This window comes from Phalangium opilio, unplaced genomic scaffold (genome assembly GCF_054372755.1).
Source record: "Phalangium opilio isolate 3A_F unplaced genomic scaffold, DU_Popi_V2 ptg000003l_1, whole genome shotgun sequence".
Taxonomy (NCBI): domain Eukaryota; kingdom Metazoa; phylum Arthropoda; class Arachnida; order Opiliones; family Phalangiidae; genus Phalangium; species Phalangium opilio.
The window spans coordinates 6,988,223-8,040,114 of NW_028324145.1; the positions used below are offsets into that span (position 1 = coordinate 6,988,223).

Consider the following 1,051,892-nt stretch of genomic DNA (forward strand, 5'->3'; position numbering starts at 1 on the left):
TTGACTCAAAGAGGGACTATCAGCACTGCGCTGAAGTTTAAACTGAGAAAGAGCGGATGAATTTTCTAGTTGCTGTTTCCCCAGTGTTGCCAGTCAAGAGATTGCAGATAAAAAGGCTAGCAGTTCAGTTTGACTCAGAACTTGAGCAACTTGACTCAAAGAGGGGCTGTCAACGCTGCGCTGAAGTTCAAGATGATAGGGGGTGGAATTTTCTGTATCCCCTTCATTGAAAACGACCTATACTGTTAAGGTTATTGCCAAGCCGAATAATATGTAGACATATTTCCTATATCTATGCGAAACACCCGCAAACCAAAGGAGAGAACAGTGTCTTAAGGAGAGGGGGGATGGAAATTGGTGGGATCTTTGGGAGGGGGGGGGAAGGGGCTATGGGTCCAAGACATTTTGTGGATGGGAATGGAAGGGCGCCAACTTGGCACACAACAAAATAAAAGCCAAAAGAACCCCACCTTTTTGTTCCATAGTTTTTAGCCCCGGGTCTACGAACGGCGCCTCTATTGTTTACGTACCAGTAGGGTATCTAACGGCTCTCTAATCTTAACTCGTCAAAATCAGAATTGACCAGGACATAACAACATTTCTTGACTTGAAAGAAAATCCACCGGGAATTCTATTTTTAGCATCAAAAATGTCTTAGGGTTAAAGAGATTAAAAAAAAGGATGGTTCGTGACCTTTGAGGGTTCAAGGGTCAACTCAGAATCACCCCATTAAATGGTGATATATATTTCGGGTATATCAACTTCCGGTGTAAATCAGAAACACACGAAAATAGACCGGGGATTGTATTTTTAGCTTCAAAGATTGTTTAGGGTTAAAGGAATGTTTGTGACCTTCAAGTGGTCAAAGGTCAACTCACAATTACAAAGTAAAGGGTGATATTTATCTACTTCCGGTGTAAATCAGAAACCCACCAGTCGAAAATACACTGGAATTTCGTTTATAATTTCAAAGACTCCTTAGGATTAAAGAATTGAAGGTTTGTGACATTGAAACCTTCAAAAGGTCAAAGGTAAACTCATAATTATTCATTAAAGGGTGATATTTATCTACTTCCGGTGTTAATCAGAAACCCACGAGTCAAAAATCCACTGGAATTTCGTTTATAATTTCAAAGACTGTATAGTATTAAAGGTACTAAAGGGTTGTGACCTTCAAAAGGTTAAAAGGTCAACTCATAATTACTCATTAAAGGGTGATATTTATCTACTTCCGGTGTAAATCAGAAACCCACGAGTCAAAAATCCTATGGAATTTCGTTTATAATTTCAAAGACTCCTTACTATTTCAGGTACTAAAGGGTTGTGACCTTCAAAGATTTAAAGGTCAACTCATAAATACCCACTAAAAATCGTATACTTCGGGTTACTTTCGGTGTAAATCAGAAACGCGCGTAATCTAAATCAAGGTGATGTACTAATCAATAATAATATTAAAAAAAAAAAAGAAATTGAAAAGGAAATAATTTTCCACGAATAATTATATAATCCCCCTTAAATAAAGGAAGTAAAAGCAGTAATTAACTTTGGCTCCAGACTAATAATTCTTTATAATTCGTTACGCCACCGCCCTAAAAGAATACCACCACGCGGATCCATTTCGGTAATTAAAGTCTGTTATACTATGGATATGTATCATGTGTGGATATTTTGAGATTTAATCATTGTCGAGACGAGAGGCTCGTGTCGTTTAATTTCGTATAAATTCTCCCTCTCCGTGAATTAATTATACGCTTTGCGAAGGTTGTTGAAATTTCGCGTATCCTCGTAATGATAAATTACCATGTGGGTGTCCATTAATGTAGGACAGAGTCATTCCTGTACCCCCCCCCCCGTCAAATTGAATCCCCCCGCTCCCTACCGTCTGTTGTATCGGTTTACAATAGTTAAGTCTAGGCTTAGGAATGTTTCATTAACTAAATGTCCAATAATTTGATGCCTCACCTTCTATAATAATCAACAAACGTACAGTAATAGTTATTAGTGTTAAGCCTAAAAAAATTTAAACTTGAATTCCTAATTAAAACAGCATCTAAAGCGACCGCAAATCCTCCACTACCGAAAGAATAAATTAGAAGTCACAAAGTCGACCTCGTTACCAGTATTCATTCCTTAAACTTAGGCCTAACTAGTTTAGAAAAATTAATTTCAAATAAAATAGACCTAAATTCCATAATCTATGAACATACAAGTAGGTAGTGCTTCATAAAATAAGGGTGTGCAATCCACAGTGGCCCTTAGCGCAGCAAACGCTAAGCCTAATGCGGCCGCGTGGCGGCAGAGAATCGCCCTTAGCGCAGCAAACGCTAAGCCTAACGCGGCCGCATGGCGGCAGTGAACCATCTTCTTCCCCCTCCCGCGAGGCGCGAACAAATTAGTCGGAAAGTCGACCCCCGTTCAGGCTTGCCCGGTTACCGATATTCATTCCTTTAAATTTAGGCCCGCGTAATCACAAAGTTGAGCCCGTTACCAATATTCAGTCCATAAACCTAGGCCTAACTAGTTAAGAAAAATAAATTTCAATTTAAATAGACCTACCTTTTATAATTTATGAACATACAGTTATAGTAGTGCTTAATAAAAATTGGGTTTGAAAGCCTACAAAAATGTAAAGATCCACCGTGGTCAGCCGCCATTAGCGCAGCAAACGCTAAGCCTAATGCGGCGGCGTGGCGGCAGTAAACCGTCTCCTCATCCCCCGAATAAATTAGCCATGTTACCGGTATTAATTTCCGAAGCCAATGCCTAACGAGTTACCGCGCTAATTAAGAAGAATTAATTCCAATTTAAATAGGCCTACATGAATTAACGTACTATAAGCTCACCTCAGAATGATCTTGAGTTTCAAATCCCTTGAATATTGTATAAAACTTCTTCTGAAGCTAATTAATACGCGTATTCTGAGAGAGCGGTTGCTCTCTTAGATAAGACCTCATACTGCGTTTAATGTATAAGGGTGGTTTTTTGATTCGATGTAACTTTTATAATTATGGCGACTAGTCTCAACGCGGTACCCGACTCGAAAGAATAAGTCTTTGTTCTAGTGGCTCATAGGCTAAATGACGTCATCGCAGCCCGCGCGCGCGCTGTAGATATAATTGAAAGAAATCACATCACATCTACGATGTGTCATAAATAATTCAATACAGTATTTTACAAAATTAGTAAATTGGGGGGGAATGTTAGTTTTAAACAGGGTTTTAAAAATAAATTCGACGTTAAGGGTTTTTGACGTATCTTACAGAAGTTCCGTCAGCATTTTGATGACGGCTTTTGTAAAGGGATAGAAGAATGAAACCCACGGCTCCTAAAAAGGCACCAAAGATCAAAACGCCAAAACTAACACCGGCAAAATGTCCTAAAATACGACGTTATCATAGTAATTAGGCTTAACTTCGAAATTAAATTATAATATATTAAAACGTACCCCCAGAGACTCTGTTGGTCTCAATAACTATTACGGGACGTTTCACTTGGACTTTGCTTTTGCCTGAGGACATAGAATTAACACGTCAATCAACCCCAACTCTATTTTAAGCCTATTTTTCACACAAGTTTTAGTGTTTACTTACGGAAGAAATGGGAACACTTTTCAGAGGGGTTCAACTCGTAACCGGGGGTGTCCGTATCTGCCGCCAATAAAGAACAACTGCTGGACAACTCGGTTTCCCCGGGACAGTAGTTGAAAGAGAGACAATTGGACCCCAATTCGTAACACAATTTGCTGCATACATCGAAACTCTCCATCGTTGTTTTTATTGGTTGTCCTGGACCAACCAGTTCGAACTTACCCATGTCCGCAAACTCCAGACCAAATTTAACTGAAAGAAGGGGTACCATGATTGTACTAGGCCTACTCTGGTACGATTTGCAGTGCAACTCAACAAGAGCGTGTGGTTTAGAGCTTACGATGGTAATGGCTGCAAATCGGAACTCCGGGGTTCGTTCCAATATCGAAGGTGTGTGTCTTGTGCAGAACGCATCCTGCTTGTTGTTTGTTATCACAATATTCAAATCCTCTGCAAGTGAAGGATTTCTCTTGGCGACACGTCAAGGCACATTGGTCCGGGGACACCATATTATCAACAAATTTATCACCAGTCGCTTTGGATGTCAATCCTTGCATTCTTTCGAAGAATTTGATAGAACTTCCTGCATACGCCGAACCATTTTAATACCTTGAGATATCTTTACACCGAGTACTTGACTTACTTCTAAACACGGTACAACCCGTCGCCGTCCCTTCCTCAACATCCTGTTGAGTCTTTGCAACATCCGGATCGATGTACTCCGAGCTAAGTCTACAATTACCCGAGTTTTTGCAATAAGAGAAGCTAGAACAGAACATGCTTTCTTCATCCTGGCATAGTTGGTAACATTCCGAAGCTGATAGGGCCATGTCCTTGTCTATCACAGTTTCGGAACCAGTGTCCAATCTTCTTTGAGTGAAGATCATGTCAAATAGGTCCTTGTCCTCAACTAATGGTACCAAACCACGAGAATTTACGTTTATAATTAGGGGGAACATAGATTAAGAAACCATAAAAGACCTAAGAATGTATGAATATTGATCTGAGGTTTCCATGAGCTCATGGAGTCGGGAAAAGTGGGAGAAAAGAACATAAGATCGCGGTATGCACTACAGTCCATCTTTAAACGTTCTCGGGTCCTTTATGTATTTTGATTTAAAGTATACTAACAATTGAAAGGATTCAGTTGTTCTTCTATTCTGTTGGCGGTAAGGTACACCACTGGTTTATCTTTTATGCGGATTCCCATTTGAACCTTGCCAGCCTTAACATTCGCGTCCAGGTTCTTCATGGCGGTTTTAAGATCCGGTTCTGACATGGTGGTGTTCATGGCCGATCCTTTAAGAAGGAACAGTGGTCAATAACTTTAACCGCGCCCCTCAGAGACCCTAACCGCTGACCACGATATCAACAACTCTTTGACGACGGCTTTAGGAAAACCCATTAAGAGGTCTTTGGTGCAGAGGTGGACTGGCTTTAAGACCTGAACAGCCACTGGTCAAGGGGTCACGCAATGGGGGTCCCGAAGACCTTGTCCAAAATTCTTGTAAGTCCCAGTCCGCCTCTGCCACTGAAAATCAATCAAGAGAACTGTACTTACTGAAGTATAGACTACATTCTCTTTTATCGTCTGGATTAATTTCTCCCCAATTCGAATCTCCCACGTCTAAAGTCGTCAAGAAACACCTTATGGGTTTAGTAAGATCACCAGGACAGTAGGTGAATCCCCTGTAATAAACAATGACGATATTATACATCGAGGGCAATAAGAAATTAAGGAATTTAGCTTTCAGGCTTACTTGCAAGTGCCCTTAGAGAGACATTCGACCGCACAATCGCCTTCTTCTTTGATGACTTTGGTAACAGGAATTTCGCTAGTAAACGGCTCCTCTTTGGTTGAAAATAAGTAGAATCCAGCTGTAAAAATACATACACCATGAAAGTTCATTACGTGAAACGCGAAACGCGATCGCACTCATAGTTAGGGGCAGACACTCACCTAGTGGCGGAGGTTTTTCCAAGAGGGTACCCAAGACCACGACATTATTTTTGTCAGACTTAACCTGTTTCCATATTAAAATCCTTTAGTCTTCTAAACTAAGGAAAATATTAATGAGGTTAATTATATGTAATTACTTACTTGGATGTAAGAAATCCTGACGATGGAGATTCCAGCCGCCTTCGAGATGGACAGTCTAGCTTCGATCTCCATACGCTGTCGGTTTTCGTTTCTCTGATCGACGCTGGTTCCTTGAGCCGGGAAATAAACCATGAAGTTATCCTTTTCCTCTTCACGCGTGAAACAACGCTCCAGGTTGATTTCGTTGTAAAACAGTCGGCCCTCGGCTTCATCGAAATTGTAGATGTTGTTTTCCATAAGCATTACCTTGGAAAGGTCAAAGGTTACAGCCCCGTGGTAGATCCTAACTTACAGTTTAAAGACTTACGGGTGAATTTGCCTTCTGTTGCATTCTCATTTCGATTTTAACCGGTACTTGTATATTCATATCGTCATTCGCTACGCCAAGGATTTCGGGCTTAAAATATAACAGATATTATGAAAACAAAAATGTACTGGTCAAAAGCGGCTTAGATAAAAAGGCTTACCGATTGAAAGTAAACCGTTTGAACAACTCGGAAATAAGAAATGCCAGAGAAGACTATGTCATCCTTAACTGTCTCCCAGACATCGCAGTAAACATTACGAGCTAAACCCTAACGAAACATATTCAAGTCAATACTTACTTCGTCGAGAAATACTTAATGTCTGCAACTCACTTTTCCAAGATAATAATAATCTCCGTTCAATCCTAAAAGGCTATTTCCATCCTTCATGAATCGAACCACTCCATCTTGTCCTCCGGAAGCGGGGCTATTTTTGATTCCTCCTAATTGGCATTCGTTGTACTCCCTTATGTCATATTGAACTCCAGTCGAGAAATCATAAATCCTCTGAATCGGCGCGAACGTTTCGTCTACACCATCAACCCTCACGATCTTGTTCAGGGCATCGAACCAAACCTGATATGGGTCAAAGGTCATACAGAACAACAATTAGAATTTAGGACCGTAAAATTTTAACGTATTTGGGACTTACCTTGAATAATAGGACATGTCCTTCGATATTCAACTTCGCTTTATAGTAGTTATACGATTCGGAGGTGAAAGAGAATTGGTCTTCTACAGTAGGAAGTTTGCGAATACCATTGTACTTTAAGCCACGACAACCAATACCGGGTGGTATCTTAATGATATCATTGATTAGAGGTTAACGACGTCACTTTATAGTTATTTCGTCGCTAAGCTTTTTCATATGTACCTGAAATCGGTCAAAAACAGGGACACTGGGAATGAAATTGGTGATGTCCACTTGTACGTTGACTCTTCGACCTTGTTTATCAATTCCATCAGCAACAACGCGGATTGGGTAAGGGAAAGGCTTATCGTCGCTGGTTTTCCAAGTTACTAAAAAGTGCGTAAAGACAGCGAGATCAATTAGTTATAAAAATTTCAAGTCAATCACACTAGTGTTACGCACTTGGAACGAAATAGTCGATGTTGACTTTGTCATCTACTGCGTCAACGGCGGAAAATTTATAACAAGGAACTCCTCGTACAATCACGTCGGCTGCGGTGAATGTCGGCACGCCACTAGTAGGGCGATAAAGTACACCGGACGGCCCAGCAATAAAGTCGTCAGACTGGATATCTTTCCAGAAATTAGCTTCTTGAAAGTAATTTGGATCATCGAAAGATTCAACTCTGCAATCAGAACCTAAAACCGTTGCGGAAGTACGTTACTTTAGGCCTTTGCTGTTGATGTGTCCATCTATGAATGGAAGAGGTACGAACCACTTATGTTGACTACTTGTCTCGTGTCCGTGAAGTAAAACCATGTGACCTTCTTACCACCTCCAAGATCCATACGGTCCACGCGACCACGGTTGCGTTGCAAGTCGTGGTATTCGTTGACGACGTAGCTTTGCGTTTTATTCTGAATGAAGGTTAATGGTCATGACTCCAATGTTTAATCGCGGCCATTTTATGGATTTACTTACAAGAAATAAGTTCTTCGTAACTTCGATGGTGGCTTGATACCCATTAGTGACCAAATTAGGGATGGCAACGAAAAGTGGTATTTCAGGGTCAATGTGAGAGATTCGACCTATATTAGAGGTCAAGGTTAAGTTTATGGCTATCCTAGTTAAGATATATGAAAACGCGTACTAGAATAGTGTTGACAGGTATCAGATATAATGCGCTCGACATTCTCATCGTAAATAGCCACGGTATTAAGGACGCAAGTATTCGGTTGCTCCATTTCTCCTGGACAAAAATTAATCGATCTACACGATGCTGAATTTTCGAAGCAGGTTTTGGCACATTCCTCGAAGCTTGTGGATCGAACTTGCGTCGCTTTCGGGTCAATTACAATTTGAAATCCAGGTGATAGATTGAATTCGGCGCTGTACTTAACTATAGGAACAAAAACATCAGTAATTGTTTGACTAGGAAGGCGGTTATTGGCAAAATACTTACGATGGTAACGATTGCAAAACTCTTTCTCGCCGGGTTGCATCTCAATTTCCTGGAAGTGATGAAAATCGTGGAGTTCGCAACTCTTAGTGTCTGGACAGTATTCGTAACTTTTACAGGAAAGACTCTTTTCACTTTTGCACCAAAAGGCGCATGATTGGGGATCAGCCACGTTCTGCAATGTTTTCTTTCCGGTTATCTTGGCCACCTTACCCGGTGTACCTTCGAAGAAGTCAAAGTCACGTTCTAAATAAATAAATCGAGTACATCAATTAAGTTTAATTGTGCTTTCGCTGCTAAACCTATTTAGGTCTAACTGTTCATACTTCTATAGACTCGGCAATCCGATGCCGCCTCGATATGTTTCACACTTTCTTTATCGTCCACCGTCAAGTACTTGGAACTCAATCGGCAACGTCCGTTTATGGGACAGTATGAGAAACTCGCGCAAGATAGACGCGAGTCGGTTCGGCAATGTTCGTAGCAACGTTCCGAAGATGGTACTTGCATGTACACTTCTTGGGTGGCTTGAGAACCGGAGGAATCCTTCAATTGGAAACCGGCGAATGAGGTTTCGTACAGAAGTTCGTGATTAAAATCTAAACAGTACAATGATAGTATATAACTATAAAACATTAAAAAATCAAAATAATTATCGTTGTTACCATTGAATGGTTTCAAGCCGGTTTCAAACTTAGTAGCTTTAAACAAGTGTTGCTGTAATTTAATATATGGTAATTATGAGAGTTAAGCCTAATTAATTTTGTAAAAATTGTTAAAATCTAACCGTTTCGTTAGGGCTAAAATCAACCGTCAGTTGACCTAGGCTAATTGATTTGTTTAAGGCCTTCAAAGCTTGCGGAAGTTCAAGATCTTTAATACCCTCTTCTGACACGGCTCCTGAATGGATTCAATTAAATAAATAATAATTAATTTCAAAATCTGTTGTTAATCGTTAAATACGTACGAGCGAAGAGTTTGCAGTCAAATTGTCCAGGTAGGGGTTTCTCAAATTTACTATCAATGTCCTGTTTACCAATGAAACACCGGAACTTGCAATCTTGCATGGTGCTACAATCGGCTGGTTGATTGCAAAGACTGAAGATTCTATAACGCGATTTAAATAATTTCTTTTTGTTATATTCGTTTCACTTTTCCCGTGTTCTCTAACGGACGGACAACGTACCGGCATTTGAAATTTTCTTCTCCCAAACAGAACTGGGCGCACTCTTCGGCGTTGTTAACACTAGTCATTTGGTCCAGCATGTCCGCGGTCGGAGCGAATCCTTCTTCGTTGTACAGTATAAATCCAGCTGATGGAAAGAAATTAGACACGATTCGACGCACGTCACGAGATAGATTTGACCCTTACCCAACGCCGATGGTCGATCGAGTATAAGTCCAAACGCTACTATATCATTGCCTTCAATGCTAATCTGAAGTTTGGGAATTCTAGTGACGGACACTTTGGCGGCGTCTGAGATTTCCAAAGCGGCAATGTATTCGAAAGAAGCGCTGTATAGAGCGACATCCCTGACTACTTCCGGCGCATTTCCTCCGAACCTCACGGTAAAGTAATTCTTACTAGATTCTTCTTCGTAACACAAGGACAAGTCAATTTCTCTCAAAAAGGCAAACTCTTCCGCTTCGTCGAAATTGAAAATGTTGTACAGCGCAGTTGCTTCAGGCTGAGAAATGTTTTAGGCTTAGCGACAATTGAAATAAATAACCTTTAAACACAATCAGAACCTAATCCTACCTCTAAATGCATTTCACCCTTGAAGGCGGATATGATCAACGCAACTGGTACTTGGACATTCGCGTCACCACTACTAACGATTTCAATTTTGGGCTATAAAACGTTTATAAAAACCTTTACTTCAAAGCTACCGGTTGAACTATAAATGCCTTATGATTCAAGGAAACTTACAGCGGCTATGTAATACGTGTAAACAACATGGGGGTATTTAATTCCACCCAATGTTTTATTATGGAAAACTGTCTCCCAGACTTCGCAGTTTAAACTGCGGTACAATTCCATTCCCAAATAGATGTACTCCGAATCCATGCTCAAAAATTCAGCGGCGGTTTTCATTTTACCCATGAAACCATCCTTGTGACTCTCAGTTTCGCGATTTTGGATCGGTGACAAGAAACAGGAATCATTTCGATATATGCGATAGTTAACACCTATTAATAAACAATCGCTACGTTATTTGATAACTATCATTAAAGACTAATTAACGTACCAGTGTTGTAATCTTGTATTTCGTTGTACGGTACGAAATCCGCGTCATAACCTTCGACTCTGACTATATGACTGACGGAATGAAACCACAGCTATAGATGATACAAACGCGAAGGAAATTATGAAGATTGCTTAAAATTAATTACGAACTCAACATTACTAACTATTACTAACCTTAGCCAAGTTAACAAAGAAGTCGGCTTCGTTCTTTTTAATATCCAAGAGTTCCATGGTGAAAGATACTTCGTTTTTAATTTTTGGGAAAACTTTGTCAGGGTGCAAGTTTTTCATGTCTTTCATTAATTCGGTGCAACCAAGACCGTGTGGAATCTGTGACGCGAATATATTTTAACATATTATAGAATGACCGTTTTTCTACACAGTGCATTTGGGGGCTCAAGTAACACTTGGGGGTTGCTTATTTTCTATAACGAAAACAACTCGAGCTATAGTATTTACTTTGAGGAGTGACTCCATCCCGAACTTGTCCACCAATTGGTAAGAAACGAAATCCATTTGTCCTTCTAATGGTTCTTCTTTGCCATTAAGTGGCCTGGTGCCGTTAAAGGTCACTCTGACGGGTACCGGGTAGTCAATACCGCTTGAATTGAGCCAATTTTTATCTGCAATCAACATTAATTAATTCTACTAAGTCTCGAATTAAAATAATGAAATACGCGATCAACTAACCAGCTATATAGAAAGCGATGTTCATGTTTCCATCTTTGGCAACAAATTTATCGCAGGAAATCTTTCGTACAGTTTCAGTCTTTTCAAAAACCTTTCAGATATGGAAATAAACATTATCAAAATATGTTCTATCATCATAAGTTTATAAGATATAGGTACTCCATAAGTTTAACACTGGTTACCGAGAGCTACTAGAACATGTCAGTTTTTCATTTGAAAAGGTTTTAGGCTTTCCCTGACAGCATAAGTTCATAAGATATGTTCCATAAGTTTGTCACTGGTTACAAACTGGAGCTTGTCTTGAAGTGACGTAGGTAAAACGTCATAGTTTCTCGTAAAGCGACGCCTAGTGAGGCGCTGTCATGGGCTTAGTACAGACTAAATAGGAGAGATGGACTGCAATTTAACCGAGAGTAGTGAATTCTCGCTTGTTGTTCTCGAACTAGCTCTCAGTAAGTCTCTAGAATTACTAAGTATTGTCATACTTATGGAACATATCTTATAAACTTATGCTGATAGTAAGTATTCTAGTTTCCTTTATGTAATAGACGCCTAAGATTTGAATTAATGGTAATGACGTACCGGTGTGTAATGCCTCAATATACCCGATGATCCAACGATATCTTTATTGTTATCGGTTATCCAAAACTGCATAGAGGGATTCGTAGTTTCGTTTAATTTGTAACCGAAACAACGCTTATCGGCTATTGAAAATAATGCGAATGATTAAAGTTATTTCATATTTTTCAAACTAATTCCTCACTTACACCCAATTGTGATGGCTTGATTCAATTTCAGAAAATAATATTCAATGACATTAAGACCAGGGTTTACGACCCCTCTCCCTTCTTTGATATCGTGGTATTCGTGCGAGGTTGTCGTATAGGTTTGCGATTCGTTCTGAAAAATGTTTAACCGCTATTAATATCTCATTTAAATTTCAGAAATCGGGTGTATTAACATTACTGAATAGTATTTAAAGAGGGTAAATTCAACTTGCGTCGCGAAATTATCCTCGAATTTCGGGAACGAAGCTGTAATAGATGTTTATAACAGAGTTAATTTGGGTAAACACACCATGACTAGCGGGGCTTGATTAAAATATCCCCATAAATATTCATAAATATTCAAAGATATCCCCATAAATATTCAAAGATACCCCTATAAAATGTTCAAGTATACCCCCTATAAAATGTTCAAATATAATCCCAATAAAATGTTCAAATATATCTCCTACAAAATGTTCAAGGATACCCCTACAAAATGTTCAAATATAATCCCTATAAAATGTTCAAATATAATCCCTATAAAATGTTCAAATATAATCCCTATAAAATGTTCAAATATATCTCCTACAAAATGTTCAAGGATACCCCTACAAAATTTTCAAAGATAGACCTATAAAATATTCAAAGATAGACCTATAAAGTGTTCAAAGATACACCCATAAAATATTCAAAGATACACCCATAAAATATTCAAAGATACACCCATAAAATATTCAAAGATACACCCATAAAATATTCAAAGATACACATATAAAATGTTCAAAGGTACCTCCTACAGAATGTTCAAGGATACCCCTACAAAATGTTCAAATATACCCCCTACAAAATATTGAAAGATACACCTTTAAAATGTTCAAAGATACCCCTCCCCTTAAAAAAAGCGTTCAAATATACCCCCTACAAAATGTTCAAAGATATTCCCATACTTAAGTAAAACATCTTATTGTTAACCACAATTATTTTAAATTTAAGTTAATCCCATCATTAATTAAACGAAGTTTAAAAATCACACTCACGTGTTTGTGAGGAAACGAACGCTACTAGAGTTAGTAATAAAAACAAAACCCGGTTGGATTTCTCCACCGCCATTTTGAAAAAAAATTATTTAATTCCAATCCTAAATATAATTAGATCCTTTTAATTAGGCCGGGAGTAGAAATTAATTAAATCTACACTTGACCGGACTAACTCTCAGTGAGAGTCGAATGCCCCTATAGAAAAAAATGTTATTTTCAGGTAGCTAAAATTAACGTAATCTCGGCCTAACACGGAAAAACGCCTCCAATAGATAAAAATATTGGAAACAATTTAAAAATGAAATCAATTATTTTCCCTCCTCGTAATCGGGATAAAGATATAGAAACATAATATGCACTCTTATCATCGACTGGCATTGTTAGAGATAGGAATTGCTATTGTTTGCCGAGATTATGGATGTAATATATATCAAAACATAATTTTCATTGTATTTTGCGAAAAAAAAAATAATAAATCGCTGGTTAGATTCGTATTAGTGATAATTATTGAAACTATTCAGTTAGTTAACTAATCAGATTAGTTTTACTATTGTAAATTGGTCTTGCCGCGGTTTTTCGAAATCACTAGATATTTGGAACAATCTCGCCATCTGACGAAGTTCGATCGTCAAAAGTAAATTTATCTTTGCACTTCCTTGTACGGTACTTTCATTATTACTTCTTGGCATTTTTATTCATTTTGAGGCTGTGGATTGGATACCAAGTACCTTGTTTCCTTCTTTCGTATCTTGATTCTTGACCACGCCTTTCTGTAGAAGCGGTGGTCATCCGAAGCAGTGTCCGAAAGTGCCGTTTAAACTATACACATTAAAGAAATTCACGTATTTTACAGCAGGGTTCGGACGAAATTTTTATATTGAAATATTACAAAATCAATAATATGTAATTTGATATAAATTTACTTTTGTTCTTCTGTGGGATTTTCCTTATAAAATTCATCCTGGTAATAAAGAATAACGTATTAATAAAATATATACCTAATATTTCCCATAAATTCCCGATAATTTTCCCAAAACTTATACTTGCATACAAAATTTATTTCCATATAAATACTCTTTCTGATACATAAATACAATTCGCGTAACAATAGGGTTTTTTTTTGGTTTTTATAATAATTCATACAATTTGACATTGCATAAATGTTTCTTTTTTTTTCATTGGTACGTGTATTTATGTGCACAGAAATGTTTTTTTTGTTTTATTTTTTCCTTTAATTTTTATTTTGCAAATAGCGAAGACAACGCACGATAGTTTTGCTTTGTTTTTTGTGAGTGTGTTTGGAGAGGGGGGATGGGAAGGGGCGGGGTTAATTTGTTAATAATGACGTCGTCATGACTCATGAGGGGATGGTTGGCTTGCTTGCTTACAATTAAACCGTAACGATGTTAAACGTTTGTTACGAATATTTCATATATATATTTATTTTTTTCTTTTTCATTTTCTTGATACCTGGTTTGGTTAAATATACAATTTGTTTAACATTAACTCAAAAACACCATTTTTCCCCACCGCGTTATTTTTGATATTATAGAAATTTTAATTGCAGTTTTAGTTAATTATTTCGCACAACCTTTAATAATTTTGTTTTGATAAGTTTGGGTTTATTTTGGTATTTAATTTTGGCTCGAATAATTGTTTTAACAGTAACCCATTATTAGTAGTAAATTCGTCTAAATCATGGGTTATCATCCTGATTTGTTTTAAACCATTTTACTTCTAATCATGGACTTCTGCACGTTTCTTTGCTTTCTTTCTTTACTCTCAAAACGATGTTGCTAATATAAATCTTGGCTACATCGTTATGTGACCTACTTTTCGGAGCTTTCAAATCTTCCAAGAACATTTTTTGATTTTAAACTAGTCACCTTTGACCTTTCGGAAAACATTCCCCTCTCTTTCCCTAGCTCTGTGTGTGTTTAATAAAATGTTAATAATCTAGAACTGGGCAAATTAGTAAGAATTTAGTAGGTAAACAAAATAATATCATTTAAATGCAAAGCAAATAAATTCTGGAAATGTTTTAGGTTTCAAACTTAAGCAAGGTAATGTGAAATAGTGGTTGGCCAATTTTAGGCCTAAATGCAGCATATTCCCAATGTGTAAATGAGTGTAAATTTGCATTTATACTCAGTGCGAAAGTAATTGTTATTCCCGATGCTTTTGCGAAGGCTTAAAGCGCTTCTTTAATAAGAAATCTGCGTCGAAAACTCGAAATGATAAGTTGTTCGCTTCAGAGTCGAAAATATTGAAACGTTTCAACACTTAAACAGACGACGCATCATTTTGACGCAGATTTATCAGTAAAAAAAGCCTCGTTAAGCCTTGGTACATGCATCGGGAATAAGCTTTACTTCCACACTAAGTATAAATGCAAAATTATTAAGCCTAATCGAACGCGGGTTCATCGCACTCTCTCTTTAATGAAGCAGAGTCTAAAAACAAATGTCAAACAAGAATTATTTGTACAAATTTCATGCACGGAGGTTTGACGATCCAAACCTTATTAATATTCAAATAAACAATTCCATTCTCGGAAGGTTTGGAATAATTTTCGTCAAAGAGACTGAAGGACTAACGAGCGACGTACATTTTCCAAATTTCAATTGATGCGTTTCAAGGTAAGACGAGACTATAGAGAAAGGCACGAACTAAGCTTAATTATTCCTCTCCTTTAAGCCTTTATGCACGGTAGATACTTAAGTTGATATAACCATAATTTCAAAGGACATCACGCGGTATAAAGCGGCGCCGGTCAAACTGGACCGAAAATAATTTGGTAAAATGTGTTTTCCATAGAAGACTGTCTAAGCTGGTTTGAAAAATATATATTTTTAGTAAATGGGAGGGAGTTAGTGGAAGGCCCCAAATCGTAAAATAATAGTCGCAGATTAATTTTGTGTTCACCACCCCGGCCTCAAATAATTCTCTACTTTGAACGAAATATAATTACAATTTCAATTTAAAATTTGGCCCTACTTTTATTATTTTTCTTTACTTCTCCTTCTAACTTTTGTAATACTGTAACGGTAAAGCGTTTGTTAATCGTAATTAGGGATACGATTTCCTTGAAATATTTATACAAAACACGTTATGGAAGAAGAGTTGGTTAAAATTGTGTTTGCCTACTTGTTTTGGTGAAATTAACTTTGAGGTGTTGGTCAAATTTAAACTTAAAAATGAGTTTATCGATTCAAAATTAGAATAGGCCTAACAATCGAGGGAAAATATTGAAGACGTGAAATATGAAAGATAATTAAGTCTGAACATACTGTGCGAGTTATATGTTTCAAAATTAAAAATTATGCTTACGTGAAATAGAAAAGATAATTAAGCCTAAAGATAATGTTGGAGAAAATGTGTTAACTGCATGGCTTTAAAAGTGAAAATTAGGCTTAAGGATTTTGGGGTCAAAAATAGGGTTTAAAATTAGATGGGACACAACTAAGTAACAGTCCAGGGAAAAGAGACTGTCGTGTCACACGTGAAATAGAAAGGGTAATTAAGCCTAAAGATAATGTTGGAGAAAATGTTTTAACTGCATGGTTTTAAAGGTGAAAATTAGGCTTAAGGATTTAGGGGTCAAAAATAGGGTTTAAAATTAGATGGGACACAGCAAAGTAACAGTCCAGGGAAAAGAGACTGTCATGTCACTTGTCACACGTGAAATAGTAAAGATAATTAAGTCTAAAGAGTGTCTTAGGCTTACAAAATGACGCTTGTTGAAACAACACCTCGTGGTTTATAACATTTTCTTTTTGCCCTTTGAAGACCTTCATTTGGGAAAGCAATGCTTTAAAACCCAGGAGTCGACACGTTGTCCCCGAATTAATTATCAGGCTTAAAAGTTGTTATCACTTCTCGGCAGAGACGTTTCGGTGGTGGAGTTAGGACCCTTTGTTTGTTGAAAGAGACGAGGTTGAATTCCAGAAAAGGCTTATAAAGGTGACTGATTTAAAAACGGCCGGTAACAAAATAGCAATATCGCGAATTGTAACTAATTAAATAAATATTCTTATTCGATATCTTAAACCATAAAACACTCAGATATTTTAACTTTGCAATGTAATTAACCCTAGATATTAAATTCAGATTTCAAAACCAGGATCTAAAAAGTTTAAATTCAATAAAATTGCTAAGCCTATTTTTTATAATTAATTAGGTTGTAAGATATATCGAATAAAGATATTTTACATTTGCATTTGATGCTTTTCATTTCTGATATATATTTTCAACTTTTTCAATATCTTATGACGTCACAAGACCCTCATCATCCGTGTTTTGTTTCTTTTTTTGAAAAAATATGGGTTTTAAGGTTAGGTTTTTAACATTAGCAAAACTAAATTAATTTGGGGTTTTTTGTTTCTGTTCATTTTTAGATAATATTAAATTTTACACAGTTGTCTGGTATCGTTTTGAAAAAGCCGCTGATAAGTTAGACATTCTTAAAAAAGATTTTTTTTTTTTGGCGATAAAAAAATGTTTTTTGTTGTTTTTGTTTTTTTACTTGGGCTCCTTATTTTATATAATAAAATTTTTTTGTTTTCTGTTTTTTTCAGTAAATTCAAAATGCGAAAAAGTTTTGTCATATAATAAAATTTTTCTTATTAATTATTGCATATATATTTTTAGTTCAGTTATTTTTTTATTTTTTTGGTCCTTGACTAAGTTCACTACTGGTATTATTTTAATTAAGCGATTGAATGGATAATTAGACGGAAATAAGCGCGCTTAATTATATTTAATTATAATTAAGTTATAGGATATTATTACTTTTAGATTATAATTATAGATTCAAATAGAGTGTAATGAGATTTTTAAAATAAGACCAATTACGTTAAAATCGGTTCATAAATAAGAAAGTTACAAAGAATATTCGTTACCATCATCGTTGTTGCCATGACAACGCGGCCATTTTGTTTTCAAGCCAGTTTACCGCAAAACCCTCGTAACTTTCTTATTTCTGGCTCGAATTTGACGTTCTCGGTCTTAAATTAAATATTTCGTTAAATTCTACCATTCCATAAAATCTAAAACGAATTTTGAAAGCTTTAAGGAACCAAAAACCATTTTTTTCCTTATGTACCGTAATTTTTTTAATAATTAAAAACCTTTACCTTTTTAATTGTTTTACGTTATTTAGTGACGACACTATTAATAGATTATACACAGTTATATTAGGCTCTTGACATTGAATATTTAAGAATTGTTTATAGGGCCTTTGTTTTTGGTTTTTTTTTTGTTAAATACCGATGTTTTTACGAAGTAGTATTATTTGGTTATCTCACAATTGATTTTCTTTTGACATTATAATAATATAATGGGCTTTAGCACAAAAATATCGTGTATTTTTTATCTCTTTTGGGAGGCTTTTGGTTGAGGTTAAATATCTATAAGTAAAAGCGTGATAGTGATGTTAATTGTTGTTGTTTTGAACCACTGTACAATCGTGTACACATGTATATATAGAATGATATCATAGCCGACATTGGTATAATACATATATATATATATAATATTTGATTTTTATATTCGGATGTATTTTGATTCTTGTGGTTTATTTATGTTCCTTTTTAATATTTAATTTATAGATGATTTCTTTTAAATGCTGGTTAACAATCGCTATAGTCTTTTAGAGGCTTGAGGTGACAAATCGCGTGGAAAAACCGGTTTTTCTATGGCAATTTTGGTCAATTCAAAGCCACTCAAACACTATAACTGGGAGTGAGAACTGTTATGTGTAATAATACTCGCTTCAAGTTGAACCAAGAAGCGATATCTAGTTTACTAGGGAGAAGATATAAATTCGCTACATTTCCAGCTTTATCTCCAGTCCAAACGTAGGTCCGAAGTTGATCCCCGCCTCTAAATTACAACCAGAATCTCATTGGTTCTTGAAAACTCACATCAGCGCGACGAGAATGACGAAAATTCCGTATTTTCCGACTGAGGAGAGGGGAAATAACCAGGCCTCCTTTTACGTCCCCCCTTGTATTTTGAAAGGGGGACTGGGACTATGGCGCGCGAATACTTTGGCATCTTATACCTTCTCTCTAGTAAACTAGATATCGCTTCTTGGTTAAACCAAAGACTCAAAAAAGAAAAAAACCTTTGCGAAAAGGATTACGTGAGGGATAGAGAAGCGTGCGAGTGTTCTTGATTATTATAATTATTATTATTATTTTTTTTCAATTGTGTAATTAACCAATTTGTTTGTATTTTTGTTTACCAAAAGCGACGCCACTTTTACAATAATTTTTTTTCTTTTTAAATACAGTTAATTTTTCCTAAGCCTAAATTGTTGTTGTTGTTTTTTGGTTTGGTTTGGTTTTATACAATGTAAAACATTTTTGGTATCAATATTAACTATATCTTTTTCCCCCCAAATTCCCATAATTTTAATTACGGATACAAAATATGATAAAAACACTTTTTTATTATAACCCCCGGAAATATATTCATGTTGGTAAATTATTAAATTTAAAATGTTCACTCTCAACTCTCTCTCCGTTTATACGTGTTTCAGTTTGCTGTTTATTTGTTTTCAAGTCGATTAATAATTTAATTTTTAGATTTAGTTATAGCAAAAAGGCGCGATACTCAAAGGCGAAATTGTTTCTTTTTTAGTTTAGTTTAGGCTTAAGAAATATATTTGATATTCATGGGATATTTATTCCTTTTCTTTATTGTTATCAATAAAACTAACCAAAAAAAAATAATTTTATTTTAAAGTTTTTTTCAGCTGCCTGGTAATTACTTACCTTTTTTTAAATATAATTTAATTTATTAAAATTAGGTATAAATCATCTTTAATTTTCGCGGTTTAAGGCGTCATTTTTAATATCCTGTTTATATTATTATTATTATTTTTTAAAAAAATGGTTGAAATATTTAAATACGCTTGTTTACAATTTTTTTTTTGTTTATTTACGTTTGACCCCAAATAACTTCCCAAAAAGGCACGCCCGCGAGTCTGAGCTGCGTTTGAAAAATGTTCCAAGAAAGCTTTGCGCGAAAATTTAATCATTTGTATTTATGTTGTGTGTGTTTGTGCAAATTTAGGCCTAAAAGGTGATTGTGTTGTTGTGTTTGGGTATTTTGTTTATTACGTGTGTTTTTTGCTGCAATCGTGTTTTGAGAGAGTATGTAATGAACGGTGCATGGGTATGTGCATGACGTATCTCTAATTCGACGCCATGTTTTTTAACTTAAAAATGTACTACTTTTACTTACTGTCTTTTGGCACCTTAAAGGGATTAAACTATTAATTTTAAACCCATTTAAGATTGCGCTAATTTAATAATAAAAGAATTAATTAAAAAGGAGTTCATTTTCTTTCAATTCTAGAATTCTATTACCAGGGAGAATGGATATAGGGGAGTCGTTGGCAAGAAGCTGCGAGAGGTAAAAATCAACTTCAATCTGTGACGTCAGCATGCAGGGAAGACTTTCAAGGGATTTCAAGGTAGACACAATCTTAATCCTTGGGCAAGAAGTTAATAAACAGGAAGTAAAATTCAATTTTAACTTTACTCCATGACGTCAGCAAGGAAAATTTTCAAGGTAACTCAATCTCTGCCCATGCGCAGCGGTCCCACCAAGTGAGAGAATTAACTCACAGAATCAGTGCACTGCTGACCCCCTTTCTCTTCCCCTTTCCCGCTAAAGACGAGTTCCATTCGCATCAGCCAACATCTAACTCCCTTCACATCTCTCCCTGCTATTGTTTTCCATAGCTTTTGTAGTGATTCATAGAAACAGTACAAAAACCACAACTACCACCCACTCTGACGTCAGTACATCCTTTTTTCAATCACTTTCATGACGTCAACTAAATAAGAAAAAAAGTTTGGGTTCAAAACCAAATATGAATTAGGAGGAGTGCTTATAAGTTAGACACCTTGAAAACGCGTAAATTCGATCAAAATCCAGATTTATCACGTGATGTATCATATCCCCAAAAACGTAAGTTATACGTAACTTTACACGTACGCGTTTCTCAAAAGGTGTCTTTTAAAAGCGTGATTAGCGTAAGCGTTATCGATATTTTTAATTTCGAAATATTATAGGCCTAATCTGTTTTGTATTTTTTGTACATACACCATCCTGTTTACCATCTCCTTTGAACTTTGACCCGAAAACAGTTTAAATCGCAACGTTCGCGCGTAAATACGTTACTTATTCGGATAACATTTATTCTATTTTTTGTACCTAGCGTAGATGAAGGTGGATCCTTCATTTCTTCTTAGTCTATTTTGCATTTTCTCTTCAAATAGTTCGGTGGTTATTTGTAATTCTTGAGTTTTCTGTTAATTAGCATATACTCTGCTGCATTTTCTTGTCTGTTCTGCCGTTTTTCTTTCTCTCGTTATGGGCTGTTATCTTCGTATATTTTATGTTTCATTTGGAGTCGTGAGTACAGATGATATCGTCTGATTTCCAAGACGCTCTAATTGAAGAAAATACAAAATGTATGGAAGACTATAAATTAAAAATATTCCATAAAGCATAAATAAATAAATAAATAAATAATTATAATAAATAAACAAACAAACAAACGAAACTTTTTCAGTCTGTTAATTTAAATCGTAAAATTCTAAAAGAGTCTATTATACAATAATAATTTGATATTTTAGTGAAATGTTAACCGATTTCAACGAAACGTCTTATTTTAAAGCAAAAGTTCAGGTAAACATAACATTATACCAAGAAGTGATATCTAGTTTATTAGGGAGAAGGTATAAATTCGCCACATTTCCAGCTTTATCTCCAGTCCAAAGGTAGGTCCTGAGTTAATCCCCGCCTCTAAATTACAACCAGCATCTCATTGGTTCTTGAAAACTCACGTCAGCGTGACGCCAATGACGAAAATTGCGTATTTTCCGACTGAAGAGAGGCGAAATAACCCGGCCTCCTTTTACGTCCCCCTTGTAATTTGAAAATGAGGACTGGGACTATGGCGCGCGAATACTTAGGCATCTTATACCTTCTCCCTAATAAACTAGATATCACTTCTTGATTATACCTTAAAACAACGGCTTTTTTCTAAATATAAAAATACAAATGATGTCTTATTACAAAATAATTAGCATTTAATTAGTCTTAAAAATGAGGACTACTGCGCCATCCGCCATTGCTTTAGTGGCGTCTGCTAAATCGAACCCCTTCAACCAATATCGTAGGGGTAACTTTTCTGTTTAAGAACATGTTTTCACACGAAACAACATCACGTGAAATATAATAATGGAAGCTATCTGATATAAATTAAACTTTGAAAATTGAAATCCAATTTACGATCTATAATAACAGTTTGAGAAGAACCTTTAACCTTTTGATCTAGCAATCACGGCGCCCCCCCCCCCAAAAAGGGGTGGAACTTAAAACGGAAGCTAAGGAAAGAAACGAGGATCATTATTTGACATTTGTACTATTACGAAAATTCAGAGTGTTTTTGTTGTAAAAAGAGACAAGAGAGAGAGAGAGAGAGAGAGAAAAAGAAAAATGAATAGAGTTTGTGTAGGAACAACAAAAGGCGGGGCGGGGGCGGAAAACACAAAAGCAAAAATAAATCAGTGGACATATTACATCTATCTTTGTAAAAGGCCTCGTAAATTTCAAACTGATGTCTAGGGCGGACGAATGTGATTCAAACAAAATCCTAAACATGACTCTAAGCCTTATTTTTATTTACTTTTTTTTTCTAAATATTATTATAGCAACAAAAACGTGAAGTTTACGCGAGTTTACGTTTCCAAAAGAATCCAAAACAGAAAAAATAAATAGAAAAATAAAAATATATACATATTTTTTTTCCAAAACAAAATACGACAGCAATGCGTCATTTGATCTTGACCAATGGTTTTTCCTTTGAATAATTCATTGTCCATTGTGACATTTTCAATTTAAATCAAGAGGAGGAGAGAAAAAATGATGTCACAGCACGTGCTATAATTTAAAATTGAGACCAAGGTTCAAGGAACCTTGCTTTCCACATAATAGACCATGGTTTCAAAAAGCTGGGGTAAAATAGTTTTCTTAATACGGTGCATTGATTGGTATGTGGACAACAAACACGACAGATATGGCTTCAAACATTGGTGGACTGGAAACTAACGTCTTTGGATTCATAACCATAAAGCAAGCAGACGAAACTGCGGCCCCTCCCCCTTTTTGAAATCTTCTATTAACCATTTTAAAGTATATTTAATCCTAAAATTAATTTTGTCTCTAAGGCGTTTTTAAAATTCGTAACAATATCATCTTTAAAAGTCAAAGTTAAATAGACTTTGAAGTTAACCAATTTCTAAAGTTACCTGTCGATAAAAAATATAAGAATTTAGACCCAGACAGTCTGACAGCGCGCTGATTGGGTGGCAACGTATACAGGGTGTTTTTGAAAAGTCCATCAATAATGAAGGAGCGTGTTTATTGGAACATTTTGAGTCGAAAATGTTCTATGACTATTTTCCGTCCGAGCCACAGTTTTCAAGTTGGAATTGGAGTAATTTACGTATGACCCCTTAAATTTAATTAGAAAATTGAAATAGAACTGTAATTTAATTAAGGGATCATCCCTAAAACATTCAAATCACAACTCGAAAACAGTGGCTCGGACGGCAAAATGTCATAGAACATTTTCGACTCAAAATAGCCCAATAAACACGCTCCTACATTATTGATGGACTTTTCAGAAACACCCTGTATACGTTTTCCCGCCAATACCATCAAGGTTTTGTCGGGTTTCTTTCCAAATAGATAAAACCCCTTTTTTCCACATTTTATATCAAGCTCAAACCATATCAAGAATGGAATGAATTTTTAGACAGGCAAAAAAGGGTATAGCAGAAATGCACCCAAAGACTGGCAGATTTCTGTATCCCCACCCCAAATCTGTTCAGTTTTATAGTGTAATTTGGAAGCAGTAGGAAAGGCAGGGATAACCCAATTTTCTCTATTTATCTAGTACCAGCTATTGATATTAAGATTTTTCAGCCCTTCAAAATCCTTACTTCAGCACATCGAAGCCTGATTTTCCTAGATTTTCAACGCCCTTCTATTCTGTTTTTTGTATCTTGTGTTGGAGACAGGGTGATACGGTCTACTGGGAAAGAAGAAGGCTAATACCTTTTCTGGACACCTAAATATATTTAAGATGAGTTAAGCCTTGGCTTAGATATATTTTAAGTCTTGACAGGGCTGAGAAAGCGAAACCTTAAATAAATTGATGAATGTATGGATGTCGCGCCGACATCCAGGCGAAATATTTTTAAGGTATTTTCTACCGAGCGCCTGTAGAAATGTTTAAACCGTTGCACAGCCGTGCGATGGGTGAAGCTATCTTCCAGGCGATTAATTATTACTATTTTTTGTAAATTATAATATTATAAGTTGTTAATTGTTTTTCATTAAAATTAGACATAAATAACAACCTAAAATTTGTCTAAAGGTTAAGAAGGAACAAGAAGCGATATCTAGTTTACTAGGGAGAAGGTATAAGTTGCCTAAGTATTCCCGCGCCATAGTCCCAGTCCCCCTTTCAAAATACAAGGGGGGGGGACGTAAAAGGAGGCCGGGCTATTTCGCCTCTCCTCAGTCGGAAAATAAGTAATTTTCGTCATTCGCGTCGCGCTGACGTGAGTTTTCAAGAACCTATGAGATGCTAGTTGTAATTTAGAGGCGGGGATTAACGTTTGGACTGGAGATAAAGCTAGAAATGCGGCGAATTTATACCTTCTCCTATAACTAGATATAGCTTCGTGGTAGGAACTAATCTACAATATGTGATTAATTTTAGGCTCGATTTCGTGTAAGAATGATGACTTAAAGCAAAGAATGTGAAACTAATGATGTTGGAGTATAAATTCAATTGGACGACTTGTACCACCTGATTGATAGGACTAACGGCTCTAATTTAAGTTATCGTATCTTCTTTAAACACTGTACCAATAGACACACAGTTCCAAAATTTACTATTTTAAAAAACACTTCAAATAAAAAATATCTATTTTCTTATAACAGATGAATATAGATAAAGAAGATAATTATAATAAATTCAATAAAATTCGAGACTGTCAAATTTTAAATAAATCTAACTAACTGCAGTTCAATATTTGACTCCGTATACTCCATAAATTAAACCGATACATAGATAAATCTTCCATGATCGTAATACTACCAAAACTAAAATTAAAATTTCTTTCAATTTCAAATTTTTTTAAATTGAAAAAGAAGGATGGTGATCTTTTTTACCTCACATTACACGCGATCCAACGTTCGGTCAACCCAAGGGACACACTCACTTACCCCTTCCCCGAATCTAACCAAGCCAAGGAAGGAGAAAGGTCTCAATCCCCAAAACCAACCAGTCGTTAAAAATAAGAAGAAAAAAAAAAAAAGAATCTCAGAAAAATAATGATAAATGAACCGATAAAACAAATGCTACTTTTGGATCGTTAATTCTTTCGTTTCTCATCCAGGGAGGGATTTTGCCTCTCGTCAGGGAGGCGTAGAAAAGGAGACGTATTGTAAGCTCTTCTCAGATTAGCAACAGTAATTTGAAATACGACACAGGCACCACGTGACGCTAAGATTCATTAAAAGACTCCGTATGGTGTAGGGACTGGACACAACGTCCTTAATTTTAGCGTGATTGTAGCGCCAATTCCATGGAGTGCTAGTTTTCAAAATAATACGAACCAAGTTTCTTAGAACCATAATTCTCCTAGGTCACGTGCCTCTGACGTATTTCAATCTTTTAACTTTCAAACTGGAGAGATGGGATAATAACCTGGTTAGAACTTATCACGTGACCAGTCACACCATATTTCCCGCGTAAACGTGCACTAAGAACTGCCTTCTCATGAGAATCAGACAGACTAGGCCAGTGAGTACGCGAACGAAGATGTGTAGCTAATTTTTCACTCATCTGCTCCAATATTCTATATAGAGACAGTAACCCACGTGACAAGTAGGTACCCTTTCTCCCATTGTGGGAGGGTCATCCCCTCTGCTCCAATATTCTACCCACGTAACAAGTATGTACCCCATTGTGGGAGGGAGGTTAGGCTCGCCGTTGAGGATACTAGTTCTCCTCACAATACGTCTCCTATCCGACTCCTCCCTGCTCTAGAGCTCCAATCCCGACTAGCAATAATCTTACGAAATAAAAAAAAGTAGGTTAAAGATAAAAAAGGAACGATTGTTTATTCTCCTCATAGGATTGGTTTTCTAGATAGGGGATGATGGCGTTTGGTATCCATAAAATAAAGTTAAGTAGCACTTGCCAGTTGCCGCCGCCCCAGGAGAAAATGTCACCCCAAAAAACGACGTCCAAGCTATATAGGGATTTCAGGAGATGAGGAAATCGAAAAAGGGACAGTTTTATGGCAACATTAACTAAAACGAGAGAAATATGTGACTTAGAGATATGAGCGAGAAAATCTATGGGAATATTTTCATCAGTGTAAGTAAAGGTATGGTGAAATGCAAGAAATAGAAATATTTTTACAAAAATTCTCCTCAAAACACCTGTAAAATACTCCAAACATAACATGAAAACAGTGGCCCTTGTGTCAAAATGGAGATAGAAGTTACATTTTCGCCTCAAAATCGATTTCCCAAAGAACATCCCCCATTAATTTATGCCAGACTTATCAGAAACATCCTGTACTGTAGAACTAAAGTTATAACCCATATAAACTGGAGATGCAATAAGGATTGCGATGGGAGAATTAAAGCTATCTTTTGATATTTTGGTTAATTACTTGAGCCCAGATTACTGTTGTAAACCCCTATATTATGTTAGGTATCGTTGGGAATGGAAGAAATAGAGCGAACATATAATTAAAGGCGTTCCCTCATATCTCTTTGAGAATTATAACACTCAGAAGTGGAGGTGCAATAAGGATACGCTAAAATACGTTTATTTACTTATTTACTTAATTGCTTATTTCTCCATAAACAAATTGCAGTAACCCCAAGTATTTAGTATCGTTAGAAAGCGGAGTCTCAGGACTAGCACAAATAACATTGGAATATCTCAATAGCTCATTGGTTATCACATAGTAAAATGATTTAACTGTAACGTTTCGAAGTGCATATGCCAATTAGGAAAATACATTTTCTACAAATTAGGCCTACCTACATTTTGTACAAAACAGTAATAGACTAAAAAAAGAGGCGTAAAATCCGTTATGAGTTTGACCTAGATACAAAACGGTAATCATTTTAAATTTTCTTCAGCGAAAAAGTTATCAAGGTGGTACGGTATTCGGGCGAGAAAAAAGTTAGGGAAAAAAATCCGTAAAAACATTTGGGATGGACCTGCTTTTCCTTATTCATTATCCGAGAAGTACCCAAGGTAATATGGATAATAATCACGCTTTTTCGCTCGCGTATACCTTAACGGGGTTGGGCCGGGCCCTCTAGCGGTCATATTAGTCCCTAATCACTGGTCGTAAATTGCTCCCGAGGCTTAAATGAGTGTGGTAAAATACTAGAGAGAGAGAGATACGGGTTCTTGCTGGATAGCAAGCACCTGTGCCCATGCAGTTATTCTCAACCCACCCTTCCATGGCATGCTTTTCAACTCATCGATAAAGTAGAAAGAGGCGTGGCCTTCTTTTTCAATGAAGCTCATTGCATCGACTAAAATGGATGCAATTAGCGCGGAGGTAAGGCGCGATTCTACAACGTTGATTAAGGTATAACAGGAATACATACAGCTAATGGGAATCAGCGTGTCGCTCATATTTCGCATGCTAATTTCTATGCGGGTTTTGTGGGCTGAGCTTTAGATCTTACTTTCCGTCAAACCTCATAATTCTGACGTCTTTCTAACATCGAATTCATTGGTTGATAGTAAGGGGAGGGGGAGGTTTACGCCAGCAAGGTGTCTAACTCGCAGCGAGATATATTATCCGCAAGGTAAAATTCGTCATACGTAATGATTACTCTAGCTCCTCCCACAAAATCCGCCTAGATATTGAGTGAAAATGGCTGTACACAATAATTCCAATTAGCTATATGTATTCCAATTATACATTATAGAGTTATTACCTCTAACCAACAAGTTTGGTTAATTTACTATAAGAGATCTTCCATAAGTTTGACACTGAAACATTTTACAGTGGTTATTAAAGTACCACACAAAATGTATTTCCCTATTTATTATGTAGCTTTTATTCCTACGTCACTCCACCACGAATGTTAAACTTACGTAACCCAAAAACTTAAGAGAGTTGACACAAAAATTCATATTTCGGCGCCTTGTTACCCATAAATCTTTGAGGAGCTTATGTCATATCCCTATATTGACGTCATCAACATGGCCCAATTGTTGACATCACGAGCCTTCAAACTAAACTCAGAAAGAAGCTACTCTCGAGATTGCGAAATTGCCCAAATTTCTTCCGAAAAATAAACTTCTGATCGCATCAGTTTGGATCTATTTTGGGACAAGACGCAGCGCGGAGTCAAAGAAAGACAAAAACCTTTGGGTGGGTTCAAAAAAGGTGAACATTTTTTATCCAAGCCCCCCTATGATTAGGAAAAGGGAGAGGCTCACGAAGTAGCCCATAAGAAATAAATTGAAACGTATGGAGGGAAACCAGCTCGCCATCAAATTATGGGTGTGGGTCATGTCACCTCCCTAGAATCCCGGTCAGCCATCTTTCTTTTTTCTTTTTGTTTTTTGTTCATATTTAAAGCTTTCCCGTTCATTGGAGATATAGAGGTCACGTTATAGGCTGTAATAGAATCCCCTCTGAACCCGTATTTCCCAAGGGAACGTACACCATCTATTACAGCTAGTTCTACTATATACGTAATACACCTTAATTGATGTGTTAGGCCTTTGTTTATCGATAAGCCTTTTACATTCTCTCCTGATCTTATCTCACAGTCAGTGACACACTAGAGGTGAGACGTACGAGACTCACGTAGCCTTTCTTAGTACTATCAGGTCAAACTGATTCCTTGAATGGTTGTAGCGGAATTAACCATTTAAAGACAAGTCAAATATCCAACTGACTTAAGTATTTCTACGTTGCATTTTTGTATTAAATTAAAAATGCTTTTCAACCCAAAATGTAATGATCGATATACATGGTGTTGGTTCTAAAAAGGGTAATCATAGCACCGAAGTTCAGTGGGATGTTTCAATGGGTGATTTGAGTCGAAAATGCTCTGTGACATTTGTCCACTGTTTACAAATTATGGTTAGAGTGTTTTACGGATGACCCCTAATTAAGTTAGCCTTGTATTTAAGTTTCTCACTTCCACAAGTACAGTGGGGGATTTTGAGTCGAAAATGTAACTTCTACGACATTTTATCCTAAGTTGTGATTGGATTTTTTAACGGACGACCCCTTAAATTTAAGTAAGAAACTGAAAGACAATGCTAAAGTAATTAAGGGGTCATCCACAAAACACTGGAATCATATTTTGTAATATTAGGGCAGAATGCCAGAAACCTTTCGACTCAAGTACCACCCATTTTGAAAGAACTTGCATTAAGGCTCAACTGAAATCTTTTTGAATGATGTACTACAGTTTTCACATATAACGGTACCATTCCAAACCGGAAATGGAAGGAATCACGCATTGCAATTTTAGAAATTGAATTAAGCTTATTTCCTTTGGAGACTCGTTTAATTCCGAACTCTTTTCCAAGGACAAAATCTAAGATCTCGAGACGTCTCCTTGGAAAAAAAAATAAATATCAACGGATTTATTCTGTTTACAAAAAGAAAGTAGTAGGCTTAGCTCTTAGATCTTTTCCTAATAAGCGACAGGTCTAAAAATATAGAGATATAGATCCGGTATCAAATAAAACGAGTAAGAAATAGACGGAGGAGTAAAAGGGGTATATAGTGTTTGTCAAACCGGCAAAGGATCAAGATAGAGTGGTGTATGGATTCATCTAAAACGAACGGTATGGTACAGTCCGAACAGAAAAGAGTTCCGAATGTAAAGAAACACTATATCCTTGCACTTCCCGTTACGCCTTTCAATGAAAAAGTAGAGCTCAGAAAAGGCCGAAGTAAAAAGAAAGACATTCTATCAAAAGTCAAACTCTGGATTTTCTGTGACCTTTCCTAAAGATATAAAGAGTTCTTTCCTTGGTTCTATTCCCTCTCTCTTAGAAGAAAGTTCGCCTGCAGAGATTTAACGAAGGGAAAGGTGGGAAATCGGGGGAAAGGCAAGGGTGGGTCCCATGGTCAAATCAAACTTTTCTATGACGAAATTGACACATTCCAAGGTTGATTCTTCTGCCTATAATTGGCAAAAAACCCGATATAAAAAACCCTTTGTCCCTCTGCGTGGTTTTTGACAAACGTTTGAAGGGTGAAGGTCAATTTAATCTTTGAATTTCAAGGATAAATGTTTGGGTTTCAAGGGTAAATGTCAAATTAATCTTAGGGTTTCAAGGATAAATGCCAAATTAATCTTAGGGTTTCAAGGATAAATGCCAAATTAATCTTAGGGTTTCAAGGATAAATGTTTGGGTTTCAAGGGCAAATGTCAAATTAATCTTAGGGTTTCAAGGATAAATGCCAAATTAATCTTAGGGTTTCAAGGATAAATGCCAAATTAATCTTAGGGTTTCAAGGATAAATGCCAAATTAATCTTAGGGTTTCAAGGATAAATGCCAAATTAATCTTAGGGTTTCAAGGATAAATGCCAAATTAATCTTAGGGTTTCAAGGATAAATGCCAAATTAATCTTAGGGTTTCAAGGATAAATGCCAAATTAATCTTAGGGTTTCAAGGATAAATGTCAAATTAATCTTAGGGTTTCAAGGATAAATGTCAAATTAATCTTAGGGTTTCAAGGATAAATGTCAAATTAATCTTAGGGTTTCAAGGATAAATGTCAAATTAATCTTAGGGTTTCAAGGATAAATGTCAAATTAATCTTAGGGTTTCAAGGATAAATGTCAAATTAATCTTAGGGTTTCAAGGTTAAATGTCAAATTAATCTTAGGGTTTCAAGGATAAATGTCAAATTAATCTTAGGGTTTCAAGGTTAAATGTCAAATTAATCTTAGGGTTTCAAGGTTAAATGTCAAATTAATCTTAGAATTTCAAGGATAAATAACAATTTAATCTTAGGGTTTCAAGGATAAATGTCAAATTAATCTTAGGGTTTCAAGAATAAATATCAAATTTATCTTAGAATTTTCAGGATATATGTCAATTTAATCTTAAAATTTAAAGGATAAATGTCAATTTAATCGTAGAATTTCAATGAGAAATGTCAATTTAATAGTAGAATTTCAAGAACGAAGGTCAAATTAATCTTAGAATTTCAAGGACCAAGATCAAATTAATCACAGCACCATATCTCCCACGTTTCTAATTTCATCTTCAATAATAACAAAAAAAAATTGTTAAAACGTTAACTCATTTTGCCATCATTTAACTTAACACACTCCCAAACGTCAAGTAAATCCTTAGATACTCAAACCACACAAGAAAAGAAAGAGAAGCCGCTTAATTTAAAACTAAATCAGAGACTCTCCAACTTATCTGTCCTCTTTGGGGAATAAGCTCTTATATTTTAATATAATCTCTGTAAAACTTTAAAAATAATTAAAATGATCAAGCAACGTCCGCTGGCTTTTCCAAGAAGAAAGATTCACGACGCTAGACTTTAATAATATCGTAAACTTCAAAAAAGGAGGATGGAGAGAGCGGAAGAGGAAGGCGCTTTAAAACCTAAGAAAACTTTTGGAAAAGGAAAGATATCTCACTTTCCCTCTTTAAGATGCTCTTGGTTTTCCCGCCAAAATCCCCTAGGGAGTATAGGGATCTCTACGAGTATACGAAAGAGCGCGCGAAAAACTGTGCAGGAAAATTCAAGAGAAAAGAGGAAGGAATTTCTCCCCAACTTCCTCTAGAGAGAGCCTTCTCCTTCTCAATATTTACAAGCTTGAAATGTACCAAAATCTTAACAGAAAAAACGGTTTTTCAAAGGGAAAAAGAGGTCCATTTAAAGTTTGAAACTGACTATGCCGATTGTGTGTAGAATCCCTCACGCCAACCAAATCCCTCCCGAGATTTAAAGGAACATTTCGGTTTAGATGGGAAGACCAAGCTGAAGATGGAAGAAAAAAAAATATATTTTTTTAACCCATCTTAGAATTGTTGGGGGGATTGAAAAAAACCTTTTTTATACAATCATGAGTTAACTTAATTACCTTACGAATTTTGAGGGTTTAGATTTGAATTTATCAGAGAATATGGTAAAAAAAAACCATGAACAACTTTCAACACGTGACCTGGATGAGCCAATAGTTGTGACAAGTAGCTAGTTCGTCAGAGTAGTCGTCTCGACTTGTTAGCTTCACTATAATACGTATTGGTTCTTCCAGACCGCGTTTTATTCTAGTATCCAATCACAACAGCTGCATTTTATGACGTAAATATGTAAGGAAAATGGCGGCGCGCTAGTCTTAAGATTTTGGTGGTTTATTTTTATTTTAATTTAAAAATAAAAAGTAATGTCTATTTCGTAGCTTAGGTCTATTTTCTTTAAAGATTTGTGGGCTTTGATAACTTCAATTCAATATTATTGAAGGAATGGAATGAATTCTTTCAGTCTTTTTATCGTTCAGAATGGAAACAATGGTAAGGAAAAACGGTGGGCGGACAGATTTGGGTGAAAAGGGGGGATGCATTTGAACTCTTACTTCCCCTGGCGGATCTAAACCTAAGGTTATTTATGGTTGAGTGTTTTAAAAATCGAAAAACAAGAGTTGTCCATTAAAACTTGAGTGGTTATGTCAGAGTCTAGGATGTTTTTGCGATGGAGAAATAAGAGAATGGATTTATACTCAAAATAATAATAATAATGAAAAAAAGCACAAGAATTTGGGATTGGAAAAGCGTATAAAAACTTCAAATACACTGATCGTAACTGACCTTTTCAAAAGTGTGTGGGGCGCAGTATAGTCTGCTTTAAGTAGGGTAAAGACCAACGTGGGAAATAAGGCGGTGGCACAAGGGCCGTGCAAATGACCAGTTTAAAAATTGCCTGGTCAAGTTTAAAAATTAAATCGGAGGGGGGGGGGGTCAATTGTCCACGGGACCAGTAAGAAAACTTAAGGGTAACTAAAGTTCAGACATAAAATCAAATACTTAATGATCCACTTCTTTAGTTTAGCAGAAGACGTGTCCTGGTCAATGGTCATGGACCAGTTTATTAATTCCAGACCAGGGGTCGTTACCCTAGCGTCCAGTTTAAAAATATCCTTATTTCCCACCCTGATAAAGACGGAACAATGATTGGTGTATGGACACAAAGACATTAGATGGGGCTTCAAAGTTGCCAATCCACCATAGTCCATTTTGTCATGTCCAACATCTTTGTTGTCAAACACCAATCAATGCTTTAAGAAAACTAAAGGTGGTCAAACACCAGATGCTCCATTCTACCCCCAGACTCTTGAAAAAGGTTTTTAGAACCCTGGACAAGGCTCCCTGGTCACTCATTTCCCAGTCATGGAAACTAACAAACTTCACTCACATTTTCCACAAATAAAAATGTAAAATAAATAATAAAATCATAAGAAGTATTATTAATTCGATAAGCCTTTGCTTACCAAGGAGTACATTTCACTCTCCAGTAGAGCGGAGTTGAAACGTAAACTTTAAAGAGGCGTTAAGGGGCAACGAAGCGAAGTCGTCCGGCATTAATACGCGGTTTGGGAAAAATTTGTTTGCATTAAAGCTCGCCAAAGAGAGAGAGAGACAACTCATTCTCTTCCTTGGATTTGTTACCAAGTTCCTGGAGGGGTTGTAATTTCTACGCCCGCTTCTTTCGCGCAGAGAAGAATGCCCATTTAATTTCGCTAACAGTTTAATACAGGTAAAGGCACGAAGGAAATCGCTTACATCTAAAATAGAAAAGACCCATGCAGCTAAGTAAGTATAACAACTTGACTTTCTCCTCTCTTCCCCGCAGTCTTTTTCTTTGCTTGATGATTATTCTACAAAAAATGATGGATGAAGAAAACGTTGCTATGGTAACCAATACGCGGGGCGCCATTAATATACACAAAGGGAAATTCTATCTTTAGAAAAGAGTAAAATATAAAAAGAAAATAGTAAAAGATTCGTTTTCTTCTTAACCCCGAACAGCGAGTATCAAAAGTTATACAAGTGGGATTAGGAGTGGGGGGTTTTTTTGTCTCCTGATTTTAAAAAGGAAAGTGTACTTATTATAAAAAAAATAACTTTTGAGAACCAAAACACTTCCTTATTCCTTATTATATAAGCTTTGAAGAACGTAGACTTTCCTTTACAAATACAGGGTGTTCAAAAAGTATGGTAGGATCAAAGAACAGTAGGTTCTATTGGCGATTTGAGTCGTGAATGTAACTTTTATCTCCATTTTGTCACAAGGGCACCGTTTACGAGTTACGAATGTAGTGTTTTAGGGATGGCCCCTTAAATTTAAGTGTATATGTGACCATACGTTCATAAGATATGTTCCATAAGTTTGTCACTGGTTACAAACTAGAGCGTGTCATGAAGTGAATGAGGTAGGTCATATATTTGAGGTAAAGCGACGCCTGGTCAGGCGTTGTCAAAGGCTTAGTACAGACGAAATGTAGTCAATTCTCGCTTGTCGTTCTCGAACTAGCTCGAGCTGTAAGTCTCTAGCATTACGAAGTATAAATAGTGTCATACTTATGGAACATATCTAATTAACTAATGACGTAACTGAATTAAGGGGTCATCTCTAAAACACTTTGTTCACGGTGGTCCTTAGAGTGAAATGTAACGATAGAACATTTTCCACTCAAAATCGCCCATATAACCATTCCAATGTATTTTGGACCTTCATTCATAATTTACGTAACACCCTGTATATACGTCGACATTCAGATTTCATTAAGGTATACTTCATATAATAAATAACAACAGCTAAGGATATCATTATAATTTAGGTTTAACATACGCTTTTTAAGTTTAGGGAACGTATCAGATTTGGGTTTGATTTACCTTCCCTTTAAGAAATAATATATTTCATAAAAATTATTTTTAGACTGTCATATAGACATAGATCAAGACAAATTGGGGGGACTCTTACAAAAGGCTGAACTTAAAATAGTCACGTTCATGTTTCGAAATGGATTTTGAATTAATATTTGGGTTTTCAACTAAAATAAACCTATATACGTATAAAGAAATTCAATGAATCATATTTTTCCTATTTATTATTTCTAGGCAAAATCTGACTTAGTCACGTTACGGCGACCTCGAAAACTATTCAGTCCTATTTTCGTAAAAGAACTTTAAGAATATTATATTTCGATGACTAAAAGACGTCGGTATATTTTTAGTTTTAAAGCGTAAATAAAATGCGTTTCAATTAATGACATGTCATAGGCAATTTGGTTACGACACGTGACTTAGACACGTTTATAATTAATGACACTAATTAAAGAACGTAATCTTTAAGAAAACTAAACTAAAAAGAAATTGTTAATTTTATAAAAACATCCAAAGTTTCGGAAGAAGTTGACATCTTACGCCTAAATTGCATTTTTAAAAGAAAACTCCATAAGTAACTTTAACCAAGAAGTGATATCTAGTTTATTAGGGAGAAAGTATAAGATGCCTAAGTATTCGTGCGCCATAGTCCCTGTCTCCCTTTCAAAATACAAGGGGGGGGGGACGTAAAAGGAGGCCGGGCTATTTCGCCTCTCCTCAGTCGGAAAATACGTAATTTTCGTCATTCGCGTCGCAATGACGTGAGTTTTCAAGAACCAATGAGATGCTGGTTGTAATTTAGAGGCGGGGATTAACTTCGGACCTACGTTTGGACTGGAGATAAAACTAGAAATGTGGCGAATTTATACCTTCTCCCTAATAAACTAGATATCACTTCTTCCTTTAACTAATGAGCGACGTTTTTCCGAAATAGCATAGAAATGCGCATCAACTTTTGTTTTCAAAAGTAGGATTATTTATTTAAAATTAACGGGCGATCTTTCTCAACGATATCGATGTTGTTTTTATCAAATCGATTAAAAATTGGTTGTCTGTCGATTTAATTTTCCCTTTACAAGCCCGTAAATCATTTCATATATCGACAAACAAAACAAAAATCCATTATTCTTCGTGCTTTGAATATTAAAGAGCCAATTAACATTCAATTAGGTACCAGTCCCCTATAGATGCACTCGTAAATTTTTGTTATAGTGACATAAAAAGAGCCAGGGCATTTTGCGCTTGGATGGGCCTTTGGCCCAATGAAAGGCCCTTGTTATTCTACTCTACATCTCCTATCTCTTCAATAAAAGAACGGAAGAAAAATTAATAGAAAATCAATATGGTAGACCCAAAAAGAAAGTAAGTTAAACCCCGAAATAAAGAAGAAAAATAATAAGTTGGGATCACACAGATAAGAACCCACGCCCACGAGGAATTGTCTCATTTTTACTATGAATAGCATTAGCAACTAAGGGACCACCGGTGTTGATAGTCGAGATATTTTTGTTACCCTTTGGCCGCCATTTTAAAACATGGCCTAGTGTTCATTCATGATGGCAGGGGATTGGAAAACACTGTTCTTACACCTTCTATAGGTAAATCATGGCGGTTTGGGATGGGCGTTGATTATACGCAGTCACCCAATCAGGGCCTTTGCTTTTATGACCACAAAATGGTGGCATCATCACTCAATTCCTTCATTTCTAAATGATAACACTGCCACTTAAGTGAAATCTTTACAAGGGAAGCTAATGAATACGCTTTATTCATGGAAAAACATTAACATATTCATGGCTCTTTTTCTTTTCCATTCTTCAGTGGGCCAAGTACAGTGGCCAAGGGTCTACATGCACCGCAATTTGGCTATTCTTTATCCCTGGGATCTTCCATCAACTCCTATACTGCCGCCCTTTTAGTATCCATACTCCTTTTTCCTTCTTACAAATAGCCAATAACCATACTAATAATGGCGGTATAGCTGTGGCTAGCAGCCTGCCTAAATATCCCTGATCGAACTCTGAAAAGGATAGTGCTAGATCGCGCCTTATTACCTCTTTTCCCGCCTTTTTCTCCGTGAACGGACATAAGCGTAGTACGGAATAGAATCTCTCCTATCTCTCTCATTCTCTTCGAGTGATACAAAATCTCTCCCATGGTCTCCTCGAAAAATCGATAAAATACTCGGACTTATTCGGGGCATTAAACGCTAGTGACCCTCTTTTGCGCTAGGGGGAGAGTTAGGGTTAGCAGTGAGGATGACCTTAAACAGAATTACTGATGCTACAAGATTGGGACGGTTGAACGAATGCGACTTCAGAGACTAATTTTCCAATTTTAGAGAAGGAGACGTCGCCTACTTCGATGGGTTTTGCATTTTGAAAGGCGAAGGGATGGAAGAGAGCTAGTTCGAGAACGACAAGCGAGAATTGACTACATTCGGTTAATTTTGCAGTCCATCTTCTCATTTAGTCGGTACTAAGCCTTTGACAGCGCCTCACCAGGCGTCGCTTTACAAGAATCTATGACCTTCGTCACTTCATGACAAGCTCTCATTAACCAGCGATAAACCGTAACATATCTTATAAACTTATGGTATAATTTCAACTCTCTCTCTCGCTAGGGATTCTGGGATGGTGATCCTATTAAGCCTATATCGGAAATTTCGGCAAATTAGTATGTTAAAATAGTATAGGCTTAACTGCCTACTAGCATCTGTGTGGGTTCGGGAATCGCCTGTGTTTAGTGGTTGGTGGATGTGAATATATATTAATGGTTGAGTTATGTCTCTAAGTTGGCTGGTCAACAGTGAAGCCCTAAGATAAGGAGTTTTATCTTTAAAGCTAGTCAAGTAATATATGTCCTCTATCCAATCAATGGCCTGTGAAATCCTCTCGGCGTTTCCTCATATCTTTATATACGACATAGTTGCGAGTTGTGACCTTCCAAAGTTGGTCATGAATCCTATGTGACATTCTATGTGTTAATTAAACTTATTTCATTAAACTAGTGGAATTAATTACAATGTATATGGATAATTTTAGAGTCCGACTACCATAGCCTCACGGTTTTCTGTGCATAAATGAACATATCAAAGTTATGATACTTCAATTAAATTGGTCAATGAGGAATTCTAAGTTAATTGAAACTTTTTCAAAGCTTATTTATTTCTATTCAATAACAAAAGTGTGTACCATTATAGTACCATCACATCCTTAATATTTTAAAAGTAGAAAGTTGACCACTGGATACACCATGCAGACTCATGGATGTTTCAACCATCCTTTATCCCAGATTTGCTCAAAAATAAAAAATAAATAATAAAGCCCAGAAAAGTAAAATACAGAAAGAAAGAGGTAGGCAAGGTGCCGAATAAAGAAGTTAGCTAAGAGAGTGGACACGCTGGGAGGCGAAAAAGTTCATTCTCGTTAATACACCAAAGAGAGATAAAGAAAGAAGAAGACACTTCCAAATCACCTTTGTTTCTTTCTCAGTGATAACAAGGGGTTTCTGTCTCGAAAAAGTTAAGGACATAGCCTGGGCCTTCCCAGCAAGGGCATTGTTTTGTTAACAACAAGAACATGTAGGTCGAGAAAATGAAAGAGCAATAAAATCCAGCTCATTTCGAAGTCGGTCTCTAAGGGTTGACTAATAAGACAGCTTCAACTACATCTACTTGAACCAAGAAGCGATATCTAGTTTATTAGGGAGAAGGTATAAGATGCCTAAGTATTCGCGCGCCATAGTCCCAGTTCCCCCCTTTCAAAATACAAGGGGGGACGTTGTTGATATTAAGAGTTATTTACAACATCCATGGTTATTAGTTTGAAAATGCCGTCATCTTAGTGGCCAGAAAAGTATAACCAAATTTGGACCAAGTTTTAACAGATAATTTAACTGAATAACCCTTAACAGATTTTAAAACATTTAAAAAAATCACTCAAACGATTTCCAGGTCATTACCGTGACCTTTAAAACGCGGTTGCTCATTTACCTAATGACCTTCAAATATCGCCCCATATGCCTAAAATGTTCGTTCCTAAATTGTAATGACATCCGTAGCTATTAAATAAAGTATACCTTAACGAAAGCTGTATATGGACATACATATAACGCTAAACTTAAAATATATTCACACAATGACTGTATTTCGCTAGCGAGTCATCAATCTCGCTGTGTATGTTTAAAATGCTTAATTAAAGCCTAAAACAGCCTTTAACACGATCCTATCTACGTATAAGTGAATTCCCCTTAGTGCAAAATTTAACCATGCACGTTATACGGAAGTTCCGTGTTTAGAGATGGGTTTATATTACACAATATTAGGGTATTTCAAGGCAAACTATAATCTAATTCATTTAGAGACACGGTGGAGACAGTAAGACGCATGTAGATTTTGGGAACGATGTTCCAACATCCCATTTGTTTGTTTGTATTCATTTTCTGTCCTAGTTGAATATGGTACATAATTAAATTTCCTGCCCGAGGCTAGCTTTGATAAATTAGGCCTAACTTATCCGGAAGTTAATCCCACATATCCGATATTTAAGTCGTATACTGTATAGTTACACCACGAAAACTAGAAGCGACACAAGGAATCTTTATGATGAATACTTGGGAGATGTGGGAGACTTATCTATACATCGATACCATAGACCACACGTCGCGAGCTTACTAGAGTATCCGCCCACTCTTCGAAGTCTCAGTGTCGCTACTATCGTTTGTTATAGTTATACCTCAAGTTTTGTAATACGATAAAAGTGCATGTATACAGGGTGTTCTATATGCGATTTTAAGTCGAAAATATGCTATGTCATTTCGCATCGTCGTTTGGTTTATTATTTGACTTACGGAGTCAACCGTAAAACACTCTAACCATAACTTATAAACAGTGGTCATTAGGACAAAACGCCACCAGGGATAGATTTAATTTTAGAAGTAGGAATGGAGAACAGAGTAATCTGGGCGCGCGTCAAAGACCCGGACCCCCTTCCACGGGAAGGGGGGTATGAAAGAAGAGGCGGGTCATAGCGACAGAGGTAAAAAGGAATTACGTATTTTTCGCCGTCCACGTTAGCAACGCCATCAAAACGTATAGTTTATGTGAGCCAATAAGATAATTTAAACTGTTCGTTGCGTGTTGGAGGGAGGGGCTCTATACTGGGTATGAGTCGGACTGAAGTAAATACTAACCGTTTTCCATTCCTACTTCTAAAATTAAATCTATCCCTGACGCCACAGAACATTTTCGACTCAAAATCGCTCATAGAACTACATCCCTTTTTACTTCGGACCATTACTACCACCCATTATGGAACACCCTCGCAAACAAAACAAGGAAATTAGAGGCAGACACGAAGGTGAAGGGTCGTTCTAAATATAAACCTGTCGCGCAGATAATAGAAACGTCACACAAGCCTAATATAATGAAATTCCGTATAGTTCTTCGCCGTATCCCTTGTCTGGCTTGAACCCTGCTCATATCAATTTCATCCATTATTCCTAGGAAATCCATATGAAATTTTGACCCACTAGCACTGACTAAGCCTATGGAAGGGCCTTTATTATAAGCGAGTAGCTCGAGCTTTCTATAGTTATTTTATCTCTGTTCTTGTTTGTAAAACTTTGAAAAGGACGCGAGTGGTCGAGAGTGAAAGCAAGCTGCTGCCGAAGTAGATTATATTCTAGGACACGCGGCCTGCCAAAAACTGCTAAAGTCAGGAAAGGCGGAAGACTGGAAGCCACACACTCTCTCTCTCGTATACCAGCCAATGTGTACGTACTGGCGCTGCTTAAGCCTAAAGGATGAGAAAAGACGGAGTATAAAAGAGGATGTTGCAAGAGCAGACAGGGGGATGATGGTGTTGATGATTTTAAAGGAGCGATGAAATGAGTAGGTAATTCTGGATTCTTACTTAAGTCTCTAGATATATCACTGACTAAGATACAGGGCGTTACATGGGTTGCTAGAAACATTGAAGAGTTTCCGGTCTATGAAGACACTGAACAAATTACAAAATGTCATCCGGCCCATTCTTAAGAAATACGTGCACGATGATGTTTTTAAGAAAAGAACTTTTGACAACTATAAAATTCAATAAAACGATGCTGAATTAGGGGTTAATCACTAAGCTAAAATATTGTGACTGTATATCATAACTTGTTTGTGGTGTACCTTGTGACAAAATGTCACAGAAGTTACATTTTCGACTGAAAATCGCCATGAGAACCCAATTTACTTTGTTCCTACCAATATATTTATAACACCCTGTATATGTATATATTATATTTATATAAATATATTTCATTATAAAATTTAAATATATATTTAAATCATGAAAATTATAAGTTAATTTAAAACAAATGTGTGAAGTCAACTTACAGGGGGAATCTAGCCAATGCTTTTCCTACGAGCCCCTGTAAAACAACTGTCTCTCATAGCGCCGGTGTTATCATTACAGGCTCTCAGAGAAAAATTGCGTACACAAGTAACACAAGCGGTATGATTTTCCTGTCTATGTTCGAATCACCGTTTTTCTGGAAGACCCAGCATATTACTTTAGTATCCCTTTGAAACCCATCTTTATTCCTGCCCATCGTCCCGTAACCCTGTTAGTTACTAACGAGGAGGTGGATCGTGGGGCACCCCACTTTTATATCCCTAATCGATATCCCCAAAACCCAACCAACCATCGAACTGCAGAACTCCTCCCTACTCAACTACTTGCCATCTTCCTATCCGACAAGCTAGAGATCCTCTACCTCTCCATCCACGTCGTCAATCCTTAGAAGGATGAATTGCATCGACTTCTCCTGGAACGTTTTAATAAGACGATGTTAGATACCTATTAGAACCATCCCTTAAAGGCCGAGCTCCAGCAAAATGGGTTCTAATGAAATGGGAGCGACTGTGCAGATTTTCGAGTCCCAGCTTTTGCAAAATGTGAGGCATTATAGCTAGAACCCTCTTTGAACTACTTTCAGTTCCCTAAAAGTACCCTCTTTGCACACAACTTTCCGTTCCCTACAAGTACCCGCTATGCACACAACTTCCAGTTTCATACAAGTGCCCTCTTTACACACACCATCCAGTTCCCTACAAGTACCCGCTTTGCACGACTTTCAGTTCCCTATATAGAAGTACTCGCTTCGCATTTCGCTAGAACCCTTTTAGGGATAGTTGGATCTCGGCCTTTAAAAAAGGCCTTCCACATTTTATTCTTTTATCTTTTCTGAACCTTCCATCTCTATATTTCTTCTAACCTCAGAGAGATATCGTTCAAATTGAATCTTATTGGACGACAAGTAAACTTAAGTTAACTTAATATCTCATATCTTCTTTAATATTGTATCAATAGACAAAAGCATTCATTATTTTCTGCGCAATTTCGAACAAAATATAAATTATATACAGTAAAATCCTTCCTTTGAAATTACCTTTATTTTGTTCTTGGGAGTGTGGAGGAAACTAAGCGCTTTACCTAGATCGACTTATTACTATCGACTACTCTCTCTTTCTCTCTTCACTTGAAAAAGGTTAAAAAAAAGAAGATCGAAAGATTTATCGCGGTGATGATATTTTTTTTTAGATGAAGAAATGGGTTGAGAAAAAAAAATAAGTTGGTGCAGGCGGGGTTGTTTACGTGGAAAATGCCCGGTTCGGATTTTCTTGGTTGGAGAAAAGGAAATACCTCGATAGTAATACCGTTTTAAGGGCATCATTATTTTAAAATCGATTTTTGATGGCCCAAGAAATCGGTTACACTTAAAAATAAAATACCATTACAACGCTTAGCTATATTTGAAAGTTGACCGAGGCTTAGCAAATTTAAAATTAACGTTGTAAATTTTGGTTCGGTTAAATTGATAATATTTGGAATCAATCCAAAATCAACTATATGGGTACCCAAATTCGTCACATTTAACTTACTTAAAATCAACTATATTTAAGCCTAAACCCAACTAAAAACCTTCAGTTAACTAATCCTAACTTATTTTTAAGATTTCAATCGCTCTGTTTCAGCAAGGATGAGACAAATAGGCGCCCTAACTGTGGAGCGGCTCAGGTTGGATGGGACGCCAAAAATGGGGGAAGAATAGTAGGACTAAACTCTTACTGGTTCGTTTGTAGCCCTTCTTGACCAATTACAATTGAGTCCGACTATTCCTCACCCATTCTTGGTGTCCCACCCAACCTGAGCCGTTCCACAGTTAGCTAGTCTATTTCGCTCAGATTTCGCATCCTTCCCCCATTATCCTTGGTTGCAGGACTGCTGCTGTGTAGCAGACGACGTTTACATTTCTTTCTAAAAGCCCTGTAGTGGGCCAGGCTGAAAGAAATTTCTAAGAGAGAGTTATTTTCACTGGAATATTTAATGCATCTACACGCGAGGAATACTGGGAATATATACCTGACGTAATGTGCTTTACCCGTTCCCGCCAAAAAATAAATGGAAGTTCCATCAAGAAAGAAACGAAACACCAAAAATAAATAAATAAATAAAAAAGGAATTGCCTGATTCTCGGAAAATGGAGAGCAGATTTCACTGACGCGTTCAAGTGAAATACAAACTAGAGAGTTTAAGAAAGCAACTCGTAAACGTGTACGCCAACGCGTAGAAAACATCCCTTAACGTTAAACCAGGGATAGACTTAATTTTAGAAGTAGGAATGGAGAACAGAGTAATCTGGGCGCGCGTCAAATTCCCGGACCCCCTTCCAAAGGGACGGAGGGGTATGAAAGAAGAGGCGAGTCATAGCGACAGAGGTAAAAAGGAATTAAGTATTTTTCGCCGTCCCCGTCAACAACGTCATCAAATCGTAGTTTAATTGAGTCAATAAGACAATTTAAACATTTCGTTACGTGTTGGAGGGAGGGGCTCTATACTGGGCTATGAGTCGGACTGAAGTAAATACTAACCGTTCTCCATTCGTACTTCTAAAATTAAATCTATCCCTGATTAAACTCATTAATTCTTTTAGACATTAGTTTAATTTGTTGGTGTTAAGCCTAATTTTAAAATGTGGACTTCATCTCACAAAAGATCTGATCAAGATAAGCTAGACCAAAGATGACATAAACATTCTCGAGTTAGGCCTAAAAATGTCACCTCTAACCTCCCTTCCAAATTAAGCGACCTTTTGTAAAAAGACGTTGGATACAAGAAAATTTATTCCCAAGTATTTTACTAACTCTGAAATATCAATACAAAAGGACCCTGTTATATCTCCTATTGTTCTTTCTTACGCAAAATTAATTACCGTGAATTCTATTGATTAAGATAGTGGAAAGAATGGCAAAATGCAACTACGCTGCAAAAGATAGTGCCAGTCTCTTTCCTTAAGCCTTGTTAAAACTCCGATGATTGATAATAAGTCTTATATATTGAATGGCCCCGCCCTGCTTGGCCTTTTACACACTAATTATCTGGGGGAAGGGGGAGGGGGTTAGTGAAAAAAATCGAGAATTTCCTTGCTAATTAATTTTTTCACTTTACACGGAATTAAGGGGGGTAGCTTATCTATGTAACCGTATCAAAAATGTTAACATCCCCGTGAAAATGTGATATCAGAAGATGAAGAAAAGGTGTTTAATTATCGTGAATTGGTTCAATACCCCAAAGAATGTCAATCTTATTTCGATGAAATTCATAAGCAAGAAAAATTTCAAATTTCTTGATTTTTCCACAAATATTTAGACCTATTTTGAAATTCAATAACTTTTCCACAAACATTTAAGACCAATTTTCAAATTCGATGACTTCTCCAAAATCTTTAAGACCTATTATCAAATTCAATAACTTTTCAAAAACGTTTCAAAAACGTTTTCAGACCTATTTTCAAATTTTGTGACCCTCCCTTGACCTTTGCAGTAAAATTTTCAATCCCATTTTGCAGACCATTCGAACCTATTTACAAATTAATTGAAAATTTTTACCAATTACTTGACTTATCAAAAACATTTTAAAAATATTTTCGAATCACTTGACCTTCCCAATAAATTTTAGACCAATCATCTAATTCCCTGACTTTGTAATCTGATCCAGCGAACCACGACTTGTTTTAAAATTCCTTAAATTTTCTAAATATACCTTATTCACCTGTAGCAATCTTCTATAATGAACTGATATCGTTACTTTACAAACTGCTGGAATCTACATCACTTGGGACCGCAACCGAAAGCTAAGAAACCCTCCTGAACTCCTTCTTACATTCCTAGATGACATTGACACGACTTATATAAAACACCGAACTTTAATTAATTAACCCAAAACTTGCAGAGAAACCCAATTTTTCCTAAATTGCCTCTGGGGTAATTCGAACCACTAAAACAAATTCGAGTTTCGAGAAAGAATGGCTTCCTTTAATTAAATTTTCGAGGGTAAACTTTGTTTTCCAACTAATATATCAAATAAAGAGAGAAAAAGGGCTTAGGTGGAGAGAGGCACTGAATTATGTTTATCCTAAAAAAAAAAAACAAATGTGTGCCTGAGATCTAAGTGGGCGCATTCAATATCTATCCCTAAAACACTCAAATCATAACTAGAAAACAGTGGACCAGACGGCAAAATGTAACAGAAGCTACATTTTCGACTCAAAATCGATTTCCCAAAGAACACGCCCCCTTAATCTATGGCAGACTAATCAGAAACAACCTGTATTTTCCCTAGCTTAAAATCACTGCAATGATTTTGTAGAGTCAGGACTCAGGGATAGATTCAATTTTAAAAGTAGGAATGGAGAACAGAGTAATGTGGGCACGCGTCAAAGTCCCGGATCCCCTTCCACAAGACGGAGGAGCATGAAAGAAGAGGCGGGTCATAGCGACAGAGGTGAAAAGTAATTACCTATTTTTAGCCGTCCCCGTCAGCAACATCATCAAAACGTAGTTTAATTGAGCCAATAAGAATTTAAAATTATCGTTACGTGTTGGAGGGAGGGGCTCTACACTGGGTTATGAGTCGGACTGAAATACTAACCGTTCTCCATTCCTACTTCTAAAATTAAATCTATCCCTGGTAGAGTATAGAGAATGTATTGAACCTCCCGAAAGAGTTATATTCTTTACTTTTCATTTCCAATAACCATCCTCTAGCAAGTTACACCATGCAGTCACAGCCTAACATCCTCCATGATTGGAACTTCGCGGGTATTACGAAAATAGAATATTATGAACTAGGATACCGTGAAATTTCCTACCATGCATCCCCCTTTTTTATATAATTCGGTCAATGTCAGAGGCTGATACTATAAGATGCACTGCTGGGACTGGGTTGCACTGGAATACACTTCCCCATCCCCTCTCTTTCCACATCTTGTTCTTGCTCTTCCTTCATCCTTCTTCATCTACTATACCAAGGGGTTGGCAACTTGTACAAAAGAAACTGACTCTAAGCTAACCTATAAAGGATGTTCCATAACGTGGAAGGACCGAAGTAGAGTGGGTTGTATCATGAATCTATATAACTATGAATATACAGCTCTATCATATGCCCCTTCTATCATGTCGATTTGGTTTGGGTGTTACCCTTCTAGCTTTGACGCGCTTTGCGTAGCCAATCACGAGACAAGAGGAAGTGACGTTTCGAATGTACACACCCCCGGACTCCCCCTCCCTTCTCCCGGTCCTAACACTAGCAGACACGTGACTGATGTCTCCTTTCGCTAAGCCCCGCCCAAACCTTATCGGGAGGTTAGACAGCGTAACGCAGCTGTATATTCATAGTTATATAGATTCATGGTTGTATGGACGAATTTGGGTCGAAAATGTTCCATGACGTTATGATGACGCCTTCAATTTGAGTAAAGAGACTAATACACGATGCGATGTTTATTTAATAAATGGGTTATCCGTAAAACACTCCATAATTCTTACTTCGGTCCTACCAAGCTTTTGGGACACCCTAAAACCATACCAAGAAACGATATCTAGTTTATTAGCAAGAGGGCATAAATTCACCACATTTCTAGCTTTATCTCCAGTCCAAACGTATAGGTCCGGAGTTAATCCCGGCCTCTAAATTACAACCAGCATCTCATTGGTTCTTGAAAACTCACATCAGCGCGACACGAATGACGAAAATTACGTATTTTTCGACTGAGGAGAGGCGAAATAGTCCGGCCTCCTTTTTCGTCCCCCCATGCATTTTAAAGGGGGACTGAGGCATACTTAGGCATCCTATACCTTCTCCCTAGTAAACTAGATATCGCTTCTTGACCATACGTAACAGTTAACTATCCAACCCCACCCGTACATCTTCCTTTAATCTTGATCTTTCAAGGCGGAAAGAAAAAAAAACCTTTTTGGTTTTTTAGGCGTCCAAGATGGATCTTTCTGGAAGGTTTTTTTAGGTGGAGCTTGATAAACAGCGTGACTGGCCAGTCAAGTCCCTGCAGAGTAGACGCAGCATCTTGACCCTTCTTAAATTCGATTACTTTTTTTTTTATACTTTTATAATGGACCTGAGTAAGTAATGCGGGGCTCTGTGTTATTTTTGTTTCCTCTACATTTTAATTTTTTTAATTGAGTGCTTTGCACCCAAAAACCTTTTTGTCTACTCTTTTATATTTGGTAATCGCTTAAACTTAAACCTTACTGATGCAATTTATCTCAGGCAAAATTATCTAGCTCCCAGCAACGAGTTCAGTTTTACACTCGACTGATTTCAATTTCCATTTTCAAACTACTACTACAACGGTTGGTTTCTCGGCTTTACCTGGAATTAGCATTTATCCTAAACAATTTTGTTCATTAACGATTTTCGTTTCTGACGACTGAACCACGTGACACCACAATCGTTTTGAATTTTTCGTTGCTAGGTTACTGTTTAGTATTTTCATTAAAACAATTCGCTATAGTAAAGAAGTTGAATTTAAAATCTACTCCTAAATTTTTTAAGCCTTGGCCTATACTGCTTGAAAAATACTCGGTCAAAAATTTATTTTAAAATGGGGAAAGAAATTTACAGAAACAAATTTTGGCTTACCTCGCCAAACATTTGAAAGTTTACGTAAATGCATTAATAGCAGAGTTTCATTGTAGATTTTGAAGCAACTCTATCAAAGTAAAGATTAAAAAATTGATGTATATTCATTTTCTTCTACATTTAAATCTCTAAATTATTAACAAAGATGAGTGTTACTCTTTTTAAGTTTGTATCTCTGTAAGCCTTTGCCCAAAATAAAGTGAACATCGTTGAGTTTCTTCAAAATTAAAAATTTAAATCACTAAGAAAAGCTTTTAGGCCTTACTAAGTCGTAACACCGTCCGTATTTTTCAATTTAAGGCTAAATAATAAATTATGATAAAAAAGGACGACGGATATTCCATTAAAACAGTATAAATATTTTAGATAAGATTTAATATTTAAAAGGGAGTATAAAGATTGCAACGGATCCATTAAAGAAGAGCCAGCTTACAGGGGCAACGATTGTAATGTATTTCCTATGAGCGCCTGTAAAACTGTTTACCCGCAGCACACCGGTGCTCGCAGATACCAAATATTTAAAAAACTAAATTTCAAAATTTAGGGTGTATCATGTCGTAATTTTGAAACCATATTTAACAGATGTTAGGGGTCGTTTTTACACCCAAATTTTGAATTGCCTACACTTAAAATAGTTTTAATTACATCAAATTAACTTAATTTATATTTAAATATTTAAGCCCATAAAAATTGTTAATTTTTTGTAAATAATTATACGAAACAAGAACATTTATTAAAAGCAATCCCATATGAAGACTGGAGAGACTCTATGAAACAATTAATTTTTTTCCACCCAAGATAACTTCATTTCAAATTGAAAATACAACAGAGTCAAAGCTATCTTCTTTCCCAAAATATCATAGTTGTAAGCACTGCGCATTGTGCAAAGTCAAAATGATAAAATCGGGCAACCAACCACCATGATGTATACGACCGCGTGATAAACATAACCGAACTAAAAAAAAACCCATCCTCTGAATTCTTTTTCGGTTTTTAGCCATATCGTAGTATACGATAGGCTCTTAGTTTGACCCGAGCTGTAGTAGTAGTTGTGGCCGGAGTTTTCGCTTCGTTATCGTCAGATTTTAGCTTAAAAGGAACTTTATATTATCACAACCCACCCATAGGGGTTACTGGGCTCGGTTAGAGATTTAATTTTAATTAAAATTTTTTCAGGTCAGACCCGGGAATCGAACCCGGGTCGCTGGTGCAGAAGGCAAACATTCTAACCACTGAACCATAGAGACTTGATAGAAACCCCGAGTTTTTTTATTATTTATTCTTATCTCTAAAATGTCGGGGTGATGTGGGGTGGGTACCTCTTAATCTGTGGGGTCGGATACTTTTGAATTTTTATTTGTGGGGTCGGATACTTATGAATTTGTATGTTTGGGGTTTGTATATTTATTTTCTTTTTATTTATGTGCTAATTAAATAGATAACGATTTTCCTCGTTTCCTACGGTAGCTATCGTCATCTATGTTATGTTTGACTGGAACGTTTTGGCGGTTAATTCAAATGTGGGTTTAGATAGAGCTAACATAGTGTTAAATGAGCGTTATGCGTTTGATCATTTTAGCATTGCTAAAGGTAATTCGAGGGGATAATCACTAAAATGCGTAATCACTATAACTAAACTTTCTCTTTCAAAAGTGTCTGCGCATAAGTCCTTGTTAGAAATTTATAAGATGCAATGAGTGTGCATCGGCATAAGTCTATGTTGTAAACTCATCGAGGGGATTATCACTAAAAACTATCTGTTCTTCGATTCGCCGGAATATTAGAATTACAGCATAAGTAGATTTATACGGTTATAATTTAATCACTGTTTAGAGTAGGGAATCGAGGGGTTATTAACTCTGATTTTATGCACGGTAAATCAATTAAGCATAGAAAAATATAGCGCTATTCACTCATTAGGGTAAGGTATAGAGGGGTTATTCACTCATTAGGGTAAGGTATAGAGGGGTTATCCACTCATTAGGGTAGGGTATAGAGGGGTTATCCACTCATTAGGGTAGGGTATAGAGGGGTTATCCACTCATTAGGGTAGGGTATAGAGGGGTTATCCACTCATTAGGGTAGGGTATAGAGGGGTTATCCACTCATTAGGGTAGGGTATAGAGGGGTTATTCACTCATTAGGGTAGGGTATAGAGGGGTTATTCACTCATTAGGGTAAGGTATAGAGGAGTTATCCACTCATTAGGGTACGGTATAGAGGGGCTATTCACTCGTACGATATGGCTACTATTACGAGCCCTTGGGCCGTCTTGTTCACTAAGAAATTGGACCATAGCTCAAAAGTTGCCTCTACAAAACCCAACCCAGAAAAATGTGTTTCTTTAAGACAAGAGGGAGAAAAATATTACATACTCGTGGAAGAGGATACGTGGTCTTTTTTATAGTCGGAGGAAACCTCTCATTCGTCATAAAACAGGGCACGAAAAAATATCGACCAAGGCTTAGTAGCCAGAAATCTATCCCCTTTCGCTGTCCATACGCTATAAGGACATAGTAACACCGAGCAGGACACAACGAGTCACTCCCTGAAGAATCTGCTCATCACTGCTAATTTCTTTGTAGAATACTATGCATGTTCACTCGTTGTCCCGTCATATGCAGATGATAACAAATGCCAAACTCTAACTTAAGCTTAACCCTAACTCCAATCCAAGCCGCCCTAACCTAGGTCTAACACCAATCTAAGCCTGACCCAAGTCTAACACCAATCTAAGCCTGACCCAAGTCTAACACCAATCTAAGCCTGACCCAAGTCTAACACCAATCTAAGCCTGACCCAAGTCTAACACCAATCTAAGCCTGACCCAAGTCTAACACCAATCTAAGCCTGACCCAAGTCTAACACCAATCTAAGCCTGACCCAAGTCTAACACCAATCTAAGCCTGACCCAAGTCTAACACCAATCTAAGCCTGACCCAAGTCTAACACCAATCTAAGCCTGACCCAAGTCTAACACCAATCTAAGCCTGACCCAAGTCTAACACCAATCTAAGCCTGACCCAAGTCTAACACCAATCTAAGCCTGACCCAAGTCTAACACCAATCTAAGCCTGACCCAAGTCTAACACCAATCTAAGCCTGACCCAAGTCTAACACCAATCTAAGCCTGACCCAAGTCTAACACCAATCTAAGCCTGACCCAAGTCTAACACCAATCTAAGCCTGACCCAAGTCTAACACCAATCGAAGCCTAACCCAAGTCTAACACCAATCGAAGCCTAACCCAAGTCTAACACCAATCGAAGCCTAACCCAAGTCTAACACCAATCGAAGCCTAACCCAAGTCTAACACCAATCGAAGCCTGTGTTATAATTTTAGCACTTCTTTTAAAAGATAAGGCCTAATTTCTTTACCACAGAAAAACCAAAAGCATGTATACCTTTTATGACTGGCCCCTCGTCTTTTGTTATTCGCAAATAATCATAGTAGTGTTTTTCTTTTCTTTTTGAAAACACGAATGTTCAAGTTTATCTTTTTAACGTCTCAAGGGACATTTTTCTCTCATCGCATAAATGAGAAGCATTCTTAACTACGTCGAAATGTCAAAGGTTTTCTCTAGAATACCGATAACATAATGTCTTTAATTTTCCCTGGAACTAAATGCCACCGGTTTATGCTTCCCGGAGGGAATATTGAAACAAACATTCGCAAAGATTCGGGTCAATGAGAAAACTTTCTCTCTCGCATCTTTTCTTTTCATTTCTAACCTAATTTATTAACACTAGAGATAAAAAGAAGAGAGAATTCTTACGTAAAACTTTATCTAATTTATGGAATCAAACCGAATAACTTGTACTTGTCAACGAGTAGCGATGACTCTGCATTTTAATTATTGTTAAGAATGAAATTTTTCAGCAGTTAAGCCTAATTTGAATATAAATGAATTGTAAAACATGTGCAACAATTAATTAGCGCCAAATATTCTTGAAATGTCCTAGAGAAAAATTACATGGTGTTTCTAATAAGTCCATAACTAAATGTTTGCAGACCCCGTGTTTGACACTTGTCAGAAACTACCTTTATGAATTTGATTTAAATATATAATGACCGTAGGTCTATTCATGTACTTAAAATGGGTTACAAGCGTGAGAAAGGGGTTATGGTGTCTAAAAAAAGTTTAATATTTTAAAACATAGTTGCATGGTGACTTCCTTACTCTACAGCGCCATAATTTTTATCTTTTTGATATTATGGTCATTACGAGGGGCTAATCACTCCAGGATTCTTTATACAGATGGTTACTGTCTTTTAGTACGGTTAAAAGTACTGTACACCGATCACGCTAAGTGATTGACCCCTCAGGTCATTACGGAGGAGGGAGATAGTATTTTTTTTATAAAAAAAAACATTGAAGGGGCCCCATGGAGACGCTTCTGGTTGGTTTTTATGAGAAAAAATGTTACAGATAATGCGCAGTTAAATAGAGTCACGTGGTTAAAGAAGCTCTGCATTAGCAAACGCCTTTTAATGCTCGCTACTAATTTATACCCATTAGTTGTGGGCAGAGAGATAGTGCTTTAATGTTTTAAAAAGAAAAATAATCAGTACAGTTAATTTATAGCTAAGCATTTTTTTATTTAGAAATATACCTGATATGAAAGTGCCTTAACACCTTTGGAAAAATTTAACCATAAATTATTGTATATCTAGACCCCAGAGTGTGAAATAAATATTTTAGAAACAAATACCATACATTTTACTCGTCAATTCAGGTTGTAGAAAAGCGCGAAAATGCATTTAATTCCAATGAATTCGGAATTCCTCGCTGGCATTATGGATCAAACAGGAAGCCAAGGTTTCCAAGGAAACAATCAAATTACCGCTAGAGGAGTCAATGGATTAAATTATACATCGTATAAGAGGCCTACATGTAGGGCTAGATTGAATCCCCAATTGGTAGCAATCTGGGCGAACCATTGATCGAATCTCTCCCTTCTACTCTATAGTAGCTCTAATTCTGGAGAGAATTCTGGAGAGAATTCTCTAATAACAAGGCTTAAATTCAGCCTCAAAGTCAGTAAACAAGTTAGGTTTAAATTTGTTCCAAAGAAACTATCCACGTGACCCTCAGAACTAGTGACGTTGATTACACCCACTGGTCATGAACAAACAAAATAAAAAATAAAATAGAATTCGTAAGATCTTTTAGAACTGTAACGTATCCAAGAATAAAACTTTTATTTATACAAAAGTTCGTAAAATAAAACTCCCTCTAACAAATAAAATTTCTTACAGACCGTTTTTTGTTTAACTTAGTTTCTTTTTAAACCTATAAGTCTAGCTGGGTGGCTGCCTTATAACATCGTAAAAAAATCCGGTGGAAAACGTTATTTGTTCTCTTATGGGTCGAAAAGAAGAAGAAAGAAGAGTTCAACAGTATTGCAGAGAGAACAAGAAGCCGCGTATAACGTTTGCCTTTAAATAAAAAGGGTCATCTAAGGACGATTTTTTTATTTCTATTCGAGAGAAAAATCATCTAGTCAGGGCGTTTCGTTGACAGAGAAGTATAACGCGGACTCAAGGATGACCCTTTCCTTGGCGTACAAGTATAACGCGGACTCAAGGATGACCCTTTCCTTGACGTACAAGTATAACGCGGACTCAAGGATGACCCTTTCTTTGACGTACAAGTATAACGCGGACTCAAGGAAGACCCTTTCCTTGACGTACAAGTATAACGCGGACTCAAGGAAGACCCTTTCCTTGACGTACAAGTATAACGCGGACTCAAGGAAGACCCTTTCCTTGACGTACAAGTATAACGCGGACTCAAGGAAGACCCTTTCCTTGACGTACAAGTATAACGCGGACTCAAGGAAGACCCTTTCCTTGACGTACAAGTATAACGCGGACTCAAGGAAGACCCTTTCCTTGACGTACAAGTATAACGCGGACTCAAGGAGGACCCTTTCCTTGGCGTACAAGTATAACGCGGACTCAAGGATGATCCTTTCCTTGACGTACAAGTATAACGCGGACTCAAGGATGACCCTTTCCTTGACGTACAAGTATAACGCGGATTCAACTATGACCCTTTCCTTGACCTACAAGCATACGCGGACTCAAGGAGGACCCTTTCCTTGGCAGACAAGCATACACGGACTCAAGGTTGACTCTTTCCTTGACAGACAAGCATACACGGACTCAATTAGGACCCTCTTCTTGCCCTACAAGTAACTCGGACTCAAGGATGACCCTTTCCTTGCCCTACAAGTAACTCAGACTCAAGGATGACCCTTTCCTTGACCTACAAGTAACTCGGACTCAAGGATGACCCTTTCCTTGACCTACAAGTAACTCGGACTCAAAGATGACCCTTCCCTTGACCTAAAATTAAAACGGACTCAACGTTTACACTTTCCTTGACAGACACACAGTGGCTAAACCCTACCTAGAATAAAACTCCAATTTCTCACTAAAGGTCTTAAAATGTCGCTGTATGGATTGGTAAATAATGAAAAGTTTGAACGAACAAGTAAATACTAGCAGACCCCAGAGACGCTAGGAATCAAACCGGACGTGAACAGCACTCACTATCTTCAACCATTCATGGAAAATATAAAATTACTCCGCGTTCAAAGAGACGCGGAGTAATTTTATTTCAAGAATGATAAAAAAGTAAAGAAAATATAGAAATTACGTGTTCTAAACAAACCATTTTTCTTCCATTTCCTTCAAATTTTCACTTCTACCTTAGGAAAGACAGAAAGCAAAAAAAATATCCCTTTTTTTCGTTAAATTTCACAGCAGGAACAAGAAAATTTCGATAACGTCACGTTCAACCTTCCCAAAGTGATCGAATTATGAGTTTAAACATTCCCACCTAGAGTAAGGAAAATAAAGATTTTTAAGTTCCAAGCCTCGCTATCATACCTTTTCATGGAATTCTTAACATATTCATGACCAATAAGGGAAAGAATTGATTCTAAGTTCCAAGGAATATTCCAGAAAGGGTGGTAGGACCGAATTACAATTTGTTCTATCCAACCCTTCCTATATTGCAGATTTCATGGGATTATTAAAACAATTCATGGAAAATGATATATATATCTATCAGGTGGAATATAACGGAATTAAACTAAATATACAGTACAGAAGAAGTAGGGGAAATAGATTTACATGAAATTAAGAAAACGGATGAGTTATTTTTCGATTTCTTTTCCAAGTTTTCATCTTTCAATATCTAGATTCCTTTTTTTTTCTATCCACGTTTCGTTATTTTTTTGTTCCAAAAAACGCGTGGCCTTTCAATTCCCGTCAAATGTATGAAAAGGAGAAAGAAAGGATTGATAAAAGAAATCGATTTTGCATCCGAAATAACGTTCGGAAGGAAAGAATTTTCTCCAGATGAAAAATAAAATGATAAAAGGACCAAGAGGGAGAGAGATCTATATATCGTAGTGTTTTGAGGTGGTCCCAAAAATTCGTATTCACGCGGCCAAGTGGTGCATACCCTATCTGATTAAGTTCATATTACGTATAAAATTGTTTATGTCAATTTGTTTATTTTTCGAATCTCGTTTAAAATAACCTTAAGTATTTAGTTTCCTTGAAAAGGAAGAAGTAGAGCTACAATAAATGTTATGCTGTTTTATAATGGATCTAGGTACTGGCAATCTTTTGTTAAATTGCATATTTATTGACAAAAAGTGCAAGCATTTATTACCGTTTTGAAGGGGAGCAATAGCACTATAACATAGTCGTGCCATGGTTTAACCCAAAAAAAAAAAAAAATCAATACCACTAGTGCAAACGCGACCACAATTTCTCTTTCTCACTAAACCTCTTGAAATCCCTTCCTCCTGAACTTCCCTGATTCAAAAATCATCTCCAAAAGTTTCATAAATTACAAAATAGTGCAAACGCGACCACAATTTCACTCTCAGCCTCTCCCAATCCCACCTCCATCCTCATCATCTTCGGGAGGAGCAACGTGTCTTCCCGCATCATTTCTCTTCATCCACAACCCACCCTCTAAGATGTGGGAAAACTGGGTATATAGAGCCAAGGCTTACGAAGAGGAGAAACGGCAACCAAAAGGCAAGGGAAGCGAACGTTAGAGGGATGGGGTATGTATGATTGTCCTTTTCTCCAGGGCTTCTGCGGCCACTGAATGAAGTGCAAATGGAGGGTGAGGAAATAGAAAACTAGGACGCGCGCTCGCCATCAGGACCAGTTGCTCGTGACGTATACGCGTATATTCGCTCCTCGCTCCTTGTCGACGACGTGTTTGTCTTTAATAGAGTCAACCCTGCATGGGGGCGAGAACAAGCTTGGAGAACCACCACCACCAGCCCAGGACACGTTTCAGGGCCTACAATACTACCACATGAATTGATAAACTACTTCCAGGATTATTCAACTGTTAGTAACAAAACACAGACAGAGAGAGAGAGAGAGAGAGAGAGAGAGAGAGAGAGAGAGAGAGAGAGAGAGAGAGAGAGAGAGAGAGATAGTAAAGCTAGTCCTTTCTAATGGCTTATTGCTCGCGATCTGTTCCAACACAGAGAGTGCAAAGACCTTTCCCAAATTGCTCAACATTTCCTGAACTGCTTTAACGTTAAGTTTACTTTCCAATGTCAAAAACGTCTCAACAGATTTAGAGAGCGATCTGTACTGCATGATCTTTCTACTAATACAGATCAGTTGCGAGCGGAACTCTGGCTTGATGCTCTCTAAATGGAAAACAAAAATCCAAGCAAGAGCTGCTGATCTAGATGCACAAATGGAACACACAAAATTTTACAGAGAGTGCGAGCTAGAGTTGTAAAAGGATTACGCTATAAGCCTTGATGATAACAACTACATATTTGAGCGTACCATCCTATTTTCTCCTAGTTCACAAAACATTTTCACGAAAGGATAGAATATATTCACGCTATTACAGTTGATTCAGGATAGGGTGTCAGAAAAGATTACGAAATATCCAAGCTTGCGGGTACAAAAGCACTCGGGCCCAGTTGTTAGGAAAAGCTGCCTTGCTGGGGCTCCGAGTTATCGTGATAAAGCCTTAGATACATAGTAGGATTTTCTTTGGCTCATTTTTGCTCTTCTTTATCTTTGACTCTTTGTTATTGGGTGAGTATGAAAGAAGAAAAGAAAGAAGACGCGGGAAATGATAAGTCATTGCTAAAGATTACTCCCGCCATAGCGTCAAATTAGATCGTACCAATTTCACGATGACGTATTAGAAAGTATTTAGTTCGCCATGAATGAAGCTAAACTTTTATATATTTTGTTTCCTTGATGGAGTCTTAAGGAAAGACGAATTATGATTCGGTCAGTTAGGGATGTAAAAAAAGGATTAAAACAATGTATCATTAAACACTGTATAATATCAGAATTATGTAATACTTCTCTTCGAGAGAAGTGTAAAACAAAGCTGCATGGGTAATTGTAACATGATTCTTCCCAACATCATTTTACATTTGGAGCATACAAGGTTATACTAAACCGAATCACATAGGCGATAAATGGTTCCCTAATCATTACCCTATTAGCGCTTAAGTATTTAGTATGGCTTGTGGATTTTTGTCCCACGTCAAGACAATAAGGTTTGTGGGTTGATTTCTGAGGATTTAATAATACCAAACAGTTACAGAATTCACCCTAGCACGGTGCGATGCCCATCTGAAGTTTGATGAGCATGCAGGAAAGCAAACAAAAAAGGGTGAGCCTGAGAAGAATGTTACATAACTAAAGTATTAAGAGGATACATGGTGTCATCCATCTCCTATTATCCCATTCTGGTAATATCTAGCGTCTGCTATGATCCAACTAAGCCTAACCTCTGTGGACAACGTAAAATTGTTATTATACAACATTTATCCCAGGCTTTCTTTTAAAATTATGTCGTTTAATTTAAACGTTTAAAATAAAACAGGGTAGAAGACAAAACACCCCCATTGCTACTCAGAATGGAACTTCCCCGCAGCACGTATAAAAAAGAAATGAGAGACAGAAGGCGTGGTGGAATGGAGGAGGGTGAAGCCATTTCGGAGCAGCATCCATCCCAAACCAAAAAGGAACCAAGAATTCTGGCGAAAGTACCAGGAGCGAGCGTGGGTGGAAGGCAACACGGAGTCGATTCCAATCTAAACGTACACCAAACGCAAAGGCAACAAACCCTTCAGTCACTCATAAATAACTGAATACACAATGCATATTTATACTGGGATGAACTACCGGAGATATTCCTTCATCAGCATCCCTGAATTTTCATTTTGACCTAAGGGTCATCATAACCTTGAAAAATTCTGTACGTCCAAAGTTAGATTACCGCGTATCTCAAATCTTGGTCTGAGTGAGATACGAGGGAGTCTACTCTTCAAAGTTCAAACGTGCTGACGTTTCGAGGTGAAATTGACCATTGGAATCTCTGTATAAGCATGGAGTACTTGGAGTCTCAGTACCCCACGGAGGTAAGAAGGCTTCTTGTTGTAGGCCTAGGTCGATATAGGAAAAAAGTGACAGAAAAAAAAAGAGAAATTTATAAGGGAACCCATGGGAAATTGTCTAGCACTTTTAAGGGTGTAGATTTTTATCCTTGATTAGAGCTAAAACTCGATATGGTTGGAGTAAAGTTAAAGGTTGTATCTACGTGTAAGGGTGTTAAAATTTTTCTCAGGTAGCTTATTTTATAGCCAAGGCTTATGGGAGCATTTTTTTCTATAAAACTTTCATTACAAAGGTGAAAAATCTTGGTATAGGGAGCTGCCAGAGAGGTGTGGCTTAAAATGGCTCCTCCCCTTTCCACCAAAATGGCGGCAAATTTGTCAGAGTGAAAGGCTATTGGGAGAAGACTCCTGATTGGCTAAGTGACGGTCTGACGCTTTAACGCTTAGTAGGGGAGATCACCAGCTTCAACATCTTCATACTTCGTAAGCTTGCCAAGTTAGTAACTAGCAAAAAATCTGGTTCATTTAAGCCATGGACTTGTTGTCGTAAAATCAATTCGAATTTGATTGATTTAGGCTTAGAGTTTGAAACCAAACTTATACAAAATATCCCAACGGAATTAACGCTTAGCAACAGTCAACGGTGATTTTGATTGGTAGGTGCGGGAAAAACGCGACAACAAGAAAAACCAATAAATGTTGGCCATCCTTATACATAACGCCTTATGTCGCGCTGATATTCCATGTTGAGAGTAATTTAAACGTCAACCAATTGCAACGCCCACTTTTACTTTATGAAAAAGTTACGTTCATACCGCACTCTACCGAAACTGAAACAGTTATTTACCAATGAACACTTCCGCGCAGCTACTTAAGTGTGAACAATGCCAGAAAAATATGAAACAAAATGTCAATCAACTCAACGTCAAGAAGTGACTGGAAAAGATTTTTCATATAAATTTCAATCCCTCTTTACTAAAACTCAAACTTGGAATTCACGTAATCAGAAAGGACTTTGCATAGGTGGACTAAAGCCCTAATAAAAGGGGAAGATTTTTGGATAGTTCCAAGCCTAATACCTAGAACCAATAAGAATCTTTCCGTGTTATTATCTCTTAGAAAATCTCGCATTGTTAGGAGAAAAGCGGAAATTTATTACAAGTCGGACTTCGGAAGGGAAATCGAGAAAAGAAAGTATACTAAACAAGGTCCATCGAAAAAGCAAGGCAAAACTATAGTTGAAATAATGAGAGAAAGTACAGGACTTTATACCGAATAAGGCCCCATTTCCAATAACAAAAGGCTACAGCTCTATTCGAGAGACTTTAGGACTAACTTCGATTGATTTTGGGTCGTGTCCTAAGGCCTTAGAACTGAGAATGAAAGTCATTCTCGCGTGAATAACGAATGAAAAGACAAAATTGAAAAAACATGTCAATTAAAACTGAGCCATTATTCAAGAGTGGGTTGAATGAATTCGTGGAATGTATTTGAATTCCGGGTCTTGTTTTAAGACCTTTGAACTAAGAATTAAGGTCCATTCTCACAAGAATATTGTATGAAGAACAACAAAAGACAAACACTAATAAAAAGGTAGTAGAAGTTATTCAAGAGTGGCCTGAAGGCGTTCGTGGAATCACAAGTTCATATGTTCACCATAAGTTTTTCAATGGTTACAAACTGGAGCTTGGCATGAAGTGACGTAGGTCATAGATTAGAGGGAAAGCGACGCCTGGTGAGGTGCCGTCAAAGGCTTAGTACAGACTAAATAGGAAGATGGAAGTCCTGCAAAATTAAGCATCCGAGTGTAGGACTTCAATTCTCGCTTGTCGTTTCCGAACTAGCTCGAGCTGTAAGTCTCTAGCATTCCGAACTTATATACATAGTGTCATACTTATGGAACATATCTTATAAACTTATGATGGAATGTACTTGAATTCCGGGTCCCTTAGAACTAAGAATTAGGTCCATTCTCACATGAAAATTAAATAAAATACAATAAAAGACTGCTTTAAAAACACCCAGTAAAAATATTCAAGGGTGAGTTGAATCAATTCACGGTAAGGGCTCTATCGCTTCTTATAAACAAAAAGGAGAGAAATTGAACCTTTGTACTCGATTCCCCTTCAAAACTGAAATTATCCCTTTAGAGAAAGAAAAATACAAAAATTCAAGACTCAGCTCGTTTTCTCTTTCGATCATTGGCGCTTCCGCTAGGAGCTATTCTATAACGATTATAATCTTCTTAAAGAGAGTCTTAGTGCCTTGGAAAAGAACGAAAAAAACAGAAAGAGAACGCCCCTCTCTCCAAGTAAACACACTAGCTAAAATCGATCGCTAAGCTATACAGTATATAGCATATTCCAGGATAAATACTAAACTGTTAAGCCTTGTCCAACCCTTTCAACAATGTAAGAGCAAGACATTGTTAAAAGCGATACTTCAAATTAGGCTTAGCGAGGTACTGTGAATACGGTAAATAAACATTTGTAAATTGTTAAAAATAAAAAATACATACAGGGTGCTTCTGATAAGTCTGCCCCCATAAATTAAGGGGGATGTTCTTTTGGAAATCGATTTTGACTAGAAAATGTAACTTCCATCTCCATTTTGCCACAAGGGCCACTGTTTTCGAGTTATGATTGGATGGAGTATTTTACGGATGACCCCTTAAATTTAATTAAGAAACTGATTTCTAATTTAATTCAGGGGTCATCTCTAAAACACTATCAAATCATAACTCGAAAACAGTGTCCCTTGTGGTAAAAATGGAGATAGAAGTTATACATTTTCGACTCAAAATCGATTTTCCAAAGAACATCCCCCTTAATCTATGACAGACTTAATCATAACAAATATGTTTCTATAACCCTGAACCTATTATACTATTAATTACTATATGCTACAAACGCAAGTGTTAGGGTTAGGGATAGGCCTTGGCTTATAAGAAAAATATCAACATTATGGAATTACGCTTGAAGTATGTGAACAAAAAATAACTCCAATAAACGTGGGAAAAATCGTGTATAAATAATTTACAAACAACATGCACAGTGTTATTGTAGTTTTGAAATATTAATAATAAGGGTAATGTTTATAAATAATTCAATGTATCGCTATACATTGTCACACTTTTCTTGCAAAGTTAATGAGACAAGTGTTTAATCTTTCAGAGAAACGTTTCGAGAATGTTTCTAGCAATAAAAAATTAATAAGATAACGCTTTTTCTCATGAATGTCTCTTAATATTTAATATAGAATAGTATATTAATTAAATTATGGTAATTATGGTAATTAAGCCTATTAGGTCTAAAATTGACCAGTTTTTCACTGAGACACACAAAAAAAACGCGTACTGTATCCTTATTAAACACACATTAAGATAAAACTAATTATATTAAGTATTTCCTAATTAGACGATTTAATGAATTAAATTATGATAATTAGGCCTAATAATGCTATGCTTAATGGCAAAGCTTTCCCACTGAGGTTAAATAAAAAATGAAAAGATATCATATCCTTATTAAAACTATAGTCTGTCAAACGAAAGAAGAGCCCTGAGAAATTTGTCCAAATTGGTGTCGCCACCATCGACCCCATAGTACTTTATCAACTTGTTTTGTTTTGTCAATAGTCGTCTGTAATATAGTCTGCTATAAACAGATAGGCTCAATCGCAATAGAACCAATAAATTTTGCTATATATATTTAATATGTTTATGTTTCATGATTTTTTACGATCATCGAGTATTAAAGAATAAAAAACAAAATTAACGACAAGACACCAGTTTTATCTTTGTTGAACTTGCAATATATTTTAAGGACATAAGTTTAAGTACTTGTCCATAAGTAGTTCAGCATCAAAGCGTCTTCAGTCCACATCTTCATCAGAGTCTTCGCTGTCTTCTTGCATATTAATTTTAAGAGGTTCAATTGTGGTTTCGATGATGGGATCTTTTTCCCAATACTCAAGCATTATATTCTCGACGTGAACTTTATGAAATAATAAAGCGTCACAAGTCCAGAACCCTGAAGTACGAAATTGACGAGGTTGCTAAAAGTAGAGGTCACACGGTAGTGAGGATTCCACCGTACCATTGCCAGTTTAACCCGATTGAACTAATATGGGCACAAGTGAAGAACGACGTTGCGAAGCAGAATTCTGGTTTCAAACTCTCGACGGTCAAAGATGCAACATTGAGGGCCATTGAACGTGTGACACCAGAGAATTGGCGTAAGGCAATAGAGCACGTCGAGAATATAATGCATGAGTATTGGGAAAAAGATCCCATCATCGAAACCACAATTGAACCTCTTAAAATTAATATGGAAGAAGACAGCGAAGACTCTGATGAAAACGTGGACTGAAGACGCTTTGATGCTGAACTACTTATGGACAAGTACTTTAACTTATGTCATTAAAATATATTGCAATGCTAGTTCAACAAAGATAAAACTGGTGTCTTGCCATTAATTTTGTTTTTTATTCTTTAATACTCGATGATCGTAAAAAATCATGAAACATAAACATATTAAATATATATAGCAAAATTTATTGGTTCTATTGCGATTAAGCCTATCTGTTTATAGCAGACTATATTACAGACGACTATTGACAAAACAAAACAAGTTGATAAAGTACTATGGGGTCGATGGTGGCGACACCAATTTGGACAAATTTCTCAGGGCTCTTCTTTCGTTTGACAGACTATAATAAGATATCACTTATTTTCTTAAGTATTTCTTAGACGAGTTAATGAATTAAATAATGTTAATTAAGCCTTATATATTAGACTTCAAAAATAATATAAAAAATTGGTTTCCAGTTTCTAATGCATCAAAACTAAAACCAGAAGATAATAAAAACATCCCAAGCGGAAAAATGAATCTACTTCCGTCTTCCCATTAACTCCGCTCTCAAAAAGATAGAAATTAAATATATAAAAACAAATTTAAAGGGGAAGGCTACTTTTAAATTACCTATCAAATAGGCCGTGTAAATACCAGTGCATATGGCGGGGTCATATAGAGGCAAAGCCATTCTCATTTAATGTTTTCTGCTCAAATCTAGTCTCTCAAACAATATGAGTTTGGTTTAAAAAGAATATATACATTAACATAAAGAGGAAGTAAAGGGTAAGCTTCCTCGATCCCTTTGGTCTATTTGGTCCCCACCAACCGGAAATAATAAAGTAAGATAAGAAAAAAAGAAAAGAAAAGAAAATTGACCAGTTACGTAAAACCGCTGCTGGATAACGTCAAAAGGAAGTTCTCTAATTTCCCCGGGATAAAAAAAAAAATAATAAAAAAACGGAAAAAGTAGGTTAGAAGAACAGAACCGGAAATGATGTAAGGGAAGACACGAATAATGGAATTGTCCCGTCCGTTTAGCGTGATAATAACGAACAGCCAAGTTTAAAAATTCGACGATATTATTGGCACTCAAATGATGATACAGATTATAGGTTACCTCCACCAAAACTGACCTCCTCTTTGGTGTACAGAGGCTACGGTAAGGTTATAGGTATGGGGATTACTACTCCATCTCGCCTATCTTCTCCAAGCAAAAACTATAGAGAGATTTCAGTTGGAGGAGGAGCTGAGTCTCACGACATAATTTACGCTGCCATATTGTTGGGTTTAAAGCAGGAACGAAGCTGAGACCACCCAATATGGCTACCAGAACAGCAGTAAGATTTGGGAGGGTGTGACGTACTATTATCCCATCTGAAAGCTCTCTACACACATGGAGGGTTGATACCATTTACACCAGGAGGCCTGGATACCTGGAGGACAGAAACCCATCTTCTTTTGTCAGTCTTCTGGTGCAATGGTATGGTATGAATCCTCCATGTGTGTAAAGTATCTATCGTTCGAAATCATAAGCCTAACCATGCACCCTTTTCCGAAACGATTCCCTACCAAGAGATGCTAAGCCTTTAACCTAAGATAAAATCGTAAAAGATAACATTCGTCTACAAAAACCAGCCTTATCTTTATCTAATTTCACGAAATGGCAGTTAAATATTTCTGGAATTCCTTGATGCGTTTAATGGGCTAGCGTTTTTATTAGCGTTATAAGACGAATAGGCCTTTCCATAAATTACTTGCAAAGAAACCAACACACAAGACGGGAGGCCGCAGTCTTAAGTAATTTGCCTTGCGCCAACAAAGAGGCAACGCACAAATGATAATACCCCAAGAAGGCGTCCGCCCCCGTCACTGTGGTCTTTCCTTCTCTTAAGGAATTCATGGAATTGTCTATATCCGAGTGGGCGCAGAGAGAGAGAGAGAGAGAGAGAGAGTCCCAGTTATTAAAAAGCAAGGTCAAGCCAATTTTTACGAGCATTCATAATCCATTTGATAGCATCCCAGCCGGTGCCGATTTAATAACGTCACGCTGAATTTAATTATAATGCTTTAAATTTAAATACCAACTTAAATATAAAGATTGGCTGGAATAATAATCTTAAAATAAAACAAATAATTTTGAAGTCTCAACAAGAACTTAACTAAAAGTTATTTCAATATTAACCTTTCAAATAAACATGCATACGCAATGCACCGAGGGAGCGAATAAACTAGAGAGTATTTACTCAAACACGTAACAACAATAGTGAAATAAAATAATATACAGGGTGTACCAAAAAGGGGTGTGGGAGGACCGAAGTACAGTGGGTTGTAAGGGAAATCAGTTGTAGATACTATATTGGTAATGCACTGCAATCGTAAAATGTAAACGGAATCGAGTTTAGGAAAAGTTTATAGAAAAGAGGTAATAATAAAGTAACTATAGCTGCTAGACAGGTGACTTGCAAAGATTTCCACCCTGTATAACAAAATCAACATCCATGCCAGTCCCTTCCGTACATAAACAGAATACAGCTAGTTGGGACCGATGGCGCGCGCGCCTTTTGGAAAATACAGTTAAAACAACACCCAAATACAAAACCCAACCAAATATAAAATTTACATAATATGCAAATAAGTACGATACGGAAGTCTCAATAGGTGACAAACGAGTCTGACTCTGAAGGTGAAAGACACGCAGTCTTTAAGCCTAACGTCTTAAAACGAACATAAACAAACAAACCCTATACTTTGAACAGTCATCGCAGTGAGTAAGAAACACGATAATAGGAAACAACCAGTAAAAAGGCACGAAGAAATTAGGTTGAAATTTATGCAAATATGACCTCCGCCTCTTTGGTTTGGTTATATTGCTAGATTCCTAAGGATTTGAGAGGGAAGTTGATAAGTGCCGGCTCTAGGGGTGTGCGAAAGAATACACTGGAAAATCTTTTCGAATCGATAAAACGGGCCAAATTTGAAATTTCATGAAAATAAACCGTTTAATCAGGGGATAGATTTAATTTTAGAAGTAGGAATGGAGAACGGTTAGTATTAACTTCAGTGCGACTCATAGCCCAGTATAGAGCCCCTCCCTCCAACACGTAACGAAAAGTTTAAATTATCTTATTGGCTACTTAAACTACGTTTTGATGACGTTGCTGACGAGGACGGCGAAAAATACGTAATTCCTTTTTACCTCTGTCGCTTGCTATGACCCGCCTCTTCTTTCATACCCCTCCGTCCCGTGGAAGGAGGTCCGGGACTTTGAAGCGCGCCCAGACTACTCTGTTCTCCATTCCTACTTCTAAAATTAACTCTATCCCTGGTTTACTCCAACTAAACTATTAACTGAAGTGAATTCTAATACTTATTTCAGAAAAAAAAACATACGAAGATTTCTGGAATCATCAAATATTCGACCAGAAATAATATAAAGTATGGAAATATTTTTAAAACTAAATTGAGATTTCATTCATATTGATTCACATTATTATTATTATTATTATTATTTATCTCTCACATATAGTTAAAAATGAAATTATTCACCTAGTTTCCTAATCGATTAATCGTTTAAAAAAAGTACTAACCGAATTATTTCCAAGTATCGAGAAATTTTGAACAATTTTGCATAGTATTAAGAACCGAACAAATATTTGCACACCCCTACTAATAACCTTTCTTAATTCTTTAGTTAATTAGTCGAGAAACAAGGCTCCCCCGTTAAAGTTATAAATATACCCAGAGTGGGTGGGTAGAGATGGGTTGGTAAGAGGATGAAGAGCAATTAAAACTATGGGCTTAGTAGCTCTCGTTACAATTAATGAAAACATCTGTCAAGGTCGTTAAAAACCGCAGAAGTTGCCGACAACAGAAACGGCCGGGGATCGGTCCCGAAAAATAATTAAAGATGCCTTCCAATTATATAAAGTTTATTGGTGAGAAGTTTCGCTATTAATCTGTTATATGTGTTTAAAGAATAGTACTGTACATAAGTATATATCTACTCATAAGTGCGCATGCGTAGACCAAAAGCTGAAAAGCGATATTCATGCAATAAAGTCCAATGTAAACATACCTAACTTAACCAAATCATTCGACAACTCAATACTCTTAACTTTCAGACTATACCGCTACAAAAATACGTAATTCGAATCATAATTACCGCTCTGAAAGGGAGCATGAAGTCGCAAAGAAGTTAATTTTATAATTATTCGAAATAGAACGAAAATAATTTTCAAAAAACGTTGTCAAATCACACCAATATACTAGAATCTATTTTTAACCGAATTTCTAAGTTACCAATACTTTCACGAAAAATTTTCATGGCTCCCTTATTGGTTAAAGTTTCGGCCAATCAAAGAAAGGAACGCGAAAAGTGTTTGAACCTTATCCCAATATTGTTTATTGCCTTCTCTTCTTTCATTGGATGAAACTTTGACCAATGAAAGCCCCAGATCAAATTTTGAGGAACAATGCCGAATGCAGTTAACAATTAGGAAAATAGAGACTAAAAGCGAATTTAATCAACTTTTCATTTTAACTCTACAGTAACACGCTTCCTTTAAACTTAATCTTTCCATTAAACAAACATATGGTCATTTAGGCTACATTCCATCGACCTCGTTATCTTTCCTTTCCATTTAAATTAGGAAATATAATTGAAATCGAAAAATCGAAGGTTCCAAAATACTGAAATCTATTATTAGAACCGTAATTCATTAATTAGGCCTAGTCCTAAATTCGAAACGAGGACGAGATGAAAGTTCGCGAGCTCGAAACGCGCAACAATGGAAGCGATATTTTTGGAAAGAGATCTGATGAAGACATTGTAATATACGCGTTAATATTTCATCGGATGTCCGAGCTAGACGTCAAAATATCGAGTGAAAAGTAGGACGAAAAGAGGGTGACGTTGCCCTAGTCTCTCCAGACTTTCGTAACTTCGTCATTTATTCATGAGAATTTTTAAAATATTTAAGAGAAAGGAGGAGAAAACTGCTGTGCAGTCACATAACCGTAAACCCAAACGCTAGATCGGAAGAAAGAAACTTCCGTTTCGGAAACTGGGTTATACCGGGTGTTACGTCTGCGAGTCATGGGTAGGAAAAAAAAGTAATTCCAAGTTAGTTTTCGACCCAATTTAGGTACATCGCGACCTCCCACGGATGGTCACCCAAAATTTTATCGATTTAACAGATAGACAAGTTCAGATTGATATTTCTTAATTTTTTAGCGGTATTTAGATTCCATTGTTGTACCGAGAATCAGACTAACATTTCCTATATTTTAAACCAGAATGGAGTATCTATGTTTAGGCAAGAAGTGATATCTAGTTTATTAGGAAAAAGGTAAAGTTGCCTAAGTATTCGCGCGACATAGTCCCAGTCCCCTTTCAAAATACAAGGGGGGACGCAAAAGGAGGCCGGGCTATTTCGCCTCTCCTCAGTCGGAAAATACGTAATTTTCGTCATTCGCGTCGCGCTGACGTGAGTTTTCAAGAACCAATGAGATCCTGGCTGGTTGTAATTTAGAGGCGGCGGGGATTAACTCCGGACACGTCTACGTTCGGACTGGAGATAAAGCTGGAAATGTGGCGAATTTATACCTTCTATCTAATAAACTAGATATGACTTCTTAGTTTAGGCTTAGCAATCTTAAAGACCATTTAAAACTTGCGTGTTGTTCAAATTCCTTAATTCTCCCTTGAAAATAAATAAAAATTAACAGAGAACCGCCAGTAAAACAGTTCAAAGTTAGGGTAAGGGATTTATCAACCCTTGCGCCTCATATTCCTTTAAGTCTCCATTTCTTTAAAAAGTAGGAAACGAATTCGAAAATAATCCCCTTAGAGAGTAAAGAAAAACGAAAATAAGCGATGAAATATCTCTCTCATTTGGTCTTATGGCCTATAGCTGTTAAAGAAAAGAATTGGGATTACAAAAACAAAATAAAAACAAAAGGAGTTGGTCGAATATGTTAATTTGTCCCAATCCCCTCGGCAGCTCCTAGGGGTAGTGGTATGCCCATAGTTCTTATCCAATTTATTCACGGCGAAGGTCGGAGAAATAGGCGGGAAAGTCAGCAAGGGAACCCAAAAGATAAAGACCAAAAGAATTACTGATGACCAAAAGTGTGGACGCGAAGGAAAAAAAAAAATGGGCCACGGCAAAAATTCCGCTGAAATTATTACTGAACTGATATGGGTTGGTATCTTCGCGAAAAGGGGGTCCCCTCTCGCGGTCAAAAGAAGCTAGACCAGAGAACCCCATAGCTGCTTTTGTCAGGAAACGAAATGACCTGATATTTTATTCATATTTCCTCTCCCGCCAAATTTTTTCTTTTCCCGCCAAAAGGGTTGCAGTCGTGAAGGCGTCATCGCCAATGCTTCTCCCGCGCTTTTCATCTAAAAACCTTCTTCCATGATTGAATAAAAGGGCACAGAAGCCGGTGTATGGGGACCATAGGAACATACAATGGAAAAAAGAATAACCGCGCGACATTTAGCGACCAATTACATCGACTGGTAGTATACGACTCATTTAACACAAATGCAGGAACGAAACGTATATATAACCCCTTCCCCCCGACTTTCTTTCTTCACCGTTTTTTCTTCACTTTATCGTTTAAATTGAAAAAGAGAGAATTTTCTACCCTCCCTTCGTTCTTGGCGATAAGGCTTCGTTGATTTCGTGTAAAGAGGAGATGAAATGTACTAAGAAAAAATGTCTAAACATTTCTCAAAAGAATTCATTCATGATACTAAAAATTATTCGAAATACGTCGAAGACACGTGACCAATGAGAGGCGTGGTTCGAAGAAACGTATTTCTTTCTATTTCGAAAACTATAACATTACCACTTTGCTGAAATCTCGCAAAAAACAAGGAATAAGCGTGTCCAGTCCCACTATATGTTTAGTCTTTGGATCTAGTTCCTGTGACGTATTTCAAATAATTTTTTGCCTAACCTAAGTCCCTTCAAGGGAAAAATTTTATATTTATAAAACATAATACCCTTTTTTACTTGCCCCACATATCAAGTTTAGAAAATATACTATTTCAAAAAATTGTTTACTTAAAAAAGCAGACGATGTCAGTACGTAATACGTCGTTATGGCAAAATAAACCTCGCTAAACTGTAATGTAAAACGCTCAACGACAAAAGAGTTATCAATCTATTACTACCTCATAAAAAGCAAGAATGTAATTTAAAAAATAACAAAATAAAGATCGTTGACCTTACAGTATAAAAATTTACATAATATCCATCCTTTCTTTTTCGATGATGGTTTGTTTTTCTTTCTTAAAGGATATTAGGTATCAAAAGCCTTAGGCCTAATCTCTCACATCATGGTAGACTCGAAAGATATAATATGACCTTAAAAGGCTTGGCCAAGGGTTAAGGCTTTCTTTACACAAACACCCAAGCATAATACGGGTAGCTTATAAACCTTTATACTTAAATCTGCACATACATAGATTGCCTTAGAGTCAAGGCAAAAATCGTTTAAGGCGGAAGTAAGTGTACTAAAATTATTAATGATTATATCGCTACATAAAAGGGAAGGGGATTTTTGAAAGATCGGCAGGTGTTCCGCTACAACCCGATATAACATTTATTACGTCTTAAAACTATATATTTATGATGGACATGCGTCTTAAGTACTGTTCCTAATCATTTCCGGTATTGGCCCGGGTAACCCGATAATGAAAGATCTAACCAAGGCTTAGGTACATGAAAAATGTACGGAAAGGATGAACGGAAGTAAAATCATGTTAGTTCCTAATTCCGGTCGGAAGTGAATTTGGTATCATTATCTTCATAAAGTTTTGGATTTATATGAACTTAATTATCAGAGTCTATTTCAATCATTTCGGTAACTCGATAATGAAAAATGTGAACTAGGCTTAGGTATCAAAAAAGTATGGTTAGGATCAGCGGAAGTGAAAAATTATAGTTGTAATTCCTGTCGGAAGCGAAACTTTTTTCTAACGAGGTAACATGATCTTGAAAACGTTTTGGATTTATATGAGCTTAATTTCAGAGTTTATTTCAATCATTTCGGCAACTCGATAATGAAACACGTGAACAAGGCTTACGTGTCAAAAAAGTACAATGAATGAGCGGAAGTAAAAACATGTTAGTTCTACTTCCGGACGGAAGTGAACCAGTTAACATGATCTTGAAAACGTTTTGGATATATATGAACTTCATTTTCCAAAGTCAATTTCAATCATTTTGGTAACTCGATAATGAAGCATGTGAAAAAGGCTTACGAGTCAAAAAATTACTTTGAGAATCAGCGGAAGTAAAACCATGTTAGATCTACTTCCGGTCGGAAGTGAATCACACTTTCTAATAGGTAACACGATCTGGACGTATTAGTTTCCGACTTACATGAACTTAATTTTCGAGTCTATTTCAACTTGGGGCTGTAATTAGTTGAAAATGATTCTTAGGAAACCATTTTAGAGTGATCAGAATTAAGATATAGGTTAGGCATCATGAACAAAACAACAACGTGCTTTCAAAACCATAAAATATAAATTCAAGGTTGAAATAATTCTCACCGTACAGGATTATCTCCACACGTTGACAAATGTGTGTTGACGTGTGGTTTTGGGCGCTGAAGTTGAGTGGTTTCTTGAAATACGTTGATACTTTTTTTCTTCGGCCATGGTTCGGTTTCGCTCGGAGAAACTAGGACATTTACGTCATGAAAATTTTTCATCATCTTTTCGCTATAGTAGGCCATCATCTCGGTAGGCGGACACATACATCCCTCTCTCTCTTTCTCTCTCTCTAAGGTTTCAAATTCCAGAAGATGTTTAGAAACGAAACGGAAGGAACCCAAAATACAAAGTAAATGAATTCATCCAACGTTGCTTTTGCGTTTAAACATCACGAAAGGGGAAGACTCATTCGCCAAGGGTTCAATAAAAGGGTTAACGGTTTTTTTGGCTCTAAAACTGAAGAGTAACAATGTCAGGGCGGTAACTTTACGTGACGATTTTCTCTCTCTTCCTTTCTCCTGAAGTGTCCATCGAGGCAATACATGGTTCATTCGGATATGGTTAGCTCGTATTAAGTATACTGACGTGTAGACTGATTAAAGACGTAAAAAATAAGAAAATATATCAGGAACGAAGGACCAGACTCGTCTAGAAACGTTTATGGATCGTTTCCAGAGCTTTTGATATCGCGACGATATACAACATTCTCGAATTTTCTTCCAGATTTTTTTGGTTTAATATTCTTTCTTGGAAAGAGGAATTTCGTATACTTATATTCCGGGGGTTGATTTACCTTAGTTTTGTTTTGGGTTTTTGTTTGAGAATAGTCTTAATTTTTTACACAATTATATAATATTCTCGAGCATGAATGCACATTGAAGGCCACACATGACACCACGCTGACTCCTCATCACTTTTACTTGTTTGCGGTTATTTTATTTTTCTTTTAGTTGTTTGTAATGGGTTCATTTCTGGAATATTATATTTATTTATCGACTATTTCTTGAGAGGGGAGTAAAATTTGGCCACCATTCGAGTAAGCGTATAATAGTATTTAATATATATATGTATATTTATTTTAAGTTCGGCAGTCGTTGCCGCGTCCGTCGTGGTGGTGATGGTTTCTATTTCCGGAAAGGTGGCCTCCACCCTCCATGGCCGACTGCCTCATGAGGGGGAAGCGTCGTCCGCCGTTGGAACTGTCCCGTTTTAAGAGGGGAGTTTCGGCGCTAGTTCTCGTAGAGTGGTAGTGACGCGGGTTGTGCAAGGTCGGGAGAAAGGGTAATTGGGGGCTGCACCTTCCCAGAAGGGGTAGTTCCAGTTCGACGTCGTCTAGATCGCGGTCTAAAGAAACGCTGCCGAAATCGCCACCGAGGTCGCGACCCTCGGCTCCGGCGTGTTCGGAATTGTCGCTGTCCGAAAGGCCGTCGCTTTCCATGGAAGCGAAGTGTTTGGGTTCGACGCGCACTCTTACCGTGATGGGGCAATCCGAGAGGTACAATTCCATGTCCATCGAGGTCAAAGAGGCTCTCCTGGGCGTGCTGCACCCGTCGGGATCAGAGATTTCCAAGTCTTGAGGAGACGGCATGAAATCGTCGATAACGGAACACGGCAGAATCCCGCCGGCGGAAGACGAAGAGTTGTTGCCCGCGCAGTTCCGGTCCGTAGTGGTAGCCGCTCCGTAACCGGAAGAAGAGCTACAAGATTGCGGAATGGTCGTCGGGGGCGACACCGACCTGGTCATGAAGAGAGGTAGATCGTGGAGGGTCGGCTTGGAAGCCGGCCCATTCGGGATCAGCTGGATGGTGATGGTCTCACTCATGACGTCGTCTTCCTCTTCGTCGTCTCTGCCAGAGCCGAATTCCGAAGATCCCGCGTGGTGCAAAATGGGCGATAATTGGGGCACTCGCAAGTAGGGGCTGCTGTTTTGCAAAAAGATGCTCGGCCCGTTCAGCTTTTCCAAAGATGCGCCTCCCATCAATAAGCTACCGGGTAGGCGCTCGCCCAGTAGCTCGTGGTGCTCCTTGTCCGATTCCGGAGCCACTTTGGCACCACCGGCCGTTTCTTTCACTTCGCACGTCATGACGCACGCGGCCACCAGGGCCAAACCGCCCAGCCCCATCAGCGCGGGCCCGACGTAAGTCAAATTATGCAAATGGTATTGTCTTTCCTCGTCGAGGATTTCGATCGTCCGGTTGCCTTCTTTCACCGTTTCCGTCGCGAAGGTTTCCGCGTAAAAACCGATGACGGACATACCCGTTCCGATGGCAATGAGCAGTAATCCACCACTCAGAGCTTTCAACGCTTGACAAATGCAACGCAGCGAAACTTTGCTCCTGACCACTTCCCAAGTAGAGGGTTTTTTCTTCTTTTCTCCACCTGGTCCCTGACCGGGACCGAAGCCACCACCTGAGCCCGAGACGGAGGAGTTCAAACCGGAGGCGTTTTGAAAGCCGAGGTTCGGCGGGTAGAGAGGATTGTGGGACGGGGTGCGCGGCCTGCCTCTTCCGCCCGGTGTGGGTGGCACTAACGGACCCGAAGTCCGTCCGGTATTTTGTTGACGTAGCTGGCGGCCGATGACCGCCGCGCTATTCATCTTCACCCCTTCTGGGCCGTGATGATATTCATTTTCTGCCCCTGTCTGTGGCAAGGTGGGCTGGCCTTGCAAGCGCTTTGGGAAAAAAGAACGCGACTCGAAAGCAAACTGTAAATAGAGCGGAACATCTCGTCGTTCGACGAGAAGAAGAAGAACATTTCGTTTTCGTCAAAGAAAGATGGCTCACTCGAAAGAGACGTCGATCGAGAAGAATGGCGGAACCGGCAACGAACCAAGGGCCGGTTCGTCGTGCTAAGCCTTGCCGGCCACGGCATGGTGCGATGACCGAGGCCGAAGCCTAACCGCGCCTTGGAAAAGAGACGCGAGTTTCCTCCTTCGTCTTTTAGCCGCTCTTCACGCACCCGGGAAAAAACCAAAAGGAGATTCTCTCTCCCGGAGAAGAGTAAGCGCGAGGTTCCGATCTCGACTCTACCGGTTTTAGGCCAACGATTCTCTGAGTTCTCTTTCTCTCTCTCCTCTCTCTCTTTCGCTCGCTCCTGACACATCCTGGCAGCGCCTGCGCCACGAGCCCTCCATCCCACCCTCCATACGCTCCCCATTCCGCATCTCTCCCCTAGAGTCCACCTCGCGGTGCTACACCCCTAGCTCTAGCGCTTCCCCTCATTCCCAATAATCCTATATTTACAGACTGGCCAGACGTTGGGAGAGGAAGCGGAAGGAAGAAACGGAAGAAGAGAGAGAGAGAGCGAGAGAGCTAAGGGTGGCGCGTACCCTTGACTACCATTCACAACAGGCCCCCTAACGGGCAGAAAAAGAACAAGTGAGAACGTCTTCAAATTACTCCTAGAAAACTACATCTCAGAAAAATTATCGAAAAAAGTAATTAAGAATGGATTCCAGCCCGAGCCCGCCAATTCATTTTTCAAAAAAGAGTGTTTAGGCTACTACAGTCGTGGGAAAACGAGAAGAGACTCTACCATGGATCAATGCTGTCGAGTAATTAACAAAAAGGCGGGGAACCAAGTAGAAGCAAATGTCCTTGTAAAATGCAACATTATTCTCTTTCATTTGCAACGTAATTTTTAAAAAGACAAAACAGAAGAACTAAAACTCGTAACCGAGAAATAATTCTCGTGTCTGTATGGTCTTAAAAGTGACGAGGAAAGGTCTTAGTATTAAGAATTGAATTAAGAAATATGTATATAAGAGAAAAATATCTCGGGAATTTCTCGTGCTGTGCCTAGAACCATTTCATCTACAAAATTATCCGACTCTTTTTACTTCATTGCACATTCCGTTTGAAACCAAGCTATTATTCCAGTAAAGCGTTTAGGGCACGCTATACACCGAGTTAACAACATAAGTAAATAACTAGCCCAAATAAGTTTTATGAAATGATCGATTATACTTTCTTCCAATTTGGTTTCGAATTTTTTGGTCTGTGTGCTTTTGTGCGTTTGAAATACCATGATTTTTCAAAATAGCATTAATTATAAGAGACATTAAGAAAACCTGTAAGTCAACATCTGGTGCTGAAATCAAAATCTTTCAAGTTTGAAGTCAGAAAATAGATTTTTCATTCAGTTCAATTTTCAAAACATGCTTAACGTGTGATAGTTCTTGCGAATTATAAATGCAGAATGTCTAGGGACCCCGTAATATGGGCTAGAAATGCGAAATCTGTCCCCCATTGAACCTAACCTCACCTAAACCAACCAAACCTGACTATCGTACACTAAATACAAAGGGGCGGGTGTCTATATGTTGCAGTCTTATCCCCCTATTACGAAACAACGCAATACGTGGAATAACTTAATTGGACTTATTTTACTTGAAAACAGTGTCCCTTATGGCAAAATGGAGATAGAAGTTACATTTTCGACTCAAAATTGATTTCCCAATGAACATCCCCCTTAATTTATGCCAGACTTATAAGAAAAATCCTGTATATTTATGGAGAAGTATAAAACAAGGCTGCCTTTGGTGAACTCGAGCCATCAAAGTTCTTTCCTTCACAGGTTCTTCGCTTGGAATTCCAATTTCGCCCCCGTTTTCATTCCCCGGGGTAGTGACCAAAAAACGGAAATATTTTTTTCCCACTGGCTAGAGAGAGAGAGAGAGAGAGGCTGAAATATAAGATACATAAAGTCCATCAGTCCATTTGTGGAAGGAAAGAAATTTGTTTCGCATTAGATATCGAGGGAGCATCTGCAGTCGATGATAGAAAAGCGATCGACGCCTTCCTTTTTGCCTTAGGGAAAGCGTAAGCCTTAGAATAAAAAAGACCCGAATGTATTTTAACACTAACATGAACATCTTTTGAATATTTCTCTGGTAACTGAAATTTTTTAAAGCATTTTTTCATGGGAATACATATTTCTAATAGGAATAATTGTGTACTCGTTTTATCAACGTATCTATAGGCAGATTTTGTGGGAAGAGCTAGACTATGAAGAAATAATCTATTTCGCTGTACCTTGCATGCGCCTGGGATCTCGCGTTGCTACCAACCAATGAAATCACAGTTAGAAGAAGACGTCAGAATAAAAAGAAGTGACGGTGTTCTCAAGCCCGGCCCACAAAACTCGCAGAGATATTCTCATGGGAAATACGGGGGCACTATGATTCCTAAAGCTGTATGTATTCCTAACATTCATAGTATTCATGGTTTGGTAAGGGTTTAGTTAGGGTTAGGTTTCTGTTTAGTTAAGGTTGGGTTACGTTCTTATAGTTGTGTTTAGCTTAAATTCAATGGAGGGAGAGAGAGTAAAGTTTACGTCTTTCAGCCGCCATTGCTAGTTAAATACAAAAACACGTTGTTAACAGTAGCAGACGATTTATTTTTGAATCTGCTTTAACCTCCCTTAATTTAAAAAGTTGCACCCCATTATTCATGGGATAAGGAATCTACTTCATTATTAAAGAAACTGAAGGAAGTAAAGAGCAGAGAAGAGACCCTAAAGCCTCATTTTCAATCCCACCTAGGGCCAGGGGTAAATAGAAATAACAGGAAGTAAAATAATAGAGTAAGGAAAGTGTAGGCGACCCGTGATTCAATTTACCTTTTGCGGCACCGTTAAAAATTACAGCGCCCCTCCGTAATACTAGGAGAATGTTTGAGATGGAGAAGAAATATCGATACGTATAATGTAGCTTTGTACCCCCATCTACGGCAACGAAGTCCTCCCAAGCATCCTATAGGTGTTTTTGTAAAATCGTATGGTACGAAAACGTTAACAACGCCCCCTTTATCTCAAAAATATAAGCTAATTCGTCTTAATTAGCTTCTAAATTTAATTGGCGCTAGGCGGCAGCTTTTAACAATCCATCATCAAAAATAGGGCAGTGCGCAAGGTACCTTGGGAAACTTTCATTGCCACTCCATGTGACATCTTTCCTTCAAGGGTGAACATCGTAATATAAAAGAATAGAGCGCTGATTTGTCGACACAAAGAAGCTAGATAGAAAGCGACAAGTCATAAAAGGTAATACCAGGAGCTAAGGTAAGGTTTCATCCACTCACTCACTCTCTGTCACTTCTATTTGCATTTGATACGAATAAAAAAGTGAAGAATTCGAAATTCGAAAGGGGGAAAAAAAGAAAATTAAATATGAAATATCCGAAATTCGTGTGAAGTTTGAGAAGTACGCTTAAACGATCGCGAGCTATCCCTACTCAAATATTATTTCGACGGTCGGTCGATGAAGGGCTTCTGTGGGCTACATAGCTTTTAAAGGGCCAGCAAAATTCTCCATCTACAAAAAAGGGACTTCAGGATAGAGGGCGCCAAGAACGCTTTTTTGGCGATAAAATGTTGGCTACGGAAAAGAAAACAGGGGATGAATTTTTCCCAATCCTTTTCTTTCTCGCAGACTCTTATCCGGAAATAAAAGGTGAAAGGTAGCGCGGAGGTCAAGATAAATAGGTCATAAGGTTAGAGCTTGGTTTCTATTAGTAAGAGCTTTGCAAGGTGAATCCAATCACAGGTATATCTCTAATGGTCCCTTGAAAGAAAAGGGACATATACTGGGTGTTGCGCAGAGGTCAAGATAAATAGGTCATAAGGTTAGAGTTTGGTTTCTATTAGTAACACCTTTGTAAGGTGAATCCAATCAAAGGGGTATCACTAATAGTCCCTTGAAAGAAAGGGTGTTGCCAAAAACTGTGGTAGAACAGAAATACAATTAGTTCTATGAATGATTTTGAGTCGAAAATGTAATTTCTATGACAATTTGCCCTAAGTGGAAACCGTTTAAAAATTATGATTGCAATTTAATAAGCAAGACACTGAAAAACAAGGCTAATTTAATTAAGGGGCCATCCTTAAAACACTCTAATCATAATAGACTCAGATTAGCCCGTAAAACCCACTGGTTTCAGTCCTAAAAACCCCATTTGGAACAACCCTGTATACATCATTAATTAAATTTAATTATATTATTTAAATATATATTTAAATCACGAAAATCATTAGATAATATTAAAAATAGTGTGAAGCCAACTTACAGGGGGAATCTAGTCAATGCTTTTCCTACGAGCCCCTGTAAAACAACGTTCCCTCATAGCACCGGTGTTCAATTTAAAATAACGTAGACCATTTTCCAACGCAATATATTAAAATTCTGCAAAATGAATATGCTAAAAGAACAATATAAAATAAATTTTAAAGTGCGTGGAAATAAATTTTAACCCCAAATCGCCTTAATTATTACTGTTTTACCATTTTAAAAGGTACGGTCGGTTAAAACCACCCACTTATACGGGATCGTTATTGGATATATTTCATCGCGTAAATATTAATTTGACAGGCTTAACACCCTTCAAAGTTTGGGCTATAGCTTTTAAAATGACGCCGTTTCAAAAATAAATATTTTCTCTTAGTTTTCCTTCCAAGGAAAGTTTCCTTAAAGGAAAAGTTAAAAATAGAATTTGGTTATTTGCTCCTCATCTCTAGATTCCAATAGAGTAATAGAAGCCCTCTACGTTCGACTGTATTAAGCTACTAGGGAAAATAACATGGGGTGCCATTAGTCTATTTAAAATACTTATTTCAAAATTCAACTGAGAATTTTCCTTGAAAATACGTATAGTTACTTCCCACATCCATTATCGAATGTCAATTTTCTATCAGTATACAAAAATAAACCAAATATAAGACTTGAAAATCTGTATCATTATCACCAGGAATGCATACAGATAATCGGAATTATTGTGTAACAAATTCAAACCAACCTATTTAGGCGGATTATGTAGTAATCATTATTTATGACGAAATTTACCTTGCGAATAGTATTTCGCTGCCTGTTGCACCTTGCGCGCTCTCCTGACCAATGAAATCACAGCTAGAAAAACGTCACAATAATAATGCTTGTGGCTAACCCCAGGATGACCCGATGCTTGTAGCCTTCCACTCCTATTAAAATTATTCTCTCTGCACTCATATCCAAGTCCACCATCAAATATTTTACCAATTCGCGCCTCTGACATAAAGAAGAAATACTGAAAAATAAAAATGGCGGGAGATATCTTCCATGGAATATATAAACACGTGCGGACATAAGTTAAAAAGGAAATTAAGGAAGTCGGATCACGTCCGCAGCTATGAGTTCCCTTACACTGAAAGAATAAAAAGAGGAACGTAGCCTGAGAAAAGGGGACTTGTCAGGCTTTAATTTTACCAATGATCTTGCCTATAGAGCTAGCTAGGGGGGGGGCAACGTGACGAACCGAATATCGTCTGAACAATTTCTCGATTATTATTCAAGACGCGATCATCCAATAGGAGGGGAAAGAAGAAAGAGGGCAGGTTGCTTGCTTGCTTCCAATGGTGGTTTTAAAAACTTGTGTAATTCAATTAGGCATTAAGGAAGAGATACCCAAGTATGTGTTTGGCCTAGGTTATGCATTAAGCATTTGAGTCAACCTTTAAAACAATGAATAAACCAACCTTCACCGGAAGGAAGTTAAGCCCGAGTTAGGCCTAAAGAAACTGAGGAGGAGACTAAGAAGACAATGCGACGATACATGGGCTACATTTTTTTTATTATTTAATTCCAAGAAAGGTTAGCTAGCTGCATGGTAGCGTGACTAAAACCAATTTATTCCTCGTTTCTTCAGAAAGGGGGGGGGGTTGAAAGATACCTTCTTTATCTATATCTATCGTCACATAGTCACCTCCCGTGAGTCGCCTTTTGGGGCTTTGTATTAGGATCTCCACCCTTGTGACACGGGGACATCAGTCACATGGAAGGGCCACTACCCTCAGGGAAATATTAAAATAATTCGCAGAAAGTTTACAATTAGCGTGAGTCATAATTTTGAGAAAGTGTCTATAAAACCACCAACACCCTACCAGACGGTAAAAAGGGTTCGTACCAAAGTTTCAAAATCAATTTCTTTGATACTTCCGAATTTACCAGAGTTCTCTTTTTTTACATGTTTGTATTGTATGCACCTGAAGCGAGTAGTGTACACCGATTACTCTGTGCAAGTGACTGACCCCTCGGATCCCTGACTCCATCTTAAACTGACCAATTTATGCCAGAGGATATCAAAAATCAAGCCTAATATTTCTAGATAAGAAAGTATACATTTTGACAAACAAAAGTCCAGAAGCAGATATTTTTCACCCAACCTTGAAAAACGTGTAGGTGAAGATGAAGGCGGGGTTAAAGTTGATTCCAATTGAATATTGGCCAATATCTCAGAGGTTATCAAACATTAAACCTAACATCTCTACATACAAACTACCTATTTGACCTACAAGAGTTCAAGAGCTTTCCCCAACCTTGAAAAACGTGTAGGTAAAGATGTAGACGGGGTTTAAGTTCATTCCAATAGAATATTGACCAATATACAACAGAGGTTATCAAACATTAAGCCTAATATTTTCAGATACAAACTACTTATTTGACCTACAAGAGTTCAAGAGCTTTCACCCCACCTTGAAAAACGTGTAGGTGAATATGCAGGCAGGGTTAAAGTTCATTCAGATAGAAAATTGACCAATCTACAACAAAGGTTATCAAACACTAAGCCTAAAATTTCTAGATACACATTTAAGTACCTATTTTGACAAACAAGAGTTCAAACTGACAGATAGTTTTCACCCAACCTTCAAAAACGTGTAGTTGAAGATGTGGAGGGGTCAAAGTTCATTCATATAGAAAAATGACAAACACTACTAAGCCTTAAATTTCTAGATACACATTTAAGTACCTATTCAATTGACAAACAAGAGTTCAAACTGACAGCGTGTTTTCACCCAACCTTGAAAAACGTGTAGGTGAAGATGTAGGAGGGGTTAAAGTTCATTCAGATTGATTATTTAAGTAAAGGATTCCTTTCGAAAAGGAAAAGAAAAGGGGAAAAAAATGTAAAATAAATTAGATCCAGAAGTCGAGTAGAAGTTAGGCATGCAGGCTAACGCTTCCAGATAAAGTTGCCGACGAAGAAAAAGAAGAAGAGGTTTGGAGCTCGCTAGGGTAACTAGGTGGAAAAGAAAATTGGGTAACATTCATCCCACTCGGACTTTGCAACGTTAACCCAAGCCTACACCTTGTAAAAACAATGCTAGGTCATTGCTAATCTCACCTTCACATCTACTGACCACTGAACCTGCGCTCTTTATTCCGTCCCGCTTTATAAGGGTCCAGAAATATCGATTCTGGAATAGGGTATTCGTTCGGCCTAGTGTGAATATTGACGGAAGTCTTTCTCATCACCAGAAACTCATAATTTGAAGTATATACCAACGGCGTTTTCAGCTTACGAGCGCTCTTGAGGTACTCTAGTCTGCCTTTGATCTATGCTTTCAAAATGCTCCAAGAGCACTCCAAAGCAGTAAATGAAAAACACCATGAAACATGAACATATTGGAAATGAGGGCCAAGTCTTGGCTCATGTACAAGCTGTACATGAACCAAACGCATTAAATGTCCAACACTTGGGCAGCGATAAAATGAATGCACGTAACCATATCAGTGTACATCGTGGAAAAAAGTGCACCAGCAAAAATCATTCGAAGATAGTTCAAAAATACTCGAAGTAGAAAAATGAACAAAGTAAAACGACGATGACAAGGCTTAATTTAGAAGAATTTTACATCAACAAACGAACTTCAACTGCCCTTCTCAGTAAGAATATAGTCATAGAGAGAAAGGGGGGAACCTTAGGACTACGATCATTCGTCGAGAAATGGAGAGAGCCAATCAGGACGGAACATTCGGTGCTAGGCCCGTATATTTATAAGTCATTTTCAGAACACGTGTTCCTGTTTCGAGCAACGATCAAGTCTTTCCCAACCAACCTCCATTCACCCCAATGAGTTCCTGTCGAGTCCTCTAGATAGGTATTAGCAATTGACATATTAGAACAATTTTCCCCCTTCTCTATATCTGATGTGTCTCTCAGTTCCCTTTCCCCATTTCCGTGTTACAGCCGCATGCAGCGTCGCAGTATATATTGCCACGTCAAAACATACCACAATTAAACGAATGTACGATCAATATTGAAGCCGCACTTCCTTATTAATCTCACGACAGACTAGCGCTTAAACTCGAGTGTAACCAAACAACGCATCGATTTCTTCACATAAAATAACAAAAAAAGAACGAAGATTGTAATGACATACATGGCTTTGGTTGTAAAAATGCAACAAAATATTTAGTACTTCGCATTAACCAAGTTTCTTATATGCAAGGTGTTTCTGATAAATCTACCATAAATTAAACCATGTGTTATTTGGGTCAAACTGAATGGAAAAGGTCATCAAAGAACATGAGGTTTACAACATTTAGTTACGTAAGGAGATACGGGCTCCCAAACATTGATTGGCCCCTAAAAAAAGGAGATAGTCGCACATGTGCCTTCAAAAGTCTCCAATCTAAGAACGTTTTTGAACCTTAATCTATGGCAGAAGTGTATTATTAAATGGGTGGTAGAAGTGTGCGTATGCTGGTCATGTAAAAAGCTAATTACACTACGCTTATGTGACCAGCTCCTTGTTTTAGGGGCCAATCAATGTTTGGGAGGACACATCTCTGTACCTAAATGTTGCAGACCCCATAAATGCTCTTTGGTGACACTTTCAACTCAGTTTGACCCTAACAACACTCCCTTTAATTTATAGTAGTCTTATCAAAAACATCCTGAAAAAAATAATGATATAAAAAATCACTATATATCAACCTGGATAGCGACGAAGCATATTAAAAAGTAAAACGTGGGTGTAGATAGAGTGACTTGCCATGTACTATAACCGCTTGGGTCTGTTTTTAATATCACCATCAAAAGACAAGCTTTACTGGATGGATATAACTTTAGTTCAGACTGGACAAGAGGTGGGGGAGGGAGGTATATATTGGGTTCAAACTCAATCATTTTTCTGACAACGCACCAACCCCTTCAAGCCCGTCCAACAATCTATTTTGGAAGCAAAGCAATCCCGTCACCGAAGAGCTAGAGAGAGTGCATGCCCATCCGGGGAAGGCGAAGTTGGGTAAACAAGCTCGCTCCACTGGAAAATACTATTAGAGGACTACTTGGACGGACAGCCAGGGATAAATCTATCTACTGTATGGTGTACGAGCCGATTCGTGTCAAGTAAGTAGAGAGAAAAGAAGTCTTACAAGAACTAACCCTGAACGCAATCACCAGAAAATTCTAATCAAGCGAATCGTATAGTTGAATGACCGCGCCAGTGCCTATTTTGGGCCTTGATCTCTCCCTCTCTCCCACTCTCTTTTTTGCTCTTTCAAATATCTTTTCATTTCGTCTTCCAGATAGAGCGTATCTAACATTTTTGACAGCGTTATTAGTATCTCTATACAGGGGTGTTTGTCTGCCAAAAATAACAGATTGGGTTTAGGCGCGCTATGCACTCTATTCAAAAGGTCGCATTATCGTCTGCTTGGTTGATGTATGGATGGTTAAGACGGTATATTCGGACGGTATGTGGACGCAAATAGCTTATAGATGCAGCTTCAAAGTCAGTCCTGCACCATTACCAATCAATGTATTTTCTTAAAGAAAAAGATCACGGTTCTACAATGCATGTCTCGCCATATTTAGAGGCGTCTGCTAGCCAGAACCCCTTAGGATTATCCCTACGGGATTGGTTGAACCAATCCATTGCGGCTTCTGGCCAGTAGACGCCTTTAAACATGGCGGGGCATGCAGTAGTCAGCGTTTTTAAGACCAAATAAATGGTAATTACTTTAAAATAAGAGATCGTTTATATTTTAAAATATTCTCCCTACTTTTTTTTTAAAAAAAAAAAGACCATTCTTTTAAGGTATAATATTATATTGCCTGAACTTTTCTTCTAAGAGGACAATGTGGTCAAACAACAGACTCTCCTTTACACCCCCGGCTTTTGAACGAACACCAAAGTTATTTGACCTTTTGACCTCATTATCAATAAATTTATAGGTTTACTTTACGCGATGAAGTGATTCTTTTATGAAATAATTTTCTATTATTAACATTAATTTACCAGCCTCTTGTTTACTTCAACAGATTCAAAGTAGTAGGCCCAGTAGTAGTACGTAGGAAGCCTAAATTAGGTTTAGTAAAGTGTAAAAATGTCACAGCTAAGTACATATGGATGGCGGAAGGTTAATTACTCGAATAATTAAGATGAAACGTCTTGGTAAGGTTTTTCCGAGTACGAACTTTACTTAAGAAGTCTTAAGGGTCTCTTTTACACGGTAAGAATCTTAACCGCCATCCAAAGTGTCGCGCTGTCCTATAGGACTCGTTGACGGAGAGTTCATATATACGATAATGACAAAAAATTACCTAGACTTTTGAACGAAAACGTGTAAAAAAAAAATAAAAAAATAAATTACGCCGCTCTTACCTAAAAACCGGCTAACATCAAACGACACCATTCTCATAGACTAGTTAATCCTAATAGAGTCTTTTTTCCAAACTGCCTCACGACGTGTTTAAGTATATCAGGTATAAAAGAATACGCGAATACAGCAGTCCCATCTGCGTGGCGTTATGTATATTATGAGAGTTGGGGAAAATACGGGAAAATATGAAAGGGCGCCTAAAGCGATTATAGAAACGCGATTTTATGCTGGAAAATGCGTTTCCACATCGATTGTAGCTTTGATATTCGAGGTTATACTTCGCTAATAATAACCTTCGCGAATTATGAAAGGCTTTCTTAGTGAGCATCAAAAAGCGATATCTAGTTTACTAAGGCCACATTTGTAGCTATATCTCCAGTCCAAACATAGATCCGGAGTTAACCCCCGCCTCTAAACTACAACCAGCATCTCATTGGTTCTTGAAAACTCACGTCAGCGCGACGTGAATGACGAAAATTACGTATTTTCCGACTGAGGAGAGGCGAAATAGACCGGGCTCCTTTTACGTCGCCCCTTGTATTTTGAAAGGGGGGAGGCTGGGACAATGGCGCGCCAATACTTAGGCATCTTATACCTTCTCCCTAGTAAACTAGATATTGCTTCTTGTGAGCATCTAGCACTGAATGCACTTCCTTAAAAAACTAGCTTCATCATCGTGGATAAATACTCAAGGGGGATCTGGATTGAACTTGTCTCACAAAGAACACTACGAATACAGACAGACAACACTATTGGCGTCTTATAGCAAACCCACCCAGTATAAATGAAAGCCTCAGACTGTTTGGGGGCAAAGGAATGAAAAGAGGACGGACTACCAAAGGGAATTCTTGTCGTGCAAACAGAACGTTAAAATGATGGCGAGGCACGAACTGCAATAATAATGTAACTAATTACTTCACTCTATTTGATATTTGCCCACAAAATGTAACCAAACTCGGGAACCTAAACTTTTACGAATTACAACCATTTTGCGCTAGAAAATAGCCAAAATCTGCTAGCAGCATTTTCCCCGAGACCTCTTATATTTAATCACTAGTTATCACGACTGTACAGCTCTTTTCCACGGCGCTCCTGGATTTTCAAAGCTGTCCCTTTTTGACGGCGTAACACCGTCCAGATCCAGCTGGGCGATGGGCCCTTTTCCAAAGTTTTAACCGTCCCAGTTATACAGGGTGTACCACCAATAAGGGTGGTAGAACCAAACTACAGTGAGTTCTATGGGAAATCAATTTCAAGTCGAAAAGGTAACTTCTATGACATTTTACCTTGAAGGGTCACCGTTTAAAAGTTATGATTAGAGTGTTTTACGGATGATCCCTTAAATTTCAGTAAGAAACTGAAACTCAATGCTGATTTAAATAAGGGGGCATCCGTTAAACAATTTAATCAGAACTTCCTTAGAATAGCTGGCCTTAATGCAAAATGTCATGGAACATTTTCCACTCAAAATTGATTTCCCATAGAACCCTCTGTACCATCCTGCTTTAAACACCCTGTATAGTTGCAGACTCAGTGTCTCTTTGAGCAAATTTGCCTACTAAGAGATGAGAGGAGAAAATACGGGTTTGATGCTAATATATATAACGAGGATGCTTCACTATAAAGTTTAAACTGAGGCATATTCCCAGGGTCCTATACACATCTAGCAATATAGACTTTGGCGGGAAACATCTCGCGCTAATAGTACACAAGGAGCACGTGGGGGGTAAAAGTTGGCGGGAAAATTTCCCTTAATTTTTAATCGATTCGATTTATGTTTTAGAAAACTAATGAACGCTTCTTGTTTAAAACGGCACTAATACGGACTATTTCCTTTTCTATGGAAAGTAATGTAGTATGTCACTCCGCCTATACGTTTGTCAGTAGTATCATTGCAGATACAGTCTTGGATTATATATACATAACTTACAACAGCTTCGAAAACGACACTAAAAGAAGAGTCAAAATTTAAGGTACTCACGTAAGTTCCAAGATTAAGGAAGGATATCTAAAGTTGGGCCAATAAGGTTAAAGGTCAAGGTTATCCGAATCTTCAATTTGCGCATGTCTATAAATAAATAAACAAAAATAAAAAATGTTAAAGTCTAAATTAATTTAATAAAAAAACAGTACATTTCCTACATCGGCGAGTAAAAGAATTTTTCAGGACTCAGGGACCATAAACAACATAGCAGCGACACAGGGAATATTCATCTACACTGAGTAAAAATAATAAATCAAGAAGTGGGCGGGTACTCTAGTAAGCTAACGACGTTATAAACGATATTAGATCTTTCATCATTTTCTAGGTATCAACTTAAAGATTCCCAGTACCGCTTCTACGTTTTCCTGACGAAAGAGGGCATAAAAAGGGGGAGTTGAAGCTACTAGCTTTGTAATATCCGGTTCACCGTACTTCAACCAATAAGAGGGCAGAGAAAGATGCGCACGCACACAGGAAGCTTAGATGAAAACTTTCAAAGCGAGAACACTACTACAGCCAACCCCCTCTTTATATCCTCTTTGCCCTAACCCTCCAAACAGTAAAGTAAGCACTCACTGCTTACGTCAATAAAGGGATACCATACAAGCTCCTCCTACATCTCAACGAATCCCCTCACTCCGCATCACAATAAAGATTCCGCGTGTCGTTTCTACGATTTCCTAACCAAACCCCTAACGCTACGAACAATAAAGTAAATCTTTAATTAATTCTGAAACAAAAGAGGGGCGAATGTATCACTTTCTTTAATTAAACCAAACTGAAAAGAAAAAGGAAACAAAAAACCTCTTCCTCCCCAAGTTTGGGACCAAGTTATACGCCACCTAAATAAAATTCCACCAAAAATTCATGACAAAAAAAATCGTTAAAATGTATAACAATGGGACAGGGATTAGGCAGGCCTTGAAAAATAAGTTGGTCCCTTGGGAGTTTTGGGGAAACCAAAAAAGTGCTCCCCAACATTTCTTTCGGCTTCAGCGCCGATACACAAAAGAGTAAGTTGGCGATAAGAACTCGCAATAAACGTACTTGGTGTACAGGCTACAAAGACTATATAATTTTTCATTAGTGCAAAAGGGTTCATTTCATTTTGTGGCAGCCATTTTGAAAGATGGCTGACGGTAAATTCAAACCAAAAGGCACAAACACACGGACTGCTTTATTACATGGGTTCGATTTCCCTGCCATTTCCAGGGTTTTATCAAATATATTTCAATGATATTTCCAGGTGTAAGGAAACCTAGTAACTGCAGGAGTGGTTTTTTTATTTTCGGAGTTAGGTCCTGAAACCCGGCAAATTTCCCTGAATTTTACTAAATATTATAAATTTTCCCTGAATTTTACTAAATATTATAAATTTTCCCTGAATTTAAAATAGTCAACAATTTATTTCCCTGACATTTCCAGGTTCTCCAGGTGTCTGTACAAACCCACGTTAACCCAATGGAGAAAATGTTTACGAACATTTCGCTTAGTTTAATGGACATAAATGGATCTTTAAGGTAGAAACAAAGTTGCATCTGCGCACGCGCTTACAGAAAACGAGGGTTTCTTGCGCAGAATGTTTAAAAAGATCTATTCCCCAGGTTCTTTCTAGTTTCAGTTTCGCCGAATATCCCTGGCCAAAAATTAACGCGAGACGACCTTACGTCATCACAAATTGTCTAATAAGAGGTGACATTTTTTATCCAGTAGAAAACAGAGGACCAACGTTTGATTAATTGACTTTCAACTTTAGCGGGTTGGTCGAACTTTTTATCTGGGACGTACAGACCTTACAAAAATTAGGCCGCGATTTTTGAAAAGGTTAAAAATTACATGTTAGAATAAAGAATAAATGTTTTCAAAGAAAGAAAGAGGTTTGTATTTAAATTCGAAATGAAAAGGGAACATATTTAGAAACACAATCTATTTAGAATGATGGCCAGCTAGGGTTGAAAATTACTCCTTTGAAATAGAACTACATCCGTTCGTAGCATGCTCCAACTCGTGCTAAGAGAATCAACCAAAAGAAAGATGTGGAAAGAATCTTACGGTTTTTCTTATTCGAAATACAACAACAATAAAAAAATTTTCTATCTTTGAACTAATGGAGTTTTACCTATTTTTTTCTTTGGCCAACGTTTAACAATTTGAAAGGAACGGTGAAATATATTTAGTAAATTATGTCTAAGCTAAGCCTACTTCAAGTTTTTACCGAATTTATCAGGGCTAAAATAAAGCTACTTTATAGCCACTGTAAAACAGCTGTTCCTCATACCAAAGGTGTTCAATTTACATTCTAAGATAAACATTGTGTAGACAAACGGGAAGTTTCCTGTCTAGTGTTTACTGATATCAACCATGCAGTTGTGTCAAATTTGTAAATTAAGGAACTTGTTTACTGTTTCCCTTGTGGCAAAATGAAAACTTAAAATTTTTGACTCAAAATAGACCATAAAACTTTTCGTACCACCCTAATTGGAGCACCCTGTATATATCACTAATTATTTTTCATTACAATAATTAAAATAAATTTAAATCATTAAACTTGTTAGTCAATTTCAAAAGTCGTGGGAAGCCAACTTACAGGGGGAATCTAGTCAATGCTTTTCCTACGAGCCCCTGTAAAACAAATGTCCCTCATAGCACCGGTGTATGATTTAATAGCTCTAAGAGAAAAAAAGATAACTTTTCGACTCAAAATAGACCACAAAACCCACTGTACTAGTTGTACCACCCTATTTGGAACACCCTGTATGCATCACTAATTATTTTTCAACATATTAATTAAAAATACAATTAAATCATGAAAATTATTAGTTAATTTCAAAAAATTGTGTGAAGCCCACTTACAGGGGGAATCTAGTCAGGTTTACAGGTTTACAGGTTTAAATTGTTCGCTGTACAATGGTACACCCTTCTCCTATGAGCCCCTGTATAACAACTGTCCCTCATAACACTTGTGTATGATAGAAGTTACATTTTCGACTCAAAATCGCTTACAGAACACACAGAGCTTCGGTCCTACCAAAATTTCTTTTTCGCAACACCCTATACAATACTAACTCACAGAAATTTTGACCTACAGAGTCTACAACGACATTATTGGCAGTTCACACCACCTTTAAGGATGGCGAGAATTTCCCTCCCAAGTTAAGGAGGAAGGAAGCGGCAAAGTCTAGCCGGGAGACCAGAGAGAGAGAGAGAGAGAAAAAAAAAAACCTATATATGAAGAACCTTAACGGTTGGAATTTTTCGGTTATCGAAAACGAACATGGGTATTTTTTTTCTCGGTCTCTCTCTCTCTTTCTCTTTCTCTCGCCATCTTCATCTTCTTCCTCTGGAACTTTCCACATCCGTTCTGTGAATCCTTGGAGGAGAGAAAAAAATTCAAGAGCGGGAAATGGGGGAAAGCACTCTTATTTAATTACGTTCTGCCAGTCTGGAATCTCCCACATTTTATTTTTTTATATACATCCTTCATTTTTTTCCAGTCATTTTGAGAGGAAATGCTGTAGAACCAAGAAATGATGCAATTCACCCAAGAATGCAAAATGGAGATAGAACATTATCGACTCAAAATCGCTCAAAGAACATTCCCCTTAAATTAGAGCAGACTAAAACGATAGTGGCGCCATGGGTAGGCGACACAAGCTGTAGTCTACCTTTGATTTCAATTCAATGGGACTAATAAACTAATAATGGCGTATTCAATTTACTTTGCAGGGTTCGGACGAAATTTTTATATTGAAAATCTCTGATTTTTCCAGCTTACCCCTGACCAATATTTCCAAAAAAGGTGTTTACCAGAGCCCACTTCAAAATTACACCTGGCCCTTATTTATCATTGCTCGAAGCATTGTTTGATATAACAAACGAAATCTCTGATCTAGCCCTGACTTTTTAAAGAAAAAGCGCTAAACCCCCGACTTTTGCCAATAAGGTGTTTACCAGAGCCCATTTCACACCAGGCCCTTATTTATTATTGCTCGAAGCATGGTTAACAAACGAAATCCCTGATCTATCCCTAACCTTTTAGAAAAAAATCCCCGACTTATCCAGGTTTCATACGAACCCTGCAAGTTTGGGACATCAATGTGAATATTCTCAAATATTCACAATAATCTTGAATAAATTCAAAAGAAAAAAAGCGGAACAAACTACGTTCACTTATTTCGAGCAGCTCGAGGGAAGGAAGGTATAATTTTACCTAGAAGACATTTTTTCTTTTTGCCTCCTATCAAGAGAACGTGGTTGGTTAGGCCTAACATTTTACCTTGTTATTTTTCAATTCCCTCTCTATGCTAACACCCAACTCCTTCATCAACCTTTTCTTATTTGAGTTATTCACGAGCAAATAACGAATACGGTGGAAGATAAAACAGTCTCGTAACTCGCCAGGTCACGTTAGAATACCCCTTCATTCACCGTCTCATCGCGAACAAAATTTATTTGATTCCCCAGGCCTGTCTAGCTAAATAACTGAAAGGTTGGATAGGTTCTCTTAAATATAAATAATTTTTTCCTTTCCAAGCTTCTTGGGCAGTATTTATTTTTAAGAGCTAGGCAAAGAAACCAAGGCTCAAAAAACATTACAATGAAAGGTAAATTAAAAAAAATAAGATTTTTGACATATTAATGACGTTTTTCCCCGTAAAAAAACATATATTAACATATAAAGAAAGGTGGTGCTTATACAAAGTTTCAAAATAATGTAAAATAAAACCTGAAAAACTAAAGCAGCAGAAGTTCATTATCCCTTCAAAGGTCTAGTCGGTTTAAACGATAAGCTTTGGCCTCTAAAAAGTCGTTCCAACAACGTATAGGAACGCTATCTTTACACCGGGGAAAGAGGAAGGTCTAAAACTGGTGTGTCCCATTTCCCAAGTCACTGGGGATTAAAATGTTAAGATAGAGATATGTCCAAAGTTCTTAGGGACAAGAGACGATGTACTCGAGTGTAGGAAATATCTTCAGGAATGGAGAGAAACTGCGGTAGAAGGGTACTAAAAGTCAAAGTTCATAAAAGCGCTTAAGGTCATGGTGCCTGGACTGATAGGAGCTGCCCTTTCCGGAAAGGGAAGGGTCCGCTCCTGTCCGTGTGGGACGGTCAAGATTGCGTCCCAGTGCACAAACTGCGCAAACCGAGGATATCCGGGTACCCAAGTAAATATTTGAGATAGGTGATACTTTTTTACACCTTATTACAGTTTAATTAAAGGGAGTGTGAAAATACCAGGAAAGAAATACTTTACATTTTATTAGAGCCGGGAATGTGGGTTTGCTACCTATGTGGTTTGGTGCTAGTACTATACAGGGTGTTTCTGATAAGTCTGACATAAATTAAGGTGTGTTTCTTTGGGAGATTTTTAGTCGAAAATGTAAGTTAACTTCTATGACATTCTGGCCACTGTTTTCGAGTTATGACTTGAGTGTTTTAGGGATGACCCCTTAATTAAACTATCAATCATTGTCTCTATAGTTTCCTTATTGAATCTAAGGGGTCATCCGTAAAATACTCCATCCAATCTTAACTTGAAAACAGTGTCCCTTGTGTCAAAATGGAGATAGAAGTTACAATTTCGACTCAAAATCGATTTCCCAAAGAAAATCCCACTTAATTTATGGCAGACATATCAGAAACACCCTGTATTAAGGAAAGGATTGTTGGGGAAAAACAAATCATACTGAATTCATTTCCAGGAAATGGTCAGGCAATACCAGGAGAGACTAGCGTCAATACAATTAATAATGATTACGAAACAAAGTTACGAGATTATTTACGACGTGTACGAGGTTGAGATGCCCTTCATACTGAAATGATTAAATGTAAGCCATAATAAGGTGGTCTACAGGGAATCCAAGAGTGATTAGCCCCTCGAATTAGGGTTATCGATTATTTACGTTATTTAGTGCAGCGTCATTAAGTTATTTATCGAGTTAGGCTTAACAAATATTTACGAGTTAGGGTTAGGTTTAGTATGTTTTGACTCATTTTCCTTCCCATCCTTTGCTTTCAGAATTAGGCTTAGCGATGTTTACGTTATTTAGCACTCCAGGCCGAGTTCGTTCCACTCCTTTAATTCAAAATAGGCCTAAATAGTTAATAGTTAATCTGGTAAAATGAAGGCTTCAAGATCGTTAAGCAAAATCAGGCAAGAGATAAATAAAGTAAAAGAAACAAAGAAGAAAAGCTATCAGAGAAAATGCTTTAGGGCCAGACTACTGAACTGTAGGAAAGTAAACTGGTTTTATAGATTACTTAAGCCTTGGCGGGCATCGCTACAGTGTACAAAAGCCTAGGAGGAAAGACAATCCAATTTTAAACTTTGTAAAAGATATATCCCATACGCTTTGGTCCAATACCTATTTTGTTTTCATTTAAAGGGGGAAGGGAGAAAACGATAATACAGATTGGTATTGATTTTTTTACCAATGTTACAGGCAGGAATACATAGATTTCTTCCACTTGGAATCTTTAAGAATCCATAGACCAAATACTAATATCTGATTGAAGGTAAGGGGAAGGGCTTAAAACTTCGTTAAACCGCCCAGCTCCTAATTCCTAGCATTTCATTGGCTATTCACATTTACCCTAGATTTACTCGTTCAGAACATGCAAAGAGAAGTTGTTTACATTCGGGTTCAGCGCTGTTAGGTCGAAGCAAAGGTTGGAAGCTATCACGTGGTTTCTAAGTTTAAATACATTATTCATGACGTCGGAGGTGACGGTTTCTACACCTCCTCCCCTTTAATTCAAGCAGAAAGGAACCAAGAAAATGGCAGATTGTTAAAGATTCCAAGTGGAAGAAATCTATGTATGTATTCTTGTTATCGTGTATCCAGTTAAAGGGGAAAAGAAATAACGCTCGAGACGAGAGCTGAAAAGGCCTATTTTAGGAAAATAAAAAGGAGCGGGGAGGAAGGAGAGATATCGGAAATTTAATAACAAAATGATGAAATTTACTAAGTAAATAAAAAGAAATAAAAATTTTAGTGGTTTTTTCTGATTAAAGTTTTTCTTTAACAATTTTTGAGGGAATATTCGTTTATTTATTTTTAGATAAATTTTATTTTCATATTTCATTTTCTTATTAGTTCAAATGCAATTATTTATAAAAAAAATACCAATAGTTACGACCTATATTTGCCACACTAAAAAATTGCAATCTTATTTATATTTCCTTATTAATATTTATTTGGTTCCGAATTTTTGAAGAGAATTTTACTAGTTCATGAATAGATACGGAGTTTGGAGGGTTTTTTTTTTAAACTCGTATCTTTGACCTCAAATAAAAATGGGTCATGAAATATAAAGATATATAGTAACCAAAGCGACTTTACATTATCAACTTTTTATGTTCTATACAGGGTGTATCTGAAAGGTGTATCAGAAATTAAGGAGGGATGTTCTTTTGTTAATCGAAGTAACACCATTACTAAGATGGAGTAACTCCAAAATAAAACTTAAGATATATTTCTTATCTTAACTTTTATGTCGCGTAATAAAAAAAAATCGCGAATGATAAAAAAGAAATAAGTCATCTCCGTTGACTCGTGAAATAAAACTGAAACATACTCCAAAAAATGTTTGATTTTCAAAGAAGGCGCGCGAGCGAGCCCTTACTCAAAGAAGGAATGACCGAGGCTTAAGAAAATAAGAAAACCTGAGAAAAGTGCGCGCCCAAGAAATGACCCCAAAAACCTCCAGAAAAAATTACCTCCGTACATATACATTTCAGTTGGAGAATACACCACTACTTGAATGAATCTCTTTGAAACTAAAGTCCCTAAACTAAACCGGGGTATTTTAGGTCTACCTTTAACTTTAGTACGTATTCTGCTAGAAATAAATGACTCGAAATCGGACTCATAGGAGAGCGGGATTGGAAAATCGCACTCCTGAGGCTGAGAGAAAAAAGGGCGGGTTGTATGAAATCCTGGCTGCATTCCCGCGTAACTTCCTCGCTGCATAAAAGCAAAAGTTCATAGATAAAACAAAAAGTAGCTGCGTTAACAGTTCCCAGCCTTTTGCTGTTGACGCCATCTAAAATGAGAAGCAAACGACCCTCCTCTCAACCTATACACGAATGTACCAATCAGAGAAGAGGCTTTCGGAGGTCAAAGGGTTTATATAGAAAATAGTAATCTATGGTGGCGATCCAAACGTTAATAGACGAATTAAATGAGGGAAAGAAATGGGTGTAAAACTGTCTTCCATCTCGATTTTTGGCACCTGCGCTGTAGTCTCTTTGTATCATGAGAGTTCGCAGAGACGGATGGCAATGTATCAACCCCATTGTATGTCCCGATACTGAGGGTTCCCTACCCGTTTTTTACGTCGAAAAGGTCTATTCTGCTACTTTAGCCACCTATTCATACGTGTTCCCTGTGCTACTATCGTGAAGGGGGTTCGATACTATTCTGAGGTTAAAAGGGGGCGTTTCTCATGATAATACACGGCGCGAGCAAACTTCAATGAAGTACACTTTTTGCTTTTTTATCTATAAACCTTTGGTAAAAGATAACATAAAATAGGTCTGTATAGCATACAGTGGATGGGGTCCTCCTCTACAGTTTTTTTAGGTGTTTCCGCTAGAAAGCGCTCGCTACCGAAGCGACACGACGGACCTGGAGAAAACATTGGATATTGATCCCCTACTCCAAGCATCTTTCATCAAAAACCCAAGGATGTCCCTAGCTACCATCTCTGACCGTCTTCACTGTCGACACGGGTTTCGACGGGGCAGAACACTTCCTCCTAACATTCTATTCGCTATTACTCACATACTGCTCTTAAAAAGAAAGTGTTCGACCTCTCAATTTTTCCCTCCAAAACATCCCTTGGAAGATTGTGAGATACACGCGATTTTTACAGTATCTTGGTTTATATTCCAATGGTGCATTTTTTCTTTTGGGAGGGCTACACTGAAAATGGATAGGGTACCCAAGAGAGAGATTTTTATCCGTGATTCTCTTTGGGTCTTGGTGATAACCCTTTCATATATTTAAAAGGGAAAAGAAGGGGGTAAATAAATATTTTTTTCTTTACTTTTTCATAGATAAGGTTTGAAAATCTGGACATTTTTAAAGGTGTGGGAGCGCGATAGGTTCAAAGCGCAGAACGATAAATTACTCGCGGGGTAAAATTCGTCGTGTAAAAAATCAGCCTAGATACGTTGAGAAAATGGTTACACAATGATTCCAATTAGCTGTATGCATTCCTGAACATACAAAGTCATTGGTCACCGAACTTCCGTAGCGTGTGTTTGTATGCTACCCAATTAAGTTAAATATTGAAATATCGTAAGCAATGATAAATAGCTTGATTTGGTTCATTTGTTTACTTCAATTAAAGGTATTGAGTCTACTCATTTAATTTCTCTACTAGGCCTATCTCCTGTAAATCCAGTACAAATTATGCCTGCATAACACAAAGGCGTTAGGTAAGGCGTAATAAGCAGACAGGTCTCTGGCAAAATTTTCCACCCTGTATCATCATTATCGCGGGGAAATTTACTTTGATTAACTTAATTTAAAAAAATCTTGTATTTATTTATTTATTTATTTAGAAGTTGATTGACTGATTAAAACGCGCTTTAATAATGCATAGTGATTTACCTCTCGGTCTTTTAATTAAAATTTATTGTAAGTTTGGCTAGCTAGCCCCTGAACGTTAGTTTTTCGCACAAAACCCGTGTAATGAGGGAAACACCTTTCTACAGGCTCCCGTGCGTTTGGGCTTTCCCCTTGCACACCATAAAGCAATTTATCTCTATTAAAAGTGCTTAAAAATCATCAAAACCCATCCCAAATCGCGTGAAACTAGTTTTGCAACGACATTAGTCTTTAGTAGTAGGTCCCCCCTAAGACGGATATTTGCAAATGGCGGGGAGAAAAAACTTCCCATACGAAATAAATTAGGTCACTTTCAACCACCTTAACGGATTTTAATTTAAATACGCCGCCATCTTTAAAAAATGTCGACTATAAACGTAACTAAAACATCATCCCTAACTTCTTCAAGAGGTTTCCATTTGGGACCAAATACACTCTCTACAAGCAGACGCAAAAACAACAAAATATTACGGTTGCTTATCCATAAATTCAGCGTAGAAAACCGACGCAACAAATAACGAATAACATATTCGAATCGTGTCACCTCTAGCCTAGATGGCCTAGGGCTATCTAGAAGCTCGTTCTTCCCAAAACCCAAACACTCGAGCTAAAGGTCAAAGGTAAACACTATACATGGAACTGGAACGTGATCATCCCCCCCCCCCCGGAGCCCGGGGAAAAAAAGAAAGAAATAAAATAATTTTCGCGTGAAAAGCTAAAACTTGAAGAGTTCCTTCTTTCTTATTTTTTTCTTTACTCAAAGTAAAATAGAGAGGTTAAGATTCGTTCCATTTAAAAATACATTTTCGAATGCGCCTTATCAGGGATAGATTTAATTTTAGAAGTAGGAATGGAGAACAAAGTAGTCTGGGCGAGCGTCAAAGTCGCGGACCCCCTTCCCCGGGACGGGGGGGGGTATGAAAGAAGAGGCGGGTCATAGCGACAGAGGTAAAAAGGAATTACGTATTTTTCGCCGTTCCCGTCAGCAACGTCATCAAAACGTATGGTTTAAGTGAGCCAATAAGATAATTTAAACTTTTCGTTACGTGTTGGAGGGAGGGGCTCTATACTGGGTGGTCTATGAGTCGGACTGAAGTAAATACTAACCGTTCTCCATTCCTACTTCTAAAATTAAATCTATCCCTGGCCTTATAATAACTTTCATACATTTTTTGCGGAATTCTTAAACTTTTAATATCTAAATTCTTTCTAATCGATATTTTTCAACCTTCAAAATGAGTTCGAGTCTAGTGCAAGGGCACGCGTATAGAGCTACGAGATATTGATGTATATTTATAAAGCTAGTCCCCACTTCTATCTCGAAAGCTCTGAATTTTAATATTGAAATACTCCAGAGGAAAAAAAGGGGGTATAAAACCGATTTATCAATTTAATAGGGAAGCGACGTGCTTTCGAGAAGACGAAGTGGAAATAATTTACCCAACTAGGCCTAGGTACAGCAGACAGAATCACGCTTTATCAAAGATAAATATATACTAGACTTCCAAGCCTAAATTCAATTAATTAATTAATAAAGTAAGGTCAACAATCATGGAAGTAACTTAATTAACATAAAAAACTTTATAGTTTTCTACAGACTTTTACGTCTATTTAAAGATTGTAACTGAGCATGTATACAGGGTGTTTCTGATAAGTCTGGCATGAATTAAGGGGATGTTCTTTGGGAAATAGATCCCTAAAACATTCATCAAATCAGAACTCGAAAACAGTACCCCTTGTGGAAAAAGGTCATAGATAGAAGTTACATTTTCGACTCAAAATCGATTTCCCAAAGAACATCCCCCTTAATTCGCGGCAGACTTATCAGAAACACCCTGTATAGGTAAGAATAAACATTACATAAATTACCAAAAATCTGCCTAAAAATCTAAAATACAAATAATTCTTCAAGGTCGGTCAGATCCACTACAATCCGGTAAGTCTTAACCAATGGGAACTCTCCTAAACTAACCCCATTGTAGATACACCTGTTTACAAGAACCTCGAATGAATAATGAAGTCTTGATGGACGACTGGTCGCTCGGCCAATCACAATTCGGATTAGGTACAAGCTTGTACGAGACAATTTACGGAATACGAATGTAATTAAACCAAGCGTAAATTAAATCAATCTAATTAAGGATCTAGCAGGCTCTCCATGTTTACTTTAAAAAGCCTAGACTCTATCAAACTTTAACCAAACACCTTTTCCCAAACGAGGAGAATATTCCTTAACAGAACAACCAATATTAAAGGCCCCTTTTATAGCATTTGAGCGACTTTTAAAGCAATGAATGAAAAAAATATAACCCTGCATTGCACTGCGGAGTGATTCTCTATAACGAAAACACACCGGTTTTTCCTGACATTGACGCTAAACCCCTTCGAATTCTTGTATGTCATTCCAAGCCGCTAAAATACTATGATCGGTGGTTGAAGGCGAGGGATTGGAGTAATGGGAGTTTACCAACGTCGGAAATGAGAGAAAATATTAGAAGCGAGGAGCGAACGGGGAGTTGAAGTTAGTGGAAACGTCAGGAGATAGGAAAGAGGATAGGGTCTGCAGTGTAAACGGAGAAGGAACTCTCTCTCTCTCTCTCTCTCTCTCTCTCTCTCTCTCTCTCTCTGTACTAGAAGCAGTAGTCGATAAAAATAAAAGAAATGGGGGAAGGGATTACAAATATTGACTGCTAAAAAGGCTTAACTCAATTTTTAAAGAATTTTTAAAAGAGAAAAATGTGTTTCTGATATGTCTGGCATATTTGGGTGCACGATTTCGAGTTGAAAATGTAACTTCCATAACATTTTTCCCTAAGGGACACTGTTTTCGAGTTTTGATTTGAGTGTTTTACGGATGACCCCTTAGATAACTTTAAAACGGTGGAAACGGTGGCCCAGACGCTGAACATTTTTGACTCGAAATCGTTCATAGAACATCACCCTTAATTTCCGATATACCTTTCAAAACGAAAATACCTGTAGAGCCCTGAAGAAGTACAAGTTTTCAACCGTGTTTCTCGATTAATTTTGGGTTATGAATTCATTCCATAAAATGCTTCCCTTAACTTATCTCTAAGATGTACTTTGCATCTATTAAATACTGCTTATTATAACCATGAAACTAATTTTCCTTGCATAAATTAAGGCTGAACAACATAAAAAAAACTTGTTCTATTGACTAAAATAGTTGCGTGTTGGAAACTTCTAATATTAACAAATGACATATCCGGAATGGAATAATTCTATTGACAGAAATATTTGTGTGGAATGGAATTCGGGAATAAGAAACTTTAAACCAATGATAATGATGAATAGAGTATGAATTAAGAGCCCTTTTGAAAACCTTACTCGTTAAACTAGATCATTTTGCTTAAACCCAACAAAATTTGCACCCAAAACCATAACTTCCCATTCCTAGTGACGTCTCAAGAGCAAAACCAGAAAACGCAATATGATGGAGTTACCAAGTATTGACGCTGAATTTAAATTGAAACCCTACCGAAAATAGTAACCTCGGTATAATGGAAAGGTAGACATCCAGCTACGTAAGGTAACCTATAGAAGAGGTATACAGACGCAACGCAAGCAAAACGGCGTAGAGCGACATTCAGAGAGATAGAGGAAGCGAGAGAGAGAGAGACAGTACGTCGGTTTGGTCGGTTGGGCGGTCACCGATAGGGATGCCGCTTGCATATAACTAAAGGCTTCCCTGGTGCTATAAATCTGGCAAAACACAGACCTGACAACGGTGCTTGGCACACACACACACACCAAAGTGTAGGTACGAAGCGAAATCGGGGCAGTCAGATACTACGGAGCAACGCGAGAGAAGTTGAGACAGCGACGCTACTAGAATCTTTTGAGGAAAACCAGCCAGCAGAGAGAGAGAGAGACTGAAAGATCCCTAAGCTATTCAATCCCAAAGAGAAGATCGATACAAAATTTCACACGGCGACGACCCACTGTAGCCACTGTGTAATACACCCGAGTCAGGAAAAGGAAGACAACATTTTTAGGAATAGATATCTAGAAAAGGACCAACAGGTAGGGGTCAACCCTTTCGAGTCGCGCTTACGAGTAGCATTTCACTCAGTCCTGATATTATCGCGCTGTTCCATTAAATCAAAATTTCCGTACCCCTTTCCTCCACTCTCCTTGGTCCTTCGTTATTGGTTGGGGGGTTAGAGAGAGGGACCCAAAAGCAATTGTCTAACGGAGCGAAAAACAATTTATCATAAATGGGTAAATGCTAAACTGACCGAAGGAAGATATAAAGAAAAAAAAAGAAAGGAAAAAGACTCTCGGACATCATGGTGGTTGTTACGAAGACGACGGCGTCAGCGGCATTGGAGAAACGATTTACGGCAAGAAAGGGTAAGTCGCTTGCCTTACCCGTGTTAGAACTGACTTTCGAATTGCGTAAGAGGTTCGGGGTCTGCAAAGGCCTTTTTACCCCCCTGTTATACTTGTAGATGAAATTTTTCACTTTTGCCCTTTTTGACACCTACACTATCTTCTTTTTGCGATATAGAGAAATTTATGGTCATTTCTTGAGATCGAATATATTTTCCCTAACGAGTTAAAGGGCAGGTTTATAAATCATGCAAATTATAAAACGAATACGAGGGATTATGGTTAGTTATAATAACGATCGAGGGAAGGCGTGTCGCTGTATATATGAACGTCATTAACCAAAAATAAATAAATCGTATAATTAAGTTGACGAATTGCGACAAGTGTTTGAAGTATATAGGGGAACATAGAAAACTGTATACGTGACCTTCATGGTTAATGATACAACCTACACGTACGCACCCTAGGACGTATAAGCTAGTAGCTTTCTTAAGGATTCCCTATTTGATTGGCGTACACGTTTCAGGGGCGTTTCTTTTACCCTATATCTAAATAAATCCATTTGTCTCGTACGTACTACCTGTGGCTTGGTAAATTCGATCTACAAAAACCATTGTTTGTTAAACCAGCCAACACGTACACGTAGATCATCTACCGTGCCTTTAATATCCCATACGTGTTTTTACAACAGGTTTTGTAGTTTAAAACGGAATCAGCATGACCGAGGGTCAAAAACCAGAACACAGACGTCAAACCTCAACGGGAAAAGATTGTGAACTCGGCTTATTGGATTCGAGTGACAAGGATCATAAAAATGATTACGAAACGCCAAAAGACGAAACAACAACGGAGTTACTTCCTCAAAAACATCAAAATGTCGCTTGTAATACAGCGCCAGCAATGTCCACAACCACCACGGCGGCTACGACAAAGGTCAACGTTGGTCAACCCGTTGTGGTTGGTGGGGTGGTCAACCCGAATATTATTTCGGCATCGCGAGCTTGGAATGTCTCTACAGTTAGGGGTAAAATGACGGACCGATGTCTTTGGAGCGTCTGCAAGGCTATGACGTTAGGGGTCTTCCTTATCGCTACTGGTGCTGGAATGGCAACTCTGGGTAAGTGTTTTTTTTATATTATTATTATTATTTTAAACTTGGCGCAAACTTCTCGGCTCGGGCGATAAAATGCGATGCAAATAGCTTTCTCTAGTCTTTTAAACGAGGAAATTATACGGGAAAAAAGTTTGTCGCCCTCTCAAAAACAAAAGTTTGGTAGGAGAAAAACGGGATATTTATTTTAATTTGATTATATCTTAACTCTCACAGACACGTTCTGTTTCGGTTTCGATAAGACGCGAGTGGGAGTAAATAGTCTCCTAAATATAACTTTTTATAACTCTTTTATCATGAATTTAGTCGATTATAACATAAACATTACGTTTCCTTTCGGGTTATCCTCAAACATTCGTAGTCTTTAAATATTTTAGAAAAGAAGTTAGCATAATATTTAGGTTATTAAACAGTGAATTCTTGGGTATTCAGGTTACTATTCGGACCGATTGTCAACGGTTCCCGAGAGACGCGGAAACGAGACTGTCATGGTTAAAAATGAGAAACGGGATTCGCAATTGAACATTCTAACGTATTTGGGACCAGTTGTCATGGGAGTAGGTGGTTTCATTATCGTGGCCGCTTGCGTCATGACCTTCGAGGCCAGGGATACGGCTCCTAAAATAGTACCAGTTTGGTTTCGAAAGAATAGACCTCAGGTATATTTTCCAGGATACCAATTGCAAAAAGGGTCATTTCAATTTAACTCGAGACGGAGATAATGACTACCATTTTCAAGGTTGAGAGAGTTTTGTTCGAGTCCATTAGGTTTAGCTAAAGAAAATACTTCATTTGGATAAATGTATGTCTAGACTCTTGGGAGGGAAAGCAAACAGACCTAATTCTACATTTAAATTTAAAGCGGCTATCAGGAAAAATATATAAGTTTCGGAATACATTTCTGTTAGCTACGATAACACACAACAATGATGGGCTAAGAGTACTGATGTCTAGAGTTAAATTAAAATGGTCTATCAACGAGCCACCAACCCGTTATTTACGGTTAGTAATTGCAAATTATTGTCCAGGTTGTACCCAGTACCAGCACCGGTTCGGTTAACTCCAGTCGTACGTCTTGGGAGCGATTTTTAGTCAGAAGAAACTTGGCGTCCAACCGAAGCCAAATAAAATCGCAATCGTCGGAAAAGCGTCAAACGAACCATCAAAGAGAGTTTAGAAATTCCGTCAACGATTCGCTCATCAACTTTGGGAAATTTTTACAATCCAGTATCGAATCCGGGAAACTGAGTCCCGTGGCCCCGAGGTAAGGCTTAAAGGTTAAATTTGGGTCATCAGCTCGATTAAAACTGGGTCAGATCTTGTAACAGGACGATGGCGAAAACGCTAAGAAAGTGTCCTTCAGAATCAGACATCCTTCGAGCCGCGGCTCTCAATAAGAGGTCACCAAGTGACTGCAGAGGAGCGACAGGTGGAGAAGAAGAACAGGACGATAACCCGGAAGCTGAGAAGTTGTTGAAACCGGAACAGAGGGTTGATAATGTTTTAAGTAAAAACCTCTTGGCGCCACCAAGTTTCTATCGCGGTGGCTCACCGACGCCCCACCGTCCATCCATTGGTGGACAAAAGTATTTTAGACAAGCAGTTTCCATGGATTATCAAGGTGGTAAGTAAATAATAGTAAGAATACATCTTGTCATAAAACAGAGAAGGTGACTAAATGAAATATTGCAGAACGTGGAAGCGATAATCTTTCATGTAACACATCCGCCTTAGAAAGTGGACTGGGACCAAATACGGGCAACGTAAATTTAATGGTGGATGGTCAAACTAAATACGATTCCAACAATTCAATGGCCATGGACTTGTACCTTCCGCAAGGTTCATTCACCTTGAAGGTAAAAGAAGAGAAAAGGAACCAAGGAGGAACTTCGCCCTGCGGTGGTGGCGGAGGACATCATAACACTTTGGGGTTTCGCAGTTCTAGCAACGCCTCGTCGGCGTCCGGAGCCAAGAGCACGCCTCCCGGAAGTCGACGTCATACGCCTCAATCCAGTTTTGACCGGAACCTCAGGTCCTTGAGCCGGGATTCTAGTCGCAGCAGCGGGGGAGGGTATCGCACGCCTCAACAGTCCATCAGTCGAAACAATAGCGGAGCCAGGAGTCCTATGACGCATACATCCCCGTCGTTAAGTCGTAATAACAGCGGAGCCACGGCCGAGATGAACTTCAGGACCCCCCAGGCCGTTAGCAGAAACAATAGCGGGACTAGGAGTCCTCATTCGCGGACACCACCTAACCTAAGCCGAAATAACAGCGGGGCCAATAACGCTTCGGACATAAGCTACCGTCGCAATACGTGCATACCCCATTCCCCTAATTGGTTAAAAGACAAATCATTCTCGAGATTCGAGGGTAGTCAGGATGAGAACGACCCTCAAGAACGCGTCAGAACTGACTCTTTTAGTAGTAATAGTTCACGAGGGAAGAAACAGGGTAATAAAAACAATGATAATTCTTCAGAGGGTGAATCGGACCCCAAGGACCAAGATGGACAGAGTTCAGCGTCAAAGAGACACCCCTTCGTTAGACAAAGGGCTTTGGAGAATAAACCAGAAACAGAGTCGTAAAGGGAGACAAACAACGTGGACCAATTAAGGCCTATTAATGACCAATTAAAGTTCAAGGGTATAGTATAGAGTCTTAGAGCGTGTATAAGTGTGGGTCGGTGTAGACGTATAGTTCAGGTTACGAATAATAATAATATAAAAAACCTGTTTCGAGTTATAAAAATATCTCGATGTTTCTTAACATAGAAAACTAAAATGTGTGATTATATTTAATATAAAAGATGATGCTAAAGTTATCTAGATTTTACAAAATTATCTACGCGATTTTACGAAAAGGGAATGGCGCACCACTGAAGTTTCAATTCATAGCACCGGCCGCCTAACCACAAATCCTATTTTGATATTCCAAAAATAATCCCCCAATGCGACCCTACGGAATCATGTTCCCAAAGTTAGGCCTAGAACACACCTTCCCATACTACTATATATACCAAATTTCCTAGACCGGAAGTAGAATTTAAATAGAAGCCTAAAGACCAAGGGTTAGTTGTTAAGGCGATGAGAGAGAGAGAGAGCGTGTCTAAATTTTCTTGTTGTTTTGTAAAAGCCGGAAACGTACACGCATAAATTACAAACAATCACTTCTAAAGTACAATCGCCAGCCAGATATATAAATGTAGAGGTGCCAAAAGAACCTTATTTTAGCAAACAAATATAAAGATTTAGTCTAAAAGAAGGTTTTTCGAGATTTTTCTCAATGTGTAATTATATTTAAAGGTGTTAAAAATCAATAACTATAAGCAATCGCTAGTTATTAAACAATAAAAACTATTTACCGTGGTTCTTCCAAGCTCAATTTAGGCCTACAGAATAATCCACCCTCCTACTACCAACCAAATACGCCACTCAAGTTATTTTACGACGATATTACGCTTCTTTACGAGGCAACTTTACGTTCTTGATTTTATAAATATATTGTTATTCACATATCTGTTTATATATTAAAAGTCTTCTTATCAAAACTTGAGTTTTTACTGTTTCATTGGACATTGGGCCCAATTACACGCACCATTGACCTATCACTACATAGGCAAGTTCGGGCCGGGCAAACTAAGAGGGGGAACAAAGTTCAAACTAGAGAGGGGGCTGCACTTGGCAAATAAGATGCGATTGACCAAGGCTTAACAAAAAGACGATCAAAATCTAACCACCCGTGACCCATCACCAAAAACCGTTAAAAACTTTTAAGATAATTATATATTTACCATTCAAATAAGCGTGTGTCCTTTTCTTCTATAATAAATCTTTAAGTTTAATTTCCGTTTTTACCCGATTTTAATTACCACTCTCGCGTTACCGGCTTACCAATATTGCACTGTCTCATTGTCCGCCAAAACTTGCCAACAAAGACATCTCGGACAAACAAAGAGAAGATAGTAATCCCTTTGCACGTTTGCAGCCACATTTCCAGAAAGGCGCCAATTAAAATGCGTTCAGAGACTTGCACCAATGAAACCGAACCTAGTTTCAGCAGGGTAAAATGACGGTTCTTGGGTTCCTGGCTGCATGTTCATGAACGCAGCCAAATTTCCCGCAAATTCCGCAATGGTTGATTTTTGGATGGTGCGGAGTTTTTGAAAAACGAAAACATCTTCATCTTTCAATGACACCATAATTTGTTACAATTTATTTATATTAAATTGAGTTATCGATATTACACAGCCTAAACACATAAAAACTTCCTTTTGTTTTTTATCTTTGTAATCAATTTCATCAAGAGCAATTAAAAATATCTATAGAATTTATAGATTACAGCCTATATTAGACATTTTCTTGCGATAGCCGATAATAATTTAAGTGATGGGCACATTTAAAAACTAAATTTATTCTTACAGATATTAGTTTTTCCCATCGTTATCTCGAAATATTTATATTTGAGGTAGAATAAATGGGAAGAAGAATTCGGGTTTATTGGAAAATTTAAATTAATATTAATTAAAATAAACTTATAACGTTAAGAAGGCATAGATCAAGATATTAAATACCGTAGATTGTCTGTTCTAGAGCCATAAAGTAAAATGGGTAATTTTAATTTCACATTAAGCAGTTATAATTTCAGTTAAATTATATAAAATAAAGATATAATTATGATCATTAAAAGCGTTTAATTATAATTTGAATAAAATGGGGGATATTTTAAATATTATCATTAAATAATTACTGATCAAATTAAATGTGTAACATACTTAATAATTACACTGTACATACGATACCACTACCCTATAAGTATTGTATATTAATATATACAGCTTTCTATATACATAGAAAACAAAGAATGATTAATTTTAATCCCATTTAAAAGTTAAAATGGTTAATCCCCCCATAATAGCGGCAGTTTTCGAGGTTACTGGTAATTTGTACAGAAGGTTATCATCCCCTTTATTATTTAATTAGTTATTATATTTATAGTATCTGGTAGTAATAATTAGTTATATTTAATTAATTATCGCTATTTAAAAATCAATTAAAAACGAGAGTTGACCTTTATTAATATGATGAGCTTGTAAAATATTTAGTACTATGCCTATTACTTTGTTTATCGGAAGCAAAGTGGTTTTTTTGCTTTTTCAATATACGTGGAATTCTTTTTTTTTTTTTTATTAATCCAAGTTATTAGTTACCTATTTTTGGTTTAGGATTAATTATTTTAGTAATTTTAATAATGTAATGGGACTATGTTATTAAATTATATATTTTTTTAGTTATAAAAAATGTTTGTTTATATATCTAACTAGTGAATATATTTGTAGAACCATTTTAGTACCGGTTAATTTAAAAAGAATTAATTAAAAAGTTTTTCTAAAACCTAGGTTAGCTAGTTAGTACTATCAGGAATTTAATTATTTCAAAGAAGATGGAATGAATAACGGTCTTCTTTCTCTGAAGTTATATATATATAACTATTCCAACAAGTGATATATAGTTTAATAGGGAGAAGGTATAAATAGGCCTTTTCAAAAAGTCCCCAATACAAAATATGTAGCCGGGGGAAAAAGCAGAGATGGAAGGCATTTTTCCCTCCCTAATTTCTGCGCGCGCACCTGTGAAACGTCATTTTTTGAAATCGCCTATTCGCCACATTTCCAGCTTTATCTCCAGTCCAAACGTAGGTCCGGAGTTAATCCCCGCCGCCTCTAAATTACAACCAGCATCTCATTGGTTCTTGAAAACTCACGTCAGCGCGACGCGAATGACGAAAAATACGTATTTTCCAACTGAGGAGAGGCCAAATAGCCCGGCCTCCTTTTACGTCCCCCCTTGTATTTTGAAAGGGGAACTGCTGGGACTAAGGCGCGCGAATACTTAGGCATCTTAAACCTTCTCCCTAATAAACTAGATATCACTTCTTGACTATTCCTCAAACAATTTAAAATAGATGAGCTTTTTTTATTTATTATTATTGGTACGATATGCATTATTTATTTATTTCATTAAAACTCTTAAAACGATTTATTTATTTAACTATCTTGCATTCTGTTAAATCGAGGTTAAAACAGTTATTTTGGCGTTAGTTAAAATATTATTTACAATACAGTAAAAAAAGCATTGAACTGTTCCTTACCTGTAGCGTTCTATTGTCCCCCCCCCCCCGGCGTATTGCGCACTATGTCAGTAAAATTTGTAATCTAAGTATATTTATATGGCACCAAAAAATTAATCAGGTCTCTAGTAATTACGAGAAAAAGTTTTAAACTGGGGAGAGAACGATGTTTTAAGTAAAAAAGAGAGAGCGCGAGTTTTAATTTTTCTTATTTCAAGAAAAACGTACGTTGTTTAAAAGTTAAAAACGTATTTAACTTCTTCACTAAATGAGCAATGATTGATTTCGTTTAAATATATTTTATCTATGGGGGTAAAACTTAATTCAGAGAAAGAAGACGTTACGTTAGACTAAAAGTTACGTTTATCCTAAGCATTCTTTACGATAACCCCAAATAACACACACACGTATAACTTGGTAAGTTCATAAGATATGCTCCATAAGTTTTTCACAAGTTACAATTTACAAACTGGAGCCAAGAAGTGATATCAAGTTTATTAGGGAGAAGGCATAAATTCGCCACATTTCCAGCTTTATCTCCAGTCCAAACGTAGGCCCGGAGTTAGTCCCCGCCTCTAAATTACAACCAGCATTTCATTGGTTCTTGAAAACTTACGTCAGGTCGTCAGCGCGAAGCGAATGACAAAAATTACGTATTTTCCGACTGAGGAGAAGCGAAATAGCCCGGCCTCCTTTTACGTCCCCCCTTGTATTTTGAAAGGGGGACTGGGACTATGGCGAGCTCATGCTTAGGCAACTTATACCTTCTCCCTAATAAACTAGATATCACTTCTTGCTGGAGCTTGTCATGACGTGACGTAGGTCATAGATTCGAGGTAAAGCGACGCCTGGTGGTGAGGCGCTGTCAAAGGCTTAGTACGTAAGGAACATATCTTATAAACTTACGATAACTTATAATTGAAGACGTACAAACGAATGTTTACGTAAAATCACAGGTGTTTGTTGCTTTTTTTTTATATCTTTCTTATTGTAAATATCAATTCTATACAGGGTAATAAATACTGCCACTGGTTTGTTTTTGTGATAGTAACCAAATTGCGTTCAACGCGGATGGAACGCAAAAAAAAAAAAATAACGTAATAAAAAATAAAAATGTAAAATAAATATTTTAGTTAATAATAAATTTATAAACTTAAAAATGTAACCTTTTTGTATGCTTTAGCGATAATTAAAACTAGCTTCGCGCCGCCGCAGCTTAAATTGCCATTTAAAACAAAACCCCGGGTCCTAAATGCCACTAAATTCAATTACTACTTGGCAAAGTGACCAATACAATTCCGCAATAAAAACAACAGAGAAAAAAATTATAAAAAGCAAAAAATAAAATTAATTGTAGCCTATGAGTATTATCAAACCCTTAAACGTTTGTTTACACTAAATACGTAAGCTCTTTTGTGTAAACAAATAAACAAACAACAATGAAACACCCAAAAAGGTATATACGACGATATATAAATAAGCGCGCTTTGTAATATAGCTTTGTCTAATTGTAATTGTAATTGTTGATTTTAAATTAAATCAGCTTTAAAAAAAATAATTAAATTAAAAATAGGAATCATATTAAAAAAAAAAAAAAACTAATTGGCGCATAGAATATTGCACTAGTTTTTCTTAAGCTTGGGAGAACTAATTAATTAATTAAATAATTTGATCCCAAACTAATTAAAGTCGGTTCATTCGTATCTCAATTAAATTATAACAAAGTTAATTAGAAGAGAAGTGTTAATTATGGCGGCGAACAATCTCACTGCACTCAGTGCACTGCGTACGCTTAATTATTTAGTTTTGTGTTTCGTGGTCTAAAGGTGAAATATATATATATATATTTATATTTGTCGAGAGTGTTTTAAAGTTTTTTTGAAAATTGGGTGTAATTTTTTTTTGTGTTTTTCCTTTCATTTTCCTAAGCGAAGTATTTTAGACCACACACCACCATGAATTTTTCGATAAATAGTTCGGAATCGAGTACGGCAATGTGAGCAGCTCGACCAATTAACGTATTTGCGCTGCTAGGCAAAGCGTGATGTATATCGTAGCGAACGAAATGTACATCAGGGCGTTTAATTATAGGTTGAAGTAAGTTGCTGACCATTTCCCGGTAACAGTTTCCTGTTGTTTTTTGTTTATAGAAATATTTCAATTGGCCATTTGTCTAATCAGCGCCACTAGCGGATGGTCTGAGAACTACTCCCATAGAGACTAGGTATATTTAAGAGGGTTTACAGAATCATAGCCAGGTGGCTCGAACGCCGCGCCATCTGACGGAAATTCTGCAAACCCGCTTAAATATACCTAGACTCTATGGGAGTAGTTTTCAGACCATCCGCTAGTGGCGCTGATTAGACATATGGCCAATTGGTACGGTAGCCCAAAGAGATGTAGTAATGAAACCTGGAATGTCCCCCCTCCCCCCCCCCCAAAAAAATAGGCCTAAATTCTAAAACAATTTACCTTGTGAGGAGTTATCTTTAACTGCGGCTTTACATAGCTCGATTCTAGCAGAGTGGATGGGAACGTATCTATCTTGAGACGAACCGAACAATAGCACGTTGCGAAAAAACTCTAAACCTAAACAAACCAAGTATTATACCTACCTTAATAACAAATTTCCCTAAAAAAGGAACCATTACTTCGATCGAAATGTACCTGGTTTTTTGCTAAGCTTATACAAAAATGTGTTTTTAGGATCGAGTGAATCCTTCATCGCTAATTGCAAGAGAGAGCCACTTTTCTTCCATTTTTGCATAAACCACATGCCTAAGAGATTAAAAGGCACACTTCTTAGGCATGAAAGGTTGAGAATAAGCTATAACCTTTCATCGTACCCATGTTAACTAGTCCGCTATTATTGTATAGAGTGCCCAGATGAGGTCCCGAAAGAGACATGAAGGTATGGAGAAGTCCTAAAAATGGTTTCATCTCCGGACGAGCCAGAGCTGAACGAATGATAATGTTTCCCAGCGAATGACCGATAAAGCTGAGAAACACGGTTACTTACCAGTTCTTCACCTCACCTCACCTACCTAATCCCGCAACCGTATAATTACCTAATTCTAGATGGATTTAACCCATATACTTCTACGTGGTAAGTTATTTCAGAGACTAAGCGATCCGTCATCGTTTCAAAGTCGTCAAACGTTTCGCCTTGATTCCTTTCACTCATTAGAAACTCAAAGTTAGCGGTGGGTAGACCGAGTTCTAGATACGTTCTGACTAAACGTAAGTCCGCACTGTTGCCTATCAACAGATTCGCGCGCAATTATAAAAGTTTCTTAAGAGTTTAGATAAAGGCTTTATAATTACCATCCAGTCCATGCACGCAAACAATGAGATGCAGCCCTTCCGGACTAAAGGCACGAAGGTCGTTATCACATTGGAAATAGGGAACCACAGATGCGAGGGTAGGGAAATCACTGAAATAGTTAGAGTTTGTTCAATTAAAGCGTTCAAGTCCAAATGGGCGTATCTTTAGGTTAAAGAGACGTACCTATACCATAACCAAGGATAGCCCAGCTGTTGGCGAAATTCTTCCTTTGCTTTGACAAAACTAATCATTTCGGCACCAATAGCGGATATCCTTCGGAGGCTGGGCGAGTTCTCGTCCAACGTATTATCCCAGAGAGAGGTAGTAGCTAAGCTTTGGCTCCTCTGATGGTGATCACAGTTTGACACGGAAGATGAGTTACTTTTGTAATGTTCAGGAGGGCTTCCGTTGCAATAAGCCGGTCTGTAATAATCATCCGGATCTGAAGTAGACACGTCGGTCAGCATCTCTAATATGGTACATTTTCTTTCAAAATACGACATTCTTCGAACGTGTTTAGACTTCTTTGGTCTCTCAACACTTTGGGACCTTGGCTTATCAAAACTAAGTACAAAAGGTAAAGGAATTATGGCTTAAATTACAAGTAAAAGTAATCTCGAATGACTTACTCCGCTCTAACTCTATCAATTTCGCATTGCGAAAGCATAGATTTAGGTGGAGGAATTATTGTATTATCTTTAACGGGTTGATGTCTTATCACATCTGCTGGAAAGATATTAATCTCTTCTGGCTTTGGTTTAGCTTCTTCAGCGATTTCTACAACGGATGGTTCTTTCTCCTTCTCATCTTTCTCTATATCAGCGGCGGCGGCTTTAGACGCGTCTTCGGAAAACTCGGGCGGAGGTTTAGGGAAAAACATTGTCCCTTGACACTCTTCAAACTTTTCCACACCAGGTTCCGAAGTTGATGATGGACTTCTGGATGTCGATTTTGGTTTAGGACTGGGCAGTGGTGATTTTCTCGGGGGCGGAGGTACCGCCTTCATTTCTTGAGAATCCGATTTGGGCAAAGAAGTTGGTGGTTGCGTTTTAGGTTTCTCGGGCGCAGAGTTCCTCTTAGGTTCGTCCCTAAACTGTTGAGGTGGTGAAGGCGGGCATATTTCCTCATATATATGACTCGGTTCGGCAATTTGAGCAGCAACCGGCGGGTTTCTGGTTTTGTTCAAAAACTGGACTTTATGGTTAACATCCGCTCTTCCTAGCGAACTAGACCTCAACTTCTTGGACCCTTTCTTATTGGCGCCAGCGTTGTTTTTACCATTACCTTCCGCCTGGTTTTTGTTGCTAAGTTTGTCTCGCAAAATGGCCAGAGAAGAAGTACTACCACCGTGAATGCCGGGACAAGGCTGTAGCATAAATTCCGAACAAGCCCTAGCAATCTGCCTCTCAAAAGCTTGGTTAACATTGACATTGGACGAATCTAGTTGCCCGTTGCACGCGTAACCTAACTCGGAACTCAAAAACCGAGATCTAGGAGGTGGTGGAGGGGGTGGAATTGTAGAAGAAAGATCGGGCATGGATTCGCTGCTTTGTAAAGACGATTGCCGGTCTCCTATGTAGCTAAGAGTTCCCACGACAGAAAGGGTGCTTAAAGAATGCCTCATGCCAACTTCAAAGAGAGGCTGGACTTTGCAAAGTCTCTCGTGGCAAGAAGCTGATATTTTGGTATTTTCAATTTTTTTAAATCCTAATAGGACAACGCTGTTGCCATTTTGATGGTGGTGGTGGTGATGATGTCTGGCGTATTGGCAACTACTTCCTTTCCTGAACTGTTTCAGGAAATTGGCCGTTCTGGCTCTAATCTTTATCTTGGACCTTAAGGCCATTTTGCCATGCCTTTTGGAAGACGGCGTCACGCTATATTCTTCCCTTTCGTAATCAATATCGAATTTTAAGGAGTTAAGAAACTTCTCCCTGAGCGAAGTTTTGTTCATCCCGGTTCCCGAACCGCATTGTTGTTGAAAGGAATAGACGTTGCTCGTAGACGAGGAGGTGAATGGGGTTTTGGAAACGGGAGAGAAAACTGGAGAATCGTCGCTCAAAGAGACGATGGAAGGACTTCGGACCTTTCGCGCTTCCTCCGATTTGTTGTTGGCTCTCAATTCTGCACTACTCTGAGACTCGCTTCGTGCTCGAGAAGACCTAGAAGAATCCTTGGAGGATTTTGATTCCTCGAGCATAAAACCAACGTCGCACAGACTGACTGTAGAGTCTGAACAGAGGAAATAGAATACACTATCAAACACCCGTCTCTCCTAGAACCGTTACCAGGGTTCGTACGAAATTTTTCAATTGAAAATCCCTGACTTTTCCAGGTTATCCCTGACCAAATGTTGCCTATATCCCTGACCATTTTAACGTGTTTACCAGAGCCAACTTCATCACACCTGGCTCATATTTAGCATTGCATGAAGAATGGTTTGATATGTCAAACAAAATCCCTGACATATCCCTGACTTTTTAGGGAAATGTTTTAAATCCCTGACTTATTCCCCTATTTTCCATATCCCTGACTTATCCAGGTTATCCAGGATATCCAGGTTCCGTACAAACCCTGGTTACAACTTGAACTAACATCCCTACTGAACCAAAACTACAGACAATAATTTAAAATGATACTAACGAGAGCTCCGACTAAGAGACGCGCGTCTGGCAGTTTCTTGATAATGTTCCTCGTAAATTATGGGTAAAGTATTGCAATCGCCATCTAAGTCTAAGGACTCTACTTCCAAGGGCGGCAGTGAGTTTAGGTAATTGGAACGTCTTAGCTCCTCAGTGACATCTTGATAAATCATCATTCCAGTCTCGCAGGGATGAGTGGCTGATTCTCTGGGCCTTTCAATCAAGAAAAAGGCCTCCGAGAACCTCTTAACCCTCTGATGGTGATGTTGTTTAGCCAGATGCTCGAGAACCTTCTCCCTCCCCAGCACAATTTCCAAAAACTGTTGCCAAAGAACGACCAACGCGCCGCAGAGCTGCGCGATATCGCTGTTAGCCGACACAAGCAACTCTTCTTCATCTTGGCAGCTATTTAAAATGCTTTTCAAAGTTGCGTTGTTATAGAAGGCAAGGGGATCTTTCGCGTTTAGAGAGCAAGTTGAGGACGACGGAGTGTTTGATGTTTTGTCAATAAGTTTCTGGCATTCTTTGGCCAATTCACTTAAGCCCTCCAAGTTATTTAAACACTCGGTGGAATCTTTAAGACATAGAAAATAAATTCAACCCTGACTGATACTCGCTCGCTTCGATATAACTTCTTTTTACCAATTTTTAATTGTTGCCAAGGTGGAAGAAGCTTCATGTATTCACTCAGCTTTCTTCTCAACCCGGCATGAGCCGCTAATAGCAAACTACAAAGTTCCCAATGAACTAAACGACCTCTATGAATTCGAGTACTTTGGGGAAGAGCTCGACCAATATGTTGGTTGCCAAAGAATAACATTTCTAAACTCGAAAAGTGGGCTTTTTTAGAAGACAAACGAGGGCTACTAGACGCGAACGGCGTTTTAGGAGCCTTCTGTAGACTAAAATAAAAAATGGATACCAGTTTGAGTTGGCGACATTGAATAACGACAACGCTGAAATATACCTAAGATATGGCTGGCAGAGTGCCAAAAGGGTGGAATGAATGGTGACAGTCACGACGGATAAATGAAAATAGTCAAACATAACCGGAAGATGATGATGGAGACCTCTAGAAGGGTCAAAATGAAGTTGCAAAACGCGAGTACTGACGCATTGGATTGAACTATGATGATCAGGGCTAATAATAATAAGTGTTTATTTAATCAATGTACTGTCTTCCGATAACAATGTTAACTTGACCTTTACCCAAAATGTTGGTCAGTGAACCACAATTCAAGGACCAACTGAATGCCAGCTTTGACTAACGAATCTCTCACCTACAAATTATAGGCAATTCACAATTTTGAGCTATCTTTGGCAGTTCAACTTCAAAAAACCAAAGTACCTTGTGTCCTTCTAAAAGAATGTGTGTTTTGAAAGAGATAATATCATCGAGAAAAACTTCTTCATTTTTGTACAATATTTGGAATGTTTTGCTGACAGCCGTTCCATTAACGACACAGGCGGGAAAAACTAAAGAGCAAGCTAGAGATGCAAATAAATTTAACTCTGGAGAAATATTAATAGTTAATACATTTCCAACTAAAGCTTACAGCTGTTTTTAGGCAGGCTAACTTCAACTTTTGCTGGGAGTTTAGGTGGAACTTTAAGCGATGCTCTCACTTGATAAAAGCTATTAAACGTTTTTCTATTAAATCTGTTTTAAATTAAATATCCTAAAAGATAGAGATAGAGATACTTACCCTCTTTGAAAGAGGTCCACGTTAAAAAACCGGTGAAGTTGCACCATAAACTCCAAAGTTGCTTGCAGGTCACCCATTTTGAGCACTCTTTTCTTCTAAGCTATGATTATTTAGGATTGAAATTCCTACCTAAAATGATCGAAGGGTACCTCACGTTAACCTTGCCACACATTCAAAGTAAGTGTTTTATCAAAACTGACATGCAATTAAGGCGGAAGAAGAAGCCAGGGATGTCAATTTATCTTTTGACTTTGGTTTATCGCGATTTCTATATTTATTATTTGAATATGATATATTAAGGCGATTTTTCTTACCTTAATCAACTCTCTATTCCACTTATAATCCCTTAAAAAAGTAGAAATAGGCCGGCACTCGCTATGGAACATTGCTTGAATTTTGACAGAAGACACCCGGGCCAAGACTTCATGGCCTAAGCCTAGGCACTTTGCAGCATAATATTTTGTACTTTCCTTTTCAAGTTTCTTCGAAGTTCTATAAGAAATTCGTGCATATTTTTCGTTGTAGTTCGCTTTTTTCAATAATTTCGAACGAAATTCGAATATTTTTGAATATATTTAGTTAAATTACCGTCATTATTTCGCTAAATTTGACTTTTGAGTTTTGAATGCTCTTTTTCACATCGCATTCGTATTGCGTCAAATATGACAGGCAGATGGTGCGCAGTGCGTGAGTCGTTAAAGGCGCGAAATTCAAAATTGAAAACCCACGTGGTTGACATCAGATACACCTGTTAATGTATAAAATTAGCTTTTAGGTTTTTTTAGGTACAGAAATGGTAAACTTTTCCACTAATTAGTTAACGAAATAACTTTCGATAAAAAAACTCCTAAATTTTTAATTTATTAATGCATATGTAAGACTAACTGAAGATGGAACTACTTGTTATCAAGGAAAATAGGTCTTCCCAAGGAGTGTTTCCATTACAAAACCAAGCCCGCGAAAGCGGCTTGTCAAGTGCAAATAAATTTAAGTTCTTATCTCATGTAAGCCCTCAAAACACCGCTCCAGTTTCAAATAAGCTATAAAATTCTGTCAAAAGCAAGGTCTCTTATCAAAACCGTTAGAACTTTCTCCTTCAACACAGGTACGCAAAGTGTATCAACAACGATCCATATTAGGAGTTCATAATTAGACCATATGCACTCAATACGTGCACATTTAAGTCCTAAATGACGCGTAGCCCGCCAAAATAATGAAATAAAACGCGCAAAATATTCGTAAAACACAAAGAGACTTCAGTTCAATGCGGGGCGAAGAAAAGAATACGAATATAGAGAACGCCAACGTTTACTCGCTTGACCACTCATAGTAGTCTGAAAGGAAGCCAGGTGTGCCATGGAACGGATCAATGAGAAGCGCGCAACGTCATCACGTGACTCTCAACGGTCCTATACTTCCAGCCAGTGGGCACGAAGTACCCCCCAAACATACTTGGCATTCTTTTGAGGTACGTTGGCTTCCCTCTCTGGAAGAGAGAGAGACTACGACCAGAAAAAGTTTGTTCCCTGGTAGGGTAGAGACTGGTGATGGAGGAGAACTAGAAGCCGAAAAATCCAACAAGATGGTCACTTGAGGACCTCCCGGCTAACTCCGAACAAAGTAAGTCCCTTAAAAATTAAATATTTAATCCCCTAATTGTATTAAAGTTTAGTTAAAGATGCAAAATTTTAGACATAAGAGTTAGATTGGTTAGTTTTTATCAAGGTGTGGAACCGCGGATTCAAAAATTATACTGGTATTAGCTTTGAAAACCTCATTTTTCGGCACCCCCCTGTCTCTCCCAATCCCTGGCTTCACATCACTGAACATGAGATGATAGCGTCCCTCGTATCTCCTTTAAAACCCCTTTAAATTTAAGGATGAACCGAAAATTAGGATGCAATCTAAAACTTTCAATTATTTACTCACTTTAACCACTAAAATATACTAAAATAAATCTTTTAATTAAATTATGGGCTGAACATGGTCTAATGCGAACGGGCGACTTTCCGAAACTTGATTCAAAGCTTCGTCCTCGACTAGGCGTCGTAAAGTCGGCCCCATTTTTGGTTCAATTTTTTTTTTTCTTTTAAATAAAGTTTTACAGCCAGCAGAATGAAATGTTTTTATGTTATTACCTTTTAACTTATTAAAACCCGCATGAAACCGCTTTAGGTTTTACACGTACCAATTTTGGTTAACATTACGATTCAATATATATGATCCCGTTTACCTTGTTATCGAACTTCAAATGAAAGTTTGAAAAATAAAAAAAAATCCTAGTTAGATTCTTAAGCCTAATTGATTTTTTTTATTTTCTAAAATTTCCAGTCTCAATATTTGAATCTTGAAAAAGACCAATAGGTAATTTTATTACATAACAGATTCGAGACGGTTGGTTAAAGAGATAAGAAAATTCAAAATACTAGTCAGACTTGTAATGATAAGGGTATTAGAAGTATTAGGCTTATCTCAAAAGTGATGTTGTATTGGGAACTACGAGATGAAGACTTAATTGAAAGTGTCATATTGTCCTGATTTCTGTCATATAATAGTAACTTTATATAATTTGTTACTTTATGTAACTTTATAACTTTTTCGCAGGCTTAGCTGACCCTAAAAACATTTCGGAACATTAAAAGTTTGACAAAGGTGCTAAATATAACACCCGGGTGTGAAAAAACAGTGTGTTTTGGATTAAAAAAAACCCTCTCATAATGCATCAACCAAGACGTCGTAAAAAACGGCCTAGTTACGGTGTCCGAACGGTAGAAATATCGCGTGGTAAAAACGGATTCGGTTTTACCATATCGGGTCAAGCCCCTTGCATTTTGAGTTGCATCGTAACGGGAAGTCCAGCGGAAAAGGCTGGTTTACGTCCAGGCGATTTCTTAATCGCGGTAAACGGTACGAATGTCTCCAAAGCCCTTCACGATGACGTGGTGCGCCTGATGGCAGCCACACCGGGTGTCCTCAAGCTTCAAATCGCTGAGAATTACTACTCAGACTCTTCGGACGAAGAGATAGTACCTACCACTAGGACAAAGCCTAAATATCCTCACAGGTTGAGGAATAGGCACCATCATCAGAATGGGAGTCGCGCGGAAAAGGTGGTTCGTGATTTACAAACGGGTGCCCTCTTCATCGACCATTTGCAAATTGCCACTCAACCGGATGGCTCTCAACGACCGTGTCTCGTGGTGAAACGTTCAGGTTTCGACGGTGCCTTCAGATTAAGTAGTCGGTCCAACAAGGCGCTATTGGATCTGATTCTGCAACAAAAGTTAAAGGAAGTCGGAATCAAACCGAGTTCCTCTCGCTCCTCGAACGATTTGGCAACCCCTTCTTATTCCAAGCAAAGACTAAGCGCCCACGGAAAACGACACTTCAAACCTCCCAAACGAATCCATAATCCGAATAACAACGTCAACAACGGAGCGTCAAGCGCCTCAACGGATAGTACGAGCCAAGGAAGTTCTTCGGCGCGTGTGTTTAGTTCCGTTTTCAGCGAACGCGAACTGAACAACATTCTATATCCGTCGATTTTCCAACACGACAATGTGGAGGAAGAACTGGATGATGAGACGCACGCAAGAGCGGTACTTCGTGCCGTGGTTGGATACTTGGGAACCATCGAAATGCCGAAAGAACCTCAATTACCCAGTTCGCGGTTACAAGCAATCCGCAATTGTATCAGGAGACTAAGAATTGAGAAGAAAATCCATACTTTGGTACTTCTTTCAGTATTCCCTGAAAGTGTGCTCTTGACCAATCCTCATGGACTGATGCTAGCCGAATTTCCCGCCGAGAAGATCACCTTTAGTGGCGTATACGCGGATGATAAGAAATTTTTCGGTTTAGTTACCAGTCACGGCGCTAGTAGCGACGAACTGAGTGAAGGGAGCCAAGAGGGACCCATTTCCATCAGCAGTTCCTGCCACGTTTTTCTCGTGGACCCCAAACTCCAACCTCATCATATGCATTTGAAAAGGGCAAAGGCTTTCCGAATTACTTGTACGCCTCACCCTTTAACCAATCGCTGTCGAGAGTTTCCCGAATCGGCCGACGTCATCTTACAAGCCATTGTTGGTCTATATCGTAACCGAATGGGCCTCAACGTAGACGCGTCAGCCATCGGTGGTTTAGTCGAGTTTAACGGTCACGTGGTTTCCCCGCAACCCAGCAATACCAGTAGTAACAGCAGCAACAGTGATAGCGGTATTGGCTTTCGAGATGAAGGTAAGTACATTATAAGGCTACCAGGGACAGACCCTAGAGATAATCCTATAATCCGTCTTCTCATCACAGGCAACACGAGTGACCGCGTATTCGTTGTTGACGTGGAAAACTACAACCGTTATCGAACCAACAGTCTGGACAGACAAAGTTTTTCAGTTCCTAGTTACAGCCTACTTGGAGGGGCTGGCGTACCCGTACCTGGAGTCAGTGGCGCTTACCGAACTTGTAACGCTATGGCTTCCCAACAACCGAATTTCAGAGAAGCCGAAGAAGAAGTTCCACCATTATCAGTAATTTGTTCGGCAACAAAATCTCTCGAAGAAGACTTAGACCAAGCTGTCCCTGAGGTGACTGAAGTTCCACCTTCCAGAGACTCGCCTAAGTCTTCCCCAGAATCGGGGAAAGGTCTATCAGCGTCTTCTTCAACAGACAGACTGACAGTACGCGTCATGCCTGACCCACCCGCAGAAAAATCTTCACCTCCACGAGTAGTTCCTTCAATTCCGGACATTATCAGTACCTCCACCGACCTTCAATCAAACTTGCGACCAGGTGTGACTCAGCGAACACCCGATTCCCCACCAAAACCGGAAAAATCCACGGGTGCCATACCAAAAAATCGGAGTAAGACCGCGACCCCTTCACCAGTTAAGGACTTGGACAGTCGGTTGAGTCCTAAAGTTTACGATTTGGAATTACCGCCTAGTACTTCCACGGCCGCGATTAAAACGGAACTTAACCCCAACGCGAAACGCGAGTCCCGAAATTTCGGCGAGACGTTTGAACGAAGGATTAAAACACCTGGAGGGTCAAGAAGTCTCGATGACCTTCATCTCCAGTCTGAGGAGTCCGAATTGGGCTCTTGCGAAGTGATTGTCTACAGGAGACATCACGGGGTCAATGGAAGAAGTCGGGACCCTAACCCCTACGCGTCAAAGGATGATTCTGATTCTCAGGTAAAGACATGTTTACTTTTTCATAATCTTAAGGCGTCATGGGGCTTGGTATTAATTATTAAAATGCTACAAGTTAATCTTAGTAATGGTTGCTCCAAAAAAAACCTCGGTAATTCGATAGAAATTGTCTATAAGGTTAAGGGGAATGTCCTCGACGGCATTGAAATATAAAATCCAGTGAATATTTTTTTCTTCTTCATCTTAAAAAACTTATTACTTAATCGTTAATCTTTTCCTGTCGAGTCGGGATTTTTTAAATCGTAGGTAGTGTTGAATCTTTACGATTTCTTTAAAATGGACTATTTCGGCAAGCTTTCCACGTAATGTACTAGATAAGTGTCCGAAATGTAGCGAGTTTATCAGTCAATACAAGAATTACAACCCTTATTCACGATAGCTTGAATTCAAGATTAAAATACACCATCAGTAAGTCTGAAGATAAAAAGTACTCGTACTGATGTCGCGAGGTTTTCTGAAGAAAAAAAAGGGGGGAGCGGGGGGTAGGTGTTAAGAAATTGATTAATTTTAAGAGGATTATTAACGATCGAGTTTAACAGAGTTTCAACGTTACTTTACACCAGTATCAAAGTTATATTAACGCCTGTACAACCTTTATCTCATGGTCCTACATTAGGACTATGACATTAGTTACGAAGCTTATAGTTGCCTATTGCCTACTACACTATCGAACTGAAACTTTTGATAGAATGTCAACTTTAAGGCGGTTAGGTTTAACTCCTAAAGTCTAAAGAATGTCCCAAGACTGCGGGGACTCTCAAGAAATTCTTTTTAAAAAAATGGGCCGGACTCTTGAATTGATGTTTTAGGCTATAGCTTAGCTTAGCAAACCAACAGAGAAATTTATGAAACATAGTTCCTCGGTGAAGGTATAATGTGTAGGGCGTATGCTCGGATAAATTCATATATTTGGCTCTCAAAAATTCGCGAGGAAAATATGGTTAGAGGCGAAAATATTTTCCATTCTGTATGTAAACGTTTTAAGATGGTTTAGTTTTAAACCTGCGAGTGGCCGATGCCATTGATAAATTTAAAAATATCAAGTAGACCTACAGCGTGAACAAAAATTGGCACAAAAATAGGTCTGCTTGACCTTGACATAGGGACGTATCCGGTATGTGGATCCAAAGACCTTATATGGGGGTTTAAAGCTACCCATCCATTAAAGCGCTCAAACACCAGACTCTATTGTTACCCCCGACATTTGAAAAGGTCTATTTGGCAAATTACCGACACGTCTTTATAATAGACCATTTCGATATAACTAAGAGGGAAAGACAGGGGGGTAAAATTTTGCCTTCCATGTCGCTTTTTGGCACCTGCGCTGTAGTCATTTTGTATCATAAAATGCGCAGAGACGGATGGCAATGTATCAACCCTCTTGTCCCAATACTAAGAGTTGCCTATCCCCCTTTTTACATACAAAAGGTCTATCGTGAAGGATTTTGGGGACGGAATTGAAGAACTAGACCTAGACTCAAGAAATGAAGAGATATATCTTCAGATTTATCTACTTCTTTTCTTAGTACTAAGAAACCTAAAAGGGGGAGGGTTTCAAGGGGGTGAACGCGCACTTTTCTATGGTTTTCGCGGTGGGTCGCCATTAAGATGATCATGATAGCGTCATAGTTACCATCCGTGAAAGTAAAACCAATGAGGGGATAAGTTGGGAGAAGATATAATAGCCAGTTAATTGGAATCACGTGGAAACGAGCTTATCTTTCATTACGTTTAATTGCGCGAACAAAAGCTCTTTCCCCGAACGCCTCCCGCATACGATACCGTCAAGAGATTATGATTTATGTAATGTCCGTTTTTTTAACAGCCCATCTTTCCTAAACACTAAAATCTTAACTGGCGTTTTAAGCCTGATAATACACCGAGTATGAAGTTTAATGTCGTAGAGGTTTGCACACCAATTATGGTCGACTCTTAACTTGAAAGATTTAAAAGATGGTGAGAATTTTCTTTTTCAAACTAATTGCGGTATAATAATCATAATAAATAATGGTTAGGATAATGCATTGGTTAGCTATCTTCGAATCGCATATAGATTTCCTATGGAAAATTGTAAATTTTGATGCCTTTGTAAGTAGTTCCAATTTACAAGCTTCAAAATAAGGTGTTTTTTTTTTTTTTTTCAAACTGGTCTTGCAGACTAGGGACCCCTAATGTATGCAATACTTAAACTAGTCCCAAGGACCAGTTCCCCTTAGATTATGAATATAAGTTGGAATTTTTAAAGTAGTCCTTGGGAGCAGTGAGGCTCGAGGTTTGAATTAAAAAAGTGGTCCAATGAATTAACCAACTGGTTTTGGACCTTGGCTTATTTCAAAGCCTGGGACATCTAAAGTTGGTCAAATTGGCCAGGTCAATTTGGGGATATATATGGATGTACAAAAAGACTAAAGAAAAAATACGTTACGCTTATGTGTCTCTAGACGAATTCGTGTTAAGAACCCTTAGGCCGAGGGATTATCCACTAGGTGTAACATTCATCCACCTGATTTCAGTTTTAAGAAACTTCATTTGAATTTACTGGCACTTCAAAAGACCTCAACTGACGAACAAAATTCTATAAGGTTGGGTTAGCCCTCACCTTAGCCATGCTAAGCTATCCATTTCTCAAGCCCATAAAATACTATAGCAAATTCCTTAAAAACTTAAATCCCCTAAAATATGCTAGGTGATACCATGAATTTTCGGGATTATTTTCAACATTAATCCTAATACGTTAAAATCCTTGATAAGTGAGATTCCCTTAAATCGCGTGAGGTCGGAGGACTTGTCACGGAAAAAAATTCCCCTGCACTTCCTTAAAAGGAATTTAACGTGATTGAATCCTCGGAATGATTAAAAATGTTGTTAAACCCAAAACTATATACAAAACACACCCGACGGTAATAAGAGATTTCCGGGACCGCGAGACAAAACTTTTGACAATAGATACGACATTTTTCTTTCGATGGTCACATATTTTCAAATTGAGATTGTATCAGCAAATAGCTGAATACTTTTACAATGCACGCACATGTGATAAACTGGATATCCTCCCTTGCTACCTTTTAAAGGAAAAGTTCTACTAACATAACACAATACCGAGAAGCGATATCTAGTTTATTAGGGAGAAGGTATAAGGTGCCTAAGTGTTCGCGCGCCATAGTCCCAGTCCCCCTTTCAAAATACAAGGGGGCGAACGTAAAAGGAAGCCGGGCTATTTCGTCTCTCCTCAGTCGGAAAATACGTAATTTTCGTCATTCGCGTCGCACTGACGTGAGTTTTCAAGAACCAATGAGATGCTAGTTGTAATTTAGAGGCGGGGATTATCTCCGGACCTACGTTTGGACTGGAGATAAAGCTGGAAATGTGGCGAATTTATACCTTCTCCCTAATAAACTAGATATCACTTCTTAGTACCTGACATTTTCCTTTAAGATTGAAAACATGTTTAGAAAACATTCGAGATTAACAGGGCTAGATAAACAGCGTGCGCTTAGACGATCGAAGGAACGTCGTGTAACGATTAAAATATACCCACGGGGTCAATTCCTTTAAAGGTGACGTGACGGGTGTTTTCGGGGGATTTTTTTCCCTCTTTGCGATTGTTGCAAACAATCCAAATCGGACACCGCCCAAGCGAGTCCTTGTCGTTGCTTTCAGGGTTGTTTTCAAATTAGGCCAAACCCGGCTTGTCTCAAAAAAAAAAAAATAAGTGACAAATACTTTTTGTTCTAGATAGATAGATAAATAAATGATGATGAAAGAACAAAAATGAAAGGATTTTTCTTTAAGAATTAAACGAACTTTCCCACGATGGAAAATTGAATGACATAATATTATATCACACCAGTTTGTTTATTATATACGGTTTTGTTTTTTGATTGCGTATTGTTCCTGTAATGTCATTGTTGACTAGGCCTAGCAATGGAATGAATGAAGGAAGCCTCGAGGTTTCTACGAAAAACAGGGGAAAAGCATGACTTATGGGAACAAAGTTAACGAACTTCCTTTGGAAGTCGCGGTATTATCATTACTTCCTTCGTTTTTTTAAGGGAACTGTTTTGGTTTTGATTGCAATTAAAGGATGCGGGCAATTTTGGACCTTCGTAACTCTACTTTAACCAAACTTCTAGACCAAATCCTTTAAGAGTTTCGTAGCTAATGTTGCCCTTTATCCAACGATATTAATTAAATATATTGGGATTATCTCAATTAGGGCTGTAGATAACCAAGTTAAAAATAATTATATTTTATATAACCGTTAGAAATTTATTTTAAAATATGGGCAATGTACAGTTTGTTCTATGGATAATTTTGAGTCGACAGTGTTCTATGATATTTTGCCCTTTAGGGCTGTAGATAATCATATTTTATATAAACTTGGGAAAGTTATTTTAAAAGATCTACAGTTGATTCTATAGAGGATTTTGAGTCGACATGACATTTTTCCGTAAACAAGTTATGTTTTGGAATATTTTACGCATGGCCCCTTAATTAAATTAGCATTGTCTGTTCAGTTTCATTCTTAAATATAAGGGGTCATCCGTAAAGCACTACAATCATAACTTGTAAACGGTGTCCCTTAGGTCAAAATGTCATAGAAGTTACATTTTCGACTTAAAATCGCCCATTCTATCCTACAACCATTTTTGAAGCACTATATATAGTTAGCTTTGCATCATTATAACTCTGGTTTAGAAACAATGCTATAGAAATCCCCGTGTGAGAGTGTGATAATTCAAATTCCCTAAACCAATCAGATCTTGAGGTAATCACCAGATTTAAAAATATAAAATTACTTTGAATTAACCGTAACGAAGCTTCCAACGGATTTCTTTGTTTGAATTCATTTAATTTATCTTTTAATGCCTGACACGGTTGGATAAACTCACTGACACTGAAATGGTGAGGGTGGAAGGGGGGGGGGAGACAGTATCGGGCGAGAAAAGAGAAAGTTAAACTTCCTGACAAAAATGGCAACGTTCGCTATCTTGTTTTTACCCCGCACAATAACTCCATACACATTAGGAATGCATGCACCAGACCTATAAGCGTAAAAGACTATACGCAGACCTTTACGGGGATATTGCGATTAAACACTAGCAAGGGGTGACGAAGGGAGTAAGTCCAGGACTGGTTGGGTTGCTGGCTTGGTGTATCGCGTTTCGGGGTTCCCTTTACACTCCTCCCCCCCAGCATATCCTCCCAATGTACACCGACTATACACTTTCCCAACTTCCTGCCTTTCTGTAATTTACCAAGCATAAAAAAAAAATAATATAAAGAAAAGGCAGAATTATTTGATTTTTTTTTTCATATAGAAACAATTTTTTGAAATTTTCAAGCCATTTCCTCCGAAGCTTAGTTACAAGACAAACGTATAACTTTCGTCGCGCGGGCGGTTTGTTGGTTCTCGCGTTTGGCGCCTTTTCTATAAAAGGATCCCCTGGATAATCTTAAGTTAAGTTTTTTGGGGCCCTCAATTCCCGCCTTTACAAGGAATATGGCGCGAAACCGCCTAACATCGGGTCAGGGATGGATTTAAAGAAAAAACGGATTTTCCCACGCTTTTTTGGGGTGAAATCTACACCATACCGGTTGTGTGTGTATGTATGTGTTTCTGGTGGTGATGCTTCTACTATAGAGCATCAATATGGTCAACTTTCCCGCGCATTTCCGGAAGCGAGACAAGGCTGTTATTGCCGCCACTTCCAACACATGTTTGCAGTTGTCATAGTGGGCTGAGAAAAACTTGAAAGTTTCTTGAAATATTGGACTAGATATATATAGAACCGTTCGAGGAGATCAACTCTAAGGTTTCTTTTCGTCTCCAGTCGCGTCAGTGATTTAGTTTAATAATTTTTTCCTTCGAAAATTCGATCCATGGACTAGAGTTCAACTGGACTAAGAAATACATGATTTATAGTTGTAAAATTGCGTGATTGTAAAAAGCCGGAATCATGGTTGTAGACGCGAAAATGAATTGGGTAAGCAAATATTTATTTCACCTAAAGGTCAATTTCTTTTCGCATTTTTGGCGCCACGATTTCGCGGATTAGCCCTCCAAGATTACGTAATCATTTCGAACTAGTACATTACCCGGGCCATAGTGATCAGCCCCTTGACATAAATCTACCTCAATAACACCAGCGAAGTTCAGTGGGTTCAATGGGAAATTGATTTTGAGTCGAAGATGTAACTTTCTATGACATTTTGGCGTCCAAGGTCTATCGTTAACAAGCTATGATTGGAGTATTTTATGGACAACCCCTTAAATTCAAGTGAGAAACTGAAAAACAATGCTAATTTAATGAAGGGGTCATCCATAAAACACACTTAACCATAATTTGTCAATGGTGGGACCTTATAGGTCAGAGTATCATAGAAGTTACATTTTCTACTCAAATTTGATTTCCCATTTAACTAAGGTACTCTTTTTGGAACAGCATGTATTATAGGAAATTCAATTTTTTCCACTTAATTATAACCTTCAAAAACTAAGAAAAAATTTTTCTTGTTTTCTGGGAAGATACCATAGATCCTGATCATGTATAATAATAATCATAATGATAGCGTATCTCTATCCATATATCCCAGCACTAAAAATTTAAAATTCCTCTTTAAAAGAGTTCCGGAATCACAAAGTTCAAAAGCTTAGTCAAGATAAAATATTCTCGATTACTTATGAAAACATTTTGGCATCAGTGTCTGTTCCGCGCGCATTCCGACCTTTTCCCCGTAGAAGGAGGAGAAGGTCATTTTGCATCAATAAACCAAGCAGAAACTCACTCCCAAAAAGGCCAATATATTCGAGAAGGCAGCAACCTATAGAAAGACGATGGGGATCCCGTCCGTATAAAGGCGGCGGCAGTATTCATTTATTGTAAGACAATATTAAAGGAAAAATACAACCATGATGGTTTTCTATTTACGTTCGAAGTTGATGGTAGAGACTTACAGCTCGAGCTAGTTCGAGAACGACAAGCGAGAATTGAATGGCTACACTCGGTTAATTTTGAAGTCCATCTAGGTCCTAATTAGTCTGTGCTAACCTTTGGCTGCGCCTCACCAGGCGTCGCTTTACCTCGAATCTATGACCTACGTCACTTCATGACAAGCTCCAGTTTGTAACCAGTGACAAACTTATGGTGAACATATCTTATGAACTTATGCTAGAGTGGAAGCTAAAGTGAGGTCAGAATTGTAACAGGTCAGGGAAAACCTGAATTTCAAAATAGGCCAGAAAAAGGTCAGGGAAGAGTCTGGAAATTTTAAAAGAATTTCAACAAAGTGGCTAAAATATCTTTGGGTCAACCATCGCAGCTGGGTGACGTTTTAAAAGCCGTTTTATAGCGAGATCACGTTTGACCAGACACCAAAATCGGTTAGCTCACTCGGCAATGTTTTAAAATAAATATTCAAAACTGTCCTTTAAACACAATTGTTTACATATAATTAGAATAATGACAATTGGGCTGCTTAAAAACATCATGGAAAATCGTAACAAAAACGTCAGGGAAAACCTGGAAAAGTCAGGGAATTTGAATCTTTAAATTTGCTTGACGTAATACTGCCAAATCCCTACATACTCTTAAAAAATCGAATTAAAACCCAAATAATTTTGTGGAAACTTTCCTTTAAGCTTGCTTTATGGGGGCAAAAAGGACCCATTATATCACGCCAGGAAATTTATAGAGGGAGTCTAAGCTATGTAATAAGTAATCTCGGCAGAGATTCCAAGTACTTTAATAGTCTCACGCAAAGCATGCAGCATCCGCCCTGCAGTGAGACTGTCAAGGGTCAGAAAATCTCAAATTTCTGTTCCAGGGGGGAAGAATACTATTTGGCAATCGGAACACGAGCCACCGATTTAGGGTACCCAATCATCTTCCCATGCAGTTGACATTTTTTCTTTTTCGAGATGAATTATTAAATAATACAAAAAGGAAAGAAAATTAAAATCGTAAATAAGCTACTTTTAGGGGGATTTATAATTTGATTTGGTCAAAGAGAGGAATTTCTTACAGCTCATACCAGGAATAAATACATCTAAGAGGAATCATTGTGTATCCATACATTTCCTCAACGTATCTAGGCGGATTCTGTGCATGGGAGGAGCTAGACTAATCATTATCATAAGTTATGTTCCATAAGTTTGTCACTGGTTACAAACTGGAGCTTGTCATGAAGTGACGTAGGTTATAGATTCTCGCAAAGCAGCGACGCCTGGTGAGGCGCTGTCAAAGTCTTAGTACAGACTAAATAGGAAGATGGACCATGTAAAATTAACCGAGTGTAGGACTTCAATTCTCGCTCCGTCGTTCTCGAACTAGCTCGAACTGTAAGTCTCTAGCATTACGAAGTATATGTAGTGTCATACTTATAGAACTTATCTTAAAAACCTACGTCATTATATATGACGAATTTCACCTCGCGAATATTCTATCTCGCTGCCTGTTGCACCTTAAACGTGCGCCTGACCTCGTGTTGCTACCAACCAATGAAATCGCAGTTAGAAAAGGCGTTAGAATTATGACACGTGACTAACCCTACTGAAGCCCCGCCTGCATAGAAATTAACATGGGATATATTGGGGGAAAATCATTCCTATTAGAAGTATGTATTCCTTCTTTTACTTAAAGGTAAGGACCCTCTGGGGATGTGAGCTTTTACGTAGCGTTATGTGTTGTTTGGAAAAATTAGGGACGCGGATTAGGGGATGGATGATGCGATAATCTTTAATCTTTAGAGACTGCGGGATAGAGAGAGGAATGAGTGTATGTAGGCCTAGTAAAAAGAAAGAAGAACAAATTATGCCAATTTTTCAAAGAAACACAAAAAAGGTTCAACGTTGATCTTACAAAGTTAGTTGGTTGCATTATTCTTTAGCGAGCCTAGAAAATACCAACGAGTCCGTCTTGTGTTTTCTTTTCTTAATTTTGTAATATCAAGGGATGGTGAAATAAATAGGATCTATATTTATCTCCACCGTCTGTTTTCATTAGTAAAGCCAAGACATTATTGAGGTGACCACACAGTGAATTATTATTGGGTATAGATGTGAGAGACTGTACTTGTACAATATGCCACAGGTCAGGGAAAACATGGAAAAGCTAAGAAATTTAAGAATGGGTCAAAATTTGCCAAAATGGACAGGGAAAAGTCATGGAATTTCAAAATAGCCCAAAAAGGTCAGAGAAAAGTCATGAAATTAAATTTCAAAATGGGCCAAAAAGTCAGTAAATTTTAAGAATTTCAACAAAGTAAGGCAATTTGATTATAGTTGCTAAAATATCCGTGATTCAACCATTAATCTGGGTGACGTTTTAAGCACCGTTTTATCGAGACCACGTTTGACCAGACGCTGGCTTCTCAAAGTTTTACATTAAATATTCATAAAATGCGCGATTTAAACTAAATCCTTTACTTATATCACCCTTTCTTATAATTAGAACAATATCAAACACGAGGGAAAAACTACCCAAATTCACTTTGACCCTAACAAATCTACAAAAAAAAATCTCAAAAATAACAGAAAACAGAATATCCCAAAGAAGAAGAAAAAAAAACTGTGTTTCAACATCACGTGGTATACCCATTAAAGAATTAATCATCAATTATCTCGGTGTTATCTTCCCTTTGGTATGGGGGGTGGTACCGGTTCTGTGGAATGTGATCTCGTCCCCCCTCTCTCTATCTCTCTCGGAAGAAGGTAGGGGGGTTGAAAACGAAGGTTGGGGCCCAGTCAGTCAGCGATCTTAAGAAAAAAAAAAGTTCTTCAACTTCTTTTTCGCACCATCTAAGTATCTACCTAAACCCAAGGAAGGGAGGGGGAAGGGAAATTGGGATTGGGATTGCGTTGGATAATATTATTTTGGAGAAATATGCCCCGTAGCTTATAAGACGGACGGTTGATTTCTTTTTTTCTATATATATAAATACTCGAATCAACTCGGCGCTTAAAGCCAAGGAAATATACATCAGAACTTTTCCAATCTAAATTATTTATGGAATGAATTGATTACATCCTTTTTATCGTCATATTAAGTTTTTCTCACACTTTTTTTTCTTCAAAACTCTCAATTAAGAGAACTTTGAAGAGACTCAAATTTTTTCAAACTGATTCTTGATTATATCATGTCATTTAATCAATCCAGTTTTGTCTTTCACCTAATTTTCCCAGAATTTGTACGAATGAAAATAGTATTTGCATAAGTTTATAGGATATGTTCTATAAGTGTGTCGCCGCTGGCTACAAACTGGAGCTTGTCATGAAGTGAATGAGGTCATAGATTCGAGGTAAAGCGACGTCGCTTGGTGAGGCGCTGTCAAAGGTTTAGTACAGACTAAATAGGACCTATGGAAGTCCTGCAAAATTAACCGAGTGTAGGACTTCAAATCTCGCTTCCGTCGTTCTCGAACTAGCTCGAGCTATAAATCTCTAGCATTACGAAGTATAGGAAGTGTCATACTTATGGAACATATCTTATAAACTTATGGTATTAGGTTCAATTTCTGAGTTTTAAAAACGTAAAAACCAGATTTAATTTTTGTCACACTCTGTCTTTCAAATTCAAATGAAAGTTGTTGATTCTATGGTTAATTTATAAGAAAGAAGAAAATAGTTTTAGGTTTTTATGCAAATTTTTAGACTGCTTAATGTTTAGAACTTTAGAGCGTTAAATCCAGGTTAAGAGCAAAAGTTTTACGAGTTAATAGTTGTTTTATTCCCCCCCCCCCAAGGTTTTTCAAGGATTAATTTTACACGCTTAATTTAACACGTTAGTCTCCTCCTCTATATCATCTAATTGGTGTTGTCGTATTATCCAATTAAAAATAAAGAAAAAATTCGAGGGAATTTGGTTATAACAGACGCTAAAGTATGTAGGGAAAAAATAGAGGGTTTAAGACTCAACTGAAAAAAAATAATTAAAATTTAGTATCTCCAGACGGATTCGTCCAACAGGGGTACTTTCAGCCAGTACTTCACAGGAAAACCTAACGCGTAACTAAATTGCTTGTATCTCCTTTAATATTGTAAATAGAAACATGGTTCCAATTGATACAAAGGCTCCCTCGATTAAAAAAGAAAGAAACTTGCTTTTAGTATCCCTTTAACTGTGACACACGACGCATGAAAATATTGTATTGTCAAGAAGCGATATCTAGTTTACTAGGGAGAAGGTATAAGATGCCTAAGTATTCGCGCGCCATAGTCCCAGTCCCCCTTTCAAAATACAGGGGGGGACGTAAAAGGAGGCCGGGCTATTTCGCAGTCTCTCCTCAGTCGGAAAATACAGAGTAATTTTCGTCATTCGCGTCGCGCTGACGTGAGTTTTCAAGAACCAATGAGATGCTGGCTGTAATTTAGAGGCGGCAGGGATTAACTCCGGACCTACGTTTGTTTTGGACTGGAGATAAAGCTGGAAATGTGGCGTATTTATACCTTCTAGTAAACTAGATATCGCTTCTTGATATGTATTGTCATGCGCAAAAACTATACGCAAAGTTTCAAGTTGATCTCTATACCTTCGCATTTATTTTCTATACAGTCAAGGTAAAAATTAAAAATAAAATAATTGAGACGGGCTGAATTTAATTCCGAGTATAATTTAACCGAGAGAGAGATAGAAGGCATTAAAAGAAGTACTGGGTATTAAAGAAATCTATCCACATTCCTGAGTAATTTTCGGACAGAGATCCCAAGATCATAGTTTCGGGGCCACCCCCTCTTTCTCTAAGACGATAGCCGAGGGCCAAAAAAAAATATAATCGGAGGTACAAAAGGTACAAATTGTACATAATATTTCACCGAACCAATTATACGTTGAATTTTCTCAACTTTACATATTATATCCCTAAAAAAGAAATATTATACACTTGGCTCGGACCCGGACCATACCCAAAAATAAGGCGGATCGTGGATAAAGAAGAAGAAAAAAAACTCGAAAAAAAAAATCGTGACTCTAGACTAGCAGCACCATGAGCACCAAGATGAAAGAGCTTATGTCTTGTGTAAAACGTTTTTCTTCAGAAATAAATTTCTTCTTAAAACCTCCCACACAAGAATCGAGATTGCGTTATTACGCGACTCCCATTTATAGGCGAAACCCAAGTTTGCAACGAATTTTTAAGTTATTGTACAGTGTGGAACGGATCGGACTATCAACAACTATTTCATAAATAGCGATAATTGTCAACGGAATACATACGACTAATAGGAATAATAGTGTGCCCTCGTATCTCCCATAGTAATATCTACGAGGTTTTTTTGGGCCGGGCTTGAGAACTCTCCCTCACGCCTCATAATTCTGACGTCTTTCTAATATATACTTTTTAAAAAGTCCATCAATAATTAACGAGCGTGTTTATTGGGCCATTTTGATTCGAAAATGTTCTATTGTACCTTGCGCACACCCCTACCCTTCGGTAGACGAGTGTTAAGCGCAGGCCGCGTTGAGCTATTGTATTTTATTAAGACAGAGATGACATCCTCGACGTTTCCGTACCGTACGACCCTACCGAAACGCTAAAGGATGCTGGGAGGACTTCGTTGCTGTTTCGTAGATGGAGGTACAAACTGGCAACGTTATAGATACGGAGGTTTCGACTCCATCCCTATCTCCTCCAAGAAACAAGCGTTGAAATGATCTTGTCCACGCTGTACATCATTTTAAAGAATTAACCACCGGTATCTCTATGGCTTTACAGTTAGTGAAAACTCAAGATGGGATAGGCAAGCTCACGATAATCGAGGGATGGTTTTAAAAAAAAATCGTTAACTTTTCAAGGATCTCTAAACGGGCAAAAATTATATATATCCTATACACCATAATTTTTTTTTTCGCGGCGATTTTTCATTTTCTGATTTCTTTCTTTAGAAGTTCTATAAGTGTTGCAAATTGTTTTTGAGCGTTGGGACTTTTCAAGTTTCAATGCTTATAACGTTTTATAGAGAAAACCAGACGAAGAAAGAAAGAAATAATTTATTAAGATCCTATTTCGGTACGGGCCTCGTTCGCTCGCTAGCTCTCGTATTGCTGATAAAGAACCAGTTTACCCCGTTTAATATTCGACAAGAGATTTTTCTATTTTTTTTTTTTAATATTATTATTTTAAAACTAAAAGGATTTATCTATAAGAGACTAAGTGCTTTGAAAGAGAGATGAAATGTTTATGCAAAGCAGCTAACGTTTTAATGGATCAACTCGAACCGAAGATTGTTATAATAACTTTGGTTTCAAATTCGAGGTTCAATATACAGGGTGTTTCTGATAAGTCTGCCATAAAGTAAAGGGTGTCATCTTAGGGTCAAACTGAGTGAAAGTCTAAGAAAAGAACTTGGGGTTTGGGATCTACAACATTTAATTATGGAGTTATGGGCTCTTAACATAAATTGGCCCCTAAAACAAGAAAATAGTCACAGCATGTGGAGTAGTTCATAAGACACGTTCCATAAGTTTGTCACTTGTTTGCGAGAGCTTGTCATGAAGTGAGGGTGGTCATAGATTCGAGGTAAAGCGACGCCTGGTGAGGTGCCGTCAAAGTTTTAGGACAGACTAAATAGGAAGATGGAAGTCCTACAAAACCGAGTGTAGTCAATTCTCGCTTGTCGTTCTCGAACTAGCTCTCACTAAGACCAAGAAGTGATATCTAGTTTATTAGGGAGAAGGTATAAGATGCCTAAGTATTCGCGCGCCATAGTCCCAGTCTCCCTTTCAAAATGCAAGGAGGGACGTAAAAGGAGGCCGAGCTATTTCGCCTCTCCTCAGTCGGAAAATACTTAATTTTCGTCATTCGCGTCGCGATACGTGAGTTTGGACTGGAGATAAAGCTAGAAATGTGGCGAGTTTATATCTTCTCCCTAGCAAACTAGATATCACTTCTTGGTAAATCTCTAGCATTACGAAATATAGATAGTGTCATACTTATGGAACATGACTTATATATAAACGTATGCTTAATTTATCAGCGTACGCACACTTCTACTACATATTTAATCGTACACTTCTGCCATAGATAAAGGTTCAATAACGTTCTTTGATTGAAGACTATCGAAGGCTGATATGTCTTACTCCATATGCTGTGACAATTTCCTTTTTATTTTTTGGGGAAATCAATGTTTTGGAGCCCGCATCTCGTAACTAAAATGTTTCAGACCCTCATGTTCCTTGACAGTTTCCAATCAGTTTGACATAATGCACACACCCTTTAATTTATGGCAGACTTATCAGGAACACCCAGTGTTGTGTCTTTCATTATATTCTTCAAATTCTCATCAGGATTGTAATTAAAACCTATCTCACTTTTGTCCAATTTGACAATTTTTCTCGGGGTCGCAAGTTTTGCCTGATTGAAGGTTGGGATCTCTATAATTTGCCTTAACTAGTAATTAACTGTGGTGGTGGTTGCGATGCCATAATTATCCTAGAGCGAATGACACTTTTTTTCTACGTGACAAAGAACTCACCAGAAAGGGTAAGGGTTCAGCTGAACATTCCAAAATGGAAAGTTCTGGCAAAAAAAGGTAATGCGGTGTTGTAGTTACAATTCGGACGTCTATGTAGTTATGACCTTTTGATACCAGCCTTGAAACGTACCGGTTCAAAAAGTAGACTAACTTTTTAGTTTTAACAAATTTAAAACTATACTCGGTGTTTATGATATGTCTGGCATAAATTAAGGGGGATGTTATTTGGGTTATTTTGAGTGGAAAATGTAATTTCTATCTCCATTTTGCCACAAGGGACACCGTTTACGAGTTAAGATTGTCCATAGTATTTAACGGATGACCCCCTTAAATTTAATTAAGAAACTGAACAGACAATGATTTATAATTTAATTAAGGGGTCATCTCTAAAAAAATCTTAACTCGAAAACAGTGTCCCTTGTGGCAAAATGGAGATAGAAGTTACATTTTCGACTCGAAATCGATTTCCAAAAGAACATCCCCCTTAATTTATGGCAGACTTAATCAGAAACAACCTGTAAAGCCTCTCGTTCAGTCGTACCCAAAAGGAAGGAGATATATACTCCGAATGAGACTGTTGTTTCATGTAGGAATTAAGTACATTTGGTTGAAAGCTACAGTATTATCTTTGGATGGCGTACATACAACATAAGTTTATAAGATATTTCCCATAAGTATGACACTTCCTATACTTCGTAATGCTAGAGACTTAGTGAGATCTAGTTCGAGAACGACAAGCGAGAATTGAAGTCCTACACTCGGTGGTTAATTTTTCAGGACTTCCATCTAGTCCTATTTAGTCTGTACTAAGCCTTTGACAGTGCCTCACCAGGCGTCCCTTTACAAGAATCTATCACCTACCTCATTCACTTTATGACAAGCTCTCAGTAGCCAATGACGAACTTATGGAACATATCTTATAAACTTATGATACAAGTTTTATAAAGAAAAAAATCTCTACGGCGACTGCCTGCCACATTTTAATTGAATACAATTTTTCAACCAACTAAACCCAATTAAATCCTCTGGCGTTGTGTTGAAACCAGTGTTCCCCTCTTCTTCCTTTTACATCTGTGATAATACTACTGTATCTTTCCCAATCTAAAAAGCACAGACAGTCACTTCTGGATGGATGTACGGGAAACGTCGTTAAAAGTCCCGTATCCCGTACAGTGTTTTATAAAAATATTATTTTAATCCACCCAATTACGGAATTTTTCTTAATTAAAAATATAATTCGGTCTTCCCCTATAGCATACCAATTTAGCAAAATACGCAAAAATCAATCGACGTTACCTTGATTCTCACGCGATAATAAAGAAAAGATTATTATTTCAACGAAGTTCGGTTTCTAGGTTTCGGCCAACGAACTCTTTTTTCAAGGATTATTGAAAATAAATTTAAGTTGTTTTTGAATTTATTTCTTTTTTTAAACTAGCTTAAGGATTAAGAGAAAATCTTAAGTCTTGGGATTTTAAAGATTAAGCGGAAAATTTGTAGCTTAAAAATTTTCTAGGGGCCGCAGGTGTTATTTATAAACGCGGGGATAAAACTTCCCGCTAAATTTTCAGTGTCTTTAATTGGGTCTCCCTTTTTGTTTCTTTTTTCGTAAACGCAGGTGGAATACAGCTTTGAGGCGACTCGCAAATGGGCCAGAACTTCGTCTTTGAGACGACACCTTCGTAGGAAAAGGAGTATTCATAGATCGCCACACGACGTAAGTTAAATTCTGTATTTTATGTATGATACTTTGATGAATCTATACGCGAAACTGTGTGGTAACGCGCTCAAAGATCGGTGGTGAGGACCTTCGCGAATTTTTCAGACAAATTGTCCGTCTGGTTAGTTTTTAAGTTATGATAAGGCTATGCGGTAACGTGATGAGACATTAATGAACTTCACCGCGGGTGTTTGAAAAGAGTTGAACTTTTGAGATACGTACAAAGAACAGTTACGCAATCTACAGCAAAGCCACAACCGTACGCAAATAACAATGAATTAAAACATGCCAATTACCTTTTATTCGGGGTTATAGGCAGGAACCATGTCTGACGGTGAGATTGCCAATGGTAGCATTGGCGTATCGTCGTGCAGTAGCCTATTAGGTCTCGACCACGTCAGTGACACTACCAGTTCTGGTAACTTGGGAATCATGACCGAAACCAACGATTATCGTGGCTCCGAACGGGCCGTCGATGTTGGTAGGGTGGGAAGTTGGGCGGCCGGTTTCAACCATTTACTACAAGACCCAGCTGGTCTACATACTTTTTCGGTAAGTGGCTTAATGATTAATCCAATCTTGAAGTTAAGAATCTGACCAGATTCATTTAATGTTTTCTTTCGGTTTAGGAATTTCTTAAGAAAGAGTTTAGCCAAGAAAATATCTTATTTTGGATCGCGTGTGAACGTTACCGCAAATTAAGAAACGTGGAAGAACTGAATAATATTGCGCGAGAATTGTACGTTAAACACTTGAGTGTCGGTGCCTTGGAACCGGTAAATGTTGACAGTCACGCTCGACAAGTAGCTCAAGAAGGTCTTCAGAAACCAACTCCTGAAATCTTCATACCAGCTCAGAAACAAGTAAATATTTCAACAGCAATCGTCAAGAGTATGGCTAAGCATTTTCCTATCTTCGCAGATTTTCAACTTGATGAAATTCGACTGCTATCAACGTTTCCTCAAGTCCCAGCTCTTTAAGGAGTGTATGATGTTAGAGATGCAAGGAAGGCCACTGCCCTACAATGGTGAAGACGCTATCGTCATGTCATTAGGTAGAAACGATTCGGAAGCGAGTTCCGATGGTAAACCGTGTCTAAAAGGAGTTAACTCGGGTCCTCTGAGGAACAACAAGGACGATCAGGAAGAAAGGAAAAAGAAGTCTTTACTTCCTTGGGCGAGAAGTAAGACTCATTGCGATCACGAGTACCTTGAGGAAAATGCATCTAAAATCTTTAACTAATTTTAGACAAGTCAAATAAAGGGCAATCCGAACAGCAGAATGCCAAACTTAAACCGAACAACGAACGAAATTCAATCCTGAGACGTTCCAATAAGAAAAAGAAGAAAGAGTTGACCACAAAATCTCAAGCGACAACCAATGGAAACACTGCTGAAGATGCGGCATCCGATTTGACTGGCAGTCGATCCTCGTTGGCAAGCAGCGAACCGAGCAGCGGTGGTGTTGGACAAGGAATAACTCATTCAGCTTCGAGAGAGGTAGGCTAAAACAATGCTGGAATTGTTTGATGTATCATTAGCTAAACCTATAATTGACTCGCAGTCTCTAAACTCTGTGGATCTCTCTTCATTCCCTGGTCAGTGTGGTGGTCGTGACGGAGGTTGTCATCTGTGCAGGGTAATACTACCAGACAGGTCAACAACTGTGGTTAAAACTCAAACGGGTGAATCGATTGCCGTCATGTTGCAAAGGCTCTTGGAAAGAAGGAACTTAACATACACCGCCATCGATGCTTATGTAGCTGGATCGGAAAAGGTAAATCAAATCTTTGTTAGTGACTTTCTTCATAACGTTTCTAATCAGAAATTTATTTCCATGAACGATAGGCGATTGACCAAAATCTGGACGTGGCATCCTTAGGGTGCAAAGAAATTAGGGTTGAACAAAGGGTTTTGTTCCGGTTAGATCTACCCAAAGATAAGACTGTAGGAGTTAAGGCTAAGCCAGGAAGAGTTTGTGGTGATGCTTTGACACCAATTCTTCAGAAGTACGGGTTAAAAATGGACGATGTCTTCATGAGGGTGGTAAGGACCATTATTTTTATTTACAAAAACATTAAATAAACATGGATAATTCTGACGTCGAATCAATTTAATTTAGGCTGGAAGCAATCGGCCAGTAGTTTATAGTACGCCAGTTCATACGATTGACAATCAACGCATTATTGTGAAACTAAAGGAGGATTTCCGAGGTAATAAGACACAATGGAAATTTTGGAGTCATATGCTAATCGTTGTTGATTGGATTTACAGGATGGGATGATGATAACAATAACAATACCACAGCGGACCTTCATACACGACGTCAGTTATCAACTCCAGTTTCGGACGAAGTTACCAATCGAATCTTTGAGCTTTTACTGAAGGGCAAGTCTCAACATCAATTGGACGAATTGGGAATTGTTGACTTCGAAGAAGGTGGCAGGAAACGTTATGGTATTATCGATACGCGAACCAATTTGGGACGTCGCAATTCGGTTGGTGGTGACAAAGGAATTGGGAATGGAAAACCAGAGAAATCTAAAGCGAAACTACAGGAAATTGAACGCGAAAGAGCCAGGAAGTTGGCTGTGGGAGCAATGCCAGATATCAGTAGAATGTCTTTACTCGAAGCCTTATCTGTTCGAGCTCATTCGCCACCTACACAACAGTGTGTTCAGAACTTAGTCGCCGGAAAACCAAACAGAAAAGGTATATCTTGATTACATTTTGAGAAATAAATCCAAACTAACAATGATGAACCTTTTCATGTACTTAGATTTATTGGAAGTATGGAAAAGGGCGCAAAGCAGTCGACTAGACGATCAAAGAGGTACCGAAATTAACTCTGAGCTACCCGATTTCCTTAAAGTCAACAAGGAAAAACTAGCCGGCAAAGAAAACTGTCTGAAAAGTCCTGGAAAACGTTCTTCCGCGTTCAAAGGCAGCAAGGATAAATTGGACTTATCAACAAGAGGAAGTCTGATGAATCATTATGGAGACCAGGACATATCACCTCTTCGTTGCATAGATTCCAGTTTCATCACAGACGGAATCCTACCAACTGGTTTGCAAGCAGAAGAGTACTTCTCGACGACGCACATCTATCGCCCCAGTTTGGAACTGGCTAACAATATGGGATACAGACGCACTAACGAATCCAGTACCTTGTCAGACATGAGGCTCTCTCCTAGCGTAGGTTTGGGGGCTTACTCTGAGCTGCGCACACGTCCAGCGTCGTGCAATCCTGGACAGAATGGCAACGCGAAAAGAATTCCTCAACGTCCAGCATCGAATCCACTACCTCACTTAATGTACCCTCGACCGCCTCCCACGCGTCGTAGCCCCGAATTTTATCCATACGAACAATATTTCTGCAACAACCTTAGATCATCCGAGGGACTAGATAACTTGTTGATGAGTAGTATGGAAGGTTTAGACCTGGATTTCGATTTGGATGTAACTTTGAAGGCATCCCCTCCAACAACGAGCGACGATAGCTTTAGCCCCAACAAAATCCCCCATCCTACTGACTTAGATACAACGATTCAAGCTGAGGAAGCCAATTTCTCACCACCACCCGTTCTGAGACAGTTCGCGCCACCGCCTAATGGTAGAAGGTTTAAAACCGACCCTCCGCCTTTACCACCAAAGGTAAAAACCAGAGGACCACCTCCTAGACCACCGAGTAGGCAACAACTGAATGTGACGCCTTCATTTGGTCAGTCCACGAGTGACGACCATTATAACGCTAACATCGCTTACGCGGGAGTGGTACAAGATGTTTTTCGACGAAAATCGAAACAATTGGACAATGGTAACAGTAACAGAACTGATGACAAATTTAACATCAGTTTTGTTTAAACCCAAGTTTCTTTACAAAATTCGTATAATACTATGCCAATAAATTTACAGAATTGTTAAAATATAATGAAACAAGTTGAAAACGCAACTTTTTTCCCCCAAAGCTAGTCACTGAATCAACTGAAATATCTATTATTCCCCAATAATATTAATATAATACACGATAATTTTAAATATTTTCGCGTCAGACGAGGCTTTTTGGTGCCAGACACCGATATTGCGGATTTGTTTTTGTATTAGACAGAAGTGATAAGGTACTCTTCCTTCATCACCTTTGAATAAATTATCTGAAATATATTGAATATCCTCCGAATTCGTAAGGTAATATATAAAGTTTTGTTTTCCTATATCTATGTATCTGTGATGGTGTAGAAGACGCGCTACTATACATTTTCCGTTCTTCAATGCAAGTACAAGAAAAGGTATCCAATGGGACCAAATTAAACGCAATTACTTTAAACATTCCTTTTAAAAGTTAAAATTAATCCCGTGCCATAATCCTTCAATATTTTTCTTATTCTGAAGATATAAAAAATTCCTACGCGATCTATGGCAAATCGTTACTATATCCATAATGGTACTCATAAATACGCCGCCACGCTACTTTCTAATTATGTACATTTGTAAATACAAATACCTATAATAAAGCAAATGCGCTTCTATCTAATTCTTACGTTGTTGTTATTAGACCAATGCATTGCCAAAGGTGGCTACACGTACGCGTATAGGGGATGCTTAAACTCTCTAATGTACCTGAAAGTAAACCCAGATAAATACAAAATAAAATTATATTTATTTTATAATTGGTTTGGGAAACATGTGTGGTAGTTTACACTTGAAGTGTAAAGTAAGACTAGATGAAGATTGAGTGAGTAAAGATGGAAAGAGGATTTTAATTCACATATCGGTGGCATCTTCTTCTTCTTCTTCCTCTTCGTCGCTGAAGTAAGCGCTCTTTTTGAATTTCTTAACGGGAATCACCATCGAAGAAGTCGAACTAGTGTAATCACCAGTTGCCACTTTCAACCTGTATTCCTCTTCTTCAACTTTAGCTTGCTGAAATTTAATTGCCGCGCTTAAACTATCCAAATCTTCTTCTTCCTCTACATCCTCCACGTTATTATCATCGTCAGACTGTTCAATCTCCTCTTCATTATCTCGCTCTTGTAATTTACGTTTCTTCTTATCTTTCTTCTTTGGTTGTTCCCTTTCGCCTAACAAGTTCTTGGGACACTTGTAACTCAAATGTCCAAATTCTCCGCATTCGTAACATCGCGTTTTATCTAAATAATCTTTTCTCTTTATAAACTCTTTAGCTCGTCCGTTATCATTCGCAATATTGCATTTTAAAGTGCGCCCTAAGAATTCTTGATTGTTCAAAGCGTGAACGCAACGGTGCGCCGATTCGCGTTCCAAATATAGGACGAAGGCCACGCCTTTACTTTTGCGCGTCTCGCGATCTTTCACAATTGTCACCTTCACCACTTTACCATATTTTTCGAAAACTTTGTGCAGATCATTGTTTGTTAGCGAAAAAGGCAAATTGCTAACGTAAACCGTGCTCTTACTGGGGGCTAAACCTCCGCTCATTTTATATAAAAATAAATATACCCGGGGTTTCGAACTCTACTTATTGCGCGTTATTAAGGAACAATATATATATATACTAAAAATTACCAAACACAATATTGCATACTGTAGCACCAAAGTAGTAGGCTTACTTAAACTTTAACGTAGTAATCCTAACTTTTAACTCTAAATCTTAACAATAATTATACCGTGGTGTTTTTATTGCGATCCGAAATGACGTGTTGCCACTTTTCCGAATCCAAGGTGATTTGTTTTGACCTGAAGAATGGTTCTTCTTCCCGGTACCATTTAGTTGCGTCAAATTCAGGGAAGAAAAATTGAATTTCACGTCGCGCAGAATCGGGGGAATCTAAAAGAAAAATCGAACCCGCTATTATAGATAGTTGACGGACGAAATCAATGGATAAATACAAAATTATCAGCTTTATTTTAATTTTCTTTTTTTTTTTGAAACCACCACCCCACGTACCCGATCCGTGTGTCGCATTGCGAGTATCAGTCAACCCAAAACGTCCCCTCAATGAATTAGGCTCCTCAAATTGAGCCCTACAATTTGGTACCAAAAGAAAGAGTATCTCACAAACAACTCGAAAACTTAAAAAGTAAGGACCAGGCTACGTATTTTTCTATTTCATTTGAAAGACCATATAAGATGATGAATATTTTAAACTGAAACCAACAATACATCTATAACATTAAAGAAGATACGAGGAATTAAGAGTTATAACTTGGGGTTCTCTATGAAGCATATATGACGTAATATTGCGTGGTTTCTGTAATTGGTCTAAAGCGTAAGGTCCTTAAAAGAAAACGTAATTCCTCACATCGTCTTTAGTATTGTCAGGGATAGATTTAATTTTAGAAGTAGGAATGGAGAACGGTTAGTATTTACTTCAGTCCGACTCATGGCCCAGTATAGAGCTCCTCCCTCCAACACGTAACGAAAAGTTTAAATTATCTTATTGGCTCACTTAAACTAAGTTTTGATGACGTTGCTGACGGGGACAACAAAAAATACGCAATTCCTTTTTACCTCTGTCGCTATGACCCGCCTCTTCTTTCATACCCCCCCCCCGTCCCGTGGAAGGGAGTCCGGGACTATAACGCGCGCCCACATTACTCTGTTCTCCATTCCTAATTCTAAAATCAAATCTATCCCTGGTATTGTAAATGGATTCATTGATTTCTATTTGAAATATTCATTATTTTAAACGAATGAAAGGGCAACCTGGTTCTTTAATTTTTAGCTTTGATCGAAATCTAGTATTATAACCAGCTTAGAAATTTTTGGAAGCAAAACTAACTTAAAAACACGGGTAGGTCCCATTAGTTTGCGCCATTTTTGAATAGCATCTTCATGGGCCAAAATGTGAGCGGATATTTGACCACTGTAATATATTTTTTACAAAATAAATCCTTCAAATTTTGTTTATGTTAAGCCAAAATGAAATCAAAACCTGCCTGGACATAAATGTGACAAGACGGTTGAAGAAAAATTTATCTAAGTAAAGAAATAATTCGTAGTTGGTTCACATTTCATATGATAAAGCTATTTATATTGAGGAGGAGGGGGGGTCTTATCTCTCAATTACTTTTATGCTCTTGGTAAAAGCGTTCAGCTTCGGAAGCCGTCAAAAGTGTTTGTGTTGAACGAACAAAATAGAAATTATTATCCAATATAATTTTCCTGATTTCCTATTTATTTAAAGAACACAAATTTTTTGCGCTTTTCAAAATTCATATTTGGTTTTAAATATCTTAGAATAATAATCCCTGGACTAGAATTCCACATCACCGTGTTATAATCTAAGGACTAACTAGTTGTAAAATTTAGAACCAAGTCTACTCGAATTACAGAAACTTAATCCAGAGTTTATAAGAAACTAATCCCAAAAAAACGGGAACTATTCTTAAAGGGAAAGTCTAAGGAACAAAACATTATGCCTTAAAAGAACGGACTTTTTCTAAATATAAAAGGAAGAATATTTAAAAAATAAATGATCTCTTACTACAAAATAATTAAATAATTAGCGTTTAATTAGTCTTAAAAAACTATAACTACTGCGCCACCATTGGTTTAGTGGCGTCTGCTACCCAGAACCACTTACTCCTTACCTCTCACAGCTGTGAGAATTCAGCCAATCCCGTAAGGGTAAGAGGTTCGACTTAGCAGACGCCCCTAAACCAATGGCGGCGCAGTAGTCCTCATTTTTAAGACTAAGTAAATGCTAATTATTATGTAATAGGAGATAATTTTTTTTTAAATACTGTTCCTTTTATATTTAGAAAAAGGCCGTTCTTTTAAGGTTTAATGTTATGTTATCTGAACCTTTCCTTTAACCTTCAAAAGTAGGTGTGGTAATAAACTCTGGAAATTGTTTTTCAGGGTCTTCAAATAAAAGATAACTAGAGTACACTCACGCCGTTTATCATGGGCATTTTGCATGGAGCAATTTTATTGGAGTGAAAATGTAAGTTCCCTTAAACATGCATTATATTGCCACTAGGTCTCCTTAAATATTGCTCCATGGTAACAGTAGCTGATTGGAAACGGCATGAGATAGTGACCCTTCTCTTTGATAATTTGACTAACCATCTGCTACTCAAGGGATTAAAAGTTCAAGTATATGCACTTTTTTTACCTGAACTACATCGGGATTCCTACAAACATCAGGTTTGAGGATTGCTAGAGTAAGCTTTAAGGCAGAAGTCGAATTTTTTCCATTCATTTTTGGTCTGGCTAATTTATAAAACCTGCTACAAAATGTCTGAACTTATAGTGATATCTCAAATAAATGTCCTTGTAGTTTGAACCTCAATATATTCTAGACAGCCCAGTGATAGGCCCCAGATTTTATCTCCAAAAACATTTGTGGCAAATCTATTCCAATCAGAGACTTATGACGCTTTCGCTTCACGTTTCTAGCTAGTGACACCATTAAATTAGCCTTATTTAACAGTCTACATCTGACTTGACTGGCAGCTCAATAATTGTATCGTTATTCTAGAGAGTATAGTTCAAGTATTGAAAGAGGCCCCAAATTTCTCAAGATGCCTTTACTGCCTACAAGCCATATTATCTACAAGATAGAAGTCAAAGACATCCGTTTCCCAACTTCCTTAAATTCGGATGGCTCTGATGCAATGGTAATAACCAACTTACTAAAATTTAACTAATTGTACAACCAGCTACAATTATAACAACATATTTCTTCCAAATGCTTTAAAATAACAGAGTGACAGTACGTGGTTTACAAATTAGATGCCTACCTAAATCATCTAATAACTTTATAATAGCCAAGTTTAATCGCATTTCATAAATAACTCGCTTCATCACAAATTACAAAATCCAGTTCACCCAAATACAACCCCACACCCACTGTCCCACATTCCTATAACAAAGCCTTAGGAATTTGACCAAGGCTTAAAACAAATCGCTGTTCGCTGCGTTCGCAAAGCACAATTTTACATTTGCGACAAAAGCAGAACATTTTACTAAATTAAATCGTATTACTTACGTATTATCACGAGTAAATGTTCATGAAATCAGTTAATTAAATTGAAATTACGGAATACTACGACACAACCGCGTTCAGTAATAAAAGTCACCACTTCAAACGTTTAAAGTTCAATTCACTTCGTCGTCTGCTTATAACTAACCAACATGGCGGGAGAATTCGGTATGGGTTTTCTCGGTGGTAATATTTTAAACTCTAAATTGATAGAAAATTCGCTTCAAATAGATTTAGAGCAATTTAGAAAGTTAGTAAGAAGATATATAGATAGTCATCAATATCAATCGGCTCTATTTTGGGCCGATAAAATCGTGTCCTTCTCTAATCGGTCAACAGAGGATGTCTTTTGGTTTGCACAATGTCTTTTCCTCACCAAGCAATATCATCGCGCCGCAACATGCATCAGGGCCCAAAAATTATACCAAACCGACCTATCCTGCGCCTATTTATGTGCCAGAAGTCATTACGCTGGGAGAGAATTCAAAGAAGCCTTAGAAATATTAGATTCAATAGTTGATGATGAAAATAAAACTCCTAACGTGTCAAATTTAGTCCTGAACTTTAGCAATGAATCCGGTATGCTTAATACCGCACCCAGCGAACTTCAGAGCTCTTTATTGCTACTTAAAGGGCAAGTTCTGGAAGCCATGGATAACAGGGGATTAGCAGCTGATTGCTATAGAGAGGCTCTACAAAAAGATGCATTTTGTTACGAGGCATTTTACGCTCTAGTTCAACATCACATGTTGTCTAAAGAAGAGGAAGAAACTTTACTGAGTTCTCTGTCCATATCCAAGTCATATTCTAAAGAAGAAGCCGAACTGGTCAAGTTTTTATATGAAACGCAGTTAAAGAAGTACGATAAGCCATCCCAATTAATCATCCCACCTCAACTGTCTACCTTAAGAAGCAATATGGATGTAGCCACTTGCTTAGCTGAGAGACATTATTACAACTGCGACTATCAACAGTGCTTTCGCATCACCAGCGACGTCTTAAACAAGGATCCGTTTCATACTCAATGTTTGCCTGTCCATATTTCTTGTTTGGTGGAACTGAGAAAATCCAACGCTCTCTTCTACTTGGCCCACAAACTGGTTGATCTGTACCCTGAAAATGCCATTTCTTGGTTTGCCGTGGGTTGCTATTACCTTCTCATCAAGAAAACCGACGCCGCCAGACGCTACCTTAGTAAAGCTACAACATTAGATAGAGTGTTTGGACCTGGATGGCTTGTCTATGGACACTCATTTGCTGTTGAAAATGAGCATGATCAAGCGATGGCGGCTTATTTCAAAGCTTCTCAATTGATGAAAGGATGTCACCTACCATTACTATACATTGGACTAGAATATGGCCTGACAAACAACACCAAATTAGCGGAGAAATTTTTCAACCAAGCTTTGGCCATCGCGCCCGAAGACCCTTTCGTTTTACACGAATTAGGAATGGTCGCCTTCCAAAGTGAAGATTACGAATTAGCTGAAAAGAAGTTCTTGGCCGCTTTGGAGAGAGTTCAAAATAGGGGCGAAAGTGTTTTACCAGAGAAATGGGAACCGCTGCTCAATAACTTAGGTCACACCAGTCGAAAATTGAAAAAGTACCAAGAAGCTTTAGAATACCATCAACACGCCCTGGTTTTGTTACCCCAAAACGCTGCCACTTACTCCGCCATTGGTTACGTTCACGCTTTGATGGAACATTGGACTGAAGCGGTAGAATACTTTCACAAGGCATTGGGTTTCCAAAAGGACGATACCTTTTCAACAACCATGTTAGGCAATGCTATAGAACAACTAATGAACAATATGTCACCCTGCGATGTACCCAAGGAACTACCTTTATATACAAGTAGCGCCGCTGGTAGTACGTCGGAAAACAAAAACAGTGACAATACCGCGGCTTTGGAAACGATTAACGAAGGAGATTCATCTGTTTTTATGGATATGGAAACTGACACTAGCACTTAAAGACGACATTTAATAAATTAACAAACTCGCAATCAATTAATTTACTACCCCCCAAAAAATTGTAATAATAAATAATTCCATATTGTTAATTGAATCAAAAGTATGTTCAATAAAATTGTTGATTATTTTTCTTTAATTTGAATAAAATTCACATCACGCATATGTATTTTCATTATTAAACTTTAGCGTACGATTCTAGCCAACTTTGAAACATACTCCCCATTTCTTACAGCATACTGATCCCGATTATTCATGCGCGTACGTCATCATATACGCTGGACAAAAGCATAAGGGACATGGTTTCACCTTTACAATTGGACGTGGTACCGAGATTGGTACGGCGATGATAAGTTATAATTGCGGTAATTAGTTTCGGGCTAACGAAACTTTCTACAACCTTACTTTAGTGGTCGAGGCGATTAAAGCTCTTTCACCAATTTTAATGGGGAAAGACATCAACAAAATATTTGAAAATTTCAGCGAAGTCTATCGTGAATTGACCAGCGAGACTCAAATAAGATGGGTGGGTAATTAGCTAGTTAAATTAATTAACGAAAAAGGGGTTCACATCGATATTTTTCGATAAAGGTTGGCCCAGAGAAGGGTGTTATTCAAATGGCAACCGCGGCTTTACTTAACGCATTATGGGATATGTATGCCAAAAAGGAGAAGAAACCACTATGGAGACTTTTAGTCGAAATGGTACAATATAATTAAACTAATTAATTAAGAGGTTAAGTTCAATTTTAAATCTATTTTAGGAACCAGAAAAATTAGTGTCTATCATTGACTTTAGATATATGTAAGTATCGTCGTGTATTGTAGTCGAAATACTTTTTGATAGTTTCAGCGTATCTTGGGACAGGCAATACGTACATAATAGGGTACAACTGCCTTTGGTAATGGTCTAGAGTTAGATTGATAAAAGTGTTACTATACTATTGGTATACTTTTCCGTATTAATAATGAAATTTGTTTCAACTATAGTGAGGACGTTCTTACTAAAGAAGAAGCTCTTGGTATTAATATTAATTAAATCTGATTGGTTCTTAACTAATTTGGAGATATTTTACAGAAATCTTAAAGAAAAGAAGCGTAGGCAAGGAAGAAAGAGGTACTTTCAAACAGTACTAGTTACGTTGTTAGTTAATAGCACACGTTTACTTTTTAGAGAAAGAGATGTTGAAGAATGGATACCCTGCCTACACTACTCAAATTGGATGGCTGGGCTACGAAGACGAGAAACTAAGAAAAGTACGCGCTTATCAGCAATGTTTTCTTCCCATTAACAATCTAATTATTATAATTACACTTAATAGCTTTGCAAACAATTCCTCGCTGAAGGGTTTACAATGTAAGCTGCGAATGAAATTATAATTTTCCGTTCGAAAGAAAATCATTTTTATTTACGTTCTTTGCACAAAAAGGTTCAAAGCCAAAGTAGGAGCTGACCTGGCTGATGATAAAAGACGTCTTAAAATAATCAGAGAAGAAATCGGATGGAAAAATGCTTTGGTAATCAACTAATTCCTTTTTAATTACTTGACAATGTTTAACTTATAGCAACAATGAAAATAACAGATGGTGGACGCTAATCAACGTTGGGGAGTTCAAGAAGCAATTGATTGGATGACTGAGCTCAAGGATTTTAAACCTTTATGGATCGAAGAACCTACCAGCCCCGACGATGTCCTAGGACACGCTGCTATCGCCAAAGTATAACATAGGAAAAAGTGGTCCTTAATTAATTTGGACAGAAATTAAATAAATAAATGAACTTTCCCCTTAAGGCCATGAAACCATACGGTATAGGAGTTGCTACGGGCGAACAATGTCAAAACCGAATCATGTTCAAACAATTTTTGCAAGCGGACGCTTTGCAATTCTTACAAATTGACAGTTGTCGTTTAGGTAGCATCAACGAAATTGTGTCGATTTACTTAATGGCGGCTAAATTTGGAGTTCCCGTTTGTCCCCACGCTGGGGGTGTCGGTTTATGCGAACTGGTTCAACATTTGGCAATATGGGATTATATTTCCGTCAGTGGAACATTGGAGAACAGGTACCAATATGAATAAAACCCGAAAAGAAACCGCGTTTTGAACATTTTGTTCCAAATAAAACAGGGTTACCGAGTTCGTTGACCACTTACACGAACATTTCCTGTACCCGGTTGAAGTAAAAAAAGCGCGCTATATGCCTCCCAAAGTACGTAAACGCTATAGTAGGCCTAGTTCAACTTTTGACAATAAACAACACAGTTTAAAACAATTTTTCTTTCAGTTTCCCGGATATTCCACTCAAATAAAGGAATCATCTTTGATCGATTACACATTTCCCAAAGGAAAAATATGGATTAATTTGCGTAGAAATGGAGTTATGAGAAACAGACTACCGGGACCCGATCCAGAATGGGTGGACAATGTCTGGTCCATTCCGGAACTTTCAGACGTTGCCACCAGTTACTATTACTAGCAATAGGCGCAAAGCAATTCATACAATACTTACGATTATGAAATTTTATAATAATTTACAAGATGGTAACAATACATACACATCTTAAAACTATATAGTAAAGAAAAATTTAACAACAACAAAAAAAAAATTATATTACCCTATTTTTTTACGGTTATCCTAATTTTAATTTTATGACGTTTACGTTTACGATGATCCCAAACGAAATTCGTTAAAAATATACTCAGGGAATTGTTTTGTAAATGTCTAGAAACGAATAAAATCATTAAAAAGTTCATTAAATCTTAATAAAATGCTTAGAAGTTCATTAAATCTTAATAAAATGCTTAGAAGTTCATTAAATCTTAATAAAATGCTTAGAAGTTCATTAAATCTTAATAAAATGTAAAACTTACTCTCCGATCAATTTTCCCATACCAAGACAGACTTTCGATAAAGGCTAAAACATTAATAACATCGGGAGGTAATTCAGCAACCCTTCCTCCCGAACTTGAATAAATGAAACACAAAACAGATTAATTAAATTAAACCCTTAATTAATTAAAAAACTAATATATTAAAACTTACGAAGGTAATGGTTCGATTGTGGATCGAACATACTGAGCTAAAAACGCGACAAATTGTGTTGTCGTATCTTGATGAAACTGTCTAAGTAGCGTCAAGATTCCAGCGACAAAGGGCAACCCATCGACGGCGTCGCTGCCTTTTTTACTCGTTAATCCACCAAGGTTTTTAACGTAAGTCATTTTGGAAAGTTGCGAAATTGTAAAAAGGAACAAAAAGAGAGCCAAGTTCGGGAATGTTTTGGTTGTGATATAAATCTACGGTTTTCAAAAAGTGTTAGCATCGATTTCGCAATGAAAAATGTGCAAATTTCGACGCGTACTTTCGCGAAAGGAGTCGAAATTCCAGCCCACTCCAAGTACGAAGTTAATTCGAACATTAATGGATTATCTTCTTTAGGATAAGGTTTGCTTGGATCTTTATAGTGTTCCTCAATATCGGCCAAAAGTGCTCTAATATAGATTATCAAGTATTTCATAAAACAAATAGATAGTTTTCACACATGGAGGATTCATACCATTTACACCAGGAGGCCAGGCTATCTGGAGGACAAAAACCCGTCTGCTTTTGTCCTCCAGATAGTCCGGCTTCCTGGTGTAAATGGTATGAATCCTCCATGTGTGAAAACTATCTATTCCTTCCTTCTTTCCTTCAATCATTAAACTAAAATCTTAATAATCTCACTCGTTTATGGTTTGCAAAGCACTGGCCAAATGTTTAGAATCAAATTTGCACGTGGTGTTAAGTTCGTGAGTAATTTCACATTTTAAAACCTGCATCTGACCAACCTGAAGATAATTAAATAACGCAAAAGGTTCAACTAAAATCAGCCCTGAACTACTTCCCCTAGCAATAAACAATACTTTTAATATGGTATCCAAGAAAGCTCCCCACGCTTTGGACGATCTGGTCACTGCCTGACCATAAACTCTAGCTGGTTGACTTACAATGGACGATGTAGGTTGCAAAACATTTTGCAAATTAGACAAAACATCCTGCCACGATTTATCATTGATAATGGTTCGTTCAATCAATTTAACGATGGATTGTAATTGAGTGACAATCATAAAAGAGAGAAGACGGTCCAATCCAGTTAACCCGGGAGTTCCGACGCTTTTCTGAATAAGGGATAGCAATCTAATGTTTGTGATTTCCGCGTGGGTTTTAGCGTCAAACCAAGCTTTAGATTGATCAATAAAGATGGCAACCCTAGTTTGTTTGATAGATATTTCAATATCGTTCAACATGTTCGTCATTGTAAAAAAACGGCTATAAGTCTTACTTAGGATCAGTAATTCGAAGAAGCTCCCTAGCTAACCTTCCGATAAAGTTCACGGAGACATTATCCAATGGAGGATAGTCGGGAATAGGAATGGTACGAGATTGGTAAACACTCTGCCAGTCTTGAACCTAAGTGGTTCAGAGCGACAGAAGAGAGAGAGAGAGAGGGTATTGTACGTGTCTAAATTAAACAAAGGTAATTCCTTATACCTTATGTCTAAGAAAGGCATTGCATTCTTGTTCAACATTATAGTTAATAATTCTGGACATTTCCTCTTGCCATATTTTCAGTCCGTAGATACTAACATAGTCTTGAATATATTCAAAAGACCGCCTATAACCATCCATTACCTGGCTAAGAGCTTCCAATTTCTGAGATAGCTCATTAGTCTAACCAAAAATTAACATTAACTTAATTGAAATTACACCTCCAACCCCGCGAAGATCCTTTGTTACCTTTCCTTTAGGATTAAAGACCAATCCACGATGCAGCGCGGCGGCAACTTGATGGACAAGCTCTTTGCGTATCCCATCTTCAAGTAGTTGTTTGGGATCCACTTGAATGATCCCGACCAACGTTCGTTTCATCATCAAGATTCCCTCGGTAAACACCGAGATATCGTGGGTCAACTTAGCTACTTCGTACCTTTCATCTAACTGAGAATAAACTTTCAATTGATCCTTCATAAGTCTTGTTGGAACCTCTTTAATTTTGTTAGTTTGAAGGACAATAATCCTGGCCAAGAGCGCGAACATTGTTTCGGGAATGATGTGAAGTACTTTCCTGACATAAGCTACTAATTCGCTGGAATAGTACTGAGAGACTGACATCAAATCAGGGCTTCCAGCTTGATTTATTCGTAGCAGAGGCAAGTCTAATGCTGAAGCCAACTGAGGACAAATGAAGAACGATACTTACTGACCAGTTTTTCGTAACTCTTTTTTTTTAGAGTTACATAACTATCAAACCTTCAAAAATGTTGCTCTAAGTTTAATAACTAGGGAAGGATCGCTCTTAACTCCCGTTTGCATGAATTGCGTGTAGCTATCAATGATTTCCCAGGCGTATGAAAGATCAGCCACAATTTGAAGAGTGATGAGCATATCTTCCTTAATGTTGCTGGTCCTCAACATTTGGTGAAGGAATTTCCTGGTGTCAACTAAAAACTGTTTCACTTGTAAGTTGCTTTCCAAAGAATGGAATTCCTGGACTTCTTCCAAGGCCTGAATGAGTTGAACCATTTTTCGTCCAGTTGCGGTTTCTTCTTCATAATTCAGAGAGTCAATTTGTTTCGACATCTCGGTAAACCAAGCCTGAAGGTTTTCTGGAAATGCAAACGATTACTGTGGTCTTCAATGAGGAAGAGAAGGTGAAGAACTTACCATTTTTATCAACCCTGGTTAAAGGTTTAGTCCCTGAAAAAACCTCTGCTAATTCGGACATCCTTTCAGTTGCTTCTTGTTTGTATTTCTTCCAATTATCGTGCTTCTCATTCAGAAGTTGCTTAAATAACTATTGAAAAGGTTGTCCTTTGAAGATTTTACACTTCAAGTGATCACATTCTGATTGTATCATACCTCCTTCAACTTCAATTCAAATTGCGCCGTAAAGAGCAATAACTGAAATACTCTGAGCGCTTTGTACTTGCTATCAGCTAAAACTTGGTCCCTGATTTGTCGACACCTCTTATTAGCTTCAGAACCTTATAGAAGACACTTCGGTATCAAAAAGAGTGCCCAGACACACGGAAGGTGAGACATACTTGGTGATAGTGTGACCGTGTGCAACAACATCCACCTCAAAGTTACATTACATTCCCGTGCAATATTGAGGAGTTTGGCTGAACTATCCAAAATGAGTTCTTCATTGAGAACCCCCTCTTTCAGAAGTTGTTGGACTTGAGGAATCAATTTGGACAATCTATATTGATACTTGGAGGCCTGCTCCTTAACGTTTGAAGTGTCCAACGTATTGTTTAAAGCTTGTTTGGCAGCCTTATAAGGTTCCCAGGCGTCTATTAAGTTAACAGTCATGCCCATATAAACACTGATAACCCAATTATCAGGGAAGAAACGGTCTACAATCTCCCTCATTTTGGCGTGTTGATTGTGGAGAATGTCAGGCGCAAAGTAAAGACAAACGTAAAGCATGGCCGCCTGGGTAGCTAAAGCCGTGCTACGATGTTCTGGAAAGGGGAAGGCAGCAATTTGATTGTAAATATCATCAGAACGTAGACGGCCAATGACCATGTTGATGAAAGATTGCTTTATCGGAGCACGCCTGAACATGGAGATCAAATTTAGGGGTTTTCGAATAACTCTGCTCAAACTACAAATATTACTTGAAGTATTCTTCGGGATAATTGGGTGGTCTTTTACCACCTGGTGCCGAACTATAACCCGTACTTCTTAACAATTGACACACGTCATCAATGTTGGAGTCTGAACTATATCTTTGAGCACTATATCTATAATAAGAGACTAGCATCCTTTCGCGAACATTTCCTTCAATTTCTTTATCAACTACCAAAAGCATGACAGCGCAGAGGAAAAGAAGTTCACACTGAATAAAGAATTAAGGCGGCTTTTCGATATTTGTTTCAACCACCAAATTTCTCAATGTATTACCAAGAGCTGTTTGCCTTCTTCTTTCATTAAAACAGACTCGAGACTTTGTTGAATATAGACTCCTTCATCAAGTTCTTCTAGATAACTATTATAGGCTTAAAGATTAACATAAAGGAATGTTCAAACATAATCTATCATTTGTACCGATTCAAATCAATGATGTATTTGTGTATGCTTTCAAAGGCATGGTAAAATCGAGTTAGAATTTCAATATAGTTTTCCCTAAACTCTTCATCTCGATCTTGCAATTGCTATAGTTATTGGAATGGTTTATCAATGACATATTGTATGAAATCGTTAAGTTCATAAGATATGTTCCATAAGTTCGTCACTGGTTACTTAGAGCTTGTCATGAAGTGACGTAGGTCATAGATTCTCCTAAAGCGACGTCTGGTTAGGCCGCTCAGGTGCTGTCAAAGGTTTAGCACAGACTAAATAGGAAGATGGACTGCAAAACCGCGTGTAGACAATTCTCGCGTCGTTCTTGAACTCAGGGCCGAATTAAGGAATTTTGCACCGAGGGGTCGAGATAATATGCGCCCCCTTAAGGTGGGAAATAAAGAACAGAAAATGTTGCTGAGGGGAAATAAATAGTTAACTCAATGCGTAGGAAAACAAGCCTTGCACCCGGGGGCCAGTTCCCCTCGCCCCCCCCCCTTAACTGGCCCTGCTCGAACTATCTCTCAGTAAGTCTCTAGCACTACAAAGTTTAGGAAGCGTCATACTTATGGAGCATATCTTATAAACTTATGATGACACCCTATGAAACATGATTGGACATCAAATCACATACTGGATTTGACTCAAGCCTATTATCGTAATAAGCTGCCATCTTAAAGTAACTGAAATCATAGAGAACATCGCCATATTTCTGTTGGTCTTGTTTGTTACTGAGTTTAAAAACATTCGGTACTACATCTGAAAGCCTCAGTAACTCGCTAATAATGGCATTGCCTCTGGAGACAAGTCGCAATAGGTTTTGACCACAAGCGTTGTTCTCAGCCAAGAAGTCTACCATATTTCTGTACCTAATTAATTTAAAAACTTAATTTTGTTAGTTAGGACGACTTCAAAGAAAGGGGGCGTATGCTGGCTTCATATGACCAGGCATTGTTTTGACCAAGGCTTACCAACAGATTTAATTGAAACGACAAGACCGCTTGAAGACGCAGACGCAGTCCTGAACTCTAGTCTTGACAGTTGACGCAGTCACTGACCAACAAACATGCGAAATTAAGCTAATTATTATAAAAACGTAATTAACCGATAAAGTTTGGGAATAACCATAAATATATCATAAATAGCACAGTTATTAATAATTAATTAACATTTTTTAAAACAAAAATTGTGGACATACAAAACCTCGTGACACCGAAATTACAAAAAAAAGTTCATAAATAGCACGGTAATTAATAGTTAATTAACATATTTTAAAACAAAAAATGTGGGCATTACAAAACCTCGTGACTCCAAACAGATAGCGGTGGTTTTAAACTGCATAATGCGGTCAGTGCGTTTGATCGGTTAAAACCAATAACTATTGACTTGTCTAATTATGAATCAAAGCGGACAAAACTTGAACGCATTAATTTCCCTTCTCCCACTATTTACCCCAAATTAATTTTTTTCTAATTACTCCAAATTTCAGATTACCAAAAATTTAATTGTTTCAAGCCGTCTTTTATCAAAACACTTAAAAAACCCATGCGATTACAACACTGTCAGTCGGCGTTCTGTGAACTTCTGTCACTCAAATTCATTGCAGACAAACTAACAGACAAACATTGGAAGATTTTACGTTAAAACAAACTTCTACTCCAAATAAAGATTATTCCTCCTTGCTAAGAATGCGGAAGCGGTTAGGAAAAACACGCCGGGGGGGGGATAGAAACTTTCAAAGAATGCGAGATTCTGCCGGACTCGAACCATGGATAAAGGAAATTTGTTTTCAACGTGAAAACATACTTCCTCATATAAACTGATTAAACTACAAATGTTTTTCAAGCATGAATTTCAACAAATTAGGAAACCGAAAGTGCGTGGATCATTTGGTTTGTTTTAGAGTACATTTTTAATAAAATAACAATGAAATCAGAAATTTAGGTTTTCTCTCAAGTTGAAGAGACTGTCCGACCCCTTTTCAAAGGGGCTGTCTATCAATTTTTTACTCTAATCAAAGGGGCTGTCTCACCAATTTTTTCTCTGGTTAAAGGGGTTTTCTGACCAATTTTTTTTCTCCGGTTAAAGGGGCAATCTGGCCAATTTTTTTCTCCGGTTAAAGGGACTCTGACCAATTTTTTTCTCCGGTTAAAGGGGCAATCTGACCAATTTTTTTCTCCGGTTAAAGGGGCAATCTGACCAATTTTTTCCTCTGGTTAAAGGGGCTGTCGTCCCTCTACTTTTCTACTCACCCGATATGGTAACTTTCTACGAGGAAAATTGTTTGACCGACGGTCCAACCAGCCCCTTTAATAGAGGTAATTAAAAATGTAATGTAAAACGTAACGACTCTCGCCAACGTGAAGGCAGATCCTACGGCTTTGAGAGTCACCTGTGGGAAGAGAGAAAGGTTAGTGCGCGACACCAGTTGGGAGAAAAAAAAAACATTAGACATCCTATAAGTATAAACACACAAAAATATAACATTATTATTATTATTAAAAAACTATTAAGAGTTTAAGCGATACCTGTGGGGAGAAAATATAAACAAATTATACACAAGAAAAAATTCATATTATTAATAATAGTAATAGTAATAAATATCAATCATAGTAACCTTTATATTATTATAAAAATATTAGACAACCTATAAACACTCAAAAAATATTATTAAAATTACGCGATACCTGTGGGAAGTAAATATAAACAAATTACACACAAGAAAAAAATGCATTTTATTAATTATAGTAATAATAAATATCAATCATAGTAATCTTTATATTATTCACAGCGAAAACGCGATCATTTACGGCAAACGCGTCAGTCAAAAATCCCTCCCGCCCAAAAAGTCACAGCAAACGCGTTTAGTTACAAAAACATATAGGACAAATAGACGCATTGAGCAAAACAATGTTTAAAACCAATTAAACAATGTCTTTACTCGGTAATCAAATTCTTAAAACTAAAAGGCGTTAGTAAAGGGATTGTATGTAGGCACCTACTCGGGATCCAACTCCCACGGTGATGGGAAGTGTGCAGTGGATCCCATTGTCCCATGTTAGTAAAAATAGAGATAGTTAAGCAATGACCCCAAACCGGAAGTCGACCAACGTTAGTGGAAGCCCCACGGAATGGGGGTCCACCCAAAAATAACATTGTACCAAATAATACCAGGTTCAACGTTATTATCAAGAGGACACGACACAAAACATACAAGTACGACATTTAAATCCATTCTGTTTCCGACGGTTATTAAATTCAACCAATCGGAGGTCGAAGTTCAACGATTGAAATGTCTTACTGCCTCGCATTAGGAGGTCTTTTTGATGAGCTGCTTTGGGAAAAATGTTAATACAAAATTAAACACTTTAAAAAAATACGTAACTAATGGTTCGAGTGTACGAGTCTGGAAACGAAACTTAAAAACAGTTTGCAGTTCACCAGTCATGGACAGCTCGAGACCATGGTAAGTAATAGGTCCTAGCTAAGTTCTAAAAAAATTGTAGGCAAGATTCTTCCAAATCATAAAGGATGATTGTGTCCAAATCAAGAGAGAAGAAATTGGAAAAAAATTGGAGAAGAAAATAGATGAATCGATAAAAACGATTCGGAAGTTCTCGATGAATTGAAAGTTGAAACTACGATCGAGACGCGTCTACTTTCTCGATAACGCGTTATTCCAAAAACGAAGTTGGTATTAACCATCTATTCTCCTGTTGATTTCGATTGACATCGCTGGATCCACGATCTATGATGCGACGCGCTTAATTCTATAGTTTAGAATCAAGCCCGTCGTATCACAGATCGTGGCTTCAGGGATGTCAAGAAAAATCAACAGGAGAATCGACAGTCAATAGACTAACACGATTTATTCCCATCCCCTGTTCCCCAAATAAATTGACACAACAAACACTTGAAGATTTTTTTTTTCTCATTTGTAGACTTATTTCAAACTAAAAAGGACCTTAAATGTATTGACGTGTAGATTCAAATTCAAAACTACCTTATCCTAACTAAACAAATTCACCCTTGGTGACCCCAGCCACATCAGAGCGCTCATGCTTGCACCCCGGAAGACCTAGGCCCCGCAGGACTATCTAAATAAACCCGCAAAAACAAACCGAACAGAGTTCGCAGGATCAGTTCCATAACGAAGTCGGTAGGGTTTAAAAAAACAAACATGCACAGGTGCTAACCTATTCTCATGGCCTGATAAAAAATGTGTCAAGCAAGAAAAATGTCAAGGACTCACTCAGGTACCCAAGTTAAAAACCTTTTTGCGTTGATGTCAAAGATCTGGAGGGTCAAAGTTCGATGGAGTAAAGTTCAGGCACGAAATCAGTTGAGTGTTCGATTGAGTAGAGTTCATCACGAAATCAGTTGAGTAAAGTTCTGGCAAAAACACAGTTGAACTTTCATTTAGTTCGGGTCGCGACATCAGTTGGACTTTAATTTAGTTTGGTGGCGAAATCAGTTGGACTTTAATTTAGTTCGGTCGCGACATCAGTTGGACTTTAATTTAGTTCGGTCGCGACATCAGTTGGACTTTAATTTAGTTCGGTCGCGACATCAGTTGGACTTTAATTTAGTTCGGTCGCGACATCAGTTGGACTTTAATTTAGTTCGGTCGCGACATCAGTTGGACTTTAATTTAGTTCGGTCGCGACATCAGTTGGACTTTAATTTGGTTCGGTCGCGACATCAGTTGGACTTTAATTTGGTTCGGTCGCGACATCAGTTGGACTTTAATTTGGTTCGGTCGCGACATCAGTTGGACTTTTAGTTCGGTCGCGACATCAGTTGGACTTTTAGTTCGGTCGCGACATCAGTTGGACTTTAATTTAGTTCGGTCGCGACATCAGTTGGACTTTAATTTAGTTCGGTCGCGACATCAGTTGGACTTTAATTTGGTTCGGTCGCGACATCAGTTGGACTTTAATTTGGTTCGGTCGCGACATCAGTTGGACTTTAATTTGGTTCGGTCGCGACATCAGTTGGACTTTTAGTTCGGTCGCGACATCAGTTGGACTTTTAGTTCGGTCGCGACATCAGTTGGACTTTTAGTTCGGTCGCGACATCAGTTGGACTTTTAGTTCGGTCGCGACATCAGTTGGACTTTAATTTAGTTCGGTCGCGACTTCAGTTGGACTTTAATTTGGTTCGGTCGCGACATCAGTTGGACTTTTAGTTCGGTCGCGACATCAGTTGGACTTTTATTTAGTTTGGTCGCGACATCAGTTGGACTTTAATAGTCCTTGACACAATTGAGGACACAAAACGCGTTACCTTATGCGTCCATGGTCCTTGGACATGTCCAGAATCCATCCATGAATAAGTTACTTGTTATCGTTCGCCATGAGGTGGGACCAATCACCTTTTCAAAATGAAATAAAAATTAGTAAAACCGTTTAAAGAAAAAAAAATATATATATTTTATTTTATTCGCGAACAATTAATTAAATTCAGTTAAAATTAAATAAACCCTTGATTAATAATATCAAGCGTCGTTAAATATTCAAGCCAAGTCTTGTTAATTGGAGAGCGCGGGAATGGGAAGAGATACTAAACTAAAATGGCGGCCGGTTCGGTCAGGAGGAAGGGACACCCATTGTCTTCCCGATTCCGAAATAACATTGTCTTCAAACGAAAGCCGTCGGCACTCGGCCCGTCACCGCTCTTACGAAACTTCAGCGGCGGACGGTGGTGTCGAGGGGGGCAAACGAACGCCTTCGCCTTGCCTACTCCCCCAATGCCTACCCACCACTTACGAAATTTTGGAAAAATCACAGACTTGTCCACATATTTTAAAATAATTTTCCTAATAACAATTAATTCTTATTTTATTCGCGTAGGATTAATTTAAATTGGATATAAAATTAAATCTTCATTATCGTTTATGAAATTTTAACGAAGTATGCTCAGTACTAAAATGACGGCTGAATGCCGAGCTGGCGAGAAGAAGCCAACGCCATTGTCTTCCCCAACCCTAGAGGCCTAGACAATAATTTAAGCCTAATGCAACTTTATGGCGGTCTATTAAAAATCATATCACCTAAATATAAACCTTTCCCAATCGTAATTTCCATCGTTAAATAACCAGTTTTTTACATAAAACCATGCTAAAACTACCTCTAAATAACTTTAGTGGTTAATTCCTCGTTAAAATCAATATAATTTTAATTATTAAATGGGTTAAAAGTTAAACAATTAGGGTGGATTCCCTGCAATACATACCTCATCCATCCATCGACGGCTTAAAAATGGCGGCTGAGAGGAGATTGGCCCGGGAATCTGGGAGAGGGTCAGAAGTGACGTAACCGACCAAACTACCAATTGCAGAAACGCATCCAAAAAAAGGCGGCAAAAGCCCCAGAGATCGAGGGGGATGCTCAAAAAAAACTAATTATGTCTAATTATATAAATTTGAGAGCACCTTATAAGGGGGGCTATACAGATTAATAAATTCAGGTAACATTTTACAAATGTAATTAAATATTTTTAATGTCAAAATATGTTTTTATCCAATAAAATGAACGGAATAAAGAAAAGTTGCAGAAAAATGGTCTAAGCCAATCAGCGCTTTAGAAAATAGAGTGGGGGCGGGTGTTACAGCTGTTGCTAATTCGAATTGATTTTGACACGTGTTTGGGCTTAATAGAGAAACCTTGTTTACCTATGAATAGGTGTAAGCTACTTTTAAGGTAGTCTTTAAGAATGAAATAGGTATTTATTTTTATAGCTCTGGAAATGGTTATAAGTATTTATTACGTTTGAGTGTAACGAGAATCTGGCAGATTGACGACGTTCCGCAATCCCTACATCATTTTGGCAAATAGATGGCGTGTATAATCAACAAATATGCAAATTACCCCATGAAAGGGAGGGGGGGGGGGAAGCCGGTTCTCAGCGAAATTGTTTCCGGGGCCGGGCTAAACCTAAACATGGCGACAACCATGCGAGTACTCACTCAAACCGCAGCTGGTAAATATTAATTTACATGTTTATTAACTTCCCTATATCAAAGATAACTAGTTTATGGCAAATATAAGATGCTAATACTCCCATATAAAAATAATCAGGGCTAATTTAACCTTTTGGCTCTAATAAGAAAGACTTTTTGGGGTAGTCCCCTAATGCCCTTGCCCGAATGATCTTCACTGCTTGTGCTTACATTATATGCCAAAAGCCTGACCTTCAAAAACTATTATAAATAATAAAATACACCTAATAATATAGTGTAAAATTTATGGCTACAACCCAAAATTAAAAATTAATAATTCTTAGAATTGAAATATGACGCGTTGAAACTTAGTAGTTGATTAAGAGTACTTAAGATAGTTTCATAACTTGAAATCTTATCAGATAAGTCAGTGACACCCTTTAAAATTAATTGATTAGCTAATGGACCCCTATATTTTATCTAAATTTTCCAGTCGCTGCTCGTTTTACGGGTATTCGAACAGTTTATACCCAAACTAGGGAAAATTTAATGATTGGAAAGAATAGTAGAATTATTTGTCAAGGTTTTACGGGAAAACAAGTAAGCTCGCTCATTGACCTCTTTCTTCCTCCTTTACAAGCATCTGTCTAACTTGTCATTCTTAAATATATATTAAAAGGGGACATTTCATAGCAAACAAGCTATAGAATATGGCACTAATATGGTTGGAGGAGTTTCACCGGGGAAAGGTGGTAAAACACACTTGGGACTTCCAGTATTTAATAACGTCAAGGAGGTATATTCAATTATAAAACCTCACGGAGACATTTTTCTAACTAATAATATCTTTAGGCAGTAGATGCCACAGGTGCTACCGGAACTGTCATTTATGTTCCAGCCCCTTTTGCCGCTGCAGCTATTATGGAAGCCTTAGACGCGGAAATTCCATTAATAGTTTGCATTACTGAAGGAATTCCTCAGCAAGATATGGTTAAAGTCAAACAACGTCTTGTTAAACAATCTAAGTCACGTTTAATTGGACCTAATTGTCCTGGTATAATTAAGGTACAGGGATGTGTAAAACCTGCCCAAAAATATCCACGGAGATTCTTACCTTTATGTATATTTAAAATTAAGCCGGGAGAGTGCAAAATAGGAATTATGCCTGGACATATTCATCAAAAGGGAAAAATTGGAATTGTTTCTCGATCTGGCACTTTGACTTACGAAGCTGTACATCAAACTAGCCAAGTGGGATTAGGACAAACACTATGTGTTGGAATTGGGGGTGATCCTTTCAATGGAACAGATTTTATTGATTGTTTAGAGGTTTTCCTCAAAGACCCAGAAACAAAGGGTATATTTAAACAAGACGGCCCAAAGGCTCGTAATAGTAGCCACATCGTACGAGTGAATAGCCCCTCTATACCCTACCCCTAATGAGTAGAAAAAAAAAGAAAATGAATATAAAAACCTAAAATAAACAAAATCAGAAGTGTCCGACACCACAGATAAAAATTCAAAAGTATCCGACCCCACAGATAGAGAGGTACCCTCCCCCCCTATCCCCCACACTTTAGAGATAAACTTAAGGATAAAAACTCTACTGTTCTATCAAGTCTCTATGGTTCAGTGGTAGAATTTCTGTCTACTGCGCCAGCAACCCGGGTTCAAAGTCTCTATGGTTCAGTGGTAGAATTTCTGTCTACTGCGCCAGCAACCCGGGTGCGACGTGAAAAAATTTTAATTAAAATAAAATCTCTAACAGAGCTCAGCTACCCCTATTGGTGGGTTTAGGTACTATCGAGTTTCTTTTAAGCTAAAATATAACGATAACGACAGCGAAAACTCCGGCCACTACTACTACTACTACTACGGCTCGGGTCAAACTAAGAGCCTCATTGTATACTACGATGTGGCTAAAAAAAATCTACCTTACTTAACGAGTTAGGTATAATTAATTCTTTAAAATGTAATTTAAATTTAGGAATTATTTTGATTGGAGAAATTGGTGGAGGAGCTGAGGAAGGGGCTTCTGAATATTTGAAAAAACATAACTCGGTAACAAAAAAAAAAAACACCTTCAGAGGTTGAAAACAACGTACTAATAAATAGTTTTTTTAACAGGGAGCAAATGCCAAACCTATTGTGTCATTTATCGCTGGTTTAACAGCCCCACCTGGGCGTAGGATGGGACACGCTGGTGCCATTATTGCAGGAGGTAAAGGAGGAGCTCAACAGAAGATAGAAGCTTTAGAAGATAGCGGGGCTATAGTGACTAGATCACCCGCACAAATGGGAGCGTGTATGTTAGAGGTAAGTTCTCCCTCGTCCCTTAAAGGCTTTTGAGACTCTCAATCCCAACTAAAAACTGTTATCTCTTTATAGGAGATGAAGAAACGGGGCCTTGCATAATTACAAATTCAAAACAAGAAAGGATATATTAGATTAAAATTAAATTCATCATTCTACAAGATTCTAATCTCCCTCCCAGTGACATAACTCTCCGATAATTTTTGATCCCTAAGAAATATACAAAACAAACAAACCTTTCCTAATTAAATAATGGTTTACCGAAGAGATGTTACATTTAGATTAATAATATTATTATATATAAAAAAGCTTTTTATATGGCTATAAGAAACCTGTCAATAATAACGTAAAAAAATCAAACTTAATGGGGTTTTTTGATTCTGTTGCAATTCTGTTCAATTTGGATTGAAAGCCTGCCTTTTGCGTTAAATTTGATTAGTGTGCTTGATATTTGGCACTTGTGGGTATATAATCTAATTAAAGTTAAAACTAATTAAGTCAAATTTGGTAGTACAATATTGATAGGTCCTATAATTATATGAAACAATAATAAAAAAAATCTGTTTTATGAAACTTTTACGTTACGTCTGAATTGAATTTTCTATAACAGGGTTCGTACACGACCTGGAAAACCTGGAAAAGTCAGGGAAATTGAAAATGGGCCTAAAAGGTCAGGGAAAAGTCAGGGAAATTTAAAATGGGCCTAAAAAGTCAGGGAAATTGAAAATGGGCCTAAAAAGTCAGGGAAAAATATATTGGTGGGAAATTGATAGTCTGGATAACAGTATAAGGGTGACCAAAAAAGTGTTGTCTGAGACTTGAGCAGAACCCCAAATTCGCGGAGCTCGCTCTGGTTATTTATGATTTACTTCTGGTTAAATTTAAACGAATTAATTGGCTTATCTTTATAACAATGACAACTCGTGCAAAAATGATTCGAGTGAATTTAGATTGGACTTTTTATATATTTACGCCTTGTAAGTTATTGCATATGGTCAGGGAAATTTGCGGAATTTAGTCAGGGAAAACCTGGAAAAGTCAGGGAATTCCATCCCAAAAATTTTGTACGAACCCTGTATAAACTTAACCAACAATTTTCAATCTATTAATTAATTTCATAGTTTTATTTGATTACTCTTTTTTATTATAAAGTCGGATGATATCATTACCTATATATATTTTTTACCATCTACCACCTTTCTTCTTCTTTTTCTTTTGCACTGGTTGGGGTCTCTGTTGACGTGGTCCTTTAGGAGATGGTTGAGTACCTTGAGCTGCTTGACCAGGACGCGGAGATGTTGGATTTGTCCCTTTGGTTATATCCCTAATTGGTTGGGGGAAGGATATAAATTTAATTCATATCCACTGACAAAGGAATATCTGACTGACAAAGGAATATCTGACTGACAAAGGAATATCTGACTGACAAAGGAATATCTGACTGACAAAGAAATATCTGACTGACAAAGAAATATCTGACTGACAAAGAAATATCTGACTGACAAAGGAATATCTGACTGACAAAGAAATATCTGACTGACAAAGAAATATCTGACTGACAAAGAAATATCTGACTGACAAAGAAATATCTGACTGACAAAGGAATATCTGACTGACAAAGAAATATCTGACTGACAAATGAATATCTAAGTGGAATACTTACAAATTGTCCATTGCAGCACCACTAACAGCACCCTGCGTTCCTTTACCAACAGCTCCGGCACCTCTCCTATCTTTCCTCTTCTTAAAAGCAGTTCTTTCTCGTTTTGGAAGCCATCTTTCCGGATCAGGGTCAACATTGGGGTCATAGTTCTTGGGTAATTTACCCTTCTTCTTCTTCTTCTTTTTCTTCTTGAGGATGAGCTCCCCTCCCGTATTAGCTGCTGGTGTAGCTGGACTTGGTTCACCTTTCCCAGTTTTCTTGATATATTTCACTCCCATTGTCCAGCTGGCAGTTTCTAAGGAATCCACATCAACTTTTTCACAAATTTCTTCAATAGATGGAAGGTTTTTGCTGACCCTAAAACACAAAAAGCTATAAAATTAAAGTAACGGTGAAAAGAATTAAATTTTTATTTTTTAAATTACTCCTTAGCTTTCTTGGGATCAATTTGAGAATAAGCGGAAATGAGTTGAGCTAAAATTTTGGGATCTTTTGGATTGGCCCTGAGAAGAAAAGTAACAAAATAAATAAATCAACTTCCAAATAAAATAATCGGATATTAAACCAGGGTTCATACAACTTTTGGAAAACAAATTTGAAATTTCCCTGAGATTTCCAGGTTTTTCCCCATATACTTCCCAGGTTTTTCCCGTATATGAAGTATCCTATGGTGCAAATTTTAACGAAGGAGGATGGGGGGCAAATAGGACCACAACATACTCGAAGGACATCCCCGTATCTCTAGTAGAAACAGAGTTACGAGCCTGCAAAGTATAGTCTAATGCATTTCCTATGGAGGGGTTTGTTTCTTTACGTTTTGCTTAATTACTCGGCCCCTGTTTGTCGTAGCCCTACGTTTTTAGGATGGTTGGATGGGGGGCAAATAGGACTATAACATACTCAAAGGACATCCCCGTATCTCTAATATAACCAGAGTTATGAGCCTCCAAAGTATAGTGTAATGTTAATCCTATGGAGGGGGTATGTTTGTTTACATTTTGCTTAATTACTCGGCCCCTGTTTGCCACAAATTTCCCTGATTTTTACTAAAAATTCGAAATTTCCCTGAGGTTTTTGTCAACTATTTATTTCCCTGATTTTTCCAGGTTTTCCCTGAGGTTTTCCAGGTTTGTATGAACCCTGTTTTAAAACCGGAACCCACTTTCTCTGTTCTTCCAAAAGAGCAGCAGCTTCTTTAGCTTCACCGTGTTTCAAATGAAATTGGGAACTTTCATGGACTAAAACTGGAAAAGCTGGGCTATTTGGCTACGTAAAAATAAATAAGAATTAAACTAAAGCACAAAAATCCCCTCCAAATTAGTGTTACTCGTTTATTGCACCTTGTTTTTCTTATACCAAGCCACTGCTTCTTTTAAAACTGCACTAGCTGATTCTTTATCTTCTTGACTCAAATACAAAGCAACTAAAGCAGAGATCTACGGGGGGGGGGGGTTAAAATAGGATAGGTTAATTAATTAATAATTAATTTAGAAGTCAATTAGTCTAAAAAACTTAAACTTACAACTCCTAGACTTTTGGAAACATCCCCTAAAGACTTCAAAACATTGCAGGCTTCATTTACGTGTCCTTGCAAGAGTAGTAATTGTACCAAAGTAAAAGAAATTGCAGTTGATTGATCAGGATTCTCAGTTGCATATTGCTGAAAAGATAAGTTTTAAAAACAGAATAATGATGTCAAAGTTCAATTTAGTACCCTAAGAATGGCTGTAGCTTCTTTAGTGTTCTTTTCACGGCATAAGAGAGCAGCGTGAATAAGAGTAGCCTGAGCAGAAATCTTTGGAAAATCTTTCTTGATCTTATCCAATTGTTTCTTGCACAAATCAAGTTGATTGGTGTGGAGTGACAGAAGGCAATTGTTTAAAGCAATGGAGCAACGTTGACTAAGAGTCAGTTTCGAGTCCATGTTATCTCCGATTGCGGATTTCATTCTCTTCTTTGATTCAAAGACATTTTGATCCTTATTAATAGCAACAATGTTGTTGGAAGCTACGGCAATAACAGCAACATCAGAGGGTCTAGAATGAAAAGTTGATTAAGAAGTTTCCCGCAGTTTTGATTTGAAGAACGCTTACTTATTTTTCAAAACTAAGTTGTATTGTTTCAAAGCTTGATCAACTTTTGATTGCATATGATGGGTGTAACCCAATTGCGTCCTAATAATGCCTAATTCTTCTTCAATTTCATCCTCAGGGGTGTCTTCCTCTTCTAGAGTTTTTCTGCAAAGATCTTCAGCCGCTTTCAACTTTCCAATGGCCTCTGGGTACTTTTTTTGACCCAAAAGAGCACAGGCATTGTTATAACATAGTTCATAAGTATGTTCTCTAAGTTGTGGTGCATTTTTAATCTAAAATTTCGTCATTCAAATTACAATTATGTCTTGTGTGATTTAAATCTATGCTGAGCAACATACACTATGCCCCTTTTCAGCTGTAAGGCTAGCAATAACAGCAGCCAAATTGGTTTCTCGCTCCTCTTCATAATCATCTTCAGAGTTTTTGATCAGGCTACGATAGGTATCAAAGCATTCGTTATACTTTTCTAGCCTGTAAAGCTATGAAAACATTGCTTTTATACCCAGAGCTTCCCAAGAGTAAATAGACTAATGGCACCCCATGTTATTTGCCCATAGACCTTAATACAGTCAAAGGCAGAGGACTGCCATTACCCTATTAAATTACTAAATTTACCACTTGAGCAAGTAGCTCTTGAACTCGAAAAGATGGGTTTGGAACTTCATTTAGAAGGGTGTAGGCTTCATTTACGCGATTGAGGCGATACAAACAGTAAGCTCTTTCAAACACCAAGTCGCTTAAAACGGAATTTTCAATGTTATGTTACATTGATTCTCTACAAGTCTCTAACGGTACTATGTTTAACTCTATACCTGGATAAATTAGGGCTTTTATCCAAGACTTTTACAGCCTCATCAAACTGCGAAGACTGAATATAACAAACAACTTTGCAGTGAAAAGCTTTATCATCATCGGGAGATTCTTTCAAAACTAATTTATAAGTAAATGAAGAGTAAAGAATGGATTAGCCTACAAATTCCGACCAGCATGCATCATATGGTACGCCAAGGCTTAACGATGAATGAACGAAATTGCGTTTCCTACTCACTCTTATTAGCAGTTTTTATGGCCCGATCGTATTCTCCACTTTGACAGAACTTATTTAAATCAGTATATAAATTTGATAACGTTACATTTTTCGGATTTGCCATTGTTTAAAACTTAAAAGTTGCAGGTACAGAGAAGAACAATCCTCCACACGAAAACGAACCCGACATGCACCGGATTTCCGGAAGTTACCGAACTCTCATCAACCAATCAAAATTTCCCCGCCAAAATTTCAATTCTTGAAGACCGCATGTTTGTAACCAAGGCTTAATTACGATCACTGTCTTTTAAGTTACTGATTGGCGATATATTTAATTTAAATTACTTTTTATACATGTAATATTAAAACCCCCTTACTACATAAAGTTATTTACAAGCTGTACAGATTAAATCAGTAATAATCAAGCAAATCCCGCTCGCTTGATTAAAAAAAACGGAATGTGCCAAGCAAGAATGAATGCTGAAAGCAGTGAAAAGTTTTTTTTTTGAAATCTACAAGACTGATATGATCAAATTTGTTATGTATTTGTAATACATTAAATATATGCGCTATAAAATAGATTTTAATTAAATAACTCTTGAACTTATTTGTTAATTAATTAAATGTATATACATCTAATTTAATCCCTAAAGTTTTCAGTACCGTTACACCATTAATTAAATTGAAACAGGCCCAAAATTCACCATTATCATTATCATTACAATAATAATAATTTCATAAATATTTATATATATCCCATAATTTTGATTAAGTTAATATATAATTATCTAATATACTTACGTCTTTAATTAGTCTTTATACCCTCAGATTTATTTTTTTTTTTATTTTATACCGTATAATAGATCAGGTACCGTTTGTTAAACGAAACAAAAAAAAAAATACCTATAATTTAAATTAATTAACATTAATTAACATTAATTAAAAGAAAATGACTATTCAATTTATGGTCTTTTAGAGTAAAGCTAAAAGATCGGTATATGGTGAACCAAAATGTGAAACAGAAGCTATTGTAGCTTTGAAACTCGCTTTTTGTTCCTTAGATGTTAACTATTATCATTAAAAATTAATAATAATAATAATTAATACTTTTCAGAAGACTGATAAAATTTATGTTAAAGGGAGGGTGAAGTAGAAAATCAAGTGATTTTTTATCGATTCTTCTACTAATTATAAGACCAGTCTGCATAGTGAAACATTCAGGAAATACCTGCTCCGAATGATTTTAAAATTAATTCAAATTAGGTTCAGATTTTAAGGATAATTTTAAATAATCCCCTCCGACCAATCGCGTAACGCCCTGCCTTTTTATTAACAAAATCCTCGTGGCACGCATGCTCCGTGTTGAATGAAATTTATCACGAGATTTGATAAAATTCGCGCGCGACGTGATAATCGTGGCGCGAGACACGGAGCATGCGTGCCACGAGAATTTTGTTAATAAAAAGGCAGGGCGTTACGCGATTGGTCGGCAGTCCTTCTTTAAAATTATCCTTAAATCTGAACCTAATTTGAATTAATTTTAAAATCATTCGGAAACTGTATTTCCTGAATGTTTCACTATGCAGACTGGTCTTATAATTAGTAAAAGAATCGATAAAAAATCACTTGATTTTCTACTTCACCCTCCCTTTAACGACTTTAAAGTTTAATCTTACTTGATTTCTAAATTCTAAACCAGCCAGACAAAATAACTTTTTATCTCTGGTTTCCATCGAACCCATTCGATTTTGTATATGAGGAAACCTTTCAATTAAATTAACTCAGTTATTAAATCAAAGTAATTGGCCTTATTCCTGATCAACGCCACCGAGGCGTAGCGGCGACTTTTGGAACTATAATAATACGGTAGCCAATTACACATGGCGCTGGAGTCGATGTACTCTGATGGAGATCTGTTATTTTCTATGTTTTGATAATTACCGCTTCAACTTGAAAAAACATGTTTTAACTAATTATTATTAACCTAATAATCTCCAAATAGACCAAAATCGAATGAAAACTTACTCCGAAAGTCTTATTTCATAATATTAGACAGAATAAGAAAGGTAAAATCAACATTTAATACTTTTGAAACCATATCGCTTGTTAAGCCTTGGCTATTCACATGATTCAGAAAGATCAACAAAACATAGAAAATAATAGTCCATCGACTTCACCGCCACCTGTAATTGGCTACCGTAATATTATAGTTCCAAAAGTCGCCGCTACGCCTCGGTGGCGTTGATCAGGAATAAGGCGAATGAGTGAGTAATTAACTAATTACATTGATCGGCAAAGTGGATTATTACTGGCACTAACGAAACAACAAGTTAAACTCCAAACAGCCATTGAAAGTGGTGAACGTTGCGCGAAATTTGACAAAGAGAGTAAAACCCAATCGTGAATTAACTCTTCTTGATGTTGGTGATGCAAGTGTTCGAAAACTTGGTATAAAACTCCGGAAAGAAGTTGAGGGTAAGGTTGCTGACTAGAAACAAATTCTCCGATAACTTTATTAAGTACGTCCTGAGCGGGAAAAAACTCCATCAGAAATGATGGCAAAACTTGGATTATCACTTCCGACTCAAATGGCAGTCCACGTTTCACCCTAAACATTATTTTTTGTCAAAATATTTTAAAGCCAGCCAGTTCACCTCGATGACTGACAATTGCCGATTGCCAAAACTACCTATCAAATATGGCGGTAACTCTTTCCATAGCAGCAATTAATTGTTCAGGGTCCGCAGTTGGCGTCAAATCTTCTTGTCCAGCAATATTTTGGTTTGTGTCCGATGACTTAAGACCAGACGCTCCTTTACCTATATACATGCACGAAAATAGAACTCCCAAAGCTGCAAGCGCTCTCGGAGGACTACTCTGCTTGATTCTGCGTACCATAAATTATTATTTAGGTAATTGCATTTCATTTCACGAACATTAAAGGGACTGTAAAGAAGGCATCGGCGGGTGGGTAAAAATTATTTGAAAAACGTCAGAGGCACGTGACCAAGGAGAGGCGTGGTTCAAAGAAGCTTAGTTCGTTTTATTTCGAAAGCTACCACTTCATGGAATTGGCGCTGCAATCTCGCGAAAAACAAGGACTAGATGTTAACTAGTCCCACTCCATGAGGAGTCTTTGTATCTTGGCATCACGTGATGTCTGTGACGTATTTCAAATAATTTTTACCCACCCTCCGATGCCTTCTTTGCAGTCCCTTTAAGACAACCCCTACCTATCAACGGAGAGTTTGACAACCATCTCGGCTTCTTTGGCATTCAATAAATCGGCAACTAGAAGCCTTTCCAAACCGTGAAATACTGCTAAATAAACACTAGTTGGTACCGATTCCTCCGCAGCACTACATACATTTAGGCTTAACTGTTTATAAACGGGAAAAAATAAAGTATTTAAAGTATAAACTAAGGGTTACTGCATGGATGGACTTGGAATTTTGAAGAATAGTACCTGCACCGCCAATTTTTTTTTTTTGTTTGTTTTTGTTTTTGACTCGTTAGACGGTGAAAAAAAATATGGTGCTAAAATTTTTTGGCGCAAATGATTATTAATGGTAGAAAATCAAATTTTAAAAATCGTGTAAAAATCAAGGGGGTAGACACTTGAGAACTCAGGTGTACAATATGTCTTGAACTCAATGTACTGTCAAAGCTAAACTGCGAGTTCCGAAGGCTTTGAACTCAATGCACTGTCAAAGCTGAACTCTTTTGAACTCGGGTGTACACAGAGATCCAGAGCGTCTACCCCCTCGGTAAAAATAGCAGGAAATTCAAATTTGACATGTTTACCAAGTGATCTAACCTAACCCAACCTAACCTAAACTAAACTAACCTAACCTAACCTAGTATAGGTGAATTAATGAGCTACGTACGGCACTGCCATATGTATAATACTAATTAAAACCCTTAATTTACTTTTGCGCTTATTATAATGATATGCAATGAATAGAGTAAGGTGTGAGCTTTCATTTGGTATATATTTTATTATATTTCGGGGTGCAGGTACTATTCTTCAAAATAGCCGAAAAACTTAACTAACTTGAAACATTTTTTGACCGAAATCATTATCAGCGATTCTATCTTGGTAATTCTCAATAATGTAGAAAGCCAAAGCCCACATGATTAAAATATGGTCTTCATTGGCACTACTTGCCCTAAAGAAACTGTTTATGAAAATTATCCGTATAAAATCAGTTTACCTCCCATAGAAAGCAAAGAATCTCTCTCAAAACCACACAATAAGGCTTACAAATTAGAATGATCGAGATGAACATTAAGATAATCCATAGCTGTGCTTAGAAGCGGGTACGATTCATCACCTCCACCTTGTTCCAATAAATAAAGAAGGCCATACAAAGTGGCAATTCGAGTTGGCAAGTAAGTGCTTTTTAAACTGACGTCGACTATCTTTTTCAACTTCTCCAACATTTCTTGATCCATATTTAAAACGGCGGCAGCCTTGCATATTCCGTACATTAAATACTGGGCTATAACTTCATCCTCGGCGGGATGAATTCTATGTAGTTCTAACAAAGTGTCGAGCATCCATTCGTATTGGATTCGTTCCATAAATATATCCGATAACATCACGACCTTTTCGGAGATTTTCAAGGGTCTATCATTGACGCATTTAAAGGGAGGGTGTAGTAGAAAATCAAGTGATTTTTTATCGATTCTTCTACTAATTATAAGACCAGTCTGCTTAGTCAAACATTCAGGAAATACCACCTCCGAATGATTTTAAAATTATTTCAAATTAGGTTCAGATTTTAAGGATGATTTTTAAAGAAGAACCTCCGACCAATCGCGTAACGCCCTGCCTTTTCATTAACAAAAATCACGTGGCACGCTCCATGTCTCGCGCCACGATTATCACGTCGCGCGCGAATTTTATCAAATCTCGTGATAAATTTCATTCGACACGGAACATGCGTGCCACGAGAATTTTGTTAATAAAAAGGCAGGGCGTTACGCGATTGGTCGGAGGTCCTTGTTTAAAATTATCCTTAAAATCTGAACCTAATTTGAATTAATTTTAAAATCATTCGGAGTTGGTATTTCCTGAATGTTTCACTATGCAGACTGGTCTTATAATTAGAAGAAGAATCGATAAAAAATCACTTGATTTTCTACTTCACCCTCCATTTAAGGGGTAATCAATAAAACATACGGATCTGGCTACTTCAGTCAGCAACACTAAAGGTGTTCGACTACAGGACTGCGTTGAGAGCCATTGACTATACAGGTCCAACAAAAAATGCAAACAGGAATGGATATCCAAACCCGAAGCGGCTAAACTTTGTTCCCTCTGATGATAACTCGCGGCTCCACCTAAAATACTTCCAACGTGACTCGGACTGGAACTTGACGAAGAACTACTTTCGTGTTCGACCATTTCTTCTAAAAGGCTCGCGGCAACGCAAAGATACTCCAAAGACACCTTAATTCCAGAAACATCCGACGTTAAAACCTTACCTTCCCCCCCCCCCCAAAAAAAGGCCAAGTAACTAAACTAACTTGTCCCATAGAGTAAGACACCCTGCTGGACACTTTCTCAGTGTTGGAACCCAAAACCGGCATATCATCCCTACAAAAGGAGGAATTATTAATTTGTAAACTGTAGTCAACAGCCAGCTAGTACAGTAGAACTTGTGCAAGGAAGTTAGAAAAAGAATAGATGGAAAAACCAAGAGAGGACAGTGGGGGGAATAACACGTTACGTACAACACCAGAATTATTCTGGAAGATACTACCTCAGGCCCAATAGCTCCAATATCTTCAGATGCAACGGAGTTCGAACCACTTGCAGTTTTTTTCCGCATCTTAAAACGGTTAAAACAAGAAAAAAAACCGACGACAGATTTCAGGTATCAGGAAAAGGTGGTGTGGTGATTAAAAAGAATTAGCCTTATTCCTGATCAGCGCCACCTACCCATAGCGGCGACTTTGAGAACTACTATAAGCGGCAAGCCAACCAGAAGTCGCTAAAATCTGGTGACGTCACTGACGGGCACTCTCGGGGTCTTACCAAAAATGACGTCACCAGATTTTAGCGACTTCTGGTTGGCTTGCCGCTTATAGTAGTTCTCAAAGTCGCCGCTATGGGTAGGTGGCGCTGATTAGGAATAAGGCGAATTAGAATATTAGTGAAGAGGTTTTGGTCTTTGATGGAGTTTTTAGAAAAACAGAAACGTGCTGGGGGCACAAAATCTAAGAGGATGAAAGATATAGAAACTGATGGGTGTACCTGGTATGAAGAAAAGCTAGAGGTTTATCTCTAGGTTGTCTTAAAAAGACGCTACTATGAGGATTCCCCGTTTGGGGTAGCAGTAAAGTATGAAGTAATAAAGCGGTGATACTCTTCACCGCCATACAACTGGCTAAAATCCTCTCCTGGTCTTCCTTTAATAGTTTTAACAACATTTTTTTAGTTTTAGGACAATTAATAAGACTTTCTTTACTAATTACATCTTCAGCTTCGTGATCGGCTAACGGCGTCGCGCTCAAAACAGTCAATAATGACATCCACGTTTCCTCAAACTGTTGACGCGATGTCCAACCCAATAAATTTACCCGATAGATATACTGCATTAAAACGTCCCTTTCTTGCAAGAATTCTCCCGGTGGTGGAGGTATGATGGTTTTAAACTCTCCACCAATATCGGGTTGCCATCCTAACTGCCATAAAATTGGCGGTGTTCGAGCGAAACTATTCACAAAAGGTATCCTTGAAAGACCAGCTATCAAGTTACGAATTCGAGTCATGATAAAGGATGGAATGGCTAGCGTTACGCCGTCGTTGATGGCTTGTTCTAACCATCGAATTAATTGAGCCATTTGCGTACAAGCTAACTGCGCTTTAATGTGCTCTTGATTGGTACCGTCATCTTTAGCGGATGGGAACTTAACGTTAGATAGATCTTGTTTACAATGAAGGACAAAGTTGTACAAAGCCGCGATGGCTGTACAACTCCACGTCATGTTTTCCTGCAAACCAATGACGGCTGCCAAACTAGAGTTCTTTAATATTAAATCAAGCGTGTTCAATGACGTATAGATATTTTCGCAGGACGCCTTTTGTTTGCTTTCTAGCATCCATAAAACCGCTTCGGAACATAAAATCCCTAAACGAGCTATATCTTCCAAATTATCCACCGGAACTTCCCAATGTCCGGGCATTTTTCTTATAGTTAACAAGTACGTAGCCACGGCATCAGCCACTTGGAATAAATTATCCCAGAAAAATGAATCCTGGAAGAGTTCGGTCAGTTTGGCTCGATATTTTGACTCCCGGGGAGTCGAAGTATCGTTTCTTAATAGAAAAACCTAAAAGGATTTATTCTTAGCACCACCGGAAGTCTATAAACCAAAAGAAGTTTATCTTATCTGACCTGGTGAGGTCTTGGAACAGTTTCGATTATCTGAGTAACGTGTCTAAGTAGAGTGGTTTTAGTAGCGGAGTAAAGAGGGGTTTCGGGGTCGTTTGGGTTTGCCCCTTCTGGTAATGACGACGAGGGGGACACTAACTCGCTATTACTAGCGGAAGGTAACAATCTACTATCTCGAATTGTAATTTGTTTAGCCCCTAAAAGTAAACATTGCTGGAGTATTGGAAGATGGAAACCCTAAAATAAAGACAGGAATCGCGTGATTTAGATCATTCGAATCGCGAACCGAAGAGATTTAAAGGGACTGCAAAGAAGTCATCGGCTGGTGGGTAAAAATTATTTGAAATACGTCACACACATCACGTGGTGCCAAGATACAAAGACTCCTCATGGAGTGGGACTAGTTAACATCTAGTCCTTGTTTTTCGCGAGATTGCAGCGCCAATTCCATGAAGTGGTGGTTTTCGGAATAAAACGAACTAAGCTTCTTTGAACCACGCCTCTCCTTGGTCACGTGCCTCTGACGTATTTCAAATAATTTTTACCCACCCGCCGATGCCTTCTTTACAGTCCCTTTAATTAAGGCATACAAACCTTTAAATTCATAATGGCCATCGAATCCTCGTAAGTTAACTTCGAGAGAAGCGAGGCGCATTCTTTCAAAGAGGTTCCGCTCTTAAAACACTGACTCCTAACTTCTTCTAAAAACCATTCGCGATTGATTTTAACTCCCAGTAACTCCGTATCTTTCTCGGAGTTAGTTTCAAAATCTAAACTAGCCGATGCCGAAACGCCAGAAACGACGGCCCTTAACTGCTTCAATAAATTGACTAATTCAATATGTCTATTATGAATAGAAGGTTCCGATAGAAGATCCAATAATTTCTCGATATCTTCTAAAGGAAGTTGTTGTTGATTAGGATCCCGGGCTAATTCATCCAAAAGCATCTGTAATCTACGACAAGCCAATTGTCCGTAACTTCGACTGAGAGAAAGATTGTGACTACAAAGGAATTTGTCAACAATCAGTGTCAATAATGTTCCGGATTGACTCAAGTGAATCGCTTCTAAACATTTCAAAGTTCTTTGCAAGAAACTTGGCTACAAATTTGAGGTTTTACGTTATTGTTCTATAGTCCGCCGTTGATAACAAGATAGTTAAACGAACCTTGGAGATATCCTCACATCTGGCTTGAATAGCTTGGACGAATAAGCCACTAGCGGCCGAATTACGATGAATCGCGCTTATAAAATCTTGAACAGGTGGTTCCCTAGAGAATAGTACCAAATCGCTAACGTGATTTATAATTAACCACGTCATTTGTTCGGCATCGTTCAAATTCTCACACTAATTAGACAAAAGGACAATCATATTGAAACTCCCAGCCAATTAACTCAATCATGACGCTCAACTCACAACGTAATCACACATTAAAATCAATCCCCCTCTTCGAACAACTTCCAAACTGTAACTATTCGGAGTTTGGGACAATTTGTCGCACAAGTATCTAGAGTTTCAAGAATAAAGCAAGTTCAAGAAGAAAGTCAACGGAGACGAGACAATAATTAGCCTTATTCCTGATCAGCGCCACCTACCCATAGCGGCGACTTTGAGAACTACTGTAAGCGGCAAGCCAATCAGATGTCGCTAAAATCTGGTGACGTCACTGACTGGCACTCTCGGGTCTTACCAAAAATGACGTCACCAGATTTTAGCGACATCTGATTGGCTTGCCGCTTACAGTAGTTCTCAAAGTCACCGCTATGGGTAGATGGCGCTGATCAGGAATAAGGCTAATTCGTTATGTTCGTACTTAGGGCTGGGAGAAGAAGGAGCGGGTCTTCTAACAACTGTTCGCAAAATCTGAATCCAATATCCCTGATTTTCGTAGTTCAATAAAATCAAAATATTGCACCATTGCAAAACCAATGTAGGGTAAAGCGGCGCGATATCGAGAAAAACTTGGTTAATCTCTTCGACACTGTAAAAGCTTTGAACGCCATTAGGTGGCAATTCGATGTCGATTTTTGAACTTTCAGGTTTGATTATGTTCATGGCGGAATTAGTAACTTTTCGAAATATTCCTGCAACCCCAAAAAAAATATTGCAAAAACTTTCTCACACCCTACAAGTACTTCAAGACGAAGCGCCTTGAATAATCACCTGATTGAAACATGTGCATAAGATACAGGAGTAAATGAGACATTTGTTGGCAAAGAAAAACGTGCTCTTGGTGTCTCAATAAAGGCGAAAAAGTGTGAGAATGAATAGCTTCCGCCAAGACACCTACAACTTGAAATAAAAACCTAGCGATGGTGTATTCCGGGTGAGGATTTCCGTGTAAGGGATCGGCGAAAACGGGAACGGGTAAAGGAAGAACGGGTTCTAAAAGTTTAGCACTATATTTAGGAATGGTCATGGGTAGTCCCAAATCTCCCAGTCGAGACAAAGCTACTTCTTCTTTGGCTTGAACGAGCAAAACTCGCAATAGACTCAAAACAAGGCACATCCAACGTTGGAGGTTGTTTATATTCCTCTGAAAATTGGTTCCCGCGGTTGAGAAAAATTTTTTCCATCTTTCCTAAACTTTAAATCTCACCAAATCCTGAGGCGTGGCGAATAAGACTTTGAGCAAAATGTCAACTGGTCTAAAAACACTCGGAGCCACGGCTTCGAACAATTGATGGAGTGTGTCCAGGGCATTTTGATTATCTAATTGGATTTGCTGTCGAGCTAAAAAGGGAAGAACCGTGTCCACAACCAGACGAGAAAGTTTTTTCCACCTATCTTCACCCTCTTTGAAACACTGATGCAATATAAGTAGAAACATATCCAAAACCTGCAAGAACCCACCAATCTCTCGATAATTACGTCAAATACAAATAAATTGAAGCGTACCTCGGGATATTGCACAAAACGCAACAATACCGATACGATAACCTCCCTCTGGGCGTCCAACTCTTTCCCAGAATCGAGTTTGTTGGAGCCCCTTAAAAGGAATAGATCTTCCACAATAGGTCTTAGGGCTGGAATGGCTAAGTTTACAAGAAGAAAACCCGATAAGTAAAAAGCAAGGTACATTTTCGCGTCCTAACATACCACAAAGCTGAGGGGGTTGACCACTGGCTATTAAACCATCGCACAGTTGTATAATTTTAGATACGCTAATGATGGATTTCGAATGATATCTTTCGTAGGACAGTAAGACTAAGAAACAGAAGATACTAGGTATCAGACTGTCCAATTGCCTAGAGGAAGATTGTCGCGCGTTAGAGAACAAGGCGTTTCACGTTAAGTGCACGATCTGCGCTTACAATATCTGTCCTTCTTCAATGTATTCAAACTGTTTGATGACGAAATTAATGAAAATTTCGTCAGAATCTAATAGGCAGTAGTTAACTCTGAGTTGAACAAGTTGCGCCAAGATATGAAGAACCTCGCATTGCAAATCAACGCTGCTAGCGATTGTATACAACTTTAAGGCCTTGATGACAACAGGCTCGAAAAGCCTGATATGAGCGGCCAATGACGAAACGTCGGATTTATTTCCGCCTTTTAAAGTGTTTGACAATTTCATCTCGCTACGTTTCCTCATCCAACTCAACCAACTACCCAAATCGGTGTCCGTATTCAAAGTATTCATTTTTAAACTGCTAGTAGTAATTGATTGAGTGAAGAGCGTGTAAGGGGATGTAAAACAAGTATGGTAAAGTCCGGGAGCTTGATTGGCGCTGGCGTTACTCAGGGATGTTGAGAGTCTGGTAGCTCGACCCGGTTTCCTACCAGCGCCGGTTGTTTTGCTACTATTCTGGGGTTCTTCCCATAAAGAGAGGAGATTGGTACCGAATAAACATTTCAGTAACTGTAGGGGGACGTTAAAATTATTAGGATAACGCCAAGAACCCGAGGAAACGCGTTTAACTACCTGTCTAACGCATTTGATAGCGGAACACGCTTCCATTGACATAACGGATTTAGAATAAGTTAAAAGTTCTTCGGCGTGGCTTCCCATTTCCTCGAGGGTTGAAACCTCGAGAATTTGGGACAATACGTCTAAGGTTACTTTCAACAACCCACGAAATTTATCCACAGAACCGAAATCCATGGATATCTATAGCGATTCCATGTTTAGTTCTTTTAAACAAACATTAAACGACACAACACGCAAACCTTATAGCTCGAATGCGTAGCTTTCAACAGATCGTAGAGTTTGACATAAAGTGGCTGGAGAATAAAATGCCCCAGTAACGAAGCTCCGCTTTTCGACGAACCCAACAATCTATCTTTTTCCATTCCCTCGGAATTTTTATGATCGTGAGAAGCTTGCCGATGCGGAGACCCTTTAAAACTGGACAAACTGGAACCCAACGACCCCCCCGAACTTTGATCGTCCTTGCTTTTACTCTTGTTACGTTTCATTGGACTCAAATTCGGGGCGTTGGGCAACGAGGGTAAACTCGATTTAGTTTGATGAACGGGAACTTGTTCCTCAATGACCAAAGTGAACATATTCAACAAACGAATCAAGTGACTTAGAAGTTTCTCGACCGCTTTGGAAAGAGAAGGATCTTTTGATATTGTCCATTTTGATTCCTCAATTGAGCCTTCCGACGAAGTTTTTACTTGAGCTTGTATTTTGAAATAACAAGAACCTGAAAAGGTGTTTTTGCGTGTCAGGCGAACAGATTAAATGGCGTCGAGAACCGAATAACCCTGTGACCGTAACGCACCTGATAAAATATTACCGATAAGATGCAAAATATGTTGATGCGAGAGCAAGTCTAGCGCGATAGGTGTGCTTGTAACTAAGACTAAAAGGTGAAATAAGAGATCAGACTCTTGAAGCGGTTCAACTTCGGGTGTTTGTGTTGCTCTAAATACGTATTAAAGTTATTAAATTTCTTTACGAATTGGCCTTATTCCTGATCAGCGCCACCGAGGCGTAGCGGCGACTTTTGAAACTATAATAATACGGTAGCCAATCAGAGGTGGCGCTGGAGTCGATGGACTCTGATGGAGATCTGTTATTTTCTCTGTTTTTGATTATTACCGCTTCAACTTCAAAAAACATGTTTTAACTAATTATTATTAACCTAATAATCTCCAAATAGACCAAAATCGAATGAAAACTTACTCCGAAAGTCTTATTTCATAATATTAGACAGAATAAGAAAGGTAAAATCAACTTTTAATACTTTTGAAACCATATCGCTTGTTAAGCCTTGGCTATTGAAGTTGAAGCGGCAATAATCAAAACAGAAAAAATAACAGACCTCCATCAGAGTCCATCGACTCCAGCGCCACCTCTGATTGGCTACCGTATTATTATAGTTCCAAAAGTCGCCGCTACGCCTCGGTGGCGCTGATCAGGAATAAGGCCAATTGGCCATATGTCTAATCAGCGCCACTAGCGGATGGTCTGAGAACTACTCCCATAGAGACTAGGTATATTTAAGCGGGTTTGCAGAATCATAGCCAGGTGGCTCGAACGCCGCGCCATCTGACGGAAATTCTGCAAACCCGCTTAAATATACCTAGACTCTATGGGAGTAGTTTTCAGACTATCCGCTAGTGGCGCTGATTAGACATATGGCCAATTACCCCCGCGAAATTTATATTTTATACCCTTTAAACGCGGTAGTTGAGGGTTTAACACTCGAAGTTCTCTCTCCCGAAACGTAAGACCACGCTTGGGTATAAAGAGTAGGTGGGTATTCATTTGAAAGTTCGCAAAGAGTATGACAACACCCAAACTAAAACATTTTACAACACTTTTAACCAAAACAGAATCAACCACCGAAGTTCCTAATTTTCAATCACGACTTACAGTGAGGAATTTATTAGTGGAGGTGTAAAGTAGGTTCACTAATTGTGATAAAACCCTCGATAGGGCACCTTGAACTTCCGCGTTAGCCGCGGGATAACCGTGTAGATCAAACGGTTTAACTAAACCGTGAACTAAAGGACCCGTTCGAGCGCTTTGATCAAAATTACTAACATTCAAGAATTTATCCATTTCTTGACGAGCGATTGCCACGACAGGGTCGTGATGAGCGTGATCAATCGCGAAAAATAAGTAAGGTATGACCCTGAAAGGATTAATACTTAAGTTTATCTACAAGAAGAAAGAGAGATATCGCGGTCAATTATTACTTGACGATAGAATTAGCCGCGGCTTGACGAACCCTAAAATCTTCATCACTTAACAAATGCATCAAAACTTCGTTTAAAAATCTATCTTGGTAGGAAGGGGTTCGGGGTTGTAAGTGACCGGTCATTTGGGTGTTTTGATCGCGATAGTGGTAATGGTGATGGTGAGATTGAATCGAGTTTTGCATTTGATTGACAACGGCGAATGGAACTTCGCAGACTAGTTCCATCAATTCGACTTTGACTAACCAATAAGGGTTGTCTTTCAAACTAAGCAAAACTTCCAAGAGTTTCAGACCCATGTAGGCGGGTGCCAAACTCAAAATAGTCTTTAAACAGAGTTTGAGAGCGGAAAGACCCAATCGAGTCGCGACTGAGGACTCGTCTTGGGAAACTTCTAACAAACTCATAAGGATAGTCTCTAATGTTGGGGTGTCTGTAAAATGATGAAACTTACTTGTTATAGTAAACTTAAAGTGTAATTAAATCTTATTTTAATCACCAATAGACGACGTTAGCGTCTTGGCCCACTTCTCCCAAGATCCCCCTGCTTCTCTTAAACCGTATTTGAGCAATGAGCCCAAGAGCAACGCAGTATGACCTCTCAAATGAGGATCATGGTGTTGGGTATAATGCATCACATCCCAAACCTTTTGCGCACGCTCTGTTAAAAGGTTTTTTTTTGTTTTTACCGATAAGCAACAATTCCGACCTAAAACCACGCGAGATTTCAACCGTACCTTGGATCAAAAACTGATCAGTTACAGACACGTCAAGATCAAGGAAGAAAGCCTTAGGGTAAAGATTCAAAATTCCGGCTAAACAACTAACGGCCAGGGATTTGATGCTGACTCGTACGCTACGATCAGGCATTAAACCCCCTTGACCTCCGGATAGAAGGAAAGAGCTGCTGAGCAAACGCGCGCAGTAACATAAAGGGACGTTTCGATCAGTGAAAGAACCGATATTTCCAACCCTAAAGATTGAATTCATCCCGGGAGAGGACGCGGCTGAAACTATATCTTGGGAATCATCCATTTCCAAGAGTTTTTCTTCACTGTTGGTTGATTTTAGTTGTTTGGGTACTTTCCTCAAATCAATTTTAAGGTGGACACCGGGGGAGGTGAATGGTGACCACCGTCCATCTAGATTTTGTCCTACATTACTAGATGAGTAATCAGACATATCATCCCCATCAAAGGACGCGCAACTACGCGAATCATGAGGGAAATCTTCCGAAGGTACCCCGGAATCGGTTATGGGTAATGTTTCACAACTATTGGCCAAATTTTCCTCTGAAAAATAAAAAGTCCCCACCCAGTTTACAATGTACTGACACCGCCTTACCTGAAGTACTAAAGAACGTTTATGAACACTATAATGATCTCAATTTTAATTTACCAGTGTTCAAATCTACTGAAAAAGGTTCATCATCTAAAGTAGCTTCATCTTCGTCAGTCGAAGGTGTTGGCAATATTTGACCTAAAATTTTCAATAAATCGTTGTTGTATGTGGAACTTGACACGCTTAAACGTCATCTCCTTACTATCGGCTCTAAGTCGAGACGCGACAAGGGAATCGGAACTATAAATGTATGATCTTTGAATCCCTTCGGATGACAGTAAGATGGTCAGCAAAGGTTGAGGGGTAGTTTTAAACAATTGCTGCAATGCTTCCAAAGAAGCCGTTATCACATTATGATCTTGGTGACGTGTATAATGAAGCAGGAGTTCGTAAACTTGAATAAGTTGATCATCATTAACATTAACTTCTTCCTCTTTCATGGTAACACCTATGCTGCCTCTTAGAACTACAGTAGGTTGAGCTGATTTCTCAGACAAGTGAGGAATAAGATGGCGAATGCACAATAAAACTCCCAAAATCAGATAAACTGGATGATCTCGGTTTACGGGAATCAAATGGTCTAAAAGTTAAAGCGACAAAAAGATGCTATAACCTTAAGAGACCAATTTACACGGTGGTTAGGGACTACCTAGCAGAGCGGATAATAGCCACACGTAAGAGACTAAAGGTTTCCTGGAATGATGTGAAATCGTCACTAAAGAGGTAGCAGCCGTTCTTCTAGTAACTGCTGATTCAGAACTCAAGTTTGGTAGAAATGCTTTCAATAACATTTTGATTTCACCGTCATTTGTAAATTTTCCTAAGACAGGCATGATTTTGCCAATAGCAATGGAAAGCGTTTCTTGCACAGATTCTTCTTTATAGTGGCAAATTTTATTTAAACAAGGAATTAAATTGACGGTGTAAGCTCTGCATTTCTGAGGTCTAATTAAGTGACACAAGTCGGCAAAACGACTCAGAGCAGCTCTTAATCTTCTTGCTGACGTTTCCTTCTTGATTTCTTTGTAAAGTTCCACTTGTAGTCTACCTAAATGTGACTCTAAGAGGGACTATAGGGCCAAACAAAAAGTTGAGCAATTGGTGCCTCAACAGTCAACGTTAAAGAAAATCCTCGGGACACCTTTATGGTTTTATTTAAGCACTCATCTGCCACCATTCTTATATCAGAATCTTCATCGTCACAAAAGGATAGGAATGTTTCCATGGCTATCCCAAGGTATTTTGGGAAATCTGACACAGACCTGTTAACATCAACACCAGTTTTAACAGGCACCAAGTGGAAAACTTCCATGTCCACTCAGACCACCTAACCATTGACAGGCAAAGTCATGTTTAACCACAACTTATTGCCGAATTTTACTAGGGTTTGGTGATAAACTCGCGACCCCCCCCCGCACTAGTGTCATGCGTCGCTCTAAGCAAACCTAGCTCCCTATTCAGTTGCCTGTCCATGGTTAGGTGGTCTGCGGTTGATGTGTCCTTGACAATACCGTAAATTTTGGGAACATATTGCATCCGCTATCATACTACACTGGGTTATTTTATCTTTTTTATTAACTGGAACATCTTTTTTCCTGAAAATTCATTAATTTACCCCACAACTAGTTTAAAAAAGAACAAAAAAACAGCATGCACTTACTTGACACTTTGCCCATCCTCCACAAAGGTATTTGGATGGACTTTTAATATTTCAAAAGCCTTCATCAACTTTTCGAGAGTTGCCATTTTGACTTTACCGAAAAAAAAAACTTTACTTCCGATGAACTTCACTAAATTTCTTCAGAATTTTATAAAATATAGCATTGTTTTACGATTTTCACTTAATGCGAACGTCGCCAAGGCTACTATAGAGGCAAAGTTCACAAGGTAAAGCGGTAGGACAAAAGGGGTGGGCTTAGTTTTATTTCAATTCTTAGCAGACTAATCAACTCAATAAAACTTAAAACTCGTAATAATAAAATTTTTAAATTCACCACATGATGACACAAATAATTTGTTGTATAATTACTTCATTATTTAAATTTTAAACCCAATTGGGAAGGGCTAACGCGGCTTCACTCGTTTTTCGTTAAGCCTACTGTGTGAAAGCAGACTACATTCAAGAACCAATCAAAAGCCTGACTTCCAAGAGTTGCAACTTTTTCCGGAAACAACAACGGCAAAGAAAATAGACAAGGAATAAAAACTCAAAACTCTTCCGAATTTTGAAGCTTTTTTAACCGGAAACAAGGCGGTAGTCTGTGTCCTCAAAAGTGGAAGTTTCTATTCTCATATCTTTTGTTTTAGAATGTTAAGCCCAATTTTTAATTAGTATGCGGCGGCTCTTTTTAAGTTAATTCAGCACAAACCAATGAAATGACTTGAAATGGACCTACAATCTTTTGTTTTGGTGTAGTGTGCACTGTATTACTGTGCATATCATTCCGCAAGGAAGAATTTGTAATAAAATTAACCTTAGACTTATTACTAAGGTTACAAATTAAAATAAAATCCCAAAGTTTGAAATTAGTAATAATTACAATTATTTGCACATTTAAATGGTAAAGAAATGATTGCATTAATTTAAAATAGGCACATTTATTTAGACCCGTTTTAAGTCACCTGTCAAAATAAGCCTTGGTTAAAATTACGCATTTTTTAAAAAACTTTTTAATAGGGTCTGCTATCTCTTCTGAGGAAATTAAAATCTGCACCTGACAGAGAACTCCGTATCTTATTATTGGGTCTTGATAATGCGGGAAAAACAACAATATTAAAAAACTTAGCTTCCGAAGACATAGCTCATATCACTCCAACACAGGTGTGATACAAGTCTTTACAAACCTGATAACTGTCAGTCACACCTAAGAACCTGTTATAAATCCAAATTTTACGCTTCAGGGTTTCAATATAAAAAGCGTTCAATCAGAAGGCTTCAAATTAAATGTCTGGGACATTGGTGGTCAAAGAAAAATTAGACCATACTGGAGAAATTATTTTGAAAATACCGATGTCTTGGTATAATATTAAAGGAAAATTTCATATGACATATCGTTATACCTTAAAAAACGGCCTTTTTCTAAATATAAAAGGAAAAATATTATATAAAATAAATTATCTCTTGTCACAAAATAATTAATAACACTTAATTAGAGTTAAAAACGAGGGCGAATGCGCCGCCATTGGTTTAGTGGCGTCTGCTAGCCCGAACCTCTTACGCGCGTGATCGAGTGGGCTATGCCTTACTGCGCCGCCATTGGTTTAGTGGGGTCTGCTAGCCCGAACCTCTTACGCGCGTGATCGAGTGGGCTATGCCTTACTGCGCCGCCATTGGTTTAGTGGGGTCTGCTAGCCCGAACCTCTTACGCGCGTGATCGAGTGGGCTATGCCTTACTGCGCGGCCATTGGTTTAGTGGCGTCTGCTAGCCCGAACCTCAAACGCGCGTGATCGAGTGGGCTATGCCTGTGAGAATTCAACCAGTCCCTAGGTTCGATTTACCAGACGCCACTCAACCAATTTCGGCACAGTAGTCCTCGTTTTTAAGACCAATTAAATGCTAATTATTTTGTAATAAGAGATCATTTATTTTAATTTTAATATTTTTTCCTTTTATATTTAGAAAACGGCTGTTCTTTCAAGGTATAATGTTATGTTACCTGAGCTTTTCCTTTAACTCTCGTAAAAAAATAACACTAAAAACCCCATTAAATTTTATCCTCTATAGATATATGTAATAGATAGCGCAGATAGAAAAAGATTTGAAGAAACGGGAGTTGTAAGTTAAGTTTTAAAACTTACCGGAACCGGAACCGGAGCACTTACAAAATTGTAAAAAAAAAATTAATTTTGATTTTGTAGGAATTAGCAGAGCTTCTAGTCGAAGAAAAATTATGCGGCATTCCTTTGTTAGTTTTTGCTAATAAGCAAGATCTTTTCAACGCGGCACCAGCGAGTGAATTAGCAGATGGACTAAATTTACCAACTATAAGGGACAGGGGATGGCAAATACAAGCTTGTTCCGCTGTTTCTGGAGAAGGCCTTAAAGTATAACTTCTACAACGTAAATTCTAATAAGAGTATTAAGCAAATATAATTAAAAAAACTTTTATCGCTATAGGATGGTTTAGATTGGGTCTGTAAGAACATCAAGAAGAAATAAAGATCCCGCAAAGATACCTACACCTCAATGCCAAAGAGATTCACACAAATCAAAGAAAAAGCTCCGTCCAATTAATTTTTCCAATGCACAACAAAATTAAAACAAAGCTTTTGAAAGTGGGAAACTAAAAAAGTTCCTTCCGTATCCTATTTACACTCAATAGTACCCAAATAATAATAATAATAATCCCTTAACTTGTTCGTGATACAAATACAATTCGCTAACTTTATCAGAAACCCATATATGGGCTTTTCGATAATGTTTGCAAACGTACGTAACTAGTTACCGAGTGGTGATAGAAACCCTAAAATAGACAACTGGTCAGTCATAAATAAGCCCTAGAAACAAATTATTCTATGCAGATAACAACCTAAATAGGCTGCAAAAAAAAAAGCCGAATTGCTCACTAAACAATTAAAAGAAAATTAATGCTTCGATAACGTTAATGAGTAACGAGTTTATAACATTCTGAAGAAAAAATAACTTATTTTCGGTATTTTTCAGCAAATAATATTTACTAATTCAGCTAATTATTACTGGTTTTAATTAATTTACGTTTGTTAAGGGTATAAGCTTGAATTTTTTAGGTTTCTAGTCATTTTTAAATGTTTCGGCAATTACCGTTACTATTATTTTAGTATTTCAACTATTTACTGTGATCAGAAGGGGATAATAGAAGAAGGATGACACTCTGTATCCTCTCAATGCTTTAGTTACGTAACGTCATTCTTCCCAGGCTCACCCTTTTAGTTTGCTTTCCAGCTTATCAAACTACAAATGGGCATCGCACCGTAAGGTGAATTCTATAATTGTTTGGCACTAAATCCCCAGCAATCATCCCACAAACCTTGATTGTCTTGACGTGGGACAAAAATACACAAGCGCATGCGTCTTGTCAAATATTTAAACGCTAATAGAGTAATGTTGTGGGAACTATTTATCGTGTATGTGATTCGGTTTTGTAACCTTGCTCTAAATGTTCCGATGTTGGGAAGAGTGACGTTACACTTACCCCGTTTTGTGCTTGTACACTTCTCTCGAAGAGAAGTATTATATACTTCTGCTGTTACTATTATTTTAGTAAACTATTTACTGTGATGTAATGTATTTTATATTTCGCTTTTAACCGTCCTCGTAATAGAGGATTATCGGATCTTATTTTCCACTAAATCTAAAAATAAAGTTTGAAATTTACTTCGTCACACCAAAAAATCTGGTTTATTTAAATTTTTTTTTCTTTCTTTCATCCTAATTAATTAGACAATCAATAAGCCTGAAAATTTTTCTTGACCTAATTGCTATTTATAATTTATCTCAGTTTCTTTCTATACAATTTCCTAGCGTAATAAATAACTTCAAGAAGACTGCGCTGGCAATGAACGGGAGGAAGAAAGGAAGGAAAGGTTAAAGATCTTATTCGGAAAAGAGAGAGAGATTGTTCTTAAGAATGAAGATTTTCAATAACAGCTAATGTGAAATCTGTTGTACTGGCATAACCACCCAGATCTCTAGTTCGAACCTAAGAATAGATAGACAAAGACCACATTTTTTTGTATGAAAACGGTACCAAACTTCGAAGAGATTGGACTTTAAAGTTCGTTTGGGAACTTTAAAGGAAGTTATAATTACCTTTCCAGTTCGCAAAACTTTCTTAGTCGCGTCAGAAATCATGCTGGCGTAATAATGCAAGTTAACGTGTCGCAACATTTTCACGGCGCAAAAGAACATGGCAGTTGGGTTGGCAATATTTTTGCCAACCGCTTCCCCAAAAGTATGACGTGCACCCTTTTAGAATTTAGTCGATTAGTTTATAAACAAGAAGAATGGGGGTTCCTACTCAATTACCGGTTCATAGATAACGCAGTCCTCAGAATAGTTAGCGCCAGGTACAACACCTGCCCCTCCTACTAATCCCGTGGCCAAATTATCAATGATACTTCCGTATAGGTTAGGCATAACCATGACGTCAAATTTTTGGGGATGAGATACCAACTGCATACACGTATTGTCGATAATCATCTGCTCAAACTCAATTTGAGGGTAGAGTTTGGAGACTTCCTCGACTGTTCGTAAAAACAGTCCATCACTGAGCTTCATGATGTTAGCTTTATGGATAGCGGTGACCTTCTTTCGTCCGTGTCTGGTAGCGTAATCGAAGGCGAATTTGGCAATCCTTTCAGACTTCTTTTTGGTGATAATTTTCAAGCATTCGATAACTCCTGGAACACTCTTAACGCGACCCAAACATTAAACTTATTAACAGTTTCACTAAAAAGAAATTTGAAAGACGTACTTCGTGTTCTAAGGCGCTATATTCCCCCTCAGTTTGTTCACGAATAACAAAAAAATCCAAGTTCGAGTGCCTGGTTTTGATACCTGGCATACTTCTAATGTGGACTACATTAGCAAATACGTCTAATTCTCGTCTATTATTAGATTAATTTGTATAAACACCCAATAGAAAGTTAAACAGAAAAAGAAAACCCTTTTAACTTCACCTAAGCTTCATATTTAGCGTTTGAAGTTCGCCAGAATATCTAGAAAACGGAGGCGATTGAAGGATTCCCTTCAACGCAATTCCGTTTTCGTTAATTGAATTAATAACTTGTTCCACAGGTACACTCATGTTAGAATGTACTTCACTATAAATACCTTTAATTGTTTAGTTTTAAACATTTCCCAGGGTTTAAATATAAATTTAATACCTTAAAAACATTTCGTCAAAAGCAATAGGAACACTAATGGCTTGAAAAACCTCTTTAACGGCTTGACAAAGTTCGGGTCCTACACCATCACCAGGAATCATGGTACATTTAATCTTTCCTTCCGGGATAGTAACTGGTTCTTGCTAACAACGATTAATTTTTCTTGCAAATTAACCCGATTCGGAGGTCAAAGGCGAAATCATGGATAAAGAATACGCGCGAGGAAATTTGTTTTCACGCTATAGGATAGGCAACTCCCTATCTCCGAGAACAGAGTGTTTTCTATATACTCTTTCCCAGTTTGGGTGGCAGCACGCGCAATGCTAGGTCTCTATGTAACGTAGCTTTGAACGTGCTGTCAAGTGACAAAGAAAATAGGTACGGAAATTCTAGTTGGCTCCGAATAAAAGTTGGAAGTACCGCGACTGTCGAATGTCAAGGCCAGTGCCGACTTCATAGTCGAGTCAGTGACTTCTAAGAATTGAAATAATACTAATTTAGACTATTAGGGAATGATGTAAGAATTAGTGGGTAGAAGTGTTAGGCTAAGGAGCAAAATCATAATTTTACACCTAAAACCAATTTTCAGGTATTTTTATTCTAAATTTCTTGGGAATCTGAGGAAAGAATTCTTGCAATTATGATAATTGAAGGGCCCGCCATTGCCTACACGTATTTGAAACTAAAACCTAGAGGTCGGTCCTAAAACAACTTATCTTCTTCATCTCTTGTCAGCACGCACAAACCTACGTCGTACGAGAGACCTAGCTTTGCGCGTGCTGACAAAATAAGCTGTCGTCGGAGATGGGGAGTTGCCTATCCTATAGTGTGAAAACAAATTTCTTCACGCGCATCCATGGTGAAATGGTCTAGCTTCAGGAAACAGCACCAGCACCCAATAAGCCTCTCCGATGTAAAAAGGTGGGGAGGGGGGGGGGTAGTAGTAGGCAACCCGTAGTATCGAGACATACAAGGGGGTTGACCCTTAGACGTCTCTGCGCACTCTATGGACCCAAAACGCGTAGAGTGCAGGCGCCGAAAAGCGAGATAGAAGGAAAAATTATACCCCCGTGTCTTTCCCTCTTAGTTACATTATTAGTTTATAACTTATCGTTATAAACTTATGGTTACATCGAAATGGTCTATATAAGCGATGACACTTACCTGCGATGCCTATTTAAAGTTGAAGAACAAGTTCAAAAAGATCGGAAGCGGAATAAAATAGGGCAAAGAAAAAGCCAACACCATTAAAGTTAGAAATAAAGGCTTAATTTAGATGATATAAATCGGCGGGCATATAATCCCAATTAATCAAGATTAAAAGTAGGTGGTGACCTTAGAGAGGTCAATTCAAATTCCCCACTCACCACAGAAACTTGATTAGATGCAGTGTAGGAAATTCCATTTCTAACCACATGATGAGGAAAATCCTGGGGCAATTAATTAACCACGTTAAAAAATCAAGTTAATTACCGTGTCACCGGTAAAAATTTACCGTTCTTTGCTTAAGAATATTCCCATTATTTCCCAGAGCTCGAGCGAAAAATCTCAAACTCCTTGAAGCCATTTTTAGAGTAAGAGTAGCTGAATTTTAGTTCCCAATATATCCACTATGATTTTTTGTGGCGCTAAATAGGTTCACGATTAAAATGTGCCTTGTTGGCTCATTGCCATGGGCTAAGTACTTCTTAAGATAGGAACGTTTCCTTCAAATGATGTAGGGGGAACAGTCCACGAGTTTTAGTTTATGATTTTTAGAATTTAGTGTATTAATAGATTTAAGTTTTAGTATAATAATTTTTATATTTAAACAAAATTCCGATTCGCCCATTGACATTCCCTGGAATTATTTCTTAACATCAATCTGTGTAATCATGGGAGATCTTTCGGCAACCACTTCAAATGGGCCCAGATTGGATTTAGATAAACCCAGATGGGATCAAAAGACATTTACTGGTCGTTTCCGATACTTTTGGGATATGACAAATCCCATTAATTGTTTGGTAAGAGAGAAGCAACTTAACGAAGCCAAGGAATTAATCAATCTATATAAGTAAGGGTTGCTAAAATATCTCCGTAACATTTTCTCTTAATTCTGGTTAATTAACTTTAATTAATAATTACAGGATTAAATCAGAACCACCAGGTACAACTGAGGAAAAATTGTGGTACTCTAAAACCCTATATAATTCAGCTTTCCACCCTGATACTGGAGAGCTACAAAATGTAATTGGGAGAATGTCTTTCCAAGTGCCTGGAGGAATGATTATAACTGGATTTATGCTACAATTTTATCAGTAAGTACTAAGTAGATGTTTACATTATTTTTTATTTTAACACTGATTAATTTTTTTATCTCATTCAGGTCAACACCAGCTGTGGTTTTCTGGCAATGGGTTAATCAGTCATTTAATGCTTTGGTTAATTTTACAAATCGTAACGCCCAGTCTGATATAAATACTAAGTAAGCTTCGCTAACTTGTATAGAGTAATGGCAGTTTCCCAGCTTTGACTGTATTAAAGTCTATGGACAAATAACATGGGGTGCCATTAGTCTATTATTCAATAATTCTAAAGAGCTGTCATTTCATTGCTAAATGAAACTAAAACTAAGTTCTTTTCAGACAATTAGCTTTTGCTTACGCATCAGCAACTACTAGTGCAGTCATAACTGCAATTGGATTGAAGAGTTTCCTTCAAAAGGTTTTACTTTTACTATAGAGTAATGGCACCTCCCTGCCTTTGGCTACGTTATATAATATGAGAAATTAATACGTAGTGCCACTACTCTATTGTAAAATGACTGGACACATTCTTAACTAAAGAGAGTTTATTTCCTAACAGAGAGCTACAACCTTAGTTCAGAGATTTGTTCCATTTGCTGCAGTTGCAGCTGCAAATTGTGTTAATATTCCACTTATGAGACAAAGGTTAAAGAGTTAATTAACTTTAAGTAATATTAACCTAATTAATCTAATGTTAACTTATTTTCCACTAAAATATCAGTGAGTTAGTGAATGGTATAGTGATTTTTGATGAGAATGGAAACAAAGTTGGGGCATCTAAGGTAAGATGACTAATAACTTAGGGTAACAGCACTGAACAAGGGGTAGTGTATAAAAATTTATACTTACCAATAGGTTGCTGCTGTTAAAGGAATTTCTCAGGTTGTCTTATCCAGAATAGTTATGGCAGCTCCTGGAATGTGTAAGTAAAGTTCATTAAATTTAAGGTAAATTTGCTTGCAAAATTGAGACCTTAACATCAGTTTTGATTTTATAGTGCTATGTCCAGTGATTATGGAAAGGTTAGAGAAATTTAAATGGATGCAAAAGATTCAACCTTTACATGCACCAATTCAAGTGGGATTAGTTGGTTGTTTGTAAGTAATCAATTATTGTTTCTTAATTTTATAGTTTCAACAGTATTTTCACTTTATAATTAATAATAATAATATTTCTTTGTCTTAGCCTAATTTTTATGGTGCCAACAGCTTGCGCCCTATTTCCCCAACAATGGTAAGTGGTCAAGGCTTACACACACTGCCAAGCCTAGTTTCAGAAACTAAAAGTGCTTCTTTCATTTCAATTTCAAAGTTCTGTGAGAGTGAGCACAATCAAAAAATGGGAACCTGATATTTACAACAAGTTTGAAAAGGATTTGGGAAAACTTATTGATACTGATGTTTATTTCAACAAAGGACTATAAGAATCTCGATTAAAATATTTTTACAGCTTAAACTTAATAAAGGGGTAATAAATCTTAACAACGCCTGCCATGAATGCCTAGTCAAAAATAAAAAAGCACGTGTTTAATGTCCAAAAATGTAAACAGAGTGTCGCCATTTTTGGTCAAGGCTTAGTACATGCTCTTAGTCCTACTACTACTAGAGGTTCGGGCTAGCTTCACATAATCATATTTGTATAAATTTTTAAAGAAACAAAAATGTCAAAGAATGAAACTATTTTGGGAATATTCAATTGATAATAAAGCTATATTTGCAAACCACTATGAATTGTAATTAAATTATTTACCTTTCTTTCAAATTAATTATTAATCCCCAATTCTCTCTGTACCACCCTACTTCGTGACACTGGCCTCTTGCATTCTGATGCTATCTCTGTGAAATTTCACCGCCTTGGTACCCTAAGTGATAGCAACCAGCCTCGCCCATTAATCTTCAAATTCCCCACTGTCAAAGCGCGACAAAACTTCATCAGCAGTCTTCATGCCATGAAAGCCGACAGTTCCTACGACCTTCCCTACTCCTATACTGTTGATAGGACACCGGAACAACGCCAAAAGCATAAGGAGCTCCGTTCCCAGTTAAAGCTCCTCCGTGAACAAGGTCGTGGGGATCTTGTTATCCGCCAGGGTACTATCTGTCCCAGGTCCACTCGTAATGACCTTTCAGAAGAAATTCCTCGGATGTCTGGGCCCAATACGTACGCTTCTGCCCGGGGTGCTTTCTCCCCAGACTACAACTGTGTCTACAACTCTGCCGACCCTCCCGGTCCACCTCGTCAGAATTACCAGGCAACCTTTTATCCTTCCTACAATCGCGTCTTCCACTCTGGCAATGCCAACCAAAAAAACTTTTAAAGACTCACTCCCCGCCTTTACTCACTCCACCTCACTCGGAAGACACCTCAATTAATCGTTCTGCGTCAACCGCCCTATTCGCTACTGCTCCACCATTCTTACCTTCCCCCGCAACGTATCTACGCTGTCTCACCTCCTCCCTACCGGTGATTACCTCACCTAAGTTGCCTACGCGTCCCCTACACAAACATTCTAGTGGACTACTCTTTAACGCTCGGAGCTTGTGTGGTTCCGCTAAATTCTCGGAGTTCCGCTCGTTGGTCCTCCAACACAACCCGGTTCTAGTCGCCGTCACCGAAACCTGGTGGGCATTGGATCACTCTCCCAGTGAGTACTACATTCAACGGTACAATACATACCGCTGTGACCGCTCCCATTCCTCGGGCGGGGGTGTCGCGCTTTACTTACTCGATAAATACCCATCGCGTCAATTGGATCCTTCTGACTTCAACTATACTCCAACCGGTGCTAATTATAATGGTCTAGACATTTTAACAGTCCTCGTGACCCTTCCCCATGCTATAATCGTTATCAGTGTTATTTATCGTTCTCCATCCTATGACAATCACAACCCATTACTGTCTTACTTAACTCAACTTACTCATTACTGTGAGACCCGCAAACTCATTCTCGTTATTCTTGGTGATTTTAATTACCCCAAAATCGATTGGACGACTACCTCTCACCATCCGGGTGCTTCTCCACAAACAAGGTGCTTCCTTGAAACTATTATCCAATGTGACCTCGCGCAAATAATCAATTTTAGAACTCGTAATGGAGGAATTTCCTCTGACGATAGTACCTTAGACCTAATCCTCAGTACTGACGCTAATTTTGTCTTTAGTCCCTCCGCCCTCCCTCCACTCGGCCATAGTGATCATAATATCATATTATTTTCTACCAACCTATCTAATTCCAACTACCTCAAGCGCCCAATACGAAATTTTTTTCGTTGTGATAAGGACTCCATCCAAGCCTTCCTAGCATCCGTCAATTGGGATTATCTCCTCAACTGTGATAACCTTGATTCTACCTGGATTGCGTTCCACTCACTCATGGCGGCTTGCATAGCAGCCTTTGTACCATTTCGCACCTCACCCAAACCTAAATTCTGCCCTCGTACCATTCGGTCGCGTAAATTAATGACCACCCACTGGCGTAAACTCAAATCTTCTAAATCCCAACACGCTTCAGTCCTCACAATTGCCACCCATCTCTCTAACTACCGCAAAGCCCGCAACGCCTATACGAACCATATCCGCAACACTACGCGCAGGCACGAAACTATCCTCACATCTCAATTTGCCACAAACCCCAAAGCCTTCTATGCCTATGTTAACAAATTCAGAAAATGCAGATTTCCCATCCTTCAATTACAGTCACAATCTGGAACCTTCACCACAACTAATCTTGAAAATGCTGAAGTACTAAATGCTTACTTTGCCTCCACGGTAGCTGCTCCAACTGCCCAACCCTTCCACCAACCCCCCGATTCAGCCTGCCATAAAAGCCTTGCCAATTTCGAATGTTCTCCCCTTGCCCTACTTAAAATTCTATCAACTCTCAAAACCGATAAATCACCTGGTACTGATGGTATCCACCCTCTATTATTAAGGCCTGGTCACACACTCACACTTCAACGCGCGCTTCGTCGTGCAAACCGGTTTGTATCGGGAGGCCCAAGCGTGTAGACGGGACGACGGATAGTCGTGCAAACCGCCAAGCTCGGCTTGAGTAACCAAAGAATTAGTACGTGCAAACTCGGCTTGCACATGGGCTTGCACGGTAAAGAGTGTGCATATGGACAGTATCAACTGTACTTTGTTACACTGTACAAGTTGTATCTTCAGCAGGAACGGAAATAAGCAAACACAGTGATCAATTGCCATTAATTTTCGCATCGAATAATATTACTGGAGTGGGAGTGAAAATAGCTTTCGTTAATATTGCTCCATGGTGGCAGATTTGTATCACCGTAGCAGTGTTGTAGCAATATTATCGTCGGTTTTTCCTTTTGCCGAAGTGGAGGACTATTGCGCAAATGCTCAAATATGTCTGATATACGCAATTTATCAAAACAATTTATAGCAGACTTTATAGAATTATACCAATCATTGCCATGTCTTTGGAAAATAAAATCAAAAGAATATTCGGACCGCAATAAGAAACATGCAGCATACCTTACAATGGTCAACAAATTAAAGGAGGTACGTAATACATAAGTAATGGGAATTGTGGTTTCAAATAATGATTATGGCATTATGTTGTTCAAAACGGTGACTATGATTGAATGCACTTATGAAAGGTGGAGGCTGACGCTGACAGGGACGCAGTAATCAGGAAAATAAATTCACTGCGTAGTTCTTACCGCAAAGAAAAGAAGAAGGTTTTGGAGTCGCAAAAGTCAGGAGCTGGCGCGGATGAAGTACATGTACCCACGCTGTGGTATTACTCGTTATTCAACTTTTTGGACGACCAAGAAATAGCTCGACCTTCAGTGTCAAACTTTGAAGAATCCCTTTCACATGTAAGAGAAGGAACAGGGTTGTGTTGTTTGCACCCAGTATTTATTTTCGTAATGTCATTGTTACATTGTTTAATTGGTTATGTTACAAATCGAATTTTGCCAGGGAACACTTCCTTCATTGTTAACATACAATAAGAACTGTTCTCTGTTCTGCTTGGCATCATTAGCAATCGCTCTATAGTGTCCTCTCTGAAGGTCAGTAAGATTGTCATCAGTGGTCCGTAAACCTAATGATAGTGACCCTCGAATAGTGTCTTCCTTATCTGTGCTCCCAGCCGGCATGTAGCTTGTTGAATTATGTCTTATTAGAAAGTTATGAAGCACACAACATGCCATAACAGCAACGTCTATATTTTCAAGTTGTAATTTAATGCTAGTATGAAACAGACGAAATCGAGCAGCTAATATACCAAAAGCATTTTCGACGACACGCCTTGCTCTTGATAGGCGATAGTTATATATTGTACGTTCATTTGTAATCTCTCTTTGATTATAGGGTTTCAAAAAGTTAGGGGTTAAAGCAAATGCTTCGTCGCCTATGAACACATAATTGAGTATTTTATTCGAGTTATTTAGCTGTTCTGGGTCCGGAATGTGTAACGAGTTCGCTTTCAATTTTCTGGGGAATATTGTCTGCTCAATTACACCTCCATCCGAGATTCTGCCATTTACACCAAATTCTGCTATGATGAACTCGTAGTTTGCATTAACCACTGCCATCAACACCATACTATGGAACCCTTTATAGTTATAAAAGTATGAACCGCTTTGCGGTGGTGGTATAATTTTAACGTGTTTGCCATCTACGGCACCCAGGCAATGGGGAAAATTCCACTTTCTTTCAAAGTCGTGCGCTATTTGCTTCCATTCTTCCTGTGATGTTGGTACCTAAAATGAAATTAAAATGTTTCAGGATGAGAACTCCATTGAGTCAGTGGTATCGCCTCAAGACCAGGAATATCGGCCGCCATCACAATCCTCTAATAACAGCAGTTGCACAACGGATCCGTCACCGCAAGACCTGGACTTGTTACCCCCTACTCCAAGTAGCGAATGTGCATCAGCACCACCCAGACGCGTAAATAATAACAAAAGGGGTCGAGAGATTGACAATGTTATAGCTACGGTTGGTAAAAAGCTGTCAGAAGCAAGAACCGAGGACCAGCATGACGTGTTTGGACGCAATGTGGCACATAAGCTTCGAAACATGCCCAAGGAACAACGTATATTTGCTGAAAAGTTAATTAACGACGCTTTGTTCGAAGGAGACCTAGGAACCCTGTCGCGGAATTGTTGCATTCACATTCCAACTACCAATACTACGCCATTACAAATCCCTACTCAGCCAATCTTCGTGAACGCTATACCGTCGAACATGGATATCCATGCAACACCCTCCCAAGACACCCATACCACAACCGCGACTACTATGAATAGCATTGAAACTTATGTTGCTGCTCATGCAACTATTGGTGATTATGTGACTAATTACCACCCAGAACAATAATTGGATTACTATGTTGCACACAAGGCCTATGTAATAAATAAAGATTTAACAAACTTAAAACGTTGTTTTACCTTCATGTATTGCTTTCGCAAAACCATAAAGATGGCTCGACATGTGTCCGGGATAATAGCAGATAACGACTGATGGGAAATCGCGGTAGAAAATCGTAGATCTCGGTATGATCTTCCAGTAGCTAGAAAGCGTAAAGTACTGCTCAATCTTTCATGCGGAGATATGGCTTCGCGCATCACAGTATCTTGGCGTTGTATTTTAGGTGTCACCAAACGAAGTAATTTAGTATATGCGTTGACATCCATTCTGAGATAACTACGCCAGTCATCAGGATCTTCTCTTAAATCGTTCATTAAATGTATATGTGAATGTCTTTTTCGACGTAGCAGCCATGTTTTACACCATTTACTTCGTGGGCGTTTCTGGCTCTTGCGTTTCAATAATAAAGAATAGAGAAAACCATATAATAAGAACATATCACTAGGGCACATTTTGCGATCATGGACGTTATGGCACCTCTGCAACAGAAAAGCCAATAATGACGTTTGCACAAACATTAGCATCGTGTGGACGCAAGAAGGGTGTTTCAGTTGTATTGCGCAAATTATACATATGTCAGGGTCGCTGTCGTTTGGCCGCGGTGCAAACCGAGTTTGCACGAACAAATTCTTCAGCAGTGCAATGTTTACGCAAATCGCGCTAATCGATTTGCACAAGCCAACGTCATTCCGTCCACACGCTCGGGTTTCCCGACACAACTAGGTTTGTTCAAGGACGTTTGCGGTTAAAAATGAGCGTGTGACCAAGACGAGAGTAGAGCGTGCAAACTAGCACTCGCGCATGCGTAAGCAACGCACTTCCGAAGGGTTAGCACGTGCAATCTCTTTGTGTACAACAAAGCTGGTGTCTGTAGACGGGGGCCAAGCCGTGTGCTCCGTCGATTTGCACATGTTTTTATGCCGTTTGCACAAGCTTTATTACTATCGTTTGGACGTTGGAGGTGTGTTCCGTGTTTCTGCACAATCTGTACCGTTAAGGCAAATCGCTATCGTGTGACCGGGCCTTTACGCAACTTTGCCGCCCCATTAAGGGGAGGTACTAATTGGCAGATATAATTTTTACAAACTTTTTTTACAAACTTGCAGATACTTCTTGTAACGAACCCCTCGAAAAGTTTGCAAAACAGAAACCTAATTTGCAGATACTTTTTTCACTATTTTTACAAAATTGCAGATACTTTTTTTTACAAACCATATACTAATTTGCAGATACAATTTAAATTTTTTTTACAAACTTGCAGATACTTTTTTACAAACCAGATTTTCGTCTGCTTACACTTTAAGCATGTGATAATGTAATCTCTCAGAGAAGTTAAAGAGCTACATCTTAATTGCCTAACTTTTTTAATGCTGTAGAAAGACACTCTAAAGGAAATGATTTTACCAACTAATTATTTAAGTAACTTTTATTGGAAATAATGTAGAAAGACACAAAAAATTCTTACAATCATTAGTGATTTTCATTTTTTTAAAAGTAAAATATTTTCCTATGAGTAGACTGAGTAGACTCTTTCGCAAGTATACTTTTAAATTTTCTAAAAACTTCTCCAGAAATGAGTTTTCCTCCAAGGAAATGGTACTAATTAGTGTCTAAAATTAATTAAATATTATTACTAATTATTATTTACCATTTTCATAGGATTTAATGGGAAAAAACCAAGAAATCGATTTTGCAGATACTTTTAAAACATCTCCAGAAATGAGTTTTCCTCCAAGGAAATGGTACCAATTAGTGTCTAAAATTAATTATCAATTATTTATAATTATTATTTACCATTTTCATAGGATTTAATGGGAAAAAAACCAAGAAATCGATTTTGCAGATACTTTTCAATTTTTACGAACATCTCCAGAAATGAGTTTTCCTCCAAGGAAATGGTACCAATTAGTGTCTAAAATTAATTAATAATTATTTATAATTATTGTTTACCATTTTCATAGGATTTAATGGGAAAAAACCAAGAAATCGATTTTGCAGATACTTTTAAAACATCTCCAGAAATGAGTTTTCCTCCAAGGAAATGGTACCAATTAGTGTCTAAAATTAATTAATAATTATTACTAATTATTATTTACCATTTTCATAGGATTTAATGGGAAAAAAACCAAGAAATCGATTTTGCAGATACTTTTAAAACACCTCCAGAAATGAGTTTTCCTCCATGGAAATGGTACTAATTAGTGTCTAAAATTAATTAATAATTATTTATAATTATTGTTTACCATTTTCATAGGATTTAATGGGGAAAAAATCAAGAGATCGATTTTGCAGATACTTTTAAAACATCTCCAGAAATGAGTTTTCCTCCAAGGAAATGGTACCAATTAGTGTCTAAAATTAATTAAATATTATTACTAATTATTATTTACCATTTTCATAGGATTTAATGGGAAAAAACCAAGAAATCGATTTTGCAGATACTTTTAAAACATCTCCAGAAATGAGTTTTCCTCCAAGGAAATGGTACTAATTAGTGTCTAAAATTAATTAATAATTATATCTAATTATTGTTTACCATTTTCATAGGATTTAATGGGGAAAAAATCAAGAAATCGATTTTGCAGATACTTTTAAAACACCTCCAGAAATGAGTTTTCCTCCAAGGAAATGGTACTAATTAGTGTCTAAAATTAATTAAATATTATTACTAATTATTATTTACCATTTTCATAGGATTTAATGGGAAAAAAACCAAGAAATCGATTTTGCAGATACTTTTAAAACATCTCCAGAAATGAGTTTTCCTCCATGGAAATGGTACTAATTAGTGTCTAAAATTAATTAATAATTATTTATAATTATTGTTTACCATTTTCATAGGATTTAATGGGAAAAAAATCAAGAAATCGATTTTGCAGATACTTTTAAAACATCTCCAGAAATGAGTTTTCCTCCAAGGAAATGGTACTAATTAGTGTCTAAAATTAATTAATAATTATTACTAATTATTATTTACCATTTTCATAGGATTTAATGGGAAAAAAACCAAGAAATCGATTTTGCAGATACTTTTAAAACATCTCCAGAAATGAGTTTTCCTCCAAGGAAATGGTACTAATTAGTGTCTAAAACTAATTAATAATTATTTATAATTATTGTTTACCATTTTCATAGGATTTAATGGGGAAAAAATCAAGAGATCGATTTTGCAGATACTTTTAAAACACCTCCAGAAATGAGTTTTCCTCCAAGGAAATGGTACCAATTAGTGTCTAAAATTAATTAAATATTATTACTAATTATTATTTACCATTTTCATAGGATTTAATGGGAAAAAAATCAAGAAATCGATTTTGCAGATACTTTTCAATTTTTACAAACTTCTCCAAAACCTTTTTTTTTAAAAAACAAGTTGTACTCCATTAACCTCTACAATTAAATAATGATTTATTCCAGCTAACATTTATCATTTTCATAGTTTTTCATGGGAAATTATCTAGGCCTAGTAGATATATATGTAAAATTTGACAATTTTCCTGTAGAAAGCCCCTTCCTGCCTTTGACTGCTTGTTTGAGCTATGGGCATTTAACATGGAGTGCCATTACTCCGTGAAATGTTTTGTAGCACATATTTTGTTATACATGTTTATATTTCAGCCAATAGGATCTCAAGAATTTTGCAAACTCCATAATTTAGTTTACATGTATGTATATCAAAGCCATGTCTCTCATGGGTATTATTAGAGTGGGTATTTTTGTGTGTCTGTTATTGTTTTTTGAATAGGGTAGTTTCTCTACGGAAATGGTACTAATTTGTCTCTAAATTTATTTAATAATTATTTCTAATTACTGATCCTTAATATAATTATAATTGGACTTTTCAATTATTTAAACCTCGATTTCCACACTTTGGCTACCTAAAAACAAGGAGAAAAAATGTTCAACTTTTATCGCTTTAATAATTATTATAAGAAAGTCGTCAAACACCTTATCAGTCACGATACTAATCCTAATTAAAACTATTTATTAAGTTTAATCCACACATTTGTGCTACCAGACTTGCTCGACAGATGGCGAGAATGCATGGACTATTTGAAAGATATTTTCAATTTTTAATTCCTAAGCCTTGTCTCTCCTTGTGGCGGGCGTTTCAAAATATTCTGAACTTTAGTCAGACGCCTGGGTATCGGGTGGTTTTCAACCAATCCTGTGGAAATTAATTTAAATTATCGATTTGAGACAACTAATCACGATAAAAAACTACCTATTCAACCACCATAATAATTATTCCACGATATTTTAAAATGTTTCACCCTTAGACATTATAATTTTATCAAGAAAGTCAGGGATTTTCGATTTATGCTCTATCTGATCTCGTAATGTTAATCTCTGTGGAGTTTAACATTAAGAGGTTACTATGTTTCTCGCAAGTTAGACTCAAGGTTTCCCGACCAATTTTCACAACATATCTCATACAGCTCTAGCAAAGGCTGAAAAGGTATGGTATGGTATCTCATTTCTCGTAGGGTGAAGTTTAGTTAACAAATTTGTATGCTTCAAAAAGAAAACTATTTTTAAACCATTTGGGCCTACTTTTTTTCTTGCTGAGAGCCAGGTTGCCGTTTCATGTCATTGGTGATCTATACATATCCTTTGGTTATTACATTCCAATTTCGCTAATATGTCGAACTTACTGTTTTGGAGGCCCACGGACAGTTGACGGTAAATAATTCACTGTCCATGGGAGACCGCAAAAATCTGAGATGGCGTTCTTGCAGTACTGTTTTAATCCTCGCAGCGAATAAACCCTATAGAGGAATTTACTAACACTTTACCTTAAATAAAGTTACAAGAAAAAGCTTAAAACTGGACGTAATTACAACAGTAACCCAGCTTATATGGTAAAGGTACGCGTGACGCAGCGATTGGCCCTTCCAATCATATCCTCAATGGCATCTTTGATGAGGGACTCTAGATAAGTGAACGAAAATACAATGCAATTTTGTGTCCATGGCGACTATAACTTGGATGAGGATCGCTGCTGGATCTTTAGCACCCGGACTGTCTCCAAATTCGCGTTGATCTTCAGGCCCATCCGAGTCCGGTTCAGCAAAGTAACTCACCGTCAACTGCTTGGTAAAAGCACGCACCACCTTCGGCCTCTTCTTCGGCATGAACCCGGTGACGTTTTTGTTGTTTTTTTTTGTTACTGAAATAATTGCACATCGGTAAACTTAACCATGACTTAATTATAGTTTTTTACATTTGATATAAAGGCGGTAGGTTTAGCAGATTTTTTTATACAACGGCTAAAACAGAACTCCCATGTGCGTGTTGATATAACAGGCTGGCTGGAAATCGGACTCCTAGATGAGACTGGATTTGAAGTGACTACTTCTTTGGACGTGTTTACATCATTAGATTCGCTTTGAACATCAATACATGGTTCATCAGGTGGGACTGATCATGACATTGTGATTAGATGATATCGGTTTCTCCGAACAGTATCACTAGGAGTACTGAGAACATAGGATCGAGGTTTTTTTGCCAATTTCTGGAAAGTTGCTTCTACCCTAAGGTCGGTAATCCATACGTTACACAGAGACATTCTCGAAAGAACTAATCACGGGCATCAAGGTATCAGCAAGTTTGGAGAGAGAGCCAAATCATCCGTATGGTGGCCAGGCATGTTGAAACAAATCGAAGAAAAAGTAAAGTCCTGTCCAAACAGCATCGAAGAAGAACAATCACCACGAGCCTCTTCGTCCGACTGACTTTCCTGTCAGACCTTAGAAGATTGTTGCGATGGATCTTTTCTACCTTCAGGGAAAATGGTACTTGCGGGTCACACACTTTTATTCAAGATATTTAAAAGTTCGTGTACTCCGTGACCAAAACTCTCAAAACTGTCATCAGCAACATAAAATCAATATTTTCAACACATGGAATTCCTGAAATAGTAAAAAGCGATAACAGCCATCAATTTAAAAATACAGCTGATTTCGCCCGTTTCGCGAAAGACTATGGCTTCGTATAAGCCTCAGTCAATGTCATAAAAAAGGCCCTCAAAAATAGTAAAGAGAGCAGCCAGGCATTGCTTTCATACCGTTCTACACCGTTAGAAAATGGCTACACCCCTGCGGAACTCCTCATTCTATGACAATTGCATTCCACCTTGCCTAAATGTGAGAAATAGTTGATCCCAGCCACTCCTCCATTTGAAGTGGAACGACAACGTGAAGACCATAGCCGCTAGAAACAAAGAAAATTATGACGTCACAGACTCGAGACATTGACTCTTTTCGAAAAAAAGGTGAAAACGTATGGATTACCGACCTTAGGGTAGAAGCAACTTTCCAGAAATTGGCAAAAAAACCTCGATCCTATGTTCTCAGTACTCCTAGTGATACTGTTCGGAGAAACCGATATCATCTAATTACAATGTCATGATCAGTCCCACCTGATGAACCATGTATTGATGTTCAAAGCGAATCTAATGATGTAAACACGTCCAAAGAAGTAGTCACTTCAAATCCAGTCTCATCTAGGAGTCCGATTTCCAGCCAGCCTGTTATATCAACACGCACATGGGAGTTCTGTTTTAGCCGTTGTATAAAAAAATCTGCTAAACCTACCGCCTTTATATCAAATGTAAAAAACTATAATTAAGTCATGGTTAAGTTTACCGATGTGCAATTATTTCAGTAACAAAAAAAAACAACAAAAACGTCACCGGGTTCATGCCGAAGAAGAGGCCGAAGGTGGTGCGTGCTTTTACCAAGCAGTTGACGGTGAGTTACTTTGCTGAACCGGACTCGGATGGGCCTGAAGATCAACGCGAATTTGGAGACAGTCCGGGTGCTAAAGATCCAGCAGCGATCCTCATCCAAGTTATAGTCGCCATGGACACAAAATTGCATTGTATTTTCGTTCACTTATCTAGAGTCCCTCATCAAAGATGCCATTGAGGATATGATTGGAAGGGCCAATCGCTGCGTCACGCGTACCTTTACCATATAAGCTGGGTTACTGTTGTAATTACGTCCAGTTTTAAGCTTTTTCTTGTAACTTTATTTAAGGTAAAGTGTTAGTAAATTCCTCTATAGGGTTTATTCGCTGCGAGGATTAAAACAGTACTGCAAGAACGCCATCTCAGATTTTTGCGGTCTCCCATGGACAGTGAATTATTTACCGTCAACTGTCCGTGGGCCTCCAAAACAGTAAGTTCGACATATTAGCGAAATTGGAATGTAATAACCAAAGGATATGTATAGATCACCAATGACATGAAACGGCAACCTGGCTCTCAGCAAGAAAAAAAGTAGGCCCAAATGGTTTAAAAATAGTTTTCTTTTTGAAGCATACAAATTTGTTAACTAAACTTCACCCTACGAGAAATGAGATACCATACCATACCTTTTCAGCCTTTGCTAGAGCTGTATGAGATATGTTGTGAAAATTGGTCGGGAAACCTTGAGTCTAACTTGCGAGAAACATAGTAACCTCTTAATGTTAAACTCCACAGAGATTAACATTACGAGATCAGATAGAGCATAAATCGAAAATCCCTGACTTTCTTGATAAAATTATAATGTCTAAGGGTGAAACATTTTAAAATATCGTGGAATAATTATTATGGTGGTTGAATAGGTAGTTTTTTATCGTGATTAGTTGTCTCAAATCGATAATTTAAATTAATTTCCACAGGATTGGTTGAAAACCACCCGATACCCAGGCGTCTGACTAAAGTTCAGAATATTTTGAAACGCCCGCCACAAGGAGAGACAAGGCTTAGGAATTAAAAATTGAAAATATCTTTCAAATAGTCCATGCATTCTCGCCATCTGTCGAGCAAGTCTGGTAGCACAAATGTGTGGATTAAACTTAATAAATAGTTTTAATTAGGATTAGTATCGTGACTGATAAGGTGTTTGACGACTTTCTTATAATAATTATTAAAGCGATAAAAGTTGAACATTTTTTCTCCTTGTTTTTAGGTAGCCAAAGTGTGGAAATCGAGGTTTAAATAATTGAAAAGTCCAATTATAATTATATTAAGGATCAGTAATTAGAAATAATTATTAAATAAATTTAGAGACAAATTAGTACCATTTCCGTAGAGAAACTACCCTATTCAAAAAACAATAACAGACACACAAAAATACCCACTCTAATAATACCCATGAGAGACATGGCTTTGATATACATACATGTAAACTAAATTATGGAGTTTGCAAAATTCTTGAGATCCTATTGGCTGAAATAGAAACATGTATAACAAAATATGTGCTACAAAACATTTCACGGAGTAATGGCACTCCATGTTAAATGCCCATAGCTCAAACAAGCAGTCAAAGGCAGGAAGGGGCTTTCTACAGGAAAATTGTCAAATTTTACATATATATCTACTAGGCCTAGATAATTTCCCATGAAAAACTATGAAAATGATAAATGTTAGCTGGAATAAATCATTATTTAATTGTAGAGGTTAATGGAGTACAACTTGTTTTTTAAAAAAAAGGTTTTGGAGAAGTTTGTAAAAATTGAAAAGTATCTGCAAAATCGATTTCTTGATTTTTTTCCCATTAAATCCTATGAAAATGGTAAATAATAATTAGTAATAATATTTAATTAATTTTAGACACTAATTGGTACCATTTCCTTGGAGGAAAACTCATTTCTGGAGGTGTTTTAAAAGTATCTGCAAAATCGATCTCTTGATTTTTTCCCCATTAAATCCTATGAAAATGGTAAACAATAATTATAAATAATTATTAATTAATTTTAGACACTAATTAGTACCATTTCCTTGGAGGAAAACTCATTTCTGGAGATGTTTTAAAAGTATCTGCAAAATCGATTTCTTGATTTTTTTCCCATTAAATCCTATGAAAATGGTAAACAATAATTATAAATAATTATTAATTAATTTTAGACACTAAGTAGTACCATTTCCATGGAGGAAAACTCATTTCTGGAGATGTTTTAAAAGTATCTGCAAAATCGATTTCTTGGTTTTTTTCCCATTAAATCCTATGAAAATGGTAAATAATAATTAGTAATAATATTTAATTAATTTTAGACACTAATTAGTACCATTTCCTTGGAGGAAAACTCATTTCTGGAGGTGTTTTAAAAGTATCTGCAAAATCGATTTCTTGATTTTTTCCCCATTAAATCCTATGAAAATGGTAAACAATAATTAGATATAATTATTAATTAATTTTAGACACTAATTAGTACCATTTCCTTGGAGGAAAACTCATTTCTGGAGATGTTTTAAAAGTATCTGCAAAATCGATTTCTTGGTTTTTTCCCATTAAATCCTATGAAAATGGTAAATAATAATTAGTAATAATATTTAATTAATTTTAGACACTAATTGGTACCATTTCCTTGGAGGAAAACTCATTTCTGGAGGTGTTTTAAAAGTATCTGCAAAATCGATTTCTTGATTTTTTCCCCATTAAATCCTATGAAAATGGTAAACAATAATTAGATATAATTATTAATTAATTTTAGACACTAATTAGTACCATTTCCTTGGAGGAAAACTCATTTCTGGAGATGTTTTAAAAGTATCTGCAAAATCGATTTCTTGATTTTTTCCCCATTAAATCCTATGAAAATGGTAAACAATAATTATAAATAATTATTAATTAATTTTAGACACTAATTAGTACCATTTCCATGGAGGAAAACTCATTTCTGGAGGTGTTTTAAAAGTATCTGCAAAATCGATTTCTTGGTTTTTTCCCCATTAAATCCTATGAAAATGGTAAATAATAATTAGATATAATTATTAATTAATTTTAGACACTAATTAGTACCATTTCCTTGGAGGAAAACTCATTTCTGGAGGTGTTTTAAAAGTATCTGCAAAATCGATTTCTTGGTTTTTTTCCCATTAAATCCTATGAAAATGGTAAATAATAATTAGTAATAATTATTAATTAATTTTAGACACTAATTGGTACCATTTCCTTGGAGGAAAACTCATTTCTGGAGATGTTTTAAAAGTATCTGCAAAATCGATTTCTTGGTTTTTTCCCATTAAATCCTATGAAAATGGTAAATAATAATTAGTAATAATATTTAATTAATTTTAGACACTAATTGGTACCATTTCCTTGGAGGAAAACTCATTTCTGGAGGTGTTTTAAAAGTATCTGCAAAATCGATTTCTTGATTTTTTCCCCATTAAATCCTATGAAAATGGTAAACAATAATTATAAATAATTATTAATTAATTTTAGACACTAATTGGTACCATTTCCTTGGAGGAAAACTCATTTCTGGAGATGTTCGTAAAAATTGAAAAGTATCTGCAAAATCGATTTCTTGGTTTTTTTCCCATTAAATCCTATGAAAATGGTAAATAATAATTATAAATAATTGATAGTTAATTTTAGACACTAATTGGTACCATTTCCTTGGAGGAAAACTCATTTCTGGAGATGTTTTAAAAGTATCGGCAAAATCGATTTCTTGGTTTTTTCCCATTAAATCCTATGAAAATGGTAAATAATAATTAGTAATAATATTTAATTAATTTTAGACACTAATTAGTACCATTTCCTTGGAGGAAAACTCATTTCTGGAGAAGTTTTTAGAAAATTTAAAAGTATACTTGCGAAAGAGTCTACTCAGTCTACTCATAGGAAAATATTTTACTTTTAAAAAAATGAAAATCACTAATGATTGTAAGAATTTTTTGTGTCTTTCTACATTATTTCCAATAAAAGTTACTTAAATAATTAGTTGGTAAAATCATTTCCTTTAGAGTGTCTTTCTACAGCATTAAAAAAGTTAGGCAATTAAGATGTAGCTCTTTAACTTCTCTGAGAGATTACATTATCACATGCTTAAAGTGTAAGCAGACGAAAATCTGGTTTGTAAAAAAGTATCTGCAAGTTTGTAAAAAAAATTTAAATTGTATCTGCAAATTAGTATATGGTTTGTAAAAAAAAGTATCTGCAATTTTGTAAAAATAGTGAAAAAAGTATCTGCAAATTAGGTTTCTGTTTTGCAAACTTTTCGAGGGGTTCGTTACAAGAAGTATCTGCAAGTTTGTAAAAAAAGTTTGTAAAAATTATATCTGCCAATTAGTACCTCCCCTATTAAGTCACCCTCTTCACCGTATAATATCCGCCTCCTTCTCTTCTGGTATTCTACCTGCCCATTGGAAGGAGGCGAATATTACACCTATATTCAAAAAAGGTTCTAAGACTGAAGTCTCTAATTATCGTCCAATTAGCTCCCTCAATCAGGTCCCTAAAATCGCCGAAATTTTAGTTTATAACCAATTATTAGATTTTCTCGACAAGAATACTTTCTTCTCCCAAGCCCAACATGGTTTTCTCCACAAACACTCATGCGTGACTAACCTACTTGTAGCTACACACCACTGGACCAAATGGCTCGACGATGGCTTTAGCGTCGATGTAATATACCTAGACCTAGCCAAAGCATTTGATAGCATTCCCCACTATAAACTACTTGAGGCCCTATCCAAAGCGGGAATTACTGGCACTGCGCTGTTATGGTTGACTAATTACCTATCCCAACGCAAACAAAGGGTAATCTTCCAGGGCCACCATTCTTCTTGGGCTTCTGTTGAGCAAGGTGTCCCTCAGGGTTCGGTCCTAGGTCCCCTCCTCTTTAACGTCATTATTAACTCACTTCCATCTGTTGTGAAATCCGCGCTCGTTCTGCTTTTCGCAGACGATACTAAACTCTCCCATCGCATAAAATCTGCTCTAGACTTAGCCAACCTCCAAGCGGATTTGGACTCTGTTGAAGTCTGGGCCACTAATCATGGCCTTCGCTTCAATGTGGACAAATGCGCTGTACTCCACCTGGGTTCTTCTAACCCGCATCATACCTACCTTCTCTATGGTAAGCCCATAAGAGGCACCCTATCCGAATCCGATTTGGGTGTCACCATGGAACCCAACCTAAAATTTACCTCTCATACCAACAAAATCAGTAAACGTATTCACTCCCTTTCAGGGCTAATTCGTCGTAATTTTAATAATCGTTCTCAAAAATTCATCAAAATTCTTTACAACGCCCTAGCTTTACCAATTATTGACTACGCCTCCCCCATATGGACACCGTCGTCCTCTTCCAGCATTGCCACCCTGCAAAAGGCTCAAAATAAATTCACTAAATTAACCAACAAACTTGAGAAACTCCCAGCCCCTACAAGATTATCGAAACTCCAAATCGACCCAGTCCACACGCGTCATTTAATTAATAATCTCTGTCTTTTACACGATTTCTTTAACAATAAGCTCGCGCTGGATATCGATACATTCTTCCAACCGGCACCCTTATCCTCTACTAGGGGTCACTCCCTTAAAATACTAAAACCCAGAGTGTTGACCTCAGTCCGTCAACATCACTTTACAAGCTCGGTCATCTCTGATTGGAACGCACTCCCAGAATCAATAATCTCTATCCCTATAAGGTCTAAATTCCGCGCTGCACTTTCTCAACATTTTCACTTGTAATCCAATGCACTAGTCACTCCCCCCACTCGTCCTGGAAATTCCTTCATTAATTAATTACCTACAACCCCATGGTAGTTAAATCTTAAATTAGTATATACTCTCATGACCAATTCTTCTATTCCTATATTTTAATTAAATCCCCTCAAGCGCTTGGTCACCTTAAATTCTCAATATTTGTTTACTATTCTCAAGTCAAATTATTAACTAATCTTAGATCTTAATTATTGTTTACTGTCTCATTTTATAATCGTTACCAAACTCATGTTTAAAACCTTTAATTAATTTTAAAATCTGTTTGCTATCCTCCTGTTTAAAATCTTTATTTAATTATACATATGCACTGTTCATTTAATTTCTAATATTTGTCTACTATTCTCAATTTCTCATGTCAAAATTCAAATCATTCCGTCCGTACCACAAAAGCCTAAGGCTTGCATGTACGTTGCTAGTCCAAATAAATAAATAAATAAAATGAAGCCACTCTTGCTTAAACCGGTAACTGCCGCGACTTAAGCCTAATAGCAGACAACGTTCCAGCTAGGTCACAAGGCACGAGTCAACCACTCGCGAAGCTCCTTCGTTTGAAAGGTGATTGGTTAACTGGCATGACGTCAGTTACTCAGTCCGTCAACTCCGTCAAGCCTCGTGGAGTCGTGGACGGTGGACCCTTATCGAAGTTCGAACAAGTTAAGGAATTAGGCGTGTTGATTTAATTTTAATATTAATTTCGCATCGAAAATAATTTTAAAATTTCGTATTCGAGATTACAATGTATTAGTTTAGGCTTAAAACTATAAAAGTAAGATAATTTAAAGTCTTGTGTGTACTAAATAAAAAAAAATCAGTTCAACCCCTTCAACTGTACATCGTTGGATTATTATAACTTGGGTAAATGCTGAAACTATTCTAAAACTTAATTTACAGGGTCAAAAACAAATTTACCATCATGGTGAGCCAAACTAATCAAGCCCTGGTAGACCTACCGTCTAAAATACAAACATCAAGTTCCTTGGAACGAATAGCTCTCTTTGAGCAGTTACACCGGGTCTTGAAAGGAGATGTTCCAGATGCCATTTTAAAAGAAATATGCGCCGCTCTACGACTGACTCTGCCTCGGTATTCGTCAGCTAAAGCTAGACGATTGCCCCTGAAACTTATAGAAGACCTACTGGCATCGCATACAAATTCTAGGATCTATCTTGTTAAAGTTCTTGATATTACAACCACAGAATATGGATTTCTAAATGGGTCCCAAAGTATCGCTAAAATAGCCCTGACAGCCCTGAATTGGTCCACTCTTTTGGCGAAAGATTGCCTTAAAAGCGCCGAAATAAACTTTAATTATTTCAAAAAGATAGTTGAGATACAAAGCAAGCTCTTGTACGCTGTCACTATTCCTAGTAGGCTTGGATTGAACCAATGTGCCTACAAGAAAATGTGTTCTATATGGAAACTAAACACCGAATGTGGAAAGAAATACTTTGAAGTTATCTCTAAAATGGATCCAAATTTGACCAATCTAGTTATCTGGGGATTCCTCTTCAAGTACTTGGCTAAGAATAAAGAAAATAACCCCAACAACAAGCAAATCATTCTGGAAAATTTTGTTAAACTAGTTTTTGGAAGCAAAAATAAAGTACCCTACAATGTCTTAGAACACTCGCGACCTTTTCTGAAAGAATTAAACCATGAGGAATTTAGTCAACAAATTTTACCAGCCATGCAGAAAGCTCTTCTAAGAAACCCCGAGGTCATATTGGAGTCTGTAGGCATAGTTATTGATTCTGTCTCCCTGGATTTAAGCCAATATGCCACCGAGTTGGGAAAAAGCTTGGGAGTCCATCTCTGTATGAAAGAAGATTCTTGCCGCAAGGATGCCATCAAGGCTTTTGAATATTTAGCCAAGCAATGTAGCAGTCCAGATGCCATTGTCAAATTGGTTGACCATCTTTTCTCCATATTGAATGGATCAGAAGGAAAGCTGACGGTCGTTACCCAAAGAATGGGGGTCTTAAGTGGCATAGGAAGCCTGAGTCATCACTCCATTTCGGGAGCTAACATGCAGCAAACTGCTAGTGACGCTACCATTGACCACTTTATAGGAGTATTGAAACTGGAAATCCACGAAGGAACTGTCATCCACGCTTTGAAGATGATGTCTCTCTGGTGTTCTAAGTTGACCAACAAAGTACCAGACACACTGATTGATTGGTTTAAGAAGGGCATTGTACAAAAGTCAGCCACTCCTCTGATCAGAGTGTCGTATTTCCAATGCATGTATACCACTTTCCAAGGCAACACCATTTCGCAAGCCATGGAATTGGCACCAATCTTAGTCAAAGCTTTGGAAAAGATTTCTTCCCAGCAAACCCAAGTGAACGTCATTTCCGAAGGCTTGGTGGCGTCCTGCCTCATTCTGAAACTCTACACAACCGATGTTGAATCAGAGGCCAAGCTTAAAAATGAAGTGGCTTCCTTATATGATTTACAAAAGTTGGCCCTCTTATCAGAGAAATTCCTCAACTCCGCTTCACCCGAAGTACTTTGCTACGTTCCCACTCTGATAGAATACCTTATCCTGGATCATTACACTTCTGTCATGAGTAAAACCGAGATGGCAGTCAAAGCTATGCTGTTTTGCTTGCTTCATCCATCAAGAGAATTAAGATTGAAGGCTTTGGCTTCAACAAAGAAGATCATCTCGGCCATTGGAGGTTGCGAATTCGCTCAAGCTTTACTACAAGAGCTACCATCATATTCAGAGAAGATTAACGTACAAGACGTCATCGAGAAAGTGGACAGTGATAGCACCAACGTAGCTAGTCAAAATAAAACCACAAGTACCCTAACAATACGCACAGTAATTTTAGTCGAATGTCTCTTGGGAATTTGCTCTGGTTATAAGATGGAAGAGAGTGATGCCAAGTTACTTGGAAAGCAAAGTCTCTTTGCGTCAAGCTTACCGGTACTTTCAAACAGAGTTCCAAAACTCTGGGACAAATTGCTTGCCAAGCTAGGACTGGATGCCGACAAGTTCTTAAAAGAGGAACAGGAATCCTTTCAAAACATGGTTTTGACTGACGATGTCTCGCCTCTTACTACCAGCGCTCTGGGAACCTTAATCCGAATGTCTCCCGATCAGTTTCTTCCACCCGCTATAAAATACGTCACTGACATCATGAAACAACCCAGTCTTCAAACCATCACTGTTGAAGAATACAATATATATTTGACGCCCGAAGGAGTTCTATACGATAGCAGCGTCATTGAAAGCCTGAAAGAGCAAACTATTAACAATCGAAACGTTAAAAGAGAAAGCAAATTGTACTCCCACAAAGAGCAAATGGAAGAAATGGAGTTGAAGAAAGAATTGGAAGCCAAAAAGAAGGCCAAAGGAATGGTGAAGGAACCCGAACTAAGCAAGAAACAACTCGAAGCTAAGAAAGCTCAACTAGACAAAGAAAGCGCTATTAGAAAGAAGATTGCGGCTTTGGACGTTCAGTACCAAAAAGCTGTACTGATTATTAAAGGGCTCTTGGAGAAGAATGGTGAAAACTTGGCCAAATCCGCTGGAGAGTTGGTTAAACTTTTCCTAACACTGTTCAAGTCTCCTCTATGCGCCCCACAAGCTACAAAAATTTATATCTTAATGAGCAAATGCGTTTTTGAACCGAAAGACCAAATTTTTGGGGAAGGTTTGGCTTATGTTACCTTAAGAATCATCGACCCAGCTTGTCAACTTGACGAAAACTGGCTAAAAGAAGATATTAAGTACGCCATCGAAAAACGAGTAAATCAACTAGCGAACCATTTCTTATCTGGAGCCGCGTTTGCCTACGTTTTCCCGCTTCTGAACTTGCTTCTTACCGATAAAAACACGTCTGAGGAAGTTGTGAAAAAATGCTTGGATTTGATTTCCGTCCAAGTGGCGTTGAAGGACGTCGATGACGAGAGTTCTTTTAACATGCCCATCAAGCAAATGTTAGAAACTTTGGTAATTGTCATTGGTAACGCTGTTGGAAGGATGGAAAAAGACGCTAGCGATGTCTTATTGAGTGTGGCGCAAAGTATCGCGGATGGATTAGGACAAGCCACTATGTCCGAATTTAGGGCGTTACTAAACGCTCTCCAGTCGCCTAGCAATGCCGTTCGTAAAGCCAGTCTGGAGAGCTTGGTTATATTGGCGGACTTATTTCCGGACGAAGATGAAGATGGTCAGACGATCATGAGAAGAATCTTTATAGCGAAGTTTGACCCCGAAGAGGATATAAGAGCCGTCGCGGAATCAATATGGGCTGACGCTAGACTTTCTTTAGACCCATCCATATGCGATGCTATCATTTCGGACATCACTCACCCGGAAGACGTAGTGAGAGTATCGGCTGCCGACGCGGTTAGCGCCATTATCAAAGCTTACCCCGACAGACTCTCTGGTCTCATAGAAAAGATCTTGGAAGTTTATCATCAAAAACTTGTCCGGCCTTTACCAGTCATGGATTTCTTTGGACGTGTCAGTGTGGAATCTATCCCGGATGACTGGGAACCAAGGTTGGGTATAGCCCAAGCTCTAAACAAACTAGCTGAAGATTTAAATGAAAATCAAGTCACCGAAATGATCTCCTTCTTTGTCGAATACGGTTTGAGAGATCGCCATCCATTGGTACAGAAATCTATGCTGGACGCGGCCATTTCTATCGTTGGTATCCATGGCAATAAATCAACCGGTATTCTCTTACCAGTTTTTGAAGACTTTTTGGATAAAGCGCCTGATAATTCCGATTACGACGCCGTGCGACAGAGTGTGGTAATTCTAATGGGAACCTTAGCGCGTCATTTGGACAAAGGCGATTCGAAAATAAAACCCATTGTTGGAAAACTTATAGAAACGCTGTCTAAACCTTCCCAACAAGTACAAGAAGCTGTCGCCAATTGCTTACCACCTTTAGTACCTGCCATCAAAGAGGAAGCTTCAATCCTTGTGAAAAAACTCTTGGAACTTTTACTGGAAGCTGATAACTATGGAGAGCGACGCGGAGCGGCTTACGGATTGGCTGGACTAGTCAAAGGGTTAGGAATCCTGTCCTTGAAGCAATTGGAGATCATGAACATCCTAACCGAGGCTATTCAAGACAAGAAAAATTACCGTCATAGAGAAGGGGCCCTATTCGCCTTGGAGATGCTTTGCATTATGTTGGGCCGCCTTTTCGAACCTTATATCGTTCACATCCTACCACATTTGCTGCTATGTTTCGGAGATGGTAATCAGTTCGTACGGGAAGCTACGGACAATACGGCCAAGGCCGTCATGAGTAAACTCAGCGCTCACGGAGTTAAATTAGTTTTACCATCCTTGCTGCAAGCCTTGGAAGAAGATTCTTGGAGAACTAAAGCCGGTTCCGTCGAACTACTAGGAGCCATGGCCTTTTGCGCCCCGAAACAATTGTCATCTTGCTTACCAAGTATCGTACCAAAACTTATCGAAGTTTTGTCCGACTCGCACGTTAAAGTTCAAAAGGCGGGAGCTCAAGCCTTGAGACAAATCGGCTCCGTCATCAGAAACCCGGAGATCCAAGCCATCGTTCCCGATCTTCTGGAAGCTTTACAAGACCCATCGAAAAAGACTTCTTCCTGTTTGTCAATTCTTTTGGAAACCAGATTCGTTCATTTTATCGACGCTCCTTCCTTGGCTTTAATAATGCCAGTGGTACAACGGGCTTTTCAAGACAGATCAACTGGTACGAGAAAAATGGCCGCTCAAATTATTGGAAACATGTACTCCTTAACCGATCAAAAAGACTTGTCGCCCTATTTGCCAACTATTTTACCCGGCTTGAAACAATCCTTGTTGGATCCCGTACCTGAAGTGCGAAGCGTTTCTGCCAGAGCTTTGGGTGCCCTTGTCAAAGGAATGGGCGAAAGCAGCTTCGAAGATTTACTACCATGGTTGATGCAGACTCTAACCTCGGAAAATAGCCCCGTCGATAGATCGGGAGCCGCGCAAGGTTTAAGCGAAGTTATGGGCAGCCTTGGAGTTGAAAAATTACACAAACACATACCCGATATAATTGCCGCCGCTGAAAGAACGGATATCGCCCCACACGTCAAAGACGGTTACATTATGATGTTCATCTATCTACCGGTGGTTTTCACGAAAGAATTCACCCCCTATATTGGTCAAATTATTATTCCGATTCTAAAAGCCCTAGCGGATGAAACCGAATTCGTCCGAGAAACTGCTTTGAAGGCTGGACAAAGAATTGTCAATACCTACGCTCAATCCGCTATTCAATTACTACTACCTGAATTAGAAAAGGGCTTGTTCGACGTTAATTGGCGAATCAGATACAGTTCCATACAACTGTTGGGCGACTTACTGTACAAAATATCCGGAGTTTCTGGAAAAATGACCACGGAAACGGCCGACGAAGATGATAACTTCGGAACTGAACAATCTCACAAGGCTATTATTCATTTACTCGGAGGCGAAAGGAGAAATAGAGTCCTAGCTGGTCTTTATATGGGAAGATCCGACGTGGCTTTGATGGTACGTCAAGCCGCCTTACACGTCTGGAAGGTGGTGGTCACCAACACGCCTAGAACATTAAGAGAAATTCTTCCAACTTTGTTCTCGTTACTTCTCGGGTGTTTGGCTAGCAACAGCTACGATAAACGTCAAGTAGCTGCCAGAACCTTGGGTGACCTAGTTAGGAAATTAGGCGAAAGAGTCCTACCGGAAATTATACCTATTTTGGAACGTGGCTTGAAATCGGATCGCGCCGATCAAAGACAAGGCGTTTGTATTGGACTAAGCGAAATCATGTCCTCGACTAGTAGAGAAATGGTCCTCAACTTCGTCGATAGTTTAGTACCCACTATTAAAATGGCTCTTTGCGACCCGTTACCGGAAGTCAGAGTAGCCGCGGCGAAAACCTTCGATAGTTTACATTTAACAGTGGGAGTACGAGCCCTGGATGACATCATTCCGCCTTTACTTCAACAACTAAGCGACCCGGATCAAGCCGAATATACCCTGGACGGACTTAGACAAGTTATGGCCATCAAGAGCAAAGTCGTCTTACCTTACTTGGTCCCCCAATTGACCACTCCTCCGGTCAATACCAAAGCTTTATCTTTACTATCAACGGTAGCTGGAGACGCTCTAACCAGACACTTGAGTCGAATTTTACCGGCTCTATTACTATCCTTGGGACAAGCCTTCGGAACTCCCAACGAAGCTCAAGAACTGGAATACTGCCAAGCCGTCGTTTTATCGGTAACCGACGACGTCGGCGTTCGTACCATCATTGACACCCTATTAGAAGCCTCGAAACAAGAATCTTTATCTCACCGTCAAGCCGCCGTAGCCTTACTCTGCGCCTTTTGTAGTCACACGAAAGCGGACATCAACTCTTACGTCTCTCAACTATTGAGAGGCCTGATTCACCTCTTCACGGAAACTGACCCGATTCTTTTGAAACTGAGCTGGGAAACGTTAAATGCCGTCATAAAAACTCTCAATCCTAACGAACAGATCCAACACGTGGCGGATATACGTCAAGCTGTTAGATTCGCCGTCAGCGATTTGAAAGGACAAACCTTACTGCCCGGCTTTTGCCTACCAAAAGGAATTACTCCTATCCTGCCCGTTTTCCGTGATGCCATCTTAAACGGGGTTCCCGAACTAAAAGAACAAGCTGCCCAAGGATTGGGGGAAGTCATTCAACTTACGAGCGCGGACGCCTTGAAACCATCCGTCGTACACATTACTGGACCCTTGATTCGTATCCTAGGAGACCGTTTCAGTTGGAACGTCAAAGTTGCCATCTTGGAAACGCTCGCCCTGTTGCTGGAGAAAGTCGGCGCCATGTTGAAACCATTCTTACCCCAACTACAGACCACTTTTCTAAAAGCCCTGAGCGACACCCACCGTTTGGTACGATTGAGAGCGGCTTCCGCTTTGAGTCACTTGATAACCATTCACATTCGATGCGACCCTCTATTCACCGAACTTCATAACAGCGCCAAAAATACCGAAGATATTACCATAAAAGAGACGATGCTACACGCTTTGAGATGCGTCGTTACTCCAGCTGGCGATAAAATGTCAGATTCTATTCGTAGAGCTATTACCAACACCATGAATGGCTTAATCGCTACGACGGATGACAATTGTCGCGTCGCTGCGGCTGGATGCCTGGGAGCCATCATGAAATGGTTACCCGAAGAGGAACTTGAATCCCTTATGAAGGATCAGTTACTAGACGATGACGCGTCGAACGAGTGGATGATGAGACACGGTAAAAGCGTCGCCCTCATGATCGCCTTAAAAGAAGTTCCAGAAAAATTAATCAAAGGAGATTGGACTGATCGAATTGCCAAAACTTTAATATCCTACATGGGCGCCGATAGGTTACCCATCGCTTTAACTGGCATCAGGGGTACGGGATACTTCCTCTACCATATACTGAAGGAAAAACAAACCTGTCCTCCGCAACTACTATCAACTTTCGCTAAGAATATGAATCACAGTTCCAACGAGGTCAAACAAGTTGTAGCCCTAACCTGCAACTTCTTGGGTAAAAGGCTACCCCATCCTTTAGCTAGAGAGTTCGTGAGAGCCGTGGTCCCGCTACTCGTCAATGGTACCAAGGAGAAGAACACCGTGGTCAAAGCTAACAGCGAATTTGCCTTGGTCACTATCTTGGGACTTAGAACGGGAGAAGAAACGCAACAGACTTACTTAGCCATGTTGGACGCTGGTGGCAGGGATTCCTTACAGGATGTCATCAACAAAGTCTTGAAGAAAGTTGCCAGTCAAGCCGAGATGAAGGAGGAGGAACTAGACGATACGCTAATGTCTTAAGTTTAAACAATAAATAATTTGTTAATAATCAAACTATTAGATGAATCCAATTAGTACTTTTCGAATTGTTACGTTAATTAAATTTTCTTACCGTTATTTTACGTTTTGCGTATGGACGAAAGTTCTCTTTATAATGCTGTATAAATTTCGGCTTGAAAAAAAAAAAGAAAGATGGAACGGACATAAATAATTTATTATTTTGTGAAAATGAGAGATGAAATAATAAAGGATAAAACTTTACTTCGTTTCAATTAATAGATGTTTAAGCCTATTTTGAAAAGGGGCGGGGCTAATTTCTGGTTCACGGGTCTGAAAGAAAGTGCAATATTTAGATAGTTCTTTATCGGTTATTAGACCCCACTAATGTAAATATAGTAACGATGCTTGTAAACTTGAAGAAAAGGGATAATAGCGATAAGTTATCAGGCTTACAGAATTTTTTTCTCATGTTAACTTACAAGTCTTGGTATTTGCATTTCGCTGTAGATAAATTCTCAAAAAGGTCAACTTAAGATTAAGGACAAATAATAATGGCAAAGGAAAAGCTCAACTTCGTTAAGTCCCCCCACTGGGATTCCATTTTAAGGGTTTAATATTAAACCATTTGTGTTAAAGTGGAGATTATCAGAATTTGGTAAATGGGTATACTGTTGTGTTTGTTGTTTCACAAACAATTAACTTGAAATCATAAATGAAATATTTTATTGTACTTGAAGGTGCGTGTGCACGAAAGACTTTGGCATACATATGGTACATGTTTGATTTAGGCCTATAAGCTATTTTTCACTATTTTCGCGTGATCAGTTTCTCTTGTCGTCAGTGGACTTTTTCGAATTACAGTTTGTGGTCGACATATTCGAATTATTCAATGTGGATTCGTCTACCTTTTAAGTACCAGAGTTCTTTTTGTAGTCTTTCGGCGGTGGTCCACTATGTCCCAACTTCTTCCAGTGTCTGACGCGTTCGTGGCGATTGCGATTTCCGCTTTGAGTGAAGCCACGTTTACAAAAGTCACCTCCACCAAAGCGACACTTGAAGGGATGTTCCCCCTTATGAATGAACTCGTGCTTCCTCAAGGACGATGCGTCATTAAAGCCTGCATCGCATGACGGGCATTTGAACCTACGCTTATCAGTATGCGTCTCGATATGCATGGTTAACGATGACTTCTGCGTCAAACATTTGCCGCAATCCTTGCATTGGTATCGTCTATTGGCAACATTGGCGTGACGCTTCTCGTGCGCTGTTAATTTGGTCCGGTCCGAAAAGGAATTTCCGCATTGGTCGCATGTAAATGGTTTTCCATCAGCGGAAGTTGACGGTGATTCGGACTGGTTACTTGGCAAGGTCCGTCCGGATTGGCTGGAAGCGATAGGCTTTGGATAAATGCTCGGCGTATTCGACCTGAAGAAATCTTTGCGAGAACTCTTTCTTTTCTTCAGCGGTAGTCTTACTTCATCTATAAACAAGCGGGACAAGGATAGATTGAAATTTAAAGGTCGGAAAACTTAATCGTACCCTGCGATGAACTGCAATGATTCGAGTGAGAATGTTCCATGACCAATTTACGTACAATTTTGCGTTTTATATTGTATTAATTAATATACTTAATTATCGTTGAATGCCGCTCAAATTCCGACAATTTTTCTTAATGACTTTCAGAACTTACAGTAACAAAATTTCAGTCAACCATCAGTAAGCTATGGCTTCTCAAAACCTTACAGTTTAGGATGCCAGCATGCCAAAGACAAATGGTTTCTAAAGACCAACGTATATATATCAAGGATCCCCTCGTTGACTTTATCGAACATTTGTTGATAAAAAAGAAAGGGTCCCTTTTGCTGAACTATTTCTGAAATTTGGAATCTTCTAGACTCCCGGGCACAACTTCATATACTTTAAAAACACTCGAAGAATTGTCTTGTCTTTTTGGATGGACTCAATTTGATGATGGAGAAAGAAGAAAAGTTTAAAAGTTAAGCATGAAATTAACACGAATTATTGTTATTGGGGGGGGGGAGGGGTCGAACTTCGATAGCGATTCTTAATCTCAAATGTGCCAGCTTGGTAAATACGCGTTTGCGCACTAAACACTGAAAAATGTTGATATAGGTTTTTTGTTTCAAGTCGTGCAGCTATAGTTTAAAGAAGCCAAAATCTTGAAAAATCAGCAAACAATATTTCCAACTACTTAAACTTCAGTATATATGGATTAAATATGAGATAATGATTAAGTTAATTGCGTATAAATAATTAATATATATAATACTCAAAGGAGAGAAGAAAGCCTTCTATGTATTTTTGGCACTTTCAACCGGTTGGTATAACATAAGTTCATAAGATACGTTCCATAAGTTTGTCACTAGTTACTGATAGCTTTTCGTGAAGTGACGTAGGTGGAACGTCATAGATTCTTTTAAAGAGACACCTGGTGAGGCGCTATCAAAGGCTTAGTACAGATTAAATAGGAAGATGGACTACAAAACCGAGTGTAGTCAATTCTCGCGTCGTTCTCGAACTACCTCGTCTCTTGCATTACGAAATATTGGTTGTGTCATACTTATGGAACATATCTTATAAACCTATGGTATAAGTACAATTTAAAGTTTATTGAAGCCAAAATCATGGAAATCAGCAAACAATAATATTTCAACTTATTTGAAATTTGAATATACGAATATGTATAGATTAATTATGACAAAATGATTAAGTTAATTAAGTAGAAGTAATTAATATATGATCCTCAAATATCAGAAGAAATATTTTTCAACTTATTTGAAATTTGAATATATGAATATGTATAGATTAATTGTAAGATAATGATTAAAATAATTACGTATAAGTAATTTATATATGATCCCTCAAAGAACAGAAGAAAACATTCAAGGCTTCAATGTCGCTTTCAACTATAGTAAGTACTGAGTCATATAACAAGTACAATTAGTATAGTAAAACTCCCCGTTTCAACATATGCAAAAATCCCGTTATCTCCTATCCAGGATCCAGGACAGTACAGGAAAAGTAACTCTGCAGGCACCGCTTTCAATTTAACTTTAAAATTTTTTGGGGTTTTTAAAAAAAAAATAAACTTCGGGGATTTTAAAAACCACTAACCCCTTATTCCGCGGTAACCCGCGCCCCCTTTTAAAGGATTACACTTTAAAATGGAGAGAAGTTTAATTTCATTTTAAAATTGAAAAAAAAAACTCGGGATATACTGAAAGGGTCCCGAGCCCCGACATTGATACGGTAGACATCAACAATAGGGTACCCGACAAACGGAGAGAATAGGATAATAGAATGTATTCCACTGCATGGATAGGAGATGATATGATAGCTTTCACTCGTCGTCATAGTTCACAACTTCACACAGGGAAGAGATGTACCGGCCCCGCTTCTTTTGGAAGGCAGAGATGTAATCTCTATCCATCATTACATTGCTTTTAGTCGACAAATTGAATTAAACCCAAGCTCCACGAACCTTATTTAGTATTTATTTTCAACCCAAAATTTGCCATAGAATTCACGATTACGCTGAATTTTAAAGAAAACATCAACAGCTTCAATGAACATACATAGTGTTCACTAAAGGGGCTAGGGAAATTTCCTCCCCCCGTTTCTTAGCTTTAACCGCGCTTCACAGGGTTGCCAGTAATTTGTTATTAGAGCATCTCCTGCAGGTTTGGAACTGATTGATCAAACCAGAAGGGGTTAATAGAAGAGAAGTATTTTAAACTTATACGACGAGAAGTAATATAGACTTATGATCAAACTGAACTTTAGTAGATTGTAGATAGCAGTTGAATTGCACACGTCGCAAATGACTGGCAACACTTGGTCCGCACACTAACTATTGAAACTATTTAGGACTAACTAATCCGCTATCGATAAATTTCTGTTGGACAAATTGTAACTTGATCCCCAAAGTATTAATCCCCACTCGAACACTTGTTAGATGATAAAAATCTAAACAAAAAAAAATCCCTCCTCTTTTTTACTATACCATTCACGATCTAGAATAGAATAGACGTTTCGATTGTTGTAGTTCAATAGGAAAATAGAAATCCTGGTCAACAATACATCGTTCAAATGACACGTGCGACAAAACCAGATACCAATGACGGAGGGATTCAATATCTTCCTAAATCCTTTCGTCTCATGATGGGCAAATTATCAATAGAGATTTAATATGGTAGGTTTGTAATAGAGGTTAGTACACTACAACGTCGTGTAATTAAATCAGGTTTTGTTACGCATATTGCTGTAATTGTTTTAATAAACAATTTTGGTTATAAACTCGATGAGCTAAACAGTAGGTAATATGAAATGAAACCTAAGATGTAATACCAGAACGAGTCGACAAGAAATTCGAAAGTGTGTTAGGGAGTCCAATCAATGTTTGGAAGCAAATATCTCCGCAAGTAAATGTTGTAGACCCCAATATTCTTTGACACAAGTTTCCACTCAATTTGACTCAAATAACACACCGCATAATTTATATCAGACTTACCAGAAACACCCTGTATACAAATTGTAAATTCGTTAAACAAAATTCATTCGTGGTTTTAAAAATTGGAATTTTGCAATCGACATACACTTCCAATATTCTAAGTGGAATAGACTTAGCTATTCATCCCGATGTTAAAAATTTACGCATTCTTGCCTAATAAAAAAGATTAAAAATTTTCGGGAAGGGGAAACCTGTCTTCAAGATCATCTCGGATCTATCTACGAAACGGCTCATTGAATTTTACAACGAAAAGTTACCTACGAGACAAGAATGTCCTTTATACTCATTAGCATAGAAAAGTCAGTCAAAAAGACCCTCTCTCTGCCCAGAGGGGTACATTGCTGAGCGGGCTCGTTGGGTTATACAGTGTGGGCGAGATCGCATCATCGAATCAACAAAATTTATCTTAAACATTGAAAAACTGTAAATGGAAGAAATCGGTATACTAAAGAATAAGTTCATAAGAAATATGTTCCATAAGTTTGTCACTGGTTACAAACTGGAGCTTGTCATGAAGTGACGTAGGTCAAACGTCATAGATTCTCATAAAGCGACATATGATGAGACCGTTGAGACGCTGTCAAACGTTTAGGAAGATAGACCCCAAAATTAACCGAGTGTGGTCAATTCTCGCTTGTCGTTCTCGAACTGGCTCTCAGTAAGTCCATAGCATTAGGAAGTATAGGTAGTGTCATACTTATGGAACATTATAAACTTATGCTGCTAAGAACGTCATATTCTATACCCATAATCATAAGTTTATAAGATATGTTCCATAAGTATGTCACTACCTATACTTCGTAATGCTAGTGGCTTAATGAGAGCTAGTTCAAGAACGACGTGAGAATTGACTACACTCGGTTTTGCAGTCCATCCTCCTATTTAGTCTATACTAAGCCTTTGACAGCGCCTCACCAGGCGTCGCTTTACGAGAATCTATGACGTTTCGCCTACGTCACTTCATGACAAACTCTCATTAACGAGTGACACACTTATGGAACATATCTTATAAACTTATGCCATAATATTATAGCTTTGCGATAAACCCCTAATTAAGCATCATTGAATTTGAAAGTTGTAAAACAATTTGTTTGTAAATAACCACAATATACGAATATTTAATACTGATGGACCCGTCCCAGACTATTTAGTGTTTAGGCAGTAAACTCTTCCAGGTTTTCAGTTTCTTAACACACCTAGGCAAGCCAACTGATAGCTTAGCTACAGTTAGAAATAAACAATACGTAAGCCATTTAATTCACCAATAAATTAACATCTTATATTAGTAATTAAAGATAATACAAAATCAACTTTTGGGGACAACGTTTGAAAGGCCCAAGTTAAGAGTGACTGTTATAACTTCGTCACGTGATCTCTTCCACACTGTACACCGTTGTGGTTACGTATGATTAGCCCTCATGGAAAGTATTAAGGAGGATTAAGTTACTCAGTACGAGCATACGCTGAAATTTTCACACACACGTTCTGGTTGAAACAAAACATAAAAAAAAGGTTCTAGGGGGAGAAAAATTGGGTTCAACTTTTTGGCCGGTGGCAATATTGTATCGAATATCGTCCGTGCCATGTTGACAACGAGAAGATTGGACCCCCAAAAAATAATATACGCTTCCGGTGGAGCTATAGCCAGGCTAAAGACAATCAACGTGTCTAGATGTGTCAATGAGCGCATGCGTGGAGTACACGGCGGGATCGAGGTATAAGTTAAAACATGAATTTATATAGGTGGATCACTCGCTTCTTATACCCTCTAATAGATCCCATGACCCTGGATGAGTTCGCATTTTCAAAAGCCATTTTGCTAAGTTAAATGGTGATAATTTCAAAATTTCGCAAGCACGCATTTTGAAATATAAGTTGACGAAGGTTTCCTAAATTGTTTTTCAAGTTGGAACTCCAAAAATCAATGGTGGTAATTTGAAAATTTCAAAAGCGTTTCAAATATATATCCTAGTTTTTAGCCACATCGTAGTATACGATGAAGCTCTTAGTTTGACCCGAGCCATAGTAGTAGTAGTAGTAGTAGTGGTCGGGGTTGTCGCTTTCGTTATCGTTAGATTTTAGCTTAAAAGGAATTCCATAGGTGTAACTGAGCTCAGTTAGAGATTTTATTTTAATTAAAAGTTTTTCACATCGGGAATTGAACCCGGGTTGCTGGCGCAGCAGTAAAACATGCAACCTCTGAACCATAGAGACTAATAAACACTTGAGTTTTCATCCTTTAGTTTATCTCTAAAGTGTCGGGGATGGGAGGTAGGTACCTTTCTATCTGTGGGGTCGGATACTTTTTAATTTTCATCTGTGGGGTCGGACACTTTTGATTTTTTGGGGGGGTCTTTGAATTTTTATTTGTGCAATAATAGATAACGATGTGGCTACTATTAAGGCCCAGCCCTTGGGCCATCTTGTTTTTCTACTTTTTATCTGAAATTTTTAAATATTAAAGTCAATAAAATATTCGTATAATTTCAGAAATAACTTCGAGATTTCATTCAAAAATAAAAGTTCCAGGGTTTATTCGTGGTTCCCACAAATTATTGCGTAATTATAATATTCAAAAATGATATTTATAATTGCATATTAACACACTTCAGTCTAATTGCAGCAGATTTGGAGCTATAACCAAGTCCAAAAAATTCCCAACTGAAAAATTTCGATTTGTTACTATATTTCATTAAATCCACTATCCCCAAATTTCCGTACGTGCTTGCGGCAGTGTGAACCTATCTAAAGAGAGGTATAAAAAGTACTTCCGCCCGCCGTGTGTAAGAAAAAAAAAAGTAGTGTCCGATTTCAAGAGTTTCAACCGGGAAACGGTCTACAAATCCAGTGGTAGCTAGCCCCAGGGTCCGGGGACAGTCGCCAGACCGGAGTTTTCTACTCTCGGCAAGACGACGGGACGGTACTACCTAAGTACAGCTGGTCTTCGAACGAAAGGTCCCCATGCACTTCGAGACCCTCAATTCGCCGTCAAGTTTAGCTTGAGTCTAACCAGACCCAATTGCAATGAGAAAAGAATGGGAGTCAAGTCACTTCAGACAAACCTTCGACTAATGAACCTTAAGAAGAAAAGGGTTTCTTTTAACCAAAAGAAATGGTTACAAATCCAGATTGCTCCGCGCGGCCGGTTTCCTTAAATCTTAATTAAACGCCGCTAATTTGAATTGACAATCAGCACGCGAGCTAATTGGAACCTTTGGGTCTTGTCTTTAAAGTTTCGAATCCCAGTTAATTCTTTTTCTTTTAACTTATCAATCCTGACTTTTATAAAATGAAAAGGCTTCTAGAAATTCCACGTTTTTTTTAAATAGGTTTCAATTGATAAAAATAACCTTTTAAAAATATTTAAAAACTCTTCAAGATCTCCTGTATTTCTTGTTATCAACAAATTACAGTACTTTATAACTCGATCTCCTTCATATTCTTAAAACCTTTTCAGACGATACAACTTTTAACTCGACTAGATGGGTCACTCAAAATGTTGAGTCAAGAAAAAAAAATTGGTCAGTAATAATTTTTTTTATTTGGGTGCGATTCAACTTAAAACGACCCAACTAGTTTACTCAACTCAAGTTGACTCATCTAAATAAGTCTCTGAAAAGGCTTTTAGATTACAGAACTCGAACCTTTCCATCCGAGTTTTATGGAAAATATTGAAAATAAAAATAAAACCTCTTCAAAATTATAAATTTTTTTCGAAATAGGCTTAAGCCTTAACATTAAAGTAAAAAAAAGAACTTAAAATTCCTTCCAAAACTTCAAACAAATTGAAGTTTATGGATAAAAGCGAGATTCGAAACGTGCCTGTTTATAATAGAAACTTCCTACAAAACTTTATTAAAATCATTTTAGTCTAAATTGCACCATGGCTAGCTTTATAATAGACGCTAGACTTTGATGTCTAATTTAGCTATAGTTAAACCCTCTTTTAACTCTCTCTCTCTCTCTCTCTCTCTCTCTCTCTCTCTCTCTCTCTCTCTCTCTCTCTCTCTCTCTCTCTCTCTCTCTCTCTCTCTCTCTCTCTCTCTCTCTCTCTCTCTCTCTCTCTCTCACACACACACACACCTAACACACACTAGGCCATACAGTGTATAGCGGTGAAGCCAACATAATACGGTGTATAGGGCTAGCTCTCTTACCTAACATCCAAGAGAGATCTTGAAAGGTTTCGTGGCATAGGGGTTAGACGTCAAAGTGGCTCGCCAGTAAACAACCAATCAGGGCAAGGAAAAACGCTATATAGAACCGATAGAACGGTCTACGATTGGTCAAAACGACTCAAACTCGTCGGCTTATTTTTGTTTTTAAATGAAAAACGCGCCGGTCGTGTTGTACGAACGAAGTTTCGGTATCTTTTTCTTTTTCTTTTGTTTTTTTACAATGTTCGATTTTTGGCGTGCCCCATGGATGCCCCCCTCCCCTATTCTGATAATTGGGGTCGTGTGTTGTCCCTTTTTGATTTAACTTAGGGACACTTCACTTTCGCCTACTTTTTTGTCGCGCGTGGCAATGACAATATTTGTTTTGCCACGGAGAATTTGCTTTTGGAATATTAGCGGTCATCTTCCCAAAGAAGCCATCTTAAACTTATCACTTGTAAGGTAACGTACAATCGCCTAACCATTTCTCTATAGTAAATTTTTTGTTACAGCCATAGAAATTAGTCTATAGATTATATAGCTGCATGCGCCCATTCATAAAAAATTATAAAATACAATCAAATACGTCATAGAAATCCTGCATGGGACAACTGACGCGGAAGACCCTTAAAGTTGATGGCATTTTGTAAATATTATTTTCCAGTTAGGGATGTCTTAGTTCGGCGTTAGAAATCTCGGTGGATATGGAGAAAACGTGGAAACGGCTAAACAATGAAATATTAACGCGGCGAAAATTATAAATATGAGAAATAATTCCATTTAGAAACCTCGAAGGAGATGGAGAAAACGTGGAAAGGGCAAAACAATGAATTTGAAATAATAATGCGGAGAAATAATTCAAAAGTATTAAAGTAATATCGAAAACTGTCGGTGAATTATTTAGAATTTATGATTTTAAACAGGGTGTTTCTAATAAGTCTCGCATAAATTAAGGGGATGTTCTCTTGGGAAATTGCCGTCCGGACCACTGTTTTCTAGTTAAGATTGGAGTCTTTTACGGATTACCCCGTAATTAAATTTTATTAAGAAAGTGAAAAACAATGATTTCTAATTTAATTAAGGGGACATCTCTAAAACATTCAGATCATAACTCGAAAACATTCTCCCTTGTGGCAAATTGGAGATACAGTTACATCTTCGAGTTCGACTTCAAAATTCATTTCCCAAAGAACATCCCCCGTAATTTATGGCATGCAGACTTATCAGAAACACCCTGTAAAGAGGACTAAGTTTGATTTATTTCAACGAAACTTCTTTGGTTATTTTAAGATATAATTAAATACCATATTTTCTCTTATAATTCCACGTTTTTATAAGCCGAAGGTATAATAGAAAATCTCGCTAATTTAGCTATAAAGTTCGTATTATTTGAAAACGTGACATTTTCGTAGGATGAAATAATGTAAATTAAAAAAATATCGGTATTTATTCCAAAGATTGGAAATTGGAAATTAAATGATTTGAATGAAAATATACGTGATTTTTTCCAAATTAAATTAAATATCGCGTAGATGAAAAGTGAACGGGATAAGTTTGATGGAAAATTTGTTAGGATTCGCGGGTGGGTCTCTTTGAAATAGTTTCAATTATACGTCTTACCATTGCGGAGTTTCGATTTCAATTTGCTCTTTTGTTGCGCGGGGTCTTTTGCGGGATTTCAGTGGTGGACGGAGCTAGGAGTTTTGCGGGGGTCGTTTTTGATTTAAAAAGACGAAGCCCCGAGAATGGATGGATATTACGTGCCCAACAATCCGGCCTACGGGCAGCCCGGAACTCAGGCTTCTCTACTCTCCTCCGCCGGCGGATCAGCATCTTCCAATCATCTCCAGAATCAACAGGAATTTCTCTCACTCGATTGCGGCTCTCTTCTCGATCCCACCGGTGCCATGGCCAATTACGGATACGGAGATTTGGATCCGTTATCCAGTTTTCTGGCTTTTACACCCTGTTCACCCACTTACAAGTACGTACTGCATGTAAAATACCTTCATTTCATATAATAGTTTATATTATCGGTTAGCTGTGGCATAGGGGCTAGCCACCACCCCTCTATGCATTGTAAAGGCGTTAGATAAGGGGCAATAAGTCGCAAGATGACTTGGTCCAATTAGCTAGCTAGCTGAACATTTGGAATTGTTTCTAACGTTATGGAAGAGTTTCGTGTATGATGAGATATGATTTAAGATATAAGAATTTGGTGTCAATTCGATAACGAATTTAGATGACGAGTTTCGTGTATATTTTGGAGAAATTATGATAGGAAGTTCGTGTAAATCTATCAGAAATTATCATGAGAATTTCGCGTACTTTTGGAAAAATTATGATAGGAAGTTCGTGTATTTTTGGAAAAACTATGACAGAAAGTCCGTGTAATCTATGAGAAATTATGATGAGAATATCTTGTATTCTATCCGAAATTATGATAAGAATCTGTTGTATTTTATCAGAGATAATGATAAAAATCTCGTGTATTCCATAAAACATGCTGAGAAATCTGTGTATTCTATAAGAAATTATGATGAGAATATCTTGTATTCTATCCGAAATTATGATAAGAATCTGTTGTATTTTATCAGAAATAATGATAAAAATCTCGTGTATTCCATAAAACATGCTGAGAAATCTGTGTATTCTATAAGAAATTGTTTGTGATTAGAATTTCGTGTACTTTCGGAGAAATTCTTGTTGTTTGTGAAGAGAGGTTTAGGGTTCTTTATTATGAAATGCAGTTTTTGGGTTGTTTACGATGAGAGGTTTTGGTTTATTTATTATCACAGTTTTTGGAATGTTTATAATGAGAGATTTTGGGTGGTTTATGGAGAGTGAGAGGTTTCGAGTTGTTTAGGGAGAAAGACTTTGGGTTGTCTGTGATGAGAGATATTTTGGATTGTTTATGACGAGAGAGATTTTGGATTGTTTATGACGAGAGAAATTTTGGATTGCTTATGATGACAGTTTTTGGGTTGTTTAAGGAGAGAGAGAGAGACTTTGGATTGTTTATCATGAGAGGGTTTGGCTTGTTTATGGAGAGATTTTGGGTTGTTCATTATTAGTTTTTGGGTTGTATATGATGAGAGAAGCTTTGGGTTGTTTATGGAGAGATTTTGGATTGTTCATTATTAGTTTTTGGGTTGTTTATGGAGAGATTTTGGGTTGTTCATTATTAGTTTTGGGTTGTTTATGATAATTTAAAGTTTGGGTCAAAATATACTACCCGTTATACTTCGACCATACCAACGATTATCTTGATTGAATCGTTTTCGTAGTTAGTTAGACTTCGTTTTACAAAACAGAGAAACTTAAAAAGAAAACCTTATTTTCTATCTTCAAATCTGAATTATCTTAGAGACTGTGGATATAAGGAGAAACCGGTCCACGATATGGCTGACGTACTGTTATCGTTAAAACAAGCCGTCCTCCATCCATCGGGAGCGTCTCCGACGGGATCATCCCCTTTATCGAGCGGAGGATTCGCCCCTCCTTCGGCAACCTCGAGTTACGCGTCCAACGGAGTATCGGGCACCGCCGGAGCCCAACCACCGCAAATCATCCACACTTCCCCGGGTTATGGATCAACCTCGGCCGCTTCCTCGGGTCTCCCCGGATGCGGGGGGCACGCCTCCTACTCTTGCATATATCCCCAGATTCAACTTAGTAGCAACGGACATCATTTTCCTAATCAAGGTAAGATTTATCTTCATTCTTCAGAACACTACTTAGTAATAGATTCAGAAGTCCATTCAAAAAACTGTCTAGTATTATGATTTGCATCTGGAATAGTTGCAACGCTGGAATCTTTCTAATTTAGTTAATATTTTACCTAAAAAGTGAAAGTAGCCCGTCAAGAAGACAATAAATATCTTCCAAATACATTTTTGCATGGGCTCTGATTGATGTAACCCCGAACAGTGCTGGTGCAATGAAAGGGTTAAAGAAGTTTCCTACCCCGTTTCTAAACTTTAACTGCGCTTCAGGGACTGATTAAATCGTGTAATTTAGTTTGCAGCTTTGGAATGATCTTTATTTTTAATAGAAAAACTAAGAAAATTACTTTTAAGATGGGAACTTTAGTATTTCCCATGTTTGTAAGCGTTCATAGCTTCAGTTTGAAATTTTCTATTCATTTTTAGGAGTTTACTATCCGTCGGATTACGGTCATCACAGTGGAGCATGTTCATTAGGTGGATCAGGAGGAGCGGGCTCCTCCGCTGGTCAATTGACTCCCACTGGACTTCACCATCAAACCGCGGTCTTCCCGGCTTCGATGAGCGTCAATCTCTCCATGAATATGACCATGGGTCCACCGAACAACGGGCCTTACTCATCTACGGATCCAACTTTTCCCGGGTCAAATCTGGGAAGCGGTTCCCAAGTCCATCAATGGAGTTCCCCTTCTCCTGTTGGTACCCAATACATGGTCAACGCGAACGGAGGTCCCACTTCCGGCGGGTTGAATGGGGGTCCGGCTCCTCATTCGTTGCAAGTGACGACGTACGGAGGATCGGGGAATTCGCCAACAGGAACGGCGAGTTATAATTGTGGAGCTAATTATCACGGTGGCCCTCCTCCTAATACGTACACGTTCACGGCGGAATTTCGACCAACGGGAACGACTGCCGCTGATAATTTGGTGCCATTACCACCCATTGATAAGGAATTTTTAACAACGAGTTTTAGACCACTGACCGTGAACTATTTTGCTGATACAAAACCTGAGGTAATGATAAGATCATGTTCCACAAGTATGACACTTCCTATACTTCGTAATGCTAGAGACTTACAGCCCGAGCTAGTTCCAGAACGAAAAGCGAGAATTGAAGTCCTACACTCGGTTAGTTTTGCAGGACTTCCAGCTTCCTATTTAGCCTATACTTTGACAGCACCTCACATGGCGTCGCTTTACCTCGAATCTATGACCTACCTCACTCATTTCATGACAAGCTCCAGTTTGTAACCAGCGACAAACTTATGGAACATAACTTATGAACTTATGATAAGACCAAGATGCTTTGCTCTTTCTGACACATTCAAACCTACTGATTTTTCTTTAAACACAACAATGCCTATACATCCCAAAAACATTTAACTAACTATACAATAATTAATTTATTATAGAGAATAATATTGATTTTATATATATTCTCAGATTCTAAGTCCATGTAAGATGAAAACCCGCTCTTCATCCTCCCGTTTCTCTTCACCCATCTTCGAGAGTTCTCTCTACACCCATGGCCATCATTCCAGCGATTCCCCACTTCACGACTCTTACCAATCGGAGAACATCGCGGTGGAATCCTCCCTTTCGCCTCCAATTCAATGCGACGTTTCTTCTCCATCCGCTTTGCACGGGATGAGAGACCCGGACGATGAAGACGATGTCCGAGCTCATTTAAATTGCAGTCCACCGAGTCCTTGCTCCGATACCGGGGGTAGTGATGACCCTTGTTCCCCTAACGGACAACAAGACAACGGAGGATCCAACGGAACTAGTCGAACAAATTTATGCCGGATATGCGGGAAGACATACGCTAGGCCTAGCACCTTGAAAACGCATCTAAGAACGCATTCCGGTGAAAGACCGTATCGATGTGGGACTTGTAATAAGTCATTCTCCCAGGTAAATACGTTTATTTAAAGCATAAAACACGTTTTCTAGCTCTAAAGAGCGCAAAACTAAAATCCCTACTGAAACATTGAGAGAAAGCCAGCATTAAGGGGCAAGCGGAATTCGGGTTTTCAAGGCATTTTACCTTTCTTTAAGACATTTTTAAACAATTAAAACTATACCAGCTGATATTTTAAGTCATATTTAAGCTTAAACACCCTTAATTAATTTAATTAAGCCACGTTAATTTAGATTAACATCGCATTAAACATATCACGCCTGTAGAAATGTTTCACCCGCTGCACACTCGTGTTCAGAGAGAAGCCGACATTTAGGAGTCTACTGTTTTTATTCAAGCTTTTTTCTTTGCAACAACCAAGGGGCTAATCACTCCCGAATTACCTGTAATCATTTTTAGCATAAAGCTTTCAAAGATTGCGCACAATTTCTTTAGCACAAAAATATATTCAACAATTAAACTTATTTATGTCTGTACCTAACAATATATCGGGTTGGGATTATTTACCCTTTTTATTTGGAAGGGAAGGGTTTTGCTCTAAAACATCGTGTTTTATTAAGCCTAAGAATTGAGAATATTAATGTCTGGGCCTATTTTAAGCCTAATAATGGTCGTTTTCTCCTTATAGGCGGCCAATTTGACGGCTCACATTCGCACTCACTCCGGAGAGAAGCCATTTCGATGCCCGGTTTGCGAGCGACGTTTCTCGCAAAGCAGCTCAGTTACAACTCACATGAGAACACATTCCGGAGAACGTAAGCATACAAAACTTATATAATTATTACATGTATTAAGAGTATCACAGTCTTACGTTATTATTTGTGTCAGAAAGAATAATTAAGTTCCCAATTAAATATAATTAAATTTTAGCCTTTACTTCATCATCAGAGAAACTTAAACAGTACTCTTATTTAAAAGACTACGTAATTAAATACACAATAGACCCTTTCATAAGAGGGGGGGGGTTAATTGATTTAGGGTTAATACTGACCATTAATTTAAATGTGGATAACAAAGACATTAGAAAGGGCATCAGAGTTACCTGTCCACCAAAATCCTTTGGTTAATTTGAAACCATATCAGGTCTCATTGTTGTCCACATACCAATCAATGTTCTGTTTTAAGACAACAATCTGGTCAAAAACCAGACTCTATTTTACCCCCAAAAAGGGGGTCTATATACCATTCCATTAATTCCAAAAGAAGAGCAAACACCACAGGGTTAGGCCCCGCCCTCTTGGGTTATTTCTAGCCTCCCTCCGCGTGTATTGAACTCTGGCTCCACCTGGCGTTGCCTCTTGGCGCCTGTGTTAGCTTCTCTGCATGTAACTAATGGAATGATTTATTAAGAACAACCGAGACGGCATTCTTCTTAAATCGAAAACTATCTCCGTTTTTCACTAGAAACCAGCAATTCTTAATTCGCCACGCTTGTCGACATGCCATATAATTATACTTTCTCAACCTTTTTTCAGGTCCTTACAGATGTTGTATGTGCAAGAAAGCATTTTCAGACAGCTCAACGTTGACGAAACATTTAAGAATCCATTCCGGGGAAAAACCGTACCAATGCAAACTATGCCTGCTAAGATTCTCGCAATCTGGGAATCTAAATAGGCATATGAGAGTGCACGCCAATTCAGCTTAACCTTTGAACCCTTCTTCTTCTTGGTCCAAGAAGTGGGAGTGTGAAACTGCCGCACCGATTTATTCAATAGACTAGTCCCTTAATTTCCTAAGAGAAGCAAACACCACAGATGCGGGAGGAGGTCACCTTTTTGGTTATTTCTCTCGCGCCAAGAAGCATGCAGCTCTAGAGGCAGTGCGTGTTGCCTTTCTTCCCTCCTACGTTAGTGAGTGAACAGTGAACTCCGTCTGGCGTTGCCTCTTGGATAGCGCGAGAGAAATAACATAATAGGGCGGCCTCCCGCCCCTGTGTGTAGGTTCCTCTGTAAGTTATTAATGGAACTGTCTATTCTATCAAGGATATTGAAGAGTTGAATAAATCTGTGTGGTTAGAAATGATTAAATACAGGGTGTTTCAAAAAGGGTTTTAGGACCAAAATATAGTGGGTTTTATGAACGATTTGGAGTCGAAAATGTAACTTCTATGACATTTAGCCCTAAAGGTAACCGAGTTTGGAGTTTTTAACGGATGACCCCCTTAAATTAGTAAGAAACTTAAAGTATGTTAATTTAATTAAGGGGTCATCCCTAAAACACTCCAATCGTAACTTAGAGAAAAAAGTCATAGAAGTTACATTTTCGATTCAAAATCTCCCATAGAACCAGCTGTACTTAGGTCCAACTACCCTTTATGAAACACCCTGTATATTTTTTTCGCACTCCCATAAAAAAGATATAACACAAGCGGGGAATGCACTATTATTTAAAACAAATTACAAATTAATTAACATATTTCTAATTAATAATTTCGCATACTTCGTTTGGTTTAAATTAATTTTGGCGATGACGACGTAAGGAGGTATTTTAATTTGGTCAAATGGCTCGAGTCAAACCACAAACAAATCCCACCAAAAAAGAAAAAAACCTTGTGCAATTTTACAAACCTTGATTTGACCAAGTTCTATATTATTTTAGAACGATACCGGTAATTTTATATTAATTTAATTTAAATTATAATTTGACTCGGCGATTTATTATTATTATTATTTTCCTGTAAAAATAGCTCAAAATGAAAAGATAAACGCACTAAATTAATTTAATTTATTACGTTGTGTGAATTACGTGTGTGATTTTTGTTATTTGTAAACATGTAGGTCGGTTTGTTTGTTTTTTTCGTATGTAGAAAAATAAAAATAAAATGTATTTACGTTTAATATTAAAAGCAAAGAAAAAAAGAAAAACATAAAAAATTTACATAATATTGTTCGATCTCCAGTGAACTAATTAATCTTCGTAATTAGTTGAAATCAATATTAACATTAATCATAATGCCCAAGAAAAATCAAATCTTGATTCGTCAATCAAATAATAAATTAATTATATTAGAATTTAAAATAATTTATCACCCAATTAATAAATTTGCGAGATAATAACATAAATGAATGAGAGAAGGTAGGGGAAGGAAGGAAAGGGTTAATTTTAAAATTAACGCTCTTATTTTAAACAAACGATTAAAATATTTAAAATTTTACCATTTAAAGCATTTACCCTTTAAATTTTATTTGGTAAATGATGGAAAACTTCAAAATTCAATGGAGATTGTGTAGGTGACGTTTCTTATTTACTTAAGAAGGTTTTATAAACAAAATACGACAATTCTATAAACAAACGCGCGGCGGGTCTTTTACAAAGGAACATTTGACCATATAGCGCGCTTGTTTTGCTTAATGCTTAACATCAACTTAAGTTGAGACCAGTTAACGAAGGTTCAGTATACACTTTTATTTTACTGTTTATTGTGACAGTCTATGACTAAGTAATGTTAATCAGAATGCAGTAGTAGAGAGGTAGAGTTCCTTGCGAGTCAAATGATTTTGGGTTTATTTAGGCCTATTTGTTGTTTTAATCCGGAATAATTAATTTTAAAAGAAGATCCAATATCTCTAAACTAGGCTTAGGGTCATTCCTTAAATTAGGCTTAAGGTACAAGCCTTAAATTAGACTTAAGGTAGTTTTTAAATTAGGCTTAAGGTACAATCCTTAAAATTAGGCTTAAGGTACAGTCCTTAAACTAGGCTTTAGGCTTAAGGTCATTCCTAAAAATAGAGTTAAGATCTTTCATTATAAAATTAGGCTTAAGGTACTGTCCTTAAATTAGGCTTAAGGTACAATCCTTAAACTAGGGATTAAGCTTAAGGCTATTCCTTAAAATAGAGTTAAGATCGTTCATTAAATTAGGCTTAGGGTCATACCTCAAATTAAACTTAAATAAATTATTACATTTCTTCATATGGCTAAGCCTAATTTAGGTTTTAGTAGCTGAAGATTTAGGCCTAACTTTCAAGGTTTTAAAAATGACCTCGTTCTTAATAATAATAGTCTTAAATAAATATTAGGTATATTTCTTCATAAGACTAAGCCTAATTTTAGGGTTTTAGTAGCCGATGAACAAGGCCTAACTTAAAGGGTTAAAAAATAATAATTTACTTCTCAAATTAAAGATAAAGGTATTTGAACCCTGTTTTAAAAAAATTCCCTTGGAAAATGATAGATCACTTCCCACGATGGAAGGAAGGAAATTATATTCCGAGTAAAAACTGATTTCTCACTCATGGCTGGTTATTTTTATGATCAAATCAAAGATGGGTCTTTTCCCTTATGCAATTATTAAATTAATATTTTTGACCGAGACGTAGAACAGTTTGTGTGTTGCAAAGTTCTGGGTATAGGGCTTAAAATAAAAAATTCCCGCGCTGTGTATTTTGTCTTTAGAGCAGAAAACCGGGGTGGAAAAAAAAAAGAAAGAGTTCGAATTGAAGAAATTTGGGAAACTTTTCAATTTCTGTCCGTTTGGCATTCTTCGAAATGATCTAAAAAATTAAGATGTTGTTCGGCGGGAAATTCTTTCAAACATCCTGGACACTCGACCGCGTCTTTTGTAATGGAAAAAGGCGCCCCAGGGTTGGTTGTAGATCTTAGGTCAACCAGTTGAAAACTGTCTTCCTTTTCAACCATGACTGGGTGTTGTTGCGTCGTAGTCGTGTCTTTCAGAGCGTTACCCACAATGTCGTTGTTGCTTTTGCTATTGTTAGCCGTTGCGCCAGCTCCCCTCGTTAACATAATTGGCTAATTAACCAACCAATCCAAGAACAAAGGGTAGGGAGAAGAAAAGAAAAGAGATTTTGTTTAAATAATAATAATTTTGATAATTATGGTGTGAACGGGGCCAAGAATGCATAAGTTGTACTTGGAATCATCAACTATATCTCTACAGTATATATATGAAGTCGAATTTATGGGGTCGCTTTATGTGGGTAACAAAGACCTTAGATATAGAGATTCAAAGTTAGCAGTCCACCAAGTTTGAATCCATATCTAACGTCTTTGTTGTACATATACCACTGTTCCGGGTCACGTGACCATTTATTTGCCCAACCAATAACAGTTGACTAATTATAGATTAGGCACAGCTATATAAAATAGATCATTCCAGAAGGGAAGTTAACACCTCAGGGGCTTCCTGGGCCGCCTTCTCGGGTTATCTCGGTTAATTTACTAGTACACTTAATGATTCCAAGTATTACATCTATACATTCCCAAGGTTGGTCTATAAGAGACGTTCACACCAGTCAGAATTTGCAATAAATAATATTAAAAATAAAATAAAAAATAGAACGGAACTGTGAACGAAAAAGCCAATGGGAATGAATGTTCAGTTCCGCAAAAGTTAATGTAGAGTGAGTTAAATGTCTTGGCGGGAAATTTAGATAGCCGAAGGCGGGTGATGAAAGAAAGGATGAATGTAAATCACAGCGGGTTTGGTTTGGTTTAGTTGCTTTAGGGGGAGGGCGGGAAATATTACCAGGGAGGGTAGGGAAATCTTCGAGCCGGGATTTCCCGCGGAACGGAGATTGAAAAATTTCTATGGGAAGCCAGCGTAGGAGAGAGGAGTGTGTATGTATGTGTGTGTTACGAAGATTTTATTATAGCCCTTTTGGTACAATGCCACCATAGCAAAACGCCCGAGGGCGAGGCAAGCCCCGGAACAAAAAGAAAAAAGGAAATAAAAAAAAATAATCACAAAATTCCCCCATCATCAAATCTAAAATTCGAAGAAAACAACATTAAAGGGAGGATGAAATGGCCAAAAAAGATTTTTTTTAAATCGTTTATATCGACTATTCCAATAATTCCAGAAGTGAAGCAAACACCACAGGGGCAGGGAGGTCATCTTCTTGGGTTATTTCCCTCGAGCCAAGAAGCACGCTAGAGGCAGTGCGCCAGCTAGTCTAATAATGCGTGTAGTGAGTGAGCTCTAGCTCCGTCTGGCGTTGCCTCTTGGTTGGTGCGAGGGAAAATAACCCAAGAAAGGTGACCCCGACCTTGTGGGTGGTTTCTCCGCAAGGAATTAATGGAAGGTTCTATTTAAATGTTTCTTTGCTAGGCAATAATAAATCGCGTGAGGGGATGGTTCTAATTGGTCACCACGATTTTAAAATAGTTTAAAAAGAGAGCAAGGCTTAGCAAGTCAACTATTATATAAATTTTGTTATTTTATCAATATAAATCGATTATTAATTGTAGTCTGACAATTTCATTCTCCCTTTAAGATGGAACCGACGGAATTCCGAACAATTAAAAATGGTTTTTTGCGCCAGGAGACGCAATCCAAACAATAGCTACGTTTCCACTAAAGGAGTTCTTGGGAAAACGATAAATAAACAACTACTTATAAAACGTGTTACGAGCAAGATCTCAAACGGATGCATTCCATTAAAATTTCTCGATGGGAGGGGACAGTTTCTAGACTCGACAGGCAAAACCTGGGTTTTTATTTTCCGCAATAGGGCAATTTGCGAGCGTTGTTTTTAGGAAAAAAAAAAAGATTGCGATGGATTTTCTAAATGAGTGCGCAGTGAGTCGGAACATTTCTACAAGGTGCGAATACGATTTACGACGGTAATTTTGTTAATTGGAAAAGCTATTTAAGAACCAGTACACCAAAAAATAGTCAATTTTAACACAAAATAGGCCAAAATTAGACCAATTCTATGTAATATTCGGTAAAAATTGCCACTTTTGTTGAAAAGGGTATGAACAAAGCACAATTGTTAAATGTGTTAGATGTTTAGGAACCAATACACCAAAAATAGTCAATGTTGGACAGTATTTAACATAAAGTAGGCCAAAATTAGACCAATTCTATGTACTACTCGGTAAAAATCGCCATTTTTTCTTGAAAATAGTATGAACCAAGCGCAATTTTTAAATGGGTAAGCGGTTTAAGAACCAATACCAAAAACAGCCAATACTAAGGCAGTATTGAATTATGAACCAAACAAAATAGGCCAATTTTAGACCTATATTCCGAAAAAATTTGCATTTCAGTTGAAAATAAACGCGAGTTCCGAGGGACAGGTCACTCCCGTCATTAATTATTTTGCGTTAAAAATGAATTAAACCCACCAGTGGTTTGCCCCTCGGTTAATCATATACATGTATACATATAAAAACCTGGAAAATTGAAAATCAACACTAATTCACACCAAGAATGAAAATGAATCAACAAATATCTAGGAACTAAATATAAGGTTACCAAGTCCAATAAGAAGAACGCAAGATGAAGCATTGTTATTATGTGAGTAACGTTTAAGTGGGTGTAGGAGAGGTTTTGTTATTGGGAACTTAGCCAAAATGAGTGGATCCATACCCACCCACTGATTAAAAAATAAAAAACAAATCAAATCAAACCACCATAACCAACCTGATCTTCGGGTAATCCTTTAGAAGATGAATAAGGACCGAGAGGTCCGTCACAAATGAAACTGGCACGTCGTCCGTTTCTGGTAGGCGAAAAACTCTGATGACGTCTCAATGACCTCAAATGATTATGATGATGATTCGATGATGGGAACTCATTCAAAGATGGCACGAATTCACAGTCTATACTCGTGCTGGTGCAACGGCAAGTTTGTTCGATTAAACTTAATCGTTCCGCGTAGTTACGGTACTGAAAAATTAAGTAATAACCATGGTCTTAGCAACTAGCAGGGTCAAACCCAAGGCCCGGGCAAAAGGGGGTCACCAATAGTCTGGGGAATATCATAATTCCTCTGGTCCAACCAGTTTATTAATTGCTTGGACCAGTTTTTAAATTCAAGGGGTGGGGGTTACTGGTCCTCGGGATCAGTTTATTAATTGCAAATCTATAGGAGAACAAAGGCTGGGACCAGTCCGGAGACCAGTTTATTATTTTGGACATTAGGACGTTCACTGGTCATAAGACCTAGTTTAAAAAATATTCTTTTTCCCAGAATGGTCACCAATCCATACCTTTATTCTCAATTGTTCCAATTCTTCTCTTAATTTTTGGTTTTTGTTCTTTTCTTCTTCTTTTTCTGCCTTTTCGGCTTCCCAATCTTCTTTATGGCTTTTTAGTTGGTAAGCCAAGAGATCCAACTGTTCAGCGTGTAATTTCGCAAGTTTGTCCATTTCGGCAACTCGGCAAGCTTCGCGTTGTTTTAGCTCGTCCAATTCACTTTCTAATCTGTAGTTTTCTTTCACGGCGTTCTCGTAACTTTGTCTCAAAGCGGCTACCACGGCGTTGTTATCAATTAACGACGAATCACTATGCCTAATTAAGGATGGGAGTGTATTGTGTTAGGCTTAATAATTCGGGTTTTGGTTTAGGATTTAATAATGTCAAGGTTTTAGTGTAGTGGAATAGGCCTTTTCGACGTAAAAAATAGGGGTAGGCAACCCTCAGTATAGAGAGCTTTCAGTTGGAGGAGCAGCTCAGTCTCGTGACATAATTTAAGCTGCCATATTGGTGGGTTTAAAGCAGGAACGAAGCTGAGACCACCCAATATGGCTACCAGAACAGCGGTAAGACTCGGGAGGGTGTGACGTACTATTATCCCATCTGAAATCTCTCTATAGGGAAACAGCAAAAGGGACGGAGCTTCAGAAGGCTCCTCCCATTTACATCTACATGGTGGACGATTTTATAAAGTGGGAGGCTAGTGGAGGAGTTAAGATGATTTCGTAAGCTTAGGTCTGACGTTTGGTATAGAAGGGGTTTATTATATATTACTGCTACCCTATCGGGACATACAGGGGGTTGATACATTGCCATCCGTCTCTGCGCAATCTCATGATACAAAAAGACTACAGCGCAGGCGCCAAAAAGCGAGACCCACGTGTCTTCCCCTCTTAGTTACATCGAAATGGTCTATAGACAGACCCTTTTCATAAGTCAGTCGAGGGTAAAGTAAAGTCTGGTGTTTGTGACCAACTTGTTTGCTTAACGTTTGATTTGATTAATAAGAAACTAACCTAAATGTCAGGGGTTTTGGCATCTTTTTGGCAGCGGAAGTTTCCGGTTCCTCATTATTTCTGCTTCTACTTCCTCTTCTTAACATAGCTTCGACTTCCATTTGTGATTTCTCCTCTTTCAATTTTCGTATTTCACCCAACAACTTCTGAACGTAGGATTGTTGCATTTTGTTGTACTTTTGCCAACGTTTGTTGATGTCTGTCACCTAATATAAATAAACACGGTGACATATTTTTAAAAACCAAAAATACATAAACATTTCTCCCTCCCCAAAAAATACCGTTATTAATAACCTATAGAATACGTAATTAACTTGAAAATAATTAGCATAAAGTTGCTAGTTTTTAATCGGTGTAGTCATAAATCTATAAGGTATGTTTCGTTTCGTAAGTACGACACTGGTTACCGAGAGCTAGTAATGGGGTGACGTAGCACGTAGGTGAACTCATAGATTCTCGTAAAGCGACACCTGGACAGACGCGGTCAAAGACTTAAGTTTTGGCCATGGAGGAAGTAGCTCACTCGCTAGTTTTCTACAAAAACCGCTTGGTCAATTCTCGAGTAGTTTCTGAAGAGTTATTTGAAACTAACTCTCAGTAGAAGTTAATAACCTTTACCCTGGCCTGGGACATTTCTGAACACGCCCCCTTGTCTAAAACATATAATCTCCAGCCAGCTGTGGGTTTCATTCAAGAGTTTAGAAACATTTACTTGGTTAAACATTATGTCCCCTTTTGACTAACATCCCATGGTTAATGTAAAAAGTCCTACAATCCTACTTCCCATGCAGGGCAAATATGCTATTATTTCTGATTTCAGCAAAAACTTCAGCAAATAGAGGCTAGAGAAATTTCCACAACCCTGTTTCTTAACTTTAACTGCATGCGCTTCACAGGGTTGCCAGTATAATTTATCATAGCATCTCCTGCAAGTTTATAACTGAATGATAATCACTGAATCGAACAGAATTCTACAAGCTTTTCAGTCTATTGTAGATAGCGGTTGAATTGCACTCACAAACGACTGGCAACACTTGTCTGCACGCACATTATCTACACAATTAAAGCGCAATAATTGTCATACTTATAGAAAATACCTTATGAAACTTATACAGCTATAAACTTGAAACTGGAGGGAAAGGAAATTCATATTTATATTACGTAAGTTTTGAAAGATTGCGTCGGGTTTTCCCACTCAGTCATCGCTATCAAATGTACTTTAGTAAAATTCATTTAGGTACCTATATCTTATCACCGGGGGAAAAATATCGCGAGCTTTATATGATACGCTGAACAAACAATAACGGTTTTTATTTCATAAGTAATCTATCCCAAATTAAAATTAATACGAACTTCCAACCAAATTAGTTTCGCTTCTAAACGAAACGAATAAAGCTATAAACATAAAAGGAAAATCAAGAGCAGTTTGCGATCACTATTTATTTCCATGTGTAGCGTCTATTTCTAGCCGAGGGGCTATTCACTTTCCAAGTCCCTGCACCCAGATGACGGAATAGCTGTCATCAATTTAATATTGTCAAGGGTAGGGATATTAAAGATAGCGCGTAACCCCTTTAGTACAGTCAAAGGTACGTACAACGATTACGCTGAGTGGCTATCCCCTCGTTTCAAGCCCATTTTCGCTACTACTGGTACCAGGAATACATACATATACTAGGAATCATTGCGCCTCATATCTCCCATGTTAATTTCAATACGGGTTTTGTGGGCCGGGCTTGAGAACTTACTATATGTCAAGCGTCAAAATTATGACGTATTTCTAAACTATGGTTTCATTGGTTAGTAGCAACGCGAAGTCGGGTACAAGCGCTAGATTCAACGTGCAACGAGGTACATTATACGCCAGGTAAAATTCGTCACACATAATGATTAGTAATGTACACAAAATCCGCCTTGATACGTTGAAAGAAAATGGCTACTACACAATGATTCCTATTACTGCTGTATGCATTCCCGCAAGTACTAGTTTCAACTGCTCTTGATTTACACTCACAAGAGTATTTATTTTGATATAAACACTTCTACGAAAACAGGTACAAACATCAAGAGTAGATAAAACCCAGAAAATCGATTTCCAAGATTACCCTACCCATGGTTCCTTTGAGCGACTTGAAAAGACACGGCAAATTTCCCCCTCCCAATTCTTCAATTAAAATGGACAATTTATACTTAGTGATCGAATGTTTACAAAGCGGCTCAAATACTATAATATGGGTTTTTAAACGCCTACACTCTTAACTCTTTTACATTTACAAAAATATAGTTTATCATCTATACTTCCTGTCAACACTTCAAAACAGAGTGTGGCATGTTGACGCCGTCAGGGACAAGTAATATTAAACCTGACGGCAATGATTCCCAATAGTCAATATTACTACCTTGCAGGTGGGGGGATACAAATTCCCGTACATATAAAGTAGTTCTAATAGACTAGTGACGGTAGAGAGGGGAGTAGACTGTGTATCCCTCCATCTGGGCGCGCACTTATTAAAGGGGATACTTTACGCGCCCAGTAAGGGCATGACACTCAGCTAAGAGATAGAAGGGTATGACGTTTGCATACGTAGTACTGCCATAACTCTGTATGTAATAGACCTTTTCGAAGTACAAAGGATACTTTACACGCCCAATAAGGGGATGACACTCAGCTAAGAGATAGAAGGGTATGACGTTTGCATACGTAGTACTGCCATAGCTCTGTATGTAATAGATCTTTTCGAAGTACAATAAAGGGGGTAGGCAACCTTCAGCATCGGACATACAAGGGGGTTGATCCCTTGCCCTCATTGCGCGCTCTCATGATACAAATAGACTACGGCGCAGGCGCCAAATATCGAGATGAAAGGCAAAGTATTACCCCCGTATCTTTCCCCTTGGTTACATCGAAATAGTTTTCACCAAAGGTTTAGAGATAATCTCCCCACCCCCCCTCTCAGAGAGTCAAGTTAATCAAGTACTGATTCGAACTGGACTGCTATAAACTTTCCTATCAATTAAACTGTCTGGCAACTCTTTTGGGTAAAATATAAAATCCCCTTAATACATTAATTAATAAAACAAATTAATATTATTTCAAGTGTTTCTATAAGGATATTTTTTGATAACCTGATGTACAAGGTATACCCGGGAATTCCCCTTGTACAGATTGCTATTGAAAAAAATTACATGTACCGAATAAAAGCAAAAGTGAACAGCGAGAGCACACTTACATCTTTTATATCTTGACGTAACCTAATGTTCTCCTGCATGGCGGACAATTCTTTTTCCTCAATTTTATCACTGACTACTACTTTGTCATGGTTTTCCTCTCCATTTGTGGACGTGGTCGTTGTGGTGGAGGTCTGCGTTTCAACGCCTTTGACATCGGGCGCCTGGATAAGAACAAAAAGTTAAGAAGTAATTAAATCACAAGGTCCTTCCTTATACGAAACGAAATTTTCAAAAAATAATTTTTTAACTGAGATTTGCATCTAACAAGTACTTCTAATAAAGTTTTAATGAAGTAACTCATGATTTTACATCAACGTCTTTCTTAACATTGAAAAAATATTTATAATCTTTATTAGTAGGACCCTAACAACATAATTAATACCTAAGTTTATGCGTACTGTGTTTGAACCGAGGGGTCGGTCACTTCAGTCCGACTCATATCCCAGTATAGAGCCCCTCCCTCGAACACGTAACGAAAATTTTAAATGATCTTATTGGCTCACTTAAACTACGTTATGATGACGTTGCTGACGGGGACGGCGAAAAATAAGTAATTCCTTTTCACCTCTGTCGCTATGACCCGCCTCTTGTTTCATACCCCCCCCCGTCCCGTGGAAGGGGTCCGGGACTTTGACGCGCCCAAATTACTCTGTTCTCCATTCCTAGTTCTAAAATTAAATCTATCCCTGACGAAAGTAATTACGAGTAATCTGTAAAAGCCCGGCTAAAATGATTACATGTAAAGTGTAATAGGTGTACAGGAAATCTGACAGTGATTATCCCCTCGGTTTGAACACAAAGATGTTAGATATGACTTCAAACGATGGACTGGTAACAAAGAAGCCCTATATAACGTCTTTGTTGCCTAAATACCAACTAATCAATGTTCGTCTTAACCCATCAAACAGATGATACTTTGACACCCTCCATCTTGTAATGGAGTCTATTAATATTTCCCTAATGATCCCCGAGGTTTTTTATCTAATTATCCAAAGTGTAAACCAATTTTTAAACCCAAATATAGACCATAAGAGAAACGTCCTAATTTCTCTATTCACCTTCAAAAATTTAAAACACGTAATTCGAAATTAAGAAGAAAAAAATAAATACACAAACTAGGTTTATACGTAGGTAGGTTTCACAGAGATCTCTAGAGTTACAGTTAACCCTAAAAGTCAATAAACTAGGCCTAAGAAAAACCCTCGGCGTCGAGTAATTATGTGTCGAGGAAGTGTCAATAGAATTAATTATATTTCAAGCCGTTTATTGAACTTCTACTCTAGCTGTCATCAATGATAATTAAATCTGATGAAAATTAATTGACAAGTCATTCATACACGCCCGAAATATCATTGGGAGTTAAAAAGATATTTCCTTGTTTGAATGAATATGCGCATAATTAAGTTATCGTTGATCATAATTAAGTTATGGCTGAGCATAAACTTCCTCTTTTAAAAAGGAAAAAAACTAAATGTTAAACTTTCAATTTCGGTATAGGTATTTTCTAGTATCTTTTAAAAATGTATTCAAGATTTATTTTTCAAGGAGAAAAATCGTTTGTATAAATTTGCAAGGTCGTTTGGTTCTTTTTTGTGGTGTCGTTTTGTTATACTGTGTATAATGTAATTGGGGAAACCACGAAATTACTTTTTAAGGAATAGTGACACAAATTGGGGAAGGTTTTTAGCTCGTGAAGTTTTGTATAATTTATGGTTTTGAGCACGTGAAGTTTTGTGTAACGTGAAAGGTTCAGAGCACGTGAAGTTTTGTAAATTCTGAAGGGTTTTGAGCACGAAGTTTTGTAAAATCAACAGTTTTGAGCACGACCTTTAGTAAAATCTACAGTTTTGAACATGACGTTTAGTAAAATCTACATTTTTGACCGAGTGAATTATAGACACGCGCGAGTTTGTTGAAATAAAGTGAAGGGTTTCTTACACGTGAAGTTTGAAATAAAATGAAGCGCTTCTTGAATCTGAAGTTTGAAACAAAATGGTTTTCTTGCAAAATCAAGGGTTTTTTTGTGCATGTCAAAGACCTTTAATTCCACTTAATTAAACCCCACATTAATAAAATGCATAATTCTCCAACCTCCACTAATTAGTTTGTTTTCCCATATACAAATTAAAGAGTCAATTAGCAATTAAAGGGGGGTTTGTCTCTTTGCTAATTAAGGAAAGTACAGCTTTGAAACCCTAATGAAATAAAACACACTAGACCAGTAGGTAATTAGAGGGTATTTAGATTCTTGCCCCTTAAGCTTAATTTAGGATAATTGTAAAATTATGTCAAAAATTCAAGGTCAAATTTTTGAAAACCAAATCACGTTGACCGTATTTTAATCGGAATAAAGAAGAAAAAAAAAGATACTAGGGAAAAATTCCTAAATTTTACGTCATCTTGCGTCACCTTATCATTGGACGCGATTTTTTGCGCGAGTACCTTAACCAAAAAAAACTAGTTTACCTTTAAAACCGTCAAGAATTGGGAACATCCTTGTAAAATTTCAACCATTGTAAAAGAAAAAGAGAAAGATAAAAACTATTTATTAAAAACCCACGTGTCTAGAGCTACAGAGCTCACCCGTTTTAATTTTTTTAGGTCAAACCGTTATAAACGAAAGCATAAATAATATAACGATACGAAGTAATTGCTGAGACAACCAACGACAGAGTAATAATTAACGTAATGTAGTTTGCAGGTATTTCCCGCCAAGAGTTATAATTAACCATAGATGGTGTGCTGACAAGTGTTGCCAGCGAGAAGCAATTCAACAGACTGAACTAATCTTGTAGAATTATGTTTGATTCAGTAATCATTCAGTTAAAAACCTGCAAATTACTGAAGCGTATAGAGTAATGGCACCTACTTGCCTTTGACTGTATTAAGCTCTATGGGTAGTTAAAATGGAGTGCCACTACTATATGGGATTAAAGTTAAGAAACGGGGTTGCGGAAATTTCTCTAGCCCCCTTTAGCGGATACTATTTATGAGCTCTTTTGGGTTTTGAACACTAATTGTCCAATCAATTAATTTTATACACATGGCCATGAAAAAGGCTACGTATTGCATTAGTCTGGTTAACCTAAGAGATGGAGTGTGGACAAGGGTTGCCAGGCGCATTTATGAACTCGTGCAATTCAAATTGCTATCAACAACAGACTGAAATCATGAAAAGCTTGTAGAATTATGTTCGATTCTTTTATCAATCATTCAGTTCCAAACCTGCATGCAGGAGATACTCTAATAAATAATGCTAACAACCCTCTGAAGCGCCGTTAAAGTTCTTTTAGTACTAACAAATTGACGATGGGATACTAAAGGCCTTTTCATACTATACAACATTTGACTCAACTAGATGGGTCAAAGTTAGTAAATATTGATCAGTGATCAATTTTTAATTAGGTAATTCAACTTATATTCAACTTCTGTTCTTTTCACACTAGTTTCCTAACCAGGCCTTTACAAAAAGCAACGCGAATCAAAACCCCAATTATATTACAACATAATTAAACTCAAACCGGGAAAAATTTCTTTCTTTCATACTTATATAAAAAAGTCACTTCTGTCGAAAGAAAATTAAATAGAAAGAAAACTCACTCCTCCTTCATTTATGCAGGTACACATATCATCACTACGTAGAATAATTTTCCAACTGGGTTTTTTGGAAGCCATTTTTTTCTTCTCATCAACCGCGAGATTCTCCAAAATTAAAATAAACTATTAACTCTTAGTGGCCAAAATTAAGTCGTTAGTAAAGTATAGAGGCGTTCCAAAACTCGAAGAAAAGGGGATTTTTCTTATCCTAATTGTCTTAAACTTTGCAAATGGTCTTTTCAAATAAACTTATTAATAAACGGTACAGATAATTAAATACTAAACATTAAACAATAACGTCTTTTAGCCATGGAGGTTGGGCGCAAACTGCAAACAAAACGTGGTTTTATACTAAAAGTTATAGTTAAGAATAAATGTAAAACTATCACTGGAGCTGAACTAAAAGCTAAAAATGAAATTAGTTTGATAAGATACAACCAAGAAGTGATATCTAGTTTATTAGGGAGAAGGTTTAAGATGCCTAAGTATTCGCGCGCCATAGTCCCAGTCCCCCTTTCAAAATACAAGGGGGGACGTAAAAAGAGGCCGGGCTATTTCGCCTCTCCTCAGTCGGAAAATACGTCATTTTCGTCATTCGCGTCGCGCTGACGTGAGATTTCAAGAACCAATGAGATGCTGGTTGTAATTTAGAGGCGGGGATTAACTCCGGACCTACGTTTGGACTGGAGATAAAGCTGGAAATGTGGCAAATTTATTCCTTCTCCCTAATAAACTCGATATCACTTCTTGATACAACAACGCCAAGGAATTTCAAGAAATGGGTGGAAAATTCGAAACTCGAAAGAAAAAAAAAATAACAAACTGGAGTGCGAGGATTTTTGGGTTATTTTCAGCCTAAGCACTGGCCTAAGATAGCTGATTTGACTGTGTCACTCACAATGTCTATTTCAGATAGGTTTTTAACTTTTAGTTGGGTTTTCGAGAGCGAATAGGGTTTTTTCCTTCTTTTCTTGAAGGAGAGCTATTCTGGGAATAAATTAGACTAAATTTTCTTTGAAACAAACTTATGGTTATTTTTAAGCCTCGAAAAAGTTAAGGGTGGTTAAAATATTGGTATAGATTAAGGAAGTTTAAGTGTTAATTATTAAGAGTAAGGTTATAAGTGCAAGGAAAAGGGAAAAAAAGTGTCTTTCACACTTGTTCATAAAAATTCCATGGGAGCTATGAGGGGAAGAGACAGCTTCAATGTAAGTCCGATTTAATCACGGTTAAGTTGATTTTAATTAAATCTTGTGTAGAGTGTTTATAGTTTCGATTCAAAACTGTGTGGATTCATGTTAGATCCCGAGTAAATAAAATGTTTAAATATATATGGTGCTTGCTAAAGGTGCTAGTACTGTTTTCATAACTTTAAATGCTCTTGTCAGGGTTGCCAGAAATTTGTTATTAGAGCATCTCCTGCAGGTTTGGAACTGAATCGAACATATTGCTACAAGCTTTTCAATTTGTTGCAGAAATAGCAACCGAATTGCACTCGCAAAAACGACTGGGCAACACTTGTCCTCACAGGACACTATCCATTATTTTGATTAACTCTTGTTCAGATTCAAGAAATCACGACTGAATATTTATAATAATAATCTAGGCATTTTCTACGAAGGGATTTCCACACTAAGCCTGTGGCTTGTTTAAAGGTGGGTCCCTTTACAATGCATAGAGGAGTGGTGGCTAGCCCCTATGCCACAGCTAACCTACAGCACCCTATACTAACTATTACCGTTAACCTCTGTTAACCAAAAAGGAGAAACCGGGTTCCCAGATTTTCATCCGGTGCCACAATCCGGGATCGAACCCGGGATCCTCATACTACGAGGCGAAAACGCTAACCGCTACGCCACCCCACTATTTAAATAATGATTACTCTGAATTAACAAAATCTTTGTTTATAACTACCAAAAACTTATAACCCAACCTTATAAATAAAAACCTGATGGTATTATCAATTACCCTACATTATAAATCGTATACAAATCATATTAAAAACATCAACAACAAAATATAGGACAGTTTCAGCTAAACAATTAAAACAGGATATCATTCTCTACCACAACATAAACAGTTAGTTAGTTCAACATATCAAGCAACCATCCGCAAATCAGTTTATAAAAATTTACTGAATAAATAATAAAAAAAAAAGATTTATAGCCAGGTTGAAATCCTCCGCGTTTGACAGAGCGATACATCCGCGATTAGTAGTAATACATACGATATATAACGCGTATTTTAGGTCACCGCGGGTCGTAAATATTAATAAATAAAAAAAGAAGAGACAGTAATGACACCTTTCTACCTTTAACAGCGTAAAACCTAATACCGAATTAACGTGGGATGCCTTTTATACAATCTACATACATTCAAATCTGGGAAAACCCCTTCTCTCTTTTTCAAGTTTAAATGACTAGCGGATTTATTTGTAAATTTGTGAGCACATTTTTATTTAAAAAAATACTTAAACGTAAAAATGTATATGCATAATCATTGACCCGAATTAGCAACAAAAAGGAAGAAAAAACCCCCGTTCACGTGTGGGGCTATTGCCGCTATTATTAAGGTCATAAAGGGTGGAAAATTTATCATATAACTAACTATAATAATGGGAAAAATTATAGTATTTATTTAATGTCTTCTAGTGAAAATCCATCATTTATGATGCTTAGGTACAGGGTGTTGCCAAGGATTTAATTTTAGACGTAGGAATGGAGAACAGAGTAATCTGGGCGCGCGTCAAAGTCCCGGACCCCCTTCCCCGGGACTGAGGGGGTATGAAAGAAGAGGCGGGTCATAGCGACGGAGGTAAAAAGGAATTACGTATTTTTCGCCGTCCCCGTCAGCAACGTCATCAAAACGTAGTTTAAGTGTGCCAACAAGATAATTTAAACTGTTCATTACGTGCTGGAGGGAGGGGCTCTATACTGGGGCGGCTATGAGTCGGACTGAAGTAAATACTAACCGTTCTCCATTCCTGCTTCTAAAATTAAATTTATCCCTGCTTAAATTTAAGTAAGAAGGTGAAATTTTAATAAGGAACTGTACAAACAATGCTTACTTAATAATAAAACACTCCAAAAGGTGTCCCTTCATAGAAATTACATTTTTGACTTTAAAATTCGCCCACAGAACGCAATGTACTTCGGCCCTACCACCTTTCTTTTTGGAACACCCTGTAGATAGAATTACAAAACGGGCTTGGCCTGGGGAAAAACAAGCATTGCCGGAACTCGTAGCAAAGATCGGGGACTTTCCCGGTGGATGAGTAAGCCAGCTCATCTATTAGCTATATTTATTTTTTTTTTTTTTTAAAGATTTTCGGTAAACAATGCAACAAACTTAACAAGCACTTTTAAAAGAAAATGGAAATTCCAAGTTAGAAAGAAAGAAAGAACCAAGCATTATTTGGTTGATTTTAATCAAGTAAAAGGGGAAAATACGTATCATTAATTAAGATAAAAGACATAATTTTGCATCTAATTAGGCTTAGCATTTTTATAAAATAATATAATAATCTAAGCTTTGTCTATGAAGGCATGTCCACACTAAGAGTGTGGCTTCACAGTTGGGTCAATGCATAGAGGGGTGGTAGTGGTTAGCCCCATGTCACAGATAACCTAACCTACAGCGCCCTATATTAACTATTACCCTTGACCACAGCAAGTTTTGATGAAAAAGGAGAAATTGGGTAATACCGAGGTGGAAAACTTCCTAAACCAGTGGGGCAAGAACTTGCAAACTCTATGCAGAAGGGTTTCATTTGTTCGCAGGCTTTTGTACGTGGTGTCAGGGTCCGGAATCGAACCGGGGACCCTCTTACTGACAGGCGAAAGCGATAACCGCTACGCCACTCCACATATTTGCTAATAGTGTGAATTTAAATTTACACTGTCTTAACTATATAGCCTCTTGAATCATTAATTTGCAATTTCCTCAATTTGGAATTTCTTTAGCTAAACACAAATTACGACACTGGAGTTATTTTTCCAGTCATCTTAACTATAGTTAGATTAGACGAAGTAAATGTCGAAATCAGGAAAATTTTTAAAAAGAATTATGATTAATAAAGGCATTAGACATATCTATACTAATTTTGCCTTGTAGCCCAACCTGCGATTAAATTGCATCGATAGTGTCATGGAACTGAAATAAATGTCAGTACGTCACGCTTTTATCTCATTAATTGCATTTTTTGCGTTGATTTTATTGTTTACGTGGCATTCCGAGTGAAATAACCGATAGATAAAAATCTGACTAAACGATAAAAACCTGGGTGAAACGACAAAAATATGATAAGGAATTGGAAATGACACTTTAATAATTTCATTGCATCATATTTTCAATTTTGATCCACTTTACTTCCTGTTTTTACTAACTTTTCTTGCATTTTAAACCAAATTTGTGAAACATTAGGTTGCAATTTAAACCATTTTGTGACAATTTAACTAGCTGCAACAAAGTTCTACTAACTAGTGGCAATTTCAACCAAGGTCTCTTCCGGGGTGGTCAAATATCATACTCTATTTTACTCCCAACGTTTCAAAAGTGCTTGTAACTTTTATTGCAATTTATACCCTTTAGTGACAATTGAACCAGTTGCAACTAACTAGTGGCTATTTTAGCCATGGCCTCTCTTCCGGGGTGGTCAAATACCAGACTTTTCTACCCCCAACGTATGAAAAGTTTATGTAACTTCTGTTGCAACTTAAACCGTTCTGTGACAATTTAACTAGCTGCAACTAAGTGCTAACTAGCGGCAATTTTAGCTAAGGTCTTTTCCGGGGTACTCAAATACCAGACTCCCAACGTTTGCAAAGTTTATGTAACTTTTATTGCAATTTTAACCCTATTGCGACAATTTAACCAGTTGCAACAGAGTCCTAAGTGGCAATTTTAGCCAAAGTCTATTTCCGGTTTTTGTGACTGTTTCCATTGTCCCACGGGAAAGTACAATCAACCGTTCAGAACTAATATCCCGTATAACTTTTATTATTCCCTTTAAAAAGGGTGTGTGGGGAAAAACGGTTGATAACATTTCAAATATAAAACGTTATCACGGTTGACGTAAATCTTAATAATATTCCATTTCAAACTAGGGTGGCAAGGTATGAATGGCGTAACCAGGTATAGATAGTTTCACGCAAAAGTCAAAAGTCATTGGCTAGAAATTTAGGGGTAGGGATTCTATTCAGACTTAATTAAAGGAAAGGAAAAGTTCAGGTAACATAACATTATACCTTAAAAGAACGAGCCTTTTTCTAAATATAAAAGTAAAAATATTAAAAAAAGAAAGAAATAATCTCTTATTATAATATGATAATTAGCATTTAATTAGTCTTAAAAATAATCAAGGACAACTGCGCCATCCGATATTGCTTTAGTGGAGTCTGCTAAATCGAACCACTTACGCCTACGCGATTGGTTGAATTATCAAAGGCTGAGAGAAGTAAGGGTAAGAGGTAAGGGCTAGCAGTCGACATTAAAGGAACCACCGCGAAGTAATCCTCGTTTAGTGGCCTCTGCTAGCCTGAACCTCTTACCCCCACGGGATTGGTTGAATTATCACAGGTGGTTGAATTCTTACAGGCTGAGAGAGGTAAGGGTTAAGAGGTTCGGGATAGCAGACGCCACTAAAGGAATGGCTACGAAGTAGTCCTCGTTTAGTGGCGTCTGCTAGCCTGAACCTCTTACCTCTACGCGATTGGTTGAATTCTCACAGGCTGAGAGAAGTAAGTGTTAGAGGTTTGATTTAGCAGTCGCCACTAAAGGAATGGCCGCGAAGTAGTCCTCGTTTAGTGGCATCTGCTAGCCTGAACCCCTTCAAACTACGGGATTGGTTGAATTATCACAGGCTGAGAGAGGTTAGCTTTAGAGGTTCGATTTAGCAGACGCCACTAAACCAATGGCGGATGGCGTAGTAGTCCTTGATTATCATCATTTATTATTTTTCCTTTTATACTTTGAAAAAGTCCGTTGTTTCAAGGTATCTTGTTATGTTACCTGTACTATTCCTTTAACTAACCCTATCTCGGTTAATAGGCGAGATATTATTACTACTTATCGCAAAACTTTAAAAACGATATGTATACGAAGGTATTTTCGTTACAATAAATCCACCCACCCCCAACTGTTAATTGGTATTTTCTTTTTATTGGGGGAAGTCGTGTCAAGGACATGAGCATCCATCAGAGAAACAAATTTACGTCCAAATTTTTAAAGATTAAAAAATTAAAAGAAGAAAAAGAAATATATAAAGTTGAAACCTCGAGGACTGCGAAAGATACAAAAAGGGTGAATTCCCCAAGAAGTTAACTTTTGTAAATATCCTAAGAACTTATTCGCACTTAGTTTGGTAACGATGACAAAGGTATAAACTGATCCAGCGTCTTTTCAGAGGAGAATTCTTTCCAGATTAGATTATAGAGCTATTTCAGAGGGGGTAATGGCTACGTCACCAATGCTATTATCCCATAGAGAAAACCCTCATAAAATGGCCACCCTACACTCAAAGGCAGGCCCAATTTTCGTAGCAGACGAAATTTTTCCCCCACTGAAATAGCTCTATAGTTTAAACTTGGGTTTGAGAATTGAGATAGAAAAAGAGAAATGGATGAGATGACATCTTATCTTGAAGTTAAAACATCTTAAAAGGTTTTTTGCGACTGTCCCATCATCATTTTGATAGTATATCGTGCATCATAAATTTATAAGATATGTTCCATAAGTTTGTCACTGGTTACAAACTGGAGCTTGTCATGAAGTGACGTAAGTCATAGATTCGAGATTGTAAAGCGACGCCTGGTGAGACGCTGTCAAAGGCTTAGTGCAGACTAAATAGGAAGATGGACCATGCAAAATTAACCGAGTGTAGTACTTCAATTCTCGCTTGTCGTTCTCGAACTAGCCCCCAGTAAGTCTCCAGGATGACGAAGTACAGGTAGTGTCATACTTATGGAACATATCACTTATAAACTTATGCGCGCACTAAAGGGGCTGGAGAAATTTCCTCCCGCCGTTTCTTAACTGTAACATTGGTGCTACCGTTTCCCTAGAAATTCCCGATACATTTATATTTTTATTGGTAAGCAAGCGCTGATAAATTTCCATAACGATATCTATCTGGGATTTGCCAAAACGTATCTATAGGTTTTTCCAACACCCATTTCCCTTTTTGCAAAATACTAACTTAATCACCAGTTTGTATCTATAACCTTTTCTTAATTAATTCTTTTATGACGAACGGGACAATAGTCGCTTTTAGTTGTAGCAAGAGAAAATTAACTAGGAGTAAGGAACTCCCGACTGTGAAATGAAACCTCCGCTTCTAGACATCGACAAACACCCCCTCCCCCACCACCACCACATAATAGACAATTTCATTTAACTAAGTGGGAGAGACACGCGGCAAACCTTTGCCTTCCATCTCGCTTTTAGCGCCTGCGCTGAAGGGGTGATACACGTGAACAATTTCGTTTAAATCGCATTTTACGAACGGTGGTGCATGATCAAACGTGATCTCGCTAAAACGGAGTTCAAAAGGTCATCCACCTGGATGATATAACCGCGGGTATTTCAGCAACGTTGTTGAAAACCTTACTGACTTTTCCAGGGTTTCCCTGTCCTTTCACTCCTGTGGTAACCCGGTTGATTGACCCGATACTGAGGGTTACTAACCCCCCCCCCGTTTTTGTACCATCGAAATGGTCTATTTCAGGTCGAGACAGGTGTCGTTTCATGGGTGGTCGATGTACAGTCATCATGCCAATAATATAAATTCCCGCTCAATACAGTCAATCCGCGAAATACAACAAATGGCGCGAAAGTAGGTGGGTGGTCGGTCCCACACTCCCGGTTCAGGGCTTCAGGCATAGAGAGAGAGAGAAACCCAACGCAACGCGACTCAGAAGAAGGAGCACAAAGCTCCTTACTCCTAGGTTGATTCACTCACGATTGTTAAAAAATAGGGGCCAAGATCATACGATCGTACGACTGTCTAAAAATCTCGAGGCTCGTGAGAACCTTCCCTAGAACCATACCGGTATAGAGAAAGAATTTCCATTTCTTTTACCTGGAAATTTCAAATTACCTACAGGCAGTGCTCACTGCTACAAGGTAAAACCGGGCTTTACCCGGCGTGCCACAAAAAGAAAAAAAACCATCATGACAGAATGGAGGCTTTTACAAAAGAATCAAAAAGAGATTCAAGAAAATAATAAAAAGAAGAAACCAAAAACGCCAAGTTTGAAGATTACATGTATTCTCCGACGGGCAATTTTTGATTCTTTAATTTCCTTTTTTTTATTTTTCGCGACGACCGTGAAATCCCTATAATTTTTATTTTAAACACACGTCAATATCTTCCTTATAATTAAGTTTAACAAATTTTTCTTTCAAATTACCGTGACCTTTTTCTATAATTAATTATGGACTGTTTATTTAGACGGGCCCGGGTTTTTACCATCACGGTCCAAGTTTTGATTGGCAGACCGATAATTATTGCGTTAAAATTGTTGACGTATTTCGATTTAGAAAAAATATTGTGACGGCGCATTAAAGCTTAATTAGAACCAGTTAAACATGGAGTGGATTCAAAATATCGGTTATTTTTGGGACAAACGTCGATTGACTCAGAATACTTCTTGGGAGAAACGAGGATCCGATTGCCATTGGTAATTTTTCGGGACAAACGCGGATGATTACCTTTGATAATTTCTAGGGACAAACGCGGAGGATTACCTTTAGTAAATTCTTGGGACTAACGCATAGGACTACCTTTGATAATTTCTAGGGACTAACGCATAGGACTACCTTTGATAATTTCTAGGGACAAACGCGGAGGATTACCTTTAGTAAATTCTTGGGACTAACGCATAGGACTACCTTAGGTTATATCTTGGGACAAACGCGGAGGATTACCTTTAGTAAATTCTTGGGACTAACGCGTATTACCTTTGGTAATATCTTGGGGCAAACGCCGATTACCTTTGGTAATACCTTGGTGCAAACGCCGATTATCTTTGGTAATATCTTGGGACAAACGCGGAGGATTACCTTTAGTAATATCTTGGGACAAACGCGGAGGATTACCTTTAGTAATATCTTGGGACAAACGCGGAGGATTACCTTTAGTAGTATCTTGGGACAAACGCGGAGGATTACCTTAGGTAATATCTTGAGACAAACGCGGTTGATTACCTTTGGTAATTTCTTGGGACAAAAGCGGATCACCTTTTGATAATTTCTTGCAACAAACGCGGTTGATTACCTTTAGTAATTTCTTGGGACGAACTAAGTTTGGATTGAGTATAATGGAACAAACCTTATTTATATAATCGGTTCAACATATTCCATTGTTCAAAAGAACAAACGTAACTTCACAATGACTAAGTAAAGGGTCAAACGCTTAAGAAACAGTAAAATTATCTTACTCGCAACTTCTCCTCTCCCTTCTTTTGCAATCGCACGGCTAAAAGTTGGCATTTTTCAGCGGCAATTTTTAAATCATTGGTCAAATCCAGAGTATCTTCGTACTTGCTATCGGGGACCACCATATTAGTACCGACACAACCGCTAGTCCGAGTTTTCTTATTACCGGTGGTGGACAAGACGTCCAAATTATTATCCGATAACGCGGGAATTGGATGAGGAGACATCTCTTCCAAGCCTAATTCACCCAGCATTTGGTACAGTTTTCAAAAAAGTTTCCTTATTTAAAAAAAATTACTGGAATCTAAATTCACCTCCGTCGGTCACGGTGAAGCGATATTTGGAGGGGGGAATGTAAAAAAGGCCGGGTTATTTACCTAAATAAAGTCACTCTATTACGAGACAACCGAGAACTAGTTACGTTATTACCAGAATATTTCATACGAAGGAAAAAAAAAAACACTTTATAATCAAAATTGCTAAATCATAAAAATGACTCGCGCACGCTTGGTAATGTCGGAATTCATCAAGAGGATGATGTGATGTCGAAACGGAGAGTCACTGAATATTATTTTTATTTATATAATCTATAACGTAATCTCGACTTTTATTCAACGTGTATGAATCTAATAACGTAATATAAATTTTATTTTTTTTTTCAAACTTCGGTCACTCTACTAGAGCGGGCCGAAAAACCGAACTAAAGCCAGTTCTTAACTACTACTTTGAAAGTTTCTCTGTCGAAACGAAACGTCTATGGTAATGGTATTCGAGTACTATTCGTAAGTCGGCGTAAACGCAAAAGTTGATTTCTTTCCCCCAAAGTAGTATATCCCCCCTCCCCTATCCCGAGTTGGGTAAAGTTTTACTTTGGGAAGGATGATGATGATGATTACACACGTGACACTACCGGTTTCGAAAAGATAGACACGCTCTGCTGTTATAAACAAAACCACGTGTTTTCCCTCACCCAATCATACGGGAGTGGTGGAATTTATATTACGATTACGATACGAGGTTTGGTTGGGAATTTACGAAAGCAAAGAAAATTAAGCGGCTGGAGAGTGGAGAATTAATTCGCAGGCGTGTTTCAAAGACAATTAATTGAAGGACTTACTAAGATTAGTTTCGTAATCGCGGTTTCAATAGCCTAAAAGTTAAAGTTACCCTTCCATTCTTTCACTTAATCGTCTATGATATACTTTTTTTTCGGATAAAAAAGATAAAAATTACCGTGACTCTTCCAGAATTGAAGGTTGATATAAAACTTAAGATTAATTTAAGCACACTCACGATTATTACCCATGATTTCATAAAACAATACTCATTCCATTCAGATTACTCAACTAACACGAGTTAAGCCTAACCAACCTTTAAATATAATAGGCTTAGGTATAAACGCGCCTAATTTACATCACCTTCCAATCATAAAACAACACTCATTCCATTCAGATTACTCAACTGACAGGAGTTAAGCCTAACCAACCTTTAAATATATTAGGATCAATCATAAAACAACACTCATTCCATTCAGATTACTCAACTGACAGGAGTTAAGCCTAAATATATTAGGATAAGGTCTAAACGCGCCTAATTTGCATCACCCTCCAAATAAACCATAATTAGGCTTAATAAAACTCAAAAAATCATCGCTTACCTTTAATAGACGAGTTCAATTAGCATCCACGGCTCCATTTTCATCCCCAAATCTCGCAAACTCATCCTGACGTAATAATTCGCGTAATTTCTATTCCGTTTTTCCCGCCTTTTTTAACTTTTCGCGGGAAATCTTTAAGTGGCTGGTGAACACGTAACGCCATCTATCACCGGACCGGACAGTTTTCATGGGAGAGCTCAAATATACAAGTGTAGAACACGTACACGTAACGCCATCTACCATCGGAGCTTTCGCGGGTAAATTCAAATATACGACACGTGGTACCGAACACGTAACGCCATCTACCGTCGGCCAGTTTTCGCGGGTAAATTCAAATACACGACACACGTGGGTGATTTGGTAAGCCTAAAATATTATAAAAGAAAGACTCACAGTTTATTTCTTTTTCTTATTCCGTGAAAATTCTATTGATTATAATTTTTATTGTCTCTTATAAATAAATTTACCTTTTATACACTGTAATTATAGCAAAATTATTGCAACACGTTTCCCAATATTGATGGATCAAAGTCATTAGATGATCCTTTTGTAACTTGAAGTACCAGTCTCTCGTGATTATGGTTAACTGACCACATTTCCGGTAAATATTTTGGTTTCATACAGTCCAGAAAATGTTTCCTCCATCGTCTTTCAAAGGCCATAAGACCTTTTGAACACTGCTGGACTTCAACTACTTTTTTGCCATGAGGAATATATCCATCTAATTCGTATCTATAAGATAATAGTTAAAAATAATCAATAATTAGCTTAAACAGAACCCAATTAAAGCTTTAATAAACTTACACTGGTTCCGTTTTTGAAGCCTTTTCAATAATTTCGAGAGTTAAGGGTTCCTCTTCTCCAACATTGTAATATTCACGAACAATGGCTTCCAGTTCCTTTGCTCGATCATTAGGAAGCTGATCCCTGGCTTTTAATAATGCCCTAAATAAATATTTAACTGCAATTAATTCCTAATTAATTTTAAAGAACTTTAAATTAATTAATTAATTCCTAATTAATTTTAAAGAACTTTAAATTAAATAATTAATTCCTAATTAATTAATTAATTAATTAAATAATTAATTAATTAATTAATTCCTAATTAATTAATTCCTAATTAATTAATTAATTAAATAATTAATTAATTAATTAATTAATTAATTCCTAATTAATTAATTAAATAATTAATTAACTAATTTTAAAGAACTTTAAATTAATTAAATAATTAATTAACTAATTTTAAAGAACTTTAAATTAATTAATTAATTCCAAATTAATTAATTAATTAATTAAATAATTAATTAATTCCTAATTAAATAATTTTAAAGAACTTTAAATTAATTAATTAATTCCTAATTAATTAACTAATTAATTAATTTTAAAGAACTTTAAATTAATTAATTAATTCCTAATTAATTAACTAATTAATTAATTTTAAAGAACTTTAAATTAATTAATTAATTCCTAATTAATTAACTAATTAATTAATTAATTAATTCCTAATTAATTAATTAACTAATTCCTAATTAATTAATTAACTAATTCCTAATTAATTAATTAACTAATTCCTAATTAATTAATTAATTAACTAATTAATTGATTTTAAAAAACTTTAAATTAATTAATTAAATAATTAATTAATTAATTTAAAGTTCTTTAAAATCAATTTATTTGTTAATTACCTTCCGGCTGATTTGACTTTCTTTAATCTTGGATCTTCCCGGCATTTGACATCATCTCTGGCCCCAATTGGAGCATTACATTCCTGAGCTAACTCATGACGTAAAATTGCGTCATATCCATTGCTCCTGATGTGACAATCAACGCAAAGTAATAAGATATCGTGAGAGAGGTGATCCTTCATCAATGGAGGAAAATATCTAAGCAATTACATAATTAATAAATGAATTATTTATTAATGAAGATAAATTACGATGATCAATAGAAACATTCTAACTTTCTATATTCATGAGGGACAACAGTTTTCCTTAAAGTTCTTTCAGTTTCTCCACAAACAACGCATTTATTCTCCTTTTCTCGAGTGTAATATTTATTATCAAGAATAGGGCGTCCAGATGGTTCAAATTTGAGTCTAACTATAAGTGGATCTTCCGATAACATTGCTATGCAGATAAAGAAAACTTTTTTAAACCCATTCAGGCATTATTCCTGTTTCCTTACTTCCTAAATCTCTATCCAAATACCACTGGGCTTTTTTATTATCACAGGTACATAAAGGTTCTCCGTCAGGAGCTTGTAATTGACAGTTGTGATAAAGTGGTTTACTCCTTGTTGAATAAGCTTTGGTACTCTGACCAAATTTAACAAAGGGTGAACTATTGGAGGGACTTTTGCTTTTGATTTTTTGCGAGTAATTGCAATCTAATTGGTTCCCACATAGTTGGAAGGCAGCCGTGTGTAACTCATCATCAGTTGGAAGTCTCCAACTCCACCAATGTAACTTGTAATAAGTCATTAAGTGTTTAAATATGAGGGCAGCAGCCACTACATCCTCTGAAGCGTATTTGATCTATTGAAGTTTAATTAATTTCTCCCTTAATTAAAGCTCTTAAAAGTTATCAGGCGGCATTAATTATACCTGCCTTTCCGATAACTCATCATCTTCCCAATTTGAACATCTTACTGTAAATGATTTGTCTATTTCGGAACCTAACATGACTCTAGCTAGTCCTTGTAAGCCTTTAGAGGTTCTAAATTAAACGTAAAATGGCACCATTCAAGTTTGAATCAAGCTGGGTTGTTAGGGGACATTTTATACAGGGTTCATACAACTTTTGGAAAACAAATTTCCCTGAGATTTATGGGAGGTTTTTCCCCATATACTTCCCTGAATTTTCCAGGTTTTTTTCCCCGTATATGGAGTATCCTATGGAGCTAATGTTAACGAAGGAGGGGGGGGGGCAAATATGACTATTACATAAATCAAAGGACATCCCCGTATCTCAAATATAACCAGAGTTATGAGCCTCCAAAGTATGGTGTAATGTTAATCCTATGGAGGGGATGTTTATGAACATTTTGCTTAATTACTCGGCCCCTGTTTGACGCAAATTTCCCTGAATTTTACTAAAAATTCGAAATTTCCCTGAGGTTTTTGTCAATTATTTATTTCCCTGATTATTCCAGGTTTTCCAGGTTTGTATGAACCCTGTTATAATAAACTTACAATTGTGCATAACGAGGAATTTTATCAACAATATGCCTTAAATCTAGGCACCCCCTAACTTGTAAACCATAATCTAAGAATAGTTTCTTAGCATCATCATGAATTGCAACACCCACTTTTAAAATTCTTTGGGAGAAGGTTATGAATCAAAATATGTCCGTTTTTCTTATATTTTTATTATTTTATCTAATTACAAACCTTCTATTCCCTAAGAAACTTTTAAGTTCATTAGGAAAATCTTTCCCAAATTTATTTAGCCTTATAAGTAGGCAAATATCATGTGCAGTTGCCAGTTGTAAAATGGCAATTGGTCTACGACTCCCGCTTGATCTTTCGGTAACCCATTCACAATCCAAACCAACCACCTTACGTTTTTGACAGCTGCTCAAAAACTCACCTGATATATCGGTCCATTCATTTATATTGGAAATAAGCGCTATTTTCGGTAGTTTTAATTCTAATTTACTTAATTCCAACAACTTTCTCTGACGCAAAACTGTCATTAAGAAAAAATAACAAACTTGATACCTAAGCCTTGGCCCACCCGGATTATATTTAAATTTACCAAAGCATGTTGTTGCTAAAACACTAGCCGCTCCTGCTGCGCTGTAAATTAGTAGTCCTTTATTACTTAAGACAATAGATTTCAACATAATTTATTGCATATTCATTAAATATTTAATTAAATACAAAATCACGGGGATTTTCAAGTCACCGGTTTATTACCCGAAATAGGGGATATGACGTCACAAACTCAAAATTTTAAATCACGTGACTCCCACCGTCCTGCCACCTGTATTTCAAAATAAATTGATACCTAAGCCTTGGTCCAAACAGATTATATTTTAATTTACCAAAGCATGTTGTTGCTAAAACACTAGCCGCTCCTGCAGCGTTGTAAATTAGTAGTCCTTTATTACTTAAAACAATAGATTTCAACATAATTTCTTTAATATTCATTAAATATTTAATCAAATACAAAATCAGGGGGATTACCGAAATAGGGGATATGACGTCACAAACTCAAAATTTAAATCACGTGACTCCCACCGTCCTGCCACCTGTATTTCAAAACTAAGGCGCCAATCCCATTCCCAAATTGTTAGATCTGGACGCGGTTTCGACTACAAGTCCGTGGTCGTGGTCAATTGACCACATATCTGGCAAATATTTTGGCTTCATATTATCTAAAAAATGTTTCCTCCAGCGTTTTTGGAAGGCCACAAGACCACCTTCTTTAAATTGTTGACTTTCTACAACTTTTTGACCATGAGGAATGAATCCATCCATTTCATATCTATAATTAGAATTAATTTATATCAAATTAACTATAATTAAAAATTTGTAAGCTTACAATGGTTCCATATTTGAAGCTTTTTCAATAATTTCAAGAGTTAAGGGTTCCTCATCTACAATTTTATAATATTCTCTAATAATGTCTTCCAACACTTTAACTCTCGAGCTAGGAAGCTGATCTTTAGCTTTTAATAATGCCCTGATTAAATTAATTATGACTTTAAGGTCTAATTAATTGTACTAATTCTGTTAAAGTGAAGTTAGATAATCCTTAATTAATTTAATTAATTACCATCCAGCTGATTTGACTTTTTTTAATCTTGGATCCTCTCGACTGACAATGTCAACTATAGCCCCCAAGGGAGCTTCACACTCCTCAGCTAACTGCTGACGTAATATCACATCGTAACTGTTACTTTTCCCGTGACAATCGGCGCAAAGTAACAAGATATCGTGAGAGTTATGTTTCTTAAGCAATGCTGGAAAATATCTGTTAATTAAATTGAAAAACAAATTATTATTATTATTATTATTATTATTATCAGAAGTGAGATGAGACTAGAAGTACTGAGCTAACCAAATTCTTCACTTGGCGGAAGTGAATATTCTTGATAACACACCAACGGTTGGCCCTCTGGTAGCGGTTTCGGAATTTCGCCTCCAAAACGTGAGACGCTCGCGGTGGTAGACGGCCGAACTAGATTCAAGCACCCGCGTCCGTGTGCCGCGGCTTTAGGTTGAGGAGAAGGGGGTAGGAAATGTTTTTGGAACTCGACCAATTTTTTTTCTCTCTAGCGTAGGCGCGATTGAAGCGGCGTAAAATCCTCAAATTTGTTCACTAATGCCAGGATCTATTACCAATGCTAGAGTCCTTCACTTCTAGTCTCATCTCACTTCTGTTATTATTTAAAAGAGAAATAAACAAAATTACTTCCACATACTTTCTATATTCATGAGGAACTATAGTTTTTCGTATAGTTCTATCAGTTTCTCCACAAACTACGCAATTATTACTTTTTGCTGTAGTGTAATACTTATTATAGGTTAAATATTTTCCAGATGGCTCAAATTTAAGTCTAACTATAAGTGGATCTTCCGATATCATGGCTAAAAATTATTTAATAAATGAAATGTTTTCACGAGTTTTAAAATTAAATTTTATTGTGTATTTTATATAAAAATAATTTTCCTCACTTCCTAAATCTCTGTTCAAGTACCACTGAACTTTCTTTCTATCAGCGATACATAACACCATTCCATTAGGGGCTTGCAGTTGACAGTTTTGATAAAGGGGCTTACTCCTTGTTGAATACAATTTTATATTTTGGCCAATTTTTGAAGAGAAGGAATTTTTGGAATGGGAATGGGAATGGCTCTTCTTATTTTTAATTTTTTGCGAGTAATTGCAATCTAATTGGTTCCCACATAGTTGGAAGGCAGCCGTGTGTAACTCGTCATCAGTTGGAAGTCTCCAACTCCACCAACGTAACTCATTATGTGTCATTAAATGTTTAAAGATGAGGGCAGCAGCCACTACATCTTCTGAAGCATATTTTATCTATTGAAGTTTAATTAATTTCTCCCTTAATTAAAGCTCTTAATTAAAAGTTATCAGGCAGCATTAATTATACCTGCCTTTCAGATAACTCATCATCTTCCCAATTTGAACATCTTATTTTAAAGGATTTGTCCATTTCTGACCCTAAAGTGACCCTAGCTAGACCTTGTAAGCCTTTAGAGGTTCTAAATTGAATATAAAATGTAACTAATCAAGCCTGAATCAAGCTGGATTGTTAGGGACATTTTATAATAAACTTAAACTTACAACTGTGCATAATGAGGAATTTTATCAACAATATGCCTTAAATCTAGGCACCCTCTGACTATTAGACCATAGTCTAAGAATAGTTTCTTAGCATCATCATGAATTGCAACACCCACTTTTAAAATTCTTTAGGAGAAGGTTTTTATTATCAAAATATGCCCAGTTTTATTGGATTTTATCTAAGTACAAACCTTCTATTCTCCAAGAAACTTTTAAGTTCATTAGGAAAATCTTTCCCAAATTTATTTAGCCTTATAATTAGGCAAATATCACGTGCAGTTGCCAGTTGTAAAATGGCAACTGGTCTACGACTCCCATTTGATGGTTCAGTAACCCATTCACAATCAAAACCAACCACCTTTCGTTTTTGACAGCTACTTAAAAATTCACCTGATATATTGGTCCATTCTTCAATATTGGAAATTACTGCTATTTTCGGTAGTTTTAATTCCAATTTACTTAATTCCAACAATTTTCTCTGACGCAAAACTGTCATAAAAGAATTAAATAATAATTAATAATGAAGGATTGCATCTAGTTTCATCATCAGTCTTATTATTTACCAAAACATGTAATAGCTAAGGCGCTAGCCGCTCCAACTGCTGAGTATAGTAGCACACCCTTTTTATTTAGAATTACAGTTTCCAACATGATCACTTTTATTGTAATTAAAAAAAAAAACTCAGCTCAAAAGAGTCAAGACACCGACATCCACGTGTGTACTGCTGGTTGCCGAATGACAGCTGGCGCACCAGGAAGCCAAACCGCCCCCAAATCCAACAGCACGAGCTATGTGACGTCATACACGCAACTCCGTAAGCCTTGCGTAAACATTGAGTTGAGAAAATTACCACTAGAGTGGAGTTCCATCTATATCAAGCGCTTGTGACGCCATCCCGGTGCAACCAAGGGAACTAAAAGAAAAGGCGGGAAATTTGACTGATTTCAAGAATACATGTATTTATACATTTCTTGGAAGCTGTCCGTCCGTCTTAATGTTTTCCAAAGTGTCCCACCGTCCCACGTACCCCAATAGGCAGGTTAACGCAAAGGCCACTCTAGTGGTAATTTTCTCAACTCAATGGCACGAGCTACTTGACGTCACACACGCAACACCTCCGTAAGCCTTGTGTAAACAGTATACGTCACGTTTGCAACTTTTCGAATCAAGTGCCATCTGGATTTTGACAGAACAAGCACGTGGTTTTAAAATGGACGAAGATGCTTCATCGTCCGCTGAAAGTTGGTGTCAACTGACAATAATATTTACCTTTAATTAACCTAAAAATTAACTTTAAATTCATTTCTAGGACATCTTCGAGTAAAGTTTTCTGAAACAGAAGACACTTTTCGTCATGACTGTGAAATTGGAGTTCAGAAAATCAAGGAAGGCTTTTATTCCATTCACCTTGGATTTTTACAGGTATGTTTCTTAGAAATAAAACCCAACTTTAAATAAATTATTCATTTATTTATTTTAATCCAACTTTAGATAGGACATCGATATGAAATAAAATTTCAATTCAACTGCAACACTTTATTCTGTCCTTTGATGGTTCGTGATTCTGACAATGCCAGTTTATACACCAGAGTTATTGACTTAAGTCCAGTTGCCAGTGAACCTTCCTTGCCAGGTATTTTTACTAATAAATTGACATTTGACCCAAGATTAATTATAAGATGAAGTAATTAATTTTTTAAACTAATCCTTCCTAGATCGTGGGTATTTATTAACCCTTGAACTATTTGCTAATAAAGAGAAACTAATCCGTGAGAAGTTGGAGTTGGTTTCATGCAATAATCCGACTTTACACATCTCTTTTTTGCTCAATGCTAGAGTTTTAGGTAAAATAACGTCTTATGTTTAAAAAAACGTCAAAATGTTAAAAAAATATCCTTTAATGTATAGGTAAGGGCAAAGGAACCCCTCTTTTGAAAAATGGCATTAGATGTATCGGTGTTGAAATGGAGGAAGATTCGGAATTAAGTGATTGGCAAGGATTTGAGTAAAATGTTTCAAGTGTCACTCATTCCTAATGTGTTGTTTTTTTTTTAAATACTTGTGCCAGTTTTGTTTGCAAAAACAATAAATAAAAACAACTCCAAAATGATAAATATTTATATATATATTAAACTTTAATAAAAGAAACATAAACATTCTTGTTGCTGTTGTACATTCTTAATAAAAAAAATAATGCAAAAACATTTATAATAAGTGTGATTTGATTTCTTGTTTGTAATAAATAAATATGTAATTAGTTTAATTAAGAATAAATAAATAAATCATTTCCATAACTTTCATCTGATTTTTTGGTTTTTCGGTTTTAAAATAATAGAGAAAAGACTTCAAATTAAAATTAAAAGGAAAATTAAAAAATTTATCTTTTACAATAAATGACTAGAAGTTTTAGGGAAATTGGTAAGAATTGAATAATAAAGGATAATAATGAGCATTAAAATTTTTAATGTAAGGTTAATACTACTTAATACTACTCTAGGAGGAAAAGGGAAAACTAAATTATAATGATTGATATTAATATTAATATTATCTTCTTTATTTTTAAATTATTTAAAGATTTAACAACTTGAAAGAGTCCATTAATTCTTTGGTTTTATAATATTATTAGTTAATTACTAAAGCAGATTCTTTTTTGATAGCTGCCTTATAAGCTCCTTTAGCATATCAGAGATTTAAAATACCTATTTCTTATTCTTTATAAAGATTATTAATTATCATTTATAAATAAATAAATAAATAAATAAATATAGAAATATAACATGATATATTAGATCATTATAGTTTCAAAGGCAAAAAGTGCAATTTGTAAATATGAGTGAAAAATTAAAAATTGATGATCACGCCTATTTTTATTATATATATATATATAGTTCTTTTTTTTTTTAACTTGTAACATATTGCTATTGATAACAGCCAGCGCTTTTATAAGGCCTCAAATTATTTTTTAAGTAGTATTGAAAATTAATTAATTAACCCTAATTAGGTGTTAATCAGCTTTAAGCAAGTCCTTAATTTTATCCTGAACATGTATGACGGATTGGTAATCACGAACATTGCATGATAAAACAATCAAACCATTCTCGTTTTCGCATTTTATTCTTTGGATGGTCTCAATTTTCAAAGCCTTTTTCACTTCTTCCTCAGAAGCGCAAATACCCTGACCCTTAAGGAATAATTTTATGGTCAGTTTACGTTATAAAGCTTGGCCTTGAAAGAGAGGAATATAAAGAACTGACCTTATTGTTAATAAGAACAAGGAAAGGGATATTATTGAGTCTAACATCGTTAGCTAAGTTTTGTAGCTCAGTTGCAGCTTCATCAAAACGTTCTTTGTTCTTTGAGTCAATAATAAACAGGACAAGTCTAGTGTCAATGTAGAAGTTTGGCCAATATTCCCTTAATTTCTTTTGACCTCCGACTAAAGATTATGGAATTCTATAGCCTTATAAAATCTTTCTACTAATTCTAAAGGAAAATAACATACTTTCCCAGTAGTTTATGGACAAAGTAGAAATAACATGAAAACCATCAGTTGGTTCAATTTTTTCCCGTGGGGTGTTATTTGAATGTGACAGATTGGACATAAATTCACTTTTCCCAGAGTTATCAAGGCCCAAAACAATTACTTTCTTATTTTTTGGGATTTCCTCAGATTCCTCATTACTAGGAATCTACGTTTTCAAAACATAGTTTTAATGTGTAAATTTGGAAGAACTGTCAAATTTGACAATTGTCCAAGGCTTAGGAGGACACGACACTTGAACTTACCGGATGATAATCCTGGGGTTTGTTTTTCCTCTTTCGATTTCTTATTATAAAAAAGGTGTATGTTAAACCGAAAAACCCACTACTTCCTACAACAACTATCGGTAACCAAAATCTCCAATTTTTAAACATAACCTAAATACAGATTCAAACGTCGAGCGTCTTCTTACAATCTGAACATAACCTCATTGAGTTGCGTTAACCTGTCCTGCAATAGAAGTTGAAAATTAACAAAATATATTTTAAGGCCAAAAAAGTCGGTTTATAGAACCCGTGGCGCCATCTATCGTAAGGTTATCGAAGTTAAAAATTAACAAAATATTTTTAATACCAAAAGTTTACGATAGATGGCGCCACGGGTTCTATAAACCGGCGTTTTTGGCCTTAAAAAATATTTTATTAATTTTTAGCTTCGATAAGTTTACGATAGATGGCGCCACGGGTTCTATAAACCGGCGTTTTTGGAAAAAATATTTTATTAATTTTTAACTTCGATAAGTTTACGATAGATGGCGCCACGGGTTCTATAAACCGGCGTTTTTGGCCTTAAAAAATATTTTATTAATTTTTAGCTTCGATAAGTTTACGATAGATGGCGCCACGGGTTCTGTAAACCGACGTTTTTGGAAAAAATATTTTGTTAAGGTCGAGCTAAAGCCAACTTGGGAAGGGGGGAGGGGTTTTTCATATGCCTTTAGTTTTTGCTCATTTCCAAGCAAGTGTTTCAAATAAAAAATTTCAAGACTTTACAAACCGAAAGACAACATTTCAAAGATTACAACAAAATTGTGAAAAACTTTTGCAAAATGTCAATTATGTAACTAATTAAGCGAATAAATTAATTTAATTAGTGACTTAATTAGTTAAATAATTGACATTTTCCAAAACTGTCTCGATTAACCACTAGCGTAGGTGTAAATGCGCGTGTATGCAAAATTTTATGCAATTTAAACGACGGAAAGACAAGATATATTGGAATTAGTAACTTTAAATTTAATGTCATTTAACTTAATGTAATTTCAAAAATAAAAGTTTTTCACAATTTTGTTGTAATCTTTGAAATGTTGTCTTTCGGTTTGTAAAGTCTTGAAATTTTTTAATTGAAACACTTGCTTGGAAATGAGCAGAAACTAAAGGCATATGAACAACCCCTCCCCCCTTCCCAAGTTGGCTTTAGCTCGACCTTAATTATCCCGGCGCCACAAGCGCGTAATATGCTAGCGGATGAAAGGCCACTCTATGCATTTACCTTAGCTCGACAACTGAGGTAGACAGGCACGTGACTGCAATCAACAAATGACAGTATCTCCCGAAACACAGCAGTTCACCGTCAAAGCTCATTGGTTCTTCTGCCCATATGTGAGCCACGTGACTCCAAGTGGCGTATTTTGAATGCCTCCAAAACACGTGCTAAAACTGAAAATAATAACAAAACGAAATAAATGTCTACTATTTTTACGTCAAATGGTAGTAAATAAATAAATAAATTTGCTGATACTTCGATATCTTAAAATTTTCAAAGTTATAACAGTTACCTCAAAAATAGATTATGTATCATTTTTATTTCAAGTGATGGACGTAAATCCTCTTCTTGATTAAATAAAGGACAAATGGGAGAAAACATTTAGAAGAACAAAGGATAGAAATCTCTTTACTCCCATCACAAAAAAAAATTCAAAATCCTTTATAATAGATTCGCCTGTATAACCTCCCTCTCCCTTGGGTTGACAAAGACGCACGCAATTCTTAGCCCAATTATTTAGTTAGCTGAATCCTAAATGATGATTTTCGTCACGCCTTCTCGACGATGTTAATAGTCCGGACCCTATATAAGAAGGAACACCAGCAACCTTCGTTCTGGTCGCATCTCCACTCTCCATCAATAATGAAGCCCGTTTTATGTTTAGTGCTGTTAGTGGGAGCCGTCGTCGCTCAGGACATGAGTCAAATAACCAAAATGTTCAGTCCAGATGGTCTCAAGAGCATGTTTGACAAGGGAGGCGGAGACTTTCTACAAACTCTTGGCTCTATGATGAAGCAATATAATATACCAGGTTCCGATCAAATTCAACAATTCGGTAAAAGCAAGGATTTCACCAAGATGTCGGAGTCAATCACCGGAATGATGTCATCAGTAGACCCTAATCAATTTATGAAGATGTTTCAAAGCAAGGACATGCAGAAATATAGCGACCTATTGAACCCTGACAAATGGGTAGAGATGGTCCGGAAATTGGCCGCTAAAGGCAAAGAAAGACGTGACAAAAAAGCCCAAGAAACTCAATAATAAATTATAATTTTATATATAATTTTTAATATGATAATAAAGTCATTTTTCCTTCAAATATTTGTCTATTTTAATTCAAATTCATCTAGGAATATTTTTTTATAATTTAAACAGTGCAGGTGATGTTTTCAATTTAGCATCGTTAGCGTATACATTACTGTTTGAACAGATTTTACAAAGCCACACGATATTTAGTCATAGAAGAGTAAATAACTGTTTATTGTTTCATGAACCATTCTAACTTAAGTTATTAACCCGTACCATTATAGTAGTGAGGAAAATTTCGATTCGTAGTTCTTTAAAAATCTCTAATTGACACTTCTTATAGATCAACAAAAGTACCAGAAATGAAGCAAAAGTTCACTGAGTTGTAAACCTACAACTGTACGCTTTTTATCCGTCGGCACGTTTTCTTTACTTTTCCAGGACTCTCGAAGCTTCAAACCATAAATTCGTTGTGTAGATCGTTAACCTGCTAGTAAATATTGATCAGTCAATACCATAAGTTTATAAGATATGTTCCATAAGTGTGTCACTCGTTAATGAGAGCTTGTCATGAAGTGACGTAGGTGAAACGTCATAGATTCTCGTAAAGCGACGCCTGGTGAGGCGTTGTCAAAGGCTTAGTACAGACTAAAGAGGATGATGGACTGCAAAACCGAGTGTAGTCAATTCTCACGTCGTTCTTGAACTAGCTCTCATTAAGCCTCTAACATTACGAAGTATGGGTAGTGACATACTTATGGAACATATCTTATAAACTTATGTCAATACTGATATATCGCGTTCGGTTGGGCTATGATAATCAGTGGCTCAGAAACGAGGGGCTAATCACTTCGAGTTTTTTATATTAGCCAAGTAGGGAAAGATTCCGCGGGTTCATCATAGTTATTGCTTGTATGAAGTAGTTTGGTTTTGCTGGTTTTCTAAAGTTGCAGTGTATGGGACTTGGGAGGTGACGGAAGCTGTGGTGGGGTCGTCACCTCCTTGCAGACACGGGCAGTTGGCGCCTTGTGGATAGTACAACCCACACGTATTGCCCCTCAAACGTCGTCGTTCAGACCCTGACTAACCTATTGCACTTCCGGCATCACTTCGAGTTTGCCAGTAAACTTGATAAAGTAAACTAAGATTTCGTGAAAATTACTCGGATCAAACGCTGATGCCAACATTCTAAACGAACTTCTACATTACGTCAAGACTCAGCAGCAGCAAAGATTAGTACACTGAATACAAAGATAATGCGGGTAATCAAGAGTACGCTATGATTACTAAATAATTTATACACGGATAATGAAGAGTGATCCGTCCCTCGGATCATTGATTTATTTATTTACATAAGTTTTTCATATTATAAGTGTGTTTAAGTGTTTAAAAGTAACTTGGGAACGTTGATAAATTTGTAAATCTATTTATTAGAAATTACAGTATGTAATCTTAGAAAATTTTTACAAGATTTCTACGCAATAACAACCTTTTTTTCAAGACTTCTAGTGTTTAACTTCTTCCGCGGCGCTTTTGTACAACAATAGTACAACACTTTGCAGATTTAAAACACAATTCTTTATTAGTTAACAAAAGCTTCTCGCTATAAGAGCTAGATTAGAAATAGAGCGAGAGAGCTCGGAACAGAATAGTTTTAAAACCAAATATTTATATAACAATGTTAGTTGGTTTTTATTTTGTCGTTTCAATTGTAAATATTACGCGTAGCACTGACACCACTTTGTCGAGAAAGTCTCATATGGTTATTCAAATGACAAAAATTCAAAGCCGATACTCGAATTCAAAAGAAGTTTGGAAGGACTACTTTCATCCCTATAAGGTTTAACATTTCATATTAATCCGCCTTTGTTTGTTTTATTATGGGATAGAGAGCCAACTTTTAATTCCATAATATAACTTATGGTATACGAAACCACTTTAAAACATTTTGAACAATGAAATTCGGGTATTTTTGTTTAAATAAAATACCTATTTAAATATAAATAAATAACTGTTGCTGTACAATTTGTTAGTTTCGGAAATTACAGAACCGAAATGTATAATATTTTATTAAAATTTAGTCCCCCCCCCTGCTCGAAGTTTATTTAAAATTTAATTAAAAATAATAACTTATTGTGACTGTCTTAAATGGTTTTATGATAAAGGTAAGAGGAGTTTTATTTAAAATAATTAAGTTCAATTTGTTCACTTACGATTGCGCGGGTAGACAAGTCGGTCTCAAGTATTTGACAATTCTTTGCCATCTATTCGAATGTCCAGGCATATGTAGAGTTTGATTGTTATCAATAATTAACTTATCATTGGCTTCCAAACTCTCCGATTTGACCACTAACGGAAATTCGGTCGAATTTCGCGACTGGCTCATGTTTTTCACGTCTTTCATGTTGCGAGTAAGTTTGCGACTTTTCTTTGATCTTTTGCGATTGACTTTAGCCGAGGTCACTTTGTCTTTCTTATTTTCTTTCTGTTTGATGGCGTGTTCGGCAATGGCTCTCTTCAAGGCAATGACGATATTGACCACAGCCTGCGCTACGTTCTGCGGCGACGCTTCTCTGCTGGATAAAACTGACCAGTCGGCCTCTTTAACGTTTGGTGGTGTCTGTAATGAAAGACAACAAGGGTTAACTATATCGAAAGCTTGTAAAAAAGTAAGCGAGGTAAGTACATACTTCGAAAATCTTCAATGGCACACCAAAGTCTCCACCAGCTGCACCACCGGACGAAATGATTGGAATGACGTAATGATCGTTCCAGATGAATTCCTCGACTTCGTGAGCCGATCCGGGTCCTCCTTCGATGACGATGCAAATATCGAATAATCTGGCGACAACTGATTCCCTTTCTTTGACGGAATCTCCGAGGAAGAGGGTGTTTCCGTAGGGTACAGGTTCGAAACTACCTTCCTCATTTTGAGTAGCTTTTTTAGTGAAATCTTTACTGTCTTTGACGGGAAGAATGTGAAAGATGGGTCCCGTATTTGTCGGGCTTGGAGTTACTGGTGAGCGGGGATTGTTTTGCAAGGCCTCTTCAAAAGCTCGGGCAGTGATATCCCCGGCGCCGTAAAAACCACCAGTTACTACGTTTATGTCCTTGATTTTAGCCAAAGCTTTTCCGATTTCCCTATAAACAATAAATTAAACATTAAAACGCGGTTCTTACAAGAGAAAAGAAAAACAATGTCGTCCATCTTGACTTACTGGCAAATTAATTCGGATCTTTCATTTTGCAAACGACTTGATCCAGATACATAAACGCAAGATTCCAAGACGGGTAAATTCTTTTTCATGAAACTAACGAGATACTGCATTTTGGCTTCCATGGTGGCGTCTTTTGGAGTGACGGACGATGCTGGATCTAATTCCCTTTTCACTCTAGCTTTCAAGGCGCAATTGAACTGATTTCCTTGTGGTTCCTGGTTTTCAAAACCAAGTTTTTCAAAACTGACCAACCTTAAAAGCCGACGTAATCGCCTAAGACCTCTTACCCTAATCATGTCGTTGCCCATTAGCATGGAGAACAAGGCGGGAACGGCGCTGTCGTCGAACTTGATCAAAATGATTTTCTTTCTGTGTTCGCAATAGAAGGCCTGTTGTCGCGACGTCGTTGATTTGAAATAGGCTTCGGACGCGACGATAATAACGGCTCCAGCGTCGTCCACTTTTTCTTGAAACTTTTTCAATCGGTCAAGTTTGTCCGGGGTCAGTGATTCGGATACCATGCTGGTCGTGCTCATTTGGGAGCTCATACGTGCTAATGATCTTTTATTTATCGTAACCCCATCGTCGGGTGAATCGGTACGCGACAATGGCTTTTTGTTCACAGACGTTCCTCGCGTAATAGAGGCGTACGGGGTGGATTCATCCAAAGGTTTGACTGTTTCTCCTTCCGGAATGGTAGAAAGTTCTCGCATAACCGCCCCCGTTGACGTCATACCTCCGAACGATTCGCCATCTTGGACTCCTTCGATTAGCTCCGTTGAACACCAAACTTGGTAGCCCATTTGCTCCAACATTTTCTTGATATCGTCAGCCTTTTTAACGATAGGAAATAAACAGTTTAAAATTACGGTAAAACCCTTGAAATTAATTAAGGCAATTAATATTACAATAAAGTACGTACAAAGATTAGTTGTTTCGGATGAGCGCTAATAGCGACTAATTTCGTTTGGCGTTCTTTCAATTCTATTATATCATCCACAATGCCGCTCATTCTTACCTAGAATCGTATAAACATTATTTACGCGCCCAAAGTATAATAATTTAAGATAATCTTAAAGGGTATAGGCAGCTTTAATTTCATATCATATTTTATATCTTAAAAGGTCTAAAGTTACACTTTCGAGTCTCTAATTTATAAATATCAACTTTTTAAAATAATTGAACAATTAATTCTATACTTAAAATGAATTTAAAAATCGTCAAAACTGAATTTTTACATACCTATAAACTTGCCTACCCAGCGCGTTTTTTAACGTGAACTGAATAAGCGCGGGGAAAACCATGGACCCTTAATCTAGGCTCTATGCAAAACGGTAGTACAGACTCTCTAGGCGCGAAGCGTTTGGACTCTTTGGAGTCGACTCGTGGTTGAGGTTAGTGGGTTACGAGACGTGTATTTTTCTAAGTAATCTTGGACATCTGCTACTTATTTTACCGCGTTAAGTCTTTAACATAGTCTGGCCGGTCCGTGACGCCCAACTGAAGATTTCGTTTCCCCGAGCCCGACCCAAAAACCCTCTAGTGAAAGACAAGTTTCTGACGTGATATACTTGTCTTTACTTTGGTAAAATGGCGGTCTAATTTGAAAAATGGGGATAGAAACTTTATATATTCAAACTTATCTTACAAAATAAATAAAATAAATATTTTTGGATTCTATGAAAGAAATTCTAGCTTTTGTTAAATGAATGAAAGGTTTTTCAAATAAAGCTGCGCGTACCCTTTAATTTGATACGTACAGTTTTCTTTAGCGGGCTAAGTGGAGGAGATACTACGGAACCGAATCGCCTTTGAGAGGAGAAGTTGGCGTAGTTGGGTATCATGTTTAACTGAGCCATCAAACGGTTGGCGATTTGCCTGGAAACGTTCTTGACGTACGTGATGTCCCAGACGCGGTAATCGGAAGTATATCTGTCCGTTTCCGGTCCCTTCGCTTCGCGTTCGATAAGCGAATTAACAACATTAGTTAAACCCGCCAAGTATTAAATTACGCCGATTATAATACGAGAAATTTCGTACTGTGATCAGATTCCACTGGTTTCCAGGCGACGTACTGCGTCGACGCGAACTGAATGGCGAGACACTCCGGTGGCCAATGATCCATGAAGTTGATAGGAATGATGAATTTGTGTAGGACATCCGCTAACTTGACCTCTCTATTTGTCCATTGGGTTTTCCCGTACATGGGTGTAATAAGAGGTACAAATACTTCGCAATTACTAACGGCGAAGTTCAACGAATCTTGCCAGTCGGCACCGGACTTAATTTCGTGTACATCCTAAGAATTCGTGTTCAAATATTAGCCTAAATGACAGAGGTACGCGCTAGCTTATCTTACTTACCAAATACACGCTGAAGCCCAACTTATAAAGCTCTTCCTTTAGCGTCAGTGCGTGTTGGGCGGCTTCGGCCCTAACATAACTGATGAGAATAGGTTTAGCAACATATCCTGAAGGCGATACGTTCGCGCGTTTGTGGTCACCTTTCCTGCTCGAAACAAAACAAAAAAACTCTGGTCAGTCTTTATATAATAGTCCATGAAGATAATTCAAATCTCCATGAAAGTTGGCGGATTGTATTCATGGTAGAAATAAACGTCGCCAATAGTTGCGTACTGTACAAGTTTACGGGTTTTATTTCGAAAAAATGGAAACAATACAGCAAAACGTCACAACCAACGTGGGTATAATAGTTAAAATACAAGCAATTGTTTTCCAATAACGAACGGGAAAAATTGTTAAACATAAAGTGGTCGATTTTCTAGTACATGATCACCTGCAGTATATACAAACAACACGAAAACTTGACGGGACACGTAAGCGTAGCGTACGAGTTTAATCAGGTACTTACGAGAAGAAAGACTTCTTTTTCTCCTTATCACGAAGGTTGAGTGAAATGGGTGATATCGTTGGTGCAGGATCAGTCTCGTCAACGGATGGTGGAAGGGATAGTGTCTGAAAGACTGGAGATTGCCTTCTTTGAGCTCGGCTGTTGACTGGCGGTGGGCACAATGTGTTACTTGTTGGTACTTGGTCGTATAAGACGTTCATGCCGTAAGTTTGAACGTGAAGAGTGTTATTGGTCATAGCGTCAGCGACAGTTAATAGATTTTCCTGTTGACTCGTGACCGGAAAACCCATTTTTTCGATGTATTTAAAGTCGTTCTTCTTCAAGTGTTGACTTTCTTTCAACTGTAAGAAAGAGCAGATGCCTTTAGTATTTATTATTTTAACGGTATTAATACCCTCTGAACACAAATATCTAAGCTTAAATTAACAGTTCTTAAGTCGATATTCTAAATAAAATCATGCAAATTGGCACAGTTCTTAAACTTCCGTCATATCATAAGATCATAAGATATGCTGCATAAGTTTGTCACTGGTTACTAAGAGCTTGTCATGAAGTGACGTAGAGGTCATAGATTCTTGTAAAGTGACGCCTGGTGAGGCGCTGTCAATGGCTTAGACTAAATAGGACCTAGATGAACTGAAAAATTAACCGAGTGTAGTCAATTCTCGCTTGTCGTTCTCGAACTAGCTCGAGCTGTAAGTCTATAACATTACCTACTATAGGTAGTGTCATACCACAGACCAGAAATATATTTCTGGTCTGTGGTCATACTATGGAACATATCTTATAAACTTATGGTCATATGAAAGAGAAAGAATGTAGAATTTCAAGTAAGATCATCACCTCCCAGACCTGGCTTATTTAAATTTAATAACAAACACTGTAAGTGTACTCGTACAATTATTTTATTCGAAACGTAAAACAATTAAATTTTTTAATAGCTTAACACGATGACGACGCAACATCTTCCTCGATGTTTCTTCCCAAGTTATTTGGCTTTACCCTTGAACTCTCAAAACCTGATGCTGACAAGACAAAGATTTCTCTCTTTAGGTTCTGGTCAGTATAACTCTATGGGCGAACTAACGAAGGTAGAAAGGTCATTTAGCCTTTGATTTCAGTACTAAGTGACAGTGATTTTTAGTATATATTACAGGTAATCACTTAAAGGGGGAGGAGGCTTAGAGAAGAGCCAGAATATTTCGTTTAATCTCCAAGGCTATCAAGATTGTTTTTTCTCTCCTCACGCTAACACTTGAAAACAACGTGTATTTCAATCGCAGTTTTTATATATATAACTTTTCCAACTATATATGAAAGTTTTTTTAAGTACTTCAGAGAATCCCGATCATAGATATAAGAAAATCTCCAAATGTCTTCCGTTAGAGGCAATTTTCAAAGGGGAGGGGGTGCAGTATCGGCTGCTTGAGGGAACATCCAGAATGTCGACCCAAAGATGTTAGATTGGACTTCAAAGTTCCCAGTCCCCCACCAAATTTGGTTCGTATTGTTTGAAGCATAACGTCTTTGCTGTCCATAAGATTCTACCAAGAAGTTATATCTAGTATCTCAGAGAGAAGGTATAAATTCGCCAGATTTCTAGCTTTATCTCCAGTCCAAACGTAGGTCCGGAGTTAATCCCCGCCTCTAAATAACAACCAGCATCTCATTGGTTCTTGAAAACTCACGTCAGCGAGACGACGCGAGTGACGAAAATTACAGTCATATTTTCCGACTGAGGAGAGGCGAAATAGCCCGGTCTCCTTTTACGTCTCCCCTTGTATTTTGAAAGAGGAACTGGGACTATGGCGCGCGAATACAAAGGCATCTTATACCTTCTCTCTGAGATACTGATATAACTTCTTGATTCTACTTTACTTCCAACTTTTGAAAAGGTCTATTTGGTGCCTTCTAACATCGCATTGTATCGTTGGCTTAGTAAAAACTGCGGTTTATCTACACATATTTCCTATATCTATCATCACGATATTCACTATGGATACTAAGAAATGTGTCAAAACGTGTTGTAAAGTTATTATTATGACATACATTCAATCTATGTAAAAAAACATCAAAGGCTTGAAATTCCAAAAAGTCCCAAAATAAATATCTATAGACAGACCTCCGTGAAACTATGTTATATAAAATTATAGGATACCCAGCACCGTCGGCACGTATCCACACAAATACTCGCTTCTTCACTACAATATTCTCAGTATTTAATTTTTATGTTTAAGATAACGAAAATAAATTCCAATCTTTACTATATTAAAGTATTGCGTATGTTTTACAATTTTTGTTTCTCCTAAGGTCTGGCGTCTAAGGTCATATGAGATAACCCTAAAATAAACATTCTTAAAATTTTGCAATCGTACGATTTCTAGTTACACCAAGAACCTAACAAACCAGACAGACAGAGGAAACCCATTCATCAAAAATAAAATTGGATTCAGTCTGTTTAGAAATATTTAAAGAGTGTAAGAGATGAGATTAGATCGTTCTGGAAATTGGAAACTGAGTTTGAAAGTCCCAACCAAGTTCCGATACAAACCAATGGATAATACTTGACCTTTAAAGTTTAAAGATCTTAATTAGACCCTTTCCCAGCTTATCCCTGACCAAATTTTGCCACCAACATCCCTGGGACCATTTAAGGCGTTTACTAGAGTCCACTTCATAAGCACACCTAGCCCATATTTAGCATTACTTCAAGCATAGTTTGACATACCAAACGAAACCCCTGACCTATCCCTGACATCATAAGTTCATAAGATATATATTCCATAAGTGTGTTAGTGGTTACAAACTGGAGCTTGTCATGAAGTGACGTAGGTGAAACGTCATAGATTCGAAGTAAAGCGACGCCTGATGAGGCGCTGTCAAAGGCTACAGACTAAATAGGAAGATGGAAGTCCTGCAAAACTAACCGAGAGTAGTACTTCAATTCTCGCTTGTCGTTCTCGAACTAGCTCGAGCTGTAAGTCTCTAGCATTACAAAGTATAGGTAGTGCCATACTTATGGAACATATCTTATAAACTTATGCTGACATTTAAGGATAAAAACCCTTCTTGTTTTTCAATTTTCCAAATACCTAACTTATCCTGCAGGTTATCCAGGTTAGTATACGAACCATGAACGAGGGGGTCTTCACAACATTGAAATCATACGAACCCTAACCAGATTTAAAATAAAAATAAAAAACACCCTTAACACCCTTAATTCCTCGCCGATAACAAAACAAAAATAATAAAGGCGCCATCAGATAAATCATCTCGAAATTTCCTAGTTGCATTTCGTAATCAAGATTAAAAAATAAATCTATTATCCCTCCCCCTTTTTTTCTTTATTTTTATAGTGCTCATCTAGAACAAGATGTTAATCAAATCCAGAACATCCTGCAATTTCGTCAATAAAACAATAAAGGGCATGCAACTTCTTACTACGAGATATTTGTAAAACGATAGATAACACGTCTCTAATTTCTATTTAAAATTATAGAAATAACTTGTTGTGAAATACGAGCCCAGGAAAGAAAGAAAAAACAAAGCAAAGCAAAGGGAAAGTCAAATCTTATCTAAAATGAAAACGGAAAAACCCTCTAGGTCCTTTAAATGAACTAAACTTGAACAAGTGCGTCTGCAAATGACGTACAAGAACCGAACTCCGGAACTTCCGGCGATTCATGGCATACTGTGACTATGACTAATTTCCAATATCTTAAGTTTAAAGATTATCTTCTATAGTCTAGACTTTTAGTTTCAGCTCAGGAAATATTAAAATATTTTGATTTTAATTTGGGATATATTTAATTTAAACTGTATGTATATTTAACTAAATGCTAATATCTTAGCCTAATTTTAGCTTCAGGCATCGTTTTGCATTGGAGTATTTCTGTTTTAATGCATTTAAAACTAATAATAAATGTCATTAAATAATTTTATGAATAAGTGTTATTTAATAGAAGAAGATAAAATCTATAACGACCCAATTTAGTCGACCAATCCGAATTAGGTTTGAGGCATAATATAGCATAAATTCATAAGGTATCTTCCATAAGTTTGTCACTGGTTACAAACTGGAGCTTGTCGTGAAGTGACGTAGGTCATAGATTCTCGTGAGGCGCTGTCAAAGGCTTAGTACAGACTAAATAGGAAGATGGAAGTCCTCCAAAATTAACCGAGTGTAGTACTTCAATTCTCGCTTGTCGTGGTTCTCGAACTAGCTCGAGCTGTAAGTCTCTGGCATTACGAAGTATATTTAGCGTCATACTTATGGAACTTATCTTATAAACCTATGATATAGGCTAGTAATTTCCAGGCAATATTGAACGCTTCACTTTCCCTTACATAATGACTATAAGTGAAAAGGTAATTGTCCCCTTATCGAAAAATATATAAATTTTTTAAATCATGGGTATGTATGAATAATCGGCGCCGGGGGGAAGGAAAACCGGTGGGAAAATGTTACATCATTCCGCGCCGATATTGTAACTTATACAATATAACGATACAATATAAAATTTGTACATTCTTTTCCGTCCCATTCATCGAATCAAAATTTGAACTCAATCTTCTACCCTATTGGCAAAAAGGAAAAATCCACTGTATAATCTATACTTCTGACTCAGCATTTAATAATGAAACGGGCGCCACGTTAGATCGTATCAAATTTAATTAAAACGAATTATTTGATCACGTATCTCGAAATTACGTTTATCAAAATAATTTATATTAATGGCAGCTCCCCGCTTCCGACTGTATCCTTTTAATGATGCGATGCCACTAGTCTTATTATAAAGGTATTTTTCTTCACTCTTGATTAAGCGCGTGAAATTGTGTACGTGCATGCTTTTGGAAGCCAAGAGCACGTGCTGGGTGTGTCGAAATTTAAATTGGGAACATCATTAATAGAGAGTTTCAAAGGCGGATGGAGATTCAGTGAAAAAGGGTTTCTAAGCCGATATCTTTCTGACTTTGCATAATTCAATTCTCCTATAAATAATTGAGAAAGTGGTTTGTTTGTTTCATTTGTTTATTCTTTACGCACGGCAATTCGTTAATTTCCAAATTTAATTAACCAAACTTCATGGTTAATATCAGTAACACTATAAGTTCATAAGATATTTTCACCATAAGTTTGTCACTGGTTACAAACTGGAGCTTGTCATGAAGTGACGTAGGTCATAGATTCTGGTAAAGTGACGCCTAGTCAGAGGCTGTCAAAGGCTTAGTACAAACTAAATTGGACTGCAAAATTAACCGAGTGTAGGACTTCAATTCTCGTTTGTCGTTCTCAAACTAAATGTTGTAAGTCTCTAGCATTAAGAATTAAGTACAGGTATGGTCAGACTTATGAAACATATCTTAGAAACTTATGGTAACACTATAGGTGATTTGGTGGTTGAGTTCTTCTCAAGGTTGGGACAAAGGCGCAACCCCTAGCCATTAATTAACCCTGTTAAGAACGCCCTATTCTTGACCTATAATATCTTAACTTTATGATTAACCCCTAGGCCTACCCTAATTAAGCATCATTTATTGAACGTAAGATTCTAACAAGCCACAACACGCAGATATTTCTATGGGTGAGCCCATTGTCTACATAAATAGACAGGAAACTCTTCCCAATTACCACTCCTTTAAAACACCACCCTATCGTACTAAAAGGGTAATAAAAAGGTAGAAATTACCTGTTCGCCAATAGCGTCTCGAACCTGCCTCAGACTCGAATTTAATTCAATGAAAATGAAACCTAGATGCTCTTTTTCGTCAGCTACGACTCCGACCCTCGTTTTTTCTGAAGAGAGAAAAAGAGTGTGATGTCAGGAAATTACCTAAATTGATCATTATATTAAAACGAAAGGGTGTAGTTTATAGATAAAGTGTTGCTAGTCCATATATTATGAATAATTAAAATTTTTGATTTGAAAAAATGCGCGTGACGTCATCACTTACCGAATTGTTTTCGTAGTATAACTGCGTAGTGTTCGGTTACAATTTGATCGATAGGTACCTGCCTTTCTTGGTCTTTCGAAATCGGCCATCTTGAAAAAAGAAAATTGTTTGCCAAAATTAGGTTTAAGTACAATTTTACAAATAACTTAATTAATTACAAATTGTGATATAGTTATATTATCTAGCACAAGGTGAAGGGTCTCTAATAACTCTCAGGTGTCCCCTAGTCTCTCTTCAAATAGCTTTAAACCATCCTGTATATTCTATAATCAGTCTACGAAGAATTGTCAAATAGTTTCAACCTTCCTTTAAAAGCTACATTCCGCGACTTCCGCCTGGTTATTTGAATCTTTAATTTCTTTGTAAAAAAATCATACTACAGGAATTATGCAATAAAGGCGATCTTTAGTGAGGTAATTACATAAGAAAAATACGTCAGTGTATGTAAATGAGAGGATGAGCAGATCAATCCAGGAACGGTTACGTCTTTTCATAAGTTGATAAGACAGGCTCCGTAAGTTTGACACTTACACTGATCTGAAGTTACTCTCTTAAATTATTTTCTATTCTGAAGATATATATTCTTTATATTTAAACTAAGCCGTCATCCCTTTTTTTACATTTTTGGGCGCCCCTCTATGGAATATCAGCAATAATAAATATTAACAAAATTTTCACGGACATTATTCCTTCCTTTTACAACTTAACAACCATTTTACAAAATGGCAGCGGATTGCAAAAAAAATCTTTCTTAATGAGTACCCTAACTTCCCTGCGAAATTTCAGTTTGTTTGGTAAAGCAGTAGTTGATTATGAAATCAATCTCGACTTCAATTTATATCGATATACATGTACATAGTTAAAAAAATTAACATAAATGACGACACAATGAACAGAAATTAAATTAAAGCTAACTCTTTCCTTATATAGATCTAGACTTTATTTCGGTTTGTTTTAATTTTAGCATCCCTAGTTCCTGAAACCATTCTAGGTAATTCTCATTATAATCCGAGCAAATGTTTTTTTCCTTCAACGTAAAATTTATTTTCCTTTAACGGTTACGCAATACAGTTTTTGTCTGATCTGGTAACCACGCCTACGAATATATAATTTATCATTCCCACGCAAATGCATTCCCAAAACACCCAAACCTTTGTCTTTTGAACTTATTTGGAATTTAACCAAAAATATATAAGAAATAAATCATAAATAAAATTTAACCTACACATTAGCTTTTGTTTTAAATTGAAATACCACAAAAAGTTAACGAAGATGAAAAACTGAAATGCACGATTTTGAATAACGCCAAGTCTTCAGAAATTAAAAGGTTATGCAATAATTGTTTCTTTTTATTGTATTGTGTTTATAAAATATTGAAAAATGTTGGAACTGAGCGTCGATTGAAGCAATACTGAAGATAATATGAGCCTTCAAGATAACTTATATGACGCTATGGGTACGGTTAGCAGAAGTTGAATTAGAGAGTGAAATAAATTCATCACGTGGTATGTTGTCCAATGGACTAGGCTAATAAATAAGATGGTGTCCCTGGACAATTGTCCACTTTAAAAATTAGCTGGGTTCGTTTAAAATGTAAATGCTTGGTGTCTACTGACCATGTTGCCACGTAATTACTTAAAAACATTCCGAAGTTTCACCATTTTAAGTGCCCAATTTCCAGTTATTTAATTAAAACTGTTTTGCCTCCACTGGTCATATGCTCAGTTTTTTAATTAAAACTGTTTTGCCTCCACTGGCCATATGCCCAGTTAAAACAAATTATTATATCTCAGCCTGCAATGGACCAATACAATTTTGTACCCCTACGTCATCTACTTGACACTGACAGTCAAGGCCGAATATAGACTTAAGTATAATTAACTGCCACTTTGCATCAAACACGTGTATTTATGTTGAACATTTCATAATATTATCATATATTACAAATTTATTTGAAATTTTCTTTGTCGCGAATCAACGGTTTTTCCTTACTACAAAATTTCTATGAAGTTTGAAACTCAGATAAAAGAAAAAGAAGAAAAACCATCTGTCAAAGTTGCGTTTTGTTGTGACTGAATGAACGTAAACGTAAGTACGTAACAAGAGACTCAACTGCTTTTTTTTATCAATAAAACAATAATACATAACATGGAAGTGTCTAGAGTGAGGAGTCGAACACTTTTTTCCCCAAGCTAAGTCAGTCTTAAGTTTCATATCGTAATTTTTATAGCTTAGCTTTATAGCGGGAAGTTTCGCAATAGTAATGGACCACCCCTCTATCTCGTGTCGAATCCCACGCTAATTTAAATCCACAATATAATAACAGTTAAAGAAATTCCTCGAGGAAAGATAGAATCAAGATTATTGCAATCTGTTACGTGATTTTTCGCGCCTAATAAAATAGCGGGAAAATCCGGGGTTTTACGCGGGAAATTTTTTGCACCCAACCTTAAATGCACCTATGATCTAAAGAATGTGAAAGAAATAGACAAAGTATTGCAAGGTATAAAAATAAACACATAAGTTTACAGATAGGAACTTTGTATCATTTAAGCGCATCCTTGAAATGGTTGAATTTTGACATAGGAAACCATTTATTTTAATAAAGGAAAATTACACATTCCAAGGTTAATAGTCTAACTTAAACTATACGTACGAGTGACAGGCAACCAGGCGTGAACTAAGAGAATTTTTTGCTTTTATGTCAATGTTTTTGAAAATTAATTTTTATCCTGGTATTTGTATTTATATTTATATTAAGGATGAGCCGGAATTATAAGCAACCAATTGGAACGTATAAAAATAGGTAGCCTACTTTAATTTAAACAGGGAATTTTTAACGATTTCGTAATGCAGGGCTAATTTTGAAAGTCGTTAATTCTTTACATAGCGTTAATACAAACGTTTAATGTACACAATTGTAGAATTATTTATCTCCAACCAAGGCGAAACGTTTTTTATTTTTCAATTTTGATGGTAATTACAAAACGGGTCTAATTACACGAGTACATAATTAATGCATTATCCAGTTTACTCAAATTGGGGGTATTTAAATAGCCCGGGGTTATCGCAGCGACCTGCGGGAGACTGGTGGAGGAAGGGCTGAAAGTTAAATTCTTTTAACTATAAAATTGATCGTATTATTTACAAATTTGCTCGATTAAAATTTTAATATATCTATGTAATTTTATAGCTTGTCAATCTTAATTAATCAATAAAGTATTTAAATTTAATTTTCTTATCAGAATAGCTATAGGGTACGCTAGTTAATTACATAGTCTATGAAAAACCGTTAGACACCTGTTACGGTATTATGATTGATAACTTTCTCAAACAGTAATAAAGAAGCTTAAAATGGATAAACTAATTTCCCTATTTGACTTAATAAAATTTCGTAATCAATCTGTATAAATTTGAAGCCCAATTAATTAAATAAAGCTGTTTCAAATTTCAAAACTTGCAACCCACTCCAACGCCCCCTGCCGCCCAAACTCCAAATCATGAAAAGCGGGGGAAAATTATTTATGACGGTCTCCTTAAACAATGCAGGGAAGACGCGTTTCCAAAGTGATGCTAATTTTGGATGATTTAATTTAATTTAGATCAGTGTTTCAATCAAATCTATTTAATAAACGTGATTAGGAGTGTTGTGGCAACAAGGAATAACAAAAACTTCACAATTATCCATAAAAATTTCGCGATTATAAGCTTCGTAAAGTTTGACAATAGTCTGGAAAGACACACATCGGGACGATCGGGTAACACAAAGGCAACCCTAGTTAGTACGAGCACGGAGAACAATAATGCGCCGGACGTTCCGCAGGACCGGCATTTTTTTTTTTGAGACGGAAAATTTCATCAACTGTGGATAACCTCAACAAGACTTCAAGGAAGACAAGGATTAAAGATCAAAAACTTTGCGATTATAAGTTTCGGAAACTTTGACAATATTCTGGTGGAAGACATACATCGAGTAAAAATTTTAATCCTAAAACGAGCCCGGAGAACTAAAGTTTGCCGGAAGTTCCGGCGGCAGGACCATCACCCACCATCTTTATTGGAGTTTACGGGAAATTTCATCAATTGTGAATAACCTCAACAAGACTTCAAAGAACCCAAGGATTAAAGATAACCTCAACAAGACTTCAAGGAAGGCATGGATTAAAGATAATGGACCAAACGTAAGCCTAAATTTAAAGCATGATTTATTTATTTTGGGGGCTTTGTCGTTAAATTCCTTAAGCCTTGGTAAGCTTGAATCCCGCCAAATTCCCCCCCTCGCTGCGAGTAGGGGGGAAGCAGCCCGCGAACGGAGCACAGCAGAGAAGACGTTATGGTAGGAGAAGCGAGGAGGGGGGAATTTGGCGGGAAGAAGCTAGGGAACGGAGCACAGCAGAGAAAACGTTACAGTAGGATAAATTATTAACAAAGAGCCGTTAAACTTTCATCGACGTAAATACTAATAAAAAACCATATTATATTAACTAGTAACATAAAGGCAATTTTACAGTAAGAATTTATATAAATGAAGTAAATGTCATCGCACAATAATGACGTCAATTCTAAAGAATTCTTTTATTGTTGTTGGATGATTTGATTTTGGGGTCTTTTTGACCAGTGGTTGGTGGTCTGAGTCATAGGGCAGAATGGATTGGGGAAGGGGGAGGGAAAGCCTTAGGTTATTTTTCCCTCTCAGAAAAATTCGAGCAGGGGAAACGGTTTGCTACTTTCTGTTGATGCCTGCCTAGGGTGGGGTGAATTTAAAGGTGCGTTGCGCGGGTTTATCATCTATCGTAAAGTGTTTAGATTATCTCTTTTTGGGAGGGGGGGGGGGACGTTGTTCATTGACGCACGCGTTGGTATAAATTGTTATCACTCGACTTAAGAAGGACTTGAAAACTTTCGCCCGAATCTTGATTTTTAGTTTTTTTTTCTTTTTTTTTCTACAAGAGTACAAACGTTTTACTACATTCCATCAAAATTTCCCAATTTCCGTTTCAACGACCCCACCCCCCTTTTAACTCTACCGCCGGATCTAATACGATATTATACCAGTAGAAGCTCATGACTTAGAGTAAACAGCTGATCATCAAACTTAGCTACGACAAAAACCATATCTTTTTATGAATAATTAATTGACTTGTTCTGGGAAATATGTACTCAAAGCGGCAGGGGGGTACTTTCAACTGTATTAGGTTCAATGTAAAGATAATATACTAAGTAAATTTTGAAGGTCTTGGAAAATCCAGTGAATCAGAGTTCATATAAACATGGAAATCCTTGAAATGGGAAATACAACTTTGTGAGAGAGAGGTTTAGTAAAATTCAGGGAAATTTGTCAGGTTTGAGTAAGTTTGGTGTAAAGATGTTTCTTCAAGTGTTAGGTGATCTTACACATGAAAATATAACTGAAATACATACATAGCTTTCAGACTAGGAGTATTGATACCATTTACACCAGGAGGCGATTCTACTTGGTACTGCGCATTGTCTGACAAGTAGAAAGGCCTCCTGGAGTGTAAATGGTATTAATACTCCTAGTCTGAAAACTACGTATTAAGTTATTAACAAAAGGCTGTGGGGAATTTCATCCAATTTACTTCAAATTATAGGTTTTCTTTAGACACGTACGGTTTTAAACTGTTATTAATTTTCAACGCATGTCGCTTAATTTCTAATCGTTTTACAAGATGACAATTTGTATATTTTATTAACCCCCCCCCTCAACTTAAAACACGTGTCCTTAGGGTGAAAACTATATCAAAGTTATCTATTTCGTCCTTCAGAGTTAAGATTTAAAGAAAAAAAGGTTTTGGGTTTTTCCTCTAGATAAGAAGGGCTTAGGAACAAGACTTGAACAGTTAGAAAGTTAAAAATAAACCTGGCTAGCAAAAATATCTCTGTAAAAGTGATGTGATGCTTGATTCGAAGCAGAGAAATTTTTTTTGGCTTTTTTTTTCAAGTTTTAAAACTATTTAAATTTGGAGATGGGCGGGGCTCTCGAGTGTGTTTTTTGTTTTTTTTTTAAATTCTAAAATTTAGAAACAAAACTTTAGCAAAAGCGTTAAATTCCTCCCTGGTTTTTAGAAAATAATAAGTTTATAAATTTAAGAAACTAGCATTGAGGCGGAATTCCTGTTCCACCTTTAATATTGTCCTTGAATAGTACCTACGATTTAAAATACGAGAATTCCAATATATAGGATCGAATCAGATTGAACTATATACAGGGTGTTTCTGATAAGCCTGGTATTCATAAATTAAGGGGGATTTTCTTTGGGAAATCGATTTTGAGTCGAAAATGTAACTTCTATCTCCATTTTGACACAAGGGACACTGTTTTCTAGTTATGATTTTTTTTTCGTGTTTTATGGATGACCCCTTATTTGAATTAGAAATCAGAAACACCCTGTACACTCTATTAATCTCTTTTGAATAGATTTCAATTATACATAGATTTTTCTACACCTAATTTAAAAATTAGATAACACCATTAAAGTTTTTTCCCACGATATAATCCTATCTTATACCAGTCCAGATGTTCTTGATTGACACAACGAATGTTTTGTACACTGTGCGTGCCTTTAGATTCTAACTTTAAAAGGGTATCATATTTTATGGGCGTAAAGCCAGGGTAGAGTTTGAAGTAAAACGTTTGTAAAAAACGTCTATCCTGAAAAGAATCAACCTTGAATCGAGCTCGCTAATAAAGAAATTTTGGCTAAACCGCGCTGAGCTGCACTGAGCTTCTTCTCAAACATCAAACCGAGGTGTTTATTACTACTTATTATTATTTCCTATTCAAATTTGCGAATACTTAAATTCCCCATAAATAATAAGTGAAATAATTAAATTCCCATAAATAATTAAGTGAAATAATTAAATTCCCCATAAATAAATAAGTTAAACAATTAAATTCCCCATAAATAAATAAGTGAAATAATTAAATTCCCATAAATAATTAAGTGAAATAATTAAATTCCCATAAATAATTAAGTGAAATAATTAAATTCCCATAAATAATAAGTGAAATAATTAAATTCCCATAAATAAATAAGTGAAATAATTAACTATATTACACGTACCGCCCACTAAGCAGTAATCTAAAATTAACATAACTTTCACCCCACCCAATCCATAATCTAAAATTAACATAACTTTTAAATTAAATTAAACATGACAAACATCGCGAGCTTAAGAGTGAATACCCCCTTCCTTACTCGAATACAAAGGAGCAATTCCTAGAAGTCGAGAATTATAATTAGATTCTACACTGCATGCGTGCACGTGAAATCATCACACAGAGAAAAAGGCGCGAAATAAGATATAGAAAGGTTTAGAATTATAAATTGCGCCTTTTTCATAATTCTACTGTATAACATACTTAGATGCTACACTATAATTCTTAACCTATCTAATTTAATAACAAAAAAAAAGATGGCGCGCTAACCGGACCTAATTAATGTTAATTTATAATTAAGACAGCTTGGTGTCTGTTGAAATATAATTATTATTATTTTTTTAAGAACTGTAATGTTGTCATCACGTAACCTTGATAATAATTTCTTTGGTTAACCCCCTGAATATTATATTACGTAGGCGAATATATATCTAACAAGCCTTGTCTACGCGCAATGTGCAAAAGGACACAGATAAATACTATGTTCAATTTAAAATGGAAATTAGATCGAGGGGTTGGATACTCTGTCTTACAAGTATTTCTAGCTTATTTCTGACGAGATTGTGTGTATATAAGAATTAATTAGAGCGTTTTGTTTAATATTAAATGGCTTTTAAATTCCTAAATTAACATTATTGAAACATTTAAATAATATTCTTCAAATATTAGATAACCGTGTCCAACCCCTCTAATATACCATAAAATATTAACCACCTATTTTTTGAAAGAAAAGTAAAAGGGGGTAACGCCCTTTCGGCATATTTCTTTGAAATATTATTTTCTTCTTAAATATGGTAATTAAACAGTGTGGAAGAGATATAATTATAATTATTTTGAATGGGAATTCCAATATTTCCATGCAACGGAAGAAGTTTAAATTCTTAATTTTAGAGCATGAAACTGTAGGTGTAAATTAGTACCCAATTGGGTAATGAATAATTAAGGATAGTACAAAATTAATAATATTGGCGTGGGTCTATCTATGTACAGGGTGTTTCTGATAAGCCTGCCATAAATTAAGGGGATGTTCTACTTCTTTGGAAAATCGATTTTGAGTCGAAAATGTATAACTTCTATCTCCATTTTGCCACAAGGAATGATTTAGAGTTATGGTTTGAAGGAGTGTTTTAGGGATGACCCCTTAATTAAATTAGTAATCATTGTCCTTCAGTTTCTTAATTAAATAGGTTTTACAAGCGTTTGTCCACCACTTATTGTTTTAAATTTTGCATTATCTTTAATTACTAAATTACGCAATTAGATGATAATTGATAACGACTGGTAAAATCAAGGAGTCAAGGACATGTTGCTTAATTGTATAATTGATAAATGTACAGTCTCCCAGCCAATTTCATAGGCCTTGCTTCTATATGGGGATTTCCAGACAAAACAAATAACAATTTGATCTCTACCATACTGTTTTTGTAATAAACATACCTCTAAATCCCCCTAAATTAGATCAAATATTTGGCGACCTACGTACAACTCGAAGCTCCTAAGGGTGTAAATCGTTTACTATGACAATCCTTATAGATTATGTCAACTTATTTTTGAATGACTTGACTATACTATAGAGCTTGATGCAGGAAGCTACGCTCTTTTTTTTTAGTTTTTTGAAAATAGACGTGAGTCATTTTAAACGAGAAGGTTTCTATGCCCATAGACCGGAAAGGCCCTTTTTCTCTTACGCTTTTAACTTGGTTATTCTTCCACGCATTCCTTAGTTATAAAACAGCGTAAAAACCACTCACCCAACCCTGAAATTGCTGCTATGCTATTTATATAAATGTTTTGATACTATTTTTCCAAATAATAATATGTTTCAATATTAAAGGGAAAGTGAGTTTTTTTTTGGTTACGTATCAACATAAGTTTATAAGATATGTTATAAGATAAGTATGACACTTCCTATACTTCGTAATGCTAGCTAGAGACTTACTGGGAGCTAGTTCAAGCGAGAATTGAAGTCCTACACGCGGTGGTTAATTTTGCAATCAATCTTTCTATTTAGTCTATATTAAGCCTTTGACAGCGATTCACCAAGCGTTGCTTTACGAGAATCTATGACGTCTCACCTACGTCACTTCGTGACAAATTCTCAGTAGTAACCAGTGACAAACTTACGGAGGAACATATCTTATAAACTTATGGTGTCAATAATAGACGTGTTTTGGTGGAATTTTTATCCAGGGTTTTTTGATGAAAATTTTATTTAAAAAAAATCAAGGCTATTAATTGAAATAAGTTATTTTAAAACCCCTTTTTGAATTTTTTCTAAATCGGCTCATATAGGTTAGAAACCCGAGGGTCTAATTACTCTCTCAGACTACCTGTACACCAATTAACAAATACAAATACAACTGCAAATTAATGTCGAGTGACTAGCCCCCTCGTAAAAACGTCAATAATTCAATGGTAATTAAGGCTAGTTTTAATTAATTGAAGATTTTCATATCTCCTGACAAATTAAGTTTAATTAAGTTAAAAATTGTCCCCGAGCGTTAGAACCTTTATATTAGAAAGAATATTCATTAATTTTAACTAAGCGTTTAAGCCTAATAAATAATTAATTTAAAATTTGGCATCTCCACTGTGGCACTGACAAAATCCCAACTTTTTAAACATTTTCTAAAATATATATTAAACAAATACCAATTTTGAAAACTCGAGCTTAACACGCATACAATCAACACATTTCATCCTCTCTTTAAAATGTTACGCAAATTCTGAATACATATTAATAATTTCGACATTAAACTTATAGTGTACATTTAAAATTGCACCCAATAATTCTACACTTACATTTACATTGAAAAGTCATATGACACGATCTCATTAATCAAAATCAAGTAATCAAGATATATAAAAAAATCTAATCGAAATTAAAATCTGTACAATAAAAAAAAAACAGAAAAAACCTCCGCGTCACCCAATTGTCCAGGAGATAATTCAAATACTTAATTAAAGACTGGTTTAATTATAATTAAAATAACAAAACATACAGGTAACAGACAGGGCAGGATATTAACCAAATATTTTATTATATCGTCCTACTTGTCCGGCCAAGCGTAAAAACCAAAAGGAAAGAGGGGGAGGAAGAGCGTAAAAATATCCATATATTTTTAAACTTGTTTTTTCCGAGGGGGTAGTTACGTTTTTTTTTTTAAGTGAAGACGGAGATAGGCTTAGCAATTTCATGGAACTCGTTTTTTACCGTCAAATTTTAGGTCGTAAACCTCTAATTAGAACGACAGGTAAAAGTGAAGCTATTTTAATAATACAAAACCCCCCTCCCCTCTCCCGAAACTAATTTAATTTGGGTGACAAGATGTTATTTAAGAAAAAGGATACGGTGGTGAAATTACAGTTTAAATGATTATTTAATTTGATAAACGTAGAATTGTTTTTTTATAACCTGGACCCAAACCAAAATGGCCGACATAAATTATAATTTAACTCATTTCTCTACTTTTTGGAATTCTGTATATAAAAAGGGTTAAAATGATAAGTTAATTTGAAAACAGTGTTTTTTTAACCTGGACCGAGAACCAAAATGGCCGACATTATTTTTTTCAATAATTTATTTACTACTAATCTCTCTACTTGAAAAAGTGATTGAAATGAAATAATATGGTTTTGTTTTGGAATTCTGTACATGAGAGTTAATTTGGACACGAATTGACCCTTGACCTTGGCTATGATATACGCTTATCAAACTTTTTTTTTGATTTTTTGAGTATTTCAAGTTTTTTTTTCTTGTTTTAAGATATTAATTTTTAAAGATATTAAGTTTGTTTGTGGTTTATCCTAACATTTTTGAAATTTGAACCCCCTCCCCCATCTCACCCCCTTCCTAATAATTAAAGGGATAGTGAACCTAACATCCGCAGATAAAAAAAGAAGATAAAATTAAAATTAGAAACTTACCCGTGCTTGGTTAGGAAGCAAAAATTCCCGGATAAGGATGGTACTTGTTTAAGAATTCGATTCCGGAGTTCTTCCGCCAGTACCAAACTGAATGATAGTCTTTTTTCGAGTAAAACCGATCCCAATATGACCGGGACGCACGCCGAGTTCAACATGGTCGTCATATAACTGGACGTAGTTGAAATTGAATCGTCTCTAGTGTGTAAGGTACTCGAGCAACACGAAGAAGTTGATGAATTTAAAGTCCCGCTGTTGTAATAACTGGCTCCGATACCTCTCTCGTCCACCATCAAAACTCCTAACACGACGCTTCCGGCTTCCCTATTGGACAGACGGTAATCGTCCGCGGATAATGTCAAAGTGACGGGTCGTCTAGCTGGCATCGTCGTGACCGTGGTGGACGGGGACATACTCTTATTACTTAAATCACTGTTTCTTTCGTCGTTAAGCGCGGAGAAGCCGTTTTGACGCGACGACGACATCGTTGTTGTCATTTCAATCGTGGGCATCCTTCTAAGATGGCAAGACGCGCTCCCTTCTTTCATCGCCTCCGCCCCGTTAAAGTCCCACTCCTTATCCACAATAGTCTATTTAAAACTAACCACCCTTTGTCACACTTAACCACGCACGCACCAGCAACAATTAGTTAGTTGATCGAAACGCGAACAGTAAATTTAAACTCAATTTCTCTACCGGCTTTATTAGTAAATATTACTTCTGGAATTATTTACTACATACCGATACCGATTGAATTGGGTTAAAAATTTATCTCCAGCCTCAAACGTCAGCTCCGCACCGCTCCGAGTCCTTATTCCAACTGAGCTGAAGCTCTCGAAGCAGTTCACTGCTTTAAAAGCTGTTCGAAGTTCCTCTCGAGTCTCGACTGTTGATTACTCTCTGTAGTTTCCCTCCGCCTGTACAAAAGTTATTCAACGGTTGGTTGGTCCGTCGTGCTGGGAACCGACTAAGTTGTGACGTCTGTTAGTTGATTATAAAACTTGTATAGTGGGTTTTCTTTCCTGATTATTTTCACGGTTAAACGAAACGCCAATAAATATTGTATTTACTTGAATTTTACGCCGAAAAACTGGGGAAAAAATTCCCTGAGTGAACTTTGACCCGGGGATTAACCTCGATACGATTACTTGTTATTATTTGTTGGCTCTGCATGGGGATGCGCCTTCGCTATTTGGTGTTAACTTGTCAAGTGTTGTTTTATAGCGCCATAAGTCCCCTTTTTATTTAAAGATAACTTTGGCTTGTCACGTGACGCGTTTCTTTCGTTCCCCCCTTTTCCGATGCAAGGAGTGTTAAGAGTACTGACTTGCAGCAGTAGAATCCGTCTCTTTCTCTTTGCTTTCCTCCCCATCCCACTACAATCTTGAGCTTCCGGATGGACTTTGCGTGATTATTGAATGATCAAATGATTGCAGCATAAGAATTTTAACCTTTTCAAGGGAAGGTGAAATGTGTGTATGGAACCCGCGTTTTGGAGCATAGGTATAGATAGTGTTTCTTAACGTTAACTGCGCATGCGCTTCAGCAGGGTTGCCAGTAATTTGTTATTAGAGCAACCTCCTGCGTGCAGGTTTGGAACTGAGTGATAATTACTGAATCGACACAGAAAACTACAAACTTTATTGGTATTTGGTAGACTCATAAGTTTATAAGATATGTTCCGACACTACTTATGCTTCGTAATGCTAGAGATTTACAGCTCGAGCTAGTTCGAGAACGACAAGTGAGAATTTAAGTCCTACACTCGGTGGTTAATTTTTGCAGGACTTTGACAATGCCTCACCAGGCGTCGCTTTACGAGAATCTATGACGTTTCAGATATGTCACTTCATGACAAGCTCTCAGCATGGACAAAGCAATACTGAAGGACCGATGGCAGCCCAGTCTGAGCGACTAAACAACCACTGTTAAGCTTACTTCCCCTTCTCAGCCCAAAATAGAGGGAGTTTTGAAAATACTGAGTCAAATCCCGGAAAAATCTACCGCCATCTAGAAGGCGAATTAACAAGTATTGTTCAACTTTCTCCCTTTGCCATCGGTCCTTCAGTATTGCTTTGTCCATGCTCACTCAGTAATCATTGACAAACTTATGGAGCATACCTTATGAACTTATGATGTTATCTGTTCATTATCATTCGATTAACTTCATCGTATGTTTTAGAAAGATTTTTGATTCCGTCGCGTTTCGCCTTCCCTTTTGAGTTGCGCGTGTTGAAGAGGAGGTAACTTATTGTAAAATTAAAAGAATAAAAATTAACAACAACTGGTATGTAGGGATAGAATTAGAATCACGCCTCTTGACATGTCAGTAAAATCGACGTAATTTTATGGATCTACCTATGAAAAACTGCGCGGTGTATATATCGTACACGTTTCGTTAAAATATTATTTATCGTACTGTTGAGGATAAATTTGGGGAAAAACCGGATTAAAGGCGTACGTTATTCCTGTCTAGCGCGAGATTACAACTGGCTGACGTCCACGTTTTCAAAGTCCGCGTCCGCAATATTTAACAAAAACTACAAATAACACGTTCGTTCTTCCATTCCTGTTACGCAATCTTTACCTGCCAAAATTTGATGAATTGTTTAAAAAGAACTTTATTATTATTATTATTGTCTTCTATTAGCGCAATATCAATTAAACTTACTAATAATGTAATTTTACGTCATTTTTCAAAAGCCCAATATTTTCCTCGGTTGACAAAGACATAAAGGGTGTTTCTGGTAAGTCTGATAATTAATTAAGGGGGATGTTCTTAGGGAAATCGATTTGGAGTCGAAAATGTAACTTTTATCTCCATTTTGCCACAAGGGACACTGTTTTAAGATAAGATTTGATAGTGTTTATGAATGACCCTTAATTAAATTAGAAATTATTGTCTAAATCAGTTTCTTAATTAAATTGAAGGGGTCATCCGTAAAATACTCTGGACAATCTTAACTTGAAAACAATGTCCCTTGTGTCAAAATGGAGATAGAAGTTACAATTTCGACTCAAAATCGATTTCCCAAAGAACATCCCCCTTAATTTATGCCTGGCTTATCGGTAATCTGACCCCACCGACCAATGCCATGCTTGAGGTTAGGCTTAGCTCGCTTATTGATTAGGTTAAGGGTTCAATGGATCGTCAGATTATCGTTTTCTACTAGCCTTGATTGGGAGCAATTAAATTTGACACAAATGTTTTTAGTAATAAACTGCTAATCAACATAAGTACAGTACTCCGAGTTAAGTGTGTGGTATTTTTGGGAAGGTGCTTGATTACGCAACAATTATTTTTTATTTTTTTAAATTCTTGGAAAACCGTGCTATCGAAAAATATTGTAAAACTACGGCGGCTGTGTCGCGTCTCATTGATCTTCTTTCTAACCTCTCTTAAAGATAAAACCACAGATTTCGCATTTCACTATCGTGTATAGTATAATTCTTTTTACTATAGATAATGACAGGAATTCATAGATTTCTTCGACTTGGAATCTTTTTACTTGCCATTTTCTTTGCCTTTCTGCTTGAACTAAAGGGGAGGAGTTGTAGAAACCGTCACCTCTGACGTCACGCCTAATATACTTGAACTTAGATATTGCGTCGTGTGAACGAGTAGACCTGGGTTCAATGGTTGTCTTATATATGTGGCTAGGGATAGATTTAATTTTAGAAGTAGGAATGGAGAACGGTTAGTATTTATTTCAATCCGACTCATAGCCCAGTACAGAGCCCCTCCAACACGTAACGAAAATTTTAAATTATCCTATTGGTTGACTTAAATACGTTTAGATGACGTTGCTGACGGGGACGGCGAAAAATACAGAGGTAATTCCTTTTTACCTCTGTCTCTATGACCCGCCTCTTCTTCCATACCCCCCCCCCGTCCCTTGGAAATCGGTCCGGGACTTTGACGCGCGCCCAGACTACTCTGTTCTCCGTTTCTACTTCTAAAATTAAATCTATCCCTGATGTGACTAACCAATGGCACGAGAGGAAGGAGGAGCGGACGGTTTAAGCCCTTCCCCTTACCTTCAATCAGATATTAGTGTGGGATCTATGACTTCTTAAAGATTCCAAGTAGAGGATATCTATATATTCCTGATAATAACCATACTAGCTTACAATATTACTTGTAATTGAAATTTAACAATGCAGCAAATAAGATAGTCGACTTCTGACGTACATTTTTTTCTTTTATTTGTCTCTCTTTAAACCGGGAGTCTCTTAAAACTTTTGTTTGAATTTACTACGACATGCAAATTTAACAATGCAGCAAATACTCCATTTCTGACGTCAATTTGACTTTTATTTCTCCATTGATATACTACGAGTAACAAAAGCCTATTTTTCTCTAAATAAGTAAGGGTGGTAAGGATATTTGATACGAATTCGCTTCCTTTATAATGGGCGGTATATTTATCGTAGACGACCGTATTTAGGCATTATTATAGGGCTATGCTTATAGATAAGCGATATAGTTTAAAATCTAGAGAATAGATCCACTCATGTCAAAATACGTCAATAGTCAACAACATGGGTTGCCAATGATCGGTAACCTTTTGTGACGCATGTACGAAGTTCCAAAATTCCCCACTTTTGAAATCAATATTAGGACCTTTCACTGCTAAAGTCAAATATTATATATTACATCATAAGTTCATAAGATATGTTCACCATAAGTTTGTCACTGGTTACAAACTGGAGCTTGTCATGAAGTGAGTGAGGTAGGTCATAGATTCGAGGTAAAGCGACGCCTGTCAAAGGTTTAGTACAGACTAATTAGGAAGATGGACCATGCAAAATTAACCGAGTGTAGTCAATTCCCGCTTGTCGTTCTCGAACTAGCTCTCACTAAGTCTCTAGCATCAGGGATAAATGAGGTACTATAGAGAGCTTTCAGTTGGAGGAGGAGCTGAGTCTCGTGGCATAATTTACGCTGCCATATTGGTGGGTTTAAAGCAGGAATGAAGCTGAAACCACCCAATATGGCTACCAGAACAGCGGTAAGACTTGGGAGGGTGTGACGTACTACTGTCCCATCTGAAAGCTCTCTATAGGAAGTGACATACTTATGGAACATATCTTATAAACTTATGATTCCATGAACGGAAAATGAATTTATATATGTCAATCTGAGTAAAAACCCCGAACTGATAACAATGTAATTGATTTATTTTCGAAAATTCAAAATAATCAATTTTGAAATTTAATACTAGTACTTCCAAATCATTGATGAAAAATATGGTATGATCGTAAAAACCTAAGCATCCTGTTTTCCCACGAATAATTTTCACTAGAAAAGACTTCAAAGTATTTTTTTTTTCACTTAAAACGCTAGCTAATCTTTGACTTCAGAAAAGAATAGAAAAAGTTAATCTCTCTAAAAGGTGCAGAGGTATAAAGATTTTTTTTTTTTTTGCTTACTCTAGTCTCCGGAAAAGGCAGAACTTGGGATGCTGCGCCTTGAAAAGTCTAGATACAGACCCCGGTGTGTGTATTTCCTTTTTTGACTAAAGATTACCGACACCCCTCCTCTCCCATCACCCTCTTCGGAAGTGCAATTCTAAATTGACATTTTTTTCGGGTTTTTTTTTCTTGGGCACTTAATGAGACCAAGAAGTGATATCTAGTTTATTAGGGAGAAGGTATAAGATGCCTAAGTATTCGCGCGCCATAGTCCCAGTCCCCCCTATCAAAATACAAGTAAAAGGAGGCCGGGCTATTTCGCTGCCTCTCCCCAGTCGTAAAATACGTAATTTTCCTCATTCGCGTCACGATGACGTGAGTTTTCAAGAACCAATGAGATGCCGGTTGTTATTTAGAGGCGGGGATTAACTCCGGACCTACGTTTGGACTGGAGATAAAGCTAGAAATGTGGTGGCGAATTTACACCTTCTCCCTAATAAACTAGATATCACTTCTTGATGAGACTATGAGAGACATAATTCAGTACCTGCAGCTTCTAATGACAATTTTAGGGTGTTGTTATCCGAGATCATGATTAATGTCACGATTTTGAAATAATATTTTAGGCCTAAAAGATGATTATGAGAAGGATGAACATCCTTATTTGATCCGTGAGAACGCAATTTTTTTCCCTTTTTTTGGGGAAATTTAGGGGATTTTTTTACTTCTTATGTTGGTGTTTGAAACTATTTTGTCCAACTGTTATATTTCTAGGAAAGAGGATTTCGTTTAAAGTAACTGACAGAACGAAGATGAATATTGTGCCGATTATTATATTTTATATTAGCATAAGTTTATAACATATGTTCCATAAGTATGACACTACCTGTACTTCGTAATGTTATAGACTTACAGCTCGAGCTAGTTCGAGAACGACGGAAGCGAGAATTGACTGCTGCAGTTAGTTTTGTAGTCCATCTAGTTCTATTTAGTCTGTACTAAACCTTTGACAGCGCCTCAGCACCAGGCGTCGCTTTACAATCAAACGGAGGCGTAGCCCAAGCACGTTTTAAGAATATGGGGAACAGGTGTACTAAATATTAAAGAAATCTGTTTAAATGCAGTCACTTTAATTTCCATAAAGAAGGCATTTATACATTTTTGAACGCCATTTCTCAAGATGGCGGCGGATTGAAAAAAAAAAAGTTTTTAGTGCATGCCTACTAGTACTACTTATGAGTAACCCCCTGCAAAACTTCAGCCTTCTAGGTAAAGCGGTTTGGGCTGGGTGTTTATTATCAGTCAATCTGTTAGTCAGGACTTTTGACTTATATATAGACATATATATATCATGTAGGTTATGAGATATGACGTCAATGACCCTGGTTTTACCCCGTTTATCTTTTGCTGTAGGCCTATCTTAAGACTTAGATATATGTTATGCAATTTAGGAACATATATATAATAGAGTTGAAGGAATATTCAGGGGTGAAATGAGTCAATTCATGCTGACCTTTTTTGTGCAATAGAGTTTTTTATCTCAGAAGGCCCTAATGGGATGTTGTCCTTAGAGCAAAAAAGGTACCAATTATCAAAAATGGATTGGGTACTGGCCCACCCATGAGGTTCTGAATAGGATGAGGCTTATGTCATAACTGACATGACATTATTTAGTTCAATATCCATTATGGAATATTATAAAGCACATTAAAGGGACTGCAAAGAAGGCATCGGCGGGTGGGTAAAAATTATTTGAAATACTCACAGACATCACGTGATGCCAAGATACAAAGACTCCTCATGGAGTGGGACTAGTTAACATCTAGTCCTTGTTTTTCGCGAGATTGCAGCGCCAATCCCATGAAGTGGTAGTTTTCGAAATAAAACGAACTAAGCTTCTTTGAACCACGCCTCTCCTTGGTCACGTGCCTCTGACGTATTTCAAATAATTTTTACCCACCCTCCGATGCCTTCTTTACAGTCCCTTTAATAAAAACCACAATAGTTTGAAATAACTAATTTAATTTTATTCAAAATATAAGAAAAAGATCACAATTAAAATGAACAAAAATTAAGAAAATTAATTAATTAATTTGCAGTTTGCTTTGTAAGAGTTGGAAGACTGGTGGTGGCTGTTGTTGTTGTAGTAACCATTGATATGTCATCGGTACTAAAATCACCAATTTCTGATTGGGGAACTTCTGGTAGTTTAGAACCTGAAAAAAAAATATAATTTCATTAATTAAATATTTATCTTAAATAAATTAATTAATTAATTATAACTCCGGGTAAAATTATCCATACCATCAAAAGACTTTTCTTTTATTTCTTTTGACTTTTCTTCTAAATTTTCCAGTTCCTCTAGCATTTCTAATTCATATTCCAAATCAGCATCATCCATATTTGAATTGAAACCTATTCCACGACCCATGACCTCAGCTATTTCATTTTGTTCTTCAAAAGCCTAAAAATAATAAAAATTATTAGCATAAATAATTAAATATTAATATTATTAAGAGACATACATCTTCAATTTCATTCAAAGTTTCATCTATTTTATCAACACTCATTCCTCCAGAAGCGGCTGCTTTATGAGCTTGAACTCCGGCTTTTAGAGCTTGCATGACACCTTGATTGGTGACAGAGTTTTCTAATTGTTGTAACATTCCTTCAATGTTTTCCGCAGCTTTGATTTTTTGTTGCAAACTTTTTTCTATTCTTTGTTTCTTGGCCAAGAGCCCCTTTGCTTTGGATTTCTTGCCCTCTTTCAATAGAACACCAGCTTCTTTACGCAAACTTAAAAATTTAAACCAAATTTTAATTAAATCTTAAACTAAAATGAATTTAATTATTCACTTTTCCATTTCTTCTTCATGGATATCAATCTCTTCCATCACTTGTTCCAAAGCATTTTGTAATCTATTAATTAAATAATATATTAATTAATTATAATTACTTTTAATTTAAACTAGTTATAAGTTAATTAAAACATACTTTACAACTCCTAAATCCACTTTAGTCACTGGGGGTTGGGATTTATCGGTGTTTATACTTTTAATTCCCAAAAGTTTGACATACTGACGGTGGGGGGGGGGGAGGAATAAGGCTTAATTAACCTAGTCAATTAAACTAAAATTAAATTATAATTAATTACATTTTGTCCAGCTTCATAAAATAAGGCGACCTTCCCTTGAGAGTTAAGGTGTGATAGAATAAGTTTAAAGACATCAAAATCGGGGCATAGGTCCAAACATTTGTTATGAAAAGACCTAACTTCTTGCACAACACCCATTGAGCCAGAATTGGCGATATTTACAAATTTTTCTAGTATTAATGTTGCCACTTCCTAATTGTAATAAATTTTTTTATAATTATCTTTAATGAGTTTTAATTTGATATACCTTAAATGCATCTTCGTGGATATATTCCACAGGTGCAGGCTCACTTGCACCAAAAATAGATCTAGATACCATAGACCAACCCCAAGATACTGGTTTCTTAACAAATGTACTAATACCCCATGCTGTCCATGAACTTAGGGAAGACTCAAAATCTGTCCTTCTAATTAACATAGATTGCCTAGAATAATGGAATGGATTAAGTGATTTTTACCCTTTGTCACTTTTAAAGTTTAACGGAAGGAAGTATTACCTACCTTGACATTTCACCAATAACTAATTCTAAGCACTGAGGTTTTAAGTGATTTCTTTCAAATGCAATTTCAATATCTCTTTGCGTGAAACTAACTTTACGGTATTTTTTACAATAACTATTTATCACGCTGATCCACGTGTTCATTTTGTTCACCCATCCTTCGGGATTGACACTCTTATTACGAAATGCCATATATAAAGCATTCATGCGAGCTTCGTCATTTCTATCTTCAAAGAGCTCCATCGTATATGAACTTAAGTTTAATTTAAGCGAAGAACAATGTCGATAACGCGATTAAAATATTTGACAGTTACGGTAGTTCAAGGTGAACTAACTTTTAGTTCATATTTTTCTTTTTAAAACGCTAAGCCTTTGCTAAAATGCGACTTAAGTTTACTAAAATATTACTGATTTAAAATTACTTATTAGCCGTTAAAAATGATCTAAAATAACTGACATCACTGGATTCAATACGCATTATATTTGAAATTTGAATTCATAACTGATAAGTAATGATAACTCTACACTTTTGACACCTAACTACGTATTGAATATTGCGTAAGCAGTAGACAGAAACTATGGGGTCCAGAAACTGCTGCCCTCTACCGATGTATAAATGAACCGGAGTGTCTATTTTGCCCCGAAAATCATGGGGCAAATAGTGTCGCGCTAATTAGCCCCGAAAACTGGGGCAAAATAGCAACGGCCTAAATGAACAATCAAAGAAAATTGGGCAAGGAATAAAAACTCTCTATTATAAATAAAATCTCATACAGATGAAAATGTCATGATTAATTTTCGTGAAAGAAGAAAGCATATAGGGTGTTTCCGAGAGAGTAAAAAGGGAGAAGAAATAGGGGGCGAAAACCGGTTTTCAGGGGATGTCAACATGGCGTCCTAACGTGGCCAGAGCGGGCAGCCGGCAAGGGGAGAGGAAAGGGGGTAGGTAACTTGACGTCACGCGCAAAGACCCTATTAGATAACCTAGACCGCCCCCTCCACCCTAAACTATAGCTCTCATCCGCATCTGTCCTTCATCGATCCTCGGGATTGGAAGAGGCTGGAGAATTTAGTTTATAGTTCATCTCACTGTCAGTCTTCCGTACTCCGAAAGGGATTTTGATGTAAAAATATCCCTAGACAAAACTTTCAATACTGTTGAATTTAATACTAGATACGAACTTGGAAAGTTATAGCTACAGGCTGGGAGAGATTACTGGAATCCCCGCTTTCGACTCAACGAAAATAAAAAGGAAAACAAGACGAATATTTCAAAGAAAGAAACACCCAAAGTTTTAGCTAAAACCAAATCCCACAATCCCGAAATAGCTACCTATAGCTTCCAAAAGAGATATTTTTGAGTCTAAATGCAATATATTGGGGATAAGGAAATTGTAAAATACAGTGACATAGAAAAAGCTAGCAGAAGAAAAAAAGAAGAAACGAGTTTTCTTTTGTTTTACAAATACCCTTCTGTTTTCTGCGTCTGATTCATTTTTTTTCGAAGTAGCTAAGAATCTACTGAAGATATGAAATTACCTTGCAATTACAGTAACTTTGAATTACGGGTAAATTACCGATGCAAATGTTGGGTAAAATGAAATAATCGTTGTGGCGGCAATTTATAGCTATGTCTTCTTTTTTTCACGCGTTTATAGTCAATTAAAACACCTCTGAGCACCAAAATTGGGAAAACTGTTTGGTAATATGCAACGGTATTTTACCATTGTAGAATAACGGTATGATATATATATAGGTTATTTAGGGCTGTAAGTTACGGACTGTAAATTACCGACTCACATCTAATTGTACTAATTGTAACATTTTCAGTAATTTTTAACAGTAGGAAGACCGAGGAGGTCACTTTACTAAAAGATAAGAGAGAGAGAGTTACGTCTGGCCCTGGCTTATACCGGGCTTACCTTAAACCATAAGAAGTAGAAATATTACCCCGCGGGAAAACAAATATTTTTGGAAATCATTTTATTTATTTACGCCCGGGAGTCAGTATGAATTACTATACTTTACAATTGAGTAATGGCAGGCCCTAGACCTTCTTTGCTTTAGACTTTACAAGAAGATAGCGTGGAGTGCCAATACGCTATCGCGAAGGGTATAAACAGAGTTAGAGATAGATTACTAAGTAATGATAGAATTAAAAGGAGGCTCAGGCTGGTCAGATATATTTATATTATTCGGACGACTAGACAGCGGTCAAAGCCGCGCTGATTGGTTACCCGCAGAAAGAGAGTGAGTCATACCCCGTTGGCCACTGTCCAATCCAATAGAAATGAGCGGCCAGGCGAGAATGAGGCGATTATTTACGCTAGGAACAATAATCCCTTAGAAAATAGCCGCGATATTTTTGCTTCAAAGATTTGAGAACGGGGTGGTGCTGTTATGGCTGATATTTCTGTACAGGGTGAATTCAAGACAAGGTTACAATTTTCCTTCTGAAATGTGTCTTAAAACTTCAATGCCGATGAGTTTAAACACCCTGTGTATGCTAGAGATTTATCCTATCATGTATGTAACGCACCAGGAATACATACAACTACTAGGAATCATTGTGTAGTAGCCATTTTCTCACCCTACCTATTAGGCGGATTTTGTGGGAAGAGCTAGACTTATCATTATGTATTATCTCCTTTCTGGTTTGACGAATTTTTCCTGGCGAATAATATATCTCCGTTGATCCTTGCACCTTGCCGCGTACTCCTGACCCCATGTGTACCATCAAATAAAATTGCAGTTAGAAAGACGTTAGAATTGTGAGTCATGACGGATAGCAAGTTCTCACGCCCGGCCAACAAAACCCGCGTAGAAATTAGCATGGGAGATATATGGGAGTACAATGATTCCCAATTGCCGTTTTTATTCCGGGCTACATTATTTCGTATACGATAACGGGACGAAGGCCTAAATCCTTCCCATTTACCCCAGACACTAAAACCCCAACCACCTCTTACCTCTATCATAGAATATCTTTTCGTTTGGTCCCTTAATCCGTCTTAAGATTAACGCTCGAATAGTTTGAAGAATTCTTGCCGAGTGGAGAAAGTTCGATGGCGGCTTCTATAGTATTAGTGTCATAATAACAATTAGTGCGACTCTACCTTAAGGTAAAGAACATTTTGCTTAATTACTCGGCCCTGTTTGTCGAAAGCCCACGTTTTTTGTACGGTTGGATGGCGGCAAATAGGACTATAACTTATACTCAAAAGGACATACCCGTATCTCTAGTAGAAACAGAGTGACGAGCCTGCAAAGTATAGTCTAAAGCATTTCCTGTTTAGGGGTTTGTTTCTTTACGTTTTGCTTAAGTACTTGGCCCCTGTTTGTCGTAGCCCAAAGTTTTTAGTATGGTTAGATGGGGGACAAATTGCACTATAACTTTCTCAAAGGACATCCCCGTATCTCAACTAGTACCAGAGTTACGAGCCTCCAAAATTGGGTCAAATGCTTTTCCTATGGAGGGGTTGTTTGTTTACGTTTTGCTTAAGTACTCGGCCCCTGTTTGTCGTAGCCCAAAGTTTTTAGTATGGCTAGATGGGGTGCAAATTGGACTATAACATACTCAAAGGACATCCCCGTATCTCTGGTAGAACCAGAGCTACGAGCCTGCAAATTATAGTCTAAAGCATTTCCTATGGAGGGGTTTGTTTTTTTACGTTTTGCTTAAGTACTTGGCCCCTGTTTGTCGTAGCCCAAAGTTTTTAGTATGGTTAGATGGGGGACAACTTGGACTATAACATGCTCAAAGGACATCCCCGTATCTCTAGTAGACACAGAGTTACGAGCCTGCAAAGTATAGTCTAATGCATTTCCTATGGAGCGGTTTGTTTGTTTACGTTTTGCTTAATTACTCGGCCCCTGTTTTTCGTAGCCCAAAGTTTTTAGTATGGTTAGATGGGGGACAAATTGCACTATAACTTTCTCAAAGGACATCCCCGTATCTCTACTAGAACCAGAGTTACGAGCCTCCAAAATTGGGTCAAATGCTTTTCCTATGGAGGGGTTGTTTGTTTACGTTTTGCTTAATTACTTGGCCCCTGTTTGTCGTACCCCAAAGTTTTTAGTATGGTTAGATGGGGGACAAATTGCACTATAACTTTCTGAAAGGACATCCCCGTATCTCTACTAGAACCAGAGTTACGAGCCTCCAAAATTGGGTCAAACGCTTTTCCTATGGAGGGGTTGTTTGTTTACGTTTTGCTTAATTACTTGGCCCATGTTTGTCGTAGCCCTACGTTTTTAGTATGGTTAGATGGGGGACAAATTGCACTATAACATACTCAAAGGACATACCCGTATCTCTAGTAGAAACAGAGTGACGAGCCTGCAAAGTATAGTCTAAAGCATTTCCTGTTTAGGGGTTTGTTTCTTTACGTTTTGCTTAAGTACTTGGCCCCTGTTTGTCGTAGCCCAAAGTTTTTAGTATGGTTAGATGGGGGACAAATTGCACTATAACTTTCTCAAAGGACATCCCCGTATCTCAACTAGTACCAGAGTTACGAGCCTCCAAAATTGGGTCAAATGCTTTTCCTATGGAGGGGTTGTTTGTTTACGTTTTGCTTAAGTACTCGGCCCCTGTTTGTCGTAGCCCAAAGTTTTTAGTATGGCTAGATGGGGTGCAAATTGGACTATAACATACTCAAAGGACATCCCCGTATCTCTGGTAGAACCAGAGCTACGAGCCTGCAAATTATAGTCTAAAGCATTTCCTATGGAGGGGTTTGTTTTTTTACGTTTTGCTTAAGTACTTGGCCCCTGTTTGTCGTAGCCCAAAGTTTTTAGTATGGTTAGATGGGGGACAACTTGGACTATAACATGCTCAAAGGACATCCCCGTATCTCTAGTAGACACAGAGTTACGAGCCTGCAAAGTATAGTCTAATGCATTTCCTATGGAGCGGTTTGTTTGTTTACGTTTTGCTTAATTACTCGGCCCCTGTTTTTCGTAGCCCAAAGTTTTTAGTATGGTTAGATGGGGGACAAATTGCACTATAACTTTCTCAAAGGACATCCCCGTATCTCTACTAGAACCAGAGTTACGAGCCTCCAAAATTGGGTCAAATGCTTTTCCTATGGAGGGGTTGTTTGTTTACGTTTTGCTTAATTACTTGGCCCCTGTTTGTCGTACCCCAAAGTTTTTAGTATGGTTAGATGGGGGACAAATTGCACTATAACTTTCTGAAAGGACATCCCCGTATCTCTACTAGAACCAGAGTTACGAGCCTCCAAAATTGGGTCAAACGCTTTTCCTATGGAGGGGTTGTTTGTTTACGTTTTGCTTAATTACTTGGCCCATGTTTGTCGTAGCCCTACGTTTTTAGTATGGTTAGATGGGGGACAAATTGCACTATAACATACTCAAAGGACATCCCCGTATCTCTACTAGAACCAGAGTTACGAGAATCCAAAGTTGGGTCTAATGCTATTCCTAAGGAAGGAGTTGTTTGTTTACATTTTCCTTAATTACTCGACGCTGTATTCTCGGTCACCCTTAATAACATATCTGTAGTGTAGTGGTTAACACATTCACCTCTCTCCCGGAAGGCCACAGGTTCGAAACCGCGTAGTTTTTTTTTTTGCTTTTGCTTTTGATATGTAAAGACCTCTATAGTAATCCGAACATTTATGTCAAGGTCACATTATTTACATCCCCTTATCTCTGGTAGAACCACAGTTACGAGCCTGCAAAGTATAGTCTAATGCATTTCCTATGGAGCGGTTTGTTTGTTTACGTTTTGCTTAATTACTCGGCCCCTGTTTTTCGTAGCCCAAAGTTTTTAGTATGGTTAGATGGGGGACAAATTGCACTATAACTTTCTCAAAGGACATCCCCGTGTCCCTACTAAAACCAGAGTTACGAGCCTCCAAAATTGGGTCAAATGCTTTTCCTATGGAGGGGTTGTTTGTTTACGTTTTGCTTAATTACTTGGCCCCTGTTTGTCGTAGCCCAAAGTTTTTAGTATGGTTAGATGGGGGACAAATTGCACTATAACTTTCTCAAAGGACATCCCCGTATCTCTACTAGAACCAGAGTTACGAGCCTCCAAAATTGGGTCAAACGCTTTTCCTATTTAGGGGTTGTTTGTTTACGTTTTGCTTAATTACTTGGCCCATGTTTGTCGTAGCCCTACGTTTTTAGTATGGTTAGATGGGGGACAAATTGCACTATAACATACTCAAAGGACATCCCCGTATCTCTACTAGAACCAGAGTTACGAGAATCCAAAGTTGGGTCTAATGCTATTCCTAAGGAAGGAGTTGTTTGTTTACATTTTCCTTAATTACTCAGCCTGTATTCTCGGTCGCCCATAATAACATATCTGTAGTGTAGTGGTTAACACTTCCGCCTCTCTCCCGGAAGGCCACAGGTTCGTAACCGTGAAGTTTTTTTTCGCTTGGGATATGTAAAGACCTTTATAATTATCCGAACATTTGTGTTAAGGTCACATTATTTACATCCCCGTATCTCTGGTAGAACCAGAGTTCCGAGCCTCCAAAATTTGGTTTAATGCATTTCCTATGGAGGGGTTTGTTTCTTTACGTTTTTCTTAAGTACTCGGCCCCTGTTTGTCGTAGCCCAAAGTTTTTAGTATGGTTAGGTGGGGGACAAATTGGGCTATAACAAACTCAAAGGACATCCCCGTATCTCTAGTAGAAAAAGAGTTACGAGCCTGCAAAGTTTATTTTCAAAAATCAAAAGTAACCTCCTCACAATAAGTGAGACAAAAAATAAGTTGACGACGATATTGAGGTAGCCTCAAGTTTAAAGTATCCTTGTATGGGGAGCAAAGAATACTATAACATATCCAAACTAGATCCCTGTATCTCTAATAGAACGAGAGTTATGAGCCTACAAAGTTCAGTGTTAAAATCATAAGTAATATAATAACAATAAGTGAGACGATACCATACGTTGACGAACATTTTGCTTAATATCTCGGCCCCTGTTTGTCGTAGCCCTATGTTCTTAGTATGGTTGGATGGGGTACAAATTGGACTATAACATACTCAAAGGACATCCCCCTATGTCTAGTAGAACCAGAGTTACGAGCCTCTAAAGTTGGGTGTGACGCTATTTCTATGGCATGTTTTTGAACATTTCCCTTAATTACTCGGTCCCTGTTTGACGCAACCCCTAACCTTTGGTATAGTAGGATGGGGGACAAATTGGACCATAAAATACTCAAAGGACATCCCCCTATGTCTAGTAGAACCAAATTTACGAGCCTCTAAAGTTGGGTGTGACGCTATTTCTATGGCATGTTTTTGAATATTTCGCTTAATTTCTCGGCCCCTGTTTGACGCAACCCCAAACCTTTGGTATGGTAGGATGGGGGACAATTTGGACTATAACTATCTCAAAGGACATCCCCGCATCTCTACTAGAACCAGAGTTACGAGCCTCCAAAATTGGGTCAAATGCTTTTCCTATGGAGGGGTTGTTTGTTTACATTTTGCTTAATTACTTGGCCCCTGTTTGTCGTAGCCCAAAGTTTTTAGTATGGTTAGATGGGGGACAAATTGCACTATAACTTTCTCAAAGGACATCCCCGTATCTCTACTAGAACCAGAGTTACGAGCCTTCAAAATTGGGTCAAACGCTTTTCCTATGGAGGGGTTGTTTGTTTACGTTTTGCTTAATTACTTGGCCTATGTTTGTCGTAGCCCTACGTTTTTAGTATGGTTAGATGGGGGACAAATTGCACTATAACATACTCAAAGGGCATCCCCGTATCTCTACTAGAACCAGAGTTAAGAGAATCCAAAGTTGGGTCTAATGCTATTCCTAAGGAAGGAGTTGTTTGTTTACATTTTCCTTAATTACTCGCCCCTGTATTCTCGGTCACCCATAATAACATATCTGTAGTGTAGTGGTTAACACATCCGCCTCTTTCCCGGAAGGCCACAGGTTTGAAACCGCGAATTTTTTTTTTTTGCTTTTGATATGTAAAGACCTCTATAGTAATCCGAACATTTGTGTCAAGGTCACATTATTTACATCCCTTATCTCTGGTAGAACCAGAGTTACGAGCCTGCAAAGTATAGTCTAATGCATTTCCTATGGAGCGGTTTGTTTGTTTACGTTTTGCTTAATTACTTGGGCCCTGTTTGTCGTAGCCCAAAGTTTTTAGTATGGTTAGATGGGGGACAAATTGGACTATAACATACTCAAAGGACATCCCCGTATCTCTAGTAGACACCGAGTTACGAGCCTGCAAAGTATAGTCTAATGCATTTCCTATGGAGCGGTTTGTTTGTTCACGTTTTGCTTAAGTACTCGGCCCCTCGTTTGTCGTAGCCCAAAGTTTTTAGTATGCTTAGATGGGGGACAAATTGAACTATAACATACTCAAAGGTCATCCCCGTAACTCTAGTAGACACAGAGTTATGAGTCTGCAAAGTATAGTCCTATGCATTTCTTTGGAGGGGTTAGTTTGTTCACGTTTTGCTTAACTACTTGAACTTGTTTTTTTCGATCAAACACTATCACATATCTGTAGTGTAGTGGTTATCACATCCACCTCACTCCCGGAAGGCCACAGGTTCGATGCCGCGTATTTTTTTTTTTTTTTTCTTGCTTGGGATATGTAAAGACCTCTGTAGTAATCCGAACATTTGTGTCAAGGTCACATTATTTACATCCCCGTATCTCTGGTAGAACCACAGTTACGAGCCTGCAAAGTATAGTCTAAAGCATTTCCTATGGAGGGGTTTGTTTCTTTACGTTTTGCTTAAGTACTTGGCCCCTGTTTGTCGTAGCCCAAAGTGTTTAGTATGGTTAGATGGGGGACAAATTGCACTATAACTTTCTCAAAGGAAATCCCCGTATCTCTACTAGAACCAGAGTTACGAGCCTCCAAAATTGGGTCAAACGCTTTTCCTATGGAGGGGTTGTTTGTTTACGTTTTGCTTAATTACTTGGCCCATGTTTGTCGTAGCCCTACGTTTTTAGTATGGTTAGATGGGGGACAAATTGCACTATAACATACTCAAAGGACATCCCCGTATCTCTACTAGAACCAGAGTTACGAGAATCCAAAGTTGGGTCTAATGCTATTCCTAAGGAAGGAGTTGTTTGTTTACATTTTCCTTAATTACTCGCCCCTGTATTCTCGGTCACCCATAATAACATATCTGTAGTGTAGTGGTTAACACATCCGCCTCTCTCCCGGAAGGCCACAGGTTCGAAACCGCGAAGTTTTTTTTTTGCTTTTGATATGTAAAGACCTCTATAGTAATCCGAACATTTGTGTCAAGGTCACATTATTTACATCCCCTTATCTCTGGTAGAACCACAGTTACGAACCTGCAAAGTATAGTCTAATGCATTTCCTATGGAGCGGTTTGTTTGTTTACGTTTTGCTTAATTACTCGGCCCCTGTTTATCGTAGCCCAAAGTTTTTAGTATGGTTAGATGGGGGACAAATTGCACTATAACTTTCTCAAAGGACATCCCCGTATCTCTACTAGAACCAGAGTTACGAGCCTCCAAAATTGGGTCAAACGCTTTTCCTATGGAGGGGTTGTTTGTTTACGTTTTGCTTAATTACTTGGCCCATGTTTGTCGTAGCCCTACGTTTTTAGTATGGTTAGATGGGGGACAAATTGCACTATAACATACTCAAAGGACATCCCCGTATCTCTACTAGAACCAGAGTTACGAGAATCCAAAGTTGGGTCTAATGCTATTCCTAAGGAAGGAGTTGTTTGTTTACATTTTCCTTAATTACTCGACCCTGTATTCTCGGACACCCATAATAACATAAGGTAGTGTAGTGGTTAACACATCCGCCTCTCTTCCGGAAGGCCACAGGTTCGAAACCGCGAAGTTTTTTGTTTTTTTTTTTGCTTTTGATATGTAAAGACCTCTATAGTAATCCGAACATTTATGTCAAGGTCACATTATTTACATCCCCTTATCTCTGGTAGAACCACAGTTACGAGCCTGCAAAGTATAGTCTAATGCATTTCCTATGGAGCGGTTTGTTTGTTTACGTTTTGCTTAATTACTCGGCCCCTGTTTTTCGTAGCCCAAAGTTTTTAGTATGGTTAGATGGGGGACAAATTGCACTATAACTTTCTCAAAGGACATCCCCGTATCCCTACTAAAACCAGAGTTACGAGCCTCCAAAATTGGGTCAAATGCTTTTCCTATGGAGGGGTTGTTTGTTTACGTTTTGCTTAATTACTTGGCCCCTGTTTTTCGTAAACCAAAGTTTTTAGTATGGTTAGATGGGGGACAAATTGCACTATAACTTTCTGAAAGGACATCCCCGTATCTCTACTAGAACCAGAGTTACGAGCCTCCAAAATTGGGTCAAACGCTTTTCCTATGGAGGGGTTGTTTGTTTACGTTTTGCTTAATTACTTGGCCCATGTTTGTCGTAGCCCTACGTTTTTAGTATGGTTAGATGGGGGACAAATTGCACTATAACATACTCAAAGGACATCCCCGTATCTCTACTAGAACCAGAGTTACGAGAATCCAAAGTTGGGTCTAATGCTATTCCTAAGGAAGGAGCTGTTTGTTTATATTTTCCTTAATTACTCGGACTGTAATTCTCGGTCACCCATAATAACATATCTGTAGTGTAGTGGTTAACACATCCGCCTCTCTCCCGGAAGGCCACAGGTTCGAAACCGCGAAGTTTTTTTTTTTTTTTTTGCTTTTGATATGTAAAGACCTCTATAGTAATCCGAACATTTGTGTCAAGGTCACATTATTTACATCCCCTTATCTCTGGTAGAACCACAGTTACGAACCTGCAAAGTATAGTCTAATGCATTTCCTATGGAGCGGTTTGTTTGTTTACGTTTTGCTTAATTACTCGGCCCCTGTTTATCGTAGCCCAAAGTTTTTAGTATGGTTAGATGGGGGACAAATTGCACTATAACTTTCTCAAAGGACATCCCCGTATCTCTACTAGAACCAGAGTTACGAGCCTCCAAAATTGGGTCAAACGCTTTTCCTATGGAGGGGTTGTTTGTTTACGTTTTGCTTAATTACTTGGCCCATGTTTGTCGTAGCCCTACGTTTTTAGTATGGTTAGATGGGGGACAAATTGCACTATAACATACTCAAAGGACATCCCCGTATCTCTACTAGAACCAGAGTTACGAGAATCCAAAGTTGGGTCTAATGCTATTCCTAAGGAAGGAGTTGTTTGTTTACATTTTCCTTAATTACTCGACCCTGTATTCTCGGACACCCATAATAACATATCTGTAGTGTAGTGGTTAACACATCCGCCTCTCTTCCGGAAGGCCACAGGTTCGAAACCGCGAAGTTTTTTTGTTTTTTTTTTTTGCTTTTGATATGTAAAGACCTCTATAGTAATCCGAACATTTATGTCAAGGTCACATTATTTACATCCCCTTATCTCTGGTAGAACCACAGTTACGAGCCTGCAAAGTATAGTCTAATGCATTTCCTATGGAGCGGTTTGTTTGTTTACGTTTTGCTTAATTACTCGGCCCCTGTTTTTCGTAGCCCAAAGTTTTTAGTATGGTTAGATGGGGGACAAATTGCACTATAACTTTCTCAAAGGACATCCCCGTGTCCCTACTAAAACCAGAGTTACGAGCCTCCAAAATTGGGTCAAATGCTTTTCCTATGGAGGGGTTGTTTGTTTACGTTTTGCTTAATTACTTGGCCCCTGTTTGTCGTAGCCCAAAGTTTTTAGTATGGTTAGATGGGGGACAAATTGCACTATAACATACTCAAAGGACATCCCCGTATCTCTAATAGAACCAGAGTTACGAGAATCCAAAGTTGGGTCTAATGATATTCCTAAGGAAGGAGTTGTTTGTTTACATTTTCCTTAATTACTCGACCCTGTATTCTCGGTCACCCATAATAACATATCTGTAGTGTAGTGGTTAACACATCCGCCTCTCTTCCGGAAGGCCACAGGTTCGAAACCGCGAAGTTTTTTTGTTTTTTTTTGCTTTTGATATGTAAAGACCTCTATAGTAATCCGAACATTTATGTCAAGGTCACATTATTTACATCCCCTTTTCTCTGGTAGAACCACAGTTACGAGCCTGCAAAGTATAGTCTAATGCATTTCCTATGGAGCGGTTTGTTTGTTTACGTTTTGCTTAATTACTCGGCCCCTGTTTTTCGTAGCCCAAAGTTTTTAGTATGGTTAGATGGGGGACAAATTGCACTATAACTTTCTCAAAGGACATCCCCGTATCCCTACTAAAACCAGAGTTTCGAGCCTCCAAAATTGGGTCAAATGCTTTTCCTATGGAGGGGTTGTTTGTTTACGTTTTGCTTAATTACTTGGCCCCTGTTTGTCGTAGCCCAAAGTTTTTAGTATGGTTAGATGGGGGACGAATTGCACTATAACTCTCTGAAAGGACATCCCCGTATCTCTACTAGAACCAGAGTTACGAGCCTCCAAAATTGGGTCAAACGCTTTTCCTATTTAGGGGTTGTTTGTTTACGTTTTGCTTAATTACTTGGCCCATGTTTGTCGTAGCCCTACGTTTTTAGTATGGTTAGATGGGGGACAAATTGCACTATAACATACTCAAAGGACATCCCCGTATCTCTACTAGAACCAGAGTTACGAGAATCCAAAGTTGGGTCTAATGCTATTGCTAAGGAAGGAGTTGTTTGTTTACATTTTCCTTAATTACTCGACCCTGTATTCTCGGTCACCCATAATAACATGTCTGTAGTGTAGTGGTTAACACATCCGCCTCTCTCCCGGAAGGCCACAGGTTCGAAACCGCGAAGTTTTTTTTTTTTTTTTTTTTTGCTTTTGATATGTAAGTACCTCTATAGTAATCCGAACATTTATGTCAATGCCACATTATTTACATCCCCTTATCTCTGGTAGAACCACAGTTACGAGCCTGCAAAGTATAGTCTAATGCATTTCCTATGGAGCGGTTTGTTTGTTTACGTTTTGCTTAATTACTCGGCCCCTGTTTTTCGTAGCCCAAAGTTTTTAGTATGGTTAGATGGGGGACAAATTGCACTATAACTTTCTCAAAGGACATCCCCGTATCCCTACTAAAACCAGAGTTACGAGCCTCCAAAATTGGGTCAAATGCTTTTCCTATGGAGGGGTTGTTTGTTTACGTTTTGCTTAATTACTTGGCCCATGTTTGTCGTAGCCCTACGTTTTTAGTATGGTTAGATGGGGGACAAATTGCACTATAACATACTCAAAGGACATCCCCGTATCTCTACTAGAACCAGAGTTACGAGAATCCAAAGTTGGGTCTAATGCTATTCCTAAGGAAGGAGCTGTTTGTTTACATTTTCCTTAATTACTCGGCCTGTAATTCTCGGTCACCCATAATAACATATCTGTAGTGTAGTGGTTAACACATCCGCCTCTCTCCCGGAAGGGCACAGGTTCGAAACCGCGAAGTTTTTTTTTTTTTTTGCTTTTGATATGTAAAGACCTCTATAGTAATCCGAACATTTGTGTCAAGGTCACATTATTTACATCCCCTTATCTCTGGTAGAACCACAGTTACGAACCTGCAAAGTATAGTCTAATGCATTTCCTATGGAGCTGTTTGTTTGTTTAGTTTTGCTTAATTACTCGGCCCCTGTTTATCGTAGCCCAAAGTTTTTAGTATGGTTAGATGGGGGACATATTGCACTATAACTTTCTCAAAGGACATCCCCGTATCTCTACTAGAACCAGAGTTACGAGCCTCCAAAATTGGGTCAAACGCTTTTCCTATGGAGGGGTTGTTTGTTTACGTTTTGCTTAATTACTTGGCCCATGTTTGTCGTAGACCTACGTTTTTAGTATGGTTAGATGGGGGACAAATTGCACTATAACTTTCTGAAAGGACATCCCCGTATCTCTACTAGAACCAGAGTTACGAGCCTCCAAAATGGGGTCAAACGCTTTTCCTATGGAGGGGTTGTTTGTTTACGTTTTGCTTAATTACTTGGCCCATGTTTGTCGTAGCCCTACGTTTTTAGTATGGTTAGATGGGGGACAAATTGCACTATAACATACTCAAAGGACATCGCCGTATCTCTACTAGAACCAGAGTTACGAGAATCCAAAGTTGGGTCTAATGCTATTCCTAAGGAAGGAGTTGTTTGTTTACATTTTCCTTAATTACTCGACCCTGTATTCTCGGTCACCCATAATAACATGTCTGTAGTGTAGTGGTTAACACATCCGCCTCTCTCCCGGAAGGCCACAGGTTCGAAACCGCGAAGTTTTTTTTTTTTTTTTTTTTTTGCTTTTGATATGTAAAGACCTCTATAGTAATCCGAACATTTATGTCAATGCCACATTATTTACATCCCCTTATCTCTGGTAGAACCACAGTTACGAGCCTGCAAAGTATAGTCTAATGCATTTCCTATGGAGCGGTTTGTTTGTTTACGTTTTGCTTAATTACTCGGCCCCTGTTTTTCGTAGCCCAAAGTTTTTAGTATGGTTAGATGGGGGACAAATTGCACTATAACTTTCTCAAAGGACATCCCCGTATCCCTACTAAAACCAGAGTTACGAGCCTCCAAAATTGGGTCAAATGCTTTTCCTATGGAGGGGTTGTTTGTTTACGTTTTGCTTAATTACTTGGCCCATGTTTGTCGTAGCCCTACGTTTTTAGTATGGTTAGATGGGGGACAAATTGCACTATAACATACTCAAAGGACATCCCCGTATCTCTACTAGAACCAGAGTTACGAGAATCCAAAGTTGGGTCTAATGCTATTCCTAAGGAAGGAGCTGTTTGTTTACATTTTCCTTAATTACTCGGCCTGTAATTCTCGGTCACCCATAGTAACATATCTGTAGTGTAGTGGTTAACACATCCGCCTCTCTCCCGGAAGGGCACAGGTTCGAAACCGCGAAGTTTTTTTTTTTTTTTGCTTTTGATATGTAAAGACCTCTATAGTAATCCGAACATTTGTGTCAAGGTCACATTATTTACATCCCCTTATCTCTGGTAGAACCACAGTTACGAACCTGCAAAGTATAGTCTAATGCATTTCCTATGGAGCGGTTTGTTTGTTTAGTTTTGCTTAATTACTCGGCCCCTGTTTATCGTAGCCCAAAGTTTTTAGTATGGTTAGATGGGGGACATATTGCACTATAACTTTCTCAAAGGACATCCCCGTATCTCTACTAGAACCAGAGTTACGAGCCTCCAAAATTGGGTCAAACGCTTTTCCTATGGAGGGGTTGTTTGTTTACGTTTTGCTTAATTACTTGGCCCATGTTTGTCGTAGACCTACGTTTTTAGTATGGTTAGATGGGGGACAAATTGCACTATAACTCTCTGAAAGGACATCCCCGTATCTCTACTAGAACCAGAGTTACGAGCCTCCAAAATTGGGTCAAACGCTTTTCCTATGGAGGGGTTGTTTGTTTACGTTTTGCTTAATTACTTGGCCCATGTTTGTCGTAGCCCTACGTTTTTAGTATGGTTAGATGGGGGACAAATTGCACTATAACATACTCAAAGGACATCGCCGTATCTCTACTAGAACCAGAGTTACGAGAATCCAAAGTTGGGTCTAATGCTATTCCTAAGGAAGGAGTTGTTTGTTTACATTTTCCTTAATTACTCGATCCTGTATTCTCGGTCACCCTTAATAACATATCTGTAGTGTAGTGGTTAACTCATCCGCCTCTCTCCCGGAAGGCCACAGGTTCGAAACCGCGAAGTTTTTTTTTTTTTTTTTTGGTTTTAATATGTAAAGACCTCTATAGTAATCCGAACATTTATGTCAATGTCACATTATTTACATCCCCTTATCTCTGGTAGAACCACAGTTACGAGCCTGCAAAGTATAGTCTAATGCATTTCCTATGGAGCGGTTTGTTTGTTTACGTTTTGCTTAATTACTCGGCCCCTGTTTTTCGTAGCCCAAAGTTTTTAGTATGGTTAGATGGGGGACAAATTGCACTATAACTTTCTCAAAGGACATCCCCGTATCCCTACTAAAACCAGAGTTACGAGCCTCCAAAATTGGGTCAAACGCTTTTCCTATGGAGGGGTTGTTTGTTTACGTTTTGCTTAATTACTTGGCCCATGTTTGTCGTAGCCCTACGTTTTTAGTATGGTTAGATGGGGACAAATTGCACTATAACTTTCTGAAAGGACATCCCCGTATCTCTACTAGAACCAGAGTTACGAGCCTCCAAAATTGGGTCAAACGCTTTTCCTATGGAGGGGTTGTTTGTTTACGTTTTGCTTAATTACTTGGCCCATGTTTGTCGTAGCCCTACGTTTTTAGTATGGTTAGATGGGGGACAAATTGCACTATAACATACTCAAAGGACATCCCCGTATCTCTACTAGAACCAGAGTTACGAGAATCCAAAGTTGGGTCTAATGCTATTCCATAGGAAGGAGTTGTTTGTTTACATTTTCCTTAATTACTCAGCCTGTATTCTCGGTCGCCCATAATAACATATCTGTAGTGTAGTGGTTAACACTTCCGCCTCTCTCCCGGAAGGCCACAGGTTCGAAACCGTGAAGTTTTTTTTTTCGCTTGGGATATGTAAAGACCTTTATAATTATCCGAACATTTGTGTCAAGGTCACATTATTTACATCCCCGTATCTCTGGTAGAACCAGAGTTCCGAGCCTCCAAAATTTGGTTTAATGCATTTCCTATGGAGGGGTTTGTTTGTTTACGTTTTGCTTAATTACTCGGCCCCTGTTTTTCGTAGCCCAAAGTTTTTAATATGGTTAGATGCTGGACAAATTGCACTATAACTTTCTCAAAGGACATCCCCGTATCTCTACTAGAACCAGAGTTACGAGAATCCAAAGTTGGGTCTAATGCTATTCCTAAGGAAGGAGCTGTTTGTTTACATTTTCCTTAATTACTCGGCCCTGTATTCTCGGTCACCCATAATAACATATCTGTAGTGTAGTGGTTAACACATCCGCCTCTTTCCCGGAAGGCCACAGGTTCGAAACCGCGAAGTTTTTTTTTTTTTTTTGCTTTTGATATGTAAAGACCTCTATAGTAATCCGAACATTTGTGTCAGGGTCACATTATTTACATCCCCTTATCTCTGGTAGAACCACAGTTACGAACCTGCAAAGTATAGTCTAATGCATTTCCTATGGAGCGGTTTGTTTACGTTTTGCTTAATTACTCGGCCCCTGTTTATCGTAGCCCAAAGTTTTTAGTATGGTTAGATGGGGGACAAAATGCACTATAACTTTCTCAAAGGACATCTCCGTATCCCTACTAAAACCAGAGTTACGAGCCTCCAAAATTGGGTCAAATGCTTTTCCTATGGAGGGGTTGTTTGTTTACGTTTTGCTTAATTACTTGGCCCCTGTTTGTCGTAGCCCAAAGTTTTTAGTATGGTTATATGGAGGACAAATTGCACTATAACTTTCTCTAAGGACATCCCCGTATCTCTACTAGAACCAGAGTTACGAGCCTCCAAAATTGGGTCAAACGCTTTTCCTATGGAGGGGTTGTTTGTTTACGTTTTGCTTAATTACTTGGCCCATGTTTGTCGTAGCCCTACGTTTTTAGTATGGTTAGATGGGGGACAAATTGCACTATAACATACTCAAAGGACATCCCCGTATCTCTACTAGAACCAGAGTTACGAGAATCCAAAGTTGGGTCTAATGCTATTCCTAAGGAAGGAGTTGTTTGTTTACATTTTCCTTAATTACACGACCCTGTATTCTCGGTCACCCTTAATAACTTATCTGTAGTGTAGTGGTTAACACATCCGCCTATCTCCCGGAAGGCCACAGGTTCGAAACCGCGTAGTTTTTTTTTTTTTTATTGCTTTTGATATGTAAAGACCTCTATTGTAATCCGAACATTTATGTCAAGGTCACATTATTTACATCCTCTTATCTCTGGTAGAACCACAGTTACGAGCCTGCAAAGTATAGTCTAATGCATTTCCTATGGAGCGGTTTGTTTGTTTACGTTTTGCTTAATTACTCGGCCCCTCTTTTTCGTAGCCCAAAATTTTTAGTATGGTTAGATGGGGGACAAATTGCACTATAACTTTCTCAAAGGACATCCCCGTATCCCTACTAAAACCAGAGTTACGAGCCTCCAAAATTGGGTCAAATGCTTTTCCTATGGAGGGGTTGTTTGTTTACGTTTTGCTTAATTACTTGGCCCCTGTTTGTCGTAGCTAAAAGTTTTTAGTATGGTTAGATGGGGGACAAATTGCACTATAACATACTCAAAGGACATCCCCGTATCTCTACTAGAACCAGAGTTACGAGCCTCCAAAATTGGGTCAAACGCTTTTCCTATGGAGGGGTTGTTTGTTTACGTTTTGCTTAATTACTTGGCCCATGTTTGTCGTAGCCCTACGTTTTTAGTATGGTTAGATGGGGGACAAATTGCACTATAACATACTCAAAGGACATCCCCGTATCTCTAGTAGAAAAAGAGTTACGAGCCTGCAAAGTTTATTTTCTTAAATCAAAAGTAACCTCCTCACAATAAGTGAGACAAAAAATAAGTTGACGACGATATTGAGGTAGCCTCAAGTTTAAAGTATCCTTGTATGGGGAGCAAAGAATACTATAACATATCCAAAGGAGATCCCTGTATCTCTAATAGAACGAGAGTTATGAGCCTACAAAGTTCAGTGTTAAAATCATAAGTAATATAATAACAATAAGTGAGACGATACCATACGTTGACGAACATTTTGCTTAATATCTCGGCCCCTGTTTGTCGTAGCCCTATGTTCTTAGTATGGTTGGATGGGGTACAAATTGGACTATAACATACTCAAAGGACATCCCCCTATGTCTAGTAGAACCAGAGTTACGAGCCTCTAAAGTTGGGTGTGACGCTATTTCTATGGCATGTTTTTGAACATTTCCCTTAATTACTCGGTCCCTGTTTGACGCAACCCCTAACCTTTGGTATAGTAGGATGGGGTACAAATTGGACCATAAAATACTCAAAGGACATCCCCCTATGTCTAGTAGAACCAAATTTACGAGCCTCTAAAGTTGGGTGTGACGCTATTTCTATGGCATGTTTTTGAATATTTCGCTTAATTTCTCGGCCCCTGTTTGACGCAACCCCAAACCTTTGGTATGGTAGGATGGGGGACAATTTGGGCTATAACTTTCTCAAAGGACATCCCCGTATCTCTACTAGAACCAGAGTTACGAGCCTCCAAAATTGGGTCAAATGCTTTTCCTATGGAGGGGTTGTTTGTTTACGTTTTGCCTAATTACTTGGCCCCTGTTTGTCGTAGCCCAAAGTTTTTAGTATGGTTAGATGGGGGACAAATTGCACTATAACTTTCTCAAAGGACATCCCCGTATCTCTACTAGAACCAGAGTTTTGAGCCTCCAAAATTGGGTCAAACGCTTTTCCTATGGAGGGGTTGTTTGTTTACGTTTTGCTTAATTACTTGGCCTATGTTTGTCGTAGCCCTACGTTTTTAGTATGGTTAGATGGGGGACAAATTGCACTATAACATACTCAAAGGACATCCCAGTATCTCTACTAGAACCAGAGTTACGAGAATCCAAAGTTGGGTCTAATGCTATTCCTAAGGAAGGAGTTGTTTGTTTACATTTTCCTTAATTACTCAGCCTGTATTCTCGGTCGCCCATAATAACATATCTGTAGTGTAGTGGTTAACACTTCCGCCTCTCTCCCGGAAGGCCACAGGTTCGAAACCGTGAAGTTTTTTTTTTCGCTTGGGATATGTAAAGACCTTTATAATTATCCGAACATTTGTGTCAAGGTCACATTATTTACATCCCCGTATCTCTGGTAGAACCAGAGTTCCGAGCCTCCAAAATTTGGTTTAATGCATTTCCTATGGAGGGGTTTGTTTCTTTACGTTTTTCTTAAGTACTCGGCCCCATTTTGTCGTAGCCCAAAGTTTTTAGTATGGTTAGGTGGGGGACAAATTGGGCTATAACAAACTCAAAGGACATCCCCGTATCTCTAGTAGAAAAAGAGTTTCGAGCCTGCAAAGTTTATTTTCTTAAATCAAAAGTAACCTCCTCACAATAAGTGAGACAAAAAATAAGTTGACGACGATATTGAGGTAGCCTCAAGTTTAAAGTATCCTTGTATGGGGAGCAAAGAATACTATAACATATCCAAAGGAGATCCCTGTATCTCTAATAGAACGAGAGTTATGAGCCTACAAAGTTCAGTGTTAAAATCATAAGTAATATAATAACAATAAGTGAGACGATACCATACGTTGACGAACATTTTGCTTAATATCTCAGCCCCTGTTTGTCGTAGCCCTATGGTCTTAGTATGGTTGGATGGGGTACAAATTGGACTATAACATACTCAAAGGACATCCCCCTATGTCTAGTAGAACCAGAGTTACGAGCCTCTAAAGTTGGGTGTGACGCTATTTCTATGGCATGTTTTTGAACATTTCCCTTAATTACTCGGTCCCTGTTTGACGCAACCCCTAACCTTTGGTATAGTAGGATGGGGTACAAATTGGACCATAAAATACTCAAAGGACATCCCCCTATGTCTAGTAGAACCAAATTTACGAGCCTCTAAAGTTGGGTGTGACGCTATTTCTATGGCATGTTTTTGAATATTTCGCTTAATTTCTCGGCCCCTGTTTGACGCAACCCCAAACCTTTGGTATGGTAGGATGGGGGACAATTTGGGCTATAACTTTCTCAAAGGACATCCCCGTATCTCTACTAGAACCAGAGTTACGAGCCTCCAAAATTGGGTCAAATGCTTTTCCTATGGAGGGGTTGTTTGTTTACGTTTTGCCTAATTACTTGGCCCCTGTTTGTCGTAGCCCAAAGTTTTTAGTATGGTTAGATGGGGGACAAATTGCACTATAACTTTCTCAAAGGACATCCCCGTATCTCTACTAGAACCAGAGTTTCGAGCCTCCAAAATTGGGTCAAACGCTTTTCCTATGGAGGGGTTGTTTGTTTACGTTTTGCTTAATTACTTGGCCTATGTTTGTCGTAGCCCTACGTTTTTAGTATGGTTAGATGGGGGACAAATTGCACTATAACATACTCAAAGGACATCCCAGTATCTCTACTAGAACCAGAGTTACGAGAATCCAAAGTTGGGTCTAATGCTATTCCTAAGGAAGGAGTTGTTTGTTTACATTTTCCTTAATTACTCAGCCTGTATTCTCGGTCGCCCATAATAACATATCTGTTGTGTAGTGGTTAACACTTCCGCCTCTCTCCCGGAAGGCCACAGGTTCGAAACCGTGAAGTTTTTTTTTTCGCTTGGGATATGTAAAGACCTTTATAATTATCCGAACATTTGTGTCAAGGTCACATTATTTACATCCCCGTATCTCTGGTAGAACCAGAGTTCCGAGCCTCCAAAATTTGGTTTAATGCATTTCCTATGGAGGGGTTTGTTTGTTTACGTTTTGCTTAATTACTCGGCCCCTGTTTTTCGTAGCCCAAAGTTTTTAATATGGTTAGATGCTGGACAAATTGCACTATAACTTTCTCAAAGGACATCCCCGTATCTCTACTAGAACCAGAGTTACGAGAATCCAAAGTTGGGTCTAATGCTATTCCTAAGGAAGGAGCTGTTTGTTTACATTTTCCTTAATTACTCGGCCCTGTATTCTCGGTCACCTATAATAACATATCTGTAGTGTAGTGGTTAACACATCCGCCTCTTTCCCGGAAGGCCACAGGTTCGAAACCGCGAAGTTTTTTTTTTTTTTGCTTTTGATATGTAAAGACCTCTATAGTAATCCGAACATTTGTGTCAGGGTCACATTATTTACATCCCCTTATCTCTGGTAGAACCACAGTTACGAACCTGCAAAGTATAGTCTAATGCATTTCCTATGGAGCGGTTTGTTTACGTTTTGCTTAATTACTCGGCCCCTGTTTATCGTAGCCCAAAGTTTTTAGTATGGTTAGATGGGGGACAAAATGCACTATAACTTTCTCAAAGGACATCTCCGTATCCCTACTAAAACCAGAGTTACGAGCCTCCAAAATTGGGTCAAATGCTTTTCCTATGGAGGGGTTGTTTGTTTACGTTTTGCTTAATTACTTGGCCCCTGTTTGTCGTAGCCCAAAGTTTTTAGTATGGTTATATGGAGGACAAATTGCACTATAACTTTCTCTAAGGACATCCCCGTATCTCTACTAGAACCAGAGTTACGAGCCTCCAAAATTGGGTCAAACGCTTTTCCTATGGAGGGGTTGTTTGTTTACGTTTTGCTTAATTACTTGGCCCATGTTTGTCGTAGCCCTACGTTTTTAGTATGGTTAGATGGGGGACAAATTGCACTATAACATACTCAAAGGACATCCCCGTATCTCTACTAGAACCAGAATTACGAGAATCCAAAGTTGGGTCTAATGCTATTCCTAAGGAAGGAGTTGTTTGTTTACATTTTCCTTAATTACTCGACCCTGTATTCTCGGTCACCCTTAATAACTTATCTGTAGTGTAGTGGTTAACACATCCGCCTATCTCCCGGAAGGCCACAGGTTCGAAACCGCGTAGTTTTTTTTTTTTTTTTTTTGCTTTTGATATGTAAAGACCTCTATTGTAATCCGAACATTTATGTCAAGGTCACATTATTTACATCCTCTTATCTCTGGTAGAACCACAGTTACGAGCCTGCAAAGTATAGTCTAATGCATTTCCTATGGAGCGGTTTGTTTGTTTACGTTTTGCTTAATTACTCGGCCCCTCTTTTTCGTAGCCCAAAATTTTTAGTATGGTTAGATGGGGGACAAATTGCACTATAACTTTCTCAAAGGACATCCCCGTATCCCTACTAAAACCAGAGTTACGAGCCTCCAAAATTGGGTCAAATGCTTTTCCTATGGAGGGGTTGTTTGTTTACGTTTTGCTTAATTACTTGGCCCCTGTTTGTCGTAGCTAAAAGTTTTTAGTATGGTTAGATGGGGGACAAATTGCACTATAACATACTCAAAGGACATCCCCGTATCTCTACTAGAACCAGAGTTACGAGCCTCCAAAATTGGGTCAAACGCTTTTCCTATGGAGGGGTTGTTTGTTTACGTTTTGCTTAATTACTTGGCCCATGTTTGTCGTAGCCCTACGTTTTTAGTATGGTTAGATGGGGGACAAATTGCACTATAACATACTCAAAGGACATCCCCGTATCTCTACTAGAACCAGAGTTACGAGAATCCAAAGTTCAGTGTTAAAATCATAAGTAATATAATAACAATAAGTGAGACGATACCATACGTTGACGAACATTTTGCTTAATATCTCGGCCCCTGTTTGTCGTAGCCCTATGTTCTTAGTATGGTTGGATGGGGTACAAATTGGACTATAACATACTCAAAGGACATCCCCCTATGTCTAGTAGAACCAGAGTTACGAGCCTCTAAAGTTGGGTGTGACGCTATTTCTATGGCATGTTTTTGAACATTTCCCTTAATTACTCGGTCCCTGTTTGACGCAACCCCTAACCTTTGGTATAGTAGGATGGGGTACAAATTGGACCATAAAATACTCAAAGGACATCCCCCTATGTCTAGTAGAACCAAATTTACGAGCCTCTAAAGTTGGGTGTGACGCTATTTCTATGGCATGTTTTTGAATATTTCGCTTAATTTCTCGGCCCCTGTTTGACGCAACCCCAAACCTTTGGTATGGTAGGATGGGGGACAATTTGGGCTATAACTTTCTCAAAGGACATCCCCGTATCTCTACTAGAACCAGAGTTACGAGCCTCCAAAATTGGGTCAAATGCTTTTCCTATGGAGGGGTTGTTTGTTTACGTTTTGCCTAATTACTTGGCCCCTGTTTGTCGTAGCCCAAAGTTTTTAGTATGGTTAGATGGGGGACAAATTGCACTATAACTTTCTCAAAGGACATCCCCGTATCTCTACTAGAACCAGAGTTTTGAGCCTCCAAAATTGGGTCAAACGCTTTTCCTATGGAGGGGTTGTTTGTTTACGTTTTGCTTAATTACTTGGCCTATGTTTGTCGTAGCCCTACGTTTTTAGTATGGTTAGATGGGGGACAAATTGCACTATAACATACTCAAAGGACATCCCAGTATCTCTACTAGAACCAGAGTTACGAGAATCCAAAGTTGGGTCTAATGCTATTCCTAAGGAAGGAGTTGTTTGTTTACATTTTCCTTAATTACTCAGCCTGTATTCTCGGTCGCCCATAATAACATATCTGTAGTGTAGTGGTTAACACTTCCGCCTCTCTCCCGGAAGGCCACAGGTTCGAAACCGTGAAGTTTTTTTTTTCGCTTGGGATATGTAAAGACCTTTATAATTATCCGAACATTTGTGTCAAGGTCACATTATTTACATCCCCGTATCTCTGGTAGAACCAGAGTTCCGAGCCTCCAAAATTTGGTTTAATGCATTTCCTATGGAGGGGTTTGTTTCTTTACGTTTTTCTTAAGTACTCGGCCCCATTTTGTCGTAGCCCAAAGTTTTTAGTATGGTTAGGTGGGGGACAAATTGGGCTATAACAAACTCAAAGGACATCCCCGTATCTCTAGTAGAAAAAGAGTTTCGAGCCTGCAAAGTTTATTTTCTTAAATCAAAAGTAACCTCCTCACAATAAGTGAGACAAAAAATAAGTTGACGACGATATTGAGGTAGCCTCAAGTTTAAAGTATCCTTGTATGGGGAGCAAAGAATACTATAACATATCCAAAGGAGATCCCTGTATCTCTAATAGAACGAGAGTTATGAGCCTACAAAGTTCAGTGTTAAAATCATAAGTAATATAATAACAATAAGTGAGACGATACCATACGTTGACGAACATTTTGCTTAATATCTCAGCCCCTGTTTGTCGTAGCCCTATGGTCTTAGTATGGTTGGATGGGGTACAAATTGGACTATAACATACTCAAAGGACATCCCCCTATGTCTAGTAGAACCAGAGTTACGAGCCTCTAAAGTTGGGTGTGACGCTATTTCTATGGCATGTTTTTGAACATTTCCCTTAATTACTCGGTCCCTGTTTGACGCAACCCCTAACCTTTGGTATAGTAGGATGGGGTACAAATTGGACCATAAAATACTCAAAGGACATCCCCCTATGTCTAGTAGAACCAAATTTACGAGCCTCTAAAGTTGGGTGTGACGCTATTTCTATGGCATGTTTTTGAATATTTCGCTTAATTTCTCGGCCCCTGTTTGACGCAACCCCAAACCTTTGGTATGGTAGGATGGGGGACAATTTGGGCTATAACTTTCTCAAAGGACATCCCCGTATCTCTACTAGAACCAGAGTTACGAGCCTCCAAAATTGGGTCAAATGCTTTTCCTATGGAGGGGTTGTTTGTTTACGTTTTGCCTAATTACTTGGCCCCTGTTTGTCGTAGCCCAAAGTTTTTAGTATGGTTAGATGGGGGACAAATTGCACTATAACTTTCTCAAAGGACATCCCCGTATCTCTACTAGAACCAGAGTTTCGAGCCTCCAAAATTGGGTCAAACGCTTTTCCTATGGAGGGGTTGTTTGTTTACGTTTTGCTTAATTACTTGGCCTATGTTTGTCGTAGCCCTACGTTTTTAGTATGGTTAGATGGGGGACAAATTGCACTATAACATACTCAAAGGACATCCCAGTATCTCTACTAGAACCAGAGTTACGAGAATCCAAAGTTGGGTCTAATGCTATTCCTAAGGAAGGAGTTGTTTGTTTACATTTTCCTTAATTACTCAGCCTGTATTCTCGGTCGCCCATAATAACATATCTGTTGTGTAGTGGTTAACACTTCCGCCTCTCTCCCGGAAGGCCACAGGTTCGAAACCGTGAAGTTTTTTTTTTCGCTTGGGATATGTAAAGACCTTTATAATTATCCGAACATTTGTGTCAAGGTCACATTATTTACATCCCCGTATCTCTGGTAGAACCAGAGTTCCGAGCCTCCAAAATTTGGTTTAATGCATTTCCTATGGAGGGGTTTGTTTGTTTACGTTTTGCTTAATTACTCGGCCCCTGTTTTTCGTAGCCCAAAGTTTTTAATATGGTTAGATGCTGGACAAATTGCACTATAACTTTCTCAAAGGACATCCCCGTATCTCTACTAGAACCAGAGTTACGAGAATCCAAAGTTGGGTCTAATGCTATTCCTAAGGAAGGAGCTGTTTGTTTACATTTTCCTTAATTACTCGGCCCTGTATTCTCGGTCACCTATAATAACATATCTGTAGTGTAGTGGTTAACACATCCGCCTCTTTCCCGGAAGGCCACAGGTTCGAAACCGCGAAGTTTTTTTTTTTTTTGCTTTTGATATGTAAAGACCTCTATAGTAATCCGAACATTTGTGTCAGGGTCACATTATTTACATCCCCTTATCTCTGGTAGAACCACAGTTACGAACCTGCAAAGTATAGTCTAATGCATTTCCTATGGAGCGGTTTGTTTACGTTTTGCTTAATTACTCGGCCCCTGTTTATCGTAGCCCAAAGTTTTTAGTATGGTTAGATGGGGGACAAAATGCACTATAACTTTCTCAAAGGACATCTCCGTATCCCTACTAAAACCAGAGTTACGAGCCTCCAAAATTGGGTCAAATGCTTTTCCTATGGAGGGGTTGTTTGTTTACGTTTTGCTTAATTACTTGGCCCCTGTTTGTCGTAGCCCAAAGTTTTTAGTATGGTTATATGGAGGACAAATTGCACTATAACTTTCTCTAAGGACATCCCCGTATCTCTACTAGAACCAGAGTTACGAGCCTCCAAAATTGGGTCAAACGCTTTTCCTATGGAGGGGTTGTTTGTTTACGTTTTGCTTAATTACTTGGCCCATGTTTGTCGTAGCCCTACGTTTTTAGTATGGTTAGATGGGGGACAAATTGCACTATAACATACTCAAAGGACATCCCCGTATCTCTACTAGAACCAGAATTACGAGAATCCAAAGTTGGGTCTAATGCTATTCCTAAGGAAGGAGTTGTTTGTTTACATTTTCCTTAATTACTCGACCCTGTATTCTCGGTCACCCTTAATAACTTATCTGTAGTGTAGTGGTTAACACATCCGCCTATCTCCCGGAAGGCCACAGGTTCGAAACCGCGTAGTTTTTTTTTTTTTTTTTTTGCTTTTGATATGTAAAGACCTCTATTGTAATCCGAACATTTATGTCAAGGTCACATTATTTACATCCTCTTATCTCTGGTAGAACCACAGTTACGAGCCTGCAAAGTATAGTCTAATGCATTTCCTATGGAGCGGTTTGTTTGTTTACGTTTTGCTTAATTACTCGGCCCCTCTTTTTCGTAGCCCAAAATTTTTAGTATGGTTAGATGGGGGACAAATTGCACTATAACTTTCTCAAAGGACATCCCCGTATCCCTACTAAAACCAGAGTTACGAGCCTCCAAAATTGGGTCAAATGCTTTTCCTATGGAGGGGTTGTTTGTTTACGTTTTGCTTAATTACTTGGCCCCTGTTTGTCGTAGCTAAAAGTTTTTAGTATGGTTAGATGGGGGACAAATTGCACTATAACATACTCAAAGGACATCCCCGTATCTCTACTAGAACCAGAGTTACGAGCCTCCAAAATTGGGTCAAACGCTTTTCCTATGGAGGGGTTGTTTGTTTACGTTTTGCTTAATTACTTGGCCCATGTTTGTCGTAGCCCTACGTTTTTAGTATGGTTAGATGGGGGACAAATTGCACTATAACATACTCAAAGGACATCCCCGTATCTCTACTAGAACCAGAGTTACGAGAATCCAAAGTTGGGTCTAATGCTATTCCTAAGGAAGGAGTTGTTTGTTTACATTTTCCTTAATTACTCAGCCTGTATTCTCGGTCGCCCATAATAACATATCTGTAGTGTAGTGGTTAACACTTCCGCCTCTCTCCCGGAAGGCCACAGGTTCGAAACCGCGAAGTTTTTTTTTTTTTTTGCTTTTGATATGTAAAGACCTCTATAGTAATCCGAACATTTGTGTCAAGGTCACATTATTTACATCCCCTTATCTCTGGTAGAACCACAGTTACGAGCCTGCAAAGTATAGTCTAATGCATTTCCTATGGAGCGGTTTGTTTGTTTACGTTTTGCTTAATTACTCGGCCCCTGTTTGTCGTCGCCCAAAGTTTTTAGTATGGTTATTCGACGAAATCACGGGAAAAATCTCAAAATCCGTCGAAATCCGTTGGATTATATCTAATTTTGAAATCAAACTAAACCCGAAGAAATCAAATGAAATCCATCGAAATGAAACGAAACCCGAAGAAATCAAATTGGATTTCGAAATCCCGTAGACTTTTTAAAATACGTCCGACCCCTCGGGTTATTTTCAACATACCTTTAACTCTGGTTCTATAAGAGATACAGGGAATGCATTTGTGTATGTTAAAGACGTATTTCTCCTCTTTTCCTGCGATACCAACTATTACGACACCTACAATTTGCAGTTTTTATAACTCCTATTTCTATCACAAATAATCAGTGTTTGTGTGATTAACAAAAATATATTTCTTTTAAATGCAAATCCCAAGCCCAAGGGTTTTTAATAGAAATCTTCTCAGGGTTTTACGTAAACCTCCTCCATGTAATAACTTCCAGAAAAAAAAATTGTAGCCATCGGAAAAAGGTGAGATGGGAAAGATGGAGTTGTCAGAAACGAATGTGAATAAAATTTACTTAAATTTATTCCAAGCCAAGATAATTCAAGTCAACTTTTCTAACCTTGGAAGAAACGATTTTTTATTAACTTTCGAAAAGTTCTTGTAAAAGAAAAAAGAAAATTACAAATTATTTCAATATTTAATATACTCAATCCGAAATTTAATCACAATCTCTATGGGGTTTAACTGTTTACAAGTAATATTTTTTTTCTTTGCGAGTTAAAGATCTTCCGAGCACTTGATACAACTTAACTTCATAGCAATAGTAAAGTCAGAAAAGGCGTAGTATCTCAATTCTCGTACTATGAAGTTAAGTTAATTAATTTGTTTAGGTAGTTTTTTTTTTAAATTTCATTAAAAGTTTCAATTCAAATCTCGCGCTCCATTTAGAAATTTCGGTTCTAAAATTAAGGTTTAGGCCTTGTGATTTAGCTTTTAAGCCTACTTTTGTCTCGCTTAACCTAATGTTAGGTTTTTCACGTTTAAATACCCGATGAATTATAATTTATTATAATTTTTTGGTAATTAACAGTTAGTTTACCGCATATCCAACGAATATTTAGCATAGTGCTTCATATTTTACGACCACTTTAACTGTAAGTTACGATTTAGTTAAATACTTTAAAACCAAGTTAATTTCCGAAGTTTGGCGCCAAATATTTGAAATTTAGTTTGGCAGATTTTGTGTAGATGGCGGTAGGGAATCTACATTTTTAGCTTCAGAATTCAGTTCTTTTAAAAATGGCGAGTGTCATAGTCAACATCGCGAGAGCGGCTCAACAAATCTTTTCAAGAGGAATTATTGACGAAACATTCGCGGATAATTTATCCAGATTAAAAGAGTTAATTAGTCAGGTAGGCCCTAAAGACCTCGATTTAGCTCAAGATGTGATACAGCGTCAAAGCCACGGTAGAAGGACTTACTACGGACGGTCAGCCCCCGTCACTTACGTCGGCGTTTTTGAGAACCGAGTATTTTCCATTGGAATATTTATTGTACATCCCGGATGTCGAATACCATTGCACGATCATCCTGGTATGCATGGCATAATTAAAGTGCTTCATGGTTGTCTCAAGATTAGAAGCTATACCCTCTTGGGTAATGAATGGCTAGTTAAAGCACCCAAAACTCTACGTAACGCTAGAGGAATTGTCGTTTGCAAGCTTCACAGCGAATTAACCCTTTCAACTGATGACCAACCTTGCATATTGGGACCCAGTGAAGGTAATCTACACGAAATTAGCAGCGTTGATGGTCCAGCGGCCTTCTTAGACATACTCGCACCACCATATATGGACGAAAGAGACTGTCATTATTACGAAAGAGTTACCGAAGCGGTTACGGACAAGTTATTGTTTTTTAAACACATTCCTGCTCCTAGTGAGTTTTGGTGCGATTCTGCTAAGTATACAGGGCCCAGTATTATGTTGAAGTGATTACCATCGAGAAGAAAACCATATTGGCATTCAATTTGTTCGAGTCACGTAGATTCTCTTTATAATAATGTGAAGATTGTTATTTATAAGATAAATTTAAGATTTTTATTAATACACAATTGTACCATATAGGATACATGATGTTTTGTTAAATTATTAACCTATTTAGGAGTATATGCTGAATTAACCTGAATTGTAATTACAAATTGTACATGAACAAATAAAACTTGATTAGTGCTTTTTGTACAATTACAATTAAATTTAGCTATAGGCATATTATTGAATGGAAATTAACCTTTGATGATATTTTGGAGGGGGTTTTTTTTTTCACCCAAAATAAATAAAATTAAACTTGGATGAAGAAAGATGAAGGGAATAAAAAAAAAACTAAGACATCAATCACTTCTCACGCTTCTTGCCCATGAAAGAGAAAGAGCTTTGAAAAAGTCTAGCCGCTGTTATACAGGGTTCATACAAACCTGGAAAAATCAGGGAAATAAATTGTTGACAAAAACCTCAGGGAAATTTAGAATTTTTAATAAAATTCAGGGAAATTTGCGTCAAACAGGGGCCGAATAATTAAGCAAAATGTTCGTGAACATATCCTCCATTGTACCTCTTGTCCTACTATAGATACAGGGATGTCCATTGAATATGTTATAGTCCCATTTTCCCCCCATCCAACGATACTAAAAACCTGGGTATCGAGTAAACAGGGGCCGAGCAATTGAGCAAAATATTCCCCCCAATAGGAATAGCCTCACACCCAACTTTGAAGCATTGTACCTCTTGTCCTACTACAGATACAGGGATGTCCATTGAATATGTTATAGTCCCATTTGCCCCCCATCCAACGATACTAAAAACCTGGGTATCGAGTAAACAGGGTACGAGTAATTAAGGAAAATGTTCCCCCAATTCGAATAGCATTACACTAAAATTTGGAGGGTTGTAACTCTGGTTCTACTAGAGATACGGGGATGTCCTTTGAGTATGTTATAGTCCAATTTTTCCCCCATCCAACCATGCTAAAAACTTAGGGCTACGATAAACAGTGGCTGAGTAATTAAGGAAAATGTTTATAACCATACCCTCCATAGGAATTGCTTTACACTAAACTTTAGAGGCTCGTAACTCTGGTTCTAATAGAGATACGGGGATGTCCTTCGGGTATGTTATAGTCATATTAGCCCCCCCCCTACTTGTTCGTTAACATTTGCTCTGTAGATATTAGGTATAGATAAGATAAGCTCTGAGATAAAGAATTAGACAGGAGAATATCATAGAATGGAACTGAACTGAAATGAACTAGAGCGAAACGTAATCAGAGCAGACAGAATATTAGTTAGATCACTTCTTAGTTAACGATTGTAGAAGTCAGTTCACTTTCCCCTCCGCGCTTACCGTTTAGTTCTGTGATAATACAAATGTTTTTAACTAGATTATATTTATTAATAAAGTTGTTATATTGTTTAAACATATTTCCGGCCTCCGTACGAAATTATTTACAACATGGTAGCAGAGCGTGGTTCGGTAGTGACCGAGGCTTAGGAATTTAGTAGTTAGGACTTGGCCCTGAAAGTGACAACGTGTTAGTGACGTGGCATTAAGAACATGGCGGACGGTGGGAGCGCGATTGTTGGTGGACAATTACCGATTTTGTACTCTGATAACTACGCGGATTGGAAGTACAAAATGGAATGGATATTACGAGATCGGGGGCTGTGGGAAATAGTGAGCACAGATACACCAGCCCCGGTGGCAACAGCAACGCAAGCAGAGAAGGATAAATATGAATCGAAGAAGGAGAAGGCGATGTCTCTACTTGCATTGAGTCTGTCAGTTAAGACAAGGAGTTTTATTAAAGGCTTGACAACACCTTATCAAGTATGGAACAAGTTACATACAGCGCTACAGCCGGTTAATATGGCGCGTATCGGAGCCTTAAGAAGGGTGTTCTATACAACGGACTACGAACCGCCTGAGACGATGACGGATTTCATTACACGAGTATATGGCATAAAGGACCAGTTAGAAGAGGCAGGAGAAACCCTTTTGGATAAGGATATAGCGTATCAGTTGATAGCGTCATTGCCGGATTCATATGACTCGTTGGTACAACAGATTTATCGTTTTTCTGTCAATGATTTCATTCCCTCGAAAATCGAAGATTTACTGCAAGCAGAATATACGCGACAAATGGAAAAACAGAAGATGAAAGAACCGCAAGCTGATGTGTTTGTGGCGCAGATGAAACGTCAAGATCATAGAGGAAAAACACACCAGTTGCCTAACCGAGACCAACGAAAGAAGTTTCGAGGAGATTGTTACAATTGCGGAAAACCCGGTCACAAGGCATATGAATGTCACAAAGCAAGACGAGAAACAGGGAGAAGAGAGAAAGGAGATAGACGGGCTTTTATAGCTGTAGCCCATTGCTCCACAACCCGGACTTCGACAACTTGGGTCATTGATACGGCAGCCACACATCATTTTTGCAACCGACGGGACTGGTTCCTAAATTATAAAGAAGCAACAGCCGAAGCAGTATGCGGCGAAGGGATCACAAGAATAAAAGGGACCGGAGATATCCGAATTCAAATAAACGGAAAGCGAGGTGATACTTTTCTGTTACGGGAGGTTGTCTATACGCCAGGTATGCGAAGAAATTTGATATCAGGGCGTCTCATCGACCAAGCGGGTTATAAAGGAGTTATATGTAATTCAACTTACACCACCTATGACGAACACGGTCAAGTTGCTTTTCGCGCGCCTTTATCTGAGGATCATTTCTATACCCTGGCGGATGCAGAAGTAATAACAGAGTCACCCGAGTACGAAAATCAGATCACGATGACACATAGAGGGAGCGAGATGGAAAAATGGCACCAAAGGCTTGGACACATCAATAGTCAAGATCTCAAATATATGGCAAAACATGAGATGTTACGAGGCCTTGGGCCTCTGGATGGAGAACTGGGTACTTGTGTACCCTGCGAGCTAAACAAGAGCACTCGACAGAGTCACCCAAGCATAGGGACCATGAGAAGCAAGAAGGTGCTGGAGTTAATTCACTCCGATGTATGGGGGCCATCACCCGTGACATCGACAGGGGGAGGCCGTTACTATGTAACTTTCATTGACGACTTCAGTCGGTATATTTGGCTTTACATCATGGAAAGGAAAAATGATGTGTTTTCCTGCTTCGAGCGCTTCAAGAGTTTCGTTGAGAACCGGTCAAAAGGGAAGATACAAGCACTCCGAACGGACAATGGCCTTGAGTACTGCGCCGGATATTTCACGAGCATGTGTGAGGCAGCAGGCATTGAGCACCAGAGGACGAATACATATTCGCCCCAGATGAACGGGGTTGCCGAACGGGTCAATCGAACGTTGATGGACATGACAAGGACGTTGATAGATGATGCCAAATTGCCTTTACACCTATGGCCTGAAGTCGTAAGAACGGCAGCTTATTTAAAGAATAGGGTGAAACACTCACTACTAGGAGAGAAGGTCCCGTATGAATATTGGGCTGGTTATAAACCAAGTGGCAACTATCTCAGAAGATATGGATGTCTGGCTTTTGTGCATTTGCACAAGCAACAGAGGAAAAGTAAACTCCATCGAAGAGCTAAACTGGGAGTTTTAGTGGGTTACGCGGTAAGAACCAGAGGGTACCGCATTTATTACCCCGACGAAAGAAAGACTATCGAGACCAAACATGTAGCCTTTGATGAGTCCGTTCTTGGAATGGAGTACCTGAAGCAGAAAGAAGGAACGGTGCAACCGAATTGGCATCTCGTGGAACAAGATGAGGAAGAGGGAGACCAGGACCCGTCAAATATGGAAGAAATCAAAGAACCATCAGAAGACCAAGGACAAATAACAGATCAGCCTTATGAACAAGCTGAAGAACCAAAATCACCTCAAGTACAAGAAGATACCTCACCGGTCAGGTTTAAACGACGAGTTACGTATCGGAAATCAGGGAAAACGAAAGGACAACCAGATATTTTCTACGACGATAACAAAGGAAATACGTTTCGGTCAAAACCAGAACTAGAAGCATACTTACGAAGAGAAGGACTACCTGATGATATCGCGTTATTCGACTTCAGCAAAAAGAATGTAGATGCAACCGCATTACTATCAGGAATCACGGACGAAGACGTATCGGAAGTTTATGAAGCCCATTGCGTCGAGGTCATAGTACCGAAGAACTATCGAGAAGCCATAGCTTCGCCTCAGACCCAAGAATGGCAAGCGGCCATGCAGGAAGAAGTAAATACAATTAAGGAACGAGAAGTCACGGAAGTCATAGAGAAACCACGAAACAGAAAAGTAATCGGGTGTCGATGGGTGTACACACTAAAACGTGACCCAGCCGGAAAGATTCTACGATACAAGGCGAGATTGGTGGCACAGGGGTTCAGCCAGACTGAGGGCCTAGATTACGATAACACGTTTTCACCGTGATAAGCTCTGAGATAAAGAATTAGACAGGAGAATATCATAGAATGGAACTGAACTGAAATGAACTAGAGCGAAACGTAATCAGAGCAGACAGAATATTAGTTAGATCACTTCTTAGTTAACGATTGTAGAAGTCAGTTCACTTTCCCCTCCGCGCTTACCGTTTAGTTCTGTGATAATACAAATGTTTTTAACTAGATTATATTTATTAATAAAGTTGTTATATTGTTTAAACATATTTCCGGCCTCCGTACGAAATTATTTACAACATGCTCCATAGAATACTCCACATACGGGAAAAACCGTAAAACTCAGGGAAGTATATGGGGGAAAAAAACCTGGAAATCTCAGGGAAATTCTTTTTTTCCAAAAGTTGTATGAACCCTGGTTATAGGTAGAGGGTTGTTCTAAGAAATATTTTTAGGTAGTAGCTATGGTGTATAGGTAACTTTTAGGGATTCCTCTAAAAGGTGGAAGTCTTCTATCCGTCATCGTTAGAAAGCTAATCGTTAATCTTTGTTCAGCTATTTCAGAAATGTTTTCTCCCTCAAAATGTCAGACATGAGCGAATAGGGACGTAGACCATAACATAAGGCGCGCAGTCGTCCTACTCTTCTCAAACGGGATAAGGGGTTGAAAGAAGCTTATGGATTTTTGACACTTCTATTTAGGTCTACGAGTTTGCATTTTTTTTTAATTTCTTGAGATATGTTTACGTTAGATTTAGCAAAGATTATTTTATATAACGCGGTGAAGGTATTATTAATTTATTTTCAAGTTTTTGAAATCCCCCAGTGTGATATTTAGGCAGCTTCAATGGATAGGACTTAGGAGGACATGACTTCCCATAGTTGGTCAGTTTTTCCCCGCATTTAGAATTCCTTTCAATGTTTTTCTTCAAAATCATTTTTCGAACCCCTGTGCCAGAGTAATAAGGCATTCTTCCATATTTTCTCGATTCCTTGATCATGCAAAACTACGGGAACAAAAACAAGAAAAAATTCGATTACGCAATATAATATCTACGTGTGTAAAACATCCCCAGAAATTTTAATGAAATTTCGGATTGAATATGAATTTAAAATCACCACCCTAAGAACCGGCCCGCCAGAAGGGATGCAAAAAGCACAGAGGGCGGGGCTACCTTCTTGGGTTATTCCCTCGCGCTTAAAAGCACCGGTAGATGCAGTGCGAGCTGGCTAGCGGGCGTGGCCGCGTTCATGTAGTGAACTCTGGCTCCATCTGGCGTTGCTTCTTAACGTCCGGGAAATAAACTAATAATAATAATAAACCCTTGCGTGCTGGTTTCTCTGTAAGTAATCAATGGAGCTCGAACCTTTTAGTTAATCTTTTCCTTGTTAGTTCCTCACCAAACTTGTTTTTCGTGTATCCACACTTTCCAAGGCCACCCAAAAGCAAAGTTCCCATAATGTACGTTGCGATTATATAATCATGCAAGTAGATAAAATTCGGAAATGTGGTGTTTTTTGAATGTTTTTCGTGGGCCTTTTATTTCTAGCTGCATCGGTAGTTTTCCCACCTTTCGCTATAGCACTTTCCCCGCTCAAGTCGTTGGGTTAAGGGCGTTTTTGCTGTTTTTACGGTTATTTTACTCGTAAAAATTTTCTCAAACTATAAAAACTTGGAAGGTTCAACTACGCGTGGACTGATCTTTCATTCCTTACCATAGTAGCCCCGAAAAGATGAGACAGAGAGAAAAAAGGAGTAACATTTTTGCCCAGATAGACTATTTTGACGAAAGACGCGATCAATCTTGGAATTCGAGAACAGCTTCAAAAGTAAAGCCTTTTAAGATATAAGTACCCTTTGTAGCGACGAGCGTACCACTGAAAAGGTCTAATGAATTAAGGTTATTGTTATTCTCTCAGTACGTTATGTAATGTTTACTCGTCATCTTAATTTAGTAAACAACCGCGTGACATTCCTAGCAAAGGGGTTAATGGTATACCTGGTCCAAAATATAGTCTTTTCAATTAGAATCCTGTCCACTTGATAATTTAGAAGAAAATCTTTTATCTGTCTGCTAATATCAGGAATACATACAGATAACCGGAATCATTGTGCTCCCATATCTCTAATGTTAATTTAATTTCTATGCTGGTTTTGTATGCCTGGATTGAGAACTTACTATCCGTTACGACTCTTAACTCTGACGTATTTCTAACTGTGATTTCATTGGTTGGTCAGGCGCGTACAAGTAATACACCCTTTCGACGGGAAAGGGGGGGTAGGCAACCCTTAGTATCGGGAGATACAAGGGGGTCACTCTCAGATCCGAAACGCCTGTTAGTTTTTATGTCAAATAAGACCACTTCGCACTCGGATAGTCGCGGGTTCGAGACCGCGTAGGCGTGGCTAAGTTTTTTATGCTCCTTAGTTTTTAGAGTTAGTTTATTAGTCAAATAAGATTTAATTCAAAAATTTGTGTTTCTATATGTTTTTGTTGTGTAGTGGTTATTGCATCCGCTTCACACTCGGAAGGACCCGGGTTCGAGACCACGTGGGTGCGGAGAAATTCTTTTAGACTCGTTAGTTTAAATTCAATACTATTTTAGCTCAAAGAGGTTTCAACGTCGTGTATCATGGCTCAGTTGGTAGAGCCATTGAATGCCAATGCTTAAAGGGTCAATCTTCGAAGATGGTCAGTGCCCGAAGTGGTCAGTATCTCACAGTGGATTAGTGCCCGTGGTGGTCAGTGTTCCACAGTGGATCAGTACCCGAAGTGGTCAGTGCCCGATGAAGTCGTGTCCAATGAAGCTCGTGCTCAGATACCCTAGTTATTTTTTTATAGATAGTTTTTAAAACAAATAAGATTTAGTCAAACAAAGCACAATTGTATATGAGTCTGTTGTGTGGTGGTTGTCGCATCCGCTTCGCACTCGGATAGGCGCGGGTTCGAGACCGCGTAGGCGCGGCCCGGTTTTTTGTGCCCGTTTGTTTTTAGAGTTAGTTTTTAATTCAAATAAGATTTAGTCAAACGACTTGTGTTTCTATATGTATGTGTTGTGTAGTGGGTGTCGCATCCGCTTCACAAGCGGAAGGACTTGGGTTCGAGACCACGTGGGTGCGGAGAAATTCTTTTATGCTCGTTTGTTTAAATTGACAACTAAATTAACTCAAAGAGAGTTCAGAGATCGGTATCCCAATTGAGGTCAGTACTTCATGAGGTCGGTATCCCAATTGGGGTCGGTACCTCAAGAGGTCGGTATCCCAATTGGGGTCGGTACCTCAAGAGGTCGGTATCCCAATTGGGGTCGGTACCTCAAGAGGTCCGTATCGCAATTGGGGTCAGTACCTCAATAGGTCGGTGTCCCAATTGGGGTCAGTACCTCATGAGGTCGGTATCCCATATGGGGTCAGTACCTTTTTTTGGTGGTCTCATCCGCCCCAAATGCGGAGAGGCCCGGGTTCGATACCGCGTAGGTGCGCCGAAGTTTTTTAAGCTTTCTAGTTCAAATTGACAACTAAATTAGCTCAAATAGCGTTCAGCAGCGTATATCATGGCGCTGTTGGTAGCGCCATTGAATGACAGTGCCAGAAAGATCAATCGTCGAAGATGGTCATTACGCAATGAAGTCTTGTCTAATTAAGATTGTGCTCACACACAGAATTTATTTTTTTATAGTTAGTTTTTAATTCACATAAGATTTAGTCAAACGATGCCTCCATGTATATGTATCTGCTGTAAAGTGGTTATCTCACCGGCTTCACAAGCTGAAGGCCCCGGGTTCGAGACCACGTGTGTTCGGAGAAACTCTTTTATGTTCGTTTGTTTAAATTGCAGGGCTCCCACCATGTCCCTAAAATACCTAAAACCCCCTACTTTTTCTGAGGTCCCTAAACCACCATAGAATTGTGATTTGGTCCCTAAATCACCATATTCCTAGTTTAATGTGCCATCAGCTTATAATATTCAACCCAAAGTCCAATTTACACATTTATATTTCTTATTTCATTGAAAAACGAAAAAAGACTGATTGTTAAGTGTGATAGAATTGTGATAGATAAAACGTAGTAATGTAATAAACAAAAACTAAGTCAGTTTTATGATAAAATATTTTTACAAATATCTGACTTTGTCATTTTGTGAAAACAGGGATAGAATGGTGAAAATATAAGTTCAAATAAAGATCCCATTTTGGTTCCTATTTGGTCCCTAGTTTAAAAAAATCGGTGCCTATTTCACCCTATTTCTAGCCTAAAAAATCCGCTATTTTCCTACTTTTTTTTAAGATTTTGGTGGGAGCCCTGCGATCATTCCAATTAGCTGTATGTATTCTTGCTAATATCAGAAGGGAATAAGAGAGAAGGGAGACATTAGAGCTTGCTATGGTAACGAGAGTCCGACCAACCTCAAGAAAACCGCGAAAACTTTGCGCAAGTACACAGCTTTTAACCAATTTACTGCAAATATAGTTCTTTAAGTTCTCCGAGTCCGCGGTATCAGGCGGCCTATTTGTCTGCTAGATTTTCATTCTCCAAAGGCTTAGGGCTGTCGATGTTTCGTTCTTGTGTAATTATAACCTCAAGTATGTATTTTATTGAAACTATTTTTTATTTTTTAATATTAATTCAGAATAATTAGTTTTCATCTATTTATTACCTTCAAATTATCTGATTTTGGTATGTTCTCAATTCCCGTGCATCTAAATTAATTGCACAGCTGGATTTCGTTTATCAACATGAAATTCGGCCATTTTTATCTCCTTCAATGTAAAGTTGTAAACAAAACTACTTTTTATACGTCAACCGAGAGTCCGAGACGTCACCTTCTTATCTGACGTCACAGCTAAGACAGAAGTTAGATAGCCAATCAGCGAAGGGTAGTTGATTTGAGGTTGGTAAGACTGTTGTTACGAGTGTAAAGCATTATGGAGATATAAAGTGTGTCCCTTCTCTGTTATTCCCTTCTGCTAATATAAATAAATCCCAGTACTGTACCCGAATGATACAACGCGTAACGTGTTTCCTAACAATAAACGTTGATTTCAAGGCGCCCGCTATAACTATATAGTAGAATCTAACATTATAGAAGAGACAAAAGAAAACTCTATTCACAAATGCTAAACTATGTTTGGTCTCTTTTTATTACAAGCGAGCGCTGTAGAAATATTTTTTTGAAAATGCTAACATCGCGTGTTAAATTTAAAGTCCGGTAAGAATAAAGACGCTTTGAAACTTGCCGTGTTTTTTAGGCATCACCTTTAAAGTATTCGCATTTTTAAGAATTTATTTTGTCCAATTTCAGGACCTGCAGACTGGAGTATGGAAAATAAGACCAGACCAATGATTTCACGTTTTCCTGGTGCTGTTTTTCACCCAAAAATATTCGGAAAAGTGGTTCGTTAATTGCAGCTTCCAGTACTATCCATGGGTGAGTTTATTTTAATTGTTTCATTAAAATTATAGATCGTTATCAACTGTGTTTGGATGTATTTGGTAACTCATTATTAGTGGTATTTTCGTTTTTCTACTAGGATGATTGAAACCATTTACACCAGGAGGTCAGGCTATACTTAGCGGACAATGCGCGATACGAAGTAACCAGACCTCCTGGTGTAATGGTATCAATCCTCCCAGTGGAAAAACTATGTATATCTTGTCCGGGTTATTGCCACAATGGTTCAAAGATCCATCAACTCTAAAAGTCGGTTCAATTGCTGACCAAAGTAATTAAGTCGTCCATAGTTCATACCTGTGTAAGTATTTTACTCGTAAAGCCATAATTAAACAAATTATCTACACATTATACAGGGCCGCAATCCAAGGGGATAGGATAAAAACATTCCTTTCAGTTTAAACCAGGTAGATAAGAGGTATTGTAGGCGATTGTTAAGTGCTGCCGCGTAGCGCCATTGTGTTTGCATGAGAACTATAGCTTCTATTTTTAAGACAGAGGGGGGGGGGCGTCCTTTACTATCCCGTACTGTACGACCCTACCTAAACGCTGAGGATGCTGGGAGGTCGTCCTAAGTTACCGTCTGTGGGAGGCAACGTTATAGGTATGGGAATACCACTCCATCCCTCTCTCCTTCAAGTTTAAACTATAATCTTTGAGGTTCGAACTCCTCCAACCGAATGAGAATCGACAACGCGAGGCAACATATTCTTAGTGCGTGAGCAGAGATTCCTCCAAAAACTGTTACTGGCCTTATGCGTCTTAGTGTTAGCCTTTAGAAGTCCATAATCGTGGAGGGAGTATTGTAGAAAAGATCCATAAGTTTTTAACTGCGATAATTTATCTCAAAACCGCGAATTTCGACGACAGTATCTGTCCATAATCAACCCCTACCTAATTGGTTTTCGTCCGAATAAAACAATATGTTAGGAATAAATACAGCTACTAGGAATCATTGCGTACCCATTTTATCAACGTATCCAAACGGATTTTGTGGGACGAGCTAGATTAATCATTATGTATGGCGAAATTTCACCTCGCGAATAATCAATCTCGCTGTGCGTTGAACCTAGCGCGGCGTTGTGTTTACTTCAAGTTAGGAACATCCTCTTTAAGCCTTGGTGAATCCCGGGAGACTCAAGGTTCTTTTTCATCCCAAAACGTCTTCCATCTTGTCTCACCCGCTAGGAGCTACATATAAGTGTATTGCCCATCAAATACTGAGGAAAGATGAGAAGAAAAAAAAAAAAACATTCCTTTTCATTTCACATTGAGTATACCATTCTACGAAACCCGCATCACTTAACCCTCGCAGTAGCGATTTATTTGGCACTTTCCCAATGGGACGGACATTCATTGGGAAGTGAATCCCAGCGTAGTAAAACGTCGAAGATAAAATATGTTCACTTCAACTGTCTAAGTTTCTGGAAAACTGTCAATTTCAGCTTTTCAGTTTTCCTTCTTTGGGTCTGGGCTAAAAAACCTGGACTCTTGCGGAGCCAGTTGGGATTCGGGTCTGGACGAGTGACTCCGAGGATTTTAGCGTGTATGTTCAAATTTAACCTTGTAGGACGCGCGGAGGGGAAGTAGAATTTTTCATCCGGACTACGACGACATGTGTGTGTCTGTGTTTTTATGCCGGAATTGTCTCCCTCGAGTCGCACGTTTTTGGAATATATAAAGAAGGCTTTAGCTCTTCTTTCCAAGAGTTTTACTTTCAAGCGGACAGGGGTTTAGGGTTTAGATGGACGACAACAAAACACTAGCCTAATACCAGGAATACATACAACTAATAGTAATTATTGTGTATCCCTCCATTTTCTCAACCTATCAAGGAGGATTTTGTGTTATGTGGGACCCGTGTATGGGGGTTGAAAAATACGCGCCCCTGACGTCCGAATTATGAGCTAGGCGTGACGGATAGTAAGTTCTCAAGTCCAGCCCACAAAACTCGCGTAGAAATTAAGTGGGACGCAAATATTCCTATTAGATGTATTTATTCCTGCCTAGATATATTGCAACTTGTTATTTTAGAATTTCACAAAGTCTCACATTGGGATTTAAAATTGTCCAAAACAAAAGAAAACTTCGAAACATCGTTGAAAGGCATCTTGTTTATAGCGGATGAAAAAACAAAAGCGTGTTCCATCTTCAAGGTGACCACGCTTCCTACATTCCCAATACTTTGTCCTTCCTATTTTCTCCTATAATTTCAACTCTATATGATTTTTATAGCCAGCTACTTAACATTGAAAACGAAAAACAGGATATGCTCGTAAATGTAACTATCCCCAATCATAAGCGGATAATAACGCCTTGGCTAATAAAGGATTTTTCGAGGGAATATTATTGTGTAATCGCAAAATTTTCATATTTATGCGTATTGAAATTATCATTATGATCGTTATCTAAAATCATGGAATTAATTTTAATTTCAGGTTGTTATTTGACCGATTATGACGTCGTGGTTTAAATTTCTTCGATGGGCCACGTTTGGCCATCGGCGAGGGATCAAGATTTTGGCGGTCCAGTGCACGCCTGCACGGAGGATCGCGGGAACCAATCACGTACGTTCTGGCCGACTAAAATGACGTCACGATGGTTTCCGAACGCGCAGTTTTTCCACGATATTTAAAAATCGGGTTACTTGAACAAATTTTGAACTTTCTGTGGATTTTCAATTTCAAGATGCGGTTTGGTGCTTATCTTTGAACTTTACGCGATTTATGTTTACCTACGAGTTCATCGGGACACAGAAAAGAAAAGAGTGAGTACCGAATCTCTATTCTGCGCGCGCATTTACAAGCATACAAGTCAAAGCGCTGCGTCCCATAGTCCTTTACCCTTTTAGGTGCGCATTAACAAATTTTGAAGTCAGAGCGTCCCATAGTCCTTTTCCCTGTAGTATACGAATCTTTTGGTGCGCATTAACAAAGTTTCAGGTCTGCAAAGTGCTGCGTCCCATAGTCCCTTACCCTAATCTGCAAATATGGATGTCACCTGATCTTCGAAGGGCCATGTTTGGCTATCACCGAGGGATTCTCGACTTTGAACTTTGTGTGAACTTTCAGTTTCGCGAGTTAACGGTTCCACTTTCAACTTTGTGTGAACTGTCAGTTTCGCGAGTTACGGTTATCTACACTTTTTGTGAATTTGGCGGCAGCTTCCGTTATCTTCTTTGAACACTGTGTAAACTTGACGAGAACTACGGTTATCTACGAGTTAATCAGGATACCGAAACAAACGAGTGAGTACCAAATCTCTATCCCTTACCCTATTAACAAAGTTTGAGGTCAAAGAGATGCAAAGTTTGCTTGGCACAGGTAGATAGAAAGATACTTTGAGGAGGAAATGGATGTACACAATGATTCCTATAAACTGTATTTATTCCTGTAAAAACTAATAGAAGCTACAAAGCAAAAATGGTTTCTATAGTTATCTGAAAGACGCGTTATTTGCCCATCGTTCTGAAAGCTGTTTTAAGTGTTTACTGGTACGAAACACTCTTTAAGTTCCATTTTGAGCTCGTTGAAAAAAGAAAAAGAAGGAAGGGAATGAGGGATGAAGTTGAGTTGGAAAAAGAATGGATGATGCTCTTAGTCATTTTGTCGTCTTGTTGGTCCAACCAAGCGAGAAATAGATCACGTGATGCAAAGAAAAGAAAGAGAAGAAAAAAGTGTTTTTTCTTTTCTCTCTCATCTCTCGCTGCAGGTCCCAAGTCAAAAGCCTTCCTTATCCTTTAGTAATCACTCTGGGCTCTCAGCTTCTTCCAATCCCTTATCCCAGGCTCTCTCTCTCTCATCTTCAAACTGCTAATATTACATTATGATATTCTCATATCCCCCCCTATACAACAAGTCGTAGAGCCAATCTAGGGCTACTAAAATGTCCTTGGCTTCGTTTCAAGCCAGTATGCAGTTGAGTTCACGCTCTATATGTTGGCCCTTGTAAAGAAGATAGTCTGAAATTCTGTTCTTTATTTCGTTCATATCCAAATTTGATATCAAACTGCGTGCAGGTTGATATCAGTAATGCCAGGCGCAAGCTTCATTAAAAGTGGTTTGCTGGTTGAGTTCATCTCTAGGTGAATCCCCTATAGGTAGCCGTTAAACTTGTTAAGAACGTCTTTTCTAAACACATAAGTGACGTAACATTTTGTCTTTGTGATTAACCTGTAATGGAGAATCGTTTTATTGAGTTTTGAAAGTTTCTAAAGAAAAAAAAGAGAAACATCATGGAAATATTCCTTTGGTTGGGTTCAAAGATTACTTATAGAGCTATTTCAGTGGGGGAAAAATTTCGTCTGCTACGAAAATTGGGCCTGCCTTTGAGTGTAGGGCGGCCATTTTATGAGGGTTTTCTCTATGGGCAAATAGCATTGGTGACGTAGCCATTACCCCCTCTGAAATAGCTCTATAGTATTTAGAGTCTGTATTAGAAAGTTAACTCTACCCTCAACTACACCCTGGCAACGCTGGGAAGCTTAGCTAGTCTGATAATAAAAACATTAATGACCATTTCCAGGAAGGACCAATTCTATTTTCTCTCTATTTATAACTTTCGTAAGGATTTAAGTCATCTGTGGTATACCGTTATTTACGTTGCAAACTCCGGATGGTACGGGGTTTAGTTTACCGTATAATGGTCCCAAATTCGACGTTTCCTCCTCTAATCGAAAGAACATCGAAACAATTTTTTTTGTCGATCGCACCCTTCGTCCCCTGTTTATACCGTCCTGCGACATCACCCCAGAATTCCTTTCGCAGCGTGACTTTTCTTTTTCGACCTCGTTATACTCGTTTGGTGCCCGAATGGGAAATTAAGTAACAAATCGATTAAGGAGGTGAGATAGGGTGGGGCCCGAGTGACACTAGAGCGACGATAGACCATTGGGAGAAATCCGTAAACGATATACTAAGGAATCTAGCGCCTATGGCGTCTGTTCTTGGAACTGCGCGTATATAGATAATGCTCTTTTTCGTCCTCCTAGCTGTTATTTAATGGCGGGAACCACCCGAAGTTCGTTTCAAATGGAATATTCCGTATACCTAAAGTCGTGTTTTATTGTTTTGACTGAAGAATGTGTTGAAATAAACCCGGGAATGTTGAATACTCGTTTAGTAGATTGAGTTCATTATGTTTTTGCAGGGATAGATTTAATTTTAGAAGTAGGAATGAAGAACAGAGTAATATCTGGGCGCGCGTCATAGTCCCGGACCCCCTTCCTCGGGACGGGGGGGGAATGAAGGAGAGGCGGGTCAAAGCAAGCGACAGAGGTAAAATGGAATTACCTCCGTATTTTTCGCCGTCTCCGTCAGCAACGTCATCAAAACGAGGTTTAAGTGAGCCAACCAATAAGATAATTTCAACTTTTCGTTACGTGTTGGAGGGAGGGGCTCTATACTGGGTGGTCTATGAGTCGGACTGAAGTAAATACTAACCGTTCTCAGTTCCTACTTCTAAAATTAAATCTATCCCTGGTTTTTGTAAGTAAGCAAACTGAGATCGACGCCGTTTTGAAAACGAAATGTCTGATAAATATATTCGTTTGAAATTTGAATAAATTCACTTGTGCTCATTTGGGATTGGTTTGGGGTTACGTACGCTGGGTATAGTAAACTCTCATTGGACATGGTTTTCGCTGTTTTTCTCCCGGAGATGGTACTGGTGTGTAAGGCCTTAGCGCGTCATTTTGATTGAGTCTGTAAAAATATACACAACCGTTGTACGAGGTCCGTTATGATCTCGCCTTGAGACAGAGTTTAGTGACGGGGAAAAACAGTTTAGAGGCAGTTTCCAAACGAGCTCCGACACTGTTACGTGGCCTTTGTTTTAAAATCGTCCTTTGAAACGCCTAATAATTTCGGCGAAATGGTCCCCTGGACAAGGAGATTAGGTTTGCGACAGCCGAGAGAATGTGTGTAATGTAATGCTGTTCTTGGTATAAAACACTTACCTGTTCCGCTATCGCGAAATTTCCCGTTCCGTCTGGCTTCCGTTGAATCCTGCCTGCACGATCGTTTTATGTAGATGGTCTTATGGCGCCACCCTCTTTTCAAGGAATGTGGCAATCTTCTCTCCTGGCCGCTAGCAACGTAAGTAGTCAGTGCCATCAGAAGTACGTTATACTTCTCTTAGAGAGAAGTGTACCCTTCACAAAGCGGCTGGGTGTAATTGTAACATGATTCTTCCCAACATCATTTTACCGTTGAAGCAAAGTTACTAAAGACGATAAATAGTTCCCTCATCATTACTCTATTAGTGCTTAACTATTTGCCAATACGCATGCGCCTGTGCATGGATTTTTATCCCACGTCAAGACAATCAAGGTTTGTATAGTTGATTACTGAGGGTTTAGTACCAAACAGTTAATGAATTCACCCTCGCACGGTGCGATGTCCATCTGAAGTTTGATGAGCATGCATTAGAGCTAACAAAAACGGCGAGTCTGGGATGAATCATGTTACGTAACTAAAGTATTAAGAGGACACAGAGTTTCATCCTTCTTCTATTATCCCCTTCTGGTGCCAAGAAGAGACACACGCGCAGGTTGACCTCTAAATGAAAGGACCATGGTTATATTAACATTATTCGTTGTCCGACCCGACGTGTTTTTAAATTGCGATTTTCGAAAAATTTCCATTTTGTTTACATTCCTAGGAAAAATCAAATTTGTGGGAAAAATAGCGTAACACACGTCTTCACACTTTGCGCATCCTATAGTACTAGCAGCAATGGCACCCGGCGTTGACCGTCTAGACACTTTTATTACTTTTCGGGCCACCATTTTTAAAGATGGCGGAGAGCAAATCGAACTCCGTATGACGTAAAATCCTTCTATTGTATATAGGAAACAAGATTACTAAATATTAAATAAAGCTGTTGAAATACACGGTGGTTATAGAGAGCTTTCAGTTGAAGGAGGAGCTAAGTCTCGTGACATAATTTACGCGGCCATATTGGTGGGTTTAAAGCAGGAATGAAGCTGAGACCACCCAATATGGCTACCAGAACTGCGGTAAGACTTGGGAGGGTGTGGCGTACTACTATCCCATCTGAAAGCTCTCTACTGCATAAAGAATGGTTTTTTATATTTTAGGCCGCCATTTTTCAAAATGGCGCCTGATCTGAAAAATAAAAAAATCTTTCTTAATGCTAGCCTACTACTTAGAAGTAACGTGCCTGCAATATTTCATACTTCAACTTTAAAATACCAAACAAAAAAATAGGGTCCTGATTATAATCCATATATTTTTATACCTATGAAATTTTATAGATTCTTAATATTGAAGATAGGACCAATAATAAATCCATTGAAACGTCCGCAACAGATTTTTTCCCCCGCCGCTGAAATTAAGTAGGGCGTCTTTTCTCCTTGCACTGGATTAAATTAGCTAATGCCTTTAAAATTATTCCATCCTCATCTATACTTCATCCTCTTTTTTTATTTTCGAATTTCTGAAGAAAATTTAAGTAGGTTGAGGAATTTTTTTTTTTTTTTTTGAATTATGATTCTCAGGCGTTCAACCCTTTAGGGATTTTTGGAGAGGAAAGTCGTCAGATTTATCGGACACTTCTTGAAGACCTCTCCACTCTCCAGTCTCCTCTTCTTTCTCTAGGCCTAAAGCTTTTCTCTTTCCTTTAAAAACAATCTTTTTCTCAGGCGTCCCCTTCTTCTTTGAACCGAAACCTTTCACTCAAAGTAGCCGCGTCGATCGTTCTAGAAACTCTAGCGATTGAAAACTTTCCCGTTCATTGAAGATTGAATAACCGAAATATTCCCCATCATTTTCATATAATAATCATAAGTTTATCATATATTCCCATAAGTATATGGGCTGAAAAGATAGAATTCATTTTTAAAATAAGGGTAGGGTGGCCGATTTGCTGGTAACCGAAAAACCATGGCATTTAAACAGGGCCCGAAATAAGGACACAGAACACTGGGCACTGTCCAATAACATTTTGAAATGTCCCATAATATTTTTAAAAACTAAGGGGGGTCACTGGCCAGTTTGACCAATACATTTTCCCAAATAGCTTGACCATGAACACGCGACACTATTTTTGCACACTCTAGTTGACAATTTCCTATAAATTTTCTAGTCAATGGAGGGGTCGACACTGGACGCATGTCCTATAAGAAATGTTTCTTATTTCCAGCCCTGAATGTAGACTCTTTTCAAAGGGGGGGGGAGTAGTATCGTCTGCTTGATTAAGGGTTAAGATGTAACATTGGTGTGTATGTGGACAACAAGGACGTTTGATAGGGCTTCGCAGTTACTAGTCCATCAAATTTGGTCCGTATTGTTTGAAATCCTCCATATCTATCGTCTGTGTGGTCCACATATTAATCAATATTATATCTTAAGACAAAACAAAGTGGTCAAACACCAAACATAGACCCTTTCGACTTTTAAAAAGGGGTAGGCAACCCTTAGTATCGGAACATACAAGGGGGTTGATACATTGCCATCCGTCTCTGCATATGCACTCTCATGGTACAAAATGTCTACAGCACAGGCGTCGAAAAGTGAGATGGAAGGCAGAGTTTTACCCCCTTGTCTTTCCCTCTAAGTTACATAGATATGGTCTATTTTAACCCCGAATTTTGAAAAAGGTCTATTAGATCGTAAAAAACCGCTGGTCATTAGATGTAGTATTTCACTGAAATTGGTGTTTCATCAAACACCCGGTCGAATCGTACCGGAAGTTTGGTATTCTGCATGGTTTGTAGTTCATGGTTCATCATTAGCATTTTGCAATTATCAACTGCTGATCTTTCTTTCCCAAACTATATAGGGGAATTGAAGCGATGAAGCGGGCGGGTCAGGTACAGAGGGCATATATACCTTTGGAATGCAAACTAAACTCCTGAATATTAAAATGTTTTCCTTCTCTTTCTTCGTTCCAAGAATTCTCTCTCTTGTTGAATAAATCACAGTTTTAATACTCTCGAGGAAGGATCTTATCCGATTATACTTGGCATCGCGAACCGTATACGTGACTTTTCTCCATCTTATTTACTCAGTACAGTTTCCTAAAGCTTACTACGCATTAGCGCCTTTTGAAAGAGCGGTGCGTATCGCGTTTTCGTTTGAAAAATCGCGCCAAAGCACGTGTTAGGGCCATAGCGACATCTGCCGACACTATAAGCCTCTTCGATGTAGTATTTTACAGTTACGGAAATAAGGTATAATTCTTATAGGACGTGTGTCCAGTGACCCCTCCTTGTACTGGATAATATATAGGACACTGTCCTCTGAAGTGTCCAAAAATAGTTTTGAAACTTGGTAGTCAAGCTATCTCAACTTCGGAAAAATTCATTGGTCTAATTTAAAAAATTATGGGACATTTTCAAATTTTATTGGACAATTTCCTGGATCCTGTGCTTATTTCCGGCCCTCTGGAAAACCCTCAGTATCCAGACATACTAGGGAGTTAATCCATTACCGTCTCTTTGCGCACGCTCAGGATTCAAAACGCCTATAACGCAGGCGCTGAAAAGCGAGAGGGAAGGAAAAGTTTTTACCCCCTTAGTTACATCGTAGAGAGGCAGGTTATTTACGCTGGAGAACACATACCCTACGAGGCTACGAAACGCTTAGAAAATGTGTAGTAAGCTTTATAAAGATATAATCGCCTTTTCTCTTTGTCGTATAGTTCAGGCTTTTTCAATTTATCGCCAATGAGAGACACTAAATGTTAAGGGTAATTTTGCACTAGATTAAAATGAAAAATAGCCGGGCTTATTATGTCTGCTAATATGTCTGTCAGTGCCACCATGGTGCGACGTTGTATGACTTTCTCTCACACACGGAAAGGCCCCGGGTTCGAAACCTGAAATATTTTTTTTTATAAAAGTTAGTTTTAATTCACAACCAAATTAGCTTGAAAATAATTCAGGAGCGTGTATCTATGGCGTAGTTGGTATCACGTCTGGCGCTCGGATTCTGAGACGCAGATTCAATCTTGCATTGAATATCAACTCCTTCGGCTATAGAAGAATACTGATTAAACCACACAGAAGTTTTCCGCATTTCTCTATCGCGTTGTTGTAGAAACGCGCGAGATATTTTTGCCCTCTTCATATGTAATAATAATAATAAACAGATACGCCTAACGAAAATGGATTAACCATGGAAATTATGAAATTTTTTTGCACGCGCTCTGAATTCCCTGGTATTTATTAAATAGGTCAGAAAAAATGTTGGATCGGTACTTTGGTTTAATTTAGTTCCGAGCCTACGGATAAATATCTCGTCTAAGAAAAGGTCTATTATATTGTCACCGTACGCCTACGCGGATTTTGTTACCCAACCAATAAGTTGCTTGCTTTTTCTTTGATATCTTTTCGCGTGGTTTGGTCCATAGTACACCATTCGAAAGGGTCTATAGATATTGCCATAAATAACATGATAAATGTAAAAATGCCATCATTTCTTAAGAACGGTTTGTTCCCATAAGGGTTATGCGTGAAAGACATGTCTCTGTCAACTCAAAAACGTTATTATTGCATGGAGTTATACCTATTAGAGTCACCAGAGGGTCGCGTACAAGAATGATTGATTAAGCGAAGGAAGTTTGGTGTAACGTTACAACTACGGTTGCCGATATGCTAGTGCGCAATTTTCTGACGCATCATAGACACGTGACTTGTTACGTTTCGCGAAGAGAGACTTCTATACTGACCAAACTTAAAAGTCATACTTATTGCTGTTACATCACTTGTGATATTACCTTCCGGTAGATGAGTTCAATTTACGCTTTCACTTATTATTTCTCTTCCTAGACTATAGTTATAGTCTCTTAGCACCTAGTACCAAACGGTAGACTGAGGGTTTACTATAGCACGATGTTAGAAACGCTATACGTACCCTTTCAATGATCGGTTTGTACAAGAGCTATTTCGCTATATTAGCAATCCATTCTTTCCCATTGTTTACGTCTTTTCTCCCCAATCTATCGTCGGTGGGCTGGTCCAGGATACAAACAAGGAGTGATATCTAGTTTACTAGGGAGAAGATATAAATTCGCCTCATTTCTAGCTTTATCTCCAGTACAAAACAAATATAGGTCCGGAGTTAATCCCCGCCTCTAAATTACAACCAGCGTCTCATTGGCTCTTGAATTCTCACGTCAGCGCGACGTGAATGACGAAAATTACGTATTTTCCGACTGAGGAGAGGGGAAATAGCCCGGCCTCCTTTTACGTCCCCCCTTGTATTTTGAAAGGGGGACTGGGACTATGTGCCCGAATACTTTTAGGCATCTTTTACCTTCTCCCTAATAAACTAGATACCCCTTCTTGATACAAATAAGTATTTTCTATCATTCTAGAAATCTTTAGTAATAACCCAAGGAAGCACCCTCCGTCTCCTTTTGGTGTTTGTTTCTGTGCTGGAATTATACGGTTTCCATTATCTTGAAAGTGATAAATTTTCAATATTAACGGTAGACGCGAATGTATTCACGCGTTACTTGATTTTGTGCCGTCGCCTCGGAGAATTAATTAAATTAATAAGTAATTTTATGTCGAAAAGGTTAATTAATTCCCATTACGTTAGTACTCCAATATCCAGATATATTACTTATTATTATGAATATCAGAAGGGGATAATAGAAGAAGGATGACACTCTGTATCCCTATAATATTTTAGTTTTGTAACATGATTCTTATTTTTGTATGTTCTCTTGCTCATTAAACTTCAGATTGGCATCGCACCGTGCTAGGGTCAATTCTATAACTGTTTGGTACTAAATCCTCAGCAATCAACTATTCAAACCTTGATTGTCTTGACGTGGGATAAAAATCCATCCACAAGCGCATGCGCCTTGGATAATAGTTAAGCAGCGCTAATAGAGTAATGATAAGGGAACTATTTACATGGCGTATGTAATTCGGTTTAGTATAACTTTGTGCACTCCAAATGTAAAATCATGTTGGGAAGAATCATGTTATAATTACCACGGCTTTTGTGGTACACTTTTCTCGAAGAAAGGTCTTATATACTTCTGGTAATATTTACAAAAATTTGACTTTATAATTGAAAGAGCATGTTTATATTTTCTCGGATTATATTCTCAAATCCCAGAAGAGCATCAGTTTGCCTTGTTTTGTCAACGAGATGTAAATGCATTTCCTTTGCTTAATTAAATGATCTCCCTCGATATACGATAAGCATCAAATAAAAGCTTACATTTATTTCCGTCTTCTCCTCTCGCCTATAGATTATTTATTAACTTATCTACCACATATACTTCGCTTCCGTTTGTGAGGAGTTTGTTCTTGGAGAGGTAAAGGTCATAGGTCATGAGATTTTAAAAGTTCAAAAGCGAAATTCACCGTATTTCTTGGCGTGACCTCCTTCTTCACTATGGAATTAATTTTTTTTAATAATTTTAAAAAGATTTATGGCAAATTCGGATGATTTCACTTGTAATTTTCAAATATTCACCTGATTTCATGTCAATTTTTACTAGAGTTAATTCGATTTCAGTGCTAGTTTTCGAGAAATAACCTGATTTGAAGTAGAATTTAACTTTAATTTGAGTAACTTAAATTAAGAATTCAAAAATATTGTCAAAGGTCAATTCTACCTCCTCCTTTCCTGTGTGTGTGTGTGTGTGGGGGGGGGGGGTGTGTGAAATATATCGATTTTATAATTCCTTTAAAATCCTATATTTTTGAACCTGTCCTATATTATCATATAATTTCATGAAAGGTCCTATGATATCCTATATTTTGGACTTTGTCGAAGTTTTCGTGTAGTTTCGCATTAAAATTTATCAAAATTTACCTCTTTTATCGAGATCACATTTAACTGTACACCGAAATTGCGGAGCTAGCTCTAGGTTTTTGTGTATTATGTTTTAGTTCAGTCCCTCTTTTCAAAGTAAAATCCAATTTTGTTATGTTTTTAGGGTTTTCTACAAAGTTTAAGCCAGAATAGTATTATATATGAGCATATAGTACTATATTTTCCTATAAAAACACATTTTTTCTCCTATAAAATCCTATAATTCCTGGAAATAAATTCCCATAAGTATAGTTTAAATTTTTGGCTGGGGTCCATGTTGTAGTCTAACTCATAATATTAATCTATTTATCCAACCCAAAAGCGTATAACATTTAGTTCAGCCATTACTTAGAGAAGAAAAAAAAAATCCCAGGAGGAGTAAAATTGGAAAGAGTGATGGAGGTATTACGCGGCAAAGAGTCACTATGTATCACAGCCGTATTCAATCTTTCTCGGTGTCAAATTTATATAAGCAACGTACGCCAGCACTAGGATAGATAGGTCCTTTTCTTTCGACCATTTATAAGGCGCAACAAGACCGAGACGACTCGCGATGTATGTCTATGTGTGGTACAATATATACACCTATTTGATTTACGATTGGAGATTTCATTTATCCCACTGTATCTCGGCTCTATTTGTTTTCCAAGAGATGTACATACCTTGGCTGTCTGAAAGGACCTTGATCTTATAACTAACCAGATTTAGGCTACCAGACTATTGGTCTTTTTCGTCTGTTTTAGGCTGAACTCCTGCAAGGACCGCTACGCTATATGGTTCTAGTTTTCTTTTATAAAACTTTGAAATCTGATTCCAAAACAGTCTCAAATTGCATGTCCTATCCCTAGATCCAAATTTTGGATTTTTCAGAAAGTTCTTTAGTTTGGGTTTTGTATGGGATTCGGGAAAATACCTTCAGTATGTGATAACCCTTTCCAACGTTACTTAATACTAGAAGTATATAATTTTCACTTAAAGGGAAGTGTACCCACCACAAAGCGACGGGGTAGTTATAACATGATTCTTCCCAACATCATTTTACATTCGAATCATGCACATACGCGATAAATAGTTCCCTCATCATTACTCTATTGGCGCTTAAATATTTGCCAAGGCGCATGCGCTTGTGCGTTTTTGTCCCACGTCAAGACAATCAAGGTTTGTATACAGTTTGATTGCTGAGAATTTTTGTACCAAGCAGTTATAAAATTCACCCTAGCACGTTGCCATGCCCATCTGGAGTTTGTTGAGCAGGAGAGCAAACAAAAAGGGCTGGGTGAGCCTGGGAAGAATCATGTTACATAACTAAAGTATTAAGAGGATACAGAATGTCATCCTTCCTCTGTTATCCCCTTCTGTTAATGCTCTCTCAAATAATAACCAAATTGTTCCAAGATGTACTTTTACTTAATCATTGTTAAATTGTAATATTGTATTCTGTATTAGAAGGGAATTACTTGTATATAGTCTTCGCTGGTTGAAAATTATTTATTTATTGAACTACAACTAATTTCAAAGCGATCCCCACGGTATAAACTATTCAAAATACCAGCGGTTTAAATATTTTAAATTAGTAAAAATAATCTCTCTTGAATTAGATATTCGTAAATATAGTTAAATTTATTCTGAATGAAGTTTTATATATGCGAACCTTTTACAAAATTTATTACGCGAAAATACACGATATAGTAAAAGCACTCCCTTTTGAAATCTCTTTCAAATTCCCTCTACACACCGCCAATGACGTCAAGGGGATCTCGAGAAACAGTCCCTTGATGACGTCGATTTACGTATAAAGTAAATCAAAGGCATTCCACACGGGAACTATACCTGAAGCTAAAATCTCGCCTAACTTATTACATAACCGTAGTTTTATTTGTTTAAGCGATAGTAGCTCTTAATTTATATCTGATTAATGTTTTCATAGGCCTATAGTTTTAAATACTTGAAATTGAGAAAATTGAGCCTTATAAGTTAGTTTTATTATTTGGAAATGGAAATTATTTATTGAAAATGCAACTAGGTGACAACAAGAAGTGATATATAGTTTACTAGGGAGAAGGTATAAATTCGCTACATTTCCAGCTTTATCTCCAGTCCAAACGTATGTCCGGAGTTAATCCCCGCCGCCTCTAAATTACAACCAGCATCTCATTGGTTCTTGAAAACTCACGTCAGCGCGACGCGAATGAAGAAAATTACGCATTTTCCGACTGAGGAGAGGCGAAATAGCCCGGCCTCCTTTTACGTCCCCCCTTGTATTTTGAAAGGGGGACTGGGACTATGGCGAGCGAATACTTAGGCAACTTAAACCTTCTCCCTAATAAACTAGATATCACTTCTTGGTGACAACATCATAACGGTGTCGTTTGTGTAAAAATAACGCAAATATTTTGAGGTTTTTTATTTCTTCTGGATTTTATCATAAAATCAACACACGTCCCTTCAACAGTTCGAAATATCCTGTAGCGTTGGTCAATTCGAAATCGAAATCGAAGTGGTCATCATTTCACCCCCCCCCTTCTCCTCGCCCTAGAAAAGCTGAATGATCTCTCTCAGGTATGGACCTCGTAGCTTTTAAACAAAAGGCAAACTTGTGCGCACGAGGAGAAGCTGAAGAGCGAGATGGAAATACAATAAATCGATTTTGCCACACGTGTCGCTGTATATATAACTGACTTCTTTATTAAGAATCTCGACGACCTAAGGAAGGTTCGCCCCATTGAATCCAAACGTCGCTAGCACCCCTCACACGCGAACGCTACCTAGTACAAGGTCCCAAAGTAACCAAGCTCGATACGAAAGTAATATGTTTAGCTTTCCCCTTCACTAAACATATCTGCACCTAGTACATTTCCCTTACACTTGTGACCATTTTTTCCTAGACAAGTTAAGACGCCCAACTTCTTTCTTAAGGTGAACCTAAAGGTCCATTCAGACTACGCTAAAGTTTACCCGGTTTGAAAGTTTGAATGTTTTCAGTTTCGTCAAGAAGCGATATCTAGTTTATTAGGGAGGTATAAATTCGCCACATTTCTGATTCGCAGATTCAATCTTGCATTGAATATCAACTCCTTCGGCTATAGAAGAATACTGATTAAACCACACAGAAGTTTTCCGCATTTCTCTATCGCGTTGTTGTAGAAACGCGCGAGATATTTTTGCCCTCTTCATATGTAATAATAATAATAAACAGATACGCCTAACGAAAATGGATTAACCATGGAAATTATGAAATTTTTTTGCACGCGCTCTGAATTCCCTGGTATTTATTAAATAGGTCAGAAAAAATGTTGGATCGGTACTTTGGTTTAATTTAGTTCCGAGCCTACGGATAAATATCTCGTCTAAGAAAAGGTCTATTATATTGTCACCGTACGCCTACGCGGATTTTGTTACCCAACCAATAAGTTGCTTGCTTTTTCTTTGATATCTTTTCGCGTGGTTTGGTCCATAGTACACCATTCGAAAGGGTCTATAGATATTGCCATAAATAACATGATAAATGTAAAAATGCCATCATTTCTTAAGAACGGTTTGTTCCCATAAGGGTTATGCGTGAAAGACATGTCTCTGTCAACTCAAAAACGTTATTATTGCATGGAGTTATACCTATTAGAGTCACCAGAGGGTCGCGTACAAGAATGATTGATTAAGCGAAGGAAGTTTGGTGTAACGTTACAACTACGGTTGCCGATATGCTAGTGCGCAATTTTCTGACGCATCATAGACACGTGACTTGTTACGTTTCGCGAAGAGAGACTTCTATACTGACCAAACTTAAAAGTCATACTTATTGCTGTTACATCACTTGTGATATTACCTTCCGGTAGATGAGTTCAATTTACGCTTTCACTTATTATTTCTCTTCCTAGACTATAGTTATAGTCTCTTAGCACCTAGTACCAAACGGTAGACTGAGGGTTTACTATAGCACGATGTTAGAAACGCTATACGTACCCTTTCAATGATCGGTTTGTACAAGAGCTATTTCGCTATATTAGCAATCCATTCTTTCCCATTGTTTACGTCTTTTCTCCCCAATCTATCGTCGGTGGGCTGGTCCAGGATACAAACAAGGAGTGATATCTAGTTTACTAGGGAGAAGATATAAATTCGCCTCATTTCTAGCTTTATCTCCAGTACAAAACAAATATAGGTCCGGAGTTAATCCCCGCCTCTAAATTACAACCAGCGTCTCATTGGCTCTTGAATTCTCACGTCAGCGCGACGTGAATGACGAAAATTACGTATTTTCCGACTGAGGAGAGGGGAAATAGCCCGGCCTCCTTTTACGTCCCCCCTTGTATTTTGAAAGGGGGACTGGGACTATGTGCCCGAATACTTTTAGGCATCTTTTACCTTCTCCCTAATAAACTAGATACCCCTTCTTGATACAAATAAGTATTTTCTATCATTCTAGAAATCTTTAGTAATAACCCAAGGAAGCACCCTCCGTCTCCTTTTGGTGTTTGTTTCTGTGCTGGAATTATACGGTTTCCATTATCTTGAAAGTGATAAATTTTCAATATTAACGGTAGACGCGAATGTATTCACGCGTTACTTGATTTTGTGCCGTCGCCTCGGAGAATTAATTAAATTAATAAGTAATTTTATGTCGAAAAGGTTAATTAATTCCCATTACGTTAGTACTCCAATATCCAGATATATTACTTATTATTATGAATATCAGAAGGGGATAATAGAAGAAGGATGACACTCTGTATCCCTATAATATTTTAGTTTTGTAACATGATTCTTATTTTTGTATGTTCTCTTGCTCATTAAACTTCAGATTGGCATCGCACCGTGCTAGGGTCAATTCTATAACTGTTTGGTACTAAATCCTCAGCAATCAACTATTCAAACCTTGATTGTCTTGACGTGGGATAAAAATCCATCCACAAGCGCATGCGCCTTGGATAATAGTTAAGCAGCGCTAATAGAGTAATGATAAGGGAACTATTTACATGGCGTATGTAATTCGGTTTAGTATAACTTTGTGCACTCCAAATGTAAAATCATGTTGGGAAGAATCATGTTATAATTACCACGGCTTTTGTGGTACACTTTTCTCGAAGAAAGGTCTTATATACTTCTGGTAATATTTACAAAAATTTGACTTTATAATTGAAAGAGCATGTTTATATTTTCTCGGATTATATTCTCAAATCCCAGAAGAGCATCAGTTTGCCTTGTTTTGTCAACGAGATGTAAATGCATTTCCTTTGCTTAATTAAATGATCTCCCTCGATATACGATAAGCATCAAATAAAAGCTTACATTTATTTCCGTCTTCTCCTCTCGCCTATAGATTATTTATTAACTTATCTACCACATATACTTCGCTTCCGTTTGTGAGGAGTTTGTTCTTGGAGAGGTAAAGGTCATAGGTCATGAGATTTTAAAAGTTCAAAAGCGAAATTCACCGTATTTCTTGGCGTGACCTCCTTCTTCACTATGGAATTAATTTTTTTTAATAATTTTAAAAAGATTTATGGCAAATTCGGATGATTTCACTTGTAATTTTCAAATATTCACCTGATTTCATGTCAATTTTTACTAGAGTTAATTCGATTTCAGTGCTAGTTTTCGAGAAATAACCTGATTTGAAGTAGAATTTAACTTTAATTTGAGTAACTTAAATTAAGAATTCAAAAATATTGTCAAAGGTCAATTCTACCTCCTCCTTTCCTGTGTGTGTGTGTGTGTGGGGGGGGGGGTGTGTGAAATATATCGATTTTATAATTCCTTTAAAATCCTATATTTTTGAACCTGTCCTATATTATCATATAATTTCATGAAAGGTCCTATGATATCCTATATTTTGGACTTTGTCGAAGTTTTCGTGTAGTTTCGCATTAAAATTTATCAAAATTTACCTCTTTTATCGAGATCACATTTAACTGTACACCGAAATTGCGGAGCTAGCTCTAGGTTTTTGTGTATTATGTTTTAGTTCAGTCCCTCTTTTCAAAGTAAAATCCAATTTTGTTATGTTTTTAGGGTTTTCTACAAAGTTTAAGCCAGAATAGTATTATATATGAGCATATAGTACTATATTTTCCTATAAAAACACATTTTTTCTCCTATAAAATCCTATAATTCCTGGAAATAAATTCCCATAAGTATAGTTTAAATTTTTGGCTGGGGTCCATGTTGTAGTCTAACTCATAATATTAATCTATTTATCCAACCCAAAAGCGTATAACATTTAGTTCAGCCATTACTTAGAGAAGAAAAAAAAAATCCCAGGAGGAGTAAAATTGGAAAGAGTGATGGAGGTATTACGCGGCAAAGAGTCACTATGTATCACAGCCGTATTCAATCTTTCTCGGTGTCAAATTTATATAAGCAACGTACGCCAGCACTAGGATAGATAGGTCCTTTTCTTTCGACCATTTATAAGGCGCAACAAGACCGAGACGACTCGCGATGTATGTCTATGTGTGGTACAATATATACACCTATTTGATTTACGATTGGAGATTTCATTTATCCCACTGTATCTCGGCTCTATTTGTTTTCCAAGAGATGTACATACCTTGGCTGTCTGAAAGGACCTTGATCTTATAACTAACCAGATTTAGGCTACCAGACTATTGGTCTTTTTCGTCTGTTTTAGGCTGAACTCCTGCAAGGACCGCTACGCTATATGGTTCTAGTTTTCTTTTATAAAACTTTGAAATCTGATTCCAAAACAGTCTCAAATTGCATGTCCTATCCCTAGATCCAAATTTTGGATTTTTCAGAAAGTTCTTTAGTTTGGGTTTTGTATGGGATTCGGGAAAATACCTTCAGTATGTGATAACCCTTTCCAACGTTACTTAATACTAGAAGTATATAATTTTCACTTAAAGGGAAGTGTACCCACCACAAAGCGACGGGGTAGTTATAACATGATTCTTCCCAACATCATTTTACATTCGAATCATGCACATACGCGATAAATAGTTCCCTCATCATTACTCTATTGGCGCTTAAATATTTGCCAAGGCGCATGCGCTTGTGCGTTTTTGTCCCACGTCAAGACAATCAAGGTTTGTATACAGTTTGATTGCTGAGAATTTTTGTACCAAGCAGTTATAAAATTCACCCTAGCACGTTGCCATGCCCATCTGGAGTTTGTTGAGCAGGAGAGCAAACAAAAAGGGCTGGGTGAGCCTGGGAAGAATCATGTTACATAACTAAAGTATTAAGAGGATACAGAATGTCATCCTTCCTCTGTTATCCCCTTCTGTTAATGCTCTCTCAAATAATAACCAAATTGTTCCAAGATGTACTTTTACTTAATCATTGTTAAATTGTAATATTGTATTCTGTATTAGAAGGGAATTACTTGTATATAGTCTTCGCTGGTTGAAAATTATTTATTTATTGAACTACAACTAATTTCAAAGCGATCCCCACGGTATAAACTATTCAAAATACCAGCGGTTTAAATATTTTAAATTAGTAAAAATAATCTCTCTTGAATTAGATATTCGTAAATATAGTTAAATTTATTCTGAATGAAGTTTTATATATGCGAACCTTTTACAAAATTTATTACGCGAAAATACACGATATAGTAAAAGCACTCCCTTTTGAAATCTCTTTCAAATTCCCTCTACACACCGCCAATGACGTCAAGGGGATCTCGAGAAACAGTCCCTTGATGACGTCGATTTACGTATAAAGTAAATCAAAGGCATTCCACACGGGAACTATACCTGAAGCTAAAATCTCGCCTAACTTATTACATAACCGTAGTTTTATTTGTTTAAGCGATAGTAGCTCTTAATTTATATCTGATTAATGTTTTCATAGGCCTATAGTTTTAAATACTTGAAATTGAGAAAATTGAGCCTTATAAGTTAGTTTTATTATTTGGAAATGGAAATTATTTATTGAAAATGCAACTAGGTGACAACAAGAAGTGATATATAGTTTACTAGGGAGAAGGTATAAATTCGCTACATTTCCAGCTTTATCTCCAGTCCAAACGTATGTCCGGAGTTAATCCCCGCCGCCTCTAAATTACAACCAGCATCTCATTGGTTCTTGAAAACTCACGTCAGCGCGACGCGAATGAAGAAAATTACGCATTTTCCGACTGAGGAGAGGCGAAATAGCCCGGCCTCCTTTTACGTCCCCCCTTGTATTTTGAAAGGGGGACTGGGACTATGGCGAGCGAATACTTAGGCAACTTAAACCTTCTCCCTAATAAACTAGATATCACTTCTTGGTGACAACATCATAACGGTGTCGTTTGTGTAAAAATAACGCAAATATTTTGAGGTTTTTTATTTCTTCTGGATTTTATCATAAAATCAACACACGTCCCTTCAACAGTTCGAAATATCCTGTAGCGTTGGTCAATTCGAAATCGAAATCGAAGTGGTCATCATTTCACCCCCCCCCTTCTCCTCGCCCTAGAAAAGCTGAATGATCTCTCTCAGGTATGGACCTCGTAGCTTTTAAACAAAAGGCAAACTTGTGCGCACGAGGAGAAGCTGAAGAGCGAGATGGAAATACAATAAATCGATTTTGCCACACGTGTCGCTGTATATATAACTGACTTCTTTATTAAGAATCTCGACGACCTAAGGAAGGTTCGCCCCATTGAATCCAAACGTCGCTAGCACCCCTCACACGCGAACGCTACCTAGTACAAGGTCCCAAAGTAACCAAGCTCGATACGAAAGTAATATGTTTAGCTTTCCCCTTCACTAAACATATCTGCACCTAGTACATTTCCCTTACACTTGTGACCATTTTTTCCTAGACAAGTTAAGACGCCCAACTTCTTTCTTAAGGTGAACCTAAAGGTCCATTCAGACTACGCTAAAGTTTACCCGGTTTGAAAGTTTGAATGTTTTCAGTTTCGTCAAGAAGCGATATCTAGTTTATTAGGGAGGTATAAATTCGCCACATTTCTAGCTTCATCTCCAGTCCAAACGTGGGTCCGGAGATAATCCCCACCTCTAAATTACAACCAGAATCTCATAGGTTCTTGAAAACTCACGTCAGCGCGACGCGAATGTCGAAAATGAAGTATTTTCCGACTGAAGATAGGCGAAATAGCCTGGCCTCCTTTTACGTCCCCCCTTGTATTTTGAAAGGGGGACTGGAACTATGGCGCGCGAATACTTAGGCATCTTATACCTTCTCCCTAATAAACTAGATATCACTTCTTGGTTTCGTCCTGCAGTGTCTAGATGGCACCACCTCGTTAGTGCCTTTTCTTTAGCCTTAGCTTCACTCGATCGTAGAAAACAGAGGTAAGATGGAGTGGGATGATGATGGGCGATCTTAAGAACTGAAAATCTCCCAGTGTACCTCGCGCACTCCCCTACCTTTCGGTAGGCGATTGTTAAGTGCTGCCGCGTAGCGCCATTATATTTGTATGAGAACTTGCTTTTAGTTTCAAAGACACTATTTATTGCGGGAACGTAAGATTTTACTTAGATAGTCTGAGTGGGCCTTGACAGCACATTGACGAATGAAGAGGACTTAACCTCTCTAACATCTCCACCGCAGTGGCCCGCCTAGAGGAATCCGAAAAGACTAAAAAACATAAGAAGTGTATGAGGGACGCTTCTTCTAGCTGTGATATATACTCGCTCAGATTTGATTAGCGAAAAAATGGCGACTGGAAAAGGAAATAGACTAGTCACTAGAAGAACTTTTTTTTTTCTCGATCTTATTTTGGTTCTGATTAGGAAAGGATGCACTATAGACCTATTTCGTCTTCAAATGACACAAAATGGGCAAAATTCAGTCCTGACTGATTGATTATTAATGCCCTATCCCAAATCGCAGAGAATTCCCCCCCCCCCCAATCTTGAAAAATGGCCAGCAGTAATGTACAACAAAACTTCGCTTGCTCATAGTACTTCCTTATGTTTCAACAGATTTTTTTAACAATTAGGATCATGATTCATTATGTCCTATAGATTGACTGAGTATGCCGCCATATTTTAAAATGGTGGCTAAAAAACTAAACTGACTTTAATTTCTTAAGCCGTTGCTCTAAACAATATTAACATAGAGACAATTCAAGGTGGAACGGGATTCATTTCATTCAATGTATTTCCTAATTTATTTTATTATTTTGTTATTTTGTTTGCCCCATTCACAATTTAATAACTTTATTTGAAAGCCGTCCTCAACTGTAGTAAAATGTAAAGATCGTTGAAAACTATTTTTTCCTTTTTCTTGAAATGAACCAAATGTCCCCGTATATTTACGAGTGGATTTCAATTACACTTTACCTAACTTTGTAAGAATGGCAAAGAGAAAACCAAGAATATACTGTCTTTTTATCAAGAATATTACTCTTTATGGCTGGGGTGAAAGGTCAAATTTCTTAAGCCTTTTTGGAATTTTGAAATTTTGAGTACATATTTACCAACCAGTCAACCGTATTCACTTATCACATGACATTACTCAATCAATTGTTAAAGCGGGCGCAATATAAAATATTCAAAAACAAAGGCTTAAAGAGTGTCATCCAATAGAGAGCTTTCAGATGGGATAGTAGTACGTCACACCCTCCCAAGTCTTACCGCTGTTCTGGTAGCCATATTGGGTGGTCTCAGCTTCATTTCTGCTTTAAACCCACCAATATGGCTGCGTGAATTATGTCACTAGACTCAGCTCCTCCTCCAACTGAAAGCTCTCTGTGCATGCTCAAAACACGTGACAAAATTGAGAAGCCAAGGCTTAAACAATTTTCAAATAGCGTCGACTGTTTTAAAAACCGCAACGAACTTTTCTCCTAGTATCTTTAAAATAAACTCATGATGGAAATAGCTAAGGATGTATAAAGATGTTGAAGAATGATGAAGAATGGATAAAAAGGAATTTTTGAAAGAGAGAGAGAGAGAGAGAGAGAGAGAGAGAGAGAGAGAGAGAGAGAGAGAGAGAGAGAGAGAGAGAGAGAGAGAGAGAGAGAGAGAGAGAGAGAGAGAGAGAGAGAGAGAGAGAGAGAGAAAGAAATAAAAATTGTCAGTTTTGATCATCACGAAACGTCTCGTTGGAGATTACATTTGCTTTTCCCATTACGGCGAACGCTTAAAAAAAAAGAAGAGAAAGAAAAAGAGGGTTATAGCCTTATAGGGCCACGTAAAAAACGTCTTTTCCTCTCGATCCTCTTCTCTTTATCCTGACCAAATACATAGAAAAAATTGAGATAACGGTGAAATAAAACCTTCCCCAAACAATGGAACCACGGTTTCTTTTCTATGCCCATCTTTTAATGAAAGGCTAAAATTTTCGCCTGTTAACATTATTTTAAATAAAGTTCGCATTTTAACAAGTTCGAGATAATAATTGAGCACAAATGATTCAAAAAACGAGTTCTATTCGTTCTCGCTCTTGTTGCATGCAACCTGAGCCTGTTTTTGATATTATCAAGTTTTAAATTGGATATGCTTTTACCCCTAATATTTCTCAGGGTTGCCACACATCAGGAATAACCTGGAAAAGTCAGGGAATTTCAAAATGTCCAACTTATGGAACAGCTAGTATCTTATGAACTTATGTTATACGCTATAATAATTTAGAACCCTAGGTTAATTAGAAGTTTAATATTATCAGGCACATTAAAAATAACCACAACTTTATTATGACCTTGATTAACTTATAAAATATTATGATACTGATAACTCAGCCTCTAATAATCCTTCCTCCCAAGCTTCCTTGATGAAATATAGGTAAAGTGCTCTCTCTCTCTCTCTCTTGCTCTCCATCTTCCTTGGTCTCACGTATATAGTGAATACCATCCAGAGCTAGCTAGCGAAGGAGTCTCAAACTCATTGGGCTTGGCGTTATTCCGTTATATTTTCTTTTCTTACTTTCCATCACTCGCTCGGCGTCGCGTCGAAAACTCGAAGAGAGCGAGAGAGGAGAGAGAGCCGGTCAATTTGTGACGTTGTCTACTCCATGGTCTACCTATGGCAAATTCCCTACCGTCATGACGTCACGGCGTCTTCCGGCCAACCAAATCGATCGGTCCGTTAGAGGGCGATACTTTCCTTCCCGCGAGCGCGCCGCCGTCATCATGACCAACTACAATCGCGAACCTCCTTAGTTTTCTCCATAGTCAGTCCAGAATCCCAGAAACTTTGCAATCTTTGGCCTCGGAAGTAACGTTTACCCGCGCGTTTTTTTCCCCGGTATAAACGTCGGAACATTTCGCCGGGATTTTTTCCTTTTTATTTATGTTATTTTTAAAATAAACTGTAAACCCCCGCGAACGAACATTTCTTACAACTGTTTAACGTTAAACTTTAATCTTTTATTTATATCAACTTTTTGAAGTATTTCTTCAAGTGTTGAAAAAAAGTGCGTGCGTACAGCATCGCGAAAACTTGTACGAGAAACTTCAAATTTGTTTTATACTCCTTTTTTTTCTCTTTTTCAAAAGGACGGTGTCGTGGTCAGTGTTAAGTCCGCCCGGAGCTATTTTCGGGCATAACCTTACCCAACACACACGGCGGTACCCAGTTACTCGCCGAGTGGAATTTTAACCACACCAGGGACACCTCCGTCTTGTGTGGGTTGTTTTTTTCGTCGTCGACGACCAACACGTCTTCGTGTGTCATTTGGGATTAAGAACGCTCAACAACCGGTGGATCCTCAGGACCCCGAAAACGAAACCACTAATACCTAACTCGGACATTCCAGACTTTTCTTGGCTCTCTCTTTTTTTTTGTATCTGACCGACAAAAGAGAAAGAAGACACTTTTCTTTGGCTGAATCTTTCCAACAAGATTAACAGGGTAAGTCACTTGCTAAGAGATATTATTTATTTTTGTACTGTTGCGTTGGTTGTTACTTTAATTGGGAATATTGTTGGATATTTTGGGTAATTGGGTACCGTGACTTATAAATTATTTGTTTGTGGTTGGTTTTCGTAATCGACCACCAGTTGAAAAAATACAGGGTGTTTCTGATAAGTCTGCCATAAATTAAGGGGGATGTTCTTTGGGAAAACGATTTTGAGTCGAAAATGTAACTTCTATCTATGAAATTTTGACGTCCGTGTCACTGTTTTCGAGTTATGATTTGAGTGTACTGTTTTAGGGATGACCCCTTCTAAATTTAAGGGGTCATTCGTAAAATACTCAATGACATCTTAACTTGAAAACAGTGTCCCTTGTGGCAAAATGGAGATAGAAGTTACACTTTCGACTCAAAATCGATTTCCCAAAGAACATCCCCCATAATTTATGGCAGACTTATCAGAAACATCCTGTATATTATAGTCCATGAGCGCCTTGATATTCTCGAAACTTCCTATTGAAAAATCGAGAATGTTGTGAGTACCAAACCGCTGCGAGAGTAGTTCCCCATACCTTGATACATTAGTGGTTATAAATGCGTTAATACAGTATTAGTAATAGAAAGTTTAAGAAATTTAGTTATAGCGAGTAAAGACCTAGACATTTAGAAATCCACCTCCTTATTCCCCATACAGGTGCCGAGGCTAATGGCGCGGTTTTTAACCACCAGATTTGTAGGGTCAAAATGAGCATTACTTTCAACGGATCACGCGGTAAGCCTTGGCACATGCAGAGGGAACAAGGAGGATTTAAAAAATACTTTTATTTCAAATTTCTCAAATACTCGTAGGTGTCTTTTGAATACTTGAACCAACCATTTCGTATAACCAATTTTCGTTCAGTTTCTTAAACACTCTATTTTCATAGAATATACCTTTCGAGGGGAAATTTTACTATTTAATGGTGCGGCTCAATTTGATTATAATCTCGTTCGTATTACTGATAAACCCGGCCTTCCACTTCCATATTTAATTTTGTTTGGCGTACATTTTGGGGGCCTTTGCGTATATGACCTTTAATGGAATTGCACGCCAATCCATACATTTTGCGCCTTAATGAATTATTAGATTTTATTTTAATGGTCTGCCATGTAACTTTTACTCGTTACGCTTTACCGATATGCTGTATTTGGATAACGCGCGAATTCATTCGAGTCATGCCTTAATATTCGATAGAATTTCATACTTAGTTATACCAAGAAGGGATATCTAGTTTACTAGCAGGGCCCCCAGAGGTCCTATAATTCCTATAAAATCCTATATTTTTAAAACTGTCCTATAAAATCCTATAATTTTGGTTAAAATCGCCAAAAATCCTATAATTTTGAAATTTGGGCGAATTCTAAGCAAACCATCGGTTAAACCAGGATTCGGGTCTAAAAAATATTATGAAATGGGGATGGTTTCCCTCGTATTGTAGCTTAACTAGTTAAAAACAGCTCTCGGTATTTTATGGTTCTGATAACAGAACAAACGTTCAGTGTGCACCACCATTTATTTTATTGTCCTATATAATTCTATTATTCTGGAAGCCCCTGTTTGTCACAGCCCTAAGTTTTTAGTATGGTTGGATGGGGGGCAAATAGAACTATAACATACTCAAATGGCATACCCGTATCTCTAGTAATAGAACCAGAGTTATGAACCTCCAAAATTGCGTTTAATGCTTTTCCTATGGAGGGGGTATATTTTCGAACATTTTCCATAATTACTCGGCCCGTTTGTCGTAGCCCTAAGTTTTTTGTATGGTTGGATGGGGGGCAAATAGGACTATAACATACACAAAGGACATCCCCGTATCTCTAGTAGAAGTAGAACCAGAGTTCTGAGCCGCCAAAGTTTAGTGTAATGCTATCCTATGGAGGGTATGTTTTTGAACATTTTTTTTAATTACTCGGCCTTTGTTTGCACTACTGGTTCTTAAAAAAAAAAAAATTAATATTTTAGTGTCCTATATAATTCTATAATTCTGGAAAAACGTATTATAAAATCCTATATTTTCATGAAAAAAATCCTATAATTCCTATAAATATTTTCGAAATTCGGCTGGGGGCCCTGTACTAGGGAGAAGGTAGAAGATGCCTAAGTATTCGCGCGCCATACCCCCAGTCCCCCTTTCAAAATACAAGGGGGGACGTAAAAGGAGGCCGGGCTATTTCGCCTCTCCTCAGTAGGAAAATAAGTAATATTCGTCATTCGCGTCGCGCTGACGTGAGTTTTCAAGAACCAATGAGATGCTGGTTGTAATTTAGAGGGGCGGGGATTAACTCCGGACCTGCGTTTGGTTTGCACTGGAGATAAAGCTGGAAATGTGCCGAGGGCTATGGCGCGCGAATACTTAGGCGTCTTATACCTTCTCCCTAATAAACTAGATATCACTTCTTGGTTATACCAGGAATACATAAGGCTAATTGGAATCGTTGTGCCTCCGTATCTCCCATGTTTATTTCTATGCGGATTTTGTGGGCCGGCCTTGAGAACTTACTATCCGTCACGCATCATAATTCTGACCTTTTTCTAACTTTCATTTAATTGGTTGGAGTTGCACGCAAGGTGCAACGCGCGGTGAGATAAATTATTCGCCAAATAAAATTCGTCATATATTGTGATTAGTCTCACTAGCTCTCCCAACAATATCCGCACCTAGATGCGTTGAGAAAATGCAGGGCTACACAACGATTCCTAGTTAGCTGTATGTATTCTCAGCGTAACTTAAACACCATGATCCGTAAGAAGTTTTATTTCAATTGAAACTGCTAATCACTCTAAGCAGTAAGTACCTGTACAGATTATTTTAACACAGGTCAAGGGCAGCTAGGATTTTAATCCCATATTACTCCGAGTGACAGGCCCCTCGCACTGACGTTGCAAATCGATTTTCGTGGTAAATTTGAGTAAATTCTTCATCGAATTATGAGAAATCAGAGCAAATAGCGTTTTAGCATATTTCAACGTAATATTATAACCTCTTCAAATATGTATCAGGTTCAGATAATTCCAATAATGGTTTCTTCTTATTTGAAATAACGTCTAAAATATTTTAGTTCTTTATTATTAAATATTTTGGCATCTTTATTATCTAAAAAGTTTACAAAAACAAATTAATATTAAGGAAAAAAAACTGCTTAAATTTCATCAAAATATTTTGATAATCAACTGTTTTTGTTCAAGAAAAACAGTTCCATTATAAGACGCGAATAAATAACTATTATCTTAAAAAAAGAGAGTTTATTTGAGAGATAATTGAAGTAATCATTTACATTTTATAAATCCCATAAAAATATCACGCTTTTTTTGAAGGAAAAAGTGTTGAAAATAATCGTATATAGAAAAATCATTGTATTTAAATTTAATATCGTTTTCCCACGTTTTATAATATTCGAGGACGTTGTCCTGAAGAGGATTAGAAAATTACATTAATTGCTTGCAATGAAAACCAACGCGCAGGGGTGCTAGGCCGTCTACCTTAGGTTATTTTCCTCGCGACAACTAATAGCGTTTTCCATTGGCGTGATCCGAGCGCTACCGGAGTGCTCCGAAAACAAATTCGTCTTTCATTTGAAAAAAAAAAACCAAAAAAAAAAAAACGAGCGGCTCTGAGACGGAGGTGCGTCTTCCAATGGACCAGTCGCTCCCAACCGCTAATAGCGTTTTCGTTTGCGGTGATCCGAGCACTCCCAGAGTGCTCCGAATTCTTTCATTGGAAAAAAAAACGAGCGGCTCTGGGACGGAGGCGGATCTTCCATTTGACCAGTCGCTCCCTCCCGGTTTGCTCCAAACCGCTCGGACTCTAGAGACGTAGCGTAGCGACCATATGGAGTGCCTGATGTCGTCACAAAACCGCTCTGAAAAAATTTTTCTCTTTCATTGGGAGCAACTAGATCAGGTCCACCGAGCTAGAGCGATGACGTATCACTAAAATACGGAGCGATCTTGGAGCGCTCCCGGACAACCCAAAGGAAAATGCTATAAGAGGTCACTGGTCCCAAGGACTAGTTTTAAAAAATATCCTAATTTCCCAGACTGACGGTGACTACCCCTCCACTGTGGGTTTGTTTCTCTTAGGGAATTATTGAACTGGTCTATAGGTGAACGTAAAAGCTGCGGTCCGTTCGTTTTAATAATAAACAGCTCGATGTTTGCAATCAATAACTTTTACATATCAGAATACTAATCTTAATTTCTTCCTCACGCATATGCCGTTATATATTTTTCTATCGACGTAGCGCGCTGGTTTGTTATCCAATATCGGGTTAAGGTCCATGGGTAAACCGTAGGCTTCGGTTTGGTTAAACATTGTCTTTCACGCCCACATGCACCTTCGCGTTTCGACGCCAAAGAAACATTTTCATTCTCTCTCATCTCTAATTAATTGTTCTTTTGGAAAGTTACGAAAACTCACGCCTTTAGTTGACAAGTTATTACAACTAGCTCAGGATTTGAATACGTACGACATGTTTAGCTTTTCTTTTCTAGTTATTTTTATAACCATGGACCAACTGTATGGCCTTACCGTGAGAAAATTATTACTCCCCAATTTTGAAGAGTAGGCCTATACAGTATATAAAGGAACGTTGGGTATATGTTAGTTTAGGTGTGTAAGAATTAACTGGCTTATAGAAAAGGTGAATTGGTACAATTGAATTATAGCGTTAACGCGGATATTTGTTGAAGGAAATTTCTAAGGAACGACTCTTTTTTTGTACAGGGTGTTTCTGATAATTCTGTAATAAATTAAGCCTTAGGGAGATGTTAATTCTTTGGGAAATCGATTTTGAGTCGATAGTATAACTTCTATCTACACAATGGACACTGTTTTCGAGTTATGATTTGATAGTGTTTTAGGGATGGCCCCTTAATTAAATTAGAAATCATTGTCTTAATCAGTTTCTTAATTAAATTTAAAGACAATACAAAATTTGTTAATTAAGGGGTCATCCTTAAAACACACTACTTAGAGCTGGTATAATTATCTTTTCTCTAAACCTTATATCTTTACTTTAATATTACATAATAGTAATTTTTCTTGTAATTTAACGGCTTCCGAGCACTTATCGATTACTATTTTTAAATCCGTTAAATGTTTGATGTTTTTCGTTTTTAATCCATTCTAAAAACCCAAAGTGTTCCACTGTCAGGCAATTAACTATATAGCGAGGAAATCTATAATTGTGTGACGACAGAGTATACCGCAGTACGTAGCTCAAGTAAGCTATATATACAGTTATGACGTATATCTAAAATACTTCTATGTATTTTACACGGTATATTTATAAAGTATAGCGTAATATGGGACGGCCCTAAAATACTGTTTTTCCAATCCATAGTTAATCCAAAAGTATATAAGTTAAAGTAATAAACCTTCCTTGAATTATTTATATCAATTAAGAGTGCAGATTTGAAATAGTGACTATACAAATCCATAGTGCCTCGCGAAGGGTGAGAGGCTAATATTGTGGTAGTGTTTCTATTGTTAGTTAAATTGACTACGTGAAAAAGGGTGGGAACAGGTTTAAGAATGGCTCCTCCCCTTTCCCTCAAAATGGCAGTCGTGTAGTTCCAAAAACGGTGGCGGGAAAAAAGAACTATGGGTCGATTTGAGTCGAAACTGTTTTATATCATTTTATTTGCCCTATGAACCACCGGCTACAAGTGTGTTTTACGGATGATCCCTTAAATTAAAGCAGGAAATTGTAAGACCATGATACTAATTTTAAAAAGGGGTAATCCATAAAACACTCTAACCGTAACTTGATAGTAGCCCTTATAGTTCAAAATTTCATAGAAGTTACATTTTCGGCTCAAAATCGTCTATAGAACCCACTGTACTTCGGTCTCCTTGTGTTAATGGTAGGAAGCCTTCATGCCTGTAAACTATGTATATGGAGTAGATTTTCCGCCTCTTGTATTCTCTATCGACACACAAGTTCACAATCTACTTCAATTGATGGTCTGTAAAACAAAAGCGTGACATTTTTCGTCGTACAGGTACGGGCTTAACGTAGTTACTTTCTATAAGTATGCCTTTAGACCTCGCGATCCTTCTTGTTTTCGAGCGAATCTTTCACGCGATCTCTTCATCAAAACTAGGCAAAGGGGCGTGGTTTTAACAAAGACCGTATTTATAGTTTCTACCAGCAGCTCTTGACCGGGACTCCGGAATATGATATCGCCCCCCCCCCCTTCCCGGTGAAAACTACTATCCTCTTAAGCTTGGACGCTGCTAAATTATACCGCGTCCGTCCTATAAAATGATCGGATTAATGAAATTTGAAAGAGAAGTTTCGCCATGGACACTCGGTCCTAGCTCCCTACCTGTAAGAGAAGGAAACTTCCACCTGTAATTTAAGGTCATGCTCGAAACAAGGAAAAAGAGGGACTACAAAGAATTATAGTATTTAATGGGTAGCGGGTACAGATAGTGTGCCAATAAGTGTTGCCAGTCATTTGTGAGTTCAATTCAACTGCCATCTCTACAACAGACTGAAGAGCTTGTAGAATTCGAAACATTAAGGAAAGGGTCTTCTATGGTAATCAGGGACAGATAGTGCGCCAACAAGTATTGCCAATCATTTGTAAGTGCAATTGAACTGTTATCTACAACAGACTGAGGTGATCATTCAGTCCCAAAACCTGCAGGAGATGCTCTAATAACAAATTCCTGGCAACACTGAAGCGCATGCGGTTAAAGTTAAGAAACTGAGGAGGAAATATCTCTAGCTCCCTTTAGTGCACACTATTTATTATAATGAGGTTCGTACAAACCTGGAAATACCAGGAAATTTAATTGTTATCATGGAAAATTCCAATGTTTAGTGTACTATAGCCATATCCAACGTTGCCAAGGTGTGTTTTTAGGGACTGGACACCAGGAAGAGTTTCCTCTCTATGTATGGACTCAAGTCTTTGGTCGCAACCAAATGAAATATCTTTATCATGGTTTTATTTCTTACTAACTTAATTTAAGAATTTAAATTGAAACTATGCTTAATTAGGAACTAGTCATAAAGTTAGAACAGGACTGGCCTAATGGTGGGATTCGCCTCCCTTAAGCCTTTCCCTAATGTTACTGACCTCAACTGTAGATGCACCTTGGTCAAATTTTAATTGAAAAACTTAACGAAATTGTTTGTGACTGAATAGATCATAAAGAACAAACATACAAACGAGGCTCCTTTTACCCTCTCTTTAAAGCTGGTAGTTAAATGTCGGCGCTAAAAATGGCAAGAAGCTAGGTTAGGGACTGCTCCTTCTTTCGACCCCGGCAGACCGAGTCTGCTGCGAACTGTTAAGAGTGGGCATGCACTTGTGTTACGACTTGCTAGAATTTCCCCCGGTTTCTCTTATAGCCAAGGCTCTTTTATATAGCTTCATTAAAACGGAGATCATTTCACTGCCTCCCGAGTTTCCTTTTCTGGCAACAGGTTGCGAGTTGCGCTCCCACCCACCGGCTTACGTTCTAGATCCAAAGCAAATTCAAACATATATATATATATATACGCAATTTACCTTAGCTTCCAAAAACGTAATTTTCTACATTTCTTTTTCGTTCTTTTTTCTTAAGATTATTTTATTTCTATCTTTCTCCTCCCTTTTTATCCACCAATCTGCTCCTTAATTGCTCAACAAATTTAGCTTGCTATAATTGTACTGTAGACGTTTTCTTTTTTTAATTTAAATTCTTGAGTCTTTTCGAAATCACGGTAGCTGATTAATGCAATTAACCAAAAGTATTTTAATTTAATTTAATGATTAAAGAGTACCAATTGAGTATGGCTATCAGAATATATCGATTTGTATTTTCATATAAATGAGCTATTCTCAAAATAGCGTTACTATAAAATGGCTTTTCGTTGAATCGTTGAATGAAGCGTTATTATCTAGTTTTAGATTAGGTTAAATTTATCCATTTTAAGGTTCTTCTTTGAGGGAGGTTGTTAGGGTAGTTATACTAGATCAGGTTACGTTTGTTTTGGTTAGACCAGGTTGGGTTGGGTTTTGTTTATGTTAGCTCAGGTTGGGTTGGGTTTTGTCTATTTTAGCTCAGGTTGGGTTGGGTTTGTCTATGTTAGCTCAGGTTGGATTGGGTTATTGTCTATGTTAGCTCAGGTTGGCTTGGGTTTTGTGTATGTTAGCTCAGGTTGGCTTGGGTTTTGTGTATGCTAGCTCAGGTTGGGTTGGTTTTGTCTATGATAGCTCAGGTTGGATTGGTTGGGTTGGGTTTAAAGTCTATGTTAGCTCAGGTTGGGTTGGGTTGGGTTGGGTTTAAAGTCTATGTTAGCTCAGGTTGGGTTGGGTTTAAGGTCTATGTTAGCTCAGTCTGGGTTGGGTTTAAAGTCTATGTTAGCTCAGGTTGGTTTGGGTTTTGTTAGCTCAGGTTGGATTGGGTTATTGTCTATGTTAGCTCAGGTTGGATTGGGTTATTGTCTATGTTAGCTCAGGTTGGATTGGATTTTTGTCTATGTTAGCTCAGGTTGGATTGGGTTATTGTCTATGTTAGCTCAGGTTGGATTGGATTTTTTGTCTATGTTAGCTCAGGTTGGATTGGATTTTTGTCTATGTTAGCTCAGGTTGGATTGGGTTATTGTCTATGTTAGCTCAGGTTGGATTGGATTTTTTGTCTATGTTAGCTCAGGTTGGATTGGATTTTTGTCTATGTTAGCTCAGGTTGGATTGGGTTTTTGTCTATGTTAGCTCATGTTGGATTGGGATCTTGGTTTCTATTTACAATATCCCTTCAACAAAGGAATTCTTCAATTTTCCTGTTGCTTTTAGTTAGAGAGAAAGAGATAGAGAGTTGGGCGTGGTAGTATGGCAAGGAGGGGTAGAGGGACGATAATTTCGCTATATATATGCATTTTGATAAGAAACCTCGGCTTATCGCCTTTTCGGCGCGTATTGATTTTGGGCCCAGGAGCCCGCGTATATACATTTTCTATTCTCATTTTCATCCTCGTCTCTTTTATGGCATGTTGTTGCGTCGACTCGTGCAGCTTCCTATAGGAGAAACGTCTCCTTATTGTATTTGTCTACCGTGCACCGTGTCACCCCCCTTTCCCCCCTCCTTTTAGCTTGTCTAATGGCTAATCGGTAATTGTTTTCCAGTAATGACCGAGTGCCGTCGTCAGCCAACACCGCGCCTACCAAACCAAAAAGCTAAATTTAGCCTCCCATACTCTAAACTGCAGGCAAAGAGAGTTTACATTTTTGGGGGCGTGTAGCATTTCTTCCTTGTGTTTGTGTGTATTTTTTTTTTTTTTTTTTTTTTGGCTGTAAAGGGTTAATACGCTGATTCGACAAGGAAATGATGGAAATATATTAATCGAAAGCTATCAAACTTCTAGCTATACATTGTTAGTATATTAAAGGGGCTAGAGAAAGTTCCACAATCCCGTTTCTTAACTTTAACAGAGCTTCACAGCGTTGCCAATAATTTGTTATTAGTGTATCTCCTGCATGCTGGTTTGGAACTGAATGATCGCTACTGAATCGAACATAATTACTACAAGATTTTCAGTCTGTTTGTAGATAGTGGTTGAATTGCAACTCACAAATGACTATGTCAACATGTTGTGAATGCAATTCAACAGACCGAACTATTCTCTTTCGATTCAGTGATCACTGAGTTCCAAACCTGCAGGAGATGCTCCCACACGTTACTGGCAACCCTGTTGTAGCGCGGTTAGAGTTAAGAAACGGGGGTAAGAAATTTATCTAGCCCCTTAAGTGCAACACTATCTGTAGGGCGTGGGGAAAAGGATGAACTTTTCTTGTGTAAACTTCGGATTCATTTATTTTTGTAAAGAGGCCAATCTCTGTGTCCTCGGCAAAATAGAAGAAATAATTTGGTTAGGCTTAGCTACTTCTTTTCTTTATTCTTCTTTTTCTCCTCTCTTTTTGGCTTTCTTTACTTTGTTGCTCGGCTTTTACGCGGACCTATAATAATAATAGGAAAGCGACATTATTGGAAAAGTCAATCTGGCGCCTTTTACCTTTATTATATTTGTCCTAGCTTCTGAAAGAGTAATCGTTGTTCATAGGCGCACGCGCACCCTGAGAGGGCATGAGTAAATGCATCTATAGTCAAATCCGCATTTAAAAAGCTTGCACCAAGAAGTGATATCTAGTTTATTAGGGGAAGGTATAAATTCGCCACATTTCCAGCTTTATCTCCAGTACAAAACAAACGTAGGTCCGGAGTTAATCCCCGCCTCTAAATTACAACCAGCATCTCATTGGTTCTTGAAAACTCACGTCAGCGCGACGCGAATGAGGAAAATTACTTGTATTTTCCGACTGAGGAGAGACGAAATAACCCGGCCTCCTTTTACGTCCCCCTTGTATTTTGAAAAGGGGACTGGGACTATATGGAGCGCGAATATTTGGGCATCTTATACTTTCTCCCTAATAAACTAGATATCACTTCTTGTTTGCACCTTATAACAGGGAATACGGACAGAGACCTGAGTGTGAAACAGTACAATAGAGCGCGGGACATACATTCGAGGGGATAATCACACCGTCTATAGGTGAAATTAATATCTATATAAGTTTGAACGGAAACTCGATCCTTTTGGGCACGTCCCTATACTGGTGTAGTAAAATTGTATAGTTTCTGACCTTGAGTTCACAAGGGTCATCCTATATTTATTTACAACTATTCCGTACACTTGTAAGCTATTGATTGACCTTCTTCAAATAGCCAAACCAAACTGAACAATCCATTCTTTTTTAAGTCACAAATCCGATATTGATATAGATAACGGATATTTTTCTCTGTAGTTCTCTCCTCCTGGTGCTGGTAAAAAATCATGGTGGTACTATAAGTTTATAAGATATGTTCCATAGGTATAACACTACCAATATAAGTTCGTAGTGATAGAGACTTACGGCTCGAGCTAGTTCGAGAACGACAAGCGAGAATTGAAGTACTACACTCGGATGGTTAGTTTTGCAGAATTTCCAACTTCCTATTTAGTCTGTACTAAGCCTTTGACAGCGCTTCGATCACCAGGCGTCGCTTTACCTCGAATCTATGACCTATATGTCACTTCAAACAAGCTCCAGTTTGTAACCAGTAGTGACAAACTTATGGAACATATGAACTTATGGTAGTAGTCAATAAGGTGCGAAATATATTCCATATCCTACCCAATATCTAAAACCCAAATACACGTGAAGAAGTTTGGGTATCTATCCAAAGCCCAAGATTACTCGAGTATAAGTAGTAGTGGTAGTAAGCAATCGGGTACTTGTAAGGAACGGGTGTCCTGGTTTCATTCAATCTCAAATTTATACCATGAGAGCAATCTGTTACGGCGGCTTGAACGCCCACGAATTCATCTCGGAATATCTGAGATTCTGAGAGGCTGCGGAAAAGAGTAAAACAGTGAGAGAGAGAGCTGCAATTCAGCGGGAAAAAGAAGAAAATTCTCCGCAATTCCTCTAGCGCGGAAGAAAAGATCTACGTCTAAAGCCAAGGGCAGAGCAGAACAGACATTGCAGCGCAACCCGGGAAAAAATGCAAATGAATAAATTTCGGAAGTTTTCAAACACAACCCAAGAGAGAGAGAAAGGAAGAGGAACGACGGCCGGCGCCTTCTTCCTGCGCTATTGCCGGAAATGTCTAGTTTCCTTTTCTAGACTAGATCCTACGAGAAACCTTCACGGCTTGTACTTGTAGGGGAAAGTTTTTATTGGTTGAAAATCGTTTCTACCATCTAACTCTTTCACCCCTTCCTATATACGACTTTTGGTGTTTTTTTTTTATGTTCAACAAATTTTTTTTAAAAAAAGATAAAAACCAATAAAGGAATAGGATGGTCGACGAAAAAAGGAGTGACATTTGAAAGTTTAAGACGTTTTTCACTAGTATTCAAATTGATTTGAACGGGACATGCTTTTCGCTACAACGAACAAAAGGGGACTTTGATGATGGGCTGGTAAACTCGAAGCCCTATCGAATAAACCCACCAACGTCTTTGGATCCAGATACCCGGATGTAAGCAGACGATACTCCCCTCCCCCCTTTGTAAACGGTCTATTTAAGCTACTATCCCTTTAAATTCAACCTTCTCATCGCTCCTGTGCATTGCGATTACAGATTACCTGTAACAAGAAGTGATATCTAGTTTATTACGGAGAAGGTATAAATTCGCCACATTTCCAGCTTTATCTCCAGTCCAAAACAAACGTTAATCCCCGCCTCTAAATTACAACCAGCATCTCATTGGTTCTTGAAAACTCACGTCAGCGCGACGCCAATGATGACGAAAATTACGTATTTTCCGACTGAGGAGAGGCGAAATAGCCCGGCCTCCTTTTACGTCCCTCCTTGTATTTTGAAAGGGGGACTGGGACTATGGCGCGCGAATACTTTGGCATCTTATACCGTTTCCCTAGTAAACTAGATATCGCTTCTTGGTAGTATAAGGTACAACTTTTAGACCGAAACCGTCTGACCCCTCGAAAATAATTAATACAGTCACGTATCTTTCTTTTATACCAGCAGTGGTATAAAAGATATGAAAATTTTAAAACTAGATAAAACTCTTTCCTCAAATTTCGATTGGGGTATAGAATGCTCTGAACTATATATAGAAAGGAAGAATTATTTGACTTTGATCTTTTATCAGATAATTAGAAAAGAGAGACCCGCATGGATGGGCCGGAAATCTATTCCCACCTTAATTGAGGCCCGAAAGGATTGGGTAGCCCGGAGGGGGGGGGCGGTAAAGGGAAGTGAAAATCCCAGAAGTGTTCCATCAGTATATTCCTAGCAATTGCAAATAAGACAAACTTTTTTTACCTCTTTTTCCCATTATCATCAATCGTGCCAACGCAACAATTACACAAGGTAACTTTTCTTTTCTCTCTCTCAATCTCTCTCTTGACTCCGACAATTCAAATAGTTGCTCTCATTACCTCTCCCCATCCAATCCAACATCCTTCGATTCTCTGATCACTTACCTACCACCCCATATCGGTTTTTTGTTTTCACTAAGAGCAAGTTTCGATTTATGTCAAATGAAAGATTTTTTATTGTAACAATCGAAAAACTTTTAATTCAGGGTTCGTACCGAACCTGGGTAAGTCAGGGGCATGGAAAATAGAAGCATAGGTCAGGGATTTAAAAAAAAATTCCTAAAAAGTCAGGGATTTCGTTTGGTATATCAAACCATGCTTCGACCAATGCTAAATAAGAGACAGGTGTGATGAAGTGGGCTCTGGTAAACACCTTAAAATGGTCAGGGATATTGCCAAAATTTGATCAGGGATAACCTGGAAAAGTCAGGGATTTTCAATCTAAAAATTTCGTACGAACCTTAGTTTCACCTGGCTTGTAGTAGTAGTAGTAGTATTGTAGTAGTAATACCCCATTTTTCGTTCGTCATTTTTTCGTTTGTTTGGCTTTAAATAAAAGGAAGGCAGGTCAGTATCCCAATTGCGGCTTAGGCCGTTGCGAGGATCAGTACCGCAATGAGGTCGTGTCTAATGGTTCGTGCTCCGATGCCGCGGGTCTTTTTCTTTCCAAATAAGATTTAGTCAAACGGTCCGTACTAGTGTACGTATCAATAGCGTAGTGGTTGTCGCATCCACTCAACATCCGGGAAGGCACCGGTTTCGAAACCGCGTTGGTGTGGCGAAATTTTTACGCTCGTAAGTTTAAATTGACAACTAAATTAGCTCAAATAGAGTTCAACATCGTGTATCATGGCGCAGTTGGTAGCGGCTTTGAATGACGGTGCCTGAAAGATCAATTGTCAAAGATGGTCAGTACCCAATGAAGTCTTGTCTTATGAAGATAGTGCTCAGATACAGAAATTATTTTTTTATAGTTAGTTTTTAATTCGCATAAGAGTCAAACGATGCCATTTTGTACGTCTATCTGCTGTGTAGTGGTTATCTCATCCGCTTCACGCCTGAAAAACCCCGGGTTCGAGACCACGTGGGTGCGGTGAAATCCTTTTATGCTCGTTTGTTTAAATTGACAACTAAATAAGCTCAAAGAGAGTTCAACATCGTGTATCGTGGCGCAGTTAGTAGCGCCATGGAATGACAGTGCCTAAAAGATCAATCGTCGAAGATGGTCAGTACCCGATGAAGTCTTGTCTTATGAAGATAGTGCTCAGATACAGAGCGCTTTTTTTATAGTTAGTTTTTTAATTCACATAAGATTTAGTCAAACGATGCCCATGTGTATATGTATCTGCTGTGTAGTGGTTATCTCACCCGCTTCACACACGGAAGGCCCCGGGTTCGAGACCACGTGGGTAACTAGAAATTCTTTTATGCTCGTTTGTTTAATTTGACAACTAATTTAGTTCAAAGAGGGTTCAACGTCGTGTATCATGGCTCAGTGGGTAGAGCCGTTGAATGCCAATGCTTAAAGGATCAATCTTCGAAGTGGTCAGTATCCCTCAGTGGATCTGTGCTCGAAGTGGTCAGTATCCCTCAGTGGAGCTGTGCTCGAAGTGGTCAGTATCCCTCAGTGGATCAGTGCTCGAAGTGGTCAGTATCCCTCAGTGGACCAGTGCCCGGTGAAGTCGTGTCCAATGAAGCTCGTGCTCAGATACCGTAGTTATTTTTTTACAGTTAGTTTTTAAGTCAAATAAGACCACTTCGCACTCGGATAGTCGCGGGTTCGAGACCGCGTAGGTGCAGCGAAGTTTTTTGTGCTCGTTAGTTTAAATTCACAACTAAATAAGCTCAAAGAGAGTTCAAGATCGTGTATCGTGGCGCAGTTGGTAGCGCCATTAAATTTTAAAGATAGACTTACCTGTTAGGTGTTATCTTTATCTCTTTCAATTATATCAGGAATGTATAGCGTTTATTGGAATCGTTGTGCCTCCAATACCTCCCTTAATTTCTTCACCATTACTGCCTCTCTTAGCCTGTGAGAATTTAACCAATCGCGTAGTGGTATGAGGTTCTGGCTAGCAGACGCCGTTAACCCAATGGCGGATGGCGTAGTAGTCCTTGATTTTTTTAAGTCTAATTAAATGCTAATTATTTTGCAATAAGAGATCATTTATTTAATTTTAATTTTTTTTCTTTTATATTTAGAAAAAGGCCGTTCTTTTAAGGTATAATCAGGGATTGATTAAATTTTAAAAGTAGGAATAGAGAACAGAGTAATGTGGGCGCGCGTCAAAGTCCCGGACCCCCTTCCAAGGGACGGAGGGGTATGAAAGAAGAGGCGGGTCATAGCAACAGAGGTTAAAAGGAATTACCTATTTTTCGCCGTCCCCGTCAGCAACGTCATCAAAACGTAGTTTAAGTCAGCCAATAAGATAATTTAAAATTTTCGTTACGTCTTGGAGGGAGGGGCTCTATACTGGGGCGGCTATGAGTCGGACTGAAGTAAAATACTAACCGTTCTCCATTCCTACTTCTAAAATTAAATCTATCCCTGGTATAATGTTATGTTACCCGACTCTTAATTTCCTTTAAATCTGCAGCAATCTTACAAAATGGTACAATATAATCTGCGTTGCAAAATAATTTAAGAGAGCCTTGTCTGTCAATAAGATAATTATCTTACCTGCCATATTATGCAAATTTTTCTGTACACTTCAATTATTGACCCATCTTTTTATGATCGTGCTGAGTGAAAAGGTCAAACTATCCAGACACGTTTCTCTAATTTTTCAATATAAAATCATCACCCAGACAATAAAGAAAGAAAGGGGGGGAACCCCAGAGGTGAACGTGTCACCTGAGGCGGATAAAAAATCTGTTTCCGAAATGTATTTGACATCCCAGGAAGCGTGTATCTATAAAAATAAAGGCAAATTGGTCGAACGTGCTTCAGAAAGTGAATAGCTTTATTCTTTTCATTAAGTATGCAATGTAGCCAAGGCCCAAAGGTGGTTGCTGTACCCTCTCTCGGCATTAATATTAACGCGGATATACATCGTGCTTCTACCTAGGTATGCTCATTGCAAACTCTAGGTGAAATGAAATATATTTCTTTAACGTTATAGCTGTCTCCGAATACTTGCACGTATAACAACTGTTTTTTTTATTAAAAGTTGTTGCGTGATCGGATAGTTGAAGCATTTCCATACGACAACAAGAGGTTTAGTTGAAGGATTGGTTGTAATCTTATGTCCAGGCCCTTGCATGGTATTATGGCGTGCGTGTCACTTTTAATGCTATAAAAATGTGCCACGAACTATTATCATAAGTTCATGAGATATGTTCCATAAGTTTATCACTGGGTAATTAGAGCTTGGTTATAGATTCGAGGTAAAGCGACGTCGCCTGGCTTTGGCGCTGCATGTCAAAGGCTTAGTAATGCAGACTAAATTGGAAGATGGAAGTCCTGCAAAATTAACCACCGAGTGTAGGACTTCAATTCTCGCTTGTCGATCCTAGAACTGTAAGTCTCCTCTGGCATTACGAAGTATAGGAAGTGTCATACTTGTGGAACTTATCTTATAAACTTATGCTATTATCAACAATTTTTCGGTGCATGCATGTTCAGTTTACTATATCCTTCAATGATAATAAAGCTATTTTAGTTATTACACCCGAAACAGGGCTTCTAACGCTTTCTCTTCATTAACTAACCATTAAAGGGGAGCTGACGTGAACTGGAAAGTTAAGATCCATTATTCGACACATCTAGAAAGGAGGGCAACAAAATCGGGAAATACCCACGAATGTGGTTTTAAAATTGAAAACAGATATTTCATTTTAGATAAGTTTACACCAGGGATAGATTTAATTTTAGAAGTAGGGATGGAGAACGGTTAGTATTTACTACAGTCCGACTCATAGCCCAGTATAGAGCCCCTAGCTCCCTCCAACACGTAACGAAAACTTTAAATTATCTTATTGGCTCACTTAAACTACGTTTTGATGACGTTACTGACGGGTACAGTGAAAATACGTAATTCCTTTTTAACTCCGTCGCTATGACCCACCTCTTCTTTCATACCCCCCGTTCCGGGAAGGGGGTCCGGGACTTTGACGCGCGCCCAGATTACTCTGTTCTCCATTCCTACTTCTAAAATTAAATCTATCCCTGTTTACACTAAAGGGGCCCGTTTCTTAACTTTAACCGTGCTTCAGGACTGCCAGTAAAATGTTAGAGCGTCTGATCTCTGGTTTGGAACTGAATGAGAATTACTGAATCGAACAGAACTACAACCTTTTCAGTCTGTTGTAGATATAGCTGTAGAATTGCATCCTCATATGTCTGGCAACACTTGTCCGCACACTATCTGTAACTATAGTACTTCAAGAATCGATAACAATCTCGTGTTTTCCCTCTTCACCCTATCTTTAAGAACACAAATGGAAAACGTCACGAGATGCTATTAATAGCATAGGTATATACGTCAAACGTTGATTTTAATACAATGTTTTGTCAAGAAGTGATATCTAGTTTATTAGGGAGAAGGTTAGGATGTCTAAGTATTCGCGCGCCATAGTGCGAGTCCCCCTTTCAAAATACAAGGGCGGACGTGAAAGGAGGCCGGGCCTTTTCGCCTCTTCTCAGTCGCAAAATACGGAATTTTCGTCATTCGCGTCGCGCTAACGTGAGTTTTCAGGAACCAATGAGATGCTGGTTGTAAATAATTTAGAGGCGGGGATTAACTCCGGACCTACGTTTGGACTGGAGATAAAGCTAGAAATGTGGCGTATTTATACCTTCTCCCTAGTAAACTAGATATCGCTTCTTGGTTTTGCACAATGTATTTTTCTCGCTGCGAACTTGCTGCTTTGTCGCGCGAATTTTGTCACTTTTGTAGTAGGAAAGTTGGGCTTCACCCTAAGGCTTTGAAAGGAAGTACCTTATTTTTAGAGTGTCAGTTTTTCCATGTAGGAAAAATGAATAAACAGGTATAAAGGAGTTACCTGATGCTATTTAAGTCATCAAAATATTATTCACATTCGCCCTATAGTGAGTGGATGGGCATAATATAAAAGGCTAGGTAACGCGGCTAGCTAGCCTAGGGTATAAAATTAATGAAATTTTACCACTAGACTTATACCGTAATTAATTCGATACGTCATCAAAGTCTGCTCTTCAGAACCTATTTTTAGAAAACACCGTATATTTTATATTATATATATCTTTTTCGGAGTGTATCCCCTCTTATTAAACGCGTTCAATTTAATTACCTTGAATCTATTTTCGTTCATAAAATAATTTGCTTTTAGGTGGTTGTTGAATGACGGATACTTTATTAAATAAATTTCTCTTTGAATATTTACATTTAGTAAAGAATAAATAAGCAATTATCGTGCATAGCTGTAGGGTTTCTAAATGGTTAGTAATTAATTAATTTAAATTAAATTAAAGGACAATGTTAAGCAATTTTGCGCCCGGGGTTAGAGATAACAGGGTTCGTACAAAGTTGGAAAACTCATGGAAAATTCAGGGAAGTAAATAGTTGACAAAAAGCTCCGTCAAATTTTGAATTTTTAGAAAGATTCAGGGAACGTTGTGAGGTTTGAGTAAGTTTGCTCTGAAAGGGTTGCTTCAACTATAAAGAAGCACTCCCGTTGTTATTACTCCATGTATGGGGAAACCCTGAAAAGCGCAGGGAAATATGGGGAACAAAACTGGAAAACTCAAGGAAGTATTTGGGTTAAAAACCTGGAAAACTCAGGGAAATATATGGGCTAAAAACCTGGGAAATATATGGGTTAAAAACCTGGAAATCAGGGAAATATATGGGTTAAAAACCTGGAAATCAGGGAAATATATGGGTTAAAAACCTGGAAAACTCAGGGAAATATATGGGTTAAAAACCTGGAAAACTCAGGGAAATATATGGGGCGAAGAACCAGGAAAACTCAAGAAAATGTTTGGGGAAAAAACCGGGAAAACTCAGGGAGATATATATGGGGAAAAACCGGGAAAACTCAGGGAAATATATGTGAACAAAAACCTGGGGAATATGTGGGGAAAAACTTGAAAAACTCATGGAAATCGATTTTTCTAAAGTTGTATGAACTCACACGGGTCCTTTAAGACATGCAGGAAAAAAGAGTATCAGCAAAACTAAATATTCATGGGGTGAAATTATCAAATTCTCCGTTTATGTTTGAACATATTGTTTACCTAACTTATCAAGTACCTTTGACAACGGCTATAGGTTAAGCCGGAATAGAAGGTGAGAGCATGGAAGGAACACTGTCTTTGACTTAGGTATAGGATTAGTCGCGGCGTATTAATGATAAGCCTTTACACGATGGAAGAACCGCCCGCGGCTATAGCTACCTAGCTAGCAAGGCCGAGATGTAAGTGGAGATGGGAAGGATTACGTTACTTGATCCAAATTAAAGCGGACCACCGTCTGCCAAGTGGGAATCGGTAGAATACGAGCGTCACTTATTATTGAAATGTCCATAATTGAAGACCAGGTTACACCATGCTGCACGCGACTTCCGACCGACTCAAATTGCACCCTGTATTGCGTGGTATTGTACCGGTTTAAAATGTCAATTAAAATGGGATAATGTTTGAGCTCGGATTAATACCGTTTAATCCGGTCTTAAATCCAGGAGATCTATGTTAAGTTTTCGGTCATTTTCGCGTACAGTTTATTATTTTTATTTTACCATAATCCTTTCATCATAAGTTAGTTGAATCAAGGCTTAGATTAATTAAGATTACGTTGTAATTATATGAAGCGTTAGATAAATTGTATCATTTTGAGATGAAAGGGTGATGCAAATTGGTATAAAAGTGTGATGATCCAAAAATTGATAAATAAACGACAGAAACATTGATAAATATATGATAGAAACACTGATAAATGTGCTTATCCAAACTTTGATAAAAATGGTCTGATCCAAACACTGATAAAAATGTTCTGATCCAAACCTTGATAGAAATGTTCTGATCCAAAACTTGATAAAAATGTGCTTATCCAAACCATGATAGAAATGTGTTGATCCAAAAATTGATAGAAAATGTGATTACCCAAATAACTTATAGCTGATAAATTAAGATTATCCAAGTAAACACTGACCAAAATGTGATCTGATTTAAACTCTGATAAAATTATACAAATAATCAAGGTCCCCATGTTGCTAAGGGTCTACCATGATTAATTGCAGATGGCGCGATGATTCATTCATTGCAATAATAGTAGTAGTAATCTTAATTATCTATAACTAACAATAGCTAGACTGTATAAAGAAATTATACCAATTAGGAAATACAAACAAATTTATCATTCAATCATTCCTTTTTTATTTCCATTCAAGGGGAAGAAATTATTTCTTCTTCTTCTTTTTCTTAACATCTATGATTGACAATTGGCGGGGTGTTGTTTTTGCTTCGTAAGACACGTAGCACATCAATTCTTCCTTTGGCCATGCATTGCCGGCCTGTCATAACTGCTTATATAAAGGACGTAATGGCTTCCTTTTCATTCAGTAGTTATAAAATCGCGTAGGCCTAAAAATGATCTAGCGTTGTATACTACAACCAAGAACGCGGCGTAACACACGCGTAGAGTCGCGCGCCTATTGTGCAACTAGTAGGTTGTGTTTCATCGTACGTCTATTGAGATTTAGTAAACTTAATAGTATCGAAGCATCTCTGGATTCTAGCCCTTGTTAGCTCTAGAAGAATAACGTGATAAAACTATTGCTGTGTACTTTGTGCAAATTATTATATTTTTCTGAAGGTCACGTGGTATAAATATCCATGTCGTTGTATGCTATATTGTTTTGGGTAAGATAGAATTCATCTATACTTTTTTTTAATTTAAAAGACGGTTGTCAGAGTTATAGTTTGTGATTTACCGATGTCTTTATCGAAGTTTCACTGGAACCGATACTTATTTAAATTCGTTGATATATCCGATTATTTAAACCAATGAAACCGATATCGACATATTTTTTACATGCAATCAACCGATTTTTACATATTATTAACAGATAAATAGGTAAATTAACCTCGAACCGATTAATCTGCAAAAATAGGTAAATTAACCTCGAACCGATTAATCTGCAAAAATAGGTAATTTAATCTCGAACCGATTAATCTGCAAAAATAGGTAAATTAACCTCGAACCGATTAATCTGCAAAAATAGGTAAATTAACCTCGAACCGATTAATCTGCAAAAATAGGTAAATTAACCTCGAACCGATTAATCTGCAAAAATCGGTAAATTGACTTCGAAGTTCGAACCGATTAATCTGTAACAATCGGTAATTTAACCTCGAATCGATTGATCTGTAAAAATCGATAACCTCAAACCGATTAATCGGTAAAAACCGGTAAATTAACCTCTAACCGATTAATCGGTAAAAATCGGTAATTTAAACTCGAACCGGCATATCAGTCTAGGATACCGATATCATATCGGTTTGTTTCCATCACTATAGTTTTGATAAGCGTAGTGGTATACGTAATTTTCATAAAATTTTAAAACCTTCATGCTTCGCATCTACATTTAATTGTTCAGTCTTTTGCGTTGACAGAATAACGAATAAAATTACAAACTGTCATATGATATGTACAAGTTTTTGATTGTTCGGGTTCTAGAGAAGTCACTTTAAAAGTGAATTTAAAATTCAACATTTACTTAAATGCATTTTTTCTGTAAATTATAAAGGGAGAGTAACATATTAGTCAACATTTTATTTTGATAAAAACCAGTTTTGATTTAGAAATATCAGGGATAGATTTAATTTTAGAAGTAGGAATGGAGAACAGAGTAATGTGGGCGCGCGTCAAAGTCCCGGACCCCCTTCCACGGGACGGGGGGGGGAGGGGTATGAAAGAAGAGGCTGGTCATAGCGACAGAGGTTAAAAGGAATTACGTATTTTTCGCTGTCCCCGTCAGCAACGTCATCAAAACGTAGTTTAAGTGAGAAAATAAGATAATATAAACTTTCCGTTACGTATTGAAGGGAGGGGCTCTACACTGGACTGTGAGTCGGACTGAAGTAAATACTAACCGTTCTCCATTCCTACTTCTAAAATTAAATCTCTCCCTGGTTTCACAGATATTTGCAATGGTACATGTATACAGAAAATATAGCAACAGATGCTTTTCCAAATCATATGTCTTTGCAAAGTAATTAACACTGAAAATTGGCTTTGTTGTATAGTTTTAACACACCTATTTGCATTCCCATTTCTTTTTTTAATTTTTTTGAAAATCGACTTTTGGCGCGGTTCTTTCAAAGTTGGCGCGAAACTTTTTTTCCTTTCTTTATATTAATGGGTCAAGTCCGCAACAAAGACCATTAGGTTCCGCTATTCCTTTATACTTGGTCAGATTCCCCGAGTGAATTGGCAGAGGGACGATGGTATGGCGTACTATGTTTGGGAAGAAGGGTGTAAAAAAGTCGTTAATGATGGTATAATTGCCCAAACCGCTGATTAATTAGTGATTAAAATCGGTGCTGGCGCGCCCATTACTCGACCCCGATTTTGAACCCCGTTTGCCTACAGTGCTCGTGTATCCAAATTTTTCCCCGAGTAATGAAGGACGTTTCATTTCATAGTCAAATTTACGAAAGATCGGACACTTATGAGTGGTATCATTGTTTAGTTGCAAGTTGGGTTAATACATTTCAAAGTTGTAGTTGAGTTCAAATCCCAATGAGATACCGAAAATACTAATATTCTTTAATCATGGTTAATATAACCAGAAGTATATAATACTTCTCTTCGAGAGAAGTGTACCCACCACAAAGCGGCCTGGTAGTTGTAACATGATTCTTCCCGACATTATTTTACATTTGGAATGCACAAGGTTACTAAACCGAATCACATACGTGTTAAATAGTTCCCTTATCATTAGTCGATTAGTGCTTAACTAGTCGCCAAAACGCATGCGCTTGTGCATGGATTTTTGTCCCGTGTTAAGACAATGAAGGTTTGTGGGTAGATTGCTGAGGATTTAGTACCAAGCAATTATAGAATTCACCCTACCACGGTGCGATCGTTGTCCATCTGAAGTGTGATGAGCAGGGGAGCAAACAAAAAAGGGATTCATCTTTCTGGGAAGAATCATGTTACATAACTGAATAACTGAAGTATTAAGAGGATACAGAGTTTCATCCTTCTTCTATTATCCCCTTCTGATACAACCCACGTATCATTGGATACAACTATTAGTTGTATACTAATATAATAACTACTTCGTGTTATAAGCCGAGGATATGCCATTACAAAGTATAGGTCAGGGTCAAATTAATCAAACATTTTAGTATCATAAGACAATACGAGTTGGACTATATCATTGTTTACATTTATTCCCAGTTATTTGTTGTTTAGACTTTAAACTAACCAATATGTTTTCAACCAAATATCCGACCCCTTTGAAACATCCAAATTTTCCTTATATTTTTGATTGATATCCCTGCACGTGCTTTTGACTACAAAATATTCAAAATTCTCCGTTTTAGAGAAATAGGATGAGGGGAAGGGATTTTAATGTAGAGCTAATGCTAACTTAATTCCCTTTTAAACTAACTCGCTACATACGAACCGTACGGTGATACGCAAAATTTGTTAGGTATCGAGCACTTACCCCTTTCCATTCGAATCCCCTCACCCCTTACCCCCATTTCAATTTTGAGAGCTAAATTTGGGTAATTGGATCGGCTGGACTAATTTATAATTCATTTAGATTCTCGTGTGTGTTTGTGTTGTACACGGTATACCAAGCTCAAGAAGCGATATCTAGTTTATTAGGGAGAAGGAATAAATTCGCCACATTTCTAGCTTTATCTCCAGTACAAAACAAACGTAGGTCCGGAGTTAATACCCGCCTCTAAATTACAACCATGCAGCATCTCATTGGTTCTTGAAAACTCACGTCAGCGCGACGCGAATGACGAAAATTACGTATTATCCGACTGAGGAGAGTCAGGCGAAATAACCCGGCCTCCTTTTACGTCCCCCCTTGTATTTTGAAAGGGGGACTGGGTCTATGGCGCGCGAATACTTAGGCATCATATGTCCTTCTCCCTAGTAAACTAGATATCGCTTCTCGCCCAGCTCTTGTATAAGCCCTATTGAACAATATATCGTCCATACTGGAGTATATATATATGAAATTCAATATTAATTCCCGTATAATTGTTTAGCAACTATATAGAATATATTAAATAATTCTCTAAAGTTCTCGGAGGAAAATTTGATAAATTTTTCAAATAAAATAGGAATTTTGTAAAGTAATATATGCTGGAGAGAATTTTTAGGCATTATTGCAGTCGTTAATTTAATTGCGGAAGTTCAAAGTGTAAGAGACCCTTAATTGTCTTCTCTTCCGGTACTTCAAGTGAAACCTAAACTAAATTGATCAGTAAGCTGCTCCCCAGTAAGAAATTTACGGACTTTGTATGCGTTCCATAAGTATGACACTACCTATACTTGTTAATACTAGAGACTTACAGCTCGAGCTAGTTTGAGGGAGAACGACAAGCGAGAATTGAAGTCCTACACTCGGTATTTAATTTTGCAGGACTTCCATCTAGGTCCCATTTAGTCTGTACTAAGCCTTTGACAGCACCTTTACCTCGAATCTATGACCTACCTCACTCACTTCATGACAAGCTCCAGTTTGTAACCAGTGACAAACTTATGTTTATGGAACATATCTTATGCACTTATGATAGCAGTCAATAAGGCGCGAAATGCATTCTCTACCCTGTCCAATAGAGTAATGGCAGTACTACGTACGCAAACGTCATATTCTTCTATCTCTTAGCTCAGCGTCATCCCCCTACTGGTCGCGCACAGTATCCCCTCTTACAAGAGCGCGCCCAGATGGAGGGATACAGTTTTCACCCCTCTCTACCGCCACTAGTTTTATGGAACATATCTTATTCACCTATGATATAACTAGCTCGCGCCTCGTATTTGGTATTTAAAATTCCAAATTGATAACGAAATTTAAAAAAATATGTATGTATGTATATATTGTTTCAATTCAATTCAATGACCTTTAAATAAATACCTCCCCCCACAAAAGAAATCTGTTGGCATATCAAGCATAACCGGAAATACTCGATTTGGAAATATTTGACGAACGAGGATCACATCACGCTATGTACTAAAAGTATTTATTCAGCGGAAGTTATCGACCCTGTTTGATTATCGGTCTCTCGCAATCCTATCCTTTAGAATTGTATCTGAAACAAAAACATAAAAAGTAATATCTTTCCCCTTTTCGTTTTTAAGAACACCTGTTCCCCCAAAAATGGAGAGCTATATGCGAATTGTTATGGCAACGGTGGGTCTCATACTTCTAATTCGCTTTACTGTTTTTACTAATACTTTCATCCTATTTTAGCCAACCAAATACAGTGTGTTTCTGATAAATCTGCCATAAAGTAAGGGGTATGTTCTTTGGGAAATCGATTTTGAGTCGAAAATGTAACTTCTATCTCTATTTTGGTTGCCCTAAGGGACACTGTTTACCAGTTAAGATTGCATCCAGAGTATTTTACGGATGACCCCTTAAATTTAATTAAGAAACTGAAAGACAATGATTGCTAATTTCAAGAAGGGGTCATACCTAAAACACTCAAATCATAACAGTGTCCCTTGTGGCAAAATGGAGATAGAAGGTACATTTTCGACTCAAAATTGGTTTACCAAAGAACATCCCCCTTAATTTATGGCAGACTTATCAGAAACGCCCTGTATGTCACGGATTAAAATAACTATAAAGCCATAATTGAACCTACCAATGCCCTAGCAATTTACAGAGCCAATCATACTCGAGCGAGAGAAAGTTGAAAGGTTTTACTCTAATAAAATAATGATTTTCATTGTTGAATTTTCGATTGTAAAGTAGAAAACCCGAGGGACCAATCACGTAGCATAATCGCTGTACTTTTTCTTCAAACGTCTGGCCTTTGACAGTGCTAAAATGGTTACATGTAGGCCTTTATGACTGTACGGGTAATATGAGTTAGTAGCCCCTCGGTAGGAACGTACATCAAAGAATTCGTTTCTAAAAGATTCAAAGAAATATACATTGTTCCATAACGGTTTTGTTCGAAGGAGATAAATGTAAGAAAAGACAGGTTACAAGCTGAAGCTTGTACCATGACCTCTGTGTTTCAGTAGAGGACGAGAAAAGGTGTTTTTCTTTTGTACGTGGATACAATGATGTTAGATATGGATTGAAACAATAAGGACTTTGATGAACTGTTAACGTCAAGCGTTTTTGGATCCACACTGTCTTACATGATGTTCCTGATCCCGTCTTAAGTCAAATGGCGGCTGTTATGACGCCCCTGGCACGCTGACTAATCTTCCACACACCAATTTTACCTTCCTTGTCTAAGACAGAAAGAAATCATGAGCTTGTCCACTAGGGCGGAGCTAAAACATAGCCTTTGCTATTCTTAGCGGTCCAGTTAACTCCTCCCCGTCTACTATGGGAGCATCTAGTGTCATTTTTTTTTTGAACTAAACCACAGCGAAACTGGGCTTCTTTTTTGAAAAGATTCTATACATAGTTTTTAGACTAGGAGAATTGATACCATTTACACCAGGAGGCGAGGTTTCTTGGTGCTTCACTTTGTCCGCCAAGTAGTCTGGTCTCCTGCAGTGTAAATGGTATCAATCCTCCTAGTCTGAAAACTATGTATTACGTCCCTCTGTTCTGTATGCGCCTAGGTTTAAACAATGCTTTAGAAATTTCGATTAACCTTCATCTACTACTAAAACTGCTCCTCGATCGGTTTCTGTAACGCAGATTTTCCAATCCTTTAAGGCTTATATAGTCCATGCTTTACCGACCAGTTTAAATTTAGGGATTGTTTGTTACAGGCCCGCTTTTGGAGACGTTACTCGAATAAAAGCTTGCCAGGATAGAAATTTGAGCAGAAAAAGAATGAATTAAAGAAAAGGGGTTTAGGGATGCGTGTATTCGCACGCGTTTATTCCGATTCGTTCCTCTCCATCGCCTACGGATAAAAGAATTCAAATCTTTTGATTTTTTTTCTTCTCTCTCGTCCTTGCTATTGTTTGTTACTTTGTTAGGTTGTAAGATGCCTGCGACACAAAAAACCCCATACATTTTAATCGTACTTTTAAAAATCCCGTCTCATAGGATCAGAGAGAATAAATAAAGGAGAGAGAGGAGTGTAAACGCGACTTAAATTTATTTTATCATTTCGGAGTTATGAAACGTTAGAAATTTAGTCTATTTTATTTGCTAAACATTTTGTTTATCAAAAAGTGTGCCAGTATACATCTTGTTCCGAAAAGGGTTGTAGGTTCAGGGAAAAGTTCAGTAGGTTATATGGGAAATAAATTTTAAGTCGAAAATGTAACTTCTGTCTTTATTTTGCAGTCCGGGCAACCGTTTTCGAGTTATGATTCGAATATTTAACGGATGACCCCCTTAAATTTAAGTAAGAAACTGACAGACAGTGCGTATTTAATTAAGGGGGCATTCATAAAACAGCCTATCACGTGCTCGGGGATGTGAAAGCGAGATAGAAAAAGTTAGACTTCCCTGGGAACGGTTTCACTTCCTGTTATTCCTATTTCCCCTTTCTTCTAGATCCTTGGTTGGCGGATCGAATGATGTCTTTATTCCCATTGGAATCGACACTAATTTGATGCAGAAATATTACCAAAATACATTAATATAATCCATACTCTCTTTGATAATCATAAACCCTTCTTTTACATCTATTGAATAAGGGATTAGTAAGCCTTGGACTTCATCCATAACCAATCCAAGGAATTAGGAATAAATACAGCTAATTGGAATTTTGCGTAACCATATCTCCAATATTAACTTATATGCAGGTTTTTGTGGACCAGACTAGACTACTATTCCAATCCGTCACGATTTACAATTCTGACGTGTCTTTCTAACTGTGATTTCATTGATTGGTTGCAATTAACGCGAGCGAGGTCAGGCTGAGGAGCACGCGCATGGTGCAAGGCTAAGCGAGATCGATAATTATTCGCGAGGTAAAATAGATTCGTCATATTTAATAATTAGTCCACCTCTACCCACAAAATCCGTGTAGAGACGTTGAGAAAATGACTAAGCAATGATTCCCAGTAGCTGTATGCATTCCTGATAGAATATATATATATATAATAAAAAAAAACAGGGAATGTTTTCACTATCATCTATTTCCCTATTTCCGGAATCCTGTTCCTACACTTTTCTTAGAGGATATTCTGGCGCTTACTTAGTATACTCAAGAAGTGATATCTAGTTTGCTAGGGAGAATGTACAAATTCGCCACATTTCTAGCTTTATCTCCAGTCCAAACGTAGGTCCGGAGTTAATCCCCGCCTCTAAATTACAACCAGCATCTCATTGGTTCTTGAAAACTCGCGTCAGCGCGAAGCGAATGACGAAAATTACGTGTTTTCCGACTGAGGAGAGGCAGCGAAATAGCTTGGCCTCCTTATATGCCCCCCCTTGTATCTTGAAAGGGGGACTGGGACTATGGCGCGCAAATACTTAGGCATCTTAAACCTTCTCCCTAATAAACTAGATATCACTTCTTGGTATACGCCTAACGAAGCTATAAAAGGTAAAACGGGGGGACGACACTAGGGAACATGTATTTTTTTATATATATATATATATAATATACATTTTTCATCAGAAATCTTGTTGCTTAATTTCTTTCCTTTTGATAGCGGCGCCGCTAAGAAAATTGCCAGATTGAAGATACGGTGGGGGCGGATGGGTTAAAGAAGCGGGGACGCAATTAGCAGTGAATTCGAGTTGCGTTCCTTTTACGGAAAACTATCTCAACCTTAGATTGCTGTACAAACCATTTTATATCCCAACTAAACGTTAATCGTACTAAGAAACTACACAACCTTTGAATGTACTGCTGTTTTCAGTTGAAATCAACCCAATATAGCTTGTACTTTTTCCTAATTTATTTTTTATTTTTTTCTAAGTCTCTCTCTCTCTTATCTTGGTACTTGAGATATTTTCTAGATGGATTCTGGAAGGTATTTTCGAGGGTGTAATTACGATTTTATAATTATATTTAGCCTACAGTCGAAATTAAAGAATCTTTGTTATTTGGAGAAGTCTAAGGGTATTACGAAATTGAAGATTAAGATTTCAATCTATTATTACGATTAGAAGTTGATAATTTTGAAGGATTTCTCATTCCCTGTCATTTTTGTAATACCACGTGACCAAGAAGGTATAATTTATAAACTATTAAGTATTCGCGGTCATACTATGTATGAGGGTGAAAGGGGCGTGTTCTGTTTATGTCGACGTATTGATTGATTCGTTAGGACATAGGAGTACGGGGGAAACCCCTCCTACCCAGCGTCATACCCCTGCTTGTCCAATCAGCTTTACTCCCTGATTATAAATTATAAACTATTAAATATGCGTGGTCGTACTATGTATGAGGGTGAAAGGGGCGTTTTCTGTTTAAGTCGACGTATTGATTGATTCGATAGGTATTGGGATATAGCAGCACGGGGGAAACCCCTCCTACCTAACGTCATACCCCTGCTTGCCCAATCAGCTTTACTCCCTCACTAGCCTTTCACTTAATAAAATCCTCCACCATGTAGATGTAAAAGGGAGGGGCCTTCTTCAAGCGCACCCTTTTTGCTGTTTCCCTATAGTTGGATCATTTCTTTTTGTACTTCTCTCTGTGTCGTCTAGTTCGGTAGAGACAACGACTGACAATATTCGGTTGTGCCATCTGTGGTTATAAAAGGGGCGTGTTCTAGAGTTTTTGAGTGGTTTGATAGCTGGCTATGTCATTTGAATGAAGTTGAGCCCCGCTAGATTGAAAATTAAGAGACAAAACTTTTCTTCTACCTGTTTTTAATATATTTGTTTCAAACCTTCCTCAATACAGTAACAGTTAATTGTATATATTTAACATAACCTTGGGACGTAATTGGAATGATTGTTTTGATAAATAACAACGTTTAAAATTAATAATCCTTTGTATATTATTTGTATTTGTTTTTATTTATTTCCCTAGACGTTTTTGGCTAAGCCTAATTTAACAGAAGTTATTGGTGAGGAAAGAAATCTTTCGATTATACGATTTAAACTCGCTTATTGCGATACTGTCTGGTTTCGTTTTGACGTTTGCCGTGATTGATGCTCTGTACAGTTTCTTTCCCGGAGTTAGAATACAACATTAACCAAAGCCATAGCCCACCCCCTTGTAAATCAAATAGAAATAATGGGAGACTGTTCTCTTAAGACTCAGTGTCATCTCCAGGTTGAAACGCGGCGATACATTCGATTTACAGCTGACGGGAAAACGTCTTTGATGCGAGACTTAAGCTAGCACGAGAACTTGGACAGGCTGTGATTTGAGGGAATGGTAGTTATTTCGACTTTCCCGTAAATTTATGTGAACGAGGGAGTACTGTTAAAGACTCCTAGGCCTAAAGAGAAGGAATTCAAGCGCAGCGAAAAAAAAAACAAGAGTACAGCTTGGTTTGACGCATTTTGGCTTCATCCTAGGATTAAGCTACATGCCATCTTCCTAAGTTTATAAGGTCCATAAGTGCATGATATATCATATACTTAGCAATGAAAGGTTACCTGAAAATCGGTGTTTGACCACCTTGTAATGTTTGACCACTCGGTATGTGACGGACGAAATTAGGTTGACTGGTTACATTGAAGCCCCATCTAACGTCTTAACCCTTGGTCAAGTAGACGATACTGCCGCCTTTCTCCCTGTTTAAAAGGGTCTATTGATTATATACACGTGGTTTAACTGCACATGGGTTTTGTAGTCCATCTCTGTTTTAAGTTGAAATTGGGAAAGGTACTAAAAGATGGAGATAATGTACATGGCCTACTAGAGGGTTTAATGTTGGGGAACATCCCACCAGTATGGCTGCCAAAACCGTGGTATGACTTACTAGTCATTCAAATGAAAATGAAACCTCACGATTTTCTCGGTACTAGGCCTTTGGCAGCGACTCACCACCAGGTGTCGCTTTACGAGAATCTGTGATTCCAAAACTAGCTCACAGTAACAACTGTCACTCTTATGGAACTTACCTTTAGAATAAACTTATGCTAGGCCTACCACCAAATAAATATATAACATTTTTTTCGTTACGCTGATTCCTAACCTAAGAGTTTCTTTTGGTCTTATAGATATTTGGACGAGACCAAGTTTCTAAATTATATAAAAAAGGACTTGGTTTGCCCAAGCCTGAAAAACAAAACGATAAGAGTTTTTTCCAGTTGACTAAAGCGCAGATATTTTATTTTTCTATATAATTTTAAAGACAATCCGTATTTTACTACTCTTTAGAATTTAATTCAATCTCCTGATTTTACTGCTAATGGATTTATTTCCTATAAATTAATAGAAATAAAAAATTACTTATCTCAGATTTTTCATGATAAAATTTTACGAAAATGGAATCGTTGAAAAATCTGAGATAAGTAATTTTTTATTTCAATTAATTTATAGGAAATAAATCCATTAGCAGTAAAATCAGGAGATTGAATTAAATTCTAAAGAGTAGTAAAATACGGATTGTCTTTAAAATTATATAGAAAAATAAAATATCTGCGCTTCAGTCAACTGGAAAAAACTCTTATCGTTTTGTTTTTCAGGCTTGGGCAAACCAAGTCCTTTTTTATATAATATCTGTTCCTTCAGTCTGCATTTGTATTAATCTATTATAAAACAATTTTTGCCTGAAATGCGAAATTTTTCACTTCTAGGACGAGGTTAAAAATGGTTCTACACTTCTACTAATTCTTATAAGACACGGCTCACAATTCGTTTTAGAACCCGAGCTTAATAATCAAGTTCAAAACCAACATCCTGCCACGATTTTTAAACTATCAAATCCGTATCTTTTACAGTCCACTTTACGATTACAATTATCCATGACATTGCGTTCACTGCCCTTGTACGTTTACAGTGAGTGGCACCGTGGCCAGTTATTTTAATTAAAATACCTAGCCCACAGGTCCAGTTTTAAAAAAAATCCTTATTTCCAACACTGATCCATCTATCCTTATGCCTTACTGAAGGCTACAGTGAAATATCCATGAAGCGTAAGCTTCTATTATAAATCCATGGCCTAAGTAAGGCAACTTAAGCCTTGGTCGAAACTAACATCTAAAATATAAATTAAAAAGGTATCTTAAGTATAGAATTTCAACCGAGACACATAATTAAACGAAAAATAGACCCGCCAGAGATATTTTTAATAAATATAGTGTTATATTTATTGAAAAATATCAAGTTAAAGTTTCAAGGCGGTGAAATGGCAAATTAGCGTCGTCTACTGTAGAGTAATGAACAATTATCGTCGTCTGCTGTAGAATAATCTTTTGAGGTACTTACATTTTTAATTAAATTAACATACTTAGACTTAATTAATTTTGATGAAACTTGAAAAAGGCACACCTTGAATAGTTACTTGTTAATTTGAAAGTATTCCGAAACGTAACTTCGCTTTAGTTTTTAAATGATTCGATGTACAGGAGCACCAAAAACCCCATGTTATTCCTATGGGAAAATCGGCGAAAATCTGTGAATTTTCATTTAACATTACGGGAGGGTGTGGGATCTTATCTAGAAGGGCCTACCGGCCCTCTAGAATTGGGAAAATATTCCTATTCCACCAAATATAACTTTGAACCGATGGGGATTCTTTAAAGCGAGCATTGCCCCCGCGATTTGATTGCGTTTTTTATTTTTTTATACGCGACTTCTAATTTAGATGCATAGCATTTTTTTACGTAAGCCTTGGCTATATTTTGTTAACCCTTGGTCACACTCGCTATACCTTGCCAAACTAAAGAGCTATAAAATTGCATTAAATTAACTATAGCGCATGCAGAGACGCAATTACACGGTTTTCAAGTTTATATTAATGATGTATTCATTCAGATATTCTCGGTTTAGTTGCAGGCAGAACGTTTTAAAATGAAAAATGAAATTTTCCCCTCACTCAAATCAGAAGTTTATTATTTTACCTTCTTGATTTTCCTCTAAATTGCCGTGTTAAAACCGGTTCAGAGTTTCTAAGGACCCTATCAAAAGTTGAAAAAAACCTTATGAGTGAGGGAAACGTAAGGAAGAAGTTGGAGGGAATTAAATATCTTTGTAAAAGGTCAAGGATTTCCTAGTATCAGAACTATATAATAATCTCTTCGAGAGAAGTGTACCAAAAAGCTGGGTAGATTCTTTCCAACATCTCTTAACATTTGGAGGAACGTTACTAAACCGAATCACATACGAGCTAAATAGTTCCCCCATCATTACTCTATTAGCGCTTAACTATTTGGAAAGGCGCGTGCGCTTGTGGGTTTTTGTCCTACGTCAAGACAATCAAGGTTTGTGGGTTGATTGCTGAAGATTTAGTACCAAACAGTTATTCAATTCATCCGAAATTTGATGAGCATTAGAGCAAACAAAAAAGGGTGAGCCTGGAAAGAATCATGTCACATAACTAAAGTATTAAAAGGATACAGAGTGTCATCCTTCTTCTATTATACTCTTCTGCTAGTATCTATCAAACCACGCGTTGAGGAAAGCTAAATAAACATGTTCCAGACGTGATCAAATGCCATGGGCTGTGCCAAACACCTTACAAAGGTTCAGGGATAAACCTGGAAAGTAAGAGATTTTCAATCTGAAAATTTCTTACGAAATCTGCGGTTTTTTCATTGGAATTTTATAGGCAAACCAAACCAGAGCCCCTGAAATAATAGATTATAATGTTAAAAACCATTTGTTGCGCGCTCAGTATCTTATCTCGCTTGCACGTATACTCGAAATCTTTCCTTGTTTACATATGAATATGCTAATACCGTATTTGCAAACCCTGAACAACGCTAATGAAGGTGCACGGCCGTGTAACACACCAAAAGGGGTGTTGTTGAATCTGCTTTAGGCCTTTGTATACTTTACGTATATTAATCTAAAGCTATGAATAATGTTATCTAGGCCGAACCGTTTTGACGCGTACTTCCGAAAATGACCGAGAATTCTACGCGAGAGAGAGAGACGCGTTTAGGTTGTAATTCACTCCTCAGTACGAGCTAGGAACGAGGAAAAGACAGAAACCCTAGATGATGATTATTATTACGAAATTCTATACATTGTCGTGTGTCAAACCTCTGAGAAGTTTTAGAGAGGTTCATCACTCTGTGAAATCGGTTTACGTACACGCAACATAGAAGTGATTGCGTAATCTCGACATATCTTGTAATAAGCTTCTTAATTCGTGTAATCTTGGTGTGATCTGACTTACTCCGCGTTATCTTGGGGTAACCTCGACTTACTCGGCGTTATCTTGGGGTAACCTCGACTTACTCGGCGTTATCTTGGGGTAACCTCGACTTACTCCTCGTTATCTTGGGGTAACCTGGACCAATTACTCCTCGTTATCTAAGTGTAACCTGGACTTACTCCTCGTTATCTTGGGGTAACCTGGACGACTTACTCCTCGTTATCTTGGGGTAACCTGGTCTTACTCCTCGTTATCTTGAGGTAACCTGGACTTACTCCTCATTTACTTGGGGTAACCTGGGCTTACTCAGGACTCGTTATCTTGGGGTAACCTGGACGACTTACTCCTCGTTATCTTGAGGTAACCTGGACTTAATCCTGGTTATCTTGGAGTAACACGGACTTACTCCGCGTGATCTACATGTAACCCCCGCGTAATCTTGGCGTAATTTTTGTACTACGCGCATAGTCTTGGCGTATTCTTGACATTGATCTAGAAACAAACTCGAATTGATCATCCCCTCGAAAATTTCCTTCTCGCTAATACCATATCACTTTCCTTTTGTTAAGCGTTCATTAACTTCAACACCATCAGGTGTATTTTAGGGTGGCTTAATGAATCTTTGACTTCAGTGTCAGCTTTGTGTTAAACCAAACCCCCAAAGTTATGGGCCACTTTCTTAGAGGTATGGTGATGCCGAGTTTCACACCGTTTCTCCTGTGACTTTGGAAAATTGTTGAACGTGATCTAAGAGTGATGGTCGGTTATAGGTCCATAAAGTGTTGCTCGTGGTGATGTAAGCTGCTAAGGAAAATATTTCCTCTATGACCTCAAGGGATCTGCTTTTGTTAACGTCGGATTAATGTATTTTGAGACATTCTAATCAGACTCAGATCCCAGGCGATACATCGTCTTAAATTCGAAGCCCAAACCCCCGGCATCAATATAAGCAACTATAACTTGAATAGTTTAATTTCAAACATGAATATTATTATTTATTTTTTGTTAATCGAACCAAGGCACAGGGCTATGATGAGAGGTAATGTCAAGGTAGCTGACGTCATTCAAGATAAGAGTAATTAACCCATTAGATAAAACAGGTAGGAGTATAACGAAGCAGAAAATTGTACAGGCTTTTTTGGACTGGCAACCGTTAATCTTAACTCCCACAACGATGGAAACGGAATACTTGACTACCTTTTATCACGTGGTGCATGGCAAGCGATATCAGATTTCCCGCAAACTACCCCATATATGAACAGCCCTCTTGTGAGAATCATGATAAGTAAAAAAAATTAAAAAGCGTCCATTGACTATAGTTGCGCAATATGTAAGAGACCTTTTTGAAAATAGTACATTTTGTGTTGAATAGAGGGCGCAAAGTAGTAGATCAATTTACAAACAGTAGCCCACGTGACATTAAGGAACCAATTTAACCCCCTTCTCCCACTGTGTCAGAGCAATACTAGTTCACCCCATCATGGAGAAAAGATGGTGTGGTATGCGGCAATGAAAGTGTCCCAGTGTACCTTGCGCACGCCCCTATATACCCCTTGGTAGGGGATTGTCAAGTGCTGCCTCGTAGCGTCATTGTATTTGTATGAGAACTAGCTTGTTTTTTTTTAAGACGACGTTTCCGTACTGTACGACCCTACCGAAACGCTGAGCATGCTGGGACGACTTTATTTTCCCTAGATGGGGGTACAGACTGCAACGTTATAGGTATGGCGATTACCACTCCATCCTCCTCTCCTACTCTACTCACCTCAAACTTGATGTTCGTTATATTTTAAATTTATATGGTATTTCTTTAGGTGTGTTTTTCATCACGTTTTGGTCGATATAGTGCCACTGCAGACTATAAGTAGGGCTTAGCGAAACTAAATAAACAAATAAATAAATCAATACCGATTCATGATTAAACTGAATCGATTCCAGACTACAATCATTAATTTTAAACGAAGCACGAGGGGCGAATTTTAAATGTTCTCGTCGGCCGGGCGATCGCATCATTTTCAGTCGACTTACCACTCTGGATTGAAAACGTATCAATTATGAGTAGCTCCATTTCGTTTCTATATATTGTATATACGATACCATCGTCAACCAACAATCGATGCTGTTCCTGTTTGTCCACGAAGCCTTGATAGATTAGGAGATACAAGGGATATATAAAGACTCGCTCTAATGACAATTAACCTCGTAACATTCACATTCACGCGCTTAATTCAATTCAGTTCCCGAACCTGCATGGACGGACCCCTATTGACACCTATAGCCTCGTGTGAAAGGGTATTATTATTATATTCAGTGGTCAAACTAAGGGCCTCGAGGTTCCACCAAATGCTAATAAACTTCATTAGGTATAGAATTATAGAGAATGGTTTCGATATGTCAGGTTATGGTATATCTAAGGTTACGTTTGGTTCGCCCAATTTGTAACGTCAATATGATTGATTTTAAACGGGAAAGATCTCAGAGATGGAATTGGAATTGCGGGAAGTGAATCAAGACTCTTCATTGTTGCACTTGCAGTTTGCCATAGATTGAAGTTATTCAATTAAATTATATCTTACCTATATATATAGTTTCTAAAACGTCTTATACAATTATATACAGGGTGTTTATGATAAGTCTGCATGCCATAAATTAACGGGGATGTTAATTCTTTGGGAAATCGATTTTGGAGTCGAAAATGTAACTTATATCTATGACATTTGCCACAAGGGACACCGTTTTCCAGTTATTATTTGACGAGTGTTTTAGGGATGACCCCTTAAGTAAATTAGAAATCATTGTCTTTCAGATTTTTAATTAAATTTAAGGGGTCATCCGTAAAATTTAGGGGGATGTTCTTTGGGAAATCGATTTTGAGTCGAAAATGTAACTTCTATCTATGACATTTTTCCCTAAGGAACACTGTTTTCGAGTTGTTATTATTTGAGTGTTTTAGGGATAACCCCTTAATTAAATTAGAAATCATTGTCTTTCAGTTTCTTAATTAAGTTTAATTAAGGGGTCATCCCTAAAACACTCCATAAAATTATAACTCGAAAACAGTGTCCCTTGTTGCAAAATGTCATAGATAGAAGCTACATTTTCGACTCAAAATCGATTTCCCAAAGAACATCCCCCTTAATTTATACCAGACTTTTCAGAAACACCCTGTATATATGGATTGAGGTATTTTGTCGAAAATGAGAATTAAAAAAAAATATATATATATGAGAAAAAAAAAAGAAAACGATTGACGTCATCCTTCGTTATACAAAAATGTCAAAATCGTGACAGTTTTCATCCTCTACTTTTGTGTCAAGAAACTGCTTCTAACTTCTAAATTTTCTTTTTCACTCTGCATACACGGAATTTATTCTTTAACCTTCCGTTTTTAGAACGGCATAATATATATTTGGCAAAATCCCATGACCAAAAAAGAAAAAAAAAACCCGCATCCAGACTCCACTAATGAATAGTATACTACAGTCATAATTAGTCCTTTTTTCTCCCATTTCATTCATTTGTGACGGCAGTTCATTAGTAAAAAGAGCCTTGTATTTTTTTATCCATTTATTGAGTCTAGGCAAAGAGATTATAGGAGTAGAAAACTCAACTCTCTCTTCTCGCTTTGAAAGTTTTCCTCTAAGCTCCCGGCAAGAAGTGATATTTAGTTTATTAGGGAGTAGGTATAAATCCGCCACATTTCCAGCTTTATCTCCAGTCCAAACGTAGGTCCGGAGTTAATCCCCGCCTCTAAATTACAACCAGCATCTCATTGGTTCACGAAAACTCACGTCAGCGCGACGCGAATGACGAAAATTACGTATTTTCCGACTGAGGAGAGGCGAAATAGCCCGGCCTCCTTTTACGTCCCCCCTTGTATTTTGAAAGGGGGACTGGGACTATGGCGCGAATACTTAGGCCTCTTATATCTTCTCCCTAATAAACTAGATATCGCTTCTTCCTCTGCCCTCTTATTGGTTGAAATACGCTTAACTGGATATAGGAGAACTCAAAGACAAAATGTCTTTCCAAAGCTGCTAGCTTCAACTCCCCATCTTTATACCCTCTTTGGTCTAGGCTGGACCTTTTTTCTCTTTAACCCAATTCGCACGCTAGAATCTGAATTATTATTTGGGAATTCATTCTCGTATCAGGCGTTGGTAATAGACTAGTGGCAACCCCATGTTATTTGCCCATACTGCTTAATACATTCGAAACTGGGAGACTGCCATTACTGTTATGGAAAACGGGCTTCCTATTTCGTTTCCGATTTAATTTTTTTTGTTAGAAAACTAAATATGGTTGGAAGCGCGTTTAATTTCCTCAATATGTTAATGTATCACGCCTTTGCCTAGTTTTAGCCTTTTTTTACGTCGCGGAAGGTTTTGACGCGAAAGTAATCAACCGCGCCCAGTGAGCGAATTTCGTTTTTAATGTAGTAAAGACGTTTTTTTATTTAATTTTTATTTTTAATGAAGTAAAATCATTTTCATGTACTGTACCAGGGATAGATTAAATTTTAGAAGTAGGAATAGAGAACAGAGTAATGTGGGCGAGCGTCAAAATCCCGGACCCCCTTCCACGGGACGGAGGGGTATGAAAGAAGAGGCGGGTCATAGCGAGAGGAAAAAAGGAATTAGGTATTTTGCGCCGTCCCCGTCAGCACCGTCATCAAAACGTAGTTTAGGTGAGCCAATAAGATAATTTAAACTTTTCGTTACGTGTTGAAGGGAGGGGCTCTACACTGGGGGGCTACGAGTCGGACTGAAGTAAATACTAACCGTTCTCCATTCCTACTTCTAAAATTAAATCTATCCCTGATCCTACCATAAAAACATTAAGGAAAACTTTTCCAAATTCTTTTATAGAATGTATTTCGTTGTACACAAATAACGATACATGTAGGAAGCGAAAATACCTTTAAACAAAATTGGAAATTCGTGGAATGCTAGGATGGCTGGCTCTCAAAAGCCAAGATAGGTTTCCGAGATGGTTTTGGTTTCCTTTTCACCGTGTTTGCAGATAGGATATATAGGCTAATATTTCACTCAGCAGAATTTTGAACGGGGGGAAAAGCGAAAGGCGGGTTAAATTTTCGCCCGGACCCGGCCGCTTCACTCGCCCGCTCCAAGCTTTAATCCCGAATTTAAATGCGTCCCAGCTTTCTGAATATCGTTCGAGGAAAACGACTGGAGAGAGAGACGAGCATGATCATTTAGGTGAAAAAGTGATCATGCTCAATTTCGGAGAAGTTAATTGAAATAATTAAATATTTGATGTTTCGACTTGTAAACTTAGTTAAAAGCCGGATGTTAATTTCCTTATAAGTTTACGTGATCGAGTTGGCTATGCCCTTTCCCGCCTTTTCTACAAACAGCTTGCCCATTGGCCAACTTGCTAAGCCTAATTTAAAATTCAAAGAAAATAAACTTAATTCACGATGTGTGTGTTTGTGTGCCGAGGCTTATCGTTCGATTTCAACTGACAAATCTACTAAGTTCAAAATGATGCGTCGTCTGCTTCGGAGCATCATTTTGAACTGATTCGGCAGTTAGAAATTGCCCTATAAGCCTTGGCACCTGCAACGGGAGTAAGTTGTATTACAAGCCCCTGTTTCGTCGCCTACAAATGTTACAGCAATTAATTTAGTTATTAATTCAAGAAGTTAGACTAAACAACTTTAATCATTCGTCGTCAGTTGGTTTTTATTATATTAAAGCCATTAATTTTCTTAACCCTTGGCTAATGTTTAGGGAACTTAATGAAGATTAAAATAAAGTTGATTTAAGAATCAATTAATCTTGGTATAATTGTAGAGAAATTAGAAATATTTCACTGCGTATAAATATACATAACCACACGCTAAGCCTTTGCCTAATAGAAGGTGTTGTAGAAGGTTAGATAGAGTTAAGGTAGAGGTATGTGTGTGAAAGTGGAATTGCGTCTATTCAAATTTCGCGACTCGGCCAAGCATCGTCGCGTTGGATGGAGTTCACCGCCGCTGCACCACATTTAAATTTTTCTCTCTTTTCTTCTCTCGTTTATTCCCAGTTGAATTTTCGTTTTGATACCATCATGCTCCTAAGCCTCTGTCGAATGACCCTCGGCCGCAACCTTTAAAGGGATTTTAAACGTAAAACATAAAATTTTTCGGCCGTGAAAAACAAAAGGAATGAACTTCAGGTTTGGCAACTTGAAAGATAATCCCAGTACGTTTATGAAAGTTGTCGTCAATCTTAAGGCAGTCCTCGAGTTAAGGCTATATAGACGATACACTCTGCAGACGAGGCGTTTAAGACCCAATTAAGATATCATCGTAGGCTTTAACTTCTAGAATATTTATAATACGGAAAAGACTAAGCCTATATAGTGGAGATTCTGGCGCATTGCCATTATTAAACTTAAACTCAAGTGTATATTAAGGTTTCAATAATTCATCCGCAGGATGAAGTTGAAAATAATATAGCTTTTTGAAAAATTAGGGATATCATAACATTTTAACTTGGTACATTATGCGGCTATAGTTCTTTTTTCCATAGTTAATAGAACTGCCCAAATATCATCACTAAATATCTACAATCTATAATTTTTTATTTGGTACAATACATCTTTCGATCATTTTCATCTTTTGATGCACCCAAGATGCATTTAACCAATATGTAATTAAACCAATTAATAACAATTTGAAAAGCCGATTTCTATATACAGCGTGTTTCTGATAATAAGTATGCCATAAACTAAGGGAGATTTTCTTTGGGCGATTTTGAGTCAGAATGTTTTATGATATTTTGCTATCCGAGCCACTGTTTTCGAGTCATAACCCCCACTTTTTCAGTTTCTTTATTAAAATTAAGGGGTCATCCGTAAAATACTCTGGACAATCTTAACTCGAAAACAGTTTCCCTTGTGGCAAAATGGAGATAGAAGTTACATTTTCGACTCAAAATCGATTTCCCAAAGAACATTCATCCCCCTTAATTTATGGCAAACTTATCAGAAACACCCTGTGTATAGTTCTTACCTGCATACACGATTGCTCTTGAATTTCGATTATCTCTAGATTATAATACCACCAAATAATGTGTTATTTATTCTAGGTATTGGTATTATAATTAGATAATATAAATTCTCAATTTTGTAATGCTAAAATTCATTTTAGAACGCGAAATGATTAGATTGATGAAGTTGTTCATCACTAAACAAGAGACCTATCATATTCTTTAAAGAATCAATTGGCTATCTCTTAGAAAGATATCAATAAAGTTAATGTCTTAGCCGCGGGTTGTTCTGCAGGGAAAGCTTGGGAATATATTGTCAATTAAGGTTAAGAATGGTTAAAATGTTGATGCTCAAATCAATCCAGCGCTATACTTCCCCGTTCTCTACTGTATATTGCCTCATTAAGACGATCAAGACCAAGGCGTCAAGCATGCGGCTCTTTCGCCTTCCCCCTTATCTTATATGCAATTCTCATCCCAGCATCTCTCGGAGGCTCAAACTCATCCCGTTTTAGGAGGCATCATTTAGTTTGGAAATTTTCCCAAGGACCTTTAAAGCTAAGAAGATAGAGAAGTAAGCGAGATTACAGACTGAAATCTTCAGAGATCATTCGTGTCTACGGATATAATGTTATAGTATTATTATTATTTTGATGATGTTGACTTAAGTTGAAGTTTGTATTACCTGGATGAAGAGTTAGACCTGTAAAAATTAAATTATCTCAACCCATAGATTTGGTTATTTTAACGAGACAAACTTTTGTAATGTCTTTAATTAGGAACAGATGTCAGAATTTCGTAAATCGATCAAGTGATGTGCCCCTCGGATGTACCAAAAGGTGTTAGGAACATAGTAAAATTTTACCTGACCCAATTAACTCTTTTTAGTATCTTCATTTGATAATTTTAGTTACGTTTGGTTCACTATTATTTAAAATTTTTAGTCACTTTTTTAAAATATTGCAAATGGTCAGGGAATTTTGTGGAATGAGTCAGGGAAAACCTGGAAAAGTCAGGGAAGTGTGCGAAATTGGGTAAGGGAAAATCTGGAAAAGCCAGGAAGATGTGTGGAATTGGGTAAAGGAAAATCTATAAAAGTCAAGATGTGTGGAATTGCCGGGTCAGGGAAAATGTGGAAAAGTCATGGAAATGTGCGGAATTGGGTCCGGGAAAAGTGTGGGATAGGGTCAGGGATAAAGCCAGGAAAATGTGTGGAATTGGATCAGGGAAAACATGGAAAAGTCAGGGAAATGTGTGGAATGGTCGAAAAACCTGGAATCGTCAGGAAAATGTGTGTAAATGGGTCAGGGAAAATGTGGAAAAGTCAGGAAATTTCATCTATAAGATTCGTACGAACCCTTTATAAAGCAACCGACTTTAAATTTCCAAGATTAAACCCGTAGAACTGAAGTTAACCTGCAATTTTCGGCAATAGCCTATCTCATACAATGATTTTTGAATGGTTGTACTGTATTGTATTTCAGGATTCCTTAAAGTTAATACAGGGAAATTTTGTCTTCGGCGTCGCGACTCGTGCACCTTTACCGTCCAGGAATCTCAATCATTTTAGACCCTAACTAAGGAATTCTCAGTCGATAATTATTTCCTTAAAGGAACACTAGGTGTTTAGTGAATGAAAACAATGAAGTCAAAGGCGGGGAACCGTAAGAGACGCGTACTGAAAATGGAAATACTGTATTATTAAATCGATAGTAAGGATTATCCCGTATTGCTTCACCGAGAGTAAACAAATTTAATTGGTTAACCCATTAGTTTACTATAAATATCTTCGAAATTTGACCCCGGCCCATTAAGAGGCAAGTAGAAGAGCCAATTGCGAGTAACGCAAAATAGCAATAGAATATAAATTTGAAACTTCGTTCAACATTATTCTGAATTTGAAACTTCGGCCTGAATTATTCTGAATTTGAAAGTTCGGTCTGAATTATTCTGAATTGGAAAATTCGGTCTGAATTATTCTGATTTGGAAAATTCGGTCTGAATTATTCTGAATTTGAAAATTCGGTCAGCATTAAGTATACAAGAGCTATGCTTAAGCTTAATGTAATGTTATTGTTAAGCCTAGTTTGAATCTTTAAATTGAAGCCCGTCTTACGTATGTGTAACCTACAGAATACATACGGGTACACGTTGACGTACACGTTTTTCAGAGCAGTTACTCCGCCGGTATCTAATATCTGTTTCTTTAAGCTCAATCCACCCACGCTGTTGACTTTTAAGTCATATAATGGACCTAGAGAAACAGCCTTAAGCCGTATATTACGTTTCGTAACTTGAATCAAACGCAAACTTTACGATAACCCCCCCCCCCCCCCCCACACACACACACATTATTTTCGTTATATCGAAAACCTTTCTATAACCTTTCCAAAAAAATATAGTAAAAATAACCAAAAATAAATCTACGATTGAAAAGATTTTCGGTAAAAAACGCTATCGGGTAGGAAAACATAACTTATATAATATACAATACTTTTGGCGGTTTTTTAAACTTTTACCATAAGTTTATAAGTATGCTCCATAAGTATGACACTACCTATACAAGTTCGTAATGCTAGAGACTTACAGCTCGAGCTAGTTCGAGCACGACAAGCGAGAATTGAAGTCCTACACTTGGTGGTTAATTTTGCAGGACTTCCATCTAGGTCCTATTTAGTCTGTACTAAGCCTTTGACAGTGCCTCACCAGGCGTCGCTTTACCTCGAATCTATGACCTACCTCATTCACTTCATGACAAGCTCCAGCTTGTAACCAGTGACAAACTTATGGAACACATTTTTTAAACTTATGCTTTTACCAAACTACCCCCAGCGTCTCGAAGAAGTACAGACTACAAACCAACTCTTCCATCCCTGGAGATAGGTTTGCCGCGATCGGTCGTCGAGAAAATTGACTTTTCTCTTTCTATAACAGAGAGTAACTTAGGAGTTAGAGTGTAGATTAACCCTGACATTATCAAATGTTTTTCCAATTATAATTTGACTATTGTTTATACTGCGTCTTGCACCTTGCACGCAAGGCACGTTAGGTTGGGTTGGGTTGTATGGCAGTGATTAGTGAAAGTTTACCCATAAATGGCAGTTATAAATAAAATTTTACCCATAAATGGCAGTGATAAGTAAAACTTTACCCATAAATGGCAGTTATAAGTAAAATTTTACCCATAAATGGCAGTTATAAGTAAACCTTTACCCATAAATGGCAGTTATAAGTAAAATTTTACCCATAAATGTTAATGGCAGTTATAAGTTTGGATTATATAAAATTAATTTCCGGCAAACTTGCGCAAAGTTACGTAAAATATAAATGGAATATTGTTGTTCCATTTTGTCTTTTAAGAAGTTTGAGTTCATATACTTTTAATTTCATCTATAGAAAAACAAACTATAGCTGGTTTTTACATTGACGTCTATATAGTTTCCCGCGGGCTAAGCGCGCCGAGATCATCCGGCCGCAATAGACTAAAGATATCTCGACGAGAAGTAAGTTTTCGCAAACAGTATAGATATACTCTTATAACTGACACTATCCTAGTCCGGTCCAACTGAAAACTCGCCTAATCTTAATGCTGTAGGGACCATGCAGCTCTCACAATTCCTGATATAGGCCTATATAGCTTCTCTTCTGGAGTGTCCGAAAGTGTCTCTCTCTCTCCCTCTCACTCTCTTTATGCTCTGAACCGAGAGAGAGAGGAGAGTCTGTTAGTTTTAAGAATCTGTAGAACCCTTCCGTTAGTCGAGTCCCAACTGTGTGTTATTAACGGATTAGCCCGAAGTAGGTGGCTTTGATATGGTTTTAGTTGTACGTTCTAATCAGCCCTTCAACTAAATTTAGCGTAATCACTGGCTAACCTACTTCCTCTCGAAATCCGCGAAAGCGAGAGTCCGTGCTGCTCCCAAGCTTCGGGGCCTCTTCTAACACATCCTCCTACTCCTAGAAGACCAATATAGCTACGCCATCAAGTTTTCTCTCTCGTCGTTAACCTCGCAATCCGAGTTTGGAACGCCTACCAAGTTAGAGTTCAGACTCCATGCCCCGATCTTTACTTACTTTAAAGGAAAAGTTCAAGTAACATAACATTATACCAGGGATAGATTTAATTTTAGGAGTAGGAATGGAGAACAGAGTAATCTGGGCGCGCGTCATAGTCCCGGACCCCCTTCCATGGGACGGAGGGGTATGAAAGAAGAGACGGGTCATAGCGACAGAGGTAAAAAGGAATTACCTCTGTATTTTTCGCCGTCCCCGTCAGCAACGTCATCAAAACGTAGTTTAAATGAGCCAATAAGATAATTTAAACTTTTTGTTACGTGTTTAATAGTCTTAAGTTTAGTGGCGTCTGCTAGCCCGAACCTCTTACCTTACCCTTGCCTCTCTCAACCTGTCAGAATTCAACCACTCTCGTAGGCGTAAGAGGTCCGGGCTAGCAGACGCTACTAAAGCAACGGCGGTGCAGTAGTCCATGTTACCCGATCTTTTCCTTTAAAACCCAATTCCCGCCTGTGATATTGTTGCATTCTCTCAATGGAATGAACTCTACTATAACTCTTCTTCAAACTTTGGGGGTGTTATGGATTCCTTATATGTTCTACCTGCTCTTAAGGTCAAGTGGTATATTTGGGAACCGAGCCCCACCGTAAGTGTCCCGGGGCTTCTTCTCTATGCGGGGTCGCAACGGAGTTTCTTGGATTTTTCTCGACCCCCAAAACGTCCCTTAACCTGGTTTTACGATTGATATATCTTAACTAATGCCAAAGGGTTTATAAAAATCCATATCTTTAAACCCATCCAGGTTCGCCTCAATTTATTATTATATTAACTTATAAATCCCCGCCAGTCGTCTGAAGAAGAAAATTTTTGTAGTATACGCGAGATCCAATTTTACTTCGATTTGTCATGTCGACTTCAATTTGTCACTCCGTCGATTTTGAAGTTTCTTCTCCCCCCCCCCCATTTTGTGAGATATACCTTCTGGCTTTACATTTTTTTTACGGTTGCTCGATTTATTAGAACTCCAAGCTTAGAGGAGTGAGGTGAGATGGGGATCTACTTATCTATAACGAAACCTCTGTAACCCGCCCCCAAGCTATGGAACTGCAGCGAAGTCTTCCCATAATCCTCAGTGGCGTTTTGGTAGGGTCTTACGATGCAAAAACGTCGACAATGCCCCCTGTGTCTTAAAAATTTAAGCTAACTCGGGAGAACTTGTTTATTATTTTGAATGGCGCTAGGTGGCAGCACTTACAAATTCCCTAGTAGTTGTAACCACCCAGATAGACAGGAATCCAAGATGGCGAACGCGTCATACCAAAACTAAAGCAAAAATTTAAAAAACAAAATGACAAGCTCTGACTGAGATTTAAATTTTTGATTTTTGTTTGAGTTTTGGGATGACTTCTTGGTCGCCATCTTGGATTCATGTCCATCTGGGTGGTTACAACTACTTTCCCTATCAAATCTTGGGGCGTGCGCGAGGAACGCTGGGAAACGTTCAATGCCGCACATGGCCCATGAACATTTCAACTCCATCTCCCCTCTATCATTTAAGCTCCAATAATAGATATAATGTATACATTGTAACTCTTGTAATCCATAGACTTCTAGGAACATTCGGTGGAATTACGATATTTTAATCAAGCTAGCATATATTCATATAAACAATTTGTTTAAACTTTTTTAACTGTAATTTAATACCATTTTAAACAAACCATAAATCAAATTAATTAATCAATGTTGAGTATTTTTATATTACGAGAGAGTTTAGCCCGTACGACGTGTTTGTTTTTATATGGTCGTTATTTTTAAACAATGCTCGTATATTGACATAATCCTGCAGACGTCGTACGAGCGTTGTTTTTTAAATCATTAAATAATATATTACGTAATTAAATTAATCAAGGTCACGGATATGACAGAATTAAATTTAGTATCGTATTACCCACTCAAAGTCTAATTATATTCGTTTTTCTTTTGTTTGTTTCTTTAATTCAGATTTAACAGCTGCTAAACAACCAAGTCATTTAAAATGGAAACCCATGCACTAATCTTCAGGAATCGTTATAAGTAAACATACCCCTCTCTGGAATTCTGGCATCGGATGAAAATTATTTACAACAGAAATGAGGTAGGTCATACCCCTTTTTAGCCCCATCTTATGATGCGTATCTACAATGTGGGTATTATTTTGGCATGGGATGGAAGTAGTGGTTGGGGTCGAGGGCGTGGTTGTGGTTGCTTCGTCAGTTGCCACATCGTATGATGCATATCTACAATGTGGGTATTAGTTTGGCATGGGATGGGAGTAGTGGACGGAGTCGTGGTTGTTGCTGTGGTATCTTCGTCTGTTAAAATGTGGTAAAGGTGGGGAGAAATTGGACTTCCTCGTGTTGGGAAATTTCAGAGACGAAAAAAGCAACGGTACCTACCGTTTAGTGGGTAAGGGGCGTGTAAATTTAATTCAGGTGCGTCGAGAGGCCATTCACTCGTGTTTTCTGTACGCCTGTTAAGTATAGTACAATGTACCTACTGTTACGAGCCCAGTTCTTGGGTCATCTTGTTATTTTGGTTCCTGTCTTTTTTATCTGGCGTATCTTTAGACGTAATAACATTTAGTGCTGGAAGAAAACCAACCCTTTTAACCAGGAAAAGAAGGAACCAAGCCAAAGAAATAGTTTTTCTCTTCTCTCTCTCTTTCTTCAAATTACACACACGGCTTCTCTCTTTTTCTGACTTGAGTTTCTGCAGGTAGCAAAACTGTATACGTACATATGGTATATATAGGTAACTTTAGGTGTCGGATATTTGTAGATGAGATTTTCAGGTATAGGTATAAGGAATTTTTAGACCAAATCGAAATGATGATTTTTTTCTCCCAAATTTTGAAACAGCTGATATTTCGAAAGAAAAACCATCGTGAAAATTCTAGGATCGCTTTGCCTTCGAAGGTCTCAAGGCAAAATATTGTTAGGCCTAATTTGAAAAAGCTAAAATAGGCTTAGTAGTATCTGTTTTCCTTTGCCACGTTGACCAGCCTGCTGATATTTCGAAAGAAAAGCAAACGTGAAAAATCTAGGCTCGCTTTACCTTAGAAGGTCTCGAGGCACAATATTGTTAGGCCTAATTTGAAAAAGCTAAAATAGGCTTAGCAGTGTTTGTTTTCCTTTGCCACGCCACGTTGACCAGCCTATTAGTCATTATTATTATTATTATTAACAGTCTAACACAGAATCTCATTCTTGAAATTCCTGATGGTGTATAAAGATGTCCAGTCCCTCGTCGAAGGTGAAGCCTCGTCAAGGGCGTATATGTGTAACTACGGTAATAGTCGTGATATACTCTTGGCATTTTATGAGGGACCCTCTTCTATACCTAATTCTGTAGTAGAGACAAAAAAGAAAGAAGAGAGAGCTACTCTTCGGGTTCTCAGTTACCGTTTCCGTGGCATATAAAAAAAGAGAGGAAGAAGAAAAATCGTAACTAAAGTTTTTCTCCCACGGAAATCGATATATCGACAGGGTTCAAAGCAAATTACAATCCCCTTATTTTATCCCATGAAGAGATAGTGAACTGCAGTGTTTTTGCAACTGTGTATGATAAAATTGATTTTGTCCGTTTACGTTTACCGCCATGTCATTACCGGTATTACCGGTACAATTGTCCTTCCTCTATCTGCGTAAACCATTAAACGATTGTATTGTTGAATTGGATGACCCGTTGTTGCGTCATGAACTGATACCTTGGGTATATTGTACACCCCGAGCTATAGTTTGACTGCAGAGAGTTCAGTTGCCACGATGAATCGGAAAATCCGACGAGGTAATTACAATTAAACGCTTTAATATGGGAAATCTCAATATTTTTCAAAAAGCGATAATTTTATGGAGTAATTTATGGTAAATTAGGTGCAACAACAGCCAAAATCGCACTTGCGCGGTAACATTTTCAAAGCTAATCTTCTAATAGATAAGCACTGACTTCATATCATTGCGCATCACTTCTTCATTTCCCAATATTTCCACTAAATCTTCGCAATATTTATCTTGTTCATTTCACTGTCACTTTAAAGGAAACATTTTTTTGTTGGTAGGAAGGAAAGGAAGGCAGGTGGATAAATTATGGTTCATTAGAGAATATGAGCATAGGGTTAATGTCACTGGAATTTTTTTCCACCCCTTTAAATTTGGAGGGTGGTAATTTTTTCCTTAACACGAAACCATACCTAAAAGTTCTCTTTTTTTTCTCTCTATCTCTCTCTCTCTCTCTCTCTCTCTCTCTCTCTCTCTCTCTCTCTCTCTCTCTCTCTCTCTCTCTCTTTCTATCTTTTTATCTCTTAAATACTTTCCTCTCTGTCTCTCGGATCGAGATTCACTTTTTTTATATGTATATCAAGATGCCCCAGGAGAGGTTTTTTAGAGTCGAAAGGGGTCCGGGGTTTCGGAGCTTCGGAGCTTGTGTCATATTTAAGGTGTATATACTTTGGGGTGCAACACATAAGTTTATAAAATATGTTATAAGATAAGTATGGCACTTTCAATATACTTCGTAGTGGTTGTGACTTACAGCTCGAGCTAGTTCGGGAACGACAAGCGAGAATTGAAGTCCTACACTCGGTGGTTAATTTTGCAGGACTTCCATCTAGGTCCTATTTAGTCTGTACTAAGCCTTTGACAACGCCCCAGTCACCAGGCGTCGCTTTACCTCGAATCTATGACCTACCTCATTCATTTCATGACAAGCACCAGTTTGTATTGTAACCAGTGAGAAACTTATGGTGAACATATCTTATGAGCTTATGATACATTCCATCGATTTTTAGCTGGGATTTTACTTTTTAGGTATTCATTGAATAGAGCCTGGTCGGAAGGGTAGGTTGTAGGTCTTTTGAATCTCTAGTATAACACCGAAATTTGCATTCTGATGGGTTTAGATTCTCTTAGGGTAGAAAAATTCACACTGGCTTATTGATTTTGAAGACGCCAAGCCGCGGTCGACCGACTGTCTAGTATGGGAGTCTATGTAATAATGCTAAAAGTTCTTTTAGAGATATTAAAGAGATAGTAGCATGTTATGTATGAATCCATTATTAAAGGTTTTATCGAAACATTTTTATATGAAAATAGAAAATATGTATAAATATATGTCCCATGAGTTCATGTCACGACGTGACGTAGGTGAACACGTCACAGATTCTCGTAAAGCGACGCCATGGTCAGGCTCTGTTAAAGACTTAATTCAAACTTAATAGGAAGATGGACACTTATATGAGAAACCGGTTCGAAGCGATTCAAAACGCTTCCAAAGTTAAGTGTGAACAAAACTGATACTCGAGAAGCTAATTACAAACTTGTATTAGTACTTGTACGGGTGCTTGAATTTGTGCTTGTACTGGTGCTTGTATTTGTACTTGTACTGGTGCTTGTATTTGTACTTCAAAACGGAAGGTTTTTATTATTTACATTTTTTTTATAATTTCTCTAGATGACCACGTACTGAAAACAAAAAAAGCTTTGGCAGTGTGTAGTAAGCTTTGATTTTAGTCAAAATTGAAGAGTACTATCCCTTTACCTTCATACTTTCTATAAAACGGTAGTACTTTATGATAGAAACAATATTTAAGATTAGGCTTAAAGCAAAAGTTTATTACATTTTGGGTGACATGTTTTTTTGCCTAGTATAAATCAAGCTTAAAGGAACGTAGACAAAAGGTTACTGTTGTATTTTATGCGGGGTTAAGTTTTTGTGTTATCTAAAAAAGAGCGACAGCCCAAAAGAAGTGGCGAAAACAGGAGTCAGCATTATGTTCAGTCCAAAGCGTGGTGGCGTTAGGCTTAAGATCATTTGTTTTCGGTTTGAAACCAACCCAAGTTCAGTAACTCCCAATTCTTTATTTCTTACGTAATGACCTACCAGACACTTTCCCCTGTGGATTTTTTTCTACTTTATAAAGTACTGACACCCCGTTTTATTCTTCAGTAGACTTTAATTCAGTCGCAGGCACGTAGCTGCTATTACTTCTCTATTTCTTCAGAGTCGGAAATCGAGACATCCATGTATTGTTTTTGGGGAGGAGGTTTTCGATTTGTACTTTATTTATTTATTTCGGCTTTTTTTGTTGTTGTTGTTGTCTTCTGGTGTACACATTTTAAGAAAGATCTGTTCGAGGGGATGGGGGTGTAGAAGATGTAGTATACAGGGTGCTCCAAAAAGGGTTGTAGAACCGAAGTCGCGCGAAGGACTTGTGTTTCGATTTTGAGTCGAAAATGTAACTTCTTACTTCTAAAACATTTTGCCCCAAGGGCCACCCTAAACAAGACTGTTTTATGGATGACCCCTTAAATTTAAGTGGGAAACTGAAAGATAATTCTAATTTAATTAAGGGGTCATCCTTAAAACAGTCAGATCATAACTTTGACAAAATGTCATAGAAGGTATTGAATTTTCGACTCAAAATTGATTTCTCATAGAACCAACCCACCACCATTTTTGAAACACCCTGTATTTGTGTTTGTAGCTGATCCTACCACATAAAGTAATTTGGAAATACAAGACTTCCTGGTTTATGGACACCACGCACCAAAGTTGAAATTTATATTAATTAAACCTTATCCCCCCAAATTGAAATTAATGAAATATACGTTCTCGGTATAGTTTTGTGTCCAGACTCCAGAAATAACTTTATTATCGTGTTGATATTTTCGGGGCCACGATAAATTAGCCCCTCTAAAACAAAAACCAGAAAAATAATCAATATCTTGTTCAGCCATGAGCGCGAGAAACATCTAGGTTGTTTTTGTTAACGATTTAAGCTTCTTATAAACCAAAGGATTACGAGATTTAATCCAAGTTTTGGAAACTAGCAGCGTTGCATCCATCCATGATTCAACCAAGAAGCGATATCTAGTTTACTAGGGAGAAGGTATAAATACGCCACATTTCTAACTTTATCTCCATCCAGTCCAAACGTGGGTCCGGAGATAATCCCCGCCGCCTCTAAATTACAACCAGCATCTCATTGGTTCTTGAAAACTCGCGTCAGCGCTACGCGAATGACGAAAATTACGTATTTTCCGACTGAGGAGAGGCAGCGAAATAGCCCGGTCTCCTTTTACGTCCTCCCTTGTATTTTGAAAGGGGGACTGGGACTATGGCGCGCGAATACTTAGGTAACTTATACCTTCTCCCTAGTAAATTAGATATCCCTTCTTGATTCAACAAAAACAAAAATATTGGGAAGATAAATTCAAGGGCTGGTACAAGAATATATCGATGTATCGTATGAAGAATACCGAGCTAATTAACTAAACTACTAAGATTCATATTTTATATCTATCAAATAAGAGGGAAGCTCTTTCACGGACACGTATTAACTTTAATTGACATTAAATTGAAGTACAGTTAGAGGTCACGCCACAACCGGCGGATGCTCGTGTTTGTATTTACTAAAGTCGGCTTTCTTTTTGATCTAAGCGTGCTGCGTAAAATTGCAGTTCATCTTAAATCGAAATACTTGAAATGACTTTGATTTCACTTACGATGTTTTAAAGGGATACGACACCCTAGAATTTTATTTTATTTTTTTGAATTGAAAGAGCGTGTAATATAATGAATATATCGAATTGGAACCATGTTTCTATCTGCAATATTAAAGAAGATACGAGAGAAATTAAGTTTCCGTAATGGATGGCACTACACGTTATGCTTTTCGGTGAAGCACTGGGAAGTACCCCTATTGGGCGCCTAGTACCACCTGACGGATTCTTCCAATAGAAGCACTCCAGTACTTCGAGGAGAAGCCTAACGCGTAGTGCCATCCATTACGGAAACTTAATTGCTTGTATCTTCTTTAATATTGTAGATAGAAACCTGGTTCCAACTGATATATTCATTATTTTAGACGCTCTCTCGATTAAAAAAGAAAAAATGTATCCCGGTGTATCCCTTTAAATCAAAATACTTCAAATGACTTTGATATCAGTTACGACGCTTTAACACTAACCCTCTTTTATTTTCATTCAATTTTTCTCGGGCTCTTTCTCATTTCCAAGTTAATGGGGCGTAGATTAACGATGTCAAAATATATTTGCTTCTTGATTTTTGAAAAGACCGTGGCTCGAAGACATCGGGACAATTCTCTCTTAAGTTTTCAATCAACTTGGGCTCCTCCCCGTGCAGTCCCCATTTTGGTATTATTATAGCTAAATTGGCGCCCTTCTTTTACTTTACTTGTGAAGTTTGAATTTAGTTCCTTTCTTTAAGATTAAATTACAGTATAGTTATAAAGGTACTTTGGTAATTAATATTCTAGCGTTATAACCACCATAACGGGAGACTTTAATAGTGAAGGGTTATTGTTATAAAGGTTTTACGTAAGACCAGCTTTGGAATTGTTGGCTTCCCTTTGTACTATAAGCTGCCTATAAGGTTTCACCTTTGCGTTCGAAGGGTAATTAATATATTGCCTATGTTATTAAGGAACCAACGTTGAAGTAAATTACACCGAAGTTAATATCAAAAGTATATATACAGGGTGTTTGTGATAAGTCTGCCATAATTTAAGGGGTATGTTCTTTGGATGATATTGAGTCGAAAATTTAACTTGTATCACATTTTGGCACAAGGGACACTGTTTTCTAGTTAAGATTGCATCCAGAGTATTTTACGGATGACCCCTTAAATTTAATTAAGAAACTGATTTAGACAATTATTTCTAATTTAATTAAGGGGTCATCATTAAAACACTCATCAAATCATAACTCGAAAACAGTGTTTCTTGTGGCAAAATGGAGATAGAAATTACATTTTCGACTCAAAATCGATTTCCCAAAGAACATTCCCCCTTAATTTATGGCAGACTTATCAGAAACACCCTGCATATTAAAACAGGAAGTCTTGATCAAGCCGGATGGTGAAAGGGAGCGTGCGCATACCTTCCGCCATCTTTCAAAATGTGAATAGTTTCAAATAGAATTTTATTAGCTGGATTTGAAAAGTACTGAGGTATGAGGTACTTGTTTGGCCAGTATCAAAGGCAGATAAGTTAAATAAATAAATAAATAATCAAATAAATAAATAAATAATCAAATAAATGAATAAATAATCAAATAAATAAATAAATAATCAAATAAATAAATAAATAAATAATCAAATAAATAAATAAATAATCAAATAAATAAATAAATAATCAAACAAATAAATAAATAATCAAATAAATAAATAAATAATCAAACAAATAAATAAATAATCAAATAAATAAATAAATAATCAAATAAATAAATAAATAATCAAATAAATAAATAAATAATCAAATAAATAAATAAATAATCAAAGAACCAAACAAAAGAAAGGAAAATAAGTATCGTACATAATGTCTTAAAGACGGTTCTGACTTGCAGCTACCCTTTACTGCTATATTTTAATATACAAACAAAGTTAAAATAATTGCGGTTTTTTTTCTATCATCATTTTTAGTTTTGCATATAGATAGTTTTAAATTACCATCCATTTTATTATTATATTACATAAGCTATAAAACACCTTCGAAATTCCCCGCATACAGGGAAATTCGATCCCCAAAAGGCCCTCTCTATGAAAACCCGCCAAAAACTTGAGCTTTAAAAACGCACCGATGAAGAAAAAGATCTATATAGTAGCTAGTTTTAAATTTTAAAGTGACTGTTGTATAAAAAGGTTTGTTGACTATATATATGTATATGTCTATATGGGCTCCTATTCCCAGAAAAAACCTGTCGATCGAAAGGGCTCCATTTTTTTTTTTTTTTTGGCCGCGAAACTTTGGGATGGGCCTTTCTCTTGCCTTGGCCATTTCACCATTTTGACACAGAACTATAGACAAAAAATATGCCATAGGAATGCTATATTATTTATACATTTCGGGGTAAACTTTTTCTGGTGTTGGTGTTGTTTTCCTATACAGGATGTTCAAAAAGGGTGGTAGGACCGAAGTACAGTGTGTTTTTGTTCTATGGGCGATTTGAGTGAAAAATGTTCGATGGGTGATTTGAGTCAAAAATGTTCCATGACATTTTGACGTACAAGCCACCGTTTACAAGTTATGATTGGGGTGTTTTAGGGATGACCCTATAAACTTAAAGTAAGAAAACCAGGAAGTGATATCTAGTTTACTAGGGAGAAGGTATAAATTTGCCACATTTCCAGCTTTATCTCCAGTCCAAACGTAGTCCGGATTTAATCCCCGCCTCTAAATTACAACCAGCATCTCAATGGTTCTTGAAAATTCACGTCAGCGCGACGCGAATGTCGAAAATTACTTATTTTCCGACTGAGGAGAGGCGAACGTCCCCCCTTGTATTTTGAAAAGGGGGACTGGGACTATGGCGCACGAATACTTAGGCATCTTATACCTTCTCCCTAGTAAACTAGATATCACTTCTTGAAGAAACTGAAAGACAATTCTAATTTATTTAATTAAGGGGCCTTGCGTAAAGTACCCCAATCATAATTCGTAGTTTATAGGGGTAAAATGTTATTACACATTTTCTACTCAAAATCACTGTACTTCGAGACTACCACCTTTTTTGTTACATGCACCTTGCATAATATTATTTGTCTAAAACACGCTGTGACCCCTAGAAATTGCCTTTCGTGTAACGGTCCGGATCTATGCACTAAATAACTCGTTCAAGATGGGTCCCCCCATCCCCATCTCACTCTGCGCAGCAGCTTCCCGGGATAGTTCTTTTCTGTACCCTTCTATATGTTTTCTTCATCACCGGTTTAGACATTACGTGTAGGGTAGGGTGAACCACTGACGCGTACGCTAAACACTAAATTATGTAGCAAAGCGGTTAGTAGTTCTCTAAGGTTTCAGCCTGCCTGAATAGCGCTCTAACTATCTAGCCCTTATTCCATTCCCTATAATACGTGACCCTTTATACTCTTAAATCTTCCTGTTTGCGTTTTTTCTTGTGCCCTTTTTTTTCGGCGGTGTACACTGGTGCGTTCTGGCGTACTCCTGGGTTGCTCTAAGTCCCCCCCCCTGTTCTGTTAATTTTCCGCTTCCATGGGTTTAATTTTTTTCTTTCTTTTTTGGGGTCCCAACTTGCTCTATCTTCACCTCATTGTTCAAACACGTTGGTAAAGAAGGGCCTTTTCGGGCAAACTCTTGCTATATTTCTCAACAATTATCGAGAAACAAATTTGTGTCTCGACATATTTTTTCCTTCCGGGGAGGGGAGGGGGGTTAATTAATTACTTTTTCCTATTAATTAGTTTTGTCGCTAAAGTAAACCATATTTTCTTTTTCTTTTTTTTTTTTTTGGGTTTAAACCTTGCTGTAATAAATATTTTATCGATTGGCGAAATATAAACTAAGGTGACACATTTTTATTTATTAAAACTAGCAGAAAAGGCAACCAGCGTTGCTCTTCCGGGCATTCTTATTACTTTTTATGCCGCCATTTTAAAAGATGGCGGAGGGAAAATGGATGCCATAAGACCCGTCTATAGGATATAAGGAACCAGTGTACTAAATATTAGTGAGAAACTGAGAACGGTTCATAACCTTGGAAGTTATTTCATAAAGAAGGGTTTTCAACATTTTTGGCCGCCATTTTTCAAGATGACCGCGGATTGGAATTTTTTTTCTTAGTGCGTACCTACTACCTAAGTGTAACGACCCTGCAAATTTTCAGCCTTCTAAATTGAGTCATTTGGGCTGAACGTTGATAATCAGTCAGTCAGGACTCAGGACTTAATTCAATTATTTTTCAATACCAGTTATAATTGTTCCACCCTTCAAATATTTTATACTAATAACTGCTTCTCCATTCTACTCCTCTCATTTTACTATCGTTGAATTATGAAGAAGTGAAGTAGCTAAATATTTGTCGTTATAAACTTTAATTTATACCCATTTATAGTTATTTAGTTTTGTCAGTATAGCGAAGTTAAATTATGTCGCTGACCATGAGACTTAATTCGCAACTCATCTTCAAGGCATCCTTTCAAAGCATCTGTACGTTTTATTTTAAATAAATCTCCATAAATATTTAGACATAATACTTTCCTAAAACAATGAATGAATAAAAGGGTGGTTTGGAGGGAATGGTATAATAAACTCTGAAAGATGGTTGTCATCGTTATTCGAAGGAATCCACTTTGCCGTAAACTTTTCCTTTCATTTTTTCTATTTTTCTTTGTTCAATAACAACATAAATCTATTCGTTCATTCTTTCTCTTTTTACTTTCTCCACCCTTGGAATCCCTTTGTTCACTACTAACCTTCTTCGAGGCTTCCGAATGGAATGATATACGAGAATTCACAAGGTAATAACCCTAAAAGGGTATATCTCTTTCCTTTCAGCATTAGTTCCCAAAAATATGCGACGTAGTTCGCGTAGATAAGGGGGGGGGGCACAGTAATAAACGGAGGCGGTTTTCACCCTCCCTCGTGCAGGCACTGAATAACTCTATGCTAGGCGCCTGGGCGGGGACTAGCGATAACCCGCCTCAAAAACTCCTTTCCTCGGAATAGGGAATGGGCAATATCGCCCATTAAACGTCATGCCTCCGCTTAACCAATCAGATGCATTCCCCCACAAGCCTTCCACTCTTTTAAGTTTGTCGCCATTTTTGTGGAAAGGGGAAGAGCCAATTAAACTACGCCGCTCTGGCCTCTCTCTATTGAAAAAGCTCTGTAAAGACTACACTACACCCAGCCTTATGTTGAGTTGTACCATTTTAAAAACACCCGTGGGGAGGCGTTCGTCTTAGAGATCACGACATAGGAAGCTGTACCCTTGGAGAATTATTATTGCCTTGTGGAACTGGAAAAGGACATTCTTCATAAAAACCTCGCGCTATCAGGAAACTGAAACTGAATTTCTTTTTCACTTGACGTTCGTACATATAGAGACGATAGTTTTTCTTCCCGCGCGACAAGAGAACGCGGACCGGACGGACGGACGGTTGGACAACCTCGCCAGAATGTACTGTATAAAAGATCATAGGTCTTGCTGGAAAAAGGAAGAATCAAAATTTTAGCAGATAAGAAAATGAGAAATGGGACGAAATATGATACGAGAGACCGCCTTCTTGCTTGGACTCAATCTGCCAAAACAATTTGTCCAAAGTGCTAGCTAGCTCTTTCTGTTCTATACCTCCCTTGACTATACGTCGCCGTTAAGGTGTTTTCGTGGCTTTCTTAAAGGAATAGGATACCCTAAAAACCCCAGAGATGTCCCTTCAATTATTAAAAATAACATATATTAAAGAGAGCGATGAAACTAGTTGATATTATTCGTTTGTTAGAATAGCCGGAAAAAGTTAATACAAACTCGCGCACCGGAAGTTGCTTGGTACATTGCCAAGGCATAAACGTCATCAAGTATCTGTGTTTGAACCCTTTTTTGCGTTCTACAAACCTTTGTATGGACATAAGAATGGCACTTCCTAGTCTTCGTAATACTAGAGACTTACTGAGAGCTAATAGTTCGAGAACGACAACCGAGAATTGATTATACGCGGTTTTGCACGTCTATCTTCCTATTTAGTCTGTAATAAGCCTTTGACAGCACTTCACCAGGCGTCACTTTACCTCGAATCTATGACCTACGTCACTTCATGATAAGCTTTCAGTGACCAAAGACAAACTTATGGAACATATCTTAAGAACTTTTCTTATGACCCAAACCGTAAACCCCGCTTTACAACTTCAATTAATGGACTTGTTTCTGCAGTTACGGTTCGTAAAAGCCAACGTCCCATTTAATCCTAGATCAGTAAAACTCGCTTATAAATTGCCCCCAATTAGTAATGTTCTAGCTCGGTTTTCAAGCTCATTTTAAAATGGCCAGACAAATTCCGAGAAGCTTCAATCTCACGGTCAATTCTTCTCTGGAAGGCTATTTAAGATTTCCGGGAAAATCCTAAAGATCTTCAATCCGCCCACGCGAATAGGTTGGTCGTATAGTTTTATGCAATCGATCGTTTAGATTTAAGCCTTGGTCCAGACAGACCCAACGTCTTCCAAGTCTATTCTGGTCTGTTGCCTGAATCCGGCTTCTAGCTCGGTCATGGATATACTGTTTGCTAGGAAAGAGGTTGACATTTGAGATAGAAGAGGATTATATCCTTGCTGAAGATAATATATACGGACTAAACTATTTATATCATGATCAGGCTAGAGATGGACTAGGCCGGTATTCGTCTAATATAATGTAATCAGGCAATGGATCAAGAAACACGAGTGTTGACTTGGACTTGATCTCTCTTTCTCTCCTTCTTACTCTGTTCGTCTCCGAATGGGTTTTCTTCCAACAACGTCTTTACGAATCTTATTTCAATCCTATAGATATCCATCCCTATTTTCTCTGATTTCTTTTACGTGGTAAAAAGAGCCCGGGTTATTTGTGGACTTCCTGTTTTTCTTCCCCTGAAGAGGAAGAAGGAAGTTAAGGAACGGAGAAGTTTTTCTTCGTTTATACAATGATTTAAATAATACTAACATCCTTGGTAGTTAACTTTTTATAGTACACTGCCGAAAGGTATGAGCTCAGGCCCAAGAGAAAAATGTGTTAAGGTATACAGAGTGTTTCTGATAGTCCTGGCATAAATTAAGGGGGGTGTTCTTTGGGAAATCAATTTTGAGTCGAAAATGTAACTTCTATCTCCAATTTGCTGTCCAGGCCACTGTTTTCGAGTTATGATTTAATGGAGTGTTTTAGGGATGACCCCTTAATTAAATTAGAAATAATTGTCTAAATCAGTTTCTTAATTAAACTTCAGGGGTCATCCGTAAAATACTTTGACCAATCTTAACTCGAAAATAGTGTCCCTTGTGGCAAAATGGAGATAGAAGTTTCATTTTCGACTCAAAATCGATTTCCCAAATTAAGAACATCCCCATAATTTATGGCAGACTTATCAGAAACACCCTGAATATAGGACCACCATAAGTTCCATAATTAACCCTGATAAGCAAAACAGTCCTACGCGTTTGAAATAGCACCCGTCATTCGTTACCTGAACCTGTTCATATATAATGAAAAACGTTAATAAGTCTTCACTTTTGGTGAAAAGTGTTTTAAATCGCCAAGCCTTGGTATAAACATTGCCCATCTGAAATTTGGGGTAACATAATCTAACCCAACAACATGCAACCTGTTACCTTCGCTCGAGTCCAATTTTACTGAAAAATATTTTACGAAAAACCACGTCATCAGTAAATGACCCTTTAGTTTTGAACCCGCACCACAGGTGGTGACATGGTGGGCGGCAGGACGACCCAAATGAAGTTCCTTTCATTACGCTGGTACCACTATTCCGTTCGGAATCTCAATTCCTTCGGTACAGACTAAAGTTTGTGTATTTTCGTCTCTCTCTCTCTCTGAAAATAGAGAAAGAGAGAGCCTGAACCCTATTCTCCCTTTGAGCAAATAGTGGCGTAGAGAAGGAAAAAAAGCGCGGGAAAGAAATAAAATAGGATCAAATCATTCTCCATCAAATAAGACTGAGACTAAAGCAGACGAACCGAGTGATTATTAACGGTCAACCGGATCCGGCCGGAATTCGACGAGGCATTAACGAGTGGATCGCAATTAAGGTCACCCCCCTTCCCTCCCTTTATACCTTCTTTTTGTCTTACAGTCTCCTCGATAACGAACTGACCGGACAGCCGGCAACCTGATGACGTAATATATAGAATAGAAAATAAGCATGCAGTCTTAAGGGCCATGCAATATGCTCTTAACCCTTTTTTTCTTTTTTTCTTTCCTATGAAAATAATTATTTGTTGTTTATCGAAACCCTTGCAGCTCATATGCATTGAATTATAATTTGTGCAAGTGCTCGTCCCCTCTGAAAAAAAAATAAATTAGGATATGCTGGCGGTAATTAAGAACTGGCGAAGTTTGGGATAAATTTTTAATAATTTCATCGTCGATCTAGTGGAGTCTAGAGTAACTTCGGAAGTGTGGGCGGATGTTAATACAGCGCGCGCGTGTTTTCAACAACTTCTGATGAATTGTATAGGCTCGTACGCGGGTGTGTCTCCCTCTTTAAAGGTGCTTTCACAATACGCAAATTAGAATTGAAAAAAATTGAACCCGACAATTAAGAAAGCCAAAGTGAAACACTCAAATTAACAATCATTGAACGCTATTTCTTTCATAGCTATTTTTAAAGGCAAATAGGAAATACAGGTAGTGAGGCACTTGGGTTTGTGGATGAAAGTCGATGTTTACTACACTGGCTCTCTCAGTTTCTACTTAGCTTCTCTGGTCGACAAATCAGCGGTCTACTTTAATATTACTTTATCTTTTTAATTCTTCGACGAAAGAAGGTATATTATAGCTTTTAAGCTTACTTCACATGAGTCCCTTTTGGATCTTTTGCGTATGGTATGCGTTTTCCAGCGTGAATAACGTCGCCAGATGTCGCTATGAGCTTTGGTGCGATTTTCTAGCGCATATACGCTTAAAACAATGCCGACTCAATTTATAAAGGCCCATGCATGCCTCGGTTTTTTAATTTATTTTCGTTTTTTCGAATTCGCCAAAAAGTGCCGCACAGCGACTTGGCGCTCTTCGATACAGAGGATTCAAAATGTTTTCGCGCCGTGTAAGAGCCAATAAGAGTGAGGGAAACTACGGCTATGCGGTTGAGGGGGGGGGAGTATACCAAAGAGGAGGGAAATATTTCCCTCCTCTTTGAGTATACGACTGTTAAGGGACTCTTCGGAAACGGAGTTCTCGACTGTTTTTGATGTGGAGGAAATAATTTTCGCAAGGCTAGTAAATAATGTAAATTAATAAATTTAACTAGTTTATGTTTAAGTTTCCTATATTATGAAATATAATTAGGGACGGGATTTATAAAGTTTAAATGAATGTAGACTAATGGGGAAGAGTGTGATATTTTTCATTGCGATAATACCGCTTTGTTACAAAATGTTAATTCTGGTCATTAATAAGATATTATAATTTTTGTAATGATATGTTAATTTCTAGGGTAAAAATTTTTTTCTTATCATCATATAGTCGTATTTCCTCTTAATTTTAAAAATTATGCTAGTAAAAACGGATATTTTAGGTATCATGCATTTTGGCGCCAAAATATCTTTGGCGCGAACTTTAAATTCATTCAAATATTTATACAACAGAAAGCGCCACCTAGCTCCTGGGAGAGGCGGCCGATAAAAGGTCCGGCCCCCTACTCCCGAGGCACCATGCATGGGCCTTTATAAATTGAGTCGGCATTGCTTAAAAACACTACTACTATGCGGTTTCCCGCCTGAATGGCGTCGCCAAGCTCTCGTTACGACCATAGCGACATCTGGCGACGTTATTCACGCGCGAAAAGCCGTACCCCACGCCACGTGCTTCAAAACGCGCTAATGTGTAGTAAGCTTAAAGACAATGGGTGCGTTACAAGCCGACAGATTTCGTATTACAAATCTGGTAAATATAATTTCTTTTTGCCCAAATATTTGCGAGCTTTGCCTAATTTACCGTCTCACTTTCTGATACATTCCTATTTGCCTTAAATAAAATGCACTTTCTCGGTTCTCCGGTATAGCTCTTTTGCGAAGGCGCTTAGTTAATTCTTTCGCATGGCCGCTTACTCTTTTAAAAGAAGGGGCCGCGCTATTCTTTTAGCTATTGATTATTTTTTTTTCTTCTCTCTCTCTCTCTGTTCTTCGTTTTGGAAAAGTGGCCCGGGTAGTAAACTAGTTAATGACGCTGAGCTTGACATCCTTTTCTTTATTTTCTATTTTGTAACTTTTCAAGGGAGCTAGCTGTGAGTGAGTGAGTGAATTAAGGGGGATGTGTGGTCTGCCACTTATAACTTACTCTCAATTACAGGACAAGACGCGTAAATTATATACTCAAACAATGGCTGCCTCTATTCAGCTCTAGGTCTTTTTTTTCTTCTAAGTAATATTAGTTACGTAAAATTTTGCTAATTTATTAATTGCTTATATTATTTTTGCTCTTATAAAGTATAAGAGGGTGTCTTGAATTTCTAGTGTTTTTGTTTTCTTTTCAAAGAGGGTGTAATGAATATGTTTTGGTTACTAAAGAAGATGTGAGCTGCAGTTTTCTTGGTTTACCTACTCTTTAGAAGTATCTGTGTTAATTTGGGTATTGTTAGGGTATAAAATTTTATTGGATAATTAGTACAACCTAACGGATTTTTTCCAAGTTTTCTTGAAAAAATAAAAAACGCCTAACACGTAGTTAACTGTCGTATTTAATAATGAAGAAGTATTATATAAAAAGAAGAGAAACTAATATTAATTATGCTTTATTTATTTATTTATTTCGTTATTTATTATTTTTTATTTATTTATTTGTTTATTTTTATTTATTATTTATTTATTTGTTTATTTATTATAAGTTTATGTTTTATTTATTTATTTATTATTTATTTATTTATTTATTATTAGTTTATGTTTTATTTATTTATTTATTTGTTTATTATTATTAGTTTATTTATTTATTTATTTCGTTAAAGGGAGGGTATAACGAAAAATCAAGTGATTTCTTAATCAATTTAATCTGCATAGGGTAACATCCATGAAATGTCTCCGAATGATTTTTAAAAACTCAAATTAGTTCCAGATTAGATTTGCACCTCCTACCAATCACGTAACGCCATGCCTTTTTGTTAACAAAATTCCCATTTCACGCTCCATATCGAATGAAATATGGCACGAGATTTGATAAAAATTACACGCGTCATTCATGATGATTAGTGTATCTCTTCCCATAAGATACGACTAGATTCGTTTAGCAAATGGATGGATACACCATGATTCCTAGTAGCTGTATGTATTCCTGATTTTAACCAATTTAACGTTCTTTTATTTGGGAGGAAAGAAAAAAAAAGAACTAAATTGAAGCCCAATCGTTTCAATTTTGTATGGTTCTGGGTGGATAAAATTGCCAGATTATAAATGGGCTAGTTGAAATTAATGGTATACTATTAAATTACAAATTTAAAAAGAAACCCCCAATGGCGTATCCAATTGATTGGGTATTTCAACGCCTTTAATCACCATTTAATTAAGGTTTGTGAGCAAACTAGACTTATTACAAAACCGGAAAAGAAAGTAAAAGAAAAAACAGAGACGGAGAGAGAGTCAAAAGTAGCCTTTCGAGTGCCAAAAAGGATCTATCTCCAATTTCCCCGCGACGAATTGATTTCATTCTCGACTGCAGCCTGCTGGAGAAATCTCTTCTCGATTTTATTTTCTTTTTCAAATTTTATTTCCGAGGGCCGATCCCAGTCGGAAGCCGCGTGCCACACTGCAGGCCGTGCCATTGCCCGTGTACGAGGGGTCACACACTATACACCCTAAATTTCCCTATACTTTTCGCGATGTCTTTGTTATCAAATCCGAAGTCTTTGACGTTAAATCTGAAATATTTGAATTGGAAACCGAAATGTTTGAAATCCGAAATATTTGAGCTGAAATCCGAAATATTTGAGCTGAAATCCGAAATAGTTGAGTTGAAATCCGAAATAGTTGAGTTGAAATCCGAAATAGTTGAGCTGAAATCCAAAATATTTGAGTTGAAAACCGAAATAGTTGAGTTGAAATCCGAAATATTTTAGTTGAAATTGAAATCTTTGAGCTGAAATCCGAAATATTTGAGTTGAAATCCGAAATAGTTGAGCTGAAATATGAAATATTTGAGCTGATATCCGAAATATTTGAGTTGATATCCGAAATATTTGAGCTGAAATCTGGAATCTTTGAGGTTTAATCCGAAATATTCGAGTTGAAAGCTGAAGTTTTTGAGTTGAAATCCGAAATCTTAGAGACAAAAATCCTCAAATCAAAGTGTAAATCACTATATCGCCGTGCCATGCAATGTTTTTTAGGGAATGTCAGACCCCTCTAGTGATCTCTCTTAAGTCTCTTTTTGGCGCCGTGGTAATCCCCCATATCAATTTACCCCTTGAAGTTTGAACTCCCTCCTTCCCTAACACCCTTTGCAACGGATAAGACCAGCCTCAGAATAAATGACATTTTTATGAAAAGATCTCCTTGTTCGATATCTAACGGGGCTTCCCCGGGAAAAAGAGGCAATGTCGTAGAGATTGGGACCATGAAAACCCTCAAACAGACCAATTCCATTCCATCGGGACACGTTGGATCGGATCGTGTAAACTGACAATTAAGTAACTTAAAATTTAAGACGATATCTGGGAAATTGTAATAAATTTGTTTTGGGTGAAAATCTTGCTTCTATTTATAGATTTAAATTTAGACGTCTGTCTTAAATCTGATACCCTTAGTACGACGCATGCGTAAACACTCTATTGCTATTAGGGAAAGTATGCTACCAGGGGAACTCAATCCAATGTTATTCCTATAGGACCCCTGTAAAAATGTTTCACCCGCTGCACACCATTTTAAGGAATTTTCTCCCCAAACTTTTTTAAACTTCATTTGTCCTCATGGGTCATTTTTTGTCCTGGGAAAATTCCGGGATCGCCACCGTCTCGTCCAGTTCATTTCCTTTCTAAATTACTGTTAAAAGAAAGCTTATTTTCTTACAGAGAATTACGTGGGAACGTAGTCTAGTACTTGTTGCACACTTAGGGTGAAACATACTTAACTTATTTTACGTTACTTTAAAACGTTTTCTGTTTGCGGAGATAATTTTTTTTCGCCGTCTGCAGCTTTCTCTTTAGTTTCTTATATTTTTTTTGTTACTGCAAACTAGGCTTAGCGAATTCCTGTAAATTTTGCTTCTTGATCTATCAACTTAAGATGTTTTTTTTTTGTCATTTCGTCTGAAATATCTTCCATACCAGACGACTTTTTCACTCGAACTAGGTTTATAAAAAAAATGTGTCATTTAATAAATCTTTTTATTCTCACAAACTCTTTTCATTTTCATTAGTCGACTCCTTCAAGTCAACTAGTTCACTCAACTGGAGTTGATTATTATTAATGTCAATATTGATTTTATCTGAAAACTCTTTCGGGTATTCAGCTAATTTAAGTCAACTAGTTCATTCAACTGGAGTTGATTAATATAGTTCAGTCAAATATTGATTTCATCTGAAAACTCTTTTGTTTATTTTGTTCATCCTAGTCAACTAGTTCAGTGAACTTGATTTGATTAATCTAGTTTAGTCAAATACTTATCTAGTCTGAATGCTCTTTTGGTTAATCGACTCATTCAACTTTACTCAACTCAAGTTGAATCAAATGTTTGTCGTCGCAAAAATGTCATAGTCTGAGTTCCAGTTTATGTCAAATTACGTATTTTATAGTTTTAATAAGTTTCCATCGCAAACTCTTTCGTTATTCAACTCATCGAAAAAGAGTCGAGTCAAATATTTCTATTCAGCTTTTAAAGCACGCTATATGAGTTTCAGTTTATGTAAATTTACTTATTTTATATTTTAAGGAAGTTGTATCCATTTTTAAAATGTACATTACTTTTTCATCTTTTTATATACCGTGGCTTGAATGGTTACATTCTAACGTTAATTAAATTAAACTCGTTAATTTAATGGGGTTGCGTTACTAAACGAGCTATAGGCGCTTCTTAAGAGAAAAGATAGAATAATTAAGATTCTTTTTTCGTGTCATCATTTAAATTGTACGCAATTAAGAAAAATTACACTGTCTTAATGAAGTTTATGTTGAGGCATATAATTATAAAAGTTGCATGTGAGCTAGGTTCATATATATATCCTCGCTTTTAAATTTTAAACTCTCGTTAAATTAATTACAATAGTAATTCGACTTATGTTTGAGCAGCTTTTCGTTTCTTCCCCTTTAAGAAGCTGTCTCGCGTTATGATCATGCGGAATAACTAAGTGGTATACGGATTAAATTCCAAAGCTATATACCTTATTTTTTACGCTCTCTTTAGCTTAAGTCTTTATTTATTTAAATTGTGTTGGAATATTTCTGTAAAATCCATGCGCTTTTTTGTTATTACTGCATTAATATTGAAACGCGATCTATTGTAGCGTGTGCGGGATGTTTTCCTAGATACATAAATATCGAGGATATAAAAAAGAAATCACCGTTCTAGTTTTGAAGAATATTTATACAGAGTGGTTGAGCTAAATGAGAAAAGCCAATAATTTCTTTAAAAGCTTTCTAATAGAGCATAGATAATGTGCACTAAAGGGGGTAGGGAAATTTTCTCCCCAAGTTTGTTTCTTAAGTTTAACCGCGCTTCTCAGGGCTGCCATTATTTTGTGAAATTTGGAACTGAATAAAACTGAATCGGAAACTGAAAACTGTAAGCTTTTCATGCTCGGTTGTAGATAGCGGTTGAATTTAACTCAAAACAGACTGGCAACACTTGCCTGCATACTGTGTGCACATCAAAAGGGCACAACCCCGTTTCTTAAGTTTAACCGTACTTCACAGTGTTGCCAGAAATTTGTTATTAGAGCAACTTCTACAGATTCGGAACTGAATAAATGATCACTGAATCGAAAACTGAATTCTACAAGCTATACAGTCTGTTGTAGGTAGATAGCGGCTGAATTGCGCTCACAACTGACTGGCAACACTTGTCTGAATACTGTGCGCACATTAAAAGGGGCCAGAAAAATTTCCACAACCCCATTTCTTAACTTTAACCTCGCTTCACAGTGTTGCCAGTAATATGTTATTAGAGTATCTCCTGCAGGTTTGTAACAGAATTATCACTGACTGAATGAAACAGAAAACTACTAGCTTAATTCACTCTGTTGTAGTCTTGTAGATAGCGGTTTAATTGCACTTGCAATTGACTGTCAACACTTGTCCGCACACTAACTAAATAGATCAACGTCCCTATAAGTACAAAACAGGGAGCCCACCGGTCCTATAATTCCTATAAATTCCTATATTTTTGAACCTGTCCTTAATTATCCTATAATTTCATGAAAGGTCCTATAATATCCTATATTTTTGACTTAGTCGAAGTTTTCGTATAGTTTAGCATCAAATTTATCAAAATTTAGCTTTTTTTATCGAGATCACATTTGAATAGACACCGAAATTGTGGAGCTCGCTTAGGATTTTTTATATATTATATTATGTTATATTTTAATTAAGTTCTTCTGAGTTTTCAAAGATTTACAAGCACTTTTTTTTAGATTTACAAGCACTTTTTTTAGATTTACAAGCACTTTTATTTAGATTTACAAGCACTTTTTTTTAGATTTACAAGCACTTTTTTTTTAGATTTACAAGCACTTTATTTTAGATTTACAAGCACTTTTTTTAGATTTACATTTAAAACTAGTTAACAGCATCGACGCTATATTCAATGCTCAGAATGCTGAATCAAACAGAAAACTACAAGCTTCTCAGGCTGTTGTAGGTAGATAGCGGTTGAATTGCTCTTGCAACTGACTGGCAACACTTGTCCGCTCACTAACTAAATAGATCAAGGTCCCTATATAAGTAAAAAACTAGTTAAGAGCATGAATTCATTGCGGTTTTGGAATAAGTTAGTATATTACTGAAATATCTATTATCTAAAGTATTCTAAACCACTCTGTTTATTCACTTTCTACCTCAAAAATGCATTCGGATCTGGTTTGTGAACTCGCGGATGATAGAAATGGGGGGGGGGGGGGTGAGGAATATAATCCTAAAAAACCAAGAATCCTCTTTAAGGCGTTTTGTTATCCCACGCTCTGCCGGTTTTCCTTTTCAATGAGATTGCAAAAAATGAAAAATAAATAGAAAACCTCCTTTTTTCATTTTTTCTTCTTCTTTTTTACATAACTCTCCTTTCCTGGCAACCTCACTCAACCTCCGAGGGTTGTTATTCGATAAGCGTTATGGACCGGACCGCGTTCTATGAAATATGGCTATACACAATCTTTTTTTTAAAGGAGCTGCGCGAGAGTAAGCGTTTTTCTTTGCTTTAGCCAGACGGCTACACGCATCCAAAGAACCAAGTTTTTCTCCTCTTTCTTTAGACTCTTTGTGATGCAGAATACTTACTTTTTTTAAGGAATAGCGCTTCGAATTTTATGAGAAATTGACGTCAAATCGAGTTAACGCTTTATAAAACCGCCATATACCGAAACCCTCGAATATATACCGACTTTCTTTGACATCTCTATCGTAAAAGGATCTCATACTATAGTACAGGCATTATAAGGTTTGACCCGGAACAAATTAGAACGGTTACGAAAATTTCCATACTTATAGAATCGGATGCGCTCTTTAACGTGGTGAGGTCTCCCAATCTCGCAACCGTGGGGAAAATCCGCCATCTTGGAAAATGGCCGCCAAAATTACTAAAACTCTACTTAACTTTGTATGTAATTAACGGATTGAGTCTGAAAAAATATTATAGTGTAGCTTAGAACACTGCGCACGGTTTATGTTCTATGCATTTTTGGCGTTAATGAAACCGGAAGCAGGAAACCATGCATTAAAGCAGGGTAAATCGATATATTTCGGGAAACACAAAGTTTCTGCGGAAAGTAATTAGAGATTTGGTTAAAATTTTGCTAATTTAATAGCAGGGGGCGAATTGTTATCTATAATACTTTTAAAGAAGACAAAATATTACCGCCATTTTGGAAAATGGTGATCAAAATTATAAAACGCTACTTAGCATAACCAGATAAGCTCTAAATGTAGAAACGTTACTTACAATATTAGTTATTGTCATGGATTAACCTTAAAGTACACCATTTTGTCTATAATTATAGAAATAATTACAATCTTATATAGATTGATACTATTTTAAATTATATATTTTATTTAGTTTGGTTGTAAATAGTTTTAAACCGAGGGCTGTTCACACAGTGAAAGGCTGGGATAACTTTTGTAATCTGATTAATCAAGCGAGCGTGCAAACATAATCACGAGAGTGACATGCCCCTCGTACTAGTTTAAAGCAGAGCGTTCATACATGTAGTATGCGGGGATTTTAGCGTATAATGACGAATCGTTCAAAGGTCGGTTTTGTTTACTTTCCGCCTCGTGTAAAATGACCAGCTCGAAGGTCTATGTCATAAAAAGGTCATAAAAGTTTTCAAAAAATGAGGATAAGACTCAGTTGAATGTTGTGGATTTTTAAAAGTCACTGCGCCTAATACGAGATGGAAGTCGTTTGTTTGATATGTAGTGCGGATTTCGGAAATAAAAAACCGTGTTAGTTACAAAGGGTCTTCAAACTGTCATCAATGCAAGTTTGAGGAGAAAAGATAGACTCCATGAGCGTCTTGAACACCTTACACCCATTCGTTTGCACGAGGCGTGCCGAAAACGGGTGTACCCCATATGAGCAGTTCCCTGTAGAGCAGTTCTCGAAATAGCAACCGCGGTTCCAAAAAAACAGCGGAGTTTTTCAAAACTGCTGTTTTAGAAATAGCGGCCGCTGTTTTAGAAATAGCGGCCGCTGTTTTAAAATAGCGGCTGCTATTTTGAGAAATAGCAGTGTTTGTCTTGAGTTTCGAGCATGTCTTAACAATACAGTTATATTCTATGGTTTCAAATACTACTTTTTCCGAAATCATTTTATCAGGAATGTGACATACTAACGGATGGTGTTTTTGAAGTACACTTAAATATTGTACTGTTCTTTAGGCTGTATCAGTTTACAATTCTCATACTAGGATAGAAAAATCATTCGGGAAAGGTTATTTTATTTCGAAAGTAGATAATTGTAAACAGTAATTTTTGGAAAAGGCATATTATAATTCGAGAAAGATTATTTTATTTCGGAAGTAGATAATTGTAAACAGTAATTTTTTGGAACAGGCGTAACATTGTCACACCAATTCCAAAATATTCCTAAACTAAATCTAACCAAACCAAACCTAACCAAACCTAACCTAACCAAACCTAACCTAACCTAACCAAACCTAACCTAACCTAACCTAACCTGACCTGACCTAATACTATTTAGTTGAAATAATCAACTTTAAACTAACCAAATTATCAATATCTGACCAAATTCTTTTTGAGTTCATTTAACCCATCTGCATGGGCCAGCTTACACCATAACAAACAACTATAGTTTTTCGCACATCAGTTTTTCCGCTCTTTAGAGAACTGCTGTAACGGTACGCCGCGTTTACGAGAACCGCTGTATCGGTAATTGCTGTACTGGGTAAACCGCCATTTCGGGAACCGCTATTTAGAGAACTGTTGTTATGAGGACCGCTATTATGAAATCCGCTCATATGGGAACTGCTCATATGAAGGCTTCCCCATATAACACGGCGTTTTACACTATAATATACATTATTTTAAAGTTGATCCGGTTATGCTAGGTAGCTTTTAGAATTATGGCCGCCATTTTCCAAAATGGCGGTCAATGTTGTCTTCTTTAAAGGTATGATAGACAACAGTTCGTAGAAGAACGCTCGCATCTGTTTATACCTGGAAATTTAACAAAATCTTCAAATATTTTCCGCGTAACCTTTGTATTTCACGAAACTTTTCGATTTACCCTGTTTTAATGCATGGTTGCCAGCTTCCGGTTTGATAACCGCTAAAAATGCATAGAACATAAATCGTGCGCAGTGTTCTAATCTACACTATAATATTTTTTCAGACTCATTACATACAAAGTTAAGTAGAGTTTTAGTCATTTTGGCGGCCATTTTCCAAGATGGCGGATTTTCCCCACGGTTGCGAGATTGGGAGACCTCACCACGTTAAAGAGCGCATCCGATTCTATAAGTATGGAAATTTTCCTAACCGTTCTAATTTGTTCCGGGTTCACCCCTTTTTAGAGCTAGAATGCCTGAACTACTATCGCCGCCACGACTTGCGTTGCGTTTCCTTGATAACTTGTAAATATTATATTTCAAAGAGGTACTTAAAGGCAACAACAGGTAGTTAGCCTTTGATTTGTCAAGGGGTTCAATCTAATACTTAATTTTAAACATCAACATGAAACTCTCTCTTTCTCTCACAAAGAAAACTAAATAACTTGTAAATATTAAATTTGTAAGAGATACTTAAAGACAACATCAGGTAGTTAGCCTTTGATTGGTCAAGGAGTTTTATCTAATACAATAGCTATCAACATCAACATGAAACTCTCTCTCTTTTTCTCTCACAAAGAAACGAAATAACTTGTAAATATTAAATTTCAAAGAGATACTTAAATACAACAACAGGTAGCCTCTGATTGGTCAAAGAGTTTTAGCTAATACAATAGCTTTCAACATCTCTCTCGCTCTCAGTCTCTCAAAGAAAAAGAAAGCAATGGAACGGTTTGAGGATTAAAATATTTACGTATATCGGAACGTTCAAATATCACTCTAAAGAAACAGCATTGCAGTATTTTACTTCACATTATGAATTTCTAAAATCCAAAATTTTGTAATTTTCCTGAGTGTATATATAGACAATACCATTAATTCAAGAAGAGAAGCAAACACCACAGTGACCTGGGAAGGTAACCTTCTTGGGTTATTTCCCTGGCGCCAAGAAGCACCACTAGAGGCAGTGAGAGTCGCCTACCCTCTCTCGTGTAGTGAATTAACTCGGGCTCCGCCTTTTTTCCTCCGTCTGGCGTCAGGAAAATAACCTATAAGGGCGGCCTTCCACCCTTATGCCAGGGTTTCTCTTCCTTTAGTAATTAATAGAATAGTCTATATCTGTTCTTCAATTCAATCTTGTTAAATTCATTTTTATGCAAAATATTGCGAATCCAAATTCTTAGAAAAACTTTGTAATTTTCAACAGCTTTTGAGGTTGAAACATTTTCGAGGGACCAATCACTATACTAAAGAAATTTCGCGTTATCTTTTAAAGCCATACATACGCTTGACATTTGACAGTGAAAACCTCTGAGACTGATTAACCCCTCGACTAATATTATAGATTTGGGTTTGTTTGCTTATAAGAATTTTATCATATTAATTATAGAACTTCATTTTTTTCTCTCTTTCTCTCTCATCTCTTGGAAACTCATCTTCTTATACAGCTATACGCGTTTAAGTTAGAATAAAAAAGTTACTCGGCAAACGTTTGGAGATGCAATTTTTTTCTACTTCTTTAGTTTCTCTTCTCCGGGGACTCTATTGGAGTAAGAGGGAGGGCTAAAATCTTACTGGAGTATGTTATTTTGCCTAGCAACGTCACGTCTTGAGAATTTTTTCCAACTTAGTTACGGCACCCAAGGATGGAGGATCAAAAAGGGAGAAAAGCGAGCGGGAAATCTTCTATTTGGGCGCGAAAAGAAAGAAAGGCGCGAGCGAGACTGGACTTTGAAATAAGCCTTGTCAGAGGCAGGCCGCACCCCCCCCCCTTCCTACGCCCCGCCCCCACACCTTCCTCGCCTTTTCATTTCCCGACTTACGATAGACTTTGTTTTAAAGCAACGTACAAATCATTTTGGGTTTCGTGGTTTATTTATCTCATGGAAAATCATATTTTTATATTTTTTCAAGTCAGAATTTTTTGAGAACAAAATCATTCTAGTCAGGGATAGATTTAATTTTAGAAGTGGGAATGGAGAACAGAGTAATCTGGGCGCGCGTCATAGTCCCGGACCCCCTTCCACGGGACGGAGAGGGGGGGATATGATAGAAGAGGCGGGTCATAGCGACGGAGGTAAAAAGGAATTACCTCTGTATTTTTCGCCGTCCCCGTCAGCAACGTCATCAAAACGTAGTTTAAGTGAGCCAATAAGATAATTTAAACATTTCGTTACGTGTTGAAGGGAAGGGCTCTTTACTGGGCCATGAGTTGGACTGAATAATAACCGTTCTCCATTCCTACTTCTAAAATTAAATCTATCCCTGTTCTAGCACACAGAAAGATTGCGAGACAAATTTATAGCCGTTGAGGGCCTTAGTTCCCTATTTTGTCATACCAAGCCTAGCGTGAAGTATGGGAACATAATCGTCATATTGAGCTTGATAATAATTTCCCGCCACTGCGTTTCCCAGATTGTATTTCTTGGCAAAATCCTTGATTTTAAAGTTTATGCGTCCTTCCGCGTCTTTGGCTCTTCGTCGAATGCCAATTTTCCCGGTTGTTTATAAACCAAGAAGATGTATCTGTGCAATCCTTTTGAAATAATTAGGCTCAATATTATCTTTAAAGGTACTGTAAAGAAGGCATCGGCGAGTTGGTAAGAATTATTTGAAATTCGTCTCAGGCACCACGTGACTACAAGATCCGAAGACTCCCGTATGGAGTGGAACTGGACACCTAGTCCTTGTTTTTAGCATGTACATTGCAGTGCCAATCCCATGGAGTGCTAGTTTTCGAAATAAAACTAGCTTATAGTATATTTGAACCACGCCTCTCCTTGGACACGTGTCTCTGACGTTTATTCAAATATTTTTTACCCATTCGCCGGTTCGTACTTCACAGCCCTTTAAATTGATCAGATTTAATTAAGGTTAGTTTACCTGATCCTAATGGTGGGCCAGACCCAATATATTCAGTAATAACCTCTCCATTTTCAACGTTAGACCCGGGAATATTAACTACTAACCAATGTTTCACTTCACCTATAGTCGGATTTTCACGTGTTGGTGCATCGGGATCTTAAAAATCATTTTTTGTAAGCCTTGGTTAATTAGGCCTAATAAAATTGTTATTTCTAATTACTAATTTACCAGTCATGTAGAGGGTATAGTAAGCATCTTCTTCCGCAGGGAAGCTCACCTTTGGTTGATCTTTGACAACCGTAGGTGTCAATTCGTTGCCAAAGTCAACGACACCGTTCTCATAAGTTACCTGTACATATTTATTTACTCGCTTAATTTATGCAAATTACTTGAATTTATACCATTACATACCTGAATGACTTCTTTTGGTTCAGCATCAGTTAATTCAGGCACGATTCCCTGTTGGTTCATTGTGAAATATAATCTGTGATGGAAAAATCTTTTAATTTAATCTATATTATATATCTATAATTATAATTATACGTACAGTATAGGCTAGTGTTGACTTTCTGTCGTTGTAAAGCGTATACGAGTGACTCGGGATTGCTTCTACGTGATACGACTACACACGGAACATTTGTTCATCTACACTTGCTTCGCGTGCAACTGTTAATATACGAACGAAGCTTCAAGCATGGGGAACAAATTTGCTTATTTAGAAGTGATAAAATGATCAAGTATTGAATTTCATTTTTTTATATACAGGGTTTTTCTGTTCTGTAGGTCGATTAGAGATTATGGTGCGGTGTTCCTTGAACGATTTCGAGTCGAAAAAGTAATTTCTATAACATTTTGTAACAAGGGGCATTGTTTTCAAGTTAAGATTGGATGGAGTATTTTATGGATGACCCCTTAGTTAATATAGTATTGTCAAGAAGCGATATCTAGTTTACTAGAGAGAAGGTATAAATTCACCACATTTCTAGCTTTATCTCCAGTCCAAACGTAGGTCCGGAGTTAATCCCTGCCTCTAAATTACAACCAGCATCTCATTGGTTCTTGAAAACTCACGTCAGCGTGACGCGAATGACGAAAAATATGTATTTTCCGACTGAGGAGAGGCGAAATAACCCGGCCTCCTTTTACGTCCCCCCCCCCTTGTATTTTGAAAGGGGGACAGGTACTATGGCGCGCGAATACTTAGGCATCTTAAACCTTCCCCTAGTAAACTAGATATCGCTTCTTGGTATTGTGTTTCAGTTTCTTAATTAAATTTAAGGGGTCATCCTAAAACGGTGGCTGTAAAATTATTTTCCAAAATTCCTGTCCGATTAATTAGGTTATGAGAGCTCTCTTAGACTCTTCAATTAGAACACCCTGTATGCAGAGAAGCACTTATCAGTCAGTTATCGAACTCTTATATCTCCCGGAAAACGCCCCTCAATTTTTGTTTTCAATAGTCGATCGAAAAAATATCAATAGTTCATTAATCGATAAGAAAATTTGATATTAATGGAAAAATTAATTATAGACAATAGAACCAGGTTAGCAAATACGACATTGACGTCTTTCGTTCATTTTCGGTCCTTTTATAGGGTTGTTTAATTTGAAAAATTATCAATAGTTATTTAACCGAGAAGTAGATTTGATATTAATGAAATAATTATGGACAATTGAATGCTTAGCTAAATTTTATTATTATTTTTATTTATTTTCTTGGCGTGTTTAGTACATCCTCGGTACTTTTATTTTTGAATTTAATTTGGAAAATTAAATCTTATTATCCACTGATGGTTTGGGCTTGAAGAATGGGAACATAGTCGTCATATTGAGCTTGATAAAAATTGCCAGCAACTGGTTGCCCCAAATTGTATTTCTTGGCAAAATCTCTGATTTTAAAATTGAGACGTCCCTCTCTGGATGTACTCGATATTCTCGGTTCGTCGTCGATCGTCAGTTTACCCGGTTGTTTGTAAACCAGAAAGACGTATCTGTGTAATCCTATTAAAATAATTATTGTTATCAGAAGGGGATAATAGAAGAAGGATGACACTCTGTATCCTCGTAATACAGTAGTTATGTAACATAATTCTTCCCAGGCGAAGGATCCCTTTTTGTTTGCTCCCCTGCTCATTAATCTTCAGATGGGCATCGCACCGCGGAGTGAATTCTAAAATCCACAGGCGCGCCTTGGAAAATAGTTAAGCGTTAATAGAGGGAACTATTTATTGCGTATGTGATTCGGTTTAGTGACGTTGCATGCTCCAAATGTAGAATGATGTTGGGAAGAATCATGTTACAATTACCCTACTAATTTGGGGGAAATTAAGTATATTATTTACCTGTTCCTTGTGGTGGGCCAGATCCTCTATATCCGGCAAGAACCACTCCCTTTTCAACGTCGGATCCGGGAATATTCACTACTAACCAATGTTTCACTTCCCTTTTTAAAGGTTTCTCGCGACTGGGCGCGTCAGGATCTAGAACACAATACGATATTCTTAAGCCATTTCAGATTTATTGTAATGACAGGAATACAACCAGCTATACGTTGAGAAAATGTCTAAGCAATGATTCCAAGTAGCTGTATGTATTCCTCATTATAATATTAGTTAATTAATTAAGTTTCTACTAACCAGTCATGCAAAGAGTATAGTAAGCGCCTTCCTCCACGGGGTAACTGACATTAGGTTGGTCCTTGACGATCGTTGGTGTCAATTCGTTGCCCAAGTTAACCACGCCATTTTCATAAGTTACCTTTACAAGCAGAAAAAAAATTATTGATATTTAGTTTAATAATTTAGGCAAAAAAAATTAATAGTTATTAAATACCTGAATTATTTCTTTCGGCGCTACATCAATAACATCCGGGACAATTTCATGTTCCTCCATTATTTTCGGTACTTGTAAATTATCACCGGCAATTGTTGAATTTAATCCGGCACTAGGTTTAGAAAACACAAGTACAAACAATTGCAAAATCAAAGCGAGACGAAGAATCATTTTCGAATATGCTCAAGGGTCGACTTTTAAAAACTAACTATAAAATTCCTCAACTGAATTCAAAAAAAAAAAAAAAATAATTTCTCGTTGTACAGGTTTTTATAAAATTACCTAAAGGTATATTAGCACCTCAAACTGACAAGATATTTTCGATATATTGGATATAAAGTTTCTTTTTGTTTTAACCAGAAGTAATATCTAGTTTATTAGGGAGAAGGTATAAGATGCCTAAGTATTCGCGCGCCATAGTCCCAGTCACCCTTTCAAAATACAAGGGGGGGACGTAAAAGGAGGCCGGGCTATTTCACCTCTCCTCAGTCGGAAAATACGTAATTTTCGTCATTCGCTGGTTTTAATTTAGAGGCAGCGGGGATTAACTCCGGACCTACTTTTGGACTGGAGATAAAGTTAGAAATGTGGCGAACTTGTACCTTCTCCCTAATAAACTAGATATCACTTCTTGGTTTTATTTTGAGCTAGGTTTGAGGTATTACAATATACCTTTATAATTTTTTAGGGCCGGGAGCCTCCTGATTCAACAAACCGGTATATATCTATATATAAAATTACAGTGTCGATTTCTTGACAAGCAATTAGCCAATAAAGGTGCGACCTTGAGTCCAAAATTTGGGAACTTTCAGAGAAGATTATATAGTTTCCGAGACTAGCAAACGCTACTTGTAAATTAACTTACAATCTTTACCTAAGAGACTTCTACACGCGACAGGGAATGCCCAAGGGATATAATACCAAAAAGACGATAATAACACTCGACTCCTTTAGGCTATTTTACTTCCGGTTTTGCCCTGATTGCAATGGAAGCTATGGATTAACTAAACACACTTATATACTTGACATCTGAATTCATACTGAGCCAGGAATAAAATATATAAACAAGCCTTATAGCTTTTGCATTGAAGCAGGTGTTATTTAGTTTGCAGGTTTAATGTACAAGTAAAGCGTCAAATAGTCTTTGTACATCTAGGTGGGTGGTATATTTGCAAGCGTACAATTTTTAATAGTATTAGAACGTATCTTACCGTTAGACGGTTTGAAAAGCGACTGACTGCAAGGTCAAGAACTTGATTACAGAGTGTAGACTTTACCTTATCTCTCAATATATACAGAACTCCCGCCACCCCACTAGAACGGCTCCTATATTTCTGATATGATAATACAGTTAATAACTATTTAATCATATTTCTAAAGGCCCGTTCAGACTACAGTTTAATCTTAAGTTTGCGTTGGTATACGTTTAACTCCCTATTCAGACGTGAGAGCGGACGAATTTAAACGAATTTTTTGAACCAGATTTTGAATTCTAAAATAGTCAAATTCAAAAAGGACAAATACCGCACCACGAACAGGTCTGGAAATAAGCACAGGACACTGGACATTGTTCAATACAATTTTAAAATGTCCCATAAATTTTTTAAAAACTAAGGTGGTCACTGGACAGTTGACCAGTAAATTTTTCCGAAGTTTTGATAGCTTGAATATGGAGACGCGACACAATTTTTGCGGACTCCAGTGAGCAATGTCCTATAAATTTTCCAGTCAAAGGGGGTATCACTAGACACAAATTGTCCTATAACAAATTTTTCTTATATTCGGCCCTGACCACGAATTCTAAACTTTTCATATATCGTTTATTAAAACATAGCTCACTTGTATCAATAAGGCATGGTCGAGTGAGCTATGGCCAAAGAAAAGGAACTAACTAGGTGGCGCCATCTCGACACTGCCAGACGTACAAAACTGCTAATGTTCAAAATAAACACGTGAATCTTTTAAGTAGTCGTTGACAAGTGTCTAATTATTAATTAAGCGAGCAAAGCAAATTCACCGCAACTTAAATGTAAGATTTTAGTTTGGTGGGAATGGGCCTTAAGGGTTTACATGAAGGCTTGCTGCACTTGTTTCAGGCTATTATTGGGATGACCAATTGAAGAAGCTATATGGCTAATATTATATATCTATACCAGACCTGAAGACCAGCGTTTTTTTTCTCATACTTATTAAAAGGTCTATTTTCTCTCCACAACAATCAAAACTGAGGACGTGTTACTTTCTTTTTTCTTCTTCTCTTTCTCAATCTCATTGAAACCTGCGCGAGACCATAGTCCGATTTCCATCCGTTTCCATCAGAGCCGATAATATCTAACCAGGCATTTTAGAGCTAAAAGGGGATTCTTTTCAACCCTATAAAGGCGCAGGGTACTATATTTTAAAGCTAGCGTCTTTATTGTTCATAGTTTAATGACGAAATTGCTGATTAAGTTTTTCTTTCGTTAAGCCTTTGTAAACTTGAGATGTTCTCTTTCGTTTTCTATTTTAAGATTGAGGTTATGATGGGTTAGGGAAGGAGATGGGTTTCGAGTGCCTGGAAAAGGTTTCTATTCAGGCAGAAAAATTTAAATATCGCCGTCTCATTTCGGTCAATTAAGTCTATAAATATTTAAAGGATCAGTTTAATGGTTCGTAAAAATGTCCCCCTTTCGTCGAGTTTTGGCTTCGGTTTTTTTTTTGCGCTAGACATACTTGACCTAAAAATGATTGATTTAGGATGGCCTCTTACATTTATTAAAGGATCGAGGACCATACTAAATCAAAATTTATTCTCTCTGTTCGAAAAATAATATAAAACAATAAATACTTCAAATTAGAACTATATGCCTATCTACAATATTAAAGTAGTTATAACCAATAAAGATTAGGCCTATTTGTGAAGCAGACGACGTTTAGATTAGACCTAGGCCTATTTGTGAAGCAGACGATGTTTAGATTAGACCTAGGCCTATTTGTGAAGCAGACGATGTTTAGATTAGGCCTAGGCCTATTTGTGAAGCAGACGATGTTCGGATTAGATCTAGGCCTATTTGTGAAGCAGACGATATTATTTCATTATTTGAAACTTTGAAATGAAACTATGTGCAGAAAATACGAACTAGTCCTTAACTATTTATATTCAACATCATGGTTTGTTCGCATTTAAAATTCAATTTGCTTGAGGTGAACTCTTTATTTAATATAAAAAGTGGTTTTACAAAAACCCCGGAATATTTTCTTTATTTTTTAGACATTTACTTAGAAAATAGAATAGCGTAGTATCTTAGCAGTATATTTATATAAATACGTATTTTATTTTCACTCTCAGTATGCAATACGTAAAATATGTAGAAAAATACATTAGTAAAATTCATGCTAAAATATGAAAGCGGATTTTGAGTTAGTGGCAGAGTTTCATTTTTGTTTTCACAACTATATCTGCGGACCAAAAAAACATTTTTTTATCAAGAGGTTAAAAAAAGATTTTTTTGTCCTCCTAATGGAATAAAATGATAATACCATAACCCTATAGTGTATAAGAATGAGTCTCCCATAGGAGCTTATTATCGGCATTGATATCGAGATTGCAACGCCATCTTTGTTTAAAGATGCCTCCTCCAACCTGAATGCAGACCTTTTCGCTTCGTGCTCGAGTCGTTTCACGCCTTTTAAACATTTCTCTTTGAATTTGGTGAGTTTCGTTCAAAAGGGACGTAAATCTCTTTGAAAACCGGATACTCGACAAAACTCAAGCGAGCGTTTAATGGAGAAGCTTTCAACCTGACCATTTCACGACACAAGACTATGAAATAAACATTTTGGTTAAATGCAAACGGAATATTCTATGGCGGGTTTCAAAAGCAATAAACGAAAATTGTTGTAAGATGTTGTAGCGGATTAGCAACGATTAAACGTACTACCAATCCACCTTATTACCAACTCGTCTGCCAAAGAAAGGGACTGTAAAGAAGGCATCGGGCGCGCGTCAGTCTCGAACCCCCTTCCACGGGACGGGGGAGGGGGGTACGAAAGAAGAGGCGGGTCATAGCGAGCGACAGAGGTAAAAAGGAATTACGTATTTTTCGCCGTCCCCCGTCAGCAACGTCCTCAAAACGTAGTTGTGTAAGTGAGCCAATAAGATAATTTAAACTTTTCGTTACGTGTTGGAGGGAGGGGCTATATACTGGGCTACGAGTCGGACTGACGTAAATACTAACCGTTATCCATTCCTACTTCTAAAATTAAATCTATCCCTTATCCTACCATAAGCCATTAAGCCTATAATATTTTTAAAATAGATGAATGCTAACCTTTTTTTTCTGATCTATTTCTGCAGCTTTGTCCGCACTTTATGTGATCGAAACGAGACATTAGTTTTATAAATAATTTACTCGTAGTATGTACTAATTGCAAACGTGGCTGCAGTTCCGCAATTCTTGGCTGTGTTTTCTTTCTAATGAAATTTACTCCCTGAACAAGAACAAAGAATACACGAGTTTCCTCCCGAGGGAAGTCCATGAAGTCCAGGGGGTTGACGGGATAAGCTACTACGATTATAGTCCAAGCAAAAGGGGACCTTAATTAATGCCCATCCAAAACCAACCAAAGACCAAATGGAAAAGGGGCCGCTAAATACGTTTCACGTACCCCTGCATGCTTAGGGTTAATTCTATTTTAAGAGCCAATGTAGTTATATCGAAAGTATATTAGTCGAACCTTTTGAATTACTCCTTTGAAACTTATATATACAGGGTGTTTCTGATAAGCCTGGCATAAATGATGAGGGATGTTCTTTGGAAGACGATTTTCAGTCGAAAATGTAACTTCTATCTATGACATTTTGCCACAAGGGACACTGTTTTCGACTTAAGATTGCATCCAGAGTATTTTACGGATGACCCCTTAAATTTAATCAAGAAACTAAAAGACAATGATTTCTGATTTAATTAAGGGGTCATCCCTAAAACACTGAAATCAAATCATAACTCGAAAACAGTGTCCCTTGTGACAAAATGGAGATAGAAGTTATATTTTCGACTCAAAATTGATTTCCCAAAGAACATATCCCCCTTAATCTATAACAGACCTATCAGAAACACCCTGTATATATACTGTAAGGCCAAAGGCTTAGCTCTAATTGGTTCCAAATAATTAACGCTTGGAAACACCCATTCTAGAAGTGATATAAATGCCGTTTTCAATTGGCCACCATATTGTAATCTCAGAACTAGTGCGAATTTATATATGCACAGCATTAAATTGCATAGCTCTAAAGCGTTTTAATTATAAGTATTAATATTAATTAGAATAATTACTTAAATGTATAATTGTTTCAGAAATTAATATTCCGTCTCATTTCAAAGTATAGACGTAAATTCTGTAGACAATCATGAATATGAAATTACTTCGGTGTATTATTGAGGCAATAGACTCTTTTCAAAAGAGAAGGGGGGGAGGGGTTATCGTCTGCTTCATTTATAGGGTTAAGACGGAACATTAATTGCTATGTTGACAACAAAGACCTTATATAGGGCTTCAACGTTACCAGTCCAGAAAATTTGGTCAGTATTGTTTGAAGTAACATCTAACGTCTTTGTTATGATCCATATACCCATTATATAAAAACGTCTTGGTTTGGACCAAGACCGAAAAAACAAACGATATGTGTGAGGTTTATCAATTGACTGAAGTATCAGATATTGAAATTTTTTCTAGTTATTTTTATACACTCAATCCTTAATCAATATTTAATTCAATCAACTGATTTTACTATTAATCGACCTAGTCCCTCTAAATTAATTGAAAAAATTACATATCTACGCTTTTTCAAGAACAATTACATTTTCCGAAAACATTTTATCGTGAAATTAATTTATCATGTTGAGGATACAGTATTGAATATTTGAAATGTTCTACTGGATGTCTAAAAAAAGCAAGCGAACTTTGGCATAACTCGAATGGAAAATGTAAATATTTGATCGTGGATGCCAAACAAGGGTGTTGCGCGAATTTATACATTTAATTTCGTATATCGAAATGCTACATTTCTATTGTCGCCTCTTTGATGGTAAAGTTGCACTGGAACTTCCTTTTCCGTACTTAAGAATTTCTTGGTCATAACTCAGTCTATGGTAATATTGGCTGAGTGTGTTGCGACGGCTCAGATGACCCATACACTGAAACCACTGGTGATTATAAAATGCCATATATTTTGAAAATAGAGGAAGGGAGGGGGTGTCGGAGTTAAATGTGACCATCTTGGCATAACTAGTAATGAATGATGTGTTTAACCATATTATTTCCGCGGGAAATGAATATAACAAGTCTGAGAAGTATTTCTGTTTATGTGATCTTTACCCTTTACCACACAGGATAAACTTTGTTGCTTTGTCTTAAGTAGACGACATTCACTCTAAACGACAGTCTTATCAACAACTTAAAACAGATTTAAACTTCTTTTGGTGTAAACTTGAAAATTTGTCAAGCCAGCAACAATTAAAACTATGTCGGTCAAGATGCTCACAAGTTAGTGAGCATCGACACGAAATCCCTTCAAAATAATTAATTTCATGATAAAATCTTTTCGGAAAATGTAATTGTTCTTGAAAAAGCGTAGATATGTAATTTTTTCAATTAATTTAGAGGGACTAGGTCGATTAACAGTAAAATCAGTTGATTGAATTAAATATTGATTAAGGATTGAGTGTATAAAAATAACTAGAAAAAATTTCAATATCTGATACTTCAGTCAATTGATAAACCTCACACATATCGTTTGTTTTTTCGGTCTTGGTCCAAACCAAGACGTTTTTATATAATATCTGTCGCTTCAGTCTTAATGTAATTAAATTTTGAGTAATTATGTTTTCTTTACCGCTTATTATTATGTCCAATTACGATGGTCAAAACATGCATCTAGCAGGGCCCGAACGTTGCACCTTCCGCGTGTTAGGCGGACGAGATAACCACTACACTACACATACCTGGTAATACTGAGATTCCTAAGAGATCTAGCTTATTATTATGTCCAATCACGATGGTCAAAACATGTATCTACCAGGGCTCGAACCCGGGACCTTCCGCATATAAAGCGGACGTGATAACCACTACACAATGAATACTTGGTTATTCTAAGTTTTCGAAGAGATCTAGCTTATTATTGTGTCCAATAACGATAGTCAAGTCATGTATCTACCAGGGCTCGAACCTGGGACCTTCCGAGTGTAAAGCGGACGTGACAACCACTACACCATAGATACTTGGTTATTTTGAGTTTTCGAAGAGCTCTAGCATTATTATTATGTCCAATCACGATGGTCGAAACAAGAACTTCTGTAATTAACTAAAATTAACATACTTCGACTTAATTGTTTCTGATTAGACTAGCCGATCGCACACCCTGAATACTTAATTGTTAAATTAAGAGTATTCCGAAAAGTAACTTCGCTCTAGTTTTTCAGTTAGAGGTGGTTAAATATCACGAAAAACCCCATGTTAATCTCCATAGGAAAATTGGTAAAAGCATGTGAATTTTGCTTTAACGTTACAAAAGAGTATCAAGTCATATCTACAAGGGCCTACCGGCCCTGTAGAATAAATTTTCTGTCTCAAGAAAACAAGGTGGTCAAACACCAGACTCTATTTTACCCCCCCCCCTCCTTCTGATTTTTTTAATTTAATAGGATCTATTAATAGCCCTAGTAGGCGAAAAATTAATTTGGCCTAATTTTAGATTCTACTCTCGGCTTTTTTTTTTTTTAGAAATATATTTTCTTTACAAATAGCTTATTTCTCGTGCCCATATTTAGTGTATATATTCAAGAAAAGCCCATCAAGTTTTAAAATAGAAAAATATTCCGTAATTAATTATTTAAAAAATTCTGAAGTTTTTTAAACTGAATGATTTGGATTGGAGACCTTTTTTTAATCCCATTTCAATTAATTAAAAAGTCAGTTCTTTCAACCGGTAACGACAAACTTATCCTTTAATACTTTAAAAAAAGAAAATAAAAAATAATTTGTCGAAATTAATGGACAGGCGGAAAACATAAAAGTCCATTAGTTGACGTATAACAAATTACCTTCTTTTCAACTGAGACATTTAAAACTATAGCATCGTGTTTAAATTTTGACAAGAAGCGATATCTAGTTTACTAGGGAGAAGGTATAAGTGCCTAAGTATTCGCACGCCATAGTCCCAGTCCCCTTTCAAAATACAAGGGGGGACGTAAAAGGAGGCCGCAGGCTATTTCGCCTCTCCCCAGTTTTAAAATAAGCAATTTTCGTCATTGGCACACGAATCATGAATAAGGTAGACTTATTAAGACATTCCTGCATCCTACCAGGGATAGATTTAATTTTAGAAGTAGGAATGGAGAACAGAGTAATGTGGGCGCGCGTCATAGTCTCGGGCCACCTTCCACGGGACGGGGGGGGGGGGGTATGAAAGAAGAGGCGGGTTATAGCGAGCGACAGAGGTATAAAGGAATTGAGTATTTTTCGCCTTCCCCGTCAGCAACGTCATCAAAACGTAGTTTAAGTCAGCCAATAAGATAATTTAAACTTATGGTTACGTGTTGGAGGGAGGGGCTCTATACTGGGGCGGCTATGAGTCGGACTGAAGTAAATACTAACCGTCCTCCATTCCTACTTCTAAAATTAAATATATCCCTGACTTCGTATAATGAATTTCGGATTAAATAAATACAATTAAAAAAACTAAGAGTCGATGTCTCCACAAAGCCAATATACTCACTCCTATTTCGCTTTCCTTAGTGTAAGTTAAAAGAGATTTTTGGTTTGGTTAATTCTTATCCGAGTCGAGGAGTCTAAATTAATGAATTCCTTCATTAAATCATCCCCTCTTTTAACGCGGAGCAGCGGCTCTTACGTATAATTGGCAGAGTAAAGGTATATACTCGCTTCTCGAGCGCTAATTAATTCGTTAATCGCGAGGGCGATCGTCCATTGATGCCCCTTCCCTCCCCCTCCCACGACTGCCCTTTTATTCTGTTCATGCAAAACCAGAGTGTATGTAATTAATACAGACTTTACACCTATTTTTAACGTCGTATTTCGTTTAATTATTGTACTACCACTTTGAGATCTACTGTAAAATTTATATACAGAGTGTTTCTGATAAGTCTGCCATAAATTAAGGGGGATGTTCTTTGGGAAATCGAGTTTGAGTCGAAAATGTAACTCCATTCTGCCACAAAGGACACTATTTTCAAGTTATGATTTGAGTATTTTACGGATAGACAATGATTTCTAATTTAATTCATAGGTTTTCCCTAAAACACTATCAAATCTTAACTCGAAAACAGTGTCCCTTGTGGCGAAATGGAGATAGAAGTTAAATTTTGAACTCAAATCGATTTCCCAAAGAATATCCCCCGTAATTTATAATGCCAGACTTATCAGAAACACCCTGTATGTGAATTTTGATCTTTAGCCAAGTTTTTGCGATCTTGGGTGATTGCACCTTGCTTTGTACCCAAGGTCCGTAAAATCGCAAAAGCTCTATTTGGCTTTGTACCCTTGTTCTTATTGGAGCATTTTCTTTAATATTAACAGAAGTGAGATGAGACCAGAACTACTAAGCTAACCAAATTCTTCACCTGGCGAAAGTGAATATTCTTGATAACACAAGAACGGTTGGCCCTCTAGTAGCGGTTTCTGAATTTTCCCTCCAAAAAGTGAGACGCTCGCGGTGGTAGACGGCCGAACTAGATTCAAGGAGCCGCGACCGCGTCCGTGTTCGGCCGCTTTAGGTTGAGGGGAAGTGGGTAGGAAATGTTTTTGGAACTCGACCAATTTTTTTCTCAGTAGTGTAGGCGCGTGGGAACAGGCATAAAATCCTCAAATTTGTTCACTAGTTAGTCCGTGTTCGGCCGCTTTAGGTTGAGGGGAAGGGGGTAGGAAATGTTTTTGGAACTCGACCAATTTTTTTCTCAGTAGTGTAGGTGCGTGGGAAGCGGCATGCCAGGATCTACTATCAATGCTAGAGCCCTTCACTTCTAGTCTCATCTCACTTCTGATATTAAGATTATTTGGTGCACGTTTAATTAAGACTTGGGTATGTGATAACGGGCTCCTGTTAGAAATTGGTCTCTTAAGCTCAGGTGTTTTAATTTATTGCGTTAGAGGTAGGTTTTTATTTGCCAATCTCTTAGATTTATAATTAAGACTTGGTCTAAAGTTTTCTTCAATTTATAAAAATTCCTCTGTCTTTTATGTATATTTTCAGAATTCTATCTGTATATTTAAATCTACAATTCAATGGCGTTCAATTACGAAGTGCGTCGATAGTTTCGTCTTAATTACATCGTTACTGGGTAAGTTTATTTTAAATTACCATTATTAATTAATTTATTTATAAGGCATTCGGAGCCTATTTGAACCCTTGCCTATATTGGAAAATTCCTTAACGGTCTTAAAACGATTTAAACTGGGAGTTGATATGAGCGACCACCTGTTGGTTAAGAGAATAATTCCCGCTTTGTGCACTAGAGATCCTGCGCTAGGGGGCGCTTTTCGGTTCCCCGACCAGTAATTTTCACGCATGATGCATTCATTTCCAGCTAAGCCTTTCGCCATTTTGTTAATATTATCCTATATGAATTTCGAAAACTTGAAATTTATCAAATTAAGCCGAAGTTTTTGAATATAAAGCTAGGGTCTACGTGTGATTTTAGTTTGGTTTACCATGGATATGTATAAATACTAATAGCTACTATGGATGCCCAACTACCCCAAAAAAAGCTGACCGCCATATACGTGCGCAATAGAGAGCCTTCAGCGAGTCTATACACTCGTGGATGTGAACCTTGTGAGGTGGCTCTGAATTGAGTCAGTCGGAATCCGCTAGGTCTTGTGGGGGAAAGGAACTGCATCTCTCCGGAAAATCCTGAGTGGTAACTGGTGAGTTTGAAATTTTGCCCATGCGCAGAGAGAGAAAATATGGAATATTCTCTCTCTTTCGAGGTTGGTGGGGGGGGGGGAGTCGTATTTTTATCTCTGCTGAGCGGGCGCCTATGCGAAATGTAAGAGATGGGAATCCGTAATAAATAGTATTTATACATTCCGACCAAAAAAGGCGGCCCACTGGTAATCACATGGAATGAATGAGTTTGAATTGAACTCGGGGAGCCATAAGAACTTGGGCTTTGGCATTTTAGTTGCACAATCAAATCAAGTCATGGATATTCTCTAATTCAAACTCAAAAGTGTAATAGCCTAATTGCATGCACTTTATCTATAACTTTGAGTTAAATTACTTCTGTCTTTGTTAGACAGTAGATCGTGAAAGAGGAGTGAGTTAGAAAAATGCATGCACTCAGCATTTTTCGTAATTACGTATAGTCCGCTTTACGTTGAACTGTGTTTTTGTTTTCTAACTCTCCTGAATAATTAACTATGAACCATACAATGTCTTTTAACGCTTAAAACTAAATAAGGTTCATTTCACGTTTAGAATTCCATACATATTCTTTAAGCAATAACCGTAGTTAAAGTAGGAAATATAATATAATTGTTTCCAGTTGTCGCGACTATTGAAGATCCCATAAAATTTGCACCATAGTTCGCTATGTTTGCACGGAATTCCGAGCTAGTCTGAAATTTCCGGATGTAGGCAAGAAGTGATATCTAGTTTATTAGGGAGAAGGTTTAAGATGCCTAAGTATTCGCGCGCCATAGTCCCAGTCCCCCTTTCAAAATACAAGGGGGGGGGACGTAAAAGGAGGTCGGGCTATTTCGCCTCTCCTCAGTCGGAAAATATGTAATTTTCGTCATTCGCGTCGCGCTGACGTGAGTTTCCAAGAACCAATGAGATGCTTGTTGTAATTTAGAGGCGAGGATTAACTCCGGACCTACGTTTGGACTGGAGATAAAGCTGGAAATGTGGCCAATTTATACCTTCTCCCTAATAAACTAGATATCACTTCTTGATGTATGCTTTGTACTATACTGTTTTGGGGCGGATCCTTCGCGTAGCTTTTAAATTAAATTTTATTACGAAAGATTACAACGGAACAAAGGCGGATCTATATCTGGTTTTCAACATAAATCTATATAGTTTCCTCGAATCTGTAGCCTTTATTTTAAGTATATTTTCCTCGTAGAAATGCGTACAACATCGAATTCGAAACAATGTAGACTTGAATATATAACAAGGGTGGTATATATTTTGTGAAACAATGTCTTTCTGTTTTTACTATCTGTCTGTACATTTTTTTTGTTCCAACGACTCTTTTTACGGTGTTCTTGTCTCCTCTTTGTGAATAATGATGTACAGAAAATACGTGAATATCATATTTATCTATTATTTTCCGCCCTTTTCACACCGTGCAAAGGCTTAACTCAGTCATTATCTCGAGGCTTTAATGGAGTGAGTGGGATTCTCTCTCCTATAGTTTTCCAGAAACTGTATAGCTCAAAATTTATATAGAATAATCACCCACTATAAATGAATGATCTAGCTAGCTCGATCGCTTTTCTAAGTTAGAAGATTAAAGGAAATGTGGAACGTGGATTTTGTGCGAAAATTCTATTATGATTTCAAAATTTTAGGGTGTGATCTTAATTCTTAACTTCATAAAATTATGTAAGATTCAACCTGACCCTAACATAATTTTTAGTGTGTTAGGCTTAGGTATGTAGGGTTGAGTTTGGCTTAGATTTGGTTAGGCTTGAGTTTGGCTTAGATTTGGTTAGGCTTGAGTTTGGCTTAGGTTTGGTTAGACTTGAGTTGGGCTTAGGTTTGTTAGGGTTGAGTTTGGCTTAGATTTGGTTAGGGTTAAGTTTGGCTTAGATTTGGTTAGGGTTGAGTTTGGCTTAGATTTGGTTAGACTTGAGTTGGGCTTAGGTTTGGTTAGGCTTGAGTTGGGCTTAGGTTTTGTTAGGCTTCAATTGGGCTTAGGTTTTGTTAGGCTTCAATTGGGCTTAGGTTTTGTTAGGCTTCAATTGGGCTTAGGTTTTGTTAGGCTTCAATTGGGCTTAGGTTTTGTTAGGCTTCAATTGGGCTTAGGTTTTGTTAGGCTTCAATTGGGCTTAGGTTTTGTTAGGCTTGAATTGGGCTTACGTTTTGTTAGATTATAGTTGGGCTTAGGTTAGGCTCAATGGAGGATCAGGTTACTATGGTTTAACAAACTAGCCACTTTAATTTCGTTTAGTTTAAATTTCTTTGAACTTGTGGCAAAACAAAATGTATAAATTAGCAACAATTTAAAACTAGAAAAGTATAAGATGTATAAAAAAGTATGAAATGGCTGTTCACGTTCCCTTTAGAAGGTATATAGCTATAGTTGGACTCTGTTTCTAAAAGAGGCAAGCGGGGAAACTCTCTTTAAAGCTTTTCCTTTCAAGAAGGTTTGGGGAGAGAGAAGCAACCAGAAGACCATGGCCGCCGCACCAGCCAGTCCAATTGGAAAGCGATGGTTAAAGAGAACACTTTCGGTATATATATACCGAATCCCGTTAAAAATGCCTCAGTAATCGAGTGAATCTCTTTCAAGAGAGAAAACTCCCTTCTCCTTCAAAACCCTTTTACCACCGTCGTGGGCCACCAAGGTTTTGGCCATTAGAAAATTGTCTCCGAAGGGAATTTAAGACTGTTCGATAGGAAAAGACCAAGGAAAAGCTCCTGCCCTATCTTCTCTCCCCTTCCCTTCTTCCCTACCTTTTCTTCCTTCCTTCTTCGGAAGTAGATGCACTCGAAGGACTGCGCGAGATTTCTTCCTTAATTCAAGATACCATCCCTGCAGCCTTGTTTGTTGATTTCAGAAAAAAATTAAGCTTATGTTTGTAAACTCCTAATCCCGTCTGCATCTCCAGAGTCCCTAATTTTACTGGATGCTCACTATAAGCTTGGAGGACAGAGGTGAGATGGGGTAGAAAATATCCATACCTATAACGTTGTCTCTGTACCCCATCTACGGAAGGGCAACAAAGTCCTCCGAGCATCTTCAGTAGCTCCCTGTGTCTTAAAATTGGAAACTAATTCGTTGGAACTAGTTAATATTTTTAAATGGCGCTAGGCGGCAGCACTTAACAATCCCCAACTAAAGGTACACTAGGAGACTTTCATTACCGCACGTGGCTACTCCATCTCCCCCCCCCCCTCTCCTTTAAGAGTATATTGGATGCTCACTATATCAGCCTCCATTTTGAAAAATGGCGTCCAGATAAGCTACTAAAGCTTCTTAGCTCACACCGTAAATGTTTTGACCACAGCATTTATAACCCAACACAATTTAAAGCATACGGATAAAGTCGTTTCCTTTGTGTAATGTATGCCTCTGCGTGAAGTAGATCGCGACGTCGATGTTGTGTGAGGACTGTAATTGGCCTTCGTAGACTTGAAACGTTATTCGCTAACTCGTAGTAGGGTTTTCTGTAAGAAAACTAAATAGGTCGTAATTTCTTCAATATTTTATATGTAGATCTATACGTTTTTCCAATTTGAAATATACATTGAACCAGATTGAACTATAGCCCGGAGAGTTCTTACCTTAAAGTATAAAATTCCATTTAATAACTTTGGGAAGTTTATTTTTATTCACTTCGAGCATCTTGGTGGTGGTGCGACGCGATGCTCGTGTGTTTGTAGCATCTGGGAATTTCTTTTGAAAGAATTTGACTGAACACGTACTGTCTGAATTTTACGTGATTCGTTTGCTCTCTTATATAGACCGACCTTAAAAGCGCAACCACCAACCAAAAAGAGTGGTGGTGCATCTTTCTTTCTTTTCAAACTTCTTTTACAGATGATATCTTTTTTCCTATAACAGCAATCATAAGTTCGTAAGACATGTTCCATAAGTTTTGTCATTGGTTACAAACTGGAGCTTGTCGTGAAGTGACGTAGGTCATAGATTCGAGGTAAAGCGACGCCTGGTGAGGCACTGTCAAAGACTTGGTAGAGATCTAGTTTACTAGGAAGAAGGTATAAGATGCCTAAGTATTCGCACGCCATAGTCCCAGTCCCCCTTTCAAAATACAAGGGGGAGGGGCGTAAAAGGAGGCCGCAGGCTATTTCGCCTCTCCTCAGTCGGAAAATAAGTAATTTTCGTCATTCGCGTCGCGCTGACGTGAGCTTTCAAGAACCAATGAAATGCTGGTTTTATTTTAGAGGCGAGGATTAACTCTGGACCTACGTTTGGACTGGAGATAAAGCTAGAAATGTGGCGAATTTATACCTTCACCCTAGTAAACTAGATATCGCTTCTTGTAGAGACTAAAAAGGTAGATAGAAGTCCTGCAAAATTAACGGAGTGTAGTCCTCAAAACTTGCTTGTCGCTCTTGATTCTTGAAGTAGCTCGAGTTGTAAGTCTCCTCTAGCATTACGAAGCATAGGCAGTATCATACTTATGGAACGTATCTTATAAACTTATGTAGCCATTGAACATTTTTTGTTTTAAGTCTACTGTGTATTTGAAAGTTAGGACCTGTTTTCGTTCTCTTTTAGTTCAATTTTTATTAATGAACCAGAAAGGTTTTTAGAGTTAAGACAAAAGTTTAACTCGTGGGAAAATAAAAAAAGGTTAAATTGTTTAAACTTAGAAAAAATAGTGAAAAAGGCTTAGCGTTAGTCACGTTCCAGTGTTCTTAACAGCAAAACGAATTTATTGGATTGGTTTGTTTTAAGCATTAAATTTCATTTGTTGTTGTTTTATCATCAAAGTAAGGCATTTTAAGCGGAGGAACTTTTTCCATAAATTGAAGAACGAATTGCTAAGCCTAATTTCGATAGTTATTGGAGTTGATTTTATGCGTAGTGTCGATAATTGTCGGATTTAAATTTAAGCCTAATATCGAGATTATCAGAGAGTTGAATTTATGCCTAATATAGATAGTTATCGGATTTAATTTTAGGGCTAATATAGATAATTATCGGATTTAATTTTAGGCCTAATATCGATAATTATTGAAGTTCAATTTGAGGCTAATATAGGTAGTTATCGGACTTGAATTTATACCTAATATCGATAATTATTTGAGTAGAATGAGAGCCTAATATCGATAATTATTTGAGTAGAATGAGAGCCTAATATCGATAATTATTTGAGTAGAATTAAAGCCTAATATCGATAATTATTAGAGTTGACTTTAAGCCTAATGTTATTCAAAATCTGCATTGAATGTGTTTCCTATATACCTACAGCCTCAATTACCGACGTTTCCATTAATTGCTAAGCCTAATTCCGGTAATTATTTGGCCCAATTACTAATGTTATTTAATCGGATGTAATTCCAATAGTGCCTACACGGTATAATAACCGATACTTCCCATACAGAAAATTGTTTCGGAAATCGAGTTGGGGGCTTAGGAATGCAGGGGGCGGTAATCCGGTAAATCCTTTTGTCGTGGGGCCCAAAAAGATAATCCACTAAACGATTACCTTCTATTCCGAGAATTTTTTCTTTCTTCTCTTACTCGCGCTCTATCTCCGGATATTTGATGAAATCCCAACGTCTTTGATCATATTTCCAACCCCTTCATGTTACAGCAAGGATAACTCTTAAGCTTTCTAAGAAAGAAGTATAAAAACCCAAAGGTCAAGGCCTCAAAAGTTCACGGAAAGGTCAAGTTTATGCCATTTTCTAGTAATACTTTTTAAAAAAACAAACAAAGGCTTAGCATCTGTAGTTTTGTACATATTATGATCATAAGTTCATAAGATATGTTCCATAAGTTTGCTACTGGTTACAAACTGGAGCTTGTCATGAAGTGACGTAGGTCATAGATTCGAGGTAAAGCGAATACGCCTAGTGAGGCGCTGTCAAAGGCTTAGTACAGACTGAATAGGAAGTTTGCCTACAAAACCGAGTATAGTCCTCAATTCTCGCTTGTCGTTCTCGAACCAGCTCGAGCTGTAAGTCTCTATAGCATTACGACGTATATTAAGTGTCATACTTATGGAACGTTTCTCATACACTTATGATATTATACACCGTTTTAAAAACTAAATGACAAGGCCTAAAAAGAGAGTAGTCCAGAGGATTAGACCCAGTCTGTACTTTATTTCATTGTCGAGCTAGGCCTAAATTGCTTTTAAATTCTAACACCGTCGTAAACTTCTCCCAACAAATTCCAATTAAACAATGAAATAATTTTTACGTAACAAGTTTAAAACTAAAGTATAGCCGAAGGAATAGATGTAGAAAACGATTCGTAAATAACAAAAGAGGGGAGTTTGAAAGAGGAAAGAGAGAGAACTCTAGCTATAGAATAGACCTAGTTGAGTTGTTAAATTTTGTACTCGCTGAAAACTAAAAAAGAAATAGTTCTTTATTCTAGAATCTTGAGTTCTAGAGAGATCTTGCTGCTTTTCAATTTAAACTCCTTTTCCATCTCCTCCTCTTCTTCTTCTTTTTGGAAACGGTGGAATTCTAGTCGAGCTAGAGTTCATCCCACCCTTAAAACTCAATACGCCATAATCTACCATCATCACTATCCCAAATCATCAAAAGTTGAACTTTAAAAGGTCTGTTAAACTTAAGTTGTCTGGTGTATACATATATGTATATATATACAGGGTGTTTCTGATAAGTCTGCCATAAATTAAGGGGGATGTTCTTTGGGAAATTGAGTCGAAAATGTATAACTTCTATCTCCATTTTGCTACAAGGGCCGCTGTTTCAAATCGAGTTATGATTTGAGTGTTTTAGGGATGACCCCTTAATTAAATTAGCATAGTCTATCAGTTTCTTAATTAAATTTAAGGGGTCATCCCTAAAACACTATCAAATCATAACTCGATTTGAAACAGCGGCCCTTGTAGCAAAATGGAGATAGAAAATACATTTTCGACTCAAAACCGATTTCCCAAAGAACATCCCCCTTAAATTATGGCAGACTTATCTTATCAGAAACACCCTGTATATATTTTTTTGGCCCTAGAGAAAGGGTTCCCGCGTTTTCCGAAGTTATAGTTGAAAGTGTACAAGCAATTTTCCTTCCCTCTTCAAGATCAGTTTGCTTTTATCCTACGGGATTTTTAACATTGCCTCGGGTTTTTCTTGAGTTTGCAAACTGTATTTGAATTAAATTACGCCGTCTCTCAAACAACGCCCCCTTTTTTCCATACTCCACTACGTTTGTTTAGCATTCTAGCAGCCCAAATTTAGTTTTTATATGCCTCTCCGACGAAAGTAAATCCTAGGCACAATATTGCCGCAAAATATCTTAAATATAAAGCTTATCAAAGGGCAGAAATGATTTTGCTCCCATCTCTTGGTAGAAAAGGTCTATATAGATATAAACCAAATAGTACACGAGAATCCCCTTTGTTCGCGGTGAAAGTGTGAATCGATATTATAGTTTAATACAGGTATTTTCAATCTATATTATTTTGCCTTTATTTTCATTCACTCATGATCCGCGAACATGTCTGATGCTTCACCTAAAGTTTTTTTTACGTGTATTTCAACTTAATTGGTAATCTTGACGTGAAATTCCTCCAGCCTCTCTCAGCTTAAACTTCAGTGCAGTGTTGTCAGGCCTTCTGTAAGTCAAGTTAATCAAGAACTTACTGATTCAAACTGAGCTGTTACCCTTTATCTCAGCATGCAGTATCTAGACTCGCCAATGGTCTGGCAACACTGGGGGAACGGTAAAGAACTCCTTTGTGTAACTTCGTGTGAATTGACTCGAACTAGTCAAACACATTGTACTAGAATAGCTACTTAAATTCGACTCCCATTTCTGAGTCTGTCTTTACTGGATACTCGGAGTTCTGAACTCCCGAGCTCATGGGATAAAATTCTGTCGTCAATGTTTGAAAAAACTCTAAAAAAGAAATTCAGGTTCCTCTTTTAAGGTAGAGAGAGAGGTTTGGGATTTACCTGATTGAGATTAATGGCACTTTCATCTCTTCTCCTTTTTTTCTTTCTTTTCTCAATCTTCTCTACTTTTCTTCAGGAATCAGGATTGACTCTCATTGAGAAGGAATTTTTTATCCCTTCCATGCATCTTTGAGATATAAAACTCAGGAGATTCAATGTCCTTTAAAAACTTTAAAATGGAAACAGTTATAATTGATTCCCGACCTTCTATAGTTATCAATATTACCTTTAAATTAGAATTTCCACAACAATTAATATTCAGTCATGACTGCATAGGGAAAGGTTAAAAGTTCAGTTTGAATCAGTTCTTGACTCTCAAAAGTCAAAACTTACCCCATAGAGTGCAGTATAACCTCTTTATTGAAAAACTGATGCAGCGTATAACCCGTAATTTTATTATTTCGAACCGCCATTTTAAAAGATGGCGGCATATTTAGATTTAAAATCCACGAAGCCCTGGGGAGTGTCCCTATTGGACGAACGCGTCAGGTGGTAAGAGACGTCCAATAGAGGTACTTCCCAGTGCTTCTCAGGAAAGCCTAACGCGTAGTGTCCATTACGTGGCCTTACTAAAACTTAATTGCTCGTATCATCTTTAATTTTGTAGATAAGAACATGGTTCCAATCGATATATCCATTATTTTATACGCTTTATCGATTAAAAGATTTATGCATAGTACCCTTTCCCGAATTGTAATTCAATACGAGTTTCACTGGTAAATTTGTAAACATCTTACCACGTCAGTATCTTCGTCAATCTTTTACATTTGACCTTTAAAACTTAAGTTGTTGCATCTTTGATATTCCAATTCATTTATAATTTAAATATTCGTATTTTATTCTATCAAGAAGCGATATCTAGTTTATTAGAAAGAAGGTATAAGATGCTTGAGCATTCGCGCGCCATAGTCCCAATCCACCTTTCAAAATACAAGGGGGGACGTAAAAGCAGGCCGGGCTATTCCGCCTTTCCTCAGTCGGAAAATATGTAATTTTCGTCATTCGCGTCGCGCTGAAGTGAGTTTTCAAGAACCAGTGAGATGCTGGTTGTAATTTAGAGGCGGGGATTAACTCCGGACCTACGTTTGGACTGGAGATAAAGCTAGAAATGCGGCGAATTTATTCCTTCTCCCTAGTAAACTAGATATCGCTTCTTGACAATACTATATTAATATTAAGATTGTCTTCGGTTTCAATAAATATTTAGGTTGAGCATTCGCGCGCCATAGTCCCAATCCACCTTTCAAAATACAAGGGGGGACGTAAAAGCAGGCCGGGCTATTCCGCCTTTCCTCAGTCGGAAAATATGTAATTTTCGTCATTCGCGTCGCGCTGAAGTGAGTTTTCAAGAACCAGTGAGATGCTGGTTGTAATTTAGAGGCGGGGATTAACTCCGGACCTACGTTTGGACTGGAGATAAAGCTAGAAATGTGGCGAATTTATTCCTTCTCCCTAGTAAACTAGATATCGCTTCTTGACAATACTATATTAATATTAAGATTGTCTTCGGTTTCAATAAATATTTAGGTTAAAATATACTCGGATGTATTTTAAAAATTAATAATGTGAACAAATATATACCAGTACTTAAATTTTCATGCAATTGAAAGTTTATGTAAAGCATCTTGAATCTTGGTTTGTCTTCCCAAGTTTTAAGAAAACTATAGAATTATAAATGGTTTAAAAGTTTAATTTGGAGTGGTTATTTCAGCTAGTCCCTCGTATAAAGAAACGTACTCTTATATTTATTTAAAAATTCTTCAAAGACTTCGGGATATTTTTGCGTTCCTTGACCCTAAACTACCCTCTCGAAACTTTTCTAATCTTTTAATTAAATTTGAAGGAAAGGGGTACGTCCTAGAATTATTTATTATTACCGGATATATCGTATAAAATGATGAATATTTCGAAAATTAGTATTATTGTGTATCTGCCGAGGGGATAATCACTCGTAGTGTCTCCGTCAAGGGCTGGAAACTTATAGATTACGAATAATTCCCTTGGTACAGTCATGTACACCGAATAGGCCAAGTGACTAACCCCTCGATATCTACAAATATCACCAAAGGGAACAGGCATTGTTTGTCAGACTGCCGGTTTATTTTTTGTTACTTTATGTGCCGCCATTTTAAAATATGGCGGAAAATTGGACCCCAAAAGTCATAAAGTCAGTCTAGATAATAAAGCCAACTAGTATATTAAATATTAGTGAAATCGGTTGAAAGGTACGGATTTTATTCCATATGGAACCTTTTTCACTTTTTTGGTCTCCATTTTTCAAGATGGCCGCGGATTCTTAAACTGTTTCTTAATAAGTACCTACTACTTAAGAGTAACGTCCCTGCAAAATTACAGCCTTCTAAGAAACGCGGTTTTGACTAGGCCTTGTTATCAGTCAGTCCATATGTTCGTAAGACATGTCCCATAAGTTTGTCACTGGTTACAAACTGGAGCTTGTCATGAAGTGACCTAGGCCATAGATTCTCTTAAAGCGAATACGTCTGGTGAGGCGCTGTCAAAGGCTTAGTTCAGACTAAATAGGAAGGACTGCAAAATTAATTAACCCAGTGTAGGACTTCAATTCTCGCTTGTCGTTCTCGAACTAGCTCGAGCTGTAAGTCTCTAGCATTACGAAGTATAGGAGGCCTCATACTTATGGATAGAACATATCTTATAAACTTATGGTCACTCAGAACTTTTACTTATCAACATAAAGATTTTACTTGCTCATTCAAACAAGAACGATAAACAAAAACTCGACGTAATTTAACTTCAAAGTATGTTCTTAACACTATAATAGTTCCTCTTTCCAAGAAACCCAAAAACCTGCATGGCCATATTCATTTTGGTGACTTTAAAAATCGAAGCGGCGGAAAAGTTTTTTTTTTATTAGCGGCTCAACCTTGGGTTTCCAGACCGACGTTATAGCGTTATTATTTCTGTAAGCCTTTGCGTATCTAACCACGGTTGTACTTAAGCGTCTAGGAGGTGCGGTGGTTTGAAGAAAAATGAAAGAAGAGCTTGAGACTATTAATCAAAAACTAGATCCCCGCTGAACTAGCTTTCTCCTACATACATTCTCCCATAAGTTCATAAGATATGTTCCTTCCATAAGTTTGTCGCTGGTTACAAACTGGAGCTTGTCATGAAGTGACGTAGGTCATAGATTCGAGGTAAAGCGAGGGACGCCTGGTGAGGCGCTACATGCCAAAGGCTTATTAGCACAGATGGAAGTCCTGCAAAACTAACCACCGAGTGTATGACTTCAATTCTCGCTTCCGAGCTGTAAGTCTCTAGCATTACGAAGTATAGGTAGTGTCATTCTTATGGGTGGAACATATCTTATAAACTTATGATTCTCCCCCTAGAGAATCGCTTGTTGGGAAGAGGAGAGAAGATTCGAACGAGTTGTGTAGACTTGTAGTTTGGGGCCGTTAAAAGCACTCGTAACGGCTCTTCGTGTCATTGGCGAACTTATATCGGTAATCGGTAAATGGCCCATATTTTAACCCCCTTGGAATGGCCACCGTCGACGCTTGTCGATACGATTATTGCTATTCGCGAATAAATTCCTCCGTAATGTACTCTTGAATCAGTTAAGAAAGCGATATTTTTTCTTCTGAACTTAGAGAGGGAAATTCAAAGAAGTAAAACTGCAACGACTTTAGATTCAGGCGTCTGCGCTGTACCGTACGTGTATTCAATTGTTTCATGGGCATGTACATAGAAATAGATGTATTAAAATTATGTTGTTTCAGTTATGGGAGGATCTTTTTCGACTGCATTTTAATGGGGGAAACTCAAAAGAGTAAAACAGCGACTTTAGATTCTTGCGCATGCCCTGTATGGTGTATTGTTTCCCGAGCATGCACAGAGACATCGTGTATTGAAATGATATCGTTAAGTCGTAATTCAAACCATTTTTATAGGCAGTTTTCGTATAGAAACTTATAGGAATCCGTGGAACTTACGATGGGCAAATAGCAGAAAATATAAGATATTTACTGGTTGGCCATTTTCCATGATGGCTGCCGATTAAAACCGAAGTTAATACAGTATAATGTAGGTGTGAAATTTACGAAGAGCTTTTGAGTGAAACTGTATAGTGAGAAAACCAACATATCTCGATTTATCTATTGGTCTATTTTGAGGAGGAACTGTAAGGGCTTGCCCCTGGGAGGTAGACTTAGCTTGTGTAGAACACATTGGCGGATAGAGCTCGGGTTTTTAATTTTTATCCGGACCCCGTTTGGACCCCCAATGGGGAATACGTGTAAGATAACCCGTCTTCAAAATCAATGTTTTGCACGAAAACCTCCCTGGGCCTTTACACGTGTCCTCCTACGTATACCTTCTTCTCTGCTGACTAGTCCTGCATAGTTTGTTTCTTCCGGATATTGAATCACTTGTGGAGCTGTTGTGGTGGTTATATCTTGGGCAATGTAGCGCTCTCTTACCCTGATGTATTATTAAGGGTCTAACGAAAGCCACTGGAAAAACATTGTCCGCGTTAACCTTTAACTTACTAAGCCTTGTGGAGGGAGAGCAGGCCCAGAGAATTTCGGGCGCCACGGTCTATGAAAATTAAACATTTGCAATTTCTTCTGAAGTACAACATCGTAAAATCATCATTTAGTGTCAAATTTTAAATTGATGAGAAGTGATTAAATTGAATTTGAATAAATCTTATGTATCTGGATTCTGGATATGGCAATAAACGTAAACAAGCCGGCCTGACGGTCAAGACAAGGGCCGCTTTGATATACAGAGTGTTTCTGATAAGTCTGCATGGGGACGTTCTTTGGGAATACGATTTTGAGTCTAAAATGTAACTTCTATCTCCATTTTGCCACAAGGGACACTGTTTTCAAGTTAAGATTGCAGGAGTATTTTACTGATGACCCCTTAAATTTAATTAATTAAGAAACTGATTTAGACAATGATTTCTAATTTAATTAAACATTCAAATCATAACTGGAAAACAGTGAGCTTTTGGGCAAAATGGAGATAGAAGTTACATTTTCGACTCAAAATAGATTTTCCAAAGAACATCCCCCTTAATTTATGGATGCAGACTTATCAGAAACACATGTAATGTAATTCTTCTCAGAAATTCGCTGACGAAATTTTCAAGGCCTTTTGCGTCGATCAATTTTAAGTTTTCCAATTTCCAAAAAGGCGAACCTTGAGAGAGAAAGTTTTCCCAACATGTATTGTAAGAAAGCCGCGAAACAAATCTTGAAGAAACTCAATCTTTCATTTGTAAGTACTACACACATGTTGGTATCCACACACACACACACACACATACTAGAAGCGAGGAATGTTTTGTTCCTTTTTGCGCTCCATTAAAGAAAATCTCGCCGCCTAGGCTATAGTATCGGGTTTTTACCATTCTCCTCCATCTTCCTCGATCCTCAGCCTCTTCCAAGGTTTGATCCTCTTCTCTTTCTTCTTCTTTCTACTCTAGTGCGTGGAGCGAAGCAGCGCGTTGATGACTGCGCGCCTATTTTCTTTTTCGATCTTCGCGCATTTTCTCTCTCTCTCTCCCTCTCTCTCGCTCTCTCTCTCTCTCTCTCTCTCTCATCCAATCGGATTTTTTTCGCTCTGCCGTCACAATTAATTAGGGAAAGATATTTCGGCTTTTCGTCTTTTGATCATAGTTTTATTCGCACGCCCGTTTCCATCTACGTCTCCACCCTTGAAAGCCGACGATGCTACGTAAATACATTACATGTTGATTATTCGAGACGCCAAGAGGCGAGTTTAATTCAATTCAACCAAGAAAATATACCTTTAAGAGCAAACGTTGTTTTTTTTTTCAAATTTGGTACACCATTAGATACGATTAAGAAGCTAAAGTTTCCAAGTTTTTAGCTTTAAATTTGGAGAACTTCTTGAATAATGCAAATTTTTCAAAAACCCACTATTTATAAAAATATTTCTTTCATTTCTGTGGGTTGGCACCTAAAGTACTTGAGCTTCCGGAGTAAGTGCTTGAGCTTTCGGAACAAGTGCTTGCGCTTTCGGAAAAAGTGCTTGAGCTTTCGGAAAATGTGCTTGAGCTTTCGGAAAAAGTGCTTGAGCTTTCGGAAAAAGGTGCTTGAGCTTTCGGAAAAAGGTGCTTGAGCTATCAAAAAAAGTGCTTGAGCTATCGAAAAAAAGTGCTTGAGCTTTCGGAAAAAAGTGCTTGAGCTATCGAAAAAAGTGCTTGAGCTATCGAAAAAAGTGCTTGAGCTATCGAAAAAAAGTGCTTGAGCTTTCGGAAAAAAGTGCTTGAGATTTCGGAAAAAAGTGCTTGAGCTTTCGGAAAAAAGTGCTTGAGCTTTCGGAAAATAGTGCTTGAGATTTTGGAAAAAAGTGCTTGAGCTTTCGGAAAAAAGTGCTTGAGCTTTCGGAAAAAAGTGCTTGAGCTATCGGAAAAAAGTGCTTGAGCTTTCGGAAAAAAGTGCTTGAGCTTTCGGAAAAAAGTGCTTGAGCTATCGGAACAAGTACTTGAGCTTTCAAATCATATGTTCAAATCCGAATTATCGTCCAATTAAGATGTGTCGGAACTTCGATTAAAGCCTTTAGAATTAATGAACTAATAAAACTTAATATTCATGGCAGTATTGAATAAACCCTTTTGCCCAAACCGAGTTAGAAAATTTACCAAATTCCCTTATAGCTTTTAGAGTAGGGTATAGCTTCTCGCGAAATGCAATCTCCAAATGGCGATGGCGTGGTCGGATTTTGTTAAAAGCCAAGAGCAACTTGTGGATTCTTTTATTTATTTTTTTTTCTGAGAACTCTTCTAACACGAGATCCGAGTAAAGTCGAAGTCGAGCTCGAAGTGAAAGAAAAAAAAATATTTTGCCAAACTCTTTTTCAGTTTTCTCTCTTTAGGGACAAAATAGATTCCGACACAATCTCTATCTTTGGTTCATCCTTCTTTACTCTATCCAGAGGAGAAGGAATATCTAAAAAGGAAATTTAGGGTGATTCTATATATGGGATACTCCCACAAGTATGGTGATCTTAGGTTTGGCTATACGACGAGTCTACACATCCGTCTCAGATAACTCGCGGTTTTTTTTTAAGGTGGCGCCTCTAGACCAATCGATCCTCGAGAAGAGCCGTCTATACTTTAGAAGCCAAAAGAATAAAGAGGAAAGATTTCTTTCTTTTTTCGAGATTTTTTTTTTTTTTACTTCTAAGGAGAACGTTTCAAATTCATCCTTTGTAAAGTGATGGTAAAGAGGTCACTTAATGGAGGTGTTTCTTATGGTTTTATCAGGTTTATTAGAAACTTAATTTGTTAAATGGTTGCTCAGATTGCTTTGTTATAGTAAGAAATTATAGCTATTTAGCCAAGGAATACTGGTAAAATGTATGGCTTTCTTTGCTAAGGTTTATAAAGTAAAAACCAGGGTAAATGTCAAGGTTTACTCAAGAAAAATCAGGGTAAATGTCAAGGTTTACAAACGAAAAATCAGGGTAAATGTCAAGGTTAAGAAACGAAAAACCAGACAAAATGTCAAGGTTTTCCGAAAACCCACGCTTTTCTTTACTAAGGTTTAATGAAAAATCAAACTAAATGTCAAGGTTTGCCGAAACGCAAGGCTAAATGTCAAGGTTTACCGAAACACCATGCTAATTGTCAAGGTTTTTCGAAACACCATGCTAAATGCCAAGGTTTACCGAAAACCAACGCTTTTCTTTACTAAGATATAATGAAAAATCAAACTAAATGTCAAGGTTTACCGAAACACCAAACTAAATGTCAAGGTTTACCGAAACACTAGGCAAAATGTCAAGGTTAACCGAAAACCCAGACCTTCTTTGCCAAGGTTTACTGGAATACAATCCAATGTCAACGTTTACTGACTAATAATAAGGAATTCACCCTCTATCAAAATTTACTGAAAAACATCATTTCAACTCCATACTTTCAACCGCTCTTTAAAGATGCTCTTTCCTCAAATCTTCATCATGGGGTTAAACTTTGTTTTTGAACGCTCTTTACGAAGGCCTGTTCGAGATACGTTTAAAATTGATTATAAAATCGTATCTCCCAAGCTTATTTCTAAGGCAGTTACAACATTTTACCTTTAAATCTTAGTCGAGAGGTGAATTTTGAGTGAAAGGGCATCGTTCATTCCGTTATTTTTGCGGCATAAAAAAGATAAAAGCCCTTATGGGCAAAAATAACATTTTGTTAGACTGATGTCAGTGTCTCCCGAGGACCCTCGCCTTTTTTTTCTTTTCCCATGTGGCTCTGTGAAGTATCGCTTTGGGTGGTACCGAGAACAGAGTGAAAAAAAAATAACATATATGTATTTTTTTATTTCTTGGCTAAATTACGATCTCCGGAAATTGCCTTTTCCAATATAGCTCTTCCCGCGCTCACTCCTTCATTTCGCGCCACCACCATTAAGGTTTTTGCGCGCCAATTCTTCTTAACAGTTCATTTTCTTAACTGGAAACCTTCCTTCTCCCCCAAACGAGAAATACCCCCCCCCCCTACTTTGATCAAGGAGTATAGATAGTGTTCGATTAACTGTTGTTGCCATTCATTTTTGTTTAAGTGTAATTCAACCGATATCTAGAACAAACTGAAAAGCTTGTATAATTCTGTTCCGATTCAGTTATCATTCAGTTAGATCCAAATCTGAATGATGCAGGAGATGGTCTAATAACAATTTACTGGCAACCCTGCTGAAGCACATGCGTTTAAAGTTAAGAAACTGGGGAGGACAATAAGCCCCTTCGGTGTAACTAAGGGGAAAAGACACGGGGGTAAAAACTTTGAATTCCATCTCCCTTTGTGGCGCCTGCGCTCTAGGCGTTATGGGTTCAGAGAGTGCTACCAGACAGCTATGGGCTAAAATCCTTGTATGGCCCAATACTGAGTGTTACCTACCCCATTTTTACATCGATGAGGATTATTTCTCCTTCCTCTTTAATGCAAACTATTAATTGCAAAAGCATCATGTTAATTTTTCTTTAACTAAGATTGGAGTATTTTATGGATAATCCCTTAATTAAATGTAATTAAGAAACTGAAAGACAATGATTTCTAATTAAATTAGGAGGGCATCCCCAAAACAATTACTCGAATGTTAACTCGAAAACAGTGGCCCGAATGGCAAAATGGAGATAGAAGGAAAATGCCCCTTAATTTGTGCCAGACTTATCAGAAGATACTAAACTTGGCATTTAAATTGCTCAACTTCCCGACGTTTCAAACTTAGCTAAGCTAATAAAAGTTCTTATTTGTGTATACGCAATAACCCCAACTCTCGTATTAATTCATTTACTTGGGTAAAGGGGGGTGTGAATCGTGTGATTAGTTGCTCCTATATATAAATATGCAAAGAAAAAATAAAATTGTCACTCAACTTTAGTACGGAAATATTTTAGCCTCCCACGCTGTGTCTATATCGTGTTGCTTAATGAAACCCTCGGGGCCGTTTAAGAACTGGTGATCTAATCATTTACGTCAAATACGTTGGAATTTTAGGGAGAAATATGCTTTCGGAAATGTATTTAGGCCTAACTTTACGCTTAAATGAAGAATTACCCATTTAAAAAGTTCGTTAGACTGCAAAATTTTTACTTTTATAGATTTCTAAATGGAGCTCTCTTTTTTTGGTCTTTTCTAGGAAACTCTTTAATGACGTCACGATCAATGCCTAGCTGTACTATATAGAATTCATTTTTAAGGTGCTATACCGAAATAATCTCTCAGAATTGCTTGCAAACATCAGTCCACGTCACCAAAGTTTTAACCGGGGGTTTCTATGGAGAGTCGTATATGAAAATGAGGGTAAGTGATTTTACAAATTTTAAAATTTAACATACCTAATTAGGATTGGTGTATTATTATTAACATTGAAATATGAACTGCTAATGTAACAGACCCTTTAAATAATGAGATTCTGTTTCCTAATAAGGACTAATAGGGCATTGCACTGTGCTAGGGTGAATTCTGTAACTGTTTGGTATTTACTAAATCCCCAGAAATCAACCCACAAACCTTGATTGTCTTGACGTGGGACAAAAATAGACAAGCGCATGCGCCTTGGCAAATATAGTTAAGCGCTAATATAGTAATTATGAGGTTTCGTAACCTGTGCACTCCAAATGTAAAATGATGTTGGTATAAGAATCATGTTACAATTACCCCGTCGCTTTGTGTTGGGTACACACTTCTCTCGAAGAAAAGTATTATATACTTCTGGTAATATAATCTCAGAGGTAATATTACCATTTAAATTAGTTGAAATATTTATCCGCCTAAAAACAAAACAATCAATAAATTTTAATCGAGAAATTACTGTACTGGGAGGCGAAACAAAAATCGAATATTCCGTATAAATATATTTTTCTACATTTTGTAAACAAATTAACTGTATGACACTTTTCCACAATCATTTTAGTTACGGTAAACACGCGAGGTAAAAGATTAAACGCGTACAAAACTCAATATAGGCCTATATATACATATATATAAATATAGATGACCTCGGAAAAGGGAGTCATACTGTTGCCATGGCAACGGAAGTTTTTTTTTTTTCATTAAAAAATCATATTATCTCGATCGGAGTTTTGTAGAATAATGGTTACTTGTAACATAAAACAGGAATGACACCAGGAGAAAAAATGGCTATTGGGACCCAGCTCTCTTCCCTTCTTTTCTTGAACTGACCGACCATTTTCGGGGGGTAAGGTGGGGGGAGGGAAGGGTTGGCTAACGGTTGAGTGTGCCTGAGTCTCCCAGGGCCAATTCCCAACAAGGCCAATGATGTCTTTTAGTTCGGATAATGTCCAGCCAGGTCATATGGCGGACAGCTTTCATTCGACGATCTCTTTCTTCATTTTCTTTATTTCTTTCTTTCAACTTTGAGCTTCCATTTCTTTCTAAAACAAATCGTCTTTTTGCTGTAATTGAGGATCAAAAATACAGCAGTAGTATTGTACATACCATGAAATAAGAATCTTTACGCTATAGGCCTAACCCTGTTTTAAATGAATATACAGGGTGTTTCTGATAAGTCTGCATGCATAAATTAAGGGTGTGTTCTTTTGGGAAATCGATTTTGAGTCGAAAATGTAACTTCTATCTCCATTTTGCCACAAGGGACACGGTTTTCGAGTTAAGATTGGAGTATCGACCCCTTAAATTTTACTAATAAACTGAAAGAGTTCGACAAAGATATGTCATCATCGTGATTCGGGCATAAACCTACCTTTATTAATTTCTAAAATTAAATACATACTCAGACTAATTAAAATCTTTAAGACAGAAATATTTTCGAACGTCTTACATTTTTATGCGCAATTATCCCTTTAAGGGAAGATCAATTCTACACGTTATTTAGACACATTTTACATCAATTGACACATAACGCAATGTGCAAACTGATTGGGATGTAAGACACGGAGAAAATGGGCAGCCTATCCAGATCAAAAATAGCCTACACAGATGAGAGAGAGAAAGAAAAAAATGTATTTCTTATCTGCTACAACACTATCTATTTGGGATTTCGTTGTTAAAAGCCATTAGTTCGGAATGGATCTTTCGTTGCAGACTTTCTCATCTTCCATCCTTTCCTCTCGCGAAACGCGAGTCTCAAATGTTACTAGTCGATTTATTATAGGTTCCCTGCTATTTGGACCTTGTAATAGCTAGCTAGAAAACCCGGCCAGGGTTGTTATCCAACCTCGATCCCAACCAAAACCGTGGTGGAACGTTAGCTGCATGCTCCGGCGTGGACATTCGCTTGTCATCAAGAAGGGGTATATCCTTGTCCTCCCAGTAGCGTCATCTCACGCTCAGCTGAGAGAAGGAAACCGGGACCGCGAGAGCGTCAATGACTTTTCTAAACATTGACTCCAATCCTATCCTCTGTCCCAATCTAGCTTGCTTGGCGTTTTTAGGATCTAGGAAACTTTTCATTAAGGGCGACGGTTTTTCATTTTGCGCCCCCCCCCCGCTTTTTCGTGTCGTTGGGTGCCCCTACAGGAAAATCATCTGGCATCTCTTGACCCATCCCCCTAGCTCCCTTCTGTTTTGTCGCACTGACTCGGCGGCGACTAGACTCGTTGCCGGTTTCTAGACTTGATTTTTTTTTGTTGAGGAAAGGCAATTGGAGCGGCACAGATTAACTCTGTCCCCATTTTTCGATAATAAACTATACAATTCTTTTTTCTTCTCATCTTTATTTTGGACGACAATCCTATTATTCCGCTTTCGAATTGGACTTACTGAATTTAATTTACTTTCCGCTCGTCACAGGGATATGTGGTGTGGTCTTATGTTTATGTTTTACTGAAATATCTATGCCTACAGGTTCACTGAAGTGGGTTCATTGCTCGTGTTTCCGCTTAGTGACGATAGGTGGCGCTATTTTAAACGGTTTATGTCTGCGTGGTTCATTTGGTTCATAGACCCTTGAAGGATAGAGGACTGGACAGTGCCGGATTACCTACTATAGGCACTGTTGGCAAGAGTCTAGGGGTCCTGGAGATCAAATGGCCCCTCGGTGGTCAGCCTTAAGCTCTCAGCTGTCATATCGCGTGGGACCCCGAACGCCCAGTGCCTAGGGGCCCCCAAGAGTGTTGATCCTACTCTGCCCCATGAGACAACGTACTTTCCTTCTAAGTTCTATAGTTAATTTAAAACTATGAAGGAATTGTGTCTCTTTAACGAAGTTAGGTTCATTTTAAAGATCAATTTAATTAGGTTAATTAATGAAGATATTTCATAAGGGTTTTATTCAAAGCCTATTTATTGTCAAACTAAACATTGAACTTTGCTTAGTTAATTAACATTGCCCTTGCCCAATGAATTAAAATAAATAAAAACTAAATCGTTATACAATGAAAGTCACTCACGCAGTATTTTGTTGCGTTAATCGCTCTGTTAACGTTAGGGTTACGTTGAGACTGGACATATAATTTGGTAGCTCCTTGGATAATTAATTAATAGTCTTAATGAATTTAAATTAAATACTAGAATATTTACGCTCGCACGTTCTATATAAAAATGGATTTAATTAACATAAGTTATAATTTTTTTATTTAAACATTTCTGAAGTTAAATATTTAACTTGTTATTTCCGCTAATCCTTTATATTAATCTCATACTGAGTCATTAAATAATTAACCTTCGAATTGATTAAGAACTTCTCGAGATCAATTAAACTTTAATATTTGCGTAACGTGGATAGACTTAATTATTCAACTATACTAGGTAGTACTTTTCTCTACCCGTTAACCAATATACTCTCCAAATTAGGCCTACATTTTAAAACTTTAAAACATCGGGGTAACTGCTAAGCGTAAATCCACTGAAGAATTTATACAAAGACCTTCAAGAGCGAGCCTCAACTCCCTAAGAGCAGAACCCTTGTCGAGGCGCGGAGAGTTTTTGAAATTACACCCGAGGTATTAAATTGCCCTTATTCTTCTAGAATCTAAACTCTTTTATAGACCTATTCGAGCTGTTAAGGTACTCGCCTTCAACTGAACTTAACCCGCAACCGCTTTTAATTATTACACACGGGGCTGGTAGATTGTTAAAGCATTTTGAAAGAAAAGGTCGGTCCGGTTCACGAGTCTCTCCTTTGAGAGTTTGGGACCTAGCTGGGACTATAGAGAAGTTTTACTCCCACCTCTGTTGAAAAGGGTCTTGGCCTAGCTATAGGGTTTTCAGAATTTTAGATCGGGATTTTGGGTTGAAAATATACCCACATCAACAGCAGTGGTTCTCCCATAAGGGAATATACGGAGTGTTTTTGATAAGTCTGCCATAAATTTAGAGGGATGTTCTTTGGGAAATCGATTTTGAGTCGAAAATGTAACTTCTATCTCCATTTTGCCATAAGGGTCACTGTTTTCGAGTTAAGATTTGAGTGTTTTAGGGATGAACCCTTAATTAAATTAGCAATCATTGTCTTTCAGTTTCTTAATTAAATTTGATTAAGGGGTCATCCATAAAATACTCAAATCATAACTCGAAAATAGTGTCCCGGACGGCAAAATGGAGATAGAAGTTATTTTCGACTCAAGATCGATTTCCCAAAGAATATTCCCCTTAATTTATGGCAGACTTATCAGAAACATGAACCTGTATACATTTGACCGTTCTTGTTTCAATTGCTGGAAACGATCTTTTCATGTTTTGGTATAAAGAGGTACTTTTCCGGATGGAGCTTTGCTTTTGCTGAGTTCGCTTTCTCTGCCAGTTTTCATTCAATTAAACAAGCAAGTTGTAAACCTTTCTCTGGCAGACCCAATTCTACGTACGTGTACACAGGTAGATCCCGGTTATTTTTCCCATCTTGAAGGAAAGATGTGCGATGGAGTAGAACCTCCATACCTATAAAGTAAACCCCATCTACGGAACGGCAACGAAGTCTTCCCAGCATCCTCGGCGTTTTGGTGCGTAAACGTCGACGATGCCCCTTGTGTCTTAAAAATAGAAGCTAATTCGCGAGATCTAGCTTCCTTTTTTTTTAATGGCACTACGTGGCGGCACTTGTCAATACTTTTAACAAAGATAGGGGCGTGCGTAAGGTACAAGGGGAGACTTTCATTGCCGCACATTACCCACCATCATTGCTCCTCCATCTCGCCTTTCTCCTCATATTTGGAATTTCTCAAGGGAATTTTACAGAGGACCTACTGGTGAATAGAAGAAATAATATTTTAAAGGGAGCATTCGCTTTAGAAATGAATTTGATCATGCAAACTCTGTATTTTGTGAACCTTTCTCTAACAAAATTTAACATAATATTCAAAAGGGGTCAAAAATCAAAGCAAATATTTTAACGGTTTGTGAACCGGAACGTTTCACGATCTCTTGAAATAATCGAACCCACTCTCTCACCCAGATTGTTTTGTGAAGGTTAATTAATAAGTATTTTTCGCAAAGTAACATTTAAATACGTCAGTTATTAATAAACGACAAAGAAAATATTATTGAGGAACTGACAGTGTGTTGTTGTTCTTGGACTGAAGTGTTGCACCTCAGGAATGTGTGAAATATTGCAACGAAAATACCGAAAATCTCTAGCTTATTTCATTGAAGCTTTCAATCATAAATGTTGCCATAACAAATTTTACCAACATTGCAGTGCACTTAAGACTATGTAACTTTTCAACTTAAAACGTTGAACAAATAAAATCAGGTACATTGTTTTAGAAGTCAGTATAATTTTACCTTGAGATTACTTCGTAAAATTTACATTGAAATTAGTATTTTCAACTCGAATTAATTCAGTTTAAAATGTTTAGTCTGAAGAGTCAAGATTAGAGTAAAATAGAATTTTGAGAACAGGCCTGCGCGAGACCGTGAAATTGTCCCCTTGTATAGAGAAAGTCGTTTCGCGTGACGAAATTGTTCGTTGTGTGTTATGTAAATATAAAAGAACGGGAATACATACAGCTAATCGGAATCATGGTGTCCCATTTCTATGCTGGTTTTGTGGGCTGGGCTTGAGTACTACTATTCATAATTCTGACGTCTTTCTAACAACGCGAGGTCAGGCAAGGTGCAACAGTCAGCGAGATGCATTATTCGCCTGGTAAAATTCATCATACATAGTTATTAGTCTAGCTTTCCCATCCTTGCCTGGTGCTGTTCTAGGAAAATGCATGGCTTCACTATGATTCCTAGTAGCTTTATGTATGTCTGATAAGCACAATAAATCTAGCACGCAGCGTGCCAGCCTCTCAATAAAGTTCGTTAAGAGCTTGTTTTCTTTTTTTAAAACACTTCTCGAGAGGATCCCGACGGCTCGCGGCGCATCCCGGAAGCTTGAAGCTGAGCCCAAAATGCTAAATTGATTTATGTTTGTCCCATCGCTTCCTCGTTTTCATCTACACTTACTCGGTCTCTTGCTGCGAAAGTATGCGCGTATATACCTCGTGTTTAATCCGTATTGCTAAGGATTTAACTACAATTAATAACTATCCTTAATTAGAAAGATTGAATACGGTTATAATTTGTCCTGGGAACTTGAACGGTATAACCTTAAATTAAAAATCCATGATAAATTCTTCTTTTTATCTCGAAAGACGATATCAAATATTAAAGAAGGACCAATTTGAGTTTAGGCCTACTTCAATATTGGACTCTACGTCCACGATTAGGGTTAGGCCTAACTGTAACGCTAAAGGAATAGGGTTATAGAATTTTACAGGTCTATTGTTGTGTTCAATTAATATAGTAATGACACAACTATTAAAATAACTTAAACATAGTTTATTGTCGTGATGATTAAAATACAACAGAGTATCTAAGCTACTAGGAGATTCGTCGATTACTGATGCTGTTACAATAGTTGGTTAGCTATTTATACAATACTGTTATCAGCTAGTAGACTTAATAATAGGCCAGTTGGGTTTTTTTATAGATAACATCAATTTTCCCTTTTTTTATAAGCCTAACCTTATTACTGGTTTATGTGTCCTTTGTGACCTTCTTAGAGATGGTTGTGGTTTGTTGGGTTGATGGTGCTGTACTGTTGTCAACTTCCTGCGGTATGTCGTTGATCTCATTTTGTGCTTGGACGTTTGATGGGTATCCACAGGATAGGTACCAATCGACGTCTTCACGTCATCTTGCGTTATGTGCAGATTCTGCGTGCCGTTTCTTAATCTGGTTTTGATGCTTCCGCATTGTGAGACTTCCGCTAGTGACCTGGTACATTGTTGATCCGATGATCTTGCTGATTTTTCCGGGAATCCATTTGGGACCTCGAGAGTAGTTGCGAATGTAAACGTTGTCACCAGGTCGAAACTTCGTTATGCCTATGTCTTGTCGATTTCTGGAGTTGAAGACGAATCGTTCTACAATCTCCGATGGTACCGGATTGAAGTAATCAGTGAGAGATTTGATCAGCTCGTCGTACGTCTTGTCTGTAGGTCTACTTGGTCCGACTATGTTCCGTATGGTAGCGTATGTTTTTGATCCAATGACAGTCAATAACACCGCCTTCTTCTTTGCTTCCTCAGTAACGCTATTTGCTATGAAGTAATGACCCAGCCTTTCTGTGTAAAGCGTCCATGACTCCGTTTCTTCGTCGAATTGACTGGTGATCGACATAGTTACTCTGGAACTAGTTGTCTCCTTCGTGATGAGCCTGGTTTCTTTTGGGAATCTTCTTGTGACAGTGATGCGTTGTGAATCGGGAAGTGCTTGTTACTTGTACGGACCCGGTTACTTAATACATCTCGCCTCCGTCGCCAATTTGTTGTGTTCAATTAATATAGTAATGACACAACTTTTAAAATAACTTAAGCATAGTTTATTGTCGTGATGATTAAAATACAATAGAGTATCTAAGCTACTAGGAGACTCGTCGATTACTGATGCTGTTGCAATAGTTGGTTTGCTATTTATACAATACTGTTATCAGCTAGTAGACTTAATAATAGGCCAGTTGGTTTTTTTTATAGATCGCGTACATAACAACTATGTAGTACCAGCCACCGATTTTCTTCATGTATCATTCAGTCGAATTCTTTACCAAAACGCCTTAAACTTACTTCAAAGTTAGGCCTAATCGTACATAGGTTCATAGAGTAAAATCGAGGGGATAATCACTCTCGGGTTTCTAGTAATCGTCTCAACATAGTCAAGGGCAGGGGCTTTAAAGATTACACGTAATCCCTTTTGTACAGTCAAAGGTACAGCGTGCAGAAGGATAACGCAGTGTGGTTAGCCCCTTGGCTAATATAAATTGTTTTTACCGTCTCTAATAATCTATAAATAGACATGTAATTCCAATTTTAAAAATTTTAATATTTTAAATACTGTTGTTTTCGACTAAAAAGAAGAAACACAGCCTTATAACCCCCAATTCATGGATACTGTTAAAACATTATTTCATAATTTTCTAATATCTATAATATCTCTTATAATTCCTCTCTCCATTCGCCCTAATTTAAGCTAAACCAAAATATAATTCTTCTCTCACTCTCTCTCTCTCTCTCTCTCTCTCTCTCTCTCTCTCTCTCTCTATCCATCTATCTCTCCCTCTCACTCTCTCTCTATCTCTCTCTCCCTCTCACACACTCTCTAAACCTGAATAGGAAAAAACTGCATAAAACGCGTTCGATAAAAACCGAATATATCCAATTCTTTTTGAATAATAATAATACATGAGAAAGAGCTTCCTCTTTCTTTATCCCTTTTTATAGTTCATCTTTCCTTCCGTCCGTCCGTTAAAAGGAAACACAGTATGGTATTGAAAGGCAAACCGGCTCGAGCCAATATTTCATAAGCTTTTACGCCAGTAACTCTTTCATTTTTCATTTTATTTACCTTTAAATATCGGCTCGATTTCTTTATGCTCTGTATCTTTCCATTGTCGGAAACTAATCCTTAATAAATGGTATTACGTATAAGCTTCGTTGCCGCGCATAACCATACCGATGATACCGAGGGTGGTGACATGGTTTGTGGTGAGGAAATACCCAATATTTTCAGTAGAAAAGAAGTATAGGCTATCATTGTTAAACATTTGCCAGACAGGTTTGCTAAACCAGTGAGCACTTATAAGGGGGAGGTAGGAGAGACTAAATTCTATGGCAGTCCCTTTCTAAACCGGTACCGAGCTGGCTCGGTATAAGAGGTCCGCATATGCGCAATAGGCACAACAGAGAGGAAGAAAAATCAGTGAAGCTTGTTTACGTCCAGTGTATACGGTTCATGTGACGTTCATATGTTCTCATTAGCAAAATCCACGCTTGTGACATTTCAAAGTTCTGTTTTATTGTCACGGTGTTTTGCCATATTTTTAAACTCTCGTTTATAGCATGCCCCAACATATGTAGTGTCGTTGGATAGGGCAGAACTGCAAGGCCGGTCTTATCCATTGAACCACTTGACCAGGGGCCCCGTTATTCATATATTTACATAAATATGGGGCAAAGTTTACTGCTTGTCCAGAGTACAGATTCGTCTCCAAAGTGGATGTAACAATAGTGACGTAGTTATTGCCACTTAGCTGTTTAGAATTACCTAAAATTTTCAGTATCGTTCTATAGGTATGTAAAACCACAGTTCTGACACTACGTAAGATGTAGCCCAATAATTATATCTTTGAACGTACGTTCTTGGATCTTTTATGGGTTCCCAACTTCCCATACACCTTGAAAAGACCGAAATAGCAGGATAAGAAAGGCGTCCGCCATCTTTAAGCTCGTAAATCTCGCCTGGATAAGTTTCAACTTTCAATTCTCCAGAAAATAGCTTATTGTATTGTATCCACCTTTTTTTGCTGCGGCTGACTTGTGAAAGGTTTTAATATATATAAAAAATCCTCCTTATCCCAAAGGAGAAGGGAAATTTTGAAGTTAGTCCCACTTTCAAAGTTCCACTCCTACAATCAAGCATTTCTCCTAGTACCTTAGCTTAATGAAAATTATTCCGAACATGTCGATTTCAAATATAATCAATAGTTGCAGAGAGAATTATGTTCAGAGCAGTGGAAAGAAGCTGAAATAAGGGCAACCCGTTCTTCTGTTTCGTTTTTCAGACCAAGAAATTAGGTGTATTATTATTTTATCTACTAAGTTACATTCATTTCACTAGTTACTCCGAGAGGCGTATATTCACTAGAAGTAAATCAATTGAAGTACGATTTAATTTCATCATAATTAAATTCCCAATACGGGCGGTATTGCGTGCATGACGTGGCTTCAATATTGGGGCTTAACCATTTCTTTTCTAGTGTTTACTTAATTTTTCTTCGAAAACTCTGTTCCAAAGTTCAAGATACCTTATCGTATATTGAACTCAAAAGGTGGTACAAACCGTAATATATATACACCTATATAGGAAAAATGGAGAAAAAGTCTTAAAAATGTTATACTGAAAATCGCGAAAAGCCGAAAGTTAGTGTTATAAAAAAAATACCTGCTCAGGTGAAAGATAAGAGGGTGGTTGTCGGCTGTGAAAAAGTCCAAAATATCTGCAGCCAAATCCCTACCATTCAACTTGAGTTTAGTAATGGAGCTATGGGTGAAGATAACCAACCTTAGTTGCGGTTCATATTTCACTATATTGAATGGAATAAGATGAACGAGTCTTACCCTTTCTATCCCTTACTCCCCTCGTGCATTGGAAGATGGAATAGATGTTTTTCTTCTCAGCTTTGGAGTATTGCGGGTAACAACTATAACCATAAATATTAGAAACATAACGAAAAGGGTTCAAGATAGAATTTCTCGGAGCTCATTGAAGGTGTAGATTTCTCGCCTTTGTTTTAGCGCAATTTCTACTCTTTGCTACGGATAGTTGTATCATAAGCCTGTAGCATATCCAAAGGATATTTGCTACGACAACGCATCCTTTGAAAAAAAAAGGGTTAGGGCCTTCTAGTAGCAGTGTATTCCTCCATTATCCAAGATGTCCTCTGTATTTCTCGTTGAGACGTGTCTCCTGGTGGCCCAGTTGTAGGAAACAGAATATATGGCCTACTGTGATCTATATCTCTTCTCCTAACCCAACAACTCAACGAAGGAAGGAAATCAGAGTAGGCCAGAAAGTCTCAATTTATATCTAGCCTCCATTATCCAAGATGTCCGCTGTATTTCTCGTTGATGTGCGTCTCCTGGTGGCGGAGTTCTAGCAAACAGAAGGCATGGCCTATTGTAATCTATATTTCATCTCCTAACCCAACAATTCAGCCGAGAATGGAAATCACAGTAGGCCAGAAAGTCTCAATTTATATCTAGCCTCCATTATCCAAGATGTCCGCTGTATTTCCTGTTGAGGTGCACGTCTCCTGGTGACGGAGTTGTTGGAAACAGAAGCCAGGGCCTACTGCATCTATATATCTCTTCTCCTAACCCAACAATTCAACCGAGAATGTAAATCATAGTAGGCCAGGAAGTCTCAGTTTATATCTAGCCTCCATTATCCAAGATGTCCGCTGTATTTCTCGCTGAGGTGCGGGTGTCTCCTCGCGGTGAAGTTGTAGGAAACATAAGTCATGGCCTACTGTAATCTATTTCTCTTCTCCTAACCCAACAAGTCAACCGAGAATGGAAATCACAGTAGACCAGGAAGTCTCAGTTTATGTCTAGCTTCCATTATCCAAGATATATACATATTTCTAATATCCATGACAATAGCGCCTTCTCTTGGAATGAAAACTAATATTATAGGAAACTACTTGGGAATTCGTCATTTATAACATCAAGCTCGGATGCCGGGGGGGGAGGGGGTAGTTCAAAGGAGGGAATGATTTATTGAGCGAGTTTGCAAATTGTTCTCTTTCTTTCTCTCTGGTTTTTCTCCCTTCCCTCGCGTCGTCCTTTTTCGCATCGAAGATACAATTGGATTATAAAATTTATTAGAAAAAAGAGTCAAAATAGATTCCTCCAGAGATTGAAAATAGGCTATAAGAAAAATTGGGAGTTGGTATGGATTTGGTGGAATTTCGAGAAACTTCTGGTCTGCTAGATTAATAACGACTTTTAATCTTAAGGGGTTGCTTGATTTTCAGGACCACTGGGATTATTGTGCGGGTTTATTTTTTTTTTCGGCGGTGAGACACGAACAAAGAGCTCTATGTCCATTTTATTTGAATTTATACGATATATTCATCAGAAAATCTAAAAATGTTTTTAATTTTCTTCAAAACTGTACGAATCCATCTAAAAATGTTTTTAATTTTCTTCAAAACTGTACGAATCCATCTAAAAATGTCTTTGCCTTTAAAACTGTAAGAATTCATCTAAACACCATGAATTTACCTCAAATCCTGTACGGATTCATATACACATATAATGAAGTTACTTCAAAATCTGTACGAATTCATATACACATATAATGAAGTTACTTTAAAACAGTGCGAATTCATATACACATATAATGAAGTTACTTCAAAACTGTATGTTGAATTTACTTCGAAACTGTATGTTGAATTTACTTCGAAACTGTATGTTGAATTTACTTCGAAACTGTAGGAATTTATCGGAAATTCTCATGAATTTACTTCAAAATTGTAGGAATTCATCAGAAATGCTCATGAATTTACTTCAAAACTGTAGGAATTCATCAGAATCACTCATAAATTTACTTCTAAACTGAAGGAATTCATCAAAAATTCTCCTGAATTTACTTCCGAACTGTAGGAATTCATCTAAAATTCTCGTGAATTTACCTCAAAGCTACGAATTCATCTAAAATTCTCATCAATTTACCTCAAAACTACGAATTCATCTAAAATTCTCATGAATGTCCCTCAAAACTAAGAACTCATCTAAAGGCGTGATATTTACTTCAAAACTGTAGGAATTCATCTAAATTATACTGAATCACAAACAAAACCAAAAGAAGTGAATCATAATACAAAGAAGGTATTAGAACTGTGTTTCTATATTTCTTTCTCTTGACTACTGAATACATATGGTACGACCCTCGACCCTAATCGCCATCCACTTGTCCTTTTATGACCAAGGCTTGTTTTTCGGCCATCCCTATATATATATAGCTAAGTTGTTTAAAGATCGCCATGCAGGATCCAAGAAATAAAGTGTAAATAAAGAAAGAAATAAAGAAAGAAGGACGAGTGTGATGACGATGGGTGGCCGGAATACGTATAGGAAACGTCGCAGACTGACGTTTACTTAAGGGAGCTGGAATGAGGGTCAACGGTTCGTCTAACACCAGTGTCCGTGACAGCTTTTCGTCATTTGTTTGGTCAGCGTATTTTCGCTTTTCCCGTTTTAGTTTTTTTTTTCCGACCCTGGTGACCGGACCTTCCCTGACCCCCCACCCGGGCATCCCCCAACTACAGCCTGTCAATGAAAGAAAATGAATCTGACCAAAAAACGGAAGTTAGGGTCGTTCCACTCCTATACCCGAAAGTCTTAAATATAACACCTTTTTCTTGAAGGGTTTTTTTTGTGTGTGTGGCTAGGCTTCCAAAGGTTTTGTCTTAAGTTTAGTAAATATCGTACTTTACTTATAGGGTACTTTAGCGGATGGGATCGAGGGGCTAAGCACACACTTTGTCTGGAAATTATCTTAAAATTCAGGAATAACTCAGGGAAATTTGTGAGGCTCGAGTATGTTTGCCCTAAAGGGGTTGCTCCAAGTAAAAATTGCCGATCCAGTAGTTATTACTCAAAAATAAAAAAACCTATTCCTGCAGACCATAGGTGGCCTTGCATTTTGAAATGTTATAGGAATCGGTTTTCCAAAAGATGTTTGAATCCTTAATGCGTGGACTTCATTTAGTACTGAGTAAATGTCCCCTCGAATCAGAGTCTACATTAATATTACAAAGAGGAGTCGGAGGCTCCCCTGACATTTTCAGGTTGAAATATGCAATTTATTGAGGACTTGGTATTGCCAACTTGATAAGGATTGAATATCCATCCACCTTATGTTAGGTGTTTTGTTACTTGATTGAGCACACGTAAATAAGCAGATTTTAAATATCTTTATTAACTACATGAAGCATGAACTAGGAATGCGTAACAATAGATTAAAAACATGGCTATTTATACAACACTGCAAGGTTACTTTTTTAACTGATAAAACATTAGAGTAAAACAATAGATCAATAATAGACATAACGTCACATCCCCTTTTCTTGATCTATGTTCGATTATTCCTTGGGTCCATTCGTCCGAATCTAACTATTGGTTTTGAAATGCGACCGCTTCTTGTTTTTGTGCCGTAATTGCGTATTTCATTGCTGAAGTTGTTGAGTGGCTGCAACTTGGACATTGTCAGAACGGTCTGGGCTGGAGATGTCTTCTGTTTCATCCGTTCCGCGTGGTCTGTGTCTCGATTGAAGGACGTCTCTGTTCCTTGGGCTGTTGACTGGTGGAGGATCTTCCGTAATGCCGCTACGTATGACAGGATCCCGGATGGTAGAGTTTGATTTCGGGCTTATGTCTTCTGGACCAATATCAGAAACCTGAGGACTTAGCGAAGACGGTATATTACTTGTCTTCTGCCGGGTAAGGTGATTAGATGGAAACGATTCCTTCGCAAGTCGCCGTTCGTTGTCTGAATTATATAAGACCTCGGTTCCTCTGCTTTTCTTATAATTGTCCCTTCTCTTCGCATATCAATTATCCATACCCTGTCTCCAGGGTGCAATTCGGGCAGTTCTTTCACTCCATGGTGACGGTCAAAATTTCGTTTTTGGGCTTGTTGGTGTGATTGTGTCTTCTCTCGTACAACTGCTTGCGGACGCTCAAACCGACGTCTCCATTTTGGCCAGTCATGTGGACACGTGAAGTTGAAAGGTGCCGGCGTGTCAACGTGAAAAGACGTTGAGACTTGAGGCGTTGCAGGTACGGCGGCGGCTTGCGTGATTCTGATAGCAAGATGCATAAGTAATGGGGGCGCGTACGCGACTGGAAGGATACGGACCCGAAAGAAAACCGACTAGAAAAGACCGACTTCTGACACCATGTTTCGTTACTTGATTGAGCACACGTAAATAAATAGATTTAAAATAGTCTTTATTAACTACATGAAGGATGAACTAGGAATGCGTAACTTTAGATTAAAAACATGGCTATTTATACAACAGTGTAGAGTTACTTTTTTACTGATAAAACATTAGAGTAAAACAATAGATCAATAATAGACATAACGTCACATTAGGTTTATGTGAAATCATACTTTTTTATATTTATTTAAGTAATTTACAATATGGCGGTGATGAGAGACCACCTTGAACAGTGGTGGGAAAAATGAGATCACGGGAATTATTACATCTCAACTCTGTCTGCAAATGTTCTTAGGTCATATATGGGTTGTGGTCATTGCGCTAGGGTTTGTTTATTTAAATTAAAGGGCTTCATATAGTTCTTCTCTCGCTTTTAAATTAAAAATTGAATATTCCATAGACTAAACCCCGCTAAGGAGCCCCTAAATTAGAAGAAGAGGTGATGAAGAAAAGTTATAAAAAATAATTGCCTCTCTTAGGGACTACGAGAAAGAGCAACGCGTTGTATGCAATGACAAAGCTAGGCTTCCCTTGTGCGCATTCCTCTATATAACCCTACCCCGTCCCCAGACCCTAGCCAGCCGGGAAATCACGTCTCATCCATTCTTCCCAGTTAAAGTTACGGCTTCTGTTGGACGTTAGACGTCTGGGTGCGAAAGTCTTTGGAGTTGCTCCTCCTTTTACCTTTTATCACTCTAAATTGCCCAAGCTGCTAGGCCTAACTCGACCTGCTGCTGCTACGTTTTCTACGGTCTTTTTTTATAGCACCTTTCTGCTTTCTGCCCTTTTTTGACCTTTTATACGTGTATATTTATTGTATTGTAACTTTCTTTAGCATTGAACCAAAATACAATACCTTTAAGCGAGCTTTTCCTTTAACATTGGTGTGCGGCAGGAACAACATTTCTACAGGGGTGTATTGAAAATAAATTGTGTTATTTCACCCTGAATGTCGGCTTCCCCTACCATATCGAAATTCGCTTAAAGTACCTAGAGTCACATTGTATTTTATTTATTTTTTATTTTATTATTATTTTTATATATAAGCCTATTTGTAAAATTGCATTTAAATTTAATTTGCATTTAATATGCCTATATATTAACATATTCAGTATAAATTACTTAAGGACCTAAAAACTAAAAAGGGACTCTTTTGAGAATTTAGTGATTAAATTTTCATGCGGCAGAAACAACATTAAAAATAGCTTACAAATAATCCAATATTTATTAATTTTCTTCTTTGAAGTAGTAACTAAGTCCCTAAGTCACTCATTGTAACCAAACGTACGCTTTATACTAAACGTACTTCGTTATCGGTTGTACAAAAGTAACTCGAGAGTGATTAGCCCCTCTAAAATACATATAACACTAATTAATCATCCTTGCTTTTATATTTATTTTATCACATATCCAAATTTCCACTCCTTACTATATTCTCCTTTTCCCAAAGTCTAGATATAAATTACAAATATCTTGAAATCTGAGAGTGATTAGACCCTCTATCCCAACAATAATTAATCAAATTTGCTTTTACTGAATCCTCCTTATCTAATATAAAATTAATGGAATCCCAAAATCTATAATTTACCAATATTGGGGAAAATAAACGAAGAAGCCTTTCTGTATAAATTTTTGAAGAGTTAATCACTGTTTTTCTTATAAAAAAGAATGCATCATCCGGTTCTCTCCGATGCAAATTAATTCACTCTTCATCATACATTTCCTTTGAAACAAAATACTTTTTACGTATTGAAGACTGGAGGTTTTTCTTTTTCGCCTTTTGTACTAGCTAGCTCTTTTCCAACATTAAGAAATGATTTTTAAGTTCCATTTTGTTTTGTATTTCTAACTTTTATTTGGGTTTTTAGCTTCTTGCGCTTATGATTGATTTTCTGGCTGGTTTTCACGTGACTTGATACCTCAATAATCTTCACGTTTAACAGAATTTCAAATTTCCCGCTTTATTTAATACAGGGTTCATACAAACCTGGTAAACCTGGAAAAATCAGGGAAATAGTTGACAAAAACCTCAGGGAAATTTCGAATTTTTAGTAAAATTCAGGGAAATCAGGGAAATTTGTGTCAAACAGGGGCGAGTAATTAAGCAAAATGTTTATAAACATACCCTCTATAGGATTAACATTACACTAAACTTTGGAGGTTATAGAAGAGATACGGGGATGTCCTTTGATTATGTAATAGTCATATTTGCCCCGCCCCCCACCCTCCTTCGTTAACATTTGCTGCATAGGATACTCCATATACGGGAAAAACCTGTAGAATTCAGGGACGTATATGAGGACAAAACCTAGAAATCTCAGGCAAATTTGTTTTCCAAAAGTTCTATGAACCCTGTAATATCAGCACACACTGTTTAAAGCTACTCATGCTGGGGGTTTTGGTGAATTAGGATCTCTATTTTTCTGGTAGATCAAGGTCACATTTTCTCCCTTAGTCTGTTCTATATAGACCCTTTTGAAATGGAGGCCGGAGTATGGTGTGATTAATATAGGGTTATGATGGAACATTGGTTGTATGTGGACAACAAAGACGTTAGACATGGCTTCAAAGTTACTTGTCCACCAAATTTGATCCTTCCTGTTGGTCCGTCATATGTAACGTCTTTGTTTCGTTTTTCTCCTTTGTAAAAAGACAAGATGATCAAACATCGAACTCTACAACTGTATTGGATTGTCGAATATTTGTTCATTAGAGTACTGTAGCGAAAAGCTTTAATATGTCCGAGGCATCTTGTTTATTTTTTGTACGATAGGCAGAATGTTTCCATCTATACAATATTTTTAATAAAAGAGAAAGAGAAATGCGCGGGAAAAATTGTTTTTTGGCGGGAAAAACTCGAGAACGGGAAAAAATGCCCCTGGGGAATAAAAAGCGGAGCCCAGGCTCGAAATTCGTTAAAAATTTCGGGATAGTTTTCCCGCTTTTCTGTGGAAGTCAAGTTCCACGTATAAAGTTTTGGAAACGAGCGGCGCGGAGTTTCGTGCTTTTTTTTATTTTATTCCAAGGGATTTTTGGGAAAGTCTTCCAAATCTCGTACATCATTAAGTATTCAAAAGCGACAAGGCTACTAATGGAAAATACCCCCTAAAGAGTCCCATTTACTTTTAAAGGTCATATTTTAACACTTTGAAAAAGAAAACTATTTTAAATAAAGATGGGTGGTACATTTTTATGTTTATATACGTATTACACCTGGGATTTTATGAAAAAAAATTATCTTTTGCTATTATTTGGGTTTATGCAAATATTTTGAGTTTCTTTATAAAGGCATCTGTTAAACATTTTTATTACTTTTTGGGCCGCCATTTTAAAAGATGGCGGAGGGCAAATCGAAACCCAAAAAGCAATAAAACCCGTCTATAGATTAAATGAACCATTGCATTGTAAATTTTTGTGAAATATATATGTTGAAACGTATGGATGTTATTCTGTAAGGAAGAATTTTTATATATATAATTTTCGTCCGCCAATTTATTCAAGATGGCTGCTGATTGAAACATTTTTAGTATTATAAGTCAGGAATTTGACTTATATAGCCTGATTGCGGACCAATTATAATTTTACAGCATTCTAAAAGATGTTTCAGATACAATTTAAAAGAAAATAATAACATAAGTTTATAAGATATGTTCCATAAGTATGACACTACCTATACTTCGTAATGCTAGAGAATTACAGCTCGAGCTAGTTGGAGAACGACAAGCGAGAATTGAAGTCCTACACTCGGTTAGTTTTGCAGGACTCCCATCTTCCTATTTAGTCTGTACTAAGCCTTTGGCAGCGCCTCACCAGGCGTCGCTTTACCTCGAATCTATGACCTACGTCACTTCATGACAAGCTCCTGTTTGTAACCAGTGACAAACTTATGGAACATATCTTATGAACTTAAAATAATAATAATATCGTATCTTTTTTACAAGAGCATTTCTGAAGTTAAGGTTTCTAGATAAATCAATTTTTACTTTCATCTACCAATATCGATAAACAAAACTTTGTTTTTTTTTATTGGAGAGATCTGAAAATTCCCGTGCCGTTATATAATAGATTAAAAAACAATGGCCAATAGATTTTGATATAAAAACCAAAAAGGTAACTTCGCGAAGAAACGATAGATTTTTACTGACCAAAAATAGCTTTTCTATACCGAAGAGTATATTTTTTGATACGGTTTCTTTGGTCTTCTTGCGCGGTGTATATATAGTTTCGTTACTGTTTTTTAAAAGACTTCATCCCAGCAAGAAGTGATATCTAGTTTACTAGGGAGAAGGTATAAATTCGCCACATTTCCAGCTTTATCTTCAGTCCAAACGTAGACGTGTCCGGAGTTAATCCCCACCGCCTCTAAATTACAACCAGCATCTCATTGGTTCTTGAAAACTCACGTCAGCGCGACGCGAATGATGAAAATTACGTATTTTCTGACAGAGGAGAGGCAAAATAGCCCGGCTTCCTTTACGCCCCCCCCCCTCCCCTTGTATTTTGAAAGGGGGACTGGGACTATGGCGCGCGAATACTTAGGCATCTTATACCTTCTCCCTGATAAACTAGATATCACTTCTTGATTTTGTTTAGGTAAAAAAAAACAAGGCTCTGATATTTGAAATATCTTTTGTGACGATCGATGGGTATGGGTGCGCAATGTTCTAGAGAATCGATTTTCCGATGGTTTAATCGATTTGAAATAACTTGGTTGGTTGGTTGATAGGTTTGGTTTTTGGGCCACCCCTTAAATTTTAAGCTAAATATAGTGTCTCAATGTTTCATTTGACGCGTAACCAAGGGCTGTTATTTATTATTATATTTTTTTAAGTACTCCTTGACCAGGGATAGATTTAATGTTAGAAGTAGCAATGGAGAACGATTAGTATTTACTTCAGTGCGACTCATAGCCCAGTATAGAGCCTCTCCCTCCAACACGTAACGAAAAGTTTAAATTATCTTATTGGCTCACTTAAACTACGTTTTGATGACGTTGCTGATGGGGAAGGCGAAAAATAAGCAATTCCTTTTTACCTCTATCGCTATGACCCGCCTCTTCTTTCATGCCCCCCCCCCTGTCCCGGGAAGAGGGTCTGGGACTTTGACGGGCGCCCATATTACTCTGTTCTCTATTCCTACTTTTAAAATTAAATCTATCCCTGCCTTGAGTAACATTTTAATGCGCTAGATGAGTTTTAATTGCTATGTTAAAAGATAATTAATGTAGGTTTCTTTTTCCAATATTAATTGGCAGGAACTGGAAATGCTCAATGAAAGTTATTCAATAATCATCAGCCCGGATTGTCTAATTTGGACGACGAGGCGTTGTTCGTTTTCGTCCAGGAATATTTGTCGCCAACGAGACTCTTCGAGTCGAGCATGACGCGAAGCAGTTCCGTTAAATTCGTCGTCGTTTGCTTCCGATGAGACGAGTGGAGGCGTTAAGGGGTAGGAGTCCGTGGTCGGCATGTTCCCTTTCGGCTCGCGTTCGAGGGCATGAACGACAGCGACACTTCGGGCATTCTAGATGGCCCGCTGCTAATAGCCAAAGACGTCGTCTCCGGGTCCTGTCTCAATGGTACCCATTACGAGACGCTGCGAAAGGCCCCCGTCGTTGCTATTCTCGTCATTCTCGGCGTCATCAATTTCGCCGTTATTGCCGGTAAGTCTCTCTCCTCGCGTGAAAGACCCGCCGCCGTAATAGTTTTAATCTTGAAATGGGTTTTATTATTATTTCGATAGGTAATTTGCTGGTAATCGCGTCCATTTTCGTATCGACTAAACTTCGAACAGTGACCAACTTCTTCATCGTTTCCCTGGCAGTGGCGGACCTTTGTTTAGGTTTGGTGGTCCTTCCCTACTCGATCAGTCTCGAGGTGCTCAAGATATGGATATTCGGGGATATTTGGTGTCAAATCTGGCTGGCGGTGGACGTTTGGATGTGTACGTCCTCGATTCTCAATTTGTGCGCCATCAGCGTCGACCGCTACTTGGCCATCACTCGTCCGGTCCACTACCGCAGCCTGATGTCCTCGAGCCGGGCGAAAGTCTTGATCGCCTGCGTTTGGGTTTTTTCCTTCATCATCTGTTTCCCTCCCCTGGTCGGCTGGAACGACCAAGACAAACCCCCGGGCGGCCCCGACGGCAACCTGTCGTGGGCCGGAAATTTCGGAAATTCGGGACTAAGCGACGCGACGCGTCCGGAGGACGGTTCCTCCACCCTCTTCATAAATTTCGACATGGCTTTGTCGAACGAGACGGTCGTGGCGGAAATGGGCGATTCGGGCGTACTCTCGCGCTTTTTTGCCGCGTACGACGCTCAAGACGATCTTTTCGCGGCTTCGAGTAACCCGTCGACCTCATCTTCCGCGCCTCCTTTGAACGAAATTCGAATCGAAATCGGGGCGACGGAATCGATTCCGTTGAGCGCCAATAACGATAGTTCGAGCGAGAACGGATGCGAGTGTACTTTGATCAACAATAAAGGGTACGTCATCTATTCGGCTCTTGGCTCATTTTACATTCCCATGTTCGTCATGTTGTTTTTCTATTGGAGGATTTATTTAGCCGCTTTACGAACTAGTCGGGCTTTGCAACGCGGCTTTTTAACGACGAAAGGTTCCTCGGGGCAGGACCAGAGCGGAGGTGGTAACGGCGATTTGACGTTGCGTATGCATCGAGGCAAGTCGGCCGAAACCAACTGCTTGGACGCCCATCGTCATTCGGGCGACATTATTATCCCGCGCAAAAAGGCCCCTTCTCCTCGGGGACCGGGTGGATCCCCGGGAGGAGGAGGGGGTATGGGTGCCGGCGGAGGTGGGCTGCAAAGGGCCGGCGCCAAAAAGTACATTCACTTCACCGCTTACGGCGGAAAGTCGTTAACTAGCAACGGCACTGACAACCCGCTGGAGGGTCGCGATCGGACGGATTCCCGCGCGGCCGCCGTTCGCTTGAGTAAACGCAACATTCGATGGCACGCTCGACGCTTCCACTCGGAGGCCAAAGCCACCAAGACGGTCGGCATCATCGTCGGCGGCTTCGTTTGTTGCTGGCTCCCCTTCTTCACCGTGTACCTGACCAGGGCTTTCTGCGAGGACTGTTTCTCGGATCTGCTCTTCTCCATTTTCTTCTGGCTCGGTTATTGCAACTCCGCCATTAACCCCTTGATCTACGGCCTCTTCAGCAAGGACTTTCGACAGGCCTTTAAGCGAATCCTTTGTCGTTGCTTTGTCAAGGACGAGGGCATATCCTCTCTCATCAAACAAATACATTTGCCCACCTTCTTCGAAGAAAACAACCTAGAAGAGCCGCCCGTCTCCGAATAGAAAACCATTCATCCAGACCCACTCCCTCCCCTTCCTCTCCCTCGTTATTCAAATATTGTTATTATTACACTTATTGTTATAAATGTCATTCAATTAGATTCCTATCGTTGTTTCGCCGTCAATTAATTCGAAAACAATAATCATCCTTTTATTCATTTTAAATTCTATTTAAAATTTCTCTAATTTTTTCGCTGACAAATAATGAGCCACGAAGTGCGCTAGATTTTACGTATTCACATTTGTGCCAGTTTCTTTCACCAAACTCCACCGTTGTTACGTCACAAAGCGTACCGACATTACGTTCCTTTGCCTATTTAATATCTAGAAACTAATTCAAGAAGATACCCTTTTATTCTTTCATTTCGTTTGGCACGATTAATTTCCACAGTTTTAATTGCTTAAATAAATTTTTAAAGCTATTAATTCTTAAAGTTAACGAACTGACGGGCTTATTCCTTTAAAATTTTTTTTCGACTAAAATTAAATATGAACGTAATAATTTCTAGTCGTAAATAAGTATAGGACTAAACCAAATAAAGTTTAAAAAGAAACAATATTGTGATAAACGTGTTTTTAAATAACGAAATTATTTTATTTCATCTTTAATTAATTGAAATTATATTTAATATTAACATTAATTTACAAAATATAAATGAAACTTGTTATTATATTTAAATTATCCTTGATATTTTCTTCAATATTTTCTGCACATTTTTGGCCAAGGCCTAAAAAACCAAAATAGAGCTTTGATGATAATTTTAATTCAAAATTAAGTAAAATTAAATTTAGGGTTATATTAACTAACCAAATTATCTGTCCGTTAAATAATTTTTCAATATTACGTAATCATAAATATTAAATTTTAATTTCAAAATTAATTTCTTTTAATGAAAAATATTTAAATACCAAGAAAACCTTTACACACTCCCCGAACGCCGTTCCGTTTCTATCGTAACAAAATCGTAACAAATGTGGATGTTATGTAAACAACAAATTCTATGTTAAATTAACTAAGACGTATAGTTAAGAACCGCGGAAAGAGAGCATTCTTTTATTTATTACGACGATTAATCGAATACGGATTCTAAAGGCTTGAAAGAAATTACGTTAATTTCCCTTTTTAAAACATAATCCATAAAGGGTAAGGTTTATAAGTTAATCGGATTTGTATAAAAACCAACTTGTTTTAATTTTAATTTCTTTTCTTTTTCTGTAATTTGGGATAGGAAAGAAATTATGTACCTAAAAAAACAATGTGGTTAGAAATATATATAAATATATAAATATATATTGAAGAATGGCTTACGAATTATATAAAAGAAATAAATATAGTTGAATCCATATCATAGCACTCTTGTCACTATGGTTGGTAAGTTTTAGGCGTTATGACGTCTCTCAATTATATTTTTATCCCCTTTACTTCCCTTTAATTATATTTTTTTTCTAACAAATGGGCGTATCTAAATATTATTCACTGATAGAAATTGTTCAATTTTCTTTTCATACGTCGTCATATATGGAGTGTTAATTTTTTAGACATTGTTGCCCCCTCGATTGGCCAACTGCGCTTGCGCTCCTGTAGTTTTTCGCGATAGGAACTTCCACCATATTTAGTCAGTTTGACCAAAAGTAATATAAGAAACCTTCCTTAGGGAGGTTTCTTATATTAATTCTGGTTTGACAAGGTAATTATAGATGGTTTACACACATGGAGGATTCATACCATTTGCAACAGGAGGCCGGGCTACCTGGAGGACAAAAGCAGACGAGTTTTTTTCCTCGTATTTAGCTTGAATAATATCATTAAAACCCAATTAAAGGAAAACGGTTTTAAAGTTATTAAAGTTGATTAGTTTTTGAAAGTGAACGCTTGGGTAATGATGATATTAAACACTAATTAGGTAGCGTTGCTGATGAATTTATCAATTGGAGTGTTATCGAAACGTTTAGTTTAATCTAAGGCGATTAAAGTTAAGTTTGAAGGTGTAAGGGTAAATTAAATTCTATCCGCAACGCTATGGTAATTACTTGTGGCAGTCCAATAGTTTAAAGTTGGCTCTTAACTAGTTAAGAATTTGTTTAATTCAAATGGACCATTGTGGACGACCCGTATCTACGCTCATCGCTGTGGATCAACTTGGGTCAACATGGCTCAACGATTCGACTTCATTGGTGTGGATCAACTTGGGTCAACTATACGACGTCATCTTTGTGGACGGAGCCTCCGAAATGAACTAGGCCCATGCGTGTGGCGAAGCGAGAATATTTTTTTAACTAATTTAGTTCGCCGTGTTTTCCCGCTTGGGGGCGCTTACAGGGCCGTAAAATAAACAAAGTTCAACCCCGTGACCCTGTCGACTGCTTAAGTATTGTGGATAAACACTAGTCAAACATCGTCTGCAGCTAGATCATCGTAATTCAGGTTGTAAAAGTTTATTTTTTATTAATTTTGGTTGGTAAAGTGTACTCTTGGAAATGTGTTAGGTTAGTGTCCAAGCCTCACTATATTCAATCTTTATTGTTTTACGCGAAGTAGGCTAGGATAAGGCCTAACGCGATAGCGACACTTAATATATATAAAGACTCTGATGTATTCTGGTGACACTTGTAAATGGCGTAATAGGCGTATTTCTTGTTTTAAAATGTAGGAATTGTTAATTAGGAAGTAGTCAATCGGCACGCGAAGATAAAACCAGAGTAGACGTTGGGTTCGGGGATTGGAACTGTCCAATGTTTAGAGGAAGTTTAAAGTGGTCAATTTCTGGCTTTCTGGAGCTTATGTTTATCGAGGGGGGTATGTTGGTTAGGCTTAAGGACATGATGACAGTTGAAAAACTGTAGGGGACATAATAAATAAGTTGTGGTCGTAACTAGGCCGTTAGCTTAGGCGCTTGTAGTTTTACCAATGTAATATCAATACGTATGGCAAGTGGGGGAATGGTATATTGTATATTGATGTTCTGTTTCGCTGTTGTAGTTGTTTTGGGGTGAAACTGAAAGGACATTTTTTTTGACCAATTGGCTGTGATTTACTAACAGCTTCCTGCTAGCAAAAAGGTTAGCGTAGAGGTTTTCGACGCCGAGAGCCGCGGTTCTAATCCTCTAGTTGAAGTATTTTCTAGTTAAAAAAGTCCGTAACGTTTTAAATTCACAGTATAATTTAAAACACTGAGCATGACGTAACGTCGGTGACTAAGTGGTTAGCACCGTGGTCTGCCACGCCACGTTCTCCGGTTCGAACCGTGACTATACCCAAACTTTTCAACGGTTCATTTGGCATTATTATTGAAGTTCAATTTATAACGCGATTGAGGTGGCTTACGATGCGACGCGTTAGGTAGTGTCTCTGCTCACCATACCGTGGGCCCCGGTTTGATTCCCGCCGGTGGAAGTGATATTTATGTAAAAATCTGACCTCTTTTGATGATGCATTGAAGTTTAATTTATAACGGAGGTTAGGCAACGAAAGAGGTGGCGTGGTAGGTAGCGTGCCAGTAAGCCACGCAGCGAACCCCGGTTCGAAACCCGGCCAGGAAGTAGGTACTTATTTAAAATCGTGCCTCTTTTAAATGGTACCTCGCGCTTTGTTATATTCAAGTTGAATTTATCACCCTGGTTATGCCAGTGGTGTGGTGGCGCAGTTGGTTAAGTCGTCGTTGTACACACCACGGGCCCGGGTTCGAGCCCCGGTGACTGAGATGAGTTGGCGTCATCTCCTAGTCCTGCCTAAACATGGGAAGTCGGTGAACGGGGGGGCGGGCCCCCCCCCGGCATTTTTTTTCGATGAATTTCAATTTTGTTTTAGTTTTTACTAACTAGCTTACCCACCACCCCCACTACCTTTAATTAGTTAAGCTAGTAAAAAAACTAAAACAAAATAGAGGAGACAATACATCGTCGAAAAAAAATGCCGGGGGGGGGCCCCACCCCCCCGTTTGTCTCCTCCTTCATCTTCTCCTCCTCGTCTCACCTCCTGTCTACCACACCACATCTGAATTCTGACTTCCCAGAGGCAGGATTACGAGATGACGCCTACTCATCTCAGTCATGATTTTTTGTTTCGTTTTCTTGAAGGCCCTCGCCTTCACCGGGGTTCGAACCCGGCTCCGTGGCGTGTATATCGACGACGCTACCAACTGCGCCACCACGCCACTGACATAACTAGCGTGATAAATTCAACTTGAATAGAACAAAGCGCGAGGTACCGTTTAAAAGAGCCACGATTTCCACTTAAAAGCATTTTTCACGCCGGGATTCGAACCGGGGTTCGCGGTGTGGCTTACTGGTACGCTACCTACTGCGCTACGCAATTCGTCGGTACAGCCCGTGTTATAAATTAAACTTCAATGCATCATTCCAAAGAGGCCAGATTTTAATATAATAATCAGTGTTTTAAATTATACTGTAAATTTAAAACGTTACGGACTTTTCTAACTAGAAAATACTAGAGGATTAGAACCGCGGCTCGCGGCCTTGAAAACCTCTACGCTAACCTCTTTGCTAGCAGGAAGCTGTTAGTAAGCCGAGCTCAAACTATACGGTACCATATACAATTAAGGTTCGCTAGTACCAAGAGCAAATATAAATAAAAATGAAAAAAAAAAATTACTTCCACCCCCTATCAAAATAATTTTAGAGTGGAACTCATAATCATGATCGGACGCGCAGCCCAACGTTTTGGGCTGGAAACTGAAGTCTTAATTACGTGTTCACGCGTGTTCCTGATTGATTCTTCCTATACCCTGGTTCTGCTGATTTTTTCGAGAGAAGATATTTAATTTCTTATTGATATTCAACGCTTTAATAACAAGACAGGCCCTTGGCGTTTACATTTTTCAACGGGGAACCCTTTGAAGCCGATCCTCTCATCAAACACCAAGTTTTCTCCTTGACGGCTGACAGCGAAGTGAATGACATTTTAGATACTTGAGCGCGATTAAATATGTTGCGTGACGTAAGCATTGCCTTATCTTATTTACATAGTCTTATCTAAAGCCTATTATTGGTCTACTGATAACCTATTTACGCGTGTCACGTGCTCTGATGGTCCATTTTACCATACGCCGGACGAGCGCCTCCAAGTATAGCAAAAACCGATGCCTAATACCAAAAGTTAATAATTACATCATCATCATCGTAATAATAGCAATAGTATATAGTGAAAGAATAAAGAAATACACTTTTGAAACAGGGTGCCTACACGAGGGCGAGGGAGGGAGTGCAACTCATAATCATGATCGGACGCGCAGCCCAATTAGTACAGGGTTTCGATCCTTTACCCGTACTATACCAAGACAAGCCCTTGGCGTTTACATTTTTCAACGCAACTCTTTGAAGCCGATCCTCTCATCAAACACCAAGTTTTCTCCTTGACGGTTGACAGCGAAGTGAATGACATTTTAGATACTTGAGCGCGATTAAATATGTTGCGTGACGTAAGCATTGCCTTATCTTATTTACATAGTCTTATCTAAAGCCTATTATTGGTCTACTGATAACCTATTTACGCGTGTCACGTGCTCTGATGGTCCATTCTACCATACGCCGGACGAGCGCCTCCAAGTATAGCAAAAACTGATGCCTAATACCAAAAGTATTAGACTAAGACTTTTGTGATTTGAAAGAGAAAAACATAAGATGACGCCAGCCAGCTGTTTAGAGTCTCGATGAAACGACTGGCGTACGAACGTTTGTGAAAGGCTGGGGCCGCCTATGTCGAAATTTCAGTAAGGCCGGGTTTCAGTAAGCCGAACTATAGGGGAAACGTTTATAACGCATTTGCTACACTCCCCTGTAGAACCTCTACCCGCAATACATCAGTGTACGATATTTTTCTTAAAATTCGTACGAGTTAAATTTTATTATCAAATTGAATCCCAAAATACGCTCTACATACATTGATTAAATACGTAAATGTTTGCAATGTTTAAGTGGGAAACTTTCAGATTGCAAAAATACGCCCTAAGATAGTTAAACTGAGTTTGCCAAGTGACTTTAAAGTCGATTATCCGAATCATTTCAGTTACTTTTCCAGCTGATTCCATTTGGTTAAATTCAAAGTGATTGTAGTGGGATATGCCGCCCCATTTCAAGGAAGCCTGAATCTTATAACAGATGCTAAGCGTCAGAACGCGTAGCGCGGTAGGTAGCGTGCCAGTAAGCCACGCAGCGAAACCCGGCCAGGAAGTAGGTACTTATTTAAAATCGTGCCTCTTTTAAATGGTACCTCGCGCTTTGTTATATTCAAGTTGAATTTATCACCCTAGTTATGCCAGTGGTGTGGTGGCGCAGTTGGTTAAGTCGTCGTTGTACACACCACGGGCCCGGGTTCGAGCCCCGGTGACTGAGATGAGTTGGCGTCATCTCCTAGTCCTGCCTAAACATGGGAAGTCAGTGAACGGGGGGGCGGGCCCCCCCCGGCATTTTTTTTCGATGAATTTCAATTTTGTTTTAGTTTTTACCAACTAGCTTACCCACCACCCCCACTACCTTTAATTAGTTAAGCTAGTAAAAACTAAAACAAAATAGAGGAGACAATACATCGTCGAAAAAAAATGCCGGGGGGGGGGCCCCACCCCCCCGTTTGTCTCCTCCTTCATCTTCTCCTCCTCGTCTCACCTCCTGTCTACCACACCACATCTGAATTCTGACTTCCCAGAGGCAGGATTACGAGATGACGCCTACTCATCTCAGTCATGATTTTTTGTTTCGTTTTCTTGAAGGCCCTCGCCTTCACCGGGGTTCGAACCCGGCTCCGTGGCGTGTATATCGACGACGCTACCAACTGCGCCACCACGCCACTGACATAACTAGCGTGATAAATTCAACTTGAATAGAACAAAGCGCGAGGTACCGTTTAAAAGAGCCACGATTTCCACTTAAAAGCATTTTTCACGCCGGGATTCGAACCGGGGTTCGCGGTGTGGCTTACTGGTACGCTACCTACTGCGCTACGCAATTCGTCGGTACAGCCCGTGTTATAAATTAAACATCAATGCATCATTCAAAAGAGGCCAGATTTTAATATAATAATCAGTTCCACCGGTGGGAAACGAACCGGGGTCTTCGGAACGCTTCTTGACGACGCAACCCACTGAGCCACAACACTACCTGTACTATTAGCTTAGTAAATTCAACTTGAATATAACAAAGCGCGAGGTACCATTTAAAAGAGTTACGATTTTAAATAAGTACCTACTTCCTGGCCGGGTTTCGAACCGGGGTTCGCTGCGTGGCTTACTGGCACGCTACCTACCACGCCACCTCTTGTGTTGCCTAACCTCCTGTTAGTAAGCCGAGCTCAAACTATACGGTACCATATACAATTAAGGCTCGCTAGTACCAAGAGCAAATATAAATAAAAATGAAAAAAAAAATTACTTCCACCCCCTATCAAAATAATTTTAGAGTGGAACTCATAATCATGATCGGACGCGCAGCCCAATTAGTACAGGGTTTCGAGCCTTTACCCATACTATACCAGGACAAGCCCTTGGCGTTTACATTTTTCAACGGGGAACCCTTTGAAGCCGATCCTCTCATCAAACACCAAGTTTTCTCCTTGACGGCTGACAGCGAAGTGAATGACATTTTAGATACTTGAGCGCGATTAAATATGGTGCGTGACGTAAGCATTGCCTTATCTTATTTACATAGTCTTATCTAAAGTCTATTATTGGTCTACTGATAACCTATTTACGCGTGTCACGTGCTCTGATGGTCCATTTTACCATACGCCGGACGAGCGCCTCCAAGTATAGCAAAAACCGATGCCTAATACCAAAAGTTAATAATTACATCATCATCATCGTAATAATAGCAATAGTATATAGTGAAAGAATAAAGAAATACACTTTTGAAACAGGGTGCCTACACGAGGGCGAGGGAGGGAGTGCAACTCATAATCATGATCGGACGCGCAGCCCAATTAGTACAGGGTTTCGATCCTTTACCCGTACTATACCAAGACAAGCCCTTGGCGTTTACATTTTTCAACGCAACTCTTTGAAGCCGATCCTCTCATCAAACACCAAGTTTTCTCCTTGACGGTTGACAGCGAAGTGAATGACATTTTAGATACTTGAGCGCGATTAAATATGTTGCGTGACGTAAGCATTGCCTTATCTTATTTACATAGTCTTATCTAAAGCCTATTATTGGTCTACTGATAACCTATTTACGCGTGTCACGTGCTCTGATGGTCCATTCTACCATACGCCGGACGAGCGCCTCCAAGTATAGCAAAAACTGATGCCTAATACCAAAAGTATTAGACTAAGACTTTTGTGATTTGAAAGAGAAAAACATAAGATGACGCCAGCCAGCTGTTTAGAGTCTCGATGAAACGACTGGCGTACGAACGTTTGTGAAAGGCTGGGGCCGCCTATGTCGAAATTTCAGTAAGGCCGGGTTTCAGTAAGCCGAACTATAGGGGAAACGTTTATAACGCATTTGCTACACTCCCCTGTAGAACCTCTACCCGCAATACATCAGTGTACGATATTTTTCTTAAAATTCGTACGAGTTAAATTTTATTATCAAATTGAATCCCAAAATACGCTCTACATACATTGATTAAATACGTAAATGTTTGCAATGTTTAAGTGGGAAACTTTCAGATTGCAAAAATACGCCCTAAGATAGTTAAACTGAGTTTGCCAAGTGACTTTAAAGTCGATTATCCGAATCATTTCAGTTACTTTTCCAGCTGATTCCATTTGGTTAAATTCAAAGTGATTGTAGTGGGATATGCCGCCCCATTTCAAGGAAGCCTGAATCTTATAACAGATGCTAAGCGTCAGAACGCGTAGCGCGGTAGGTAGCGTGCCAGTAAGCCACGCAGCGAAACCCGGCCAGGAAGTAGGTACTTATTTAAAATCGTGCCTCTTTTAAATGGTACCTCGCGCTTTGTTATATTCAAGTTGAATTTATCACCCTAGTTATGCCAGTGGTGTGGTGGCGCAGTTGGTTAAGTCGTCGTTGTACACACCACGGGCCCGGGTTCGAGCCCCGGTGACTGAGATGAGTTGGCGTCATCTCCTAGTCCTGCCTAAACATGGGAAGTCAGTGAACGGGGGGGCGGGCCCCCCCCGGCATTTTTTTTCGATGAATTTCAATTTTGTTTTAGTTTTTACCAACTAGCTTACCCACCACCCCCACTACCTTTAATTAGTTAAGCTAGTAAAAACTAAAACAAAATAGAGGAGACAATACATCGTCGAAAAAAAATGCCGGGGGGGGGGCCCCACCCCCCCGTTTGTCTCCTCCTTCATCTTCTCCTCCTCGTCTCACCTCCTGTCTACCACACCACATCTGAATTCTGACTTCCCAGAGGCAGGATTACGAGATGACGCCTACTCATCTCAGTCATGATTTTTTGTTTCGTTTTCTTGAAGGCCCTCGCCTTCACCGGGGTTCGAACCCGGCTCCGTGGCGTGTATATCGACGACGCTACCAACTGCGCCACCACGCCACTGACATAACTAGCGTGATAAATTCAACTTGAATAGAACAAAGCGCGAGGTACCGTTTAAAAGAGCCACGATTTCCACTTAAAAGCATTTTTCACGCCGGGATTCGAACCGGGGTTCGCGGTGTGGCTTACTGGTACGCTACCTACTGCGCTACGCAATTCGTCGGTACAGCCCGTGTTATAAATTAAACATCAATGCATCATTCAAAAGAGGCCAGATTTTAATATAATAATCAGTTCCACCGGTGGGAAACGAACCGGGGTCTTCGGAACGCTTCTTGACGACGCAACCCACTGAGCCACAACACTACCTGTACTATTAGCTTAGTAAATTCAACTTGAATATAACAAAGCGCGAGGTACCATTTAAAAGAGTTACGATTTTAAATAAGTACCTACTTCCTGGCCGGGTTTCGAACCGGGGTTCGCTGCGTGGCTTACTGGCACGCTACCTACCACGCCACCTCTTGTGTTGCCTAACCTCCTGTTAGTAAGCCGAGCTCAAACTATACGGTACCATATACAATTAAGGCTCGCTAGTACCAAGAGCAAATATAAATAAAAATGAAAAAAAAAATTACTTCCACCCCCTATCAAAATAATTTTAGAGTGGAACTCATAATCATGATCGGACGCGCAGCCCAATTAGTACAGGGTTTCGAGCCTTTACCCATACTATACCAGGACAAGCCCTTGGCGTTTACATTTTTCAACGGGGAACCCTTTGAAGCCGATCCTCTCATCAAACACCAAGTTTTCTCCTTGACGGCTGACAGCGAAGTGAATGACATTTTAGATACTTGAGCGCGATTAAATATGGTGCGTGACGTAAGCATTGCCTTATCTTATTTACATAGTCTTATCTAAAGTCTATTATTGGTCTACTGATAACCTATTTACGCGTGTCACGTGCTCTGATGGTCCATTTTACCATACGCCGGACGAGCGCCTCCAAGTATAGCAAAAACCGATGCCTAATACCAAAAGTTAATAATTACATCATCATCATCGTAATAATAGCAATAGTATATAGTGAAAAAATAAAGAAATACACTTTTGAAACAGGGTGCCTACACGAGGGCGAGGGAGGGAGTGCAACTCATAATCATGATCGGACGCGCAGCCCAATTAGTACAGGGTTTCGATCCTTTACCCGTACTATACCAAGACAAGCCCTTGGCGTTTACATTTTTCAACGCAACTCTTTGAAGCCCATCCTCTCATCAAACACCAAGTTTTCTCCTTGACGGCTGACAGCGAAGTGAATGACATTTTAGATACTTGAGCGCGCTTAAATATGTTGCGTGACGTAAGCATTGCCTTATCTTATTTACATAGTCTTATCTAAAGCCTATTATTGGTCTACTGATTACCTATTTACGCGTGTCACGTGCTCTGATGGTCCATTCTACCATACGCCGGACGAGCGCCTCCAAGTATAGCAAAAACTGATGCCTAATACCAAAAGTTAATAATTACATCATCATCATCGTAATAATAGCAATAGTATATAGAAAAAGAATAAAGAGATACACTTTTGAAACAGGGTGCCTACACGAGGGCGAGGGAGGGAGTTCGAGGGAAGAAAAACTTGAAACTATAATTCACTCGAAACTATAATTCACTCGAAACTATAATTCACTCGAAACTATATAATAATAATATTGCTATATTTCTGCGCTGGGAAATCAAGTTTTGGTTTAGAGCTTAAGTTGTTACAGTATCAGGAAGAAAGACTGAATTGGTCTTGAAAACTAATAATTAGTAAGCATTGCCTTATCTTATTTACATGTGGCAAATTTCTTCATGTATTAGATGTCAGTAAATACGTAACTACGAATACAGCGCTCCTAGCGGCAAATTTCTTCATGTATTTGATGTCAGTAAATACGTAACTACGAATACAGCGCTCCTAGCGGCAAATTTCTTCATGTATTTGATGTCAGTAAATACGTAACTACGAATACAGCGCTCCTAGCGGCAAATTTCTTCATGTATTTGATGTCAGTAAATACGTAACTACGAATACAGCGCTCCTAGCGGCAAATTTCTTCATGTATTTGATGTCAGTAAATACGTAATTACAAACACAGCGGCCCTAGTGGCAAATTTCTTCATTTTTTAGAAGTCAGTAAATACGTAACTACGAATACAGCGCCCCTAGTGGCCAATTTCTTCATTTATTAGATGTCAGTAAATACGTAACTACGTAAACAGCGCCCCTAGCGGCAAATTTCTTCATTTATTAGATGTCAGTAAATACGTAACTACGTATACAGTGCCACTAGCGGCAATTTATGAACCATCTATTGCTTACACGAATGTCTAGGAGAATTCAATCATGTTTTAGATGTCAGTAAATACGTAACTACGTAAACAGCGCCCCTAGCGGCAAATTTCTTCATTTATTAGATGTCAGTAAATACGTAACTACGTATACAGTGCCACTAGCGGCAATTTATGAACCATCTATTGCTTACACGAATGTCTAGGAGAATTCAATCATGTTTTAGATGTCAGTAAATACGTAACTACGAATACAGCGCCCCTAGCGGCAAATGTCTTCATGCATTAGATGTCAGTAAATACTCTACTACGTATACAGCGCCCCTAGCGGCAAATGTCTTCATGCATTAGATGTCAGTAGATACGTAACTACGCACACAGCGCCTCTAGCGGCTAATTTCTTCATGTATTAGATGTCAGTAAATACGTAGCTACGTACACAACGCCCCTAACGGCAAACTTCTTCATTTATTAGATGTCAGTAAATACGTAAATACGTACACAACGCCCCTAGTGGCAAATTTCTTCATGTATTAGATGTCAGTAAATACGTAACTACGAATACAGCGCTCCTAGCGGCAAATTTCTTCATGTATTTGATGTCAGTAAATACGTAACTACGAATACAGCGCTCCTAGCGGCAAATTTCTTCATGTATTTGATGTCAGTAAATACGTAACTACGAATACAGCGCTCCTAGCGGCAAATTTCTTCATGTATTTGATGTCAGTAAATACGTAACTACGAATACAGCGCTCCTAGCGGCAAATTTCTTCATGTATTTGATGTCAGTAAATACGTAATTACAAACACAGCGGCCCTAGTGGCAAATTTCTTCATTTTTTAGAAGTCAGTAAATACGTAACTACGAATACAGCGCCCCTAGTGGCCAATTTCTTCATTTATTAGATGTCAGTAAATACGTAACTACGTAAACAGCGCCCCTAGCGGCAAATTTCTTCATTTATTAGATGTCAGTAAATACGTAACTACGTATACAGTGCCACTAGCGGCAATTTATGAACCATCTATTGCTTACACGAATGTCTAGGAGAATTCAATCATGTTTTAGATGTCAGTAAATACGTAACTACGTAAACAGCGCCCCTAGCGGCAAATTTCTTCATTTATTAGATGTCAGTAAATACGTAACTACGTATACAGTGCCACTAGCGGCAATTTATGAACCATCTATTGCTTACACGAATGTCTAGGAGAATTCAATCTGTTTTAGATGTCAGTAAATACGTAACTACGAATACAGCGCCCCTAGCGGCAAATGTCTTCATGCATTAGATGTCAGTAAATACTCTACTACGTATACAGCGCCCCTAGCGGCAAATGTCTTCATGCATTAGATGTCAGTAGATACGTAACTACGCACACAGCGCCTCTAGCGGCTAATTTCTTCATGTATTAGATGTCAGTAAATACGTAGCTACGTACACAACGCCCCTAACGGCAAACTTCTTCATTTATTAGATGTCAGTAAATACGTAAATACGTACACAACGCCCCTAGTGGCAAATTTCTTCATGTATTAGATGTCAGTAAATACGTAACTACGAATACAGCGCTCCTAGCGGCAAATTTCTTCATGTATTTGATGTCAGTAAATACGTAACTACGAATACAGCGCTCCTAGCGGCAAATTTCTTCATGTATTTGATGTCAGTAAATACGTAACTACGAATACAGCGCTCCTAGCGGCAAATTTCTTCATGTATTTGATGTCAGTAAATACGTAACTACGAATACAGCGCTCCTAGCGGCAAATTTCTTCATGTATTTGATGTCAGTAAATACGTAATTACAAACACAGCGGCCCTAGTGGCAAATTTCTTCATTTTTTAGAAGTCAGTAAATACGTAACTACGAATACAGCGCCCCTAGTGGCCAATTTCTTCATTTATTAGATGTCAGTAAATACGTAACTACGTAAACAGCGCCCCTAGCGGCAAATTTCTTCATTTATTAGATGTCAGTAAATACGTAACTACGTATACAGTGCCACTAGCGGCAATTTATGAACCATCTATTGCTTACACGAATGTCTAGGAGAATTCAATCATGTTTTAGATGTCAGTAAATACGTAACTACGTAAACAGCGCCCCTAGCGGCAAATTTCTTCATTTATTAGATGTCAGTAAATACGTAACTACGTATACAGTGCCACTAGCGGCAATTTATGAACCATCTATTGCTTACACGAATGTCTAGGAGAATTCAATCATGTTTTAGATGTCAGTAAATACGTAACTACGAATACAGCGCCCCTAGCGGCAAATGTCTTCATGCATTAGATGTCAGTAAATACTCTACTACGTATACAGCGCCCCTAGCGGCAAATGTCTTCATGCATTAGATGTCAGTAGATACGTAACTACGCACACAGCGCCTCTAGCGGCTAATTTCTTCATGTATTAGATGTCAGTAAATACGTAGCTACGTACACAACGCCCCTAACGGCAAACTTCTTCATTTATTAGATGTCAGTAAATACGTAAATACGTACACAACGCCCCTAGTGGCAAATTTCTTCATGTATTAGATGTCAGTAAATACGTAACTACGAATACAGCGCTCCTAGCGGCAAATTTCTTCATGTATTTGATGTCAGTAAATTTGTAACTACGTATACAGCGCCCCTAGCGGCAATTTATGAACTATCTATTGATTACACGAATATCTAGCAGAATTTTATCATGTTTTAGATGTCAGTAAATACGTAGCTACGTGCACAGCGCCCCTAACGGCAAACTTCTTCATGTATTAGATGTCAGTAAATACGTAACTACGTATACAGCGCCCCTAGCGGCAAATTTCTTAATGGATTAGGTGTCAGTAAATGTGTAACTACGTATACAGCGCCCCTAGCGGCAATTTATGAACTATCTATTGCTTACACGAATGTCTAGCAGAATTTTATCATGTTTTAGATGTCAGTAAATACGTAATTACGTACACAGCGCCCCTAGTGGCAAATTTCTTCATTTATTAGATGTCAGTAAATACGTAACTACGAATACAGCGCTCCTAGCGGCAAATTTCTTCATGAATTTGATGTCAGTAAATACTTAACTACGTATACAGCGCCCCTAGCAGCAATTTATGAACTATCTATTGCTTACACGAATTTCTAGCAGAATTTTATCATGTTTTAGAAGTTAGTAAATACGTAACTACGTATTCAGCGCCCCTAGTGGCCAATTTCTTCATTTATTAGATGTCAGTAAATACGTAACTACGTAAACAGCGCCCCTAGCGGCAAATTTCTTCATTTATTAGATGTCAGTAAATACGTAACTACGTATTCAGCGCCCCTAGCGGCAAATTTCTTCATTTATTAGATGTCAGTAAATACGTAACTACGTATACAGCGCCACTAGCGGCAATTTATGAACCATCTATTGCTTACACGAATGTCTAGGAGAATTCAATCATGTTTTAGATGTCAGTAAATACGTAACTACGTGCACAGCGCCCCTAGCGGCAAATGTCTTCATGTATTAGATGTCAGTAAATACGTAACTACGTACACAGCGCCCCTAGCGGCAATTTATGAACTATCTATTGCTTACACGAATGTCTAGCAGAATTTTATCATGTTTTAGATGTCAGTAAATACGTAATTACGTACACAGCGCCCCTAGTGGCAAATTTCTTCATTTATTAGATGTCAGTAAATACGTAACTACGAATACAGCGCTCCTAGCGGCAAATTTCTTCATGAATTTGATGTCAGTAAATACTTAACTACGTATACAGCGCCCCTAGCGGCAATTTATGAACTATCTATTGCTTACACGAATTTCAAGCAGAATTTTATCATGTTTTAGAAGTCAGTAAATACGTAACTACGTACACAGCGCCCCTAGTGGCAAATTTCTCCATTTATTAGATGTCAGTAAATACGTAACTACGTAAACAGCGCTCCTAGCGGCAAATTTCTTCATGTATTAGATGTCAGTAAATACGTAACTACGTATTCAGCGCCCCTAGCGGCAATTTATGAACTATCTATTGCTTACACGAATGTCTAGCAGAATTCTGTCATGTTTTAGATGTCAGTAAATACGTAACTACGAATACAGCGTCCCTAGCGGCAAATTTCTTCATGTATTTGATGTCAGTAAATACGTAACTACGTACACAGCGCCCCTAGCGGCAATTTATGAACGATCTTTTGCTAACACGAATGTCTAGCAGAATTCTATCATGTTTTAGATGTCAGTAGTTACGTAACTACGTTTGAAGCTCCCCTAGCGTCAAATGTGTGAATTCTTAATTATCCGTTCATAACTAGTAAAATAATAACAACACTAGCCCCTAAGTTACCCACAATCCCAATCCCGTTTAAAATCGCTAACAAGTTTTTAGTGAGTAGCCCCTCGATGATTACTCGTAATCCAGACGCAACCATTAATCCCCATCCATTTTAAATCACCAATGAATCCCTATCCTTCTTTAAAGCATAAATAAAAATCAGCAATAAAAGAAAATTTTCATTAGTGAATAGCCCCTCGACGCGCGGCCTTTAACAGTGCTAAAGTGAATACCGGGAACCTGTAATTAACCCATATTCCCAATCCATTTTAATCTAATTAATCCATTTTAAAATCCTATATATGCCTGTAACTCAATTGACAAGAAAAGTAATAAAAAATGAGATTCATTAAATTGACGAACAATTTATTTATTCTATAGTACATTTATGAAGTATAAACAAAAGTATATAGATATAAAAACAAAAAGTAAACTTCGTTGAAACTTGCTCGCGTCGTGTGATATGAGAAGCCCTCCTTTATCACTGAATGGCGTCGACCCCGTCCCCTCTGCTTGGCACTGGGAAGAAGACGTCAATAAGCTCATGATGCAGCAGATGCTTGTTTTTTGCTGTGAAATTAGAAAAGTTCATTTTTAACTCATTATCGACATAAACACTAGTATTAATACTTGGAATGCTGTAATTAGCAATTTAATTTTAAACTGAAACTCAGTAACAAATATCAGAAGTTAATGGGGTTGTTCGACCCCCCCCCCCCCACCACCACCACCACCACCTTCCTTCTTTTTTACCCAACCGCAAAGCTAAGTTCTGTCAGAGGAAGACCGTCGTTTGCCCCACGGTATGGAAAGCCCCTTTAATATCCTGAGAAGTATAATACTCGACGCGTACTCGAAACCATCTCCCTTGTTAGTTTAAAGAATTAACTAGGCCTAACCCACAATCCGAACAACTAAGATACATATTTTTAGCGATATTTGAGAAACCAAATAATTTAAATTTTAAACTAAATCCTGTATGGTACCCGTGTTTTTTCCCCAAGGAAAATAGTAATCTGTGGAAAATAGCTATAGGTAATATAACGCTACCAGTTTTAGCTTCAAGATTGTACAACCTTAGTCCTAAATGTCCATTCTGTGAGAAAAAGCTAGGGAATATCAAACATATTTTTTAACTGTGGAATAACGCAGATATTTCTAACTAATATCATAACTTTTATAGTATATTTTAGCCCAAACACAATAAAACAGCTTAGACACACAATAAAACAGCATAAACACAATAAAACAGCATAAACACAATAAAACAGCTAAGACACACAATAAAACAGCATAAACACAATAAAACAGCATAAAAACACAAAAAAACAGCATAAAACACAATAGAACAGCATAGAACACAATGAAACAGCATAAACACAATAAAACAGCATAAAACCACAATACAAGAGCATAAAACCACAATAAAACAGCATAAAACCTCAATAAAACGACATTTAACAGCATAAACACACATTTAACAGCATAAACACACATTTAACAGCATAAACACGCATTTAACAGCATAAACACGCATTTAACAGCATAAACACACATTTAACAGCATAAACACGCATTTAACAGCATAAACACACATTTAACAGAATAAAACACACATTTAACAGCATAAACACACATTTAACAGCATAAACACACATTCAACAGCATAAACACACATTTAACAGAATAAAACACAATAAAACAGCATAAAAACACAATACAACGTGTAGTAGTTTGTAGGCAATTTCACACGTATCTGAAACTAAGGCCTAGAGGTCCGTGCACTCGAGCTAAAAAAACTCGCAATTTTAACATAAATACCAGTTCCTGGCCCGGAATTCGAACCCCGGTCTACTGTGTGGGTCACAAGGACGCTACCTATCGCGCCACATCTTTCTGTGCAGTACCTGTTCTAAATTGAACTTGAATATCATTTAAAAAAAGCTACCACTTTAATATAATTATCACGACGCTCGCCGGGATTCGAACCCGGGTTGCTAGTGTGTGTCACAAGCACGCTACCTATCGCGCCACCTCTCTATGTGCCGATTTACTGTTATAAATTAATGTTGAATAGCAATGCACAAAGTATCATTTAAAAAAGCTACAGTCCTAATACAAATATCACATCGCTCGCCGGGGTTCGAACCCGGGTCTGCAGAGTGGGTTACAAGGACGCTACCTATTGCACCATCCGACCGGTAGCATTATTCGCGTGAAAGTACGTTATTTCCGAAACAAGAGGGTAATATAAAGTAGGGTATATCTCGTCTCCCTCAAGGTGATTTTTTCCATAATGGTTAAATCTTTTAATTGTGACGTTATGTCTATTATTGATCTATTGTTTAGTCTAATGTTTTATCAGTTAAAAAAGTAACCTTACAGTGTTGTATAAATAGCCATGTTTCTAATCTATTGTTACGCATTCCTAGTAGTTAATGAAGATATTTTAAATCTACTTATTTACGTGTGCTCAATCAAGTAACAAAACATGGTGTCAGAAGTCGGTCTTTTCTAGTCGGTTTTTTCTTTCGGGTCCGTATCCTTCCAGTCGCGTACGCGCCCCTATTACTTAGACATCTCGCTATCAGAATCATGCAAGCCGCCGCCGTACCTACAACGCCTCAAGTCTCGACGTCTTTTCACGTTGGCACGCCAGCGCCTTTCAACTTCACGTGTCCACATGACTGGCCGAAATGGATATGTTGCACCATGCCGGAAAGCACAATTTGGTAATCATTGATCAGTATTCCAAATTTATCGAAGCAGACCCGATGGAAGACTAAACTACCGAAACCGTCATCAACATAACTAAAGAGGTTTTCACACGGCATGGCATCCCGGAAATAGTTCGAAGTGACAACGGCACCAATTTGTCAGCCACCAGGACCAGGGAATTTGCTGACTATGCAAAGGCGTTTGGATTCAAATCGATCACAAGCAGCCCCGAGTACCCCCAAAGCAATGGATTTGCACAAGCAGCGGTGAAGGTCGTGAAAAATCTTCTCAAGAAATCACAAGGACTTCTAGCGTACAGATCCACTCCAATGACAAACGGATTCAGTCCCGCACAGCTACTAATGAACCGACGGTTAAGAACCAGGCTCCCAACAACGTCCATATCATTGAGATCACATATCCCTCCGCAAGCAGTTGTACGAGAGAAGGCACAATCCCACCAACAAGCCCAAAAACGAAATGTTGACCGTCACCATGGAGTGAAAGACCTGCCCGAATTGCAACCTGGAGTCAGGGTATGGATAATTGATATGCAAAGAGAAGGGACAATTATAAGAAAAGCGGAGGAACTGAGGTCTTACATAATTGAGACAACGAACGGCAACTTGCGAAGGAATCGTTTCCATCTAATCACCTTACCAGGCAGAAGAACAAATAATATATCGTTTTCGCTAAGTCCTCAGGTTTCTGATATTGGTCCAGAAGACATAAGCCCGAAATCAAACTCTACCATCCGGGATCCTGTCATACGTAGCGGCATTACGGAAGATCCTCCACCAGTCAACAGCCCAAGGAACAGAGACGTCCTTCAATCGAGACACAGACCACGCGGAACGGATGAAACAGAAGATATCTCCAGCCAAGACCGTTCTGACAATGTCCAAGTTGCAGCCACTCAACAACAATCAGCAGTCAGGAATGAAATACGCAATTACGGCACAAAAACAAGAAGCGGTCGCATTTCAAAACCATTGGTTAGATTCGGACAAATGGACCCAAGAATAATCTAACATAGATCAAGAAAAGGGGATGTGACGTTATGTCTATTGTTTAGTCTAATGTTTTATCAGTTAAAAAAGTAACCTTACAGTGTTGTATAAATAACCATGTTTTTAATCTATTGTTACGCATTCCTAGTTCATGCTTCATGTAGTTAATAAAGATATTTTAAATCTGCTTATTTATGTGTGCTCAATCAAGTAACAAAACGGTAATTAAATTGATCTTTAAAATGAACCTGATTTCGTTAATGAGACACAATTCCTTCACGCTAAACAATAGAACTTAGAAGGAAAGTACGTTATCTCCGAAACATGGAGGTAATATAAAATAGGGTATATCACGTCTCCCTCACTATGAAATCTTGATATTATACATATCACGTGACTTCTTACGTCACAAACTTATGGCGATTAGGCTGAAGGTAATTGAATGATCGCGTCATGTGACTTCTTACGTCACAAACTGTCAAGAACACTGAAATAAAACTTCGTTCTATTTCAATTTAACATAAAACTCGTTAACAAACTATAAAATACGTTCACCAACAATAGAAGCCGCTTTCTTAAGTGAGACCCTTTTTTGCCAATTATGATTGTAAATTTATGGTAATATAATGGCATAAAGGCTATCTACCGTGATATTAATGGTTTTATTTAACGCTGTTATTCATCTATTTTGATTAGAAGCTAGTTAATATAATAATTGGAAAAGGAATCGATTCACTTACAATATCAATCCATAACTTACTTCGAAGTGTCGTTTGTTATACAACTGTTCATTGTCGGAGTAGTTGTCCTAATTGTCGTGTCTGAAATTAAATTTCAATTTATACGAATACTGCGTATAGAATGCGGGTCGTTGACATTTATTTTTTAATGTTACTAATTTGTAACTTTTTTAAATCAGAAAAATTCAATTCGATTGTTTAATTGGCAACATCTTGTTGTAACACTTATTATAAAATATGTAACATCAACAATTGCAGTCAATATATTTTATCCATAGACAAAATTTATTCATCATCTTCAGAATGTCCGGTGATGATTTTGACGTATCCATCGATGTCAATGTTACCAGAGTTATCAACGGGAGCTTCTTTAAAAACCTCGTCAACCTGCAACGAGCGGAAAGCGGATATCATCATTTTTAACATTAACTGAAAAGTTCCCGTGGGAATTGCTAGGGCGACGGAAGGGACTTTATTTTGGATTATTACGCTTAACTAGGCTCCGATTAGGGAGTCACGCTATACAAACTTACTTCATCTTCCTTGAACCTTTCGCCAAAGGTTACCAAAGCTTTCCTTAACCTAGAAAAAAAAACAAGATACACACTCAAATTTGAAGGTTTAGCTCGCTGTCTTGCGTTTGAAGAGAAGTTAATAACTCCTAACCTGAGAAGTATAAGACTTAAGCATAGTGATCGTAACTTATTGTTCATATTAAAGGGATGAACAATGTGATATGTAACACCGTGTCAAGAACTACATTTTGAACATGTACCGTTTTCTGGATAAGTAATCGGGCTAGGTCAAGTGACTGTAATTCTTAATGCACTGATAGAGCTACGAACTTCACGCGTGTCCAGTAGAACTCAATTTGATGGATGATAGGCTGGATATTGGTCCCTCCCCTACATAAGGGATTGTACATCAGGGAGATGTTTGAACCTCTAAAGCTACATCCTTCCGTTATTGGGTTCTTTCAGGATCTTATGCACATTTCTTTAGACCCCCTTCCACGTAATGTGTCATAGGCAATTTTAACTACGGAAATAGTCTAAACAATAAATTGAAGCCACGTACTTCCCAGATAAAAGTCATTAACTTCTGGACTTGTTATAATAAGGCTTATTAACACACATAATTAAACTATTCTAAACCAACAACACAGTTTAAAGCTACGTTATCTCACTTTTCTTCGTGGATTTTTCCGGTTCCATCAGTGTCAAAGGTCTTGAAGGCGTTTCTGATGACATCTTCCGGATCAGTTCCTAAGAGAAAGACAAAATTCATTAAGTATTCGTATGAAATTACAATAACATTCTAGCGCTATTATAGAACTCACCTTGAATCCTTTCTCCGAAAATGGTTAAGAACATGGTGAAATTAATCGGGCCGGGAGCCTCAGAGATCATCCCTTGTAAATCGTCATCTTTCACCAATCTTCCTACAACGAGATGAAATATTTTCAAGTTAAAATCGTTCAAACCAAAGAAAATATCCAGAGGCAATTAAAATGTGCCGTTAACCAGTGTAAGTTCGTAAGATATGTTCCATAAGTTTGTCACTGGTTACAAACTGGAGCTTGTCATAAAGTGACGTATGACGTAGGTTATAGATTCTCTTAAAGCGACTCCTGGCGAGTAAGTCTCTCGCATTACGAAGTATAGGTAGTGTCATACTTATGGAACATACCTTATAAACTTATTATATTAGTTATACTAAGTTGAACTATAACTATTCAGATTTTGAAACGCCGGAAATGTAAAAACAATTGGATTGGTCGCGTAATTCCTGATAATTTGAATATTTTGGTTTTGAATTTGATAGAAATAGACGTTGGCTAAGTGATTCGAGTTTTATTCACTTTGTTGATTTTCGTGAAAAATTCACAGCTGTTGCCTATTACGCGAGAGAATATTAACATTCTGTATTCCCAAAGTTCATTAAAGGTCGAGACCTGAGAGCCGCGCAAGTTGTGTTATTGGTAAATAGAATTGCGTTTCTTTCAGTTAGCCAACAGCTCTCATTTTTACGCAAAAACATAAATTAATTCCATTTGTTCTTTACACCAGGTAAAATAAAAACTTCTGTACCTAATGAATCGAAAGTGGCTTTGAGGTCATTTTTGTCGATAAAGCCATCTTTGTTCGAGTCGATCAATTGGAATGCCTACAACAAATGAAGAAACGAAATTTAAAAAAAAAATTAAAATTAACTTTATGAATGGCATTTTTTGTTTCTGGGTTTCGATAATGGGTTTCGTAATGACAACTGCTAACGATCCAAATGACATTATCTCCAAAAATGGGGATTCTGAACTAGATTTATGGTAGATTACTATCAAACTGGCACCGTTGGAGAAAGATGTTTTTTTTTAATTTATATAGTTTAGTCAAGAAGCGATATCTAGTTTACTAGGGAGAAGCTATTAGAATTAGCCTAAGTATTCGTGCGCCATAGTTCCAGTCCCCCTTTCAAAATATAAGGGGGGACGTAAAAGGAGGCCGGGTTATTTCCCTCTCCTCAGTCGGATAATACGTAATTTTCGTCATTTGCGTCGCGCTGACGTAAGTTTTCAAGAACCTATGAGATGCTGGTTGTAATTTGGAGGCAGGGACTAAATCCGGACCTACGTTTGGACTGGAGATAAAGCTAGAAATGTGGCGAATTTATATCCTCTCCCTAGTAAACTAGATATCGCTTCTTGGGCTTCTTGGGCTTCTTGGTTTAGAGCAAGCATTTTCTATAAAATATGGGAAGCTAAGGCGTTAATTTTCATAATAAAGAAAGTAGCCTTGAACAGTGTCTAATATATCTTATTTTGCAATGGTTAAGTGAAGCAAACCTAATTTAGGGCAAATCAAAGACACTCAACAAGTGAAGAATTAATTCCATTTTGAGGTTCTAATGGATACAAAACTCAATAGAGTAATGGCATCTCGTGTTATTTTCTCATAGACGTTAATACGCTCAAATGCAAGGAGTTGTCATTACTCTACAGGTAAATACAGGCATACCGGAAGCTGAGAGGAAAACTCTCCAACCCGCAGCTCTCGACTCTTCTGTTTGAGATGCTTATTTCTGTATCTGGTCTTAGTTAGTCGGTAATGGCAACCCGTGCTAATTTCGCATAGAGCCAGAAGTATATAATACTTTTCTTCAAACCGGGGTAATTGTAACACGATTCTTCCCAACATAATTTTATATTTGGAGCAAAATTACTAAACCAAATCACATACGCGATAAATAGTTCCGTTATCGTTACTCTATTAGCGTTTAACTATTTGTCAAGGCGCATGCGCTTGTGCGTTTTTGTCCCACGTCAAGACAATCAAGGTTTGTGGGTTTATTGCTGAGGATTTAGTACCAAACAGTTATAGAATTCACCCCATCCATTTGTCTGAAGTTTGATGAGAAGGTGAGCAAACAAAAGGGTTCTTGAGCCTGGGAAGAATCATGTTACGTAACATAACTGAAGTATTAAGAGGATACAGAGTGTCATCCTTCTTCTATTATCCCCTTCTGATAGAACGTAATACACTCTAAGGTAAGGAGGGACCCGTCATTAATCTTTTCAGCAGGGAAGCAACCGATCATTTCCGGCTTTAAGGCTAGTAACAGAAATTAAATCTTACCTCTTTGAATTCGGCAATTTGATTTTGTTCAAACATGGCGAAGACATTGGAAGTCGCTCGTTGAGCCCTTCTTTTCGTCGAATCCTTAACCTGCGAATTTGCATTTGTTCCACAAATTATTTCATATTTCACTACGGTTCAGGGATATACAAAATACGAACAAACGCGCATTTAAACTATTTAATCCGATGCCGAATCAAAATAAGTTTTTTTTTCTTTGGAATTTTGAAGTCGAAAGTTTTCTTATGAACATATTTGACAATTTATTTTTTCAAAGTGTGTTTATTGATGGGCATACATAAGATAACACTGTACTTATTTTGTTTTTTTTGAAAATTTAATCCTTAATTTTCTTAACAAAAAAAATTAAAATAAGTTAATTAAAAATATTTTCTTATAATAACACAACGACCTATAGCCCTGTATTTTTCTTAAGAAATAATTAACAACCTAGGTTTGCTTTAACCTGTATCCTCAAGAAATAATTACACAAATCCCTGAGAGGCTTAGTTTGCCAAGAAATTAACATTCAAAAGGAGTATTTCCGTGAAGAAATTTTGTGGCAAATCAAGCCACTCAAGGTCTATATCTAACTAAAGTACAAAGACGTAATACGCGCAATATTGTACATTTTTAAAATATAATTAAAACATATTACTAATTTATCTAAAAGTACCCTGAAAAATTATAGAAATTTCTCACTTTTGAACCACTACAAATTTAATTTTTAAATTGCGAGTTAAAAGTGTTTAAAAAAATTGTTTGGTTAGTGGTAAGGATTAAATAAAAAACGAACCATTTTGAGTGGATATCCTTATTATTGATAGGCAAATCTGGAAGAGGATAACGGAAGAGGATTAATCCGGGATGGAGGCGCGAGAGTGTGGGACCAAGGAGAACCAACCGTTTCCGAAAAGTGAGCGGAATATATTCTTTTCCCCCTACACCCTCAACGATATTTTGCGGGAAACTAAATTTTCTTCAAAAAGAAAAGCGTTATGACTCCCTAAGCTCGGTAAGGCTTGGGTAAAACGGTATTTTTTCAAAGCCTGTCACCACCCACCCCATCCCTCCTACACTTCTTCCTTCTCTCGTGTTTATCCAGGCTCTTGAGCTTCCATTTTCTCTTCCACCCCCTCAAGGATCGAGTTGTGTCTTTCCATATTTGGAAGACAAGGAAACGCCTCCCAATATTTTGATATCGTTTTAGCTTATCAGTCTTTAACTGGATGATGAATTGAAATTTGTTATAAGAGTTGTGTTGAAATCATCCTGACATTTGATTGGTGTTAATTAAGGCATCATTAGGCTTAACGAATATAGACGCGTATTTTTCGTAACATCAACAAAATTAGGCCTAAAGCTCAAAATTTTGATTAATTGCGTCATCCTGATTAGTCGTTTTCGTTATGTTCATTTGAATTTTTCTTCAACAAAATTAGGCCTAAAACTAAAGATTTAGGGTGATGAATCAACCTAATTAGTTCTGATCATTAGGCTTAGCATATTAGACTTAACTTCCAGGGTTTAGTTATTTATGTGAATTATTCTAAGCTAAAAATTTAGAATAATAAATTTGGCAAATAATTAGTAGAATATTCTATTGTGTAACGGACTAGTCAAAACCTCTAACATACATCCCTTATTAATATTTATAGACTTTAAGGCTATTCGAATTTCGATCCCTTTAGAGTTTCTTAAGCCTTTGTCATTCCAGTTTCCCAGGTTTTCCCATAAGCCTTGGTCATATAGTTGGATCGCAATCTTGGAAAGACTAGACTTTTATCACGAGAAAAGTTATCTTTCTATGGGAAGATTTACTCGCTCTAAGATTGTAGTAAGAATTTTGAATAGTCTAAGATGGTGGAGGGGGGAAGGTAAAGATGACTGAGTCTCAACAGTCACCACCAAAAGAAGTCAAGCTTTCGGAAGAAGAGAGGCCCATCCTTAACTCGAAAGCAACCAATGGTTAAAAATAGAAAAGCGGCAGGGAATGTTCTTCCTAACTCGCAAAAATCACATAAGAGGGGTAAGTTTGGAAGCCTACTTACTATGGACTCTTCCAAGACTTAAAAATAAGTCTTCTTTAACTTTTCTACAGCTAACCGCATTTTTCTTGGCTCCATAATGGTTGACTACATCTTTTGAGTGGCTAAATTCAGTTAGGAAAGGATTTGCGTAAAAAGATTTAAAACTAGAAAATACTCTTACATTAGGCTTAAGAAATAGGCTTAGCGGTTACTGTAAAGGACGAGTATCGTGAAATATTAATAATTAAAGATAAATAAAGAATAAATAAAGATAAGAACGGAGCTGGAAATGACTTTAAAATCAGAAGCTGTAAGAATAGAATGAAAAGTAAAAAGGGTTATTAAAATTATTTCCACGAGGCTTGCCCTTAAGAGTGTGTTATAAAAGCCGATTGAAAACAGACCGTTATAATGGAAACCACTATGAATCCCCCATTATGAAGACTTGGTGTTTTTTATTGTAATATTTTACACAGGTTCTCGGTCCATATTAAAATGGTATAACGTCGATTTTTGTTAAATTTTTTTATTTGTAAAGTTCTCTGTGAAATTTGTTGTTTTTTTTTAAATAATCCCAACAATTGTGTAAATATATTTTTCTTTTTTTTTCCTAATTTTTGAGTCTTTAAGTTCGATGGTCGTTTCACGATGAAATTTAGACGACACACGAAATAAATCGGATCACGTGACTGATGTAGAGAAGGCACATCACGGGAGCCGAAACAAACGTTTTAAAAAATAAAAAAGATGCGTGGAATAAGTTCCTTAGAATAGCAAAAAAAGAAAAAAAGAGAGAGAGAGAGAGAAGAGAAAAAAGAAAAGGGACTAAGTCAAAATTGAATATTTCGTCAAATTAGGGTTAGCAAACTAAATAAGAAAGACTTTATAACAGAAAAAGAGCTACTCTCTAAGATGTAGTCATGCGGTTTGGGGTATTTAACTTTCACTAGTGGTTTGCGCGCTAGATTAGTTGGGGTTGAAGTAGAAGTATTTGCAGATGGTTAAATCTTACACATTAATAGTTAAAGTGCCTTAAACTACGTTAAGTTGCGTTATTGGTTTGGTAACGGATAGCAATTAAAATATTGGATAATTTCTGAATAGACCCTTAAAAAAGCGGAGGGATGCAGTATCGTCTGCTTGATTTAGGGTTAAGATGGAACACTGATTGTGTATGTGGACAACAAAGACTTTAGATACGACTTCAAAGTTACCAGTACACCAAAGCGCATATTTTTTGAAGAAATATCTAAAGTCTTTGTTGTACACATACCATAAGGTGTTCCATCTTAAGACAACAAGTTGGTCAAAACCAAAGCAAACTATTTTACACCAGACTTTTGTAACAAGGGTCTATACAATGTTAATTTAAATATTTAAATATAATTCTTACCATGAGATAAATTTGTCCTCCTCTCTCCATTTTCCGAGTGAATGCGAAATGATTGGTTTATTACGCGCCTTCCTCGGCCTCCTCAGCGCCACCGGTCAAGACCTTGGCGAATTTCTTCAAGTCAATAAGACCGTTCTCATCCATGGGGGCTTCGTTGAAAGCTTCCTCAACCTGCGTTAACAATTATTCATTTTAAAATATGGCCCGCTTCTTCAGGTTCTGAAACTAAGGACGATTACTTACCTCAGCTTCTGAGAATTTGTCTCCCCAGGTGGTAAGTTGTTTCCTCAAGCTAAGAAAGAAAGAGTTGAAAAAAGGTTAGGGACTCGAACGAATTGAGCAAGTGTTAATTAAATACTTACGTATCATCCTTGCATTTGCCATTACCCTCATCGTAAAGGGCGAAAGCGTTAATGATAACATCCTCATCATCGGTACCTATTTAAGTGTTTACAATAATTAAACGGTGTTAATTGGAAATTGGAGTCTGTTGCGTTGATAACTTACCAGTAACTCTGTCACCGAAGATGCTAAGGAACATGGTGAAATTGATTGGACCAGGGGCTTCAGAAACCATGGACTCCAACTCGGCGTCCGTGCACAAACGACCCAAAGAATCAAAGGTGGCCCTCAAGTCGTTCTTGGAAATGAAACCATCCTTGTCTTGGTCGATAAGCTGGAACGCCTCCTTGAACTCCTGGATCTTGTTCTGGGAGAACATGGCGAAGACATTGGAGCCCGATCGTTGGGCCTTCTTCTTGGTGGAAGAAGAAGCGGCGGGCTTCTTGGCAGCGGGGGCAGCTTCGGCGGGCGCTGGAGCCTCGGCAGGGGCCTCCTCGGCCTTCTTGGTGCTGGCCTTCTTCTTCTTAACTTTCTTCTCTTCGTCTCCCTGCATCCAACAAGACGGAAAATATAAATATTACATTCCGCCCAATTTCGTCAAGCCTCATTAAACTTCAAAGTATTCCACGAACTGAACCGAACCGAAACGCTTGAAACCATTAGGTTTATTTTAAAACCCAAAAATTAATGATAGATGACACACTAAATTATCCTTCCATTAATATTAAAAAAAAAATTATATATTTACTGCAATTTTTTGATTTAATGAACTAAAAATAACCTAACGTGAAATTGAATTTTACAGCTTTCACTTGTAGGAGGAGCTAAGATTCCCGATATAATTTGCTATGTTCAATGGCAAAAGTAACCCACCAATATGGCTGCCAGAACAACCTCTCTATTTTCAATGATCGCCTGTAAGTGTTTCAACTGCTGCACACTAAAGCTCACGGAGAAGTTATTTCACAAGGGAGCTAGCTAACTACAAAACAGATCTACAACAGAGATAGTTATATCTTTGACGTATGAATAATTTGCTGACGAATCTCACTCCCTTAATTATCAAAATCTAAATTACGAAAGCCTCTCTCAAGAGATCTAGTTAATTTATCATTCAGACTCTTCCCTAACCATATATACAAAAACTATGAAAAGTAAAAAAAAAAAACATTTAGAGGTTAGTTTTTCTAAGCCTACGAGAGGCAAGAAAGATGGGAATAAAGCCAAAGAAACTAAAGAAAAAGATATTAAGAAACCCAGAGAGAGGAAGAAAAAGAAAAAAAATCAAATATTGGATGGACGTAAAGGCAAGGTGAAGTTTACCCAATTTGTCGCTTGGGGAATTTTAGACTCTTGGAAAGTGGCTACGGCTACTATAGTACAGTTTGCCTGAACTATTTTTATCCCTATGATGGGTTTACATCTCGTGTTAATTCGCCAAAGCTTTCTATCGTTTTGCAAACTGATATTGTAATAAACTATAGTCCCTGTCTAAGAGTTGGGCTTATATAAGTTTGTGCGGTTTGTTAAGGCGTAAAACGGTATTACGAAAAAGGGGATAAGAGAAAATTCACTGTTTCCACGTCAGAGAAGATTCGACTCTTCGGGAAAAGAGAGAGAGAAAAAAAATATAAAGTTGGCAGAGAAATGTGGATGAAATATGTCTCATCTCGAGATTTCCGCGTCTGTGAACTTGAAATCTTTATAATTTAATCGCGCCAAGATATTACAGGTATTTTTCGTATTGAATTATCACGAAATAGGCTTAAGTCTTCCATTATTAATTAAAACTAAGCCTATTTAGATTTAATGGATGAATTTTACAGTAAAGGAAAAATAAACTAACCTAATTTTCACGGGTACTTAAGCCTAAAATGCTTTTCTTAAATTCCATTAAAAACCTCAAACCTTAAAACTAAATTCTATGGCTATGCAACAAATACATTCTCCCCTCCACCCCCTATTGCCCCTTTCCAGGCCCTAACGCTTTAACCCTAACCGAACCTTCCACCTGGCAATCTGGCACCATAACTTCCTTTCATACACCAACAGCTTCTTTCTGGCGCGTTTAAAAATAGCAAATAAGAAAAGCCAATGAAGAAAAGTAGAGCAACGGCTGACGAAGCAAATTCTCTCTCAAAGTCTTTCTCTCTCTCTTCTCTTATAGAAAGCGTAGTATGTTTTCTTTTTTCTTCTGTACTATATATTTTAAGCCTTGGCGAATGGTTAGGCTTAAATAGCATAGGAGGTTGTTCTGAAGAGAAAGAGAGAGAGAGGATAAAAATTATACCGACTAAGGGGAAAAGCTACGAGATAAATTGTTTTTTGGATGAGGCTCAAAACAGGAGCTTGCCAGCTTTTGTGATCCATGGGCCAGCCAATAAATAAAATTAGAAACTTGGATGGAACTACAGTATTGGGAGAAGGTTAGGCCTAAAATGAATACCCTCCCCCCCTCCATTCTCCCTCTCTTTTCCATTCGAAAACAATGAAGTTGTAGAGTGAGAGAGAAAGAGACAGAGACAGAGAGAGAAAGAGAGAGAGAGGAAAGGGGAAGAATAGAAATTAAGAATAGAATCCAAGAAGTACTCCCATATGATTTTAAAAATAGCTCAACAAATCGTCTCGCCTCTTGAAGTGGATGAATTAGCTAGTCCTTATAAAGAAAATGTTAAAACACTCCTTTGCTTTTTCAAAGTCGGCAAGATTTAGACTTATATTCATTATTTTTTAACCCTATTTCTATTTGGTTTATAAGGAAATATATTTATCCTAAATATTTAAAATTTTTAATTTAGCTAATGCAATTACGAGAATTAAATCAAAAGGAGACTAAAAGAAAATTGCTCACTAACTTGTATAAAATATAATGAATATAACACGAATTATGAGAAATAAAACGTTCCGAGAGAAAATGTTAAAAATTTAAAGAATGGTTTTAAAATTCATCTCTGTGAGATTTGAAGATAAAATCTTTGAAATAATATCAAAATTTTGAAGATTGAAATAATATCAAAATTTTGAAGATTGGAACAATTCCAGAATAGTAATGGAAATCAACATAATTTGTTAGTAAATAACTTATTCCGCCTTCTCAAACATTAACTTATATTCCAATAAAGTTCCGAATTGATTCCTTATCAAATTAAATCGGTAAACTACAATCTACTTCCTCACTTCCTCTAAATAAAAAATAAACCCTAATGATTTTTGGTAACAAAACTTTTTTAAACATTCCACGGAAAGATCCTCAAGTATTAAAGGAGGTTCTAACTTCTAAGTGATGATTGACTGTCTAAATTGCCAAGAATTGTTCAAGGTACTTTAGAAAAAAGAAGAGCTTCGTTTCACGATTGCTTTTGGAGAGCATGAAGAGGGGATTTGTTAACACCGTGACACAAATTTTTAACGACGGAGCATGCAATGTCTTTGTTCCTACAAAATTTTGAGAAATTGTTTCCAAGTCCTCCCCCACACGTGAAACATTGAATCAGTGTGGTTGGTGGATCGTCTCCAAAGTTTTCAAACGAAAAACCAATAATAATAATAAACGAGAGATAGTTCGCTAAAGCGGTGTATCGATTCGAAAATTAAAAAATTGAAGGAGTAAAAGATTCGAAACAGTCACGTCTTTCACATTTTTCCAGACTTTTTCTCCCCCCCCCCCACCCAAGAACTCGCGTATCTTTCTTAAAAACTTTAAAAATCTAAAATAAGTTGAGGGGTGGGAGGTTGTAAAAATATCCTGAAGAGTTTATGGTTTACAGATCGTAACCGTTTACAGTCGAGTCTCGAGCAATAAAATTAACTTTTCCGACGGGGATACTAAATTCTTCTAACACTTCAGTTTGTTTTGAAAGAACATAAACGAAATGATATAGAAATGTCCGGGGTTCAGAAGTTGAAATTTCTTTCAAAGTTTTAAGAAGTTGACTAAAGTTATAATTAAAAGACTTGGGACTTACCATGTCTGTTGTGTTAAGAAAACTTTAGCTGCCCTAAACCGATGCTTCCCCAATGAGTCCTACGGCCCAAAAGTCCTTTTACTAGTGGGTCCACCTCTTGAAGTAATCAAGTCGGAGAGGGGCCACGTGCTATTTCCTCCCCCCTTTTTTTCGGGGTAACAGTAACCCCCCTTCTCCCCCTGCCATTTGCAAAAGCACTTGTTCTCCAAGATTTAGGTGACGTCACGACACTAATCCCCCCTACCAATGATTAAGCCTGGGAATCTCGGCTCAACCAATAAGAGAATCAGCTCAGGGGATTTTTTTTATTCCCAATTGAATTTTTTTTTCTGGCTACAAGCGTTTCCGTGATGTGATGTGTCCTTAAGGTGAGTGAGGCCTAAGGTTTGTAAAAATTAACACAGAGTGGGGTTAAGAAATCCTTTAGCAAGGCTTCCATGAGAGGCGAAACGGGGTTGAACCGAGAGAAGAGGCTGGCATGCCGAAAGGAGGAAATCCCCATCTTTCTCTCATCTCTCTCTGCCTCTGAGAATCCCGGTGTCAATCTGTCGCGTTCGCATTGACATCGTTTTTGGCAGAGAAAAACATTTTTTTTTATTTCTTTCTGGGACAGGGATATTACAAATATTTTTGTTGGAAAAAACCTTGAACAAATTATAATTAATGATTATTCATATTTCACGGATGTTTTAAAGGTACTATATTTCAAAAAATTAAGATTAATAGATCCTGTGCATGCACTAAAGGGGCTATAGTTAGAGAAATTTCCACAACCTCGTTTCTTAACTTTAACCGCGCTTCACAAGGTTGCCAGTCATTTGCGAGCATCTCCTGCAGGTTTGGAACCGAATCGAATCCAGTTGTATAGATAGTGGTTAACTTGCACTCAGAAAATGGCCGAGGACACTAGTCTGGACACTACCTTTATGAAATTCTTTGTTAACTGTCTTGAATAGTGTTCCATTTTTTAAAGAATTTAAGCATTTATTTTATAAAAGAAGTTATAAATTAGGCTTAGCATTTCCTTAAATCCGCCCTTAAAACCAATGCATATCAAGAAGAATTAATTGATAATTTTTCCGTTAAAAATGGTTTTTCCACAAGGAAAGACTACTTAAAGTAAATTATTAGTATCTTCTACTAACCATACCACAAACGTACTATTATAAATCGTAGCTATATTAATTAGAGCTCAAAATAAGCCTATAATGGATTAATAACCTCTACACTCATGACCTACAGGAAATCAAAGCCAGAAACACGAAATTATGAATGAACGTAATGGGAACGGGGCTCATCTTAAGTCAAATATTATATTAAAGTAACACAAATCAACTATTATAAGTCTTAGCTATATTAAATAGTGCCCAAAATAAGGCTATAAAGGGTTAATAACCTCTACTCATGACCTACAGGAAATCTAAGCCACAAACACGAAATTATGAATGAACGTAATGGGAACGGAGCTCAGCTTCGTGGAGTATACAGATATAGAGAATATCATGGATGGTTCTTTCCATCTAACTCTTCTAGAAAAGGGCGAACCATCGGCTGCTCTATTGTCGGCATTTCTGACCCATTAACCCGTAAATGAAAGAAGAAAAGCATAGAAAAAGGCTATTTTCTCTGGAATATTAAGTATTTTTTCTTTTTCTTTTACAGAAACACAATGCTACGACGCTACAATGATACGCGATATTCTCCCCTTATGGGCAATAAATAAGGATTCATGTTTAGGTTTTAAGTGTCATTAGTTCCGTCGAATTACGCGCGAAAACAGTTCGTGTTCCTTTAAATAATTTACGCGCCAAATTCTTAAATTCATCCCTAAAAACACGTGCAGTACGATGGGCCGTAAACAAATATTATAGGTTTTTTGCCGCCATTTCAAACCAAAAAAAAAGAAATAAAAAAAATATTTATGGAACAGAATGATGAGCGGCCAAAAATGTTGTTTTTGGCGCGAATTCTTTTATGAAAATCCGCCAATTTATCTATAGGTGTTTTTTTTTTATTCATAGTTTTTAACCTTCGTTAGTGTGACAACATTTAGTATTTTAACATGGAGTGTGCTTAATTTTAAGCCCCTAATTAGTCTTATCCCTTCTTAGACTTAGTTCTGTTAATAACGATCCAAGGCCAATTAAATAGTGACACGTATATCACTCTCATTGGTTGGTTTGTTAAGTCGTTGTTCAGTGTAAAAAGTATTTAGTTTAACGGGCTGGTAAAGGTAGTGCAGAACGGAGGAGATAGGGCCAAGTGTTTCAACATGAGAGGTATACCTCGTCTTTTATCTATTTATAAAAGAGAATAAAGGACCTAAAGGAGGCCCTGACTATATACTATATGGTTGACTCGATCGTTCCTTTCCGAGTGTTCTTTAAAACAATGTTCATGCGACTCTCGTCTCTCGTTCTAGTGCCAACTATTTTTGGGATACTTTAGGAATGCTTCCACTCTGAAAGAATGTCACCGCATCCTTTACTTTCATCCTTGTATTGAAAACACTCCTACTTTGATAATTCTACATCCAACCAAGGCTTAAACGCTTCCTCTTTGCTAAGCCTACTTTGCCATATTAGGCTTAGGTCTGATGTTGAACTTGAAATGTATATTATTTTCACTTAAATAATTCTATGCAAGTATTACTTCCGCTATACTTTCATCATGAATTCGTTCTAAATCTTAAACACACGTATAAGGTCCTAAATATATAATATACTATTACTAAGCCTAATTTCGTTAGGCCTAACGGAATTTGAATAAACCACAGACGCTTGCAAAAAACTTTGAGTTTCTTTTTTTCAGTGGTTTAACTTGTGTTACGAATGCAAGCTCCCCTATGCAATGAAACGTGAACTAATTATTGATTGCTAATTACTTCAAATTAATTCTAGATCAACTATACGAATTAATTTGAAATTATTTAGTTAATGTAAAGCAATTTTCGAATTGATTAAAACAAACTCTTATTGATTTAAAACCTAGATGGGAGAATAATACGTTTCCGCCAAATAAAGCCACGCGTTCCCTCTTGGGTCTGATAAAAAGGCGCGAAATTCAAGAGACGGCAAACACGTGAGAGACTGCAGTTCACTGGCTCAGTGCCATAGAGGAAAAGTTTCCCGCGTAAATGGTTCCTTATTGGCTAAGGCTGAACGGACATGGTTTCATCATGTTAGACTTAAGGATCACAAACTCGTAATATTCTCACAGGGTCAATATTGGTATTAACCTTTACTACCTTCCCATAGGAACCTAACTGCATTTCGTGTAAGGTTATCTAGAACCAATGATAAGATATATGTTTTTCAAGTGTTCAAAGAGTGACTACCTAAATGCCGACAAACAAGATAGCTTCCTTGGATAATTTTAATCAAATATTACCCGAGACAAATATAGGTGTAATACTTAAATATAGGAGCCTTTGACAAGCCTGACAAGTGAAGTTAGTTATCTACAAATATAAGAAATATACAAAACCTAAAAAACTATTGATTTGATCACCGGTAGCTTCTTTATGATAACGATTTAGATTTTTTTATAAAATGATTAAGGATAAATGTCGGCACTCTTTGAAATTCGTGCTTACTACGAATGTTTAAAGTATAAGATTATCTAGAAGTATTTTGACGCGATTAACAAATCAGTTAAACCCTGATTTTTCGACGATTCTGAACGAGAGGTTGGTTATTCCTGAATTCCAATAGTAAAATCTCACAACTATACATAGAACTGCCGGCAAAGAGAAACTGAACTGATCTCATATTTTGAAGCCATTTTAGCATAAGTAACATAATAAGTTGTATGCCAAGATTTTGAAATCTTATTCTATTTCCATACTAGGCAAAATTTATTTTTTTTTTTATTTCGAAATAATTAGGGAAAATCCAGTTAAATTTTTAAATGAGGCAAAAATTAGTCTGCACTTTGACAAATGTTCTACCCCCTTGCGTAAGCGTCTTTCAGATTTATCTGGAGTGGAAAATTTGCATTCGAATACCCACACGTCATAAGGATCAACCAATATTTACGAACAAACAAGGGGATGGGGGGGGGGGTTAGAAAATGGAAGAATGACAACATTTTGATGAGCTTATCAGGGAAATCGAGGGGATTGATCGAGTAGGAGGGGGGGGGGAACTAGTTAGCTACTGAAATATTTAGAGTACTTTGGGAGGTCATTTCACGCAAGTTAAAGCAAAAAAATAAATTCCTAACGTTTGGGGCTAAGATGTCTTAATAAGATCACTAATTAAATCTAATTTAATCGCTATAAGATTCATTAAATTATGTCTACTTTCATTAAAACTTGATTAGAATGATTAAATATTGTTTATCAAAGCTTTTAGTTAAGATTAAAAAATTTAGAACAGCTAAATGACGATTAGCAAATCATAAATTCATGTTTAGAGTGATAAAATATGGTTTTAAAATTATAAAATTGTAAATGATACTAATTGAATTTCTCATAAACTAAGCTATTTTCTAAAATTTAAAATAAATAATATAAAATAACTTCTAAATTCACCACTTACCTAACGCGTTCAAAGTGAGCTCGTCCATTCCTTGCCTTCCTTTTTTCCCACGGTCAAGTGGATCGCCATATTTTCCCACGATATACGACATCAAGCATTGTAGAATGTAGACACACTTGTAGTATTTTCAAATCGTGGCTCGTGCCAGAGCAGCCAGACTGTTAATCTCCATTCCACGTTTCTTTTTTAACACATCACCCGCAAATTAAAGGGAAGCGAACGGATCAATTTCAAGGTATAGTAATTAAATCAAATTAGGGTTAACTTTCATTACAACTAGGCTTAGCTACATACACTAATTATCACATTTAATCAAAGACTGGGAATGAAGAGATAGCAATATTACAAGCAAGGGGGAACGGCTGTCGCGTTAAAAAATTGAGATTGTATCGAACTGAATCAGAGAGACAGGAATAAATTTAAATCCCCGTGAATATTGAACTGAGACTGCAGAGGTAGAAAAACCTCGACTCGAGGCGTATAGGGAACCTAGAACTACGTCATATCCTCCCCTACGCGTGGCGGTGGGTAATACAGACTCTTCGTTTGGGGAGACAGGTCTACGCTTCCTTCCCCCTGTTGCTAGCTCAAAGCTATTTCTACCACCTTCTCGGGCTGAGTTTTCTAACCTCGCTAAGCACTGATACGGGTTTAATATTATTGGGTGTATTAAATAAACACTGTGGAGGAACGAGAGTGTAGTTAAGCGAGGGGGAGTACGGTATTAGAGATAAAACAACGTCGCAAAGCTGTGGCGCAAAAAACTAAAGATAAGTGTCGAGTGTGTGGAGGACTTTTGGACTCGCTGAAAAGAAGTTTACGCGAGTTATAATCGAGCGGGGGCTTCTTTTTTAGCATTTACTTAATAGTCTAATAGGCAATCTAGCCTGTTAAGTTTTTTATTAGACCTAACTGTACCCCAGAACAGATTACGAAGTTGTTCAATACGCGAAATCCGAGCGACGAAAGAACCATAAAACTGTCGAGGTAAGTGTTATAAAAAAGATTGGGATCACCCGGGCAGTCATAAATAGTCCTAGTTAAAAAAAATAAGAGGGAACAAAACAAAAACAAAAGGAATCGTTTAGAACGTCTTTTGATTCCTCTTTAATTTTTTACGATAATTTAAACTTTTGATTTATGGCTCGTGCCATGCGCAGTAAAGTTTGATGTAGTTTAATGTGGAGTATTCATATGAGATCAGGAAGTTATAGATTTAAAAGATCGTGGCATGGTATAACGGTATATAGCTTTTGATATTTTCAAACGTATACATAAGCAAAGATTGATGGGGACGTTTTTCCGCTTTATTTCCCGCGCTTATTTTTTGATTGACGGATTGTATAATTTAAACAAATTCGTTTCATTCATATTAAACGTTACTTTATTTATATATAGCTGTAGTCTTTGCTCGAGTTAGTTTGCTCACAAATACAGTTTTTCAATTTGAAATGTGTAGCAATTGCACTTTGTATGGACGTTTCGCAAGAACTTAAACGTGTTAAGCCTGAACTGAAATTAAACACAGGCTATAATGTTTTTTCGCGCTAAAATTTAACGACATTAATGAACATGTTTTAGGTTCAATTACTTAAATTCCTTAATGTATCGGTTTGGTTTCTTAATTGTTCTATAAGAAATTAAGTGTTGGTACTCCACTTTGTCCGCCAAGTAGCCTAACCTCCTGGTGTAAATGGTATCAATCCTCCTTGTCTGAAAACTATGTATTAATGGTTTTTTTTTAAATATATATTCTTTTGTTTCAAAACGCAAGTTACATAAAACTTAAAAGTTTGAATTACGTTTAGGACTAAAATTTCATTTTTAATGGTTAAAATTATAATCCTTTTAACAATTTTTTAAAAAAATTTTGTAGCTTATAACTTATCACTATTGTTTTTTTAAGTTTTTCAACGTAATCTTTGATATAATCGCGTCTCAAATTTCACTTAGCAACGTAGGGGCAAAAAATGTCTTTATAGATTAGCGTTTAAGCTATATAGAAAATTAATGTTACCAAGATTTCATTGACGTTACTAAGAACATGGGGACATAGCTTTAAGCACCATTCTCTAGTATACCTCTTAACGAAAGTTAGTCTGCTAATTTTAATACTACCAGTGACTGACAAGTCTGGAATTCCTTGAAACTTTGTCACCTGGACACTTATACCCCACACTCCGATATGCATTTTAGACTTTAAGAGGTGTACACATAGTTTTCAGACAAGGAGGATTGATACCATTTACACCAGGAAGCCAGGCTACTTGGCTTACAAAGTGTAATACTAAGTAGCCTGACCTCCTGGTGCAAATTGTATCAATTCTCCTAATCTGAAAACTGTGTATTGGAATTGAGTTAAAACTGCGATACGTCATGCGCAGACAGATATAAGAGATTCCAATCTGGATAGCGTAACCAAAAATGGCCTCATTCGTAAACAAAATCGTTGATAGAAAAATCCATTAAACCAAACAGATTTATATAATCCAAAAAAATGGACAGCAGTCTTAATCGAATTAAAACATACTCAATTTTAGTAAATACACCAAAAATAAATGTGTAAATTGTAACGCGAAATAAACGGTATACAATTTGGCTCTTCACTTATATAAATTAAATGAAATTAAACACCCATTCCTTATCACTTCCGCTTTTACCATATATTTCCGATTTAATAACGCTTCCGCTATTAGGATCAACGCCTTGCTAATCATACATGTTCCGGAATGTAAAGGATTTTTTGTACTATAGTTAAATTTAATCAGATATCCTTAATATTCGTTTACTTTCGTTATGATTTACAAATTAATAGGGGGCATTGTTAAACAATGGTAAAGAGAGTATAAATGGTAAGGAATGGACACACTTTATGCTCCTATATGAAGAAACTGTCCTTCGACTTCCGGTAGATTCAGATTGGTAATTTAAACGGGGACCAGTGCGTTTCCCGAGCTCATTATTATTGGTCTACATTTTAGTCTTAACTAGGTCGGGTTTTGGTTAGAACGAAATCGCAATTACTATTACTTAGCCCAACTTGAACATTCTAAAACCTCGGTTCAGTTAGAAAATCCAGGAATACATACAACAAATGGGAATGATTGTGCCCCACATATCCCCTGTGCGGGTTTTATGGGCCGGGCTTGAGAAGGTACTATCCGTCACGCCTCATAATTCTGACGTATTTCTAACTCTTGATTTAATTGGTTGGTAGCAACGCGCGGTCAGACGCTCGTACAAGGTGCAACGCGAAGTGAGATAGATTATTCTTGAGGTAAAATTCGTGGTACATAATCAAGAGAAAAGTTAAACACAATCATTCCTATTATAATGTATTTATCTCTGGAAAAACCACTACAACCTAATTTGCGTGGCCCTCCTCAACTAGCCAAGCCACCCTGCATAAGAAACTATATAAAACGGGTGAAATCAGACACTTGACTATACGTCGAAGAACGTATACGTCGCGAGTAACGGCAGAACATAGCACAAACTATGGTAACTCAAGACGCGAAATTTAATCTCAATGTTTTTTGTTGTTTTTTTTTTTCCTTACTCCACGTAAATTCAAAGCCCCAAGCCACGCTATCGGTTACCTATATCAGACGAGAGGCACTCTATTCCTAGTCCAGGTAAAAGTAACGAAGGTATAGATAGAACCACAGAGGTAACGATTCGCCACCTGGCCGCGAAGATTTTCACAAATAAGAAACGAAACCCGATATCTATTTCGCGACGCCTGACCCTGTATCCTTAGATAAGACTTGTCAAAATCGGTTAAGATAACCTGGGCCAAGGTATAGACACACCAGACAGCCCACGTTCATTCCAGAGATACACTCTCTTGAATGGGAGGCAATGACCAGAGTTAGCTGGACTTGGTTCTAAATGTGGTTGGCCTCTGTCTTCTAGACTGTGTCTCTGGGTTGACGCTAAGAGGCTCTATTAAGGGGGTAGGCTTATTGAAATGCCACGCGTGACGTGATCATTGTTGCACAGGGTATCCTTAACCATTGCCTCCTTCATTTATCAAGGCCAGTGCATGGTATTTGTTTTTGATAAATTTGAGGCACCCGCTCCCACAGCGCGTTGCCTTAAACCTCAGATTAATAACTCCCTGGATATGAAAGGAAATAGGGAGGCATACTTGAATAGGGCATCGGCATCTCTAGCGCCCCTATAGTCAAAACTTTGAAAAAAGTTACCCCAAACAGACTCAGTAAGCGCGTGACCGCGTTTGCTACTCCATGCTTTTTTAAGCCTCGGCTACTTTTTATCCGCGGTTCCCGTTTCTTTTTCTCTTCTCATCCCGGTCCGGAGGTTTGGTCACTAAATTAGGTAGTTTTTTGGTTTTTTATTTATGTAAAAATTAGATTAAACTATAAATTTGATAAATCAAATGACAGAAAAGCAATAATGGTCTTCGAAGACACAAAAAAAACCGTTTACGTTTACTAGGGCTTGCCGGTACAACCGTACAATTAAAACTGCGTAGTCTGCATGGGGTGACAAAGTTCTAGGTTTTGCCGTCTGAGGGCGCCACATGGCGATACTATTTGAAAACGCCCGGTTTTGCTTGCCTTTCATATCCAGGGGTTATTAATCTGAGCTTAAACAAACCTAGCTCCCTAGTCACTTGTCTGTCCATGTTTAGGTGATCATGCACGGGTCTTGATAGATAAAGGAGACACTGCGATGACAATCATAACCGGGGAACGCGTCCAACTACAAAGATACATATACCCAACATAGGAACTCCCTGCTCGAAAAGGAACTCCCGTGAAAGACGTCATCCCTTATGACTATGCTCAATTAGCTAACTTGCACGAGAATATAACTTTCAAGCAGATAGTCAATTTAACAGAACTCAACGCCATACTTGGAGATAACTTTTGTAATAACTCTTGTAAACGGCGTCGAGTATCTCGGATATTTTGGGAATAGAAAAGAAATTTATGAAGGGATTAAAAACCACCAAAATGTTTTTGCGCCCTGGCTCGTTTGGCGAGCTGGAATTTACCCATAGCTCGCTCGCTCGCGCCGAGAACGCGTGGATTAAGTAGTTCGCGTAGAATAAGGAGAGCTGGGAGGATACAGATAATTTAGGGAAGACTAACTAGCTGTCATCACCTAGGCCACACTACAGAAGCGAAAAGATTATTTTTTCTCGCCTTGGAAAAACCCATCCTCTCGTTAATTCTTAAGTCCTGGTGGTGGTGGCTTGAAAAGTCGAAAGTGTTGTTAAAGAAAAAAAAGAAGCGTAGAACGCGAGCAATCCGAATGTGATGAGTTGCGAGGAACAGACGCGGATCTTAAAAGCCCTACTTGTCGCCTGCTGCTCGAGAAGAGCGAAAACACGAGTTTTTCGACGTTTTCTTACCAAAAAAGAATTATACCGCCAAAGCGACACGCCACTTTGGTTTACTTTAAATCAATGCTTCTTATTTTTAAACAAAAATAGTGAAACTGCTAGTAACGTAACATGAACGAATGATAGTGTAGAGGGGAGTCTTGAAAGTGCTTTCTTTACCAACGACCTACATTAACCATCCATAAGTTTATAAGATATGTTCCATAAGTACCTATACTTCGTAATGCTAGAGACTTACTAAGAGCTAGTTCGAGAACGACAAGCCACGGTTAATTTCGCAGTCCATCTTCCTATTTAGTCTGTAGTAAGCCTTTGACAGCGCCTGACCAGGCGTCGCTTTACCTCGAATCTATGACCTACCTCGTTCACTTCATGACAAGCTCCAATTTGTAACCAGTTACAAACTTATGGAACATATCTTATGATTAACTTATTAGGAGCCACTGCAGTATAATTAACATACGTGCGGAAGAAAACAGTACATACAACCTCCTTTCGGTTTCTCCGGATATATAAAAAGAAAAATATGTTTAAATCTTTATTTTTCACGTCATCCTCACCCCTCGAGGATGCCATTTCATTTATATATATATCTTTCCTAAGAATTACAATAAGGGTTCGTGTTGGATCATTTCAAACAGTTGTGGCAGTGGTTCAAGGCACTTTTCAAAACAACCCCCGAAACTCCAAACGCGAAAAGAAATTCCATGCAAAAGAACGTACCAAGTTTTCAGCTGATTTGGTCGCATGCATGCAGACTTCTGCAGAGAGAAATGTTCTCAGGGTTTTTTGGATACGAGTGTACGCATGCACTGTCGATGTGAAAATGTATCTATCTTTTTTTTCCACAATGAATAATATCAATAATAATTAGAATAAAGAGTTAGGCTTAGCGTGACAAAAAGAAAGAAAGAAGAAAAAAGATGTTAATATGAAAAGGAAAAGGGTTTCTAGAGAAGTATTAAATATCCTTTCTCTCACTCGATCTCTCGCCGCTCAAAGTTCAACGGGAACCCAGGTTGGGTTTCAGTTTTGTATTTTTCTTTCCAACCCCAACCATCAGCTTTTAGTAGATGTTCTTTAGCTTCCTCTTCTGTTTAGGGAGAGATAAGTCGATCCTCCTAGACACCCACTTCATTCTACTACAAGTACAAAACAACAGTGTTTTATTCTCCGTTTAGGCGATAATGTAGCCACAGACTATTTTGGCGCGATTATATTGCGGAACTAACCGAGAGATATGGTCCGAATCCTAAATAGAACTATTTTGTTCCGTCTCGTAGGTTAGAGGATTTACTTAACTCTGCAACATGATGGCAATGTACTACCGGTTGATGTTGGTTGTAGCTCTTCTTGCGTTCGTCTACGCAGCAAGTAAGTAATTGTAGCGTTTAGTTTATTATTGTTTAAAGATAGAACTAATTTTTAAAACTGTTTTCAGAACCTCCATTTTCAAGGTCAAAGTCGACACCGGTTACTGTAACAGTCGGTCAAAACGCGACGTTAATTTGTCCAGTCACAGATAACGTCGAATTTGTCGACTGGTTCAAAGAAGATCAGAAACTGGAAGTGTACGATCATAGACTCAAGTTTAAGAACAACGGAGTCCTAAAGATTATAAAGGTTACGAAAGAGGACGAAGGTCATTATCGATGTCACGCCATTAACGGCTTCGGAGAGGCTACCGGCGATGTTAAGGTGCACGTCGTCGACCTACATCCAACCTTTGACGATAATGGATACGAATTTAATAACAATAACTTCCCTCCTGACACTAAAACCGTCGAAGAAAAAGGTAAGTTAATCGAGTTTATAATACCATGCCATTTCTCGCTTCTTTCAACTCTTTATATTTTATTGGTCAAAAGAAAAACCAAGATTCAAGGAATCTCAATTGAAAGACGCGGCGCGTATTGTCCATCGACCGACGGAAAGTAGCGTAGTGTTTCGTTGTCACCCTCAAGGCAACCCACCGCCCATTGTCCAATGGTACAAAGATGGAAACAGATTAACAGAAATCAACCGATACCCACGAATAAAGATTTTCCGATGGAAAATCGAAATTAATTACTTGAATCTCTCTGATTCGGGTAATTACGTATGCGAGGCTCAAAACCTTCACGGTTTCGCCTACATGAACTATACCTTGCGTGTTGCGAGTACGTTAGTGCAGATGAAACGGAAAATCAATCAGTATATTCATCATACGTTTTCACTCGTAGGACCTGTCATAAGTCAATCAGAATTCATGGGTCAAGATCCGGTCAATACCACAGTTATTGAAGGCGGAGGAGCCAATTTTCAATGTCGTGTACGAAGTTCGGTGAAACCTCATATTAGCGTAAGTGATTGTGTCTTAAATTGGCACCGACTCTAATTTTCAGACAAGGAGGAATGACAACAGGAGGCCAGGCTTCATGGTACTACACTTTGTCTACCAAGTAGCCTGGCCTTCCAGTCTGAAAACTATGTACACATGGTTTTAAGTGATGTTTTACTCAACAGTGGTTAAAGTTGGTACCGGAAGACGAACTAAGAGTAACTAATAACAAGCATTTCATACCATTTGATGGAAAATACTACCAAGTACTTAATTCAACCGATGTTCTGGATCACCCAGATGGTTCCTTCTTAAATAAACTTCACATCGAACGGGCTTCACTTCGAGATACGGGGAAATACGTTTGCTTGGCCGCTAATACCAAAGGGTACATTTACAGGGTGGCCCACCTGCAAATTATACCAAGTAAGTCGAGATCGTAATTCAATTTCTAATACAAAAATAACAATAATAATAATCATAATAAACGTATACCGCCTTTTCTACGTTAAGCCTATAACTCAAAATTGATTTTATCGTTTATTTCCGTTTCCAGAATCAATATCGGAAGCTCCAAACGGAATATCGGGAAACCCAGTGACTGTAATCGTCGTCGTAAGCCTAACTGCCTTAATGATGTTAACGTGCACGATTGGGGCTTTAAGATACGCCCGTTGCCCTCGAGTTATGGACCCAAATCCCAGTATAACTTCCCAACAATTGGGCACCTCACGAAAGAGACTCCTTATTCAGAACGTCGGTATCAAAGAGGTAGTGGTAGACGGGATGCAAACCCAATCTTCCACACGCGTTAAAGTCCATCATCATCCTAAAACGCACCATCATCACTATCATCAGCATTCTCATCATTTGGGATCGTTCAAGTATTGAACCGCGCTCATCGTGTTTCGTATCCTTCATCTTTTCATCAGAAGTTCGTGATTTGAAGTGAAGTCCCATTTACGCGTTTCATCTTCTTTCTCGCATCCTCGCCGTACTTTTCTTATACCTACATTTGAAGAAAATAAGTCATGAACAATTAGAAAGAATTTAAATTTCTTTTTCCTTCGAAGTTCAACAAACATTTGCGTAAACTCGTAATTTACGATTTCATGACATGAGATTATTTATTATTATTGTATGTTTGTTTTTGTTAACGCTGTTTTGTTGTCGCTGGTCGGCACCACGTGACGCGCGTCGTGCTAAAAGTTTATGAAACAATCGTGATCTCCAAAATATAACGCCAATGTGTTCAAAGATGTATAAGGTACAATTAAGAATTTTTTTTTTTAAAAAAAATGGGGTAATTTAGAAATTTTTACATTTTCAAATATTTCAATTGAATTTCTCCCAAAAAAATTTAATAATAATTCTACCGAGTTCTTAATATTTCACGGTTTTATTTTTTAATTTTTCTTTGGAGAATTCAATTCTTGAAAGTGTATCACGAAATGTTCCTATTAAACCCCATTTTAAAACTGGTCATGTAAAATGAGAATAGAAAAAAAAAGAACCCGAAATAATTCGGCTTAAATCATGATCAAAAAGTTCAAAGCTTCATATTTTTTTATAAACTTGCGTGTTAATACCGTTCAATTAAAGTCAGATATGAACGGTTTTGTATATAAATATGTTTAAAAAATATACATATTATGTAAATAATCATAAAAAAAATATTATTGTATAATTTTTCATCATTCAAAAAACGTTTTTTATTAAAATTATCGGGAAAAGAAATATTTCGATAACAAAATAATTTACTTTCTCAATTCATTTTTTTATTTGGTAGAAAATAGTTTGGGGTTTGTTTTATGTATAATTTCATATCGATAATACCTTAAAAATACATTAATTACACGTGTGGAATTTGCAATTAATTCGTGCGCTAATTGGGGGATTTGGGGAGGGGGGAATAATTTAATAAATAATTATAATTCGATCCTATATCTACATGGGATTCATAGGATCACGTATATCACACCCAAAAATATAAGATAACACCAGGACTATCTCACTCCCATTTACCAAAATTAAAAAAATAATAATTTCCGTAATTCAGATCAAGTAATTATAAAGTGTTTCTTCAAATGAAATTAACATTTCATTTAGTCTTAATTAATTATCACTTCATTGCAAGGATTCCGTAAATTTCATCCACTTCTTTTGGTTTATAGTTTATGGACGATTCACGATTTAGTATTTGTACAATTATGTAGTTGAAATGTTTTCAAAATTCAACTGCTTTTGAATTTAGTTTAGAGTAGACAAACTAAATTTTCATGGATTAATATGCGGCCATTTTTAATTAGGCTTTCGTTTAATAGAAACACCTGTGTTTTGAAACGACTCCAAAACGAAACGCTCGCAATTTTCAGCAGAAACTTTCACCGCTAAATTCAACCTGCGTAGACGACTTTTTGTCACAAATATCTTTACTACCAACAACTGGCATCTCCATTTGACAACTGGCGTCTTTAACATCGTTATTCTTTTCCAATTGGGCCTTGGTTTCCAACAATTCATGGTGGTTGTCAGAGAAGCAGTCTTTCCTGGACGGTGCCATGCGCCCGCACAAACCAATCCGTGGTGAAAATGGGCTGAAGACGCAAGAAAAGGTCAAAACTAAGTGACTTCCAATATCGATGTAGGACGCTCCGGTAGCCCCTTCGGTCGGAGAACCAGCTTGTAAATACAAGGCGTGTAAAACAGCCAAGGGCCTAAGAGCTAGCAACCAAATTAGGTTGTAATACAAGGCCATGTCAACTAAAGTGTCTCGGGTACAACTTCGAGAGCAATTGTGACGGCTCGTTTCCTGGTTCAATGTTTTAGCGTAAGGATATCCTGAAAACGGAAACAGAATAGACCATTCCATTAAGTACTTGCGTAGAAACCAGCACACAAACGGGAGGCTGCCCTCTTCGGTTACTTGACCCTCGCGCCAACCAAGAGACAACGCAAAACGGAGCCCCGAGACCACTACACGCGGACATGAGGCTAGCCAACTCGCGCTGCCTCTAGCGGTGCTTCTTGACGCGAGGGAAATAACCCAAGGTGACCTCCCCGGCCCTGTGGTGTTTATTTATCTTCTGAAGTTATGGTAATGGTCTATCAGATTAAAACTAACGAGTTGGTTTGGAGCCAGCCTAAGTCAAATCCTTAAGCCTAATTCTATTCAGGCGCAAAAACACGTAAACTTATTACTAAATGTAATCGTAAACAATTTCCCTATGAAATTCAACCTTGTTTTCCAGTCTACCTATAAATCTAAACATGTCATAAAAACTAGAAAGTTTATTTTTAATTCCGAATAGAAAAATTTCTATTTGAAACATATCAGTCCACGTGACGCTGTTTTAGAGGAGACCGTGTCTGGTTTGAGATAGTCCCATTGAACCAGTTACCAGCAAACCCGATAACAAACACGTATACATTATAGGTAAACAAAAAAAGAAACCATCCCGTCGTCACGACATCAACATTAACAAAACGGAACCGATCTGGTTTCCCAAAACATATCAAGGAAACAAAAAAAAAAACAAAAAACAAAAATGCAAAACTAAAATTCTGGTTTCCCAAATCAATCTGGATGGAAAATATATACTTGTCGTACATTTGACCCCCTATCTAAAGCTTCTAACACGCGTGTAACCGACATTCTATGCCTGCCTTCAAATATAATTAGTATCTTCAACGACGCGTTCGCACTACACTACGTCCTATAAGAAATTGACCGAAAAAAGTGCCCTAGACGTTTCGCGCCTTAAACGTCTCAAATATTTGTACGTGTTAAGCCTAATTTTTATATGAAAAGTTTTTGTTCTCGCAACTTAGAAGGTCTTATGTCGAAATCGCAGTCGACATTTCGGTACACGTTTTTAAAGTGTATTATCTATGTAAATAATAAAGAAAGGACTTGAATTTTATATCTATTTTAATGTTTAAACGTTGACAACAAACAGTCATTCGGTTCAAAGTTTGAAAAGCTACGATATCGTGGGAACTATTTGACTTTTTGCCTATAAAACTACGTAGTTGAATTTAAAATATCTTAAGTTCTAGACATTGCAAGGAATTTTTTCAAGGAGCTAAACATAAAAAAACCATACAGATAATTATTTTATACTGATTCTGGGCAATAGATAAACTATAGTATCCATACTTAGCTGCTACAAAATTAAACGCTAGTGCGAACACGGAACGAAATATCCTCCAAAATAGCAGGAAGTAGAAAACCCCATGCCTAAATAAAATGAAACGGTAAAACCAGTTTCCTAAAATACACCACCCCAAGTCCTCCTCCTACCATCACGGCACCACCACCACTATTACTTCAAACAGCTTCGAAAGACCCTGACCCGGGAACCAAAACAGAGCGAACTTTTTTTATATCCCCCCTGTTTTATCAAAAAAAAAACTTAATTCTAAACGCCGAACACACTTCGTAGCTCCAAGGATGATGTAAGGGGGGCAACCTAACCATCTCTAGTCCTCCACACTGAATCTTCCCCCTTAAAGATCTTCATCCATAGCCATAAGCTAAGCCTAAAAAGGTTTTAAAAACCTTTTGCCCCATCGTATTTCCTGATCCACGGAGCCAGCCAGCGGACACTGGCTGTTCGACGCATTATAAACGATAGATATAACGGGACTCTAAGGGGGTACACTAAAGCTATACTACAGACACATCGTGTTCTCCTTACATAAGATTAGTAGAGAATTATGAAAAAAAAAAAATCGGGTGAGCGCTGAACCGAATGGTTCGATGACCGGAGATCATTTTTTTCTCTCTTCTCTCTTTCTTTATGGCATTGAAGAAAGAATATAGGCCTTAGGTATTTCATACTTTTCAACCCTTTTTAATTTTTTGTGAATAATTTAGTCAAGTTTAAATTCCGTGAAACAAGCGGTTTTACCACTCTGATTCTTTAATATCCGTATAAAATAGACGTAGAGCAAAATCCGGAAGGGCAAAGAAGTCAATCACTTACCGGACATATCGGTGAAAAGGACAACTTCCGGTTGACCGCCGTTCTTGGAAGGGGGCAATAAGCTCTTGCGTGATATGTAAGTCGCCTTCTTTCTTGAACCAATCAAAAGTCTTCCCCCGCAGAAGAGTACCAAGGCACTCAACGGAACAACCACAACGGCGTATTGCCAACCGAAGGAACTCAAGACGCTCGGGTCCAAACTTTGCAAACAGACCATGAAACCAACTCGGTAACCGCGGGTATAATTATTACTTCCGCTTCTACTAGGGAGCTCCATGACGTCGTCTAAAAATCTGTGTATATTTAATTGAAGTATATTAATTAGGCTTAAGATTAATATTTAAAATAGGAAGAACAATTACCTGTAAGACGATTCCTTGGTTCTTCCCATACTTCCTTGTCCATCAATCGCCACTGTCATGGCGTCGTAAACTAATTGAGGTCCTAACCAAGCTAAACAAACCGCTAAACTGGCCGCTCGGGCAGTTGGAGGTGGTCTTCTTGAAATTTTAACCAAATAACTGTAATTAAGGAAAACCATTAAAACTCCATAAATCAATCAATCACTCACTCTCCAATTAAAGTCCTTGCCTGTAAAGTACACGAACAGCTAACAAAGCTAAGAGGACGGCGCTAATTTCGGACGTGACAAAATGCTGTAATAGACAATGTCTATTGGCTCCCAGTAGCAACCATTTGCCATCTGTTAAACTGTACACCAAATATGGGGCCCAACTACTTAAATATAGCAAATCGGCCAGCAACACGGTAGCCGAAGTTAAAATGTGAACGCAACTTCCTGTTGTTGGCGTTTTTGACAGCACTTTAACGAGAGCCGTGGCGTTCAAACAGTATACGGCGGCAACTAATATCAATCTCAGAATACTGGTTAAAACAACAACGGGTTCCATTTTGTTCGATATATTGAAATGATTGATTCACTTGACTAGAATTTTTTCTCCTTACAATCGCTGGTGTAGAATTTATCTGAAACAAGCGGGTTAAATTAAGTTATTGTTGAAGTTAAATAACGTTTGTATAATCGAATACATAAATATTAACAGAGTCCTGCGCTCAATAAAACAGATGTGGTTAAATAGTTCGAGAGGTTAGTCACACTATAGTCACCGCGCGTATGTTCCATAAGTTTGTCACTGGTTACAAACTGGAGCTTGTCATGAAGTGAATGAGGTAGGTCATAGATTCGAGGTAAAGGGATGCCTTGTGAGGCGCTGTCAAAGGCCTAGTACAGACTAAATAGGAAGATGAACCTTGCAAAATTAACCACCGAGTGTAGAACTTCAATTCTCGCTTGTCATTCTCGAACTAGCTCTCAGTAAATCTCTAGCATCACCAAGTATAGGTAGTGTCATACTTATGGAACATATAAACTTATGGTTGTCCTCACGTTTTGCGTTTAGATATTTTAAAAAAAAACCTTAATTTTGAATATTTGCTTTGCAGCTGTAGTGCAGGTTTTAGTTCTACATGGAAACTTCTACACTGTAAGTTCAGTTAATGCAATGCGAGTTGAAGAAAGAAACAAGGGAATATAGTTGAAGCTATGGTCCCTGTACTCAACTAGCGAAACCACCCACACTGTTATTATAAAGCATACAATAAACCTTAATAAAGTAAATGTAAATAGGCATTAAAAACTCATACGATTGACTTCGACCCGACCCAAATGCATTTGAGTTAATGCGCGATATGCCGAAGTTAATTTATATATCTCTAATTCACCTGATCACGTAAGCTAAAATAATAATAAATAAATAAGTAAAATAAATAAATTGTAAGACCTAGTTGCGTGTATAATGGTTATTTACTTCTGCATTGTTTTCAAGCGATGTAATAATGCATTTCGCTAATGGTTAAATTATGAGTTAGTATTGATCAACACTTGATGCGTTCCCATAAACCTCGATACAAACAAAAGTGGGAAGAAGTCATTTGGTTTATAAATATTGCAAAGTTGAAGTAAACAACCACGGGAAAAAACCCTGCAAAATACTCATATTTAAACAGGGGTGGCAGCGAAGAAAACTTTGTTTAACACACAAGTTTCAGACTAGGAGGATTCACACCATTTACACAAAGATTACAGGCAACTTGAAGGACAAAAGTGTAGACAACAGCCTGACAAGCAATTTCTTTAACAATAAGCAACGTTTGATATAAAGGTTTGAAAAATATAATAAAGAATACTTACGCCTTCATTTGTTTATATAGTCGAAGTCTTGCTTGTTTGTTTACTTCCTATTTATTTACGCGTACGTCAGCAAAATATTAAAATATCTTTATAACAGGTGCGAGAGTCTACAACGTTTAATTGCTAAATTGCTGCAATTAAGTTACTGAAACATAATACGGGACGTTTCTTTTTTTACATAAACTTCAGATAAAAGAAATAAATATTAATATATACGGATATATTAATATATAACTTTATAAAACACGGTTCATAGCTCTATCTCTCCTTCAGCCTCTCTATCCACTCGGACCTAGCGCGGATGCAAAACTGAACGCGCGATAAAAAAACGTACCGTTGAACTACTTTAACAGTCCATAGAATGGGTGTGTGTTGTTTAAATTGAACGCGGAAATTAAACTAGAGTTGACGTAAGAGAGTTTTGGCGCGAGACTCTACCGGCTCAAGCTGTAGGTATAACTACCCTGCTAGCTCTAGGAACGCGTATGCTATGGTACGGTTAGTAGGCTGCTGTTAACAGAGTGCTGATTGCGCGGTTCCAGATCTAGAATGAAAGAATCGAGTCAAAACCAAACCGGCATACGCACGCAAAAGTCAGGGGGATAGAACCCAACCAACAGCCAGGACTCGGTATCGGGAAATTATTATTAAGTTTGATTTTTGAAGCTCAAAGGCAACGCCGCGTAGCGGTGGGTACGAACCACGCTTGTTATAGTGGCATTTGGAAAGCGAGAGACCGTGAAGCGAAGCCGTATAATTTAATCATTGTTCTTTATTTAATAGGTTGGATTTCAATTCACGGCTTAGTTTTTCGTTTATTTTCTGTTATGTTTTGTTACTTGTTTTATATTTACAAATGAAATCCGTTGCCCCGACTCCCGAAGGTAACGGAGGTGTTGAACTTCAAGCCAACCATTGATATAGACCACAATAAATCCATACGACCGTCGCCCTTGAGAGGGTTTAGCTTTGGTGAAGTCGTACAGGCCATTCACTGTCTAATACGCAATGAAGTTAAAGCCAAGAGATAGCCAATTTAACGCCGTTATTCTACGACCAAATTCAATAGCTTCTTTATCGGTGAACGGACTATAGTAGCAACGTCAATGCTAATCAATATTAGTAATTGTAGCTGACAGACTATACGGTTAATTTCACCTTGAAACGTCATGGGGTAATTGACGCCGGTTGAGATTTTCCCGCTCTCTCAGATACACCACACCACACCATGAACACAATCTTTTACGAGGGGCCTGTCACTCTGTCAACGCGCTGTACCTCTGAATACTATAGATAGTTTTCACAAAAAGGGGCTAGAAACCTTTTAGCTTATCTTCAGTGCAGTGTTGTCAGGCACTGAACTCTGCGATTCAAGTTGGTCCAGCTCCAGTACAGGATCAAACTGAACAGTTACCCTTTCTTGACTCACTACCGGCCTGGCAACACTGGGGAACGGTAAAATAACCACCTTTAGTTAGAAATTTGAGATAGTGATAATCCCCTCTGTCTTTGTAAGGTAGGGCAAATCTATTTAAACAGACTTCATCATAAATTAGGCTTAGCCCTATTTCCATAAGACAGACGGACTGGCAATGAAAACTAGTTAAAACAAAGAGAAAAGGGTCTAAAGTTTGATGACCCCAAACCAATTTCAATAGAGTATTTCTTTCTTAAAGACGACAACGTCATACCTTTCCCATCTCTTACCTCAGTGTCATCCCCCCTACAAAAGGAATATGATATTCTCTGTTAGGAAAGCCCCCCCCCCCCCACCACAAAAACTAGAGGAATACATACATGATACAGCTCCTATAATTTAAAGTTCAAGAATATACCATAACCTAAACATCGCAGAGTAATTGTTTCATTCATTTCTTATTATGATTTTTTTCTCTGTTCAAAAGGAAAGATGTCTACTGTAATACGTTTCATAAAAAACGAATTAAAGTTCTATAGAGGAAAACTTGATAATCAGAGCGTGGAGTTCAAGTATCGCTCCGTAGTTTTATTGCAAAGTTTAAAACCTCATCCAGATTCAGTACTAATACGGAATGGTTTAGCTATTTGAGAAGGGGGAAATACAACAACTGAGGCGATTTTCAATTAGCACCTTTACAGATAGTATGCACTAACCCTTACAAAGCTTAATCCGAACACTTTTTATTAAATATTTCAAGGTAAACTATGGACCAAACTCTTATATCAACAGTTTAGGGTAAGCGACCAGAGAGGCGTGGCTACTGGCCTTCCCACCAAAATGGCGTCAAAACTTTAAATGTTGTAATTAGCTTAACATGGATGGCCCTGAAGTTAACTTTAAATGTTGTAATTAGCTTAACATGGATGGCCCTGAAGTTAATTTTCACCCCCTTCGGGCACTTCTTGGTTTCAAAGGTTTATCCATCCTGAAATAGCTAACCCACTCCGTTACCAAGATCGAATGAATCAATTGACCAATAGCAATCCAACGAGAATTTCATTCCACACTATCCGCAATATATTACGATTTAATACCAATCCCAATCCCAATGTCGACTAAATATTTTAAAGGGAAAAATGTCATAAAAATGAAATAAAAAGGAAAGAAATACTGTCAATATCAAAACTTAATACCACGAAAACAAATATTTATTTAACCGAAGTTAATTCATGCATTATAATTCAATTATAAAACATTGTTGTCGGGATAAAAATAAAACAAGGCAAGGACTGCCACTTTTTCCTTCAAAACTTTATGAACAGTTTGAAATAACGATGAAAAAAAAAAGAAGCTATCAAAGTTACCTCACATTTAGAATAAGGAAAGATACGGATTCTTCTGTTCCATTCTTATATTGACCTGAAATATAGTCGTCGTCTCGGAGTTGAAGTACTTAAGTCACGATTTACTGGAATCGATTTAGAGTTTCGAGTCAAGATTATATATATAAATGGGAACTGAGATTTATGATGGCGCGTGTGGTCGAATTCAAACGATTATCTTCGAAACTAATGATTTTATGGGAGGAGTTTGTCGAACGATATTCGATTCCTATCACATAATTGAACTGTGGTGATACGAGAATCGTTTAGTTGATGAAACTACGAAATGGCACGTACATTTTTAGACAATTTGTAAAGTAACGGTGTTCGATTTCTTCAGTACTAAAAGTTCGATCAGGAATACATACATCTACTAGGTATCATTGCGCGCCGCCTTATATCTCTCGTAAATTTCTATGCAGGGTTTGTGGGCCGGACTTGAGTACTTCCCGTCATGCCTTATAATAGACCATTGTCGATGTAACTAAGAGGGAAAGAAACAAGGTAGGGGTAAAATTCTGCCTTCCATCTTGCTTTTAGGCGCTGCGCTGTAGTGTCTTTGAATCATGAGAGTACGCTGAGACAGTTGGCAACGTATCAAGTTACACCCTTGTATGTCCCGATAACTAAGGGTTGTCTACCCCCCCTATTGAGACTTCTTTCTAACTGCGATTTCATTGGTTGGTAGCAAGAGAGAAAATGGTTACACAATGATTCCAATTGGCTGTATGTATTCCTGGTTCAATAAAGAACCCATATAAGTACTGAGAAAGTTCGAAGTTAGAATTGGGCTGTATGACCTCACGATTTTTTCCCCCTTAACTATTCCCAGCTTTGATCATACATCTCCGTCATGATCATGATATTGTCAAGTTTAAACATTGCCGCCTCTATTGTATAGAGGCGGCAATGGTTTAAAACAACTCAGTGTAACTAGGGTGGTTTTTCATATGTTCTCGGGTGTTGTATGTGTTCTTCGTTCGATAATTTATGTAGCCATTTTGGTGGAACCAGAATATTAATTAAATAAATTTAAAATTTTTCCTCAATTCTAATTTTAATGATTTAATTTCAATTCGCGACCCAAAAACTTCCCTTTATATTTGACCGTTCCGTTGATTGTTATCGTATAAACGAACCCAAAAAATAAAATAATAAAAAAGAAAAAAATGGCATTCAAAATTAGCAGTTTTAGGAACAAAAACTATATATACAGAGATAATTTTACCACTTGGCTGGCTTCCCGTTGATCTAATTTTTAATCTCATCTCTAATATTAAATCCTCCCACCTAAATACGGACACGGGTCGCTAATTCCGGACACTTAATGACGTCACACGAATGACTGACCATCCACAATCGGACTAAACCCATATAGGAAAAATATCACGTTCAAAAGTTTTGTGGTGGTTAATTATTTTGGGTGGGCCTTTTATCAAATTTAATCAAACCGATTTTACACCGATGTAAAGGTATACTTATACTAGCCTTACTAGGTAAAACATAAGTTAATAAGATAAGTTAATAAGATATGTTCAGTAAGTATGAGACTTCCTATACTACGTAATGCTAGAGACTTACAGCTCGAGCTAGTTCGAGAACGACAAGCGAGAATTGACTACACTCGGTTAATTTTGCATGGTCCATCTTCCTATTTAGTCAGTATTAAGCCTTTGACAGCGACTCACCTCACCAGGCGTCGCTTTACCTCGAATCTATGACCTTCGTCCGAGCCTTCGTCACTTCATGACAAGCACCCGATAACCAGTAACAAACTTATGGAACATATCTTATGAACTTATGGTCAAGGGAAGGTCCTAAAGTCCGGGGTTTGTTTTGCATAAAATTTAATAAAATTATGAGTACTTTTGGCCCATCCCTTATTTTTCTTCAAGCTTGAAAAATTTTTAAACTAAAAGCTAAACAAAATATTTAGTAAATAATGAAAACTTACTGCTTTGTACAAGCTATAAAATTATTCAAATTATGTCTATCCACTGTATCGGGATCTCAGGACAATCTTTGGGTGGGTGTTTGTTGACGAAGTACAAGACTGCTGCTGGTGGTGGTGGTGGTAGATGTAAGATCTTGTCAGCTTTGCAATTGTAAGACTATTGTGAAATATTTCAACCCTAATGAACATCTAGAAACCATAGAAAATTCCACACGATGTGTAATTATTATTCGCGTTTACAGCAATGGTTTCAATTCAACCATTTAGTTACCCTCCTACAAGGGAGGGTCTCTTCAAATTGCTTAACGTTCAAAATATTCTAAACTTCTCTCTTCAAATTACTTAAAAAACGTTCATAACATTCTAAACTTGCTAATTAATTTGTGTACGTAGAATATTGAAGAATAAATTAAATATAACTTGAAAATATGTGATAAAAAATAAATCTTCCCCTCTTTCACCTTAACTGTTGACTCGAATTTCAACTTTCTTCCTTAAATTCATCTTGCAAAATATTAAGATACAATGTCGCCCTATTTATTTCAACCATTTCTTAATGATGGTTCGAACTGATAGAGAGTTTAAGAAACTAAAAAACTTAGTTTTGTATTAAGCGTTAAGCCTAATTTTAAACTGTAAACAGAGAGCACGTGATGTCGTTTTTTTCTGGCGCCAAACTATATTTCAAAGAATGTCTTTCGTACAAGTTTTTAAGACGATTTCTAAATACTTAATCTCACTACTAAATAAATATTAAAACCACGTTTGAATATTGTGGAATTTTAAAACGTGATAAAAAAGATTCACAAACGTTTCCTAATGATGAACAATCCCTTTCAAAACCTCCTACGCTCCAAGACTACAAAATAAAAACCAACAAAACATTGATTCTGTCACGTATAAGATCCTGTATTTCCGGATTTAAAATTAATGGGATTTTTGAAACGAATAATTAAGATTATCAGAAGAATGTAAGATATGAATTTCGTGTGTTTCTTTAAAAGAATATTCTAATATTATCATATTTAAATGCCATGATAAAACTTAAATTATAGGTTAAATTGGTACGCAAATTTTATATCGCATTTTAGCAGTCATTAAGGTCAAGGGCAATTTAATTTAACGTAATTAACATATTAAAAATATGCATAGGGATCCTCTATGTTGTTATTATAATAAATGAAGCTTTGAGGGGTTTTTACGGGTTTTTAAAGGAAAGGTATGTCAGAGTCTCTCTAAAAAAAAGTTAAATTAAACAAGGATTTATTTTAATTATGGATGACAAAAACCCTATTCTAACTCTTGTGGAAAAAATTATGTTTTTACAAGGTTAGAAGGGACCAACTTTTCTAATAACATAAAATTATTTTGTAACCCGAACCACTCATACCAAGAATATATAATGGAGTAAATGGGGGAGTGCAATATTGTAAAATATATATTTTGAGAATCATATTTTGATGCCAAGGCCTAGGCGAGACTAGTGATATAACTTTACATATTTTGTTTGGGAAATTTGACACTGAAAAAATATTAAAAATGGGACCATTCTACGAGCCCTTTGTGTCAAAGTGAATGTCGAAATTGGAGAGGTGTTAGGTTCGGGTTAGAGTTAGGAAAAAAAGTATAAAAATGGCCAGGCTTAGCGGTTTTAAAAGGCGATTTCGGATTTGCGTTGAAGCATAAAGCGGATATCTGCTTCATTTTTTTCAGACGATAACCGTGACAATGGAAGTGAACGCTAGCTAGTACCTTACCGGTGAATTGAAAGTCAAGCGAACTTTAGATACAATGGACCATGAATAGTTTTTTCAGAGAATAAAAGCGTGCCTTGATCAATATGATTCAAGGTTTTGTTTTGTTTAAAAATCTACTCTCACCAGTTCAAGGTAAAGTTTGCCCGAACTAGTAGTGCGTAATTCGCCTTTAAACTGGCATGTACCACAAGTAAACTCCAAATACAGTTTTCGGACTATGAGGATACATACCATTTACACAAGGAGGCCAGGCTCCAGGTGTTACACAAAGAGGCCACACTCCCTGGTGGAGTCAAAAGCCAGGCCTCCTTGTGTAAATAGTATGAATCCTCCTAGTCTGAAAACTGTGAAGAAACATACAAGAGTAGATAAGGGAACCTTCATCACAATTACTCTACCGGAAGTTGGAGGACAAAACTGTCCAACGTTTTTATTGTACGGCGGAAGGCAGGTAGTGGATAGTTTCCATTCCTTACCTCCATTTTCTATGCTTAAATTTATCGATACTCTTAACGTGACCTCCCACTACTTAAACCAACAAACACCATTTGAAAAAAGTCAATATATTTTACTAAAAACAAATAAGAAATGTCATTTCTTAAAAGCGTTATATAAAACTCATTTTGGCACAAAATCAATCTAAGTTCTCTGACTAAACACACGAAAATTATCACACGTTTTGTTCTAATAAAATCTTAAGCCCGAACAGAGTATAGTTTCGAAGTATCCATGATCTTAAGAACTGAAGGTATCAAAGTCGGTGCGCGATCTAATGTAATTATTGCCACCGAAATACTGGCCAAGACCAGTAACAAATGCGTGCCAGCACCGACATGTAACCACGGATTTCCTTGCAACATGTTTAAAACGGCGTAAACCATGGGATGCAAGAAGATCACCCAAAAGGCGATGATGCTAGGTAAAATGTTAGTGACCGCGTCAACCGGATGTGGAATGTCCGAACATGGTAAATGAATGTTGGACCAGTGAGAGACACCGCTTGAGGAATTACGCGTCGTAGGAGTGTTAGGTTGGGACAATTCTTGAGTTAAGACTTTCGCAACTGTGGCTACGACCACCAGGGCGAGGACAACTCCAATTTCGATTAGAACAGGGATACTGGTCAATGGGAAACTGCCGTCTCTGTTATTGTCGCATAACAATAGGTGAAGGTCAGCCGACACGTTTTGACCTATGTATCCTTGAGCATAATCAGAGATATCGACGTAATCAAATCCGGAACCATCAGCACGTCGTTTTGCGTAACGAAACCTGCACCGTATTTGCATATAGTCAAATTCATTTATTACAAACAGAGAAAAGAACACATAGGGGCGAGGCCACCATAGGGGTATCCTCCCTTTCGCCAAGAAGCAACGGCAGACGGAGCCCGAGTTCACTACACGCGGCGGGAGGCTAACCAACTCGCACTGCCTCTGGCGGAGCTTCTTGACTATAGGGAGGATACCCCAATGGCGGCCTCGCCCCTTGTCTTGGTTTCTCCTTTTGTAATAAACGAATTTGTCTATTCGTCAGCGTTTCAGGGGTCAAAAATATCAGCGTTAGCCTAAATCGCTCTTAATAAAACCAAAACCAAAACCAAAAGTGGATGATAAAACTGATCAAGATATCCTTAATTGTTTGCTACAACGCATCTGGTTTTCTTGATTTTTAATTATCGGAAATGGAAACCCATATAGCAGGAAACCCGTTTATATAAAAGCGTGTTTAAAAGCCACCAGGAAATTGCCTTTTTGGATCGGAAATTCGTGCCAGTAACGCGATAAATCTATAAAGGTCGTGACTTCCAAGAAGCCAAACATAAGGCACCATTCAACAGAATCCTTACAAATAAAGAATAACAATCTAAGCTTGGGCTATTTTTTGATAAGTCGTTCTTAGAAAATACGAAAGACAAAAAAAAACATTCAGGCCCAGCAACCAATAGCATTCGCAACCTTCGGCCAAAAGTTTAATAAAACTACGAAACAATTTTCACTTACGTTCCAAAGACCATTGTTGAAACTGGTACCGTTAAAACCATGGTAACGTACGCCACCTTTCGACTCCATACACGGGTGAAGTTATAAAATTGCGCCACTTTCACCGCCATATGAGCAACAGTCAAGGCCACGTGAATGGCCACTGAGGTAACGGCGCAAATAGCTTGAGCGTTGCAAACAAATCGAAGCCCGTCAGCCCAATGGTCACTCAGCGACATACCGACTTCAATACACAAGTAAGCCGAATGTAGCGTCCACGTTAAGGAATGAATAGTACAAATTAACACGAAAATTGTAGTCCTAACTGACTGTTCGCAACATATTCTGAACCACTGTCCAATAAGAAATCGTGCGCATCTTGTGGTAATCCAAAATAGAATTAACAGGCGCGCCACTGACATTAAAACCGAAATAGCGAAAAGGGTATTGTACAGAGACACCATGATGGTGGCCAAGTTTCACGACTCAGACACTCCGACTCAGTTGTTAACTCGCAGCTATCCTTAACGCGAATGATAAATTAATAATTGAAAACGAAAAAAATCATCCAATTATGTCTATTTTTCGTCTACTTTTGATATAAAAAACTAGATTCTTAAAAAAAAATTAGGCCAATTTGTTGAGAAACGTTCCTAGTCCTATTTTTTAACCACCACAAAAAATACAGACCTCACCTACTACAAATGAACTACGTTTTAAAAAAAAATTGTGATAAATTTTCTTTCCTAATTTCGCGCCTTCATATTATCCGTATAGAAATTGAAATCAAAAGTGGCATGCGATTATTCTCTTCCTAATAATAGAGAAAGAAAGCGCGGGAAGAAGAGTGGCTACCTTTAGGAATTTTCTTCTTCGGGAAGATAAAATGGGGGTGACTAGATTCTAGTTTGCTTTAGTCTACGCTATATAATAATTGATGGTAAAAACCGCGCTAGCTAAAGCGAGTTTCTGTTAAATCACGAAGTGGGTCATACTCAATCTAGGCGCTTTTTTTAAAATAATGTGATGGGACAGTGGAAAACACTTTTATCAGAAGATTCTCTTTTTGATGATGGTTTTTTAACTTCCCCCTTTCGTTCTACTCTAATCTTTATCCCCCCCCCCCCATGGCCAGTTTAACCTAGGCTTACGCAGCCAGGTACATCCATCCCACTCAGACAATGCTACGCGCACCGAAGGCCGTAGGTAGCCACGCTCCAGGTAAATTTTCAATACAAGTGTACCCAAGCGTGGGTGGTCTACGGTGAGGTGTGTCAAAGTTTGCTTTGTTGAACTCTCAGGTAGAACAAACCGAGTGTCAATCTTATTCTTGTTGGAAAGGTCTCGGGATGACAGAAATTCAAAAAACAGGGAAAGTTTTACACTATGGTACATTTACATACAGTTATTAATTGAATGATACCAAACAGCCAACATGGAGCAATATTAAAGTAGGCCTAGATGCAATAGATCATTACATTAATTACTTGCAAAGAAACCAACACAAAGGGGCCACTATGCGCTCTGGGTTAGTTCCCTCGCGCCAACCAAGATGCAACGCCAGACTGAGCCCGAGTTCACTACACGCGACCCCGACCGAGGGTAGCCCGATCGCGCTGCCTCTAGCAGTGCTTCTTTGCTCTAGGGAAATAACCCAAGGAAGAGGCCCCGCCCCTGTAGTGTTTGCTTCTCTTCTAGAATTAATGGAATAGTCTATATAATGCTTGTTACAAAGGCCGTTAGTTTTGTGGTGTTGTGGTTTGGAATTAAAATTAGGTCTATTTTAGACCTATTGCTATATAGAGTAATTTCTTTCCCATATACGGCAACGTCATAACCCTCTATCTCTTACCTTAGTGATATCCCCCTCCCCTTACCTTCCGGGGGGGGGGGGCAAATAGTATTCTCTAGAACAAAGTTGAACCTAACGTAGGGGATACAAAGTTCACTCCCCCTCTCAACCGAAATTACACTATAGAGTTATCTCTTGTGACGTCATTCATTACCTTAGCTTTGGCAGTTAGTACCATTTCATCTCAATGGGTAAAAAAAGGAGCATGGCTGACGGAGTGACGTCAGAAGTAGGCCAATTCTAAATAAGTTCAATAAAATCTTGGAAACATGGTTTTAAAACTGTAATATTTTTATAAAGAGGTTTACAAAAGTAAAAAGTACAGATGAAAAGTGGGTTTTCATGTTTGACGAAGATTTTAACCTCAAAAATGTTTTGTACTTTATAAACAACAAAATAAAACAAAGTAAATAAAAAAAATTCAAGAAAAACTACTCTAAAGGCAGATCTTTCCAATCAATTGGTTCTTTGCCCGCTTTGATTAGAAGTTCGTTTGTCTTAGAGAAATGTTTGCATCCAAAAAAGCCCCTATTTGCGGATAATGGGGAAGGATGCACCGTTTTTAGGACATGATGCTTCTTCTAAACAATTTTAAAATACCAATTATGCTCCAATAAAATAATTTACAAGTCAAACCATACTTTATCAATGACTTCTCCCTTCTTTTGAGCATAGGAACCCCAAAGTAAAAATACAACTTGATCCAAATTATCACTGATATATTTTATGACTGCATCAGTCAAGTTTTCCCACCCTTTATCCTTATGAGAGTTAGCTTGACCACTTCGAACGGTCAGACAGGCGTTTAAGAGTAAAACTCCTTGACGTGCCCAGCCACTCAGATTACCATGTTTAGGGATTTCAAATCCATCAATATCTTTTTCTAGTTCCTTGTACATATTTAAGAGACTAGGGGGAGATCTAACTCCTTTTTGAACGCTGAAAGCTAAGCCTAGTAAACAGTGTTAATTTTATTTAATTAACTTAATTAATTAAGCTTAATTAAAATAGAAATACATACCATGGGCTTGCTTAGGGCCATGATAAGGATCTTGACCAAGAATTACCACTTTAACCTCAATTAATAAATGAATAATTAATTTAATTTAATTTCTTGAAATTAAATTAAACTCGTTACTTCATCAATGGGGCACATTCTTGTCCAAGAATAAACCTCATCTTGGGGTGGATATATTGTGTATTTTGACCGCTCTGAGGACAGGAACTGGCCAAGCTGGTATATAGAAATATAATTTATGCAGGAATACTTTAATTTAAATTATAATACTTGACATGTAAATTTTACAGGAATGTTTTAATTTAAATACTTAAAATGTAAATTTATAATTACTTTGACGAAATATTCTTTTTTAAACTGGTTTTCTAGGGCAAGGAACCAAGAAGGTCCAATATTATCAGATAGAGCTGGGCAGTTTTTGGCATTTAATTTTATCCTAGCTTTAATTTTCTTATCCTCAATCATTTCCTTTTGTTCAGGAGATAAACTGACCCCAGACTCTCCAGAAGAAGTGAGGTCAGTTTTCTGCCTTTTATTAGGTGGACTCGACTAAAATTTACATATAAAAAGTAAAATCCTTCACATAATCCCTATGTCTAATCTCAAACCAAAACCATGAATGACGTTTTATGTAAATAAAACAAATTTCTTACATTTTTCGGAGTTGACATCACTTTAAAAAAGGCCTGAATTGACTTCTGTTTCCCTGCTTTTCCATTCATCTTATTATAATTAGTTTAATCTCACTAATTTGCGAATTAAAAACAAACTAGAAGCCAGAATCAATCAACACACGTGTTCACTCGACGCCGGAAAAAAGGCGGGAATTTATTGTCGGCTGCTTATACTACCACGTGACAGGAGGGGAGACAGGGCATAGAGCGGTCGGGGGAGGGTTTGTTTACGTATTTCGAATGCAATATGTTTGATTTTAATTTTATATTTTAACGTTTAAAATTACTTTTTTATTATTAAATAATATGAAACGAACGATTCAGGAATCAACCTCTAAAGTAAAATCTCGTAAAAGTGCAAACGAAAAAGATAAAAGCACTAATGAGAATGTTTTAAGTGACACCTTTAAAAATGCCAATATTTACATCTTACAAACCGGTTTAATTACTAATTTAAGAGCTAAAATATTTAAAGAGCAAATTAAAAAGCATTCTGGGAAAGTTAGTGATAGTATAAACGGCGATGTAACCCATGTTATAGTCGAGGATGATTTAGATTGGGATAAATTTCAACGTATTTCAAAGTGGGATGATGTAATTCAAAAACATACCAATGTACTTGTTATTGCGCACTGCGAGTGGTTAAGCAAGTGTTTAAAAGACAAAATAATACATAACACTAGTCAATATGAATTGAAACCACCCCCTATAACCTTAAAATCTAATCTGAAAAATGATAAAGATGAAAATACTGAAATACCATTTCCAACAACATCTAATCCTTTAAAACAATTAAAAGTAATTGTATTACAAGATATAGAGTGCTTTCAGAAGCGCCGGTGTGACGTCACCCATGCTGTTTTCCCATAAAGAAAAAACGGTAACTGTCATGGCCGCCCATTGCTAAAGGCAGACTCGTGACGTTTAACCTTGGATCTGACGTCACAACTGACAGCCCTCTATAGATAACTCTTGCGATATATATTACTAAATATCTGTTTAAAATAGGTTTCTGGTTTTGCTTGCTCTAAACCATCCAGTGAAAGTATAAACCATAACAAACACATAACTGATAAATTAGAGGTTCTGTAACTTAATTTAATTTGACATTAAAATCATTAGGATTTAAACTATATTAACTTTCAACAGATAATGGCCGAAACTTATAAGAATACAAAAGACCAGTGGCGAGAATATGGTTACACCAAAGCCATAAACATACTGAAAAAACATCCCAAAGAAATTAAAACTTACGAAGAAAGTTTAATGTACATTAATCTTGTTAATTAAGATCTAAATTATGATTTTCATTAAAACAGGAGGCAAAAGACCTTCCGGGAATTGGGGAAAGATTGGCTTCAAAAATATGGGAAATTATAGAAAGTGGGAATTTTAGAAAAATGGAAGAGATCTGTGATGATGAAAAGATTAAAGCTACAAATCTCTTCACTCAAATCTGGGGTGTTGGACCCACAACAGCCGAATCTTGGGTTCAACATGGTTATAGAACTTTAGATGATCTTAGAGAGAAAGCTACCCTTAATAAACAACAAGAAATTGGTCTCAAACATTTTGATGATTTCTTGGAAAAAATGCCTAGAGAAGAAGCTGGGGAAATTATAGAAATTGTAAATTATATTTTGATTAAATAAATTAACCAACCAAATTAAAATATAATTTGCATGGATTTACAGATTAAAAAGGCTGCCTTATCACTACAGTCGGGTTTAGAAGTTATTGGGTGTGGATCTTACAGAAGAGGGAGAGCTTTATGCGGAGATATCGATATTTTAATCTCACATTTAAAAGGAGAGATGCAGCCATATTTTTTAACTAAATTAATCGATAGACTACATGAAATTGGTACACGCAATTTAAAATTAATTAATACCCAACAACAACTGACAAAGTTAACTTGGGTTTATTTAATATTTTAAGGTCTTTTAACCGACAATTTATCAATGCCTGATCATAAACATCCTGAACGGAGTAAATATATGGGTGTTTGTAAACTTCCTGGTGAAACTAAAAAGGTACAATTAAGAAAAGTTTTAAGCTAATCTAAATAAAGTTTTAAATTATTTCTCTTCATCTTAGTTTCGAAGAATTGATCTGTTTGTTGTTCCTGCTGATGAATTTGCTACTGCTCTATTAGCATACACTGGTTCTGGTCATTTTAACCGATCAATGAGACTATTAGCGCGTAAAAAGGGGATGGCACTTTCGGATCAGGCTTTAACAACCGGTGTTATTAGAAAAGGGGCTGAAAAAATACACTCTGGTCGCAGATTAAATACGCCAACTGAAGAATCAGTTTTTGAACATTTAGGGTTGGAATTTCGAACACCAGAAGAAAGAGATGTTTGAATAATCCCGTAGGCAACGATATAAGTTTTGGTTAATTTTATTATTTTAATCTGTGAAATTTGGTTTTAATAAGTAATAAAATTGGTAATCTACAGCCAATAATAAATATATACATTATTGAAATATAAACGTTGTTGTGCTTCAGAATTTATTGAGTTAACGACATCAGTTTTATTACGATGACTAAGTTACATGAGGTTTTTTCATCACTGGCTCGCATTCTACTTCATCAAAATCTTTACAAAAATCATCGAAATTTATGTCTCTAAGAAATTCGTCATTTTCGTCATTAGTCATGAAATAATCTTCAATAGTCTTCTGTCCATCTTCTGGTTTAGCTTCGCTCGTAGTTGCTAACTGATAAGTATCAGATTCCATGAAGTTATCCTTACTCAATCCAGCTTTACTCAGGGTATTCAACTTCTCTTGAATTAATGGCCACATATGATCGTCACTAGTGCCTTCTGCCACTAAATATTGAACAACCACCGAATCTTGTTGACCAATTCTATGAGCTCGATCTTCAGCTTGAGTTAATATTCCCGGATTCCAGAATAACTCTGCGAAAATGACTAAACTCGCGGCGCAGAGATTGAGGCCAGCATTGGCAGCGGTGATACTTAAAAGTGCCACTCGACAAGAGTCAAGTAGTTGAAAACGATCAACGTTTAATTTCCTGGTTTCAGAAGGAGTCCCGCCATCAATTCTCATAAATCCAATACACTTTTCAGACAACATTCGACTAATTTCATCCAAGACGATTTTATGATGAGCGAATAAGAGAAACTTGTTATCAGACTCCAAAACATCGTTAATGTATTCGCAGACTGCTGGTACTTTAACAGCTCCAGTTTCGCTAAAGTACTGCAACAGTATTCCTCGTTTTTCCATCGATTTCAAATCGACATTGGACATTTCTTTCGAATAAGCGTCAAAGTGCTTCTTGTTGATTTTAATTTTGGAAGGATCAAGCATAATAACTTGTCTTCTCTTGGGTGGTAATTGAGTCAGAACTTCAGATTTTAGACGACGAATCATAACTGTTTCTTTTAGAATTAAGTGAAACTCCGTCATGTTAGAGGAACCAGTAAAATCCCAGCCAAATGTAGTGCTTTTGCCATTGCAATATCGGATTCCAAAGTCGGTATAGTTAAAAAACAATTGGTTTTTAATAAGTCGAATTTGAGTGTAGAGTTCCACTGGTCTAGATAAACACGGTGTACCAGACAGAAGGATAACTCTTTTGGCGTTTTTAGCGGCTGCTTGCGCGGCTTTGGTTCTGGCGGTTTTATAATTCTTAAGAAAATGGCACTCGTCAAAAATTATGACTTTGAAATTCTTGGCTTCGATGTCAGCTTTTTTTCTAGCTAACATGTCGTAGCTCATCATGAAAACTTTACCAGGATAAAGCGAGCTCTTGTAATTCTCAACCATAGTTATTTCTGACTTTCTTAAAGTAGGTAACCATTGATGGAAGGCTTCTAGCCATGCAAAGCGGACTGATGAAGGGCATACCACCAAGAGAGGCCATTCTTGGATATAGTAAGACGCAATAGCTATGCTTTGTATCGTTTTTCCCAAACCCATATCATCCGCTATTAAAACTCTTCCACCATGTTGTATGCCAAAGTAAACCCCAATCTTCTGAAAAGGCAGCAATGATTCCTTCAATTTAGGGTCCAATCCAGAGAGGTCAGCTTCAGGGACATCGGTATTTTCAGGGCAATTTAGGAATAGTTTTAATACACTAGGTGGTAATGGTGTGAAGGTGACAATATAATTCATTTGGGTCAAAGCTTTGACCAATTTATCGTGATCTTCAATCTTAAAGTTCCATGTTTTATCTCTCAAATCATAAGCTTTACTAGGGATTGACTTCAAAATTTCTATGACTTTTGGATGATAAGAAAGCTCAACTTTGAACCTCTTTCGCGAAATCATGCTAAAGGTAGCGTGCACCTTCTTTACACCTGAGTTTGAGGCACTGTTAAAGTTTGACTTGGAATGTCCGTTGAATTGCGTCGAGCCAGGTTTGGAATTGGACTCATTTGGCATCGATAATTGTGGGACAGATTGGGGAATGTTTGGTTTACTAGTTGATGCGGATTTATAAAAATTGGTGACCTTAATGTTATTAGCACCCCCGTTTACATTTGTATTTACACTCTGATTGTTATAATTTGGGATAATTGTTGTAGTTGGCTTTTGTACCCCAGCAACGGAGGAAAGTGTTGGCTTGCTTACATTTGAATTTTGCGCTTGAACTTTGCCAAGGCTTAGTTGGGCATTAGCTCGCTTTCTCTCTAAAGCTTTTAAACGATTTTCCTCGATTCTTTTACGCTGTTCTTCTGATAATCCCGATGTTTTAGGCGCCTCCATTTATATTAAATTTATTTTACGCGACAAATAAAAGTTAAATTACCTTCCGCGTCCTAACTTTGTCAGTTGCCACTTGTCACCGTTCTATTTCCCGCCAGGTCGTTCTACCAGTCTACCATAGCCCACTCTATCACGAACTCGACAACGCAAGCTGATCGCGCGCTCTACTGACAGTTGGCCTCATAGAGATACGGTTGGCCTCAGTCTGGGAAATAAGGATATTTTTAAACTAGTCCTTGGGACCAGTGACCCCCTAGTCCCCGAAATAATTAACTGGTCTCCGGACTGGTCCCAGCCTTTGTTCTCCTATAGATTTGCAATTAAAAAACTGGTCCTGAGGACCAGTAACCCCCACTTCTTGAATTAAAAAACTAGTCCAAGCAATTAATAAACTGGTTTTGGACCAGAGGAAGTGTGCTATTTCCCAGACTGGTTGGCCTCCTATTCAGGCTGGGAAATAAGGATATTTTTTAAACTAGTCCTTGGGACCAGTGACCCCTCTAGTCACCGAAATAATTAACTGGTCTCCGGACTGGTCCCAGCCTTTGTTCTCCATTAGATTTGCAATTAATAAACTGGTCCCGAGGACCAGTAACCCCCACTTTTTGAATTAAAAAACTAGTCCAAGCAATTAATAAACTGTTTTTGGACCAGAGGAAGTGTGCTATTTCCCAGCCTGCTCCTATTCCTAACCAGTTTAGAAATTTCCTTATTTCCCAGCCTGACTGGTCTCACCCGTCCCTAGTCCCCCTACCCAGGGATAAGGGAGTCCTTCAAGCCCTACCGGCAACTTCTAACAAAAGAGGGCGGTACCCGAAAACGAAAACTGAAACCAAAACACTGCCGAGGCCTAAAGAAATATTAAAAGTAGATCAACTTTATTTATCAGGCATTTTTAAGAATAGTATCAATTTTTTTAACCAAATGAGACACAACTTGCTGAGTTGACAAAACTAACTGTCCATTTGGTAGGAGAATGTCAATAATCACTGACACAATGAATATTTTCTTCAGTAACTGAGAGTTCTCTAGTCTTTCCAAAATACATCTTATTATTTGTTTTATTGTACGAAGCGCGGAAACTCTATTTTCACGCCAATCACACACCATAATGAAACACTGATTTAGATTTTGTACAAAGTGCCAAATTACAGTTTTTGGGGTATCTTCAGCTTCATTCCAGGAAAATATTCCTCCATACTCGTGGGAGTTCAAAGAGTAAGGGTCAACTAACGATTGAATATTACCTAAAGGTGATACATTTCCAATTTGCAGCTCCATTTTCACGCGATCCAATAAGGCAACAGCTGACTCGGAAGGCTTAACTTTATCCATGTCTTTCGAATATTCATCCTCATTTTCAGGATTTTCGTTATCTTGCTGAGATGGTCTACAGCTGAAATTGTTATTGTACAGAAGCGTGGACTTTTTTTGACCCAAAGTCGCGATTAAAAACTGGACAACCATTATGACGACGACAACACGCACATGAAACGGGCGATGTTAGTGTTACGGATGTAAACAAATAAGCAGACGATGAGTTCCATAGAGATACAAGAGGAACAGTTGAGAGTCATTTTTGTGACGGTTTTAGGGCATTCGCCCCTTCGCATGTGTGATGGGGTGAAAGACTGGTGGCGCCCCCCTATCGACGAGCGAAGGAGTTATTAATAAGGATGAGCTTAGAGTAGTGGCACTCTATGTTAACTCCCTATAGGCTTGGATGAGACTGTCTCATCCAAGCTATAGGGAATAATAAGTCAAAACCTCGGAGATGCCATTACTCCATTTTATACGAGCTAAGAGCGGAAAAACGTATTTTATAAATTTTACACCTGTAAAATCTTTTAAAAAACACTTGGAACTTGTATTTCTACTTACTTTCGAGGAAATACCACCGTTTTCTGAAGGTAAGAGTCTTTTTTTATACATTTATTAGTAATAAAAACATTTAAGGCGAGCTAAGCCTTGGTCTTGTAAAACACGGCAGATTAGTGATTAGCGCGAGGATTAGCGTCGTTTTCAAAATCACTAATCTGCCGTGTTTTACAAGACCAAGGCTTAGCTCGCCTTAAATGTTTTTATTACTAATAAATGTTTAAAAAAGACTCTTACCTTCAGAAAACGGTGGTATTTCCTCGAAAGTAAGTAGAAATACAAGTTCCAAGTGTTTTTTAAAAGATTTTACAGGTGTAAAATTTAAAAATACGTTTTTCCGCTCTTAGCTTGTATAAAATGGAGTAATGGTATCTCCGAGGGTTTGACTTATTATGCCCTATAGGGAGTTAACATAGAGTGCCACTACTCCTTATTAATAACTCCTTCGCTCGTCGATAGGGGGCGCCACCAGTCATTCACCCTATCACACATGCGAAGGAGGAGAAGCGAAAAATCCCTCACAAAAACGTTCAAGGACCGCTTTCCCCAATAGTTTGTCTAGGCTTTAATAGTGTTATAATGTCTATGCCAAAGACTATAAAAATCACGTGTTTAAAGGGCGGACCTGCTAATCATGTGACTTGGGTGCTTGGCGAACCTCCATTAGTGCATAAGAATTACTATAAAGTTGGTGTGCATCGATTTTCCTGATTTCATAAAGTGATTTCGTGTTAATTTCTGCCAAAATGGGTGCTTCTGCAGCTCCAGTAATAATTTTCACCTTGATTTGGATCGTTGTTGGCGGAGTTTTACCTTGGTTTGTACCCAAAGGTGAAAATCGAGGGTGAGTGCCAAGGCTTAGGATAAAAATACCTTATAAAATTGTACTACAGTCCAATTAATTTTAAATTCTTTATTTTAATCACAGTGTTGTTCAAACTATGCTAGTAACTACAGCGATATGTTGCTATTTATTGTAAGATCTTTATTTTAAAATAATAATAAGCCTATCACAGATGTACAACTTCAAATAACCTACTTTCTTTCAAACCATAGTTGGCTATGCACATACATGATGCAAATGAATCCGCTGTTTGGACCACAACTACACAAGGGAACATTAACGATCCTCAAGAAAGAATGGCCGCAGTTTTAAATCCTTGAAAAAATCTATATGTGAAACTATTAATTCCCAAAGAACCTTGTATAAATAAAAATAGCTCTTGTCCTCCACGTTTAACAATGTAATCGTGATAAGTATTTATTGTATAAACAATTAAACATCGTATAAACATAACAATATTAGGGTTAAAGACATAAAGTAGATTGAGATTAAACAAAAAAAAGAAGGAAACAGAATTTGTTCTATATAAATTATCGTGTAAAGAAATCCAAAGAGCATTCCAATACTTTTACTCGGAAATTAATTTATAAAATAAAATATGATTTAAATACTTCGTAATCCCTTTCAATTGAATCATTAAATTACATCCCCAAGGCAATACCCAATTAACAGAAGAAATTAATTATACAAACCCTTTACCCATAATTGGATAATTGTTTTTTAACGCCTAACATTAGCCAATGGATTTTGTCTAACAAAACCCGTGAGTGGAGGAGGTCCTACTGGTTCTGAAGGAGAAGATACTTGACCTAAAGATGTGGGAGGAGGTTGAGAACCCTGATAATAACTAGTTGAATATGGCGGCCCTTGAGGGCTACCAAATGAATTATTACTAGAAATATTATTCGGGTTACTACTAGGATAAGTTTGAGGAAGACCCCCATAGTTAGAGTAACTTTGAGGCTGGGGAATAGAGCTAGATTGTAGCACCGATGTGTTGTAAAGAGTCACTTTGCTAGCACCAGCAACTGGTGATTCGGGTTGAACACCATCTAAGCTATAAACTTCTCTTAGAATCATTAGAGCGGTATCTTCAGATTCCCTGAAATAATTAAATAAATAATTAAATAATTTCAATTAATTTGGAAATTACTAAAACCAGCCAGAAGTATATAATACTTCTCTTCGAGAGAAGTGTACAAGCACAAAGCTGGGTGAGTGTAACGTCACTCTTCCCAACATCAGAACACTTAGAGCAAGGTTACTAAACCGAATCACATACACGATAAATAGTTCCCTCATCATTAAGCAAGTAGTCCACTGACCCTTGTGAAACTGTATCTTTAACCTAACATCGCGTATCCAAATACGAACAGAACGCCATCTGATAACGTTTCTTAAACGATGCTTTCGGAATTAGGTAATGGGCGCCCTCTTTCGGATGATTTACGAACTTAAAACGGTAACGATACGGTTTCGCAAGGCTAAGTGGACTACTTGCTTTACTCTATTAGCGTTTAAATATTTGGCAAGACGCATGCATGCGCTTGTGCATTGCATTTTTGTCCCACGTCAAGACAATCAAGGTTTGTGGGATGATTGCTGGGGATTTAGTGCCAAACAACTATTGAATTCACCTTACGGTGCGAGAGTTACCCATTTGAACTTAGTTTTTATGAGCGGGAAAGCAAACTAAAAGGGATACCCTCGCCTGGGAAGAATGACGTTACATAACTAAAGCATTAAGAGGATACATAGTGTCATCCTTCTTCTATTATCCCCTTCAGCTAAAACTAATCAAAGTTTAATTAATTAAGTTAAATTTACCAATAACACGTATGGCTGGCCAGAGCAAAAAGATACTGATTGAAACTTTCAATTGGTGTCTCTTGCAAAACATAATCAAGTCTTCGTCCACTATTTAGTCTCCCAATTTGAATATCTTCTTGAGGAGCAATATCAGTAGCTGATGAAACTATTTTAACAATTTGCTGTTGTAAACAAAACAAATTCGTCCAGAAAAACTTTGAAACCATTTCCCAACCTGTGCTCTCATTGTCTTCCATATCAGCCCTTTGTTGAGCCAACTGTTCCTGGACAACTTTGTCCATTTCGGCTTCAACTTGTTCATCAGATGATCTATGGGCTCTAGCAAAATCCGAAATGGAATTCCACGTATACTTAAGCGACTCCATAAGTTTTTGTTTCAAGTCAGTCCCAACCCTAGTCAAACTATCCCTCAATTCCAAATGAAGTCTTTTTCTTCCCTTATGATGAGGGATCAAAACTGGTTTCAAGTTTAACTGCGGATCTATCAAGGTTTCCATTCTAAATGCAACTGGATCAAACTATTACGCGGAAAAAAATTAGTGTTTTAGTTTTTGAAAAGTTTATATTTATAACAATCTTACAGGATGAAATATATTGAAAAAGGCGGGACAAGTTGGTAGCTGATAATCTTCCCCGATTGTTTGAAGTCCACGAACAGTTAGAAACATAGCAATAGGTGAACCAAGAGCGAAGAAACAACTCGGATGAAAGGATAATTTGGGGTATACTACAGAAGGCTGTCCCGTTCCCGCCATTCCAACCATATAGGTGACTGAGGCGACTGAATCTTGCCTATTAACCATTGACATTTGAGACTGGGATGTTGTTAAAGTATCTCCGAGACTTAAATCTTTAAGTTTATCATCTGGTTGGGATTCAATTTGTGCCAAGGCTTTCTTCATTTCCCGTTCTTTAAGGTCTTTAATATGATTTAAGAGTTTTTTTCTTGGTCCCATGGGTAAACCCATTTCTTTAATGTCACTTTCTTCGCAATATTTCTAATGGAAGAAGTTAAATTAAACCCAGTTGAAAGATACTTACTGTTAAATCAGTAATCATTAGTTAATTACCAAAGATTCAAAATCAATTAACTCTTCATCAAATTTCTGTTTAAACTCTTGTAATCCTAATTTTTCCAATAACGCTTCTAAGGTTGTAATCTCAGTATCTATTATTTCAGGCTGATCCTCAATTGGTTCGGGAGTTTTATTTTCATTTGTAGGTGTTGGGGCGGGACTTGGTTCAAATTCACCCGGTTTTAATTGATGCGCCAATATATCAAATAATATCAAAGATCCTAAAGAGATTCATTTAATAATCACTCCAGTTACCAAAAATATGGTCTTCTAAAGTCTAAAAAGTTCTATTATACCTAAAGAATGTCCGGCTACCGAAGTTTTTCCTTCAAAATTAGGATTTCTTTCCAAAAATATTTGATATATTCTATTTATCTCTGATCCTACAGTATCGACTATAGTTTGACAATATATTGGGCTCGTATAGAAAAATATATCCATTAAGGTATCATTTGTAAAGTGTCTAAGTTTGGGAATACTGGGTAATGTTATCGTTTGCATCCTCCTATAATTAAAAATATGTTTGAAAACTATTCAGCATATCCCCATTGCTTTATAAGCTTTGCTTTAATTACCTATCAATACCAGTATCATCCCCGTGCAAACTTCCGTGCCAAGATATGGGTAAAAATTCAACTCTGCCTATTCTACCCGATTCAAAAGCTTTTTTGTAATGACTTCTCATTAGATTAAGACCGATATTTCTAAAGTCATCAACTAATAAAACGAACAAATTGAAATTAATTAATCAAAGAGTTTCTCATGTCCTGAAAATTGAAACAACAGGGTTCGTACGAAATTTTTACATTGAAAATCCCTGACTTTTCCAGGTTATCCCTGACCAAATGTTGCCTATATCCCTGACCATTTTAACGTGTTTACCAGAGCCAACTTCATCACACCTGGCTCATATTTAGCATTGCATGAAGAATGGTTTGATATGTCAAACAAAATCCCTGACATATCCCTGACTTTTTAGGGAAATGTTTTAAATCCCTGACTTATCCCTGACTTTCCCCCCTATTTTCCATATCCCTGACTTATCCAGGTTATCCAGGATATCCAGGTTCCGTACGAACCCTGAACAAAACAAGTTATTTACCGCATTCTACAACTGATCTAAATTTAAGATCACAAACAGCCCCAACTCCTTGAACTAGAAACACTAAATGATCTATTCTCGGAGGTTCTCCTTCATCCACCGTTAATATTTCATTGACGCCTCTTTTGACAACTCTTAACGTCATTTGGCCCTCCTTTCAAAAGACAAAACTAACCTAAAGACAATCATTTTTCACCCGGTAATCTTTTAAGGGGGGGAAACTACATTTAACAACACTAAACACATTAAACTCTGCGTGCTTTTAAAGGAAAAAAAGAAAAACTAAAATAAAATGGAAACATTTACCTATAGTGTTTCGTGCTTATAAACTTAATATAAAGCTACGTTATTTGGTAGAATAGAATAGATATTTGGCCCATTATGACTCTAAAACAAACTACGAAACTTACGGGCACATAGCCCCATTCATCGGGCAATTTTGAAGGTAGATAATGCGATATATCCTTAGAATTTTGCATGACAATAGCCTCTGATACACCGCCCTCTAGTTCCACTTTTTGAGGCCAGCGGTTATAGGTCACACCCTCACGATAGAATTCCTACAAATAAGGGTCCAAAGAAAAAGTTCAAAGGATTGGGGGGAAAATAAATAAAGGGTGAACAAAAACTTAAAACTAAAAAAATAAGAAAATTAACATGCATAAGCCAACAATTACATTTACAGTTTTTAAACTAATTAAAAGAGCAATAAGCATAATGCACTAATTCTACTAACTAATAATAAGTTCCTCGTAAACTTAAACCAATAACAAGATGGCACCGGCCAGATTACACTTTTGCGCTGCCTCTAGTGACTAGAATTAGTATTAGTATTACTATATTCATAATAAGATGACCCCGGCAAATTTATAATTTTCGGTTTTTTCCATTGTTTATAAAATAGCATTCCGTTTATGAATAAAACCAATCTAGTAAGAATTTGGTTTTCAGTTCAATTAAATAAGTGAATCGCGGCCGTTCCCAGGCGACGATTATCTCTTCACGAGATACGCTTTAAGAAATAACTGTAGCTTGCTTAGTCAATAATCTGAGGAGAAAAGTGGGGATCCAAAGCCCAAAATATTTTCTTAAATAAAAAATGATATTGATGTTGCAGAGCCATCTATGAGTGGTTCTTTGCAAATATTCGACCGTGTACGCGAAACAAGGGGGAAATGGGGATAGAAAAGGCGCCCAGCCTGCCAGCAAGGGTCGGAACAATACTTTCGCTAGCTCTAAAGAGCGCAAAAGTAAAAAAGTTAACCCTTTCATATTTACTTCAATTTTATCAGCAACAACTTCATCATAGGGAACGTATCTATTTTGTCCCTCTGCACGATAAAACCAAGAGCTTCTCTTCACCATAGAGTCACTCTCCTCCCAATATATGGCTTTACGTAATCTTTCCCCAAGATAAACATCGTAACGTCCACCATCAGTAGGGATTACAGCATCACTCTGACCTAACATTTGTAAACAAACAAACAAACAAACATTATGGTTTAAATAAACTATAGCCAGCAATATTTTAATTGGTTTTACCATTTTTATAAGCTTCTTCTAAGTTCATGGAGTCAATGACAGTAAATGGCAACCAAATCTCTTTCTTCTCAACCTCTTTTCGATAAAACCAATGACTGGGAACAGGTTTGTAACTATTCAATGGATTATACATGGTTCCGGTTGAATCTTGAGACCCATATAGGTTTCCAGTAGATTCTGCCGAGTTGCCGATGCCATAAGCAGGCAAGCTTTGATTTTGATTTTGGGAAGAACTATCTTGGGGAGCATTGAAAGAAGGAGCCCCGTAGTAAGAGCTACCTTCTAAAGTAGTTTGGTGAGAAGGTTGGGGTGGTTGAAAAGGTGAATTGTACGGATCATGACTTGGGAAGTTCGCTACTGGATCAGCTGGAGCTGTAATTCCACTTTGATAAGTGTTTTGGGAATAAGGATTCCCCTGAGGAGGGCTAGAACCCATTCCTGGAGTTGGGGCATAAGTTAAGGGGGTTTGCCGCCTAAAATTTTGAGCTGGGCCTAAAACAGTACATTATCTCTTTTTTTTATAATTCTAGGTTAGACTTTAGTTTGAATAATTATACCTGTAGGTGGGGGTGCAACTGCTGCATTAGGGCTATAGGTTTGAGCCATAGTAGGTGGAGAAGACATTGGAATTGAAGATACATTAAATGTTGAGCTATTATCAACTTGTATTGGTGGTTGTTGTTGTTGTTGTTGTGTCTGAGGTTGATAAATAGGTGGAGGTGGTTCAGGAGTCTTAGTTTGCAATGGCCTAAGAGGCTGCTGTAATTGAGAAAGCGGTCCCGAACCAGTTGCTCCTGATGCTGTGGTAGCAACTGGTTTAAATGCTGAAATATGTGGAGATGGTTCTCGTACTGGAGGTTGTTGATTAACTTGGCTTAAACTTGGTGAAGGTGATGAAGAACTTTGACCAATAAAGCTGTCCACTTCTTCCGAATTTCCTGGATAAATATAGACCGGCTTTCTCTTATCAAAGAGCCACAGTGTCATTTTAACCAGCAGCAGCTGTTTCTAGGTTTTAGTTAGACTTAGACAAATCCCCAGCCACCCTAAAGTGACATTAAGCCTAAGCCTTGGCTACTTGAGAACTAATAGGTTTGAGAACTTATTTCTGAATATTGTCATAATAATATTTTAAACAAATTTTACCTTCTGGTTGAGATACTGGCATTAAAAAACTAGCACCTCCAAGGGGATCCCACGAAAAACCTGAAGTTGGTGGTTGAAGTAAAAGAGACGGTGTTGTTCTTTTTGGATCATTAGGAATCGACATTTTTCTTCAGGAAGTACACGGTGGAACTGAGATGACCCTAGTTGACCCTACGCTAGATGTCAGCACCAATAGAGTCTGCGGCCAGGCTAGGAAATAAGACAGGTTTACAGGTCAAAAACCAGTTTATTAATAGCTGGGACCACTTATTTTATTCAAAACGTGAGGGTCACTGGTCCCAATGACTAGTTTATTAATTCCTACTTTTATTAAAAATTGATATGGGGACCTCTTTATTTATTTTCATTTTAACATAAATTTCCACTCCATAAGTCCAGTTGTGTATACAACCCTAAGCCGAGAGAGATTTTTTTAGAAGAGAGAACGACCACAAGTCCTGGGACCAGTAGAAAAAAAAATAGGGGAAGGGTCACTGGTCCCGGGACCAGTTTCATATTTAAGACATCAGGGGTCACTGGTCCGGAGGAGGACTAGTTCAGAAATAAACCTTATTTCCAAGCCTGGACTCTGCGGCGGCTTTTCGGGGGGTTAAAGTGGTGGGGGATCGCAATTAATTAGGCGTCAAGGCGCCATAAAAATTCTTCAGTGTTTTCCCCTCTCGACCTATAAAATTTTTCCCACCAGACGCAACGCCTAACCTAACGGCACGAGGTATCGTGGTTGTTTTTTTTCCCGTAAATATACGCTGGCGAGTCAATAAAGTAATTATTTTTTTCTTAAATTGTTAATTAAACGTTTCAAGACGGCACTTCAAGTCGTTAGATCAATTCCTATACTTCTCCGTACCTTTTCTAGTTTAATAAATCCAAATTCGTTCGCGTCCATAAGGTAACTATTGCCATATAATATAAATAGGCGTAATTGAGAAAACGCGGCCTCTAGCTCGCTGACTTTCGCAATTGACCAACTGTCAATTATTATTATTATTTTTAATAACAATATTAAATTTTAATTACTTTTCTTAAAGCAGCTTGTAAATTATTGCCTGCTATAAGCGTGTGTCATACCTCAAAATTATCAGAATAAAATTTTGAAGAATGTCGGAAGAAATAACAACCATGTAGGTCAATTTATTATAAATATTCCTATCTCTTCAATCTCAACTCTTCACGTAGGCATTTTAATTTTTTTTTAACTTAATATTTAATACTTCAATAAAGTATAAATAAATTGTGATAATATTGCTATCATATCGAATTATTTTAAGAGATTTATAGCAATATCACATCATAGACAGATAACTATTTATCAAATAAATTGGCAATGACTATGCGTTAAATAGTTTTTCTATAATCAAATACTTAACCTTCAGCCGCGCGAAAATGTCTTAGCATTTTTTTTTTCTGAGAATGAAACGGTCCCTGAAGAAAAAACAAGTTATTATGTAACCAAATATAATTATAAATTCCTAGCATTTATAGCTTAGCTGCCAAAACTAATTAGTTTTTATATTCTAAAGTTTTATTTTAGTTGCCCCCCCCCCCGTTTAAAAATACGAAACGGAACGTAACACCTGTACAAATATATATAAATCACTAGTGCTATTATAGAATAGAAACACCCAAATTTATGTTAGGGCTTGTAGCATTTGCTCTTTGAATGCCTTTTAGACTTTGCAAATTATTTTAACAATGTTAACCTATTCAGTGTTAATTTTTGCTGTAATTATTTTTGGCAGAGACATTGGTTCTGCTGCAGGAGAAGGTGAAGTTGGCCAAAAAATGGAGCAACATGAAGTTGTGCCTGATGTAATTGATGTCGCGCCTTCAGACATCATTAAGGTTTGATTATTAAACTAATTATAGTACTTAATTAAGTCTCAACTCAACTTATCCCCCCCCCTCCCCTTTAAGGTCACTTATGATAAAGGTTCAGCTGATTTAGGAAACGAGCTTACACCAACTATAGTCAAAGACCAACCATCTGTTAGTTTTCCAGCGGACCCTGATTCCTATTACACTTTATGCATGACCGGTAATTTATTTAGTTTCTTTATCATTTTTCATAATGATACTGTGATATTTGATGAAATATGTTTCGTTTCTTTAAGATCCTGATGCGCCCAGTCGCCAAAACCCAAAGTATAGAGAATGGCATCATTGGTTAGTTGGAAACATTCCCGGGTCTGATATTGAAAAGGGTGATGTTTTATCGGAATATGTTGGAGCTGGCCCACCACAAGGAACTGGTAATTAATTAATAAGTTTTAAATGAAGATTTAAGGTGGAATTCATAAACGTCGGACGCAACGCAATTTAGTACAGGCAAAGGCAGGGCGTCGTGCGCTAACTTTCGCCTTTTGCGCACGACGCCCTGCCTTTGCCTGTACTAAATTGCGTTGCGTCCGACGTTTATGAATTCCACCTTTAATTCCCTGAACTTTGTTAAATAATTATAGGATTGCATCGTTATATCTTCTTGGCTTACAAACAACCTGAAAAACTGACATTTGATGAGAAAAGGTTAACTAATCGTTCGGGAGACAGAAGAGGAAACTTCAAAATCAGAGCTTTTGCCAAAAAATACAATCTAGGAAATCCAGTAGCTGGCAATTTGTTTCAAGCTCAATGGGATGATTACGTACCCAAACTTTACGAGCAGCTCAGTGGCAATTGAATATCTTCATAATCTCGCTCTCATTTTCATTTTTAAAAGAGAAAAAAGAACTATTGTTTCGATGTTTTCCTTACAATTAAAATAATCTACAGAATTTCCTAATATCTTCCTCACAAGTGTCACTTATTCCTCTCTTCTAGAAATAATATTTTTACACAACAAGGTCCAAAATAAACAAAAAACGTTTCAAGTTAATTAGGCTTTTTTTTTCTTCGTTAATTAATTTTTTTCTCTTTTGCCAAATGAACAAAGTTACGCTCTCTTAAGTAAAAAAAAAAGAATGCTACTGCCTACAAACATAGTTGTGAAGTCTCCTAATTAGTTTGAATATTACGAGCTTTATCATTGACGTCCATTTCATCAATTTTTGTTCAATTATATTAAACTCATAACGAATTATATCCTTGTTTGGAACTGTAACCTTTAAGCTCAAACAAATAATAAAATAAGTGAAAAACAATCCCCAAAATAACAAAAATGGAATTAATCATTGCAATATAGTAAAATGCGCAGTTTTGTAATTTGTAAAATATAAATTGAAGCCTGAGAAATAAAATTGCAAGCTAAGTTGCAGAATTTTTAAATTTGAATCTCTCCATTCTCTGATAACCATTTTTTCGGCTAAGCCTAATTACCGAATGAGTAAAATTCAGGTACCCGCCCCTATACCCGACAACATAAGTTTATCATGCCTCTAAATACACAAATATGGGTTACAACTGGGCTTCTTCCGCAGGCTACTGTGACGTCAGAACTCGTATAGCGCTAAGATCCGAAGAGAGAAAAATTTTGAAATTTCTGTCGCGGTGCAGCCACCAAGTGGTCGAGACGATTACTAAATGGGTCACGTAAAAAAAATCATCCAATGGGATAAAGGAGATTTTTACGTTTCGTATAGGCAGGCATTGGGGGGAACGAATTTTACTTGAGCAACCCCAAAATCCCTCTCTCTCGTGAGATAGAGGCGGTTTCAGTCCTGAAACATTCTAAAAGGGATAAAAGAAACGCTTGGCTAGGCAGTACAATTTTGTATTGAAGTTGAGGTGATAAATGATACGGAGAGAGTATAGGGTTTCATTAAAGGGAGCCAGACAAACACTATTGCCATATGAGTAGCAGCCATTTCTCTACTTAGAGGCATGATAAACTTATGTCATTACCAATACCAATACCAATACCAATACCAGACCCCTACTCAATATAATTCGCAACATGTAATTTTCAAGAAAAATACGATAGATTTATTGCAGTACGACATACGGGAGGGGCTACGGTTTGAAGAATGCATTGCTACCTAGAACATAGTTGAAATTTCGGAAGTTCCTAATAATAATAATAAGTATCTTCCCAAATTTTAACTAAAATTGATAGAAATGCAATTAATTCCATTACATTTCCAGTATAAACTAGTAATTTATCGTGATTATAGTGAAAAATACGCGTCTTAAAAATATTTTCTGATAAAAATCAACTTTCAGATATAGTTTACAAATTAACTGACGTATGAGACTAGTTCTTTCAACGTAAAAAAAAAAAATCCGGCAATAAGTACAGCAAAGCCCATACTTTTTTCATAAACTTAATCAAAATATTGGTTGATGAGATTTAACAACACATTTTTGACACTTGCCAATCAACAAACGATTAATGTTAATGACGGATCATTTGATATAAATACAACTCTGAAATAAGGTAAACAATCATAGTCATCATTGAAAGAATGGGCTCTTGCGTTGCGAAAACACCGCTGTTCCTTAAAAGTTATTAATTATTCATGAAAAAAAAAATACTTTCATTCAAATGTCAACGTAATGTGAAATTTCTAAATTTAGAAAACGTTAACATAATTCCATTTAAATTTAATTAAAATTAAATTTAATATTGTTTTGAGGGGCATAATAGTTGATTAAACTTTATTTGTTAGTAAAAAAAAAAGTCTGTAGAAAATTTTAACGCATATTTCATTAATTTTCGTTTGTAGTTTTGTTTTTAATGCGAAAATGGTAATTAAACATTTTTGCTTTATTGTTTCGATTCATCTTCGACTGTTTGGGGGCTTATATCACAAGGGGATTTTATCAGTTTCAGATTGAACCGTATTATTATTACTACTACTGACGTCAGCGTTAACCTCGTCAACTACCTCATTTTTTGGTAACTTCTCCGTTTCTTCTGTTTCGTGTTCGCTACAAATAACTTTCTCACCGGAAGTTATATTGTCCGGGGTCGCGTGAATGTTGCAATAAGAATTTGGACATTCAGTGCACAATACAACAGAGTTTTTACCACACGAATCACAATGATGCCAAGGGCATTCCCAACGTCCTGAAAGAGTCTCAATTTTGAAAAACTGTATCGTATTAAAAGATTAAAATAAAACATACCATGAGGTGGTTTATCTAATTTCAAACAAAAGAGGTGATAGGATTTTGTACAACCCTTCTTATCGCACATTAGAAGTTCGCCTCCTTCGCCACACCTGTAACATTCGTCTTCGTGTTTTCTAGTAGCGGGAATTTTCCTTTTCTTCTTTTTACCAATATTTTCCTTAAATTTCTTCTCAGCGCTAATTGCGGCTGGTGTCTAAAATGGAAATTAGTTTTGTTCTCGAAAACCGAAATGTACGTACTACAAGTCTTCATTACCTTAGGTCTAACTCCAATGAATCCGCTACAATTCGGAGCTCCGCATCCGCACTTTGTCTTTTCATCGCCTCGACATTCAAGATTATAGTTGAAGGTTAATTCGGCTCCTTTTTCAATGTCTTCAGCGGCAAAGAGGCCAACCCTGGTATCTCCGTTAACCATCCATTTTTGAGTTTCGCAATTTGGTTGGCACGAATGATTCATAAAACGTGATAAATTTCCTTTGGGTCCGGCATCAATTATCCTATCTTTATCAATAGTTAGGAAGTAGAAATTGGTATCATTCTCAGTGTGCATGTTTTTTAAACGTTTCTGACACTCTTCTTCGTCTATTAATTCTCCAACGTACTCTGATACAAACTGACCCTAAAATTAGGTGGCAGAGTGTTAGGTCTGACTCAAAATTTTACAGATGGTTTCATTTCTTATACCTTGGATATACTTGTAAGCGCGAAAAGACCCCAACCGCGGTCCTCAACCTTTTTAGGAATGGCCGGGGGATAATTTCTTTTAACAAAATCTTGATTTTGACATTTATCCCCAGCAGGACATACACTCGGATGACACTCCAAATGAAGTAACCTATTTAAACAATCTGTATCCCTAGCGCAAGGATTCGTCGCGTTGGAATCACACTCGCACCTTGTTAAATTGGCAATATCAGCTACGTGAATTTGAACTTTACCAACTGGTTTATTTGACTATAAATAAGAAGCGCGCTTATTATTAAGCGTCAATCGAAGCTGAGAGCTTAATAACTAACCTTAATATGTTTGTAAGACGGGGGTTTTGAACTACCATGGGTTACTTCTCGCGCCCTCTTAGTCTTTTGCCAATTTTTAAAAGCAACTATAGCTTCATCCACAGCTTTTTGAAAAACTCTAGCCAAATATCTATTCGAAGCGGTATCTCTACTACCTTTATCGCCTTCTTGAAACAAGAAAACTCGGCCCTTATGAACCCAAAAGTAGTCGTGAGAGCCAAAAAACCTAACTGGGAACTCGCCAACGCTGTGCTCCAGTTTTTGAATATTTAAAGGAACATTGTTTGGATGGCAAACTTCCGCTGGCCACCATCTATAGCAACCGAGTTTGACCCAAACTATATTGCCACTTGTCGGATGCTTCCTAAGTTTACAATCCTGACAATAGTAACTTCCATCGGGTGGAACTATCTCTAAGCATTCGGCGTGAAAGGCTCCTGGACAGCTTTCGCAACATATTAACTCCCCACCAGCGGAGCAGATGAAACACCAATTCACGTTGGAGTGGGAATGGTGCTTGTTGTTCTTCTTGGGGGTAAAGTGATGCGTGCAGAGAATGTGAGTTTGAGTTAGATGTATCGATCCAGCTGCCACGCAACTTTCGGCGGAATGAAAGGCGGTAGGACATCTTATACATCTGACCAATCGACCTTTATGACCGCGGGCCAATTTGGGATTGTCATTGTAACAAGAAAGGCAAACGTGAAGGGGACAGATAACTTTGTTTTCCATTACAGTAGACAATGGACTCTGACGTAAACACGCTATGTGATAGAATTTCCCGCAGTTTGTAATCGTGCATTTTCTAACTTCTCCTTCATTACTTTTACAAGTGAAACACGTGTGACAATCTACATTCCGCCAATTTAAAGTCATTAGACATTAAATACGAAGTACGTTGAAAGCAAACTTACTGTTCGCGCATTCATCACACTGAAAAGTTGCTATATTATCAGGTTTAGAGTTTAAACAGCCTATATGAAAATTTTGTTGGCAGGGACCTTTGCAAGTGACTACATCCCCTGATACCTCGCATATCTGGCATAACCTTTCGTGTCTATTTATTAATACAGCTCCTGTTTCCCCGTCTACAGATTCCTATTCAAATTCAATGTTATCTCCAATTACTTTCTACATATTCATAAACTATATAAGCATTGTTAGAACTGATCATACAATTTGCACCTCTTCTTCAGACTCAATTCCTTCCAAAGTTTTAGCCACTAATTTGGCCTTTTTACTTGAAACTAAACAAAAAAAAAATACAACCTTTGCTACTAGTTCATGTTACCAAATCCATATGGTGACACGAGCTTCATCCAACTTACCATTTTCTTTCGCATCATCTTTAGTACATTGATGTGACAGCTTCTCTTCATCAGTCATTTTCTCCCAGTTGCTGGCTATAACGGCTTTAGCTTCAGCATATGACAAGTTAGGATTTGATTCCATCACATTCAAAATGTTATTATGAAGGTACTTGTTGAATGAGACATCGACTATAACCTGAGAACCTTTCCTTTTGCGAGCATCAGTGTTGGGAGTTTTTAGGACAGTCTTTGGAATAGGACTTGCGGTATTATCTTTCTTAGAACATTCTTCAACTTTGGTTGAAACATCCGTTGTAGGTTCGTCTTTGCTTTTTCGAGGTCTTCCTCGTTTTCTTTGAGAAACGTCCACATTATTTTCAAGTTGGGCTTCAGTTTTTATGGATTGAGGAGGCTTTGATGAAGTTTTTGTCACAAGGTCGGTCTTGGACCCATCCACATTGTCATTGCCTTTCTTAGAAGAGGGCTTCTTGGATTTACTTTCTTCTTCATTTTTAAGCTCAGAACCGTTTACTGTCGATTTGGGTTTATTTTCTTCAACTGGTGCTTTGACGTCTTTGTCTTCTTTACTCTTTAACAACAGCCTAGCTTTGGGTTTAGAGTATGTCTTAATTTCGGGAAAAAACTTGGGCTTCTTTGGTGGTGGACTTTCATTAAGAGCGCCAGTCTCAACATCAGTAGGAAATTTTTCTCCGTTAAGTCGCTCGTCATTCTTTCTTGTCTTATTGTCGACTTCGTCCATCCGGCTTTTAACATAGCGCCTAGTTCCAATTCGACCGGTTTTATTCCTGTCATTAGAGGAACTGTCCGATCCTTTGTTCGCAGTTGCTGAGATCTTCTTCAAACCAACAGATTCTATAATTTCGTTACAATTCTGTTGTCTTTCCTCTTCATCTAAGTTTTTGGAAGAAGGTAATAAGGCGGAGTTTTCTGAAGATTTGTTTAAGTTTATCCCGGTTTTACTTTCATCCATTTTCTTATCAACCTTGGGTTTGGGTTCTGTAGAATTTCTCGTTTTTCTTTCATCCGTTTTCGTCACAATCTTTTCTTCAGTTGACTTTCCCAAAGGGAAATTTTGTTTGGGTTTTTCAGTAAAAACTCTTTTCAGACTCTTTGCCGCGAGAAATGAACTACCATTTTCCGAGTCTTCCTTCTTTATCACCACCTTCAACTGCTTGGTTATCTGCCGGGATGGGTCATCAATGTCCATGTTGGCCTTCTTGATAATCTTGTCGTACTTTTCATGGTTCATGACGACTTTAACATCTTTCTTCGGATTTTCTTTATAATTATTCTTCTTAGGTTCTGTCTCAGAATCCCCAGTTGTGCTATTGACCATTTTATCAGGCGCATCCTTAGCCGGGGTATTTTTCTCAATAGATTTTGCTTTTGATTTTATTTCATCGGCAGCTTTATTTTTCTTAGAGGCGGCTTCCGTTTCTTTGGGATTAGGTTTTGTCTTAACATCTCGAGCGTGTTCATCCAATCCTGGTTTATCTTCTTCCAGACCAGAGTCACTAAAGGAGTCGTCAGAGTCACTTTCAACAATGAATACTGTAACTTTTCTGGGTGATACACCATTTTTTGTGGTTGGGACCAACTTTTTAGAGTAGTCACTGGGTGATACTTCCTTGACTTCATTTGATGATTTAGCATTATCTTTATCTTTCTTGCTATTTTCGGGGCTAACCAAAGGTTTAACATTTGAAATATCTCCAATGAAACGACCTCTAGTTTTACTAGCTGGTCCTGGCATTTGATTTCTCTCCTTCGCTAAGGGTTCATCGGATTCCTTCTTTTTCTTTGGCGGTGGAGTCAATTTAGATTTACAAAGGTTTCCTTTCCTCTTCTTGTACATTTCTTTCTCATTATCGGTAAACTCATTCCATTTAATTAGTAAAAGATCTTTGGCTTCTTCATCCGTTAAGCCACCAGTTATCATGTCCTCTAGATGTTCGCTTAAGTAGTTTTCAAAGTAGGTTTTCATTTTGTATTTTGATAAAGAAGACATTGAATCATCCAAATTCAGGCTCTTTTTTGCACCATCTTCGGGAGAAGGTTCAACTCGTGTTAAGGCTGCTTCATTAACATTAATGGGTGACTTCCGGTCATGGTTTTGCTTGGTTGGTGTGCTTTTTTCGGAAGAAGAAGAAGCTGATTTTGGAGGATTGGCTTGAGCAAAAATTGGTAATAGTTTCTGTAGCCTCTCTTCCGGACTAAACTGAATATATTTTTCAGCTTCTACTACAGCTTCCTTCCAAGTTGTTAATCTTGACGGGTGAATTCTGAATATGGAGATAACCACTTCTTTCTGATCTTCCGGGCTTTTATCCACTAAATCTTTAATAAATTCATTAAAGCGTTCTTTGCCATCAAATAACAATATGTTTTTTGCTAGAGTCCATCCTCGCTGAGCGACTTTCCCAAAATAATAAACGTGGTAAATAACACCACTGTCTTTAGAACCTTTTTCTAGTAAAAACAAAAGATTAATTTCAGCTATAAGAAGACATTCTATTCAAGTGATTAACTTCAAGATCAGACCCCAATAAATAGAGCCAATGCAAGAAGTTATGTCTAGTATCTCAGAGAGAAGATATAAATTCGCCAGATTTCCAGCTTTATCTCCAGTCCAAACGTAGGTCCGGAGTCAATCCCCGTCTCTAAATTACAACCAGCATCTCATTGGTTCTTGAAAACTCACGTCAGCGCGACGACGCGAGTGACGAAAATTACAGTCATATTTTCCCACTGAGGAGAGGGGAAATAGCCCGGCGCCTCCTTTTACGCCCCCCTTGTATTTTGAAAGGGGGACTGGGACTATGGCGCGCGAATACAAAGGCATCTTATACCTTCTCTCTGAGATACTGATATAACTTCTTGGCCAATGGTGATAGATAGATTTCAAATTTAAATTAGGGCTAACAACTATTCTTTAAATGGCTCTATTTTTTTGAGATATTACTGAACCATCAAGGGAAAAAAAAAAAATAAGTCATACTAGATCTGGATTTAACGTAAGTTTTCTTGATGGGATCTTCAGAAATGATGCAAGGCCACCAAGGATGTCCCGGTATCCTTGCCCAAATCATATCCCCAATTTTTAACTCTTGAGTTACTGCAATTGCATTCATAACTTTGTCTACTTTAGATTTAGGAAAAGAGTGAATTTTCTTCGGAGGATTTAAGGTTTTAGGACTCTCCTCTTTAGTAGGAGTGCTTTCTTGAGAGCCACCAGACTTTGTCGGTTTGGGTTTCACTATTGGTTCCATATGAATATCCGGACCTAATGAGCGATTTTTTCTAACTCTTCCGTATCTGCTTTGTCGTTTTTCTTCAGAAATATCCGTCAATTCAGGCAAATTAGCTTGGCATTCTATTTCAGGCGCATTTTCAGATACTGATTCTAATTCTTCCGGTTCTATTATTTCCTCTTTTATCAAAACGGGAGGTTGTTCATCTTTTCTAGGTCTCCCTCTCTTTTTCACGTTATTTTCATGACTATCCGAGTCCAAGTTTTCCGTAGGCATAGTGATACTTTTTAATTATAAGTTCAAATTGCCCTAATCACTTCGTACATTGATTTTTAGGCTTAGCCTCAACAAATTTGCAGAGAACGTTTTTTTTTAAATATTCAATATGTTGATAACATTAACAACAATAGTTTCCACATCGAAATTTTTGATTTAACTGTAAAGCAATCACATAAAATTCATTGTTTTATGTGAAAATTATTTATAAATGTACAAAGCACACACAAAAAACAACAACAAATCAGTAAACATGTTTTTAAATCAAAATATTCTAAAATTAGAAATTAAGACTAAAAAATTCAAATTGGGCGATTTTGATTTTGAACATCATGTCCTATATTTTTCACCTTGTGTATTTTTTTTCTTTTTTGTTAAGCATATTACTTTGGCTAAGGCCTAATAAACCACAAAAACGAGAATCTGTCAAAACTAATTCGAAATGTTTGACACAATTGACTTAATTGTATATGAATTTAATCTATTTTTAAATTAAAATCATAATAATGGTAAATTAATACCAGAATTAATTTCATTTCTCATTTTGTACCATCATACCATGCTTGAAAAAAAATCATGGTTAGATTGCAGAAGATATACAAATACAAGTTGGTAAAGGTACTAATTTTTGTGATAATTGTATAATCAATGAATTTTTTTAAGGTAGTAATTATTTGTCAATAAATAGGTCAACTTAATCTTACCGAATAGGATAATTAATAATAAATAAACATTTAAATACGCTGAAATCTCTTAGTGAGTGAGCACATGAGTGTTTATGGGCCCCTAGTGGCGAATTGTTGAAACGTTTTTCATATCAAATTCAAAAATTTTCTTTTCCATGATGAGAATAATAAAATTTATGAGGACTAAAAGGCAATAAATTTTAATTGATATTGCTAGATGATATACCCATTTTATTACTTAAATATATATGCTTAAATTTGATTGTTTCCCCACCTTTCTTGTAAAAGAAATTACAATTTTAATTTAATAGGCATAATTGTTCAAGAATTTTACATTATGAAGGTTGGCATGCAAATATTTGGCCTTACTGTGATTTGGTTGTTCGTGTCATCTTGCTTGTCTGGCCATAAATTGGCACCAAAAATGTTGGAAATTTGCCTATAAATGTACATTGTACATTTGTCAAAAAATGACACTTAATCCTACCAAAATCAATTTGTGAAATTAGCCAGTAAATTGGCAAATATTTTAATGACATTGCATGCCACGCAAACAACATTCAAATCTGGTAATCTGAACCCTAACCATGCCGCATCCGCATCTAGTACCACCTTAGTGGTTCCTTTGGATTGGGAATGCAGCATGAATGGTTCACTGCCTGCCACACCACACAATGCAAAAAAATTTAATAAATGCTAAGCCAAGAAGAAATTATTTATACCATTTTTTCGTCCACAAATGAGTTTCAATTGACAACACACTGTACTTCACATCATAATTAACGGGATAGTAATTAACAATTAAATCAGCTTCATAATTATTACAAACAAATAAAACCGTTGTACCGACTTCCCGCCTAAAAGTTTCTTTAGAAATGAGGCCACCTTTAGGGAAAAAATTGTGTTTACCGAATTTAAAGCAACGCGCTTGTACCTCTATAAATAAGGAACTATAATAGACGAATTTTGTCTCCCTGCCTTTGATAACATTACTTTCAGAACTTGAACAAAACATTGAGGTGGAAAGGAAGGTTCAGAAGTAGTGCCATCTATTTGTTTGAAACATCTTAGCACTAGATGGCTATGTATTCGCTATTTTATTCAAATCAATTTTCACCAATAGTTTTCTTTCATATCTCTATTTTCTTTTGTCTAAAGTCAGCTTTTAAGACCTGAACTATCATAAAGAAGGCTATCTCATCTAAAACAGGCATTTCCAAGAAAATATTGCTTAAATTTCTATTATGAAACGCATAAAAACAAACGGGCAAGGCTTAATGAAAGGCTTCGTGTCCACATACGCGTCGGAAACAAACGCCTGATACAGTTTCATCCAATCGCGTGGCGACTTTGGCTGAGTGACGTAACGTGTTTACATCACGTGATCTCCGACGCGCAAATTGTACGAGGAATGTACACAAACTAAACGGAAAGTGTCGCGAAACCAGGGTCCAGGGATCTCATTTACTTATAAAAGAGACTTTGCGCGCTAAAGTGCGTCAATCTGGATATACTTAGCGAATATTACAGACATTTAAAAATGACTTCAACGCCAAAGAACAATTTAGAAGAGTCCCTAAATGGTAAGCCTAAACAATTTTCCATTGCGAATTTTGCGCGCCAATGTTATGGGAGACAACGATTTTTTCGCGCTCAGCTGCTTTTGGCTACAACATATAGCACTACTGCTATGTAGCGTCAGCATCTGTCAAAATCAACTCTCTCCCGTGTTTGTTTCTTTATGCGTACTATTGTCACGTCGCGAATCCCTTTTCATCCAATATAAACCTAACACATTTTTTTAGTAATAAACAAATGTTCCATAATTTAATCGACGTTAATTATTACGTCATCAAAAACGATTTATACATTATGGATCTGAAAACCTTTTATAGAGTCTATACGCCCCCCTTACACGTAAGAGAATATTCGATCAGGTTTAACGTCTATTCCATCATTCAAAATATTAATCTAGTTAAATTATAAAGTCTGACGTAGGTTTTTGAAAATTTAGACCATCGTAGATTTAATAAATTCTCCTTACGAATGTAACAACCGAGCTGTCATTTTAAAATACTTTATTACTAAGCCTATTTTAATTCTTTCTGTTGTTGGATTTAAATAGTAATCATTTCCTAACCATTTTGTTTCACGCGGTTAATCCAATTAAAAACGTGTAAGTAACGTGAAACCCACCGGAAGCACTATAGCGTGTACATAACCCTATGAAGAGAGTAAAATACTCGAGATAACAGGCGAAATTATATAAGATAGCGCAACTACAATATTGTTATAGTTTATAATTTATCTAGCATCTGCTGTTCCAAATTTTTCACAGTACAGTCGTTTGGAAACACTTATAAAAATTAACTTTAAGACTAAGTGCTGTTATACACAGAAGTCTAACGCGCGGGAAATTATAAAGGCCTACGTGATATTGTACATGTAGAATATTTTAGATTGTTGACCTTGTGCTTTTGAGTTGGCTGCTTGATTTTTGGAGGTCTACGTGTTATAAACACCGTAGTTTTTGGCAAAAGAATATTTTCCTTCGATGCTAAGGTATATTAATTTTATTTCTTGGCGAATAAATGCGCTTATGAAATCACGTGATCGCGATCCATTGAATCATCATAGATAGCGTAAAGTTTTTAAGGAAGAAATAAAAATAAAATTGTATTCAAAATATATTGAAGTATTTTATCTCTAGGTAATCTAGGATTTCAAAATTTTTCCAGTTTTCGAAATGTTTTCTTTCTAGTTACAAGTGGAGGTTTACGCAATAACATTTTAACATCTACTTACGTAGTGTAATAATATTAACACAATTATAAATGAACTGTTTCGAAAGGAACGAACTTTTATATAGAGTTAGTTCAGGTTGAAAGGTCAGCATTTAGGAAGCTTGGGACCTTCCTTTTCTCTCTCAACATTTTATTCCTACGTTGAAAAACCCTAAATTTGTAGTTTGTACTGTTGCCCAAACCTAAATATTTTGCCATGCTAGGTAGGTAATTCAGCTAAACTGTATCGTAACGTAAGGTTTACTCAGAATTAATTTCCAATGTAAGACAAAGTAACAAGATGCCTTTGATAATAATGAATTTCCCGCCCGAAACAAGTTAACGCGCGCCCAATTTTTGGCAGCAGTATTTGATAGTGCAATTCCGTTAAAAAAATCCTTCAAGGATTTCTAACCCTCGTGTTTTAATTACGAAAGCCAAAAAAGTGTTTACCAACCCCCGGTAGTGTTTTCTGAAACTTTTCTAAATTTAGATTTCATCCTAAGCGAGTTATCTAAGTTACTTCCCATGTTTGGGAAACTTTAGACAAAAGAGATTAGGAAGGAGGTAACAAACCAACTGGCCTATTATTGATTCGAAAGATGGGGTTAGAGTGCCATTGTTATTAACTTAGAGTTAGAAAAAATGCAAGCTCCGTAAAAATGCGAGGGGCTAATCACTGTCCGATTCACTGTACACCTATTACGGATTACGTGTAATAATTTTTACACTGTCAAGGGCAGGGCTTTCAAAGATTACCCGTAATCACTTTAGCACAGTCAAAAGGTACCGAGAAAAAGGTACAGTCGCGATTACACTGAGTAAAAGTGTTCCTACGCTATGAAAATAGAAAAATCAGGGGACTGCTTAATCTAGAATCTCTAGAGATTGAGAAAACATTTTTGGATAACCTATGCAGGACTAGAGAAGTGAATGAATAAGTTATTGGAGTGTCTTTCGGTGTTATCATAAGTTTGTAAGATATGTTCCATAAGTATGACACTTCCTATACTTTGTAATGCTAGAGACTTACAGCTCGAGCTAGTTCGAGAACGACTACACTCGGTTAAATTACAGTCCATCTTCCTATTTAGGCTGTATCTAAGCCTTTGACAGCGCCTCACGCACCAGGCGTCACTTTACCTCGAATCTATGACCTACCTCATTCACTTCATGACAAGCTCCAGTTTGTAACCAGTGACAAACTTATGAAACATAACTTATGGTGTTATTAGTGGCTTGGTTTTCTTGTCATTGTCAATGATATCACTTCATTCTGAAGCCATAACTCTTTTTTTCTTGTCACGTCTCTCCTTAGAATGGGTGGAAGTTGGACCTGGTTCATGGAGCGGAGAGGGTACGCACGCCCGAAGTACTCCCGTTCATTTTCTGGGCGGTGGTGGTTCCAACACATCCTCGATTTTAAGTAGCGGAAACATGGAAAAACTTTTATGGGAAGCTCAAAGGGAAAGCAGCCATTCCTCACGCATTGGAAGTAGAATTTCATCTAGAAAAGGAAGGTAAATATCAGCTGTCAGACCGTATGTTTATCCAAGACGCAAACACAGTTCTTTAATGTATTTTTGTATGAGTCCATTGCGAATTGAAAATGTTCAAATGATATTATTTTGACCCAAGGGTGGGGGTGGGGACAAGTTATGATTGGAGTGTTTTAGGGATGACCCCTTAAGTTTAATTGAGAAACTGAAATATAGTTTGACCAAGAAGCGATATCTAGTTTACTAGGGAGAAGGTATAAATTCGCCACATTTCCAGCTTTATCTCCAGTCCAAACGTAGACGTGTCCGGAGTTAATCCCCGCCTCTAAATTACAACCAGCATCTCATTGGTTCTTGAAAACTCACGTCAGCGCAACGCGAATGACGAAAATTACAGTCATATTTTGCGACTGAGGAGAGGCGAAATAGCCCGGGGCCTCCTTTTACGTCCCCCCTTGTATTTTGAAAGGGGGACTGGGACTATGGCGCGCGAATACTTAGGCATCTTAAACCTTCTCCCTAGTAAACTAGATATCCCTTCTTGGTTTGACCTTATCTTTAAGCACTCTTGAAAGTCTAGTGTTAAAAGCTAACGGGTTTAAGAATTTTAAGTATTATTTGTAAAAGGTGTCGCGGGTTTTGTGTATCAGATGTTCATATACCTGAAGTAAAACTATGATAGTAATTCACAGTTAGATAAGAACACGACAGTCCAATGCTCACCTAATGTAAGGCAAACTGGTTGGTATATATCGGGAAATTAAAGTTTATATAAAGCATTGAACTTATTGCTTTCGTATATATGTCAAATGTCAAAAATAGGTAGTTTAATAAATATTGAACAAAATAGACCTATTGCCCATACAATTTCTTTTTAAAGATGTGGGTCAGGACGCTCTTAAGTTTTAAAACTGGTTTTAAACATCTCTCAAATGCCCACACACTAACCCAGGAAAGCTGTTATCGAAATAGACCTACATTATAATACAACAGAGAAAGTCCCGTGCCTCCTTCTCAACATCTCTCTTTTTTCAATTCGAGACAGAACCAAAACTAAACGCGGGGAAGCGTGTTATTTGAATAAAACTGGTTTTTAAATGTACGCTAACCTTGACTTTAAGTAGATTCTTAGGGTGGCAACTGAAGGGAGGCCTTTCTCAACATAAAATAAAATTCTTTCAAAATGGGGAATTTTATTATGGCATTTTCCTTTCCCGCCAAAATGTGTAGTAAACACTACAGGGATGGGGGCGGTCGAAGAAGAATTAGGCTTAACAACTGACGTTTTGTTATGTTGGAAAACTATTGTTCAGTGTGTCATTTAGTTTATTTAAAGCCTGTCCTGTACTGATACGCAAACACACACACCAATGGGCTGTCACAAAAATTCTAGCTTCTTTAGTATTCCTTCAACGCAACCTACCTCAATATTTTTCAAGGTTAAAAAATTAATTTCTTTTTGGCGGGAAACGAACGGAAATTCCGCGCCAAAATATATTCCATTTAAAATTGACTGGGGGTAGAAAGAAGAAAATGGGATTTCATGCCAGATTTATTTATCTGTGAAAACTGGTGACATTTGCATATAATGTTGCCTTGAAAAGTTTTTGAATTTCTTTTTATTGTAAAGAGGATTTTAACCTCAACGTGCGTAGATGTCATTTAGGCCTAGTACAACCTATAATTTGAATTTTTAGCACGGCGGATAAAAGAGAGAGAGAGAGAGATGAAAAAAACCTGTTTAAAATTTGATACTCAAATGACATAAAAACAAAAACTGCTTTTAACGTGTGTCTCCATCGGCAGTGTCGTCGTTCTAGCGTAACATCCCCCTATCAAATTCTATCTTCTTTCTGTTCAACTAATTTGAGCCAATAGAACGAAAGGCTAGGTGTAGGAAATACCATTGCCCCAATTCCTCTCTCCTTATCTTTCCTTGCATTGGCTTTGAGTCAGTTGATGGAATGTAATAAATAATTTTATAGCGGCGAGTAACACGAGCTAAGCTACCCGGCGTTGCCTGGGTGTTTAAGGCAGACACTAAACACTGAAATATCTGCGTGATGTTCTTCTTCTTTTAGAATATAACCCTCTTTATCAAATTTAATAAAATGATGCCATGCTTAGAGGTAATTCATAAAGATAAAATGTTAGGGGTCAAGAATATGACGTTTCGCCTCCGTCCCCAACGCAACCTTGAGCGCAACTTAACCATACTACTTCCAATGAACCTTCCCTCTAGTGTTACCATAAGTTTATAAGATATGTTCCATAAGTATGACACTACCTATATTCTTCGTAATGCTAGAGACTTACTGAGAGCTAGTTCAAGCGAGAATTGAACTACTACACTCGGTTTAACAGTCCATCTTCCTATTTTGTCTGTACTAAGCCTTTGACAGCGCCTCACCAGGCGTCGCATTACCTCGAATCTATGACCTACCTCATTCACTCCATGACAAGCTCCAGTTTGTAACCAGTGACAAACTTATGGAACATATCTTATGAACTTATGGTGTTACCTTACTGTTATCAACCAAGCAGCTTGCCAGTTAAAATTTCGGAAATTACCGAATTGCGACAGTGTTTATCATCAAAACAAACAAACCACTGAAATATATATAAAGGACTTGTTTATGTTTGTGTTGCAGCCCGAAAAGTCCGCCAAACAGCCCAGCCAGCGAGTGCAACGAATTTCCATTTCTTAAAGGAAAGGGTCACCTAAATGCGGAGATTGATCGACAGGTGGGCACGGAATGGATATGGGATTGGAGTAGCAGACCCGACCAAGGACCTCCTAAGTAATTATATTTCTTTTTTCGCAAACCCTTTCGAACCCTTTCTAGCGTGTCGTGTCGTCTATTTAGCCGCCAAGAACGCAATTTTTCTTGTCAACTATTTATTGACCACCCACGCGCTTATTTCGGTTACACGAAGCAGAAGGGAGAACCAAAGTTTGCACGCTTTAGAGAATGAATTAGTCTAACCAAGAAATAAAATGAAAAGGCCTATAAATTAGTCCTGTTTTTATAGTTATATGAGTTCACCCCACTAGAGTTTTTTTTTTTCTTTTTTGTGCCAAAGAGCTATCAAATAATGAATGCTAAAGAAAATTTGTACCAATTAAACAAATATGGCTACCCATTTGACAATTAAGTGACCCTCTATGTTTGATATCTTTAAAAGGGACTGGAAATTCCACCATCCCATGACTTTGGGAAAAGCCAGTGGCCGATTGAGTTTGAGGAACTCCAAAATTGTTAAAAGGGGTCTCTTTTCAACGGAAGTTCTATCAGTTCTGGTCCTTACCAATATCATCTCTTTATTAGTCGGAGCCGGGCTTGGGTAAGTCTATGATAAAGTTTAATTTATTACTATTTTTCGTTAATTAACCTTTACCCTACCAATAAAATGTTTAAGAACCCCATTAAACTATAATAAACAACTTCATTATCTATGAAGTTTAACCCCGGGAAAGGAGGTTTATGTTCATTCTTTATAATATAATTAATTTCCCTTTAATATTGAATTAATACACACTTACGAAACTCAACCTGGAATGACTCAGAGCTTAGAATAAAATAATAAAGAGTTGCGTCAGTTCCTGCCTTTGACTACATAAGGAAGTAAGGGTATAAGACAATGAGTGCCACTACTCCATAATCTGAGTAAGCGTGTCGATTTGTTGTTTTACACCTATAGGTATAACCTGTACCCTGTTAAAAGATTAAACAATACGGGTAGGGTATCGATTTTTAAAAGTAGGCATATAGCTACCGGAAAAAGAACAACATTTACCTTCGCGGTTAACTGATTCTCAGAACATGAGGGCATAGAGAAATAAAATCATGGATACGTTCTTCGAAATGTTTTAAAACAATTCAATGGAAATTGCCAATAACCCTTGTTGGGGTTATGTCACGCGCTATGACAGGCTAGATAAGTTCTCTTACATCATGGTACTCTCTGTTTAGACCTAAACTAAACTTACGATTCTCAGAAGTGGAGTGAGAGATCAACTCAAACCATGACTTGTCCGAAAATGTGTTAGACAGTTTCACTGGAAGTGTATTACACAGGGTTATACCAAATATCTAGTTTATTAGGGAGAAGCTATAAGATGCCTAAGTATTCGCGCGCCATAGTCCCAGCCCCCCTTTGAAAAAGCAAGGGGGGACGTAAAAGGAGGCCGGGCTATTTAGCCTCTCCTCAGTCGGAAATACGTAATTTTCGTCATTCGCGTCGAGCTGACGTGAGTTTTCAAGAACCAATGAGATGCTGGTTGTAATTTCGAGGCGGGGATTAACTCCGGACCTACGTTTGGACTGGAGATAAAGCTAGAAATGTGGCGAATTTATACCTTCTCCCTAATAAACTAGATATCACTTCTTGATAATGGCTTGTCCGAAAATGTGTTAAGACAGTTTCACTAGAAGTGTATTATACAGGGTGTTACATAAAGGGTGGTTGAATTGCACTAACAAATAACTGACTGGCAACACGTGTCTGCACACTGTGCTAAAGCTTCGTTTATGTTCTCATTTAACAAATAACAAGGCTTTCCGGAAAGTAACAGGTCTTTACAAAATCCCTCTTGTATAATGGTTCAGAGCTTAGATGCTTAAAATTGGGGATGATACCTTTCTCCGAATTCAGGCTGACTTGTTTTTATGACTCAAATCTGTGCCGGGGAGAATCCTTAGCGTAACTAGTCATTGGCGTCATGGGAGATAGATCAAGGCTAGGGATGTCCAAAGGATCATTAGTGTCAGTTTCTACGACACACCCTTCCATAACTAAACCTTTCTATTCGCTTCTCTTCTCATACGGCGTTGTTACGGGTTGTTATAGCTCTTTTAGACAGTTTCCGTTTTGGGCCATAAAGTGGTTTCCAGGGAAATCTAATACCCTTTTACATGGCCATACTTTTATGTTGCCGGATAATAAATAGATTGGTTCTTAAAGGGATAGTAGTAGAAGGTTTTGATTGGTGTGAAAATTAAACCCAGTAACGCGTCTATTATAGGGAGCTAACAGTTCTGACCCTGAAACGTCACACCCTTCTATCTCTTACTGGAGTTTTATCCTCCCTAACGGTTGGAAACAGTATTCTACGCGCAAAAATGCCAACCAGAGTGGGGCTGCGTGACGTCAGACTAGCTCTTCCCCCTAGCCAGTTGTTAGCTCCCTATATACCTTATCGACGTAAAAAAGGGGGTAGGCAACACTCAATATCGGGACGTACAAGGGGGTGTACATTGACGACTTAGCGCACTCTCATGATACAAAGAGACTACAGTGCAGGCACCAAAAAGCGAGATGGCCGTGTAGGTTTTCTTCAGGAGGCTGGAAAAGATCATTTTACTGCAATTTTATATCAGAAATTTATATGCTACTAGCTCTTTAAAAAGCTACTGTGGATACACGCAACATGAAACAACAAAAGTTCTTCGAACGAAGTTTAAGTTAGAAATATAGCGCGGCTACTACTTGTTTTCGTTTAAGTTGAAAAATATTTACATCGCACGCTTTTGAAAAGTGAATATTAAAAGAGTGAAATTTATGGCCCCTTTTATCCCAAAATATTTATGGTAGATCAAACCCTACCTCCAATAACAGTACTTAGAAAAGTATGCAAAGGAAAAATATGCGATGTGAGTTCAGAAACTCACTCCCATTGGACAAGGTAAAGACTTTTAAATTATGAGCAAAGCGTTTTATTGCTCGAGAAAAATGTGTTAACAATAAATGCAAGTGGTGTCCAGCTGCACCTGCATTTAATGAGACCAATTGCCTTTTCAGAACCTTGCCCAAAATGTTTTCAAGTTTAAAATATTTTTCTACTTTTCCTTTATATTTTTGGGGTTTTCTTTCCTTTTTTACGTTAAGGGGGTCAGCTTTAAATGATGCCTTGTAAATTATATTCCCAAATTTTGATCTAAAACCTAACTTTTTTATGATTTCAGCGTTCTGTTGGGTAAACGTTTCAATAATGTCATAACAACAATTCCATTGGACTAAAAACATCCAATCACATGATACATGGTTTTCCCAACTATTAAAACAAAAAACACTTTTGAAAAACATGAATAAGCATTTTTTTGCAAACACCCCCTAACTATATTTCTCAATATAACGTAGCCTAACTATATTGTAATAAAACTGGTTATGAAAATGTTCCGAAAAAACAGTCAACAAACTATACACAAAAACAAAAATCATGAACGTTCCTTTTTTAAGGTGTTTAAGTTCAAATATCACCAAAACTTCTATGGTTTTCGCCCCCCCCCCCTGATGTATATATTGATAATAGAGAAACGTTTGACAATTACACCCCCACACCTAACTCTTTTGAATACGTAATTAATGTAAAATCAACACGTTTAAAGGTTTCAAGTTTTTTTTTCCTTTTTTACCTTGAAATAATTGTAGTATCTAGAATCATTTATACCCCAATTGATTAATGATAATCGTAATTAAAATTTGAGGTTTTTGTACCTAAACGTAAATGAGCCAAAACGTATTTTGAAAATGAAATGATGAGAAATTTAATGAATGAATTGTATGAAATATTTAAGGTTTTTTAAGATTAATGTTAATTTTATCGCAATTTACTCTGATATTCGTCGTAGTTAAGTTTAAGGAAGGTAATTTGAAATGCTGAAATAAAGTTTTACATACCTTAAAATGTTAAGCCTAATTCCAACTTCTTTAGGTGTTTATTTGCTAAGCCTAACTTGAATAAACACAAGAGGGTATTGAATTTAGGGTTAGAGGTCACTCCTTAAGTCTAATTCCATCTACTTTGGGTGTTTATTTGCTAAGCCTAACTTGAATAAACACACGAAGATTTTGAATTTAGGGTTAGAGGTCACTCGTTAAGCCTAATTCCATCCATCTACTTTAGGTATTTATTTGCTAAGCCTAACTTGAATAAACAGAAGAGGATATTCAATTTAGGGTTAGAGGTCACCCGTTAGGCCTAATTCCATCTTCTTTAGGTATTTATTTACTAAAGCCTAACTTGAATAAATATTGGCTTTAGGGTTAGAGGTCACGTCACTCTAACCATTTATTTACAGCGTTTCACCTTGCCTTGAACGCTAAGACTAATAAATGAGTAACTTTCTAAATATAATTATATACAACACTGATTTCCATTTCCTCACTTTTACTAAGCCTTTTTTTTTAACCCACCAATAATTCAAAGTTGATGCTTTTTTGTTGTTATTTATAGATAAAGATAAAACCTTCAAAATTTTCCCTCATAAATCATGTTGCTTTTAGCGCAATAAAACCTTTGGAAGATCAGATATTTAAAAAAATATTCCCCAGTAAACTATCTTAAGTTTGTTTTTGAGTAAAATGAATTTCAAGGTTGAATAAACAAAAATAAATAATTTTCGTACTACGAACGACGTGTTAGGCTTAAGTTTATAATGACAATGAGTGACATGATACCCAGATGGACGAAGTATGACGAAAAGAAAATATTTACTTATGGTATAAAGGGAATTTAGTATCTCCTAAAATTATCTTTAAATTTTTTTTTAAACCTATACTATTGTGATATCGCCTTAATACTTCTATAAAAGTGTACATATAAATATAACAATTTTCTTTATTTTGGAAACCCAAAATCAGAAATCTTAACTAGTATATTTAACTAGCTTTAAATTAATTAACTTCATGATAATTAAGTCTTTCTTTAAAAAAAAATAAAATCTTTTCAGTGATTTTTACTTTTAATTCTTAATTGTCTTTAGTACTTTTATATAATCATTGTTATAGTAGACATTTTTTGTATAAAGGAGTAGAAGAGAAGACGCATTTTGTAAAATGTTAATGAGAGATACGCGCGAAATTAAAATCCAATTGAAATTGTATCGTACATTCTTGAATTATTTGCGTTTAAATTCTAACTTAATGACTTGGAAAACATTTAATTAAGACACATGGACAGACATGTGACGTGAAAGGGTTTAAAGAATGTGGAAAAAGTTTGGGACGTCAGAACTTGACAAATTTCAACGAGAAAGGGGAAAAATAATTAGTAAGAACAGGAATACATAACAGCTACTAGGAATAATTGTGAGCAGCCATTTCCTTGAAGTATCTAGGCGGATTTTGTGGGTGGGAAGAGCTAGACTAATCATTACGTATGACGAGTTTTACTTGGCCCCGCGTTGCCACCAACCAATGAAATTAGACAATTGATTACAGTTTGGAAAGACGAAAGAATTATAGTAAGTTCTCAAAGACCGCGTAGAACTTAACATGTCATATATGGGGTCGCAATGATTCCTAGTATATGTATGTATTCCTAGTAAAAAAAAAAAAATAACATAAAAATCTTGGCCCAAAGCCCCAATTTTCGAAAATATTTGGATGGTAGGGAAACTAATTAAAAATAATTTATTTTTAGAAAGAAAACCTGATTTGCAATACTGGGACTATCGGATGATGGTTTTTTCAGCCTTCATATAAACCACATAACTTGATACTTAATTACTCATGACTGGCATCTCGTCTAGTCCGGAATAATTCTTCAGGGTAACCGAAAGGAATGGTTAAGGTATTTTACGGATGACCCCTTAAATTTAATTAAGCTAACTGAACAATTTAATTAAGGGATCATTCATAAAACACTCATCAAATCATAACTCGAAAACAGTGTCCCTTGGGACAAACAAAATGGAGATAGAAGTTACATTTTCGACTCAAAATCTATTTTCCTAAGAACACCCCCCTTTATTTATGCCACCAGACTTATCAGAAACACCCTGTACAGGTTGATGACTGTCAAAAATCGGTGTACAGGGATTAGGCTCTTGTTTTTGTCTCTACACTAGAGCTAATAACCTAAGGGGAAGAGAGAGTGACGAGTGCTCAGACACATCTCAATACCCGTACACGATTAAAAGTATCTAAGAAGTTCCTTGGCTTTAGGAACGTCTGTAAAATTCCAATATCAGTCTAACTTTAGAATACTACAAAAGGTGGGAAGACCCTACCCATCCCTATTGTGACTGAACAGACCGTAGGATACGATCGACATCGTTGTATAATTGTTGCAAAAAGAGAGATTTTTAGATAGACTACAAAACAAATATAAGATTACTGGTACATCACATTTCATGATAAAATTGCGAGAAAACCAAGGGAATCGACCCCTTCTTCCAGATTACAGTTATTTTTAGAATAAAGAGAAGAGAGCTTCGTTTATCTGTAATCTTGCTAATTTGAATAACTTGCGACAGATTCAAGTTTCATTAATCATGAGAGTGTTGAAATCTGCTTTAATTCTATAACTTCTGGGTTCATTTAAAGTGAAAAGCGATAATATTAATATTTTTCACGAGTAAGCTAAAAATAATCTTGATTGAATATAGAATTTCATATTTGAATTTTAAAATTTGATTTCTTGCCAAGCGATAAGGGCATTTACTTCCATTCTATAGTCCAAGTCTATCTTTGAACTTTCTAATGTCGTATATAATATCATAAGTTCATAAGATATGTTCACCATAAGATTATCACTGGTTACAAACTGGAGCTTGTCATGAAGTGAATGAGGTAGGTCATAGATTCGAGTTAAAGCAACGCCTGGTCATGCGCTGTCAAAGACTTAGTACTTCAGACTAAATAGGAATATGGAAGTCCTGCAAAATTAACACCGAGTGTAGTACTTCAATTCTCGCTTGTCGAACTATGCTCTCACTAAGTCTCTAGCATTACGAACTTGTATAAGAAGTGTCATACTTATGGAACATATCTTATAAACAGATGATAATATGGTTCACGTATGTATTTAATCAAGTTTTCATACTCCTAAAATTTAAAATAACAAAACACTTGGGAAAACAAACAACTGGAAACAGAAATTATATAAAGTCGCAATACGAAAGAGCTAGTCCGAACCGAACATCACGCAGCAAGTCGTTATATAAATTTGCAGTTTCATTCCTAAATTTCTATAGCAACAGTATTAATACTTATTTCCAGATAATAATTAATCCCCAATTTCTTATCATATGCCATTGAAACCTAAGATACAAAGACCAATTGATTTCTATTCATTGTAATTCAAGATTACAAAACGAAAAGCCAATTGTCTTATAAAAATATGCCGTCAGATTTATCAGAAAACCGGACAAAGTCTATTAACCGCGTCGTATCACCCAATTAAGATTAGTTTAAGCTACAGAACCAGAATAGAATTAAGGAGGGTTTCAGTGAGAGTTAGTTTCAAAATGCTTTTGAAGGAATTGTTTGTGGTATTTTTGTGTATACTAAACTGTGTTTACGGGAATAAACAACAAAGTAAGGGCATCAATAATGGGAAAAGCTTTGTAGGAGCTGTTTTCGAATACATGAAAAGTGAAGAACATAATCCCAAAGAAGCTAAACATTTCATAAACAAGAATTTGGGAGCGTTTAGGAACGCGGCGCTTCAAGCGTCAAAGCAGGTACTATACCTATTTTCTCAACTTACTCGCAGCGCTTAACAACATTTAACACAAATTTTAATTATTACAGGGAGCTGATATCATCGTTTTCCCAGAAGATGGTATCTTTCCAACGATAGCCCGTCACAGCGACCTAGGAGAATGGGTTCCCGACCCTAAAACCGAAACCCCTAACCCGTGTCTAGAAAAAGTTCGTTTCTCGCAAACACCCGTCCTCGCTAACCTTAGTTGTACAGCCAAAGAAAGCGGGATATACGTCGTAGCAAATACGGCCGAATTAGAACCCTGCAATATTAAGAACGACACCAATTGTCCATCAGACGGCATCTACCGTTTTAACACCGATGTCGTTTTCAATCGCCAAGGAGAATTGGTGGCGCGTCATCGTAAACGCTTCCTGTTTTTCGAGGATGAGAATAACCCTGCCCCTAAACCCGAGTTGACCGTTTTTGACACCGAATTCGGTCGCTTTGGTGTGATTATATGTTTCGATACCATATTTGGAGAGGCAGTACAAATGATCGAAAAATACAAGGTTGATACCGTCCTCGTTTCAACTTTTTGGTTCGACGAATTACCATTCTTTTCCTCATTACAAACCTTTCAATCCTTCGCCGTGGGTAACGGGGTCAATCTCATGGTCGCCAACATCCACAGACCTTCAGTTGGCGCCATTGGTAGCTTGATTGTCTCCAAGGACGGTTCCAGCTTGAACTATACCCATCGTTTAGATGGTAACTCCAGGTTGGTAATCAGCAAGGTTCCGGGAGATAGAACCACTCTAGATGAAGTCCGCCACGTCAGGGGGAACCAAGAGAGTTACATCCCTAACATAACTAATTTCGCCAATTACACCGTGGTACCCTTAGACCCCGATAGGAGATCGGACACCGTATTCGCTTGTAGCAACTACAAACTATGCTGCATGTTGAGGTACAACGTCACCTCGAAATCAAACAAGGTCAACAATTACTATTTTGCCGCTTTTGACGGACTGATGAATGTCAGGGATCGTTACTTCTGGTATCATCAAACTTGCACCGTCTTCAGTTGTCAGGGTCAGTTTAACGGCAGAAAGAACTTCACTTGTAAAAGCATCCCTCTCGAACCCGAATCTTCTTTCGAGTTTTACATGCTGGGAAACATGACGGCCACTCATATCTACCCCAGCGTTTTGGCAGCTAACATGACACTGTTACCATCGACGCATTGGAAGTACACTAAAGGTCAATCCGAGTTGAAGGGTTCGAGTGCCAATGAACCTTTGATGGCCGCCACACTGTACGGGAGACGATACGATCTTGACCCACCTTACAAACCATAATTATAACCTAATAATTACGTAATAAAAACCATTTATTAACAACAAGCATTACAAAGAGTCTTAATTAACCCTTTTCTTTCAAAGTTTTTCATATTTATATAGTGTTGTGTGTGTTAGCTTGATTTATTTTTTGTCATTATAGATATATCATTTTCGAAATGACAAAAATTCGCACAAACTAAGCTTTGGTAGAGAAAAATACTGCATTGATGGTTGGTTTTTTTTTTGTTTTTCCTTCAGTTATTTTTTGTTTTAATACATTTATATATATGGTTTTAGGCCTAAAAAGATTTTAGTAGCAAGTAGGGGGGATAATTTTAGAAACACGTGTGAGAAAGGGGGGGGGGGATTTCTTTTAAACTGGAAGGCCTTATTTACAATATTTCAAATCATTTCGATAAGATTTTTAAGACCGGGACAGTTAAAATTTTGGTTTTTCTTCTTACCTTTTCTTGAAAAAAGTTCATTCCTTGCGCAGAGGGGGTAAACTTTGGGGACTAGAAAATATGTTTCTCAAAAGTTATACAATTGATCTCTACTTACAAACTTCTGCCTTCTCTTTCACGCGTTAAAAAGTAGCCAATTCTAAATTCTGACGATGCTTTTTAAACAACCTCGATGTTTAATTAAACTTGTATTTGAGAATATATCATAATTTTCGCGGAACCGGGTTTACTATTTTCTATTTCATTCTTCTTTGAGCTTCAAAATTAATTTGACTAGGGAGAGATATCGGAAAGAACTTTAAACAAAAAATTTGGGAAGAAATAAAAACCAAAATGTCAGAACTTGGGGCAAAATTAAACTTAATGTCTGTCAGTTAGTTGTTTAACTTTGAGTAAGTTTGGCCTATCTGTGTAGAAAATAAACAAGTAGAAATTGGACTATGGAGGTACAGGACAACTAATACATATTGGTATAGCGTTTTAGATGTTGTAGTAAAAATTGTTCGTATACACAACATTTTGTGTGGTGTATAATTAATTTTGCAGAAATTATGTTACGAAATTTCCGTAAAGGTTGGTTTGGGTTGGGTTGGCGAAAGTATTAAATATAAATTAAATGTTTGTTTGTTTTTTCTATTAAATAAATAGATATGACGGAAATATCTTCTTCAACTCAATAGACCACTTCATAAATTCCGGAAGAGAAGTCAACACCACAGGGGCCGGGAAAGGTCACCTTCTTGGGTTAATTACCTGGCGTCAAGAAGCACCGCTAGAGGCAGTGCTAGTCCCCCCCCCCTTCGTGGGCCCAAGGGAAATAACACAAGAGGTCGGCCTCCAACCCCTGTGCGTTGGTTTCTCCGCAAGTAATTAATGGAATTGTCTATGAAAAAGAGTAGAGTAACCACCCTAAAATTTTGATTTCGCCGCGTTTACATAATGCAATATTTACACAAACAATATCATAGTAGGAATACTAGGAATCAAATGTAGGATATAATAAAAACGACGGTTCAAAGGTAATTAGGGCCTGATATTATATTCCTATAGGGTTCATACTAGATCCGTGGTTGTAGTTTTAACTTGACGCAATCTTTTGATTTTTGGGGATTTTCAGTAACATTTCAATTAAAAACCTTCAAGTTTAAACTTGAAGAGTTTCTTGCCTAATTAATTAATTTACTTCCGACCTGTTTGAACCCCTTTTCCTACACACTTATTTACACTAATTAAAACTAAATAAGTATATATATATATAATTTAAGGGGGGTAAAGTACTAAATAAACCCACCCAGTTTAAATTTTGTTATAGGTAATTCATTAAGGAAGTTTTGAACAAGAATTTCTTAATAAAAAAATAAATAGGCATTGAATCAATGTCTTAATTTCCTCCAAAATTTTGTTAAATTCGCGACCTATGTACGTACGTACGTTTCTTAACATATCATTCACTTACTTTACAACAGCAACAACATTAACCAACAAATTTCAGTTTGCTTTACTGACGTCACGTCACGTCACGCTGCACCTTCAGACCGAGGATCAGTTTTGGTTGTAAAATTGGAATTAAAACTTTTAAAAGCTTGCCATTTAAATTGTGAAAGGGGAAAAAGGAAGGGGATAATTTTAAATACTAAAAACAAAATTGATTGTGGTAATTAAAAAAAAAAAATACAATTAAGAATGATGACCAGAATTATTTCTCATTAAATTTGGTCTGTTTGATGTAGATAAACCTCGATTATTAAGACTATTAGCGAGGGTGGAGGTGTTTGTGGTGGTACCGCCTTTATTGTCTCCAGTCTTATTTTCAAACTTTTGCGCTAAGGAAGCCACGACGGAAGCGTGTGACGCGGAAGAAGAAGACGAAGAAGGAGGGGGCAGAGCGACACTAGCACCATTAAAACCTACACTCGCGTTAGGTTTTTGCTCCAAGAAAGCGTTTTTCTTCAGAGCATTATCGGAACTGAAAGTACTCATGGTTGACGGAGTCGCATTCCCAGTGGGATTAGTGAGACTCCGTTGTTTAGAGAGAACTAAGTTAGGTTTGGTATTCGCTGGCGGGGGAACCGGCGCTATATTCATGGCTTGATCCCCGTTAGCGTAAACGGGTTTCTTCAAAACTTTTGAAGAAGCGGCAATATTGTTTTTGTCAATGTTGACAGAGTTATTAAGATAAGGCTTTTTTTGCAAGTCTTGTTGAAACCCGCTGGTAAAGTCGTTCCAACCTACGTTGTTAACGTTACCGTAAGTTGGTCCCGTATTGTTTTGATTACCGTTTAAATTAGAACCGTTTTTCGATTGATGAACAAACGCCAATGGTGTATCGGAAAAATCCAAAGGATCAGAAGGGTCCGAGTAAATTAGGGAGTTTGGGGTAGTGGACCTTTCCTTGGCATTATTAAGATTATTTTCATTTTTCAGGGCGTCGAGGGTGTTGTTTAAAGGAATTCCAGGAGGGGCAACTTTAGGAGGTGGTGGTCTAGGAGGAGGGGGACACTGTGGTCGAGATATACCACTCAACGGTCGACCATTATCACCGTTGGTTCTGACACTGGCGGATCTAGCGACTGTGGCGAAACCATTGGAGATCCCTATACTCCCCGGCGTCCAAGATGGCGTTCTTTGCGGAGCATTAGGCTTGGGAGGAGCCGGTCTCACAGGAACCAACACGCCCACCGAACTATTTGTTGAACTTTGCGGAATAGGCGGTGATATCTCCATGTTTCTTAAACTAGACCTACCCCACGTTTCTTTACCACTGTTACTTCTGGATAAATTGGAACCATGAACCATAACATCCTGGTCAGATGGAAGAGGACGTGATATCTCAACATTCCTCAAGTCTGTACCAACGCAGGAAGGTGGTCTAGGTTTCCTCATACTGGCTTGCCTGGCTCTGGACCTTATCAAATTGTTTAAAAGGTTTGTACCAAAATTCCTCACCTCAACTTTCAACAAGAGTTAAAAAATTTATACTTGATGGCAGCTTTCCTGGCTTTGGAGATCCACCACGTTTTCAAGTGTTTTCGGAAATGATATATGCCAAAACCCGCGATGGCCGTTAACGGTACGATGCAGAGGAATATAATGTACATGGCCACTAAGAATTGATATCCGGCTACAGTATTAAAGAGAGAGGAAAAAAGAAAAACAGAGGAAACGAAATGAAATACAAAGACCAACCAAAAGTGAACTTTATAATTAAAACTATTTTATACAACTTATCTCACAAGAAAAATAGATCTAAGACTTTCATAAGTAAATATTCGAAACACTCGAGGAACATTTCGCTAAAATAATTACCATTTGGATCAGAAGCTGGACCACTATCAATGCTTCCCCCGGGCCCAGGTAGATCGCAGTTTGAAGGGGAAAACCCAACGGAACAATGGCAATTACCCTTATTGTTGCATAACTATAACGAAACGTAAAATTTATGATTTACCTTTGATTATCTTTGACTGCAATTTAGCAGTCACTCACCCCATTACTGTTGCATTTACTATGACATAACTGTCCTCCTCTAGCTTTATCTAATGGTTGACACTTTTGATTAAGGCAAACTTTGTTGGTTCCACACTTGGCTCCATTCGGTGTCAATCCAGGATCAACGTTGTCAATTCCCAGATCCACAATGGCCGACTTGCATATGACAGTCTTACCTCTGTCTTGGAGAAAGGCGTGGGCCAAAGTCGCCGCCTGTTCAGTTCCAAACTCCAGTTTTTCGTTTAGATGAACGCAATGTAGCCTACCGCATAGTATATCGCTGAAAACCCAATGACAAAAAATAAGCTTCTGGTCCATTTGTCGCGTTTAAATGAAGATACGCACTCTCTGTGACAAGCTTTGTGCGTTTTATTTGGTTTATAGTATCCGCAGTTTCCATTATCATCCCCTTGTAGATTCTGATTGTAGCATTTAAGAGCGGACATTTTACCAGTACTTCCCCATAAGAGTTTACATTGATCTTCGTGCGTCTTGCAGACGCCTTTGTAGCAATACGCTTTGCCTTTACTGCATTCGGTAAAATCTTGCACGTACGTATCTTCGGGACAAAATTCCGAAGTACCATCGCAAAATTCGGGTAAATCACATTCGTTATAATCTTTCCGACAAGGGAATGCCGCGCGTTTAACTTGACACGTGTTTGTGTCACAACAAGCACCCGTTGCGCATTTGGCTTTAGGATACAACTTGCAACTACTAGCGTTGCAACATTTGTTATCACAAAACTAAAAACCATAATTTAGAATTGTTTATAAAACCTCGTAGATCAAAAGTCCCTATACATCGCACCCACTTACTTCTTTATAACCACAATCACATTCTTCCCCGGGTTCCAAAAACCCATTGCCACAAACTGGTCCAACAATTTTAGTGGGTTTATTTCGAAGACAATAGTCCATTCGTTGTTGGAAAGCTTGAGTTAAGTACACTTCGGAACAATCAGACCAATGACGTGGACTTATTGCCCTAATAATATCAACCTCAAGTTAATATCCGTTTCTTTTTCTACCAAGTCTAGGCCTAACTGAGAAAAACAAAAAAAGACCACGCACCCCGAAGTTTGCGACATGATACATTTCTCATCCGGACAATGACATTGGTCCGAATCATGTTCCATGCCAAAATTATGCCCAATTTCATGGGCTACTGTCGTGGCTACTAACGCGACGACCTCACTATGGTCCATGTTGACCCCACCGCTATATTCCCAGGTGCAAATGGGACCTTTCAAAGCTTTCCCCACTACACCACCATCAAATTTCATGGCACTAAATATGGTTAAAGAATTAGGCTTAGGTAAAGAAAAGGCTTAATAATGATATTAATAATAGAGCTAACGTTATAAGTTGAGCATTATCGTTTGGATGCTCTTTGGAAAGCTTTTGCCTTCTGTAGTGTAAGAAGTTTGTCAAGGTGGCATCACCGTCGGAAGAAAGCTTAATTTCATCGTATTCTGACCAGATTACCACTCCAACCAAGGTAATATAAATGTTAAGGGGAGCGTACAGCTGGATAAAAATGAATCTCAATTAGGGCCTAATCGTCACGTGAGACACACCTAATAACAATTAAATCACGGTATACCCCATTAACGATATTGGCAATTTGCTTGCTACGCTCGAATACATCTGCTTTATTTGAGTTTCTATCTTTATACTATGAAAGGTAAATAAAAGAAGAAAGACGACGTTAAAAATGTGAACAAGATTAACGATCATCTTCTTAGTTAATGAAGCTTGTCGCGCGACGGATAGTTAAGTAATTCAAGCGAAATATTATTCAAACTACCTCTTGATGGTCATTAACAATCACAAGTTCAAGGTATCTTGATTGGCCATTACTTTTGTAAGGTTCCCGAACGAAATTTGTGGATCGTTTGGCCTAAAATTACCAATAAATTAGGTTAGAGAAAAGGAATAAAAACTAGAGTACAGCCCATCAAATAATTAACATTCCTTTTGGCATAAAATTAAAATATTTTGCTTTAGCTACTCATAGAGCTCATGGGATAAGTATTAATTAAGTAAGCATAAATTCATTAATTTTCCATGAAAACAGAAGAAAATACGATAATTTTCCAAATTAACTTAAAGAAATTGAATATTTCTAAGAAAACTTTGTGAAACTATTGCCGATATTCAACACTACCACCTTTTCGCGGTCGTTTTTAAGTAATCCACGATTTCAAAAGTTTCACATGTAATCTCATACCCTCGATTCTTATTCTTAAATAATGACCCCTATACGGTTTAACAATAAAACGTCACAACACCCATTTCCTTACCCTATCTTTATGAAGTTCTGTCAGAAACTCCCTTTGACTTTGAGACTCTGAATTATTGTAACCTAATTAAAAATTGCATAAATTAACAACGCGGTGTAATTAGTGACTAATGAGTCATTTAATTAGCTGGAAGCGATCAAAGACGACTCACCACACTTAAAAGGAATTTCTTTAGGATCCTTAAACACGATATGATCTAAAGACGACGACTTTGGCTCGATATAATGAATTTCTTGCCCGTCGAATATCATACCACTACAATAACAACAATAATAATTCAAATTTACACGCTTGAAAAACACGGGAAATGTTAAGCAACAATTTTTTAAGCAAGAATTGTAAAGAATAAATAATTACCTAACTCCTTTACAAAGACTAACAGCTGCCCATGATTTTGGTCGATTCAAAATATGACCTTGATAATAACAATGATTGGAACTTTGCTATAACCGCAAAGAATGAGGGAAAAATTAAGAAATGGAACTACGAATTAGTCCCAATTCAAAATTGTTTAACTTCATGATAACAAAAGCAATTTTATGGCAATATTTCCTATATCTCTTCAAATATTTAGGTCTATTTGTAAAATTTTCCCGAGTTCTTCAATATTTAGACTTATTATTTAAATCCAGGCCTAATACGTAATCTCTAACGGTTTTTCATTGATTTGAGCAAAATTTAGATACAATTTAGTCTTAATTGACATTTTAAACGTTTCAAGACTTAAATTAGACTTAATTACGGTTGTCGAAATCAAGATCTAAATACTTAAGCACCACTTTTAACGGTTTACAAAATCAAGAAGTAAATTAGGCTTAACGGACGTTTCTAACAAAGGATTAGGCTTAACAACAGTCACTTCTAACGGTTTTTTCGAAATCAAGATCTAAATACTTTAAATAGCAACGTTTATAACGGTTCTCAAAAATCAAGAAGTAAATTAGGCTTAACGGACGTTTCTAACCAAAGATTAGGCTTAACACCCAACAACTTTTAACGCGGCTTTATGCAAAATGCGGATATATCAATTAGGCTTAAACCTACATTTTTTAATGGTTTTTCCGTAACGGTTTCTCCGTTTTGATGATATTTTTCAAAATACTCCTCCGGGAGTAAATTTTTGTTTCGATGAAGTTTTAAAGTATAATTTTGACCGAATGCAAAATAATTTACAGATATATCTTCTCCTTCATCATTCTGTAATTATAAAAGAATAAAATAGAACGTGATTAGTTTAGTTTTCAACATAATTTTCATAATAATTTCAAGAACTATATAAATAACCCAAATAAAATAAAGTATAGTTGATTAGAATTCTAATTTTTCTACGTAATACGTAATACGGTATGGAGATTTATTAAATTGGGACAAATATGAGGAAATATATATTTTAAAACGGTTTTTAGTATTTCAATCGAGATTTCAATAGAAATGGATGCAGGCCGCGCGGAAAAATACTGTCCATCATTCACTCATTCATATCAAACCACCGGACATAAGTTATATTCCTGATAATATATATTAGACCCTAATTTTTGGGGTTCCTAATGTACAAAAACCACGTAACCGCAAAATACACCTACAAATTCTAAAACAATCAAATTGTTCTGCAAAATCAGTGAACCCATAAGAAAAAAAATTCCTGAAATACACAAAATTCAATTGATATTTTACGTTGTAAAATATTTCAAAATCAACGTGATTAAAATCAAATTAATTACGTAGATAATAAAACTTAAACTTCGTTAGGCCCAAACAAACAAAATTACTAGCTTCTAAAATCATTATCCTAATTTAAATATATGATTAAATTAATTACTGTACTTTGTAATAATATAATAATAATAATTGTTTATTCAAAAACAGTAGAGTCTAGGTCGAAAAATAAATAAAGGTTATATTCATCTTTAAATGATATTTTTCTTTTGAAAAATTTTAAAACACTAAGCTAAGTAATTTAAAATAAATCATAAAACCAAACCAGAACGAATTCACTATCGCTCACAGCTGTTCAAGTTTAGAAAGTGTTTTTACTTAGTATAAAGTTTTTTTTATATCAAAAAGTGTCAAAAACGCGTACATTATTAAAAACCATAACTAGGGTATGTGCGTGAAAGATTCGAGCTTAAATTCCTTCTAGCCTTTGAGGGCTTTTGGAATTTTAATAAAAAGGTTTAATTAATCTTTCTTTATTCAAGAATGTAGGGAAGAACGTAGGTTTTTCCATAGAAATGGTCTATAAAGAAATTTACACGCGAAAGATGTGATAAATTATCACATTACGCCTTGAGAGAAGAAGGGAGGAGGAGGGGGGGGGGTAAAAACAACATAATTACCTAATTTAAAAAGTAAGGGGGTTTATTTTATTAAAGATAAAAAAAGTGGAATTAATGAAATAGACCGGCCAAGGATGAGGCTGGTTTTGCAAGGAGATATTAATGCGATGCATGGTAGTAGACCTGGTTCTTTTATTTTTATTTATAGTTGGGAATCGGTTTCATAATATGAAAGGGTTATTTATATTTCATAATATGAATCAAAACGGAAGGAAATTAAAATATTTTTAAACTACAGGTCTCTCTCTATACTAGGTATTTGTTTTTATTTATTTTAAAGTCTCATAAGTTTATAAGATATGTTCCATAAGTTTGCCACTGGTTACAAACTGGAGCTTGTAATTTTGAAGTGAATGAGGTAGTCATAAATTCGAGTAAAGCGACGCCTGGTGCTGAGGCGCTGTCAAAGGCTTGGCTTAGTACAAACTAAATAGTACTATATGCACTGCAAAATTAACCACCGAGTGTAGTTATGCAATTCTCGCTCGTCGTTCTAGTTAGAACTAGCTCGAGCTGTAAGTCTCTAGCGTTACGAAGTGACGGGATAGTAAGTTCTCAAGCCCGACCCACAAAACCCGCATAGAAATAAACATGGGAGATATGGGGTCACAATGATTCTTAGTAGCTGTATGTATTCCTCATTAATTATTATATAGGCCTACAATTTTAAAAATATAAGTGTGTCGGCCTTTCCTCCTTTAAAGTTCTAGTTTGGTTAAAAGGGTTAAATTCTGCGAGGAAAAAAATTATCGAATAATAATAGAAGTAATTTCATTTTCGTGCACTGTCGATTCTAATTTAAGAAAAACCGCGGTATAAAAAATCGAATCTAACCGATCGTAATTAATACTAAATACCGAATACCGGTAACGATAAGGCCTGAAGGTTAAAGCAAATTATTATTTCCACGTATTTTTAGAGGGAAATAAAGACAAAAATCCCACCGAATCTCATTTCAACTTTCTCTCTTTTTTATTTTTTGTTCGTGTCGGTATGGCAGCGAAAAAGGAAGGAAGTAAAAATTAACTTTACATTCGCGTGGTTGGTTCCGGAACTTACTTTTAACCCTACCTTAAAGGGAAGATAACCTTCCTAGAAATTTGTGGAATGTGGGGAAACTTTTACCCCTAACTTAAAGGGAAGATAACCTTCTTAGAAATTTGGGATTGTGAGGAAAATGTTACCCATACCTTAAAGGGAAGATAACTTTCTTTTAACACTACCTTAAAGGGAAGATAACTTTCTTTTAACACTACCTTAAAGGGAAGATAACCTTCTCAGAGATTTGTGATACGTGGGGAAACTTTTAAACCTACCTTAAAGTGAAGATAACCTTCTTAGAAGTTTGGGGAATGTGCAGAGGAAATAAAAAAGTAGTGGATTTTGTTCCTGAATACCATTTTCACAGAGAAAAAAAAGGAAGTTCGAAATTGTCATTAACTATAAGGGTAGTATTGCCTTTAAAGTCGCCAAATTCCATATTCGTATTAGGGGACAGACTCTCTACTACGAATTAAAAGAGTGTTTTTAACTTCTCGCGAAATTATACTTTGCGTTTAAGGACCCTTTTTACCGATATACTCAAGAATACATACAGCTACTAGTAATCATCGTGCCCCAATATATCCCATGTTAATTTCTACGCGGGGTACTGTGGGCCGGACTTTACAAATTACTATCCGTCACGCGTTATAATTCTGATGGCGTCTTTCTAACTGCTTTTTCATTGGTTTATAGCAACGCGAGGTCCGGTGCACCACGCAGCAAGATAGAATAGATTATACGTTAAAATTCGTCATACATAATTAATGATTAGTCTAGCTCCTCCCACAAAATCCGCCTTCATACATTGAGTGAAAATTGATGTACACAATAATTCCAATGAAGTGTATGTATTCCTGATATAATTTATAAAAAATTAGGTTTATATGCACCTTATAATCGATCGATTACGAAAAAGAAATGAGGCTGAGTTACACGACGACCATAAAGAGCGAAAGAGCGAAAAGAGAGAAAGAGAGAGAGGTAAAGCCAAAAAAGAAAAATTTCATTCTGTATAAACTTTTGACCCATAAAAATATATATAAAAAAGTTTAAAAGAAAAAATAAATAATATATAAAATCGGATGACATCTGTTAAAGATATATCGTGAAAATTCATCATGGCGACTCATTGACCGGATCCCTGAACCAAAATTCTTGCCCCCAAAAGTTACGTGAAATTTCAAAGGTAAAGTATACCTCAAAGGTTATTGAATTTTGAAATTGTAAATCTATTCCTATACATAGTTTTCAGACTAGACTACGAAGATTGATACCGTTTACACAACTAGGTCGGGCTACTTTTGGCAGACAAATGCAGTACCATGTAGCCTGGTCTCCTGTTGTAAATGGTATCAATACTCCAAGTCTGAAAACTAAGTATATAACGGATTTCTGTTTTAATAACTGCGTAATACCTTATTTTCTCCCGTGATCTAATTGCATTGCCTCCCACAATATTCTTGATAACAATTTTAATTTAAAATTTTACGACATAAGGGTGTTCCAAAAGGGAGTTTCTATACTTTATAAAAAAAAAAACACACTCCAATCCTCAATTCTCCCTGCTTTAAATTTTAATAACATCAAAAATAAAATAATCTTTACTTTTCCTTTAAAAATTTAAAACTCATCGATAATATGTATCATAGACGGAAGAAATCTTGTAAAATCCTTGTGACCACGAAATGTACACCGGTATATATAGTAATAACACTTCCTTGCCTTTGTATTACCCTCTAAGGGGTAGTATTTACAACGGAGTGTCACTTCTCTACGGTTCCTTCTATGTTTCTTTAGACAGATGACAAACCAAGATACGGGTTTTTATTTATTATTATTATTATTCTTTTTTGTGCTAAGCCTAAAGCTAAAAGCGGAAACTAATGGACCATGAAATTAGTTATGACGAACACGCCCCCCCAAACTCGACTAAATCTCTTAGTCATCTTTTGACTTTGCATCAAGGCTTCGAGGGAGTTAAAAAAAAAACACACAATCAGGAACCTTGTCATCGTGTAATTTGATTCGCTATAACGTGTTACTTACCAATGAAATAATGGGTTATTTGGGAAAGAGGACATTATAATGCAAAGTCTTTCACAAACGGATATGTTAAATATAATGCGTAATTACCATTCTCTAACAAGCTATATAACGTTACTGATTTATTATTATACGTAAATCAGGAACATTCACCATTAATTTCATCATCAATTAAACCATCAATTACGAATATCATAAGTTTATAAGTGATATGTTCCATAAGTATGACACTACCTATACTTCGTAATGCTTATTAGAGACTTACAGCTCGAGCTAGTTCGAGGGAGAACGACAAGCGAGAATAGATAGTTTTCACACATGGAGGATTCATACCATTTACACCAGGAAGCCGGGCTATCTGGAGGACAAAAGCAGACGGGTTTTTGTCCACCAGAAATAGCCCGGCCTCCTGGTGTAAATGGTATGAATCCTCCATGTGTGAAAACTATCTATTGAAGTCATACACTCGGTGGTTAATTTTGCAGGACTTCCATCTAGGTCCTATTTAGTCTGTACTAAGCCTTTGACAGCGCCTCTCCACCAGGCGTCGCTTTACCAAAACCTATGACCTAGGTCACTTCATGACAAGCTCCAGTTTGTAACCAGTGACAAACTTATGGAAGGTAACTTATGGAATATGATGAACAGAATCCATAAACTGAAGCTGTTCCTTTAAACAGGAATAAATTAGCCGCGAAGGAAACCAGAAGTAAGTATCTCATTTCGCAACGCTTCAACGATTTTTCGGTTCTCGAGGAAGGGAGGGTCAAGGGCGAACAGAATGTAGTGGTCATCATTTATTAATTATCCATTGTTCTCTCTCTAAGAAAGAAGACTGGGTGGTTGGTGTCTACGTACCATTCACCTTAACCGCACAAAGGGGGACTTTAAACAAAAACCAACACACGAAATTGAATAATAATCGTAAGTGAAAAAGAATTTGTATGTACAACAGCTCCCAAGTGTTAAGGGTTGAACCGGAAGTTCTACACGAGACTTAAGATTAGTCATATTTTAGCGAAATGTAGATGTGATGCCACGAAAGTCAAAACTGCAACCGAACCTTAGTTACAAGAAACCCATAAAATAATGTAATAATTTCTTAACTTAATGAAATTACAGTATTTAGCAAAACACCAAAAAAAAAAATGGTCAAGGTATTTCGAAAATTCTGTACAGTTCCCAAAACTGAGTTAACCTCAATGTTTTTTTTAAAGACCATGTGACTGCCAAGGAATCCACGCCAAATTCCAACAAGTGAATTCACCCGACTTCGAAAACATATTTCGCCCCATCACCAAGTGACTGTCAATAAATTAACAACCGAATTCACACCAAATTACGTGTGAATTCAAGCTGACTTCGAAATCATTTTTTGACCCATTACCAAATGACTGTCAATGGAATCTCAACTGAATTCACACCAAATTTCACGTGAATTCAAGCTGACTTAGAAGTCATTTCTTGACCCAACAACAAGTGACTGTCAATGAATACACACCAAGTTTCACGTGAATTCAAACTGACTTAAAAGTCATTTCTTGACCCAACACCAAGTGACTGTCAAGGAATTCACAACTGATAACACAACAAATTCCACGTGAATTCACTTCAAATTATACCTAGACCTATAGACACGTAACCTGCTACGATTCGGCAAATACTTCTATACAGACCAAACGTCCCTCGCATGGTCATCCTTGACTATACCAGGCTACTTTGAAGTTCGACCTAATCACTTCAAGTGAGGATCTTCCATACACAAAATGATACATAACGCGTCGGGACCAATCCCGGAGCTCGTAACCAAACCGACCAGGAGGAGATAGACGATTCAAGATATTACCATTCCCCATTTTAGCAATTAGCATAATGAAAACCCCATTCCATCGTTCCTCCTTCCCGACTATTGCTCCTGAACCCCAACCCAAATCTCTCTTCCCCTCCCTCCGGTCTTCCAAACTGCCATTTGAAACGGAAACAGCAGCGGCAAAGATAAGAAAGTTATGACGTGACGTTACCGTTTGAGAATTATGCTTCTCCTCCCCATCCTTCTCCTTGGTTGAAACTCGGTTATGCAGCGAAGCACCAACGTCTCGACGATCCCTCTTAATGTCGTAATGGGGACCCCCTAAGGGCGTCCAAGGGACTCCTCCAAGTCCCTCAACAGTCGGTCTAACGACGTGAACAGTCTCGAACTGCTTCCTTAGCTTTTCTATAGAAAAAATATGGAGACAAAGAACAAGAAAATATAGGGTACAAGTTACGTATTGTATTGTGGGAATTGGACTTCAAAAATATATAGACAAGGTGTACCAAAAAGTGTAGTACTTGGGTAATCAATTTTGAGTCGAAAATGTAACTTCTATGCCATTATACCCCAAGGGCCACCGTTCACAAGTTATTAACATCAGTCTTTTACGGATGACCCCTTAAATTTAATTAAGAAACTGAAAGACAATGCCTAATTCAATTAAGGGGTCATCCATAAAACAATGCTATCATAACTTGGTAAACGTTGGCCTTTCGTAACTTCAAAATGTCATAGAAGTTACATTTTCGACTCAAAATCGCTCACAGAATTAAAGTTGGTACTTGGGTCGTACCGTCCTTTTTGGAACACACTGTACATAGAGTATGGAGTACAGTCAACTGCTGGCGTAGGCATTAAGTTAATGGGAAACTCGTTACACTGTTATTACCATTACGATACGTTTGGGAACGAAAAACCGATGGGACGGAAGGGGGAATCAAAATGGATTATCACTAGGAAAAGAAAAAAAAAAAAAAAGAAAACGCTTTTTCAAAGGAGTAGTGAATTAAAAGTGTTTAGTTTTTCTTCAGATAAAATTCATCTTGATTATATCGTCATGAGAAATGTTACTTTCTCATGGATATTATGTTCTATTTCCTGTGTCTTCGGGGTCACAGAAAGTTCATCAACTTTAGGGAAAATGTTTTGGTATTTTAGGGCAGTTCAATCGTAGGTTAGATGAATTGCAGATATTGTAAACTTAATATTTTCAAAATGAGTTTTAGGTCAATTATACATGTTAAAATTAAATCCGATTTAACTCGTAAGTTGTAAAGTAAGAAGTATACTTTGCATTCCTAGCTACGCCCAAAAAAATTAGCTATTGATATTGTATGGCGGTAACCTCTGACCTCATATATATATATGAAATTTTCGAAACTGAGCTTTTTTGCAAGACACAGACCTTTAAAATTTCTTTAATTAAAACGAAAAAGGACGGACATCTCACGTGTGGCTGAACAACACAGCTTATGGCGACGTTATCACATTTAACCAGACCCTAAAAAGATCGCCTCTCTTCAACGCAGCAGTTCAAACTCACAATTTCCCGCCCGTCTTTAGAGAGATTAAGCAATCCGTCTACAGCAAGCGTGTAAGGATGCTTAAACTCTCTAGTATCCATAAAATCTCAAATACGCGTTTCAAATTCTGTCTTAAACTTAAAAACCAAACCCTTCTAAGTTAGAACTGCGACAAAATTTCACGACGCCTTTAAACGAAACATTACCATCACTCAGAAAAAAATAAAAAGAACCAAAGAACATTGCCCCATTATACTAGTGTACTGTATCTGTTATGATAATGACGGTTTATGGTAACAAAAAAAATCCTTTCCCTAATTTGGTTAAGGTTGAAATCAGAAAACCGCTGGAATCAAAATGACGACAGAAGCAAGCTGCTGCTATAGCCAGTCCTTCAATAAACTAATAAAGTAAATAAACTAATTTGCATATACCCCTAAAAGGGAATAAAATAAAAATAAAAAGAGCTGTTAAATTATTAATATGTGTGTAATTTACCTCGCCTAACAACTGTTAGGAAAAACACTTTCTACGAATTTCATTTAATAGTAGCACCGACCAATAATTAAAGTACGATATTATTAATGCCATAGACGTAGTTTAAGAAGCTGAAGGTCGTTTCTTAAAGTCATTAAATATATCTAAGAAAATGGGGAGGACGTTTTACCTGCGGTTTAACACACACAAAAATTGATTCTCTAACAAAATTCAATGCCATGCCATGAAATAAAAAAACTATAAAATTCCTATCTTAAGAAATATTTTAGACGTAAAATGTTAAGTACCTTCTCAACCGTAAAATTAAGCAAGGTTCCTACACATTTTCCCAACCAATTTAATTAATTCTTTGGTTTTATAGACGATTCCAATAACTCCAAAGGAGAAGCCAAACACCACCGGGGCGGTGTATGTCACCTTCTTGGGTTATTACCCTGATGATAAGAAGCACCGCTAAAACAAGAAGTGATATCTAGTTTATTAGGGTGAAGGTATAAGATGCCTAAGTATTCGCGCGCCATAGTCCCAGTCCCCCTTTCAAAATACAAGGGGGACGTAAAAGGAGGCCAGATATTTCGCCTCTTCCCAGTCGTAAAATACGTAATTTTCGTCATTCGCGTCGCGCTGACGTGAGTTTTCAAGAACCAATAAGATGCTGGTTGTAATTTAGAGGCAGGGATTAACTTCGGACCTACGTTTGGACTGGAGATAAAGCTGGAAATCTGGCGAATTTATACCTCTCCCTAATAAACTAGATATCGCTTCTTGTAGTGTGCGTACCGAGCTTCAGTGTTGCCAGTAATATGTTATAAGAGCATTTCCTGCATGCAGGTTTGTATCTGAATGATAATTAATGAATCGTCCAGAAAACTACCAAGCTTTTCACTCTGTCATATGGATAGCGGATAGCTTCTTGAATTGTACACGTCACAAATGACTGCCAACACTTATCCGCACACTATCTATTAGTCTAAAAGCCGGCTATGACGTTTGTTAGGCGTGCGTGCCATTGAAGGTTTTCCAGGAATTATAGCAACGCTTAAAAATAAAAACCTTGCAAAAAACAGAAACAGAAGGTAGGCCTATATTATGTAAAATAAAATAAAAAAACGGTTTCGCCCCTCAAAAGATAAGTTGAATACTCCATACGCGGATATTTTGAAAAGTAAGAAGACTGAACCGCACCCAAACCCAACACAGTCAGTAGACGGAGCGAGCACCTCGGTCGGTGCCAAGGGAATTTTTCAAATAAATTACACACGTCACTTGGCTTCAATAGAAACATCAACAACCATCCTCTGGCTTTAATAGTGTTAAATCTCCATCCAGACCTCTCCCCATCGCGTACAAAAACAACACTCCTAGAATACAAACTATGCCCGTTTAAGCTACACAGTAATATCAGGAATGCATATAGCTACTAGGAATGAATCATCGTGCAGCTATCCATTTTCTCAAAGTATCTAGGCGGAATTTGTGCATGGGAAAAGCTATAGCCTTATGTACGACGAATTTTACCTCGAGCTGCACGTTGAACCTAGCACGCGCCTTGGTCCTCGCGTTGCTATTAACAAGAAGTGGTATCTAGTTTATTAGGGAGAAGGTATAAATTCGCCACATTTCCAGTTTTATCTCCACTCCAGTCCAAACGTAGGTCCGAAGTTAATCCCCGCCTCTAAATTATTTACAACCAGCACCTCATTGGTTCTTGAAAACTCACGTCAGCGCGACGCGAATGACGAAAATTACTTTTTTTCCGACTGAGGAGAGGCGAAATAGCCCGGTCTCCTTTTACGTCCCCCCTTGTATTTTGAAAGGGGCACTGGGACTATGGCGTGCGAATACTTAGGCATCTTTTCCTTCTCCCTAATAAACTAGTTATCACTTCTTGCTATTAACCAATGACATCACCGAGTTAGAACGACGTCTGAATTATAAGGCGTGAAGGATAGTAAGTTCTCAAGCCCGGCCCACAAACCCCCGCATAGATATTACCATATTATATTTGGCAACATAATTATTCCAATTAGGTGTATGCATTACTGGCAATATCTTTAGGGAGGGCTGAGGAATACAACTGTAGGCCTACATCCCCTATTTTGGGGGTTCTTTTTTACCAGATGATACTCTACTGTATTCAGAGGAGAATGACGTTATCATTTATAGGAAAAGAAATTATACTCCATTGTTTAAAATAGTTTCGGTAGAAGATTCTTAACTGGGTTTTATTTTTTTTATTTTTTAAATTTTATTATAGGAAAGGGGGCCCCTCGCTGTTACTTGTTATTACATTTTGGCGTCGAACACCAACAGTTAAATTGATACACGCAAAAAGGAGGAAGGAACTCCAATTCGCGTTAGTAAGAATTGTGGCTAGCTGCCTTGATCAAGGCCCACCACGGATGGTGATGGAGACGGAATTATGTTTTGATTTTTCTTTTTCTCTTTTTTTTTTTGTAGCTACATTTCCGTTCAGATTTGGGAATTGGGATAAAGGTACAGTGAAATACTTAAAGGACGTTTTTCCCAAGACATCAGAGCCCCTACATCCTCAGTTTCATATAGGGTTAAGACGGAAGACTGATTGGTATATGGACAACAAAGACGTTATAGGACTACGAAGTTGCCAGTCCATCAAGGCTGCTTTTGTTTGAAGTAATATCTGCCTTCTTGTTGTCCACACACCCATCAATGATTCGTCTTAAGAAAAGAAGCTGACCAATCACCAGACTATTTACTTGAGTTTTCTCTCATAAACATGGCTTGAAATATTTTCGCTGATAAAGCGAGTTTTTCCAGCATAATTTTTAAATTGTTTATGACAAGAACTATATTAACGAAACATGCCTGAAGCAACTGGTGACGTAACTCGTTGGATTGAGAAAAACATTCAGAAATATTTTGACAATTATACACACCTTTAACCCTAAGAGACATGTGTCGGGACCTTTAGGAAATTTAACTTTTCAGTGCTTACTCTGTCCTTGATTTTACAAAGACACTTTTCCCAATTTTCAAAAAGCAAATAATTGGTTGCGCTTCAATTTCTCTTTAAATTTTCTATATCTTATTACGGAACTGTACCTAAATCTTTGATAAACATCCATAAGATTTATAGCTCGCTTGGATATCTTTCGATATCTTTAAAAAAATAAAAAAAGGTTTTTTGAAGGCCTCAAAAAAACCAACCAGAGATGTTTGGAATCGAAGAGATTCCATGGAATGCGAATGTATAAGAGTATATATAAAATAATGACGGTATTCGTTCGGAAAAATAAGAATCCTTGGGCCCTTGGCCCTCATAGAGAAAATGTATGAATGGCAGCTTTTTCATTTTATTTTTCTTTAAAAACCCGGGGATTTCTTAACGCCGCCGCCGAAATTCTACGAACCGTGAAAACGTAACTGAAGAAAATTTTCAGGGAAATTTAAATCATCGAATCGTGTCTAGCGATGGAAAGATTTATCGCCTAGAAAACATACCATAACCATATTTGCGAGGGGCACGTCACTATCATTATTTATTTAGTTTTGCATATTGATTAAACTAGATTCCTCTTAAGAAAACCGATTATTTATTAAGAGAGGCGATTTGACCCTCTGTTGGTTATTTCTCTTTTATTTAGGGCAAAGAGACTTAGATTTTATTAAAGATTTATATCGTTGGATAATAGAGGGTATAAATAAAAGGTGTAAAAAGCTAACAGCTTTTCCTTAAAAAAGGGTAATTTAGCATTTACCACTTATAATTTTTAAGCAGTTCTATAACTTCTCTCATAATATCTGGTTCACCATTTTGGCGAAATTTTTACTAACATGCTAATGGAAAATTCCCACAACTTAACTTCAACTGCGCTTCACAGGGTTGCCAGCAATTTATCAGAGCATCATATGCATGAAGGTTTGGAACTGAATGATCACTGAATTGAACAGAATTAAACTACAAGCTTTTCAGTCTGTTGTATGTATAGACTAGCTGTTACCCGCGGCGTCGCTCGCGTGTAATAAGAACTTCCATCAAAATGATACATAGAATGGGTAGATTTTACTGATGACTATTATTTTTGTAGCACCCTAGGAGCGAAGGCACTCTGCGTTGCCAGTCAGCCCGTCGGGACATTTTTTATTACTTTTCACGCGGACATTACTCCATAAAGAAGGGTTTTTTAGTTTTTGGCCGGCATTTAAAAAGATGGCAACAAATCGAACCCAAAAGACCATTCAGTCCGTCTATAGGTTAAACGAAACCAGTGTACTAAATATCTGTGAAATCGGTTGAAACGCGTGGACTTTGTTGCATAGAGAAGAGTTTTTACATTTCTGGGCGCCATTTTTTAAGATGGCGGCGGATTGGAAAAATCTTTCTTAGTACGCGCCTACTACTTATGAGTAACGTTCCTGCAAATTTTCAGCCTTCTAGGGAAAGCGGTTTGGGCTGGGCGTTGATTATCAGTCAGTCTGTCAGTCAGTCAGGACTTTGATTTATATAGATATAGATATAACGGTTGAATTACACTCATAAATGACCGGCAACGCTTAACATCCCACTATCTATAATCATAACACCAATTCAACGATGTAGAAAACAAAACCAAACTGTACAGTAAAACAAACACCCAAATTTGAAAGACCAAGGACCTCCCCAGTCTTAACCAAAAAATAAAAATCGATAAAAGGAAGAAAACATTTCCAATTCAACAAAAATCTTAAGATCACTTGACGCGGAGAAATTGAAATCCAATATCAATTTTTTTTTTCTGTCGAAAAATCGCATATCGTAAGTACTACAACATGGTGGTAGGTATTTGGTATTCCGTAGCTTCCTTTTAACCCAGAACCCACTCTAAACTCTCAGGACGTTTTTGACACGTATTTAAAAAGGTTTTCATCCCGTTACACCCTCATACGTGATTCGTTTTCGACCAATACCAATATCTTTTCCATTTCATCATCTTTTTTATTTGAGGGACCAGAAGATGCGCGAAGCTACAGTAACAAATCGTTGAAATTCTTCGCATTCCTGACCATGTACGACGGACAACGTCAAGAAAGAAAAAAAGGGGGCGTGAATGAGAAAAATTCGGTATTCCACCAGTGTGACAAGCGTATTTAAGATTTTTTACTTTCCTGGAGGAGTTTTTCTTAAGTTACATCTCTCCAGTCAAAGTGAAAACAAAACAAAAGAAAGGCTTAGGAAAAAAATCTCTTTTCTGTTTGTATCTTGGGATACTGATTTTTGTTTTTAGTTTTTCTCTCTCTCACTACAGCGATAAAAACATTTAGGGTGTTTCTTATAAGTCTGCCATAAATTAAAGGGTGCATATTCTTTGGGGTTAAACTGAGTTGAAAGTGGTGTCAGAGACACACATGGGATGGACAACATGTGTCGGGGATATGGGCTCCTAAATTGCCAAAAGAAGTAGATAGTAATTACAAAACAAGTTTAGTAATTAGCTTTACTTTACCAGCGCAGGCACACTTCTACCACCCATTTAATAGTACACTTCTGCTATGGATAAAGTTTCAATAACATTCTTAGATTGAAGGTTATCGAAGGCTGATATGTCTTACTCCACATGCTGTGACTATATCCTTGTTTTAGCAGACAATCAATAGTTTTGGGAGCCCATATCTCATTACGTAACTAAATGTTGTAGACCCCCCCCCCATGTTCTTTGATGACACATTCCACTCAATTTAACCCACAGAACTTGTCACCATTTAATTTATGGCAGACTTATCAGAAACAACCCTGACTCCCTCAGTAGAGTTATTGGAATGAAATAAATCCGAACCGGGGTGAAATTCCTTTCCGTTCTCATTTTGTTTTGTTTTTTTTCGTTTCCTTTGATTTTTCCTTTCGAAGGAAAAGGGATAGGCCTTAGCAACTAACAACGTGAGATGTATAAACAACAACAGAACTATAGTAGTGAAATAAACAACAACAGAACAGTTGTCAGTTGACTTGGAAGTCTACAGACTTACTGTCTTACATGGTATTAATAAGTTTTTAAACTAATACCTTCCTATAACTGTATTTAATATCAGAATGAGGTCATAACCTCAATCGTGACCCATATTAACGACGCGTTTTATCAAAAAAGAGTAAGTTTCAACGTTTCTGAACCGAATTCCGCACAATTTTCAATTTCACAGAATAGGCACATTAAGTATTGAGGTTTCGACTGGTCTTTGAGTATGTTTTTCTGATGGTAAGGGGAATGAACAGGCAAATTAATGAGAATATAAATAGTCTGACAAATTGTTACAGTGTTGAAAATACAATGCTTTTACATTAGTTAATAAAGCCTTACAAATACGCAGAGATTTCATCTCAACTATTACGCAAGATTCATTAAAAGTAGTTCTACCTTTTTCCCAACATTAAAAGATCAATATATTGTTTCAAAGCGAAAAAGCTAGCATTTCAGTTTGAATCTTTGGGTGTACTTGACAATATTGACCCACAGAAGGCCTGGTAACACTGCACTTAAGTTATAACAAAGAGAGAGGGCTGGGGTCGTTTTCTTTAGCCCCTTCAATGAAAAGTAAAACAATTTCTAATGTCTAGAAACACTAGCGTTACGCAAAAAATTATAATTAAACCACTGATAATCATCAGCTTACAATAACTGAACAAAATAAAAAGGTTTTATAAACCAGATAATCTTTAGTACAAGAAAAAAAAGACGTGAAATTGGTATTGATAAGAAAAACAAAAACGCTTGCATGCATGCACGTTTTAATTTAAGAACCAAACGATAAGCCCTTACTTAATAAAAGGCGTGTTTCAACAATACAGGCCTAGATAATGTATAGAAAAACACGTGTCTCTAACCCTTTAAGTACACAAATTTCGGAAGGAAATCTATCTCTTCGGAGAAAGGATGGAATTTTTGACGATTCCCAATCCCAAGATGCTAAGCAATTTAAAACTTTTAAATTTCTCGGTAGAATAATCATTAAAATGCAAAAGAGAAAAGACGAGCGAGCGAGTGAGCGACCCTTAAAGGCGACCAAGCGTTCAAAACCTTTCATTCCGATTTGAGTTAAGCATTTTAAAAGAGAAGGTGTACCTTTTCAAATCAAAATGGATGAATTGATAATTTTATTCTTTCTTTTTTTTTTAAGAATTTAAAAATCAACAAAAATTACTTTCGCTAGATAGACTTGCACAATCAATGAACTACGCGCCAAGTTATTTTATTTTTTTGTTTCCTCTAGGAAATTTGTTTTTAAATTAAGGTCTTGAATATTACACCTGAGGCAAGACACGACATTTAGTTTGTTATGGGCCTAATTTGAAAAATTGCGCAGTTTAGGCTTAACAAGGAAATGTTTCCTGCAGGTAAAGCTAAGAAAAATGGTGCTGTACGCGAGGCGAGGAATTATTCTAGGAATTACTGTAAACACCTTCATATAGTGAGACTTAAGTTAATTGTTCCACAAAACCTAAAAGCGAGGGGCAGGTCACTCTGTGTACCGGGCTGCACTAAACCTTTGACTGCACTAAAATGATTAAATGTAATCTATAAAAGCCCTGCCCTTGACAGTGCTAAAATTCTTACACATAATCCGTATACGGTGTACAGGGAACCTCACAGTGATTAGCCCCTCGGCTTAAAGAATAAAATTCCCTGACTTTACTCGCATTTTCCTTGACTATTTGAGACCAAAGGTTATGTCAATATTAACAAAGAAACAAATCTTTAAATTCCAATATCATTAACTTCGGTGTTACAGACTAACCAAAGTCAAAACATATGTCCTACTAATAATGGGTGGCTAATACAACCTTTTCGACTAAAGTTCCAAATTCGAAAATTCTAAAAAACTACAATTTCACTCGTCCCCTTTCTAACTACAAAGTCCATTACGATCTTAGTAAGTAGCGTTTCGAAAAGAAAGGAAAGAAAAAACGTTAGCAAAAGCTTATATTCGTTTCAATTAAATTTTTTCTTTGCTCAAGAGACCCGGGAGGATTTCAAGAAACCATTTACTGGCGAGGCCCAAGAAAAAAGGAAAGTAAAATAAAAAGGTTTCTGGCTCGTGGAGGGTAAGATAAAGAAGTAAAGAATAAAACTGTACGACTCCCCTGAACATTCATATATTGATCTTTATAGGGCCGTTACGTTAAAAGATATATTTCACGGGGCGAAGGGACCTCAAACAATGTGTCCCTTAAGTTACAATGATCAGCCATACCACCCAGGAATAAATACAGCTACAAGGAATCACTGGGAAGCCATTCTCTCAACGGATCTAGGCGGATTTTGCGAAAAGAGCTACACTAATCATTATCATGAGTTTATAAGATACGTTCCATAAGTATTACACTTCCTATACTTCGTAATGCTATGCCAGAGACAGCTCGAGCTAGTTAGAGAACGACAAGCAAGAATTGCATGACTACACTCGGTGGTTAATTTTGCAGGACTTCCATCTAGTCCTATTTAGTCTGTAATAAGCCTTTGACAACGCCTGACCAGGCGTCTTCGCTTTACCTCGAATCTATGACCTTCGTCACTTCATGACAAGCTCCAGTTTGTAACCAGCGACATACTTATGGAACACATCTTATGAACATATGGCTGCATGTATATATTATTGTAGATATGACAAAACCGTTTCACTATACAATATTTTACACGCTTAAAACTGACGACCATACATAATCAAATTAAAAAAAAATAAAAATCAGAGCTTTCCTATTCTAAATCACCACCGTTTCAATTTCAGGAATTGGATGTACTAAACCCTACACTTATTTTTTAAACCCTTTATAACCGAATTTGTAATTGGTTGAACAAAAAGCGGGACACAATCGCCGCGTAAGACCGAGAGAATGAGAATCGATTCTTTTTAACAACGGGAGTAGGATAGGATAGGAGAGGGCAGTTTTGGTCTCGGCTGGCTCCTTGATGGCTAGGGCGAATATTGGTCGCTATAAAAAGGGAAGAGCCATCCATATAGGCCTAGGATGAGGATAGGACAGGACTGGGAAAAGTGCAAATATATATTTCGTTCCTTCCTTCGCCCCCGCTTTCGTTTTGGGGGACTCCAGTGTGTACTCTACTCGGTGGAAGAAAAGTGAAACCTTTTTCAGGCCCAGGGAAGAAAAGAGGGAGGGACTGCTAATACCCACAGAGTGTCAGAGCGGATAAACAAAAGGAGAAGCCTCTTGTAAACACGGCCAGGGAAAAAGGTCTTCCAAAAAAGACTGTCTTAAAGTTCGTTCGTTCGTTTCGCCTACGAACAACTATAACGTTATTTTCCTCTTCAACGTCCACGCTTCCTAGTACTGCTCTACACGAGAAAGTTAGACAGAGCCTGAACTAACTGAATAGAAATTTATATAGTGATGTAAACGATAAAACATTCGAATATATCTGCTAGTGCTTATGAGGAGATCTCCCTAATTATAACTTCCAAATTTCCCAAAGCATTCTTAAAAACTCATCCAAAACCTTTGAACCCTACATTCGCAAAGTTTTTCAGAACCTATCAAGCCCCCTTTCACAAGTCCAGAACCTTTCAACCCTATAGGGAGCTAACAACTGGCTAGGGGGAAGAGATAGTCTGACGTCACGCAGCCCCTCTCTGGTTGGTATTTTTGCGCGTAGAATACTGTTTCCAACCGTTAGGGTGGATGAAAGATTGTGACATTTCAGGGTCAGAACTGTTAGCTCCCTATAGACGCCGGGCCTTATAGCTTTCGATTTTCTGCCATCTTTAAAAAATGGTGGCCCGAAACCTAATAAAAAGCGTCTAGATAGAGTCCCAACGGGCAACGCCGGGTTTCTTTACTACTAGTCTTCGATACATGAACTTCTAGACCTTTTTTTTCTTATTTAATTTTTTTTCTCAGAGACTTGTTTATCAGGGAAGATGATTATTCTTTGTGAATTATAGAGCGTTAAATCAAAGAAGACTCTCTCCCCCTTTTCTCTCTCTCTTTCGTGGTTGCACGCCCGTTATAGCTATAACTTTATCCCCTATTCCTCCACAGCTTCCAGGGTAATGAATTGTGAATAAGTTCACTTAAGGGATAATGGTGGTAACGGTGGTACTTCCCTACTCTTATAACAGCTACTAAGCTTTCTTCTTCTCTGTCTGAATAGCTTTAGCTACAGGTTGAGGAACCTTCAACGGTTCAACTACAGAGAAGGGCGTTATAAAAACCTTTTACCGTAGTTTTACGGTATCTAGTTAGGTTCCCCCCCCCCAACGTTTTTAAACTGTAACACTAAAACTAATTTCAACAAAGGGTGTGGAGTGGAGTTATCGTTACTCGAACGTGACTCTGTCATGGACATGCCCATAGTAACTTATCAATCAAAACAAATTGGTAATAATAAATTAAATAGTTCTATAGTGAAATAAAAATTACGAAATTTTTTACGAACAAACCGCCCTTTTCGACCCTATTTTAAATGTTACTGGGGTTTTAAATTTCTACTCATTTTGGTAGATAGAGATATTTAAATATAAGCTAAGGTACTATGTGTTCAGGGATAGATTTAATTTTAGAAGTAGGAATGGCGAACGGTTAGTATTTACTTCAGTCCGACTCATAGCCCAATATATCTTATTGGCTCGCTTAAACCACGTTTCGATGACGTTGCTGGCGGGGACGGCGAAAAATACGTAATTGCTTTTTACCTCTGTCGCTAAGACCCGCCTCTTCTTTCATACTCCCCTCACCCCCGTCCCGTGGAAGGGGGTCCGGGACTTTGACGCGCGAACACATTACTCTGTTCACCATTCCTACTTCTAAAATTAAATCTATCCCTGATGTGTTTTACAGGACTAGAATCCGGGAAGAATTTCCTACGTAGACACTAAATAGTCTTTGGGTATGAAGGATCTTCATGATGTTCGTATTTAAAAGTGACACTTCGGTCTAGATTTGTTTTCTTTTTAATCGAAAGAGGGTTTGAAATAATGAATATATCAATTGGAACCATGTTTCTATCTACAATATTAAAGAAGATAAGAGAGAAATTAAGTTTCCGTAATGGATGGCACTACGCGTTAGGCTTTCCCGCCTACCACTGGAAAGTACCCCTATTGGACGCCTTGTACCACCCGACGGAATCGTCCAATAAGGGTACTCCCCAGTGCTAAGCGGAAAAGCCTAACGCGTAGTGCCATCCATTACTTAAACTTAATTTCTTTCGTATCTTTTTCAATATTGTAGATAAAAACATGGTTCCAATTGATATATTCATTATTTCATACGCTGCTTCGATTAAAAAAGAAATAATTCAAGTTGGGTGTATCCCTTTAAAGGGAAGCCCTTTGACTAAGCGATAGCCCTACATCTTCCCAATTCCAACGAACGATACTAAAATATTCGCGGTTACAACAATCATAACGTCGAGAATGGAAATATCTTTTCTCACAAGAAACACCACAAACTTTTCTCGTTAACTCTTTTATAGTCACAATGTTTTCCCGGTAAAGACTTAAACATTAACGACGAAAAGGCGCCTGGAGGGTTCAACTACGTCTTAAAAAGAAAATTCAGCCCCAAGTTAGAGAAGTTTTTTGCAAGCCTGATATTTTATACATACATATACGAGTTATACTCGCATGCATATCTAAAAAAAGAATTTAAAAATTTAAAAACTCTTTAGAAAAATCACCACACAGACCCCTATATAATCTGTAATTTTGGGTTTCCAGTGTTTCACCCTGAAGTCACATGGTATGGTATCTTTGTGGATATCTGATATAAAAAAGGACCTTTATTTTTAGCTAAAGGCATTTAACGGCGGGAAAAGAAAAAAAAATATTTCATATTTTTTTATGATAAACGAGAACGCCTAGTGTACCAGTAAACTGCTATAAAAGCGCCCACACATGGTTTGCCCGCAAAATGAATTAAAGAAACTAACCTAAAGCAAGCTTTATATATTGTATATATAAAGGAAAGGTCACGTTAGCTTTGTTTGTTTGTTAGAAAAGGCGCATAAAATTATGCAAATTTTCTATCTATAAAAATAACATTGGTCCTGTGTAAAAGACTTGACTGACTGATAATCAATGCCTAACTCGTCCCAAACCGCTTTACCTACTGAGCTAAAACTTTGAAGGGACGTTACTCTTAAGTAGAAGGTACGTACTAAGAAAGATTTTCTAGAATCCGACACCATCTTGAAAAATGGCGATCGGAAATGTAAAGAAAAAAACCTTCAGGAGTTACAAAATAACCTTGATTGTACTTTTCAAAGCTACAATATTAATGTAATGGGGTTTAATTAACGTTTAGTATAGTGTGTTTTCGTTTGGGGAGGAGCTAAGATTCGTGAGATAATTTGCACGGCCATATTGGTGGTTTAATGCAAAAGAAAAGCTGAACCCACCACCAATATGGCTGCCAGAAAAGTGGTGTATAAGACTTATGAGGGTGGGACTCAGCGAACTGAAATCTCTCTATTTTCAAGGAGAGCCTGTAAAACTGTTTCAATGGCTGCACACAAGAGTTCGGGGTAAAGTTATTGGCCGATATTTATATCCTATAGATGGTATTTGGGGCTTTAAAATGCCACCATCTATTAAAATGACGACCATTTTCTGCTAATAGCCTATCTCCAAAATTGATTTATTGTTTTATACAAAAAAAGTAAAGATTCAATCTAGTATCTTTCCTTTAAAAAATATAAAGATAACTGTAACAGAAGTTACAGAACTAAACCTAAAAATTTATGAATCTTTGTTTAGATTTTGATTAAGATAAATATGCAACTAAGCCTAGAAAAATTGCAGTTTTAGACTTTCACCCCTAAAAATAATTACAGTATTATCTTTATGTCTTTTAACAACGTAACAGAAAGGCAAAGTTAGAAAACCGAATACGTTATGTTGCTTGCAAAAAAAAAATAAAAAATAATAACAAGAGGAGTTTTTGTAATACGAAACCTTTTGCGGTTTTTTATCTGAAAAACATTGGGTGCCCTCAACAAAAAAAAACATTCATTTTGTACAAAATCTAAAGAAAAAAATGTTTTTATGATCCTTGTAAAAACAAACTGTACCATTATGAGTTCCAACAATTTTTTTTCTTTACAAACGTTAAGCCTTAGTTAATGGGCTAGGGTACAATGTCGTATCACCTTGGAGGATGGATAAGGGATGGAGTAGCATTGTAAGTTGTACATGTGCGGCAATGAAAGTCTCCCAAAGTACTTCACCCACGCCCCCTACCTTTGGTATGGGATTGTTAATGTTAAGCACTGCTGGGTAGGACCATTTAAAAATAGAAGCTATTTCTCACGAATTAGAGCTTGTATTTTCAAGATACAGGGGGCATTGGCTACGTTTTCGTACTGTACGACCCTACCAAAACCGCCCGCAAAGGATGCTGGGAGGACTACGTCTCCGTTCCGTAGATGGGGATATACAGAGGCTACGTTATAGGCAAAGAGATCGCTACTCCATCTCATCCCGATCCTCCAAGATTTCACAAACACCAAAAAAAATTATCCCCGAAAAAACTAAATTTCCCGTGGCCGCGGGGGAGGATGATACTGTAGTTTCAAAAATATATGTTTTTCAACTGAAGTAATCAACACGTGCACACGATATTCCCACCAATGTTAGGTATAGAGTGTTCCTTCACAATTATAAAAGCCCTTTACTTCAACTACACTGCAGACTCTAAATGAAATGACCCTAAATTTTGAGAAAAGCCCCGGTGTATCATATGACACCATAAAAAAAGGTATCCGGCCAGACAGGGGGCTTGTCAAAAAATAATGAGTCACAGAGTCTATCCCTATATAGAATGGGGATGAAAATTTATAACGGTTTTGTATGGGTTCCTCATGACATGAGTTTACTTCATTTCATAATGAATCTTGAAAGCAGATAGCATTAAAAGTTTGGGTTGAAACTTTGGTGGCCAATTGGGGATAAGGCAGTAACTTTGACCGCACATTTATTTGATTTGTGGCGTGATGGTTAAGGTAAGGTAAGATTAGGGTTGGGGTCAAATGGGGGTCACGATCAGGAGTAAAAACTGTGGAATTCGTTTTAGGGACCTTTTTAGGCCTAGTCGCTTAAACTATTTGATGAGTTTTATTACCGTTTTTGAGAATTTTACAACTCTAAAACGAATGAAATAAACTACTTTTAACCCTTCACTCTCGAGTCTCCATTTAAACGTAAAGTGTATTGAATTATCCACATTACAATTTACCAAAAACTACTCGGCTTGAATTCAATTTTACTCTACAAAACTATAGACAAGCTCTGGCTTGCCTTAGTAACGTATTAAAATTATTTAATATTCTTGCGAAAAATAATACACTCCTATTTCCAGGTAGGTATCTGCAATGTGGAGGATTACAAACCGTCCATTAATTTAGGTATAAACAGATACCATTAAATTTCCCATGAACCCTATAGCTCTCTCTAACTGATGGACCTGTCTTTTCTTTCACAGCGGTAAAATATTGAAATGATATTTTAAACTAGATACAGGAACTTCCAGGAAGAAGGAAAATGAACGAAGTCAGTGTCGATCATCAACATTTTGGGGATTTTTTTTTTTTATAGCTGGGATATAAATTACCCAGGAACCAATAACAGACACGCACGAGAGTATCTTTAAGAGAGATAATTACACGCGCGCAAAAAAATCCGCGAAAAATCTATACGTCATTCATGTCTGGGAATTTTTGACGGTTTATTTATGAAAGAAACTTGTGCTTGTGGAAATAAACTCGCCAGAATTTTAATGGTTTAGGCCTACTCGACTCGAGTTTTAAGTTATATTTTAAAATACCCAAGAAAAGTTATTAACACAATGTAATCTGTGTGGGACGATGAGCTTTTGTTGTTATCAACAGAATAAAATCTTAAATCTTACTAAGAAAATAATTCCATTTCCCGGTTTCTCAAACTTTACAGTTTGGGGTGAAAGGGTATCTGACGTCACTTTCACCGTCATCAATAACCCGTTCTTAATTCTAAAGACGATTACAAAGATTTCCTACAACTTTCGTAATTTAGTTCATTCTTTGACTGGTCAAATGGTAGAAGAAATAAAGATCTACGGGGGGAATGGGTTATTCACATCTGGCTATTCTACTAGTTAAGTACAAACGGTACACGTGACATCTGGTCACTGGTTACACATGAATGAGCAAAAAAAAAAAAGAGAGAGGGAGAGGGAAATGAGTCAAATGACTCACTGAAGCTTGGATGTTTCATGGCAAAAATATTTTCTCTAGCGTGGTAAGGGGTAGCCTTGGATTCGGAGAATTTCAAATAAACAAAGGAAACTTTAAAAACGTTAAAAATAATAAATAGTTGCTTCCTGAGTTTTGGTCGGTGCTCCTTTTATAATTGCGCGAGTATACGCCTACAAAGTACATAACTACAGATAATAGACTGGCATTCACGCTATATTCGTGACACTTGACCCTCCTTTTTCAATGACCCCTATGATGTTTGACATTTAATAATATTCTTCCTAAATTCCTACATTTAAAAAACTACATTGATAAGAGCCTTATTTTGTGAAGTTTTGTAAATACACTGAAATTGACCCTTGACCCGCACGAATGGGGTGTTGCTTTCTTTGGAAGTTTTGGGGTCACTTAATTAACGGATGACCGAGGCTTGAAGATTACCCTTAATAATGGCAGCTAATGAAGGGAAGATCTTGCGGTATATCATAAGCTAATATTGGTAAACAAGTACTGTCTAAACGTTTAGAGACAACCCCCATATGAGACGACTCTCAGTCGCGAAAAGGCCTATCCCAAAGAAAACGGTCTTCCCAACAACGCGACCAGCAGCCGATGTGTTACGAAAAATTGCATTTTTTAACCCTTGTCGCTTAAAACATGAAATAAATTAATGTTTAATTGGACTCACCGTCGTTTAATCCCCACGTTTCGTCATTTGCACACTGATTAACGCGTAATATAAATACTAAAATTGAAGAAATTATCCAAACACAAGAACGGGCCGATCGCGCACTCCACGGCCCCGCCATGGCAGAGTGACGTCACAAGAGAGAGGCTGCTAGTTTTTATCTTTGTACACCTCGCTCTCATTGGTCGAAACTCTGAAACGTCAGAAACGCGAGCGGGGCTCACCGATGACATCTAGTAATTCACCTCGGCAACGTGGTCAGACTCAAATAGTCAATAAAAACTATAAACCTTGTAATACTAGGCCTGTAACGAAATAATATTTGGACAATTAAAACCCTAAATTTTCTAACTGTGAGTCTAGAACTATTTTTTGTTCGTATTTTGAAATATAAATTGCTTAAAATTTGAGTAAATGTCAACTCAAGAAATGGATTCAGCCGAGGCTTACAATAACTGTCAAAATTGTGTCAGGATTTAACTCTTATTAGTGCATGGCGCCAGTTATAAAAATATAAACACATGATCTACGTGATTATCGTGAACTATTCAAATCTTAATACCAATACTCAAAACGTAACTCACATCGTCAAGTAAACAAAGAAAAACGCGATAAAACAGTTTAACAATGCTATCCAAGTGTTTGGTAGCGGTTCATTTGGGGGCGGGTTATCATTCCGAAGCCAATGCACCTTTTTACAAGAATTTAGTAGAAGAAGCTTGCCAATCGGCCTTAAAAATCTTAAACAATAAAGGAACAGCCTTAGATAGTGTTTGCGAAGCAATGAGAATACTAGAAAACTCTCCAAACACTAATGCCGGGATTGGGTCAAACCTAACAATTTGTGGGAAGGTTGAATGCGATGCCTCAGTCATGGATGGTCAGACCCTAAGTTTTGGAGCTGTGGGTGCCATTTCAAACGTCAAAAACCCTATATTAGTGGCCAGAAAACTCTTACTTGACCAAAACAAAGGGCAGTTAGATCTTGGAAGGATACCCCCTTGTTTATTAGCTGGAGAGGGAGCCAGAGCTTACGCTATAGAAAACCAATGTGAAATTATAACGGAAAATGAAATGATACGAAATGAGACCAAGAAGGAATACTATAAAGCCAAGAAACGTTTAGAAGATGAGCTAAATAAACCGAACAAAAAAGTTCGGACAGATGAACCTAGTCAAAGTTACAAAATGGAAGGATTCAAATTGGACACTGTTGGAGCAATTTGTATTGATAAAAATGGAAACATTGCGAGTGCGGTTTCGAGCGGAGGTGTAATTCTAAAACATTCTGGGAGGATAGGACAAGCAGCTTCATACGGAGCGGGTTGTTGGGCTCAAAACACCAAGGATTGCTCGATTGGGATAGCCACTTCGGGAGGGGGAGAGTATTTAATTAGAACTATGCTGGCTGAAAAATGCGCCAAAGCTTTGCTCGAGAATGATGATCCTTTGATAGCCGCGAAAGAGTGCTTTGAAAAAGACTTTGTTCAATCACCCTACCTTAAAAAACACGAATTAAAACTAGCTGGTTGTCTAATATTAAAATTAAATAGCGAAAATGGATTGTGCGATTTAATTGCTACGCATACTACAAAGAGTTTTTGTTACGGGTATATTGAGGGGAAAAGGAATAGCAAATCTGTGACTAAAATATCTAGATTAACCAATAAAGACACTAAATTAAAAGATATGGAAGTACAAATTGAGGCATTGTGTTTCAGACTTAAATAAAAACCAGAATTGAAACTGAATATATTTGTTGTAATTTTTTTGTGTGTGAAAATAAGAAGCTTTCTTATTTTAAACTTTTATCTTTTAAAGATTAAACCAACCGTATCTGGAGATGAAATGGAGTACCGAATTAAATATAATGGCCAGCTACGGTTCCTTCTCTCTCTTTCTGTCAATTTTACACAATATTTTTCTACTATATCACGTGGAGGTTTTCGTATCAATGTACCACATAAGTCAAAGATCATTTTGGATAGCGGAAGGCCTTTTCTTACTCTGGAACTCTTTCAACGACCAACTGTTCGGTTGGTTCAGCGATCGTTCCCTACTAAACACAAACCAAAATAAACTATCTCAAAGCGAAGTTGTGATACACAGGCTTCGTTCCATTAAACTTGCTGGACCATTAATGGCTTTGTCTTTCACATTATTCTGGTTTAAGGTCAGATGAATTTGACCTCTAAAGTCAATAGTGAGCTCTCAAAACCCTAATTGGTGCGCTTATTAAAATTATAGATTCCGTTTATCTCTACCGGTTTACAATTCGCAGTTTGTCTGTGTCTCTACGACAGCATGTTAACATTGGTTGATCTTCAACAATCGGCTTTACTGGCTGATTTGTCTTTAAGCTCAACTGGTCGCGTGTCAATGGGAACCTTTAGCGCGGTTTTCAGCGGAATTGGTTCACTATCAGTCTTTGCGTCTTATTTATTCTGGGAAAAAAGTGATCCGAAATACTTCCAATTTTTTTGCTTTACCTTGGCGATTATTTCCCTGGTTGGGTTTCAACTAAGCACACAGTTTATGATAAAATTCTTTAAGAATTCCAAAGATTATAACGAAGAGAAGTTACAAAGGTATAAATTGAATGATACCTCTGTGAAGAAATATGGTTCCTTCTAAGACCTCATAGAAAATATATAATTTATTCTTAAGTATAACGAACGAAAACTACCAGCCTATTGGAATTCAATCTAAGGCGTTTGTAAGCTACCTCCACCAAGTTTTAAGACACAAGAATTTTGTACGTTTCACCTTCATGAATCTAATTCAGGTATAGTCAACAATGCAGGGTGTACCAATGAAGGCAGGGCCGAAGTACCACTGTTTTAAAATGTTTAACTCAACTTTTTAGGTTTTTAGTTGCCATTTCAACAGCAATTTCTTCCCTCTATTCCTCAAAGTTCTTTTATCAGAATCGTTATCACCCGCTTTGGTTTCGGGGCTTTTGGGCTTCTCTTTTCTAGCTCCTCATCTAAACAATCTATACTTTATGCAAATGTGTCGTAAATACGGGACGTACAAAGTAGTCAAAGTGTTGTTCGTAATAAAAATGGGGCTTTGCCTATCTCTGCTCATCTTGGGACCTTACAGTGTCATTCCTCTATGTATATTTATAGCCAGGTTATTATTTAAACACCATACGTTTATAAGATGTTCCATAAGTAGACACTTCGTAATGCTAGAGACTTAATGAGTGCTAGTTCGAGAACGACAAGCGAGAATTTACTACACTCGTTTTTGCAATAGTCTGTACTAAACCTTCGAAAACGCCTGTCCGGGCCTCGCTTTACAAGAATCTATGACCTACGTCACTCACTTCATGACAAGCTCCAGTTTGGAACCAGTGACAAACTTATGGAACATATCTTACGAACTTATGTATAAACTTAAACGATAATATAACGCGTATAATTACTCCTCAGCAATAGAATTTTTACCGAAGGAATTTGTAAACTGCTTAATTTGATTATAAGTGACCTTGTTGATGAAGATATGGTGCTTCACCGTAGACCTCAAGCGGTCTCGGCGTTAATATTTGGGACTTCCGCTTTACTATCAAAACCGGGACAAACGTTTGCACCCATAGTGGGGACGCTACTTATAACGTGGCAAACGGGGAAAGACCTTTTCGATGGGTAATTAATTTAAACAATTAATCCAGGAAACAAATACGTTAACGTATTTCTAATCAAACAAGCGCAAACCCTAATCTCTGGATGGAGAGAACAAGTTCCTTTGAAAATTTCAAAGATAAAGACGCATGTTTTTGGCTACTTATAATGGTTCCATTGTTTTGTACTGTTGTACAATTATTCATTTGGTCAATGTTCACCCTACACGGATCGAAATTAAGAACTTTAAAGCAGTTGAGAGTTAGTCGCGATTCTGGACCATATAATGAAAATATATGAAGGTATTAAATAGGTTTAAAATAAGTATTAAATAATAAAAGTCTAGTCTACATACAAACCTTGTTCGATAAAAAAAAAGTCTTATTTCTTATAAAATGATTTTTATTCATTTGTTTTTCATTTAATAATAAATAAATTTATAACAAAACGATGTTGTGTTAATTAATTAACTTATTAATTTCTAGTTCCTAATTTAATTTTAAAAAAAAAAAACCCTAATTGGCACGCATAAAATTATACTTCTTTGGTATTATTTCTCAATAATCTCTAAAATATTGAAAACCATTGCACAAATGCTCGAGTAGTTTGTTCAGTTCAACTAACTAACTTAACTAACTACAAATGGTTGAAGTCAAATTTAAATAAATTTTTACACGTATAAAAAAAACAACATAAAAGACGACCTAATATAAAAGTTGTAATATTCTTTTTAAAAAATTTGTAAAAACTCTAACTAATATCTGGGATTTTTGTGATCGCACCAAGGAGTTAAATTATAATCACATTCTAGTTTAACATTATAAATTGTAGCGGGACAATTGTCTATAAGAATCCTATGCCAATTATCTATTTTGTACTTGACTGTATTTAATCCTGTCTGACGATCTCGCCGCCTTGTAGCCTTGAAAAAACATTGATACAACTTTATTTAAATGGTATCATACAAGAGATGAGAGAGCTAAAGATAAACCCTGGAATTCCATGGAAATTTCCAGGAAAGTGTCACAAATCGCACCTCTTTTTGATTAAATAGCCTAGCTGTATCTCTTTTCCTAGAAGCACGATCATGAACATGTTTGAATGTTGTTTCTTGATTAGTTGTAATATTTTTGGGCCTGCTTATCTATTAAATTTGTCACAGAGTGTTCAGTTGATAAGAAGAAAACAAACAAACAAAGACAGACAAAACTACACACTTTAAGTTTAGCTTCTTTCATACGTGCATAAAATTCGTCATCCTCAAGTCCCCATCCCCAATAACGATTGGACAAACCATTGACCTATTTATTAAAAAATTGGAGCTATGATTTATCCACGTCAAAGGTTACTGGTTAAAAGATTATACCAATTCAAAGTTTTCCCTCGTTAGAAGTAAAATTCCCCCAACAAAGGTGGAATAATGATATTTAGGGTGCAATTCTGGTGCCGCTACGTGGAATGGTCCTTTGGAAGGATAGGAATAAGGGAGATTGGGATTAAGTGGTAATAAATCCACATCGTGCATGACTAAATAATCGCATTCGTTTCTGCTAAGTAGGTGCCCAACGTTAATTAAAGACGCTCTGTTGAATCTATCATACACATTGTTGAAGTTCATCAGACACTATCACTGTATGACAAGCTTACCCTCAAAATCTCATATTACCTATGTTGATCAATTTGATTTATGATGAAAAATTTATGTTTAACCTTTTGGTTATTTAAAAATTTATGCATATGAGGAATAAATTGGAGTAACTCCTCAAAACGATCCCTAAAGGGGACTATGACTGCTAGTTGGTGTTCACCCCAAGAACTTTGAGATTCTGAATCATAATCATCTAGAGATTGTTTCTGAAACATTTCAGACACATAAATTAAGGGATTTTTATAGCTTGGAGAAGAGATATATGATAAACCTTACATCTCTAAGGGGTTTAGATGGTTGGTTTTGAACGCAAATAGGCGGCGTTGTGAAGGGAGATGAGGAAAATGCCAGAAAGACTATACATAAAATTTTACGCGTTAATATTATGGCTTACAATGTTGAAGGTCTTCTAACAATAGTACGTGTCTCACCAGATGTGATAAACAGCGACGCCAGGCAAAAAAGAAGTAAAGTTACAAGGCGACGCATTGTCAGTTATTAACTTAATTAGACAATTTAATGTCGACCATTATTCTTCTACTTTCTAACATGCATTAGATAACCTAAGCCTTGGCTCTAATATGGGAGTAAGGTACTTCATCGTTTATATTTCAGTAAGTAGCTTTCGAATTTGAATTTCCTTCTTACTTTGATTATTTAAAACATCGACTTGAGTCTTAATATAAAATTAATTTACTTGAAAGTCCCAAAACACTTAAATAATACTTAAAACCGATACACAACATGGCTTCCCCAAGTTCCCCTATAAAACTAGGCGCATACAAATAAGCAGACGATCATTTGGTCCGTAGGAGCGTCTAGTCATGGAGGGAAATAAGCAAATTTTCCCGCACCCAAAATAAATTCGCGTTTCCGATTGGTCAGTTAACTTAACATCGTCAAATGGCGCCAAACTTAAACCGCGAAAAACAATGACATGGGGGAAGTAGACAGTTTGTTTGCCTTGAAATTTACAGTCCAGGCTTTGATAATTATACATTTTGAAACAAGCCTGAATTTGACGCCAGTTATAATCGCGTGAGAGACCTTGAAAAGTAACGTCTAATACACAAAATTAAATATAAACATATTTAAATTAAAAATTACTTGGTCTGAATATTAATCATGGGAAAAAATGCCTCCAATAAGAATTGATAGGACTTGTTTTACAACCTTTCATAGTTCTTAATTAAAAGTTTTATCTGACACGAACGTAGAAAACTTGCGAGTTTAATAAGTATTTTCCAATTTAAACCAAAAAAACTTCTTTACAATCTGACATTGATAAATTCAAGTTTGAGCATGAGATTTTCAGGGTCAAATTTTATCTCTACCTTTATTTATTTTGTTTTTTCTCTTTAATTTTCCTAAACTGGATATCAGAGAAAAAAAAAGCTTTAAAAACAGAGTCAAACAGAGTTCAAGTTAAGAAAATGCAATAAAATATCCTCCAAACTTTGACTGGGTTAGAAAACCTTTACGGAATTCGAAGGAAAAACTCATTATAAGATAAGGTTTCGTAATACGTTTAGTCTCATCCAATATAATTAAAAATAAAAACCGTTTAAAATTCAACAACCTTCTACTAATTCGAAGAAATTATCGAGATTAAAAGATCAAATTTCTTTAACTTTAAATTAAAATCCTCCCACACATTTAATGACGTCATAAATGATCCATGAGACACACGCGTCCTATTTGATTGCAGATTAAAAGAAAAAGTGTCGGATTTCCGTCTCATTATTTTCGTGGATCGGCATAATTCACAAAGATCTGATAACGGTGATGACAAAAAAACCTTCCCTGTCATATTTCCTTATTTTATAACAATCTGTTTATAACAACAGCGTGTTGTAACTATTGTGTTAGATCTAAAGACTTCCCTTACAACCTGGGCTAATCTGAAGCTACAGAAAAAAAGGGTTTATAAAATGTCAGTCTATTGGGAAAAGCGTTGGCGACAAGATCTCTGATTGAAGATTAACTCGAGGAGTTCGCTAGAAGGATATGGAAGCTATAGGCTGGTCTATATTCAATCTCAATCCCGATTGGCCTATTTGTATAATATAAATCTCCGCTTAGTGACAATCGGACAGTATAAATTGAAGTTTTATTGACATTCCCAAGTATATAATATTGAATAAAACGCTTGGAAACTCTGTGAAGAAATATAGATACCAACTCCTAGTAGGGAAAGCATATATACTTAGTCAGTTAAACAGACAGAAAAGTTTTAACACTTCTACAGAATTACGTCTCCTCAGTCATAATAACACGTAATATCTACGCGTATACAGGGTGTTTGTGAAAAGTTTATCAGAAATTAACCTGTTATGATCTATGGCCGATTTCGAGTCGAAAATGTAACATTTTGCCCTAAGGGTCGCTGTTTTAGGTCATGATTGTAGTGTTTTACGACAGATGAGCCCTTAAATTTATTTAAGAAACTGAAAGACAATATTAAGGGGGTTATTCATAAAATACTCCAAAGATAACTTGAAAATGGTGGCCCGGAAGTTACATTTTCGCCTCGAATTCGACAGACATTTCAGATACACCCTGTATATCCTTGCAAAATATATAGCTGTACAAAAAAGGCAGTTGTTTCTATTGCGAGTTCGTGCCTACACAGGCGTTTCTGAAAACACGTGGATATTAACGACTTGTGTCTGTATTTCTATTCCCGCAGGTAGTCTCGTAAAAAGTCTCTTTCGCCTTCACCTGTATTTGTTTGAATTACCTTAAACCATCGACAAAAAATAGCAAAGAATAATTCTTCAAAATTTGTCAACGAAACAAAAAAAAATAGATAAATTAATTCGTCATTTACCCTTACCCTGTTTTCTATAAAATTACTTTCTCTTTTAACGGTTACATGAACATCGGGTTCTTTGTCAACCCTTTAATGTTTTGCCATTGTATAATCCACAACACCGGAGATGTAGTTCGTGGTTAGTAGGCCTAGTGCAACATAATCGAGGAGGTACAACTGTGGTTGTATTTTTTATGTGTACCTACATTAAAGTTTATTTTATTTAATTTTACTTTTAGTGTGATTATTTAACTGGGCGCGACAGAAATTTATTGTGTTATTGAAAATCGTCCATCCGAGAAGAAAGAAAAAAATATATATTCAATGTTATTATATTTAAGGGATATCAACAAGTCGAGGGTCTAACCACTCTCAGTGAGAAACTTGTGGTGTTTCACGCCTAATTCTATTATAGTACAGACAACCACGATCGAGGTGACCACCCCTCGCAATTAGCTAGCTTGCTAGCTAGTCGAGTGTAATAAGTAAGTGTCTTTCTCTTGTACCCTATCTCTCTCCCTTTCTTTCCCAGCTGCAGAACCCATTTCACTTTCATTTGGAATTTGTACGACGTCAGGCGCGTGCGCTCGTGTTTTGTACTGTGATTCTATTTCGACATATTTTAAAATCATATACTTAAAAAAAGAATAGATTAAAATAGATTAAAAAGTTTTGTAATAAAAGGGTTACTTTTTAAAATTGAAGTTTCACATTAAAAATTACGGATGAAATATAAAGTTTAATTTAAGATTTGTTTTCCTAAATATTTCACTACACGCAAGTTCGGCTTCGATATATATTAGGTAAGTCACATATTTTAGACATTATTTAAAGTAGGTAATAGGAAAGACTCGGAAGTAAAATTTATTTAATTGAAGGTATATTTAATTTAAATTAAAGGGGTATGCTTGTATAATAATTATTTTAATTGAAAAGAGGATATAATATAATTATTATCGGATCTGTCTATTGATAAAATATTAAAGACAATACTTGAAATTGTTATCCTTTTTACGAATAAAAAAAACGAAACGAAAATTCTAGCTGAATCGAGGGGCTAATCACTGTCTAATTCCCTGTACACCGATTATGGATTAGGTTTAATCATTTTTGCACTGTCAAGCGCAGGGGTTTTAAAGATTAAGTACAGCCATGTACACCGATTACACTGAGTGGCCGACCCCTCGAGCTGAACACTGAATAAGAAAAATTATATCTGAACCCTTTTGCCATAAAAAAATACTAAAAATAAATTATATATTAAAACAAGCTCATTTCGTAGATGGTCAAAAACTAATTAAAATACTCCAATGGTTATGACCCACAAATATTAATTGACAATTAATAGTTCACTATTTCATTACCTAATCTAATAGATCATGGTATATCGGTCATTAGAACAATGTTAATTGATTATAATAATAATAAAAAAAAACATCGAAAGTCATTTTCATTGCTCTAATTCCTGCGGAACTTTTATTTCGATAATATTCACGGCTATGGTATCGCTTTCTTTTGTATAAATATAAGGTCACGAGGAACAAAACATAATCATACCTATGATTATCTAATCATAGACAACGGATTTGTTAATGACGAGATAGCCAGTTTAAAAATAAAATTTACCCAACATACAGGGTGTTTCTGATAAGTCTGCAGCCATAAATCAAGGGGGGGATGTTCTTTGGGAAATCGATTTTGAGTCGAAAATGTAACTTCTATCTCCATTTGTGCAATAAGGGACACTGTTTTCGAGTTATGATTGTACAGAGTATTTTAGGGGTGACCCCTTAATTAAATATAATTAAGAAACTGATTTAGATAATGATTTCTAATTTAATTAAGGGGTCATCCCCAAAACACTCCATCATATAATAACTTGAAAACAGTGTCCCTTAGGGCAAACAAAATGTCATAGATAGAAGTTACATTTTCGACTCAAAACCGATTTCCCAAAGAATTAACATCCCCCTTAATTTATGGATGCAGACTTATCAGAAACACACTGTATATTAAAATAAATGTAAAGATAAATGTTAACAAACTTCTCTAGCAAAACGTGAAAAGTCAAAAGTGTTTTAGGCGTGTACTAGGGTGAAGTACCCACGGATCTTCTTTTGGGAAAATTTTAAGTGTCTATTAGTTATACAATGGGATACCCGATCTAACAACCGGTAACAATAGAGTACGTCACCCCATCAGTGAGTGAGTGTGAACTTTCCGTTTTTTTGTTGGACTCGGTCGGGATATAGTATAAATACAACGCGCCAGAGAAGAGATTCCCGCATTTTAAAGTTGGTCCAGAATATAGTGAGTAGATTTAAACTGATGGATTTAAAAATGTTTATTGACCTTTCACGAGAAAGAAAAGCTATAGAAATCCCTTCTTAGTTTGTGCCAAAAATCTCATTGTAAAACAGGTATTTCAATGAGAATTTTGGGACAAACTAAGACCGTAATATCCAACAACAGATAATACTACTGTTGAATGGGAAAGAAAATGTTTCGTACCATTTATCTCTCCCTTATAAAATATTATTGCTCTCAAAAAATAAAGTAACCCTTCTTTTTGATCTTTATTTAACAGTTAAAATTGACGCGATCACAATCCCTCGAATTTTTAAGTTATTGCCCTTGAATTTAAAGAATCAAAGTCAATGAAAACAGTTCAGTTACGAGTGTGTTAGGTAGTCTTAAATCTAGATAGATTAAATTCCAAATTGAGGTATTCGCTTCACGCCAAGAAAACCGGTACAATTTCGAAGAAACGATCATGCCCTAAAATGTCCCACATTTATAATTAACCCGACAGTAGCCTGGACCATGGAAGTCGAAAAGCAGTCATTACCCAATGGAGGTGGTGGGCCCCACGTTGAACCGTCGGTCCAAGTATCCAAGCTCCGTTTTCTGATGTTGTTCATCTTCGGGATGGATACCATCGTTTCAACTTTGACCTTTTCGGCCTACCCCATTATATCAGACGTCATCGAAGGTTACTACGGAATAAGCCCGTCCGATGTCAACTGGACAAACATGATCATGTCCTTATCTTTCGTTGTGGCGTTCTTACCATCGGTGGCCATGTTCGAGAGAGTCGGGTTAAGGTTTGGCGTTACGTGCGGAGTAATTGGAGTAACCGTCGGATACTGGTCACTACGGGGTAGTTTAGCCGTTGACCATTTTTGGGTCATTCTAGTCGGTCAAATATTTGTCGGGTTGAGTCAAGTATGTTTCTTGACCATTTCGCCCAGAGTGGCTTGTGTTTGGTTCGGACCTAACGAAGTATCCAGAGCGTGTTCAGTTGGAGTATTTTGTAATATGGTATGTATATTGTATATACGTTCATTCAATTTTATTTTTCAAATTGGACTTTAAACTTTAAAGTTTTTATTTGTTGTTGTTGTTTTTGGACAGATTGGTATTGGTTTGAGTTGCGTCATCCCACCGTTAGTTGTTAACAGTAAAAACAATGGTGAACTGCATGAACAGCTTTCATATTTCACCTATGGATTGGCGGGAGTCGCTTCATTATCTTGTCTTTTAACTCTAATTGGTCAGTAAAAAAATAATTCGTTTTACAAAAATAATTTCCAACGGTAAATTTATTATCTTGTCCTTGAAATGGGTTTTTAGCGCAAAAATAGCTTTTTAGTTAATTCAAATAGTAACAGATTAATTAAACTATAATTAAAGATAAAATTGGCTTCAATCTCTTGTCTTTTAACTCTAATCGGTCAGTAAAAAAAGAAAAAAAAAATCGTTTTATGAAAATAACCCCCAACGGTAAATTTATAAAATTGTCCTTGCAATGGGTTTTTAGCTCAAAAAATAGAGCTTTCTTAGTTAATTTAAATAGTAACAGATTAATTAAACTACAATTAAAGAATAAAATTCCCCTTCAACTACGACCAGATTAGGGAGAGAAAAATAAAACGCACATAGTTTACATCTTGTACAACTTACAAAATTTACGTGCGTAAAATAAATATCTGGCTTCTTTCCCCAAGATATAAATATTATAACCATTAAACTAAAATATAATGATACCAATTTATTAGAAAATCCGGGGAGATTCTTGTGACGAACGGGTTTTTTCGTGGAATATAGTATTATAATAATTTGGGATTCATCTAAGGTTAACTTTACGAAATCACGAAAAAGGGTTGAAGACGCTGGGTAGGTTTAGATCATGTAGACGAGTTTGGTAAAGGACTTCCTCTTCACATCACCTGTCTCGTTGAATAAGAATATAGAATTTAGTAGCACCCTTGAAATTCAAGGTCATATTTTCACTAGCACGTTCTACTCATCCACGTGGGTAGAGATGAGGGGGTGGGAATGAATTGATGCGTGAATTTCAATTTTAAAAGATGTTGACATTAAGTTGTGGTATTTTATTTTTAAATTAAATTCTTTATGGAATGATAAAGGGTTTCGTGGATCACCGAAGCATCCTCCGAGTCAAGCGCAAGCTTTGCTTCGGACCAGCAAAGAAGAAGAAAAGAAAGATATCTCACCATCGAAAGAATTGGGAAAACAACTGAAAGAAATTTTTACAAATGGAAATTTCGTTCTGCAAATGCTCTCTTCCGGTAATTTCAAGTTTATTTTACACGCTACTGAAGACAGATTAATACTCGTACTGTACATTGTTAAAATTTAAGTTAAAATTAGGTTTTATCTAAAAAAAATCTAAAAAAAAAAGGCTTAGCCGCGCTAAAATGGCGGGAAATTTAGGTTTTGGCGCCTTAAAACTTTCAGAAAATGCGGGAAATTCGTGCAACAACTAATGCCACGTGCGACTTTGTCTTTATTTTACAGGTTTTATATTTTCACTCGGGATTACGGTAAACACAACTTTAAACCAGATTGTTTTGACGCAATTTCCAGTAAGATTACTTAAGGTTTTACCCTTAATTAGGGACTAATTAACGTATGAATTAAAATTGTTCTGTAGGGCGAAAATAAGGCTGTAGGTGTAATGGGTTTACTTCTAGTCATGTGCGGTTTACCAGGTGGTATCATCTTCGGAATTATTTTAGATAAAACACATAAATACAAGTAAAGTTAATATCACACCCATTGGGGATAGATACAGAACGGGGACTAATTAGTAACTACGCTTCTAATTTCTAGGAGGATGTCTCTTTTCGTTTGTTTAGGAGTGTTACTGAGTTTGTCCTTCGTGACAGCGTCACTTTACCTCAACATCAAGACGCTTTACGTCGCTTGCGCATGCGCCGGGTAAGTTTAATCATTAATGTTACGCTTAATTTAGTTTCAAAACAATATAGGTCTATTCAAGGTCGTAAAATTATAATATGACAATATGAAATACTAGTTTTTGGTCAATTAATTCTTTTAAAACCTAATAATGACAATAGCAACCTTAAATTATTACAGCATGTGGTTTTGACAATTGTCCCGCACATAGCTGTGTCTGTAATTAAACCTAATTATTTTATTCAAGACCTATTATTAAACCAGAGGGTTCCAAATTTAAGTATACGTTTTTGAGGTACTGCATAACTTCACGCAATAAATAAATAAATTCCCCTTGGGATGTTTTTGGTGTGAACAGAGATAGATTTAATTTTAGAAGTAGGAATGGTGAACAGATTCAACAGAGTAATCTGGGAGAGCTTCAAAGTCCCGGACACTCTTCCACGGGACGGAGGGGTATGAAAGAAGAGGCGGGTCATAGCGACAGAGGTAAAAAGGAATTACGTATTTTTCGCAGTCCCCGTCAGCAACGTCATCAAAACGTAGTTTAAGTGAGCCAATAAGATAATTTAAACGTTTCGTTACGTGTTGGAGGGAGGGGCTATATACTGGGCTATGAGTCGGACTGAAGTAAATGCTAACCTTCTCCATTCCTGCTTCTAAAATTAAATTTATCCCTGGTGTGAACCAAGAAAGATGCTTAAAGACATTACAAATCAATAAATATACTGTAGTCTTTGAGTGCCTTGGAAGACGAAATATTTAATAGCAAATTAACGAACATATTGTAGTCTTTGAGTAGCTTGGAAGATAAAAAATTAACTTAAGCTTAAAGTTAAATTTAATGATCAGAAATAGGGGGAAATGGGGAATAGTAGTTTTTTAGAACCAATCTTTAAACGACTTTACAGTTTCTTCATGGCCGGTTACCCAGCTGTGGGATTCGAGTTAGCTGTGGAATTAACATATCCATTACCAGAGTTATTACCATCCGGATTAATTAGTTGCTCCGGAAACGTAAGTATCCTTGAAACTCAGTGTGTCATTGATTATAACTACATTAAGCAAATTATTACTAGGTTATTTCGATTCCTCTTATATATTTGTGCGCCTGGATGGTACCGAATGTGGGAATTCTTTACACTAATTTGGTCTTCATTGGCGTTGCCTTACTAGCCTGTATTTGTACTGGTATGTACTTTAATACCTCGTACCATAAGTTCATAAGATATGTTCCATAAGTATGCACTTCCTATACTTCGTAATGCTTGAGACTTAACTGAGAGATAGGTTCGAGAACGACAAGCGAGAATTGAAGTCCTACACTCGGTTAATTTTACAGTTCATCTTAATATTTAGTCTGTACTAATTAGCCTTTGAAAGCGCCTCACCAGGCGTCACTTTACGACAATCTATGACCTACGTCACTTCATGACAAGCTCCAGTTTGTAACCAGTGACAAACTTATGGAACCTATCTTATGAACTTACGCTCCTATGCAATTTGCATCACGCTAAGCGGCTATAAATGAATTAATTTGCTTAATTATTAATTCAGCCCTTGTGAAAACCGATTTCCGACGGTTAGCCGCTAATGAATCTCGAGATGAAGATAATCTTCGCGCTACGGGAGAAACAATTACCGGGCCAGTCTCTTCTCAACACATGTAAATTAATTTAAATTGTTTTTAACTAAGTTTTACTGAACTACCATGATGTCACAAGATCGCTCCTTATTTTTTTAAATCATTTCACTTTATTGTATACTTTACTCATGCTTTCATTCGCATAAAATAAAACCGATTTATTTTGTTTACACCTTTTGTTTACCGTCAACATCTCCGAGTTGCGAGGGTGGGGGGGGGGTTATGGACTTCTGCAATATATGAAGAATTTTACCTCGCGAATAATCTATCTCCCACCTACCAACCAATTAAATCACAGTTAAAGACGTTAAGACACGTGACGGATTGTGCTCAAGCCCGACCCACAAAACATGGGAAATATGGGTGCACAACGATTCCAATATTCTGTATGTATTCCTACTCAAACGTTTATATATATATAAGATTTGCGAAAAGATTATATGAAAAATCATGTTTTACGTATTTTTATTTCTCTTTGCAAAAACAAAGATACGTTTTTTTAACACAGCCAACTATTGTGTATTAACATAAAGAGAAAAACCCGCGGTTTTCATTTTTAGTTTGCTTTCCATTGGTTTTATTTTTTATTTTTTTTTAATTATCGGTGATAAAATCTCGAATCTTAATTATAAACTGGAGTATAATTATGGCACCGTGGTATTTACAACAAAGCTGAATGGTTGGTTGGGATTAATTATTAATGTTAGTTGGTGAAAGGGAATAAAGAGAGAAATTAGTGGTAATATTTAAAAATTACAGGTGTCTTTCAATTTAAGTAATTAATTCCATTTTAATTACCAGCATTAGTTAATTTTGGAAATTAATTGATATTAATTACCAGCATTAGTTAATTTTGGAAATTAATTGATATTAATTACCAGCATTAGTTAATTTCAGTAATTTCATTTTAATTACTAGTATTAGTTAAATTCGGTAATTAATTTCATTTCAATTACCAGTATTAGTTAATTTCGGTAATTAATTTGATTTTAATTACCAAATTGTGTTATATCATTATTATTATTATGAAATAAATGCCATATAAATTATTTGCATATGGAATTAAAAGTGTTTCGTTAGAATTATTAATTATTTCATGGTTTGGGGTAAATCTTTTTTTTTTTTTTTTTGCAAGTTCTCTAAAAATATATATATATACGACTTAATTATTATTACAATTAAGAGAATTATTGCAAATTAACTTGGAAGAACTAGGCATACACTTATGAAGAATTAATGAAAAATATTGTACTTCGTTAATTCATGAAAAAAAAGAACAAAAAAAAAAATACAATGAAATTAAATAAATTAAGATTTAAATGACCCCCTGATATGATCGCTTAAAAATAATAATTATAATAATTAAACCCCTATATTTTAAACTAATCTAATTTAAACTTTTCTCTAACAAAATAATTATATTAAACTAGGAATTATTGAATATCTTTGGTGACAAGAAATCATCGTAACAATTAATCTTTACAGATTCTTCTCGATAGGAATGTTACGTACGTACGTTACTCTTTGATATTTAAATAACGCAATTAAATTAAAATTGTCATTAGTACAATTTAATTTAATCGCGTTCCTATAAACAGTAACACAAAACAAACAAAAATAATAATATTGACAAGAATAGGCGACTGAAATACGAAATTTCATTACCTCATTTCGTGTAATTCAAGAATAGAAAATTAACTAATTAGACATCTCTTATATTAATTACCCCCCCCCCCAACCTTACACACATGTTAATTTTGCCTAATATAATTCTTATCATATCGGTATATAGTCTATTCTCGATTTATGTATGTCTCGCGTTGTGACCCTATTTCTTTTACCCACGTTCGTAATCGTAAAGTTTTCGGTAACAAACTTTCTTTGTTAAAATAATATATATTTTCTCTATATTGTGCACCTTTAGTAGGGTAGCGTAGAGTAAAACTATCACACTTTTCTGGTAACTTCGTTTTACACTTACACTCTTCACTAGATATGAAAAAATACGAATCCATTTATGCATAAATTTTTTTGTTGTTGTAATTGGAACGAAATGAATTACCAATTAAAGGGAAAGGGGGAAACGTTTCAGATTAAAATAAAAATTAACAACGATTAACTAATTAATTAATTAACAATGAGGCCTAATTGGTTTCTTCTTCTTTTTTGGTATATATGACACCTATTTGATTGCTAATGGCCAGACCAGATAGCTGGAACACGACGCAGGTTTATATTGTCCCCCCCCCTTTTTTTTGTACGCTAACTAGTTTTCTTTCGTTGTTTCGTTCGTATCGTTATTAGTCGAACTCCCTAGGATCTTTTTACTGTATTGTATTTGTTGTTGCTCTTTCCATTCTCGTTTGACTTCCATTCGTTTTAATTGTCCATCCCACACCAAATCAACTAACCCTCCCCTCTTGGCGATCTCTGATTTAACCCGACCTGCAAAATCGGCCGCATTTTCGCCTTCCTTTAATGGGAATAAATTGGGAAGAAAAAGAAACATTCAAAGAATTAAAATTGGGATGTCATTGATTGTGGATTATGTATGGTGACCACTGTCCAAGGAAAGGAAAGGAAAGGAAACTAGTATGTATTATTATAAGTTCCTTAAATTTTGGGAAATTGTTAGAATTACAGAAGGAATATCGGAAATTGGGAAGAATGGAAAGAATATCGGGAAATTGTTGAAATTATGGTAGTATGTCGGGAAATTGTTGAAATTATGGTAGTATGTCGGGAAATTGTTGAAATTATGGTAGTATGTCGGGAAATTGTTGAAATTATGGTAGTATGTCGGGAAATTGTTGAAATTATGGAAAGAATATCGGAAATTGGAAAGAATGGTCACTTTGGGCTGTAATTCATCATTTTAACGTTCAGTACCTTAATGGTCATGGCAGGCAAATACCAAACATCACAGACAATAGCCCAACTGGTCATCATCATTAAAAGATAGTGCATATATCCTTGTTTGCTACTATTCCAGAATGGATCACCAAATCTTGGATCGTACTTTAGATTTTCCAAGACAAAAATAAAAATTTTAATTTTAATTTCAGGCGGGTAAACTAATTAAGGCAGCTCCAATTAATAAATAATTACTTTTATGGCTGCAGGGTAAATTTTACCCCCTACTTCGAAACTACCCTTTTTAAACATCATTACGGAGGTATTATTTATGCAAGTTCCTTCGGGAAATATTAAAATAGGTAGTTTATCAGGATCTTCCACGTGATCCTTGAGTCTTTTAGCCACCAAAGCTCTGTCTTTCATCTCGGACCTTTCGAACCAAATGTGAGACGTAGCTCGGGCAAGTGCTCTTTGAAGGACCCCGAGGAAACCACCCTGACTTTGACCCACCTACGCAAAAAAACCCCCAGAAGAAGAAAAACAAATATATTCAACACTCCATCGAAAAATTAGACCAAATTAGGCCTATTTTTAAATATACCAAGGCGTAGGAATTATCGCTGGATAAAATAACAACATCAATAGGTGATGTATGATTGGCTACGCAAATTCCACCACCTTTTGCCATATTTTCTCTATTTTAAGTAAAAGAAAAATGAATCCTTAGAAAACGACATATCATAAAATCAAATCAAATCAAATCGAAGTACTATGGAAAAAACCCTTACACATTATGATAAGTAACGACAGCTGATAACGCTCTTGCTAGAATTCTAAAACACATAACGCTGACTCGATGATAAAGCCATCGTTTTAACCTACAGTCGAAAGGTTTTTTAGAGAAAGAGAGAGAGAAAGAAAAGAAAATGTCAGTAACGAAAAGGTGCCGACAAACTGATATTTTAATCAGTTTACATAGTAACAGAGATTCAATTCAACTTCGAGACCTAGCATGCTTTTGACTACACGCAGAGACAAAAAACTAAAGAATATTTGAACGTTACGCATTGAACAGAACATGCGTATTTACCTAACACTTAATTTCCGTAAATGAAAAGGAGTTTATTTTGTGTTTGTATATCAGGAACGGAAGTAAATAGTGAAGGAAAAAAGGGTATATAAGAAAAAGAATTGGAAGAAAAATAGAGAGAATTTAAGCTTAACCTAATTACTAATTACTAATTAGATCTGAATTCCAGACAACCTTTTTTTATAGTAGATAAAAGATTTATAAATATAACCCCCAAGGCTAGTTGATCAATACCGTTACGGTAGATAATTAAAACTTATCTTTATCTTTAGAGTACGCAGTTAGTTATCACTTTATAAAATGCGTCATAATAAATTAGAAGAGCGGTAAAAAAAAAAACGTTTTTTATCTCAAATCTCACAATTGACTCAAAACAACTCAGCAACTTCATGAAACACTTATTTTTTTTACACAAGTGGTTCAAATTTAAACCCACGTAAAGGCTAAAGGTCAGCGGAATTCAAGAAAGTTAAAAAAGAAACCCTGGTATAATTACCGTGATTCTGGAACAAAACCGACAATGCCGGTACAAAAAACCATCCATCCAACACCGAAAACGGTTAAACACACTCTAAAGAAGATATTCTTTCATTTAAATCATTACCAACCTCATTAAAAATGTTTATAATTGGTAAAAATATGCACAAACCTCAATGGCATTAGAATGAGATAACGTATGATACAGCCTATACCCCATACTATCGTTAATCTCATACTTTAAAAAATATAAAGAAAGGTATTGGGGGAAAGGGGGAGAAAGGTAATAAGTATCGAATTTGAGGTAATTACCATTAACCCTAAGATGGTAGAAACCATAATACCTGGATATTCAGTACCTTATATAATGATAGTTCTTATTCGTTCTAGTCAAAAGGTTCCACGAAGGAAGTTCTGAAAATTTCACACACACACACATTTTTGTTGTAATATTATTGGCTTGCGATGTACATGTATTTATAATTTACAACAAGTTAAAACAAGTACCTTCAGCAGCAAATCGCTGAGTAACTTCGTCTTCAATTATGGCCTAACAATGAACAATAATACATCGAGGTTAGGGTCAATGTTTGACACAAAATTGAAGGAAGGAAGGTTACGCACTTCTACACCGGCTTTTATAAAATCCATGGCATCGTCTAATCGAAACTCTTGTTGTAATGTGTTATAAGACCTATTTCGAGGTATGGGGGCAAGTTTGTCGAATTGTGGTAAAAGTTTTGGAGCTTCTCTGCTGATAACTTTGTTTTGGCAAAAATAATGAGAGATGATATTATTATAATTGCCATTGGATATAATAATTAATGCGAGCTAATATAAGTTCATAAGATATTTTCCATAAGTTTGTCACTGGTTACAAACTGGAGCTTGTCATGAAGTGAGTGAGGTAGGTCATAGATTAGATTCTAGTAAAGCAACGCCTAATGAGGCGCTGTCAAAGGTCTAAACAGACTAAATAGGAAGATGGAAGACCTGCAAAATTAACCATCATCCGAGTGTAGGCCTTCAATTCTCGCTTGTCGCTCTCGAACTACCTCGAGCTGTAAGTCTCTAGCATTACGATGTATATGTAGTGTCATACTTATGTAACATCTTATAAACTTATGAAGCTAAATAGTCCCAAGGGTTGTCACAAAATCACTGGACTTGACCCGTGTTTCTTGACCCGTGACAACCCTTTGCTGGTAAACAGTTATAATTAGCTAGCATATTACTTTTAACATATTTAAATGTATGCCTACCAGAGGTTTTTTTAATCCTGATATCATTATCTTCGTTGGTATCCAATAACTGGATATCTTCATAGTCTATATCCCTTTTTAATCTTTCTTCCGCTTTGGCGATTCTCTCTTTTCCGAACTTTTTTTGTTTTTGAAATACATAAAATATCAGCTTTTAAAACTCAATAAAGGCAATATAATATAGAAGCCAAGCTTGAATGATTCTAAGTTCTGTAAATTCTTTCCTTGTAATCTAACCATTCCACTTCACGCTATCAAACAAATCGTTTTCTTTTCTTTTTTTCCTATTTACTAAAATTGAGTTAGGGGATATTTGCTACAAAATGCGAAAATTTGTCAAAATTTTAACAAAGATTTAGTAGATTGAAACGGGAAAAAGTTGGACGAATTATTCGCAAAACAAAAAGAATTTTTAACCACATAACCAAGAATTTATTTTATATTTCCAAGGTTGGCGTCTTAATTTTGGAGCTGGTAAAAAATTATTCAGCATTTTTTAATGAGTGCTGATTAAAAGCTTGGCCAATAAGAATCTTTAACGTTAACCAAAACGTATGGATATAATTTACTGATATTATTAATGCTGAAAGTGCAGTGCAACAGCGTGTTTAATATTCATTAGACAAAGCAAAAAATTCTTGATAGTAGAGCGATAAGAGATTTTTCAAGGCTAACAAATTCCAGGCAATCGAATAGCTTATTTTTTCCATAAATGTTTTTATTTCCTTTTATTTTCACCAAAGAAAATTTATTCAAAATTGGGTATTAAGAAGTGCTAGTTATAGCAAATTATAATATTTAGGAAAATGAGATAAACATTGAACAACGCATAATTAATGAGAAGCTATTAATTTTCAGTGTCATATTGAGTGCATTTCCTTATAATCCCTTTATAATTACGCTATTATAAATTCGAATAAATAAATTCAAGTTTTTATGATTATTCATATCTAATAAAAACCTAACTTTAATAAAACATCGTGCAACAGCCACGTATAACGATTAAACTTTACGCTTGTATGACCACTTGACAATATTAATAACACAGCAATTTAACAGGAAAACTTTCCTTATTTATAAGTTCAAAAGTGCTGGGTAACAAAAGGGGAAGTTCAGAAATCAAGGCGACCTCTGACTAACATTGAAAACAACACAATATACTGCACTACACTGAATTAAGGTCAATTATTAATGCATAAAACACGGGCGTTTTGTTTAAATGATTGCATATGCACTGAAATCATGCATGGCATTGATTGGTGGAATTATTTTTCCCAAGGTTTCAAAACGCTACCTTACAATCTTAAGCGAAACTAATCTTACACGGAAAACACGTTAATTCTATTTATGTCATATTAAAAATAATTCCTCCTGTAATAAATGGGTCAAGAACTGAAGATGACAGTTTTTCTCCTTTAGGAAATCGTTCGATTACTACCCTATCCCTCTAAGGCGAGCGGCGTGAAAATATATAGCCAAGGCTTAGCGAATTTTGACAATAATGGAAACCTTACCTCGAATATTTGAAGTAAAACTTTGATATATTTCTTCCTTAGTCCTACTTCCTTACCAAACGCGGCTATAACTACAATAAACGCGAAAGAACTGATAAAAAGAATCGCTATAATACAAGCGAGACAAATCATGACTTCCCCGTTCGAGGATCAAATCTACACTAATGACGAAATCTTTAATGGAACACCGGAGCAGATGAGTGCGCGATGTCAAAGGGCACGCTTAAATTTGGCGGGAGATGGCGCGTCTATACATACGGCAGCCAATGAAAACTAAGCTTTAAAAGGCCGCAAAATTTTTAAAATTATTAACGCCGCGTGCTGCCAGTGTTAAGCCTAAAACTAAAGTTTGAAACATGAATTTTTTCAGTATATTAATCATCTTTATTTTCTTCAAAACGCAATTTGGTCTTCACAACCTTTATCAACCCGAATCTTTCTTATTAAAAAAACAAAACAAATTCAAGCTAACAAAGATAAGATTTTTGGGCCCAAATTGAGTGCATCATTAACAAAATTTATATTTATAGATTTATATCAGAAGTTTGAAGCGTGAGATAGAGACAGACAGACAAACTTAAAAAAACCAAAAAACAGTTATTATAAGTACTGTGTTTTGTTTTAGTACTGGCGCCGTAAGTCAAATATTTTAAATAAATAGCCTATGACCCGATTCCCATATCCCTGTATATACACAGTTAGTTAAACATTTAATAGATTTACAATAAAAACTTTTATAGGAAGGCACAGTGCTTAAAATAAAGGGGAGTTTGATTAAATACGTTAAACAAAAAATGGAGGTGTAGCTAAAAGGACTAGATAAAAATTAATTGACATGGCTAAAAGGGGAAGAATGTAATAGATATATTAAATAAAATGTATAGATGAAAAATGGTAGGAAAAAATAATGAAAGAACACCTAGTATTTTTCATAGTAGTGAAAAAATAAATTTTGAATTATAATTATATAAGATATTATTTTTGTTACTTTGTTTTAAAGCTAGCAAAATGTTTTTACGATCTTAAATAGAGAAATCTATCTTAAAGTCACTTTGTTATCCATTATATCACAATCTATCGTAAATTTATATATATATATTTTTTTCACCATCTTTGTCACGTTTAATATTTAATTTAATTTGGTTATTGTAGTTAAACAATATATAATTTATTTTTTTTTATACTTAAATTTAATTGTTTCTTTTAGTTTTGAGTGAGTAAAACTATTTATAGTTTGGCATATATACGAGAGAGGAAGAGTTAAAGCCAAGAATATATCATTTTTTCATTTGTGAGCGATGAAAATTATTAATTATTCTGATAATTAATTCATTTAGATTTAAAACACTCCAAATGAAAGAAATAAAAAATTATTTAGTCTCTTTTGTTTGTTTTTTTAAATATATCAAAATTAACCTCATTGACTTTAACTCCTCATTAATTATTATTATTTAATGTCATTTGTTATTAACTAAATTAGTAAATTTCTTTAACGAAGGGGCTTCAGGAGGAAAGGAAATATTAATTAAATTTCTAAGTTAGTTAGCAACATATATATAGGCTCTGGGGTGACTAGATAGTATCATTAAGTTACGTTTACGTTGAAAGTTTTTTGTTTATTTGTTTGTTTTTTGGGCAATGGGTTTATAATTCTTAAACATTTGCCCTTTTTTCAATTTCAGTTTGAAGAACGGACATTTCTTGTTTTAAGGAATTTAAACAAGCTTGCAAGTTGCTTAGTGGTCTAAAATCGAAGAAAAAGGCTTAACTCCAGGAATTATTTCAGGAGAAATTAAAATGTTTTTACCTGCACTCTGGTTTAGCCATGCTTTGTTTCAAAAGATTATTAATAAAGGATTCGTCATAAGGCGCGGGAGATTCGGGAATTTGTACATTCAACCCAGCTTTTGAAGTACTGGCGTTATTTTCAATAATTTGCGCCCGGAGACTCTGTCAAATAATTTATAAACTTAACCCTTTCGACGTCTCTCAAAAAATATACTACAACAATAATTGTAAATACTTTGGCTATTTCTATGCTTGATCTTAGGGCCCCTTTCAATTCAGAAACGCTACTTTGCAATGCAAATTTCTCCTTTCTAACTGCGTTTAATTCGTCTTTTATTTTAACCAACTCTTCCTCTGTGCTCTGTAACATGATCGTAAGTAAATAATTTCCCTTCAGAGAAACAAATTTGTTTATTTACTTGTAGCTGCTTATTGGTATTATCTTTTTCATTTTTGCATCGTTCCTCAACAACCTCCAGTTGTTTTTTAAGACAAGAGAGCTCTTGGTTCTTTTCTTTCAAGTGCCAACTCAAGGCCTAAAACATTTTCAATTTCACGGAGTTTTATTATTATTAAACTCGACTAGATTTAAAATTAAAATCTTAATTCGCACCTTCATCTGTTCGGCTAAAGCCGGATCTCTACCCTGTACATCTTTCAATTCATCTCCTAATTGTTTAAACTGCAAAGCGTTTTGTTTGACGATATTCTGTTGATGCAGTAAATCTCCTTGAATGCGTAATTTCTCTTCTAAAACTTTATCCAACTCTACGCGCGAATTTTGCAGCGCCATTTTAAGATTTTCAATCTCGTTAGTGGCTTGGTCCAATCGTGTTTGTTGAGTTGACATTTCGTGTTTCAAACGTTTCACCTCCCTCTTCTCTTGAAAAATTTGGTAACGCAAGTCCTTAGCTACCGACTTTTCTTTTTGGAGACTGTCTTCTAATCCTTTTGATTTGTCTTCCAAATCGGAAATAGTTTTGTTCCTTCGTTTATTCAAATCCTCCATTTGTTTATCCATAGCAGCAACTTTGGCGTCCTTTTCCATTAAACTACTTTCGAGGTATTCAACTTGCAGTTTGACGCTATCGAAACTTCCGGTGATTCCTTTCAACTGACCATTTTCCTTTTCCAAATTCAAAATTGTCTTTTCAACCTCTTCGAATTGTTTCTCCTTTTCTTCGCATTTAAGGCACGGTTGGGTTGACATTTTCTCTAAGTACTCCGACCTCTCTTTGTATTTTTGCATCATTTTTTCAACGTCGGTTAGAGAAGACTCTTCGTCTATCATTCTAATTTCGGTTTGAACCGAAACGGAGCAATTAGAGAAAGTTAAATGTCCGTTGGCTTCCAATAAGTTGCTATTAGCCAAGAGTACGGATTTTTTCTTAGATTCTTTCATAACTTCTTTGAGTTTACGCGTCAAAACTTTGATATTGGATTCGTAGGCTCTGATTTTGTTTCTGTACAAAGCTTCGTTCGTTTCCATCAGGGATTGCAGCTTATAAACTTCCGGTTCGTAATTTTGGACCCTATCTCTGGTTATCTCCGGAGTTTCGAAGACAATAGTCTGAGTTGAAACATTTGAAATTGAGGGAATGTTGGATTTATCATCTTTCAACTTTGAAAGCAACGATTGATTTTCGCTTTCCAATTTCAAATTAGTTTTTTCAGCATTTCTTAAATCATTTTTAACAGTGTTAATGACTTTATTCAAATCCGATATTTGTTTATTCAAGTCATCGATGTAAATATCCGAACTCTGAATGTTCCTGGAAGATTGTTCTTGAAAAGAAAGTTTTTGATGCAAGAGTTGCTTCTCCAACAATTGCAACGACTCCTCCAATTTGATATTTTCATTCTTCAAATGTTCCAATCTCGCTCCTTTATTCTGCAACTCGGTTCTCATTTGTTTAAAGTTATTCTCCAAACTACATAGATTTTCCTGAACCACCTTCAAAGCTTCATTAACTTCGTGTTTCTCGGAGTTTGCAGCGGCGAGTGCAATTTCTTTAGCGGTTTTCTCTTGCTTCATTTCAGACAGAGCTAGACTTTCCCGTTTTAGTTGCATTTCCAAGAGAGCTAACATTTTTTCATTGTTTTTCTTATCTTCGGTTAGTTTATTATTTTGAATATCATTTTCGGTTAGTTTCTGTTTGAGAAGAACCAACTGCGTCAATAAACTTCCATTTTCGGTCTCCAGCGTTTGACACATTTTCTTCATGTCATTATTTTCCTTCAGAGCGGTGTTGTAACTAAACTCCAACTCGGACACCTTTAATTTCAAATTGGTCATTTTTGTTTGTTCCTCTTCAATCTTTTTCATTCTATTCGAGATCAAGTCTTCGGCGTTACCCTTATCTTTCTCGATTTGAATGAAGAGAGCTTCTCTTTCCAACATATCAGCTTCGATGTTCTCTAAATGTTTCATCAACATTTCTTTCTCCTTGACGGTTTTAGCTCGACATTCGTGAAGTTCTTGGCTCAACCTAGTAATCTCTGACCTCGATTGCTCTATAATAACGAAAGCTTTGGCGTATTCCGATTGCAAATTGATCAGTTCACGGTGCAAGTCGTTTTTGTTCTCTTGCGAAGCGTGTAGTTGACTTATGTACCACTCTTTAGATTTTTGAAGAGTCACTTTTTCGGATTTCAAACTCGAGATATCGTTCTGTAGTTGAATTTTATCATTGAGAAGGGTTTGCGATTCAACGTGAAGTTCGGCTATCTTCCTTTTTAACCCTTGAATGGCACCATCTTTGGCTTCCAAGTCGACCTTATTTTCTTCCAAAGAGACGGATAATTTATCCCCCTGTATCTCGGCAGTTGCCAAATCTTCCTTGAGAGATTTAATTTCGTTTATTTTCGTGTCGATAACGCCTTGATACTCGCCCAAAACATCTTTCCATTGTTGATATTCCTTGGTTAGGTTTTTCAGTTCCTTGGAGACGGTTTCTTTCTCTTGATTGGAAGTTTCAACTTCCAAAGATAATGACGAAACCTTAGCTTCCAACGAACTAACCGAAGCTTGAAGTTTAAATTTTTCCTTAGTTACATTTTCTAATTCTAACTTTAAGGCATTCGCTTGTTCTTCCAAATTGGTTTTTTGTCTTAGGACTTCAAAATGAGCTTTTTTCTCCTCCGTTTCAACATCTGGCAACTTTGATTTTGGCTCCGGTTCTTGGCAAACCGTGGGAGGAAGCGCGGTCCCGCTAGTTTGAGTGCCTCTGTGCTGCGTTGTTTTGGGAAGCGCCGTTTTATATTGATAGGTATTATGTCTGGAATAGTTAGTTGCATAGGGGTAAGCCTCATTAGGCACTTTAACAAGCATTTGCTTCACTTGGTGCATTTCGTCTTCGATTCCGCTGGCGTTTGAAAAGTTTGATTCCGTTTCAAAGGCGTCCGAATAGTTGGAAATAGTGTCGAAACTATCGTATTTCATTTGGCTATAGTTGGAAGACCACATTTCTGAGTTGTTAATAGGCGCGCCAGTTTTGGTCACGTACCCTTTACGGTTGTTTCTTTCTACTTCTAAGTTATTTAAAATATCGATATCTTCTCTTTGCGTCGTGCTTTTGTGCGTTCCTACAATTTGCGTTTTATAATTTGTCAACAAAAGGAAGCTCTTGCGATTTGAGCTACTGAAAGACGACCGACTCGAAGACGACGAAGCCGAATCAACGCTATTTACGCGTTGAATCTCTTTCTCAGCTTGATGGTGATTATTATCCGATACTTTACCCGTATTGGAATTAGCGTTTTTTGATAAATTACTATTTTCTTTTTCAATAGTAGCGGTTATAATTTGAGGCGAGGAAGATTTCTTATTATTATTTGTCAATGATAAATGAACTTGTTTTGGCACTGTGGTTGGCCGCGTCCCTAAATAAAACCCAACCCTTTTAGAAATACGGTATTTTTACGAAAACGGAGTAGTATTCAATAAAAGGTCGGTACTATACCAATAAAACTCTGTTGAAGAGCAAAGCTTTGGGAAGACGCAGCCATAGATTTCAAAGGAGACGGTGGGTTTAAACTAGAGTCAGATGTGGATTCGGTAGATTTTAAGGAACTGGTGGGAGTATCGCTTCTAGATTCGAGTAGAGTCAAATTTGCCTTTTCAACAATATCGGGGCAATTGCGATTTAGGAAAAATGCCACCTTAGGAAGTCATAATTTATCAGGGAAATTTAAACCTTATGAACCTCAAAACAATAAAGTCAACGTACGGGAAATGAAATTGTTGGGTAAGACGAATCTGATGGTGATTCATAGCTAAACAATTGATTATCCAGCTCAATAGGATCGTTTTTACTTAACCCATCAACCAATCCTTGGCCTTTAGCACCATTATGCATGTTATCTTCCCTGACTACTTGATCCAAAACTGGATAAGTGTCATTATCTAGCGGAGAATGGAGAATAAAACGGTATTTCAAAAACCGTACTCTCTTGAAGAACGTCTTGGCGTTCTAGATAAATCAAATCTTACTCTCTATATCGTAATCTTTGGGTCCGTTATCCGGATCTGGATTAGACCTAGGTCTAAAATCAGTTCGGGGATCAATAACATTATTCAAGTAATCGGCTGATTGGTCTTCTACAGGCACCTTGTCAAACGTTAAACGCAAAGCCATGTTTTAGGAGCATGCAAGTGGATTTCTGGTTTGGTAAAAGAATAAATGAAGGGTTTTAAAGGAATGGAATGGACTCATTAAACGTAGCTACAAAATTGTAATACATCGTTGATATAAAATAAAGTAATAAATAGTACAATAATACTAAAAAGCTTGGTAAAATAAGGAGGCCTTGGTAACTTTCAATATTTACACGTAAATACTAGTAATTTACTGGTAATATTTACCTTTTTCCTAACAATTTTACCGTTGCAAATGATAATGTAATTATCTATCATTAAAAATAGTGTACTGGTGTTTAATTTATCGTCAAAATTGACCTAAAACACATCCGACATTTACAGAACAAAATACGTAACACGTATCTCGTCTATCAAGCGCCATTTTATAATACACAGTAAAAAGAGGGTGGGTAGTAAAAATCTATTTACGCAAGTACTTCCAACTTCAACAAGTAGTCGCCGTGTCCGCGACTAGACTTTCTCTAGACACCCCATAACTAAAGAGTCGCGTTCGCACTAAATTCCCATTCATAAAATAATTCTATAGCGCTGGGGTGCAAAGATGAGCCAACTATAGTTTATGTCAAAAAATACTTCAAAAGCGGTTGACAGAACGACACTTCACTTTGTGACTTGGGTCATGGAAAGTTTCAAACTCAAGATTCTAGCTGATAAAAACAGTACAAATAATTATTATTTGACTTCTCTTTAGATGTTTTAAGATGGCTTGTTTCTCAAAAATAATTTTTATAGAGATAAAATGGTATAGAATTACCAAAATTGATTAACATATACTCGATCAAGGATAGTGTCTTTCAATTGGCCCTCATCTTACCCGATAACAAGCTAATAAATAGCCCAACCATACAAAAGTTCGTCGGCGCCAACCCATAGTTTTTGAAAGCCTAATTATTAATTTTTAATAAGCAAAGTCGGTTTAAACCGGAACATTTGATCTTGGACTCAGTTTTTTTTTCGATACCTTCAAGCTAAACATTATTATTTCGAAAGCAAAAAAAAACTAGTTTCGGTTTTTCTTAAGAGAAAACCACACAGACAGTGAGTGGCCCATTTAGTTCCCCAAACGCGATAGGCAAGCATAGTAGGTTAGTCTTCAACACAGAACGTTATATAGTTATATATCTCCGTAACAGTTAGCAATTAAAAATAATAAAAGTAGTAGTCGCAGTTGGTTAATACAATATGGGGAGTTCAAATTCGAAGGATGTACAAGATGATCTATTTAAAACGCGCACCGTGTTGACTTCAATGCCTACCATCATAGAAGAAGGTGATGGGAATATAGCCGAAGATAAGGCAGATGAGGTAAGGAAAGACGATTATTTTAGAAAAATATTTACAAACAAAACCGGATAAACTCGCGCGACCTTTTACGGCGCCTAAATTCAAACTCGCGCGTTTTTTATAGGAACTGTTCTATTCGTACAAAGTTGATTCCTTTAGTGGCGTACTAAGTCATAGTAACAGATACAACGCTGCCTTATCGGGTTCACTGGTAAGTGGTTATATATACCATGATTTAATTACTAAAGCTTAAATGCGTTCACAAAAAAATAATAATTAAATTTCAGAAAAATAAGAATAAAAAAGGGCCCAAAACTAAAGACACGGAAAATAAAGTCAATAATGTTAAATACACCAAAACTAAGAGAAGACTGTCCATCAAGGAAGCCGAAAGTAAGTTCGTGACCCCTTAAACAACTTAATAACAATAATTAACTTTATTTTTCTTCCAACACACAGGGTTCGAGTCAACCAAAACCAATCTTAAAGTACTGTACGCGTCGGAGGAAGCGTGGCTCATACCACTGCAATGGTTACCTGACACACGTTTGGAACCCGAGGAATATTTCGTGGATTTGGAACTAGAGGAACTCAACCGTGCTAGCGTCTTGATTCGCAAAAACAAGACAACGCTCGAAGAGATACTACGTCCAGAGCCGGGAACCTCAATCGTGCCAAAAAGAATCCTGATCATAGGCGAAGCCGGTTTCGGCAAGAGTACCTTGTGCACTAAGATCGCGTACGACTGGGCCATAGAAAAACGTGGTAACATCGCCGCCAAATTTGAATTGACCATCATGTATCGCTTAAGAGACTTAAACGATGGCACCAATCTCGAGGATGAACTGCTGGATTTTTGTCAGAAGAATTCGTCTTTGACTTCGGACACTTTGGAAGTAAAGGCCGATAAGATTCTTCTCATCCTGGATGGGTATGACGAAGCCACGGACGAACAACGCGTCATGATTCACGATATACTGGGAATGAACCAGGGAAACACTGAATCAGTTTTCAGTGAAGCTACCATCTTAATTACGACGCGACCACCTGAAAATATCAACTTCCTGCGTTTGTTTCAAAAACATATCCGAATCACGGGTATGTCCGAGACCAATAGGAAACGTTTGGTCAAGAAGCTAATGAAATACAACGACAAAAAGTCGCTTAGAGTCTTGGAAAGTCTATCCAAGTTCGATTCCTCCTTCCTACAAGATTTGTCACCGTTTGTCCTATACTTAATATGTTATTTGCACGATGAACGCGAAGAAGACGCGTCATTCGACACGCCATTCAAGTTACTGGAAGCGGTGACCAACTTCTTGGGTAAACGTTGCAACGAACGTGAACAGTTAGGAATGAACGACGAGGAAATGAAGGAAACCTTCCACCAATTGGGTTGCTTCTTCTTTGAAAGTTTAAAGACAACCAAGATGGTGTATTCCAAAACAGAAATCGCCGAGGCATTCCCTGATGAAAGTCGACGCCGATTAATTGAAAAAAGTGGACTACTCAAAACTCCGGCAACTTTCAAAGAAGATTACACCCAATACTTAGAACCCATACACAAACTCTTCGTGGACTACTTGGGAACCTTTTACTTGAATAACCACTTCACCAATAAATGCGCCAATCCGACGCAAAAACTGCGCTTCATCAGTAGCGTCATACGAAAATTTGGAGCCCGTATCCGCGTCAAGAGTCCCAACGCGGCGGAAATATTCCTAATCGTCGATACTTGGGTATCGGATATAGAGTTTGTGGTTAAGTTTGGACACATGGAGAAGGACAAACTCAAATGTTTGTCAAATGGAGTGTTCGCCTTTACATCGGAACTTCGCAGCCTCAAAATATGGGAGAGCATAAGCGGAACAGTCGGTGGCGGCGCCGTCGCCTTGGAATTTCGAAAAATGGACGAGGACAGAGGGTTTCCGGGAGCGGGGGACATTATACCTTATTGGATACGAGGTCGCGAGTTTGTCGCCAATATCCTGGACAAAATGCTCCATCAAGACTTTGTCTCGGTTACATTCTGGCAAGATAATTTCAAACGGGACGATACCAAATCGACCAGTTTGGAGTTTGAGCATTGGGAAGACGACAGCATCGTCTGGTCATCAACTTTACTGCTCTCAACCCAATTCAACCCTGAGACAACAACCCACATTGAACCCAAAGGTTCCTTAGTATTCCGAAAACTAACATTGGCCCTTAATTTAACCGATTTAAAGAGAGACTATCTCTGGTGCAAACGATTCACGGCCTTTACCCTGAGATGTTGCCGTGATATGCCAGCGGTCTCTGAGGTAGTCGAGTCTGGGAGGTTCTTACACGCCCTCATTGCAACCTTGGAGTCGTGCAAGTACTATAAATGGTGCAGGTTTGATATTACCCCTAGGAACTTCGAGAGAGCTTTCGCCTTAGATTGTTTGGTTAAAAGGGCAAGAATTAAACTGAATTTATTGCAAGGAAAACCAATGAATGAAATAGTAAGGCTTGGAAGATTTCAAGAGAGAAAGGAAGCCTTTTGTCAGAAGTTGGATTTTGATTTCTACGAGGATGATGGACAACTATTGTTTTTGGTTGTTAAAAACTGAGCTTAGTTCATAAGATACGTTCCATAAGTTTGTTTGTCATTGGTTACAAACTGGAGCTCGTCATGAAGTGAGTGACGTAGGTGCCAAACCCAAAATGAAATGGGCCTAAAGTGTCAAAGACACACGTACTTGTTATAAAAACACTTTTTTCTTTTTATTAAAATTAAGTCAGAAGAAACAAATAACTTTTGACATAACAAAGCCGCGTTTGGCACAAATTCCTAGAATTAATTGCAATTAATATATATAATAATTTGTAAACTTATAATATTATAAAGTACAAATTACTATAATACTGTTATTTTTCTTTTTCTATCGATTCGAAACTTCCCAATCGTTTTGAATAAAAACTTTTATAATAAAGCAGCGTAAAACGTAATATTTTTAAAATTGATTGAGATTAAGGTTTTTTTTAATAAGCTCCGACTTCATTTTAAAAAATCTAAGAAGCTAAAAACCCATTGCGTATAAAATATATTACAGGTAAAAAATGTGTATTGGATTATGAATGATAATAATAAATAAAATATTCATGGGTGTATGTATGTAATATAATAATCTCACGATGTACAAAAACCTTTTAACTTCATAATGGAAGAACTATAGTTTTTGGAAGCGACTAGACTAAAACGTTTTAAAATAATATTTTTTTGTTTAAATAACAAATATATTTCATTGTAAATAAAAGCTAAAACATATTAAATAAAAAATCGGAAGCTTTGGATTATTATTAAATTGAGTTCAAATAAATTTTTGATACCATGTTATGATTTTACATTTCATTTGTGTTTGTTTGTGTGTATGTAACTTTGTACACCATTTTTTTTTTCTCTTTAAAATCTAACTTCTAATATAATTTTGTTTTCCTTAATATTTTTTTTCTCTATTCTAAATACTTCGAAGACCACCAGCATTTTAGCGTTTTAACACTTAAGGTATGTTTGTTTGTTTGTTTGTTTGTATAATATATCTATAATTATTTTTCCCCAGCTCCCCATTTATTTATTTATTTTTTTATCATAGTTTATTTCTTCCCTTTAGCATAATGTATGATTATTTTATTTTGAAACAAATTTAGCGCGTTATATCAATAATTTAAAAAAACCTAGGTAATTATTAATTACTAATTACTGGTCTTTAAAAATTACCCCCCCCCCTCTACATTCGTTTGTGTATTTTTGCCCCTTTTGTTTGGGAGGGTGTTATCTTTGGTAGAAAAAAAGTGTACAAGCTCTTTCTATAATCTAATACGATAATATTTCTACATATTTTCTACGTTAATTTAAAAACAATTGCTTGATATTTTTGTTTGTTTAATTTCTTGTCATGTGATTAAGGCTGTGGCTATAAAAACTTTCTATCAGCTTGTGCACGAAGCTGCTGCGCAATTTGGGTAATCAGTGTAAAATAGGAATAGTTTTAAGTGGCAGTTTTTGTTTTGGTTTCCAATTTTTTTTTTTCGAATATTTCATTTTGATCTTTCTAAAAACTACCCAGTTTTGAGTAACTCCGCGATAACAGTTACTCTCAAATGTTATTGACTTTTGTTACAAGTACAGTTGGCGCAAAATAAACCGCCAATCACTGCACAGAATTGAGATGTTCACCTCTTGAATTAGCTCTAAGAGGGAATTAATTAGTTCTGAGTTTTAATTAATTTCAATAAGGCTTTATTTGTTTGTTTATTTATATTTACCGTATGTAAGGAGGAGGTGGTGGTAAACCTCCCGCTCGTAACGTATTGGAGCGATTTTCGTACCTAAGTCATTAACGATTAATTTACGTTAATAAATTAACATCTACTGGGTCTTATCATGGAGGAGGGGAGGGGTACTACGGTTGTATTATAATTAATTAAGAAAGGAAGGAAATATTAATTACTATAAACTAAATGACGGTGTAATAATTGTACCCGGAAGTAGTAGTAGTTTTAGGCAAAGTGGATGAAGGGCTGCCAGTTCTAGAACGAGCAGTCAGAGAATTGGAAGAACCTCCTATAGGACTGGGGGTGGCTTGTGGAAGACTAATTTCTGCTGGGGGTCGGACTCTTTCCTCGGGACGATTAGAAGACACCGAGGTTCTTAAATGAGCCGCGGTACCTCCCATTCCTCTCTGCATCGAATTGTAAGTGCTCAACTGAACACTAGTTACAAATATTAACATTTGTTTCAGTCACAATATAGTCAAAAATCCCCACACCCCAAAGCAAGCTTGATTTGCTCACCAAGTAGCTGTTCCTTTATTGGAATTTTCCCTTCAGTTTGCAATTTAAAATATAATTAAGATTATTTCTCTTACTATCAATCAATTAAGAGTCAATTAGTAATTAATTAACTTACGGCCTCCCACTATGACAACAAAACGCGCAACTAAGCCCCATCAAGAGAACAAAAACGAGAATGAGAGGAACGACTATGGAAAAAATGAAATCTTGCAAGAAATCTCTACGAGGAATACGAGAAGTTGGAAGATGAAATTTGAATTTTTCCTCTTCACGTAATAATATTGTGGTCGACGTCCCATCCAATTTTCTTCCATCACTCGATTTACCCCGATAATATGATATCTTACAAAACGAAAATAAGTCAGCAGGCTTCGGTAAAACTCAAAAAGAACCGAAATAAACAATCCTACCAATCTAAAACTACACCAATCAGAAAGAAAATCCCTTCTCCTGAATAAATGTTCCGCGGCGGTCCTAATGTAATCTTTCGGACAAGGAAAACGTTTACGTAAAGGCATAACTTCTCTTTCTAAATCCAACAGATCCTGAGTAAAATTATCAGTCGCTCCAACTCTCACAACAACCCTAAATTATTTTATAAACAATTTAACTAGATATTTTGAAAGAAGTTAAATGGTAAACAACACACCCACCCCTCTTTATCTCTGGGGTTTAAAGGCTTCCTTCCTCCAACATCTACAGCAGAAGCAACCATAGTAACATAGACACTTTCACTCTTTCTCCATAAATGATCTTTGAATATATCTTCAATTTGTCTTAACCGATTGCCTTCGAATAAATCCTCAACATTCAAATTTAGAAGTTTCATTTCAGCTTGAAATCTCGCTTCCCCTGAGAGATAATTTTTATCAAATTTTAAACCCCATTAACTTTTCACAAGATAGAAACAGGATTCATACAACTTTTGGAAAACCAATTTCCCTAAGTTTTCCCATATATTTCCCAGGTTTTTTCCCCATATATTCCGTGTTTTTTATAGTTGAAGCAGCCCCTTCAGAGCAAACTTACTCAAAGCTCAAAAACTTCCCTGATACCTGAATTTCACTAAAAAATTCTATATTTCTCTGAGTTTTTTGTCAACTATTTTAATCCCTGAGTTTTCCATGTTTGTATGAACCATGTGGAAAGGAATGTCACCAACTTCCTCGATGTTGAACTTGAAAATTGATTATGTGTCTCGAGGTTTCGTAAGTTCTTTGGTTCATTGCTATGATCTGACCATTTTCAAAGTAACCACATCCACAATTAATAAATTAATTAGGAAGATAAGATTATTTGGGACTAGATTAACTTATACTTCTATATTGATATCCCCAGGTTCTTCGGGCGCACCGTATAAAAATGCTTGGTCCGAACCATTTGGATGTCGATAATACATCCATCTTGGCAAATCAGGCATATTTAGTATGGCTGCTCGATATTCGATCAAGTCCTCTTAAAAATCAACACAATCAGTATTGATCGCTAATTGCTCATTAAAACTTATATAATTACCATCTCCAAAATTAAAGGAATTACGACTAATTGGCAAATAAAAAGCTTGAGTTGTGTATACTACGTGAGTTCCATTTACAAGAAAAGGGCCAGCTGCAATTGTTTATAATTAAAACCATCTTAATCTATTTACTTAATTGAAATTAAAATAATTAAAAACGACGTGGAGTAATGTAGCCTTCTAATGTCTGCATGGATCATGATAATGTTTTTGGAAATAAATAATAAAATTTCTTTGCAAATTCGATATTGTTTTGGAAGGAAAATCGTATTACAGAAATGGAACTGACCACTGTCCAAGAAAAAAGAATAATAACGATATAATTTTGGAAAATAAATAATTAAAAAATCATAATTTCTTCTTGCTTTGAGGGACAGAATCGACACACAACTACAACGTAGAGGAACTAATAAATTATGCATCAACGTTATTGCAGGTTTACAGAGCATTTTTTTAGGCCTTGATTAGTCCAGCGGACTCTCTCCAATGGTTAAGGAGAGAGAGAGACAGAAAAAAGAGCGAGAGAGAAGATAAATAATGTACTGAGCAAACCTGAGAAAAACGAGGCCAACGTAAAAACAAATAAAATTATGAACGTCGTCCCGAATGTCATGATAAGGCGACACTTCTTTCACTACTCGAAACGTTTTTTAGACGTTTTTCTTATTTTAAAACTTTCACATATTTAAAATCGAAAAATAAAATAAAAATCGGGACTACAAGCTCGCAAAATTCTCCGTTTTAGGCCCGGATTCCTTCTCCCGGCGAGCCTAAGCGGCGTTCTGCCTCTGCCCGTTCGAACGAAGACCCCTCTAGGCGCCTACCAACACAGAGAATATAAGAGAGGAGTGGAAGCTCCCCCGCTCCACAAGCGTAAATAGTTATGTCTCGCTTAAATTATACTAGCGGCAAGGCTAGCGGTACGAGGGAGTTTCCGGCTCAATAGCGCCACCTACGATACCATTTAATGTCTCAAACGGAAATGCCTCGGTACTGCGCATTGAAGATGCGCGGTAGAAAAGCGAGACAAGTTTTGCCCCTCTTTCCACTCCTCCCCTATACTCTCTTTGCTACCAAAGCCAACAAAACCAACCCCCTTCTCTCTACCTCTCCTAGTCCCTCTCTCACACACTTCTCTCGCGTCTTCAAGAATCCCCTTATCAATAAAATGCAGTGCACCTGTAATGGTATTTTTCCCCCCTCACGGCTTTGCTATGCGGCGAAAAGTACCAGCCGCTAGAGTAGTAGACAGACTAGCGATTTTATCATTGGTTTTTGCTATATTTAGGAAACCATGGAACAGAACAAAACACACCCTTACTCTCTTTTGTTTCTTTCAAGGCGACCTTATCTTAATTATAATTTATACCGAATACCGAATGCTTCATTAGAATATTTAACTTAAACTTAATTTTCAGTGGTTAAATTCAAATTACGTTCCCAAAAATAAAGAAAAAATAAATTACATTTCATTTCGTACTCTTTCTATAACCTCAAAAAAAAATTTCGGTACAAGATTTCACTTATGCATGGGATGACAAGTATTTGGTCGAAGTAATTTTACGCGCTTTAACGCCCATATGGGATTACAAGATGGGTTTATAATTTAATGTTTGCTAATTTAATTCCCCGAGGAAAATGGATTTAGAGACGTCAAGACTCGCGAGACGCTCTTTACAAAAGAGAAGGAACAAGACGTCTAGACTTTATCTATGGCTTCACTTAGCGCTAGTTACATCAAAGGAAATGCCGACTTTACAGTATAGGATGAGGGAAATTTGAGTGTTTTTGTCTCGCTATTAATAGATCGTAATTAAAAATTTTATTTAGTTTAAATGATGGTTAAAAATGTTAACCTAATCATGTAAACAAATGCTGTGTGTCCTAGGTCAAATCAAGTACAACTAATACTGGTGGTAACTCTGTGGTTGTAGACAAAACTGGGAAAATAGAGCTATCTCAGTTGTGACGTCATTGCCTAGGTAAAACGTCACGGGCTTAGCTTTGGCAGTGGGCGGCCATGTTTGGTACCGCTTTGGTTCTACGGGCAAATAGCATGGGTGACGTCACACTAAGGCTTCTGAGATAGCTCTATTTGTTGTCTTTTTATTTTTTATGTAAGGGTACTTTGATATTAGTGACGTCATTTAGCCTACTATCACCTTGTGTTTATAATACAAAGGGAAAAACCAAAAATCACAACGTCCAATTTGGACGCCATAACCGAGTGATGTAGCACTATTTCCCAGATATATTACCAATAAAATGTTTATATAAACATTGTTTATCATGAGAAACGGCTAAAATAAAACCAAAAAAATAGTAGGCCTATTTTCATTATAAAACAAAACAGTATCGCAATATCTAGTAAGGTTATTACAAAGGCCTAAACCCGCGTGCCTAATCATCGCGGAGATCGAATGAGATTTACATTGAAAACGTCTCCAAATCTTTAACTCTATCACGGGACTCGTCCATCGGTATTACCGCCATAATGTCCCGTCTCGGCCCGTACCCCTATCCCCATCCAAAATCCACCTTGCGACCCGCGCTAAGCCTAACGGCTAATCAACAACAACATCGTTTTCATTCAATGATATTTCTCCCAAAATAAAAACCCGAATAAAAATTCATATTCACTTACCCACTTAGGCTCATCTTAATCCATTTAGGGTAATAATTATCACGAATCATGCACAAAATTAACACAAATCACACACAAATTTAACACCACTAAAAAAAACCGATTACGCGAACTTTACCGAAGTTACGCGACCGCCGCGATACGGGATGGCCCGGATCGGATGGGGACGTACCCCTCGGTTCCTACTCTCGGGGAAGAAGCGTGATGCGGTCATAAAAACTGTCCCAAGCTCCGAGAAAATATAGTGCGCCTAAGTTTTTAATGGTTTTCTCAAATTCTGACAAATTATTCTACGAAAACTAAATAAAATGCACGTCTAGGCTAACTAATTTTCAAGTTTTAAATTATTTTCGACTATAAATCACTTACTACATTGTGAAATAGCAACTTATCACTCCGCGATGGCCCATACCATGTATTGTATTTCGAGGAGTATCCGAGAGCGATGAATGTGATTCACGTGATTAGCACGTTTTTCTTAAACGAAAAAAAAAAAGACCAAGGCGAATAAAAACAGAATAGGTGAAGTTTTCAAGTGTCTATAGTTCGCAGTGACCAAGAAATTGGGGAGTCTAATGCACTGCAGTGAAAAGCTAAATAGCTGAGTGTTATTACAGTAAATTATAACTCTGATTACAGTGTAAAATTATTTTGGATGGGTGCAGGTTTAAGTTTTTCTCTTCTCCACCTACAGCAGGTGGTCAACTGTCCCCACCTGTACGTGATAACACTTTTGACAATTTCTACAGAATGACAAGGAGTATAGAAACCAGTAGAAGCAATACCCGGGGGTGAAACTAAAAATATGTTTTAAATAAAACAAAAGAAAAGTTTATTCAGTTTAACCTTCTTTGGACCGTCTCGGAAACCAAGAAAGCGTAAAATCATCAGTCGCCGTTAAAATGTGGCTAAGAAAAAGGAGATCAAACTTTTCCAGAGACTTTTACCATATATATCATCGTATTTATTTATGCAAATTAAGAGTTATATGGGAATCGGAGCCATGGAAATCCGTAGCTTTTTTGTAAAAACGCGGTCAATGAATTTGAAAATAAATAAATCTGCTCTAAACTCTAGAGTCTCGTCACCCATACTAAGCACAGATACATTTCGATACATCATTAAGCCTAAAATGATAATAATAGAAACAGTGGAAAGAAAAAAAACAACTATAAAAAGACTTTAATGGTAGAACAAAACTTCAGTTTCAAGTTCAAGTTCGTTGGATTACCATCTCTCTATCTATTTCTCTTGGTCGAGTCATTCCTACTCGTGAAATACTATGTCCATTTTAAGAAGGAGTAGGTTTATGTCCCAGTCTCAAGGACCATCCTGGATCAGGATACTATTGGTGGCGTCGGTATTCTGTTGCATCATCTCAAATTTCCCCACGTCTGACGCTTTTATCGGTTTCGGAAGTGGACCATCGGTCAGTATCACGTTTACCAAAGGTCTCGGAGGAGGACAGAATTTTCAAGGAGGATTCGGCGGTGGAGGAATGGGAGGAAAAGGACACAGTTACTTTAAGAAGATGATGTACGGTACTTGTTGCGCCAAAGCCCTTATGAAAGAACCCATTCTTCTGTCCATTCTTAAACCGCACGTCATCGGTAATCTACTCAAGTTTAAGTTGAAATTGGTGGTCAAGGGATTGGCCAAATCCGCCATTGGAATTCCCATCTCGATTCCTTTGCTGTCCAAAGCCATGCCCATTAGGATCACCTTTACTTAATTGATGGCTTGGGGATAATGACGTGGCTTGAACCCGAATAGATCATGGCCGGGTTAAGCCACCGAGTTGACCTCAAAAAGCGTTTCATTCTTCACCAAGATTTACAGGTAAGTTCCCCTAAAACGTTTGATTATGAATATATTCATATACACCCATGAATACATTCATTTCTGGCAAAATTACAGATATTAAGTTAAATATATTTCGTTCTTTTTTTTTCAGTTCCTCTCATATTTAATCATCATGACTCATCCCTAACATAAAATGTAAAATGATTTATCAAGTGATGTATTTTTGCCAATAAAGTTAAAAATTTACATAAAAGTGTCTATATTTAATGAAGTTTTTGCCGGTTAGGTTTCAGACTAGGAGAATTGATACTATTTACACCAGGAGTCGAGGCTACTTGGTACTGCAGTCTGTCCACCAAGTAGCCTGGCCTTCTGGTGTAAGGTATCAATCATCCTAGTCTAAAAACTATGTATACAACGGGTTAAGTAATCCTAAATGGTGGCGGGTTGGTTTAGCAACCAATGAAAACCCGTATATAGAATCCAGAATTGAAATTACCCAATCCAATACATTGATTTGAATAATATAATTGGCCATTTAGGCTTAATTAAGGGTTCCAGTGCAATGTTTATGAATAATTCAATTCGGAAATGAATTATATTAACACCCTTTATAAGTCACATCAAAAATTCTGAAATTTTGGTATGTAAGTTTCAGCCTTAAATTAGGCTTAAAACCTTCCTATAATCCATAGTTTTCCCCCTCTATATATTTTCCTATCCGTTGAAGCGAGAAGTTAATAATAAGATTAACGAGTTAAATAACGCCCTCCCGATCAAGGAGTGTGTAGTGTAGTTAGGGTTAGCGGATTAAGACCAGCCAGAAAGACCCTAAGACCAAAGTGCCCAATTATCGATCATTAGATTCAGGGCGAGACCGAGACCCTTCCGGAATTAGGCTTAATGGTCTTCTCCTTTGGTTTTTCCTTTTCTTTTATAGAAGGGAATCTACTTTAAGGAAGAAAATTATCACACCTCATTATTTTTGGGGAACAGGCTTTTAATTAAAACCATAAAGAGCTAGGGTATAATCAACAAAAGAGAGCCTTAATATACATTAATTACAAGGATTAAAGTAATAGTGAAATCAAATATTTTTTAATCGGTTAATTAAGACTGAAATCCCAATAAATAGTTTTCAGACTATGGAGGATTCACACCTTTTATACAAGGAGGCCAGGCTTCACGTGTCACACAAGGAGGCCAGATTACCTGTTTTAGTCAAAAGTCAGGCCTAATTGTGTAAATCATCCATGGTCTGAAAACTGCATAGCTCTTGAATAACTCTCTACGGAAATCGTTACAGAGTTGCCTACGATGCTAACCTTTCAATAAAAACTTGGATTTAAATACATTTGAACAACCTTAAGGTTCTTTGCTAGTGTCGTTCTTGGTTGGAATCAGCTGACCTTCAATTGAGGATATTGTTGTATTGAAAGTAATTGATGGGTCAGAGGTACTTGTTGGGACAGTGGTGGTGGTTGTTGTTTCTTCGGTAGTTGTATTGGTACTTGTTGAACTCTCAGAGGTACTTGTTGAGGTCAAAAATCGTGAAGCTATTTCCAATATGGTAGCGATTGTAGTGCTCGGAGTGGTACTTGAAGGCCGCGAGGATTTGGTCTCGATTGTATTGTCCTCTAGCGATCTTGGTGATGGGAAGGTCCACGAAGAATTGAAGACCGGTGTGTATTTGGTATATCTTGGTGTTACCGCGTACGCCAAAACGGGAGGGGCTGATGTGTGAACCGGGAAATTGGCTGGGAAAACTGGACTGCTGCTGGGCCTCGGTTTACTCGACTGACGTGCCTGGTTCAGCATCATGGTGAGAACAGCTTGACCAACAGGATCGTGCGCCGAAGCTGCGGAAGGCATGATCATCATCATTTGACCATTAGGAGTGTGAGAGGCGATGGCCCATGATCCTGCTGGTCCTCCGGCACCAATGTTGTTGCTTAAGGGTATCATGTTTTGAAGGTATGGGTTGTACTGTTGCTGGTAACCTTGATTCCAGTTGATTGAAGAAGTTCTTTGGTTCTGATTCTGATTCTGATTCAATTGTCCGTTTGAAGACAAAGTTGCGGGTGACAATGTGGACGCCAGATTCCTCAAAACAGCCCCGGTAACACCTGAAAGTTCATTGAATAAGGGATATGATTATGAACCCCGTGACGCGATTAGAAAAATGTTTTAGTTCAATTTTACGCGAGTTTAGAATAAAATTCAAATAATTCAATAAATAAACGTCTTTATTGCAAATTTAACAATTGTTTTAGCTACCATGCACTACTAACTACTGTTTTGGTTTTCTAATCTCGAGTTTTTAATTAGTATTCCTAAAATTACTGTAGTCCCCAATACGAATAGGTTGAAAAGGTTGAACGGGCTGACCTTGTCCGAGCTGTTCGGCAGCGGCTAACAAAGCAGCTCGAGCCGCTTCCTGGTTTTGACTTCCGGTACCTTGCGGGTACATATTTCCCGCCGTTTGAACGTTAATGGTCATGGGAACCGCGTTGGTCGGTGCAGTAGTTAGTGCCTGGTTGGCGGTCGTTTGAAGCAGCGTGGTTAAAGGCGATTGCCCAACTGTATTTGACCCTGAACTTCCCGAAGACGCTTGCTTGTTATTTTCACTACTGGACATAGTTTGCCTTCCTGAGTCCTTCTCGGTCATTGGCGCTGGCATGGCGCTGGTTTTGGCGGCCGATGGCATTTGTTTTCCGGCGGTTAACTTGCCTACAAGTCCGACAACGGTCATGATAACCTTTTGAAGTAACCCTTTCTTCAACATGACCAAATCGGTTAAAAAATTAGGTTTCATGATGGTGATTTGAACTTTAGGTTTAACTTTTTCCTTTCCCAGGCCTATGCTGAAACTTAAACCTCGTTTGGTCCTGACATGATCAACTTCAACTCGGTCATCGACTTCGGGTAGATGAAAGGCCAGGTTAGGTTTAGGAAAGGCGCCAAAAAATGCCGTTAAACTGATTATCATAATCTGTGAAAATTACCATATTTAAGATAGATTATAAATGCGATAATATCTGGAGCGAATCTTGAAACAATTTTTATGGGAAAATGAAAATAGGAAGAGAAGTGGCGAGTAGCGTTATTTTCAGATATTATAATCCACGATGAAGGGGGAAAGATTGCCTATACTCTATTCGTCTCGAATTGTTGCCCAAAAGATTTTTAAATTTTAAATTAGCATTCTTATTTATTTATCTTTATATAGAATGATATCGTATACATTTTGTTCCGAACCGTTTATATTAGAAAGTTATCCTCGTTGACAAATAAAAATTTTTTACTATACGACTATCTACGCCTAATTTACTTTAAAGTCAATATAGTTAACCTAGATCTAATTTATTTTTAAATGGCTTAAATTAAATTAAATGACATTTGATTCAATAAAGATTTCGTGTCTATAGAAAATTAATCTACATTAAATTTTCTCCCCAATAGATAAATTGGTTTATTACAAACAGAGAAAGCAACACAAAGGGGCTAGGACGCCATTGGGGTATCTTCCCTTTCGCCAAGAAGCAGCGCCAGACTTCACTACACGCGGAGGGAGACTAACCAACTCGCACTGCCTCTGGCGGAGTTTCTTGGCAACAGGGAGGATACCCCAATGGCGTTCTCGCGCCTGTGTGTTGCTTTCTTTGTTTGTAATAAACTAAAATGCCTATAAACAAACTTCTTTCCCATTTTAAACTAAAATAACTTCTTAAAAACTTCACACTAATACCTCAAACCTAGACGTTTGACGTATGTACGCTCACCTTGGCGTCAAAAACGCATAATCTAACCCTTCTAACGCTTACGAAAACAATTTATAAACCTATTTAAAGCAGCACACGTTAAGCTTTAAGAAGTTTAAGCCAAAATAAACAAACAAAACTTACCCAAAGCCGCATGTTTATCTTAAATTTTGGAAGGTTAGTTTTTAAAGAAGAAAATTCGCGAAAGAATGCGAGTTAGTTTTCTTTGGAGTATAAGACAAAGAAAACGTTATATGGAAAACCAATATAAAGGGAGCAAATAACAAAAAAGTCCAGTCGAAGTGAAAGCTAAAAGAAACTTAACTTTCGATAAACAACAGAGTTGGGATTTTATAGAAACTGTATTTTTCTGTACCTGAATGAAAATTATCGCGTTTTATTTAATAACATTTGATATCACCATAAAATACTTCTTTCTTATTGGTTTAGAAGTTTTGGCGGGTAATTTTTCCTTCAACGCTATTGGCTATAACGAAACGTTCCCAAAACTGACCTAATAACTATTTTTATATAAAAGAAATATCCATAATGAAAGTTGAAAGCGTGACTTTAGCTTAGATTCTAGTGAAAGTAAACCAAAAGAAAAATGGATAATATGATAGATAAGCTATGTTTCGTAATTGAATTTCAAATTGTTCAATGGATTATAACACAACGTTTAGGGGGAGAGGAGAATATGAAATCTAAATTATTTGACGGGAAGGTATCATCAGGGACTTAGGCATAAGTGGCCGCTATGGGTTGGTATTACCACATAACTTGACACCAAAATGCTTTGGACGGATTGTATTACATTATATTCGTTTTTAGAGTCAACAGAAATGTGCTGACGATGTATGAAAGGTAATATTACGACGGAGTTAAAAGGCGTCGAGCCGGAAAAGCGAATTATTAGGTAGAATGAGTTTGTGAGGAGTATTAATCAAACAGTAGGTTTAATAAATGTTATTACATTAGCTTGATAATGTAGTGATCAATAGAATATGTATTCGTACCAACTAGAGGCGCTGTTTCAAAATGGATATTTCGACATCGTGTATAATTTAAATCTATTATACAATAAGCCTATATATTAGTAATCGGATATGTTGAGTTAGTTTCAATAGGAATACATACAGCTACTTGGAATAATTAAGAATTCCTTAATATTTTGGGAAAGGCAATTAAAGAACGATAATAATGTGGGGTTCACTATATATAGTGATATAAACAACGCAATGGCTTATTTGGGCCCTGAATTAAAGAGAAAATATAACCTAACCCCTGTAAGCTTTACTTTTATCATTCTTAGACGTTAAGGACATTCGAAACTGTATAATTAGTCTCTCAAACGGTTCAGATGGATGGGATCAAAGTATACATGGTCTCATCTTACAAATTATAGACCATTCCGATCATTACATCAAGAGAAACCGACGTACAAGAGGGGGAGGCAACACCTCTGCCTCTAGCGGTGCTTCTTAGCGAGAGGTAAATAACCCCACCCCTTTCGTTGCTTGCTTCCTTGCTTAAATTAATGGAATGATCTATAGCCATTCCATTAAATGCTTACAGAGAAACCAACGTACAAAAGCGGGATCGCCATCTTGGGTCATTTCCCCTCCCCCTCCCGACAAGAGGCAACACCAGACGGAGCCCGAGTTCAACTACACGTGAGGGAGGCTAGCTGACAGACACTGCCTCTAGCAGTGCTTCTAGGCGCGAGGTAAAAAACCCCACCCCTTTTGATGCTTGCTTCCTTGCTTAAATTAATGGAATGATCTATAGCCTAAGTAAAAGACGTCACCGGAAACGTTCTAATTAAAAAAAAAAAAACACCATCGAATCTATAGATTAATTCCCACGCTACTGAGGTAAGCACTAAAGCAACCACCATCAAAAGAGAGACCCGAATAAAAGGCGTCAAGTTGACTCACCACTTTAAATATATTCACCAATCGCAAGTGGGTAGTAGCAGCAGTCAAGAAGTTGAACGGAAGAAACCTACGCAACCTTGTCAAAAACACCGAACCACAACACAAAGAGAACAATGAAACAAAAACTGAATAAAAAACAACCCCCAACCAAACACATAATACAATTCACTTATTTAACTCCGCTATTTATTTGAGATCACTATTATACGACTTTGGCATTGAATTATTATTTTGTTGTTGTTGTGTTGTTTTTCTCTTACAAATTTGAAAAAACAAAAACAGACAAACAAACAAGTTACACGTACACAAGTAAATATTAAAATTACATAAATATATAAAACGGACGATAATGACGTAAGGAGGTTTTCTTCAGTAATGACACTTCTACTACATTATTTACAAGTTCAAATTAAGAAAAGTAAACAATGTGCCATTACATCCTAAAACTCACTGTAACAAATATTTAACGCTCAGACGTTAAATTTAATTCATTGAAGTGATTAAAAATTAATTAAGGGACTCTTCTAACTAATAATAATTAAAGAAATTTCCGTGATGATTTACATAAATTAAAAGTGCATTTTAATTAAAGATTACGAACGAGTCTCTTGAGAGACTTGGGGAAAATATTGGATCTTGGAAATTTCCATCATCTTCTGTTGTTTAAAACATTACTGTGCGTTCCCTTTTTGACGCATTTAGCGCGATCACAGGTGAAATCTTGCGAACAGGGACAAAATAAGGTGTATAATGGACCAGTTTCCAAAACAACACCGTTTGGATAGGCCAAAGTACGATTCTCGGGAATTTCTATACGAATATTTTTAATTAAATTAATGTATATCCCTAATTGTAAGTTTTATTAACTTACGCTCTCTGCACCATTCATTTTCATGACCTAGGGCCATGCAACGTGGAATACTGTATCGTATCATTCCTATGATTTAATTGAAAACGATTAGGTTAATCAAAATTGATTAGGAGTAAGACCAAAAGTAAAAAACAAAAAAAAAAGGTTATTTTCTAAATTTGGAAGTTTCCTAGATGTAGAATCGAATCAATAAGCAGGGAGACTTTATATACGGGAGTTCTTTAAATAATGGGATAACGTGAAGCTGAATTTGGTATCTACTTCATCATAAGTTTGTATGATGTTCCATAAGTATGACACTTCCTACACTTTGTAATCAGAGACTTGCTGAGAGCTAGTTCGAGAACGACAAGCGAGAATTGACTACACAGTCCACCTTTCTATTTAGTCTGTACTAAGCCTTTGACAGAGCCAAAACCAGGCGTCGCTTTACCCCGAATCTATGACCAGGGATAAGGGAGTCAGATGGATTGGAAATGATGATGGGCGACCTACGGCACCATATCTCTCCCAGTGTACCTCGCGCACGCCCCTACCCTTCCGTAGGCGATTGCCAAGTGCTGCCGCGTAGCGCCATTTTATTTGAATGAGAACTAGCTTCTATTTTTGAGATAGAGGGAGCGTCCTTTACGATTTCGTCCGGCACGACGCTACCTAACCGCTGGGGATGATGGGAGGACTATGGTGCCGTAGGTGGGGGTACAAAGGCAACGCTTAAGGTATGGGGGTTTCCACTCCATTACTCTCTCCTTCAAGCTATGACCTACCTCACTCACTTCATGGCAAGCTCCGGTTTGTAACCAGTGACAAACTTAACTTATGGAACATACCTTATTACTAAGGTGAGATTCTACGGGAAGGTGCTACATTTATTTGTCTCTAAACAATAGCTCCCCAATTTAGAGTGTCCCTGATTTAAGTACTCGTGTCTATCTTGAAGGGGGAAAAGGGTTCACTTTTAAGTTTATTCTCTCTCAAAGTCCTCGCTCTATCAACGATCCGGGACTAATCGTTAAATTGGTAAAGAGCCATTCAAAATAAAAATAAAATAGTTTATAAAGCTTAAAAACCCCCCTTTCTCTCTCACTCTCCTCTCGCTTTTAACAGACTTTCCAAATTTTAAAAGGAGGGATCTTTAGGGATTCAAATTATGCAAAGAGAATAATTAAAGCGGTTAAAATTCGGCTACTGGGCGTGATTAGGGGGACCCTGGAATGTGATTAAGGAGACGACACTTTAACTTAGGGGTTGTTGAACGTTGTTTAAATTTTTCCTATCCTAAATGATGAGTACAGAGATAATATAGTAATAAATTGAATTTGATATTTTTGTTTCAAAGTCCTTAAAACATGTATAAAGTTTATTAAATAAGTCTAAAAGTTAATTAATTTAAAGTCTATAGATGTTAACCTTCAATTGATACTAAGAATTAACAGCCTTATCAATAGAGTGGTACTGAGAGGGGAGGAGCTACGGGGACGTGACGCCAATATTGATTGGTACAGTCTAAATTGTATGACGACTTCCAATATGGCTACCAAGAATGACGTAAGAGATAGGAGGGTGTGACGTCACGAGAAAATTCAATTCAAAACAAATTATCATACCAATAACGCAACATTCTCCGGGACCACAATCTTCTGATTTTAAACATTCAGCGAAATTATTTGGATTGACCTATAAGAGACAATAAACAATTAGTCAACACTTAAAATATCTTAATTGTAATTAAATAATACCTGGGAATTCACATCATCAAACGTCAAAAACACCGCCAACAAAACAATTACTAATCCTTTCGTTACGAAATGCATTTTGTTTTAATTCAGTTCTGAACTATTTTAAAGAAAATTACAAGTTCAACAAAAATCCTTTCGAGATGAAACTTTTAGCTCAAATGGAGATAGAAAGAAACTTCGTATGGTATATTAAGAGATTCAGAAGAAAATGGAAAGAGAAAACTTCAATTTTCGTCTCGGACATATTTTCAAGATTGTCTCTAGAGAGAGACGCTGAAGGCGAGGTCATAGGGCCCACTCATCCTTTATTGATAGCCGGGGTCAACTCCTCCCATAAATAAATCCCTTATTCAAGGTTGAACCGTGAAGTGTCAAGGGGTTAAATCGTTTCTTTTGAAATCGAAAGAAGAAAAAGGAAAAAACCCTGGTAAAAGGTTGAAACCACACAGGACCTTCGTTGCAAGCTTTAACAAATATTTGAGCTTATACATAGTTTTCAGACGAGGAGTATTGATACCATTTACACTGCAGGAGGCCAGGCTACTTGGCGGACAAATTGCATTACCAAGTACCCTCGCCTCCCGGTGTAAATGGTATCAATTCTAGTCTGGAAACTATGTATGTACCAAATAATTTTCTTAGTTTAACGAGGTAAATACAATGCAAGAAGTGATATCTAGTTTACTAGGGAGAAGGTATAAGATTCCTAAGTATTCGCGCGCCATAGTCCCAGTCCCCCTTTCAAAATACAAGCGGGGACGTAAGAGGCCGGGCTATTTCGCATCTCCTCAGTCGGAAAATACGGAATTTTCGTCATTCGTGTCGCCCTGACGTGAGATTTCAAGAACCAATGAGATGCTGGTTGTAATTAAGAGGCGGGGATTAACTCCGGACCTACGTTTGGACTGGAGATAAAGCTAGAAATTTGGCCAATTTATACCTTCTCCCTAATAAACTAGATATCACTTCTTGTACAATGGGAAGAATATTCAAAATATCCCAATAGACGTACACCTGTAAAATTCTACCTTCGATTTGAATCTAGGGTCAAACTAAAACTACAATGTAAACTTGAACCACACTCCCCTCTAATTCTACAGAAATTGGCACAATATTGAAAGCTTACGCGGTAGAATTTACAATGTAAAGAATCGTACAAAAGAAAGTAGTCCCTGTCAAGTACGTTTGAACAGGTGTATATAATTAAATTTATTGAATTTCTGGAATACCTAAGCTTAACAATTTCTGACAGGTTTCTTTCCGTACCCCAATGGGCCTAAAAGGTTAAAAATTCCTTAGAGGATTTCATACTATTCCGACCGATTCGACCTACCAGTTTTTCTCAAAAGAAAAACCAAGAAGAAGAAAAGCTTAAAATACTCGAAGACCAGTTCACACTACGCAGTATATACGCCTTCTTTAAGCTACCTATAAGTTTATTTCAAGGTACTAACATATAGGAACAAGGCCAACATTGGAAAAACCGACCTGAGCTGCACGTTACCAAAACATTCTGGTTGTATCAAAAATTGGGATGGTACAAAACAGTACAGTTCAAAAGGTAAGGGTTTTTTTTATATCTCAAGAAACGAGAAACTGTCAGAGAATGTTACAAAACTTGTCTAAAAACGAGTAAAGGATTTCCCTGGAAAAAAAAATAGCGTAGGATCTCTACACGCCTACAATATTACCTAGCCCTCTAAAACTTACTTTCCAAACTCATAATTGCCCAAATTTTCATTGCCAAACAATTTTAAAAATTTCAAGGAAACGGATTAGGGCAAACGTCATTTAAGTTTTATATAAGAAATTACTAAATAGTGGGGGAGTTACCAGTCCAATATCAGCTATAAGAATATGGAGGTCAAGATTACGGATCACGTGTTTAGAAAACGCGCGAGAGCGATAGAGAGAAGTCACGTTAGCGACTAACGAAAGGGAAAGTAGAAATTTAATAATCCAGCGAGGGGTGGAACACTTCTCCCAATACGAAAGTTACGAATAGATAGCGTTCAGTTGGGGGAGGAGTTTAAATTATCTTCCCATAGGATGTAATACAGTCAAAGGCAGGGTACTGAAATCACTCTATAATTAGCTAACAGTTCTGACCCTGAAACGTCACACCCTTCTATCTCTTACTGGATTTTCATCCCCCTAACGGTTGGAAACAGTATTCTACGCGCAAAAATGCCAACCAGAGGGGGGCTGCGTGACGTTCAGACTATCTCTTCCCCCTAGCCAGTTGTTAGCTCCCTATTGGTCTAAAATGAAACATTTTCTATCAAAAATTATCATTTAGCTCAAATAATTTCACTTTAAACCGAGGATAAAGACAGAAATGTAAGGTTAAATCGCGTAATTTCAACATTTTGACAGTGCCATGGCCATGTTTAATTGTATAATTAGGGGAAAGTGGCGCTAGTTACGTTCACCAAAACAATCCAAGGCCACGTGCACTTTTACCCCCCAAAATATAAATTACCTTCTACTACCTATTAAACAATTGGTAAGTGTTCGACCCCTCGATAATATAAAGCCTCTGAAGCAAGAAAAAAAAGTGAAAGAAGATTAAGCTTGGATACTGGGAAAGAGATTTGTGTGTGGTTTTTACTATTTTTCATTCGTCCTTGGAATATATTAAACTTTTTCTCTTTCCTCGTCAATTAGGTTCGCGTTTTCTTCGGCTAATAAACATCCCGGACGTTTTTAATCATAATCAAAAATTATGGAAGGAAAGAAACTTGTAAACAATAAAAGCTGACAAATTAATGAATGCAAAAATGTAGATAAATTTTGGTATCCTGTTTCTATAAAACTACTAAGCTGAGAAAATGATATTAAATTTAAACTTTTAAAAGGATGGAGAGAAACATTTTGATAAACAGTTTGACCTAATTTTAGTATCCATGGGGGATCAATAACACGTTGTAAATAAAGTAAAGAGTTTAAATTCGTTTGTGCAAATGTTTATTTAGGGTAGATTAAGGGGTGGGGTGGTGCAATGTTGTCAGACTCTGACCCTCTAGGAGGAGTCAAAACTAATCAAGTATTGATTCAAACCCTTTCTTCAGACTTACAAATAGTCTGCAAACACTTGGGAAACGGCAAAACAACATTGATAACCCTTTTTTTATATTTTTTTTAAGTTTAAAAACTACTAAACTATCATATTTTCAATGATAAACTTTTGTAAATACTACTACAGTTAATAACCTATTCCATTAATCCCTGTAGGTAAGAAATTATACCATTGGGGCAGTGGAGGTCATACTTGGGTTATTTCAACTGCGCCAAGAAGCACCGCTAGAGGCAGTGCCAGTCGGCTACCATAATAACGCGTGTAGTGAACTTTGACCCTCTTCTGGAGTTACCTCTTGGCGCCTGAGAAATAACCTAAGGTAGCGCGGGAATCCCGTCTATGTGTTGGTTTTTCATCAAGTAATTAATTGAATGGTCTATAACCAACATTAACCAATATTTCTAGCCTAAAATCAAAATGAACTTAACCAAACTCTTAACAAATACTTAAAAGAAACGAAAAGGAAAAACCGTGGGCCACGTGTTACTAATCTCAGAGTTCAAAGAAAAAAAAACCCCTATTTTCCAATATTTCCGATAAAAACCAAACCGCAGAAAAAAAAGAAATAGGCATAAAAATTCGTCCATTTATCCTAACACGCGCGGAATCTCAAATTTCAAAGATCATTTTTATTTTTTGTTCTCTATTCCAAATTCTCTTTCCATTTTCTACAAATTCCAATAAAGAAATGAAAAGCTTTTGGCGAAAAAGGCAAAAATCCAAAAACCATCCATTTTTATAAAAGAAAAAATAAATAAAAAAATATCAATAATTCGATTCAACTTACATTTCTGATGGAATGCTATATAATATGACGGCAGTTGCCAAAAAAAAGAGAGAGATCCAACCAAAAAACAAAATCGATTCAATATTTTTTGGGAAGTAAGGAGGGAGAAAAATAAAACACTTTTGGATCAAAAAGTCCGTATTTGACTTGCGTACTATGTAGTCTAGTCTAGCCCACGACACCTACTGAACAATTGTACGCAAGTAACTACACTAGTATTAGTTTGTATTGAAATGATTTTCAGTAGCCCGCGCGCTAGCTTTTATGAGATGTACCGAATTTTTTCTCGTTTCCCCCTTGACGTCACGTTCTCATCCGGCCAATCAGGGGGCGGGAAAATGACAGGACGGTGATGATGCTAACACAACCCAACAAAATAAGAAGATCCTTTTTGTGTATAGAAGAACAAAACCCCCCTCATATTCCCCCCTCCCCTTTTATGGACCATTTCGAGCTGAATTTTTCAAGGCAAAGCGTCAAAATGTGTGCCCATAAAGATTCAAATCAGTTCAAACCAGACAGGGGCTAGAAAAAGTTACTACCAAGTTTCTTAACTTTAACCGCGCTTCTGACAGGGTTGCCAGTAATCTCGGGTTTCGAACTGAATGATCTGAACTGACTAGAATTACAAGTTTTCAACTGTTGTAGATAGTGCTTGAATTGCACTTGCAAATAACTGGCTGGCAACACTTGTCTGCACACTACAATATTACGCAATAGGTTTATATTGTAAATCACGTGGTACTAGTCAAAAAAATGGAAATTGATACCCCTACGTCATCCGCTTCAAAGATAGGCATAACTATAGGTTCCAGCAACTGCTGTTATCAATATTCATTATTTTATAGGCTCTTTCCAATAGGCCTAAAATAGTGGAAAATTCAAACATGAACATTTATTTTAATCTCCAACATGACGTCATTGTGGTACCCGTAACTGCGTGACAAATGTCAGAGATTTTCCTAAATTTCTGGCCATTTCGTCTTATTAAAATTAACTTAAAACAAAATGCAAGATTTAATGGGTCTTCTCCTTTAAAATCCATTAAACAATTTCAATAAAGACAAAGCCTAACTCGGAAAGACACACGCTGCGTGTATTGAAATAGTCTATTTGAAATCGCAAAGTTGTAGGCAGGTAAAAAGGAATCTACCTGAATGAGTAGCCCGAGGGTTATTTTGAAAATTTTTGAAGACAGCGCAATTAAAGGGGAAAACCCTTGGCAAAACTTACGTTAATGGTAAGCCACTTATTTACAAAAATATCGCCTTGAATGATACTATTGCTGAAGAATTTTTCTAAAAAGAATTCTCTAAGTGAAAGTTTTAAAGTTTTTTCTTTTTTTGATATTTTCTCCGAATGTTGAAATCGTAGCTTTATTTGACCGGGTTTTATCAAGGCAAATATACTCTACTGTAAGGGTTTTTCTAGCAGAAGCAGAATGTCAAAGAAGATGTTTGACTATGGAAGGCCCTTCCTTCAAGTGGGTATTACAAAATGCAGTCTATATAGTTTAGTAGATATTAATATTCCGGAAACTAAGAAGAACTCTGCGTATATGTCAAGAATAAACTGAGAGAGAGCTTGTTATATGGAACATATATATTAAATATGTATAAATACTCAGATTGGTTGAGCTATTTGCTTCCACAAACTTATTATAATAAAAGGATAATTTGTCTTTACTATCAGGGATAGATTTAATTTTAGAAGTAGGAATGGAGAACGGTTAGTATTTACTTCAGTCCGACTCATGGCCCAGTATAGAGCCCCTCCCTCCAACACGTAACGAAGAGTTTAAATTATCTTATTGGCTCACTTAAACTACGTTTTGATGACGTTGCTGACGGGGACGGTGAAACATACGTAATTCCTTTTTACCTCTGTCGCTCGCTATGACCCGCCTCTTCTTTCATAAAGGGGAAGGGGGTCCGGGACTTTGAAGCGCGCCCAGATTACTCTGTTCTCCATTCCTACTTCTAAAATTAAATCTATCCCTGACTATCGTTGAATAAAATTCGTCACGCATAATGATTAGTCTAGCTCTACCCACAAAGCCCGCCTAACTAAATACGTTGAGAAAACGGTTACACACAATGATTTCAAGTACCTGTATGCATTCCCGAAGATAAGGGTTTTATTTGGGTTACTAGTAACGTCACACTATCCTAACTTCCTAAGTCTCACCTTGTTCTAACAGTCATATAAAAGTATCTCTATGGAGATGTGATGGAGACACAAGGCTCCACCCCCTTTCCCTCAAAATGGCGGAAACTTTACAGACTGTAAGGTTAGGATGGCGAAGCAGGGTGACCACAACAAAGCCTTCAAAAAAATATAGGAAAATAGGAAATTTACAATAGGGGATTGTAAAAAAGATTAGGAGGGGAAACAAATAGGGGGGAAGGCACTAAAAAGTGTTTCGTCACGTGGTGCAGCTGCTTTGAACCTTTGAGCAGACGCTCCTTTAGTTGGACGTTTATTTATAAAAAATGAACATCAATGTAATGCAAACGTACTTCATATTGCACGTAGTAAAAGAAAAACTCACCTTCAGTTTTAAATTAAAACGTTTAATTATCTGCAGCGCCCAAATCCACAAAATAAAGTTTTCAGTTAGGCCTTGTCCCACCAAAAAAAAACGATTATGGGCGGGGGAGGGGGTGTAGTAGGACGTTTTAAATATGTCCAGCCTTCTTTTTAAAGTTATCTGGCAGTACTGAAAACACTTTCACGTGACCTCTTTCTTTTTTACAATCCCCTATTGATTTATAGGAAATTATAGGAGATTTTTCATTAAAATAATAGGAAAATATAGGATATTAGCCATTGAAAAAATTGGAAAATATAAACTTCAAAATGATTTGGAATAAATAAGACGTGATTTTCAACACAAACTGAAACAGTATTAATCAACTTAATTTAAAAATATTAAATACAATTCGTTAGCCAGATACCTCGTGGAAATGACGGAATACTAAACTCAACGCCCGATTAAGCAATTTTGCACCCGGGGGCCGAGATAATGTGCCCCCCTTAAGTTGGAAAAAAAGAGCAGCAAATGTTGCTAAGGGGGAATAGTTTAACTCAATGCGCCGGCAACAATCCTTGTGCCCGGGGGCCAGCACACACTCGCCCCCCTTTAATCCGTCCCTAACTATAACATACTCAAAGGGCATCTCCCTATCTCTGGAACAACCAGAGTTACGAGCCTCCAAATTAGTGTAATGCTATTCCTATGGAGAGGGTTATGTTTGGGAATACTTTCCTCATTTACTTCACCCCTGTTTTCTCGATCCCCAAGTTTTAGTATGGTTGGATGGCGGGGGCAAATAGGATTATATTATAATCAAAGGGCATCCCCGTATCTCTAGTAGAACCAGAGTTACGAGCCTGCAAAGTATAGTCTAATGCTATTCCTATGGAAGGTGTGTTTTTGAAATTTTTTCTTAATTATTCGGCCCCTTTTTACTCGATCCCCAAGTTTTTAGTATGGTTGGATGGAGAACTCAATGCGCCCCCAACAAGCCTTGTGCCCCGGGGGCCAGTGCCCCCTTGGCCTCCCCTGGCTAAACTAAAACTAAAAACACGATCTGGAGCAGACAAGTTTTTTTTTTAACTCTTATTTTTTGCCGTTTCCCATAACATTTTCCATGGAGTAATTTTATCGAGTGAGAATTATGTTTCCTTAAAAGGGCCTTACATTGCATCTAAGTCTACTAAATTAGAGCTCCATGGTGGCAGGCTGGCAGCATGGATTTATAATACAAGCTAAACGTTAGCTTATGTTATTAATCCTTGGTGGCAGAAATGTAAAACTACATTCATGTGTCACACTTTAAATTTTTGAGTGACATCTACTAAAACCAACAGTGAGAGCGCGCAAAGTATGAGAAAATTCCGAAAAATAGGAAAATATAGGAAAATATAGGAAAATTGTCTAAATTATAGGAACTAATAGGAAGGCATCGAAAAAATAGGAAAAATTATAAAATATAGGAATTGTGGTCACCCTGGCGAAGAGAAGAAACACCCATCGAATTATAGCTAAGCCACTCTGTAACTGTATATTTATATAAAAAAGATCGAACAAATATTTCAGACATAGGGAGTCTTTAGGGACAAGATGTGGAGAGTGGTGGTGGGAAAAGGGTTGAACAGGGAATGGGGGATTTTTTCTTTGATAACCCTTTTTGCTATCCCATCTTTGGCAGCGGATTTAATCGAGGTGGAAAACTAGGCCTATATAACGGACGGAAACGTGATTTTTGGGCATAAAAGGGGTAAGATGACTTTAAAGGTCGAGTGAAGTCGCGAAATAATATAACTTGGTTATTAGAAAAGTTGTACCGTTAAATAAAGGAGTTAATTTAATCTTAGATTGTATTGGACTATAGTTAGTAGGTAATTTGGAATAAATATTTATATTTATAAGGTGGAGAATTCATTCACATTCCCTTTAAATTTGGTTGGGGCTTTACAAAGTAAATTACCTTGGGTTAAAAAACCCCATAAACCTTTTTTTCTTTTCTATAATAGAGATGTTTAATTTGAAACGGGTGAAACGTCACAGTCAGCTTTCACAATCCCCTGTGAGGGTCGCTAAATAACTCTAGGCTAAATTTCCCCCTTAACATGGCGCCTGGGCGGGGCCTATTGAAAGAAACACAGTCTTATACATCTACCCCCCCCCCCTTCAACCCCAAATTTGAAATAGCTGTATACGTGGGTGCCATTTGATGCCCTTTCCGTGATCAAAATATTAACCTTTAAATCAAGCCAGGGCCCCCCACATGTAACTTTCTTTTTTTACGACAATATTTTGTAAAAAAAAAAAAAAAGGTCAATAACATCTCGAATATAAAACTACAACCTTATGGATATAATTTTTCGGGTCATATATTAAGGGGCCCATTTGGGAAAATTTACCAAATCACTCCAGACCTTTTTTGGGTTAAATTAGGGTTTACTTGTTATGGACAGACATTGATACCAATGCTATGAAACTACTGCAAACGCTACACCTTGTTTCTTATTACGGTTAAGATGCCCTATATTAAATTTTATTGCGACTACTGCTCCCTAATAATTTTTGCAATATTCTGAATAATTTCGTATTTAATTGGAGTAGGCCTAGATTTGTATTATGCAATAATTAATTGTATTTGGAGTGTTAATTTGCAATACAGATTTAAGGGGGCCTATTAGGGACTTATTAATCATATAAAACAAATAATAGAGGCCATGGAAACACCTAACATGCAAAACAATATCCCGGAAATGTGATTATATTTAACAAATAAGTCAGTGTCCCCTTATACTCCAAATATGGTATAAGAATAATGGAACATTATGTAAATACGACATATACCCCCCCCCATGCCTCTAAGCCTATTTTATTTATTAGTTGTCAGAGCAGTAAGCCTATTTTTTAAAAGTAGGCTTAGCATTTTGAGTTACACTTTAAACTATTTTATGCATTAGTTTTTATGCCTAAAATTGGAAATTTAGCGTGTGGGAGATTGAGTTCAAAAGTCAAAAATCTGCAATTGAAGATAAAAATTGAAAGTTTTTAGAAAGAAAAAAAGAGGTGAAATTTAAGTTGGTTAAACGAAATAGAAGATTAAAAGAAGGGAAACTGAATGTCCTCAATTGGGTATCACGCCTTAAAAACCTTGACACCAAAATTTACCAGGACACTTCCTATATTTCATCTTTTACGTTCTTCCTTTTTTTTTTTTTTTTTTTTATCTCTTGGAAAAATTTACAGAGTAAATACAATGAAATACTCGGCTTATAAAAACCGAGTCAAGGATTAAAATATATTGGTATGTAAGTAAGAGTCATCAAATAGGCTTTGAAACAAGCTGATAATTTAATAAACAATATTTATAGTCCCACAAAGGTGATGAATGTCTACATTTTTCAACAATCTTATTATTTTTTTTTCTTTGTGAAATTATGTCTACACAAAAACATGATTAATTTTAAATCTTGAAGGTTTTGTCAAAATCAGGTGGAATGGGTGTACCACTTTCTTTTGCCAAATAAATCATTTCCTCTGTAAGAGTAAGAGTAATACATATTGGTCAAGAATATGTTCCATTTCAAAATTCACCAAATGATTAATTATAATATAATAATTACCCTTAGCCTTCTTTAATTTTTCTTGATAGACTTTAGGGGCATTAATTTCCCTTTGCTCAGCTTCGTATATTCTTAGCTTAGCCTCTCTTTTACTTAACTGGCCTGATTTTAAAACATACACACGTTTAATAAACTCAGTAAGTAAAGAGATCTAGCATTTAACTTACTGTATCTTATGGCACCATAAGCTATGCCTGTTACGAGGAATCCCCATCGGCAAGCCTTAATTAGCGTAATTGTTAATTAACACCATATTATTGATGCAATGACCTTGCTTAACCTTTACTGTAAACCCATCCCAACCTCGAAGTAACTTAATTAAGTATTATTCTTTGGTTATAAGACCAAAACTGCGTTGATATACACTAAAAAACCACCCCTACTATTATTTAATTTCATAAATTAACATTTAAAATCAATTGAATCGGTTAAATACATTAATTTTGTAACATGTCGGCAAAATTCGAGGCCAAGGCTTAACGAAATCAGCTTAAAACACATTATAAATTACTGTATGTTTAAGATATTTAGTTTCTATACTAATACCCAATATTCTTAGACACTAAATTAACTTAATTAAGATATAAAATCTTATTAAAACAATTCATACCTTAATAAACGGAGAAACTCGTACAGGCGGTGCAAGTTCGGCCATTTTTCTAGAAGAAATTAACACAAACTTCTATATAGGGGGCGACACAAGTCAGACTGCGCGCCGGTTCGAAACAAGTTGGTTAATATCTATTTATTCCTTCACATAATTATTTTTTAACAAAATAATCATACTATAGAATGATGAATCAGTGTTAAAGACATTATTATGAATATTTTTTTATTAAAAATGCCTAATCATTTTAGGGATACAATAAAGAATCATATTGACGTTATTTTGTATGGATATCTTCTATATTGACCTTGGTAAAGGACTGGTAGTGGTGGTTTGAGCGGGTTGTCCTTCCCTTTCTATTGCTCGTTGACCATGGTCAAGTCTGGGGCAATATTCGTAGCACAGTTTCTCCGCGTTTTCTTTCACATACCTCACGACTTCTTCACGAGTCATTCCCTAAAAAATACGTCCGTCAAAATACCAAATACTTGTGTTGAAAGATAACTTACTCTATGAGAAAATCCAACAAACCCTTGGTCACCTTTCGCACCCTTAGCTTTCGGGAATTATCAGTATATCAGTGAACTATACATTATTATATTGTAAATACAACCATGTACGCTTGTACCTGAGTTACATAGGCACATTCCATCGGGTCCAGGAGGAGGAGGACTGTACCGTTTATATCTCTTACAAGACGACATCATCATGTCCCTAAGCTCTTTAATTAGGCAATTAGTTGTGATTAAAAGCTGGTTTGATTTAATTTTAAATTACCAGGGTGACGATCCAACAAAGTTTGTTGCAAATGCTTAATTTTCCCGAGTTGTCTCGAGATTTCATTTAGTACGGGGTTATCATCAACGTCATTTGAAAGATCATTCAAATAAGGTAAACTAGAGTAAACTTCGGACGGCGAACCCAGTCCAAAATGGGCTTCAACGGCTACAAAGTCCGAAATCACCACTATGGCCGACAAAAACAATATTTTTAACCCTTGTTTCATTTTGAAGACAAAACAAGATCCGTATTGAAACTTGCTTTCTAAACTTTGAAACCCTCAATCCGAGATTTAGTGCCTAAATTATTATCACTATATCAAGTAATTCGATACGATGTGATTGTAGATAAAGTCCGGTTTCTTAGAATATAATATATATAAATTGAAAACAGCTCGTAGTGAACTAGTAGGCCAAATATAAAGAGTAGCTGGGGTAGGTTGGGATGGGTCAGTTTTCGGTTGTCATTATCAAATTGTATTTCATCTATTTGTTTTAATGTCTAACAATAATATTAGGCTTAACCACTTCATTTCATTAAACCTTTGCCCGTTCCTTATATAGTCCCTCTAAATTATAATGTACAACGCCATATACAAGGCCTAAATCATTATCAAGTAATTCGATGAGCGCGTATGTCATTAGTAGATAAAGGTTTCTAAGAGTACACCATAAGTAATTTGAAAACAGCCAATTTCAAAATGTTTATTTATTTATTTAAAGAGCGACCAGAATGAATAAAAAGACAGGTTTTCTTATAATTTTATTCCCATCATTGTGGTTTTACAAAAGTATATATAGTTTCGTGTCAGGTAAACGTAAGAAGATTATAGAGTAACCAGTACGTAAGATAGTACTTCTAAACTCTTCGGAACAAGAACTGAGCCACTAAGGCGGCTACTGGAGAACCGGATGGGATACCCGGAAACGGACCATCGGCAGCCGCGATGTCAATATGCGAATAACGCAAAGGCAATGTGCTATCGATTCCGTGCTACATTATAAGCCAAGTTCTTTTAGAATCTAGACAAGTACGTGGAAAAAAATGGTCCTGAAGAATGACAAACCTTATCGAGCCCAGAAGCCAAAATCATAAAGGCCGCTGGAAACTGATGACCTCTGGGTGTCCTTGAAGATGGAGCGTTATTGCATTGCAACAAATCCTCGTATTCGGACTTTCCCTTAACAAAGTTATAATCTTCTCTACGCAAGGTTGAAATTTCAAACATGTCACCCACAGAGTCACCAGCCTTTTGGATTTGTTGAGCCACGTTTTCCTTTCGGGCTGGACCATTGTCCATGATTATCTGATATATAGAGTATAATTTATACAAATTCTTGGACAATAACTTAGTGGTTCATACCGAATATCCACTGCCGACTGTTAATACAGCGTGCCCTGTTAATGTCGCGATGGTAAAGAGATATGGATTCGTTTCTTTAAGGGCCTATTGCAAGACGAAGCCTTAATTAGGACCCAGAACCAAGGATCGTTAATTAATATAAAATAGGCCTACTTTTTCTTTCATCAAACACAAAAGGTCAGTCATGGCCATTCGACCCTCAGCGTCAGTGTTACCAACTCGGACTCGAACACCAGCCCGACTGGTGATAAGTTCGTCAGAGACGTAACAATCTGACCCAACACTGTTCCTAACCATAGCCATTGCTCCGATGACTTTAATGCCCTTTGGTTTCAATTGCGCTAATGTCTGTGAATCAACAATAACGTATTGTTTTGTGGAACTATGCCAAAAGAGTAATGGAAATCTTATATACTTGGAAGAAACCAGCTACGGAAGCGGCACCACATTTGTCCCTGTGCATACCGGCCATAACACCGCCTATATAAACATTTACCAATTCTCAAATGTGTCTAAAAGAAACGTCTTAAACGAAAGTAAAACGCAAACGAACCGGCTTTAATATCAGCTCCACCGGTGTCGTAAGTGACACCCTTGCCAACCAATAAGAGAGTTGTGTCAACAGTGTCCTCTGGTTCATAAGTCAACAGTATGACGCGACCTCTATGTCGTTCGACGCCTTAAAGACAATCCCAAACACGTTAACCTCAATACAGGTATGGTTACTGCCATCAACTACTGATCCAGTTACCTTTGGCGGATCTATTGACAGCTCCCAACAACGGAAACTCCTTTTGAATGACATTACTATCTTCAATAACTTCAACTTTAACCGGAGTTCCGTTAAAGATTTCCTGAACGTACTGAGCGACGTTAGGAGCGGCCATCCTTTCAGGGTCAGAACCACCGATATCCCTGCAAACTATCTTCCCACTTTCGATACCTTGAGCTAATTTCAAGGTCAAATCGATGGTGGAGGTGGGGAAGTTCGTGATACCAAGGTCCTCAGCCTTCGTTTTCTTGTTAGGTAGACTTTCCCTGACTTCCAAAGGCTAAGTACAATTGTAATGGGTTGAAAGACGACTGACTATCCATAAGGGTGTTATATAAAACATTTCGTACCACATAGAGAGCGTGTAAGGCCCCGAGAATGGATACAAGGTCAGCATATTTATAGTCTAATAAACCCCCTGGAAGAGTCAAAAGTGGTTTCCTACTGCCTGAGGACAGGGCCCTGAGGAACAAAATTCAAAAACCAGGTGTTAATTTTACCACCACCTTCTAAATTAAGGGTAATAAATAATAAACCCTCTTAAAGTCCACCCAAAGAGTCAATATACCCATGACAATGAATAATGAATATTCCTTATCTTAGATAAACGTATTATAAAACCATAACGAAAATCGGAACATTTCGAGGGGCTAATCAATGCCAAAGTCCCCTACACGAATTACGAGTTACTTTTAATCATTTTAGCGCTGTCAAGGGTGGGGTTTTTAAAGATTACGCGTAATGAATATAGTACACCGATTACACTGAGTGAGCGGCCCCTCTTAACAGAACATTTATAGCACCTTTTGATTCCAGAGTTGCTAGCGTCAAAAACTCGTCTAATATCATCGTAATCTCGTTCTAAAGGTCCAATAGGAGAATAAATCTAAGGCGTTGATTAAGTATAATGGATAATTAGTCATCAATGGCTAAAGAAATTACTAATTTCTATATTAAATTACCAATTTCCTGGAAGGTAATTCAGGCACAAAGTGAAGGCTTATATCACGTTCGGCTGCATCATCGATCTTATTGTTAAGCGAAAGAGAAATCGGGTGAATCAGAAATAGTCAAGTTTGCCAAAGTAACAATGTAGTTATAAGTATGACAGAAAATGTTAAACGATATTTGTAATCCTTGTTGCAATGCATAGTTTTCAGACAAGGGGAATTGATACTATTAACACCAGGAATCCAGGGTAATTGGCATACAAAGTGCAGCACCAAGTAGCTTCGCCTCCTGGTGTAAATGGTATCAATCCTCCTGTACAATATTTGTAATAAAATATTATTTTACGACTCACGTTGAAAGTATAACATACCGCGACTTAAAATAAAAATTACCCACATGTCACACTTATATACTTAGTTACACTTTTTTTTTCTAGTATAAGAATAAGACCTACGTCTTTGTACTGTTGCAAAGCCGGAAGTAATTGCTTGAGCGATCCCGATAAATGCTCGGCTTTGATTGAAGGGGCGATCAGAACCGTCGCGTCATGATCCGTCTGTTCAAACGGACTTTTGACCAAGGTCAGAGAACAAGTGGGGACGCTACAAAAACCAATTAAATTGCTCACTAAAATATCCTTAATTACAACAACATATTTTTAGACTAATTGCGAGACGACAAACGTATTCACGGAACGGTACTACGCAACTACCATGCCAGACAATTTAGACAGGGGACGAAAAAAAGCTTAAGGAATCAATCGATGGGTGTCTTACGTGTTCGAATATTGTGCCATTTCGTTGGACGAATAATAGTGCTTTGTTCCTGATGTTTCGGAGCTATATATATGTTCCGTAGGCCTAATCTTATCACCTTTGTTGTTAAGAATCTTTGCAAACCATAGGGCTGTATCGTGACTAGAGCTAATCTTTGCTCTGCAATAGAAAATGCAACGCCCCTTTTGAAACGAATACAGCCTGACGAAAAATGATACGGATAAAGCCGTCTATAGTCTACGAAAGTCGCCCGGCAAATCAATAAAATTACTATACTTTGGTCTCAGAAAATATTCCGATGGATGCAGCGAATAATGGATAATTGAAATTGACTGTATTTCTGAGCCCCCAGCGATTGGGATAAATAATACTATCACTATCAATATTATAAAAAAACGTCTGACACGTCTACCGAAGATTCCCCTACAGCTCGCTTGCTTTTTTAACCAATGGAAATTATTTCGAGTTTATCTGACAGACACAGACTAGCCAACAAAGGCCTCCCTTCTGGCAAGGTCAATCAACTTCTTGATGTCTGCCTATATTAAACCCCCGCTTTATTTGAAATTTCAAGGTTACGGAATTTTCTACGAATTTTAAAAATAGATAAGTTTTATATTATAATTGGGAAGTGCAATTTAAACAAAAGGAATATTTTAGGAAGCTTTGGATTTTAGTTAGGGCGATGGTGAAGTCAATTAAACCAATTATTTTTGGTAGATTTTGGCATAGCAATTAATAAGGTTGGGTTTGTATCGAAGTAAACATAGTTAATGAGGTAGATTCTGCATTAAAATAAACACAATTAATTTAGATTAATTTAATTTAGATTTAATTAAGATTTTGGTAAATGAAATAGACACGCGTTTGTTTGAAATTTTCTAATGTGCTATTGTTGCCACCATCGTCCTACCTCTTCTCTATTTCTCGCTCGTATAGCAATATATATAAATTGACTATAGTTAAGAGCAAATAGCGACCGTTTTAGTTGATAACTATATAACACTGTATTCTGCTTAACAACACTTTTTCTTATCTACAACATTGATTATTGAACGAAAAATGAAATACCTGTAATAATTTTTGATGCTATTTTTTCCATCGGTACTGAATTTTTTATCTTTCTTAACTTTCGCCTCTTTGGAGCTCGTTTTTAAATTAAACATAATTAATTGAATACTTAACACGACTATAAAATCATTAAATGAAATAAATTAATCAAATGCCTGAACGTTTTTCGGCGCGACAATGTTCACTTCACGCGCGCGTCTCGAGCTAGAGTTCAAAATCAAATAAAAATTCGAAAAGAAAAAAAAAACTTTCACGAAAAGTCAACAAAATTAATTTGATTTCCTTCAACAGAACGTTTTTCTTCTCAAAAAAAATTAAGGAAGCGATAAAATGATGAATTAAAGATTATAGAAAAACGGCGGGCACCGAGAGAATCAGCAAATGACAGTGTTCTACAAAAGAAAGCTTCGCACTAATTCCTTTCAACTAATCTAATATAATATAATAGCCGATGCCATGCAACTACGGCAAACAACTTTCACCACCACATTTTTCTTTTTTCGCAAAAGTCTGAACTACGCAACGTAGCAATGACGATGTAAAATTTCAGAATTTTCCCCTTGTAATAGGATCTCCCTTAAGCTATTACAGAGATGTCATGAAATTTCCCAATTCACCCAGTAGTACTTATGTCTGGCTATGACTAGGTTCAACAATGAAACCCTTTGATTTCAGCTTGCGTCAAAAATGACTTCCTAAGTCTGCTACCACGAACTCTCTCGCGACGTCACACCCTCCTATCTCTTAACTCGGTTTTTGGCGACCATATTGGAAGTCGTCAGCTCAGACCGTATGATTTAGACTTCCAATATTGACGTCACGTCCCCGCAGCTCCTCCCCTCTCAGTAACACTATATTAATCGAACAGACTCTTTTCAAGAGTCGGGGGTAACATAGTCTGGTGTTTGAACATTTATAGATACTGGGACCATCCAAAGACATTAGATATGACTTAAACGAATACAGACCAAATTTTGTGGACTGGTTACTGTTTGAAGCCCCATCTTAGGCCTTTGGCCCAATACTCGACCCCCCCCCCTCCCCCTGGAACGTTTCTATTATTTAGATCACGAAGTCCTTGGGTGCATTTAGAACCTTGTCCAATATTTAGGGTAGAATCGAATACATTCATGGTAATCCTTATGCCAAAACTATTATCATTTCAACAGTTTTGCGATATTTTTAATATTCATTAGCAAAACGTCATACGCCTTTTCAAAACCATTATATCCCATTATAGGTAACTGTTTTTGTTGAAAAACATAATAATACAGCTACAGTTTGACCAACCGTACACTATAGCACTACACTTTATACTTTCAGTAAATCTAATAAGTGTATTTTTCGACAAAGTTTATCCCTTTGTTACCCGGACGAGCTTACGTAATATAGGCCAATACTTAGCAACTATTTTTCCTCTTAAAGATTAGTGAAAGATTTAGAAGAAAGTACTGAAGTGTTACGCTGAAATTGCTATGGAAATGATGAACGCTGGGTTGGGGGAGTAGGCATTATTAACTGACGGAGGCAGACTCAATGCAGTACCATTTTGTATAATTTATGTTCAAAAGAATTATTCTAATTGTTCGATTTAAGTTTTTAAGGATACGAATTAAATTTAAATGATGAACGATTGGAGGTATCCGCGTTGGATGTCATTATTACGTAACAAAATTGGGGAAAAATCAAAAATTATTTATTTATTTATTTAGTGGAACTCGAGGGATAGGGTTGTGAAGCCACCAGGGCTTGGGTACAACCCCCCTCCATGGTAAAAACAAAAACAGCATAGTAGCACATAAAAAAGAACAATATGAACAGATAGAAAACAAAAACAAAAACCAACAAAACACTAATGAAGAGGCGCTGTTTTTATAAATTCCTTTTAAACTCATCGATTTTAATAAGAAATGGTTCAATTTCACCCACAAAATGGCTGATGTGTTGCAAACTTGCAATGTGTGCCCCCCCCCCAAAAAAAGTTGGATGCGTTTAAATTTTTGCCCCATAAAAATTTTCTGTTCTTAGCCTTAAACAATTTATAAGTTAAATTAATTATAAATTAAATAAATAGTTTCATTATTTTATCATTTTTAATAGAATAACAAAGATCCACGTGTCATCTTTCAAATTTCTCTCCAAAATAATTGACTAGTATGACCACTAGGTCTCGCCACTAGCCGGTGGAGTTTTCCAGACTTTTCCCTCCAAACAGGCAACCAGAGACATTCCGGCGGTTAGGGTTAAGACGCATGTCAATTTCAATTTAACGTCAAATCAATCGCGTTAATTACAAATAAACTATTACTAAACTGACATTCCTTATCAAAATTTAAAACCGAAGTAAAAATGCCACCAAAATTTCGCTTCCAAGAAAGCGAAAAAGTTCTGTGTTTCCATGGTCCCTTACTATACGAAGCCAAATGCATCAAATCTCAAGCCAAAGACAAACAAATCAAATACTTCATCCATTACAGTGGTTGGAACAAAAATTGGGACGAATGGGTACCCGAGAGTAGAGTCCTTAAATATAACGACGCTAACCTTCAAAAGCAGAAAGAATTAGAAAAGGCGCACATCAAAACTAAAAAGACTAAAGCTACCAAAGGGAAAAAGGAACCCGCTGCTGAAAAGGAAAGATCTTCAACTCCATCCCAAGAGAAAGTAAAAAAGGTTAAAGAACCAGCCACTCCCGTCACTACCGCACCTCCAACTCCCGTTGTAACAACAACCACAACAGCTACAACTTCAGCCTCAACTAGCCAACAATCTGAAACAAGTTTAACGGAGAGCCAACAACGCAAGAAAAGAAACCGTGTAGATCCTTATGTTGAAAGCGAGGAATCTTTCCTAACTAGGGTGGAAATCAAAGTTAAAATACCAGATGAACTTAAACATTGGTTGGTTGATGATTGGGATAATGTTGTTCATCAAAAAAAGTTGGTTGATCTCCCAGCCAGAACAAACGTGGAACAGATCTTAGATGAATATCTCAAACAGAAAACGTCTGCTAAAAATACTTCCACTAATAAAGAGAGTGCAGTATTGGAAATTACTAATGGCATCAAGGAGTATTTTAATGTCATGTTGGGCAGCCAATTGCTATACAAATTTGAAAGGCCTCAATATGGTGATCTATTGACGGAACACCCTGATACTCCAATGTCTAAATTATACGGGGCCATTCATTTAGTAAGACTGTTCGTTAAATTAGGAGGAATGCTGGCCTATACACCATTGGATGAGAAAAATGTGCAACTGCTGCTGAATCACATTCATGATTTCTTGAAATACATGGCTAGAAATTCATCATTGTTTAGTTTAAGTGATTACGCTATCGCTCCCCCTGAATATCATCGTAAAGCTATTTGAATGGTTTCAATGCTGTTGAAAGTTCAAGAGACAATGTTACTAAGTTGAAACAATAAAGCTCTACAACAGCACACTACAGATTCACCCATCATTCGTAAAATAAGTGTTCATTGAAAAGTGTCAATGTAAAATGTCATTAAAAGTCTTTGAAATAAATTCAAATAATTCATAAGTTTTGTATTTTTCTTATTTTTTTTTACCATAAAAAAAGGTTCACAATATTTCAAAGTAAACTAATATAAGTGAAACTTTACAACTGGCTTAAATTATATTCTTTTATCTTCTTCATAATGTTTTCAAGATTTCTTCACAACTCCAACCATAGCTGGTCTTATAACTCTTTCGTGTAATTTATAACCTAATTTTGAAACAACAGCTACAGTTCCTGGTTCTTTCTCAGGGTCTTGCATTTCAAACAGGGCTTGGTGTTCGTTTGGATCAAATTTATACCCCATAGGATTGATTTGAGTTAGTCCATGTCTCCTAAATACCGACATAATCTGTGCTTCAGTCATTTTAAGACCTTCAAAGAGCTGTTGTAAATGTGGGTTGCTAGGAGATAGCGCTTCTTTAGGGACTGTATCTATGGCCATTGTCAAAACATCAGCAACTTCCAAAAGGTCTTTACAAAATCCCTGAATGCCAAATTGCTTAGCTTCTTCTATTTGTTTTCTCATACGTTGACGAACATTTTCATTTTCTGCTAATGATCGTTTATATTTATCCTAAAATTTTTTAAAATTTTAGAGGCCAAAGATTATATAATGCAAATATAAGAATTACATCGATAGTTTTAATGTCTTCTACTAATTTCTTATTTTGTTCCTCTAATCCCACTATTTTAGCATTTATATCTTGACCATTTGGTTCTGCAGATTGCTCATTAGCTGTATTTGTCTGCCCAGTTGCGGTGGAGGAATAATTTAACCTTTAAAATATTAAGTACAATTAGTTTCTAAGCAATTTAAAGCCCAGTGATAATTAAATGATGCAATTTTAAATGGCCAAGGCTTAACTTCAAATACGCTTTACACAAGAAAACAGAGAAGAAGACCTTGATTACCATTTAAAATTGAAGCTTAAATATATTTAAAATTAATTCGTACTTATTAATTCTACATCCTGACAAAACTGTAATTGGAAATTTCGAGCGGCCTCCCGCTAAACTTCGCAAACACATGCTCAAAGTCGCCGACATTTTGATCTACTCTTTCTTTCGTAATCGGTAAGGAAGCGAGAACCATAGAGATGCGAGAACGGAACGGGCTATAAAGTGACGTCAGCGAAAAAACAAGAAGTATGAAGACGGGAGTAGCAATGGGAATACAGTAGATAATCTCTTACAAGGATCTTTCTCCTATGCTAAACCGCTACCAATCACATCTTACGAAAATATTTACAAGTATTACACATGCTTATGTGTTCTGGCTTCTGGGGCGGAATTGGCGATTTTCAACCCCCCTCCCCGGGAACGGACTAGAAACCGTTGAACGAATGAAACCCCCGTCCCTCCTTTGCTCAATCAAATATATTGGAAAATTCGATACATATCCCCTGAAATCATAACACAAATAGATCTACCCACAAAACACTGGTAGCATAAAAAATAGGCCAATCGATATAGAGTTTCGATCTAGGCCTATTTCCATCTCATACGGGAAAAGTCAAGAATAGGCCTATATATCCTATAGAGCATAGAGACGGGAGAGGCCGGGTACGGGAGATCCAGTCGCCGTTGCCATAGCAACCATCGTTTTCCAATGGAGAAAGCTAGGGATTATAGGAGGTAGACGAGAGAGAGAGAGAGAGAGAGAGAGCAGAGTGACTGACGCGAAATAAAACGAACACGCGACGATAGTTAGAGGGAAAATTAAGACGAGAAATTGCGTAATTATGTTTGCTAAAGAAAAGACCATTTCTTTGCCACTCTCAGCTTCGTTTTTACCAAATAATTTATCAGTTTTCATCGAAAATGAATCACGAAAGCATTACGCCATCACGCACCTAAATTCTGTGATAATTAGTTCAGTTGAAAATCAAACGATACAATACAAGGAACTACCTTGTCAGATATCCGGCTCCTCTAATTCTACTAACGTTATCTTACAGGTGAGTCGCAATGTTGCGCGATTGGGTTTATTTATAGCACCGTGTAATTAATTGTATTGGGTTTGTTAACTTGTTACGTACGCGATTTAAATTTGTCTACAGGCAAAATGGGTTACGGTTGGAGCGAGAACGGTTTTAGTGGTGTGTTCTCAAAGAGGAATACAGATTTACGAGTGGGATGGATCCCTTTTCCTACATTGGCACGCGTTTAAAAACCAAGATAATGAGGAGATGGAAGGTTCGTTTCGTATTATGCGTTACCATTTCTGTAGGTGTCAAACGTATTGATTTAGTCTTTAAGTGGGAAATTCGCACGGCAACCTAAAATGGAGCACTAATAGTAATAGGCTCACTTGAGCGCCTTTAGAAGTGTTCCACTCTCAGTACACCGGTGTTCAGGGAGAAACTAACATTCAGGGGCAATTACAACTTGATATATTATTAGGCCTATATTTTCATCATTTAAAATAGATAGCTTTGAAAAGATGTTAAATATAGTTATTAATCTAGTAAATTAATTCTAATTACTTTACAGAAACGTACGCCTTAGGAGTTGGAGTACTTGGAGTTGAATTGCTTTGCATTGGTAATTAGCGCGCGTCAAACTCCAGCCAAAGTAATTGACATCATAATTGATCGATCACGATTGAAATCTTTTAACAGGTACATATAGCGGCAGCATCTTAGTTTTTTCCGTACCTGACGAAGGAGAAGTTGCATTTTCCGAAAAAGTAACCGGTGCCCATTCCTCACCCATTACTGACATATGTAACGGAAGCAACGTCCTCGCTACCTCCGACTCATCCGGCGCAATTTGCATATGGACCCATAGCAACAATACCCTCGAAAATAAAGCAATCATCGAGAGTTTTGGGTTCGCAAAAAAAAAAATAATAATAATACCGATAACTATAAAATTATAAAGGCGACACGGGGCATACTTATCTTGAAATCATATGATCGGGTACTTTACTAATATCGCGATGACGTAAACAGACCAATCAGTGTTCCGTCTTAAGACAACAAGGTGGTCAAACACCAGAGTCTACTTTACCCCCCCCCCCGACTTTTGAAAAGGGACTATAGTCTGGTACTACGAACTTTCTCGGGACGTCACGCCCTCCTATCTCATGCCTCGTTTTTGGCAGCCATACTGGAGGTCGTCAGCCCAGGCCATACAATTTAGACTACCAATATAGAGTAATGGCAGCAGTACGTATGCAAACGTCATACCCTTCTATCTCTTAGCTCAGTGTCATCCCCTACTGGGCACGGACAGTATCCCCTCTTATAATAGCGCGACCAGAGAGAGGGCTACACAGTCTGCCCCCCTCTCTACCGCCACTAGTCTATTGACGTCATGTCCCCGTAGCTCCTCCCATCTCAGTACTACTTTATACGTGGGTATAAACTCCTCCCACATCTAAAGTCATCATCGCGTGACAGTATAATAATTCCACGTGTCACCTCTATAATAATATCCCGTTTTAACATATTAATGGCCACATTATTAACTTATGTGATTTGAATATTCAACAGTTCCCCGTGTACAAGTTTATCAATGTACAAATCATCCTTAATAGCGTCCTACGGTTCGGGACACATACGATTATTTAACATCGAATCCAGTTTAATCATAGCCGAAGTCGCCGCGCATGCTAAGTGGATTACAGCCATTGACGTTGCACCAAGAACAGGATTGGTATTATATTTTATTTCTCACAAAAAATGGATTATATCACAGAGTTCAAAGGTTATACTGTATAAATTTCTCGCAGCTACTTTCAGTGTCAGAAGATACGTTTCTCCGTATATGGGAACTAGGAGACGCGGAAGGTGTTCCAGTGGTAACCTATTCCTTAAATTCTATTCCAAAAACAACTAAGTATAGGCCTAAATTTCTAAGTTTCAATATTCTACAATATCATGTCCAGATATCACATAAATTCAGCGAATGCGTCACGGACAGTCTATTGTGCGGTGGAAAATTTGAAAATGAGGAAGGCGATCACATTTGCCTTTCGAGTTACGATAGTTCGGATCTGTTACGATATCACTTACTTAATTAAATGAGTCATCAAAAACCAATTGAAATTCGATGACGAAAAACAAAAAAACAATTGCCTTGAAACAAGTTGATGATGAATTTTGTTTTTCCTTTTGTCCAGGCTACTATATATATATAGTTTTTTGATCAATGTTTTTTAAATTAAAATAATTAACAATATCTGTGCAAATGGCCTTAAAAATCTCTATAGCATCAAATAAAATGCATATGCAATGTTGTTTTATATCGTTGTTTTCTTACGCGGTTAAGCCTATTTCTTTTATAGGTCTTCTTTGGATGTTGATGATGGTTGATTCTTCAACGCTCTAATTAAATTCTGAACATTGGATCGTAGCTGCGAGAAATAATCGTCTTCATTATCTAACAAGGCTTTTCCGGCAAATTCTTGATCTAATTGTTTCAGCTCCAAAAGATTGTGCTGAAATTCTTCGTAACAATAATCAACCAAAGCCAACATGGCCGACACAACTTTTTCTTGAGCGTCTATATCGGACGACGCCAAGAAACGAGGAACTATTTTACAAAATCCATTTTGAACCAAAACGGCTCCCAAATTCAATCTACAAATTATTTGAACTTATGAAATTCTCTAGGATATATCTCATTAATGAAGCATTCATTCATTACTTGTCGTATTGTCGCATTCTTTCTCGGTTAGTTTCATCAGTAGGATTATTATATTTCGACGCCAGCGTCTGTAAAGTGCAAACCATTCACAGATACGCTCTAAGTATAGGCAAGAAGTGATATCTAGTTTATTAGGGAGAAGGTATAAATTCGCCACATTTCAAGCTTTATCTCCAGTACAAAACAAACGTAGGTCCGGAGTTAATCCCCGCCTCTAAATTATAGCCAGCATCTCATTGTTTCTTGAAAACTCACGTCAGCGCGACGCGAATGACGAAAATTACTTTGTATTTTCCGACTGAGGAGAGGCGAAATAGCCCGGCGCCTCCTTTTACGTCCCCCCTTGTATTTTGAAAGGGGGACTGGGACTATGGCGCGCGAATACTTAGGCATCTTATACCTTCTCCCTAGATATCACTTCTTGGTATAGGTATTGGCCGTTTACAATTATCACCTGTTCAGTAATTAAATCCTGTACAAGATTGACAATTTTCATTTGAAGTTTCTGACTTTCCAAATCCCATTTATGATTTTTGAAAACGTCAGCGAAGGCGGTAAAGCCGCCACTTTTCAACAAATGTTGTTGAGCTAATGGAAATTGTCTGACTAGGCAAGAGATGGCGAACATGGCCCGGTTTCGGACTCCCGGTTCGGGATCGAAAGACAAGAGCCTTAGAAGATGCCCCAAGACATTCTTCTCCAAACAGGCTATTTTTACTTTAGGGTTTCTGCCACGTATAAAAACACGTTGTCCTTCAATCAATAAATAGGCCTACACGGATTTAAACTACTGTTTTGAAATAAACTATTACTAACCCTTGCATAGCTGACCCAAGGGAGTAAGCCACTAACGAACGAATTTTCGCGTTGGTAGAGTTCAAATCAGGGATAAGTAACTCAAGACCATTCATTTTAACAAAATCTTGCGCCGCATCATACTATAGTGTATATTTGCACACGTGTTAAGTTACGTAATAATTAAGACTCAGTTTAACCACACGCGTTACCTGATGAACAATGTATTCAATATTTTGCAATATTTCAACTTTCTCTGTATCTTTTGCTTTTGGATAATTTTTAAGTAACTCTGTCAAGATTTCAGTCTCGGTTTTAACTTTAATCATGACTTCGTCAAAATCCTTTTTTATATCGTCAATGTGCCTAAACTTTCTTTTCTAAAACCGCCAACAATTAAAATAAACTTCTGAATAGACCATTAGATTAATTCCAGAAAAGAAACTAACATCGATTGGGGGGGAGGTGACCTTCTTGGGTTATTAACCTAGTGCCAAGTACCACCGCTAGAGGCAGCGCGAGTCGGGAACTTAGGCTACGTCTCACGTCGAATCTTGCTTGGTTGGCGCGAGGAAAATAACCTAAGGTAGCCGGCCTACCACCCCTGTATGTCGGTTTCTCCGCAGGTTAATGGAATAGTCTATTAAACAATATACCTCATCTTTCACCAGTTGTTTGATTTCCTCTGGTTTAATTAACTTCAAAGCTTCCTCTAATTTTTCTTTGGAATGATACCGACTCCCATCATCTCCTTCCATTAACTTAGCCTCCTTGATGCCAGTTTGCAAATTCATTCGGACATGGAGACCAGAAGGAATGGCTTGTCCTGGTATCATTCATCATCAGAGTTGAACCCAAACTTAGCAAATTATTTGATAGAGAACAAGATTCAATCAATACCTTCTTTTATCGCTTGCCATTCTTTTGTGGGTATAAATCTCTCATTGTTAATTTGAGGGTCATTTTCCGTGTCTTCTTGGACAATGCCATCGTCATCGCCTTCAACGTCGGTAAGTATTAACGCGGTTTCTTTATCACACAACGCGAAACTTAAGCAAACGAAAATGAAGAAGTAAAGAGTCTTCATTTTTGAGTGTCTCGAAGCGAGTTCTATCGAATTCAAAGAGTATTTGATTCTATTATTGGAAATACACTAAAGAGAGGCACGCGATGATGAAGTGATTTCATCATGGTGTTGCTTGCACGAAGTACACGTGTTGAAGAGTCGCGTTTGACACGAAACACAAGCAGACGATATAACATCGTTACCACCCACTTGTCCTAGTTCTTTTATCTTACTACACGACAGAAAGGTGATCGATTTTGGCGGGAATTATGAGCGCAATTTAATTCAGGAAAGACGCTGGAAACTATTTCATACGCATTGCAAATCCTCAAGAAGGAAAAAATGCGGGAAAACGAAAAATACATCACGTGCACTACGTATACCTTAATAAATTCATTCAAGATACATAATATTTAGGCCTACACTTTAAAAAAAAAATCTACAATAGGTTCTAAAAAAAAAGAGCTAAAATTAAACTGTCGAAAATCCTTTCCTCTTGTCAAACCCATTTTTCCCCCGAAGTCCATCGTGTATGGTCCATCATTCAGGTATTACTAGACAAAAACTTGGTGGTAATAACGGAGATAAGCGATATTTTGGACAAACAAAGAATAGACCATTGACGAGATAAGAATCAACAAAGACCGCCTCGTGAGAAAAAAGACATTTCAAAAGACGCCGGTTCAATGTAAAAATCGTGAGAAAAAAAATAGTTTAGAAAAGAAGGGCACCCAACTATTTAGGGGGTCCTGTACAAGACAGGTCTCACAGTCTTGGCGAGGAAGCCTGAGGGGAAGACATGGTCATGGATAGTGTTGTTCAATATTTTAATGAGATGTCATAAACGTTTGGGGTCAAAACCTTAACCAAGGCTCGAGGGTCAGACGTCGTTATTAGACAAAGACGCGTTGGAAAAGATTCCAAGTTGCAGTAACGACAGCTACTGAACTTTCATAGTTTTAAAGCGTATGATGAAATACAATGTCTTGCCGACACTCTCATGGAAGATAGAAGAAAGTTATCTTCGGGCATAAAAGGGGATGCCTGTACCCTGGTGCAAAAATTATTCATGCCAATTGCAGTCTTCAATGTATCCAAGACAAGTCACTGAAGAGAAGACGTCAAAGTTCTTTTCACCACCCCAACAAGAGGACCTCCGACTAAACCCTGTCTTTCACTGGACCCCACGTTGAACGCCACCTAAACAGTTCGACGCTTCAATCAGTGTAGAAGCCATTCCCGTATTGCATTTTGCCTCTGAAATGATTGGGTCTCCCAAAAGTCCTAATACCTTTTTTGGACAAAAGACGTTCGAGGTCGTAAAAGAATTAAGGCGAGGGAACGAAAAGAAGTTTCTAAACTTTCTCCGATGGGTTGGGATGCCCGAGAAAAAAAGAGAGATGCAATTGTCTGTACGCTTTCTTTTTCGTCTTTGGGGCATTATAAAATGTCTCATTACTGGTCCTGGATGGGCCCGGGAAAAAGTACAGGAGGGGGTCCATATACGAGGGGTCGGATACTTGCACGTAATCACGCTAAATAAAATAGACACATGAATTTGACGTAATTTTTAACAACAGTAGGAACCAGCCACTTCTGGGGTTGAGCAAAGTGAAATTCAGATTCTAGTACTGAAGATAAAGATTATTCGAAATTTCATAGCACTGTTTAAAGCTAGCCAAGAGTGCGGGGACCTGATTTTCTCTGGAATATGAAGGTCACTTTAAAGTTGAAGGCATTCTTTGAACGTATGCGCGTGAAGAAGTAAATGAAATGTACTACAGCCCCTAAGCTCACTGTGCCCAGGTTGCAAAAAAATTACGTCTTGCTGGTCCTCCTCGTTACGCCAAGTCCAGGCTAAAAGTTGCAACTGTTCGACCAATCGGGTATACAGAGATGATGTAGATAGGTTATTTTTTTCCTTGGGAGGGTTTTTGTTGAAAAGAAGCGCGAAGAGATGAAGAATAAAGGGGGCACACTGGGTCCACAAGACGAGGCTATTTTGGCCCGGGGAGTTTTAAACAACAAGGGGGTGGTGTTGGGTTTGGGGTGGGGGACTTTAGCAGCTACTGTTTGAGAGAGAAAAGGGCATTACGAGCTTGGGCGGCTCTCTTTTCTTTCTATAACGTCTTGTTCCCCCAAAAAATGATGACTATCTTTAAAAGGAACAACAAAGAGACACCGCGACCTTTTTCTTCTTTCGGAGGAGCTCGAGAAGTTTCGCGGGATTAAAACGCGCCAAATTCGATACGCGAGAATGAAGCCCTAAACCTCCCAAAAATCAGAGTGACAATTTTTTTCTAGGCCACCACCGTTGGAGAAAATAATCAACACGTTTTCATCTCTCTAAAGATAGAATCAGGCGTATTTATTCAAACGCCTTCAAAGTTTTCCAAGGCCATTGGTAATGGATTGGCAAATAGGTGTTGCAAGCATGCTCTAAAGGTAAATGATCTAAACTGAACCCGAGATCGCAACTTAGGCTACGTATTTAGAAAATCAATTGCATTTATTGGTTATCGTTTCGAAAACAGTAATTTCTCAGCAATTTTTTACGTTAAACACGTTTCAGTTGCTTTTCAGTTTAAGCATTTTACATGGTAACCTTTGACCTCAAATATCTCAGGCTTATCAAATGATTACTCTTAAATTTACATAAGAGAGACAATGCTAATTTAAAACACTACGTTCGATACTTGTTTACGGTGGCTAAAATGGCAAAAATGTCAGAAGTTTCAACATTTTCGACTTAAAATTGATTCCCTTTAGAACCACCCCACTGCACTTCGGTCCAACCAATCTTTTTGGAATACCCTGTATATCACGGACAAAAATACATTGTAAGCGACTTAAACAGTTGCATTTGCCCTTTTCTTATTCAAACTTTTATCAGAGAGAACGAAAACATCACATTTAAGGGCTTTTAGCACAAATACTTTAAAAGTTTGCAAAAAAAGATACAATCGTAAACGTAAAAAACCCAACCTTTTTCATTGTAATCTGGACCAATTAGGGCCCAATTAATTTTACGATTCTGATCTTAAAAGGGTAAAAAAAAAAAAACCACTTTCCAAAGAAAGTGGCCCTACCCGCAGTTAGGAAAAGGGTAATATATTTTACAACTCTTTTTACAGTCCTTGGAATTTACGACCAAACTCTTTCATCTCAAAGTATCTTTGACTCCTTTTTTTTAGCCATTAAAATCCTTTTAAGCTAAAAACCTACTATACCCCTCCATTCACCTTTCCAAACCTAGCTACAAAGATAGTTTTTTAACAATCGTGTAAATAGAGTAGTGGCATCGTATGCTATATTCCCATAGAGTAACACAGTTGAAGATGGTGGTAGATGCCTCTAGCCTATGGAACGTACACAAACGCGTGGACTAGAAAACAGTTTCACACAAAAGAAGGTATTCCTATGGATGTTTCAACCAAAAATGGGGAGAAGACTTGTTGAGATTGTATTTTAAACAATTGTAAGAACCACACCAATAAAAAAAAGGTCACCAGTGAGTTGTACTTTCCATTTTCCATTCAAAATAATCGCTTTCAAGTATGTGCAACACATGGAAGAGTATACAGGTACAAAGTTGGAGATCCATAAGTGGAAGTAAAATTCTCTTTGTAATAATTCTCTCTGTTGTAATAACAACAAATACGAAACACAACCCATGGAAGAATACAGCTAATGAGGTAATTAAATTCCTTTATCAATTGGAATAAGACCTAATTCATTAAATGTTAAACTTAAACTAACTCCTGGATGTTATTCGAATGTTTTACTTCAAGTTATTGACATTTCTAAATGGTTTTGAGCCTTATTGAGCAAAGCTCCTCGCGCGCAAAAAAAAAAATAACTCAATGTGGTTTATGGGAATTCCTATCTTTCACCAAGAACCCATTTACGATCTAGGAACGCATATCTTAGTTTTCCACGAGCTCATACTTTTGCAATGACTCTAAGTACTTTCCAATATTGCGTTGATGCATCGGGAAAACTGGATATACAGTGAAACAATCTGACATCACGATACCGCAGCCCAATTTTTATCTTATCAAAGTTCTTAAATCGTACAAGGGTTCTTGCATTCACCCATAAACAGCTTTCGTTTTTATTTTTTTTTTTCTGTGAATTCTGACCCAGATTTTGGGGCTAAAATGATTCAATAGGCGTTCGATAAAGCTAAGCCTAAATTGTCAGGGGAACTAACAATACTGTACGCATCATAGCTGGAAGCCAAGTTTTTTCCAAAGGTCCGGTCCCGTTCTTACCAAGACCAAGTTAAGAAGGTGGTGCTTACGTGGAGTGAGGCATTAAAAGGGAAAGGGAAAGCCATCATCACCCCTCAAACAAGACCAATAAACTTTATTGCTAATATATCAACCATTTTCGCAATTGTATCTTTTCACTTTCTAGAGGAAAAACCTAAATAATAAGGTAATAAAATAAAGAGGCCTATGTCCAATTAACGATTTCGCTAGTCAACACCGAGGCCATTTTTTTAACATTGATATCTTTGTATTGGTTTATATAAATTTGTGAAATTCACGATTGAACAGTGAACACTGTATCTCTAGGACATTTTGACATGTGATGCTGAAACTAGATAAGTTTGTACACAAGTTGATAATCGTGTACTGGATCCTCCTTAAAACGCTTGTTTTAAATCTGCGGCCATATTAGAGAATGGTGGCCATAAACATGTCTTTCTGTGATTTAATTGGTTGGTAGAAACGAGAGGTCATGCAGAGAGCGAGCAAAATTCGTCATACAAAATGATTAGTCTATTGTTCTTGCCACAAAATTCGCCTAAATAAGTCGAGAAAATGGTTACACAATGATTCCTAGTAGCTGTATGTATTCCTGGAAACTAATTCTGTTTACAAATTGCAATACCGTCTTTTTTTAAAAAAAATATTTTATCATTAACTATTATTATTATTTATAGAAAGTTAAATAACTTCATTAGACGTTATTAACTTAGATATGAAACCATTTATATTTAATATAATTATCAGTATAGATAATCAAGGCATGTGTTTTGTTGGTCTCATAAATAAACTTAGAAAAAAAAAATTTATATAAAAAACACACCGACTTTAATTTATGTAGTAGGTTAAATTGAGGATACAGTATCCTCGTGGCGATATTTCGAAATTGATCTAGTCATTGTTATTTAGGGCCTTTGCGAGGCTTGAATGAGAAGGATAATCTTTAATGGCTTCTATCCCCGGTCGACCGTGGGTCTATAATACGTGAGTTTAATCCGGAAATGGGAAACACAATATCAAAGTTTATATGGGAGCCCGGAAAGTTGATCTTTCCACTATATACCCTAATTCTAATATAGTGAGCAAAATTATAATAAGTTTAAATTAAAAGTGGTCGACCTTATGTAAACTGCGTGCTAACAAATTAATGTTAATTTAATCATAAGATCATTCGATATGTTCCATAAGTTTGTCAGTAGTTACAAACTGGAGCTTGTCATGAAGTGACGTAAGTGAAACGCTGCACGCATAGATTCTCGTAAAACAAATACTGTCAAAGGCTTAGTACAGGCGTTAAATAGAAAGATGAACTGCAAAACCGAGCATAGTAAATTTTTACGTGGTTCTCGAACTAGCTCTCAGTAACTCTCTAACATTTCGAAACATAGGAAGTGTCATACTTATGGAACATATCTTATAAACTTATGATTTAATTTATTTAATACTAGTTAATTAAGTTACCCGGCCCTTGGAGACTGGAAAACCGGGAAGATTGGAATTTCCAGTCTTTGTAGGCACAAATGAAATATCTGCATTTATGTTGTATTTTACAAACAAATTGTTTACAACATTCAATAAAATGAGGCTTAATTTAGGGGTTATTCATAAAGCTAAAATGTTGCCAGTATATACAGGGTGTTTCTGAAAAGTCCATCACAAATTAAGGGGCGTGTTTATGGGACCAAACTGATCGGAAAGTACCAAAGAACATGGGGTGTACAACATTTTGTTACGGAGATATGGCCTTCCAAACATTCGCCCCTAAAACAAGGAAATATCCAAAAATGAGGAGTAACACTTAAGACCGACTAACCAGCTTGTTTTAAATTACTAGACAATTTCAATAGCCTTTAATCGAACAATTGATTTCTACCTTTACTAATCAGAAGCGTATAAATGAGTAGAAGTATGCCTACGGTGGTAATGTAAAATTAATCCCAAGTGACATGATGTTTCAAGATCTTCCCAGCACCAAGTAAAATGGTTCTAATTGAAGGGACTTTTATTAGCACAGCGTAAACAACGTTATTTTCAGGAATTAGTCCAAATGTCCACGGGCGGCATTACAAAAACGAGGCAGTCTTTCGAATGATACTTGGACATGTTGGAAGATCCCTGGCTTGTTCCTGTTATCTCAAACCGTAAAAAGCTACGCAAATCTTCATCATCACGGACAACACTCTTGTACGTTAGGTATGACCTTGAGAAAACCTAAAAGGACATCTCGAATGTATTAGAACCATTTTACTTGGTGCTGGGAAGATCTTGAAACATCATGTCACTTGGGATTAATTTTACATTACCACCGTAGGCATACTTCTACTCATTTATACGCTTCTGATTAGTAAAGGTAGAAATCAATTGTTCGATTAAAGGCTATTGAAATTGTCTAGTAATTTTAAACAAGCTGGTTAGTCGGTCTTAAGTGTTACTCCTCATTTTTGGATATTTCCTTGTTTTAGGGGCGAATGTTTGGAAGGCCATATCTCCGTAACAAAATGTTGTACACCCCATGTTCTTTGGTACTTTCCGCTCAGTTTGGTCCCATAAACACGCCCCTTAATTTGTGATGGACTTTTCAGAAACACCCTGTAGAGTAGGTCGTTCTTTACAGGCTTAATGGCTAGGGGTTCGCCCCCCCCCCCGTTCCAACCTTGAGAAGAACTGAACCAAACCATTTCTAATGTTACTAACATCATACACACAGTTTGGTATTTAAATCAAATTCGGATATTAACAAATTTCTGTGCATCAAGAACAAACATTCAAAACACTTCCTAAAATATGATGTGGAAAGATCAAATTGACCTGTAATGTAATTTATTGGGTTAAAGGTCACAGGGGGGGGGTCGACGAGATAACTTCATCAAAGTTATCCTCCAAGGAAAGACCCGTTAAAGCGGCGTAAAAACTTTTTATGATTGATAAATGATGCCTTGCAATAACTCCATACCCTACCAAATACGCAGAACATATCCTTTGGACACTTTATCTATATCCATCAGTACCAGTTCCCCCTTTTCCCTTCAAAAAGAATATTTTTTTTAAGACGAAACTCAAGAAGATGAAAGATGTTTTCCAACGTGGACTTCTCATTAAAAGTGTTGTAAAAACGTGGACCTGCATGCACGCGGCAGGCCTGGTGCGGAACGACAGCAGCCGGCAAAGTGTCTTTGAACATTTCCAAAAAGTTCCCTTCGGCGACAAGGATGATGCGAGTCTAATAAAGGACAGAAAAAGATAAAGAGGGGAACAGCCCCCAAGATGCAGGGGTAAGATCCCCCAAGAGAGAGAAGAAAAGTCCTTGGAAAGCTTCGACAGAAGAACAAGGGGTTCGCAGTTTGGAAAACGCTTCTCAAAGCTTGATGGCTCTGATAGGGCATTTTCATAGAAAGACAGGGCAAGATGAAGAAAAACAGGCGAGCCTATTAAATATTTAATACAACTAAAGGTGGACACAAACTTTTCAGTCCATTCCTACCAAAAATGTCTATCCGAGATTACAACCCATGCACGGGTACGGTAGATTGTTTAAACTATGAAGTCCATAACTTTGAAGTGATGAATAATGCCCTCACTTTATGTGCACGTTCACAACAAGCTAACTTACAACAACCAGTGCTACATACACATCTTGTCAAATTTAGTTTTTACTTCAATTTATGGGTTTTCCGCTAGTTGCCACCATTCGCAAAGTGCTTTCTTTGCCCTTTTCTAAATGAACTATGGGTAAAAGAAGTGACCTTGAAAAAGACAAGGAGACCCGCACCGTAACTCTATATGCCATAACTACAAAACCGAGGGGAACGCCACTACCATACCTTAAATGAAAAGTGCATTCACAAAAGGGGCTAGAGAAATTAATCTCCCCTCGTTTCTTAACTTTAATCGCGCTTCACAGGGTTGCCAGTCGTTTTTCAAAGCATCTGATGCAGGTTTTGAACGTAATGATCACTGAATCGAACAAAACTACAAGCTTTTCAGTCTGTTTTAGATAGACTGGCAACACACTATCAATACCTAAAATTATGAAAACACCTTCTCTAGAGCTCCAGGCCTAAGGTTTTAAAACGTATTATAGGAAACCACTCTGAAGACTTGATTCCAAGTGACGTTCCCCTCGTGTTTCCAACCCAGTTTCGAACCCTTTTAAGTGTAGTACCAGAACGAAGGTCAAGGGTTATTCTCATTAAAGGCTTAAGGTCGAGGGAAGGTGATTGAATAGAAAACTCCAAGAAAAGGAAAACCATTAACCTGCCTGTAGGTACATTTTTAAAAAGGGTTGGGGAAAAAGTATTTGCCAAGCGCATAACAGCGGAGACCCTACCGAGTACTGTTCCTACCCAGTTTTCTCTAAAAACTACCTTTCATCTTTTTATCGCGAGCGTGGCAAAAGAAGATCTACAGTAGTAGCTCTACGTTAATTACCGTCACGAAAGGGGTTGGGTCCTTTTGAAACGTTTGATTTTTTTGTCAGGTTAATTTCGAAGTTTTCCCCTCAAATGTTATTTACAATGTCGGCAATGCTGTCTTTAATGTTTGCAAAGTTTGAAAAAGTGCCCAACCCTTTCTTCTAACGACCCAGTTTCCAAGAAGGCGAAAAAGAACTCTTTTCAAGTATTTCAGTACAAGAATTTCAAAAATCAGTAGATAAGAAAAAGAAAAGCGTAGTTCAAGAAAGTAAAAGGTTTTATATTTTAGATAAAAGAACATTGCAGTGTAGGATGTAAGTAAATTTCCATTTGGCCTATAGTTGATGTAAAAAGACGAAACCTTAAACCTAATAAAAAATTAGAAAAATAATAAAATAAAAAAAAAGACAAAACGGAAATTGAAAATATGAAGGTAACTAAATACCTCTATATACATGATGTTCCAAAAAAAGGGTGATAGGACCTATGTACAGTGGGTGGTTGGGTGGGTTTTATGGGAAATCAATCAATTTTGGGTCGAAAATGTAATAACAAGAAGTGATATCTAGTTTATTAGGGAGAAGGTATAAATTGGCTTATTTCCAGCTTTATCTACAGTACAAAACAAACGTAGGTCCGGAGTTAATCCCCGCCTCTAAATTACAACCAGCATCTCATTGGTTTTTGAAAACTCACGTCAGCACGACGCGAATGACGAAAATTACAGTCATATTTTCCGACTGAGGAGAGGCGAAATAGCCTGGCCTCCTTTTACGTCCCCCCCCCCTTGTATTTTGAAAGGGGGACTGGGACTATGGCGCGCGAATACTTAGGCATCTTATACCTTCTCCCTAATAAACTTGATATCACTTCTTGATAATAACTTCTATGATATTTTTGCCCCATGGGACACCGTTTTCGTGTTATAATTGGGAGTATTTAAGCATGATCCCTTAAATTTAAGTAAGAAATAAACAGACAATACTAATTTAATTAAGGGGTCATCCATAAAAACCCTCTTATTAATCATAACTCGTAAACGGTGCCCCTTAGGGTAAAATGGAGATAGAAGTTACATTTTCGACTCTGAAGTCAGAATGGTTTAGATACTTGAAACCAACCAACCAACCACCAATAGCTAAAATAGAAATGAACAATGCACAACCTGTTTCTCTCCGAATGCTTAACTCCGAATTCTGGGACATTTTAACGAGGCTAATATAATTAAATGGGAGAAAACGAGGGATCATTAGAGGAGAGAGAGGTTCAAGAGCGGAAAGAGAGAGAGAGAGGGGGGGGAAGAACGATATAGCTCATTACGGTTAGCGGAGAATTCCCCCTTTTCGTCCTTGCCTCCCCCCCCCCAATACTCTGCAGCAGCACTTCCAAGAGGCTAGAGCTAGGAGCGAGTCGATAAAATTAAGTCTAGCTACTCCCTATTTGGAGGCTCTAGGTTTAATTATTAGAGCTAATTCTCCCTTGGTCGTGAGGCTTATAACAATGCCTGGTTCGTTCCCGGTCCTCTTCCCGCCTTATATTGGAATTCTCTATATCAGAGATCCCGCTCTTCCTCTCTCTCACTCACTCTCTCTCCTATTTAATAATCCTCTTAAGCCTCGGTCGACTTGAGGCGGGACTTTTGGTGTGGGTGGTGAAATTCATTGTAGGACCATATATACACTAAGGGCGATACTCCATTACGAGAAGGATCGCGCCATCATGGATGGCCACGCGATACAATATTGGGATTTGGAGGGAAAAGGTTGGGAATTGGGGGGGGGGGGGAATTTAATTCAGTCATCGCTATGGTTACCATTTCTAAGGTTTCACTTGCTAGATAAGCGCCTATATATCCCATATAAAGCTGGCGTAAATTTTACTTACTCCCTTTTGTATATCGTGTCGGATTTAACTAATGCATAGTTATCAGACTAGGAGGATTGATACCATTTATATTATACCAGGAGACCAGGCTAATTGGGGTTCAAAGGGCAGTACTAAGTATAGCTTCGACTCCAGGTGTAACTGGTATGAATCCTCCTAGTCTGAAAAGTGTGTATATGAAAGGTTTTGATAATATTAATATTTGGAACAGTTTTGAGCTTTGGAAAAAAAAATAAAAATAACTTGTCAATTTGATTTGTGCAAGGGGGTATTCTGTATATTTGATATTAAATTGAGGTCACCATTAAATAACCAATTGTATATTATTTTTACTAAAAAGGGTTTTATAGTTTTTTATTTATATATACAGGGTGTTACTAATAAATTTGGCCATATATTAAAAGGGACATGTTTTGTTTAGGGTTAAACTGAACAGGAAGTGTCATCAAAATGATCAAAGAACATATAATTGCGGAGATATTAATTGTCATCCTAAAACAAAGAAACTATAGCCACACGTCAGGTGTGGTAAGACGTATCAGCCTTCACTAGTCTTCAATCTAAGCGCGTTATCAAACCATTATTATATCAAAAATTTCGGATAACAATTCAATTCCAATTCCTTACTAAATGAATATGATCCCCCTTATGTTGTTTACCGCTGCCAACACCTTATCTCGCAGGTTAGACCACTTCCAGGGGGGTGTTTTTCATCATAAATCTTCCTCAATTTCTCCTCGATCCCATACCCCATAGTTATTAATTTAATGGTCCATTAGGTTTATTTTACAAGCCTTATTATACAAGCTAATATAGTTCATAAACCTATATAATATAGAAAATAATGTTTAAAACTGTAACACACAAACCTAAAGGTCTATAACCCATAGCCATCCAGGTCTTCGACCCGATCCAAAAGCGCGGCGATGACCCTACATATCTCCAATAAAACCAGCGAAATTTATACCTAGAAGGGACATACCATAATACTTGTAAGTCGCTTTCATAAGTCACCAAAGGTTAGGCGCGAGAAAGCTGCTCAAAGTCATTTCGCTTTTAACCTAACCATCAAAACTGAAACTCGTCGCGTCAAAGCAAACTTTCAGATACCTTTGGATACATTGTCACTTATAATACTACCAAAGGCGGGGTAGAAATTTCATCAAATTGGTCTAAAAACGGCCATGCTTTTAGCGTTTTATAGGTTTTAAGTTAAACTCTCTAAAAAAACAAGCATTTTTATGACTTTTAATTTTTTCTTCCTTACACTCATGGGCAGCATGGAGAAAAATATTACAGCGTGCCCTACAGGCTACAGGTACCTTACCTGTTCTATTCCATGCAGGTAAAATAGATTCTAGCACCAAGTTTTTTGACCCAAAGTGTCACTGAACTCAAGTCAAATCCTTAAGAGCAAAGAATGACCCGGGACAATATGACTTTACTGTCCAAAGGGTTTTCTTTCTTTTTTAAGACCAATTTTAGTACCGTTTTCTCCTTTCTTTGGTATTGATGGAAGACACAGTATAAACGTTTTTACTATTTCAAGCCTTTTTTATCAGGTATAACAACGAAAAGGGAAAAGGTTTTTAGTGGATTTACTGCGACATAAAATGCATCGTTTAAAAAAGAAATGCATGCCGATATCTTTCAGTTGTATCGATTTCAACTTTTAAGAAAAGCTAAAAATAGCATAGAATTTTGAGGGTAGCAAAAAGAAAACCATTTTATTTTTACTGTATTTATATATTTCAAACTTAAATTCCATTGATAAAGGGATGCTAAAAGGTCTCGGTTATGGTCGAGGAGCTAATCACACCCACAATAAGCCCTGTGCAACCATTACAGTTTTCCAATATGGCGCAGATGCGCAAAGGATACCGGAAGTAGCGTGGTATAAAACAACCCAAATCACGATGTGACATGCACTATCATGTTTTCCATCACGGTCATCTTTTTAGATTCAAATTCCTGGACTTTCGCAGGTTTCCCCGACCTATGGCAACCCTGACTATAACACAATTTACATTTACAATTAATGAACATTTTCAGATGCCTTATATGGGTTCTTGGTAATTAATCCCTCTATAGCAGCGATATACAGGTAGTTTAATTATGAAACTGGAAGACACTGATAATTTAATTAAGAGGGTCATTCGTAAAACACTCCAAACATAACTTGAAACCCCTTAGGACAAAATGTCATAGGAGTGACTGGCCCATCGGGGTGGAGTAGTAAAAAATTAAAATTGATTTGAGGTACACATTTCAGTCTCTCTTGTTATTATTTTTCTTTTATAGATTGTAGGCAATATTTGGTTTTGAGATACACATTTTAGTCTCCCTTTTTGTTATTATTTTTTTTTTATAGATTGTAGGCAATATTTGGTAGCAAATAATAAAAAAAGTATACCTTTCCATATAGTATATACAAGAGTTATTAAAAATATTGTTTGGTTTTTTTGTGCACTGCACATAAGTTACAGGTCTATCACTTCCTCCTCGACCGTCCGTCCGTTCCCCAAAGTTCTCGATGTTATTTGATACCTAAATCCGCAAACGAGCTAGGCTGTAGCGAAAAGCGGGAAAAGTTATTTCCTGTTGTTACCCCGCCAGCTATAGTCACTTCCCTCCGGATCAAGAAACAATTTTCCATCATATTGGTATAGAGAAAGATGAAAGTAGAAAAAAATTCATCCTCAGATAGCTATATAGGGTTTCATATCCCTCTCCATCCCGCTTTTCCTGATAATTCAATTTTCTCCTATATGCTATAAGAGGTATTCATTACAGTGTACAATTTCCCATTATATTTCGATACAAAAAACTTAATTCGCAAAGCAAAGAAGAAAAAAAGACTCGCCTATAAATGGTCTATTCTATATGCGAAAGAAGTACAGTCGAAAAAAATCAAGATCTTCCTTGGAAAATCATATAGGATATTACAAAATAATTAATTGGATTTATACAATTATCAGCTAGCTGTCTTACATCCTCCTATGATATCTCATTTATTTTCATTCTCATTTTGCAACCTCAGTACTGAGTAATTTAGCAAAATGTCTATAAACATCCTCTCCATAGGATTAAAAGGGGCTTATTTACACGACACCTTTGATTTCTTATTCCCAATCTCGCTCATAAAAATTGTACAGCGTCATTACATTGTAATTAAGCAAAATGTTAATAAACGTCCTTAGCATAGGATTAACATGACACCTTTGAACTCTGGTTCTATAAGAAAGAGATACAGGGAAGTCCTTTATAAGTTATAGCCCTATTTCTCCCATTTCCAGTGATACTAAACACTTGGGTTTTGAATTAAAATTCGGAGCTCGATTTTCACTATTCTTTTACCAATACCATGACTTCAATTGACGCTCTGCTCTTACTTTGAAGCGTCAGAACTCTGGTTTCATAAGAGATACAGGTAAATCCATTGAGCTGATGAAAACCCCGTGCAGTTCTAATTGCCTTTACAACGATAGTAATTAACTAGAGTTAGAGTATAATAAATAAATAAATAAATAAGCTACTAGAGGAAAAGAATAGCAGTTAATTGGAACCAATTACACACCCAAGTACTTCTACAGCGACATATAGTCTTAATTCTATAGTTTCATAAACCCCGGGGATGACGTACTACTCATATAAAAGAAACTTCATTAAAACCGTAGACATTTTTATGACGACGAGGTCCAAGCTATAGCAGCTGCAAAGGGCCACGAAAATTAAGGCCCCAACCATAATATAATCATCCCCTCAAATCTTCACTCATTTTCATTAACAAACTAAGCTAACCAAGACTTTGCAAACCCGCTCTCTCTCTCCCCTTTGTTTTCATCCCCCCTTAACATAAAGTTATAATCAAACCCATTTCACTCGTAACGGGATGAACTAGAACAAACATTACTGTATCCTTAAAGCCGGTGTTCACCATCACTAGTCAGTCACCCATGGACCGAGGTTAAAACTGATGACAGTATGGGATGAACCCTGAACCAATCAGAGGACGGCTGAGTTTAGAACCGCCTCTATCATCCAGAGCTTGGGAGAGAACCTAGAGGAGAAGTCCTTTGAAGAGACCGAAGGCTCTGGAAGCTCTGGATTGGTCGGAGTTGAACCAGAGTATCCCCTACGTACGATGGACGAAGGGACTGCGGGGGTATACGACAATAATTGGGGAAACTAGACCAGAGAGAGAGAGCGGGAAAAAAGGCGCTACTTTGAAAGAAGCACGTGGATTCCGTTTCTTACAACCGACCAGAGAACATCTCAATCTTCGCTGCCGCGTTGTTGGTACAAGATAATTGAATCTTTTTACCCAAAAACTAACCAACGGTCAAAGTCGAGTGAGTACTCGCTTAGTTCATTGCGGAATGCAAGCGACGACGACGATGCTATCGTTTCCCTACTGTTCCCAATTTAATAACGGAGGACGTTCCTCTTCGGTAACCGGGTCACCTGTCGGTTCGCCGAGTCCACCGTTGACTTTATACGGTCATCCTTACGCGGATCACGGCGGCCGATACGGTTCGGCTTCACCGCCAACTTCGACTTCTTCGTTACCGTTGTGTTTAAAAACAAACTATCACAGCCACCAAAGAATGCCGAACGTTACCGCGTCATCTTTCCGTAAAACCACAAATGGTAAATCGTCTTTTACCATAGAAGCGATCTTGGGTTTGCAACAACACACTAGCGACGATGATGAAGATATAGAGGCTAATAATCACCGTGGACGAATTTCGTCCGCGACTAATTCGAGTCTACACTATCACCATCACCATCATGGGCACGCGGAGGATCAGTTATATTATAAAGGGGAGACTGGAGTCATGACAAGTACCGCGGCTTTGCATTCTCAGCACCCGACGTCATCACATCTGGGCTTGCTATCCGCAGCTTCGACCGCTTCCGGTACCGGTAGGGCAACCGGCAATTACTTCAACGGACATAATGGCGGAGGGGTTCTACATCACGGAGGACAATTGCAGTCTCACTCCTCTCGATTTCAACATAATCACCATCATCTTAGTCATCATCAAACTTCATCATCGACGTCCCTACACCATCATCACCATCACGTGCCTGTTGTTGATCCCTACATCTGCACAACCCAACAGTTGTCGCCTCCCTGTTTGTCACCCGACTCCACGCGAAAAGGTTAGTACTTGATTGCCTAACTTGGTTTAATTTAATTGAAATGACCCTAAAGAATGTTTATGTTGATTGAATATAAATTAAGAATTATACTAGGGGTCACGTATGCGTCACAATGTTCATGATTTTGTGACTATCCTTTGCAAAAGTAGGGAAACATTCATGCCTATATGAGAAAAATTCTAAAAATGCTGCATTTACACACTTAGTTTTCCGACAAGGAGGATTGTTACCATATACACCAGGAGGCCAGGCTATTTGGCGAACAAAATGCGGTACAAAGTAGTCTGGACTCCTGTGATAAATGGTATCAGTCCTCCTAGTCTTACAATTATGTATATGAGAGGTCACTCGAGGTTCTGTGGAGAAACTGGAGAAGTTACCCAGTTATTTTTTAAACTTATCGAAATTATCTTAACCAATTTTCTGGGATTATCTATGAATTAACAACATTTTCCTTTACTTAAAAAAATCCCTCATTAGAACAAAACATTCTCCTATAATTTCGTACTCGAATTTTCACGGTAACAATTTCAAAACCATCCCATTCTCATAATAAAAACCAAATTATCAATGGTCCAAATAATAAAAAAAAAATATTCTATAAATAGATCCCATAAATAAATCCAGTACAGATCACTCGAACCTAATACGTATTAATCCGTTACACTCATCCGTACATCCCAAACTATCATACCGTCCTTACAGAAAAAAGGGAGGGGGAGTGATACCATTAATTTGACCCCCGTATAACCTTTAACAGTACCCACTTGACACAACATAAAAGCCCGCGGGGTATGCCGTTGTTGAAAAGCTTGAATAGAATTGAACGAACAAAGAAAGCTAGCTGTCGACGGCTGTTTATCACAGACACCCCGAGCTGTACAGTTACCCAACAGACAATACAAGGGGAAGAAATATTTTGAATAAAAGCGAGAGCGTGTAATATTCTTTTTAATAATAACAAGAATGACTGCGCGGGAAGAAGATGCGAGGCACGAGCGAGAATCAGTTATAGCTTTTTATCTCTCGCGTTGAATGAAAATTGGGATGAATATCTGCTCTCCATCCTCCTGAACGCGGCAAACCCATCATCCTAGGCTAAGGGAGGACGTAGATTTGTGTCGGTGTTTGAATGTTTCTCTAGCGAGTTCAATTGGCCTTACTCATCATCCTATTATTCCGGCAGGATGGTGCGCATAGCTGCCGCCGAATCCTAGGAATTTTCATAGCAACCTTCGTTCTTGTGTGGGGATGGGGAATGAGAGATGCACCCGTTTTATTGTGTAATCCGTTTTATACAAGTTAGGGAGAGGGCTTACGCAGGGACTTCAGGAGATATTATATACACCAAAAACATAGCTAATTGATTAGGAAAACGGAGGGTTGGTCGCGTGTTATACTGAAGAGATGAGATGGGAGGGCTGGTGTTCTTGTTATACTGAAGAGATGAGATGATATGAGAGGGCTGGTACTTTATGTAATTTATTGGAGGTGATTTTAAAGGTTGGATAAAGGGTCTGTTTTACTATAGAAAATTCATTGTAACTGTACGTTTCTTTAGCTTGAATTAAGAGAATGAAGGTGTATGCATAGTTTTCAGACTAGGAGGATTCATACCATGTACACAAGGAGGCCAGGCTTCAGGTGTTACCCAAGGGGTTCAGACTCCTTGGTGGAGTCAAAAGCCTGGTCTCCTGGTGTAAATGGTATTAATCCTCCTAGTCTGAAAACAGTGTATTGCTATGCATTTTGACTTCAACCCTGAAGCCAGGGTGTTTCAAGAAGGGCATAGTAGACTGGTAGAACTTGTACACAATGGCACTTAGGGCAAAGTGTCATAGAAACTGTACTTAGGTTCCACTTCTGATAAGCGTTATTCTTTTAAATACTTAAATCTCATAATTTCTCTTCTAATCTAATTACAGATAAACCTTCGCCACTACGCCGTTCCTACCAATCCCAACACTCTCCTAACAACAGCGGGGCCGATTCCGACCAATCATCTTCCACAACGGGAAGCAGTGGTGGTCATTTACAAAACCGTTTGACCCCTAAAATCACATCAGGCAACAACAACAACACCAATGGGTCAACCGGTCAACATTCTCCTAGCATTAGCAGCGCCAAATCTAAACGAGTCCGAACAATTTTCACACCTGAACAATTAGAAAGGCTAGAGCGTGAATTTGAAAGACAACAGTACATGGTTGGACCCGAAAGACTGTACTTAGCGTCAGCTCTTCAACTGTCCGAAGCTCAAGTCAAAGTATGGTTTCAAAACAGAAGGATTAAGTGGAGAAAACAACATCTCGAGATGCAACAAGCTAGGCTGGCAAAGTTTAGAGGAGGTTCTGACAGCGAGGAGTCGCAAATGACAACCGAAGACGTCTTGCAAGACGTTTAATAATTGTAACTCACTGATTTCGTCAAAGGAGAACGAACCATACAATTTAAGGTTTTTTATGACCATTCTTCTTTACAAAAAAAAAAACAATTTGCTTTATTTAAATTATAAGTGGATTTTAAAGACATCCCCGTCCGAATCTAATTAATGTATAATTTTAATTTTTATTATTTTGAATTTTTTAAAGGTTCTAGTCACGAGGTATGCGTTAAAACTTGATTGTAAATAATTTATTAATTAACTAATTAAAATAGGCCAATTTTATCATGGAATAAAAAGCAAAAACACACGCGTTTTCGTTCGTAATAAATAAATAAATAAATTAAATATTAAAAATTGTCAAAAAAGAAAAAAGAAATGTAAATATTTTTGTGGAAATTCTCCTTTCGAAAAATGCCATGGCAGCAAAATTAAAAATTTGAATTTTTGTATAAAATTAAATATTCTTTCATTTCTTAATTAAGCTTATATAACGAGGAAAAGGGTAACCCGCGGCGAACGTAAACCTCAAAAATATTTTAAAACATAACTTCCCATTCAGAGAGAGACGAGAATTTTGGGTTCTCTAATTGGAACATCAAAGAGAAGTCGAGGATGATTATTAAAAGCCATTTTAAAATTACATTCCTAAATTCGTGTGGGAAGAGTTATTTGCAACCATGGAAGGGATATAAGATACCAGAGTTAAAAATGCTTTCCTAGCGCAGCTTCAAGGTTCATTTCAAGAATGCATGCAAGGGATCCCAGGTTTTATTTGCACGCGCAAATATATTATACAGTTTGGTCCGAAAGATGAACACTCGAGGGGCTAACAACTCTGGCACTGTTGTTCCTCCCCGGCAAAAGTGCAATAGGCATAGAGATAGATTATTCGAGTGGTAAAATTCGTCATATATAATGATTAGTCTAGCTCTTTCCACAATATCCGCCTAAATACGTTGAATAAATGGCTTTACACGATGATTCCTGACAGAGCAAGTCTCTAAAATGGTACACCAATTATGCCGAGTGACTAGCTCCTCGTAATATCAAAATGGAGTAAAAGTAATCTTTGTAAACTGCTCTTAAACGAGTAGAAAGAGGCACGATTTAAGTAATGTTCGAGATTTGTCATTTAAAGAAGCATGGGAGGACAGCATCATCTCCCTAAACAGGCCATTAGAAACCACAAAACATCTACAAAACCTTAGCGTTTAAGCCTATTTTGGGCCTTGGTCATCTATCTAAATATCCCGAGAGAATCCGTACGGATCAGTGATCAATCTTAAACCAAATCTCCTGAAATCGAAGTTTCTGACAAAAATAATAACGAATCACCATTTCGATTCGATAAATAGTCTCAAGGGTTCGATTCAAACACTAAAAGTTAAAAAGATAAAAAAAGAGAAAATCTTCGTGCAGTTTACTCATTCAATTTACCCCCAAAATGGACGATAATGATCCAATTTATTCTGTCAAAACTAAACGATTGGACGTCATCAGAAAAAGAAAGTATAACGTTTTTTTCATCCAGCACAGGAAGCTGAGCTGAATAGGACCTATTTTGTCATATCTCTTGGACATATTCCTTTTGTAATAACACAACAAAAGAAGCCCATTATGACCTAGAACTTTATTTAATAAAGTTTAAAAAAAAATAGCGACCTAAAGAAATACGTTCAAAACCGTATGTACTGTAGGCAATCATGAAAAGCGCTAAATCAAGAGAAATATGTCCGGTAATAACTTCAAACTGAAGTAGATTAACACGAAGTATAATAATCTCCTCATGATTATTCGACCGACTGATAATTATAGCTATACCCAAACCGCTTAACCTAGAAGGCTGAAATTTTGCAATGACGTTACTCATAAGTAGTAGGCGCCCACTAAGAAAGTTGTTTTCAATCCGCCGCCATCTTAAAAAGTGGCGTCCATAAATGTAAACAAAGTTTCTTTATGGAATAACGTTTTCAACAGATTTCAATAATATTTAGTATACTGGTTTCCTATATCCTATAGACACACTTTTGGGCTTCGATTTGCGGCCATCTTTTAAAATGGCGGCCCGAAAAGTAAAAACCTTTATGAATTAACGTTCGTGAATCTAGCGTTTCAACCGATTTCACTAATATTTAGTAAACTGGTTTCCTATATACTATAGATGGGCCTTAAGACTTTCGGGCTTCGATTTGTACTCCGCCATCTTTTAAAATGGCGGCAGAAAACTAATAAAAATGTCCGGACAACGCCGCGCTCCTTTGCAACTATAACTAACGCTGCATCTCCAAAACCACTTGATGTACGAAAGTACGAAGGCTGAAACATAAACTTCTAATCTTAATCTACTTCCGAATTGAGCTTAATAATAAATAAAAGGGGCGGATATTTAGTAACAACATTAAATAAAATTGCTTACATACAGACGTTAATAAATAAAGCAACCGTGGTTATTATAACCTCCCCTCCATATATGCCTCCATGCAAAGAAAAGAAAGAAAATAATTTTCTGAAATATAAAAATTCCCGGAAAAGAAGTAGGCCCATGGTGACCAATAAAAAAAGGGGATCGTCGACCATACTCAGCTGGAAAAACCAATATTATCATGGATAATGGATCCATAAAAGAGATAACTCAGCACTCATGGGCGTAAAAACAATATATTGAAGAGGAAACCAAAAGAAAGGGACAATCTTGAAAAGGAGAACGTCATGGAAAAGCCAAAAAGACCAAGACAAGAAATTCTCAGACCGCTCCTTACAGCTGAAAGACAAGAATCCCGAGCTATGATGACAAAGTAATATTCAACGTCGATATGAAGCTGTGTAATTTTTCCGTGAATATAGAGGGTCTTCCAAAAGCGTAAGTATAGGACAAAAGTACAGAGGGATGGTTCTGTGGGAAATCATGAGTTTTGAGTCGAAAATGTATAACTTCTACGACATTTTTTGCCCCAAAGGACACCGTTAACAAGTTAAGATTGTCCAGAGTATTTTACAGATGACCCCTTGATTAACATTAGCATTGTCTTTCTCAGTTTCTTAACAAAATTAAGGGGTACCCATTTTACAACATTCTCTACATAAATAACTGCAGATTCATCTACTCAAAAATTAAGATTGAAGAGGGAGAATAGCTTTATTCATTTTGGGACGTTTCAAATAGGGCTAGGCTATTATAATTTAATTTTGGTATTAAATCTCCATCTTCATTATTCATGTTGAAAATAAATAAATCACACACACCCTTCATTCTATCGCTATGGAATATATTGTTTATATAAGTATAACAAATATATATATATATATATACATCTCTCACAACAGGAGGATGTAGAAATAGCCATACGCCATATTAGGACCGCTTAGTCCTATTTTGAAGGGCCCTTCCTGCTTCCTTAATTCCCAAGGCGAATAAAGCCAAAAGCGTGGAAGAGAGATACCAAGTCCAAGAACTCAAATGGAAATTTGGACCAAAGCAATATTCACTGTATTCCATTCAACCCATCTGAACATACCCCTAGCAGATAGCAGGCAACACAGACAAAATTCGAGGCAGCAAAATGTTATTGTACGTTATATACTAAAAAGGGAAAAGCCGACATGTCAGGGGGATGAAGAGCGCGCGCCTATTGTGGGAGGAGTTGGGATCAGGGATCGGGAGAAGCTGGAAGATGCGAAAGAGAGAGAGAGAGGAAAGAGAAGAGGAGGCATAGGAAGACCCGCCCGAACGCCGCGGCCCCGTAATTGCATTCCTGTCATACCAACGTCGTGCGGCCAAACGGACAGTTTAGACAGAGAAGAGAAGCGAGAGCTAAACTAAAGATGCTGCATGCGATGAAGGGATTCGTTCCCCCCGAGGGGGGGGGAACGTATTACGATCCGATTCCTTCCTGCCTCCCTCCCTCCCTCTTACATTACGTCGCTTCAACCTTCCTATATTCCCTCCCTATATAAGATGTCTTTAAAGCTTTTATATAAGCTATACTGCAGCCATTGCATATATAGAATCGGTACTTCTCTCTTCTTTTTTTCTCTCGTCGTCATCTCCATCTTCCAGCCTCTTACAATCCCTCGCTCTTTCTCTACCCAGAGAGAGTGGGGAGTTTGTTCGCGGAGAAATTAGTAATAGAGGGAAAGTAGATTGAGACAATTATTGTTTTTTTATTTTTTGCCGTTATGTTCAAGCAGTTTTTAAGTAAATGGGAATTAACAATAGTGAATTGTTTAAGCTGCAGATTTGAAAAAATTAATAATTAGTGGGTTTTAAGGATGAATTACGTGATTGAGATGCAAAATTCCGTTTTATAGTGTTCATAATAAAATCGGGATTAGAAAAATAATTTTAAAAGTATGTTTCTGCTGCTTGATAAAGGTGCAATAATGTTCTTAAGATTGAAGACTTTTGAAGGCTTATCTGTGACTATTTCCTGGTTTTAGGGGACAATTAATTGTCCTAAACCACGTGTTCTTTGACACTTTTTCCAGTCAATTTGACCCAAAATAACAAACTCTTTAATTTCTATCAGACTTATCAAAAACACCCTGTATTTGGATGAAACCTCCCAAAAACATATAACAAAACAGTATTACAACTAAAAATCACAGACTTAACATTTCCTCTAAAAATCTTTAAACAATCTAATATAAACAATAGTTTCTACATTTTTTTTTGGGTCCCCTAAATTAATTTCTCCAAGGGGGATAGATTACCAGCGTAGGCTTTGGTCTTTATTCCAAACTTCCATCGTACACAAAAGTGGACTATTTTTTTTTCTTTACACGATGTAACCCCGAAAGGCCCTAAACGTAAATGCGACTTTTCTGCAAGCCTCCATTATTCCTTGATGGTTATAAATGGGGCTAGGATAAGAAGCCACGACCCGATAGCAAAAAAAAAAAAAAAAAAAAAAAAAAAAAAAAAAAAAAGCTGGATGAGCTGCTAAATTACGGTACAAACAGAGGATGATTTTCTTATTTGGGGTGCCTAGCGAAAGAATGAAGGTTTTTTTTTTATTTTTCAAAAACGTTTAGGGCAGGGTTAGCAGCACCAAAAGGGAGAAGATGGAATCAGGGAGTTGTAAAAAAGGAGTCCTATTCAACACCGAGTGAGATAAAGGAGGTTAAAATGGTTCTTTCTTGTCACGTGGGCTACAGTATCTATATTGAGGTACTATTTTGCGCCCTCATTCCAACACAAAAGGTACTATTTCTTAAAAAAAAAACCTCGCAATAATTGCGCAACTACAGCCAACATCGTTTTGTTTACTTATCAATATTGTCAAGAGAGGGCAGTTCGTAGTGCGAATTTGCGGGAACTCTGATCAGCGTGGCAAATAAGGCACAGGACCAGTTTAAAAATTGCCTGGACCAGTTTAAAAATTAAATCGGGACCACTAAGAAAATTAAAGGGTAAACAGAGTCCAAACATTAACTATTTTAATTACACACTTCTTTAGTTTAGCAAACGACGCGCCCTGGTCAATGGTCATGGACCAGTTTATTTATTCCAGCCAGGGGGGTTGCTGGCCCAATGTCCAGTTTTAAAAAAATCCTCATTTTCCACCCTGACTCTGATGACGCATGCCACGTGATAAACGATAACCAAGGTTTCATTTTCTCCCGTTGTGGGAGTTAAGTTCAAAAAGAGCGTAGAATTCATCTCCTTTTCAACTCATCCCTGATGGAATGAGATTATTTGACTTTTTTTTCTCTTGGTTCCTTGTTCGGGCCTTGGCCATTTAAAAAAAAAGAAGAAGAAAGGGTTTTCTATGAAGAAACGACTCATTACATGGGACAAAAGCACCCTTCATCTCAATTATCTTGATGTTTTAACAGCATCATGGGGGTAATAAAAATTTACTCGAGCTTTGGGTGAGACATATATATATATAAGCCCTTATTTTAATTTAATAAAAGTTATTTTGCAAGTGCCATCACGATTATATTAACAACTGAAATTCTTTAACGACATTTACATGACCTCGTTGGTTCCCCCTTGAAATACTTATTTGAAATATTTTAGCAATTAACAGCAGCTTTTTTTTACGGGGTTGTGTATATCAACGGACGGTCAAGAAAGAAGGTTGAGAAATTAAGCCATTAATTACGTCTCTCGACTTGCGCAGTTTTTTGATTGGATCCTATAATTTATGTTCAATATTTAATTGGATAAATTTTATTTTTATAATTACTGAAAATGGCTGATTTAAGTAAATGTTTTTAATTAATTTAGAGGGAATTGATTAGCAGTAGAATTAGTTAATTGGATTAAATTTTAAATGCAGAGTGTACGAAAACAGTGGTTTCTATTCTAAAGGGGGATTTTGAGTGGCAAATGTTCTATGACATTTTGTTCTAAGAAACAGAACATTTTCCACTCAAAATTGATTACCCATAGAACAATTAATTAACTGTACTTCGGTCCTACCACGTACCCTTTTAGAACACCCTGTACATGCAAAATAATAATACTGAACTTAAGTCAAGTGATTAGCCTCTAACTCTAATTGCTTTAATTAATTAATGAAAATACCCAAAGTGATTTTAACTCATGACAAATTAACGTCTAAAACTAATTCTACAGTTCCAATTCTGACCTATTTTATCTAGAATAACACTGATATATAAATTCCAAACACATCTTTCGTGTTTTATTGCATGAGACCTCTCTAATAAAATTTCAAATATTAACACGGCGTATCCCAGTCAATAAGAAGTATCGAAAAATAGACGCATTGATAACCTTATATTGGACATTTTTACAATTCAGGGTTGACCCTTGTAAAAATTCAGAAATATATATGGTATACAATTGCATAGGGGGCAATAATATATACGATCCTTGGTGTTTCTCATAGAAAACATTCAACATAGTTGGCTCGAATCAGTTAGAGGTCTTCATCTCTTAACACTTATATTGCTCAATTTACGACACACATTATACCCTATACACTTTACCTCAAAAGATTTTACAATTTTCCCACACTCCCCGAGAAAGAAGCCCGCGATGTTGCTTACCGATTATAACCAAAAATTCGAAACAAACTTAGAAAACCGCAGTTTTAAACGTTGTACATTTCTGCCTGCCCGGAACCCATATAGGGGAAAATCAAGGGGGTTAAAGAAAGAATGAAATCTCCACCTTGCGCTTCGAGTGACACAAAGGTTTTTAACTCCCACCCAACTTTGACCCCTGACCTATAGTGAAATTGATAATAGCCCTACGCATCTCTCTTCTCTCTTTTACAACCGGGTACCTCCTTTTTGCTTTTGCTAAAATATACGATCCTGTTGTAAAACGATTATCAAATCTCTCTTAGCGACAAAGATTCGAGTAGACGTTCATCATTCGATGTAAACAGACCCTTTCGGACAATCGGGGGTTAAATATAGAGTATGGTGTTTGACCACCTTGTTGTCATAAAACGAAACATTGATTGGTATATGGGCAAGAACAAAGACGTTAGATATGACCATATGTTCATAAGATATGTTCCATGAGTTTGTCACCAGTTACTTAGAGCTTGTCATCAGTTACTTAGAGCTTGTCACGAAGTGACGTAGGTGAAACATCATAGATTCTCGCAAAGCGACGCCTTGTGAGGCGCTGTCCAATGCTTAGTACAGACTAAATAGGAAGATGGACTGTAGTGAATTCTCGTGTCGTTCTCGAACTACCTCTCAGTAAGCCTCTAGCATTACGAAGTGTCATACTTATGGAACATAAACCAAGAGAAACCGAATTAACTAGTCTCTACTTCACTTTATAGGCTTCTAATTCCGCGTGTGTGCTCTCGGAGAGACAGTTATCGTCTGAAGGGTGGTCAAAAATTGGAAAAGCATTTGTTACAGATACAAGGAGAAGAAGAGGGAGCCAAATTTTGGTGGCGAAAGCCCCGAAAGCAAAGCCAGTAAGGTACCCATTGGTCCATGGTCTTTCCATGGGAGGTCTAGTAGCCCACCCGTGGTAAAAAAGATATCTTCCACGCATTGCGAATAAAATTGGCATGACCGCCAATTTGGACCCTTTTAAAAGACGACACAAACTTCTTTTTTGGATATATGCCGCCTTTTTTCTTTGCTAGAAGAAACCCTGTGGTATCCCTATAAATATTCCAGAGGGAATTTCAACCCTTAAAATGAATAGTGATCAAATAATAATGGAGGCAGTTTGACGTTCAATTAGTCGTAAGTGAAGACACCCCAACGCTGGTGAGCTTCAAAAGTATTTCATTTCGAATTAAACCTTGATACAATTCCCCCAGTTTTCCCAAAGAGCTTTCAAATCCGGAAGTTATCAATGACCAGGTATCAAAACGTTTAAGTAGTTGAATGGGATGAGGGGCATTGAAGGATAAGAGCTAGGACTTCAATGGTAGATGGTACTGATCCCCATGGGAAAATGTTTTAGGATTCTTGCTGACAAAGAAGATATACCCTGGTGTATTTGTCATAATAGGTACCACGTTTATGACAGTTGAGTTCCATAAAAGGGATGGTTCAACGCTTATTAGGCCATTAGCGACTTCGTTTTACTACGATTAGAGTACCTTTTCATTCTTTAAAAAGGTTCTTAAAGTGATGGGCCATTTTTTGCCCATTCATAAAAGGGGTTGTAAAAAGTTGGATTTCTTTAAAAACGACATCATCGTTTTTTCTCTCTTCCTTTTCGTGTCTTTCATACTTTAATGATTTATGATGTTCATTTTCTAGTTTTCTACCCTTTTTTTATTTTCTAATATTTATAGGTAGGCCTAGTAACCCCGCCCAAAACACAATGCTACTAATACTAAAGCATCTTTAGTACCATAGCTTTTAAAAATATGAAGCATTTTTCTTCAATATTTTCTGAAAAATATTCTATGGACTCTTAAATGAATCATGATGTGATGGTTTTTTGCCATTATAAGTTATGGTTATAGATATTGCCACCCGCAAACCAGTATATATCATAAAGTCATATGCTTTAAAAATATTGTCAAATATAAGACCATTAACAATTGGTCTTAGCAAGAGTTGGTCTTAGGTCAAACCGAAATACTTTTTAGTACGCCAAGGCTTAGCCTTCTATTATCATTCCCAAAAAAACTTTCATGTAGCAATATATCCCATTACCATTTTCAAATATTCATTCATACAACAAACAAATAAATAATCATTCATCGTTTCATTCAAACCTATTAAACGTTTTGGGCTCACCCAGCGGGTCACTTGTTGATAATTGAAGAAACAATAGTTGAATCCATGAAAAATGGGCCTTGCGATCCTCCATAATCATGGTGTGAATGGCGAAATGATGGGTAATGGCGTCCTACCACTGACCTTTTTAACCATGCAGTTCAATTGTTCAACTTTCAGGGAGAGTTTTTATTATAAAGTTCAGCTATTTTCAAGAGTGAAAATATTTCCGTATTATTAAAGCCGGTGTTGCAATTATTATATTTTCACATAATTATGCTAATTAAGTCCAATACTTTCAAGTATGTTCTTGAATAAAAATGGTTTTCAAGAGCTATCACTTTGCCGATTCGAGCAAGCGCCAAGCGGCCAAACGCAACTTCCAACTGACTGAGTACAAGGAGCACTAATTAAATTATTAAGCTCAACCTGGCTCAACGTACTCCGGCAGTTATGAATCATAACTTGTGATTTACAAAGTTGCGCTACAGTCCTATTGAGTTTTTTGACGTAATTTTACTAATAAAGTGTATTTCTAATGTGAATTTCATTCAAAATTAATGAAAATGATTATAAAACACATTTGAGAAACACAGACACGTGCATTTGACAGTTCATCCGGTTCATCATAAATCACTCAACTGGATGGCTCGTTCGGTACTGCCACCCAGGCTGGGAAATAAGGATATTTTTTAAACTAGTCCTTGGGACCAGTGACCCCTCTAGTCCCCGAAATAATTAACTGGTCTCCGGACTGGTCCCAGCCTTTGTTCTCCAATAGATTTGCAATTAATAAACTGGTCCCGAGGACCAGTAACCCCCACTTTTTGAATTAAAAAACTAGTCCAAGCAATTAATAAACTGGTTTTGGACCAGAGGAAGTGTGCTATTTCCCAGCCTGCTGCCACCTGTTACCGGCTATTGGAAGTTGGAACACGTTTTGACTGGGAAAAGGAAAATACGCGGGATTTATAAAATTAATCTTTTAACGAGGTTATGATCAGGATCTTCGCATCGAAAAGTAATTAATTTTTTATTAGGCCTACGTGAATAATATAATTTTATGTTAACCTTCTCTTAATAGTTTTCTTAGAAACCACGCAACTTCTGTATGTACAGGAATCTCAATTTTCAAAGCTTCGTAAAAGTAGAGGTGCCAGTCAAGTTTTATTGGCCGAAATTAAGAAAATGAGTTCAGCAGTAGCTAAACCAGATGCAAATCTCAAAGACGAAATACCTGATTTAACTACAAAAAGACCCATCGAAGTTGAATCACCCATAGAACCCAAGAAACAGAAACTCGACAACGATGAAGTAGCTACTGAAAATACTGTTAACGAAAATGTCAAAAAAGACCGCGTAAAACTGAGGAAAACCGCTTTACTCTTGGGATACTCTGGAAAAGGCTACTATGGAATGCAAAAGTAAGATTTCATATGAAATATTAATTACATATGAAAATCATATGAACTTGTTTTTGTTTGTTTATGAAAATCAGAAACCCTGGGGTTATAACCATCGAAGATGAGTTACTGGATGCTTTAGTAGCTGCGAAATTAATCCAACCAGAACACCGAACAACTCCTCAGGAGGTGGGCTTCCAAAGAGCGGCGAGAACAGACAAAGGAGTGTCGGCAGTTAGACAAGTTGTTTCTCTAAAAGTCCCTCAAAAGGATGATTACACGCAAGATGTAAAAATAATGAATGAAAATCTTCCACCGCAGATTAGAGTTTTCGGTATTTTTTAATATATTAATATTCCAGGTTAAATCTCATTAAATAGAAATTAATCATTAACATAGGGATTAAACGAACAACTAAGGGTTTTAACTCCAAAAATCAGTGTGATTACCGCACCTATTCTTACATGTGTCCATCATTTGCATTCGCTCCCGAGAGTGTTTCCAATCCGGATGAAACATATAGGATATCAGGTCCGAAAGAAATTAATTAATCCAATAAAAATATAAAGAAAAAAATACAAATTTCCCATTAAATAGATGAACAACTTAAAGCTGTCAACGATTTCCTAGCTAAATACAAAGGGACACATAATTACCATAATTTCACAGCTGGAAGGTGCGTGTTGTTCGAAAATTCTTTGAAAAACATCCGTTAACCTCTTAAATTTCTTAGGAAATCCACTGACGCCAGTTGTAATCGTTATATGGTTACTTGCGAATGCAACCCGCCTTTCATTCGAGATGGACTTGAATTTGTTCGCTTGACCTTTAAAGGACAGAGCTTCATGTTGCATCAAATTCGAAAAATGACTGGATTATGCATTGCAGTCATGAGAGGAGTTGCACCGATGGAAACCCTGGCCAAAGCCTGGGCTTCTGAAAGAGTTAAACAAACAATATTGTTAATGAAGTAATTAAGAACCGCTCTAATTGGGATTACCTTTCACAGGTTGATATTCCAATTGCTCCTGGTTTAGGTTTAATGTTAGAGTTTGTTCACTATCATTCCTACGATAAACATTACGGAGGTGATGGATTCCATGAGAAGTTAGACTGGATGGAATGCGAAGTTAGTTAGTTCATTTATTGTGCGCGTAGATTTTTCCTCCATAACCTAAACGAGAGATAATTTCATTTTAATTAGGATGAAATTAATAAATTTTCATCCGAATTCATCATTCCTTCCATTGTCAAAGAAGAGAAAGAAACAAAATCGTATCCTTTTTTTTTTTTTAATTTCTTTTCAGGATCGATATTGGTTTAATTTAATCCTTAATTAGTTGATTAGAATGTTAACCTGGATGGAAATGTTACCGTTACATTCGTACGACGTTAATAGGGAAGAAGGAGAAAATTCTAAATTAGAAAACGTCATTAAAAAAGACGAGGAATCTGTAAAAACTGCGCTTGAGGAGGATGCGAAATCAGTTAACGATGCTATGAAAGAAGATGAAGATACTGTAAAAATCGCGACGGTTCAGGATGAAACCAAATCAGTAAACGAAGATGCTGCGATACAATGATGGAAATTTTTTATAGTCATGTAAAATGCAATTTGGTACCAATAAAGTGTGTTTGTTGGTAGTTTTGAATGTTGTGTCTTATTTCAAACATAAAAATCAGTAAGCAAGTGTAAGGAGAGTCAAAGTGGAAAGATAACTATAACGGTACAGCCCAGTATCTCTCTCACGCGCACCTACCTCGGCGCACATACGATAAGCCGGACATCACGTGATCCGTTAAGAATATTGGCTGTGAATAGATTTTTTCCCTCTCTCTCTGAGCGTGTGCGGTACTCTGATACCTGGTTCTCCTTCTCATACGTGTTCACTGCTCAAAATGGAAGTGTGTAGGGTCTATATTTCAAACATAACTTTTCTGCATACTCAAAATCAGTAAGCAAGTGTAAGGAGCGTCAAAGTGGAAAGGTAACTATAACGGCACAGCCCAGTATCTCTCTCACGCGCACCTACCTCGGCGCACATACAATAAGCCAGGCATCACGTGATCCGTCAAGAATATTGGCCGTGAACAGATTTTTTCCCTCTCTGTTGCGCGATTGCGCGTGTGCGGTACTCTTATATCCGATTCTCCTTCACATTATGTGGTCACTGCTCAAAATGGAAGTGTGTAGGGTCTATTAAGAATAAATAATAGCTTGACTCAAAACCCCCAGAATAAAATGTGCTAAATTTATTTTTTTTTCGTATTTTCTTATCACTGCCACCGAGCAATGCGGAAAAAATTTTCTTTCTTTTCACACAAAAATGACATGAATTTTTCTTTTTAAATGAAGTTTTCAAATTTTTTTTTCCATTTTTTTTTTTCAAATTTTTTGTTTTTAAACATGACAACAGGGACATGCTACTTGTAATTATTTGTTTGTTTTCAACCACTAAAATTTTTTTCGTATTTTTTTTTTCATCATCAATATACCAGCTAAAAAAAGCCCCCCCAATTTTTATAGGCCTTTTTTTTCTTTTTAATGTTGTTATATTGTTTAATTGTTAATTTATTTTTAATTTTCCTTTTTAGATGAGGTCATATTTAATGATTTTAGGCAATTACTTTTTTGCCATTATTTCTCTTACTTTGTTTTAAACTTAATTAACAGGTAACTTAATCCGTTTTATTTTTAAGGCCTGAGCATTTTTTTTTTTAAATTGGTTTTCGGGGGAGAGAACGGAGAAATAAATTTTAGGGTTTTCTAAATAATTTTAATTAAAAAAAAAAGAAATTATTTATTTCGTAGGGTTTATTAGGGATAGAGTAAAAAGGGATTTCAAAGCAGAAACGACAAAAAAAAAAAAATTAATCACATTCATACAAAGTGTGTAAAATGAAAATAAACCGATGCAGCGCGATATAAATTTCTTTTTCATTTTTTAAAAAATAAAAAAGAATACGATTGTTATGAAAAAAAAATCATGTTTCGATCAATATTTTCTCCATTCCGTTCCGTTACGTAATAACAACTTCCTCAAATGTTACACGATGAAATTAAACTCGGGAGAAAAATATATATGGTTAACCTTATATTAAAATTATTCAATTTGAATAATTTTATCATTTTTTTTCTCGCCATACAAATTAATTAATAATTAAAAATTGTTCATTTATTTCCTCCCCATTTAAAAAAATTTGAACTTTGACTTAAAAAAAGGGATATTATTTTCACGGTTTGTTTATTTATTTATTTTTTTTTTTTTGGGAAGCTCATTGTTAATCCTAACCTTTCAAAAGTTCTTATACATTTTGTGGCTCTTAAAAATATATTAACGAGTACGACAACCGCGCGTTAACGTTAATATTGATGTTTCAGGTTTCAATTTATGTTTCAATCTCAAAAATGATTAAAAAGTTCCGTTTGTTCAAATCAATGACCATTCATCCAATTTTTTTTCTCAAAAAACTGACAGCAAATAATAATTGGTTTGCTACGTAAACAAACTCAATTCACTGTTACTAACGCAAAAAATGTAATTTAAAATTCAGGATGAATGATTATGGAATGATTCTATCACGAAGATATGTGGATTTTACTTAGTTTTTTTACGCCTATTTGTTAACGGGTTTTCATCAATGTTTAAAAAATAAAGTTATAATCTAAAGTGTTTAGAATTATAAGAAGCAAAGTTCTACTCTATTTACTATTTATTGTTTGGTTGTTTGTTTATAAAAAAACATCCATAATCAAACGAGTGGTGATTAAATTAAATTCAACCTAATTTATACAAAGGAATGAAATTGGGAAGGATATTTATTATACGCTACTTTTAGGCCAATTTTTACTAAAAAGAAACCACAAGTTACGTTTTCTTCTTCGATACTTTAGCTAAACTTTAAACTACGATCATTATCATCCCGTTCTTTCTGTGTGTTAGTAATTGGGCATGTTAGTTGTTTCCATGTTTTTTCGGTCAGCCATCCAATGTTTCTATGAAATTGCATCGCAAAAATTTCCACGTGTATTTTGGAGGGAACTCTTTAAAAAACACCAGCGAAATTTTCTAATCAAAGTAAATAAAATAGACCAACGTAGAACTTTTACTTCTATAAAACGAAGCGGAGAAAAACAGAATAGGAATCCACACTAAACTAAACAAACTGAATAATACCGTGTCATTTCTTTTGACATTTTTTTTTCTCAGTTTTGTTAATCCAAATTTCCTGCCTGACAATTAAATTTTCATCGTTCGAAAGTGTATTACACTTTCGTGTTTTTTACATCGTTTTTGTAATGCTAAGTTATTTTTAGCGAAGAAAAAGTTCATCACCCTTTTGCGTAGTTAATTGAATTGCTAAAGTGGCGTGTAACAATAGTGTTTCTAATAGTTCCGCTACATCAATTCTACTAACGCCGCTACCTTCAGCGATTTTCTCAAATAATTATTTTTCAAATCGCGGTGGTTTTCAGAAAGAACGAAAAAAACGTTTCAACACATTCCCAAATCGTTCATAAAAATAAACACTTAGTGGAAGTTTTGTTTTGTTTTGTTTAATAATGTATGTATGTTTCTTTTGTTTGTTAGTTAGTTTTTTATCCGATAGCAGGAGGGATTATCCATGAGAGGGAGGACGTTTGTTTTTTTCTTTGTATTTATATAAATGTTTTTCAATCTTTACGTTGAGACGCTGTTTAACTTTAAATCATATAAGAAAAGTCTGCATTATTTTCCTTAAATCAGGAAAAAACCAAAATGTAACGTAACATAATGACGTACGCAAACAACAAAACCTTTTTCTAAGTTTTGAAAGTCTTTTAAAATTAATACTTATCGCAAGAAACACACGCGCACATCATTCTCGGTCCGTTATATACTTCCGTTTTGTTAATTATTTGATTTCCCGTTTATATTCCCCGTTTTCAAATGGAAATTAAATGGCTGGCAGCTTAGCCAACTGATATTTGAAAAGGTGACGACGAGGGAATCCGGTCAAACTTACGCGACAATGATGAATGAAAAAAAAAAAAAAAAAAAAAAAAAAATATTTCAGAAATTCGTAAAAATTAAACCCTACTACGCATGAAAAAAAAAAAATATGATGGCACAATTAAAAATAAAATTAATAAACATCTGCCAACATTACGATTGGTTGAAAAAAATCTGACTGCCGAAAACATTCATACACAGTCCCTTTTTACTCAAAAAACAAAAAAAAAAAAAAAATATATATTTGGACGAAGAAAAATTAATAGTTTTCTAACAAAAACATTCTATTGAATTTCGAAGTGAACTAAACTTAACCGCAAAAGTTTCTCATATATTTCGGTATAAATGTATTGGGGTAATTTTTCAATCATTTTTCTTCAATGTGTGTGAACATCATTATCATTCTGGAGTTTTGTTTTTTTTCTTTTTAATGTACAAAAAATTTTTGATTTAAAATTCTTTTGGTGAAATGAACTGATAAAGAACTCAACTTAAAAATATGAATATTAAAAAAAAAAAAAAAAAAGGTAACTGAACGTATGGGGTTTGAAAAACTTAGGTTCAAGGGGGAAGTGGGAGTCTTCAGAGGGTTTTATTTCTCATTGATGAATTTTTTACGTTTAGGAGACGAAGAGGTAGAAGATAGTTCACTTTGACGGCGCGATCAATGCACTTCCGAACTTTCGGGTTTAGGCTGCAAATGATTGGGAGTGTCCTGTAGAGTAGAGTGGGGTTGCGACCCGTGAGGTGGAGGGGGAGGCGGTGGGCCGATGGAGGAAGGAGGCGTGGGTAAGGGCTCTAACGTGGTCGAGTGGGGAACGCCCATTGGATTGTAGTTGTAACCACCGCCTCCAGCCCCGTTGATACTTTCTCCGTAGGCCCCGCCCGCGCCCACCACTCCGCCCAACGCCCCTCCAGCGCCCGACGCGCCTCCTACAAAGTACTCCTTGTTCACGCAATTTCGAAGAGAGTCGGGGATGCGCCCCACGATGGCTCGTCTAATTTCCGTGGCCGCCATTTCCCTGAGCTCCGTGCAACTGGCGTCGCTGTACCAGGCAGCGTGTGGCGTGCAAATAAGGTTCGGAGCGTCTTTTAAAGGACCTAACAGTGTAAGAATTAATCCAATTTAAACAAATAATAAGCTTATTCACAGTGTATAGTTTTCATATAGGGATGGACAAAACGCTTTTAAGAAAGTACCGTCTATATATAAATCACTCAGTTCATTGAGAACAACTTAAAAATAATCGCGATTAAGGAAGTAGACCGCTAGAATTCATCCATCCCTATTTCGTATTACTGTGAACTCACCGTTATTGTTACCAGATAGAGCATTGAAGGGTTCATTTTCGTGAACGTCCAGCGCGGCTGACCTAATTCGGCCATCCTTAAGAGCGGCAGCCAGGGCGTTTTCGTCTACTAATCCTCCTCGCGCCGTATTGACCAAGAAAGCTCCTACAGTAAGAGTGAAAGGTTTTTCTAAGAGTCTTTAACCATCCTTTTAGGGTCAGCCTAGGAAGAAGAAGTATGACCGCAATATAGGTACCTGGTCTCATTTGTTTAATGGTGTACTCGTTTATGAGGTGGTGGTTATGTTCGTTTAGAGTGCAATGCAGCGAGACGCAATCGCTTTGGAAGAGCAGATCCTGGAGAGTGTAAACCCGAGTTAAACCCAGTGACTTTTCAATACCGTCAGGAAGGTAAGGGTCGTAGAAGATAACGTTGAAACCGAAGGCTTTCGCTCGAAGAGCGACGGCCGTTCCTATTCGGCCTTTAAAAAAAATGGAAACAAGTAAAAGACGTTAACACCCAAGAATAATATTTTTGTTCCAAGGCACACAATGAGACAATTACCTAGTCCTACAATTCCAAGCGTATCTCCTCTGATTCTCGCACAACCCTGAGCCGCATCCCGAACTTGTTCAGGGCCTTGAAATTTCTTTCCATCCCTGACCATATTAGCTAACCAATACGTCCGCCGATATAAATTTAAGATGAGGCACAGCGTTGTGTCGGCAACTTCTTCAACACCATAGCCCGGAACATTGCATACTGCAATACCTAAAATTCGATAAAAGAAAAGGCTAGGATGTTAATACTAGACTAAGAGATCTATATCCTCGGAATCTATGTAGAAGGGGCAACTGACCAACTTCTCCAGCGGCTTTAATGTCAATATTGTCTACGCCGGATCCAATACGAACAATTATCCTTAAAGTTTTGAACTTTTCCAGATCTTCTTTCGTCAAAGTTATCGTGTGCCACATAAGAGCACCCACGGCTTCGTTTAAAACTTTTTCGTGAATTTCTTGAGTTGACTGCGCGTCGCAAAACGCTACCGTGGCTACGTCTTTCAGGATGGGCATTTCCACGGAACAGTCCCGCCCATCCAGAAGCGCAACCAAGGGACGCGTGTGCAGAGGGCCATTGGCAATGGGCCCTCCTCTCGCCCCGACTATAAAGTAGGAAAGAAACACCCTCATGGTTATTACCAAGTTGGACGAGAGCGTGGGGCATTTCGAGGCATGGGTTCTTACTAGGATTGTTGTCCATGCGAGGCCTTTTCATTGGCTTCTTTTTGTCCATAGGGGCTGTGGCTACACCCGTGGCTAGGGTTACTGCAGCCGCTGAAGGGTTAAAAAGGAGAGGATGACCAGTGGCGAGGGCGGCTGTGGCTGGCGTCGGTATGGCGCCGGACGTGGTCCACGAAGGAAGGTGAATGGATGAAGGGGATGGCGAGGACGTGGTGATGGAAGATGCGGGGAGAGGCAACGGGGGTGGTGCGGTTGATGAGGGGGACAAACGGACGAGACCAAAACGCCCCTCTATCTTGAAAGGTGAAAGTTAAGGAACCCTCGACGACCAATTTAGTTAAAGGATCGCCTGAACCTCGACAAGGAGGTTAGCTTCTTCTGGTCTAAATTACTCGTTCCAAAATCTGAAAAAACAGCAAAGACCACCCGACGTCATTGACTAGATAGGATATACCAACAAAATCAAATCCACAAAACCAACAAACGTCAATATCATATCGTAATTGCGGTTTCCCCCAAACTATACTTTACACCTCATCACCAACTAAAACGCGTGATAGATCTATAAACAAGTAATTCAACCTTAAAATACCCTTACAAATAGATATTAAACGCATCATTAAACGAATCAAATTAATAGTTTTTTTTAACAATCACAAAGTGTCTCTGAACGGTCTAAACCAAGAAGGAATCGCTAGATAATAAAAAGAGGCCAATCTTAACATAAATTTACTGTTCGAGATTGAATAAAAATACGAGCATTCATTATTTCATTTGATAGATGCTCGAAAAAACCTGTACATAAAAATTTAATCGACGCCAAACTGGAATATAAAAAATAAATAAAGAAAAAAAGGCTAAACTCTCTGGTAGTAGAAGAAGAAGAAAAAAAAAAATTACTTCCTGGTCTAAGAAGTTTGTAGAAAAGTTGGGGAGGTGTAACGCAACGGTCGCGATTCGGGTGAACGAAGCATTGTTGTTTGTTTCAGGGATAAAATAAAAAAGAGTCGTACTCAACTTACAAAGTAATGGTATTAAAAACACAGGGGGGAAGTAAAACTAGCCAATCACACGAGAAGCTGTCTAAAAAAGTCCAAAATCGTTCATGCAAAAGCCCCCCTCTCCTTTTTCTATCCGCAAAAATAAAAAAAAAATTACCTACGAACCCTCCCAACACCCTGTATTTCCGGTTTCAAATCTGTATCAAAGAATTATAATAATATAAAAAATTGAAATATAACTTTCATATTGGTATAATCATAAGTTTATAAGATATTTTCCATAAGTATGACACTACCTATACTTCGTAATGCTAGAGACTTACAGCTCGAGCTACACTCGGTCAGTTTTGCAGGACTTCCATCTTCCTATTTAGTCCTATGCCTTTGACAGCGCCTCAACAGGAGAGTCGCTTTACCTCGAATCTATGACCTACGACAATTCATGACAAGCTCCAGTTTGTGACCTGTGACAAACTTATAGAACATATCTTATGAACTCATGATATAATATGACTAAATCATCATTGATATTACAGGGGTTGGGACACATCCGGTGGTAGAAAAAGGGTAAGAGACTAATCACGGTAATCTAAATATGCCGTGTCCAATACCTCTTATAATAAATTTAAATTTCATTATAATGAAGTGTTTACATCTGCCAAAAAACAATATTTGAACCGAAAACCCACTTATAAACCGCCTTTAATCTTTAGATTAAAAGAAATTTGCATAAAAAATATTAAAATAAAAAAATACAAGCGCTTGAAATTAGGTTGACCACAGTCAGTCAGTCACGGGGTTTACACACAGCGCGCGTTTAAATATTAATTCGAACTTTTTTAATTAGGAGCGAACAAAATTAGCATATCCGATCTCTGAACGGTATAAACTTAAATGTATTCGACACAAGATACTTAAAAAAATTAGATATGGAATGGTGTTTGAAACAAGCGTAAAAATTGTAATATAACAAGAAAAAAAAATTCCCTAAAGGGCAAAATTCCAAACGTTTTAAGAATTTATCTCGCAATGAACAATCAAAATGATTAAATTTCGGTAATATTTCCAACCCTCCCCGTGTTTTCGGAAAAGAAATAAGCAAATACTGATGATTAAGCAATGCCAGTTGGGTAATAAAATAGCTGATTACGCTAGTAGCAAACGTAGAACCTAAACAAAATTACTTATTCAACAAATTATACAAAAATTCCATTTTCTTATCTATAGCTTTAGGTTTACAAATCGAAATTATTTGCGAATAATAAGACCCCAATAACCCTAAACCTGAACCTTAACCTGAGCCTAAACCTAACCAATCACACCATAAACACATTGGGCGGTCAAAATCAAATAGTTCTTTCATCTTGGCGATGAAATTAAACTTTACTATTTCATATTTTCTTTCTTTTTTGTGTTAAATACTACGTTATATTTACTGGCCTCCTGTGATACCTTGAATTTTAAATAAATTCCTACCTCAGAATCAGTATTTTTTAAGATCTAATAACCATAAAAATTGCACTCCAAGAACACAGTGGGCAATGATTGAGATAAAGTTTAAATAGAGAGAATAAAGAATAACAAGTAGGGGGGCTCAGAAACTTCTATATAAAAAAAGTTGTTCAATCTGAGACGTTAACTTTAGCGTTTAAAGTGAGGGTAAAACAAACCCTGCTCAACAATAAAAAGATTAGGCCTAAATCTAATGGCATTAGTAGGCTTCCGTTTGTTCCTTACTCCCTTTAAAAAAATAAATAAAAATTTCAAAAATGAACGCAACAGGCCTACTAAGTCTACGGTACCATCATGAAGCAGAAAAAACATTTAATCAAAATGCGTTGGAGCTCAAGGCCAGAATTTTAGGGTAAAAAGTCTCGAGGGGGGCCAAAAGTTTTATCACGCGGCGATTAAACGGCACTTTATCTTGAAAGCGCCATCCTCGGATAAGATTATGAGGGGGTATTCCTAATAGTACTCGTACAAATTGACCCTACCTTGACTAACCTTGGAATACATTGCCAAGAAAGAATGACGTAAAAATATTAGGCTTAACAAAAAAGGCGCGAAAAAAATTGGCCGGCAGAACGTCTGGGAGCGAAAAAAAGGCGGGAAATTTTAGCAGCAGCAAAGAGGGGGGATGTATAAAAAAGTAAACAAGTATTAAGAAGGAAAGGAAAGCTATCTCTAGAAGTAGTAGCGTAAGGAAAAGGAAACGCAAAGCCTAAAAAAAAAAGGATCTGAGGATTTTGAAAAACTTTTTATTGGAGGAGGTCCTCAAAAAGAATATAATTCCCGGATGGAAGAAACTAAGCTAGTGTTGTTAGAAATAAAATTGTTTCCTCTTACTTCGCAGAAAACTCGGGGAAACAGAGTTCTGGAGATTAGAGAAGAAGGGTGTACAGGAGTTGGAGTTAACAAGATAAAGGTTTCTAGGGCGCGCAAAGAAACCAAATTAAAAAAAAGAAAAGAAAAATTAATTTTGGCGTTTTTTCAAGTTCCTAACTGGGGCCAGGGTTAAAACAAAGCGACGGCGGATTTTTACTATTTCTTTTTTTTTTTGGTACATTTGTTCCCGGTCAAGTAAACAACCGTAAAGTTATTCTCAAAACTAGATAATAGGATTAAATCAAGAAGTGATATCTAGTTTGCTAGGGAGAAGGTATAAATTCGCCACATTTCCAGCTTTATCTCCAGTCCAAACGTATAGTAGGTCCGGAGTTAACCCCCGCCTATAAATTACAACCAGCATCTCATTCGTTCTTGAAAACTCACGTCAGCGCGACGCGAATGACGAATACTACGCATCTTCCGACTGAGGAGAGGTGAAATAGCCCGGCCTCCTTTTACATCCCCCCTTGTATTTTGAAAGGGGGACTGGCACTATTGCGCGCGAATACTTAGGCATCTTATACCTGCTCCCTAGTAAACTAGATATCGCTTCTTGATTAAACATTAAATATGATTAGTTTAACAGCAATAAAATTGTCCTAAACGCGGAGGAAGAGGTTAAAGTCATTAAATACAAAGTTTATATATCATCTGCGTGACAATTTTGGATATAATTTTATCCTCTCCATTAAATTAAAAATAGGTAGTAATAATAAAAAAGAAAAAGAAAATCAAATGCATATTCATGACAATTGAGCCACGCCAAGTCGCGTTCGCAATGTGTTCATGTTCAAGTACTACCAAGAAATTAAATATTGCAAAAAAAGAGGGAGAGTTCAATGTAAACAAAACCCTTTGGATAAAGTCAATAGGCGAATAAAAAGCCCCGAGGGTATAATGGGGAAACTTTTCTATCGAAACAATTATTTAGTATCCAGCACCTGTCTTTAATTTCGAATTACCTAGGCTATAGTACAATCGCGACTGTGTTTTATCTGACATTTCCCTAAAACGCGATATAAAGAGTCGCTTCGATTCCTCCAAGAATATTGATTATTGGCGTAATATCCTTTTCGTAATTAAATTCTCAATTCAATAATTAAACCAGTTACATTAAGATTACGTTCAAAATGCGAATAAATTGATTTACACTGTCACCCTGATTAAACCGCGAACTAATTAAAATTTGACAAATTAGATCCTAATAAGTGGACTAAATTGTGAACTACGTATCTAATCAATTCTTGATTACAGATAGAATAAACAAGTAAATATGTTGGGCGGCAGGCATTGCATTGCGAAACAACCTTTTCTCCCAGTACAATTTCATTTGCAATAAAAATCAAGTACTTTTATTTTTCGCATTCGCCAGCGCAGCTGTAAACTCGAACTTGATATAATTTTGATAATAATTAAAGTTTGAAAACGTTCCCCTCTATCCTATTACGTTAACGTAGGGGTATACGAGAGAAAAATAGCGTGTTTTCAAACAACTCTCACTCCCTCTACAAATATCATGCCATGTACGACGCTATTACGGAACGGAACGTACAAGATCTATTGTTTACTTATTACAGGGGTAAAATAAGGGCGTTTACGAGAAAACGTTGCCTCTTTACGCTAACAAGTTTTCTAGTCGATTGAAATTACATCTACGGAACTATGATCTAAACCTTTTAACGAGGGATAGCTTAAGCCTAAAAACCACCTCTTGAAAGGAAACTTTTTAAAATAAAATTTAAAATAATTAGGCCTATGAAATATTTCTGAATAAACCAGGAAATATACAGTTAAAATACGAAAAGTACGTTTCAGGGCACATGAATAATCGAAGGAAATTATTGGCGAGGTTCATTTATACAATCATTAAATATTACTAATTAACGAAGGGACGTGTTTATTGGAACATTTTGAGTCGAAAATGTTCTATGACTATTTTCCGTCCGAGCCACTGTTTTCAAGTTGGAATTGGAGTAATTTACGTATGACCCCTTAAATTTAATTAGAAAATTGAAATAGAACTGTAATTTAATTAAGGGATCATCCCTAAACATTCAAATCATAACTCGAAAACAGTGGCTCGGACGGCAAAATGTCATAGAACATTTTTGACTCAAAATGGCCCAATAAACACGTTCCTTCATTATTGATGGACTTTTCAGAAACACCCTGTATATATACACCCTTAAAGAACAACAACAATAATAATTCCGAGGGGCTAATCACTCTCAAATATTTCCCGTACACCAATATAACGTGTTAGATCACTGTAATCAAGTCTATTTTCCTCGACTAACTAAGCCAACCATCTATCTTGTATAAAAGATATTCAAGGCGAATTTCTAGGCAAATTTCAAAACCCAATAAGTTCAAGATAGAAAATGACAGAAAAAAAAGAAAAAGAATTCCTTCCTTCCAGCGCGTCTTTTGGTAATAACTGGTACAACGGAGCGCGTCTTCCTCCTTGGCATATCCGCCGCCATTTTTCAAAAATAAAAGAAAAATCTTTACAATTTTTAAAATTAGAAACGCCAAGAGATACTCTCCTCCATAAGAGAGAAAGATAAGAGAAAGAGAGAGGAGAACGCAGGAAGATGTGCGGTTTAAAAATTCTAACGGAAGAGGAGACGGAGAGAGAGAAAGAGTGTGGAATGAGGAGTTGCGAGGGTGAATCAAATGAGGGAAACAAGGATGAACAGAAAGATCTTCCCGCTTCAAAATGGACAAAAACACTACGTCATTGGGACATTTCCACTTCTGGACCATATGGGAAAAACGTCTCTTGACCAATGGCCATGAGAGAAAGATAACAAAATCGAGATAATAAAAATTCCATTCGGGGACAATTAAGGTTCAAAGGTTTGTTGAGTTTCAGTTGGTTATCTTTTAAGGAGTAAATTTTCCCAAATCAAACCAATTTGTTTGATTTAGATAACAAATATGGAGTCATAACAGCGATAGAGATGATACTAAACGTTAATGAGTTTCAGATTTAGTTTAATTAGCAACTAAACTAAATATCGAACAAATTTTTTAATAAAAATTCATGTATTAATTTAATAACGGAGATTTAACAGACAAAAAACTATATAACCTTTCAATAAAAATAAAAACTTTTAGTAAAAAAATTGTAGAAAATGTACTCGAAGAGTTTTATTTATTCTAACCATTTTGAAGAAAACTGACTACACAACCAAAAGGAAAATAAAAACTAATCAGTCCTTATTGTCCCTATGTAATCTAATTTGTCTTATCGCTCAAGAGGTCGAACGATGCGAGCCGTAGAAGAGGAGAGGAGGAGGAATTTCGGAGAAAAGAAGGACGCTATAGCGAATGGCATACACACACATACACAAACCAACCACGAGTCTTAGCAGCTTACAGAAACGTAAAAGAGAAAAGCAAAAGGAGAGAGAGAAGCGGGACTCCTTAAATTCCTTAATATCGATCGCATAATTACACAGAGCGAGGCCAGAGCCCGAGAGAGAGAAACACAACACAACCTGACTGAAGTTGAAACGAAACAGTGGGACGAACGACAACGCAATACACCCTAAAGTCTTACTTAAGCTTAGTTCCCACTTGACCGAAAACCCGACGGAAACACTGCGTAAGTACCTCTGCGGCAAAACATCTTCCGCAGAACGCGACCGAAACAGCTTTCGGTCGGACAGAATTGGTGTTCTATTTTTGACGCAGAGGGCGACGTAAAATTATTTTCATAACCAATCGGGATGAAGCTTCTGTTGACGTCATAATAGGGGAGTTTCTTATCGCCGCTTTGAGGTTATTTTTTTAACTCGCCAGTCGCCATTGCCACCTTTGCATGTTATGAACTTTTGAGTCTGAATTATCTAATTGGATTTGATTGCGAGTCGCTATTGCCGTGTTTGTATGTAATAAACCTTTGATTTGAATCTCTGACCTTAATTTGGTAGAAGTAAGCTCCCTAATTAAAATACCGTCAAGGGAAAATCAAAGGCCAAGGCTTAAGTTCTTATGGCTCCGAGTCCCAATTCCATCTCGTGCCACGTGACTACCGGTCGACCGCCCTTTTCTGTCGGAATTCGGTCGTATGTGTGAACCGAACTAAAATCTTGCCGTCGAAGGCCTGCGTAAAACTCTATTTTTTGCCGCAGCGCTAAAGTTTTCGGTCGTCATTTTCGGTCAAGTGGGAACCTAGCTTTAATAAATATTAGAAAACAGAGGCTGACTGAAATGGCTAGGTAAGACTAGGAAGAAAAGGAACGAAATTATTTTGGTCTCTATCTACAGGGTGTTTCTGCATTATAAGTCTGCATCCATAAATTAAGGGGATGTTCTTTTGGGAAAACGATTTTGAGTCGAAAATGTTACTTCTATCTATGACATTTTGATTGCCACAAGGGACACTGTTTTCAAGTTAAGATTGGAGTATTTTACGGATGACCCCCTTAAATTTAATTAAGAAACTGATTAAGACAATGAATTCTAATTTAATTAAGGGGTCATCCCTAAAACACTCCATCAAATCATAACTCGAAAACAGTGTCCCTTGTGTCAAAATGTCATAGATAGAAGTTATATTTTCGACTCAAAATCGATTTCCCAAAGAACATTCTCTTAATTTATGCCAGACTTATCAGAAACACCCTGTATATTACGATACGTGACTAGTTTGTTTTCTCTCTGATCTTCAACTGTTTTTAATCACACTTTGCGACGCGATAGTAAAATAAATAAAAAGTTTCGATTGTATAAGGGACCCTCTGGTCTAACACGCAGGCCTATTATTTGACTAATTTATCACTAAACAAACGTAACTACGTTGGTTACTTAAATGTATTGAACTAACCAAAATAAATTCCAAGAAAGTTCGGTGTCATTAAAAATTAACTCATTTTTGCAAATATTTCCATTTGGTTGAATTCAAATTGAAAGAGTTGCAAAAGAAGTGAAATACTTCATTCGATATATTCCAGTAACGAATGTTCATCTAAAACCAATATTGAACGCCTTCAAAATTTACGATACGTTCAATGCTAAGCAAAGCAAATTAAAGGCCATCGGTTAATTTTAATTTAGAACCTGACCTTATTTGTATGTTATTTTACCAATCTTTTCGAAACTAATCAATAAATAAGAAATAGGAATTCGAAAGAGGGGAGGGGGGAATCTATTAATCATTTCCGGGGGGGGGGGAAGAGAGTTTACAAGCCTTGGGCGATCGAATATTTTCAAACCGCCGCCGCTCCGCGTTTCGTTTTGGATTCGATTGCATGCCCCCGGGATTCCTTATTCAATCTAATGATAGGCAATATAAACAACTCCCCCGCATCTTGGCAGAAAGAAAGTGGAAGGAAAACCACCACCAATCAGATCAGTAGTAGTCAGATAGTGTCGATTGTACGTTACAATAGGCCTTTATGCAGCACCTCAATGGCTAAACGATTATGAGTATGACTAAAGTAGGTCGTCAACTATTGACTTACGCTGAAACAATATAATTAAACCTAACAAACACTATCTAAAGTTAACGCGGTTCAAAATTAACGAATTGTGGCAAATGATAACGAACTAGATTGAATTAACGCAAAAAACGGGGGCTTTGGTCAAACCGAGGAACTATAAGTATAACTTAACCCCTGAGGTTAAAATTACTAAACACCAGGCAAAGATACAGGTGTAATGAGCCATTGATCGCTTAACCTGACCAAGATAACCTTGGGGTATCTCATTGATGATACTGTTGAAGCTATGTAGCTAAGATGGTTAGAGCATTGGAACGGTAACCCAAGGTCAGTGGTTCAAATACACTCTGGGGGGATGCCCATTGGATTTATGGTGTGATGGTGCGACAGTTTAGCTAAGGTTAGGTTCAATGGGGGTCAAGTTGCTGTCTTCTAAGCCAAATTCTTCACAAAATTAGGTAGCTTTCACTTAAACCTAATTATTTCAAAAGTCTTTAAAGAACTTCTACTAATTGAACATTGAAGTAACTTTCCCATTACATCTTTCTTAAAATAAAAAGAAAATTAAATTTACTCACCAAAATTAAGAGTTATAATTAATCCTTGGGTGAAATTTCACGTCGTTTCAATTGATTAATGATGGATTAATTAAAAGGTTGCTTCCGATTATGTACACAACAAAAGTATTTCTGATTACGATTGAAGTTATTTTCTTTCTTTTCCCACGCGAGTTTTAATTATTATTTTTTTGTGTTTAAAGTTGAGGTTGATTATAGTTGGGTCTTTTTTGTTTAATATCGTTTCGTCACGCGATTAACGTCAGAGGTTTAATTCGTCGATGGCTCTCGTGTCCGGTGGAGATCGCCGATGGGGTAAAGGGTTGGCCGAACGATCGTGGCACTCTCGAGAAACGGCTGGAACGGCGAGACGAACTGACCAAAGAGGTAGAAACGTTGCTTGATAGGACGAATTCGAAGAGGTACTGCGGCGGGTCAAATCTTTAGCGGGAACGTTCTGGTGGTTACGGGTCAAACGGTCAAAAGTTTTCAAAGACGAACACGCGCTGAACATAGTGCGTTTCCTCCTGTTTATTGATAATAAATAGATAAACAAATGGACTAACATTAGCATTTTGATAAAAACCTTTACTTTTAGACCTAAGATAAGAAAAGACATTCTTTAGTTTACTGACTCCAAAGTCAACAATACTTATTAAGTTGAAGGGAACAGAGGTCATAGGTTCCAAACAACGCGTGTTTAACATAATTTTAATAATCTAAAATGATTTTTAGATCAAGTAGACGAATTATGCAGTCGTAAAACAGGAGTCAGTCAGTTCTCCCACGCTATCTACTACTGTACTAACACCTAGAAAATACATACAGCTAATAGTAATCATTGCGTAGCCATTTTTTCAACGTATCTAGGCGTATTTTGTGCATGGGAAGAGCTAGAAAAGGCGTTCGAATCATGACGCGTGACCGTTAGTAATAAAACCCGGCATAGAAATTAACGTGGGATATATAAGATCACAATGATTCCAAATAGCTGTATGTATTCCTGCATAACCCTATAAAGTACACAATCCCAGAAAACAATTCGCGTTATTTAGTTTACAAAAGCGAATTCCTAACAACTCTAAACCAAAGACGACAAAGTTCCTCCGCACTGAGATAATAGACGAGGGTTTACTGTTTAAATAAAACACGTTTTGCAATAACAAATAAACCGCGGCAGATTGTGACATATTATTTAACCTTGGGATTTTATTAGTTTAGGCCTAATCTTTCTTAAGTCTCTCTTTTTTTTGTATAACAAGTTCCATTAAAAGTGTTTTATTTACAAAATACCGAGCTCGTGTGTCATTCAGAGTTAACAGTTTAGGGGTTAAAATTACTTCCCTTTTCAATCCAACCACGTGACTTCGTAATAAAGATTCGAGGAGGAATATAGCTAGGCCTAGCTATTAAGTAAAGTCCGGCCTAGACCGATTTAAACTAAACTCAAAACCGAAACTGTTTTGGATAAACCCTTAAAGACTCAATCGGATTTTGCTCAATAAACAAAGTAAGGGTTATAAAATATTCAAGTTGATTCGTTAAAGGCGAGCAAGCGTTTATGATAAACTTGGTCGAAGTGATTGGTCACTACTACCACAGACAAGTTTTCAACAAAGGGGTTGAGTAGAGATAAAGGAGTTCCTACAACTTTTGGAAAACCGATTTCCCTGATATTTTAGGTGCCAAGAAGCGATATCTAGTTTACTACGGAGAAGGTATAAGATGCCTAAGTATTCACGCGCCATAGTCCCTGTCCCCCTTTCAAAATACAAGGGGGGACATAAAAGGAGGCCGGGCTTTTTCGCCTCTCCTCAGTCGGAAAATACGTAATTTTCGTCATGGGCATCGCGCTGAAGTGAGTTTTCAAGAACCAATGAGATGCTGTTTAAAATTTAGATTAGCTCCGGACCTACGTTTGGACTGGAGATAAAGCAGCGCTAGAAATGTGGAGAATTTATACCTTCTACCTAGTTAACTAGATATTGCTTCTTGCAGGTGCAAAGCCACCTAGTAACTGATGGAGTGGCTTTATGCTGTAATAACAACAGGGATTGGTTATTTTTGATTGAAGCAACAAACCCTTAGGACAGACAAACCACCTTTAGTGAAAACAAGGTATATTCAATTTTGTTCACTTTAGAAGAAACCTTGAAGTAACACCACCTCGCTGTGTTTATTACGAGATTACTAAAACATTATAATGTTGGGGTTGAAAGAGGAGAGTAAATTGAGAGTGGATTCGATGGTGGAAGATGGAAAGAGTCGTTCCCTCCCTCCCTCCTTCCCAAACAACATTCGTCGGATTAATTCGGGCGAGCGCCGCGTTAATTAACGACTAAATAGTGGACGATCCCTTTTAATTTGAAATTCCTATAAAGACCAGGGCCAAACGAAGGAAATAGTCCTACGCAGGCCCAGAATGACTGACGAAAAGGTCCTTTCGGAAGGAGGAGGAGGGGGGGTTGTGAAGGAAAACTCAGTTTCCCCCTAATAAATTCGACCATGTCCCTATGTCTACGCCTCGAGGGTCATGTTACTCCGCGAGGTAAACATTCTCGAAATAAGTCTTGGACATTCCTTTCTCAAGAGATTTAAATGAATCAAGCAAGATTCAAGGTCAACATCATATCAATAAATGGGTACACTTTCCCAACAATAAGTACAAACTAATATATATATTATTAAAAATAGAAATAAAGATCCACCCACATCCAATGATTATTTTTAATAGACCGTTTAATTAATTTCAAAAGAGAAGCAAACACCATGAGGGAGCCCCCGCCATCTTGGGTTATTTCCCTTGCATCTAGAACCACCGCTAGAGGCAGCGCGAGTGGGCTAACCTCCCTCCACGTGTAATGAACTCGGGCTCCGTCTGGCGTTGCTTCTTGGCGCGAAAGAAATAACATAAAAGGGGCGATCTCCCGCCTGTGTTTATTTCTCTACAAGAAATTAATAAAATGGTCTATTTTCGCTGACATTCAAAGGTTATCCTTGACCTTGATTGTATTTATTCCGATTTCTGAACTTCAGACAGTTAACTCTTGAGAAATAGTGAGTGACGAACCCCTCGATATGTCCTCGAATATATAGACAAGGCAGCGGGAGAGAGGGAGAGAAAGAGCGAGAGAGAGTCCAAAGGAGAAGATTCTCTCTATCATCTAAACACAGGGAGATCGCGCAGTTTACGTATCAGACCATTTCAAACGTGGGTAAGGAGGAAAAGAGAGAGAGAGAGAGAGGGGAAGTAAAGTTCCAATGGAGGAGGAAGTATGAGATGATCGCGCGCCGCTTTGTACCAAAACCTCTCTCTCTCACTGCTCTCCGTTGGCGCTTCTCCCATGCATTCACGGACGGGGGCCTTCGCTTGTCGTTTCGTAATAAGCGTCCACCAATTTCTCTTCCAAACCTTCGAAAATTTTGATGGCGGCGGACATATTTGTTGCTAAACTAAAGGAGGACTTCTCTCTCAAATGTTTTTTTTTTGTATCCACCAACCAAGTTCACCAATCGCCCGCTATGCCTTTGGGATCACAGAGAGAAAAGAGAGACAAGCGCGTTCGCATTTACCATTATTATAATACCTAATCAAATTAAGGAACTAATGTCAACAAATGTACACTTGAATGTAACGCGTAGATTACAACGATTAAAGCGCAACCGGCATGCCGGCTCTTAAAATGTCTGCAATGCAGAATGCGTTTTAGAAATAGCAGCAACGATTTATTACGAGGGGCTAGTCACTTGAGTAATCAGGTGTACAAAACCGCCGAAATCGATTACTTGATTTCTAGAAATCTAAGAAAATCATAAGTAATCATAATCAATTTTGTGAGTAATCAGAAATCTCCGATAATCACTGAAAATCACATGGAATATTGAGAGAATCAGAAATAATCACATGATTTCCTAGTAATCTTTTGTAATCATCTCGGTAATCACATATTTCGTCAAATAATCACGCATAATCAATCGAGGAATTCGAAAATCCAAAATAAAAATCTTAATCAGTTGAAATGGAGTAATCAGTGGAATTCAAATAGTAATCACGAGTAATCAGTGGAATTCAAATAGTAATCACGAGTAATCAGTGGAATTCAAGTAGTAATCTCGAGTAATCTGCGGCAATAACGGGAAATCATTGTAAAGATTATGGAAATCACCTAAAATAATCGTAATCACGGAAATCAAGAAATTCATTCAGTAATCAACGGAATTCACATAAAAATTCAGAAATCAGAAATCGGGTGTACAAAATTTTGGAGAATGACTAACCCCTCGATTTATTATAATATCTATCTATAATGCAATATATGTCTAGAAATGTAAAGGGGAGGGGGAAAGTAAAAGAGATACCTGAACTAAACCCCCCCCCCCTGTACACCCTAGTCGAGAAAAAGAACCAATATACGGTGCATGAATTAATTCGAGTGACACGTGAATATTACACAGTTTAAGAAATTAATAGTCAACGTCAAGAAGCTGGGGGTCAACGGTACTAGTGATAATTTCGTTAGGCTTAAATAATTAGGAACGTTAAGCCTAATTTTGTTAATTAAAACCTGCTAATTATTTTTCGTTAAAATGCCTAGATAGCTAAACATAAACGTTTTTGACACGGTTAATCCACCTTACTCCCATTCGCCGGAAGTTAGGCTTATCCAGGAGTAATAGGAAGAAAATAATCTGTCGTCTGCTAATATGAGCTGTAGCAGACGACAGACGAATTTCTTCCCGTTACTCCCTCCACGAATCCCGAAATAAGCCTAACTTCCGGCGAAGGTAGATTCCTTCATTTAAATATTCAAACATCCAATTCGTTACTACTGGAGATAATACAATCAATTCTTGGGATATATAGTTAGGCCTAAAAGTGGGTGGACGTGCAAACCGATCAACTACAGCGAAAAAAGCGACGCTCTTATACAAGGGGGTTCAACGAACTTACGATTTACAACCCCCCTTCTTTTTCCTACGATTTTTTTTTTGAGCGAAAATAAAAGAGAGATTCCCAATTTCACCTCTTCCCCAAAAGCATTCTCTCTGCCCGAAAGTAAAAAGTTCCCGTGTATCAAGAATTTACCCTTCTATTCTTCGCAAACGGTACTTTTTTATTTCTTTGATATAAAAATGGCGATTGCTCTGCGCCGAGCGAGAATCGAATCGAACGAAAGAGTCGTTCGTTTTTTACCCCCCATTGGATTAAGGATTTTCGACCGATTTTCACTTATAGGCACGTATTGCAAAAACAATTTAAAATTTACCGGGAAATAATCTGGAAATAACCTTGAAAGGGTCAAAAGTACAGGGTGTGTAAAATATATATGGTAGGTACAGTGGATTAGGGGTCAATTTTTTTTGGTCTAAACTAAAAAAAGTTTTATGACATTTTGTCCTATAGGGAGTGGGTAAAAGGGTGAAAATATCCCCCATTAAACGTCATGTCTCCGATAAGCCAATCAGGTGCATTCCCCCACAAGCATTCCACTCTGTAAAGTGTGCCGCCATTTTGGTGGTAAGTGGAGGAGCCATATTAAACTACACCTATCTGATCTCTCTCTCTATAATTGCCACCGTTTACAAGTTAATGAATGGAGTATTTTACGGACGACCCCTTAATTAGCGATGTTGTCTTTTAGTTTCTTACGTATTAGATTTAAGGGGTCATCAATAAAACACACGTATCATAACGGTAGTCCTTAGGGCAAAGTTAAAATATCATGAAATGTTTTCAGAGATGGCCGATTTAAAAGATATTTTAAAGGTCGGTGTCGTAATTTAGCTCAATCTATGGTCTTAGATATTTCCAGTCAAAGGAAAGGTCACCTCATAAAAGGTCTACGGCGAAATTCAATTACAGAATGCAAAGCAATTGATGCCGTTTTAAATCAAAAACAAAACATTCATTTGAACTGGATTTTCAACTCAAAATGGGCCCCCTCTGAACTTGAGTCCTCCTACAGTCTAACCCTTTTTTTATTAAACACCCTGTATATTGGCACATACGTTTTATTGAACGAAAAATTAAATATAAATGAAATAAAAAATCACCGACGTCAATTAATAACAAAAAAATCCCTCAAATTAAAACATGGCCCAGAGCGAGACGCAGGAAGATAAAAAAGTGTCGAAATCCCGTGGTGTGTTTGTTCAGCAGTTTTATGGATAGATGTATAATATTGTCCTTGAAATTATTACGGATGCATATTTCATTTTTTTGTTCTACCTCGTGCGATGATACTATGACCAAAATGCGGGTCTAGTTTTTCTCTACGCCTCTTTTAAGATAGGCCTATAGAGAATTTGCGGATAAAAGATTTTAAAAAACCCCAAAAACCTTTAAACTAAAATATTAAAATACCACGCCAAACTTCGTCCTTGAGAAGTAAATAGAAAATATCAACTTTTTATAATAGACAGTGTGCAGACAAGTGTTTGCAGTCATTTGTGCAGTGCAATTCAACCGCTATCTACAACAGACATCATGAAACTATCTGGAGGTCTGTTTAATTGTTTTGCACTTGATGTGCAGCAATTTCTTAATTTCCGAAATTTAATTTGACCGAACTGAATGGTTGATATCAGGATCAAAGTTCATTAGAAGTGGCTTTGGTGGTTGAGTTCTCCTAGAGGTGGGGACAGAGGCGAAACCCCTAGCCATTTAGCCCGTAAAGAACTGGTAACATTTTACCTCTTCATGAATAACCCCCAATTAAGCATCGTTTCATTAAATTTGAAATTTGTAAACAAATTAGTTTCTTAAAAACCACATCATGCAGATAAGGAGTTTGCCCAAGGAGGTCTATTTAGTGTCTACAAAGACTGGTAAAGAAACTCCTTCCGGTCTCAATTACCCTTAAAAAACATTCAGGCAACGCAGGGTAGCTAAGCTAGCTAGTTTTTTGAGAACACCTATAAGTGTTTAACCCAAATTATAATAATATTAAAAAAAAATTAAAATTAACATTTTCATGTAAGGCAACTTACAAATTTTTAAATAAATAATGTACACCATTACATATAAAGATACTAGCATTATTTCCACCCCTTATAAATTAAGAATTACCATTTCAAAGCTCCCCCTTGGTGGATACAAACAAATGCCAGGGCATAAAAAATTCAAGTCTGATTAACTAGGAATTAATAAAACTAATTAGTAGATGCAAATGCTGCTTCTTCTTTTCCAGGAACCGTAATTTCTAACATCAGCTAACACCCTACACAAAGTTTTTACATACACGGGAGAGAATTTCCTTTCATTCTCTCTCTCTCTCTCTCTCTCTCTCTCTCTCTCTCTCTCTCTCTCTCTCTCTCTCTCTCGCTCTCTCTTTGTTGGGATTAAATAAAAAAATTGCAGGAGGAGCAAGAGCAAGAAAGGGAAGGGGTGACGGAGAAGATGAAGATGCTTCCCTAATTAAAATGCCTGGATCAAAGACAAGCAAAGATGGTAACACGACAAAAAAAACGCAAAGATGCGCTTAAAATAATAAAAGAAAGGTTCATAAACTAATAGAACAAAAAATAAAGGTAAAACTAATATAATATTTCGTGCCCAAAAATCTCCCGCCTTTTATCATAAAAAAGCGGGCCATAGTTGCTAACATCTTTTGCTAGTCCTATGGGATATTATTATACCGTTGTTTTATACATAGTTTCCATTAAAGTTGTTTTTATTATTTTGCAGTTCACCCCAGTCACAGTGTTGCCAGTCAAGAGATTGCAGCGAGGAAGGCGCTAGCATCAGTTCAGTTTCAATCAGTACTTGACACCAACTTGAATTACAAAATAAAGTGCCTGACAACACTGCAATGACGTTAAAGGTGTGAGATGGCGGATTAATTTCGGATGACTGACCTAGCTATCACACCCTAAACGTGGAATTCCCCATTTATTCCACACCCTGTATGTTTGCGAAATTAATTCGAGAGTGACTATTCCCTCTATTTTATTCAGAAATTTAAGTTTATTTGAATCTTATTAGGATAAAGTTCAAACGAGGGGTCAAACAATTACAATTACAAAAAAATTCAATCAATATTTCAAATACTCTCCCTTGGGGGGAAAAAAGAATTGCAAATAAATAACCAATAAATAAAATAATTAAAAAAAAAAAAATACGACACCAGAAATTTGACAAGTACGCGATCCCTCGAAATTCCAGTAAGGTAGTGGCAAACATCTAGACTACGTTGGGGAGAATCGAGGGGGGGGGGAAGTAGGAAGAAGCGATCATTTTTAGGCCTAAAACCGTTTCGTTGAAGATTTAGGTTGGCAGCCTATAGAAGAACCCCCAACATTTCTGGAAAAAGGCGGCCACTACACTACACTAAACAGAATTGGAGACGCGCTGGCTCTGTCTGCTGTATCTCAAGAAGGAGGAGAAGGTGAGGGGACATAGAAGAGTAGCATGGGGTGAAGGGATACGTTTCTTTAGAATTGGTTTTTCGTATCCGAGGTACAGTCAGTGCCATCCATATACGAGACACGGCGGAATGGCAGGCAGCAACGATTGAGGAAAAATCTTTTTATGGAAGTGAAGAGGAGGAAAAAGAAGCCATGCCCGAAGTCCCCCTTCTTATAATCCAGACGTGGAAATATTTGATTGGTCTTTTAATTTCAAGAAAGAAAAAAAGAAGGGAGAAAGAAAAGAAATCTGAAAAGGATACGCAATAGCAGTCGTACAACACCTTGTAGAAGGGCGGGAACTAACACGCTTTATTAGTACGGACTAAATAGGAGACTAGGAGTACACTTAATTAACATAATTAAAGGGTTACTTTATGTACAGAAAGAAAATTGCTTTTAAATAATGCGCCTTAACCCTAATCATGAATTGTTTTGTTTGTAAGAAGGTAATATAAGAGATCTTCCCCCAATTTGGCGGGAACAAGAAGTGATATCTAGTTTACTAGGGAGAAGGTATAAGATACCTAAGTATTCGCGCGCCATATTCCCAGTCCCCCTTTCAAAATACAAGGGGGGACGTAAAAGGAGGCCGGGCTATTTCACCTCTCCTCAGTCGGAAAATACGGAATTTTCGTCATTCGCGTCGCGCTGACGTAAGTTTTCAAGAACCAATGAGATGCTGGTTGTAATTTAGAGGCTGGGATTAACTCCGGACCTACGTTTGGACTGGAGATAACGCTAGAAATAGGACGAATTTAGACCTTCTCCCTAGTAAACTAGATATCACTTCTTGACGGGAATAAACAACGCACGTGCTTCTCTCAAAACTTTTGACAAAACTTAAAAATTGCTGACGTATTTAAATTTGAAATAATATTTATATATAAACCGAATTTAAAACTCATATTTCCACGAAACGTTTATTTATTTATTTAATTAATAAATAAATCAATTTCACAATTGAAATTAAAAACAATTCAATAAAATAATATTTTATATTTAAATTACTCATTCGAACCCCCCCCCCACCCCAATATTCCTTAGGCGGTTCTATAAAATAAATTCCCAGAATTATTAAAATCACGAGCGCAAGTTTTCCAAAAGACAGTTTCTCTCTTCTACCGTATATAATAAAGCCTAGACAGTAGACAACCTTATCGATTTTGCAATGAGAGAGGCGGGTAATTTAGGATTCAATCGCGCTGTTAAATTAGCATATTGTTTATTCGCCTACCTATAACACAGGATGGTTTAGCTATTCGAAAGAAGGCCAATATATTGTTTGTTATTTATGTAGTCGCAATTTGTCAATTTCTCTAGTCAATTTAGTGCATACTATCCCTACTTAATTGATGATGTAGAAGCTGTCCATTGCCTAAACCACCCTGTGGATCACCAAGGGCTACAACGTTGACTCCCTTTGAAGTTACGAGGCACCACACAGAAAAAAAAAATTCCAACTACGTCTAGAAGATAACCAGGTTCGTTATATACATTTTTTTCTACTAAAATTTATATCTAGGGCTACGGTAGAGCCAATAACAATGATAGTTATTACAAAACCGAATTCTCTCTACCATCCCCCGTCGACTTAGCAATTCTCTATCTATTCTCCATTTGTCTATATAGTCCTTAATTTATTGGCACTAAATTCAAAAGAAGTTTCTTCGCAGTTTTTGGGGACGTAAATTACAGAGAAATTTGAGAAGGCCAAAAACAAGTTACACAACTTTAAATGGGTAGTATAGAGGTGAGTAAAAGAAGGGGCTTTGAACGGGGAACATTAGTTTTAAAAGGCACGAAGGATTATTATTATAATATCAAATTAAGTAGGAGAAGATTGGGGAGAGGGGGAAATTATCAGGGAAAAAATCTTTTTAAACAAAAATGATGAACCAAAACTACGCACGAAAATATTGTAACCCAACGTTTACTGGGAAGACGACGTGACGTTGTATAATTGAATTGATAAGAGATTTATATTTAACATAATTAGGCTTAAAGTTTACTTGATCATCTGGAGTAAGGTTTAAGAATAATTAGTCTTTTTCCTGATCATCTGGAGTAAGGCTTAAGAATAATTAGGCTTAACTATCTTTCTTGATCATCTGGAGTAAGTCTTAAGAATAATTAGGCTTAACGTTTTCTTGATCACCTGGAGTAAGGCTTGAGAATAATTAGGTTTAACAATTAACAATATTTCTTGATTTTCTGGACACTGGTAGAAGAATAATAACGAATAATTAGGCTTAACAATCTTTCTTGATTATTTGGACTCAGGTCGAAGAGTAAGCATAGTAATTAGGCTTAACGGTGTTAATAATTTTACGATTGACCTTCCGACCTTAAAGGTTCGTGATTAGGCTTAACCTCAATGTTCTTGTAACATTCCACATGACGTCGAGTTTTACAATACAACATTTACGTGTAAAAACACTTCAGTTACAATGTTTTGGCAGTTAAATAAAATAAATTGTAAGTGTGTTGTTAGGGTAAATGGGGAAGCGTCCTGTGTTTAAAAAAGCGGCAAAAGCGGGGTTTTTAAAATGGGTGTGGTTGATCTTTCTTCTCCATATACACGTAGACTACACTACGAAAAAGAAGAAGAACAGAGCGAGAGAGAAGAGAAGAGAGAAAAGTTTGGTGAGCAAGAAAAAACCCACGCATTGATTTCTTCGGTGCATTGCACTAGGTTGCTTGTGGAGGATATAGAGCCGGCATACTCGGTTCAGTCCTATATATATGTGTACCGAAATGAAGGCTAAGAGTACGCGAGAGAGAGAGGAAGTAAGGCTGAACTTTTTCCGCCTTTTCCCTCCACTCTCCTCTCAGTCTCTCTCTAGGTCGCCAGAAGGCAAGTATGGAATGGCCAAGGCTTAACTCTAGCACTAGTAAAGCTATTAAAACACGACGGCAGGAGAAGAGGAAACAAAGGCTACTTTTAGAGAGTTAGGTAGAGCTATCATTTCGTTTATAGTTAGAGAAGACGCCCGATTCGTTGAAAAAAACGAAACGAAACGAAGTCAACGAGCTATGTAAGAAAGTAATAGAGGGTGGAATGTATAGTAGTAGGCTAAAATAGGCAACCAAGGCTTAACGGTGTAATTGTAACGCGTTTCCAGCTCCCTTCCCCCACCTCCCTCTAAGTTAATCGCGTGTTCTATGAAAGTTAACATTCCTAGTCCATTCTTCCCTTACGTAAGTAGAGGCGCACCGAAACGGGTCTCACGTGTACGAAACCATTAATGCGAAAACACCCCTTCTTTTTTAAGGATATATAACATAAGGGCAGGGAGAAAACACAAGGGGGGACATTTTTACTGTAGTCTGGAATATTAATACTTTTTGCTGATAAAAAGAGACCGTTTATGGACATAAATATTAAAAGTCAAATTATTATTATTCTTTTTTAACCCCATTAAACTATTAAAAAAAAGTTTCTTTCAGGGTTGAACTGGTTGAATATTTGATTAATAACAAGATTTAAGAAATAATAACCAACCTAACTTGGGATTTAATAGAATGTTTTTAATGTATTTTAGAAATTTTGTGTCAAAACAAAGTTTCATATGCTTTAGTTTTTTTGTAAGGCAAGATAAAATCTTATGTACAGGGTGTTTCAGAACGGTCAGCCTGAAATTAAGGGAGATATTTTGCTGTCCGGGCCACTGAATGACCACTTAAATTTAATTAAGAAACTGAAAGACAACGATTTCTAATTTAATTAAGGGGTCATCCCTAAAGTACTTCAGCCATAACTTGAAAACTGTGACCCACGGACGGCAAAAACGTCATACAAACCTCATAACTCCGGAATATGAACTATATGGCGACACATTACCAATAAATTAGCGAAATATATGGCCTAATAAGTCAGTCGTGCATATAATAGCCCAAAACAGAGTTTAAAACGAATAAACATAAATTCTAGGTCAGATAGCGGCGTCCGGGGCAGAGACGGCGTAGAGGCAGGCGTCTATAACTTATCGCGAATTTTGGAGGCAACCACCATTATCATGATGAGATAAAAACGTTTGCCCAAAAAATTGTTAACAATAAATACTTTTTTTTTCATAAAAATACAGCAATTGTTTGATTGGAGGAATGGTCTCTAAAAGAAGCGATGAAACCAAACAAATAATGCACAGATGGTTTAGCTATTCGAATAGGCCCTTTTTATCAAAACGTTTGCCTCAGTGTCGTCTGCTTGTAAGTCGATCCAAAAAGACGTTAGAAAGAGCTTATAAGTTACAAGTCCACCAAATTAAGTCCGTATTGTTTGAAGGTATGTCTAAGGTCTTTGTTGTCCAACAAAGTGGTCAAGCATCAGACTATTTTAACCCCCAGACTCTTTTTATTTATTTATTTATTTAACAAGTGGCGAGGTGGTGCGTGGTCAATGAGCCATTTATAAAAGGGTCTATATTTTAAAATTCAGACTAAACTTGATTAAGGTTGGCTGATTAAAATTAATAATACAATCAAATCTTCGATATAAAATTGAGAAGAAAAAATAATAATCCCGTTTTCGTTGCATGACCACAAAGCAATTCACGATGGTGTCAATTACTTCTCAACAGCTCTCAAATAGCTAAACCACCCTGAGGCGAAACTAACGTACACAATCTCTAAAGTAGAAAAGGAATTTTAACTTTGGACCCAAGAGAAAATATAAGAGATGAGAGGGGAAGGGGGAAGTAGGGTGGAGTGGAAGCTGATACTGTCAAAATTCATCCGAAAACTTTTGTCAAGTTTCGCAAGCAGGCTGCAATACTAAGAAAACAAGTGATATTTTAACAATATTAAGATTGTTTTCGTTTTAAGATAGGCCAATCATCCATCGGTGGAGTAAATTCCAGCAAGAAGCGATTCACTTTAACTAAAATAACTATAACGAGTCTGACACGAACTTGGGATCCCAAATTATATCTAATTAAAATAGAAATAGAATTCCCTTGTACGCGTAATCATTTTATCATCACTATGAACGATAGGAATTCAAAAGATTACAAAAATACAGGGTGTTACAGAAAGGTCTGCCGAAATTAAGGGTCAAGTTGTTCTTTGGGTGATTTTGTGTTGAAAATGTAACTTCAATACCATTTTACCCTAATATCCACCATTTAAAAGTTAATTAATTAACAATTAATTACAGTAATTTACGGATGACCCCTTTGCACTGTCTTTCAGTCCCCCCCCCCTCCATTTCATACAGACATTTAAAAAAATGTATAACAATCCTTTAAAACATTAAAATGTACACCTATTACGAATAAATGAATGACTGAACCTTCGCCAACATTATTATCCTGGATAATAATGTTGGCGAAGACTGAACCCTCTCCAGGCTCACGGTATATAAACGAAAACATTTCATATTTTCGTTATATTATCTAACCAATTATTCCTGCCTCTGTATTATTTTCCTTTCCACTTATTTCCAAACATTTTTTTTTTATTTCTAGGACTACTTTAGTAATTCCAAAATGCTTCTCTCTCAGTCACCCCCCTCTGTTATTTCTCTCTCTCTCTTTTTAATATAATCGCGAATCGCGCACGCTGCACGCAACAGCGAGGCAAGGCAATGAAATAAAAGTGTCTGCTAGCTATCCGACGCTTCTAGATTTTATATATAATTTTACACCTACCCATGGTTACTACTCTCTACAATAATACTCCCTACATTTCACTCGGTTTAGTTTATACAGGACTCTGGTTCCCCTCTTTTGGGATTATTAGTCGAGTTTTTACGTCACTCACTAAACCGTGACGTAACAGTTACTAACCCCTCCTCCTCCTCTTACACTCACCCCTCTACTCTGAAATAATATTTTCTACGTCCCCTAACCCACCCCCAAAAAATAAATAAAATAAAAAATAAAATCTTGCATATATCGAGTTGTTGGCCCTCCTTTTGCGCATAGACCGGTTTCCGTTTGCTCTCTCTCTCTCTCTTTCGACAATATTTTTTTATTTCAACTTTTATATCTTAACACGCGTCTTTATAAAGAGAGGCATGCAGGCAGCTAAACGGGAAAAATTATGAATATATTAAGCTGGTTATTTTTATACTTTAACATAATGGTTCCTAATAATAGATTTAAGATTTGAATTTGAGCGTAACGCTTATATAAGTGTGTTAGTGATGTTGTTAGAGGAGTCTAGGAAAATTGCTTTAATATATAGTTTACAGGCATGGAGGATTCCAACCATTAACAAAAGGAGAGCAAGCGACTTAGAGTGTAAAATCGTCTGCTCTAAGTTGCCTGGTCTCCTTGTGCAAATGGTATGAATCCTTCTTGCGTGTAAACTATGTATTTATAGTGTACAGGCAAGTGTTGTCAGTCATTTGTACAGTGCATTTCAACCACTATCTACAATAGACTGAACTAAGCTTGTAGAATTCTGTCCAATTCAGTTCCAAACTTGCAGAAGATGATCTCATAACAATTACTGGCAACACTGTGAAGCGCATGGGGGTTAAAGTTAAGAAACAAACGGTGGGTTGAAATTTCTCTAGTCTCCTTTGATGTGCACACTTATCTATATAAACTTTGGTTTAGATCTAATTTGTAAGGAGGGAATAAAATAGCTAAGCCTAACTGCCAGCTGTTTCAGTGGAGGGGTTATGGTAATTACACAATAAGATTTTAAATAAATTTGAGATTAGGGTAAACTCATCTCACACAAAAGGTAACACAATGCGTGCATGATAGGCAGGGATGATTTAAGCCTAATGTGTCATTAAAATTCCACAATACAACGACCAATTTCTACACACAAAATGTAATTAAATTTCAAACGAATTTCTAAGCCTAACTGTCAAAATCGAAATAGATTTTCTTTCAATAGTTAATTAGGCCTATTTTCTAAAAGCATTACATCCCCCCTTTAAAAACGGGCGAAGATTTCCGTTTCTTAGAAATAAACTTTATTTTCTTTCTTTTTGAAACAGCGATAGGCCTAAACGAAATCCGTTCGAAAGAATAAAAAATAAATAAAATAATAAAAACAGAATAATTACATATACCTTCGAAATCCTTCTCGAAAAAGTTAAGGTAGTTGTAGTAAGTACAATAAAATATTTTAAAGTTATGTTACGTGTGTGTGTGTGTGTGTCTCCCCAAAACGGGATTGATAACGATCGAAGGTGTAGAGGATTGTGGGGAAAAATATCAGGTTACAACTTTTTGAAAGCAAAAAGATTTGTCCCAAAAAAATATTTAGGCCTCAAAAGTTAGCGCTACTCGCTTAGCATTGGCAGACGACCTTTAAAATTATTATTATTATTGCGCCAAAAATAGGTTTATTCTAGAATCACGAGAGACAAGAGTTAGAGAGCGCGAGAGAGAAAGCGCGCGCGCGGGAAGGACGGTGCTGAGGAAAAGGGCGGGAAATCAGGCACGAGGAGAGGTACAGAGGGAAGAAAACGAGGGGGGAATTGGATTAGATAATTCGATGGAAACCTAATAGAAAACCCTTATAATTCTCGTTATCCATAATTGAGCTTAATTTTTGAAAACGGGGTAAGCGAGTTTAACGAAAGGAAGATTAACTTTTAAGTACCTTAATTTATTTAAAGGGCACGAGAAATGTTTTAATGAAAAATTGCGAAGCAGAATCAGTTGATTGGTTTAAATTTAACTTTATTAAACTTGGAACGAATCTGGTTAATCAATATAATAGAAACCCTGGTTCTCGAAAACAATAGAAACTAAAAAAATATCTCGTTACCAACCTTATGCAGATAAGATTAAAATAAAAGTTTCGCTAAAAGCCTTTTTTTTTTTTTTTTTTGAAAAACACTCGGATTCAGCCAAAAAATTCGATATCCGAAACAAAAGAAAGAAGAAAAAAAAAGGAATTAAAAAAATTAAAACAGATAAAAGAATCATATTTAAAAAACGCTAAGGAAGTTGGGCCAGGAAAAGGAGGGGGGGGGGGAGGTAAATGGGTGACTTGTCAGAAGAAATTTCGCCATTACGCCACCAGAGACTCTTATACGTTGCTGCTAGCTAGAGGTAAGAAGGAGAGAATCTTGGAGCCCCGTACCATGAATATAATCAATTCTCTCATAAATATCGAAATGTACTTGTAGAGAAATACCGAACCTCTTCAATATTAGTAAACATCTATTGCGAGAAATCGGTAAAAATTGCATAAAATCTAAAATTTGCACGAGGTCAAGTTTTGTTAGGTGAGGTCAGGTATTTTTTGTTCGTTTGTTTACTTTATACCTGATATATAAACTATAAATAAAGTGTTTCGACGCAGCGAACTACTCCAATGATGACTGATTGATAACCCATGATAAAACTACAATTAAACCAAGAAGGGATAACTAGTTTACTAGGGAGAAGGTATAAGAGATGCCCAGGTATTGGGGCGCCCTAGTCCCAGTCCCCCTTTCAAAATAAAAGGGGGGACGTATAAGGGGGCCAGGCTATTTCGCCTCTCCTCAGTCGGAAAATACGTAATTTTCGTCATTCGCGTCGCGCTGACGTGAGTTTTCAAGAACCAATGAGATGCTGGTTGTAATTTGGAGTCGGGGGTTAACTCCGGACCTAGATTTGGACTGGAGATAAAGCTAGAAATGTGGTGAATTTATACAGTCACCCTAGTAAATTAGATATCACGTCTTGATTAAACCTTAACGGGATTTCAAAATAGTTTTAAATGATAAACTTCCGTCGAACCAATATTTCTTTATTTTCGAACTCCCCGCGCTCTAATTAATAAAGCGAGTAGACATATAGCAATCAATACTAACGATAAAATTAATTAAATTCATGTCTCTAGACTGTAAGATGTCTTAAGAAATAAAGAAGGGGATCCAAGGCAGCAGGAAGGGCAAAGAAACGGGAGGAAGAGAGGAGGAGGGGGAGAAGGTTAAGCCTAGTAGAAGAGAGAGAAAGAAAGAAAGAATGGAAAGAAAAGGTAGTTAATGGATGATACCAACATAAACGATTCTTTTAAAAACGAAGGGGGGGGGGGTCAACTCCAAAGTCTTCCAATCCCCTCTCTCTTTCCAAAGACGACGACGCGTTGCGATGCGATGCGAGAAAAAAACTGCAGAAGACGCTAAACCCCCCTAAAAACTCCGCAGTCGAAGTTTCTTCTGCTTAAGGAGGTAGGGATGCATGGTGGGCCAGATATTCTAAGTAATAAAAAAAGAAAAATCTATGAAAGAGAAAAACTAAGGGATGGGTGGAGGTGAAGACACCCGAGAGTTTATCCCATAATGAGTTTAGAATATTGTCAAGGTATTATAAAGGATCTTTCTGCCGGCGTTTAATGCCATAATCGAGGGTGGAGAGATTAAAGGATATAGTAAACTTTGGGTGAAACGAACTTTTAAGGGGAAGGTTTGTTTCATATCCAGCTTTCTATGTCTATAAATCTTTAAAAAAAGTTATTTATTGGAATGCTAGTTGAAATTCTAAAAAGGGATGGTGAAATAATTTAGTCTATTAATTATTTTTAGATTAAATCGGACTGGTCAGATTCAAATACGGACCTTATTTTAAAACAGGTTTAACTCGGACTGGTCAGTCAATCGTGTTTCAAGAATCTTTATCCAATTTTTTGATATATTAAGGTAATTTACCGTATAATGAATGAAACGTCAAGGAAACCGCTCTCTGGACAAAAGATCTGTCGAGTTTGTCGTAAGAAAAACAATCTCACGTGGTAAAGATAAATTTTCATATTAGGCTTAAGGTGTATTAACTTAATTGAAGTACAAAAGACAGAGTCAAAAAGTAGGCCTCCTTGTGTAAATGGTATGAATCCTCCCAGTCAGAAAACTACGTATTCTTCACACACACACGTTCTACGGTTTGCTTCCCAATTAAACGCGAAACCTTACGAATCCACCATAACATCTCAGTCAACAAGTCACACCCTTGACCTAGGTAGCCACAATCACCTCAACCCTACCCCCAATTAAATGAAACCCAACTTGACCTTACCCTAAACCTACGTTTCGCTCAGTTTTGCGGTCATCCTTTTGACGTACATAACCTAACCTAAGCCTAACAATTCAAACAATCCATACTATTTCACTAACAAAACCTTAACATTATCTTAAGGACAAAAAAAGATGCGCTATATATCTTCAACACTGCACTTTAGTAACGAAACCAAAAATAAAAAAAAAAAAAATGGGACAAAATTCGCCTTGTTGCTAACGAAACTTGGGCTCAAGATGAAGAAGAATGAAGGGAGGTGAGGTAGATGAAGAGACGAAGGGTCGGTATATATATACAGGGAAACAGAAAAGAAAGACACCGGGGGTTGCAGCCTCTTGTGGGGCAGCGTTGTAGGCAAAGGGTTTTTCTCTTCCCACCCTTACCTCCCTCCGGCTCTCCCGTTCTTCGAAACCAGCCCAAGTATATTTTTTTTTTCTTTCCTCCTGGCATCAGAGAACGCAAAAATGTCTGTGTGTATCGATTAGAAGCAAGAAGGAGTAAAAGGAAAAGAAAAGGAGGAAGTTAGGCCTCGGCCCAAAGCGCGACTCGCCTGTGGCCTCCCCAGGAAAAAAAGACGCTAGAGAGAGCGAGAGAGAGAATTTACGAGGCTCACAGGCAACGATGACCAAAGACTAACCCGCCTCCTTCCTCTTTTCTCCCCTCATCTTCTCTACCCTTCAACCTTATCCTTCTTTCTCTCTCTCACTCACTCTTCTCCGATTCCTACTTCCTCCTCAGGAACAGCGAGTGATAAAGCTAAATTTTGAGGAAGTTTTAAAGAATGGCTTAACAGTATTTTGAAAAACTGATTTTCAATAACACTTTCAGAAGGTGCTTCACAATTACAAATACCAATGGAGTTATAATAAATGGGTTTAATGGAAGTGTTTTCATATTTCTTAGCAAACAATTTAACCTAATCACAAACTACCATGAATTAATACATAATATTACCAACTGCTCACTGAATAGAAACAGAATTACAAGTTTTTCTGTCTGTTTTATACAGGCAACGAGGATTCATACAATTGGCACAAGGAGACCAGGCAACTTAGAGCGTAAAATAGCAGACGATTTTACCCTCTAAGTCACCTGGTCTCCTCGTGTTAATGGTAGGAATTCTCCATGCCTGTAAACTATGTATAGATTGCGGTTGAATCGCCTGGCAACACTTGCCCGTACACTTATCTATTTACCGGATGTATTTCGATGCAATATTCGATTCACAAATCCTAATCATAACAACAACCGGAAATAATTCTATTTTGAAATTTGGTACGTTATTCAATAACAATTTGACGTATTTCCATCAAAAATTTTCAGAAGAAAAAGCACCTTTGTCAAAAATTGAACATTATCACCTCGGTTCCGTTCCTTAAGTCCACCACCACCAGCACCCCTGTCCTCCCCGTCTATCCCTGCTCGATTTCTGTAGCCTATATCAAAAACTCCTCGAAAAACACACTCCCTTGACTCCCAGGGAATATAAGTATAGAAATGACGGCGGCGTGGATTTTTACCCCATCCTAAATTGGCACCGCGTACCGTGCCACGGAGAAGGCACAAAAGCTACCAACCAACCAAGAAATCCCTTATACTAATCAAACTTGGTAGTCCATCCACTTTCAAGGGCATTGCATCCTTAACTTGGCGGGATAAAAACGCGAACACCGAAAAAAGAAACGGGAGAAAAAGAAGAAAAAAAAAAAAAAATAGACGCGCTCGGCCACGCTATTCTGGTGATTCTTCGTTTCTGGCGCGTCGGCCATCACTTCCAATGCCGTTCGTACCATTTGTAGAGGTCAATAAAATTGAAACTAAGATACTTTTGGGGGGTGGGCTATTTATTTGGTGGGAATAAGATTTCTGTATTGAATTACGTTTTTGAGACGGACCTAGAACTTTTCTAACAACCAACCAGGAATGGTGGCTGGCCTATCCTGGATTGGCTTGGCTTGGTTTGGCCTTCGGAGAGATACGTCTGAGGGTAGACAAGGTTTCGCCTTACTGAGAATTAATCAAAGATCAAAGAGATCCATTTTTATCGTAATTTTTTTTTTAATTTCTCGGAACCTTATCATATCAATATATAGAAATTTGAAAAGATGAGATTTATGTAAAGGAAAGGTATACCCTAGATTTTCTTTTTCTTATACTAGATAGTGTGTGGGCAAGTGTTGCCAGCCAGTCATTTGTGAACCGCTATCTACAATCTACCCTGAACTGAAGAGCAGTTAAAGTTAAGAAACGTAGGAGCAAATTTCTTTAACCCCTTTAGCACATGCGCAGTTGCGCACTATCAGGGTTCATACAACTTTTGGAAAACAAATTTCCCTGATATTTCCAGGTTTTTCCCCATATACTTCCCTGAATTTTCCAGGTTTTTCCCGTATATAGAGTATCCTATGGAGCAAATGTTAACGAAGGAGGGTGGGCAAATATGACTTTTACATAATCAAAGGACATCCCCGTATCTCTAGTAGAACCAGAGTTATGAGCCTCCAAAATATAGTGTAATGTTAATCATATGGAGGGGGGAATGTTCACGAACATTTTGCTTAATTACTCGGCCCTGTTTGACGCAAATTTCCCTGAATTTTACTAAAAATTCTAAACTTCCCTCAGGTTTTTGTCAACTACTTATTTCCCTGATTTTTCCAGGTTTGTATGAACCCTGACTATGTATAATTGGAACCATGTACCTATTGATACGATATTACAAAAGATATATAAACAATTAAGTTAACTTAACTTAATGGAGATTAATTAGACAGGTGGTTCTAATCGTTCAATAGAATTTTATACCCACAATCAAACGTTATCCGCTTCGCAAGTATGGGGGACCCAATTTACTTTCTAAAATGATTACGTAACATGTTAAATGTTATTTGTATTCAAAAGGCAACAATCAAGATCTTATAAATAATATATACGCTGCATTTCCATATACGGACGATCTAGTCCTAGCCTGCCAAGCGTGCTTTTGGGCGTAGTCCCAAAAAACTTTATATTGGTTGTTATAACTATATTCATTTTGACGCAATTACTGACGTATAAATGGCGGTTTTTTTATGTAAAAAAGGTGCCTCGAAACTAGTTTTAACCTTTATCAAAGAATATCACCGTAAACACTTTCCTCGAATTTCAAACTCAATTCATTAAGAATTTATACCAATTATACTTCATACTCTACAATTGGTAGTTTCTGGAATAGAGTGTAGTAATTTCCTCGATGTATGTAGGGGTTAGACTAATCCTTATGTATGGAAGAATTTTAAATGTTAATTCGAGGGGGTAACCACACCATTCTTGTAACAACATGCGCCGCTAAATGTGCGCCTGTTTTTGTTGTAATCAAATTTTATAAACCGACTAAATGTCCCCCCTTTCCAAAATTTTACTAAATTGGATATGTTTTAACACCTAAATATCGTTAAATTTTCCAAATTATTGCTAATTAGCTTGTATATTACCACCTTTTTCACTATATTATTATTTTAGTTTCTTTCAACCCTAAAATGATGCGCACGCCACTTATAGCCACTCGTGTAACAACGACTTCAAACAAACCAAAAATCGCAAACTCAACACACAATCCAAAGTACTCTTTAAAAAATTGCGAAACTAAACAGAACTTCAAAATAAATTATAATTTATAACACTTATTATTAATAAAAAATTCAAACACCCAATTTCAATTTCACGAGCGATTTCACCGGAGGGTTCACTCACTAAAATTTCAAGTCCCCCTCCCCCAACAACAACAACAAAAAACAACAGCGTCACGCGCGTTTGAAACCAATCAAAACCAAGCCCTAATTATTTTAATTTCACACACAACATAGCATAGACCTATATATATAATAAATCCGCCAAGAACCCAACAACCCAACTGAACTCAACAAACGTTGTTGGGAAAAATCCATAATATTCTAATAGAATATATTTCAGGGCGGAATGGCACCCACTTACTACGAGTTTTGATATAAAGATATGACCCCATTTTGAGCTTTGAGCGTCGGGGCGAGCGAGCGAGCACCGACCGAGTAGTTTGTTGTTCTCCTTTTCAAAATGAATCTAACGAATTTTATTTAAAAATGTTCCTTCGAGGGCCAGGGAATGTGGGTGGGGTGTGTTTTACAGGGTTCATACAACTTTTTGAAAACAAATTTCCCTGAGATTTCCAGGTTTTTCCCCATATATTTACCTGAGTTGTCCAGGTTTTTCCCGTATATGGAGCCAATGTTAACGAAGGAGGGAGGGGGGAGGCAAACAGGACTATTACATAATCAATGATCAATGGACATCCCCGTATCTCTAATGTAACCATAGTTATGAGCCCCCAAAGTATAGTGTAATGTTAATCCTATGGAGGGGATGTTTATGAACATTTTGCTTAATTACTCAGCCCCTGATTGACGCAAATTTCCCTGATTTCCCTGAATTTTGCTAAAATTTCTAAATTTCCCTGAGGTTTTTGTCAACTATTTATTTCCCTGATTTTTCCAGGTTTGTATGAACTCTGGTTTTAACAGTTGACATACGTGGAAAAGACCTCGCTTTCTCTCTCTCTAACTGTGGTAATCAAAACATTTGGATCAATATCACTGTTACGACGTTAAACCTTGCTACCACCATCACTCCCTCTCTCTCTTGGAAAGCCACCCCCTCCTTTTCTAGGTCCCTTGGCTGGACGGACGATTCACCCTCCTTTCTATAGTATTGATGCAATTTTCTAGGAAGGAAGGGTAACCCGGTGCACAGCGCAGCGCAGTTAAGAGAAACAGCAGTTTTGGGGTCTACGGTTGCCTGCCAGTTAGTTGAAGGGAAGGGGGAATGGAAGGAAAGACGAGAATAGATAGAGTGAAATTTTTAGCCTTTATTGCGTTTTAGACGCCTTTAACGGCTACTAACAAATCACACAAATGTATGTCTGGAATGGAAGTTTCTTTTACTAACTTATTTTGGCCTATTTTATTAGCTTTTATTTATTTATTAAACTCGTTAGTTAGGGTATAAGAAGCAAATTTTGGCCCATTTTCACGGGTACATATCAGATCGACTTGTAACTAAAAGACACAACAGTGTTGCGCAATTCAGATTTATAATTAATTTCAAAATTTACTAATAAGTACTTTCTAGGGAGTTTCCTTCCTCATCGTCTAAGGTGTTTTTCTCTGAAGTTTATTAGTAGAAAAAATGTCAGAATATTGCGTTTAACAATTACAAGTAACATGAAATGTCAAATAAATTAATTCAAGTGTCATTTGTGATTGCAATTCAACCACCATCTACAACAGACAGAAAAAATAATAGAGCTATCTCAGTTGTGACGTCAATTCTTAGGTAAAACGTCACGGGCTTAGCTTTGACAGTGGGCAGCCATGTTTGGTACCGCTATGGGCAAATAGTATAGGTGACGTCACACTAAGGCTTCTGAGATAGCTCTATAGCCAAGTCAATATTGAAATTCCCAGACTTTCGAAGCCTCTACACTTTAACCGAGTTTCTCAGGTAAATATGTCAACCCTAAACAAAATGCCAATACAATATCTTAGCGATAATTAATGGGAAATTAGCACTACTACAGTAAAAGACGTTCACAAATAAGGTAGAATTTCTTGGAAATACTCCGGCGCTTTTTTCGCAAAGAAGAACAAACTAAAGAATCATATTCATTATCATATAAATGAGAGAGATAATTAATGTTGTTTACAAACCTATTTACTCCTCTATGAGCCTTAACCCATTTTTATTGCTAAACAAAAATCTTCCCAAAAATCATCATATCTTAAAATACACAGAACAGAACAAAACTAAACAAGCAAGGAGCGTTGAAAGATTTCCATAAAATTTCGGTGAATCTGTTATCTCTTTTTATAAACTTAAACAATGAAAGAGGAAGCTACGATGGATGAAAGAAAGAAACAACGGACAGGGTGGTAGTTCTTGGGGGAAGGAAGACCTTTTACCCCCAACCTTTCCTGAGGGCACGAATAAAAACTTACAATTATCATAAAGGGATAATAGCTTATAAATAATTAAACAAAACTTCTACAACACTCGTCACATTTTTAAACTATTATCAAAACTACCAAAAACCTTATTATTATCTTGTAGATTGCGATTCAATTGCACTCACAAATGACTGGCAACACTTGCCCGTTATCTCTTTAAAATACAGAGATATCCATACAAATACAATAATATATATCGAACATTTCTTAACAGTCGATGCGTGAAACACAAGAAATAAAAAAGGGGAAAAGAACAGGGGGGGGCGGCATAAAATAGGAACAAAAGATGACGTCATTAAACGAATACCCGTAGAGTCGGGCTCTGTGTTGGCGAAAAGAGAAACGAGAGGTTCGGTACTAAAACCCATAACAAAATAATAATATCAACTTGTCTGAATGTTTAATTTAATTACGTTTTGAAAGAAGAGAATGTGTAATATGTTCTATTTTTATAAAATCAATTAGGCAAATTTCATTGTTAATTGTTTCGTGTCTATTTAAGGTGAGGGACCCCTCGGCGGGGAAAGCCGAGAGAGAGAAATGAGTTTGTGTGTGTGTGTATGGTACGCTTGTGTCTGTAGCCTGTATTGTAGGGAAGCCGGGTTTAGTTGTGGAAGGGGCAACAAAATTGGCGGGGAAAAAGGAACCCGGGTGTTTGAAAGGGGATGAGGGGTGGGAGAGAGAGGGAGGTAGAGATGTAGCGGGAGTAATATGGCGCGAAAGAGGAACGCCCCAGAGTCCGGTCTCTGATAAAAATGGTGACTCAAAATATTTCTCTCGTCTTTACACTAAAACTCTCTCTCTCTTCCTCTACGCAACACCCTACCACCCCACCTCGAGTTGAAAATTTTACACAAATAAAATCATCCTGAACTATTATGCACCGTCAAAAATGGAAGCCGTAGTTTAAAATTTGAATATTTGCCAGATTTGGCCTTCCCTCCCGACTTCTCTCTGGTTCTAATAAATTAGAAATTTTGTTAAGCCTAATCAACAATTAATGATCTCTCAGTCACGAAACGTATAAGACCATTGTCCACGTATTTCTAGTTTGAAATACAGTTTTTACTAACGATTAACCGGATAACAGTAGTCACTTCCTAATTTCGGTTAATGGTTTTAGAATCTTTCACGAATGTTATAAAATAAATTAAAAGAGACAGTGAGTGAGAGAGCCGCAGCCATTAAGACGCTTTTGTACAGGAAAGATAGGCATAGGGGGAGGTGGTAAAACAGGAGAGATCCCAAAGATGATGTTTTAAGTTTCCACACACACACACACAAAAAAAGAAAATAAGACGCTGCCGGTTTTCTAAAAACTCCCCCAGTGTATGCTTGCAGAGTTACTTTTTAAGCCAACATATTTTTAGAATGCTAGCTTTTTTTTTATTTTTCAATTCCCGCCATTCCCCTCTGCATTTCCCGCGTTTTTTTCCCTCCAAAATCATAATATCAGAAGAGGGTGGGAAGGAGGGAGGTCAGATTTAGGAGAAAAATACGTCGGTGAAGGAGGAGGGTAAGAGGATAGGAGAAGAAAACTAGTCTGTCGCTGGTTTCAAACTCCACGATGGGTTCAGGACCGCGAAACACCACCCCGGCCCGAGAGATGACTTTTTCTCTGTCCCTCCCCATCCCCCTTGAAGCCCAGAACCCGAAAAACTTTCTTGGCTTTGCGAGCTTTTAGCTTTGGCCTCGGATACACGTGCAAGAAGAACAAAAATCTTCAGGCGTAGTTTTTGGGTGGACGGGGGGAACGCCAAATCCGGGGGACGAACGCTGAAGAATCGAAATTCTTGGGACCGTTTGATTTTTTTGGGGAAACCAAAGCTTGATACTGGTTTTTAGGCTAAATTCGTAATCTACCCAACCAATTATATTGTTTTATCGTTCGAAATATTCCTATATTCCTAGATAACGGCGTAGGGCGTTCGCGTACATAGTGAAGATTGATTTACATTTATTTCAAAGGCATATGCTAATTTTTCACCGTTTAAAGCCGATTAATTATGGTAAATTTCATTATTTGAAGTAACACTATTCCATTATCCTATTAGGGTTGAGGAACTTTGCATAAATCATAATATTCGTATCATAATTACGATAAAATATCGTTTGAATATTGAATTACAATAACAAACGTCGAATTTTGAAGGATATTAACATTTTGAATGATTAACTAGGGGTTAACGATTTCAAATCCGGTGTTAATGAAGGTTTAAACAATAAGCCTTGGCTAGCGAAACGATTAGCCGCCGATTAATGGGGTAAATCGGTTCGGCGAAAGAATCCGGAGATAGCCTACTAAGAAAGAAAGAGATCTTTTACCTGGCAACGGCCGAAGGAATCGTTGTCTTCGTCTTCGAAACCTTCGAGGAATGTTTTTGCGGCGCAATCCAACGTCGTGATTTAAAAATAAAATTATAACGAACTAGGCCTACGCGTAGACACGACCGAGAAGAAACTCTCGAAGACCGAGCGAAAAAAACGAAGCTGGCGTTTAGGCCTAGGCGTAAAGATCGGGGAATTTCCTCGAGGAAATCCTTCTAGCGGCGCGGCGTGTCGCGAGTACTCTACCAAACAAAGGCAAACGGGCGCGCTTTCTAGGCCTAAAACTAGGCCCTGGATGAATGCCGCCGTGTCAACCTGTCCGCACTCGCAAAAACACACAACCGATCGCCGAAACGCGGCGGGCTTTTCTTCTCCCGCGAAAGGACAGCGCGCGCTTTCTCTCTCTCTCACCCGTCTCGTAACGAAACACCCGCGCAGCGTCCGAAAAGTTTCGGACAATCCGCAAATCGAAAATCTGGCGATAAACCGCCGCGTTAACTTGAAAAAAGTAAATCCTTCTCGTCGAGAAATAAAACAATAGCTTCTCCCTCGAGTTTAAAGATTATGTTAAACAATTTATGGACGAATGATGACGTCCGCCCTTCGACTCTCGCGCTAACTAAAAACACGCATCTCTTCCGACCGCTTGTTCCACGGATTAATACATGATATCCGCGGGGACAGGACAGGTTATCTCTTCCGATTTCCACTTCAATTTGTAGACTCGAGGGCCCACTATTCCATTTTTTGAGGAACTAAATTACGCGGCGCCCTCAGACGGAAGGCTTAAACAACCCTGCCTTTCTATCAACTTTTGGCTTTTACTTTTCCTAGCGGTCGTACTGAGAAAAACACTAGAATCATCTCGGTTTACCTTTCAATGTACGGTGAGAAAATTTTACAAGGTCTCCAATGGAAAGTTACCCTCCTTATCTGTTTAGACTGTCAATATTGGGCCAATTCCATTTAAATTCGTAATAAGAGAGGTCTATTATCTCATCCACGCGCTAGACGTCATTCCCATATAGTAAGCCGTGTAACTAGAACCCCTTTTTTAATTACCAAATTAATTAACTGTTACAACTTTGGGTTTTCGCTGTTTGGGAACATGTTTAGCAATACGATTTTGCATTAATATTTTTTTTTATTGAAAGGTTTGGCCATTCTAGATAGGGGAATATTTACGTTGCGCGTCAAAAAAGGTAGGTAAAATTTAATGGCTCCACTCTTTTTTATAATAACGTGGAAAGTGCACATTTAAGCGTAATTTTATAGCAAAAACGTGCTTAATTTCGGGAAAAAAAATTGTATTATTTTTCGATGCAAATTTCTCAGGTATTTTTAGATTTGTAAACATATTTTATCAAAGATGTCTGATGTAAAAGCTTTGGAACACCCAACTTTAAAAGTAATTTATTAAAAGTTACCAAACATCTTTCCTATAATAAAACACGAGCCCAAAGATACTATAGTAGTATTTATAAATTAAATTTAAATAGGTTCCTTACGAAGTTTTAAATAAAAAATTTCGTTCAGCCCAAAAACAAATTGATAGAGAAGTTTCCCATGTTCAAGCTTGCGCTAATGAACTGGAAAAAACTCTACAAAAACGAGCTACTATCGTAGATCTTAAAGCCTTATTGGGCGGAATGGTTGAAAAACTCAATTTGTTGAAACGAAAAGTAAGATTAGGGCTGTTACCTTTGTGAAGGAAGGGGATTTAAATGCAACCAAAGGCTTATAGAATGTAAAACCTGGGTTAAAATAGGCTGATGAGAGTGTAGTTGAAGAATTGGAGGCCGCCTCTGTATGCAAACGTAGAGTAGAACACATCAAGGAACACTCTAGTCTGGCTAATCAAGCTCCAAATTCACTTTGGAAAAAGAAAAGATTGGATAGAATGTTGGTGGAACATTTTTTGAGATGCGGATATTATAACACCGCTCTCAAATTGGCCAAACACGCTCAGATAGAGGTAAAAATTAAGGATTTCCAGGAACGTACGTAAACTGAACTGTTTTGATTCTAAAGGATCTGACCAATATCGAGCTATTTTCGATATCTAAAGAAGTTGAAGAGTCCCTCATGGAAAAGGATACCTCAAAATGTTTGAATTGGTGTTACGATAACAAATCCAAACTTAGGAAACTAAAAGTTAGTTTAGCGAAGGAGTTTCACTAAGTAACCAAACCTTGTCAATTCAAACTCAACTTCAATATTAAATCCACAGAGTTCTTTGGAGTTTAATCTTAGGCAACAAGAATTCATAGAATTAGTTCGTAATGATAGACGTATGGATGCTGTCAAGTAATGAAGAAACTTGTTTACCCATCTTCATTTTGAAGAAAAATCAGAAACAAGCTAACGAACATTGTTTTTTTCCCATCAGACACGCCAGAAAATACTTTGTTAATTTGGAAGAAGATCAACTAAAGGAAGTTCAACACGCAATGGGACTACTGGCTTATCCAGTAACAACTACTCTTTCTCCTTACAAGGAACTTTTAGACGAATGTCGTTGGATTTCTTTGGTTCAACAATTCAGACAAGAAAACTTTAAACTCTTTCAAATGAGCAACTTTTCGGTCTTTTCCGTTGTTCTTCAAGCTGGTTTGTCAGCTTTAAAAACTCCGTCAGTGAAAATACATATCACCACCCATGAAAGAATCCCTTTCACACACGTTCACTACATTTTCAGGCAATGCTATAAGCCAGAAATAGAGCGAAATCCGGATTGCCCCGTTTGTAGTTCAACTTTGAATGTCTTGGCTTTGCATCTCCCTTACGCTCATTGTTCTCAATCAAGACTAGTTTGCGCTATTAGCGGCCAAGCTCTTAATGAGCATAATCATCCTATGGTTCTTCCAAATGGCTATGTTTACGGAGAAGAGGTTCATTTCCTTCCGCATTAATTTACTCTTAAGCCATCAAATTAATCACTATTAATTATTCCAGGCTTTGAAACAAATGGTTCTTCAAACTGGTAAAATAACCTGCCCTAGAACCAAATTGACCTTTGATTTCAAGGATGCTGAGAAAGTATTTGTCATGTAAAAATATTACCACCGGGACATTCTAGGATCTAAAAGAATAAATTTAAAAAAATAAGAACATACCTAGCTTTCAAATTTTGAATGTGTTTTTGTTTCTTTAAGTTTGTCGTTGTTTCGTTATTATTATTATTATTATTTTTTTTTGACGTACTTGTTCACTGTATATAAGAAGAAAAACAGCACCTATAAATAATAGGTTGTTAAAACGTATAGTTTTTCCAACATTTATGCAAATTTTTGGAGTGATTTGTAACTTTGTTTAACTTTTCTCCTAAGCCATATTAAAAAAAAAAAATGTGTAAATTGTTTTGTTGTCCTCATTATCAGTAATTAAAAAAAAAAATCGTTTTTCGTAACATTCTTGAATCTGTGAAAAACTTAGGGCTGTGCGAGCCTTGATTTTTTGGGTTCGAGCCGAGCCTCGAGCCTTGCATTTTTCGGTTATCGAGCTTCGAGCCGAGCCTCGAGTTTCTTACCGAGCTTCGAGCCTTAAGCTGCATGTTCAAAATCTGGTTTAGAGCTTTTATCGAGCCTAAAATTTCAATGGCGAGCCTTAACGACTTTCAATTTTAGCTCTTAATTTGGAATGATATTCCTTTACACTTTCATTTACTGGCCTTAGTAAAGAAAAAACCCTATTAATTCGTAAATATAACAGATAAACTTTTATTTGACTATAATTAAACTCGAATCCTATTATCACTAATCGAAATTACTTACGCGCACTGACAATCGCATTGATAATACAAACCAAGCGTATTTTTCTATACATAAAAGTAAAACTAAAACTTGAAGAATGATTTTTCATTTTTTTCTTTGCCCACAAGTGGAAGTAAAACTTACGCCAATCAAATGTGGGCTAACAAAAAAGGCACCAACCAGAGTAATTTCCTATTTCGCGCGTCACTGCAGCGTCTCAACATTCAGTAGATTGTGTTAGATGGTAATTCTTGACCTTTAACCTAATCTAGAATCTCACAGACCACTGACTGAACCTCGATAACCTTAAGCCTGGGTCTCGAGCTTTTATCGAGCTTTTTTCTGAGGCTCGAAAACTTGTCGAGCCTTTCAAAAGTTGCTTATCGAGCGATCGAGCTTTCGAGTCCTATCGAGTACTCGCACAGGCCTAGAAAAACTTGATTACATCTACACTTGGAATAACAGTATAGGTTTATTTTACCGGTATGCTAAAAGTTTAAATAGCAATTACAAAAAAGCCGTTTCTGTGTTCTTCTAGTATCACATTTTCCTTCCCTTCTTTAGTTTAAATAGACTTTAATCCTCTTATATTTTTTAACTTTTCAATGAAGAAAGGCGGTTTAAATCATGACTTTAACGCAAAATTGGTGAAATTAACCCAAGTGAACGAAACGAGTTGATCTTCTATCTCGTCTATAGAATTTGATTGTAGCTTGTAGATAGTAGCGAGAAACTTTTCATAAATAATTAAATTAAATTAATTTAACAAGCTAAGGATTATTTAATATTTTAGTTATTAAATAAACGGGGAATGCCTATTGGTTAAAAATGAAAGCATTATGAATTTCTCTGAGCTGTTTTGCATTGACAATTAATGGAATCTCAGTTGACGAAGAACTTGTATTTGAATTACGTGGGATTTGAATACTCCCAACGTTTTCCAAACCCATATCCTTCGCATTCCAATTCTGAAGATAAAATTGTAGATTATATTATCCAATTAATTAATTAATATAATGCTAAGGATAATTAGTATTACTTTAGCGAATGTAGGTGTGCAGAATTTGGTAAAATCAGCTTCAACTTGGGCTCCTAACTTGGAGGAAGCCACAAACTTCGCCACCTCTTGACTTAGCTTCTCGGTTTCGCTTTTCAAATGTAGATATTTAGCAGTTTGTTTGGTTAGCTGATTGACGGGAGCGGATGCGTCATTAACCGGTTCAATGCCTGGTTTTCTTTTGGTTATGTCAACCACAGTCGGAAAACAAGATTGAGAGTGAATCTCCTAGAAATTAAAACTTGTTTGTTAAGTTGACGTCTTAAAAGGGTTTAGTAAAAAAAAATCTTTCAAAGCTCAATTTGTTTTACGTTTAAAAGATTCGAGGTTCTTTTTGCCAATCTTCCAATATCAGTAGCTTCAGGATTAGCGGAAGAAAATGGGTTGCAAATACCCAAACCAGTAGAACTAGCCAAACCCGTTGGTTTCTTGGGTAGATTCAATGGTTTCATTGTATCCAGGCGGTTCTAATTTCAATGTATAAATATAAATTTGAAGCCACAATTTTCTGCTTGGAAGTGAAATGAAGACACATACACCCATCAAACGACTTTTCAACATGTAATTTTCATTCTTCAACTGTTTCAAGGCAGTCCTTTGAGCGTTTACTTGATCCATCAGGGATTCCGTCAAAGCATCCCTACCAACAGGTAGAACAACCGGTGAAGTTGAAGCCACAATTGGAGTGGAACTTGCTAGTACTGAAGAACCAAATCCTGATGTCATCATTGATGCTGTTATCTGAGGAGATCCCGGAGTGCCAACTAAAGATTCCCAGCAAGCACAAGGTCATAAAAGAATGAAGGTCAAATCACCTAAAGAACTATCACCAAAAGTTACCTCTGCCCTTGTTGGTGATTCCCTCCAATGTCTTCTTAGACATGACAATGACCTTCTCCTTCAACTCTCCTTTCTCCAGTTCCAAGGCATCGATATCAGCTTGTAATTGATCCAGAGTAATTTCGAATTCCTTTTCCTTATTCTTTAGAAGCATCTTGGCTTCATCCAACTGTCTTTGAATTCTCTCCACTCTGTCATCTCCATCCCTGACTGCCAGTTCTAACTTCTTCTCCGCCATCTCTTTTCTAACTTGCGTTTCGCTTAACTCTTCACCCCTCAATTTCAGAGCTCGCTTGAGTTCTAACAAGTCACTTTCTCTGGATTCCAGTTTGAAACGAAGTTGTTCCAGATCACGGGCTTCACTTTTAACCGCTTGCGCTCGCAAGTGGACAGGAGCTGGAGTCTAGTAGGTGATTAAAATTAGGCTGTAGTGTTAAGAGAGAGGTAAAGATAAAAAAAAGGATACTCACTCTGGTTTGCTTTCTAGCATCTTCATCAAACTCTCCTTCTTGCATGGATGTTGAGAACTTATTCATGGTTTGCAAAGAAGTTTCCATTGATTGTTTCAGAGACTCTGGTCCCTGGTCATCGTCATCTTTTCCATACGCGCGATCTGTAGCTTCGTGTAGAAGTTCCTTAAGCTTGTCCGCTGATAGAAGGGGTGGTCCCGCACCTTCTGCCGAGTTCATAGTCACCTGTTTGGTAGATGAGGTCCTTAGAACTGCAGCTGATCTGGCAATTCTGGATAAGTCAGTTCCACAATCCACTAGGTTTTCTTGCAACTGATAAAGAATCAGAATAATATATACTAAAGGTTCAGTAGATCAGTCAAGTTTGAAGTCACCTCTGTAGAAAAATTTAGAATTGTTGGACCTCCTTCTTGAGGTATTCGTCTACGAATCTTTTTAACTAGCTGATGAATGTTCTCAGATTTTTGTAAGAGATCAGCTATGAGTTTACCGGTTTCCGTTGCTTTCGCATCAGGCTAAAGAATAACAAGTTGTTTTTAAAAGATGAGAGGCGTTATAAACAAACAAAGACTCACAGAGAGTAGGGTTAGAACAGCATTGAAATCTGTCCTAACTGAATCACAAGCGGCTCCAAGGAGCTTTGTGTAATCAGAAAGAAGGTGAGTGCAATCAGGAGGTTCAGAGTACAAATGAACGCTATTCAAACTCTGAAAGTAAGCCACGGATTTCTCCAAGTTATCCAAGGGAACAGTTTCATCCAGTTGATCCCTTTTTAACAAATCTACGTAGAAATCAACTGCTCTTTCTTGAATAGCAATTTCAGGGTAAAGTGTTCCCATTTTGGTGAAGAGTTCGACGCTGCACCTTGATAGAATGCTGAAGACACATTTGTCTTAGAAAAAATTACATCAAAGGAAAATGGAAAAATCTATCAGCACCTGTTAAACTGATGCAGTAATGACTGCAACATTGATAAATCATACAACAATCTCAAGGAATAAGTGTACTGATCTATATGGTGGCTTTTTAAAACGTTTTCAAATGACATTTCATCCGGAGGCTTAAACTGAAGTCAAAAATGTTGTTGTTGTTGTTAAAAGAAAACAAACATCAAAAAAATGTAACTTACCCTCTGTTTAACCTGCCCAATTAAAATATTGGCTTTAGCTACCATCCTGGGCACTAACAGAAGAACTTGAATGGCATCGTGATCACCTCCTCGAGCCAAGAAATTATCAGGCATAAATGAGCAAAGAAATCCAATATGTAAAACGGCTTGTTGAGACTCGAGCTTTCGGATTTCCATTTCAATGGTCTGTTGAATGTTCATTGTTTAAGCACCTTCATCAAAGGCTTGTATAGATTGTGATACCTTACCCTCGCAAAGGCTTTAGTTTCAGCAAATTTGACATTAAAATCAAATGGTTCAGCCGGTGTTGCCATGGCTACCCTGTCAGTCTCCTTTTGCATCTGTGTCCTGAGTTCTTGGTTAGCTTCTTTCAGCTGTTCCGTTAACTCTCGGTACTTTTGAATTGTACCTTCATAATCAGCTACTGCTTCTTGCAAAGCCTCTATTTTTCTAAAGCTCTACAAGTTTATTGTTGTTGTTAATATTACAAAGCTTTTTGTAATGACAATATAGTGAATGTACTTCTAAAACTTTCATGTTGGCCATATCAACTTCTTCTCTCAGTTCTAGCTCCGTTTCTCGGGCACTTTCCTGGAGTTGGTCATTGATGTCTTGAAGTTTTTCTAAATCTTCCACAATTTCTTGTAGTTCGCGATTATTCTCTTCCAAAGTTAAATTTCGATCCGTTAAGTTTTCCACCATTTCTTCAGCACCCAAAGCAGCGTCAACCTGTTCCTTTAACTCTGAAATTTGTTTTTCATATTCTTCTACTTGAGAACTCAACTTTTCCTTAGTGCGACTCAACTCCAGGATCTCAGAGCGTTGTTTATCCAATTCTTTTTGGGTTTTCAATAACTCCTGTTTTTCATTGGCAGCCAAATCTCTCATTTTCACCAAAGCTTCTTTCAATCTCTCATTCTGTTGTTCCAATTGCTTGGCTTGCAAATTGGCGCCAACTCCTTCAGTACCTGCAATGAGAGTTCAGTTCTAAAATGTTCTTACAAAGGGATTAATTGCAAAGTACCCTTTTCAGATATTTCATTTCTCAAAATTTCTAGATCTAAACTGAGCTCTTCAACTCTTTCTTTCATTTGCTCAAGTTCAGTTTGCAAAACTTCACACTTTTCTTCAGCCATTTCTTTATCTAAAGTGGCCATCTCTACAGTCTCAGCTAAGTCACTCATTTCTTCTTGATGTAGATCTCTGGCCTCAATTGCATCTTTGGCTTCCTAAAATCCACATTGTTATACACTCCACATTCCTTCTGTTGCTAAAACTCCAATTTGCACAACACAATGTAAACATACTTTCTTGGCTTGTGCAAGTTGTTTCTGTAAGTCAGCCTGAGACTCGGTAATCTTGCTCTTGAACTCTTGCATTTGTTGCAACTGTATCTTTGTTTTCTCCCATTCTTTCAATTTTGTTTTATCCTCCGCTCTCTTAATTTTAAGTGTTTCTAGTTTCTCTTGGAGATCTTTAACCTCCGCTTTCAAACATTCAACTTCTTCAGAGTTTTGGTTTTGAGTAAAGGTTGTTGGTATATTGAGTGAAGCCACTGTTTCTGGGCTAACCAGTTCTGGTGTGGTTAGCTCAGGACTCAATGGTTCATTTTGGATAGTTGAAGAAGGCTTGAAAGGTTGAAAATTATATAATTGGGAAAATATTGAAAGAATAAATTTTTGTAGTTCTTTTATACCGGAGGCAAGAATGAAGCAATTGGATTATTGGCAGAATTGGGAGAGAATCTCATAGAATGCCTTTTTGGTGGTTCTTCAACTAAAATGGTTCACAATCAAAGTTTTGAGTCTGAACAGTTATAAAATGTCGGGTATTTTATACCTTGCAAAATTGATTTGCCTTCAAAAGAGGTTGTAAGCTTTTCAGTAAAACTAGTGGAAGCTGAGGAGCTAATTGAAGACCTTTTTGACAAAATGTCACCATCATCATCCAATATTTTTAACTAATTATTATTGGGCAAAAATTTAGCTATAGTTTTGTCCAATACAATTATACACGACCATTCTTAATTACTTGGGATTGGCGGACAAATATTCCATGATTATCTTCACATTGAAAATAATTTCTCCCCTGAACAGTACCATTATTTTTTCCCTTTGGGTCATCTAAAATAACTCCAATCCATTTTCCTGATGAAAATAGCGTTGTCCCAGCATAAGCTACTTTCCCTTTCACATCTTTGCCTATAACTTCCACACGAGCTCCTAATCTAACAGGTTTTTCAGCCATGTTTTCAGTACTTTTACTTCTTTGACGTCCACCACCTAAAATATTTATTTTTTCTCTTTCAAATAACTTTAAAGTATTAACAGTTCAAATCTATGTAACTATAAACACAGTAGTAAAACCATAAATTATATTTTGTACACTTTTTACCAAAACCAAAAGACGTTTTGTTTTTATTATTATAAATCTAAAAATGGGGTAAATCCTGTGCTATGGAGTTTGAGGAGAACACTTTAAAACCAATGGGATTTCTGTAGGAAAACTTGCATGCGCGGTTTCTTTTAAAAGTTGAAAAAGATTAAAAATGGACAATCAGGGCTCTTGGAACAAAATCCTACCTGGATCATCCCCACGGTTGCCATGGGGTTTCTTTGAAGGCATTTATTAAGAAAAATAGTTTAGTGTTACCCAAAAAAATTAAATTCATTGTAAGAAAAATGGTTGAAAAGCTCAAAATGAATGTCTGTTTGTTTCCCATTGGTAAAGATATTTGCATATTTGTCATGAGTAATTGAAAATTGATTATTTATAATTAGAAAAAGCCCAACCCAATTTGGACTTGATGATAGATTAGAACATTATGGACACCATTTATTAAAATTGCATACAGTGGTTTAATTTGAGAAAATAAATTGTTTTAATTTTTCTTAAATTATAAATACGAGTGAGTGTTTATTCCAGTAAATTAATTTTATTTATAAAAATCGCAAAAACCCCCAAAACAAAACACCCAATATGGAGCTAACAGTTCTGACCCTGAAATGTCACACCCTTCTATCTCTTACTGGAGTTTCATCCCAATAATGGTTGGAAACAGTATTCTACGCGCAAAAATGCCAACCAGAGAGGGGCTGCGTGACGTCAGACTATCTCTTCCCCCTAGCCAGTTGTTAGCTCCCTATGATCCTATGTCCGACCCCCATCCCATCTGAAATAGTTTAGTGTTACCCAAAAAATTAAATTCATTGTAAGAAAAATGGTTGAAAAGCTCAAAATGAATGTCTGTTTGTTTCCCATTGGTATAGATATTTGCATATTTGTCATGAGTAATTGAAAATTGATTATTTATAATTAGAAAAAGCCCAACCCAATTTGTACTTGATGATAGATTAGAACATTATGGACATCATTTATTAAAATTGCATACAGTGGTTTAATTTGAGAAAATAAATAGTTTAAATTTTTCTTAAATTATAAATACGAGTGAGTGTTTATTCCAGTAAATTAATTTTATTTATAAAAATCGCAAAAACACCCAATGATTTTATGTCCGACCCCCATCCCATCCCCAATAGTGTATTTTTCTAGAGTAACCTTGTCCCATCCCATCTGTCAAAAAAATAAAGCCAAGGCTTAGCTCACCCTTCTATAAAAACTGCTTCTATTAGCTGCGCTTTTCATTCGGCAATTAAATTTCAATTAAACCCTCATTATTAAGGTTTATTAATCCTAAAACGACAGTGTTTACAACAAATAATGCAAACTATTAAATTTTAATTATAAAATTGATAGAAACTCCACAGCGATCTCAAGCTTTAAAGTTTAAAGGGGTAATTTCAGGCTCTTTACTCGCTGCGAATCCAGAGTGCAGCACTAGTCAAATCCACTTTGAGAACCGATTTGAACCGAAGGTTACCGCGAAATTTAAATTGATAAAAAGGATGACCGCATTTGTTCATAGTCATTTTTGCGACAAAGAAGTGTTAAATATCTGCTTTACTTAAAAAATGCCACCTTAAAATTAAAATCCAGCAATCTTCTGATGAATTAACCATTACTGTAATAGTTTCTGGCGTCTTGATACTCCGTTTTAAAACAAAACTAATAAAAATAGAACAGTATGTCATTTGTTTCCGAGCTTACTTTAAACTCAATTTATTTTACATTAGTTTAAAGATGTTTACCGTATCATTAGGAATAAATTTTATATTTAGGTAAATCGCGAATAAAAACATTTCCTTCGCATTTATTTTCACATTGACCATTTCAATATAAGACTACAGCTTTTCCGGTGCCTACTTTTGAATAGGTTATGATGGAAACGAAGAAAAGGCGGAGACGGAACAGCGCGAATTGTCGATAAAAACTTTTGATAATAAAACCCATTTCTAAGTGAAGTTGCGTAAGACTTAACTTTTCTCAAAGATGCAAAACAGGGGCATTTTTTTAAGCTAGGCATATATATTTCTTTGGGCCTAGTTCTCGAACCAAGTATAGAGTGTGTACGAGAGCTCCGTCTCGCGGTTAACGGAGGAAAGTATGGAAAAAGAGAACCGTAGTTTCTTTTCCTTTAAAAATAAACTGGAACTCGGAATTCTTTGAAGCGAAACCATTTATAGTGTAAAACCGATTTCAACGCGGCGCTACTACTAATTCCGGGTAGAAAAGCCATTCTAAGTCAGTCGCGAGATTGTCCACATTGATGCCGCAACAACAAATACCATGATGTCCAGGATTAACGCTAAAATAAACACGCGGCGACATCTTATCGGAGCTCTCACCGTCTTAGCTCTCGTCTTCGCCACTTCTGCCCATGCTGCCAAAAGTAAGATACAAAACCCATTTCTATTGTCACGTTAGTTAATTTACCTTAATAAATAAACTTCGCGAAAATTGAAATTGAAATTGAACCGAAAGGCTAAAAGCAAAAGTCTTTTGGATGAAGAGTTAGTAAATATTATTTGTTTCAATAAGCTTTATGGTCTAATTAAAAATAAAATTAAGTACTTGTTTTAAAATATTTCTGGGTAACACGAAGTTCAGAAACACGTTTTTGGCGTTTATTATCAACCAGTTTTTAAAAATGACAATCTTGATAGAAAGCCAAAAAAGGCACATTTTACGATAAACACATACAAAAATAATAAAATGAGACAAGACAACTGTCTCGTTACTGAGACGAGGGCATCGAGGCGTTTCTTAGTAAAATACCCAGCAAGTTAGCAGACGTTTAATAAAACCTTAAATAAAACTCTACGCGCGAATATTTGTTTACTAACGATTAAGTGTCGACTTTTTAAGTTTCTTAAAATAGTCATTTCGAGACATCGTCAATCCTTCTTTTCATTGCTATAAAATTGTAAAAACCATACAGGGTGTTTCTAAAAAGTCTGTTAAAAATTATGGGCAGTATTCGTTAGACGATTTCAAGTCGAAAATGTAGCTTGCTGTCCGAGCCACCGTTTTCAAATTATAATAAGAGCATTTTACGGACGACCCCTTAAGATTTACCTAAGAAACTGAAAGACAATTATTTCTATTTAAATTAAGGGGCCATCCATAAAACACTTCAAACATAACTCAAAAACGGTAGCCCGGACGGCAAAATGGAGATAGAAGTTAAATTTTCGACTCAAAATCGATTTCCCAAAGAACACCCCCCTTAATCTATGGCAGACTAATCAGAAACACCCTGTATATTCTCAAAGTCTAGATGGTTTTGGTACCCGGTAGGGTCGGTACTGGCGATAGTTTAAATATTAACAAAAAATCCGTATCAATAAAGAAAACAATTGGTTCGAAGTGGGATTGATCACAAAAGATTGAAAAAGAAGATATAATGTGCTTTGCTTCATTTCACTTTAGAAAAAAATCGGAAATTCACTGACCATTTCCTAGCCCAAAAACTAAGATAGTCTCTTTTGTTCAAACTTACGAAGGCGAAGAATTAAATTTTTTTGCGGAAGTATTTCGTTGATGCATTTAGTAAAAATCGAGAGAAAAAATCTCACACTTTTCATCCAGAAAAGCAAAAGAAAACTTTTACGAGTTAATTAAAAAATTTTGAACATTACGGGTCAGTCAATCTCTGGAACGATTTAAAAAAAATTCGTTAAATTTTAAATTAAAAAACTCTCGCGCGTGAAATTAATATTTTTTTTTTTTTTAATTTTAACGGAACTTTCCTGTCGCCGGAAGTATCTTTTATAATTTCGTCCGAGCACATTTTTAATTACGAAACGTGAGAGTGATTTTCAATTTTAGATAATTTATATCTTACCTATCGATTTAATTGCAGAAATGAAAGGGTTATTTGCAAAATTTTAAGGGGAGTTTATTTCAATAATAAATGGTGTTTCGAAAAGGGTGATTGTATTGTGGGGTTCTATGAGCAATTTTGAGTCCAAAATGTAGCTTTTATGATATTTTGCCGTTAAGGGACACATTGGGTTCTATGGGGGATTTTGTGTCGAAGATTTTCTATGACATTTTGACTTAAAAGACACAGTGGGCGATTTTGAGACAAAAATGTAACTTCTATGACATTTTGCCTTAATAACAAGTGGGTTCTATGGAATATTTTGAGTCAAAAATGTAACTTCTATGAGATTTTTCCTTAAAAGGACATAGTGGGTTCTATGGGGGATTTTGAGTCATAAATTTTCTATGACATTTTGACTTAAAAGACACAGTGGGCAATTTGATGGAATGTTTGAGGGGATGACCCCTTGATTAAATTAGCAATCACTGTCTTTCAGTTTCCTACTTAATTTTAAGGGGGGGGGGGTCATCGCTAAAACAATCCAACTTCTAATCAGTAACATTTTAGTTTTATGAATAACCCCTAAAAATAAATAAATAAATGGCATCATATTGTTAGGGCCCTAAGGGAAATAACGTAGAATGTCATGGCCCTGATAAAATATCAACAGAACTTATTATACCAAAGCACAAAAACTACAATAATATATAGAAGTGTTAAAAATAAATCAAGTCTGCGGGTTATATATTATTAATTATAACGGTTGTCTCAGACTGTATATATATATTTAATAATAATAATCCGTTATGTACGTATGAGTAAAAACACCAACCATCTTAAGGTTCAGTGTCGAATTGAGTCAACGACCGTGATTTGAAAAAAAAAAACTACTACTACTGAAAAAAAATCAAGTTTTAATTTCCGCAGGGCTCGTAAAAGGCGTTTTGGTAAATACCGTTATATTATTCTCAAATATAAAGTCAGATGGATTATTTTAAATCCTTTTTCACCTAGCTGGGGGCTACAGCATTTGGTTTTTTTTACAGTATAACTGTTTTTGAAGGAAGGGGATTGATAATATCATAAGTTTATAAGATATGTTTCATCCATAAGTATGACGCTACCTATACTTCGTAATACTATCAAGAGACTTACAGCTCGAGTTAGCTCTAACTAGAACGATAAGCGAGAATTGAAGTCCTACACTCGGTGGTTAGTTTTGCAGGACTTCCATCTTCTCCTATTTAGTCTGTACTAAGCCTTTGACATGCAGCGCCTCACCAGGTCTCCCTCGCTTTATCTTGAATCTATGACCTACCTCACTCACTTCATGACAAGCTCCAGTTTGTCACCAGTGACAAACTTATGGAAGGAACATATCTTATGAACTTATAGTAATATATATAAAAGTCTAATTTAGTCCGTTGAGAAATTATTCCAAAGATCCATATTTTCGGGGCTAAATACACTTAGTGAAAAAAGAAGAAAAAAAAAGGGTTTGGAACCGATTATAAAATCATTATATTCAAATTATAATTTGATTTACATCATTTATGTTTAAGGGGATTGTTCGTTGTGGTTTTTCACGAAAGTTAAAGTAAAATTAAGTTCACGAATTAATTTTACTGAAATTACATAGACAGGTATTGAGAAAGTATTAATTTAATAAATATACAGCGTGTTTATATACACGATTCTTTTGATAATTATTTTCTCTTAGCAATTTAAATTAAATAATTTTTTTAACTAACTTAAAAACTATAATAAAAGATTAGCGGTTAGTCTAGGCATAATCTTGACTGATTTTATAATTATTTTGAATAAGTAAATTTAAGTAATTAAATTGTGTTGTTATTATTATCTATCATAATAAACTATAATAAAAGATGAGCGAACTAGTCTACTCTAGAAGGTATTCATTAACCAGGTTAAAAAAGGTTTTATTTTCTTTTAACTAACCCTCTAATTTCGTCGGGGATTCCTTGAAATTTCATTATAACACTGACCCCTTTAAAAACCAGTAATCCGGGTTATTATTAATTAAAAGAAACAACTTTTGTTCATCAAAATTGAGACAAATCTATATCCTTAATTGCAGTTATTAATTTTGATAAATCTGAAGATGACATGACCGTGTATAATCAAGTCACGAAGATGTCAATAATTATATTTCAGTTGACTGAATTTCTATAATAAATCCCCAGAATTATAATACAATAAAAACCTATATATATTTATTTATTTTAATATATAACCGTATATAATTAATTTTATATATTTACTTTAAGGTATATGATACGAGAAACGGGGTAAATATTGAAAATTAATTTTATACGTATTCTTATATTATACTTTATTTTATTCAAAAACTTATCCTCAATTATGAGGGAATATAATATTATTTTTATTTCTAATCATTGGCGGATTACGAGGAACAGAAATAATTTTAATTTCATGTCATTTCCTAATTACAAAAACATACTAAGACACGTAATTAATTTTCAATAATTACCCCCTAGTTTATGGATAAATATAACGGGAAAACCCTACGCCTAGCTTCGAGTCCAATGCCAATTCATATCGAAGAACCAAAAAAAAAAAAAACCGAAAATACAAAACTTTTCCTGATTAGAATTTTTCAAATTAAAAAAAAAAAAAAACTAACCAGTCTTATATTCATCAATTTTCAACTTAACTTTATAGTACAGAGGATGCGCTGTACCTGTTATTACTCTCTCAACTTTTTCTGAAGTCCAATAATTAATTAAGTTCATCTCGATCATGCTTCATTAGATATTATATTATACTCTCTACACAAGGGGTTTCTCAAAGACTCAAACCACAAATAGGGGAAAATTATTGGACTATAGAAACGACTTGATCGTGTAATTTATGCAAGTGAACTTAATAAAAGTATATTTTAATAAAGAAAAAGCCTGAATGAAGAGTTGCTTAAGTATTTGATGAGCAATTATTTATTTTTTTTTCTTCAAGGCTATGATAGCTTCGTATTTGGTCAAGCGTAAAATTTTAATCTATTTAGGTTGACACTTTTCCAATTTGAAATTATTGGTTTTTTTATTTCTAAATTGAATTAACGATAATTGAGTTTTTTCAAAGAATTTTAAAATGCATTCCTAGATATTTTAGTGCATATGAATATTTGACCTCACATTTAAGTTAAAATTAACACGAAATAATTAGTAAATATTGCCCTATTAAGGATTTTTGATGATCATTTACGAGGAAATAACAAACGCCATCAAACTCAAACCCACATACTTTTGTTGAAATTGCTTACACAGTTCCTGACCCGAATAAGGTCAAAGCCATGACCTTTGTCAAAATATAGGTGTACCATTTATTTATTTTTGGATATCAAATGGATTTATAAAGTTACGTTCTAAAACTATATAGAGATTTGTGGCGGTGATGGGTAGATATAAAGAGGTCATACGTTGAACTTAAAATAAACTTACTAAAAAACGGAATATGAGTGATTATCATGACTACACAGTTTTCGATCTTGCAATGAAAATAGATTTGAATTAAATGGAGTTATTTTTACTAAAATGTTATAAATTTATAATGTTGGTTGTACAGAGTGTGTGGTAGAGATCGGAACTACACTCGAGATGTCTGTAAATCGCAGTACTGGTGGCGGAAAAAATCAGTATACAAAATTGCAGACCAATGAAATTACGAGTAAAAATTGAAATATAAGAAAGAAGACTTATTTATGAATTATCATCTAAAGAGCAATTAAAGATAATTAATAACAAAAATAGAGAAATTTAAAAAATAAGTCTGGCTTATTTCTAACTATCCACCCAATTTCATGAGTCTGCGGTTTAACATACGTATTTTTTCCGTCGCCAGTACCGCGATTTCCAAACAAAACAACTCCACTTACTCTCTGATCTCTTCCACTCTGTAGATCACGTGACCTATCGAATGCACTGACCCTAACACACGCAATTCCTTTCTTAAAAATGAACCTAAATAAAACGGCCAAAAATTTTGGAAAAATTCTTAAAAAATTAACATTAAAAGAAAAGAAAATAAAAAAGTTAAATAAAATTGGGCGTTTAGCATTTTTACAGTCACGGTCAAATAATTTACTTTTAATAATAATAAATATATATAAAATTTGAATATAATGACTGTATTCTTAACGGCTGGTGAATAAAAATGGGCCAGTCATCTTGAAAACATCGTAAAAGATACAACGTTAAAACTTTCCCAGACTATTTACGAATAAATAAACAAAAAAAAAATAAAATAAATAACTAAATTAATGGACCCACACCCCCTGTAATTTCAGTGGTAAAACTATTTGGTAGAAAGAGAAATTTTTTCAAATTATATATTTTTTTCAGATCTATTTGATACAACAGGTAGAAAATCTATTTTTAGGTCTTTACCTAGGTTTATACCTTCTTACTTGACCTAAAAAGATAAAATAAAAAAACCACGTGATGGGCCCGGGCTGCGCCTACGGGATACCCGACAGTTATAAGCTAAGCATCATAAGGTAAAATATAAAATAAAAAGTTAAATTAAATTTCAAAAAAGAAAAAATTTTCATAACCACCAATAATACACTCCTTATTTCAAAAATTAAACTATAAAATTCATCATTTTCTAAATTTGAGGTTATTACACCTTAAATTCAAATTTTAATTTATTGCACAGGGATAAGTGTATTATGAGTAAATATTTAAGCTATTTAATTTTGAATAAATCCCAAATTTGTGTGAAAAATATTTTCACACAAATTTAGATATCTGTCAAATACTACCGCTTTCGATTGGCTGGTTTAATATTCAAATTTGAATTTAAAAAGAAAAAAATATATTTTCCGAGTATTATTTATGTATAGAAGGAAATTTGAAAGAAACAAACTTGGGTTTAAAATTAGTATGAGGTTCTAGGTCGTACACATTTGTTAGTAATAACATTCATAATTTGTATAATTTACTTTCAAATTATAAAATTAAATACTACGTAAAGGGATGGTGAAATAAGCGTAGATTTAAATGAATTCAATGATTACTTCTTAGTTTAAGCGGCAATAATTTACAATATTCCACTACCCCTTAAAATAAATAAATAAAAATAATACCTTAAAATGGGTTAACCTCATCACACATGGCATTCATTACCATATAATAACATTATTATAGAAACAAAACGTGTTTTTAATGATTACGGATCTGAAAAAATAATTCTTTAGATTTTAGGATAACCCGCGTTTAAAAAACAAGGGTTTTTATCTTGTTTTTACCCTAAAAAAAGTGTAAATCTCATAATTAAAGAGACGCAAATTTACACAAATTTCCGTTTTTAACAGCCGGTACTAAAGAGAGAAAACGGCGAAAACCCTCACCTTGCTAGTCAATTCTCTAATTGACCGCGCGACCTAGATAACGTTTTTATGAACTCGCTTCTAACTGCGCGTGAATTTACACTTCATTCACGTGAATTTAAACGCTAATTTGTGTAATAACTTTAACTAATAGTCTGTCTATTCACGAGCCTAAAGACAAATTTGTCATAGATATAGTATTCATGGATGAAATGAAACCTCTCTTCAACATAGTACTATTAAATTGCGTTCTACTAAAGGTTTTATAATAAAAAATATTTAAAATAAAACTGGACCCCCGAGGCTAAGACGTGAGGTTTTAGCGGCTTCTTTCATGATATGGCAGATGAAAATTACATCTTTTCGCGGTAATTGTTATGTAAATAACTTAAAGGAAAGGGACGCTCCAGAATATTTCTAAAAGAAGTATCGTCTGCTTGACACTAGGGTTAAGAGGGAACATTGATTGGTTATGTGGACCCAAAGACGTTAGACAGGACTTTAAAGTTTTCAGTCCAACAAAGTCCGCTCTGTAACGAGTCATATCTAACGTCTTTGTTGACCAATAAATGTTCCGAACGTCTTATAAGACGACAAAGTGGTGCAAAATCCACTCTATTTTACCCCTGACTATTGAAAAGGCTTCTATTAATTTAACTTAAAGGAGCCTACATGTAATGTTAGGCCTATTTGAGAATCAGACGACTTGGCATCCATAATTACAATATTCATTATTTCATATGATTTTTTTTTAAATAAAAAAGAAAACACTTGTTTGGAGTTAACCTTTTCCTTTAAATACTTAAAAGTTGTTTCTCGCTTATTTTCTTGGATATTAAAGAAATATTTGACCTTTATCCGGCATGGGTGTTGTAAAAGACCTAACACTAACCACCAGCCATTAGGGTTAGTATTTATTGAAAATAAATTTTCGTAATAAATACAAATTTCTATCGGGTTGATAATAAAATTAATATAATTTTTTTTTCTCGGTTCGTTGATCTTAAGGTTATAACTTTTTTTTCTTCTTCTCGTTATTGTATTCTTATTGGTTAATTTGGAATATGTCACTGCGAGGGTGGTCCCGGTTAATTATTTTTCCTTTTCAAAACCAAAAAAAAAACCGCTTGATTAAGGAAACAAAATTATTAAAAACCTTCAAAAATAATCTTAAAAAAAAAACAAAAAAAACGTGTATTTTAAATTATTTTCGCCCAAATTTAGTTTCTTTTTTTCCCTTAAAATACGATATTGTTAAAATTGTAAAGCCTAAGGTTATATAAATGATATTTTAGCATATTTATAACTTTCATTGACCCTTTTTTATATCTTATTTGTCATAATTGAATTTATAAATATAAACCTAAAAGCAGAGAGCATTATGAATGGGAGTGGAAGCTATATAGCTTTGGCAGTTGAAAAGAATGAAAATGTAGCTAAAGTTAAAGGGCTAAGTGGCGATATCCGGTCACGTGACACCTCTCTAATAACGATTCTATGTACAAAATGTGTTATTTTTTCATACAGATAAACGACATGGCCCAAAACTAAATCACGTGGTTTTTCCGTTTTTTTCAAAGCTACAAGCTTCCACTCACTTTCTCATTATTCTCTCTGCTCAAAGTCGCCGCCATATTGGGGGTAAATTAAGCTGTTCGTATCATTAATTTCGTGTAAAACACGAGCGTCATAACAAATTTTATCTTAATTGTTCAAATCACGTAAAACAAAACACAAAAAACTCGTCAAGCTTCGTTGCACAAACAAATCTAGATTTTGTAATAATAACCTTACGCGTGTTAAGTTTTAAATAAAATTTCAGACGTTAGTAAAAAAAAATTTAAAACCAGTATTATTAAAGGGTTTATGAAATTACGACTAGTTTACTAGTAAATCCACAAAAAAACTATTATCAGAAAAAAAAATATAATTGAAAAATCAGCAGTTGAGAACTCATTTTTAACAGACCGAGTCTGAAGACGATATAATTTTTGAAATCGTCCATAAAAAGGTAATTCGAAAACTACAACCCTTTTTCTTTAAGTGACAATATGTGGGAGTTCACCGCGAGAGACAGTTTTTCTAGCACGCTCTGACACGCACGAGTAATGAGCCAATATGAACAAAATAGAAAAAATGTCTCAATTAGCCTTATTACTAAAAAAACCACAAAAAAATACTAAAACCCTTGGAATGTCTCAAGAACCACTAAGTCATAAAAAGCAGACGAATCTCATCATCACTAGCGTTTATCTAATATTATTGTGTTTATTTTATTATTTATTAGAGTAGGTCAATAGGGAAAAAATTGTTATACGAAAAATTTTGACACATTTCTTCCCACGTAAAAATAAACATACATAGCCTACTATACTACCGGTTAGCGGAAGATGAGCCATAAGCCGACTTGTTGTCTATTTTAAATAAAGTATGTACATCACGTGGTACAGAGGAAATCATTTAACCGTGGAAGGAAATATTAGTTTTTATTTTTAAGGTTAAAGATTTACCGGAATATCCATCAACGATTAAAGATTTGTATGTCGGCTAAGCCTAATCTACATTTCAAAACAGTGTTTATCAAACTGAAACGGAAAGCTTATGGCTTATGAATACGGTATAGTACCCGTTAAAGACGTGGTCTGAAGCAGTCCGAGAAAGCGCTATTCCTTGAAATGCTTTCCGGTCTCATAATTAATAGTGTTTATTTATATTTATTTTAATCTTGTGAAGCCTTTGCGGCTCTTAAACGTTTCTTTGAACATTTAATAAAGATTGGGAAATTTTCATTTTGGAATTAATGCAATGGACCACTTTTGATCAAAGCTGGAGCGTGATTGCGTACGCCTTTGGATAAAGCTTAAAACGTTTCTTTGAACATTGAGTTCGTATTTAGATTAAGAAATTTTGATTTGATTTGGGGTTAATGTAAGAGGGAGAATAGACGACTTCGATTCAAAGCATGGTCAGAGAATTTCAATTGATGTGAAGAAATGTCCAAATCATTTCCGTTAAATTTGGTCTATTTAAAGACGGGGGTGTATGCACTGACATTAATCTAAAAATCTTCTCTTAAATTATGAAACAAATTATATTTAGAGTGTAACATCTTTATCTTTATCACCGGAACCATGAAGGAAAACGCATTAAGATTTTCGTAGTTTATTTAAATTTTGAGAATTCCTATTTAAGATGTTTCGTAATAATAGTTCGGTTCAATTGTTTCGATACTATTAAGTTAAATTTCCCCGTATACCTTTTCTTGACAGGGAAATGAAGTTAATATTGTACAGGAAGTGACCTTGTACACTAAAGTAACAGTCAAAAAATGTATTTATTAACAAAAAAAACTAACAATTTTCTTGAACGGTTTGTGATTTTTAAAACAAATTCATGGAATTTCGAAAGGTCGTAATGGCTTAAAGGAAAGCGGTGAGATGGAGCAGAAACCTAAATACCTATAACGTTGCTGTCCGCTCGTTGCTGTCTCTACCCCCAACGAAGTCTTCCCAGCATCCTCAGTGGCGTTTCAGTAGGGTCGTAGAGAAACAATCGCTTTTAACTAAGGGTACACGCGTGCGCAAGGTGCACTGGGAGACTTTCATTGCCAGACATGGCCCATCATCATTACCGCTCCATCTACCTCTTTTCTCCTTAATAATGGTTACATGTAGTTAATAAAATATGCAAAAACTTTTCTTTACAAAACTTTTAAAAACGCAACCTCCCAATTAGCCATAACTAATTTTTATTTCTTTTACAAATTAATCATCCCTTTAACCTAATTAATGAATGCCAATTATCTTCTGGGGCCGGGGGGATGGGGGTTAATTTCTTTGGCCCTAATTTAAATTGCGAAATCATTTAAATCGAGTCGATAAATCGAAATGATCGAAATTGCTCGACGTTTCTTTTACTATGGCGTACAAGTCAAACATGTTTTTGCAAATGAAAAATAAGAAAATAAAAAAAACCATACCCAATCGCAATTAAGAGATAAAAAAGTAAGCTAATAGAACCTATAAGGGGTCAGTGCATTCACTCACTAAACATACTGTAACTTTACTAGTAATAAATTATCAAGAAGCGATATCTAGTTCACTAGGGAGAAGGTATAAATTTTCCACATTTCCAGCTTTATCTCCAGTCCAAACGTAGGTCCGGAGTTAATCCACGCCTCTAAATTACAACCAGTATCTCATTGATTCTTGAAAACTCACGTCAGTGCGACGCGAATAACGAAAATCATGTATTTTCCGACTGAGGTGAGGCGAAATAGCCCGTCCTCCTTTTACGTCCCCCTTGTATTTTGAAGGGGGACTGGGACTATGGCGCGCGAATACTTAGGCATCCTATAACTTCTCCCTAGTAAACTAGATATCGCTTCTTGATATTATACAAATTAAAGTACAGGTTGGTAGAAAGACCCGTTACTAAAGTATATAGATATATAAAAAAGAATTTTTAGAAAACAGCTACAAGAAAGTTCAACCGGCTGGACTTATCACGTTTTTAAACTTTTAATTCGAGTTTGGTTGGGTTTTGGAGAAACTTAAAAAGAAAAAACACTTTAACTAAGATAAAATCGTACCACGGTACTAATCCAAGCATCTAGGTAATTAAATTAAACTTTAAAAGGTACAGGGAACACCTTTATCTCTGGTATGAACTCCAATTGATAAAACCACTTTACTGTTCTAATACCCGGAAGAAGATTGGGAAACAAAAAAAAAGTAACAGGAGCATCTTCTTAGCGCGTGACCTCTATACTTATTTCCCGAAGTGGATTAAATTGAAGATTTAAGTAATTTAAACAAAGATAATGAAGCGGGATACTACTGGCTACATTTTCTTTCTTTTTTTTTTTATCGAAAGAGTGTATAAAATAATGAATATATCAATAGGAACCGTGTTTCTACCTACAATATTAAAGATGATACATGCAATTAAGTTTCCGTAATGGACATTACGCGCTAGGCATCCCTGCTAAGCACTGGAGAGTACCCCTATTGGAAGTCTAGAACCACCTGACTAGTTCGTCCAATAGGGGTACTAACGTCTTTGGACCCACATACCAGATAGATGTTCCTTATGAAAATGGTCTATTATTACCGTTATATATACAATATTTTCTACGAGAGTTAGTCTTTAGTTTAATCATCTTCGTACATTTCCACGTCTACTTTGTCTTATTTCCAAATGTCCGTTTTTGTTCGCGGAATTTGCCAAAAGAGAAAAAAAAATTATTTAGAAAATTTCCTGTACCATTTTTCTTTCTTTCTTTAACAGTATACCCTTATTCATTAGAACAGGAATGCATAGATTTCTTCCACTTGGAATCTTTAAGAAAACATAGACCCCATATACTAATATCTGATTTAAGGTAAAGGGCGGGGATTAAAACTTTGTTAAACTGCCCCTCCTCCTTCCTCGTCTAGGTTTGTTTACTCGTTCAGAACATGCAACGAAACTTGCTTACATTCGGCTTCAGCGCGGATAGGTTAATAGATAAGTCAATGTCACGTGGTTTCTAAGTTCAACTGTATTAGGCGTGACGTCAGGCCCCTCCTTATCCACCTAGGTTTACTCGTTCAGAACATGCAACGAAACTTGTTTACATTAGGGTTTAGCGCGGATAGGTCGATAGATAAGTCAATGTCAGGTTGTTTCTAAGTTCAAATATATTACGCGTGACGTCAGGGGTGACACCACCTCCCCTTTAATTCAAGCATGCAGAAAGGCCCACAAAATGGTAAAATAAATATTCCAAGTGGAAGAAATGTACGTATTCCTGATTAGGACTATACCTAGATTTTCTGACAAAAACATTTTGTAATATAATAATATATCTTAGCAGATGATCTGTCGAACTAATAACGCCTTACGTAACCATTTTTTTCTGCTTTGGTTTAGTTTTTCTTTTGAAAAAATTAAGAAATAAAATAAAGAAAAAAAAGGAGAGAAACTGAATATCTAATTATTATTCCACGAGAGGAAACGTTTCAATTGTTTTGGGTTAAATATCGGATGGTCTCTCGACTCCATAATCACTGTAAAAGGAGGCCCTTCTTCTTAGTTGAGAATTCTTTAAAGAAGTTTATTTAAAAAAAAATGTAATTTTCGGCGTGTTGGAAGTTTATAATAAGGAAAACTCTATTAATAGCTAATCTTTTGTATCCCCCAACAAATATTGTTATAAAAGATAAGTCTAGGCCTAGTCAGGATAGAACAAGACGGCCCAAGGGCTCGTAATAGTAGCCATATCGTACGAGTGAATAGCCCCTCTATACCCTACCCTAATGAGTGGATAACCCCTCTATACCTTACCCTAATGAGTGAATAGCGCTATCTTTTACAATGCTTAAATGATTTACCGTGCATAAAATCAGAGTGAATAGCCCCTCGATTCCCCACTCTAAACAGTGATTAAATTATAACCGTATAAATTTACTTATGCTGTAATTCTAATATTCCGGCGAATCGAAGAACAGATAGTTTTTAGTGATAATCCCCTCGATGAGTTTACAACATAGACTTATGCCGATGCACACTTATCGCATCTTATAAATTTCTAACAAGGACTTATGACCAGAAACTTTTGAAAGAGAAAGTTTAGTTATAGTGATTACGCATTTTAGTGATTATCCCCTCGAATTACCTTTAGCAATGCTAAAATGATCAAACGCATAACGCTCATTTAACACTATGTTAGCTCTATCTAAACCCACATTTGAATTAACCGCCAAAACGTTCCAGTCAAATATAACATAGATGACGATAGCTACCGAACGAGAACGAAACACATGAGGAGCGCGGTAGAAAAATCGTTATCTATTTAATTAGCACATACATAAAAAGAAAATAAATATAAAAACCCCAAACATACAAATTCATAAGTATCCGACCCCACAGATAAAAATTCAAAAGTTTCCGACCCCACAGATTAAGAGGTATCCCACCCCATATCACCCCGACATTTTAGAGATAAAAATAAATAATAAAAAACTCGGAGTTTCTATCAAGTCTCTATGGTTTAGTGGTTAGAACGTTTGTCTACTAAGCCAGGGACCCGGGTTCGATTCCCGGGTCTGGCCTGAAAAAATTTTAATTATAATTAAATCTCTAACCGAGCCCAGTAACCCCTATGGGTGGGTTGTGGTAATGTAAAGTTCCTTTTAAGCTAAAATCTGACGATAACGAAGCGACAACCCCGGCCACTACTACTACTACGACGGCTCGGGTCAAACTAAGAGCCTATCGTATACTACGATATGGCTAAAAAAAGAAAGAAAGAAACATTTCGTGATTTGCGAATATATACATGTTTAGCAAGAAGTATTTTCGGAAAAACACTAATTATATTAAATATGTTTTTTTTTTAAATTGTTAATTGGCCAGATATAAATATAGCTTGTGTTAATTAATCAACGTCTTAAATCACAATTGAATGGATGTAATATATATATATATAATTAAAGGGAGAGTGGAAGTAAATGTTTAATAAGATTATGTGTGTTATTTTTATTTCGAAATAGCATAATTAAATAATTAGAATTATGCGTATATTGTTGAAAGGGTATACATGATAAAATATTTTAAATTAGAATTACATTACGGCCGTATTGATACAAAATTAAAAAATATATAGGTATTTAAGTTAAATTACTGTTGCCTTTTGTAGACTAAGTGTAATTCTAATTTGAAATATTCCTTATTATTTTATAAGCTATTTCGATTAAAAAAAATAAATAAGTAAAACTTTCTAACCAATAAATCGAAACGCAAACTGATGCTATACAATTGATAAAGCTAACACGCCATATAAAGATATATATATATAATATATAAACAAAAAAAAAACAAAAATGCGGGTCAGTTTTTTTTATGGAAATTACTCTGTTAAGAAATCAATTGATCTAGTACTTTATATATAAAAAATCTTTGTTATTTCCTCATTTTTGTATTGATAAACATCACCAAAACAAAAAATGGCACCTTGTAAATCTTTCCATACGCGGTAACACTTGAAACGTTAATCTCTGCCACTACTATTCAAAAATGTCCATGTATCTCCCCTCCCCCTTATAGCAATCAATTAAATTCCAAAACGAATGCATTCAAATTTCAAATCAAACGTTTTTTGCCACACAAAACTTAATTTCCTCATGCTAATAAAATTGTTTGTTTCCGGAAGCTATAAGAATCTACTTCCTCCGTAATTCCGACATATATCCGTACACCATAAATTTGCAAAATAATAATTACTAAACGAATAGACATAATAAGTGTGGTGAGAGAAAGCGGTTTAATATGTATAAAAACGTGCGTTTAATCCGTAATTATCTAGATCTTTTATGCGATTCATTTAGACCGGGACCTCTTTTCGGTTTAGGCATATATTAGACAGCAAAAAGGGGAAGTTAAGTTTTTAGAATCAGAAAAAAATTAAGGTTAGGGGCTACGGTAAAAGTTCATCGAGGCGTTTACCTCTCAAAGTTGTTGTTGTTTTTTTGTTTATCGTAAATAACTGAATTTAGGGAAAGATAAAAGGACTATTAATTCTACAAATGTCACACCTCAACTGTCAGTGAAGTTATAGGCTATAACTAGTTCGTAATTCGTTAGCGCATTGTGCCAGGTGACACGCAAACTTTTATAAAGGTTTGACCAGAAAGAAGACAGAAGCAATTTTCTAATTAGTTTATAGGCCATGGAATTTACCTAATTACACGAACAAAAAAAAAGACCTTTTGGGAAATTAGCTTTTTAACTTGGCCCATATCGTAAAAATAATAAAATAAAATTTGTTTATCAATGAAGAAAAATTGGCCACAAAAGCACGTGCATCTAAGAAACGTTAACGCAGCAAACACCCAAAAATTTCTTTACCGGATAACCGCAAACTTAACGTAAAAAGGTTTCGTTTGAAATATTTCTAAACTTTCTCGGCGTATTTTACAAAACCAAATACAAATATACCCACATTTAACCCTTTTCATTTCTAAAATCCTGTCATAAAATTTAAACGCCCATGTTTTAATTGACACTTTTGTCAACAAATTCAATAAGAAAACGGCAGAAAATAAGTTTAGTTGACACCCAAAATGTAATTGAACTCGGTAAAGAATTCGGCAAATGCTAGTACTTTTACAAATAGTTTATGACAAGTGTAAAGTCCCATTACATCATAAATTGGTGTCCTTTGTTGGATTTATGCGGGTCAAGAATTAGGCGGGAGAAATTATATTGAAGACTGTGGGTCTTTCAGGGGACAATATACGGTTAAGCCTAATTAAGTTTGTTCTTTATACTTTTTTAGAACAAGGTCAGATCACTTACGAAGTCTCGCCGACCGACGCTAAGAAGCCTTCAACCGAAACTTCCGATGCTGATTTCGAAACGCCATCAGGTGCCAGACAGGCTCCATCAGGGTCCAGTCCAGTCCTACCCAAAGTCGCGTACCCTGGTGACCTGAGCGCCTTTTTCGGGGCTACGTCGTCAACTTCGCCAAAGGCCGAAGTCACGCCGGCACCCAAACCTCGCCCAGCTACAAGAAGAAGCGACGGAGATGGTGGTAGTCGGAGAAGTAATTGCCTGACATACAACAATAGATCTAACTTAAAAGACTAGACAGTAATTGTAATTAATTTTAGGTACTGCGTACGGTGAGAGACGAAGCAGAGCAAGAGGTAGAAGACCCTCCTCCCCAGCGTCTTCTTCACCTCAAACCTCAGATACTTCGTCAACAAGTAGTAACACCAACCACCGGTCTGGAGACAACCCTTATCTAGACACGGCAGCTAGTTCTTCAGTCGGAGTCAAGGTCATAAGTCAAGTTTTACCAGGGTACAACGCCCCTTCAGGAGTCACAGCGGCTAAGTTTATGGAAACTCAAGCCGAGTTGACATACGAAGGAGCAGGTTTTGCCAGGGATGAGCCCACCAAATTGGGTGGTTCCAGGGACCAAGAGTACGAAATCTGATTTTACTCTATGAAATTTAGGCCTAACAATGTCTTGCTTTTACAGGGAACATCCCGATGCCAACCAAGCTACGGAAGAACATCTCACCTACGCACCTCCTCCCGAAAAACGCGGATCTAACAGCCATGTCCCGATTAAAGTTAAATCTCACCACCAACAACAACAATACCACGATGCCACCACCCTATCAGAACTGGCAAACATGGTGACTTCATCCCCATTTCTTCGACAAAATTTTTACAGCGGAGCCTTGGCTGGTCAGGAATCTCATGGTCAACGCGTGGTACAATTAGCAGCCTCGTCGAACAATAACTACCGACCAATGGGCGTACAAGAATCCCAAATGAATTACAAATCGCCGCCGTTTTCGCGCGATAACCTAATGCAGTCCGAAAGCAGCAATATGGGACGAGGACCCGCCCCCTCGCATTTCGGCATCCCGATACAAATCCCGCCTACCTATTCGTTTTACCCCACTCTTGGTACCAAAGGTTACTATGTCACGCAAGAATCAGCGCCTGGAACCTTCGTTCAAACTGACCGCCGACAAGACAGGGGAGCTAACGCGTTTATTAGGTACGATTCTGTACCGGATCACGTTTTCACACGCATAAAACGAGATGTTGACGAGAAAAACGTGAAAATCAGTAAGACAAGCCCCAAGAAGAAAACTTCCCCCACAACTGGTTCAACAAAATCAGTGAAATTGTCTTTGAGTAAATTTTTGGATAAGCACTCCCGCAGCACTTTGAACGCCAAAAAATCGTCTTCTAAGATTTCGGCTACGGCAATTCCGAGTCATTTGTTGAAGCTGAGCAAGAGCGACAGTAAGATGCAAGGAGAGAGTTCAGAGTTTTTGCCTTCATTCGGATCTTATCCCTTTTTTGGATCTGACGATGGTGGAATTAACATTGAATCCTCACAGGCGGACCATTCCGGTTTTGGGTTATACAACTTGAACGGCGAGTCCCAGGGTTCTCGTAGCGGGCATACCTACGGTGCCCGTCCCAGGAAAAGAGGAAGGGGTCATCGTGGACCTGCTTACAGAGCGTCCGAAAGCAGGAGTTTCGGATACGGACTGCTAGGAAGCGGTAACTTCGAAGTGGTTCGTGGTGGTATCTTTTCCGATAACAGACCATCCGCGTCCAGAGTTCCAATGCATCATGGCGCCGAGTCTTACGGAAGCGGGTACGATTACGACGACGTCGATGACGAGCCAATCTTAGGATTCCAAGGTTACAACAACTTCGGGTCCTTACACAACGCCTTGGCTTCGAAGAAACGAATTACGGCGGTAGTACCATCGGACAGACGGTCTGACCATTCATCTTCCTCGTCTCAACTCATCGAAACGACAGCAGACTTGGACGCGGTAGATTGATCCATTTGAACAATGGTCGCGATAAATCGCGCCAGAACTTAGTACAAGTACTTAATAAACTAATTCATCGATGTGGCGCCCGTTTGTAGGGTGTTATGTGTTATTAGATTAATATTTTTTTTTTTTTTTCGTAAAGCCTAAAATGGCCACTTCCCCAAAAGACTGAACTGAACAAATTGGATTGAGTTGTATTTTTGGTAGAAACTAATGAGAGGGTTCAACTTTAAAAAAGGTTGCCAAAGACGGATCCTGGATTAACTTAACAATGACATCATTAATTTAACAATGGTCTTTAACAAGCCTATTACGTCATTCAAGCCCCCAACCAATCAAAACCAACCACCAAGTGTAAAGTTACAATACGAAATTAAATCTTTTTGATCATATAAATTACTTATTGTAATTGCAACACTCGAGTTAGAAACGCAAGAATTTCCCCAAAATATAACAAGTGCCCAGAAATCTTCAGTGGTTAAGCCAATTTAGCCAAAAAAAATTATCTTCATTCCAGGAGCCCCATCTTTTTAACTTATTTGAATTATAAACGTTACTCGTCCTGAAGTTTCGTTTCGTTTTTTGTATGTATGGAGATACTCATCAAATAAGTTACGTTTGAGGTTTAAAAAATGTAGTAGTAACGTTTATGGATTTATAAATATATTTTAAATAAAATAATTTCGACAATTTCGAAAACAAATATCTTTATTTTATTTTATTCAAATAGTTGAATCAATTGGTTGACTTAGAACTCATTTTTTGAGTAGACCAAGTAAGGCCTTGATCATAACCCCAACTCCGTCATAAATCTCATGGAAATTGGTAGTGTGGTACATGAATGCCGGTGTTGTGACAACCAGATTCTTTTGATCAACGACACATTCGTTTACATTTTTATTAACGTGATTAGCTCCCCAACTTTTGGCCGCTTCTGCAGCACCAGCGTATGGCCAACTTCCAGAACCATCATCTTACCATACAATTTTTTGTAAGAAATATTAAAAACCAGTAAATATCATTAAAAACACTACCTTTATCCTGCCCCAAGGTAATTTCAACTTTGGGAATAACTTTAGCTATGAGTGTAGGAGCAATGCAACATAATCTGCAAACAGTGCCATAAATATAACCATAACTCATGGGGGGGGGGGGAGGGGGAACTACACTTAGCTTTCAAACTAGGAGGATTCATACCATTTACACAAGGAGGACTGCCTTTTGACTCCACTCCATCAGGGAATCTGGCCTCCTTGCGTAAATGGTATGAATCCTCCTAGTCTAAAAACTACGTATAATAATTGAGTAGCATTGCTTACGCAATAGGTTTCTTAGCAGAATGGAAATCTTTAATAACCCTTTCAACTTCGGGTGTGACTTTACAATTTGCCCCCTCAGTTGCAAAATTTGACCTTAACGAAAATAGTGAATTCATAAATAACTTTCCCTAAACTTTCAGCCAGGGGTAGATTTAATTTTAGAAGTAGGAATGGAGAACGGTTAGTATTTACTTCACTCTCACTCATAGCCCAGTATACAACCCCTCCCTCCAACACGTAATGAAAAGTTTAAATTATCTTATTGGCTCACTTAAACTACGTTTTGATGACGTTGCTGTCGGGGACGGCGAAAAATACGTAATTCCTTTTAACCTCTGTCGCTATGACCCGCCTCTTCTTTCATACCCCCCGTCCCGTGGAAGGGAGTCCGGGACTATGACGCGCGCCCACATTACTCTGTTCTCCATCCCTACTTCTAAAATTAAATCTATCCCTGTTCCAGAAGGTTATTTACAAATTCTTAGCTGCACCAAAACCGCCTGGGAAGACAACAGCATCGCAAGAAGCTGAAGTTAATTGACTCAATGGTAAAACGGTTCCCCTGGCAATGCGTGCCGATTCAACCAAGACATTTCTGTGTATCGCGAAAACTATTATAGCTTTCATAAAATATCACGTCGTGTTTAAATAATATAACCTTTTCTCATTGATACTCGGCTCCCCGGTATTATGATTGACAACATGCATTTGATCAATGTCTGGTGCATATACAACAGGTGTAGCACCCCCTCTTGTTAGATGCATTAAGGTTCTGCGATGTATATTGAATCATTATAGAAAATTTAACTATAAAGCTATGCCCTGTTGTAGGTCTAAAGATTGACTTACGAAGATGCCTCATGAATCTCACTTCCATCATAAACACCACAACCTGATAATACCTGCGCAATTTTTATTACCCAATTTTAGTGATGGTACTTCGCATTACCATAAGTTTATAAGAAATGTTCCATAAGTATGACACTAGTTATACTTCGTAATGCTAGAACGGCTAGAGAGCATGGATTCAGTATAGAAGCTTACGCTTTCATGGATATGTCACTAAGCTTAAAACATGCACTACATTTATTCCTCGTCTGAAATGGCGCGAACTGGTTTGTGACGAAGAATTTGAGAGGTAAATTCAGAAGGGGGCCAGGGGGGGGGTGAGTGGCACGCGCGCGAAAAAACAAAGTTTGCCTCAATTTTCACGTGAGCTTCTACCCCCACCCGTGCGAACTTTTATGACATAAATGTGGTTAAAATCGAAAGGCTACAGTGATATATCCATGAAGAGCGAGCTTCTATACTAAATCCATGATTGCTGAGAGCTAGTTCGAGAATGACGCGAGAATTGACTACACTCGGTTTTGCAGTCAATCTTCCTATTTAGTCTGTACTAAGCCATTGACAGCGCCTCACCAGGCGACGTCTCTTTTCGAGAATCTATGACGTTTCACCGACGTCACTTCATAACAAGCTCTCAGCAGGGAGAGAAAGGGAGATGCCGCGTGAATAGCGCGAGGTGTCTCTCTTTTGGGTGGGGGACGTAAATTTCCCAGCCAACGGGGGTAGTATCGCCCGGGCCACCGCGAGCTCTACTGCGCAAAATCCAAATTTTTTATCTCATGTAGCAACTATTCGTGATGTCACTTCGCGCATGCTCAATGATCCACCGAATGACCCAGGGAGAGAGAGAGAGAGAACATAGTATTTCATACCCCCGTTTTCGACCCCTTCCCGCTAGATACGAGTTCTGTTAGCATTAGGCGGCATCTCCCTTTCTCTCCCTGCTCTCAGTAACTAGTGACAAACTTATGGCACATATCTTATGAACCTACCATGGATAAAGGTTGCGCGCCAAGAAATTTGTTTTCTCGTTATAGGATGAGCAACTCCCTATCTCCGACGGCAGCTTATTATTATTATTCAATATATACTCTGTTACAGCTTCAGTTGTCAGAACGCGCAAAACAAGATCTCTATGTAACTTAGCTTTGTGCGTGCTGCCAAGAGAAGAAAGTAATACAGATTTTCAGGATTTAAATCTCGAATAATTTGCCGTCAGAGATACCGAGTTGCCTATCCTATAGCGTGCAAACGAATTTCATCACGTGCATCCTTTATCCATGAACTTATGGTTAAAAGTAGAGCTCGAGTATAGTAGTGTCGGTAGAGAGGGGAGTAGGCTGTGTATCCCTCCCTCTAGGCGCGCTTTTGTAAGAGGAGATACTGTACGCGCCTGGTAGGGGGGATGACACTGAGCTAAGAGATAGAAGCTATGACGTTTACATACGTAGAACTGACATTACTTTATAAACTACAGCAGTTATATTATGAACCTATAACATTCCCCCTTTATTTTTTAATAATTAAATTAATTAAAGAAAAGCATGATGCAAGTCTGCAAACTGAGTAACTAAACTAAGTAACAATAAAATAAAATGATCCAAGGCTTACCACAGCAACTTTGGAAGATAATAGCGTTTGAGATGATGAAAATGAGCGACAAGCGATATAACTGACTTTACTAAGGTGTATTTTCGTTCCAAACTTCAAAGCCATGGCCATATTTACTTCTAATTGCCGTTACAAATTAACTAGAGCCTAATTTAGCGAAGACAAAATGAGACTGAGTCTTCTCTCACCACTCAAAATCTCAAATTCATTGCAGACGATCTAACAGACAAATTTTTTTTAAGGTTTTACGTAAAAACGCACTTCTACTCCAAGTAAAGATTATTCCTCCATGCTAAGAATGCGGAAGCAGTTTGCAAAAATGTTCAGGGGGGGGGAACGAAAATATTCAACGAACGCGAGATTCTGCTAGACTCGAACCGCAAAAATAAAGCGCCTCTATTCCCTTATTACCCTCTAGATTTAGACTTAAGTAGCATGGGCTTATGAGATAACTCTATAGAGTGCTGTCAGTTGTGACGTCAGATCCAAGGTTAAACGTCACGAGTCTGCCTTTAGCAATGGGCGGCCATGACAGTTACCGTGGGGAAACAGCATGGTGACGTCACACCGGCGCTTCTGGCAGCACTCTATAGTGTAATAAGTACCATAGGCTTCTGAGATAACTCTATAATGTAATTGAGTGGATTTATTCCTACACTAGAATTTCTGTAATGTTAAGGGCAAGAATACATAAAGCTACTAAGAATAATTGTTCTCAATAGGCCTTTACAGAAAGTTATAAAGGAATTATGGGTACTAGGCCCCTCTTGTAGTTCAAATTGAGTCAGTTCAGTTCAGCCAGTTTTGTGTTATAAAAAACACGAACTGGAGGCAAGATTTGGAGAGATAAAGCAGACTGATAAAATGGTGGGCTTTTTTTAATGCGTTTGTTCCTCTTAATTAATTAATATTTAAAATAACTTACTCGTTCTCCTGTGTATAAAACGTTTAAAATGGGCTATGGAAGCCTAGGCTTAACGGTTAAGGTTAGTGACGTCACGTCAGAGAGAATTTTGGTGACGTATGGCTGTTATAATGCGCAGGCGCGGCGGGACAAATCAACAAGGTGCGCAAGCCGTAAAAACTTTCTATAAAGGCGAAGTTTTCCCCGAATTCTTAGTCAACAATTATTTTCCCTGACATTTCACGGTTTGTATGAACCCTGATTAACTCATTTAACTTTAAACCTTGCATTAAACATGCCGGTAAACTATTTATGGAACTAATTAAACACCAAAATGAGATAGAATTCAATTAACACGATTTCTAACACAAGTCAAGATAGCATGGGTCATTTGTAGAGTGTGCGTGGGTCATTTGGTTAGTTGTAGAGTACATTCTTTTGCTAATTAACCGTAATTAACTAGAATTTCTGTAGTTAAGGGCAAGAATACATACAGCTACTAGGAATAATTGTTTTCAACGTATCTAGGTGGATTTTCATTTCGTAATTACGAATTTTACCTAGTGAGTAATCGATCTCGCAGCTTGACGAATAGTACTCGAACCTGGCCCACAAAAACCGCGCAGATATTAACACAATGATTTCTATTAGATGTATGTAAGGAATATAATTTAAAAAAAATGTAATCTACAACTGTAACGACTCCCGCCACGTGAAGGCAGACCCACGACTTAGAGAGTCACCTGTGGGGGAGAGAAAAAGGTTAGTGCGCGACACCTGTAGGGGGGAAAAACAAAAACTAAACATTAGAAATGTATTAATAATATCAATATAATAAATTCAACAACAATAAAAATAGTTATTATAACGCGACACCTGTGGGGAAAAATATAATAATATTAACAATATAATAAATTCAACAATAAAAATAATTATTAAAAAGCGACACCTGTGGGGAAAAATATTAACAAATTATACACAAAAAATAGTAAATACGATTTTTTTTCAAAAAAACTTTTTTTTTTTAATAAATTTTCATATTATCAATATTAGTAAGAATAATAAATATCAATCATAGTAAAAGTATTATCATTTTATTCACAACAAAATCGCGATTATTTACGGCAAACGCGTGAGTCAGTCACAAAATTCCCCTCCCCCCCAAAAGTCACAAATAAATAACAAACATATAGGACACAATAGACGCAAGAGAAAGACAATGTTTAAAACAATGTCTTTACTCTATAATCAAATTCTTAAAACTAAAAGGCGTTAATAAAGGGATTGTATGTGGGCACCTACTCGGAATCCAACTCCCACGGTGATGGGAAGTGTGCAGTGGATTCCATTGTCCCATGTTAGTAAAAAAAGAGATAGTCAAGGAAATGACCCCAAACCGGAAGTCGACCAACGTTAGTGGAAGCCCCGCGGAATGGGGGCCCACCCAACAATAATATTGAACCAGTACCACGCGAAGATTAATTACGTACACGGAACAATTTATTATCGAGTGGACACAACACAACACAATAAACATAGAGTAGAACATTTAAACCCTTATTCAACTTCCCATGGTTATTAAATTCAACCAATAGGAAATCAAAAGGGCTGAAAAGTTCTATTTGCCTCGCATTAGGAGGACTGAAGGTCTCTGATGAGCTTGGGAGGAAAGATTAGTTCAATATTAAACACTTCAAAACTTAGATAATGGTTTGATTGTACGAGTCTGGTATCGGAACTTAAAAACAGTTCGCGATTAACCCAGTCAAGGACAACGCAAAACCATGGTAAGTAGTAGGTCCTGGCTAAGATAAAAAATATGTAGGCAAGATTCGTCCAAATCATAAAGGATAATTTGTCGGAATCCCGAGAGAGAGGGAAGAATGGGGGAAAGGAAAATTGGAGAAGATAGAGGATGAATCGATAAAGAAGAACGATTCTGGTATATGGCGATGTCTTCGGGAAGAAGAAGTTCTCGATGACTTGAAACTAGTCCTAATCGAGACCCGACTATTTTCTCGATAACGCGTTTACTACTTAACTATTACCCCTCCCCCGCGTTTCCCAAAGAAATTGACACAGACAACTTGAAGAATATAGTTTTTTTCTTGAAGAAGAAAGAAAGAAAAAAAAATCGACGTGTAAAATGAATATTTTATGCGAAACTTAAATTGTAATTTCAAGGTCTCAAAGACAAATCGACGTGTAGATAATGGTTCTTAACATTGAATGCTCAAGGTCAACGGGACTAACATTAACTAAGCCCAAAAACCTTTCGCTTTGTAAACAACCGGCTTTCTCCACCCAGGACCTATCTAAATGCGACGGCGGACTAAGCTAAAAACCCCTGCCCTGGACTTTGAAAGCCGGAAGTATACGCCACTAGGGTTTAAAAAAAAAAACACAAAATAGCTCAACCTAAACTTAAAATTTAACTAACACTCCTGATCTGACTAGATAAACAATTTAACCCTTGGCGACCCCAGTCACATCAAGTGCGCATGCATGCACCCGGAAGACCTAGGCCCCGCGGGTCTAACTAACTAAATAAATAAATACACTTCCTGACAAATAAACCCATCCGAGTTCGCACGACCGTTATAAATAAACTGGTTACTTTGAAGTCAGATGAGTTTAAAAAACCTTATTCTCATGGCCTAAAGTAATGTCAAGCAAGAAACTTATTTGGTCAAAGACTCACGGGTACCACCACGCTTTAAAACCATCCGAGATCATGTCCAAGATGTCCATTTTACGGCCCATAATTCATCGTGCAATGTCCAGTTGTATGTATCCTGCGAAAAAAACTCGAATTAATCAAGAGTTCATAGGAGATGGTACGGTACATAAGCAAAAATGTAAAGGATATTGTTGACGTCATCTTATTGTTGGTTACTGCGGCTTGGAAGTCTTCAATTCGTTGTCATTTTAAGCGATTAGTTTTACCCTTAAAATTAAGTATTTGCCTAACTAGATCCTAAACCTAAGCATCGCAGCGCTGCTCCAGTATATCCCCTACAAGGGGACTTCCTAAGGAACTCCAGTTTTGGCTTGACAAAAGCGGTGGTAGGCATTTGTGGGCGGGATTTATACGTGCACTTATAAATACAACCCACTAGCCTACGCCAAGCTAAACACGGAGTTCAAGAGGAAAGTCACTTTGTAAGGTCACTGGTTATGAGCCTAACTAAAGGGTATTTGTAGGACGTGTTGGTAAAAACGTCCTTGAAACAATTGAGGACAAAATACGCATTACCTTATTTGACGCCCTGGTCCATGGGCGTGTCCGGAATCCAGAATCCATCGCATCCGTGATGTAAGTGACTTCGTATGGTTGGCCAAGAGGTGGGACCATTCACCTTTAAAAGATAATTAATAAAATTATTTTTAAAAACGTTTACTTCTTATTTTATTCGGGCAAGGTAAGATAAATTTAATTAAGCCAAAATTGAAATAAACCTCGATTAATTGAGCCAAAATTGAAATAAACCTCGATTAATTAAGTGAAAATTGAAATAAACCTCGATTAATTAAGCCAAAATTGAAATAAACCTCGATTAATTAAGCGAAAATTGAAATAAACCTCGATTAATTAAGCGAAAATTGAAATAAACCTCGATTAATTAAGCCAAAATTGAAATAAACCTCGATTAATTAAGCCAAAATTGAAATAAACCTCGATTAATTAAGCCAAAATTGAAATAAACCTCGATTAATTAAGCCAAAATTGAAATAAACCTCGATTAATTAAGTGAAAATTGAAATAAACCTCGATTAATTAAGTTCAAATTGAAATAAACCTCGATTAATTAAGTTAAAATTGAAATAAACCTCGATTAATTAAGTTAAAATTGAAATAAACCTCGATTAATTAAGCCAAAATTGAAATAGACCTCGAAGCTAAAATCTTCATTAAGTATCAGCCTTGATTGACAGTTGCCAAGCGCGGGAAAAGTAACAATGACGTAACGAAACCTAGTACAGCTAAGCTACAAGAAGAAGCCGGCGCGCCGCTAACTGATAAAGTTCAACCACCGCGGAAAATTAACTGTAACCAGGGTAACGGTCTTCTCTTCCATAGTCGGAGACGAGGGAGTAGCGCTAGGTTTCTAGCGAGAGAACAATGGCGGCATTTCCCGTCCCCCTAACACGAAAACTGCTTCCCTTGTGGCGAAGCGGCCTCCCCTCCTAACACGAAACCGGTTCTTGCTTAGTCGCAAACGCGGCCATTTTGGAAAATCATTATCTTTCGTTATATGGACGCGACTAACTAATTTAGAGTAAAAAAAAAAATAACATACAAGTACCAAAAGTTTTTTTAAAAAAATAATAATTATCTAAAAAATATTTGCATAAAATTATTTATACTAAGTCAAAATTAATTAAATCTTGATTAAGTCTCGTTAATTTTCCACTAAACTACTTCGTTCCAGTTCCCAAGCTACTACGCTAAAATGGAGGCGAGCTGACAAGATCGGGGAAGAAGCCATTGTTTTCTCCGATGGACGATCAAAACCTAAGCCTAACTCATTGCGATTACGGAAAATTGGGTAAAATAGTAGTATAACGCCTCCACGGATTTTTAAAAGTTTATAGTCGTTTCCTATAGTAAATGAGGTGGGGAACACGATGCCGTCAAAATTTTTCACCGCAAATGATTTTGAATTTTTTTTTTTTATGAAAATTGCAATATTTTGGAAAAGGACAAATCTAATAGAAACCTAACCTAACCTAACCTAACCTAACCTAACCTATCCTAACCTAACCTAACCTAACCTATCCTAACCTAACCTAACCTAACCTAACCTAACCTGAACCTAAAATATCCCAAACATAATCTAAACAAGTGTATGCGCCCCAAATATCAAATATAAAAACAACCATAAGTAATATGTGCTACCTTTTTCTTTTTTTTTTTTTTTTAAAAAATCATTTGCGGTGAAAAATTTTGACGGCATCGTGTTCCCCACCTCGTTTACTATACGAAACGACTATAAACGTTTTAAAATCCGTGGAGGCGTTATACTACCATTTGGCCGAAAATTGTATTAGGCTAATAACTTAATTATTTCCCTTAAAAAAATCTTTATTCTAACTTTTAATTACCCCATTTTATCTAAAAGAAACCGCTAATTAGCTTTGTGCTTAATCCCAAGCTAAAATTAAGCTAATCTCAATAATTAAACGGGCTAAAATTAGAAAAAATTAAAAGCGCGATTCCTTTCATGCTTACCTAGGTCCGCAAATGGCGATGCCGCGAAATTGGCGACCCGTCACTACGGTTTACAGTTTTGGAGAAGAAGACCGAACCACCGCGCAAGGTTCTTCCGGGGTGGGGAGGGGGGGGAGTTAACCGTACCCCCTAAAAATAGACTTAACTATAGTATAACTGATAAAGCTCCCGCGCGCGGCAAAATTAACTGTAACGGCCTTTTCTATTGGCGGAGGTTCCCGCGCGCGGCAAAATTAACTGTAGCGGCCTTTTCTATTGGCGGAGATAATAAGGGAGTAATGCTAGGTTTCTAGCTAGAGAACAATGGCTGCCTTCCCCCTTCGTTCTCGACCCCCCTAACTAAACGCTTCTCGCCTAAACGCGTGAGAGGCCACTTGGGAAAATAGAGTAATGTCAGTTCTATGTAAACGTCATACCCTTCTATCTCTTAGCTCAGTGTCATCCCCCTACCAGGCTACTCCCCTCTCTACCGACACTACTCTATAGAGTGCTGTCAGAAGCGCCGGTGTGACGTCACCCATGCTGTTTTCCCATAAAGAAAAAACGGTAACTGTCATGGCCGCCCATTGCTAAAGGCAGACTCCTGACGTTTAACCTTGGATCTGACGTCACAACTGACAGCACTCTATAGTCCAATATTATCTAAGATTAAATTAACTTCTTTAACGGTACAACTTTTCTAATAACCAAGCCATATTATTTCGCGACTTCACTCGACCTTTAAAGTCATCTTACCCCTTTTATGCCCAAAAAATCACGTTTCCGTCCGTTATATAGGCCTAGTTTTCCACCTCGATTAAATCCGCTGCCAAAGATGGGATAGCAACCAAAATTCTATGCAATTTGAAACATAATTAAGGAAAAAAAATTTGTTTTTAATCCCTAACTAGATATTTAATTAAGTTAAAAATAAATAAACCTCGTTTAATCAAGTTTCGTTAAACATCGACGCGACTTACTAATTTCGAATAAAAAAAAATAACGAGCATGCACCGAGTGTATTTTAAGAAATAACATTTATCTAAAAAAATATTCACGTAAAATTATTTATACTAAGTCAAAATTAAATAAATCTTGATTAAGTCTCGTTAATTTTCCACTAAACTACTTCGTTCCAGTTCCCAATTATTCCCAATCCCGACCCCTGTTCCCCAAATAAATTCCCACAACAACACCTTGAAGCAATGTTTTTCTTAATTGTAGTCTTATTTCAAACTTAGAAGGGCATTGTTTTCAAAGAAAACATATCGACGTGTAGATTCAAATAGGTAAATATATAAAGTAGGAGGAGCTAATTGAAAAATATAACAAATCGTCACGAGTGACGTTTCTAGTGTTGAAAAATGACGCTCGCGCTCAAATTCGTAAGATCATGGAAAGAATGCACGTGAGGAAATTTGTTTTAGTTTGAAAAATAAAATTCCTCACGAGCATTTTACATCCAGACTTACGTCACGTGCAAAATCGCGCGCAACTGTGATGACGATTTCTTATGTTTTAACAAGTTCAGCAAGACCAAATACTTTATATATTCACCTATTCAAAACCAATATCTTAAGTATTCCTTATCCTAACTAAACAAATTCACCCTTGGTAACCTCAGACTCCGCAGAACGCACGTTCTTAACAATGAAGCCACAAGGAACCTCGTGTCTAACACTAAATAAATGAGCCTGAGAGAAGACTTAAAAACCTTTCGCTTTGTATACCCACGGATTCCACAGGATCTACATAATTGCAATGGTTCCTAAGCTAAGCATGCACCCGGTGTCCTTAACATCGAAATCCGGAAGGATACGCGGCTAGGGTTTAAAAAGACAACAAAATAGCTAAGCCTTAACATCTAAACTTATTTTTAAATTCCTGACTAGATGAACAAATTAACCTTTGGTGACCCCAGCCACATCAGAGCGCTCATGCTTGCACCCCGGAAGACCTAGGCCCCGCAGGACTATCTAAATAAACCCGCAAAAACAAACCAAACAGAGTTCGCAGGATCAGCTCCGTAACGAAGTCGGTAGGGTTTAAAAAACTAACATGCACAGGTGCTAACCTATTCTCATGGCCTCATAAAAAATGTGTCAAGAAAGAAAAACGTCAAGGACTCACTCAGGTACCCAAGTTGAAAACCTTTTTGAGTTGATGTCAAAGCCATGGAGGGTCAAAGTTCGATTGAGTAAAGCTCAGGCACGAAATCAGTAGAGTGTTGAGTAAAGTTCAGGCACGAAATCAGTGGAGTGTTGAGTAAAGTTCAGGCACGAAATCAGTAGTGTTGAGTAAAGTTCAGGCACGAAATCAGTAGAGTGTTGAGTAAAGTTCAGGCACGAAATCAGTAGAGTGTTGAGTAAAGTTCAGGCACGAAATCAGTAGAGTGTTGAGTAAAGTTCAGGCAAAAACACAGTTGAACTTTAATTTAGTTCGGGTCGCGACATCAGTTGGACTTTAATTTAGTTCGCGTCGCGACATCAGTTGGACTTAAATTTAGTTCGCGTCGCGACATCAGTTGGACTTTAATTTAGTTCGGGTCGCGACATCAGTTGGACTTTAATTTAGTTCGGGTCGCGACATCAGTTGGACTTTAATATAGTTCGGGTCGCGACATCAGTTGGACTTTAATATAGTTCGGGTCGCGACATCAGTTGGACTTTAATATAGTTCGGGTCGCGACATCAGTTGGACTTTAATATAGTTCGGGTCGCGACATCAGTTGGACTTTAATATAGTTCGGGTCGCGACATCAGTTGGACTTTAATATAGTTCGGGTCGCGACATCAGTTGGACTTTAATTTAGTTCAGGTGGCGACATCAGTTGGACTTTAATTTGGGTGGCGACATCAGTTTGACTTTAATTTGGGTGGCGACATCAGTTGGACTTTAATTTGGGTGGCGACATCAGTTGGACTTTAATTTGGGTGGTGACATCAGTTGAACTTTAATTTAGTTCGGGTCGCGACATCAGTTGAACTTTAATTTGGGTGGCGACGTCAGTTGGACTTTAATTTGGGTGGCGACGTCAGTTGGACTTTAATTTGGGTGGCGACGTCAGTTGGACTTTAATTTGGGTGGCGACGTCAGTTGGACTTCAATTTGGGTCGCGACATCAGTTGGACTTTAGTTCGGGTCGCGAAATTAGTTGGACATGTCCAGAATCCATCCATGAATAAGTTACTTGTTATCGTTACCCATGGGGTGGGACCAATCACCTTTTTAAAAGGAAATAAAAATTAGTAAAACAGTTTAAAGAAAAAAAAATATATCTTTTATTTTATTCGCGAACAATTAATTAAATTCAGTTAAAATTAAATAAACCTTGATTAATTATATCAAGCTTCGTTAAATGTTCTTGCTAAGCCTTGTTAATTTGAGAGCGAGGGAAAATAAGAGCAATGGAGGAGATACTAAACTTCGGGCGAGAAAAAGGCACCCCCATTGTCTTCCCGAATCCCGACTCCAAAATTACAAGGCCTAGAAACGAAAGCCGTCGGCCCGTTACCGCTGTTACGAAACTTAAGCGGCGGGGCCAAGGGGGCAACCGAACGCCTTCGCCTTCCCTACTCCCCCAATGCCTACCCACGGTCCCACCACTTACGAAATCAGACTTGTGTTAGAAGTATTTTAAAATAACTTTTTATTAAAATAACAATTAATTCTTATTTTATTCGCTTAGGATTAATTTAAATTAGAGTTAAAATTAAATCTTCATTAACTTTCGTGAAATTTTAACAAAGTATGCTCAGTACCATAAGGAAATTATACTCTCTCTCTAAGGGCCCAAGATTCTATGTTACGGATGAAATGTATGTATGTCCGATTTGGTTAGCCATCCGTCTCATCTCAAGTGGTATAATAATTGTATAGCCTAAACAGAGGCTGAGCGCATTCGTTGCAGAGTAACCCGGCATTGAACATTTTTCCCTCCTTCAAAGATTTCTCACGACAGCTCTTCGTGATTTTTACTAAGCGCGAATTTACCTCTTGTGTCTGAGAGAACTGGGGGGTTCTGGAAATTCTCTTACTTATTTTTTCCCCTCAGTCCTTCCTCTCTCGCGTCTCGCCACTCGCCTCCCCGCCTGTTTTAGTTTGATTCCCAACCGCTTGGGAGCGTTATCTCAGAGCTCGCCTCTAGACCACGACCGGCTTAGGATATCGGTCGTGGCTGATTTTGAAAATTATTTTTCTCTCCCGCGAATTTCACGAAAAATTCGGAAGGGGCCCCTATACAAAATCTACGTCACATCTAGCAGAACTAGATGTTTTTAATAATAGATGCGCTTGGGCCCTTAGAGAGAGAGTATAATTTCCTTATGTCAGTACTAAAATGGCGGCTAAATGGCCAGAAGAAGCCAACGCCATTGTCTTCCCTAACCTAGACAAAAAATTAACCCTAACGCAACTTTATGGCAGTCTATGCAAATCATATCACCTAAATATAAATGTTTCCCAATCGTAATTTCTATCGTTAAGTAACCAGTTTTTTACCTAAAACTACCTCTAAATAACTTTAGTGGTTAATCCCTCGTTAAAATCTATCTAATTTTAATTATTAAACGGGTTAAAATTAATCCGATTAGGAGTCGCTTCCCTACAATACATACCTCGTCCATCCGATGACAAAAAATGGCGGATCATCGCGGAAGATCATGATGGGAGAGAGGGAGAGGAAGGCGATCAGCAGTGAAATGACGTAGGCCTAGCCATGGCCAACTTAGATTTCCTTCTTTCGGCGGAAGGAGGCCTACCAGCTTTACCCGAGCCCCATGTTAAAAAACGACTAGCAAAATCGCCCCTAGTTCCGACTTTCGCCGTTAGGTGCGCTACCAACCCAGTTTTCCTCATAATGCTTTTTCTATGGGAAAAAAAATCCGGAAGTGGACTCGGTTTCAGAGCACTTTTAATATATTTACCGATAATTTTTGTGACCGAATTTTAAATGAGAAGTCAAGTAAGTTCTAATTTACATTTTGAGACCAATTTCAAAATTTTCCGTCAGTTATTTGACGAGTAATCAACATTCAAAGTTGGGGTTGTTTTTAAGGCGGTGAAATTAAATTTCTTGGTAACCCTAAGCCTTCGTCCAACGGCGCCACTAAATTTTAATGTAAACTTCCTTCAAGACCGAGGCTTAACTCTAAACGTCGCATTTCACCGCCTTAAAAACAACCCCAACTTTGAATGTTGATTACTCGTCAAATAACTGACGGAAAATTATGAAATTGGTCTCAAAATGTAAATTAGAACTTACTTGACTTCTCATTTAAAATTCGGCCACGAAAATTATCGGTAAATATATTAAAAGTGCTCTGAAACCGAGTCCACTTCCGAATTTTTTTTCCCATAGAAAAAGCATTATGAGGAAAACTGGGTTGGTAGCGCACCTAACGGCGAAAGTCGGAACTAGGGGCGATTTTGCTAGTCGTTTTTTAACATGGGGCTCGGGTAAAGCTGGTAGGCCTCCTTCCGCCGAAAGAAGGAAATCTAAGTTGGCCATGGCCTAGCCAACCAAACTACCAATTACAGAAACGCATCCAAAAAGAGCGGCTATGTCGGAAAAAGCGCCAGCAAGGGGCAACTGTACCAATTAACCTTATGCAATTTTTTCCATTTCTACACGTTTAAGTTACTACACTTACTAACAGATTAAGCCTAACAATTTTTGGGTAGGATTTTCAATAGTAGAGGATTAGGGTGTCATATTATTTTATGCAATATAAACATTATTACTATGATTACTGTACCAATAGACTCATGAATCTATATAACTAGTTATATAGATTCATGATAGACTGTAATTTGGCTTACACTAGTCATGGCTAAAGTTTAAATTGCTAGATTTTTATCAAAGAATACCTGTAAATAATTTCTGAGTTTACACCTTGGCTCAAATAAAACTAATTAAGTCTATCTAATCTAATTTAATAATATAAATTAGAGAGAACCTTACCTCGACATCGATTAACGGGAACTCTGTGTAAGCAGACATACTAAGACAGGCTAGGTCATTAGGTGGTGACCTATTGAACTTTATAACTGGAGAGCCAATGGGTGCAAGGAAATGACAAAAGTATTTAGCACGGGGAGGTCTCTGATAATATTGTATAAATCTAAGGGTCCGATAGGCTTTAAGAATTTCAATTAATAATTAACCGAAAACCTTTGGACTACGAGGTGTTTCACGGGACAATTCCCCGATACTGTATCTGCCAGGACCGCATCACGGTGCTATGAGTTCTGTAAGAGTACGCTAACTTCGTGGTAAAATAGTCCAAACTTATCAATCGTTGGAAACCACTCAAACTATAATAAAACTGATGTTTTAGAGTGTAATTAAATATTATTTTTAGTATATAATAGTTTTAAATATGCCTAAATATGTTTTCCGCTTATATAATGAACGGAATGAAGAAAAGTTGCAGAAAGATGGACCTAGCCAATCAGCGTTTCAGAAAATGGGTGCATAAAAAATTTAAAGCTTAATGGCAATCGTGCTATGTGTTACACCTTCGCCTACATTATTAAATATTTATTTATTTATTTATTTATTTATTTATTTATTGAGTGAATGATTGCCCACAAAGTCATCAAAGTGACGTGTAAATGGGCATCGTACGTAGTTACAAATTGTCAAGAGAAAACAACAAAAAAAAACTAAAATGTAATTACAAATAAGAAAACATCAACAACAAGTAATCAGGAGCAAATAATACAATAATATTGGGCAAGAATAATAACACGAGATTAATTAAGACCATGTATATGTATAAAATAAGAATAAAATAAAATAAGATAAAGATAATAATGATAGTTAAATAAGATGGTACAGTATAAATTGGTCATTCAGAATAAAAAAAAGAAAAAAAAACTAACAATACAATAAGGAACTTAGGGTAATGAAAGTTACAAAGTTGCGCGAAAAAAGCGTATTCATGGGGGGCCGTATTTAAGTATGAAATTAGGGATTTTCATAGCTCTGGAAATGGTCATTCTACAGGGCCGGTAGGCCCTTGTAGATATGACTTGATACTCTTTTGTAACGTTAAAGCAAAATTCACATGCTTTTACCATTTTTCCTATGGAGATTAACATGGGGTTTTTCGTGATATTTAGCCACCTCTAACTGAAAAACTAGAGCGAAGTTACTTTTCGGAATACTCTTAATTTAACAATTATGTATTCAAGGTGTGCTATCGGCTAGTTTAATTTAAATCAATTAACTCTAAGTATGTTAATTTTAGTTAATTCTGAAAGTACGTCAAAATTACTTTTGAGTCAGACTATCTAGCAGTAGACGCTGACAGATTACTTTACTATTTCATCCGAGCTTGAGCACCTTTATATGTATTTTCTAATTAACTGTAGCACCCTTAATAAGAAATAGGTCGTTATCAGGTCGAATTTTCGTCTAGAAAAGTAATTCAGGTAAATAATTACAGTTACCAGAGGTTTTTATATCATTTAAAGTAAGTTTTTGAACGTTCTTTACGGCCAAGGCTTAAGTTGTATTTTAGTTTGTCTATGTAATATAGTATTTATATAGTCTTTCCCCTTTCAAGATAAAAAAAGCTCATTTCCAGCTCTGTATTCCAAAAATACGCAGTCTGCTTCGTTTCCTGCTACAAACAAATATATGAGGACTGAGGTATACAGGGTTTCATTATTTGTTAATCTCACTAAAATGCTACTAATTGTGAAGGTGTGTGATATATTTCCTTAAACTAAACCAATGTAGAGGAATTTCCATGTTTACATCAGCACAGATTCTCTCAACGTAACCACGTTGGAAACGGAGAGTTACGTATGAGGTATACTGGGTTTCATTATTTGTTAATGGTTTAGAAATCAACGGTAGTGTTTTCACCCTGTGATGAATTCAACTTCAAAATATTACAGGAAAGATCACAAAATGTTCAATGTGTTTTCCTACGGCAGTTAAAAGAGTGGTGTATAGGTTACTGGTTAGCGCAGTTCACTCAACATTCTCATTTGAGGACAGGTATACGCGGTTTCATTATTTGTTAATCTCACTAAAATGCTACTAATTGTGAAGGTGTGTGATATAATTCCTTAAAACTAAACCAATGTAGAGGACCAGATTATTCGTTAAAACAATTTTGGTCCTATTGAATCAGTTATACTGTGATGTTACGTTATCATTTTATAAACTATTTGTTACCAACAGTGGATTGTTTAATTCATAAGTAACAGTGGTGCTGGTTAATCCAGGAGGACAGTGTCGTTATATAATTTAATTAGTCAAATAATTTTCATGTTTACATCACAGATTCTCTCAACGTAACCACGTTAGAAACGGAGGGTTACGTTGTTTGCTATTTCCACAGTCCACGTTGCCGTTTGTTTATTGGTTTAAATTGCTATGAATTGTATAGGTATTTGATTTAATTACTGGTATTCAAGCTAAACTATAGAATAACATCATTCATTAACATATTGTATAGATAATCTTTACCACAAACCTAGCACAGGATATGATAAAAATTTAACGCAATGTGTTGGAAATAATCAAAAACTCCTCTAAACATTAGAGTTAAGGTGAATTATTTATTAAAAGTCATTTTATAAGCTTAATGAGCACTGACGACAAGTTAATTTCAACGTAATTAAGTGTAATTAACGTGAAATTAAACCCCGAATGTACATTTTTTTTGGATGAAAACTCAGATAACTCTTAAATGATGTCCTTGATTAAGATTGTATCTAACCAAGCCGTTGGTAAAGCCCCATGTTTTCTCTTTCACACTTAAGCTAATTTAAATTATCTCGAAAGCACCTTAATAGGCGCGAAATTCAAAAGTTTAGGGTAAAATAAGAATCGAAAACTCCACTAAAAATTGCAACTAAGGTGAAGTATACATTTAAACTCATTTTATAGCCTAAATGTACACTGCCAAAACACAATCCTACGTTAATTTTAACTCAATTAAATATAATTAACGTGAAATTAAACCAAAATATACATTTTTGGATAAAAGCTCAAATAACTTTTAAATAAACTGTTTAAACTACCCAAAAGTTTAGGGTACCATAATGATGAATATATGGCAAAAATATTAAACTGCACTAAACATTGCAAATAGGGTAAAAAATTCAAATAAATTTTAAGCTTAATCCACTCTCACGAACCACGCTCAAATTAAGATTAAAACATCACAAGTTTTTCGTACAGCCACAGTAGTTTCCTATTTCACTTTCAAATTAATCTAAATGATCATTAAAATACATCAAAAGCGCATACATTAAAATTTTAGGGTAATTGCAATTTAAGTTAATATTTTATTGAAACTTTTATTATAAAATAAATCCACACAAGATAAACAAGATAAGCCGTTAAATTAAACTCAATCAAGTATAATTAACCTAAGAAAAACATTAACATGTACAAAAATGGGCCAAGCCTCGCTTCGTGCCCTCTCCGCCCTAAAAAGTTCTGAGATCCCATGTAGAGCCAAGTCTGCCTTTTGTTCTCATTCAATCGCCAATTGAACAATTATGTTATAAATTAAGTCCTTTTCCTAATTAATAACCAATCTTCTTTGACTCTATCATTATTATACATCTTTGTTCGTATCAAAAATATCGTGACTTGGCAATCGCAAGTAAGTAATATTAAAAGGAAGTCGAAGGGATATTCACTAAATCGTTTATGGTCGAGGGGATATGTACAAGTTTATAAGATGAGTCATGCACAACCCTATGTACAAATTATATGGTGAGTTATGCATAACCCTATTTACAAGTTTATAAGGCGAGTTATGCATAACCTTATGTACACCTGCGCTTGCCAAGTCACGATATTTTTGATACGAACAAAGATGTATAATAATGATAGAGTCAAAGAATATTGGTTATTAATTAGGAAAAGTACTTAATTTATAACATAATTGTTCAATTGGCGATTGAATGAGACCAAAAGGCAGACTTGGCTCTACATGGGATTTCAGAACTTTTACGGCGGAGAGGGCACGAAGCGAGGCTTGGCCCATTTTTGTACATGTTAATGTTTTTCTTAGGATCTCACTTCTTTTTGTAGACCCTCTCGTTATACTTCGGTAGTTATATTAAAACAAGACCCTCTCGTGGTACTTCGTTTGCCAATATAATCGCTAACGTTTGTCCATATTTACGCTGAATTACCCCTTTCGACCCGCAGAGAATATGCAATAAAGATTGTACGCGATATCCTAATAAAAGAATGTAGCATCAGTTACGACACATTTCTATTAAACTACTACTCCTATTAGCTTTAATATATATTTAACTTTCGGTTAACTTTGGACCATTACGTCCTTTCATCAAGAACACACACTATTTCTGTTGAAAAGACGGCAGCGCCATCTAGTTTTAAAATAAAGAACTAAAGAACAATTTTATAAAAAATTCGGGATGTTTTAATTTTTCTGTGCTTTATAAAATAAATGAAAACTAAATCCTGAATTTTAAGTTTCTATCTCCTCTAGAAGTACCTTAGAATTTTGATGATCGGTGAGTGAGTGAGTGACAAAATAAGGTAGATTTCACCTGCGATATTTCGAAAAGCATATAGGGTAGGAACTTGAAATTTGGAAACAATAGCTAGGATTGACAGTCCTCGCGGCAAGCAAAATTTCAGACTTTCACCTATACCCATCACGAAGTTACAGTGGGCTTAAAAGTGCCACGAGTTGCTTCGAGAAAAGGATGTCAGTGCTCGACTTGGCTGGGAGCACGGCAGTGCTCCCAGAATGTGAAAGATTCGTGTTTTGGGTAAATTCATGGATACCTTATAATTAAACTAACAAATCTTTCACCCAGCCTCCATTTTCCTGTTTAATTCTTACGATTAATTAAATTGTCATTTAAAAGCTTTTTTCCCCATTTTGAAAAGAGAGCCATTGAAAAGGCGTGATATTTAAAAGTTTTGGGGCAAAGTAGTGATTGTTCTGCAAGAGTCAAACAGTCACTCCTCTAAAGTTTGCAGAATTTCTTGTTCAAACTCGTATAATAAACTGAAATAACACTAGTAAAAGAAGATAAGCCGTTAATTTCAACTTAATGATCATATTTAATTAAAATTAATCGAAAACAACAGGTTTTTTTTGGGTAACTATAGATAACCCTTAACTGAAATAACAAAATAAGATTAAACTACGCCAGTTGTTCTTTCAGCCTAAATGTTTTCCTATTTAACACTAAAATTAATTACATTATCACTATAATGCATTAATAGGCTCCAAACACAAAATTTTAGGGTAAGGAATGTGTCAAAATGAAACTTTTCCATTTAAATTTTAATATATCATTAGCATAGTTCGCCAAATCACCAGCAACAATTTAATCTGGCAACATTCAATGTAATAATGTTGCCAATAAAACAAGGGCGTCTAGCCCATAACTAAGCCATATCACTAGCCATCTCTCGCTATCCCTAATTCAATAAATTTTCTTCTACTGAAATACCACCTAGCATACCAGTCAAGTGGGGGGAGCAACAGAAAATTTTAAAGCACAGTCTTACGATAAGTCTTGGAATTTGGGCCTCAAATTACAGCCTCTAATCGAATCCGTTTGGTACACATCAACGTCAACGTAAATGTTCAATGTGATTACCATTGTGGTGCAGGCACTCTTCATCTGTCCATGTCTTTCAATTACTTTACAAGCAACGAACTCATGACGCAGGAAGTCCAAGTAAATGCCTTCAGAGATTTTCTTATCAAGAAAAAGGGTCCGATAATTTGGTTTCCAAGAATGCCCTCCCAAAAATGCACGTTATGAAGGTTTAAGGTACCATCCTTAAATAGCCTCGTCAGAGAACAGTACCTTTCTAAAAATAATGGATCGGCTTCAATTAGTTCACGCAAAGGTTTTGCCGTTTTGGGTAATCCTCGTAAACATCATGTTCAATTTTCCCTGGTTTGAATACACTGGCATTTTGCTAAAAGACGAGACTAACTAATTAAATTCGGTCCTAACTGCTACGTAACGACGATTAGTTTTCACTACGGCCTTTTTTCTCGGTTCCTCAGACAACTCGGACCTTCTGCTTCAAAGTCATTCCCAAAGAAACCTTTATGTTTTCTTTATTTTGTTCATAGTTTAAGGTTAGGGGGCCGACCTTTATTACAATGGTTTCTTTTTTCGGTATTTGTGCCTTTTTAACAGGCGTATTGTTAAAATTGTAACACTACAGAAATTGTATTTCAAATGGGACCGGCAATACCGCAACGCTGAGCCGAAAAACTGGATGGTAATTGTTTGGACCTATAGGGTCAGGACATTGGAGGACCAAACATACCGTGGTGTCACGTGTCGAATGTTAAAGCGACCTTCACCACTATACATACTATGACCTGCTGCTCAAGCTGACAATCTTTGAAAACTCAACTTTGAGGAACTTCCGGTCTTTTTAGATATAAAGGGGCTTTCAGTGTCGCTAAGTAGTAGAATTACAGTAGTTGGTCTCGTTTCCTAGCAAAATGCCAACTTATTCTAACCAGGAAAAATTGGGCAGCAAGTTTATTTTGGGTGAAGGTCGCGGTAACATTCAACCATAGAGAATTTTACACATGTGTAAAATTCTCTCTGGTTCAACTAAAGGTAGTGCTTTATGCCGAACGGTCTCCACACCGACATTTGGGTGCGAGGACTTTCGTCATTTCGATAGTGCAAGATCGTGAACGTAGAAGAGACTGTATAGTCTGTAATGAGGATACAGACTTTGACATCGTAGAAAGTTTTGAAGCCAATCTCATGCTTGTAGTAGAGCGGTGGAACAAGAAGTTGCACTAAGCCATTCTACTGTTCGTGCCAGTTTACAAGGGCATTACTACAGGCATAATCATATCCCCCTACATCAAGCCTTAACGGACGAGAAGTACCTAAGACGGCAATACCATTAGTCTTGCCATGCGTCATGAGTTTAGTGGTTGCAAATGTAATGCAAGACACGGACAGTCATCTGGAAGAGTGCCTCAACCACAATGGTAGACACTTCGAATATTTACGTTGAGTTGTTTACTAAACAGTTTAGAGGTTGCAATTTGAGGCCCAGGTTCTAAGACTAATCGTAGGACTGTGCTTTAAAATATTTTGTTGCATTCACGCATATTCTCCTGTATTCTTTGTGTATCTTGCCACTCGTTGTCACTTAAATACAATAAAACATGAATTCTAAACATTTATTTACACCCTGTATAATTTAGCACGACATCACCCGTTGGCAGTATTGGGGGTTGTACATAAAGGAAGCTGTTGGTCTGATCTCGACAACACTGTATATGTATACAGTGTACGAAACAAATATTTTTCTTCCATATTTCAAATACCGTCGTTTTTAAACTTTTCATAAATAAAGTACAACACAATATGCTTATATAGACATCGTCTTCAAGCTCTTCTACTCATGATGCATTTCCTCAAAAATTCTCATTGATATATGTTTAGAGTGTACACAACAAATAAAAAAATTTATTCTACATTTCAAATACTGTCATTTTTGAACTAACTTCATATATAAAGTACAACATTATATGCTTTTCGAAAACTATGTTATTGGATATGAGTTCATATAATTAACTATACTTAAGTACTTCTTTAAGCTATTAGAAATAGATCAACCCCAAATGTATGTCGGTACAAAAAACATGAAATTATTCAAATTTTAATTACATTAAGACTGAAGGGACAGATATTATAAAAAAACGTCTTGGTTTGGACCAAGGCCGAAAAAACAAACGATATGTCTGAGGTTTATCAGTTGACTGAAGTTTCAGATATTGCAATTTCTTTTTAAATTACTTTTATTCCTTTAATCCTTAATCAATATTTAATTCAATCAACTTATTTTTACTGTTAATCGATCTATTCCCTCTAAATTAATTTCAAAAATTACATATCTACGCTTTTTCAAGAATAATTCCATTTTCCGAAAACATTTTATCATGAAATTAATTATTTTGAAGGGATTTCGTGTCGATGATTACTAAGTTGGAAGCACAGTTTTAATTCTTGTTGCCTTGACAAATTTTCAAGTTTGCACCAAAAAAGTTTAAATCTGTTGTAAGTTGCTGGGAAGACTGATGTCAAGAAATTATGATAAAGAATTTATTTTGCTCAAACTAATTTATAAACTTATGTTGTCTACTTAAGACAAAGCAACAACCTCGGTCCTGTCTTGTTTCTTTTAGTAGGTAGCTCTCCTTTTATGCACTGGAAAAATATGATATCGGTGTAAATATAACCAAAGGAAAGGGTAAAGTTTACATAAAAAGAAATACTTCTCAGTTCCGATGACTTGTTATTTCCTGAGGAAATAAAATGGTTGAACACATCATACCTTACCAGAACTGCCATGGACCGATCGTACACAAATTACATAAGGAGAAACTAAAACACTGGGGCGATGCCGCCATTGGGGTCTTCTCCCTCTCGCCTAGAAGCACCGCTAGAGGCAGTGCGAGTTGACTTTCCTCCCGCCTGTAGTGAACTTTGGCACCGTCTGACGATGGCCCTTGGTGCAAGGAAGAATACCCCAATGGTCTCCTCGCCCCTGTGTGTTTTCGGAAATGGTCTCTACGCCTGATAAAATCATTCCGCGTAATACGTAACCGGTGTACAATACAAGTAACGCCAACAATGTAGTAAGGGGTGATGACGTTCCAAATCTAGATTGAGTTATGGCCAAGAAGCTTTGAAGTTCGGAGAGGGAAACTGCAGTGCAACCTTTCCTTCATAGTCGCGACAAAAAAATGTAACATTTCGATATTCGAAGTTAAATGTATAAATTCGCGTCCCCAATATATGCATCCACTATCAAATATTTACATTTTCCTTTCGAGTTATATCAAAGATCGCTTGCTCTTTTTAGACACTTCGTATAATATTTCAAATATTCAATATTCGTCACCCAACACGTACTCCCTTCAAAATAATTAATTTCATGATAAAATGTTTTCGGAAAATGGAATTATTCTTGAAAAAGCGTAGATATGTAATTTTTGAAATTAATTTAGAGGGAATAGATCGATTAACAGTAAAAATAAGTTGATTGAATTAAATATTGATTAAGGATTAAAGGAATAAAAGTAATTTAAAAAGAAATTGCAATATCTGAAACTTCAGTCAACTGATAAACCTCAGACATATCGTTTGTTTTTTCGGCCTTGGTCCAAACCAAGACGTTTTTTTATAATAAGTATTTATGTGGTTTGAGTGTAAAGAGAATCTGGCAGATTGACGGCGTTCCCATAGCCAACTAGATTAGATAAAGCCCGTGCATACCCAGAAATTTCTTCTCTAAACTGGCATTTTAAGAACGCCAAGAGTGGCCGCAAGGTAGCGTATTATGGACTATGAATGATGACGTACGTCGACGACGATGACGTAGTATGCGCAGAAGAGCATGAATTTTATAAACAGAGCGGCTCACCAATTTAATTTTTTTTAACGGATGTCGGGCGGGCAGCTCGGCCACCACGGGTCCGCGGCACGGGTCCGTTTACTTTTCGACAAAATAAACGTTAAATATACAGGTAAGAATTAATTTTAAAGTAAAAATTTGTTTATCTACGTTTTAGGTTCAAATATATATATTTTAAAATTTTAAATACGAAAATTTACGATATAGTCTAGGGCCTTGGTCTTAACCTTGAATGCATTTTTATAAATGGTTTTAAAATTTCTTTCAGTATTAAAATGGTTTATTGCTTTGTTCCAACTTGTAAAAGTAATGATTGGAATAAGAAGGAAGGCCGAAGTTTCCATAGAATCCCGAAAAAGGATGTTGACAGAAAGAAGTGGCTTGTTGCAATATTTGGAGTAGATCATGATGAGAGGAACGATGAAAATTTACACAATTCAGGCGCAAGAGTTTGCAGTGATCATTTTAAGCCATCTGATTTTAGCATTTCAACTACAAGAAAATCTTTACTGACATTTGCTATTCCATCTGTATTTCCCAAAGCTGTCACTGAAAGCCATTCATGCGAACTAAGTAAAGAACAGACAATGGAATCTCACGAGAAAAGAAATACTCAAATAAACAGATCACCATTATCAGGAATCATCAATGAAACTAACCAAGAAAATCTTCATTTTCAATCTAATTCTAATGGAAATCCATATTTATCTCTTCCTAAGAAAAAAAGGTCTCTCGAATTAGTACAGTGTCAAAATGTTGAAGAAAAGTCAGACTGTGATAATATTAATCAGTATTCAACTCCAAGGAAAGAAACATTAACTCCTGTGAAAGCTTCAAATAGTACAAAAGTCAGATATGCAAGTTCCTATTTTTTTTTAATATTTCTGTGATAAATAAATTTAATTGCTGTAAAGTGAGTTGAAATAGTCAAAAGCAATATTGACGTGATTAAACATTATTCCTATCAATTGCTATTATATGCAAGTTTTTTTTCAAATTTTGGTGATAAATAAATGTATTTTTCATAACTAAGTTTTAATAGTCAAAAGCAATATTAAAGTGATTAAAAATTGTTTCTATCAATTGCTATGATATGCAAGTTCTTTTTTTAAATTTTGGTGATAAATAAACGTAGTTTTCATGACTAAGTTTTAATAGTGTAAAGCAATATTTAAGTGATTAAAAATTGTTCCTATTTGAAAATAAAGCTTTGCTTTAAACCTTAATCATGAGTACTTTTTATTTAAATATATTTGGTGTTCAATTTCAATTTTCAATATAAAAATAAATTATAGGACTTACATTTATCACTTTATAGACAGCCCCTTAATAAGTTTTTCGAATTTCAACATTTATGACCGACCCCCGAAACTCATAGTCCATAACACGCCATCGAGCGACCTACCGGAGAACTAAAACTAGGCAAGGAGTATGTAAAATATCTCCCCCTCTCCAGCAGGCATGCACGGGCTTTGACTAATCTAGTTGGCTATGGCGTTCCGATCAACACAAAGGCCGAAGCCGACGTATTTTCTGCGTATGTGACGTCAAGTAATGACGGCATTGACTTTAGAGACGCAGTGGCTCCATCTAGTGATAAATAGGAAAAATATAATTCCAAATTTTTGAAATCCAAGGAGTATATATAGGTGTGGTGGCGCCATCTAGTGATAAATAGGAAAAATATAACTCCACATTTTTGAAATCCAAGGAGTAATGTAAATAGGAGTGGATTTAAAAGAGAAAAACGCAATAATTTCCATTGTTTTTTTAATATTTTTATAAAAGTCTTAAGATTTAGTATAAATTCCAAATATGTAGTTGATTAATAAATGCCAAAACAAATTATAAACAAAAGACCCCAAAAACTGGACACCATTAGAAATATTATAAATATAAATACATAATTACATATAGCTATATTTGGAGGTTTTTTTAACTCCTGTGTTTAAAGTTAGCAGAGATATAATGTATAAATCAATCATAAGAAAGGAAACAAACTATAATTATTAATTTCGCAACAAAAAAAAAACCGAGATTGTCTAATAATTTTTTGTTTCATGATCATGATGAATGGGAATTTGATAAAATCAGTTTTTCCATTCTTCATTTAGTTATTTTTTCGTCCATTCTCTCAAAAACAAAGTATTTACTGAAATAAAGACAGTAGGCCTATAATAATAATAATAATAATAAGCAGAAAGTATCTAATTCTACTTTTACCTAGATTTAAATATTTTGAAACTTTGGTTATTAATAATAATAAATTTTAAATAGTTATTCTAATATTTAAATTAAAGACTAGTAGAATATTTATAAATCTCTTTCTTCCTAATTTTTGGTCATTTAAATTAATTCTATTATAATTAGAGTAAACCGGGGTTCAATTAGTTACGGGTTTAGTAGTCTTACTTAAATTATCTTTATAATACTCGCAAAATTAATTAAAAGTTGTAATAATGTTTTATTAAGTTTACGTAACTAGCTGTCTAGTGTCTGAATAGGACCAAGAAAGGTCATCATTAATTTGGCCGGAAACAGGATTGGGTAGGCTTTGCTCACTATGGATGGACTCTGTATCTCCATCTTCAGATCTAGTTAATTTCTCACACCTAGCTCTATCTTCCACAATATACCACGAAGTCCATAGAAAGCAAACTCCGCCAATCACCAGGACGAAAACAGTGATGTATAAGGCGTATTGTAAACTTTGATACAAGTTCAGAGGGGTCATTGGTTTATCCCCTCTGATACTGTCAGAAACGGCTCCAATTATATAGGGACTAAATGCATCACCCAGTGCGTGAGAAAATAGGATTTGAAGAGCTTGAGCCATAGATCTGAGGCGTAAAGAGACACTTATAATAAGTTCGGAAGTTCACTTATTGGAAGTAAAATATTACTGGTCTAATTTGAGTTACTGTCAAACAAGGCTAATAATATTTTACACCAAATAAGAATAAGAACCATTGATTTTTATACCTTCTATTTGGAATGACTACATAAAGTAGCATATCAGCCACTAGAGCCCAATTAAAGCTCAGCAGCATGACGGAAAAAAATATGAGGGTCCAAGAAACATTGACGTGACTACTGGCTGTGAGACAACCCAAAAATAGTAGAGGTACGCCAGTAATCAGTCCAGCAGCGCATACAAGAGGATCAGCTGTGCGTGTATATTTTGTAAGGTATTGAGCTCCTAAGGATCCAAACAAAACTCCGGATATTCCAGCCAGGCAAGTTATAATTCCAAACTTGACACCAACTGAGTCTTTGTCAACTGAATGTCCAGAAACTGCCAAGGCATCAGCCATGTAGGTTGGGGCCCACCAAGCCAGAGATCCAATAGCAAAAGCAACGCAGGTCGAGCCACAACTTGATAAGATGTACGATTTGTTTTTAGCCAGATCTTTCAAGTCTTCTTTGACATTTGTTGGTCTTAAATGCATAGCTCCATCAGATTCTCCTCTTGGGGGTTCTCTCACAAAAAGTAATGTTGCAAAGACAGCGATAATGCCAAGTATTGGAGTGACTCTCATAGACCACCGCCAGTCTTCAAAGGCAACAGCAACTTCAGAGCCAACAATATAACCCATTCCACTTCCAACTGGGATTGCAAAGTAAAAAAGGGCCAACATCCGTGATCTCTGAGTTCCTTTGAAGAGATCAGCGATAATGGTTGGGGCTATTGTTGAATAACTGGCTTCACCAATACCAACTAATGCCCTTAAGAAGAGGAACAACCCAAAGTAATCAGATGGGATAAAAGAACCCGTCAGAGTTGTCAGACACCAAAAGGTGATCCCTCCAATCATGATAATCTTTCTATTATATCTGTCACCCAAGTATCCAAAAACTGGTGCCATGATCATGAAACTCATGACAAATGAGGTTTGAAGTAAACCCAGCTTGGTGTTGTCATCTTCTAACTTGTAAAACACTGCCACTTGCTTCAAAACACCGGCTATCGTGTATCTATCACCATAGTTGATTAAATTAATGAAGCATAAAACAGACAGGGTAATATAGGCTCGGGTATTTTGGCTCAAGATGGAGATTCTGAATTGAGGAGACTCGATTTGTTGAGTAGTTTCCGCATAAGGGTTGGCTTTAGTGTCAATCGGGACACCTGATGGATCCTCATCATCATAAAGTTCATTGTAAGAATCAGCATCTCTATCTAAACTAACTGGCATTTCGGACAGCTTAACATCTACAGCTTCGCTCTTTTCGGTTGCAAACATATGTTTATTCAAGTGGTTAATCAAAATAACACAATCTTCAGAGATAAAGCCTATAGTGAAGAAAAAAACAAAGAAAAAACATTATCTTGACAAACAGAATTGTAGAGTGGGTTCATTATTCTATACAGCGAGGTTAACAACTACCTCTTATCATCCCCCAATAGAGATATTTTGAAATATTTAAACGAAAATACCAAAACGGGCAACTACCTCAATAAACTAATGTATGTGTATGAAAAAATATTTAACTTATTACGTTAGGCCTTGGCTCGGTTGAATGGCAGCCTTCATAAAATTCAATCGATTTGATATGCGAATGATTACTTGACTTAAGCGAACATTTAGCAGCAATAAGCGGATTTTTAACTTGTAAATTAATTTAAAAATCCTTAGAAAACTAGACTGCAACGATAACACGATAACAAAAACTGTTTAATGCGCAAAAATCACAACAACGATTGATTTGATATGTAAAGTTGCGCCTTTAGTAGCAGACTACATAAACAAGGGCGCAAGGGGGGTGGAAAACCGGAATCGACACGAGGGGGCCGTCATTACGCATCAGAGCGTACGAGATTTGAAATCTTTCTCGATTTTGATGATTTCAAAGATTTAAGAATTATTTGTCTGATTTGCTGATTTGGAGCCGATTTGAGAGTGATTTTTCACGATTTTACCATGATTTCGATTCGATTTATGTGATTCGAAGGATTTGGAAATGATTTGAATGATTTGTACGAATTGAATGACTGGTGACTTAACGAGGATTTGAATGATTTGTTGCGATTTGAAAGATTTTTCGAGGATTTGAATGATTCGGTGCAATTTGAATGATTAGCTAGTGATTTGAACGATTCGCTAGTGATTTGAATGATTTGGTAGTGATTTTAAAGATTTGATTGATTTGATGATTTCTTGATTTGACTGATTTACGATTGATTTGACTGATTTTTATAGTGATTTAATGATTTACTAGCGATTTTACTGATTTGCTCAGCGATTTGAACGATTTGATTGATTTCAAAGCGATTTTAGTGATTTGCTAGATTTGGGAAGTGATTTGAATGATTTGAAAACCTATAGGTGTACGAGATTTGAAGGAGCGACGGCCCCCTCGAATCGACATCAAAGAGGCCGCTTATAGTCGTCTCAGCAGTAGGGGAGGCTTACGCTTGGTCGTCTATCGTCTGTCTGTCTTTTAAAAAACTTGACATTCTGCATTAAAAATGGCCGCGAGTGACAAAAAGCGAAGAACTACGGATTCAGCCCAAGAAGCCGCTGCCGCTGCTCAAGCGGAAAATGAATCCTCTGATTCAGGAGGAGAAGAAAGTGACGATATGCAAGATGTTGAAAAGGTTCGAATAACATAAATTAGCGTAAAATCATTAAAATCCGTAGCTTCCTCGTGGTCGTGTTAAGCCTTGGTTGCCTCTTGGAATAATCAACCCTTTTTAGGCCATGTGCCATTGTGCCTTCACGTATCCATTGTCTTAAATGTTCTCCTCTTATCATGATCATGATTGATGATTTTCGGTTCATAATCACCAGTAATCTCCCATGGATTAAATATTAAAGTCATTTCAATCCTTGGTTTCATTCATTCATTCCAGGAAGTTCAAGTTGATTTTGAAGCGGTAACTCCAACTGACAGTGACTTCGATGGAATCAAGCAACTTTTGCAACAGCTTTTCCTTAAAGCCCATGTTAACCTATCCGAGTTGACTGATCTTCTCATCAAGCAAAACTATGTTTGCAGTGTTGTGAAAGTAAAATTGAAATTTTCTAGTAAGGTAGCTGGGAACAATCGCCTAATATCGTGCCTTTCCTCGTAGCAAAGTGAAAGCCCTGAAGATGATGATGACATGGAAACAGCTGATGAAGATTTTGGAGTCATATCCATCGTTAATTTAACTTCTAATAAAGTAAATGTGGTTGAATTTCAGAGGAAACCGCAAAAACTAATTAAATATTTTATTCTCGGAACAGGAAATGAATTGCATTAAACAAATCAAGTCGGTGCTTTTGTCAAAGTGCAAGGATAATGGGCCTAAGAATGTTGAAGAGAGGCTACAAGAGTTGATTGGAGAGACAGCAACGTCTAACGTTGGTTTGCTATTTAGTGAAAGGTTCATCAACATTCCCGTGCAAATAGCTCTACCTCTTTACGAAAGCCTGGACAAAGATCTTAAAGCCGCTAAAGAGAAGGGAAAACCTTTCCATTTTGACCATTTTATCTTCATTTGTAAAGTTTACAAGGATGAAAAGAACGCTAGCACAGATTCCATAATTTACGCAAATGCCGAAGAGGAACTTTTGGCGGAAGTAAAAGTATTCCTACATTCTTTCCATCTAGACCAATTATAAACCAAATCCCCTTTTTTGTTTCAGGAATCCGAGGTTCATTTTGATTACAGTGTAGCCCATGAAATTGACACGGGTTTAGGAGGGAGGTGGACGGAAGATGATGAAACTCTTAAACCTTATCGTAGAGTTTTAATTGTGCCCGCTAATAAATGGGAAACTTTGCTGGCAAAACTAAGAGCGGAGTTGACCATGAAAACATAGTTCTTTGAAAAAAAAAAAAAAAAAAAAAAAAAATATCAAACATAAAAAAGACTTTAAATAAAAAAATTTAAAACCAAAATTAACACCTTTTTTTTCTCCAAAAATTGACAAGATTAAATAAATAATTTAGTGATATTTCATTTAAAATAATTAAAAATGAAAGATAAAAAAACAAAACTTACCTTTCAAGAATTTAAATTTTGCACTAAGTAGTTTTAATTCCTGGTAGTTGACGAAATAGCGTAGGTTTTTACCAAAAAAAAAAAAAAAAAAAACAAATTGAATTTTTAGTAGCGCACAACGAAGTGTCTTTGTTTTTTTACTTTTGAGTACTTTTTCCAAAACAAAACCTTAAATGTTTAAGAAAAAGAATGTGTTTTTCGATACATTTATATATTAATATTAATAATATTAATCTTGTGAAATGGATAATAATTAAATTAATAAAGCAATTTGTACTTTTTTTAAAACTGGCGAAAGCGAAAGCAAAAAAAAAAAATAATAATAATAATAATAATGATCCCCTGGCATTTTTTAATTAATAATGGTTCCTGTTAAAATTAATTAATTAATTAATATCTTCCAAAAAAAAAATGTTATATTCAAGCCTTTTATTTACACTTAAAAACGATTGATCATCAAATATATTTTGAAGTTTGAAACAATCATTTTTTTTCTATAGGATTAATTTGATAAGTATTTTTAATTATTTTTTTTTATATTAATTAACTTATACATACCAGTTGGAATAAATATTTTAACATTTCAAAAGTAAAAAAAAAAAAAAAAAATGCTTACTCTTATTTAAATTTAAGTTGATTATTTACAGACTTAAACATCTTTAAGCCGATTCGCAAAATTCCTGTATCTCTTGCTTCAATTCTTCAGCGGCGCTTCCGACTAATTCGCAGAATCTTAAAGCTCCTTGGTAATTACCCACGCTACATAAGTAACGAACGTAGTTGAGTAATATTGATTTCTCTATTTCTGGTATCGAAGTGAATTAAGGAAGGTTAATTCGATTTTAAACTGGAAACTAAGTATTAAGTTTCAAAACGTTTAAAAGGATATCATTAGGTTCCGTTTTTAGTATAACACCGAATTCTTGGCAGGCTAATAAGAACATTGTTGCTCTTTCAACGTAACCCCAATTGTGAAGGCACGTTAAAACTTTCCAAAATTGACCTTGCGAAAGCAGGACCAATAGGGCTTTGTTCTTCAACAATAACGAAGTTCCAATGAGTTTGTGGAAGTTAGTTTATAATTATGAAAGGAACTTGTACCTTTTGATTAACGTTGGCGGAACTCAAATGATCGACCCATCTTCGCAAGACTTCTAAACACTCAGTTTGATCTAAAGTTGACTGCAAAAATAATTAGTTACGAACAAAAAGGTAATTATAATTACGTTATTAAGAAGAACAATTACTTTAGCGAGCCAGAGAGCTTTATCCCACATAGTGGCAGCTTGTAAGTACCTACAGGCGTCTGCCCCTTTCTCAATGAGGGATAACAGTTGCACGCCTTCGGAAATTCGTCCTCCAGCTATTAAATTTGTCGCAACGAGTTTAATAACCGATTGAGATGGGTTCGAAGACTTGACAGTCGCCACGAGACACGCCCTTAAACAATCGGCGTAAAAACCATCGGCGTTAGCTTCGGTTTCCAAGAGTAATTGAACTGCTCTGTCCCATTGTCTCAATAGCAAAAGATTTTCAACACAACGTTGAGTTTGAGTGTAAGTCGATCTCTTAAAGTCATGGAGATAAGTACGATCTAATTGCAGGCGCTGCGAATGATTAACACTTATTAAACAAATCTGCCGCGTATTAGAGATGGTTAATTTACTTGATAAGTTTCATTCTCCATCAAAACATCGAAGGATGTGTCTAAGGGAGGGTCAAGAAACGGTTCCGATTTCATTTGGTCGGGTCTTATTGAATCCGCGTCGTTAGCTTCATTATCATTTAGTAAATTGGCCTTTTCCGAATCTTTGGCCATCAAGTAAATGTGACGTTTCAAATAGTGTAAAGCGATGGTCCAAAATTTGGCACTTTCTTCATCCCCAAACAAACTATACACATTTTCGAACCATAATTAATTGCTGAAGCTCGTCAACCCGCATTCCTAAACCCGCTATTTAAATAATTTTTACCGTGAAACTAAAAGACACCTTTCAGCAGTTCCAAAGGGACACCTAGAGAGATAGTGTTTGATTTCCGGTTCCAAGTTTTCCAATTGATTTTGAACAATAGTCAAATCATCATCCACGAAACCAGTGATGGTAACGGGTGAATTGATCTCCGAACTTTGACTAATGACATCAAAATCCCTCAAATCCGCGCTATTTTCGAAACCGGATGAAGCGGGAGTTTGAGAACCACTCATGGGTTGATATTGCAATAAAGATTTCAAATTAAAGGCGCCCTTGATGCTCAAAATATGGGGACTAAAAGGGACGTCCGATAAATAATATTCTGACAAAGGCGAAGTCCAAATTTTCATTTGAATATCGCAGATTCGAAGGCAACCATCTGAAGTACATAAAACGGGCCTTTCTGATCCTGCCCAAGCCATATCTTGAATTTTAGGAAGGTCTTTCGGGACTCTAACTTGACTAATAAGCTGAGCCTGAAAATAATCTCGTATTCAACCAAACCGAGTCGCTCGTCATCAAACCAGTCACGAATGAATCTACCTCCTTAGCATCCCACAAATCAGCTCCATCATTATACAGTACAAAAATCTTCATATTTCCCCTGCCAGGCGCAAACTTAATCTTCTTGATGCAACCACGATGCGACTGTACCCTTCGGCAATTCTTCTTTTTCAAATTCCAAAAATTAAGATTGCCATCAACATCTCCTAAGATAATGTGATCCATTTTCCAAGCTATGCAACTAATCATTCCCATTGAAGACTACATGACGCGAATAAGATCAATGAAAATCTAAAGTACTGAAGTGACAAAAATATACTTTGGTTACATCGGAAGGAATGCGACTCCCATCTCGAACCACGTTCCCTTCCACTGAGAAATGGTAAAGCTGACCATCCGTGTCAGTGAAGACAAAGTGTTCCCTTAGTGGTGGTTGTCTCCCTTTCGAGGCGTTTGAAGTATTTATATTATCGCTTTGGTCTTCTGAGACTGATCCTTCATCGTGACTGTCTTGCTGTGCTAAAGATCGTTTTATATGCAAAGGAGACCATTCCTTTTTAAGGAAGAGATTAAGTTATTTAAGAACTCAAATAATTTGCAAAGAAGCTAAAAAAATTACCAAGGCGGTAATTGTCTGAAACGTCTTGGGCATGGTTCTGACTAGAGTCAAATTATTGAGATCCCAAAGTTCAAATGGTTGGTCACGGAACGCGACTATAAAGTACTCCCTTTGACACGACACTCTGATCATATTTATGGGTGACTCTTCATTCCTTTCGGCTCTCAACGATCGCGTCTTCCCCGAATGAACGTCAAGTAAAACCAACTCATTTTTGACTAACCCTGAAGTATTGCTCTGAACATTGGGGTGGGCGTAGGACAGTAACGCCTGCAAACTAATCCATTCAATTCCCCTCGTCGGCGAAGTATGAATGCTAAATTCGCTTTCAATTGTTCCTGTCGCCATGTTGACTATTTGCAAACTTCCACCGCCGTTCCCTAAAGTCAAGGTGGATATTTGGGCATTTCGAACGTCTCAACGTAACAGGTGTGTGTGTGTACATACCTACAGCCATTAATGGTTTATAGACTGTCCAATTTTTAAAGGTAACTGGCGGACACATTCTAATGACGTGAGGTGACGCGGTCAAACCAGACATGTACCCCACGAGCAGAAATTGCAATCCAATGCTTTTCTTTCGGTGTTGATTGTAATAAGAGACGGATGTAGCTGGAGGAGATGTAGGAAGTGATTCGTTTCCTATTTGGTCTCGATCGTAAATTGGCATTGGAATTCTTAAATCGATCAAAACTTGATATAGCAATCAGAGTCGACATTACAATAATAGTCCAGTACCTGTCAGCTAATGTCATTTTGGGCGATTTAATATTACAAGGGAACGGAACCATTCGCGAATGTCCTAAAGTCGATGCGCAAAGCATCTTATCCGACGTTAATTCATCTAAAAATTCGGTCCCAGACGATTTGTTATTCTCATTTTTGGAATTTTTAAAGTTCTCGGCTACCGTGGACATATTCTTAAAGGGTTAAACATACGAATCAGACTGGAACGTCCATAATATATCAGTACGACAATGGTACCTGCTGTTGGTTAACCAAATCAAGTACCAAAATCCGCCCGTCGTTCATCATTAACGCTACTTGGCATTCGGTCGAGGGACAAACGACCATACCCACAACTTTGGAATGTTTCGTGTGTCTCAGAGGTTCGGATTGACACTGAGTTTCGTAGGAAACTTCTAATAAGGAATCTAAAGAGAGCGAACTAACGGAAGCTGCGTCTAAAATACGGTGACAGCTGGGGTTAATCGTGGTTGAACTACTATTTACAGTTTGGGGGTTTCTCAAACCTTCGGATGGAGAGAGAGGAAGACTGGGGTTTCCTTTTTGTCTAAGTCGTAGACTAACGCTCCCTGGTTCGTGCAAACAAATAAGTACATCCCTTTGATGGCAGGAGTAAAGTTGGACCAAGGGAAAACCATTTCTTTCCAAACCCACGATGCCCACAGTTTGATTAATTTCGAGATCCAAAATTAGGATTTCCTTCGGGTACAACAACAACAAATGATGTCTGTACGATTGATGATAGCATAATTGTAGGCATTCGTTCAAAGCGACCCTTTCCTCCACGTTACTAAGACGCGAGTAATAATTCAAGTTAATTACCGAATAATTACCGTCAATCTCCTATAAGTCTAACCTATTCTTAAACTCGACACCGATTAAAACCCTCATCCTTCGAGCCAACTGGCTCCTATGACCCGCTTTCCCCTTTTCTTCGCTGATATTGTTGGCTCCAGTTGAACCGGGTGCTTGTTGAGGCGCTGTCGCCACGACAGAATTAAGACCCAACACGCTTCCAGAAGAACTCATTCCCGCGGATGATGGGTTTGAAATGTAGAACTTGCGCCCGGAGCTCGGTGGCATTTTAGTCAAATTAAAGTCGTCCATGAAGACTATGCAGTCACTGGCCAAAACTGGAGTTACGAAAGGACAATAAAAGCTATAATTAAACCCTTTTGTTTCCTAAGATTACGCGAAAGTTTTTCTTTACGATAATTATAATAAACAAAACAAAGTAACTAACTCACATGCGATATTATTTTGGCTGAATGGGTCAATGGAAAACGATTGTAGCGATTCGGTATAAGTTTTTTTCCATACTTTAGAACCCGTTTCCGTGTTCCAAAGGATAATGGAACCAGGTGGGTGCAGTGTCAACAAAAAAGGATGACTCGAGTCGGTACCACTCATCCATTCCATATCTACGTGTTTAATTGTTTCAAGACAAACTTTATAACTCCACTTGCAAAATGTTTATTGCTTATTTTGCAATATTGTTTAGCTTTTAGTTTTTACCGGCAATTGGTTTACTGCCATCGTTAAGAATGCAAGTACTAGAGGCTTGTTGTACATCCCAGATAACTATATTGCCAGAAAGATCGGCTGACGCTAGTTTTAGAGCGTAAGGGGTTGAAAGGTCGTGGTAATAATCTTCCCTGCTCCATTTAATCTAATTAAAAACCATTTAATTTCAGAACTATATACTTCTAACCTTAATTAAGGGTGTATAAAATACCTTGATAATATCAGTTTTGTGTTTTTCTAGAGTTTGATACACCTAGTTAAATTTAACATTTATTTAAAAAAAATGTTTATCTTAGTGTTTATTAGCGATTGTTCGTACTTTCATGTGTTTTGTATTGACAACAATAACATGGTTATGACATCCGTAAGCCAAGAAGGATTGCCAACCCCTTTTTATGAAAATAATTCATTCAGATTTAATTAAGATGTCAAGTTTTAGAGTCGAGTGATTAAATGTTTATGATATACCAATCAATAGCTTCTTTGTTATTTGCCGTTAAAGTTCCTGGAATTAATCTAGCAGATATTTTCTGAATGACCGGAGAATTTGGTCCTTCCTCCGATACGCTTTTGCCAAACGACATGTCGCGTAATTTTTAGGGTATATTTAATGCCAATTTTGCAACATAAATAAATTAACTTTCTTTGGTTTTCCAAAAGCTAGGCCTGCCTACAATGAAACAATTAAGAAGGAAAAGTTCCATAAAATTGAGAGCCTAAAAAACGCTCAATTATCAGAACTTCTTATATTATTAGACAATTGTAAAACATCGTCTACAAAAAATTCGGCAAATCCTTTTGAAAAATTAAGTGTTTTAAAATAATTATAAGGGAGATTATAACAATAGAGTCTAAAAAACTTACATTTGATTAAGTATTAAGTTAGGTTATAAGCTAAACAATACTGTATGAATAACAACGTACAACGATTTCGACGAATTTCTTAAGCAATTGGCCAATTACAGAATTTAAGTGTTAAACTAATTATAAGGGAGATAATAACAATAGCGCTAGAAAAATAAAAAAAAAACCTTATTTCAAATAAAAAGAAAGAACCTTAATTAGAAAATAAAATGTAAGAAATAACCTATCGTTATTAAAGAGAATATTACCATTTTTAACGACACTTAAAATGTACCTAATACTATATCCAAGTGCTTTTAGGTAATCTTCCCTTTAATTTAATATGAACAATAAAGTACACGTAAAAATCTATCACAATAATGAATCGGGCCAAGGTTTAAGCAATCATTTCATATAAAAAATCAACGTCAAAATTATTTTTTTTAAATCAGTTTTACACTTCTCGCTTGTTTGATTTTCTTCCTTTTTTAAAACACACTTGTAAGTTTAGAAGAACCAAGTTTTACATTGAATATCCTGCTTTTCGCAGCTTAAATTGGTCCATATTAAGGTTGCAAACATGTATAGAAAGTAAAATAGGTTTCTAAAAACAATCAAGAAATGTTTCTCCCTTACGCAAGTAAGTGGGGATTAGTAGTATACTTATAGTTTTTCAAATGTGATTAAAAATTTAATGATGCCCTCCCTAAATGATGAGGTGTTTGGATGTTTGGCTTAATGAGAAAAACGCCACAGGCTATCTATCTTGAACGAGTGTTACAACTAACTTTCAAATGGGTTTTTCTAAAGTCTACGATACAAAAGAAAATAAGATACCATAAACTTTTGCACTTTCAGACAACTTGTTGTGTGGTACTTTTGTGAATAGACGTGAAAAAGTCGAATTGGGCTGTAATGCCGTTGCGATCTTGAGGGGTTTTTACAAGCTAATACACCATTCCATTAATGCCTAGAAGGGAAACCAACACACAGGGGCGGAAGGGTTACCCTCTTAAAGTTATTTCCCTCGCGTCAAGAGGGCAGAGGCAACGCTAGACGGAGTTCGAGTTAACTACACGCATTAGGTTAGCCAACTCGCGCTGCCTCTAGCGGTGCTTCTTTGCTCTAGGGAAATAACCCCAAGAAGGTGACGGTGACCTCCCCGCCCCTGTGGTGTTTGCTTGTCTTCTAGACTGGAATTAATGCAAAGGATAACGAAAACCTTACGTAGCTATTCGCGCGTTCCTTGGTATGTTACTGTTATGGGTTTTTGGTAGAACATCATATATAAACGTGACTCTTAATTAAATAATGTCAATTTACTGACAATAAATGTATGGGTAAAAGAGAAAAGAATTCTTTTTGAAATACCACATTGTAAATAATTTTACTCAAGCGTTCTTTCTTGAGTACTTAAAACTAATTTAAAAGCGTAGTAGTATGTGTAGAGCAATTTTAACAATTCCAATAAAAAATTACAACGTGACAATTTTGAAAAGTAAGAATTTTACACGCACATCATCTAACATGTATGTATATGTATATAATTGGCGGGAAAAATCACAAAAGAAGGTTTGAAACACGAGGATGAGTAGTTCAGTACAGGCGGCAAAAAACACGAGGAGCGCTAAAACCTAACGTTACACTAGAATGACTAAATTCAGTGTTCGACAAAGTTTGGACAACTTTTCTATACAGGGTGTGTTACAAATAGATTGGTAGGACCGAAGTACAGTGTGTTGGTTCTACAAGTGATTTCGATTCGAAATTGTTCTATGACATTTTTGCCTTCCCTAAGAGACACCGCAAACAATTAAATTACGATTAGAGTGTTTTGTGAATGACCCCTTAATTACATTAAGCATTGTCTGTTCAGTTTCTTACTAAAATTTAAAGGGGTCATCCGTAAAACACTGCAATCGTAACTTGTTCAGAGCAAAATGTCATACAACATTTTCGACTCAAAATCACCCAACCTCCTACCAACCCTTTTATGAAACAACCTGTAAAACAAGAAGATTAAGCCAGCGTTCGTAGAAAATTTTACTTTTAAATTTTCCAGTTAAATTATTAAACTTTCGACAAACACCTCAAATTTTACAATTTAAAAACTAGCACTTTTCTGGTTATTTTCCAAATTCGTTCGAACCCTTTAGTTGCCTCGTTTCAATTATATTTTTGCAGTGGTTCTTTTAAATAATAAAAGTTTAAATATTATCAAGATTAAGCGATTGAGCTTTTGTTTATTGTTCGATATGTTCCATTGAACGCGCTAAGAAAAATTTGCATGACAGCGAAACACGGAAACAAAAGATTCAAAATATTCTAAAAGACAAAGGAATAATTTTTTTTGAAAGGGAAAGCCAATTAAAGTACAGTAAAATAAACCCAAAAAAGGTTCAGACCGTACTATAGCTTTAACCTCGTATCGATTCAAACACAAGTAACTAAAAAGAACAAAAAAAAATTAATTGAAAAGTCATATAGTTTACCAATATTAATAAATAAAAGTATTTATAACCAAAGCTCGACTTAAAACTCAATTAATCATTTAATTTTTTTTTGGTTTTCATTGAAGAGATTAATAAAAAAAAGGGGACTTCCTTGGAAAATACGCAAAAAAACTTTGAAGAAATGAGGTTAAACGTTGAAGTCAATTATAATTTCGCGACTTCGTGATGTTTTTCTGTTTTTTGTTTTGTTTTTACAATCACGTGTAAAATTAAGGGCGCGTTTATTACATTTGTACAAACATCAAATGACCACTAATTCATATTTTAAAACAATAGTCAAATGAATGGGTGTTATTTCTTAAGGGGGTTGTTTTACAATAAAGAATGATGGTGAATTACCCACAGTCTGGTATTAATATCCATCTTTATCAGAAACCATGACGAAACCAAGAAGCGATAACTAGTTGATTAGGGAGAAGGTATAAATTCGCCACATTTCCAGGTTTATCTCCAGTCCAAACGTAACGTAGGTCCGGAGTGAATCCCCGCCTCTAAATTACAAACAGCATCTCATTGGTTCTTGAAAACTCACGTCAGCGCGACGCGAATGACGAAAATTACGTATTTTTCCGACTGAGGAGAGGCGAAATAGCCCGGCCTCCTTTTACGTCCCCTTGTATTTTGAAAGGGGGATTGGGACTATGGCGCGCGCGAATACTTAGGCATCTTATACCTTCTCCCTAATAAATTAGATATCACTTCTTGCAGAAACCATGACGAAACATAAACTAGACAGTAAAACTTCCCCTATAGGAAGGTTTGGCACTATCTTAAATGATCCTTGAACTTGGTTTGGAAGAAATTCAAAAATCAAATAATTTAAAATATTTCTAGCGATTAAGGGTATATCCCAACTTAAATGTCATCTTCCATCATTTTAATGTTAATTATTATAAACATTACGTCATTGAGAAACAAAATGGCTTCCAACACGTGACTTCTTTTAGAGGACGCGCATGGTACAAGCTACAAAATATATAGATGTAATATCAATTTATTACTAGAGACTAAATTTGCCTAACCCACGCAAAACCAGACGAGGAAAAATTAAGTTTTGATTATATATAAATGCAAAAATTCAAGTTCTTAACTATTATAATTAAAATTATAATGTCGAAGTGATTATCAAATTGGAATGAATAAAAGAAATTTAAGATGGAAATTTTAAATTTGAAGGATGATGGCACGATGTATTAAATTAATCCCTCAAACATGAAGTCACCTAACTTGTTTCTAACCTAGAAAATTTCCCCTAAACCGAAACGTATTGAAAAATGACATATTACGTTTAATAAACATTTTTAATGATTAGAATTTATAATTTTGCATTATCATATAAGGGCCTATCTATGAATTTACACATTAATATTCAAATGTCGTTCCTAAACTACCTAATTTCTACGTCTAGCATGCGTAATAACGTAAGTTCATAAGATATGTTCCATAAGTATCACACTACCTATACTTCGTAATGCTAGAGACTAAGAGCAAATGATTTATTGACATTATTTCGCATCTTATACTGATGGTTCGAGTAGCTCTGTTGGTTAGTAAATAGGGTCATCTGTATGAATCGTATACAGCCATAAGTTTATAAGATATGCTCCATAAGTATAACACCACCTACACTCCGTAATGCTAGAGAAGACTTACAGCTCGAGCTAGTTCGAGAAAGACTACACTCGGTGTTAATTTTGCAGGACTTCCATTTTCCTATTTAGTCTGCATTACTAAGCTTTTGACAGCGCCTCACCAGGTGTCGCTTTACCTCGAATCTATGACCCATCTCACTCACTTCATGACAAGCTCCAGTTTGTAGCCAGTGACAAACTTATGGCCAACATATCTTATGAACTCATATGGTAAAATAACTTATCAGTAACCCTTTAAAGTCCCCACTTACAAAATATTACAACATTAACTAAACGAAAAAATTAAAAAAGAAAAAAGACAGAAATCAAAATGTCAAAATTAATGATTACGGGTGCGCTGGTACATAGCAACGCAACTGAAAAATTTACGTAAAGGAAAAACCACGTAATTTAAAATTTCGTTTCTTCTTCTTTTCTAAGAAAAGGCATGTATATATTCTTTCTGTTATGGGTGATTTACTCGACTGGAGAAAGATAAAGAGGGAGGAGAAACTAGAGACCAGGATGAGATGAAAAGCGGGAATAACTAGGGGAAATGATTATTACCAGAAGTGAGATGAGACTAGAAGTACTGAGCTAACCAAATTCTTCACTCGGCGAAAGTGAATATTCTTGATAACACACCAACGGTTGGCCCTCTGCTGGCGGTTTCAGAATTTCCCCTCCAAAACGTGAGACGCTCGCGGTGGTAGACGGCCGAACTAGATTCAAGGAGCCGGGTCCGTGTTTCGCCGCTTTAGGTTGAGGGGAAGGATTTAAGAAATTTTATTGGAACTCGACCAATTTTTTCTCTCTAGCGTAGACGCGCTTGAAGCGGCGTAAAATCCTCAAATTTGTTCACTAATGCCAGGATCTATTACCAATGCTAGAGCCCTTCACTTCTAGTCTCATCTCACTTCTGTTATAACTTTATAAAAAAAGAAAAACTACGCTTGTATAACGGAGAATCACGAACTTCAATTTCACGATCTAAGATGTTCGTTTCGAAAAGTTGGAACATAAGGAGGGGAATATTAAAATATAATAAAAAAAATAATAAAAAACATTTTTGGAAAGATTAAAAAGAAAAAAAAGAGATCTAAGAACGACCGTGACATCATCACGTTTTGCCCTTTTCAATATTCTCAAAAAATATCTCAACAACCAATAGCGTTGATTCTTTCGTCAACAATAAAAAACCTTACTTTCTTCTTTGATGGCTACCAATAACTAGCTGTCAGGCAATTACAAAGCTTCTATATTCCAAGTAATTATAATCAAAACTAGTCCTACATCGCAATAATCTTATATAGTTAAAGGCCGACTTCCGTCAAAAATGGTTCTAGCGAACTGAAAACCGAGCATCGAGACTAATAATGGAGCGACCGTGCCGATTTTCGAATCCCCACTGGGGTAAAAGATGGAAGGGTTCTAGCTAACTCAAAGCAGTGCAATGTGGTTCTAGCGAACTGAAGATACGCAATAGAGAATTTCCTTCAGGGGAAAACAAAAATTCGAGACGAAATAAATTAAAAGGATTTCATTTGTTCACCTTCAGTTCGCTAGAACCACATTGTACGGCTTTAAGTTAGCTAGAACCCTTTCAACTTTTACCCCAGTGGGGATTCGAAAATCCGCACGGTCGTTCCATTGTTCGTCTCGATGCTCGGTTTTCAGTTCGCTAGAACCCTTTTCGATGGAAGTCGGCCTTTAAGTCTATAGCGCATGCCTTTACGTATATATTTTAATAAAATAATAATAAAAGTCTGGCTAATTTGCGATATAATTTATAAAATGGAAAACGAGTTTCCTAATCTCTCGATTGTGTTTATAGCAAATATTTTTGTTTATTATCTCGACATAAATTTAACGGAATACCCAGACAGCAACGGTATAAGGGTACTATCTAAATTAGTTAAGGAATTCACGTATATCAAGGTACTTGCGTTATGAAAGGATGTTTAAACAGTAATTCTCTTTTAACTGCGATTTCAGCTACGTTCACATTCTTGTACATGTGCATTTCTCATACTTCATACCAAAAAGCGATATCTAGTTTATTAGGGAGAAGGTATAAGATGCCTAAGTATTTGCGCGCCATAGTCCCAGTCCCCCTTTCAAAATACAAGGGGGGCGTAAAAGGAGGCCGGGCTATTTCGCCTCTCCTCATTCGGAAAATACGTAATTTTCGTCATTCGCGTGGCGCTGACGTGAGTTTTCAAGAACCAATGAGATGCTGGTTGTAATTTAGAGGTGGCGATTAACTCCGGACCTACGTTTGGACTGGAGATAAAGCTAGAAATTTGTCGAATTTATACCTTCTCCCTAGTAAACTAGATTTCGCTTCTTGTTCATACATTCAAATCTTTGGGTTGAAACTCTAGCGCGAACGTCGCAAATAAAACCAACAAAAACTGCGTATATTTTTAAACGTTACTTCAAATAAATACAAACATATCACGCGTAATTTAACGCGTTACCTGGCAATATTAGCGTTCCAAATGAGTAATTTTTAGTTAACAGTAATCAGGTTGTTTAATTAATCGTTAATACTGGTAAAATCGGGTGAAAACTGAAATCATCAAATTAGAACAGAAATGACAGACTTTAGAAACCTTTGTCCATTCAAAACAGTTTCAAATATGATACTGACATCATGAAATTAGGACAAAAATTAGAGAATAAGGAACCTTTGTCCATTCATAACAGTTTTCAAATATGATAAGCTTACAATAATGTCTGTGGATTAAAAATAAACAGTTCGTGCCTATCGGGGGATAACTTAAACTGGGTTTCATTCGAATCATGAATGGATTTAATAGTCCAAATAATTGGACGCAATTTACGACAATAAATTAGTCGTGGGTCCACACACACTAATTTTATAAATATACTATAAACAGATTAAAAAGATAATTTTAAAACCAATTTGAATAATGGAGCTTAAAAACCTTGAATACGTTTTTAAAACGTATCAAGTATTATTTTAAAATCACTTAGGTAAATTAAAAAAAAACTAACGCATTAAGCAAATAAACTGTAAATGCTATCGTGTTATAAAGTTTATTTCTTTCTTTCTTTTTATTTAAAAAAAAAAGTCAAGGTACGATGTATTAGTAAAATCACGAAGATATGATTAAAGGGGCGTTTAAACAGTACTTTAAAACGCTCACTCAATACCGTTTCTAAAATTATATATTGTGCATGTGTTTCAATATATTGATTTCGAAATCTAGTATTTACCGATTTCAAGTTGGTCATAGCAGTCAGTGTTTGGCAACATTTTTGACTTACTAGCAACAATGTTTATTTTTTTAGGAGTATTTTACTTTGAAAACAAAAAACTTTGGGTCAAAAATAAAATAATTCAAGTTTAAGAAACGAGAAAACGTTTTAATTCCGATAGAAAGTCGGATTCACACGTATGTTTTAGAGATTTAAGAAAAGATCTATCAATGTTGTCAATTTAACTAAAATTTAACTAATTTAACTAAATTAATAAATAAAATACCTGTTTAAATTAAATTATGTCCGAAATTTTAATAAATACGCTAAATTTCGAAACAAAAACCAAGGAAAAAGCTGCTGTGTGTAAAATGTACTTAATATAAACATAAGTTCATAAGATATGTTCCATAAGTTTTACACTGGTTACTGAGAGCTTGTCATGAAGTGACGTAGGTGAAACGTCATAGATTCTCGTAAAGCGACGCCTGGTGAGGCGCTGTCAAAGGATTAGTACAGACTAAATAGGAAGATGGACTGCAAAACCGAGTGTAGTCAATTCTCAAGTCGTTCTCGAACTAGCTCTAAGTAAGGCTCTAGCATTACAAAGTATAGGTAGTGTCATACTTAAGGAACATATCTTATAAACTTATGATATAAAACATAACCGGACAAGCCAATCACTCAATGGGGTAATCAACCTTAAACTCTTATTTTTCTCTGCCATGATTCTAAAAAAGTTAACACTTTTGACTTTGTTTATTTCAAATCAAAGTTTTTCCGTAAATAAGAGTATTCCCACGAAATAGGCTTAAAAAAATATTTTCCAAAAGAGGAATTCACTTCAATGAACGAAGTAATAATAACAAGAACGAATATTTCGTCCAGTATCTAAGAGAGTGGACCCGAGTTCACTCACGATTTAAAAACATCTCTTAACTAAAACTCCTTAGCAAAAAGCCAAAAACATCTTATGGATTGAAAGATCCGTTTTGAAAGACGTGCGCGTAAAACATTTTAAACGGTGTGAAATATTAAAATAAACTAAAAATTGGGATAAAATATTAAATACTAAGAAAGATAAATTGGAAGTTAAAATCAAGGGTGAAAGTGTTTTTCTCCGAAGGTCTTTTAGTTAAGTGTTACCGGGTATAATAAAAAGAAAATTCCAATACAAAAAACCCAATGAAATTGAATCATCAAAAATCAAAATTTAAAGAAAAAAACTTTAACTACTTAAACAATTATTAGTTTTACTAGCTGAGATGACTAGTGGGTAGAAATCTATTGTCCCACTTTTCACTTCAAGAAAAAATGCGTAGCTCAACGACCTGAGGCCGAATTTTCGTTCGTTAAAGACAAATGAAAACAAAAGGGTAAACTGTGTGTACTATTGCCGCCGCCGACGTTTATTGGCATCAAGGTAACCAACTACGAAAATGATTTTAATAACAGAGGGTGGAATTAGGGAGGGTAGGTATAAGAGACCAAGAGGCAGGGGGCTTTTCCCAATGATGCTTTTCAAAGCGTATCCAGGTAAATTTTAAAGACCGATGCCAGGGAGGGAATTAGGGAGGGGGCAGGAAGGAAGATGTAGAAAGAGTGGGAAGGTGATGGAGATTTCGAGTAAGAGCTCTCTAAAAGAAATCCGGAAAGAAAGGGGTGGGGGTGGGGGAAGACTCCCGTGTATATATATATGGACGTTGGTCAACCAGAATCATCGGCATTCAGCAGTCGGATAGCTCAAAGATGAGAGTCTCGGCAAGTACCATTTCTAACTCTATCTAGATTCGTAAAGGGTTTCTAAAAACTAGCCAGAATCGTAACTTAGCCTCTAAATGATTTCTAGATAAATTTCATTCAGGTTTGGTTAGCTAAGGATTAAAAAAATTTTAAGGAAAGATAGATCGATTCTGTGGTTGCAATTGGCCATATTTTGTTCAGTTTGGATAAAGAAATTAATAACTTTTCTTTATATTATTGTTCCAGATTATTTTGTTAGTAGCGTTAGCCTGCGTTGTGTTGACGCATGCGGGTGGTTATGGCGGAGGAGGTGGTAGCTACGGAGGCGGTGGAGGTGGCTACGGAGGAGGAGGCCACGGAGGAGGGGGTGGAGGAGGCAGAGGAAAAGGTTTTGGTGGCGGCGGAGGAGGACGAGGAGGTTATGGCGGAGGATCATATGGAGGTGGTAGCCACGGAGGCGGAGGCGGCGGTTTCGGCGGTGGAAAGGGTATAGGAGGAGGTGGATATGGAGGAGGTTCACGAGGAGGATACGGAGGTGGATCTTTCGGAGGTAGGATCATTTATTTTGAGTCACTTTTCAAAAACAAACAAATTGATTAAGTTTTAATTTTTTTTCTTTATAGGTGGTAAAGGTTTCGGTGGTGGTGGAGGAGGTGGTTATGGAGGTGGCGGTGGATTTGGAGGTGGAGGTGGCAAAGGAATCGGCGGAGGCGGTTATGGAGGCGGTTCAAGAGGAGGCGGTGGCTACGGAGGTGGTGGGTTCGGAGGAGGTGGCAAAGGATTCGGAGGAGGAGGTCAAGGAGGCTACGGAGGTGGTGGATTCGGAGGTGGCAAAGGATTCGGAGGAGGTGGTCAAGGAGGCTATGGCGGTGGCTCTTTCGGAGGAGGCGGACACGGAGGTAGTGGTGGATTTGGAGGTGGAAAAGGTTTCGGAGGAGGTGGTCAAGGAGGCTATGGAGGTGGATCTTTTGGAGGCGGCGGACACGGAGGTGGTTCTCGAGGAGGCGGTGGTTACGGAGGAGGTGGACATGGAGGTGGCGGTTATGGAGGCGGTGGATATGGAGGAGGAAAAGGAGGCGGCGGTGGAGGTGGTGGAAAAGGAGGATGGTGGTAAGCCAACTGCTTCACTACTACTAGCCTGCCAACAACTGGATCTTCACAAACAAAGTAAGTGCCTAAAAATTATAACTTGCTAATATCATACAGCGGGAGTATAATTTAATTGGTCTCCCCCTTGAAATATTTACAGGTCAAACTCTATAAAATCATTGATAGCTCAAGAAGCCAATGAAAATATTGGAACATGCACATCAAATGTTACCCTGCTTGAGCTTGCACTCTAATGGTTGCACTAATTGTAAATCATAAAGCAATAAAGCCATTTTTAATGTTTTTAAACACTGGCTCTAAATTCTTAGTATTTAAGTCGTTTATGGTACTATTACTGTACAGCCAACCAAAGGTACAAACACCCCCCCCCCTTTTTTTGCTCCCGTGGGGGTGTTGAGCTAGGGTCAAAGAAGCCTTACAGATCCAATGAGCACTGAACAGTATTAATGGTAGGTTTTGTTTGAAGCATTAGAGTGAGAGATATTGCCTCAGTTTCGACCAACCAAGAGTAGAAAGTCTAGTTTCCCTTGGGAGGTGTCGTAGTTGGCATACCATAGAGAGCTTAATATTGAGGGCCAAGTGGGGTGGGGGTTCCATAGCAAACAACATTGGGTATAGTCTATGGTTGAACATAACAGTGCCATAGCAGAAAAATCGGCTTTGACAGTGGCTAATAAACCGTTAGCTGGGAAGGGAATTTAATGTTCAGGTCTATTTGTACACCTAAGTCACGAGTCACGACATTCAAAACACGTTGTATATTTTGGCTTGAAAGATAATAAGGGGTGTAGTAGGGGACGGTAAATGACATTGAGTTCTAATATATGTATTTCTAGAGTTTTTGTTGAATTTCCTCCTCGCGTACTCGGATTCGTCGAATTTCATTACTTTATCATTAGTCGGTAGCGCCATCTGTCGCCTTACGTGAGAAGCTTAAAAGAATTTCCCACGATTTTTGCGGGAAAGCGCCCCGCAAAATCGTCGCAGCTCGAGTTTGAAAATTAGGCTTAGGAAGAAGTAAAGCGCGAAATATGAAAGTTAGGTAATTGAAAAACCGTAAGTGGAGCCTAATAAATAAAATTTGATATTTAATAAATGGAATATTGATCAATTTCTTATTAAATGCGTGTTTTTACTTGGGAATTATATGTTATTAGTTATTAAAGTAACACATAATGTGAAAATGTATTAAATTTTGAAATGGGTCGAAAATGCTCAGTAGAAAAGTGTGTCAACACTGGTAGAAATAAAAATGTTTTGTGACATAAGTATATACGTATAGAAAATTAATAAATATTGAGATAGTTCAACCCTTTTTGAACTGTACCATTAAGATTCCATGCACAAAATTCGGAATTACCAAAACAATGGTGTCAGGCCATTAATGGAATTGTATGGACTCCAAAAAAAGACATTTGCAGTGATCATTTTTGTCAAGTTGACTACCACGAAAGCTCAAAAATACATATACTATCGGTTAATGCAGTTACTTCTCTGTTTTTACTCGAATCTAGCAATTTACTTCCATTATCATAGCGGTTTCTAAACATTTTCTATCTATATTGAGAAATTATAGCAGACGCCATAGTAAAAAATATGTGTTTTTAAGTGAAATAGATGGCGCCACCACCTAATGATAAAGTTATCCGTCCGTCCCATAATTTCAAAAACGATGGTCGCGCGAGCGCGAAAACCCGATATCCAAATAGAACTCTAGAAAGATATATGTTCTGAACTCAATGGTAAATGATAAATCTAGGTCTGATGAGAAACTTTGTAGTCGACATTGTATGAAAAAATTACATGGCACGTAAATAATAACGTATAGTATCGCGCAATTAAAAAATATATTTTTTAAATTATTTTGGTAATACCGTATGGAATTTATAGGAAGTAAAAGAAGAATCGAACATTTTGGGGAAAAAAGTTACTCACTAAGCCTTGGTCCCTCCAAAATGTTTTATCCTTGAAATCGCTTCATAATCCATTGCACAATGATATTTTTTCAGAATTTTACACAGATTTAATGTTTAATTCACGATATAATTATTTTTTGTTCTAAATTATTTAGAAATTCACTTATAAAATGTAAAAAATAAACGCGAACAAACATACGCGTAGACACGACAAAATAAAACTAGAGTCAATCAGTACCAGACGATGGCAAGGCTGCCAGTTGTTTCAGTTTTCAACGGGGCTGGAAATAAAAATAACCTAAAAATTGTAGTAGTCGTGACAATCTGAGATAGAAGAGCCGCGAAATTTAAACTGTTTAAATCGAAAACCAACAGCATTAGTTTGCTTTTAAGTGTTAAAAAGTCTTTCTATTAAAGTTTTAATAGTTTTAAGATATCAAACTAATCTAGACGGAATTGTTTTAAAACTTTACTCCCGCAATTTTGCCCATAACAACAATAGAAAATTATTAATTTGGACATTTAAAAAATATATATTAAGCATACGAAATATTGATTACAAAATAAAATACGTGTTCTGAAATATGCCTTACTCTTTCATCCCCCAATTTTATGGTCAGGCGGGACAACACCCCATCACCTGTTCCAGGTAGTTTGTAGGTAAAAAATCTATAAAAAGGGGGCTGTCATATAATAATCCATTAAAATAGGCGCCAAAACTTCTGACTCAGATACAAGCGTCTACCTTTTTGATCGCATAATGCGTGACGCTTTTACAAAATCGTTAAAACAATACGGAACGGACTTTGAACGCTTACTCCTCATTCACGCGTTATCATAAGAAACAGGAGCTTCAAAGATTAAGGAAATTTGATAGTCAGTTGGTGGTCGCGTTTTTATAAGCTCCATAAAAAGGGGCCAGAGGTAGAAGACTTTTAAAAACAGCTTTCTACTTGCTGACGTTAGGTAATTCTACGCAACAAACGCGACAACCATAATTTAAATTTTGAATTAGGGTTTTAAAGTGAAGATTTTATTTCTTTAAGTAAACACGATGGACTTCGCTGGTGATTATTTACCAAGCAGCTACGATGATCTGTTACAACTTTATAAGCTATGCGTGGATAGGGTGAGAATATTTTGTGGTTTTAATTAAGTCATGTTTTTTAAATAAAATTTAATTAAAGTCTGTGTTATGTTTTTTTATTAGTGTAAAGAATTGGAAGACGATAATGCGAAGAAAGAGGAGCTCATGGAGCGAATTAAATCAGGTATGCAAGTAGGGATAAATTGACATTAATTTAAATATACAATAATTTAATTAATTGTTCAGTTTCGAGAGCTGCCTGCAATGAATATTATTCGTTACGAGCTAGACTAAACGCCGAGAGCGAAGCGTCATCTCAAGTTATAAGAACGGCTTCCAAAGTAATTAAGTTTGTCTTAAGTAATATTTTTTTCAAAATAATAAGTAACAAGTTGGGAAAACCAAAATATTACCTCTCCGAGTCAAGACGACTACTTACAAACTTATTTACCCAGATATGGAAATGTTTCTTAAGTTAAAATTTATGAAATATTAAAGCCGTATACAAAGCATAGCAAATTTACTGTAAATCAGACGACATTTTACATCCAATAATGATATACTTGTGCACATTAAAATCATCCGATGGGGGAAAAACGGGTCATCGGCGTTTTATAAATGACGCTAGCCTAATAAAGCGTGCAAGGTACCAAGGCTTAACAAAAATTGTAGGATAACATATTTATAGAGATAGATAACAACTTTTATAATTAAAATTAGAAACTAACATATCTCTTAAAATTCTCGCGTGATCAACTGGTTTCACGCCAATTAAATAGCTATAGTCCCATAGAGCTATTTGTATTAACTCCTCCATAGTTTTTTCGCCAAGCTGAGAACTACGCGTTTTACGTCACGTTATCCAAAAAGCCGACTATTTTCTTTGAAGACCGCGCTAGCTCAGCGCTAAGCACCGTAACGTCAAAATTCAAAAATAAAATCCCTGGGCCGCGTTCAGCAACGCTGGGCTCTGCTGAACGCGGCCCAGATTTCCACCATGATAATAAAATTTAATCCTAATTATTTAAAAGTGTATTTAACTTTCGGCTCACTCTGAACCGTTAATGTCTCTGCATACAGAAACGAAAACCAAACCCAAACATTTACTTTTTGGTTCACTAGGCCTATTGACAAATAAGAGGTCATTTGACCAACATAGCAGCATTGTGCTTGTATTCACTGTGATTTTAGAAAGGATTATGCTATAAACAGATGTAGTATAGCTTAAGTAATATATTAACATCCATTTTAAATAATAATATTAAAAAAAATCTTTGGAATATCAAAATGAAATAGAGCTTTAAAGCTACAAAAGTACTAAATGCATCATAATTACGAAAAATATTTCCACATATTCACTTTATATTAAGGATAAAGGGAATATTATGGTTTCTTTACACATCAAAACAAAACGAACTTCTAACGCAGCGCACTACTGTAACAACGGACGGACACATACAGACAACAAGTTGGGAAAACCAAAATATTACCTCTCCGTGTCAAGAAGATTATATAAACTTAAGTATCCAATAAAAACGTTATTATGTTTCTGAGTTGGGGTTTCCCATTTTTGTTGTTGTTTTGAAAAATATATCGCAATGCACGGGCCTTGATAGATATAGGAGGCAATGAATGAAATATATCACAATGCTCGGGCCTTGATAGATATAGGAGGCAATGAATGAAATATATCACAATGCACGGGCCTTGATAGATATAGGAGGCAATGAAGGAAATATATCGCATGCACGGGCCTTGGTAGATATAGGAGGCAATGATAATCTCACTCTTTGCACGAGAGGTTTATCTTTAATATTTAAATAAATATAATTATTTTTTATTATTTTAATCTTCAATAATTAACATTAATAATAGTTAAATCGTTTAAAATAAAGTTATACCTATTATCTTCTCAAACTTTGCTAATATTGACGTTTAAAGTGAAGGGTACCTCTCTTGCCCGCTTTTTTCAAATTTGGGGTATATATACGATTCGTTTCCATTATAATAGTAAGGAAAAAGCGCAATTGCGAAAACCTTTGGTGGCGATCCCACCTTAGGGAGGCTAGACGTTTCTCGTAACCCTAGCTGATCGCCGCGTATATCCTAAAACCAAACGATGATAATAGAGTAGAAGCCAATGATACAGATTGGTGTCTATGTGGAATAGACGGAAGACCAGTGGATGGTGGTGTTAGAAGCCAGTGTAAGTGCAGACTGGTGTCAATGTTGGGATTGACAAAGAACAGAAGATGGTGGTGATTAGAAGCCAGTAAGAACAGACTGGTGTCCGTGTGGGATGGACAAAGACCAGAAGATGGTGGTGTGAGAACTCGAGTAGAGGAGCCATTTCCGTGACTGTGAAAGCAGTTCGGAAATGGCGAACACGTTTGCTCCGATACGCAAACTGCGAACGCGGTCACGTGGGTGTAACAACAGACAGACAGACACACAGACAGACACACAGACACACACACAGACACACACACAGACACGGCCGTTACAGAACCTCTCCTGGACTACGTCACACGGAGAGGTAAAAACATAGACTGCTTTTAACTCTTTCCGTATTAATTTTGAATTGAGAAACAAGATTATCTTAAATATTAAAAAAAATATAATTAATATTTAATATTTTCTTCGTTAGTTATTCGCCTTATTGAACGTTACATCGTTTTGAAAAAGAACAATTAAACATTCTTGAGAGACTTGACTAATATTGGCGTTTGAAATGAAGCATACGCCGGTTGCTTCGCCTTCATCAAATAGGTAGTATATAAGGGTGTCGAATCGCAGCTATGGATAAGAACAGCGCAATTGCGTGAACCTTTGGTGGAAGCCCCACCATTGGGAGGCCGGACGTTTCTCGTAACCCTGGCCGATCGCCGCGTATGTCTTAACCTTAAGGAGTAGAAGCCAGGTGTACAGACTGGTGTCCATGTGGGATGGACAAAAACAAAGACCAGAAGATGGTGGTGTTAGAAGCCAGGTGTACAGACTGGTCTCCATGTGGGATGGACAAAAACAAAGACCAGAAGATGGTGGTGTTAGAAGCCAGGTGTACAGACTGGTGTCCATGTGGGATGGACAAAAACAAAGACCAGAAGATGGTGGTGTTAGATGCCGGGTGTACAAACTGGTGTCCATGTGGGATGGACAAAAACAAAGACCGGAAAATGATGGTGATAGAAGCCAGTAAGTGCAGACTGGTGTCTATGTGGAATGGACAAAGACCACAAAATGGTGGTGTTTGAAGCCAATAAGTACAGATTGGTATTCTTGTAGAATAGACAATTGACTAGTCAGATGAAGTAATAGTGGCCAGTTGATTTGTGGATAGATTCAAGTTTTGAAATTTCCGGGAACTGTGAATACGGTCCGGAAATAGCGAACACATTTGCTTCAATTCGGAAACTGCGAACACGGTCCCCTGGGGTGTAAGTCAATAACAACAGACAGACAGACAGACAGACAGACACACACACAGACACGTCGAAATTAGAACCTCTCCGTGACATACGTCACTCGGAGAGGTAACAAAATATTACCTCTCCGAGTCAAGACGACTACTTACAAACTTATTTACCCAGATATGGAAATGTTTCTTAAGTTAAAATTTATGAAATATTAAAGCCGTATACAAAGCATAGCAAATTTACTGTAAATCAGACGACATTTTACATCCAATAATGATATACTTGTGCACATTAAAATCATCCGATGGGGGAAAAACGGGTCATCGGCGTTTTATAAATGACGCTAGCCTAATAAAGCGTGCAAGGTACCAAGGCTTAACAAAAATTGTAGGATAACATATTTATAGAGATAGATAACAACTTTTATAATTAAAATTAGAAACTAACATATCTCTTAAAATTCTCGCGTGATCAACTGGTTTCACGCCAATTAAATAGCTATAGTCCCATAGAGCTATTTGTATTAACTCCTCCATAGTTTTTTCGCCAAGCTGAGAACTACGCGTTTTACGTCACGTTATCCAAAAAGCCGACTATTTTCTTTGAAGACCGCGCTAGCTCAGCGCTAAGCACCGTAACGTCAAAATTCAAAAATAAAATCCCTGGGCCGCGTTCAGCAACGCTGGGCTCTGCTGAACGCGGCCCAGATTTCCACCATGATAATAAAATTTAATCCTAATTATTTAAAAGTGTATTTAACTTTCGGCTCACTCTGAACCGTTAATGTCTCTGCATACAGAAACGAAAACCAAACCCAAACATTTACTTTTTGGTTCACTAGGCCTATTGACAAATAAGAGGTCATTTGACCAACATAGCAGCATTGTGCTTGTATTCACTGTGATTTTAGAAAGGATTATGCTATAAACAGATGTAGTATAGCTTAAGTAATATATTAACATCCATTTTAAATAATAATATTAAAAAAAATCTTTGGAATATCAAAATGAAATAGAGCTTTAAAGCTACAAAAGTACTAAATGCATCATAATTACGAAAAATATTTCCACATATTCACTTTATATTAAGGATAAAGGGAATATTATGGTTTCTTTACACATCAAAACAAAACGAACTTCTAACGCAGCGCACTACTGTAACAACGGACGGACACATACAGACAACAAGTTGGGAAAACCAAAATATTACCTCTCCGTGTCAAGAAGATTATATAAACTTAAGTATCCAATAAAAACGTTATTATGTTTCTGAGTTGGGGTTTCCCATTTTTGTTGTTGTTTTGAAAAATATATCGCAATGCACGGGCCTTGATAGATATAGGAGGCAATGAATGAAATATATCACAATGCTCGGGCCTTGATAGATATAGGAGGCAATGAATGAAATATATCACAATGCACGGGCCTTGATAGATATAGGAGGCAATGAAGGAAATATATCGCATGCACGGGCCTTGGTAGATATAGGAGGCAATGATAATCTCACTCTTTGCACGAGAGGTTTATCTTTAATATTTAAATAAATATAATTATTTTTTATTATTTTAATCTTCAATAATTAACATTAATAATAGTTAAATCGTTTAAAATAAAGTTATACCTATTATCTTCTCAAACTTTGCTAATATTGACGTTTAAAGTGAAGGGTACCTCTCTTGCCCGCTTTTTTCAAATTTGGGGTATATATACGATTCGTTTCCATTATAATAGTAAGGAAAAAGCGCAATTGCGAAAACCTTTGGTGGCGATCCCACCTTAGGGAGGCTAGACGTTTCTCGTAACCCTAGCTGATCGCCGCGTATATCCTAAAACCAAACGATGATAATAGAGTAGAAGCCAATGATACAGATTGGTGTCTATGTGGAATAGACGGAAGACCAGTGGATGGTGGTGTTAGAAGCCAGTGTAAGTGCAGACTGGTGTCAATGTTGGGATTGACAAAGAACAGAAGATGGTGGTGTTAGAAGCCAGTGTAAGTGCAGACTGGTGTCAATGTTGGGATTGACAAAGAACAGAAGATGGTGGTGATTAGAAGCCAGTAAGAACAGACTGGTGTCCGTGTGGGATGGACAAAGACCAGAAGATGGTGGTGTGAGAACTCGAGTAGAGGAGCCATTTCCGTGACTGTGAAAGCAGTTCGGAAATGGCGAACACGTTTGCTCCGATACGCAAACTGCGAACGCGGTCACGTGGGTGTAACAACAGACAGACAGACACACAGACAGACACACAGACACACACACAGACACACACACAGACACGGCCGTTACAGAACCTCTCCTGGACTACGTCACACGGAGAGGTAAAAACATAGACTGCTTTTAACTCTTTCCGTATTAATTTTGAATTGAGAAACAAGATTATCTTAAATATTAAAAAAAATATAATTAATATTTAATATTTTCTTCGTTAGTTATTCGCCTTATTGAACGTTACATCGTTTTGAAAAAGAACAATTAAACATTCTTGAGAGACTTGACTAATATTGGCGTTTGAAATGAAGCATACGCCGGTTGCTTCGCCTTCATCAAATAGGTAGTATATAAGGGTGTCGAATCGCAGCTATGGATAAGAACAGCGCAATTGCGTGAACCTTTGGTGGAAGCCCCACCATTGGGAGGCCGGACGTTTCTCGTAACCCTGGCCGATCGCCGCGTATGTCTTAACCTTAAGGAGTAGAAGCCAGGTGTACAGACTGGTGTCCATGTGGGATGGACAAAAACAAAGACCAGAAGATGGTGGTGTTAGAAGCCAGGTGTACAGACTGGTCTCCATGTGGGATGGACAAAAACAAAGACCAGAAGATGGTGGTGTTAGAAGCCAGGTGTACAGACTGGTGTCCATGTGGGATGGACAAAAACAAAGACCAGAAGATGGTGGTGTTAGATGCCGGGTGTACAAACTGGTGTCCATGTGGGATGGACAAAAACAAAGACCGGAAAATGATGGTGATAGAAGCCAGTAAGTGCAGACTGGTGTCTATGTGGAATGGACAAAGACCACAAAATGGTGGTGTTTGAAGCCAATAAGTACAGATTGGTATTCTTGTAGAATAGACAATTGACTAGTCAGATGAAGTAATAGTGGCCAGTTGATTTGTGGATAGATTCAAGTTTTGAAATTTCCGGGAACTGTGAATACGGTCCGGAAATAGCGAACACATTTGCTTCAATTCGGAAACTGCGAACACGGTCCCCTGGGGTGTAAGTCAATAACAACAGACAGACAGACAGACAGACAGACACACACACAGACACGTCGAAATTAGAACCTCTCCGTGACATACGTCACTCGGAGAGGTAAAAAACAGCTATCAACAATAACGTAAACCCCCTAAAGAATTCCAACACGTTTTCAAGCTCACTTGTTTAAAAAAAATCTAAAACCTATTGACAATTTCAGACTATACTAAATAGCTCATTTTCTTTTACAGTGGTACAAAGAAAATCGGGTTTTAAAACGACGTTCGACTATTCTAATGCAAAAAGTGGCCCAATTCCAAGCTTTTGATATCGGAGACATTGACAGTCAGTCTGACCAAACGGACATGGAACAAGAAGATGATAGTGACAGCAATGATGACCCTTACAGAAGTAAGATGACCCCTCCTATTTCCTATAACCACCAATGACGCGTAGTAAACCATAAATATTAATTAAATAGAACTGATGGAAGAAATGGGAACTTTGAAAGATAAAATTGCATTGTATGAAACGACAATACGAGATCTCGAAGATGAAGTTCGCGCTTGGAAATCACAGGTTCGGAACCATTTGAGTCTCAAAAGTGCATGTTTTAGCTATTCAGGCCTCTTTAACTCTTCATTGGAATTCATTTAGCCATTCAGGGTGTTTTCTACTCAAAATCACCCAAAAAAACATCCCCCTTAATTTATGCCAGACTCATCAGAAACACCCTGTATAGTTTCCACAAACCCAAAAATAACTACAACATTTGATTATTCAAACAGTATGACAGAGAACGATATGAACACATGGACACAGTAAGACAACTAGAGGCCGAGAAACTCACAAACAGTCAATTTCGAAGAGGTATATGAATAAGAAAAAATTAAATTTACCTTAATTAAAGTAAATCAAGAAAGATTAAAATCGTTCAACAGTTTCTGCGCTGGCGGTCGAACAATATCAAAATTTAGAAGGAATGCTCGAAGTTGAGCGAAGATTAAATATGGAGAGAAGTTTCTCCGAGGAAGTTTACGAAGAGGTAGTAGGATTTGAACGTTTACCCGAAGCTCGACACCCATTCAAAAAAGAAATAAATAAATTGGATTCATTTAGATTGACAAATCTGATAAAGCAAACGTTGAAGTTTGTCCCTTATACGAACCCATGGACCGAATTAAATCCTATAAACAACCAATCAAAGACAAGGACGAAATTGCAATGTCGGCTTCTTTCATGAGAGAAAGTCCGACAAGACTTAAACAAGAGTTGAACGCTCTCAAAGCAAAACACAAAGTCGAAGTAATTAATTAATACTATTAATACTATTAGTAAAATCATAAGTTTATAAGATATGTTCCATAAGTATCACACTACCTATACATCGTAATGCTAGAGACTGAGAGCTAGTTCCAGAACAACGCGAGAATAGACTACACTCGGTTAATTTTGCAGGACTTCCATCTCCTATTTAGTCTGTACTAAGACTTTGACAGCGCCTCACCAGGCGTCTCTTTACGAGAATCTATGACGTTTCACCTACTCTCAGTAACCAGTGACAAACTTATGGAACATATCTTATGAACTTATGGTTTTAAGTTATACATGTTACTGTAGAAATTGAACATATTTTTTTAAAACAGCTGACAGAAATGGAGAATAAATTAAAAATAGAAGCGGAAGATAAATTTCGTCGAATTTGGCAATCTAAATTGGAAACGTTGGAAGCGTGCGTCGAAGAATCCGAAAAGAAAGTCCAGTTGGCGGAGAAAAACTTATACGCGGCCAAAAATAAAAGTACTTATTTAAATTCTCCTTATCGAATTAGGCTTAAATAATTCTGTACAATTTATTACAGTTAGCGAACTGGAAAAAGAGAAATCCAAATGTTGGAAGGGTCCAATAATTACAATTCCTCCCCCACCACCCCCTCCTCCACCGCCTCCGCCTCAACCATTCAACCCATTAAAGTAAATTAACCTTTAAATTAATTCTAATCCTTTTAGATTTGTATTAAAATGTTTCATTCTATCTTTCGTGGTGTGTAGATCATTATTAGGTTTAATAAGTTCCAATAAGAAAGAATGTCCAGATGACGATAAAAAATCGGGTATCGAAAAGGAACTAATGATGCAACATCAATTAATCGACGAAATGATGACCAAAATAAAAAGAGGAAATTTAAATCTTAAACCAGTCAAACAGGTACGTTCGTTACGATAAGTGTCCCTCGTTAGTAAATTGATTAAAAGTTAATAAATTATTAATTTTAGGCATCAATGGGTAATGGTAATTCCGAGAAAACCGCTTTTGATGAGATGCAAGATATGTTGGTGAGAATGTAAATTTATAATTATTTTTGGTGGGAATATAATACGAACTCACCCTAAATGTTGGCTCGTCCGTGAGCATAGCTGTGCGGAGGGAAAAACATTTCTACAGGCGCCCATAGAAAATATATGGGATCGATTCAGCCTAAATGTCGGCTCCTCCTAAGAGCCAAAAATTATAAAAACAATAATTAAAACATTTAATTTCTCCGAAACTAATAAGTCGATTTACAAATGGTTTTCACCTTTATATTTAGCGTAATTTAGAGTATATCTCGTCAAATTTTAGTTGTTGTTTTACAGCTCCTATTTTGTACAAATTGAACTTTTGTACGATTATCGAAGTAGTTTCTCTAGTGCACTAAACGGGGCTAGATAGCGGTTGAATTTCAACCGCAACACTTGTCCGCTCACTGTCTATTAACTTCTGGTTTTTGCCTTTCAATATTTCATAAATTTCTCGCAGACTTTGACCCCTTCCAATCAAGGGATAATCTTAATTTTTTAATTTGCAATGAAAGAAAAATAATTAAAAATATATACATTTTATAACAGGGTACATTCCGATCTCGACAAAACTCATTACCAAGTGGTACAGATCTTAAATCGCGTAATGGACCCGAAAACGAATTACTGGCTGTTTTGGCTAAAAGAAAACAAAGAACTGAAGGTGTAGGTGAAAACGGAAGTAATCTTCAAAAGTTACCTGATCTTTCCCCAACTGGAACCCCCACCAAAACCGGGCGAAGTTATACCGCCGATGCAATTTTATTGAAAAAATCAAACTCCATCAGAAAGGAAAATAATAAAGAGGAGAAAATTAACTCGTCTCAACCTGTTAATGGAGTGACGGGAAAAGATACTGAATTAGAAGACGATGACGAATATTACGGAGAAAATATTTACGAAAAAATTTGAATCCTTCCAAATAAATTAATGAAAGAAATATACTAATATAATTAAGGCTTAAAAGTTTAGTAAATAACACCATATGTGCTTTCACAAATCGCAGCTTCTCACGCTTTTTAATTTTATTTTAAAATAAGTGTAGTTTTTTAATAAATGTTTTTACTTAGTATTATATTTGGAAAGCATACTTTCAAAAAATTAACGTATTTTGTAACGAAATGCAATTCCAAAATCGGGAGAGGTTAAGGGGTTCTAAGTTAAAAATGTCTCCTCCCTTACCCTCAAAATGGCGGAGCACTTATACAGAGTCGAATTTAAAGCACCTAAACTAGGTATTAAGTGTTCACAATTCAACGTGGTGAAAAAAGTACCATAAATTACCAACAGAACACCAATTTAACTTTTTCCTAAAATTTGAATCGGTAATGTATCGACATAAGTTAATTATACCTCTAAGTACACAAATCGCTTCCACTTCTATGGCAATAGTGTTTGTCTGGCTCCCTTTAATGAAACCCTATACTCTCTCCGTATCATTTATCACCTCAACTTCAATACAAATTTGTACTGCCTAGCCTAGCGTTTCTTTTATCCCTTTTAGAATGAAACCGCCTCTATCTCACGAGAGAGAGAGGGATTTGGGGTTGCTCAAGTAAAATTCGTTCCCCCCCAGTGCCTGCCTATACGAAACGTAAAACTCTCCTTTATTCCACTGGAGGATTTTATTTTTCGTCTCGACCGCTTGGTGGCTGCACCGCGACAGAAATTTTAAAATTTTCTCTCTTCGGATCTTAGCGCTATACGAGTTCTGACGTCACAGTAGCCTGCCAAAGATGCCCAGTCGTTCCCCGAATTTGTGTACTTAGAGGTATAATTAACTTATGGTATCGATAATTTACCGTTTTTGGGGGTGATTTCGCACCTCTGCTGATTGGCTAAGAGGGGAGGTGACGTTTTAAGACTTTCAACTCTTTGCCCATTCCCTATATTACACATAAAACCAGGTCCGATGTAAAATATTTTCATACTGTAAAAAATAGTTTTCATTATAAATAAAATGCATTTGTTTTGAAATAGTTTATTTACAACGTTAAAAAATTCCTGAAATGCTGATAAACAACCGTTTTTGTTTTTTTTTCTGAGGAACAGACAAGGATAAATTGTTATCACCTTAAAAAACAACACCTAAAAAATTGTCCTAGGTAGAATGAGACAGAGAGAGTGAGAAGACAGTCTACTGTTGTTTGACGTGTTTGTTTGTTTGTTTTTTTCTCCAACGTTTTACGTCACAATCATCATCTCATATAAAATTCTAATACACTTAATTATTATAGCTGTGATGAAAAAAATGTACCTTTTTTATTTATTTTCTTTAAATATTGAAATATTTAAAAGTTAATTTGCACGCGTTTTTGTCTATAGTTTACGTCACTTATACGACTAAAAAAAAAAAGAAAAACCGAAGATTTATTTATGGGTGATAACGAAATCTACGGAGAGAAAACAGTCAAAAACTACACTTTGATTTTTTAATTATTTGTTTTTTTCTTGTCACTTATGTATAAATTGAAACCTATGGAATGACTTCCGTAAAAAGGAAACAAAATGAATCCAAACTAACGAGTTTTCTTACTCTTTTTTAGGCACAATGATGAGGAAATTTGTTTTTTTAATTATTTTATCCCCCAAATAGCGTCAAATACTGTTTTTTTTCTCAATTTGTTTTTCATATATATATTTTTTTATTATTAAAAACAAGTATTTAATTTCAAAATTTGATTCTTGGTTGTCGTTTTTCCGTTTTCCTTTTATTATTTTATATAAATGATTTCGTATTTTCCGGGTGTTGTTTTATTGGGGGGTGATATGAGTCATGTTTTTATTTTTTTTTGTTAATTAGGTTTTTACGTTAATTACGTCGCCCTTTGCTATGTTTTTAATTATCAAACCTTCCAAATATTTATTTGGTTATCCCATTTATTTTTTTTTTAAGTTTTCGATCACAGCGTAGCTTTCAGAAATGTTAACCCTTTTTTATGTTAGAGGGGGAGGAGGAGGTGATTTTGACAATTATTATTGTTAAGTTTCGGTGCTTACCTTTCTTTATCAATTTTTAACTGGGGTTTTGTTGAAAAACTGCTCGGTTTTTGGTTAGTTTTTAGTTACCGAGACGAATATTTAATAAATGAGCGAGAAACCAAACCACAAAATTTTGGGTTTTAATACGGGAACAAGTCTTAATTACTTAGTCTTTGGAAAACTCAATTTCACGCAAAGTTTTCCAATTTTCATGTAAAGTTACATTTTCTCATCAAAAATTATAAATTAATTAATTAATTAATTACTAAGTACTAACCATCTCCAACGCGCAATTTCTTTACAAAACCCACCCTTAATTAGTTAGATCCTTTCAATAATTACCATATTATAACGATTTTGATGTTTTATTTTTAATTGTAGCAAAAATATTCACCCTTTGACTTTTATTTTTCCCATAAAACAACTTGTAGATAAAAACCTACAATATTTGTCACATCCTCACTGAAATAACTAATTGTTCACGTCACGTCACGTTTGGTTTCAAATTAAAAAAAAAATCAGAAAGTAGGTAAATTTATTCTAAAATCAACGATAATAAGGACGACTACTTTAAAGGGAGGGTGAAGTAGAAAATCAAGTGATTTTTTATCGATTCTTCTACTAATTATAAGACCAGTCTGCATAGTGAAACATTCAGGAAATACCAACTCCGAATGATTTTAAAATTCAAATAAGGTTCAGATTTTAAGGATAATTTTAAAGGACTGCCGACCAATCGCGTAACGCCCTGCCTTTTTGTTAACAAAATTCTCGTGGCACGCTCCGTGTCTCGCGCCACGATTGTCACGTTGCGCGCGAATTTTATCAAATCTCGTGATAAATTTCATTCAACACGGAACGTGCCACGAGAATGTTGTTAAATGGAAGGCAGGGCGTTACGCGATTGGTCGGAACTCCTTATTTAAAATTATCCTTAAAATCTGAACCGAATTTGAATTTTATAATCATTCGGAGCTATTATTTCCTGAATGTTTCACTATGCAATTTGGTCTTATAATTAGTAGAAAAATCGATAAAAAATCACTTGATTTTCCACTTCACCCTCCCTTTAAAAGATAAAAAATAATTAAGTAAAGCATTTAATTAAATTAAATTAAATAAAATAAAATAAAAAAAAAGTTAAAAAAACCCTTTAATGAAATGCGTTTTAATTACAGCTCAGACGCTTCTGAGTTTCGTAACGTTTTGTTTCTAAGTTGTTGTAAGGCAATCAATCAAAGAACAAACGAAAAAAAAAATAAAAAAAAACCCTGAATACATTTTTTTTTCAATATTCATATTCATAAAAGATAGTTTAAACGTATGATAGTCTCGTTTCAATAATCTCTCTAGTAACTCGAGAGTTTTTTTATTGTTTCCTAGAACTTTATAGTTCTATAGCGCAAAATAATTGTTGACCATATCTAAAAACTGAATAAAATTGTCAATATAGGAAGGAAAAAAAAAAAAGAAGGGGGTTTGAACATTTTGAAGTAGGAGGAGGTTAAACAAAAAAAAAAAAAAAAGGAACCCATCTCGAAACTGCGATTAACAAGCTCATTTTAAATCGATACCCTTGTGCTTTGGAACGTGACGATATCTACATTTTTCCCCGTGTATACAACCTCCCTGACGCCAAAAAAAGCATTCATCTCCATTCACTGGTCCCTTGAATTCGACTGTTGAGCCTTTAGGTTTAGTTTTGGCAACTGACCTACTCGTTTATAGACCAGAATTTGATTTGCCATCAATTCCAGCGCCACAGTTACTTACTTTCCCACGGTTCATACAAGTTTTGGAAAACTGATTTTCCTGAGTTTTCCAGGCTTTTTCCCCACATATTTCCTAGAGTTTTTTCCCATACATAGAGTAATAACAACGGGAGATGTTTTTTATAGTTGAAACAACCTCTTCAGAGCCAACTTATTCAAGCCTCAAATTTCCCCGAATTTCACTAAAAATTCTAAATTTGCCTAGAATTTTTTGTTAACTATTTATTTGCCTGAGTTTTCCAGGTTTTTCCCAAATATTTCCCCAGAGTTTTTCCCATACATAGGAGTAATAACAACGGGGGAGGTGTTTTTTAATAGTTGAAGCAACCCCTTCAGAGTTCAGACCCACTTACTCAAACCTCACAAATTTCCCTAATTTCCCTAGAACTTCTAAATTTCCCTGAGTTTTTTTTTTTTTTTTTTTTTAACTATTTATTTCCCTGAGTTTTCCAGGTTTGTATGAACCCTGGTCTAACTAATCTACTCACGTTTTTTTCTTGAGAACAGTAACTGTTGATTGACCTATTCCATGTTGATGATCGGGAAACCTAATTTTTAAATTTTCTCCCAGGAATTCGAAGCCCTTTAAAGAAAAATATAATAATTCTTATAATTTCTTTTCCTTTCACAGGGATAACTTGAGAAGAATAATACCTGAAGTTCTTCCATCGCTCTACTAGCAGCGCGTGGATTTTTATAATTAACAAATGCGCATCTTCTATCAGGTAGAACTCTTATACTAACAACTTCACCAAATCTAATTTTAAAAGAAAATTAAGTGGTTTTTCCTTTGGACTTTGTATACTTTTTTTTGAGCAAGTTTGAGCAATGGTTGACAATATATCATACTTAGAAAATAGAGCACTAAGAGTCTTTTCCGTAGTTTCTTTTTTAACATTTCCAACCCATAAAGAAGTTTGTTTATAAGGATTCCTAGGACTATTTTCAAACAGACGTTTGATTAAATAATTTTCTGCATAAAGTAGCATACTGTGAACGTTAAGGCGGGGGCTTACTCCATTTTATCATCAGAGGCTTGAGCAGAATTTGACCTAGGTTTGGAATAATACTCCTCCTGCTCATCTTCCGAAGCATAAACATCACTCGATTCGTCTCCATTTAAGCTAGCCCCGCCAGCTCCTATTACAGAAGTCACTCCATTGGCCGATCCGGCTCTAGAATTGACGTGTAAGGAACTACTTTCTGCCACTAAGGCATTAACGGCCGATTGTAAAGTATCGTATTTTTGGGCCGCCACTTCGGCTACTTGTCTAGAAAAGCCCATTTCCATAATTCTCAAAGTTCTAGCTTTGTACATCTCTTGGTAAGCTTCGGCACAGTCTTTGTCTAATTTTGTGACCTCTTTAAAGCACTCTTCGGCTTCCGCGAACCTCTTTTGAAATAAATTCCCAAGATATTTAATCAGAGAAGATCGGTTTCAAAGTTATTTTCCCCCGCATTTATCTTACTTGCAGACCAGCTAGTGCTCTTCCTTTTCTAAAATAACCTTTAGGCCACGCGGCATCCAAGGCAATAGCTCTATCCGCGTCTTTCAGAGCCCTTTAATACCAACAAACGTTTCATTTTTGGTTGGTTTTGTTCCTCGATGTTTATAATCATTTTAATTACCTATTATATTGATCAGTTCTATCATAGCAATAAGAACGATTTCCAAAATACCTAAAATCTGTCGGATCTAGTTTTATTGCTTCTGTAAATAAATCTATAGCCGCTTGGTATTCAGCCATAGCTGCCATTTGATTGCCTTTAACTAGAGATTTTATTTAGATTAAGTCAATAGTTCCTTCCTAATTATTTCAATTAAATTAATTACTAGCTAATTGTCGACTTCGCAAAGTAACAGGGTCAATATCCTCAACCTAAAGATATTAAAAACTAAGTTTCACTAAATCTCAATTGAAAATTTTCTATTTTTTTTTTTCTATTGAACCTTGACATTCTGATTTTGAGCATTTCCATTAATAGTTGGAACGACTATAGGCTCGCTTTTCCTGAGCTTTTGAGCGATTAAGTTGATTTTAGTTTTGCCAGCAGCTCCGGCTACAAAGGCGCTTCTAGTGTCAAGATGCTACGAGCAAATTAACATCTTTAAAAACCCCTTTCTTTTAGGAAATCAATGAAGATTTAATTACTTCTTCTTCAGACCCTGAAGACTGAGAATCTTTAGCTTTCTGATCTTCATTTGATTTCTCAGGTTCAGTCTAACAAGTCACGTAAATAAAATTTCCGTATTAGCTAGGTGTGGTTGGGGGTGGGGGAGGCGTTAGTACAGTATTCGTGTTTCCTAACTCTCTAAGGTAATATTCGAGATGGCCCAACGGTTGGGGTACATTAAGTTCTTACTACACCTAGCTAAAAAAAGTCTTTACGTCTATCCAACCTCCACACACAAACCACTATAAAGAAAATGTTTCAATACAGGCGTCCATCAAATTAAACCTAAACTTGAAGGTTGCCCCAATCTAACTGGATGAATCATTTGACCATGCCAATGTTGTTCCTTTCCCAATACTTCAAAGAGCGGAAAGAGGATCTTTTCTTAACAATGGTCCCGACAAACGTGTTTTATGTCCATCGAAGTCAGGAACACTACTATAAATTGGTACCATAGGCCTAATGTACTTCATTTCCCAATTATTTCACCTAAGGAGCTCCAAGGTGATTGTGAATCTTGCCTTAATACTTTAATAGGTTTCTATTCACGTTTGTTTTTCGCGTACCCCAGGCCACAGACACACACAAACAAACAAACAAACAAACACAGAACACCATCACAAAGCTAGGTGTGTTTATGTAACCACACCTAGCAAAAAATTAATCAAATAAATCCGCATTTTCTAATCATGTGACACCTTTTTAGGTTCTTCATTTGTAGTTGATGTCTTCTCTTGTTTCTTTTTCTGTTTTCTCCTCTGCATTTTTATTCACATGATCAATGATAATTTTACACGTAAGAGGTTTCTCAAAATGAAATGAATGTAACCTTTTTCTTTGCTCTACGTTTTTCCGCTTTCTTTTTCTCCTTTTCTTCTTCGGCTATTAACTCTTCAGCATTTTTTAAAGCTTTCTCATTTGATTGCTCGTATTTATTGATTGTTCCTTGTATAGTTTGAATGATATGATCACAGTCTTCACTCCCGGTTTCATCATACGAATCATTATAGTCACTATAATCACTTTCATCATCGTAATTGTCATCCGGACTAGCACCTAATTACATTAAAAATTCACCCAAAACAAATTGAAACATTCTAAATTTTTGAAGAACGTTTAGGAGTTTTTTTCTATTATTAATTTTGATAAGTACCAGGACTTTTGAAGAACACTTGTTGAAATAAAGCCATCATTTCGGACTGTAAAAACATATAGTTAACCCAAAAAAACTACCCAATTTAATTTAAACTTTTACCATGGATGAAGGATGCGCGTGATGAAATTTGTTTTCACTCTACAGGATAGGCAACTCCCTATCTCGAACGACAGAATATTCTGTATACACTCTGTTACAACGTCGGTTGTCAGCACGCGCAAAGCTATTTCTCTATGTAACGTAGCTTTGTACGTGCTGTCAAGAGACAAAAAACTTCAGGATCTTCAGGATTTAAAATATCCGCGAGTTTTTTTAGCTCGAGTGCACGGACCTCTAGACCTTAGTTTCAAATGCGTATAGTAGACTGTATGCAATTTCACACGTATTTGAAACTAAGGCCTAGAGGCCCGTGCACTCGAGCTAAAAAACTCGCGGATATTTTAAATCCTGAAGATCCTGAAGTTTTTTGTCTCTTGACAGCACGTACAAAGCTACGTTACATAGAGAAATAGCTTTGCGCGTGCTGACAACCGACGTTGTAACAGAGTATATACAGAATATTCTGTCGTCCGAGATAGGGAGTTGCCTATCCTGTAGAGTGAAAACTAATTTCCTCACTCGCATCCTTCATCCATGCTTTTACTATAGTAATATATTATACCATTGTTAAGTCATAAACTTTCTTTTCATGGCTCATTAAAATCTTATAAGCGTGGCTTATATTTTTAAATTTCTAAGTATGAAAAAAATTGAAGAGGTATTTGTGAACTTTGACAGGTGCATGTTACCTTAACAAAAATAATCTTAAAATTTAGGTAGTGGCAATGCGTCTTGATTATGAAAAAACAAAGGGAAGCCTAAATTTGCTATGACTTGTGGCAAAATTGGATATTAAACACTAATAGCGCTAAAAGCCAAAAAATTACTAATAAAAGGTGTTTATGAGCTTCTACATATGAGCACTGCCACTGTCTAGATGATTATTACGATGGAATTCATGTAAAATAATCCGATGATATCTGAAATATCTCACGTACTTCATTGGCAAGTGCGGAGTAATTGTGTTTCTGAGGGTACCATTCCAAAGCTAATTTCTTATAGTTTCTTTCAATATCCTTTAACTTACAATCTGTAAAGTTTTAGTAATTTCTTAATCCTGATTGATTGATTGAAACTAATTACAGACACTGTTTTACGAATTGTATGTTTCAAATAGAATTAAATTATCCAAACCCAAAAACATGCCCCGACCCACAAATAGTTGCCCCAGGACCCAAGGTGACAACATGACAATATTTGACTTTGAAGTGATAAAACCAAAACTGATAACGCAAGATAATGAAACTTCAAAAACTACATGTCAAACCAAAAACCTAATTATAAAATTATATGCCTAAATAAGAGCCCGGAAGCAAAATTAACGCTGTTCAGGGTAAAAAGTAAAAAGATATTAACAATAAATTGGGAAAATCCATAATTGTCTTTAAGAAAAGCTTGACCTAGGCCTAAGACATTAATGTTTTAGTTTCTTACTTACCGGGCGTAAGCTCTAACACGGCATACGCTTCTTTTTTGGTAGTTCCCATGGTTATATGACAAAAACACTATTAAAAACAATAATACTCGTTAATTTCCTCCGCGTTTAATTAAAATTATTCCTATTTAAAATAACTGACATGTTGCACACGTCACATAGGATCGAAATATTTTTTGACATTTGGACGTACGGGGAGGGAGGGGGGAGAGAAAAATGGCTTCCAAACCGCTAGAAGGAGGAAGATACCGACAGTCACGTGACCCGGATTATGGCCCGAGGCAAAAATGCGCGCCGCTTTTTGAAATGCCTCCAATAACTCATCATAATTTTTTCCTCTTTTCTTTCAAAGGGTCAGTAAACTTATATGGAGTAGGAAAGATTTCTAGGAAATAAAACGAGCCCTTACCTTGTTTGGAGGCCGCCGATTTTAATGATACACTATGATCGTTCGAGAGATCTAAATAAATCACGGAGCGCAATAAATTATACCATACTAATTACATTTCGAGTCTGTTGAATAAATTATAAAGTTTATTTTTTTTTACCCTTATGAAAAACATTTTAACGAGTTAACATCGGAATATAACTTCAATATCAAAATTCTTCTCAAAAGAAGACTGAACATAAACCACCCCGTGTTCTACTTTTCATCCTATTTTCATTCTCCCTTGAAAAATTGATATATACATTTATAATTTTCACGAGAAATGGTTGAAATAGGTGGACGTGGCTCGCGTCACGGATGGTAAATAGTCTTTGTAAGTCGGGGTTGGAATATATAATGACGGGGGTTTCTGATGATGAGGATGATAATGATGAAACAAAGATGAGGGTGGTGCTAGTGGTAAAGATGGAGGAGTCACAACCCCCAATTGAAAGGCCGGAGATGTCGATGTGGGTGACGTCACCGATGTAGGCAAACTCAAGACGTTTTTGGCTTGTTTATTCGAATCAGATTTACCATCGGCATCTTTTTTGAATTTAGTTCGACGGTTTTGGAACCAAACTTTAACCTAAATATTATAAAAATTGATTAAATCCCTTTCAAAGTATCATTTTGATGGAAAACGTGTCGCAACCCATTGAAAAATCCCTGATTTTTCTAGGTACTGTTACAACAGTGTGGTGACTTTAGACAGTACCAGCAGAACTTTAATTCGAAGTTTTTTCAAGCTTAATTAGGTTATCAGATATTTTAATTTAATATAATAATTTCGAAGCGGTGAGCTTTCCATCTAAAAGATATATGTAAATGTATGTTTCTTAAAAGTCATACTTGCGTTTCTGTTAGCCCCAAACTTTTAGAAAGATTAGTTCTATCTTTTCCTACAACATAACCGTGACATCTTAGAAATTCTCTTTCCAAAGCGTCAAGTTGCCATTGATTAAATGAAGTTCGTGACCTTTTTGGTCGATCCAAATCCAACCCTTTAGGGAAGAGGACCTTGCGAGTTTGACCCTTGCAATCTGTAATAATTAATCAACGCAACCAATATAATTTAGTCATATCCTAATCAATTTCAACAACTTTAATGGGCCATTTTCTCAACACGACTTGTATTTTTAATAAAATCTCAGTAAGTTTGTAAATTAAATTAAGATTACTATAAACACCAGTGGTAATAATTACTTCGTAGTCTTTAAATTAACCGAGTGTACAGGGTGTTTCTGAAAGGTCTGTCAGCAATTAAGGGTGCAGTTTTCTTTGAATGATTTCAAGTCGAAAATGTAACTTCTATGTCATTTTGCCGTCCGGGCCACTGTTTTCGAGTTATGATTAGAATGTTTTATGGATGACCCCTAAAATTTAAGTAAAAAACTGAAAGACAATCTAATTAGGGGTCATCCAATCATAACTCGAGAACGGTGGCCCGGACGCCAAAATGTCCTAGAAGTTACATTTTCGACTCTGGAATCGCCCAAAGAACATCCCCTTAACTTCTAACAGACCTAAGTTTTGAAACACCCTGTATAACAAACCCCAAACCCGTAAAGAAGCAATCAATATTTGGAACTAAGTATAATTTCCGAGATGTTATGTCAATACTTAAGTAACCGAATAAATATATAAGACTTATTTACGGGAAATACTGGACCACTAGCGAATAGAGGTTGCAAGGTCGAAAAAGACTCTAATTGGTCTAAACTGACTGTGATTTCAGCCCATAATAGCTCATTAGTAACCATAAAACTTCGATGTAGTGACTTTCTAATCTCTACAGAAACATCTTTTTCAAAGCCTCAGATAATAAAAAGCCTTGAAAGGGGTTATAAGACGATAGAAGTTGAAATAATTTTCATTCTGGATGAGGTTCGATCGAGGCATCGTTATAATTGGATCCAAAAAAATATATGGCTAATAATTTTGGTAGGTGGACGGACCGGGTCGACAGTTGGCCCACCAACTTCACTAAATGGTAGCTAAGGTACCAACGCTTATCTTTCTCGTCAAAAAATAGGAAAATTATCGAGAAAGTTGTCAGAAGACATTAAGGTAAGGCGTGTTAGCCGATAAAAGAGGGAGGAGGAAGTTTATATAATCTTATTTTACCACCGTGAAGTGGTGGTGGTCGCAGTTTTATCACATGCTGCTGTGCTGACCCTCAAGCTAATTTCGAATAAGAATAATAATTTTTTTTTTTTAGAAATTAATTTTTATTTTTTTATTTTATTTTTTATATAAAATTGTTGATATTAAATATGATAGTTTATATCTTTTTGTTTGTAATTCCGTTCAATATATTGAAAATATTAGTAAATAATTGAAGAATTGAAAAACAACAATGGTTTGGATCAAAATAAAACTATGCCACTCAAATATATGACTATATTAATCAAATTTTATGAAATAAATTAAAGTAAACTAGTTTAAAATGCCTAAATTCTGTATTTCCCTAATACACAACGTGCACTAAAGGTGCAGAGAAATTTCCTCATTCGTTTCTTCACTTTAACCGCGCTTCACAGGGTTGCCAGTATAATTTGTTATTAGAGCATCTTATGCATGCAGGTTTGGAATTTAATTATAATTACTGAATCGAACCGAATACTACAAGCTTTTCAGTCTGTTGTAGATAGCGGTTGAATTGCACACGTCACAAATGACTGGCAACACTTGTCCGCACATTATCTATACGGTAGTTGCGAGATTTAATCACTTTTAATGATGCTTTAAAGGCGAATTGTAATTTATTAGATTAAAATTAGATAGTACCTCGTATTTTTACAAATTAATTAATAATTTTGGAAATTTTGGGTTTTAAAAAGATATATAGCTCACCGGTAAAATGAACAACTTGACAATAATCCGGAACATCATCATCCGGCGAATTTTCTACACTTTTCGAAGCGATGTTCTGATTATCTTCGCGACCAATTCTACTCATACTTCTTTCTACTTTAATCTCTCCTTAAATAATGAGCAACTCCAATCGAAAGCGACAATAATTGGTAATTATAGCAAGAACGTGTACATCGACATCGGATTAAGTAGCTAGGAGCTTTGCGGGTGACGAAACGACTCGCTTTTACCAATAAGGAATAAGGTATGGACCACCACACGTACCATGCATGGTACCTACCTGGTCCTGTAACGAACGACCCCTTAAAAAGGAGGAGCCATATTTTACAAGGGGGCAGAGGAACTGTCCCGGGGAGAGCCCCGTGAAATATAAGTAAGTACGACCAGGTATGCATACACCTACTGGGAATCATAGTGTATCCTTCCATTTTCTCAACGTATCTAGGGCGGATTTTGTGCATGGGAAAAGCTAGACTAATCATCATTATGTATGATGAATATTACCTCGCTAATAATCGTAGCTCGCTGCGCGTTTAACCTAACGCGCGTAACCGACCGACATCGCGTAGCTACCAACCAATAGACAAATTCATTTATTACAAACAGAGAAGCGAGAGGGAGGATACCCAATGGCGGCCTCACCCCTGTGTGTTGGTTTCTCTGTCTATGAAATCACTGAGTTAGAAAGACGTCAGAATTATGAGGCGTGACGTAAAGTAAGTACTCAAGCCCGGCCCACAAAACCCGCATTGAAATTAACGTGGGATAAATAGGCGCACAATCATTCCTATTATTTGTATGTATTCCTATATATATATAGGGATAAAAAGTTTTTCCAAAAATTCCAATTGGTGAAATCGTAATTCTAAAGAGCGGAGAGTTTCAAATTTCATACTACGTGAAGAAATATTATTCTTGACAGCTATTGGGCCACGTGAAAGAAGAAAAAAAAGAAAACGTGGACTAATGACGAGAAATTCGTACAAATGGGGATAGAAATTATCGATTATTAGTAGCTCTCTATTTAACAGGATTAAAAGTTAACTCCTCCTATGATTTGCCCGTTTAAGTATCAAAGCCGGTGTAAGGTGGTCTTCTGGAGTTTGCAGATATCTACATGCATGTAGAACAGTTTCTCTAAATTGTCTAACAATGTTAGAAATTTTGCTAGTTTAAGAATATTCTCAATTTAAATTAAGAATAAAATCAACGAATTTAATTTCTATTAGAGATTCACTAGATGAATGAATGAAGGTGGTCCTACCTGAGAACAAATAGTTCGTTAAGATTGGAGTGTTTTACGGATGACACCGTTTAATTTAATTAAGAAACTGTAAGACAATTATTTCTAATTTAATTAAGGGGCCATCCCTAAAAAACTCCATCAAATCATAACTTTGAAACAGTGGTCCGGACGCAAAATGGAGATAGAAGTTACATTTTCCATTCAAAATCTATTTCCCAAAGAACATCCCTCTATATGCCAGACTTATCAGAAACACCCTGTACAGTTAGATCTGAACTATTTACTTTTCGATGACAAAATTTAAATTTTTGAATAAAACCAACCCATAAAGTTGAAATAAACACACAAAATATATCTTTTTGGTTATCGGTTAAGGCGTGGAGAAAGAAGAGGTCAGGTTAGGTTATATTTATTTCCACCCAGTTGCCTTCGAATCTAGGCAAGAGAAGAAGAAGAAGAAAAAAAATACCTCCAAAAATATTGTCTCCTAGACATCTCACACAGGTTAGACATCCAAATTATACGTTAAAAAAACCCCAAAAATCATATTTTTGACATGGTTTATTTATTCCCCCCTTTCATTCAGTCCAGTATCACTCCAAAAAAGCAACGCGTTTAAAGCTACGAGGTTAGGAAAATTAGAAAAGGTTGTAAAGATTGGTGACGTTGCAATCTCCGGATGGATTAGACCTAAGATTGGATAGTATAATAGCGGCGCCCATAAGAAAATAAATTCGTTGAAGAGACTATCTTTCTTGTCTGGAGACGATGTAGTGTATGAAATTTTTATCAATAGCGTTATAGGTCTGCTATAGCTCGCGACCGACAACTGAAAAAAATCCTTTTGAATCTCTAAAGTAAATGTCAGCACCTTTGAGCTCCTAAGCCTATTTTTCTCTTTTTCCATTCATGTCCTTCTTCCCAGCAATTGACCATAGACCCAAGAGTAAACGCCCATTATGCCCCCACCCGACCCCAAAAAAGGGCACCCCGAAAATGCCTCAACATCTTCCTTTTCAAATTTTGAAGAAATATAGTATATACCATTCTTCTCTTCTCCCCATAGCCTCAAAGGATTCAGTTCAAAGGGAGATTTTCCGCTCAGTAAATCGTTCAAACAAATCCAGTTTCACGCTTAATAAATGCCAAATGAACTCTAATATATGGATTAGGTAAAGGAATCAAAACTTGGTTAAAGGGTTTTATAAGAAAGTGTGATAGAATTGAAATTGTGAGCTCTGATTGTTTAAGGTTTCGTTGGATAGCGATAAAGTAGAGCTATCAGATCCTTTATTGTTGCAGTCAACGTTTTCCCCGGCTTGGCGAACTTCTTAAAGTATTCCAACCCAAAATCGCGAAGCTAGTCATCTTTGCACAGTGGAGATGGGCCCGTACATAAGCATTCCCTCTTTCACCTATATAATTTCTTGGTTCAAAAGATTGAAATCAATGATACGATTTATACGTTTTTGGTCCATTTCTCTGAATTTCTGAAATATGACCCTTTCGGTAGGGTTTTCAATGGCGGGTACGGACGGAGTGGTCCTATTTCCTTACCAGATTTTTTTAGAAATAGTTTCGGAGGAAATATACTCTTAGTGGGTATTCACCTTTCATATCTCCATACCCTCCCTCGATTGGTCAGAACTCTGGTTCGATTTTATTAAGCACTCTCATTAATTTCTTTTCACGAATTTTAATATTATATAACATATATTTAGTTCTCAGCAAAGGCATAACTTGAACCAGAAGCGTATAAACCTCACGTGAACCCAGTGGCTATATGGAGTCTGTTTATCAACGTAAGTGTTTTGGGTGTGGCATATTAGATCATCCAGAATTCCAGAAGATGATGACACGAGTTTGATTCCAAACGATTTATTGACATTATTTCACAACTTACACTGATGGTTCGAGCGAGTAGCGCTCTGTTGGTTAGTAAATAGGGTCAACTGTATGAATCGTTTTAGGAATGCATATACACTGTTAAAAATAAAGGTATTTTGAAGGTACTATAAAATACCTCCGCGACCTTTTTAGTACCCATGAACGTATTTTATTAGTTGTCTCACAGTGCGGGTATTAAATGATTTCGAAAAAGGTATTTTGGAAATATAAGGTATATAATGAAACCTTTTAGAGTTTCTGCGCTTCTGCTGGTATGTTATCGTACCCTGGAAGTAGAAAAGGACTTAACAGACTCCTTTAGAGGGAGTTTTTAGTTCCGGCGTGCTGATTATAATTAACACTACGAAAGTAAAATACATGATATAATACTTCAAGCCCAAATTCTCTAACACTAACTGTTTACTTCACCAGTAGCACTAGTAATGACAGCGTAGAAGAAATCTCTGTTGGAATATTATTAATAACCATAAAGAATAGGTTCGGTAGGGTAGAATAGGGTAGTGGTTTTCTACCCGAGATTTCAATTTCAATATCAAGTTTCCTAGCTAGTGGTTTTTCTTGAATATATAATTACATACAATTAACATTAATTATTTTCTTTGACAGCTATGTACACTAGCATACGTTACATCATTTAAAGGCAATACAATTATGATATAAGGCTTACATAGTTAATATAAAGGTTTGAATCCGAGCTTACGCCTTCAGTCGCCATTCAGAAAATATCCATGTATATGAGACCCTGAATTACCTTTACACTATAACAGTATCACACCTTCCTTAACAAGGGGAAGCTAAATATAGTATCGGGAAATGTAGAGTGGTTAATCCCTTGCTTACTATGCGAACTCTCACGACCCCGCAAGCCTATGGCGCAGACACTTAAAGGCGAGATGGAAGGCAAAATTTTACCCTCATCCCGTAAGCCCACAACACAGACACTAAAAGTTGAGATGGAAGGAAAATATTACTCTCGTGTCTTTCAGTCTCATTTGCATCGAAGTGGTGTATTGCTTACCATGTCTGAAAATGATTCAAGCCCGCGGTAATAAAGGAAAGTTTACCAGTTTCAAATGTGGCGCAAATATTTTTGATGGCGCGAAAGTATAATTTAGACCTGTTTGTGGGTTTTATTTGACACCTAATTCGGTAGCACAAAATACCTTTAGAAGTATATTATCGAACTTTTTTGAGTGTTAACAGGTACCCTTTTCGGTAATAAGGAGTACCTTTCACAATTTGAAAGTTTTATTCCGACCTTTGTTGAGGTTTAAATGATACCCATTACGGGATCACAAAATACCTTGTAGTCCTCAAAAGTACCTTCTTCAAGAGGTATTTCATAGTACCCTTACACAACGGTATTTTGTAGTACCTATATAGGTACGTCTGGGGATGCATTGAAAAATACCTTTAAAGGTACTAGACAGTACGGTTATTTTTTACAGTGTAGCCATAAGTTTATAAGATACGTTCCATAAGTATGACACTATACGTATACTTCGTAATGTTAGAGACTTACTGAGAGCATAGTTCGAGAACGACTACACCAGGAAAGCAAATGCTGGTCGCAAAAAAAAAAAGTAATCCTTAGTTGATTATACAATACAACGGCCATGTTTAAACGGATATCCCATCCAAAAACTAGCATATTTCTTAAAAACCTCGTTATAAAACGATGATAGTTAGAGGATGTACTCTAGATTGATAGCTATCTCGCTCCATGGAAGCCTCAGGGATAAAAAATCTCTCTAAACCGCGTAGTATTATTAAAGAATGACAATGAGAATCCTGGTACAGATATAGGAAACCCATCTTCCTAGTTATCAATGGAAAGGCACAATTCTAGAAAAGATATCAACCGTTTTTCTATGCCATCGAATCTTCCATACAAATACATTATATCTCCCCCCCCTTAAAGGCATACATACATATTTCTATAAAAAAAAACTTTTATTGTACTTTTGAAAAAGGGTCTAAAACCGACCCTACTCGAACTCCGAACTCTTGTAAACGTCCTGGTTGGCCCGGTGAGGAGGGTGAAAGGGGGGTTTTATTTTTTATTATTATATTCAAAAACCACTAAACCTAAACGGGAACCGTATAATTTTTTTTAAAAAAATGCAAACATATAACGTCACAACGAGTTCATCTGGAAGTCTTCATCGAAAGTTTGGAATCATTCAAGCGAAATTTAGTTTTTTTAGGTTTCAAGATGGGTGACAGACAGACAGACAGACAAAATAGGGCTTTTCCTATTTCTGATCGAGGAAATTATTCACTTACCCTGTTAAGTTGGACTTTTCATTAGACACCATAGCAAGATTACGCGTGATTATAGTAATTATCAGCGGTAATTAGTTCATTATGTCGGTCGCCACCTAATTTTCTCACTTGAAAAAAAATATTCTATAGGTTAGGTTTTCTCTCCCCTCTCTAATTTAATCAATAGAACATTAAATTTAAATTGAATTAAATTAATAAATCGACACTGGTAAAACGAAATAAACAAGCACTGATTAAATTTGACATCTGGCCCAGGAACGTGCTTACATTTTAAGGGCGCGCCCGACGAGGGGATAATCACTCTCGGGTTTCCTGTACCGATTACGGATTACTAGTTAATCATTTTAACATTGTCATGGGCAGGGTTTTTAAAGATTACACGTACAGTCAAAGGTACACCGATTACGTTGGGTGGTTGGCCCCTCGTCGCCCGACAGGCCCCCAACAAGGGTCTTACTTGAAAAAAAAAAATATTAGGAAAATTATGAAATTTATAATTTTATTTTTATTCATATGTTCGGTTTCATAGCGAAAACTGAGAATAAAATTGTCTTAAAAACCGCGAAACGTGATTTTCTACTTATGGCTCTTGAAAATGGAACATTCTCCATGAGTCCATTGAATTCTAGTTGACTCTGGAAATAATTCTAATTGAAAAACAGTAGCTCTGTTGCTCTATAACGATATTTAACATAACCTAGACGACTTTAACACATATTTCTTAAAATACTTACCAAGAAAATAAAATTTTACAATAAACAAAGTAGTTAAATTGTTTTTCTTTGTCGTCTCTCTCTATCTCAGTACAGTTTTCCCATGCAAAAACGCAGATATTTTCACAAAGGTAGATAAGCAGTGGCAGAAAATGCCTTTATCTAGTTGTCCACTGACACCGGTCAGTCAACAGTGGACAACAAGAGAAAGGTGCATCCGAGAACTGCGGAAAAAATATGCAAATACGCTCCATTTCTTTTGCAAATACGCGAGAAAGTACGCGACCTAGCTGCAAACAATCTTGAATGTGTTGCCATTCCTAGCACCGCGATTTTATGTTCTGGGACAAAAGAAAACTCTTCAAGCTCACTCTCCTCCACCTACGTACGTTCAATGGGACTCGCGTTTCGATACAAGCAACGAGCGCTTCGCATTAATATTATTTCTGGGGGTGACCAGGGTGTTGTTTCGCTCTTTCTTACTTCTCAGAGATTCTATATTAAACTTCATCGTCGCTTGGCAGTAAAGTTAAAGGCTAAAGGTAAGCTAATATTTCATAGAAAACAGTTTCAAGTACCGTTAATCGTGTCGTGTTGGGCAGCGTGCGTTTTCTGGGAGGAGTTGAAAACCCCTTTTTCCCGAGCTATATAGTTTTATTTAATTCTCTTTGGTTCGAGATCGTACGCTGTATAGTTCGGTTTCCGTGCAAAAGTTTAGGCGTATATTTTCGTTCCCCGATACTCTATCAGCGGCTTGGTTTTCCCCCTTTAAATCTATATGTAAATTTAGGGTCTTTGGGGGTAAAACCAGGTACTGAAGGTTTACAGTAATTTGGGTTCGATTCGCCTTGGTGCTACTAGAAAAATACGAGCGAGGCCATGCAGAGTTTTTCTTTTTTTTATTTGGTTGTTAGACCACGCGAAATAGAGCTTTAAAACACTATGGCACTGTACCATTGGTGTTATTATTATGGTTAAAGGAGGTGGTACTAATGTTCAGCTATAGCGGAATACATACAGATTTTAGGAATCATTGCGCCCTCGTATCTCCAACGTCAATTTCTACGTGGGTTTTGTGGGCCGGGCTTGAGAACTTATGTACAGTCACCTCCCTTATCCCTGGTTGGTAGCACTCTGGTAGCAATGAGAGGTCGGGTACACGAGCTAGGTTCAACTTGCAGCGAGATAGAGGTAAAATTCGTAGTACATAATGATTAGCCACAAAATCCGCCTAGATACGTTGAGAAAATGGATGGATACACAATGATTCCAATAAGGTGTATGCATACCCGTTCTTATATTATTTTTAGGCTTAGCTAAGCACGATATTGGACGATTATAAATAAACGACGTTAGAAATATAATCGAAAACAACGCTCTAAAATAATCTAAAAGGGCACTTAAGGCAGGGTGAAACTTCTTCATTGAAAAATTGTTTTACTGGACTATAGATCTACCGATACTTGCCCCTTCCTTGGGTCAAATCAATTCAACCAAGCCTCTCAAAGGCTATAACCGTTAACCCTTGTTGCGACCAACAAGGAGTACTTTTCTTGAATAGTTCCCAAATAAAACCACAATAGGTTAGATTAGATTAGATCAGAATAGGTTAGAGTAGGTCAGATCAAGAAAAATTAGCTACTAAGGTTGGGTTATTCTGGTAAATTGCGCAACAACGTTTGATCTTTGTAGTTTTAGGTACTGATACCGATAGCTTGTAAAGATTTAAAAGAGACGCGAAAGAAATTGGCTTGGTATACATGTTGAGTAGCTTCACAATTTCATCAATTGCGTTGAAAAATATACTTTTTTACACCCACCAAACCTAGATTTGTTTCAAATATCTCCGAATAAATGCACCAAGAACGATTGTGTATGTTTCCGTCGTCTACAAGATCCTGACTCAGATCCAAGGTATAACAACAAGGATTTATTAATGGACTCGCTTTATTTTACGCGTGTTCCATAAATGTGACACTGGTCCCTCAAAAGTATGATTAATTTTTCTATAATTTAAGGCTTTGTAATTGATGGTAATGGTTTTCAGCTTTCCTTTAAGTTGATATGATTTCTAAACTACGGGACCAAATCATTTTTAATTACTTCTTTCAAGCGCTGTTATTCGGGAATATGAGATTACATTCGTGGCAAAATTCATTTGGTAGGCTTACGCTATTTGAATTCGTGGAAATGAAAAGCATAGGGTCAGAAAAATGCTTTCTCCGTATCGGAATCATTAGAAGAAAAGATCGCGTGTTTGAGGGTTGACCAACCCACTTTTCATATAGCTACTGCCGCTGCTTTAGCTATAAATAAGCAAAAAACCTATTTTTCGGGTCGACTGGAGTGGTCAACGCGAACTGTCCGAGCGAGTGTGTGGGTGGGGGCGAAGAATTCCCATCGACCCGAACAAAAAACACTTTCATTTGAAAATGGTTTGATATTATAATCACGCTATTTCTTTAGTCATATAAAGCTACGAGAAAGGTTATTTTATAACCCCCAAATTCCTTTGGATTTCTATATATAATATTGGTAGCCTTCTTGGTTAATGGAGAGACTATTGAAGCCTATTTTTTCGATTAGCGATTTCAGTTTCACCGATAAAAAACTATATATATATTAATTAATTATTTCCTCAGGCTTTCAAATTACGGTCGTTAGTGACGTCATACTAATTACTAATTCTTCACGAGGCAAGACTCGTGGTATAATATACAAAGATTCACGTGCAATCAGTTATTTCAAAAATTATTTTTAGGCTTAAACAATAAACAAATTCGGCTCTTTCATAAATAGTATTAAAACATCAGAAAATCAAAAATGATTCCTAGTGAAGTTTCGGTAATTGTAGATAAGTTCGACTCCTTTATTTCGGACACTATTCGAGTACTTTTTGAATTTTCGAGGAGTATTCCTAAAGACTCTGAAGTCTTCTCTACGGCCAGATCAAAGATAACAGCCGCTACTAACAACATTCTCCGTTGGAAGGACATATTCGCCGAAAAAGCCAGTTCCTGTGCCACGCTAAAGGCGATTGATGAACTAAACCACCTTCTGGACACAGTGTCTGGCTTAGTACGCGAGACGATAAATGAAACCCAATACTTCATTTGGAAATGCGTTTACGACGAAGCTACCACGAGTCAACTATTGGCCACGCGTCGATGGTTGAACCTCGAAGGACTTACAAACATGACGCCCGTTGTGGAAGAAGCCATAAAGTACTACAGAAATCATAGTATTGAGATGAACGAATGGAGAAAGAGGCTATCAAAAGGTTCACTACCAGGAATCGATGAATTGGACCAATTTCTATCCAGCGTCGAAGTTTTCACGCAGTCTGAAGCCAAAATCGTCGAGTTTGTCGAAAAGGAGACGGGGAAAATAGGAGTCTTGCACCATTTGGACGAAGACTTGTATTCAGAATTGAAGGAAATAATTTCACAGAGTTCGTTTCCGGAATTCAAACATTCAAGCGACGAGGTATCGAGGGAAGTTATCAGGGAAGATTACGCAAAAGCATTGTCTTACGTGGCCACTTTTCAAGCCCAGTTAAAGGAACAATGTCTTGAAGAATTTGGAAATATCTTCAAAGATGACGACCCAAGTTACCTAATGGAGCTAATTAATACCGTGGATGACGAATTAAAAGGCGAGCAATTAGTTTCTTGGGAGTTAGACCTTTATTTGATCACGTTTTTATCCTTGTAGAGTTGGACAAGCTAATTGAAGAGCTATCGAACCAACTGGTGGATATTTACGGTGACGAGATGAACTTTGAAGATTACGCGAATCGAAATGTCCACTCTCGCGTACGAAGTGTCAGCGAACAATGTCGTAAATCGTTACAAGACGCGCTTGCCACTCAACTTTCCAATTATTACACGGCGTTCTTGAAAGAAATGATAAAACTAGACCACGTCTTCGGAAGGTGGATGGCCAAAGCCGCGGACAGTTCTAACGCGACTCAAAAGGTTAAGGAGGTCAAAAACTACCTACAGGATAAAAAGAGTCATCTAGAAAAAGTTGTAGCTCAAATTTGCGACGGTAATCTCGTCCTAATCACGGATATTCATGACCTCAGAAATTATTTGAAAACAACTGAAGATGAACTTCGACAAATTTAAATTAATAATGTTAATTAATATAAAAGTAAAAATTATTTTACCTGAACAGCAATAAATTTACTTGAAAGTGTCACCGTTATTCTTCAAAGTGATATACTATACATATGCAATTAAAAATTATAATTTTTTGGGAGCTGTAAGGCTTTACAAATCCAATGAACACAAACAAAAAAGCATGCTGGCCAACAATTCAAATTTCCCACCAATAATCAAATTCGCACATTCTTGACGCAGTATGGCGCGTTTATCCTAACATTTGGTACGTGACAGCTCAAGGCTTAGGATCAATGGCGGGAAATGTGACAGTTCAAGGCTTAGGGTATTTTAGCGGGAAATGTGACAGACTGACAGTTCAAGGCTTAGGGTCATTTGGCGGGAAATCTGACTTATTTTGACATTGACACGCGTTTCCAAAGTATTTCCAAAGTTTTCAATCGCAATGTCCGACGATAAATGTCCACCCGAGGAAGATTTTATACGATTGTTTGAGGAAACTTTGTTGAAACGAAATCCTTTCCAAGATCCTCAAACAATTAGGGAAATTGATTTTAATTCTTTCAAAGCTGATGCCACCCGTTCCTTGATAGCTCAAATAGATTTTTTTGGGCGCACTAACAGGTGAATATTATTTTTTTTAATCAATTAACTAACAAATTAAGGCGTACGTTATAACTACTCCCTCAGAATTTCCCCTTCATGCTCGCAAGAAATACAGAAACACTTGATTGACGATTACCGAGCTATTGTAGATGATCCAAAGGGTATTTATGATATATTTGGATTAATTTCTAATTAACTAATTGTAAAATATCGCGAAAGGACTTAACAACTATTCCGAGGAAGCTCTGGCAATTTGTAACCACAGGAAAAATGGTTTAAAATAAATGTTTTATAACTATTTTGAGAAATAATTTAAAGAAAATAATATCAATGGTATTATAGAAAGTTCCGAGTGGAAATCTTCATTGTCAGCATTATCGGGAAAAGAATTAGTTGAGAAATATGGGAAAAACATGAAACCCAGGGTAGTACTTGACATATTTATTTGACAGTCAAAATTTACTAGTAAATGATTACTAAATCTTTTAGAATCAATCCACAACTCAGTATGATAACCTTTACTTCAAAGATTTGGAGAAGTTAAAGGTTCAACGTACAGCTGACGATACAATAAATAGAGTTAAAAAAGGCTTTCCAGATCAGCCATTGGCAATTGAAGCCAAGTCGGGTCGATTTATTCCCTCAAAAGGGTCTAGTTTAAATCAAAATAACCCTCAATACAAACTTGACAAACAAAAACAGTTTGTTAGTGAAAATACAAATTTAAATAACAAACCATACCATCAAACATTGTCATCAGCTTCTTCAAGCAAGAGGAAAAAAGAACTTGGTATTTAAATAAAATTACGAATATGGCCTTTATTTGATTAATTAAAAAAAAATAATTAACCTATTATAGAATGTGATGAACCACAATCAAATTTGAATTCCTTCAAAACAGCTAAAGATGTTTGGGTATCTATCTATCTATAAAAATTAGCGTAAATTAATTTATATTTTGTAATAATTTTGATAATTTTACCAAATTAATTTATATTTTGTAATAATTTTGATAATTTTACCAAATTAATTTATATTTTGTAATAATTTTGATAATTTTACCAAATTAATTTATATTTTGTAATAATTTTGATAATTTTACCAAATTAATTTATATTTTGTAATAATTTTGATAATTTTACCAAATTAATTTGTATTTTGTAATAATTTTGATAATTTCACCAACAGGTTGTAGACCAACAAAAGAAAAATAACCAAACATCTTTAGATTATGGCTCAAATCGAAAAACATTAGGGACCAGGTAGAAATTAATTTCTAACTACTATTTAACCAAATAATACTAACTATTAATTTATTACAGACCAAGCGGATTAACCCGAAAATTTATTCCACCCGTTGCAAATTCCAATAACAATAAAGGAGGGCCGGATTCGACAGCGAAATATGGTCAAGAGCGGGACCCATTTACAGCTGGACCCACTGTTTTTCAAAAAGGGGATAAAATATTTGAGTTTGACCCGGAGAAAGTTAAAAATGTCGACCCCAAAATGTTGGAAGTCATGATTAACGAGGTCAGCTGATTAATGGAGTATAAATAATGCTAATAAAATCAAATTTAATCATAGTTTTAATTATAGATTTTGGATGACGGTCCCCCTGTTACTTGGGATGATATAGCTGGACTTGAATTCGCTAAAAAAACTATTCAAGAAATAGTAGTTTGGCCATTATTGAGACCGTAAATCAAATATGTCTATTAATTTAGGCGTTTTTAAAATTATTTTAATTACAATTTTGTTTTAGGGATATTTTTAAAGGACTGAGAGGGCCACCTAAAGGCATACTACTTTTTGGACCACCTGGTACAGGAAAAACTTTAATTGGAAAATGTATAGCTAGTCAGGTTAGTAATTAACTTAATTAATTAATAACGCTATTGCCTTATTATTTAACTATTTTTCCAGTCAAAGTCAACTTTCTTCAGTATAAGCGCGAGTAGTTTAACTTCTAAATGGGTCAGTTCAGTTTGTTTTTATTATTTCAATTAAGTTCACATCAATTTTAATTCGTTAATTGCAGATAGGAGAAGGAGAGAAATTAGTTCGGGCTTTATTTGTTGTTGCCCGAATTCTTCAACCTTCCGTAGTTTTTATAGACGAAATTGATTCTCTACTGAGTCAAAGGGGATCTGACGAACACGAATCGTCACGCAGACTAAAAACAGAGTTCCTAGTTCAATTAGACGGGGCTGCTACTTCTAGTGATGACAGAATTTTAATTGTTGGAGCGACTAATAGGTAATTCAAAACGAACCTATATGTAATTGGCTTTTTAATTTTAGCAATTGCATTAATTAAGGCCTCAAGAATTAGACGAAGCCGCTAGGAGAAGATTGGTAAAACGTCTATACATCCCTTTACCCGAAGGAAACGCCCGAAAAACGATTGTAACTCAGCTTTTGAGTCAACTTCCCCATTCTCTGAGTTCCCGGGACTTGGATCTCATTTGCGAAAAAACAGAGGGTTATTCCGGAGCTGATATGGCTAATTTATGCAAAGAGGCTGCTTTAGGACCATTACGAGAGCTCAATTTTGAAGATATCGAGAGTATTCCATCGGATCAGGTACTAAAAAAGTGTTGCGGAGTTTCTTTACCTTTTCATTTCGATGTCTATAACATTCATGTTCCTTAGCTTCGTCACGTAATGGTTAAAGATTTTATCTCTGCGCTAAGTCAAGTTCGCGCTAGCGTTTGCGACGCTGATTTAGAGATATATCTGAAATGGAATAAGGATTTTGGAAGTACCATCGTTGCAGCCAAATAATAATAATAATTAAACACTCGCCACCACATGTAACACTCAATTTATTTCATAAAAATACTTTTGTTGTGTTTACATTAAATACAAAATTTTGAACAAAAAAATATCCGTTTTGGTTATTGTATATTGTTGTACTGATATGAGTATAGTGTTTGCTTTTGATGGTAACTTCGTAAGGGAACGTAAAATTGGGAATTTCAACAAAAAATATAACTTACACGAAATAAAATTGGCTATAATAGTATAATTTTAATATGAATAACCGGGGTGGTAATAAATGACAATTTTTAAAGGACTTTATTTAATTAAAAATAATGGATGGTGTCATTTTATAAAGAATATACAGGGTGTTTGTGAAAAGTCCATCAATAATGAAAGGGCGTATTTATTGGGCCATTTTGAGTCGAAAATGTTCTATGACATTTTGCCGTCCGAGCCACCGTTTTCGAGTTATGATTTGAATATTTTAGGGATGACCCCTTCATTAAATTAGCGCTGTCTTTCAATTTCTTAATTAAATTTAAGGGGTCATCCGTAAATTACTCCAATCATAACTTGAAAACAGTGGCCCGAACGGAAAAATGTCATAGAACATTTTCGACTCAAAATGGCCCAATAAATACGCCCTTTCATTATTGATGGACCTTTCACAAACACCCTGTATAAACCAGGAACGTTTATTATCCTGTATAAACGAATTAAAACTTCCCTTTAATTAACGGGGAATGAAATTGAATTGAAATGGGATGGGAATGGGAGATAACCCTGAAACTGATTATGAAATATAAGGTTCAATATTGAGCGGTAATTTATTTGTAAAAGGGTCGCTTTCATTTATAAGATATTGCAAGACCAGTTGGCGGGATCTTTAGCGGGAAGATTATCCTCCTTTTTAATGGAATCTCCAATTTCACTAACAATGCCAGTATCAATTTCCATCTCTTCATCGGACGAAGCGGGTCGAGACTCCTCGATTTCAATTTCCTTCTTTACATTTTGAATTCCGTCAACTTCAGAATTTTTTTCTTGACGAAGACCATGCTCATTAAGGCTGTTGTGAAGAGATCTTCTAGCTCGATGGCTACTACGTTTTTTGGCGGAGTTTCCATTAGATGTCGGAGTATCCAGAGCCAATTTTTCAGGGGTTTCTTTTCCAAATAAGCTTTCTTCATTCAAACTTGTATGAAGGGAAGTTTTCTTTCGGCTGCTACGTTTTGACACGCTATTTCCATTCGAAACGGGGCTTTCTAAAGCCAACTTGATCTTACGAGCTTCGACAGTTAAAGCTTCAACACCGGCTAAATTCTTTTCATAGGTTTTTCTCTTCAGTTTAATCTCGCTGCGGATGTTTGTACCCTTAGGACGCCCACGAGAGACTATGTTCGACTGGTTTTTATGAACCCATGGAGAAGAGACCCTATTACGAGGGGTTTTACGAACTGCTGATCCACCAGCACTTGTTGAAGATTTGGCTTTCATTTTATGACTGGAAGAGCAAGAGTATGCGTGATTGGTTTTAGTTTATTTCAAAAAAATATCAATCTAGGTAATGGTATGAGTAAACTGAATTGACAAAGATAAGAGGTCAGAAATTTGACCTAGGAAAATATTACAGACACACACACACACCACGTTGTAAAACTGTGAAAAAATAGGCAGTAACTTCCCATTGAAATGGTGCGTTTTTATTTTACACATTTCAGCATATATATATTTTCCTTTCCTATGTAAGGTATAAGTTTCTACAACTACATCCATGTACTTAATTTGTAAATTGGAGAACTCCCCTATTTTTTGTCGCTTTTAGGCATGGCTTATTGTCATATTATATATGTCGATAATTACAGTTTTTAAGTAAATAATTTACTGTAGGAATCTCTTAAAAAGAAAAGTGAAAAACGACTCGTAAGCTTCGAAAAACTCGCACTATACAAATACAGTCGTTTTGTTAAAGTATACATGAAGCTTTTATTTTATTTTAAGTAAAATTATTTTCCGAATGTTTCTGGAAGTTTAATATTGAATTTTCCACTTTAATCTATGTTAAAAACTAGGAATTGCCCCTTTGTCGTTTAGTTTATTTTCATCTTAATAGGCTTAAAATCATAAAGAATACAGAGGAAGTTCCCTATATAACTGAGGGATTGGATTATTGGTTAGAACGTAGAAATTTTTGTTTTGAGCTACGTATCACAGAATTTTATATATTCTCTTTTAATCGGAACTCATCTTTGGGGAAAAAGGTTTAGGGTAATTAATAATTATTACCCTATCAGCGCATTTTATTCTTTCTACATTTGTCTAGTTTTAAATTTTGGTAATCAAAACCAGGCTTATTCTTTTTTTTTTCTCGTTATTATTTTAAACCTTATTTTAGTTCAATCTACATGATCTTGGAAGATTAAGCGAACGTATCCGGGATATTCCACCAAGGGAGTTGCGCAAAAGGGGCAGGCGGCGTGGAATCCATTGGTACCATGAGGTATGGGGACGTTCGACCAGAATTTGACAGTCATTTCAGAAGCCATGTGGCCACAAGGATTAAAAGCATAGTTGGGTACAGCGCAGTCAACGTAGAAGGCTGGTTCAATGCCCATGAACAACTTGACCACAGGACCAACGCTCAGGCACATTGGACAGGTTCTGGTATTTGTGTTTATATCCAATCCCCAATCATGAAGACCTTGCACATGCCCGCATTTGAGGTAAACGTAGGGTTGTTTTTCGCTAGTGCTCAAAGTAGACTTCCTAGGAATAACTAAAGTGTTGAGACCAACAGGGCACTGAGGCCGACCTGCATTTAATTCGTCAATCTGCTCTTCTAAATGCTTGTAAGTGGGAGATTTGCTCAACCCTTCCACAGATCGCCAGAGCAAAGTTGCTCCACACAAATCAATCAGAGTCCCATCTTGAAGGTCATTAGTTTCTTCATTAATTTTGGGTCCTTTCTGAGCGGCTGATCTGGATTCCCTGAGAGCGTAAACTCCCCCTCCTACAGATATCTCTCTCCATATGCCTGGATGAAAACCCCCGCAGAAAGTCCCTCCTCTAGGATGCATAATCAAAATTCCGTTTGTAGTCAAGCCATCAATTTCTCCATTTTGCTGCCATTTTGTGGCTTTTTCTCCCAGAAAAATATTTCTTGAAGAGTCAAACCCCGCAGCGTAAACCCTAGCCGTATAATTGGGAACCCTATCAACAAGGATTCTACACGCAAAGCGCGAAATAGTACTTTGAGTCACTTTAGCATCTGATAGTTTGGCACCAGGTACCGTGTCCATTACCACAAAATCAATGGGACTCTCGGAGGAGCGGCCAATTTGAAACATGTCAGTATCCTCATCATTGCAATACTCTACAATAACCGCTTGATTTCGAGAAAGGGTGTAGGATATAGAATGTTGAGTACTGTCTAAAATGGCTTTGGTAGATTGCGGGGTTTTGACAATGTAATGTTTGGACTTTTTAACACCGTTAGCCACTGGGCGACGATAAAGAACGAACTTACTACGTCGCCTACCTTTCTCTCCTTGGGGAAGAAAACCATTGTAACCTAATATAACTAATTCACCGTATTTAATAGGTTGGCCCGTAACTCCGATGTTACTAACAAGATTTCTCGGAATTTGCGTCGAAAGTGAAACAGCCGTACTTTCAGACTCGGGGCCTTGGTTCGTTTGTTCTTTGGGAATGGGTTGTTGCTCATCGTCGTTCTTAGAGTTGGCGTTGCCAAGGCCCAGCAAATGATTCGGAGTGCTAGGACCCGAACTATCGCTCGATTTCTCGATAGACGAAGACGTAAGAAGACTCATTTCAAACTAACGCGTTTAATTAATATTTCGAATATTTCAACTAAATAATAAAATCGAATACCCCGTAACTTTTTATCTCCATTGTTCATTTGGCGTGTTTACGTTTCTAGAAGTCGCGAGTACGCGACGCGATTCCTCGCCAATTATACGCCACAACACTCTGGGTATCGTAGGCCAACGGAACGGGAAGCCCGTAAACCCGCGCTATGACGCCATCGCCTTATCTCCCTCCCACAGTCCCCCACATCCCCCCCAAAGTCTACACCCCCGTCGGCCCAACCCGATTTCCACTTTCCTCAAGCTTGGAATCCTTGGAAGGTTAAAAGGGGGGTAAAACTTTACCCCCTCAGCACCGACAAAAGTTTACGAAAATTCTGTCCCCCCCCCTACTCCTCCAAGAACAAGCCTTCCGGCGGGACAAAAATTTGTTTATGGGGTGGGAAAAACAAGAAAAGGCTCTTTTTTCCAAGCATTTACAACAGATAAAGATAATATAACACATCTTGTAGGCTTACACAACACAACCAAAACCAGACATTTTTCTTATTTTTCATGGAATTGTGATCCTCTTCTTTGTGTCCCCTTTCAAACCAAAACATAGCCAAGATTTTTTTGGCATCATTTCCAACTCTTCCAAGACTTTTTTTAACACAATATGCAATGGCATCAAAGACCTTGCTAGTTTTTTTTTTTGGCTAGTTTCTAGCCTATTCTAGGCTTAACAGTAGATCATAGGCTTATTTCACATTTCTAAAGTGTCAAATACCTTTTGAGAATGAAGTTTTTATTTGGCAATGAACTTTGGCGTCTCAAGATGGATGGCAGTGTCCAAACGTTTTCTACTAACGTGTCCTTGAATTTGTATGTCAATTGTCAAGCAGTTTCTGACTTTGCTATGACAATTTGTAAATAATTACATAAATTTAAGGATATTGGGTAATGAGTAAAGCGTGATTTAGACATTTTGTAGGCTTCACTAGACACTCATCATCATGCAGCATGCACATGACCATCAAAAGTAGAAAACTTATAGTGTATTAAAATAATTACCAACTTTATACGAAGTTTTATATTGACTTCTGTAAATATTCGAGGTTTATGGAGTTAGTGTACCTAATTTAAACGAATATTATGTATTATTTTATCATATAAGAGTAATTAAAATGTTTTAAACAAACAGACCCACAGAGTTGTAGCGTCGTTATAAAACTTCTGTGCGACTGGTGTAAGCAAGTCTCACGACTCCAGGGATGCCAGATTGAAAACCTTCAACCCGCCAAAATCAAATTGGAAACAAGCCCAAAAAACCGCCAATCGGTGTTTCGAAAAGAAGCCCAAAAACTGCCTAAGATCTAAACTATCCAGCCCAAAATCAAGCCAAAAATTTATCGTGAAAATTTGAAAATAGTTTTTTTTAGAAATTTTAATGCAAATTCTATACTGACACCATTTTTAAAACCCAAAACAAAATGAAATCATTTTATTTAATCATGAATTATAAGCCGCTCAAAAGGTTTGACAGCACCATTTGTCATTTTTTTGGGCATTCTAATGATTTTCCCCTATTGGCGGTATTTTAAGTACAGAAAGCCAAAGAAAAACCCCGACAAGCCCAATTTCCAGCCAACAGCCAACCCTTTTATTTCAAGCCAATATTTTTGAGAAGAAGCCCAATTGGCGGCTTTCCAGCCCAATATGGCAACCCTGCACGACTCCGAGTCACGACTTTCTGTAGCGGGTAGCGGCATAGAGACTATAGACTGGGATTTATAGTCTCTATGGTAGCGGTAGCCACTTCCCTCCCCTGTACGCTGACTCCAATAATACCCGTTCGGAATTAACTATATCACGCGCTTGTGGCGCCATCCCGGTGCAACCAAGAGAACTAAAAAGGCGGGAAATTACATGTATTTATACATTTCTTATCTAGGATTCGAGATGGCAACACCATCGCGTGATAAACTTAGAAGCTGTCCGTCTGTCCTAATGTTTTCAACAGTGTCACACCTACCCCAATAGGCAGGTTAACGCAAAGGCCACTAGTAGTGGTAATTTTCTCAACTCGATGAGATGTGAACTGATTCTGTGACGTCAATGACACTCCTGAGTCTTGATATTTCAAATTTTAGCGGCACTGGTGGACGGAGGTGATGTAATATCCTCGTTCGTTTTTATCGGACTCATTATCTTTCTGGGTATTTTTTTTTTATTTGGCTAAAAGGATTAAGCTATTTCACATAAACATTTATACCGAGAGGCTAATGGTACCAAAACTAAAACTAAACTAAAGATGGAAATCGTTACTTGTCCTACCTGTGATAATGGTGAGACCTTAATTATTTCGTTATTATTATTGCTTGCACATCACTTAAAAACAATTTGTGGAAAAACTACAACTATGTAATTCTTAGATAAGCCATGTTACCTTAAAACTGGAGCCACTGAAGGTTCCCGCCAATTTGGAAAAAGCTTTTACGTGTGTAATGGGAAAGGATGTAACTTCTACATACGTACGGGAATGGACCCAACTATGTGTATGCAGCACGAAGGCCAAATATGCGAGTTACAAGCGATTTATTCCGAAGCTAGTATTGATAGAAAAGGTCATTATTACCGGTGCTTGAAAGGACGCAATGATGGACTCAAATGGTGTGGAAGAAAAAATCTGGAGACGAGCAAAGTAATTATTGGTAGTTTCAGGTGTTTCCTAGAGTAAAATTGACATTTTCGTGTCGTAGAACAAAGAAAATCCCAGTAATATAGAGGGGATGGGCGAATCAGCTAAAAATAAAGTTTCCGCACTATCTAGTAGCACAAATAAAATTGTATGTTTACTCTTAACAGTGTACCGTTTTAGGCATATAATACAAGCTTGCAAATTGACTTTTTATTTAAAGGCTGATAACGTAGACAAAACTAAGGGAAAAGTCGTAGTTCAGGCTGTTGTAAAACCTACTGAGAGTGAACATAATCTTCTAAAAGAGCTAGGACAAAAGAAAGTAAATCATTTGAAGCGTAATTAATTGGGGATTACTTTTGAGTTTTGACCTAAAAATTGAACTATTAATCATCCAGAAATTAGTCAGCCAAGTAGATATCAACTATTTACCAGATAAGGGGAAAAAATTACAAGATAGTATTATTGACTTGGAAGCCCGCTTGAAAAAACTGCAAATGGAAGGAGGATCTACCCAAAATGATTTGGAAGAAGAACTTCCAGTTGTGGCTTCAGCTAGCTGTAAAAGCGAAACCCGAAGTGAAGCTAGCTTTCAAAGTGTTTTAGCTCCTGCCAAATTAGTTGTAAATCAACCCGGCATTGTACCACCTTCAAAATTTGCAGTACCCCAACAAGATATTGCAAAATCTTCAGAAATGAAAATTAAGTACTTGAAAGACATTCCAAATACTTCTAATCCAACTTATCACGATGCTGGTATAAAAACACTTTGACGTTAACAGTCATTGTGTTGAAAGTATTATATTTCCCCCTTATTTTCAGGTCAACATAATTACAAACAGTTTTACGGAGGCCGTATGACAAATAGACGAGAATTAGAAGTTCGTGGTGCCACAGAGGCGGCTTTAGTTTCCTTACATAAATCTTTAGAAACTTGTCCCGCTCCTCAAGATGAAGAACCGGATCCAGATGGTTTAAGAACAACGTTGAAGCCTCACCAGCGTAAAGCGTTAAAGTGGCTACTATGGAGGGAAGACCAGTCTCCTTCCGGTGGAATATTAGCGGATGATATGGGTTTAGGTAAAACCCTAACTATGTTGGCTCTGATCCTCAAAGACGTTGAAAGAGATCTTGAAAGCGAATATAATCACGGAGATGGTCTTATTCGCGCCAAAACTACTTTGGTAGTTTGTCCAGCTTCACTCATACATCAATGGGAGAGTGAAGTCATTCATCATTGTAAACGTACAGCTTTTCCCGGTGACGTTTTGTTATATCACGGAACCAACCGAGATAAGCGTCTAGCGTCCTATCATATTGTTGTCACGAGTTATAATATAATTCAAAAAGAACTAAAAGGATCTGAAAAAACTTCCAAAGATATTTGGGGTCAATCTGCGAATAAAGAAGATGACGTAGCGAGAAGTTGCAAATCCCCCTTGATGAAAATTATATGGAATAGGATTATTTTGGACGAAGGGCATAATATAAAAAACCCAAAAACTAGTACCGGCATCGCAATTTGTAGGTTAAGAGCCAAGAGTCGATGGGTAGTCACCGGAACTCCCATTCATAACAATCTTATGGATCTTTATGGCCTTTTAAGGTATTAAATTGAAAACTCTATCTGGGGAAGGAAATTAGTACCTAAACTTAATTTTAAATGACATTAGATTCTTGAGATACTCTCCTTTTGACGAGTATCAAGTTTGGAAGAATTGGATGGCTAGTACTTCCAGTAATTAGCAAAAGTTTAAGGTTTTAAATTAATGTTATTGAAATCTCTAATACCCTTTTCTCTAGGCAATGAACGACTTAGTAAATTAGTTAAGAGTATTATTCTCAAACGTAACAAGAATGACGTTGATGAAAACGGAAAATTGATTGTTGAATTACCTAAAAAAACATTTGAAGTTCATATGTTAAATTTGGAAGGAAAGCAAAAAGAAGTTTATGATAAGATACTTAGTTACTCAAAGTAGGCTTTAGTAAATGTTCAGTTAACATAACATTATAGCTTAAAAGAACGGTCTTTTTCTAAATATAAAAGGGAAAATATTAAATACAAAATAAATGATCTCTTATTACAGAATAATTAGCATTTAATTAGTCTTAAACGCGAGGACTACTGCGCCATCCGCCATTGCTTTAATGGCGTCTGCTAAATCGAACCTACCTTACAGTGGCGTCTCTCAGCCTGTGAAAATTCAACCAATCCCGTAGTAGTAAGGGGTTCGGGCTAGCAGACGCCACTAAACCAATGGCGGATGGCGCACTAGTCCTTGATAGTTTTTTAAGACTAATTAAATGCTAATTATTTTGTAATAAGAGATAATTTTATCTTTCCGTTTATGTTTAGAAAAATGCAATTCTTTTAAGGTAAAATGTTATGTTTGTTTTTTCAGGCTTTAATTATCGAGGTTTATAATATAAACTCTTTGACTTTTAAAGATCAGCGTGGACCCGTATGTTAAAAGAAACGGCTCAAAATGAAATTGCGAAAGAAATATCTTCCACTGTTACTGCCAAAAAGACAGTCAACGCCGCCCAACTATTATCACTCATGACAAGAATGCAACAATGCTGTTGTCACTTGAGACTCTTACGTCCAGTATGTTTTTAAAGCAGATTAAATCAAAATAATCCTAATTCTTTTTTTATTATTGCTCTTTGCTATTTAGTTATTAGATGGATCGAAAGATGCGGAGGAAGATGATAGTATAGATGATATTTTACAACAGATGTCAAATTTGAACTTGAATGACGAAGCCAAATCTCCCGCTAAACTTAGTGATACCTCTATTAACTTATCTTCTTACAAACATGATAAGGATTTCAGGGCTGAAGCGACCAGTATTAAATTAAGCCAAGTTTTGAATGAGATTAAGAATGTGATCAGTTCTAAACAAGGAGATAAGTGGTTCGTGTTATTAATAATTAATAATATTAATTAAATTAAATTCATTATCGTGTTAACATTTGTAATATAATTTAAATTCTTATAGTGTTGTGGTTTCTCAATGGACTACACTTCTTGAAATAATGGGTGTACACCTTAAAAAAGAAGGTATATCCTTTGATGTCATTCAAGGAAATGTGAAACTTGAAGAAAGGGACAGAATTATGAAAAAATTCAATTTCAAACCAAATGGACCACAAGTATAATCAAATCTGATTAATTAATTTGTTCCCATATCGTTAAATTTAATTTTTGTTTGTAAATTAAGGTGGTTTTACTTTCCCTGAAGGCTGGAGGAGTTGGCCTTAATTTAACGGGTGGAAATCATCTTTTTCTACTTGATACTCATTGGTATTATATTTAATTTATTTTAATTTTAAACTTTTAAAGCTATTGACAAGAAATTTTAATAATTTTTAATTTTAAAGGAATCCGGCTTTAGAGAGTCAAGCCTGTGATCGCGTTTATAGAATAGGTCAAACGAAGGATGTAAAAATTCATAAGTTTATATGTCGAGACACAATTGAAGAACACATTATGAAACTTCAAAATGAGAAATTGGGTTTAGCTTCGAGAGTTTTAGAAGGAAACTCTGACAAAAACAGTCATAAAATAAGCCTACAAGACTTGAAAGCCATTTTTGGATTCCAATGAAGATTTTAAATAATTATTTTTTTTTAAGTCAAAATTGTTTTAAACATTTTAACATTTAATAAAAGCACGTGACAATATACTGTTTGAATTTTTTTTGTTTGTACGACTGGCGCCATCTATTGATGAACCTTATAATTAAAATAAATAAACAAACGACGGAAATGGCTACTGCCTACGCAATTATGACTTTTGTTGTGTTTTATTTATTAAATTAGCGGAATTCCCGATGATTTCGCAATATTTTAGGAAGTTTTCTCATTGTTAATGTCCTTTAAGTTACGTTTTCAACAAAGAATTCCTGATTAAAGTTTAATTCATCGGTGGTGTTACTGGTGTAGCACTAGCTGCTGTAATTATTTAGCCTGTCCAAGGCCTAGCAATTTATGGAACTGAAATTGACATTTACATTAAGAAGACGTGACGTCTAGTAGGTCAAACAATTTAATTTCCTTATTAAAAATGGAAATATATACAGTTTCTCAAGATCATCTATGGATCCAGAGACGATGGCAACTGAAAGAGAGGTAATTAAACAACAATTAAATTGGGAATATGACTGTAAAGTTGGATAGTGACTGATGTTTGGTTGGTTGCTTTTCGTTAAGCCATGCAAGGAGGGTCGGGTTTTTGTTGTTAAGCCCAATAATTTGTAACCTTCTTAGGGATAATTTAATAACTTAGGGATTTAATTTTCAGGGAGAGAAATTTGGTGTCTGCAATGCTTGGAATATTTGTGATAGTAATTCTGGCCATTGCCCTTTCACAACCCAGGTGGTTTGCTCTTAAGGGTGGTGGTTGCAATAAAAAGTATTTAGGCGTGGAGTATTTTTTCTCATTTGGAGAATTTGAAACTCAATTACCCCCGGTGATACCACTGGGCTCATCAGAAACTCATCAAACATCTTTAGTGTATAGAACATCGGAGAATGTTTGTAAGTTTATTCTTAATTAATATGAGAATTAATTGATTTATTTTTTGTTTATCATTTCAGTTTTGCGCGACTGTGTTACTCCAAAAATAGTTGGTTTAATGAAAACCAATATTGTGCTATGCTTGGGTGCTATAGTGTGCTCCTTAATTCAATTTTTATGTGACAGCCTGGGCCTTAAAAGTTCGCGAAAAAAAGTTATATTTCTAAGACGTAGCGCTGTTGGAAGTATCGCTACTGGTAAGATTAGTAGATTACCTAATCAACAAAACGAAACGGCCAAAAAATCGCCTATTTTGGAAATGTAAAAGAATATAGGCCTACTCTTTTTATTTTCAGTGATCCTCTGCATTAGTTCGATCGGAATCAGTTATTACACTTCAACTTTGATGGAAGAACAACAGGATCAAACTAAAAGAAATCAAGGAACTAGAATAGAGATCAAATTTGACATTTCTTATTATCTGGTGACAGCTGCGGGAGCAGTGGCTATTTTAACAGCCGCAGCAAATTTGCTGAAACAATACCCAATGGTGGTGGATGGTGACGGAGGAGAAGATCAACTTCTGGATGATCAAGATGGAAATGAAACTTTTTCCATTGGAAATACGCATTGTCAATTATGGCCTTGTCGGTCATCTAGCAGCGGAAATGAGAGGAATAACCCCAGGAGATTAATTCTGCCATCAAGCAGTTTGGTTCATCAACCGGTTAATTTTACCCGGATTTTGCCACCAGCACCAAATTATAGAGCTCCACCCCCACCTTATGTACCCTAATTTTTATTTATGAGTTATTAACTGACGCTTTAATGTGTCATATGTAAATTAAAACACATAATAGTCTTAAGTGCTCTTCTGTATATTGTAAAAAAAAAAATATTCTATTTAGCGTTTACAAAACCAAAAGATATTTTTAAAATAAATTAATCCTGCTAATCCATGACACGCAAAAAGAAAATATTTACTAGTAATATGATCATATGATTTTAAATTTTTTTTTTTTTTTGCAAATGTATAATGTATGTCTATTTAGAATAACATAAAAAACAATTAAATTGCATGATTGATATGGTGTTTATTTCATTTAAATTAATAAGATTTTTAACATTAGCAAAATCAAGAGCGCATCGCGTCTTTTTTTTTTTTTTTTTTTAAATTTGAGCGCGAAAAGTTGCGGCGTTTCTTCACAAGAGGTCGCCCTATAGTTGTTTCATTTTCGGACGGCCATCTTGAAATCCATGTTTTCGTGTACACCAGCGGAAAAGATCGTCGAAGGTTTGAGAGAGGATTTTCGGTATTTATTTATAAAAGTATAATCATTCGACAATTTTTTCGTTACCGATTAATTAAGTGATCGTGTAATTACGAGCGCGTTTGTCCCAAAATGAGTCCCGCCGAGAATAAACGAGCCAAAAGGCGGAAAAACAAGAAAGGGCGTTTGTCAAATAGTACACAGGCGACCAAGTCGAATGAATTCAATGAATTGCCTCCTGTCGATGATATGCCGGAAATAGACGTAAATATATTCAATTTCTATTAAAATTTGCTTGAAATAAATGCTAATTTGAAATGAAGTTGATGTAATTAATTAAAATCCGCGCTAGAAAAAAAGTAAGCCTAGGACCCCCATCTCAACTTTTCCTTAACCAAGGCTTAACGTGTATTTAGAATAGATTACTTATAATAAGTAATTTACTTTTTTAGTTATTTATTTTATAATATTACTGATGTAGGTGAAATTATCTCGTTTTACATGTGTTAATAAGTTTCACTAAATTAAACAGTAGTATGGTAACGCTATTACATCATTTAAAATAATAATGGGGACAATATGTAATAATTTTAGCGTTTTGATTTTGGCTATAACATGAGTTACCTATTGTACATTTGTACTCCATAAATGGATGAAGTAACATTTTAGTGTGAAAAGTGTTAAAGAAGGCGTCCTTAATTTCTCATCTTTGTTTATGAGTTAATTGCAATGAGAAATCTATGATGTTGCCTTTTAGATATCTGAAATTAAGGACCGGTTTTGTCAAGGGTCAGATATGAGAAATTCTGCCTCGTCCAGTGAAAAGATAATTTGCATTAAATGTCATCGTCCTCAAACAAATTCAGACTTGAAAAAGAGTTCTTCAAAGTTGGGGGAATATTCAGCTGGCCTATTGGAAGGGTTTAGGGTTAGTCGGGATCTTCACCTTTGTGATGAGAAAAAAATTGAGCTAGGGATACCTGTAAGTAAATCATTGCCTATATATAAATATGATCTAACCCAAATCTGGCTAAATAATACTTTGACCCATAGGATCCTCTTTTTTTGTGTGAAGAATGCGAAAACTGTCTATTACCCCCTGATAACAAAGTCACTTATTCATACGTTAGTTTTTTTTTAAAACAAATTTAGTTTCAAAGAAATTACAATTTCTTAATCAGAGTATGTTCAAAAAATTAGAGACGACACAATATAAGGCAGCCCCATTCACTTTTGAGAGTTGAAACTGAAATGGTGAGAGAAGGAGAGAGTGATTATGGGTCAACTTTTGAGACTCCAATAGACAATCCCTCTGAAATGGTTTCTCTAATGGGAGCACCGGTGGCAAATTTATCTTCGGCTATGGTCAGTGGAGCTTGTCTGTGCACAGCTTGTTGCGAGAGAAAGTATGATCCATTATAATAGGCTAAATTCATTTTTGAACTATATTTAAAAATCGAATTTTAAATTAGACAAGTTGAAAATGAAGAGGAAGAGGAATGTCGAGAGCTTAAAAGAGGGTGGTTAGATATTAAAGCCTATTTGCATAAGGTGTACAGGGAGGAAGGGTTATATCTGAATGAGCGTCATAGTAGTTCATCTAGTGGAGCATCAGGTGGGCGCAAATCTTTACTAGAATACTTATCTCAATCTTTAACAAAGAAAAAGAAAGCTACTCCGAGTCCTAGTATTGAAACTTTGAAAGAATGGGTCCATAGGTAAAAGAAATCATAACCAATGATAGAAACTGTTGTTTTAAGTATATTACAAACTTTAAAGGCTTTGCAAACAAGACCCGCAACACTTTTTTGTCTGTTTGGAGTCACAAGTGAAGCTTTTTGTTAATGACATGAGATGTCGTTTACTGAGTCTTCTTAAACACATTAACGACTCTTACAAGATAAGTTCCGATTGCGCGGGTGAGGGGAATGGTTTAGGAGAAGAACTTGAAGAGGATGATGGTGAGAGGCAAGGAAATTCCGACTTGGCAATGGCTCTTAAAGCGGGTCTTCAATCAAAATTTCCAAACAATCATGATGGTGATATTTTTCTGCATTGGGTTTGCCACGAATATCAGTCACTTTGCGCAGCTTCAAGGAGGATGGCTCCTATACTAGAAGAATTAGTGAGTTAAATAATTATTTTGGTTGTTGTAAAATTCACCTTTTTCTTCCTTCCAAAGGAGGTCACTCATCTTAAAAATTTTAATTTAACGTGGGAGTTGGTAAACCGCCACATTTTCCGAAGCATCGTTTACAGTGATTCAAGTTTACTTCTCAAAATTCAAAGATGTTGCCTTCATTGTTCATGCACTCTACATTCAAATATTGAACAAAAGTTATCTCAAAAAGCATCTCACGTTTGGTAAATTATAACTTTCTTTGGTACCCTATGTATTTACGCGTTTTTTATTTTGCTATTTTATCGTTTTAGTTCACCTTTAAACGGTAGCTCAGGTACACACGGAGGTGTGGAGTGTCCCACGTTAGCGAGGTTTTCAAAGCTAGATGATGAAATGACTGTTATAAATGTGGTGTATCGGGAAGCTATGAATTTGATGGAAGAGTTTAATAAACGACAGGTATGTACCGATGGCCAAGGGTGGCGGTGAAAAAATGGATTCTGAGACCTATGTGTGTCATTGGTTTGAAAGATGGTTCAAGCTAAACAAAGGTTTAAGGATTGGGAATCATTTCATTTACAGTGGAAAATGATGGAGCGAGAAGTCTTGAACAAGAAAAACGCTTTTGCCAAGGCATTTTATCAGAAATCTTTATTGCAGTGCCAAAACAATAACTCGGAAACTACTCCCACTACGACTGATCATAATCTTCAGTTACCTTCGAATAATCTAAATTTACCCAATGCTGGTGGTGGAAACAAGAACTGCAAAAATACGGGAATTCTGAACTTGAACGACGACGCTCTTATCAAATTGGCTATGACCAGCAATGAGCCACTATCCGGAAGTAGTAGTAATTGTTCCTCGTCACCCTCTTCTTGTTCCTCCGAATCAAGTTCGGCTTCTTCCGTACTCTCTCTCGGTTCCAATGTTGAGTTACAACAAGGAGAAGACCTCAAACTTTTATTGCAAGAAATTACCAAGTTGAACAGGCAAGTAGAGAAACTTGGTTTTAGTTGCGAGGAGAGTAATTTTAGCGAACAATTCCTGGTTTAATATTTATTAGTAGTGAAATACTACCCAAACAAGTAACGGATTTGCTCATAAACAGCGCGGGGCTTGCCACCAGTCAGAGTTCGGGTTCTTCCATACCCGCGTCGGTTCCATCCAACTCTCCAGATATTCCTTCAATGTTTTCTGGTAATGCAAAGTGCGAGTTAGCCCCTCCCTCTTCTACTCAAGGCTGTCTTCACCACAAGCATCGAGGCGACATTTCTCCTAGTTTCTTTTCCAGTCAGCGTAAAAACCCTCGTAGTGATATTAACTCTTTTCGAAGAAATGAATACTTAAACTTGTACAACCCGGTTAAAATTAAATCTACACTGCCACTTCATACCACTCAGAGTGTGTTGGAGAAATGCAAAGATACACCCTTGGTACGTCGTCTAATTGCGCTCTAAGGAACTCTCCTTGATGATGTTCTTTTTGATTTAAGGATTCAAATAGTTCCTGCGAATGCCATGACTGTTTAGTTCAGAAATATCCTACCTTTAATCTACGACCTACTATGGATAATAATAGTTCCTCTTCTTCATCAGTATCCTCTTCAAACTCGAGCGCCCCTCCCCCTGTTGGATCTTACCCCTTGCTTCCCAACCATTTATCCGAAATTGCCCGTTCAGCCGCCTCTCACTTGGCTAGTAAAGCCTTAATTCATCCTCATCTGTATAATCTGCATGCCAGAAAGGCTGCTAAAACTAATAGCACCGTCGTTTTGGAGGCCAACAAAAAGCCTTGTCTCGATTTTGGGCAATCTCCCATTACTGGCGGTGTGACCAACCATCAAGCCAGCCCGGGAAATGGTGCCAGTAATTCTATCGATTTCGAATTAGTCGCCAAAGAAGTATTCAGGGAGCAAGTGAAATTAGCCGCTCAAGGTGAATGGAGCTTAGATATTGTCAAGAATAAGGTTGCTGAAGCTGTTATGGGCAATTTAGGGATTTCCAACAACCAAGCGAATGCTGGGTCAAACTTGACACCGCTAATACCTTCGAGTAGCCCAAATGGCTCAGGGTGTGTTCAGTCGAAAAACTTCTTCGCGCCTGTTCAACCCAGGAGTAGGTCTAGTTCTTCGGGAGATATTTCTAATACACTCTGTACATCTTCTCCAACAACATCTCACAACGTGGGGACACAGTCAGACGCGCTTTCTCCTGGGGGTAAGTGCTGGGTCAAAGAATTCTTTCAGGACTGATCCCATAGCAGGGCCCCCAGAGGTCCTATAATTCCTATAAAATCCTATATTTTTAAAACTGTCCTATAAAATCCTATAATTTTGGTTAAAATCACCAAAAATCCTATAAAATCCTATAATTTTGAAATTTGGGCGAATTCTAAGCAAACCATCGGTTAAACCAGGATTCGGATCTAAAAAAAACCATGAAATGGAGATGGTTTCCCTCGTATGTAGCTTAACTAGTTAAAAATAGCTCGGTATATTATGGTTCTGATAACAGAACGTTCAGTGTACTGTGCTCCGCCATTTATTTTAGTGTCCTATATAATTCTATTATTCTGGAAGCCCCTGTTTGTCACAGCCCTACGTTTTTAGTATGGTTAGATGGGCAACAAATTGCACTATAACATATCCAAAGGACATCCCCGTATCTCTTGTAGAAACAGAGTTACGAGCCTGCAAAGTATAGTCTATGGAGGGGTTTGTTTGTTTACGTTTTGCTTAATTACTCGGCCCCTGTTTGTCGTAGCCCTAAGTTTTTAGTATGGTTGTATGGGGGACAAATAGGACTATAACATACCCAAATGGCATACCCGTATCGCTAGTAGAACCAGAGTTACGAGCCTGCAAAGTTTAGTCTAATGCTATTTCTATGGAGGGGGTTGTTTGTTTACGTTTTGCTTAATTACTTGGCCCCTGTTTGTCGTAGCCCTACGTTTTTAGTATGGTTAGATGGGGGACAAATTGGACTATAACATACTCAAAGGACATCCCCGTATCTCTAGTAGAAACAGAGTTACGAGCCTGCAAAGTATAGTCTAATGCTATTCCTATGGCGGAGTTTGTCTGTTTACGTTTTGCTTAATTTCTCGGCCCCTGTTTGTCGTAGCCCTACGTTTTTAGTATGGTTGGATGGGGGAGAAATTGAACTATAACATACTCAAAGGACATCCCCGTATCTCTAGTAGAACCAGAATTATAGGCCAGCAAAGTATAGTCTAAAGCTATTCCTACGGAGGAGTTTGTCTGTTTACGTTTTGCTTAATTTCTCGGCCCCTGTTTGTCGTAGGCCTAAGTTTTTAGTATGGTTGTATGGGGGACAAATAGGACTATAACATACCCAAATGGCATCCCCGTATCTCTAGTAGAACTACAGTTACGAGCCTGCAAAGTATAGTGTTATGCTATCCTATGGAGGGTATGTTTTTGAAAATTTTGTTTAATTACTCGGCCTTTGTTTGCAGTAGGTACTGGTTCTTCAAAAAAAGTAAAAATTAATATTTTAGTGTCCTATATAATCCTATAATTCTGGAAAAACGTCCTATAAATTCCTATATTTTCATGAAAAAAGTCCTATAATTCCTATAAATATTTTCAAAATTCGGCTGGGGGCCCTGCCATAGTCCTGATGGCTTTGTAGCAACCCTATAGTTGTGTCTTAACTAATAGAGTGAAGCTAAAAGCGTACTACTATTGTAGGTAGTCCCTTGAAAACGACTCAGGGAACTAGTTGCGCTATGGGAGCCCCTGCTAATAGCAACAACATTCCTAGTGGTAAAACTCGTGGTGTGGCCAACTCTTCCGCGGAAACTTTGAAAGTTAATGGGAACTCTAAAACCACCTCTGTTATCGAACCCTCTGTGAAAAACACTTCTTCAACTGTTAGTCAGAGAGATCAGATAGTAATGACGGAAGGAACCGCTTCAGTAGCAGTGGGTACAGCTGGGCCACCTTCAGAGTGTCAAATGACTGGAAGGCATAATCATCACCACCATCATCATTGTACTGAGAATAATTTATTTTTCCTCTTCTAACCATTTTCACCTAACACACTTATTATTTCAAATAGCGAGGGATCAGTGTTGCGAATCTGTTATGCCACCTAATGGAGGGAATTACGTTGAAGGGGATGAAAGTGGCTTAGACGATTCTTGCTCGGAAAGAAGCTCTTCAACTTCCACGTCAAATCCTAGAGAGTCTAGGGTTTGCGATTGTTGCTACTGCGAAGTATTTGGACACGGAGTGGTGAGGAAAAATGATATAAACTCTCATTTCATTTCTAAGGTGGAAAATAGTTGAAATAATTGTTTTTTAACTATTTTTTATAAGCCTGTCGTTGCTCCGGTAAGCCGCAATTATCCTGAAATGAGAGAGAGGCTAAGGTTGAGGCTTAGCAAGAGGAAGGTATAGAAATAATGCTAAATTAAATTCAAAGCTCGAGTTAGTTTTGTAAATGTTTTTTTGGTATGTTAAAGGCGGAGGGCTCTACCGGATCAAGTAAGACGACCACTCAGCATTTGTCAAATTCCCCATCAAGCAATCTACCAGAAAATTTGCCTCTTGCGACAGATAAAAATAACCATGGGAAGATACTGACTAGAAGCGCCGATGATAGAGAGCTGGACGATTTACTTAGGTATATAAATGGTACTGATTTAGATCAAGAGGGTGAGGACACGCATCTCCACGAAGATCATCATCATGGGTGCTCGGGAAACTGTAGGAAACCAGTTAATGGAACGACAAAAGTTTCTTCCACTAAAGCAGCCAATAAAAAGCAACGAAAAAAGGCCAAGAAAGCCATCGGTGACGAGAAGAACGTAGAGAAGAAGGAGGTATACGTTAAATAAATGGAAATTTAATTTCTTTCGCGAGGGAAATACTCAGTTTGGGTGAATACGTCTTTTTTTAGAGTGTATCTCCGCCAATCAGGGAAACTCTTCACGCCAATAGGGGAATTGGTTCCCGAGAATCATTACATAGGGAAACTAAGAAACACAGATCGGCTTCTCCCCCATTAGAAAATAGAGTCAGCGTTGATGTAAATAATGTTACGTTGATGACAAATTCTCCTAAACCTAAAATAAAGGCAAATAGAATGAGTGAAAATGTAAAAGGGCCTCGCTCTAATAGAGCTTTGGAAGAGGAATCGGCACCCGTTAAAGAGGCTTTGGCGTCTAGAGCCGTTGCTAATGGTAATTTTTCATTTTTAAAGTTATACTTTCAACTTTCTAGGGTTCTCGGAGCGTTGACTAAAGTCTCGTAATCGTTTTAGATGAAAATCTTTGCAATTCCAAAAACAAAAGCAAACTCATTTCACAATCCCAGTCAAAAACTTTAGTTTTGAACCACTCTGTTACCGATGAGGTGGTGTTGAAGGAAGAAAGTTCTCCTAAAAAAATCTCGCCATCGCCTAGGGAAACTGTTGTCGAGAAGGAAGAGCAGCCGGTTGTTGTTGTAACTGGACCTAAAAAGAATTCCTCTAGGATTAATGGAATCGTCCCTGTTCCTGTTATTAATAACAATATTAACACGCAAGTTCGAAACGTTACAAACAACACTCGGGTATAACTAATAGATGTTCTCTCAAATTTTTTTAAACCTTTTTTTGTCAAAATGTACTTGACTTGATAAATTTTACCCTACAGTCAAACGCGGGACCCGCCCCGATTCGTAACAAGAAAAATAAAAAGAAAAAGAACTGTGTTGAAGATAGTTCATCTTTAGGTATTTTTTTTTTTAGGAATTAGCCTTATTCCTGATCAGCGCCACCTACCCATAGCGGCGACTTTGAGAACTACTGTAAGCGGCAAGCCAATCAGATGTCGCTAAAATCTGGTGACGTCACTGACTGGCACTCTCGGGTCTTACCAAAAATGACGTCACCAAATTTTAGCGACATCTGATTGGCTTGCCGATTACAGTAGTTCTCAAAGTCACCGCTATAGGTAGATGGCGCTGATCAGGAATAAGGCTAATTAATTACATTAATTCTAATTCTTTATTGCTTTACGTAGATGAAGTATTTTTACCAAAAGATATAGATCTTGATAATGGAGAATTAGACGAGGCCGAAAAGGAACTAGAAGCTTTCAAGAGGTTTGTATCGTTAATGACTTGAAATAAGACACTCACTCGAAGGAACAAAACTAGACCAAAAAATTTTTTCTTTATTTTAAAAGATTTTGCATGGCATCTGTACCATTGGCGAATAAGGAGAAAGTTCACGTAAATCTTAAAGATATTGTAATTAAGAAGAAGGTCAACAATCCCAATGGTAATGCGGCTACGGCACCTTGAGTATTTTTTTTTTTTCCAACTCTCGAAACAATTTTTTTTTAGTAATTTTTATTTTTTTTTGGGTCTAATTATCTCTACCGAAATCAGTTAAAAAAGGGAAACACTCAAAAAGCTAAAGCTAGTTTCCAAAATCCCTTTTTGAGAAATAAATCGGGGGAAAAACAAACAAACAAACAAAACTTTTTTTCTCTCAGCATCCTATTTCCCCTCCGTCACACATTTGACAAAATTTTCATCCGCAGCCTCCTTTCCCATTTTATTATTAAAAAAACAAACCAACCAACCCTAAAATAGAAAAAACAAACAAACAACTTTAAAATTAATCTAAAAAACCGCTTACTGGATTTGTGAAGTTTTTATTTCTCTTTGTATAATAATAATAATAATAATTAAGAAGTTTTTGTTTATAACTGGACAATATTAAAATATCAAAAAAAAAAAAAAATAATTATTGTCCGTTAGAATTATATTTTATATTAAGAAAGATCGTTCGTTAGCTTCATGAGTCAAGAAAAGCTGAAACACAATATCATGGAATGAAAGTAAACTGCGTCATTTTTTTGGTTTTTTTCAAGGGTGTTCTTCAGCTTCTGAATGGTCTCGAACATATCTAAATTAGATTAGATTAGATATGGTTATGCCAAAAACGGATTTATGTACTAAGAACGTCGGATCGTAGCTTTAGCCTCTAGTACCGTCCTCGCATACTTTGTTGAGAAACTTCGTCTGCTTATATTTTGACTCCACCCACAAATTCGATCTTTAGAAGTAGCTATATACAGAATTTGTGGGTGGAGTCAAAATATAAGCGGACGAAGTTTCTCAATAAAGTATGCGAGGATGGGGAGTGAATTTGCTACGTTCAACGTTCTTCTTACATAAATCCGTTTTTGGTTATGCTTAGAGGGTTGCGGTCGAGCGAACTTGGGAACTTTTACTACCTTTCCCAGTATCTATGATTTAGGGAACTTAAATCAGCCAGTTTGGAAATTGTCTTCAAGTAACGGGCTAATTTTAGTAGCTCCCTATCCTTATGTCGATTTGAATGGCAATCTCTAAATGGCCGAATCTGTAACAAAATTATTATTAATGATGTTTAATTTTAATTTTGTAACTGACGTCGCCATAAGTTTATAATAAGATATTTCCATAAGTATGACACTTCCTATAGAGTGGTACTGAGAAGGGAGGAGCTACGGGAACGGTGGGGGTCTAAATTGTATTGCTTAAGCTGACGACTTCCAATATGGTCGCCAAAACTGAGGTAAGAGATAGGAGGATGTGACGTCACAAGAAAATTCGTGGTAGCACATTATACTTCAAAATGGTAGGGATTTACTGAAAGCTAGTTCGAGAACGACGCGAGAATTGACTACACGCGGTTCTGTAGTCCATCTTCCTATTTAGTCTGTACTAAGCCTTTGACAGGGCACCACCAGGTGGCGATGTAGCTTTAGGAGAATCTATGACGTTTCACCTACGTCACTTCATGACAAGTTCCAGTTTGTAACCAGTGACAAACTTATGGAACTTATGATACTTCCAAAAGATTACTTTTAATCCATTTTGCGGATTCATTAAAAAATTTCGTCTAATGTCATCAAACATTATAGTATTTCCAGCATGAAACTGGGGGAATTTTCCGAATATTACTCCCAATGGTTTAACATCGACTAAACCATATTTTGGAGTGTAGACGCTAATCATGGCTGAGTAATCCAAATAGAAGACTACTTTGTAGTCAGAATGGGTTGCCACGCCCAGTTCCTTCATTTTGACTTCAATCCACTTCATACTCGTGGCAGCTGTGATGGGGATTTTTTTGATTTATTTATTTCAGGAATTTTTCTAATTTAGAATTAAAATATTCAGCCCATACACCAGATTGCTATATCAAAATCTTCATAGGCTGATGTTAAAAATTCGTGAAGATAAGGCCTCATTAGTTCCCCAGCGCTTTGAGCTATTGATCTGTGATCTAAATGGATTTGGGAATGAGTCAGGCTTTATCAAGCCATTTTCAAGCTTTTCCGTTACCGAACAAAGTGTAGTCAATGTCCAAAACTAGAAGTTTCTTCCCAACTCTGGGTTGATTTAGGACTTTAACTTCGTAGTCTCGAACTCTCTTTTCAACTTTTGCAAGGAACTCTCCTCTATTTTCGATAGCAACATCTTCTTCATCCCCAATATCAAAATCATTGACAACATCTGGCAAATCCTCCGGTTGCTTCGATGCTTCGCTAATATCAGTTTCGCAACTTCCAACCATCATAACCTTAGCTTTCTTTTTAAGCTTCAGAGCTGATAGCTGAACATCATCTCCGGCAGGTTTACCTATTGGAAAATAATAAAATATATAATATTCGATTCTGGGCACATTTTGGGCCTATTTTATTGGAAACGCACCCTTGAATACTAGGCCCATTAATTTTTGACGATGAGGTAATACCTGAAACAAAATATTATGCCGCAATAAACGCGTATTGTATTGTTCCCCCATAACCCATTCATTCCAAAAGAAAAAAAAATTTACACACCCCGGTTTTTTGGTGAATTTTGTTCTTTAAATCCGCAACACTATCTTTTTCAGTCAAATCATCAATATTGTACTCTTTGCCACTCCATTTAATAATTAATTCGCACGACATTTTTGTAAATCATTAACAAATTCCACTAATTTCAAAATTAGGCGCGTTTTGAAACCAAAATAGATTTTTGGGCGCTTTAAAAAAGTTGCATTTTTTCATAGAGGGCGACACCAAAAATTCGTGACGTCACGAACGCTATTTAAAATGGCGGCCGCAGCTCCCGCAGATTTACAAGATTCGGACTCCGACACGAACCCGGCGGTGGAAGTTCGAGAACTTGGCGGGCCGAAAGTAAGTGATAATTCGTGTAAATATACGTTCAAAGATGTTGAAAATGTCAATAAGTTACCGTTAAATTCGTTTTAAACGTCAAAATAACGTAAAATTAAGGTTTTCAACGGAAATTTTTTTGTTTGGGTCGAAAATGTCATGTCCTTTCATATAGGCAAAGGGTTGGTGGTGCTCTCGGTTTCCCAAAAACCAAACCAGTTCCTTTTGAGAAAGGGTCCCCTCTCTTAGTGTCCCATTATGATTGGAAAATAAAAATACGGATCCAGTTTAACCACCTATTCTTTAGGGGAGAGGTTTGGTGGCTCTTCGCACTTTGCAACCAGGTGAAATAATTTTTGAAGAGCGCCCTTTGGTTGCTTGTCAATTTTTATGGAATCAAGCATGGGGATACAGCGCTTGCGATTTTTGTCTTCGTCCTTTGGAAACTGCGGAAGAAAATGCGCGTCGTTTAACAGGAAATTCTTCTCTGAACCTGCCCTTCAGCCACCTATGCAGCACCGTCAAGCAAAATCACGTTGATTGTGAGGGTTGTGAGGTATAACAAATTTATAAAAATACCTCGATCGATAAAACTAGGATCCAAATTTCTGTTTTCCTTAAAAAAAATGTGTATATCTTATAGGTTTCCTATTGCAGTAAAACTTGCAAGTAAGTATATTTCAGGGGGAAAATCTTCCAAAAACGTAAATTACTTAGAGAAGATTGAACATGTTTAAAAAAAAAATGTATAGAGACAATGCTTGGGTTCAATATCATCAGTCTCTTTGCGTTGGCAATGTCTCAACCAAAGAAGGGGAACAACACCCTTTGGAGTTACTTCAAGGGGCGTGGAGACAAATGCATTTACCCCCAGAAACTGCCAACATTATGTTGGTGGCTAGAATTATTGCCACTGTAAAACAAGCTCAAGATAAAGCCGGGGCTCGTCATTTATTCTCCCAATTTTGCCATCGTTTTATAAATCCTGATGAGGCTTTGCAGCATCGCCTTTTGAGACCCGAATTTAAAGCCCAACTTGAACAACTTAGGGAACTTCTGGCCAAAACTCTTTATGATGAATATTTGAAGGATGTAAGGCTCGATTGCCAAATAGGCCTGCCTTTTTTTATACAAAAAAACGAACGAACAAATTGGCTGAAGTTTTATTGTTGCATGGTATTTAGTGGTTCACCCCTCAGGGTTTTCAATCTTTGATTGTTATGGTGGGAACTAATGGTCAGGGAATTGGTACCAGCGCTTTGAGTGCTTGGATGAGAAATTGTGACACTTTAGAGATTGCTCAAGAGGATAGAACCAAACTGGATGAATTTATTGAAACCCTGCATTCCAAAATTCATTGCCGGGGTGATTGGATTTTTGACTTCAGCAGTTATGCGATTCTTTCAAAATCGAATATTGTTTGTAAAGAATTGGGTTTTTATTATTTTAGAATCAAACATCAGTCTCAATAATGAAGGGTCTGGTCTATATCCCTTGCAAAGCTCATGTAAATTTTGTTCTAGACGCGCGACTTCTTGTTTCCTCTGATCATACCATAAGTTTATAAGATATGTTCCATAAGTGTATCATTGGTTACTGAGAGTTTGTTTGTAGTGATGTAGGTCATAGATAAAGCGACGCCTGGTGGTATCTTATAAACTTGGAATCATATTTCATGTAGTCACATCATTCCTGAACTAGGATTAAAAAATATGACAATCATGATTGAATAGGCCCCTGCTTAGCCCATCAGACGCGTTCCCTTACTAGCCTTCCACCCAGTAAAGTCCGCCGCCATTTTGGTGGTAAGGGGAGGAGCAATTTTAAGCCACATCCCTCTGGCCTTTCCCTATATATCTATCTCAGTTGTGATTTCAGTGCCAAGGTAAAACTCATAAGCTTAGAGCATTGGCAGTGGGGTGCCATGTTGGGTACTGCTTTGGTTCTATAGTCGGCTACCACTAACTTTCTCGTGACGTCACACCCTCTTATAGTCTGCTACCACGAATTTTCTCGTAACGTCACACCCTCCTATCTCTTATCTCGGTTTTGGCGACCATATTGGAAGTCGTCAGCTTAAGCTATAAAATTTAGACCCCCAATATTGACGTCACGTTCCCATAGCTCCTCCCCTCTCAGTACCACTCTATATCTAACCTTGATTTTGGCGACCATATTGGAAGTCGTCAGCTCAGACCACACAATTTATGCTACAGATGTTGACGTCACATCCCCGTAGCTCCTCCCCTCTCAGTACCACTCTATGGGCAAAAAGCATGGGTGACGTCACACACTATTGATCAGAGGATGCGAGAAATGTTTCACATCAAATCATAGACTTTAAAAAGGCGACATTAATAATTTGTCCATGATACGCAGGCAATCATAGTTGCATCCCTAATGCCGAAGCTACATTCCCTTATAATGATTTTACACTGGTTATGGAATGTTTGAACGTAGTTCAACCTGGAGAGGAAGTTTTAGTTTGTTATCTAAACGATGTTCATCGTCAACGTAGCACTCATTCCCGAAATAAAGTCCTAAGGTACCAATATTAAGGGTGGTTTTTTCTTTCTTTTACCATAAGGGAAGGGCTTCATTGTCGTGAAATCTTAATTGTAGGGAAAACTACTTGTTCACTTGCTCATGTCCCAAGTGCCAAATGAACGAAGGAGGAGAAGATAGCGGCGATTCAAGTAGCAGCAGTGAAACTGAGGAACATCAAAATTAAAAGACGGAAAACGAGTTAGGAAGCAAAATGGCGGAAAAAAAGGAAAAGGCTTTTAATTTTTTAATTTTTTTTTTAATCTTGGTTTGTTTTAAACGCTCATTTTTGTGATAGCCGTTACTTAGTATTATTATCTGTATGTTTTGTTTTTAATTTTCCTTAAAAAGGAATTAATCTACCATTTTTACGGCAACTTCCAGAGGTATCAGAGTCTCTGTCTTTGGCAGCTGAAACCTGATATCAAAAAAAATGTTACCAAAGTAACAAACTTAGGGAAAAAGGAAAGCTATTTTCTATCCCACCAATTTTTTCATTGTAGCTTTCCATTTCGCTTTAGTTACGCTGCTGAAGTATGTACTTTTGATTATATACTTCTGGGGTTGCTATTTTTAATTATTATTTTATATATTTTTTTTAATCATTTTTATTTTTCATTTTATATATTTTTTAAAAAACCCCCTTCTTCCAAAAGACTTTAAAAAGTCTACAAGAAAAAATATACAGTTACTATAATAATAATCAAAATTAAAAAAAAATGAGAATTATAAATTCTCCATTCTACTGAATAACGTCAAAAAAAAAAAAAAAAAGAGGCGAAGCTTATTTTTAAAATAGCTAGCTTGAGCACCCGTTTTATGGTAGAATGTTAATTATATACGCGTATTAATTATAATCTGCGGACCAAAATAGATTTTAAAGGTCTTTAAACAAAGCTTAAATAAAATTAAAACACGTGGTTTTTAAATTTTTTGAAGTGATGAAAACCAAGAAGTTATATCTAGTATCTCAGAGAGAAGGTATAAATTCGCCAGATTTCCAGCTTTATCTCCAGTCCAAACGTATAGTAGGTCCGGAGTTAATCCCCGCCCCTCTAAATTACAACCAGCCAGCATCTCATTGGTTCTTGAAAACTCACGTCAGCGCGACGACGCGAGTGACGAAAATTACAATCATATTTTCCGACTGAGGAGAGGCGAAATAGCCCGGCGCCTCCTTTTACGTCCCCCCTTGTATTTTGAAAGGGGGACAGGGACTATGGCGCGCGAATACAAAGGCATCTTATACCTTCTCCCTAATAAACTAGATATCACTTCTTGTGGAAACGAAATGTTTCCAAAACAGGCACGCTATAACGTTTTTAAATTTTAATCATAGCTTATTAATCTTAAAGAGAAATTTTCTTACTATAATTACATCTGTGATACCTTTTTCCGAATTTGAAAAAAAAAAAAAAATAAAGTTACTACTATAAAATTTAATTAGGATAAAATTTTTAAGTGCCAAGTAAAAAAAAAAAAAAAATGAAGAAAATCAAAAATTTTAAAACAAAATAGTGTGTGAAGTAGCCAAAATGTTATACCGATATAAATTTAATTGTTCCGCATTCATTGTCTCGTCGTATTATTATTATTATATCTATATAACATCGTAATCAAATATTCTAAAGTTAAAAATTTAAAATTAAAAAAAATTGATAGTTTTTATTTCAAAACATAATTTGAAAATTTTGCTTGTGTTGTATCGCGTCACGTGACTCGTGTTACGTCGCAATTTTCAAAATAAGGTTTATAATGCCAAGCCCCTATAAGTAAATAATAATAATAATAATACTTAATGGGAAATGACATAATATACTTAAAAAATACGAATTTCAAATAAAAAGAGCAACTATCAAAACAAACAAAAAAATCTTTTAAAAATTAAAAAAAAATTTTAGAAAATACAAAAAAATACAAAAAAAAAACGTGTTTGCTGCGCGCTTAACTGTGATATATTAATATTTGATGTTGTATCGTATCGTATCGTATCGTATCGCGTATTACCCATCACTGCCTTTTGTGTTTGTTTCTTTTGATATTATATTAATCTGGTTTGTTCGAGTGATAAACAAAAAGGTTAAATGCACAAAAATAAATCATCCCGGTTTTCATTGTTTTTAGAGAACAAAGAACTTCGTGTCGTTTTTCTTTACATTCCTCAGTAACATTCGCGATCTTGAACTAGTGTCGATAAGAATGTCCTTAACAATAGTCAATCAAGGGCACTTGGGAATAAATCGGCAACTGGGGGGGGGGGGTGAGTGGCAACAATAGCAAGAAGCGATATCTAGTTTACTAGGGAGAAGGTATAAATTCGCCATATTTCTAGCTTTATCTCCAGTCCAAACGTTAAGTAGGTCCGGAGTTAATCCCCGCCGCCTCTAAATTACAACCAGCCAGCATCTCATTGGTTCTTGAAAACTCACGTCAGCGCGACGCGAATGACGAAAATTACAATCATATTTTCCGACTGAGGAGAGGCGAAATAGCCCGGCCTCCTTTTACGTCCCCCCCCCCCTTGTATTTTGAAAGGGGGACTGGGACTATGGCGCGCGAATACTTAGACATCTTATACCTTCTCCCTAGTAAACTAGATATCCCTTCTTAACAATAGTCAAGGGCACTTGGGAATAAATCGACAACTGGGGGGTGTGTGTGTGTGTGTTTGCGTGTGAGTGGTGTGATTAGTTTTAGCGATAAGGGAGTGTTGAAGGATACAGAAAAAGAAACACAATTGAACTTCATTAGATTAATTCGTACTTTATTTTAGACAAAATATATCTCGGTGGATGCTTTGATAAGAAAATAATACTGCATATTTATTTTTTGGTTTAAGTACTATTTACAACCTTATACAAATATAAAATGCAGTTAGTGGAATTAAGTTTGAAGTTTTGAACATATTTTGGCGGTACTTTTTGTACTTATTTTAAAAACTTTAGTTACAAAAGTGACAATCTTAAAATACCCTTAACCACTTTTTGGAATCAATATTTATTTCGCGCGCGAATTAGTTAATAGTATATCGAGTAACTTCGGTACTATCTTCATTAATTAACCTACGTTGTTCCTCGGATTCCAGAGGTAATCGCGGACTTTAAATAAATAAATAAATAATAACGATTAAAATTTATGCGGTAGCAACGTCTTTTTTAATAATACCGCTTACCCCGCTAAAGTTTCTAGCGGCGCCACTGCCTCGGAAGTGCTGAACCATACCTCAATTTCTTCTAAACTACGACCTTTCGTTTCAGGAACGAAATAATATGTAAAAAACAAACTTAAAACGCAAACCCCCGCGAAAAAGAAATACGTCCCGTAACCATTCATGGCCTTTAACATATCCATGAATTCTTTGGTTACTAAAAACACGTTAATCCAATTAAACATGGTAGTAAAAGAACTAGCGAGTCCCCTTACTCTCGAGTTATTAATTTCGCCCATCATAAGCCACGGTATTGGTCCGTAACCCAATGAAAATGCGCTGAGGTAAAACGATAAACTGACTATATTGGCCCACCCGTATTTCATTTCAAACGCATCTCCGTATTTATCCCCCAAAAGTAATAATACCCCCATACTAATTAAACCTATTGCCATTCCTACGCTAGATATGTACAAAAAAGTTTTTCGTCCAGCTTTGTCCATTATTGCACTGCTGACTATGGTTGCCAAAACGAGATTAGCCGCCAAAATTATGCCACTTATTGTAGGGCTGATTGAGTCGTACTTTGATTGTTTAAAGATAGTGGCAGCGTAAAACATTATGCCATTTACACCACACCTATAAATAACTACCTTTAGTACTTTATACACTCGTTGTTTTGGGGAAGGGTTTCCGAACATACCATTGTTGGATAAGCATAAGACCAACAGAAATGCAAAAGGGTTTATAAAGCGCTGGTTTTTTAAGCTCAACCCAGGATACGCGCCCTGTAGGTTGTTGGGATATACACCTTTCAATTTCGAAATAAATCTCTTCGGGAATGACAGTGTCTCCATTAAGAAACTCGATTGATTCCAAGGCTTCATCTCGCCGCCCTTGTCTTATTAACCAACAAGGCGTCTCGGTCATAAATAACATTAAAAATGCCGTTAACAAAGGGAAAAACGCGCATACTAGAGCCAAGTTGACCCATTCTAACACTTCTCCGAGAAGATATATAAATAAAACCCCGGAAACTATTGATAACTGACAACAAGAACCTAGTATTCCTCTAACATCCGACATGGCGGTTTCAGCTACGTATATAGGGACCATTAAAGATACCATTCCGGCACAAAACCCCGTTATAATTCGACCTATTAATAGTAACATTAAACTTCCATTACAAAACGCGATTAATAACCAGGAAGCTACAAAGGGCAGCGAGACAAACACAAAAATTGTTCTTCGGCCAAAACTATCAATGAGAGGACCTGTATTTCGGACAACAAAAGTATTACGTATTATTGTTTTAAATTTAAATTTATTCTATAAAGAGCTAAAAATATACATGCAATATATATTATTATATAGAAATACACGCACTATGAAAATATATACAGTAATATTATATATGTATTATATGTACAGTAAAGAAAACGTTAATTAACCACAAGTTTAAGATTATAAATAATTTACATGCAAGTTTATTTATGGTTCAACCATTTCTTTTTCATCTGACTTTTTAAACTTATCAGAAGCGAAAAGCATCTCTATTTCATCTAACGTCTTACCCTTAGTTTCGGGAATGAAGCCCCCGACAAAAACTATGCTAATAAAACAGAATGTCGCGAAAAAGAAATAAGCACCGTAGCTTTTCATGCCAGTCAGCATATCGTTAAACTCTTTAGTAATTATGAAGCACAAAAACCAATTAAAAGCTGTCGCCATTGAGCTTGATATGCCTTTAATCCTAGCTGGTAATAATTCACCCATCATAAGCCAAGGTGTAGGTCCGAAAGAGATTGCAAAAGCCATGATAAATAAACTCAAACTGCATACAGTTAACCAACCGTATTGGTTCAAGAAGTCGGCACCATTTTTTTCTCCTAAGGCCAAGACAGTCGCGAGAATAACCAAACCTAAACCCATAACACCGCCTGACCCCAATAACAATATCCTTCTGCCCGCTTTGTCACTAATGGCGCTACCTATTAGGGTCCCTACCACTTGGGCAGCGGCTAAAATGATACTGCTAACGCTGGGAGAGATAGAATCATAGCCGGCATCTTTAAAAATCTTAGCAGCGTAAAACATGACACCGTTTATGCCTGAGAATTGTTGGAAAAACATCAACCCCAAAACTAAGAGGATTGGTTTTAAATTTTGAGCATGGATTAGTTCTCTGAATGAGACGCTACCTTGAGGTTGTTGGGCTAAACTACTCTCCATTTCAGAGCAAACCTCCTCGGGCTTAACAGTTTCCCCATTCAAAAAATGAATAGCTTTGAGAGATAAGTCACGTTTGCCCTTTTTTAGAAGCCAATAAGGGCTTTCTGGCATGAATGCCATCATTACCGAACATACACAAGGCAAAATTGAGCACAAAATAGCCAGCCAAATCCATTCAACTACCTCCCCCATTAAGTAGGTTATAAGAATCCCGATTGTGGTGCAAAGCTGCACACTACTACCCAAAATCCCCCGTACATCTGAAGTAGCTATCTCAGAAATGTATACTGGTACAGTCAAAGAGACCATTCCAGTGGTGAGACCAGTTAAAAATCTACCGAAAAGCATCGGAAATAAAGTTCCACTAAAAGCGATAGACAGCCAGCCCAAAGTAAAAGGCACAACTACAAAAATGAGAGTGGTCTTCCGACCAAATTTTTCTATAACAGGACCTAGATGAACAATAATTGGTTAATGGCATGCCATGCAATACCCCATCCACTATAATCTTTTCAAAAAAGGGTTAGAATACTAAAGAAAAACCAGCTTACCCGCTACAATTCCACCTACAAGCGCACCAATTGCCATGATACTTCCAACCCATGATTGCTCGTCTTCGGTAAGATGTTTGAAGTGAGAATGTGGTTTTTCCATGCTATGTAAAGCTGGTGAAGAGTAGCCAAGAACCGCCCCCATGGAGACTGATCCCATCCAAGCTGCGAAAGCTGCTAGGTACAGTTTTCTGAAACCTTTCCTGGGAGCAACTACATCCACTTCAGGATCAAATGAAGAATCCATGTTATCCAACTCAACACCTACAAAGAGAATTAGTTTTCATCCACCACACACCACCACACGGTCCACACCTCAAGTAAATATGCAATATAAATTCCTTATTTAATCTATTTAATCTTACTCCGGTTGTTAGTGTTAAATGCCAAATTTTTTGTATCTATTTCTCTGCTCATTTTTAATTTTGATTCGTTATTACGTTTTATATACAATTATTAAATCCGACACTATTAACAGAAAACGACTGTAAGGGGTTATGTCTGGAATCAACTTAACTACTATATTGAAACGATATTTATCCTTTTTCATATTAATTGATAATTTAATACAATACACTATTGTAATATCCGCGTAATGTTATCAGTTCATTAATGATAGAAAAAGTGATTAGTGAAATTATTGATATAAGATTTACCAAGGCTTATTATCTCACACGTGCAATAAGATTAAGATAAGGCTGAAGGTTAGATTATGTGTATCCCAAGTTATATTAGTTAATTAAATGTTTAACGTACCCTTTTCCTATAAATTCCAAAGGCGTTTTTTATAATTTCACGACTTACTCGCGAGTATGACGCTGATGCATCATAGAACTCTCTCTATACAAAAAATACGTTTCGACCTTCACGCCCACTTTAAAATGGGTAAACAATGAACAATTTGATTTTAGTCTTATCTCGTTTTTTGACTTTAAACTAGCTGTTTCGCATAAAAGTAGGCTTAATACATTGAAAATATTCATGTTTAAGTAATTTATAGGTCTAACAAAGTGCAATTACCGTAATTATAATTTAATACTATAACTATAAGCTATAACCAAACTAGGTCAGCAGCTTGATTACTATTTAAATTTGGTGCCAAATTATCACGTGGTAATTTGGTCCATAGATTGATGACATTTTCCATGGAGTATTATTATTAGAGTAGTATTATGTTTTTCGTTTAAAGTGTAAGACGATGAAGCTGAGAGTCCAAGAATATTTCTCCATGGTATTTCTAGCAGCCAATGAGAAACGGCATAACAAAATAACGACCCTAATTGACCTTACGGATGGTGCTACCACAGATTTTAGAAACTTTGGCGGCTGAATTTTGAATTTTTTGTAATTAGTAATTTTGAATTTAATTAATGTAAGGAATTAAGTTATCGATTTGTTATATTCTAAGCATAAAAATGACGGAAAATAAGTTTAAAAGTAACCATTTTCTCGGTGATTTGGGAAGACCGACAAAACGGGGAATAAGGAAATGTCCAAAGTGTGGTACTTTCAATGGCACCAGAGGTATGATGTGTAAAAACAAAGCGTGCAACGTTGTTTTCAAAGAGAGCAAAGAATGTACGGAGAAAAAACGGGCCAACGTGGCTGTAGAATCGGTAAAAATATTAACAGGTTCTAGTAGTCTTGTATATTCTGTTAAAATCAAAGAGAAAGGACCTGACATAAGAGGCTTTGTGCAACTTCAATCAATTAATAACACTGGTGATCAAATGGTAGATGGTGTCATTGAACCTAGCACATCAAATTACTGTTTTGTGGATAGTTGTCTCAATCTATCAGGCTCCTCTGGATTAGCCCAATGTCAACACCTAACAGCCTCTATCAATAGTTTTACTGAAGCTGTCCCTTTAACCTTAAAGAACTCAATGTTGAACAATTTACCCTTACCAAATAAAACTAGACAATCTATTTGGACTCTCGCCACCCAATCTTCGGGACCTTTAGTTCAAAGAGTCTCTAAGCAAAACCTAGTAGTCAAATGTAAAATGAGCTCAAGAAATCCATTAGGATTGCTTCATATACTTTTCTTTGATTCAACCAAGAGTAAAGATAAACCAGAATTGAGATTTCAGTGTGGTTGTAGGACCAGTAAAGTATGTTTCCCTCAGCATTTACTCACTAAACATTTATCTTTAACATCCCATAATTCCCAATCTTAGCAATTTCATAAGCTTTCATCTAAAGAAGAAGAAAGCAAACTTCATTGTGTTCATTTTTACGCTTGTCTTTGCGCATTTGCCAGTGACGAGTCTCTTTCTAATGAATTTGCTCAGTATATGTTCCTTAAACCTCAAGTGGATCAACCTCTATCATTTCTGGGAAGTTCAGACCCTAGTTCCAAATCTGAGAAAAATAATCCAAGCTTCGCTTCAAGAATATCGGAAGATGAAAATGAACTAAGAGAATTAACAGAGGGAAATGTGCCTGGAGTTGAAATTATGGAGGGGGTTGAATTAAATCTAACAGATAATGCTCTACTGGGGGATCCTTCAGACATGGATGCGGGATCAGTGCAGACTCAACTAATATCTCTTCAAGATATACGGTTCACTTGTGTTAGGAAAGATAAATTAGACATTGAAAACAATTCTGGTAGGATCAGTAATTTAATGTACAGGGTTCGTACACGACCTGGAAAAGTCAGGGAAATTGAAAATGGGCCTAAAAAGTCAGGGAAATGTCAGGGAAAAATATATTGGTGGGAAATTGATAGTCTGGATAACAGTATAAGGGTGACCGAAAAAAGTGTTGTCTGAGAATTGAGCAGAACCCCAAATTCGCGGAGCTCGCTTCGCTCGCTCCTGTTATTTATGATGATTTACTTATGGTTAATTTTAAACGAATTAATTGGCTTATCTTTATAACAATGACAACTCGTGCAAAAATGATTAGAGTGAATTTAGATTGGTTTTCATATATTTACGCCTTGTAAGTTATTGCATATGGTCAGGGAAATTTGTGGAATTTAGTCAGGGAAAACCTGGAAAAGTCAGGGAATTTCATTCCAAAAATTTTGTACGAACCCTGAATGTAAATTTGTTGTTATTAATTATTTTTATATTCTTATAGAATGTTTTGCAGTTCAAGTTAGCGGAGATGAAAACTCTCTCTCCCCATTCTTCTCAATGTCAGATTGTGGAAGTCTCTTAACACCTACTTTGTCCGCTTCTGAACCTTTGAACATTATCAGCTCCCCATCTCCGCCAGTTGTAGTACCGGAATCAAAAGCCAATGTTAAAAAAGTAATAACACCGGGTTCATCTCAACCTTCTAAGAAAATGACCAGGATGAATGGATCTGCCTTTGAAGAATCCTCAATCTCACAAAGCTTCTTGGATTGGTTGGCCAGTGTAACGGAAAGAATCAATCAAACTATGCATTATCAATTTTCCGGTAAAATTTGCATTTTTTTAGAGAGTTTAGAGGTTTCTTCTTTTCAAATAATTTTTGTCATTTTTCTTTTAGGAAAACCTGATTCTTTAAAATTCCAAGTTCCAAATACATTTTTCGAGTGTTTGCAACAAAGATTATCCGTTGGAACTAATAAGAAAAGACTACCAAATTCTACTGTTGGGTTTGTGAGGAAAGATGCCCTTCCCATAGGAACATTCACCAAATACACGTGGAAAATAACAAATATTATTCATCTTAAAAATATATTTGATACTCCTTTGGTAACTATTAGATATTAACTAATTTTTAGAGTAATATATAATCTTATTAATTAATTAATTAATTAAGTATCTTAATTCTTTTCAGATACCCTTAGAAGTAACCAGAAAATTTGTAAAAAATAGAGATGATGGTTTTGAAGCTTATTACGGAGGGAAAGAATCAGATACTTTAGCGAATTTCAGTAAATTAGGGAAAACTCCTTTGATAAAACCTGTTGAATACAAAACATTTTTAAGAGTTGGTAAGACGCATTTAATTTTTGTTATTTATTTTATTTGTTTGTTTTTGTTATTTATTTTATTTGTTTGTTTTTGTTATTTATTTTATTTGTTTGTTTTTGTTATTTATTTTGTTTGTTTTTGTTATTTATTTTGTTTGTTTGTTTTTGTTATTTATTTTGTTTGTTTTTATTATTTATTTTGTTTGTTTTTGTTATTTAATTTTGTTTGCTTTTGTTATTTATTTTATTTGTTTGTTTTTGTTATTTATTTTATTTGTTTGTTTTTGTTATTTATTTTATTTGTTTGTTTTAGTTATTTATTTTATTTTATTTTGTTTGTTTTTGTTATTTAATTTTGTTTGTTTCTGTTAATTATTTGTTTGTTTTTGTTATTTAATTTTGTTTGTTTTAGTTATTTATTTTATTTGTTTGTTTTAGTTATTTATTTTATTTGTTTGTTTTTGTTATTTAATTTTGTTTGTTTCTGTTAATTATTTGTTTGTTTTTGTTATTTAATTTTGTTTGTTTTTGTTATTTTATTTGTTTGTTTTTGTTATTTATTTTATTTGTTTGTTTTTGTCATTTATTTCAAAGGTATTATGTCTGGAAGTCAAAAGGAACCAATTCCATTTGTGATTGAGTGGATCCCCGACGTTCTACCTAGATGTCAAATAGGGGAAATGACTTTAACCTTTGAATTTGGACACTTGAAAAATGGTCAACTTGTTGAATGGGCGGTGGCTAATCCCAATAATAAAGTCAATGAAATTCCTCCAACTCTTGTGGTTGTGGTCCCCCCTAATCTTCCAACCAAAGTTAATCAAACTTTAAGTAGGAAGAGGAAAATTCAACCCAACATTCTTTGTAAGTAAAAAAAAAAGTACTTAATTATTATAATTAAGCTTAATATTAGTATTATTGGAATGTAGCGACGGTTCTGTAAACATTAGGGGTGTGCGAATGTATCTGGTTGTAAATTTTGTTCTAATACTATTTTAACAATAAATCCCTTTTCGAAAGTTATGTAGATTTGTCGGAAATAATGAACTAAATTGACAATTTAGTAGTTTATTTGGTTAGTTTAATTTTTTTAAAGAATTATCTATATTGTAAATTAAATTCGTCCAGAATAAAAATATAAAATAATTGCACACCCCTAATTTCGTGTGGGAAAATATTTAGTATTTCCTCAATTTGCCGGTAGATGGCGGTAGGTTCTCTAACACACCCCTAATTTCGTGTGGGAAAATATGTTGTGTTTCCTCAATTTGCCGGTAGATGGCGGTAGGTTCTCTAAAAAATATCCCCATCCCCCACCTACCTTTATGGATTTGGAATCGCTGTCTGTCTGCTAAATTTTTAAGTTATTTTCAATCTTTTGTTATCACGCGTTTTTTTCTATGGTCGTATTGCTGATGATTTTTGCAATATTTTCTAATGATTAGTCAATAATTAGTTAGAAAAGTGATAGTTAAAGGCTTAGTTTAGACATTAAATGGATGCTCGCCGAAGTAAAAGGCTCAAAATTGAGGTAAATTTAACTAAATTGTGCATGTAGGCATGATTACGCAATCCTTCAAGATTGATTAACCAAGGCTTAGCGTAATGGTAATCCATGTAGCCTTGGATGAAGAATAGTTACACTTGGATATATCAGTCGACAAATTTTTGGACCACAAATGGCTTACGCGACCTTCGCGCCGCGTAGTGTGAAAATCTTGAAACTCCCGTAACAAACAAGAAACACGTGTTTAGTAAACTTTAGTTTAGCCAAGGCCTAGGGCTATTTAAACATCAACTTTACTGGTTTCTTTTAATATAGAAGGTAATTATATTTAAAGTATAAAGTCACCTACTATAATAATTAGAAGAATAATAGTTCATCTTTAAAACTTCCATAATCATAAATCGCCGCATAAACAAAAGCCAATGAAAACGATCTTAACCCTAACCGCCGTTTATTTTTCAAATTCAAACGGAATCAGAGCAGAAGACGTAACAAACGGAAACCAAAAAATAATCATTTCCGGTAAAAACAGCTTGTCGCGTTACCAAATTTCGAACCCCTCTAATGCGCATCCGCGACCGCGGCCAGAAGCACACGTTATACTACGAGTGATATATCCAAGTGTAACTATTCTTCATCCAAGATGTAGCCACGTGTTCGGTTAGGCCTCTCTCTACACAAAGTTTTCAAACTAGGAGTGTTTCTGTGATCGCAAGGCTGATTATTTTTCCAGTAATTTCTAGTTATTAGTAAATAATAGTTATAAAGTGGTAGTTAAATGCTTAGTTTAGATATTAAATGGATGCTCCCCGAAATAAAAGGCTCAAAATTAAGGTAAATTTAACTAAACAATGCATGTAGTAATGATTACGCAATCCTTCTCGCTTGATTAACCAAGGCTTAGCGTAACGGTAATGCATGTCACCACGTGTTCCGCGAATTCCCGGAATCCCGTGTTCCATTAGGCCTATAGAAAATTTTCAGACCAGGAGGATTGATACCATTTACACCTGGAGGTGAGGCTGCTTGGTGCTCTACTTTGTCCGCCAAGTAAATTTGTCCTCCTGGTGTAAATGGTATCAATCCTCCTAGTCTAAAAACTACGTATATATATAGAAATGGTTATTTCATTGTTAAATGTTAAATAATTACTTGTTGAACTTAGTTCGTGTTTATTAGTAACTTAACAGGGAGTAAAACATTATTTTTAGCCAAAAAATGAAACATCAAGCCCCGAAACTAGGCTTAACACTTTGCAAGACACTCCGAGCATGCCAATGAGGTTGAATCACGATTTTTACGATCAAAATTGCGTCCAGTTAGCCAAAAGATTGTTAGGGAAACATTTGGTTAGAAGATATTTTGACGAAGAAAGTGGTCAATACTGTTTATTACGCGGGAAAATTGTCGAAACTGAAAGTTATCTGGGAGTAGGCGACAAAGCTTCGCATTCCTTTCAAGGCAAAAGAACCATGAGAACCGAAGCCATGTTTATGAAACCGGGAACGGCTTACGTTTACCCCATTTACGGGATGTACTTTTGTTTCAATATCTCCAGTCAAGGAGAAGGAGCCGCCGTACTTTTAAGAGCCATTGAACCATTGGAAGGTTTGGATGTAATGGCTAAATTTCGCAGCGTTCGGAGGCAGAAAAAGGTTGCTTTAAAGCCAACTCAGTTATGCAATGGCCCCTCGAAACTCTGCCAGAGTTTCGTCATTAGTAAAGATAAAATAAATCAAAAAGATTTGTCTGTAGATGAAGATATGTGGCTTGAAATGGGCGAAGACATAACTGACGAGGACATTGTCGCGTGTAAAAGAATCGGTATTGATAGAGTCGGGAAAGAATGGGCCGATTGTCCTCTAAGATTTTACGTCAATGGTAATCCATTTGTCAGCGTTATTCTCAAAGACAAAAAGTGTTAAAAAAAGGCACTTTTATCGAAAGAACACTTTATTTATTGAGTTTAAAACAGTTAAACGCGTTTAAAAACTGAGAAATGTCAATTTTGGAAGACATTTAAAGTCAAATACTTGAACTAAACGAACTCGTTACGCGCCTAATCGTGACTTAACGTGCCGTGAAGTTCAACTAGAACATTACAAACATTTTCGGTATAAGGAATGCAACTGAGATATTTACAGTTTTCGCAAAATCTCGAAACTTCGATAACGAAATACAGCACGATGAAAATTATAATGAAAACGATCAAAAGGATAACCGAGACGATAAAAATAATCAGTCGAGCTTTACAGCTCCACCAATTGAAGCATAGATGCGGCATTGTTGCCAGAGCGACTGGAATGCCGAAAATCAAACCTCCAAAGTGCGCGAAGTTGTTAACGAATGGAAAGAAGCCGAAGATGACGATAAACAACATGATCAAAATCACAAAGATGATCTCGAACAAATATTTGCGTTTGCGGAAATGCAAAGCTTGAATGCATTCGATCAAAGAAATTCCAAGCAAGGTAAAGACGCCTCCTCCGCAACCAACTTGCGGGAGATACGGATCGAAGAAACACGTGACCTTTTTGGACCAAGAGAGTTCATGAAAACTGAAGAAACGTTAGAGAAACATGATGAAGTCATACCATGTTACCACCGATAGTGCCAGCCAGAAAGGTTACCGCGATCCTGATGTGTCCTACCGCGGCTTCAATTGGCCTACCGGCGCACCACTGAACTGTTAAGACTATCAAATAGTGCAAAATACCAGCGTGGAAAAAGACTGACGTTACGTAACGCCAACCCTGGTTCAAAGACGCTGGCATGAAATGCCATTCCTCATCAGACTCAATACCATAACTACCGCAGAAGTGTGGAAAGCAGAAAATCTGTAAGTGAACAATATTGTTTCTTTCTTGTTTTGGTAATTAATGGTGGTTAATAAGGGTATACTTCGCTGCAATGATCCTTATTTTCGGCAAAATAATGCCCTATCAGTATATCACACCCTTCTTTGGTTGTCATTTTGCAAGTCCCCATGTATCCGAAACAACACGGTTTTAAGATGACCGGGACGTTGGGTTTCATTTTCGAGCAAACTTGCTCGTACCATTTACCCCCGCCTGCAAAAATAACGTTTAATTATCTTAGAAAGAAAAATTTAACCTCTCTTACCCATTGTCAAGTTACCACACTCTTCGTAAGTCGTGGTTCCAGCAAGGGCGTGCTTTTCCACAACGCAACAGCCTAGTTTACCTTTGAACACGTGAGGTTGGGAAAGCAAAATTACGTTTACAACTTCGTCTTGTCGCATACATGGTGCGTAGATCGCGCCGAATTCTGTTCAAATCGAACGGAATACTTGTGCGTTAAGAATTTTAAGAGACGCGTTAATTAAGAAATCGTACGTATCAACGTTCCCAGTGGTGGTCCTAGCCATATATTGGGCCTATTCCATATGTCTATGTCCTCTATACCACGAAAAGTGCTGACGTCTTTCACAATTTCGATATTGGGTTCCACCCCGGTCAACGTGATACCTTTTATTATTAAAGTATGTTTTGATAGTTTTTATGGCGTATTGTTCAGTAAGATACTCTCATTTAAATCCAAACCTCCCGATATGAGCAAGATGATTAGGGCAATCAGTTGTATTATTGAGATTCCAATTATGAACCATGGTTTATGGTGGTGTTTTGGAGCAAATTCACGTTCCAAATCCATTAGCGCGCTGTAATGAGATCATATTTTGTAAGACCACGTTATTTACGTCTTTTGCTGATGGGAAAACATACTCCTTTCGTTGTTCTTCCGTTTTGTCTTCCAATTTCTTTTCTTTCGCTAAATCAAAACTGTTTGTTTAGTTGTCAGTTAATTAGATTATTGCTTGGTTATACCTTTGATCTCGGACAGAATGTAATCGGGCCTGTAGTTGGTTTTCTTGACTCCAGTGTATCTTGGAAGTCTCATTTCGAGCTATTTTAAGAAATAAACCTTAGTTCAATCGAGAGTTGTGAGGTAGGAAAGTTGTAAAATCAGTTTAGGTTGTTTTTTTTAAACACCTTGCTTAGGTAATGGTAGTACTCTAAACCCTCTTTCACTCCGGAAACAAAGCCTTTATTTTCATCCTAATAAAAACAAAAAAGGAAGGGTTAAATTGCATCCTTTAAAGGCATAAAAGGCTTGAAGACGGCACCCTTGCACCCTATTGAAACACGGCTAACCAGACCTAACACACCATGGATTGAATAGCATAGGGGTAAGGTTGGAGGTTGCCGTCTTATTCCTAATGAAACTATCTCAGAAGCCTTAGTGTGACGTCACCCATGCTATTGCCCATAGAACCAAAGCGGTACCAAACATGGCCGGCAACTGCCAACTGTGACGATTTGCTTAGGCACTGACGTCACAACTGAGATAGCTCTATTTCGTACTTCTTGTTCTTCATCGTCCGAATTGTCCTGTTCTTCAGATTCGTTAAGGTTTTGGTCAGGCTCTTTTCTTTTCTTGCCGCAAAGGGGCAAGCAGAAAAGGCAAGCATTTCGTGAGCAAAATCCAACTTCGTTTTCATTTACGCGATAGAAGAAATTTTCCCTCCAAAGGTTCATATTAATGCCCCCTAACCCAAAAGCTTGACCCATGGCTTTCCACGCTTCTTTCGGTGGCCAGCATATTATCTTATGAGGGTTCAACTTGAAACGTTGCTTCGAAGTTCCTTCGGTTTCAACTCCGACGATGGTATCAGTTGCTTCTTCTTGATTAATATCGCTTGGGTTTAGTTGCTCTGGTTCTGACATTATAGGGTCTCGTAAGGGCACTGTAGTTGCGTCTTGAGGAGGCGTTGTTGACTCTTCATTTGGCGCTTTTATCGTCAACTCGTCCATGTTGTTTAATCGGACATCAAAATGGGGATACCGTTGCAAAATTAGGCTTAACTTTTAAAATTTTAAATTTACAATTCGCGTGAAATCGTACCTCACGACGCACGTGCAGAATTGGATTCGCGCGCTTTTTTGAAACGAATAGCCTAAGTGACTTATGATCACGTGCTCTAAGCGCGCGCATTTTTGAAACCTTTTGAAAACGATAGCGAAGAGTTGTGGTTTTTGTATTGTACCCTTTTATTGTTATTTTTCCTCCCCCTCCCCCCCAAACTATTACAGTGTTTAATCAAATATGAAAATCACGGTGTTAAAAGTTTCGAATTTCGTAAATAATTATCGGTGGCGATACGCCCTGATAATCGTTTTAAAAGAAGGGAATTTCACGCCAACACCCCCTAAGAACGGGGAATTTATTTATGACGTAATCTCTCAGAGTAAAACTTTTTTGACGGCACTCCTTATAGTTCGTCACGGTTTCCTTTAACTTTAATTGATGTGAAAAAAAGGTTGCATAAACTTGACACATAAAGTTAGGAAAACCTACGGATAAGACAGCCTTTTACTCTTACGCTCTCATAGTAGTCCGAAGCTAGTTTAGTTTCATGCCATGTTTCGCGGTCTCTCTCTATCTCATGTTCTTAAACTCACGAAACTGACGAAACTTATTTAGAAGTTAGAGGCCCCCGTAAAAAGAAAAATAAGAAAAAAAAAAAAAGTTAAATCTCAGCATTTTCTCTTCGGTTTTCGACCAGTTAAGACGGTTTTCAAACGGTCTACGTATAAATGGACTTTTATTTATGATTTGACGTCTATGTAAGTTAATTTTCTGTCTGTGTTGCCTTTACATTAATGTAAATTTACATAAAATGAAAAACAGACCCCTTTATCTTATAGTTAATAGTGTGTTAGTATAGTTGTAGTTGTCCCTCAAAGGCAAACTATGACTCACTCGCAGCGGTTATACTTCTACATTGCCTCTTTTTTTTACGTATGACGAATAAAGTATTAAACGTCTGATAAAATTTAGATAATCTTTGCTTTAATACGTTCCGTTTTCTCTTTTGTCAACTTTTATAGTGTACTTTAGGTTTGGTTGGTAGTTTGACCTTATTATATGTATGTTAATATTATTAAATTGCTTAATTCCGCCCCTTTTAACTTCTTTCTCTGTTTCATAAGGCATTATCACGCATGACAGCTGAGCGTATAAAATTATTGAGTTTCCCTCTCATTCGAAGGAAGTAGTCCTAGGGAATTGTAGAGCTAGCTAGCTTGATGATGGAAATATAGATGTACAAATGTAGAGTTAGAAAAATAATAAAAAAAAATAACCCCTCGGTATGTAAATCTACTATATAATGTACTGGCAACGAAAACTGTCAGTTTCTGTCAATTCACCGCTCAGTGAAGGTTGAACTAAATTTTTTTCATAATAATATAAAGGTAGAAACGTTTGCATAGTAACCCAAATCAAAAGCAAAATGGATTCAGATCGAATTGTCCCAAAAATCTCTCTTCCGGTACAAGCGGGGTCTTTGGGGTCCCGCGCAGCTTTGGAACTCGTAAGAAATTCGCGACTTAGAAGCAGCTGTCCACCGTCTACACCCTCACCAACTTTGACAGCGGCCGAATCAACAGCGAAACCATTGACAGTGGCTTCATTTATGGCTATGAGAAATGGGAATCGGTCTCCTAAACCTAGAAGATCCGCCGGATCGTCGCCTCAACCGGGAATTAAACACAAGAAAGCCGTTATTCCAATCACCAGCAAGCAAACGTCGAGAGTGTTGAATAATTTGAACGTTGATTGCGTCGTTGCCGATGTTCAAATAGAAAACGAATGTCATTCGTTACAGAATCCTCTGATTGCGACGAGCGAAGGTCATCATTATATCCATCATGATTTGGATAATGCATCGACAGACAGTGGTTCTTTGGATCATGTTATAGAGCAAAATAGGCCTTATAGACAATGGGAGAGAAGTGAAAAGTCAAATAGACATTCGGTGTCATCTTTTGGATCAAGTGAAGAGGATATATGGATACCTCAAAGGAAGAGCTAAATTATCTGTGAAAACTTTTAAGTTTGGATCACATTTGTATGTGGACTTTGAAGTCTTGCATTAAGTTTTATAAACTGGACACGTGCAACAGTAAACTTTTGAATTGCAATTTTTATAAAGTTTTCCTTTGTTTTTGTGCCATAATGTGTTTTTATGTTTTAACCCCAAACCTGTGATAAAAAGCTATGTTTCTTCGGAAATGCAGGTTTTTTTTTAATGTAATGAAATTTAATAAATTTTATCCTATTTTGTTATAGTGTCTTATTATATGGTGTTGACAGACTATGTTATCTTCCCATAGACCCCACTAAACCCAAACGTAGAGCTGTCATTTCTCTATAGTCAGAGAAAAACGTACGTTTGAATTTCGCGCTATAATTTCATAAATCTACCGGTGCCATCTGGTGGTTTTTTTAGGTTTTGGTTTATATAAGTTTCATTCTGAGGCGTAACGCCACCTTGTGGAAAATGTGGATTGCGTAAGTTTGTTTATGTTTTGACAGTTCTACGTTTTGAGTTTTAAGTGTACTATTAATTAGGGTGTTTAATCGATTAAATTATCGCGACTCGCTTCAAGCCCATTTCGACTTCTTTGGTAATATATTTTAATACTGTAAAATTTTGTATGATATCGAATTGAAAGACTTAAGACTTGGCTCAGAAATTTCGGGAATTCCCAATATCTTGATTAGATAGATACTTAGATAGGAGTCGCGGACAATTAGGAAATAGTCTCTGTTTGATGGCTTACATCAAATACCATTATAAAAAGCCAGAAATAACTCTATTCGAAATACCTTGGCAAGATGTTTTATTTCAATACGTATTTCCCGGGCTTTCGTGGAAAGATATATTTAATTTGAGGGCTACGTCAACGCTGGGTAAGACTATTATTTCGGAATATATGAAATCGAAGCAAAACTTTGATTACGGGCCAGTGTGTGACAAATTTAACGCTTCAGTCTTCAAATTAACGACGAAAGACGCGAAAAGTATCAGACACTTGTGCCTGAAAAACTGCAAGTGGCTTACCAATGACCATTTGAGACCCATACTTCAACGTAACCCTCATCTAGTTAGCTTGGATTTGGGTGGATGTTCAGCCGTGACTAACGCTTCTCTACAAATCGCGGCTGTTCATTGCAAAAGGCTGCAAAATATCTCGCTTAAAAACTGCCATTGGGTTAGTCCGGCAGCCGTGGTTTCTTTGGCTATTAATTGTCCGTCCATTGAGGTGATGGACTTGACAAGCTGCTGGGAATTGACTGACGAAGCTACCTCAGTCTTGGCCTCGCATTGCTCATCTTTGAGAAGCCTTTCTTTGTCTCGAATTTATGGCATTACTGATCAAACCTTGGGGGTCTTAGCTTCTTATTGTCAACACCTAGAAGACTTGGATGTCTCTGGATGTTGGAGGATCACCGATTACGGAGTTCGTCTCATTGGGGAATATTGTCGACAGTTAAAAAGGCTGTGCGTCAGCGATTGCCGGGACGTCACAGAGTCAAGCCTCAATAGCTTAAGAGGTCGTTTAGTGGTTGATCGATCTGCCGTGAACTATAGTTTGCATTCTAGATCTTTGCCACTGAGTTACTCTCTTAGACTTCAGATTTAAATGAATTGGATTGTACCTTAGTTTGTAGAAAAAAATTGAAATGGGTAGTGCTTTAAACATAATTAATTAGTCATTAGTAGCTTTAGTTTTAAAAGAATACAAATTATCCTAGTTATAGTTTCTATGAAGTAAATTAAACTGAAGTTGCTAAAGATGATGGTGAAACTTGAACCTAAACTTATGTTTATTTTACTTCTGTTTATGAAGAAAAAAAAATTACTTCTATTACGTTTTTGTTTATAAATATTTGATATTTTGTTTTAGTCAAACTTAAATTTTTATAAATATTATCAAAAGTATATAGATATATATATGTATGTCATTATGTCTGTAACTCTGTATACTTTTGATATTATACATTATTATAGAGTTGATTTCTATTATAATGCATAATTTAATAATCTATATTTCGTAGATATTTACCGAAATTAAGGTAATTATAGAGTAGAAAAAAAACTAGGCAAAGAATTACAAGAGTTACTGGTAATGATAAAATCAAGAAATTGTAGTTCTTGTATGTTAAACAAGAACTTTGTTAGTAGTCTTTCGTAGACTCGTATATTTTATAAAAGGATTATAAATCCCTGTTAGCTAGCTTCCATTATTGCGAAATGAAAAATAATATTACAGTCATAAACATTCCCTGAATGAATTTTCATAACTTAATTAATAATTAGTGAATATTATTTTAATTAACCCCCAACACAATAGTAACAATTTTGTTACTATTCATTACAAAGTTTTTTCAGATATCTGGGCAAGGCTTTTTCTCTCGATTCTGAACTGTAGAGAACTTTTGTGGGAAGCGTTTCACAAACTGGAGAACAGTTTCTACGCCTTAACCCCTTCTTAACTGCGTGATAATAAAATTTTGACCAAAAAAAATAATAACTATGCTTCTACAATGGTTTTTTCGAAAGCCAAATGCACTTTTATATTGAAACTGAAAATTACAATATTTAACCAAAATATCTGCCAAGAATTACGGTTAGAGCAGTCGGGTTATGTTAATTAATATTTCTTAATTTAATTTAGTTAATTTCTTGACGCGTAATTAAGTTTTTTATTGTTCCTAAATAATATATATAGTTTTAATTTGTGATCAGTGAATTCCTTGGGTGTTAGTCCCCTTGTGTAATTAAATTAGTAAATAAGTAATTAAATATAGAGTGCTATATAATAACTAACAATTATTTATAAAACAAATGGTTTTATACAAAAAAAAAAAAGAAAAGAAATTTTTAACTGTCTATAATGATATATTATGAAAAGTGTGAAATATGCTGTGATGTATTCAAACTATACTGACCAATATTTTATTTTGTTGCAGTTATTGATTTGTAAATAATATTAAGGCAACAATTTTATTTGTTATTATAATTATTTGTAACGAACATTTTATTGATTTTTATGATGCCGGAGAAAATATTGAAAGTAATTTATCGAGAAAAGAAGTTTGAAAAATTAAAATGTGGGTTGTCAACGGAGAATAATTATTCTTTATTGAAGCCATCAGTATGAATTATTTATTTATGCTAATGTATTTTGTATTTTTGTCGAACGTAAGTTGATAACTACATTAGTTAGTCATGCGCTTTATGTCTTGATTCGTCAGCACTTGCACTAATTGCTAGTGAGTGCTTATAGAGAGAGTCTCTGATCTACTTCGGTCTTAAGAACAGGTTGGGACATGGTAAAGGTTTTTTGAGATTTTGGTTTTTATTTCACTTTTTCTCCGTGTAGGTGGATTGTATTTTAAATCCCCCAGTGCTCCCTTATAAATTTTTCTTATTTGAAGAAATTGTTCGTTCGTGGAGTGGGCCCATCCAGTCGTCTTAAGAAAGGGTAGGGAGGGACGGATTTAAGCTTGGGGAATAGAAAACTATTAAGAAATAGAGAACGCTTTGACTTCGAAAACCGCCTCTGCTTTTTCCCAACGTTCCTCTTTGTATATACAAGTATTATATCCCCCTACACATTTTTTTCTTCGTCTTTCGCGAAATGTAAACTTTTACTTCTCCACCCCTCTCGACGTCTATGCAATGCCTAGTTGGCGGTCCTTGGCATCCCTCCTCGAAATAAAAATACTGAAGAAGAAAAAAAAGCGGCGCGTTTCCTGCTCCTTGACAACATCTCCCAGTTTGGAGAAGGCCCTGCCTCTATAGCTTACTTAACTGGCAGAAGGGCTGCGAACGCCACGACGAACGGGACGATCTTCTTATAACCAAAATCTCGCCGGCATAATTAGCGGTAATCTCTTTCTTGGTCAAGTGGTCTTCTTCGTAACAGAAGAGTGTTGGGTTTCTGGCGAAATTGATAAAGATTTTTCAAGTAGTTGGCCTTGGCTATAAATTAGGCCAACGGCGTGGAGGGACCATCATAATTGCCTAAAACTTTAAAAGAAACAAGACATCATCATGGGTTTTCCGTCGTTTTGCCTCTTGGTTTGCCTGCTTCTCGCCGCTTCGTCCCTCATTTCTGGGGAAGATGATGTAAGAAGGGTTCGACGTGGTGCCCCGAATGTTTCGAACAAAGACGCACCGGCCCATAAAGAACCATTGGAAGGTTGCGGACAATGCGACGAGACCAAATGCCGACCACCTAACGCGGATGGAGACAAGCCTTGTTTGGCTGGTGTTATTAAGGACGTATGCGGTTGCTGTTACGTTTGCGCCTTAAGAGAGGGTCAACGCTGTTTCCCATTGTCTCCCGGAGTTTCCGGACCATCCGGTTGCGGAGACAACTTATCCTGTCGGTTGAGGAATGACTTACCGCCCGAAGATCCACCGGAAGCCATGTGCGTCTGTAAGAACAACGATGTCCTCTGCGGCAGCGATGGAGTTACTTACGAGAACGAATGCCAATTAACCGAAGCCAGATACAGGAAAAGGGTCGAGGAACAAAACGATATTCCATCCGGAAGTAGGCAGAGACGTTTTATCTCTGATGGACAATCCAACTTACTTCCTTTGACCACTTCCGACGAGGATCCATTGTCGTTGAGAGCCGTAAATCGTGGTCCTTGTAAAACTGGTGAGTTTTCGTAAAACGCTGGGGTGGTAACGTCGTCTTTAATACCTTGTCTTTTCGAGGACGTAACTTCTAAATGGGGTGACAGTATTATAGCGACATTCCTATCAAGTTTTTTTATGGTGGCGTAGTTTCCTTAAACCCGTAATTAATTGTTGTTTTAAAACGTTTATAACAATTTAATGATGTTTTTGGATTAATTAGAAAAGCCTTCATCGACTTTAATTTAAAACAATGAGATTACGAGGAGACCCATTTAAGTATAATTATTGTTCTGATTCGCTTTAAATATACGTTTCATTCCTAGAATGTAATTTATTCCATTTTTTTCCCGTCCCAATGAATTAAGTTCGGACTTAAGGGTATGCCTTATAAGGATGGCGACCAAAACCTTAAGGACTTTGACTCTCTTTAAAGAAAATATAGACTAGACCAACATTAAAAATTATAATCCTTTTCTGAGATTTTAATGATGTGATATTTTTTTCTTTTAACTTTCGAACAAAAAGCGTTGTACGCAATTTGTCTTTAATAATAGTTTCATTGTTTTTTTGGGGGGATTAGTAATTAGACACTGTCCTTCAAGGCCATTTGATCTCTGGTTTAGATTAAAATTAATTCGTCGTGGGGGGGGGGGACGGTTTAAATAATAAACAACGAACACTATCATTATGTTATTAACAAATTTAAATGAGTTGAGCCTTAAAAAAGCCCAAGGTTATTTCGTCGAATTTTATCAAGTAATTTCATAAACTGGCGCCATTTTGTTTTTTAAACAACTTCAAAGAATTGAGAAGCTATCCAAAGTTCATTTCATAAGCTAGTACCACTACTTATGAACTTATGTATATAAGATTCTGAACTTTGTCCGCTCATGTTAGTGTCAAACTTTACCGGAGTTTCGCTTCAATTAACATTAGTTTTATATGAAAACATGATGATTCCCATGTGCGGAAATGAAGAATTAGAATCACGTTTGTTCAATCGGAATGTTGCGATATACAGGGTGTTTCTGATAAGTCTGCCATAAATTAAGGGGATGTTCTTTAGGCGATTTTGAGTCGGAAATGTATTAGAAATCATTGTCTGTTCAGTTTCTTAATTAAATTTAATTAAGGGGTCACCCGTAAAATACTCCAATCTTAACTTGAAAACAGTGGCCCGGAAGCCGAAATGGAGATAGAAGTTACATTTTCGACTCAAAATCGATTTCCCAAAGAACATCCCCCTTAATTTATGGATGCAGACTTATCAGAAACACCCTGTATATAGGAAGAACAGGAAGTTTGATCTGTCGCTCGATTCCAGATCATTGAAGTCTTCTTTTTATAATCTCTCCATTCGTCCTCTTTTTCAATATCCATCATTTACAATCTCGGATTACATATAGATGATTTCCCTTATCTTTAAAGTTATTTTTTTTAATACGTTTTATATTTTTATAAAATTTCCTATGACCCTGTGTTGATTTTTACCACCCCCTATTCTCTAGGAATGAGAATATCCCATGTCGTTAATCTGTATTAAGAAACTGCACTTGTCTGCATTACATCAAAGTCCTTACCCTCCTATAAATTCCAGACCAGAGAGTTGGCCTCCTCTGAGCTAGTTAGTCACTTGAGACATAACTGCAGTCAAAGAAATGTTTATTTCACTTTTATGAGGGTTGGCGATTTTCTCTTGGTTTCCCCCTTTCGCTCTCGTTAATTTGGTTAGACCATGAACCAAAACGTTCTTCAACTCCTTATCAAAATAAAATGATAGAACCAATGGGTTGTATCGTCGTACACTATCTTAAGATATTTATTTCGAAGGACGCTTTGATTCAAATTTAGGTCCGAAGAATCGAAGAAATCTTTCGTTGTTTTAAAACGTACAGATGTTGCGCAACGATTTCATGTTAATCATGAATTCATGACCATGGTTTTGCTATTCAGCCTTTTTTAGGGTTTTCAAAATTGGTTTTGAACCGAATTACAGCCTTCAAAATTGGTTTTGAACCGAATTGCAGCCTTCAAAATTTGTGTTGAACCCAATTACAGTATTCAAAATTGGTTTTGAACCGAATTGCAGCCTTCAAAATTGGTGTTGAACCCAATTACAGCATTCAAAATTGGTTTTGAACCGAATTGCAGCCTTCAAACTTGGTGTTGAACCCAATTACAGCCTTCAAAATTGGTGTTGAACCGAATTACAGTCAATTTTGAGTTGAAAATATTCTATGGCAGGGAAAAAAATTAAATGTTATCATTAGCGTTCTTTACGAATGACCCCTGAGTTAAAATAATATTGTCGTTCAGTTTCTTACGTTGATTTCAAAGGGTCATCAGTAAAACTCTCCATTCTCCAATCATCCCAAAATGTAAATGATTTCCCATAGAATCCCGGTCCTGCGACTCTTTTTGAACACCCTGTATAGTGAACTTATGTGTTGGAAAAGCCAACGTGGCTTATGGACTTGGAAAAACAAATACACGTCTCTCTTAACATCTGCTCAGTTTAGATGTTGTTCTAAATTTGGAAGTCTATGTATAAACTGCGTGGTCTTTCCCTCTGTCTGAAAAATCTCCTCTTTCTTCAACCATTACAGCTCCCAAGATCGTTTCACCCCCGGAAGACGTTACCAACCATACAGGTCACTTTGTAGCTTTGTCATGCGAAGCTACTGGATGGCCAGTTCCCGCCATTGAATGGATGGTGGACAGAGGAACTGGTACAATTATTCCTCTTCCCAGTAAGCTAAGCTGAACTCTTTCATGTTTATTTTTGACTCGACCGAAACGTTTTTAACCTTTTTCGACTAATGACACTCTTAAGGTGATGACCCCCATATAGCGGTTCAATCAAGAGGTGGACCAAACCACTACGAAGTCACTTCCTGGTTGCAATTTCTTCGAGTGGTCTCCAATGACCAGGCCAAATACTGGTGCGTGGCCAAAAACGAAGTAGGGGAAGATTCTGCTTCAGGAAAAGTGACCGTTTTGACCAAAGAAGGCAAGAGAAAGGTCCTGCACTAGTGGCGATTTTTTGTGTTTGACCATTTTTAATTACAGCTAAAAGTCAAGGAAAGTCGAAATCCAGGGGAAGGAACAGACTATAAAAAATACTTTTCGCGAAGATCTTTTAAATCTACTTAATGTTAAAGTTTAATTTTCATGGTTTTTTTTTTCTATATATACAGAGGCAGGCTGACCAAAATAATGTTATTTTCGTAATAAAATTAACGCTTTTACGCTTTGTTACGTTAACTCTAGTCAAATTTTAGCATTGTCGAAGATTTTACATTGGCCAACGTACGAAATTATTAATTAACTTAATTGCCATTTTAATAGAAAGTAATTTTCGCAGTTTTATTTCGGAAATACAAATATTTTGTTCACTTATAATCATTGTTTCCTCGCTATGAAATAAAATGTGGGATTAATACCGTTTTAATAATTAAAAATTATTTTTGGCGCGATTTCAGTTTTTTTTAAATTTTTTAAAGATCAACTATTGGCTAGCTGACTGGCGACGGGAGTCAGGAGACCTTCTTGCCGGGCCATGTGTGACGTCATCAGGTGGCCCGGTCGCGGAGTCAAGGTTGGTTAGTAGTCGCGAAGTTCAGGAGGTGGAAGGGTAGAGGGTCGCTTCGTGTTAATTACTTAGCGGTACTTTATTTATTTGCGTTGGTGCATTAAACTATTTTCAAGAAAAAAGCATTTGGATTACGATTTGTGATTGTTTGAGACGTGATGGATACCCGATTTCTTCAAAGAAGGATATTTTGACTTTTGAGTGAGTCTCTCTACTAAGCCTTTGCTTTATCCATCAAGGAGTCAAGGTAATGTCCATTTATATAATTTATTCGAGTGTTAGGCTAAATATTTATATATATTTATTAAGCTCAGTGTGTGTTTCAAAAGATTCAATTGTTATTTTCTGCGTGTAGCGTTAGTTAGGCTTGCAAGGACCAAATCCGGCGTTTTTAGTGAGTTTTTGAAAAAGTTTCATAACGGCCATTTTGAATTAGGCTTAATAGTTCACCGCTGCCGTTATAGATGGCGCTAGGGGTTTTAAAAAAATTGGTCGATTTTGGTTTTTAAGCATGGAGTAATAATACTGCACCTGATAGTGGTAGCGGGAAATTTAAATTTTTAGTGATGAAGTATATTTTTTTACGCTTTTACTTTGTCAAAACTATTACAATAACAAGACAAACGTTAATTATAATAGTTTTGACAAAGTAAAAGCATAAAAAATAAAGACAAACGTTAATTTTGAATAATTTTACACGAACTAACGTACAATATTAAACCCTATAATATAATTATTATGAATATTATCTGATTATAATCTAAATTTAAGTACATCCAAATAATAACATAAATCAAAATGTACCATCAACTAAACCAAGTTCCCTAAATAGTTTATGGCTTTGTTTCTTGAGCGTGGGAATCAGACAAAAAAAAACCTAAACTACAAAATGACATTTATTTGCGGAAAAAATCCTTTGTTTCTGCCTAAAAATGAAAACCATTGTTCTTGGGTGGGATAGAACTAGATTTACTGAATACTCTGTTCTTACCATAAAATATTGAGAAAGTTAACCATCAGAAGCAGTCAGGGCCCTTTTTTTGCAAACTAGGATAAACAAACATAAAGATGCCGCTCATGTGACCCGATAGTCCACAGCCTGCTGTGGTCTGGTGTAGTACATATCTGTGTTTTTGGCTGTACCAAACCGACTCGTAATTTTATCCTTTAAAGATGAAAGGGGCAACATATTTTTCTTCGTATATTTTTTTTCTTTTTAAATCTTTTTTCGCATCCCATACATCTTTGCGCCAATCCAGGGATCCTCCCTTTCGTTTTACGAGGCGCTCAATTTTTTTTTCTATGGGGTAATCTTTCTTCTACCCCCCCCCCCTCCTCTTCTCCCGCGCTTTTTTTCACCATCTTAGCTTCATCATTCTTTTTTTTTATTTTTATTTTTTAAACATTCACCAGTATTAAAAAAGGGGTCTTGTTCTTAGCGGGCGCAAATTAAGGGCAACTAGACTGCAAAGGGAAGAAAAATTTTGTAGTAACACTTGCCTTCCCCATGCTAACAGGGTGTACTATAAAGGAGAAGTACAGTGAGTTCTATGAGCGATTTTGAGTCGATAATGTTCGATGACATATTGCTACCCTAAGAGTGTTTTATGGATGACCTAAATTTAAGGGGTCATCCATAGAACACTACAATCATCACTTGTAAACAGTGTGACACTTAGGGTAAAATGTCATGGAACAATTTCGACCCAAAATCGCCCACAGAACTCGTTGGTACTCGGTCCTACCACCCTTTTTTGTAACACCCTGTATAAAAATTATTTTATAAACTATTTGCCCAAATCTTTCTCTCTCTCCTTGATTTTGCAAACTGTCTCTCCTTTAGGAACATTTTTTAAGGAGTGGCTTTTATACGCCGATTATTTTGAAAGTTGCATGTAGTTTTTGTTTCAACCGGAGATTTCTATAGGCAGAATTATAAATTAAAGGTTGTTAAAGGATGAAAATTCTACCAGTAGGGTTCTTACGTTTTATTGTAAATTTGGAGTGGAATTAGACAAGAGACTTGTATAGTAGAGTTTACAAGAGTCACCACCGGACACGAGCAACTATGAATTCTTAAAATTGAATACATTTTTATATATATTTATTCCCTTGGGGCCCTCGACTATAAAATGCTTATAATTTTCGTTTCTGTATTGTAAAAAAAAAATCCCCTGAGAGTTTAAAATTATTAATTTTTATTATAGATATGAAGTAACCGTAGCATTCCCCTTTTTAATCGTCACCTGGAAATATTTTTAAGACTTTAAAGCTTACTACACATCTAGCGCGAGTTTTGACAGAGCGTTGCCTAGCGTATGCCTATGAATTTAAAATTGACCCAAAGCGCGTGCGTGTTACGGTCATAGCGACATCTGGCGACGCTATTCGCGCGGGAAAACTCGTGCCCATCGCCACGTGCTTCAAAACGCGCTGATGTGTAGTAAGCTTTAAAAGGGTTTAGATATTTTTTGCGACAATGCTATAATTTTAATAATCGGAGATTACGGAATGTTCTACGAGTCCAATTATGTTGACTTTAAGTTCGTTAAACTTAGGAAAACTTCGATCGAATTATATTTGGTTAGACAATTTTTAAAATTTAAATTTAATAGGCATGCTGAAATTTTAAACAACATTATATAACAGGTGGTTGTAGGGATGGATATTGGGCTCAACTTCTAGCTGTGTATTTGTGCACAATATTACCATGAAATTCTAGTATAACACGCGTAGGTCGGTTGTTTCTCTACGCCTTCTACACCGAAAGGATTAATCTAGATGGGTTGAACCACTCACTGTAAAAGTCGAATCTAATTTGTATTATTATTATTCAAGGCAGTTTTGCAAAAAAAAAAATTAGCTAATACTGTGATATCTAAATCTCATACCAATTCGGTAAAGTGACTGCTTTATAATTGAAAACAAATTTTTAACACGTTTATAGTGGGCACATAATTTCAGGTATAGACCACCTACCTGAATTAATTTTGGAAATAGAGGAATATCTTCATTTGTTTTCGTTTCATTAAAATGAACGAACGTTTTATCGCAATAGTCGAACAAATCTGTGGATTTAACATTAAAATACTTAAAATAAAGATAATTAAACCAGGAAATACAGTGAAACTTATTTTATTTTCTTTCTAAATTTGGTCTTAACCCTGAAAATAAAATTTACAAAAAAAAAAAAAAGTTCTGGAATTGTTATAAATATTTGATGATACGGTCCATAATCTATGGCATGCAAGGGGAGGGATACTTTATTTTTTCTTCTTTTTGATAATTATAATTATCCATCTCGGTCTTTTATTACGAATATAAACGTGTATCAAGATATTGGTATCCCTGGGGCGATTTTTTTACTTAGGGAGGGGGCCCATGTAAGACCCCCACCGTGCAAAATGAGCAATCAACGTTTTTGGTAAATTTTTAAAAGCGAGCTTTTATGTCAGACGAGTTATCCTTGGTGTAGTACCGTAGGCAATTCTATTACTTTTTTCTCTGTCTATGTAATTGTTAGTAAAACTACTACGTACCGTAATGGTTAATTGTAAACGGGTTTATAGTAATTTATGACGTCGTCTGGATGAATTTCTTTTGTATTAGGGATTATTATTATGTTGAGGGTGGCGCACGAGACTAATTTTATATCAGATCGTACGTGACACATTGTTTTTTTTTTGTTTTTTTTTATGGATCTCAATCCCGGTGCGGCCTAGCCTCTTAAATCTCGTAATTTCTCTTAAAACCTCATCATTTTCGGTAAATTTTAAAATTTTTAAGATATCTGCTAATAGTTATTAAAGGTACTATGAACTCAATTTTTTTTTTCATATTTATATATTCGTTGTAAAAAGAGGAAGTAAAGATGGGCAACGTATTTTTGCTAACCAATCTTGTTGAGTCAAGAGTTTGCAGTTTGAATCAGTTCTGGACTGACGTGTTTCACACACTGCACCGAAGTTGAAGCTGAGAGATGGGGGAGGAATTTTCCGTAGCCCTTTAAACGAAAACTATTTATTGTAAACTGTTTAATTTGGTACCTATAGGTAGTGTACGGACAGGTGTTGCCAGTCATTTGTGACGTGTAAAATGCAAACCGCTATCTACAATAGACTGAAAAGCTTGTACTATTCTGTTCGATTCAGTACTGTATCGTTCAGTTCCAAACCTGCATACAGGAGATGCTCTATTAACAAATGACTGGCAATCCTGTGAAGCGCGTGAGGTTAAAGTTCAGAAACACAGTTGTGGGAAATTTCTCTAGCCCCCTTTAGTGCACATTATCTATTGACCATTATAGGTCAGTTCTTCGAAACCTTAAAAAAACAACTCATCGTATTATACTGTACTTATTAGTAAATAACTATTCCACAACCCATTTAAGGGATCAACATTTTTAACCATACTTGGAGGAGAAGAAATTGAGCCGTTTTTCTGTATAATAAAGCCCTAAGGGTGATTTTATTTTTTTTAATTTCTTCATCATCATCGGTCTGTATACATACAAAAGGACAATAATAAGATCTTTTACGTAATGACTGGAGATCTGGCCTGTAACAATAATGAGGCCATGCCAGCGCGCGCCCCTAGACCGGTCCTCCTAGGCTCTACTTATACAGGGTGATCAAGAAAGGGTAGTTGGTAGAACCGATAAAGTGCATATTATCAATTTTGACTCGAAAATGTAACTTCTATGAAATTTTTACGTAAGGGACACCATAAAAGTGTTATGATTGTGGTGTTTTACGAATGACCCCCTTAAATTTCAGTAAGAAATTGTGAGAGACAATGGTAATTTAATTGAGGGGTCATAGGTAAAACATTAGGAGGATTCATACCATTTACACAGGGAGGTCAGGCTTCAGGTGTTACGCAAGGAGGTCAGGCTTCAGGTGTTACGCAAGGAGGCCTAACTCGCTGTGTAAATCGTATTATGAATCCTCTTAGACTGTAAACTATCTATAGGGCACAATGGGTCATAGAAGTTACATTTTCAACTCATAATTGATTGCATATGGAATCATCCCACTGTACTTCGGGCCTACCACCTTTTTTGTGGAACACCCTGTATATTAGGCTCTCCTCAATTTTTTCTTTACTTCACTCTGTGACTAATCACTCCCTAAGTTTAATCCCCGTATCTTTTAGACTTTGGGAGAAGCTCAGCTAGGCCAACTATAGAGAAACCACAGAAACACAGAGAAGGGAAAAATTTAAGCAAAGTTTCTTACCACCCGGGTCGTACTATCCTATTAAGAGAGATTAAGCTAAAACCTTTTTAAATGTTTGAAAGTAAAATCACGCAATTTTTTTATTTATTTTTGCATTTGAAACTGGCGTGTAAAATTATAAATATTGGAAGTTTCATGTATCTATCCTTAAAATTAAAGAAGATGCCGGCATGCAGTTAAGTTACAGGATCCTACCAACATGGATTAACTAACGCTAGGGATTGTTCACTAACTGGGTTTCCCATGTAATGCTATCGCCAACTACGTGTTCCGAATTATTCCTTGATTCCCCTCTTCATTCCCCCAATTTATTGGACCAAAACGGATGTAGATATAGCGCCATCTTTCGCCAAAATAAATCGTTTTGCCCAATTTAGGCAGGATTTCAATTTTGACGTCATAGAACACGTGATATTTGGTCCAATTTTCTTATCACTTCCTGTTAGGGATAGTAGCTGCTGCTAGGGGGCGTTTGGAACATCCATGCATTATCTTTTTGGGGGAATGAACTATCCCTAGGGTTAGTTAATCCATGCTACCAAGAAGCGATATCTAGTTTACTAGGGAGAAGGTGTAAGATGCCTAAGTATTCGCGCGCCATAGTCCCAGTCCCCCTTTAAAAATAGAAGGGGGGACGTAAAAGTAGGCCGGGCTATTTCGCCTCTCCTCAGTGGGAGAATACGTAATTTTCGTCATTCGCGTCGCGCTGACGTCAGTTTTCAAGAACCAATGAGATGCTGGTTGTAATTTAGAGGCGGGGATTAACTCCGGACTACGTTTGGACTGGAGATAAAGCTAGAAATGTGGCGAATTTGTACCTTCTCCCTAATAAACTAAATATCGTTTCTTGATCCTACCTACGCGTTATGGGTTTATGACTTTATGCACACTTTAGTCTACACCAAATTAACTTAAATACTTATACCTTCTTTAATATTGTATCAATATACCCAAATACCTCCCGTATCTATTGCAAATTGCTCTTTGAAATAAAAGAGAAAAATAAGTTCAATCGTGGGACTTTACTTTAATCTCTAGTATAATTTTGCGAGACTTTTAAAATTCAAATTTTATCCTTGATAAATTTTAAACTTAACGTCAACAAACAGTTAGTTTTTAAATTAAGGTAGTTGCGTTTTGTTTCAAATCTAATATTACGCGACCGTGTAACATTCGGTATTCAATCGTATCGTATATATGACGAGCTAGATAAAGGCTGCGAGATTAACAGGTGTGAAGTTTAAAATAAATTTTCGAAATTTTTAATTTTACACGTGAAATATTGTCAGTAAAAGAAAGTTAAGAATTAAGAATTTAGAAATGGTGGTCAAATTTTGAACATCTGATAAGCCATGTCAGGGAATTTCAAAATGGGTCGAAATGTTCACGAAATTTTAATAAATTCAACAAAGTTGGGAAATTTTATTGTAGTTGCTTAAATCTGCCGTTCAACCACCAGCTGGGTGTTGTTTTAAATGCCTTTTTAGTAAGGTCATGTTTGATCAGACAATTTAGAACAATAACAATTAGGGCTAAAAACGTAACTGGTAACTTTGTACGACGTCTTTTTTGTCCATATACTAATCAATGTTCAGTCTATGGCCACTAATGGGACAAAACAAGCCACAGAAATATACATACATTTAATCTGCAAGAAACTGTTTTCTTAAATTACCCATGGAATTTCATTTCAGCAGGGGTGTTCGTTCTTTGGAAAAGATAAAAAACCTTGGGGTTATTTAAACTTATTCTCTCACACACTCACCGTGAGTGGCATGAGGTAGAATGAATTAATTAACTATAAAATACATGTACACAAATTAAATTTACGCTGTTCGGCAGCACTTCGGCTTGACGTAATTACAGGGCTTAGGTATAGCGAGAAAGCAAAAAAAAAATATTACCTTTAAATTTTGTTTCAACATCTTCGAAGAGGGTCTCCCTTAATAGCTCGCTTCCAGTCTTTATTTATCTATACATTTAAGATCAGACAATAAAAACGACCTCGTGCGGGTAGATTTGAAATCTATGTATTAAATTACGATGAAATACTTACGTAATTACCCATTATTCAACCGACTGGGAACCAAGAAGTGATATCTAGTTTACTAGGGATAAGGTGTAAATTCGCCACATTTCCAGCTTTATCTCCAGTCCAAACGTTAAGTAGGTCCGGAGTTAATCCCCGCCTCTAAATTGCAACCAGCATCTCATTGGTTCTTGAAAACGCACGAATGACGAAAATTACGTATTTTCCGACTGAGGAGAGGTGAAATTGCCCGGCCTCCTTTAAGGCCCCCCCCCCCTTGTATTTTGAAAGGGGGACTGGGACTATGGCGCGCAAATACTTAGGCATCTCATACCTTCTCCCTAGCAAACTAGATATCCCTTCTTGTGAGAACCCAATGTTTAGGTTTTTTTTATGAACTCCGCTATAATCGAAATAAATTTGATAGGAAATGATAATAAAAGGATAAATTCCAACTGTCATAATATACTTTTAATAAAGTTTAAATGCTCAGCATTAAAAGTCAAACTATACATATTTGTTTTTTGTTGAGTGATTTATTAATTATTTATATAATTATTTCAATTAATAATCGGTGCGTATAGGTTAGCTTATTTTTATTTTTGTTTATGGACATCTAACAACAATAATAAGGGATTTATTTTGTTTGTTTGTTTGTTTTAAATCCCCCAAAAATTAATATATATATATATATATTTTTTTTAGTTTAATGTCAATGAAATTAGGCACTGATTTTTTTTATCTTCCCTCTCTTAAAAGTTCAACCGAACGGATTTTTCATTTGTTTTTAAATTTAATTTTAATATTATTTATTTTTATTATTTTGAAAATAGAGATATTTTGATACAATTTTGTTTACTTTCTGACACAGGTTGTTGTTTAAAATCTTATTTTTTTTTTTACAAAACCCAAACATTTTTAATATATACCACTATACATATTTTTTTATTTAACCGGTTCACAACTTCCATGACCTGAATCTTTGATATTTAAATTTTATTTTTTGTCAATCATAACTGTATTAATTTAATTTTTTTTTAATCATACATTTAATGTTTTTATTTCACGAGTATGTGATGATTTTGTTTAAGAGATCTTTTTTTTTAACAGAAATATGACCATTAGACATTTTTCGTTTTTTTTTTACACAGACAAAATTTATATGGTTAATTAATATTTACATAAACGTTTTGAGGGGTGGATGGGGGGATTTGTTTTTTGTTTAAAATGATTGTATGTATGATTAAGAACACGTTATGACGAGTGGATTTTGGTTGGTTTGTTTGTTTTTTGTTAAAAGCAACAAAAAATACATTTTTTTTTTAATAATATATTTTTATGAAAGATATCACCAAAATTATGAGAAAGACTTAGAATTATTTTATTTCTTTTATCATAGTTTTTTTTTTAAATTCTCTACTAGGTTTTTTTATCGGCGCATAAAAATACAAAAATAGTTGATACCCTTTTTTATTTCGGTTTATTTTTATTTATTTCTTTTTTAAAGGTTATCAGTTCTGTTTAGTTTAAATGTTGGTAATTTTGTTTTAATTATTTATCAAGTCACTTTGCAAACTTGAGCAAAAAGGGATTTCGCGTTGATTTAACACATTAATCCCCTTATCGTGATTCGCGAGCATTTTAATTTCTTTTGAATTTTTATGATTCTGCTGAGATTTAGTTCATATTTTGCTATGGGAAGGATTTAATTCAATTTTAATTTCTAATTTATGTTCTACTATGTATTTTGAAGCTATTTGGGTTTTGGGTGGTATAAGTAGTTGTTGTTTTAAATAGTTTAACGTCTTTATATAATTAAATAATTGGCCACTTTTAAGCACACAAATGAAGGAAGGTTGGTTGTTATTGTTTATGGTTTATTTATTTATTTTTTTTTTTAATAATTTGGCATCTTTTAACCGGTTTTTAACTACAGTCGACTAGCTCCTGGGATTTTTTTAAAGGGAGGGGGGCGTCAAGGGGGTTATGAAATTATATATAAAAATATCTATTTCATATTAATTTAATCTACGGTTACTTTTTTTAATTAATTATAAAATGACAAAAAAAGACATTTTTTTTTATAAATTCTGAGATCTTTATTATTTTTTTTAAATAAAAAAAAACAACCGCGATTTTTTTTTTAATGAAAAAATATTAATTGGTAATATGGTTTATTTTTTTTAAACATATTGACATAATTCTTTTTTTTATTACTTAAATCTGAGGCAAATGGCACAAAAAAAGGTTGGCAAAATATATCCCTTTTTATTAATAATATCATTAATCTGACTTAGATTTTTTTATATTTTAATTAATCATTTTAATTATTAATTAATAAAAACGACTCCTACCAGCAGATTCGCCACAAAAGAAAACACGCTTTTTTATTTTTTTTTATTAAAAAAAATATTTTTTTAAAATAAAATTTTTCATTTAATTTTTTTTATTTTTATATATAATAGTTTTTTAGAGATTTAATTTCACGAAACAATATTAATTATTAATATTTTTGGAAATATAGTTATAATAGGCGCGGAGGATTTAAAAAGCTAATAGGAGTATAGAAAAATATATCACTGTTGTTTATTTTTTTTTCTAACCAAACCACAATTTGTTTAAAAAATGGCGAATATGGTTTTTCTCTTAAAACGTTTTTGTTAATTAAAAATATACATTATTTTTCTTTTAAAACCAAAAACTAATAACTATGAGACAGACCCAACGTGGGTTACCAAAGAGATTTAAATAATTTCGAGAGAGGGGGGATGGTTACCACGTGCTTCAGTTTCACCGGTATGTCACGTGACTCCAATTATTAAGACCAACGAATTCCCGATTTAGGTTTGAAACAATTTTAAAATTAATAGTAATTCCAATAGTATTTAATAAATCTCTCAGAATTCATTCAAACCTACTTAATAATAATAATTGTTTTTTTGGTTAAAAGCGTACAAGTTTAGGCTTTAGGAAAAAGGGATGGGGGGGATAAAAAGTTGGCTTTTTATGTTTAGGTTTTTTTAAACATTTATCTACTACACTTTATTTACAACCGGGATTAGAATTTTTTTTAACAGCTAAAACACTTTGTTTTTGTTTACTCTACGTTACTTCTTTTAACTAATATAATAATAATAATATAGATTGTCTTTTAAACAAATCCTTAAAACCTTTTTTATCATGGGTACAATACGACCAGCGTTTGACCCTTGGAAAATTAACATAATTAAAAATATAATTAATTACACTTTCACTAATTTTCTCTCTTTCTCTCTCTCTCTCTCTCTCGGATCGTCTTTATCCACGGATATATTTAAAACTTTTTTTTCCCTTTCAATCTTTCTTCTTTACTTCAAAACTTTTTCTTGATATATAATCGAAAATATTTAATATGTTTTTTTAATATATATGATTCTTCTAATTAGATGTAAAAAATACCAATTGAGCTTTATTTTTTATATTATATAATATACTTTTTTTCTTCTCGATATTAATTTTTTTTAACTATGGCAAAATTTTAATTATTTATTTTTAATTATTTATCTATTCTCTTGATTGGAATCTAGAGCTACTTCGGAATGAGGGGGTTTGTTTGTTTGTTTTTTGGGAAATTGAAATTATTTCTTTTTTTTCTAAATTCTCAAATTCTTTCGGAACATCCTCATTTTACTTTAAAATTCTCTCACCTAAAAATAATTATTTATGGCTAGAAAAATAGATCCGAAGCGCTATTCTTTTTTACTTTATCGGTTAATTTGTTTTGTTTTTTATATAATCGTAAGATTTAAAACCCGTAAATAACAATACGCTCTTTTTTTACTTTCATCTCTTTAAAATATCTTCCTTTTGTTTTGTCACATCCGGGGGGAGAGGGGGGTTGGTTTTCTTAGTTAAGACGAGGGTTTAGCCCCACTCCATCCTTTTGATAAGTTTTCTTAACGCCTCTTTTTATAGTTAGTTTTTTATCAATTGATAATCCATCGATTTTATCAGTTTGTTTTACGAAGAGTATCGAAGGAATTGTAGGATCAATTTGACACCGAGTTTGAAAAGGAGTTTATATTTTTACATGGGTAGGGCGACACTGGCTCCTCCCGCGGTGGGAGGTGGTGGTGGAGGAGGGTGATGATGATGGTGATGGTGAGAGTGATGAGAGTGATGCGCACCACCGCCGCTACCCCTGACTGCTTCCTTCTTCATCTTCTGTTTGGTGTGCACTTTGGCGTGTCGCTTTTTCTCGTCACTACGCGCGAATTTGCGACCGCACAAGTCGCACGAAAAGGGTTTTTCGCCGGTATGCGTCCTTATGTGGGTGGTCAGGTGGTCGGAGCGCGAGAAGGATCGCATACAAATGCGGCATTGAAAAGGTTTTTGTCCCGTGTGGATGCGTATGTGCCTGGTTAGTTCGTCGCTTCGCGAAAAGCGTCGGTCGCAACCCTCGATTGGGCAAGCGTAAGGTCGCTCGTGGACGGGCGTCTTGCTAGGTCTGTTGGGGTACTTTCGCGGTTTCACGGGTACCAGTTTCAAAGGAACGGGGCTGTTCTGATAGGCTTGACTGAGAATCTCGTGTCCCTTACTCGTGGCCTGATTGTATTCGGCCAAAGAAGCGGTCGGTTCCGTCGAACCGCTACCCGTTCTCTCCGGAGCCGAGCCCGAAGATAACTCTTCGACGTGAGCCGTATGACTGGCCACTTGCTGCGACATTGACATGGAAGATTGCGAGTGGAGAGGTGAAGGGACGCAAGGCGACATGCCCATGAAAGCCCCGCCGTCGCCCATCCCCGACGAGGAAGGTTCTTGCTTGGTCATGGTCACGACTCCCGTCATGGAAGGCGAAGAGGGTCCGGCACCCAGCTGAACGGCACCGAACGCGCCACCGTAGTCCAATCCGCCGATGGAAGTGGCGGTAGTCCATTGATAGGGCTTGGGGATGCCGGAAGAACCCGAACTTCTTCCGTACAGAGCCGCCGAGAGATCATCTTGAAGACCAGAGGAAACCAAAGAATCGGGAAGAATTTGGATACTGGGAGCGCTGACGCTCGCGCAGCTGCTATAGACCGGGGGTTGCTTGAGCGGATAATTTGTCAGTTCGAAAGGGGCTGACGTAAACTGGGAAATATCTTGCTGCAACTGAAGCTGTTGTTGATGGTGAATTTGTTGTTGTTGCTGCTGCTGCTGCTGGTGCTGTTGTTGCATTTGTTGAGGGCTGCCCAGAGTTACGAAGGTCTGTCCAGATGATTCTTGCTGCAAGTGTTGACCATGCCCCGAAGAGGCGGAACTCCTGGAAGAAACCCCTTGTACGGGGTCGAACGACTGTTGAGTCACGGGACTAGGGGAGGAAAAATGTTGAGCCGCCGCCGCGGCCAAGGTCGTGACTGTCGCCGTTCCGAAGATGTTGATGAGCGGAGTCAGAACGGGATTTTTATCCTGATTATGGTGATGGCAAAACCAGGAACTTGGCGAGGAAGCTCCCGAAACTGAACCACCACCTTGCGTTCCCCCGCCTCCCATGGCGCTGGCTCCAGGTCCCATGGAAACTGGAGATCCGGAAGTAACTGGAGTAGCGGAAGTGGTGAATGTTCCTCGGTAACTGATTCGATGGTGGTCCAAGGGGGACGGTGAGGACGACTCTCCGCCATGTTGGTGTTGTTGATCGGACGTCGGGGCGTTGGGGGTTGACGAAGGCGACGGGAACATAGTGGCTGTCTTGTCGTCTTCTTCAACCCCGGTCTGGGTTCCCGCTTGCTGTTGTTGCTGTTGTAGGTGAACCGGTAACGAAGCCTCGGCTAAAATGAAAGAGAGAAAAAAGCTAAACGTTAGTAAAAACAATTGAATAATAATAATAATCAAGAGCCACACTCCGTTATAAATTATGTAATGGAAAGTTGTAAAATCTAAAGGGGAATCAAGTAGGAGTGGTGTCATAAACTGGGGGTTCAAGGGCGTCGAGGGTGTAGGTAGTCGAGACCAGCAAGGCCGTTCCCTCCTCCTATGACTCGAAAAGAGGGAACAATCAGATATCGCCCCATCGCGACCCACTACTCCCGTCCTTTATTAGTATCACGTGGGTGTCACCCTTTCATTTCGTCCTCTTAAAACGGGGGGACTTCCGTATTTTGTGGCCCGTTTCCACTTGTAGTTCATCCGGATCGTCTTCGCCGATTAACTTAAAATTTACCCGTGGGCGAATGAATCGTGCGCGTTATGACGCGTGTTGTACGAGCGAGCGTCACTCATTTTTCTTCAACATGTCACGTTGATCGTTTTGTTTGGTTCGCTTCACCCACGTAGGAACATTATACCGTTAACAAAGCCTCGTACGAGTAGAAACGTTCCAGGCAAATTATGATATACCTACTTTACCTTGCGCAAGGTAGATTGAATAACGTTATATCACCCTTAAAAGGCTTAGACTTTTCTTAAGAATTCTCGGACTTATCCGGAGTATATTTTCATCATTTCAATCTCACCGTTGGAATTTGACCAGATGAAGGCCGGAGCCACCGGCGAAGCGACGAGAGAATGTCCGGAATGACTTCCCCACAAAGGAGCCATGGGTATGAAAGGAGGTGAAACTACCGAGTTTTGATGATGGTAATGATGATGGTGCGAAGAACCATGGTGATAATATTGCGGACGAACTCTGTGTGGTTCAACGTATCTCGGACCGACCATGAGAGGACCCGGTGAAGGCGTAGGAGGCCACCAATGACGATTACTCGATCCGTGGTTGCCGAGAGTGGACTCTCTCATATTTTCCGGAAATCGAAACTATTCTCGAAGCTTAGATTTCGCGATGGTGGAAGCCCGGAATTGCTCGCGGGCGTCAAAGTCGACGACGTTCGTCTCATTTGCGAGGACTACGCGGCGTATTCTTTTCGGTACGCGACGGCGTTGCAAACTAAAGGGTTTTACGTTTCAAACGTTCGACCCACGCAATTTACAAACTATTACGTTCGCCGCTACTCGGTTCGCTTATGTTAGTTGATAAAAAAGGCGCGACAACAAACCGCGCTACGATGCTTGTTGAAGAAAGTAAACGTGTATTAAGGCCTCGTCGCGGTAATGGTAATTTCAGGAGGAATAAGGCAGTATTGGTGTTTTTTCGGATCCATTTGTCCATCAGAGACCCTAAGGCGGCATCGGTATCTCTCCTTCTTTCGACGAGGATGAGTCCGCGGTAATTTCTATAGGTTGACGCTTGGCGTAGGCCATGGATGGATGGACGGAGTGGTAAACGGTGGAAGACGGAGACGCACCACGAAGAGTCCGGACGTCGCCGGGTCTGCGAGAATCTCTCGGGAGTTACGAGAGAAACCTTGATGGTTGGATGGAAGGCCAGTGGCCCGCCGCCCCCTCTCGTCTTACGCCTCGGCGAAAAGAGGTATTTGAAGGCTCCCTTCGCTCTTTTCGAGCGAGAAAGGGGTCTAAGACACGCGGGTCGCGGAAAAAAAACTAAACGGGGTTTCGCCCTCTCTCTTTGAGATCGTTCTCGGTTATCACCGTCGATTCGCGCTCGAGGGGGACTAAGTGGCGTGGGAAGACGGTGACGACATCGGGTACCACCGAGCTACGGTTCTCCTCCTACCGACGGCTCCGTCACGAAGCCGGTCCGCCAATGGAGAAGCCCTATTTCCGAGCGCCAATACTCTCAGCCCTATCCTCCTACGCGCCACTTTAACCCCTCCAGGTATACCCAGCCACCGCCGCGTTAATCGAGCAAACTTCGCTACCTACGCCATCGTTATTGCCGAACGACCCGCCGTGCTCGGAAGTTAAGAACCATCAGAAGAAATACGAAAGAAAGGGGGGATAGAAGCGCCACATCCATTCTATGAATCGAGCGTTGTCGGCGACCCCTTATTATCTCCTGTTTCCGAGGGAGGAGGCGTTAATCGCCCAAGACCAGTCCAAGCGCCACGCGATTTATTTTATACGCGCGGAAATTTAACGCCAATGACTTTGCGCTTGTTTACGCGTCAAATCAACGATTCAACGACGCACGCGCCCCTCCAAGAAATGATAGCGTCGTAAAACTCTTACTTTTCCATTCGAAGCGAATACATCTTGTTACGATTGCTCCCGAGTACTAGTTTAGTCTAGTCTAGTCTACTAAACTATAGGCTACCATTTCGAACCAACTAACCTTAACCCCACTCGCGGGTAAATTGAGTGTGTTTACCCCTTTTTTTCTAGTCTGGTCTCGACTCTCTCTAATAGAAGTTTCGCTAAAAGTGTGTTCAACTTTCATTAAAAACAATATTCCAGACACAAAAGATGTCTATAACAGGTATTCCCCAGAACGTATGTTATAGTTGGCTATAGAGTTTAGACGAATTTTCATTATCATAAGCCATTCAAATGACGGTATTTCCAAACACCTTTCCCTTATTCTCCTTTTTTTAATATTAAAAATGGTACTTTCATAGGTATATTTAAAATATTTTAATGTCTACGGCTGCAGCGAGTGACTGAGTATAGTCTAGTCTACCGTACGAAAAACGTTTGCATTTCCGTGTAAACATTTTTAACGCGAGACTCCAGACGCAACAAATATACTACGAAGGTTCGTTCGCTGTTAGGTCGTTTTACTTCATGTCTGTGATTGTGATAAATGCCCAAAATTATCGACTATCACGCTCGGTTTAACTTGAAAAATCTGATTTAGAGTATTTTAATGGGGGAAGGTTCGCCCACCTTATTTTGGTGCATTTATATAGTAGTGTATTCTTTTCTTAACGCGATACTTAATAAACTTTTGGTGCAGTAGATGTTTTCAAACTATGTAGGGTGTTTCTGATAAGCCTGGCATAAGATTAAGGGGAATGTTCTTTGGGAAATCGCTTTTGAATCGAAAATGTGATAACTTCTATCTCCATTTTGCCACAAGGAACACTGTTTTCGAGTTAAGATTGTAAAGAGTATTTTAAGGATGATCCCTTAAATTTAATTGGCAATCATTGTCTTTCAGTTTCTTAATGAACTTTAATTAAGGGGTTATCCGTAAAATACTCCAATCTTTACTTGAAAAAGTGACCCGGACTGCAAAATGTCATATATCAGGAGTTATATTTTCGACTCAAAATCGATTTCCCAAAGAACATCCCCCTTAATTTATGGTAGATTTATCAGAAACACCCTGTGTATTAGAAATGTACAGTGTTGAAAAGGAGTGTTATTGGGCACGATTTATAATGAAAACACTTGCAGTTCTCTTTCTATCAATTCCACAAAGCTCTATAATATATATTTTCATGTATATTCCCACATACATCACATGCTGGGCAAAATTGGAACAATTACATCTTATTGATCCCTCTTAAATTTTTATCTATATTTAAACTTAAACTTAATAATAAAAAGAAAGAAAAGGTTTTAGAGGCCAATTTAGGCGCGTGAAACCTCGTGCAAAATTAGTAAGTTCTAAGTGGTCTGAGAAAACAGAGTTCCCATAAGGAAAAAATCCGTTCGAATCAGTGCTCCTCGATTGTTACAATTTTTGATCGCACCATCAAGGAGGATAAAGAGAGAGCTGGAGAGTGAGGGAAGGAGGGGGAATTGGTGAGCCAGCCGTTCTATTAAGAGCTTCGGGGGTGAGTCAAGACTCAGGGCCACCGCCAAAAGTCAAAGTCTGCCAAAAACATTTTTGATGGCGAAACCATTTGTTGATGTTACAGTCAACGATATACTAGGCCTAGGTTTGGGAACCGAGAAAAAGTTTGGGGTTTTTCTTTTTTTTATACTTTTCAAAAGAGCGAGCATGTGTAGTGGTGGTGGTGATGATGCTCTTCTCTCTTTCGGGAAGATTTTTTTCTCTCTTTCGATACCCCTACTCTCCCACACTTTTGCTCTTGGATATGTTACGCAATTTCGCGCCTTTTTAGTTGGCTGTTCTGTTCCGACCCACGTGTTAAAGAGAGTCGTTGTACCGTGTAGTTTACCTTCGAGTTTTACGTTAGTATTACCGAGCGATCATGATAACTACAGACGTTAAGGAAACATTGTATTAAACGTTTTAATTTTAAGCGTAGGTTTCTCTATTTTTTTTTTTTTTTTTTTTTGTAAATTAAATTTCAAGCAAGATGAAATGACTCAGGATTGAGTATTCTATGGGTGGTTTAAAGGGTTGGTGGAACGCGATAAATGTTTACATTTTTTTTAGAGATGTTTCAAATTGAAATGGGTCATGTTTTGGTTTGCTTTTTGGTAAGACGTTGAATGTCCTATTCGGGTGTGATCTGGCTGGGTTCGTTCTTTTCTCATTTGTTAATCTAATGGCATGGTGTAATATTCAAGGTCGTAAAATAATACTTAATTATTGTTTTAAACATAATTTAATTGATATTATTGTTTATTTCACATTAATGACTTTCCAGGTCTAAACAATTGCTTTTATTGAGATTTTTAATTCCACAAAAAGGCCAATAATTTGCAGGAAAATACTTCGCAAAATAGTTTAAATCTTTCAGCCTTCAGTTTTGTTTATGTTTCAAAATTACTCTAGTTTTTTTACAGGGTTCGTACGGATCCTGGATAAGTCAGGGATTTAAAGTTTTATTCCTAAAAAGCTAGGGATAGGTCTGGGATTTCGTTTGGTATATCAAACCATGATTGCTTCGAGCAATGCTAAATATAGTCCATCAGGTGTAATTATGAAGTGGACTCTGGTTAACACCTTAAAATGGTCCCAGGGATATTGGCAAAATTTAGTCAGGGATAAGCTTTAAAAGCCAGGGATTTTTCAATATAAAAATTTCATCCGAACCCTGTTTTACAAAATTACAACTAAATACAACTGAATTGAATATTTCACCGTCCCTTTTAATATTAACTGAGAAGTATCTGCCGCTAAATGAATGTAAGGAGAGACATTTTCTAACGAGAACTAGCAAGACTTGTCTAAAAATTCTTTGAAAGGAACGTATAGAAAACAGATGTTGGGAATCCGCGCCATGCATTGCCGCCAGTGACCTCGGCGTTTCTGTTTTTGATATTTATTTCTTTTTCATTTCTCAATTGCTGTTTTCTTCTTCTTTCTTCTCCCCCCTCCCCTCCTCCTATTTTGCAAATACAGAAGTAGCAAAGGATGCCGGGTAAGGGTAATAAGAAATAATAATAATAAAAAAAACCTCTTTTATAAGAATTTATGAAATGGTGTAATTTATAATTTATTTCCACCGACTTTTCTCTTAACCGATCGAGTTTTCTTCGTCATTTTTCTTTCACCCAGATATTAAAACCGCCACCATAGATTTTAACTATAGACATAAGTTTATAAGATATGTTCCATAAGTTTGACACTACCTATATACTAATGCTAGATAGAGACTTACAGCTCGAGATAACTAGTTCGAGAACGACAAGCAAGAATTGCATGACTACACTCGGTGGTTAATTTTGCAGGACTTCCATCTAGGTCCTATTTAGTCTGCATTACTAAGCCTTTGACAGCGCCTCACCATGCGTCGCTTTACCTCGAATCTATGACCTACCTCATTCACTTTGTAGCGGACAGCTACATTTGGGCAACAACTTCATGACAAGCTCCAATTTGTAACCAGTGACAAACTTATGGAACATATCTTATGAACTTATGCTATAGGGTTACCGCGGGGCCAATTTTTAACATACGTAACTATAGTAGGCCTATACTTCTGAAAATAAGCAGTTCGTTTTGGCTATATACCTATATTTTTCAAAAACTGACAGACACCCCTCTGAGGGAGAAAAGAATATTACTTCGTTAAGTTTTATCACGTGACGTGGTATTTCTCGGATTAAATTTTACGATACTGAGGTCAAAGGTTAAGGGAGGCTTCTTATATAAGTTTTCACGATGGATTGGAATGGTGTAAAGTATATATATACAGATGGTTACAAAAATAAAGTATAGGTTTAAGAATTGATTTTCTTTTAAATTTTTTTACTCCTTAGTTTATTAGATTTATAATAATATTTTTTTATATCGTAAAAATATGGTTTTCCATTTCAACAATACTTTAATTTTTTAGGCTTAAAAAAAATTATATTTTTCTACCAAAAATCGATATTAATATTTGTCCCACTTTTTAATCGAATTTATTATTTTTCTTAAAAAAAACCCCCCCATTTATACCCAATAATTCAAAAATGCCTACAGAGAAGAAGAATTGGGGAATAATTTACATAAATTTAGAATTAGAATTAGAAAATTAGAATTAGAAAGAGATAAACCCGCATCATTCTTGTAAGACTTATATAGCCACGTTTTCTGACATTAGACAAGATAAATTATTGTCTAATTTTAGCACATGCTTCTATTATTCAGCATAACTCCTCCAAAAGACCATTAATTGGCTCTTTATAGTTACTTTTTGATACCCTCTTCGTCTAAAAAAACCAAAACAAAAGTGCAGAGATTTTTCATAATGTCTATGCTGTAAAATCCATCCTGGACTTAGTGGTTTCCATAGCAACCAAAATCCTCTTCCTCCTCCTCCTCTCTCTCTCTCTCTCTCTCTTCTCTCTCTCTCTCTCCTCCATTAGTCTAAAATTCTCTCTCTCTCACTCTCTTTTATACATAAAAGCTGAAAAGCTTCTCGTTAATATCGATCAAAAACTTGTATATTTAGAGTATAATGTCTATTACCCAATAAGGACCGTCTATTTTCGTGACGTAATTCATTGACGTAAGAAGGGAACCGTGTTACGTCACGCGGGCTTTAGTTAAGTGAAAAAGATAGATAAAAAAGAAAAGGGCTACCGAACGCGTGCTCCGTGTGTGTCCGAAACGTCTGTGAATTTAATTTGACATTCACTTGAATACTGAATTTAATTTGACATTCACTTGAATACTGAATTTAATTTGACATTCACTTGAATACTGAATTTAATTTGACATTCACTTGAATACTGAATTTAATTTGACATTCACTTGAATACTGAATTTAATTTGACATTCACTTGAATACTGAATTTAATTTGACATTCACTTGAATACTGAATTTAATTTGACATTCACTTGAATACTGAATTTAATTTGACATTCACTTGAATACTGAATTTAATTCCGATTCGTGAACAAAACGATTTAGGCCTATATTAGATATTATTATTAGACACTTTGTATTTGATAACACATTTTAATAGGGAGCTAACAGTTCTGACCCTGAAACGTCACACCCTTCTATCTCTTACTGGGGTTTCATCCCCCTAACGGTTGGAAACAGTATTCTACGCGCAAAAATGCCAACCAGAGAGGGGCTGCGTGACGTCAGACTATCTCTTCCCCTAGCCAGTTGTTAGCTCTCTATAGTGTTCGATACTCGGGTCAAAATTGAATTTATTCTCAAGCCTTCTCCGCAGGTTTATTTTTGGACATTAGGTCTTTTATTTGCTATTGGCCTTTTTTTTCGTAAACAGCCTAGGAATAGAACGAGTTCAGAGAATTTGTTTGTTCCGCGTGTTAAAAACGTTCGCGAAAGATGTCACGTGACACGTTTGGCCTTCTATTACGTCAAACGTGATGAATTTTTTTATATATAGAATCAATCAGTAGGAATTTAATAAAACCACCCTTCGAATATTTATTTTTTCTAGGTTAAAAATAGCTTCTTTTTCCCAATATCATATAACAGTAAATTGTTGTTACAATTCCTAACTCCTGGAATTTCGTAGTTATTTTAGGCCTATTTATTTTTCTTATTTTAATTTTTTTGGGATTTAATATTAAAACTCAATATCGTATTACTTAATTTTTACGGTTAAATTTAATGTTTTAATTTAATTTCAAATTTTACGACTAGTATTTTAACCGTCGAACATGGGTGATAGCGGGAAAGCCAACAAATAGGGGCACAATCTTTAAGGTTATCTCTATGAGCCCCTGTAGAACTGTTTCACCTGCCCAACATCTTTCTTAATAAATAATATACGAATTTATAAATCTAAACAAATTTAATAATAACCGTAATTAAATTGTAAATTACTATCAGAAGAGGTATATTACGTAAAAGCTCAAACATTCGTATTTTTATATGTATAACAAACATCTGTACACTGAATTAGAATTCGGGGAGATTGGTGTAATGGCATCTCTATAGTTTTGACTGTATTATAAAGGACGTATTAATAATATACGGTTGCCAGTTCTGTAGGTAAAATGTTTTTAACAGACTGAATCGTGACATAGTCAGGTTTTCGAGCCACCTGTCTGCATTTTTGCTCGAAAAACGCGATGGTGGTGGTGGTGGTTTTTCGCCGCTATTACTGGCTACAGATTGAGCCACCAGCGAACGCTATCGACCGCCAACCATTTTTAGCTCGATTTTCTACAGTGACGTCATCATTGAAAAAGAATATAAAAGATTTTTACCGCGAACTTCTAAAAAGAGAGTGAAAAATCTCCGAGAATTGAAAAAAAAAAAAATAAAGAATTTGAGTGCGGCTTCGAACGTATATAAGTACTTCGTATACAGCCAAACAAACTGTTAAGTGAAGGAAGGTCTTACGTCACGAAATTCCGGCGTGTATAGAAATGCCATTACATTTAGGTATAGCCAAGTATACTCTCTCTCTCTCTCTCGCTCGCTCGCTCGCTGGCTGCTTTTTCGCGCGCCCTCCAATGATTAATTGGCTAAGATAGGAAACTACGAACCCCGAGATAATCATCGACATTGCGCCCGATTACCCAATACTGGTTTTCCCCTTTCGTAGAGCCTCGCTACGAATATTATAATTTTGTATCATAGATTCAAATTCCGCCGCGTTCTATTGATATTTGTTTTGGGTGTTTATATATTTTGAAGTGTAGGGTTTCATAGACCAACTGTCATTTAAGTATAAGAGTTTTTTTGCCATTAATATATCTATTAATTAAATTCGATAACAAATTGACCGTCTGACGATGACGTGTATAGTTTTGTATTAGGCAAGTAATTGTTTGGCTTACCGGTAATGGGAACGGGTTCGACGCAAGGCATGGAAGCCTCCGTCCCGAAGAAGGAATTAACATCTCCACTGGTGGAGACTGGAGTATTTAAAGTGTCATCGCCGCCTTCTTCGCCGGAAGCGTTGTTTGCCGCGTTGGCTGCCGCGACCGCGGCCACAGCGGCGGCTAGACTAGGAGGACCGGAACTTCCGGCTTCACTGGGAACCCCGCTGGGGTTCCTGACGCGATCGCTGAGAGAACCGCGACTCAAGGAAGCTTCTTCGTGTTCTTCGGCTCCTCGGACGGAACCGTCCGGCGTCATCCGGTGATCGCCAATGTCTTCGACGTGGGCCCCGACCACCAAGGGCGGTTTGAAAGTGTCGAAGCTGATGCTGAACTGTTGGTCGTCGACGACTCCCCCGCCGGTCAGGGACGCCACCTGAGACAACGCGTCCAAGCCGTCCATAATCATTATGTCCGGTTTGTTGAGGTCGTCCGGCAGGAAAGGAGAACGTCGAAAGTCCGATATCTTGGCGAAGGAGAGCGCCAGAGACGTCGTCCAAGGAGAGGACTTGTCCAACGCTCGAATGGCGAACTCGCCCAGTTTGACTGTTGGTAAGGGATCCGTCCACTTAGGCCTAACGTACTGGCACTCGAGATTCCCTCCCGCTTCCAAGTCAACGCGGAATACGATTTCTTCAATTTTGTCAAATTGCCGCAACGTCCTCGGAGTTTCGCCACTTTTTTCTTAATTCTTTTCTTCGAGGATGAAAATATTCCAACAGCTGTTCATTTTCTGTCGCTGTTTATTTAAAACTTGATCCGAGTCCGAACGCTTACATTTCTTAAGTAATTGTCAACAAAGTTATCAAAGTTACGTTTAGACACGACGACGATAATAACATCACCGCGATGTAATGATAAGTTTTAGAGTTTAGTAAAGGAGCGTCGACTCTTTCGAGGCGATCAGCTGTTAGGCTGCTGTCTTCCGTCTATCTGATCCTACAACTACAACCTCTCGCCCGCCCGCTGCTGCCTACTCTCTTTAAATCCCAACGAGGGATGATGCTGTGGATGGATGCGGATAGAGAAAAGTCGCTTTCGCTCTTCGCGCCTAGCTCCACCAAGGAGAAACTGATTTTTCTAGAGCAAGGTTGGCTCCAATGTCTATATGCCGCGAAGTCCCGACCGAGTGTCGGATAGGGGCGTGTATTTTAATTTTTCGGGGTTACGTTATTAAGTAGGCGAAGTCAAAACACCGAGGAGGGGGGTTGGTTTGTTTGTTTGTTTGAGAAGAGAAAAAAAGGTTTTTCTTTCGTCAAAAGGCCGAGCTAAAAAAGCCACGAAAATTCCGCGCGCGGAAAAAGGAGTATAGCGCGCGCGAGAAAATACCCGTTTTCACTCTCGCCCTTACGATCTTCGAAAGAATTCCCGCGTTAGACTAACCTCCCTTTATAAGCGCGGTTTGTAAAAGACGAAGGGGACGCAGCGGTTGTACGGGGAGGGAGGCGCTACCGAGGCATGAATGAAGTAGAGAAGGACAGCGCCTCTTTCCATATATGGAGAACCGGAACAAGGAATCGACCAATCCGAGAACGATCCGAGACGCGAGTAAACCTTGACGTCAACGTGACGTACGCGAAATCGTCGACGAAGGGATGAGAGGAGAGAGAGAGGAGAGTAGAGTAGAGAAACGAGAAAAGAAGGGAAAAAAAATACAAGATAAGGGAATGCTGTTATATCTTGTATGATTACGCGACTTTTCTTCGTAATAACTCTAATAATAATAACACTCCGCCGCCGTGTTTTTATTCCTATACTATAACTGTAACATTACTGCCGGTTATACTTTTTTCTCGTGTCCCAGTCTCTGTCAGTCCTCCCAGTTCACTCTTATCCATAGTCAGTGTTATTATACTACCCGGATGGTGGCCCCGAAAAAATTGTTTTGAAGTGTCAGAAGAAAAGGGAGGGGTTTATTTTTATTTTGGGGGTGGAATCTAACTTCTGTGAGAATGTAGTGTGTTTTTTCTTCAAGTATAGCTTTTAGACTGAGAAAAGTGTATCATAGACAACTTTCGCTTGTATATATCTTTTTAAAACCCCTCAAGACACCACCTTCGAATTTCAAAACGTCTGAGTGGTTGGTTACTTTGCCAAGAAAAAGGGTTGAATACTGTTAGGAACTCCGCCCCATCACCGCCATTGTGGGGGTAATATTTTTTTTTCAAGGGTGACGTAACAGAGAGAGATATTTTTGATATCAGAGAGAGGGGAGATATGTATGACGGGTTGATAAAAATAGATTAAATATATATATATATATAAAGCCACTCCTCCGATGTGTGATTTTTTGAGGCTTCCGCCAGAAGTTGTTTAATCCCCACCTTGTTATCCTAGAGATTACGTATTTGAAACGTTACTCTTTTGATGGAAGCCGAGCTAGAGCGTTTTGTTATACAATTATAACCTTGTTTTTTTTATCAGTTTCGTAATATAACTTTGGTATTTTGTTTTGGGTTTAAAATTATGCCGGTACATGACTAGACTCCATCGACGTAATAAGCGAGGCAATGAAATGTTTCCGTTTTTTATTTTTTTTATTGTTTTTTCAAACATGTGTAATCTCCTATTACGATATATGGTTATTGTTTTGTCTACTTTAAAACAGACTCGAAAAGAATTAATAATAATTGTTATAATTTTTAATGGAAATAATACCGAAGGTTAATTAAGTAATTAACAGAATTAATTTTAGTTATTTTTTATGTTAGGTTTCAGTAGTTTTTTAAAAATATAATTTTAGTTATTTTTTTATATTTTGTTTCAGGTGTTTTTCAAATACATAATTTTACTTATTTTTTATGTTAAATTTCAGGTGTTTTTTTTTAAATATATAAACACTAAATTTCACCGTCTAGAATAGGCCAAAATATTATTTATTTAAAATATATTTATTTATTAAATATTAATAATAATATTAAATTTCTTTTGTTCTTCTGTAAAACGGTTTGTTCTAAAATTATGTCAAATTTAATAATTTATAATACTTCTTCAAAGTATATGCCTACAATCCAGTCCAATTCGGTATACTAGACGAGCGCAAAGACGTTCTTTGTAGTATTATTATGGATTTTTGGGGAAAAATCCTTTTTCTTGAACGAAACATGCGCGTTTCGATCCTAGCGTAACGCAAGGTGAGCGTAACGGAGAATGCCTGAGAATCTTTCCTATACTCTCCTTATACCACCCATCCTCATTCTCTTCCCCATCATAATCTCGCGCCATTTATCCCCCCCCTTCTCTCCTCTCCCTATCTCCCTATAGCGTCTCCATCCGCCCACACGTTTTCTTAGTTTCACTCTACGAACTTGGGCATAGAGAGACTGTGAGAAACAGAAAGAGAGAGAGAAATCTGCCATATAAGGGGCAGAAGGAGGTGAGAGAATTTTCGACGTCACACAAAACGAGTTCGTGACGTAGTAAACGCGAAGGCGTTTAAAGGAGAAGAGAACCTTCTGGAGAGAAAGAGAGATAGAGATACGATTCTCGGGATCATTTTCTCTCTACTTGTTCTTTAAGCCTTGGCCGCGTAGTTTCAACTATTCTCTTGTTGCTATGGAGATGAGAGAATGATGAATTATACTACATTCGCGCGTGCGCTCGTGATTTTTTTATTTATTTATTTCTTATTTCTAATTCCCGCCTGACTTTATAATACAAATATGAATGTGTAATTTCATTCCTCTCGTGGATTTATGTAAAGGTATAATTTAATTTCGCGCCTTTCTCCAGATTTCATCGTATACAGTATACTTTGCGACGTCCCGTTGTCATGGTAACGTCTGCTTTTATCCATCCCAAAACGCGCGCGTATTGGATTCAAAAGTCACGTGTTGTATTTCCCCCGAGGAGTTAAATTTATCACGAGGACATAAAACCACGTTTTCAATTAAATTATTGATTGATCTCTGTGGTGGTGATGAAGTGAATAGATTCTAATTCATTCCCCCTCCACTCTTTCCTAAAACTTGCCTGATGTTTACCTTACTTTTTCACCTATTTTTTCCCCTACCTAAACAATTTTAAAGACTTCTTTTTTTAGATATGGGTTATATTCTTAGAAGCTTTTGACATATTTATCTTAAAATTAGATACAAGTATTGAGTATTAATCGGTATTAATTAATTAATTTATAATGGCAAAGGTCAATTTTTACTTTAATTACTCCGTCCAGGAGGTGCTACGATAACACAGATCGTAATCTGATGACCTTTTAGGCCTAGATATTGAATTTCAAAATTTACTCTTTCTTATATTTATTTTAAATTGAGTAGAAATTTAATCAAATATGTTAACCTCCTTCACTTATTGACCTTTACATTTGGGGATTTGATATCTTGATGATTTCATCTCACGCTGGGATGGAGAGATTCGGTAAACAAAAGGTGCGCGTTAACCTTCACCTCGATAAGGTTAAAGGTCAATCTTACCGAACCAAAAATAACGGGAACTGGGAAAGGAGCTGCAAGGTGTATAGACGACCTTTCGCGTATAAGATTCATCTAATCTCTCTTCTTGGATCGACTCGGTAATATGTTTCTATTCTTGGAAAATTTGTATCAGGGCAAGAAGCGATATCTAATTTACTAGGGCGAAGGTATAAGATGCCTAAGTACTCGCGCGCCATAGTCCCAGTCCCCCTTTCAAAATACAAGGGGGGGGGGCGTAAAAGGAGGCCGGGCTATTTCGCCTCTCCTCAGTCGGAGAATACGGAATTTTCGTCATTCGCGTCGCGCTGACGCGAGTTTTCAAGAACCAATGAGATTCTGCTGGTTGTAATTTAGAGGCGAGGATTAACTCCGAACCTACGTTTGGACTGGAGATAAAGCTGGAAATGTGGCGAATTAACACCTTCTCCCTAGTAAACTAGATATCGCTTCTTGATCAGGGTCAGGAAAAGAAACCCGGAATAGTTACTTGCTTATAAGAGCGGATGGAAAGAAAACCGATTTAAATGTTTATAGGTCAAATAATTAAAATCAAAGTTAAATTACAAGGGGGATTTTAATTTAATTTAAAGGTGCTATCAACATAACATTATACGGGAAAATATTAAAAAATAAATTATCTCTAATTTAAAAGTAATTTCGATTTAATTGGTTTTAAAAATGCGTTCTACTGCCTTGCCATGTGTAGAGGCGTCTGCTAGCCAGAACCCATACGGAATTGGTAAATTTAACTGTAATTCACGTGTTTTATCGGCGTATACTTTTTGGGACTGGCTTTATGTTATCATGAGGGAGAAAAACAAAGAGAATTAAGATGGGATTATAATCATAGAATATTATTAAGAAAGAAAATGATCGCCCTCTCTTTAATGGATCGATGGTCGATGGATGGAGAGGAGATGGAGAAGGGGGGAGAAATGTACACCCACGTGTGTACCTGCATGGTATACTTCGGAAAAAGGCGCTACATTCATTGTCAACAGGTGTTTCCATACCGACGTATCAAAAATAGCTCCTTGGATTTACCCAATAAAAATATAAATAAATAAATAAGGCTCTGCAATATATTGATTGAATCACGGATGAATTGAGTATGAATGGTTGAAATACACGTTGTTTAACAGATGTCAAGATTTTAATCGGATATTTACGTTCTTCTTGATTAATTTAATTGATTTCAATCGGACATTTGCATTCATCTTCATTAATTTAATTGATTTTAATCAGATATTTGCATTTATCTTGATTAATTTCATTGATTTTAATCAGATATTTGCGATTTTCTTCATTAATTTAATTGATTTTAATCGGATATTTGCATTTTTCTTGATTAATTTAATTGATTTTAATCAGATATATGCGTTTTTCTCGATTAATTTAATTGATTTTAATCGGATATTTTGCGATTTTCATGAATAATTTAATCTTATACCGAATATAACGCGCTCGAAAACTTCTATCGTTGAAAACATATGATCCTACAATTTTGGCGCCAAAAGAATTACCACCACGTGCTTTTCAATTTTAATTCTTTTTTTTTTTTCAAATTAGGCTTAGTTCAAGAAATTGCTCATTTGTTTATACAAGTTTCCCAACTATCTAATAGAAAAATAAAATTAAAAGTCAATAAATGAGCGTCATTTCGAAATATAGTTCCAATTTTTAGAGAGCGAAAGAGAGAGAAATGGGGTTCTGTTAAAGAGAGACTGAGAGAGAGAGGAATAAAACGTAAATAAGCGTGGAATGTTTGAGATGGGCGTTTTAATAAAAAGATTTTAAAGGAGAAGAAGGCAAGGTTTTGCGGGTTTGTTGGAGGCCATTCTTTTTTTTTCTTTCTGTTTACCAGATCCGTGGCGTCGCCGAATCCGTCCTAGAACTACGAAGCTATAGGGATGGGGTGCACCATGCATTGCTATGTGCTATACTTAATAATAATCCTCACCAAGTACCGACCGAGTAAAGTCTAGCTTCCTGCTGGACCTTCGTTTTTCTCCTTCCCCTAACTTCCCTTTATTGCTTCTAATTACTTAAACGCTATGTGTGTGTAAGTACAACCAGCTCGGACTATTGGACTGTACTGTTAAGTCAATCGTTCTGTAATAGTCCAAATTTGGGGAACAAATCGCTTTTAGACAATTTATAGGTAAAATAGGGATAGCTCGGTTACAGGTACGTAACGAAGTTCTCAATAGGACCACGTCAAATGAAGTGCACTTGGCCCAATATTTAAATAAATATACAGCGTGTTACAAATAAAGGTGGTATGGGACCGTGAATACAGTGGGATGGTTCTAGGAAATAATTTTGGAGTCGAAATTGTAACTTCTATGACGATTTTGCCCTATAAGTGACACCGTTTACAAGTTATTATTGGAGTGTTTTAGGGATGACCCCTTTATTAAATTAGCAATAATTGCCTGTTCAGTTTCTTACTTATTAAATTTAAGGGGTAATCCGTAAAATACTCCATCCAATCTTAACTTGAAAACAGCGTCCCTCAGGGCAAACAAAATGGAGATAGAAGTTACATTTTCGACTCAAAATTGATTTCCCCAGAACCATCACGCTGTACTTAAATCCTACCACCCTTTTGGGCGACCCTATGGGTGTCACTATCTTTGTGGTGCCACTGGGCAAGTGGTCAATTGTCCCAATGGTTGAGACGGCACCCGTCACTGCTTTTAAGGCGTTTGTAACTTTCTAGTTTTATTATATAAGTGGCTTCACATACAACAATTTCTTGGCGGTTGTTAAAAGTCCTTAAGAAAATCTTATTTGTCTAAGTTATAGTTTAGCATTTAAAAAGAAGGAAAAAAAAAACCATCATGCAAGCAGCGCGCGTGTAAAATGATGGCTCCGAACGTATTAAAAAAGAAAAAATGTTATTTCCCTCTTGAATTCGCTTCAATACCGTTCGTTTCAAATGCGAATTTGTACCAGAGACCTTCCCTCCATTAATAGGGTCACGACAGTGTTTATTAATTTTGCATAACATTCCGTACTAAGAAATAAGTTGACTGCCGTTTCTATATTCTTTCCGCGCCTTTGGTTTCGATAGATTTTCATCTTGGAATCCCCATCCATGTCTGGCAACCTCCCTCTTAGGCTTCTCTCCTTTATCTTACTTTTTTTTTGAAGGGGCCTCGTTTGACCTTTGAACTCACTATTCTATAGGCTTTACCCCGCTGACGTTTTAACTACTTTTTCTACAGCGAGCGGCAGCCTATATGGTCGCCGCTGCTAACAACAAACACAACCCTAGGGGAATCGAATTAAAAGTAAAAAAAAAAAGAAAGAAAAAATTCGGTGCCATACTGGTTGCGATTTTGTATATTCGACGATGTATGTTACAAGTTGCGATATTTAATTGAAGAGATGGTATCGTTTAGTTTATATCTACTGGCGTGAAGGTTTTGATTGTCTTAAGTACTTAATTGGGAATGTGAAAATTAAGGATTTAATTTGTTGTAGTTGTTTGAAAATTTGAAAATATTTCGAAAACCGAAAATGAATAAATATAAGTCCCAGACATGTCGCCATTTGGGGTGTTGATGAGGTCATTACCTAACTCATTCACCCCTTTTGTTAGCTTGTCACTATAGCTTTGCCTCTATAGTGACGTCATCACGTTTTCTTTAAAATTAATGTCCTCTTAAGATTTTTAAACCACAAATATTAGAAATTTTATTTATATTCTGTTTGAAAACAAATGTTTTAAACCAAAAATTATATTTAATTTTACCGTAAATGGGTGGTGTATTAGGTTTTAATTTAGTTTAATAAGAATTAATCCTTTAATACATAGTTTCCAGACTAGGAGTATTGATACTATTTACATTATATGAGTTGAGGCTACGTGGTACTGCACTTTGTACGCCGAGTAAATTTGTGCTCCTGTTGTAAAAGGCATCAATCCTCCTAGTTCTGAAAACTATGTATGTATATAATCTGGGATTATCTTTTATTTGTTAGAGGGGGGTGGCATCTTTAAATAATGATTTAAGTACCAATTAAATTAAGGAGTAAACCCCAAAAGAATAGGAATTATTTGGTAAAAGCTAATGGAGAAATATTGGGATTACAACAACTAAGTCGAATTACTTTTCAGATTATACATTCTCTAATTCCTTTTTTTTTTAGTTATAATTTAATAATGATGTATTTAAATCCGTAGGGTTTAATTTGTAACGCAACTCGCTTAACGAGAATTTTGGAAAAGATAAGTAGACATTTATTAGGATTAGAATATAATGATTCAAAGAATTGGCCCGCACAATTGTTTTGGGGGAAATTTCGCAATTATATCTCTACGGGACAATAGAGTAGTGGCACTCCATGTTAACTGCCCATAGAGCTTAATACAATCAAAGGCAATTAGGTGCCATTACTCTATTATGTCAATATTTCACGCAATTCCATGCAACCAAAAGTATACTTAAAAACAATGTTTTTACTTACTCTGTGGTTTGTCAGAGGCCTGTTGTTTATTTCCCTTACGTTCCACAATGATTTCGGCACCAAGTACTTGTCCTTACTGTTAAATTTTGTCGTAGTCTTTGGCAAGTACTTATTGAGGAATGTCCTTTTAATATTCGACGATGGTCCGATGAATTTTTTCTCTTAGCCCTCCTTCTTCTCCCGTCGGGTTCCTTGTTGACCCCGGGACTACCGGCCCGCCGGGTCTTTCGACAAGTATTTGAACCCGAAACCGCGACTAAAAGTACCACCACCCGTTGTCCAATCGCTTGGTGGGAAGAATTCTTCGAGAAGGTATATCTGAATAGCATAGTTTCCTCTTTAAAACGTTGTCGCGAGACGGTCTGACGTTGACCCTCCGCTCCAATAGCCGGTGTCCGGCAAGATGCTGATCCTAGCTGTCTTATCCGGCGTATATACGGTCTACCAACGCGCAATTTTTAAACGTTTCGCAATATCCTTTGTCGTATCAAAGTCTCCATTATATTATATATACCCGATCCCGAAATTATATAGTTTTGATTGGGGTTTTTTTTAAATATAAGACACAAATTTGAGCTTTAATATTTGTAGTATAATGTTTTACTGGCGTTTAAGGACCTCCGTAGTTTCTCGTTAAGAATTAAGCGAGTAACTGCATGCCGCTTTCGCGAGAAAGATTCGAGAAAACTCTTGAAAAATTTTCTTAAAGAAAAAACGTCCGCGTTCTGCTGCTGCTGCTATGAATTTTTCTTATCTTTTTTTCTCTCATACTCCTTTGGAGCACGCTCAGTTTCCAAAAATAAAGAATGACGTTTCACAGTCACTGATCGGGGATTGAAATAACGGCCGATGACTATACTCCCGGCTTTAAGGTTTTTTCTTCCTCTTCATTTATAAAACGGCGCCGATTTTTGGTTTCTGCCAAGAAAAGAAGAAAAAATCAGTCATTATAGTTTATGTTTGAAGTTTCCAACTCTCATGATCTCGTAATAATTTGACAATCTATTACATTCACGATGCAGTTAACTCCTTCAAGGTTTTAAAACGATGGTGGCCAAGTTTGGGGGGTCCTATAGGTAAATTCGTAATTTACCTTCATTTTTGGTGGTTAATTAGAAGAAATATTAATAAATTTTCTATATATTTGTTTTTAAAATCAGTTAATTTCAAGTGATTCCACTTTTTTTTTTTTTTGTAATTAGTAATTGCGAATCTCACCTTGGCTACGTTGAAGGATTTACTCTTTTTATTTAGGTTTAGAACTGTAGTCTCCAAATTAGGGTCCTTCATGAATTCGTAATTTGCTTGGTTAATTTTAATAAATATTAAGCAAGTTTCTATAAATTTTTGTTTTTAAAATCAAGCATTTGAAGCGATTTCACCTGATTTTTTTTAGTAATTAGTATAGATGGGCCGATACCAGTTTAAACCGATACCAATATATCGGTTTAGCCAAATATCGGTACTGATACCGATATGGCATTGTATCCGCCCATCTCCAACGATTAGTATCACCGACCCAAAATCAATTTAAATTATTACTCGTGGACCTCACCTTGGCTACGTTGAAGGATTTACTCTTTTTTCTCTTTAAGCGCGGAAGAAAATATTAATAGCGTATTAATAGTCAAAATAAATTAACTTGTGGGGGGGTGGAAGGGGGAGATTATTTCGTTGACGCTGGGGGATATTGTAATTAATTCCGGAACATCGGATAATTCAAGACTAAGCTTGTAAAAACATACGTAATTAAGTATTTCTCCCATATAGAGGGGAATCTAAATGATGATGTCATCGTGATAGTAGGGGGGACGAGGTAGGGGGAGGAGAGGAAGATTCGCTACGGGAAAATATTCAACTCAAACAGTTCTTCACTTCAAAACCGGTTAAATTGATTAAAATTAAAATCTCGGTATCATCTTGAGAATTGGAATAAATTAAAAAATCGCCGTTAATTCCGTTATAAGATATATTATTTTTAAATTACAATTTATTAATTAAATATTAAGGGAGTTGATTCTATAAAATCCGAGTAAATATAACGCGGCCTTGAACTTTGACCTTTTACACCGGTTTACGTATAAATTAATACGTAAATAATTTAAATTAGCGTTAGATTTTAAATATAATGAATGGATGGAGGAAATAAATTAATTTAATTTAATTAAGATTGCTTTTAATTTTAATTTATCGACGAAAAATAGTTATTGATTATTTTAATTTAAAATATTTTTATCTAAGACTCGAAAGGATATATCTATCTATACTATCTCCGGTAGATATTGTACGTCTTTTTAAAAAAAATAATATTAGATACTTGTTTGGGAGGAGATTTGGGGGGATGTTATCGTTTAAAGGACAGACTGACTGACTTAGTTTGGACGGAAAAGGAGGGATATAACACCGTTTCTCTTCTCTGGTAAAGGAGGCCCCGCTAGCATTTTAAGATTACGCGTCGTCTTTTCGTTTTCTCTGGGATGAAGGATCAGAAAGGTTATTTTTTTCTCATCTTAGGGGCATAGAGAGGACTTTTTCGGACCCTGATACGTTCGCTTCTCTAACGTAACTATGATCTGGACACTCCAACAAATGCGCGGAGGGAAAAAGGGCGCGCGAGGGACACTCTATCGTTCTCTCTCCTCTCTCTGTTGTAATGCTCTTTCCGACGTTCTCAACTCAATCTCTGGAAAGCAGCAGCGGCTGGCTAACCTTCCTTTTGCAAAGGTTTCTAACATCGGCGCGCGCCACCAAATCGGCCCGCGCGCGCCTTTTCTCCCATGAGAAGCGTGGGTGCAGTTCCAGGTCGAGCTCGGATCTTTTCCCGCGCTCTTTTTAGTGAAAATACTAAAGAATATGATAAATATCGTGGAATACCCCTTTTTTTTCTTCCAAAATGGGCTCCATTTACTTACACGTTCATGTAGCGCAGTGCTCAGGAAATTTGTTGACCACGAACTCTGACTGTTGTCCGTCTTAGCTTTTGTAATGCAATTTAATGTGATTTTACTTGAAAACTTAAATATTACATTGTATACATTGTTTACAGGCATTAACACAAGGAGACCAGGCGACTTAGAGCGTAAAATCGTCTGCTATTTTACGCTCTAAGTCACCTTCTCTCCTTGTGTTGATTGGTAGGAAAGCCTGTAAACTATGTATTTACTTAATTTATCTTTAACAAATGAACTCCAATTAAAATGGAGACAGGTTAAAGGTCAAGGGAAATATATATTGAACTGCGAGTTAATATTATAAATATTATAAATCTTTCTGAAATTTGGTTTAAAAATCTGTTTATTTCTATAAATTTATTCGGGAAATTAAGCCATTTTTTTGCATTTCTGAGATTTCACAAGATTCGATTTTACAAAGCGTGTGTGAACTCGACTCCAAGGGTTAGTTGCGGAGGCGTATGGGGTTGAGGTTTTCGCCTGATCGGCTGTACCGTTCTCTTCTGGCTCCTTAGAAACAGGGGTGCCAAAATGCGGCTTCTCCTTTTCCTCAACATGGTTGCCATTTGCGTGGGCGTCCTTCATTCTATTCCAGCCATGAATTTCATTTCGTATTACGCTCTTCTTAGTTCTAACCCTGGCTGGCTGGGACTGAGCGAGAGGAGAAGCTCATCCTGGTTTTCCGTTTCCCCCTTCCCCTCAGCCCTGGCCAAGAAGACGTTTATCTTTTTCTTCCGTTTTGCGGCGATCTTCCTTACTTACCACACAGAAGTTCATTCCTCTGCTGTAGATGGAATCGTCAGACGTTTCCACATCAACAATTTAAGTCTTTAATGAAATTGATATCAAGATATCTTTTTTTTTTACTATACTATTACCGGGTTATTGAAACAGGCCCTTTTTCATGGTTATTTTATGACCTTACAGCGTCTGGGAATAAGACAACAACCTGACCCCATGCGTATTCTTGATGTGTTATATTTGTTCAGGTAAGGTTAGGTAGGTTTAGGTTTTGTTATGGTTAGGAAATAGTAAGGATTTAGGTTAAGTTAGGATTAGGAAATTGTAACGATTCGATTAAGTTTAGTTTTAGTTAGGATTAGTTAATGTTATGTTACATTTTTAAGTTCTGTTTACTTAGGATAAGGTTAAGTCTACGTTAGGATTAGTTAGGATAAGGTTAAGTTGGATTAGGTTAGGTTTAGGATTAGTTAGGATAAGGTTAAGTCTACGTTAGGATTAGTTAGGATAAGGTTAAGCCTACGTTGGGATTAGTTAGGATAAATAACGACTTTATTTTTAAATATAGTTAGGATAAGGTTAAGTTGGATTAGGTTAGGTTTAGAATAAGTTAGGATAAGGTTAAGTTGGATTAGGTTAGGTTTAGAATAAGTTAGGATAAGGTTAAGTTGGATTAGGTTAGATTTAGGATAAGTTAGGATAAGGTTAAGTTGCATTAGGTTAGGTTTAGGATTAGTTAGGATAAGGTTAAGTCTACGTTAGGATAAGGTTAAATCTATGTTAGGATTAGTTAGGATAAGGTTAAGTCTACGTTAGGATTAGTTAGGATAAGGTTAAGCCTACGTTGGGATTAGTTAGGATAAATAACGACTTTATTTTTAAATATAGTTAGGATAAGGTTAAGTTGGATTAGGTTAGGTTTAGAATAAGTTAGGATAAGGTTAAGTTGGATTAGGTTAGGTTTAGAATAAGTTAGGATAAGGTTAAGTTGGATTAGGTTAGATTTAGGATAAGTTAGGATAAGGTTAAGTTGCATTAGGTTAGGTTTAGGATTAGTTAGGATAAGGTTAAGTCTACATTAGGATAAGTTAGGATAAGGTTAAGTTGCATTAGGTTAGGTTTAGGATTAGTTAGGATAAGGTTAAGTCTACATTAGGATAAGGTTAAATCTATGTTAGGATTAGTTAGGATAAGGTTAAGTTGGATTATGTTAGGTTTAATTTCAGTTAGATTAAGTTCAGTTGGGGGTGGCCGTCTTGCGAACAGTATGAAATTCAAAATACCGTTGATAAAACTGTAGCTCTAAGCTCACCAATATTCATAAGACAATTTAATAAATTAACTTTATTGCGTAAATCGTCCCCCCTCCCACCCTAGCACCGAATTGACGCGACGCTTTTATAGTTTATATCTGATTTGACGATAATCAAGAAAGTGAGGTGGTGGGAAGGTGTCTTATTAAAAACACCTTGCTTTTTTAAGGAAGGGGGTTGTTTTTTTGTCCGCGATGGCATTTAACCTCATTTCAAAAGGTGGCTGCTCTTTCTAAACGGCGCTGTTTACTCGATTGGAACGATGCCGTCAAAAGATAACTCAATTTGTGAATGGGCTGCCCTGGGAAAAGGTGTGGAAAATATACTACTATGTGTAGGCGTTTTTATTTTTTCAGAGGGTGGTTTAGGGAGGATTTTATTATTCTTTTTTTTCTTTATGCCCGTAAATTTTGAAGAAAAGTAAAAAAAAAAAAATATTACTCAGTTTTTCATGTTGACTTATATCGTTTAGAGGGAGCGTGCTTCAATGGGAGTACTATAGTATATTTAATCAAAATTATTGGTTTTAGTTTACAAATATTTATATATTTCGTAATTTAATCATTTTAATTATAACGTGTGACGTCATTGGTTCATTTTTGGGTGAGAGATAGTTTCGCGCCCACGGTATACGGTAGCTTCCTGTACCTATATCGGTTTCATAGATAAATTATCACAATTTCTCAAATGGGCCGTATATATTTAATTGGAAACTGTTATTGAAAAGATAAAGTTAACTTCATGTAGGGAGAACAACTTGTCCCTATTGGTACTATATGGATTTAATTTATATGAAAATCAATTCTTTATTATAATAAAGGTCGCTTAAATTTATTACAATTTTTATCTTTTTAAATCAGCTTTATAAATTTTATTTTGATACAAATGACGGCATAGAAAAATGAGAACATTTTTAAATATTAAATTTTAAATATTAATAAAACACGTTTCCGATTACGAACGATTATGCAAAATTCGAGTACAGTTTGAACTTCCGCGGCGAGACATAATTTCGTCATAATAAAAAAATAATAATAACAACTTTTAATTCGAAACTAGACTGTGGGAAATGACGTAACATCTACAGTCGTAATTTGATCTAAGATTAACACCTCTTTCAGAGTAATTGTTAATTAAACTGAAGTGGCAAACTCCGGCTGAGTCTGACACTTCGTTGTCGTAGTTACGTTCGGTGTTTAAAAATAAATCGTTTATTTCTTCCCGCTTTTTTTTTCTCCTGGGCCTGAGAGCTTAAAGGGAAAGAGACTTTGTTGGTGTAACGCCAACTTCCTCTTCACGTGACCAAGTGACGTCACGCTCTTTTCCGTTTTTATATTGGAAAGTGGGGAAAGTAAAAATAGCGCGTGGGCGGATGCTATAATCAAGCTATAGTACAGAGCTATTTTCGCCCTTGGTTAATATTTTTTTTTTTCGGTTCTTATACTTCTTAGACATGGAAATAGTAAAGTGGTTCTTCAGCATAGTCTTTTCGAATGCTTGTTTGGGCTGGGAATAATATTAAAAGTAGCGTGAAAAGGGGCACCGGGTGTTGGTCCGTCAGCCTGTAGTTGGGACATCTTTATTACGTATTATGACTCCATTTTTAAAAATGGCGGCATATCGAACAACTAAAGCCATAAAGTCTTTCTATAGAATATAGGGAAACAGTATACTAAATATTAACGAAATCGGTTGAAAAACGTGGATGTTATTCCATAAAAAAGATTTTATTATATTTATGGCCGCCATTTTTCAAGATGGCAGCGGATTGAAAAAAATCTCTCTTAGAGCGTGCCTACTACTTAAGAATAACGTCCCTGCAAAATTTCAGCCTTCTGGGTAAAGCGGTGTGGACTCGGTGCTGATTATAAGTCAGTCAGGCAGTTAGGACTTTGATATATATATGCTTATATTTATTGAATATATCTATGTTCTTATAAGCATTTTCCCAGAGCTTGTGACGTTAGCAACCCCTTTCTCCGTATATATATATATTTTTATATTTTTGCATTTTTATTTCCTCTCTTCATTGTCGGAAATCTCTTTATCCGGAAAATTGAAACCAATACTGTTAAAGGCGGGGAATGATTTATTTGCACGTAAAATTGCGGGTTATACCTATGGATGGTAGGTTTCCAAGTTTTACCTGTAGAGGCAACAATTCTATAGTGTGATTTTAATCGATGCGAGAGATGAAGCCTCTGAAATAGAAAAAAATAATAATAATAAATAGAAGAAAAAAAACAAGTTTCACTTTCCACAACAACTTCCGAAACGTCGTGGCTTCACGCACGGTGGATTTTTAAGGGGTTGCTTACAGGAAGAGAAATACCGATTTCTTATATATTTTAATCTATAATATCCATTTTATTTTTAAATTTTGAAGTATTTGTTTACCATAATTTCAATGCCTAGAAACTTTCGCTAAAAATTTGACATGGAAAATGCAAGACTTTTTAATCTAAAAACTTCTCATAAAACGGAAATGTATATCTTGATGTCTTGATAAGTTGATACCGATTAATTATATTTGAAGCACAGGAATTTTACGGAGAGAGCCCTACCCCCTCACTCTCAGAGCACCTCTTAAAGGGAGGGTAAAAAGAAAGGAAAATCATGTGATTTCTCTTTATCGATATTTCTACTAACTATTAGACCAATCTGTATCCACCTTCTGAATGATTTTAAAATTTTATTAAGTTGGAGATTTCTTGGATAATTTGAAATTAACACCTTCGACCAATCGCGCAATGCCATGCACCTTCTTGTTAACAAAATTTCAGTTTAACGCTCCTATATCTCGCCCAACGATTGCAATTTTTGTCAAATCTCGCGCTATTTCATTCGTCATGGAGCGCGTGCCACGGGGATTTTGTTAAGAGGTAGGCAGGGCGTTAGGTGATTGGTCGGAGGTGCAAATTAAAATTTTTCTCTGAAATACTATATTAATATGAATTTTAAAATCATTTGGAGGTATTTCCTGTGCCAATTTTTTAATTTTTCTTATAATTAGTAGAAGAATCGATAAAAAATCACTTGATATTCCTTTTAACAGTTTTTATTTAGATTAAAAGAGTTTATTTTATAGAATAACGTTGATTTCACTAATATTTAGCACTATGGTTCCATATCGGGCCTTATGGTAAGCTTTTGGACTTCGATTTGCCCTCCGCCATCTTTTGAAATGGCGGCATAGAAGCAATAAAAAGTCCCTTCGGGCAACGCCGAGTGCCTTTGTTACTATTATAGTAACCTCAAACACTTATCCTACTCTTGAAAAGTAATTAACCGCGTGGAAGACAAATTTCACGAGGTCCACTTTGCGATGGCCTGGAAACAGGGAAGAGGAAACGGGGATTTGCATCTCTCTCTTCCTCTCTCTGTTTCTCTTCCTCTGTCGTTGCTGCATGATATCTCACTAAATATGATTCCAGTTTTCATAATCGTAATAATTGCGGGCCGCTTCGTTTTGCGTAACGAATTCGTTGACGTAAGTCGAGAATTAAGATAATTAACGTTTGTTTTTAGAGCGGAGAGTGTATAATTTATCTTTTTGGGATCCAAGCTAGGTTTAGCTCTCTCTCCATCCGCGAGAGAGCGCAAAAACGTCTCGTAGACAGATTAGAGAACCCCCAGCCTATTAATGGCGTTTTAATTTTTTGACAACAGAAAAAAAAAGAAATTATAAAATAACATTTCTAGTGTCGTCCTCGAGCCTTTTAGAACGACTTTTATTTACTTTTTTCATAGCGATGTGCCAGTAGAATTATACAGGGTGTTTGCAAAAGGTTGGTAGGACCGACGTAAAGTGAGTCGAAAATGTAACTTCTATGACATATTTCCCTAATTTCCACCATTTATAAGTTGTTATTGGAGTATTTTACAGTTGACCCCTTAAATTTTCAAGTAATTTAATTAAGGGGCTCTCCTTAATTTACTCCAATCATAACTCGTTTACGGTGTTCCTTAAAGTGGCAAAAATGTCATAGAAGTTACATTTTCGACGAAAATTACCCTTTTTGAAACGCACCCTGTATTACCAAAATTATTAAGTTCGGCATAGAGATAAGGGTTTTCCGTTATGCACAAAACTAGTATTAAAATAACCTATTGTATTTGACCTTTTTTTTATAATTTACTAAAATAAAAATGTCAGAAGAGCTTATTTAAGCGTGTTATTATAGTTGACTAATTAGTCTTCGACACACAATCTTCTTTCTTTTCGTTTTATTTAGTTTTTAAACACTCTGTAACCACCCACTTATTAAAGAAACCAGACTTTATATACTTCTTTGCTAAGATAACGTTAATATCTTAAAGCCGCGTTCCCACTTTCAAGGTTATTTATTAAATCTATACTCTATAATAGTCTATAGTCTTTGAGTGTCTTGTTTGTTTTGAAGTAATCAATATTGATATTTAAGAATACTGGCTTTATTTTATTTCATTTTGTTGAATTTGTTGGTGCCCAAGCAAGACGCTTAAAAATTTAATTTATAATTAAGGCTGTTGTTTCGATGATGATGCATCTTGAGCTGGTTGTATTGTATTTTAAAATTTATTTATTTAATCGTAAAATTGGTGTCCCGATAACGGGGATTATATACCTAATAAATAATAAATCATAAAATGAATACGTTATTTTATAAAATAAAATAAAGGTTTAGGAATTTTAATTAGGATATGTAAATATTTTCGAGACTTCTAGTCGCGGATTATTTTGTTATTGCAATAATTTAAATGTTTCTAAAATCATTTTAAATAATTTTCCTCCAAGAATTCATAATATACCTTTTTAGTCAACCAAGAATTCATAATATACCTTTTTAGTCAACCAAGAATTCATAATATACCTTTTTAGTCAACCAAGAATTCATAATATACCTTTTTAGTCAACCAAGAATTCATAATATACCTTTTTAGTCAACCAAGAATATATGGCAACGCGCTTTTAGGTTAGCCTTTTTGTTTCTGTATTATAGCATACTTAGTACCGTAACCTTGAAGGAGAGGTGGGATGGAGTGGCAACCTCCTTACCTATAACGTTGCAGTCTGTACTACCCCCACCTACAAAGTTCTCCCAGCATGCTCAGCGTTTCGGTAGGGTCGAACGGTACGGAAACGTCGAGGGCGTCCCCTGTGTCTTAAAAATAGAAACTTGTTCCCATAAAAATACAATGGCGCTACGCGGCAGCGTTAACAATCGCCTACCGAAGGGTAAATAGGGACGCGCGCGAGGTACACTGGGAAACTTTCATTGCCGCAGGTCGCCAGTCATAACCGCTCCATCTTACGTCTTTTCTCCCTGACGTAGCTTGGTCTTCTAATTGTGTTATATCATTGATAGAACGCTCTTTGACCTTTAAATATTAAATTTTTATTAGTTTAAATGATTAGTTTATTCAAAAATAAATATATACATCATTAAAAATTACCAGACTGAGCTTCACAAACTAATTTAGAAACCTATGAAACAACATTCAGATCCAATTTTAACTGCACGTGGTTTTAATTTTAAAATGAGTTGTAATGTAAATCGGAACTCAAACAATTTGTACTCCAAAACTCGATCGGTGTTTTCCCTTTTCATATACAGTTAGCTTTAAATATTTAGTACGTACATGTGGGTGGATATACGAAGTATGCTCAATTCGTCGCTATCTCGTTATAGACCATTACAGTAATTCTTGAAGAGAAGCAAACACCACATGGGCGGGGTAGGTTACCTTCTTGGGGCTATTTCGCTCTCGTAGAGATGCGCCGCTAGAGGCAGCGCAAGCAGCGAACTTGGGCTCCGTCTGGTGTTGCCTCTTGGTAAGTGCAAGAGAAATAACCTAAGACGGGCGACCTCCCGTCAGTGTGTATTGGTTTAGCTGCAAGTAATTTATGGAATAGTCTATTAAAACTTTTTATTTTTTAATTACCTTATTTTTGAGTTAAGGCAAGAAGCGATATCTAGTTTACTAGAGAGAAGGTATAAATTCACCACATTTCTAGATTTAGCTCCAGTCCAAACTTAGGTCCGGAGTTAATCTCCGCCTCTAAATTACAACCAGCATCTCATTGGCTCTTGAAAACTCACGTCAGCGGAACGCGAGTGACGAAAATGACGTATTTTCCAACTGAGGAGAGGCGAAATAGACCGGTGGCCTCCTTTTACGTCCCCCCTTATATTTTGAAAGGGGGACTGGGACTATGGCGCGCGAATAGTTAGGCATCTTATACCTTCTCCCTAATAAACTAGATATCGCTTCTTGGTTAAGGTCTTAACGTAACTCGAATAATTATATCTTAAAGAAGCTTCTGTTTATTTCATCGTACATTTATTTGTGTTTCGGTTCGGCTTTTGTTTAAATTTTAAACGATCGATACGTATTACGTGTACGTGTTGAAAACTGGTATTTCTTAAAAGAATTGGATCGTAAATCAGAATTTTTCCTTCTTAAGATAAAAGGGTTGTTTGCGTAAAGAATTTTAAGGTTATCTTCTCTCTCTCTCTCTCTCTCTCTCCCGCTTATAAGTTATTAACGGGAAAGTGAAATAGGACTATATACTGGTTTTCTGGTATTTTCCAATGAAGACTGTCGGCTGATCTGTATATAATAAAAAACAACAAAAAACAAGGTGTTTTATGGATTATATTGTCCTGGTTTTACCCTTTTAAAATATTTTTAATACCACTTTAGTAGGTCATGAAAATTTCTTGGTCAATAGTTGCCAAGCTTGTGAAGTAGAATAGACCTTTTCGATGGATAACTAAAGGGGAAAGACTCGGGGGTAAAACTTTGCCTTCAATCTCGCTTTTTCGCGCCTGCGCTGTAGTCTTTTTATATCATGAGAGTGCGCAGAGACGGATGTCAATGTATCAACCATTCAACCCCCTTGTATGTCCCAATACTGAGGGTTACCTTTTTACATGGAAAAAGGTCTGAATTCCAAAGATGTTAGATAGGGCTTGCGTCAAAGTTACCAGTCCTGCAGGCAAAAGTCCTTTTGCTTGAAGTCATTTATTTATTTATTTATTTCTATAACGTCTTTGTTGTTCACATACCAATCAATGCTCCGTCTTAAGACAAAACGGTGGTTAAACACTAGACTCTATTTTACCAATTAAGGATCTGTGTACTCCATTTTATTGAGATTAATCCCAGAAACAGATTTTTAAAAGTTTAAGAATATAAATCTTCGAAACCAAACGGAAGAAAAAAAATAAATAAATGTTAAGGGAATTTCCCCTTAGACTTTGAATGTATAGTTGAATGATTACGACGATTCTTATTTTAAATTTATTTTTTATGTGTGTGTAAAATATTCTTCCAAAGACTCATTCTTGTGCTATCGTAAGTCTCTTATCCAAGGTCAATATAGCAAAGGTTTGGCGCGAATAAGAAAAAAAAAAACCACAAAAAAAAAAAACACTTGCAACCATGTTTTAGCGCGCCATATTTAATATTACGTCATTTTATGGCGTGTTATATCTTTCTTCAAGGAAAGTTTGAATTGTAGATTGCTTTATACGATGGAGCATATTGGAGCTACTCGAGCATTGATACAATATTAAAGAAGATAATGTAATTAAGTTAATTACTGGAGTCTACGTATACGATTAGGCCCCTCCCTTTTTTTTGAAGCAGACGATGTTTGGGTATAGAAGATACCCTTACAAAAGTGGTTGAGTCTAGTGTTTGACCACCTTCTTGTTGACGGAACATCTGGACGGTTTGTGAACGACAAAGGCGTTGGATATGGATGGTTTCAAACAATACGGACGAAATTTGGTGGACTAGTAACATTAAAGCCCTATTTAACGTCTTTGTTCTTCACATACCGTCCGGATGGTCAATCTTAACCCTATATCAAGCAGAAGATACTATACCCCCTTTTCTATTCACAGTTAGGCCTAGTCGAAGAAAGTATTTTCCTTCTAGCCTAACCCAATCATCTTTGAAATATTCGCTAAAAAACTTTATTCCCTTCCTCTAGCTAAGATAAAATTTTAAAACTTAGTGCCTTAATTTCGAAGGAAAACGAGTGATTTTAAAAAATAAAGAAAAAAACCTAGATAAGTTTATTTTTTTTACAAAAGTGATATTCAACGGTATAATTCTGAACTGGTTCTTTGAGGGTGAATTTAGGGGGGTTGCGGTGGGATAAGGCGGAGTCAAACGCGTGGCGATCTTTGACATGAAAGATACGGAGTGTAGTAAAACGTATATAATATTAAAAGGGTTTTTTATGTACCCCTATATATCTATGGGCCATCACGTTAGGGAAGGGGGGTTTGACTTTTTCTTACGCGATTCTCTGTCATTCTTTCACGTTTTTTCGTTCTCTCTCTATCGAAGAGACTTTCATTGAGGACTTTTGAGACTTCGCCCAAACCACCTCGAGGCACCATGCATCTAGAAAAGTAGATCTTATTTTTTTACCAGCCTCCCCTCATCGGTTAGAACTCACTCCTTAAATCTTGAGATTTTAAGAGACAAGCACCTTCATTCATGAGGTACCACTATCATTCCTCCCCCCATCCCCTTATACCTTCCCTAAAGGGATAGTGTACTAACATAAGGAGATCATTGCAGTATGCCTTAAAAATAGGTCTGAGTTGTACAGGGTGTTTTTTGAAAGTTCATCGTAAAGGGACGTGTTCATTTGGTCATTTCGAGTCGGAAATGTAACTTCTATGATGACATATTGATGTCCAGATCACGGTTTATTTAAGTTTCAGGGTTCATACGGAATCTGGATAACCTGGAAAAGTCAGGGTTTTGGAAAATGAATGGGATAAGCCAGGGATTTAGAGGTTTTTTTCCCCTAAAACGTCAGGGATTTCGTTGGTATATCGAACCATACTTCAAGCAGTGCTAGATATGGCCCTGGTGTAATTATGAAGTGGGCTCAGGGTAAACACTTTAAAATAGTCCCAGGGATAAGCTGGAAAAGTCAGGGAATTTCATTGTCTGAACCCTGAGTTATGATTAAGAATGCTTCACAGATGACACCTTAATTAAATTGATAATTGTCTTTCAGTTTCTTAATAAATAAATTAAGTTCTTAATTAATTAATGTATTTGCGTTAGAGAGAAAATTCAAAATATTGGGTGTATAACGTTTCATTTTCCCTTTGCAAAGGCTCTTCTTGGACCGCGCGTCTCGTGGTTTGAATGGTATTTGGTTAATTACATAGAAGGTTCGATAACGCCACGTTCATAATTATTTCATAAAAGATTAATATATAGCTATATCCATTTTTATATACACATATATATAATATTTCTGTTCCAATTTCTTTTTTATTCTGTCCCGTATCATTTTCGATTAGTTTTTAATCTCATTTCTTCTAATATATAAAATGTTTTTTTTTATTTTGATATCGTTTTCTCGGCGTGGCGTCATTTTGCAAGTGGGCGTTTGAATGTTTTAACCTACCTTATTTGCTAACTTAAGAAGTTTTAACGACCTCCTCCTCCTCCTCCTCCCGGTCGGTAATAGAGTATTAAACCCCCTAATTAAACGTCTTTAACTAGGACCCCCTTTTTTATATTCATCAGGGATAAATAGATTATTACAATTTTATTACTGAAATTAAAAAAAAAAGAAAGAAAGAAATTCTTAATGTTTAATTTTTTCTTGTTTAATTACTGGTAAAAGTAACTTAGGGGTATTTGTCTTTTATATTGGAATGTAATTTGTCGGTTTTTTGAAATAATTAAAAATGCCAATGGGCTATGGTTACGAAAGCTAGTACAATACCAAAATCTTTAGCCTAAATCAGGGATAAGTTTAATTTTAAAAGTAGGAATGGAGAACAGAGTAATCTGGGCGCGCGTCATAGTCCCGGACCCCCTTCCACGGGACGGAGGGGCGGTATGAAAGAAGAGGCGGGTCATAGTGACAGAGGTAAAAAGGAATTACGTATTTTTCGCCGTCCCCGTCAGCAACGTCATCAAAACGTGGTTTAAGTGAGCCAATAAGATAATTTAAACTTTTCGTTACGTGTTGGAGTGAGGGGCTCTATACTGGGTGGTCTATGAGTTGGATTGAAGTAAATACTAACCGTTCTCCATTCCTACTTCTAAAATTAAATCTATCCCTGCCTCAATCAAAAGAAGCTGCCCGCATTATAAAGAACCAGTGATGAAACAAAACTTCCATTATTATACCAGTCAAAATGTAGACAAATTTTGGAACACCATTACTATGACAAATTTAAAGACCTTAATTGACGATGGATGTCATAGCTAAAATTGGGGTTTACAATTATCAGGACTCGGATAATTAAGTTAACTAGGGGAAGATGACGTTTTACCATTTGGATCCCGATCCCTAAGACGCCTCCGTTTTGCAGCGTTTTAACTTGTTTTTTATAAGAGATTCCTGGAAATCATTTGAGGATGTTATAGCCCCATTTCTTTCCTTTTAATTGATACTTATTACTAGGGGTTTCAACAATCAGGGTAAGATTAATTACTCAATATAGCAATATATTACGTTAATCCTCTTCATCCAGGTCTGGAATTTGCAGTGTTATGACTCGGGTATACCTGTAAATCCTTCAGTATGTTATAGCCCCATTTCTCTCCTTTAGAAGGATGCCTAATACTGGAATTACAACAATCAGGGCATGAGTAATTAAGGCAAAATACTTCATTCCGCTCCATATCAAAATTCCAATTTACAGTATTATGCCTGCGTGTTCAATAAAAAGTATACCCCATAACTCCGGTAACTTCTTGTTTCCTTGGGAACCGTACCTAATATTTGGTAGTTGCAATTCAATTAGCATTTCCTTGTGAAAATAGTTAGTAGATGCGGACAGTTAAGTATTTAAAGACATTGTTTTTACTTAAAAAGATGGTTTCATTAACCTTGGTACGTTTCTTTCTTTTCTCTCGCTTATGTTTTTTGTCTGTTTCTGTTAATTTCGGGCGAGCATCCTCCCATCCGAGAGAGAGAGAGGGAATCACTTAAATTGTGTGTGGTGGTGGTGTAAAAAGGGCGTTTGCGCCATTCTCTTTATCGCGTGTGTTATTTCTTTCTTTTTTTCTATACGTTAACGTTATTCCTCGCTAGTTAGTTTAAGCGAAAAAGGATAGGAGCGTCGGCCTCTTACGGCGTTACTTCCTTTCCGACTGTACTTAAAGAGACCCAAGAATAATTATCCACCCTATATTTTTAGCTAACTTCTTCTAAAACGTTCCTGAATAGCCTAAATGTAGCCTCTCCTATTAACGGAGGAAAAAGGCTGCCTTAGTTAGCACCTTAGTACGAAGAGACACTGTTCTCGTAGAGCCTTGAGTCGAATCAGTCGATCTACATTTTGTTGGGGCCCTAAGGATCCAATAGACTATGCAAGTGACCATATTAAGGCCAGAAAAATTGCTTTGTTTGGAGCACAATCTTTGGTCAGTTCGATCTACATTTTGGTGGGTCCCCAATGAGCTAATAGACTATATTTTTTGGGTCTCCAATGAGTTAATGGACTAGTGACCATATTAATGCTTGTAAGATTTGATTCCTTGCCGTACTTCTTTGGCCAGTTTGATCTTCATTTTGGTGGGTCCCCATGTTACGTTTTTCCACCGTAATTTCCCCAATTTTATCAAATACCCTTGAATAATACTATAGCCTTCCCTTAAAGGGATACTCTGGTCTACAATTTTATCTTTTATAATCGAAAGACCTCGTGAAATAATGAATATATCAATTGGAACCATGTTTTTATCTACAATATTAAAGAAGATACCAGCAATTAAGTTTCCGTAATGGATGGCACTACGCGTTAGGCTCCTCCGCCAAGCACTGGGAAGTACCACCCCTATTGGACACTTACTAGTACCACCTGACGGATTCATCCAATAGGGGTGGTACTTCCCAGTGCTTCGCGGTAAAGCTCAACGCGTAGTGCCATCCATTACCGAAACTTAATTGCTCGTATCTTCTTTAATATTGTAGATAAAAACATGGTTCCAATTCGATATATTAATTTTATTATAATCTCATTCGATTAAAAAAGAAGATATTCTAGACCGTAGTATCCCTTTAATAAAATTAAAAAAAAGCTTATTTTATTTGCACGTCAACTATTGCCATGAAGTATCTCGCGAGTTGTTTTGAACCGTACACTTTCTTGACTAGTCTGAAAGTCTAGCTTCTTCGATTACTCACATTCTTTTTCAATCGAGGACCTCGGAACGAACGATATTGGGGAGGGGGGGGGGAAGTAAAAAGGGACTTCACTACATCAATTTACATATTAAAAAAAAAGAAAGAAATATACTAGACACCCACGTAAATTTTGAAACGAAGGTCAACCCTCTTTATCGTTTACCCCCTTTTTTCAAACTCCACCGTCTTTTTTTGACAACCCTTCTATTAGCTCGGTATACCATGCCCGGTATTCTTCGAACACTTCTTAAGGTGTATTTGATTCTTTTGAGAAAGTTAATTGGAAGTTATTAAATGCTAAGGAAATGAGACTGAAGGGTTAACTCTAGAAATAAAAATGTTGTTAGGAACTTTGTTATTGGACTATAGGCCTCCAAAATTGTGCGAGACACCATAAGTTTCTAAGATATGTTCCATAAGTTTGTGACTGGTTACAAACTGGAGCTTGTCATGAAGTGAATGAGGTGGATTCGAGGTAAAGCGACGCCTGGCGAGGCGCTGTCAAAGGCTTAGTACAGACTAAATAGGAAGATGAACTGCTAAATTAACCGAGAGTAGTCAATTCTCGAATTATCTCTCAGTAAGACTCTAGCATTACGAAGTACAAACTTATGGAACATATCTTAGATATAAACCTATGGTGAAAGTAAATTGGCAAAACGTAACTTCGTTGACAACTTCAATTTCTGGTATTTTTTTGCGGTTATACATTTGAAACATTACTCTCGTTGAACAGACACTCGTTGCAAATTTAGTATGAGACGAAGTTAAATTTTATTTTTCGAGATTAAAATATACCAAAGCCAAGCTCGAGGCGTTATTTAAACCAAGGTAATTAAATTTTTACGTCACCAGGCTTTAGGCGTAGTAAAAATTGCAGCTAAAAATTTTTATTGAAAATATTTGAACCCTTTGGAGTTACATTTTCTCATATCGGGATTTTATATCTTAAAAAAATAAAAAAGAAGTACGACCCTTTTCCGCTCTACGAGTAACACGCCCTTAGCTTTTCTGTTTTAGACCAAAATTGATTGGAACCATTCATGAATTTTGTCTCTTTTTTTTCTTCTCTCTCTTCTCCTTAGATTTATACTCCATTATACTAGGTTTCAAAGGGATTTAGATAGATACGTTTTCTATTCATTCAACGTCTCATTCGCGTAATTTTGTTTTAGGGGAGTTTTGAGGGGGGTGATTGAAAAGGGTTATAGACTATTCCATTAATTCCGGAAGAGAGGCGAACAGCACAGCCTTCTTGGGTTATTTTCATGGCACAAAGAAGCGTGTACCGCTAGAGGCAGTGCGTGTTGGCTAGCCTCCCTTTGCTTATAGTGAACTTGGGACTCCGTCTGGTGTGGTCTCTTGGCTCGGAGGAGATAACCTGGAGGGCGAGTCCTCCCGCCCTTGTGTGTTTGTTTCACTTACGTAATTAATTGAATGGTCTATCTATAATAATTTCTAAAAAAATGACCTGTGGAATTTTCAATTTCAAAATGAGGTGCATGCTTCTTATGAATTATTAATAAATTTTGGGCGCTTTTAGAGGTTTTAGGGTTATCAGTTAAATTTAATTCAAGATATAAGGGGTATAATTTGAGTTATTTAACGGTGATAAAGTCACGTGTCACTACGACTGCACCTGTGCGGTATATATACTAATGAAAGTATTAATGATACTATTATATATAGTTTGGATGTGATTGGTTTTTTTTTCACATGTTTTTTCGTAATTGGGCGTAATATACACTATATACAAGTTAGGCTTTTTCCCGCGTAGTAATGGGATGTACCACCCCTATTGGATGACTAGTACCACCTGACGGATTCGACCAAAAGGGGTAGTTCCCAGTGCTAGGCGGGAAAGCCCTTCGCGTAGTGCCATCTATTACGTAAACTTAATTTCTCGATATCTTCATTAATATTGTAGATAGAAACATAATTCCAATTGATATATTCATTCTTTTATACGCTTTTTCGATTAAACAGAAAAATAAAATAAATTTCTAGCCAGGTGTATGTATGCCTTTAAATACGATTACATTCGGTTAACTGTTAACTATATTGTACTCCTATAAACTCACCGCAAATTATTTATTCCCAGCTCTGAAAAATCTTTATATTGTTTTTATTAACTTTCATGGATATTTTTAATGTAAAACATTTCAAAGGTCTATCTATAGTTGATCTTTTAATTGATTAACAATCTTTATATATCAAAATCATAAGAACTATAACTTGGTATTCTCCTCCGGCTAATTTTACACTTAAAAGATAACGAATCTTTAAAAACTGAATCATGCAGTTAGTTTCAAATTCAAGAGAATTGACAGTCTGCCTTTCGTATTATTTTCTTTCTCCGCAACAGGTTGTAGTTTATACGTATCATCTATTTATCTCTAAACGAAGATCTGCTTAATAGACGATTAATATCAATGACTCTGGCTGCTGCTGGTGTCTCGATCTGATGAAAATGATGGCCTCTTATGGAAGCAAGACTCTGATAGCATCAATATAGCGTCATGTCTTCAATTCGAGAAGCCGTATACGCAGCTAGTGAGTACCCTTTTCTTTTTAAGCCTGATCTTGTATCGCGTCCCTCGTTTCTTAATTTCTTTAGGAATGCGATAGGTTAAGTAACATAGATGGATTAACGTTGTTTCTTCGAATTGTAAATTTCAACTTCATATTCTACCAGAGTTAAAGGCATAAACGTATACTTTGGGATTTGTATACACATTGCGTTGTGTTAAGCCTTAGTTTATGGAATGTTCTTAATCTATTTTATTTGCTGCAAGGCGTGAAAGAATGTTTCTTTTTAATAAGAACCGATAATATATTGTATAGGTCTTCTAAACTATAAGTTTAAGTTGCCCCCTTCGTTTCGTTCGATGCGCCTATTCGATTCAATCTCTACACTCAACTTTGGGTCGTTACCGTAACCTTAACCTAAGGCTATTAAAAAATACGCTCCTGAATTTGACTAAAAACGTCTATTCGTTTTGAGCAGAACAAAACTACTCGCGTATATTTGAAAGAATCCCCGCTTGTCAAGAAATGATGAAAGTCCTTATTCCGACTCTTGGAATGTCACTCCGTTATGTCCATCTAAACCCTGGTAATACTATTGAAGCCTAGTGTCAGTTGCGACTTACAAGCATACTCTTAGTTTCTTATTCATTAAGCGAATACAGTCGAACAACAAAATAACTGTCCCTCTTTTCCCGCATTTTGTCACGAGAATGATATTCATTCCCGCCTTTTGTCTTTAATAAGACGCGCGTGCGACTCTGATAAATAAGATTAAAGGGGGTGGGGTAAGAAGGTTGAAGAAGGAGGATGACGTCACCCCTAACTACTTCAATATGTGAAGAAGTTAGTGGATACGTATTTCAAACTCTACCGGATTTTGCCTCCAATCTCCAGCCGTTCCAATGGATACTTGTTGCCTTTTTCACATTGAATTGAGTTTATCTTTCAGCAAACTTAGATTGAGCTAGGACACCGAGATATAAAATCCTTCAACGCGCGGTACATCTGGAAGACTTTCTCTTATGTTGTTTTTTTTTCTTTTCTTTATGGTGTTCCAGGCGGTTATATTTTAATTGAAAGAGTAGATGTATTTAGAAGTTAAGTTAGTTCTCTTCAAAACCACTTTAAGACCTTTTTTTTTAACTCACTCATCTCGTCTTTCTTCTACTCGACTCAAGCTTCCAAAGCAAGTGCTCTTAATAAGAATTAATTTCTCAAAAAATTTAAAAACTAAGCCAAAGTTCTATATACCCTTTTTAAATGAAATCATGTTTTATATTATCTTCAGTATATATAGTCATAATTTGCTGATGAAAAAGGTCGACAAACTGAATCTTATTTATTTTTTGGTATTTGAAATGGTTCACATTTACAAATATCTTTTCCATATGTTTAAAAAAAATCTTGCCAACGGATTGGATCAGGTCGTATTTTATAGTTAGGGGGTGTTCGCCTTTGTCTTAACCTTGTGGAGAACTCGACCCCAAAACCATAAGTTCATAAGATATGTTCCATAAGTTTGTGACTGGTTACAAACTGGAGCTAGTCGTGAAGTGACGTAGGTCATAGATTCGAGGTAAAGCGACGCCTGGTGAGGCGCCTCATATCAAAGGCTTAGTACAGACTAAATAGGATAGGAAGATGGACTGCAAAACTAACCGAGTGTAGTCAATGTTCCCTAAGTTTGTCACTGGTTACAAACTGGAGCTTGTCATGAAGTGACGTATGTCATAGATTCGAGGTAAAACGACGCCTGGTGAGGCGCTGTCAAAGGCTTAGCAATGCAGACTAAATATAAAGATGGAAGTCTGCAAAATTAACCACCGAGTGTAAGACTTCAATTCTTGCTTGTCGTTCTCCCTCTAAGTAAGTCTCTAGCAATACGAAGTATAGGTAGTGTCATACTTATGGAACATATCACTTATAAACTTTTGGAACGACGTTGAAGGTGTTTGAAATCCAATTTATAACCTTTTGAAAGCAAGCATATTTTTTTTGTTTTCAATTTGGATTCAAAGGATGTTCGGTTTTAAGGAAAAAGAACAGAATTATAATTTTTAAGATGTCGTAAAACACCACCAAGAGTTGCCCTTTGCACCGTAAGCCTAGTTTTACAAACGGGAATATACTTTTTATTATGTATTTTAGAAAAAAAAGAAATTTATAATGACTTTCCTATATATATGGATGTACTCGAAGAAGGGATGGGTTCAAATAACACATCCGTTTCTCGTAAAAAAAAAAAGAAATGCGCCATTTCGATTGAGGTTCAAGCCTCTCCCTTTAATTGAAGTAACTTTTAGTCTTGTTGATTAAAATTGTAGGGATTATAGGTGGAACTTTATTATAGCGCGTGAGTTGAATTGGAAAAGTTGATTTAGTGAAAATTTGAAAAGTGTTGTATGTAATACCGTACCGCGCTTAGCCTTACTGACCTCTTTTTCTATTCTTTCAACTTGATTTGAATATTTTCTATAATCTGAACATGCACGGTTCTGTACCATCGTTCAGTTCCCTTGTTCGTTCTTTTGTCTAGAGATATATATATTGCGTATGGAAGCGATAGGAAGTTGTGAAAGCCATAATTTTTTGGTCGATATCCAAAATGTTCTCTGTTTTTCAGGCATCGCGGGTGGTATAAACGAATTTGGAATACTTATATACTGAACGTTTTACTATTTTTGATTATTATTGATATACCTAAATATGCGGGTTTAGGCGGAATTTACCCTCGTAGTTGAATTAAGTCAAAACTAAATTTGAAGTTTCCAAAATTGCTCTATCACGGTTAATTCCAACCGTTTATATATTGTTAATATTAGGGTTTTTAGAAATTGACATCCGAAAATGTGTAGCCCTCGCTCTATTGGCGTGAGATGTTTCAAATGGTGCGAGAAAATACATTTTTTCATATTCAAATTAGGCTTAACACTTTCGGTTATTTAGGCAAAACACGCTAGGGTTTTTAGGCGAAACAATTAAGCTCCGGTATTTAGGCAAAACACGTTCGGGTGTTTAGGCAAAACACGCTCGGGTATTTAGGCAAAACACGCTCGGGTATTTTGGCATAAAATGTTTGGGTATTTTGGCATAAAATGTTTGGGTATTTAGGCTTAACACGCTCCGGTTTTTAGGCAAAACAAGCTCCGGTATTTAGGTAAAACACGCTCGGGTATTTAGGCATAACACGCTCGGGTTTTTAGGCTTAACACGCTCCGGTTTTTATTCAAAACAAGCTCCGGTATTTAGGTAAAACACGGTCGGGTATTTAGGCACAACACGCTCGGGTTTTTAGGCTTAACACGCTCGGGTATTTAGGCATAACACGCTCGGGTATTTAGGCATAACATGCTCGGGCTTTTAGGCATAATACGCTCGGGTATTCTGGCATAACAAGCTCGGGTATTTAGGCAAAACAAGCTCGGGTGTTTAGGCATAACACAAAAAGGTATTTGAGAAATTTTCCGTAAGCCTTAAATTGATAAAACCGATGTTTGGTCTACCCAAAACTGCTGCATCTTTAGGCGTTTTTTCTTTAGTAGATCAGTATTAGGAAGCCATATGCCTATCCTAAAACGAGGCCTATAAAGTTCAAGAAATAAATCTTATAATTTACCTTGTACTTAATAAAGGTTCTCCGAGCCATCTGTTATAGAGAAATAAGGGTTAGGCACGTGTATTTCCATTTGTTTTTTTAGAATAAGAACAATTCGTCGAACAATAAAAATTAACGAATCAGAAACGCTCAGACTAACAATGGTAATTCTTTCTGCCGATTTGCATTTATGCATTATACCAACAAATGGGATGGTGTACGAATCAAAACCGATAATTTACTCAATTCCTCCCATGAATATTCATCTCCCTCGTATTGTAATTAACGTTAACGCTTTTAACCGCGCAATAGACCCTTTTATCAAGTCTAGTGCTTGACCAGTCCACCTTTTTGTCTTTTGACGGTACATTTATTGGTACGTGGACAACAAAGAATTTAGCTATGGCTTCAAACAATAAGGACTTGGACTTTTGGTCAGTGACGGATCAACACCCTCGGGGGCCCACTGAGGCATGACAGCTCAAAGCTTTAGCCTAAACGTTGTGGGCCCCTTATCTCCGGGGGCCCTAGGCACTTGCCTAGACTGCCTAGCGGATAATCCGGCACTGCTTTTGCTGCGGGACTGGATAACTTCGAAGCAATATCTAATTAACGTCCACATATAATGAATTTTCCAACTTAACCGTAGTCAATATTCATCTTATAATTTTACCAATTCAAGCTTAAACTTATACACACCCGGTGCGGTGTGTTTTAAGCATAGAAATCAGTCGCTGATATATTCACTCTATTGAAAGTTTTAAAATATATCGTATATAACATAACATACGTTAAGGCCTTTGCAAAACATTTTTTTTTTCTTTTCTTTTTGTTGAAAAAGATTATGGTGGTCTCCACCCCTTTTTAAGTTTAGTCTGTTTTAGCAGAGCAGTGCCTCGTTCGTTTTCAAGGCGACTGACTAGGTACTATATATTTATGTTTTTTAATTCATTCATCCTGAGGTTTGTTATACCCATACAGGGTGTTTCTTTCTTTTGGGCGATTTCGAGTCGAAAATGTAATAACTTCTATGACATTTTTGCCACACAATGAACACCGTTTTCAAGTTATATTTGGCAGGGTTGGCACGGGTCAGGGAAAACCTGGAAAAGTCAGGGAATTTAAAAATGGGCTAAAAAGGTCAGGGAAAAGTCAGGGAATTTTAAAAGTTTCAGCAAAGTCAGGGTAAAATTTCTGGGGATAAGTCTTTATTGAAAGAGTAATGAAAGTTTCTCCTCGTCCTCTCTTAACACAGAAAACTCTAGAGCAATCCTTAATTAAAAATGTCTAGAGTTGTTTTTGTAAAGTAAATTCCTTTAAAAAATCTCTTAGACTGTTATTTATAGTTAAAATGTTTCTTAATCATTTTGGAGCAAAAAAAAAGACATTGGAAAACTTATTGTAGAGAGTTTATTTAATTATAAGCACTTTAAACGTGCTGTAAACATTTACACTTTCGGCCTAAAAAGGTCAGGGAAAACCTGGAAAAGTCAGGGAATTTGGTTCTGAAAATTCCATGGTAACCCTGTTTGGGGTGTTTTTAAATTTAACTAAGAAACTGAGCAGACAATGATAATTCAGAAACACCCTGTATAATATGCTTGTGTCACTTCTTAAGCCTTTTGATTGGAAAATTGGCATGACGTATATATAGAATTAAATTTCCTTGTTTTATTATGATTTTTTTTAGAGGGGGAACGTTTATATTTTATTGGTTGGTTGATTATCTCATCGTTGTTTTAGGAACTTATTAATGATCCGTATATGAATTTTATTATTAAACGCGTACACTCATTAATACGTTTGATATAAGAGCTAAGTAATTTTTAATCGCACTGACGTTTGTTTTCAATATGAGGCGGTTTGTTAAAATTAGCGGTGATGAAATAAATACGCAATTACTCGAGTATTTAGACTCGAATATCATTTGCCAACTATTTGGAAAACAATAGTTATTTAGTTAGTTAGGGGTTAAGTATCTTTTTCATAAGTTAATTGGACAAACTGTAGTTAGTAAATTTTTTAAATAAATAATTAACGTACGGCTCTAAAATTATACCAAGAAGCGATATATAGTTAATAATAATAATAATAATAATAATCTAAGCTTTGCCTATGAAGGGATTTCCACACTAAGCCTTTGGCTTGTTTACAGGTTGGTCCCTTTACAATGCATAGAGGGGTGGTGGCTAGCCCCTATGCCACAGCTAACCGACAGCGCCCTATACTAACTATTACCGTTTACTAGGGAGATGGTTTAAAATGACTAAGTATTCGCGCGCCATAGACCAAGTCCCCTTTTCAAAAATAAAAGGGGGGTGTAAAAGGAGGCCGGGCTATTTCTCTGCCTCTCCTCAGTCGGAAAATACGTAATTTTCGTCATTCGCGTCGCGCTGACGTGAGTTTTCAAGAACCAATGAGATAATGGTTTTAATTTAGAGGTGGGGATTAACTCCGGACCTACGTTCGGACTGGAGATAAAGCTGGAAATGTGGCGAATTTATACCTTCTCCCTAGTAAACTAGATATCATTTCTTGGTACAAAGTAAGGGACCATCGACTCCAGAATGACTGCCTATATAGAAACCTCCCAATATCCTCTTCGTTATCTTTTAAATATCAAACCCCGATTTGATCTTCTTAAACCAAGTTACCAACAGAAAATTGATACAAAAAAAATTACACCCAATTTTTTTTAATTTTTATTTTATTTCTTATTTGAGCATGTTGATCCAAGATTGTTTCATTTAGCAGCCTTGGTAAAACCATAAATACCTAAATATTACAATTGAAATCTTAACCCTTTCCAAGCTTACAAACTATAACCAGTAATGGATTCTCGACATTATACTTTTATATCAAAATCCACCCCTTTTTAAGACGTTATTACTTTTAAAGTCACTGGTCTTTTTTTATATTTTAATGTATGGATGACTATACTACTTATCCCCGTGGTCCATCGAAATATTCAGGGTGTGGTCAGACACGAAGTCAAGCAGTCAAGGGATGCAATATTACTTGATCTCCGAGTGTTTTTTGGGGGCTTAAGGGCTAGCTCATTTGACGTTTTATGGCGATCGCCCCATACCAACCTTTTTTTTTAAAAAAAGCCATTTAATCACTCCATGGTGAATTATTTTCTATGAGAAAACGAGGCATGCATGTTCGTGAGAACAGATACAGGGTGTATCTCTGATAAGTCCATGCTATAAATTAAAGGGTGTGTTTCTTTGGGTCAAACTAAGTTGAAAGTGTCATCATAGAGGAACACGCATGGTGTCTGAAGCATAATATATGGGCTCCCAAACATTGATTTGCCCCAAAAACAAGGGAATAGTCCTTCATGTGGAGACACTACAGTTTTCAATCTAAGAATGCTATTGAACCTTTATCTAGCAGAAGTGTACTGTAGAGCTATCTCAGTTGTGACGTCAGGGCCTAGGTAAAACGTCACGGGCTTAGCTTTGGCAGTGGGCGGACGTGTTTGGTACCTCTTTGGTTCTAGGGGCAAATAACATGCGTGACGTCACACTAAGGCTTCTGAGATAGCTATATTAAATGGATGGTAGAAGCGCATGCGCTTACGCTGGTAAAGTAAAGCTGATTACTCAACATGCGTTATTACTATACCCTTGTTTTAGGGGACAATCAATATTTAGGAGCCCGTATCTACTTACGCAACTGAATGTTTTAGACTCCCATGTACTTTGACTTGTACCTTTCCACTCAGTTTGACCTAAGAAGAATACGTGTTTAAATGGATATGGTAGACTTACCAGAAACACCCTGTATGTGGTACGTGTGTTACCTCATTACGATTTTGCAGATGCGGTGCCCCCCTCCCTGTATAAAAATAAAATAAATCGGACATCATTGTTGAATGATTGGAAACCTTCCTTCCCCCGACAATAATTTATAGTCAATCCCGGATTCACTTATTTTATCTATTTGTCTCTTCTGTAATGTCAGTGTTTCTATACTTGTTGTTGACTGATTTGGGGAGGCTCAGGTAAATGATTTTAAAATTTAACTCCAGTTGGTTGGAAGATTAAATCTTTTCAATCTTTGTCCATAGAGAGAGTAGGCCTATATCTAAACTAAAAGGTTTAAATGTTATGGAATAATGATAAGTCTGGCTCAAATTAAGGGGAAATTCTTTGGGAAATCGATTTTGAGTCGAAAATGTAACTTCTATCGCCATTTTGCCACAAGGGACACTGTTTTTCGAGTTATGATTTGATAGAGTGTTTTAGGGATAACCCCTTAAATAAATTAGAAATCATTGTCTTTCAGTTTCGTAATTAACTTTAATTAAGGGGTCATCCATAAAATTCCCTGGATGCAATCTTAACTTGAAAACAGTGGCCCGGACGGAAAAACGGAGATCAAGAAGGGATATCTAGTTTATTAGGGAGAAGGTCTAAATTCGCCACATTTCCACCTTTATCTCCAGTCCAAACGTAGGTCCGGAGTTAATCCCCGCCTCTAAATTACAACCAGCATCTCATTGGTTCTTGAAAACGCACGTCAGCGCGACGCGAATGACGAAAATAACGTATTTTCCGACTGAGGAGAGGCAAAATAGACCGCCCTCCTTTCACGTCCCCCTTGTATTTTGAAAGGGGGACTGGGACTATGGCGCGCGAATACTTAGGCATCTTATACCTTCTCCCTAATAAACGAGATATCACTTCTTGTGGAGATAGAAGTTACATTTTCGACTCAAAATCGATTTCCCAAAGAACATCCCCCTTAATTTATGGCAACAAACCGCAAGAACTCTGAAATATACATAATAATATTTTATTCCAGAACTCATTAAGAGATATCTCCCGATATACTGATGACGTAATTCAAATTAAAAACACTTGTAACATATTCGAAAGCTTTTTTTTATTTTTTTGGCATTGGTTACGTTATAAAGGGTTGGTACTGGTAGATACATTAAAAATTAAGATGTTGACCAAATGTTTATGAACGAGGAAAAGATAAAAGTTGTTAAATAAATAAACGGTGATGTAGTCAGTCAGTCCTATTCCTTAAAAGAGACGGTCGGTCGGTGCGGAGCATGAAGGAATATTTTTAGTCTTAGGTCACGTCTATCTTTTAATCTTTGACGCGATGAGGCTCTAGCCAACTATCTTCCAGAGAGAGATAGAGAGTGGTTATATCGTCTTAATATAAAATAAACTGGCTTTAATTGTTAAGAACTCGGCGTGGAAATTCGTAACGTATAAAGGAGATTGTCCTTCCTGTTGTTTATTGCATTTGCACAAAAAGGTCTCTCTCTCTCTAAGGTCGAGGGGTCTGGCATTTACGCCTATTTCAGATGGGAAATTATATTTGTTTTATTTTTATATATATATTTGAATCAAGATAAACTTTATTAATTTATTTACTTTACTGTTTAATCTTTGAGTGCGTAAAAAAAATTACGTGTTTCAATGGAATGCTGATCCGCCGTGAACTCGAGGTCAAAATGCAGTAGGTTATAGTGTTGACCACCCCTGAATGAAGGCTTTCCCTGAAACCAAGTTTGTTCATTCAGATGGGAAATTATATTTTTTATACATTTGAATCAAGATTAACTTTGTTAATTTATATACTTTACTGTTTAATATTTAAGTGGGTAAAAAAATACGTTTTTCGATGGAATGCTGATCCGCCGTGACCTCGAGGTCAAAATCCAATAGGTTATAGTGTTGACCACCCCTGAATGAAGGCTTTCCCTGAAACCATCTTTGTTCAAATCGGAGATACTCGTGAACTGGGAGCTTTAGTCATAGATGCAGTCTCATTCAATCATAGAAAACGTGATGATATCACTAAAAATTAATGGAAATTATGCAAATTATGTATTAAAAGTTGGAAAACTTGGAATTCTTAAGCAAATTTGTTTTTGACATCTTGAGCGAAAGGTATGCAAGGAAATTTGGAAAAAGCTGAAAAGATATTTGATGTTTTTAAGACTCCTGGAACTTATTAGATCAAGAGCTATCTCAGAAGTCTTAGTGTGACGTCATTCATGCTACTTGCCCATAGAACCAAAGCGGTACCAAACATGGCCGCCCACTGTCAAAGCTAACCCCGTGACGTTTTACCTGGGCACTGACGTCACAACTGAAATAGCTCTATAGACTGTACTTTTAATTTTATAATTTTAATACTTTTTTTATAATTTTTTGCGCGTGGCCAAGGTTTCAAAAGATAGTTTGTCTAATATTTTTCCATATCTTGATTTAAACAGGGATGGACTCAACCCCGTCCATTTCCTGACCCCAAGGTAAGAAAGACAAGGGAATGGAAAGGAGTTAGCTGCTGGAACGTTCTGTTTTCACAAACGTATAGCGTATTTCTTTAATTTATAAACTCTTCTTACGTAATTGGTTAGGTTAAATTTTTAAAACTATATACCTAAAGCATTTTAAAACTCAAGTTCAAACGATGCTGAACTTATATAAGCGTAAAAGATCTTTTCTTCTTCTTCTTCTTTCTTTGAAGATCTTGTCTAAATATTAAATTTTCGGAAGCTTTGGGTTTAAAAAGCGGAAATTTTGTTCGTGAATTAATCCTAATGGGAGATAATAACAGTATGTTCCCTCAAGTGCATGCAGCAGCATCCATATAGGAGAGAAAGAGAGAGACCACCCACGCGTTTGTAAAGCGGGGACCGTCGTCGAATATATATAAGATACGATTATGAAACTTTAATTATACTCGTCGACTTTTATTTTCTTAGTAGATCTAAGGCCATTTACGGAAACCTTGGGGAAGACGCGCTGATTTTTAATAAATGATTATTTTTTTTTTGAAAAAGCCAAGCCCATAAAGTCACAAATTACGTGTATTAACAATCGTCATCGACCATATGGTACTATTTATAAGGATATAAATTGTGGATTGGTTCGAAAATTATTATTTTATTTGCGAATCACGTTAGGTTGTTTTAAATGTGGTACAAAGGTCAAAGGCCCTTCTGCATAAGGGTAAAGTTTAATAGACCAGTTTTCAAAAGTTGGGGGTAAAATAGAGTGTGGGTTTTTTACCAATCTTGTTTTCTTAAGACGTTCGGAGCATTGATTTGTATGTGGAGAGCAAAGACGTTAGATTTGGCTTTGGTGCAGGACTGGTAGCTTTGAATCCCTGTCTAACGTCTTTGGATCTTCCGTTTTAACCCTTTATCACGCAGACAATGCCACGTCCCCCCCTCCTTGTAAAGGGTGTATTATTATAAAGTTTTTACGTGTTTTTCATCTTATTTCTAGTATTTTCATCCTCACCATATGGCAGTACTTATAAGGAACTTAAATTCGCAAATTATTATTTTATTTCTAAAACAAGTCAGATAACGGTATAAAGGGTTGATAAAGGTTCAATTATTTTTCGTATTTTTATAGGTTTCATAATCCCTTTAATATCGGCTTTAGTTCAAAAGACTGGCGATAATCATCCTCCATTTTTACCATTTTTTTCAACCCCGTGATCAAATAGAACCAAAGAACATCGTGTAAATCATTTATTTCTCTTACATAAAACTGATAACGTCAATATTTAAAAGGGCCTTATCAGCAAATATCTTTAAAACGATCCTCTCTCTTTCTACCCCGTATTATTACAAACTTTTAATTTTCATCTTTATTTTTTTTTTGTCAATTTAATCCTTGCTTTCGGCAACGTGAATATTTTTTTCCGTTAAGTTTTTCCGAGAATATAAATATAGAAAATATATAATACAATTTACCCTTTATTGACTTAAGATAGGGTTTTAATATTCCTGGCTTTATTTCAATGTATTCTTTCAATAAAACAAAATATAGAAAAAGTTATACAACGAAGCAAGCTTAAACACGGGTTTAAATAACGTAATAATCGTCCTTAGTTCGTCACGATTTTGGATCGGTTAAAAAAAAAGAAATTGAAAAGAATAATAATATGAAGTTTTAGAAAAAACCACGTGCATGCACGGCTTGGTATTTTTCTTCTTTTCCCGCCATTTTTACATGGCTGGCGCGCTCTTATTATTATTATTATTTTTTTTCCCGCCAAAATAGCGAAGAAACGCGCCCAAAAATTATCGTCGTGATACCGGCGTATTCTCTCGTAATAAAAACTATCATAAATCGAGTCTCGTGAGATGATGGGCTTTTTTTTAATAATAAATTGAGCTTTGGTTAAAACTATAGTTTAATCGATAATTTTTTCTGGCGGTTAAATTTTCTTCCACCTGTCAGAGAGTTTAGTTAAAGGTATCGTTAGGAGCTACCGGTAATGGATTATGGCATGAAAATGCGAATACGACCTTTTATTTTTTTTTTAAAAACCCACGCGTTAATTGTAATTATGACGTCGTTTAAACGTGTTTAACTCTCCTCCTTTACCAGCCTTGTTTCTTAAACGTGGTTTTATTTAATCGCACGTTTTTTTTGGGAACGAAAAATTTGCCTTCTATGGACAGATTTGTTTTTTTTTTTTTTTGAAAAAAGGGGTAATATGATGTAACTAAAATGAGAAGAAAAGGGGTTATGGGTAATTAAGAAGTATTTAAATATTTCTCTTCCGTTATCGTCTTCGGAATTTGATTAATTTAAATTTTAATTAAAGTATCAACCAACGTATGGGCATCTTTAATTAATAGACAGATTGCCAAGTTTATTTTTTATAAATTTTTTATACATTATTTTCAAACTAGGAGGATTCATACCATTTACACAAGGATTCCAGAATCCAGGCTTCAGGTGTTACACAAGGAGGCCTGACTCACTGGTGAGGTCAAAAGCCAGGCCTCCTCTCCTTGTGTAAATGGTATGAATCCTCCTAGTTTGAAAATAATGTATAATTGTAAAGTTATTTTAATTGCTAATATTTAAATCAAATTAACACCAAATTAGACAAAAAAAGTTCGAGTGTTTATCTTTCGCAATTGACAGAAATATTTCTATGCCAATATTGCCATTTTTTAATGTAAAAACAAATTTTTGTCCTAACCTTTATTTAAATACAAGTGACATTTTTCTGACTGTTTAAATATCCCTTTAATCATAAAGCTAATTTAGCAAACGACCAACTCCCTCCTTCCCTCTCTGAAAATTTTCTAAAATTTTGCCATTTTCTGCATCATTTTAGAAAAAGCACGTGGGTAGTGTATATATCTTAACACGGCATCAGTAAACCAAACCAGTAGTGAGTAGTTCATGGCTTTTTTAAAACTAATACTTAAAAGAAAACCCCCGTAGTGTTTTCTTTATTTAATACAGTCGCGTGCTCGTGACGTATTTTGATCTAAAAACGTGACGTAACCCTCGACAAAGATGATAGGAATACCGAGTCATTAATCATTCTCTTCAGCTTCTTTTTCTCCCCTTTTGTGTGTGTGTGTAATGTTTTGATCTTTTCTTTCTTATTACTTTTCTCCTACACGCAAGACTTGAAGTCTAGCTCGACAAAAGTTCCGTTTGTTTGTTACGCGGTCTATTATACTAAAGAACATTACGTGACGTAAAAGTAAATCGAGTTTTAGAAAAATTTTCTAGGCCTACATTGAGGAAAAGAGTCGGATCATACTTTCTCATTTTTTTGTAGTGTCTCCGAGGTTTTTTTTATAAAGTTGTCAAGTGTTTTGAATGAGAAATTAATGGAGCATCTATGAATATTATTTATTATTTGCAACAGTAAGGCATTAAAATAGCCTAGAATATGTTTTTCCTCTATCTAGAGGAACTGAATGGGAGGAACTATTATTATTGTGTTACGAATGACGTAGCTATTGCGTCACTAAGTTAGAAGATGAAAGAGGGAGGAAGGAAGACTGGAACTACCTAATAAACAAGTGTTGTTATTTGCACCATGAAAGATAAAAATAGCCTAGAATGTGTTTTTCATCTATCTAGATTAACTGAATGGGAGGAGCTATTGTTATTGTGTTCCGAATGACGTAGCTCTTGTGTCATTAAGTTAGAAGATGAAAGAGGGAGGAAGGAAGGCTGGAACTACTAATAAACATGTGTTATTATTTGCACCTTAAAGGCATATAAATAGCTATGTAGAGGAACTGAATGGGAGGAGCTATTGTTACGTTCCGAATGACGTAGCTATTGCGTCACTAAATTAGGTGAAAGAAATACGGGGAAGGCTAGCTAAAACAAGTGAACATTAGAACCAGCCCATTTTATCCATAATATTAGAGATATTATTAACTTTTTATTTTTATCCTTTCCTTAATGGACTGAAAGTTGACAAACTTGACGTTAAGCCTACTTTTGAACTTTGGATTAAGAACACTCGATAAATATCAACAAATAAACAAGACATTAAGGTTCTTACACTTCAAAACAGTTACTTCTAATATCATTTTAAATAATGTTTCAAATCCAGGCCTACACAATACACTTAACTTCAATTTTTTATTTTGGCTGGCGAGGAAGCGGAGGTGGGAGCGACAACGTAATAGACACGAATCTTTCATTGTATTTCCTCGGTAGCCCTCTCTTTTGGCACCGAGACTGCTTGTCATTTAACTATATACCTTAACAATGCTTCATAAGCCTAATTAGAAAATTGTATTACGTCATTAGACGACGTTTCTCCCTCCCTCCCCTCCCTTCATCCGCCTTCATCCACACCCTTTAATTATTTAGGTCCTAATTCGTTCTCTGATTATCGGGGGGATTTACTAATCTGATTTCATGATAAGATTGGGAAATTTTCAATTCCGTAGCTGCTGGATGGATAGGCAATAGCTGCTCTGACGTAGTTTCCTTTTTTTCTTTTTTTTTCAAGCCCATTCGATATATATATATATATAAATATTTTGATTACATCTCGTGTCGTATCGGAGATTAACAGATTACGTTTGATTATATAATTGTGATGAAATTATTTTCCGTGATTGCGTTTATTTATTATTATTTTCTGGATATATTAATTTATTTTATGGAAATAATGATGCATTATTTCGGATTCGGATTATTTCCTAAGAATTGTTTCGTATATAAATATATGTTTTTGATTATTCTGGTTAATGGTCACAGATGGTCAGGGTATATCGAGGAATGGTCAATTTTGGTTGTATACCATTAATGACACGCATTTCTAGAGTGTAAATGGCAAAATAGGTCAATTTAACTTCGTCGTAATCGTTCTACGGGATGAACTTTGACCCCAAGTAGTAGCTACATCACAGATGGTCAGGGAGTATTAGGAAAAATGTTAGTTTTTGGTTGTATACCAATAATGACACGCATGTCTAAAGTGTAACTATAGCAAAATATGTCAATTTAATTTCGGCTTAGACATTCTACGGGATGACCTTTGACCCCAAGTATTAGCTACATCACAGATGGTCAGGGAGTATTAGGAAAAATGGTAGTTTTGGTTATCTACTAGACATGGAACGCATGACTAAAGCGTAACTGGCAAAATTTGTCAATTTTATTTCGTCGTAGTTATTCTAGGCCTACTTGATGACCTTTGACCTCAAGTATTAGCTACATCGCAGATGGTCAGGGAGTATTAGGAAAAATGTTCATTTTTGGTTATGGCACACATTCCTAAAGCCTAACTTGCAAAAGATGTCAATTTAATTTCGTCGTAGTCATTCTACTTGATGACCTTTGACCCCAAGTATTAGGTACATCACAGATGGTCAGGGAGTATTAGGAAAGAATGGTCATTTTTTGGTTGGATACCGTACATGGCACACACATGCCTGAAGCGCAACTGAGAAAATGCGCCAATTTAATTTCGCCCTTATGGTATGATGATCTTTGACCTCTAATATCGCAGACCACACTTGAAAGACTTCTACAGGTCTTATACTACATGTGTGTTCTCCTTTTAAGCAATTACCTCGACACCCTAACTATATCCGTACCGTCATTTAATAAAAGTTATTAGCGGTAATTATTACCTTATAAGGGGTGGAAAAAATTGAAGGTAACACCTGTGCCAAAATATTGCCAGGTATACGTATAGGTAGGAGGCGACGATAAATTTCCTTCTTGCTCATCCCGTTATCACTGATATAGAACCGGCTGAACTGGGCCCCCTTTTTTTGAAACTTTTTGACGTCACCCTCTGCATGATCCTCTCTCTCTCTCTCTCTCTTCGACTCCCTTTTTTGGCCCAAAAAAAAAGGTTTTTCTTTTTTGGACAACGACGCCCAAAAATGAAAAAGAAACAACATAAGTTTTAAAAGAAGAACGGAAAGGCAAAGAGAATCCGCGTCTATCTATCCTTTTTTCGCCCTTTTTGCCCCTCCAAAGGGTCACTAACTCTGTGGTGTGTAATACTCCTTGGTTGCTGTTGGCTCCCCTTTCAAAATAAGTCTGCCAGCAGCGGAGAACTTGGAGAAAGAATTACCTACCAAAGAGGAACCAACCTTCTTTGGTTTAAAAGATTTTCCTTCGATGAAAATATACACGATGCTTTCTAACTCGCTGGAGAAAAGGGAGGAATAGCTGAAAATTGTTTTATCCTCTTTCGAAATAAGGGACCATCCATAAAGGTTGAGGATTTAACGTAATCATAAGTGTATGAATAACAGTTTCTTTTTTTTTCATGAGTTTCACGCTGAGACTTTTGGGGGTCGTTAATGAAACGTCACCAAGATTAATTTATCAGATGTAAGGCAACCCACTTGTTGAGATGTAAACTAGCTACTCGCCTCAAACGTAGCTTTTCAGGATTCGTTCAGAACCTTTATATCTTGTAAAAATTGGATTATTTAGGGATTTGGAAAATGGTTGAAAAAAGTCAGGGATACGTTAGGGATTTAAAGTTTTGTCCCTAAAACGTTAGGGATTTAAAGTTTTTTCCCTAAAACGTCAGGGATTTAAAGTTTTTTTCCCTAAAAGTCAGGGATTTCGTTTTGGTTATCTCAAACCATGATTCGAACAATGCTAATTTTTGGCCAGGTGTAGTGAAGTGGGCTCTGGTAAACACCTTAAAATGATCCTAGGGATATTGATGGCAAAATTTGGTCAGGGATAAGCTGGAAAAATCAGGGATTTTTAATATAATAATTTCGTCCTAATCCTGTTTTGTCATATTTTTTTTCACAAAAACTGACATTTTATTACATAATATAAACGTTGCAAAACATTCTTTATGAAATTGGATATAGATGTTATTTAGTAATGTATGACGTCATTCACATTTCATCCGCGATGTTTTTCATGATGCACGTGTTTAGCCTTTTATTTGTCATCGAGCTTCTGTTTTTTGCTTTGTTTTCTTCCTTCGTTATTTTAATTAGAGAAAAAAATAAGGAAATCTCATTTCTAATCCTCGGTTGCCTAGCAACGCATCATCCCTATCTTTTTTCATCCCGCTCTTCTCTCTTTTAGTCTTCTTCGCACGTGTTTTAAGCCTATCAGGTTTTTCTTTTTTAATCAATTCCCATAACGACCTTATTAAATAATATATTACGACATATTTCACGTAATGTTACTCACATGTTTGAGCTCGTCTCTCTCTCAACCTAGACTCGTTGATCTGCAATGATACTTTCGCAATTGTGATTAAATCACTACTTTCTCTCATAAATTGCCTCAACCTAATCCCCTGGGTTTGTGCATGAGTCCATATATTTTTTGTGAATAAAAATAATTGTTCAGGGTACAGGAATGAATAGACTGTTTGCTTGAAGTGTATCTGCAGAGGCTGAATTATATTCCCTGATTTTAGACCAATATTCAAGGTGCTCGGTGTCGGGTTGTTTTTATAATATTGGTAATATTAGACATAATTCTTAAAGGTATACATTTTTTTCTGTATAATCGAGCATCGATTTGGAATTTTAGATGTAATATTTTTATCTTCTCCCATAGGATTATTACGAAATGTCATCAGCTTTGCAATTATAAACAGGAATACATACAACTAATTGGAATAATTGTGCGCCCATGTTTGTTTCTATGCGGGTTTTGTGGGCCGGGCTTGAGAACTTACTATACGTCACCCTTCATAATTCTGACATCTTTCTAGCTCAGTGATTTGATTGGTTCTTAGGTATTCGAGTTCGTAGGTAAGGTGCACCGCGCAACGAAATAGATTATTGGTTCTTCCCATACCTCTAAAAATTATCGAGACACCATGATTATTCCACGTGTCTCTTAAATGTTTTTGGTCTAAATATGACCTATTTCTTGTAATTTAAAAAGCCTGTGCATTGTCAGAGTGTCAGAACCTGATGTCAGTAAAGGCATACGGTATCTCTTAAGCATCATCAAGACACCATGATTCTTCCACGTGTCTCTTAAATGTTCTTGGTCTAAATATGACCTATTTCTTGTAACTATCAGAGTATCAGACCCTCTTGTGTTTTAGTAAACTATTTCAATTTGAAAATAAGAAAAACACCTTCAAATTATGATAGATAAAATTCACAATATCACTAAATTCTTTCAACCGTTTACAATTTCACCTGTTATAATCTCTTTTCCTAAATTTTTTGAAGAACTTTATTTTAAATAGACGGTCCCTAAATTTCTCCTTGAAAAATTTTTTGAAAAAATAAAAGAAGTAAAACTTTATCAGGGAGGGAAGTTAGAGTAAGGTGTTTTTCCATCCCCCATCTATCTCTTTTTCTCGACTCTCAATTCTCCGGTGTATCCGTCTCCACCCCGACAGGTCCGTGGCGACCACCTGTTCCTTGGACCCTCTCTAACCCTCGTCCTAATGACCCTAGTTCATCCGGGACAACGCTAAACTGACCCCTAATACTTGACCTTTCATCCCTTATAATTTGGTCGTTTTTCGTACAATTTGACCTCTGTTACCGGGTCTTTTAATTTGTTTCATTCATGGCAGGTGGCTCAAGTATAGAAAAGAAAAATTTTAAAAAAAAGGTAAAAAAAAAATAAAAATTATAAAAAGTAGACGAATTAAAAAGTACGGCCGGCGTGGCGTCTCTCTCGTGTTATTTTTTTCGTAATTCCCCTCGAGGCTTACAAACTCGGCCCGCTCCCTAAAATGTACTTGACTTGAACAACGTGACGTCACACGTACCGAGTGTTTTTCTTTGATTAACCGTAAAATTATGCTAATGATATTCTATAGGCTTCTGGCTCTTCGGGTACGAATACTTAACTGCGGTTGGTTGATGAATTTTTCATCTCTATCTGTAAGATTTGATCGTAATACCTTCGTGAAAGTACATTATTTGAAGTATTTACTTATAACACTCACTCTGTACAATGTTTTGCTGAGTAATAACGATTAACAGCTGTGAATCATGCACGTGTACATTTATAGCGGTACTTAGCTTAAAGCTTTGTTGCTTAATTATTAATTATTTTTAATTACTCGTCATTAGACATAACGAGGTGAAGTCAAATTCTTCTTTCTTATTTATAAATTAAATTTACACGAAAAAATTAATTTATAGACCTACGGTTTTTAGAATACGGGCAAATTATCTCTGATATTATCGTTTCTTCCGTAGACGGTATTAAGAAATCTTATGAAATAATAACGTTATATTCCTTTGTCGTTCATATCACTTGAGTTTTGAAGATAATATTGTAACATTGATAAAATTTCTCTATTGAAGCAGTTTTTATAATTCAGTATCACCTTATCATTTAAAGGGATACTATTGGCTAGAATATTTTCTTCTTTAATCGAAAGAACTTATAAAATAATGGGTATATCGAATTGGAATCATGTTTCTATCTACAATATTATAGAAGATACGAGCAATTAAGTTTCCGTAATGGATGGCACTACGCGTTAGGCTTCTCCGCCAAGCACTGGGAAGTAACACCTCTATTGGACGCCTAGTACCACCTGACGGATTCGTCCAATAGGAGTGGTACATCCCAGTGCTCGTGGGCGGGAAAGCCTAACGCGTAGTGCCATCCATTACGGAAACTTAATTGCTCGTAACTTCATAAATATTGTAGATAGAAACATGGTTCCAATTGATATATTAATTATTTTATAAGCTTTATCGATTAAAAAAGAAAATATTCTAGGTAAGAGTATCCCTTGAAGTTGTTTAGTAATTCTCAATCTCTGGAACGGAAATATTTGATTCTTTCTTACAAGGTTAGTACGATTAGCGAGTAATCTGGAATTTCTTTTTTTTTTTTTTTTGAGTTTAGATAAACTGCTAGTTTCCGTTTTTCCCCCATGGTTTCATTCCCAGTAACAATGTTCACTATTACTAAAAGCAGATACTGTAGTTCACACGTCGTAAAATGAACTAAAATTATATCAGTTTATTTCCTTATCGGAAGGTTTTAAAATAATATGACTCATCCCCGGCCCTTATGTCATATCTTTTTCTTTTTTCTCCAATGCTTTTATTTATTTAAAGAACGAGGAACCGGATAAACATAATTTTTCGCCGTAACTCTTATTTTAATATCAAGTCAGCTTAGAAGAAATATGACGAAGAAAAAGAAAAATCTTACGATTTACGCGCGAAATTCATAATCTTAAAGAGAGTGTGAATTGAAGGAAGAAACCTTATGTAATTGTGAGTGGCGAAATTTGGCTTCGAAACACGTGGAATTACTTGAAGCCTAAGTTTGAAACTTTTAAAACAAATGATCTTTTTGATATTTTAAAGTACAAAAATATGAAAAACCAGTTTAATTTTTGAAAAATCTTTCTGACAACAATTTTGAGAGTTAGGCCTAATTTATTAGTTGGGACTTGGCAGCTGTGGTATGTGTGTGTATGATTATTTTTGTACCCTGTTTAGTTATGTTTTCTATCGTTAGTGTGACGTAGAATTGCCAAACTTGTCCTTTGAAACGAAATAGGCTTACAACTCAATGTTAGGTTGTGGATTGGTAATATACAAATAATTTAAACCATTGGGTCACACGCCATGATTGGTGGATTGAAAACGGAAATGTTTTAACCCAAAGGGTTTAATTAATGTCGCACCCTATCTCTTTTAAGAAAAGATATATAATTATAAAGTTGTCTAATTACTGTATATATCTAAGATTTACTCTCCTCCTCCCCTCTCAATCTCTTTCTCTCTCCTGTGCATTTCGATACAGGTTAGTTAGGCTTAGGTACGTCGGATCAAAGACCACAACTATACCCCCTTCTAGAAGAAAAAGGCGCTTTTCGGAAGCTGGGCGCATGCGCGGTGGCCATGTACTCTTACAATGAATGAAGGGAGGATAGTAAAACGGGGGACGGGAAGGCAAAATCGCGTGGGCGATCAGTAAAATTCTCAATTTCTACGTCACGAGCGAGCGAGTCGTAGAACGATCAACAAGGAGTCAGGGAAGGAAAGGGTGGAGAGTGACGTCGAAATTATCGCGTGACGTCATCAACACGCGCTTTTCTAAAAGGGAGCGTACGAGAGAAAGAGAGAGAGAGAGAGCGAGAGGAGTAGCCTAACACAAAGGGGTGATACCACCACCACCACGCAGGTACACGTGTATTTTTCGCGCTATTCGTTATTTCCCGCGCGCTATCGAAATCTCGCGTTTCTATATCCGCCCTTTCTATTTTGAGACCATTTCATATTTCCCACATTCTATTGAAATCTCTTTTTATCGCCTTGTGGCTAAAATTAGCGCCCGTTTCTATTAAAGAGGTATTGAGAAAGACCAGGAGAAATTGCAGTGCCACCAAGGAATGAAAAGAAAACGCTAGTATAATATTATCCCCCGTTAATAGCTTATCTAATTAGGCTTAGCCTATGTAATATTTTCGTCCTCCAGGATTTATATAAATCTTAATTTATTTTGAGGTGGGTGGAGACAATAGGATCCAAGAAAAAAAAGGGTTATATTTGGTATTACGTTACGTAAGATTCCATAGGTTTTTGGAAAATGGATAAATTTCGACACCCGTTTATTACCAGATATAAGTTAATTACATTGAAAATTATTGATCACCTTGAAACTCGCTATGTGGGTATTATATATTGATTGATATGGAGAAACACCTTAGCTAAATTAAAATTATTATTACTTATTTTCTTTTCTATTTATTTATTTATTTATTTTAAGCAGAAAGAAAGTGTCTGTCTTATTTAATTCAAACTGGAATTAATAAAAGTTAAAATCGGAATGAATTAAGTCTCGCGCGTCCTGAAAAACCGGTTTTTAATTTTATTATCATTAAATTGCTAGGCCTAACCTTTTTCATTTTTTCCACCCCCCCCCCCTCCACCCTCCTCTGTCGTTAAGTTTCGTATACAGCTTGGATTAGTTATTTGAATACGGATAATATTTAACATAATCCAGTAGTTTTCCATATAGCTTTGAGGACTCTGAACAGCCTTAGTTCCAATATGGGTTATAGAGGGTAAAACATCTAGGTTTTTATCAATGACCCCGTTAAATTTAAGTAAGAAGCTGAACAGACAATGATTACTAATTTAATAATCCGTAAAACACTCTAATCGTAACTTGTAAACTGTGGAACCAGGGATAGATTTAATTTTAGAAGTAGGAATGGAGAACAGAGTAATGTGGGCGCGCGTCAAAGTCCCGGACCCCCTTCCACGGGACTAGGGGGGGGGAATATAAAGAAGAGGCGGGTCATAGCGACAGAGGTAAAAAAGGAATTACGTATTTTTCGCCGTCCCCGTCAGCAACGTCATCAAAACGTAGTTTAAGTGAGCAGCCAATAAGATAATTTAGAGGAAGGGGCTCTATACTGGGTGGTCTATGATTCGGACTGAAGTAAATACTAACCGCTCTCCATTCCTACTTCTAAAATTAAATCTATCCCTGACAGAACCTACTGTACTTCGGGCCTACCACCCTTTTAGGTGAAGTTGACCTTCTACGAATAGCTTAACCACTCTGTGTAAGTATTTGACGAGCCTAGAGACTAGAGAGAGACGTTTTTATTATTAATTAAAACCAGTTTTTCTTCTACGTCACGTAATGTACATTAGTCGCGGTTTCTCTATCTCTCTCTCTCTCTCTCTCTCTCTCTCTCTCTCTCTCTCTCTCTCTCTCTCTCTCTCTCTCTCTCTCTCTCTCTCTCTCTCTCTCCATTTCTACGTCTTAAAACGTTTTGGCCCGATCTAATGTCTATATAAAGTCAACTCTCTGACGATAAGACGAAACAAGATGTTGTTTTTTTTTTTGTTCTTTTTTTGGAATTAAGGAAGATATGAAAGATTTCATTGCCACGTTTTAAACATACTTATCTCTCGTAAACGGGAATGTTTTAATTGAACATTAATTTACATAGTTTGATTGAGGTTTTTTTTATTTTTGTACAGTTTATCATTATTAAGAATAAATTTCGATTTCGCCCCTGTAAGTTGGCTTCTCCAAAAACACCGGGACTTTTCGGAGAGTATCGCGCAAGGGGTAAAATGAAAAATTATTATTTTTTTTATATAGTTAGAGTTTAATTAATTGTAGACAAAATACAACGTAATTTATATTATTTAACATTTGACCTATATTATGCGTAATTTATATATTACACAACCTTTGACCCACGTGGCGTTTCAAAATTATCCTAAAACAGAGGAATATTTTTGTACATTATAAAATTTATATATATACCTTAACCTTTGAGTCACCTTTGACCCCTTTTAGTTAAGAAAGCTTCTGAAAGCTCACCGGAACGTCTTGGTCAGCATCAACATCATTAGTTTATTATTTTTATTCCTTATTATATATCAAAGCCAGCAGGAAAAGAGGGGAGGGAATTGGATGACCTTAGCAAAGTTAATACTTGACCCAATGACCCCTTAGAACTGCCCTAACTGGGGCCATCGTTAGAAACCTCTTATAATTTTCTATAGGCTTTTATATCTTTCTTTTTTATACGCTTGAAAAAAAAAATATTGAGATTCTTATCAAATGTTTTTGAAAATCACGATGTTTTGGGCCTTTTGGTCATAGAAGTTTTTTTTCTTTTCTTTTCTAAATTACTCCCACGATTTTTATCCGTAATATCTTTATATCATATCAAAACCTTGGTTGGTTTATTGTAACCATAATTTAACCCCGATACATTTTTTTTTTCGTGATTTATATTTCTCTGGTAGAAAAATTTAATATTTTAGATAAAATTGTAATAATTTTCATAAAAGCAGACTCTATTTTTCCCCGTCTACTTTTGAAAAAAAAAGAGCCTATATTCAACGCTAACCTAACCTTACCTTATCTGAACCAAGCCTTAACTACAAAAATCCAATCATTATTCCAATGAGGGTCAGCTTGCCTGCCGCCTTATTACTGTACAAAGGTCAATCGTAAGACCAAGGCCTAAGAAACAATATTACCAGGAGCAGATGACAAATTATTACAGGGGATATTTTACTTCCGCCAATGATTTAACACGTGCTCATAGGAAGAGTCACGTTGTTATGCTACTTATACATTCACCGAAACATACCGTGGGAAACCAAAACAAACACCCATGTAAAAAAATGTTGAAAACATGAAATATTATTTTGGTTTAAGTGTTATTGCCCCACATAGAATTGAACTTGGTCTTGACGTTGAATTTCGCGTAGGCCATTTTTTTGGCTGCTTGCTTCGAAGGTTAGAACTTAGCGCGGCGCCAGTGATAAATATTAAGGAAAAGATTAATTAGAAGAGTTTGACCGGGAAGAAATTTCTTTGAGCCCCCGCAAGTTCAAAATCCTTTAAATTTTAAAAGTAAAAAAATTTTTAAAGAGAATGACCATCACTGCATACCATTCAAGCGGCAAATGATGAAACTTTATCTCATTGTGAGAATTCTATAGTAATAAAGAAAGGTTTAGGCTTAACTGTGTGTATATACAGGGTGTTTTTGAAAGGTCTATCAAAAATGAACGGGGGTGTTCTTTGGGAAATCGATTTCGAGTCGAAAATGTAACTTCTATCTTTAATTTGCAATCAGGGACACTGTTAAGATTGGAGTTTGCTTTACGTATGATCCCTATTAAATTTAATTATGAAACTGAAAGATAATAAGCATTCATTTAGTTAAGGGATCACACGTCGGTATCTTGAAAACTGTGGCTCTTGTGGCCGAAGTCGTACACAAGAACACGCATCCCCTTAAGTTGAGATAACGTTTCCGAAACACCCTGTGTATATGACTCATTAACGGTAAATATAATAATTATGTTTGTCGACTATTATACGAATTAAATCATAAATTATGATACATCAAATTATTTATTTAAACTAAATTAATGTTTGTTTGAAAGCCATTTTAGATAAACGTGCACTGTGTAAGAGCTGATTAGACAACGATGCAAAAGTTATAAAGGCTGTGAGATTTAATTCTCTAACTTAACGTTAATTTTCCATTATCCGTAATAATTCCTCATTAGACATTTGATAATTGATGAGTAGTCGAAGTTATAGGCACCCAATTTAATTTAAGACAAAGAGTCGATATGATCCCCTTCCACATTGTATAACAATATTCATTGTACTCTCTTGTTGAAATGAACCACGAAAACTATCTTTCCTAGCTTATTAAGGTGGTCTCGGTCGATGGCCCACTCTGTTAAACTCTCATGCCATAAACCGTCAGGTTAACTTGAAAATCGTAACTAGTTAAAGGACCCCGGTTTAAGTCAAAATCACTCGCTAACAGGTAAAAGAGCCCAAATCTGAACCGATCATCGCCTTTAATCCCACACTTAAACGAATCCCAGCCCACGGTGTTTTTCGTTTATATAAAGGCAAGGCATTCGCCCACCTGTGAAACAAAATAAGCGTAAGAAAAAAAAGTATACACAGGTACAAAAATGAAAACAAGAGAGACCGATGCCCTAATTAACTATCTTAAAATATATATACAATCAGGGAGAAAATAGGTAAGATGGAGCGGTAATGATGATGTTCCATCCATGCGGCAAATGAAAGTCTCCTAGCGTATTTACTTACCTTGCGCATGCCTCTAGTACCCTTCGGTTTCTACGATTGTTAAGTACTGTTACGTAGCGCCATTGTATTTGTATCAGAACTAGCTTCTGTTTCTAAGACACCCTTCAACCCAATCGAAACACCACTGAGGATGCTGGGAGGACTTCGTTACTGTTCCATAGATGGGGGTACAGACTGCAACGTTATAGATATGGAGATTTCTACTCCATCCCAGCTCCTTCAAGATATAAATCTTCCAAATATACTTAACCCTATAATATACTTAATTATCTTTTTTTCTACGTACATTTCAGTGGTTTAATTTTTATCTTTTTGACTTAATTCGTTAAGGATTAACCCACACCCCCAATTTTTCATTTGTTTCCAAAAAATCTAAAATTTAGAATATTTTCTTTCTGTTTAAAAAGGTTTTTTATCTTTGCTAAGTTTTTCATTTTCTTTTTGGACATGGAACCTTTATGATTCTAATGGCACTTACACGAACTAAATACACGGTAGTACAACTTACTTCTGATAATGAGTATTTATACAGTAGCAAAACGTTCTGCTACAAAATGTAATACGCGAGATTTTTTATAATGATACGTAGGAGCACGAGCCTGAATTCTTTTTAGTAGGTATTTAAAGATGTGAAAACCGAAGTTATTATAACATTAGTAAATTGCAAGCCAAGTTTCTTTATATAATGTGTTCCCAAAAGGGTAATTGTGGGACCGAAATACAGCACGGGTTGTATGGGTATAATCAATTTTGAGTCGAAAATGTTAATTTCTATGACACTTTGTTCTGAAGGTTACCATTCACTAGTTATGATTGAATCCGTGTTTTATGGATGACCCCTTTAATTCAAATTAATAAAAAATGTTTTAGCGGACAAAGGTTAGAAAAAGTAAAAGATTATTGAAGTATTGAACAAAATTTTGTGACTGAAGTTCCAGATATTTTAAATTTTCAGTTTAAGACACGATTATAAAATTATCAATTATTTGGAAAAAAAAAATACCACAACCCTTTTTGGAAAACGCTGTATGTTTTAACCTTATATAGTTTGGTCCTTAGTTACTCTTTATATTAAAATTTCAAAGTCTCTATTACTTGGACAGGTACTTAACGTGTTTTGCTATATAACCCATGTCATCGCGTTATGGAAAGACAGACAGAGAGTGGTGGGTTTGGTCTTAGTTATTCGGTATTTAATACTATCAAATAAATTTTAATGAATTAAATTCTTAACTTCTTTTAATTTATCTCGGACTAAAACATAATTTCGATACATCATCGTGTTCATCTACTTTTGGTTAGAGGGTGGTCTAAGAAATTTAAAAAAATTGAAATTCATAAATTTTTAAAACTTAATATTTTATACTAGAAAAAAGAAAGAAAACATTTTCCAAAAGGTTCAAAGAGAGCGAGCTACTTATTCGTGAACTTTTCTTCTGGTTTTATTTTTTTCCCTATAAAATCACGACATTTTAAAGGATATACTGACTTAATCTTTTCATCTATATATTCCATTACTTGGTAACCTTAGGCAAGGAGAGAGGTAGGGAGGGAGGAGTGGGAGTAAAGGAGAAACCGTTAAAAAATACATTATATCAAGTTTGGGTGATCTTATATAAGACTAACGTAACAATGGTGGGAACGAGACACGGGACTGTAACACGCCTCTTATATTACTCTCTTGAATTCTCGATGGACGTCAAAAATTCCTGGTCATTTTTTTTCTTTTGTTGTTGAAGGGATGGTAAAACAATTTCAGTTTGCTAAGCCTAATTCTTCTGATTCAGTCTTGGCTTTTAAAGGGAACTTGAAGGGTTGAAAACAAGTTGATTTTATTCGCTCAGAAACGTTGATAAAAGTCTGTTTTTCAACTACTTTTCAAAGTTTCTATATTAGGCCTAATTAATAGACGATATTAGGCTTAAAACAATCCTAGATGATATTAGGCCTAAAACAATCCTAGATGATATTAGGCCTAAAACAATCCTAGATGATATTAGGCCTAAAACAATCCTAGATGATATTAGGCCTAAAACAATCCTAGATGATATTAGGCCTAAAACAATCCAAGGCGATATACTTTCCGAATTTCGAACCAAATCGAACTGGCGATCTCATTGACTTTAGGTTTCTTCCAATCAGAGAGTGTATTTAGCCTAAAAATCAACTCAAAAAAATTTTTAACGCGAAAAAAATAACTTGTATGAACCCTTTATTCTCCCTTCAATAAAATCTACCCATTTTCTTTCAAACTAAATATTTTTTTCTTTCTCTCTGAGACCTTGACCAATGGAAAATTTAAATTTGTTTTCAATTTACTCCTTTATCCCGATTTTCATTTCAACCCATGCAGCTTTCACGTTAGGCTTAACTGTCCGCTTCTATTTACTAGTAAAGGATGGTGCGGTTGTTTTTGTTTTTCCCAAAACTGAGAGACTTCCGTAGGATTCCAGGAAAATAACAACGGAGGTGGGAGAGAGAGAGAGAGAGAGAGAGAGAGAGAGAGAGAGAGAGAGAGAGAGAGAGAGAGAGAGAGAGAGAGAGAGAGAGAGAGAGAGAGAGAGAGAGAGAGAGACAGGATAGGGGGAGGGAAGGAAGTTGGAAGAAACTTGGAAGCTCGTGAGAAAAACAATAATCTTTGATCTTCTAGAAAATGAAAAAAGTTCCAAAACAGAAAGCGAGTAATGTTGGGATGAATCATAAGTTTATAAGATATATGTTACATAAGTATGACGCTTCCTATACTTCGTAATGCTAGCTCTAGACTTACAGCTCGAGCTAGTTCGAGAACGACAAGCGAGAATTGAAGTCATACACTCGGTGTTTAATTTTGCAGGACTTCCATCTAGGTCCTATTTAGTCTATTACTAAGCCTTTGACATCGCCTCACCAGGCGTCGCTTTACCTCGAATCTATCACCTACCTCACTCACTTCATGACAAGCTCCAGTTTGTAACCAATGACAAACTTATGGAACATATCTTATGAACTTATGGATGAATGTATTGCATATCTCCTTTCTTTCTGGAAAGAAAAAACTTTACAAGGATATATTTTTTTATGTTTTTTTATTTCTACAAAGAAGGTCTGTAATATCACGAAATGATTTGTAGGTATACATTGTTCCTTTACGAGTTAGATATTAAATCTATAACTTGAACTACAATCTTTTCCTTCACCCCCTCCCCCTTTAAGGTATGATATAAGAATTGCACGAACCTGGCAGTTTTTATAAAAGAATGTGATCTAATTGCGTGATTTTAAAACTCATTAAGAACAAATGTAAGTAACACCCTGTCCCATTAAAAAAAAAAAGATACTTTAATTTAAAATTTAGTTTAGTTTTTAATAGGGTCGAAATTTTGATGATATAAATTAGGGTTAATATCATCATCATCATTCCTAAGCCTAAATCGTACATTTAAAATTTGGTATATTATAAAAATTAATATTTTTATGGTGTATAACGTACAAAGTACTTCCCCAAATATATATATAACTTTTTTAAGGTATCATTTCTATTTTTTGATATACGCTTGAAAATGTATCTTTTTTTGAAAGTTTCATCCAAGACATTTTCCAATTTTAACCCTATTTTCGACTTTTCTTTCTCTCTTTTCGCTCAAACTTTTCGGGTAGTTTGAGTGAAACGTACCTACCGCCCCCTCTCCCCCCCGGGTCTCACATCCATTTACTCTACCACTCCATCGTAGTACGAAAATACGTAAACGCCTCTACGCTAGGTCCCAAAATCCCATTCAGAAAATAAGGTCCCCCTTCAATTGATCCTTCCCTTTTTGGCGCCAAAAAAGAGAAAATTCTGGCGCGTAATCGCCATAGAGAACGGAGGAAAAGAGAGAGAGACGTTGCCATAGCAACCCGTAACGCTTTTCCGAGAATCGGAGAAGGTTGTTGGTTGCCCCTAGCAACCGTATCTAAGAGAACTTTACTCTCTCTAGTAATTTCCAGCGCGATCTGGATTTTTATCTTTTGGCTCGCAGTCGAGTCTCTCTCCCTTTATCTTCTATAGTATTTGACCACGTTTTTAGTCTACGAAAAATCATGACGTAGTTACCTACGTACGGCCGTCTTTTTGATTAAAACAATATCAAAAAAACTATTTTTGGCTTATTTGTTTTTGTGGAGAGCGCGAATGACTTACCGAGGAGGTAAACACGATCGGGAAAGCTTTAGAAAAAGGGGATAAAATTACCCAAAAATATCCCTTTTCATTTGAAAAATGACAAGGTACTTTTTTATATTGGGTTTTTTTTTTCTATGGGGATAAATACCGGATCTATTTATGGGTTCTTTATGACGTCAATGTATGCCAGGTGATATACTTGTTCCATATTTGTACGTATTATTTTGATAGTTCAATTTTAACGTAAATTACATCATAGCAGAAGTATGTACTTGTCTTCTATTATGCCCTTCTGATCATAGACAGAATTTGTAGTATCTGTTCTTTGAAATTTTCCGTAACCAAAGTGATTTGGATGGTGTAAGACATAGACAACATCATTTCCGGAAAGGGCTTTTTACGTTTTGGTTTTAAATTTTTTATCGATTAGATTTAGGCTTAGCTAGAAGATTGTGACTTTCTGATCAAATTAACTTTTATTTTTAGAAACATAATAAATCCTAACTATTATAAATTCTATTTCAAATTCTTTCGATTTTCTTACTTCGATGTTTATATCTGTAACCTTTAGAAAACACTTTTTTTCTAAAACTGATTCGTCCAACACCTGTTGACTGTAACAAGGCAGAATGCGTCAAGTATCCTCAACTTTGACCTTATCAAAAGAGCCGCTCGTGTCTAATATTTTTTTATCCCTAAACCTTACCGTTTTCTTTTTCTTACCCACGTTTTCCGATTTCCGGAGAAATGTCTAACTTTTCTTCTTAGTGAAGGCTTTTTCCTTAAACTACCCTTCCTTTTAAAGGTCAATCTATTTGTTATTCCCCCCCTTTCTATATTAACGGTTTATTTGCTACTGGCGAAAAGGGTAAACACCAAATAAACAGTTTCTAAATAATGGAAGATTGAAGTCGGGATTGTATTTCGCGAGTAAACGACAAGTAATTGTTTAGTTTAACCATTTATGATTTTGTTTAATGGGATATCCCAAATTCCTAAATTATATTTTGGTCAAGGATAATGTTCTTTTTTTCATAATAGGGTGAAGAATTAATTTTTAATTTATTTATTTATTTGGGAGGAGAGGGGGTTCTAATTTCTATATCTGAATGATGAATATTTAATATTTAATAAAGTAGGCCATTTATGTGTTATTTGAAGATGTTTATAGGCCTAATGAGTAATTACACGCAAAATTAAAAAAAAGGTTTTATTTTATTTATTTTACAATATTTACAGTCAATAATCATTTTAAAAGATGGTAATCCTTAGACATTAGGCATCCAATTACTTCCATCCTCAGGCAATAAGTTACCGGTAATTAATAAAACTATATCAACAATCCACCAGATTCCAATACCACCCAAGGTTAGTAGTTTTCCTACTGCAGTCCCAGTATGACCCAAACAGAACCTATCCATTCCCAGGAAGCCCAGTAACAATGAATATAATAATGTTGTCACGAAATAGTGACCTGTATATCTGGCAGGAAGATGTTAATTACGATTATAAGTCATTAATATTTAAATGTGAAGTGTTAATCTTACTTTATGCAAGGAACACCATCCTTGAAGAAGGTTCTATTACCAAAACATTCAATTCCTGGTAAGACTGTGCAGTTGACTGAAGTATTCTGAACGTCAGCGAATTTTTGCCCACCCCACTGTCCCAGATTAACTTCAATTAATTACTATTAATTATTATTAATTATTATTTTTAATATAAAATTACCCTAGTACACCCAAAATTCTTGAGTTCCTCCCTAGCTGTTTCATTCCCTTGTAAATCTACTGGGTCTTCGCAGCTTAGAAACTCATTTGGTCTATAATATGCCTTAATTAAACGGATATCCCTGATAATTACTTAATTTTAATTACTTACAAATAATCGCAACGAACCAAGGGAGCGTGTGGTTCATATTTATTTGAAGGATTGCAATCGCAAGTACTTGCCGAACACTGATTCTCGCCATTTTCAGACCAAGAACCAGTCGTAAATTTAAATAAACATAATATACATGAAACTAGCGCTAACTTCATTGAAAATTAGATTTAATTTGCATTAAATCGCGTTAAAATAGGCTCGAAACCTTAGGCCTAACTCTACTCGGCAAAAACAAAATTCGTCTGCTTCTCATATGACGTAACGTTATGTTACATCTCGTTCCCTGATTAGTAGCGGTCTCTAGTGGTAAAGAAGTGATCTAAAATATTGCGCGGGAAATTTCACTGTCGATTTTCCACGACGTTATCGTAACGCGGGAAATAAGGAGGCGGCAGCTCCCGGCCTCAGACTGTATTAGACCCTACGGGAAAATATATGGTAGTGCCAGCTCCGTTTTTATATGGATAAATATACAAAAATTAAACCAAAAACTTTATTCAAAGTATATTTTATGAATATTTTAGATTTTAGAATAGTTTACGCGTACAAATAACCAGATTATATTAGGCATAATAAACCCAAATGAATATTGACACCATAAGTAATACAACCCCATTGATATTGCACAAAATTTTCCATGTTTTGGGTTCGTGCAGTAATTGTACCGACATTTTGACAAGATCTTCCTCGTTGACAATTTTCGGCTCTTTTTCCGATGTCAATTTTGAACCAAACCCACATAAGCAGTATGTTATCTGTTTAATTTTGGATTGTTGAATGCTAGGACGTTTCGATGCATTTTCGCCTTTCTCAAGGCCCATTTTTAAATTTTCCTCCGAGCTGCCTTTGTCCAACGGTTTAAGTTCTATAACGTTCACCTTAACGTCCAGGCTATTCCTTGTCCAGAATGTTAAACGTTGGTACTGAAATTGAGTAAAAGATGTACCATGATTCCCCAAGAAGATTGTGGTAATTGTTACCTTAATTGCTGGAATTGGTTCGCCCATGAAACTGATTACGATAGTAACCAATGATACTAAGATGAATAAGATACACCCAAAATGAAGGTAATGAACTCTGGATAAGAGAAGTGGTCGGTCATCTAGCGAACCCGATTCGCAAGTTGGTGGAGAATAAGTGAAGTCCAAGACGAATCTGATGACGCCAATGAATAAACCGGACATCAATCCCCAGAACGCGCCCTTTTAGAGATAAAATAATGAAGATAAAGCGTCACTTATTAAGAGTAGGATGGACTAGTAACCTTTTCGTTAACACGATGCCAGAAGATGGCTAGGACATAAACGGCGCAAATTGGAGGTGCCAAGTAACTGATGACGCTTTGGGTGTAATGGAACAATTGACTACCCTGCGCTAGTTTAATCACTGGCATCCAAGCCACGCTGATTGCAACCATTACAACGATGAAGACCCTGAAATGAAACCGAATCTTATCAAAAACGTACTACGAGGGGACGCGTTTAATTACTTACTTTCCGACAATGATAAGTTCAAATTCCGAGGCGTTCTTCCTAATTCGCGCCCAAATATCTATAGTGAAAAGGGTGGAACTACTGTTGAAGACCGACGTTAAGGAGCTCATAACGGCGGATAAAATAACGGACATGATGAAGCCCTTGACTCCACTAGGTGCTAATTTCTTGACCAACAATGGGTAGGCGGTATCCTGACAACCGTAAGGACTACCGCATAATTCTTGGCAAGCTTCAGGAGCTGAGCACGTCATTTCGTCTAAAATTTAACAAACCAGGAATACATATAGAATCATTGTGCCTCCATATATTTCTTTGATAATTTCTACGCGGATTTCGTGGGTCGGGCTTGAGTAGTTACTATCAGTCAGACCTCATAATTTTGACGTTTTTCTAACTGTTATATCATTGGTTGGTAGCAACGCTAGGTCATACGCGTGCGAAAGGTGCTTGGAGCAGCGAGCTAGATTATTCAATAGGTAAAATTAGTCATACATAATGATTAGTCTAGCTCTTCCCACAAAATCCGCCTAGATACGTTGAGAAAATGGCTAAGAAATTACTCCCAGTAGCTGTATGCATTCCTGAAGAAACATATTGTATCTCTGTTGATAATTACCTGGAAATATGATTCTGGCGGCCATTCCCGGAAAAACGAATAGAAATAGTGGCAATATCTTCAAGTATCCAGCCAGAATACAACCCGCTTTGGCGTGACTAACGTTTTTGGCGCATAGTGTTCGTTGTACCAACACCTGATCGGAACACCAACCCCAGACGGCCGAAATGGTCAAACCTATGGTCATTCCCGTCCATGGGAACTGCGGGTCATTGGCTGGTCTTATAAGATGGGAATAATACTCCGTCGGTTTACTGCAAGACTCGTTTTTGACGTTGAAACCAATTAAACTCTCGTTACTGGGTACGACCAATGCAAATTTTTCGTAAATACTTCCTAAACCTCCCACTTCATTTAGCGTCAATATGGCCATTAACGAAGCGCCAGCGATGATTAGAATAGTTTGAACCTGCGTGTTAGTTTAAAATTTTTAAGCATGGCGTGAGTGGATTACGTAATTATATTTAAAATTAATTACCATATCGGTAACCATTACCGCCACCAGGCCACCTAGAAAAATTGAAATTCAATTTTAATATGATAATATGGTAAACATTCGAATGTACACGTAATATCCATATACCTAGAATAGTAAACACCCCCGCGACAGCTAGAAGAGATAATATGGCTGGGTACATGCTCCAGCTCATTACTTTTTCGATATAAGTGACACCGGCGTATAGATCAGCCTGATTAGTTCAAAAATATTGAAATAGATCGTGCCAACACCTGTCTTTGTCCTTGAATTCAATTTAAAGAGGAATTGAAATGGCCAGACAACCATATTGGGGTTGAAAATGGCACGATTTTTTACCCCCCATATAGACAGGTGGCCCTGGTCCCTAGAAGATACGGACCCTGGGATTGCCCCCCCTCTCGCGACGACCCTGGACTCGCTAAGCCTTTCTTTCAAAACATGATTGAGAGTGACCATTTCATACTCCCTTTTAAACGTATACGTTACCGATGTTCGAATAAAAATTGACAAAATTAAAGACAATATCGTTAAGTATATTTGGATTCTTTGACCACCGAAACGTTTCCTCAAGTACTCTGGCATGGTGTACACTTGTCCAGCCAAATATACCGGAACGAATAACCATCCCAATAAAAGCAAGACGAACATTGTCTAAAATTCCGAGTTAATTAAATTCGCTTTCGAATCAAAATATAGCATATTTTATTGGGATCGTGTAAGTTTACGTTCAATTCGAAGCCAGCGATGCCTATTCCATCCTTAGCCCCTGATCCCGTTAATCCAATGAAATGGGTGCTTCCAAAATTACTCGCGAAAAGTCCGCAACCCACCTGGAAGAGAAACCACGCGGAATTCGACAATTCAAATGAATGTAACTGGTATGGTGTAAGGTACTTACAAGGAACCAATTCATATTTCTGCCGGCCAAAAAGAATCCACGTAGACTATCGTTTTCTCCTTTTCTGGACGACTATCAATTACAATTAATAATTCATAAAGGGTGTTCCAAAAACGATGGTAGGACCGAAGACATGGACAATTTAGAGAAACCAACATACAGGGGCGAGGACGCCATTGTGCCAAGAAGCAACCCCCAATTGAAGCCCGAGTTTACTACAAACGAGAGGATAGCAACTAGGACTACCCCTAGCGGTGGTTCTTGGCAAGATGGAGAATACCCCAATGGCAACCACGCCCTTGTGTGTTGGTTTCTCGGTAATTAATACCCTAAATGTTCTATTTTTAGTCGAAAATGTAACTTGTACGACATTTTCTTACAGGACCACCCTAGTGTGTTTTACGGATGACCCCTTAAATTTAAATAAGAAACTGAAAGAAAGTGCTAATTTAATTTAGGGGTCATCCATAAAACACTCCAATCGTAAATGGTCGGAACTACGTCATAGAAGTTACATTTTCTACTCAAAATCGCCGTTAATTTGGCAATAATAGCTTTTTCGACTTACCCATATTCCTAAGCCCAGAATGAATACAAAATAACCGATTAATATAAGAAAATCGATTAATTTGAAATCGCTGTGTTCTTCCATTTTATTTCAAACTTTTCTTGTTACGCGAGCTTCGGACTTGCAGTTGAACCAAATGACTTTACTCTCGCCTTAATAGTTATTAATTAAATTACCATAAATTAATCACGCGGAAATTTTATATAATAGGATCTCAGTTGATAACCAAAATTATTTCGTGATTGTTTTAGAATTGCTATTGTTTTGTATTTCGATTAATTCAAAGAAATCGAGTTATTGATATTTTCATTAATTTTTATATTTCTTTATCCTGTTTTTGCATATAATTAAGTACATCTCTTTTATTGTTATTTTGCCGTTACGCTAGTCGTAGACTTTTATCTTAAAAACAGTAGAGAAAATTACAGAATTGCTTGCCAAAACCCCGCTCAGTTTTGATTTCATACACCAAGAAAATATTTACTACGAATGTTAGTCAGAACCAAAATACTTCCAATCTACACTGTTGGAAAATTACATATATATGTATTGCGAATGTTATCTCTCGTCCTTTAATCTAGTATGTCAATTCGTGAGAACTAGCTTCTATTTTTAAATGGCGCTATGCGGCGGCATTTAACAATCACTAACCAGGGATAGATTTAATTTTAGAAGTAGGAATGGAGAACAGAGTAATCTGGGCGCACGTCAAAGTCCCGGACCCCCTTCCCTGTAACGGGATGGGGTATTAAAGAAGAGGCGGGTCATAGCGAGCGACAGAGGTAAAAAGGAATTACGTATTTTTCTCCGTCCCCGTCAGCAACGTCATTAAAACGTAGTTTAAGTGAGCTATTAAGATAATTTAAACTTTTCGTTACGTGTTGGAGGGAGGGGCTCTATACTGGGCTACGAGTTGGACTGAAGTCGTTCTCCATTCCTACTTCTAAAATTAAATCTATCCCTGCCCTAACCTAGAAAATATAAGGGGTTGTTAAGTGCGCAAGGTATTCTGGGAGACTTACATTGAAGCGCTGCTATGACCCACCAACATATCTACTCCATCTCAGCTCTTTCTTCCAAACCTACACTGTAGACTGTTCGATGTTATCGCAAAAAATCTTGTTCGGTGAATACATTAACCCTAAGCGGACAAATCGCAAATTGCGTGACATCAACGAAATTGGTTACATTTTCTGTTGAAGGAATTAATTTTGGCTTCGAATTATGTAGCTAATAACTGTATTTAAGGAAAAATGTAAATGTTTCTTTCAATATAATTGTCTTCATTCGACTTTCGTACCTTGAAATCCTTATTTGAATAGAAAACTTTGATTCCAGTCAAATTACATATACATTGTTTTGCAGACTAGGAGGAATCATACCATTTACACATGGATGCCAGGATAGTTCGAGAACAAAAAGTTCAGACTAATTTGTCCTCCAAGTAGCTTGGCCTCCTTGTGTAAATGGTATGTATCCTCCTAGTCTGAAAACTATGAATACCGAATTTTCTGGTATTTAACAAAAGTTTTAAACTATATAATATTATATTTCTAACTTTTAAAAATAATGAAAGTAGTTAAAATTTGATTTTTAAATTTTAATTAAACAATATAATAAACATACATGATATACATTAAATCAGTGCTGAACAAAATCATTAGGGAAAATGTGTGATTATGAAATAATACTCGAATTATGAAATAATACTCGAATTATTTTGTCCAATGAGAGCACCGAATATTTATAATTTTAACAATCACTAAAAATGAAAAAGCTAAAAGCAAGAATGTAAAATTAATTATTTTATAACTTAATACTTTTGGGAAAAAACAATTAAGGGCTACGCAAAATATGCCCAAATAAATATTGCCACGACTAAAAGGATAAAACCATTGATGTCGCAAATTATCTTCCATTTCTTTGGTTCGTGTAGTAGCTTAGCTGAAATTTTGATGTCTTCTTCAGCCGTGGTAACCGGAACCGGTGCCGGTATTGATTCTTCATTGTTTAATGAACTAAAACCGCACACAAAATAAAGCAATCGCTTCCATTGTGATAGACTGCCTGTTAAGAAGAGTTAAATTGATTGATCAAAAATTATCTCTACCGTTATCATAATTAAACCTACTCCGGTAGACAGTGTCAGGTGTGGCGCTCGAGCGTATGCCCCTAATTTCAACGTCTTCTTTGTTAAAGTACACCGTATCCAGTTTCTCGCTGCTTTCCAATATGGTATTGGGTGTCGTTTTACCACTTTCTTCGTCTATATTATCGGACATTTCTACGTTGAGTTCTCTGCTATGACGCGTCCAGAAGGTTAATCTTTGTATCTACAATTTAAATTACTTTTTCAGACGAAAGCTCTTTTGTTTTTAACTTTGGTTGTCTTTACTGACGTGTTTGACATGAATGGGTTTAGTTAGCAAACTGATCGTGATAGTTACAAACCCAACCAATAAGAATAGGAGACATCCAAAATGAAGGTAATGAACTTTGGACAGGATGAGGGGTCGGTCATCCGGCAACCCTGAATCGCAAGTCGGTGGAGGGAAGGTGAATTCCAAGACGAATCTAGCAATACCAACCACTAGACCAACCATCAAACCCCAGAAGGCACCCTGTTTCGATATGAATTAGTCATTACGTAGAAGTCGTTACTATAGTTACTATTTGTCTGATCATGACAAACCTTTTCATTTATACGATGCCAGAAAACCGCCAGAACAAAGACCGCGCAAATTGGTGGAGCCAAGTAACTTATAATACTTTGAGTGTAATGATACAGTTGACTACCCTGGGCGAGTTTAATGACTGGTACCCAAGCAACGCTAATTGCCACCATTAAAACGATAAACAACCTGTAATTGGGATTAATTATTTAGATCATGACTTTTACTCTGCTTGAATAAGTACAACTAACTCACTTTCCGACGATAATTAACTCCATTTCCGATGCGTTATTCCTAACCCTCGTCCAAATATCCATGGTAAAGAGCGTTGAACTACTGTTGAAGACGGAAGTCAATGAACTCATGACTGCCGCTAAGATGACGGACATAATAAAGCCCTTAGCACCAGCTGGCATCAACCTAGAGACTAGTAATGGATACGCAATATCGTTGCAACCGTACGGGCTTCCGCAAAGTTTTCTACAAGCTTCCGGAGCTGAACACGACATCTCATCTGTCAAATATGAAAGATTAGTAAATAATTATTCATCGAAGGAATATAGACAATGGAAAAGTACTTGGAAATAAAATTCTCGCTGCCATTCCTGGGAAGACGAATAAAAATAATGGTAGTACTTTCAAGTACCCGGCCAGGACGCAACCACCCTTAGCGTGACTGACGTTCTTGGCGCAGAGCGTCCTCTGTACTTGTACTTGATCCGAACACCAACCCCATACGGCTGATATGGTCAAACCGAATGTCATTCCTGTCCATGGTAATTGAGTGTCATTGACAGGACGCAGGAGATTGAAGTAGTATTCGGTTGGTTTGCTACAAGACTCGTTAAAAGCGTCACGACCCACAAAGGTTTCGTTGTAAGGTACGGCCGATGGGAAGTGATCCTTGATTGCGTTGTGCCCTCCGACTTCGAGTAACGTCAGGACGGCCATGACTGACGCGCCAATTATGATAAGGACAGTTTGAACCTACGCAAGTCAAAGTTAGTTTCGAAATCCCAACATCATATAGGAATTGGCGATATTATTTACCATGTCAGTGTACATGACAGCAACCAATCCGCCTGAAAGATATCTTCGTTAAACTTAAATAGGCTAGATTGTCAATTGATTACTTATACCTCCTATCGTGAACACTGCTGATACAGCCAAAAGCGCGCAAATTGCTGGATATGTGTTCCATTTCATCGTCTGTTCAATGAACGTGGCGCCTGCGTACAAATCTGTAGATACTCTCATAAAAACGGACATAATGAGGGCCAAAACAGATAGGTAAATTTGGATCCTTTGACCACCCAATCTTCTGCGTAAATACTCGGGCATGGTGTATACCTTTTGAAAGAATTACATAATTGGTCATCCTCTTATGACACCTATCCTATCTTTAAACGTACTTGTCCAGCCAAGTAGACAGGGACAAAAACCCATCCCAAAAGCAGTAGAACGAACATTGCCTAAAATAAACATTTGGTTATTTCAGGTATATGAGATTATAATTAGGACCCACATTCAGTTCAAATCCCGCAATTCCTACGCCAGATTTGGCTCCAGACCCGGTTAAACCAATGAAATGGGTACTTCCAATGTTTGTGGCGAAGAGACCGCTTCCAACCTAGACGATTGTAGAATTACGTTAATTATACGCTTATAGGCATGTAGATGTGTTAGCTTACTAAAATCCAGTTCATGTCTCTACCAGCCAGGAAAAACCCACGAACGCTATCGTTACCGCTACGTCTAGCAGCCTTTATTCAAATTTTAAAATATTACTTTTATTATGTTCAGGATTATGTGGCATACGCTAGTTAATAGTGTTTACTATTCTGAGTTCGTTGCCATTGCCACAGAAGTATGGACTTAATGTTTAAAGAGAACCCTGCAGTTCTATAGAGCTATTTCAGAATATTAGTGTGACGTCACCCATGTTATTTGCCCATAGAACCAAAACGGTACCAAACATGAACGCCCACTGCCAAAGCTAAGTTCCCCTGACGTTTTACATGGACACTGACGTCACAACTGAGATAGCTCTATTATTTTTACTTTTTTACATCTTCACGCCAATGAAGATAGTTTTGTGAACCCTTTCTTTCACGCGAAACGCGAACGTTGGACGTCAAACGTCTGCCTTCGCTATAGAGTCATTCCTCGACGTCCGACGTTCGCCTCTGTTGCTAAAAACTAACCATTAGATTTTGGGTTTCCTTTTGGTGGGAAACTTTAGTTCACTGGTTCGAAAAACATCGAGCTCAGAGGTTTGTAAATGAAAAGTCGAAGCTTTTCTGGCAATATTCATTATTTTAAACAAATAATTCTTACCCAAATTCCAATTGCAAGAATGGCAATAAAATATCCAACGAGGATAACCAGATCCAAAATTTCAAATTCTGAATTTTGTTGAATCATTTTTGACGCTTAACTCAGGGAGTAACTTCTGTTGCTTGAAAGTTCAACTCGACTTCTAAAGCGCTTTTGTTTTTGTAACCCCTAGCGGCTCTCGCAATTAAAAGTGAATTAAATGGTTCATACACTATACCACGCTATACCACCTCCACGAAATATTTGATGGATTTATTCATTTCTTCCCTCCTTTTATATTATTTGGGGTTTGGTTATTTATCTTGAACTTGAACCCCTCTCACGCGGATATCATTTATTTAACACTCTTTAATCGAATTAGATAACAATTCCTTATCTGTCTCGTTGCTAACTCGTGCTATAAACCGAAAGATTAACGTGTTTTATTCCTATTAAATAGTCCTGAAAATAACCCAAAAAAAGGAAACTCTATACACAATTTCTATAATTTAATTTCTCATTATCAGCACCTTTTCGTAGCGTAAACTAGTCCAAGAAACTTTAGAAAAATGGAAATGGTCCTAAATCAAAGGCTATAAACTTTTTATATTTCAAAGGTTTCCACACGTACTTGATATCCTCTAATTTTTAATTATATTATTGCGTCTAGTCTACCAATAAGTCTAGTCAAGGTTGAAAATAAAATTATGAAACTTTTATTGAAAAGTTCTTGAAGAGGATGCGTGTCAGAACAATAATTGCGCAAAACAAACACGTGAAAGTCATTCGTAGAAATCTCTGTTGATAACTTGTTTGTTGCATGCTTCTTTATGAGAGACTTTTCCTTCTATTGAATTTTAAAAATAAATATCTTTTTTTTATTGTTATACAAGAACTTTATTGATATTAGAGACAGTGTATTATCAGCCTGTTTTTAGATTCTGTAATTCATCTTATCGTTATCAACCGCAATCACTATTACCACATTCTTTGATAAGAAAGAAAAACCGAAAGCATTGTTAATTATTCATCGAATCACGCTATTTTCACATGATGACATTGAAAATAACTATAAAGACGTGTTAAAACTTTATTTAGAATCTTCATTTCATTATAATTTATAAATTTTTCGTCAATTAGTTATTAATTCTGTAAAATATTCCATTTTCTTTATGAAATCATTGAAAAAAACGTGTTCAATATATTTTCGAGTTTCGCGCCTCTTTATCCTCATTGGTTATAAGGTAACACGTGATGTTTAAAGGGCCCTACTCTCACGTGCGCGCGTCTCGCTGTCTCTTTAAATTTATCGTCTGCTTATGAACATTTTTTTTAAACATTTCGGCAAGGCTTACAAATCTCTTAAATTTTTAATTGATTAATTTAATTTTAAAAGTTAACAAATTCTTAAATTATATTTAAACCATGCCGCCCGAAAAGAAAAGACCACCGAATACAGTTTTAAGTCACCAAACCGCCATAAAAATATGTCAGCAAGAAATAACCAAATATGATTTAAGAGTCAAAGCTTTCATCCAAGTAAGCAATATGTTTAGGAATTTGAAAACCGACCTATGAAATTAAATTTCTGGGAAATTTAAAAATTAATTATGAAAATAGGATATTAGGGAATGTACCGGTCCAAGAGAAGTGTTAAATACCCTAAACTTAAGAGTTGGGGAGAACTTGAATAAGTTGAAAGAAGCTATTGATGTAAATACTTAATTTTTATTCATAATTGAGGAGTTTTATAGATTGGTGTTCAAGATATTTATATATTTAGGAACTTGAAAGGATAGCTTTTGAACAAGACAAAAATGATGAAAGGCAGTCTTTGTTACAAGAGGTTGAGTCCAATCGTAAACATCTTTCTAAGTAGGCCCCTTTACCTTAAGTTAGCAATCTTCTCCTTATTTTAATGAGAATTAAATTAATTTAATTACCAGCAATATTGGGTCTTTGAGAAAAGCAAATCTATCCAGTAACACGGTTATAAACCAAAAGACTAGGGAAGATCTATTTTCTAGCAGCTCATCTGAACTTAGACAACGGTAATTATGTCCCTGTAGTTCATACCAAAACACGTACTGAACATTAAAGAATTACAATTACATATTAAGCCCAAAAGCTGGGAAAGAAAGTTTGGTCCAAACAACATCTTCTATTACTGATAATTTATTATCAATCAGTCGACAACTTGCAAATCAAGTACAACAGAGTGAACAAACCCTTGAATCTTTGGGTAATAATTTCTAATAAAAGATTTTCATCTTCAATCTTACAAACTTTGTTTGTTTGTTTGTTAGTTGGCTCTTCTGGTGCTATAGAGGATACTCACGAAGAGTATAAGGCCATGGGCAGTGTCATTAGCCAATCTAAGCAATTGCTAACAAAATATGGTCGCAGGGAATGCACTGATAGAGTCCTGATTATTGTTGCATTCCTCTTCTTCTTTTGCTCAGTCCTTTATGTAATACGTGACAGATTATTTTAATTAAGATAATAGTCTTTCTTCATTTTAAATTCCAATTTACCAATGTATCTTCTATTATCTCCCCATTGAGGAAACCCTAAAGCTAATGCAATCAAAAGCAAAATTAAATTAGTAGTTTTAATTGATGATTTGTGACTTTTGAGGTGCCAAAATTTATCACTCTTAGCTTTATAATATCTTTCTCTTCACCACCCTGTGATCTAAATGTGGTTTTGGGTATGATAATGTTATGATAATATATGTAATATAAAACCGCCAATTATGTGGTAATATATGTAAGAATGTTTGACCATATGATTTATTTCATATGATCATGATTGATTGTTGATTGTAAAAGAGATATTATTTTCAATAAATCTCAATATTCCAAGTGTGAAAAACATTCTCCATAAATAAATTCAAATTATAACACTAAAATGAGTAAATGAGGTTATTATTTTTATTCAACAAATTATAATTATATTTGACATACGGGGGTCGGGGCTTTTTTATTTCTTACAATGTTTAAATATGCTAAAAGGTTTGTTTTGTTAATTAATTAATTTGGAAGCAATTGGAAGGATTAATGATCCAGATTAACTGCGCGGGTAAAAATTATTATATCCCAGCTAAGTTATTTAATTATAAAAATATTAATTATAAGCTTACTACTAATGATAACAATAAATGACTGTTAAATATCTTTTAAAATTTGACAAATCTATCAAGCATATATATCCATTCATGTTTTTCTTTGTTTAAAAATATTAAAATAGTTAATTTATGATTTTAAAGAGCCTTAGTGCAAAATTTAAGTTTTGAATTTTGAAATATTCTTTTTTTTTTAATTCAGGCTTCTTGTTTCGTTTTTTAATTGCCAAAAATTTGGAAGGGGGTCAAAATTAAAGCATAAACAATTAATTAACTTGATTTTAGTAGTCTCATATTATATATATATATATATATATATATATACACATCTCTTAACCTTATTATTTTTACAATAAACTAAAATGATAGTAATTAATCCCAATATTATATATATATATATATCACATATCTTTAATAATAAATCATTAATCTAACAAATTATCTAATTAATTAACAAATTGAAAAATAAAACGGTAATTAAAAATAGTATTTTTAAAAAGTCTTGCACACTGTTTAGAAAAACTCCTGAGAACTTACATAGGCCTCTTTTTTATTTCTTTTTTTTTTTTCTTATAAAACTATGAACTCACTTTCAATTTTCTTTTTGACTAGGCCTATCACATCACGTCATGAATCAATTTTTACTCAATTTAGATTATAAATTTCTAAACTGAGTGCTTGTTCGTTTTCATTATATAACCAAGAAGTGATATCTAGTTTACTAGGGAGAAGGTATAAATTCGCCACATTTCTAGCAGCTTTATCTCCAGTCCAAACGTAGCCTGTCCGGAGTTAATCCCCGCCGCCTCTAAATTATAACCAGCAGCATCTCATTGGTTCTTGAAAACTCACGTCAGCACAACGCCAATGACGAAAATTACAATCATATTTTCCGACTGAGGAGAGGCAGCGAAATAGCCCGACCTCCTTTTACGTCCCCCCCCCCCTTGGATTTTGAAAGGGGGACTGGGACTATGGCGCGCGAATACTTAATCATCTTAAAACTTCTCCCTAGTAAACTAGATATCGCTTCTTGATATAACATTGTATTTTTAATCCCATAGAGAAGGCATTAGAAATAGATAGAAATAATAATAATAAGCAATATATAGCCTTAATAGATAACAATATTTTTAAATAGTGTACGTACGTTACTTTTGACATTCTAGCATTCAAATTAATTAACACTGGGATGATTAATAGTGGCAAATAATTTGGCTTTTCCCATTTACATTATCTTAAAGAGAGGGGGTGATTGACGTCAGTAGTTTTGTGGAGATTTAATTTAGAGTTTAGTAGAACTTGTCAATGTTATGTTTGTCAATTGAGTCAAGATTTACCCTCTTTTTAACTTCAACTTGATTGAATGTCTGACAAACTATTGTTCAAGTCAGTACTGCGTTTCTTCATATTGTTTCTGTTTAGATTTTAAAACTTGTCAGTCAATGTCGTGTTTGTCAAGAAATAAGATTTTAAACATTGTCAATGTTATGTTTGTCAAGATATAAATTCTAACTTCATCTTGACAATGTTATTCAAATTCAAATGAATCCCACATTCTTCTCTAATATTAAAAGTTTTAATTAAACAACGTCTTAAATTTAAATAAGTATTTTTTTTTGATAAACTAATTAATTTAATAACTAAGCGATATTGAATATTGATTACTTTAATGATTTTAACTTTTTTTTTTGTCAAGATATCTTATAGTTAGATATTTCTTTTAAGAGAGATAAGAGCTTTTTGTACAATTTAGGGGCATTAACATGCTCATCAGTTTTATTATCACAGTCAGGTTCCATCTGTAAATATATTTGTAATCAAACTAAATCATTCTTTTTTTTTAGTTATTTTAAAAGAGTTGGAAACATTCTCTTAATTAATTCCCACCATTTCATTATATTTACAAGTAAATAAAAAACTTACAAACCTAAACCCGGGAATAAATACTTCTTAAAGGAAAAGGTCAGGTAACATAACATAACATTATACCTTAAAAGAATAGCCTTTTTCTAAATACATAAGGAAAAATATTTCAAAAAAATAAATGATATCTTATTACAAAATAATTAGCATTTAATTAGTCTTAAAAACAAGGAGTACTGCGCTGCTATTGCTTTAGTGGCGTCTGCTAGCCAGAACCTCTTACCCCTACAGGATTGGTTGAATTCTCACAGGCTGAGAGGTAAGGGGTTCTGGCTAGCAGACGCCATTAAATTAATGGCGGATGGCGTAGTAGTCCTTGATTGTTTTTAAGACTAATTAAATGCTAATTAAGTAATTATTTTGTAATATACTTTAATATTTATCCTTTTATGTTAAAAAAAAGTTAAAAAAGCTTTATTTTTAAGGTATAATGTTATGTTACCGGAATTTTTCCCTTAAATTGTTATCCCTTCCTTCATTCAATAAAAATTCCCCAAAAACTTTTAAGCATTAATTAATTTACATTGTACATGTGTTATATTACAATCTCTATGATTATGATCTCTTTTTGCATACATACAAAGTTCTCGAATTTCACGACACACAAAAATAATCTTGGCTTTTAATTTTTATTAAACTTTGCAGTCAAAACGTTTTGTTAAGCCCCTAAAGTTTTTTACTTTTTATTTTTTGTCAAACTTGTTGTGTTGTTTTTCTTTTCTTTTAAATATTAATTTAAGAAAAAGTTATACAGATACAGATTTAAATGCTTATGAATATTATTGTTTTGTCTATGAAAATATGCTCCATAAATACAAGATTGTTTTTTCTTTTTTTCTTCCCAACTGCAGGCTATACATAATAACAAATTTGAAATTTACAAAATTAATTAGTAAATCCTTAATTAATTAAACATACTATAAGTACCGTTACTAAGTTATACATGGTTTGGTTTATATTTATAGTGTAAGTTTTAACATAAGGACATCATCTCTCTAAGGGACCAAGATTCTATGTTACGGT

General features: G+C 37.0%; 101 protein-coding genes, 14 long non-coding RNA genes, 1 other non-coding gene and 1 pseudogene across 233 annotated transcripts; 55 read left to right on the forward strand and 62 right to left on the reverse strand.

Annotated features, from left to right (window-relative positions):
* Positions 1-3,143: 3,143 nt before the first annotated feature.
* Positions 3,144-8,323, reverse strand: LOC149717418 (uncharacterized). Its single transcript, XM_089834542.1, has 20 exons — positions 8,088-8,323; positions 7,776-8,024; positions 7,607-7,713; positions 7,401-7,542; positions 7,087-7,323; positions 6,868-7,013; positions 6,646-6,792; positions 6,327-6,569; positions 6,156-6,263; positions 5,996-6,085; positions 5,689-5,934; positions 5,548-5,611; positions 5,348-5,465; positions 5,149-5,276; positions 4,719-4,886; positions 4,231-4,497; positions 3,928-4,170; positions 3,591-3,839; positions 3,446-3,508; positions 3,144-3,376 (listed from the first exon to the last, which is right to left on the reverse strand). The coding sequence occupies exons 1-20, from the start codon at positions 8,125-8,127 to the stop codon at positions 3,237-3,239; spliced, it is 3,195 nt and encodes a 1,064-aa protein (XP_089690668.1). The 5' UTR covers positions 8,128-8,323; the 3' UTR covers positions 3,144-3,236.
* Positions 8,323-13,515, reverse strand: LOC149717419 (uncharacterized). The gene is made up of 16 exons (XM_089834683.1): positions 13,506-13,515; positions 11,989-12,056; positions 11,790-11,922; positions 11,605-11,726; positions 11,023-11,113; positions 10,792-10,955; positions 10,507-10,662; positions 10,334-10,424; positions 10,015-10,274; positions 9,844-9,936; positions 9,457-9,772; positions 9,271-9,397; positions 9,052-9,191; positions 8,872-8,984; positions 8,750-8,801; positions 8,323-8,683 (listed from the first exon to the last, which is right to left on the reverse strand). Exons 1-16 carry the CDS (start codon positions 13,513-13,515, stop codon positions 8,397-8,399), a joined length of 2,223 nt encoding a protein of 740 aa, XP_089690809.1. The 3' UTR covers positions 8,323-8,396.
* A 348-nt stretch (positions 13,516-13,863) lies between these two features.
* On the reverse strand, positions 13,864-105,337 carry LOC149717420 (uncharacterized). Of its 4 annotated transcripts, none has more exons than XR_016366770.1 (3): positions 104,966-105,337; positions 86,517-86,603; positions 13,864-21,293 (listed from the first exon to the last, which is right to left on the reverse strand). XR_016366770.1 is itself a non-coding variant. In XM_089838827.1 (3 exons), exon 1 carries the CDS (start codon positions 73,712-73,714, stop codon positions 72,197-72,199), a length of 1,518 nt encoding a protein of 505 aa, XP_089694953.1. In that variant the 5' UTR covers positions 73,715-74,620; the 3' UTR covers positions 13,864-21,293; positions 71,003-71,037; positions 71,176-72,196. The 4 variants fall into 4 exon arrangements, 3 of the variants coding, with proteins under 3 accessions (XP_089694953.1, XP_089694952.1, XP_089694951.1); XM_089838827.1 differs by lacking the exons at positions 86,517-86,603; positions 104,966-105,337 and adding exons at positions 71,003-71,037; positions 71,176-74,620; XM_089838826.1 differs by lacking the exons at positions 86,517-86,603; positions 104,966-105,337 and adding an exon at positions 71,181-74,620.
* Positions 99,780-105,155, forward strand: LOC149717421 (uncharacterized). Of its 3 annotated transcripts, XM_089838822.1 has the most exons (7): positions 99,780-100,181; positions 100,323-100,511; positions 101,182-101,607; positions 102,034-102,260; positions 102,630-102,865; positions 102,918-103,225; positions 103,294-105,155. In XM_089838822.1, the coding sequence occupies exons 3-7, from the start codon at positions 101,208-101,210 to the stop codon at positions 104,187-104,189; spliced, it is 2,067 nt and encodes a 688-aa protein (XP_089694948.1). In that variant the 5' UTR covers positions 99,780-100,181; positions 100,323-100,511; positions 101,182-101,207; the 3' UTR covers positions 104,190-105,155. The 3 variants fall into 3 exon arrangements, with proteins under 3 accessions (XP_089694948.1, XP_089694947.1, XP_089694949.1); XM_089838821.1 differs by having other exon boundaries at positions 99,780-100,511; XM_089838823.1 differs by having other exon boundaries at positions 99,780-100,511; positions 102,930-103,225.
* Positions 105,338-105,787: 450 nt separating the features above from the next.
* LOC149717422 (protein FAM135A) lies at positions 105,788-116,652 on the reverse strand. The gene is made up of 18 exons (XM_089838818.1): positions 116,304-116,652; positions 115,992-116,151; positions 115,718-115,895; positions 115,404-115,532; positions 115,254-115,333; positions 115,046-115,185; positions 114,907-114,977; positions 114,665-114,838; positions 114,340-114,599; positions 113,699-114,271; positions 111,685-113,287; positions 111,239-111,619; positions 111,055-111,164; positions 110,799-110,988; positions 110,577-110,728; positions 110,398-110,508; positions 110,203-110,319; positions 105,788-109,860 (listed from the first exon to the last, which is right to left on the reverse strand). The coding sequence occupies exons 4-18, from the start codon at positions 115,478-115,480 to the stop codon at positions 109,655-109,657; spliced, it is 4,245 nt and encodes a 1,414-aa protein (XP_089694944.1). The 5' UTR covers positions 115,481-115,532; positions 115,718-115,895; positions 115,992-116,151; positions 116,304-116,652; the 3' UTR covers positions 105,788-109,654.
* Positions 116,653-116,863: 211 nt separating this feature from the next.
* loco (regulator of G protein signaling family member locomotion defects) lies at positions 116,864-141,336 on the forward strand. 2 transcript variants are annotated; one of them, XM_089838816.1, is made up of 13 exons: positions 116,864-117,023; positions 118,008-119,642; positions 119,712-120,598; positions 136,705-136,803; positions 137,122-137,358; positions 137,436-137,669; positions 137,728-137,989; positions 138,055-138,305; positions 138,370-138,582; positions 138,654-138,851; positions 138,928-139,018; positions 139,080-139,517; positions 139,585-141,336. In XM_089838816.1, exons 2-13 carry the CDS (start codon positions 118,121-118,123, stop codon positions 140,667-140,669), a joined length of 5,517 nt encoding a protein of 1,838 aa, XP_089694942.1. In that variant the 5' UTR covers positions 116,864-117,023; positions 118,008-118,120; the 3' UTR covers positions 140,670-141,336. The 2 variants fall into 2 exon arrangements, with proteins under 2 accessions (XP_089694942.1, XP_089694943.1); XM_089838817.1 differs by having other exon boundaries at positions 138,409-138,582.
* Positions 141,337-141,443: 107 nt separating this feature from the next.
* On the reverse strand, positions 141,444-142,259 carry LOC149717424 (zinc finger CCHC-type and RNA-binding motif-containing protein 1-like). Its single transcript, XM_089838831.1, has one exon. The coding sequence runs from the start codon at positions 142,257-142,259 to the stop codon at positions 141,567-141,569; it is 693 nt and encodes a 230-aa protein (XP_089694957.1). The 3' UTR covers positions 141,444-141,566.
* A 182-nt stretch (positions 142,260-142,441) lies between these two features.
* On the reverse strand, positions 142,442-145,897 carry nmdyn-D6 (nucleoside diphosphate kinase 6). Of its 3 annotated transcripts, none has more exons than XM_089838832.1 (7): positions 145,778-145,897; positions 144,902-145,016; positions 143,852-143,954; positions 143,721-143,760; positions 143,564-143,647; positions 142,729-142,805; positions 142,442-142,608 (listed from the first exon to the last, which is right to left on the reverse strand). In XM_089838832.1, exons 2-7 carry the CDS (start codon positions 144,986-144,988, stop codon positions 142,442-142,444), a joined length of 558 nt encoding a protein of 185 aa, XP_089694958.1. In that variant the 5' UTR covers positions 144,989-145,016; positions 145,778-145,897. The 3 variants fall into 3 exon arrangements, with proteins under 3 accessions (XP_089694958.1, XP_089694959.1, XP_089694961.1); XM_089838833.1 differs by having other exon boundaries at positions 144,902-145,013; positions 145,778-145,893; XM_089838835.1 differs by lacking the exons at positions 144,902-145,016; positions 145,778-145,897 and adding an exon at positions 144,681-144,855.
* LOC149717426 (mitochondrial enolase superfamily member 1-like) lies at positions 144,932-150,512 on the forward strand. Of its 2 annotated transcripts, XM_089838830.1 has the most exons (15): positions 144,932-144,950; positions 145,268-145,406; positions 147,977-148,079; positions 148,152-148,267; positions 148,333-148,446; positions 148,506-148,546; positions 148,732-148,763; positions 148,820-148,858; positions 148,916-148,998; positions 149,064-149,098; positions 149,172-149,259; positions 149,326-149,460; positions 149,535-149,806; positions 149,871-149,952; positions 150,028-150,512. In XM_089838830.1, exons 2-15 carry the CDS (start codon positions 145,311-145,313, stop codon positions 150,217-150,219), a joined length of 1,428 nt encoding a protein of 475 aa, XP_089694956.1. In that variant the 5' UTR covers positions 144,932-144,950; positions 145,268-145,310; the 3' UTR covers positions 150,220-150,512. The 2 variants fall into 2 exon arrangements, with proteins under 2 accessions (XP_089694956.1, XP_089694954.1); XM_089838828.1 differs by lacking the exon at positions 144,932-144,950 and having other exon boundaries at positions 145,088-145,406.
* Cdc16 (cell division cycle protein 16) lies at positions 145,905-147,904 on the forward strand. The gene has a single exon (XM_089838824.1). The coding sequence runs from the start codon at positions 145,924-145,926 to the stop codon at positions 147,742-147,744; it is 1,821 nt and encodes a 606-aa protein (XP_089694950.1). The 5' UTR covers positions 145,905-145,923; the 3' UTR covers positions 147,745-147,904.
* On the reverse strand, positions 150,249-156,390 carry Strump (WASH complex subunit strump). Its single transcript, XM_089838819.1, has 19 exons — positions 156,050-156,390; positions 155,823-155,904; positions 155,486-155,720; positions 154,837-154,943; positions 154,693-154,777; positions 154,407-154,627; positions 153,828-154,345; positions 153,643-153,767; positions 153,448-153,577; positions 153,034-153,389; positions 152,521-152,955; positions 152,275-152,454; positions 152,066-152,193; positions 151,647-151,992; positions 151,468-151,571; positions 151,106-151,235; positions 150,787-151,040; positions 150,615-150,708; positions 150,249-150,465 (listed from the first exon to the last, which is right to left on the reverse strand). The coding sequence occupies exons 3-19, from the start codon at positions 155,708-155,710 to the stop codon at positions 150,406-150,408; spliced, it is 3,498 nt and encodes a 1,165-aa protein (XP_089694945.1). The 5' UTR covers positions 155,711-155,720; positions 155,823-155,904; positions 156,050-156,390; the 3' UTR covers positions 150,249-150,405.
* A 5,351-nt stretch (positions 156,391-161,741) lies between these two features.
* On the forward strand, positions 161,742-164,683 carry Scsalpha1 (Succinyl-coenzyme A synthetase alpha subunit 1). The gene is made up of 8 exons (XM_089838843.1): positions 161,742-161,832; positions 162,285-162,391; positions 162,471-162,587; positions 162,644-162,856; positions 162,929-163,148; positions 163,779-163,852; positions 163,919-164,107; positions 164,180-164,683. Exons 1-8 carry the CDS (start codon positions 161,793-161,795, stop codon positions 164,204-164,206), a joined length of 987 nt encoding a protein of 328 aa, XP_089694969.1. The 5' UTR covers positions 161,742-161,792; the 3' UTR covers positions 164,207-164,683.
* Positions 164,684-165,213: 530 nt separating this feature from the next.
* Srp72 (signal recognition particle 72) lies at positions 165,214-169,101 on the reverse strand. Its single transcript, XM_089838839.1, has 12 exons — positions 168,909-169,101; positions 168,673-168,790; positions 168,476-168,596; positions 168,199-168,339; positions 167,861-168,132; positions 167,482-167,803; positions 167,290-167,427; positions 167,108-167,203; positions 166,930-167,033; positions 166,193-166,270; positions 165,768-166,124; positions 165,214-165,428 (listed from the first exon to the last, which is right to left on the reverse strand). The coding sequence occupies exons 1-12, from the start codon at positions 169,009-169,011 to the stop codon at positions 165,287-165,289; spliced, it is 1,992 nt and encodes a 663-aa protein (XP_089694965.1). The 5' UTR covers positions 169,012-169,101; the 3' UTR covers positions 165,214-165,286.
* Positions 169,102-169,192: 91 nt separating this feature from the next.
* Positions 169,193-185,966, reverse strand: htt (huntingtin). Of its 3 annotated transcripts, none has more exons than XM_089838837.1 (36): positions 185,446-185,966; positions 185,297-185,380; positions 184,927-185,047; positions 184,435-184,855; positions 183,988-184,365; positions 183,843-183,923; positions 183,182-183,736; positions 182,944-183,105; positions 182,445-182,877; positions 182,119-182,380; positions 181,917-182,044; positions 181,022-181,164; positions 180,462-180,943; positions 180,217-180,402; positions 179,606-180,153; positions 179,391-179,539; positions 179,190-179,326; positions 178,891-179,130; positions 178,455-178,827; positions 178,105-178,375; positions 177,708-177,798; positions 177,459-177,638; positions 176,885-177,391; positions 176,294-176,527; positions 175,371-176,228; positions 175,150-175,304; positions 174,656-174,724; positions 174,420-174,489; positions 174,073-174,342; positions 173,152-173,495; positions 172,942-173,056; positions 172,121-172,266; positions 171,577-171,774; positions 171,172-171,495; positions 170,564-170,651; positions 169,193-169,955 (listed from the first exon to the last, which is right to left on the reverse strand). In XM_089838837.1, the coding sequence occupies exons 1-36, from the start codon at positions 185,529-185,531 to the stop codon at positions 169,860-169,862; spliced, it is 8,985 nt and encodes a 2,994-aa protein (XP_089694963.1). In that variant the 5' UTR covers positions 185,532-185,966; the 3' UTR covers positions 169,193-169,859. The 3 variants fall into 3 exon arrangements, with proteins under 3 accessions (XP_089694963.1, XP_089694962.1, XP_089694964.1); XM_089838836.1 differs by having other exon boundaries at positions 172,942-173,065; XM_089838838.1 differs by lacking the exon at positions 174,656-174,724 and having other exon boundaries at positions 172,942-173,065.
* An 89-nt stretch (positions 185,967-186,055) lies between these two features.
* LOC149717432 (ADP-ribosylation factor-like protein 3) lies at positions 186,056-189,157 on the forward strand. The gene is made up of 6 exons (XM_089838846.1): positions 186,056-186,346; positions 186,463-186,606; positions 186,687-186,803; positions 187,511-187,561; positions 187,645-187,830; positions 187,904-189,157. Exons 1-6 carry the CDS (start codon positions 186,344-186,346, stop codon positions 187,943-187,945), a joined length of 543 nt encoding a protein of 180 aa, XP_089694972.1. The 5' UTR covers positions 186,056-186,343; the 3' UTR covers positions 187,946-189,157.
* Positions 189,145-194,700, reverse strand: Idh3b (isocitrate dehydrogenase [NAD] subunit beta, mitochondrial). 2 transcript variants are annotated; one of them, XM_089838841.1, is made up of 8 exons: positions 194,685-194,700; positions 193,785-193,848; positions 190,651-190,793; positions 190,444-190,587; positions 190,239-190,371; positions 189,791-190,174; positions 189,575-189,730; positions 189,145-189,464 (listed from the first exon to the last, which is right to left on the reverse strand). In XM_089838841.1, the coding sequence occupies exons 3-8, from the start codon at positions 190,749-190,751 to the stop codon at positions 189,387-189,389; spliced, it is 996 nt and encodes a 331-aa protein (XP_089694967.1). In that variant the 5' UTR covers positions 190,752-190,793; positions 193,785-193,848; positions 194,685-194,700; the 3' UTR covers positions 189,145-189,386. The 2 variants fall into 2 exon arrangements, with proteins under 2 accessions (XP_089694967.1, XP_089694966.1); XM_089838840.1 differs by lacking the exons at positions 193,785-193,848; positions 194,685-194,700 and adding exons at positions 192,018-192,080; positions 192,146-192,278.
* Sfxn2 (sideroflexin 2) lies at positions 192,278-194,661 on the forward strand. The gene is made up of 10 exons (XM_089838842.1): positions 192,278-192,703; positions 192,777-192,947; positions 193,016-193,114; positions 193,275-193,353; positions 193,495-193,580; positions 193,657-193,717; positions 193,791-193,857; positions 193,933-194,032; positions 194,121-194,168; positions 194,247-194,661. Exons 1-10 carry the CDS (start codon positions 192,525-192,527, stop codon positions 194,356-194,358), a joined length of 1,002 nt encoding a protein of 333 aa, XP_089694968.1. The 5' UTR covers positions 192,278-192,524; the 3' UTR covers positions 194,359-194,661.
* A 2,162-nt stretch (positions 194,701-196,862) lies between the features above and the next one.
* Positions 196,863-199,346, forward strand: LOC149717435 (uncharacterized). Of its 2 annotated transcripts, none has more exons than XM_089838845.1 (4): positions 196,863-197,037; positions 197,103-197,459; positions 197,558-197,779; positions 198,693-199,346. In XM_089838845.1, the coding sequence occupies exons 2-4, from the start codon at positions 197,304-197,306 to the stop codon at positions 199,284-199,286; spliced, it is 972 nt and encodes a 323-aa protein (XP_089694971.1). In that variant the 5' UTR covers positions 196,863-197,037; positions 197,103-197,303; the 3' UTR covers positions 199,287-199,346. The 2 variants fall into 2 exon arrangements, with proteins under 2 accessions (XP_089694971.1, XP_089694970.1); XM_089838844.1 differs by having other exon boundaries at positions 197,106-197,459.
* Positions 199,347-200,748: 1,402 nt separating this feature from the next.
* LOC149717436 (uncharacterized) lies at positions 200,749-204,994 on the reverse strand. Of its 2 annotated transcripts, XR_016366816.1 has the most exons (17): positions 204,892-204,994; positions 204,562-204,817; positions 204,179-204,507; positions 203,993-204,106; positions 203,892-203,938; positions 203,563-203,788; positions 203,286-203,505; positions 202,515-203,215; positions 202,368-202,423; positions 202,221-202,276; positions 201,927-201,982; positions 201,634-201,689; positions 201,487-201,542; positions 201,340-201,395; positions 201,185-201,249; positions 200,986-201,093; positions 200,749-200,920 (listed from the first exon to the last, which is right to left on the reverse strand). It is a non-coding gene; the product is annotated as an uncharacterized LOC149717436 (long non-coding RNA). The 2 variants fall into 2 exon arrangements; XR_016366815.1 differs by lacking the exons at positions 202,368-202,423; positions 204,892-204,994 and having other exon boundaries at positions 204,562-204,700.
* On the forward strand, positions 200,793-204,752 carry LOC149717437 (uncharacterized). 30 transcript variants are annotated; one of them, XR_016366784.1, is made up of 12 exons: positions 200,793-200,933; positions 200,997-201,079; positions 201,143-201,235; positions 201,592-201,675; positions 201,739-201,821; positions 201,885-201,968; positions 202,032-202,115; positions 202,179-202,262; positions 202,326-202,409; positions 202,473-202,556; positions 202,620-204,479; positions 204,645-204,752. It is a non-coding gene; the product is annotated as an uncharacterized LOC149717437 (long non-coding RNA). The 30 variants fall into 30 exon arrangements; XR_016366782.1 differs by lacking the exon at positions 204,645-204,752 and having other exon boundaries at positions 202,620-204,020; positions 204,077-204,212; XR_016366783.1 differs by lacking the exon at positions 204,645-204,752 and having other exon boundaries at positions 202,620-204,020; positions 204,097-204,191.
* Positions 204,995-205,624: 630 nt separating the features above from the next.
* LOC149717438 (uncharacterized) lies at positions 205,625-210,058 on the forward strand. Of its 3 annotated transcripts, XR_016366813.1 has the most exons (20): positions 205,625-205,949; positions 206,004-206,332; positions 206,405-206,518; positions 206,573-206,619; positions 206,723-206,760; positions 206,824-206,948; positions 207,006-207,225; positions 207,296-207,848; positions 207,940-207,995; positions 208,087-208,142; positions 208,381-208,436; positions 208,528-208,583; positions 208,674-208,729; positions 208,821-208,876; positions 209,115-209,170; positions 209,262-209,317; positions 209,408-209,463; positions 209,555-209,619; positions 209,711-209,766; positions 209,857-210,058. It is a non-coding gene; the product is annotated as an uncharacterized LOC149717438 (long non-coding RNA). The 3 variants fall into 3 exon arrangements; XR_016366812.1 differs by lacking the exons at positions 208,528-208,583; positions 209,115-209,170 and having other exon boundaries at positions 206,723-206,948; positions 208,674-208,718; positions 208,866-208,876; XR_016366814.1 differs by lacking the exons at positions 208,381-208,436; positions 208,528-208,583; positions 208,674-208,729; ... (4 more) ...; positions 209,555-209,619; positions 209,711-209,766 and having other exon boundaries at positions 205,626-205,949; positions 206,723-206,948; positions 208,087-208,195; positions 209,884-210,058.
* On the reverse strand, positions 207,758-209,998 carry LOC149717439 (uncharacterized). 10 transcript variants are annotated; one of them, XR_016366802.1, is made up of 13 exons: positions 209,871-209,998; positions 209,569-209,661; positions 209,276-209,358; positions 209,129-209,212; positions 208,982-209,065; positions 208,835-208,918; positions 208,688-208,771; positions 208,542-208,624; positions 208,395-208,478; positions 208,248-208,331; positions 208,101-208,184; positions 207,954-208,037; positions 207,758-207,890 (listed from the first exon to the last, which is right to left on the reverse strand). It is a non-coding gene; the product is annotated as an uncharacterized LOC149717439 (long non-coding RNA). The 10 variants fall into 10 exon arrangements; XR_016366804.1 differs by lacking the exon at positions 209,129-209,212; XR_016366803.1 differs by lacking the exon at positions 208,982-209,065.
* A 2,385-nt stretch (positions 210,059-212,443) lies between the features above and the next one.
* l(3)80Fj (lethal (3) 80Fj) lies at positions 212,444-220,916 on the forward strand. The gene is made up of 2 exons (XM_089838847.1): positions 212,444-212,612; positions 212,738-220,916. Exon 2 carries the CDS (start codon positions 212,760-212,762, stop codon positions 220,674-220,676), a length of 7,917 nt encoding a protein of 2,638 aa, XP_089694973.1. The 5' UTR covers positions 212,444-212,612; positions 212,738-212,759; the 3' UTR covers positions 220,677-220,916.
* Positions 220,917-221,355: 439 nt separating this feature from the next.
* On the reverse strand, positions 221,356-222,486 carry LOC149717441 (uncharacterized). The gene is made up of 2 exons (XM_089838851.1): positions 222,195-222,486; positions 221,356-222,135 (listed from the first exon to the last, which is right to left on the reverse strand). Exons 1-2 carry the CDS (start codon positions 222,232-222,234, stop codon positions 221,564-221,566), a joined length of 612 nt encoding a protein of 203 aa, XP_089694977.1. The 5' UTR covers positions 222,235-222,486; the 3' UTR covers positions 221,356-221,563.
* A 6,906-nt stretch (positions 222,487-229,392) lies between these two features.
* Positions 229,393-236,875, forward strand: LOC149717442 (uncharacterized). 2 transcript variants are annotated; one of them, XM_089838853.1, is made up of 7 exons: positions 229,393-229,805; positions 231,026-231,327; positions 232,711-233,048; positions 233,495-234,081; positions 234,511-234,981; positions 235,617-235,743; positions 236,464-236,875. In XM_089838853.1, exons 2-7 carry the CDS (start codon positions 231,089-231,091, stop codon positions 236,634-236,636), a joined length of 1,935 nt encoding a protein of 644 aa, XP_089694979.1. In that variant the 5' UTR covers positions 229,393-229,805; positions 231,026-231,088; the 3' UTR covers positions 236,637-236,875. The 2 variants fall into 2 exon arrangements, with proteins under 2 accessions (XP_089694979.1, XP_089694980.1); XM_089838854.1 differs by lacking the exon at positions 229,393-229,805 and having other exon boundaries at positions 230,940-231,327.
* Positions 236,876-237,808: 933 nt separating this feature from the next.
* Positions 237,809-260,916, reverse strand: LOC149717443 (uncharacterized). 2 transcript variants are annotated; one of them, XM_089838858.1, is made up of 6 exons: positions 260,215-260,916; positions 247,180-247,341; positions 243,950-244,155; positions 242,948-243,248; positions 242,379-242,624; positions 237,809-239,740 (listed from the first exon to the last, which is right to left on the reverse strand). In XM_089838858.1, exons 1-6 carry the CDS (start codon positions 260,464-260,466, stop codon positions 239,450-239,452), a joined length of 1,458 nt encoding a protein of 485 aa, XP_089694984.1. In that variant the 5' UTR covers positions 260,467-260,916; the 3' UTR covers positions 237,809-239,449. The 2 variants fall into 2 exon arrangements, with proteins under 2 accessions (XP_089694984.1, XP_089694985.1); XM_089838859.1 differs by lacking the exon at positions 260,215-260,916 and adding an exon at positions 250,781-251,113.
* On the forward strand, positions 251,695-253,884 carry LOC149717444 (uncharacterized). The gene is made up of 2 exons (XR_016365591.1): positions 251,695-252,086; positions 252,166-253,884. It is a non-coding gene; the product is annotated as an uncharacterized LOC149717444 (long non-coding RNA).
* A 1,348-nt stretch (positions 260,917-262,264) lies between the features above and the next one.
* On the reverse strand, positions 262,265-265,795 carry LOC149717445 (exonuclease 3'-5' domain-containing protein 2-like). 2 transcript variants are annotated; one of them, XM_089838855.1, is made up of 9 exons: positions 265,625-265,795; positions 265,258-265,555; positions 265,060-265,185; positions 264,472-264,583; positions 264,054-264,402; positions 263,830-263,995; positions 263,555-263,752; positions 262,674-262,814; positions 262,265-262,601 (listed from the first exon to the last, which is right to left on the reverse strand). In XM_089838855.1, the coding sequence occupies exons 1-9, from the start codon at positions 265,710-265,712 to the stop codon at positions 262,364-262,366; spliced, it is 1,716 nt and encodes a 571-aa protein (XP_089694981.1). In that variant the 5' UTR covers positions 265,713-265,795; the 3' UTR covers positions 262,265-262,363. The 2 variants fall into 2 exon arrangements, with proteins under 2 accessions (XP_089694981.1, XP_089694982.1); XM_089838856.1 differs by lacking the exon at positions 265,060-265,185 and having other exon boundaries at positions 265,457-265,555; positions 265,625-265,774.
* LOC149717446 (exonuclease 3'-5' domain-containing protein 2-like) lies at positions 265,787-269,146 on the reverse strand. Of its 3 annotated transcripts, XR_016366818.1 has the most exons (11): positions 268,744-269,146; positions 268,372-268,669; positions 268,181-268,306; positions 267,987-268,098; positions 267,550-267,913; positions 267,297-267,462; positions 266,648-266,845; positions 266,414-266,554; positions 266,056-266,356; positions 265,914-265,978; positions 265,787-265,852 (listed from the first exon to the last, which is right to left on the reverse strand). XR_016366818.1 is itself a non-coding variant. In XM_089838857.1 (9 exons), exons 1-9 carry the CDS (start codon positions 268,829-268,831, stop codon positions 266,134-266,136), a joined length of 1,716 nt encoding a protein of 571 aa, XP_089694983.1. In that variant the 5' UTR covers positions 268,832-269,146; the 3' UTR covers positions 265,993-266,133. The 3 variants fall into 3 exon arrangements, 1 of the variants encoding a protein (XP_089694983.1); XR_016366817.1 differs by having other exon boundaries at positions 265,792-265,978; XM_089838857.1 differs by lacking the exons at positions 265,787-265,852; positions 265,914-265,978 and having other exon boundaries at positions 265,993-266,356.
* A 142-nt stretch (positions 269,147-269,288) lies between these two features.
* LOC149717447 (adipose-secreted signaling protein) lies at positions 269,289-270,479 on the forward strand. The gene is made up of 5 exons (XM_089838872.1): positions 269,289-269,422; positions 269,491-269,603; positions 269,673-269,814; positions 269,897-270,025; positions 270,090-270,479. Exons 1-5 carry the CDS (start codon positions 269,392-269,394, stop codon positions 270,188-270,190), a joined length of 516 nt encoding a protein of 171 aa, XP_089694998.1. The 5' UTR covers positions 269,289-269,391; the 3' UTR covers positions 270,191-270,479.
* On the reverse strand, positions 270,294-272,185 carry LOC149717448 (ADP-ribosylation factor-like protein 3). The gene is made up of 4 exons (XM_089838867.1): positions 271,968-272,185; positions 271,684-271,870; positions 271,436-271,617; positions 270,294-271,362 (listed from the first exon to the last, which is right to left on the reverse strand). The coding sequence occupies exons 1-4, from the start codon at positions 272,094-272,096 to the stop codon at positions 271,186-271,188; spliced, it is 675 nt and encodes a 224-aa protein (XP_089694993.1). The 5' UTR covers positions 272,097-272,185; the 3' UTR covers positions 270,294-271,185.
* A 3,461-nt stretch (positions 272,186-275,646) lies between these two features.
* Positions 275,647-298,442, reverse strand: LOC149717449 (uncharacterized). The gene is made up of 12 exons (XM_089838863.1): positions 297,388-298,442; positions 286,281-286,369; positions 286,016-286,122; positions 280,326-280,666; positions 279,818-279,962; positions 279,495-279,753; positions 279,215-279,408; positions 278,377-278,472; positions 277,742-278,287; positions 277,455-277,669; positions 276,927-277,377; positions 275,647-276,856 (listed from the first exon to the last, which is right to left on the reverse strand). The coding sequence occupies exons 1-12, from the start codon at positions 297,930-297,932 to the stop codon at positions 276,446-276,448; spliced, it is 3,399 nt and encodes a 1,132-aa protein (XP_089694989.1). The 5' UTR covers positions 297,933-298,442; the 3' UTR covers positions 275,647-276,445.
* LOC149717450 (uncharacterized) lies at positions 289,255-498,227 on the forward strand. Of its 3 annotated transcripts, XR_016366820.1 has the most exons (9): positions 289,255-290,461; positions 346,206-346,331; positions 348,794-349,122; positions 349,246-349,602; positions 371,568-371,922; positions 419,194-419,326; positions 459,620-459,707; positions 477,865-478,028; positions 497,951-498,227. It is a non-coding gene; the product is annotated as an uncharacterized LOC149717450 (long non-coding RNA). The 3 variants fall into 3 exon arrangements; XR_016366819.1 differs by having other exon boundaries at positions 289,256-290,461; positions 348,794-349,602; XR_016366821.1 differs by lacking the exon at positions 289,255-290,461 and adding an exon at positions 345,932-346,112 and having other exon boundaries at positions 348,794-349,602.
* LOC149717451 (charged multivesicular body protein 7) lies at positions 304,805-307,030 on the reverse strand. Its single transcript, XM_089838861.1, has 8 exons — positions 306,455-307,030; positions 306,201-306,378; positions 305,954-306,145; positions 305,794-305,876; positions 305,656-305,718; positions 305,325-305,595; positions 305,104-305,263; positions 304,805-305,015 (listed from the first exon to the last, which is right to left on the reverse strand). Exons 1-8 carry the CDS (start codon positions 306,694-306,696, stop codon positions 304,888-304,890), a joined length of 1,317 nt encoding a protein of 438 aa, XP_089694987.1. The 5' UTR covers positions 306,697-307,030; the 3' UTR covers positions 304,805-304,887.
* LOC149717452 (2-aminoethanethiol dioxygenase) lies at positions 335,743-336,720 on the forward strand. Its single transcript, XM_089838862.1, has one exon. It carries the CDS (start codon positions 335,765-335,767, stop codon positions 336,458-336,460), a length of 696 nt encoding a protein of 231 aa, XP_089694988.1. The 5' UTR covers positions 335,743-335,764; the 3' UTR covers positions 336,461-336,720.
* Positions 346,418-348,699, forward strand: LOC149717453 (uncharacterized). Its single transcript, XR_016366826.1, has 3 exons — positions 346,418-346,656; positions 348,390-348,511; positions 348,591-348,699. It is a non-coding gene; the product is annotated as an uncharacterized LOC149717453 (long non-coding RNA).
* Positions 445,530-447,194, reverse strand: LOC149717454 (protein D3-like; annotated as a pseudogene). The gene is made up of 5 exons (XR_016365592.1): positions 447,086-447,194; positions 446,950-447,022; positions 446,767-446,887; positions 446,557-446,694; positions 445,530-446,209 (listed from the first exon to the last, which is right to left on the reverse strand). The product of XR_016365592.1 is annotated as a protein D3-like (transcript).
* Positions 448,295-451,084, reverse strand: LOC149717455 (protein D3-like). 2 transcript variants are annotated; one of them, XM_089834545.1, is made up of 5 exons: positions 450,582-451,084; positions 449,371-449,482; positions 449,175-449,295; positions 448,881-449,018; positions 448,295-448,539 (listed from the first exon to the last, which is right to left on the reverse strand). In XM_089834545.1, exons 2-5 carry the CDS (start codon positions 449,428-449,430, stop codon positions 448,319-448,321), a joined length of 540 nt encoding a protein of 179 aa, XP_089690671.1. In that variant the 5' UTR covers positions 449,431-449,482; positions 450,582-451,084; the 3' UTR covers positions 448,295-448,318. The 2 variants fall into 2 exon arrangements, with proteins under 2 accessions (XP_089690671.1, XP_089690670.1); XM_089834544.1 differs by lacking the exon at positions 450,582-451,084 and having other exon boundaries at positions 449,371-450,448.
* TRNAI-UAU (transfer RNA isoleucine (anticodon UAU)) lies at positions 456,419-456,491 on the reverse strand. The gene has a single exon. It is a non-coding gene; the product is annotated as a tRNA-Ile (tRNA).
* Position 498,228: 1 nt separating the features above from the next.
* On the forward strand, positions 498,229-500,444 carry LOC149717457 (putative G protein-coupled receptor No9; the record flags this gene model as incomplete). Its single annotated transcript, XM_089834684.1, has 2 exons — positions 498,229-498,358; positions 498,439-500,444. Coding segments are annotated over 2 exons (1,713 nt in total), but the record flags the coding sequence as incomplete, so codon positions are not given.
* Positions 500,445-520,758: 20,314 nt separating this feature from the next.
* LOC149717458 (myosin regulatory light polypeptide 9-like) lies at positions 520,759-526,391 on the reverse strand. Of its 2 annotated transcripts, none has more exons than XM_089838874.1 (8): positions 526,258-526,391; positions 525,003-525,039; positions 524,207-524,296; positions 522,665-522,740; positions 521,914-522,015; positions 521,761-521,839; positions 521,108-521,156; positions 520,759-520,961 (listed from the first exon to the last, which is right to left on the reverse strand). In XM_089838874.1, exons 2-8 carry the CDS (start codon positions 525,003-525,005, stop codon positions 520,860-520,862), a joined length of 501 nt encoding a protein of 166 aa, XP_089695000.1. In that variant the 5' UTR covers positions 525,006-525,039; positions 526,258-526,391; the 3' UTR covers positions 520,759-520,859. The 2 variants fall into 2 exon arrangements, with proteins under 2 accessions (XP_089695000.1, XP_089694999.1); XM_089838873.1 differs by lacking the exon at positions 526,258-526,391 and adding an exon at positions 525,111-525,184.
* Positions 526,392-526,850: 459 nt separating this feature from the next.
* LOC149717459 (myosin regulatory light polypeptide 9-like) lies at positions 526,851-532,688 on the reverse strand. Of its 3 annotated transcripts, XM_089838871.1 has the most exons (6): positions 531,937-532,688; positions 528,137-528,518; positions 527,992-528,067; positions 527,873-527,921; positions 527,630-527,800; positions 526,851-526,925 (listed from the first exon to the last, which is right to left on the reverse strand). In XM_089838871.1, exons 1-5 carry the CDS (start codon positions 531,937-531,939, stop codon positions 527,690-527,692), a joined length of 621 nt encoding a protein of 206 aa, XP_089694997.1. In that variant the 5' UTR covers positions 531,940-532,688; the 3' UTR covers positions 526,851-526,925; positions 527,630-527,689. The 3 variants fall into 3 exon arrangements, with proteins under 3 accessions (XP_089694997.1, XP_089694996.1, XP_089694995.1); XM_089838870.1 differs by lacking the exon at positions 531,937-532,688 and having other exon boundaries at positions 526,851-527,000; positions 528,137-528,641; XM_089838869.1 differs by lacking the exon at positions 531,937-532,688 and having other exon boundaries at positions 528,137-528,640.
* A 3,784-nt stretch (positions 532,689-536,472) lies between these two features.
* On the forward strand, positions 536,473-546,216 carry LOC149717460 (fibroblast growth factor receptor-like 1). Of its 2 annotated transcripts, none has more exons than XM_089838865.1 (7): positions 536,473-536,712; positions 543,135-543,225; positions 543,293-543,646; positions 543,720-544,010; positions 544,074-544,192; positions 544,357-544,597; positions 544,728-546,216. In XM_089838865.1, exons 2-7 carry the CDS (start codon positions 543,162-543,164, stop codon positions 545,060-545,062), a joined length of 1,404 nt encoding a protein of 467 aa, XP_089694991.1. In that variant the 5' UTR covers positions 536,473-536,712; positions 543,135-543,161; the 3' UTR covers positions 545,063-546,216. The 2 variants fall into 2 exon arrangements, with proteins under 2 accessions (XP_089694991.1, XP_089694990.1); XM_089838864.1 differs by lacking the exon at positions 536,473-536,712 and adding an exon at positions 537,178-537,464.
* LOC149717461 (uncharacterized) lies at positions 537,785-545,150 on the reverse strand. Of its 4 annotated transcripts, none has more exons than XR_016366824.1 (6): positions 545,012-545,150; positions 543,296-544,581; positions 543,084-543,214; positions 542,833-542,993; positions 538,069-538,197; positions 537,785-537,989 (listed from the first exon to the last, which is right to left on the reverse strand). It is a non-coding gene; the product is annotated as an uncharacterized LOC149717461 (long non-coding RNA). The 4 variants fall into 4 exon arrangements; XR_016366825.1 differs by lacking the exons at positions 537,785-537,989; positions 538,069-538,197 and adding exons at positions 539,951-540,580; positions 541,097-542,687; XR_016366822.1 differs by having other exon boundaries at positions 537,785-538,197.
* Positions 545,848-552,183, reverse strand: LOC149717462 (uncharacterized). The gene is made up of 5 exons (XM_089838866.1): positions 551,372-552,183; positions 549,751-550,146; positions 549,522-549,680; positions 549,160-549,452; positions 545,848-547,012 (listed from the first exon to the last, which is right to left on the reverse strand). Exons 2-5 carry the CDS (start codon positions 550,068-550,070, stop codon positions 546,543-546,545), a joined length of 1,242 nt encoding a protein of 413 aa, XP_089694992.1. The 5' UTR covers positions 550,071-550,146; positions 551,372-552,183; the 3' UTR covers positions 545,848-546,542.
* Positions 552,184-558,431: 6,248 nt separating this feature from the next.
* On the reverse strand, positions 558,432-561,313 carry LOC149717463 (uncharacterized). Its single transcript, XM_089838876.1, has 2 exons — positions 559,888-561,313; positions 558,432-559,156 (listed from the first exon to the last, which is right to left on the reverse strand). Exons 1-2 carry the CDS (start codon positions 560,328-560,330, stop codon positions 558,580-558,582), a joined length of 1,020 nt encoding a protein of 339 aa, XP_089695002.1. The 5' UTR covers positions 560,331-561,313; the 3' UTR covers positions 558,432-558,579.
* LOC149717464 (uncharacterized) lies at positions 560,954-561,736 on the forward strand. Its single transcript, XR_016366827.1, has 2 exons — positions 560,954-561,087; positions 561,168-561,736. It is a non-coding gene; the product is annotated as an uncharacterized LOC149717464 (long non-coding RNA).
* Positions 561,737-561,986: 250 nt separating this feature from the next.
* On the reverse strand, positions 561,987-563,530 carry LOC149717465 (uncharacterized). The gene is made up of 6 exons (XM_089838879.1): positions 563,390-563,530; positions 563,070-563,285; positions 562,857-562,952; positions 562,740-562,794; positions 562,360-562,670; positions 561,987-562,299 (listed from the first exon to the last, which is right to left on the reverse strand). The coding sequence occupies exons 1-6, from the start codon at positions 563,456-563,458 to the stop codon at positions 562,150-562,152; spliced, it is 897 nt and encodes a 298-aa protein (XP_089695005.1). The 5' UTR covers positions 563,459-563,530; the 3' UTR covers positions 561,987-562,149.
* Positions 563,531-563,716: 186 nt separating this feature from the next.
* Positions 563,717-565,906, forward strand: LOC149717466 (DNA polymerase lambda-like). Its single transcript, XM_089838878.1, has 7 exons — positions 563,717-564,208; positions 564,419-564,493; positions 564,560-564,667; positions 564,730-565,038; positions 565,105-565,273; positions 565,349-565,443; positions 565,508-565,906. The coding sequence occupies exons 1-7, from the start codon at positions 563,717-563,719 to the stop codon at positions 565,775-565,777; spliced, it is 1,518 nt and encodes a 505-aa protein (XP_089695004.1). The 3' UTR covers positions 565,778-565,906.
* Marcal1 (SWI/SNF-related matrix-associated actin-dependent regulator of chromatin subfamily A-like protein 1) lies at positions 565,796-568,282 on the reverse strand. Its single transcript, XM_089838877.1, has one exon. It carries the CDS (start codon positions 568,154-568,156, stop codon positions 565,961-565,963), a length of 2,196 nt encoding a protein of 731 aa, XP_089695003.1. The 5' UTR covers positions 568,157-568,282; the 3' UTR covers positions 565,796-565,960.
* Positions 568,283-569,012: 730 nt separating this feature from the next.
* LOC149717468 (uncharacterized) lies at positions 569,013-569,684 on the reverse strand. The gene has a single exon (XM_089838882.1). The coding sequence runs from the start codon at positions 569,621-569,623 to the stop codon at positions 569,042-569,044; it is 582 nt and encodes a 193-aa protein (XP_089695008.1). The 5' UTR covers positions 569,624-569,684; the 3' UTR covers positions 569,013-569,041.
* A 990-nt stretch (positions 569,685-570,674) lies between these two features.
* Positions 570,675-571,496, forward strand: LOC149717469 (V-type proton ATPase subunit e 1-like). Its single transcript, XM_089838883.1, has 3 exons — positions 570,675-570,878; positions 570,963-571,010; positions 571,091-571,496. The coding sequence occupies exons 1-3, from the start codon at positions 570,781-570,783 to the stop codon at positions 571,188-571,190; spliced, it is 246 nt and encodes an 81-aa protein (XP_089695009.1). The 5' UTR covers positions 570,675-570,780; the 3' UTR covers positions 571,191-571,496.
* On the reverse strand, positions 571,258-577,736 carry PAPLA1 (Phosphatidic Acid Phospholipase A1). Of its 2 annotated transcripts, none has more exons than XM_089838881.1 (13): positions 577,575-577,736; positions 576,986-577,366; positions 576,429-576,920; positions 576,165-576,349; positions 575,297-575,446; positions 574,887-575,037; positions 574,360-574,501; positions 574,081-574,289; positions 573,779-574,005; positions 573,290-573,706; positions 572,923-573,226; positions 572,706-572,853; positions 571,258-571,980 (listed from the first exon to the last, which is right to left on the reverse strand). In XM_089838881.1, the coding sequence occupies exons 1-13, from the start codon at positions 577,696-577,698 to the stop codon at positions 571,599-571,601; spliced, it is 3,312 nt and encodes a 1,103-aa protein (XP_089695007.1). In that variant the 5' UTR covers positions 577,699-577,736; the 3' UTR covers positions 571,258-571,598. The 2 variants fall into 2 exon arrangements, with proteins under 2 accessions (XP_089695007.1, XP_089695006.1); XM_089838880.1 differs by having other exon boundaries at positions 574,887-575,040.
* A 467-nt stretch (positions 577,737-578,203) lies between these two features.
* LOC149717471 (protein D2-like) lies at positions 578,204-580,862 on the forward strand. Of its 7 annotated transcripts, none has more exons than XM_089838951.1 (6): positions 578,225-578,357; positions 578,627-578,716; positions 579,335-579,437; positions 579,510-579,630; positions 579,707-579,844; positions 580,055-580,862. In XM_089838951.1, exons 2-6 carry the CDS (start codon positions 578,694-578,696, stop codon positions 580,270-580,272), a joined length of 603 nt encoding a protein of 200 aa, XP_089695077.1. In that variant the 5' UTR covers positions 578,225-578,357; positions 578,627-578,693; the 3' UTR covers positions 580,273-580,862. The 7 variants fall into 7 exon arrangements, with proteins under 7 accessions (XP_089695088.1, XP_089695077.1, XP_089695084.1 ...); XM_089838958.1 differs by having other exon boundaries at positions 578,232-578,357; positions 578,624-578,716; XM_089838942.1 differs by having other exon boundaries at positions 578,266-578,484; positions 578,624-578,716.
* Positions 580,863-581,487: 625 nt separating this feature from the next.
* Positions 581,488-590,461, reverse strand: NSD (Nuclear receptor binding SET domain protein). Of its 4 annotated transcripts, none has more exons than XM_089838884.1 (11): positions 589,947-590,461; positions 589,594-589,663; positions 588,010-588,698; positions 585,009-587,480; positions 584,857-584,927; positions 584,595-584,778; positions 583,681-584,531; positions 583,349-583,618; positions 582,918-583,283; positions 582,657-582,855; positions 581,488-582,597 (listed from the first exon to the last, which is right to left on the reverse strand). In XM_089838884.1, exons 3-11 carry the CDS (start codon positions 588,536-588,538, stop codon positions 582,335-582,337), a joined length of 5,205 nt encoding a protein of 1,734 aa, XP_089695010.1. In that variant the 5' UTR covers positions 588,539-588,698; positions 589,594-589,663; positions 589,947-590,461; the 3' UTR covers positions 581,488-582,334. The 4 variants fall into 4 exon arrangements, with proteins under 4 accessions (XP_089695010.1, XP_089695011.1, XP_089695012.1 ...); XM_089838885.1 differs by having other exon boundaries at positions 589,594-589,707; XM_089838886.1 differs by lacking the exon at positions 589,594-589,663.
* A 147-nt stretch (positions 590,462-590,608) lies between these two features.
* On the forward strand, positions 590,609-601,397 carry BNIP3 (BCL2 interacting protein 3). The gene is made up of 5 exons (XM_089838923.1): positions 590,609-590,807; positions 593,326-593,527; positions 596,158-596,307; positions 596,693-596,851; positions 599,473-601,397. Exons 1-5 carry the CDS (start codon positions 590,765-590,767, stop codon positions 599,525-599,527), a joined length of 609 nt encoding a protein of 202 aa, XP_089695049.1. The 5' UTR covers positions 590,609-590,764; the 3' UTR covers positions 599,528-601,397.
* Positions 601,398-602,287: 890 nt separating this feature from the next.
* Positions 602,288-605,354, forward strand: LOC149717474 (biotinidase-like). The gene is made up of 2 exons (XM_089838899.1): positions 602,288-603,975; positions 604,046-605,354. Exons 1-2 carry the CDS (start codon positions 603,760-603,762, stop codon positions 605,297-605,299), a joined length of 1,470 nt encoding a protein of 489 aa, XP_089695025.1. The 5' UTR covers positions 602,288-603,759; the 3' UTR covers positions 605,300-605,354.
* On the reverse strand, positions 605,314-636,843 carry Meltrin (disintegrin and metalloproteinase domain-containing protein meltrin). Its single transcript, XM_089838893.1, has 16 exons — positions 636,685-636,843; positions 618,984-619,177; positions 612,584-612,736; positions 611,897-611,982; positions 611,691-611,794; positions 611,540-611,601; positions 611,044-611,136; positions 610,840-610,911; positions 610,594-610,763; positions 610,308-610,523; positions 610,053-610,221; positions 609,580-609,980; positions 609,232-609,514; positions 609,052-609,163; positions 608,725-608,866; positions 605,314-608,650 (listed from the first exon to the last, which is right to left on the reverse strand). Exons 1-16 carry the CDS (start codon positions 636,803-636,805, stop codon positions 607,423-607,425), a joined length of 3,606 nt encoding a protein of 1,201 aa, XP_089695019.1. The 5' UTR covers positions 636,806-636,843; the 3' UTR covers positions 605,314-607,422.
* Positions 636,844-636,932: 89 nt separating this feature from the next.
* On the forward strand, positions 636,933-638,432 carry Tasp1 (Taspase 1). Its single transcript, XM_089838918.1, has one exon. It carries the CDS (start codon positions 637,312-637,314, stop codon positions 638,413-638,415), a length of 1,104 nt encoding a protein of 367 aa, XP_089695044.1. The 5' UTR covers positions 636,933-637,311; the 3' UTR covers positions 638,416-638,432.
* A 95-nt stretch (positions 638,433-638,527) lies between these two features.
* On the forward strand, positions 638,528-640,758 carry LOC149717477 (solute carrier family 68 member 1-like). The gene is made up of 6 exons (XM_089838898.1): positions 638,528-638,857; positions 638,932-639,272; positions 639,352-639,469; positions 639,551-639,819; positions 640,122-640,334; positions 640,397-640,758. Exons 1-6 carry the CDS (start codon positions 638,528-638,530, stop codon positions 640,608-640,610), a joined length of 1,485 nt encoding a protein of 494 aa, XP_089695024.1. The 3' UTR covers positions 640,611-640,758.
* Positions 640,692-642,752, reverse strand: beta4GalT7 (beta-1,4-galactosyltransferase 7). Its single transcript, XM_089838920.1, has 7 exons — positions 642,390-642,752; positions 642,235-642,314; positions 641,977-642,164; positions 641,677-641,902; positions 641,528-641,611; positions 641,347-641,454; positions 640,692-641,232 (listed from the first exon to the last, which is right to left on the reverse strand). Exons 1-7 carry the CDS (start codon positions 642,445-642,447, stop codon positions 641,065-641,067), a joined length of 912 nt encoding a protein of 303 aa, XP_089695046.1. The 5' UTR covers positions 642,448-642,752; the 3' UTR covers positions 640,692-641,064.
* A 2,591-nt stretch (positions 642,753-645,343) lies between these two features.
* On the forward strand, positions 645,344-649,698 carry LOC149717479 (choline/ethanolamine transporter FLVCR1-like). Its single transcript, XM_089834685.1, has 5 exons — positions 645,344-645,573; positions 647,583-648,091; positions 648,185-648,323; positions 649,201-649,362; positions 649,592-649,698. Exons 2-5 carry the CDS (start codon positions 647,594-647,596, stop codon positions 649,696-649,698), a joined length of 906 nt encoding a protein of 301 aa, XP_089690811.1. The 5' UTR covers positions 645,344-645,573; positions 647,583-647,593.
* Positions 649,699-649,738: 40 nt separating this feature from the next.
* Positions 649,739-651,802, forward strand: LOC149717480 (choline/ethanolamine transporter flvcr2a-like). Its single transcript, XM_089839000.1, has 5 exons — positions 649,739-649,831; positions 649,907-650,014; positions 650,905-651,010; positions 651,073-651,184; positions 651,551-651,802. Exons 1-5 carry the CDS (start codon positions 649,752-649,754, stop codon positions 651,661-651,663), a joined length of 519 nt encoding a protein of 172 aa, XP_089695126.1. The 5' UTR covers positions 649,739-649,751; the 3' UTR covers positions 651,664-651,802.
* A 284-nt stretch (positions 651,803-652,086) lies between these two features.
* Gpat4 (Glycerol-3-phosphate acyltransferase 4) lies at positions 652,087-659,038 on the reverse strand. Of its 2 annotated transcripts, XM_089838901.1 has the most exons (13): positions 658,838-659,038; positions 657,324-657,441; positions 656,686-656,822; positions 656,569-656,611; positions 656,421-656,475; positions 656,234-656,299; positions 656,081-656,155; positions 655,585-655,590; positions 655,283-655,372; positions 655,096-655,189; positions 654,747-655,004; positions 654,528-654,656; positions 652,087-654,111 (listed from the first exon to the last, which is right to left on the reverse strand). In XM_089838901.1, the coding sequence occupies exons 1-13, from the start codon at positions 658,967-658,969 to the stop codon at positions 653,905-653,907; spliced, it is 1,410 nt and encodes a 469-aa protein (XP_089695027.1). In that variant the 5' UTR covers positions 658,970-659,038; the 3' UTR covers positions 652,087-653,904. The 2 variants fall into 2 exon arrangements, with proteins under 2 accessions (XP_089695027.1, XP_089695028.1); XM_089838902.1 differs by lacking the exon at positions 655,585-655,590 and having other exon boundaries at positions 658,838-659,034.
* Positions 659,039-659,198: 160 nt separating this feature from the next.
* On the reverse strand, positions 659,199-665,628 carry LOC149717482 (uncharacterized). Of its 3 annotated transcripts, XM_089838891.1 has the most exons (10): positions 665,490-665,628; positions 665,118-665,235; positions 664,855-665,030; positions 664,588-664,786; positions 664,132-664,507; positions 661,239-664,071; positions 661,045-661,161; positions 660,861-660,986; positions 660,645-660,787; positions 659,199-660,581 (listed from the first exon to the last, which is right to left on the reverse strand). In XM_089838891.1, exons 1-10 carry the CDS (start codon positions 665,538-665,540, stop codon positions 660,491-660,493), a joined length of 4,230 nt encoding a protein of 1,409 aa, XP_089695017.1. In that variant the 5' UTR covers positions 665,541-665,628; the 3' UTR covers positions 659,199-660,490. The 3 variants fall into 3 exon arrangements, with proteins under 3 accessions (XP_089695017.1, XP_089695015.1, XP_089695016.1); XM_089838889.1 differs by having other exon boundaries at positions 661,239-664,507; XM_089838890.1 differs by lacking the exon at positions 665,490-665,628 and having other exon boundaries at positions 661,239-664,507; positions 665,118-665,262.
* Positions 665,629-666,454: 826 nt separating this feature from the next.
* On the forward strand, positions 666,455-669,815 carry LOC149717483 (uncharacterized). The gene is made up of 4 exons (XM_089838894.1): positions 666,455-666,590; positions 666,694-666,780; positions 666,857-666,962; positions 667,029-669,815. Exons 1-4 carry the CDS (start codon positions 666,468-666,470, stop codon positions 669,161-669,163), a joined length of 2,451 nt encoding a protein of 816 aa, XP_089695020.1. The 5' UTR covers positions 666,455-666,467; the 3' UTR covers positions 669,164-669,815.
* Positions 669,291-673,719, reverse strand: Scgalpha (sarcoglycan alpha). Of its 2 annotated transcripts, none has more exons than XR_016366832.1 (11): positions 673,456-673,719; positions 672,903-672,995; positions 672,706-672,842; positions 672,550-672,622; positions 672,041-672,239; positions 671,798-671,972; positions 671,503-671,729; positions 671,388-671,417; positions 671,045-671,306; positions 670,860-670,922; positions 669,291-670,784 (listed from the first exon to the last, which is right to left on the reverse strand). XR_016366832.1 is itself a non-coding variant. In XM_089838906.1 (11 exons), exons 1-11 carry the CDS (start codon positions 673,514-673,516, stop codon positions 670,745-670,747), a joined length of 1,329 nt encoding a protein of 442 aa, XP_089695032.1. In that variant the 5' UTR covers positions 673,517-673,719; the 3' UTR covers positions 669,291-670,744. The 2 variants fall into 2 exon arrangements, 1 of the variants encoding a protein (XP_089695032.1); XM_089838906.1 differs by having other exon boundaries at positions 671,076-671,306.
* A 3,068-nt stretch (positions 673,720-676,787) lies between these two features.
* Positions 676,788-677,603, forward strand: LOC149717485 (uncharacterized). Its single transcript, XM_089839013.1, has 2 exons — positions 676,788-677,386; positions 677,502-677,603. Exon 1 carries the CDS (start codon positions 676,830-676,832, stop codon positions 677,277-677,279), a length of 450 nt encoding a protein of 149 aa, XP_089695139.1. The 5' UTR covers positions 676,788-676,829; the 3' UTR covers positions 677,280-677,386; positions 677,502-677,603.
* Positions 677,604-678,362: 759 nt separating this feature from the next.
* LOC149717486 (uncharacterized) lies at positions 678,363-683,458 on the reverse strand. Its single transcript, XM_089838905.1, has 2 exons — positions 679,739-683,458; positions 678,363-679,476 (listed from the first exon to the last, which is right to left on the reverse strand). The coding sequence occupies exons 1-2, from the start codon at positions 680,337-680,339 to the stop codon at positions 678,716-678,718; spliced, it is 1,362 nt and encodes a 453-aa protein (XP_089695031.1). The 5' UTR covers positions 680,340-683,458; the 3' UTR covers positions 678,363-678,715.
* A 149-nt stretch (positions 683,459-683,607) lies between these two features.
* Positions 683,608-689,755, reverse strand: LOC149717487 (astakine-like). The gene is made up of 5 exons (XM_089839024.1): positions 689,525-689,755; positions 685,659-685,755; positions 685,527-685,596; positions 683,920-683,985; positions 683,608-683,858 (listed from the first exon to the last, which is right to left on the reverse strand). Exons 2-5 carry the CDS (start codon positions 685,731-685,733, stop codon positions 683,698-683,700), a joined length of 372 nt encoding a protein of 123 aa, XP_089695150.1. The 5' UTR covers positions 685,734-685,755; positions 689,525-689,755; the 3' UTR covers positions 683,608-683,697.
* Positions 685,749-688,394, forward strand: LOC149717488 (uncharacterized). The gene is made up of 4 exons (XR_016366860.1): positions 685,749-686,309; positions 686,704-686,837; positions 686,911-687,219; positions 688,326-688,394. It is a non-coding gene; the product is annotated as an uncharacterized LOC149717488 (long non-coding RNA).
* Positions 689,756-695,375: 5,620 nt separating the features above from the next.
* ATPsynE (ATP synthase, subunit E) lies at positions 695,376-696,382 on the reverse strand. The gene is made up of 4 exons (XM_089839036.1): positions 696,282-696,382; positions 695,839-695,893; positions 695,672-695,773; positions 695,376-695,585 (listed from the first exon to the last, which is right to left on the reverse strand). Exons 1-4 carry the CDS (start codon positions 696,324-696,326, stop codon positions 695,512-695,514), a joined length of 276 nt encoding a protein of 91 aa, XP_089695162.1. The 5' UTR covers positions 696,327-696,382; the 3' UTR covers positions 695,376-695,511.
* A 100-nt stretch (positions 696,383-696,482) lies between these two features.
* Positions 696,483-697,706, reverse strand: LOC149717490 (uncharacterized). Its single transcript, XM_089838991.1, has 4 exons — positions 697,056-697,706; positions 696,907-696,999; positions 696,788-696,834; positions 696,483-696,734 (listed from the first exon to the last, which is right to left on the reverse strand). The coding sequence occupies exons 1-4, from the start codon at positions 697,282-697,284 to the stop codon at positions 696,576-696,578; spliced, it is 528 nt and encodes a 175-aa protein (XP_089695117.1). The 5' UTR covers positions 697,285-697,706; the 3' UTR covers positions 696,483-696,575.
* A 101-nt stretch (positions 697,707-697,807) lies between these two features.
* Positions 697,808-702,101, reverse strand: Dip-B (Dipeptidase B). 2 transcript variants are annotated; one of them, XM_089838896.1, is made up of 13 exons: positions 701,992-702,101; positions 700,921-701,079; positions 700,599-700,746; positions 700,156-700,221; positions 699,997-700,079; positions 699,544-699,655; positions 699,173-699,473; positions 698,975-699,100; positions 698,837-698,901; positions 698,575-698,769; positions 698,422-698,505; positions 698,125-698,364; positions 697,808-698,051 (listed from the first exon to the last, which is right to left on the reverse strand). In XM_089838896.1, the coding sequence occupies exons 1-13, from the start codon at positions 702,084-702,086 to the stop codon at positions 697,917-697,919; spliced, it is 1,809 nt and encodes a 602-aa protein (XP_089695022.1). In that variant the 5' UTR covers positions 702,087-702,101; the 3' UTR covers positions 697,808-697,916. The 2 variants fall into 2 exon arrangements, with proteins under 2 accessions (XP_089695022.1, XP_089695023.1); XM_089838897.1 differs by lacking the exon at positions 701,992-702,101 and adding an exon at positions 701,197-701,339.
* A 2,087-nt stretch (positions 702,102-704,188) lies between these two features.
* On the forward strand, positions 704,189-705,535 carry MRG15 (mortality factor 4-like). Its single transcript, XM_089838919.1, has one exon. It carries the CDS (start codon positions 704,341-704,343, stop codon positions 705,361-705,363), a length of 1,023 nt encoding a protein of 340 aa, XP_089695045.1. The 5' UTR covers positions 704,189-704,340; the 3' UTR covers positions 705,364-705,535.
* On the reverse strand, positions 705,516-706,623 carry Roe1 (grpE protein homolog, mitochondrial Roe1). The gene is made up of 3 exons (XM_089838922.1): positions 706,470-706,623; positions 706,147-706,291; positions 705,516-706,088 (listed from the first exon to the last, which is right to left on the reverse strand). Exons 1-3 carry the CDS (start codon positions 706,559-706,561, stop codon positions 705,660-705,662), a joined length of 666 nt encoding a protein of 221 aa, XP_089695048.1. The 5' UTR covers positions 706,562-706,623; the 3' UTR covers positions 705,516-705,659.
* A 248-nt stretch (positions 706,624-706,871) lies between these two features.
* LOC149717494 (WD repeat-containing protein 54-like) lies at positions 706,872-709,592 on the forward strand. The gene is made up of 7 exons (XM_089834686.1): positions 706,872-707,472; positions 707,575-707,710; positions 708,008-708,058; positions 708,136-708,355; positions 709,012-709,174; positions 709,251-709,319; positions 709,407-709,592. The coding sequence occupies exons 1-7, from the start codon at positions 707,257-707,259 to the stop codon at positions 709,539-709,541; spliced, it is 990 nt and encodes a 329-aa protein (XP_089690812.1). The 5' UTR covers positions 706,872-707,256; the 3' UTR covers positions 709,542-709,592.
* Sil1 (Sil1 nucleotide exchange factor) lies at positions 709,149-712,326 on the reverse strand. Its single transcript, XM_089838907.1, has 7 exons — positions 711,863-712,326; positions 711,619-711,788; positions 711,175-711,342; positions 710,984-711,105; positions 710,622-710,895; positions 710,168-710,235; positions 709,149-710,100 (listed from the first exon to the last, which is right to left on the reverse strand). Exons 1-7 carry the CDS (start codon positions 712,047-712,049, stop codon positions 709,800-709,802), a joined length of 1,290 nt encoding a protein of 429 aa, XP_089695033.1. The 5' UTR covers positions 712,050-712,326; the 3' UTR covers positions 709,149-709,799.
* Positions 712,327-726,664: 14,338 nt separating this feature from the next.
* Positions 726,665-730,609, forward strand: LOC149717496 (uncharacterized). The gene is made up of 2 exons (XM_089838908.1): positions 726,665-727,764; positions 729,690-730,609. The coding sequence occupies exons 1-2, from the start codon at positions 726,978-726,980 to the stop codon at positions 730,166-730,168; spliced, it is 1,266 nt and encodes a 421-aa protein (XP_089695034.1). The 5' UTR covers positions 726,665-726,977; the 3' UTR covers positions 730,169-730,609.
* A 9,617-nt stretch (positions 730,610-740,226) lies between these two features.
* LOC149717497 (pseudouridylate synthase 1 homolog) lies at positions 740,227-742,382 on the forward strand. The gene is made up of 9 exons (XM_089838900.1): positions 740,227-740,348; positions 740,412-740,751; positions 740,826-741,064; positions 741,130-741,261; positions 741,328-741,406; positions 741,464-741,674; positions 741,740-741,859; positions 741,935-742,005; positions 742,079-742,382. Exons 1-9 carry the CDS (start codon positions 740,324-740,326, stop codon positions 742,311-742,313), a joined length of 1,452 nt encoding a protein of 483 aa, XP_089695026.1. The 5' UTR covers positions 740,227-740,323; the 3' UTR covers positions 742,314-742,382.
* Positions 742,383-742,961: 579 nt separating this feature from the next.
* Positions 742,962-785,016, reverse strand: CtBP (C-terminal binding protein). 2 transcript variants are annotated; one of them, XM_089838904.1, is made up of 8 exons: positions 784,377-785,016; positions 757,676-758,181; positions 748,262-748,662; positions 747,874-748,179; positions 747,579-747,785; positions 747,271-747,495; positions 747,048-747,179; positions 742,962-746,813 (listed from the first exon to the last, which is right to left on the reverse strand). In XM_089838904.1, exons 3-8 carry the CDS (start codon positions 748,308-748,310, stop codon positions 746,389-746,391), a joined length of 1,344 nt encoding a protein of 447 aa, XP_089695030.1. In that variant the 5' UTR covers positions 748,311-748,662; positions 757,676-758,181; positions 784,377-785,016; the 3' UTR covers positions 742,962-746,388. The 2 variants fall into 2 exon arrangements, with proteins under 2 accessions (XP_089695030.1, XP_089695029.1); XM_089838903.1 differs by having other exon boundaries at positions 742,962-746,825; positions 747,036-747,179; positions 784,377-785,014.
* Positions 754,093-754,785, forward strand: LOC149717499 (uncharacterized). Its single transcript, XR_016366861.1, has 2 exons — positions 754,093-754,506; positions 754,579-754,785. It is a non-coding gene; the product is annotated as an uncharacterized LOC149717499 (long non-coding RNA).
* A 107-nt stretch (positions 785,017-785,123) lies between the features above and the next one.
* Kaz (E3 ubiquitin-protein transferase Katazuke) lies at positions 785,124-787,735 on the forward strand. 9 transcript variants are annotated; one of them, XM_089838911.1, is made up of 11 exons: positions 785,127-785,261; positions 785,321-785,406; positions 785,534-785,581; positions 785,715-785,787; positions 785,879-786,061; positions 786,148-786,354; positions 786,411-786,533; positions 786,610-786,686; positions 786,769-787,011; positions 787,078-787,270; positions 787,335-787,735. In XM_089838911.1, the coding sequence occupies exons 4-11, from the start codon at positions 785,749-785,751 to the stop codon at positions 787,431-787,433; spliced, it is 1,164 nt and encodes a 387-aa protein (XP_089695037.1). In that variant the 5' UTR covers positions 785,127-785,261; positions 785,321-785,406; positions 785,534-785,581; positions 785,715-785,748; the 3' UTR covers positions 787,434-787,735. The 9 variants fall into 9 exon arrangements, with proteins under 9 accessions (XP_089695040.1, XP_089695037.1, XP_089695038.1 ...); XM_089838914.1 differs by lacking the exon at positions 785,321-785,406 and having other exon boundaries at positions 785,124-785,261; XM_089838912.1 differs by lacking the exon at positions 785,321-785,406 and having other exon boundaries at positions 785,127-785,266.
* An 849-nt stretch (positions 787,736-788,584) lies between these two features.
* Positions 788,585-795,461, reverse strand: LOC149717501 (dynactin subunit 1-like). The gene is made up of 18 exons (XM_089838892.1): positions 795,234-795,461; positions 793,659-793,909; positions 793,467-793,587; positions 793,324-793,403; positions 792,935-793,255; positions 792,652-792,856; positions 792,150-792,595; positions 791,876-792,085; positions 791,628-791,813; positions 791,437-791,564; positions 791,074-791,374; positions 790,873-791,013; positions 790,499-790,810; positions 790,029-790,431; positions 789,726-789,952; positions 789,500-789,655; positions 789,171-789,416; positions 788,585-789,099 (listed from the first exon to the last, which is right to left on the reverse strand). The coding sequence occupies exons 2-18, from the start codon at positions 793,872-793,874 to the stop codon at positions 788,947-788,949; spliced, it is 3,852 nt and encodes a 1,283-aa protein (XP_089695018.1). The 5' UTR covers positions 793,875-793,909; positions 795,234-795,461; the 3' UTR covers positions 788,585-788,946.
* Positions 795,462-796,155: 694 nt separating this feature from the next.
* On the forward strand, positions 796,156-815,271 carry LOC149717502 (uncharacterized). Its single transcript, XM_089838895.1, has 4 exons — positions 796,156-796,416; positions 812,541-812,807; positions 812,875-813,190; positions 813,249-815,271. The coding sequence occupies exons 1-4, from the start codon at positions 796,314-796,316 to the stop codon at positions 814,582-814,584; spliced, it is 2,022 nt and encodes a 673-aa protein (XP_089695021.1). The 5' UTR covers positions 796,156-796,313; the 3' UTR covers positions 814,585-815,271.
* Positions 815,269-818,573, reverse strand: LOC149717503 (ES1 protein homolog, mitochondrial-like). The gene is made up of 7 exons (XM_089838921.1): positions 818,358-818,573; positions 816,747-816,799; positions 816,556-816,669; positions 816,373-816,492; positions 815,898-815,990; positions 815,613-815,686; positions 815,269-815,551 (listed from the first exon to the last, which is right to left on the reverse strand). Exons 1-7 carry the CDS (start codon positions 818,466-818,468, stop codon positions 815,334-815,336), a joined length of 783 nt encoding a protein of 260 aa, XP_089695047.1. The 5' UTR covers positions 818,469-818,573; the 3' UTR covers positions 815,269-815,333.
* A 13,202-nt stretch (positions 818,574-831,775) lies between these two features.
* Positions 831,776-837,972, forward strand: LOC149717504 (uncharacterized). Of its 8 annotated transcripts, none has more exons than XR_016366868.1 (4): positions 831,776-831,910; positions 832,045-832,130; positions 832,185-832,293; positions 832,382-834,943. It is a non-coding gene; the product is annotated as an uncharacterized LOC149717504 (long non-coding RNA). The 8 variants fall into 8 exon arrangements; XR_016366871.1 differs by having other exon boundaries at positions 832,221-832,293; XR_016366873.1 differs by having other exon boundaries at positions 831,778-831,910; positions 832,066-832,130.
* Positions 837,973-839,737: 1,765 nt separating this feature from the next.
* Positions 839,738-841,132, forward strand: LOC149717505 (uncharacterized). The gene is made up of 2 exons (XR_016366880.1): positions 839,738-840,018; positions 840,175-841,132. It is a non-coding gene; the product is annotated as an uncharacterized LOC149717505 (long non-coding RNA).
* Positions 841,133-841,659: 527 nt separating this feature from the next.
* On the reverse strand, positions 841,660-844,877 carry LOC149717506 (protein spinster homolog 3-like). Its single transcript, XM_089839083.1, has 3 exons — positions 844,407-844,877; positions 842,889-844,200; positions 841,660-842,746 (listed from the first exon to the last, which is right to left on the reverse strand). Exons 2-3 carry the CDS (start codon positions 844,148-844,150, stop codon positions 842,380-842,382), a joined length of 1,629 nt encoding a protein of 542 aa, XP_089695209.1. The 5' UTR covers positions 844,151-844,200; positions 844,407-844,877; the 3' UTR covers positions 841,660-842,379.
* A 434-nt stretch (positions 844,878-845,311) lies between these two features.
* LOC149717507 (protein BCCIP homolog) lies at positions 845,312-846,750 on the forward strand. Its single transcript, XM_089839095.1, has 5 exons — positions 845,312-845,505; positions 845,761-845,916; positions 845,983-846,072; positions 846,137-846,472; positions 846,539-846,750. The coding sequence occupies exons 1-5, from the start codon at positions 845,377-845,379 to the stop codon at positions 846,713-846,715; spliced, it is 888 nt and encodes a 295-aa protein (XP_089695221.1). The 5' UTR covers positions 845,312-845,376; the 3' UTR covers positions 846,716-846,750.
* Positions 846,751-847,311: 561 nt separating this feature from the next.
* Positions 847,312-865,492, reverse strand: LOC149717508 (WD repeat-containing protein 11-like). Of its 2 annotated transcripts, none has more exons than XM_089839073.1 (20): positions 865,265-865,492; positions 852,733-852,934; positions 852,584-852,653; positions 852,476-852,517; positions 852,256-852,409; positions 851,988-852,161; positions 851,597-851,873; positions 851,247-851,530; positions 850,978-851,177; positions 850,732-850,913; positions 850,441-850,670; positions 849,994-850,373; positions 849,703-849,927; positions 849,414-849,635; positions 848,871-849,346; positions 848,564-848,789; positions 848,145-848,504; positions 847,999-848,079; positions 847,787-847,931; positions 847,312-847,705 (listed from the first exon to the last, which is right to left on the reverse strand). In XM_089839073.1, the coding sequence occupies exons 2-20, from the start codon at positions 852,846-852,848 to the stop codon at positions 847,557-847,559; spliced, it is 3,993 nt and encodes a 1,330-aa protein (XP_089695199.1). In that variant the 5' UTR covers positions 852,849-852,934; positions 865,265-865,492; the 3' UTR covers positions 847,312-847,556. The 2 variants fall into 2 exon arrangements, with proteins under 2 accessions (XP_089695199.1, XP_089695189.1); XM_089839063.1 differs by having other exon boundaries at positions 849,694-849,927.
* On the forward strand, positions 862,165-863,615 carry LOC149717509 (uncharacterized). Its single transcript, XM_089834687.1, has 4 exons — positions 862,165-862,237; positions 862,466-862,769; positions 862,843-863,386; positions 863,469-863,615. Exons 1-3 carry the CDS (start codon positions 862,226-862,228, stop codon positions 863,331-863,333), a joined length of 807 nt encoding a protein of 268 aa, XP_089690813.1. The 5' UTR covers positions 862,165-862,225; the 3' UTR covers positions 863,334-863,386; positions 863,469-863,615.
* A 306-nt stretch (positions 865,493-865,798) lies between the features above and the next one.
* Positions 865,799-876,386, forward strand: LOC149717510 (uncharacterized). Its single transcript, XM_089839177.1, has 14 exons — positions 865,799-866,211; positions 866,292-866,374; positions 866,456-866,516; positions 866,579-866,673; positions 873,202-873,361; positions 873,432-873,529; positions 873,739-873,820; positions 873,892-873,995; positions 874,070-874,255; positions 874,597-874,750; positions 874,812-874,923; positions 875,002-875,158; positions 875,227-875,286; positions 875,839-876,386. Exons 2-14 carry the CDS (start codon positions 866,300-866,302, stop codon positions 876,199-876,201), a joined length of 1,707 nt encoding a protein of 568 aa, XP_089695303.1. The 5' UTR covers positions 865,799-866,211; positions 866,292-866,299; the 3' UTR covers positions 876,202-876,386.
* An 868-nt stretch (positions 876,387-877,254) lies between these two features.
* LOC149717511 (uncharacterized) lies at positions 877,255-885,138 on the reverse strand. Of its 3 annotated transcripts, XM_089839155.1 has the most exons (17): positions 885,051-885,138; positions 884,912-884,978; positions 884,412-884,503; positions 884,036-884,107; positions 883,372-883,417; positions 883,048-883,274; positions 882,917-882,976; positions 882,197-882,265; positions 881,995-882,132; positions 881,878-881,923; positions 881,673-881,814; positions 881,513-881,603; positions 881,060-881,436; positions 880,893-880,982; positions 880,698-880,800; positions 880,532-880,626; positions 877,255-879,985 (listed from the first exon to the last, which is right to left on the reverse strand). In XM_089839155.1, exons 2-17 carry the CDS (start codon positions 884,958-884,960, stop codon positions 879,829-879,831), a joined length of 1,854 nt encoding a protein of 617 aa, XP_089695281.1. In that variant the 5' UTR covers positions 884,961-884,978; positions 885,051-885,138; the 3' UTR covers positions 877,255-879,828. The 3 variants fall into 3 exon arrangements, with proteins under 3 accessions (XP_089695281.1, XP_089695272.1, XP_089695290.1); XM_089839146.1 differs by having other exon boundaries at positions 884,912-885,099; XM_089839164.1 differs by lacking the exon at positions 884,412-884,503 and having other exon boundaries at positions 884,912-885,062.
* Positions 885,139-885,349: 211 nt separating this feature from the next.
* Positions 885,350-888,516, reverse strand: LOC149717512 (ventral anterior homeobox 2-like). Of its 2 annotated transcripts, XR_016366886.1 has the most exons (4): positions 888,192-888,516; positions 886,188-886,378; positions 885,457-885,924; positions 885,350-885,368 (listed from the first exon to the last, which is right to left on the reverse strand). XR_016366886.1 is itself a non-coding variant. In XM_089839190.1 (3 exons), exons 1-3 carry the CDS (start codon positions 888,295-888,297, stop codon positions 885,610-885,612), a joined length of 612 nt encoding a protein of 203 aa, XP_089695316.1. In that variant the 5' UTR covers positions 888,298-888,516; the 3' UTR covers positions 885,409-885,609. The 2 variants fall into 2 exon arrangements, 1 of the variants encoding a protein (XP_089695316.1); XM_089839190.1 differs by lacking the exon at positions 885,350-885,368 and having other exon boundaries at positions 885,409-885,924.
* An 8,390-nt stretch (positions 888,517-896,906) lies between these two features.
* Positions 896,907-898,568, forward strand: LOC149717513 (uncharacterized). The gene is made up of 2 exons (XM_089839250.1): positions 896,907-898,020; positions 898,080-898,568. Exons 1-2 carry the CDS (start codon positions 897,189-897,191, stop codon positions 898,493-898,495), a joined length of 1,248 nt encoding a protein of 415 aa, XP_089695376.1. The 5' UTR covers positions 896,907-897,188; the 3' UTR covers positions 898,496-898,568.
* Positions 898,569-898,774: 206 nt separating this feature from the next.
* Positions 898,775-901,982, forward strand: LOC149717514 (fidgetin-like protein 1). The gene is made up of 14 exons (XM_089839226.1): positions 898,775-899,113; positions 899,180-899,256; positions 899,315-899,368; positions 899,438-899,520; positions 899,585-899,885; positions 899,955-900,010; positions 900,284-900,357; positions 900,418-900,628; positions 900,695-900,795; positions 900,861-900,960; positions 901,022-901,072; positions 901,137-901,354; positions 901,416-901,680; positions 901,750-901,982. The coding sequence occupies exons 1-14, from the start codon at positions 898,935-898,937 to the stop codon at positions 901,879-901,881; spliced, it is 1,902 nt and encodes a 633-aa protein (XP_089695352.1). The 5' UTR covers positions 898,775-898,934; the 3' UTR covers positions 901,882-901,982.
* On the reverse strand, positions 901,906-906,944 carry LOC149717515 (uncharacterized). Of its 5 annotated transcripts, none has more exons than XM_089839271.1 (4): positions 906,873-906,944; positions 906,741-906,803; positions 906,457-906,583; positions 901,906-903,364 (listed from the first exon to the last, which is right to left on the reverse strand). In XM_089839271.1, exon 4 carries the CDS (start codon positions 903,355-903,357, stop codon positions 902,713-902,715), a length of 645 nt encoding a protein of 214 aa, XP_089695397.1. In that variant the 5' UTR covers positions 903,358-903,364; positions 906,457-906,583; positions 906,741-906,803; positions 906,873-906,944; the 3' UTR covers positions 901,906-902,712. The 5 variants fall into 5 exon arrangements, with proteins under 5 accessions (XP_089695397.1, XP_089695412.1, XP_089695403.1 ...); XM_089839286.1 differs by having other exon boundaries at positions 906,745-906,803; positions 906,873-906,935; XM_089839277.1 differs by having other exon boundaries at positions 906,877-906,933.
* Pli (E3 ubiquitin-protein ligase pellino) lies at positions 903,542-905,690 on the reverse strand. Its single transcript, XM_089839238.1, has one exon. The coding sequence runs from the start codon at positions 905,688-905,690 to the stop codon at positions 904,257-904,259; it is 1,434 nt and encodes a 477-aa protein (XP_089695364.1). The 3' UTR covers positions 903,542-904,256.
* Positions 906,945-907,650: 706 nt separating the features above from the next.
* Positions 907,651-912,055, forward strand: LOC149717517 (transcription termination factor 2-like). Of its 2 annotated transcripts, none has more exons than XM_089839206.1 (14): positions 907,651-907,837; positions 907,912-908,014; positions 908,102-908,370; positions 908,429-908,515; positions 908,588-908,689; positions 908,766-909,123; positions 909,190-909,973; positions 910,041-910,105; positions 910,171-910,345; positions 910,819-910,978; positions 911,049-911,287; positions 911,373-911,526; positions 911,595-911,677; positions 911,755-912,055. In XM_089839206.1, the coding sequence occupies exons 2-14, from the start codon at positions 907,981-907,983 to the stop codon at positions 911,978-911,980; spliced, it is 2,736 nt and encodes a 911-aa protein (XP_089695332.1). In that variant the 5' UTR covers positions 907,651-907,837; positions 907,912-907,980; the 3' UTR covers positions 911,981-912,055. The 2 variants fall into 2 exon arrangements, with proteins under 2 accessions (XP_089695332.1, XP_089695340.1); XM_089839214.1 differs by having other exon boundaries at positions 907,824-907,842.
* A 78-nt stretch (positions 912,056-912,133) lies between these two features.
* On the forward strand, positions 912,134-913,899 carry LOC149717518 (transmembrane protein 127-like). The gene is made up of 4 exons (XM_089839260.1): positions 912,134-912,504; positions 912,677-912,912; positions 912,973-913,149; positions 913,249-913,899. The coding sequence occupies exons 1-4, from the start codon at positions 912,440-912,442 to the stop codon at positions 913,686-913,688; spliced, it is 918 nt and encodes a 305-aa protein (XP_089695386.1). The 5' UTR covers positions 912,134-912,439; the 3' UTR covers positions 913,689-913,899.
* Positions 913,900-914,130: 231 nt separating this feature from the next.
* Positions 914,131-923,052, forward strand: LOC149717519 (protein FAM193A-like). 5 transcript variants are annotated; one of them, XM_089839488.1, is made up of 22 exons: positions 914,131-914,427; positions 914,921-915,145; positions 915,217-915,288; positions 915,364-915,569; positions 915,636-915,881; positions 915,943-916,288; positions 916,346-916,527; positions 916,597-916,744; positions 916,817-917,277; positions 917,352-917,721; positions 917,781-918,504; positions 920,001-920,303; positions 920,371-920,546; positions 920,631-920,705; positions 920,777-920,798; positions 920,871-921,136; positions 921,214-921,496; positions 921,577-921,866; positions 921,950-922,028; positions 922,319-922,400; positions 922,484-922,578; positions 922,689-923,052. In XM_089839488.1, exons 1-22 carry the CDS (start codon positions 914,296-914,298, stop codon positions 922,715-922,717), a joined length of 4,812 nt encoding a protein of 1,603 aa, XP_089695614.1. In that variant the 5' UTR covers positions 914,131-914,295; the 3' UTR covers positions 922,718-923,052. The 5 variants fall into 5 exon arrangements, with proteins under 5 accessions (XP_089695614.1, XP_089695605.1, XP_089695588.1 ...); XM_089839479.1 differs by having other exon boundaries at positions 917,781-918,222; positions 918,283-918,504; positions 920,777-921,136; XM_089839462.1 differs by having other exon boundaries at positions 920,777-921,136.
* Ublcp1 (Ubiquitin-like domain-containing C-terminal domain phosphatase 1) lies at positions 922,452-925,345 on the reverse strand. The gene is made up of 7 exons (XM_089839918.1): positions 925,139-925,345; positions 925,008-925,050; positions 924,639-924,935; positions 924,481-924,579; positions 924,156-924,406; positions 923,543-923,670; positions 922,452-923,211 (listed from the first exon to the last, which is right to left on the reverse strand). The coding sequence occupies exons 1-7, from the start codon at positions 925,247-925,249 to the stop codon at positions 923,172-923,174; spliced, it is 969 nt and encodes a 322-aa protein (XP_089696044.1). The 5' UTR covers positions 925,250-925,345; the 3' UTR covers positions 922,452-923,171.
* LOC149717521 (protein-lysine N-trimethyltransferase SMYD5-like) lies at positions 923,740-930,138 on the forward strand. Its single transcript, XM_089839839.1, has 9 exons — positions 923,740-923,865; positions 925,351-925,480; positions 925,767-926,015; positions 926,103-926,128; positions 926,212-926,551; positions 926,644-926,824; positions 926,910-926,966; positions 927,839-928,004; positions 928,082-930,138. Exons 2-9 carry the CDS (start codon positions 925,394-925,396, stop codon positions 928,188-928,190), a joined length of 1,215 nt encoding a protein of 404 aa, XP_089695965.1. The 5' UTR covers positions 923,740-923,865; positions 925,351-925,393; the 3' UTR covers positions 928,191-930,138.
* A 608-nt stretch (positions 930,139-930,746) lies between these two features.
* LOC149717522 (solute carrier family 2, facilitated glucose transporter member 8-like) lies at positions 930,747-934,181 on the reverse strand. The gene is made up of 4 exons (XM_089839772.1): positions 933,935-934,181; positions 931,855-932,425; positions 931,176-931,790; positions 930,747-931,101 (listed from the first exon to the last, which is right to left on the reverse strand). The coding sequence occupies exons 1-4, from the start codon at positions 934,179-934,181 to the stop codon at positions 931,017-931,019; spliced, it is 1,518 nt and encodes a 505-aa protein (XP_089695898.1). The 3' UTR covers positions 930,747-931,016.
* Positions 932,643-933,731, reverse strand: LOC149717523 (trehalose transporter 1-like protein). The gene has a single exon (XM_089839867.1). It carries the CDS (start codon positions 933,729-933,731, stop codon positions 932,643-932,645), a length of 1,089 nt encoding a protein of 362 aa, XP_089695993.1.
* Positions 934,182-934,983: 802 nt separating the features above from the next.
* Positions 934,984-940,711, forward strand: LOC149717524 (uncharacterized protein C2orf42 homolog). The gene is made up of 7 exons (XM_089839679.1): positions 934,984-936,048; positions 936,115-936,547; positions 937,025-937,348; positions 937,421-937,629; positions 937,715-937,871; positions 938,445-938,714; positions 940,569-940,711. Exons 1-7 carry the CDS (start codon positions 935,350-935,352, stop codon positions 940,577-940,579), a joined length of 2,103 nt encoding a protein of 700 aa, XP_089695805.1. The 5' UTR covers positions 934,984-935,349; the 3' UTR covers positions 940,580-940,711.
* LOC149717525 (DNA-3-methyladenine glycosylase-like) lies at positions 940,629-941,282 on the forward strand. The gene has a single exon (XM_089834688.1). It carries the CDS (start codon positions 940,629-940,631, stop codon positions 941,280-941,282), a length of 654 nt encoding a protein of 217 aa, XP_089690814.1.
* A 134-nt stretch (positions 941,283-941,416) lies between these two features.
* Positions 941,417-944,189, reverse strand: LOC149717526 (inactive rhomboid protein 1-like). Its single transcript, XM_089834690.1, has 10 exons — positions 943,740-944,189; positions 943,368-943,433; positions 943,203-943,281; positions 943,101-943,146; positions 942,921-943,036; positions 942,714-942,845; positions 942,481-942,645; positions 942,259-942,428; positions 941,952-942,194; positions 941,417-941,887 (listed from the first exon to the last, which is right to left on the reverse strand). The coding sequence occupies exons 1-10, from the start codon at positions 944,187-944,189 to the stop codon at positions 941,417-941,419; spliced, it is 1,938 nt and encodes a 645-aa protein (XP_089690816.1).
* Positions 944,190-944,860: 671 nt separating this feature from the next.
* Positions 944,861-949,397, forward strand: jet (F-box and leucine rich repeat protein jetlag). 3 transcript variants are annotated; one of them, XM_089839936.1, is made up of 2 exons: positions 944,861-945,002; positions 945,633-949,397. In XM_089839936.1, the coding sequence occupies exon 2, from the start codon at positions 946,995-946,997 to the stop codon at positions 947,865-947,867; it is 873 nt and encodes a 290-aa protein (XP_089696062.1). In that variant the 5' UTR covers positions 944,861-945,002; positions 945,633-946,994; the 3' UTR covers positions 947,868-949,397. The 3 variants fall into 3 exon arrangements, with proteins under 3 accessions (XP_089696062.1, XP_089696070.1, XP_089696080.1); XM_089839944.1 differs by having other exon boundaries at positions 945,633-946,502; XM_089839954.1 differs by lacking the exon at positions 944,861-945,002 and adding an exon at positions 945,016-945,527 and having other exon boundaries at positions 945,633-946,502.
* A 346-nt stretch (positions 949,398-949,743) lies between these two features.
* On the forward strand, positions 949,744-954,327 carry LOC149717528 (insulin-like growth factor-binding protein-related protein 1). The gene is made up of 4 exons (XM_089839906.1): positions 949,744-950,900; positions 953,488-953,631; positions 953,715-953,891; positions 953,951-954,327. The coding sequence occupies exons 1-4, from the start codon at positions 950,285-950,287 to the stop codon at positions 953,995-953,997; spliced, it is 984 nt and encodes a 327-aa protein (XP_089696032.1). The 5' UTR covers positions 949,744-950,284; the 3' UTR covers positions 953,998-954,327.
* A 388-nt stretch (positions 954,328-954,715) lies between these two features.
* LOC149717529 (uncharacterized) lies at positions 954,716-956,906 on the reverse strand. Its single transcript, XR_016367044.1, has 3 exons — positions 956,459-956,906; positions 955,465-956,394; positions 954,716-955,399 (listed from the first exon to the last, which is right to left on the reverse strand). It is a non-coding gene; the product is annotated as an uncharacterized LOC149717529 (long non-coding RNA).
* Positions 956,907-963,096: 6,190 nt separating this feature from the next.
* LOC149717530 (uncharacterized) lies at positions 963,097-978,076 on the reverse strand. Of its 2 annotated transcripts, none has more exons than XM_089839660.1 (2): positions 976,669-978,076; positions 963,097-967,525 (listed from the first exon to the last, which is right to left on the reverse strand). In XM_089839660.1, the coding sequence occupies exons 1-2, from the start codon at positions 977,117-977,119 to the stop codon at positions 965,805-965,807; spliced, it is 2,172 nt and encodes a 723-aa protein (XP_089695786.1). In that variant the 5' UTR covers positions 977,120-978,076; the 3' UTR covers positions 963,097-965,804. The 2 variants fall into 2 exon arrangements, with proteins under 2 accessions (XP_089695786.1, XP_089695793.1); XM_089839667.1 differs by lacking the exon at positions 976,669-978,076 and adding an exon at positions 968,210-973,663.
* Positions 978,077-1,036,087: 58,011 nt separating this feature from the next.
* On the reverse strand, positions 1,036,088-1,037,016 carry amrt (TM2 domain-containing protein 2 amaretto). Its single transcript, XM_089839326.1, has 4 exons — positions 1,036,773-1,037,016; positions 1,036,623-1,036,713; positions 1,036,439-1,036,554; positions 1,036,088-1,036,373 (listed from the first exon to the last, which is right to left on the reverse strand). Exons 1-4 carry the CDS (start codon positions 1,036,928-1,036,930, stop codon positions 1,036,160-1,036,162), a joined length of 579 nt encoding a protein of 192 aa, XP_089695452.1. The 5' UTR covers positions 1,036,931-1,037,016; the 3' UTR covers positions 1,036,088-1,036,159.
* Positions 1,037,017-1,037,276: 260 nt separating this feature from the next.
* Positions 1,037,277-1,040,391, reverse strand: LOC149717532 (sodium/glucose cotransporter 4-like). The gene is made up of 10 exons (XM_089839316.1): positions 1,040,264-1,040,391; positions 1,040,091-1,040,195; positions 1,039,852-1,040,016; positions 1,039,471-1,039,576; positions 1,039,366-1,039,397; positions 1,038,888-1,039,296; positions 1,038,269-1,038,527; positions 1,038,040-1,038,208; positions 1,037,756-1,037,977; positions 1,037,277-1,037,698 (listed from the first exon to the last, which is right to left on the reverse strand). The coding sequence occupies exons 1-10, from the start codon at positions 1,040,276-1,040,278 to the stop codon at positions 1,037,339-1,037,341; spliced, it is 1,842 nt and encodes a 613-aa protein (XP_089695442.1). The 5' UTR covers positions 1,040,279-1,040,391; the 3' UTR covers positions 1,037,277-1,037,338.
* Positions 1,040,392-1,042,532: 2,141 nt separating this feature from the next.
* On the reverse strand, positions 1,042,533-1,046,170 carry LOC149717533 (sodium/mannose cotransporter SLC5A10-like). Its single transcript, XM_089839713.1, has 12 exons — positions 1,045,841-1,046,170; positions 1,045,195-1,045,266; positions 1,045,029-1,045,133; positions 1,044,916-1,044,975; positions 1,044,643-1,044,853; positions 1,044,554-1,044,585; positions 1,044,082-1,044,490; positions 1,043,759-1,044,017; positions 1,043,524-1,043,692; positions 1,043,231-1,043,452; positions 1,042,963-1,043,164; positions 1,042,533-1,042,898 (listed from the first exon to the last, which is right to left on the reverse strand). The coding sequence occupies exons 1-12, from the start codon at positions 1,045,925-1,045,927 to the stop codon at positions 1,042,675-1,042,677; spliced, it is 2,052 nt and encodes a 683-aa protein (XP_089695839.1). The 5' UTR covers positions 1,045,928-1,046,170; the 3' UTR covers positions 1,042,533-1,042,674.
* A 953-nt stretch (positions 1,046,171-1,047,123) lies between these two features.
* LOC149717534 (vesicle transport protein SEC20-like) lies at positions 1,047,124-1,048,693 on the forward strand. The gene is made up of 6 exons (XM_089839970.1): positions 1,047,124-1,047,358; positions 1,047,440-1,047,532; positions 1,047,603-1,047,694; positions 1,047,766-1,047,870; positions 1,047,940-1,048,061; positions 1,048,126-1,048,693. Exons 1-6 carry the CDS (start codon positions 1,047,245-1,047,247, stop codon positions 1,048,311-1,048,313), a joined length of 714 nt encoding a protein of 237 aa, XP_089696096.1. The 5' UTR covers positions 1,047,124-1,047,244; the 3' UTR covers positions 1,048,314-1,048,693.
* Positions 1,048,694-1,051,892: the final 3,199 nt, after the last annotated feature.

Bases quoted from the DNA above. Each gene is read 5' to 3' on its own strand.
- LOC149717507 (XM_089839095.1), top strand. From the start codon at position 845,377: ATGGCCGCGAGTGACAAAAAGCGAAGAACTACGGATTCAGCCCAAGAA. The intron at 846,073-846,136 runs GTAAATGTGGTT...TTCTCGGAACAG, and splicing joins TTAATTTAACTTCTAATAAA to GAAATGAATTGCATTAAACA. The intron at 846,473-846,538 runs GTAAAAGTATTC...TTTTTGTTTCAG, and splicing joins AAGAGGAACTTTTGGCGGAA to GAATCCGAGGTTCATTTTGA.
- LOC149717518 (XM_089839260.1), top strand. From the start codon at position 912,440: ATGGAAATATATACAGTTTCTCAAGATCATCTATGGATCCAGAGACGA. The intron at 912,913-912,972 runs GTAAGTTTATTC...TTATCATTTCAG, and splicing joins TAGAACATCGGAGAATGTTT to TTTTGCGCGACTGTGTTACT. The intron at 913,150-913,248 runs GTAAGATTAGTA...TTTTATTTTCAG, and splicing joins TGTTGGAAGTATCGCTACTG to TGATCCTCTGCATTAGTTCG.
- LOC149717458 (XM_089838874.1), bottom strand. The intron at 521,840-521,913 runs GTGAGTTCTATA...TCTTTCTCTTAG, and splicing joins TTTCGGAGAAAGGATTCAAG to GAACTGATCCGGAAGATGTC. The intron at 521,157-521,760 runs GTGAGATAACGT...TTTTTTTTCTAG, and splicing joins GGAAAAATCCACGAAGAAAA to GTTAAGGAAAGCTTTGGTAA.
- jet (XM_089839936.1), top strand. From the start codon at position 946,995: ATGGCTTACATCAAATACCATTATAAAAAGCCAGAAATAACTCTATTC.
- LOC149717452 (XM_089838862.1), top strand. From the start codon at position 335,765: ATGGCGAGTGTCATAGTCAACATCGCGAGAGCGGCTCAACAAATCTTT.
- LOC149717471 (XM_089838951.1), top strand. From the start codon at position 578,694: ATGTCGGAAGAAATAACAACCAT. The intron at 579,631-579,706 runs GTAATTTATTTA...CGTTTCTTTAAG, and splicing joins TTACACTTTATGCATGACCG to ATCCTGATGCGCCCAGTCGC. The intron at 579,845-580,054 runs GTAATTAATTAA...AAATAATTATAG, and splicing joins TGGCCCACCACAAGGAACTG to GATTGCATCGTTATATCTTC.
- Ublcp1 (XM_089839918.1), bottom strand. From the start codon at position 925,249: ATGTCGTGCGAATTAATTATTAAATGGAGTGGCAAAGAGTACAATATT. The intron at 925,051-925,138 runs GTGTGTAAATTT...ATTTTGTTTCAG, and splicing joins AAATTCACCAAAAAACCGGG to GTATTACCTCATCGTCAAAA. The intron at 924,936-925,007 runs GTGCGTTTCCAA...ATTTTCCAATAG, and splicing joins AATGGGCCTAGTATTCAAGG to GTAAACCTGCCGGAGATGAT.
- nmdyn-D6 (XM_089838832.1), bottom strand. From the start codon at position 144,988: ATGAATGGAAAAAATTCGACTTCTGCCTTAAAGCTTACTCTAGCAATC. The intron at 142,806-143,563 runs GTTAGTTTTGCT...ACCAAATTGTAG, and splicing joins GGACCTACCCGTGTTTTTAA to GGCTCAATTTGAGGAGCCTA. The intron at 142,609-142,728 runs GTACGTGGGGTG...TTTTTCTTTTAG, and splicing joins CAATGCGACACACGGATCGG to ATTCCCCCGATTCTGCGCGA.
- MRG15 (XM_089838919.1), top strand. From the start codon at position 704,341: ATGCCACCAAAATTTCGCTTCCAAGAAAGCGAAAAAGTTCTGTGTTTC.
- LOC149717463 (XM_089838876.1), bottom strand. From the start codon at position 560,330: ATGGTGTCTCTGTACAATACCCTTTTCGCTATTTCGGTTTTAATGTCA. The intron at 559,157-559,887 runs GTAAGTGAAAAT...AATACGGTGCAG, and splicing joins TCAACAATGGTCTTTGGAAC to GTTTCGTTACGCAAAACGAC.
- LOC149717455 (XM_089834544.1), bottom strand. From the start codon at position 449,541: ATGATTCTTCGTCTCGCTTTGATTTTGCAATTGTTTGTACTTGTGTTT. The intron at 449,296-449,370 runs GTATTTAATAAC...CTGCTTGTAAAG, and splicing joins CGCCGAAAGAAATAATTCAG to GTAACTTATGAAAATGGCGT. The intron at 448,540-448,880 runs GTAAATAATATA...TTATTTTAATAG, and splicing joins TGGCCCACCACAAGGAACAG to GATTACACAGATACGTCTTT.
- Srp72 (XM_089838839.1), bottom strand. From the start codon at position 169,011: ATGGCAAATCCGAAAAATGTAACGTTATCAAATTTATATACTGATTTA. The intron at 167,204-167,289 runs GTAAGTTTAAGT...CCCCCCCCGTAG, and splicing joins TTTCCAAAAGTCTAGGAGTT to ATCTCTGCTTTAGTTGCTTT. The intron at 166,271-166,929 runs GTGGGTTCCGGT...TTTTCTTCTCAG, and splicing joins CTTTTGGAAGAACAGAGAAA to GGCCAATCCAAAAGATCCCA.
- LOC149717510 (XM_089839177.1), top strand. From the start codon at position 866,300: ATGGACTTCGCTGGTGATTATTTACCAAGCAGCTACGATGATCTGTTA. The intron at 866,674-873,201 runs GTAATTAAGTTT...TTTCTTTTACAG, and splicing joins TTATAAGAACGGCTTCCAAA to TGGTACAAAGAAAATCGGGT. The intron at 874,924-875,001 runs GTAAATTAACCT...CGTGGTGTGTAG, and splicing joins CAACCATTCAACCCATTAAA to ATCATTATTAGGTTTAATAA.
- LOC149717422 (XM_089838818.1), bottom strand. From the start codon at position 115,480: ATGGGTGACCTGCAAGCAACTTTGGAGTTTATGGTGCAACTTCACCGG. The intron at 114,839-114,906 runs GTAAAGGTCAAG...TATTATTATTAG, and splicing joins TTCACTGACCAACATTTTGG to CCCTGATCATCATAGTTCAA. The intron at 109,861-110,202 runs GTAAATTGTTTT...AAAAAACAACAG, and splicing joins TAAAGATAACTCCTCACAAG to GAAACTGTTACCGGGAAATG.
- LOC149717512 (XM_089839190.1), bottom strand. From the start codon at position 888,297: ATGAGTAGAATTGGTCGCGAAGATAATCAGAACATCGCTTCGAAAAGT. The intron at 886,379-888,191 runs GTGAGCTATATA...TAATTATTACAG, and splicing joins TCAAGTTGTTCATTTTACCG to ATTGCAAGGGTCAAACTCGC. The intron at 885,925-886,187 runs GTATGACTTTTA...TATAATATTTAG, and splicing joins TGGGGCTAACAGAAACGCAA to GTTAAAGTTTGGTTCCAAAA.
- Gpat4 (XM_089838901.1), bottom strand. From the start codon at position 658,969: ATGATTTGTCTCGCTTGTATTATAGCGATTCTTTTTATCAGTTCTTTC. The intron at 656,612-656,685 runs GTGCGTAACCTT...GTTCATTGTTAG, and splicing joins TTATAAAAGCCGGTGTAGAA to GCCATAATTGAAGACGAAGT. The intron at 655,190-655,282 runs GTAAGGGTTTTT...TACTTAAAATAG, and splicing joins GTCGTTACTTATCATAATGT to AGAAAATATGGCAAAAGGTG.
- LOC149717465 (XM_089838879.1), bottom strand. From the start codon at position 563,458: ATGAATGGAAAAGCAGGGAAACAGAAGTCAATTCAGGCCTTTTTTAAA. The intron at 563,286-563,389 runs GTAAGAAATTTG...TGTAAATTTTAG, and splicing joins TGATGTCAACTCCGAAAAAT to TCGAGTCCACCTAATAAAAG. The intron at 562,795-562,856 runs GTAACGAGTTTA...TTATTAATTGAG, and splicing joins GAATGTGCCCCATTGATGAA to GTTAAAGTGGTAATTCTTGG.
- LOC149717534 (XM_089839970.1), top strand. From the start codon at position 1,047,245: ATGCCGCCCGAAAAGAAAAGACCACCGAATACAGTTTTAAGTCACCAA. The intron at 1,047,359-1,047,439 runs GTAAGCAATATG...TTATGAAAATAG, and splicing joins GAGTCAAAGCTTTCATCCAA to GATATTAGGGAATGTACCGG. The intron at 1,047,695-1,047,765 runs GTAGGCCCCTTT...TTTAATTACCAG, and splicing joins AATCGTAAACATCTTTCTAA to CAATATTGGGTCTTTGAGAA.
- LOC149717426 (XM_089838830.1), top strand. From the start codon at position 145,311: ATGCCTTTACTGCCTACAAGCCATATTATCTACAAGATAGAAGTCAAA. The intron at 145,407-147,976 runs GTAATAACCAAC...CATTTCTTACAG, and splicing joins CGGATGGCTCTGATGCAATG to CATACTGATCCCGATTATTC. The intron at 148,447-148,505 runs GTACAATATAAT...AATCTATTTTAG, and splicing joins GGAGACTTTTAGTCGAAATG to GAACCAGAAAAATTAGTGTC.
- LOC149717466 (XM_089838878.1), top strand. From the start codon at position 563,717: ATGAAACGAACGATTCAGGAATCAACCTCTAAAGTAAAATCTCGTAAA. The intron at 565,039-565,104 runs GTAAATTATATT...ATGGATTTACAG, and splicing joins CTGGGGAAATTATAGAAATT to ATTAAAAAGGCTGCCTTATC. The intron at 565,274-565,348 runs GTACACGCAATT...TAATATTTTAAG, and splicing joins CGATAGACTACATGAAATTG to GTCTTTTAACCGACAATTTA.
- LOC149717501 (XM_089838892.1), bottom strand. From the start codon at position 793,874: ATGGCTGAAAAACCTGTTAGATTAGGAGCTCGTGTGGAAGTTATAGGC. The intron at 793,588-793,658 runs GTAATTAAGAAT...AATAATAATTAG, and splicing joins TATTTGTCCGCCAATCCCAA to TTAAAAATATTGGATGATGA. The intron at 790,432-790,498 runs GTGAGTATCCTT...ATCACCTACTAG, and splicing joins ATGCTAGAAAGCAAACCAGA to ACTCCAGCTCCTGTCCACTT.
- LOC149717513 (XM_089839250.1), top strand. From the start codon at position 897,189: ATGATTCCTAGTGAAGTTTCGGTAATTGTAGATAAGTTCGACTCCTTT. The intron at 898,021-898,079 runs GCGAGCAATTAG...TTATCCTTGTAG, and splicing joins CGTGGATGACGAATTAAAAG to AGTTGGACAAGCTAATTGAA.
- LOC149717523 (XM_089839867.1), bottom strand. From the start codon at position 933,731: ATGCTTTTCGGTAGATTTTTAACTGGTCTCACCACTGGAATGGTCTCT.
- LOC149717508 (XM_089839063.1), bottom strand. From the start codon at position 852,848: ATGTCGTTTGGCAAAAGCGTATCGGAGGAAGGACCAAATTCTCCGGTC. The intron at 851,178-851,246 runs GTTTGAGAAACC...ACCGTATTTTAG, and splicing joins TCCTCTCTCTCCATCCGAAG to ACGCAGCTTCCGTTAGTTCG. The intron at 850,374-850,440 runs GTATGTACACAC...CCTTGACTTTAG, and splicing joins TAAACCATTAATGGCTGTAG to GGAACGGCGGTGGAAGTTTG.
- LOC149717419 (XM_089834683.1), bottom strand. The intron at 11,114-11,604 runs GTACGTCATTAC...CATATCTGAAAG, and splicing joins TATTGAGGCATTACACACCG to GTTTTTGAAAAGACTGAAAC. The intron at 9,398-9,456 runs GTAAGGGTCAAA...TCTTTCCATCAG, and splicing joins CGATCGACCATCGGCGTTGG to CTGGATTTATACTGTACAAC.
- LOC149717511 (XM_089839155.1), bottom strand. From the start codon at position 884,960: ATGGGAACTACCAAAAAAGAAGCGTATGCCGTGTTAGAGCTTACGCCC. The intron at 884,108-884,411 runs GTACGTGAGATA...TTTCATACTTAG, and splicing joins ACTCCGCACTTGCCAATGAA to AAATTTAAAAATATAAGCCA. The intron at 883,418-884,035 runs GTATAATATATT...ATGTTTTTACAG, and splicing joins AAGTTTATGACTTAACAATG to TCCGAAATGATGGCTTTATT.
- beta4GalT7 (XM_089838920.1), bottom strand. From the start codon at position 642,447: ATGCGTCGCCTTGTAACTTTACTTCTTTTTTGCCTGGCGTCGCTGTTT. The intron at 642,165-642,234 runs GTAAGGTTTATC...GAAATGTTTCAG, and splicing joins CATCTAAACCCCTTAGAGAT to AAACAATCTCTAGATGATTA. The intron at 641,233-641,346 runs GTGCGATTTGTG...TGTTTTTTCAAG, and splicing joins GGCTATTTAATCAAAAAGAG to GCTACAAGGCGGCGAGATCG.
- LOC149717435 (XM_089838845.1), top strand. From the start codon at position 197,304: ATGTCTGATATACGCAATTTATCAAAACAATTTATAGCAGACTTTATA. The intron at 197,460-197,557 runs GTACGTAATACA...CACTTATGAAAG, and splicing joins TGGTCAACAAATTAAAGGAG to GTGGAGGCTGACGCTGACAG. The intron at 197,780-198,692 runs GTAAGAGAAGGA...AAAATGTTTCAG, and splicing joins TTGAAGAATCCCTTTCACAT to GATGAGAACTCCATTGAGTC.
- LOC149717445 (XM_089838855.1), bottom strand. From the start codon at position 265,712: ATGTTGAAATCTATTGTCTTAAGTAATAAAGGACTACTAATTTACAGC. The intron at 265,186-265,257 runs GTTTGTAATTAG...CTTCTCCCAAAG, and splicing joins AGTTTCTTAGGGAATAGAAG to AATTTTAAAAGTGGGTGTTG. The intron at 264,403-264,471 runs GTATAATTAATG...AAACTTCAATAG, and splicing joins ATGAGTTATCGGAAAGGCAG to ATCAAATACGCTTCAGAGGA.
- Kaz (XM_089838914.1), top strand. From the start codon at position 785,749: ATGTCTGATGTAAAAGCTTTGGAACACCCAACTTTAAAA. The intron at 786,062-786,147 runs GTAAGATTAGGG...GGGTTAAAATAG, and splicing joins TCAATTTGTTGAAACGAAAA to GCTGATGAGAGTGTAGTTGA. The intron at 787,012-787,077 runs GTCAGTGAAAAT...CTACATTTTCAG, and splicing joins TTGTCAGCTTTAAAAACTCC to GCAATGCTATAAGCCAGAAA.
- LOC149717502 (XM_089838895.1), top strand. From the start codon at position 796,314: ATGATGTCCAGGATTAACGCTAAAATAAACACGCGGCGACATCTTATC. The intron at 796,417-812,540 runs GTAAGATACAAA...ATACTTTTTTAG, and splicing joins TTCTGCCCATGCTGCCAAAA to AACAAGGTCAGATCACTTAC. The intron at 812,808-812,874 runs GTAATTGCCTGA...AATTAATTTTAG, and splicing joins AGATGGTGGTAGTCGGAGAA to GTACTGCGTACGGTGAGAGA.
- Sfxn2 (XM_089838842.1), top strand. From the start codon at position 192,525: ATGGGAGATCTTTCGGCAACCACTTCAAATGGGCCCAGATTGGATTTA. The intron at 192,704-192,776 runs GTAAGGGTTGCT...TAATAATTACAG, and splicing joins GAATTAATCAATCTATATAA to GATTAAATCAGAACCACCAG. The intron at 193,115-193,274 runs GTAAGCTTCGCT...AGTTCTTTTCAG, and splicing joins CAGTCTGATATAAATACTAA to ACAATTAGCTTTTGCTTACG.
- LOC149717441 (XM_089838851.1), bottom strand. From the start codon at position 222,234: ATGGAACATTCTCACTCGAATCATTGCAGTTCATCGCAGG. The intron at 222,136-222,194 runs GTACGATTAAGT...GCTTGTTTATAG, and splicing joins TCATTGCAGTTCATCGCAGG to ATGAAGTAAGACTACCGCTG.
- LOC149717486 (XM_089838905.1), bottom strand. From the start codon at position 680,339: ATGATAATCAGTTTAACGGCATTTTTTGGCGCCTTTCCTAAACCTAAC. The intron at 679,477-679,738 runs GTCAGCCCGTTC...ATGAACTTTCAG, and splicing joins TGCCGAACAGCTCGGACAAG to GTGTTACCGGGGCTGTTTTG.
- Tasp1 (XM_089838918.1), top strand. From the start codon at position 637,312: ATGCTATCCAAGTGTTTGGTAGCGGTTCATTTGGGGGCGGGTTATCAT.
- LOC149717474 (XM_089838899.1), top strand. From the start codon at position 603,760: ATGCTTTTGAAGGAATTGTTTGTGGTATTTTTGTGTATACTAAACTGT. The intron at 603,976-604,045 runs GTACTATACCTA...TAATTATTACAG, and splicing joins CGCTTCAAGCGTCAAAGCAG to GGAGCTGATATCATCGTTTT.
- LOC149717420 (XM_089838826.1), bottom strand. From the start codon at position 73,714: ATGAATAGCGCGGCGGTCATCGGCCGCCAGCTACGTCAACAAAATACC.
- LOC149717522 (XM_089839772.1), bottom strand. From the start codon at position 934,181: ATGGATTCTTCATTTGATCCTGAAGTGGATGTAGTTGCTCCCAGGAAA. The intron at 931,791-931,854 runs GTATGTTCGGAA...AGTTATTTATAG, and splicing joins CTTATGCTTATCCAACAATG to GTGTGGTGTAAATGGCATAA. The intron at 931,102-931,175 runs GTAAGCGGTATT...ATTTATTTAAAG, and splicing joins CCGCTAGAAACTTTAGCGGG to TCCGCGATTACCTCTGGAAT.
- LOC149717528 (XM_089839906.1), top strand. From the start codon at position 950,285: ATGGGTTTTCCGTCGTTTTGCCTCTTGGTTTGCCTGCTTCTCGCCGCT. The intron at 953,632-953,714 runs GTAAGCTAAGCT...GACACTCTTAAG, and splicing joins TACAATTATTCCTCTTCCCA to GTGATGACCCCCATATAGCG. The intron at 953,892-953,950 runs GCAAGAGAAAGG...TTTTAATTACAG, and splicing joins GACCGTTTTGACCAAAGAAG to CTAAAAGTCAAGGAAAGTCG.
- Strump (XM_089838819.1), bottom strand. From the start codon at position 155,710: ATGGTAGACTTCTTGGCTGAGAACAACGCTTGTGGTCAAAACCTATTG. The intron at 154,778-154,836 runs GTACAAATGATA...AGCCTATAATAG, and splicing joins TACATCATTGATTTGAATCG to TTATCTAGAAGAACTTGATG. The intron at 150,466-150,614 runs GTAAGTTTTACA...ATTCGTTTCTAG, and splicing joins ATGGGAAAATTGATCGGAGA to ACATTTACAAAACAATTCCC.
- LOC149717526 (XM_089834690.1), bottom strand. From the start codon at position 944,189: ATGGACGAGTTGACGATAAAAGCGCCAAATGAAGAGTCAACAACGCCT. The intron at 943,282-943,367 runs GTGTTTAAAAAA...TTCTTAAAATAG, and splicing joins ACTACCATTACCTAAGCAAG to CTCGAAATGAGACTTCCAAG. The intron at 941,888-941,951 runs GTATGACTTCAT...TGGTCCAAAAAG, and splicing joins GCACTATCGGTGGTAACATG to GTCACGTGTTTCTTCGATCC.
- htt (XM_089838836.1), bottom strand. From the start codon at position 185,531: ATGGCAACTCTCGAAAAGTTGATGAAGGCTTTTGAAATATTAAAAGTC. The intron at 179,540-179,605 runs GTAAGCGCAGAT...ATCTTCCTCTAG, and splicing joins ATTGAAGAAGGACAGATATT to GCAATTGGACAGTCTGATAC. The intron at 178,376-178,454 runs GTGATTATTCAA...TTGGGGTTGCAG, and splicing joins TATGCACATGTTTCAATCAG to GAATATTTCGAAAAGTTACT.
- LOC149717494 (XM_089834686.1), top strand. From the start codon at position 707,257: ATGTTTGCTAAAGAAAAGACCATTTCTTTGCCACTCTCAGCTTCGTTT. The intron at 707,711-708,007 runs GTTCGTTTCGTA...ATTACTTTACAG, and splicing joins AGATAATGAGGAGATGGAAG to AAACGTACGCCTTAGGAGTT. The intron at 709,175-709,250 runs GTATTATATTTT...AATTTCTCGCAG, and splicing joins TTGCACCAAGAACAGGATTG to CTACTTTCAGTGTCAGAAGA.
- LOC149717459 (XM_089838870.1), bottom strand. From the start codon at position 528,524: ATGCAGGGAGACGAAGAGAAGAAAGTTAAGAAGAAGAAGGCCAGCACC. The intron at 528,068-528,136 runs GTAAGTTATCAA...ACACTTAAATAG, and splicing joins CTTCGGTGACAGAGTTACTG to GTACCGATGATGAGGATGTT. The intron at 527,922-527,991 runs GTAAGTATTTAA...TTTCTTTCTTAG, and splicing joins GGCAAATGCAAGGATGATAC to CTTGAGGAAACAACTTACCA.
- LOC149717448 (XM_089838867.1), bottom strand. From the start codon at position 272,096: ATGTTTAAAAATTGGAGATTTTGGTTACCGATAGTTGTTGTAGGAAGT. The intron at 271,618-271,683 runs GTATGTTATTTT...CATAATCTTTAG, and splicing joins GTCCATAAACTACTGGGAAA to TCGGAGGTCAAAAGAAATTA. The intron at 271,363-271,435 runs GTCAGTTCTTTA...TTATTCCTTAAG, and splicing joins TTGTTCTTATTAACAATAAG to GGTCAGGGTATTTGCGCTTC.
- LOC149717515 (XM_089839271.1), bottom strand. From the start codon at position 903,357: ATGAAAGCCAAATCTTCAACAAGTGCTGGTGGATCAGCAGTTCGTAAA.
- LOC149717418 (XM_089834542.1), bottom strand. From the start codon at position 8,127: ATGCAACCCGGCGAGAAAGAGTTTTGCAATCGTTACCATC. The intron at 7,543-7,606 runs GTAAGTAAATCC...ACCTTCATTCAG, and splicing joins TTACGAAGAACTTATTTCTT to AATAAAACGCAAAGCTACGT. The intron at 6,086-6,155 runs GTAAGCCTTTTT...TTATATTTTAAG, and splicing joins AAACGGTTTACTTTCAATCG to CCCGAAATCCTTGGCGTAGC.
- amrt (XM_089839326.1), bottom strand. From the start codon at position 1,036,930: ATGAAGTTAGCGCTAGTTTCATGTATATTATGTTTATTTAAATTTACG. The intron at 1,036,555-1,036,622 runs GTAATTTTATAT...AATCTGGGACAG, and splicing joins AGAATTTTGGGTGTACTAGG to TGGGGTGGGCAAAAATTCGC. The intron at 1,036,374-1,036,438 runs GTAAGATTAACA...TCTTCCTGCCAG, and splicing joins GATGGTGTTCCTTGCATAAA to ATATACAGGTCACTATTTCG.
- LOC149717462 (XM_089838866.1), bottom strand. From the start codon at position 550,070: ATGGAACCCGTTGTTGTTTTAACCAGTATTCTGAGATTGATATTAGTT. The intron at 549,681-549,750 runs GCAAGGACTTTA...CCTTAATTACAG, and splicing joins GCTGTTCGTGTACTTTACAG to TTATTTGGTTAAAATTTCAA. The intron at 549,453-549,521 runs GTAATTGTTCTT...AAATATACACAG, and splicing joins ACCAAGGAATCGTCTTACAG to ATTTTTAGACGACGTCATGG.
- LOC149717460 (XM_089838865.1), top strand. From the start codon at position 543,162: ATGATGGCAATGTACTACCGGTTGATGTTGGTTGTAGCTCTTCTTGCG. The intron at 543,226-543,292 runs GTAAGTAATTGT...AACTGTTTTCAG, and splicing joins TGCGTTCGTCTACGCAGCAA to AACCTCCATTTTCAAGGTCA. The intron at 544,011-544,073 runs GTACGTTAGTGC...TTTCACTCGTAG, and splicing joins CTATACCTTGCGTGTTGCGA to GACCTGTCATAAGTCAATCA.
- LOC149717496 (XM_089838908.1), top strand. From the start codon at position 726,978: ATGCAAGCGACGACGACGATGCTATCGTTTCCCTACTGTTCCCAATTT. The intron at 727,765-729,689 runs GTTAGTACTTGA...ATCTAATTACAG, and splicing joins ACCCGACTCCACGCGAAAAG to ATAAACCTTCGCCACTACGC.
- LOC149717483 (XM_089838894.1), top strand. From the start codon at position 666,468: ATGGGGAGTTCAAATTCGAAGGATGTACAAGATGATCTATTTAAAACG. The intron at 666,591-666,693 runs GTAAGGAAAGAC...CGTTTTTTATAG, and splicing joins CCGAAGATAAGGCAGATGAG to GAACTGTTCTATTCGTACAA. The intron at 666,963-667,028 runs GTAAGTTCGTGA...TCCAACACACAG, and splicing joins GTCCATCAAGGAAGCCGAAA to GGTTCGAGTCAACCAAAACC.
- Scgalpha (XM_089838906.1), bottom strand. From the start codon at position 673,516: ATGACATTCGGGACGACGTTCATAATTTTATTTGTTTTTACGTTGGCC. The intron at 672,996-673,455 runs GTTTGCTCAGTA...AAACAATTGCAG, and splicing joins GTTGGCCTCGTTTTTCTCAG to CTGGCCCTTTTCTTGTAAAT. The intron at 671,730-671,797 runs GTAGGATTGTTT...TCGTTTTGTAAG, and splicing joins ATTGGTGTAGTTTTAGATTG to ATATCATATTATCGGGGTAA.
- Dip-B (XM_089838896.1), bottom strand. From the start codon at position 702,086: ATGTTTAATTTAAAAACGAGCTCCAAAGAGGCGAAAGTTAAGAAAGAT. The intron at 701,080-701,991 runs GTATTTCATTTT...TTTCTATTGCAG, and splicing joins AGCATCAAAAATTATTACAG to AGCAAAGATTAGCTCTAGTC. The intron at 698,902-698,974 runs GTTCGTTTGCGT...ATGTTTATATAG, and splicing joins TGGAGCTGATATTAAAGCCG to GCGGTGTTATGGCCGGTATG.
- Idh3b (XM_089838840.1), bottom strand. From the start codon at position 192,217: ATGGCTTCAAGGAGTTTGAGATTTTTCGCTCGAGCTCTGGGAAATAAT. The intron at 190,588-190,650 runs GTATTAAATTTA...AGGTATTTATAG, and splicing joins TTTGACGAAATGTTTTTAAG to TGAAGTACATTCTAACATGA. The intron at 189,465-189,574 runs GTAATTATAACT...ATCTATTCTTAG, and splicing joins AAGTTTTGCGAACTGGAAAG to GTTCGAACTAGAGATCTGGG.
- LOC149717514 (XM_089839226.1), top strand. From the start codon at position 898,935: ATGTCCGACGATAAATGTCCACCCGAGGAAGATTTTATACGATTGTTT. The intron at 899,886-899,954 runs GTATTTAAATAA...AACCTATTATAG, and splicing joins CAAGAGGAAAAAAGAACTTG to AATGTGATGAACCACAATCA. The intron at 901,073-901,136 runs GTCAGTTCAGTT...CGTTAATTGCAG, and splicing joins GTAGTTTAACTTCTAAATGG to ATAGGAGAAGGAGAGAAATT.
- LOC149717469 (XM_089838883.1), top strand. From the start codon at position 570,781: ATGGGTGCTTCTGCAGCTCCAGTAATAATTTTCACCTTGATTTGGATC. The intron at 570,879-570,962 runs GTGAGTGCCAAG...TTTTAATCACAG, and splicing joins CCCAAAGGTGAAAATCGAGG to TGTTGTTCAAACTATGCTAG. The intron at 571,011-571,090 runs GTAAGATCTTTA...TTCAAACCATAG, and splicing joins GCGATATGTTGCTATTTATT to TTGGCTATGCACATACATGA.
- Marcal1 (XM_089838877.1), bottom strand. From the start codon at position 568,156: ATGGAGGCGCCTAAAACATCGGGATTATCAGAAGAACAGCGTAAAAGA.
- Scsalpha1 (XM_089838843.1), top strand. From the start codon at position 161,793: ATGGCGACAACCATGCGAGTACTCACTCAAACCGCAGCTG. The intron at 161,833-162,284 runs GTAAATATTAAT...TAAATTTTCCAG, and splicing joins ACTCACTCAAACCGCAGCTG to TCGCTGCTCGTTTTACGGGT. The intron at 163,149-163,778 runs GTATATTTAAAC...ATTTAAATTTAG, and splicing joins CAAAGACCCAGAAACAAAGG to GAATTATTTTGATTGGAGAA.
- LOC149717497 (XM_089838900.1), top strand. From the start codon at position 740,324: ATGATCAGGATCTTCGCATCGAAAA. The intron at 740,349-740,411 runs GTAATTAATTTT...TTCTCTTAATAG, and splicing joins CAGGATCTTCGCATCGAAAA to TTTTCTTAGAAACCACGCAA. The intron at 741,675-741,739 runs GTTAAACAAACA...TACCTTTCACAG, and splicing joins AAGCCTGGGCTTCTGAAAGA to GTTGATATTCCAATTGCTCC.
- LOC149717533 (XM_089839713.1), bottom strand. From the start codon at position 1,045,927: ATGATTCAACAAAATTCAGAATTTGAAATTTTGGATCTGGTTATCCTC. The intron at 1,044,586-1,044,642 runs GTATAAGTAATC...GATATCTTTCAG, and splicing joins AGCAGTGTTCACGATAGGAG to GCGGATTGGTTGCTGTCATG. The intron at 1,042,899-1,042,962 runs GTAGGTTTAATT...TCTTCTTAACAG, and splicing joins ACCTGACACTGTCTACCGGA to GCAGTCTATCACAATGGAAG.
- LOC149717509 (XM_089834687.1), top strand. The intron at 862,770-862,842 runs GTAGGATCATTT...TTTTCTTTATAG, and splicing joins CGGAGGTGGATCTTTCGGAG to GTGGTAAAGGTTTCGGTGGT.
- LOC149717447 (XM_089838872.1), top strand. From the start codon at position 269,392: ATGGACGAAGATGCTTCATCGTCCGCTGAAA. The intron at 269,604-269,672 runs GTATGTTTCTTA...ATCCAACTTTAG, and splicing joins TTCACCTTGGATTTTTACAG to ATAGGACATCGATATGAAAT. The intron at 270,026-270,089 runs GTAAAATAACGT...TTTAATGTATAG, and splicing joins GCTCAATGCTAGAGTTTTAG to GTAAGGGCAAAGGAACCCCT.
- LOC149717449 (XM_089838863.1), bottom strand. From the start codon at position 297,932: ATGAAAGAAGGGAGCGCGTCTTGCCATCTTAGAAGGATGCCCACGATT. The intron at 280,667-286,015 runs GTAATTTCTACC...TCTTTCTTACAG, and splicing joins GAGACGCTATTGGCGAACAG to TTGAAAGAAAGTCAACACTT. The intron at 279,409-279,494 runs GTACGAAATTTC...TCGAACGCGAAG, and splicing joins ACCAGTGGAATCTGATCACA to CGAAGGGACCGGAAACGGAC.
- LOC149717525 (XM_089834688.1), top strand. From the start codon at position 940,629: ATGCCAATGAGGTTGAATCACGATTTTTACGATCAAAATTGCGTCCAG.
- LOC149717424 (XM_089838831.1), bottom strand. From the start codon at position 142,259: ATGAGCGGAGGTTTAGCCCCCAGTAAGAGCACGGTTTACGTTAGCAAT.
- LOC149717442 (XM_089838853.1), top strand. From the start codon at position 231,089: ATGGATGGATATTACGTGCCCAACAATCCGGCCTACGGGCAGCCCGGA. The intron at 231,328-232,710 runs GTACGTACTGCA...GAATTATCTTAG, and splicing joins CCCTGTTCACCCACTTACAA to AGACTGTGGATATAAGGAGA. The intron at 233,049-233,494 runs GTAAGATTTATC...ATTCATTTTTAG, and splicing joins ACATCATTTTCCTAATCAAG to GAGTTTACTATCCGTCGGAT.
- LOC149717519 (XM_089839462.1), top strand. From the start codon at position 914,296: ATGAGTCCCGCCGAGAATAAACGAGCCAAAAGGCGGAAAAACAAGAAA. The intron at 915,146-915,216 runs GTAAGTAAATCA...TTTGACCCATAG, and splicing joins AAATTGAGCTAGGGATACCT to GATCCTCTTTTTTTGTGTGA. The intron at 920,304-920,370 runs GTACTGAGAATA...TATTTCAAATAG, and splicing joins TCATCACCACCATCATCATT to CGAGGGATCAGTGTTGCGAA.
- CtBP (XM_089838903.1), bottom strand. From the start codon at position 748,310: ATGGACAAAAAGAAGCCAATGAAAAGGCCTCGCATGGACAACAATCCT. The intron at 748,180-748,261 runs GTAAGAACCCAT...CCTACTTTATAG, and splicing joins TCGCATGGACAACAATCCTA to TCGGGGCGAGAGGAGGGCCC. The intron at 747,786-747,873 runs GTCAGTTGCCCC...ATCGAATTTTAG, and splicing joins TAAAGCCGCTGGAGAAGTTG to GTATTGCAGTATGCAATGTT.
- LOC149717446 (XM_089838857.1), bottom strand. From the start codon at position 268,831: ATGTTGGAAACTGTAATTCTAAATAAAAAGGGTGTGCTACTATACTCA. The intron at 267,914-267,986 runs GTATAATTAATG...AAACTTCAATAG, and splicing joins ATGAGTTATCTGAAAGGCAG to ATAAAATATGCTTCAGAAGA. The intron at 267,463-267,549 runs GTGAGGAAAATT...AATAATTTTTAG, and splicing joins CTTGAACAGAGATTTAGGAA to CCATGATATCGGAAGATCCA.
- LOC149717490 (XM_089838991.1), bottom strand. From the start codon at position 697,284: ATGAAACAAGGGTTAAAAATATTGTTTTTGTCGGCCATAGTGGTGATT. The intron at 697,000-697,055 runs GTAATTTAAAAT...GCCTAATTAAAG, and splicing joins TTTGTTGGATCGTCACCCTG to AGCTTAGGGACATGATGATG. The intron at 696,735-696,787 runs GTAAGTTATCTT...CGTATTTTTTAG, and splicing joins TTGTTGGATTTTCTCATAGA to GGAATGACTCGTGAAGAAGT.
- Meltrin (XM_089838893.1), bottom strand. From the start codon at position 636,805: ATGGCGGGGCCGTGGAGTGCGCGATCGGCCCGTTCTTGTGTTTGGATA. The intron at 619,178-636,684 runs GTGAGTCCAATT...TTTTTTCTATAG, and splicing joins AACGTGGGGATTAAACGACG to AAAAGCTAAGGAAGCAGTTC. The intron at 608,867-609,051 runs GTAATTATTTTA...TTAATACTGTAG, and splicing joins TCCAGCTTCTGATCCAAATG to CCGGATATCAATTCTTAGTG.
- LOC149717521 (XM_089839839.1), top strand. From the start codon at position 925,394: ATGGCGGCCGCAGCTCCCGCAGATTTACAAGATTCGGACTCCGACACG. The intron at 926,129-926,211 runs GTAAGTATATTT...AAAAATGTATAG, and splicing joins TATTGCAGTAAAACTTGCAA to AGACAATGCTTGGGTTCAAT. The intron at 928,005-928,081 runs GTACCAATATTA...TCTTAATTGTAG, and splicing joins TCCCGAAATAAAGTCCTAAG to GGAAAACTACTTGTTCACTT.
- LOC149717487 (XM_089839024.1), bottom strand. From the start codon at position 685,733: ATGCATTTCGTAACGAAAGGATTAGTAATTGTTTTGTTGGCGGTGTTT. The intron at 685,597-685,658 runs GTATTATTTAAT...TGTCTCTTATAG, and splicing joins TTGATGATGTGAATTCCCAG to GTCAATCCAAATAATTTCGC. The intron at 683,986-685,526 runs GTATGATAATTT...ATTAAATCATAG, and splicing joins CGGAGAATGTTGCGTTATTG to GAATGATACGATACAGTATT.
- LOC149717485 (XM_089839013.1), top strand. From the start codon at position 676,830: ATGTCCATTTTAAGAAGGAGTAGGTTTATGTCCCAGTCTCAAGGACCA.
- Pli (XM_089839238.1), bottom strand. From the start codon at position 905,690: ATGAGTCTTCTTACGTCTTCGTCTATCGAGAAATCGAGCGATAGTTCG.
- LOC149717532 (XM_089839316.1), bottom strand. The intron at 1,039,398-1,039,470 runs GTATATGGATAT...CAATTTTTCTAG, and splicing joins GGGGGTGTTTACTATTCTAG to GTGGCCTGGTGGCGGTAATG. The intron at 1,039,297-1,039,365 runs GTAATTAATTTT...ACTAACACGCAG, and splicing joins CGGTAATGGTTACCGATATG to GTTCAAACTATTCTAATCAT.
- LOC149717443 (XM_089838858.1), bottom strand. From the start codon at position 260,466: ATGCTGGGTGAATTAGGCTTGGAAGAGATGTCTCCTCATCCAATTCCC. The intron at 244,156-247,179 runs GTAAGTGTGCTC...TATTTATATTAG, and splicing joins TACGTCAAGATATAAAAGAT to GTGACAGACATCAACAAACG. The intron at 242,625-242,947 runs GTATGGATTGGT...TTAATTTTTCAG, and splicing joins TGGAACAATTGAGAATAAAG to TACCGTAACTACGCGGAACG.
- LOC149717530 (XM_089839660.1), bottom strand. From the start codon at position 977,119: ATGATTATGGACGGCTTGGACGCGTTGTCTCAGGTGGCGTCCCTGACC. The intron at 967,526-976,668 runs GTAAGCCAAACA...CTTTCATTTTAG, and splicing joins CGAACCCGTTCCCATTACCG to CCGAGGCTTCGTTACCGGTT.
- LOC149717479 (XM_089834685.1), top strand. From the start codon at position 647,594: ATGGAAGTCGAAAAGCAGTCATTACCCAATGGAGGTGGTGGGCCCCAC. The intron at 648,092-648,184 runs GTATGTATATTG...GTTTTTGGACAG, and splicing joins TTGGAGTATTTTGTAATATG to ATTGGTATTGGTTTGAGTTG. The intron at 649,363-649,591 runs GTAATTTCAAGT...TTTATTTTACAG, and splicing joins TCTGCAAATGCTCTCTTCCG to GTTTTATATTTTCACTCGGG.
- LOC149717451 (XM_089838861.1), bottom strand. From the start codon at position 306,696: ATGGAGCTCTTTGAAGATAGAAATGACGAAGCTCGCATGAATGCTTTA. The intron at 305,719-305,793 runs GTATGTTTTAAT...TTTAATTAATAG, and splicing joins GTGGATTTAGGAGTTGTAAA to ATTACAAAATGCTTTGGAAC. The intron at 305,596-305,655 runs GTGAATAATTAA...TAAATTTTTAAG, and splicing joins CATGAAGAAGAAATGGAAAA to TTTGCGTAAAGAAGCTGGTG.
- Cdc16 (XM_089838824.1), top strand. From the start codon at position 145,924: ATGGCGGGAGAATTCGGTATGGGTTTTCTCGGTGGTAATATTTTAAAC.
- PAPLA1 (XM_089838880.1), bottom strand. From the start codon at position 577,698: ATGTCGATTCCTAATGATCCAAAAAGAACAACACCGTCTCTTTTACTT. The intron at 576,921-576,985 runs GTATAATTATTC...GTACTGTTTTAG, and splicing joins AGTTGCACCCCCACCTACAG to GCCCAGCTCAAAATTTTAGG. The intron at 573,707-573,778 runs GTAATTAACTAA...TTCTTCCATTAG, and splicing joins TAATTGATTTTGAATCTTTG to AAATATTGCGAAGAAAGTGA.
- LOC149717421 (XM_089838821.1), top strand. From the start codon at position 101,208: ATGACCGAGGGTCAAAAACCAGAACACAGACGTCAAACCTCAACGGGA. The intron at 101,608-102,033 runs GTAAGTGTTTTT...TTGGGTATTCAG, and splicing joins TGCTGGAATGGCAACTCTGG to GTTACTATTCGGACCGATTG. The intron at 103,226-103,293 runs GTAAGTAAATAA...GAAATATTGCAG, and splicing joins TTCCATGGATTATCAAGGTG to AACGTGGAAGCGATAATCTT.
- NSD (XM_089838886.1), bottom strand. From the start codon at position 588,538: ATGCCTACGGAAAACTTGGACTCGGATAGTCATGAAAATAACGTGAAA. The intron at 587,481-588,009 runs GTATGACTTATT...TGTTTTTACTAG, and splicing joins TTACGTTAAATCCAGATCTA to AAAAAGGTTCTAAAGACAGT. The intron at 583,619-583,680 runs GTTAGTTATTAA...TCTTATTTATAG, and splicing joins CGTCTTACAAACATATTAAG to TCAAATAAACCAGTTGGTAA.
- BNIP3 (XM_089838923.1), top strand. From the start codon at position 590,765: ATGACTTCAACGCCAAAGAACAATTTAGAAGAGTCCCTAAATG. The intron at 596,308-596,692 runs GTAATTATATTT...TATCTTTAAAAG, and splicing joins CCCGACCAAGGACCTCCTAA to GGACTGGAAATTCCACCATC. The intron at 596,852-599,472 runs GTAAGTCTATGA...TTATGATTTCAG, and splicing joins TTAGTCGGAGCCGGGCTTGG to CGTTCTGTTGGGTAAACGTT.
- LOC149717482 (XM_089838889.1), bottom strand. From the start codon at position 665,540: ATGATAGATAATTACATTATCATTTGCAACGGTAAAATTGTTAGGAAA. The intron at 664,508-664,587 runs GTATAGTACCGA...GGTTTTATTTAG, and splicing joins TCTTCAACAGAGTTTTATTG to GGACGCGGCCAACCACAGTG. The intron at 660,987-661,044 runs GTAAATAAACAA...ATCATGTTACAG, and splicing joins ATACCAATAAGCAGCTACAA to AGCACAGAGGAAGAGTTGGT.
- LOC149717506 (XM_089839083.1), bottom strand. From the start codon at position 844,150: ATGTTTGCAACCGAAAAGAGCGAAGCTGTAGATGTTAAGCTGTCCGAA. The intron at 842,747-842,888 runs GTATAAAAATCA...TTTACGCCTCAG, and splicing joins GTAGTCATTCCAAATAGAAG to ATCTATGGCTCAAGCTCTTC.
- LOC149717468 (XM_089838882.1), bottom strand. From the start codon at position 569,623: ATGGTTGTCCAGTTTTTAATCGCGACTTTGGGTCAAAAAAAGTCCACG.
- loco (XM_089838816.1), top strand. From the start codon at position 118,121: ATGCATCAACCAAGACGTCGTAAAAAACGGCCTAGTTACGGTGTCCGA. The intron at 119,643-119,711 runs GTAAGTACATTA...TTCTCATCACAG, and splicing joins TATTGGCTTTCGAGATGAAG to GCAACACGAGTGACCGCGTA. The intron at 136,804-137,121 runs GTAAGTTAAATT...TCGGGGTTATAG, and splicing joins TTCATAGATCGCCACACGAC to GCAGGAACCATGTCTGACGG.
- LOC149717477 (XM_089838898.1), top strand. From the start codon at position 638,528: ATGAAATGGAGTACCGAATTAAATATAATGGCCAGCTACGGTTCCTTC. The intron at 638,858-638,931 runs GTCAGATGAATT...TTAAAATTATAG, and splicing joins TCACATTATTCTGGTTTAAG to ATTCCGTTTATCTCTACCGG. The intron at 640,335-640,396 runs GTAATTAATTTA...TAATCAAACAAG, and splicing joins GGGAAAGACCTTTTCGATGG to CGCAAACCCTAATCTCTGGA.
- LOC149717517 (XM_089839206.1), top strand. From the start codon at position 907,981: ATGGAAATCGTTACTTGTCCTACCTGTGATAATG. The intron at 908,690-908,765 runs GTAAATCATTTG...TTAATCATCCAG, and splicing joins AAGAGCTAGGACAAAAGAAA to AAATTAGTCAGCCAAGTAGA. The intron at 910,106-910,170 runs GTAATTAGCAAA...CCTTTTCTCTAG, and splicing joins TTGGATGGCTAGTACTTCCA to GCAATGAACGACTTAGTAAA.
- LOC149717524 (XM_089839679.1), top strand. From the start codon at position 935,350: ATGACGGAAAATAAGTTTAAAAGTAACCATTTTCTCGGTGATTTGGGA. The intron at 937,349-937,420 runs GTAAAATTTGCA...TTTTTCTTTTAG, and splicing joins TATGCATTATCAATTTTCCG to GAAAACCTGATTCTTTAAAA. The intron at 937,872-938,444 runs GTAAGACGCATT...TTTATTTCAAAG, and splicing joins CAAAACATTTTTAAGAGTTG to GTATTATGTCTGGAAGTCAA.
- LOC149717503 (XM_089838921.1), bottom strand. From the start codon at position 818,468: ATGGCCATGGCTTTGAAGTTTGGAACGAAAATACACCTTAGTAAAGTC. The intron at 816,800-818,357 runs GTAAGCCTTGGA...AAAATTGCGCAG, and splicing joins TATCTTCCAAAGTTGCTGTG to GTATTATCAGGTTGTGGTGT. The intron at 815,552-815,612 runs GTAGTGTTTTTA...TTGTATGGTAAG, and splicing joins TACCTTGGGGCAGGATAAAG to ATGATGGTTCTGGAAGTTGG.
- LOC149717480 (XM_089839000.1), top strand. From the start codon at position 649,752: ATGGGTTTACTTCTAGTCATGTGCGGTTTACCAGGTGGTATCATCTTC. The intron at 650,015-650,904 runs GTAAGTTTAATC...ACGACTTTACAG, and splicing joins GTCGCTTGCGCATGCGCCGG to TTTCTTCATGGCCGGTTACC. The intron at 651,185-651,550 runs GTATGTACTTTA...TTATTAATTCAG, and splicing joins ACTAGCCTGTATTTGTACTG to CCCTTGTGAAAACCGATTTC.
- Roe1 (XM_089838922.1), bottom strand. From the start codon at position 706,561: ATGTCGGCGACTTTGAGCATGTGTTTGCGAAGTTTAGCGGGAGGCCGC. The intron at 706,292-706,469 runs GTACGAATTAAT...AATATTTTAAAG, and splicing joins TCAGGATGTAGAATTAATAA to GTTAAATTATTCCTCCACCG. The intron at 706,089-706,146 runs GTAATTCTTATA...AAAAAATTTTAG, and splicing joins AAGACATTAAAACTATCGAT to GATAAATATAAACGATCATT.
- LOC149717432 (XM_089838846.1), top strand. The intron at 186,804-187,510 runs GTATAATATTAA...TATCCTCTATAG, and splicing joins TTGAAAATACCGATGTCTTG to ATATATGTAATAGATAGCGC. The intron at 187,562-187,644 runs GTAAGTTAAGTT...TTGATTTTGTAG, and splicing joins GATTTGAAGAAACGGGAGTT to GAATTAGCAGAGCTTCTAGT.
- Sil1 (XM_089838907.1), bottom strand. From the start codon at position 712,049: ATGAAGACTCTTTACTTCTTCATTTTCGTTTGCTTAAGTTTCGCGTTG. The intron at 710,896-710,983 runs GTTAGTAATAGT...TATACGTGGCAG, and splicing joins CTTGGGTCAGCTATGCAAGG to AAACCCTAAAGTAAAAATAG. The intron at 710,236-710,621 runs GTGATAATTGTA...TGCACTTTACAG, and splicing joins AGGATTTAATTACTGAACAG to ACGCTGGCGTCGAAATATAA.
- ATPsynE (XM_089839036.1), bottom strand. From the start codon at position 696,326: ATGGCCGAACTTGCACCGCCTGTACGAGTTTCTCCGTTTATTAAG. The intron at 695,894-696,281 runs GTATGAATTGTT...ACGCTAATTAAG, and splicing joins GAGTTTCTCCGTTTATTAAG to GCTTGCCGATGGGGATTCCT. The intron at 695,774-695,838 runs GTAAGTTAAATG...TTTTAAAATCAG, and splicing joins TTATGGTGCCATAAGATACA to GCCAGTTAAGTAAAAGAGAG.